General features: G+C 37.5%; 14 protein-coding genes, 1 long non-coding RNA gene and 1 other non-coding gene across 50 annotated transcripts; 11 read left to right on the top strand and 5 right to left on the bottom strand.

The window, feature by feature from the left end:
- The first annotated feature begins 2,788 nt into the window (after nucleotides 1-2,788).
- LOC110678446 lies at nucleotides 2,789-3,952 on the top strand. The gene is made up of 2 exons (XM_021851345.1): nucleotides 2,789-2,913; nucleotides 2,971-3,952. Exon 2 carries the CDS (start codon nucleotides 3,086-3,088, stop codon nucleotides 3,896-3,898), a length of 813 nt encoding a protein of 270 aa, XP_021707037.1. The 5' UTR covers nucleotides 2,789-2,913; nucleotides 2,971-3,085; the 3' UTR covers nucleotides 3,899-3,952.
- Nucleotides 3,953-12,682: 8,730 nt separating this feature from the next.
- On the top strand, nucleotides 12,683-13,343 carry LOC110678516. Its single transcript, XR_002501673.1, has 2 exons — nucleotides 12,683-12,931; nucleotides 12,987-13,343. It is a non-coding gene; the product is annotated as an uncharacterized LOC110678516 (long non-coding RNA).
- A 146,511-nt stretch (nucleotides 13,344-159,854) lies between these two features.
- On the top strand, nucleotides 159,855-161,101 carry LOC5568510 (leucine-rich repeat-containing G-protein coupled receptor 6). The gene is made up of 2 exons (XM_001652284.2): nucleotides 159,855-159,951; nucleotides 160,006-161,101. Exons 1-2 carry the CDS (start codon nucleotides 159,926-159,928, stop codon nucleotides 160,973-160,975), a joined length of 996 nt encoding a protein of 331 aa, XP_001652334.2. The 5' UTR covers nucleotides 159,855-159,925; the 3' UTR covers nucleotides 160,976-161,101.
- A 22,966-nt stretch (nucleotides 161,102-184,067) lies between these two features.
- LOC5568509 (abnormal spindle-like microcephaly-associated protein homolog) lies at nucleotides 184,068-185,498 on the top strand. Its single transcript, XM_001652283.2, has 2 exons — nucleotides 184,068-185,258; nucleotides 185,341-185,498. The coding sequence occupies exons 1-2, from the start codon at nucleotides 184,068-184,070 to the stop codon at nucleotides 185,404-185,406; spliced, it is 1,257 nt and encodes a 418-aa protein (XP_001652333.2). The 3' UTR covers nucleotides 185,407-185,498.
- Nucleotides 185,499-258,609: 73,111 nt separating this feature from the next.
- LOC5568508 (UPF0528 protein CG10038) lies at nucleotides 258,610-306,792 on the bottom strand. Of its 3 annotated transcripts, none has more exons than XM_021851131.1 (6): nucleotides 306,678-306,792; nucleotides 306,390-306,510; nucleotides 306,024-306,330; nucleotides 280,112-280,472; nucleotides 279,952-280,036; nucleotides 258,610-258,951 (listed from the first exon to the last, which is right to left on the bottom strand). In XM_021851131.1, the coding sequence occupies exons 1-6, from the start codon at nucleotides 306,771-306,773 to the stop codon at nucleotides 258,815-258,817; spliced, it is 1,107 nt and encodes a 368-aa protein (XP_021706823.1). In that variant the 5' UTR covers nucleotides 306,774-306,792; the 3' UTR covers nucleotides 258,610-258,814. The 3 variants fall into 3 exon arrangements, with proteins under 3 accessions (XP_021706823.1, XP_001652332.2, XP_001652331.2); XM_001652282.2 differs by having other exon boundaries at nucleotides 306,390-306,562; nucleotides 306,678-306,770; XM_001652281.2 differs by having other exon boundaries at nucleotides 306,601-306,687.
- Nucleotides 306,793-311,406: 4,614 nt separating this feature from the next.
- Nucleotides 311,407-312,728, top strand: LOC5568507 (vacuolar protein sorting-associated protein 37A). The gene is made up of 3 exons (XM_001652280.2): nucleotides 311,407-311,579; nucleotides 311,677-311,869; nucleotides 311,929-312,728. Exons 1-3 carry the CDS (start codon nucleotides 311,536-311,538, stop codon nucleotides 312,607-312,609), a joined length of 918 nt encoding a protein of 305 aa, XP_001652330.2. The 5' UTR covers nucleotides 311,407-311,535; the 3' UTR covers nucleotides 312,610-312,728.
- A 27,126-nt stretch (nucleotides 312,729-339,854) lies between these two features.
- LOC5568504 (calmodulin) lies at nucleotides 339,855-443,290 on the top strand. 7 transcript variants are annotated; one of them, XM_021850158.1, is made up of 5 exons: nucleotides 339,855-340,125; nucleotides 421,670-422,070; nucleotides 441,579-442,080; nucleotides 442,150-442,353; nucleotides 442,418-442,812. In XM_021850158.1, exons 2-5 carry the CDS (start codon nucleotides 422,068-422,070, stop codon nucleotides 442,573-442,575), a joined length of 867 nt encoding a protein of 288 aa, XP_021705850.1. In that variant the 5' UTR covers nucleotides 339,855-340,125; nucleotides 421,670-422,067; the 3' UTR covers nucleotides 442,576-442,812. The 7 variants fall into 7 exon arrangements, with proteins under 7 accessions (XP_021705850.1, XP_021705849.1, XP_021705852.1 ...); XM_021850157.1 differs by having other exon boundaries at nucleotides 421,667-422,070; XM_021850160.1 differs by having other exon boundaries at nucleotides 421,657-422,070.
- On the top strand, nucleotides 376,643-377,095 carry LOC110677973 (bursicon; the record flags this gene model as incomplete). Its single annotated transcript, XM_021850161.1, has 1 exon — nucleotides 376,643-377,095. A coding segment is annotated over one exon (426 nt), but the record flags the coding sequence as incomplete, so codon positions are not given.
- Nucleotides 431,099-431,171, top strand: Trnas-uga. Its single transcript has one exon. It is a non-coding gene; the product is annotated as a tRNA-Ser (tRNA).
- A 16,399-nt stretch (nucleotides 443,291-459,689) lies between the features above and the next one.
- On the bottom strand, nucleotides 459,690-461,064 carry LOC5568499 (serine/threonine-protein phosphatase Pgam5, mitochondrial). 2 transcript variants are annotated; one of them, XM_001652276.2, is made up of 3 exons: nucleotides 460,655-461,064; nucleotides 460,193-460,589; nucleotides 459,690-460,118 (listed from the first exon to the last, which is right to left on the bottom strand). In XM_001652276.2, exons 1-3 carry the CDS (start codon nucleotides 460,825-460,827, stop codon nucleotides 459,840-459,842), a joined length of 849 nt encoding a protein of 282 aa, XP_001652326.1. In that variant the 5' UTR covers nucleotides 460,828-461,064; the 3' UTR covers nucleotides 459,690-459,839. The 2 variants fall into 2 exon arrangements, with proteins under 2 accessions (XP_001652326.1, XP_001652327.1); XM_001652277.2 differs by having other exon boundaries at nucleotides 459,690-460,121; nucleotides 460,655-461,063.
- A 3,384-nt stretch (nucleotides 461,065-464,448) lies between these two features.
- On the top strand, nucleotides 464,449-498,047 carry LOC5568500 (ubiquitin conjugation factor E4 B). Its single transcript, XM_021854378.1, has 4 exons — nucleotides 464,449-465,314; nucleotides 474,366-475,228; nucleotides 489,426-490,742; nucleotides 496,422-498,047. Exons 1-4 carry the CDS (start codon nucleotides 465,104-465,106, stop codon nucleotides 497,523-497,525), a joined length of 3,495 nt encoding a protein of 1,164 aa, XP_021710070.1. The 5' UTR covers nucleotides 464,449-465,103; the 3' UTR covers nucleotides 497,526-498,047.
- A 14,600-nt stretch (nucleotides 498,048-512,647) lies between these two features.
- Nucleotides 512,648-623,587, bottom strand: LOC5568503 (myophilin). The gene is made up of 3 exons (XM_001652273.2): nucleotides 623,482-623,587; nucleotides 622,716-622,890; nucleotides 512,648-513,915 (listed from the first exon to the last, which is right to left on the bottom strand). The coding sequence occupies exons 2-3, from the start codon at nucleotides 622,767-622,769 to the stop codon at nucleotides 513,403-513,405; spliced, it is 567 nt and encodes a 188-aa protein (XP_001652323.1). The 5' UTR covers nucleotides 622,770-622,890; nucleotides 623,482-623,587; the 3' UTR covers nucleotides 512,648-513,402.
- Nucleotides 623,588-635,065: 11,478 nt separating this feature from the next.
- On the bottom strand, nucleotides 635,066-1,093,727 carry LOC5568502 (ensconsin). Of its 24 annotated transcripts, none has more exons than XM_021849239.1 (15): nucleotides 1,093,642-1,093,727; nucleotides 1,092,574-1,092,818; nucleotides 960,782-960,814; nucleotides 713,784-713,840; nucleotides 713,597-713,689; nucleotides 699,667-700,060; nucleotides 699,423-699,553; nucleotides 698,052-698,225; nucleotides 692,226-692,351; nucleotides 689,153-689,626; nucleotides 682,580-682,768; nucleotides 667,005-668,170; nucleotides 665,125-665,774; nucleotides 658,588-659,075; nucleotides 635,066-643,599 (listed from the first exon to the last, which is right to left on the bottom strand). In XM_021849239.1, exons 2-15 carry the CDS (start codon nucleotides 1,092,632-1,092,634, stop codon nucleotides 643,583-643,585), a joined length of 4,053 nt encoding a protein of 1,350 aa, XP_021704931.1. In that variant the 5' UTR covers nucleotides 1,092,635-1,092,818; nucleotides 1,093,642-1,093,727; the 3' UTR covers nucleotides 635,066-643,582. The 24 variants fall into 24 exon arrangements, with proteins under 24 accessions (XP_021704931.1, XP_021704930.1, XP_021704929.1 ...); XM_021849238.1 differs by having other exon boundaries at nucleotides 1,093,614-1,093,725; XM_021849237.1 differs by having other exon boundaries at nucleotides 1,092,574-1,093,720.
- LOC110677782 lies at nucleotides 674,078-681,520 on the top strand. The gene is made up of 2 exons (XM_021849246.1): nucleotides 674,078-675,153; nucleotides 679,842-681,520. The coding sequence occupies exons 1-2, from the start codon at nucleotides 675,134-675,136 to the stop codon at nucleotides 681,379-681,381; spliced, it is 1,560 nt and encodes a 519-aa protein (XP_021704938.1). The 5' UTR covers nucleotides 674,078-675,133; the 3' UTR covers nucleotides 681,382-681,520.
- Nucleotides 1,093,728-1,101,679: 7,952 nt separating the features above from the next.
- LOC5568498 (acetyl-CoA acetyltransferase) lies at nucleotides 1,101,680-1,108,922 on the top strand. 2 transcript variants are annotated; one of them, XM_001652271.2, is made up of 5 exons: nucleotides 1,101,680-1,101,796; nucleotides 1,101,921-1,102,066; nucleotides 1,106,942-1,107,792; nucleotides 1,108,327-1,108,489; nucleotides 1,108,550-1,108,922. In XM_001652271.2, exons 2-5 carry the CDS (start codon nucleotides 1,102,015-1,102,017, stop codon nucleotides 1,108,666-1,108,668), a joined length of 1,185 nt encoding a protein of 394 aa, XP_001652321.1. In that variant the 5' UTR covers nucleotides 1,101,680-1,101,796; nucleotides 1,101,921-1,102,014; the 3' UTR covers nucleotides 1,108,669-1,108,922. The 2 variants fall into 2 exon arrangements, with proteins under 2 accessions (XP_001652321.1, XP_001652320.1); XM_001652270.2 differs by having other exon boundaries at nucleotides 1,101,905-1,102,066.
- Nucleotides 1,108,923-1,114,533: 5,611 nt separating this feature from the next.
- Nucleotides 1,114,534-1,144,917, bottom strand: LOC5568501 (Golgi apparatus protein 1). Of its 2 annotated transcripts, none has more exons than XM_021853639.1 (6): nucleotides 1,144,241-1,144,917; nucleotides 1,137,778-1,138,903; nucleotides 1,130,207-1,131,071; nucleotides 1,128,606-1,129,356; nucleotides 1,128,441-1,128,547; nucleotides 1,114,534-1,115,537 (listed from the first exon to the last, which is right to left on the bottom strand). In XM_021853639.1, the coding sequence occupies exons 1-6, from the start codon at nucleotides 1,144,542-1,144,544 to the stop codon at nucleotides 1,115,370-1,115,372; spliced, it is 3,321 nt and encodes a 1,106-aa protein (XP_021709331.1). In that variant the 5' UTR covers nucleotides 1,144,545-1,144,917; the 3' UTR covers nucleotides 1,114,534-1,115,369. The 2 variants fall into 2 exon arrangements, with proteins under 2 accessions (XP_021709331.1, XP_001652319.2); XM_001652269.2 differs by having other exon boundaries at nucleotides 1,130,222-1,131,071.
- Nucleotides 1,144,918-1,153,433: the final 8,516 nt, after the last annotated feature.

Here is a 1,153,433-nt window from a genome sequence, read left to right as displayed (position 1 = left end):
TTCATCAACCTTTTCATCGATTTCAAGGCGGCATACGACAGTATCGACCGCTTAGAGCTATGGAAAATCATGGACGAGAACAGCTTTCCCGGGAAGCTCACGAGGCTGATAAGAGCGACGCTGAAAGGTGTGCAAAATTGCGTGAAGGCGAACACTCCAGTTCGTTTGGATCCCACCGGGGACTACGACAAGGTGATGGACTTTCGTGCCTATTGTTCAATATTGCGCTAGAAGGTGTTATGTGGAGAGCCGGGCTTAACAGCCGGGGTACGATTTTTACGAGATCCAGTCAATTTGTTTGCTTCGCGGATGATATGGACATGGTGGTGAATGCGGCCAAGACAAAGTACATGCTAGCTGGTGGGGCCGAGCGCGACAGGGCTCGCCTAGGTAGCAGTGTTACGATAGACGGGGATACGTTCGAGGTGGTCGACGAGTTCGTCTACCTTGGATCCTTGCTGACGGCTGACAATAACGTTAGCCGTGAAATACGGAGGCGCATCATCAGTGGAAGTCGGGCCTACTATGGCCTCCAGAAGAAGCTGCGGTCAAAAAAGATTCACGCCCGCACCAAATGTACCATGTACAAAACACTCATAAGGCCGGTAGTCCTCTACGGGCATGAAACGTGGACGATGCTCGAGGAGGACCTGCAAGCACTTGGAGTCTTTGAACGTCGGGTGCTTAGGGCGATCTTCGGCGGTGTGCAGGTGAACGGTGTGTGGCGGCGAAGGATGAACCACGAGCTCGCCCAACTCTACGGCGAACCCATTATCCAGAAGGTGGCCAAAGCTGGAAGGATACGATGGGCAGGGCATGTTGCAAGAATTGTGGCGTGAAATTGTTGATTCAGTGTTATCTGTGTAGATGTTAACTAAATAAATGAATATGAATATGTGTGCCAGTATACTGACAAAAAATCATTTGAATTCATTAGGAATTCGCTGAGCGGTGAGGGCTTTAAAATTATAACTTTCACTCAGGTCCATACGGGTTAATCCATTCATCAAGTCGGAAGAAAATCATCCTATCTAACAACTTGCGAAGACACGACCGTAATCACACTCACTAACCTCCATTCATCCAGAACAATGACAGAAATAGTTCCTAAATTTGCCATTAAGAGTTCAGAAATATCCTGAAGAGCACTCATCAAATAAAATTCGACCGTTGGAATTGGAATTTTCACAAGTCAGTTTGGAGCAGCTCATGAGGCAGCTATGAAAGTATATATACCAAGTTGTGTTTCAACTGAAACACCTAAAGTTTCAAATGACGAAAACAGTTGATGTTTTATACGCCTATGAATGATAATTGCAACTCCCCCACATGCCCCATCAAGTCGATCATTACGATAAACAAAAAAGTTAGGATCTTTTTTAGCTAAGATCCAGGTTTTAAATATGTTTCAGTAATAACTGCTATATGCACGTTATTAGCTGTAAGAAAATTAAACAGCTCGTCCTCTTTACCATTCAGAGAACGAGCACTCTAATTTAAAATATTTAAATTATTATTTGGATCCATTAGAAAAGCGTAAACCAATAACAATTTGATTTTTAAACTTTACACCTACTTGGACTGCTTCAGTCATAGTGGTGGCTTTGAACATTGCATCAATCATTAGATTCAATTGTTCAGTTAGAAAAATAAAATCAGAGGCAGACATTTCACTTGAAGTGGGTATATTTGATGATTTTCCGTTAGAATTTTCAGTAGACGAAGAGGCGGAATAAGAGTTACCTGTGGCGGCAGGGTTTTTTTCCATTTGATTTGAAATAAGTAGAATGGGTACTCATAGTACGAATAGGGGAGGATTAAATTACCTGCTACGATATCGGCAAAGGATTTTCTGTGGGTAGATACATTCTAAATTAAAAGATTCGAACGGCTACCCGACGGATTAAAACTAGTTTGTGAATTAGCATGATTACAATCTTCCTGATGGGTATGATTCCTAATCAAGCGATCGTTAACTGAAAAATGAGCATTCGAATAATACTCTACCAGGAAAATTCCGTTATCGTAACGGATATTATCTTTCATCTGCCTGGCACGAGCCTCGACGACTCTCTTGCGCGAAAGGCAAGACCAAAAATTTGACTTATGATTGCCCTTGCAGTTGGCGCATAAGAACTTTTCGGCATCTTCCTTCACTGGACAGACGTCCTTAGCGTGAGAAGAACCTCCGAAAATCATGCATTTGGCATCCATGCGGCAATTTTTTGAGACCCCACTTTTGGCACTGACGGCACTGAGCCCTTTCCGAACAATTCCAGATTGGGTTCTCTTTTTCATAATGATTACTTGCACTGGGGAAAATCCAAGTAAATCATTAATCCATATTTGATCTCTTCAGGTGACTTTTAGTCACTTGAGAGACCTTTCAAGACGACTTTGAACAAACGTTCAGTTTTGTCGTCACAAGTAAAAAAATTGTGCTTCTTCTCTTCAAGATGTTTGAGAAAAAGTTCGCGATCTTTAAGACTTTCCGGCAAAACACGTCAGTCTCCTTTCTTTGCGATTTGGAAGGAAACCTTGATTCCCCTAATGGAGTTCAAGATCTCCTGCCTAAATCCCCCAAATTTGGAACAACTGACCACGATAGGCGGCATTCTTTGCTTCCTCACTTTAATCAAAAAGTCTGGGCTAGAGGCTGCTTCGATTTGGTGTTCGGAAAATTTGTCTAGAGCATCTAACTGATTGCTCATTTTGATACAATTATTCATTTCACCCTTTCTAAATCCCACTTTTTTGGAAGGAAGTTGTGAATTCAGAGATTCACCCTTCTGTTGTGACGGAATTTGTTTGTGAAACTGGCAACACTGCAATAGAGAAATAGTCAGTAGTGTTCTTTGGAAGAGAAGAGTTCGGGAGGCCGTTTCTTTGGTAGTGCGGAGTGAACACCAAAATGTATGAATTTATAATAATTGTAATTTGTAATATTTATACTGAATAAACCATTTTCAGCATTGAAGCTGCGAGCATTAAGGCTGCTGTCAATTTTTGTGTGTTTCTGCCAAAGGTGACTCTCCCCCTCCCCAACAATCTTCAATGATTTTGTTCAAATCGAACGCAGTACAACATGGAGGCCACAATTCAAAGGCTCGAACAGATTGAGGAGCAAAGCAAGTTGTGGCAGAAGTATTGCGAGGAGGAAAAGAGACGTATCGAGGATGAATACAACCGTGGACTAGCTGAGGTCGAGAGGGCATTTAGGGAAGGAAGCAGAAAAATTAAGTTGGAATTCCAAGCTAAAAGGGAAACTCTGAAAAGGCAATACTGTGGTGAAGATGCATGCGAAAAAACGGATGCGAAATCTTCATCGAAGTATGTATCATCGCAGACGATATCTCCCGAGGAAGACATTTCTCATTTGCCGTCATCAGCATCCCATCCGTGTCTACCAGACGTTCTTGCAGAGCAAAGCGTCATAGATGTAAAGCAAATGGAGAGCGTACTACCGTTGACGTCATCTGCATCTCATCATCAATATATGGTCAGTGATCGTGACAGTGCGATGACAACTGTAGATCACCAGCAGTTATACAAATTTGAGGTGACCGAAGGCGCTTCAATCGTGCAAAACAATATTCGATGTCTATTTTGCGAGATGGGTTACAGTAGTGGGTTCTGCAATGTGAATATGTTAACAGTAGCCGTTGCGTATATTTGCTTCGATCCCGGTGGTGAACATTCGCACAACGACTGTTTGTCTACCTACACTGTGGTGCACTCTTCCACGCATCAGATTGCTCGGGCGAGCGTATTGTTCAATAAACGATCGCAATTCCATGTGAATGCAAAATTTGTTCAGACCCGTTACCAGTTTCACGGGTGGGGGTATGTTGTGACGGAATTTGTTTGTGAAACTGGCAACACTGCAATAGAGAAATAGTCAGTAGTGTTCTTTGGAAGAGAAGCGTTCGGGAGGCCGTTTTTTTGGTAGTGCGGAGTGAACACCAAAATGTATGAATTTATAATAATTGTAATTTGTAATATATATACTGAATAAACCATTTTCAGCATTGAAGCTGCGAGCATTAAGGCTGCTGTCAATTTTTGTGTGTTTCTGCCAAAGGTGACTCTCCCCCTCCCCAACACCTTCCTTTCGTTTGTTGTTGCAACCATGTTTAGTGAATAAACGAAAGAAGACGTGACCTTCGAGATGTTTTTTTTTTTCAAGACGGTTTCCAAGAAGGATTATCACCGCTAGCTTTCGCCAACGGGTCCAACGAAAAATCGAAGGCACGGGTCCAAACAAGGATTGTAAAGGTATCAATAGTAGAGAAAATAGTACTGAAAAGTACTGTTTTAATAGCACTTAAAAGTTCTTCTTCTTGGCATTAACGTCCTCACTGAGACAGAGCCTGCTTCTCAGCTTAGTGTTCTTATGAGCACTTCCACAGTTATTAACTGAGAGCTTTCTTTGCCAATGTTGCCATTTTCACATTCGTATATCGTGTGGCAGGTACGATTATACTCTATGCCCAGGGAAGTCAAGGAAATTTCCATTACGAAAAGATCCTGGACCGACCAGGAATCGAACCCAGACACTTCAGCATGGCTTTGCTTGGTAGCCACGGACTCTAACCACTCGGCTAAAGAAGGTCCCCGGCACTGAAAAGTACCGTTTTTGATTTTAGCACTGAAAAGTACTGTTTTTGTAGCACAGAAAAGTACTGTTTTATTAATTTAGGTAGTTTTTGAAGAAAAACTCTCTAGAGCCGAGAGAATTCGCTCTAGAATAGCTTCGATTTTACCAAAAAAAAAAAATAGTCCATTTCAAAATACAGTATGGCCCATAAAAAATGCGAAAATCGTCATATCACGTTTACTGATAGTTTTTACATAAAAAAATGTGAATGAAACATAAATATTATTCATTACTTGTATTGAACAATCTATTCAGACCCAATTTTTCGTTTTGGACATGATCCTTATCTGTTACTTTCACCTTACCAGAGAGGAATTGGAAGCATACCTTCAAATTTTATCATGCGGACGTCGAGTTCAATATCTGTGTGATAAAAGCTTCTAAAACATCAACGATGACGTCAACTTCTTCACAGGCCTTGTCTCCAGCATACGCCCATGTCAAATGTTAGTATTGGTTCATACCTGGATTATTGGAGACCTAAACATATTTTCGAAAAAACGGCTCATTTTGGAGAGCTTTGATTGAATCTTCATATAAGTGTGATAAGCGGCTCCGTTTTGCTCAAAACCTATGAGCTAGTATTGATATAAGTTGTCTCTAACCAAAGGAACAAACTTCATCTTCAAAAATCTGTTATAGGCCTCCGTATTTATTTTTTATTCAACTCTAACATAAAATAAAGGCATGTCAAACCTAGAAGACGCAAATGCCCTCAAAACTATGACCCAGACAAAATATTTTATTGTGATCATGAAAAACACGTTCTCTAAGAACTTCCCCATCATCTGATACCAAACAAATTAAAATTTCAAACAATTAAGTGTGATCTTTGAAGGTGTAAAGTTCATCACCAGAGTATACGACAATTAGACGCTGTTTCTTGCTTTGGGCGGACAAAACCTTTGAGCTTCTTTGCTTTATTACATTATTTAGGACAGTAAGAAAAATATGACAAAAATTGTCCTGGATAGCGAAGTTATGTCAGAATATACTACAATAATCAGAAATTACATTCACTAGCAAAAATAATGATAATAACGCTTGTGGATATGGGCCCAGATAGCCGTAGCGGTAAACGCGCAGCTATTCAGCATGACCATGCTGAGGGTCGTGGGTTCGAATCCCACTGGTCGAGGATCTTTTCGTAAAGGAAATTTTCTCGATTCTCAGGGCATAGAGTATCTTCGTACTTGCCACACGATGTACACATGCAAAAATGGTCAATCGGCAAAGAAAGCTCTCAGTTAATAACTGTGGAAGTGCTCATAAGAACACTAATCTGAGAAGCAGGCTTTGTCCCAGCTGGGACGTAACGCCAGAAAGAAGAAGAACGCTTGTGGATGCTAAATTCACGTTCAAACAATTTTCGCATTTTTTTATGGGCCATACTGTATTATTCAACATATAATTACGTGACAGGCTAGGCCAGACACCACCAGTAGAACCAACAGGTCATCAATAATTGAACCACGCCACCCGAGCAAAGTCCAACGCCATCAGCAAACCCGACGAATTGTCCCATCAGCAGATTTGAGGTACAAAAGCCCGATCGAACAATCGATCGGCCTCTTTTAGTAGTGATAAGTGATAGGTATTAGTAGTTTAAGCAAGTGTAATTAGTGTGTAAGAAGAAAATAAATGTTTTTTTTATGTTAACCTGAGAGGACATCTCATTATTGGCGCTGTAGCAGTTCGGTAAAGTTAAAAAGACTTGTGTATACAACAGTGGAATAGTAGTGCAACAAACAACTCTACTCAAGTGGTTCCCGCATACGCGTCTGCAGCTGAAGGATTACATCCGCTGATTTGATTTGAGGATCCCCCCGGCACAACGTCAACTTTAACTGAACCAGGACACCCGTGAGTAAATTTTTATCTTTTTGCTTACTGACAAGTTTGGAAAAGTGATTATTTGCTCAAAATCGTTTCGACACTACGAGATAGATCGGACGATTTGTATAGAAACTTTTGATTCGGCACTACGAGATAGATCGATCACTTGTATTGTAGCTCTAACAAGCCACCGAAACACGGTAAGTGAAAGCAACATTAATTCTATACAACACCGTAAGAACGACGCGCTCCAAGTAGACGTCATTCTTACTCATATTCGCCCCTTACAATCAAACCAGCTGGTGCGCATCAGGTTTCGTAAGCATAAAGCAACGTTTGCAGCTACGTTTGCCAAGTACAGTTGAACATTTGATTCGTTTCAATTAATTCAATGCCAAAAACTGCCAGTGGCAAGGCATTGCAACGAGCTCGGAAACAGTTGAATATTGCATTCAAAACTGTTGGAGTTTCGGAATCCGAAGAAAGTTCATTTTCTGACGATTCAGGTGATCTCGCACACATCCCGTTAAAAGACGGAACTAATATTCCGCAAATCTCGAATCTTTTCATTTCCGAATCTGCAGAAATGGAACAGGCCTTAAGCCAAATGATGGAGCAATTACGCCAAATCAACGACAATATTGCTGCAATAACTTACCGGCAAGAAACACAAGAACAAGAATTGCAATCTCTAAGGAATCCACAACAGGGAGCCGAACAACAGGCGACACAAGTACCAAATCGTAGGGTTGAAGATTTCTTCAGGATACCCGACCCTATTAAATCCCTTCCACATTTCGAAGGTAATAGGAAACAGCTTCATGCATGGCTTTCCACAGCCGAAGAAACATTAGACTACTTTAAAGGAGAGGTTAGTCCTCAATTATTTAAAATGTATATGACTGCGGTAACTAACAAAATTGAAGGTAGAGCTAAGGATATTCTATGCTTAGCTGGAAATCCGCAAGACTTCGATTCTGTTAAAAGTATTTTAATCAATGCTTTAGGAGATCGACAAGAATTATCAACTTATAAATGCCAACTATGGCAACATAAGATGACGGAAGGCATGAGTATCCAAGTATTATCAGAAATCTAAAGAGTTGATACAAAACATAAAAACATTGGCTAAACAAAATGCCACCTATAAAGCTAATTGGGGCGCAATTAATCTTTTCATTGACGAAGATGGTCTCGCTGCATTTATATCTGGCTTGAAAGGGACTTACTTTGGACACGTCCAAGCAGCACGTCCGAAGGATATTGAGGATGCCTATGCATTCCTTTGTAAATTTAAATCTCAAGAAATTGCTGCAAATACAACATTTGACAAACCAAACAAACCTCCTTTTAAAAATGAAAATTCATCAAAAGGCGAGCAACGAAAATTTTCTAAACCAAATTTTCAACAACAACAGCAACAACAAGGCGAAAAAACATATCAACCCAAGCCAACTGATATGGAGGTAGACCCCTCTCTAAGGAGCAGACTGACCTTGAATAGAAAAATTATTAACAATACAGAAATAGAATCGTCGGACCATGAGTATTCAGAAGACGACGAAGATGAAGTTGTTGAAGGGAATGTAAATTTTTGCATGACGACTGCAAATCAAACCATAGGATGAAGAATTTTTTCGATTTCTTACCATACATTTTAGTGACAGATAAAATTAATGGCAACAAAATTCGATTACTTATAGACACCGGAGCCAACAAAAACATTATCAGAGCCGGAATTATTCCCACAAAGAATACAAAAGGTACAACCACGGTGAAAAACATATTCGGAACACAAACCATTAGTAAAAAAGGGAAATTTAATTTGTTAGGTCCAAACATACCGGAACAAACATATCACGAGCTTAAATTTCACGACTTTTTTGATGGTATTATAGGCTCAGAATTTATGTCCAAAACCAAAACTTTTATTGATTTCGACGCAAATAAAATTTCAATAAACCAAGTAGATATCCCCTTCAAGAAATACTATCCATCAAAGAAATACCACTGTTACACAGTGACTGTAGAAACCGACAGAGACGGTGACTGGTATGTTCATCCTTCCAAAAATTATCAAAAGGAAATTTAATACAACCTGGGGTTTATTCATCATTTAATAACAAAAGCACCATCAAAATTATTTCTACCGGCAAAAAGGCACCTGAGATACCTAAATTAAAAATTAGAGTCAATAATTTTGAAACATTGATTCCAATTCCATCAGATTCAAGTGATACACCTGATAGAGAAACTATAGAACAACTAATAAGAACCGAACATTTGTCAACGTATGAAAAAGAAAAGCTTATTGATACAATTCTAAAAAACCATAAAGTCTTGTTGAGAAGCAATGAAAAACTCACAACTACGACAATAATCAAGCACAAAATTGAAACGAAAGACGATAACCCGGTGTACACAAAGACATATAGGTATCCACATCACTTCAGAAAATATGTTGAAACACAAATTAAGGAAATGCTTGATAGTGGAATAATTACTCCATCTACTAGCCCTTATTCATCACCAATCTGGGTTGTACCCAAGAAAAAGGACGCTTCAGGCAAACAAAAATTAGAGTTGTCATCGATTACCGAAAAATTAATGAAAAAACGGTAAATGACAAGTTTCCGATGCCAGAAATTGAAGATATTCTCGACAATTTAGGAAAATCTCAATACTTTACAACTTTAGATTTGAAATCTGGATTCCATCAGATCGAGATGGATCCCAAGGATCGAGCTAAAACAGCATTCTCCACCACCCAAGGACACTTTGAATTCACCAGAATGCCCTTTGGTCTTAAAAACGCTCCAGCCACCTTTCAAAGAGCTATGAACAATATCCTATCAAATTTTATCGGAAATATTTGCTACGTTTATTTAGATGATATTATTATCATCGGCCACAGTTTAGAAAACCATTTAGAAAACGTTTGTAAAGTTTTGGAACGTCTGACACAATTCAACCTCAAAATTCAATTGGACAAATGCGAGTTTTTACGGAGGGAAACTGAATTTCTTTTACACATTGTTACGCCAGATGGAATTAGACCAAACCCAGATAAAATTCAAAAAATAATCGACTGGAAAATACCAACCAACGAAAAAGAAATTAGGCAATTCCTCGGATTATCTGGTTACTATCGACGGTTTATTAAAGACTACTCCAAAATTTCGAAACCAATGACTAAATACTTAAAAAAGGACACACCTGTCAACACAAAAGATCCAGAATACATTTCATCATTCACAAAATTAAAAGAGACTATTGCCTCCGACCAAATTCTAGCATACCCCGATTTTAACCTGCCTTTCATTTTAACTACGGACGCTAGCGACCTTGCAGTGGGAGCTGTGCTTTCTCAAATACAGGACAAAATAGAAAGACCTATTGCATTTTCTAGTAGGACATTAAATAAAGCGGAGACAAACTACTCAACCATCGAGAAAGAAGCTCTAGCTATTATATGGGCCATAAGAAAATATAAACCATACTTGCTTGGAAATCAATTTAAATTATACACCGATCACAAGCCACTCACTTTCATAAAAACCTCAACAAAAAATAACAGAATACATAATTGGAGACTCGAACTCGAAAATTATCAATATACGGTTGAATATAAACAAGGAAAGACAAATGTTGTGGCAGATGCCCTTAGTCGAAAAACTGACAACCCTACTGAAATCAATGCAAATATAGAAGAAGAAAATTCTGAAACGACAGAAACCGATATATCTGACGACGAAGAAATTGGACAACATAACGAAAATACTGACGACACTTTCGACGACTTGGAAACTGTTCACTCCGCTGATACTTCCGACGACTACTTCATAAAGTCAACCGAGAGACCAATAAATTATTATAAAAATCAAATCATATTTCGGATATCAAGACTAAACATTGAAGCAACAGAATCACCTTTCACGAATTATAGACGATCCATTATCAGCATGGACCACTTTGACGAGAATTCAATAACAGAATTTCTAAAAAAATACCACAATGGGAAACAAACGGCTATTCTTGCTCCAGAAAATTTAATTAATCTTATTCAACAATCCTACAAAAATCATTTCAGCAGATCTGGTTATTTCGTTATTACCCATTTTCAAGTAGAAGACGTTAGCAATGAGGATAGGCAAAACCTACTCATCACAAAGGAACACGAGCGAGCGCACCGAGGTATTACAGAAGTGGAAAATCAACTGAAACGAGCCTATTTCTTCCCAAGAATGCATAACAAAATCGCAATCGCAATCAACACCTGTTCAGTATGTAACACTCACAAATACGAACGTAAGCCGTATAACATCAAAATTTTCACCAAGGCCAGCTACAAGGAAACCCATGGAGAGAGTGCACATGGATATTTTTTCTATTAACTCCTATAGTTTTCTATCTATGGTTGATTCTTTTTCAAAATTCACTCAAATGATCCCCATCGAAACTAAAAATTTAGTAGACGTGCGTAACGGATTAACTAGATTTTTCAGTAACTATGGCATACCATTACAAATTGTCACAGATCACGAAACTACCTTTAGATCTATTCAACTCAAAAACTTTCTGAATAATTTAGGAACTTCACTTACTTACGCCTCTTCGTCCGAAAGCAACGGGCAAGTAGAAAAACACACTCAACCATAATAGAAATATATAATACTAACAAACATAAATTTCCTGAAATGGACACCCCAGAAATAATTTCAATTTGCATATCTTTATATAATTCCAGCATACATTCATCAACCAAATTCACACCGAACGAAATTCTATTCAACCAAGGCAGCCAAATAGACCCACAGCAAATATCAAGGGAAGCCGAAGCTATTTTTTCCAAGGTTAACCGCAATATCGAAAAATCCCGTGAGAAGCAAAAGAAAGGTAACCATAGTAAAGAAGATCCCCCTATTCTACAGGAAGGCCAAAATGTTTTTGTAAAGCCAAACATTAGAAAAAAGTTAGATCCACGAGCAGTGTGTACAACAGCCAATCAAGTCCAGGAAAGAACATTTAAAAATTCTAGAAACATCAAAAGGCATAAGAATAAGATAAAAAGGCCGAAGAAAATTTAAAAAAAAATGTATAATTTTTTATTGTTCGTTTTGTCTTTTATAAAAATATTTGGTCAAAATTTAGAAATTTCTGACTTGCATAAAAATCCGATACTAATTTTAAAAGAACAAAATTGTTACATTCAAACAGGAACCATAAAAATCATACACCCCATTAACCTTACCATAATAGAACAGAATGTAGCTTCATTTTTAGACATTTCAAGAAAAATTGACAGGAGCTTACCTTTATCTAACCTTATTAGTAGGAAAAGTAGGCAGCTAGCAGACAACTTATATAAATTGAAACCAATCAAGAATAGCAGACCAAAACGCTGGGACATCGTAGGAAAAGGCTGGAAATGGCTTGCAGGAAACCCCGACGCAGACGACCTAAGGATTATCAACAAAACCTTCAACGATGTAATTGACCAGTCTAACGAACAAATCAAAATTAATGAAGTTATCAACGAAAGGATTTCCAAGATAACAGACACCATCAACCAACTCACTTCAGTAAACAACGTTTTATTAAAGGAGACCGATGCCCTCACACTATTACTCTCCTTGGATACAATGAACAACATCCTCGAGGAAATCGAAGACACCATCCTGAGAGCTCGTTTATCCCTCTCTAACAGTAAGTTATTAGCAATCAAAGAAATTTTCATAATTGAAGCTATAATCAACGAACAAGGAATTACGACCAATTTTCCGGAGGAAGCATTGAGTTACGCAAATCCAAAAATTACAAGCAAAAGCGACATGCTTCTATACATTTTGGAAGTACCTAAAACCGACAGCACATGCGAAGTACTCAAAATTGTACCGTTAATCGTTAACAATACGATCATATCTGAAACACCAAATCACGTTGTGAAATCAGGAAGTAAATTTTATATAACAGAACACCCAGAGAAAGCAATACAGCAACTACACAACACAAAACCTTTCGTAGACAAATGCATAATTCCGATTATTATGGGACTAGAAAGTCACTGTTCTGTATCTATTACGAATCAAACAGATTTTGAGATGCTACCAGGCAACAAACTACTTTTGAATAACGTCAAAAATCAGTACATCGGATCAAACTGCGGCCCACACAACAGAACAATAACAGGAAATTTCTTAATTCATTTCCACAATTGTACGGTTCAAATAAGGAACAATACCTTCACATCAGAGGAAAGACTTAGCCAAACAAGTCAAGTAGCAGGTATATTCCCTGGCTTATCAATCAACAAACACATCATCGATAAGCTCAATCTATCAAGCCTACATTGGGCGACATCAAAGAACCGACATCGGATTGATCATATTCAACTGGAACAATTTGAATTCAGGAAATGGTCTTATGGACTCTTCGGTGGTATCTCAACTACCACGTTAATTATCATAACAATTGCAATTCTCTGTTTCCGTAGGAAAAAAGTCGTATTCACCATCAAGTACCCTAGGAAAAATTATAAGAAGCAGAAAGGAGACAAATCTTCGAAATCGACCGAGGACGTTCGATCTTACCCCCCGGAGGAATTACGTGACAGGCTAGGCCAGACACCACCAGTAGAACCAACAGGTCATCAATAATTGAACCACGCCACCCGAGCAAAGTCCAACGCCATCAGCAAACCCGACGAATTGTCCCATCAGCAGATTTGAGGTACAAAAGCCCGATCGAACAATCGATCGGCCTCTTTTAGTAGTGATCAGTGATAGGTATTAGTCGTTTAAGCAAGTGTAATTAGTGTGTAAGAAGAAAATAAATGTTTTTTTTATGTTAACCTGAGAGGACATCTCATTATTATATGCTTGATTCAACATAATTCACCAAAACTAATCCAAGGAAGTTGTGATTACACGCTGCAAAAGTTTCCTAACCAACCACAGTTTTTGGAATGCACGTCCTTCCTGAGAACATTTAAATTTCCCAACCAAAAGTCCCTTACCCACAGAACATTGGCACAAAAAAAAAATCTCCGAGAAAAAGTCGTAACAACAGTTTGTTATGGTAGGATAATGGGCTTTTTTCACCCGCTACGTAAAACCCACCGTTCACGTGCATCCATCTACGGGTCCCTTTCTGAGATATGTATTTCACAGGATGCAAATTGGGAACGAGGGTAATTTTTTGTGAACGAAGATAAAAAAAATGCATCATCCTGAGAGTGTAAGGAAGCGACGGCAGACGAAATGAAGAAACACAACTGCCGTACCAAAGCAGCAGTCACCTAATTCATTTCCTCATCTTTTGCTATGACGCACACAGGAGTAATTTGGGGAGATCATGGCCAAAATTAATTTTTGCCCTTAATGGTTTTATTATTTCCTAATATCAACTTAAAACGGTTACAGTTAATAAGGATGCTTTTCAAACCGTTGCAGGGCATCTATTCACCTATCAGTGATTCATTGCACTATATATAGACAAACAATTTTTGCATTTGTAACGATCATTCATTAGAATATCGTTAAAACAGATCAAAATAATTTCATTCTCCTAAAATTTAGTGCTATATCTGTTTTGATGTAAGTTTAATGGTATTTAAACTTTAAACAAAATGTTCGAGGATGGGTCGGGTTTTGCCATGATGTATGTCAGGTTAAGGTTTGTTCAGTGAAAATTTAGAAGCGATCAACTATCTGAGAACATTGTTATCAATCGTGGTGAAAGAATCTAATATTTAAGCAGAGCTTGCTGCTATTCCTCTACGTAGTAAATTTGAAACATCGCATCACGTCATAATAGTTGCTTTTATAGAATGATAGAATCATTTAATAGACTGCCACAAAGTTTCTGAGCAAAACGTCATTTCAGGGAGTTGAGACCAAATAAATTCGAAGAACTGAACTTAAAATTGTTTAGTAATGGCATTTTTTTCGAACAAGAGTGGTTCAACATATAGTGTACTATTCAATCAATGGAAGTTAATAAGCAATCCAAAAGTTGGTCATGTGCAACAGTTTGCCATGGAATTAGACTAGCAACTGCTCCTTAAGGCAATGAGCGAAACGCAACATAAAGTTCAGCTTTTAACTTAAAATATTATTAAAACTAATAGATGTTACTCTAGTAGTATGAGTAATGTGTGGACTTTTGATTCCGTTGCATGTTCCTGTGTTGCAAGCGACAGAGTTGATCAATCGTGTCCGGATTGCGTTGTTCGAGTGTGAAAAGGTATTTATGTTCAGTCAAGGATGGACTATCAACTGGTGAGCTCGTTTCATGCTTATGTTTACATTTTTTAATCGTTGCAACGTTACATTCATGTTATTTTCAATTAAACAGCCAATGGCTTGTCACTACAAGTGTCGACATAAACAATTATTCCTGTTAAATATCGTTTTAATGTTCGTTTCGTCGTAACTAAAAATAACATTTGAGTAGTTCGACATTAAGAATGTCGACGTACTTTTTTAATCATCTACTAATATATTTTCACCACGGGGCAAAAATGCAAAACTTGCTTTGAGTAAGAGTTGTACTTTCTATTCTTACCCATGACTCGCATCACAGGTGACTCCCAGATCATTCTTCTGCCTCACTAACCAACACCCTTCCCGTGGTGTTTCTAGAGATGCAAAGTATCTAAATGCACCAATCATTACACCCTAACATTCCTTTCCCATCTAAACTGACTGTGAGGACTCGACCGGCGCCGATATTGATCGATAATACGAGGCCTGCTTAGAGGTACATATGCTTCAAGAATAAAGCATAACATTGAGCATAATATTTGCATCAAGTTTATAAAAACCAACACAGAAAATCAATAATTCAAAACATGTAATAGAAAGGGATGAACAAATCATTGATGATTCCACTTATTTTGCAAAATTTGTTGTTGCTTAAAAAAGTATAACGGGATCTCAATGTCTCAATTTTTCAAATTTGTAATTTTTTGCCACAAATTTGTTCTAGGTACTCTTCTGTGCGACGGCTCTTCTCTTTCACGTCCGCATTCAAATTAGGGTTCTCCAACAACTGCAGCGTAACGAGCCGAGAGGAGTTGTACGCAATCGGAAGAAAACTAGGCGCACAAAAAAATAAAGCACCAGATAAAGACACAAACCATTTCACTCCCCGTCATTTTCCCATCTTCCCAGACAGGGCGCTGAATTGTGTGACATCGTTGATTAAATATTTTTGTAGGCCTCTTGAGATTTGCTTGCGTTTTGTTGTGCGATTGATGAATTTTGATTTGCATCTTTCTGGGACTTAATTTTGCTGGAGGTATGAGGGTACATATTGACAAAGCGGCAGACGTCCGGAAGACAAATAGCCACGGCAGAAGGAGGAGTGATGCTTTTTGAGCTTGTTTAAATTGTTAGCGTGTTCTGCCAATATTTATTCAGGATTTCTCAAAAAATCATGTCAACTAATTATCGCTCTGAGTAATGATCCTGTCTTAAAGAATATATAAGTACTGCCGTCACTAGTTTTCCCGTGTTTAATGTGGACGATTTTGACTTTTTACCTTTAAGCATTATATTTGTATGCGTTATACAGAAAACATTCATGGTCTCAATATTTTGTTCAAACCAGACAAAAAATCTATGAAACATCTAATCTATGATCGAGCCCTTTGATTGCGTTGCTGTCTCAAGTGTGGACGAGCGATAAAAATTGAAAAATTTCTATGATAACTGTGGAGATGCAGAGGATTCCTCGGTCTCTCGGTAACAAGTAGTTTCTTCTCCGATGCCTCGTAACTACTACGTCAGGATTTTAAATCTTGACATCGTGGGGGGTGAGAATGGGCCAGACATGCGTATGTTATGATTGATTATTGAGGTACTTTCGAAATTAGTTCTCCTTCTGTATTGTTACCTTAATATACTAAATACGTGCCAGTTCCAAAAAAGCATATCTTTGGATCTGGAAGTGTGTTTGTATTATCTTTATCCATTAGATAACGGTAATGCACACATGCGGGGCTTATTGTTGGTGAAAGTGACTTCTGAATGGACGTGTCTCTCCAGCCATTCTGAAATGGGTCACTGGATCTGCAATAGAGCTATCACCTTCTAACTCCTGGACTAAAGCTATCTGCAATAGCATCAAAAAACATTGCAGAAAGATTTCTTCCATAATATCACTGCCGGACAGTGGGTGTTAGTTGGATTACACACACACACACACACACTTTCGAAATTAGTTCTCCTTCATAAACGGTTCTCCTAAATATTACATTACGATCATAGGTTATGCATTTGTTAATGTAATAAAAAATGGGAAATGCCAAAAACATACCTTCACTAAAGGAACAGTGATCCTACTATTGGTGTTAGGATTTTCGTAGGGGAATTTTATATGAATAGTAATTTTCATACATTCGAATGATAGGAGGATCTGGAATCTATCGCCTGATACAGCGGATAAGCAAAAGTCGAGTCTAGTACACGACACTGAAGACGGCCTTACAGTTGAGGTCGAAATACGCGTATCTATCAGAGGATACAAACTCTAGTGAAATTAAATGGTATAGTACTAAATTCGTTTTGTTTTTTTATCCACATAAGCAAAATGATTAGGATAGTCAAAATCTTGCCTAAATTAAAATGCTTTCAACTTTTCGAAAAATGGATGAAATTGGATGATTGTGTTACATAATAGTTGCATAAAACCAAAATATTCTGGACAAGTCAACCGCTTCGGAACGGACATCTCCATGCAAATTGAAAATAGGAAGAAATTAAGCAACATTGAATATTCTCCCCATCAACTTGCTTCCTCCTCTGGATAGAAAAAAAGAATCTAGCACCAAATTAAAATATCATAATTGAAACATAATTCATTCCCAAGCGATGGAAACCCGTACCATGAGGGAAAAACAATTTTCCGGAAAAGAGCGAAATAAAAATAACAAACTGTCTTGGAGTTCCACGGATGAAACAACTGCACGAGGAAAAGAAATACTCGCTCTGCTCGGTACGAACTTAAAATGAACTAATTACACACGAGATAAGACTCCAGTAGAAAGCGTCAGACACCAGCAGCAGAGAAGCCACGTGGATCGTTCGTCACCCGCATGGTTTGCGGGGGAAGACGACAAATTATGCATGCTTTATGGCTGTGGTCGAACAGATAAAGTAAAAAATTCAAATGAAATTAAAAAATAATAACACACTTGTCTTAGAGGAGGACAATTTCTTATCCGCACTGGGCCGAGACTGAATTGTAGCGCGAAGATGGAGAATGAGTGTCGTTTGGCGTGGTGAAGGAGAAGTATTTCCATTAATTTCTCTCGAAAATTTGCATATTAATCATAATTTGGTTGATTTCTCCGCAGGAAAAGAATAATGATAAACATATATATGTATATACCTAGGCTCAACTAAGGTAGGCGATCCATTCTCCATTCCGTGTACTGCCTTTACCCATCTCAATCTATATTAATCTTTTTGGATACGTGAAATTTATCACATATTATGCACTGGACTGGCAGAACACGCAGTGAAAACAAAATACTGAAACTCTCAACGTTAGGCGAATACATTGCTAACGAATTCTTTTTTCCGGTATACTCTTACACATACCTAGTTTCATAAAGTCATCAGAGGAACTCGGGAATGTTCCTGTGGTCGGAGTTATTCCGTTGGGTCACTGGGTTAATTCGGATAAAAAAAAGCTTGGGACACGCTAAGTTTGCAATGAAAATCATTTCAATAAGATCTGATATTCAACATTATAGAATATCAGATCTTATTAAGATGAAGAGTTATGGACCGTTAAGAATGTTCCGGATGCAATTCCTTAATTCCAGAAAGAACCGGCTATAGATTTGTTAGATACTAAACTATTGCAATCCTCAAAATGTAGATATCAAACCTAATAGTTCACGAGAACTCGTTCGCATAAGCTTGGCATAGCTAGTAGCTTGTATCTTGATGGCTACATCGTAGCGTCACGCCATTGCCGGGCATATTGTCCATCTTCGTCGGTCTTAGGCGATACTTCTCTGGTTGCCCCGAATGTTTAGGATCACCAGATCCGTTACTGGCCTTTCCAACTTCGATGTTGGTCCACGCTCTCCAGATCTTGTTGCACCTGATCAAGCTACCTCGCTCGCTGTGCTCTCCGCCTTCTTGTGCCAAACCGGATTCGACGCAAACACCATCTTTGCAGGATTGTTGTCCGGTAGTATTGCAACGTGCCCTGCCCAGCGCACCCTTCCGGCTTTCGCAACCTTCTGGATACTGGGTTCGCCGTAGAGCCTAGCGAGCTCGTGGTTCATTCTCCGCCGCCATACACCGTTCTCCTGTACTCGTCTATAATTTTCTATAGCTAAGCCGCTTTAAAATGATGCGTTGGGACTTGGTATTCATGGCATTTCTGGAGGATTTGCCGTTCAGTGAAGATTTGGTCCGTCGTCGAGCGGTCGTTGATGAAACCAGCTTGATAACCTCCCACAAACTCATTTGCTATTGGTGATAGACGCAGAAGATAGCACTTTTAAGGCGGCATCCACGATAGCTTTCACATTCCAGTTTGCCGTCCTTCTTGTAGATGGGGCATATGACCCCTTGCTTCTACTCCTCTGGCAGCTGTACCGTTTCCCAGATTCTGACAATCAGCCGGTTCAGCCCCAATACCATCCTTACCAGCTGCCTTGTTGTTCTTGAGCTGGTTGATGGCACCCTTAACTTCCCTCAATGTAAGGACAGGTTGGTTTCCTTCATCCACCGTGCTGACGTTGTCACTTCCTCCATTGTCGTGACCCTTTGCGCCTGTGTTCTCCGTGCTATTTATGTGTTTATCGTAGTGCTGCTTTCATCTTTCAATCACCTCACAACTGCATTATTAACTGCTACTGCTTGTTATATTCCTGTTGAATTTTGGATGGGGGGAACAGCTAACAACTTACGGATGCCATCACCAGATACAACTATAGCCAATCGTTCAGTTTTGGGGAAGGCTTTAGACGACAATATACTAGGAAGCAGCTTTGAATCCCAGTGAACTGTTAAGTTAACCTGTGGCTTAAATGTTGTTTTCAACTCATGGTGCTTTTGCTCACGATTTTTTTTTTTCTTGAATATCTAAAGGACTCTTTGTTCAACAATAATGTTGAAACGTCGTGCCCCAAAGATTTCGCTATAGATGAAATTAGAAATACCGCATTTCGATCACTCACTTTGGAGCGGTCCAAAGCAGCAGTCACATCGACAGTTATAACGTTTTTTAATTGTGGTTTAGGAGTTTAAGATGATTTTGAAGGACCTAGAAGAAAATATAAAAATCAAAAATATTAGAATCCATAAAAACATTTTAAAACATATTTGCAATGCATTCAATTCACATTTACCTGGTTTCTGTAAATCTTCGCCGATAATACCGATCGAAGTGAAGGACTCACTCTGGGTTTGAAATGAGGACTCAAAATCACTACCAGTCAATGTTTTCTTTTGCTGTAGACTTGCTTCTTTCTTCTCACTTGTTGGCGGATTAGTCTCTTCTGTTGCCTGTAGATAAGCTTCCTCCTCAAAATCACTACATGAGATAGTTTCCGTTGGACTAGTCTCAGTTGTTGTTGGAAGAGTGGATTGTTCTCGTTGTTCTTGCAAATACTGAGATGCTTTTTTCTCCTCTTTAGTTTTTGATTTATACTTCTTCGCGATGTCGAAAAGGTTCCGCAATGAATGAGAGAATTCATTTATCTTTTCAGTTTCTTTCGCCGACATCCTTAGTATGTGCTTCTTCAAGCTTTTCCAAGTTTCATAGTATCGCAAGATTTTTTTTTGTTCCACTGTCACGTCGTCGATCAAATGGTTCAAATGCTTTTTATTCCATGATGTCTTCAAAGCTTGTGTTGTTAACTGGGCGCTAGCTCTAGGCTTTTGCTTCTCTGCTCGCAAATGAAACATGAATTTCCGGAATACTTCATTGTATGTCGGCAAATTTGCAGATTTGGGGAACAAAGGTAGATATTTTCCAACTAGCCGAATATCCTCCATTTTTAACAAACAAAAAAACGCTTGCACACGCCTTGATAAATTTTGTTGACACACGAATTGCTTTTCTTATTTATACAATTTATTTGGAGCTTCTATTTTGAACACGCTTAGGTATAGACAAAAATCTACCGATTTGATTTTCTTCACTTTAGGTATAACTTATATTCTATGTAGGTAGAAAAAGCAGGAGCTTTTAGCTACATCTTTGAAGAATAAACGAGAACTGATTGTTAAAACTGGAATTGCCTACATTGTCACAACCGAATCGCGTGTACTATAGCAAGCAGAAGGCAACGTACTTTTGTTTCGGGAATGAAGGAGCCCAAGACTAAGAATCTCTTTTGAAAATATAAACTAAACACTTTTGTTGCCCTTCATCGTCGCCCATCAAGCTTTTGTCATAATTTGAATACCGTAAAACGGGGTAACTTTGACAGCTTTTTCGAAGAAAACTTCAATATTTATGCATGCTGTTTCAAAGAATTACAATTTATATTTTTAAAACAAGTACTGACATCCTAGCTATCGATTGCACTTGATAGATTGCCAAAAGATTTATTCTGAATGGATATATAATTTTTCATATAATCGAAAGTCGGTTTTCTGTTTTGGGGTAACTTTGATAATGGAGTATAAATCGAACAAGATTGAATGAATTACGGAACATTTGTAGGGTGTTGCATACCTCTAGGCGTTTAACGCTGTATGGAAATTTCTGACTTAGATTACAAAAATGGTCCCAGTTTGTAAAAATGGTTTTCGCTAAGAGATTTGAGACTGAATTCATGTTCTACTATAACTAGGCTATCATGGGTAAGTGACGAACTCATTATGACTTTATCAAATAGTGGTCGTAGAACAGATTGTTTGTAAGCGTTGCAAAAAAGCGAAAATCTTGTAAATTTTTAATATTTGCATAAAAATCCTCAAATGCACTTGATTCCAACGAAAATAGCTTTGACATTAAGTGTCATATTAATACTCTTTACTTTTGCATTCGTTTTTCTTAACTAATTGACAGAAACTTCGTTATTTCGTTTGGTATGTTGGGGGTCTCGCACTATCAAAGTTACCCGCATTATCAAAGTTACCCCGTTTTACGGTACGTCAAAAATTATTTCATTCCTTTTTTATCTGTATTTTAATTCTGACAGTTAGAGTTGTGCTTCACTGAATTCACTGATTATTGTTATTGGAACGTTTTATTTTAACTATTCAAAAGAAAACCTTAATGAAAATATCTTAACGAAGAGTTGCATGCCAATAAAGAATCATGATTCAAAACTATACAACAAAGTTGATTTGTTAGATCTGTTGAGAATATTTTTTTTATTTACAAATTAAATGATCACCCTTATGCAAAACTGAGGACAATAGCCCTAATGAAATATCATATATTATATGTTAACAGTGGCCTACGATGACATAGGAGTTGTTTAATTACTCTTGTATTTACTATTCCATTCAAATTCTCAATTTTTTTAAAGGACCACCGTAATTGAATATAAGTGAGCCTTCCCAATGAAATTTCACGAATCTAATAAAGGAAATGGCCTACGATGATGAAAGAGGTGATAAAATACTATTGTTTTTAATATCCCATTCAAATTATGATTTTTCGACAGAAGGGCCCATCCTTATGGAAAATAAGTGAACCACTCTAATAAAATACCACATATTAAATGTAGAAAATAACTTACGATAATGTGAGAGATGTTCCAATACTATTGTCTTCAATATTCAATTAAAATTCATTTTTTTTTATTAAAAGGACCACCATAATGGAAAGCAAATGAACCACCCTAATGAAATATCACATTTAATATGCTTTCAGTGGCCAACAATGATATAGGGTACGTTTCAATTCTATTGCCTTGAATTTCTCAGCAATTTAATTCAAATCGTTCATTTCAAATTCAATTCACTCCCCCAACTCAAAAAGTCCCAAAAGGTCGATTTAAAAAAAAAATCCAAATAACACCAGATCTCGACGTTTCATACATTTCTAAGACATCTGGCATCAAAAAAAATTCCGATTTCAGAAATTTCATGGAGATTTTTCATGGGTCAAAAAAGCCAAACTTTGACCGCTTTGGGGGTCCACTTAACGAAGGCCGATTAAGCTCAAATTTTGCATGGGGACTTTTTTTGAGGCGACAAAAGTTTTGAGCACTCCCTTTTTTTGAAATTCGATGGCAAAATTTTTCCCATACATTCCATTGGCACCCTACTGTACTTGAGCAATTCTCGTTGAACCAGGCCGCCATCGGCACACTTCGTTAGAATTCCAATTTCATGTCATTGATCGCTAGAATCTATATACTATAATTAAAGGTTGGTCTCTTCGGATTTCTCAAATTTGTGGACCCCTCATACACCAGCTAGTTTTGATAAATCAAAGATATTTCTTCGCGTGATACATCTCATATTTCCCTTGGAATACAGGTATGTTCCGTTTTTATCAACACGATCGGTGATTTTCAGTTGACAAAAACGGAACCGTGACAAAAACGGAATAATTTTCTTAGATAAAATATTTTACAAATTTGAAATGAAAATTGCATTTTTTCAGGATAATACACATTTTTATCATATTAATGCACAGTATTGACGTTTAAAAGCTGTAACGACCATTTAAATTGTTTATTATTATAGGCTCGTAATGAAAGTTGATTGCAGATTCCTATCAATCAATATGATTTTGATTTAAATCAATAGTTTCAGTTTTCTTAGTTAGAATTTCAATAAAAGTAATATAGAATATTGAAACGATAATTACATAAATGTCTTAGGCATCACAAGGTACACCAAACTTGTAAAAATAACTACAAGGAAGTGAGGCAAGCTGATCATTTTTTTTAAAGAAAGATTAAACAAGAAACAACTTCTTTTTCTACTGTTCATCCTCATCCTTATTCTTCTTCTTCTTTTTCTTCTTCTTTATGGCATTACATTCCAACTGAGAAAGAGCCTACTTCTCATCTAAGTGTTCTTATATACACTGCCGCAACTATCAACTGAGAGCTTTTTTGCCAAGGTACCGTAATTCGGGGTGTAGTTGATCAGTGGGAAGAAGTTGATCATTCCTCATGTATAAACTGTCAAGAGAGCTATGATCCGATTTCAAATATATTTATGTGATGTCGCTTTACCTGATAGCTGCGCTTGATGTTCCTAAATTCGGTTTGACATTCAAGATAATTATACCATGGAAAACAGAATTTTTAGGAAATGTTTTATGAACTGTAAAAAGACATCATTTAAATAAACTGTTTCATACATTCCAGATATGTTCAGTGAACCCAGTTTTTAATTAGTATTGAGGATTAAAATTAATTTTCAGAGAAAAACCATGTTTTTTTAGTGAGCGAGTTACTAATTTCGAAGAAAGTTGCATATCTTTAGGCGTTTAATGTGATGTATTCTGCAATTAACAACATTTAATTCTAAATTTGATCGATTTATCAAAAAATTTTGATTTTTCGAGTTTTGATTTGGATTTCGTGAATGACATATCTCTTTAATATATGAAACCTATCGCAGTAACTGATCAACATCACCCCGGAATCAAGAACTCCAATTCTGAAAAATGTTTCTGTGAATACGATGAGATTTTATCAAAACTCCGTTTGTATAATTCGATACACATCCATTCAGTACAGGTTTCAAAAATATTTGGATGATAATACATGCATCCTACTTGGAATTATAGAACAGAATCTCTCAAAAGTGATCAAATTCACCCCATTTTATGGTACTTTTTTTTGCATTTTTGTACACAACCGATTGATGATTAAATGTGGAGTTATGTTGCGAAAGTTTTGCAATTGAATTAAATACTTACACAGAAATAAAAATCCATGTAAATTGCAGCGTAAAATCATGCACATGAAGGGAATGCCAGAAATGTCGCAAATTTACACGTCAAATCGTGTAAAATTACAATAACATCATGTAAGTTTCCGCTAGACATCGTGTAATCTAGCATGGACTCTAACCGATTTCGCGACAATTGGCATAAATTTACATGATATTGGTGTAATTTTACACGATGTGTCATGTAAATTTGCGACAAATCTGGCATTCCCTTTGTATGCATTATTTTACGCTGAAATTTACATAGATCTTTCTTTCTGTGTACGGTTTCCTGAGCTTTGAATTGCCAAATTTAACATTTAAATGATAGTGGTGATCTTTCTTCTAAAGTTATTACTACCAACTTCGACAAGGATGCAGTAATCGCCAATCTAGAACAGCACCACCATCGCCTTTTAGCTTTAAGGCCCAAACGCAATGATAGCAGAACGGCAACGTAAAGCGGAACCAGTTCGCCAGCATGAACTGTAGCATGCTTATCGACCCAGACTTTGTTCACTTTCGTTCGTTGACAGCTCAGTTGAGATGGTGTGATTCATGGTGGTGAACCGGTTCCGCTTTGCGTTTAGAACTGTACGTAATATCACAAATAGACTGGCAATAAACTAACTTAAGTTGTAGTTTTTTGTTGAGTACAAATAATATTAAATAACTGAGAGAGAGAGGAGACAGCTGGCTTAGATTGCGAACCCCCAAAAGTTAAGGGAACCTGTCACCAACTGTCACTGGAAAAACAACACAGTTATTACAGATAATTTTCCACATCATTTTCTTCGCTCAAACACGTCAGAACATTTGACCAATGCAAGAGTGAAATAATCATGTAAGTCTATCAGCCCTGGCAACAAAATCTTCTACAGATTGACAACTACTAAAAAACTAAACATTTGAGTTTGAGAGATAGAAGTTAATGTCCAAACTATGACAAGGTCGACAGTCTTATTATGAATAAAATAAACTTGATCATACCTCTTGCCATTGTACACAACATTGAGTTCATTCCCAAGTGCATCCCTTATCAAAAAGAGCTGAACATGTATGTCTATTAATCATGTAAGCGGTAATGGGGGGAGGCGGGGGATTTGAGGTATCTTAAGTGCCATACAAATTATTTTTTATTTTCATACAAAAATTCATACCATAGGGGGAGTATATATATGTCTAACAAATTTACATAGGAAATTCTTTAAGCCATATTATATAAGAAAAAGGAGAGGTCTCTGCAACTCTTTTAAGTACGTTGTTGCTAGGACGTGGCCAGAGCAACTCTCGATTGTTGAAAGATGGGCCAATCTTATCCAATAGAACATGCTACGTTTGAAAACTCAAATTGAATAATTGCATAAGAAGAAGTCAAACCTTATTAAATCGTATATGACTTAACATGGTAGAGTATCGTAGATGCTCAATATTAACAAAATGACGAAAATTCAACTCTGTGGCTATTAAAAAACATTTCAATTGCTTCAAAATAAGTATTTAGTTTAAATTCGAAACATTTTTGAGAATTTAAAAAAATCATTTTTTTGTGTTGATAAAAACGGAATAATTTGTTGACGAAATCGGAACGTGACAAAATCGGAGCGTGGCAAAATCGGAACGTGATAAAAACGGAACATACCTGTATATAGAAAATTTAGTGGCATCGTATAAAGGAAGGATATAGCTTTTATTTTAGGCTAAACAAATTTTGGCGGCCATTTTGAATTTGAGCGCCATTTTAAATTTTGTCAGAAAACCCTTTTTTCATCATAAGCGCACCGCTCGTTAAGAATTCTGAATAATGAATTCACCAAGAGAAAGCTGATAAAAAAACTGAGTAAAATAGGCTTCAATAACTAGGTGAAAAATGGTATTTACCTCATAAAATAAACGATTTTGAAAATCATGTTCTACGATTTGGACGTATGCGACGAGTGCAATCAATACTAACATCATTTTTTGTACAACAAAGAAACAAGTTTTCAATCGTTAGTGTTCTCTTCGAGTAGAGTGAAGAATAAGAGTAATATTTTGAGTGAAAAAAACTGGCGGCCATCTTGGATTTTGACACCATTTTGATGTTAAGCAGTGGAATGAGTTTTTCACCTTGTTCATTCAACATGTTGTATTTCGAGGCTACTACTAAAAACAGGTCACCTATACTCTTCTCTTTATTTTTCTCTTTCTACTGGAACCGAAGCTGCTTCTCAGCTTAATTAGTTATAAAAACATTTAATTGAATAGGAATTCTCTTTTATAATGCGTTTTTGATAACAGAATGGATCTTGGACATATACTTGAATTAATGTATAATGAATAAATAAAATCAAAAAATTAAAATGTACCACTTAAAATCATTAATTGGAAAATGAATGTCCATAGTTCGTAGATCATTTAATGATTTTTAGATTGTATGTTGGAGCAGTAGTAAGTCTTGAGATGATATCTGTAGTCTGAATGTTTATCATTTCCAAAAGTGCATTTCTTTATAAAGAAAATCTTAAATTTAAAGCTAAAAAAATCCTTGATTTTCTGAGCCATAAAATATCGTTTTTACTGCCGCCCAACATACATGTGACAAAAAATAAAATGCTGAGAAGCAGGCTTTGTGTCAATGTGGACGTAATGCCTATACCCAGGAGTATCATTTAGAGGTTGAAAAATCTGGCAGCCATATTGGAATTCGACGCCGTTTTCGTTGATTGTTTTTTCACTATCTTAGCGCTCATCATGTTGAATGAATTGAATTGAATGAGTTGAATTATGATTCATTATGGTACCAAATAAGCATTTTAAAGGAATATTCTTAAATAATTACCTCTTTTCATATGTAATTAGGCTGAGAAGCAGGCTCTGTTCCAGTAAGGACGTAACGCCAGGAAACAAAAGAACAAAAAGAGTAAGCGTAACGATAACCTTAAGCATATACTATACAGACTTTTCAATCTCAACCAGACTCAAGAGTAGTCAATTTAATACTTACGGATATTCTTATAAGTATTATTGTGGTGCTCAAAAACACATACAGTAGACTGATGCAAATTTTAAAGACCACCCCCCCCCCTATACTTAATAGTGTCACTAAACACTCCCCTGCATTAACAAATTGACAGCTAGTGGTTTAAACTATGTTGAGAGTAGCTCTAGTGAAGCACAGCTCTGTTTCATAAAGATGATTTAGATTTTTTTTTTTCAAACAAACGTTTGACAAAACTTTTTCATGGATTCATCGTTTTGGTTTTATTTTTACCATAGCTAAAATACAAGAATGTAGTCCAATATAGCCTTATGAATTTAAAAATGGTCAAGCTCAAATTTCAGTACTGTGTATGCTAATATTCTGATTGAAGTGAGTTTAGATTGATTTTCAGTTTATGTTTCTATGTTGGTTTATTTATATTTTGACCTATGAAATTTGGATCTACTAACATTTCTGCACAATAATGTCTGCCGGTGGTAGGCCATTTGGCATAAAGCCATTTGGCATAATGGTTGTTTGAAAACAAGCATTTCTTAGGGGTGACATGCCTTTTCATGTTTCTCTCCAATTCCACTGACAATTTCAGGGCTATGTTGAAATAAATTAGAACAAATGACGATATGCTTCACTGCATGTTTCCAATATTCTGAAAAAAAAATATCTCACGACACATGATAATGAATTTTATAGTGTAGCGTAGGGGGAAATTCTGGCAATTACTATTTTATTATTTAAGTGGAGGATTAACTTCTTTAAAACATAAGTGTTTGTTTTAATTTGAACTGTCAGAATACCGTTTTGATTCATATTACGGACAGCTTCAAATTCCGGACACTCTCGTTTGTATGGGAAACATTTCACACGAAATGTTTCAATTTTCGCCATCCAAAAGTTCTTATTTTCTAGGCTCGTTTTTTTAGGTTTTTTCCATAAATATTATTGCAAATTTATAATGCCCAACTACCTTAGACGTCTCTTAAGCGGTTGAACGATTTCAATTGATGATTTGACTGTTCCATTAATGATTATCATGAGCTGTCCGTAATTCGAATCAAAGCGTCCGGAATATGAGGCAAAAGTGAGGGAGCGTCCGGAATTAGAATCATGAAAAGGCCACACGTTTTGATTTATTTAAAATTATTCAAGTTGCGGACGCGTATTCTTTACCCACCATCCGAAAGTTAAGGGCTTCCGATGCTCGATAACGCTAAAAAATCATACAGAATGATTTATTTTGTATGGTCCAAGCTGGGTTATACTTCACTGAGGCCTTAAGTGTCCGTAATATGAATCAAAACGGTAAATCTTTGTTAAGAAATTTATGACAGATTAATCATTAATCATTAATTCTTTCCATAAATAGGATGTTCGTGTCAGTTTTACAAAATACAATAAAGATTGGATTCGCAAAAAATGCGACACTTTGTTTTGAGTGTAACTTTTTATCGTGTGGGTAAATTAATGAAATTTTGGGTAATACTAGTTTCGAGTTTGACATTGAGTTTGAGTCAAAATTTTATTGTGATCTTTCAAGTAGTTTTCAAGGTACAATTCGAAACAAAAAGAGCTACGTCAGCAAATCTTGGGCACGGTGATCAATAATCCTGGTCAGTCGCACAGATGGCTTGGAATCCATCATTCCACCGTGTCCCGCGATGTGAAGATGTTCCAGGAGACGAAGACCATCGAAAATCGAAACACCCAGTGTTCCGCAATCTGCGAACGCGCCACCGCTACCAACGAGCCCCCATCGGGACTCGCCGCCAATGGTACAAAACGGCACATTCTGTGTAGTAGGTAAACATGGTAAACATAAAAGGAGATGATAGACGCGAGAAATGAATGAGAAGTAACGAATGCAAACCAAAATAAACAAATCGATTGGAGGTGCTTTTGGAACAGTGAATTAGTAAATCCCCATACGAAATTGATTGGATTATTTTGATAGAACCATCGAATAGTGTTAGATTTTGGCTAGAACACGTACACAGTGAACTTAAAACTAGGAGGTGGTGTAGAAAAGGCTCGGCAGATCGCAGTATCACAGTGGGCGAGTTCGAAGCAACAAATTGATACTTCAGGCAATATCGAATCAAGGAATAACAACTACCGTACGGTACCGCTTTCCGGATTTAACGGAAACACAAAGACACTAAACGTAAGTAGCAGATTATGAAACGAAACAAATATTAGAATTATGTAATTTAAACACAAAAATGAATCCTGTAACAACTAACTAACACAAATTATACGATCAACAGGAAAAATTTAACAATCGCAATAAATCATTTTGAGCTTGAGCGGTCTGTTCAAATTCACGGAAACAGTCTACCGTATTGTTGCCGATTTCGGGAACAAATTATTTTTTTCATTTAAGCCGGAATGTCAAGCGGAAGCGTAGCGGTTGCCGGGGGATCTTCCCGAAAGAAACGGGATTCTCCTGGTGGTGAGGGGGCGAGTTGTGGGTCGTGCCGTCGTGTTGATAATAGTCGGATGGTGCAATGTGACGATTGTGACGTGTGGTACCGCTACGACTGTGTGAATGTGGACGACAGCATCCGGAATTACGATTGGAGCTGTAATGGCTGCCTTAGGACAGCACTGGAGAAGCAGAGGTGGGCATTGAGCGAGCAGATGAAGCGTCTTGAGCAGCAACAGAGAGAGTGGCAACAAGAGCAACAGAAGCGTGTTGAGCAGATGGAGGAACGGCAGAAGCTTGAACAGCTGCGGAAACAACAAGACTTGCAGCGGCAGAAGCAGGAGTAGTTCGACCAGATGCAGATAGCGCAGTTGCAGTTGCAGCCACAGAGTTTGCGGTTCGAAGCAGCTGTATCCGGACCTGAAGCTCCTTCAAAATCGCTTGGTGTTATCCCGAAGCAGCAGCAGCAGCGTGTCACGATCTTGGAGAAAGGTGCATCGGAAGGAGTCGAAACGAATGATCGACGTAATCTGGAACCGTTGACGAGCTCAACCGTCAATAATGCAAAACCACCTGGCAGATCCGACGGAACTTCATCGAAGTCATCGAAGCGATCGACAAAGTTTCGGCTCTTGCAAACTAGAGCTCTGGAAGCGAGACAAGCTTTGGAGAAGAAGCAGCTAGAAGTGTGGTTAGCATTGGAGCGTGAGATGCTCGAGACCAGCGATTCCGAGGTGGAGTCAATTGCCAGTGTTGATAAGATAAACGATTGGCTGGAGAAAACGGAGAACATGGGAGAAGAAGCAGGAATCTCGATGGACGATACGCCATTGCCAATATACGACGAACTATTGCGGAAAGCGACCGTGTCATCACGTCAACCACGTCCCACATGTAGCGGTACTATAGCTGGACGCTCTGTTCAGCATCAACTAATCGGGCAGACCGATTCGCTTCAACCACGTACTGTTCGACAACAACCTGGTGGAAGTTACGCTCACGTGAATCATCCACAGTCTAGCGGGAACGTTCCGAGTGCTGGAATCAATTACCAACCAGCATTTGGTGATTATCCACCGGCATTATCCGGTTTCGCAACACAACCTGTACACGGCGTAGCATCGCAGCAACCACCGTCAACAGCCTATCCGGCGGCAAACCATCCACTCCGCGCCGTTCAGAGCATGACGTCCGCTGTTCAAGGTATTGAGCAGCCACCCCTGACCACATCAACTCCGCGACCAAATGTTGGGTTCTCTCAGCAACAATATCCACTACAGATGAGTAGCGATCCTGTTCCGCTGAACAGTGGTCATTTAGCGACGAGGCAGACGGTAAAAGATCTACCCAAGTTCGGAGGTGATCCAGAGGATTGGCCCCGATTCATCGCTGCATACGAGCGAACTAGCAGGATGTGTGCGTTCCGAAACGACGAACTGCTCGATCGTCTGGAGCGTAGTCTGCATGACAAAGCGCTCAACACCGTTAAGAGTCTGCTGTTGCATCCCGACAACGTTCCAGTGATAATGAATCGGTTGAAAACTCTCTTCGGCAATCCAGAATCCATCGTCGAGACTATGGTCCGGAGAATCCGTATGATGCCACCACCGAAGGCGGAAAAAATGGAAACGATTGTCGACTTCGGCGTTGCAGTACAGAACCTGTGTGCGACTATACAAGTGTGCCAGCTGGACGAGCGACTATACAACGTCGCATTACTTCAAGAGCTTGTCGATAGCCTGCCATCAGCGTTGAAAATGAAATGGGCATTTCATCGGAAAGATAAAGGAGCTGTCACACTACTGGACTTCAGCGACTGGCTCGGAGAGCTGGTGGATGCCTTATGCCAAGTGATTCATCCAGCGATGTGGGCCAAATCACAACGGTCCGAAAGCAAACCCGAGAGGAAGGTAAGGAGAGATGAAGCCTTTGTTCACGCGCATTCCACAGACCCGCCGGAACAGACAGATAGGAATGAATGTCTAGCGTGTGAAGACGAGTGTACTTCCCTAGAAAAATGTGACAGCTATCTCAAAATGACTCCGAATGCACGATGGACGCTTGTGAACGAGAAAAAGATATGCCGGAAGTGCCTTACCAAGCACTTTAAAGCCTGTGATAGGAGGGTTGCCTGCAATCACGATGGGTGTAGCTTCCTGCATCACCGGCTATTGCACGACGACAGTAGACACCGAAGGCCGTCACCCAGCATACCGACACAGGTCGCCTCAGTCAACGCCCATAGCTTACTGGGAAGGGTACTGTTGAAGTACGTTCGTGTCACCGTTTATGGCAAAGGTAAATCAATCACCACATACGCATTTCTTGATGCCGGATCAACTTCAACGCTGATGGAACACAGCTTATGGGAGGAATTAAACCTCAGTGGAGAGAAATCCCCATTGTGTATAACGTGGACTGGCGGACAAGGCCGATACGAGAAAGATTCGGTTGTATTCTCGGCAGAGATCACCGGTGCCCATACGCCAACGCAAAGCTACCGTCTCCCGGAGGTGCACACAGTTCGAAGTCTAGATCTCCCTGCACAAACACTGTCGGCATCGAATCTAGCGAAGCAGTTCCACCATTTGTCGGGTCTGCCGATCGAGTCATACGTCGCCGTGAAACCACGAATTCTACTCGGCGTCGACAGTTCCAGACTGGAATATCCGCTCGACTCCAAGGAGGGTGACGAAAATCAGCCGACAGCAGTACTGACGCGTTTGGGTTGGATAGTTTACGGTCCGTGCTCGGCGCCAGGGCAACCAATTGCTAAGAAGCAAGTATCTTATGGCTACTATATTTGCCAGTGTGAGGGGCTTCACTCGACCGTTAAGAACTATTTTTCCATGGACAGCCTCGGAGTCCAACTTGTCAGTGAGCCACTGATGTCAAGGGACGACGAACGAGCGCTTAAGCTACTGCAAACGAATACGGTTCATCGCGACAAAAGGTACGAGACCTGTCTGCTGTGGCGTTATGACGATCTTTGGCTTCCGGAGAGTAAAGCCATGGCCTTGAAGCGACACGAATTCTTAAACAAGCGCATGGCTCGAGAACCAAGACTAGCCAAGGAACTGCAGGAAAAAATCTTGGACTATCAAGCTAAAGGATATATACGAAAGCTGTCGGCTCAGGAGGAAGCAACGCACCCCGAGCGCTCGTGGCACACAGCCGACGACACTTTCATGTTCAAGATCCCGAAGCGATGCCAACAGGAACTGTTATCTGGAGAACAAGTTCCCACGAAGCGTGAAGTGCTGCGAGTCCTAATGTCCGTGTTCGATCCGCTAGGACTCCTTGCGAACGTGCTTATGTACTTGAAGGTACTGCTCCAGGAGATATGGCGCTCTAATATCGGGTGGGATGAGCCGATAACCGACTCCCATCTAGAAAGATGGAGAACCTGGCTCAACGTGCTACACAAAGTGGAGAGTGTTTCTGTTCCTCGGTGTTACCGGACGTTAACGACGTCGTCAGTCGACACCAACGAAATTCAACTGCATGTCTTCGTCGATGCCAGTGAAAATGGTTACGCAGCGGTCGCCTACTTCCGGTTCGAGGAAGGAACTACGATAGAATGTGCCCTTGTCACTGCGAAAACTCGTGTTGCACCCCTGAAGTACGTTTCCATCCCTCGGCTGGAGCTTCAAGCGGCTGTGATTGGCACACGTTTGGCCAAGGATATTGCTGAAACCCATCGAGTCCCAATCAGAAAACGGTTTTTTTTGGACCGATTCTAGGGATGTGCTATGCTGGCTGTGCTCAGACCACAGAAAGTACAGCAAGTTCGTCGGCGCCAGAGTCGGCGAAATTCTGGAAAACACTGAACAGTCGGAGTGGTTCTGGATCCCAACAAGGGAGAATGTGGCTGACGAAGGCACCAAGTGGCAGAAGCTTCCAGACCTTGCTCCATCAAGCCGGTGGTTCAAGGGACCGGATTTCCTGTGGCATAATTGTACGATGTGGCCATCTCAGCCGACAGCCCACGGCACGACCACGTCAGAAATAAATGCTTCGATTAACGTCCACGTGATGCACGAACCCATAATAAGCTTTACCAAATACTCCAGCTGGCGCAAACTGTTGAGGGTGACGGCATACGTATTCCGGTTCATTCGCAACATTCGAGCAAGATTGCAGAATCGTCCATCGTCTACAGGCATTCTGAATCAACCGGAGCTGATCGCAGCGGAACGCTACATATATCGGCAAGCTCAGCTGGAAGCCTTTGGCGAGGAAATCTCTCAACTAAAGCGTTCCGCGAATACAGGAGGAAAGCTAGTGATACCGATTCATAAAAGTAGCTCACTCTACAAGCTGTCACCATTCCTTGATGTCCACGGAGTGCTGCGTACAAGCGGACGGACAGCCGGATGCCAATTCATCGATGAAGACGCTGTCCACACCATCCTACTACCGAAGAAGCATCCAGTTACGGCACTCGTCATTCAGTTCACCCACGAACGTTACCATCACCTCAACCACGAAACGGTAGTCAACGAGCTTCGGCAACAATACTGGATTCCCCAGCTGCGAAGAATATGCTACAAAGTCCGTCAGCAGTGTCAGTACTGCAAAAACGCTAGAGCCCATCCACAGCCACCTGTCATGGCTGACCTTCCACCAGCTCGTCTAGCCGCTTATTCGAGACCGTTTTCCCATGCCGGGATCGATTTTTTCGGACCAATGCAGGTTACTGTTGGGCGACGAATCGAGAAGAGGTGGGGTGTGCTAATCACCTGTTTGGTTATTCGCGCCATCCACATTGAAATCGCCCATTCTCTCAACACTAGCTCCTGCATCATGGCTTTGCGGAACTTTATGGCACGACGCGGAACTCCTTTGGAGCTTTTCAGTGATAGAGGAACAAACTTTGTTGGAGCTAACCGTGAGCTAAACGAAGCGCTCCAAACGCTCGACAGGAACAAGATCATTGAGGAGCTTGTTACACCAAACACCAAGTGGACCTTCCTGCCCCCAAGCAGCCCGCATATGGGAGGGAGTTGGGAAAGATTGGTACAGTCGGTGAAGAAGATCCTTGGCAACATGCATCTTCCAAGGACACCCACCGACGAAGTTCTTCGTAACAGCCTGATGGAGGTGGAAAGCATCATCAACTCGCGCCCCCTCACCTACGTTCCCATTGAAAGCTTCGAAAACGAAGCCCTAACGCCCAACCACTTTTTGTTAGGGACCTCTAGTGGTACGAAACCTCTAGTGCCCATTGACGATAGCCCTAATACTCTAGCGAATAACTGGAGGACTTCCCAAATCTACGCAAACATGTTTTGGAAGCGATGGTTGCAGGAATACATTCCGACAATCACTCGTCGGACGAAGTGGCATTATCCAGTGAAGCCAATCCAGATCGGAGATGTGGTGGTGATTGTTGACCCAGACCTACCGAGGAATACGTGGCCAAAAGGCCGCGTCGTAGACGTCAGCTGTAGGAATGGCCAGGTGCGCAGCGCAACAGTGAAGACGCCATTCAACATCTACGAACGCCCTGCAGTGAAGCTCGCGGTTTTGGACGTCGGCGCGATGGAGAGTACGCAGGCTTCTGAACCCTGTGTACTGGGGGGGACTGTTCCGCAATCTGCGAACGCGCCACCGCTACCAACGAGCCCCCATCAGGACTCGCCGCCAATGGTACAAAACGGCACATTCTGTGTAGTAGGTAAACATGGTAAACATAAAAGGAGATGATAGACGCGAGAAATGAATGAGAAGTAACGAATGCAAACCAAAATAAACAAATCGATTGGAGGTGCTTTTGGAACAGTGAATTAGTAAATCCCCATACGAAATTGATTGGATTATTTTGATAGAACCATCGAATAGTGTTAGATTTTGGCTAGAACACGTACACAGTGAGCTTAAAACTAGGAGGTGGTGTAGAAAAGGCTCGGCAGATCGCAGTATCACAGTGGGCGAGTTCGAAGCAACAAATTGATACTTCAGGCAATATCGAATCAAGGAATAACAACTACCGTACGGTACCGCTTTCCGGATTTAACGGAATCACAAAGACACTAAACGTAAGTAGCAGATTATGAAACGAAACAAATATTAGAATTATGTAATTTAAACACAAAAATGAATCCTGTAACAACTAACTAACACAAATTATACGATCAACAGGAAAAATTTAACAATCGCAATAAATCATTTTGAGCTTGAGCGGTCTGTTCAAATTCACGGAAACAGTCTACCGTATTGTTGCCGATTTCGGGAACACCCAGAAAAGGCGCGGTAGATAAGGCAGTACTTTAAGAATAACCCGAACCTTTCCACCCGAGACGTGACCAAAAAGGTCAATTCGTCGAAGTGGTTCGTACAGCAGAACCACTTCGACGCCGGTGGACGCATTAAGATTCGTTGAAAGTCTCTCGAAATACGGTCAATTCCGTAATCTGGTTCCTAAAAACATGGTCAATACTTACATGACGTATTTCCAATCATGTACATATTATCCTAAACAGGCATTGCAGAATTCGCTCTCATTTGAGTATGAAGCACGATCAAAGCAAGCAAAGAAAAATATACCATCTGTTGCGGTCCACGATCGTCATTGTATCGCAAGGTGTAAAAACTCTGATAAATGGAAGCAGCGAGCGAGAGCCCCAAAGAGAGAGCGATGATAAAATCCATTTTTCTCTATACCTTCCCCTAACTCTAGTGGAATTAAATGGCATAGTACTTTATTCGGTTTTTTCATCTACTTATAGGTATTGTACTAAACAGCTCGAAGATTTATTATTACCATTTTTCTCGCTTGTTTACCGTTGGGGATAGGTGTTTTTCTTTACTGGCACGATAAACAATCCACGGACATCCAATAGCAATAGTGTCCCCCATGCTTGGAGCATGTTTAGAGGGGTTTTATCATGCACTACTATCCCCCCAATCTGATCAAAGTTGTAGCAGTATACGATAAACAGCCTCTCATAATGTGCAGCATGTAATGATAGTTACAGAGAGCGATACGTGAGAGATTCTCTCAATTTTCTCAGGATTCAATCCCTGATTCTAAACCATATCCAACTGGGCATCAAACTTCAAGATGATACTTTCGGGAAAATATTCAGAACCATCTTTGAAAAAGTGACTAATAGGAACATGTCCTAGACTCTATCAATATGGGTACCAACTTCCAGATTTTTAAAGGGTATGTTCCGTGAAGCATTTCTAGAAATACCGGCTGCCATGATCACTCTATAGTAGGTTCCAGGTGCGCCGCGGGATATGGCCAATTCAAAATATGTCCGAAATTATACCAATATAAGTATCATACTTCAAGATTTTTGAAGGTGATGCTTCCGTGCCGGAATTAGGCTTGGGTAGGCCCGGGTCACATCTCAAAGTGAGCTGGAAACTGGAAAATGTAATATTACTCGAAGTTGAGTATAACCAAATCACTACGTGAATGTTGCGTAAAATAGATCATCTGTATAAAGTACTTAAAAAGTCGTACATAATAAATGATGAGATAGAATTTTGACTGAACAATTTTATTGTTTGTGAAGTAAAGATTTCCATCTTATTGCACTCTCTTTTGCTAGGGCAGTTCAAAATTTGAAAATGTTTTACAATGCAATCTCCCATATCTTTCTAACCATCCTTATGGGAAGTATGCACTTTAAAAGAAACAAAACGTCTATCTCGATTATTGTAAGAAAGGGGCAAGGATAGCATTTTTCTTTGATCGCAGTACGCAGTTGAAAAGAAATGTCAATTCAAATGGAGCTGTAGAAAATTTCTTGACCACTTCTTGCACAGAATTTTTTACTTTTCTTGAGCTGAACAGCATACCTAACTTTATCATATAAATGATTGTCTGTGAAATTTTCAGCTTTCTAGGTGGGGCCTTCCTTAGCTGAGTGGTTAGAGTCCGCGGCTACAAAGCAAAGCCATGCTGAAGGTGTCTGGGTTCGAATCCCGGTCGGTCCTGGATCTTTTCGTAATGGAAATTTCCTTGACTTCTCTGGGCATAGAGTATAATCGTACCTGCCACACGATATACGAATGCGAAATGGCAACTTTGGCAAAGAAAGCTCTCAGTTAATAACTGTGGAAGTGCTCATAAGAACACTAAGCTGAGAAGCAGGCTCTGTCCCAGTGAGGACGTTAATGCCAAGAAGAAGAAGAAGAAGGTGGTGATTCAAAGGTGGCCTAAAGACAACGTAGGTTTATATGGAAACTACTATGAAAAAATGTTGTCATCTCGTAGTAAAAATTCATTCTTCAAACCATAATAAATAAATTTGCTGAAGAGACCAATAAAATTCGACGGATATGAGAAGAGATATTCATGAGTTTGTTTGCTAATATTTGGGGAGATATACGATCATGATCCGGCAAAAATCTACAAAAATCCCAAACAAAGCTAGCTCAAAAGGGATTTGTTTCTTCAGCAACATCCTTCATTAAAATTTGAAGAACGAATTTAGGTCACTGAAGATTTTTGAAGTTTGATCATTATTGGCCGTCCTAATTTATATGTGTCAACTTTGATCACTTTGAACCATCACATTGTTTGGATAGCAGTGAGAGCTTTAGAATATTACAATAGAAGTTCTTGACAATACAAGAAATGTGGAAAATGTGCTAATATAACACATTTCAAAACATGAGAATTAAATATTTCTAGCTTACGCTGCAAGATAAAGGCGATACTTTTTCATAAAACACTTAAAAGTGTTTTAAAATAGAAATCAGTTTTCTGTGATAATGCGAGTAAATCCTAATAAAAAATAAAAGTTGAATTGTTACAACTACTATGTAGGAATAGTAAAAAAAAACTAGATGTATTTCACAGCCGTATTTTCTGTACCAACCTTGCACACTTTCCAATTCTCTCTATCAAATTTCCATTTCACTTGGAACCATCAGGCAATTCCTTCCATCGGAACTCACGTGTGGAAGAAAATAACATGACATTTCAACTAGGTTTATGAACCGTGATAATGTGCAATAAATTTACGAACAACGTACAATCCTACACCTTTGCGAGCAAATCACGCTCTCCGCTTCTAGATGAACACATTTTGTTTGCACATTTCTTCAAATCCAGCCACAACAGCAGCAAACAAGGCTTTGGCGGAGCACCGAGATCAAAAGTTGCCCCAGCAGGCGATATGGAAACCTAAAAGTGTATCAAAACTCCATAAAGCGCGACAATATTACTCTCAACCGAACCAGAAAAAAATACCATCATATAAATACGTGAAGTTATTTCCTGGGCCCATTCCGTGGCTTTCTTTACAAGGGAAGAACGCAGGAAAATTTATTTGACATAAAAATCAAATTTAATAATATTTATTGATTTGATTTGGCGGTAGTCTGGTTGCCCGCACTTTAGTGAACTCCCGTGGCTTCGGCTCGCAGTGACTTCGGGTTGGTTCCGCTCGGATTGCCCCGAATGGGAAAGGTTACCACTTGCCTAAAAATAACTGCTGACAATAAAAATAAAGTGAAAGGTTCGATTTTTTACCATGAACCGCAAGCCAGCGAAAGGCCGTGAAAAAAGGGGAAACTCCGGGTCCGGGTGGATTGTAAGGGTGAAATGGGTTGCTTTCGTCGGATCTTCATCGAAATCACTCCCTTTCCGATTCGGGAAGATGAGTTTCTTATGGTGGAAAAGTCGGCGAAAGTATTGATTGGTGCCGTGTTTTCTCGGAAAGATTGATCCCTTCTCTAATCCGGTGGCTTCGGCTGGTTTGTCGTAATTCACCGCATAAAAGTGGTAAAGTGTTACACATTGTCGGATGCTGGAACCGAGGAGAGGGAAAACAAGTTGAGTTGTGGATGAAATTTTATCTTATTCATGGTTGATTCTTGAGAATTACGTATGGCATGTGGAAGGATGTAATCGGGGGCTTAAAACGTAATCCTATGTTGGATAAGATTATTAGAAAATTCAACAGGGGATTGTTACCTACTGTAATAAACAGTTTCAACTGCTTAAAATTATTGAAACTATCCCAGCAAACATTCTCAAGTAAGTAGAAGATCAAAAATATTACGCTAAATTTAATCCGTTTAATCAGATGATGACTATATATAATCAGCATTATGTAATGATTGATGTTAACATGCCTCGAACAAAACAGAAAAAATGTTTTTTTGATATACAAAACAATAGTATCCAAAGAAGTAGTGATTGATCCTTTGGTAGTGTCGCTTGCCCCAGCGGAAGTGGGCAGAAAAAGCAGCATCAATCGTGTTACGCGTCTTTGTTTGGGCAAGCTTTGTCTTTAAGAGACGAGCATCGCTGATTATAGTGTTTTATTTCTATTGTACTAATAACAAGTTCTCTTTCAGAAGTGATCAGGTAAATCCAAAATCAGGTAAATCCAAAATCAATACATATTATTATTTAAATTAACAGAAGTGCTCTGTCCACAGCCACCCACGATGTGTACAGTCGTTGAGGCGAAATAGGCCGTCATTGATATTTGCACGGGTCGTTGATAATTGTTGATCAATCAAGTCACAATTTTGAGTCGAAGAAAATCGATTGGTATTGCACTGACGCAACTGAAAAAGTATCCGCATACTTTCTCTACGTCAGCGCATATAGTGATACTTTTCCGGATCAATATGAACTCTGTGGACTGAGTTTTATCAATTTGAAATTGCGAGCTGCAATGTCGAGATGGCTGCCAACACGAAGGACGGGCTACTTAGCCTTAATGCTATGCTACAAAACAATAGTAACTAAGGAATGTATTATGAATCGAATATACTAAACAAAAACTATAACATATAAACGCATAGATATTAAGAACACAATGTCATTTGCCCACAATAGTGTATGTGGTTCCATGGAACCGATTCCTCGATCAATTTTTGAAAGTTAGTATGTACTGTCAAGCAAGACACATTAAACAGAATGATTTTAGAAACTTATGCGTCGTATGGGTGAGCTGAACAGTTTAGATCTCATTTTGTCACTTCATAATCGTAAAAAGATTTCCAAGAAATTAGTTTTTGGATCAGTTTTCGAAAGGGTATAAATACTTTTATACGACACATTAATTCTCAGTGGCGATTTTCAAGCTGTCGAAATATATAAGACTACTTCGGTACTGATGTAAGTTTTTGATTACTGGGAACTTTTATTACATTCCATGTTTGTATATCAGCAAGCTCAATAATGTGTCATAAAAAATAGTCGAGTCTAGTACACGACACTGAAGACGGCCTTACAGTTGAGGTCGAAATACGCGTATCTGTCAAAGGATACAAACTCTAGTGGAATTAAATGGTATAGTACTAAATTTGAATTTTTCATCTACTCATGTATTTTGTTGCTGTAAAAGTAATAAATGGGCTGAATCTTTATGTATAATTGTTTTAACATGGCTTATGATGGAGAACTTGTGATTTATTTTCTTCACGAGGTGTGTTCTGGAGGATTCTTTGAAGATGTTTGCAAAATAACTTGAAACTACTTGATTTTTTTTTAGGAAAATGTTTTTTTTTTCGATTTTTTTTATGAAATTGTATTTGAAATCACTGCAAAACTACTTGAATCTGAAATAAAGGTAACTCTAAAAAAATCCTGCGTTAGTCAACTCTAGGAATTGATACAGAAATTTGTACACGAATTCGTTCAAAAGGAAGTGCTTCATAAACCTCTTCAAGAACTTCAACAAATTATCTGAAGAAAATTTGTCCATGTATTTGTTTAAGTTTGACATCAAACAATCTATAAGATATTGTCAACAGATTGAAGAGGAATACTTAAAAAGGTCATGGAAATTCCGAAAACATTTCTATAGAATTCTGAATTATCACTAATAGATTGCTTGAGAAATTTCTTCCCTAGAAGTATTTCTGAAGGAATTCTCGAAAGACCCCTTCAAAAAACGGTGAAAGTTATGATGGAATGATGGTATGTGTCAGCAGAAATGGAAAAATCTCAGGAGAAATTTTTAAAGAAACGCGAAAGTTCTACGAGAAGCTTAACGCATCCCGAAAAGGCTTAGTGCCGCGAGCCGAAATGTGTAGGAATAAGGACGGAAGCATTTTGACGGACGGGAGTGAGGTGTTTGAAAGGTGGAAGCAGCACTACGATGAACGCCTGAATGGCACGGAGAACACAGGCGCCGAGGATCAGGACAGCGGAGGAAGTGACTACGTCAGCATGGCGGATGAAGGAAACCAACCTGCCCCCACATTGAGGGAAGTTAAGGATGCCATCAACCAGCTCAACAATAATAAGGCCACTTGTCAGGATGGTATTGGAGCTGGAACTCATTAAAATGGGCCCGGAGAGGTTGGCCGCCTGTCTGCACCGGCTGATTGTCAGAATCTGGTAAACGGAACAGCTGCCGGAGGAGTGGAAGCAAGGGGTGATATGCCCCATCTACAAGAAGGGCGACAAACTGGAATGTGAAAACTATCGTGCGATCACTATCCTGAATGCCGCCTAAAAAGTGCTATCCCAGATTATCTTCCGTCGTCTATCACCAATAGCAAATGAGTTTGTGGGAAGTTATCAAGCTGGTTTCATCAACGGCTCGACGACGGACCAAAACTTCACTTTATGGCAAATCCTCCAGAAATGCCGTGAATACCAAGTCCCAACGTATCACCTGTTCATCGACTTTAAAGCGGCTTATGATAGCATCGACAGCGAAGAGCTACGGAAAATCATGGACGAGTATAGCTTTCCCGGGAAGCTCACAAGACTAATAACACCAACGATGGAAGGTGCGCAGAAGAGCATGAAGATTTCGGACAAACATTCCAGTTCGTTCGAATCCCGCCGGGGACTTCGACAGGGTGATCGATATGACGATATGATCAAGGAAAATGTGGTTCTTACTAAAAATGACATCGCCGAAAACGATTCCGTTGTCAAAACTTTTATAAGCATGCTCAATTAGGCAACATTACCGAATTACTGTTAAGAATGTATATTTCCCTTAAGAAATTGCCTACCTTTAGGCGTATTTCGTGATTCGAGGTGTTTTTCATTTTAAAATAACTCAAAAAGTAAATGACTTGTGAGCGTTTTGCCTTCATAATCAGCTTCAGGGGCCATTATTTAAGTAAGTAACGACATTTTCAATATAACCGAACGTTGTTTACATAAGTGATCAATGTTACCCCGTACCAGCTAAATCAAAAAAAAATCGCTTAAAACATTTATTTAAACATTCCTAAATCGTTCAAAAAACAAAATAAAGTATATAGTCATGAGCTATAGGGAGCAGTACTTGTTTTAAAAATATTAAATTTGCAATTTACATTTGCTTTAGAAATAATAAAATGTGCATTTGCTTTTGCATTTTCAAACGAAATATTTAAGAAATATTAAAAAAAAAAATGATCAATGTTACACCGGATTACGGTACATGCTGATAGGCGGAACCGATCGCGACAGAGACCGTCTAAGAAGCCGTGTTACGATAGACGGGGATACTTTTGAGATTATCTATGAATTCGTCTACAGTGCGCATCGTACCTTCGTGCTGTGCGTACACGAATTCTCTCTGCTCTTGGAAGTTTTCTTAAAAACTACCTAAAGCAATAAAACAGTACTTTTCAGTGCTACAAAAACAGTACTTTTCAGTACTATTTTTTCTACTATTGATCCCTTTACGATCCTTGTTTGGACCCGTGCCTTCGATTTTTCGTTGCACCCGTTGGCGAAAGCTAGCAGTGGTAATCCTTCTTGGAAACCGTCTTGGGAAAAAACCTATAAGTCACCTGAAGAGATCAAAAATGGAATAAATGATATACTTGGATTTTCCCCAGTCCAAGTAATCATTATGAAAAAGAGAACCCAATCTGGCATTGTTCGGAAAGGGCTTTCTCAAGAATTTTATTTAGTTCACTTTAACAAAAAAGAACTAAATAATATTAAAGCTTTAGAAAAAGCAAAACTTTTGTTTGATGTCCTTGTGACATGGGAACATTTCCAGAAACCTGGAGGAAATTACCAGAACCCCACTCAGTGCCGTCGGTGCCAAAAGTGGGGTCATGGTACAAAAAATTGTCGCATGGATGCTAAATGCATGATTTGCGGAGGTTCTTCTCACGCCAAAGACGTCTGTCCAGTGAAGGAAGATACCACCAAATTCATATGCTGTAATTGCGGGGCTAACCATAAGTCCAATTTTTGGAATTGTCCTTCACGCAAAAGGGTCATTGAGGCTCGTGCCAGGCCGATGAAAGATAATATCCGTTACGATAACGGTCGTTTCCGGAATTTGCCTGGAGTAGTATCGAACAATGCTCATTTTTCAGTTAACGATCGCTTGATCATGAATCATACCCATCAGGAAGATCATAATCATGCTCATTCACAAACAAATTTTAATCCGTCGGGTAGCCGTTCGAATCTTTCAATTTCGAATGTATCTACCCACGGTAAATCCTTTGCCGATATCGTAGCAGGAAATTTGAACTCCTTCCCTGTTCGTTCCATGAGTACCCATTCCACTTGTTTCAAATCAAATGGAAAAAACCCTACCGCCACAGGCTTCTTCGTCTACCGGAAATTCCAATAGGTAATCACATGACATGTCTGCCTCTGATTTTAATTTTCTAACTGAACAATTGAATCTAATGATTGATGCAATGTTCAAAGCCACCACTATGACTGAAGCAGTCCATATAGGTGTAAAATTTACAAATCAAATTGTTATTGCATTACGTTTTTCTAATGGATCCAAATAATAATTTAAATATTTTAAATTGGAATGCTCGTTCTCTGAATGGTAAAGAGAACAAGCTGTATAATTTTCTTACGATTAATAACGTGCATATAGCAGTTATTACCGAAACGTATTAAAAACCGGGATCTAAACTCAAAAGAGATCCTAACTTTTTTGTTTATCGTAATGATCGACTTGATGGGGCATGTGGGGGAGTTGCAATCATCATTCAGAGGCATATGAAACATCAACTGTTTTCATCATTTGAAACTAAAGTTTTTGAAACTTTAGGTGTTTCTGTTGAAACACAGTTTGGTAAATATACTTTCATAGCTGCCTATTTGCCTTTTCAATGCTCTGGGCAGCAAGTTAATTTGCTCCAAACTGACTTGCGTAAATTGACTCGCAATAAGTCAATATTTTTTGTCATTGGTGACTTTAATGCCAGACATCGGTCATAGAATAATTCTCAAAGTAATTCCAACGGCAGAATTTTATTTGATGAGTGCTCTTCAGGAAATTTCTCAATTCAATACCCTGATAGCCCTACATGTTTTTCCTCTTCTAGAAATCCATCTACGATTGATTTGGTCTTAACCGACTCTAGTCATCTTTGTAGCCAAATGATTACTCATGCTGATTTTGAATCTGATCATGTCCCTGTTACATTTCAAATATCCCAAGAAGCGATTCTCAATCCTACCAGCTCCACTTTCAATTATTTACGAGTCGACTGGAATATATATAAAACGCATGTTGACTCTAATCTTGATGTGAACATTTCTTTAGAAACTAAACTTGATATTGACAATGCTCTTGAAACTTTAACAAATTCCATTGTTGAAGCCCGTAGCATTGCAATTCCAAAATGTGAAGTAAAATTTGAATCCGTGATTATAGACGATGATCTTAAACTCTTGATCCGTCTTAAAAACGTGAGGAGAAGGCAATTTCAACGCACTCGTGATCCTGCTATGAAAATTATATGGCAGCATTTGCAGAAAGAAATCAAGAAACGTTTTGCTCAATTAAGAAACAAAAATTTTGAAAATAAAATTTCTCAATTGGACCCTGGCTCTAAGCCCTTTTGGAAATTATCTAAAATCTTGAAAAAATCTCAGAAGCCAATACCGGCATTGAAAGAGGAGAACAAATTATTACTAACTAATTGCGAAAAAGCTCAAAAACTTGCTATGCAGTTTGAAAGTGCGCACAATTTTAATTTAGGACTTACTAGTCCAATTGAAAATGAAGTTACTCAGGAGTTCGAAAATATTCTCAATCAAGAGAACGTTTTCGAAAATGCCTGGGAGACTGATTTGGAAGAAGTGAGAACTATTATTAAAAAATTCAAAAACATGAAAGCTCCTGGCGATGATGGAATTTCCTACATCCTCATCAAGAAACTTCCAAATAGTAGCTTATCATTTTTAGTTGATATATTTAACAAATGTTTTCAATTAGCATATTTTCCAGACAAATGGAAAAATGCTAAGGTTGTTCCAATTTTAAAACCAGCTATCGTCCAATCAGTTTGCTTTCCTCCATCAGTAAACTTTTTGAAAAGGTTATTTTGAACAGAATGATGGCCCACATCAACGAAAATTCAATGTTTGCCAATGAACAGTTCGGATTCCGCCATGGACATTCGACCACTCATCAACTTTTACGTGTAACAAATTTGATCCGTTCCAACAAATCTGAAGGCTATTCTACTGGTCTTGCTCTTCTAGACATAGAAAAAGCATTCGACAGTGTTTGGCATGAAGGTTTGATTGCAAAATTAAAAAACTTTAATTTTCCAACATACATTGTTAGAATAATTCAAAGTTATCTGTCAAATCGTACACTTCAGGTTAATTATCAGATCTCCAGATCTGAAAGACTTCCTGTAAGAGCTGGTGTTCCTCAAGGCAGCATTTTGGGACCAATATTATACAATATTTTCACATCTGACTTACCTGAGCTACCTCAGGGATGTCAAAAATCCTTGTTTGCGGATGACACAGGCCTCTCCGCCAAAGGACGAAGCCTGCGTGTCATCTGTAGTCGATTGCAAAAAAAGTTTGGATATTTTTTCTTCATACTTGCAAAAATGGAAGATTTCTCCTAATGCTTCCAAAACTCAACTAATAATATTCCCACATAAACCAACAGTTCTTTATTTGAAACCTTCAAGTAGACATGTTGTCACGATGAGAGGGGTTCCAATAAATTGGTCAGATGAAGTTAAGTATCTAGGGCTCATGCTAGATAAGAATTTAACTTTCAAAAATCACATTGAGGGCATTCAAGCCAAATGTAATAAATATGTAAAATGTCTCTATCCCCTTATTAATAGAAAATCAAAACTTTGTCTTACGAACAAGCTTTTGATATTCAAACAAATTTTCAGGCCAGCCATGTTGTATACTGTACCAATATGGACTAGCTGTTGTAATACCAGGAAGAAAGCTCTGCAGAGAATTCAAAATAAAATTTTGAAAATGATTCTGAGGCTTCCTCCCTGGTATAGTACCAATGAGTTACATAGAATATCCAATGTTGAAACATTGGAACAAATGTCAAATAAAATCATTAATAATTTCAGGCAAAAATCGTTACAATCTTCTATTGCCACGATTAATGAGTTATATGTTTAGGTTAAGTTAGGTTAAGTATATTAAAAACGTTTTTTTTCTCTTACAAGCAGGTGAAATGAACTCACCTGTAAAAAATCTGAACTGCTACGGCAAATGAAATGTAATATGTTGTTAACAAAATGTTAATAAAATCTTAAATTTGTTTTACCAAATTAGGATGATAGTGTTGTCTAAAAACACAGAACACCTAGATATAAGAAATGAATGTAATGTTTGGAATGATACTAATAAAGAAAATAAAAAAAAATGAATTCGTCTACCTCGGATCCTTGTTAACGGATGATAACAACGTTAGTCGTGGAATACGGAGACGCATCATCAATGGAAGTCGTGCCTACTATGGGCTCCAGAAGAAGCTGCGGTCGAGAAAGATTCATCCCCGCACCAATGTACCATGTACAAAACGCTAATAAGACCGGTGGTCCTCTATGGACATGAAGCATTGACCATGCTGGAAGAGGACCTGCAAGGACTTGGAGTGTTCGAACGAAGGGTGCTTAGGACCATCTTTGGCGGTGTGCATGAGAACGGTGTGTGGCGGCGGAGAATGAACCACGAACTCGCTAGGCTCTACAGCGAACCCAGTATCCAGAAGGTTGCAAAAGCCGGAAGGGTGCGCTGGGCAAGGCATGTTGCAAGACTACCGGACAACAAGTCTGCAAAGATGGTGTTCGCGTTGAATCCGGTTGGCACAAGAAGGCAGGGAGCACAGCGAGCGAGGTAGCTTGATCAGGTGCAACAAGATCTGGAGAGCGTGGGCAAAAATCGAAGTTGAAGGGACACAGCCATGGACCGAGTGAATTGGCGTAACATCGTTAGGTTTTATCAAATTGATTGATGTGACACCAACTAAATAAATAATAATATTAGTCCTTGAACTACTGAACAACTTTGCCGAAAACATCATCTTTCTAAAAAATCGGGATCCAGAGATATTCGTAATTGAAATATTGTATCCAGCTTTTTACGCTTAGCTTGCCATAAATTTCGAATCACCCCTTTTTGTCATTTATTGCCAACACTATAATTTTTATAGTTCAATTAAAGCAAGCTTTGAAATGAAGAAAGTATGTTGTTGTTGACGACTCAATGGGAAATTCTGATCCCAATCGTGTTCTCATGTAATCAAAATAGTTGAACTTTTATGAATATTATAATTTGTTTCTCTTTCTCTTCTTTTTTTTTTTCTTTCTGGCGTTACGTCCCCACTGGGACAGAGCCTGCTTCTCAGCTTAGTCTTCTTATGAGCACTTCCACAGTTATTATCTGAGAACTTACTATGCCAATGACCATTTTTGCATGCGTATATCGTGTGGCAGGTACGATGATACTTTATGCCCTGGGAAGTCGAGAAAATTTCCAACCCGAAAAGATCCTCGACCAGTGGGATTTGAACCCACGACCCTCAGCTTGGTCTAGCTGAATAGCTGTGCGTTTACCGCTACGGCTATCTGGGCCCCTTTAATTTGTTTCTGTATATTTTAGTTTCGAACCAGGAGCTGATAGTTACCAGAGCTACTAATTATATGCTCAAACGTCTTTCAAATCACCAATTATGCGGGCTGGATGGCAAACCGTTAATCTCTTTTCAACATTCCGATGATTATGAAAAAGATCTGAAGGATATAGAGCGTATCGTCGGGCCAAAATTGATAGCGAACATGTTATATGGACCAATGCACGAGTTCACTCGTTGGCGTTTGAGCGGTGCCATGTTGTTAACGTGACCATGGAAACGAGTGAATTTGGCACCGCTCAAAAGTCAAATTCGTGAACTCGTGCATTGGTTTATGTTCTTGTAAGTTATTGTTCTTGGCAAAATCATTTTCAATCTCTCAGATGCTTAAAGCATTTTAGGTCTGGTTATCTCAGACCTCCCAAAAATTCACAGCTCCTTACAAATTCGGTAGGTGATCCTAAGGATAAAATGTTCAATAAATTATATTGGGCGTCCACAGAAATGACACATATTTGTAACGTTATTTTGTCTAAAAATTAATTTGTCTCTATAATTCGAAGTCTCTACAATTTGGTAGCGTGACAAACTTACTCAAATTATGTATGATCTTTTGTCAATAGCATCGCAACATATGACTGCCACTAAGATTTTGTAGACTGAATAATCCTTGTTGGAAACTTTATAAGAGTTAAAAAGGATGCTCCTACAAATTCGGCTTATATGAGTCTTCTAGAATTGTCTCCCCATTTCGGATAATCATTCAACTTTGAATGCGGCAAGTATGTATCCCATTTTCGTAAATTTTTCAACCTCTGCCGAAGACCATGTGGAGACCTTAAACATAAAAAATAGATATAGAGTTCTTGAAATAGTGAAAAATTAAACCTAATGGCCAAAAATATGGTAGTCCATGACCTACTAAACATCTTCGAAGACCGCATCTTTCTAGGTCGTTAGGATCCTGAGATATCTGTGTTTGAAAAATTACATGCGCACTAGCTCAGACTGGTGGCAGAATTCCGAAACAAGCGGCCTAACACATGTTAGTCCTTGACCTGCTGAAATATCTAGATCCTGAGATATTTGTGTTCGAGATGTTGCATTGCGAAATGTCCACTTCATCGGTTCCCCCGGGTCACAATCCGATGGCCACTGGAAGGTGACGATGTTTTCAAAGTTTCATTTGTCCACTGACTAATTGGTACCGTTGAACTGAAGAAATTTACCGAAGACATCAATATTCTATCTTGCCTAGCTTTAGATTGACAATCAAAATTGCCCCGCGTGTACTCAGTACACTATGCGACCGCTGGTGTAACTTTTTTTTTGAGCGACTGACGGAAGGTTAAAAACGATAGTCAATAGGCTAGGGGAAGTGGTTCACCTAGCATGAATGAGGCCCTATCGACCAATGCACGCGTTCATTCCTTGACGTTTAGCGGTGCCGTGTTATTTATGTCACCATGGCAACGAGTGAATTTGGCACCGCTCAAACGTCAAAATAGTGAACTCGTGCATCGGTCCATAGGCTAGGAGAAGTGGATGAACAAGGATGAATCTGTCATTCAAATACTTGTCAAATTTCATACAAAATCGACTTTTTCTCAGCGATAAGTTCATCCCTCATTCATGCTAGGTGAACCACTTCCCCTAGCCTATTTTGATTTCGGCGGCAAGTTTTTGACACGAAGAGTGAACATCGAACGCAATTATGTTCATTGATGAATGACAGAGATGGGCGCTCTCATCAAGAATGAACACCAAATAATGAATCTTCGAACAAGCATAATCTTCTACACTTAAAAAACTGCAGATCAATGAATGTGAGTGTATAGTGACCATATTCGTCCCTGAGTTTAATCAGAACCTGATTCCTAAGGAATCTGCATTTTAGATTTACAAGTGCCAAATGTATTATGGAAGATTAAGAAAATGGTTTAGCGGCTCAAATGGTAATTGGAATCGAGTTTACCAATTATTAGTTAAAAAGTTGCAGCAATTGCATTGAATGCAATAATATTCTGAATTATGAAGTTTGGTGTGTCGCATACCTTTACATACTTTCGAAAATTGACCTCGGGAAACCGAATATCGGTTCCATGGCGCCTAATAAGGTTCCAGAGAGCGCAATTCATTTACATAATGTACTTTTTTTAAATTATGATGTTTGATGTTTCAGATGGCAGTATTTACTCATCTTCAAAAATTGATCCCTGAATCGACTCCCTGGAAACCAGTATATCAGTTCCAACAGGTTCCAGACATTACATCTCATTTATAGAAAAACGCAAACTCATGAAATTTTAAGTGTCGCATGACACCATTTACTGTTTTGACTCATATATCGAACACTTAAGGTAAACAATGATTTCAAATGCAACTGATAGGCATAAATTAGTTGATATTTGTAAAAATTTTATTTTCCGTAAAGCTTAACTGTTAGCTGTTGGGTGTGCCGATAAAATTGTTACGTAAAAGTATGGAACAAAATTTTGCTTCAAATGCCGATCACTGTGTTAATTCTGTCTCATATTCCGAACACCTTGATTCAAATTCTGAACAGCACGAATAAATCGTATTCAAATGAATACTTTCGCGAATAAATTTATCTGAACTTGTTTTACTGGTTTCAAACTAGAGAATCATTACTAGTCCCGTGGTATAAATTGTATTGAATACATCTAAATTGAATTGCATTTGATTGCCATTCCCTTGTCATTTGGTGACATATTTCAGCGACACATCTCAACCAAATCGCCATACAAAAACAGAGTGTTCGGAATATGAGTCTGTTTGGAATTTAATTTGAGACAAAACGGCACATTTCAAATCGATCATTAGACTCCTGCTTCTTTCAGTAGAATAGAAGTGACCTTAGCGATTTCATTAGCAGGGTCATCAAACTCAACATTTTTCAACGAAACTCCAATACATAACGAATCCTTCAATTTTCTATACCATCAATCCTCTCGCAGCCTACCGTCTCTGGCATTGCAATACAATTTGGCACTGTCACCACTTATGGATTAAATAAGTCAAGTCATAGAGTGCCTATGCTCAAGTCAGAGCCCATGTGCCATCCATTTCCATTTCCACTGATGACATCTGATACGGCCGGCATTGGGGAGGCATCTGACAAAAAGTGTCCTCACATCCATTTTCATCTCATTTCCTAAAAAACTATATTGCTGCAGTGCCACCTCCTTCCTTTCCCTTGCTGCAACGAATTGGTGGTGGCTTCACCGTTCCATTGTCCAGATAGCGATTCCCGAATAGCGAAACGGACAGAGCCGAAGTTCAATTTGACTCATTCACTCCCGCAAATGGCACACTTTATCGGATCATATTTTATGGCCTGTCCGGGTCCAGCGTGTTGAACCACCGACCGACCCCCGACCAGCAGCAACCCCTCCGACTCCGAAGAATGATCTTTATTTTATTGTACAGCGTTATCGGTTCTCCCTTTTTTGGGCGATGGGGTGTTGCTTTTTTGTGATATTAGTTGCTGTCATGAACATTCATGAATCTCGGACTTCCCTTCCGTCGCACTATCGACCGACCATCAACGGTAAATATTGGATTTGACTTTTGTTTTTTTTTTTTTTTTTTTGTTATTTGCCATATTGCCTCATTGAATTTGTCTTCCGGAAAATATAATCAACTCATTGTGGAGATTTTTCGAATCGAATTGCATATGTAACAGCAAGAGTCGGGAATATGAGTGATTTATTCGTTTTCAGTTGAAACAGGATAGAAATGTATGTTTCAACAATAGACGGAAAGTTTTTACTTCATAGTTCTATATTTAAGGTAAATTGACTAATAGAGGAGATAGAGTGATGTGGAACTAAGAGTTTTGTTCTAGGATATCTACACTGAGGTAAAAAAACTTAATAGTTTCTTAAGGAATAATTATGATTTGGTGCCACAACGATTATTGTTGAAATTTATTAGTTTTACTTATGATTTTGGTGAAGAATTTCAGTAATGAATTTCATAAGTCATTCAATGAAATTCGGTAATAAACGCAATGATAATAACTCAAATCGGACTATCAATCGATAATGTTGTTCGCCTTTAATTTCAGGCGTGCACAAAAATTGACATGTTTTGATAACATGTGAAAAAGCATCGGATTTACTTGTAGCCAACATCGAAAGCGGAGTAGTTCTTCTAGCGATTGCTATGATAATTATTTCAAGTCATTGTTGTTAAAGAATTCAAAGCTCTCACTTATGAAACTTATGATCCCATTTTCGAAATGTTTGAGCGTGCAATGAAACCATAATTTGGCTGGTACATAAGTATTGATTTATGGTAAACCTAAGTATTTTTGCCTCAGTGTAGGTCTAATTCAAATAAATCTCGCGTAACTTTTCAATAGAACCTATGTAACAATGAGAGATTCTCCCCTCACTCGAGTTTCGATTATAACAGTATACACTGATAAAAACCCACACGTTTGATGCGTGTGTTTGAAATAATGGATTGATTCATGAACGTCTATATCGATTTGTTGTGATTTTCTTACAAACTTCGTGAGTGTTACACATTCAATTATTGAGTTTTGCTTCATGGAGTGATTCATCAACCGACAACATGAATTCCATAGTTTTCAACATAAGTTCTTAAAGATTTCCATTTCAAATTCATATGCGTCAACCTACGAGTGCATAGATCATCACCCAACATGGATTCAGTGTGTTTAACTTATGATTATCTTGTGTCATGATCATCATGTTCAAGTTGGTCGATTTGAAATCGATGAGCTTGCTGTCGATTTTCGTGTTCCAAATTTCTTAATTGTTAGTGATCAACCCATAGCGAACTAAATTGCGGTCAGACCCCGTGTCGAGCGACAGTCATCATCATGTTTTAAAGAGTAGAAAAAAATTCTGAAGCTGAAAGTGTTAGAGGAAAATTTGCGGATTCGTTTTTTCTTTCTATAAGTAAAGATGTCAGAGTGAAGATGAGGAGTTCATTCTAATTTTCTATAAATAAAATGCATTACTTCCAGCATTGGATATAATGTATGGTGTAAGAGAAAAATTGGATTCCACTAACAGATTTTCTTAGCTTTCAGCGTCGAATAAAATGAAAAAGGGTCGATGTACTAATAGCCGCATAGCTAAGAACAAATACTCGTATAAAATCGAAAAAACACGCTAGCTTCATTATTTTTACATCATCAGAAAGCTTTTTATCTTGGCTTTGTAAGACAAATATGATAACTACGGAAACTCATATGTTTGTATTTTTTTATCGCTTGTGCCACTAAAGGAGCACATGTGACTATAATAACACTATTTCTAATTTCTGTTCCTATAGTAGCACTAGCATCACGGCGTTGGCAAAATACAAATCAAAACCTATGTTTACAAAACTTTTATATTTTCCCTTTAACGTGTGGATCAAAAGCTTTCGTTTGATATAAAAAAAGTTCTTAATTCATCAATAATTTCGTATAATAAAAAATAGTTTCTCACAGTAGTGCTACTATAGGAACAAAAGGTTTACTATAGGTGCATAAATTTTAAGCAAAACTTATTATGTCGATCATTTTTTAAACAAAATCTAGCTTTATAGCAATGGTACTTAGATAAATAGATCCTGACCTTCATGTCAAAAAATATTTTGAAACGATTTATAGCGAAACGGCCGTAAAAAGCCACTAGTGCGACTATAGGGGACTGTCTACTAAGGGAACACTATTTTGGGGAGCAAGAGTTCTTCTATCAAATTTCTTTTCTCATTTTCATGACATTCATGTTCTATCACACATGACTATTTAAAGCCACTACACTTCGAATTCAATAAGTAAATTAGTTGATTTCCATGATTTAATAGTTAGACATTCATGTTTGTTTCATATGACAACCTAATGTTGATACATATGTTATTATACTGTGAAGTCAATGACGAAATGCATATGGCTACCACACTCAAGTCATGTGGTTTTTCTCATTGCGCAAATCTATGAGTAAAACACACGACTTTGACGTGTAGATTTTTCTCAGTGTACAATACTAAAGCGTTTGGAAAGCTTTTCACCATTGGTTGAAGGGAAAAGTTTTCGGCTAGAGTTTCAGACAAAAAATTAGGTTAATGTGGCTTAGTTATTGACTGAAAAGAAAGTAAATAGAGAGTGCCTCTCATTATTAGATCCTTCTGAAAAGTTACGCGAGAAATGATCTGGAATTTCTACATGCAAAAAAATGTTGCAGTTTAAATAACCATTTCAGGGGGTTAAATTGAACACAATGTACCTACAATTTTCAGCAGACTACATTACGATATTGTTGCAATCATTAAAGTTAGGTTTATGAAGCTTCGCAGTATATTTACTATGTCCATAGTAAATTTGACCTCAATGCGTTTAACTACAAAAATAGTTAAATTGACAAAAATCGCATTCAGTGGTATTTTACAGTCCGTAGTAAATTTGAAAATGTTTGATAATATTTTTACTGTGACATGCTTGTTGGTAGTTGGCTAATGCTCTAGTTGTTGAAACAGAAACCAAATGTTATTCCAATATACATAAGTACAAAAAGAATAACGAATTTGGTCTCGATTTCAACATCTAGAGCAGTGCTTCCCAAACTTTTTCAACTTTCGCCCCCTTGAGACCAATAGTTATGTGAAATCGCACCCTGATACGTGAATTCAATATTTTAATTTCATTTAATTTATTTAAATATGCACATTTTAAAATATTTTCTTAAATATCGATAACCCCCAATTATTAGAAATAATTTACTGGACTGCAATTTATAATATCAATTTTCACAACATTTTGCGTGCATTACAGGCTACTGAATCAGTTTTCGATACAAGTTCGGCCCAGTTTAAACAATTTTAATGTAATATATGCAAATACGCCAACTTGTGGCGTAGTTGGGGGATGATTCGTTAACTGGGATTTCATACTGATTCATCCGCTATTTCTAAAGTGACTGCAATAATGTTTGATATTTCTGGGAACGCTTTTTTATGTAATAAAAAAAAATACTGAAAAAGTATATGGAGTGTATGGTATAAGCCCAGAATGTTTTTCAACTCATTTTCCAATGATGCAATAATGGTATTTTTTTGTAACACTAAGAAAAACTCAGATTTTTTTGGACGTACTGAAGCTTTAAATTTATTTTTAAATACCATTAGTGCACTTGATTCCGCTCATTTATGGGAAGTTATATGTTCAAATGTTTATAATAAAATAACTATTGAGTCGATCAATAATATTTTTATGTCACAATGTAGCTCCAAGTATAGGTAATCAGCGACAAAATATGAAGAATTTGAAAAACTTTCATAAAAAATACGTTAATGCATTTGTTACTGCATCTAAGGGTTCCTATTTCCGCTCACGGTAAACAGATTTCGTGACGAATTTACTAAAAAATGCATTGTTTCGAATTTTGATATTTTTCCTGATATTTTTTATGGTCAAACCATAGCTACTACTGCAATTAAGAAGGCTGTATACTAACATTGGCATTTCTTCAAAATTTTGTTTAATTTTTTGCATGAGCGGTTATTGGAACACACAAAAGAGTTGTGTTTGATCCTTCGACCTTTTGACGCTTGCTCCTGGGCAGTGTGTCAAGAAAGCCCGAGCAGTCGTCACACAGTGGCTCAAAGCTGGCCAAAAGTCAAAAAATTTAAGTTTGCAAATTCCTTCTCGAATATTTTTTCTTGATTTCTCCATTATTGAATAACAATTCCCCAAAGTTTCAGATCGATCGGTATATATTTCGATTTTTCACAGCATGCGACCTGGAGAGATGTCAGCTGAAATTGAACCTTTTGAGTTTTTCAAATATCGTGAATGTTGTTCTATATAAATTGCAGTTTGTGTACTAAATCATGACCAAACCTTTCTCAACCGGTCTCATTCGAAAGAATATACCTTAGGCTTTGTGTTGAAGATATTTCAAACCATATTTGACATGTTTACCATTTGAGAATGTCAAGAAGTGTATAACATAGAGCTCCTTAAAAAATAAGGCATTTTTTCAAAGGTAGTGCAAGATATCTGGGAAACGCTCTAAAGTGATCATATACCCCTCAATGTGTGACAAATATTCCAAAATATTCGATGTACTATGGCTTCTCTTGCGCTTTTTTGCGCCAAGATAAGAAAAAAATATTTTTAGTTACACTACGAATCAGCCCATCAGACCATCATACTTGATATAAATATCGCATTTTTTACCTTTATAAGCTCCCGAATAGATTCAAAAACCACCTCAAGCTTGCCCACGATATTTAACTTCAAATTGGCATCAACATAATGACGTTTCATTTGATTTTGATCTGAATACGGATTTCATTGATTGAATTACAAAAATGTGCTATTATAAACAAATTCTGTCAAATGTACCGGAAATATCGATTTTCTGTTTCAGCGACTATTTCTATCAAATTACCTCTAAAAATCATGTTTTGTCAAATAATTAGCATTTTTGAACGTTTTGTGTAAGAATTGTACTTTTGACCAGCATTTGTATGGGATGCGGCCACTGTGCGTCAGTTGTTTTCCCTCTTGGGTCGCGCGCTTATTTTCTCTGAGTGCTTTTATATAGCCGAGCAAACGAGTGAAGCTGAAAGTGGATTGTTGCTGCTCAAGGATGACGGATCAATTGGTTAGCTCGTTTCATGCTACTATTTCTAATCTATAAAATATGTATGACTGCACCTTTAATCGTTACAACGGTGAGACGTAAATATGATTTTTCAACAAACTTTGAAACGTTCGTCACTGTGAGTGTCGACATAAACTCTGATTCATGAATTATTTATGTCTAAATTTTTTTTCAAAACTCCTTTTTTTACCTTTATTTTTATAATTAAAAATTGAATGGTTCGACACTACAAGTGTCGGCATAATTTTTCTCTGCATAGATATTGTTCATATCAAATGAAAATATTATATTTACATATAAGCATGTTTATATCTCACAAATCATTATTTATCATGGTCTAATCGCTTATCAAAGTGAATCCTGTGACCCAACGATCCTCCCCATTAACAACCATCCCTACCAGTAGCCTTTGTGGAGATGCAGATGCAAACACGGTCTCCAAATAGCAAAGGTTACACACTAACATTCCTTCCCCCAATCCCACCTGACTGCAAGGACGTGGCCGGCGCCGTTATTGACCATGTATAAATAGAGGCACTGAATTATGCACACTGAAGAAGATTATGGCCAATCCCAGCCGAACTTCTAGTTGATTCTTTGGGCATTTTCACTGACTTCTGTCAATCACGGAATAGCAACCATTGATATGTGTAGTCAGTCTAAGCTAAGCTAAGCTAAGAGCGGTTATTGGAACACACAAAAATACCTAGTGGTCCAATAACCGCTCACGAGGTCTTGTGTTTTCAATATACAGATACATTTTATCAAATGAAAATAATGTCAGGCGACTTCTTTTGAAAGTTGTTTATATTGCTAGAATATACCCGTGCGAAAAATGTTGGTTTTTGACACGAAAAATCAATTTTTACACTAGTGAGCGGATAGTGGTGCACTGATGGTAGAATGTTATCCGTCTTCGGCATCGAACGGTTTTGTTGTTGGAACCCGATTTTTATCTACTAAATTTTTCAAAATTTGTCTTTAAATTGAACCATAAAAATGATAAGTACTAGTGCAACCGAAACTACAAAATGGGTACTCTAGATTTTTTTCCCGTAAAAAGCTGGATGCCAGTAAAAGAAATATTAGCTTCCCAACCTCAAAGTGCTCACATAAGAAATATCCTTGTACAAAATATTGGGCATTTGCAAAAAGTTCTAAAAATTCTCAGATGCATGTTTTGTACACCTTAAATTTGCTGTGTTTTAAAAGTTATCTGTGATTTATCATCCGACCTTGTGAAAATCTCAAATACCGACCATTCTGAAAATTCACATGATATTAAAAACATGGATGCATAAGACAAACATTTCGAGCTTGACAATTATCAAGTGTTGCCTATCATAACTTTAAATGATAATTATTAGATACAATCGATCTAAGGTAAAATATTCCTGGAAATGGTTAAGTTTGGAATTGATTAACCTTCAGATGTGTGTCCTCCAAAGGTTTTGCGTAATTATTTTCAAATGTTCCAGTGTTAGCCTTTTCGCCCCAATTCTGGATTTTTTTAGAAATACCATAAAAGTAGTAAATTCGAACGAAAAGCATAGTCTGCTGAAATATGTCGTTACAACATGTTTGGTTTAACAATAAACATGGTAAAATAGTAAACATTGCGTTATAAGTATGGATTGATGGTAATGTGCATAGTAAAAAGTGTTACAAACCTAGTAATTTTATAATAGAAAAGCATAGTTCATTTAACAAAAACATATTCTCGACTCAACTGTACCATATTTGAAGTAGGCATAGTATTTTGTACCACATTTTGGTTCATTTAACCTCATGCACTTTTATTTTCAACTTTTTCATTCATAGTAAATTTAAACACGGCTTAGTTGCTACATTTACTGTGAGATTTTTTTCTGTGTAATAAATGTATACCTTTTCCCCAATGAGAATATTGATATATATTGATATATGATATATGATAAACGATTAATTTCTTGAGTATTGGTGAAAGTGCTGAACGTAAACATTATGGTGACGTCACCATTTGAAGAGATATATGGAAGCACATAGGAACAACAAGAAAATTGGTTTATTGCCCAACTGTTTTGCAAATATTTTTGTGCACACTTACAGTAAACGTTCCTTGTTGTAATATCTAAGCATAAAGTAAAAATCCAGGTAAAAAAAATTAGGATGGTAATATATCAGAATAGTTTTTCAATTTGAATCACATCGTCTGTGATGTTACTCCTTCTATTATGTTCTTATTTTAAAACAAAAAAACAACTGGGGAGACGTGCATTAGGTACATGACAACAGAAACTTAGCCTAATCTTAGTTTATAAAATATAAGAGCACAGACAAACAGACTTAACACCAAAATAATTATTTATTAAAAACATCGTCCGGCGAACATTAACTCAGAAAGCTTAGAAGTTTTTACAGCTAGTTCCATTTGAAATGAAATTTCTTTTCAATTACGTTCTGCGATCAAAGAAAGATCTTTTTTTACCATTTCTGGAAAGGAATTTTTAACGCTTCGATATAGGAGATTATTATGTGTCAAGTATTTTTCTTTATATTTAAATAATATTACAGAAAAGTTCTTACATTCTGAAAAATTTGTATTGCTTGGTTGATTTGTTTGTTATAACATTTATAATAAACGATCAAAGCTCACATATGTATGAATTAACGAAATGCTTCATTTTTTTTTTCGGACAATAGCGCTCCTCTCATCTGCAATAAGAGAGTCAGTTGTAGCACATTGATTCTCTCTTCTCCTATTCTTTCGGTTTTGAATTTTTTGGAGCTTCTTCTCTTGGGACTGTTTTTTCAGGTGTCGTACACGTATTGAAATTCGTTTCTTCGCAAAATTTTTCAGGGCGTTCTCCGGAAGATGAGGGAACTTTCTCTGAAGTTTTCGAAGAGTTCTTTCATTAACGTGTTTCTTATTGCGAAAACCAATGTTATCTCCTTCAGGCCCTGTTTTGTGCATCCAATTGAAGCACGAATCAAGTTGATCTCCGATTTTCAGCCATTGCTCGCTTGGTTTTACTAAACCACCGTGCGATAAATCTTGCACATAATTCTCCTTTTCAGCTTCACAATCTTCTTCTAGTTGGTAAGTGTGGTTTCCGAATTCCGGATGTTCTTTAATCTCGGACTTTGCGATGTAACCCGTTGCATATTCGAAACCGTCAACTTCTTCGAGGTTTCTCCTTTTTGGCTCATACACCCATGGTAGTTCTTCCTCGTCACTAGACAAATATTCGTTTTCGCCACTTTTTTCTGAGTAAAGATTAACTTTACGAAATACCTTAGCAATAAGATAGTCTTCCTCGATCAAAACAGTCTGAGTATTTTGATTTAATTTCAGTTGTCTAGATAGAACTTTTCTAAGGATCATCAGTCGAAGGCGTTCAAGAGCTTGGATAGGCGTAGGATGGTCGTGTGTTCCGCCGTTCAGTCGAATCAATGCAAATTCGTTCTCAATGCAATCCTTAATATTGCTTTCTGGAACAGCTAGAATGATAAGAAAGGGAGCCTATAAGTTTTTGAAAAAAAAATGTATATATATATAAAAAAATTAAGCGAAATCGCGATTTTTCTGGTCACCCTATTTCGGAAATGGTCACCCTAATCGAAATATCCAAAAACACGTGTATCCTTATTTTCAATAAGGAACAAAATAGCAAATTTTCACGGAATTCGGTGACCCACTAGATCGGGTTTTCATGGAATGGCTATATATATATATATATATATATATATATATATATATATATATATATATATATATATATATATATATATATATATATATATATATATATATATATATATATATATATATATATATATATATATATATATATATATATATATATATATATATATATATATATATATATATATATATATATATATATATATATATATATATATATATATATATATTAATTTATTACTAATTACCTTCAATCCTGATTCAGCCAGCAGAGAGTGATTCGAAAGTACTCTAATCTCTTTGACAAGAGATTCCATTCTATCGAGAATTTGGTTTTGCTGCTCAAGTTGCACACCGTAGCATTTTTTCGACATCACGTTCTGATTCAAAGAGTAGGAATTCATTACATCGAACCAGTTGTTTACAATCTCAATGATTTTGGCTAGCAGACAAGCTTCTTCATATTTACCAAAATGTCTTCTTAGATTCACTGCAGTCGTATGGCTTAGGAGTTCTGCGGCCAATCTCACATTCTATCGCTCCGATCCTTGGACTCTCAAGTGTTTTGAAGTCAATTTGAATAATGCATTGAATTCAAGTGTACTCTCTTTTCTATTCGTAACGAGCGGTCTTTGCAGAGTTGAAGCTTTCTGAACCAACAGCACCAAAAACTTTTTTGTGATAAGTTTTCCTGAAAATAATCAAGAACATCATCAATAAGCCTGTGTATTTTTTTTAGCAATACCAGCACTGTAGAAACCCAATTCTTTTAAGGTGAGGATGAATCGAGTGAAACTTCGAATTTTCAAGTTGCTTAAAAGGGAACAAAACTAGAGCATGTTTGTATAAAAATCGACATGGGCTGCTATTAAATATTCAGAATAACAATGACCAATCGATCAATTTTTCGTGTGGGCACTAATCTGATTTTCTAGGTACAGGTCTTTTATATTAGAGGGGTGGCTTCGATTCAATTTCACTTTTGAAAGGAGTTTATTGTCACGCCAATTGTTATCGTTAGCATTACCACGTTCAAAATGTAAACATGCGTCAGTTTTCAGTTGGCCCACATTTAATGATTTGTGCTACGTTCTTAAGTTAACCGATAAATAGGATAGGATTTTTATGTGTTGTTCGACACAAACAAACATATGTAACAGTTATAACAATTATCAATTAAAAACAGTTACGCAAACATTTATGACTCAATAAATTATGTTTTCGTCTAACTAAAAAAACGGTGTGAGGGGACTGGTTATCCAATGGCCAATTATTGAATATTTGAATTTAGCTCTATTTATGGTATACGTTGACAAAAATTATAGTGTTACATCTGTTTATCTATGTTGTTAGATTGATATTACTCGGTTTCTACTTTTAATACAAACACAGTTGGTGGTGCAACGTTATCATTACCTTTATAAAGGAATCCTCGGTCCAGGAGCCAGTTCCGAAGAAGCTTATACATATGTGGGGCGTCAGGAAAGAAGAAAATGTCATGTCCGGTGACTGGATGCTTCATAGTGGTCTGTCTTGTTACATAATCTACTCCACAATCCCGCCATACTCCTCGATTTCCGGCTCCGCAATCATGTACATTGGCCATCACGGAGAATCCGATGCTATGGAGCCTGGTGATCAGATCGTAGAGAAGTTCTTTAGTCACTTGCATGACGAAGTCAGCGAAAATGGGTTGTTTCCATGGTACGAACAGCCCCCTGACCATGACTACCTGCATGTCTGAATGGGATCCAATGACTTCATCGTTTTTTTTTGTCATACTCGGTAGTGGACTGAACCGACATTTCATCGTAGACAAGAACAGATATTTTTTCACGTTCTGTCATATGTGTGCCGGCAATCTTAAGTAAAGTTAGTACATCTTCGAGGACACCTTTCCGCATATTGATGTGTGACGCCCAATTACATAAGGAACGTAATGTTGGCAATGGAAAATTAAACTCGGTTCGCAGAAGTTCGTAGGCACATTTGCTGTGATATCTGCAAGTGATGATAAACTGTTATTGTAATGCTCTTGTTCTAGCAGTTTAAGGTGGTTTGCATACATATCTTAATGAAAATGATTTTGTAATCTCTTCTGCTGTCCATAGATCTGTCTATAGATCAATTGCTCATCTTTTTGCCTTATTTTCTTATTCTTCTCCTTCAACGTTTTGAGCAAAGCCACAATATGTTTATTATTGTTAATTACCTATTGAAGTAAATAAAATGTGTACAATGATTATAATTTGTTAATATCAAGAGTATCAATAGAATTACAGTCGACTCTCTATAACTCGATGTTCTTTAACTCGATATATTATATGGATTATGCTCTCCATAAGTCTAGGTTTTATGGATCAATAGCTAGTGTAACAGATTATGTGAATTAACTTACCCGCAATTGAAGCATCTTTATCTTTTCGTTCTTTGAAATTACTTCATTCTTTAAACCTCTAATCTAATTACTTCATTCTTTATCCTCTAATTTTTGAATCTGTGATCTTTCTCGAACGTCAGAGATTGAATTATTCTCTATGCGCGATGATTCCTGCTTCATATCGCTCTCAAATTCCACCCAGCCAGAATCGTTCGGATCGTCGTCTTGCTGCATACGAGTGAATCCGGCACGATTAAGCAGCGTGCTTTGGTTCATTTCGATTGAAATTCCACAGTTGAACAATGGATCATTGCGCCCAATCGGTTCCGTTGCATTGGTGGTTTTGCTCTTTTCTGATAGTTCAATTGCCTCGAATAGCACATCTAAGTTTGAACTGGAGGATGCATGGTTCAGTCCGCAGTCCAACGTATGGGAGTCATTATACGGAGCATGACTATCAGAGGAAGAAGTTCAAAACTCAGCGGAGGCAGAGGGACTAATTCATCAATACGACACCCAAAATTATCACTTTTCCTATTCTGAAGGTTGTCTGCCTGCTTGGTTTGCGGTTGCTCTTCTTCCGGACGCTTTTCATGAGCTTCGAGAAGTGCTGCCACAGTAATCTTCCGCTCCTTCAGCTCATATCGCGCCGTTCGAGCACTACACAGGTCATTGGGTTTACGAATAGAAGGGTAAGCTGAAAACAACAAACTGTAAACAAGATGGTTTTGACACAACTTCTTCATAATACTTACCATTTTTGACCAATCTATGTCACGTAGCGGTATCCGGCATCACCAAAATCTGAATATTAGCATTATTGCAGAACATTTCCCGGGTGAAATGTTGGGAGCAAATATATAAAGTTTTCCCCGGATTGTTCGCGAGACCGCAAAATTTTGCCCACCGAGCTCTCAAGGATTTCTCTTTAGGAAAGCAGTGGAAACTGATACAAACTTTACTTTTTGTTACTTCCGATGAAGTAATCTTGCACTTATTCACCGCACAAACTGGCATAATTGCTTAAAAACCTCAACAATTTAAATAAAAATCACTCTGCTGCACAACTTCTGTGCAATCGCTATGCAGAAAAAAAAAAACAAACACAAATGGTGACGTCAGTGTTTGGGATCAGCTGGGGAGGTTAAGGTGAGTTGGTGAGAGGATGACAGTTGAACGAATACAACTATAGTCGTTTTCCACACCTTGGGTTTTGGTGTACCAATACAGTTATTTCTCGATTATATCACGGACCCAAAAATTTTTGACGTGATATACCGAAGCGTGATATAATGAAAATGTCATATAATACCATATAATTTTCATCAAAATTGGAACTTTGTATTGCAGAAACAAAGCTAATGAAATGAAAAGCACGTAAGGCATGGGCCAAATCAATACATGTTGCTTGTTTGGGGTTGTTTTTCAATGTAAAAAGTATAAATTTCATATAATTTTTTTTTGTGCGGCGTCTTCTGGTGGCTGGACAGGTTATTTTTTTGGAGATGCTGGGAATTGAATCCATGACCTTCCGCTTATGAAGCGAAAGCGTAACCTCAAGGCTACGGACCCCCTGATAATTATTGTTGTGTGATAAATTCGAACAGAAAACCGTGCTAAAATCGAGAGTGATATAATGAAGCGTTATTAAAACGAGCAGTGATATAATCGAGAAACTACTGTACTAGCAAACACACTCAACAGGCGCACCTTTGGTTTGTGATAATAGCAAGGGAAGGAAAAGAGATCGCCGGAACCGGAGAGTGATGAAGATCACGATGGAAAACGGATGTGTTCGGAATCCGGATTCTTGCTGACTTTGCCCATGGCTAGAACTTGGGAAGCTTTCGTAAGGAAGCGGTTCTACATCTGGCGAGAATGTGAAAGTAAGAAGCGTGATTTGCGGATCGAAGGATTTGTATCGATTTGAGGATCGAAGGAGTTGTATCGATTTGAGGATCGAAGTTGTAATATCAAATTGAGAATCCATGGAGTATAGTCGCATTAGTCGCATTAAAGAGCACTGATTTTAGAATCGATGTACTACAGTCATTCCTCGTTATAACGTAAATCGATATAAATTATTTTTTACTTCGATAAAAAAAAAAACATGATTTATGATCAATAATGAACATTCGTTAACTTTCAAACACCAAACAAAACTAAATCAAAGCAATGAAATCGTTTAATATCACATAATACAACAATAAATCGATATCGAGTGAGCTATGAGCTCAATGTTAACACCAACATTTTGTCATTGCTGTACATTTGTAAACATCATTCTTCATTATTTGTGTTGCATTTACGCCCTCACTGGAACCAAGCCTGCTACTCACATTTCCTATGAAGACTCTAATAATTATTGATTTAAACTTTTTCAGAAATGATGCCAAGGATTCCACCAGATGTTTTTTTAAGCGATTTCAGAGATTCCTTTCAAGAGTTTCTAAGAACATTGGATCAGTATTGACTTAACGGTTTTTCGTCCTAAGAATTCCTTGAGGAATTTCATCAGAAATTTCTCATTGAGTTCCACCAAGAAATAAATGGTTCAAATATTCTTACAGGTTTTTTTTTTTCAGGATACAGTCAAACCTCCATGAGTCGATATCTGAAGGGACCATCGACGCATGGAAATATCGAGTAATGGAACAGAAATGTTTTTGAAAACTGTTCGAGGGGACCATCGTAGTAACCATGAAATTTTGTTTTTAGTGTGGTTCCATGAGTCGAAATCGAGTCATGTAACATCGACTCATGGAAGTTTCAATGTATGTCCAAGAACTGTTTTCAAGGAATTCCGGATTCTAGGAATTTGAAGTTCACCGATTTTGAATTCCTTCAATTGTTTTTTTTTTTCAACATATCAATGAATTCAACTACGCCTTTGATCAGATTCATAAATCATTTCAGCAATTTTTAAATGAATTCTTCCAGCGGACCTTTTGAAGAACAATCCAGTTATGATCCTTCGAATGCTCTACAAATTATTCCAAAAAATCTTCCAAAAACCTGAAGAACATTTTTCATAGAATTTCTACTGCAATTTCATTATGAATTTCTGCTCAACTTTCTTCAAATATTTTTGCAAGAAGCATTCTATATACTACTTAGGTTTCTTCAAGGGTTCTATGTGGAACGAAATCCTCCATTGATTCCATCAGAAATTTCTTGAGAAAGCTCTTAACAGACCCTCGTACCCCCTCATATTCACGCAAATGTAATTGCCTGGTAGAAATGTTCATGGGGGGTCATCCAAACATGACGTCCATTATTTAGGGGAGGGAGGTCTACGAAAGTGTGGCAGTGCATGTATTAGGAATTGAAGAAAGCGTGACAGGGGGGGGGAGGGGGTCTAAAAATCCCGAAAAACGAGAAACGTCATTTTTATATGTTTCCGAAACTGCTCAACATTAACTTTTTGAAGAGTGTTCAAGGATTCCTCCAAAGATGTTTCTTGAATACATTTCTTTAAGGATTACTGCGTAAGACGTAAAATTAAAAAAATTAAAGAAAAACAAAAATATAAAAATATTAAACATGGAAAATATTGAAAAAAAAAAATATATGTAAGAAAGACTGAAAATGCCTGTTAGGTCAATAATATCAATTTAAGACCCGATGTCTCCAAATCGACACAAACAATACATATTAAACGAAATATAGAAAAAAAGTTTTGCTTCGATATAACGTAACGTTAATAAAAATCGAGGTATGACTCATACGATTTGAGAATCTACGCAGCATCGATTTGAGGATCGATTGAAAATCAAAAGCATCAAGATCGAGGTTTTACTATCAATTAGAAATTCGATACAGTGATATTGGTTTGAGATTTGAAGGAGTAATTTGGATTTGAGAATCAATTGGGCAATACCGGTTTGAAAAAATTTCGAATGTTGAAAGACATAGTATAACTTGGGACTAAAAAATACAAATCTTATAATAAAACCATTGAAACATTGGAACAATAGGGGTGACGACTGTTTACATCGTTCTGAAATTATAGCAGTTCGCACCAGCAGCAAGTTTCTCGAAATTCCAATACAAGCTGATGTAAGAATGGTAGATTGTACCCCGTTTGGCATAATGACTGGCTTAGAATGAATATCGGCATTTTCAAAGCTTTTACCGACATCAACACCACCGAGCCCATATCAACAAATTTTGGTAGGTTCTCAACAAGCGTGGTATTCGTTTAGAGATTTTCCAAGCTATGGATGTCAAAAATTGTTGTAACGTTAGAGAGCATAACTAAATAAAACTCGTGACGGGTCTGGTGAAAGATCTTCTCGGAATAATAATTTTCTCCACATTCCAGAACATAGAGTATCTCTGAGCTTGTTGCGATAAACATATTTGTAAATAGTAAATTCGACATTCGACATCTATGAACTTGAGAACATGGAATGTCAGTGATAACAACAAGACATTCAGTATAACGTAATGTTTTAGTTCTCTGGTTTAGTTCTGTAATCGAGGACCATCGATTTCTCAAAAATCCCCGTTGTCAAATTATCCAACCAAGATCAAAGCTTGTCGCAGCTTAAGTGCAATCCCTGTCCACGCATAACTCAATTGTAAATCTCATTTTCATCGGCACCACCAGCATCGTCCTAATAGGCGGCACCATCCACCGGGTATATTTAAGGTAATCCTTTGAGATAAAGGGTTTGCAGCAGGCCTTTATCCCCGCTGCCATCCCATTGAATACAAACGACCCGGTAGTCTGTGGTTGTAAGCTCACTGGGATTTTGTCCACCCCGTGCCGAAGCCTCTCAGCAGTTGGTAACAGTATACCTACCCGTCAAAGGCTCCATGGGATCAATCTTGATGCGGTTCCGTTGTTTTGTACCCTCTTCTCGTCTGCCCTTTTCGCCCAGCAGTATATTGATAGCCAAAGAATAAAAAAATGCTTCTTAATGGCTTTGTGACGTTTGTCTGTTGTTTTTTTTTTTATTGTTCCAAAGTGTTTTATGCCTTTCTTACCGTGATCTGAGTGGGACGAAGCGGTGAGGGTGAAATGCTAACCTCACTTTTCACAACTTCACGCCCAATTTGATTTGATTTGCGGTGTAATTTCCTTTGATAACTGAAGCGAGACGACTTTGGCATTGGATTTTTTTATGTTTGGAGTTAAATCTTACGAAGGTAAATGGAAAACTGGGGTAAGGAAGCAAGATGAAAAACAGATATCGCTGATGCTGGGATTCGCGACCGCTGTCGGTTGATTGTCAGATGGGAATTAGTTTAAATGGATACCAAGTGTTCGGGTGAATTCAAATGAGGCCAGTTCGCCAGCTGGACGTACTTACATCAAACCAATATTTTAAAAAAATGCTACATGGTATCAAATAATCTTTTGTAGGCAAAGCAATTTTGTATGCTTAGGTATTGATCCATTTGAGATTGATTTTTAGGAACTCATCTAGCCATAGTGATAAACGCGCAGCCATTCATCAAGACCATATTGGTCGTAAATTTCTCAGAACAAAGAATATCTTCGTTTGCTGCGAGAATTACACATGCAACTAATAACTGTGGAAGTGTTCATAAGATTCATGCAGATCCCTTCAAGATTAATTAAATAGTTTCCAAAGGATTCTTTAAGATATTCCCCCAGATATTTCTTCATACTTTCTCAAAAGAAGTATTGTAGTAATTCCCCCAAAGATACTTTTAGAAATTCCTAAGTTGTACTTCAGAAGTTTACAGGAAATAGAGAAGGAGAAATTTTCCCAGCTATTTCTTCCGATAATCCTCCCAGGGGGTCGTCCATAAACCACGTGGTCATTTATGAGGGGTGGGAGGTTGTGTTAGGCCAATGACCACGTTCCAAACACATTTTAAAATGTTTGTATGGACAAAAGATTAGGAGGGGGAGGTGGAGTGGAGTCTGATCATCGAAAAAAAAAAATAATCACTTGGTTAACGGACAGCCACCTGAATTTCTTCCGGTTTTCACCAGGGATTCGTCCAGAAATTATTCCAGAGCTGCTTTCAGAAATTCCTCTCACTATTCACTCAGAAAATTTTCAAGGAATTCCTACATGGATTGTCAAAGAAATTCATAGGAACTCCGGCATTCTCCAGTGATACTAAAAAGAATTTCTTAACCTTTCGGTCGTCGCGCGAATTTTTGTAACGCGAGTAGTCGCGCGTTGTACTTTGTACAACACCCTTGGTTTTGCCAGGAGTCTGACCACTTAGGAAGATGACGTCTTCGGCAAAGTTGCTCAGTAGCTCAAGGGCTACCATTATTTTAGCCAAGAAATTCGGGATTTTGCCACTAGGCGGCGCTAGTGAGCATGAAATTTTTATATCGCAGATCTCAGGATCCTGACCACTTAGAAAGATGGCGTCTTCGGCAAAGTTGCTCGGTAACTTATGGACTATCATTGTTAGAGCTAGTTGATTCAAAATTTTGCCACCAGGCGGCGCTAGTGAGCATGAAACATTTGTTTCACAAATATCTCAGGACCTTGGTCACTTGGAAAGATGCCGTCTTCGGCAGAGTTGTTCAGTAGTTCAAATTATTTCTTTGTTTAATGCTTAAAGTTTGAGATTTTGTAAAATAATGATAGTTCCTGAGCTTCTGAACAACTTTGCTGAAGGTGCCAGTCTGAAAAGTCAAGATCCTGCAGTATCCGCAAAACAAAAATTTTATGCTCACTAGCGCCGCCTGGTGGCAAAATATCATATTTCTTGCCTCAAATAATGATAGTCCTTGAGCTACAGGACTACTTTGTCATAAACACTATCTCTCTAAGTCGTCAGGCTCCGGAGATATCTGCAAACAAAAGTTTCATGCACACTAGCGCCACCTTGTGGCAAAATTTTGAATCAACTACACACTTGGAAAAAATCATGTAATTTTGCGTCACAAAAGCCCGACATATTAAAGCGAGCAAAATGACACAAAATTACGTCTTCTGCTATTTCTGCGTCAGGTCTTATAAGCCAGAATTGTAATTTTACTAGTAAACAATCCGCATGTTGTAATTTTGAAATATGACGTAACTATGTATAAACATAACCTCAACCATTGGAAGCAATACTTCTCACATTCCTTTCTTATTCTCTTTAGCAGCTATAAGAATAAATAACATCATAGTACATGTATTTGACATAAATATTTATTATTCACATGTTTAAACTACAACACAATTCAAATTTCATGCAACATACATCAGACCACTTTCCCGTTCTACATCGCAACGCACTATGGATCGGATGCGATGGGGTGAACGATTGCACTGCACATAGCTACACGCTTCCAAAGATGGCGAATCACTCTAAAAACTCCCCGTGTTCTTCAGATTATCTCAGCAGCTGAAGATGTGAAGGAACGTTGAAATACCAAACAATTATTATTCGAAAACAACACTTCTAGCTTTCTTTCGATGGCGTTTGACGTTTCTCCAACGTGACTCTCTTCAATTGAGTTACCATTCGTGTAATTTTCAGTTACTTATAACTTAAAACCAGGTCAGATGACGGAATGTTGAAAGTCATTTCTCAGAGAAATTTTAAAATTACTGGTTTTCGTCATCGATGATTTACAAATCAATTACATTTTGATTTACGGCACGAATAATTACGGCAACTTCAACGTTTATGTCAACTTGAAAAATGATATTTTTTTAGTGTGTAGCTCGATCAATGATAGTCCTTAACTTACTAAACAACTTTGCCGAAGACGCCATCCTTTTAAATGATCAGGATCCTGAAATATTTGCAAAACAAAAGTAAAACTTCGATGCCCACTAGTGCCACCTAGCGGTCAAATTCCGAATTAAATGCGGTACCATCAGATAAAGCTTCACCTCCAGAACAACTTTACTAAAGACCCTTAGTTTCTATATTATCTGGATTTTGAGATAAACCGATGGTTTACTCGAACCTTATTTAGTGCGTTCAATATTATGCGACTTTCATGTATATTTGCTGATTTTACCGCATTATCAAGGGTCATACTGTAAATAAAAACCGTCGAGTATTGTTCTCAAGAAGATTCTTGAGGAATACATTTTGGTTTGGTGTCGATAGATATCTTTGTTGCAAGATGATAGCATATAAATCACAATTGTTGTACAAAGTACAACAGCGCGACAGCCCGAAGGTTAATGGAATCACTCAGAAAGTCCCGCATAATTTGTTTCTGGAAATTTCATCTCACTTAGATTCCGAAATATCTTACAATGATATCACACCGGAAGTGAGATGCAAAGTTTATCGGTAACATTTTTTTATCCTGTTAGTACTTCACGTTACAAATACCCCTTTTGGTATAAGGGATGGTATACAAATTATGACAGTACAGAAACTGAAAAGCAGGCTCCGTCCCAATTGGGACGAAATACAAGAAAGAAGAAACAAAAATCAAAACAAAAAACAGGAAACATTGGTTGGTCTCAATTGCTATCTTTCAAAAAATGACCTCAGCCTTTTACACGAGAGTGTAAGTAACGCTAAATTAGATCAAAATTATGTTTCACAGCTGTCATCAATCGAAGTTCCGTCACATTTCCAAAGTCAATCTCAGAATTCTGCTTAGACTGATGCTAATTTCGAAGTTTCTGCTCTCTATGCTTAAACGATGTCAATTATGATAACAATAGTTCTCCCAAAGTTTGCAGTGATTTGGAAGAAATTTGGTTGTGCACACGCCATTTGAAGTTTATATGGAAATTACTTTGGAAAAGGCAAACTTTTTGTGTTCAGTCCTCTAACTATTCGTAATAACAATATATGGAAAAGTGAGCATACTCTTCTCATGTGAATTCTTCCCAGCTACAACTTTGCCGAAGACCACATTTTGATTGGACGTAAGGATAATTTGTTATCAATGATAACAAAGTCTAAACCATGCTGAGATGATCATTCAAATAATTTTTAAGCAACACTGCTTTTTTGCTTTAGAACATAGTTGCCTGGATTACTTTGATCTACACTGAGACAAAAATACTTAGGTTCTCCATAAATCAAGACTTATGAACCAGCCAATTTATGGTTTCATTGCACGCTTAAACATTTCGAAAATGGGATCATAAGTTTCATAAGTGAGAGCTTTGAATTCTTTAACAAGAATTACTTGAAATAATTATCATAGCAATCGCTAGAAGAACTACTCCGCTTTCGATGTTGGCTCCAAGTTAATCGAAAACAGATCACATGTCATCGAAACATGTCAATTTTTGAGCGCGCCTGAATTAAAAGGCGAATAATATTATCGATTGATAGTTCGATTTAACTCTGAAAGAGGCTATGAAGAGTTTAATTATGTCACACGAATAAAGCAAAATAGCATTTATGGTAGCTATTTTGAAGCCATCTTTTCTCGATGAATGTCGGTTCATCTTGAGAATGATTTTATCATAACGTCGATCTTGCCGAATTTATTCCAACGTAAACAAAACAAAATAAAATTGAAAATACGTCTGTGATAATTTATTTCTCAGTGCTTTTTATTTGAAGTGATTTTTTTGGATATAATGCTCGAATCTTTAGCGCCGAGTGAGATTTATTGTGAAATGAGATGAGAAAGAAGTGAATTTGCCTGTGCCCCCTGTGAAAGTGGCATTTTCTAGGTATTTAGTATTTGCTAAAATAAACCGCCAGGTAAAAATTCAACAATTCTTGGTTTGATTGGGCAGTAAATGTACTCTAAATTATATTCAATCAGTTAAATCATCACACCATAGCGTCTTATGAGCGAATTCATGGAGATAGTATGATTTAAAAAAGTGAAATTGTCGCAACCGGAGTGAAATTAATATGGCGGAACCATGATTGATGGATTGCCATCGACAAATGCTGTTTTGTTATCATAAATACATAAATAAGGGCACACGGTTATAATTCGGCATTTGTGGATGTAAAATTGCCTAAATAAATGCGGATTGAAGATGATTCAGCTTTTTTTCGCTTTTTATGGTAACTAAGCAGCATTTATCATAGTTTGACACTTCGGGCGTGCTATTTTGAAGAAAATACGCAAAAAAAAAAATGAAGACGCATATCAGTTTTGCATTTTACCACTAGGAATACAGTGCCCGAAATTCCTATAAGCGCATGACCATTTTTCACCGGCACATATAGTATGAAAGTCCAATACTTCAATAAATCATCTCTGCTTTTAGGTATTCGGATAATATGATATTTCTACCAACTACTAAGACTTTTCTTTCAAACAGTTTGGAATGAAGAGGAAAAAACGGGATTTGAGTATGGAAATTCTTATAAGCGCACCTTTATTTTCAGATCATAAAAAATCATATCACAAGAACACAACAACTTTAGTACTTGGTTTGTTTACCATTTTTCAGAATTGTTTCATAAATTCGTTTCGGCATTGAATCGACGAGGTTCTGCAGCATTGTCAAATGAATTTTACGCCACTCCTCTCTAACAGCTGCTTCCAGCTCTCGAACTGATCCGAACTGCCGTCCTCCACTGTAAACCCGTCTTGCGAGGATTCCCCAAAGATTTTCGATTGGGTTTAGGTCCGGACTCCGCGCTGGCCAATCCATAACTGGGATGTCCCGCTCCAAAAACCATTGTTTGGAGGCCTTGCTGACATGGATCGCAGCGTTATCTTGTTGAAAAACAAATTCGTTTTCCATCACATCCTCCGTAAATGGGATCAAAACACTGTCCAGAAGCTCAACATAGTTTTCGGACTTCATTCTGGTAGTAATTGTTGCACGGTGCCCCGACAGACCATTATTATGCAAAAAAATTGTCCATCAATTCTGAGCACAGGGCTCGATTTCTGAGGTCATTCTGCATCTATGGGCCAATTTTTAAAAAAATCCCTAGGAGGGTTCTCGAGAAATCTTGATTTGAAGTTTTTGACTTAAAAATTCAATATAATCCTTAATAAAATTTTGCATTAGAACTGAAAAAACCTACAAAAACGCTCAAAAAGTTGGCCAAACTGTTCTCAACTAGCATATAACTGTTACCATTGTTATAATTAAAAATATTTAAAACTGACTTAACATACCAGAGTGGCTTAAGTATGTCTTTACATGACTTAATCCAGTTAGCTTAGTTCAATAGAATGAAATCTAAGCAATAAATTCTTATATACAATTAATATTACGTTCGATAAGCATGAAACATTCAATGCTGAATATAAGTAATTTACAGCTTATTTTTCGGCTTTCACACTAAGTGACCAGCCCACCAAAGTCTGCCGTATTTATTTTGCTTAAAAAATGTGTTTCTACTACTTACTACCTACTACTATTGATGTTTACGTCTAGTTATCCTTTTCAATACTCTAGCCACAACAGGATTATAACTACACGGGAAACATGATTGTCATATGTCACAAGTGTTCGAAAATTAACAAAGTCTTTAACATCTTCAAACAAATCCTCAATAAGTATTTACTACTTTAGATCAGCATCACCAGGAATTCCACTCTATATACCTGCAACAATCTTCGTTTTATTTTTTTCGGAATTCATCGTCAATCTGTATATTGATTTCTAGGTCACGATCGACTCAGTAACGAAATTCTAGCTGCTGCAGGTAATATCAAAGGCTTAAAAATAAAACATAAAGCTGATAGGCTGGCAAATACAATGAAGTGTAAAAATTGTAGACGAGGAGCCTTTTTTTTTGGAAAATTACATGGAATGGAAGGAGATGAGTTTCAGAATTAACTGTTCAATATTGCGTTTTATCGCATATACTCCTTGATTTTGCAGACGATGACTTTATTGAAATCGTCCGCAGTGCAGTAAAGCAGAGTTTCACTATTTTAAAGGTGGACAACTAGGATAAGCTTGTCATATCATGTACTCTACCCAAATGTATATGGTTGCATGTTTGTTCAGATTTGTTGGTGCTGAAGCAATTCTTGATGGAGATGTACAGTTGTGTTCAGAATAATAGTAGTGTAAGCCGATTTCCATACAAAATGCTCAACTTTGGCATTCTGTTACTTTCTTTCCATAAAAGCAATCGGCATGAAATTTTGGCTGTAAACTACAAATATAGTCAATTTCAATATCACATAATTTGTTAATTTTCACACTACCGGTTAAAAAGTTAAGCACCAGGTAAAATCGTTCAAAATAATAGTAGTTTTCATTATTTATATATCTGCTGTATTTTGAGTTTTTGAATTTTTCTACATTTAAAGCCGATTGCTCATAGGGAAACAAAGTAACAACATGCCAAAGTTGAGTATTTTGTATGAAAATCGGCTTTCATTACTATTATTCTGAACACACTTATGACGTATGATAATAATGATCATTGGCGTAAATAGGGAGGGGCCAGGGGGGGCCTGGCCCCCCTGAATCATGGGGTTGGCCCCCCGAAAAAAAAATGGAAAAGTAATGACTATATAGTTGAAACTAGTGTTCAGTATCGAAAATACCCTTATGATACTAAACACGTTTAATACATGTTGATTGAATATACATTTCTGGATGGTCATTGTTTGACAGGTAATAGCAATATGTACTTGTAAAATGTCACATACTGCCATGCTGTTTCCTTTCCGCCCTTTCCCGATTTGAAATTCATTGAAGAACGTTTTAAAATTGGCAGACCTGGTTCGATCCATTTGTAGTTCTATTGTCAATTAGAAAACTAAAGTCTCTTCAAATTTTAAAACAAACTGCGATATTTTGTGATCCATTATCTTGAACGAATTGTTGTTACTGGGAAATATTTGTGTATGAGAGTTATGGTAAATTAAAACAAACATGTCTCAAAAATAAAAATTGATGCATCAAGCCAAGTTTATATTTTCACGAAGTTTGAATTATTTTGTATTCAAATTCAGGAGCTATTCGATAAATTTGTATCTGAGTCGTTAGGAACAGATATTAGCTGCTGGTAAGTAGACGTCATAATTGATTATCTCGGGGATGGGATGCGATCCCAGGTCCTCGGCGTGTGTTTTAACCACTACACCAGGTCCGTCCCAACATCAGTCCTGTTCAGAGTTGTTTTATTGTTTTAAATATATCTGAATTCATGTAAAATTTCTGTAATTAGAAGACGTTGCGTTACTTAGATAAAACTTGCCTCTAGATTGATGACGAAATATCGACGATGTACTGCTTTGTTTTATGTATATTTTTTTATTGCAAGTTTGAACAAATCTAGAAAGACTAACTGCAAACGGTTTTCTGTAAGTTACACTAACATTAGAATTTTGTGCATGTAAAATCACAAAATACTTTTTTAATTTCTCTTGGCTCAGATTCCTTATTTTACCAAGTCCAACGACACAGCCGTTTGTTAGACATTCACTTACATCTATGTCAGTCTCCCTTATGAAAATTGATTGTTTTTCAAGAATGAGCTTTTGTATTTTTCAGTAAATATGTATTTTTCAGTCTTACATATTAATTTTGAAACCGGATTTCTTTTTCGATTTTTAGTAGCCTAAAGTTGAACAATAGAGTAATGTGGGCCAAAGGTTCGAGATTTGGAAAAAAAATATAGTTATTTGTTGTATTTTAACGTAAAAATTGTAATTTTTGGTCAAACTTTCTTTGCATGGAAACAAATAAGGATAAAATCTTCTTCGATTATTTTTGTAAGGGCGTTTTTAGGCCTATCATCAGGATGCTCTGAGGTATATTAGTTACTACATAAATGCTTGGAATCAATTTTTGGGCCATAGTGTGGCAAAAGTTCGAATCAGCGGGGCAAAAGTTCAACCCACATATAAACTCGGGGAGAAATTTACAAATTACTCCAAATCCACATATTATCTTTAAGTTTAGCAAAATTTGCCTGATTGTGTGGCCAGCGGCCTTTTGCTTTACACTAGATTCTAACTCTTGCTCCATCGGTGGGGCAAAAGATCGTTTAAGACAATCAATTTTGAAATTGTTATAACTAAAAATGGGTAAATATGTTAATGCAAATTTGCTCAGCAAAATTATAAAAAAATAAGATGATGGTTCACTGTGGGTATTTATTTATTTACAACTGCTATCGTTCTTATGAACAAAAAATGATTATACCACTAAGTTTGAACTTTTGCCCTACTCTACTCTAATTGGATATTATAAAATCTTTGAACAAAATACCTTCCATTTTGCTTTCTTCAAACCACTGTAATCAAACGAGTTTAATGAAGACAGTTTTTTGAAAAAAAAAAAAAAAATTAAAAAAAAACTTTCAATCCTTCAATATGATGATCGCCAAGCAGCTTTAAGATGTAAAGTCCTTAACTCTAACAAAAAATGGTATTATTCAATGCTATGTTAAAATTTTGGTTTCGAGAGGTTTAGAGAAATGAAATGTCGAGCAACAATAATCCATATTTTCTAACGAGCAAGCAGTTTTTTTTTTCTTTAAAGGCTAGTTTTTTTTTGGCTTCAAGAGGGTAGAATTTCACATTGATCTTGAACCTTGATTGAGATTGGGTTGAATACCTACGTCATCTTGGAAATAAAACAGGAAAAAAAATAGATTTTTGAACACGTTTACTATTTTTCCATAAAAAAATGACATTTGGTAGCATGGAAAGTTGATCAATCAATTTTAGACGATTTTTAGGTTTTGGTAGAGGTAGATCTGTATGAAAGTGCGCCACTTTAATCAGTTCACTAATATTATCGAAACAAACACTGTAAACTTTTCTAAATCCTTTACGAATTTTATCTCTCATGAGAAGGGGCCGTGGCCCCCCTCAAGTCTGACGGCTATTTACGCCCATGATAATGATAACACACGTGTACTAGCTGTGAATATCTCCTTTTATGGATTATGTAACCAGCTTAGGGACCAACTTGCAAGGGGAAATAACATTTCTACACTGTTGCTTGATAAAGGCTTATCTGATTTAATAGATCAATTATTTCGTTAACAACTTCGGCAAAACACCTCGCGACCCTTTATCGCAGAACACTGAAAAGTGTTTCGAAAACTAAATCAGTTTTCAATAAAAATGCAAACAGAACAACGATGAATGCAAGCATGCCTTAATGAATCACCATTGTCAATTTGCCCTGTATAAAACACTTATTATTGGCTCTATAAGCACATTTATTTGAGAACAGGAGTGAAAACTATTGTGTGAATAAAATAGGCAAACTTCAGTGAGCTGGTCATTTAGTGAGAATGCCGGAAGAAAAAGTTACATCATTCAGGTGGAGGTCAGCGGCCCCGTGGAAGACATTCGTGCATGTTCATTCTGATATTGACGTGAGCGTACCAGAGCTCCCAATTATTCCAGATTCGAAACAAATGATTGATACTAGCTCTAAATCGACTATACAAGTATAACAACTATAGAAATCTATGAAAAAAATTTCTTAAGTCACTCTGGTAAGTTTAGATAGTTGTCAATGTCTAATTATAACAACGGTAACAATTTTATACTAGTTGAGAACAATTTGGCCAACTTTTTGAGCGTTTTTATTGGTTTTTTCAGTGCTATTGCAAAATTTTAATCAGGATTATATTGACATTTTTAGTCTAAAACTTCAAATCAAGATTTCTCGAGATTCCTCCTAGGGATTTTTTTAAAAATTGGTCCAGAGGTGCAAAATAACCTCAGAAATCGAGCCCTGTGCTCAGAATTGATGGACAATTTTTTTGCATAATAACGGTCTGTCGGGGCACCGTGTGTTGCAATCGGGGTTTTACCTCTACGTGAAAATGCAGCCCAGACCATCAAACTTCCTCCACCGAAATTTCTGCTCAGCTTCACTTGCGGATCCTTCCGAAGATCGTGCCAATAATACGCGCAGCAGTCAGGACCATCAAGATTAAACTTCTTCTCGTCGGAAAAAATCACGTTGGGGGTCATCCAAAAATGACGTCCATAATTTAGGGGAGGGGGGGGGGTCTACGAAAGTGTGACAGCCCATGTGTAAGGTATTAGAAAAAGCGTGACAGAGGGGGAGGGGGGGGGGGTCTAGAAATCCCGAAAAACGATGGACGTCATATTTGAATCATCCCTTGTTCCATTCCCGCTTCCAAGACATATGGTTTCTGGCAAAATCCAGTCTTGCCTGAACATGCCTCGGAGTAAGGTTGGGTTTTTTGGCCTTCTTCGTGTACACCATGTGTCCAGATCCACGTAGTAATTGAGATACTCGCCTTGTTGTGATGGAAAGACCCAATTCCTTCTTAATACCGGATGAATCCAGCTCCCCGGCTTCACCAAGCTGGATAATTCGGTTCCTCTCACGGTTGGTGATCTTGGAGTTGCCCTTGTTTTTCTTCCGGATGCCGTAATTCTCACCTTTCTTCAGGAAATTTCGCACGACCGTCTCTCCTCTACCGATCCTCTTGGCGATTGCACGGTTACTTTGGCCAACATCCTTCAATTCAAGGATTAATCTTCGCTCCGTTTCGTCCAAGAACTTTCCTTTCGGCAATTTGAAAACTGTCAACAAACAACACTGTGCACGAATCGCAAAACTTTCCGCACGCATCCGTTTACATCGGCAGCAAAAGAAAATGACAAGTTTTTGTAGTGTGAGTGAAGCAAACACAAATGGCGTTAGCTTGGACACTGTGCGCTTATAGGAATTTCCTGGCCAAAAAATGATATTTTTATTTCACAAAATCGAAAAATTATTAATTTTGACTGTCTTTCATACAACCAAGTGGAAATATAGTAAATATCATTTTAGTAACAGATCGTCAATGTTTTATGTAATAACTAGTCGCAAATGTTGAAAAATGCGTGTGCGCTTATAGGAATTTCGGCCACTGTAAGTGTTTCATGGTAATAACGCAAAGTTAGTGACTTTATATTGGTGTGGTAAGCATTAAAATTGCAATGTGAATACAGTTTTCGCATCTTATTAGTCCCAATACTGATTTGGAAGGTATAAATAAGGTAAGTCATCAGAAACCAAGTTGAAGTCATGCAGCTTAAAAGCAGCTTTTATGACAACAAGCTGTATTATATGAGTCTTTTATCATAGCCGTAATAAATAAGAGTCGTTCAGCCACGGCAAGCAGTTGAAATAAGGTCTTGTATGCTGCAATAAATCAGGTTTTGTAGCCACAAAATTTCGACTTTATGTTTTGGCTCTAAAAGGTTTTGAAAACAGCATAGAGCCGAATTACAAAATATCATTTTTTGGCAACTTTAAATGTCGCCTCTATGTATTATAGCAATCATATCTGTCATAAAACATTAATAAATCCTCACGAAAGCCAAGTTGCAGTGGAATTGTTACTTGGGTTTAAGTTATATTCATTACGTTTATTTCCGAATTTCATTGATAGACTTATGAAATTTATTACTGAAATTCTTCACCAAAATCATAAGTAAAACTTAAAAATTTCAATAATAATCGTTGTGGCGCCAAATCATAATTATTCCTTAAGAAATTATCAAGTTTTTTTTGCCTCAGTGTATTCTACCCGCCAGGAGCGCCACTGTTGCCTGCCAAGCAGTTGGTTAAGCATGCAAAATGCAAACCCACTTTATGATCATGAATAGCAATTTATCCTGACGTCCAATCGAAAAGTAGTCTTCGGCAAAGTTGTAGGCCAAAGGATTTAACATGAGTAGAGTTTGTTCACTTTTCCATAAAATATTATGACGACGAAATAGAGGGCTGAACACAAAAGGTTGGCGTTTTCCATAGTAATCTCCATATAAACTTTAAATGGCGTGTGCACAGTCATTTTTTTTTCGAATCACTTCAAAATTTTGGAGGATGCTATTTACCATAATAAAAATCGTTTGAGCATAGGGAAGCCAAAATTTCAAAATTTACATAACTCTTTTACTGCTGTTCAGGGTTTATCACTGCGGTACTGATGTTCTTCTTCTTTCTGGCATTACGTCCCCACTGGGACAGAGCCTGCTTCTCAGCTTAGTGTTCTTATGAGCACTTCCACAGTTATTAACTGAGAGCTTACTGTGCCAATGACCATTTTTGCATGCGTACATCGTGTGGCAGGTACGAAGATACTCTATGCCCTGGGAAGTCGAGAAAATTTCCAACCCGAAAAGATCCTCGACCGGTGGGATTCGAACCCACGACCCTCAGCTTGGTCTTGCTGAATAGCTGCGCGTTTACCGCTACGGCTATCTGGGCGGTACTGGGGTTACCACCCCTAAAGATTCAGTAGCCACGTTCATATCGATTCTCAAACATGGTTGGCACCATATCAAACTATGTGATTTTGCAAATCAAGTCTGATGAAGAATGATTCGACCAGATTTTGTTTGGGATACTCGGTTCCCTTGGGGAAGTGGTCATTATAGTAATGGTGCTCAAAACTAGTTTGTGACACATCAAACTTCATGATTTAGAAAACCAAATATAAGGAAAAAAGGTTTGCGAAGGATGTGTGTAATGTGTCAGCATACTCCGCATACCTGATTCCCTGGAGGAAATAACCACTATATTGACGATTCTAAAACCCAGCTAGGTTTTGGAATCATAAATTTTGTATCTGCTTTTCTTCTCACTTGAACAAGTTGCACATTATCAGGCACAGTGTAAATTAAAAAAAGCCACCTCTCTCCATCCTCGACTTCGATCCACGCACTCCAGGTCCTGGTACACCTGGTCAAACCACCTAGCTCGCTGCGCCTCACATCTTCTTGTTCCGACCGGTTTCGAAGCGATTAAAGATTAAAGATTAGGTGCTTCAATAAGCTTTTCGAGGGCAAATTTAACATATGTTTTGTACGTAATAATAACTATGACAGTGCTCAAGTTGGCTCTCGGCAATAGTTTCAGAAATTTGGATATTTATCGACCTGAAAAATGACATCGAAAATCGCACAAAATTGCAACGAAAATAGCGAAAAACGTTTTTATACGATTTTATCGATTTGGTTGCGAAAAACACATAAAAAATATTAGGAAAAGCATTTTTATCCATTTTCTATGATCTAGGGTGAAAAAAGCATTCTAAAACAAATCGTTCGTCCAAGTCAATGGTGGCGCGTTTTGCACCCTATGGGCATACTACCCCCAGTTCCCCTACAACGTGCATTTGGAGCGGAGTTAAATCTTCATTGACCGTAGTTTTGGCCATCGCAGCAAGGATTTGAAGTAGACTCGTCGACCACCTTGAAAGAAGCTATCTTCTAAGGCTGGCCCTGTCGCGCTCAGTTCCGCTTACCAGCACGTACCGTAATTCGGGGTGTAGTTGATCAGTGGGGAGAAGTTGATCATTTCCATAGCCACCTGTACAATCAGTCAAAGGAGCTATAATTCAATTTCAATTATCAACATTACTGTGTTGTTGCATTGTCTAGTACCTGTACTTCATTTTCCTTTATTTGATTTGACATAGAAAATAATTACACCGTGGAAAAACAGGTTTTTAAGGAAATGTTTTATGAACTGTTGAAGGGTTCTTCTCCAAACAATCGACTATTTCTAAGACCATATGAAGACACCACTTAAATAAACTGTCTCATTCATTCCAGATATGTTTTCTTTACCCAGCTTCAAATATGAGTTGAGAATAAAAAATCATTTATAGTGAAAATATAGCTCTCTTCGTGAACAGGGTGCAAATTTCAATGGAAAATGCCTACATTTAGGCGTTTAATGTGGTTTATTCTGTAAATCAAAAAAAATCAATTCTAAAATATACCGATTTACCAACAAGTTGTAAGATTTTTAAGACTTGATTCAGATTTAGTGATCCCTTATTTAGTGAATAGCATATCTCTTTAGTTTTGGAAACCTATCACAATAATTGATCAACTTCACCCCGGAATCTAAAACTTCACTTTTTGATTTTTAAAAATTATTTTTGATATGTTTATTGGATTTTGTCCAAAATTCCTTTACGTATTTCGATAAACATCCAACCATTCATTTATTTAGTTAACATCTACACAGATAACACTGAATCAACAATTTCACGCCACAATACTCGGTTCGTGGCCGCATCTCTCCATCCTCGGTTCTGCCCCACGCTCGCCAAATCGATACGCACTTGATCCGCCCACCTAGCTCGCTGCGCTCCACGCCTTCTTGTACCAACCGGATCCGAAGCGAACACCATCTTTGCAGGGTTGCTGTCCGGCATTCTTGCAACATGCCCTGCCCATCGTATCCTTCCAGCTTTGGCCACCTTCTGGATACTGGGTTCGCCGTAGAGTTGGGCGAGCTCGTGGTTCATCCTTCGCCGCCACACACCGTTCTCCTGCACACCGCCGAAGATCGGCCTAAGCACCCGACGTTCGAAGACTCCAAGTGCTTGCAGGTCCTCCTCGAGCATCGTCCACGTTTCATGCCCGTAGAGGACTACCGGCCTTATGAGCGTTTTGTACATGGTACATTTGGTGCGGGCGTGAATCTTTTTTGCCCGCAGCTTCTTCTGGAGGCCATAGTAGGCCCGACTTCCACTGATGATGCGCCTCCGTATTTCACGGCTAACGTTATTGTCAGCCGTCAGCAAGGATCCAAGGTAGACGAACTCGTCGACCACCTCGAACGTATCCCCGTCTATCGTAACACTGCTACCTAGGCGAGCCCTGTCACGCTCGGCCCCACCAGCTAGCATGTACTTTGTCTTGGCCGCATTCACCACCAGTCCAACTTTTGTTGCCTCGCGTTTCAGGCGGGTGTACAGGTCTGCCACCTTTTCAAATGTTCGACCGACGATGTCCATATCATCCGCGAAGCAAACAAATTGACTGGATCTCGTAAAAATCGTACCCCGGCTGTTAAGCCCGGCTCTCCGCATAACACCTTCTAGCGCAATATTGAACAACAGGCACGAAAGTCCATCACCTTGTCGTAGTCCCCGGTGGGATCCAAACGAACTGGAGTGTTCGCCTGAAACCTTCACACAATTTTGCACACCTTCCATCGTCGCTCTTATCAGTCTCGTGAGCTTCCCGGGAAAGCTGTTCTCGTCCATGATTTTCCATAGCTCTACGCGGTCGATAATGTCGTATGCCGCCTTGAAATCGATGAAAAGGTGATGCGTTGGGACCTGGTATTCACGACATTTTTGGAGGATTTGCCGTACAGTAAAGATCTGGTCCGTTGTCGATCGGCCGTCAACGAAGCCGGCTTGGTAACTTCCCACGAACTCGTTTACTACGGGTGACAAACGACGGAAGATGATCTGGGATAATACTTTGTAGGCCGCATTTAGAATGGTGATCGCTCGAAAGTTCTCACAGTCTAACTTGTCGCCTTTCTTGTATATGGGGCAGATTACCCCTTCCTTCCACTCCTCCGGTAGCTGTTCTGTTTCCCAGATTGTGCCTATTAGCCGGTGCAGACAAATGGCCAGCCTTTCCGGACCCATCTTTATGAGTTCAGCTCCGATACCATCCTTACCAGCAGCTTTATTGTTCTTGAGCTGGTGAATGGCATCCTTAACCTCCCTCAAAGTGGGGGCTGGTTGGTTTCCATCTTCCGCAGTACTGACGAAGGCATTTCCTCCGTTGTCCCGTCCTTCATTGCCTGTGCTCTCAGCACCATTCAGGTGCTCGTCGAAGTGCTGCTTCCACCTTTCGATCACCTCACGCTCGTCCGTCAGAATGCTCCCATCCTTATCCCTGCACATCTCGGCTCGCGACACGAAGCCGTTGCGGGATGCGTTGAGCTTCTGATAGAACCTACGCGTTTCCTGAGACCGGCACAGCTGTTCCATCTCCTCGCACTCCGTCTCCTCCAGGCGACGTTTTTTCTCCCGAAAGAGGCGGGTCTGCTGTTGCCGTTTCTGTTTATAGCGTTCCACGTTCTGCCGGATCCCTTGCTGCAGCATGACCGCCCGCGCTGCATTCTTCTCCTTCAAAACCTCCTGGCACTCCTCGTCGAACCAATCGTTCCGTCGACTCTGTCCCACGTACCCGACGTTGCTCTCAGCTGCATCGTTGATGGCTGCTTTTACTGTTCTCCAGCAGTCCTCAAAAGGGGCTTCGTCCTGCTCACCCTCATCCGGTAATGCAGCCTCGAGTTGCTGCGCGTATGCCGCTGCGACATCCGGTTGCTTGAGCCGTCGGTCCCGTACGTTGTTAACGACGGAGAGTTTTGGGCGCAGTTTGACCATCACCAGATAGTGGTCAGAGTCGATGTTAGTGCCACGATAGGTCCTGACGTCGATTATGTCGGAGAAGTGCCGTCCATCAATCAGAACGTGGTCGATTTGCGATTCTGTCTGCTGTGGTGATCTCCAGGTGTATCGGTACGGAAGGCTGTGCTGGAAGTAGGTGCTACGAATGGCCATATTCTTGGAGGCGGCAAAATCAATCAGTCGTAGGCCGTTTTCGTTCGTCAGCCGGTGGGCGCTGAACTTTCCAATCGTCGGTCTGAATTCCTCCTCCTGGCCAACCTGAGCGTTTAGATCTCCTATGATGATTTTGACGTCGTGGCTTGGGCAGCTATCGTACTCGCGTTCGAGCTGCGCGTAAAAAGCGTCTTTATCATCATCAGTGCTTCCGGAGTGAGGGCTGTGCACGTTTATTATGCTGAAGTTGAAGAACCGGCCTTTGATCCTCAACTTGCACATTCTCTCATTGATCGGCCACCACCCGATCACGCGCCTCTGCATATCACCCATCACTATAAAAGCTGTTCCCAGCTCATGTGTATTGCCGCAGCTCTGGTAGATGGTATGGTTACCTCTAAACGTTCACACCATTGATCCCTTCCAACACACTTCCTGCAACGCTACGATGCCGAATCCACGGTCCTTCAGCACGTCGGCGAGTATGCGTGTGCTCCCGATGAAGTTGAGAGATTTACAAACATCCAACCAGTACTGGTTTAAAAAATATCTGGATGATAAAAATGGCATCCTACCGGATTTTATTTTGTTCAATCGCTCAAAAGTGATCATCTTCACACCAGTTTACGGTACCGTAAAACGGGGTAACTTTGATAGTTTTTTCGAAGAAAACTTGAATATTTATGCATGCTGTTTCAAAGAATAATAATTTATATTTTTAAAACAAGTACTGGCATCCTAGCTATCGATTGCAGTCGATAGATTTCCAAAAGATTTATTATGAATGGATATATAATTTTTCATCTAATCGAAAGTTGGTTTTCTGTTTAGGGGTAACTTTGATAATGGAGTATGAATCGAACAAAATTGAACGAATAACGAACATTTGTAGGGCATTGCATACCTCTAGGAGTTTAACGTTATATGGAAATTTCTGACTTAGATTACAAAAATGGCCCCAGTTTGTGAAAATGCTATTCGCTAAGAGATTTGAGACCGTATTCAAGTTCTATGATAACTAGGCTGTCAAAGATAAGTGGCCAACTATTCAAAACTACATCAAATAGTGATCGTAGAACAGATTGTTTGTAAGCGTTTCGAAAATGCTAAAATTGTGTCAATTTTTAATATTCGTATAAAAAGCCTCAAATGCACTTGATTCCAAAGAAAATAGCTTTGACATGAAGTGTCATACTAATACTCTTTACTTTTGCATTCGTTTTGCTTAACTGATTAACAGAAACTTCGATTTTTCGTTTATTATGTTGTGGGTCTCGCACAATCAAAGTTACCCGCATTATCAAAGTTACCCCGTTTTACGGTACTTTATTTTCATCGCATTCACCATTATCCCGACACATATTGCTTCGCGTTTCAGGTGGGTGAACAATGAAGCCAATTTAACGTTATAAAAGTAAAAGAAGTTTAAATTTTAGTTCTATTTCAATTAAAAATCATAATAATATAATACATAAGGTATATTTCAAAATGATAAAAACCATACAAATTTCAAAAAAAGTCTTCGGTAGTTTTGGCCGCCCCTTTATATGGAGCTCGACCATTGTGCACCGTTTAAATTTTCTTACCGATAATATCCATGTCGTCCACGAAGCAAACAAATAATCTGGATCTCGTGAAAATCGTGCCTCGTCTGTTAAGTCCGTTCGAGATCTTCACGCAGTTTTGCACGCCATTCAAAGTTTCTCTAATCAATTTTGTGAGCTCTCCGGGAAAGCTCGTGGTGCGTAGGGATCTGGTATTGACGGCATTTCTGGATCAAAATATCTACTTCATAACTTCCTACGAACTCGTTTGCTATAGGTGATAGACGACGAAAGACAATCTGGGATAGCACTTTGTAAGCGGCGTTTAGGATAGTGATTGCACGATAATATTCAAATTCCAGTTTGTCGCTTTTATTGTAGATAGGTCATATAACGCCATACATCCTCTCCTCCGGTAGCTGTTCCGAGTTCTAGATTCTAACTGTTCGTCGATGCTAGCAAGCGGCCAACCTCTCCAAGCCCATTTTGATGACTTCAGTTGTTTTTCTTGAGCTGTTGAATGGCATCTTTAACTTCCCTCATCGTGGGAGCTGGTTGGTTTCCACCGTCCTTTGTGCTGAGATAGACATCACCTTCGCTGTGCTGACCTTTCGATCACCTTGTGCCCAGCCGTCAAGATTCTCCCATCATTATCACTGTACATTTCAGCTCGCTGCACAAAACCTTTGCAAGATGCGCCTAGCTTCTGATACAACTTCCGCGTTTGTTGAGAACGGTACAGCAACTCCATATATTGACAATCTATCTCTTCCAGGCGGCGCGTTTTGTCCCGGAATAGGCAGGTTTGCTGTTTCTGGAGTAGTGTTTGACCTTTTAGCCGTGTCGCTTGCTCCTGCGGTCATCATCGGTTCACGATACAAGGGAGCTTAAATTTTATGCGTCACCAGCTATTTCAATCATATTTTGAACAAAATCGAGCTTAAAGTCAACGGTACGGTACGGTAAAAAGCCACTATAGGAGACTACCTACTGCTGGTAGTATATTATTTTTCCCATAAAAGTATTGTGTAACATGATTTATGGGTGTAGTTCAAATATTGGATATATTTTTTTAAGGTTTCGTGGACGTGTATATAATTTCAGTTTCAGTTTTAAGGCTCCCAACCTTTTAAACTAGTGATCGCCTTCAGTGGCTTTTCACTCTCAGCTAGTTCGTTACTAAAAAAAACTAATGTTTTGGTAAACTTAGGAAAATGGAATCGTATCTTACCCATCGTTTATATATTTTTGTGTCACGGAGAGTGATGATAATTAAAACAAAATACAGATACAAACAATATTATATCCCGAAATGTTGATGACGGTACACATGAATTACTATTCTAAAACTCAAATTGCAGAGAAATATTTCGAATACCAGAAAAGAAGCAATAAAACTTGTTTAAACTCATTTTTTGTATGTATTTTAATATTGTGGATGAATGCTGGATTCAACTCAAAACCCGAACTTGGTATTTGATTTTTGTTAGCTACACTTACGTGCGACAAACAATAAACAGTTTAGCCACAAACAAACAGACGTAACACTGACGAAATTCCCATCGACCAATTATTTAACAATCACCTGCTCGGTGTGAGAGTAAAAGAGTAGGAGAGAGTGAAAATAAGATGTAAATATAGATAAGTTGAAAATAGATCTGTATCGGTAAAGAAGAAGCTACAGATCAACTGATTCCGGCACAGTAGTGGCCACGAGCACAGAGTGCCCTAAAAAAAAGTGTTACGCCTGTTTGTCTGGGGTTTAGCTATTGGCACAGTCAGTTTCATTGGTCATTAAAGTTGCACATAGCTTGCTAAAGCAAGGATCCCATTTCCTCGAAGTATGCTCTTATCTTCCCATCAACCCACTCAACAAAAAAAAAAACTTTCCAGTAGTCAACCAGCGTCCTCATTGACTGGAAAACTTTTTTCTCGGACAAACAACGTTAAGACGCTGATTATAAAACTTGACAATCAAACATCCAGCTTGCCACCAACCAACACAGCGAGATTAATTTTTATGTCCGCTTTTTCGTGTTTATTTAAAAACTTTCCGGGAGTTTGCTTTTTGTGTCGGGACGTTGGAGATTCTAAATATGCTCTCTTCACAACTCGGAACTATTCTTCATTCCGTACAACATTCCAGTTCACCCACCCACATATTTCCATCTCCCGACATAAGTCCGGCAATTAGTTCGCACATTTTTCTTCCCATACGACTTCCCCTCTCACATTAAATCAATCAAGCAACAATCCACTGACAACCGCCCTTAATCCCACATTATCCTTCTGATTTAATTCACTTTCCCCCCACATGGCAATTACTTATCCTCATTTGGCTGCGGTAGGCCTCACATCCCTGCCAGGACCCTTCCTTCCACGCACCTACGCAGTCTCTCGATGTACAGACGGGCATACGAAAAATTAAACCATTTACTACACAACAAGACATGATACCCGGCTGGTTACAACTTGAGCCTGACAGTGGCGTAGCAAGTTCTGATTAACCCGCAAAACCCAAGAAGGATCCTAATTTAATTAAGCTTTTATTAACACTTTGTTAACAAAATATTTAATTTCATTTGCCATAGCAGGTCAATTTTTATAATTTCACCTGCTTATGAGAAAAAAAACACTTTCAATAAACTTCACCTTCATATATAACGCATTTATCGTGGTAATAGCAACATTGGATGTTCTATGTAACTTATTAGTACTTTACCAGAAAGGAAACTTCAGAATCATTTTCAAAATTTTAGAATCCTCTGAAGACCTTTCTCTCTGGTATTATAACAGTTAGTCCATATTGGTACATCATACAACATGGTTGGCCAGAAAAATAGTTTGGAGATCAAAAGCTTGTTCTTAAGACAAAGTTTCGATTTACTGTTAACCTTCCTGTTGCATTCGGGTCAATATGACCCGAAACCGACTTTTGAGCACTTGTAACTTTTAAACGGAACCACCTAGCGCTTTGAAACTTTGTGACTTTTCCTATTTTCTGGAAAACTGTGTTTTGGCAAAAAATCAAATTTCTAGCATGTTTCTGAAGGGCGCCACAAAAAAAGTTACACTTAAGGCATTCGGGTCATATTGACCCGGATTTGACATTGCAATTTTGTAGATATTTTCCAGCCAAATTTCAAACTTTTTATACTCAAAAGAATCGTCAGTTCATGAATTTTATGAATTTGAGCGGTAAACTAAGATTGACCGGGTTTCACGGCTTAGAATCGGCGACAAACGGATCAAGGTTTAGCCATTCTTGGAAGACCCCGGAAATGTGGCCAATTTGCTATTCCCGTTGAAACCAGCCATGCGACATATCAAAATTTGCAGAATTTTATACAAAACACATCCAAGGTAATCTGAGCAGCCCTAGGCCATGTTTTGGCTACTCGGTGGCCAAATAATTGGTTCCGTAGGTTCCAAAGGTCCCAGTAAAGTGGCCAATTTGAAATTTCCATAGAAGCCTGCCTTGCGACATATCAAAATTTGCAGAATTTCGCGTAAAATACATCCGAGGTAATCTGAGCAGCCCTGGGCCATGATTTGACTACTCGGTGGCCAAATAATCGATTCCGTAGGTTCCAGAGGTCCCTGTAAAATGGCCAATTTGAAATTTCCATAGAAGCCTGCCATGCGACGTATCAAAATTGGCAGAATTTCGTGTAAAAAACATCCGAGGTAATCTGAGCAGCCCTGGGCCATGATTTGACTACTCGGTGGCCAAATAATCGGTTCCGTAGGTTCCAGAGGTCCCGGTAAAGTGGCCAATTTGAAATTTCCATAGAATCCTGCTATGCGACATATCAAAATTTGCAAAATTTCATGTAAAAAAAACATCCGAGGTAATCTGAGCAGCCCTGAGCCATGATGTGGCTACTCGGTGGCCAAATAATCGGTTCCGTAGGTTCCAGAGGTCCCAGTAAAGTGGCCAAGTTGAAATTTCCATAGAATCCTACCATGCGACCTATCAAAATTTGCAGAATTTCGTGTAAAAAACATCCGAGGTAATCTAAGCAGCCCTGGGCCATGATTTGACTACTCGGTGGTCAAATAATCGGTTCCGAAGGTTCCAGAGGTCCCGGTACAGTGGCCAATTTGAAATTTCCATAGAATCCTGCCATGTGACATATCAAAATTTGCAGAATTTCATTTAAAAAAAACATCCGAGGTAATCTGAGCAGCCCTATGCCATGTAATCAGTCCACTCTCCACAACTCGATATTCTTTAACTCGATATCCTCTATATCTCGATGGACTTTTCAGTCCCTTTAAATTTCCATACATCGTGCTCTCCAAAAGTCGATATTTCTATAAATCGATTTCTCCACAAGTCAATGTCACGTAAGAAGTAATTTTCTCTCCATAACTCGATATCTATTTGAAAATCATTCTTATTTGGGGTAACTGGATCAAATTCTTGTTTTGAGGTGAATAAATACTTGCAAGTAAATAAGTTCAAAAATAAATGCATATAAAAATATGACGTCAGAAACAAAAATAGTTTGTAAAATTCTATCAGAAAAATAATATTGCTTTCTTACAGAAGTGATCTTATATGTATTGGAAATACAGTGGGATTCCGTTTTTTGGCAAAATCGATATTTTCAGTTGTCAAAAACGGAACCGTGCCAACATCGGAATCAAATTTTTTAATATCAAGGACTATGTTATAAAGCTAAAGACCCATCATATAGAATTGTGACAGGTGTTCCATGCACTTTTTATTGCTGAAATATCTTAAATGATGTTTTATAAGCTTTATGTATACTATTTGTACACATGGACCATGTGAAAACCATAATCGCATAAGTGATATTTATTCAAGAAATGAACAAATCGTCAAAATAGTGTTAGAATACAAAAAAACTATAATTTGCGGAAAATTCTCCAGTCTCAAAAATTCATAAGGACTTTCCAGGCTGCCACTAGCAATCTCTGAATTTCGCTGTAAATCTACCCGACCAGAACCACATAACAAGATTTTAACACATTCCTATCAGCAGTAGTTAAAAATAATAGAAGTTGATGAAATTGTGTTATCAAGTTGGCTTTGTTCTCAACTTGTTTTATTTTAAGTTACACATTTATAACAACATTTCTTTTATTTTTGACATCTAATTTATCAGTTTGTTGCATAGAACATCCGACGTCATGAACAGTAATATAGTTTGCAATAATTTTGTTATTTTGTAACATCCTTGCAACACATTCTGTAATAATTTTGATATAAATGTAACAGGGATTGTTATATTTTAGTTTATTGTGGTGCAAATTTTATTAGAATTTTTGTTATTTAACTACAAACGGCACATGTTTTATGACAACTGGTGATGTAAAAAAATCATATCAGGGAAATACATTCTGTTATAATCTTGTTTCATCCGTCTGGTCGGGTATTCAGAATCCTCAAGATTTTGTCAGAAATATTGAAAATAAAACTGGACATCCACAGTATTCCGCTAGAAATTCACATGCCGCCTTAGAAATCTAAGGAGTTTACAATTAATCAACAGATTTTGCACAGCATTCTCAATAACTAAATATACATTCTCAAGATCCCGCAAGAAATACGCAGATTTCGCTCAGTACTTTCAATATTCTCAGTAGCCCATCATAAAACATAGAATTCCATTAAGGTAAAAGAACTCCTAGCTCCAGCAAACGGTCGATAGGACATCATAAGGAACATTTTGATAAATTCATGCAAAATCTTGATATCTTACGCAGTATAATCTAGCCTGAGCATCACTGATATAGAATGTTGGATCGTTTCTTAAAAAGTCCAACGTCATACAGAGTATCTATCGTATTCATTGAAGCGTGCATCGACCTTATTGAGGATGAAGTATAGTGTAAATCCTGTTCTTGCGAGTCATTTATTGCTCTAGGTATTGTGAAAGTTATGGATTATATATTGACACTTATGGAATATACTTGAAAACGAATCTACTTGAAATACGCAATTTATTTTATGAAATTCCATGGAAAGCTAAGAAGCAGGACTGTTATGATTATACATACGCAATACATGTCATTGCACAATAAAAATAACAGTTAGCTGAAATGGTGAGTTATATACTTTTTGTTCCTCTTATGACAATACTGCTTTGTTCAAACGAGCTGTTCCAAATCTAAAGAAAACATACTTATATTAACTGTATCACCTACCGGCATACTCAAGTGGGCTTGCAATACAGCGTGAATGCCTGAGTAAAGATGTTGGAACTCTAGTTGAGATACTCATAGAGATTAACGAGTTTGTGAAACGTTGCGAACATACGACTATCTAAAATTAAATAAGCGCGTAAGGTACTCCTAAAAGTTTAGTGATATTTGGGGGAATATCAGCGGAAATTGAGCTCAGAAAAGCGGTAAGCGTGAAGCTCGCTTTCTTTTCAAATGACTAAATAAAAAGACATAATAATATCTACAAAAAAAAATAAATAATAATACATAGGAGAAGGTATCGACCGTGAAATAAATTTTAATGGCATTAGAAAATGTTGCCAAAAACGGATTCATTCATTTGGGAGGGGAGTGATTCAAAAATGGAGCATGCCAATAACGAAATCTTACTGTACAAGAATTTGTTCTTCCGATTTTGTGATTTTTTGTGTCGGTATATTCTATTACTCGATAACTCTACATTCAAACCTCAAGGAGTCGATATTGGAAGGAACCAGCGACTCATGGAAGTATCGAGTCATGGGACAAAAATGCTTCGGAAAGCTGTTTGAGGGGACCATCATAGCTACCATGAAATTTTGATTCTAGTATGGTTCCATGAGTCGATATCGAGTCATGGAACATCGACTTATGGAGGTTTCACTGTATAAATCAGTGGTCTCTTGAACATCGAGTTTTGGAGAGTCGTTTTTATGCGACATATCAAAATTTGAAGAATTTCATAAAATAAATTAGCTGAGGTAAACTTAGCAGTCTTGGATACTTGGTGGCCATATAATAGATTCTGGAGGCTCCAAGGATCTCGGTTATGTGACCAATTTGCAGGCTAACCATGTTCAATAAAGGTACATGGGATAGGCAAAATGATTGAGATAGGCAAAATTTCGCCTAGATTCAAATGCTTATAACCTTATGGAAAATTTATTAAATTGGATGCATCTGGAAGAAGTCGACCGCAAATTTGTTCGAGTTTCAGGAACTTGCTTGGCCAATGGCCATGTATATTGGCGACCGGACGCCGGAGATGTTCCCAGTTCCCCGATGTCATGTCCAAATGGCATTTTTCATGTGTCTTGATACTTTTGTGCAGTGTGAGGTTATACAGATGTTTACTATTTTCCTAGAAACTAGAACTAATGGGAAATTGAATGCCGGCGGACGAAATAATATTCGTTGGAAATCTTCCGATATATGACAATTTCCGTGAAACTGGTTACGGAAAATATAGCCAGTGATGTTTGTATTTCCAATCATATAAATATTATCCGGAGCTACCTATATACAAGTGGGCATCGAACTTTGAAATGATGTGTCCAGCAGTATATTTAGAACCATCAGATGCACTGATCATTCTATAGTGGGTTCCAGGTGTCCAGGGGAAGTGGCCGATAAGGAACATATCTGGAACAATATCAATATGGGCATCAAACTTCAAGGTTTTCAAAGCTGATGATTCCTGAACCATTTTCACTACCACCGGCTGCCACGACCATTGTATAGTTGACTCCAGGTGCCCGAGGGATGTGGTCAATTCAAAACATGTCCGAAAACACATCAATATGGGTATGAAACATCAAGATTTTCTAAGTTGATGCTTCTGGAAGTATTTACAAAGCAACTTATTTCTTTAACCATTGTATAGTATGTTCCGGGTGTCTTGGGGGAAGTGGCCAATTAGGAATTGGTCTGGAATCATATCAATATGGGTATCAAACTTCAAGATTTTTTAAGGTGAGCATTTCCAAAATCACAGCCTGCTAGACCACCTTATAGCAGGTTCCAAGAGCCCCAGAGGATGTGGCCATGTTCCGAATTGGAAATTTGTGTAGAAGCTTCTGTAATCTACTATAGAATGGTAATTATGGATTATAGTGGTCACATGGAACCTACTGTTTGTGGTAACTTTTTCCATCCTGCCCGTCGTTTGAATTCGGCTGATTCGCCATTTTGAACCGAAACACGTGTTTCGGTTCAAAATGGCGGATCAGCCGAATTCAAACGACGGGCAGGATGGAAAAAGTTACTACACTGTTCATGGTAGACGGTGATTCTAAAACTGCTTCCGGTAGCATGAATTTTAAAAATATTCAAGTTTGTTACCCATTTTGATATTATTCCGTGCATGGGTGGAATTGGCCACTTCTATCGGGGTACCTCGAACGTACTATACAGTGGCTATGGCAGCCAGTGGTTCTGGAAGTGTTTTCAGATGCATCATCTTCTAAAATATTGATACCTAATACTTGTATTTGGCCACATTCCTCGGGGCACATGAAACCTACTATATATTGATCATGACAGTTGATGGTTCTGGAATACCTTCGGAAGTTTGATGCTCATATTCCTAATTGACTACTTCCCCCAGGGAACCCGGAACCTACTATCGAGTAGTCAGTGCGTCTAAAAGTTCTGAATATACTGCTGGGAGCATCATCTTGAAGCTTGATGCTTACATGGATAAAGCTCCGGATAACATATACATGATTGGAAATACATGACTGACCATATTTTCCGGAACAAGTTTTACGGAAATGGTGATATTTCGGAAGATTTCCAACGAATCCGTATGCGTCCGCTGGCATTTAACTTTCTATAAGTTCTAGTTTCTAGGGAACTTCACACCACACAAAAATAACAACCGACATGAAAAATGTAATTTGGCAATGACCTTGGGGAACCGGGAACACCTCCGGCGTTCGTTGGCCAACATACATGGCCAAGCGAGTTCCAAACTTGCCAAATTCTGTAAATTTTGATAAGTCGCATAGCTCGATTGTACATAAACCGTTAACTGGCCAATTTACCGGAACCTTTGGAACCGGTTCTGTGACTACAGGGTGGCCATTTTGGCTTAAAACAGCTAGGATTACCTGTAGTGTATTTTACAAGAAAATCTGCAAATTTGGATGTGTCGCATGGCTAGATTGTACATAATCCATAAGCTGGCCAGCTTACCGGGGCCTCTGGAACCGATTCCGTGGCCACAAGGTGGTCATTTTGGCTCAGGATAGCTATTATTGCTTAAAGTTTTCTTTTCATGAAATTCTGCAAATTTTTATGTCACATGGCTGGGTTGTACATAATTCGAAAATTGGCCACTTCGCTGGGGCCTCTGCAACCGGTTCTGTGGCCACAACGTGGTCAATATGGCTTATGACAGCTAAGATTCCCTTAGATGTTTTTTATTCATAAAATTCTGCAAATTTTGATATGTCGCATGTTTAGGTTCTGCGGAAAGTGTAAATTGACCACATATCCGGATATCTCTGGTGTCGGTCTGGGGGCTCTGAGTCCTGTTCCGTGGCCACCAGACAGTTCTAGATGCTCCAAATGATTGATAGTAGCAATAATTTCAGTTCTGATAGGAAGCTTCTACATATGCATCCATTTGTAAACCAATACAGATAAACTTCACGACCCCTATCGTGAAAAGCAAGCCCTTACAAAAATGGCCAAACCTTGATCTGTTCGGCGTCGATTCTGAGCGGCCAAAACCGGTCAATCCTTGTGTCCGGCCCAGATTCGGAAAATTTATGAACTAACGATTATTTTGAGTATAAAAACATTGAAATTTGGTTGAAAAATGCCTGCGATATTACTGTGCCAAATCCGGGTCAATATGACCCGGAATGCCTTAAGTGTAACTTTTTTTGAATGCAACAGGAAGGTTAATAAGTGGATACAGACATTTTATATTATTTTCCTCTGTTGATTCGTATAGAGGCCCTCTCAAGCTACACCCATGAAATTAGTGCGCCGCGTACAGCAGTGTCATTACTCGACGGCAACATCTATAAATTTGTCAAGCAATTCAGCCAAACCGCTCACATATGTTTACATTTTATTCGCTCCGCTTTGAATAATCGCAATTCATTCCTCACCAAGACCCGCCCCTCCACGTAGACCTTTTTCTCCACCACCAGAAATTATCTCCGTCATCTTGGGCGGGAAGTTCACCGTTGTCAAAATTTGCCAAAAAGAAGATCCCTTCCCCGTTCTACCTCTTCTACTCTTTTTTGGGTACTTACTTGTACGCTTCGCGCAACAAATTAGATAAATAACTTCCCGAAGATTAGCAAAGACGGATTGAAATTCAAACATTTTCATTATAAATTACCGAAATGGTTATTTATGCGTGTTTGCCTTGTTGTGCGAACGCGTCTGGCTGGTTCTTGCATTCAAGGACGACTGGAAACTCTTTCGTTTGCCGGGTTCGCATGAACTGGAGAAATACATATATTACGTACGTCTGACTGTCACTTCAAATGCGATAAAATTGAAACCTTATGTGTGGCCACATAATTCTTCGATTGATTTTTCCAACTAAGATGTACAAATGTGTAGGAGAAGGTAAAGCACCTTGGCCAACTTAAGTAAAAGTTGATAAAACTGCTGAAAACATTATGGAATCTTTGATTTTTTTATGTTTATCTAATAACCTTCCTCAGGGTGAGTAGTATTTGATCCTTTGACCTCGACGCTTGCTCCTACGGGAGCAGGCGACGAGGGTAGGATCGAACATGTCGCACGTCGGTAGCGTAGTAGAGATAAAAGTGCCGCTTATCCCATTAACCCTATATCCTTTCCATGGCAACTGTGGAGATGCAGCGGTATATTCGGTCTCTAGTAACAATGGTTGTTTAACTAACATTCCTTACCTTCCCCGAAGACCGTTAGGACGTGGCCGGCACCGTTATTGACATTTAAAATTTGAGCTCTCGATGTGTGCACATTGAAGAATGGTAAGCCCCACTCATTAATTCCCTCTGCAACTTCGATTGTTCTGGTCAATCACGGAGTAGCAACTACGAATTTTACGGTCATCTATGCTCATGCTCATGCTTGTGCTCATCTAATAACCTTCTTCAGGGACTCCATTCTGACCGTTATTCCATATTGTAAATTGAGTCCCTAAGGAAGGTGTTTTATGTGACCGAAATGTTCTTCTTCTTCTTCTTTCTGGCGTTACGTCCCAACTGGGACAAAGCCTGCTTCTCAGCTTAGTGTTCTTATGAGCACTTCCACAGTTATTAACTGAGAGCTTACTATGCCAATTGACCATTTTTGCATGTGTATATCGTGTGGCAGGTACGAAGATACTCTATGCCCTGGGAAGTCGAGAAAATTTCCAACCCGAAAAGATCCTCGACCGGTGGGATTCGAACCCACGACCCTCAGCTTGGTCTTGCTGAATAGCTGCGCGTTTACCGCTACGGCTATCTGGGCCCCTAAATGTTGGACAAGATTAAAAAGCAGTATTTGTGTTTTGTTAAGACGGAAAGGTCATCTTAATTTCTTTAATTTCGTGGACGAAATTATCATTGACTGGCAACACCCTTGATAATTATCGCAAACGCGGGAAAAATAAAGGGGTATCTGGGGTAATATGCACCACCTACGACTTTTCGCGGTTTCTTATAATATTGAAAAAAATTAAAATATTTTCGTTTATTTGCTCATCCTAGGGTTCTTGATCAAACGATCAACGATGATCAAATCAAACTACAGTTATGACTCATATTTCCAACATGACTCAAATTTCGACACTCAACTTTCAACAGTGATCTTTCATCGATATCTTGATTTTTTTGCACACGATGATCAAATCTTGTACAATTCAACTCCTCCATGTTAAAATGAGGCCTTCCTTAGCCGAGTGGTTAGAGTCCGCGGCTACAAAGCAAAGCCATGCTGAAGGTGTATGGGTTCGATTCCCAGTCGGTCCAGGATCTTTTCGTAATGGGAATTTCTTTGACTTCCCTGGGCATAAAGTATCATCGTACCTGCCACACGATATACGAATACGAAAATGGCAACTTGGGAAAGAAAGCTCTCAGTTACTAACTGTGGAAATGCTCATAAGAACACTAATCTGAATAGCAGGACGTTATGCCAGGAGTGAGTGAGGACGTTATGCCAAGAAGAAGAAGAAGATGTTATTTTATTATTTTCACTAAAATTTGGAAGAGGGAAAACGCCTTTGAGTGATCAATTGAAAAGATCTTTCTCAAAAAGGCACAAACCAGAAGATTTGAAAATGTATTGAATATATTAGTTTCGATCCTTAAAATTATCATTGTTCGGAAAATGAATCATGTTCAGAATTAGAGACAATACGTTCATGTGAGTTTAAGTACCGTAAATTCGGGTGAAATTGATCAGTAGGGTGAAATTTATCACCGTGTCACACGATTTTATTTATTACTAAGGAAGCACAAATATCAATGAAACCTGCATTGAATGAACTTTGTTCGTCGTAATCATTGTCCAATTGTGTGTTGTGAAGTTTTTTGCGTCCACGAATGTTTATTTCTATGAAAATGATGTAGAATTTCAAAATCGTGTACGGTGTAGTCTTGACAAACATCAATAAACTTCTAGTTCTTAACAAGGATTTGAACATGGTATCAATCTGATAGTTTTAGAGGATGCTCCAAATATATCCCCAAATCAAATTTTATCATCAAAACTTGTACCAATGATTAGCAACAGGGTGAAATAATTGAATTCCTGATAGAAATAAGGAATTTGGAATTTGCCTACATTTAGGCGTTTTCTGCGTAGTTCCTGAAAGCTAACTATTCATTATTTCAATGAATATTGTATTGTTAAGAATTTAGCAAGCATATTCGGATTCAGGGAGCAAAAATTAAGTATGTAGAGTTGCTTCAAAAACTAACAATAATCACATTGACAAGTGATCAATTTCACCCCGAAATGAAATTTACCTACCTTGATACCTTGATGGCTACAGCGTAGCATCACGCCATTGCCGGGCGTATTGTAGAGCTCCATCTTCGTCGGTCTTGGGCGAAACTTCTCCAGTTGCCCCGAACGTTTAGGGTCACCAGGTCCTCTTCCACTGCGTACAGCCAGCGTATTCGTGGTCTTCCCCGAAGCCGCCGGCCTCTACCTGGTTCCCTGCTGAATATTATTTTCGCAATTCTTTCTTCCGATATTCGCACTAAGTGACCAGCCCACTGAAGTCTGCCGTATTTTACACGATTGATAATATTCGCATCTTTGTACACTTGATACAACTCGTGATTCATGCGTCTGCGCCACACACCATTTTCGAGTTTCCCACCGAGTATTGTCCGCAGCACTTTACGCTCGAAAACACCGAGAGCTTTCCGGTCTGACTCTTTCAACGTCCACGCTTCGTGCCCGTAGAGAGCCACCGGAAGAATCAATGTTTTATACAGGGCGAATTTAGTTTCGGTTTGCAAGCTGCGGGACCTAAGCTGGTTACGTAGTCCGTAAAAGGCCCTATTCGCAGCCGCAACACGTCTTTTCACTTCGCGGGAAACGTCGTTGTCACATGTCACAAGTGTTCCAAGGTAAACAAATTCTTCAACAACTTCAAACACATCCCCATCAAACACTACCTCAGCACTTACACCACCATGCCTGACTCTATCTCTACCTGCAACCATGTACTTCGTCTTGGTAGAATTGATGGTCAGGCCTATCCTCGCTGTCTCCCTCTTCAGAGGCACGAAGGCCTCTTCCACTGACCTGCGATCGATTCCAATCAAGTCTATATCGTCCGCAAAGCCAAGGAGCATGTGCGACCTTGTGATAATAGTGCCATTTCTTTGCTCGCCAGATCTCCTAATAGCACCCTCAAGTGCAATGTTGAACAGTAAATTCGAAAGTGCGTCTCCCTGCTTCAATCCGTCTAACGTCACGAACGAGGTTGACACCTCGTCTGCGATCCGAACACTTGATTTCGAACCATCCAGCGTAGCACGTATCAGCCTAATTAGTTTCGCCGGAAAACCATTTTCAGACATTATCTGCCAAAGCTCATTTCTTTTCACTGAGTCGTACGCCGCCTTGAAATCAATAAACAGATGGTGAGTCTGCAAGTTATACTCCCGGAATTTGTCTAGGATCATTCGCAAGCTAAACATCTGGTCCGTTGTCGAACGGCCCTCACGAAAACCAGCTTGGTATTCGCCGACGAAGGACTCCTCGAGCGGTCTCAGTCTGTTAAACAGGATGCGCGACAGAATTTTGTACGCCGAATTCAGCAGGGTAATTCCTCTGTAATTGGCACACTCCAGTCTGTGCCCTTTCTTGTAGATAGGGCGGATGAGGCCATCCAACCAGCCGGTGGGCAATTCTTCGTCCTTCCATACCTTCAGAAGTACTCGGTGGATCGACTGGTAAAGCTGCTCGCTTCCGTGCTTGAGAAGCTCGACCGGGATCTCGTCCTTCCCAGCAGCCTTACAGTTCTTCAGCTCGCTGATAGCCTTTTTAACCTCTCCTATGGTCGGTGGGTCCACAGCTTGATCGTCATCATCTATGTTCATCCTGTTCCTCGCTACATTTCCATTCTCACCGTTCAACAATTGCTGGAAGTGCTCCTTCCACCTGGCAGCCACCGCCGTTTTATCGGTCAGCAAATTCCCTTCTCGGTCATTGCACATGGCGGGCACTGGTACGGTATTGTGCCGCGCACCATTGACCGTTGCATAAAATCTCCGCATATCATTTCGGTTCATGCTTTCTTGTGCGTCAGCTACCACACTTTCTTCGTGCTGCCTTTTCTTTCTGCGGTGGATTCGCTTTTCTTCGGCTCTCGCTGCCCTGTACCGCTCTCTGTTCTGTCGGGTACCGGCCACAAGCATACGGCTTCTGGCAACATTCTTCATGTCTGTCACCCTCTGGCACTCTTCATCGAACCAATCGTTCCGTCTTCGTCGTTGACCAGTGCCGATCACTTCCCGCGCCATCAAGTTCTTATTTTAGAGATGATTTTCAGCACTTAAATTGAATTTGTTACAAATTTTTTGTACATGAGCCTATTCATTTGTTTTCATCCATTTAGTTATTTGGCCTTGTCAACATTATGAAAAACAGACTAGAAAACCCGTGAAAACTGATTAATTTCCCCCGAAATTACGGTACCATTTCGCATGCATTCATCAAGTGTCGTTTGGCCGAATGCCGTTTGGCCAAATTACAAGTAAAAAATCAAATTGCTTCAACGCTGATGAGTAGGAATAATTTGTTGAAGCTAATGTTTGTAGCTGTTAATTCAAGATGAAGTTGTGAACTTGCGTCTAGACTCTGAACTTATGATTGGTTCGTTTCTGGGTTACCAACGGTGTGCTGAATTAAGAGTGATTTTAATCAGAATTTTTTCTACTTTTAAACATAGGCTATTCTTTTAATTTGTACACCTATAAACCCATTTTTGGAGAAACGACCAAAATACATAAATCGACTGTTTTTTATATTAGCCAATGAAAGATTTTTTAATATACCACAAGCTTTTTGTTGACTACCAAGGCAAATTTTCAATGAAAAAAGATCGAAGGTTCATGCAAGTTTCATAGTATGTATTTTTCTGTACACCGTGTCTTATGGAGGTTATCCACGCGTTAAGGGAGCAGGATCCGTCATTGGTTTCGACATTGCAAACCTTCAAACCAATTTTTAGGATTTTCCGTCGTGCATTCAAATTATAGGGGCTCATAGCACTATGGGCCAGAAATCAAAATTTCGCGACAAAAGCCCAAAAACCTTTTATTAATAAAATTAATTATGGAGATGAATTTTTCATTATTGAGAACATGTGTGATTATATACCAACAATCTTTTTTGATTTTTAAATTATTTCATTGCAATTCATGGAGTTCAATTTTATTTAAACTGAAAAACTTGAATTTCAGCCTAAACTAAGAAAATTTGGTTTGTGGGGAAAAATGGCGAGAAAAATTATTGCGTGTACGTTTTTGGAATGCAAACTAAACTACATGTTTGATATAAGGTACCGTGGGGTAAGTGGATACAGATAAATCAATAGTCAACTTCATTGTTATGTACAGCTAACGTGAATAATGTAATTCAAACTATTTTCTGTGGATAACAAATGAGGAACTAATATACGTCAAATCGACATTTATTTCGATTTTTCGGATTGTTATGTACTGAGTATAAGAGGCTTAAAAATTTGTGGCAAATGATCCACTTGCCCCACCATGGTGGGGTTAGTGGATCATCAATAAAAAAAATCTGTTCTCAAACAAATGCGGTGTAATTATGTATAGTGAGAATGATATTACTCTCGTTCTTGTTATGCCTAGTGCTAGTAATGTTACATTTCAATAGTTTAAAATTAAAAATTATTTTTATTTAATCAAAATATAATGAAAAATTAGTATACACTAATTCGAACAAAAAAAACATTGTAACTAGAATAATTTGGAGAAAATTAATCCATTTTTACACATATGTTAAACAGAAGTATTGTAGGATTATTCCTAACGAAGTTTTCGAAAAACACTTGTAGTTTAAAAATATTAGTTACATTTACTTTTGAATAACAAACTAAAATCCTTCCAATCTATTTATGAATATATTTGTATCATCTGTCTAGAACAATTTATATGGTCAAATAAGGTACGAAATTATGCTTTCAATTGGAAAATTAGTATATATTGCTCTTTAGCAACTCAGCTTTTATAAACCACGAAAAGTTTCGTGTGAATTTTGAAATTTTAATTCTTTTAGATAATTTTTTGATACCAAAGAGGTTAAACAAACTTTAAGGTGGATTAATTCAAATTTTCTATGGTCAATTTGACAAATATAAGATGGGAATGATAAAATTTAAAGGAAAACAATATGTACAGATATTTAAACTTATTAAGATTCTTGTAAGCAGTCTGCCAATAAATGATAATAATACTTGATCCACTTACCCCACCCCATTAAAAAGTAGGGGTAAGTGTACCATGTGCAATATATCTGAATTTATTTATAAAAATCACATATTTTTATTGTGATTCATTCAATTAGAACTGAAATGCTCACCATATGTCGAAAACATTTATAGTATATGATTTTAGACAGAGATACAATGGATTTTTGGTTGATGGAAAACAATTTTCAAATTAATTATTTTTGGCAGCTAACAAGTTTGCTTGTGTTAGTGTACGTGTAGTACCAATTTTGCAATAGTATCAGTGTGGGCTTAAGAATATAACCTAAAACGAAGCAATGGTGCGAAAACATTCAACATATTCGAGTATTTATGCTTAATATTGACGAATGATCGACTTACCCCACTGATACACTTCCCCCACTGTACCTTATAAATAACGTTAATTTTAAATTTCACCATGTATTTTACAATGTTTAGGGGTACATTTACTATGTTTTTACTATTTTGACTTAAAAGTTGAAGTATTCCACCGTATTCGACTTGCAACCAGTTTGGGGTGGAAGCCAAGACTCCATTCTTTCATGTGCTACCAAAAGTTTTTGCATATATTTGCGGATGGCCGAGATAGACTGGTTTAAGTATATACGATAATTCAGTTAATTTTTTAACTTTATATTTTCAACTTCGCTGCTGTTAACACAATCAATCAATTACATAAGGTTTATTGGTTTCAAAACATCGAAAGCAGCCATTTTCCTCTATTTTTAGCAAGGGTCCATTCATGAGCTAGCTGACATTCAGAAATCTTGGTAGAGTCCTTTAAGAAAATATATAGAACTTTAATTTGTCCAATTTTCTTTCGAGCTCAAGTTATATATGAGATGATAAGGCTATAGTAGAGGAACCTGTTAGAGGCTCCCACTATAACAATTTATGTGACGTTTCTGAACAACCTCCAGTTAAAGATAACAGACTTTTGAAGAAATATGATACAGCTGGAATTGTTGTATATCTTATATTGTTATACAAAACGCAATGATTTTTAAGGTACCGCGGGGCAAGTGGGAACGAAAAAAACGATAGTTCCAACAAATTTTTCAATAAAATTTTCAAATGTCAATATTTTTCAAATCCAACAACACAATCACATTTTGGCAACATATTTGCTGGTGTGTGCATGAAACTGATCGAATAATTTCGAAATTGTGAAAACCTTGGAAGAAAGTTTAAGAATGAGCCATTGGACGCAGTTACCTCGCTAAACGGGGCAAGTGGGACCAATCCAGTTTCATGCGTCAATCCACAGCAGTAAGTCAACCATTACAATAATAGGATTGGTAAATCATAGATTTTTAATTTTAAGTAAATATTTGATGTACATAAGGGATCAACTATAAAATACGTAACGTTTTAGGAAGAAAACCTTTATTTAATAGTATGTCATCTCACATTTAATATTTACTGAAAAATCCTCAATAATAGCGTAAAAAGGAATTAAACATGTTCAAAATATGTCATTTGTAAGTTGTTAATTAAAATGTAGCATATAAACAATCAATAATTGACGAAATTATAAATATATTTTTTTTATATTTTATATGCATGGCAGAAAACCACTCAATAAGGTGGAATTGTTTTCCATCACTACTTAATTTGGTAGAAATAACAAATCAAGTTCAAATAAAATAGAAAAGTAATCGTTCTCATGATGCATTTCAAATTTCATCTTTGTGCTTGTTCAATTTTGAGTCGTATTTTTAAAATAAAAAAAATAAAAAAAAATAAGAATAATTACACTCTCTTCTGCCTCTTATGCAATTACGTAATTTGAGATTGATCTTTTTTGATAAAAATCATTTGTTTGAATGTTTTAGTGCTACTCTCTAGGAAAATGTATGAAACGTATACGATTAGTTTTGATTCTGGTTTTTGTTTTGATAGCGCCCACTTACTCCGGGTACAAACATATTTTGGGGTAAGATAGACCATCAAAAATTTCATATGAAATGAAAAAAAAAATACTGGTTTCTCGTTAGCAGCTTGTAATAATACTTAAAATTGTAGCTTACAGATGAATATTCGTTTTATAACACATTTATTTTTTGCGAGTCAATGCAAGACGTGAAACGTGTCACAATTTGTCATGCAAGTTGAAAATGGCGCTGAATGGACAACTGTTACATGAACCACATGGTAATAAAAATAGCAATATGTTTAGTACTAAATACATTCCTTGTCATTGTATCTTCAACTTTCTAGAAGAATACCCCCATGAAAAATTTTTCCTAAGTGAGCTATGACGAAACGCCCCACTTACCCCATATTCTCACTTGCCCCGGGGTACCTTAATTAAAAATAGGCATTTAGAAGAAATTTTCTAAGACGAGTCATACCAATCATGCTGAGTATTTTTTTTATTCAGGATTGAATCATTGGTAAAACATTAAACAAAAGTTTTAAAGATCAAGACCAAACATCTGCCGATTTTAAATTTGATGGTCCACTAAGTTTTTTTGTCTTTGTTTTAGTATTTTATTACTTAGAATGAATGTATGTTTCTCAAAAGATTATAAAAAAGCAACCATATGTACTATATACCACGTTAAAATATCAGAAAAAAACAGTTTGATAAATTAAAATACAATAAAAATAGATATTAGGGGTGAATGATCACGAGATGATTAAAACCTCTTTAATAAAATTTAAAAAAAAAAAGGAAAATAGAAGATAGCATCAATTTTTCAGGCCAAAGGCTATCAATGAAGAAAATTTAAAAAAAACTGTTCGTATCCGTATCTTATTAAATTGTTGCAAGAAATATTGGCAACTTTAGCGTGATGTTATCGAGAGAATATAAGTTGTTTAAGTATATGAACTATTAAATTGTGCATAAATGAATCATCAAATTTCGTTGAAAGCAAATGAGACACTAGGAATTCTGCTTAGGGAAAGTGTACCAGTTATGGCCATGGTGGTTTCCTATTTGGCCATATGCATTATTTCGATAACTTTCACATTTTCATTTTTTTTTAATGTTTTAACATCAAGATATATCCTGTATCTTACTGCTAGAACACACAAAACTTTTCAAAATATGGAGACATTCAAGTTATCACGTATGGCGAAATAGGGAACCACTATGGCCATAACTGGTACACTTACCCTAATTTATTTCAATTAAAAACAATCTTATACGAGATCTGGACAAATATTGATAATAATTTCCTGCATGTAATAGTATAATGGCGTCCGAAATCTGATGTGAACCGGATCCAGATGTTTCAAAACATCCATTACAGCTAAAATATTTCTAATTAAAATATTTGAAAGTTAATTTGATTAAAACGCTTCAAACTATGTGAAATTCTTATCGTTTAAGCAAAGCATCTACTAATATGCAATTCATATTAACTTCTTACATTTCGGACAATGTTTCGGCTCTATGATGATTTCATATCTTGATGTACAGCGAAAACAAGGCTTTAAAAAATTTAAATAGTAAATGATTAATTAAACGCAAATATACTGTGAAATGCTGATATTTATGTTTAATAAATAGTTGTCATTGCATTACAAACAACTATGACTTCATGATCAAATTGTCAGGCATTTTATATCATTCTAAGCAATTTCATAGTGTATCTTCAAAATGCTTAAAAACATATGAATAATTTCTTTGAAAATGTACAATATGAAATATAAGGGAATTTCAGTTAATAATGCCCTAATTAACATATTTTTCCAAAGACTCATAATCCTTACAAATTTTCGCAAATCAACTCAAAATGCATCTTAGTGGTCCCAAATACGACTTTTCCATGTTTTCATAAGTGTGTAGTATATTTAGGTTGATTTTTGTACATTTTGAAGATGTTTGGAATTTGTCGCGAAATTATGATTTCTGGCCCATAGTGCATAGCAGGCAGATAAATGGGAACATTTATCGTACTCGTAATTCTGTATGTAGAATCTACAACAATTCTCATCCTTTAATTAACGATTGTCTGAACAACAATTATCACCGAGTAAATATTAACCACGCTCTTATCCTTCAAACAACAAAGCAAGCTCGGTCACAATCGTTTGTCCCAACTTTTGCGGATAGGGATACAATCAAAAGTAAAATTGTCATGACAATCATAGGGCGCAACATTGTTGCAACCTTTTCAACTCGCGATTAATCAGTTATATTAAACACAAAACGAAATTTGTTTAATGGCTGCTGTTCGATAATGTGGCAATGTTAACCAACACGGAGAAAGTTCTCGAAAATTGCCATGCAAAGCCCAGAAAACCGCTGGGCACGTGGTGATCGATCATTGTTATATTCTGTTCAAGTGGTGACAAATTGGTGTCGCGGAATAAAATTGTTGCGACAAGAATAGGAGAGGACAATGTCTTTGTAGGTGCGTGTTGGGTGACAAATGATTCACTGATCAGAACTCTTTTTCTGATAGGCTTCCTGTAAGAGCTAGTGCTAGTGTTCTTTTTGGCAGAATTCTGGGAACAATATTGTACAGTTTTCTACGTCTGACTTACTTGGGTTACTATAGGTATTGCAAAAATCTTTGTTTGCAAAACAATTTATCTTAGAATTAGAAAATAATTAAATATTAATTATCGTGGGTACCAATAAAGGTCATTGATTAGTGTTTCCTCGTACAAATGATGGTTTGTAGCATTCTCAGCTATCATTGGAAGTTTAATCCTCCGAGTTTTTTTTTGACTAATTTTTGCCAGAGTTGCATAATATCAATCATATCAGCTGATGGCTGATGGTCTTAAACTATCACTATCACTTGCGAGCTATCAATATCACTTTGATTTGACAACCAACAGCAGTGATGCGATATCGCACTCTAGATCATAATCACTGTGGAATGAGTGATCACGTGGTAATTATCCATGCTATTACTGTTTTTCAGTGACCAACAAATAGTTTCTTTTTATCTGCAACACTGTCAAAAATATCGTACAGATAAATTACCATTTTACCTGCTTAATATAAGGCTAAACTTAACCCATCAGTGATATCCATAGTCTATCACCATCAATGCACTGGTGATGGAGTGGACAGCATGATGTTGATGTGATATAGATAGATCCGAAATGTATCGCAGTCGGCCTGTACAAATCAGCAAATTTTAAGCGTTGATAGTGACAGCGAGCAACTCTGATTTTTGCCAAATATTAAGAATGGCTTTATTTCAGGCTCTTAGATTTAACCAGTATTTATAATAATCAAAAGACTATTTAATGACTAATAAGACGATTGTTTATCATTCAGTGGAAGTAATTAAGGACCGAAAAATGAAGCGCTCCCCAATTTTTCATCAACGTTTGCTTCCGTCAAAGAGTCGTAGATCTTCCGCCACCGCAAAACGATCCCAACCTACTTGGCACAGTTGATTGCGCGGCCCGTCGATGATTTCCCATTTCCCGTACCCACGCGCCCGAAAGGATACCATCTTCCCCATGAAAGTTTAATATCCTTTTTAATTTCTGCTTCACGTTGCATTTATGGCCTTTTGCACTGAAGGCCTGCTCTGAACGTTCGGTCGTCGTCGTCGTGTCTCACTTTATTCGCGGGATCCGCAACTTGAGCCCTTTTCTCGTGCTTGGTAGGAAATTAAATCTTTTCATTATTTTATTTTCGCGGCTGCAATGGGAAGCGCTCGCGAAATAGAGCACGCGAGTACAGGGGTGTTTCGGTTTTTGTCAACACCAGAGATCTTCATGCCAAATACTCTTGTATGTTTTTTTGTATGTCTAGAAGAGCAAGACCAGTACAATCACCTTCAGATTTGTTGGAACGAATAAAATTTGTTGTACGTACAAGTTGATTAGTGGTCAAATGTCCATGTCGGAATCCTAACTGTTCTACGAAGAAAAATCGATCAATGCAGATACGCCTGTATGATACTCAACGCGAAATATGTTGAAAAATCGGCACGTGACAAAAACGGTACATACCTGTATCACTTTTCCTTTCGCGAGTGCGGTGCCTACAGATGGTCGGAATGGCAGCTTTACGGCGGAAGGATTGTCGGTGATAATTTACGGAAGAGCATAACTACAAGCTGTGGCTTCAGATGTCGAACATTTCCTTCAGTTTTTCCCTGATTGATGGTGTCTTGTTGAAACTTTTGATTTTCTTAAGATTATTCTTAATTAGTTCGAGCTCTAGTAAATTATTCCATTAGGAACGTTTTCTGCCATTTCATTAGCAAATTTTCAGATAAATCATGGTACCATCAATATAACACCAAATGGGAGCTTGATGCATAGCCAAGCCAATATTTGCCGAGGATCCATCCATTGTTCACAAATGCCTTCTTTTCGGGGAAAGAAAATCTTTTTCAATCACCAACGAATCTTAGCTTCGAACAAGAAATGTTCCATCCAGTGGGGCAATCCAACTAAGCCTGTTTGCATACTTGGTAAATATTGACAGTTTGAGAAATTCACTCTCCAAATCAATCTCCCAGCCTCTGATGGTTGTGCACTTCCGAAGACATCCATCGCCACTCGGAAAAAAGATTTGACTTGGGTAGATGTAATCCCATCTGGTTCGCCGTCGCCATGCACCGATCGGTAAACCCAGCATCATCCTAATGGGCATTTTATATTCTGATCCCCTGGCATGGGCGGAGCCAATAAAAGTTAAAATATGCGAAAATAAATATGGTTTTATTATGCGGGTGGCAATGACATGGCTTGGTGCTCCGGATATGAATTATTTATAACTGAGCAAGTAGAAGTGACCAACTGGCATGTCAGTGTGAGAAGGGTATGTGTAAGACCCAGAGTTTATATTTTTCAAGGTATTTACTTCTTGGTGCTATTATGTCCATAACTTCATAAGAGTAATATTTGCGTTTTTGGCTATTTGGAATCAATATTTTCAAGAATAATCAAATCATGAGCACATTTGACCACCACAACGAACATTACAAGTGAGAAATGTTGAAAATATATTATTTTTTTATGTTACAATGTAAAATGTAATCGCAAATCAGTTATACTGGGAATCTACACTCAAAAATTAAAAAAAGTCACCGAATTACCATTACAGAAAAAAAAAAGATCTTGGACCGACCGGGAATCGAACCAAGATACCTTCAATATGGCTTTGCTTTATAGCCGCGGAATCAAGCCACTCGGCTAAGGAAGGCCAACACAACTACTTTCCCTTATTACATCTACATAACTAGATACAGTTTTTGAAACTTGACACTTACTCAGTCACAATTCTGTACCTCCACTGCATTCTCTGATTTATCTTTGTGGAAAGAAATCCTATTGAATGAATTAATCGAAGACGCCACACAGTGCAAATGAATTAATTAGCCATCTTGAACTGGAAATTATTCATTCACAATCCAGCAGAGCTCACCACTTTTTGCTACAAAGATTCCGTATTCCAGGCCAGCCGGTGATGGCAACGACGACGACATGTCCTTCGATTCGGCAGTCATGTTTGGTCAAAAGTGTGAAAGCGTGTAGCTACCGTAAACGTTGTTAAACTGTGAAGCTCCTGTTGACTGGTTGGCTCATATGGGTAGCCCAATTCACCGGCATTTAAAGAAGGGGAACACTCCATGAAATAATCAGACTAAGGTAATAGTTTGAACTGTAAAAAAATATACTTCAATTTTTTCTTGGAAAAGTTTAAAGTATTCCTATTTTTTCAGTTTTTTTCATTGCAAATAATTTAATTCTTAAATACTATTTTTTTATTGCTACTGTTTCGATTATTTCGGCAAATGACGAATTCTTTAATTCTATTTCGTTAATTTTAATTGCTAATTTATACCCAATAATTGCTTGACTAGAACAGCTTTATTGGCTGTTTTAAGATAAACTAGTGATGGTTATTCTTTACCACGGCCACGATAATTTTCCCAGCACACATGGTAGAGTCGCATCCGCCGATGTCCAGAGAGAGGGATCGTCGTCGGAGGTCTCCACAGGACAACGTCAACGTCGTCGGTGTGGTATGTCGTTGTTATCTTAATTTTTATCTCCCAGAGCGCGCCACGATGCTCGATCTCAATTACGGCGCAAGATTTGTTCTTGTTGATGGAGGGCCATCCGATGCTGAGGTAATTGGTCCGGAAAAAGAGTCTGTATTGATGGTTCGATTGCTTTGGGTTGCATTGGATACGGATGACCACTGGGCACCCGAGGGCGTAAAATAGAAGCCCTGTGAATGGAACGAACGTTGCTACGAACCCGAGCAGAAAAATATTGCAAACAAATACCATTTCATGGTAATATAAATGAATTCCAGCATACTATAGTATGGTTTACATTAGAAGGTGATGAGAGGCAGAATATCAAAAATCAATACCATCCATTTCTATCAATAAGGCCTGCACAATAACAAATCGAAATATTTCAATACCAGCAAACGGGGCTTCTTTTGACATTATTAATACATTTTTTAACTTTGAGGGTTTGTAACTCTTAAAATTATGGATAGATATTGATAATTCTTGTCTGCAAATCCATCAAGAAATAACAAAAATGCTACAAAAATGGGGCTACTTTGGACATTTTCACAATTTGATAATGAAATGATTTTTCCTTATACAGGGTGTCTACAACCTGGAAAAACCTGGAAAACCTGGAATTATCAGGGAATTTTATTCAACCTGGAAAAAACCTGGAATTCTCAGGGAATTTCGATCACAATCAGGGAAATTGTTTTGAGGCCGTAGTTCATGATAGCATATGTTCACTACAAAGAATTTTTGCGTAATTGGTCTTTATTTATATGCAAGTCTCTAAAAAGTCTCTAATTTTGATGAAAGGTATCTCAAGTTTCTATTTTTCCCAAAGTGGTTTCTTAAGTCTCTTTTTGCCTTATCTTGCTTACATGTCATTAAAATGCATTATGAAGCTTCAGGAACTATCCTACTGGCTTCTCCAGGGATTTAATCTAAAATACTATCAGGAATTAAGATAGGGTTCTCTTCAGAAATTCTTGAAGAAATTCCTCTATCAATTCTTTTGGTAATTTTTCCAAGGATGCTTGAAGGATTTTTTCCTGAATTTGTTTAAGGAAATCATTGAGCACTTCAACGTTACTACCTATAGTAATTTTCTCAGGGCTATCCTAGGACTTCCTTCAGATATTTTTTCACTAACTTTTTGACCGAACTCTCCAGTAGTTACTCTAGAATATCTTTCAAAGATTTTTTCCAAGAAAACCCGCAATGGTTAATTCCAGAGTTTTTGGTTAAATTTGTTTATGATTTTTTTTCCAAGGAAACCAACAAGAATTGCTCAAAAAACTCCTCGAGGGGTTATTTGAATTAATCTATTAAGAAAATTTCAAATAATTCCTTAAATTCCACATGTGTTTCATTATTCGGTTTCCCTAATTTTTTTTTAGGAATTTCTCCAGCATTAAATTCTAGGATTACTGTAGTTCTTCCAAACATTTTTCAATGAATTACTTAAATCTGGAGTTTGAACAGCTATAAATTTAAAATTTCATGACAATTCAACCCTCTCTTTTCCACAACCTAAATCGACTATTTCTTTACAAAAAAGTGTTTTTAAAAATTGGTTAAGCAAATAGGATTGCAAATGGAAATTGCTAAAGAATTCGAAACAGTAAGAAAATATTTGTTTTTTCAATAGAAAAAATGTTGTTGAGCTAGTAAAGAATCGACTGTGTGGTAGAATCAGTTATGCCTTGTCGAAACCTCGAGCAAATTTGTAAAAATCAAGACTGCGTAGCCAAAAAGCAAAATTGAAAAAATAGTGTTTACCAATAGTTTTACTATTTAAACAATTAATTGAGTATTGAGTTAGTCTAATGTGCATAGAATCATATTTATGTAACTATTGTATTGCATTTATCTGATTCAGTTTTTCTTGAGTTCGTCAAAAATCAATGGAATTCTGGAGCTACCATGGAAAAAGAGGGTTAATTGAAAACTCTTGAACATTTTCGAATGAAATGTAATAATTCATCATTTATGTTAATTACCACATTTAAATGTTGCACAGGTCGGACGCGATTAAGCTGGGACTTGATAATGCTTCTATTATACGAAAAATAGGAATTCAGGGATGAGAATATACCTTATCAAATATGTAGCAGATGGCTTTTGTAACAATCATTAACACGATTCAATCAATTTGAAATATTTTTAGGAATTTGGCCATTTTTGCAGATCAGAACTTTATAAGTACTTACGAAAACATTGGCAAACTTAACATATTGTCACAAATAAATAAAACTTGAACTATGGTATTATTAGCACCTTCATATTGGATATTGGAATGTCTAGAAGTGAATACATTGCTATTAAACCAAAATCACTTTAATACTTGTCATTATTTTGTTTTAGTCACACAAAATCAGAGTATTTCTTAAACCTGGAATTATTTTGTGATACCTGGAAAATCAGGGAATTACATTTCAATAAACGAGTAGACACCCTGGACAAGGATTCAGAACTTATGGTGAAGATAAGTCGAAGCCAAAGTTCAAATTTTCAAGAGCACGGATCTGGAGAACCAATCATCCGTTTAAGCTTAAAACTTAATCGATTGGTCACTAGCTGGTGGTGACTAATCGATTAAATTTTCAGCTCAATCGGGTTCATAACTTCAACCATAACTTCATCAAACATTAAGGAGGTCTTTCAGAGGTCCTCGAAGGAATAATTTTCTTTCGAAATTCAACGCAGATTTTATTTTTTTATTTTTTTCAAAACAATCTAAAAATTTTGCCTAAAAATTGGATAAATGACTAGAAAATATATAAAGGTTTCAATGAAAATTTTTCAAAAAGAAAAAATGGAGGAATTACTGTTTGAGTTTTTGAAGATACTTTAAACAGAAATGCTGAAAGGAAGTCCTAGAGAAATGCTGAAGGAAGTCCTTAGAAAAATTCCAGATTGAATTAATGAAGGTATAAAACAATTTTTTGGAAGAACAAAAAAACAAACTCCTGAAGAGATCTGCGGAGTAATACGTGAAAGAAATCTATAGTACCTAAATCAAGCTGTTATACTTGTGATGTCATGAGAAATTCCAAAAAGGGCCTTAGAATTATACATAGAAAAAATGTCTGTTCAACGTAACAATCAAACTCTCATCTCGTGCTTCCTGTTAGGAATCTCTTATTATTCATAATATATGTATGGCCTCGTTTTTTTTAAACTAGAAGTGTCTTAAGTAATTATCTGTAATACGATCATACTACCAGCTTTAATTTCCCCAAAGAAAAAATGCAAAACGCTCTCCAGAAAAATATTGTGGATACGTCAATGAAGTCCATGCACCTGAATCCCATTTAAAGAGAAAGGATATGAGAAAGGCCCTTTCAAATCATTGGATCGTGGTAAACAACAAAAATCACCGAAGTTTTTAATTTTTTTTTTCTAGATAAATATATTTTTGAAAATACCTTTCATTAGAAAAAAAAAGTTTTTAATAATCTTAACTTAACTATTCGTATGTTTTGGGGAATTTCTTCAACCTAGAATTATTTTTTAAAACCTGGATAACTCAGGGAATTTCATTTCTGTTAATGAGTAGTCACCCTGTTATAACTGTCAAACTGATTCTATAGATAATCGTCCACTATGATGTTATTGAACGTTTTTCATTGATAAACATAATTTAGAAAATTGCAAAGCTAGAAACAGTTAGACACATATAACAAATTTCAACGAAACATGCCATTCACTATTCTCAGTTTGCTGTATGAAACTTAAATTTTCAACTTCCTCTGAAATGCAACTATTTTAAGTTGACATAAACGAACGATCTAACTACCAGGTACTGCGATGATTGATGAGTTATGTACAAAAACTGTTTTCTTTTTCTTTTCTTACTGTTATATGAACGATGTGTAGAAGGATCACATTAATACCAGTAACTAATTTAATACCAGTAAGTAATTTTCATTAAAAACGCAATCTATGTAGTAAAGTTTGGCAAGATCGTAACGAAGTAAGTTTGCTTTTGTAATATGCTTTTAGCTTATAAGCAGTTTAAAGCTGGCTCAATAGTAGTTTATTTTAAGCATTTGAAATATGCAATTGTTTTGTACTGTAAATTCATATTGAATATGACGGATTTTTTTTTGGGTTATGTTGTGAACTTATCATTGGTACGTCTTTAACAAACTTTTTTTTTACGTTGTAAAATATACAAACCAAAACATTATAATAAAATAAAAGTCGTAAAAATAAGACCTTTTATCAATTATTTTAATAAAACAACAATTTTAAGCAAACCAAATCACAATATTTTCATGAGACATGACGATTTGATAGTTTTGTGATGCTCCCAATAAGTTTCCACGACATGGGTAAAATTCAAACAATGTTTGCATAGCCAATGTTTTATACCTTGTGAATATTCATTCGGACTTTTTTGAAATGTTTTCTTATTTATCCTGTTATTGTTGATGTTGTTCCAAAAAAGATCGTGCCTAGTGGTAGAGCATACATTGGTTAATAAAAGTGCTGAAGACACAAAATTGCTCAGATTAATAAAGACGCTGCTAATAAATACAAAAGGTGAGTGTCCAAAGTAGCCCCTGGAATCAAAAGTAGCCCCGTCCGACGGTACTGGACGTAAAGCAGAACATGGGGCAAGTCGCCCGAGCAGAATCTGATCCCGAAATCTCATTAAAATTATGTGAGAATGTGTTTATTGTTTATTGATATTTTCTGCTGGTCGGGAAATCAATCGGAAATGTATGACCGCCGGTCGTGTTGGTTGTCGTCGTTTTCGTTCCTGTAGTCTTCGTTCGATCGATCCCAGCCAAAGGCCACCGTATGCTAATGAATTGAAGGTGAGCATGAAAGCGCAGCTCGCTGGATGGCGCAGATGGTGTCCGAGATTTGGCGAGATGTGTGGCATAATTGATTGAAACGAAACAATTTAGCACATCCTTTGGTGATTAAAAAAAAAGGGTTAAATATTGGTTGAAGACGGAAGAATGGTGGAAACTGAAGGTATAGGTAGCTCGGAGCAAAAACGTAACCTGGGATTAAATATTATGTGACTACAGAAGGGGACATACACGTAATCGACCTTCAAGAATTTTAACCAAACTCATTTAATATTATACAATCTTGTGTAAAAAACAAGGGTCGCCCAACAAAAAACACATCTCTATCTCTATTTCTATCTCTTACTTTACCTTTGTTTTATTTTTTCTTTAACTTCATGTTTTCTTTTTTCAAAGCATAATTTGTTCAATAATTCATTACTCTTACAAAACGAAGAATATCAGTATATCAACCCATTCTTACCAAGCATATGCCTCAGGCAGTAATAAATAATTTGAAACTATCCCAACCCACCGGCATCGCTGACAGGTTATGAAATTAAATCCTTTTAAAACTAAAAATTACTAAATTCACTTGAGCACAAAGATTTCATTCCCACCACTTTTCCCCCAAAACGTTGATTCCATCAGAGACAGTACTCAAAACGGTAAAAACGGCCTTCCATCGCATCGGTGCACCGACAGTTGTTGGCATTCTGTCAAGAAGGTAAACAAAGTCCTGACTCCGTCGCGGCGGAAAGTGTTAATTAATGTTACATTTGAGGTTAGAAATCGCTTTTTTATTGTTGTCATTCGAAATTGTTCAGAGGCTGCAATTTATGGGCAAAGAGGAAAAAAACCGAACGCATTTTCCCCCTTTTTTCCACTCAAAGAGATTGGAAAGCGCACCCTTTCTTTCCTGGGACTGCGTGACAGCGCGACGATGCAATATGAACCATTTTTCCTTGGATAACAAATAGAAAACATTAGTAAAGGGCCGCTCTTTGCTGCGCCTGTCAATAAATTTTTCGGTGAAAACGAGGTAAATTGAGAATGAATTTGTAACAAGATCAACAAAACAGAGGAAAGCAACAGAGAGCACACGAAGGAAAGGTGGCACCTCTGAAACATGTTGCACTTCGATTGGGTTATTTGAACTGAATAATAGGAATAAATGGTGACTTTTTTTTCGTTCATTTTGGGCCAGGAAAACATGTGTCAAGTCATAAACAAATGTGTCGCACACTTTATTGAATTGTTGGCTTGGCGCGCTTTGGGTTAGACGCTTAGAGGGGACGGCTAAAAGAATAAAAGAGTCATTCTGTAAATTGACAAATGGAGTTATTTTATATTGCTCGCAAGGTGTCGCATTTCAACTGATACAGAGCATGAAGATATGAAATCTTAGGATTTGAAACCATTATGAGTCGTAAATTTATAAAACTGCATGCATCGTTTTTGATATTGTTTAATTTTGTTTCATCAAAGATTAGTTGCATGGGTTGTGCTACATTTCTTCGAATGCCGGTTCTCCGAATGCCGTTTCCCCGAATACTCCGTTTCCTCGAATAGCCCAGTTCCCCTAAAAGTATTTAGGGGTGCCTCGTTTCGCATAAGGACGTTTCGTATAAAGCAGTTTCGTAGAAGAACGTCCAAACGTCCTTATGCGAATCGTTTTTATGCGAAATGTACCAGCCCCAGTATTTTGTCTTCATGATTTTCATAACTTTTTGAATTTCAAGGTAGTAAACGAACTGGTAATCGGATATGCACCCTTCTTTAATTGATTGGTGATTTTTTCGAGTTTCACCATCCTCAGTATGTTTGGCAATATGTGTTTAGACGAGAATGATCAAATAGCTTACTCTTCAGAATGAGCTAATAATTCTTTCTGGTTTAGCACCTTGTCACTAAAAACTATTCTTGCATCTTATTGAACTGCATCACTTTTCGGGGAAATGGCCCATTCAGGGAAATAGTTTTCGGGAAAACGAGTCTTTCGGGGAACTGACACTCGAGGAAAAGTAGCACAATTAGTTGCATGCACAGCTTTGTGTAGAAACAAGTTTTTACCAACACATAAATAAAAAAAATGTTGCGATGACAAGACCAAAACAATGCCAAGTAAAAACAGTATTTTCATTAATAAACTTTAACAAACACACTGAGACTGTGACTTTAAAATCATGATTTATGGGGTCATAACAATGATTCTTTATAAACGTAACATCCAGAATTGCACACTAAGCGATGCGCTTCCCATCAACTTATTCGTATCGATCACTCATAATACAACTCGATGAAGTGTTCTGAGTTTGAATCCCGTTTCGGTATTTTTTGTTTTTTTTTTTAATTATATTTTAGGTTAATTGACAGAACAATAAAAAGATCACGAGTGAGTACGCGAGTCATGATTTCATGTATTTGATTCATGATACCGAGCAATCAGTAATGAAAACATAATGCGTGTGCTGCATTGCGGCAATCAAAATTAGGGCTGCCGAACGTACGGCTCGCGGGCCATAAAACAGAATTTAAGACCAACAAATCTGTGAAATAAGCCGCACAAATTCCTGGGTTTTAAAAAATCATAGGCGGGTTTTTGACAGAAGTTTTTTACAAAAAAAGGGCTGCAAAAGTATTCTTAAAACTTCCAGAACAGATTTTCAAAATTATTGTTCGAGATTCTGATAGAATCCTTCGCTAACAAATTTCACAAAATTCTGCAAAGGTTTTGAAAAAAAAACTTGGGCATAAAAACAACAGGACATGTTTTTCACTAAACCCTGCACACTAGAATAATACAGATTACGGTGATATTTTGCCAGCTGAAGGTTGGGTAAAAAATCACCGAACAATCTATAAAACCCATGCACTATGGGCCTTGGTCGCAATCTGGAGGGACAAAATTAATAACTCGGTAACGAAGCAAGTGTCTTCGGCAAAGATTGTTGTAACAACGAGGACCATCTACTGACATAAAAGGAAAGTTCGTAAATCTCCCGCATAGATAGCACCACAATCTAAATTTTTACTGTGTCTTTCTAGAGACTTGGCAAACTACAAAAAAAAAACAATCATCATTAATTTATGAAGAGCTTGATTGTAACACGTTTAAATTTGTATTGAAAAGTCTAGTTTCTAATGAATTGAAGGAATTGTTACCATGGCTAATCAATTGAAGACTCGCTTAAAAAAGTATTTTTTGTTTTGAAAAATTTGGTTATGACCAAGGTTATGATATCAGATAAGACTTTTTAATAACTTTTTGCGACAATCGTTTTGCTGTAATCACTTTCGAATCAAACTTGGTGCAAATCTTCCACACGTATCACTTAAATATCAGCGGCAGCTAAGACAAAAAGGAATTAAAATTTAAAAAAAAAAAGCTTTAAGAGCGAAACATCACCTACAGATCTGACACCCGTTTTTAATGTTTTTCTTCAAAAAGTAACACTTTTAAATTATAAGTTTCCTCACTTCTATACATTCTTTAAAGCCACTTAATTTTTTTTTTGTTAGGTTCAGAATACTAAAGCTGTTTATTTTAAATTTCTGATTTCCACGTGATTTGCAAATAAAACGCTGATTCCCCACGTGATTGACGAATAAAACAGATTAAACCTGTCGAAAATGATATATTTATTGCTCACAAGTTTGATATATTTATTGCAGAGTTTGCTTTTTAGTCATTACAAGAAAGAAAAAATCTTAATTTCAATTTTCAGCGATACTCAAATATGGGAGTTTGACAATTTCATATTCTCAATTTGCAACACCTTATATTTTTGTAGGACTGGATTCTTAGTGAACATCCCGACATAAGACATTAAAATCAGTAGTCGTTTTGTTATTTTGAATATAAGTTCGATTCTATAAAAAAAAGCTGCGAATAGTATACTGCTATAAGTGTGCTTTCCAAATGATACTTATTGGTTATTGACATGTTATATCTGTTAATGTGAAATAACAACAAATACAAAAGAATATCTTATAACTATACAAAAAAAAATCCAAATTCAATGTTTTTCATAATGCTGCGCCGCATGATTTTCAAAAAACTGATTAGGGCGCCACGATCTAAAAAAGTTTGGGAACCTCTGGTCTTCATCATGGCCCAAGGTGAGTAATTTATTTTGTGAATGTGTTACTTTTAGTTCAGAAAATCAAATTATAGAGCATATTCCTGTAAATACATCTTGTTGCGACGCGGTTTGGACCAGCCTAATAAGTGAACCGGTCTAGTCGCGAGCATAACCGCAACATGACAGTACACTGAGAAAAATCTACACGTCAAGGTCGTGTGTTTTACTTATAGATTTGCGCAATGAGGAAAACCACATGATTTGAGTGTGGTAGCCATATGGATTTCATCATTGATTTCACGGTATAATAACATGTGTATCAACATTAGGTTGTCATGTGAAACAAACATGAATTTCCAAATATTAAATCATGAAAACCAACTGATTTGCTTATTGAATTCGAAATGTAGTAGCTTTAGATAGTCATGTGTGATAGAACATAAATGTCATGGGACTGAAAGAAGAAATTTGGTAGAGAATTTTTTGCTCCCCAAAATATGGATCCGAGGCTCCTCAGCTTGTCGCGAGCTCTCTTGATTTTTTTTTCAAACCCGTGAGCCAGCAACAAGCGGGGCGCCGCAAATCCATATTTTGGGAAGCCAGGGATAAGCATATTCCATTTTTTTTCGAAACTGAAAGCCAGGAAAATCTGTTAGTGGAATCCGATTTTTCTACTAAACTAAACTATACATTATAATCAATGTTTTCTTATAGAAAGGTAAAATTCTCGTATATCGGTCAACTTCACTAATAAAAGAAAAATCGAATTCACAAATTTTCATCTAACACTTTCAGCTTCAAAAATTGCTTCTTCTCTTTGGAAGCATGATGATGACTGTCGTTCGACACGAGGTCCAACCGCAATTCAGTTCACTATGCATCCCATGGGTTGATCACAAACAATTTAGAAGCTTTGAACATGGAAATCGATAGCATAGCTCATAGATTTCATCATAACAATCTCATTGCGCAAATCAATGAATCGACCAACTTGAACATGATTATGACACAAGATAACCATAAGCAAAACACACTGAATCCGTGTTGGAGTGATGATCTATGCGTCCATAGGTTGACACATACGAATCTGAAGAGAAAGCTTCGGGAACTTATGTGTTAAAAATATGGAATCCCTGTTGTCGGTTGATGAATCAATCCATGAAGCAAAACAAAGGAATTTAATGTGTAACACACACGAAGTTTGCAAGAAAATCATAGCAAATCGATATGGACGTTCATGAATCGATCCATAATTTTAAACACACAGATCGAGCGTGTGGATTTTTATCAGTGTAGTAGTGGTAGGTGAAGGAGAGATATGACAATTAAACCTGTCGATCGTGTAGAAGATGGTAGAAAGTAAATAATGAGCATACACGCAAACAAATTGTGTTGTATAACCAACCGAATTCATGGTAGAATTTAGAACTGCACCAACGATTTTCAGCCGATTACAAAAATCTGTTGAGTTTACAATAATCTGGTAAAAATCATTGAATAGTGCAATAAATGTAACTTTGTCCATAGTAGCCTCGACTACAAAGCATTGTATTTCAATCCGTGACACCCACCGTACAACACAGTGTGGTCAAAATTATAATGCCAAACTTGTCAAATCTAGAATGTTTCTATTCATAAATAGTACAACTCTGATTAAATAAACAGAATATATTTTCTTGTGTAGTGATGTAGACTATGTTGTGTTAAATTTAACAGATTAATGTAGTCGGTTGAAAATCGTTGGTGCAGTTCTTAATTTTACCATGGATTCAATAGTTTCAACAATAAAATTTATTTCACTGTTGGTAAATAGAAGAATCTCGCCATTGCAAATTGAAGGGAAAGCAGATTATTTGTGAAGAAAGTTTTATTTTCCAAAAATTAAATAGTGCCTAAGCTAGATGCATCAACGGTTAGAGTTCAAAGGGAAATCCACTCGGTGAAACCAAAATTGTCCACCACGAAAACCCGTGCTAAAACTGCCGTTTTTGCTATCTAGGCTCAAAAATACCGATTGAAATCCGCTGGGTGCAATTTGGAGATTTTTTCGACTTTGAGAACTGTTAGGTTGTTTAAGCTTAAATTTGTGTTCAAATTTCGGTGATTTTCTTAAATGGAAAGCTTTTAAAAATGTAACAGACGAATTTCCAGATGAAATCCGAAGCCTGCTTGTATTGTAGGCAGATATAATAATTTCATGAAATAATGAAATACATTTTTTCCGCTAATTCAAATCACACTTAAATATTTACGACGAAAATATTAATTGCGCAATAAAAAGAAAACCGTACAAAAAGGAAGAAAACTCAAAAACACCATAAAATATCTCTCTGTAAATTCCGACATCCGTTCCATCAATAATTGTTCTATGTTGCCTGAAAATTCGAGCTAGCGTTATTTTGCACTTATGGAGATATTAAGCTTCAAAAACTACACTATTGTTTCAAGTTTTTTCATGGTTCCTTAATTTTTAAGCGTCCACTAAAGTTTGTGTTTGTCATTGTTTTATCAGCTTTCACTGGCAGTTAGTGGTGTGCAAATCTTATCATATTCCAAATAGCAACACTTAACAAAATAAAAAAAATGTGTAAATTCCAGTTTTGAAAAATTGCATAATTTTACCATAACACATCTTTGGCAATGCTCTTAAGAAACACTGCCAAAACAAACGTTTAACTTCTACTGTACCGCAATAATTAAGAATAGTCTCCCCAAAAAAGTGTTTTTGGGTTATCGGGAAGTAGGAAAAAATGGTTTCTACATTAATCGATTCGCCATAGTGAGCATGAAACTTGTGATTTTATGCAAAACATTTTCTAATATGTAAAATACAGCTACCGTCAGTTAAAACTCCATACATTTAACACCAATTATGGTCCATTAGAGAAAACGAAGAAAAAAGAACAAGAATTTTTGTAGTAAATTCTACAAAAACCACTTGATTTTTTTCTGTGACGTATATCGTCAGAAAAAGCTATAAAAATTCTACGGTGAATTCGTGAACTTTCTGACTGGAATTCAGTAAATCTTTCCGAATTCATTCTTTAGAATTTTTTTCAAAATTGGTTATAGCATAGCATAGACTGACTGTACATGTCAATGGTTACTACTCCGTGATTGATCCGAACCGGTAAGAATTGCACTTCGATCCAAATGAATAAGGGATGGGATTTTCCGCATATTCTCGAAGTGCAATTTTAGCAGCTCTCATATTATTGATCATAACCGGCGCCGGCCAAGTCCTTATAGTCAGTTAGGAAGGGGAAGGAACGTTATTGTGTAATGATCGTTGCTTCTTAAAACCGAGAATACCTCTGCATCTCCACAATCATCACGGGACAGGTGATGTTAGTGAGGGAGGAAAAAGATCTGGGAGTCACCTTTGGTCGGTGATGCGATCCATGGATAAGGAGGGAAAATACGACCTTCACTTAAAACTAGTATTGCATTTTTGTATCGCAGTAAAAATGTATTGAAAGAAATTATAAAAAAGTCGGCATTGATAATATCGAACTATTCAAAGGTTTTTTTTAGTAATGATGAAGACAGAAAGGTTTGTGTATTTTAAAAGTGTATGTAACAGAAATAAGGGTATTCTCGACACATGTAATGACGAACCAATCAAAGTATGTTTGAAAATTAAAAAAAAGTTACGTTGCAACAACAAAAATGTTTTACGTCGACATTCATAATGTCGAACTATTCAAAGGTTATTTTTAGCAATTACGAAAATATAATGGTATATTAAATTTAAATGAAACACGTAAAAGACGACATTTGTAGTGACGAACCATTCATAGCTTGTTTGAAAAAAAAATTAAAGTAGCTTTGCAACGATAAAAATGAATTATCATAAGCATGAAATGATCTCACCAGTACTTCATCCTCGGCTGAACACGAAGCTTTTCGTACTTGATCAACACGAACCGAACACGATTGGTCTTGATTCCGTACCTCGTCCCTCCGGAACATGCAACCGAATCAAAAGACCACGCACTATATACCGCTTCGCGTCGCACTGCCCAGAAATTCTGGAGGAAAAATCACTTCGATTGGGCGCCAATCCGAACACGTCCGCTTGGGCCTTCGCGTGGCACTCTTTAGAAATTTTTTTCAAAATAGGTTATGGACACGAAGCAATTCGTAGAGTTATTTATAAATAAATCCCAAAAAAATGCTGTGGTATTCCTGGGTAGCTCTTGAACCAAACATAGAGAATCCCGGGATTAATATTCGGAAAACTATGAAGTAGTTTCTAGAACATGAGAGAACCCATGATGAAATTTCTGGAGGTTTTTTTTATTGATGATTTCAAGAATATATTTCAAGAACCCTTAGTAAATCAGAAAAATACTTGGAAAAATCTCTGATCATTTTTTCGGAAGAATCCTTGGACGGGAATACCAGAGGATAAGATGTTAATATAATTATTTAAAGAAATCCCTGAACACATTACTAGGGGAATTTTTCCCGGAAGAGTTTTGAAGGAATGCGGGACGCAACATTTAATTAATTTTTAGATAAATCTGAAACAACACTTAGAGATAAAAAAAATGCAGGTATAGGTTTTCGACGCACTTTCTAAGAAATCTTTAAGAAGTTTTTCCCAACTGAATCCTGTTTAATTTCTTATGCAAGTCTTGTGGACACGGTACCCCTAGGTGGTGCCCCGACGAAAAAAAAATGTCCATCGAATTTGAGTACAGGGTTCGATTCCTGAGATCATTCTGCATCTCTGGACTAACCTTTAAAAAAAATCTCTATGAGGAATCTCAATAAATCTTGATATAAAGTTTTTGACTAAAAATTTCAATGAAATCCATATTAAAAATACGCAAAGGTACTAAAAAACCTATAAAACGCTCAAAGAGTTGGCCAAATTGTTCTCATGTCGTATACAATTGTTACCGTTGTTATAATAAGACAAAGGTATTTCCAACTGACTCAACTTACCGGAGTGACTCAAGAATGTGTTTTTTATTTCATAGTTTATTGATTTAAGTTAAATTGGTAGTTGTTTAACATGATGAATCGTTTTTTTAAGGTAAAACAAATAAACTAAATTCTGAGAATAAATGTAGCACAATGCTGCCACACAACAAACGAATGCGAAAATGGCAACTTAGACAAAGAAAACTCTCAGTTTATAACTGTGGAAGTGCTCAGAAGAACACTACGCTGAGAAGCAGGCTCTTTCCCAGTGGGGACGCAAATGGCAAGAAGAAGAAGAAGAACAACGATAACAATTGTATACTAAATGGTAACAGTTTGGCCAACTTTTTGAGCGTTTATATAGTATTTTTCAATGCTGTTACGTAATTATTAATATATGGATCATATTGGATTGAAAACATTGAAATCAGAATTATTGAGATTTCTCCTAAGGATTTTTTGTGGGCTCAGATGTGCAGAATAACCTCAGGAATCGAGCCCTGCAATCAGATTTGATGGGCATTTTATTAATAATGGTCAGTTGGGGCACCGTGGTGGAATATTAGGAGAAATGAGAATAACACCTGAATGATAATTCAATGAAGAATGTGTGGAAGACAAATTTAAAGACAATTTTGGGTGAGTTTCATGTACTGTTTCTTGGAGAAATCCTTAGTAATTTCAGAAAATTCTAAATAAATTACTAATTAACAACTGGATGTTATTTCAAAATAACAATTGTAATATATTTGTGTACGTAACGAACCTTTCTGGATAAATGTTTAAAAGAATTTCTAAAACATTCTCTGGCGGAGTTTTTCAAGAGATTTTTGTAAGAAAATTGATGATTCTTCAAGAAATTTTCTGGTGAGATCATAAAGCCTAGAGAAACAACAGGAAATAAATGCTGAATTATAACTACTAATACCAGAAATGATTTGGGAATCCCAGGAGGAATTCTTTTTCCGTTGTGAAAATTGAAATTCACAAATATCACTGATGTGCAGCCATATGAGACAAAATCAATACAAATCTATGCAAACTACAAAATTTGTGGACATCGGTATTGTTGAAAAACAAGAACTTATTAGGCCTCCCTAGGCTCCCTCCAGAAAAAAGTAGCTAAAATCCAGAAAAAAAGTAGCGTTTCCGGGTCATTTGGCCGAATGTCACTTTCCCGAATGCCGTTTGACCGAAATCAAAAACAATAGTAAACTACAAGTAGCATGAATTTGTAATGATTTTTTCAAGAACAGTTTATTCTTAAAGAAGGATAAATCATCATTAAATACAGCTCTTTGGTGTTAGTTCAAAAAACAGTCAATGCTGAGAGAAGAACATCCTAAATGTAAGCAAATATTCACTTCTTTGCTAGCGGTAAAAGCTGTCAGCATAGGATTTCGTATTGCGTTTGTAGTCAACTCTTGACAGTTATTAAAACGTTTTATGACTTAATCGTTCTTCTGTATCATCGATTTGCTTCAATCGTCGTACTTAGTAAATTAGTTAATTTTTAGCAACCACAAGTTTGGCTTCTTGTGTTCACAAGGGAAAAACATTTTGCTTCTTTGGCGTAAGTGCTCATCGAGTCGTTGACATACGCAATCAACTGTGCAGAGTTCAGTTCACAAGTTGCAATTTTAATCTTGGAGGAGAATTACATCTCACCTCAGTTGACGCTTGTGCTACATAAATGGTTAAATAAGACTCCTAAAGAACGTATTCTTAGCCCTTATTCCAATAACTATGAAAAATATTCAAATATGAAAGAACAACCGATGATAAAAAAAAAACAAAAATCTCTTATTAAAATTTAAGCAAGTGTAATGCAAATGATTGTTACAAATATCAGTGTAAGTATAAAGAACTGCCGAATATTTAAAGAAGGTAAAATACCTTATTAAAATATAAGCATAATTTTTGCTAATAATAATGAAACCAGAACAAGTCGAATGATCATCAAACAATTTTCCATCTTTTAAACATAGGCTATTATGTTTAATAGATGGAAAATTGTTTGATGAAATTCTTCTTCTTCATTGCATTAACGTCCTCACTGGGACAGAGCCTGCTTCTCAGCTTAGTGTTCTTACGAGCACTTCCACAGTTATTAACTGAGAGCTTTCTTTGCCAAAGTTGCCATTTTCGCATTCGTATATCGTGTGGCAGGTACGATTATACTCTATGCCCAGGGAAGTCAAGTAAATTTCCATTACGAAAAGATCCTGGACCGACCGGGAATCGAACCCAGACACCTTCAGCATGGCTTTGCTTTGTAGCCGCGGCCTCTAACCACTCAGCTAAGGAAGGCCCCACAGGTTTGATGAAATTAAAAAAGTTTGAAAATCGAGTCTCAATTATTTATAAATATCTTCCCATTCATATGTAGGCATGAATTGCTATCTTTAACAACTTTCTTTATTAAATTTGAATAATGAGTTTTCACTACGAGATGATAAGTTTGTACTAACATGACAGTATTAACGTGTTTGGAACATATTCCAAAATTTCTCCATAGTAATTTCCATATAATCCTGAAAATTTCACAGGACACAATTTTTATTGTAAGGATAGTGACTGGATTGTCCTAGGATCCTAGGATAGGAACTGGATTATCAAACTAATTTGAATTTTGAATCTCCTTTATGTTGGAACGGGTATGATCAACTTATCCTCACTGGTCAACTACACTCCGAATCACATTATGTCTTACGCCCATCATTATTTTCGTATGTTAATGTAAATCTCCTAACATCTCTAATCGTGATAAACTGTACATCGATATTTTTATGATGGAGATTTAACCAGCATACAAACTTCTTCTTATTACCAAGACAAGTAAACTTTTGTAATTTTTATTTCAGATTGCCTCCCCGTATGTCGATTTGCCCATTTTCAAGGAAATTAGATTACTTTTCGAATCCCAAAACAATTGAAAAAACATGGAATTTGTTTGTTATTGCCAGATTAGAGATGTTTTCAACCTTTGTATATTTGTAAAAAAAAAGTGGTTTGTCCAGCTTTCTCTTAATTTCTATGGGCATTCAATATCAAGCTGTCGTTAAGCCGCCCGGAATACGAATCACTCCGAAAAAAACCCGTCATGCTGTAAAATCTACAAAATTCATAAATCACATAGCCTAAGTCAAGCCAAATTAGTGATCGTTCAAACCAAAAAAAATACGAGAACCGAACAACAAAAGAGAGGGCACGAAATGTTCTCATACGGATCGATAACCGCAATGCTGCCGTTCAACCTTACGTTACGACACTTGGCCGCTGCTAGTCCGGGTGTCACTTTACAACGGTCTCGTAACTTACCGTCCATGAGGACCCGAGCAGAAGAAAACAACTACTGAATACCAAATTGAGGTATTCCATACCAGATAATTTCCAATACTACATACCTGAATGAGGTATGAATTAGCCCTGCATAAGAGGTAAAATACCTCAAATAATATCTCAAGCATATTCTACGAACACCAAACTGATAACTAGATCAGGTATTGTAATACCTCAATAATATTTGATGGATTTTCATATAAAAATGAAATTTGTTAATTGTAGTTCAATACCTCCAGCAGACCTCAATAGCTGTTTAATACCTCAATAAAGTATTTTTAATTGTTTTAAAGATTTTTTTCAATACCATTATAATACCAAATTGAGGTATTGACAACTGAACAATACCTGATTTTGGTATGATACCAAAAAATGGTATGCATAAGTTATTGGGGAGTTATTTGTTCCTCCTCGGGGAGGTATTCTCCTTCGCATCCTTACCACGCGTGTTATGTGGTTCCTTTGCGACCGACTTTAGCGCAAAAAGGCGCCTAACCAGGGAAGGGACTGGCAGGTTCACACGGATGCAAGTCATTGCCACCAGATGTGCGCAAGGAAGCGATCAGTTTCTTCCTTCATTCAATGCGTAGGCGTAAGAACGTAGGTTCCCGAAATAGGACGGTGGGAAAATATTTAAATGACCTGCTCTGCTAAGCTATGAGCTAAGCGGACCCTTCCGTATGGACCCGACAGAAATGTAGAACATTTTGCGGAAGCGTTTAATTTGTTACCCGCGAGGGACGAAGCGTCGCCCGGATGCAGTTCACATGTAGGTATGGTACATATGCGGAAACGAGCGCGCTGACAACGGCACAGGGCGTCTAGACAAGATAAAGAGTGAGTGTGTGACGATTCGACAGTCTTGTCAACAGGACCGAGGTGTATTCATTTACGCTTAAAAATAGGTTTTTAATTGAATTTTTTTCGCTGACATCTCCCATCCATGGCATTATTCGAACCGAGTTCAGCGAAGGGTGGAACCTTGTTTGATTAAATTTGATTCGTTTTACACCCTCACACAATTGTTGCGTTGAGTACGTACCAAAAAAAAATCATGAAAGCGACAAAAAATCGGGAAGGAAGCCTCTGACATTGCTACGCTTGGTGATACAGACTCGCTCGTTGTTATCATGGAGACACCATGAAACGCGAGATTGGTTTCAGTTGAGTAGCGATTCATACATTTTATTTTATGCCTACAAGATCAAGCACGTGGGACGATACATGTAGCTGTGCGTGCGTTTCATTATGATTTTCAGAAAATTGTTGCACCAAAAATGGTTTGAAAATGAAAATTAAAAAAAAAGAGCTTAAATGGTGTACAATGCAACGCAAAAATATAATGATATGTAGGTACTCAAATATAAAAATGACGAAAAGCCTTTGTAAACTAAGACTTCTGAGCATTTACAGACCAAAACGCAAATCGCGTAGACGCTGCTTTTCCCGAGTTAAATAAAACTTCGCAAATGTATTAGTGGATATCCGATACGAGACTACGCTTTCAATTTTTTTCTATAATTCGTAGTTTTGAAAAAGTCCTATCATATGAAAGGATTGTAATGGTTTGAAATTGTTTAACCCAAAAACGGTGCATTCGATTAAAACGGTGTCTACGATGACGTTTCCGTAAATAACAAGGACTTTTAGATGAAAAATATACTGAGACAAATGAATCATAGTGAATGTGGGTTATTTTGCCTCTCTGACGATTTCATCCACCGTGTTTTGCGGGTTTGATGTAATTTGTATGAATAATCGAGTTATTGGTAAACTTTAAAGCGACTTCTGTATGGGAGCTATATGTCAGTTAACTCAAATTTGGGTTATCCCACTGAAAAACCGAATTAAGTCAAAAGAAGTCGAATTCGGGTTGATTTGTGGCTCCATGTAGGCGCGTGGCTGGATGTGTTTTGTATTTGCTGCCACGTGCAGCAAATGCAATGCAATCAATGCGGGCAATGCAGCCCGCAATTTGAGAAAAATAAAACTCAGTCCTTACATTTAATATTAATCTGAAAAAGTATCACTATATGCACACTAGTATATCCCCTTCTTCTTTCTGGCGTTACGTCCCCACTAGAACAGAGCCTGCTTCTCAGAGTAGTGTTCTTATGAGCACTTCCACAGTTATTAACTGAGAGCTTACTATGCCAATGACCATTTTTGCATGCGTATATCGTGTGGCAGGTACGATGATACTTAATGCTCAGTGCATAACCAGTATTTTTTATTAGTTAGAAATTGTGACATGATTTAGCAACATTCATCAACGACGCGTACTAATTTCAATGACGGCCTACTTCGTTAGCAGTTGTGCGTTTCCATAATGAAGGCAATGCAGCGGCCTCCTTGGATGAACTTAAGGTACCGCGGGGCAAGTGGGAACGAAAAAAACGATAGTTCAAACAAATTGTTCAATAACATTTTCAAATGTCAATATTTTTCAAATCTAACAACACAATCACGTTTTGGCAACATATTTGCTGGTGTGTGCATGAAACTAATCGAATAATTTCGAAATTGTGAAAACCTTGGAAGAAAGCTTTAGAATGAGCCATTGGACGCAGTTGCTCCGCTAAACGGGGCAAGTGGGACACATCCAGTTTCATGCGTCAATCCACATCAGTAAGTCAAGCATTACAGTAATAGGATTGATAAGTCATAGATTTTTAATTTTAAGTACATATTTGATGTACATAAGGGATCAACCATAAAATAAGTTACGTTTTAGGAAGAAACCTTTATTTAATAGTATGTTACCTCACATTTAATATTAACTGAAAATTCCTCAATAAAAGCGTAAAGAGGAATTAAACATGTTCAAAATATATCATTTATAAGTTGTTAATTAAAATGTAGCATATAAACAATCAATAATTGACGAAATTATAAATATGTTTTGCTATTATTTATATGCATGGCAGAAAACCACCTTATGGGATGGAATTGTTTCCCATCACTACTTAATTTGGTAGAAATAACAAATAAAGTTCAAATAAAATAGAAAAGTAATCGTTATCATGATGCATTTCAAATTTCTGCTGTGTTTTTGTTCAATTTTGAAGTCGTATTTCAAAAATAAAAAATAAATTAAAAAATAAAGCATAGCATAGCATAGACTGACTGTACATGTCAATGGTTGCTACTCCGTGATTGATCGGAACTGGTAAGAATTGCACTACGATCCAAATGAATAAGGGATGGGAGATTCCGCTTACTCTCGAAGTGCAATTTTAGCAGATCTCATATTATTGATCAATAACGGCGCCGGCCAAGTCCTTACAGTCAGTTGGGATGGGGAAGGAATGTTAGGGTGTAATGATTGTTGCTTCTAGAGACCGAGAATACCTCTGCATCTCCACAATCACCACGGGAAGGGTGTTTATTAGTGAGGGAGGAAAAGATCTGGGAGTCACCATTGGTAAGTGATGCGATCCATGGACAAGGGGGAAATATACGACTTATATTTAAAGCTAGTTTTGTATTTTTGTCTCGAGAAGTTTTTGGTAGAAGCTTTAAAAAATAGGTCAACATCTATAATGTCGAACAATTCAAAAGATGTTTTTATTAATGACGAAAACTGAAAATTACATGTATATATTTTAAATTATATGAAACAGGAATAATGCCGACACTTGTAGTGACGAACCATACATAGTTTGTTTGAAAATGACATATGAGTATTACTGTGCATTTTGTCTCGATATGGTAGAAGTTTTAAAAACTACGTCAACATTCACAATGTCGAACAATTCAAAAGATAATTTTTAATAATGTCAAAAAGAGAAAAATATATGTATATTGAAATTGTATAAGAAAATAGCATTGTGCCGACACTTATAGTGACGAACCATACAAAGTTTGTTTTAATATTACATAAAAGTTACGCTTTCAAGAAAAAATGTGTTATCATAAGCATGAAACGAACTCACCAGTTGGTAATCCATTCTCGCCTGAACACAAAACTGACACTGACAGCAAAACTTCTTGGCGTCCCGAAAACAAACCGTCTTGCTTGGGCCTTCCCAAATACCTACCCAGCAAGACGCTCCAGAACAGGGAAAAAAAAAAATCTCCGGCGACGAAAACACGCGCGAAACCGTGAGCAAAATCTATCGGACGACGCATAACCGAACTGTCCTGCTTGGGCTTCACGAAGCACTACCCAGCAAGACGCTCCAAATAGGAAAAAAAAAATAAAAAATTCTCCGGCGAAGAAAACGCGCGAAATTGTGAGCAAAATATATCGGACGACACAAAACCGAACCGTCCTGCTTGGGCCTCACGAAGCACTCTAAAAAATAAATTAAAAAATAAAGAATAATAACACTTTTCTTCTCCCTCTTATGCAATTACGTAATTTCAGGTTGATCTTTTTTTTATAAAAATCATTTGTTTGAATGTTTTAGTGCTACTCTCTAGGAAAATGTATGAAACGTGTACGAAAAGTTTTGATTCTGGTTTTTGTTTTGATAGGTCCCACTTACCCCAGTTACAAATATATTTTGGGGTAAGATAGACCATCGAAAATTTCATATGAAATGAAAACAAAATACTGGTTTATCGTTAGCAGCTTGTAATAATACTTAAAATTATAGCTTACTGATGGAAATTCGATTTAAAGCACATTTATTTTTTGCGAGTCAATGCAAGACGTGAAACGTGTCACAATTTATAATGCAAGTTGAAAATGTTCCTGAACTGACAACTGTTACATGAACCACATGGTAATAAAAATAACAATATGTTTAGTACTAAATACATTCCTTGTCATTGTATCTTCAACTTTCTAGAAGAATACCCCCATGAAAAACTTTTCCTAGATGAGCTATGACGAAACGCCCCACTTACCCCGGATCCTCACTTGCCCCGGGGTACCTTAAGCGCAATATCATTTTTTGGCGAATATTTAAGATATGTGATCAAATTTACGTGTGAAAGAAGCCTCAATCCCGTGAAAATGAAGAGAAGCGTATTGTCCCGTTGGGGCGTATTACACCGAGTTACCCTACACCGTTCTTTTCATCATGGATTCGTTAACAGTGCCATTGATTAAAGACGATTGAGGAAATTGGAAATTGGTGGCTGACTGGTGCTAGCTGCAGGAGTGCTGCGTTCTATAAATATTATTTGATTGATATGATATTATGTAAGTACGTTATACAAATAAAACTGTGATGCTAGAAGAATGAGTTTCATTCAGTTTTATAATGTTGGGAGAAATTTATAGTGAGATCTGAATCTTTGAGGTTAGATTAACGGGGAAACAGCTTATTGTAAAATTACTTGCATGACAATTCAAAAAAAGTAAAATTACAACTGCGTACATTTCAACATGTAAAATTAAAATCTTACCTATTTTTATGTCATGTTGCTCGCTCTAATATGTTTGTCCAAAATGACGTAAAATTACTCGATTTTTTCGAAGGGTGTAGTCACTTGACTGCGGTTCTCCAAATAACTACCAAATTCACTAACAAAACTTCACAAACTAAAAGTCAAGAAAAATTGACACAAATTACCATTTCGATTCAAATTCCAAATAGCTGCTAATTCCGCACGAATAAAAATCTGATCCCCACACCATGATTTACAAATCATGAAATTCATAAATTGGTTAGGTCATAATATCAGGATCACAAATCATGGTTCCTGGAGCCATAATCATGATTCTCCATAAGCGTAACATCCAGTGTGAAAACACTAAGCGGCGCACTTTGCTTCATCTCATTCGTATCGATCACTCCAATTTCAAGATGACGAAGTGGTTGAGTGGTAGAGTACGTGGCTCACAATCGGAAGGTTCTTGGCTCGAATCTCTATGTATATTATTTTTAACTTTTTTTTATTTTGTCGATCATAAACGGATGCGCGACTCAGCATTTTTGGCATTTGAATCATGATTCCGAGCAATCAGCTACAAAAACCTTACGCGTGTGTTGCGTTACGGCAATCTGACTCATGATATCATGAGTCCAAATCATGGTGTATTTTCATAAGACGAAAACACGCTGGAATCATGATATCATGAGTCATAATCTTGTTTTTGGATTCTGATTTCTACCCGTGCGGATACTCTACTTTCTATGGGAAGAGGTAGTAAAATGAACACCAAGCTTGTTACGGATGAAAAACTAGATTGTGCGATATTTGCCAGAAAACCACCGCGCGCTATTCTTCATCAGAATATTGTATTGTATAGAATTTCTCGTTCAACTACCAGATCATTTTTGCTTTTCAATGGGCAGTTTATTGGATGTGTGCTACTTTCACCCGAGTACACCCCGAATGTCGTTTCCCCAAACACCAATTCCGCAAATGCCATATCCCTGAATACCTCGTTGTTTCAAGTGGCCTATTTACTCGAAAATATTTTGCATCTCATAATTATCATAACTTATTGTATATTTCAGGGTGATGAACGGTTAACATGCGGTTCTTGATTAATGAATGTAATTATTATTCTATTGTACGTTTTCTGCTTTCTAGTTCCACGGTCCCTCAGGATTAAGTCTTTTCAATTCATATTTATAAAGCTTCAAACATGGATGTTGATCGTTGAATGCTCGAGAATTCAATATTTTTTAACCGTAGGGAAGCAATGTGTACCTAGTCCAACAATTGGAATACTAGAACCACAATACCCAAAACGGATATTTGAAGCTGGTTAACTACTGTAGTATTTTGAGTATACTAACAAAACTAATCTCACAAAAATTTTAAACGCTCTGGCTTGACTATTTAACCTACAATTGCAAACTTGATTTATCTGAAAAAAATATAAAAAAAATCTAGGGGATGGTCCATTCTGGGGAATGGTGCATTCTGGCGAATGGTATTTTCTGGCGGATGTCATTCTAGCGAATAGTTTTATGGCAAATATCGCACAATTGAAAAAACTAGCGTCAATCATCTTTATCACGCAGAGCATTTATTAGAGTGTTCGAGTTGATGCAAAAGTCAATTGAATTTTTAACTTTAGCGAAAATCAACATTTTAGAAAACCACGTTCAATATTTAGAACTGATGTTTGTTTTGCTCACATAATCTGTATGATACTAATTTCACCACCAACAACTGTTAATTTTACCCGCACAGTACATTTCAACCATATTTTGGTGCCAATAAAATAGGGCCGGATCCTATTGTTGGCACTTTTGACTTACTTCGGCAGTGGGGTTTTTTGAAAACTATTGAGCCACAAAATGCGTCGTATTGGAGTGCATCTTATTACAAAGTTTCAGACAATTCGGCCGAAAAAAACGAACCATCCCAAAGTGAATCAGAGAAGTATCCACGTAGCTCTGCACTAGAGTGCTGCTTATTTTTCAAAAGTTCTCAAACCCAATAAATCGTGTGCTCTTATGAATTCAAATCAGAATTAAAGAGAAACCTATTAAAATTTAGAGGTGGCGCAAGCGTCTTGAAGGTGAATTTTCAAGTTATAAAAAATGGCCTTCAGTGAAGTCACTATAACTTCGTTATTTTCTAACCAATTCTGAAACTTTTAGCACCATTTTCTTCAAAATTAAAATCGTTTTGTTTAAAAATATTTTACTCCAAACTTTTCCTCACTTTACCAAAAAAAATTCTTTGTTTGACCATAACTTCTTAAACACTCAGTCGATTTCTAATCTTTGTGCATGCTATGCTTTTGAAGCTATTTTTATTGTTTTAAAACTGTTGATACAACACACTTCACTAAAAATATGTTTTGATCAAGTTAATCAACAAAAAACTACACAAAAACATGATTTTATGGAAAAATTACAGTTTTATTTTTATTTTCGCCAGTTAAACAGTATCTGTAAAGCTAAGACTGGGTTTCCTCATTTGTTGAACTTTTGAAAAGGACTTCGTAACAATTTTTAAATAATTTTAGTGAAATGAGGAAAAATTTGGAGAAAACTATTTTTTACTAAGACTAGTTTCGATTTTAGACAAATTTGACGTTCTAAAAAGTTTTTATAACTTTAATGTTGAAGATAATAGTGCTGAAAGTTTCAGAATTGGTTAGAAAATAACGAAGTTATGGTGGCTTCACTGAAGGCCATCTCAAAACTTTGAGGTTTCTCTTTTAACGTGATTTGAATTCTTAAGAGCAAACGAATTTTTGGGTTTGAGAACTTTTGAAAAATTTTGCTATCTTGGTGTGAAGTCATGTCGTTGCGTCAGATAACATCTCTATTTTTTATGTTGTGCGATAGAACTATACAAATTCATCGTTTTTCCATTAGAAACATTATGATATCTTTATAGTGTTCATTTTAACAGCATTTTTCCTATGGAAAATGTTTCAATATTTGCCAATCAAAAGTTCCCACTTATTTTTAATAAACATTGTTCACAGATATCTATGAAAATTTGGAATGTCCTACTGCCTTGACCGCTTCTCTAATGGCTTGGTAGGTACAATTAATGACTTGACCTTTCTAATTATGAATTTTATTAGCTATCCGGAGTTTTATTCAATGTGTCCGGAATATGACACAATACTAAGGATGCGCCCGAATCATGAAAAGGTTACACATTTCTATTTATTTAAGAGGAAAATCCATCATCATTTTATAAATTTTCAAAACCAGTTTTTTTGCTCAAAATTTAAACAATGTTCAAGAAAATCTATCATTGCTTTACACTTGCTATCTGAATTGCAATGATAGATTTTCATGAGGATTTCTTTAAATTTTAACGAAAAAACTGGTTTTTCGTTTTTGATGATTGCTGATGATTGAATGATGGATTCTTGAGCCTTAAAATTATTCAAGCTTTGGAAAAAGATCATTACCAATTATTGGAATGTAAACTATGTATTAAGCTTAATCGCTGAGAAATAATTCGAAATTATTAATTTTATATCCTTTTCTATTAAATTATACTAAGGCCTTAAGTGCCCTGATATGAATCAAAACGGTACACTCATATCTCAAAAGTAACATTTGCATCAACACTTTATTTATGAGAAATTAAATCGTGTTACGATACTCTGTAAAACTTGTGCGGAAATTTAATTGACAGAGTTGCTCGCTGTCACTATCAACGCTTGAAAATTGCTGATTTGTACAGGCCGACTGCGATACAACTCGAATCATTCCATATCACATCAAAATCATGCTGTCTGCTCCATCACTAATGCATTGGTGGCGATAGACTAAGGATATCACTGATTGTCTAAATTTAGCCTTATATTTAGAAAATAAAATAGCAATTCATCAGCACGATATTCTTAATAGTGCTGCAGATGGATTGAAACTGTATGTTGGTCACTGAAAAATATTAACAGCGTGTATAATTTCCACGTAATCACTCATTCTGCAGTGATTATGATCTAGAGTGCGATGTCGCATCACTGCTGTTGGTTGTAAGATCAAAGTGATATTGATAGTTCGCAACTGATATTGATAGTTTTAGTACATCAGCTATCAGCTGATATGACTGATATTGTGCAACTCTGAATTGGCTGATGAGGTAGGTTATAATATAGGCTTGCATAAATAACATCATTGATCTTGAGACATTTTTTTTACAAAGTTAGGAATGATTCACACAAATTATGTGTTTCTCATATTTGTGTAACTTTGTTCAGGAGTACATCATAGAAATGATTCATTGCCAATATATTGAGATAATGTCACCGCAATATTGAATGAAACACGTTTATCATTCTTTCTTATCAACATTCAGCCGTTAAAATGTCTGCTTATTTCTACGACTTCCTCATCCAATCGAGCAACAAATCCCACAAGTGCCAAAACTTGCTCTGAGCAAACGGAGCATAAATCATTCTTCATCGCCGTCGGCAGTCGTCGTCGTTGGCATGTAGGACGAACTCGGTAGGTACTACCCGAGCAGGTGAAAAAAGCTTAGTGATAGCAAATTTTGATATGGACATCTAAAAGTGATATTAACTTGATAGATATAAGAGATAAAAGATCTGAAAATGATATCTAAAATTTACTCTTGGAATAGCATTAGCATATCATATTTAGCTTTTGTGAGATCTAACCAATATCAGCGAGCTATTCATTTGATCTGCAAACATCAAATTTTGCTATGGATCAGAAGTTTCAGGAATAAAATTTTGATATTATCATCAGATCTTTTATCTCTTATGTCAATCAAAACAATATCTCGATTTGATGGTCAGAACTTTCCTTTTGCTCGGGTATCAACAAATCTCCTTGATAGGCCGCCTCGTCTACATACGGAGCAACGGTTGGCCACCGCAGAAGGAAAAAGAAAGTTCCCAAGGGACTCTTCAATGTCGTCGATCCGAATTTCCCCGGCCAGTTCCGCCAAAACAAGAACACAAAGAGACAAGTGCCTCCACGGTGCTTCTTAGACCGTTATTGTCAGAAAAAGTCCATGAGATCTGTGCGCATCAATCGATTTTCATAGCTAGGCAAAAAAAAGTAAGGTCCGCTTTGAAGTTACATCCTTTTGATGAACTCAAAAACCATTATGGTAAAATTGATAAAACATTGAGCAAATACATGCCTAAAAAGCATTTTTAGTCAACCTGGATAAGTGATCAAACGAATTTTAACTCAAAACAAGCTTGTAATGGTCTACGAAATGATTCACGTCAAAAAAAATTAATAAGGGCTCAGCACATGCAGAATCGACTTCTTCTTCTTGGCATTACGTCCTCGATGGGGCAAAGCCTGCTTCTCAGCTTAATGTTCAATCAGCACTCCCAAGTTATTAATCGAGGGCTTCTTTGCCAAAGTTGCCATTTTCGCATTCATATATCGTGTGGCAGGTACGATGATACTTATGCCCAGGAGAGTCAAGGAAATTTCCTTTTACGAAAAGATCCTGAACCGACCGGGTATCAAACCCAGACACCTTCAGCATGGCTTTGCTTTGTAACCGTGGACTCTAAGGCCCATATGAAGGAATCGACTGTTGAGCACAAATTTGATGCAGATCTGTTTTTTTTTTTTGAAAATAACGGTCTACAGAGCACCATGGCCTCTACACTTCCACACAGTTTCTGTCGGTTTTGTGACTGACAATCATCTCAGTCTCACACTTCTTCCGCTCGCCATCCATATCCGACTTCGTCGGCGGGTGTCAATTGGCGTGGAAGCCGATAAGTAGATCAAGATTTATTGGCGTTCTGTGTGTGTGGGGTTGTCGTCAGAACAACGCGCTGTTGGTCTGGATCTGGGCCCTGGGTGTGGGTGGCAAGATCTATCGCCAAGAAAAACGAAAACGTGAAATTGACGGCTGTGTTTCTTTCGTTGGTGATTTGAATTTTAAATCGTGATGCAAATTGATACCCGCGAATGGCGTATGTCTACTCTCCGGAGAAAATTTCTTTCGTGTGACATCCGCTGAGGTTCAGTGTTGTGCTTGTTAGCATAACATCTATTACGAATATGCGCTGGAACTTAAAGATCAGAAACAGTGCACCTTAACTGAACCATTTTATTTTTTCATTAGTATAATTTCAAAAATAGCGTTCATTTCGTATATCTAGTTATTCTGTGTTGGTAGACTTTTATTTCGTTAAGTAATTTTAAATTCCCGCACAATCAAAGTTAACGGAATCATCCCGTTTAACGGTATTTGTTGCATTTGGTTTGAAAGCATTTAATGTCATTTTTACAATTTAAATTTGTACCTAGCATAAGACCTAGATATTAAACATCATCTAATCAAGTTATCGAAACCCCTCTCATCATGATAATATACCTACTCGAAGGTTTCAAATAATCATTTGGTATATGTGCACAGGAACACTGCTACCTAGGCGAGCCCTGTCGCGCTCGGCCCCACCAGCTAGCATGTACTTTGTCTTGGACGCATTAACCACCAGTCCAACTTTTGCTGCCTCGCGTGTCAGGCGGGTATACGTACAGATCTGCCTCCTTTTCAAATGTACGGCCGACGATGTCCTTATCGGTTTATGGACAAAAAGACGAAAAACAAAAGGTCGAAAGGACAAAAGGTCGAAAGACAGAAGGTCGAAAGGACGAAAGGTCGAAAACAATTTGCATGGTGGGAAATTTTTCCTTCTTAATAAGATTTTCGACCTTTTGTCCCTTCTTTTTTATTCTTCGACTTTTTGTCCTTTCGACCTTCTGTCCTTTTGACCTTTTGTCTTTCAACTCGACAAGTCAAGCACTCGACACTGATGAAGTCTGTAAGTCGCAGACGAAATAGGCCTATCTGTCAAGATAAGCAACACATATTAGAGTTTAAAGGTATTTGCTCGCCTTACTAGTGTTTTTAGTATTTTATTTTTTTGGAAAAAAGTGAAGTGTTAAAATTCAATTAGTAGTTCCAATCTAATGTTCATTAAATTAATGTTCTTTGACTCGATCTCTCCCTATCTTGATGATTCCTTCGATATCGAGATGTGGAGAGGCGACTGTACTTCTCTTTGTTCACTGCGACAGGGTTTTCAGGCCAGCACTTCGGTTTCAAATTCACGCTGCCACCCGTTACACCACCATCCACAGCAAGAACTGTTCAGAAGGCGCTCGACAGTCTCTGGCTATGTGACTGTACTTACTGCATCGCTTGCACTTCGGTTCCTTCGGCTGTTCAGCTGATTTTTCCTCGTTTTCGCCTTTCTTCTGGCTTAGGGGGAACGGTTTCCTTCCTACGGTTTCCTTGTCCTCCGTCACTTCGACTTCTTGAAGTAGCTTGGTTTTGATTCTGTCCCAGTGATAGTCAGACCGGAATTCTCCAACCCCATGATCATCGGCTTGACTCATCTGGAAGCTCTGCAAGGAGCAGAGTGCCGACCCACTCTTCGGAGATATCAAATCCTACCCCATGTTACTGGTGTGCGGTGTATACGATTTGATTGACGTTATTGTCCACACGGTCACATGTGGCAAGGTTGATCGTGAGCTCCAAGCTTTCGCAAGGGTGCGATTCGCCGGTGTCCTCGAACGCTCCAAATTCTTCCACGCATTCTTGCATCCTTCTCATGGACGTAATTTACGAGATACAAGAGCAAAATGATTTTTGCACGAGCTTTTCAACACTTCCATTTCTCAATAGCTGGCAAAGTTCCATCTGCATTAGGCACTGATTTGACCGCTTTCTATAAATCCTTCAATTCCAGGAAAGTCTCCACGGCGAACTTCTACGTGGACCAATTGTCCCGACCGGTGAGCCGCTCGAAAGACGGAAGACTTTTGAGTATTCGTACTTGATACTGAGCTTGCTGTAGCTGCTGCGCGCATCGCGGAACTGCTTAAGGATCACCTGCTCCATAGTCGGTGGACATCTTGAGTTTTCTTGAAAAATTCTTAAATTTTCTTCTGTTGTGCTCACAACCTTTTGGATGGAACCGTCAAGCTACACTGTCTGAAAAAGTCATCAATGGAAATTTTTTTGACTTATTACGAGTCAATTTCCGCAAGTCAGTTTGAAGCAAATTAAGTTGCTGCCTAGTCCATTGAAAGGCAAACAGGCAGCTATGAAAGTATCAAGCTGTGTTTCATAAGTATGATTAAAATTTACATCCATACGATTATGATTGATACCATGGCCCCAATGTTGTTGGCACCGACGGCACTGGGGGGGTTCTGGAAATTACCTCTAGGCTTCTGTTTTTTTTTCTATCTTTATTAACGAGATTTTTAGCCCTGTGCTAGTTCATCTCGGGACCAACGGCTTAACTTCCCTTCCGAAGTAAGCCATCACTATAACATTTTTGTCATAAGTGACTATCTAGGGGATGGGATTCGATGCCAGGCCCTCGGCGTGAGATGCTTGTGTTCTAACCACTACACCAGGTCCGTTCCCATTAATGGCTTCTCATGTGACATTGACAAAAATCATAAGTTTTACTCTTTCCGAAGCTTTAAAGTTTGGTTAAAGTTCACTATATAATATTTTCAGTACTATTCCATTACTGTACTACATTTAGATTCAAAACTTCGATCAACAGAAAGAATATGTTAATATGGTAACTGATAATACCAATCTCCACGAGCAATCCCCAAAAAAAGTTGTGAATGAAACGTGCAAGTCACAAAAAAAAAACAAAACCCCCCGCAATACCACACCTGAAGAAGCGTCACTATCTCCGATACTGATTTGCTACCTTTGCCACCGGGGTATCGCTCCCGTTATGGCCCCAATCGCAATCGGCAACGACCGCCCCCAAAGTTCATCCAACAATGTGGACCACCGCATCTCAGTGGGGGAACTAGGTGTAAAATGCGCTGTCGGGGTAAAATGAGCCATTGGTATATCTCCAAGATGAATGGTATTCTAGTTCTAGTCAAATTCTATGTAATATGTTTATCAATTTGAACGCCTCGCACGGAAAAACTAGATACCTCAAAATTTCGATTTTAAGAGCTCAATTTTTCGAAACATAAAACTTTATTAAATCTGCCAGATATTCACAGATCACAAGCGTGTGGTTTAAAGTAAACAAGTCAAAGATTACTTACCAATCATATTCTCATAATTCACCTTGTGAAACGGTCAAACTTTCAATGTTGAATAGATCGAATTTTAGATTTTCGAGTTATTAGTTTGAAGTTTTCGACATAATTCGCGGTTAAACATTTTTCCTTAAAGGCACATATTACCTCGTTTTCCCTTACGTATCATGGATCGGACTTCCTTTTGCATATTCCCAACGACGAAGAGACGACGACACCATCCATGGGGCATAATTATATGCATGATGATGCTGCAGGTAGAGTGAATAAAATCACCTCCGGCTCGTGCTCAGATCACTTCTTTCCCCGTTTGGTTTTTTCGATGCCATCGTTGTCTTTGCCTCTGTCCGTGTGCGATCATTTTGCTATAATTTAATTGAATTAAATTATCGTACTTCTTCGCCTTCCAAGCAAGAAACTTCTTTGCTCTCGCCATCCCGATTCATTCATGTCTGGTTTTCAATCTTGAGTAATTGTTGCAAAAATATGTTTATCGACGTTGCACCTTTGCGCTTCGTCCTCCGCTTGCGTCCTTCTCGGATGGAGATCGTGTTGATAGTGGAAGGAAGGTATCTTCCAGTTTTATTGCATAGGAACAATACGAGGGTGTTCAGGTTTTAAATATTGTCAAATAAACGTTTGGGTCTACAATTCAGGAGCGTTTTGTTCTTGTTTCGCTTTTTTTTTGCGTTACTCTCCGCCTGGGAAGAGCCTGATCCTTGATTTTTTCTTTATTAGTATACACACTTATTAGTTACACTCGGCTTTTGTATGATGATTTGGCTGAAATGTTTCGATGAAACATGTCATCAAATTACCAGTAAATGGCAGTCATTTACAATTCAATTTTAACGTCTTCAAAAGAATTTTTATACCTTGGGAGTAGTGATGATACTCTAGTTTAAGCCCAGTAAAACAAGCTCAGATAAATTTATTTGCAAATTCATTTGAATACGATATGTTTGTGCTGTTCGTAATTTGAATCAAGGTTTTCGGAATATGAGACAAAATGAACCCAGTGTTCGACATTTGAATCAAAATGTTGTTCCACACTTTTGCGTAAAAACAATAGTAATCAAGCTCAAATTAACAATTTTATCGGCACATCCAACAGCTAACAGTTAGACTTTGAGAAGAGATAAAATTTTTCAAAAATATTAACTAATTTATTGTTATTAGATGCATTTGAAGTCACTGTTGGCCTTAAGTGTTCGAAATATGAGTCAAAACGGTATCATTTCAAACATTACATTCATTTCTTATATTCTGTGTTAACAACATACTATGGTCATTTGGCATAAAGTCGTTTGGCATAACGGTCGTTTGGCATAATGGTCGCTTGGCATAATAGTCGTTTGGCATAATGAGTCTGAAACCAAGAATTTCTCAATTTTCCGTTTTCACGTTTCTATTGAATCTTTCTGATGACATTTGGCTTGATTTGGAGTCAATTGATACAAAACCTACACTACTATGACACTTTATTCAACAATCATTCACTCTTGAATAAATTTAAGCATATTAGGAGAGTTATTGCCAAAAGTTTTTTAGTTTTTATCCAGAAATTTTCCTTCTTTCAAATATTAATTCTTTTTTTTTTAAGTTTCGCTATTGGAACAAATTTTTTGCACTGAAGATGCACTGAAGCACAAATTTATTCTTTTTTAAATTGATTTTTTTTCTAAATATGATGTATCCATAATTATAGGTATGAAATGTTGGTATGTTGATTTAAATTTCAAGAAATTTCTCCTTCATTTATGCATAGGATGTTCTTTGGAGCTATATTTTTAAAGTATTTTTTTGTTTCCAACTGGCAAAATGGCGGCTAAATATCTGCTCAAATTACCAGCGAAAAGAGAAATCAATTATTGCAGTTACTTCGATTGGTTGAGCTACTTTTCCCCGAATGTCGTTTCCCCGAACGCCAGTTCCCCGAATACCAGTTTTTAGCACTCATAATTGTCGTAGCTTTATACATTTCAGGGTGGTGAACGAACTGGTCATCTAATATGCACCCTTCTTTATTTAAATGGCGGTTCTATCGAGTTTTACTGTCATCAGCATTTTTGCCAACATGTGTATAGCCGAGAATGACAGAATACTTCTTTCTTTTGACTGTTCATCGTTCTTTCTCCTCACTACTTTTCGGGGAAACCAGTCATTTGGAGAAATGGCATTCCGGGAAAAGTAGCACAATCACTTCGATGATTCTGAACGCACTAATTTTTGGCGTCCATTCTTCTATTGGCTTAGTAGTTAATTTTGCCTTCTTTTAAAAAAAAGCTGTTCTTTATATTTTGCTGTTTTGAATTTTATTATTTAGTAAAGCTTAATGTGACCTATTTTTTATATTTTGCTGTTTTATCAATTCTTGCCAGATGTGTTGTTAAAATGATAATTACTTTAGAACCTGCCAATATTCAATCTATACTTTTTTTGGGACAAACGCGTGATCTCCTTGCGAGATATGCTGGAAAAAATATTATTTCAATCACAAATTTTTCGATCTCGAAAATAGACGATATTTTTTATCCCAAAATTAGAATTTACACTCCCGTGCATAAATTTGGGTTCACCCCCTAAAAAACATACAAAAGTGTTCAGTCCATATCTCTGTGATTACACGTTCAATTGAAACTCTCTAAGCCGCATTTGAAAGGCAAGGAGTTATTCTTACTTCGTATGTTTTTTTCTAAAAACATTCTTTGAACTTTGTACACTAAATTTTTACTTGAAGTTGTGATATTTTTCAAAAAACACACTGAAAAAACATAGCTAATTTCCTCAGTATTGGATCGACCAAAATTTAAATACAAGGTGTCATTAGAATCGCAATCTTATATTCTTTGAAGGGCACTCACGAAATTTTTGCGGAAAAATCTGAAAAGTAATCAAAATCAATGAAACAGTCAGTCAAGTCATCGTGCAAAAGTTTGGGTTCACCCCTCAGTATGGACCTATGCACAAGTTCATTATTTGACGTTTTAGCGGTGCCGTGTTATTTATGTGACCATGGAAACTAGTGAATTCGGCACCGCTCAAACGTCAAATTAGTGAACTCATGCATCGGTCCATGGTGTATCGTGCAAAAGTTTGGGTTCACCTGAACTTTCTTAAATCTGTGAAATCTCAAACCAATCATGTACGCGAAATTATTTGCGCTCAAAAAAGCTTTAAACTATTAAAATAAGTTGAAAAATGGCAGAGATATTGACAAAAATTATGTGCGTGCTGCTCAGGTGAACCCAAACTTTTGCACGATTTGCATCATACTGAGGGGTGAACCCAATTTTTTGCACGATGATTTGACTGACTGTTTCATTGATTTTGAATACTTTCCAGATTTTTCCGCCAAAATTTCATGGGGTCTCTTCGAAGAATATATTGCAATTTCAGAGAAAACTTACCGTTTTACGGTCCTACGAAAAGCTACCGCAGCTGTCACATCACTGGTAAATCATCAGTAGACTTCAATGATACCTTGGATAGGGGGTGAACCCAAACTTTTGCACGGGAGTGTATATTGAACCGTTGAAAAGTTTTGTCACAAATATTTTCTTTTAAAGATGTGTTGTTCATTTGAGCTATGCTGTGAAAAGATTTTTTTGCGTTAGAGCCTCAAACATTTGAAACGAAAAATAATCTGCTCTCGTCTGCTAAGTCGCATTGATAGATCTTTGGATTACAGCATTTGATATTTTGCAAAAATAATCCATTCTTTTATCAAGTAATTTTTATCGAGTGTTACGTCCAAACTGGGACAGAGCTTCATCTGCAACGATACATTCTATGAGCGTTCCCTTGATGAATAACTGCGAACTTTCTTTGCCAAATTACTGTTTTCAAATGTGTATAACCCAACAAGCTCAAAGATACTCTATGTTCTGAGATGTAGAAACCCGTCACGAGTTTTATTTAGTAATGCTCTCTAATGTCACAACAATTTTTGAAATTCTTAGCTTGGATTATCTCTGAACGAACACCACGCTTGTTTAGAACCTACCAAAATTGGTTGCTATTGGCTCGGTGGGGTTGATCTCGGTAAAAGCTTAAAAATGCCGATATTTATTTTAAGTCAATCATTATGCCAAACGGCCATTATGCCAATTGACCATTATACCAAACGGCTATTATGCCAAACGACCATTATGCCAAACGACTTTATGCCAAACGGCTTTATGCCAAACGACCTTATGCCAAACGACTTTATGCCAAACGGGGTACAATCTTACATTTCATTTGCCATAGCAGTTCAGATTTTTTACAGATGAATTGATTTCACCTGCTTATAAAAGAAAAAAAACGCTTTCAAGTAACTAAACTTAACTTAACCTAAATATATAACGCATAAAACGTGGCAACGATTTTTGTTTAAAATTATCAATAATTTTATTAAACATTTGTTCTAATGTTTCAACATTAGATGTCCTATGTATTGTAGCCCAGGGCTGCTCAAAAGGAATAAGGCTAGGAGATTCAGCTGAGCACAGGGTCGTTTACTATGATAAACAACGATTCAGACATTGCAACCCCAATCACTTACCTTGCAGAAGCATCAGTGTTGGAATTGTATAGCGGAAAGGGAAGCCAACCGGTTTCTAATAGAAAGAATAGAAGGTGTATATAACCTTAGGGAGTGCGTCCTTTAAATGACGTAACTATCGAAATTTAGCTTAACATAGTAGTTTTATTCGTCCACTGGGCATTTTTCAATAGAGATGTAATGATGTACTTGCGTGTTACATGGCTGGTTGTTGGCGGCCGGCTGAAAGATGGCGACGAACTACGTTGGCTAGCATTGGTGGTGGCATCATAATCGGCGGAAAAGTAAGCTTCAGAGGTGGCAATCGCTACACGTGGTCCCTGTAGGTCCACTCGGACGGTTCGGGGTCCTGGACGACGTTGCGGGTTCTACCATGGAGCGTTCACCTTGGCTTGGGGTCACTGTGGTTCGACCGGTTTGGCTATGGCCAAGCGCGCGGTCTTCTGACGGGGTCAAACGGATGTGTGGTCGATGGCTGAACTTTGAGGTGCTGTTGGGAAAGCTAGGCACCTCCAACGGATTTTGCCGGACGAAAACGCTTGTCACGGGACTCAATAGAGCCTTATAGTGGTGTTGCCAGTGTAGAAGCCAGCCCTGGACTGGGCTACGTGTCCGATTTGTCCGTGGACCGGATGGTCGACCCTCCAGAAGGCGTATGAGTGGCTATAGCTTGCCCTGGAAACGCTGAGGAGTCGATTCTATTTCGAGTTCTCCTGAGAACGAAACTGGGCCCTCCGGGAATCGCCCGTGGCCACAAAAAAAAAGAAAGAAAAGGGTCGGAGAACACACACGAGCCTTTTCTTAACAATAGCACTTTAACAATAGCTTCAATAGCTTCAATTACTTTTACTTTGCCTTATTTTTGCCTACTTTTAAAACTATGACCTTTAACGGCGCGCAATACTAATCACTTGGGTAGTCGAATGCAAATGAGACCCGACCAACGTTCTTCGAATCGTTTTATTCTAGCTTTGATCTGACAAATCTTCGCGAAGAGCCGAAGTTTGACAACATGTCCCTTCTCAATGGTTGGCTGCCCTTCTATGCTGGGGGGTTCACTGATTAGGTCAACTTCGTGTATAACGAGTTGTTGTCCTAGCTCAACCACAGTGGGTAAAATGTCGGAGTGAGCGAATGCTTCGAATGGTATTCAAATAAACTGTTCGGTCAAGCTTCTTATTGTACAGCTACGTTTTCCTCACCAGTAAGGCTGTCCGAATACCATGTGAAGGCGGGGAACGGGTTTTAAGTGCTTGCTGGAGGGTACGGTTTTAGGAAAGGAAGACTAGTGGCCGAGCCTACAAGCAACAAATTGGAACCAACGGTTATAGTTTCTAATTAGTACTATGCTAATAGGGAACTGCAGAATATGTCCTCTTCCCCTAAATAAATATTTTAATAGTTTTTCTTTAAAAAAAAAAATACCTAGATCTATCGTCCCTGAAATTTTCAACAGAATTGTTTAAAAAATTGAACTAAGGGTGATTTTTTCAAGTAATTTCTTAACCCGGATCGAAACGGGTTAAGAAGCCATCTACCTAAATTATTTCCCATTCCTCTACTATCGCCAGGACATGGAAGCAGCTCTCGAAATAATTGTCTTCGGGTAAATAAATAATTACAAGGTGATAAACATTTGCACCAGCTATTTAATATTACGCTTGAAGGTGTCTTGCAGAGATCCGAGCTAAACAATCGAGATATGATTTTCCCGACATTCAGTCAGTTTGTTTGTTTCGCGGATAACATAAATATTCTTGGAAAAAGTGAAATTGAAGAAACAAAAATCGAACTGACGGTGAACGTGTCATAGCACATGCTGGTAAGTGGTGCTTAGTTCCACAGCGTTATCTAGGAAATGAATCAATCCTTGAGAAATTATGTAAAAAAAACCTTGTAGTAGTAAAATCCACGAAGTATGGCCAAGTGTAAATTTTGAAAGAAAAAGCAAGTTAAGAAATTATTGGAGAAATTTCTATAAGTGTTATTAAAATCCCAATTACATGACATTTATTCCTTGGGATACACACCTTATTCATTAACACATGAACCTACCAAACTCCACTGACACTGCTGGCGATGGCGTTGAGATCGTCTAACAGATTAAGTAATTACATACTACCCCGTGAAATGGCTTGTCGGAAAATGTTCTATCGTCGCCCCAACCGCTCACCGTAGCCACCGAGTGAGTTTATCGTCCGAAATTAATGTTTCATAGGGCCCATTTTCTTCCATCCATTCCAACAAGTGCATCACCTTGCCGGGAAGTACTTTTACTGAAATAAAAATAATGAGTACCAGCTGGGATGATAAGAGTACCATGCTGCCTTCCGCCACCACCTTCTAAGCCACCACCGCATATTGCGACCAGGGTTGCCTTATTGAAATCTGTATTTTTTTCTTAAATTATCTGTATTGCTATACTAAACAAACCATCTTGTTTTTATATCTACATCTCTAAAAAAATTAGTTAAAAATTGTAGATTTGTAATAATATAATTGATACTTTCTTTTTGGCTTATATTTTTCTCTAATTTTGAATAGAAAGTCTGTAAAAAAAAACTGTTCTTCTGCATTTTTTTTTTTTTTTTCAAGAAATCTGTAATCTGTAAACAGATTCTTGGTCCATAATATCCGAGAAAAGCTGTAAAATACACATAAATCTTTACATGTGGCAACCCTGATTGCGACCGATGCGCAAGAGGGGAGCAAGATTTTTAATTCCTCCGACTACGTTAATCTCTTTGTTTCAGAGGGAGAGGAAACGCTAAAAGTCGAAACAGAGGGGGAAAACAAGTCGACTGCTAGCTCAGTTGGATGGATATTATTAAGTGCTTAACATAATGGCGGGACTGCTGAGCATCTCCGAGGTTTAGCTTGTGGGTAGAGCCCAGGCTCCGATCACTCCGTTGTTGGATGAGAGGTAAATAATGATTATTATGATTTACGGAAAATTGCGCTCTGACCAGAAGCACGGGGTGGCTGGGACGATTAGCCGGATGCAACAGCCGGGTGTCCTTTCGGAGTAGGCACTTGCCAATTGCCCTAATGGTCAATTTGTCTCCGAAGGGTAGCCGGCGACGACGGTGGTAAGATCGAGTACTGGGAAATGGAGATTAACAGTTGGACTTTCGATTGGAGGTTTATATATTAAGAGCAGGATTTATTCTATCACATATATTCAAATACATTAAAATTGACAAATTGATGATTGAAAATTAATTACTCTTCTTCCTCTTGGCATAACGTGCTCACGGGGACAGAACTTCTCAGTTTAGTGTTCTAAGAGCACTTCCACAGTTATTAATTTTGAGCTTTCTTTGCCAAAGATATCATTTTCACATTCGTATATCGTATGGCTGGTATAATGATACTTCCATGCCCAGGGAAGTCAAGGAAATTTCCATTACGAGATCCTGGACCGACCGCGAATCGAGCCAAGACACCTTCAGCATGGCCTCGCTTTGTAGCCGCGGACTCTAACCAGTAAACTAAGGAAGGCTCCAGTAAACATGGTTATCCAATAAAATTGTTTCTCATAAGGTTCACACTGATGGCTTTTTTTTTTCTTAAAATTATTTGACATGGTGGCCACATTATAGCCGATTCTGGAAACTATCTGTGACTCGAAATTTCGGTACCTACAGGAGCACAAAAGCATAGCACCCTTCTCTCCCGACCTGACCCAGTGAACCAACGACATAACACCGGCTACCACAGGAACATTCCCGAGTTTCTTTGGCCACTTCTAGAAACGAGAATACTGACAAAAACTATTGGAATCTATTCCATCTTTGCTGAGCTGCGGGAATTTAAGTCTTTCTTTTCACTCAATAAGGACTGTATCGAAAAGTTATTAGCAGTATTTGCAACTGATCCTGAAAACTTTAGGTTAATCTCACAAGCCTTTCTATGCTTCTGCTGTGTATATCATCCAAATACAATACCACGGTGCTATTTTTACATTATTTGTCATAATGTAAAGAAATGATAAATATAAGTCTTAAAACACTACACACATCTCAACAAGTTTCTGTTAGCTCAAAAACAAAAATTTGATTCATTTATTTAGTTAACATCTAAACAGATAACACTGAATCAACAATTTTACGCCACAATACTCGGTTCGTGGTCGCATCTCTCCATTATCGGTTCTGCCCCACGCTCGCAAAATCGATGCGCACTTGATCCGCCCACCCAGATCGCTGCGCTCCACGCCTTCTTGTACCAACCGGATCCGAAGCGAACACCATATTTGAAGGGTTGCTGACCGGCATTCTTGCAACATGCCCTGCCCATCGTTGCAGCTTTGCCTTCCTCGTGGTTCATCCATCGCCGCCACACACCGTTTTTCCACACCCCGTTCGAAGACTCCACTCCAAGTGCTTGCAAGTCCTCCTCGAGCATCGTCCACGTTTCATGCCTTGTACATGTTTTGTACATGATACATTTGGTGCAAGGATCCAAGGTAGACGAACTAGTCGACCACCTCGAATATGTCCCTGTCTAGCGTATCAGGTATCAGGTATCAGAAGGCCGGCTCCAAAGGCACGTTCCCCACCAGTTGGGAGATTTGTGCCATCGCCATATTTGAGCCTATTTCATCATCTACCCGATGGGAGAGGAAAGGGAAGGGAAAGATGGGAGGAAATAGGAGTGGGGTCCCTTGAAGAGGGAAGATCGCATAAGCGAAATGAGAGCATGTAGCTCCATACCACAATGGGTTCGAACAGCGCCCTAAAAGGGCACTGCAATACGCATGAGCGTAAAGAGAGCCTATAGCTCATTACCACAGCGGGTTAAGAATAACAGGATGTCCTGAAGATTCAGGCTTCTGTATTCAGTTTCACTTAATAAGTGTTTACCAAGTAATTGGAATCGCATTTGCGCAAAAACTGGACAGTTACATATCAGGTGATACGAAGTTCCATAATCGGAGTCACAACTATCACACACAAATGAGTCAGCACGCTGAATATTTGCCATGTGATAGTTGAGTCGGCAGTGGCCTGTCAACGCTCTGACCAAGAGACTGCAATTCTGCTTTGACAGATTTGTTAAATACTTCGCCACCTTTGGAGATGGCTCAGTAATATACAATTTTGTTTGACGACACGACTCCAAACTATTCCAATATTGCTTGTGCTGAGTTGCCGCCCAAGAGTTTATCTGAAGCTTCACCCAGCACTTCGAAATTGGAATAGCCGGTTCAGGGCCAATGAAGTCATGCGATGCTCCATCGCGAGCTAGCTCATCAGCCAATTCATTTCCAGCGATGGAAGAATGGCCAGGTACCCATACAAGGTTTACAGAGTTGACTGAATTCAGTTCCTCAATTTGAGTTCGACATGCGATAACAAGCTTCGACCTTGAGTTGGCCGAAGCGAGAGCTTTTATAGCAGCCTGACTATCTGAACAGAAGTATATGACTTTACCCATTACGCGCTGTTGAAGTGCTGATTGCACTCCACACATAAGAGCAAATATTTCCGCCTGAAAAACGGTGCAGTTTCTACCAAGTGAGTAAAACTGATTCAGCCTTAGCTCACGAGAATATACTCCTGCACCAGCTCTACCTTCAAGAAGGGAGCCATCAGTGTAACATACTATATCGTTTGATATACTTCTTTCCAAATAACCAGACGTCCACTCTTCCCGTGAAGGGAATTGTGTGGTAAATGTCCTGTAAGGAAAGTTACAAGCAATTGTGAGATCACTTGGAGCAAGGACAATTTTGTCCCAATTCACCAAAAGTGGAAACAACGAAGTGTGTGTAGATCTACGATTCACTGGATTTTTCTCCAGTAGATCCAGTACCCATAAACGGTAAGAGCAAGAAAGTGCTTCTTGTTTAAGATATATGTGTAGTGGCGCAACGTCGAAAAGGGCCTCGAGCGCTGCTGTGGGAGTTGTAGAGAACGCACCAGACATCGCCATCAAGCACATCCTTTGGAGATGGCCCAATTTTGATTGGATTGTTCTCACTTCGCCCTTTTGCCACCACACAAGACATCCATATGCCAATATTGGTCGAACAACTGTTATGTAAATCCATTTGATATATTTGGGTTTGAGGCCCCAAGTTTTACCAAAGGTTCGCCGGCATTGACCGAAGGTTATACAAGCTTTTTTGACTCTGAAATCAATGTGAGCTGTCCATGAAAGTTTGGAATCTAGAATGACTCCGACATACTTTACTTGATCAGTCACATTAATCTCAGTGCCAAAAAGACGTGAAGGTCGAATTCCATCGCGGTTTCGTCTTTCCGTAAAAAGAACAATAGATGTTTTATTCGGGTTAACCGAAAGGCCATATTGGCGACACCAACTCTCGACTACCTGAAGAGCACTTTGCATCAGGTCGAATAGGGTGCTTATGCACATACCAACTATCAGAGCTAGATAGTCGTCGGCAAATCCATAAGTTGGAAAACCGCAATTATTGAGTTGCCTCAATAGCGTATCTGCTACGAGATTCCACAAAAGTGGTGACAAGACTCCCCCTTGGGGGCATCCGCAAACACTCAATTTTCGAATCGCTGCTTGACGCAATGTCGAGAAGAGATGTCGGTTTTTGAGCATTTGATGAATTCAATTGGTAATCATTGTAGGTAGCCCATGGTTTCGTGCGGCTTCCAATATGGCATCGAAAGACACGTTATCAAAGGCACCCTCAATATCCAAGAAAACACCCAAGCACGATTGCTTCTGAGCGAATGCTTTCTCGATATCGTATACAACTTTGTGTAAAAGAGTCACAGTGGACTTTCCAGATTGGTAAGCATGTTGATTCACATGAAGAGGCATGTTTGCCAATTAAACATCACGGATGTGATGATCGATAATGCGTTCCAGACATTTCAGAAGAAAAGAGGTCAGACTGATTGGTCTAAAACTCTTCGCTTCCTCATACGACGCACGTCCTCCTTTTGGGATAAACTTTACAGTAATATCACGCCAGGATTTGGGAATGTACCCGGTAGCAAAACTGCTTACAAGTAGCTTTTTCAAAACATGTTTGATAGACTCAAATCCCTTTTGGAGCAGAACAGGATAAATCCCATCCGCTCCTGGAGATTTGAAAGGAGCAAAACTATTAAGTGCCCATTGAATCGATTCAGTAGTTACGATACTGCGTCGCGCTCGGCCCCACCAGCTAGCATATACTTTATCTTCGTTGCATTCAGCACCAGTCCAACTTTCGCTGCCTCGCGCATCCTCGCTGCCTATCATCCGCAAAGCAAACAAATTGACTGGATCTCGTAAAAATCGTACCCCGGCTGTTAAGCCCGACTCTCCGCATAACACCTTCTAGCGCAATATTGAACAACAAGCACGAAAGTCCATCACCTTGTCGTAGTCCCGGCAGGATCCAAACGAACTGGAGTGTTCGCCTGAAACCTTCACACAATTTTGCACACCTTCCATCGTCGCTCTTATCAGTCTCGTGAGCTTGCCGGGAAAGCTGTTCTCGTCCATGATTTTCCATAGATCTACGCGGTCGATACTATCGTATGCCGCATTGAAATCGATGAAAAGGAGATGCGTTGGGACCTGGTACTCACGGCATTTCTGGAGGATTTGCTACACGGAAAAGATCTGGTCCGTTGTCGAGCGGCCGTCGATGAAACCTGCTTGATAACTTCCCACGAACTCGTTTGCTATAGATGATAGACGACGGACGAGAATCTGGGATAGCACTTTGAAGGTGGCGTTTAGGATGGTGATTGCACCTTTCGATCACCTCGCGTCCGTCCGTCAAGATGCTCCCATCCTTATCCTGGCACATCTCAGCTCGCGGCACGAAGCCTTTGCAGAATGTGTTAATCTTCTGATAGAACTTCCGCGTTTCTTGAGAACGGTACAGCAACTCCATCTCTTGGCATTCCATCTCTTCCAGGCGGCGCTTTTTTTCTCGGAATAGGTGGGTTCGCTATTTCCGCTACAGTCTGTATCGTTCCACGTTTTGCCGCGTACCATGCTGTAGCATTGCAGCCCACGCTGCATTCTTCTCCTCTAAAATCTCCTGGCACTCCTCGTCGCAATCGTTTCTTGAGCTCCGTTCCACATATCCGACAATGCTTTCGGCAGCGTCGTCAATGGCTGCTTTGGCTGACCTCCAGCAGTCGTCAAGAGGGGCCCTATCGAGCTCGCCCTCATCCGGCAACGCTGCTTAAAGATGCTGCGCGTACGCATTATTAGGGTAACGACTGTTTATTTCGTTCATAACCACTAACAGTTGGCGCCAGCGGCAAAAATTGCAGACAACAACCTTTCGAACATTCAGTTTCTCTTACCGGCCGCCGAGCGGCGACACTGATGTTTGTATTCCTCTCACTGATCGCGCTACGCTGGATTCTCAAATTTCTCAAACTTTCAACACAAGCGCATGGAAGAATGGTAGTCGGAGAGCTGTCAAAACGTATGGAAAATAATGAAAATCGTAAATTGCTCGCAATTAGGAAACTGAATCAAAAAAGTAGTGATTAGAAATCAAGTGTAAAGTGAAAACATAACTTTTTGTGTTTAGTTCATCTTCCGAGGTGCTTTCTTTGCTTCAGGATTTCGTTTTTACTACCATTGAAAAAGAGCCATCTATTGCCTTTTCAGTATTGAATATCGCCCTATTGAACTGCTACATTACTTCAATTGTCATTATGACGTTGCCCACAGAACTGAATTGGACAACCCCTCGTCACTCGTTACATTGTGTCTTGGCTATCAGTGGATATACGTGTCACTTTTGTTATCAAGTGTTATCTGAAAAAAATGGACCTTGAAGAGAAGTGAAGTGCTGTGATTGCTTTGTTCCGAGCTGGAAAGCGTCAGAAGGACATCGTTCGTGAGCTGTCCGATTTACGTGTTTGCAGAAGTTTTGTGTACCGCACAGTTAAACGATACCTCGAGACCGGAAGTACCAAAAAACGGTATGATGGGGGACGTCGAGCTACTGTGGTCACACCTGCCATGGTGAAGATTGTCAATAAGCGCCTTGAGAGAAATCCTCGACGCAGTGCAACAAAATTGGCGGACCCAGACAACCAAAATGTACGCATAACAAAATCACCTGGAGGCTTTGTATGTGCAAAATTTCACTTATAAGATGTCGCGGAAAGGCCTTCTACGTACAAAAGTGGAGGCGATATGCGTACATATATTATGTGATGATCAATAACATACGCTGCGAGTGTATAAATATTCTACCGAAATAACCTGTGATCTTATGCGACTTAATATATGATAACAAATGTTGATTTGACAGCTGCTACGAATTGATTCGACTTACTTTGTACGAGTGTACGGGACGAAACAAAATGTACAAATGAACTCAGAAAAAGTTTTTTATGCGAGGAAACTCATCAATGTGACGAGTTTATTCACGGTGTTTTGCGGGTTTGATGTAATTAGTATGAATAAACGAGTTATAACGTGAACTTTCTTGCAATTTCTGGTTGTCTGGGAAGGATCTCAACATATCGGATCGAAGTATCCGTCGGATCTTGAAAGATAAACTTCAGACCAAGCCCTACAGGATCCAGAAGATTCAAGACCTTTCAGTGAAGCAGAAACAGGAACGGGTCACTGCTGAAGAGGGCCGCGGAAGGAAAGTTGGAGAATATCTTGTTTACTAACGAGAAACACTTCACCGTGCAGCAGTTTGTGAATAAGCAGAACGATAGAGTCTGGTTGCCTGAAAGATCACGAACCCGTGCCGACGTGCTGACGGCTACCAGGCGACAGAAACCAGCATCGGTGATGGTTTGGGTCGGAATCACCCGAGATGGCCGGACTCCGCTAGTTTTTGTCTCTGAAGGAGTTAAGATCAACCAAAATACGTATCGGGAAGTAGTTCTACAGAACGTCGTCGAACCGTGGGCACGTCGCCATTTTAGATCTAGGGATTGGGTTTTCCAACAGGACCGGCACCGGCTCACAAAGCGAAGAAAACACAGCACTGGATTATGGAACATTTTCCAGGGTTCATCTCTAGCTCGGAGTTGCCGGTGAATTCGCCGGACCTAAACCCTATGGACTTTGTTGTCTAGAGTATGCTGGAGGCCGAAGTCTGCTCTAAAAAACATGAAAGTGTGGAAGCCCTTAAGCGACATCTGGCGGCAGCGTGGGATAAAATACCTCAAGAGCACCTGCGGGCCTCGTACGATGCATTCCTTGATCGTCTGCGGCGAGTGGTTAAACTCAAGGGCGAACAAGTTGAATTCGACCAGTGAATTATTAAAAAGTTATTTGTTTTCTAGTAAAATTGAATGAATTTAAATTTTATTTCAAATGTTTTTGTTTTGATCAGTTTATCTGTTTGTTTCAATGTGTCACTTCAATTGCCGGACCCTGTATTCCACTGAGACCAGTGTGTGCCGATGAAAAATGACTGATTTTTTATTTTCAAAAAAATATATCTCAACAAAAACATACATCGCTGAAAATTTGACAGTAAACGTAAAATTTTCTGAACTTTCAAGAAGACATGCGGACAGCAATAGCCTCTTTGGTCCCGAGGCCTTCAAAACACGAAAAAACGGAAATTATTGGTTATTTTTGTGTAAAAAAAAAAAACAATTTTTATGAAATTTTATATTTTTCCTAAAATCTTTAGCTTTCAATTCGTCCAAGAAAATTGAAAATCGGTCAATCGGTTCAAGAGTTATTATACTTTTTAAAATTTTTTTTTGCAAAATCACTATTTTTCTGGTCATCCCATTTTGGAAATGGTCACCCTAATAACAAATCCAAGAACACGTATATCCTTATTTCGGATAAGGAACAAAATAGCAAATTTTCACCAAATTCGGTGACGGTGACTAGATCGGGTTTTTTTATGGAATGGCTGTACAGGTTGGACTCGATTATCCGGAGTATCGATTTTTTTCACTCCGGATGATCGAATCACTAAGAAAAAAAAAAGAATTCTTCGATAGAAGAACTTAAATTTAATCTAACGTTGTTTTATTTATATGATGCGGTAGCGTAGCCAGAAATTATTTCTAGGAACAGTAGTGGTCTTTACAAAAAAAAAAAACAATTTTCGACCAGTATACATAAAAAAACACTTTTTCAAACCCCCTTTTTTTCTTAAATACGTTCAAAACTGCTAAACTTTTGATATTGTATATTGCAATACCAAATTATCTCAGATTTATGCATACAATATGAAAAACAAGAACATCAAAAAACAAATTCCGTATAATCGAATCTCAAATTCTGGATAATCGAACCGCGGATAATCGAGACACCGGAAAATCGAGTCTCCGGATAATCGAGTCCGACCTGCATAACTGAAGTGAAATCGATCAACACACTGATTTTTGCGAGCTATCTAAATGTTTATGTCAAAAACGACCGTAAGTCGTAATTTGTGTCATTATGGGAGCTCTTCCAGGGGGATTTGAGTTCGAATCTTTCAACCTTCTGAACTATTGGGCCACCAAGTGTCTCAGTAGCTTAGTTGGTCAAAGCACTCTTCTAGCATACAAGAATTGTGGGTTCAAAACCCATGGAGTATGTGGATTTTTTCTTGATTTCATTTATAATTTATTCATCTTGACCACGCGTAGTAAGTTAATGAATTCCACAAAAAATGTCAGGAAATTGAAAAACTCAGTTAAAAGATAGTTTGTTTTGAGTGTTGAAAAGGTTCAAAAAAGACCCGAAGCCTTTGCTAAGATTTAACCAAAATCATTATAAAATTTCTAAATCCTAAAGCATCTGAATGAACGGATTTATTAAAATAGAACAAGATTCCAACTTCTCAGATTACTACGAATGCAAACTGCTGGATGGTCGATCAGTTTATTCATTCATTATCAACGTCTCACTCTAGTGTATGACGACGTAAAACCCAAACAACATTCTTACACTTATGCTCGATTCCGAAAGAGCGCATCAGTCAACTTGAGTCGGTGATAAAGAAAGCTACGCTAATGGCGCGTAAAGCCTATATTTTTCTGTAAGTACTCTATTGTTATAGTTTATAACATTGTAATTTTCGTCATTTTTTCAGATGTTTTTTAATCATTAACTACACTCCAACCGCGTTATCACGAGCTCTGCCAAACAGTCGGCTGCGAAATGAGGGGGTAACCAGTATCAGTCCCGAAAATTTCTCGGATTGTTTCGAATTTCCCAACACGAGAGAGCTTATTATCGACGGTCTCATTCATACGCATTGGAACGAATCGGCATTCGCACAATTGGTCGGTACAAAGTACCTTACACTGATCAATGGAACTATCCCTATGATAACATTCCGGTCCAGTAAGCTGTCGTCTTTATCCGTACTGCATACCAAACTGGAGTGGTTCGATGTATGGCCTGAGAAAAATCCAACTCTGAAAACCTTGCAAATCAGCCGAAACCGATTGCAGGAAGTCCCATCAAACATCAAATATCTGGTTGGATTAACGTTACTGGATCTGTCTCAAAATGAATTGGAATACGTAGATTTACAAAAGCTCAGCAGCCTGACGCAACTTAGAACCTTAGATTTGTCGGTGAACAAAATAGTGCTGATTGATGCCGAGCCTCAACTGAGGTTAAACAATTTAAGAAACCTGGACGTGAGCTACAACAAATTGGAGCGTTTCGATGCATTCCCGAGAACTTTCCCAGTATTGGACACAATCCGCCTGATCGGGAACAAGTGGACCTGTGAGTGGGTTGACCGTGCCAGAAGAAACATCATGGATAGGCGGATCGTAACGTTCGGAGTGGACTACGGATGTAACGAACATCGCCAGGGTGGATTGTGTTGTTATGGTGATTTGGTAATGGGTGGCACTACCGAAGCCAACGGACTGAAAGAGGGACCTCTGGTGCAAGAGATCTCCAAGTTGGTCAACGATTTGGCGGAAAATCCGATGGCAGCCTTTGGATCGGATCAAATGGCACTGGAACTTTTGACGCGCAACGATGGTCAGGATAAAATTCTCGTAGGTGTAAAACTAGACGACGTGAAGGTGTTTTTGCCGTAGTATAAGGTAGTTTTATGTTTTTTGTTGCATCACAGGTAGTGTTAATATATTGGAGAACATTGAGTTTTCTTTAATTATTGGTAATCTTTGTACTCATTCTGATCAAGATATACAATGAAAAAAACATCGAGAGAATGTTTCCATATTTTTTAAAACAAAATTTTTCCTAGTCTCCTTCTAGTTACACAGCGAAACAAAAATTACACTTTCGCGTGTCTCAAGGATCAAATTATGTGTTTCTAGTAGATTTTGGGTCGCTGAATCTGATGCCGTTCTCAGAAATGTTCCAGCACGTCACAATTTTTAGCTACAGGTCGCCAAAGTTGTATAAAACACTGGTTTTATTGATGTTTACATGAAATTTAAAGTATGATATATCAAACTTTTTTGTGATATAATCTACCAAACATGCTAAATAGGACTTGAACTTTCAATCTAGATACAAATCAGTTGAAATTTTACGATAAAATTTAGGTTAAATCGAATTTTTTCAACATGTTTGCCGTCTTCATATAAAATTCTTCGTTTCTCTTGTATGGCATAATACAATATTTTTCTGAACCACCAAAAAATAACATTTTACCATCGAAAATATTATGAACTTCGTTGATAATTATTGTTCTATACATAAAGTTTGAATTCTGTGACAAATTGAGCAAACAATTTGCCGTACAAGTTGGAAAACTTGCATGCAAGTTGGCTGAAACAGTCAATTTTAGCATTTTAAACCGTCAATATCTCAAAAACTAGACGTGCCATGATATTTCTGAAAACGGCAATGGACTCAGCAACCCTTAATTTAGTAAATAGCAGTATTTTGGTTCTTGAGACAAAACCGTGTTCCGCAGTGTTATCAAAAATTCATCTAGAAATCCCTAAACTATTTTTCTAAGTAAATTATTTCAACAATAGGGTAAAAGTACCAATTATGCTTTTATGCGCTATAGTACCAATTATGGCAATAATTGGAACAAAACTTGATTTATGTTATTGTTAGATTTTTATTGTTATTTTCGTTTTAAGTTGTAAATCATGTTACTGTTTTGACTCATATTTCGAACACTTAAGGCCATCAGTGACTTCAAATGCAACTGATATTTGTGAAAATTTTATTTCTTCGCAAAATTTAACTGTTGGATTTCCGGTAGAAATGTTGACTCATCATAATTTATTTTTGTTTTCACGTAAAGTTATGGAACAACATTTTGTTTCAAACTCCAAACAGCACGAATAAATTGTATTCAAATGAATAATTTTGCAAATAAATTTATCTGGACTGGTTTTTGCTGACCTCGAACTAGAGAATCATTACAACTCCCAAGGTATAAAATAGCTTTAAATACATTTAAGTTGAGTTACAATAGACTTCCTTGTCCTGAAAATTTTATGACGTAATTCAACGAAATATGTCAACTAAGTCGTCATATAAAAACCGAGTGTTCAGAATCTGAGTCTGTTCGGAGTTTGAGACAAAACAATATATCCACTATGGCGGTACACACTGGTACACATAGTGAATGAGAACCGAATTATTGCAATACCCTGGAGACGGTTTGTTTACATTTTTCATCCAGTGAAACACAAGAAGTAAAGCTATTTTACGCATGACTTCCATAACGAGACGATTCGGTAAGGCATTATTTTCAAGTTTTGTGGTCAATTGCTAGGATTCTTCAATCATCCGACGAAAACGTCTACAAGCGGCAACTACTAATTTCATGGTAGAGAGGGTCGATTCAGCGACACTCGATTTTTGAGTTTTTGCTCTTTTATCCTTAAAATCGCGAACTGGGAAAGCAAAGTGTGCTCATTAATGCTGTTTTGTATCATATTTCGAATTTTCTCAACATTTTGAGTCCTTTTCGAGCATTTATTTACTCCCATCAACGCATTGCAAAAAAAAAACTCAATATCAATTTAACACAACACAATGCACTGAATGGCGTTTGAGTTCATTTCGTGCAAATAATCGATAGCCCATTATTGGTACACTTTCATGGCGAATGTCAGGAACACTATTGCCATAATTGGTACATCTTAAAAACCAATTTATTTATAAAACTGTTCTTGTAGGCTGTTGCGCAAGGCTTCAAACTAGTCAACTATCAACGATTCATGCTTACGTTTAACTTTTCGGTTGTCGCGAATCCATTTTTGATCTATTTATAAATCTGTCAGTCAATCCGATACAATGAAAACAAAAATTAAACAAATTTTGCCAAAGCGAGGTTCGAACTAAGAACCATCTGATTGGGAGTCTCGTACTTCACCACACTACCAATTTGTCGTGTTGAATTATGGGTGATTGAGATGAATGACTTGAAGTAAAGCGCACCGCTTAGTGTTGTCACTCTGGATGTTACGCTTATGAAGAATCATAATTATGATTCCATCCAAGCCAATTTATGAATTTCATGGCTTGTAAATCATAATTCGAGAAACATATTTTTATCCGTTAAGCTGTTTAAGGCCGTTTAAAGCAATTTCAATCTATTGTTAGCCGTTTTAAGCAGTTTCAAGCCATGTAAGCAATTTTAAGCCGTTTTAAGTCATTTCGTTTTATTCGTTTTATGCCGTTTCAAGCCATTGTTGGCCATTTTAAGTTCTTTTAAGCAATTTTAAGTCGTTCAAAGCCGTTTTAACCCATTTAAAGCTGTTTGAGCTGAAATAGAATCCAGATTAACTTCTGCGTCCATGAGTCCTCTCGTGATGTAGGGGTAACGTGCCCTATCAAGAGAACAGGGAGTCGTGAGTTCGATTCTCACCGAGAAGACGTATTTGTTTTTCACAAATTTCACATCAATTTGTCCATTTAATCCAATTGCAAAGTATATGTAATGTTTAGTTTTTCAGTAGTTTTTAATATTAAGCCGTTCCATGCCGTTTCAAGTCGTTACAAGCCGATTTGAACCGTTTAAGCCATTTTAAGCTGTTCTTGACCGTTTTAAACAGTTTTAAGCTGTTGAAGCCGTTTTAAACCGTTTAAAACAGTTCAAGCCGTTTTTAGCCGTTTCAAGGAATGTTAAGCCTTTATTAGCCGTTTTAAGCCATTTTAAGCCGTTCAAAGCCATTTTAAGTCGTTTTAAGAAATTTCAAGCCACATTCAGCAGTTTTCAGCCGTTTCAAGCCGTTTTGTGCCTCGTAGCCGTGCGGTTAGCGGCGTAAGTCGTTTAGGCGTATTGTGCTATGGAATGTGGGTTCGATTCCCGCCCCATTCGGAGAAAACTTTTCGTCAAACGAAAAATTCTTCTCTGGTCCACTGGTCGTTCCGTGTGTCCGTTGTCTAATATTAGTTATGTTCAGTCTGTGCAGCCTATGGCTGAACACGGTGTGTAAATTGTCTTTAAAAAAACTTATCAACCGTTTTGAGCCGACTTAAGCCGTTTTAAAGCATTTAAACCAATGTTAAACCTTTTTAAGCCATTTCACGCTTTTTGAAGTCGTTTTTTGGTATTCTTAACCATATTAAGCCATTTAAGCAATTTTAAGCCGTATTTAGCCGTTTTATGCCGTTTCAAGTCGTAACAAGCCGTTTAGGCTATTTTAAGCCGTTTTAAACTGTTCTTAACCGTTTTGAGCTGTTTAAGGGCCGATTTCTTCACCTTCGCTTAAGCCTTAAACCACGTTTGCCCATACGATTAAACCAGGTTTAAGGCCTAAGCGGTGGTAAAGAAACCGCTTATAAGCCATTTTAAGCAAGTTTAAGCAATTTTAAGCCGTTTAAGACATTTAAAGCAGTTGGAGGCCGTTTTAAACCGGTTTAAGCCGTTTTTATCCATTTTTAGCTGTTTCAGGTATTCTAAACCGTTTGAGACCCTTTTAAGCCACTTAAGTCGCTTTAAGCCAGGCCTGCCCAACCTTTTTGGCTCTTTTTTGACATAAATGGTTGCCGCGTTCGCAATAATAGTCCGATCGGAATATTTGTACTTCAAATGGAAGCTTGGTATTATATCTGATCGATCCATGTATAAAAATTCGATGTTATATTAAAATATTTGCTAGCGATGCGGACAAAGGCAAAAATCAATCCGGCCCGCGGGCCGGACCAATTTTTTGACCTAACTGCATCTGTAACGAAGAGTTTAATACAACTTTGAATTTTTATGTATGGATCGAACAGATATAATACCAAGCTTTCATTTGAGGGACAAATATTTCCGATCGGACTATTATTGCGAACGCGGCAACCATTTATGTCAAAAAAGAGCCAAAAAGGTTGGGCAGGAATGCTTTAAGCCATTGTGAGCAATTTGAAGTCGTTTTAAGCCACTTTCAGCTATAAAAAGTCATTTTAAGCCGTTTCAAGTCGTTTAAAGCCGTTTTAAGGTGAAGATGAATTGAAGCCAAACTTCGAAATGTAGAGAACCAATCGATCGAATTTTCAGCGCGAGCGGTTGTCAAGTTATCTGGATTTGAGCTCTTGAAAATTCAAGGTTTGGCTTCGATCAGTGGCGCAACCAAGGGGGGGTTTTGGGGGTCAAAACTCCCCCCAGAGCCGAAAAATTATAAGGTTTCCAAGTATATTTTTGAAATTCAACACTACACATCATACAACTACAGAGCAGTAACTTAGTTTGGTTCGTATGAACACTGTTAATGTCAGTAGTTTTTACAGATTTATTCTTCAAAGTTGTTGTTTTTTTCTTAAACTCTTCATGGAGTTTGATAAAAATAAAATTATCTGGAAATTACTGCTATAAAAAGCTAATGAATAACAAAAAATTCAGGCCTTTTTTAATCAAACTGAAAGTGTTGAGTCAGCAGTTTGAACAACCTTCAGATATATTGGAATCTTTTCATTGATGCAGTATCTTAAATATCAAAATTCTTACAGTTGCCTCAGCATTTTGCCAAAGTTTGCGATCTCCAGAGCATATGAATTCCTTGAATTTTAAAGATTAGAGTGAAAAACAAATCTGCGAATGCTATTGAATTTAGCTCCCAGTTGAAGCATTCGCCACCAATAGGAATTTCAACAATGTTGTGATTTTGTGGGTATGAATCAATAATTACATTCTATTTTTTAAGTAAATCGTAAAAGGTACATAGGGTGTTAATTTAAAATTTTTGGATTTGTCCCACTAAACTAGTAAAACAATCGTATTATGTACTAAGTCTTCCAAAAACAAAATTTAATTGTAGCATTGAAAATTTTAGGGTGTTATCACACATTTGCAAATAAAATATTCACAATGAAAGCAGATCTCATTTTTGACTTTTTTACTCGATTTTCTAGATTGCCATTTCTGTAAGATGTGACAATTCGTCTACTTCTGGCAGTTTAGTTTTGCAATCTTGATTAACTTTTCACCTTCTACAACCATAGGGGCAATGATTTGTATTGCAAATTGCTGCACTTAATAATCGAAGTCATTTATATTGTTGAAAAATTTCAAAATATAGCGGTTGAATAGCGTCACGCGCATGTATTGCAATTGCCTAATTTATTTTACTATGCAAAAAAAACTTACTTAAATTCATCAATTCGATTTTTTGTCAGAAAATATCTTCTCAAAGAGTATTTTGAAATTCACAAAACCCCCCCTAGAGCCAAATCCTGGTTGCGCTACTGGCTTCGATGCATTTCATGCAGCCGTTTTAAGCCATTTTAAGCTATTCTAAGCCGTTTCATGTTGTTTTAAGTCATTCTAAACTGTTTTAAGCCGTTTAGAAACGTTTATGTCATTTTAAGCCTTTTCAAGCCGTTTTCAGCAGTATTTAGTCGTTTTAAGCCATTATATGAACCATATATGAACCGGGGCCATATATGAATGGGGGCCCAGATAGCCGTAGCGGTAAACGCGCAGCTATTCAGCAAGACCAAGCTGAGGGTCGTGGGTTCGAATCCCACCGGTCGAGGATCTTTTCGGGTTGGAAATTTTCTCGACTTCCCAGGGCATAGAGTATCTTCGTACCTGCCACACGATATACGCATGCAAAAATGGTCATTGGCATAGTAAGCTCTCAGTTAATAACTGTGGAAGTGCTCATAAGAACACTAACCTGAGAAGCAGGCTCTGTCCCAGTGGGGACGTAACGCCAGAAAGAAGAAGAAGAAGAAGAAGATATGAACCGTTTTAAACTAGTTTTAGCCGTTTTAGGACGTTTTGAGACGTTTAAAGCCGTTCTAAGCCATTTAAGCCCTTTTAGGCCGTTATAGCAAATTTAACCAATTTTAATCTGTTTTAAGCTGTTTTAAGCCGTTGCAATACTAAGCAATTCTAAGCCATTCTTAGTTGTGTTATGGCGTTTCAGGGCGTTACAAACAGTTTAAGCCGTTTTGGCTATTTTAAACTGTTCTGAGCCGCTCTAAGCCGTTTCAAGTCATTTCAAGCTGTTTCAAGTCATTTTAAGACGTTTCAAGCAGTTTTAAGGCATTCTAAGCCGTTTCAAGTTGTTTTATGCTGTTTTAAGGTGTTTTAAGTCGTTTGAAAACATGTTAAGCCATTTTTGATAAGATAATATGTAGAAACTGGGAACGGTATATGTGAGACCAAAATGTGATTTATTCACATTACGTTCATACTTTCACATTTTGATTGTATCCGATCATGCTTGGGTGCTTGGGATACATCAATATTTCATCGGATTTCAAACATCTCTACCTTTACAAAAAGGCTTGTATATTACAAGAATGTGTTATTCTGCGCAAACAATTTTCTGAATAATAGCTTTGTTTTCTTCTGCTGCAACATTATGATTTACTAAGTTTTTTACACTTCTATATTTACTTCTATTACTCCTGATATTATTTGGATGATTTCTGATCAATTTTACCTATTATTTAAAAAAATAATTCAATAGAAATACTTTTAGGAGTTTAGGACAAAAATCTACAAAATATTATATTTTTTCTCTGATTTGACTTTGATTTTTTGTCTACCACTGCTCCATTCCCCTTTATAATTTTTAGGCCAAACGAGGCTTCAAAATTTAAGGAGTTTTAGAAAATTTCTTAACCAATCCGATGAATTTTAACATTTTTTTTTTTTGTTTTTCAAAATCATTGCTTATTTTTTATTACATTGAGACGGCTATGATTTGAACAAGAACAATCACTTGTTAGTTCATTTTTTCTGCATAAAACAATGCTCTGTATATTTTGTATCACCCATCCTACATGTATTGATTGTTTTGAAAGTTTTCCTCCAGTTTTGCTTGTAAATTATGTTCTTACTTACTTTTCTTTTGCTGGCACTACGTCCTGCAAGACATGACCTGCGCCACAATGTTTCGCCAACTAACTCGGTCCATGGCTGCTAACCTCCAATTTCTCGATCGCCCCACATTTCCAATATCCTGCTCCACTTGGTCAAACCACCTAGCTCGCTGCGCTCCCTTTCGTCTTGTACCGGCCGGATTCGAGGTGAACACAATTTTTTTGCGGGATTGTTGTCCGGCTTTCTAACAACGTGTCCGGCCCATCGTGCCCTTCCAGCTTTGGTGACTTTCTGAATACTGGGTTCACCGTGGAATTGCGCAAGCTCGTGGTTCATTCTTCTCCTCCATACACCGTTCTCACATACTCCGCCGGTACATACTGTACATGGTACAATTAGTACGGAAGTGAAGTTTACCAGACCGCAAGTTCTTGTGGAGTCCGTAGTAAGTACGACATCCGGCAATGATACATCTTCAAATTTCTCTGCTGCAGTTGTTATCCCACGTTATCAATGATCCGAGGTAGACAAATTCGTCCACCACCACGAATTCATCCCCGTCGATCATCACGCGTCTGCAAATGCGAGCTCTATCGCGCTCGGTTTCAGCAGATATTTCGTCTTCGACGTATTTACCTTCAATCCAACCCGATCTGCTTCACGTTTCAGCCTGGTATACTGTTCAGAAACCACCTGGAACGTTCTTCCGACAATGTCCACGTCGTCAGCAAAGCAGATAAACTGGCTGGATTTATTGAATATCGTGCCCCGCATGTTGACGCCCGCATGTTGATGCCCGCCCGTTTCATAACACCTTCTAGAGCAATATTGAACAGGAGGCAGGAAAGACCATCACCTTGTCGAAGTCCTTTGCGTGTTTCAAATGGGTCCGATAATGCACCCGATATTTTCACACAGCACTGTACACTATCCATCGTTGCTTTGATCAGTCTAGTCAGTTTCTCGGGAAAACCATTCTCGTCCATAATCTTCCATAGCTCTTCGCGGTCGATGGTATCATAGGCCACTTTGAAATCGATGAATGGGTGGTGCTTAGGGACTTGATATTCGCGACACTTTTGGAGGATCTTCCGCAACATAAAGATTTGGTCTGTCGTCGATCGCACGTCCACAAAACCAGCTTGATAACTTCCCACAAATCTGCTTGCCAGTGGCAATAGACGACGGAAAATTAAGCCATTCCTCAAGCTGTCTTGATCATCCTCCTCTGCGCCGTTTAGGTGTGCATCGTAGTGCTGCTTCCACCTTTCGATCACCTCACATTTGTCCGTCAAGATACCTCCATCCTTATCCCGGCACATTTCGGCTCGCGGCACAAAGCCTTTGCGGGATGCATTGAGTTTCTTGTAGAACTTACGTGTTTCTTGAGAATCTCTTCGCACTCCAACTCTTCCAGGCGGCGCTTTTTACCCCGGAATAGATGGGTTTGCTGTCTTCGCTTCTGTTTGAATCGTTCTTCGTTTTGACGGGTGCCTTGCTGCAGCATCATCGCCCGCGCTGCATTCTTATCGTCCAAAACCGTCTGACACTCCTCGTCGAACCGACCGTTCCGTCGATTTCCTTCCACGAACCCAATGGCACCTTTCGCTGCGTTGTTAATGGCTGCTTTGAGACTACTCCAGCAGTCCTCAAGAGGGGCTTCGGTGCGCTCTCCCTCTTCCGGCAACGCTGCTTCAAGGCTTTGCGCGTTATCAGTTGCGACTTCGGGTAGCTTGAGTCGTTCCAGATTGTACCGTGGCGGGCGTCGGTACCGAATGTTGTTCACAACGGTCACTAGGTAGTGGTCCGAATCGATGTTCGCGCCGATAGGTTCTGACGTCGATAATGTCCGAGAAGTGTCTTCCATCAATCAAAACGTGTTCGTTTGCGATTCAGTCTGTTGGGGTGATCTCCAGGTGTACCAGATGTACTACGTATGGCCATGTTTCTGGAGGCAGCGAAATCAATCAGTCTAAGACCAAGCTGGTGAGCGCTTAACTTCCCTATAACCCAGTGGTTCTCAACCTTTTCGGAGCCGCGACCCCCTTTGAACCTTTACAAACATCTAGAGGACCCCTAGAGATGGATGTTCTTAAAACCAATGTTTATGGAAATACCAAATCTCTCAAAATGATTTATCTTTCCGGTCGTCACGCGGTTGACCATCGCCAGAAGCACCACGTTATTGCTGAGAACGAAAAGAGAGGTTTTTTCAACTGTGTTTTACAAAATACACAATACGAATATTGAAGTGTTATCTGATGTACTGAACAGGCACTCCTACAAATCATGCCTGTAATCCACAACAGATCTTAAGAAATCGTCAATGCAAGAATCCTGCTGTTATCCTTCGGAGGAGTTGAGTCAGGAATCTGCCTAGTATTTTTCCAATAATACGACAACGATCTTCCATAAAGGTTCTTGACAAAGTTTAACAAATAATGCAAGACAAGTAGGAACAACAGAAAGCCGCATTTATGTACGGTTCAGAATAAAGTAAAGAACTTTGGTATTTTCCGGATCTACTTTGACAGGAGGAATTTTCTCGGCCGAATCGAATGAAACTTGGCAATAAGAAGAACTTGAAAACATCAAATTTTGTGACCAAAAAGAAACCACGCAGTGAATCAGAAGTGCAAAGAATTAAATACATCACATGCAAACATTTCTAATTTCACTAATAAATTGTCAAAAATATTCCCAGGAGTTAACTACAGATTTTGTTGGTTGCTTAGAAGCCAACTATCTGCCGTTGGGAGAATTAACACAAAAAAAAATTGTCAGGGAATCTCCGAAAACCTTGGATCTCGTCAGTGAGCTGGCATAATCTATCAGGGATTATGCCACAAATATTTCAGAAATTTCCTATTGAATTCATTGTTTTTAATTTTCAAGATCTCACTGGATATAATTTGATTAAAGTAATTATAGCTTATGGCTTCGCGGACCCCCTGAAAGCTCCTCACGGCCCCCTAGGGGTCCGCGGACCACCGGTTGAGAACCCCTGCTATAACCGGTCTAAATTCCTCCTCCTGACCAACCTGAGCATTGAGTTCTCCGATAACAATTTTGACATCATGGCTTGGGCAGCTGTTGTATTCACGTTCCAGCTGCGCGTAGAAAGCGTCCTTATCGTTATCGTCACTTGCAAGGTGAGGCCTGTGCACGTTGATTATGCTGATATTGAAGAAACGGTCTTTGATCCTCAACTTGCACATTCTATTGTCGATTGGCCACCACCCAATCACGCGCCTTTGCAGTTCGCCCGTCACGATAAAAGCTGTGCCCAACTGTTGCCGCAGCTCTGGTAGATGGTATAACCATCCCTATATGTATGTAGGGGAACATGGTCCAAGACGCACTGATGGGGTAAAATGGCCCACGTCATTAAATCATTCCTAGATCGTTTCAATTTGTATTCTTTGCCAAACGAAGTTAAAATATGTTAAGCTAAGAGTTGCCGCCACAACCCTTGGACATAAACTTATAGATTTTTCCTCAATTTTCCGGTGAAATTCAACATTTTTTCCATTTTTGCCTAAACATTAAGGTTTTCCGATGATTTCATAAAGGAATAAGCGTTTCCATACCACAGAGCAAACTCATGGAGAAACATGGTTGCTAACTAGTAGTTCTCCATACTAAATGGCATTTTACCCCATCCATTTGGTCATTTTGAACAACCCCCATTTTTCAACCAACTTTTCTACACGATTTAAACCCGTTAAAAAACTCAAATTTGGGAAATATTATCATGATGGTAGCTAGCAAATATTGTAAAGTTACTGTTAGGACTTCGAATGGCGTTAAAATGTGGAGCTCATTAGGAGAAAACGACACAAATCCTTAAAGTGGCATTTTGGACCATTTTGCCCTACCGTTAGTTAGTTAGTCCATTTTTGATGCCTGGGTCTATGCCTATTGTTCCGGTACGAATTTACATTGTATGCTTCCTGTACTGATGATTTTACGGCTGACTTGTAAGGCCTGCACCAACCCTCTGTCTCGCCTGAGGATCATCGTGCACAGCACTGTTTAGAGTCCCACGCTGACACTAGGACGATGATCAGCCGCTCCTAACATGGAGAACAGACGCTGTTTTCAGCCGCCCCTAACATGGAGAACAGACGCTCTGATAAGCTACACCCTCAGAAAAGAGGAGCATACGACCAAGGTCCCACCAGGGTTGGTTACCCGATCTTCCCTACGATTACTCGTACCCCAGGAGGCACCACGGGGTGGTAGGGATAGGAGTTACTGGACAAGAGGCTAAGGACCACTGGTACGCAATTACCGTGATGAATCAAAATCCGGACGGGACCAATATCCGGACACTCTGATGAAATTCAATTATTTGAATGTTAAATATCCTTTCAAAATGTAAGAATATTATTCCTACGATTAATGTTAACTACTGTTGACCATTGTAACGTGAATTGACATCAAGTTAGCCTTGTAAAACAACGGTAAAGACAAAAACAAAAGTCAGTTTCACTTGGACGCGTTTATTTACAAAATTAACGAAAACCGAAGGATTTCTACTCAATGCGGCATCGCAATTCGACAACTAATTACGCGTCTTTTACGTGCTAATCATTAGTGATACATGTTCTGTAGTGATTTGTTTGTGTTTTTATCTTGATAAATTCGATAGTTTTGAAGAATTTACTCAAAACACACATAGTTCCGTGCTAGAAGAAGACTGTCCGGATACTCATACGTGTGGTTTTAAATCCAGACACAGTGCTTTTACATCATTTTTTTCAAGGTTCAACAAGAAATATTACATTATAATTGTTCGAAAACCTAGAAAAAGTGTTCAAAAGTTGTATCATTGTGATTATGAACAATATAAACTGAAAATGAGTGTAAATTATGTGTGAATACTGTGAGAAATAATGCACACATCGCAGTATATTTTGAAGACCTGAAAAACAACGTTTTATAATGATTCAGGATCATCCAACAGAGAACAAATATTATGTTCACAATTCTATCATTCTGTTTATCGTGATGTGAAGGTGTGTTTAATATTTTTTAAGTTTTATGTGAAAATAGCTGTGATAATTTGAATGTCCGGAATTTGATGCATCGATGTCCGGATTTTGATTCATGTGTCCGGATTTGTGGACACGCCATGGTGCAGAATTAACTTAATTTTTACCGTATTTTCATTAAATTCATTGTATATATTGTGAAAATAATCAAGTTCTAACCTAACAGTTATCGTCTCAAAGTAATACATAACAAAATAACGATTACCCATTTATATACAAGCATTTGAATATGCGTATCGCCTTAGGCGTCCGGGTATTGATGCAGCACGGTACCACCCGAATTATGTTTTTACAATAGTGGAGGTATTATTTTTCACTGACATCCCGATGGTTACTGCGATGAAATCAATTTTCTCATTAAGTGAATGGTCGTTACTTCCCGTTACAACAGTAATATGCAGATTAATTGCGCTACTTAAATTTTGAGGAGTTAAATGAAGTTGAACTGTGCTTAGTACCTCCACTATTGGAACATTTACCCTAATAGTGATAACGAATGACGACCCCCTTTGCTTCCTTTCTTGAAAAGAAGCCTGGACTAAACGCTTCTCAAATTTACCAGACTAAGGATGGTTACTAGTTATATTCTTAATATCTGACGGTCATTTGTATAAACAGAGTGCAAAAAACACTCACAGAAAAAAAAATCAGAAGGGTATGACTTTTAATTTATTTAGTATTTATTAATCAGCTATGTTCCCTCTCTAATCGTCATGGATATAAAAACGATATCACTCAAATATAACGATTAGTTTTCATTTCAGTGAGCACTGCAGCAGTAATCGAGACACCTTCCGGTTTCAATAAACCGATTAAACTTCCCATATTTTACCAGCGGCCAAGCGATAGCAGGAACGGATTCCGATCGGATCAATTTACTCGTTGACATTTTCTGGCTCCCTTACAACAGGCGGGTGTCGCTTTCTTCTTCGATGCAAGCAAAAAAAAACTCCTACGTTTGTTTCTTACTCCTATCGATGCAACGGATGCATAAAGGAATGGCGACATACCACCAAAAAGACACTACTGGTTCGTATCGGTATCAGCTTTCAAATAATTTCGATATTTTATGTCCCTCTTGGTTCGGGGCTTTCGTTAGTTTCCGCTGGGCAGAACAAGAGAGAGCATAGGATCCGACAGCAGGACATGCGCGCAAAAAGGAAGCCCAAAGTGTCTTGTGTTCATTTTTCGAATATTAATTATTATTTTTATTGTTAATTTATCGCACCTGTCTTCGATTTCGTTCGGTTGTCATAAAAAAGTTCGATATCGGAACAAAACGTACTTGGCATGTGTGTAGGCAGACATCAAGGACCAACAGTGTCTGCCGAGATGGGTATTGGGCTTTGAAGTTTGGCCGCTTGGCATGGTTGGTAAGTAGGCAGTTAAAGAGTGCCCAATGAAAGAGGTTACGATTTTATCGAACGTTCTGATTTTCAATTAAAGACGCCGTTAAACTGTCACCTTCCGGTAATTCTTGGGTGGTTTTATGGGTTACGAGATTTCATGGTTGCGTTGTTGTTTCGAAGGGTGCCCTCTACAGTAAAATAAGTAGCAGATGAGTTGTGTAATGATTTATTATGTGACAGTCGTTCATTGAAAGCTGTTTTAAGTTTCTCAAAATTTACCAAAATATTTATTTACAATTTCAATTCTATGAACAAGGAGACAAACATACCGGTGTAAATTTTGAGTTCTTATTATATTCTTCTATTTTCTTAGCATTGCGTTCCCAATGGGACAGAGTCTGCTCTTTCGCAATCGTATATCGTACGGCAGGTATCATTATTCTCTTACTCTACCCAATAAAATTAAGAAATTAAGGGATCGAATCAAGACATCTTCAGTATGACTTTGCTTTGGAGTCATCCAGAATTCACGTGACCATATATGGGGGGGTGGGGGTTGACCAAAAAAAATTTGGAAGGAGTGGAAACTTCAAGAACTAAAAATCGAAAAAATCTGCGTTCTGTACAACTTGGTACTGAGGGCCGAAGTACTAGAAATGATAACCATTTTGAGTTCGACTTTTACATTTTAATTTCGCCTTTGACCGGACCAGAAGCTACTCTCTGGTGGTCGTCATTCTTTTGACCAGAAGGCAGAAATAATTCTAACCAAATCTATGGAAGCGTATTGGACGAGCAAACTCACAAAGCCGATGTTTTCCGTGTTTGGCACACTCCTTATACCATGATAAGAATCAATGGCTCACAATCAGGCATTGCTGAATTCGTTCTCAATTGATTTCGAAGCACGATATAAGTACCGTCGATGGGGGTGACAATGGGTCTAGGGGGTGAGATTGGGTCAAAACGGAAAAATATGATTTATGAAATATTTCAGCTAATAACGCTGATATTACTAAAATTATTAATCCATATGCTAGGGAACATATTATTACACGTAATTCATCACAATATACCATGACCCCACAGTTATGGATCAAATAGTGTGGAGTCCAACCTATAAAATTCAATAAAACGACATGGAAAACGTAAAATTGTAATATAAAAGCACGAATCGAATCGTTTCAAATTGGAACTTCGGTTAGTAAACTGTTTAGAGTGTAATAGTTACATAGGATTGCATAAAAATTAAAAATTGTATCGATTCCTGAAAACCATATTATGGATCAATTTTCATATTATGGATCAAAATGTGACATATTACGGATCAGTGCGCAAAATCAAGAGATTTTCAACTCAATGTATCTGTATTGCATGGTATAGCAAAAGTTAACAATGTGTCATATATTACTGCAAAAAATAGCAGTGTTAGAGCTGGAAACAAGGGTAAAATGGTCTTTTTTTTGTGATACTGCATTGTAGTAACTGAGACATGAACTGTTTTCGCTATACACCAAGTTTACCACCCATTTTTGTCTGCTAAAAAATGAATTTTACAAACCTTGATGTTTTATTAGTTTTATCCGTAGTGCTATTGTCTGAAAATGTCGAATCCAATGCACAAAATAGCAGAAATCTACATTCTTTGGAAGTGATCCATAACCGTGGTAAACGATCGTTTCCTGGTCCATATTATGGATCACTAGTTAGAAGTGCTAATATTCGATATTTAGAATCAACAATCAAGAAAAATGTTTTCCAAAGATGAATTCATACTAAATCGAAGCGAACGAGCATAAAATATGTTATAAAATTTGTATTTTACCACCTGTGGGAGCTTATGAATGCTGACGGCACTTCATACAGAAAACGACCATATAATGATAGCTGTGTGGTACCAACTAAACATTTGTCAAATACACCGTTATTTAGCGGTCGAATGTTGTGCTTAACATTACAAATGGTAGAAGACAAATAGTATAACATGGGAAAAATATGTTTTACGTCAACGTTTATGTTTTGAGCGAGTTATCCGATGTTGAACGCCAAAGTGATCCGTCACTGTGGGTGATCCGTAACTGTGTGGGTATGGTACATTTTTAGAAATAGCAGTTTTTGTTTACTATATCAATAAACTTGTATGTTGAAACTAGATAAAATTTACCACATTAAATTTCTCATGTTCAAAGTATCACGCATGTACTTTAACCTCTGTCGTTATATTAGTAGAAGGTTAAAAGTCTTTTCACTACACTTCACACGTATTTTCAAGAATCTATTTGATTTTTCCACAAAAATATAATTTTTTTTCGGTACGGTGTCTAAAACATCAAAAATGGGGGTGAGATTGGGTCAAGCAAGAACGATAGTAAGTTAAATTGCAAGTCAACTTTATTGACATTTGGGATTATGACGTCAACATCTGCCTGAAATGTATTGATCGAGGAATGTCGCACCGAAATTTAACGAAGATTTAAAATAATCGCTGTTTCAGTACACCTTTGGGGAAACTGAATAGGCTTTACGGCAGTGGGGATGAGACTTTGAAGACAATTTGGCAAGAAAATTTATGTAAAGCTCTTCAATTTTTTTGTATAATCGTTCTTTTAAGTGAGTTTATCATACCTGTGAAACATCTTAGATATCTTTTCGTCTTGTTTGCATCGTATTTCATCAATATACCGTTAAGTCACCAGTCACCGTGCGGCCTCCATTCACCGTGCTCATATACAAATTCATACAGAATATTCATACAATTTACACAAATTATTCTTTAGTCAGCAAAATAAGATGAAACTGATGAAATGAAGTAGTTTTTGTCACAAAGCATTTTGAAAAACCTTGTTTATGTAGTCAAAATCATGTGAATTCTGATTGATAATGAGATTTTTCAACACTCTTAGTAAAAACGCCAAAAAATCACATTTTTTAATTTAACGATATAGTGTTAATTTTTTCTAAATTTCAACATGTTTTCACTGCGGATACTATTAGTAAGATGTATTTCATCGTATGAGCAATGAGATTTTATGCAAATTAGAATTTTTTATTGTGTCTCAGTCGAAACAAAAAGGCACGGTGAATGGACCCTTTTCAATATATATGGTTCCTATTACCGTGCATTAGTGTGAAAGGCATGAAATTTTCCGGTAATATTAGATTTATTGTTATGTCATGATTAAACTACATCATATTTAGTTTTTGAGTGAATATGGAATGGCTTGGACAATACAGTCAAACCTCCTATAACGATTTGAATGAAAAAATAATTATTTAGCCAATTTTTAAACTTTTTAAGGTTTTTATTGTAAATGAAGATTTGAATACTCTTAAAAATAAGTGCGCACACAACTTGCAACATAGTTGCTCCATCAACAACGTTTTTTCAAGATACGAAATAAAATCATGACAAAAACTATATGCACAGTGAATGGTGCACTAGTGTGCACGGTAAATGGTGACATAGAGCGGTACGAGGCGACCCTAACATGAAATTTTCAAACATAATTTTTGAGTAAGTTTTTGTTTTGCATCACGAGTTTTAGATTTTTCCCTGAATTATGATACAATTTCACGCTACGTAGTAGTATTCTAGTACGCTTCAAATTATTTTGAAAAGTTATATAATTTTTTGAAGTGCAAACTTTTCTTAAATGCACGGTGAATGGTAGCTTGACGGTAGTTCAGCTGTGAATGGTTTTGCAATCATATTCTCAAAAACAAGTTATTTCAATTACAGTGACTCAATGTCACCCCCTCTATGGGGTGAGATTGGGTCATTTTTCATTCACTTGTGGTGCCGCTGTGAATAAATATTTTGCTTTGATATTTTTAACAGCGTTAATGTACCATCAAAGTACATACACACCAAATTTGAAGTTTATTGGAGTTGAATTGCGATAGTTATTCAATAAATAAATCGTATATATCCCTTTTTGACCCATTCTCACCCCCAACGACGGTAAGCGAAGGAAAACATTGAAACTATATCGGCCCATGATCGGCAATGATGCACAAGTTGTAACAAGCTTGATAAAAAGCAGTAGCGAAGGAGAGCCCCAAAGAAAAGAGGATAATTAAACCCCCTTTTCTTACTTATTTCCCAGTAAGCATCTCGACGGACGGACGTAAGGTGATCGAAAGGTGGAATCGAAAGTCCTACGACGAACACCTGATTGACACGTATAACTCAGGCACGCGCAGAGGGTCCCGACAACGGAAGAAATGACTACGTCAGCACGGTGGATTAAAGAAACCAACCTGTTCTCAAACAGGGTTCAGGATATCATTAACCAGCTCAAGAATGGGTATTTTTTTTATTTCCGTACGGATTTAAGCTGAAAGGTCTCAGATTTTCTTGAAACTTTTTTCACAGGCAGGGCTCATTAATATATGAATAAAAAAAATGAAAGAAATTCAGGGTCGCCTATTTTCCCGGAAAACTCAGTTGGATTTTTTTTTGTTTTCCCCTGACACTACTTACTTTGAAAAATCATAACTCAAAAACGAAACATCATAGAAACAAAGTTTTTTTTTTATGAAAATGAAAGCAAATTTTCTCAGGAATAAAAATAAAATTAACTGGAAAAAGTTTTCCACAAAATTTTCCACCGTTGAGAAAATTCGTAAAGAAAAGCCGGAAAAACTATGCTCCAACTCGTGGAAAATTTTCAAAAAAATGTTTTTGAGAAGGTAATTTCATAAGCTTTGGGGGACGGACCTGGTGTAGGGGTTAGAACACACGCCTCTCACGCCGAGGACCTGGGATCGAATCCCATCCCCTAGATAGTCACTAAAAATTTCAGTAGTGACGACTTCCTTCGGAAGGGAAGTAAAGCCGTTGGTCCCGAGATGAACTAGCCCAGGGCTAAAAATCTCGTTAATAAAGATAGAAAAAAAAAATTCATAAGCTTTAATCGCTGAAATTTTTGAAATGGATTTTTTTTTTCGTTTTTGAGTTATGGCCAATTTTGTAAAAAATGTGCATATGTGCCATTTTGAGCCTTTTCTTTGAAAAATTATAGCTCAAGAAAGAAGCATCGTAGAAACAAAGTTTTTTTTATGAAAATGAAAGCAAATTTTCTAAGCAATAGAAAAAAATGTTAACTGGAAAAAGTTTTCCACAACAGAACAGAACGGAATTTTATAAATTTCAATCACTGAAATTTTTAAGATGTACTACTTTTTAATTCCTGCGTTTGGTCATAGTTTTGTGAAAAATGCCCAGAAAATCATAACTGAAGATAAAAGCGTGACAGAAACTTTTTTTTTGTCAAATCGGAATCAAATTTTCTCAAAAAATTGAGATTTTTTGAAATGGCATAAGTTTCCCAGGATATTTTTCACCATTAAGGAAAATAAACAATGATAACCCGATTAGCTATCCCAGCTTACAAACAAAGTATATTTGAAAATAGCGATCAATAAGATCCAATCCTAAACATTTTTTAAATACGCTCATTTTTCGTTCCTAAAACATGATCAAAAATTGCCAAGATGAGCTGTTTACAAATTTATACATTTATAAATTTATAAAGCTTATTTTCAAATTTAAGAACGAAACAGCATAGAAACAAAGATTTCTTCAATCAAAATGTAGGCATTTTTTCCAGCCACCTGTAAGGTAACTACAAAATTGATAGTTAAATCAATCGGTAGACAATATGGCAATTAGGTATTTACCAATTCTGGTTTAAAGCGTTGAAATGGCTTGAGAATCATATGTTTACCAAAAAACTAACAAAGAGCAGTGAGAAAGTGCAAGTGTTGTCAGCTGTATATTAATCGTTATTGCCGAAGCTGTTGAAATGGACAACGTTCAATACTACGAATACTATTCGCTATGCAGTAACCCCTTCGGACTGGACGGCCACAAATCAGTAAGGACAAATTTACGCTCGATTAGCCATGGTCTCATGACCAAGTTTCATTCGAATGGAGTTCGGCGGATTACGGAAAAGATAAAAATCTGCATGAAGTATCCCGGTTGAAAAAATAGATAGTATAAAGATGAAAATGTAAGTTATGTACTGAATAATTGAATAAATAAAATTAAAAAAATAATAATAATCTTATTTGTTCCATTGAAATGAAAGAATCCCTTTTCAGTGTAATGAAAAATTGAAGCAGAAACAGTTTTTTTTTAAGTTTTTCTAAGCGGTGTAATTTTTCATGAAAAATATCATCCATTCCGACTTATACTTCATTAAAACAAATCCCATATCTTTTTTTCAGATGTTTTAGAAAATTTGCAATTGCTTTGATAAAAAATCTTTGTTTTTCCGATGCTTCGATTGAAATATGGGTTTTCAAAGAAAAGGCTTATATGGTCATTTTCCACAAAATTTGCCATAACTCAAAAACAAAAAAAAAACCATTTCAAAAATGTCAGCGATTAAAGCTAATGATAATAAATTACCTTCTCAAAAATATATTTTTGAAAATTGTTTTTAATTATGAATCGTGGTTTACGGTCACAACCAGCCGAGTGGAAGTTTAACAACTACCGAAAAGCTAAACATTACATATAATTTGCAATTGGATTAGATGGACAAATTGATGTGAAGATTTGCGAAAAAGTTACACGTCTTCTCAGTGAGAATCGAACTCACGACTCCTCGATCTCTAGTTGGGGCGCGTTACCACTACGCCATGAGAGGACTCATGAACGCAGAAGTTAACCAGAATTCGATTTCAGCTCAATAATCACGTGGTCCTTTTTCGCAAAGTGCACCTCTTTCGGAAGAATTAGATGCCCATCCAAACACAACGCTTTCTATATATATCCAATGCCTAGCCCGAGAGCGCATTGTTTTTTAGGTATAGGAATAGCACACTACACTAGCCAGCAACTGCGCTGGCTGAGGTTTCTATTGTGTGGGCTTCCAATGGGTCGCGACGTTCTCAAACGACCGGCTACGATACATGAGTCCGTTGCTCGATAAATATTTGTTTTTAATTATGAGTGTAGTGTAGTGTCTGTTTAGGCTGTGCTACTTTTCTCCGAATGTCGGTTCCCCGAACATCAGTTCCCCGAATTCCAGTTCCCAAAATACCCCGTTTCCCAGAATGGCCAATTTCCTTGGAATGTATTTATCACTAAAAATTGTCATAAATTTATCCATTCCAGGGTTTGTGAATGAACCGGTCATCGGATATGCATGCTACTCAATTTTATTGACGGTTCTATCTAGTCTCAACGTCTACTGCATCATTGGCAATATCTTTTTAGACAAGAATGACCAAATATCTCCTTCTGTGGATTGCTCATCGTTCTTGCTACTTCATCACCATGTCACTGAAGACTATTCTGGTACATTTCTGACATGCACCACTTTTCGGGGAAATAGCATTTGAAGAAAAGGGAGGTTATTCGGGGATACGACATCCGGGGAAAAGCAGCACAATCGTCTGTTTAATACCATTTCTTTTACACAATGTTCATGTAGGTGATAAGTGTATAGAAAGTAAATGTTGAATCTTAAAACACATATCTCGCATAATTTGTGATCTCGCCCTAAAAACCATTGATAACCAAGCTTGTTGAAATTGATCAAACGAATTAATTTACACGTAATTTAACAATGATACGATGAAGAGAAGATCCTTCTCTATCTCCCGGTTGTGATATTATCAGAGTTGCTCGATGTCACTATCAATACTTAAAATTTGCTGATTTGTACAGGCCGACTGCGATACAAATCGGATCATTCCGTATCACATCAACATCATGCTGTCTACTCCATCACCAGTGCATTGATGGCGATAGACTAAGGATATCACTGATGGGTTAAGTTTAGCTTTAAATTAAGCAGATAAAATGGCAATTTATCAGTACGATATTTTCGACAGTGTTGCAGATAGATTGAAACTATGTGTTGGTCACTGAAAAACATTAATAGCATGGATAATGACCACGTGATCACTCATTCTGCAGTGATTTTGATCTAGAGTGCGATGTCGCATCACTGCTGTTGGTTGTCAAATCAAAGTGATATTGATAGCTCGCAAGTGATATTGATAGTTTTAGACCATCAGCCATCAGCTGATATGATTGATATTAAGCAACTCTGGATATTATCTTGGTCCATTCATTTGCATGAAAACAGCGAGCCGGTTACCATACCGGCACTTGTTTATGGTAGGTTAACCACTAGAAATATAAAACGTAGGTATATTTTTGTATTACAGATTATTTGAATCTAAAAGCTAATTTGTTGTTGAAAAAGAATGGCTCAAAAAATTTCTCGTCGATTCCTTGCAGTTATTTTCTTAAGGTTAAGATAAATCGAAGCCAGAATTCAAATTTTCAAGAGCACAAGTCTGGAGAACCTAACACCCGTTAAAGTTGAAAACTTAATCGATTGGTCACCACCAACTAGTGACCAATCGATTAAGTTTTCAGCTCAAACGGGTATTTGGTTATCCAGATTTTTGCTCGTGAAAATTTAAGATTTGGCTTCGATTCATCTTCCTTTAGACCTTAAGACTCCCGTTTGAACTGATAGCTCTTTTCAACAGCGTCCTGCGATCAGGAAAAAGCGCTATTTTGCACGATTCCTTGCTTGAATTTTCCATGCATCATAATAGACCAAGAAAATACTTTTCAGCAGCAATCTTTCTAACATTCTAAGAAAATAAAAATATTTTTTGAAAGTCATTAAACACTTCACTTACACGCATGTTGTGGTCCTATTTATTAATCAAAATTAAAATCCTTGCGATTTCTGAGGTATCGTAACATGGATGACATTGATCGGAAAGACCCTCCTTGTAAAAAGTTCGTACTAGCAGTTTTTTTTTTTTGAAACATTTTCAATGTATGGTTAGTGCTTCTCTTTCTTCCATTCATGAGCTTATTAAGACAATTTTTGCGACGATTGAGTTTATTCAAACATAAACTTTTCAACTTTTAGTAGCAATGATTTCCTTGATTATGAATGACACTGTCGATGATTCATACCTCACATGAGTTCTGTAAACGATATAAGCAAGTAAAAAACTATTTTTACTAAAAATGGCATCGCCGAAAACGATACCATTGCCGAAATATTCATTAATATATGCAATTCTGCATTTACTATAAAGAATGCAGTAGTTCCTCAGAAAATTGCCTATTTTAGGTGTATTCCATTATTCAAGGTGTTTCCTAATTCAAACACAGCTCCAAAAGTAAATGACTTGTAAGAGTTTGACCTAGCCATTATTTCAGTAAGTAACGGTATTTTCAATATTATCCACCCTCATTTACATAAGTGATCACTGTTATCCCAAATCAGTCTAAACAAAAAACAGCTTGAAACATTCTTTTAAGCATGCTCAAAACTCTCTGGAAACAAAATGTAGCTTGTAGTCACGAGCAATAGGCGCCAGTATTTGTTTTGAAAATTTAAAATTGCTATATTAGCATTTTCAGAAATCTTCAAAAACCTTATCAATGTTACCCTCGTCCTAGAATGAACATCGAAGTAGCCATTTAAACAACAGCTGTAACACAAGTTATTCTATCATTTCTTCTTTTTTCATCATGAACTACCTTCTGCATCGTCAACGAACACCGGGAAAAGTAATTCCCGTTCCGGATGAGTTGAAAGAACTCATGTTGGAAATAAGCCGTGAAGTTCTGCGATCTCAGCCGAAAAATGTTATCCATTTCGTCGCAGACTATCTGGAGGCCAAGTTGATACGTCGAGAGAACCAAGTGGTGGCTGACAAAGTCGTGGACACCGTTTTGGACACCAGCTTGGACATAATCACCATGCTGGACGAGATCGGGCTGAACGAGGAGAAGGCGGAACGGGCGGTACGAATGATACGGGAAGCCTTTCAGAATCATTTTAAGATACGAACATCTGACGAGAATTTGAGAGATGCATTTAGAGAGGCCGAAGTGCTGAAGCGTTTGGTAGACGAGTGTGGATTTTCGGAGAGTGAAGCTTTGAAGGCTGGGAAGATAATAGAGAGGGCGTACAAGACGTATTTCCTGAGGAATGTGTACAAGTACTATCATGGACCTGCAGTTACGAGTGATTGGCAAGATGCGGCAAAGCATACCCTTGGAATCTATGCGCAAAGCGGAGCCTCGAAGGAGGAGATGGAACGAGCGGCAGTTAGGATACAGACAGCGTACCGTGGATACTTTACTCGGAAGCGACAGGAGTTGGATAGAAAGGCAGCGGTCATTCAGGAAGCGTACAGAAAACATCAAGAAAAACTGATAACGACTAGAATTTTGAATCAGATCATTGACGATGTGATTGAACCGAAGTTTTCTGCGCGCGAGGAAGTTATGCGCATAGTTGATATGGTTTTAAGAGAACAAATCGAATTTGAGCAACCAGAAACAAGTAAATTAAACGAAGCAGCGACAAAAATTCAGTCAGCTTACCGTGGAAGAAAAATCCGGGAAAAGGTCATGTTAGGAATCGATCTAACTAAAGAAGAAGATTCTAAGGCAAACCGTGAAGAGATGTTAAAGACAATAAACCTGACAGCTCAATCCACTTCCTCTGTAGCCAATAAAGATCGTAAGGACACAGGTGGAATCACGAAGGGCGATCTGATTGCTATGAATAACACTGTAGAAGGTTCCACCTCTCCCACTACAGATGCAATGGACCACCTAGCTCAAGAAGTTTTGGAACCACCACCGAAAACCAGTTCCCATGGGTCAGTCACTTTGACTCCTTCGCGGGAAAAAGCCGCCATCCAAATGCAGGTAAGTTCAAACGAAAAAATTCCTCAACCTTTGACCATAGCCGCACGCTGACCGCACTAAATTATGATGAATCTATTTACAGAGCCTAGCTAGAGGGCACCTCCAGAGAAAGAAGCTGTCGCAGACCCAGAATCAGCAGGACAAGTAAACGACTCTCGGTCTAATAAGGGCACGCATCTGAGGTCGTGGCAACAGAGACATTGACATTCGTTCATTTAATAAACTTACCATGTATTCCCGGAACACATTACCTGTTGGCGAAGATTCTCACGCTCCCGTAGCTTGTTTCCGAGGCAGTTTTGACGCTATTCGTTGCGCGAACAACCGACCGCGATAAGATTTAATGCGCGGGATGGTAGCACTCTTAGGGGAGGCGGGGAATGAGTAGGAAGGGGTCATGTCGTAAAAGCAGTGGTGGATTCAGGGTATGGGTCATGGGACACAAAAAATCGTTTTTGCTCCACACCACTTATTTGATTCTAGATCAAATTCTGAGTGTCCTTCCAAAATTTGAGCTCATTGGGATGAAAACTGAGACTGCACAAGCCCTTCAAAGTTTATATGAGAATTACTATGAGATAAGCAACCAATTCATTCAATCGGTCATAGTGTTTGCCCATGTGCTATTGAGGGATTCCACGGAGGCATGCAAGTCGATTCTGATCGACCATTTCAAAAATATCTGAAACTTTGCACAGTTTTTCAGTTCCATCTAAATCGTCATTTTCCGATATCAAATCTTCAAATTGAGTCACGACTAACTTTTCAAAAGGGTGTATGTGAAAATGGTTCAAAAATATTCAAAAAGCTGCACAGCAAAAACGGTTCGTTCGATTGTTAGACAACTAAAGAAACAAAGTTAGACAACTAAATAAAGATTCCAAAAAAAATACACACAGTAAAAAAAAATTTTTTTTGCATTAAAAAACATCATTTTTGTCACAAAAACTCAAATATCTCAAAACCCTATCGGAATACCAACGTAATTTTTTGAGGGAAAACGGTCCATTATATTAGCTATCTACCATAAAAATTTGGTGATGGTAAGCCAATAAACAAAAAAGTTATGACATTTCAAATATTTCACAAATTTGACACTTAGTGAATTTTTTTTTTTTTTTCATTGTTAATTTTTTTTTAGGACCGCAGTTTGTTGCTGATTTTTTTGTTAAGGGTACCACATGAGGTTAACAAGTTGTTTTCATGATATTTTATTTAATTATTCATAACTATTATAGCATCTATTAGAAAGTTAGACGCGATCCAGTGTTGTGATCTAAAGTCTTGATAGTGTCATATTTTTTTATTGTACGTAACTGAAGAAAAATTCTCTCAATAGTGTTGAAACCTTTTGATAAAAGAAACCTATAAGAAATCTAATATTGAAGACAAAAGCTACAAAAAAAGTTTTCTATACAGGTATACGACTAGTTTACCTGCAAAAAGTTTACCTCGTAGAGAACAAGGCGGGTCTATACCCAGGTGATCTAGTATACGTAAAGCAGGTCGGTTTTCTCGGCGCTGGTTTTCTCCACAAAGTTAAAATCTGATTACACCTGGGTATAGACCCGCCTTGGTAGAGAATAGACTTTGTTAATCATATTTGGGAGAAAGCGAGTAACTTCAACAACATCAAAAACATGATAGGTACATACCATGAACATACTCACGAAAAAGCTAAAAATATACTACCACTATGGTTATAAAAGATTTAATTGTAAAATTTTTCTTCAGTCAAGCAAACGACACCAAACTAGTCAGTAAAAACTTAAAAGTGATTTTGTTTATTAAAATCTAACGAGCAACATGAGTAGTCGCTTTCTCAATTGTTGCAGGCCGTTTGCAGAAAAAAGTGTTCGAAAGAGCTACGAAATTTCACCGAAAGCATCATAGATAAACTGAAAGCGGCTGGTTATGCTCCAATGTCTACATTGAATACAAATTTACGCATTTGTACGTCCTGCCGTTTAAACGTTGACAAACGGGCAATCTGTACATCATCGGTGGATCAGGTTGCAGGAAGTTCGAAAACAACAACAACTGAGGAATTACTAGATGCACCGACAACAACTGAGGAGTTACCAGAAGTACCAAGTGCAGATAGTCTTGCCACGGTACCATCAGCGACATCTGTTTCAACAAATCAATCAGAAGATGAGTGCATCCAGAAGGTCAACATCGAACGCTTCAACGAAGGGATAGCTGGAATAAAAGTGACTCGGATTAAATGGACGAAGATGGGTTACGTCAATTACCGTAAATTCGGGTGAAATTGATCAGTAGGGTGAAATTGATCACCGTGTCACTCGATTTTATTTCTTCCTAATGGAGCACAAATATCAATGTAACCTGCAGTAAATGAACGTTGTTTGTCGTAACTATTGCTAAATTGTGTGTTTTGAAGTTTTTTGCGTTAAAGAATATTTATTTTTATGAAAATAATGTAAAATTCCAAAATCATGTGCGCTGCAGTATTGACAAGAGTTCATAAACTCCTAGTTCTAAACAAGGATTTGAACATGGTATAAACCTGAATGTTTGTGAGGATGCTTGAGATATATCCCCAAACCAGATTTCATAACCAAAACTCACTCTAATTTGCTCATTCGGTTGAAATAATTGAATTTCTGTTAGATATCAGGAAATTCCTTAGGGAATTGCATACATTTAGGCGTTTTCGCGTAATTCTTGAAATTTAACTATTCATTATTTCTATAATTATTGTATTGTTAAGAATTTAGAAAGCATATTCGGATTCAGGGACCTCAAATTTATTACTTAGAGTTGGTTTGAAAACTAACAATAATCGCATTGACAAGTGATCAATTTCACCCCGAAATGAGATTTCCTGATTTCTTATTTTAGAGATATTTCTTAGCACCAAAATGACATTTGTTAGAAAATTTCGGTACATGAGTCAATGAGACTCACCTTCGTACTTGTTTTCCTGCATTCAATTGTTTGGCATTGTCAACATTATAGAAAACGGACAAGAAAACCCGTTAAAAATGATCAATTTCACCCGAAATTACGGTATCCCGAGAAAAAATACCGTGAAATCAACGAAGCTGTACGAAGAAACCTCTTCAAATAAGGACCTGAGTATGTAGAAAATACAGACTACGATGAGGTAATTATGAATATGAAGGAAAGGTTCTCGAATCTAGCCACGACAAGGAAAGAAAAATTATTGATTTTGTCGATGCTGCCAAGCTCGTGGTCTATTCAAGACGCCATTGATGAGTTCAAAACCAATAGAAATACAGCAAAAGAGGCAAAACAATTCAAAAATAACTGTCTTGCAACCAAAAATGCTAGGTCGAGTACTTCATTAACAGATGAGACAAAAGAAAAAATAATTCAATATTTTGAAGACGATGAAGTAAGTAGAGCTATGCCTGGCCAAAAAGATTATGTATCTGTAAAAAAAGATGGAAAGCGTCAAGCAATCCAAAAACGATTAATGATGACTACTTTGAAAGAAGCGTATACACGCTTCAAGGAAATTAACGAAAATATTAAGGTAGGTTTTTCCTCATTTGCAAGCCTTCGTCCAAGGCAATGCAAGCTTCTATCCAATTCAGGAACACATAATGTTTGTGTGTGCACAACACACGAAAATATTAACCTAATCTTACATAGTTTGAAAAGAATCAATTTATCAAAGGATATTAAAATGTTAACTGGTAGTCTTTTGTGTGAAAATACAACATCAAATTGCTATCTACGATCTTGTTCGGATTGTCCAGATTCTTCATCATTGGAAAATACTTTATTCGCTGAGTTTGAAGAAAATTATATTGATCAGTTATCATTTGAGCAATGGGTGACCACGGATAGGTGTGACCTAGAAACTATTGTAAAACCTGTAGATGAGTTTGTGTCATTTTTTTTTGCTTGAAATTAGAAATTAATTCCTCACGACTTTATTAAAACAGAGCAATCCCGCTTTTTAAAAAAGTAAGAGGTTGTTTCCGAGATACGACCGCCAAGTTGACGTTGGATAACGTAAGCTTCTTCTGTTTCCTGATTTAGGACCGTCACGAACTTATGAAAGATTTCTAGGTACTGACAAAAAATCTAATCAATTTTCAAACTATTTGTTGCATGTCAATTCTGATCTATTATGGACATTGAGTGTTATTATTTGGTTGGTTCGGTTAACACTTCAACACCGATAGAACCGGTCGATGGAAGATGAAGCATGAGCGGTAACTTTTGCTCTCCAAACAAATATACCCGTTGAACGTTAGGTCCATTCATGATCCACTAAGATTGGTTGCTTTAGTGGATTCCGAAGCCAATTTGAGGTTGAGGCTCTTGTCCATGAAGTCCGCTAACTCTGTGTACTCCTCTTTGCTCAAATCGATGTTGAAGTTACCTGTCACGATGATTGGCATGGTCTCCTTTTGATACTCCAAGAAGTTCCGCGCCATAAAGAACTTCTTCTGCTTCATTGTGGTATCCGGAGAAATGTAGAGGCAAACCAGTAGTGGCCGACAATTCATTATAGTGATCTCGGCAGCGCAAATATCACCATAATCATCTGACAAGCCAAGCTCCACATCATAACAGGTGCAGAGTTTTCGAATCTTGTGCGCCACAGCAATCGTTGTTGCTGGCGGTGAAATCGATCAGGACTTCTTGATAAAGGTCACGGGACGGTGTTTTAATCACCCTCTCCATTTTAAAAATTTATCTCAAGTACCACTCAATATATCGATGCGAAAAATGTATCACTAGCATTATATATATGTAGTGCACAACCCATTAAATTTTCAGTTTAATCGGTTCACCTAAACTACCGATTTGCTTCTGCAAAGTTATGATGATAATTGTTAGAGTGAGACAAAAGATAGGGAATATAAAACGGTCTCCCGTGTCACCTTAAGACCGATCTGCGATTCCATATTCCGTATTGTCAATTATTCGTAATAAATCAATTATTGTATGATGCTATGAGATGAATTAAGAGATTATAGCAAGTATGTGGTAAACACATTAGGGAATATTTTACAAATAACTCTTCAAAACACATTTGTTGGCTCTCAAAAGGGCCGATTGAGTTGTTGAATTTGCGTAACACGGACACATTTTGACGGCGCACTGGTTTCAATCCTCCTCGCCCGATGAGATTTGCGGTGCGGATGACGATGTGCGCTTCAACAAGCGGCTTGGTCGATTTTCTTCAGCCATTTCGTACAACAGCTTGCCTCTGGTAGCGAGGAGCTGAGCAGGTTTGGAGAAGCTCTTACCAGCTCGAAATCGAAAACAGAATGAAACCGGATTCAACGAAAGAGGGATGCTTTATACCCTTAGAATAGCAGATGATGCTCCTCCTTTCATATTCTTCGTTTTCTTATCTGGGAAATAGGCTATATGAAACTGATGTCTGGGTAAGGGATGTACAGATTAGCATTATGCTGTTATTGCAACCCGACGGCACTGCAGCAGCATCCTCGGAAACAGCTCCAAATTGCCGTATCGCCAATTATTCGTAATAAATCAATTATTGTATGATGCTATGAGATGAATTAAGATATTATAGCAAGTATGTGGTAAACACATTAGGGAATATTATACAAATAACTCTTTAAACACATTTGTTGGCTCTGAAAAGTGCCGATTGAGTTGTTGAATTTGCGTAACACGGATACATTTTGACGGCGCACTGGTTTCAATCTTCCTCGCCCGATGAGATTTGCGGTGCGGATGACGATGTGCGCTTCAACAAGCGGCTTTGGTCGATTTTCTTCAGCCATTTCGAACAAATTAGAGAATATTACACAATCAACTCTTTAAAACACATTTGTTGGCTCTGAAAAGGACCGATTGAATTGTTGAATTTGCGTAACACGCACACATTTTGACGGCGCACTGGTTTCAATCCTCCTCGCCCGATGAGATTTGCGGTGCGGATGACGATGTGCGCTTCAACAAGCGGCTTTGGTCGATTTTCTTCAGCCATCTCGTACACTGAGGCAAAAATCTCGCATGATTTTCATAAGATCGCACTAATGAACGCGTTTTTTATTATTTTTTTGTTGGTTCATAAGACACTTGTGTATTTCATTCGACGAGATTGAGATTCATAAGACAAGTGTAATTTTTTCATAACAATCAATTGTCAATGTCATAAGAACGCTTATGAACCCCATTGCTCATCATTGTGAAGAACCACGTGAGGCAAATTTTCTCATTTCACTATCAGACATTCAATATGGCTTCCGAAATGGACGTGTTTGCTGATTTGTCGTTGGCTGACTCCGTTTCTAATGCATCAAAGGGTAAATATTTTCTATTTATCATCAATTCCGCTGTAACTAACACTTTCTTTCGAACAGATTAAGGAATTGGATCCAAACAATAAGATTTGGGAATGAAAATTCAAAACAATTTGTATGACGCGTAAGAAATCACAAACCCCCCTCAGCCATTAATCCGCCCCTAACGTAAACCTGCAACAAATCAGGCGTTCTTCACAACTTTTCTCAATAATGTTTCGCTGCTATGATATACTTCTTTGCGTTCAAAATAGGTTAGCCAACTAGAGAAAATCGAATTTTCATCCATTTTGTCGTATCGCAAATCGATTCTAATGCCTACAGTAAAGTGCTTTGATCGAATTGTGGCGTGACAAAATGGATGAAAATTTGATTTTCCCAAGTTGGTTAACCTATTTTTCAACGCGGATTAGTATAATTCATTCATTGAAATTTATAATCTAAAGCTCAAATTACACAAGACAGTCTTATGGAACCAAGAATGGTTCAGAACGTAATTCATAAGACTATCTATGGATTTTGTTATCAAGTCAATGATGGTTCATAAGATCATCTTACGAAATTCCTTCGAATTATGGAAACAACATCTGCCGAAAACCATACGATGGTCTTATGAATTTCAAAGATTTTTCTTGTGTCGTAATTCCATAAGCAAATCTTATGACAGTCTTACGTTTGCTTTCCTCAGTATACAACAGCTTGCCTCTGATGGCGAGGAGCTGAGCAGGTTTGGAGGAGCTCTTACCAGCTCGAAAGCGAAAACAGAATGAAACCAGATTCAACGAAGGAGGGATGCTTTATACCCTTAGAATAGCAGATGATACTCCTCCTTTCATATTCTTCGTTTTCTTATCTGGGAAATAGGCTATATGAAACTGATGTCTGGGTAAGGGATGTACAGATTAGCATTATGCTGTTATTGCAACCCGACGGCACTGCAGCAGCATCCTCGGAAACAGCTTCAAATTGCCGTATTGTCAATTATTCGTAATAAATCAATTATTGTATGACGCTATGAGATGAATTAAGAGATTATAGCAAGTATGTGGTAAACACATTAGGGAATATTATGCAAATAACTCTTTAAAACACATTTGTTGGCTCTCAAAAGGGCCGATTGAGTTGTTGAATTTGCGTAACACGGACACATTTTGACGGCGCACTGGTTTCAATCTGCCTCGCCCGATGAGATTTGCGGTGCGGATGACGATGTGCGCTTCAACAAGCGGCTTTGGTCGATTTTCTTCAGCCATCTCGTACAAATTAGGGAATATTACACGTACGGTGACGGCTGTGCCGCTCGATCTAATGAACCAGAATGACCGCGCTAGCCTCCCGCATGGCAATGACAGCGGAGCACTGGCTGGTAGCGACGATTTCTGGCCGAAAAACGATTATGCTGGCTGGTGCACTCAAATGAGCGGCTTCAGTTGCTGCGGCTCCGAAATGCGTGGTTCTTCGGTTCTAATGCGTGTTTTATTCGCGTCCTATTGAAAACTGAACTGAGGACGCGAATGACTCTCGAAATTTGCTCGCCGTGTTCACAGTCTGACGGCAAAAAGAAGAATGAGGGAAGAAGCAGGGTGCGATGCGCTTTTATAGTGGGAAGCAGAACCGAAAAATGTGCTTGAACGTGATTGGTTAGATAAGAAAGGGGTCAACATTTTACGATATTTCAATAGTTTGTTGCTAATAATCAATAGTGTCCTCCATTTGGATCGACGCGTAGATAAATTTCCAATCGATTCATGGATAAATATTGAAAATCTATCGATAAATGACTGAGTTATTAGCGGTCAAAACCTGACCATTTTTCGTTACATGCTCAATTTTTCGTTTTTCTGAATTGTACCCCCATATGTTGCCGTAAGACGTTATCCAACATCAAAATACGATACATTACAAGATGGTGAATTTTTAGTCATTTGTGATTTTTCTGAAAACTATAGCTTTGTATTGCAAGATGAAGTGCAGTCCCATCACTGGAACGTACAACAAGCTACAATTCATCCATTCGTTATTTATTTCAATGGAAGTACGCAAATTGAACATTTTAGTTTTATTGTAATTTCCGAAGATTTAAGACACGACTCAGTATCTGTAAATTTGTTCATTGCCAAAATGATTAACTTTTTACGCGTTGATAAGGATAAAGAAATCAGAAAGATATATTTCATGTCTAATGGAGCAGCATCGCAGTACAAAAACCGTAAGAATTTTTCGAGCCTATGTCAATTTAAATCAAAGTACGGAATTGATGCAGAATGGCATTTCTTTGCTACGTCACATGGCAAAGGTCCTTGTGATGCTATTGGAGGAACCATAAAGCGCATGGCCACAAGAGCAAGTTTAGCCAAAGAACGTGAGCATCCAATTAAAACTGCAAAAGAACTATTTGATTGGGCGAATCGCAGAAAAGAAGAAGATTTAACAAAATTGTCATTTTGTTTTACTACTACTGAAGAGTACGAATTAACGGCATCAGAGCTCAGCGAGCAATATAATAACGCGAAAACGATCCAAGGAACCCAAAAATTTCACTGTTTCATTCCATTGTCAGAAAATAACATTAAAGCAAAACTATACTCGAACTGTACTGATAATGATGCAAAAGTGTTCGATATTGTAAAAAAATTGAATAACAATAAATAAATAAATAAATAAGTATTAATAAAATGTTTTCATGATCTCATAACGCATACCCAAATCCAAAACTTTTAAAGTTTATATATAACATTTAGAAACTCATCGATCATACTCTAAAAAAAATATCCAGGTAAAAAAAAATTATTTTCGTGTAATCTGTTAATTCATTTTAATTTATACATATATACATATACATATAATATTTATACATATACATAATATTTATACATATAATATACATAATATTAATGAACAGTCTGCTTTGTGCTTTGATCGTGAGTGGTGGCATAAAGCGTTGCTACGGTGGTTACGTTTTTGATCGCGGATTTATCAATCTAGTATGCAGTGATTCAGCATATATTTCGAAAAAATGTGAATAAGGTTCAAATTTTGCAGATTTCGATTAAATTTGTATGTAATTTGTTAAAATAAATGAACGAACGGTGACGAAGTGATGACTGAAACGAAATGATTCATAATGGCCGAGGAGAAGCTATTGAGGAGGGTTTGTTGTAGTGACCCGTTGATGGACGTGAAAGATTGCTTGTGTGAATGAGTTAATCCTAGAAAATCGTAGTGAATACAAATGCTTACAAATTAAAAGTGATTGATGTGATATGGAAAGAAAATTTTTGGATGGGCGAAATAAGATTGCATTTTGAAAGTGAAAAATGTAAACGCGTGTGTGTGAGTGTAAGTAAAAAATAAGTGCTTGTGTTAGAAAGAAGATTGCATTTTGAAAGTGAAAAATGTGAACGCGTGTGTGTGAGTGTAAGTAAAAAATGTGAACGCGTGTGTGTGAGTGTAAGTAAAAAATAAGTGCTTGTGGTACAGCATTCACACACCACATAATCACTGATACCATACGAAGCTTCGCCGGGCTGCCAGTTTCTTTCAAAATTCAAAACTAAGTATCTTTTTAATTTTTCATTATATTCATTTGTAGTGCATGCTAGACTAAGCAATGTATGATATAATTTATGAACGTCAAATAATTGTTTGAAACTTTCAATGTTTATCAAACTCTATTGTAGATACCCCCATATTATTGAATTTATCCAAATGTAATTTAAATTGCTTTATGTGTTATTGTATCATCGTTTAGCAATATTCGGCAACACTAACTGCTACAATTAAACTGCAACATGTGACATTGTAGTGCAAAATAATCAACATCAGTCTTGTCACAGATGTCTGTATTCTTCCACCCTCCTCTCTCTTCATCTGTTGAAACCAATATTATTGTTGCAGAGACAGCGGGAGACAAGCTGCTCGAGCATTTCGAGTTGATGATGTGTCAATGGGACAGCGAATGTTGCAGTGTGTTGATATGGTAATCTAGAGTGATCAATGATTTTTTCCATTATTTGTATATATTAGTGTTCAAATAAGTATAATGACTGTTCCTTAGAAGTGTTATATCTTCATCGCATTTGTATGAAAAAAAAAAAAAAAAAAGATAGTAATAATTACGGTGATTTGGTTGGGCAAAGGCGGGGAGGGTTATTTCATAATTAGTTTCTATGTGTGCATGCAGAAAATGAAAATCTAGCATTCCTTGGGACCTGTCGTTATACTTGGCAAACATCTGAGCTGTTGTAAAAAACTCGTACGGCATTATGGTCATTTCGATAAATATTGCTTGTTTTCCTATGAGCTCCATTGCAAATCTGATTCTTGATGAATATATTGCAGCGCTTATTTAAATTCATAATCGGCGGCGGCGGTAACGCGCAGATATTAGGCGCGCTTCAAACGCATCGACAAAATTCAAGTAGAAGCTGGATTTTTTCCTTCATCAAGGACGCGAAAGTTCCAAAATTACTTAATACTAAACATTTGATGATTTTTATTATCAGTGCGACGTTATATCGACATTTTCAAATAATCGCATTCTGTAAAATTTCCTTGCAGAGAACAGTAATACTCATAAAAAACCGTATCCTCTGAAACAAGCTCCCAAACAGCTTACAGTAAATTTGCATGTATATATTCAGTAGTTAAACCATGTTTGTTTTTATGAATCATCATTAAGTGCATGCTGATTATTGAAAATAACCATTGATTTCAGGTATAAAGACCGAAGTGAAATGCAATGCGGATACGTTTTAAATAATTTGTTCTTTATTTTCCTTTGCGGACGCTTTTCATATAATATTCGGTTTTCAATTGATTCAATAATTCGACTTTAGCCCATTTTTTCCAGGTGATATATGTGCCACATGCAGGTTTGTTGTGGTTGAGCTTAATGGTACTCTTCATATTCTATATCCCGTTTGGTTCCCATGGCTCTTCCGATGATTCTTCAAACTTTTACCACTACGATCATGATCAGATTGACTTTTTTCTATTATTTCTAAATTGAATGTTTCATATCAGACTTTTTTCTATAGTTTTACTTATTTTCGTAGTTAGGTTTAAAACAGATAAAATCACGATAATGCACCTTATTGCACGTTTAATTTCATATAAATTTTAGGAACGCATTTTTTTATTAATTTATATATTAATAAACTATTTAATGGTCTTAACTTCTAGAAGCATCATGCAGCCTGCATATCGTAGATTCTAACTTAATTATTGCTTTTCATATTTCAGCTAGTCATTCGTCTGACAGCATCAGGGCAGCATTGAAGTTACAACAGGAGAAAAATGTTTATGGTTCGCGACTTTATTAAATGATACATTTATAATCAACAATTATATTACTTATAATATCTTTCTTCAGGATAAGTGGCTCATGGGCTAATAGGTTACCAAACGAATACTAAAATATCTTTTTTTTTAAGTTTATGAAAAATGGACCATATTAAATTTAAAAGTTGTCTATGTCTATGTTAGATGGACACCCATGATACTGGAGTTTCTACAATGTAACACGTTGGTTAATGTTACATTTTATTGTGATTATGTCATATAATATTGGGTTATATTATATTTTACTGTGATATATCATATTGTTGTATAATCAACTCTCCTTTAGTCGATATCCCCTTAACTTAATTTGGCGAATCAATCAAGCATGATTTCAACTCATAATAAGTCGATACTTCCTAATTTCAGTATTTATCGATTGAAGGAGAACTGATTGTATTGTATTACTTTTTATTATATTATTTAATATCGTACTATATTATATTGTATTATAATTTATTACTCTTTATTCTTCATTATATTATATCATGTTATATCATATTACATCATATTGTTATAAATGAACCATATATTGGGAAGGGAGGGAGCATCAGGGCATCATTGAAGTTACAACTGGACAATGAAGTGGAGTGCCAATCGGAGTCAGGAGGAAAAATGTTAATCGTTCGCGACTAATACTTTTCTCTCCAACAGTTGTAAAAGATTTGACGCGCTCTTCTTCTAACAAACCATCCCGTGGAAAGCTCGACAAGTACTGCAAACTTCAATATTCAATCTGTAGGATCATACTGTTGGAAGGAGATTCTCTTCTTCCCGCGGGTTTCGCGTAAGTGTCTCTACTTACGGGTCCGCCACCCCCCTTTTGGCCCTTCATACAATGGTATGTTGAATTCAGATCGGTAATGAAATTTGACTTTACTGTTGAGTGGAGCCGCAAGCAGAGCAAGACTCAAGCAAGGATGGTGGCTATCTACATACATACATACATACATAATATACATAATATTAATGAATACATGAAAACGACTTGTTTAATTCACGCAAGGCCCTTAACAATAAAATCAGCAACAAACTGCGGTTCCCGTAATAATTTACACCGAAAAAAAAATTTTTTTTTTCTACTAAATGTGAAAATTGTGACATGTTTGAAATGTCATAACTTTTTTGTTTATTGGCTTACCATCACCAAATTTTTATGGTAGATAGCTAATATAATGAACCGTTTTTCCTCAAAAAATTACGTTGGTATTCCGATAGGGTTTTGAGATATTTGAGTTTTTGTGTCAAAAATTATGTTTTTTAATGCAAAAAAAATTTTTTTTTTACTGTGTGTATTTTTTTTGGAATCTTTATTTAGTTGTCTAACTTTGTTTCTTTAGTTGTCTAACAATCGAACGAACCGTTTTTGCTGTGCAGCTTTTTGAATATTTTTGAACCATTTTCACATACACCCTTTTGAAAAGTTAGTCGTGACTCAATTTGAAGATTTGATATCGGAAAATGACGATTTAGATGGAACTGGAAAACTGTGCAAAGTTTCAGCTCAATAGAAAAAAATGAATTAAAAAATTTACCAAATTTTGGTGCTGTTGCTTGGAATCACTCTATTGTGGATTAGAATTACGTTGGTACTGTGAGATACAATAATCAGCTAAAACTTTGCCGAAGACCGTTTTCAAATCTGACGCCTCAGTAATTAGTTATTGATTTATATTCAGTCACAAATTCTTCAGCAGTGCTAATTTAACTTCTGAGCAGGCAACATTGCTGCACCTGGCGCGAAAGATAGCACGCACAAATCATGGCTACTATGTGTTACTGCAGATATCCAGTGATGCCTGCAGAACAGCCCAATAATTGTAGTAAAAGTTTTACAACTCATTCAAAAATCAATAACTAATTACTGGATTGTCCGATTGAAAAACGCTCTTCGGCAAAGTTGTAGCTGATTATTGTTTCTCACAGTATCAACGTAATTCTAATACCCAAGAGCACATGGGCTAACACTATGACCGATAGAATGAATTGCTTGCTTTTCCCATAGCAATTCCCATATAAACCTTAAAGGACTTGTGCAGTCGCAGTTTTCATCCAAATGAGCTCAAATTTTGGGAGGCCACTCAGAATTTAACCTAGAATCGAATGAGCGGTGTGGATCAAGAACGATTTTTTGAACCACTCTAGGGTCCCATGCTATGGGACCTGAAGGTAACATGTGTTTTGTGGATCTGTCATACATGGTTCATATACAGTGTCCATTTTCCTGGTCGTTTGACTCAAAAATATTTACTCTAACGTATTCTTACCTTGATATAGCAAATTTTTGCATTGCCATCGGTTCCTAGTGTAAGGTAAGAAAGCAATTTTGACAAATTAAAAAGAGAATCTTATGGGTAATTGGTTCAGACAGACGAGACTAGGTGATTTTTTGTCTTGTGAAGATAAGTCTTATACTTCATCAGTTCTGGTCTCTTTGATACTATTTTAATACATACGTTACGTTTTTCTTTCAAAATACGTTATTAGTATCTTTCCAAACATTACATTCATTGCGTATATCGAGGTCTTCTGTGTTATAGAAGACTATCATCCTAATGTGGTAAAACTAAATTAGGCTTTTATTCACATTTCGTTAACAACATATTTAATTTCGTAGCAGTTCAGGTTTTTTACAGATAAGTTAATTTCATCTGCTTATAAGAAAAAAAAGCTTTAAATTTTAACCTAAATATATTGCTGTTTGCATTTGAGATGCAAATCATGACTAAACGTCCTCCAAATGTGGTAACACAAAACAATCGAAGGACACCTAGCAACGATTATAGAACTCACCGCCGCCCTAGCAAGAAAAATCTATCTTTGATACCGCATTTCTTGTGAAAAATCTTACCGCATTTGGTGTTCCCGCATTTGATATTTGCATTTCAAACGCGCACAGCAATATAGCGCATTAATCGTTACAATAGAAGATTGCAACTATATTTGTTTAGAGTTATTGAGAATTTCATTCGACGTTTGTTTCAATGTAAGGGGTCTATTTTGTAAATCGAACAGATTCATGTGACTCGTCTTTAGTCACTGTCGATCAAAGTAAGCATACTTAGGGCCCTATTTTTTAAGTCGAGTCGATCAAAAACGACTCGACTGGAGTCACTGTCGATCAAAAATTTCGCTCGACTTGACTCTGTCACTCGAGTTTATCGACTGTTGTCTCTCTATGTGACTGGATTAGTATGGGAGTCGACGGGTGACATCTGAAATATGCATACTTGCTTTGATCGACAATGACTTCAGACGAGTCACGAGAATCCGCTCGAATTACAAAATAGACCCCTTATTTCAGATGTCACCGGTCGACTCCCATAGTTATTCAGTCACATAGAGTGACAGCTGTCGAAAAACTCGAGTGACAGAGCTGTGTCGAACGAATTTTTTGGTCGTCAGTGACTCCATTCGAGTCATTTTGATCGACTCGACTTACAAAATAGACCCCTAAGTACTATACCAGAGAGGGAGCTTCAGAATCGCCAACTTCAACGGAAGAACACATAATAATTTTATCAAACGACGTGCCTCCAAAAACTTCTTTGCAATGTAAACAGAGTGTGACAGAAATTTTGACATACAGTCAAAATTTCAATCGCATGAAAAGCCCAGCAAAAATAATGGAAATTCATAAAAAATATTTTAAGGATGAGCTTTCGGTAAGTCTGACAACTGAAACAAGCATGGATGAAAGCGTAAAAATCGAAGAAGTTTTTGCAAGCAGCTTCAACTTATTCAGAGGCGACCGGAATTTTCCAGACTATGGAAGAAAAACAGGCGAGAGAGTAATCGCTGCTCTTTCAACTGATTTTAATTCTGAAATTATTAATACACAAGATTCTAAAGAATTTGATCAGATCCGGGTAAAGTCACACATACTGCCCATACTCGCATAACAGTCCCATATTATATGGGATTCCCTACATAAATGGGACTGTTATGCGAGTATCTGATAATCTGACATGCGTAATTATCGTGATATTGCCATTATCTCTTATATACCAAAACTTTTTGAGGCATTGATCTCGTGCATTGGTCCATGGACAATGGAAAACACGTAGAGTAAATTGGTATAAAGCGCCCCAACCGGGCAATACCAAGGCACTATGGGTCAGGGACGCAATCTGTCGGGACAAAATTAATAACACGGTAACGAAGCGTTTCCGGTATTTGGTGTCTTCGGCAAAGTTTTTTGTAACAACGAGGACCATCTACCGACATAAACGGATAGTTCGTAAATCGTCCGCATAGGTGGCACCACAATCTAACTTTTTACTGTGACGTTCTAGAGACTTAGCAAGTCCGGCAAAGTTGTTCATTTTGATAAAATAAACAGCTCTCTCGAAGACGTCTAAATTCCACAGCCTACTGTTTTCAAGTTATTTACAAAATTAGGAAAAAATCGTGAAAAAACGATTTTTTTCACCGAATTTGTCATTTTTTCGAAGAACTATGTCATTAAAAGTTTTTGCTGATAAATATATAACAAACACAAGCTCTGGTAGAAAAAAAATAATAATACGACGCATAAAAATTAAGAAATTATGAAAAAACTTTAAAAATAGACCAATTGTTAAACCTTAATATCTCCAAAAGCGCAAAATTTTCAAGCTTCTAATAACCAACAAACTTCTGAGAAATTTTGGAGGATCTTGGCAGGAAGCTGGCAAAATCTAGCATGAATTAAACTATTTTCAACATCACACTAAATCGAACTGGAACGGATAACCGTTAAGTAATCATATCTGGTTTGCTATGTAAGCCGACAAAATGACATTAAAGGTAATTTCCTAATATTATCACAATTGAAAGAAGCAAAAAAAGGTTACGGCTTAAAAATATGTGAATGACGCAAAATTTGCAACTGGGTAATCAGACAGCGTCCATTTATTACGTAATGCTAATATTCGATTTATGTATCTCGTCCGTTACACTTTATGTAAAAAAAAATCATTTTTTTGTATGAGCCATAACGCTTGAGCCTCCTCTCCCTTTCCCCCTATAGAGTTACGTAATTTGTGGACGGCGCCTAATATATTAGGAACAGATTCCTCAAGAATATCAAGAAAAGCGACACTTGTTCTCAATGGCTTTACGGATCCCCTGAGAGCGCGTCACGGCCCCCTAGGGGTCCGCGGACCACCGGTTGAGAAACCCTGTTCTAGGGGATGGTACACAAATTATGTCACACTAAATTACAACTCTTCATCTGAGTGATTCAACAAAAATCCTCTCATCATAACAACATGTCTACTTGAAGGTTTCAAATAAAGAGCTTTTGGCTTATGTTGGAATATTATATGTTGAGTATAGAAAGCATTAGAAGAAATTCTCCTTTTTTGTAAGTACTGTAAAACAAGGTAACTTTAATAGTTTTTGGAAGAAAATCTGAATATTTCGACATTCTGATTTCAAGATTTTTATTTTATAACGGTTCGCTTGAAAATTTTCCGTTCTGCGGTAGCCGTCAAGTTCTACCGCAGCTGTCAAAGTTCTATCGCAGACTTGAAAATCATTTTATCATTGAACGAAACCAACTATTAAAAGTATGCTTGTAGAGTCCAAAGCTTTAAAACAGCTGAAAACAACAGTCATCAGTGTGGTTTCCAAGGTATCATCGCAACTGATTGATGATGCTTTGAGAAAATCAGTAGTGTGACAGCTGCGGTAGCTTTCTGTTCAACCGTAGAACGGAAAGTTATCTCTACAATTGCAATATATTTTTAAAATAAGTACTGATATTTTAGTTATCGATTGCAGTTGAAAGATTGCATAACGATTCGTTTTGAAAGTACCGTAAAACGGGGTATCGTTGATAATGCGGGTAACTTTGATAGTGCGTTACCCACCATATACTAAATCAAATATCACAATTTCTGTTAATCAGTTAAGCAAAACGAATGCAAAACTTAAGAATATTATTATGACACTTCATGTAAAAGCTGTTTTTATTTGAATCGAAAACATTTGAGGCTTTACATACGAAAAATACAAATTGATACGATTTTAGCATTTTTTAAATGCTTACAAACAATCTGTTCTACGATCACTATTTTATGTAGTTTTGAATAGTTGGTCACTTATTTTTGACAACCTAGTTATCATAGAACTTGAATATGGTCTCAAATCTCTTAGCGAAAAGCATTTTCACAAACTGGGGCCATTTTTGTAATCTATGTCAGAAATTTCCATATAACGTTAAACGATTAGAGATATGCAATGCCCTATAAATGTTACGTAATTCATTCAATTTTGTTCAATTTATACTCCATAATCAAAGTAACCCCCAAAACAGAAAACCGACTCTATGAAAATTTAAATATTCATTTATAATAAATCTTTTGGCAATCTATCAACTGCATTCGATAGCTATGATACCAGTACTTGTTTAAATAATAGAAATTATAATTATTTGCAACAGCATGCATAAATATACAACTTTTCTTCGAAAAAAAAGTTACCTCGTTCTACGGTACTGCGCTACCGATTCGTTGGATAAATTCGACGGCTAACGATTCGTTGGATACTCTGAGAAACGATTTTTGGAAACAAAACCTGGAATGGTTATTGAAAAAATTCTTCGAAGAATCGGAAGAACAACAAATCACACGTATTCTTCGAAGAATTTCCGGATTAATTTATTTAAGATAACTAAACAGATCCTTGGCATAATCCTTTTGAACTCCATATTAGATTTTTGACAGATTCCTCTGTAGATAGATAGACTGTTAAAAAAAAACTTCGAATAATCTCTGGTAAGACATTGAAAAGAAATAAAATTTAAGTTAACTCCAAAATATCATGAAGATATGAATCAAATTGCAATATTTTAAAAATGTATAACTATAAATATAAGACAGTTTTTGAGGAGAGCGATTCTCCGAATGATTTCTAAATATATCTTTGACTGGAAGAATGCCGGTTTCAAACTCGAAGAATTATTCAAATAGTTTATCCTGAAGCAGTTTTTACAAATATGAATGCTGAAAACAATCTTTGAAAGCAAACTAGTTGGTTTTAATTATTTTTTCTACCGGTCAGGGGGGAATGACTCATATTTCGAACAGTGGCGATTTCAAAGGTAAGAATTTTTATTTCCCCAACTTGTAAATATAAAGGAATTGAATTATATTAAAAAATGACCACCCTGTGAAAAAATGAGTGGTATTCTTTAAAAAAAATCTAAATAAAAAGTCGAGTATTCGATAATTCGAATGCTTTTCTGCCCCTGGAAAAGCGTGTATTTCCGTACATTTATAAAAATAGGGACAAAGCCATCTTTTGGCCAGCTGCCACTACTCCAAGGTGGATCTGGATTGGTATTCTGGTAACATGATCAATTTTGTCCCTGAGCTAATGAGACTGATAAAAAAACAATTTCAAAGAAACTTCGACGAAACGGAGACCCCTTTAGTTCAAAAGTTCTTTCACCGCCTGTGCACACCACGAAATCGTTTATGGACATATTTTAGAAAGATGACTACTTCATTTTTATCCGTACGAGCGTTACAACCTTTCTAGCAAACTTCTCGCAAGGAATCGTGGTGACCTCGGGCAGTGCAACCAGATGCGATCATTTTTCCATTCATATAACTGCCCTTCTCGCTGGCAGCCCGTCCGGAATCTCCAACCCAACTGTGAGAAAGAACATGTCCATAAATAATTTAATTACCAAACGCTGCTCATCCTTCTGGCCGGCTTCAGCTATGCGCGGCGGCAATTTTACGACCTTTTCTTAACTGGGCTATAAAGTTTGTGTTCGCGCTTGTCGCGCTGTTTGGTGTCTTGCTTAATTATTTTTGACCGCATCGCTCTTCATCACTCCGCTCGCCAGGAGATGATGAAGTAACAACCATGGAAGTGGATGGATTCTATGCGTGACATACCGGTGGCCCCTAGGAGTAAGGTGTAACAACCGGTGTCGCCCAAGGTGAGTCCATTTGCGTTTGTTCTCCGACGACTGTTTCGCTTAGCATACGGATCGTGGTCATCCAGGTCTTTCAGCGAAAGATAAGCAAGGTGCTGGATTTATTATGAGTTCTAGATAAATTTGAAGGAAATTTCCAAGATTTATGTGCACTCTAACTCGTCCCGCGGCTTGATAAGACGAAATTCCTTCAGGTGGGGCAGCTAATTGCAGTTTTAGATTTAGACATCTTAAACGAAACACCCAGCAACTGTTTCAGAATAGACTTCTCGCAGCCTCGCCAAAACATCATATTCTCTTAATTTATTGAATAAAATTTATTATATTTTGACCATTAGTTACCATCACACCGCGAGTGGTGAGGATCATCAATCTTCCAATCCACCCAAGAAGTATCAGTTGATTATGATTGTTGTTTGCCCGTACGGTACCTGCCTATACTTCTATGCGCGATGAACCTGGCTGGTGATGATCTCTGCTCGATCGCGGTCAGCTCGGTGCTCAAGGGGATCACCTTTGAGGTGTGATTGCGCTAACGCTTCTCATTCGGCATCCACACGCTTTTTCCGCACTCTTCTCCTTGGTATGCTTTGGTTGGATGGTTTCTTGAAACGCCCCACGGCGGTCAAGGTAGATCCATTTGTTAGAAAGGAAAATAATTTGTCGATGCTCACCCGTCGTCGGTAGGGGGTTTCCCATACGTAACTAGTCGACCGAACGAGGAAGATATCTCCATCCTTTTGCGCTTTGAAAGATGATCGAGTGCAAACGGGACTCGGGTTTGGATTGGACGATTCTTGGGTAATTGATGAGATGATCACTACTTTGGGAGAAAGGTTCATTATCAACAAAGTGGTCTATTTGCTTTCCATATTTTATGCCGCAGTTCGTACATTCATAATATTTGCCTAAGTACCACCGATGGATGCAAAAACGTTATGTACCCTTGAGGGGATTATTTTGGATTAGTTTTGTAACCAGTTGGTACCATATAAGGATCTCTCAGAAACTCTCTTTGAGATTTGGTTTAATATGAATATGAACATGAGCATAGATAACTGACTTGCTGTTGCACTCCGTGATTGAGCAGAAAAATCGAAGTTGCACAGAGATTCAATTAATGGGGCTTGTGATTAGCTTACCATTCTCAATGCGCACAAATCGAGAGCTCAAAATTTAAGTAGGCGTCGGCCACTTCAATCGGGGAAGGAAATAAATGTTAGTTAGACAACCATTGTTACTACAGACCTAATATAACTCTGCATCTCCACAGTTGTCGTGGAAAGGATATTGGGTAAGTGGGATAAGGTAAGGATCTGAGAGTCCTGTAACTGTAACAGAGCCTACTTTATACCGTTGAGGAAATTTCCAAATTGGACCAGAAAATGTGAAAAACTGACTAAATAAGTAAAGATGTAAATTGAAATGTAATTTATTTTCGAGTAATAAATGGCGTAAACCCAAAAAACCCCTCTTATTGAAATCGGATTGTTTTTATGTGCAAGGTTTCAAGGCTACAAAGCAAAGCCACGCTGAAGGTGTCTGGGTTCGATTCCCGGTCGGTCCAGGATCTTTTCGTAATGGAATTTTCCTTGATTTCCCTGGACATAGAGTATCATCGTACCTGCCATACGATATATGAATGCGCTAATGGCAAATTAGGCAAAGAAAGCTCTCAGGTAATAACTGTGGAAGTGCTCTTTGAACACTGAGTAACTGGCTCCGTCCAATTGGGGACGTTATTGCCAAGAAGAAGAATTAGAACAACAATTTCTCTAGAGATTATTTTATTAAAACATTCGATCGCAATCCTATCTTAATATCAGTTCCGATAGGGCCCAATTCCTTGACTCCGGAGATGCCTAGAGGGATTCCTTCAGCAATTTATCTAAATTCCTACAGGAATATTTCCAGAGACTCCAGGCATTCCTCCAGAGATTTTTCCAGCAATTTGTTTAAAAATTTCTCCCGAGATTACTTCAGAAAAATCTCTACATAGAATCCTCCAAAAAATGTTCAAAGGATTATTTGAGGAATCCCACCAAAGAGTTTTGCAATTCACTTCCTCAATGAAATCTTACAGGAATTTGGTATTTTTTTCGGAAAACATTCCCTGGACAAAATTCAGGTAGTTGCGTTGCGATTTCCCTGGAGGTATCTCTGGGTTAATGCCTGAAGGAAACTCTTGGGGAATCATGAATGCGTAGGGTAATGTTTACTAGGATCCCTGGAGTTGACAAGTACCCTTGGAGAAATTTCTGGAGAAATATCTGGAGTAATCCTTGGAATAATTCCTGGAAAAAATCCTTGGGAACATCTCGGCAAGAATCTGTATAGACGTTTCCTTGGAAGAATCCTTCGAGGAGGCTCTTGAAGAATTCCTGGAGGAATCTTTAAAAGAATACCATGAGAAATAGCTTCAAGAATCCCAGAAAGAATTTCTGGAGTAATTCTTGCAAGATTCATTGGAATTATTCCAGGTGGAATTTAATAATACCTCTTATTACCCAACCCCGTATTTAGATTGGGTACATTTTGGAACATTGTATATTTTTTCATAGCTCAGGTATTTTATTTTTGGCCCAAACCTTAGCTTATAACACGCATATAAGGAAAATTGTTTATGACTTTTGAAACTTTTTTGTATTTTTTTAAAATGTTTGAGAAATTATATATTCTATAACCTACAAATGCCTAGGTTCATTTAACGTCTAAAGCTAAGTATGCTGTTCCGCTCAAGAAAAGTAAAGAAATTCCTTGACTGCATGGGTCAAGAAATTCCCTACAAATACAATTTATTCTCAACTGCGTACTGCGATCAGAAGCATGTGATTTTCTGGACAATTTCTGGGAAGAAATTTTCAATGCATCGTGATAGGCGATTCATTTTCTTGCCAGTAGCAAACCAGCCTTAATGCAAATATCATATCTTTTGTATTTTTCTACAATCAACCTATCACAGAAGCCTGTTTTTTCCGTTAGCTACACGGAAAATAAAAGAAGCTGTTAGCTACACGAAAGAAAAAAAAAAATAAAAATTGAATATTTTTAAAAGTACCGTAGAAACTTAAATTTTTAATAATGCCAAAAACCAATAACCAGAAGAAGAAATTAAAAAAGGTAGGGATGTTCAAAAATAAAAATTGTAAAAATCAAAAACCAAAATTCATTAATTCACTATTAACAAAAAATCATTGATCAAAACGTGTTTAGAACGGTTTTAGATAACGAAAAATGATATTTAGATCGAAAATAAAAATTTGGGTATTACATGGTTAAACAAAGATATTACTGGAGGAATGATTGGAAGCATTCCTTCATAGATTCCTTAGGAACCTTCTAGAATCCCTGGAGGAACTTCCGGCAGAATTACTGAATGAATTACAGAAGGTATTCTTGGAGCCCTATCGGAACCAATCTAATAAAGGTGATCTAAAGTTTATCATGGAGGAATATTAGAAAGCAACTACTACTACACATACTACTACTGAAACTACTGAAGCATGGTAAATTTCAAGTAACCTGCCAGATTTTGTCTTTAGTTTTGAAGTAATTACTGGTAGAATCCAAAAGAGCATTTCTGAACGGGTTCCTGATGGAATACCTGAAAAAAAATTCAGGAGGATTTTTTGGAATAAAATTGGGAAAAAAATCATTTAAAATGTTTGGACTTATTTAAGATGGAATATTTGAAAGCTCGCTTAGAAAACTTTTACAAATATTCATTGAGATTTTATTCAAGAAATGTCTCCAAAGTTTTCTCTACAAATTCCTTCAAATTTTCATAGTTATGAAATTTCTCAGGGACTGTTTTAGGAATTCTTTAGATGCTCATGCAGTTTTGCATTAATCAGTATTTCTCCTAAACTTCAAATATTCGTCCAGAAACAGTCAAATTTCTCCAAAAAAAAACTCTAAGGATTACCTTAAGAAGAACATTCAATCACAACGGTTTAGTCACGATAGAGCTCCAGGATAAAGCTTCTATTACTCCTGGGATTTTTCTAGAGAGTTCTTTCAGAGACCCCATCGTTGATTGAGAAAAAATCCAAAGATTTTTTCGTGATTGCTCTATAAACTTGGTAATACGTCCAAGGATTATTCCAGGGATTTTTCCAGAAAAAATATAGACAGTGATTTCTTCAGCAAAATTGGTACAGTAATTAGTTCTGAAATATGTCCAAAAATACTCCAAGAATTTTCTCCAGGGATTTCCCTCAAGATGACTCTAGAGATCTCCAAGGATTCTTTCAGCAATTCTGAGATTTTTTCAGCAATTCGGGATTTCTCTAGAGATTACTCCAGAAAACTCTGTTTATGATTTCTCCAAAACATGTTTTAGTATATTTTTTTTCAAAATTTTCTCCAAAAACTCCGGTAAGATTTTTTCTGGGGACTCCTCTAGAGATTTAACCTGAGAATCCTCACGGAATTCTCCTAGAATTTCCTCTAGTCATTTTTCTATAAAATCGGTTCCGGGTCATTTGGCCGAATGCGATTTGGCCGTATGCCATTTGGCCGAATGCCGTTTAGCTGAATGCCATTTGGCCGAAAGGGTCATTTGGCCGAATGCCGTTAGGCAAAAATTGAAAACAATTGTGAACTACAGTTAGCATGAATTTGTAATGAATTTCAAAGAACTTATTCTGATTATTCTTAAGGAAAGATAAATCATCATTGATATTCAAATAATTAGCACTTTAATGTTAGTTCAAGAAAAAGTCAATGCTGAAAGAAGAACATCCTAAATGTAAGCAATCATTCACTTCTCTGCTTGGAATGAGAGCCGCCAGCAGAGGTTTTCGCATCACGTTTGTAGTCCTGTAGGGCTCTGACAGTAACTTGTCTCACTCTAACAATTATCATCAAAACTTTGCAGAAGCAAATCTCTAGTTTTAGTGAACCGATTAAACTGAAAATTTATCGGGTTGTACACTACATATATATAATTATAGTGATACATTTTTCGCATCGATATATTGAATGGTTCTTGAGATTTGCTTCTTCAAATGGAGAGGGTGATTAAAACACCGTTCCGTGCGGCCTTAAACGTTTTACGATTTAATCGTCCTTCTGCTGGATCGGGTTGCTTCGATCCCTCGAATCGTATCAAGTAAAATATGTCATAGTTACAAGCCATTGTTTCTTTTTTTCACAACCATTGAGCTTTTTCGACGTAAGTGTTCACTGAGTCGTTCGGTTTACTACTTTACGCAAGCGACGGTGCAGTGTACAGCAGAGCCGTAGCGTGGCTTCATGGCGCCCTTGGCGAGCCTCCATTTCAGCGCCCCTTAATCAAAGCTCAGCGGAAAAAAAATTCTGAGCGATTTCTACGAGAATTTTTATGAAAATCGTCAAAAGTGTCATAAAAGGTTATATTATTTCCTTGAGATCAGAACATATTAAATTATTGACTAAATCTCCTGCAAGAAAAAATGAGTAATCTTTTATTTTTTATTGAAAATTTTCTGAGTACTTTTCAATAATATCTGAAAGATGCATTGACAAATTCCGAAGAAATATAGAGTTTATATAGCTAAGAACAAATGTACAGTTTCTACTAGATGTTTCAAACAAAATTTGTAAATTTTGGTGAAATGCAAATTTTTAAAGAAATTATCCTGTACATGTCGGACCATTTGCTTTCAAGCAGAGTTTTAAAACTTTTCGCTCCGAATAACTGGAAAGAATTTTAGAGCTTATGCCAGAAATACAACTCGAAAGCCATAGCAATCCTTTGCAAAATTATGATTCTTAAACAAAGACCAACCTCATAATAGTGATCGTATAGGAAAAATTGTTTGTTTACATGTTTACGGTCATCTATATAAATAAAAAAGAAATGGTGTTTGTATGTCACGAAATGGCTTACGAACGGGTCAACGGATTTGAATGATTTTTTCTCCGTTTTGTTCGTCAAGGGTTCCAACGAGTTTGTGTGTATAAAAATCCCAGAATATTCACCGGGAACGTTGAAAAAACGAGAGTGCACGGAACTGTAATTTTGTATGGAACGATCCATAGCGTTTTTCAACAGACTACTTGATGGCAAGACGAAGTTTGCTGAGAACACTAGTTAAAAATATATTACAAATTCTAGAATTATGTCTGGTGTGAAAATTTTCGTCTAGGCATAGAGCAGTTTACAAAATGATTAGAATTATGAAAAAATTACACAACATTATATCAGAATTATGTGAAAGACCGATCAAGATAAAGCAAGAGCCTGCTGCTTAGAATCGTGATTGATTCTGTGAGAATCTTGCCCAATTTTCTGTTGAAAATCTGCCCATAATTTCGTGGATCCCAGTCAGGATAATCTTAGATTCATGTTCAGTATTCTGTGAAAATATTTCTTGTAATTTTACTAAAAAAAACGAGTGATCGATACATACAGTCTAACTTTTAGTATACATACAAATATAAATGATACAAATCTTTGTTTCTTCTCATTAACAAACTTAATTTATGTGTTTTTATTTGTACTTCAAACTTTAAAAATATATATATAGGAATGAACAATATCTTTTGAAATACTTATTGCATATTTTGTTGAAGCCTTTCAAAACTTGTTTTGTATGTTTCTTTATTACGTCCTATTTTTTTTTTTTTTTTTTTTTTTGAATTGTTACTAATAATAGGCCCTAATCTAATATGCACCTTTGAGAATTTTACCGAGTGATTCACGCATTTTGGCGCCCCCTTTAGGCTGGCGCCCTTGGCGGGTGCCAACCTGGCCAACCGCACGCTACGGCACTGGTGTACAGTTCACACGTTGCAATCTTAATCTTGGAGGAGAAAGCCATCTCACCTATGTTAACCGTTGTGCTTAAAAATATGTTTCGTTATTGTTATTTATGAGCAAGCCTAAATTCCAATAACTATTAAAAATATTTCACTCCTAAAGAACAGCCTATGATCAAAAGGAGGAATAACCTCTTATGAAAATTTAAGCAAGTGTAATGCAAATATTAGTTTTATTAGTATAACTACAAAGAACTGTCGATGATTAAAAGAAGTCAAAATTCCCAATGAAACCATAAGCTAAACTACTGCCGATATGAAAGAAACCAGTTTAACTCGACAGAAAAGCCTATGTTCAAAAGATGGAAAAATTTATGACACTTGAAATCTTATAACACCGTTGATAACCCAGAGACAGTTCAAACATCAGCTTAGAGTCTCGCACGATGTGTGGAATCCACAACTTCGTCCTGATTAGACGGTTAAATTTTATAATTCTCGTCCCACACATCATGCAAATCATAGATCAAAGCGTTGTAGCAATTTGATTTTTTTTTCGTAATTCGGCTAAACGGCATTCGGCCAAATGGCGTTCAGCAAAACGGCATTCGGCCAAACGGCGTTCGGCCAAATAGCCGGACACCATAAAATCGTACAGGGAATTCTTAATATTTTTCCTCCTGGGATAGATCCTTAAATCCTTTCAAGTATTTCCCCAGGAATTTATCTATGAATTTCTCCAAAAATTTCATCATAGAAGAAGTTTCTGGGAAATCTTGAAGGAAACTTTATAATGTTTTTTTTTATAATTTTATTTTTTTTTATTACTATAATTTTAAAACATTACATTCATTTCTTACATCTAGGTGTTCTGTGTAATTAGAAAACACTATCATCCTAATTTTGTAAAACATATTTAAGATTTTATTAACAACATATTACATTTCATTTGCCGTAGCAGTTCAGATTTTTTACAGGTGAGTTTACTCCACCTGCTTATAAGAGAAAAAAAATAACGTTTTCAATTTACTTAACCTTAACATATAATGCATTAATTTATAAGGTTATTTCTGATGAAATCCCTGGAGGAATTCATGATGGAAACTCTGGAAGAATTTCTAGAGGAATGCTTGGATAGATCCCCTATGCATTTTTTAAGCCCATTCCAATTCTCTAGATAAATTTTTAGGTAAATCCCTGGAGGATTTGTAAAAATAATTTTGTAGTTGTAAAAATCCTTATAGTATTTGCTGTAGCATTTTCGCTAAAGCTAACCCTAGTAGAATTGCTGGAGAAAACTCTGGAAGAATCCTTTTAGGAATTTGTGAGGTAATTACTTGTAGAATCTCAGGAGAAATTCCTGGTGGAATCCTCATAGAAATTCCTGGTAGAATCGCTGGCGCAAACCGTGGAGAATCCCTGAAAAAATCTCCGGAATAATTCCTGGAAGGATTCCAAGAGAACTACCTGGGGAATACACTGGAAGCAACCTCGAAGCAATTTCTGGAGAAATATCTGGAGTAGCTAATCATAAAAGAAGTCCTAGTGTAACCTCTGGAGAAATATCTGCAAAATCCCTGTAGTTATTTTTCTGGAGGAATGCTAGGAGAAGTCTTTATAAGAATTTCTGGAGGAATCTCGGAAGAAACATCATGAGAAATCGCTTGAAAAATACCTGGAAGAATCTCTGGAGGAATCGCGGGACCAATCCCTGAAAAAGTTCACGGAGGAATTCTTGGAGATATTCCTGGAAAAATCTTATTAAAAATATTTCCGATGGATTTTTTTAGGAGAAATCTCTAGAGGAATCACTGCAGAGATTTTTCTGGAGGAATCCCAGGAATATTCATTGTAGGAATCCTTGGAAGAATCCCTGGAGGAACTCCAGGTAAAATTTCTGGAGGAATTTCTGAAGGTACTCCTAGAGCCCCAACTGATTCAGTCTTAAAAAAAAAAACTTTGTTGCGATCAAAACTTGCTCGTAAAGGAACCTCGGATATTGTATGGGTTACTGTAGAGAGATTATCTTGGATAAATTTGTGTTTAAATCCCTTGAGGAATCTTTAAAAAAATTCTGGAGAAATCTCTGGAAGAGCCTTTGGAGAAATTGAATTGCTCAAAAATGTTTCAAAAACAAAATGTTGCTAATTTGACGTTAAGAGTTTGGGCAAATCTTAATCAATTTACTATCAATAAAACTAATCTTTTCAATGTACTTATTACCCTATCTTAAACTATGTGTTATATTGAAGGTTTGTCAGAAATTTCGGTATAAAAAAACAGCCAACATGAAAAACAAACATTTTGAAAGTTGGTAATTACTCTTCGATACAGTCCATATACAAATCCAATATTATTCATTGAAATCTCTTCCGAAAAGGCCATTATCATAATTTCCATTTGGCATCCCGATTTACATGAAAAGTACAACATCCTCACCTGCATTTTTACACGCATCACAGCCCACAACGCGCAGGACAGTTTAAAACAAACGAGTGCACCCATGACTCCTGAGGGCCACCTTCCTTCCATAGGATAGGGACAAAAGGCGATGGAAATAAATCGTTCACCCTCGCAAATGAATGAATGCAACCGCCGAGCTGCTTCTGTACGCCCAAAGTGCAACAATTAGTGTATCCTTTTTGAGTCGACATGTTCCAATTGACGTCGTCCTGTTTCGCTCCGGTGAAACGTCCTGTCACGGCTTTTGGCTGCGGGAGAGTAATTTATGGTCACGCTTCGATTGCGCTGCAAGTTAATGTGGAATCTGTGTTTAAACTATAATTATTGGTGGTTTGGGAAAATGTGATTTCTTTTTTTTTCAATTCGTTTCGTTTCGGAGTTGCTGTCATTTATTTGGTTTTTGCTCAGTCGACAATTACATTTGATTAATTTTTTGCTCCGATCAAATTGAAAAACCGGAGTAAAAATGGGGGTGAGTCGATGTGTGGGAATGTCAACTTTCGACGGTAAATGTGTGCATTGTGAAAAAAGCAGTTGAAAGTGGTTTTATTCTGTGTGATTTTTCACCCTTTGATTGTTTTTTGATTTACCAGTGGGAAAAGAAATTTCGGAAGAGAAATACCGTCACCCATGCATGACAACCAGTGCATCTGGATGTAGCTGAGGAAATATCACTATGCACAATTTCAGGAATTGTTTTTAACATTCGTTTAAGGCAGAATTTTAATATAATGGATCAGGATACGATAAAAGAATTAGACATAAATAGACTCTTCTTCTTTTTTTCTGGCGTTACGTCCCAACTGGGACAAAGCCTGCTTCTCAGATTAGTGTTCTTATGAGCACCTCCACAGTTATTATCTGAGAGCTTTCTTTGCCGATTGACCATTTTTGCATGTGTATATCGTGTGGCAGGTACGAAGATACTCTATGCCCTGGGAATCGAGGAAATTTTTCTTTACGAAAAGATCCTCGACCAGCGCGATTCGAACCCACGACCCTCAGCATGGTCATGCTGAATAGCTGCGCGTTTACCGCTACGGCTATTTGGGCCCTAAAAAAAATTAGACTCCTGGCCCTCCAAATTCAGTTTGTCTAAAATTCTGTTGATTGATACAAATATTCATAAACTAATATAAAAATTGTGTGATAAAATTGTGAAATATTATGTCAGCTACAGTCGACTCTCCACATCTCGATACATCTTGATATCTCACCCTATATCGATGATTTTCTCGGTCCCTTCATTCTGCATACATTTTCACTCTCGATATCTCGATATCTCTCTATCTCGATGTGATTTTCCTTCCCGATTTTCTCGCCGTATGTCGATATGCACATTATCAAAGGTTACTAGACTAGATTTTAGGAATTCAAAACAATTTTCAAAAACGAAATGACGTCTGTTTGTATTTAATTTTCCTGGTAACGGAGTGATATTCAATCTAGTATTCATTAAAAACATGTTCTATGTCTCGATCTTTCCCTATCTCGATGGTCCCTTCAATATCGAGATGTGGAGAAGCGACTGTATATGCAAATTTGCTTTGGTGTTATAGTTCAGCCTCGAAATCCGTGGGAAACAGACGTTCGGTTCTACAAGCGTAGCCAGTGACTTCTCGAAGGTTTATCAACAACATGGTCTTTGAAATTAAATTCGGTCAAGTTTTAAGTTCAACAACAATGTGCGTGATAAACAACCCCAAACATCCTATAGAAATAGTTCCCCCAGGTTTGGAACTTTTTTAGATGGGTTTTATCATGCACAAAGCTTTTTGATAATTCTTCGAAATAAAGTGTGTAGTAGAGTCAATGTTGATTTAAATTAAAGTCATTATGATTGTGATTGTCAAGTTTGATAGAAAAAAGAAATTGAGCACATACAAACAAGCCGATATTTATTACTCGAAAAAAATACATTTTAGTTTACGGCTTTACTTAGTAGCTCAGTTTTTCACATTAAGTTATTTTGAATATTAGGATTTTTTAGTGTGTAGTAGAGTCGGAGCAAATGTCAAAACTGAAAAAGCAGTTTTTCTTCTGACAAATTTAAAAAGAAATAAAAACACAATTATTTCTCAATTTGTTAATTATTTCAGAGAAAACTGCTTTTCAGTGTTTCCTATAATTTTACTAGGGCTTTAATGATTGATAGCATGCATGTAGTGATCCAGAGTTCGCGCAATAATCCGCTTATATGTGTAAGTTTAATCTGAAATGCTTTTTGTAGTGTTTGTTGGCGCGTTAACCGTGGGCCTACGCCGGTCAGATCGGAGTGGACTGTATTTTTCTGATGAAGGGAATCAACACCTCTGAGCCTACTAGTCACTGTACTTTATGTACACACTACTATACACTATACTGTACACTATTCTCTTTCTGCACTTTTGGTCGATATGAAGTACGCGGCGGTTAAATCAAAACGCGTTCTAGAAAACACGCGCAAGCTTCTAGGGATGGTACACAAATCATGCCACGCCAATTTCCACCTTTTTTAACTCAAATTTTGGGTGTATTTTGTTTTCCGTGTGCCTTTCGAAATGTCAGATAAGAACTACCCCAGTATAAAAACGTCGTTTTTGTCGATTAAGTTAAAGTCAAACAGTATTAAAATTATCAAGGTTCAAATTTGGAACAATATTTTTTTAGGTAAAATTTAAATATGGTACCGTTAAGTCACCAGTCACCATGCGGTCTCCATTCACCGTGCACATATACAAATTCCTACAGAATATTCATACAATTTTCACAAATTATTCTTTTGTCAGCAAAATAAGACAAAACTGATTAAATGAAGTAGTTCTTGTCACAAAGTATTTGGAAAAGCCTAGTTTATGTAGTGAAATCATGTGAATTCTGTTTAATAATGGGATTTTTTAACAATCTTAGTAAAAACGCCATAAATTGACATTTTTTGTGTTAACGTTAGAGTATCAAATTTTTCATAATTTCAAAAAGTTTTCGTTGTAGGTATTTCTAGTAAGATGTATAACATCGTATGAAGCATGAGATCTTATGCAAATTAGATTGTTTATTGTGTTTCAGTCAAAACACAAATGCACGGTGAATGGACCCTTTTCAATATTTATGATTGCTCTTACCGTGCGTTAGTGTACAAGGCTTAACATTATCGGGAAATATAGGATTTATTGTTATGTCGTGACTTGACGACTTCATATTGAGTTCTTGAGCGAACATGAAATGGTTTGGACAATACAGTCAAATCTCCTATAACGATTTTAATAAAATATTATGATTTGGCCTGTTTTTCAATTTTCTATGGCTTTTATTGTAAAATACAATTTGAATACCCTTAAAAATGAGTGCGCACACTACTAGCAACATAGTTGCTCAACCTACAACGTTTCTTCAAGATGCGAAATTAAATCATGACGAAAACTAAACGCTCGGTAAATGGTCCCATAGCAAGGTACAAAGCGACCTTAACATGACATTTGTAAACAAAGTTTTTGAATATTATTTAGTTATGCATCACTGATTTTTTTTTTCTGAATTATGGTTCAATTTCACGCTTCGTAGTGGTTCTATAGTTCGCTTTATATTATTTGGAAAAAATATAAGATTTTTTAAAGTAAAAATTTTACTTCAATGCACGGTGAATGGTAGCTTGACGGTATATTCGTTTTAAATTAAAATTTAAATATTATAAAGCCGTTATTTGAGCGGGAGAATATCCCAAAATAGTAGCAATAAGAACATGCTCTATCGTGTTATTTAATAACAACAAATTTATATCAAAACAAATAGGACCCTATTTAGGAACCCATGTTAGGAATGTGGCTGACACTGGCTCTGGTAGCTTATATTAACCAACGCGATTTCCAATGCCAAAATAAGCTAAAATACCCTATTAGAATTTCAATTCATATTTAAATTAACAAATTAAGCGTTTAAATGCAAAATAATTTGAAGGTCTATTTGGACACATATTGGTATTGTTGAGCCGAACTGATATCTGCATCCAGATAATCATGACAATAAAAATCATGCGAAGTATAAAATACAATTGGGTCCTAAAATTTTTAATGAAATCTTGTTTTTATTTAATAACACGAAAGAGCATGTTACTGTAACTACTTAAGCAATTTTTCCCGCTCAAATAATGGCTCTATCATGTTTAAACTTAAATTTAAAAATTTTGTCCATTAATGAACCTTGACACTTTTGATCATGTTTGACGTTCGCTTAGTCGACAAAAACACCACAGGGGTTTTAGTTTGACCACTGGGGTTGTTCCTATCTGACATTTCGTAAGATGTGACAAAATTTAAAAAAAGGTTTTTTGAGCTCAAACCAATTGAAAACTTTAGAAAATTGAGTAAACATGTGTTTTTGGCCTACACTTAAGCGTTTGGCACTAAAATTACAACAGTGCTTTGGGACCCTATTGTTTAAATCCAGCAAGAAATGTCTCATTTGTAGATATTGGTAGCAATTTAAACTATACAACTACTTGATGAAGTCAAATGTTAGTAAATAAAGTTTGAGATACGAGCATGAGCATGATTGACCGCCCGCAGATGCTACTCCGTTATTGTATGAACAGCTGCACTTACACAGGGAACCAACAGACGATACTCAGGATCAGTAGCATCCTCAATGTGAAGGTACTGGTGCTCTATGGGAAAGGTTTGGGTAAAGGATTCGTTTTGGTAAACGATAAATATATAATTTGAAATGAATGCGCCTAACTGGATTCACGATATTACTCGATATAAGCATTGAATGCCGAACAATTGTTCGGCAAGCGACAAGATCAAAGGAGAATGACGCGCGACATGTTTGATTTGAGCAACCAGGTCCAAGGATCAAACACTCAGTAACTAAAGTTTGAGATACTCTTAAAGAGTATAATTTTCCAAATCTACCTAAAATTAAGTGTGGGTGTCCCATGGGTTGGCCATAGATCATTCTCACAAAACTGCTAATTATTACATAATAGACCTGCAGTTATCTCACTACAAGTACAAACAAACTCACAAACGCTACAAACTTGGGATTCTCTCAAGTTTCTGATCAAATTTTTCTATGACTTTTTGAATCTTTTCACGATTTTACGATGAATCATTTAATTACTCTCATCAGAGTCCTCTTCGAGCTATTTAAGGATTTTCGTCCGTGTTTTCAATCACAAACCTCAAAATGCACGTCGGAAATTCAACAAGATTCTTGACAAAAAGTTGAAAATATTTCTATCCAAATCATACTACTTTTTTCAACATATATTTTTGTGGAATCAGCCTATTTAAAAATTTCGTCAATATCCTTTTACATACCCAAAAACCGATTAGAATTCATCCTAATGATTTTAGTGAAAATCTTTTATGATTCTTACCACAACCATCTCATTAATCAGAATTCGCTCAAGATCCTATTTAGAATCCTCGGAGGATTCTCATCAGAATTGTTAATCGATTACTTTCAGATTTGTGATCGAATTACACTCAGGCCTCTTATAAGAATCCTCTCAGGATTGTCATCAGATTCTTCTCGAAATAATCGTCAAAATACTTTTGGGATTCCCATAACAAAACTCTCAGGAATATCATCAAAATCCTTTCTTGTAAATAATCTGTTCGATTTCGATGTATCTATAAATGCTGTTAAACATAAAATCAGTAGTATTCGGTAAGAAAATTAAAAAAATCTTATCAGAATCCACTCAGGATTCTCATCAAAAAGCTCTCAGGATTTTCTTCCTGATCCTCTCAGGAAATTACTGGCGGTTTGAGGTTCAACCGACAAAATGTGAGTCGACTGGAAATCAGCTGTTGTATTATCATGCCTGATAATCTGCAGCAAATTGTTAATTTCCATCTGTTATGTATAATTGCCAATACGGTAATTTAAGAATATTATGTATGATTGACAATACGTACGGCAATTATTGAATGGACGCTGCTGCAGTGCCGTCGGGATGCAATAAATGCATACCCGAGCAAAGTAAGGTGACATAAAGAAAACAAGTTGTATTATCCGATAACAAGCATTTGATTACATAGTTTGTTTGCATTTTGGTTGAATAAGCAGGCAACATAACAAACATGATAACAAAAGTTTATTCTGAAGATATCATATAAATATCTCATTGTGTTATCATTTGAAACACATTGATAACAAGTTCTGTTATCCATCCAATTTCCCTCATTGATAACTCATCCCGTTATCCATTAGTTTTAAAGATCGAATTATGATAACAAACATTTGACGTCGTTCACCCGTCGGTGACATCCTCGATCTAACAACTCAAAACTCGTTGATAACAAGAGTCTTCGTATTGATAACAAAAAATAACAAAATTAAATCATGATGTACATCTTGTTATCGCTATGTTATGCGATTGTTTTTCGACTTTGATCGGGTATTGCTCATTTTGTACATCCCTTGTCAAGACTTCAGTTTCGGCTGAGCATCGATACAGTCAAGAAGGCATTCATATCCGAAGCCTCCTGAGCTGCTGATCCGAGGAGCTAACATTTCAGCGTCTGGTTTGAGAAATACCTAAACCAAGCTTCGGCAACCAATTCATAAATCATGAAATCATCCAATACAACCAAGCCAACGGTTCTTTTTAGGGTCGTCATACACTCCCGTGCATAAGTTTGGATTCACCCCCTAAAAAACATACAATAGTGTTCAGTCCATATCTCTGTGATTACACGTCCAATTCAAACTCTTTAAGCCGCGTTCGAAAGGCAAAGAGTTATTCTTACTTTGATGTATTTTTCCAAAAACATTCTTTGAACTTTGTATACTAAATTTATACTTGAAGTTGTGACATTTTTCAAAAAACACACTGAAAAAACATTACTAATTTCCTCAGCATTGAATCGACCAAAATTTTAAAACAAGATGTCATTAGAATCGTAATCTTATATTCTTTGAAGAGCTTTCACGAAATATCATGCCCTGAAAACTCAAGAAAATTTACATTATGAAGAAATCATGGATCGTTTGGGAATCGAACTCAGCAACTATCAACATGCAACAAATAATATTGCATAGTTGCTTAGTCCTCTCTATGTTCTTATCAGAATTCTCTAAGGATTATCAGTAGAATCCTTTAAGGATTCTCATATGCATGCTCTCGAAATTCTCATCATAATCCTTCCAGGATTCTAATCAAAATTGTTCCAGTGTTCTCATCAGAATCCTTTCAAGATTTTCTTGATAATCACTCCAGGAAACCTTCGGACATCTTCCAGAATTCTCATTGAAGTTCTTTCAGGAATTTCGTCAGAATATTTCCAGAAATATTATCATCTATATTTTCCAGGATTCCCATTAGAATACTATCAGGGCTATAATCATAAACCGGAGATCAGACATAATGATTGGCCGTATCCAAAACACTCCAATTTAGATTCAAATTGTTTTACCTTTACGAAACAGTTGGATTTAATGTTCCTAATGTTCGATTTTCTTTAAAATTTGCATTTATGTACCAGACAATTTTGGGTTCTTCAAAATATTAATAATCACCAAAAACCAAAACCGGAGCAACTGAACGTAACTTAAAATTTCGCCTTTGTGTCCAGGTTGTCCCAACTAGGCCACCAATACTATAAATTGCTGACACAGTCTTATTTGATTTTTGGAATAATGGGTATATTCTAATAATAGTAATTGATCTTTTGGAACCGAAAACGGTGTTTTAAAACTAATCCTAAAATTAACAACTGTGTTCGAATTGACCCAGACTCACTATCGATGGTCATATTTTATTGCGTAAATGTGATTATGAATGTCAAAGTTGACATTAGTTTTAGGTTGAGTCTTCGGAACCGCATACTGGAAGTTCCTATCTTGTAAAGTACTAACCTTACCAATCAGGCTAAGACCTGGGTGGCCTCTGCTGTACGTAACTAGGAGACGATTCCATTCGACTCGGTCCATGGTTGCCCGCCGCCAGCCACGCATTCGGCGAAGGGCACGCAGATCGTCCTCAATTTGATTGTACACTCTCACATACATAAATTTGAAATACATTGAATTCCCACCAGAAATTACTGTAATCATGGAAGGTCTAGGAAGGCATATTCGGCCATGTATCCGTATTGTACCACTATCCCCTTGTGTGCAAAAACTGCAACAAAGTCTGTCACGGTTTAATTGATCGCCCTACTTGAAACCATGATAGATTAATTTGCTCGGGATCAAGTGGGGCTTAATCTAATAACGAGAGTTCACCCACGGGGTCCAATTCCTTTTCAATTTCTTCACCCCTTTTCGGCTCCGGGGGTCTCATGGATCAACCGTCCGTCAGCCAACTCGGTGCAGGTTCAACAAAAAAGCCAGCTCTTGTTTGGAATTTTGAACAATCGCTTTACCGGCCATCGCACAAAAAAAGAATTGACCAACGCGAGAAATGTTGTGATGAATAATGATGGTCCATCTTAGGTCCAATGGCCACAACGTCGACGGTTCGTGACCCAAGCCAGCACCCAATCGTACAAGGTGCGAAACATTGGAATTTGTTGCGCCTCTCAAGGCACCGCCAGCTTCGTCCTCTGCCAGCTCAGCGTGTAAATCCAATTAATGAACTCTATTTCTAATTGAAATGTTTATAAATCTCTTTCTTGTCCGGATCGAACTGAACCGACTTGACGTCGGGGTAACGCCTTAGCCTGCTCGGAGCCTTCGGGAGGTGATTTGCCGACCCATCCGTAACAGCTTCAGCAACAGGCAACACAAAAAACGCGGGATCCCCGGGACAAGTCCGTCAATCATCTTTTTTTTTTTTACTTCAGCCAACACTCACATCCCTCAAGAGACTGGAGGTGAGTAAACGAGCATTTCATAAATTCATTACCGGGTATCATTTATCATTTTCTCAAATTTATAACAATCTTGAAACCGAGAAGCAACATTAGTCCCGTTTCTGGAAGGGAGCGAGCGATTTTCTCGTGGCCAAATGAACGATGGTTTGAAGTGGTATTGAAGTTGAAAAGGCCGAGCAGAGCCATGCCAGAAGAAAATTAAGTCCACTCGTCGAAATTAACTGGAAAGGTGTTAGCAATAAACGCAGTGTTATCGATAGTTTCTGCCTGTTAAAATTCAAAATTTGCGCTCTCAAATATCGGGCGAATTTCTTAATTCACAACTTCCTTCCAAAAAAGTGTATTTTAAAACTGTCACTAAACGTGGCTAGAAAGAACATTTCTCCGGAATGCGCGCTTTTTTTTCAAAGAGTGAAATGGTTAATGTTGATTACTGCATGGAAATGAGCAATCAGTACGATCCTCTGGACAAATTTTTCGAACATCATATCGAAGCAGCCTTAGCCCAGGCTCTTTGATTCAAGTGAGGAATCAAAGTATGCCGCCTATCATGATCAGTTTTTGCGAATTTGGAGGATTTGTTCAGAAGAACTCCATTACTGCCCATAACTGCATAACAGTCACATTCGACATTTTTGACAAAATGGAGTTAATACCATGGAGAGTCATCTAATGATAAATACTTTTGATCAATTTAATGAAATCTGTGAGATTGTTCTAGAAAATTCGAAAAAAATACCAAGTTGTTTTGTCACATTGGTAATTATAACCGCATAACAGTCACATTGAGTTTATTAATGTGTCTCGCAATGTAATAGCAATGAAATTTCTATCAGGATTATTTTCTGACTATTCACCTAGTATATGATATGAGTTGTACAAAATATCAGCCTCAAATAAGCACTTTAGAGTTCCTGGTAATTTTTTGAAATTTTAGTTTCCTCCCATACTGCAATGAAATGCACACTTGGTATTCCATTTACTCAGTGCCTACTTTTGTCGAATGTTACATATATGCAGTTATGGGCAGATTAGGGGTATCAAGGTTTGCTACCAAATCGCAAAGAACTGAACGTCAAAACTCAAGAGAACAAAAATGGAATAAATGATTTACTTGGATTTTCCCTGTCCAAAGGTAATGTTCAACAACACTAAGAAAGTTTTCGAAAATGGCAATGCAAAGATGAAAAATCGCTTCGCATCAAAACTAAAAACATAGGATCTTGTAACGCAACGACAGTCAGTCCCACTCCCTCGGCATTGTGGGACACTACCCGAAGCGGAAATGATTTATTGCTTTCTTATAGTGTACTCGATACGCCCCCGCTGTATCGTCGTCATTATCGTCAACATCCTTGAAGTGACACCGGAATATGCTTGGGAAAATTCGCCCTCTGCTGTTCACAAGCTGCGATATTGCACATTCCAGACGACGCGCAGAGGAGTAACCGGAACAAAGTCGTGGTCATAATTTCAAATTTGAACAATTGAATTTTTTTATCTCGTAATGAACGCTGCCTTATGAAAAAATCAATTTTTATCCACTATTCGATTGTTTTTAGTGTGCATTTCAATAACATTGAGACCATTATCATTAAAAGTGAATATTACAATGTGTTTATTCGATGTTCCCTATAGTTTCCGTAACATACAAATTAAACTAAAGGCATGGTTCGAAATGTTCCAGATAAAACATAAAAGAAAATGGGATGTTTAAAAACAATAGAAAATCAGAATTCCAAATGCCATATTTCAGTTAATTTCTTAAGAAAGAAAATATAATGTTTAAAATGATTTATTTAACGCTGTGTAGATGGGTAGAATGAAGATAGATACCATTTTTATATGCAAAAGATAGAAGACTTCGTGGTCGTGAGGTTAGTGCTACCAAGCATTTATCCGCATCAGCTCAAGAAGTGTGGGTTCGATTCCCGCTTCAGTCCGGAAAACTTTTCGTCAGGGACATACTTCGACGGTGCCACTGGTCGTTGCATGTTAGTCCGTTGTTTATTGTTGTCGTCGAACCCACTGTGCGACCGATTCTGGGTAGTGTGAGTACCGAGATCTCGCAAACTGACGTCTTTCATCTGTCAGCGGCGTATGAAAAGGAGCATAGCTATATGTCATATGGAGCATAGATCGTTCAAAACGTGTTATGAGCTAGGAAGATATTTTTGGACTAATCAAGTGAAGGTATTTTTGGACTATTAAAGTGAATTATAATATTGAATAAATAACAAGTAGCAAATTAGAGTTTGGGGAGCAATTCTCGTCGGACAGGTTTGACCATATGTTAAAGTGTAATTATATTACCACTAAATTTAACATATTTAGAAGTTGGAGCGACACACGGCTAGCCATACGGATTGCTGGAATAGACCCGATCCGAAGAGTACGTAATTGAAGCTGTGAGTAGATCTGAAATAGCATAAAGCCTCAATTGACATTGTTGTTATTGTAGTATCAGCACTACGTTAGGAAGTTCACGAGAATTGTAGGAACAAACATAAACGTAAGATGAACTATTTTATAAAGAAGTACGGTTTGAGATAATCTATCGCTTGAAATAAACTTTCAGCTTTAAAGCTGCGCTGACTACAGGCTACTAAAAAGGCGTTTGGATTCTCCTGGTAGTGACTTCCCAACAAACTTTAAAGGTTTATCCCATCACGCACGGAATGGATTCCAACATCGATCCGAAAAACAACCACCCAGACAACCAGAAGTCACATAGCAGTATACGACGAAAATCATTTATTTGTACAAACTGCATCACTTCCGCACTAAATGGTGAGTGAAATCGTTTGATTGATGAGTTTCCTCGCATAAAACGCTATTTTATGAGTTCATATGTACATTTCGTTTCGTTCCGCATAGTTTTACAAAGTAAGTCGGATTAATCCGTAGCAGCTGTCAAATAAACTTTGTTATCATAAATAAAGTCGCATAAGAGTATAGACCAATTCGCAAGAAAATCTACACACTCGCATTGCATGTTATGTTTCATCATATAAAATATGTACGTAAATCGCCTCCACTTTTGTACGCATAAGGCCTTTTCGCGACATCTTATACGTGAAACTTTGCACATATAAGCATCGCATAAAGCAAAAGGTGATTTGGTTATACGTACATTTTGGTTGTCTGGGCACAATTGCGGTAAATGTAATCGATCCGACTCTGCCAATAACATGGTAGGGTGTGATTTATGCGATAATTGGGCCCACTTTGACTGTGCCGGAGTGTCCGGCGGATCCGGAAAGAAGCTGGAAATGCGAAGTCTGCCTGGCTCAACTTAACGCCCAGCAGTTATCGCGTAAATCCAAATCAACAAGTTCGTCAAACCGAAGCGGAAACTCTCAACGTCAACGTTTGCAACTTCAGCTGCTAGAAGAAGAACGGAAGCTACGTCTGAAGCACTAAGAATTAGAAGATGCTGAAAGGACGAAAGCTGCTGAAGAAGAAGAGCTGGTGCGTAAAAAGCGAATGGAAGAGGAACAACGATACTTAAAGGAAAAGTTCGAGCTCTTGATGGCAGAAACGGATGGTAGCATGGACGGTTCAAGTAGTACAAGTCGGAAGAGCGATCCTAGCAGTAGGACTAGTAGTCAGAAGGTAAGAGATTGGCTGAGCCGGGAACGGAACGCAAATCAGCTGTCCGGAGGTGCCCCTCCTAATCCAACCACATCTGGTGTCCAAGGATCGATTGTTCCTGAGTCTGCTGATAGGAGTGCACCATGGAAGGTAGTCGCAGTAGACTTTCCACCCGAATTGACCAAACACGCCACATCAGCTTCAAAAGGCGGAGCCCCGAACGTTGGGGCAGGGCAAGTGCCGCCGAGTTCTTCCACCCCACAGTTTTCTCGAGAGCATGTCAGTCCATCAGAAGCTCTGGGGCAACGTACATCGATTTCGCGTATTCCAATGGATATATCGGAGTTTGTTCCGGCAAGAAACAGAGCAGCCAATCCGAGGACATACGAAGAACAGGAGATTAATGCCCATTCTACCAGTGAAAACTTTAGGGACGCAGTAGATCCTCAGAGGATGGCATATGAACAACAAAATACGAATTTTCCAGCTCAATCGTACTATAATACTGGACATCTGTCCAAGCAACGAGAATTCGTACCGGATACAGTCGACAACCCAACGGTCGGTCCAACACCAACGCAGATCGCAGCATGCCAAGTAATGTCGAGAGATCTCCCGATGTTTTCCGGAGATCCTGAGGACTGGCCAATGTTTTTCAGTGCATTCCAGAATTTAACAGCGGCATGTAGATACTCCGATGCGGAAAATTTGGCAAGGCTGCAACGCTGCCTCGACGGAACGGCTATGACGGCGGTCAAAAGTCGCCTTCTGCTACCAGCTTCAGTCCCTTACATTATCAGCACATTACAAAGGCTATTCGGGAGGCCAGATATATTGATTCATTCTCTCCTAAACAAGCTACGAGGTGTCCCTGCACCTAAGGCAGAAAACCTCCGATCCGTGATTGAATTCGGATTAGCTGTTCAAGATCTTGTGGATCACATGCAACTCGCTAGGCTAAACGAACACCTTTGTAATCCGATGTTGCTGCACGAACTAGTTGAAAAACTAGCAGCGATCTATAAGATGCAATGGTCGGCCTACAAGCGAGCGAGTCAGATTGTGAATCTGGCAACGTTCGGCAACTTCATGTCGGACTTGGTGAACACAGCATCCGATGTAACATTACCAGACCTTTCGGTCTCATCATCAAGGTCGACAAAGCCAACGGGTCATCGCCATAAGTCAAAACTGTTCGTACACACTGAAGAAGCGCAACAGGATGAACCAGAGATACACCAAACACTAGAAGACAACAAGAAGAGATGTTCGTACTGCTCCAGCATAGATCAAGAAAATCCTCGTTGTATGCGGTTCAAGGATTTGAACATCGACACACGATGGAAGGTAATGCGAAAGAACGGTTTGTGCAGAATCTGTTTAATACCGCATCGAAGGTGGCCTTGCTGATCTTGGAAAGAATGTGGCGTAAACGGATGTCGCTTACGTCATCACGCTCTTCTACACTTTTTGGATGACGATATCCCTAGAGATCACATTGAAGCGGGTCCTAGCGTCTCGAGAAATACCCAAATAGTTCACCATAACGTGCATCACGTTCTGCCGACTATTCTATTTCGATATCTGCCAGTCTTTATAGAGGGTTCAAATGGGAAGTCAGTCCATACGTTTGCATTTTTGGACGATGGTTCGTCGTCGACCCTTATGGAGGAGGGAATAGCTAACAAACTCGGAGTAGATGGCCCATCTGATCCGCTTTGGCTCAGCTGGACAAGCAAGGTTAGTCGAGAGGAAAGAGGCTCGAAGCGTGTATTAGTAATGATTTCTGGATGTGAGATGGGGAATTGCTTCCAGCTGAACAATGTCCGAACTGTTCAAAAACCCAGAGCTCAGGGAAAAAGTAGATGTTCAAATTGCAGAATATGAACAGAAAGGCTATGCGCATCGACTGACCGACGAGGAAAAACAATCATCCGATAACAAACGAGTTTGGTACTTGCCCCTGAATGTAGTCCAAAATCCCAAAAAAAAAACGGAAAAGATCCGTTTGATCTGGGACGCAGCAGCACGATCTGGAGGTGTCTCGTTCAATGACATGCTACTTAAAGGGCCTGACCTACTGACATCTCTGGTAGCAATTCTCGTCAGGTTCAGACAAAGGAACATCGCCATCTGCGGAGACATAAGGGAGATGTTCCACCAGATAGCAATACGTGATCTCGACAAACAAGCTCAACGATTTCTCTGGAGGAGATCGTCCGATTGTTCACCGGAATGTTTCGTGATGGACGTGGCAACGTTTGGAGCAACTTGTTCTCCAAGCTCTGCCCAGTTTATTAAGAACAAGAATGCCGAAGAGTTTGCAGAAGAGTACCCGGCAGCAGCAAATGCCATAATTAAGAGTCACTATGTCGATGACCGGGGGCCCAGATAGCCGTAACGGTAAACGCGCAGCTATTCAGCATGACCAAGCTGAGGGTCGTGGGTTCGAATCCCACCGGTCGAGGATCTTTTCGGGTTGGATATTTTCTCGACTTCCCAGGGCATAGAGTATCTTCGTACCTGCCACACGATATACACATGCAAAAATGGTCATTGGCATAGTAAGCTCTCAGTTAATAACTGTGGAAGTGCTCATAAGAACACTAAGCTGAGAAGCAGGCTCTGTCCCAGTGGGGACGTAACGCCAGAAAGAAGAAGAATGTCGATGACTACCTGGACAGCGTCGATACGGTCGAAGAGGCAGTTCAACTGCGGAATGACGTGCGTAATCTTATCAGCAATTCCTCTGAGGTAATGCATCACGTGGGAGAAACTGGTAATACAACAGTCAAGTTCATGAATCTGGATGAAACGCAGGATAAGGAACGAGTCCTTGGAATAGTATGGAAACCAAAACTAGACGTGTTCACTTTCGATACAACATTAAGACCTGGAATTGTGGAATTGCTGACGCGGCATGCTGCTCCAACAAAGCGTCAAGTGTTAAGTACCGTGATGTCTTTTTTTGACCCACTCGGATTGATCGCGCATCAGGAACCGATTGGGATGAGCCGATAGCAGACAGCTTACATGATAAATGGTCCAAGTGGAGTCATCACATGAAGGAAATGGCGGCCGTTCGAGTACCTCGATGTTTCTTCAGTGGAGCAGACCATATAGCAATGAATGGCCTTCAAATTCACGTTTTTGTCGACGCTAGTCCAGAAGCTTACGCATACGTAGCGTATTTGAGAATCGTCGACAACGGAGTCCCGCGTTGCGCCCTGCTGGCTGCGAAGTCTAAAGTGGCCCCTTTGAAACCGGTTTCCATCCCTAGGCTTCGAATTACAAGCGGCGCTGATCGGGAGTCGTTTAGTTACCTTCTGTGGCTATTTGAGTATTCCTGTTAAGCAACGATTTTTCTGGCTCGACTCAACGACGGTACTAGCTTGGTTACGCTCAGACAGTCGCCGCTACCATCCATTTGTGGCCTTTCGAGTTGGAGAGATCCTAAGTCTCACAGCAGTGAACGAGTGGCGACATCTACCATCCAAGTTCAACGTAGCCGATGATGCTACGAAATGGGGATCAGGGCCAAGCTTCGACCCGGAATGTCGGTGGTACAGTGGACCGTCGTTCTGAAGTAAACCTGAGGAATACTGGCCGGTGCTTGTCGACCAAATAGTTCCTGTAACCGAAGAGCTACGCATCGCTCACCTCCAACATCACAAAGTTAGTCAGCCATTGATTGATGCCGCCCGCTTTTCCAAGTGGGAAAAGATCCTTCGTACAGCTGCATATGTATTGAGAGCAATCCAGCGAGGAATATCTTAACGCAGAGAACTTATTGTGGCGTCAGGTACAAATGCAGAGCTACCCAGAAGAATATGAAACATTGTACCATAATAGGGAATATCCGGATCAACCAAAGCAGCTCAACAAGTCAAGCTGCCTGATACCACAATCGCCATTTCTCGATGGTGAAGGAGTTATTAGAATGGATAGTCGAATTAAAGCTGCCCCCAATACTACCTTCCATATGACCCACCCAATCATTTTGGCGAAGAATCATCGTATAACGTATCTCCTTGTTGATAGCTTTCACTCTAAATTCCTGCATGGGAACAGTGAAACAGTATTGAACGAGGTACGGCAACGATTCTCCATCCCAAAGTTAGGAGACCTGGTGAATCGTGTGTCCATGGACTGTCAAAAGTGTCGTATACATAAAGCAACCCCCCAACCTCCCAAAATGGCCCCTCTGCCGACGGAAAGATTATCATCGTTCATCCGTCCATTTACCAACACCGGTGTCGACTACTTCGGTCCAATAACAGTGAAACAGGGTCGCAATAACGTCAAACGATGGGTGGTGCTGTTCACCTGGAAATCGCTCATAGCCTTACCTCTCAGTCTTGTGTGATGGCTATCCGTAGATTTGTTGCTCGTAGGGGTGCACCTGAGACTATTTGGTCGGACAATGGGACTAATTTCGTTGGGGCTAACAATATTCTGAAAGAGCAACTTTTGAAAATCAATGAGTCTTGAGCAGCGACATTCACTAATGCCAGAACTAGCTGGCGTTTTAATCCTCCTTACGCTCCTCATATGGGCGGCGCATGGGAGCGGTTAGTGAGGTCGGTCAAAACGGCTATGATCACCATTAACGAGCATATTCATCGCCCAAGCGATGAGGTATTGGAGACTGTAATACTGGAAGCGAAAGCAATAGTAAACTCCCGACCGTTAACCTACGTACCATTAGATTCTTCCAGTGACGAAGCACTAACACCCAATCATTTACTTTTATATGGAACCCGTGGTGTCAATCAACCTCCGATACCTTTGAAGGATACTCATGAACCTCTCAGAGACAGCTGGAATATGGCTAAGAACATCGTAGATGAGTTCTGGAGGAGATGGTTACGCGAGTATTTTTCAGAGTTGACAAGACGGACTAAGTGGTATCAACCTGTGAAGCCACTTGAAGTTGGAGACTTAGTCATGGTTATCGATGAAGGCAAGCGTAACGGTTGGACCAGAGGAAAGATCTTGGATGTCAAGAAAGGGAAGGATGGTCAGGTGCGTAAAGCTACGGTGCTGACATCAAACGGGGTGCAGATACGTGCCGCTGTGAACCTAGCATTACTGGATGTGGAGCAGACATCAGAATACAAGCCTAGTGATCTCGGAGCTACACGGGAGGGGGATTGTCGTTGAACCCACTGTGCGACCGATTCTGGGTAGTGTGAGTACCGAGATCTCGCAAACTGGCGTCTTTCATCTGTCAGCGGCGTATGAAAAGGAGCATAGCTATATGTCATATGGAGCATAGATAAAAATTAGAGTTTGGGAAGCAATTCTCGTCGGACAGGTTTGACCATATGTTAAAGTGTAATTATATTACCACTAAATTTAACATATTTAGAAGTTGGAGCGACACACGGCTAGCCATACGGATTGCTGGAGTAGACCCGATCCAACGAGTACGTAATTGAAGCTGTGAATAGATCTGAAATAGCATAAGGCCTTAATTGACATTGTTGTTATTGTAGTATAGATCGGTTGGAGTCAGCAATACGTTAGGAAGTTCACGAGAATTGTAGGAACAAACATAAACGTAAGATGAACTATTTTATAAAGAAGTACGGTTTGAGATAATCTATCGCTTGAAATAAACTATCAGCTTTAAAGCTGCCCTGACTACAGGCTACTAAAAAGGCGTTTGGATTCTCCTGGTAGTGACTTCCCAGCAATTGTGGTGCTTCCTTCAAAGTACAAATTCTCCAATGGATACATTAACGTGTCGGTGTTACTTAAAAAAAAAGAGATAAAAGCTAGAAGCTAGAAGCTAAAAGCACAGACAAACAGACGTCACACTCTCATCATTGTCCATCGACCTTTTTAATGGTTGATTCGAAAATATGGTAGGTGGCCAATCCACCACCCGCAGCGCTCGCATCGTTTTTGTTCGTGTTTGACGTTTACACACTACCGCCATCTGTTAGCCCGTCGGCCAAACGCACCGATTTTAACATTGGGCTCACATGTCCTCGTGACTATAATTTTGATCGAGATTTATTCTAAGTGTAACGTCTGTTTATCTGTGCTAGAAGCTAGAAGCTAGAAGCCAGACAATACTTTTAACCATCATTACTCGAAATTACTCCTGTGTACGACGCTGAAGAGGGGGGTAGCGATTTCGATACCGATACACAGTAGCCACCTAAATGAAAATGATAGACCAAGACCAGACCGAATGGTGACTTGTTGTCGTTGTTGGTGGCATGTCACCGAAGTTTTTTCGCTCTCCGTGCCGATGATATATGATCCGGGGGAAATAATTTAAGGGACATGTACACGGTCCCATTCGGTTGTCCTCCTTCATAACACAGGAACCATAAGTGAGCAAGTTTCACGCCTCGCGCAAAGTATTCTAGCATGCCGAAAGAAGTTCTGCGTCTTCCTTGGGCAAGTTGATATATTCAATAAATATTTATGAACCTGAGGAATTTCTTCCCCTCCATATGGGAAGATTTTGCTCGAGGATGACCGGCGCTTATCCTAATGGTCTCATCCCGAATGTGCTCGAGGTTGGTCCCACGGGGATGTTATTGTTTCTCAATCGAGTACGGGGTGCGGTTCCCACAAGGACGATCGGTGATGCACTTACATAAATAAAACTGTCAATCAGAGACGATAAACTTTTAAAGTGAAGTATCCATATGAATCATAATTTTTTGTTTGGAGTACAGTGAAAGAAATTAACTCAGACTTGCATCAAGATGTATATGATAGTAATATTAGAATTGTTTGATAGTTGTGATAGAAGTGTTATTTTAGTTTTTTATTTCAGTTTCAATTTCAACCTTTAACGTATTTTTGTCACCTTCAAATCGTCACCAAATGGCTGAAAGTATTTTAGAACTCTATTTTCGTCATAATAATTGTAAAAAGCTGTGAGAGATGAAATTTTCAAACTTTTTAAAAATTTGAACCTCTTTATTTTCGACCTTCATGAAATATGTTCCTATATTGCTTGGACAATCCAAAATGCTACAAGTTAATTATGAATGATTCAGTTATTACTCTCACAACTGAGTATTGATCATTTGTTCAGGTATTTAATTTCAAGGAAATTTTATGGTTCCATCCCTCTCCATATTTGACACAGTGAGTAACGTAGTTTTGACATACCGTCTTGTCACCATAAATCAATTTGTAAAACCAACCATAAATCCAAAACGAAATAAACCTGCTGCGTGTCTCTCTTTCGTCTTCTATGAACCTCACATACCTACTAAACAGATGTAAAATTCCTTGTTCTACCGTTTGAGCTAGGTGTATTCGAATTTTCCTCCATATGAGGCATAGCCCAGTCTAAATCGATAGACTTAGAAAAAACGCATCACCATTAATGATCGCACGGCGGGAAACCAAATGCTTCTAATCTGTTTATTTATTTACCTCTAAGTAAAAATCATACTTAAAATATCAGCCAAAACAAACTGCGCCATTAGGAACCATCGTCATCTTTGTCGATTTCGGTCTCTCGGTAGTCTCTGGCAGGTTCCACCAGCCAGCACCTCATATGGTGGTGGATTATGGAACGAAAAAAAATCACTGACCCCGAAAGTAACCCCTAGAAGAAGCGCGCGTTATTAGACGCGCCTGGCAAATCCCAACATTAATTTTAGAAGCATAGGCGTACGCTCGTCTCTTTAGAACGGTGCACATGTTTCGCAGCCCGGAACATGGGAGCTTATGCCAAGGTTGAAGTAAGAAAATCATAAATGCTCGCCAGCGATGCCAGATCCATGGGAATCTGATTAAAAAAATAAGTTGCGGTCAAGAATCAAACCTCTCTATAGGATCTAGAAATTACATCTGAAATTATTACTCACATTTTGATAAGGAAAATAATTTACATAATTATTCAAGAATCTCTTTAGTAATTATCTTAGGTACCGTAACCGGGGGTTACGTTGATTGTTTTGCAACTTTTTGTTATATCTTCCTTGTGAATTAAGTTAAACAGACTAAGACTGCTCGAGGAGTCCTTCGTTGGTGAATATAAGGCTGGATTTCGTGAGGGTTTCTCGACAACGGACCAGATGTTCACCTTGCGAATGGTCCTACACTCCCGTGCATAAGTTTGGGTTCACCCCCTTAAAAACATGCAAAAGTGTTCTGTCCATATTTCTGTGATTACACGTCCAATTGAAAGTCTTTAAGCCGCATTCGAAAGGCAAAGAGTTATTCTTACTTCGAATGTATTTTTCCAAAAAAAATTTTGAATTTTGTATACTAAATTTTTACTTGAAGTTGTGACATTTTTCAAAAAACACACTGAAAAATCATATCTAATTTCCTCAGCATTGGATCGACCAAAATTTCATTTCAAAGTGTCATTAGAATCGTATTCTTATATTCTTCGAAGAGACCCCACGAAATTTTGGCGGAAAAATCTGGAAAGTATTCAAAATCAATGAAACAGTCAGTCAAGTCATCGTGCAAAAGTTTGGGTTCACCTGAACTTACTTAAATTATTTGCGCTGAACCTGAACTTACTTAAATTATTTGCGCTCAAAAAAGCTTTAAACTATTAAAATCGGTTGAAAAATGGCAGAGATATTGACAAAAATGATGTGCGTGTGGCTCAGGTGAACCCAAACTTTTGCACGATTTGCATCATACTGAGGGGTGAACCCAAACTTTTGCACGATGACTTGACTGACTGTTTCATTGATTTTGAATACTTTCCAGATTTTTCCGCCAAAATTTCGTGAGGTCTCTTCGAAGAATATAAGATTACGATTCTAATGACACTTTGATTTGAAATTTTGGTCGATCCAATGCTGAGGAAATTAGATTAGATTTTTCAATGTGTTTTTTGAAAAATGTAACAACTTTAAGTAAAAATTTGGTATACAAAATGCAAAAAATGTTTTTGGAAAAATACATACGAAGTAAGAATAATTCTTTGCCTTTCGATTGCGGCTTAAAGAGTTTCAATTGGACGTGTAATCACAGAGATATGGACAGAACACTTTTGTATGTTTTTCAGGGGGTGAACCCAAACTTTTGCACGGGAGTGTAGATAAATTCCGGGATATAAATTACCGTCTGCTTATTGATTTCAAGTCAGCGTACGATTCAGTGAAAAGAAATTGGCAGATATTATCTGTACATGGTTTTCCGGTGAAACTAATTAGGCTGATACGTGCTACGCTGGATGGTTCAAATTCAATTGTTCGGATTGCAGGCTAGGTGTCAACCTCGTTTGTGACGTTAGACGGATTGAAGCAACGAGGCGCACTTTAGAATTTCTGTTCAACATTGCACTCGAGGGTGCTGTTAGGAAATGTGGCGTATAGAAAAACGTCACTATTATTACACGCTAGCACATGCTCCTTAGCTTTATCGTACGCAAAGCTCGGCCTTATTGGAATCGATCGCATCATGTCAGTGGAGGAAGCCTTCGTGTCTCTGAAGATAGAGACTGCAAGGATAGCCCTGACCATAAATTCTACCAAAATTAAATACATGGTTCGAGATAGGTAAGTTCGAGATAGAGGTAAGCTTGGTGATGCTGAGGCAATGTTAGCTGGGGATGTGTTTGAAATTGTGGAAGGATTTGTTTATCTTGAAACACTTGCCTTCGGTATTTTCGAGTGTAAAGTGCGACTCACGAATCACGAGTTATATCAAATGTATAAAGCTGCGAAAATTATCAAACGTATAATATACGGCAGACTCCAGTGGGCTGGTTACTTAGTGCGAATATAGGATGAAATAATGTAAAATAGGCGGCTTTGTGGAAGCCATTAATAGGCTGTTTATACACACACGCTGTCAGTAGAAGGGGTCTTGGGGACCCTAAACATCCGGAGCAACAGGAGAAGTATCACATAAGACTGACGAAGATGGAGCTCAACAGAACGCCCGGCAATGGCGTGACGCTACGCTGTAGCCAACAAGATACAAGGTAGGAAGTAATGGCTTTATTCGTTTATAAGTTTATACAGGAATTTTTCAAAGTAGAAGAGGAAGAAGAAGAAAATTTTCCTAGGATTTCAGTTAAAATACTTTCATAGATTTTAAGGGTTTTTTTACAAAACAATCCAAGAATCCCTCTAGAAAACCTTTCGATGTTTTTCGGAGATATTTTTCAAAAACATTGGAAATAAATTTAAAGATATCGCTAAAAAATAATATTAATTGTTTTTCGAACCTTTCATGAATTATTTCTAAAATCTCTCCAGGAAAGCATTTCTTCAAGAATTCATAAGAATATTCGTGTAGCGATTTCTTAACAAACTTCTTCATGAAGTTGCTTAGAAAATTATCCAGCGATGTTTTTCTTGGTTGATCTTGGAATTCCTTTTGAAAGACTTCTCCGGGAATCAATTCAAGACATTCTTCAAGGATTCTTCCACAAACATTTATTAGTATTTTTCTAAATTTTTCTCCAAAATACGCTGATGTCTTTTCTAGGAATATCATACGTCATTTCCGAAGGCTGCCGAAATTCCTCCAAGATTTTTTTCGTTAATTGCGTTTCTTTCAACTATAGTTTAGGAATTTCTGAAGAAGTTCGTTGAACGTGCTTGACATTCTTTGAACTCATAGTAATTTAGGTGTCCTGAGAGTTATGCTCTAGGCATCCCAGAACTAAGGAATTTTGGTAAAAATCTGTTCAAGGATTCTTGTTAATTCTTTGTAGGAATCTATGAAAATATTGTTTGAAAAAAAATACCATAATTTGCAAGGTCTTTAAAAAATGGTGAATGTATTCAAAAATTTCATAAAAAATTTTCGAAGCAAACATCTTTTTGGTAGAGAATTCCTAGTAAGAGGTATTGAAGTTGAAGGTATTGAGAATAGGGAAAAACTCATGATTCTTACATGAATCCCTGCTATTGAAGGATGGATCGATACTTAATTGTCCAGCTATGGCAATTGAGTAATACGATATGCGCTATACCCGCGGTTTTCAGACCGGGGCACTGGTGCTCCATGAAGCCTTGACAGGTGCTCCGCGACACTCTTCAAAATTATTGATAGCTCTTTCAAATCTCAACTGATTGCCTTTAAACAAGTCAGAATTTTCAAAAGCATAACATAGATTAAATGAACCATTATCGCATAAATTTAATCGATTGGTAATTCAGTAATTCACTGATTGTGACCAATCATCAAATTTTCAGCTCAAAGCACTGTTCAATACTATGGTTTTGTGATTTCGAAAATGTGAGGATGCATCACTTTATATTCACTCTAAGATGTTATGATTTATGATAAAACAGCTAGGTTGCCGGTACCAATGGGTATACAAACTTAAATCAGAATGCCGAATTCAGCTGAGAAAATTTCGATTAAAGTTCGTTTGCTGACATCTTAGCAAAAGTGACGTTTGAGGTGCTGCTATAAACAAACTGGTTTTTTGCACAGTTACAGTGACTCAATCTCATTTTCGTACGGGGCACTGTTTTCATATCAAGTTGGTATAAATCTATTAAATGGTGCATGGACTTCGATATACTTTATCAATAATGAAGGTCATAGGTGTCATCTATTGTTTGGCAATAACAAACTGTATTCATTTGCTTAAATCTTTGGAATAATGGAAAAGTATTGAGATTGTGTCTATAATTGACCCAATTCCATATTCGTACACCTAACAAAAAAAGAAATATACAGCATTCAAAACTAATTTTTAATGGACTAGATGATTACTTAAGCTCTTCGTTGTGTTGTTCAGATGCAGTAGAATACATTTGGAAAATTTAAAAGCGGACATATTTGAAACTTAAGTAAATTTAAGAAAAATACCAGTTTTCCCATGTTTTTTGCTAAAATATTCGGTAAGTCGAACAATAAATTGCATTTTTTTCCACCTTCTCTTCCTTAAGAATGATAACTGCGAATATTGCACAAGTTTCAAAAAAATATAATCAGTTTTAAAGTAGCTAGGAGTGGATATCGACAACTTATACTTTTGAATCTTAGGTAGTATAACATTTATAACAAATCCAAAACCAAATATTTTAGTCAATTTCTTTATGTTTGGCTCCTAAATGTATATACATAATCCATAGTTAACGTTCCTATCAAAACATTGCGTAATTATTATTTTTAATTTACATTTTACTACCAAACATTATTATAGAGATTTAAAGAATAAATATTATTACCATAACCGCAACACAAACGTTTTTTAAAATGATGAAAATAACAGGATATATTCTATTAAATAGTATATCAATGCTCTCTGCTCATTCAAGTTATTTTGTATTTTTCTTATAAAATCAATAAGTTGCAAAATAGGGTGCTATTTTGAATATAATTTGAAAATTATTTCAAAGATAATTGAATATTACGACGACATCAATTATGTGGAGGTATGTACAGCGAGGTTTAGGGTACTTTATTGTAAAACGAAGTTCGTAGTTCAAATTATTTTTACAGACAAATTCAAAATTAACATTTACGTGTTGTTTAGAATAAAAATTTGGTTTACATTGATTAAAAATATCATTTTAGAAGAGTTTTGAACTTATGGCACAACAATTTTCTGAACTCAAAAGGGATAAAAACTGTTAATGATTTTTGTAAACTATATATATTTCAACTAAATTTCTATCAGAGCTTACGAGTATAATCTATAGATTGGATCCAATGACAAAAATAAACGTTTTTGTTCGAATTATAGGATTTAATAGCAAAAATCATTGGAAAACTGGCATTTCTCATAACTTTACCTAAATTTTATATATGTCCACTAATAAATTGTCCAAATGTATTTCACTACATCTGAACATCATAATAAAGCCTTTCAGTAATCAAATAGAGCTTCTAAATTTAGTTTTGAACGTGTGCGTATGAATTTTGGTAGGTGTACGAATATGGAATTGGGTGAATTTTAGACATCAATTCAATACTTTTCTATTAATCCAAAGATGAATGTAAATGGAAACATTTCGTGATTGGCAAACAATAGATAACACCTGTTACCTTCAATGTGGATAAAGTATATGTAGCTCAATACTTCATTTAATAGTTTTTTACTAACTTGATGTGGAAACAGTATACTGTACGAATATGAAATTGGGCCACTGTAAAATTCAGTTGTTGATCGCTCGGCTGTGCGGATCTCGGCAAAAGAATGAAAATCAGCCGAGCTTAACTGAGTGTGCATGTCCTAAACTTCGGATTTCAAGCGGAGTTGCGATAATGAGCAAAAGCTCTGCGGAACAATAGGCCTATTCACATGACGTCTCAAATCAGCTGATCGGGAAGCACTTGACAGTTCTTCTATGAAACTGACAGGCCCGTGTTAGCACCGGTCCTCCACCGATGTAAACAAATGCATAGACGAATCTGTCACATGAAAAGGCCTATTTGATCATAAAAAGTTCTCCGCCAATAAAAATGTCTGACAACCCCAACACAACACTACACGGAGCCACAAATAAACCCAACCTTGACTTCTTTTGACGCAAATCGGCTCTTCCGTGGGATAACCCAAATTTGGGTGAGGTGACATATAACTACCATTAGGTAGTTTTCGTTTGATAACAGCGAAAAAAACAAATCAGTGCAAAAAAAAACCTTTCGTTAGTTTTCGAAGTCTTCCTAGTGCGTTAAAAAATAACTTAAAGTTAGGTAAACTCGAAGGAACCCAAATTTGGCTTATTCCATTGAACTTCGACGATGGGTCGGTGCGTCTCTCTCTGTTTCTGACAACATTGCTGTTGCGAGAGAAGCAAAACAACCCAACCGTGGGTAAAAACTAAATGCAGTTTACCCAAATTTAAGTTTAAAGAACTTATGTTTTGGGTATTCTGATTTCTCCGTGTAAGGCTACGGGTGATATCACAACCAGAACTGGGAATGGTAATAGTAGTAGGCTTGAATTTCGCGTAAATCATGTGGCTCTTCTCACTACAGTAGTATAAAATAGTGAACATCTTTTTTTGTGGAGCAATCGACTGTACCGTTTTGTCTCAAATTCCGAACAGACTCATATTCCGAACACTCAGTTTTTGTATGGTGGTTTGGTTGAAATGTTTCGCTGGAATATATCACCAAATAACAAGGAAATGACAGTCAATTGCAATTCAATTTTGACGTCTCCAATATAATTTATACCGCGGGAGTAGTGATGATTCTCTAGTTTGAGACCAGTAGAACAAGCTCAGACAAATTTAATTGCGAAATCATTCATTTGGATACGATTTATTCGTGCTGTTCGGAATTTGAATCAAGATGTTCGGAATATGAGACAGAATGAACACAGTGTTCGGCATTTGAATCAAAATGTTGTTCCATACTTTTACGTAAAAACAATACTAAAACTAATCAAATCAACATTATTAGTTGTACACCCAACAGCTAACAGTTAGGCTTTGCGAAGAAATTAAAATTTACACAAATATCAGCCAATTTATGCCAATCAGATGCATTTGAAGTCAGTGTTGGCCTTAAGTGTTCGGAATATGAGTCAAAACGGTATATTTTAATTGTGGAATTTCCGGCTACGCGGTCTTGAAAAGATTAAAACGAGTTTTATTTCAACCCAACGTTTCGACACGGGGATTGTGTCTTCCTCACGGGAAATTAATTTGTCGTTTCTGTCTATCAAATTATATTGAAAATTATTTACAAATAAGAAAAACGTTCGAAAATTACAAAATTCTAGCAGTTTGAACGCTGATTCAAAACTTGTTACTGGCGTGTTTATTTCCCACATTTTATGAATCAATCTTTAAAACATGCATTTCTAGTTACCCGTCCACAGGCACGAGTCTTACTTAATGCTTGTAAATACAGCCTCAATGACTACAACAAGAATGTATCGATTTATTTGGTTTATGGTGAAGATGCATCGAAGCAAAACATCGAATTTTCCAGATCACAAATCTAGAGAACCAGACAACCGCAAGGGCTGAAAATTTGATCGATTGGTCACCACCAGCGCGAGTAACTAATTGATCCAATTTTCAGCACAAACGATTGTTTGGTAATCTAGATTTGTGCTTTTGAAAATTCGAGGATTGGCTTCGATGCATCTTCACCTTATGGCAAGATCTAGGGCAAGATCAACAGTTTTTACTGCAATAAAATCATTGAAATGATTTAACACATTAGCAAAAATGTTTCTGTGAATTATTGTAATGTATTTTGTTATAATTTCGTCTTTTGAAATCAGCTGATTCATAAACTGTGGATGATTCAACTGTGTAGGATGAGTGTACTACTCCCTTTTACATTTTAGTTCTGTCTACGGAATCGATACATGGAAAGTCTGGCATCGCTGACGCTCGCTCCTGTCTGAAATTAGAAGTTGAGGCCAAAGTGAAAACACTCCCGTTTACGCGAAGGCACGATAAATTTTGACATTTGTGCACTAATGCCAGGTCCAGACCCATCTCAGCTCTTCGGATATATTTGGCATCGAACCACAGAAGGGAGGTCACCAGTCGACCCGTAAACATCACGTGGAATGTGTTTTTGTAAGGTGCGTCAGAGTGCGCTCTCTTCAATGTACAACGAGGTTAATGACTAATCGAACTTAAAGTAAAGCATTGCAGCTGTACCACTCTAAGTGCTTCAATTTGGCATGTGCTCATTTGAAGAAGTCCAGTTGTCCAATACATGCCCAATTTATTGCTTTCGAGAATCTAATGGTAGTGAACAGAAGTCAAAAGAACACAAATTCTATAGCTCTTCCAATAAATTATGTGCACCTTCACTAATTACCGTATAACACCCACCTTAATTGCAGTCTAATCTCATGGACATATCTATCTCAAAAGAATTCCAAAAAGCATCTGGTCGAATTTCCGCGCTTCTTTCCGGCCCTGAACTGACCGCATTCATTCCACAAAGTAACTCCAGAGCGTCCGATCCCTAACGAAACTCGCAACAATTTTTATGACTCTATTATCGTCCTTTCCATTATTATCCTTCGGCACATCCTGTTCTTAATTCTGCTCCTGGAGGTCATGCAAACGGTTGCACTTTCTGCAATACTTTTCACACCGTGGGCGTTGTTGGACCTAGTTGCTCACCCGGGGTATATATTTTACACGCTCCGCATTCATCGTTGTCCACGCGTCGGATTCCTCTCATAGTGTAGAGTACTTCGGGGCAAAAGTTCGTAGTGGTTCTTTTTCAGCAAACGAGAGAAGACCTCGAATTTAAAAGTTGAATCTATCAAACACCACACAGTTTATTGTGTACAATAGGATCTACATTTTTCATTGTTAAATGTTTATGTAAAGATGGAATATTAATTGATCTTACAGTAAATTCATAATTGTTTTTAGCTTGAGATTGAGCTTGCGCTTGATTGGCCGCCCGTGGTTGCTACTCCAGTATCACCAGATCAGCTGCACTTACACAAGGAACCAACCAGATAATTTCCATAGCAGGATCGCAAGTGCTTTCAAATTGACTATTCCGCTATAATCACGGAATAGAATTTTACTTCACATCACCTATTGGCATTGCATTGCCCCTTGCTACATCAATAGAATTTGTTATTTCAAAAGTATTGTCAATATCAAGTTTTGGTTGCCAAGAAATATTAACATAAAAAATAGTTAAACTTGATAAATTTTAAAGTTAAAATGTTAAAGTATAGTTCGCCTTACTAAAGCATAATCTATTCAAAAGATATCTTCTGCAAAAGGCTAAGTGCGAAGTGAACTTTACCCCGCATTACTGTATTTACGCCCGTAGAAAAGACTAAGGATGCTCAGAAAAAAAAAAAAACGCTTACCATTGTCCCTAAACTGTGTCAAATTGGGCGTTTTTCACGGTCAGTCCCAAAAACGACCGATGCGATCCGAAAAGAGGCCAATTTGTAGGTGTGGAACAAACAATTAGCGGCGCTCCTGGGCAGTTGATGGTCCAACCCCGCGGCGACGATGTTCGTAAGCTATGTGGTAATTAATTTGTCGTACAAAAACCGACCGACAGCCTTTGAGCTTCTGTTACCTTGCTTGTACGACTTCCGGACTTATTGCGGGCGGATCTAATGATGTTTTTGTTATTTCTGTCTTTGTGCTGTTCATTCATAGCCACGCATTGGTCTGGTCCTCCTGGTCACGATCTTGCCACAGACGACTGTATTGTGGGAGGGTAATTTATGATGTTTATTTTGCGGATGTAGTATCCCGTGTGAGCTCGTTGGCCTTTTCGGCTAACCGCTTAACTGCTTTTTCTTTCTTTTGGCGTTAGGGTAGAAGCACAGGCTTGCTTTTACTATAGCGCTAATTGTAGCCATAGTGGATTGAAGACTGTTTAACAAAGCAAACCAGCATGAATAATTTTGTGATTAGTTAATGTCAATCAGATAACGAAATTTTAAAATAATGACGATGCATCTGATCATGGATCTGGAATTTCAAATAATGTTGCGCAAAGAGATGCGTTTCCAACAACTTCTGCAGAAGCAAATAGGGTGAAAGCACCGGTTTTGGCCAGCCTAAGAGAAAATGTCAATAAAAATTAAATGGGAAGCCCTATTTATACTACAAATATGTCAAATGCAAGCTTTCAATCCATATTATATGTGTAAAGTATCAAAACTGAGCCAAAACCATTCTTTCGCTTTGAAAATCCCGTTCGTCAATATAGGTCAACGGAACCAGTTTCGGCCAGAGATTTAACTTCGGTTCCTAAATTGGCCAATTGCATTGATTTCTCATGAGAGTGGCCAAATTAGGAGTGCCGTGGCCAAATTAGGTGTATGGGAGTTAACATTATAAGGAAAATATATTGTTTTTCTTATGCTTCGAATCAATTTGAATGAGTGAATGAATGTAGCTCTATCATATGAATGTTATCTACTGAAAAAAAAGTTTTATGCTGATTGGCTAAGTAAAACGGTGTATAATTCACTATGGCTACAACTGGCGTATGGCCAAAACCGGTGCTTCTACCCTACTACCGAAATTTTAATATATTGCCAATATTTTGATCGCATTAGGAGTGCATCATAAATGTACGAAATTTTCAAAAGAGGTAACTTCATCCTTCTGTTCATCCTAGCTGTTTTGGTATTTAAACCAGTTAGAATGGAAAAATTAATAGTGAAAAAGACCTAGTCCGTACCCAAAGAATGGTGGAGTTCTTATCGCAATATCTTCGGAATTCAATTCAGTTCAGATAATTAGTTTTGGAGTAAGGAATTTAAACATTTGTGGGAGAAAGCACACAACGCCAGTCCAACACATTAATTTTCCACCAGATCAAGCATGCAGATCATCATACATTTTCTTTCAAACTGCTGCAGAGATTGTGTCGTGTGAAAAAAATGCTTTAAACAATTTTTGATACAAATGTGTGCTTTTTTATTAAAACTTTTACGATATTTTCAACATTTTTCATGTCGGCTACAAAGTTGTTTGATATCTTAAAACGCGTGTTTATGTTGAACATCACAACTTTCAATCACTTAACCTTCTTTAGTCCCTAACAAAAATTTACAAATTGTGACTTAGGGTCGTTTTCAACCCGGAATTTCAAACAGCTCGCAAAAATTAGTGTATGAACCGAATTTAATTCTGTTAGTTTCTAGTTTCAGAAACTCTCCCGGAGATCCGGATTCGGTCACTGTGTCCACCGGGAACCTGCTACATCTGAAAAAAGTCCCTTTAGAGACCCTTACTTCGACAACCTGTAGTTTTGTACCTAAACAGGTAATTTGAACCGTCCTCATATTGTTGAATAGGCATTCACTTGGAATGTGAATAGAAATTCTCAAATCCCGTAGTTATTCATACCAGGTTCCGGAAACCCGGAACATCCGAAAAGTAAGTTTCCATCGCTGTTTTGTATATGTATTTCACATCGGTACTATTCGGTTGATGGATATTTTGGCATAAAATTTCTCTGTAACAAGAAATCAACTACCAGCGCACATCCCCTGAAAAATTCGGTCCAGTATGCGGAACCGGTTCCTGGAGTCCCGAAAGGTGGCCAATTCGATGAAATTACTCCCCAAAACTAAATGAAATGTGTCCAAATCTTCACGATTTTTTATGTTTCGATGTATTTTGCCAAAAAGATAAATGAATGGCTACTCTGGTCCTTTTGGAGCACCGGACTGGCCACCGGGAAACCCGTAACATGTGACCACTAAGTTCTAGCACCAATAGTAGGCATGCGACGGTTCAATCTTCATGATTTTGAATACCTGTGACTCTCCTAGTTCAATTATAGATAAATAATAACTTTGGTTCTTCTTTACTACCAAAATAACCCAGAATGATAACCGGTGATATCTATATTGTGGGTTATTTCAGGTTTTGTACCAAAACTAGGCGTGCGACGGCTTAACTTTCTTCGAGTCTTGTACACGACACTGAAGACGGCCTTACAGTTGAGGTCGAAATACGCGTATCTGTCAAAGGATACAAACCTAACATAGGATACCCCTAATATCTCACGTGAGAGAAGTTCTCATCATCGGCAAACTCTCTCAACTCACCTATGGTCATCTCACCGAACTGGAAGAGAATCAAAAACCACCCAAAACAAACTCGATCATGTGGGGGACGGGACATCTAACTGCAAAATCGCGCTGTAACGTTAAACAAAATTAAATAATCAAATGGCTAGGAAGGAAACTCATTACGTACATATATTTACGGATACAACATGGGAACAGATATATTTGCATAAATACCTAGGATAACATACATGTTTATTACAAACGTCTCAACATTCAATGTGTTTTTTGTTCTATCTTTCTCCTTCCTTGTGTACGAATTATAACTCCTTCCTATCTGACCTACTGTGCTCAGTGCTCTACGTTCTACGTGACGTCACGCGTTGGTAGCTCAGCTGCATATCCTGGTGACAAGCTTGCTTTGCGGCGGTCACAAAAAGGACTCACGCACGGGTCCGAAGGCGGACCCCAAGACGTCATCGAAAAAGGTTTTCGATCTTCAAAGTCGCTTGTAGACGTTTGGCGCTAATGGCGCAAAAGCTCATCAGTCTTTGACTGGCACAAAAAATCCTCCGCGGCGCCCTTACCGGACGCCTCACTTCACTCCAAAATAGCTAACCGGATTGCTGCTGCTGAACGCAATAGGCAGTCGATGACCTGTTCGACATGTCGATGCTCTCTTGATGGCCAAGGCATGACGGTCTTTGACGAACCAGCTGGTGGACTCCGTCCACATGAAGGTCTCCTGGGCCTCCTCGGACTGATGGGGTGACGAATCTGTCCGCTTCTGGCTGGTTGACGATAGCCAGAAATTCCTCGTCCGTTGGGGAACGAAAAGTCGCGCTTGGGTGCGAAGAACTGTGGGCGGGAAATACAAGCCAATCTTGATTATAGGTTCTAGCTTCTACCTTCACACACCGAATTCTTCACGCACACTTTTTGCCTATATTGGCACACGCAAAACTAACTAGCAAATGCGGACACTTCCAACTCTTTGGATGATCACGGACGAAGTGCTCGAGTCTGTGAAGCCTCAGATAAGGGAAAGTGTATCTCGAACGCACCCGAAAGTACGTCATTTCCCGAAAGACTTCGTGTACTGTCGTGACTACCCATAACTTGGATAACTTGTATGCTAGTCGTACTGTTTTCCCTTTCCCACCTTATCAATGAAACAAATGGCTTCGACCTAGGGAAGCGTTTGCAAATGTTCGTTTGCCTACGCTCAGGGAATATTCACGAAACGCGACGCGAGACGGAATACTTTTTAAAATTCAAATTCATTTTTAAAGATTGCATGTTTTTACAACCTATTCTATTCACATTATTTACACAACTATTTACAAAATTCCTAACTGCTACACCATATCATATAAAAATGAATGGATGATCAGTCTGGTCCTTTGCTGTCACTGAAATAACCCAGAAATGACCACCGAAGAAACCCGTATCATGGAGTACATTGGTTTTTGTACCATAACAAGATATTCGACGGCTCAATCTCTCTGTTTTTTCGGGCATGTGACCTTTCTCACACAATAATAAGTATATGTCCACTAAGGTGCTTAGGTTTCGGATTGGCCGACGGCGATGCAAAATCGTTACCCGTTCTGTGGCGTAGTTTGCTAACGCGCCCAGTCTAGCGTATTAGAACAATTCTATTTTTTCACAATTATACGTCTCAATTTGTCCAAACTGACTTTTTTGTCTACAAACTATGGTTTTTTTATCGGTCACAATTAGCCACAGTGGTCATTCATTTATAATTGATCTAGAAGAGTCACATGTATTAAAAATCATCAAGATTGCGCCGTCGCATGCCTAGTTTTGGTACAAAAACTCAAATGTCTCAAATATCTCCGATGGTCATTCCCTGGGAGGGAGGCATCAATACTACACACGAAATATGACACAAAGTTATTTCGAACTTCAAGAAAACTCCAGCTTGTCAACGACAATCAAGCCAGACTTGATGAAAATCGCTAGTTTTTTTTTTTGTGTTCCTTTGATAGTTCTGGACAAACATGTGTGGGGTGTCAGTGTAACAACGTCCTACCCCTGGTGTTATTGGATTGACAACTCGTAACTCGAGATCGATTAACCAGTCGAGCGTCATGATCGATTCAGCGTCCGGATATATCGACAGCCGGTACGTGTGAGCACATCGACCGGACTCGGCCTCTCTTTCCTCAGTCAGCAGTGAACGAAGCAAGTCGCGTAGAGCTCCCGCTTGCGAGTAGGACGGCAAATAGCCAGATTCCACAATAAGTACAATAGTAAAGAATGGGTTTCATTCACACTGAGGCTTGCTTATCAGAAGCAAAATTTTTATCCAAAAACCTGATTTTCGATATTTATAGAATTTCTATTGATTGTTTATACTTCTCAAAGAACATATATGTGCGACATCATTTTTTCGCGAATATTTCAGATAGGGCAAGTGTACCATTAGTGGTGCACCTAAGGGAAAACTGCTCAAACACGGTGTTAAGATCATGAAATATATGATTTTAACGTATCATTCGATAGATCTCAAATCCTTCTATCATTCAAATGTATAAAAATCACGATTCATTTGAAATTTCCCTGCAAAAAGCCTTGCACCAATAATAGGAACACTGTTCCTTTAGTGGAGGTATATTTTAAGGATGGTTCCTTTAGTGGCGCAAACCATTGATTTCTTATGGGACCCTCCACTATGGGTACTGATGCACCACTATAGGTGCAAAGGAGCAAAAAAATTAAGCAAAATAATTGTTTTAAATAGTTTTACGATTCAATTTCATGAATATTATTCGATTACTTGTATCATTTTCGCATCGTACATAATACAAAAATATCACATAATCATTTATTAGCGCGAAACATGCCAAAACACACTACCTCCACTATTGGAGCTACCTCCACTAAGGGAGCGTTTGCCCTATGTGATCATATATACGCGTAGAAGCCTCAATCCCGTGAAAATGAAGAGGGGCGTATTGCCCCGTTGGGGCGTATTACACCGAGTTACCCTATATAAAATCTCTTCGATCTTGAATGATCTCGACAGGTTGAGCCTTCCTTTTTTAACTAATTGAAAGAAAAAATCGCTCAAAAACATATGTGAAAATTCAAGTTAACTCTGACTTGCTGTGAATGATTTATTCAATTTGAGTCATAGATTCATAGAACTGAAACATCGGAATATGCAGTTGTAATTACTTTATCCAATACTGTATAAATTCTTTGTTATGTTTTTGTAGCTGATTTCTCGGAATCATAAATCAAATGCCTAAAATCATGGCTCACGCAACCAAATATATTCGACAAGATAAAAAACTGCTAGATTGAGATTCGAATTAAGAACCTCCTGATTGAGAGACACGTACTCTACCACACAAATGAAGTGTGTTGAATTGCGGATGATTTATACAAATGAGTTGAAGCAAAGCGTACCGTTTAGTATTGACACTCTGGCTGTACTAAGCGGATGAAGAGTCATGATTATTTGTCCAGGAACCATGATTTATGGTCCTGATATCATGACCTAATCAACCTATAAGTTTCATGACTTATAAATCATGATTTGGGAATCAGTAAGCCTGGCCGCCCTGGACGCCAGCGATTAACCGAGCGCCTCTGGGACAAATCTGCCTCTAGTTTGTAAGTTTATTGCACTTTTTCCTCGCGTCCATCCATCCATCTACAATCTATCCATCCAGCCCCCATCAGTCGATCTCGATGCAACCGTGCAATTATCGCCGGGCGCAAGCGGTACTTTTCCTTTCTTCTCTCCGGAGCGCGCGCGGTAGCAAATTAAGCAAATAACCGCGGCAAATGCGGTAAGCTTGTTTGACTTGCGACAGCCCAGTAGCAGCAGCAGGACGACTCCTTCGAATGGCGGCAGCGCGGTAAGTCCGCGAGAGCTATCCGTGATGATTGCAGTTATGAAAATAACCATCAAATCAAACTGCAATTGTGATGTGATACGAGGGAGAGAGGAGTCCAAAACTGGAAGTTGTTTGCTCGCTACTGGATGATGCGGCGGAATGTGTTTACACAAGAGTAGCGCAGATGGTATGTTTTATGCTCTACAAACTTGGTATGGAAAGATTGGAGATGGCTTTGAGCTGGTCGCAGAAGTCCGGTTCCGGTAGAATAGACGTGCTTCATCATCATAGAAAATGTGTGGAGACATTGGAAGATCTTAGCGGTCTACTAGCGATTGAGAACAACTTGAATCATAACTTCATCGATAACCATGGCAGTTGAATCTCCGAACGAAGACGCTAGGAGTACAATATGCCAAAGAATATCTCTGAAGTCTTCATAGGAAAGAATCTTGAACACAAACCAAACGTATTCTATGGTTTTGTCAAGCATCCATCATTCAAACTTCCAGTAACCCCTTTGGGGTAAGTTAGAGGTCTCTACTAAGTCGGCATCCAAGAAATCATCCGTTTATACTTCCAAACTGTGGTAAAAACGTGTTAATTGGAGAATACTTTCATCTCATCTTCTTGGCATTACATCCTCACTGAGACAGAGCCTGCTTAGTGTTTATATGTGCACTTCCACAGTTATTAACTGGGGAGTGCGTCAAGAAAGCCCGAGCTGTCGTCCGTGTTTTTTTTCGGGTCACGCGCCTATTTTTTTTTATTTTTTTTTTCTGAGTGCTAGCCGAGCAAACGAGTGAAGCTGAAAGTGGATTGTGGCTGCTCAGTCAAGGATAACGGATCAATTGGTGAGCTCGTTTCATGCTACTATTTCTAATCTATAAAATGTATGACTGCACATTTAATCGTTACAATGGTGGGATGTAAATATGATGTTTCAACAAACTATGGATGGTTCGTCACTGTGAGTGTCGACACAAACTCTGATTCGCGTTTATCGATTGTTTTCAGATGGCTGGCCAATATGTACGCATGCCTCTTCAAGATAACCCGGATGATATGGAGGATTCACGATCAGAAAGTGGATTGAGTATTACGGGTCCCGAATCCACCCAGGATGCAGCACAAGCTTCAGAGCCTACGGTACAGGAATTCCCCGTACAACTGCCAAACCAAGAACAATCGTCAACATGGCCAACGGATCACCGTTTGAAAGTACTGGAAAAGGCCATAGTAGATATGGCCCAAATCATGATAGAGAAGGAAGCGTTAAGTAGAAAGCCACAACAATGCGACCCAAACTGGGGGTACATTAGGGGAGATGCGAATGAGAATGGAACATCCCAGCCTGTGTGCTCAACAATCAGACTGGAACAACTTCGTCCATTTCCAAAGAATGTACCTTCCAACCGGTTGTGGCAGGAATGGAGGAAGTACTTAGAGAACTTTGAGATCGCCGCATCCTTACAGCCTATTCTTGAACCTGACAAGTTGGCAAAAGTTCTGTTCTTAGCGGTAGGGGAAGATATGCAGGCTATAATAAGGGCGGCGAAACTTCGTCCTAGCCTAGAGGGTCCGGACTGCTACAACGTTTTTGTCAATAACGTTGATGCCCATTTGCGTACTATGTCGGACACCACAACGGAGCACGACATGTTTCTGGCTATGCGCCAGGAAGTCGGAGAATCGGCCGTGGATTTTCACGCCCGTTTGGTCGATCGTGCAGGAGCGTGTGATTATGGGCAGGGATATGAGGAGCGTTTCGTGCGATCTCAGTTGATTAAAGGATTACGAGATCAGGAGCTAGCAAAATCAGCAATAATTCACAGCTACGATACGAATACCATAGTCCAAGCAGCAACGCGGAGTGAAACATACGAACCTGTAGCCGGACCATCAAGAGTTGAAGCCGGGCCATCAAGAGCTGAAGCCGTGTTGGCGATTGATCGCGGAGCTTCTTCACAGCAAGGAAGTCGTAAGAGACCACACAACCAGAATACAGAATGGAACAGCCTGAGGCGAGCCGTCAACCACCATGGCGCCGACACTCGCACATGTACTGGTATCAGAAACAACCAAGCCAACAAACAGCGCGGTTTTGGTCGCGGGAAACGCTTCAAATGCTCGCGCTGTAACCGTTGGCGTCACGAAAATCCCCAGCAATGTCCAGCGCTGAAAGCAAAGTGTTATGAATGCAGTGCGTCAGGTCATTTCGCTACAACATGCCGCAAAAAGGGACGAGGTTCACTGAGGGCCAACAACAACGAGGGAAAGGTATCAGAAGATCAGGTATGAGACTGTCGCTCCTAGATACTGCTCGTTCTTTCCTTGTTTATAACGTTTGTTTAATAAAATTGAATTCGTTTGTTTCATTTTAATCACAGCAATTAACAATTCGTACATTGACCCTGGAAGACGTATTGATAGACTGCAGCGTTGGCTCCTCTAGCCCCATTAAATTCTTAATCGACTCGGGTGCGGATGTTAATATTATTGGTGGTGCCGATTGGATAGTTCTCGAGTCCGAACTGGCGAAAGGTCTAGTTCATTTAGTCCCGACAGAGTTTAGCGACGGAAATACTCTTACAGCTTATGCGTCTGACGAACCGATGAGTGTTATGTATTCATTCGAATCTGAGATTCTCGTGTGTGATACACAAACACTACCACTCAAAGCCAAGTTTTTAGTTGTTCCCAGTGGCCGAAGGTCGATTTTGGGAAGGTCGACAGCTAGTAACATGGGTTTACTACAAGTAGGGCTATCCGTCAATGCATGCGATGCAAGCAAAGCACTCTTTCCAAAAATGCCCGGTGTCAAGGTCAAATTTAATATCGATCGATCAGTCACACCTTCCAGAAACGCTTACTATAATGTACCTGCAGCATTCCGTGATGCTGCGAGGAAGCGACTCAAAGAAATGGAATCTCAGGGCATCATTGAGAGGGTCCAAGAAGCTCCCAAGTGGATCAGCGGAATGTCCGCCGTTCCCAAGGGGCAAAATGACTTCCGCCTGGTCGTCAACATGAGGGCTCCCAATAAGGCGATAAAGAGAGAATATTATAGATTTCCACTAATACAAGAGATGAAGATAAAATTGCATGGAGCTAAATATTTTGCAAAACTGGACTTGACCAATGCATATTACCATCTGGAGCTAAGTAAAGATTCTCGTGAATTGACAACATTCCTAGCCGAGAATGGAATGTTCCGCTTTACCCGGCTCATGTTTGGAGTCAACTGCGCGCCAGAAATATTTCAGCGCGAAATGTGTCGAATTTTGGAAGGTATACCAAACGTTATTGTATACATGGATGACATTCTCATTTTCGCTGACACTCTGGTGAAATTGAGAGCTACAGTAGCTCAGGTCATGAAAATTTTCAAGAATAATAACCTGACATTGAACCTATCAAAATGTCAGCTTGATCAAGAACGAATCATCTTTTTGGGTCATGAGCTGGATGCTGACGGTTTCCACATTGAAGCGTCCAAAGTAAAACACATCAAACAATTTCGACAACCTGCGACACATTCCGAGCTTCGAAGTTTTCTGGGTCTTGCTTCCTTTGTCAGTCCCTATATCAAGGATTATGCAAATATAGCCGGCCCTCTTTGGAGCGTAGCGACAGCAAAGACATTTGACTGGGGAGAATCTCAAACAAAGGCTTTTGATCTGATCAAAGCAAGGATCACGCACTGTACTTCAGCCTTAGGATTTTTCTCAGATTCGGATAAGACTGTCTTGTTTTCCGATGCATCACCAACCGCGCTAGGAGCTGTCCTAGTGCAAGAGAACAGTCAAGGAGCTTCAAGAGTTATAAGTTTTGCTTCCAAGGGTCTAACGCCCACAGAGAGAAGATATCCGCAAAATCAAAGAGAAGCCTTGAGCGCGGTTTGGGCGGTAGAATATTTCTCTTTTTATCTCTTGGGAAGACATTTTACATTGAAAACGGATGCGAAAGGTGTTGCCTTCATGCTTGATAGGACCCGCGAAAATTCGAAACGTGCCCTCACAAGAGCGGACGGATGGGCACTTCGTCTTAGTCCCTACGACTACGATATCGAATACGTGAAGGGTCGTGAAAATATCGCAGATCCATCTTCTCGTCTGTACGAGGGGAAGGATGCTCCTTTTGACGAATTTAAAAGTCCGTGGGAAATCGCGTGCCTGGAGGCTAAATCTGTGGAATTTCTGACAGAGGAGGAGATCCGCAAAGAAACGGCTCGGGATGAGACTCTGCAACAAGTTGAAACAGCCTTGAAAGACAATGAATGGCCAATGAGTTTGAAAAAATTCCAGGCGGTGGAAAGCGATCTGCATTTCGACAGAGGGATTCTAACAAAAAAAGGTTGCGCAGTGATACCTTTTGTCCTTAGAGCAAAGGCTTTAGAAGTAGCCCATAAAGGACACCCACAAGCAGCAAAGTTAAAAAGCATCTTGAGAGAACGGATTTGGTGGCCGGGCATGTCTAGCGAAGCGGAGAACTGGGTTCGGTCGTGTTCAGTATGCTCATTGAATGGTATGTAATAACTTTTATACTTCATATCAGAATTGTACCATTCTATTTTTTTCATAGGGATACCTGAAAAGCCAACTCCTATGCGACGCATTTTAACGCCGAAGTCGGTATGGGAGACAATTGCGATGGACTTTAACGGTCCGTATTTGAAGTTTGGCGGTATTTCAATTTTAGTAATCATAGACTATAGATCACGGTATATAATCGCGCAGCCAGTCAAGTCTACGAGCTTCGAATTTACAAGAAAGGTTCTTGAAGATGTATTTTCTAAGGAAGGTTTTCCACGTTTCGTAAAAACTGATAATGGTCCTCCTTTCAACGGAGAAGATTTCAAGCTATATTGTGCCGAACGGGGTATCCAAACCGTTTATTCGACGCCTCTATTCCCTCAACAGAATGGACTTGTGGAGAATAGTATGAAGCTGATAAACAGGGCCATGTCAGCAGCTGTAACTGACAAATCTAACTACTCAAACGAACTTCAGCAAGCTGTACAAGCTCACAACGCCGCAGCTCATTCAGTCACGAGGGTTCCACCCGAAGAGCTTCTCTCAGGTCGCAGGATTAGGCGTAGACTGCCGCTACTGAAGAAATCCCAAGTAAAACACGATGATAATGCGATCAACACTCGAGACTTCAATGCAAAAACGAAAGGTAAGGAACATGAAGACTTGAAACGGGGCGCCCGAGAATGTCGTGTTCAGCCGGGAGATACAGTAGTTGTCACTCGACAATCACGGATGAAAGGTGACTCCAGATTCTTGCCCACCAGATATACGGTTGTTGAACAGTGTAACGGTAATCTGACTCTAGTGGATAATTTAGGAGTACAAATAAGGAGGCACGTTACTCAAACTAAGAAAGTCCACGAATGGAGAGAACGATCACGGATTCTGGAAAATTCGGTACGTCAGCCAACACCGTCATCCAACGAGCTGACCACAGCGGAACAAGCCATCAATCCACAGCGACCGATGAGACAGAAGCAGATTCCAAGTCACCTTAAAGACTACATACACTATGTAGATCAGAAGTAACATAAGATGTTCGGGTTCGGTTTGACGATCAACATTGAGGAATTTAAACCATTATCACTATTACATTATTGTTATTCATTGACTAGCGTTACGTCTTGATCATTTCCTTGAGCAAATAAATCTTCATAATCGAGATTTTCAATTTTATAACAGGCATCTCGAAACAGACTTCGGGATACATTTATTTGAAACTACCCCATTTAATATTGCTAAATTTGATTATTACTTTTTCTTTTAATGAGAAGAAGGGAGATGTGGGGTGTCAGTGTAACAACGTCCTACCCCTGGTGTTATTGGATTGACAACTCGTAACTCGAGATCGATTAACCAGTCGAGCGTCATGATCGATTCAGCGTCCGGATATATCGACAGCCGGTACGTGTGAGCACATCGACCGGACTCGGCCTCTCTTTCCTCAGTCAGCAGTGAACGAAGCAAGTCGCGTAGAGCTCCCGCTTGCGAGTAGGACGGCAAATAGCCAGATTCCACAACATGGAAAAAGGGCCAAAGTTTTCTATGCATTTAATTTTTGTTTTTATTGGATAAAGTTAAATGATGCGTATTTGAATTCTTAATATTTAATCAGAATAAAAGTTGCTATTGAGACATTACTCTTTAATATGCATGAATAGCTTTTCAACCGATTTTTTGTCCCATTTGATAAAATGCAAAAATATGTTTCAATCAATTACGCGCTTTTATCATGTTTGTCCATTGTTTTAGATCTGGGCTCACAGTGACAGCAGAATCTCGGCTCACCTTGACGTACATAAATTTCGTATCGGTTTCTCCCTCCCAGGTCATTCCTGGGTTATTTATTTATTTATTTATTTATTTATTTATTTACACCGTCTTCGATTTATCGTACAGACTGAATTTAGTATATAAAAAAAGTAAAATCAATTTCTTATTCTATTTAAAAATATGTTCTTCGTCACGTCAAAATCAAATTTGTCTCCAACATCGTTAAATGCTCGCAAGCAAGAACTCAAGGAGCTGTTATAACCATAGTTAGTCCGATGATTTGGTATATACAGAAGAACAGCGTTCCGAAATCTTCTAGAAGGAGCATTGAAACTCAGCAGCTCCAGTAGTGCAGGGCAATCTATTCCCCCTTTGATCAGGTCGAATATGAACAAACGTTGCTGATTGGTACGTCTGGCTGACAAAGATTCCAATCTTATCAGCTGGCATCGTTCATGGTAGCTCGGCAAATTCCTTGCATCGTTCCACGGTAGCCTACTCAGCGCAAACCTCAGGAATTTTTTCTGCACTCGTTCTATTGAAAGTATCTGCGTAACCTGAGATGGACACCAGACAGGAGAGGCATATTCTAAGATGCTCCGCACCAAAGAACAGTACAGCGTTTTTAAGGCGTAAACATCTGTGAAAGAGTTGGTGTGCCTTCGAATCATTCCTAGAACGGAGAATGCTTTGGCGACAGTCAGCCCGATGTGCTCGTTAAATCTCACCTTGAAATCTATCGTAACACCAAGGTCGCAAATTGAATTAACGCGGACTAGCTCCTCCGCCCCGATGAAGTACCGATGCTGGTAAGAGGTGTTACAGCGAGTAAACGAAATTATTTTACATTTCCCGCTATTCACGCGCATGCCGTTGTTGTCGCACCAGATGAGCATGATGTCGATGTCCTCCTGGAGGGCGATGCAGTCCTGAGGAGATGATATGGTGCGGTAGAATTTCAGATCATCCGCGAACGACAGATTGCATGAAGAGAGCAACGAATACAAGTCGTTTATGAAGACGTTGAATATAAGTGGCCCCAAAACACTTCCTTGTGGAACTCCGGACGTAATGTTGAACGTACGAGAACGCGTTGAGTTGACCATCACAAAGGCGTATCGGTTCGTTAGATATGAGTAGAGCCACTCGGTGAGCCATCGTGGAAAGCCCAAGCGCTTGAACTTCTCGATCACCACAATATGCGGCACCGTGTCGAATGCTTTGGCAAAGTCTACGTCGGTGGTCTAGAAGAACCAAAGTGGTCATTCATCTATAATTAAACTAGCAAAGTCACATGTATTCAAAATCATGAAGATTGAGCTTTCACGTGCCTACTTTTGGTGCTAAAACTTAATAGCCCCATATTACTGGTTTCCCAGTGGCCATTCCGGTGCTCCAAAAGGACCAGAATAGCCATTCCACAGACAAACAGACGTCACACTCTAACCATTGTCCATCGACCACCTTTTCAACGGTCGATTCAAAAATATGTTAGGTGGCCAATCCGCCACCCGCAGCGCTCGCATCGTTTTTGTTCGTGTTTGACGTTCACACACTACCGCCATCTGTTGGCCCGTCGGCCAAACACATCATAATCACCCTATCCATTTCAAGAAGCAAATCCCAAGAACCGATGCGAAAATGTATCACTATGATTCTATGTATGTAGTGCACAACCCAATAAATCTTCAGCTTCATCGGTTCACTAAAACTCGAGATTTGCTTTCACAAAGTTTTGATGATAATTGTTAGAGTGAGACGGAAGATAGGGAAAATAACACGGTCTTCCGTGTCACCTTAATGGACAGTAATCTAGTTAGTAAGTTGAGGTAACAAGACAATTTACCAATTTATGGAATTGATAATTTTTGTGTTACACGCGTGCATAAAATATAAAAATTAAGTACCGATAAGTAACCGATTTCGGGTTTTCGGAAAAGCAATAAAATCATTTACCTAATTCACAAAACTTTACAAAAATCATTCACAGGGACAAAAGGCAACAAGACAAATCTGTTGCTTCACAAAAGCATATTATTTTATTTTCGCACTAGCAATATAAATCTCTGGACTGATTACAGCAACAAGATTATAAACCACCCCAACCGTTGATTGTACCCATTTACAAAAGAGGCCACCCTTCTCCAAAATTTCGCTCTTCAAACTGTTGCCATCGTTGTTGAGTTTGCAAATTTTCTCCCTCATACCCAGAGCCCTCCCTATTCAAAGGGGGGTTACAAAACGATCCCGATAAGGCGCACTCAAACTCAACCGAAGCGAAGATTTAACCACCGAAGAAGATCTCATTTTATATTCCTTTTGTTCGAATGGTACCCGGATAGTGTTCCCATAATGGGTTTTCCTGACAGGATCTTAAGCCTTTGTGCTTTGTGGTGGTTTGCCACATTACTTTAGTTGGCGTTCTACGAGCAAATCATCAAGATAACTCTCCACCCCTTGCCAAACCCGCAACCGCCAGGGCTCAGTTTGAATAATTGTTGCGTAAATAAACTGCCATTGCCGGGGAATCGAATCACTTCTCGAGAGGATCTTGGTTTCTTTCCTTGGGTAGAGCTGAACGACGACGAAGACGATGAAATCGAATTAAGATTAAGAGATACTTTAATTTACACTTCAGCTGAAGAAGTTAGCAAGTGTATAAGAACAATGCCATGCAAAGCACTTTCTTGGACTTAATTTTATTTGTCGCAGACACGAAAATTTTACAACGTCATGATTTCTTTCCTCTTTCTCCTGATGCTCGGCTTTCCTCCAGTGGATTCTCCTCAGGTGTGGCAGGTTGGTGCAGTTAGAGTTCACTTTTCGGCTTCTTGGTATCAGGACCGGAAGAGTCAGCGTCGCCCTTAAACTGCTCGTACCGTTGCTCGAAGAACTTGAATAACGCATCCATGCAAGAGTACGATGTCATCTCGTGTTTGATATGGCCTTGGAAAAGAGAGGAGTTCAATTAATTATTCATACTTTACCGGTAAATACGCAGGACGATCTCATTTTGCTAAATATTGCAATAACTTGATGATTTTCATCATTTTTGAGTACAATTTTAATTCAACTTTAAGAGGGAGGATTAGTTGTGCTCATAAGTTTTGGACTCCATTCCCACTATACTTTTTTTTCGGATACCCTAAAAAATAATTAAAATACAATGTCTAGATGTGGAAATTCTGATTCGAGATATTCGGTAGTTGGAGTATGGATTGAGAACCTTCTAAAATGTCCATTGAAGTTTTCATATTTTTACAACAGGAGGTGTTATATGCAGATACCAATAAATTTGAAAGATAACGATACCGACTGTTCACCAAAGTTGAAGGACGTGCTACATGCCATACAGTCGGTCGAAGCACAAATGTTCATGTGGCTGGCAACACTAAAGAATTAATGAAAATTAAACATCATAAAATACGTAGATTTTTTGTTTGTTTTTCAAAACTATTCAATTGTAATGCCTATTTTTTATAATTTTATCTTTTTAAAATAAGTTTCTACTGATCATAGAAAGGCAATATAATCTTAATAATCAATTCAAGCTTCGATGTCAATTTATCCAAAAGACTCCAATATAGGGGGAGATCCCCCAGTACCGGACACTTAAGCCACTAAAATCATAATTCGAAAAATATTGATTTTATGGGCTCGTGTTACCCATTTATAAAAAATATTATCATTTTTATAGTGTACAAAAATAAATTTGAAAACATAAATACGAATTATGACAATGCATTTTGATGATGTATTTTAGTATCAAATTGATCGATCTTGAAAGGTGGCACCCAATACCGGACACGATCTGGAAATGCCTCGAATTCTGCAAATATGAACATCATTGAATGTGTACACTATAGGAATAGTTTATAATTACCAGTTCAATGCATTTGCAACATTTACAAGAATAATTTGCGTTTTTCTTAGTTTGAAAGATGCCTATCAAATACCTCTTCCATATATGATGAAAAATAGCACATTTTACGATGTTGTTCTGAATGTTCATTCTTCTTAATTTTATTGCATGTTTGATACCGTGATCGACGGAACCCATGAAAAATTAAAGTATTTTGAGACACTGGTGCAATGATTACAAAGATATCATATAACAAATCAAGCTGTCCGAAACTGAGGGACAGGAGGTGCTTAACGAAAATTGTAATTTGTCCATATTTAGTTCAATTATGGTACAAAATACATTCATGCTATCAAATAAGGATTATGTTCGATCATGCTTGCGTGATCCAAAGTATTTTTGACGTAGAAGTACGTCTCTCTTCTCTATACAGGAGTGAAATTGGAATTTCAAAACCAAGAGCGTTACGTTGGCATGAAATATTTTAAACGTTTATAACTTTTCGCTGGCTTAACGAAATTTCTTTATTAGCATCTCAATCGAAAGCCAAGACATCAAAGCTTCATGTCGTTTACTTACTGAATCCCACATACCTGTCCAAATAGTTTAATAACTGTTTTAAAAGAGAACGTTGATTTCAAGCAAATCTATAAATAGGGGTGACTAGAGAAAATTTGACGTCATTTGCTTTTCACTCTCCGATTGGCTCGCATCTCAGCAGGCGACAGATCGGCTTGTTCTGACCGGGCGTGCTTCTCAGGCACAGACATCGATAGTGAAGGACGCCCCCGTTTGTCTTGCTTCGCTCAAATCAAACTGTCGAGCGAGCGAGAGAAGATGCCGTCCGAAGCTAAAGCCATCACCGCTGCCGCCGCCTAGAAGAAGAAGAGAAGCAGTCCACAGGAGAAATTGCGGTCGAACTGTGAACACGGTCGGGCGAGTCTTTCTCGCTTTGTGGTTCACCGCTTGTTTGCGTTCACCCAGCCATCGTCATCGCCGCCGCAAATTTCATCGGCCGAGGAGCTGTTGACCCGCGCTTCAAAATTTCGACTCGTGATGAAATCATCATTGGTGGTCAAGAAGCAATCCCGTTAGGAGCAAATACCAGAAGCCCCCTGAGTTTTGCTGGTCCGAGCAGTGTTATTTATCCGTAACAACATCGAAGCTAACAAAGCCATCGGTTCTTTTCAGAGCCATCAAATTTGTGGAAAAGAGTTAAAAGAGAAATATTTCCGACTTTATTTATAACTTCTAGTATTCCTAAATCAATTTCACGGCCTCATACAAAATTTCATTTGTCGTGAATCATAAATCAACCATTTGGGATTGTACTCGCGGACGCTGCTGCAGTGCCGTCGGGTGAGTGCTCAACATTTCAAAACGATTGCAAAATAGAGTGGCTTTTCCAACAGCGCTTTTTATGTTCCATATTTTATGGGAACACTTTGATTAGGAAAATTATCCCATGTGACAAAATTGCGACATATTTAGAATGCTTTTGAAAAGACATTCTCATTGAACAATTGTAATAATTTTGGCACCCATGGATCAGGAATTTTCATAATAAAGAAAACTATTAATTATCAATAGCTCGTATTGAATATTTAGGGAATGCCAATAATTCCAACAATTCATGTTCGAACAATTTCTCACGTATTAGTATTCTCCGCAATTTTCAAGTAATTCCAAGCAAAACACATTATTGGCACATACCCATTTCCCATTGGTCGATCAGAAAGCGAAGAGCACAAAAGGGAGGAGCATCATCTGCTATTCCAATGTTATAAAACATGCTGCCTTCGTTGGATTCAGTTTCATTCCATTTCCGCTTTCGAGCTGGTAAGAGCTCCTCCGAACTTGCTTAGCGAGAAGTACCTCGCTGCTAGGAGCCTGCTGAGCTGTTAATCCAGAATCTGGTTTGTGAAATCGCTCAAGATTTCAAGATTGAGCTACGTTTCCAGATTTCAACTAAATCCCTGTGTACGCTACTCTGTTGCTGTTGTGTACCCAATATTAAGCTTGTTTGTCGAATAAACAGAGAACTTATTCACATCTTCTTATTCTTCTTCTTCTTGGCATTAACGTCCTCACTGGGACAGAGCCTGCTTCTCAGCTTAGTGTTCTTATGACACTTCCACAGTTATTAACTGAGAGCTTTTGTTGCCAAAGTTTCCATTTTTGCATTCGTATATCGTGTGGCAGGTACGATTATACTCTATGCCCAGGGAAGTCAAGAAAATTTCCATTACGAAAAGATCCTGGACCGACCGGGAATCGAACCCAGACACCTTCAGCATGGCTTTGCTTTGTAGCCGCGGACTCTAACCACTCGGCTAAGGAAGGCCCCAACTTATTCGCATGCATTTGCAACTTTTTCGATTTTCCATACAAAATGACCAACTTTGGTAAGTTAGATCTCAGTTATTTATGGAAATATTTTCGAATGAAACATTCACAGAACATCAGATGTAACTCGAATTTTAACATATATTTTTGAAAATTTTTCCAATCACAAGTTTATAAGTAATAACGGTTTGACTAAACTGTAATTTTCGACGAAAAATTCAAAACTTTTTATCTTAAAATCTGATAGCCTTACACAAAAACTGTCTTCAGCAAACTTATTCATCTCGTCAAAATCTACAACTTTTCTGAAGATACCATGAAGCTGTTTAGTTATGTCAATCATAAAAAATCGTCAAAAAATCACTTAAGTCAAACCGTTACTGCTTTTCAACGTGTGATTGGAAAAATCACTCAAAAACATATGTTAAAATTTAAGTTATGTCTGATATTCTGTCTAATTTCATTCAAATCTGTCCATAAATAACTGAGATATAGTTTATCAAAGTTGGTCATTTTGCATGAAAAATCAAAAGAGTTTCAGTTTTTATTTCTCAGCGAAGAATCACACCATCAACGAAAATAGCGCGAAAGCAATAACCAATCGCGTGCGAGTAGCGAACGGAGTGACGAAACAACCAAGCGAGAACCCCACCACTCGCCATCGGTGAACGGAGCTCGAGCAAATAAAACCACTGGTTGTTCTGCTCCCAGCTCATTCACAAATCGAACGGCATAACGAACGGATCAAGCAGCGGAGCAGCAAAGAAGAGTGCGTGAAAGCCACAGCAGTGTGCGAGTAGCGAACGGAACCAGAGAGCGAAAGCAACAACTGAAAATCATTCAGTGGACGGATTAGTAGTCAGCGCCAACCGGCGACCTGTTGGAAAGTAACGTTAGCAAAATATACACCATCTGCCTCTCCTTACCATTCATATTCTTGTACTTGATGAATTCAATGAAATGGTTTGGTTTGGCGATGGAGCAAAGAGTTATTAAGGATGATTTTACTTAACAAAGAGTTGTTGGTAAATATTCCAATCAATAAGAGTTGTTTTGAAAAAGTTCACTTTTATCAGAAATTTCTGCTTTACCAAAGAGTTATTAATGAAATTCCTGCAGCAAAGGGTCGAGTTTCTCCCCACGTATATTTCCAGCCAGGACCAGTCATGGAGGACAATCCATCCCGAGCATCACGGCCCCCGCTTCCAAAATTCTCGAGTACGGAAATTGGAAAATTAATACATAATGCTCATCTTGTACATCCCTTGCCAAGACATCAATTTCATATAGCCTATTTTTCAGATTAACGCAATAGACTAACATGTAGAAAAATTTCAGATCAATAGTTGCTTATTACAATTGGTCAGGAAACAGTTTATTGAACAGTATTTAAAATCTGTCGCAATTTTAATACATTTTCCAATTTAATACTCGAGAATTTAGGAAGTGTTCCCCCATTATATGATAAATCAACGATGCTGTTAGAAATACCATACAATGCTGAGTAGCATGATGTTATTACGGTCCGACGGCGCTGCAGTGGTAAATTCTCAAATTCATGTAATTATGTGGGGTAAATTATGTGAACCAAATTGTAGTATACCGCGATATTTAGATCATTATAGATAAATCAGTGAATATCATCCAATAAACTAGCAGCGAGGTACTTCTCGCTGAGCAAGTTCAGAGGAGCTCTTACCAGCTCGAAAGCGGAATTAGAATGAAACTGAATCCGACGAAGGAAGCATGTTTTATAACCTCAGAATAGCAGATGATGCTCCTCCCTTTTGTGCTCTTCGCTGATCAACCAATCTGGGAAATGGGTATGTGCCAATAATGTGTTGGGCTTAGAATTACTTGAAAATTGCGGAGAATGCTAATGCGTGAGAAATTGGTCGAACATGAATTGCTGGAAGGGTTGACATTAACTAAATATTCAATACGAGATAATGATAATCAATAGTTTTCTTTATTATGACGGTAAATTTCTGATCCATGGGTGCCAGAATTATTATAATTGTTCAATGAGAATGTCTTTTCAAAAGCATTCTTAATATGTCGCAATTTTGTTACATGTGATAATTTTGCTAATCAAAGTGTTCCCACAAAATATGGAACATCAAAGACGCTGTTGGAAATGCCACTCTATTTTACAATTGTTGTGAAATGTTGAGCACTCACCCCGACGGCACTGCAGCAGCGCCCGCGAATACAGTCACAAATTGTTGAGTCATAAATTATTTATGACAAATGAAATTTTGTATGAAGCTGTGAAATTGATTTAGGAATATAAGAAGTCATGTATAAAGTCGGATATATTTCTCTTTTAACTCTTTTCCACTAATTTGATGGCCTTGAAAAGGGCCGATGGCTTTGTTAGCTTTGATGCTCTTACAGATAAATAACACTGCGGGATGTTATCAGTTGATTGCCATGGTCAAACGGGGAATCCTCAACTCAAATGTATAAATTTGAGCAAGTTATTTGCTTAAACGACGAACCGAAAGTTTCGTGACGTGGATGGCGCACAACAGTAACAGGTAGTGGATCACCGGGCTTAAGTCAAAATCTGATGATGGCGGCGATGACGATGGCTGGGTGAACGCAAACAAGCGGTGAACCACAAAGCGAGAATGACTTGCCCGACCATGTTCACAGTTCGACCGCAAATTCTCCTGTGGACTGCTTCCTCTTCTTCTTCTTGGCGGCGGCAGCGGTGATGACTTTGGCTTCGGACGGCATCTTCTCTAGCTCGCTCGACAGTTTGATTTGAGCGAAGCAAGACAAACGGGGAGGTCCCTCGCTATCGATGTCTGTGCCTGAGAAGCACGCCCGGTCAGAGCAAGACGATCTGTTGCCTGCTGAGATGCGATCGAAGTGGAGAATTGAAAGCAACAAAAGTCTGGATGACTATGACAAAAGTCTGGATCAGCAATTGGTATATGTTGGTTTGTCGCGGGTTACTTCACTGCAAGGACTATTTTTGACAAACTCTACCAATTCTTCCCAGTTCCATCACGCAGCAATTCCAAGGGTTGACTTGAGGAATGAGCTGCAGCGCTTAGGCAATCATCGATTAGTGACGCTTTGAGACGTGAAATACTGGATCATAGTGGCCCAACCTGCATATTGATGAGTATCAATGTACAGAGCCTAAATGCTGATGCAATGGATATTGCTACAGACCAAAGCACTGGACCGTTTCAATCGATTATCACGATCGAAGCACCCGAGCCATCAAACATCTAATCTACTGGAGGAGTTTGGCGAACTACAGCTGGAGCCAGAAACCGATCACCCAACCAAGCAACACAAGGAAGCCACGACCAAACAAACAAATTCAATCATCTGGCATTATTCCTGGAACACCATACACTGGTTCTCGAAACCACAGAACGACAAATGGTTCTTTTCAGGACTACCAAAATGAGTCCAAAAAGAGTTAACTTCTGAAAACTTCATCCGATCAATAACAACACAAAACTAGTACACTTACAAATTCATACACATGACAAATCAAATTATTAATCATCGTAGTTCTACGTCAACCCCGCGGTAATGTAATAGACATTACCCACCCCAATTTTTCATATTCAAAATAATTACTAAATAGGCTCAAAATTAAGAGAATACGTCAATTTTTTAAAGATTTTCAAACTTTTCTACTTTTTTAAAAAGGCATGCATATTTCAAGGATGTGTTATTCTACGCAAACATTAGTCTACATAATAGCTTTCTTTTCTACTAATACACCATCTTGATTGGACCGTGATTTCTCAATGTTTCGACTTTGTCCGGTATTGGGTGCTGTCCGGCACTGGGAGATCTCCCCCTACTTTATTTTGTGGATAGCCAGGTTTTTAAAGAACTCATCTATATTCAGAATCTGCATCGCATATTGATCAATGCCACTATGGGCCAGGGACGCAATCTTGCGAAAATAAATCGGTAACGAAGCGTTTCCGGCATTTGGTCTCTTCGGCAAAGTTTTTTGTCACAACGAGGACCATCTACTGGCAGGTGACGCCACAATCAAACCAAAGACAAATTAAAGACCTTCATGTCCCTTGCAAATGCCCAAAATTTTATGGCTCAAAAGGTAATCTAGAATGCCGTGAAAAGTGTACTGCGATGTGTCAAACTTGGGTACCTTTTGTACTACCGAGGGACCAAATGCAGTACTAGAAGTGGTACCCAATCTGAGCCCGAGTGCGACGGACCTGATCAAACTTTTAACGGTGACGTTCTAAAGACTTGTCATGTTCGGCCTACTGTTTTCGAGTTATTGGCAAAATAAGACCATATTAGTGGAAAAACTGGGTTTTCACAGAGTTTGACATTTTTAATTTTAAGAATCATGTCCTAATATTTATGCTGATAAAAATATGACAAACACAAACTCTGGCCGAAAAAAATAAATAATGCGACGCATAAAAATTAAGCAATAATGAAACTTGAAAAATAGAGCAATTTTTAAACCTTAATATCTCCAAAACCGCAAACAATTCCAACCTCTAATTTTCAGGCAACATAAAACAATACTAGATGAAACGAAAGTTAAAATTTCAGAGAGATATATTTTGGTGTTTTAGAGATTTTTTAATTTTTCTAAGGGTTTCTTTTCATTACGCAATAAATATTTTCGGGGCAAATTTTATTATTTTTTAGTTCATGAAATTATTATGTCTGCCTACAATACAAGCGTGCTTCGGATGTCATCTGGATATTCGTCTGTTATTCTTTTTGGAAGCTTTCCATTTAAGGAAATCACCGGAATTTAAACACAAACTTAAACAACCCAACAATTCTCAAAGCCGAAGAAATCTCCAATTTGATACCTTTGATCTGAATCCTCTGGTTCAAAACATCCAAGAATCGATCAACGCGGAAAGACTTAAAAACAAAGTTTGAATTTAAAAACAAAGATTTAATCTACAAGCTCACAGATATGAAATCGTACACTCTGAAAATTTAGTAGAGATATCCACAGGAATATGCTTCCTAATCAGGGCTGGTAGCAAAAAGTGGAACCGAATTTGAGAAATAAGTCACTAACAAGTGACTTTCGATTCTCGAAAAAGTGACTAAAAGTGACTTGAAAATCAAACCGTATTCAGTTTTATTTAAATTCTAATATACCTACTATTTTACGATCAATATCCAATATGATAGGGAATATTCAAAAGTTTCTTCTGCAGGTAGTAAGTCTAGTTGAGTACCATATTTGAAAATTTTTGTCGTACTTCCAAAATTTATATAGATATTGCCTACATTTTTTTTTTTTCAAACAGAAAAGTTAACATTTACGTAAATAATCCTTTTTTTAGCAGACTTTCAATCTTTTCAAAATATTTTTTTCTTCCATATAACCAAGTATTTGATTTTGCAAATTTAATTAACAATTTTGAACATAACCAATTATTTCGCAGTATCCTGTGAAATAAATCACGGAATTTGAACTGTAAACAATAAAAATACAGATTCTCCTGTGAAATCTACTATTTTACCGACAAAATCCGTGAAATCAGCTATTTTACCGGAGAAAATCGGCAATATCTACTATTTTACCGGAAAAAAATCCGCATAACAAACCATTTTACTGTAACCCTGTGAAATACTAACGAACAGTTCGGTAAAAGCATTATTTTCACCGAACTTCTGTGAAATAGTGTGACGGTCACTCTGGCAGGCATGAGCTTCCTTTTGTTTCAATTTTTGCACACCACTAACAAGCAGTGAAAACTGGCTTAGTGGTAGCAAGCCTGCTTCCTGATCGATAGGTCATGAGTTTGATTCCCGGTCGTACCGTTTTCTTGTTTTTCTTTATGATTCTGTTCAACGATTTTACAGATTGTTCGGTGATTTTTCACCGAATCTTCAGCTGTTGAGATTACGGTGAAATGTCACCGTAATCCGTATTTTTTAAGTGTGTAAGCTGTTAATAGCATTAAACTTTAAATATTTCAATCAAAATTATTTGGACACTTTCATGATTCACTGGACATTGGGGGTTATAGATGGTAGAATTGTAATAAATTATGCAATAAAAATACTTCAATACCGCGCATATTATTGTCAAATATAAACTCTGTGGTTTAAAAAAAACCTGCTGAATCAAAAAAGCCAAGAAAAAGATCTGACAACCCGGATTTCTTTGAAGAAAGCATGCATGATTTCATGAACGATTCAATGAAAACGTAAAGAGAACCTTAGGGTATACTCTAGCTAAGATCTATCCGGCCATTTTTAAAGGTTTGGTTTGCAAATAAAGTCTGTCCTAAGAAGTAAGATAAATTTTTGCTCTCAAATAGAACTTCCTTAGCCGAGTGGTTAGAGTCCGCGGCTATAAAGCAAAGCCATGCTGAAGGTGTCTGGGTTCGATTCTCGGTCGGTCCAGGATCTTTTCGCAGGATTCTTTTCTTTACCAAAGTTGCCATTTTCGCATTCGTATATCATGTGGCAGGTACGACTATACTTAATGCCCAGGGAAAAAAGGCAATTTCCTTGACTTCCTTGGGCATAAAGTATAGTCGTACGGGCCCAGATAGCCGTAGCGGTAAACGCGCAGCTATTCAGCATGACCATGCTGAGGGTCGTGGGTTCGAATCCCGCTGGTCGAGGAACTTTTCGTAAAGGAAATTTTCTCGATTTTTAGGGCATAGAGTATCTTCGTACCTGCCACACGATATACACATGCAAAAATGGTCAATCGGCAAAGAAAGCTCTCAGTTAATAACTGTGGAAGTGCTCATAAGAACACTAAGCTGAGAAGCAGGCTCTGTCCCAGTGAGGACGTTAATGCCAAGAAGAAGAAGAAGCCCGAGTAACACACATGTTATAATTCAGGCATATCAACTGATATATGACTAGATCTTGTCATATAACAGCCATTCCATGAAAAACCGATCTAGTGGGTCACCGAATTCCGTGAAAATTTGCTATTTTGTTCCTTATCCGAAATAAGGATACACGTATTTTTGGATTTTTTGATTAGGGTGACCATTTCCAAAATAGAATGACCAGAAAAATCGCGATTTTGCAAAATTTTTATTTAAAAAAAAATTATAACTTTTGAACCGTTTGACCGATTTTCAATCTTTTTGGACGAAATGAAGGCTAGAGACTTTGACTTTTCAGGAAAAATATAAAATTTCACAAAAAGTGTGTTTTTTACATAAAAAACTCAATAGTTTCCGTTTTTTTGTGTTTTGAAGGCCTCGGGATCAAAGGGGCTATTGCTGTTCTCATTTTTTCTTGAAAGTTCAGAAAATGTTACGTCTACTGTCAAATTTTCAGCGATGTATGTTTTTTAGTTTTTGAGATATATTTTTTTGAAAATAAAAAATCAGTCATTTTTCATCGGCACACACTGTAGGTCTCAGCGCATTAGATTTTTTATTTAAAAAAAAAATCATAACTTTTGAACAGCTTAACCGATTTCCAATATTTTTTTATGGTATGAAAGCTTAAAATTTCAACTTTTCAGACAAAATTGGTGTTCCACAATAGAAGAAAAACATTTCATTATCCACCACAGGGCATAAACATTTATATTGAATGAGAATTCGCGAGATATTGAAAACGAATACTAAACAAATTAAATAATACTAAACATTTAAACCTTTATAACAATGAACTTGCACCATACTAATAATAACTTAGATACTATTACAAGTTACGTGAAATTCTATGAAGGATTAACTTTTTTCCAAGCTTTTTTCACATGTACCAATATTTTGATACTGAAATGAAGTTGTTCTGGTGATGACTTAACTTAAAACTTAGCCTAAATTAAAAAAAGGTCGATTCATAATTTTCTCCCGAAAATTTAAGTAAAACTGTTGAAAAAGTGACTTTTTGATGAAAAAAGTGACTTTAGCTGAAATGATTTGAAAAAAGAGACTTTTAAGTGACTGGCCTCAAAAAAGTGACCAAGTCACTAAAAAGTAACTCGCTACCAGCCTTGTTCATAATTTGATTTTCTGTATCAATAGTTTATTGCACACGAACATACATTTATTGTCAAGAGGTACGTAACAGTTACTTTATATTAACAAACAGTAATTTACAATCGACCAATACGCTAATGCTCTCATATAACAAACTTGGCGGGTATTTATACTCTTTTGAACAATATAATTTGAGAGGAGAACCCGAAATAATGCCGAAGTTCTTCAAAAAAAACTATTATCGTGATCTGCATATATATTGAATCTTATTGGAAACTCTTTTCTACTGCTCGAAGAGGCAAGGGTATATCTTATCCAGCTTTTTACGCAAGCCATGCTATAAAATCTTTGACAGAAGCTGACTATCACCACTGAACTGAAACTCGAAAATAAATCCTTAGTAACCCGTATCTCACTGAAATATTTTTTGTTGCTTTTCTGTCATTCAAACTAAAATCTAATTCCGATTTGTATAGTTAATGCTTTAATCGCTTAATAATCATTCTCTTTTGTTTTAAGTAGGTTTCATTTAGATTGTGACGGTGCATTAACTGCATTCGTGTGAATTCGAAGAGTCCGAACGGAGTTATAACGGCCGTCTTCGAAATATTCGCCTCTTCAACCGGAATCTGATGGTACGCTTTCTCCAGATCAAGTGTGGTGAAAACTGGCACAGTCACCTGGTTCGGGTAGCGATAATCTCCTACGAATCTCCATTGACCGTTCTTCTTCTGCACACAGTGTAGAGGGCTGGCCCAACTGCTGCTGGAAGGGAGACATATTCCTAACTCGCTCATAACCTGGAACTTTTTCTTGGCGACTTCCAGCTTGTCCGGTGCTAGCCGACGGCATTTGCTGGCTGTTGGCGGACCTCTTGTTTGAATGTGGTGGGTAATGTCATGGTTAATCGTCGTTTTGATACTTAACGGAAGCGTGACGTCACGGAACTCATTGAAAAGACATGCTTTTGTTCACAAGGGGGAAATCTGCAAACAGATCCCCTGAGAAGGCAACTCAGGGAATGCGGGGATGACGCACCAACGACGACCCGAGAAAACCAGCCTATGCACTGTACTTGAGCAATTCTTTTAGAATATATTGCTCAAGTGGTGAACAGTGCATTGTAATGACCCTTGTACTCTGACCCTTATCTCCCCGGAACCACCTTACGGTATTCAGTAAGAAGACATGTTAGTAAGCTCAGAATAATTATTGTATTTGCAACTGTTAATTTAAATAGTTAAGCTAAGGGTCGGTTATTGTACATAACTTTTTGAATAAGCAGAAGTAAAGCACGAACGCAAAGTAATAGCCTTCCATCCCATCTTCAAGTGCTCCCCACAAGCACAACACTTCATTCTGGCACTTTAGATCATCCTTCACACAAGAAATCTGCCTCGACCGATTCGGCCGTATGCGCCCATACCCCTTTCTGAACCAGAGGACAGAACCTGAGACGAGACTCGCGAAGACGGTCTTCTTTTTCTGTGATTGCTGAGTTTTTTTCTTATTCCTATTTGTGTTTATACCAATTATGCGCAAGCCGTTCAAATCCTCACATGAACCTCTCAGCAAAAAATGATTGAGCTTGCATCACATCGAATCATAAATAGCCGTTTGAGTGAAATTTCATGCCAGCAAACGTAGCAGACATTAGAAATAATTAATCTTCTGCTTAGAATTATCAGCAACTTTGGAAAAAACTGCTCCGCTGACTGAGGTTTTCAATAACAATTTACTTTGAACACAATATTTTTCACTTTTTCACCCATAAAAACGGTGGGCTGCATTTGACGTTTCGTGAGAGGGGAATCTGGGCTGCATATGACGTTGATATTTTTCCTCTTCGCGAGTCTCTCTCAGGACAGAACCAATAACGAATAAGATTATTTCCGCAAATTCAAAAAAATTTTTCGTATGATTGACAGAAAGAAAAACAATGAAATTTGACGGTTCGTCAAGGCATGCTGAGGATATATTTCCAAGTTTCAGTTCAATGCTGATAGTCAGCATCTGTCAAATATTTTATAGCATATTGTGTTTATGGCGAGCGTGAAAAGCTGGATTGATTCGAATCTCAAAATGGCATCAACAGGACTCTACAAGCATACTTTGATTATCTGGTTTCGTTCAATGCTGCAATGATTTTCAAACCTGCGGTAGATCTTTAACAGCTGCGGTAGAACTTAGCGGCTACCGCAGCACGGAAAATTTTCAAAAGAATAATGATAATAAATTACTCATCTTGAGCAATGATGACGATAATTAACTGGCACATGAAAAAAGTTTTCATGGCATACTATATTATTTGGAGAATTTAAGAAAAACATGCATGTACCCAGTTTCAATCTACATTAATCGATATCAAATCAAAAAAGGTGATCTAAAACTGAATTTCATTCAGTTTTTTGTTCTCGTTACTTCTTAATGTCGGTCGTCCCTTCAGATCAAAATTTAATGTATAACCATTGAAATAAATTGGAATATCTAAAAAATACCAAATATGTCTCTTCGAAATTTTGACATTTGTTCCATCTAGTATTGTTCTATGTTGCCTGGAATTTCGAGCCTACGATTTCTTTGCGCTTTTGGAGATAATTAAGGTTCAAAAATGCTTCATTTTTCGTTTGCTGTGAAAGTGCTCTAAGAGAAGTAAGTTGAAAAACGAACTCCGTCCAAAACATGTATTGTCAAAAAGTAGAGAGTATAGAATAAAATTCTTTTGACATTACCCGACATCGACGCACGCGTGAAAGACTTAACATCGTTTTTTGAATATATGCCTTTGCATACTCCATTGAGTACGTAGTCTAAATGCTGTTGTAATGTTCTAATACCAAATAATTACAACTTTATATGCTATTGTAGTGTTTCTTCTGCTGTGAAAAATTTCCAGAAGTTCCAGAGCATTCTACGAATAAGAGAAAATAATGTTAGGTACCGAAAATTCTCGAATATTTTGCGGAATAGTTGTTGTAGTGGTGAACAGTTGACATGTTCTTCTTGCTTGTGTTATTAAGGAAGCCCAAGCAGGACAGTTCGGTTTTGCGTCGTCCGATAGGTTTTGTTCACGGTTTCGCGCGTGTTTTCGTCGCCGGAGATTTTTTTTCCTGTTTCGGAGCGTCTTGCTGGGTAGTGTTTCGTGAAGCCCAAGCAGGACAGTTCGGTTTTGCGTCGTCCGATAGGTTTTGTTCACGGTTTCGCGCGTGTTTTCGTTGCCGAAGATTTTTTTCTGTTTTGGAGCGTCTTGCTGGGTAGTTATTTGGGAAGGCACAAGCAGACGGTTTGTTTTCGGGACGCCAAGAAGTTTTGCTGTCAGTGTTAGTTTTGTGTTCAGTCGAGGATGGATTACCAACTGGTGAGTTCGTTTCATGCTTGTGATAACACATTTTTTCTTGAAAGCGTAACTTTTAAGTAATATTAAAACAAACTTTGTATGGTTCGTCACTATAAGTGTCGGCATTATGCTTTTTTCTTAAACAATTTCAACATACATATATTTTTCTCTTTTTGACATTATTAAAAATTATCTTTTGAATTGTTCAACATTGTGAATGTTGACGTATTTTTTAAAACTTCTACCATATCGAGACAAAATGCACAGTAATACTCATACGTATTTTTCAAACAAACTATATATAGTTCGTCACTACAAGTGGCGGAATTATTCTTTTTTTATATAATTTAAAATATATCCAGCTTTTTACGCTTGCCATGCTATAAAATATCTGACAAAAGCTCACTACCACCACTGAACTGAAACTCAAAAATAAATCCTTAGTAGCCCATCACTCACTGAAATAATTTTCATTGCTTTTCTGTCACTCAAACTAAAATCTAATTCCGATTTACATTGATTATGATTTAATCGCTTAATAATCATTCCCTTTCTTTTTTAGGTTTCCTCTAGATCATGGCCGCTATACCTTTTGAGCTGTAGGCCAAATCTTTCAAACAATATAGTGCGGTGCAAAACTTCCGTGAATGAAATGAAAATCAGTCAAGGAATTGTTATCTGGAAAATTGAATGTAATTTGTCGTGAAAATTGAAATCTTAACTACTGTGCAATTTGCACAAAATATTGTGAGATGAAAACATCTTCCAGGATTTTATGATAATATTACCCACAATTAAAATCGTGTTTAATATTACGCTGGACTCAAGCTCTGGATTCTAAGAACAATTCTTTCCAATCTGTGAGAATGATTTCCAGGATCTCGCCAAATAACTATAAAGCTTCGAGTTTTGTAGAATACTGTAAGGGATTTTGCGAAAATCTTCAGAATTAAGTAACAATTTTTCCTAAGATTAAGTGAGAATCGTGTGCTGGAATCTGTAATAAACTTTTCATCAGAACATTGTCCAACATTCTAAACTACAATCCTGTCATGGAATCTGTAAGGATGTAGTCCAGGATTTTATCATAATCCTACGCAGAAATATGTGAAAACTATGCTTTGAGCTTTGTGAGCATTACGGCATGATGACATGCTGCGTAAATTCCTTCCAGGATTGTATAAATGTGATAAAACTTTCAACATGATTCTTCCTCCTATGACTTAGTGAGGATATGTTTGCTCAATTTGTTTTTGGTTTTAAAAATTTGTGAGCCTTGGTCTTGCAAAATTCGAAAAGCTAAGCCGGGTCTTTTTAATATCTCTTCTTCAAGTTGTTGTGAGGTTGTGAGGTATGTATGGGAAACCAACTCCATCATCATCAACTTATGCAAGCCTAAAATGAAATAAAGAATTCTCCATAATTAAATTTAATTTGAGAAATATTACAATAACAAATCATCATTATTTCCGCAAATCCAAAAAAAAACTTTGTTTGACAGAAAGGAGAAAACAATGAAATTCGACTGTTCGTCACGGCATGCTGAGGATATATTTCCAAGTTTCAGTTCAGTGGTGGAAGTCAGCTTCTGTCAAATATTTTATAGCATATTGTTTTTATGGCGAGCATAACAAGCTGGATACATGTAATTTTCAGTTTTCGTCATTAATAAAAACATCTTTTGAATTGTGATCAAAGTGTGCTGTGTTCAATAGAGGACGTGAAAAAATTTCATCCGTCAAATTTAAGAAATTTATTTTTTAATATTCAGTTTTTTGATGATTTTCTGCATTTATTGTGTTATAAAGTTGAACATTTAAGTATATGGACCAAACTTTAGTGTGAGCAGTCATTCTTACTGAGGAGCTTTTCCGAAGAAATGTGACTGTTTGATGATTCCGATCGGAAGAGATGCAGCTTTTAGTATTCGCTGTTGTGTAAAAGAAGACACTCGGTTAACACAACCGGTGTGCCAGTTTTATCATCCGGATATTATTGATGCAGTTGAATCGTGGAATTATCGACACATGAAAACAGAGTTTCTCCAAGTTTAGGCGTCGGATCCATCGCACGGAAGCAAAAGAAGTACACCGTTGGTTCCCAGAAACGGAAAATTTTGTCTTCGCTGGTCATCGTAAAGCTATCGTTCATTGCCTCAAGTGTAACATACAACACAGCGGGATCCAGGATAGCAAACATACAATAGTTGGTACACAAATGAAATTTGGTAAGATCGTTTCAAATCATCTATATTATAATTTTTAATGGTCTCATACTTGGTGAGCTAAACCATGTATTCATATTCCCATTATTCTTGATTTATTTATTATAATTACCCTGTATAACATGATGTTTCAAATCATAATCGTTATTTATTATCATTTTAACAGCAAACTGCTTCGATTATTGTATAGTGGGAAAGGGTCGAAATAAGTTTTCTTCTCGTTTCAGAGAGCGAGTAAAGGCGCTTAAGCCAAGGCTCTAGAGCCAGGACATAAGGAGGAAATACCTGTGTCCCATCCCAGGAGAACATACAAGCATGGAGTGCGCATTAACTTTCTTAGCAACACCACTCCCAACGATCTTACCTATAACCCTAAATCGAAACGGTTGGTACGGTTGTCCCCGTTTCTTCTTTTTAAAAACTTGAAAATTTTTCGCCTATCATGTTATTTATTCGTGAATAACCTGATCGTCGTAATTTTTCAGTTGTCTTCAATCCCAAAGTCTGCACAGTGGGCCTGGCCATTTTAATATTTGTATAATATCACAGATATTCTGCAAATATTAATGCTGACAAGAAAATACCTTGACATATATCTAGGTATTTCCAGGATGCTTTTCAATATTGGCTGTGCAAGCGCTTAGATTAGATTAGATTCGATTAGATTAATAAAAACATCTTTTGAATTGTTCGACATTAAAGATGTTGACGTATTTTTTAAAGCTTCTACCAAAAACTTCTCGAGACAAAAATACAAAACTAGCTTCAAATATAAGTCGTATATTTCCCCCTTGTCCATGGATCGCATCATCGACCAGAGGTGACTCCCAGATCTTTTCCTTCCTCACTAATAAACACCTTTCCCGTGGTGATTGTGGAGATGCAGAGGTATTCTCGGTCTCTAGAAGCAACAATCATTACACCCTAACATTCCTTCCCCATCCCAACTGACTGTAAGGACTTGGCCGGCGCCGTTATTGATCAATAATATTAGATCTGCTAAAATTGCACTTCGAAAGTAAGCGGAAACTCCCATCCCTTATTCATTTGGATCGTAGTGCAATTCTTACCAGTTCCGATCAATCACGGAGTAGCAACCATTGACATGTACAGTCAGTCTATGCTATGCTATGCTATGCTTATGAGCACTTCCAAAATTATTAACTGAGTGCTTTTTTAAATTTTACATACATTTATATGCAAACCTGATGGATAAACTTTATGTCAGATCAAAGAAAATGCCAATTTATCATTAATATGAAATTAATAACGCGAATATTGCAACACCCATTTTCAATATTGCAACCCCCAAAAAGTTTAGAATCACCGTAGATTGTCAGTTGCTGTTGTAGTGATTCGAATCTTTCCGGGATTTATTGCAATATTCAATGCAGTACTCGGTGAAGCGATTCCATTCTTTTGGCTAGCTGTGTATTTGTATTGAAGATTATTCGTTTCATTTGTTAGTTTTACCCTATTACTCATTGCTCATTCAAATCCTTGAATTCCATGTTGTATGTTTTTTCATCACTAAATCCGGCGAATGTTTATGACAGTAGCGAGCAGTATTTGTAGGATTCCATTATTGCTACTTCGGATAAAATGGCCGTAGAAGTATAGTCTGACGATTCAAATAAATCCAGGCTATCGACATCGATGGAGACACCATCTTCTATGGTGACACTTGTCAGATAGATCGGGCCCGGTACGTTCTGTCTACTGCAAATCGCTGCAGTTGATATAGGGCATGTCCATAGGCTGAATATATTAATAATTTTCATACAACGTAGCTTACCATGGGGAAAGGTGTCAAAAAATCGCCAAAATTGTCTTACGTAAATAATGCACGGCTCCCAATGTGTAGACTGTTCTTTAATTGTTCAGGTTGGGACTCATCGATCACTGATGTTATCTTCTTCCCTGCTATCCTGTTCTTCGCTGCTGCTATTTTTCTCACTGCTATTGCTTTCTTCCCTAACGTCAACATCTTGCTCTTGGTCTCTACAAAATCCCCTGAATGTGATTAGCATTGTCTGTTCTTTCTGATCAGAGTCGATACTTTCATGGAGTAGGTGACTACTGGAGTCATTTAACGGTGGTACAATCGTTTCACTGCTGACAAGGATAGCGGGTGTTCTTTAAGGAATAAAAAATTGTGAACAAATGCTTTCTTATTTTGTCTACCGTCGTCGTTCCTTGTGTTAAATTACATGTTATTTGCGCTCTAAGGTACTTCACGATGCGCGTCACCTCGTTTTTGCAAATTATCATCAAGTTATATGCATTCCCGATTACACAGTTAGTTTTATTTCATGTATTTGTACCAACCTCAATCGTGGGATAAATTCACTTAACGTACATAGCAATGATGGAGCATGGAATAAAGATCAAAAGAATAAAAAAAACATGACTCTGTTTAATGCCTCTTGTCTTCTTCTGTTTGAATGTACAATTATCATCGCCTTGGACACAACTAGTTCTGCCAGCATTACCGCTGTTTTTGAAATGTATATTCGGACGAATGTCTGTCTCAGGTCTATAGAAATTATTACAGTTTCCGGCTTCCCACCAGCTCTCGTCGAGGATCCTTCTTAAAACGAATATATCATATGCCGCACTTTTTTCTTTTGGAGGGCCGTTTAATCTACTTGTCAATGTTCGACTTGATAACTCAATCTATTTAGAAGTATGTTAGCATAAATTTTATAGGGATTTTCATTTTATCAATCAAACCTTCCGTTCCATATTTCAAGAATTCATCATGAATGTTATCCACCCAAGCGCGCTGTTGTTTCTGGTTGTTTAAATGATGATTTGGAGTTCTCCTCGCGTTGGTTCAGGACTCTGGTAGATTCAACCTCGATTCCTCATTAATACACATGTATTCATTTTATTCCCCATTTTATTATGAATCGACTGACGCAATCGGCTCTTCTTGTTTCGCTTGGTGTTGTTTGTGTTGTCTAATGAACCGGAACGTTTTCGCCAGTTGGCTGTCCTTTTCCACTTCTTCTAGAAATTTGACCACTTTTTCTGAATGCGTCTCATAAGCAATTCTCTTCACAGCTTTTGCATATCTTGCTTTCTTTCTCAATATAGGATTGTTTCTATCTACCATATGCTTTTTGTTCGCCATTAATTATCTCCTCACCTAATTTGCTCTAGGATTGGATACTGGAGATTCAAAAACCGTTTCAGCAGCTTTAATAATCGATGATTGCATTTTTATTTTTTCAAATTCCCTCCAAGCTTGGAATTCCGCTTCTTGAGATAATCAATAGGACTGATTGGCTGTCTTGATACTTCTTGCTTTTATTCGGTTTTCAGCAGTTCCATATTTGATCATCTTCGCCTGTAGGTGATCCGCTAATGTAATAGGGTTGGCTGTACGTTTCGACGTTTCTTTTTGAGTACACATTTAATCATTTTATGATCTCTTTTCAGAGTATTAAAGTAGCCCTTAAACCATTTTGGACAATGTAACAGGGTCTAACTACGAAGCCTTCCATTATTCTAAGACGTGTTGGCCGATGGGGAATTACTGAAAGACATGAAGTTTTAGAGTTTTAATTCATGCCTGAACTGCTACAATTTACATATTACATAGTGAGTATTTAGTGGTTTGGTTTTTAGGTAAATTACGTTTGTCCGTTCCCTTAGACTTGGGTATGGATTACTCCTGCAGCGAAGAAGAACAGAACTTCTAGATTTTAAGCACAATAATTAATAACGACATCTCACTATTGTATGTAGATTCCAACCACTTTTTACTAACCAATAGTTTTAATAGTTTTTTTTCGATTTCAGTGCAATATTTGAAGCCTAGGATAACTCTAAGGTTAAAACTGGAATGGATTATTATGAATAACGATTTGTTTGATTACCTGAGATTAGTAGAAAGTATGTATGATTAATAATTTCATAATAAATATACAAATATTGAATAGTTTCACCAATTTATAGCATTTTTAGCAAAAAAAAAAGATTGCCCTCGGTATTTACGGGTTAAACGAAGATAATAAATTAGAAATTGATTCTGTTCACCCCAAAGGATACACCACGACTGATTGGCCTATTCTATTTCATGGTCTACCACCAAATGATCAAGTGTACGTACACTCGAAATATAGGTACACTTCACAGTAATAGCGCCAATCAGCGCCGCATGCAAATCAGACTGAAACTCCCTCCCATTGAACAATTTCGCCACGTGCTCGAGTGGGCCTACCTGCTGAGTATCGCGGTAGGTCGCGCTTGGAAATGGTTAGCGTTGTGTCGAGTGGCTCCTTCGAGGTTACCCAGTTGCGGCCAATCTGTGGAAATTCAAAAAAAAAACGAGGGAACGATTACCCATTGACAACGAATCCACTTTCAGTCGATTTACATACCGGAATTAACACTTCGGGCACCAGCGAAGACGAGTGGACGCTATCGGTAAATCCAACAGCAAATACTTTTTCCTTGAAGAATTGTGGAAATTTCTGAGCTAGTTCTACCGTCACCACGCCTCCGTAACTGTGCGCCACAATTGCGACCGCTTCCGGTTCGCTGGGTATGATGTATTTCTCAAACACCGACACGGCGTGCTCCGTGGGGTTTCTGCTACCTTTGATGCCCTTGGTGCCACCGCCAGCCACCTTTCGGTAGTTATCGTTGGTGTTGGTCAGCAACACCTCGTAACCCAACTCGCGGCCTTTGTTGATGTATGGAATTTGAGTCCCCGATTCCATGCTGTGGTTTATAATCAGGCTGTAAACAAAAGTAAAACAAGTTATTGCACACTTTGTTCAGTACTGGACTCTACACTTCATAAGTGCTACAGCGTATGGAGTGCGGGGTGAAGTGCGAAACGTCAAAAGAAATGTCATGTTGTTTTGTTTTGATTGTATATGCTGCTGAAAGTGTTTGCGTAAAGAAGTATTTGATACTATATTCAAAGTAAATTGTGTTTAATCAAGTTTCTAACAACAGTATTTCGAATATTCAGTACCGGAGAGCTAGCTTAAATACAAAATATGTCTGTTTGTACGGCTACTATTTTCTGAGTTTGTCTAGAGCCCGGCTACAGATTATTTTACAGATATAGGTCAAAGTTGGATTAAACGGTGAATATCTCATCAAATTGAGTTGCAATCACGCAAAACACATTTTACCTACGTAAAACATATATCTATAAAGCATCGCAATCAATTATAATATGCTTAATCATATTTTTATCCATCCTTAGAAAATAAAATGTCAACTATGCTTCTACAAGCGTTGATTCATAACTGTGGGGTATTGAAAACCAATCACAGTTATGAATCAACGATAAGACGATTCCGAAAGAAACGCCAAAACGTACAGTCACCCCACAGTTATGGATCAACTAAGAATCATTTTTCAGAACAAAATATGATTAAAAAACACGGTGACGCTGTACAAAAGAAAATTACCACCCTGGCACTGCAAAATATAGTTGGTTTTGAGAATACATCTCAAAATTCTCGGTTATTTACGAAAAAGTGTCGATTTTGATAGAAATTTCAAACGATGTCCACCCCACAGATGTGGATCTGAGGGAGACGAGGATCCTTATTATGGATCAAAACGACTCATATTATGGATCAAAGCACTATAACAGCAATTTATCTGCGAGATAAACGAATGGTGTGCTAGTGAAAGCAAACGTTTTGGCGTTTATTTCGGAATCATCTTATCGTTGATTCATAACTGTGGTATGGTTTTCAATGCCCCACAGATATGAATCAACGCTTCTGGGAATACGGTAGACATTTTATTTCCTACGGACGGAAGAAATATGCTTAAGCATATTATAATTGATTGCCATGCTGTACAGATTTATGGTCCACGTAGGTAAAATGTATTCTGCGTATTTGTAACTCTATTTGATGAGATATTCCCGTTTTAATCCAACTCTGATCCATATATGTGTGCTATCCATAACTGTGGGGTGACTGTATGCTTCCATTAACACGCCATTCATTCGCAGATGAATTGCTGTTATAGTGTTCTGATCCATTATACGAGTCGATTTGACCCATAATAATTCACGGAGAGAAATGACATTAGTTTGAAACAACCATTTCTTTGGTTGAAATTCAAGGTACAAATTTGGTTGTTACAAACTATATTTTAGTTGATGCGAAGTCAAAATTTTTATTGAAACAAAGTTGGTATAGAGGCAGCATCAACCTAAGAATTAATGTTGTTTTTAATTAAATGTTGTTTCTTTTGAACCGACAAGCTGTTTGTTTCCAACTGATATTTGCATTGTTTTTAATAAAATTAGGGTTGAAGTTTTTCGCCACCACCAAACTAAAATAAGATTGTTAGCTCACAAGCAAATGAAGCTACCACGAGAGAAACCGGATATTCTAGTATCATCATCGTTTGGAGGTGCAAAACAGGTAAAATTGAACTGAAACAGGCTATTCTACTGAATTAATAATTATAAGATTATGTTTCTACAATCATTTTCAATATTTCAGATCTCTGTTAATACCACATTTTTTACACAATCTACGGATCTGAGCAACATCAAAATGACGAAAAGTATGCTTGAACTTTATCCAAGCACATAGACAGGTATTTATAAAATGAATTTCCTATCAGTTTGTCCCGATATACATTCTGAAATTTCAATTTCAGATGAACTTTGAAAACACTGGAGTCACTGGAGGCCATAGATGACAAAAAAAAAATAGCAGCTACACCGGATGTTGAATTGTTTATTATAACAAATTGCTGATGAACTATTGTATACATAAGCGTAACCAAATGTACGAATAAAATAAATAAATTGTCCAATGTGCAGTGTAATTGCAATTAAAAAAGCAAAAGAAAACAAGCCAGCAAACCTATCAGCAGCCATTAAATTGTTTATTTCAAACAATAAACTTGTTTAAAACAATCTCAAGATTGGTAACTTCAAACTGATATTTCTAGTTTGAAACAACCTAAACTATTAGTTGTTTTTACAAATGTCAAAGAAAACAACCATTTTCTTGGTTGTTTTTAACAAAATTTTGTTGAATTTAAGCGCAAAGCTACAAAATAAACAATCAAGAAATTAGTTTGTTTCAACTATCGTACAAGGCTGCATTAAACTAAAATTTTGTTTATGCAATATTCAACCTAAACTTTAGTTTGAATATAACTAATATTTGGTTGAGTTTACCATATTTTTTTCTCCGTGATGGAGCACCCTCTTCTACTGATCCAAATCTGGACAACGTTTGCAATTTCCATCGAAATCGACATTTTTGTAAATAATCGAGCATTATCAGATGTATTTCCAAAAACAACCTAATTCTGCAGTAAGGTACCGTAAAGTGCCCTAATTCAGCCCAGTGCCTAATTCCGCGCATTTCATACAAAATTATTTATATATGGAAATACACATTAATATTTCAACAACTTTCAATGCTATTCGAGGCTACTTTGATTTAGCATAAGTTTGAATCACAAATAAAAGCAAATAAGGCATTTTTTCGCGGCATAAAAAAATAATCAGTGAAGGCCCGTCGGAGTAGACGTCATTTTTCTAATTTTCTTAGCGTCCGTGCTAAGACTGTAGGACAACAACAAACGCGATTTCTTTATCAAATATATTTTATTTTTTATGCTATATTCCATGGAACTACTTGCTACAGATATGTTTCATGGTGCTTCTATGAAATCTTATCAAATATTACCATAATTATTGAGTTTTATTCAAAAAAGTATTGCGCGGAATTAGGCTACGTCTTTTTTCCATAATGCCCTAATTCCGCGCACTGTTCTTCGTATAACAACAGACGAGTAAAACATGTTATATCCGTCTTCACATCTGTCTATTTCTCTGAAAAGTAACTTCATGCATACATACGTTTCATGTACAAACGGAATATAGGGAAAACCCACTTAGGCAGCGTCCATAAATGACGTAGTATTTTTTGACCAATTTTTGACACTCCTGCCCCTTTGTAGCCTTTTTTCCATACTTAATGCATGGTTCGTAGCAAAATCGTAAACTTCCCCCTCCCCCTAAAACGCTACGTCATTTATGAACGGCCCCTTACAGGGAAAAATACCACGTGGTTTATGCACAGCCCCAAAAAAATAGTCTATACATCTGTGCGCACAAAATTGACTTAGCATAATGAACCACACATAACATTGCCAATGTACACTTGTTTATGATTCTTATTTATATTAAACAATCCATATAGAATTATTGGAAAAACAACAGAAGACCCCACAAATTACGACACATTCTCGGGAAATGATTCACGGAAACGTTACGATCCCTACATAATTTACGAAGCTTCCATACAAAAAGTATGATAATACGGAGGAGAGGGATTGAAAATGGCCATATTTTGTGTGACGTAATTTATGGATGAGTCTTAGGTTCTTCTGAGGTATCTTTTTTGCTTAAAAAATTAAGTTTCAGTTACCCGTGGTATTAGTGGATACCATTAATTGATTTGCTTAAAACATATTGATTCCAAGCAATAATGCGAACTACTCCTTGTATTGTATGAACAGTGCAGAATACAAATAGGGGTAGTCGGAGCGGTTTCGCCAATAGGGTGGAATGATTCACATTGGCATGGGGGTTTTTCAGAGGCTTTCCTTAGCAGAGAGTCCGCGGCTACAAAGCAAAGCCATGCTGAAGGTGTCTGGGTTCGATTCCCGTTAATGCCAAGAAGAAGAAGATGGGGTTTTTTTCTCGACCGAATTGTCTAAAACTATGCAATAAGAAACATATTTAAGCCAAATATGAGCTCAGTAGATTTCGAAAGAGTATTTCATTTCTAAACTTTCCAGTTCAGTGAATAAAATATTTAAATTGTAAGATTCTATGAGATAATTTCACAACATAAAATAGGGTGCTCAAATCCCCCCATCGACAAAAAAATCTACGAAAAGCTCATTCGTGATTTTTTAAGACAACGGAAATCGTGCATATCTAGTGCATTGATCTAAAAATTGCAATACTAACGACTTTTCTTAAGATGGCCAAATTGACCCACTTTCCCCTAGACGAAATTCACACGTACCAATGCCACGGTATTGGTTATCTTTATTTCATGTGATAGACAAAAAATAATAATAAAAAAAAACTGAACGTAGACTAAAAAGTTACGGTTCATATAAAACTCTACGTTTTCTCATACAAAAAGTGTTACGGAAGGGGAGGGGGTTGAAAATTTTCAATTTTAAGTGTTACGTAAGGAATGGATGCAGCCCCTCATCAAAATTAATGTTAATTTGATTGTATCATGAGTGCGCGGAATTAGGCATTCTTCTGCGCGGAATATGGAAAAGCGTTTAAAAAATGCGCGGAATTAGGCAATTTCAACGAGTGAACTATTTCAAAAAAATCACGAATGTTAATTATGAATACAGTCTAGTTTATATTTTTCCCATAATCTAGAATAGATTTGCTAGCGATCAACCCATAAAGCTTTTTTTTGTTGATGCAATACTATTTTTAAGTAACCATTTGAATCGTGTTATTCCTTAACTGCGCTGAATTACGGCACTTTACGGTAATTTTGTTTTGTACAGTGTCACCATGATTTTTAAGCATATTTTGTTCTGAAAAATGACCCTTAGTTGATCCATAACTGTGGGGTGACTGTACAAGGAAAATAGCAATGAAAACGCTTCACATATAGCTATTTCGGCATTTACTGCAGATTCAACATTTATAAAATTTATAACATTTATATATCGATATTGTGGTTATTTACCACAATATCGATATATTTACACACCAAATTTTGAGTTTGTCTTCCAGCAAAATGAATTGCTGAAAGAACTTCAGCAATTCAAATTTTGCTGGTAATTCAGTAAACCAAATCTTGTTTGCTGAATATTCAGTAAACTGATAGTTTACTGAAACGATCAGCAAGACATCTGTCAAAAAGATGACTTGTTTTCTTCTCACTGAATAGATGGAGAACCATCCACAACGGACGTTCGTAAGTATGAAAAATATAACGAACTAAACATAAATATTACAATTAAAGACATTCGTTTCTTTTTTCAGGAATTGTTGTATACAAAAGGAGTCTTCCAGCACACCGAAGCACAAATCGGATTCATTTTCAACTGCTGGGTGTTGCGCTAAATTTTCACTCCTCGTTGTTCGGCATTCCACAAAATATAATGAGATGGACGATTCAAAGCAGTCAAAATAATAATACGCATGATTAATAATGGGATAATTCATGTTGGAGTTGTAGAAAAGCGTGTTCCACAATAAATTGCCTATAGAAAGTGAAAACATAAAATATTTTATTACCCAAACCGAATTTACTGATTACTGGTAATCCAGCAAACATTGTTTAGATTCAAATTACTGATTAACCAGCAAACGGGCTGAGCCATCGGGCTTGTGTATTGCTGAATATTCAGCAAATGAGCTGTCATTTCTCTGATCATCCAGTTTGCTGAACGATCAGCAAATTTTACTTTGCTGGATGGATTGCTGGAATTACAGCACAAAAAAAATCAGCAAAATTTTGCTGGTAGCCAGCAATAAAAATTTGGTGTGTACACACCAAATTTTGAGTTTGTCTTCCAGCAAAATGAATTGCTGAAAGAACTTCAGCAATTCAAATTTTGCTGGTAATTCAGTAAACCAAATCTTGTTTGCTGAATATTCAGTAAACTGATAGTTTACTGAAACGATCAGCAAGACATCTGTCAAAAAGATGACTTGTTTTCTTCTCACTGAATAGATGGAGAACCATCCACAACGGACGTTCGTAAGTATGAAAAATATAACGAACTAAACATAAATATTACAATTAAAGACATTCGTTTCTTTTTTCAGGAATTGTTGTATACAAAAGGAGTCTTCCAGCACACCGAAGCACAAATCGGATTCATTTTCAACTGCTGGGTGTTGCGCTAAATTTCCACTCCTCGTTATCGGCATTCCACAAAATATAATGAGATGGACGATTCAAAGCAGTCAAAATAATAATACGCATGATTAATAATGGGATAATTCATGTTGGAGTTGTAGAAAAGCGTGTTCCACAATAAATTGCCTATAGAAAGTGAAAACATAAAATATTTTATTACCCAAACCGAATTTACTGATTACTGGTAATCCAGCAAACATTGTTTAGATTCAAATTACTGATTAACCAGCAAACGGGCTGAGCCATCGGGCTTGTGTATTGCTGAATATTCAGCAAATGAGCTGTCATTTCTCTGATCATCCAGTTTGCTGAACGATCAGCAAATTTTACTTTGCTGGATGGATTGCTGGAATTACAGCACAAAAAAAATCAGCAAAATTTTGCTGGTAGCCAGCAATAAAAATTTGGTGTGTAGGCATTGAGGAAATGGAATACCAAGTGTGCATTTTTGGGCAGTATGGGAGGAAACTAAAATTTCTAAAAATAACCAGGAACTCAGAAATGCTTATTTCAGGCTGATATTTTGTACATCTAATATCGCATACTAGGTGAATAGTCAGAAAATAATTAAGATAGAAATTTCATTGTTATTACATTACGAGGCTCATTTATAATCTCAATGTGACTGTTATGCGATTATATTTACCAATGTGACAAAACAACTTGGTATTTTTTTTTCGAATTTTCTAGAACAATCTCACAGATTTCAGTAAGTTGATCGAAAGTATTTATCATTTGTTGACTCTCCCCGGTATTAACTCCAATTTGTCAAAAATGTCGAATGTGACTGTTATGCAGTTATGGGCAGTATTGGCCTTATGCAGAATACACATATTTTAGTTTTCGACGCATCAGAGAAGTCCACCAATTTGAGAAAACCGAAATGACCACCCTTTAGTTTTAGCATATACCAGCAATCAGTGACATAAAATTGGAATTCTAACGATGGATGCCGATAGCAGCTTGGTTTTACCGAGCATTGCACAATGGTCGGAAAAAATTAAGTTTGGCCAAAACTATTTTTATCGCCTTAATCGATGAAATATGTAAACTGAGTAGTGTTTGATCCTTCGACCTTGACGCTTGCTCCTGCGGGGGCGGGTGATGAGGGCAGGATCAAACATGTCGCGCGTCGTTCGCTCATAGAAATGAAAAAGCGCCGCGGATCGTTAGTACCTAGTGTTTGATCTATTGATCGCGTCGTTTGCTCTTGCGAGGGCGACTGACGAACACTTGTTCGGCGTATACGGCATTGTACAATGCGATTATCGAATTATTTCGCGAAACCGGTTAGGCGTGATTATATCATGGATCGCATCACCAAACATTGATGACTCCCAGATCTCTACCTTATCCCACTAACCCAATATCCTTTCCATGACAACCGTGGAGATGCAGAGGTAATCTCGGTCTCTAGTAACAACGGTAGTCACATTAACATTCCTTCCCTTCCCCGATGACCGTAAGGACGTGGCCAGCGCCGTTATTGACTTTTAAATTTGAACTCTCGATTTGTGCACATTGAAGAATGGTAAGCTAATCCCAAGCCCCATTCATTAATTCCCTGTGCAACTTCGATTGTTCTGGTCAATCACGGAGTAGCAACTACGAATTGTACGGTCATCTATGCTTATGTTTATGCTTATTCGATGAAATATGTAAACTAAATATGTTATTTGGCTTTTTTTTTTGTTTCAGAAGGGGTTATTCACAAATTACGTAACATTTAAAAACAAAGTTTTTTTTTATTAAAAATGTTATCAAACTGGGCTGAAAGCACAATTTTTGTTTGTATTTGACCGAGTTTTATCAAAATGTGTATGAATAGTGGTCAAATATATTTTAAATAAACTTTGTATGAAAAATATCGTCAAAATATATGTTAAATATTGAATTATTCAAATACCTTTAACTTGCAAATCAGCAAATTTCTGCAAAAAAATTAAACGTTTTTTGTAAGATCTAAAGATGCTTTGCACATCAACAATATTCGTAATGGCAGCGACATGACGCGACAAGAGTTGATTTTCATGTTTAAAATCATCAAAATTACTAAAGTGTAATATTGAATACAGTCATCTCTCTCTTACTAGATTTTAAAGCGACCATCGAGTTAGGGAGGTATCGAGTTACAGAACACAAAAGCAGTGCAACTGCGTTCCAAGGGACCGTCGAGTTAGCCATGAAAACCAACTTTTACTATGGTTCTCTAACTCGATATCGAGATACGGAATATCGAGTAAGGGAGAGTTAACTGTAGTATTAAAACTTCAACCAAATAAATTAATTAACTCATTACGCGTGGTAAAGATGGACAAATTATGAGTGAAATAATGAAAAATATCCACGTGCTCGGCTGGGATTTGAACCCAGGACTCTTGTATGCTAGACGAGCGCTTTACCAACTAAGCTACCGAGCCACTTGATGACCCAATAACTGAGTTGGTTACAAGTTAAGAATTCAAATCCCTACAGACCACGCGGACCCCTTTCATAACCCATATCCATCCATCTCATGTTAACTACTACATAGAGGCAGTAACACTCTAATATAAATTGACGCTTAGCGGAATTTGGGGCAAGTGTGCCATAGGGGCAAGTGTGCCACCCCTGATTTTTGTAAAAACTACAAACTATATTTTTTATTTGAGCTTAACAATATGTTCCCTTATAGTCCATAATACAATGGTCAAAATATGACGCAAATTGCTCTATTTTTCACATATTTACATCGACTTATGTGAAAACCATAAAATTTCAGTGATTTTTTATAAGATTTCGTTGTTTTTAAATAGCATGGTGAGAGGTAAATTAATAACGAATTTTTCAAACGTACTGTACATTGTGAAGCTTTACAAATGTGTAAGTAATTGTGGCATTTGAACGAAAAAAATATTTAGTTTTACATACAAAATCCATTTTGGTTGAAATTTATACTTTTTGGGGCAAGTGTGCCACCTATTTGGTAAACAAAAATGGTTGGGGTGAAATTCATAAAAATGTAAACATCATCAACAAAATCATGATAATGAACCAAAATGAGGCACCAGTAGTGGTTTTTGAAGTGTAGAAAAGGAATAGCGAACATTTTTGCTCCCACAATGATTTTTTCTCCAAATATTCGATAATAACATGGTTTTAGGCGTTTTAAGAACTATTTAACTTATTTTCATCAATATTTTACCTTTATTTAGTGCTGATCTAGTGTAATATTATACAGATCCTCCATAATGAAAGAGTAATTCATATATCGCATTGAATGGAGACAAAAAAAACGATTTTAGTTATTCGAATTGACTAGTAGAGAGTTCCACATGTGACGAACCTTGTTATAAAGCATCCCCTCATGACGGTAAACCCAAAAATATTTTAAAAAATGTCAATTAGGCTCTGCTTTGTTGGCAATATCAATAGGAAATAATGAAAATTTCATTACAAGTAGAATTACATGAATGTTCATTGGCCGTCTTGCCCCATAAGGGTGGCACACTTGCCCCATAGTGTTGAAAATCAGGGTATTTTGGATGATATTTGAGGAGCTCCAAAACTAATACTTTTTGAAATTATTTTTTTTTTAAATGGCACAGTGCTTATGAAAAGATGTGAAACTAACATCGTGAGGCTGAATTGGCAGGTTTTTTAAGCTTTAGACAAAGTTAGAGAACAATTTGCTTAAGGTGGCACACTTGCCCCAAATCCCGCTATATTGAGCTGTTCGATAATCCAATCCACATGGTTATTAATTCCCATGTGTGTAGTTAACATGAGATGGATGGATATGGGTTATGAAAGGGGTCCGCGTGGTCTGTACACGCAGCGAAATGGACTACCGGGTACCCCCGTTGTTTTGACCACATTTAATCTGAACACTTTTTAATCTGCACCCCGCTAATTTGCACATCGTTCAGATTAAAAATGGTGCAAACGTCATTTAGCTCATGGAACGGAGTGAAGTGAGATGGAACGCTGAGGAACGGAACGCAGAATTAAAACAAAACAGTGAAAGAGGTAACCAGAAGCACTTTTCTAGGGTGACTAGATGTTCAAATTAAAAATGAACCCCGATGGTTTGCATGAGGTACCGTTCAAATTAGCGGGGGTGCACGATATCGAAATTCATACATTTTGCCTTATGAAAGATGGAACGATTATCGCAATACGAACGCTTTATGTATTGTTTTAGCATCCATCCACACCATGGCGTTGCTAGGCGCAGGTTGTACGCACGAGCCTATCGATCGCAAGGTCCTTGGTTTGATTCCAGATTGCCACGAAAACTATTTTTGTTTTCAAATTTCGATTTCATAAGGCAAATTTATGAATTTCAACCCGATTCCTTGTGGCGCATTTTCATAAGGGGTTCCTATGTTAATCGATAGCCCATTTGCCTGAGTGTAGGGATTTGAATTCTAAACTTGTAACCAACTCAGTTGTTGGGTCACCAAGTGGCTCGGTAGCTTAGTTGGTAAAGCGTTCGTCTAGCATACAAGAGTCCTAGGTTCAAATCCCAGCGAGCACGTGGATTTTTTTCATAATTTCACCCATAATTTGTCCATCTTTACCAAGCGTAATGAGTTAATTAATTTATGATAAATCAACTAACTATTGCTTTTCAGTCAAGAATTCTTGAAATGGTTTTGAACTATTTGCAACAACTTTTGTTGAAGCACTGTTTATAAAAACATTGTCTTGGTGGTTCAATGGTTGAACAAAGCTGTGGGAATTGCAGGGTTTTACTTTAAAATGTTGAAGCAAGAAAATAAATAATTAAATCATTCCCCTTTAATTTTTTTTCAATGTTTCAACAGTTTGACATTGATTTTAGAAAAGAGCTTATTTGCAAAGAACGGTTTCTCTCATCGTTGCTCTCCGCATTATTTTAGAAAACTGATTCACTTTTCGAAACATATTTTAGTGTTGTAAGATAATGGATTATCAAATCTTGCTTCGTAATAGTTGAGATTCTTTTCAGATCCAAGCTTTAAAAATTCGCTATGTTCAGTTCTCCTGTTTCCTTTACACACATATATTTTTCTACATTTGGTTAAGAACAACTAACTCGCTAAAATATATTTAATAGATCATAATATTACATAATGTTGAACGGCTTTATGTATAATAAGCGTGATCATGAATAAATTTACATCAATAAAATTTATGAAATTTTTAATCAATGATATTGATTTAAATTGATGAAATTTTGATCAATGTAATTTTTATCAACCAAATTTCGTGAAATTGGTGATGAAAAATTAGGAATCGTATCTCCCAATCTCAAACTTTACAGTGATTGAGATGTAGGAAATTTGTCTTTGATTATAAATCTGTTTGCTGTTTGCTTTATTTAGGTATAAAAGGCGCAATAAGTACAAATCTTTTTTTTTCAAATCTTTAGTGACTAGTGACTAATGGACAAGTCAATTAATGCGATAAAAAACTTCGAATAAAAAAAATAAAAATGGTCAAACTCGATTACTTTTTCAAATCGACGTAAGTAACTTTTATACGGTTTTGAGAAAATTAATTAGGAAAAATCACAATCTATTTTCTAAAACTGTTTTAAAATGAATCACCTTTTTAACATTTTTTTTGCCGTGTACTTCGCTCAAATTTTGCATACATTCAGCTCACGTGCAAAAACTAGGTAGTTTCTATTATTTCCCACAATAATAATTATAAGAAAATGATAAGCCGTTTCATTCAGTTACTTTCGACGTTTTTCTACCAGTGTAAAATCGGCTCAAGTAGTGTTTTGTTTTGATTCGTGGTTAAGTCACTTTGTCTCTCCATACAGCGGGGCGGCGAAAGTAGTGGTTAGGTTGCGAAAGTTGAAAATCTTACTTTCGTCGTTTTGTAAATCCGGAAATTAAACGTTCTAAAAGTGAAAAGTTGAGTTGGTACAGAGCGGTACATGTAGAATTCCGCCTGCTTAACACGTAGGATCGATAAAGTAAGTTTGTATACTTTTTTGACTTGAGTCTGTATGAATAAGTTTTCGAGAAATCTAGGAAATTAAAACGAACCTATTAGTAAAAATGCGTTTCCAATTTTGGCTGAATGTACTTTTAGTACTCTTTTACAGAGTTGAAAAAATGTACTCTTTCTGGTGAGATCAAATATGGTAACCCTAGTTTTAGTGGCACTGATAAGTACCATTTTTAATTTTAGCACTGAAAAGTACTGTTTTATTGCTTTAGGTAGTTTTTAAGAAAACTTCCAAGAGCAGAGTGTACGCACAGCACGAAGGTATATTAAAGTTTTTTAATTTTACAATCAAGTTTTCATGCAAAACTCTGTCGAATGCTTTCCCTATGCCTAGAAGAGCAAGACTAGTGTAGCAAGTGGAGTGTTGTTGGAACGGATCAAATTTGTTACACGTAAAAGTTGATAAGTAGTCGAATGTCCATGTCGAAATCCGAGCTGTTTATAGGCAAACTATGAATTTTCGTTGATGTGGACTATCATTCTGTACAAAATGACTTTTTCAAAATGTTTACTGATAAAGGAAAGCAAGCTGAATGGACGATAGCTGGAAGCTTGTGCAGGATTTTTGTCCGGTTTTAAAGTTGGTACAAGCTTGGCATTTCTCCATTTATCAGAAAAATATGGCAATCGATAACTTTTGTTAAATATATCAACCAAGAATGATAAGCTTCTCTTTAGAAGATTCTTTATGAAGATGTAGAACCTTCATGATCGCCAGGGGCTTTCATGTTTTTGATTTGTTTTAACAAAAGTTCTCACTTCTTCCAAATCAGTCTCCCATGATTTTTTTAAAAACGTTCTCTTAATTGAGAATGCTTCCAAAATCCTGAGTAACCAAAATTAAAATTGTACGCGCTTTCAAACTGCATAGCAAGTTTTTGAACTTTTTCGCTAGTTAGTAATAAAAAAGACAATTTACACCGTCTTCAGCCAAAGGCTGCACAGACTGAACAATCACGAACATTAGGCAACGGACAACACGGAACACCCAGTAGCCCAGTAATAAATTTTTCGATTGACGAAAAGTTTCCACCGACTGAAGCGGGAATCGAACCCACGCTTTGTGGCACAATACGCCTAAACGGCTGACGCCGCTAACCTAAAGTGACCAGACGTCCCGGATTGTGCGGGACAGTCCCGGATTTGAGCAACCTGTCCCGCATCACCAAGTGTCCCGGAAAACGTCCCGGATTGTAGAGGTAACCAGAAATAAAACTTATGTTTAAAACATGAGTAATGAAATATTATCAACTGCTATATGGATATTCAAAATCACTGGTCGGCTTTCTCCATGTACCAATAGGAAATGTAATCAAAATCTTAACAGAATCAATACAGGAAATTATTTTACGTTGAAATATTTTCAAAATGTTATTGGAATCCTAACATAATTCCTTTCGCACTCAACATTTCTGTAATTATTTGGTTTCAATCAAAATAAATAGAATCCATGGATTGACCCATAGTCAGAATTAGGGCTGTGCAAATATCGATATCATCGATAATATCGATATTATCGGATCGAGTTTATCGATACGATATCCGATATCTGTCGGCTCGATATTTTCCGATATCGATAAGGCTATTATCGATCCGATAACAATTCCGATAAATCAGAACAACATTTGTTGTATCTACTACATAATTGAAAATTGTTGAATACATTTTAATAATTAATTGGATATGGCAAAATATCAATAAGTAATCGACTCCATAATGCAACAGTTGGTGTCAAACGAAGCCGGTATTGTCAGTTACATTTTTAAACATCTCTTTTGAAAATTATCGAATATCGGTTAGATATCGATAATGTCAAATCCGATATATCGCCGATACCGATATTGATTCAATATGATATCGCCGACAAATCCTCATAGTACACAGCCCTAGTAAGAATTCTTATACAATTCTGATAGAAATAAGAATTTCCACAGTATTCACTGGTAAAAATATCACAATATTTCAGCTCAGGTCTTATCAAAATACTTCCAGGATATGCAACAGCATTTATTATATTTTTAACTTTTGATTTGGGAGTTTCTTAAATGGCACTGTTAAGGAATTCATTATTTTGTTCAGAATTTTCCTAATGATTTTATTCAGAATGTTAAGGAAGATTGACTGGACTTTGATGATGATGATTGGAGATTTCGACTTTCAGTCACGAATTACGCGTTGATTATTTTAAATCATTGCCAACGTTTCGATCCAGTTGTTGACCGTGATTAGCCGACGGCAATAGACAACAGGCAATTTTTGTGTAAAATTCTTGTTCCGTACCACCCACCCACCATCCGATATAGGGTGCTGGTGATGAATAAGACCAGTGCGATACCCAATCGAGACAAGTACCGTGTGCGCTACACGAATTAACGACAAGCTGATTCCTATCGAGCCCTGAAGAAGATCGCAACAACTGGATCGAAACGTTGGCAATGATTTAAAATAATCAACGCTTAATTCGTGACTGAAACCGAAATCTCCATTATTAGTCGTTACCCTATTGTTGGACGATGGGTATAGAAAATTAACTAAATTTCATATTTAGCAATCCAATGTGGCGGCTTCAGGAGAGTAAGAATTGTTGGAAACCCATGCAATATAGGTATTTTCGGAACGGGCACGATGAGGATATGACGAAAATCGATATCCGACGTTATTTTGAAATCCAAGATGGCGGCATCTGGTCAAGGAAAATTGTTGAACCCCATGTAATATGGGTATTTTCGGAACGGGCACGACGAGAGGATGATGAACATCGATATTTGACGCCATTTTGAAATCCAAGATGGCGGCATCTGGTCAAGAAATTGTTGAAAAACCGTGCAATATGGGTATTTTTGGAACGAGCGCGACGAAGGGACGATGAAAATCGATATCCGACGCCATTTTGAAATCCAAGATGGTGGCCTCCGGATTAGTAAAATCATTAAAAACCCATGCAATATGGGCATTTTCGGAATGGGCGCGACGAGGGGATGACGAACATCGATGCTCGACGCTATTTTGAAATCCAAGATAACGGCCTCCGGATTAGTAAAATCATACCTCGATATAACGTAACCTCTTTATAACGTAACTCAATATAATATGAACAAAAACATGATTTATGAATGATTCATGATTTCCGTCATCCCCTCATCGTGCCCGTTCCAAAAATACCCATATTGAATGGGTTTCAATGATTTAAAAAAACCGGAGGCAGCCATCTTGGATTTCAAAATGGCGTCGGACAACGATTGCCGTCATTCTCTCGTCGTGCCCGTTCCGAAAATATCCATGAGAACATACCTTGATTTATTTTTATTGGTCTTTTCCCATTATGCGCAAGATTTTGGTTTCAGTATTTGTATCAATGATAGGATAGATAGGGATAGCTATAGAATATTGCAAATAGTTTATTTTTACCCAAAGATAGATGATAAAGATATGCTTGATCCAACAGTGATAAAAAATGCTGACAGTATCTCCATCCGTCTATCAATTGATAGAGATAATATAGTCTATCTTCTATTCATCACTTTTCAAGAAGTGATAGTATCCCTATCACTACCCATAGTGATAGTATCATTTGATAGTATCAAAAGATAGACGTGATAATGGTAAATGATATCCCTCTCATTTGAAGCCTGTTACCTGGAATCGAACCAAGAACCAAGGCTCGAAAGCACTCCCCTCGTCTATCGGGTTTATGGACAAAAGGTCGAAGGACAAAAGGACGAAAAATATTTGCTTGTAAGGAAATTGTTCCTTCTTTGAAAAACGATTTTCGAGCTTTTGTCTCCCCTGGTTTGTTCTTCGACCTTTTGTCCTTTCGACCTTTTGTCCTTTCAACCTTTTGTCTTTCGACCTTCTGTCCTTTCGACCTTTTGTCTTTCGACCTTTTGTCATAGATTCCGTCTATCGACGCCTTGATGTGGGGTGATGCTAAAACGATAAATAAAGCTTTCGTATTGCAATCGTTCCATCTTTCTTAAGGCAAAATGTATGAATTTGTATGGTCCAGATCACCGCATGTATAATTGATACGCAATAAGAACAAATCAAGAGAACCGTGTTCGACGATTCCCCCCTCCGCAACGGTCCTTGTATGAAAAAGTAAATTCTGTGTATGAGCCGCAACGTTTGAGCCTACTCCCCCTCCCCCTAGAGCGTTACGTAATTTGTGGACGGCGCCTTAGTCTGCACAAATTTAGTGACGTTGTGTATTCAATATGACTCTCAGCTATTCTATCTATAACTGCAATGCTGTTCTCAGTGTAGTCTGAATTTTTCTGCATTGGCCCTTTCAACGAGTAGAACATAATGAGTGACGTTCAATTTCAGCCATTGTCAACAAATACGAAAAGTTACCAATACATAACCTAGTTTTTGTACTTTTTTTGGATTGCCGAAGAGAACAATTTTGTTGCCGACAATAGTAATTGCATTGCCGATAAAAGAACAAGTACCTTGTGACTTTGGTGTGGAAAAATAGACGATTTAGAGAACAAAATAGTGTTTTGTGCATAATAATTAATAAATTAAGTGTGCTCAAGTGTAGTTCAGGTGTCTCCTGTTAATTGTTGTGCTTTGTTGTTGTGTATGATTGCCTTCCTAAAAGTTCAACTGCTTAGGCTGCCGACAATACGTAAGTTCCCCTACTTTATTAAGAATCTTTCAAAAATTTGCATTGGTTCTCTTCTCGTTTTTTTATTGCTGCAAAGATTTTGCCCGAAATCAAATCTCAATTTTGTTCAGCAAATCAACTCTCTTAATCTGACTCAGAATCCTTCATGATAAAGATTCTTTCTTGGATTTTATTTAGTCCACAATCTTATTAGGATTCAGTTCAAATTACTAAAAAATGTTGTTTCAATATTTCTGAAATCAACTTGAAAAGTATACAACATTTTGATTGGAATTTTGGTTTAAAGGAAACTTAATCATATATTGTTATTTTTATCTGTATTGTATCAATATTGAAAACTCTTTCGCAACAGGTTATGGAAATCCTACTATAATATTTAAAATTAAATGTGGAGTTTGAGCGAAAGTGCGAAAACATTTTCCTTAAACTAATTTTCTAATGTTTACAAATTTTGTCCCGCATTGAAGCCAAACATATCTGGTCACTTTACGCTAACCGCACGGCCACAGAGCCCAAGAGGTAATTAGAGGTAAATTTCAAATTTGGAATTGGTTTCTGAGTTTTTTTTTAATTTTCAGATAATTTTCAAAAGGGTTTAGAGCATGGTTCCAACTGAAAAGTTTTATTTTCAAAATTGTCGTTTCTTAATTGAGTAAAACGTGTTTTTATTTCTTTTTGCAGATCCTTTGCATAGCAGGATCGCGAGTACGTTGAAATTACCTCCTCAAGTTTTTAAGCCGAATCAAGAGTTTAAGATCATCGTCTATAATCACGTATTCAAATTTTACTTCGCATTTTGGTATTATAATGCGCCTTGCTTCAACAATTGAATTAGTTAAAGTTGCAAGAGTATTGTATTTCAAGTGTAAAGAAATGTTAACATCAAGATTGCTATCAGTGTATGTTTCATATATATTCCAGTCGGCTCGAAAATAATTGTAAGTGGAGCTGATAGGATTGAGAATTGCTTCATGGGATATTTGAAATGTATCAGGGGCATGATCAGAATCAAAATCAGCATGAGTTACTAGTTGGCCACAAAGGTGACAGTTAAGACCAAATCAATCGTTGAAGGGTTTCTAGAAGAGGAAAAACATGTAGGGCTATCAGGGTATTGAATTGAGAAATATCCTGAAGAGCACTCATCAAATAAAATTCTGCCGTTTAATTTTAATAATTGTGAGTCAATTTTCGCAAGTCAGTTTGGAGCAATTTAACTTGCTGTCTAGAGCATTGAAAAGGCATATAGGCAGCTATGAAAGTATATTTACCAAGCTGTGTTTCAACAGAAACACCTAGAATTACAAAAACTTTAGTTTCAAATGACGAAAACAGTTGATGTTTTATACTCCTATGAATGATGATTGCAACTCCCCACATGCCCCATCAAGTCGATCATTACGATAAACAAAAAAGTTAGGATCTCTTTTGAGTTTAGATCCAGGTTTCAAATAGGTTTCAGTAATAACTGCACGTTATTAGCTGTAAGAAAATTAAACAGCTCGTCCTCTTTACCATTCAAAGAACGAGTATTCCAATTCAAAATATATAAAAAAAATGGATTCATTAGGAAGGAGACAGGAAACATTGATTCTCCTAATAGAGTTCAAGATCTCCTGCTTAAATCTTCCAAATTCGGAACAACTAACTACGATTGGCGTCACTCTTTGCTTCCTCACTGGAATCAAAGAACCTGGGTTAGAGGCTGCTTCAGTTTGATGTTCGGAAAAATTGTCTAAAGCATCGAACTGATTGGGGGCTGTCCAGTAATTACGTAAGACAATTTTGGCAGTTTTTTTGTATGAAAATAAACATAATTTGTACGGTGCGTAGGAAATCTCAAACCCCTTCTCCCCCCACAACCTCTTACGTAAATAATGGACGGCACCTTGCTCATTTCGATGCAATTATTGACATTACCCGAGTAACACACAAGTTGTAATTAAGGCATATCAACTGAAATATGACCAGATTTGGTCATATAAGAGTTAATCTGCCTCAATTATAACATGTGTGCTACTTGGGTAACCATATACCCCTTGGAAAAAAGTGCACATTCCGGAAAAACGTCCTTTTTTCCATTTTTCCACGTTTAGTGACAGTTTTGAAAACCTCTTTTTTGGAAGGAAGTTGTTAATTCAGAGATGCACCACTTGTACAGTCAACTTTCATTCGTTGCACCAAACCCGTGGCCCACCTAGTGAAAGACTTTCACTAATCGGGCTATCAGGGTATCAGAACGTCGGCTCAGGCGGCACGTTCTCCATCAGTTGGGAGATTTGTGCCTCGCACTTCACAGCCATTTTCATCACTTACCCGATTGGAAAAGGAAAAAGGAAATGGGGTAAGGAAAAGGGGGAGGGGTAAGGAAGGATTTGTTTCAAACAAACACCCCAAAGGGATATTTGAATGAATAAGTTTTATGAAGAAATAAACTTAAATTCAAATTGGAATAATCTGTTCAATTCTTCATAAAATTTAGATGAACGAACTTCTGCACCCCCGAAGGGATACTGAAACATTCATTAAACAATTCTCAAGATCTGCAAATACACTGAAGACTTGGGAATATGAGTCCTAAAGAATTATTTTTTCGAAGGAACACGAACAGAAACTTTCTGGAAACCGTAGTTTATCAGAAAATTTTGTTTTTTAAGAAGGTTTAACGAGTCATCACATATGCTGAAAAAGAAAAGTTTATTTCCTTTTTCAGTCGGTGTGACTTTATTAATCCTCCAAAAGTTTGCCTTTATCATGGGATTCTGGAAAACAAGTCTGTTCAGAACATCGTTCTGATTTAATCCTTCATTTGCATTCCACGGAATGTTCAAGCAAATTCCATTTTGATGAAGGTTGTATGGTTCAATGGTGAACTTGTAATCATTAGGCGCCTTATCATTAATCGCCATCAAACTCTGTCTCAACCAGTCATGGCTTTCTTGGTTTTCTGGAGAAAACCAAATTTTGCCATATCTTAGTCCAGACCCGTAGAATGATGGGATTGACGAACCAGGCGGCATTTGATAAAGGAGGACGCCTAAGTCCCTAAATAGTTCATCCTTCAAAGCGTTATTAAAAAAGCCTTTTTCAAGTCTAATTTGCAAACGCAATGATGAACGTAAACCACTTGTTTCTCCAGAAAGAGAAGCATTTCCGGCCAAAGCGGCCTTACGGTTTTGCTTCTTCCTCTGGTTTTTAGCATAGTTCTTGCCTTTGCCGGCAAGAGAAGAATTACCACCATTATTTGTGGTCGTCGTTGGCTTTGCACCTGAAAGTCCTAGTACAGCATTTTTATTTTCTCCATAAGCATGTCCAGAAAATGCTCCTGAAGAAGACTCAGAATGCTGCATAGCACTATTAGTACCAGTGTTACCTGAATGCTCAGCCATTTTGTTGTAGATACGGTTTCTGTTGCGAAGCAAGAAAAAAACGAACTGCAATCGACGACGTCCAAAGCCAAAAAGAAGGATCATCTGAATTCAGATTGCTTCTAAAGCTTTGTACGATAATTGGTGATCACCAATACATTGACTTTAGGTGACCATAAAGCAAAATCAAGGAGTGAATACACAATAGTTCACAGTTCGCAAATACAGTGATACTTCTCTGGCGCACATACTGCTATACCCCTGAGAGACACCCCGAATCTCACGAAAGTTCACAAATTGTACTTCACTCTAGTACACCATGGTAGATGAAAATTAATAAGCAACACGATCGCAACGCATGCTTGTATTGAAAATTATGTCATTCTAGTGCCAAATAGATTTTTGAATATATCAAAATTTAACTTCTGAAGCTATATTTATACGTTAAATACAACGTCAGAAGTAGTGCAATGCATAGCATAACTGATGTGTAATCAGGCGCACTATTTCCAAAGTTATGTTCCTGTATAGAAATAGCTCCACAAGTCGAAAAAAAATGAAAATAAAACGAAAATCTATTTAGTACTAGAACGTCCATATTCATATCCTTATTTCCACTCAATACTGCACAGAGACAAGTAGATCGGAAATATATTAATGCAGCGAGCCATGAACAAAATGCAGACCACGATATGGTACCCCAGGCGCACGTATCGATCTGTATCAATACATGCCTTAGTGGGATACGATCATATACTGGCATTGTGTTGATGGTATACGCTGCGCCCTATCGCTCTTTCGCGTTAGCAAAAAAAGAAAAAAAAAAAAGATAATAAATGCAATACAAACTAAAAGCTTGTATTGCGATTATCAAAACCAACAACACCATGCATAAATTTGCGCTCAAACAGACAGTGTAACACTAGTATTAACTATCAAGTGCGACACAAACATATGCATTGTGTCCCGGTCTAAAAAGTTCTCCTATTTACGAATTGCGTACACCAATACGATATACAATTGTAAATTGAAGCAACATTGTATGGGATGAGATCCATGCGAAAATTGAGCGTACCTGACAACTTACCGTTGATCTAGTACTTCATTACAAGCTTCTTTTTGGAGCATTTGAATATTTTCTACCCCACATTCTGCGTGTTCACATGAAAACCATGAGAGTGAGAATGTATAAAATGAAAATATTAAATTCCGCATAATGGTGCATATAGCAGTTATGGTCCTAACTATAAGCATGAAACCGCAATGCGGAGTTAAAGTTGAAACCATGGCAAAGGTTTGTTTACCTACCTTGAAATGGCAGAAAGACGTGAGCTCTCAGATTCTCATTGAACGAGTAACTCGACAGGTACTCACCACTCTTTATAAATAAGAATATGGTAGTAAGCTAACAACATACACACAGTACTACACTATACACTCATATGTATGCGAAATTTGGACAACAAATCAATTGATCTGATCTCCAGAAGAACGAGGAACATAAATTAATAAATTTCCTTTTAAACCGAATTAACGCACTACACTACACATTATTTGCATGCACTGTAAACTATTATTCCGTTATTCAGCACCCAAGGTGCGCTATTTCGCGAAAGCGTCGAGATAATAATAAATTATACGAGCCATCGCGCTGGCGTCCACTACCCGTAAACATCTCTACACCTCAAAAAAGTTAGGATCTCTTTTGAGTTTAGATCCAGGTTTCAAATAGGTTTCAGTAATAAGTGCACGTTATTAGCTGTAAGAAAATTAAACAGCTCGTCCTCTTTACCATTCAAAGAACGAGTATTCCAATTCAAAATATATAAAAAAAATGGATTCATTAGGAAGGAGACAGGAAACATTGATTCTCCTAATAGAGTTCAAGATCTCCTGCTTAAATCTTCCAAATTCGGAACAACTAACTACGATTGGCGTCACTCTTTGCTTCCTCACTGGAATCAAAGAACCTGGGTTAGAGGCTGCTTCAGTTTGATGTTCGGAAAAATTGTCTAAAGCATCGAACTGATTGGGGGCTGTCCAGTAATTACGTAAGACAATTTTGGCAGTTTTTTTGTATGAAAATAAACATAATTTGTACGGTGCGTAGGAAATCTCAAACCCCTTCTCCCCCCACAACCTCTTACGTAAATAATGGACGGCACCTTGCTCATTTCGATGCAATTATTGACATTACCCGAGTAACACACAAGTTGTAATTAAGGCATATCAACTGAAATATGACCAGATTTGGTCATATAAGAGTTAATCTGCCTCAATTATAACATGTGTGCTACTTGGGTAACCATATACCCCTTGGAAAAAAAGTGCACATTCCGGAAAAACGTCCTTTTTTCCATTTTTCCACGTTTAGTGACAGTTTTGAAAACCTCTTTTTTGGAAGGAAGTTGTTAATTCAGAGATGCACCACTTGTACAGTCAACTTTCATTCGTTGCACCAAACCCGTGGCCCACCTAGTGAAAGACTTTCACTAATCGGGCTAAGTTTTGAGCTGTCAAATAACCGATTACAATAGGAATTCAGAACTACCAACATTGACAAATTGCGGTTTATGTCAGAAAGTGACGTTTGCCTTCGATAGACGGGGTTGGTGGTCTAATGGCTACCGTCTAATGAAGCAGAAGGTCATGGGTTCAATCCCAGGTCCGTCCCTTTCCTCGTACTTTGTAGTTGTATCTTTCACTTGCTTCTATCTCCCACTTTTAATATATCACAGTTGATAGCATTTGCTAGAACCCGAGACGGACAGAAATAAACCGTTTCCCTACGCTTCCAATTAGTTCATCATGCCTTCCTTTACGCCTGATACATAGGCAGTCTGCTAACCAAACCAGCAAGCCTCTCTGCCATAAAAATTACCCCACCCTTTCACCCTTCCCGAATGAACTGGCGTTGACGCAGTGGTATATACGGTCAATCGTAGGAGCCAATTGAATGCATCATCAATTCCTTCCCCTTCCCCTCATTGGTCTGCATTCTGACGTGGCAGGCACCATTGTTTCCTAAAAATAGAAGATCACCAGCACTTATACACTGAGCAGGGCTGGTAGCAGTCAGACAGCAAAATAATAGTGACTTTAGTGCCCAAAATGATCAAAAAAGTGACCAAAAAGTGGCCTAAAAGTGACTTGAAAACTACAAGTATTAGTCATAAGTAAATGACTAGAAATGAAAATACGTTCTGTGTGTATATTAACCATTCTACATATTAGGCGAATTTAGAATGTAGAGAACTGCAGTAAATTCAAATCTTTCCTAACAGTTATCTGTCCGAGATAAGACTTAATTATGACAATGGTACAAAAAAGAGTTTTCGAGATTTCATTTATCATTTTTTACAAGACGAACATTAGCCTTAAAAAAAGGTGACTATGTTAGATTTCTGATTTCAGTCAAAAAAAACATGAACGTTAGTAAACAAACTCGTGTTAGAATTCTTGGCAAAATTCCTGTTAATGAGGAACTTACTGGCAAGATTTTGAAGTAGGGATGCAAAATGAATTACTTGAAGCATTTCTTAACAAAGCTGTGGAATAAATCGAGGGAAAAAGGTTTGGTTGTAGACAAAGTTATGGCGAAAATCGAAAATAAATTTCAGAACACTTTGAAAAAAATCCTCACATAATTCAAAGTTCAAAAACAAACGAAAAATAGAAATTCATGCTAAATTTGTGGCAGAATTTCTGTAAAGAATCCAAATAAACAATAACTGCAGAACACAAGGGATTTTAAACGAAATAGAGAAAAAAAAAACAAATTAGATGAATGTCGTGCATAAAGAATTAGAATTTCATTAGAATATCAACTGAACACTTCAATGAATGAATTGTTGGGAATAACCACATAACTCAGTGGCGACTCGTAAACTCACGTTATTATCTGATTATTATCGTGCAACAATGTTCTATCTTTCATTATAGATTTTTTTTGTTTAGTAATAGTTGACCAAAGTCGTGTAAAAAACAGTGTCAAGGGTTAATCAATGGAAACGTATATTGTTTATTTTTTGGAATTTCTGAGGTGATGTCTGAAATGATTTCCAGCAAAATAGTAGTTTCTTTTGAAGTCATGGACGAGTTTCTGACAAACTCTTTGAATTTATTTTGGTTGTTATTCCTAGCCCTGTATGGTTTATCCTCCGGAGTTTTGATGTTGTTTTTTTTTCAGAGTTTTGGGTTTCTTTTACAGCTGATTCAGGGATCTTGACACTTTGATTTCAAAATCACACTATTCTTGTCTTCATAATAACAAATATCTGTTTCTTGTTGTTTGAGTTTGAAAAGCTAACCCAGTCTTAAATTTCATTATCAGATCACGAAAAAAGTGACTTTTCCTAAAAAAAGTGACTTTAGTGACCTTTTGTTGGAAATAGTGACTTTTTAGTGACCAGGTCGAAAAGAGTGACCAAGTCACTAAAAAGTGACTTACTACCAGCCCTGACTGAGGGTGCCTGTTAATCCCAAGCAGTCATCTGGTTGGTTCTTTGTTGAAGTGCAGCTGATCTGGCGATACTGGAGTAGCAACCACGGGCGGTCAATCCAGCTCAAGCTCAAGAAAGTGACGTTTGCCTTCGTTTTAGGTGGGCCATAGCCCATTTAACGGGAGCCCAATTAAAACGTAGTGCAATTGAACGTAGTGCAACCAGTCTTGGGAACTGTGACCACAATTCACCACAGTTCATCGATTCTGCCATTCCACCAAAACACAAAGCAGCAGCAGCATCAATACCATCAGGCGTTGCGCTGCCAACGGTTCACACACTGCTTGACTGTTTTTGTCTCTCCACTATGACCATTTTCGGGCAGCCATTCCAAGCTGAATGATTGAAAAAAGTGTTAAATCATTCAATCGCTAATATTTCGCTTGTGTTTTCAACTAATTGAAATCTATTAGCTCTAACAGAAAGACCACAATCATTCCGTTACGATACATATAAACAAGTTCAATTTCATACTGCCTTTATCGAGCAAAAATGCAAAACCCCGAAAACCGCAAAAATCGTGTCACCACTGTGCTCGAGTCGTTTCGCATTCGGAGTTGAAAAACGTTAGGAAGAAGAAGATTACATTTTTTGAAGAGCCGTGACGTTTTTTGTTTTGAACCGTCATGGTTTGCTTTGGATTTTGATGGTCGTGTAGAAAGATGTAAATGTAGAGGCGGTAAATGTTTGCTCCAGTACTTTTCTCATCCCTGAGTGCAACGAACGAAATTCGACTGTAATTGCAACCATGTTTAGTGAATAAACCGAATAAACGAAAGAAGACGTAGCGTTCTAAGAGGTTTTCCCCAAGACGGTGTACAAGAAAGATTTCCACCGCTAGCTTTCGCTAACGAGTACGCACAACACGATAGTACGTGTTTTTTACTTACCTTCTAGCCCACTGCCCTGCCCGAACAACTCCACTGCCGTGGATCAGCACCAGCAACTTTTTCGATTTGTTCAACTTGTCCGTTGTGCTGAAAATGAAGGTAGCCTCTTCCTGGGGCACATCATCCGGCAGGAACAATTTCTTCATTCCAACATTCTTTTCCAGCCTTTCGTAAACGGCATCCGTTATGGTTTCCCCCAGGGCTTCGTAATGGGCTTGATTTTCCTGGGCCGAAGTGTAGATGTTGAAATCGAATCCCTTTTCGGTTAACTTTCCCGTTTCCTTGTCGATTCGCTTTAACTTTCCATCTAAAAATAAATTAAACAATATAATACACTCAATGACTCAGACTAGCAAAGCAAACAACCTTCATTGAAACCGTAGCCAAATCCTTCCAAAGTAGTCGGAAAGGTTCTTGCTTTTCCCGAGCTCGAAGAAAACATCCTTTTGTCGCTTCCACTGCTTGCGTTAACCAAACTCTTGACGGGCTGCAAGAAACGAAGCACAGATCGCATTCAGTGTCGTTGAATAACGGAATTTCTATACAGGAGAAAACACAAAAAATTGTCTATATTAACCAACTGAACAGCACCGAGCAAAGCAATTATATAAAATACACTGTTGTGATTGAATAACATGATCAAAATGCATTTACATTGTTTATCAGCGCCACACAGCCGCACAATAATGATGCACTTGGCTTTGCACCGACGCCAACCACGCTTATCACGAGAAATGCACCAAAATGCATATGCAATGTCAACAAATCGCTTTTTTGTTTTGATTACCATTTTCGTTTTCGTGGGAAACGTCAAAAACATCAAATTAAAAAAAAAACATTTTTCAGTACCGGATAACTACCGAAGAACGCACTCCAACCCGAACACCTGAATAAAATGCTACTCCGCGAAGAAAAATTTTACCCAAATTTTGAGTTTAATTTACCGTGTATCGATTACAGTTGAATTTCGTTCGTTGCTCTAGGGCTCATTCATTTATTCCATAACGCTGAAATTGGCCATTTTTGACACCCACCCACCCCCTTGTAACGCTTTTTGTATGAATATTATTCAGTTTTTGTATGGACCGTAACATCGTTAGGACACCCACCCACCCCCTCCAGTGTTATGAAATTTGTGAATGGGCCCCTATCTTTAGATGGGCTTCGTTTTAATTGGGCTCCTGTTAAGTGGGCTCCCGTTAAGTGGGCTATAGCCCACCTAAAACGAAGTCAAACGTCATTTTCTGACATAAGGCGCAATTTATCAATGTTGGTAGTTCTGAGTTTCTTTTGTTCTTGGTTTTTTGACAGCTCAAAACTCAGCCCGATTAGTGAAAGTCTTTCACTAAGTGGGCTACAGGTTTAGTGCAACGAACGAAAGTTGACTGTATTACGGTTCTTCTGGATTTTTTTTTTTGTTCAACGGAAAATTGAGTCCTAAAATGTTTAATGAAATCTTGTTTTTATTCAACAACTCGAAAGAGCACCTTACTGCAACTACTTTAGCAATTTTTTCCGCTCAAATAACGGCTATATCATGTTTAAACTTTAATTTAAAAATTGGGTCCATAAATGAACCTTGACACTTAAGATCATGTTTGACGTTCGCTTAGTCGACAAAAACACCACATGGGTTTTAGTTCGACCACTGGGATTGTTCCTATCTGACATTTCGGAAGGGACATGGAAAACAAAATACACCCAAAATTTTAGTTTAAGCCAAGGGGTGTGATAAAATCTAAAAAAATATTTTTTGGGCTCAAACCAACGGAAAACATTAGAAAATTGAGTAAACATGTGTTATTGGCCTAAACTTAAGCGTTTGGCACTAAAATTGGGACAGGGCTTTAGGACCCTAATAATAATCTCTAAAATTGCAATATAGGGTAACGGTCGTATTTTGAACCCCCTAAGGAAGTGATGTTAGTTTGTGTCCCAATTAATTAATTGCACAGCGTAACCAAGTCAAAGAACATGTCAAAATGTAGAGAAAAACTTCCTCTACGAGATAAAAATGCCCAAACGGTCATGTAGGATCCAAAATCGTCGAAAATAATTGAATTGTAAAGCACTGTTTTTCATTATTTAGGACACACTAATACATTTTGGACCCTCAAAGTATATATTTTGGACCCTCAAAGGATATATTTTGGACACCTGGCATTTTTTCATCGTTTGGCGACAAAGTCCATGACACTGGATGTATAATATGCTTGCACATAGTCTAATCAATCGATCGACAATGAAAAACCGAAGAAATTCTACGCCGTTTGTCCAGAAATTTGAAAAAAGTTTGTGTTTACATTTGACATGTTTCTGAGGGCTTCAATTTCTGTGTGTAACGTGTTTTAACGGTTGCATGGATGCACCGATTAAATTAAATGAATTTCAGATAAAATAAATACATTTTCTTTGCACAAACGGGTGATGCAAGTGCGGAATAGTGCTATGTTCCTAAATCGCGTGCGAATTAAGTTGGTGTTTCGATTGAAACCTGAGCTGAGGGGGTCTAAAATATATAGGGGTGTATTGGTAACCCTGTTGTGTACCCTATACCCCCCCTGTTTTCAAGTTACCTGTGAGAGAGAGAGAGAGAGAGAGAGAGAGAGAGAGAGAGAGAGAGAGAGAGAGAGAGAGAGAGAGAGAGAGAGAGAGAGAGAGAGAGAGAGAGAGAGAGAGAGAGAGAGAGAGAGAGAGAGAGAGAGAGAGAGAGAGAGAGAGAGAGAGAGAGAGAGAGAGAGAGAGAGAGAGAGAGAGAGAGAGAGAGAGAGAGAGAGAGAGAGAGAGAGAGAGAGAGAGAGAGAGAGAGAGAGAGAGAGAGAGAGAGAGAGAGAGAGAGAGAGCCAAGTCTGAGTCGTCAAGCATGCTACAGTTCATGATGGCGAACCGGTTCCGCTATCATTGCGTTTGGGCCTTAACACTCAGTGCTCATCGTAGCCAGGCTGTCCGCTCGGCAACAGTTTCGTGGCAGCTGCAACTCACTTCGAACTATACGACATTGCTAGCATCCAAAAGGAAGACACGAAGTTTGCTGAAAATTTCGCCCATGACATCTACTGTCTGCCTCTCGTGCTTGCAACCTGGCGTTAATGTTGTTCCGGCCAAGAGTGATGCAACCCGCAAGCTGAACAAAACATCTGGATTCAGCACCCCCAGAAAACCAACCGCGGGGGAGCCCACGCCCACGTCAAGGGAATTGCCAAGAAAGGAAATGTATATAAATGTATAAAATCAGCTCTATGTGCTGTATTCTAATGTTCATCGCTAATAAAATTGCTTTTGTTTAAAAGGACAGGATCCGTCATCGATTTCGGAATTTTCAAAAGCAGTTTTTTTGTTCAAAGTCAAGAAAATTTACAGGAAAAAGTGTTCACTGTATTCAATTCTTCTACCACAACACGGTGAACACATTTTCGTCGAATAATTTTCAGTTTTGAACAGAAAAACTGCTTTTGAAGTTTCGATGATGACGATGATTACGATGATGGAGCGTTGAGCGTTAAAATAAAGCTTTATTTTAATTTTAATCTTGTGAAAAATGCCAACTTTACTTTTTATTCTAACCATACTGTGAACTGTTTTGTTATATGGTACAACAACATGTAAACCATTGATGCAATCTCGATAGTAGCTTTTCTAACCATTCGGATTATGTTCCTATTGAAGTCGTTAAACAAAATTTGCTTAAGAAACATCAAATTTTTAAATGGTAAACATTCTTAACAACCCGTTATTTGTATGGTCGGTTCTTCGAAAACATCAACCAGTACGGTTCGAACTTTATCCAGTAGTGGTTCGTTTATGGTTGAACTACTCGTTGGGGGTCCGCTACATGGAATGACTCGATGGTTGGATGTTCGCTGGTTGGAAAAAATGCCAACTAAAAAGCAATCAAATGTCAAGAGAAAATGTCAAACTGACTTTGACGTCTGACTACCGGCGTATTGAAGTCTCCATATATAGAACAAATGTGTATGTATATGTGCGTTTCGTGACGATTTGCGTTCCAGATGAGTTAGTCTGGAGCATTTTCACCAGCTGTCAGTCGTTCCAACTAACGGGTCGGATTCGTTAGATGGAAGGCAGTCGTGTTCCAACCAGCGAATCCCGGTTGTACCATTTTGGAAATGGTTAAAAATGGAATGTAAGGGTTCGTTCAAATATTACGTAACGTAACATTTTCCAATTGTAGGCCCCTCCCTCCCCCACGTAACAGCTTTTGGAGAAATTTAAATGTTTGTATGGACCGTAACACTATGTAAGACCCCCTCCCTCCCCCCGTTGCGTTACGTAATATTTGTACGATCCCTGAACTGTAATGGATCATTAAAATAACCAAAACGGCCGCTATGGAAAGCATAGATAGCGCCACCGTAGCCTTGTGTGTTTGACAGAACAGCAATGCTGTCACAATGTTAAATCCCATATACAGTGGCGCCTTTGTTTTGATGCGGTGAGCACTGACAAAAACGACCTTCAATGATCCATAAGTGGTGTCTGAGTATGGTTCGGATTTATGCGGGATATTAGCCCCCGTACCTGCCACACGATACACACATGCAAAAATGGTCAATCGGCAAAGAAAGCTCTCAGTTAATAACTCCGGAAGTGCTCATAAGAACACTAATCTGAGCAGCATGCTTTGTCCCAGTTGGGACGTAACGCCAGAAAGAAGAATTAGCCCCACTGGGGAGGCTCCCCATTAATTACTTAAGACATTTTTCGGGGTTTTTCAACCCCCCTTCCCCCATGGTAGGAATTTTTGTATGAAAATTGAAAATAAATTGTATTATATTACTTTATAATTATTGTAATTTCAGAGATAACTTTCCGTTCTACGGTTGAACAGAAAGCTACCGCAGCTGTCACATTACTGATTTTCACAAAGCATCATCGACCGGCTGCGATGATACCTTGGAAACCACGCTAATGACTGTTGTTTTCTGCTGTTTTTCATAGTTTTGGACTCTACTAGCCTACTTTGATTAGATAGTTCCGTTCAATGATACCATGATTTTCAAGCCTGCAGTAGAACTCTGACAGCTGCGGTAGAACTTGGCGGCTACTGCAGAACGGATTTTTTTTCAAAATAACCGCAATATAATATGAAGCGTAATAACGCAATTGAGGCAGACCATGGTCTAATCCACCGGTGTACTAAATTCACTCGGTCTGAGAATTGTGACACTTGAGCGGGGCACGCTCCCGTATGATCTCCACGGGATCTGGACCCGCTCTAGTGTCAAAATTCTTCAACCGAGTCAGTTTAGTACACCAGTGGATAAGACCATTGCGTAGAAAATTATTCGCGTGGAATGCGTTTATGAACGCATTCCCAGTTTTGACATTTTGGGATTTGTTTTGGTTACGTTGTTCGTAATAGTTCATGCTACTTTAGCTTGATGATTTTTTCATGCAAATCAGAATTCCAGTAGTAATTTAATTAAATTACTTTTTGCGGATAATTTTCAAACTATCCATAAACAAATATATTTAGTTTAGTGTTTAAAGCATGCGCAAACGGCAGATCGATACTTTGAAAATATTCAATTTGAAGTAAGTGCTTGCTATAACATGCCATTTAAACTTTTGTTTTGCGACTTGCGTAAAACTTGAACTCTTCCTCAATAATTTTTCCGTTTCATTTCCCCAGTGTTCAACAAGTGAAGGAAAATGAAGAATATCTAATCAATTTCGAGTCCGGTGGACGAGAGCTGGTCATCAACATAATCCTGGGAGCGGACTTTCCAAACGTGAAACCGAAGCTGATAGTGAGCCCCATTCTGAATCACCCTTGGGTAAACGCCAGCACGGGTGAAATCGAAAATGCTCCCGGAATTCTGAATGTCTGTTTGGAACCAGGTTCGGTTCGTTGTTCAGAAGAATAACTTCTTGTTCGTTTCAGTACACCATACATTCCGACCTGGGGCGAGTCGTTCAAGCAATCAGTCGGGAATTTGAAAGGCATCCTCCCCAGCTGTTGAATGAGACTTCCGGAACCCCACAGCATTGCCGTAATGGCAACAGTCAGGAGCCCAAGGCACCGGATCGTCGAATTGTGGCCTCTCCGGTAGCAGTAGAGCAAGACGTCTTTGGATTACAGGCGCTCAGTTTAGAAGACCTAAACCGATTGAAGGTCGATGAGGATTACCTGGAAAATTTCATCGAGAAGATAGGTTTTGTCCAGAATCAAAGTAATGAAATGAACAATTTGCTGGACCAAATTGAGCAAACTGCAACGGAAAACCTTGCCAAGAAACAGCACATCGAAGGACAGAAGGCCAAACTGGACGAAATATACGAGGAATTCAAAGAGCTCGGCGAAAGATACGAAGCTCTGAATCAAAAGTATCAGAAGAAATCGGAAGATTTCTCCCCACAGCACATCAAAGAGCTTCTGCAGATTGCCGTATCTGCGGCGGACACTCGAAGCGACGAGGAGGCACACAAATTTCTTGCCGGCGACAGTGATGTGGGAACGTTCCTTGGTAATTTTATTGAATCCCGAAAGAGCTACACAATGCGAAAGGCCAAAGAGGACCGATTGGTGCAACAGTTAACCGCACTGGAGCGGGCTGCATTTTGATGGGGGCTTCGTTTTACCTACCTTCGAAAGGATATGGTCGATGTGATACTCTTATATGCTCGTATATAAATCAATTTTTTTTTTTTTTTGTAAAAAATAAAGGACTTAATTCATGAAAAGCTGTGTGATAAAAAGAAAAGTTAATTTATATCAGGGCTGAACAACAAGAATTCATAGAAAGCTAGTTGTTGTGATGTGCTTTACAAGGGGAAACTTATCACGACACACACTCTTTGTTTTTAACCAAAATGGTTACTAAACTCACTATTTTCCTTTTCTTGAAGTGCATGCTAGAGCATAAAAATTCTAAATACTCCAGAGAAACCTTCAGAAACTCTCACGCACAATTTCAGATTCCTCGAGAAAAAGCTTCAAGAATTCATCTAGTGATTTTTTCAGAGATTTGTTATGGAATACTAACAGAAGATCCTCCAGAAATTCCACTAGAGATTTGCCACAAACTCTCCCATTTCCCTAGTTTTCTACAATGATTTTAGGCAATAATGGAAGAAATACCTATCCTAACTTCTCTCTAAAAAAATCTGTTCGCACCACAATAGATCGAAAAACCCTGCGCTTTTCGCATCTGCTGATGGTAGCTGAAGTAGGCGAAATGTTTGGTGTTTGAGATCCTGGAAGCGATAGATGTAAACAAACGGAGATATAAAGTTCAGTTTGAGGAATTATAGTAGTTAAAAAGTGGATAGAAGGAGTAAACGTTTATTGAAATAGAAGAATATAGACAAAGTTTGGGATAGCGATAGAGTGGTTGAAGCGGATCGTGAGTATAGTATGAGTAACATCGAAGGTAGTGAAATTAACTAAAAAGCATCAATTGAATTCGTAGTTCTTGCGAGAAAACCTCAAAGGTTTATTCTAGAGTTTTTGACGAAATTCGTTAGAGATTTTTCCAGGAAACCCTACACAATATTTTTAAGGAGTTTATAGGTCGATTTTTCCTGTTCTATTCCCAATCGTTTTCATACCGATTTCTTCATGAATTCATTAACGATTCGTGTTCAGAGATTGCTACAAAATCCCTCCAAGAATTATTCTAGTAAATCTGTTGAGAGCTCTTCAAAGAAATGTCTCCGGAATTTCTTCCAGGAATCTCTCCAACATCCATTATGCACATTCTTCCAAACATTTTTCGCGTAATATTTATTTCAAATAAAATCTTCATGGAATCTTCCAATTTTCATTTAAAATTTCATGCCAGCATGTTTCTCTATTATTTTTATTTTGACTATTTGATTGATTTTTATTTCAATAAATATTTCAGCATTTTTTTTCAAATCCTCCATAACTTTCTCAGGTATTAGGGAGCTCTTTCAGAGATCTTTTATAGTACCGTAAAACGGGGTAACTTTGATAATGCGGGTAACTTTGATAATGCGAGACCCACAACATTATAAACGAAATAGCGAAGCTTCTGTTCATCAGTTAAGCAAATCGAATGCAAAAGTAAAGAGTATTAGTATGACACTTTATGTCAAAGTTATTTTCGTTGGAATCAAGTGCATTTGAGGATTTATACGCAAATATTAAAAATTTATAAGATTTTAGCACTTTTGCAACGCTTACAAACAATCTGTTCTACGATCACTATTTGACGAAGTCATAATGAGTTCGTCACTTATCCTTGACAGCCTAGCTATAGTAGAACATGAATTCGGTGTTAAATCTCTTAGAGAAAACCATTTCCACAAACTGGGACCATTTTTGTAATCTAAGTCAGAAATTTCCATATAGCGTTAAACGCCCAGAGGTATGCAACGCCCTACAAATGTTCCGTAATTCATTCAATTTTGTTCAACTATCAAAGTTACCCCAAAACAGAAAACCGACTTTCGATTATATGAAAAATTATATATCTATTCGGAATAAATCTTTTGGCAATCTATCAAGTGCAATCGATAGCTAGGATGTCAGTACTTGTTTTAAAAATATAAATTTTAATTCTTTGAAACAGAATGCATAAATATTGAAGTTTTCTTCGAAAAAACTATCAAAGTTGCCCCGTTTTACGGTATATAATTTCTACAGAAGTTTCTTCAGAGAATGGGATTTGTTGCTCCCGGATTTTTGATTGATTGTCCAACAATTTCTCAAAATAACCCTTAACAATTCACTGGAGACAACCCTGAATAAACTATTTGAGTACTTCCTTGGAAAATTTCTCAAAGATTTTATGTAGGGGAATCTTTAAAAAAAATCCTTATCGACAATTTCAGAGGAAATGTCAACAGATCAGTGGAAACATTGCTGTAGAAATTACATTTAGGATTCAAAAGGATGGATCACAGGAATCTTTGACAAAATCCAGCCGAAATCGATGTAAAGAAGAACTTGAAAGAATGAATGAATGAATGAAGACTTGAAATTTTCTTGAGAAATCTTGGTAAGAATCTTTGGAGGAATTCTTGAAAGAGTTAGTGGTTGAACCTCTGGTGTAATATCTGGAGTTAAACTTGATCCACGTTAAATGCTTAAACATATGTCGAACGAAATTCATGGGAGGTTTCCATTAGAAGATCGTTAATCAATCAATACATTTTTTGTTCCATCTTTATTAAGGAGATTTTTAGTTTTGAGCCAGTTCATCTCGGAACCAACGGCTTTACTTAAGTCGTCACTGAAATTTCAGTGACTTTTTCGGAGATGGGATACGATCCCAGGTCCTCGACGTGTGTTCTAACCACTACACCAGGTCGGTCCCTAATCAATACTTTGTATTATTTTTCTGAAGAAATCTTCGGACTCAAACGTGGAACAATTATAAAAATAGAAAGTTAAAGTTTTTTGTAGTCAAACTTTAAGATTTTTACGGACAAATTTGTTGACACTACTTATATTACAACTTTTTTTGCACGTATTCTTAACAGTTATTGTAGTACAAACTATAAAAAAGAGATATGTGAGTATAGTCGGATTGGAACCTTTACAACTTCAGAAACAAATCTAAATTCACGTAAATCTCGAAAAAGAAATTAAGTTATGGTTTAGTAAAAGTGGAATGAAAACTTTTACTGGATCAAATTAAGATATCTTGGATAGATTTAGTGATTTTAATCATCGAAAACAAAATGATAATTATACAATAATAAATATAACCTTCAAGATACGTGAGTCGAGGACATGTTTAAGCTTAATATTCTTTTTTTTATCAAATTTAAGCTTTTAAACTAGTAAATTTGATAGACAAGTAAACTTGATAGTTTGACTAATTACGACCCAAGAAACATTTGCCTATTTTATAATCATTTATTAAGCAATTTTTCACAACTACATACTGAATAGTTGCTTCATTATATTACTTCGCAGCTGCTACGCACACATTGTTCAAGCAAATCTGGCGAAATTATTAAGCTTCTTATCATTTAGTGACTGTAATAATATATTGTAATCATGTTTATTCAGGTTTCACTTAGCTTAATAAGGATTGATGATTTAACAACGCTAGTTTAACAAACTACATTATTGCAGTTTAATTCAGCATCATGTTGAACAACCTTTTAATTATTTCCAAGTGAAGCCTTTGTTCAGGCGTTGTTCACACAAATTTGGAGAAGTTATAAAGCGTGTCGTTGTATATTGACTTTATTCTACAACTTCAAAATCGCTTTATAAGCATTCATCTCAGCTTTTATTCAACTGCCACAAAATTGATTGAAAACAAATAAATGACTAAAAATAGCTAACACTGTATACATCAAATGCAGTGTATACCTTTACCATGAATTAAATAACCGCACTTTTAATAATTACCTGAATACTGGATTCAAACTCGAGACCTTCCCATCGTCAGCGGTATACTTTGCCATCTGCGTCATCCTTGACTTCATATATCAGCCTTCCAGTGCCCAATATAAACCTCTTGTAGCTGATTATTGATCATGCTTGAGCTTCTATTCAACAATAACTAATCGTGCTAACGTGTGCTAACAACAACACGTGCTATGCTGATCAACAACTGAATAAGCGCATTACTTCTGCTGCTGTTCAGTACTGATGCGAGCTGAACTCAGTCGGCTATTTATAGCGCACAGTGAGAAAATTTATTTCAATGCTGGTCAAAAATAAAGTTCATTCACAAAGTAAAAACAGTCTGAAATGATGAATCGAATTTCATAATAAGTTTTAACTTGTTAAAACTTTAATTGAATTGTTCATATAACTATACTAAAATTCATTTATTAAATGTATAATATTTCTACTAGGTTAATATTTTAATTATTTGTCGTACTTTTTCCATCTATTAAACATTATACAAATGTAAAATATATTTCAATCAATAATCCTATGTCAGAAGACTGATTCAAAATATTTTCTAAACAGCAAACATTCTATACATTTTAAATATTGTATTGAGAAAGCATCAGTTATTATTGTATCCAACATGTTTTTATATATTAGTAAGTTAGTGGCGAATTCGCCAAGGGCGAAAAGCCACTTAAATAAAGATAAATAATAATAATATTAGTAAGTTGAAAATTGCAATACATTAGGAATACAACGCAATTTTTAGATATTTTGTCCATTTTTCAAAAATTTGGCTTTGGTGTGACCTCTTTTGTAAGGCTTCTTTGTTGCTGAACAATGTGTTTAGTAATCGTTATTTTGGACTTCTTTGGATGACCTGCTCGGATGATATATCTATGTTGTATTAGGATTTTATAAAATACCTATTCAGCTTTTAATCATGTTTATGTTAAACATGGAAACAGCTGAAGTGGGAAGCAACCAAAACGTTAGTTCGTCTCCTGTACATCTGTTTACACAATTATATTTGTTTGGTGGAATATTGGCTCTTTAATAGAAGGAAAAATGACTTGTTCAACTCATTAGTAAAACAATCTTGACAAGTCGGCAGAGATTCTTTGGAGAAGTTTAATAAGTGTTGATTCTACTATTATTCATTCCAAAGGAAAATGTTGAACATTGACTAAAATTTGGATCTAAATACCATCTTCTCAGCTCTTTGTAGGGCATTTTTTCAGCTGTCACCATTATTCAACAATAATTAACTATGTATGTTTATTTGTGACACTTGACTGTAAGTTGGGTAACCACTTTCATGTAACTATTGTTAAATTATTATTTATACTTCGATTATCATTAAAAATGTTACGATTAGTAACTTTTTCCGATATCAATAACGTCGCAGATAATGGTCACTACATTTGGAAAATTTAAATTTTGATATTTTTAATCCAATGTGATTCGAACTTTACCCTCGTTGATCCATTACGTCGCTATTACGTCCATTACGTTAATCCATCCATCGCATACACGTCTTGGATTTGATATGAAATACATTTGAAACATTTGAAAATAACATAAAAAGACATAATATGTTTTGCTTGAATAAGAGCATACTCATATACTGTTATTCACATTGTTTATAAGTTTTACTAATCATGCTGGTCAACATTTTAAGTATTAGACACTGAAACTTTTGTACGATTTGTTGTTAATCAAATGTTCAATATGCTACTAAAATGATGGCTACAACCTATAGAAGCTTTTAATCAATCAATTGTTAAACTTCTTATGTGTTGTAGAACAAAAGCTACTATATTTGCATTTTCGGAGGTTTATTCAGCTCTTATTTAAAACACAAACTGCAAGTGGAATAACAGCTTTTTTATAAGCGGAAATTAATTTTATTCAATTAATGATTCAACTAAAAATTTGTTCAGCAATGGTTGCTGCTATGCAGCTTGTATTAAACACGTAAGTATCTTAAAAGCTACCAATTGTTCCTTGGGGATACACTCTGCTTCAGGATTTCCTCAAGAGTCCAGAAATTCTATCGGAGATCGTAGTAAAAGTTTATCACGGGTTACTTTAGAACTTACACAAGTTTCATCAGAGGTTTAGAATTCTCTCTAAACAAAATCTCCCAGATTAAAAATAAAACAATAATTTAAAAAAAATCCTAATACATATTTCCTTGGAGACATTACTTCCAAAGGTGAAATGAATAATTGTATATACGTATTATCGATACGTATCGAAATGAGCAATCAGTTCGATGCTCTAGACAAATTTTCCGAACACCAAATCGAAGCAGCCTCTAGCCCAGGCTCTTTGATTCAAGTGAGGAAGCAAAGAGTGCCGCCTGCCTATCGTGGTCAGTTGTTCCGAATTTGGGGGATTTAGGCAGGAAATCTTGAACTCCATTAGGGGAATCAAGGTTTCCTTCCAAATCGCAAAGAAAGACGACTGTCGCGTTTTGCCGGAAACTCTTAAAGATCGTAAACTTCTTCTCAGACATCTTGAAGAGAAGAAGCACAATTTTTTTTACATATGACGACAAAACTGAACGTTTGTTCAAAGTCGTCTTGAAAGGTCTCTCAAGTGACTCCTGAAGTCTCCTGAAGAGATCAAAAATGGAATAAATGATTTACTTGGATTTTACCCAGTCCAAGTAATCATAATGAAAAAGAGAACCCAATCTGGCATTGTTCGGAAAGGGCTTTCTCAAGAATATTATTTAGTTCACTTTAACAAAAAAGAACCAAATAATATGAAAGCTTTAGAAAAAGCAAAACTTTTGTTCAATGTCCGTGTGACATTGGAACAATTCCAGAAACCTGAAGGAATTTACCAGAACCCCACACAGTGCCGTCGGTGCCAAAAGTGGGGTCATGACACAAAAAAATTGTCGCATGGATGCTAAATGCATGATTTGCGGAAGTATTTCTCAAGCCGAGGACGTCTGTCCAGTGAAGGAAGATACCACCAAGTTTATATGCTCGAATTGTGGGGCTAATCATAAGTCAAATTATTGAAATTGCCCTTCACGCATAAGAGTCATTGAGGCTCGTGCCAGGCAGATGAAAGATAATATCCGTTACGATAACGGTCCTTTCCGAAATTTCCCGGGTAGAGTATCGAACAATACTCATTTTTCAGTTAACGATCGCTTGATTAGGAATCATACCCATCAGGAAGATCATAATCATGCTCATTCACAAGCTAATTTTAATCCGTCGGGTAGCCGTTCGAATCTTTCAATTTCAAATGTATCTACTCACGGAAAATCCTTTGCCGATATCGTAGCAGGTAATTTGAACTACTCCCATATTCGTGCTATGAGTACCCATTAATTTTCTTACAGTTAATAACGTGCACATAGCACTTATTACCGGAACAGGCGTTGCAGAATTCGCTTTCATTTGAGAATGAAGCACGATCAAAGCAAGCAAAGAAAAACATCCCATCTGTTGCGGTCCACGATCGTCATTGTATCGCAAGGTGTAACAAGTCTGATAAATGGAAGCAGCGAGCGAGAGCCCCAACGAGAGAGCGATGATAAAATCCATTTTTCTCGCTTGTTTACCGTTGGGGATAGGTGTTTTTCTTTACTGGCACGATAAACAATCCACGAACTTCCAATAGCAATAGTGCCCCCCAGGCTTGGAGCATGTTTAGAGGGGTTTTATCATGCACTACTATCCCCCCAATCTGATCAAACTTGTAGCAGTATACGATAAACAGTCTCTCATAATGTGCAGCATGTTATGATAGTTACAGAGAGCGATACGTGAGAGATTCTCTCAATTTTCTCAGGATTCAATCCCTGTACCGGAACGTATTTAAAACCTGGATCTAAACTTAAAAGAGATCCTAACTTTTTTTGTTTATCGTAATGATCGACTTGATGGGGCATGTAGGGGAGTTGCAATCATCATTCATAGGCGTATAAAACATCAACTGTTTTCGTCACTTGAAACTAAAGTTTTTGAAACTTTAGGTGTTTCAGTTGAAACACAGTTTGGTAAATATACTTTCATAGGTGCCTATTTGCCTTTTCAATGCTCTGGACAGCAAGTTAATTTGCTCCAAACTGATTTGCGAAAATTGACTCGCAATAAGTCATTTTTTTTTGTCATTGGTGACTTTAATGCAAACATCGGTCATGGAATAATTCTCAAAGTAATTCCAACGGCAGAATTTTATTTGATGAGTGCTCTTCAGGATATTTCTCAATTCTATACCCTGATAGCCCTACATGTTTTTCCTCTTCTAGAAATCCATCTACGATTGATTTGGTCTTAACTGACTCTAGTCATCTTTGTAGCCAACTGATTACTCATGCTGATTTTGATTCTGATCATGTCCCTGTTACATTTCAAATATCCCATGAAGCGATTCTCATTCCTATCAGCTCCACTTTCAATTATTTTCGTGCCAACTGGAATATATATGAAACATTTATTTACTCTAATATTGATGTTAATATTCCTTTACAAACAAAACTTGATATTGACAATGCTCTTAAAACTTTAACAAATTCCATTGTTGAAGCCAGGAGCATTGCAATTCCGAAATGTGAAGTAAAATTTGAATCCGTGATTATAGACGATGATCTTAAACCCTTGATCCGTCTTAAAAACGTGAGGAGAAGGCAATTTCAACGCACTCGCGATCCTGCTATGAAAATTATATGACAAGACTTGCAGAAAGAAATCAAGGAACGTTTTTCTCAATTAGGAAACAAAAATTTTGAAAATAAGATTTCTCAATTGGACCCTGGCTCAAAGCCCTTTTGGGAATTATCTAAAATCCTGAAAAACCTCAGAAGCCAATACCGGCATTGAAAGAGGAAAACAAATTATTACTAACTATTTGCGAAAAAGCTCAAAAACTTGCTATGCAGTTTAAAAGTGCGCACAATTTTAATTTAGGACTTACTAGTCCAATTGAAAATCAAGTTACTCAGGACTTCGAAAATATTCTCAGTCAAGAGAACGTTTTCGAAAATGCCTGTGCGACTGATTTGGAAGAAGTGAAGGATCAAAAATATGAAAGCTCCAGGCAATGATGGAATTTTATACATCCTCATCAAGAAACTTCCAAAAAGTAGCATATCATTTTTAGTTGATATATTTAACAAATGTTTTCAATTAGCATATTTTCCTGACAAATGGAAAAATGCTAAGGTTGTTCCAATTTTAAAACCAGACAAAAATCCTGCAGAAGCTTCTAGCTATCGTCCAATCAGTTTGCTTTCCTCCATCAGTAAACTTTTTGAAAAGGTTATTTTGAACAGAATGATGGCCCACATCAACGAAAATTCAATTTTTGCCAATGCACAGTTCGGATTCCGCCATGGACATTCGACCACTCATCAACTTTTACGTGTAAAAAATTTGATCCGTTCCAACAAATCTAAAGGCTATTCTACTGGTCTTGCTCTTCTAGACATAGAAAAAGCATTCGACAGTGTTTGGCATGAAGGTTTGATTGTAAAATTAAAAAAACCTTAATTTTCCAACATACAGTCACGACATGAACCAGCCACCACAGGTGCAACGTCACATGCACCGTCATCACCTTTGGATCGGACCACTGCCACGTGCTATGCAACGTCGACACCTTTATGCCCAACAGCCGGAATTGCTAGGTCAGCAGTTCAATTCTACAAAACCACCGGACTGACCGTGACCGGCGTTCAGTTTATTTTTATCCGTGTTTCATTGCGTTTCGGCTTAAGTAATAAAGTGATTTAGTGAGGAAAATCAGTTAAGTGTTTTTTAAAAAGCCCGAACCGCCAGCAAACCCAGGATTGGCGCAGCCGTGCAGTGCTCGAAAAACAATTTCGCGAAAAACAGTGTAGTGACTCTGGTCTACCAGCCAGAATCGAAGTGAACCCGCGAAAGCATTCGCTAACATCGAGGGTGCAGCGGAGTTGAGGTTCCACCGCGTGAAGTTGGACGTCGAGAGAACCCACGCACAACGATTGCAAGGTGAGTGTTTTTTTTCTTTATCCTCTATTCCACACCGAAATACGAGTGAAAGTGAAAACATCGCCTAGGTTGGCGTTTTATTTTTCCGTGAGTTTGAAGCCCGTTCTAAGAGAAAGGCTCGAACTCATTAAGAAATTAAAATTTGCTAAACCCCTGGAGTGAGAAGAGTTCTAAGAGAGCTTCCCCTCCAACCGAAATTGTGAAGTTCTAAGAGAATTACATTTCGGGAGTCATACGAGTTCCGAGAGATCGTACGGCTCAAAACAAACAAAAATATAGCTTGCTTTTATCTTCTAAGTGCATGTCATGCCAAAGGAGCATAAAGTAAGAAACAGTCTGAAGCAAACTCACCACTTGTTATCTAAAATTAGAAACAGCGCGTGCGTGTCTTCAGATTCAGACAGCTCTGAGTCTACCGATTCGGGAGACTTAGCACATATTCCAATAAAGAACATCCCTTCACTAGAAATCCTTTCTCTAAACGACAACAACAATATGGAAGAAGTCAATGCCAAACTGCAAACGATGATGCAGATGATGGAGGCACTGGCAAAACAACAAACAGAACATGCCACGTATTTCAGTCAAATTCAAACGCAAACAAATCAAACTCAAGAAAACGTTATCGCACATCAACCTATAAGTAACATCGACCAGCTATTCAAAATTCCAGACCCGATCAAAATGATCCCCATATTTGACGGCAATAGAAAACAATTAAGTTCATGGCTGGAAACAGCAGAAGAAACCCTTAATGTATTAAAACCACATGTATCAGCTCAGCAGTTTAGAATGTACTTTACTGCGGTATCTAATAAAGTCCAAGGCAAAGCAAAAGACATTCTTTGCTTAGCCGGAAATCCGGACAAATTTGAAGATTTAAAAGAAATATTGACGAACGCGTTGGGAGATAGACACGAATTGTCAACATACAAGAGCCAATTATGGCATTGTAAAATGACCGAAGATATGTCTATCCATATTTATTACAAAAAGTCCAAAGAAATAATTCAAAATATTAAGACTCTAGCAAAACAAAAAGATACATACAAAAATCATTGGGACGCCATTAACGAGTTCATTGAAGAGGATGCGCTAGCAGCCTTTATATCTGGACTCTCAGAACCGTACTTTGGTTATGCACAAGCTGCACGACCAAAGGATATTGAGGATGCATACGCATTCTTATGCAAATTCAAATCTAAACAAGTTGTAGCTCGAAACCTGAATCAAGACCAAAAATTCAACAAAAACAAAATATTTGAAAATAAATCCCAAGGATCATCAAATTTCAATCAAAATAAGAAACCTTTTATAAAAACCGAACATAAAGATACAACTGAACCAATGGACACAAAAACTACTCGGAGTCGGTTAACCATAAATAATCATGTAACGGAAGAAGAGGAAACTCAATCACATTTAAATTCAGAAACTGAATCTGATGAAGAAGTAGATCTAGATCTAAATTTTCACTTGGTCAACCCCACACAAAAAACAACCTAAATTACCTCCCATATTTGAAACTGAATCATCCTAAAACAAAAAAGCAGTTAAAAATATTAATCGATACTGGGGCAAACAAAAATATTATTTCACCAAACATAATAGAATCCGTTAAAACCGTACCGAATACACAAATCAGTAATGTTTGCGGAGTCAACAACGTCACTTCGAAAGGAGAACTCGATCTTTTCGGAAATACGTTTAAACCTTTGCAATTTTACGTAATGAAATTTCATTATTTCTTTGATGGAATTCTGGGGTCAGAATCCCTTGCAAAACTTAAAGCACAAATCAACTATGAGAATGAAACCATTACGTTAAGGGATAAACAATTTTCATATTCAAAATTCTACCCTGCAAAAAAACTTTACAATCATTTCATAACTATCGATACAATGAACAACGGAGACTGGTTGGTACCCACATACCAAAAACTTCATAAAAAAGTTTTCGTTCAACCAGGACTATATAAAGCACATAATAATAAATCGACCATCCATGTTATTTCTGCAACCAAAAACATAGAAAATCTTCCAAAACTTCAACTGACAGTAAACAATTTTGAAACAATTCTCCCAGAAAAGATTGACTCTCAACATATTTCCAAAAATGATATAGAGTCTATAATTAGAACAAATCATCTTTCGAAACTAGAGAAACAAGAACTGCTTTGCACTCTCTTCAAACACCAAGAAGTGATCCAAAAAACTTTCATGTACGTCAGCTACAAAACATAAAATTATAGCAACAAACGATTCTCCCATTTATACAAAAAACTATCGCTACCCACACCACTTTAAAGGCGATATCCAACAGCAAATTGAAGAAATGCTAGACAATGGCATCATTAGGCCTTCGAAAAGCCCATACTCTTCACCGATATGGGTAGTACCGAAAAAACTTGACGCGTCAGGCAAAAGAAAGGTACGCGTCGTAATAGATTATAGGAAGCTGAACGAGCTCACTATTGACGACAGATACCCTATGCCTCAAATAGAGGATATTCTGGATAGCCTCGGAAAGTCATCGTACTTCACAACGATCGACTTAAAGTCTGGTTTCCATCAAATCCCGATGGATCCTGCCCACATAGAAAAAACAGCTTTTTCAACGGACAAAGGACATTTTGAATTCACGAGAATGCCCTTTGGCCTAAAGAATGCTCCTGCTACATTCCAGAGAGCAATGAACAATATCCTAGGAGATTATATCGGCACCAAATGCTATGTCTATCTTGATGACATAATTATTATCGGATATAATCTAAAAGACCATTTAGAAAATCTTAGCCTTATCCTGAAACGTTTATCGGATTTCAACTTAAAAATCCAACTCGATAAGTGTGAATTTCTCAAGCGAGAGACCGAATTTCTAGGGCATATAATTTCAAATGAAGGTGTCAAACCTAACCCCGAAAAAATAGATAAAATTCTGAAGTGGCCTCTACCAAAAACGCAGAAAGAGATTAAACAGTTTCTGGGTTTAGTAGGTTATTACAGAAGATTTATTAAGGATTTTTCAAAAATAACTAGACCTATGACCAAATATCTCAAGAAAGATTCATCAATCAATATAAATGATTCATCGTATCACACAGCATTTGATACGCTCAAAGGGATAATTGCCACAGATCAAGTTTTAGTCTATCCCCAGTTTGATAAGCCTTTCATCGTAACAACAGATGCTTCAGGATATGCATTAGGTGCAGTTCTATCTCAGATACAAGACAATATAGAACGCCCAATCGCCTTTGCATCCAGAACACTAAACGATGCAGAAACCAGATACGCTACCAACGAAAAGGAAGCGCTGGCAATCATATGGGCCGTGAATAAATTCAGACCATGTCTTTACGGGACTAAATTTACTTTAGTAACTGACCATAAACCTCTGACTTTAATTAAAAGTTCAGAGAAAAATCAAAAAATTTTGCTATGGCGCCTAGATCTGGAAGATTATGACTACGAAGTCAAGTACAGAGAAGGCAAATCAAATGTAGTAGCAGATGCACTAAGCAGAATGCCTGTTGAAGTAAATATTAATGAAACCAATAATGATGAAATTCCTTATTTTTCAGGTTCCGAAGATCTTGAAGATGATGCAGATTCCATTGCCAATAACTCCCCTGAATCCCATGATTCCCTTGATTCCCAAACTGTTCACTCAGCTGATGATTCAGCTAATAACTATATTCATTTCACGGAACGCCCTTTAAATTATTTCAAAAATCAGATAATATTCCGTATTTCCCGTATAGATACTATTATCCAAGAAACCCTTTTCCAGAACTACCATAGAACAATAGTATCTCAGAAAACCTACACAAAAGAAAATATCACACATCTTTTGAAAACCTTCCACAATGGTAGACAAACAGCCCTTATGGCACCAGAAAATCTTATCCAGACGGTACAGGAGTCCTTTAAAGAAAACTTCAATCAAAAAGGTCATTTCGTTTTTACTAACAATATGGTCGAAGACGTGCAAAATGAAGAAAGACAGAATCAAATAATAATAAATGAACACAATAGAGCTCACCGAGGTATAACTGAAGTCGAAGCCAAAATTAAAAGATCATATTTTTTCCCAAATATTTACTCAAAAATCAGAACCTTTATAAACTCATGTGAAATATGCAATACTCACAAATATGAACGCAGACCATTTAACATAAAAATTTCACCCAGACCAATAACAGAAAAACCATTAGATAGAGTCCACATGGACATATTCATCATGGATAAATGCAGCTTCTTATCTCTAATAGATTCATTCTCTAAACATTTACAGTTAATAGTTTTGAAATCAAAAAATCTTGTACATGTGCAGAAAGCACTAGGAAAATATTTCAGCTCCTTTGGAGTACCCAGAGAAATTGTCACCGACCATGAAACCACTTTTCAATCAATTCAACTAAGAAATTTCCTTAGCCAGCTAGGGGCACAAATTCATTACGCCGCTTCGTCAGAATCGAATGGACAAATAGAGCGTACACATTCTACTATAATAGAAATTTTTAATACCAACAAGCACAAATTCAGAGGAATGGGTACAAAATCAATTGTAAAATTATCCGTTGCATTATATAACAACTCTGTACACTCTTCAACTAAATATACTCCAAATGAAATATTGTTCAACCAGAATAATATTGTTAACCCGGAAGAAATTATAAGAGACGCCCAAGAGCTATTCCTTAAAGCAAAATTGAACATGGGTAAAGCACAAAAACAAATGATTTCTCAAAATTCTAATAAGGAAGACCCTCTAATTATAAATGATGGGCAAGAAGTTTATGTTATTCCAAATATTCGCACAAAGACTCAACCCAGAGCCAATAAAACAAATGCAAATGAAGTCACAGACAGAACATTCAAAAACAACCGTCACATTAAAAGACATAAAAACAAAATCAAAAGACCGAAAAAAATGTAACACCATTTACTTTTATAACTTTTTGCTTCCAGATGCTTCACTACTTTATCACATTCACCCTCATTCTCACAAACATCTCATGTCAAGACCTAACTATCAGGAATCTTCATAATGATTTGATAATGATGCAAAAAAATAGCCTATGTAGAATTCAGACAGGAAATATCCGAGTTGTACACCCGATCAACCTAACAGACATAGAAATTACTATCAATCAACTCACAAATTTGGTGTATCGTAAACAAAATAATAACGCTTTATTTGAAATTAGTAAATACAAGATACGAGAATTGTACTCTAATTTTATGCAAATCAAACCAATATCGCACAAACGGTCCAAAAGATGGGACATCATCGGCACAGCGTGGAAGTGGATAGCGGGCAGCCCAGATGCTCAAGACCTACGGATAATCGACAGAAGCCTCAATGAACTTGTCAACGAAAATAATCATCAAGTAAAAATTAATCACCAAATCGGCAAAAGAATTTCGGAACTTACAACCACCATCAACGAACTAATCGAAAAACAACAAATCAATCAAATCATTCTCGATGAACTTGACGTCATCACCACCATACTGAACATAGATACACTCAACAAAATTCTAACAAGCGTTCAAGAAGCGATACTCTTTTCTAAAATGCACGTCACAAACAGCAGAATGTTATCTGGCAAAGAAATTCATCTGATCAAGGATATACTCAGAAATCAAGGAGTCCAGCTAGACATCCCGGAAGAAGCACTCAATTTTGTTACACCAAAAATGGCAACTAGCGAAAATACTTTACTCTACATATTACATGTTCCAGAATTGGAGACAGAAGAATCGACAATCATGCGAATCCACCCATTGAGTCAAAATGATTCGATTATTAAGACTTACCCTCAATTCCTTATCAAACAAGCAAAACAACTCTTCACCACTGCAAAACCAGACGACTACGTCCAAAGACACAGTTTTATCAAAGAATTCAAGGATCTGTGTATTTATCCACTCATCATGGGAACTGAGCCACAATGTCTCATGGAAATCAACGCAGAAACTACAACCAAACTAATAACCAATAACAAAATTCTTATCTCAAATGCAAAAAACCAAGAATTACGCTCAAATTGCGGTCCTAGCGACAGATACTTATCTGGAAATTTTATAGTATCGTTCTCAAATTGTACAATCGAATTTATGGACCAAAATTTCACATCTACCGAAAAAATAAGTGAAAGCGAGTCTATTCAAGGAGCATTACACAATCTGCAGATAAACAGCGAGATTTTGCAAAATCATGACGTTGCAAAAATAGAAAAAGCCACCCTTCTGAACAGACGCAAACTGGAAAAAGTATCTCTTCAACACGAAACCGACCAGATTTGGAAATGGAGTCTATTAGGAGGAACCGCTCTGATGTCGACTCTACTATTCTTCACCCTTTACCTTATCTTCATTCATTTAAGGTTTACCCACAAAAGGACATCGAGGAAAACCCACCAAAGGAAGCCTGAAACCAAATCACCAGGACATGGTAACCAGGAGCTGAGTATCGAGGACGACACTTCTTCACCCCCCGGAGGAGTCACGACATGAACCAGCCACCACAGGTGCAACGTCACATGCACCGTCATCACCTTTGGATCGGACCACTGCCACGTGCTATGCAACGTCGACACCTTTATGCCCAACAGCCGGAATTGCTAGGTCAGCAGTTCAATTCTACAAAACCACCGGACTGACCGTGACCGGCGTTCAGTTTATTTTTATCCGTGTTTCATTGCGTTTCGGCTTAAGTAATAAAGTGATTTAGTGAGGAAAATCAGTTAAGTGTTTTTTAAAAAGCCCGAACCGCCAGCAAACCCAGGATTATACATTGTTAGAATAATTCAAAATTATCTGTCAAATCGTACACTTCAGGTTAATTATCAGAACTCCAAATCTGAAAGACTTCCTGTAAGAGCTGGTGTTCCTCAAGGCAGCATTTTGGGACCAATATTATACAATATTTTCACATCTAACTTACCTGAGTTACCTCAGGGATGTCAAAAATCCTTGATTGCGGATGACACAGGCCTCTCCGCCAAAGGATGAAGCTTGCGTGTCATCTGTAGTTGATTGCAAAAAAGTTTGGATATGTTTTCTTCATATTTGCATAAATGGAAGATTTCTCCTAATGCTTCCAAAACTAAATTAATGATATTCCCACATAAACCAAAGGCTCTTTATTTGAAACATTCAAGTAGACATGTTGTCACGATGAGAGGGGTTCCAATAAATTGGTCAGATGGAGTTAAGTATCTAGGGCTCATGCTGGATAAGAATTTAACTTTCAAAAATCACATTGAGGTCATTCAAGCCAAATGTAATAAATATGTAAAATGTCTCTATCCCCATATTAATAGAAAATCAAAACTTTGTCTTAAGAACAAGCTTTTGATATTCAAACAAATTTTCAGCCCAGCCATGTTGTATGCTGTACCAATATGGACTAGCTGTTGTAATACCAGAAAGAAAGCTCTGCAGAGAATTCAAAATAAAATTTTGAAAATGATTCTGAGGCTTCCTCCCTGGTATAGTACCAATGAGTTACATAGAATATCCAATGTTGAAACATTGGAACAAATGTCAAATAAAATAATAAATAATTTCAGGCAAAAATCGTTGCAATCTTCTATTGCCACGATTAATGCGTTATATGTTTAGGTTAAGTTAGGTTAAGTAAATTGAAAACGTTATTTTTTTTTCTTATAAGCAGGTGAAATCAACTCACCTGTAAAAAATCTGAACCGCTACGGCAAATGAAATGTAATATGTTGTTAACAAAATGTTAATAAAATCTTAAATTTGTTTTACCAAATTAGGATGATACTGTTGTCTAACAACACAGAACACCTAGATATAAGAAATGATGTAATGTTTGGAATGATTCTAATGAAGAAATTAAAAAAAAATACAATTCCTGGACAGGATGTCTAGACCTGAAGGATCTTGATCTAGCAATCCCCTGACTCCTGCCCAAGCCACGGAAGTCGTCTGGGTTGGGCTACACCCGCCTCTTTACACAGGGTCGGCTAGACAACGAACGGAACGGGGCGGATCAGAACACAAAACCAACTCTTTCGGTCCTATACTTTCAATCACTTTTTATTGAATTTTACTTACGCTATGGATGTGTGTGTAGGTTGGGGCGCAATGATCGTTGGCCGGCCGGCTTAGCTGGACCAATTGATGGACACGTGCTCGTCACATGTGGCGACTTTGCGGGACGCTGGTGGTTTTACAGGTTGCCTACCCTAAACCAAACTGTAGGATCGTGGCTCGATAAACACTTCTGGTCACTGGAGAAAGTGCTTGATAGTCTCACAACGGCGGATGACTAACCGGGGAACACGCCGCTCCGTAATTGCTTGGAGGTTAGACCAATGCGTGGTCAACACCTAATGGTTCCTGTTAAGCCGTATAAACTGGGCTTAGAATAGGGTCACGTGAATGGCTCCTAGGCAGGGTACCTGACTCTCCGCCAAAAATGTTCAGGAATTTCCTATGAAGATTTCAAACAGAAACTTCTTTAATAATACTTTCAGCAATTGCTCCAGATGCAATACTTTAAGATTTTCTCAAAAAAAAAAGTTGAGAGTTTTTTTTTTCTTAGGAATGTCTTTAAGGAAACTCCAAGGAAATTTGTCTGAAAGATAAATGCGTGAGGCACTTCTAAAGAAAATCCTGCGATAAGCTCATATAAAAGTAGTGGAAGTTTTTAAGTCACTCATAAGGAAAAAAGATCTCGGAAATAACGCCTGGTGTGTTGAGGAAGTTTAAGAAGATAATCTAAAAAAACAATCGAATCTTAAGATAGTATTTCGCTGGGTACTCTAAAAGAATTACTTGAAAAACATTGGACAGAATATTTATAGAAGTTTGTGTAGGAATGCTCAGAGAAAATATTAGGAAAATTGTTAAAGTATTAGCTGGTGTGAAAACATTTATGAGCTTTTGAAGATTTCATAGGAATTTATGAGAAAATTAAAAAAAAAAGTGTTTGGAGAATCTGCAGGAGGAATACTTGGATGAAATACTGGAGAAATTCCTAGAAAAAAAATAGCAGAACCCCTTAAGGAATTTTGGATTTATGGGAGGAATCGTGGATGAATTCCGGAAGGAAACTACATGGACAGATGGAGGGGTTTTTGCAGGGTTTCTTAAAAAAAACCTCCTTAGCCATTATTTTTTCAAAATCTCTAAAATAAACATTTGAGAATTTCCTCAGGAGAAATTCTGTAGAAATCTTAGGAAGATCTTCTAGAGTAACAACTGGAGAATTCAGTTGAATGATTAGTTAAAAAAAATCTGGTGGAAATTCTAGGATAGTTTTTGAAAAGAAAATCAAGTTAATACCTGAGGTAGTAGCTCTAGACTTCTGAAGGATTTCATGGAGTAAATTCTGAAAAAAAAATCTTTTAAGCGTCCTTTGAAGAATCTTTAGAAGAATCTCTAGAAAAAGTTCTGCAGAGATCCTTGTAGGATACCCTGGAAATAATCTAAATAACATAACTATGATAATTCCTAAAGGTTTTCCTTGGGGAATCTTGAAGAGCCTGTTGGACTCAGTATATTTTCTGAAGGTTTTTCTGAAGCCTGTGGAATTTTGCATCAGGATTCAATGCAAGCAAAATTGGGGGAAAAAGAAACTTTAGAGATCATTTTGGTTAAAATAGAGACTTAAGTGACCTCCTATTAAAAATAGAGACTTTTTATAGACTTGAATTAAAATAGGGACCATGCCTTTAAAAAGAAACCTACTATCAGCTCGGTTTTAAGGATCATTTATTGGACCAACTTTTGTTATCATTCATATCAAAACATATTAATATCCTTGCTATGTATAGCCTTTCTAAATCCCTAAGGTAGTGTCTATGCGTAAAGGTTAAGAGCTGTTACTAATCCATCATGCAGCATAATGGATCTGTAAGATTCGCAAATGTGAAAAATATGTTCAATCAGCGTCTAGTCTCTGTCCATCGATTTTACGTTGGCAAACCACAACATATTCACTATTGAACCGAACAGCATGACGTTACTAACGGCGACGTTCCCCTTATTGCACAGCTTGGCGCCAAAAATCATTTGGCGCCACTCATAATGGTACTTTCCAGAGCCTTCAACACACTAGGTACTGTTACTCCTGGAAGCTCCTAAAGTTACTGAAGGTTTCCTTGTCACAACAGACATTCAATGTTTTCTAGTTTATAGATGTCTAATGATGATTTAGAACTATTTCATTTTTATTACGGTCAGTTTAGCATAAAAATATTCTCACTTTTTGAAGGTGTGGGCAATACAGTTGGAAATGTCGGTGATAAACGATCCACTGGTGCTTTGCCTACATATCAACTTTGAGTGTTTAAAATTTTGTGTAAGCTTATGTATAAACTACTGAACTCATTTTTTATATCAGACAATATAGCAAGTACACTCCAACCTTTTTTTACGACCGTTTTTTTTTACCGAGGGTTCTTTTTCCGACCACTTTTTAACGACAGAAATTCAGATTAACGACCGTTTTTATAAATGATCATTATCTCAAAAACTATTCAACATAGAGGATCATGATGTTCAGCAAAATTGTTCAGTAGCTCAAGGGCTAACATATGGTGGTCATTCAATTGCGGAATTCTGCCACTAGGCGGCGCTAGTGAGCATGAAACTTTTGTTTTGCGGATATCTCAGGATCCTGGCCACTTAACAAGATGGCGCCTTCGGCAAAGTTGTTCAGTAGCTCAAGCGCTATCATTATAAAAGTTGTGAGATTCGAAATTTGGCCACCAGGCGGCGCTAGTGAACATATAATTTTTGTTTTGCGGATAGCTCAGGATCCTGGCCACTTAGAAAGATGGCATCTTCGGCAAAGTTGTTCAGCAGCTCAAGGACTATCATTATTCTAGCCAAGAGATTCGAAATTTTGCCACCAGGCGGTGCCACTGAGCATAGAATGTATGTTTTCCCGATAGCTCAGGATCCTGACCACTTAGAGAGATGGCGTCTTCGTCAAAGTTGTTCAGTAGCTCAAGCGCTATTATTATAAACGCTATGAGGTTCAAAATTTTGCTACCAGGCGGCGATCCTACCCAAGTAACTATGGAGCATTATATAATTGCATATATAATGCAGCTGCATTGCCGTAGGCCTACCATTAAAGTAGTTTAAAAGTGGAAAAGGGCACTTTTACAGTTAAATTAATGCAAAAAGGACGATAAAGCCATGAAGCAACTTATAAAGTAATATTAATGCAGCAGTACAATTTATAAAGTGATGTTAGTGCATTGATACATTTGTAATGTAGGGTTAATGCTTTATTGCTTGACAGCTCTTGAAATTTGTTGACTAAAAGCAATGTTGCATCAATTGTGTTGATATGCAGTAGAATACGTGCAATGTTATAATGCTTGTGGTTACTTGGGTAGCCACTTAGAAAGATGGCGCCTTCGGCAAAGTTGTTCAGTAGCTCAAGCGCTATCATTATAAAAGTTATGAGATTCGAATTTTTGCCACCAGGCGGCGCTAGTGAGCATAGAATTTTTGTTTTTCGGATAGCTCAGGATCCTGACCACTTAGAAAGATGGCATCTTCGGCAAAGTTGTTCAGTAGCTCAAGGATTATCATTATAAAAGTTATGAGATTCAAAATTCTGCCACCAGACGGCGCTAGTGAGCATGAAACTTTTGTTTTGGGTTATCTTAGGATCCTAGCCACTTAGAAAGATGGCGCCTTTGGCAAAGTTGTTCAGTAGCTCAAGCGCAATCATTATAGAAGCTATGAGATTCAAAATTCCGCCACCAGGCGGCGCTAGTGAGCAAAGAACTTTTGTTTTACGGATAGCTCCGGATCCTGAGCATTTAGAAAGATAGCGTCTTCGGCAGAGTTATTCAATAGCTCAAGGACTATCATTATCAAAGCTATGAGATTTGAATTTCCGCCTTCAGGCGGCGGTAGTGAGCATAGAATTTTTGTTTTGCGGATAGCTCTTGATTATGACTATTCAAACAGGTGGCGTCTTCGGTAAAGTTGTTCAGTAGCTCAAGGACTATTATTATAAAAGCTACGAGATTCAAAATTTTGCCACCAGGTGGCGCTAGTGAGCATGAAACTTTTATTTTGCTGATATATCAGAATCCTGACTACATAGACATGGCGGCTTGAGCAAAGTTGAGCTACTCAGCAAGTTAACCGAAGACTCCATCTTTTTTAGTGGCCAGGATCCTGAGATATCCGCAAAACAAAAGTTTCATGCTCACTAGCGCCGTCTGGTGGCAAAATCTCGAATCTCTTGGCTAGAATGATAGTCCTTGAGCTACTGACACAAATTTGTCGAAGACGCAATCTCTCTAAGTGGTCAGGATCCTGAGATATCCGCAAAACAAAAGTTTTATACTCACTAGCGCTGCCTGGTGGCAAAATTTCAAATCTCATAACTTTTATAATGATAGCGCTTGAGCTACTGAACAACTTTGCCGAAGACGCCATCTTTCTAAGTGGTCAGGATCCTGATATATACGCAAAACAATAGTTGCATGCACACTTGTACTGCCTGGTGGCGCAATTTCACTTAAGCAGTGTTGCCAGCTACGAAAAAAAAATTGAACCCTTTATGAAAAACTTGATTACAGTTGAAGAGTATTGCTATGTTGCTAAGCATTATATTTTTCTGTTCCACTCAAGTTTGATGGTTTTGATCTTTACTTTATTCTTCTTAAACAGTGTTGCCAGCCACATGAAAATTGGTGATTTGGCCGACTGTATGGCACGCAACACTTCCTTCAACTTTGGTGAATATTCGGTATCGTTATCTTCAAATTTTTTTGGTATTTACATATCGTCCCCTTAATGCTACAACTAGATAACTCGAAAATCAAAATTTTGAGATGTGCAACTTTGTAAATATGACCGTTTTACAAGGTGATGGTTATTCGCAGAGAATATGATTGTAAAATAAACTTCAAGTTATGTATATTGAATCACACGCTTATGAGCTGTAGATATTTTTCAGATCTAATTGAGAATAATATTTTGACATGTTGAAGTCAAAAATTTCAAATTTCGAGTTATCTAGTTATCAAGGGGACGATATCACACCCCCATAAAATTGACTCTTTTGATAACAATCGAGCAGTGTTGTCATCTATTACCAAAATATGAAAACTTGAACGGCCATTTTGGAAAGTTCTCAACCCATGCTTCAACTTTGTCGAATATGTAGAATCAGTATTTCCGCATCTAGACGTTGCATTTTTCAAAAACATAATTATATAACCCTGATTTTTTTTACGACCGATTTTTTTTACGACCCCCCGATAACGGTCGTAAAAAGAGGTTGGGGTGTATACTTGTTTACATATAAAACCGTTATTATCAAATAATGTGCTTGATTCAAGGAAAATTGCCTACATGCGTATTAGGTAGATTTTTAATGTTTATTTTTGTAATAAAATGATGAAACACTCGAGTTGTAAGAGATTTGACATCATTTTCAGATTCAGGAGACCCAAATTTAGAAGAAAGGGCAATTTTTTATTCTTAGATCTGCTTTATTATATGGTAATCAATTTCGCCCCAGTTTGACATTTTTAATTTTTGATATCAAAACTACTTTTATGTTATGTTAAATATTATTTCGATTACACAAACTGATTGGAGTACTGATTTTGTCTAAATATATTTGAGAATATTTGAATTCCGAAGCTAAACACAACAAATAGTTGTAAAATAGTGATCAATTTGCCCCAGGATTACGGTCGGTACCAGAAATTCAAAGCTGGTCAAAGTCATTTGACTATCAATGTTCGTAAAATGAAGCTCTGAGAATCGTGGTTTATTGAACTGTAAGTAAACATACAAAGCTCATCTCATCATCATTTACTGAACTGAAGCCGCCAAAGAGCTACCTCGATTATTTTTCAAGTTTTTTCGTTCAAAAACGTATTATTTTCAAAATTCAACTATCCTTTTCAAACAACAAAAGTTCCCACAGTTTTCTCAACAATCTTTTTTATGGCGTCAAAAGATTTAAGATGCGTTTACGCCTTTCAGAGGTATCAACACATGAAAACTTTTTTTTGAAGAATATCTTCGATTGATCCAGGCTTTGGAAAATTTAACAACCATTGACACACGAGCCATAATTTCATCCCATTTATCCACCTGCATTCATACAACATGCATGACATTTATCGTTCGTGGAAGATAACGAGACATGAACGCAAACAAGACAGACACACACCACCCACTGTTTGGCGCCGATCACTGTGTGTCAACACTTGTAATATTCGCTGACCCCCTCTCATTCTGATCAAGAAAAAAAAGGCGTACATTTTTTATTTTCTGTGCTGTATGTGCAACCAAAGGGGTGTTCAATGGTCCAATAGATTATAATTAGGTTGTTAAAGGCTGCATTACCAGAAAATATGAAAGTTATTACCAATTTTATGCAAAACATAAATCACCCGAATGGCTCGATACCGTTGCATTCTGTGCGAGTTGCTGCTGTTGAACGCTCTCGTGTCACTTACCAAACTAGAGAGTGAATGTTTACATTCATAGGGTTCTCCGAATGCGATGTGCCACGAACTATCATGGTTCGCGAACTGTTAAACTCTCCGTATATGGTTCGATCGGCTTATTCGGATCAAATACCAAACACTGGATAGACCAAACATTGTAGAGCGAGTGATGGATTCAAGGTCAATCGTGTCCGGTTCACGTTGTGCGAGTGCGAAAAGTTGTTCGTGTTCAGTCGAGGATGGATTACCAACTGGTGAGCTCGTTTTATGATTGTCATTACACGTTTATATCGAGGCAAAGTTATGTTTTTGTATTTTCCAAACAGACTGTCACTACTAGTGTCGGCATAAGCCTATATTTTGTTTTAAATAATTTAAATATACATATTCCATTTTTTAATCATTTCTTGACATAACTTATCAATAGTTCGAAATTATGTATGTCGGGTTACTGCGGGGTTACGTTATTTTTTTTAACACAAATCTTTCTTCTGTCATTACTAAAATTAATCTTTGAATAGTTCGATAATATGAATGTCAACGTATTACAGCGTTACGTTTTCTTAAACATACCCCATAAGGTTTATGTTATAAAATTGTCATGATTATTTCATTAATTTACATCGAACTGAATCAAATTAAGAAGAATAAATAGTGTTTTGAACTTTTTTTTAACTTTTATCACTATTGTTTATGTATTTTTACACAGACTGTGGATGGTTCGACACTTCAAATGGCGGCATGAAACGTTATCTTAATAAATATAATTTTATTATATAGGGTGCAGCACCACATAGGCACTTCCATAATTCACTTTGGCATGGGGGGTTTTTCTTGACCAAATTGTCTGAAACTTTGCAATAAGAAGCGCTTCAGTACGTCGCATATTGTGGCCAAATATGAGCTATGTAGCTTTCAAAAAAAAACCCCACTGCCGAAGTGAATCAAAAGTGCCAAGAATAGGATCCGGCTCCCTATAGTTTTCTTTTCTTGTCATTACTAAAAATAACCTTTGAATAGTTCGATATTTTGAATGTCGATGAGTTTTCTTGATATTCTATCTTAAAATATCTTTCCACCTCGAGATAAAATGCAAAAATAGTTTTAAGTAAAAGCCGTATTTTTCCTCCTAAACCATGGATCGCATCACCGACCAAAGGTGACTCCCAGATCTTTTTCCTTGCCCACTAATGAACACCCGTGGTGATTGTGGAGATGCAGAGATATTCTCGGTCTCTAGAAGCAACAATCATAACACCCTAAAATTTCTTTCCCATCCCAACTGACTGTAGGGACTTGGCCGGTGCCGATATTGATTTTTAATATAAGATCTGCTAAAATTTCACTTCGAGAGAACGTAGAAACTCCCATCCCTTATTCATTTAGATCGAAGTACAATTCTTACTAGTTCCGATCAATCACTGAGTAGCAACCATTGACATGTACAGTCAGTCTATGCTATGCTATGCTGTCTCCTAAACAATTCCACTGCCATTCCACATCACTGAAAAAAATGTTTGAAAAATATATCCACCATATATCTTCTTCTTCTACTTGGCATTAACGTCCTTACTGGGACAGAGCCTGCTTCTCAGCTGTGTTCTTATGAGCACTTGCTTTGAAACCGTGGACTCTAACCACTCGGCTAAGGAAGGCCCCATCGTATGTATATCTAGAACGAATGATTTAGGCGCAAAATTTTTTGTCTCCCTAGATATAGCATTTCGACCTGTATGTAATGGTATTCCCAAGCCCAAGACCAATAAAAAATCAATTGATTTGCCCTGTTTAAATAGCATCAATCCGCACAATCCATTCCATGACTGCACCAATGGCACACATGTTGCTGGATTTCTCTCTCATTTTCTCACGATTCCTTATCACTCTGCCTTATGCCGTTGGCCTTCCACCAACTACCCACCCAGCGCACCGACAAAAGGACTCATTGAAGGGAAAATGGTACCGGATGCACCTGCGGAGGGAAATGATTGTTGTAGCTAGACTTCAGGAGCTAGTATGGCCTTGCTTACTAGTGTGGCCTTGCTTAGAATGGTTAGAGTCCGCGGCTACAAAGCAAAACCATGCTGAAGGTGTCTGGGTTCGATTCCCGGTCGGTCCAGGATCTTTTCGTAGAGGAAATTTCCATGCGGCATAGAGTATCATCGTACTTGCCAAACGATATACGAATGCGAAATTGGCAACTTTGGCAAAGAAAGCTCCTAGATAAAAACTGTGGAAGTGCTCATAAGAACACTAGGCTTAGAAGCTGGCTCTGTCTCTGCCAGGACGTAATGACAAAAAGAAGAAGAAGAAGAATAAGCTAGACTTCTTTATCTAGGAATCTTAAAACCGGACAACTTCGAATTCCGGATACTCTTCTTTGCATGGGAAATGGTTCGAAAACATTTTTTTTGTTTAAAGTCACGTTTGAATAAGCTTTTTTTCTTAGTCATCCATCTAAATTTAAACTGTCAGCTAGTTCATACGTATCATTAACGAATGAGTGAGCTCAATTAATGGTTTGATTTTTCTAATTATGCTTTCCATGAGTGTGCGTATTAAGAAAAATAAGCTAGCGTGCTGGATAAGAAATCTTAAAAGGAAACAAAACTCTATACTTTCAAGGTTATTCAAGTCACAGGATAAACATCTTTACCATCAGTTCAAAAGTTAGGTTATTTTTTTTTCAATTCTCATACACGAATCATTTCTGACGTAAAGGGAGTAAACTGTTTTACGTTAATACTAATTAGCCCAAATGTTGTGCAGATAGAAAAGGATATTTGATTATATTCGATTATTGTATGGCTCTCCGATACTACTATCAAGATGGCATATAGCAATCTAGCGCACTATGCCCCATTTCCCCATATAAACGAAATAACATGTTGGGGCGCATAACCCCACAACCATCGGAGGGAGCATAATGCTCCGCGAGATGCAACGCATTTTCACGCTCCCGACAGACCGAACGAGATAAAACATCGGGGAAAACTCCCTGCAGCCTTCATTCTCTGTTACGAAGTCGTTCGGTGCGGATGCTCAGTGATTTTCCTCGTCCAAGGATTTTTCTAAGACCCATTTATTGTTGTGTGTGGTCCCACCCCCAAGCACCTGCCCGTGTCCTCGAGTTCCAGTGTGCGTAAAAGTGGAACAGCTCTTCTTTGTTCAAGGCGAACGCGACGTCAAAAAGCTGTGGATAAACTTTTGGCCAGAATTAATTTTCCGCAACCGAACCGTGAAAGTGCGCGAGTGATTTCCTGCTAATCAGAGGTAGAAGCATTGCGATTCAGTGTAAGCGGCGACAAAATTCGAAGTGAGATAAGGAAAACTTTCCCGATTTGATAAGAATATTCCAATTAGTGATTAGCTTTGTGACTGTTCCAGTTTCAGTGAAATCTGATAATAGATATGATGGATTATGTGATTATTTCTCCCACTGAATGAGGAACCTCGAGACAATGTCAGATGTGTTAGCACCAAAATCGAAATCCACAAATAGACCATTCTTAGGGGGAGAGAGATTCCTGTGACATTCAAAAAATATGACAGGAAATCGTTTTGCTCTGATTTCCGATTCGGCTTTACCATCACAAATGCTTCACTGATGGCTCGCCAGTAGCACAAAGTCATCGAAAATAATTTCCACATCCTCCGAACGATTCCACGAATTCTTCACCTCTCCCAACAATCCACCCACCTCTCAGGAGTGTTATCTTTTGCCAATGAAAACAAGGCTCGTATCCTGCCACCCCTCCTAACCAAGTCAGGCGATCTGTAGTTGCGAAGAGATACTCCCACGCGTGCATTGAATCATAACGATACATCATTCGGTGAGCGAAGCCATTGTTCCTTTAATCTGAAAGCTTGTTTCTATTATCTAGTATCTTATGGTCTGATGAAGCATTCTATGGGATGCCCTCTCTTATTATAGTTGCTGCTTAAAACTCCCAAAGGTAAGAATGAGATGTGAAAGATTGAAAGATGCTCGGCACGTGTTAGTTAAACTGGTCATGCAATGCATCTAGACAATATTCATCTTTAATTTAAATATGTATAGATTGAAACCATTTAGACAGATTTGAATAATATTAGGGGTATTTACTTAACAGCGTAAAACACTGCGTAAGTCATGCTTAAATGATTAACTAAATATTTCATCACATTGCGAAAAAATGCAAGTGAAACATTTCGGGTTGTCAAACTCAGATGGTTATCAATCCAAGAACGCTGGTAATCTGACAAATGTCAATAATAGGGGGATTCACTTAAAGTCGCGTAAAGAGCAATTCTGCGTAACTCGAATTGGTCATATTATTATAGATAATTATTGAACTAAGGAAAACGATTGACCCAGTTTTCGGTAGTTCTTATCGAAAACAGCCAAGGTTGATTCTTAGAGATTCCATATATGACCGCTTCCATCAGTGCATCTCCAGCTCCAGACCATCGGAAATAACATTAACATCATATGGGATAGAAAGATAGCCCAGTAACTTGTAATTCCTTTGAAATGATAACCAGTGTTTCGCATGTTTGATTCGAAATTGTCCTCAGACCGCTGGAGTCATTTGTTTTTCTTTCTCAATTGGAGGACGCCCACAAAATCAGTGGTCATTTAAGGGGAAGGGGGTGTCTGGCTTAAGACCTCGGTTCAAACAAATTTAAAAATTGTAGTATGGACCTGTATGGACAGAAGACCCCAAGGGAGGATGGGGAGGGGGGTCAGGCAATTCAAGAAAAAATCCACATGGTTTATAGACGGTCCTTGAAATGGAGTAGAAGACGTAGCTACCCCCAGAAACTGTCCAAGAAAATATTCCACTTTTCCAATACCGATGAACCAATTGTAAGAGTCCTCGCCTCAATTCTTCCCCCACCAGGACACATTATTTCAGATAGCGAAACCGAACACTCGACTTCAAACACTTTTTTTATTCAAATGCAAAATGCATTTTCCGTTCTCGTTCTCTTAAAACAAAATATTGACATTTGTCGGATTACCAAAGCGTTCTTGGATTGATTTACTCTTAAGTTTGATCATCCCGAAAAGTTTCACTGGAAGTTTACGCACCGTGATGAAATATTTAAGATAATCGATTTAGTACGACTTACGCAGCGCTTTACGCTGTTAAGTGTTTTCTTAGAACGGATACGGAAAAGCTGGATGCAAGACGAGTTTGCACTGGAAACCAGCACTTCTTGCTGCAAAACGGTTACAAATTCACAGGCCAACGAGAGCATTATTCCAAACCGGAATTTTGTGTCCTGGTGGCAGAACTGAATCTTGCACTGAAACACGATCTTGCACGAGTTAATTTACTATAAGTTCAGCGATATCGGAAACGTGGAATTCGTTCTGAGTAGTTATTTTTATTATTAACAAAATGTCCGAGACATTCAGTCCGTGGCTGGTTTATCTCCGGGGCATAGTTTGGCCTTTTAACTTTACACAATTGGGTGAAGACAAACAATAAACTGACTTCAGTGTTTTGAAACCGTTTGAGGATTAAAATTAAAGTTTGGAATTCCTTAGGATTACTGGACTATCTTTTCATCACATGAATCGGAATCAGCTGCATTTAACCTGGCGGAAGCAGTCTTATATGGCATCTTTAAACACCAAACATGGCTTTCGTTAAGTAAAATACTGATGCACCAACCATTTGCCTCAGTTCACCATCAGTATTATCAATATGTATGACGTTACTAAAGTTCCAAATTCAGCAGCAAAAACCCGAAAAATTGATCAAAATTTCGAGGTTGAAAACAGATTTTGGCACAAATTGTTGACGTTGTCAACGCGATGCAGTGGTTAGAACTGTGGAAAACTAGATTATAATTATCTCATTTGACATTTTTCCGAATCTAATGAGGAATATTTCATTTGAAAAGTTTCATGGCTGAAGTTACGCAGAATTATAAATTACGCGACTTTAAGTGAATACCCCTATTAATATCTATTGCACAAAACGTATCCTGTACACGCTCAAAAAAGAGTTCTGGAAAACTTGAACTGTCAAAAATACAAAACATGATCTAGTTCACGGTGTATTTTTGCTTGTTGACGGATTTTTTCTGTGTAGCTGTATTTCGACTTAACTAATCTCTTCGGTAGTCGATGAATTAGACCTATCATGGATGATCAACGAATAGTTTTGATGAACTTTCAGTGCAATGTATATGACTAAAATTATTTCCCGTAAAAATTTTGTTCCTCAAGAACTCAGATGAATACAATAAACTATAGCTAAATAATGAGCAATTATTATCATTTGCTATTCTTTATTAGTATCATTTCAAACATTACATTAATTTCCTATAACGAGATGTTCTGCGTTAGAAAACACTATCATCCTAGTTTTGTAAAACAAATTTAAGCTTTTATTAACATTTTGTTAACAACATATTACATTTCATTTGCCGTAGCAGTTCAGAATTCTTATAGGTGAGTTAATTTCACCTACTTTTAAGAGAAAAAAAAAGTTTTCAAACAACTTAACCTAAATTATCCCAGATATTGCTGTGTGCGTTTGAAATGCAAATATCAAATGCGGTAATACCAAATGCGGTAAGATTTTTCATAAGGAAGGCGAATACAAAGTTTGATTTTCTTTGCTAGGTTGGCGGGGATATTGATAATGACTGCAAAGAGTCCTTTGATTATTTTGTGTTGCCGCATTTGAAGCACACTTAGACAGGATTTGCACGCCAAACGCGAACAGCGATATATAACGCATTTATCGTGGCAATAGAAGATTGCAATTTGCCTAAAATTAATTTCATTCGTCATTTGTTCCAATGTTTCCATATTGGATATTCTATGTAACTCATTAGTTCTATACCAGGGAGGGAGCTTCAGAATCATTTTCAAAATTTTATTTTGGAACCGCTTTCTTCCTGGTATTACAACAGTTAGTCCATTTTGGTACAGCATACAACAAGGCTAGCCTGAAAATTTGTTTTGAAGATCAAAGTTTCGATTTTTTGTTAATAGGTAGATACAAACATTTTATATATTTGTTACATTTGGCTTAAATGCCCTCAATGTGATTTTAGAAAGTTAGTCTACTTGAAGGTTTTGAATAAAGAGCTTTTGGTTCATATGGTTTATATTTTAAGTTGAGTTTTAGAAGAGAAACTGAATGAATATATAGGTAGATTATTAGAGATTAGTATAGTTATTATTATACCGTTTCTATTTCACCATTACATGGTACCCCTGTTGAAACTTTCCTATGTAGATTAACTGTATTGATACTTATCTTTCACTCAAAATAATAGTCTTATTCTTCACTCAACTCAAATAAAGTAAATTTATCGAAAACTAGCGACAGTGACATAAAATTGGAATTCTAACGATGGATGCCGATGGCGGCCTGGTTTCAGCGAGAATTGCTCAAGTATGAAGAAAAAATATCCAGACATTTTTGCAATCTACTACAGGCGGCTTCGTCGTTTGTCATCCACAAACAAAGATTTTTGACATCTCTGAGATAAATCAGGTAAAACAGATGTGAAAATGTTGTATAATATTGGTCCCAAAATGTTGACTTGAGGAACACCAGCTTTTACAGGAAGTCTTTCACACTTGGAGATCTGATAATTAACCTGAAGTGTACGATTTGACAGATAACTTTGGATTATTTCAACAATGTATGTTGGAAAATTAAAGTTTATTTATCTTATCACTCAAGCCTTCATGCCAAAAACTGTCGAATGCTTTTTCTATGTCTAGAAGAGAAAGACCAGTAGAGTACAAATTCCATCATCGCCAGGGGCTTCCGTATTTTTTATTTTTTTTTAAATAATAGTCCTCACTTCTTTCAAATCAGTCTCCCTGGAATTTTCTAAAACGTTCTCCCATTTGAAAATGCTTTTGAAGTCTTGAGTAAATTGATATTGATTTGGACTAGTGTGTCCTAAATTTAAATTATGCGCACTTCCACACTGCATGGTAAGTTTTTGAGCTTTTTCGCAATTAGTTAGTAAAAATTTGTTTTCCAATTTCAAGGCCGGAATTGGTTTCTGAGGTTTTTTTTTAAGTTTTTGATAATTTCCAAAAGGTCTATCAAAGTTACCCTGTTTTACGGTATATATTTTGACTTTGTATCTTCTTCTTCTTCTTGGTACGTAACCTCATGGGACAAAGCCTGCTTCTCAGCAGAGTGTTCAATGAGCACTTTCACAGTTATTAACTGAGAGCTTTCTTTGCCTAAATTGCCATTTTCGCATATCGCATCGAAAAGATCCTGGATCGACCGGGAATAGAACCCAGATATCTTCAGCATGGCTTTGCTTTGTAGCAGCGGACTCTAAGGAAGAACCTCTCCAAGAACATTAAATACCAAAAATAAATCTGAAAAATCAAACTATTATAAATTTCTGCAAATTTCTGAGAAAAAATTCTGAATAAATCCTTGTGGGATTTCTTAAAAAAAACCTAGAATATTTTTAGAAGAAATTCAAAAACATCTGGATGGAGGAACTCTTTTGGAAATGTAAGTAGAAATCTCTGAATAAACATTGCATGAATATTTTTCATTACGTTCAAAAGAATGCTAAGAGATGATATCGTGATATCGAGGAAATAACTGTTAGGAGTTTCTAAAGAAATCCGCAGAGAAGCTCTCACATGAACCTCTGTAGGAATTTTGGTGATCCAAGGGTAATTTTTGACTCTTAGAGTAGTTGTTGTCAATTCTGAAGTACCATAATTTTCTAAAAGAATTTCTGGAAAAAATATTCAAAGAATGTTTACAGTTCTTCTCCACGACATCCCTGAAAGAACATTTAGAGAAATCTTTAGATGTATTTCATTAGAAATCTTCAATATCAAAGATATCAATGGAAGAATCCTTGAAGAATTGTTGGGAGCAATGTCTTAAGAAATAACTTGACGATATCCCAAGAAACAAATTTAAAAATCTCGATAATAAAGTCAAACCAACCAACCAAGAAACAAATTGAAATTAAATTTAAAATAATTTTATGAAACTATTTTGAATTGATTCCTGGAATATACATTAACAGTTTTCCTGAAACAATACCTAAAGGAGTTCTGAGTGTAATTGCTAAAGGAATTCAATAGGAAATAATAAAAAAAAAAAATGTTACGAAATTGTAAGTATCATTGGTGGAATCCTTAAAACATACTGTGAGGAAACCAGGGAAACTACTAGAGATATCTTAGTAGTTTATGGAGGAATTTTTGAAATTTATAAAATGTATGAACTTTGTCTTTTTGATGTTTTGCAGCTGATGTAATACATAATCGGGGGAAAAACTTATATCAAATCCTGAAAAAATCTACAGAAATCCCGATACATTTTTTTTTGGAAAATTTCTAACGGATTCCTCAGAGGAATACTTAGAAAAACTATTTTAGAGATGCCTGAAGAACTTCGGGAGTTATTTTTGAAGTGGTGGAATCCACTAAATCTGGCACTGTCTAAACATGTTATACCTTGTGTCATCAACTGATCAGGGTCTTAAATTTTTCAATTAGTCAGTCAAAGTGTGAACTTCTTACAAAATGGATTTTTCTAAATTGTTGACATGCTCTCAGAAAAAAAAAATGAACCAAGTTGGGTTTTGAAATCTACTTTGCTAACTGTGAATGAAAAAGAAGGATGGATGTCCTCCATAGTTTAACATTTCATACAAAAAGGCTGCAGAGATTGTGTATACAGATCGGTTTCGCGTATAATTCGTCAATGAATTTTCATGATCATTTACCCCTCTCTGAAGGAAATCCTGCTTACGCCCATAAGAATCATCAGAATCTTCTACAGGATTCTCATTAAAAACTTTTTAAAGTTCTCATCTATACCATCTCAAAATTCCCTTCAGAATCCTCTTAGTAATCTCATCAGAATCCTTCCAGATTTCTCTACAGAATCCTTTCGGGATTCTCATCAGAATCTTCGCTCTTTCAGAAAACTCATCCTTTCAGAATTCTCATCCTTTCAAATTTCTTATCAAAATAAGAGATTTCATCAGATACTTGATATTTAGATCAATACTCCAATGTCATCGCAATCCTTCCAAAATTCTCAACAGAATTCTTTCAGGATTCTTATCAGAAACCTTCTAGGATTCTCATCTGCATCCATCCATAATTCTAATCAGAATCCGTTCAGTTGTCTTATCAGAATCCATCCTGGTATTTCATCGAAATATTTTCATGATTCTCATCAGAAACTAAGATTTTCATCATTATCCTTCCTAATTTCTAATCACAATCGTCCCAGGATTCTCCTCAAAACTTTTCAGGATTCTCATCTGAAACTAGGTTTTTTTAATCACAATCTTTTCAAGATACTCACCAGAATACCTCCAGGATGCTCTTAAGAATCTTTCCAGGAATCTCATCAAGACCCTTCTGTGATTCTCCAATATTTTTACCAGTACCCGTTTAGGATTTTGATAGAAATCCTCCAGGCATCTTATCAGAAACCTCGTAAGGATCTCAACAGAAACCACCATTGCTATTAGATTTTCTCTAGAATTCTGATAAGAATCCTTCAGAATTTTCGCAAAAACCATTATTGTAATAAGGAGTATCGGGAGTTTCAAAAACAAAACATTGATTTTTCGAAATCAAGAAGGTATCTTTTGTTACTAAAACAGAGTTTCGGGATAGTTATCGATCATATTCAATTAAACTCCTGATAGTTTTACCTTAACAAAACACTTAAATTTAAAGTGTCTCATGATAAGAATTTTAGGCAAACTTGTATTAATGTGCCTCATCCTTATTGATCCTTCAAAATCTGAATTTGAACTCCGGAATCAAGTACCGGACACGGTGCCCCGACAGACCGTTATTATGCAAAAAAAAATGTCCATCAAATCTGAGCACATGGCTCGATTCCTGGGGTCATTCTGCACCTCCGGACCATTTTTTAAAAAAATCCCTAGGAGGAATTTCGAGAAATCTCGATTTGAAATTTTTGACTGAAAATTTCAATATTATCCATATTAAAATTTTGCAAAAGCACTGAAAAAACCTACAAAAACGCTAAAAAAGTTGGCTAAACTGTTCTCAACTAGTATAACATTGTTACAGTTGTTATTATTAGAAAATTTACAGCTTTCCGGCATTTGCACTAAATGACCAGCTCACTGCAGTTTGCCTATTTTATTCGCTCAATAGTTTTCGTTCCTGTTCTTAAATAAATGTGCTAAGGGAGCCAAGAATAAGCGTTTTATACAGGGCAAATTGACAATGACGTTTCATTTGAGCAAGCTTGCATTAATCGTTGCTCTCTTTACATTATTATTAAAAAAGTTTAATTAGTTAATTAATTTAATTAATTAGTTTTCGAAACACTTTTCAGTGTTGCACGATAAAGGATCGCGAGGTGTTTTGGCGAAGTTGTTAACGAAATAGTGGATCTTTGAAGTCAGTTAAGCCTTTATCAAGCAACAGTGTATAAATGTCGTCTCCATTTGCAAGTTGCGGGTCCCTAAGCTGGTTACGTAATCCATGGAAGGAGATATTCGCAGCTAGAATACGTGTTTTTACTACACGGGAAACATTATTATCATACGTCACAAATGTTATATTGCTCTTCAACAACTTTAATAACATCTCCATCAAGAACTGCCTCAACACCAACATATCTGAACCTGTTTTTTTTTTTTCTATATATGCGACCATATACGTTTGGGTAGAGTAAATGGCATTACAAGCTTGTCTTAGTTGTCCATCTTTAAAATAGTGAAACCCTCCTTTACTGTACTGCGATTGATTCCAATAAAGTCATCGTCTGCAAAATCAAGGAGTATAAGCAGGGCAGACAATCGTCAGAATCGTCACCGACGAAATAAAAATAAATCGTCATCCAGTATAATAACTCTGGCAGGTCGTCATCTCGTCATCGACGAAAGAATGCACGACTAACTTTAACACAAAATCGTCAACTAGCAAATGTTTCTTCATTACGCTTGCTACTCTTACATACAAGAAGAAAGCGTTTATTGTATATTCGGTTGCTACGCACCAAACCAAATGCCATTACATAATTGCTTGTATTAGCAAGTGAACCTGCTCTTCTCATGATTCTACAATAGCTCTGTTGGTGAGCGCGTGGAGTTGACGATTTAGAGATTGTTTGTTCGATTCTAGACGCGTTTTGTTTTGTTTTTGTTTCATTTTTGCAAATAATACTCATAATCTGTCGAAGACACGATTCATATTTTTAGTCGGTTTGGTGCTCCCGAACGAAGATTCACCCATAACGAAGGAATCGTATTTGTTCGTCATGACGCCGAGCCTATGTGACTGGATCTTCGCATCGTCATCCGACGCTGGTTGAGTGACGATGACAACGCTTCTTTTAGTTTCGTCGACGATTTTTTCCATTTGACGGCGACGATTGTCTACGCTGAATATAAGCGAAAAAACGCAATATTGAACAATAAATTCGGAAACTCATCTCTTTTCATTCCATGTAATTTGACAAAAAAAGGGTCCTCGTCTACAATCCTTACACTTGATTGTATTTGTCAGCTTAAACAGCTTTAAGTCTCATTTTGAAGTCTTTGATACTACCTGCAGTAGCTAGATTTTTGTTACTGAGCCGAACGCGACCTAGAAATCAATAAACAGATTGACGATGAATCCCGAAAAAAATAATACGAAATAAATGGTTGCAAGTATCTAGAGTGGAAGTCCTAGTGAAGTTGATACTTAAGTAGTATTCAAAGGGGAATTGTTTGAAGTTGTTAATGACTTTGTTAATCTTCGAACACTTGTGACATATGACAATCATGTTTCCCGTGTAGTTATAATCCTGTTGAGGCTGAGAATAGCCATATTTCAAATACCATGCATCAATAGGATATTTTTAGATAAAGTGCTGAGGGCAATACTCGGTGGAAAACTAGACGTAAACATTAAGAGTAGTACCAGATGAACACAGAAGAAAATTTTATTAAGCAAAATAAATACGGCAGACTTTGGTGGGCTGGTCACTTAGTGTGAATGTCGGAAAATAAGCTATTAATTAATAATATTCAGCATAGAATGTTTCACGTTCATCGAACGTAACATCAATAGTATATTGAAATTTATTTCTTTGATTTCATTATATTCAACGAAGCTTACTAGTTTACGCCATGTAAAAACATACTTAAGCCACTCTGGTAAGTTAAGTCAGTAGTAAATATTTGTAATTATAACAACGGTAACAGTTATATAGTAGTTAAGAACAGTTTGGCTAACTTTTTGAGCGTTTTTGTAGGTTTTTTCTATGCTATTGAAAATTTGAATATGGATTATATTGAATTTTTAAGTCAAAAACTTCAAATCAAGATTTCTCGAGATTCCTCCTAAGGATTTTTTTAAAAATTGGCCCAGAGGTGCAGAATGACCTCAGGAACTGAGCCCTGTGCTCAGATATGATGGACAATTTTTTTGCATAATAACGGTCTGTCGGGGCACCGTGCCGGAGCTACTGAAAAAAACGTAAAATAACACATATACACAAAGAACGTCCAAAATGTACTTGCAATAGTTTAAGTCTGCAGACGTTTTTTTTTGTGTTTTGCATAATGGGTATTTTTGTAAAATGATAAAACTAGCTCTTTGAGAACTAAAAACGGAGTTCTAAAACTGGACCTAAAATGGTCACAAAATGGCATTCCTAATACCCCGATTTCCTTCTGATAGACTAATATTGTCCAGTAAATGTGATTTTATATGTCACAATATGGAAAACAAAATTAAATTTGGTCTGATTCCAACATAAACTAAAACATTTTTTTTAAACCTTCAAGTAGAAATGTTGTCACGATTAGAGGGGTTCCAATAAATTGAACAGATGATGTTAAGTATCTATACGGCTCATGCTAGATTAATATATGACTTTCAAAATCAAACTGAGGACATTCAAGCCAAATGTGACAAATGTATAAAATGTATGTATCCACTTATGAACAGAAAATCATAAGAACAAGCTTTTTATCGTCAAACAAATTTTAAGGCTGGCCATGTTGTTCATACTAAAACCCATGGACCTCTATGGCGAATATGTGTTCACATAAAATTAATGATAAAAAAATCGCCGATAGAATAATCTTTCGATTATGAAGATATAGTCCAATGATCTCTAGAGATAAAAAATCCGATGAACATTTGATTTCTATAATCTACTGGTGCAACACACGCTACCAACATTGGTTTAAAAATTGAAACATGATCTCGCTCACCTCAAAACTTTTAAATTATGGTTAATTACTGAACAATATTTTCAACACTCAACAAAGTTTAATCTAAAACATGAGTGCTGTACACTGCTATCATCGCCTCCTTAATATGTATTAAACATCAACCTTGTACCGAAGAAGCACGTGTCGTACGTGTGAAAGATTGACCGATTCTAGTAGGTATTACCTAACCTCTTCTTCTAAACATCGCCCTTCAATGGGACTACTGAGAGGACGCCCATAGAACGGCATCAGCAGTAAAACGATGATGTTGATGACGGTGCAATGTCACGAGTTGTGGGAAAAGTCGGCCAGTTTCTTGAGCTTGAACGGACAGGACATGAGCGGATGAGATGGCTAGCATATCGGGCCATTATCATGTCAATGGTCTCCTCCATATCAACTAGATTCTGCTCCTCGCCGACGTGAGCACTCCCGCTTTCTCCGTGTAAGCTATAAGGATGTGTGTCAGTTGGGGACTGCAAGTCAATTTTGTGCTAGGACGTGACCGATGCTTCGCTGCTCAGCATTACTTTTACAGTATAGGTCAAAACAGAGTTTCTCGGTACAAATCATCTTTATTTTAATCCATCTTCTGTATCTTCTTCTTGTTCATTCGTCCTTGAGATTTATTGTTGTTCCTATCATTCTTTTTATTCAAATGTTAGCTATGTTTAAGTATAAAAGTGTGTTATACAACTATGAGCTCATTCGAGCAAACTACAATAAACTGAAACTTTTCCATAACTAAACGGCCCCATCGTACACAATGATAATTTTCATTCTGTTTCGCTTACATTGCCCAATACTGTAGGTACCAGAGTCATGAGCCTCATAATGCTACTACAAGGCAGCTTTCCGATTTATTGGGAATGTTCCGGCAAACGACATCGACCGTTGCTTATTGAGTGAATTCGCATTCATTGGCTTTCTGCGGCGCACCAATGTGAATGGATACGGCTTGATATAAATGTGAAATACTAGTTTTAATGGGAGACGTATGACTTATGAGGGTATATTGACGAGCATATTTCTATGTGCATGCTTGGTTTTGAGTATGTCTTAAACGGACATGTGGGTTTGCATGCATACTATGTAGCATGTGGAGAGTTGAATGTATACATTTTTTTCATAGTGTTTGCCATAGAAAAAGTCGTCCTGGGACCACTGCTGAAACATTTTCAGGATCTTCTCCTGGGATACTTCCGAAAGTTTCTTCTGATTTTTCCAAGTATTTTCAATAAATTGCTAAAGAAATTCTTCCAACGCTTCCGCTACTTTCAAGATTTTTTTTACGGAATCCTCAAACGAATTAAGGTACATTGGGGGAAGTGTACCAGTGCACAGTGGTCCAGGAATCAATTTTACGCGGAAAGATGCATTTTTGAGCTTTAGAATGAAAGTTTCCCGCTAATGATTAGACGAAAACGGTCTTCCACGAAGTTGTTTGCATTAGTTAAACCCTTTATAATGGCGCCTTTGTTTGGTGTTATTGAAAATTAGGGTGGACCACATTTTCATAGAAATCATGTAACTAACTTTCTTATTTGTAGAAATTATATTATACATACTTCAGCAAAGTTGTAGAGCATTTAATTTCAAGCATCTTTGCCAAAAAAGTTTTTTTTCGTATCTCTTAAATTAACCGATTTAGAGCTTTTTTCCTACGGTGACATAGGGTGGTCCGAACGAAACAGGTTTTCTGGCTCTAGCGTTTTTAATTCAGGGGACGGACCTGGTGTAGTGGTTAGAACACACGCCTCTCACGCCGAGGACCTGGGATCGAATCCCATCCCCGATGAACTAGCCCAGGGCTAAAAATCTCGTTAATAAAGATAGAAAAAAAAAATTTAATTCAAATACCCCATCACCTCAAATTCGGCCGGTACAAGACGAAGGGGAGCGCAACGAGCTAGGTGGTTTGACCAAGTGGAGCAGGATCTTGGAAGTGTGGGGCGATCGAGAAATTGGAGGATAGCAGCCATGGACCGAGTTGGTTGGCGTAACATTGTGGCGCAGGTCATGTCTTGAAGGACGTAGAGCCAGTAAAACACAAACATACCCCATCAATATAGTCTATGAAACACTTTTAGAGCTTCGAAAAATGCGTAATTTGATGAGTGAAGAAACTCGCTATCTCCTTCCGAGTTATTGTTCTTATTGTCACAAAACCATGCCTACTTTGATTGTGAATATCTCTGATTGAGGCAATTATAAAAAATATCTTTTGACGCCAATCAAAAGACAAACTAAAAGTGTGTATTATGTCAAAAATTACAGATGTGCTATTTTTGTAACTCTAATAAAATGCCCTGAAAAACAAAGGATTTTTAGCAGAAAACCTTCAATAACTTTTGAACTATCATCAATATTTTTGCATGAAAATTTGCGTTTTTTTTAGCTTAGCTTAGCTTAGCTTAGACTGACTACACATATCAATGGATGCTATTCCGTGATTGACCGAAGTCAATGAAAATGCACAAAGAATCAACTAGAAGTTCGGCTGGGATTGGCCATAATCTTCTTCAGTGTGCATAATTCAGTACCTCTATTTATATATGGTCAATAACGGCGCCTTGCAGTTAGGTGGAATTGGGGGAAGGAATGTTAGTGTGTAACCTTTGCTATTTGGAGACCGTGTTTACCTCTGTATCTCCACAAAGGTTACTGGGAGGGATGTTTGTTAATGGAGAGGATCGTTGGGTCACAGGATTCACTTTGATAAGCGATTAGACCATGATAAATAATTATTTGTGAGATTTAAACATGCTTATATGTAAATATAATATAATATTTTCATTTGACATGAACAATATCTATGTAGAGAAAAATTATGCCAACACTCGAGGTGACGAACCTTTCAAAGTTTGTTGAATAAAGTAAACCTTTCGCAAGTCTACACTTGTAGTGTAAAACCATTCAAAGTTTTTTTCAAATACAAAAATAAAGGTCAAAAGAAAAAGGAGTTTTGAAAAAAAATTAGACATAAATAATTTATGTATCAGAGTTTATGTCGACACTCACAGTGACGAACCTTTCAAAGTTTGTTGAAAAATCATATTTACGTCTCACCGTTGTAACGATTAAAGGTGCAGTTACGCATATTTTATAGATTAGAAATAGTAGCATGAAACGAACTCACCAATTTATCTGTCATCCTTGAGCAGCAATAATCCACTTTCAGCTTCACTCGTTGGCTCGGCTATATAAAAGCACTCAGAGAAAATAGGTGTGTAACCCAAGAGGGAAAACAACTGACGACTTCTCGGGCTTTCTTGACGCACTGCCCAGGAGCAAGCGTCAAGGTCAAAGGATCAATCACTACTAACGGACCGCGTACTTATCCACTCCTAACTACCGACGCGCGACATGTTTGATCCTGCCCTCATCACCCGCCCCCACAGGAGCACTGTGTTTTATTTTCTCGTTTTCATGCGCTTTTTGAATAGCGCCCAAACCGTTGATTTTAGCGATATAGTTTGTTCGGAGAAGTTTCTTGGTATATTAAAGCGCAACTTTTGACGAAAAAAGTTTTGTGATTAATCCACCAAGCAGTGAGATAGAAAAACTATTTTTTCAAAACATTTAGATAGACATATGGTGTTTTCGGCAAAGTTGTAGAATTGTCAATTTGAAACAACTTTGTCGAAGACATAATTTTTCTATCTCTTATACTTTTTTAACATTTTTCATATCTTCTACAAAGTTGTTAAACATCTTAAAACGCGTGTTTTTGCTGAACATTGTTCCTCTCTATCTCTTAAAGTAAAATAATTATCAGTCGAATTCGTTTTAATTAGGCTTATTTGTTTGATAGTAAAAACCCATGCAAAGACGCTTATAGACAAAAGTTTTTATCAACTGCCGAAAGGGGAGATATGGTACTTTCATGATTTGTAAGAGTTGTCTGCGCCATTTTGCGCCGAAGCCAGTTATAGAGGCCTAAACTACCCCTTGAAATAAGAGTAATTCATGAATAACTTTGTTACTTCAAAAGATAGGGTGATGATATGTTCAACAAAACCACGGGTTTTTCCATGACAAACAACTTAGTAGAAAACACAAAAAATGTTAAAAATCTTGGAAAAAGTTATGATAAAAAATATGATTTTTAGGGGTCATTCACATACAACGGCATATATCTCAAAAAGTATAAGAGATAGAAAAATTGTGTCTTCGACAAAGTTGTTTCCAATTGCCAATTCTACAACTTTGCCAAAGACACTATATGTCTATCTAAATGTTTTGAAAAAATAGTTTTTCTATCTCACTGCTAGGTGGATTGATCACAAAACTTTTTTCGTCAAAAGTTGTGCTTTAATATACCAAGAAACATCTCCGAACAAACTATATCGCTAAAATCAACGGTTATGGCGCTATTCAAAAAGCGCATGAAAACGAGAAAATAAAACTCAGTGAGGAGCAAGCGTCAAGGTCGAAGGATCAAACCAACTAAGCGATCACGCCACCTTTTCACTTTCACTCGACCGACGCGCGACATGTTTGATCCTGCCCTCATCGCCGGCCCCCACAGGAGCAAGCGTCAAGGTCGAAGGATCAAACATAACTCTATTTTTGCATGAAAATTTGCGTTTTTTTAAGTTCTAAAACTCGTTCATAGACTACTTTGACGAGTAATCTGGAATAAGATAGATAGGACTATAAAACTATTTCGAAGATTTTCATCGTATGTATTTTTTAATTATTTTGCATTTTGAGCATGAAAATGAAATTTTAGACAAAAATGATCTTCCACAAAACCTATATACAGTGAAACCTCCATGAGTCGATATTGAAGGGACCATCGACTCATGGAAATATCGAGTCATGGAACAGCAATCCTTTGGAAAGCTGTTTGAAGGAATCATCATAGTAACCATGAAATTTTGTTTCCAGTATGGTTCCATGAATCGATATCGAGTCATGGAACATCGACTCATGGAGGGATCACTGTAAATAAAAATGGAATGGCGTTTGAATGTAGTAATAGCATACGAACGGGTCAACCTATTTGAATGATTATTTGTCCGTTTTGGTCCTCAGGGGTTCCGAAGTGTTTGTATGGGGGTGACCCATGTCGCATAAAGACGTTTCGCATAAGGACGATTCGCATACGGACGTTTCGCATAAAGTAGTTTCATATCAGAACAGGTAGCATTTTAAAGAAGGCGTATAATTCTGATTATGCCCATTGGCGTAGGAACAGGGGGGGCTAGGGGGGCCTGGCCCCCTCCAGAATCATCCAGGCCCCCCCCAGAATTTTTGATGATAATAAAAAACATAACAATTTAACACGTAGCAGAATCTTCTGAATCAATGTAACAGCTGAAGAGATTTTTGTCAATAACAAGAGTCATGGTTATTGACAAAAATCTCTTCAGTAGTTATGTTTTGTTATGTTGAACAACTGAAATGAGGAAACCTCGCTTGTCTCACATAGCAGCAGCGTGGTGGTTCTGACTTCGGTGAATCGCGCAACAACCGATAGCTTAACCGTTGCTGTCGATTAGACTGGCCCTTAAACAAAAAAGTTGTAAAACTCAATGCACACTGGTCCAGGAAGCTAATTTAGGCGGACATGAGGTTTTCGTCAAGATTTATTGATTTTAGAGCCATAGTTTATTCTGAGAATATGTTCAGAATTTTCAGTACTACAAAATGTACGGAACAAATTTTTTTTACGGTGATCGCAAGAGTGACGCATACGCCAACTTTTTTATTTTAACGAATCGTAAGTTGGTATGTTCAGCAAAGTTGTAGCAAATGATCATAGAAACAACTTTGCCGAACAAACTTTTTCTCGGTTTTGCTTCAGAGCCGAGATAATTAAGTATTTTTAATAAAAAATCGTTTTTTGCTCTTAAGTGTTTTATTTTTTTAGTTTTATTGGCCTACTATGTTCTACAGTGTTTTTATACTTATCATTTGCTACAACTTTGCTGAACATACCAAAGTTGTATTTCTTATGGTTTTCATGTTATTTGAGTTTTTCATCTTAAATTTAGCTATTCTGTAACTATAACTATAAGCACCTCAAAAAATATATATCTTTCCACCAAATGTTTTTGCAGTCTTTCAAGTACCTGTGTGCAAAATTTGGAGAAGATGATATTTTTCTATCTCGTTTAAAATCGATTTTAATAATAGACGATATGAGATATATCCATATTTATTGAATATTCATACATGTTCAACTCACAAAAGTCATGGCTACCTAAGCATATCAAACCAAAAGTAACACGTATATTTATATAAAAATATAAAGTACATCATTTTCAGTTGTTTTCGATTAACTTGGAAGCTTCTGCAAGAAATTCATCGTCTTTTCCTCTACCTGTATTTACCCAGTAAACACAAACTCGTATATGACAACGCATAAAAGTTCAAATGTGGAGGCGATATACGTACATGCACCATTAGGCTGCATGCAATATGTACGTATATCGCCTCCACATTTGTACTCTTTTATCCCATCATATACGATCTTGTGTTTACTGGGTAATCTATTCCTAAGCAAGATCACCGGGTTGGAAGTCAACATAAGCCGTATAAAATACATATACAAAATTTACAGTCTGATTGAATTCTGTGGCATGATTTTCCCAGGATCTTCTGATGGATTCCACGTTTCATGTTTTTCTTTGGTAATGCGGCATGCCAGACAACACCACTTCCGTGCAATAGTTGTAGACGTATCAGTAAGTGTAACAGCATTCTAAAGGATCGCCACGAAAAGCCCTCGAAGGAAGGTTAGGGCTGAGACTGTACGAACCTCTTCCAGCTGGTAGGAACTCAAATGGTCGTAACACGGCATGCCGATTTTTACGGGAAGTAGATATTGTGTATTTCTTTCACTACTGAACTGCGAAGTGCGGCCTCATAAGTCCGAAAGTGTGAATAAAAGTGAGGGGTTGCATTGAATCCTGTTGGTGTCTTCAGAGAACTTATTCTTCGATTTACGAAGAATAAGTCCCCCAAAGACACCTACCCGATTTGATTCAATTGCGCACTTTTGTTAGCGTTTCCGCACTTGTAATAACTTCTTTTCACGGATCTCAATCATTTTAAAAGTGGTCAACTTTAATCGGAAGATTAACGAGGAGGCATTTGAACAGTTTTTGTCAGAAACGTACTGTTAGTATCGCCAGTTCTACGATTGGTATGTACTCTCTTCAACGGTGCAAAAACTACTTTCGCATGGAGTGATGTTGTCCGGCATGCCGCCGAAGAAACATAAAAAAATGCGGAATAAATCCATCAGAAGATTCTGGGAAAATCATGCCACAGAATTCAATCGGACTGTAAATTTTGAATAAGTATTTTATACGGCTTATGTTGACTTCCATCCCGGTGATCTTGCTTAGGAATAGATTAAATACAGGTAGAGAAAAAGACGATGAATTTCTTGCAGAAGCTTCCAAGTTAATCGAAAACAACTGAAAAACGATTCCTATATAAATACACGTGTTACTTTTGGTTTGATATGCTTAGGTAGCCATGACTTTTGTGAGTTGAACATGTATGAATATTCAATAAATATGGATTTATCTCATATCGTCTATTATTAAAATCGATTTTAAACGAGATAGAAAAATATCATCTTCTCCAAATTTTGCTCACAGGTACTTGAAAGACTGCAAAATCATTTGGTGGAAAGATATATTTTTTGAGGTGCTCATAGTTGAGATACAAGGCATACAAAATAGCTAATTTTAAGATGAAAAACTCAAATAACATGAAAACCATAAGAAATACAACTTTGGTATATTCAGCAAAGTTGTAGCAAATGATAAGTATAAAAACTTTGTAGAACATAGTAGGCCAATAAAACTGAAAAATAAAACACTTAAGAGCAAAAAACGGTTTTTTATTAAAAATTCTTAATTATCTCGGCTCTGAAGCAAAACCGAGAAAAAGTTTGTTCGGCAAAGTTGTTCCTATGATCATTTGCTACAACTTTGCTGAACATACCAACTTACGATTCGTTAAAATAAAAAAGTTGGCGTATGCGTCACTCTTGTGATCACCGTAAAAAAAAATTTTTGTTCCGTACATTTTGTAGTACTGAAAATTCTGAACATATGCTCAGAATAAACTATGGCTCTAAAATCAATAAATCTTGACGAAATCCTCATGTCCGCCTAAATTAGCTTTCTGGACCAGTGTGCAATGGGGCACCCCCTAGATATGAGCCTTAGGGTAAGAAAAACACTCTCTCAAAATTTCAAGTCAATTGGTTGCTCCACCAGCTGGCGCATTCGATTTGAAGTTTGTATGTGATATTCGTCTCAAATATATTGAAAATTGATCCTATGTCACTGTTTCGTTCCGTATATTAATTGTTCGCGTTCAAATAAGCTCAGAATGACAAATACACTAGTTGATACCCTAATGAACATAATTGCAGAAGGTTGTATCTGGATTTAATCTCATTTTCATTACTCTTTCGGTTGATGAAAGTTAGGCTTAGATCAGCACTTCCGTACAGTCACTTATATGCATGCGACATGTGCCTCAGCTCGCTTAGCCTCATAGGTGGCTATGATGCGCTTAGTGGCTACCTCCAAGCTATGTTGAAGAAACACAAGCAGTATTGCATGATATACTTCAGATGGTTAAAACATCAACTTTATTAATTTTGATCATGTTACAATCTTCTACAATATTCTTCGCTATTACATCAAGTAGTGTTTTTGACATTCTGGGTTCAATTGAACGCGATCATCAATTTTCCTGAACCAAACAGTAGATGATGTGCTATTTCCCATATGTTTGAGCTGAAAATCCCATATTAACTTCAATTCAAATTCCATGAGCTGGTGATGGAACGACCAAATGAGCTGAATTTTTCAGAAAGGTTTCCTCTAACCCCATGAAATAATCCTGGGGGGTGCCCCGTGGAATCATACAACTTTATTTTTCTCCCATACTGAGCTGGGCCAGTCTACTGTCGATGGAATGGTTACTGTTAGAAATAACTTTTTGTTGTATGCGATAAGCGCAATTTTTCGACAATAAAAGCGTCAATATCCTGGAAAATCGATTCCCAAAATTCGTTCCAAATCCAATTAATACTGTTTCAGCATAAAGCAGCATGTTCCCTGCATTCTGATTTATAATGTTTTTGGAGGATACCCTGCTCGAGGTGTCCGGTAATGAGAATTCACTAAAGAAATCCATACATTAACTCCGACTCGTATAGTGTCCGAAAAAAATAATTGAAAAATATAGACAGAATTTCTAAAGGAATTTCTAAGGCAATACATAGCGAAAATTCTTGTTGAAAATAAAGACATAACTTTCATGGAATTTTGGCGTATGCAAGTTTTCTTTAGATGATGTGAAAAGATGTAACACAATTATCGCTTAAACTATGTTTTTCCAAGAAAACTTATTGCTTCATAAATTTTAATTTGATTAATTTCCAACAGATTTGTAGAATTTCTTAAATAACTTCGATATTCTTTACAGAATTTTAGTATAATCAAATCCCTCAAAGAATATTGCAGGGTGGCTTCAGAACTTTTGAAAATGTCTTGTAAATAAGTCAAATAATATTGTGGGACTTGTTCATATTTTCATAGTGAATTCCTCCTTGTTGACATTCATTCCTTATCGAGCAGAAGAAAATAATTACTGAATACCAAATTGAGGTATTCCATACCAGATAATTTTCAATACTTACAACCTGAATGAGGTATGAATGAGCCCTGCATAAGAGGTAAAATACCTCAAATAATACCTTCTGCATATTCCACAAATGCCAAGCTGATAATTAGATCAGGTATGTTATACCTAAATAATACTTGATGGATTTTCATATAAAAGTGATTTTTTTTTCAATAATAGTTCACCTCCAGCAGTCCTCAATACCTTTCGAATACCAAAATGAATAATTTTAAATTGTTTGAAACATTTTTTTTAAATACCTTTATAATACCAAAACGAGGTATTGAAAACTGAACAATACCTAATTATGGTATGATACCAAAATATGGTATGCATAAGTTATTGCGAGTTATTCTTTCCTCCTCGGGTTGTTTGTCTATTTTTCATTAGCAAATTGATTTCGGAATATGATCCTGGATTAACCTAAAAAATGTTACTAAATCTTTTACAAGTTAAGTTTTTTCTCGCAATTCCTCAAAAAAATGATTCTGTCAAATCTAATACTGAGATATTTTGCTGATTGTTCTACTAGAAATTCTTTTGCGAATTCTTTTAAATATTTTTTCCATAAATTTTATTACAAATTCTTCCGCAAAGTTCATAAAAGTCCTTAACAAATATTTCCAAAATACATAAAAAATGCGTCAAACATTCTTCTATGTTTTCTTTTTCGAGAAATTTCTCTTCAAATAACCGGATTATTCTAGAATTGAAAAAAAAAGGTTTTTAGATGTCGCTTGCCTGCGAATTCTTCAGAGGAAATTTGTTGAAAACCCCAGAAAAAGTTTTGCTTCCGAAATTGGCATAGCGATTCAGGAATCTGTAGAGAAATATGTAGCAAAATAACTGAGAAGTAGAAGAGTAATTAAATTTGTATTGATCTTCCTTAAAACACTTCTTTGGAAGAAAATGTTATCAATTATTAGCAGAATCCACTAGGGTGGAATTTATATAAGCTCGCTGGCAGAATTCTAGAAAACCGGAAGTCAAGGAAGGATATTTTTCAGAATAATTTCTAAAGAAGATTCTGTTGCAACTTCTGAGGAATTATTTTTATTTGTCAATTAATTAAAGAGGTTTTGACTATCCTGTAATTTACCTCTAGAAATAAGATAAATAATCTATTGCTCTACCTGCTGCAACCTTCCAACCTGCTTTTGTTTCTCCTTCCTTCGCATGACGCTTTGAGGAACTTCGTACAAAAATCTGTCCATACTCCAAAAATAAATGCAATATTTTAAAGAATTTAAAAAATGGTGAATTATAGGAGTTTTGAATTTTCATACGTACGGTTATGATCTAAAAACGTACTGGAAATGTTTTCGCGTTAAACTCTTAAAGTATTACAGTATAATAGACCCTTCAAAAAAGTTTGTTTTGAAATTCTGAACGTAGGAAAAATTCTACATCAATATGTTCACCAGAGTATCATAAAACTTCGGAGTTGATACAAAATTTTATTTAAGATTTAAGTTATAAATGCTTTCAGTAAAAACACCAATAATTTTCTATTATAAGAGACGAGGAAAAAACAAGATTTTTTGTAGTAAATCCTACAAGGACCACTTAACTTTTCTATATTCTGTATTTTTTCCGAATAATGTTTATTCAAAAGATTACCAACAAAGTACTTTCAAACCTTTTTTTGTATGTGTTTTTCTAGAAATCTGATATGGAGTGATTTGTAGGGGGATATGTAGAGCAATCCCTAAAAATATTGTAATATTCCCGGAGTAGTTTTTGAACCAAAAAATTGAGAATGGATATTTTTTTAAATTTTATTCATGGAAAAATCCTGAGATTACCATTTCCAAAAAAATAGAGTTTATTCTAGACCCTGAGAGAATATTTGATGGAATTTTTAGAGAAATTTTTAAAAAGTTCAAGAATAAATTGCAAAATATTAGTAATTCTGATGAAAAATTTCTTCAAAACTTCAGAAAAGCACCGTTAATGCGGTTTAAACAAAAAAATCTCTGGAAAATATTCAGATGAATCTCTGGTGAATTTTTCGGAAGAATCTTAGGGAATCCAAAAAAAATATCTGTGAAAATAATGCAGATACAAATGCGGAAAACTTTTCTGAAAATCATGAATAAAATTTTCTCAATTGTATTTTTTTACAATTGCTCATGAAATTCTTGTGAAATATTACGTGGAATTCTTAAAGCAACACCTGGAATAATCATTTGATTGTTTTGCAGGAAGTCCGGATAATTTTTACTGCGTTTTTTTTAACAATCCTGCAGAGACATTTTGGAAGAACTTCGAAAGCAAAGTGGGAAGAACTGTTGATGAACTATCTGAAGAATTCGTTGAATGAATCCTTGCTTGTTGATCTTGAAGACATTTTAGTGAAAGTCATAGAATTTTTGTACTATTTTTTTTTTTTTTTTTTATGAAATTCTCAGTTATTCCTGAACATCCTAATCAAATTTTTAACGGTCAACTGGAGGATACTTTTAACTAACAATTGGAAAGTATATGTAATAAGTATGTAGAGGGCCTTCCAGGAGAATTTATTAAAAGAATTTTTAATGCATTCTCTGGAGAAATTCTTCATGTGTTTTTTTTTTAATTTTTTAGCTATTTGATAGAGAAATTTTCTGGTGATCAATAAGTCTAGGAATGATTTATCGTGAGAATCCCAGGATGAGCTCTGTGGAAACCGGTAATGGAATTCTTGGAGAAAGCACTAAAAAGTACGAAAATAATTGGGGAAGGAATTTCTTCTCCAAGAAGGAATCTCTTCAAAGCACATGGTTGAATACCTGAATAGTTCGTGGAAGTACCACAAAGGACATTCGTTGTAAGTTTTTTTTTGCTAGAATTCTTGAAGAGTTTTTGACTGGATTACAAAAAGAATTCAGTAGCGAAGATTGAAATTTACAAATATCGCTGATGAGCCGTGAAATTAGACAAAATAATAAACAAATAAAATCAATACAATTCTGGTAAAACTACGAAATTTGGGAAAATCGTGATTATTGTGACCGACATTACTTCTGTGAAACAAGTATTTTCTAGGCCCCCCCTAGGCTCCCTCCAGAAAAAAGTCCTAGCTACGCCAATGATTATGCCAAATGTCCATTATGCCAAACGTCCGTATGCGAAATGTCCTTATGCGAAATGTTCCACCCCCGTTTGTATGTATAAATATCCCAGGATGTTCACCGGAAAAGTCGGGTAAAAGGAAAGTAAATGGAACTGTCATTTTGTATGGGATGATCCATAGCATTTCTCAACAGCCTACTGAATGGCAAGACGAAGTTTGCCGGTACCACTAGTTGTTAATAAAAATGTAGGCTTTCATACTGTGTTATTTAAAACTAGGGTGGTCCACAATATCACATAAATAATATAATCAACTTTTTTATTTGCAAAAAAATGGTATATACTCTTAGACAAAGTAGTAGAACTTCAAATTTTGATCAACTTTGCCAAAAAAAGTTTTTCTGTAGCTCATAATTTGACCAACCTTGAACACTTTTCCCCAATTATCGTAGGGTGGTCTAACAAAAACAAGTTTTTCAACTTATGTTTATTTAATATTAACTTCTCGTCAAAGTCGTCTATGAATGACTTTAAGAACTTAACAAAATGCAAATTCCCATATTTTAGTTCAAAAGTTATTAAAGTTTTTGTCATAAAAATCATTTGTTTTTCAAGGCATTTTATTAGAGTTACATACCTCTATAAAAGTTTCTGACTTGGATTATAGAAATGGTCCCTAAAAAAGTGTTGTATTTGAGACCATATTCAAGTTAAATTATAACTAGGCTGTAAAATATAAGTGACGAAAATTTTAAATCTACATCAAATAGTGGTCGTACAAAAGATTTGTTGGAAGCATGTTTTAAATGCTAAAATCGCACCAAATTGATATTCATTCATAAAGCTTCAAATATTGTCGACTCAAATTAAAAAAATAGCACTGACATGAATGTCATATTAATATTCTTTACTATTGCATTCGTTTTGCTTAGCTGAATAACAGAAATCATGTTTTTTCGTTTAGTAAATATGTGATGGGTCCTGCACTATCAAAGTTACCCGTATTATCAAAGATACCCCGTTTTAAGGTAATTTTTTTTTTCTTTTGCTCGAATAGTTTATTTATTCATAAAATGAAAATACTACTTCTTCTTGGCACTCATGCTCACCCAAGCAGCACAGTTTGTTTCAACTCAAGAATAAAATTATCTCTTGAAACTAATCAGAGTTGTCAATTGTTGCAAATATGACTTACAATTGCACTGAACAGCAACGCATAAAGCGCAAGAGGCGGAGTATGTTAAGTAATATCGAAATTCCTTATTTGTTGCAAAATACTTAAAAGAAAAAAAAAATGAAAACAAAAATATGAACGAGAATCGAACTTTCGACCTCACGATCACCAATCCACCATCTTCTTTTCTACTCACTACTCCACCAGCTCTTCGAACAATTGCTTCGCCAATGCACTATATGACTGGCCCATTAATCAAAGCTTGTTGCATAAAACTTTACTGCACCCATCGAAATACAAGTTCTAGTTCATTTCTGGTGAAATTAGGGCACACCTGAAATAATCTAAATTTTTCGCAAAAACTGCCGCGCAACACATCAGAAACTCCTTTTAAACAAACAAACAAACTGTTGCTAGACCATGTTTTCGTTGTTAGATGATACGTAAGGTGCAACGTAACCATATTGCAACTGGATTGAAACAAACAAACTTCCAGCTATCATACACGTAGTTTAGTGCAACTTTCTCGCAACTGGGATGAATCTTCTTGAAATGTGGGTATGGGACCGGAAATTGAATGCAAGTTGCGGATGCTTTAAATTAAAGTAATTTGAAACATAACATTAAAACCGCCATTTTGGAAGATGTTTCAAGAGTTTGTTTGAAATGTTGCTGTAAACATCTTGATAAATTTGACTTTATTGCTATTTGCAAAGGATATTTGCAGCAAATTTTGCCATTTCAGAAATGTTGAACGTCAAACAAGAAGTAAAATGCATGTTCATTGGAACTGCAATGAACCTTCATAAGCCTTGATATTGATATGCAACCGAACTAGAACCAGGTAAGTTACAGATGCTTTAATTGATACGCGATTGAAATCAATTTTGAAAAGCATATCTTTGGAAGATGCTGTTGGGTACTGACTTCTTCTTCTTCTTCTTGGCATTACGTCCTCCTGGGACAGAGCCCGCTTCTCAGCTTAATGTTCTTATGAGCACTTCCACAGTTATTAACTGAGAGATTTCTCTGTCATGTTGCTTTTTTCGCATTCGTATATCGTGTGGCAGGTAGATTATACTCTATGCCCAGGGAAGTCAGGGATATTTGCATTACGAAAAGATCCTGGACCGACCGGGAATTGAACCCAGACACCTTCGGCATGACTTTGCTTTGTAGCAGCGGACTCTAACCACTCGGCTAAGGAAGGCCCCTTACTGTAATATATCGTGATCATTACAAAAATATCCTAGACCGACACAGTTGGAACATATGATGATGTTTGCATAATCAAGATCTAATCGAAAGGAGAGAGAGAGGGTGATGAAACATCTAACTATTTCTTAAAAAAGAGGCAAGAAGAGTCCAACCTGTGTGAAAATGTGCTTACGTAATTTTAAATAATCTCTTCTATTACATTTTCTACAACGTGAACCAATTAATATCATCTAAATTGGCTGTACAATTGCAAATAATTTGAATATTCAAATGAATATTTCCACTACAATTTATTTATCCAATTACAAACTTGTTTTTTATTTCGACCCTCCAGCATTATAGGGAGATAAAACCGACGCGTAAAAATGTAATCTAATGTGTTTGCAAATTGCTTTCTCTTTAAATTTGATGGGTCTTTTCCACGATGCGTACTGGCTGATGTAAGTTTCACCCAATACATACTCCTACTTCCTAAAGAACCAACGAAAGCGAAAGATTTCGAACGTTTCGGTGGGTTTGATGAGCTCAAAATTGCGTTTCAATCGATGTTGACACACGGTGTCGTCTCTGTTGCCGGTTTCGCCCATTAAGGTCGAATCTGTGAAGTTGGACGACCGTCGAAGAACGCAGACTGTGTTTGCCCAAGGAAATGTTTACCGTGGCTGTGATCAACAAATCCACTTGACTATTGCTGCGACAAACGAGCGAAGCTAGCGTATCCACTTTGTCGTTGTCCGCTTTTGCTGCATGCTGCTGTTGGGGACTGGGTGTCCTCCTCGGTAAACATAGTATTAGGAAGGTACTGAGTGGTATGCCAATTCAACAAGCGAACTGTGGAAATGAGTGCCCTGTTACGGTCGCCATTCGATATAAGTAGGTACATGACTGTTTTCGCTCGTGGCTGTAGCTTCCAAGTAAAGCGCGTTCAACTTGAAACCTACATTCACTCTGATAGATAGTATGTCTATAGGGTAGCTGCCTTCTCTAGCGTAATTTAGAGTGCTTTCGGTGGACGCATTATATTTTTTTATTTCACTTACACGTTCTGTGTTAGTGCTCTTCGGTATGAGTAGAATAATAATTACGATAATACATCAATGATTGACTTCATGAAGGATATCTATCGATAATTTTAAATAAGGTCAAATGTAAAAAAAATGCAATTGGTCAATTCATACCCTAAATTAGTTTACCATTAATAATCTTATAAATTAAGGACCCTTCTCAGTCTGAGGATATCGTCGACAGCTTCAAAGCAATACCATCGTAAAAGTTTGATTTCCGGATGGTCTAGGATCTTTTCGTTCTGCGAATTTCCTTGACTTCCTTGGACATAAAGTGTCACCATGCATGCATGGAAGCTTTGACAAAGAAATCTCTCACTTCTACAAAACATGGTTACGCAGCGCGGACGATGATACTGCAACAAAGTACTCGTCAAATGTGGAGTGATACAAACAGAAGCGAAAGCAGCAAACCCATCTATTTAGGATAAAAAGCATAGCCTTTAAGAGTTGGAGTAGCTGTATCGTTCTCAAGAAACACATAATTTTTACATGAAACTCAATGCAACCCCAAAGGCTTTGTGTCGCGAGCCAAAATGTGCCAGAATAAGGTTGGAGGTATTTTGACGGACGAACTTGGGGTAATTGAAAGATGAAAGCAGCACTACGATGAACACTTGAATGGCGTAGAGCATGAAGACCAGGAGGAATGGCTTCATCGGTGCGGCGGATGAGGGAGACGTACTGACACCCACAAAAAGTGAAGTTAAGGATGCTATGAAACAGCTCAAAAGCATCAACGCAGCTGGGAAGGATGGTATTGGAGCGGAGCTTATTATAATGAGTCCGGACAGGTTGGCTACTTGTCTGCACCGAGTCTATAAAGTGCTTTCACAGATAATCTTCCGCTGTCTATCGCCACTAGAAAGCATATTTGTGAGAAGTTATCGTACCAGTTTCATAGACGGGCGATCGACAACGGACCAAATCTTTGTGTTGCGGCAGAGCCTCCAAAAGTGTCGCGAATATCAAGTTCCTACGCTCCACCCATTCATCGATTTCGAAGCGGCGACGCGAAGAGCTATGGAAAAATTATGGACGAGAACGGTATTCCCTGGAAATTGACTAGACTGATAAAGATAGTGTACAGTGCTGTGGAAAGTTATTGGCGACAAGGCGATGACATTTCCTGCCTCCTATTCAATATTGCCCTAGAATGTGTTATAAATCTTCAATAAATCCCTCCAGTTCATCTGTTTCGCTGATGACGTGAACATTGTCGGCAAAACGTTTCAGCTGGTTGCTGAGCAGTATACCAGACTAAAACGTGAAGCATTGGTTGAATTGAAGGTAAACACGTTGATGACGAAATACCTGCGGGCTGGAGGCACGGAGTGCGATTTAGCTCCCATTGGCAAACGCGTGACGATCGACGGAGATGAGTTCGAGGTGGTGGACGAATTTGTCTTCCTCGGATCATTAGTAAAGTCGTGCTTACAACGGACTTCACAAGACCTTGTGGTCTGGTAACCTCCGTACTAACTATATCACGTACAAGACGCTGATAAGACCGGTAGTCCTCTATAGGCATGAGACGTGGACAATGCTCGAAGAGGACCTGCAAGCAAGTTTTGAACGGCATGTATTTAGGATCTTTGGCGGAGTATGTGAGAACGGCGTATAGAGGAGAAGAATGAAAAACAAGCTCGCGCAACTCTACGGTGACCCCATGAACCAGAAAATCGCCAAAGTTGGAAGCGTACGATGGCCGCACACGTTGTCAGAATGCCGGATAACAAGGACACCAATCCCGCAAAAATGATATTCACTTCGAATCCGATCGGTACAAGACGAAGAGGAGTGCAATGAGCTAGGTGGTTTGACCAAGTGGAGCAGGATCTTGGAAGTGTGGGACAATCGAGAAACTGGAGGCAAACAGCTATGGACCGAGTTTATTTGCGTAACATTGTGTCGCAGGTCATGTCTTGAAGGACGTAGCGCCATCAAAAGTAAAGCAAAAAATGTTCATATATTTTAAGCATTCAACAAGTTCCGTAGATTCGGGCGAAATTGATCGTTTCTTAGAAAATCCGATATGTTTTCTATAATGTTGACAATGTCAAACAACTGAATGCAGGAAAACAAATACCGTAAAACGGTGATAATGCGGGTAAATTTTATAGTAGGGGACTCACAGCGTACTAAACAAAATAACAGAATTTCTATAATCAGTTAAGCAAAACGAATGCAGCACATTTTTCAACAGCCTATTTGATGGCAAGACGAAGTTTGCCGGGACAGCTAGTAAGGACTGTTCATTTTGTAAAGTGGACACCTTGTGCATGCTGTATCTTTCTTATTAATCAATGAAATTTTAATCGGTTTTTTGCACATCGTTCGACTAGTATTGTACAATGTTGTGATAAAAAAAATTCTCCAAAATAATTAAATTTCACACGAATATGGAACAACGATTAGATCGGTCTTTTTTTTTGAGATTATCAAAATCAATGATTGTAAGAAATTGGCTGGAAAATTCGATAATTTATATTTTCTATTTTCAAAAAAGGCTTGTTCTTCGAAAGCATCATCAATCAGAAGCCTGATGGAAAAAATCAAGTTATTTTTGGAGCAACAATTTTACAGATATAATAAAATCAATTTTCCCGTATATTTTTAAAGAATTTATTTTAAATTTGATGGGAACTGATATGAGTAGATTTTTTTTGTGTAAAAGTACGTCCTGACGGAAGTCCTAGTATAGTATTAATATGAAAAATAACTTACGCCTTCATAGAGTTACTTAGTAAGTCCCCACGTCACATTCAAAGCACAACAGAAACACAATTGCTTTATTCTTAGAAGACCTATCAAAGTACATTGACAATCATCAAAATTGGCAACACTGCTGTAATGAAATCGATTTTATTTTCCACATATTATTTTCATAATATGTCATTCTGAGATTACCAATTGAAAAATTCGGAGAAAACTGTTTACAATTTGCTGTAGATCGATAAATATGCGTACATGATTTTAAAAGTATGACACTTTTTAGTAAAACTACCATAAACAGTAAAATTTATACTTAAGACTGTGGTTTAATCTCACGATTTAGCATTCGTTTATACTAATATAGTTTCTTTAGTAATCCAAACTAGTTTTGAACACGCTTTTTACTGTTCTCTTTTGCTGGGAGTGAAAGGATGGTGTATTAGCAAATTTGGCCATAAATGGGTAAATCACTAAAGTTACCTAATGTCATAGAATGGTGGAATATAATTGATATTTTTAAAGCTTTACCTTTAGTAGAATAGTAAAGGGCACAAACATACAATTTGTTCATAAAAATAAGGATTTTTGTTTTGCGAAAAATAATGTTAAACTTTGACGGACAGCTTTTTTTAAGAGTTTTTGGAAAAACTATTTAGCTCTTCAACCAAAAGCATTTTCAAAGATTTTATATTTTTATAGCATTTTAGAATAAAAGGTCAACGATACACAGAAAACCGATTACGATTTCATCAATAAATAAAAAAGATATAGCATAAACAAAGTGTCCACTTTATAAAATGAACAGTCCTTATTCAAATATAAATATTTGATGAGATTTTAGCATTTTTGAAACGCTTTCAAAAAATCTGTTCTACTATCATTGTTTGATGAAATTTAGGGTTAGTCGATTATCCCTGACAGCCCAGTTATAGTTGAACATGAATCCGGACGCAAATCTCTTAGCGATAATCATTTGTAAAAACTGGGGCAGATTTTGTAATCAAATTCAGAAATTCCAACGCCTAGAGGTATGCAATGTCATATTTGCACTAAGTAATTCATTCGGTTTTGTTTGAAATATACTTGTTTATATTCCAAAAACGTTCGATTTAAACGTGAATAACAATAGACATCTTTTAACATATATGACGGATTTCAAGCCAACTCGACACGCGAGTGGCAGCACCCCTTCAGAATTCAATGAAACTTTCTGGATGTCAAAAGTATGTGAAACTAAGATACTTTGCATATTTTGTATTTTCAAAATCGATCTATCCCGTATAACTCGAAAACGGTAAGACCTACAAAAAAGTGTTGTATGGGGGACTGTCGTGAAATTTCCTGAAGTTTTAGAAAATAATATTGAAAAAAAAAAACATTTTCTACACCGAAAAAACAATGATTCAAAACTTAAGAGTCGATTTAAAAAAAACGGCCATTTCAGATTTTGATCATCCTTAAGCAAAAAGTTTCGTAATTAAATTTACTAAAAGTCGTCCATACATTGCAAATTGGGCATATTTTAGAGAAAAAAAGTTTTTCTAACAACAAATTTTTTAAGTCCAAAATTTTTTTTTTGATTTTTTTTTTTTATTTCGCTTTAAATAGTCTAGTATGCTCATTTTTTGAAGTGAGAAATGAGTTTTAATCACAAAATAGATTAGATTTGTTTTATTGGGAGTAGTTAAAAGAAATAAAACGGAATTATACAGAGTTTTTTTTTAATTAAATACAATTGATCTCGCACCAAACCGCTTATGAGAAAATGAACTCCGTCTAACAATCCGATGGGTTTTTAATGGTTGGAAAGATATCACAATAATATTTTATTTCTTATTTGGTCAAAGCCAATCTTAACAGGTGTCTGGAAAGGGTCAATATTATGCTTATAAAAAAAAAGTCGTGGTTTTTTTATCATGCATCATTATTTTTATTATTGCTATATATCCTAAAACGTAGTATCTGCACATGAATATTTACAAAATTTTTGGGCTTTTCTGAATAAATTGAATATTTTGGGTTCATCCTCTGAATTGGTATACCGTTTGGCTGCAATTTGTGTATCACTAATAGGCATAAAACAATGATATTTTTGGGTACCAGGGACAGTTTTAACCTTATCAAACAATTCCATCAATTCCTCTGACATTTTAATATACTGTTCATTAGATATATAACAGAAATTTAGTTTGGTGATACATGTATCAGTTAGTTTCACTGCCCAGTCGAATAGTTCTCGCGGAGTTGCTATTGTGTTTCCATAGTCTTTTGCAAGACTTGCTATTTTTGCCATTCGCTTGAGAGTGCCACCAATAGCGTCACAGGGGCCTTTGCCGTGGGATGTGGCAAAAAAGTGCCATTCTGCTTCCAATCCATATATTTTCTTGAAATTACATAAGCTGGCAAATTTTTTTAATTCTTATAATGAGCTGCAGCTCCATCTGACATAAAAATAACTTTTGAGAAATTTATTTTTTGTTTAACAACATTTATCAATTTTGAAATAAATAGCTGAACTGCTACTGTATCATGGGTCAACACTTCTGATATTATAATAAAACTAACGTTTTCCAATTTATTATCTTTTTTATGGTAAATCTCGAATGGGTGTATCGTTGCTTGGGAATTATTCCAGTGAGCAGCGTTTTGTATGATAAAACTATAATTTTCAGAAAAGTCGCTAATTACCAGTATTTCACCTTGTTTTAAGGAGTTTTTTTTGTTTCGTAGAAAAGAAGACTGTTCTTTGCAAATAAAATCATGAGTTATTAGCTTATCAACTTTCTCCACGAAATACGTAACAAATTCTTCAACAGGCTTTATTATAGTTTCTAAATTACAGTGATCGGTGGTGAGCCATTGCTGACAAACTACATTTTCTTTGTCGCTTTCCTCTAAAAGCGAGATTAGTTCTCCTGTAATATTTTCTTTGGAATTACACTTTTCACATTCTCGAAAAAAACAATCAGTCGTTCTTACTAAAACATCGCATAACAGTTTTTCACAAATTTCTGCCTGAGAGACAATTCATAAACTGTTAAGCATTAATTTAACATTTTCGTGGTATGTGCACACACATACATTGTGAATTCCTGTGCTATCGAGAAGCCTACAATGTTTAAGCCTCAACATAGTAAACAAAGTAAAACCAATTTCTACCATTTTGGCATCTTTCTTCAAAAATCATGTACGCCTCTTTAAGAGACATCATCAATAGACGCTTTTGAACTTGTTCTTCACTACCATTTCGGTACTCAGAAACGAAGTCATTGGCTCCTGGCATAGGCCTACTAATATCATCACTATCAAAGAAATCAATAACAACCTGTTTATCTGTTTCACTAATTCCATGCCCACTTCGAGCCCTTGTGGTACATAGAATGCCCTGTTCATTCACAAATTGTTTCACCATGTAAATTGGTGCCTCGAACTCCTCGACAATTTTGTTGATCGACCACGACTTAGGAAGAACCGATAATATTTTCAACTGGTAATACCAGGTGAGTTGAATTTTTCTTTCAACTGATGAGGATTTCCTCGAATGCTTCCACCTTGTCGACGTCCATTGCATCCATGCCTAGTATGTCATGACGTACAGCTTTGGTGATCTCCACTGATTAATTCGATAGTCCAAGCTCCTCATGTTTCTCGACGAGATTGGGGATAAATTCAAAGTTTCAATAATACTGTTGAATTTTTCCACGTTGTAGGGGCCTAGTAATTCATCCGCTGATGGGACGGATGGCAAAGATGAACAGGACGGGACTGCTTCTAAAATATACAATAATGTCAAATTAATATATTGATATGGGTTCTATGTAAACAATCATTGTCGTTTAATGTGCTGCAAAGTAAATTTATCTTACCTAGCATTTCATTGGAGGCCTGACCGCTTGTTGGTGGTTGTGGATTTTGATTCACTTCGCCTCCACCCGAACGTCGTTTTTTTCTTAGGCGGACTTCTGTGGAGCCTGATCATTAAGCATGTCGACTCACAAATATGCATAGTTTCATCAAGCTGATGACTATATCCCATAGCACGTATGTGTTCGATCATTGTTGGTGACAAGTTTCGCAACTGGCTACGCCTGCACTTAGGATTGTTTATACTGGCGCAACATCTCGAAATTTTAATGCGCGGTAAATCTTGTTGATCCATCTTTAACTTCTTTTCACAAATGACTTAGATAAAATGAAAAGAGTTTTATTGACATCAAGCTTAAATAGTTATATGCATAGGTAGAACGACAATCATAAGTTAAATACCTATCTTTCTATACACTCACGCGGGGATTGTTGAGTAACTCAGGTCGTTAACGGACATTTTAGGTAGATAACAATACAAACATTATTTCTTATTCATCTGGCTTGTAACGCTTTTCTTTTAGTAGTATTTTCTAGAAGAAAATTTAATGGGGTATGGATCAGGTTGTTCCTTTTCAATGTGTGCAATCTTTCGAACCATAAAAATCCGTCGGATTGTTAGACGGAGTTGATTTTCTCATAGGCAGAGGCGAAATCCATAGATTGCCTTCATTTGAAAAACATAATCACTGCATAATTCCGTTTTTTAACTATTCTCAATAAAAAATACAATTTATTTCTGATTTCCCCCATACAACACTTTTTTGTAGGTCTTACCTTTTTTCGAGTTATACGGGTTTATAAAAAAATTAAAAAAAACTTTGACCCTTTCCAAATGTTAGTCTAGATCGATTTTGAAAAAACAAAGTATGTAAAGTATCTCAGTTTCACATAGTCTTCACACCCAGAAAGTTTCATTGAATTCTGAAGGGGTGCTGCCAATCCTTTTGTCGAGTTGGCGTGAAATCCGTCATTGTATACCAATGCATAGGGACTTATAATGGTGTTTAAAATGCATGTTTGAACTAAAAACACTTTTGTAGGCGTTTTTAGTTTAGTTTTATGTTTGAACTAAAACACCTTTTTTTAAGCATAAGCATAAGCATGAGCGTTGATGACCGTACAATTCGTAGTTGCCACTCTGTGATTGACCGGAATAATCGAAGTTGCTCAAGAAAGCAAGGTATTTAGCTTGGGAATAATTTTCTATCTTCAATGTACCCTTTCGAGAACTCCATACATTAAAAAGTCAATAACGGCGCCGGACACGTCCTAACGATCGTCAGGAAGGAAAGGAATGTTAGTGTGACATCCATTGTTACTAGAGACCGAGATCACCTCTGCATCTCCATGGTTGTGACAGAAATGAGCTAGTGGGGAAAGATCATAGCTGCATGGTGCTCTATTCGACAACCGAAACACAGTGAACATATTTTTATCAAATTATTTTCAGTTTTGGACAGAATAACTGCTTTTAAAGTTTCGATGATGACGATGGTCTCTGGTTGTAACTCTTTTACGTCGAATGCTGTGACCCATTTTGTTTGAAATTGTGTTGCTATTCAATTTAACCGCGCTCTCCACGGATATGACGAGTCAGCTGGATGTCCTTCGGCATGATGCTGACACGCTTAGCGTGGATCGCGCACAGGTTGGTATCCTCAAACAAACCGATCAGTTAGGCCACTCACTTCCTGCAGGACCATGACGGCCGAGCTCTGGAATCGCAGATTTGCCTCTACATTTCCCCGGATACCACTACGAAGCAGAAGAAGTTCTTCATCGTGCGGAACTTCTTCGAGTATCAAAAGGAGATCATGCCAATCATCGTGACTGGCAACTTTAACATCGATTTGAGCAAACAGGAGAACATGGAGCTCGCGGACTTCACGGAGAAGTACCTCAACCTTAAACTGGCTTCGGAACCCACTAAAGCAACCATTCTTAGTGGACCTAACGTTCAACCGGAATATTTGTTTGGGAAACAAGAGTTACCGCTCATGCTTCTTCTTTCATCAACCAATTCTATCGGTGTTGAAAGTGTTAACCGAACCAAGAATTGACATGCAACAAATAGTATGAAAATTGATTTAATTATTATCAGTAGAAATCTTTCATAAGTTCGTGAGTTTTTCCTTAGGTGCACCACTTGCCCTACACCACGTTCTTCTTGTTTTGGCCTTACGTCTCAACTGCTACAGACCCTGCACAGTTATCAACTGAAAACTTTATTTGTGAATTCTTGCAAGCAGGTAGATACTCCATGCTATGCCCCGGGAATTCGTAGAAGATCTTATACTCGACTGGCATTCGAACCCGCTACTCTTAGCATGGTCTTAATGGGTAGCTGCGTATTTATTGCTACAATTATTTGGCCCTCAGAATAATGATACACCACTAATTGAATACTTTCCTATATGTACCTATACGTTTATTATAGTTTCTGAGAGCTTGAGTAAATGTTTTGTTTTATTGGCATTTAAATATTGCTTAGTAGTTGCCTGTAGCATGCTTGAATGATTTCTTTTAATCATATTTATGAACCCAAATTAGATAATCAAAACCCATCAGAAATCACTAATTACCCGATACAGTTGAATGCAATTTCAGGACGCAGTCAAGTAACAGCTCAATTCTATGGCACAATTTCGCGCTTGCATAAACCAATTATCGAGGAGATCATCAAATGCAGGACCCAACAATCGGCACAATAGAACTTCCCACCCAACAGCCGACCAATACCGACCAACCAACCCAACCACTTTATTGTCACAGCCGCTTTCACTTGTAGCAAATTTCCCATCTGTCACGATTATAATTCGCTTATGATTTACGATCCATTCCATCTCGTTTCTACCCTTTTTCCTGCACTGCCACACGAAACAAAAAAAAAATCACGTGGCCACCCCTGGCAGATGATATCCAGCACTACACGGCCGACGACTGCCAGGTAACGCCGGTGATCCACGTCCTGCAGTACCCGGGTTGCGTCCCGAAGCCCATCCCGTCCTTTGCGTGCATTGGCCGCTGCGCCAGTTACATTCAGGTCTCGGGCAGCAAGATCTGGCAGATGGAGCGGTCCTGCATGTGCTGCCAGGAGTCGGGCGAACGCGAGGCATCCGTATCCCTGTTCTGTCCCAAGGCGAAGAACGGCGAGAAGAAGTTCAAAAAAGTATGGAATCCTACGGTTGTATGGTTACGCTTCCCGTTGGCTCTTCTGTCTTTGCTGTCGCCAGATAGCTAGCTTGCTAAATGTTTTTGCTGCTACATAGCGTGCACACCTCTTCTGCTGCGTCATGCTAAATTGGCTTTGTGTCCGAGCAGCTATGGACTAACCGTGTGTGTGAATTTGTGCATTCATTGTGAAAACATTTAGTAGACGCTTAGGTACATAGTTTTTTGTATAACTAGCTTTATGAGTTGCATGTGGTTTTATGATTTTGGATGGCCAGCACGTATATCTTTAACCGCTTAGTTTTTTTGTTACCAGAAGCTGCAGTATCTCAGAAAGATATTCGTCTTCAACATTTTCGAGCAATAAATGATCGAAAACCATTGGAAGTGTTGAGTGAAAATGACTCTAATCATTAGAGCCCAAATAGCCGTAGCGATAAACACGCAGCTTTTCGGTAGTACCATAGTGAGGGTGGTGGGTTCGAATCAATGTGCTATACCACATTGGGTTCGAATCTCACAGAAGGAGGACTTGCGGGATAGATTTTTTCTCGACATCAAAGGGCATAGAGCAGTAGCGTAGACATATACTATTGCACATTTGGAAAATCCTATGAATCTTATCATAGGGTGGAAATGAAAGTCTTGAACTGTATGCAATGCATATGTAACTTGCACTTCACCCAAGCAACCAAAAGTTCGGATTTTACTTGAGAAGTGAACTCAGAAGTTCACATCAGGTTTGAATTTTGCTCCATTGAACTTTATTGCTGATTAAAAGACGATGCAATTTCAAACTGAACTTCATTCTTAAAAACAATCCGTATATACTTGTTAAATACTTTAAAGTACATATAAAGTTGCATAGTTTCTTTCAAAACTACTTGAAAGCTCAAACTAGGTTTACCAAGAACCCGTTTAAAACTTGAACACAGAGTTCATTCAAGGTACTAACCGTACTTAAGTCGAACTTCTCTCCTACTTGAAAATCGAAATAAAGTTCGAAATAAGATTTCACAGCGACTTGATACGGATCGATCTGAACTTGCTGTGATTGAAGTTCCCGTTCACTTTACTTGCAAACCGGACCTGCTGTAAACTTCTTCTACACTTGAGAGTTATTTATGATCTGGAAAAACAGACTAAAAATGAACTTAATCTACCGTTTAACATTGCCACTGTTTCACATTATCACGATAAAAAAATCGTTGCCTTTTGGAAGCAGTAAGTATTGCTTGAACAAACGCACTTCATAGCACAATGAAAGAGTCTTATAATGTCGCTGTACTTTATTTCACGAGCCTTCGATCATATTCATTGAATAACTAGGATTTCACTTTATCAAAGAGTTCACCTACCTGCATCTTCCCATCCTTTTAATAAATTCATTTTGATGGGAGAATTACAGCACTGCTCCTAGCAGGGTCCAATGCAACAGCTTTATCTGCTCCATATATTCTGTTGTTCTGAATTTTCTCGTCCTAATTGGCACAGTAGATTTCAATCTCAAAGCTGATAACCTCTGGAGGGCTTTCACTTTTATATGGACTTGAATTTTACATTTTCAAGACACTTATTTCAATGAAAATAGAAAACCTGCGAAAACAAAACAATCTGAGAACTGTCAAACCACGCAAGTTCAAAGGAACTTCCTAGTAAACTTGTTTGAACTTTAAAGTGTCTATTAAGTTCTATGTGAACTTCGAAGAGAAGTTGAAGTTCACAACAAGTTTCGAATTGGAAACATTGAAGCACATACATAAGAAATCAAGACATCACGTTATTTCGTAAGCAACAACACAACGCGTATGTGGAGCAGCGGTATGTACTACAGATTCAACGATGACGACTTGAGTTCGAGTCTTGTACCAAACATTGAGAAACAAATAAACATTGTAGCTAAAAAATCTCCAAATGGCAAGTCATAAAAAAAACCTCCAATCGAAAATGTGACACGGCACACCGTAAGAGAGAAGATTTTTTTTATTTTCGTCATCCTAATTGGAGTTTCTTTTTGAGCTGAACTGCATTCTTTACAGCAGCTTAAAGGAACGTTTTGTGAACTTAAGTTCGGATAATTACTTAAAAAGTGCGCTGTATAGAACTCTGTCCATGATCTTTCGATGAGCTGATTAAGCCTGAACATGCTCTTTTATCCGAACTATTGGTGGCTTGGGCAGTCAAACATGGCATTATTAAGTATTTGAAATGCATGTTCGGTTTACAAGTGGGGTGCGCATATCTTCTTTACATGCCTGTAAAATAAAAATCAATGGACATAGGTAATTTGTTTTATATGCGATCTAGATGCATTTCATTATTATTTTCCATGAGGATTATAATTATTAAAATAAAATGCGGAAACAAATAAACATTTCATTAAAACTTTTTATTTTCATTTAGGTTTAATATTTATGAAAAACAGATTGCTCTACTGGAAATAGGTGATCATCTTAGGTTGTTGGATTTTTCGGGATGGTCTGCTAAAAAAAAATGATTCTGCTGAAACAGAAAAAAAAACAGCTTGAATCACTTAATTATGATACGATACCTCATACTTACGCTGAAAATGTGGTTTAATCGTCCTTCCAATAGTTTTCCAATGAAGTCAAACCATATAGCAAGACTTATATTGATTCTGTGCTAGGCATAATCACAGTCTGTGATATAATCATTCCATATTAGTTTTGGCAATATACGATTACTCACCATTTAAAGGATAAGGTTAACTCTGAAGAATAAACATTATTGCTTTAAAAGCTACGTTTTGAAATTTCGGGTTCATCAACGCAACTTTGCTCTCATTTCTCACTCACTCTACTAAATAACAACAGCCGAAATGATTTATTCAATATGACACGCATGCATATAAAAGACACAAACAAGCCGGTTCGTGAAATGTATATGCGAAGCTAGTATCGCTCATATTAGGGATCATGCACAAATTACGTCACGCTCCAAGGGGGGGGAGGGGATCGAGCCAAGCGTGACATGCTTTACAAAATTTTCGCAGGACTCATACAAAAAGTGTGACAAAGGGGGGGAGGGGGTCGAAAAAGTTGAAATTTAGCGTGACATAATTTGTGTACCATCCCTTATGGGCATATCACTTAAGCGTGAGCTTACGCCTTTCATATTTATATTCGCGCTGTTGATTTCGAACTGGAATATGAATAACAAGTATCGGAATGCATTTGAGATATATGAGCCAAACGAGGAGTTTGATTTATATGAAATTACTGATAAAATATCGTCCCAGATTTATTTCAGTGTAGGGGATGCGGTGGGTGCCGTCTACACCGGGGTCCGGATTTATCGGGACAGTTTTAGCACAGACAAACAGACGCAGCACTTAGAACAAATTTCGATCAAAATCATAGTCACGAGGACATGTGCGCCCACTACTAAAATCGGTGTGTTTGGCCGACGGGCCAACAGATGGCGGTAGTGTATAAATGTCAAATACGAACAAAAACGAAGTGAGCGCTGCAGGTGGCGGATTGGCCACCTATCATATTTTTGAACCGCCTTTTAAGGGTTAAGAAAAAAAAAATGGATTTTAAACAGAATGGTGACGAAGAACAGGTGCTCCTTTATTTGAAAAAAATCTCCGTGAGCCAAAAAGACTAAAAATCCCTGTTATATACGTTTAAAGCAGTCTTGTACAAGTGTAGAAGCAATGTGCAGGGTGTCCATTCAAAATCAATTTTCCAATTCCCGGATTTTTCCCGGATGCCTAAATTTATTGAACCGGGCTTCATCAAGAACCTTCAACTTGAAATTTTCCACCAATGTTTTCCTTTGTCAGTAAGAGCTGATATTCGATTTGAAATTCAAAATATTCGTTTTCAAATTCAAAGGTTTTTTTCGCCGTTAAACATCTTTATAATTTTTGATCACATTAAAACATCATTTCATTTTTTACATATAGATTTTCAAATATTGGAAAATATTGCAATGGTATTGACAGTTACATATAAGATTAAATAAAGTAGATGATTCAATAGGTATTGAAATATAATCACTAGAGAGCTTCGTTCAAATTCGGAGGGCTTATTCTAAGTTATTTATGAATTATTTTAATGGAATCTACGCCTAAGATTATTGGTTTAAATTCCAAAAGATTTTCGGACAGACGTGTGGTAAAGATCTATTGGAAAATCCAATAGATCAACACTAAAGACATTTTCAGCAATTAAGAACTAAGAACTATGGCCTAAATTATTTTTAGACTAGGTCGTCGATTTTTTTTAGATAAATCAAATTCTTGGTAAATAATAACATAAAAGTTTTGGATCCGGTGAAAAACAGTATTTGGCATGGTGAAAATAACCTTCCAGTATTTATTTTCAGTCGGGTGCTCAAAACTACGGAGAATATCTAAATGTTGACTATAGTTCTACGAAAGAGAAAAGTTCAATAACCAATCCAATCTTTTCTAGGAAGGCCTTACAAATTATACGTTATACATGGCCCATAACCCTAGAAAAAAATCATAATCTAGGAAGGAAGTAGCTGAAACGATATTTCGCCAAAAGAACATTTCGACATAGATTTTTCATAAGGGTTATCTGCATTCATCGATTTTTTTTTCCTTCATCCTGCATCTTTCCATTATTGCAGAAAATTGATTTACTTTTTGTAACATGTTTTTGTGCTGTAGGAGAAATATTAACTTTATCTAGTTTCATGAACAAGAAATATTTAAGATTTATTTTGGCGAAGTTATTAACGAAAAAGAGAATCGATGACGAGAAAGAGCTCATATCAATTGGGGATGAACCTGACTACGGCAGAAAATCCCTTCAATAAAAAGTAATTCAATTCAATTCAAATTCGCTCATATCAATTGAGCAACAGTAAATCGTTGTTCCTTTATGGAGCTTATTAAAAAATAACATAAATCCATAACAGCATCTTTGAAGCAATACAATACAATACAGCAAGAATACTTAACCAAGCTGTAATCATGAATAAGAATCTCCAAAAATCCACCATACAGAAAAAAATAATCATAAAACGACCAAGGCGTTTAGCAGTAAATCACCTAGATCTCCCAAGAAAACAGATCGACAATCTTTTTAGATTACCTTGCTACCAACCGCTTAGAACCTGCTAAGAAATAAAATATCCGCCAAGATTGTTAAATAAAACCTATTTGAAGTTTCATTAGTTATCCACTACTTAACTTTTAAGTGGTTTTCCAAAGCACTTTCAACTGCCTGGTCAATCATCGTCTGGATTCCCATTATGATTACTGAAATAATCTCATCAAGAATTTGCCATGAGTCTTAATAGAAATCTATCAAGCCTAGAACCTTGTCAGGAATCCTCAAGTGCCCTTTAAGATTTTTTAATATCATTAATATTTCATAAGTTCTGCTTTGAATTTGCTCAATATGCCGCCAGAAATCTTTGAAACATCTCACAAGAAATCGATATCATATGCTAGAAAAAAATGTCAAAAATCTCAACACGGAACCAACGATTTTTTAATGTTAGGAATACTAGAAATCGTTACCTTTAGCATCTTACCAAAAGTTATTCATAATGCGAAGTTTGAGTTGTCAAACAGTCGTGTATCTTGTGTCAAAAATTTTCTGTTTTGTCCAAGGAACAAATATTTTTCCCGGTGTGTTCTACAATTTCCAGGGTATTTCCCGTATTTTTCCCGGCCAAATGGAATTCCCGTGTTTTTTCCGCTTTTCCCGGATTTCCCGGATGGATGGACACCCTGAATGTGAATAAACCTTAAACCACAACAAACAGACGTCACACTCTCATCATTGTCCATTAGCCTGGGACACGGTTAAATGAAAAATTTAGATTCTCGCTCCAGTCCACTTTTTGGATTGCATTTTGGTACCATAACAACTGTGCAAAATTTCAGCTCGATCGGTGAAACTATATTTTAGCGCCAGCCGTTCAATTTTTGTATGGGATTTTCTATGGGAAAACTTACTTTTGCAAAGAAAAATCGTCAGAGGTCGCCCATTGACCTCTATAAAAATTCTGAACACAGACCTCGATAGGTATTTTTACGATGAAGAATATTGCCCAAGACCGCGAAACAATCCGACACTTGTGAAAAAAGTTATTCACTGAAAACCTATTGGCAAGGCGACGTTGATTAACACGTAAAGGAATAACAAAAAAAAATTCCGAATAATCTATGCATAATAACTTTTTTTACAAACTTCTGATTGCTTTGCGGCCTTCGGCAATGTTGTTCATCGTAGAAATACCTACATAGAAGAACATAGATCTTGTTCAGAATTTTTATAGATGTCAATGGGTGTTCTCCGGCGACTTTTCTTTGCGAAAGTAAGTTTTTGGGATAAGTCTTACGGCAATATACTGGGTGTCAATTGAAAATCTAAAATGTTGTAACCGTCTCGAAATTATGTAAGATTTTGAATGGTAATAACTCAGCCATTTATCGATAGATTTTCAATATTTTCCCACCAATCGGTCGGAAATTTATACAACATTTTATTCAAATGGAGAAAACTTTTGATTTTTGATGATAGACTGTCGAAAATTGGGAAAATGTCGACCCCTTTCTTACGCAACCAAACTCGTTCATATTGTCTTCCACCTTTCCTTTGGGTTGGCTAGTGCACTATAAGAGCAGACCAATTTCTGCTTCTTCGTGCATTCTACTTTTGACGTTAACTACGTCTTACGGCAATATACTGGGTGTCAATTGAAAATCTAAAATGTTGCGACCGTCACGATATTATGTTAGAGTTTGAACTAAAGGAAGGCTGCAACTATGAAAATCGACTTAAATTCAAATGCAAAAAATCACTTGGCGTAGTTAACGTCATGTGGTCGTGTCTTGTACACAACCCCCTCTAATTTTTTGCACTCTTTTGCTCATATCTTTTGACTCAATTGATCAATTCTCAAAATTTAAACGATATTGTGTAGGGGAATAGTTGTACCTTCTAATACATCCACAATGCTTTGTTTACCGGTGGCCAATCCGGATACACGGCCGGCCTCCTTTCCCACCATTTATTCTCGGTAAAATTTCAATGTATTTATGTGGAAGCTTATGAATATAGCATGTGTCAAAACTTGCGAGCTCATCTGGAATATTTTTGAACCACAATAATCACTTTGCCATATGACATGAATCTATGACATTTGGTCGAAAGTACATTTGGTCGAATGGACATAACACTTGTTACATGGCTTCCAACATGTACGGTGATGATAAACATCATTTGTCTCCAATTTTGCTTGTGTTGTTGAAAATTATGAAACACATCCAACCATACCGAACCAAGAACCATATTTTTCAACTTTTGTTCAGCCAGAGTGAACTGAGTGCTTAATATTTTTTAATAGAATCCAATTACATCGATAGTTTATGTTTTTATATACTTGTATATTTATTTTCGGTTTACTTATTGGACACTGTTAATCGCGAATGAGCAATAAAAAAAATAAAATTAATCGTCCGCGATAAACTAATACGCGATAAGACTTTAAAGTAAAATATCTCGGAATGAAGGTTTTGGCACTTGGTGCGGTTTAGCAGAACCCCGACCATATATATTCATCAAAATATAGTCATTGGAAGCCATTTCAGTTCCAAACCATGCGTTTGATTCCAAAAGACCGATTTTTATTATAAGAAAACACCCATTATGCGAAACATCAAATAACACTATTTCAGCAAATGAAAGCTTTTAGAGGTAAAGTTGGGACATTTTGGACGTACAGGGCCAATTTTGAGTTTTGATCAGCAGCCCCGCATTTGGTTTCGGAGTTTAAATTCAGATGCTTAACAATAAATAAATTGGCACATAAATGAAAACTCGAAGGAAATTCTCTACACGAGTAATATTAAATCCAACTGTTTCATAAAGGTAAAAGTATCAAAAGCTAAATTTGAGTATTTAGAATTTTTTCGATGATTGTGCTGAAATTCAGGCTTAGTAACAAATGTCCAATGATTTAGTTTGATTTCATCTTGAATCCATCGAGAGTCCTGGAAGTAAGGATGAGAATCCTAGAAAGTTGCTGATGAATCCTCTTAGGAATCCCTCAGAATCCTCTCATAATTCTCATCAGTATCCTCTCATGATTTTGATTGGTTTCCTTGCAGGATTCACATAAGATTCTTCGCGAGATTCTCATAAGATAGATTTGCGGGAATCCATTCATGATTTTAATCAAAATTTATCAAAATCATCGCACATATAAGATTCGTCGCTGGATTTTCATATAAAATCTCTCAGGATTCTATTAAGAACTCTCTCAGAATTCTTATCAGAATTCCCTCAGAATTCTCTGCAGGATTCACTCAGTACTATCATCATAATCCTATTAAGATTCATTTGAAATCATCTCTCGAGATGCTTGCCAGAATCCTCGTAGAAAAACTCAAGTAACGGCTATATCATATTTAAACTTCAATTTAAAATTTGGGTTCATAAATGAACCTTGACACTTTTGATAATGTTTGACGTTCGCTTAGTCATAAAAAACACCACAGGAGTTTTTGATTTATTTATTTATTTCGTCAAGCATAGGTAGACTACATACAATAATTACAATACTTTCTTACATGCTATGGATTACTTCTATTGTTCTTTAGTTGTGTTTTAAGCTGCTCTTTGGACATAGTAATGCCAATGAATTCGCAATGTACATTATACTGACGCATCATACGGTTTATTGGTCCGTTTTGAGCATAATGCGTTCTGCATGATTTTTCTGAAAATAATTTTCTTGTTCTTAAATGCCGAGAGGGTGTGTAGAAGTTTAGTTGAGAAAGAAGTGCAGCGGAGTCTACACGGTTCGAAATAATGTTGTTTATAAAGAGAATCATTGCGAATTCCCGGCGTTGCTTAAGTGTTTCCAAGTTGATGAGCATGCAGCGTGCTTCATACGACGGAAGTGGCAGCACAGTCCAATTCAATTTCCGAAGGGCGTATAAAAGGAATTGCTTCTGTACTGATTCTATGCGTTCTTCGTGTACGACATGATACGGGTTCCATACTAGGTGACAGTATTCCAGAATTGGTCTTACATATGTAGTATACAATAGTTTAATAGTATATGGGTCTTGAAAATTGTTGCTGAACCTCTTAATGAAGCCAAGCATGCTGTTTGCTTTGTTTATTATGGAATTATAATGTTCTACAAAAGTGAGTTTAGAGTCTAGGATTACGCCCAAATCCCTTACAATTTTACACTTCTGCACTACTTGATTTCCTAAAAATACTTCAATTGGTGGTGTTACATATTTTCGACTAAATGCTATTGAATTACATTTTTTGATATTGAGCTGAAGTAAACTTTTATGGCACCAAGTGAAGAATAAGTTAATGTCATTCTGGAATTCTTCTGCTTCGCTAGAATTACTTACTTCCATGAAGAGCTTCATGTCGTCTGCATATATAAGAAATTTTATTTTTCTAAGTAAAAAGGAAATGTCGTTTACATACAAAATAAAAAGAAGTGGGCCTAAATGAGAACCTTGAGGTACTCCAGAGGTTACAGAAATGGGTGCTGATAATTTATTTTGAAAGCGCACAATTTGTTTCCTATGTGATAGATATGACTGGATCCAACTCAAGAGTCCTGGCTCCATTCCTATTTTCTGCAATTTGAAGATTAATAATGGTATGTCGATTCGGTCAAATGCCTTACTGAAGTCAGTGTAGAGGGCTTCTACGTGCTTGCCATTGTCCATTGCGTTGAGAATAAAAGATACAAATTCTAGCAGATTGGAAGATGTTGAGCGGCCTTTAAAAAAGCCATGCTGCCTACAAGTAATTTGGTTTTTTACTTGCTGGAAAATTTTGTCGTTTACGAGAGATTCGAAGAGTTTGGGAATACATGAGATAATGGCAATTCCGCGATAGTTCCTTATGTCAGATTTTGTACCTGATTTGAAAACAGGCACCAAATATGAGGATTTCCAAGCTACTGGGAATTTTCCATTATTTAGAGACATGTTGAAAAGGCGTTCTAAGGGAAGGGAAAGTTCTTCTGAGAGATTTTTGAAGAACACGGGTGCAATGCCATCCGGTCCTGCTCCCTTAGTTGCGTCCAGGTTTTTTAGTGCCGATAAGATTTCTTGTTGTGATAGTTTTTCAATAGATATACTATTAGAAATTTCTGGGAAAAAAGAAAAGAAATTGCGGTCGCGGTCTTCTTCAGAGTAGGTGGTATACACTTCTTGAAAGAAATCTGCAAAGAGGTTGCAGATATCGGAAGAGTTTTCACCTACGTTTCCGTCACAATGCATTCGCGAAGGGAAATTGCTACTTTTTAATTGTGTGTTTACATAATTAAAAAAGTTTTTAGGACATGATTTGACTTCGGATTCGACCTTACGATTATATTCTTCATCTGCGGAGTTAATGGCTGAGTTGAGTTGGTTACATGTGTCATGATAATTTTGTAAGTTGGTGGCAGTATTTTCTTTTTTGTATAATTTATGCGCTTTCTGTTTCTTGTTCTTTAGGTTTTTCAGATGTGGGCTAAACCACACCGGTAATTTGTTATTTTGTATTCGTCTTTTTCTTCTTGTTGGCACAGTTTCATTAATTATTTGTTGAATAATTGATTGGAACTTGTCTACTTCGGTGTCGACATTTCCTTCAATACTTATGATATGTTGCCAATTAATTGTACATAGTCTACGTTTGGCTTCGTTGTAATTTGCTTTATTGTATTCCGGCACTTCCTCGTACTCCCAGTCGCTGGGGAGACACTTAACACTTGGGTTGTCCCCTGGGAGAGAGGCACCGATACTACACACGAAATATGACACAAAGTTATTTCAAACAGCAAGAAAAATCCAGCTTGCTAACGACAATCAAGGCAGACTTGATGAAAATCGCTAGTTTTCTTTTGTTGTGTACCTTCGATCGTTCTGGACAAACATGGAAAAAGGGCCAAAGTTTTCTATGCATTTTATTTTTGTTTTTATTGGAAAAAGTAAAATTATGAGTATTTGAATACTTTTTTTAAAATCAGAATAAAAGGTGCTTTCGTGACATTACTTTTGAATAAGCGTGAATAGCTTTCCAATCGATTTTTTGTTATATTTGATAAAATGCTAAAAATATGTTTTGATCAATTACGCGCTTTTATCATGTTTGTCCATTGTTTAAGATCTGGGCTCACAGTGACAGTTCGTGACAGCAGAATCTCGGCTCACCTTGACGTACATAAATTTCGTATTGGTTTCTCCCTCCCAGGTTGTCCCTATCTGACATTTCGGAAGGGACACGTAAGGGGCCCAGATAGCCGTAGCGGTAAACGCGCAGCTATTCAGCATGACCAAGCTGAGGGTTGTGGGTTCGAATCCCACCAGTCGAGGATCTTTTCGGGTTGGAAATTTTCTCGACTTCCCAGGGCATAGAGTATCTTCGTACCTGCCACACTATATACACATGCAAAAATGGTCATTGGCATAGTAAGCTCTCAGTTCATAACTGTGGAAGTGCTCATAAGAACACTAAGCTGAGAAGCAGGCTTTGTCCCAGTGGGGACGTAATGCCAGAAAGAAGAAGAAGACGTAAAACAAAATAGACCCAAAATATAAGTTTAAGCCAATGATTGTGACTAAATTTAAAAATGAAATAAAACTTTTTTTTTTTTGGACTTAGACAAACGAACAAAAATAAAAATAAAAATGAGTAAACAAGTGTTTTTGGCCTTAACTTTTGTTTTGGCGTTTGGCACTAAAAATTGGGACTATAAATGTTCACAATCACAAGAGATTCCTTCCTGCATAAATATTTGCAACAGAATTCTATGATTTGTATCCAAATCCTTCCAGTATTTTGATTAGAATCCTTCCTGAATTCTCATCGGACATCTTTTTGGATTTGGATTGGATTTTCTTACTAGATGTTTATCATAATGCTTCCAAGATTCACATAAAATCTTCTCACAATTCTATCCAAATTTGCTAGGATGCTCATCGGAAACATTGAAGAGATCTCATTTGTAATTCCGGGATTCTCAAAAAGATTCATCCAAGATTATCATTATAACATTTCCAGGAAGGGGGGTCTGTAGCCTTGAGGTTACGCTTTCGCTTCATAAGCGGAAGGTCATGGGTTCGACCCGTCCAGCCACCAGAAGACGCCTCACGGAGGACCGTGCTTTGGGGAGCATATCCATCCTCCGTCAGTATCAGATGGTGACTGAGACAAACTGACCCTCTTCGCAGGCAGCTAGCCTCACTAATAGCAGAGCTCTCTCCTACCTGCTCGGTGTGAGAGTAAAAGAGTAGAGAGTGAAACAAGATGTAAATATAGATAAGTTGAAAATAGATCTGTATCGGTAAAGAAGCTACAAGATCAACTGAGTCCGGCACAGTAGTAGCCACGAGCACGGAGTGCCTAAATAAAATAAAAAAAAAAAAACATTTCCAGTATTCTCATTAGAACCCTACCAGGATTTTCATAAAAATCCTTCCAGTTCACCAGAAACTGTGCAGGATTTTATCAGAATTATTCCTGGGATTTCATCAGAAATCTTCTAGGAAACTTACCAGAAACCTTCCAGGGATTTTATTAGAAGCCTTCTAGGATTCTTGTCAGAATCCATTCTGGATTCTCATCAGCTTTCTTCAGGTCGCTTATTAGAAATCGCATAAGGATTCGCACAAGGACCTTCCCAGTATAAAAGGAAATTCAAAAATGCAACTTTGATCTTCCAAAATCGAAAAAGTGGAACTTTGTTACCAAAACTGAGCTTCGGCATATTGTTCGACCGTCTCCTAAATTATCCAATTAAGCTTTTCTACAAAGTTTAATCACCACATGACTTTATCATAATAGCTTTTTTCGGTGACCGCGATACTACTCAAAGTGGAAGGGAGTAAGAGAGCAATTCGGAATAGATAGAATCGAGCAATGAGAGAAATAAATAGATTTTTTTAATTTTACAACAGATTTACTCAAAGATTTTGCAATTCATTCTTGAACTTATCAAAAATATTCTCCAGAAATTCCATCAGGAATTCTTTTAGGTACTAGAAATTACTCCATATATTTACCGAATGTTAATTTCGGGATTCTTCCATAAATAACTTCTATAAATCAATACACTCTCCATTCTTGGTTCACTTTAGGAATACCTCAACATTTTTTTCTTTACAAATACATTAGAACTTTTTGTCTGTGTGTAGACCAGAACCTTATTTTTCACATTTTTTGATTAACTTAACGTCGAAATTTTACGGTGTCTTCGTGCAGTTTCTTTGATTGAAACTTATCAAACCACGTTTTCCTTTTTATCGGCTGTTCAACGAAGATACTGTTATATCGTGAAGTTTGGTAGCATCTTTTACAGTGTTTTTTTTTTTTGAATATTCACCACGTTCTGTATTTCAATGATAGTTGTGAACCTTTCTAACATATGGCTATTTATAGAGCAAACACCAATAAGAAACTTTTCACTTACCCCACGTGGTTAGAAAATTGATGAAACCTTTCGTATTAAGCGTTTTAAGTTTTTCGTTCTTAAAGAAATTCCAACTTGTTAGATGCCCTGGAGAAGATTCCAACTAAATCTGAAACGTATTCGTTAATGTAGTTTTAGGCATTAACAAAATCCTATAAAGTATCGTACGAAATCTTAAGAATATGCAAACCAAACAGATGAAATAATGTTCAACCTAAGGTTAAGATAATAGACCAAATTCAAGCTTTCAGAGTTCATGGTGATGGTTTCCTAAAGAAGTTTCTCAGAGATGTTTCTATAAAGCTCACTATTCGCATGGCTAGACTAAGCAATCAGTTTTTGAGAATATACAAACATTTAAGTTCGAAGACATACCCTGCTACTTGTAATCAGACGATACCAAAAACCGTTCGGTACCCCAGACAACCAGAAGTCGCATAGCAGTATGCGAAAAAAGTCGTATACTTGTACAAACTGCATCACTCCCGCACTACTTGGTGGATGAAGTCGTTTGATCGATGAGTTTCCTCGCATAAAACGTTATTTTATGAGTTCATATGTACATTCCATTTCATCTCGTATACTTGTACAAAGTAAGTAGGATCAATCCGTAGCAGCTGTCAAATAAATTTTGTTATGATGAATTAAGTCGCATAAGAGTTCTGACTAATTCGCAAGAAAATCTACACACTCGCATTGCATGTTATGTTTCATCATATAAAATATGCACGTATATCGCCTCCACTTTTGTACGTATAAGGCCTTTTCGCGACATCTTATACGTGAAACTTTGCACATAATAGCGTCGCAAAACGCAAAACGTGATTTAGTTATATGTACATTCTGGTTGTCTGGGACCATCAAAGACGAAATAAACACCTACATGTTGCTTGCAGTTGTCCAAATTTTTATGGCACATGAATCTACCCATAAAAGCATAACTGTCCTATATTGATTTTCGTGCCAACACCTTTTTTCGTCGCATCATCCATGTTTTAGTATATGTTTTACTATGCATATAAAAATTGACACACTTTGTTTGAAAATGTTGTGGAAAAATATGGAGTGGATGCAGTCCCATATTGAAAAATAAAGGCACAACAGTCTCTATATGAACTTTCAACCCAAATTACAACTGCAAAACGTGAATTGTATTCAATTTTTTATTTTTTGCTGATCAATAGAAGCAAAATAAGTAACCTATGCGGTATTTCAATGAGAATATGGCATGTAGAAATGTACTGGAAAATTATGAACATTTGTATGAAAAGACAAACTTTAAGGTGAAGATAAATCGAAGCCAAAGCTCAAATTTTCAAGAGCACTGTTCGGGAGTAACTCAAGCTTTCTTTCTAAAACTTACTGGCTCCACCTCACCCCATCATCCCCACGGAATATGATCACTCTCACCACAGAGGGAACAGACGAGAAATACTTTAAGGCTACTAAGTGCGCAGGAAACCACGACAGAGTCTACATGGACTGCAGCATAGGTGTTGAATGTTGAATGTTTTAAACTAGTAACTTTTGTAATTGTACATATTGTAAAATAAAATCATGTTTAGTGTATAATGTGAACGCCAAATATATGTTTTTGTGAAAGTTACTGGATTGTCATGGACCATTGGAAACCTGAAGAAGCTACCCAATCGCCCTTTAATGGACTGAAGAAACCCATTGTTCGACCATCTTCAGGGAAACTAGCCCGTATGGAATCCCCAAAACTACTACGTGTTGGAGCCTAAGAGTTGTCCACAGTCGAAGGTAATCTCTGGTGCTAGACTCCGACATAATGGTCCTTCGAGCCGGATATGGGTCAGGACGGGCTAGACATCGTATGGAAAAGGTGCTAACAGGACGGGATGAATTGAAGGACACCATCTTCAAGCCAAAAGTAACAATCAATCATTTGTGAGACCATATGGATACAAAAACCGTGAGCAAAACGAATAGATCATCTGTTAAAATGGCTGGATACAGAGGACAAAGGATATCATCCGAAGCAACCATTACTTGAGGCAATTCGCGCCAACTCGCTCACGTCGGAATTGGCTTTCGTGATCAGTCATATCTACATAACTACTGGTGGACGTATTACGGGAATACTCGACTATGGGAGACTAATCGGACCACAATCATCAGCGAAGCCTGCTGTTTCTACAGGTAAATATTTACACTTAGTGTATGTCTAGCCGAAGCTACGCCTTTCTATATGCTAACGCCGTTTTTCGATCAAATTTCACTACTTACTTGGGAGCAACATACCAACATCGGATTGGAACATCGGACCATACCGAATCGGATCGGAGTACATTGTTCAAAATCCTCTGAACACCTCGGGATAGCAAACATGGCTGGTTAGTTTGCATCACAACGTCATACGGTTTGGCGAAACTTCAAGGGGTTCTCAGCTCAAATATAGTTGGGGCGGCAGCAAATCTCACCAACACTATCCCGATCATCAACTCATCCAACATGGCATTGGATGAATCTGGAATATGCACTGGTATGAAGAGGCAGCTACATCAATGGTTTTCCAGGTTAGTGATTTAGTGTGTGTCTACCGAAGCACACGTAGATCTACACATGGTAATTGGAATTTTATCCTCTTCAACTCCTATGTACTCCCACAACACTACGGCGAGCAAAACATCACTGGCGATCGATCAAGTTGGCTTCATCAACTACTACATCACGATCAGCTCGACGGTTCTCAGAAACACTAGACACAAGCACATGGTCACTCATCTAGTTGAATCGTCATACTCACTCTCTGGATGGTGTCTTCTCCGATGTTCAACACTGCAGGTGTATAGGATTGAACGAATCACCAGCGGCATAAGCGCAAGTATCGATCTGCTCATCCTATACAAGCAACCGGCTCTGTTGTGGCAATATAGGAAATACTGCGATTACCGATCACAATTTCAATAATTGAGCGGCTAACGGCGATAGTGATGTGGATGGAATTCTAACACAGCTGTAATCAACACATTAACATTTCTCCGACACAAAATATACCACGGGCTTGGATGCTAGGAGCATCTGAGCACATCAGGATCATGGATTTGAACATAAGGGGTGTTCAAATATTTCTCCAGTGGAGGTGTTCATTTACCTAATCGAATGCTTGAGCTCAAGGGAGTTCAAGTGCACTGGATGGACACTAGGGTGTCCAAACCCATCTTCGGATACTGGGGGTATTCGAAGTAAACCCAAATAGTTTCCTAAGGTGGAAACGGTGGATGCTTGAACTCAAGGGAGTTCAAGTGCATTGGATGGACACTATGGGTGTCCAAACCCTTCTTCGGATACTAGGAGATCCGAAGGTAATCCAAATAGTTTCCAACGGCGGAGACTACGTATATTGGCGATGAAGTATCCACTCCTCTTCATCGTTATTCGGAGCTCAAAGGGTGCTTACCATCTCACTGGATGCGGGTCACAGGGACTCGTCTGTTGCATGGTGCAACAATCCTCTCACTCCCGGCGAACACATGGACTGTTCAAAATTTGGCTTTGAATCAACATCGGTGATGATTCTTAGTTCACACTAGCATTTAACGGAGATACGGCGATCAGATGATTCTATTAAAGGATACTAAATAAGGAAAATCAATTTCGGTACACGACGGAACTGTTTATCATTCGAAACGTTATTCGCGGCGGTACACGGTGTACTAACCGTGTCCACCGATAGGTCAAACAGCTCAATACTCGCAAATATACACTACACGGAAACTATATTATATGAATGGTGCTCAAGATCACCGGCAAGCACTCATTTAGTCGGTAATTCGCAACGGGTCAGAAATACTGTAGGCTACAGCAACACGATCCTGCCTTGCTCGTTTTTTGGACATTTTCAAGAGTGCCACGCAGACATAGGAAGTGTTCCCCTGATGGTGGGTGAGGACCGGTAAAGAGATTGGCGTATTGGCGTATGATCGGTCCAATGGATATGGAGGGGATTCAATACACTCAGCTTTTTAAGGCGAAGTTAATTAAAATTTGTACGTGTCGTTGATGATTGTTGTTAATTCATCTCACGATTTCGAATCAAAGAAAATCAGTTTGTTTTGCACTAAAACAGCTGACAAAGTATTAGCATACTTTATACATGTTAGCGCGTACAGTGATACTTTTTCAAGTCAATATAAACTATCAAGACTGAGTTTTATCACTTTGAAATGGCAAGCTGAAAAATCATCATTGTTGCCAAAACGAATGACGGGCTACTTAGCCTTAAGGTCAGTACCTCACAAGTATATGTCCGGCCGAAGCACGGACCACTCGTACTCCTCTAACCAAAATTTCCTCTCCAATACACGATGCGCAACCCACACAAAACCGGAATGAGATCTTGGGTATCAACATTCGGAGATTATACGAGTTACATCGACAAACGCACATCGACTTATATGTAGATCACCCTGAGGCATTAGCAATACAACGACGAAACAATAACACTAGTAGGCTCATCAGACTGTTTCACCAGGTAAAGTTTTGCAGTATATGCCTGGCCGAAGCCAAGGCTATTTGTGTATACTACACCACCTTTTCACTCTGGGTACCATCATACTATACACTCCGATGTTTATCAACGGTCACGATGGAGAGGCAATCCACACACCATTCCTACGAAGGTCAACATGGGAGTCGGCTACTCCAACTACACTACGAAGACCAATAGGCACGGAGGGAAAACTGCAATTTTATTATATGACGCTGGAACAGGGACTTGAAGTCAAAACCATAATTTACGATTAGGGAGGCATTTCATTCGGATATTCAGAAATTTGTGTAATTTTTGGGTGGGTGAGGATGTTTGGGAGTAACTCAAGCTTTCTTTATAAAACTTACTGGCTCCACCTCACCCCATCATCCCCACGGAATATGATCACTCTCACCACAGAGGGAACAGACGAGAAATACTTTAAGGCTACTCAGTGCGCAGGAAACCACGACAGAGTCTACATGGACTGCAGCATAGGTGTTGAATGTTGAATGTTTTAAACTAGTAACTTTTGTAATTGTACATATTGTAAAATAAAATCATGTTTAGTGTATAATGTGAACGCCAAATATATGTTTTTGTGAAAGTTACTGGATTGTCATAGACCATTGGAAACCTGAAGAAGCTACCCAATCGCCCTTTAATGGACTGAAGAAACCCATTGTTCGACCATCTTCAGGGAAACTAGCCCGTATGGAATCCCCAAAACTACTACGTGTTGGAGCCTAAGAGTTGTCCACAGTCGAAGGTAATCTCTGGTGCTAGACTCCGACAAGCACGGATCTGGAGAACCGAACATCCTTTCAAGCTGAAAACCTAATCGATTGGTCACTAGCTGGGGGTGACCAATCGATTAGGTTTTCAGCTCAAACGGATGTTTGGTTCTCCAGATCCGTGCTCTTGAAAATTTGAACTTTGGCTTCGATTCATCTTCACCTTGAACTTTGAGCGCTATATTCTCAATGCCTACTTTTTCCATATGGGACAGTCATGCCTTTATGGGCAGTGAAGCAACAGATCAAAATTCGTGAAAAGTATACTGCGATCTGCTAAACTTGAGTACCAAGTGTAGTAATAAGAATCCAAATTTTGCAATACCTCGACATAAGGGATCGTTCAAATATTACGTAACGCAACAGGGTGAGGGAGGGTGTCTTCCGTAGTGTTACGGTCCATACAAAAATTTTAAAATTTTCATACAAAGGCTGTTAAGTGGGGGAGGGAGGGGGTCTAAAATTGGCAAAAATTGCGTTATGTAATATTTGAACCATCCCTAACGTATATCGAAGCAAACATTTTTTCTTCTTGATTTTTTTTTCAAAATGTTTATTTTGTTGAGAGAATGGACTGAAAATGTATGTTATTCAACTAGCAAGCGTTTTCAGTCATATTTACAATATTTTTTCATATTTTCTGTTTTGTGTTTTGCTTCATTTCTCGTATTTGTATTGTTATTTTTATACTTTTTTACTTTACGTCCCTATTTCACAGATCGTATGTCACTGATCGCTAGTATATGCTTAAACTAAAGGGTGGTCCTTTCGGTTTTCTCAAATTGGTGGACCCCTCGTACGCCAGCTAGCTAAACAGTTTGCGAAAAAGCCCATTTTTTGATAAATCTTGGATACTTCTTCACGTGATATGTCTCATATTTCCCTTGGAACACATAGCAAACTTAGTGGCATCGTATAGAGGAAGGATATAGCTTCCATTTGAAGCTAAAATATTTTGACAGCCATTTTGAGTTTGGCCACCATATTGATTTTTGTTAGAAAATTCGTTTTTTCACCATTCGCGGACCGCTCGTTTTGAACTTGGAGAACACCATCAGAAAGCTGAGAAAAAAATGAATGAGAAAAAAACTAGGTGAGCAATGGTATTTACCCCATGAAATGAAAGATTTTCCAAATTATGTTCTTCCTCACTTTTTTATGTGTTGAATTTTATGATTACATTGTATTAGACACTTTGAGAACTTTCAATTGTGCACAGTTTTGCTGAAGCAACTAAAAAGCTATCTCGATTATTTGTCAAGATATGGACGTTTTTCGTTCAAAAACATATTATTTTCAATGTCTAGTTATTCTCTTCAAGCAAAAAACGTTTTCGCAGTTTTCTCACAATTAAAAGAAAAAAAAGATTATAGTTCTAACGGCTTTAACAGATTTAAAATCCGTTCGTGTCTTTCGAAGATATCGACATTTGAAAACAAACTATTTTTTCGAAGAAAATCTCTGATAACTCTGCAACCATAGAACAGTGGTTTCTCGGGTAAAAAGTTGCGAAATTAAAAGTGCTAAAAGTGCTCAGAACAAAGTGTTTGCGAGACATTATCGCATTAAAAGTTATCGAGAAAAACCTGTTTTTTTCCTAACTTAAGGTACCGCGGGGCAAGTGAGAACGAAAAAAACGATAGTTCAAACAAATTGTTCAATAAAATTTTCAAATGTCAATATTTTTCAAATCCAACAACACAATCACGTTTTGGCACATATTTGCTGGTGTGTGCATGAAACTATTAGAATAATTTCGAAATTGTGAAAACCTTGGAAGAAAGTTTTAGAATGAGCCAATGGACGCAGTTACCTCGCTAAGCGGGGCAAGTGGGACACATCCAGTTTCATGCGTCAATCCACATCAGTAAGTCAACCATTACAATAATAGGATTGATAAGTCATAGATTTTTAATTTTAAGTACATATTTGATGTACATAAGGGATCAACCATAAAATACGTGACGTTTTAGGAAGAAACCCTTTGTTTAATAGTATGTCACCTCACATTTAATATTAACTGAAAATTCCTCAATAAAAGCGTAAAGAGGAATCAAACATGTTCAAAATATATCATTTATAAGTTGTTAATTAAAATGTAGCACATAAACATTCAATAATTGACGAAATTATAAATATGTGTTGTTATTATTTATATGCATGGCAGAAAACAACCTTATGGGATGGAATTGTTTTCCATCACTACTTAATTTGGTAGAAATAACAAATAAAATTCAAATAAAATAGAAAAGTAATCGTTCTCATGATGCATTTCAAAGTTCAGCTGTGTGTTTGTTCAATTTTGAAGTCGTATTTCAAAAATAAAAAAAAAATAACAAATAAAGAATAATAACACTTTTCTTCTTCCTCTTATGCAATTACGTAATTTGAGGTTGATCTTTTTTGAAAAAAATCATTTGTTTGAATGTTTTAGTGCTACTCTCTAGCAAAATGTATGAAACGTGTACGAAAAGTTTTGATTCTGGTTTTTGTTTTGATAGGTCCCACTTACCCCAGGTACGAATATATTTTGGGGTAAGATAGACCATCGAAAATTTCATAGGAAATGAAAACATAATACTGGTTTATCGTTAGCAGCTTGTAATAATACTAAAAATTATAGCTTACTGATGGAAATTCGATTTAAAACACATTTATTTTTTGCGTGTCAATGCAAGACGTGAAACGTGTTACAATTTGTCATGCAAGTTGAAAATGGCGCTGAACTGATAACTGTTGCATGAACCACATGGTTATAAAAATAACAATATGTTTAGTACTAAATACATTCCTTGTCATTGTATCTTCAACTTTCTAGAATAATACCTCCATGAAAAACTTTTCCTAATTGAGCTATGACGAAACGCCCCACTTACCCCGGGGTACCTTATATGTTTAAATACAAACTGTAGGTTTAGGGGTTAAAGAATTCCGCTAAAATTTTCATAATTCCTTATGGGGGTCTATATGAACAAGTTTTGGGGTGTACCTTAAGATTTTAACGTGTTGAATTTTTCCATACAAAAATGAACCATCTTAGTGTACATGCAAAAGTTATCACCGTTTGATTTCTCCAAGATATTTCTTCACAGTCCTCACTTATAGTTTGTTGTAATGGCCTTATTATTTTGTCACTTATTTTTGTAGCTTATGACATTTTAAAAAAAAGAACCATAGCATAAAATGACTTCCGATCAATCTTATATTAAGCATCCTTTACACTAACAGTTACAACGGAAAGGAAAATTCGGAAGACCTTGCCATGAACAGCTCATATAAACCGGTATCATTACCTATATACCATAGGTGCTACCTACCCGCACTTGTCACTAGAAAAAGGATGTATCTATGTATTTTAATTAAGTTTGATGCACTTTGTCATCGTCGCTGTCGCTGTTGGCGTCATAGTTGTCATCGTTTAGCTAGCTATTTTTGCAGCCACCGCCGCCATATGCTAACGGAAGGAAAGTTTAATAATAGTTCTATGCAGCAGCAGGGGGTTTTCCTCCGTAATAGGAGCACAAAGATGCAGCAACATACTTGAACACAATAATCCAAAGAGATGTTGCCGGGTGCAGATCTAATTAGAAAGTTCTTCTCCTTTCGAATTCAAGGTGTTCTACATATCATGTTGTATGTTTTTTTTTTCTTTTCATCTCATTGAATAGATTTTGTCGTGATGCCGAATAGAACAATGCATTGTTCAATAATCACATCTTGATTGAAACTTCTGCATCAGTGTAATAGAGGAACTATAAAGTGAGATAGCGCTTTAAGACTTGCAAACTGTAAAAAGATGTGTCATCACCTTTCTGAGCCATGTACCTATTTAATATTGGGGAACCCCGATGTTACAATAAAATCACATTTATGTGTAAAGAGAATATGGTTTCAAATGCATCATTGAACTAATAATATGACGAAGAGTACAGTTCTTTACAAAACAGAAATTTATTGCGTCAAATTGATTCAGTAGAATCTCAATAAAACCAATAATTCTCAGTATTGTAGTTCATGTATTTTATATTGATCAGATTTTAGTTTCAAGAATGGGGAAAAAATATTTCCACGAAGCATTACACCCAAGTAGCCTCAATGCATGGGTGCATGGATACGTACCATGCATTAGAGATAACATTCTATAGTTTAGTTGCTAGATAGCTATCGTACGAGAAGTGTGATCAAGCAAAGCTCCAACTATTTAGAATAAAACAAAAGAGCGAAAAAGATTTGTTTTTAACGAGAGTTAAAGTGTTTGAAAATGGTACGCATAAGCAAGAAAAAAATGTTGGGGTGGTCGCTGGAATATCTGTTTTGCAAGGTAAGGAAACAATCTGGAATATTTTATAAATAAAAATCACATGGGAAACCGCATTTTATTCTTAGGAAAAGTCCATTAAATACGCAAGCACATTTTTTCAGATATTTTTTTACTACAAATATCATAAAAAATAAGGAAATGATGAATAGGATAATCAATTAAGAGCGGACATATCACGGTCAACCAATCAGTGATTTTCGACTGCGATCGATATCGATTCGTTTTGAATCGACGATTGTCATCGCTGGACAAAGATCTATAAAGAAATTGTAACACTGGTTGATCGGGATGTAACCACGTTTGAATCCTGAGTAGTTCAATTTTATAAATCATGGAAAACGCAGTTTTATTTCAGATTTTTGGTCATTTTAATACACAAATATCAACTCATAAACAATTCCTAAAAGTCCGCAGACACAAATTACTTTTTTTTCTGACGGTTTGGATTCCATGATACTTCAATACGCAGACAAGGACTGCTATGTCGTGGTGTCAAAATTCATCAGAACGATTCCATTCTTATTTGGACTCTACGAGAGCCAACTAAGCATAGAGGGAGATCTCCCAGTACCGGACACTTAAGCCATTAAATACAGAATTAATAAAATATTGGTTTTATGTGATCCTACTACCCATTTATGATGAATATCAACATTTTTGTAGCGGACCAAAACAAATTTGAAAATATAAATATGAATTTTGACATAAAATTTTGTTGAAGTATTCTAGTACCAAATTGGCCAATCATAAAAAATGACTCCCAATACCGGGCACAATCTGGAAATGGTTCAATTTCTGTATATCATCGAATATTTTTGCTCCAGGAAAAGTATTGCATGCCCAATATGATGCATTTGCAACATTAACAAGAACAATGTGAGTTTAACAATGTTTGCAAGATGTCAATTAAAAACCATTTTCATATATGATGAAAAATAACACACTTTACGATGTTGTTCTGAATGTTCATTCTTCATATTTTCTTCATATTCGCGCGACTACTTGTGTTATAGAAATTCGCGCGACAACCGAAAGGTTAAGGAATCCTTTTTTAGAATTTTCGATTCTTCTGCTACTCAATGTAGGATTTATAGCGATTCTTACAAAGCTTTTGGCATGGGTTATTTAGCGATTCCACCAATTTTTTTCCAGAACTTACTGTAAAGAGTCTTTCACGAGTTTATCACCACATTATAAATTCTATTAGGTTCCTTCAGATTTTCTGAAGAATATTTTAAGAGATTTACTATTGGAAACTTTTTAGGACTTTTCAGAGTATTTGACTAGAAATTTTTCTTTTGGCATTCTGCATGAAATTATTCCACGTATTCTCCCAAGTATTTTTTAAAATAATTAGCAAACAAACTATTTAGGACCTATTCTTGTGTTACCACGGTGCTTCATTTACCGTTATTATCATACAAAAATAGCCATCAAAATTTTAAACGCAAATTAGTTTATATCTATTCTACACCTTTGGGCATAATTTAAAAAAAATCCTTAGACGAAATTTTAAGTTAGGCCTTATTGATGGAGAAACTGCCAAGCATGTTGATTTTTGACTCATTATCGATGAATTTCAATACCGGAATCTGATTTGGAATGTTTTCAATTGTATAAAATCATTCAATACAGTAAATTCTCGATTATATCACGGATCCAAAAATATTTGGCGTGATATAGCGAAGCGTGATATAACGAAAATGTATTTTTCTGCATATAATTTTCATCACAATTTAAGAGAATTTGCAGAAAGAGAGCGAATAAAATAAAAAGCGCGTAAGAGATGGGCCAAAAAGTTATGATTTGGTTAATTAGGGTTTTTTACAATATAAAATTATGAACTTTATAAAATAATTGTGGCGTGGTAAAATCGAACATAAAACCGTGCTGAAATCGAGAATGACATACTGAAGCGATATAAAAATGAGCAGTGATAAATTCGAGAAACTACTGTATTACAAGAACATAACATAATTGACTGATTATGTGCAGGCTCAAATGCTATAAGGCATTATGGAGCCGAATTAATTTTGTAATTATTTAAAAACTCCATGTTTCAACGTAACAATCTTAACAATTTGAAGAACGTAAGTTCTGGTGTTCAAAACATAATTTTAATATGTACTTACAAAGTGAAAGTTATATTACAAAGCGTATGTTTGGATCAAAAAATTCCTACGGGCCAACAGCTTACATAAGGTGAAGTTTCAGTTTAGAAAAAAAATTGTACTTTTATTGTATGGCATATCCTGTTATCCTTTGTTATCCGAATGTTATCCTTTATTAACCCTTCTGATCAACTTTCACGTCAAGAAATTTTCAGTATTTGTGTTACTAAAATACAAGACACCGTGTATGACGGGATTGGTGGTCTAATCTATCGCTTCCGCTTCTCAAGCAGAAGGTTGTGGGTTCAATCCCAGGCTCGTCCCTTTCCCATATTTGTAACATTATTCATAATAGCTAGCTTTCACTATCTCTCTGCATCATTATAACGTAACATCATATATTCTATCCCAAGTAACAATTCCACAGCAATTTGGCATTCGTGTGGATTTATTAATGTTTTACGACAGTTACGTGAATGCTATGATAGCTAGAGGCGACATTTAACGTTGCTAGAAGATGATATTTTGTAAGTCGGCTCTTAGTTGTTTTCAAAACCTTTCAGAGACAAACTATAAAGTTAAAAATTTGGTGGCTACAAACCAGATTTATTGCAGCATTTAATACCTCATTTAAACTGCATATGGTGACTGAATGACACTTATTTGTGACGGCTATGGTAAAAGATTGATACAATACTCCTTGTTGTCATAAAAGCTGCTTTAAAACTGATTGACTTGCACTTGAATCTTGATAACTTACCTTATTTATACCTATTGAATGAGTATTTGAGCTCTTCAGATGCATTCCGAACACTTATTCCTGACGAAAACACAACAAACTTATGTCCATTTTCATTGTTTCTGCGTAAATTCTTCATAATGAGCAATTCTCGCTGGAACCAGGCCGCCATCGGCACCCATCGTTAGTATTCCAATTTTATGTTACTAATTGCTAATTTTCGATAAAACTTAAGGGTGGTCTTTTCTGTTTTCTCCAATTGGTGGACCTCTCGTACGCCAGCTAGCTGAACAGTTTGCGAAAAAGCCCATTTTTTGATAAATCTTGGGTATTTCTTCACGTGATATGTCTAATATTTCCTTTGGAACACATAGCAAACTTAGTGGCATCGTATAGAGAAAGGATATAGCTTTCATTCAAACTTGAAAAAATTTTGGCGGCTATTTTGAATTTGGCCGCCATGTTGAATTTTGTTAGAAAAATCGTTTTTTCGCCATTAGCGCACCGCTAGTTTTGAATTCTGAGATCACCATAGAAAGCTGAGGAAAAATTGCGTAAGCTAGGCTACAAAAACTAGGTGAGCAATGGTATTTACCCGATGGTATGAACGATTTTCTAAATCATGTTCTACTATTTTAACGTATATGGCGAGTGCAATCGATGCAAACATCATTTTTTGTACAACAAAGAAACAAGTTTTCAATCGTTGGTGTATTATTTGAAATAGATGAAGAATAGGAGTATTATTTTGAGTGAAAAAATCTGGCGGCCATCTTGGATTTTGACGCCATCTTGGTTTTAAGTAGTAGAATTAGTTTTCACCTTGATAGCACTCAACATGTTGACTTTAATTCTACTGTTACACTTTATCTTCTTCTTGCTCTTCTTTTTTCCTGACGTTACGTCCCTACTGGAACAGAGCCAGCCCCTCAGCTTAACTAGCTTTAAAAATAAATTATCAAAAGGAATTTTTTACGCTTATTTGCTACCTGAATGATTGTTCTGCATATCTTCGCGTTGAAAAATAGCATTATTTATTTCATTTATTTGGTCTAAAACCATTGATAGAAAAGAGCAATCAGTTGAACAGCTGAGATAAGATAAGAAAGATTGAATCTGATTGTTTTTTTAACGGAGGCCTCATAATTCAACATGATGAGCACTGAGATGGTAAAAAATCATTCAACTGCTAATAACCAAGATGGCGTCGAAATTCAAGATGGCCGCCAGATTTTCCAACCTCGAAATGATATACCTGCGTTTCGGCGTTACGTCCACAATACAACAAAACCTGCTTCTCATCTTTCAATTTTGATATTTTTTACATGCATGTTGGGCAGTACAAAAAACGATACTTTATGGCTCTGAAAATCAAGGATGTTTTTTTTTTGCTTCAAAGTTTAAGATTTTCATTCTAAATTCATGCACTTTTGTCAATGTTTTACGATAAAACTACAGATATTACCACAAGACTTACTTATGTCCCGACGCGCAATCAATAAATTTCATTCAATGAACAACAATGCATATGGACGGTTTTCATTTATTGAATTTATTTATTCATTATTACTGAATTCAAAGATATTTCGAAGAGTTATTCTGTTGACTAAAATCGCATTATAAAAGAAAAATCCTGTTTAATAACCTAGATTTATAACTAATAAAGCTGAGTATCAGGCTCGGTTCCAGTAGGGACGTAGCGTCAAGAAAATGAAGAATAATAAGAAGAAGAGTATACGTAACATTTTTTTATTAGTAGCCTCTGAATTCGACATGCTGAGTGCTATCAAGGTGAAAAATTAATTCTTCTACTTAAAATCAAGATGGCGTCAAAATCCAAGATGGCCGTCAGATTTTTTCACTCAAAATAATATTCTCATATTTTACTCAACTCGAATAAAATACAAAAGGTTGAAAACTTGTTTCTTTGTTGTACAAAAAAATATGTTTGAATTGATTATACTCGCCATATACGTCAAAATCGTATAACATGATTTAGAAAATCGTTCATACCATAGGGTAAATAACATTGCTCGCCTAGTTTCTGTAGCCTATCTTACGCAATTTTTCCTCAGCTTTCTGATGGTGATCTCAGAATTCAAAACTTGCGGTGCGCTAATGGTGAAAAAAGGATTTTTCTAACAAAATTCAAGATGATGGTTCAAGATTCATTTTTTCCATAGTAGTTTCCATATAAACTTACATTGTCTTTGGGCCACCTTTGAATCACTACCTAGAAAGCTGAAAATTTCACAGAACACTATTTTTATGATAAGGATGGTAAAGAGCGTATGGGAGTTTGGATTTTCAATCATTTTTAAAATTTGAATTGCCTTAATGGTGCCTGTATGTATATCGTCTCCACTTTTGTACTCTTTTACGCTATCATCTACGAGGTTGTGTTAACTGGGTATGCGCTAGTGATGTCTTATGTACACACTCAATCTTAGTTTGGCTGTTCGGTATTTTTTAACGGTTTTAGAACCGTAAATTATGAAAATTACTGAATTTTCAGCTGTTCTGCTTTTAATCACTGATATTCAGCAACATATTTTTCATTTAACTGAAATCGGTAATTGTCGATACTGATAGTTCAGCTATTTTGAAGCTTTACAGTACAGGCACAGTAAAATAATAAAGTCAGTAAAATGCTAGTGAGGGATTCCACGGAGGCATGCAAGTCGATTCTGATCGACCATTTCAAAAATATCTGAAACTTTGTACAGTTTTTCAGTTCCATCTAAATCGTCATTTTCCGATATCAAATCTTCAAGTTGAGTCACGACTAACTTTTCAAAAGGGTGTATGTGAAAATGGTTCAAAAATATTCAAAAAGCTGCACAGCAAAAACGGTTCGTTCGATTGTTAGACAACTAAAGAAACAAAGTTAGACAACTAAATAAAGATTCCAAAAAAAATACACACAGTAAAAAAAAAACATTTTTTTTGCATTAAAAACATCATTTTTGTCACAAAAACTCAAATATCTCAAAACCCTATCGGAATACCAACGTAATTTTTTGAGGGAAAACGGTCCATTATATTAGCTATCTACCATAAAAATTTGGTGATGGTAAGCCAATAAACAAAAAAGTTATGACATTTCAAATATTTCACAAATTTGACACTTAGTGAATTTTTTTTTTAGGGCCGCAGTTTGTTGCTGAATTTTTTGTTAAGGGTACCACATGAGGTTAACAAGTTGTTTTCATGATATTTTATTTAATTATTCATAACTATTATAGCATCTATTAGAAAGTTAGACGCGATCCAGTGTTGTGATCTAAAGTCTTGATAGTGTCATATTTTTTATTGTACGTAACTGAAGAAAAATTCTCTCAATAGTGTTGAAACCTTTTGATAAAAGAAACCTATAAGAAATCTAATATTGAAGACAAAAGCTACAAAAAAAGTTTTCTATACAGGTATACGACTAGTTTACCTGCAAAAAGTTTACCTCGTAGAGAACAAGGCGGGTCTATACCCAGGTGATCTAGTATACGTAAAGCAGGTCGGTTTTCTCGGCGCTGGTTTTCTCCACAAAGTTAAAATCTGATTACACCTGGGTATAGACCCGCCTTGGTAGATAATAGACTTTGTTAATCATATTTGGGAGAAAGCGAGTAACTTCAACAACATCAAAAACATGAGCATACTCATGAAAAAGCTAAAAATATACTACCACTATGGTTATAAAAGATTTAATTGTAAAATTTTTCTTCAGTCAAGCAAACGACACCAAACTAGTCAGTAAAAACTTAAAAGTGATTTTGTTTATTAAAATCTAACGAGCAACATGAGTAGTCGCTTTCTCAACTGTTGCAGGCCGTTTGCAGAAAAAAAGTGTTCGAAAGAGCTACGAAATCTCACCGAAAGCACCATAGATAAACTGAAAGCGGCTGGTTATGCTCCAATGTCTACATTGAATACAAATTTACGCATTTGTACGTCCTGCCGTTTAAACGTTGACAAACGGGCAATCTGTACATCATCGGTGGATCAGGTTGCAGGAAGTTCGAAAACAACAACAACTGAGGAATTACTAGATGCACCGACAACAACTGAGGAGTTACCAGAAGTACCAAGTGCAGATAGTCTTGCCACGGTACCATCAGCGACATCTGTTTCAACAAATCAATCAGAAGATGAGTGCATCCAGAAGGTCAACATCGAACGCTTCAACGAAGGGATAGCTGGAATAAAAGTGACTCCGATTAAATGGACGAAGATGGGTTACGTCAATTATCCCGAGAAAAAATACCGTGAAATCAACGAAGCTGTACGAAGAAACCTCTTCAAATTAGGACCTGAGGATGTGGAAAATACAGACTACGATGAGGTAATTATGAATATGAAGGAAAGGTTCTCGAATCTAGCCACGACAAGGAAAGAAAAATTATTGATTTTGTTGATGCTGTCAAGCTCGTGGTCTATTCAAGACGCCATTGATGAGTTCAAAACCAATAGAAATACAGCAAAAGAGGCAAAACAATTCGAAAATAACTGTCTTGCAACCAAAAATGCTAGGTCGAGTACTTCATTAACAGATGAGACAAAAGAAAAAATAATTCAATATTTTGAAGACGATGAAGTAAATAGAGCTATGCCTGGCCAAAAAGATTATGTATCTGTAAAAAAAGATGGAAAGCGTCAAGCAATCCAAAAACGATTAATGATGACTACTTTGAAAGAAGCGTATACACGCTTCAAGGAAATTAACGAAAATAATAAGGTAGGTTTTTCCTCATTTGCAAGCCTTCGTCCAAGGCAATGCAAGCTTCTATCCAATTCAGGAACACATAATGTTTGTGTGTGCACAACACACGAAAATATTAACCTAATCTTACATAGTTTGAAAAGAATCAATTTATCAAAGGATATTAAAATGTTAACTGGTAGTCTTTTGTGTGAAAATACAACATCAAATTGCTATCTACGATCTATGTCCAGATTCTTCATCATTGGAAAATACTTTATTCGCTGAGTTTGAAGAAAATTATATTGATCAGTTATCATTTGAGCAATGGGTGACCACGGATAGGTGTGACCTAGAAACTATTGTAAAACCTGTAGATGAGTTTGTGTCATTTTTTTGCTTGAAATTAGAAAGTTTAATTCCTCACGACTTTATTAAAACAGAGCAATCCCGCTTTTTAAAAAATACGAAAAATACATTACAAGATGGTGAATTTTTAGTCATTTGTGATTTTTCTGAAAACTATAGCTTTGTATTGCAAGATGAAGTGCAGTCCCATCACTGGAACGTACAACAAGCTACAATTCATCCATTCGTTATTTATTTCAATGGAAGTACGCAAATTGAACATTTTAGTTTTATTGTAATTTCCGAAGATTTAAGACACGACTCAGTATCTGTAAATTTGTTCATTGCCAAAATGATTAACTTTTTACGCGTTGATAAGGATAAAGAAATCAGAAAGATATATTTCATGTCTGATGGAGCAGCATCGCAGTACAAAAACCGTTAGAATTTTTCGGGCCTATGTCAATTTAAATCAAAGTACGGAATTGATGCAGAATGGCATTTCTTTGCTACGTCACATGGCAAAGGTCCTTGTGATGCTATTGGAGGAACCATAAAGCGCATGGCCACAAGAGCAAGTTTAGCCAAAGAACGTGAGCATCCAATTAAAACTGCAAAAGAACTATTTGATTGGGCGAATCGCAGAAAAGAAGAAGATTTAACAAAATTATCATTTTGTTTTACTACTACTGAAGAGTACGAATTAACGGCATCAGAGCTCAGCGAGCAATATAATAACGCGAAAACGATCCAAGGAACCCAAAAATTTCACTGTTTCATTCCATTGTCAGAAAATAAAATTAAAGCAAAACTATACTCGAACTGTACTGATAATGATGCAAAAGTGTTCGATATTGTAAAAAAATTGAATAACAATAAATAAATAAATAAGTATTAATAAAATGTTTTCATGATCTCATAACGCATACCCAAATCCAAAACTTTAGAAACATTTAGAAACTCATCGATCATACTCTAAAAAAAATATCCTGGTAAAAAAAAATTATTTTCGTTGTTAATTCATTTTAATTTATACATATATACATATACATATAATATTTATACATATACATAATATTTATACATATAATATACATAATACTAATGAATACATGAAAACGACTTGTTTAATTCACGCAAGGCCCTTAACAATAAAATCAGCAACAAACTGCGGTTCCCGTAATAATTTACACCGAAAAAAAATTTTTTTTTTCTACTAAATGTGAAAATTGTGACATGTTTGAAATGTCATAACTTTTTTGTTTATTGGTTTACCTTCACCAAATTTTTATGGTAGATAGCTAATATAATGGACCGTTTTCCCTCAAAAAATTACGTTGGTATTCCGATAGGGTTTTGAGATATTTGAGTTTTTGTGTCAAAAATTATGTTTTTTAATGCAAAAAAAAAATTTTTTTTACTGTGTGTATTTTTTTTGGAATCTTTATTTAGTTGTCTAACTTTGTTTCTTTAGTTGTCTAACAATCGAACGAACCGTTTTTGCTGTGCAGCTTTTTGAATATTTTTGAACAATTTTCACATACACCCTTTTGAAAAGCTAGTCGTGACTCAACTTGAAGATTTGATATCGGAAAATGACGATTTAGATGGAACTGGAAAACTGTGCAAAGTTTCAGCTCAATAGAAAAAAATGAATTAAAAAATTTACCAAATTTTGGTGCTGTTGCTTGGAATCACTCTAGTACCGACTTTCAGTATCGATAAATTGTTAGCTGAGAATTTCAGCAAAACAAAAAGAAAACAAATCCTCATGCGGGTCATTGTCAAATAACAACTCTAGCAGCAGAAATAATTGTAAAGATGATGAGCTCCAGCTTAAAAAAGACATAAATTTATCGCGGGTTTTTCTTGTGCTCTCTTTGAATGGTAAGTAATCGAATATTGGCAACTTGTTATTATAAATATCGGATCTAATTCCATATATTTCGATTATCCAAGACAAATTTAGACAATGGAACTTATACTACGGTACAATCATATTGAAGTTAGGCTGCATTGTTTCCGGAAACATCCCAAAGAAGATGGCCTCATATTAAGCAGTCACGGAAAACCAATTTGTTTTTTGGAAACAAAGTATTTGTTGCTAATTTTCGATTATTAAAATTTTTAATTTCAAACAAACTACTCTAATTCATGATTACATTTTTGAAATCTTGAAAATTGTTTGAGAGGGAAAGTCCCGGATTGGAATTGATGAGAATGATTCGGTTTTAATAAAGTAGCATTGCATACGAAAAATGGGAAGGATCGGGAGGGCCCTACTCTTGAAACTGGAATACTCAGCAAAAAAAGTAAACAAAATATTTACCGAGAAACCCAGTAATACATGTACACCAATCATTACTGACTAAATCGTTATTTTTTGATAACTGGAATAGTTTTTAGATTTACGGAGTTTTCGGTACATATCAGAATTACTGAGTTAACTCTGCTGTTCAAAAACCCAGTAAAATTTTACCGACTTCGGTAATAAAATCTTAGTGTGTATAGTATTGCACAGAATAAAGTACGCTTTGGTCGTTTCTTCATACAAAATGGATCTTTTCAAGTGCTCAGAGTAATCTGCAATTCCCACCACTGCTTGAAATTTTGTAAGTTAGAAACCAGGCCATTTCATCAGCAAACTTTTGATTTATTGCAAATCTGCAATTTGTATGTATGTAGATAACCACCATCCCTAGCTTGAGTCTTGCTCTGCATGCGGTTCCACTGGATAGCAAGGTCAATTTTCATTATTAATTTGTATTCATGATACCGTTGTATGAAGGGCCAAAAGGGGTGTGGCGGACCCGTAAGCAGAGACACTTACGCGAAACCCGCGGGTAAAAAGAGAATCTCCTTCCAACGGTACAATCCAACAATTAGAATAATGAGAATCGCAGTGCTTGTTCAGCTTTCCACGAGATGGTTTGTTATAAGAAGGGCGCACGCTATGTCTGAACCAGACGATTATAAAAATCGAATGTACATCGGATTTTTTCTCGCAAGAGATCAGTATTTGGTCTATATTTTCATAATCGGAAAGTTTAAAAATATTTTGTCGGTGAATTTTTTTTCCATACATTTTGTATGGGCTGAAATGCGTCGAAAACGTGATTTTCATGGGATTTTGTATGAAAAATGGCTAAAAAATGAAAAAAAATCAAAATTTCACCGATGGAATATTTTAAAACATTCCGATTATGAAAATAAAGACCTAATTCTGATCTCTAGCGAGAAAAAATCCGATGTACATTCGATTTTTATAATCGTCTGGTTCAGACATAGCGTGGGGCGCGTCAAATCCATTGCAACTGTTGGAGATATGCACCCATCTACGAGGATGTTAAGGCACATTCTCCTAGACTCCGGTTGGCACTCCACTCCATCGTCCAGCTGCAACTTCAATGATGCCCTGATGCACCTCCCCAATTCCCAACATATTATGAATTGGCATATATATAATGAAATGTATATAAAAATGGAAATAATGTTCATGTATGATTTAAATAGATGTTCAATTAAATTCAATGAATGTGATAAATTCAACCTCATTCAGCACCATCTAAAATAAGGACAAAATACATTTAGTAGAGATGAACAAAGTGCTGAAAGATGAGGAGCAGAGCGAGATGGATCAACTAGGTCCGAGCTCTAAAGACAGCAAAGGAAAAAAAAAAAGATGAGGAGCAATGATTAAGGTAAGTATCTCCGATATGCCGACATCACGATGCTCCAAAAGCTTAACCCAATAGAATTGGATTCCTGAAACAAATATGATGTTATATAATTCAATGTAGTAAAACTGTCTCACTCGAAGCTTATTGAGTCTTTTCATTTAAACTTATGTCATAGTACAATTAAAAGAGTGAATCCCATTATGAAATTTTACTCCAATTAAAACTTTGCTGCATCCGAAGCTGAAAAATAAATCCATCTAATATGGTAGAACATTATAACAAAGACTATCTCCAGTAGCCACGCTTGATCCTATTTTCGATAGGAAAACATCAATAAAGCTAGGAAATGTAGAAATGTAGAAGGATTAAATGATAATTAAAGACAACATGATCATTTGAAATATGACTTCCAAAATCAGATGTAATATGAGTTGCTACATAAATTATATTACGCTAAAGTTCAACCTTTTCGATCTCGTCTAACCTCTCTTGTCATGATTTTTGTGTGAGAATCTAACATGCTTTACCATAATTCGTGCATGATATCTATAATACAACATAATATTGTATAATATGATAAAAACTTATATGATATAATGCAATACACAATGTAATGTGATATAATATAATATAATATAATATAATATAATATAATATAATATAATATAATATAATATAATATAATATAATATAATATAATATAATATAATATAATATAATATAATATAATATAATATAATATAATATAATATAATATAATATAATATAACACACTATAATATAATAAAATAAAATTTAATATAATATATGTTATTATATGCCTTGGACGATGACTGCGAATTCTTATGGTGCCCCTTAGAGGTGTCCTCAATGTGTCAACTGGAAATATAATGCATTAACTCTTGTGTTTTCTCTTCTCTAATGTGTCTATCCATCAATTAAATGAGACATCTAGAAAATCTAGTCTGAAACTTGTTATGGGTCGAATTTTGGTAATATTACCCTATTATTTAATTAATGCATAGTTGTTCTTCGAGATAATAAAAGAGTTAAATCCTAGTAAATTAAAAGAAAATAATAAACCACATGGCATGAAAACATTCTATAAAGCTGCAAGATAAAAGGGCGATAATTTGCTCATTGTCGATAATTTTACGTGTCTCTACGATGCTCCTGGAAAATAAATTCCTGTGTATAACAATACCATACAGAGTAAAAAATATTCATCGATCTCTAATAAAACCTAAATAGTCAAAATATAGCGGAAAACGACATTAAAATCTATATATTTGTAGCCTAGAAAAAAAAATGTTGCATTCTATTTTCGCCTTGACCCCGCTAACAACGAGTTACAACTGTTAACTAAACTATTTACTAAGAAGCTTATTTTAAATAACCATGACGAAAGATTCAGTGTCAAAGAATTTTAACACTTGAGCGGGATGAAACACGTGGTGGAGCATTCAGAAGCGTGTCCCGCTCGAGTGTCAAAATCCTCAGATCGATTGAATTCAGTGTTCACCGGTCGTTAGTCAATTATAACGCGTTATACATACACCCAAACCTGCCATGAGATTGGTATCATTGGTATGTGTATCAATCGATCCGAAATGAATGACGCCTCATTTATCTGTTCTAATACAAGAATTCATTCCTACCCATCCGTCCGGCACTCAAGCGTCGTCATTGCAACCAGAAGACAAATTAGGAGTGCCTCGCGATTTAGGCGATACTCACAAAATGTATAAAATTGAAGAAAATGTTTATGAAATTGTAGCTTGATGGTATATTAGTTGATCTTAAGCTCTTAGCCATGTCCGTTTTCATGATTATGAGTAATTGAAGATTCTGAAATTGTAAACAAAATACGGCGACACTACAAACAAAAATAAATAAGGTGATAATGGTTGATGAAAGAAAATAAAAATGTAAACACGCGTGAAGTAACAGGCGATATGGAAATGATATCGATTAGAAGGCATATATGATTTGGCGATACTGACATTCTCTAATACTTTTTCAACGAAACTTAATAAGATTGATGAGAACGAAATAGCAAGAAAAATAGAAAAAAGTTATGTGTGGTATTCATAGGGGATTTAAATCAGGTTTATGAATTGCGAATTATAAATTGACAAGGGTAAAATTTGAGTAAAATCAATTGTGATCATAAATTGCACTTGATAATTTTCTCATTGTTATTGTTTCGCCCTAATCACGAGTCCCTCTCGAAATATTCTTCTAATGAACTCACTGAGTGCTAGGAACAGCGACGCATACATGAACAAAAACTCGCTCACCACATACGATTCAATTACCGAATTTACAGCGGATAGACAACTACATGCAAAGTCAATGATAAGCAACCAAAATCACTGTCGTATACTCCACATCGAACGAGAATGATCCGGTGCATGAAAATAATCAAAATATCAAGCATCGCAATTGAAAGGTGTCATAATTCCTGAAACTAAGATATTAAACAAAAACACACACACAAATCTAGTCTACAATTTAACTACACAATACAGACAAAGCATCCAGGAAAGATCTCACCAAGTTTGAAGTTGATGTGACGTCGACGGTCCATCGTAGCTGCAATCCAATCCGTACAAAATTGGCACTCGTGTGACATTTGGTTTGGTATATTTTTTCCGCTTCGAATTGAATGCACTTCTAGAAACACACGCACACATGAATGTACACTTCCCCTTTCTCCGGCAAAACACTTCCGATCTTTGCTATTCGGATTTGTTCACAATTTCGCCCTTGCGTCCGCACAATGGCATGCAAAAAAAAACACTTTTTTTATCGAGTAAAAATAGCACTTCCCGAATGATTTCTCCACACAATCACCAAATTAACTAAGCGCGAACCCGCACGTCTGAAGACTATAACATTTGTACATTTGAACATAACCGTCAACCGCAAACACGAACCACGTCTTGACTCGACGCGCACTCAACTCGGACTGATTTATTGCAAATCTTTTTTTTTTTTTTTGCAAATCTATTGCAAATCTGCAATTTTGACAAAAAATATTGAAAGTTAAATTCGAAATAATTCCTCAATGGAGAGGCACATACAAAAGCAGTTCAGCTCCACCATCAAGGTCATTGTCAAAAGTTCTTCTCGTCGTCTTTGCTTATGGTGGACCAACACTTGAATCAGGCTTAGACCAAGTTAGCAAGCAAAAAAACAGACCTGCGGTGGCAGATATTAATCACCCCCCGAAGAACAAGTGCTCCTTTATGGTACTTCTAAACATATCACAATCTGACAGCCGGATCAAGTCGCACACGGTGTGTTTCGTAGAGCAATTTCAAAACAAAAAATTTGGCAAGTCTGAAATTTTGACACAAGAAAACCATGATTTTCCTCTTTCATTTGCAACCAAAACGAAAATAATCGGTCGGGGGGTCTAGAACAATTTTTTTTCATTTTTTTACGGAGTTTGGGATATAACTTAACCTTACTAAGGACTTTGAATCGTTATCGACCCATTTCATAATTCAAATCATTGTAACTTTTGAATAAAATAACCTAGCAATTTGACATTTTCTGACAATTTGGTTTTTTTAGGAACATTTACGGAAACAATAGTTTTGAATGGGGAGCTTCCATAAAAAAAAGTTACAAATTGTGACTTAGGGTCGTTTTCGACCCGAAAATTCAATCAGCTCGAAAAAATCAGTGTGTTGACCGAATTAGGTTCTGTTGGGCTCTAATGAAAGGTACACAAGTAGATTTTCGGGAACCCTTCCGGAGATCTGGAATAGCGTCACTATGGCCACCGGGAACCTGCTACATCGGAAAAAAGTCCCTTTAGAGACCCTTAATTTGGCAACCTGTAGTTTTGTAACTAAACAAGTAATCTGAACCGTCCTCATATTATTGAATAGGTATTTACGTGGACTGTAAATAGAGATTCTAAAATCATTTAGTTATTCATACCCGGTTCCGGAAACCCGGAACATCCAAAAAAACAAATGAATTGTGTCCAACTCATAACGAGTTGTACATATTGCGTGTACAAAGAGATTTGAGAAGGAATCCTCGTGGTTTTTGGCGCTTCGTCAACTCCAAACGAAAAAGTTCTGCAATACCAACGAACGTCTTTTTGAACGAGCAATGTGCTAGGACTGCCGTAGAATCAAGCCAATTATTCGCCAGGCACTTTGAAGCTATATTTGCTGCAAACACCGTATCAATACAGGAAGTAGCTGACGCAACTCGAGATGTCCCTGCAGATGTTGTTGATCTTAGTGCATTTACCATAAATCCCAATATGGTCTTATTGGCCGCGAAAAAGCTAAAACGGTCGTATGTTCCTGGTCCTGATGGATTACCGGCAATTATTATTTGTCGTTGTAATCAGTCACTCCAGCAAGCAAAATTCCCACGAATCTGGAAGCAATCGTTCATAACACCCGTTTTTACACGCGGTGATCGCCATGATGTTACAAACTATCGGGGTATTATAAGCCTGTCAGCTGTTTTGAAACTGTTCGAAATAATAATGTGTGGAAATATCTTCGAAACAACAAAATGCTACATCTCCGTTGAGCAACACGGATTCATGCCTAGCCGATCGGTTACTACAAACTTGTTGACTTTTACGTCAAAATGCATGAAGAGCATGGAAGAAAAGGCACAAGTTGACGTAAATTATACCGACTTAAAAGCTGCGTTCGACAAGATTGACCACCGAATACTTTTGCACAAACTGTCCCGCCTCGGAGTATCTACGCATTTGGTTACTTGGATGGAGTCGTACCTTACGGGACGAGAGCTGCGAGTAAAAATCGATGGATGTGTATCATTACCCTTTTCGAACAAGTCTGGTGTCCCACAAGGAAGCAACCTTGGACCATTGCTATTTATTATTTTCTTTAACGATACTGGCTTGGTTCTCGGTGAAGGATTTAAGCTGATTTATGCCGATGATCTCAAACTGTACATTGTAGTACGGACTGAAAATGATTGTATGCGTCTTCAGAACTCGTTAACACTGTTTGCCGATTGGTGCCGCAGAAACAAGCTAATTATTAGCGTAGAGAAATGTCAGGTGATCACTTTTCACCGCAAGATGCATCCAATTGTTTTTCACTACGAAATTGATGGGATCATTCTCAACAGAGTTGATCTTGTGACTGACTTAGGGGTTCAGCTTGGTGAGAAAATGTCGTTTGAGCTGCATCGTTCTGCAATCATCTCAAAAGCAACGCGTCAGCTAGGCTTTATTTCCAAGGTTGCCAAGGATTTTTCAGACACGCACTGCTGGAAATCATTGTATTGTTCCCTGGTACGCCCTATCTTGGAAAATGCATCCGTCGTTTGGCATCCGCACCAACTCACGTGGAGTCTAAGAATTGAACGGATTCAAAAGAGGTTCATTCGTTTGGCACTGAGAAACTTGCCATGGAGGGACCCCGATAACCTGCCACCGTATCCGGATAGATGCCTACTCCTGGGACTAGAAACATTGGATCGACGAAGAAAGGTACAGCAATCGTTGCTTATAGCGAAGTTGCTAAATGGCGAAGTCGATGCTCCAGAACTGCTTAGTTTGCTAGAATTTCGTGTTCCTAACCGAGTTCTCCGGAGGACAACACTGCTCCAATCAAGTTTCCATCGCACCGTATTTGGATACAACGAACCCATCTCAGCGTGCATCCGAGCATTCGCAGCTGTCGAAGAGTTTTTCGAGTTCGATGAACCGACGAGGCATTTTGCTAATAGAATACGATCTGTAGTTCAGTAATCTGTGTTAAGTGTATGTTATGTTCAAGTTTTTATTCATTAAGACTAATTTGTCAGATGGATTATTTTAAATACAAATACAAATACAAATACAAATTATGTTTGAATTTATTTTGCCATAAGAATGAATTGATGGTTATCCTGGTCCTTTTGGAGCATCGAAATGATCACCGGAAACCCGTAATATGGAACTACTAAGTTTTAGCACCAAAACTAGGCATGCGACGGCTCATACTTCATTATTTTGAATCCCTGTGACTCTTCTAATTCAATTATAGCGCCAATCTCAACCTTTTTTTATGGAAGATTAGCATCAAAATTCGTTCGAGTTGGCGCTTTTATAAGTTTTGAACACAACATAGCTTTACGAAACATAGTACTTGAGATCTTCTGGATATAAGTAGCAAACAAGTCTGTATGCACCGTTCACCGTTTTTGGCTCCTTTTTGATGTAATCGGAGACTTTTATGATTAACCTGATATTTTTGTTAAAGCTTCGTATGATTTCGTCATTAAGCTATCAAAATCGTAAAGTTACAAAGTAACATTTTCAAAGCTGATTGAATTTATTTGTTTTATGAATTACTATAGGATTCCGTACAACTCTAATAAAACTATGCTAAAACTGAACATTACAGCACTTATTGAGATCTCTAAGCAAAATGTTACGATCACACGATCAATTTTCACAGGTAGATTTGTTATGAATGAAACCTGTCGATGTTTGTATGAATCCATTTGCACTTTTTCTACCGTCAATTTAAAAAGTGTGTATTCGTCAGCATTATTGTTAATATTTTTATATTTATTTAAGAGATATTCTGCCCTAGACTGGCTGCTAATCTGAGAATATTTGTCAGCAATTCTGTTTGTTTTACCATCGCAAACAGAAGCAATGTTCTTTCAATTCTCACAACAAACACATGGACAATAGTGTCAACATTGCACTGCTGTTGCAATTGGATTGGAATATTGGATTTATGAAATTATATATTGCGTCTGTCATTGGCACAAATGTGAACTTGTCAATATTCTAGAATCTATGACATACGGTCGAAAGGGCAAAAGAACGAAGAGGAATAAAGAGAAGATAAAAGGTCAAAAATCTTCTCTCAAAGATGATTTAATTTCCCATAATGCAGGTCACTTTCAACCTTTCGTCTTTTTTACCTCTTGCAGTTTCGTCTATTTGTCTTGTCTTCCTTTTGTCTTTCGACTTATTATCCTTTCGACCTTTTGTCTTTCTATCGTTTGTTCCTAAACCAAGTCAGAAAGATGAATATTGCTCTTGAGTTACCAACCAAAATTGAAAAGAGGTTGTTTGACATACTTAGTTGTAAAATCAATGGAAATTTCAACAATGGATGAAAGCAAAGGAGAGGCAACTCGAAAATTTTAATTTGGCTTCGGCCTGTAAATTTTTAGGTCTAGAGCTGTCTAGAATATAATACAAGATATTGACACCAGATGTTTGCAACATTTTCATCTAAATCCGTCTAAACAGTTCGCCTCACCAAAATTTATTAACTTACGGTGCATTTCAAATGAAATAATCACCGTAATAATCACATATTAAATTTCAATAAGGCCCACAGAAACATTTTATTGTATATGCATATACGTGGTGCCATGGTCTGCAAGCATCGTATTGATTAAATATGAATCATCGTATTTGTGAAATACGCGTATCTGTCAAAAGATACAAACTGTAGTGGAATTAAATGGCATAGTACTAAATTCGGTTTTTCATTTATATTTCACTAAACTGCTCGAAGATTTATTATCGTATTGATATTTCCAAGGTCTCTGAATCGGCTCTAGGATATTCAGGAAGCCCTAGGCCCTAGGTGGCATACAATTACTCAATATGCATTGTATTACACTTCTGTTGTAAAATCTTAATGATTAATGTGTCGCATGATATGGTTTGCGCTGATCAAATATTGGTCCCCAACTGATGCCCCAGGAACCGGCTCTAGGGAATCCGGAACTGGTCAGAATGATTCCAAATGAGTTGATGGTTTAAGATTCTGTTACAAACACTCCAGAGTAGCATACATGTTATAATTGAGGCAGAATATCTCCTATATGACCAGATCTGGTTATATAAGAGTTATTCTGCCTCAATTATAACATGTGTGCTACTAGTTTTGTTTGATCCGTGCAAAATAATTGTAGAAATTTCTCAACTGACCTTCGGACAGACCCCACAGAACATCCGCATAAATCCGGAATCGATGGTCCGACTAAGGTCCCCAACACATGTCACTTTTAACTTGAATAGTATTGAGGTGTTGTGTCAAAATTTTATTTAAATCGGCTGAAAATTATGGAAATTAGAGCCAAAAGATTACAAAAATTGATGGTTAAAAGTTCATAAAGAGGCTGTTATGGCATTTTTCAATTTGGGACTAGACCATATTCGTATTCTTCCTCAAAATTTTCAAATAAAGTGTTTCAATTTTCATATGCGTAGTAAAGCATACATTGAAATATGAATAATGAAATGAAAAAAAAATGTTTTGAAAATCCATATAAGATAACTATGCTCTTATAGGCAATGTAGGCATCCTTCGAAAAAAAAACCTAAAAAGCAGTCTGATAGATTTTTAGGTAATTTTACTCGAAGAATTTCGAGAACAATATTTCTCGGAGATAAGTTGTCGTAATAATCAACTATCTCAAATATAAAGGTGGGTGACATTCATATTACAATATATTTAAAATTTCACATAAATTGATTGGATTTGAAACCCATACACATCAGCGTACAAGGTAGAAAAGTTAGTACCATAAAAAGAGGTATCTTTGATAATGCGGGTAACTTTGATAGTGCGTTACACACCGCATACTAAACGAAATATCATAATTCTGTTAATCGGTTAAGCAGAACGAACGCAAAAATAAAGAATATTAGTATTATACTTCATGTAAGGGCTGTTTTCATTTGAATCGAGAACATTTGAGGCTTTATATACGAATATTAAAAATTGATACGATTTTAAAATTTTTGAAACGCTTACAAACAATCTGTTCTACGACCACTATTTGATGTAGTTTTGAATAGTTGGTCACTTATCTCTGACAGCCTAGTTATCATAGAACTCGAATATGGTCTCGAAGCTCTTAGCGAAAAGCATTTTCACAAACTGGGACCATTTTTGTAATCTAAGTCATACAACGTTAAACGCATAGAGGTATGCAATGCTTTATAAATGTTACGTTATTCATTCAATTTTGTTCGATCATTACCCCGCTATTAAAGTATCCCCAAAACAAAATACCGACCTTCGATTACATGAAAAATTATATATCCATTCAAAATAAATCTTTTCGTAATCTATCAACTGCAATCGATAGCTAAGATGCCAGTACTAGTTTTAAAAATATGGATCATTGAAGGTAGTTTTTGTCAGTGCTCAAAACAAAAGCGCCACTGTATAGGCCTATTCACATGACGTCTCAAATCAGCTGATCGGGAAGCACTTTGACAGTTCTTCTATGAAAATGACAGGCCCGTGTTAGCACCGGTCATCCACCGATGTAAACAAATGCATAGACGGATCTGTCACATGAAAAGGCCTATTTGGGATTTAACATTGTGGCAGCATTGTTGTTCTATCAAACACACAAGGCTACGGTGGCGCTATCTATGCTTTCCATAGCGGCCGTTTTGGTTGTTTTGATGATCCATTCTTTGAAACAGCATGCATGAATATTCAAGTTTTCTTCGAAAAAACTATCAAGGTTACCCCGTTTTACGAAAGTTCAAATATTGAACTTATGAAACTTAAGACGATGACTTGACAATGAAGACATTGTGTACGATTCAAACAGATGTTTGGTACTGTGGCAAATCTTAATCAAATATTTGATATCTACTGTGTACTGATTTCAAAATGAATACACAATGACAAGCATTCAATTGAACTGCAGAACAAATAACTGTTTGAGCGAACAAAAACTCTTCAGTGTCAAACAGATATTTGTGGTTCAGTTTATTCCAACTCAAATATTTTAATCTCTGAAGTATACTTCGAACATAAGAATGACAAGCCGAATCTTTTCTCAACAAAATAAGCTTTAAATCATATCAATGAAATCATACTGTTTACATATATATTCAATACATCTTCAAATAATCACGATGGGAGCATTCTTCGCAACGGGAAGAAAAGTCGACTTGTGTTCCAGGAAAGCATGTCAAACCATTTCCTCCCTATTTCCCCTGCATCCAAATATTCGGAACGAGAAATACCTTTTAGCAATTTTCAGCAGTGCTCCAAACAGACAGAAAATAAAGTCAACGCGAATAAAACGCTCAATTTAGATTATAAATGAGAGGAAGAAATTGGAGGGACTCGCTGCTGCAGTGTTGACATCCCTGAAGCGGTGCCCGCGAGGAAGCACTCAAGGACGAAACGCAAGAGACTGTTGGAAAACGGAAAGAACATTCCCCCGGTCCACACCGTCTCACAAACCGCGAAATCCATTTGCAGCACCCTGAAGACCACACTTGGTACCGCCGCCCACCAGCACCGCCTCTCCTCGGGGGTTGTGTACAAATTAGACCAACAACACAAGAAAATCCATTCAAGTTGGAAGGTAAAATCTTCTCGGCGGTGAACAACTTTCTCACTGCGTCGACCTTCGTCAAGGATATCCGGCAACTGATTATGGTAAGTATTCCGAAGCATAACTTTTATGGCCCTTAATGTATGTGTATTTATGCCAAGATTTGCGCGCACTTCCTCATGTCCGAGATTTTTTTTCTAAATCAAATTTACGGGCTGCAGCGTAGGGCAATACCCATTGGCGTCTGAACAGGGGGGGGGACAACCCCCCCATTTCAATGTTCAAAACTTCTTCTTCTTCTTCTTCTTGGCATTAACGTCCTCACTAGGACAGAGCCTGCTTCTCAGCTTAGTGTTCTTATGAGCATTGAGCACTGCCACAGTTATTAACTGAGGCTGTGAACCGTTTCACCAGTTCGTTTAACTATTAGTTGAAATTTGACATTTCAATACTTATTTTCCCCTCAAATGGTTAAATTAAACATCGCAGTGGACCCATTTGAGCTTTGACAGTCGAGTAGTTATTTCAGAACAAAGTTGACAGATAGTTAGTTATTCTCAAATTCGCGGGAGCAAAAAATAACTTTCGAACTGTCAAGTTTAACCATGCTCCAGAGCAGGGTTATTTCTAACCGGAGGGGAAATAACTATCGAGCTGTCAAATTTTAACTAAAAGTTAAACGAACTGGTGAAACGGTTCACAGCCTGAGAGCTTTCTTTGCCAAAGTTTGGCAGGTACGATTATACTCTATGTCCAGGGAAGTTAAGGAAATTTCCATTACGAAAAGATCCTGGACCGACCGGGAATCGAACCCAGACACCTTCAGCATGGCTTTGCTTTGTAGCCACAGACTCTAACAACTCGGCTAAGGAAGGCCCTGTTCAAAACATACTTGTTGTACCTAATTGTTGATTATTGAATGAAAGAAAAAATAATAACAGTAAGAGCATTAGTTCGTTATCGGCTGATAGAGATGTGTAAGCCAACATTAAGTGTAATTTTGGTATAAACCTACAAGATTATGTAAGAAATATTTGTTACTAGTGCCACCTAGCGAATAAATTTTCAATTAGATTTTTTTCATTTTAAATTTTCATGATTATAAAAATCGAATTTACATCCGATTTTTTCTCGCTAAAATTCAGTATTGGAATTATATTTTCATGATCGAAAGGTTTTAAATATACCATCGGTGAATTTTTTTTTTCCATTTTTTTGCTGTTTTCATACTAAAACCCATGTAAATCACGTTTTTCGTCGCATTTCCCCAATAGAATATATGAAAACTCTCCGATAATGAAAATGTAGATCAAATACAGATACCTAGTGAGAAAAAAATCGATGTTAATTCGGTTTTTATAATCATCTGGTTCAGATATAGCGTGATCCCTCTATTTTTCCGAAGACACCAACCTTCTAGCTGATATGGATCTTGAGATACAGATGATACAGAAAAGGGGCAGTGGTCAGGAGAATTTCTCACCCAAGAATTGTCAGACTTCAAAATTAATGTCAAATTATTTGATCTGCTGGTCTACAAATTGTGACCATTTTGAAAATTAAAGATGCGTCCCGGACTTTTGAGGGTTAGTGATTTATAAAAACGGTAGTGTAGAGGAATTTATAGAGGAATGTTTGGTAAAATAATCGCGAAAATGATTTTTTACTAGCACTCACAAATAAATTTATAAGGACATTGAAGGAGAAATTTGCAAACATCTTCTTTTAGTTATTTCTGAAACTTTTTTTCAACATTTCTTGTCAGAATCATATATCAGTTATTCTTAGAAGAAGTTATTAAATCTCAAAAATGAATCTCTAGATCAATTCATAGGCGGAGTTTTACAGAACTTTCTGGTAAGTCCTTGGAGAATCCAAAAGTTAAATAGATAAAATTCTGACAGATATCTCGAACGAAATGTGCCGGGCTAAGGATGGGAGCATCTTGACGGAAGGACGCGAGGTGATCGAAAAGTGGAAGCAGCACTACGATGAACACATGAATGGCGCAGAGAACACAGGCACAGAAGGTCAGGACAGCGAAGGCGACGGCTACGTCAGCACAGCGGACAGTGGAAACCGGCTCTCTCGGTGGGGGAAGTTAAGGATGCCATTCAACAGCCCAAGAACAACAAGGCCGCTGGCAAGGATGGTGGCAAGGAGGAGTGAAAGCAACGCGTTATATGCCCCACCTACAAAGTGCTATACCAGATTCTCTTCCGTCGTCTATCACCTATAGCAAACGAGTTCGTGGGAAGCTATCAAGCAGGTTTCATCGACGGCCGCTTGGCAAAAGACCAGATCTTTTCCGTGCGACAAATCCTCCAGAAATGCCGTAAGTACCAGGTCCCTACGCACCACTTGTTCATCGATTTCAAGGCGGCATACGACAGTATTGACCGTGTAGAGTATGGAAGGTCATGTACGAGAACAGCTTTCCCGATTGATTAGAGCAACGATGGACGGTGTGCAAAACTGCGTGAAGATCTCGGGCGAACACTCCAATTCGTTCGGCGGGGACTACGACAGGGCGACGGACTTTCGTGCCTGTTGTTCAATATTGCGCTTGAAGGTTTCATGCAGAGAGCTGGACTTAACAGTCGAGGCACGATTTTTACGAGATCCGGACAATTTGTTTGCTTCGCGGACGACATGGATATTATTGGGAGAAAATTTGAAACAACAATGTTAGTCGGGAAATACGAAGGCGCATCATCAGTGGAAGTCGTGCCTACTATGGGCTCCAGAAGAAACTGCGGTCAAGAAAGATTCATCCTCGCACCAAATGCACGATGTACAAAACGCTCATAAGACCAGTAGTCCTCTACGGGCATGAGACGTGGACTATGCTCGAGGAGGACTTGCAAGCTCTTGGGGTTTTCGAACGCCGAGTGCTAAGGACGATCTTCGACGGCATGCAGGAGAATGTGGTGGCGAAGGATGAAGCACGAGCTCGCTCAACTCTACGGCGAACCCAGTATCGTGAAGGTAGCTAAAGCTGGAAGGATACGCTGGGTAGGACATGTTGCGAGAATGCCGGACAACAATCCTGTAAAGATGGTGTTCGCTACGAATCCGGTCGGAACAAAAAGGCGTGTGGCGCAGCGAGCTATCTGAATTGACCAGGACCTGGAGAACGTGGGTCAAGTCGAGGATGGAGAGAAGCGGCCATGAACCGAATGAATTGGCGAAATATCGTTAGCGAGGTTTTATCAAGATAATTGATGTAAAACCAAATAAATAAAAAATAATAATCTTGTAGGAATTTGAGAAATAAAAATTTTCATGAAATAATTTAGGATGTTATTATAGAAGGTATAATCAATTGAACTTCTAAAGGAATGAATACTCATAACATATAGTCCATAAAGGATACTTCAAGGTATCTCAAGAAAATATAATCTTTTTATATAATTTGTAGGAGATTGTTTAGAATTCCATTTTAGCTATTCAACCTGGAATTTTTAGAGGTGCATCTTCCTGAGATATATTTTGAAAAATATACAAGATTTTTTTCAGAGATTGTATCAATACCTGAGATTGCTTTATAACTGGCAGTTTTTTTTTCTGTTTTCAAATGTTCACTTATGTATTTTCTCACAAGAAATAATTGGGAATGCTCTTAAGAAATTCAATAAAAATACTCAGTTTCTGATAACTAATTTAGAGGCTCGTGAGACCGTTCTTAAAACAAATCATAGATTTATTACTACAATAGCTGGCAAACATCTTGCCAAAAAATTCCCAAAAAAGGTCACCAAGAATTTTTATAAGAAAAAATTTTCAAAACAAATTTCGAGAGCTTAAGCAGATATTTTCAAGTCAAATTTTATTTTTGAGATTTCTATTGATTTCTCGCGACCTGATGTTGCAAAATATCTGATTTTTTTGTAACAATTAGAAACCCTAATTGCGCAAGTCCTATTAGCTGGAATGTCGTCAAAAATTCTTCAATATGAATAATATTTGTTATTTCTTAACAAAATTCTTGAACGAACAAGAACTTGCGAAAAAAATAAAATTAATCTAGCAATCTATCAGACATTGCTCAAGGAACTAAACCATTCTTTTTTTTTTTTTTTCAAAGTACGATATATTTCTTATCGAATCCTAGTGAGACTTTCATTGCGTATTTTGCTTTAAATACACACACCTTTAAGTTTTCTTAAAAAATGTTAAGAAATTCCCTTGGAAATTTCAAAGATTTCATCTGGTATCTCATTTGGTCATAATTCCCGTGGAAATCCTTCAAGAAATTCACAAGAATGGAATTTCTGGATTCCCTGAAAGCAAATTCCAGAATTCCCTGAAGGAAAATTTAGGAGAGATTAATCCATGAAGATTTCTTCAGGAATCTCAATAGAAATACCGGGGATCATATAATGGTTCTAAGAGAAATTTTGGAAGAGATCCCTTAAAAAATTTCTGAATAAGGGAATACCTCTGATTAAGTAATCCATGAAGACAGCCAGATTGATTTCTGAACTTGAAGACAGGTGAAAGTTCTGATAGATTTGCAGAAGACATCAATAGAGGATCTCACGAATGAACTGTGACTTTCTTAAAGGCTTATTTTTTAAGAAATCCCGAATTCTGAGCAAAATCATAGAGAACAACAATTTCTTTATAAATAATTAAAAGAACTGTTTGTAAAACGCAACGAGTTTAATTAGTGCCCAAATGCAAAGGGATGTAAGTAATATTTTGATCGGTTTCGAGTTAACTATACTGAACAATTCTTCTGTTTTCAAGCTTTCCAATGGTATTTTTTGGATAATTTAACATCCAACTAAAGTTTTGTCACTTACTCTCCTAACCCTCTCATAAAATGTATAGATATTTATGTGACGGATTATTGAATAATATCTAACATTATTTATAGTAAAATATTAGAAACATCTAACGGAGTTTCTGATAAAATAAACCAGAGTTTTTTTTCATTTTTAGAATAAACTTCTGTGAGATTCCCTATAGTAAACTCTTAAGAACTAACCCATTCTATGGATTTCTGAAAGCAGGTTATAGAAAATTGGTGAAGATCATATTTTATTTTTGAGAAATCTGCAAGAAACCTTGTCACCACTCCGCAGAGGGCGCATGAGACTTGGAGACAAATTTTAGTAAAATAGAAAGGTAACGAGCATTGGTCCCCCGACCCTAACACTTGACCCTTAGCAGCAATCTGGTTCGATCAAAAGCGGAACCACAACGCTGACTTAAGCGAGCCATCCCAAACCAATAAAGAAATTACAGCTTTACATAAAAAAAATGGAATGATCAATTAGGGTGTACTTACATTTATTGATGAACTTATCCTAGAGTTGCGCTTAGCCTAATGTTCTGTTGAGTGTGGTGGGTGTGTTGAAGTGTATCCCACGGCGGCTCTTCAAGGGAATCCTGTCCGGACAGTCGGGGGGAAAAGACTACCAGCGCCATGCCGGCCAGCCCCGCTGCTTTGCACGCCATTAGCGTATTACCACCACGACATCACCACTCGACTCAGAATCACCACCATGCTTGGATTAAAGAAAGGCCTATGAAGGCGTTCAACTTCACATTAGTATTGCACTAACAATCAATTTCGGAATCATGCTTTATAACCCCGTTAGTTTCTTACCGATCTCATTGAAATCCTCTACTCCCGCCTATGCATCGAAATAGCAGTTTTAGCCATCATGATTATCATGCTACGTTCTGGGGGAAACAATTAAACACTTGTTCAAAGGGGGTATACAAATTTGCACCACACAACTCACAATCGGTCAGACCAATAAATTAACTGGGAGACACTGGGAATCTGACTGCACTTCTTTTTCTGGCACACAAATGGTCTGCTTGGTGTTCAACCGATAACTGATGGCTCTGAGCAACCTGTGCAATGGTTTTATTGGTATCGATTGTATGCGCTAAGAAGTGATGGGTGAGTTTAGGTACTCAAACACGATCGGCCTGATCGTCAACGGGAGATCATTATCGATCTTATCAGAGAATGAGTGTCTGCTGTTAGGGTTTCTGATACCGGTGGATTTTTTTTTATGGTGGTGATGATGTGGATCAAAACTATTGGGGTGATTATTGGGTGGTATCAATTGGGTGATGTCGGATAAAAATTAATCTAGCAAAGCAGCCTGCGCCCAGCGGAGCATACATTCGAGGCATGCGGCGCGATTGATCGACAATTGGCAACGATCAATCTGATGAGTTGTTCTGTTGTTGGTGTTGTGAGAGTGTGATGATTCGACATGGTAAATTTTTAACCAAAACTCCTGTGTTGGTTGGTGAGGCTTTGAGCACCATCAGTGGCTCAACACACGAGTAGTGATCACCCGCTATAGCCACCAAGCTATAGGAGCAGGTTACAACCTTTCCGAAAAATGTAATGTGGTGTTTCTGAAGACAATTCTGAAACAATCCCTGATTAAGATTCTGAAAATTCCGAGAATAAATTCTTAGATATCAAAGAAATATAGTTGGTTACTAAGGTAACCATAGATCTAAGAAATCACGAAAAACCACGACTGGAAATCCAGGAAGACTACAAGTTTCCTGAAAATTATGTAATTACATCCGCGACACCAGAACTCGATTGTCTTCTCAATCCCCCTCCAAAAAAATTCTACCTACGTCAATGACCTGACTCGGACCAGTGTATGCAAATCTTATCTCTTTAATTAGTTTTCTGGCGAAACGGGAGAACGTAACAAATTCTCCAGTTTCCGTCCAGCTCGAGGGCTCCGTCCGACTGTTGCAATCTCCTGCCGTCAACCGAGAAGCAAGGCCGCCGCAACCGACAGGGAAAGTTTTCCTTTTTCCATTGCATCGCTTCGGTCGGTCGGAAACTCGGATAAAAGGAAAAACTTTACGGAACGTATTTGTCCATCACAGATACCGAAATCGTCGCCGATTTGTACGAGTGCCGAGCGATCAAAACGTTGGAATTGAATCTGCTGGAATCATTTTGCGTGATAATTGACTTTCTGGAAATATTTAACGACTTCATGGGAGTGAAAACAGGTGCATTTTCCAGGAACAACGTTTTGCTTTTATTGCTGCCCATCAACAAGTGATTTGAAATGTCACTTTAAAGACTTGATTCGTCTTCTCTTAATAAAATCAACATATTACATCCACACAAAGTGCCAACAGTAACTTTAAAATATTTGCTAGCGTAAGACAATATTTTCTTAGCTAAAGAATTTTGATAAAATCGTTATGATTTTTTTCACGAGATTATTAATCCTTTTATGATTCAAGCCCTCTACATTTCAAGGAAGAACTAATGTTTAAAACCTCATAAAAAAAACATATTTGTAATGTTAGAAATTTAGCAAGAATGACTAGTCTGGACCAAAATTCTCATTGCTTCTACTGTTTAGATGCGAGGAACGAACGACGATATCTAACTGCAAGCACAGTATGTGCACCATGCCAAGCTAACTCAAATATGAAATTACTTTGTGACCTCCGCCACCCGAGTTCATTGCTCGGAAAAGTACCTAACACCAATAAAAAATAGTTCGTCGGTAATTCGTTCAATGTTCTCTCACCGGTCAGTCGTTTCGAGGAGCACAATTATGGATACCATACCGAGAAAACACGTTACTGCCATTATGGATCCCGTACTGGATGGGGCCATGAGCTTTTTATTCTTCTGCCAATGACCATGTCACCGATTCTTCCAAATCATGGATGTCGACCACACTGTTGGGGGTAAATGGCTGGCTCAAAGGATTCGCTTTCGGAAGATGTTGGCATAGGGAAGGGCCAGTAACAATGGTTAACCCGAAAAAAAACTTGGACTTGCTTATGGAAAATTTATGCACATTGTATAAAAGTTTTCGAAAAGTGCTTTAGGATGTTCAAGCAATTGATGTGCAGTGCCTGTGTAAACTGTGCAAGTAATGGAAACCGTTTTGCGAAAGCGTCATCATTTAGTTTAACTTCAGTGCTTTGATGTTATATGATGTATAATAATATAGTAATATAGTAATGGAATATTCAATGTTTCCAGCAAAACTACTACACAGTTTGGCTAAACAAATTTTTAAGGAGTGAACAGTGTAAGGTGGGGCAAATGCTCGATCTTAGTGAAATAATTAACATTTCCACAAAATAAAACATTATTAGACTGTTTTATGTAAGGGTTTAGCTAAGCATATAAGGTCGTAAGGATGCTTTGAGATGTATTAGTTTTTGTATAAATGTTTGGAAAACAATTTTGGTCCATAGTAGCATAGCATAGAGTTACAGGGTGTCCGCAAATTATCCGTACAAATGTTGAAGGCATGGCTCTATGCAATTAAGCGGAATAATTTGAGTAATTTGAGTTTCATTGACCTATTATATTCTTTAGTAGTAAGTTTCACACATTTCCGATTTCAAACATTTGTAAAACCAAGCCAAAAATGATGATAGGTCTTAGAAAGAGCCGTTTTTCGAGCTTTTTGACGGAAGATAAAAGTCCATAGAACTCACATGATTTGAACCGAATAGTATAGTATCGATACGCATTTTTGCCTGCTGCGTTACATTTACATCTATAGTCAAATTTAAATATACATGATTAAAAATTTGAATATAACCATAGTGTCCGGCTTTCGAAACGTCCAGCAATTCGAAGCAAAACGGTACAAACATTTCAAAGCATCTTAGCAAAACCCTTAAATTAAAAATTGAAAGAACTTTTTGCGCTCTCGGGCTAGGCATTATATATATATATATATATATATATATATTCTTCTTCTTCTTTCTGGCGTAACGTCCCAACTGGGACAGAGCCTGCTTCTCAGCTTAGTGTTTTTATGAGCACTTCCACAGTTATTAACTGAGAGCTTTCTGTGCCAATTGACCATTTTTGCATGTGTATATCGTGTGGCAGGTACGAAGATACTCTATGCCCTGGGAAGTCGAGAAAATTTCCAACCCGAAAAGATCCTCGACCGGTGGGATTCGAACCCACGACCCTCAGCTTGGTCATGCTGAATAGCTGCGCGTTTACCGCTACGGCTATGTGGGCCCCATATATATATATATATATCTAGGCATCTAATTCTTCCGAAAGAGGTGCACTTTGCGAAAGAGGACCACGTGATTATTGAGCTGAAATCGAATTCAGGTTAACTTCTGCGTTGTCCTCTCATGGCGTAGTGGTAACGCGCCCCAACTTGAGATCGGGGAGTCGTGAGTTCGATTCTCACTGAGAAGACGTGTAACTTTTTCGCAAATCTTCACATCAATTTGTCCATCTAATCCAGTGCTTCCCAAACTTTTTCAACTTTCGCCCCCTTGAGGCCAACATTTATCTGGAATCGCCCCCCTGGTATGCGATTTCAATATTTTATGTAATTATGTCATTTTTTTTCATTCAATCCAAAACTTTGAACAAATATATCAAAATCCAGAATGGTTTTTAACTCATATTTCAATGCAATATATAAAAATGGTATTTTTTCTAACACCAAGAAAAAATTGTCTCCAAAATGATTTGTACCATGAGAAATAATGAAAAAGTGTGCAACCAAATCTTCTTTTTTTCTGTAAAAACCTGGATGCGAATGAGAGATGTTAGCTTCCTAACCTCAAGGTTCCCACGTAAAATAAACCTTATCTTATATAAATAAAAATGGAATGATGTTTGTATGTCACGAAATGGCTTGAGAACGGGTAATTTGACTTACATGATTCTTTCACTGTTGAATTCGTCCAGAGCTCCGACGTGTTTTTGCGAAGAAAAATATAAAGAAAGACATCGGAATAGTGGGGAAAACGGGAGAAAAATAATCTGACATTTTCTACACGGGACTTGCGTAGCGCTTTCCAACAGCCTACTTGATGGCAAGACGAAGTTTGCCGGGACCACTAGTATAAAATAAAAAATGCAAAAAGTTCTAAAAATTCTCAGATACATGTTTTGAACATCCAAAATATGTTGTGTTTTAAATGTTATCTGTGACTAATCATCCGACCTCGAGAAAATCTCAAATATCAATTGTTCTTAAAAGTCATATGATATTAGAAAACCTGAATGCATGTGTTTGACAATTATCAAGTGTAGTGTATCATAATTTTTAAATAACCCTGATTGAAGATATATCGATCCAAGGTCAAATATTTCTCAAATTAGTTAGGTTTGGAATTAATTAACCTACAGATGTGTGTCCTAAAATACATATGAGATATTATTTTCAAATACTCCCGTGTTAGCCTTTTCGCCCCCTTTCTGAATTTTTCGCCCCCCCCCCCCCAAATTCTATTTTACAAATTTTCGCCCCCTTGAGCCTGAAAATCGCCCCCAGGGGGGCGAATTCGCCCACTTTGGGATTCACTGATCTAATCCAATTGCAAATTATATGTAATGTTTAGCTTTTCGGTAGTTGTTAAACTTCCACTCGGCTGGTTGGCCGAAAACCACGATTCATAATTAAAAACATGTACCTAAATTTTTGTTTTAACAAAAGATCCAATCAAATTGATTGCTTCGTTGATAAAACGAATATTATGGACATAACATTTGAAACGGTGGCAGCATCAATGCGTGTTGCAGTGTTTGGCTCAGGGACGAAAATACTCAATCTACCCTCGCCTACATTGATACTTGCTGGGTAGAATCTTCGTTGATTTTTATTTGTTTTTATCCTCGCCTTGACAACACAACAAAGATTGGCAAAGCGCTTGCCGCAAGATTGTCAGTTTCCTTTTACCCTGCTGATACTCAACCGCTTTATGATCATCGGAAGCAAAAAATGATATTCATTTTGGACAGCTTGACTTTTTTACATTCCGCTTCGGGAATGATAATCAATTTTCTAAAACTGACACTCTTCTGCTTCTGATAATCAAAAACACCAGCGACGTACGGGCATCGTTGTTTGTTTTTTCATCTACCGTTTTGATTCATATTACGGACACTTAAGGCCTCAGTGGAGTATAACCCAGCTTGGACCATACAAAATAAATCATTCTGTATGATTTTTTAGCGTTATCGAGCGTCGGAAGCCCTTAACTTTCGGATGGTGGGTAAAGAATACGCGTCCGCAACTTAAATAATTTTAAATAAATCAAAACGTGTGGCCTTTTCATGATTCTTATTCCGGACGCTCCCTCACTTTTGCCTCATATTCCGGACACTTTGATTCGAATTACGGACAGCTCATGATAATCATTAATGGAACAGTCAAATCATCAATTGAAATCGTTCAACCACTTAAGAGACGTCTAAGGTAGTTGGGCATTATAAATTTGCAATGATATTTATGGAAAAAACCTAATAAAACGAGCCTCGAAAATGAGAACTTTTGGACGGCGAAAATTGAAACATTTCGTGTGAAATGTTTCCCATACAAACGACAGTGTCCGGAATTTGAAGCTGTCCGTAATATGAATCAAAACGGTACTTTTGTGCCATCTTCAATGGTGCAATCATATTGGTGGTGGTGCGGTTACTTTGATGGTGGCATAAATGTCAGTGAATTGAGTATAGTGAGCATGATTTTTTTCGTCCCTGGTTTGGCTTAATTCAAGCACAAGGTGAAAGCTTTGGTGACCGTGGGGCGCGTCTCTCCTAGTGAAAACTAGCAATGCTTCATCTCTACGTTGAAATTCATATAAATAAAATTTGAGAGAGCTTGTGACTCCAAATGGGTTCTACGTTCACGATGTTTCCGAAATAAATATTAATACCTGTAGCAATGTAACCAAAAATACGGATGTTGATGACAGATGTCGAATGAATAAAAGTAATAAAACCACTCGGAAATGAATAACGTTTCGGTGGTTTGGCGATGTCAAATCGATTCATCGATTTGCTGCTGATGGTATTTGAATCCGTTAGGTACTATAAACCGATACTATTTGCACCGCCTTCATCATCACACAGCTGTGTAAACTGTTGGAATGGAACCTTCCCCGGCAACATTTCGCCAGCTTCTCTGAACCATGAATTCCGGGAAAAATGTTTAACCCCAATGTGTACCGATGCAGCTTGAGCAAACAGACTGTTTTCCTCCACGGCATTAGTCAGACTGGGCATATTCTTAACATTTCTTCGACATCCTGATCGGCTTTACTGGTGGTATGAAACCTCTAGCAGCAATGGTAGTAAACTATTAAAGGATTCGCTTTTCAACGAGCAGATTATTTTTACCGTAATATCTATAACATTTTCATAGATGTAATATAACTATTCTACGATATCTTTTATTCTAATTCATGCTATAAAAATATATTATTAGTGAATCTAAGTTTTCTAGTTTATAATCTAACCCTTCCTTGTTTATAATCGAAAGTCCCTACCTTTAAGAGGAGTCTGTTACAAACTTCCCAATTCATAACCACATTAAATCATTATCCTATTTAAGATGCAATAAATGATGGCATTTAGCTCACTGTCTGCCAACCCATGATGGATAGCAGAAACTTCCATTCGCAGTAAGTAGCACTAGCGAAGCAAATTTATGAATGGCAACCGTACAGTAGATGTTGTATCATAATCGCGATAATATTCAGCATCTCCGTGATGCCGCACTCTAATTGAGCTGTCTAGTTACTTCGTAATCATGATCTACTGCTACTTACATTGTGACATGTTGCTGTGAGCGAAAGTCTTGTTAAAATTTTGAGAGCATAAAAAGGAGATGTAAAACAGTACGTGATTCACTTGAATATGAAGTGGAATCAAACCTGAATCACTCGAATAACAAAATATTGAAGTTAATCAGATATGAATCACTGGAATATAAAGTGAAGAAGAACTTAATCACCTTGATATGAAGTGAATCAAGAACAAATGAATTAGTAGCATTTCAGAATTTGTACAGGCGAGTTGATTTTACCTAAGACCTAAGAAAGAAAAATTTCAATTTGCTTAACCTGACTAAACCTAAATATATAACGCATTAATCGTGGTTGAAACTATTGAAACTTCTGAATGATTTTCAAAATTTTATTTTGAATTCTCTGCATTACTTCCTTCCTGGCAAAACAACAGCTAGTCCATATTCGTACAGCATACAACGTAGCTGGCCTGAAAATTTGTTTGAAGATCAAAAGCTTGTTCTTAAGACAAAGTTTCGATTTTCGATAAGTGGATAAAGATATATTACATATTTGTTACATTTGGCTTGAATGACCCCAATGTGATTTTTGAAATACAATTTTTATCTAGCATGAGCCCTAGACTCTTAACTTCATCTGACCAATTTATTGGAACCCCTCCCATCGTTACAAAATGTCTACTTGAAGGTTCAAATAAAGAGCATTTGGTTTATGTGGGAGTATTATAAGTTGAGTTTTGGAAGCATTAGGAGAAAACTTCTATTTTTGCAAGTATGAAGAAAAAATATTCACACTTTTTTGCAATCTACTACAAATGACACGCAGAGAGTAGTGTTTGATCTTTCAACCTTGACGCTTGCTCCTGCAGGGGGCGGGCGATGAGGGCAAGATCTCGGGTCGCGCGCCTGAGTGCTTTTGTATTGCCGAGCAAACGAGTGGAGCTGAAAGAGGATTGTTGCTGCTCAGTCAAGGATGACGGATCAATTGGTGAGCTCGTTTCATGCTACTATTTCTAATCTATAAAATGTGTATGACTGCACATTTAATCGTAAATATGATTTTTCAACAAACTATGAATGGTTTGTCACTGTGAGTGTCGACATAAACTCTGATTCATGAATTATTATTGATAAATTTACCTAAAATTTTACCTTTATTTTTGGAATTAAAAAAAAAACTTTGAATGGTTCGACACTACAAGTGTAGACTTGCGAAAGGTTCACTCTATTCAACAAACTTTGGATAGTTCGTCACTGTAAGTGTCGGCATAAGAATAAGAGTGTTAGGAATGTTACATTTAGGTATTTGTTCAACAAACTTTGAATGGTGCGTCGCCTCAAGTGTCGGCATAATTTTCCTCTACATAGAAATTGTTCATATCAAACGAAAATATTATATTTAAATATATATCTCACAAATAATTATTGTGACCAAACGATCCTCCCCATTAACAAACATCCCTCCCAGTAACTTTTGTGGAGATGCAGAGGCAAACACGGTCTCCAAATAGCAAAGGTTACACACTAACATTCCTTCCCCCAATCCCTCCTGAATGCAAGGACGTGGCCGGCGCCGTTATTGACCATGTATAAATAGAGGCACTGAATTATGCACACTGAAGAAGATTATGGCCAATCCCAGCTGAACTTCTAGTTGATTCTTTGTGCATTTTCACTGACTTCGGTCAATCACGGAATAGCAACCATTGATATGTGTAGTCAGTCTAAGCTAAGCTAAGCTAAGTTAATCTACTACATATGACACGCAGGCTTCATCCTTTGGCGGAGAGGATTGTGTCATCCGCAAACAGAGATTTTTGACATCGCTGAGGTAACTCAGCTCAGGTAAGTCAGATATGAAAATATTGTATAATATTGGTCTCAAAATGCTGCCTTGAGGAACACCAGCTCTTACAGGAAGTCTTTCAGACCTGGAGTTCTGATAGTTAACCTAAAGTGTACGATTTGACAGATAACTTTGGATTATTCTAACAATGTATGTTGGAATGTTAATGTTTTTTAAGTTTACAATCAAGCCTTCATGTCAAACACTGTCGAATGCTTTTTCTATGGCATCTATGAGCAAGACCAGTAGAATAGCATTAGATCTGTTGGAACGAACAAAATTTGATACACGTAAAAGTTGATGAGTGGTCGAATGTCCATGTAAATAAGAGTAATAAAGTCAACAAAATGACGACATCAGCAAGTAATCTGAGAGACGCTTTCGTTATTACGGATTGTTTCTCATGTTATGTTTTGAATGAATCTATCACAAAAGATCGAAAAGACAGAAGGTCTTTCTGGTATTAGAATAGCTAGTCCATATTGGTACAGCATACAACATGGCTGGCCTGAAAATTTGTTTGAATATCAAGAGCTTCCCAAGTAACCACAAGCATTATAACATTGCACGTATTCTACTGCATATCAACAACATTGATGTAACATGGCTTTTATTCGACATATTTCAAGAGCTGTCAAGCAATACAGCATTAACTCTACATTACAAATGTATCAATGCACTAACATTACTTTATAAATTGCACAGCTGCACTAATGTTACTTTATAAATTGCATCATTGCTTTATCGTCGTTTTTGCATTAGTGCAACTGTAAAAGAACCCTTTTCCACTTTTAAACTACTTTAATGGTAGGCTTACGGCAATGCATCTGCATTATATATGCAATAATATAATGCTCCATGGTTACTTGGGTTGTTCTTAAGACAAAGTTTTGATTTTCTGTTAATAAGGGGATAGAGACATTTTACATCCCTGAGGTAACTCAGGAAAGTCATATGTGAAAATATTGTATAATATCGGTCCCAAAATGCTGCCTTGAGGAACACCAGCTGTTACAGGATGTCTTTCAGACTTGGAGTTCTGATAATTAGCCTGAAGTGTACGATTTGACAGATAACTTTGGATTATTTAAACAATGTATGTTGGAAAATTAAAGTTTTTTAATTTTACAATCAAGCCTTCATGACAAACCCTGTTGAAGGCTTTTTCTATATCTAGAAGAGACTTCAGCAGGTAATTCGTGAAGCACTTTCGTTACTACGTAGTACGTATTGCTTCTCATGTTATGTTTTGAATGAATCTATCACAAAAGGTCGAAAGAACAAAAGGTCGAAGAATACAATATAAAGGACAAAAGGTCGAAAATATATTTTCAAAGAAGGATAAATTTCCCACCGAGCATATCATGTTCGACCTTTGGTCTTTTCGAGGCTTTATCTTTAGACCAGCCCACTGCTAAGTAGCCATGTTTTTGAAGTGAGCATCAAATTCAATAGTAATTACTCACTTTGGCCAAATCGTATCAATGATAATTTTACATTTTGTTGAACTTTTTTCGAGGCTCAGTGTAAAAATTGTTTTCGTTCAGAATCAAATATATTGAGCGTATGCAACTGTGTGTTTATTTAAAACAGCATAAAGTAGTATTAAACACATTTCCCTCATGAAATTCGTTTCGCCATTCTAGATTGTTTGTCCCGAAGCGACTATTGTTTACTAACATTGCACATTGGTTTCAAAGCCATATCTAGGAAGACAAAAATGATTGCGCCTAAACCGTCAATTTTAGATATATGGTGTCTTCGGCAAAGTTTCTCCATATTTTTCAGACATTTTTTTCAGAGATGTGAAATTAGGGTGGCCCACATGGTTTACGAGATCAGCACATAAACTTTTTTGCTGACGCATTTAGGACTACACAATGTTCTACAATGTTTTAGAACAACCGATTTGGAGCAACTTTGCCGAAGAACCCAAATTTCTATCTCTTATGGTTCGCAAGTTATGATTTTTTTACACAGTATCAGAACTTTCAATTTTGCACGTTTTTGCTGAAGACACCAAAGAGCTATCTCGAATATTTTTCAAGTTATAGACAATTTTCGATTAAAAACATATTATTTTCAAAATTTTGTCAATCTTTTCAAACAAAAAACGTTCTCACAGTTTTTTCACCATAAACAGAGAAAAAAATAATCTTTCTAATGCCGACAAAAGATTGAAAATTCGTTTGCGCCTTTCGGAGATATCGGCATTTGAAAACAACCATTTTTTCGAAGAAAATTTCTGATAACTCTGTAACCATAAGAGATAGAACAGTAGTTTCTTCGGCAAAAAGTTGCGCAATCAAAAGTTCTAAAAGTGCTCGAAACAAAGTTTTTGCGAGAAATTATCGTATAAAAAGTTATCAAGAAAACTGATTTTTCAGTACCACCCTAACTTTTTTGTTAAAAAAAATCATAACTCGCGAACCATAAGAGATAGAAATTTGGGTTCTTCGGCAATGTTGCTTCAAATCGGTTGTTCTAAAACATTGTAGAACATTGTGTAGTCCTAAATGCGTCAGCAAAAAAGTTTATGTGCTGATCTCGTAAACCATGTGGGCCACCCTAATTTCACATCTCTGAAAAAAATGTCTGAAAAATATGGAGAAACTTTGCCGAAGACACCATATATCTAAAATTGACGGTTTAGGCGCAATCATTTTTGTCTTCCTAGATATGGCTTTGGGACCAATGTGCATTGAACTGTCATGGGGAACCATTTCCCAGTAGGAACCAGAGATGGTGGCTCGTTTTTTTTTCGCATGGGGTAGTATTGTGGTGCCAGAAGCCTGCTTTAGACATTTTGTCCGTAAACCGTTTTGAACGTATCGTGATTCAGAGGCGCGTCCACGTTCGAAACTATGGGTAAGACAACCGTTGGGAAGTATTTTGTGCACAGTGAAGCTAAGAAAAGTTTTAACCCTGGGCTGAAAATTAAAAGTTACCATATTTGAGGGGCTCAAACGCAAAGGGGTATAAATGACATTTGGGTCAATTACACTTTGGAAATTCGATTGTTTTCAAGCGTTCTAACGATATTTTAAGTGATTTTTCCGCTCAACAGAAAAAAATAACATTGTTTGTATTAGTTAGGCCCTTTGTTTGGTGTTCTTGAAAATTAGGGTGGTTCACGTTTTCATAGAAACGGTGTAACTAACTTTCTTATTTTTAGAACTTATATTATACATGCTTCAACAAAGTTGTAGACCATTCAATTTCAAGCAACTTTGCCAAAAAAGATTTTTTGTATCTCTTAAATTGACCAATTTGAAGCTTTTTTCCTACGGTGACAAAGGGTGGTCCGAACAAAACTTGTTTTCTGGCTCTAGCGTTTTCAATTCAAATATATCATCAAAGTAGTCTCTGAAACACTTCTAGAGTTTCAAAAATTGCGTAATTTGTTAAGGCCCAAGTAAAAATGGTGCAAAAGTCAAAACTGAAAATACAGTTTTCTCTTTTTAACGTTCAACGCTCCGTCATCGTAATCATCGTCATCATCGAAACTTCAAAAGCAGTTTTTCTTTTCAAAACTGAAAATTATTCAATGAAATTGTGTTCAATGTGTTGCGGTTGGAGAATAGAATACAGTGAACACATTTTCCTGTAAATTTTCGTGATTTTGAACGAAAAAAATGCTTTTGAAAAACCCGAAATCAATGACGGATTCTGCCCCCCTTAAATAGACAAATCAAAGAAAATAAAAACACACAGCTCTTTTAATTGCCAAATAAAAAGGCTGTGTGTTTTTATTTTCATCAATTTGTTGTTTTAAAAGGAGAAAACTGCTTTTTCAGTTCTGACTTTTGTGCCATTTTCTCTTGCGCCTTAAGGGGGCAGGATCCGTCATTGATTTCGGAATTTTCAAAAGCAGTTTTTTCGTTCAAAATCAAGAAAATTTACAGGAAAATGTGTTCACTGTATTTTATTATCCAACCGAAACACAGTGAACACATTTTCATCGACAAATTTTCAGTTTTGAACTGAAAAACCGCTTTTCAAGTTTCGATGATGACGATGATTACGATGACGGAGCGTTGAACGTTAAGCTAAGAAACTCGCTATCTTCTTCCGTTTGGGAGTTATTGTTGTTTTTCTCACACAAACCAGCACAAAATGTGAATATCTCTGATTGGGGCAAACATAAAAAAATATCTTTTGACGGCATTCGAAAGACAAAATCAAATTGTATATTATATCAAAAAAATACAGTTGAGTTATTTTTGTAACTTTAATGAAATGCCCTGAAAAATAAAGGATTTTTAGCAGAAAAACTTTAATAACTCTTGAGCTAAAATAGATATTATCAATATTCTTGCATAAAAATTTGCGTTTTGTTAAGTTCTTTTTTTTGGCAAGGTTGCTCGAAATTGAATGGTCTACAACTTTGCTGAATCATGTATAATATAATATATATAAACAAGAAAGTTAGTTACATCATTTCTCTGAAAACGTGGATCACCCTAATTTTCAATAACACCAAACAAAGGGCCTAACTAATACAAACAACTTTGTGGAAAACCGTTTTCGTCTAATGTTTCATTCTAAAGCTCAAAATGCATCTTTCCGTGTAAAACTGCTATCTGGACAATAGTGCACTGTCACTGAATGGAAAATTTGTAAAAATAACTTCAAAGTAGGTTATTTTTAAACTATGTTTTTTATCACTGTGTAACGTTCCGTTCTGTTTCGCTAAGCAAACGGCTTAAGCGCCACCTTCCAATAAGAAGGACCGTTAGCTTTCTCTAATTACCCGGCATGAAACTACCCTCTCAGGGCAGGTCACCTTGTCAGTAAGAACTGATGTCACACTTAACAACCCAAAACGTCTCCAAAACTAACCAGAATCAATCAAAAAAAATATGTATAATGTATAGAGAAATGTTTGCTTTGGTACCTCTTTGGTACCAAAAAATACGAGGAGATAGACGGGCCTGGAGTTGAACCCATGACCTTCTACTTATAGAGCAGAAGCGGTAGCCAACCCCGTCTATATCAATGCTACTCTATCTAATAGATAATCTATGAAGTACACCACAAATTTGATTATCGAAGTCATACTTATTGGACATTCAAGGACATCCAAACTATCCTGTAGACAACCTAGTTGAGTTCTATATACTCTACCAAGGCTTGAAATCCATCATAAGAGATCAGCACCTTTCTCCAAAAGGAGTTTTACTAGCCAAATAACACAGTATTCTTTCTTCACCAGACCCGGCAAACCAACGATCCCAACGGCCAGCAACAGGAACAGAACGAACCAGAATCCAGTCAGAACACCCAGAGCGACCAAAGCAACAACCAGCCCACGCAGCGATTGGGAGGAACCACCTCGGACTTCAGTGTCAGCTCCGCGGCCACTAATCGAAGTATGCCCCGCCACCAGGAGGACAATCCCAATCAACCGGCCAGCGACTGTTCCAGCCTCGAGGGAAATGTATTCGTCGAAGGCGGATCCGGCACCGGAGCGCACCCGAAAACACGCCGCTCGCAAACTTCCGATTCGATCACCTCCAGCAACTTCAACTACAGTCTCAACCGGAGGTTCATATCGAAGAACCAGATGAAGGAGTTTCGAGAAGCGTTCCGGCTGTTCGACAAGGATAATGACGGCTCAATCACCAAGGAAGAACTGGGAACTGTCATGAGGTCGTTGGGACAATTTGCTCGCGTGGAAGAATTACAAGAGATGTTACTGGAGATTGATGTTGATGGTATGGGGCTAACTATCTATCATTTAGGTTTTGTTTACGTATTTTAGCTTATTCATTCAACTCTTTTAGGCGATGGAAACGTAAGTTTCGAAGAGTTTGTCGACATCATGTCCAACATGACGGATACCGTGGCGGAAACATCGGCCGACCAGGAGGAACGTGAGCTACGTGATGCCTTCCGTGTCTTCGACAAGCACAATCGAGGTTACATTACGGCATCAGATCTACGGGCGGTTCTTCAATGTCTGGGCGAAGATTTGGATGAAGAAGAAAGTAAGCATTTTAGTTAGGTTAACGTCAAATGATTCAAATTATTCTTTTTCATTATATTTCGCAGTTGAAGACATGATCAAAGAAGTGGACGTTGATGGAGACGGACGGATCGATTTCTACGAATTCGTACATGCTCTTGGAGAACCGGAAGATTCCCAAGAAAACGACGACGAAGACGAGGCAGTGTCGCCCCATTCGCTGTCCTGTGACGTGCATGTCTAAGAACCGCCAGGAGAAAAATAGCTAACGCCAACGAATCGCATTCCTAACAAAATGTCGAACAATCTAGAGACATTGACCAGATTTTTTTTAAATATTTAACACACAAAAAAACTTCGCTTAACGCCATTGTACTTCTCCATACGCTTGATAACAGATTCCAGAACACCTAATGAATTTATCAATCTATACATAATAACTATTCATCTCTAATCACGAAAAAAGTTTAAATAAACATATCAAATTGAGCAACCAATAAGAAAAAGATAAAGCTGGTTCATATATTAAATATGCAATATTTATGTGGCAAAAAGTCTCTAAAATTGTTAAAGAAATCTACCGTGATGCTAATCTCTACTAAACATACATAAAGCTATCAACGTTGTGAAGTGGAATTTTTGAATTACAATTTTTGCAATCTTTAACTGTTTTTTAAATTAAGTATTAGCCAAGTAAGCAATAACATTTTTAAAACAAAAAATAGAACTAAAACTATGGAAACACCTACTATGAAATGTTTAGCATCGACTGCGTTGTTGTATCGGAAGCGCTGAACTTGGAAACCGTACGAGAAAACTGGAGTACCAATACATCATAGAAAAACGATAAACATCAACTTTTACACTCTTCACCTAAACTTTGTTTCTTATGTGCCAGTGTAAAAATATACCTATATGTAATGTTGAATAATAAATCTTAAATCTTTGTATCGCTGTCATTTGGGTTATGAATGGAATTTCAAATATCACCACAGCCTATTCGTGATCAAACGTCAACATCTCACCGCAAAATCGCTAGTGTTTGGAGGTGATGTTAACCTCCAAAATGCGAAAACATCACCTCCAACTTAGTTCTAATTCCCACCGTTATATGAATTATGGTGGCGCGTCGATCGTCGCAAGTTTCTCGTTTAACAGTCAATTGAGTGGATATCGGCATCGGTAAGCAACTAGTACAATAAGTACTTGGCGAAGAGGTTGCTCTCTATCTGACTGCAGAAGCGACTCTACAGTGTAAAAATATGAATGAGATCACCGATGCAGCGGAAGTCTCAGCTGCCCACAAAGAGCAGTGTTACATCGACGTAGCAAGTAAGATCATCCACCTCTGAAAGGGCCCGCAAGGCGATAAGACTGCCGGTTGCAGAGGCCAACAAAGCGAAACACATGGACATACTAAAGTTAGGCTGGTCGGATTGCAGGCCGAGCATACAACAGCCTCCTAAAGTTTGCTTCAAGTGCTTCGGGAAGGGCCACAAGTCGTGGAAATAGGCCTTTTCATGTGACAGATCCGTCTATGCATTTGTTTACATCGGTGGAGGACCGGTGCTAACACGAGCCTGTCATTTTCATAGAAGAACTGTCAAAGTGCTTCCCGATCAGCTGATTTGAGACGTCATGTGAATAGGCCTATGCAATACTCCACTGCACTGTGACGTCACCCATCAATTTTGACAGGTACTGGTCCTGTTGTTTACAGTTTGGACTTAGTTCTTTTTTCGAATCATTCTTAATTTCGTGAAAGTTTGCTGCGAGGAGAGGTCAAGTCCACTGCAGATACCCACGGATCGTATTATTATATCTTCCTACCATGGAAAATCGTCACCATCAGCATGCTGGTGATAGAAATGCGAAGATGAAAAAATTATGGAAAAAACGACTAAGTCCGAAACGTAAACAACAGGACCAGCAGCTGTCAAATAAGTGAGGTTAGGCTCGTCATATGCAGCGCTCTATGGCACAGGCAGAAGTAAGTTGTGCAGAAGAAGCTGCGATCGGTTATAAGCAATTCGATAAGTGCCTAATATGTGTCGACAGAGCAGACAACGGGTGCACTCAAATAAAAGAAGTAATAAACCATAGAAGAAAAATGTCGCTGGCGTCGCAGTAGGAACATCTTTTGCTGGCGGAGATAGGCGGGGCTATAAATGTCAACGTGAAAATGTATGCAGTTTGACACTTATGTACCCAACATGTTTCTGAGCGAGAACAAAGGGAACACCAGCGACATTATTCTTCTATGGTTTATTATTTCTATTACTCAAATGTCCGGGCACAAGCGGAGTATGAAAGCAACCAGAATGGAAGTAACACAGTTGAAATCGAACCATTGTAGTGCAGCCTATCAACTGCTTCGGCAATCCTTTACGGAAACGAAAACTGACGTGGTGTTACTATCAGACCCATACCGCATACCAACCTCCAACGGGAGCTCCAGGTCTCCACAGCTAGCAGCTATGAGCCATTTTACGAAACAGGTCAAATGACAGGAGACCTGGGATTTTTCAATCATCTTCGTCAGTTTTCGCGATGATGATGGTTTATGACTGTGCGCATTTCTAGCGTAGCTTTTCATCCAGGAGAAAACATAAATGGAGAAAAATTATTAAAATATTTCTGATCACAAAAGTGTCTTTTTTTGTGCAATATGGGTAACAATGAGGTAGTTGATACAATAACTAGGTGTAATGTTGCAATAACGAACATTTTTGGATCTCTTTTTTGTTGTTTTCTCCATGTCACCGTTTGGTAAGATGAAAATCACGCTGGATTTAATCCCAGGTCTCCTGTCAGTTGACGCCGTTGCGGCAATCAGCTGTTCCGAAACGTCTCGTAAAATGGCTCATTGGAACGACAGGACGATACCCAATCGCTCAATCCAAGAAGTACTCTCTATCTCAATAGGGTTCTAAAACCCTGTCCCAATTTTAGTGCAAAACGCTTAAGTTTAGGCCAAAAACACATGTTTACTCAATTTTTCAATGTTTTTCGTTTGTTTAAGTCCAAAAAAACATTTTTTATGTTTCTTTAGATTTTGTCACACCCCTTGCCTCAAACTCAAATTTTGGGTGTATTTTGTTTTCCGTGTCCCTTCCGAAATGTCAGATAGGAACAACCCCAGTGTTAAAACTAAAAGCCCTGTGGTGTTTTTGTCTACTAAGCGAACGTCAAACATGATCAAAAGTGTCAAGGTTCATTTATGGACCCAATTTTTAAATTAATGTTTAAACATGATATAGCCGTTATTTGAACGGGGAAAATTTGTAAAATTAGTTGCAGTAACATGCTCTTTCGTGTTGTTGAATAAAAACAAGATTTCATTAAAAATTTTAGGACCCAATTGCGATAGCGCCCCCAAGGCGGTCGAATTTTCGCACATGGTCGACAGGATGATGGCGTAACGGCAACCAGTAGTGATAGCAGATTATTTTAATGCATGGTGCAGGTAGATACAGTGATCACCTTCCACATAAATGGCGCAAAATTATTGGAGGTGAACTGTTGCACTGCTACACATCGGCACGCCCCTCGGTGTGCCCAAATTCAGAATGCAACTCCACGTGACTGCAGAATTCATCTGTGCAACACCGGCAACAGCAGCGAAGTGTTGATCGTTACTTTTTATGTTTTTCGATTCGATGCGTCCAAACGTGTATTTTTCTTCGTTTATAATAAAAGTTGTTCGAAGGTATTCTCGCGAGTTTCTTATTGCTGCCGTTTGTCCACCTGTGCCATCACGTTATGATCCCCACATTGGAAAGGAATAGAAAGTGCGAAAAACGTTGCGCACATTATAAGCAACGCGTAATATTTTTACTCGGGTTACGCAGGCACCCGACGCCGAATTTGTCGCCACATGAGCCACGGCGCACCCGCGATCGTAGCAAGCGGGAAAAAATCGAACTGAAAACCAGAAGTACAAAAAATTGTCCGAGAAGAAAGAAGCATTTCGCGAATTGTAAAGCTTTATACAATATTTTCATAAAATTAGTTGTAGTGAAAATAAATGAGTTTTTAGTTCTACAGTCGACTCTCCACATCTCGATGTTCTACATCTCGATATCTCTCCCTATGTCGATGCTTTCATAAGTCCCTTCGGTCTGCATACATTTTCACTCTCCATATCTCGATATCCTCCTTATCTCGATATCTCCATATCTCGATGTGTTTCTGTTGATTTTTCGTTCTCAATTTTCTCTCCGTATGTCGATATGACCAATATCGAAGGTGACTAGACCAAAGTTTTGGGATTCAAAACAAACTAGGAGCGCAAACTGACGTCTGTTTGTGTATTATTTTCTTGGCAACGGAGTGTTTTTCAATCTAGTATTCATCAAAAATGTGTTCTTTGTATCGATCTCTCCCTATCTCGATGGTCCCTTCGATATCGAGATGTGGAGAGGCGACTGTATATCCGCCTATATTCCATTGACTTGTTCCGTGGATAGTGTTTCGCTTGAATCACGTGTTTGAAGTGCTGCATATAGTGGAACCTGGCTGGTGGTCCTTTCCCCCAAAAAAGCAGTTACTTCTGTCCGTCTACAGGTGAGCCAACTGTCGGTCGATTTCGAACGAGCCACGCTGTAACATTTGGTCCTTCGAATGCCTACGAACGGTCTATATAGAACCACAGGTACGTCGCTCTGGAAGAACGAATAAAGGTGTAGTTCCTAAAGGCCGGTTTGCTACTGCCAAGAAAAGGAATCGCCTGTCTCGATGCGTGGAAAAGTTCTCCCAAGAAATGGTCAAGAACATCACTTTTTTCTGATCGCTGTACGCAGTTGAGAAGAAATGTCACTTCAAAGGGGGCTCTCTGTAGGAAATTTTTGGCCCTTTCAGTCAAGGAACTTCTTTACTTTTCTTGAGCGAAGCAGCATACTTAGCTTAAGTGTTTAGATAATTACGTAGTAGAATTTCCGAACCAAAGCAGTATGCTTCGTACTGCAACCATCCCCACGGGAGGGGGGGAGGGGTGTGGAAATGTTCCAGCTCAGCAAGGTACGGGGCCGGAAAACATCTGTCGTTTCCGGTGTATCTAAATCTGCCAAATCCCAAAAGACCGAGCAGAGAAAAACGGAATTCCTGAAGCGACAACGAGAGCGTGAGTTGAAGAAGCTTGAGCTGCAGTCCGGTTCAAGTCGTGGGTCTACTACTACGAGCAGATTAAGTGCGTGTACCAGTACGTCGAAGCGCGTTGTAGATTGGCTTGCCGATACAAAAAAGGTAAGACCAACTAGCATGTTAGTTGAATCGTCGCCCTGGATGGATCGTCAATTTTCGCGAGATCCAGACAGGCCGCGCCCAATGTGTGGTATCCATCTGCATCCAGCAAGTGCAACCCATCGGCGCCTACTATGAAGAAAGCAACGGCAGGACGTGGAAACAATCATTCGCCAACCGGCGGCGAGCAAAATATGGCAGCGATCGGTACGAGGAACGCGTCGGTTCTCAAACCGGCTATGAAGTCCTGTCGAAAGCGTTCAAAGCGTTGCAAAGCAGAAACTTGTGGGATCTGCTCCCTTTTTCCGGCGACGTGATTGAGTAGACGGTTCGTGGAAAGGCGCGAAAAACAGTGAAATCGTTGCTTTCATCCCCTGAGAATCCCCTGAAGTCGGACCATGCACGAAATAACTGCAAAGCTGATAGAAAGGGCTCCATCTGCAACAAGAACCGAACTGGTCCATTCCGAGGAACCAACAAGGAATTCTGGATTCAACCGTCCGGACGTGCAGAACAATTGCGAGAACGTGTGCAACGTCAACGGTAGAAACATGAACACGCTGCTTCGAGTAGGAAAGGTAAGAATCCACGGTCCACGAGGAGTCGAGGAAGTTTTTGCGCTGTTTGATGAAGGTTCGTCGCTGTCGATGATGGATGCTGCCGTTGCTGAAAGTGTCGGACTGCGAGGACCGGTCGCCCCCGTGAGCTTTCGTTGGACGAATGGTATTCTACACAAGGAGGAGCAGTCAATGATGCTGCTCGTTTCGCATTTCTGGACCTTCTGCAAGCAAAACTGTACGAAGTGAGCAACATCCAAACAGTTGAGAATATCGCACTGCCAGCGGTTAAATTCGATATGGCGAAGGTAAGGCAGCTATCTGGATGAGAACAATCCAGCGGCGATTCAAGATGCATGTCCCTGTATGCTAATTGGATCGAAAAACGCGGGTCTCAATGTGCCTTCGAAGACGGTGCAATACTCGCTTGACGGCTTGCAGCTGACTCGATGCCATCAAGGATAGACAATCCACGGAATAGTCGACCCGACTATTGTAGGATCGAGCAACCATCACGCATTTCTGTGCTCCGACAACGATGATAGCGAGCTTACTGATCTTGTGAAGCAGATGTACAAGGTTGAAGACTTCGGAATTTCTGGCCAGTCGGTGAAAATAGCCGACGAAGATCAACGTGCATTGGACATCATGCACCGCTCGATTAGACGACGTGGTGAATGTTTTGAGGTTGGCCAGATTTACAAATACAACAACTTTGTCTTCCCGGATAGCAAACCTCAAGCCTTAAGACGTCTCCAAATCATCGAGAAAAAGATGGATTCCACTCCTGAGTTTGCTGATCGTTACTGCACGATGATTCAGGATTATGCCGATAAGGGTTACGCTAGGCAGTTAAAGCTAGAGGAGCTGGCTGAGACACCGAACACCTGGTACCTGCCGCACTTCAGCGTGGCGACCGATGAGAAGTTTCGATTGGTCATGGACGCCAAAGCAAAGTTGCACGGGTTTTCTCTGAAAGATTTGCTACTGAAGGGTCCGGATTTCGTTCCTCCGTTGATTGCGATCCTGATACGGGCCCGAAAGAAGAAAATTGCCTTCGTAGCGGAAATAAGGGAAATGTTCAATCAAGTCTTCATTCGTAGAGAAGATCAAGATTCCCAACGTTTTTTTGTGGCGCGGTATGAACCGTACGGATCCTCCCAACGTGTACGTGATGCAAGTGATGATATTCGGTGCTGTTTCGTCTCCGTCGAGTCCTCAAAGTGTCAAATAAATTTTAAAATCATCCACTACAACATGGCATCGAACAAACAATGAAAAGATACAGTTAAATGTGATAACAAGCTAATTCAGTTTTGTGAGAACAGCGCCATTAGCGTTCTACTCTTAATATTTCTATTGATAAGGCTTATGCCTGCGTGGTCTACATGGTTCACCGTTGGAAGGGCAAATTACACGTTGCCCTAGTGTATGCGAAATCAAGAGTAGCGCCCCTGAAGTCACAGACTGTTCCGCGGCTAGAAAATGTGTCCTGGCAAGCCAGATGATAAGTGTGCTCTAATCGGTGATGATGGTGGACATTACCGAGGTGTACCTTTGGACCGATTCGAAGATCTGTTTAAGCTGGCTGAGCTCGAACCAGAAGCTGACGGCATACGTCGGTGCTCGAGTGATGAAGATTAACGTGAAAGATCATTAGAGTAGTTCAAAACATCGTTTTTGCTCCACACCTCTCATTCTATTCAAGATCGCATTCTGAGTGTCCTCCCAAAATTTGATTAATTTGACATTCTGTGTGCGTTTGAAATGTAAATATCAAATGCGGAAACACCAAACGCGGTAAGATTTTTCACAAGGAAGGCGAAGTCAAAGATAGGTTTTCTTTGCTAGGTTGGCGGTGATATAGATCACGGTTGCTAGGTGTCCTTTGATTAGTTTGTGTTACCGTATTTGGAACGCATTTGCACAAGATTTGCACGTCAAACGCAAACAGCAATATAATTTAATGCTAATAATAATGTTAATACCAAGTTCTTTCCAGGTCCTTGTGATGAAAAATCTCAGAGTGACAGCAAACAAAATATTCAAAAGCTGGCAAGCTAAGAATATTTCCTTCAATTTTCAGTTCAGTTTTTATAGCAGGTGTCGTTATGGTAAACATGTGCCGCTAAGCATGCTGATGTGCGCCCGAGATGTGCAAGGCGCACTGTGTAGAGTGACCAGGGTTGGGAAAAATCTTGAAATTCACTCTACAGTAGCCAAGCAAAGTAAATCACAATCAGCAAAGCCAGTGGAATTCGAGCCCATCGCTGCTGTAGGCAAAAAGCTTTCGCGAAATTCAAGCTAGGGTTCCTAGTATCGACCCCTTTTGACGAGTACCGGTTCTACGGTACTGTAACTCTCAGTACCGGTAGTACCGGTAAAATACCGGTACAGGAAGATTTTTTTGCAATAAATATAAAGCATATGGTATTGGACATAAAATTTGCTACTTTTTCAGATCCGTTAATAAACTAAAGTTTGCTGAAACTTATTCTCTAACAAAATAATAATGATGAGTACACTGTTCTAACTTCATGACTCATGAAATACTAAAAAATATATGTTGAAGTTCAAGTTTTGTCTGCACAGTAGAATGTTTTATCGGAAATAATAAAACGTTTCAGATGTATTGTGTAAAATTGTATGTGAAAATTGTTCAAAATGGATACTCAATTTGAGGAATAGTTTTATATTATCATCTTGCTTTTCATTCATAGAGCAGGATTTAAAAATGCAAAGTTTGTTCAAAGTTCCATGTTTAAATGTGATGCGTGTGCACATTTCTGTAAAAACAAATTTCAAACACGAGAGAGCTCTTCTTGTGTCAATCTGGATGTTGCTCGAATTGTTCCCCTTGCACAGTAAAATATCAACAAATGTTACGCTTTAAGCTTTTCAGACTCGTAATGCGGTCGGGACACGACTCCGAACAATTTGGTTCAGAGGATGTGTGAAGACTAGAGATGGGCGAAATGGTCGGATTTTGGGAGTGAATCGTAGATGACTCACTCACCAAAGTGAATCGATTCATTTGATCGATTCAGTGACTCATTTAAAAAAAATCATATCTAAATCATGTATTCCGTATGAGAAAGACAATATGTAAATGCACGAGATCATTTTTAATAAATTTACATCAACTAGACAGAAACAATGAAAAGTCCAATTCAACAATATAATCCATGGTTAATTTTAGGACTCATCTATCAAATAATGAGGTGTTTGTGAATCGTGACTCTTTTGAAAAGAACCGTGATTCGTTCACTTAATTTTGTGAGTCGACTCTTTTGAACGATTCGTGAGTGAGTCGGCTATCACCCACATTGTCTCGGAACTACAAAGGAGGTGGCGAGTGGACTCGAGGAATGGCTAGTGCAGACGCTAAACAACAGGTGGTCCTAGGGTTCGCAGTCGGCTACGTAGATCATACCGGTGCCCTACGGTCGAAATCGACCCTTACAGCAATTAAGTGGCCGCGGGGAGAACATCCTGGTAGCGCTGCTGTCGTGGCGCCGGCCTACTGGGTTGGATATGAGCCTCTGGTTGTTCGGGGCAGGTGGAGGCCCCTTCGTCAGCAATCCCAGCTGGTGCTAGCTGATAGGGCCTGAGCCAAATTGCTAGCTGATAGGGCCTGGTCAAATTGCGAAGCCCGCAGTATCAGTTTTTGATACCTGCGGTGCAACTTCATTTGTATTCGATAATCGATTATTCAAAAATCTCGTTGATAACCATTGAATCTTCTGAATCATTTCCGATCTACAACTTCACCCTCAGGTATTTTTCAAATGTTCCAAAACATGTTTTAACGAAAACAAGATGCAAACATGGAGCGCAATGTTTTTATGTAAGGAGATAAACCGCATTGTTAGTGCTAAAAAGATGTTACTTAGAATAAGCCTTTATGTAATACGTTCCTTAATCGACCTGAGACGTTCGTCATCAACTAACTTTATCAAACTTACGTACCGTTTATTGGGAAGAAATTTATTGATTAAAACGATTATTAGATTTTTTTTTATCAGTACCGAAAGTACCGGTTCTCAATGCTTTCCAGTACCGGTATTCCGGTACCAAAAATTGGTCGGTATCACCGGTACTTTCGGTACCGGTACTCCCGGTACCAAAACCCTAATTCAAGCCTACTACTATTACCATACCCAGCACTGAGAGTGACCGACCACCCCTTGGTATATCAAAAAAATCAATAGGACTTTGCCAACATACAACTGTATTTAGGTATTCGACTTTTTAAAATGTGAAAACATCGTAAAACACCTGGAAATTTCAATTATTTTTACTTGAATTTCGACGGTTTTCACGCTCTGCCCTTCGAATGTGCGGGTTTTCTGTGACATTTGGTGACAGGTTCCCTTGGCTTTTGGGTGCTCGCAATCTAAGCCAGCTGTCTCTTCTTTCTCAGGTGACCACGTAGAAGAAGGACGATTACTGATCGAGCCGGTGAGCACCCAGGATCAACTTGCGGATGTATTCACCTAGGCCCTAGATACTTCCCGTTTCCAGCGACGTTACCTCGGACTGCTGCGAACTAAACCCCTTTATATTTTCAAGCAAATCTTGAAGCATGTTTCTTATGAAGAATTGGGTTTGTCGTATTTGTCCCTCAAACGTCACTTTAAATTCTCTGTTTACTAAATTTCGCTCTCTGATCTCTCTCTGGAGAGCTTGTATGCGTTCTAGCTCACATGACTTTCTCAATGTGTGTTTATAAATATCTTGAAATTGGCTAATAGCCGGTCTGCGAGAAGTGCGTGGATATATACCATTTTTATGATATTGTACCTGTGAATTACAATGCGGTGTTCGTTCGAAGGTTGTCGAAGGAACGCACTATCCCCTCAATCATCAAAGTGGGCTTGTGTGTTGTATGAACTCGATTCCTAACATCATACCGAATAACATCGAAACCAAATATTCTGGTGGCATCAGCATCTCGAACGCTCTTACTTAATTCTTTGCTCATTTTTTTTTTTTGATAACATACGCAGATTTTATAGATAAAGCCTCCTATGTGGAAGATCATATATTGCAAACAAATATATTTTTTATCACTGAGATAACAATACCTTCTCGTGAGATTACAATACATTCTCAAGAGAAACCTAACCACAATCTCTAATGTTTGGCTCCGGCAATCAGGCTCCCGCTTTGAGTTAAGCTAAGTATGCTGTTTCGCTCAAGAAAAGTAAAGAAATTCCTTGACTGAAAAGGTCAAGAAATTTCCTACAGAGAGCCCCCTTTGAAGTGACATTTCATCTCAACTGCGTACTGCGATCAGAAAAAAGTGATTTTCTTGACCATTTCTTGAGAGAAATTTTCCACGCATCGAGATAAGCGATTGCTTTTCTTGTCAGTAGCAAACCGGCCTGCGTTCAGAAAAATGTGATTTTCTGGACCATTTCTGAGAGGAAATTTTTCAAGCATTGAGATAGGCGAAGCTTTTTCTTGTCAGTAGCAAATCAGCGCCTTTAAAGTTGGTTTGCTACTGACAAGAAAAGGAATCGCCTATCTCGATGCGTGGGAAATTTCTTCCAAGAAATGGTCCAGAAAATCACATTTTTCTGATCGCAGTATGCAGTTGAGAAGAAATGTCATTTCAAATAAGGCTCTCTGTAGGAAATTTCTTGACCCATTCAATCTAAGGTGCTTGAAAAGATTCTATTGGCCCAAATCACCGACCATCTCGACAACCCGAATGCACCACTGCTTGCGAAACACCAATCTGGATATCGCAAAGGATACAGCACTACTACCGCCCTAACTAAAATCGTTCATGATATTTACGACGGTTTCGGCAGGGACCTCTGCACAGTCATGGTCCTAGTAGATTTTTCGCTGGCTTTCAACTGCGTCAACCACCGAATCTTGGAAGGGAAATTGCGCAACGAGTTTCGTTTTTCTCAAACTGCCTGCGACCTTATCTCATCATTTCTTGCACAACGAAAACAGTCGGCGAGCGTGGTGTCCTTAACGGTACTCCACAAGGTTCTTGCTTAAGCGCGTTGTTATTCAGCTTATACATCAACAGCCTGCCATTATCTCTGAAGTGCAACTACCATCTGTACGCCGACGATCTCCAGGTGTACATTACCGGGCCTGTGGCGGAAATCGACATGCTCATCCAAACCATAAACGAGGACCTCGAAGTGATAAAACACTGGGCCAAGGCTAATAAACTATCGCCTGACCCAAAGAAAACTCAGGCAATAGTTTTCAATAGAACTGGAACTGTTAATCCCCAAATACCGATTTCATTCTGCGGCGAGGTAGTACCTTTGTCTACCAAGGTAACGAATCTTGGACTGCAGCTTGACAATAACCTGTCATGGACTAATCAGGTGAACGATGTAGTCACGAGAACCTACAATACACTACGCACATTCCGTCGTTTCGCTCCAGTTCTATCACTTCCAACGAGGAGAAAGCTGGTCCAAGCCGTCGTGGTACCCATATTCACTTATGGTGATGTTGTGTATTTCCCTGGGTTAGCTGCCAGCCTTAAGGAGCAACTACACCGGCGCTACAAATCAGCTGTGCGTTTCGTTTTCAATCTACGGCGGCGTGATTCTACTGTAGCTGTTCGCAACTCAATTTTGGGACACGATTTACTTCCGAACTATCATCTACGAATCAGTACTTTCATGAGGCAAGCCTACTATGGGAACCAACCATAATATATCCTGCAACATCTACAACGTGGACAGCAAGAACGAACTCGTTGTTTCATCATACCTAGGCATACATCGGCGAGTGGCAAAAGCCTGCTGGTGTTCGGAGCCACCTACTGGAACGTATTGCCGGTCGAAACAAAACAAAAACCAACACTATCGTTTTTTTAAAGCGCGATGAAAAATTTAATTTAACTTTAAACCTTCTTTGTTCCTTTTTTGTAATTATGTTATATTTTTGTTTCCTTTAGTCATTTTGTTTTGCATTATTAAGTAATTTTGTTAGTTTCGACTTCAATATGTAGTTTCCTTAAAATTTCCTTGACTTGATAAAAAGTGTAAACTAACAAGTTACCGTAAGAATAAATAAACAAATTACAAATTACAAATCAAGAAATTTCTTTACTTTTCTTGAGCGAAACAGCATACTTAGCATTAAGCCTGATTCGCTGCTGACAAGTAATTTCTCGGCCTATCTTGATGCATGGAAAATTTCTGCAAGGAATCGATCAAGAATGCGTTTTTTTTCTGATCGCAGTACGCAGTTGAAAAGAAATGTCAGTTCAAATGGGAGTCGCTGTAGAAAATTCCTGCAAGGAATCGGCGAGAAATTTCTTTAACGATTCCTTTTCAGTAGCAATTCAGGCTTTAAGCGAAGTATGCACTTCAACAGAAAAGTAATCGCCTATCTCGATGCGTTGGAAATTTCTTGCAAGAAATGCTCAAGAAATGCATTTTTCTTTGATCGTAGTACGCAGTTGAAGAGAAATGTCAATTCAAATGGAGCTCACTGTAGAAAATTTCTTGACCATTAGGGTAAATCGCCAAATGTTGAACGGTTAAGATAGACGTTTTTATGTTATTTGATTTTAATGGAAATTCTGATAGAAAGGTTGCTAAAAAAAGCATTCAATACTGTAGGCGATTGTTTAACATTATTTCTGTTACATTTTTTGGCACTGTAATGTCCATTTTGAAATAAAAAATATATATTTAGAAAGATAGTTCTATACCCAATTGTTGAACACATACATAACCCATCTTATCCTAATGTTGAACGATTGTCGCTAAATGTTGACCGTTTTACTCCCGCATTCATTCAACTTGCAAGTTCGCGCTCCTCGTCGGTTGTGAGGACAGGGTAAGGTCCGCGAAGCACTTTCCCTGACTACTCTGGGCTGAGACGGAAGTGAATCGTCCCCTTCGGCACTGCATAGACTTAAGCGGCTTCTCCTAATGTACATTACCTTCGACATTACAGCATCAATCGCGAGATTGAGGTTATACTCCGGATAAATCGGCAGCCGATACGTAATTTCAATCATGATGTAAACCAGCGATTCCCAAAGTGGGCGAATTCGCCCCCTGGGGCGAATTCGCCCCCCTGGGGGCGATTTTCAAGCTCAAGGTGGCGAAAATTTGTAAAATATAATTTGGGGGGCGAAAAATTCGTGAAAAAGCTAACATGCTAGCATTTGAAAAAAAAAAAAAAATACGCGTACCCTTTGGAGGGCACATCTGAGGGTTAATCAATTCCAAAATCTACTATTTCCAAGACTATTTTACCTCAGATTGTTATATCTTTAATCATGGTAATTTTAAAATTTTGATAGACAACACTTTATGTTGACAATCATAAAATGTTTGTGCTATGCATTCAGGTATTTTAATATCATATGATTTTTAAGAATGGTTGGTATTTCAGTTTTCACAAGGTTGGAATGATTAGTCACGGGTAAAAATTAAATCTCACAAATATTTTGGATGCACAAAACTTGTGTCTGAGATTTTTTTGCAAATGCCCAATATTTAACATAAGGAACTTTTGCATGGGATTTTTACGAGACCAAAAACACACAATTGAAAACAAAATCAATGCAGTTCACCCATGTGAAAAGAAATGCGTTTGCTCAGAAAACATTGCATTTGGTTCAATTTTGGAAAGCTTCGCCCTCATCTACGCCACAAGTTGGCGCCTATGCATACATGACTTTTAAATGATTGAAACTAGGCCGAATTTGTATCAAAATCTGATTCAATAGCCTGTAATGCACGCAAGATATTATTGATAAAAATATTTTTAAATGTATCTAATAGTAATTGTATTATGATTTTATGGATATGCCATTCGAGGACATATTATGGCGCACAGCGCTTGATTGAAATAATTGAATCACAAATCAGGGGGGCGATTTTAGATTAATATTGGCCTCAAGGGGGCGAAAGTTGAAAAAGTTTGGGAAACACTAATGTAAACAAACAAACGGTGATGGCATTGATGCCATAGTGAAGATAGTGAAATTCGAAAAAGATTCAGGATATAGCCAGGGATGCAATTAATTATACTTTACTGAATTGTGTTTTTCATCATTGAAACAGACACCATTATAGGATTTTTTATAATAATTATTCAACAGATATTTAAAGCAATAAACAATACTATATTGTGTAATGCAACATTCCATTTGAATATAGGTGTTTGCTACGAAAATTAAAAATCTGGCAATACTGTTGATGAAACCAAGACGGTCATGTTATGCTACACTGAGGCAAAAATCTCGCATGATTTTCATAAGATCACACTAATGAACGCGTTTTTTATTATTTTTTTGTTGGTTCATAAGACACTTGCGTATTTCATTCGACGAGATTGAGATTCATAAGACAAGTGTATTTTTTTCATAATAATCAATTGTCAATGTCATAAGAACGCTTATGAACCCCATTGCTCATCATTGTGAAGAACCACGTGAGGCAAATTTTCTCGGTACAGTGTTCAACAAATGGAAAATGTACGTGAAACGAAAGTGCAATTGAAAATGTTTTTATGTAATTAATAGGTACGAGTAAATTGTACGGATGTTTAGAAAATAACTAAAGTAGACTTTTACTGATATCGTGAATAGGGGCTTAACCCAATAAACGTAGTATGTTTTTACTACACAGCTTATTTCATAGCAGCCCCAGCTTAAGTTTTTTCTAAGAGAATTGCAATTTTTGTTTCACCTACCGATAAAAAAAATTCAATCAATATTTCGTTTAATAAATTATTGTGCTAATTAAATTTATTGTGTCCAATAGTACAGCTAACTTACAAAATAATCTGTATAATTTATTGAAACTGTTTGAAAATGGTTCAATTTCCTGTTTTAACATGGTTTTTACAGATCGTTCAACATTTGGGTACCGTTCAACAATTAGCGAATTACCCTACTTGCGCAGGAATTTTTACTTTTCTTGAGCTGAACAGCATACCTAGCTTTAAGGTGAAGATGAATCGAAGCCAAAATTCAAATTTTCAAGAGCACGGATCTGGAGAACCAAACATCCGATTGAGTGGAAAACTTAATCGATTGGTCGCTAGCTGGTGGTGACCTGGTAGGGAGAAACCAATACAAAATTTCTCTACGTCACAGTGAGCCGAGATTTTGCTGTCACGAACTGTCACTGTGAGCCCGGATCTTAAACAATGGACAAACATTATAAAAGCGCGTAATTAGTCTAAGCATATTTTTGCATTCCATCAAAAGTAGCAAAAATCGAATAAGAATCAATTCATGCACATTCAAAAGTAACGTCACGAAAGCACCGTTTATTCTAATTGAATGTAACGTATTGGAATGAGGCTCTTTTTACTGTTTTCATTAAAACTGAAAATTAAACGCATAGAAAACTGTGGCCCTTTTTCAATGTTTGTCCAGAAAGATCGAAGGTACACAACAAATGAAAACTAGCGATTTTCACTAAGCCTGCCTTGATTGTCGTTGGCAAACTGGAGTTATCTTGCAATTTGGAAAACAATTGTATCCAATTTCGTGTGTAGTATCGGTACCTCCCTCCCAGGTGGTGACCAATCGATTAGGTTTTCAGCTCAAACGGATGTTTGGTTCTCCAGATCCGTGTTCTTGAAAATTTGAACTTTGGCTTCGATTCATCTTCACCTTAAGAGGGAGTGAAGCCGAAGCAATCCCATACAACCGTTCGAGCCGCAGTAGCCTACACTTTGTTCTTATCATTTTATTAGGCATTTCACGGCGAAATTCTCTCTCTTTCGCTCTTCAATGAAACTTGAATACAATGGTATCAGTACCTGTCAACTTTGACAGGAACTGGCACCGTTGTTTTCAGATTTCCCGGAGGAGGGAAAAAGAGCGATTTTCTGATGACGTGAAATGGGCAATTGTGTCATTCAAAACTCAAACCTCAAAAAATAAAGACGTGTTTTCCTTAAACTTGAACCTAAAGGAAACAACGGAGCACATCGTGTTCGAATGCCCGCGTTTCATTGTTGTGAGAAATCGCATGCTTGCTACATGCGGAGGGGACACGTCCCCCGACAATATAATCCAGAGAATGTGTACGTATGCCGAGTGCTGGAATGCAGAAACTACGTCTGTCACTCACATCATGTTAGAATTGCAGCGCCTATGGCGCGCCGACCAAGGGTCAGCTGCAGAGGAGTAGCCTTGTTAAAGAGGGATAGGAGAAGCAGTTTGCCTAGGTTATTTTTGTTACATGTGTTAAGTGCTATTTCCACTGGCCCCTTCCCGAAGTAATACCGTAAAGTGGTTCCAGAGAGAATAGGGTTTGAGGCCAGGGGTAAACCCAAGCAACAATTTCAGCTGAATAACAGTTTATTCAGCTAAAATATACTCATTTCAGCTGACTAAGCTCTATACACATGCATGCAGAGAATGATACTAGTTTTAATTGATCGGATTAAGCCAACCCGAAGCAGCCCGAGTTACCTTCCCTGGAGTCTGGTTGCAGACTTCCTCATAGTATAATAAATGAACAACCGACCAGAATTAGAATTGGAAACCCTGTATTGGCAGTCATCGAAATTCACATTTTAGTACAATTCTACAAAGTGCATTTCAACTTTTCATAACGTATTTCATACGGATATAAGCGTTGTTACCAAAATGTATGAACTTTATTGCTGTTGAGATCATGTCTCAGAATAAACTTTTTCCCGTACGTTATAATCTCCTTTTACACCTCCATCTCTCGAACACAACTTACCTGCTCAGCATATCCCTAGGCATATGTCCGGTCTCGCCAAGTGTCCGCAGAGTAACTCTCCCATCATCCAAGATCGAGACCCACGTTAGCGACGCATGGCCAAGGGAAATCCTAAGCCAGGCCTCCGGTGGCAGCTGCAGCGCTCGACACACAAAGTACCTGATAACATTGGCATGACACACGATCAAAGTGTAACTATCTTGCTTCTGTTCCGGCTCGGCCCGGTGGAAATACTTCCGAAAGGCGGCTTCGATACGTGCTCCGTCCTCGAAGAACTGCTACAAATACGTAAGAGTAAAGGTAACTCTGATTGGGGGTGGATTCGTCGTTAGAAACGAAAAGTACTCACCGAAGCTTCCGGACGCCAATGGCCAACCGGTGGCTCCGGAGGAACCGGCGCTCCCTCCTCCAGCAGAGAATCGTCATGCATCTTCAGCTCCGGCAGTGAAGCGGACATAATCTTGGCAGTCTCCTGAGCCCGGGTCATTGTCGACCGGATGATTTTATCGAACTCAATTCCCAAATCTTTCAAACGTTCCCCACTAATGGCCGCCTGCTTCCGACCCTTTTCCGTAAGATACCTCTCCAGATCCGTTCGGCCATCCATGTTATACTGGCCATGTCGCACCAAAATCAAATGCCGTACGACTCTGGAACGTTTCTTGTCCAACTTTTCATTGAAACGGTTCTGCGCGACGGGATCCGACAAATCGGACGCAGGTTTCACTAAGCTTTTGGGGTCACGACTGAAAAAGAAATCCGTTATCTAACATGGACCGTTTCTCCACGATTCTCCCCCTCATATACTTACTGGTCCCAATTGAAGTCCCATTTAGCGCAAGTCGAAGGTTCGAAGCTAGTGGTCCAAGAGTTGAGGACCTTCCGTTCGTCGTAGTTCCGTTGGACGTACCAAAAACCGGCGGCGCCTCCAGCCGCGGCCGCAGCCATCGTTGCCACTTTACGCATTCGCAACCAGGATCCCATCTTGAGAGCGAAACTACGATTTTCGAATGTAATACTTTAAGTTGGTATACACTACACTAAATGGAAGCACTAATTAGCTATAGTTTCACGAAACCAACAATGATTTTAAAGATAGAAATGCGACGTTATGGAGGATTTTTTGGAATGCCGGCTCGTTCCTTCCACCAACCACGATAAGAAACGAGAAACGGGTTTTCCCCGCAAAGCTTATCCACCCACACACACGCACAAGTTGTTTTGATGCGTTTGACGTTTGACAGTGTTGCCAATAATCATGACTTTTGTGAAGATCGTGAATCGACATGATCGATTTTTTCATCGATATATTGTGCTTTGCTTTGATAAATGGATTATTGGGAAAGTTGTGTATCGCACTTCGAAGGTCACCAAGCAGTGGTTCCAAATATGTTTCCAAGCAAATGGATCCATACCCAAAGTTCTTCAAATGTACATTTGCGCGACAAATTACACTGGTTTTTCTATCCAAATGCAGATTTGCACTTGACTGCATCATTGCCACAATTAATTATAATCGAACAAGCCTATTTCAAATGGCTGACATACTTTTACAAATGTTTTACAAGCAAGTTTTCGTGAAACAAATAAAACAAACAAACTATAGCAACCCTGCTGAGAGCACATGCTTTTGCTAAAACGTAAACAATTTTCGTTGGCGCGAAACCGATTCACTGCCTTTTCTTGCCCGCCAACGGCGAAAACAAAGGGTTTGACGTTTCCGCACTTATGAACCCGCCCGCAATTCTGAAGTGCGGGGTCCAATAAGGTGGGAACTGCGCAATATTTTTTGAGCCCGCACGCAAACTCCTATAGGCCTCTGCACTGTTTTGATTTTGTATGGGATTTTGACTTTAACTGGCCTTGTTGTTTACAAATGTCATGGAAGAGTGAAAGAGAGAGGTACATTTTTGTGCAGAGCCCCATAGGCCTTTTCATGTGACAGATACGTCTATGGGGCTCTGCACTGTTTTGATTTTGTATGACGTTTTGACGTTTACTGGCCTTGTTGTTTACTAATTTTATGAAGGAGTGAAAGAGTGAGACTGATTTATGTGCAGAGCCCCATGCATTTGTTTACATCGGTGGAGGACCGGTGCTAACACGGGCGTGTCATTTTCATAGAAGAACTCACTGTCAAAGTGCTTCTCGATCAGCTGCCCGGATAAAAAATACAATACAAAAACAATATAACGTATTGGAACAGCACCATTCGAAACATTGGAAATACAATACAGTATATTGTAGAATGACAATACAATTACAGTACAATATATTGTTTTGAACAGTTCACTGTATGGTATATGATATTTTTTCAATATAATGTATGGGTTGTTAAGTATCGTAACAATACAGATATAGATATTTTGTCATACATATATTTTGAATATACAATACGGTATATTGTTCATGTATTGTTTTGATTAACAATTTGTGTATTGTTGTACAATGCAAAAACCAACTGTATTTCAATTTCTGGAAAGATTGGTGGTGAAAAGTACAAAATTTATATTTTGTATGGATTGTCCCCAAACTTACCGGATATTCGTGCCAACAGTAGCAAAAGGAACCTATAGGCCAGGAGAAGTGGATGAACTTGTCATTCATTTTTCTGTCAATTCTCAAACAAGATCTACTTTTTCTCTGACATAAATTCACTCTAAGTGAACCACTTCCCCTGGCCTATAGAAGTAAAGATATTTATCATGGTTGCATTCGTCGTCACAGCTAATGTCAAGTGACTTCTACAAAACTACTTATTTTAACTTTTTGAACATTTTTCACCCAACATTTCTTGCTTTCTGAACTTGTGTTGTTTACTTCATTCAGTCAAGCTCCATAGAAAAAAGCAACAGTTGTTTCACGCAAAAATAGGAATTTGACTAACATTGTAAGGTATAAAACCAATAAAAAACAATACAATGTTCTGTTACAATATATTATATTGTTTTTTAATTGTATTGACCATTGCATGAATTTTTAGATTCTATTGAAATTGTTCATGTGCTATAGACAATCTGCACACTCACTAACATCAGTAGGCGTATGCCTCGAAAGCTATTTATGACGTTTTAAAATAATTCCAAGCAGAGAAATGAAAACTTCTTTTTAGTTATGTTTATTAGAAAGTAATTAGCATTGGTATAGAAAAGTGTCTACCGTATTGCCAGCTACATCCCACAAAAAAACTTCATTTCCCTTGTCCCTTTTCCTGGGTCTTAAAATCGCGAGCGGCAGCCAATAGCCAGCATCTGCAATGGGGATGGACATTTTTCTTTTCTTTGTGAAGATATTATCTGATGATCCATCATCTAAATCGTCTTCGGAATCAGAGCCGTTTCCGCAGATATAGTACGTAATCGATTAGCGATTCAGCATTCCTCCTAGCGAACGAACTTTTACCAACTTGATCCTCGCCGCTGTCCAACGGCTCACCCAACTATTTCACGTTGAGGATCGAACTTAACTCGTCATCTAGAGGTATACCGGGTATGAATTCTGAACAAGCCATTGTATCTTTCTTTGGGTGGCATTTCTGGCAATGTTCGGATTGCATTCCCGGACCGAGTAAATTTAGTTCGTCAGTTGAATCTGTTCGCGCCAACGCGAAGTTTCCGTTTTGTCTATGAGTCCTTCCCACCCCTGCCCTACTAATCTCGAGTCACCGCGAGTATATCGGCCTCCAATACCAAGCTAACAACCACCCCAATTTGCCCACACACACCACTTCGACAGTCTTGCTTGTTTCCCATTTCCATTCTTCCTAGCTCTCTCGTTCACGTTGTACATAACTGGGTGGTGATTCGGCTGGATTGCGCATGCGCAAGGAAGGATGGAAATGGGAAACAAGCAAGACTGTCGAAGTGGTGTGTGTGGGCAAATTGGGGTGGTTGTTAGCTTGGTATTGGAGGCCGATATACTCGCGGCGGCTCGAGATTAGTAGGGCAGGGGTGGGAAGGACTCATAGACAAAACGGAAACTTCGCGTTGGCGCGAACATACTCCCCGGCCAAAAAGGAAAAGGTAATTCCCGCGCGTTCACGTTGTACATCTCATTTCTCCAAATCAAAACAAACACTTAAAAAGTTAGTATCAAAGCATGCTGTCAAACTCTAAAGTACGTGGTTGTGTGAAGTGTGTTATTGTTCACTGTGCAAATATCTTCTGCACAGTAGTCTAATAAGGTGCAAAATGCTCAATATGTTCAAACAAGAATTATGTTGCTTCGACATTCAATTACAGTACGCTGTATTTTGTACATTAATGGTTTATTCCATTCACTGAATGGTACGTTTTTATCCGGGTTATTTGAGACGTCATGTGAATAGGCCTATGAACAAATGCACAAGTTCATTATTTGACGTTTGAGCGGTGCCGTGTTATTTATGTGGCCATGGTAACGAGTGAATTTGGCACCGCAAAAACGCCAAAGTAGTGAACTCGTGCATCGGTTCATAGGAGATCCAGACTTTTCCAGACAAACTTTGAAAATCTACCAGATTTTTGAAAAAATGACTTGGCATCCCTGGGTGCGCTAGTCCCCCTGAAGGATTCCGAAATCACAATCGAAACGATCGAACCCAAAACCACTGGGGCAGCACCCAATGACAGCTGATCTGACGCCGCGAAAAAAAAGACGATCGGAGGAACAAAAGAAAAACGACGACGAAACGGTGCGTGGTGCTTTGCTTTGAGGCGAGTGACTAGACAGAAATTAACTTCAATCCTTTTTGTATTACGCGATTAAAAAACTGTCCAACTGATTCACGGGAAAAGCCGTGAGGAAAATCGTTCCTACTCGTGTGCGAAATGAAACAATAAGTGGTGATTGAAGAATCCATTACATTAGTGTGGCGTTCCCGTGGTCGGGAAAAGAGAAAAAAATCGATTCGTGGCTCCCGATCGAAAAGAAAGGAAGGAGGTGAAAGACAACAGCAGCAACAGTAAGAAGAAAAGAGACGATTCTGGCTTACGACGGAAAAGCAGAAAATCGCTTGTGACCTTTTTTTCCATTCCGGAGGGCAGGATCGTTCCGTTTAGACCAATTACACGGAAGAGTGACGGAACGACGAACTGAGTGAACCTCTTCTTTTCCTGCAGCGGAAAGTGCTTGCCATATCGACTGAGCGCTCAAGCAAAAGCCTTTGTGTGTCAAATTCTCGGCTTCCGGAAAGTTTGTTCCGTGTCCTCATTTGGAGGAGACAGACAAAACGGCCTCAAAAGTGGAAGTCCATCAGGCGCCGAAGAGGAAGCAATCCGAAATGGAGCTCACACCGGAGGAGATTCGAGCGAGGCGTTTGCGAAAGCTGGAAACCGGATCGTCCGGAGGAGGAGGAGGCGGCGGTAGCAGATTATTGGCACCAGTAGTGGCGGCTCCCGATGGCCAGCAGAAACAGCCGGATCAGCAGCAGCAGGATACTCCGATGATTGATGGGGAGACTGGTGTTGTTGTCGCATCTTCCACCCAAGCAGGTAAGCCACAGAGAAAGGAAGTTAATGATGCTAGAGGTTCCCAATTAGCTGTAGGGAAGATTAAAATTACACACTTTTGTGGGTGCATCGTAATGCATCAATCGTAAATTTTGCTACCTGGTTAAGCCATTCTCTCTCTCGCACTCTTTTTCAAGTTGAGTGCTGCCAAATTAATTGGTTTCCTATTTTGTTTCGTGCAATTGTTTTTGTGAGTATGGTCCGAGGTTGGGCGGATTCAGTGACCTACATTTTGCTTTTGTCAACCCAATTCGTACTCTGTACTTCGCAATTGCAGACAAAATGTTGGCCGCTGTTTTAATGCGTAGTGTGTTTATTGGTGTCGTTTTATGTTTCTTTTCTTCTCAACGTTGAGTGTTTATCTGATTATGGGATGGGGCGGTGATCATGTGCTATTTTCGCACGCTCTCGAAAAACAAATACCTAGGTAGTAGTAATCCGAGTAGGTTAATTTTTATATACATACACTACTTGTTAATATAATAGTGCATTAGAACATTTTTCATATCAATTTCTCCACATTATCATGGATAAAGGCTACAAAACGAAACATAAAAAACACGCATAAAATTTCAAAAATCAGATCCTAGGAATTCTTGATTCACGTCGGCAGTGTTTTGAAGCTTCTGAGCTTATTACGGCAGGTACGATTATACTCTATACCCAGGGAAGTCAAGGAAATTTCCATAACGAAAAGATTTTGAACCGTCTGGGAATCGAACCAGATTCAGTTTGTATGATGATGTGTTGTGAATCATCAGTTAATTATTTTCTACTCAGAACAATCTAAATTTCCTATGAGTCTCAGTCAAGCCATCTGGAAGATTGACTTAGCAATTTATAACTTTAACTAATTCGTAGAAACTCATTAGCTTACCTTTCAACTCTTTTATTAACTAACTCATTAATTTTCTTTCAACTTTGCTTCCCATCCCAAACTATTGTACTTTTTCACATTTTTTTAAAAAGTAAATCGCCTATCTCGATGCATGGGAAATTTCTTGCAAGAAATGCTCAAGAAAAGCATTTTCTATTCAAATGAAGCTCACTGTAGGACATTTCATGACCAATTCTCGGGCAGCAAATTTTACTTTTCTTGAGCGGAACAGTAGACTAAGCTTAACTCGCAAAGTAATTGTTAGCAGTAGGCGTTTGGACCTGAGTTTAATAATAGTAACCCTAGATAATAAATGAAAAAATAAATCTTGTCATTCACTGTTCAACTCTCAAACCAAACAGTTCTTTCTACGGTTTTGAGCCCAGATTGAAACATTTCCACTGAAATATGTCACGAGTCAACTCTGAAGTAAGCGGTGTAGGAGATGGTGTTCAAGCAACTCACGGAAGGAGAGAATTTCCTCAAGTTACTCATCATAGTCATAGTCTGTCCAGTCTAGCGATTGATCGGCAGAGACAACTGAACAACGTGGAAATTCGCTGTCGAGACGTTCTTAGAACTAGAAGGCCTCTGGGAAGTTGTGAAACCTACCGCTGAAGGAGAAATTATCATTGATGCAACCAAAGATCGCAAGGCTCGTGCAAAAATAAATTTACTTTTGGATCCTGTTAATTACGTTCACATCAAAGACGCGAAGACGGCCCGCGAGGTATGGGCTGGACTGGACTGGAGGCAGTTTTCGAAGAAGGCCGGCTCCAAAGGCACGTTCCCCGCCATTTGGGAGATTTGTGCCATCGATTTATTTGAGCCTATTTCATCATCTACCCGATGGGAAAGCAAAGGGAAGGGAAAGATGGGAGGAAATAGGAGTGGGGTCTCTTGAAGAGGGAAGATCGCATAAGCGAATTGAGAGCATGTAGCTCCATACCACAATGGGTTCGAACAGCGCCCTAAAAAGGGCACTGCAAAACGCATTAGCGTAAAGAGAGCATATAGCTCATTACCACAGCGGGTTAAGAATAACAGAATGTCCTGAAGATTCAGGCTTCTGAATTCAGTTTCACTTAATAAATGTTTACCAAATAATTGGAATCCCATTTGCGCAAAAACAGGACAGTTGCATATCAGGTGATACGAAGTTCCATAATCGGAGTCACAACTAAAGATAAAGTTAGTTTTTTTTTTTATTTTTTTTACCGAACGCTGAGTATTTTTTTTAAATAAAATCCTAGACATCATTTTTACATAATCCAGAGCAGGATTTTCAAAAGGATTGCTAAGCATTCATGAGTATATTTGACACAGAGTGCTGGGAAAGATTATAACTAAATATCTGCAATTATTTTTATGGAACTCTTAGGATGATGCTTAAAACCATTTATATATTTTTCAATTTTTCAAACGATCCTTTTTCCTTGATTTGATCGATCTTTTGACAATGTTTTAATCCATAGCACAGAAAAAAATGGCCCGCCACACAATTTTAGTTCAGAAATTTGGCCCTCGGTTTTAAATCATAGGTAGGATAATCATTTGACTGTCCTACCCAGGTATTTTTGTGCGTATTTTTTTTTTTTTTTTTTTTTTTTTTTTTTTTTTTTTTTTTTTTTTTCTTTATTAACGAGATTTTTAACCCTGGGCTAGTTCATCTCGGGACCAACGGCTTTACTTCCCTTCCGAAGGAAGTCGTCACTATAACTTTTTTGTCAGTGACTATGTCGGGGATGGGATTCGATCCCAGGTCCTCGGCGTGAGAGGCGTGTGTTCTAACCTCTACACCAGGTCCGTCCCCATATTTTTGTGCGTAGGACATGTCCTACTTCTCCTACCCACTTCCCGCGCCACTGCTAGTTTGAGAGGAGAACTGTTAAACAGATCTTTTCTTGGATGAGTTTTAACAGACGAAGAATTTCTCCAGGAACCAGCCAAGGGCCATGTCTAACGCATGACTCCGGAGGCATGAAGATACACAGAGCAGAAATTTGTCTAATATCAAAATCACTGAACTTCCCTGGGCTTGGGATTATATTTTCCAGGGAGCGATGAATTTTGATAATTGATCGCTGTTGTTAGTAGTTTTGATTAGATGTTGGGTAAATTTCAAAGCAATGGCAACCTTTTTATTACAAAATTTAGATTTTATCTTCTGACCTAAAGATTCTGGTTAAACTACTGTACTATGCAGTTGGGCTGCACTACGCTATCACTCATCAAAATTACTTTCACTTCGGGAAAATATAATTTCAAACTGGCGAGAAGATTACAGACTGAGGGTGGGTTAGGAGCACAATCAGACCCTTGAATGTGCAATGTGGGGTAGTAATTGGGAATGCCATTGACGGTTTGTAATCTTCTACGAGGTTTTCGAAAACCAACAGGGCGCGTGCACCGGGTTGCGGATAGGAGCAAAGGGAGATCAATAGCATATACCTAAAATAATAGAGCAAAAAGCCGTTCCATGATTAGGTAATGTTAAGCGATCTTCTATGGTGTTCTAGTACTATAAAATTCTTCACTCACTGGGAATTCTGGCCTTGATAATATCAATAGTGATAAAAACATAAAATAATACCTAATACTTAATAAGTACAATGTAGCTTTAATGTAGTAATAAATGAAATAAAATCAATTTTCTATACTTGACAAGGTTTTGAAGACAATCAATGAGTGAAAGAACTACCTATTAGAAAAGCCACATCAGCTAAGTCTATACATATACAAATGTTGGTCATAGGGTCATGGCGAGCATTCGATATGTATGTCTATGACTGATTCTGATCTAATAGGGGCACTAGAAGACCACGCGGACAATTTCGAAACAAATTATTTTTATGCATCGGTCTTACGTTCCGAAAGGCTCAGCTATGCTGCAAAGTAATTTTATAAGTTATTCATTACTGCTGTTTAATTGTTTATAATTCTAACAAAACTACATAATTACCTCATTACTAATCACTGTTCCTATATTCTCTTTTTCTCTCCTTCTTATCTGTTGCATGATTATGAGCATCACTAATATAATGCATGAGCATGCACAATAAGAATAATTTCAGGATTGAAAGCAGTACATGGATACCTGGATAGAATAGCTTCGAAAAGGGCGCTCAAAATATAATATTTCTGGTCAGGGAAGTATTTCATCAAGGGTATGTAAAATTTTTCCATTATTAACACCTAGATCACATAAACAAATGAACTAATATCAAATATTTTTTAAATATTTTTATATAAATCAGCATCGTCAATCAGTGTAAAAACAGATAAAGTTTGTAAAGTTATCACCATCGATTAAATTGCGCTCTGTATAGTAATGTTCATTCAGTATCAAAATCTCCTAAAGCGTCGCATTGTGCCATCAGCAGCCCTTAGCATCACTCTCATATTGTTATTATTTTGTTGTTTATAAAATTTCTAGAAAGCGATCAGCATATTCTTTCTTACTTGTACAATGGCCGATCTATTTGGAATTTTAATAAGTCAAATCAAACTTCAAAACTCAAATTAAATTGCTTTCAGCACATTTACATTTTGCAGCATTAATCGCATTACTGTGTCAAGTCTTCTCCATTCCCTATACCCTACCCCAACCCTTCTTATCATTTCCGATGGTGTTCAAGTGGTCCGCATAGACTATTACGGCCATTACCTATCCCTTACCCCGGCTTTGGACTGACTTGCGCTCTCATTGCCCCACCAAACGCTGCAAAATGAAAATGAAAATGAAATATCAAAATCACTGAACTTCCGTTAAATTCTGTGGTGTGGACGGTCTTTTGGATATTTCAACAAATAAGTTGAATCTTTTTGTCCAAAAAGAGTTTTTTTCAAGCCGTTTTGAGCTCACAGTGTTCGATGAATTTGTTCATCTCCTTCTTTCTTACGTTACGTCCCAACTGGGACAGAGCCTGCTTCTCAGCTTAGTGTTCTTATGAACACTTTCACAGTTATTAAATGAGAGCGTTCTGTGCTAATTGACCATTTTTGCATGTGTATATTGTGTGGCAGGTACGAAGATACTCTATGCCCTGGGAAGTCGAGAAAATTTCCTTCACGAAAAAATCCTCGACCGGTGGGATTCGAACCCACGACCCTCAGCTTGGTCTTGCTGAATAGCTGCGCGTTTACCGCTACTGCTGTCTGGGTCCCGTCAATTTGTTAATATTGTATGAAAAAAACTAAAATATCAAGTCGTAGAGTCATTTTGTCAACCGGTTTTTTAATTTCATGGGCATCCGGGAAAAATCCGGGAATTGGAAAACTGATTTTGAGTGCAGGGTGTCCATTTGATATGTGTAGTCAGTCTAAGCTAAGCTCTAGTCACCTTTGTAGCCAACTGGTTACAAATGCTGATTTTGATTCTCATGTTCACTGCCGTTAAACGCATAATTGTCACATGTTCCTAAATATGAAACCGATAAAACGCGATTAAAGATTTTGGCACATTTATGCTTCGTATCGATATATGTTATGACAAATTTAAATAATTTCTTTAAAATAATATGAGGCAATGGATGTTCTTTATAGTCAAGAATTGCTTTTGGCGACAGTTTTAAATTTTGCTATTACATTCAAATTGGGACGGTTATGCCTAGAAATACCGCATTCTGCTGGAATTTTTACGCATAAGAGTCCCACCAGCAGACCGACCGATTTTTGCCAAGCCCTTTGCTATTGATGGCAGCTTTGACGTGGATTTTATACCGAAAGTGACAGATGCGTATTGTAAAGGCTATGTTGATGTTAGCATTTCTTTGCAAACAAAACTTGATATTGTCAATGCTCTTGAAACTTTAACTAATTCCATTGTTGAAGTAAGAAGCATTGCAATACCTAAATGTAAAGTAAAATTCGAATCCGTGATTATAGACGATGATCTAAAACTCTTGATGCGTCTTAAAAACGTGAGAAGTAATTTTCACGCACTCGTAATTCTGATATGAAAATTATATGGCAGGATTTGCAGAAAGAAATCAAGAAGCGTTTTTCAAAATTAAGAAATAAAAACTTTGAAAATAAAATTTCTCAATTTGACCCTGTCTCTAAGCTCTTTGGGAAATTATCTAAAAATTTTAAAAACCCTCAGAAGACAATTCCGGCATTGAAATAGGGAAACTAATTATTACTAAATTACTACGAAAAAGCTCAAAAACTTGCTATGCAGTTTGAAAGCCGCACAATTTTAATTTAGGACTTACAAGTCCAACAGAAAATCAAGTTACTCTGGATTTCGAGCACACTCTCAATCAAGTAAACGTTTTCTAAAATTAGTGGGAGAATGATTTGGAAAAAGTGAGAACTATTACTAAAAAATTCAAAAATATAAAAGCCCCTCGAGATCATGGAATTTTCTACATCCTCATCAAGAAACTTCCAAAAAGTAGCTTATCATTCTTAGTTGATATATTTAACAAATGTTTTCAGTTGGAATATTTTCCTGGCTATTGACAAATAAGTTTGCTCTCCTTCATCAGTAAACTTTTTGAAAAGGTCATTTTGAACAAAATAATGGTCCACATCAATGAAAATTCATTTTTTGCCAACGCTCAGTTCGGATTTCGACATGGATATTCGACCACTCATCAACTTTTACGTGTAACAAATTTGATCCGTTCCAACAAATCTGAAGGCTATTCTACTGGTCTTACTTTCTAGACATAGAAAAAGCATTCAACAGTGTTTGGCATGAAGCTTTGATTGTAAAATTAAAAAAACTTTAATTTTCCAACATACATTGTTAGAATAATTCAAAGTTATCTGTCAAATCTTACACTACAGGTTAATTATCAGAACTCCAGATCTGAAAGACTTCCTGTAAGAGCTGGTGTTCCCCAAGGCAGCATTTTGGGACCAATATTATACAATATTTTCACATCTGACTTAGGGACCGTCCATAAATGACGTAGCATTTTTTCGCTGATTTTTTACACCCCCCTCCCCCCTCGTAGCATTTAGTCACAAATGCTGATACCCCCCTTGGAAAATACGTAGCATATCAAGCCCCCCCCCCCCCCTTCATTTTTTTATTTGTTTTCCTCAGCGATTGGTTTGATTCCCAGTTTAAATTTAATTTAAAATTTAAAAAACGCTTTTGTTATTGTTAAAACGCAGAACAAGTTTACAGCTGAAAATGAAGAAAAAGATAAAAATCTTGTTCGGATTGATAAAACTACCAGCAATGAGTAAGGGTTCAAAATTAGAGGATTTTTTTTTTAATTATTCGTGGTGAAGAAACAGTTTTTAGTGTATATGATCAACAAAATTCCTTTAATTAGAATGGATCTCCGTCATTATTCTCTAAATTAAAATGAATTCACCAAACAGTTACTAGAAAAAGAAGCAATGTAATATTTGGAATGTTTAAAAAAACAGCTATTTTATACCCTTTATTTATATTTCAACTAAACTTTATCATCGTCACCCATACTGAAATATTTATAAACAATTTTTTTGTAAAAATGAAATATTAAAAATGCTCTTTTGCTGAATTACCGAGTTGTATAGAAAACTTAATGACAAAACTTAAAGAACAATTAACAAATTAAGGATAACACTCGATTTTGATGTCCTCATTATCATCTAGGCTTTTCCATCAAGGGCATTGATATATCAAAACAAATCGTTGAGTTGTCTGAGTGGAAATCTTCTGCAACACTGAACGCACTGAATAAATATTTTGTTTTACTATAATAACGTTAATATTTGCCTTAATAAGCATATTATATTCTTTTGAGGAAATAAAGCTCAAACGAAAACTATGAATTAATCCACAACGGTTGATGCTATGTCTTGTTAACAAATGGACAAACAATATTTTCATTTAACTTACTGATCTTTAAATTTGATTATTTATAAATAAAATAGTTTGGACACGAATACAATATAATACTCACATAAATATTTGAACCTTCAAATAATCTGTTTGATTATCAGGAATATTAAAAATTTCTTAGTAAATTTAGTAATTTGAAAATATTTTTTTATTCATATTATATTAATGTTTTGAATCTGAATCATCATCTTAAAACTTAAGTTTAATAATTCAGACAAAGAAGTTTGATAAAAAGAACTGTTTGTCGTTTTTTTCAGCGCTACTTTTTTCACCGAGATTATTCAAAATGCTACGTCCATAAGCTGGGACCCCTCCCACCTCCTCGTCACACATCGTCACAAATTCGCGAAGACCCCCCTCCCCCCTAAAATGCTACGTCATTTATGGACGACCCCTTACCTGAGTTACCTCAGGGATGTCAAAAATCCTTGTTTGCGGATGACAACAGGCCTCTCCGCCAAAGGACGAAGTCTGCGTGTCATCTGTAATCGATTGCAAAAAAGTTTGGATATTTTTCTTCATACTTGCAAAAATGGAAGATTTCTCCTAACGCTTCCAAAACTCAACTAATAATATTCCCACATAAACCCAAAGCTCTTTAAGTGAAACCTTCAAGTAGACATGTTGTCACGATGAGAGGGGTTCCAATAAATTGGTCAGATGAAGTTAAGTATCTAGGGCTCATGCTAGATAAGAATTTAACTTTCAAAAATCACAAGTCAAATATAACAAATATGTAAAATGTTTTCGCGGGCTACACAAAATGAAGCCACGGCCCTCGGGCCCTACTTTGGGTAGTTTTCATCTATGACATCTGATAAATATTAACCATCAATCAACGCGTGGACTATTTGGGAATAATATTCTTACAACCAATGACTGGAAGATTTTCTTAGTTTTGCGTGTTTGCACTCACCGATGACTATCTTGACATATTTTTTTCGCGCCCTCTTCTTAGGCGTCTTCTAAACTCTCATAGAACTCGCAGGTTGTCATCGGATAACTTGCTTTCCGATCACTACTGTAACAGACTTCTCCACGATCTATTCTGGCGATAGAGTATTTCAATGGAGAGTTGAAGATGATGGTATCCACCGCTTGAATTTCGTTATTTTTAGTCAGCGTGTTTCCTGGATAGCTGCCACAATCGCACCGCTATTTTGCATCCAGAAGCCCAACACGCGCAGTTCAACGTTCCGAGATCCGACTTTCCAATCGTTAAAGTGAATCACGGTCATGATCATAGCAAACATCCTGATCTACCCTTCAAGACACTAACTACATAATTGTGTTCTTTTCCTTACAGAAACAACTATCACGGTAAATTCTGTGGAGGCCAAGCCTCAGGGATCACCCACAAAATCCGGATCTGGTGAAACGCCTTCCAATAGCAACAACAATGCATCCAACACCGACTCACCTACCAAGATGGATGAAGATCCTCCGGCAACAAGCAACGACGCAGTGCCCTCTCCCGTGGATTCCCCGACTAAGACTGAAGACAAATCGCGCGACGAGGCCGCAACTCGCGAGGAACTGCAGCAGATTGTGTTCCGCATCATGAACATCAACAGCCAGATTCGCTACTCGGAAGCTCGTTTCACCATAGATCCTGCTGTCCTGAGCAACGCTCTTGAAGCCCTGGATGCCAAAAATTATCGCGAATTCTGCGCCGAGATATTCATCGAGGTCGTCAAAGAGTTTTACGAGGGAAAGCTGATCCAGTCTGGGGATGGAAGCACTAGTGGGACCTTCTCGGATAATTGGAACAGCATCCCGTCTAAGAAGGTGAAACCTATCGATATAGAGGAAGTGTTGGAGAAAAGCGGCGGAAGCGCAGCGATGGAGATCGATAGCGATATTAGACTTTGCACGTCGAAGCCAAGCATGAAGGCTTTCAGTTCGAATCGTGTCGCAGCGCTGGACTATCTCATAAACTGCTACTGTCGTGCCAATGACGAAGTGTATAGTTATACCAAAATCAAGAAAAGTAAAAAAATGTACCTGGCGGAGATTTTACCGGACGTGGCTGCGATCATACGGCAGCAAACGCTGAAATACGCCATTCTGTTGACCAAGAACCGGTTCCAGAACTTTGCGCAAATCGAGAATCCTGCCAAACTGATCCTGGAGAAGTCACCGCTGCTGCAGTTGATGTATGAAAATAAGGTAAGTTATCGGGCAGAAAAGTTCAAGCCCCCCTAGAAAACTCCTAATTATTCTTCCTATGGTTCATATGGGGTCATGCACAGATTACGTCACGCTCCGAGGGGGGGGGGACGTGGTCAAGCCAAGCGTGACAATTCTTACAAAAAAATTGGAGGACTCATACAAAAAACGTGACAAAGGGGGGGGGGGGGGTCCAAAAAGTTGAAATTTAACGTGACATAATTTGTGTACCATCCCTAATGTTCAACGCCGTGGAGTCCGTTTCCGATTTTGGACTGTCATAACAGATTTAGAACATTGGATTTTGCTTGAATAATTTCACATAGCATTCATTAAGACCTAGTGTCAGATGAATAAGAATAAATAAATTAAAAGAGATACATAAAAAAAATCAACAATGAGGATACTGTAACTTAAAACTAGTATCACCGTAATAATAACCACGAATTTAATTTAGGGACGGTGTACCAATAGCCGCACAGCCTAAGGACAAATGGTCGGTATTCAGACAGAATGAACCAAGTGTTTTTTAATGGATTCAGGAAAACGTGCGTCAGGCACCCATAAAGTGTTATGAAATTTGGGAATGGGCCATTTAAATTTAGATATTTATTATTATTATTAGTCAACGGGCTAAGTAAAGCCCCAATGATAAAACTTAAAATCTAATAAGTTTTAAAACATTCAACAAATGAACATTTCAACACTAATAGCTTTCACAAACAATAACATACAAGAACGGCTAAATTAGGAAGCACTTGCAAAAAACGAACTAAATCTCGTACGAAGCGAATGGCGGGACAAATTGAAGTCAAACAAAGTGGCAACTCTGTTGAATACTCGCTGCATGCCATTGATAGCACAGTGAGTGCTGTAGTTTGTTCGCTAAAGCTACAGTCGCACTGCCGTTCTACGCATATTTGTCCCACGATCCATAAGGTTTACATAGAACATGGGACAAGTAGGCGTAGAAGGGCAGCGCAGCCTAGACCTGTTCCTGAGAGCACGAAGCTGGACATTTTTGTTGATTTCATTCAAAATATACGGGGAATCAATACGCCCCTGAAGTACGTCTGATAACAGGAACGCTTAGAGATGGGCGACTCACTCACGAATCATTCAAAAGAGTCGACTCTCCAAAATGAGTGAACGAATCACGGTTCTTTTCAAAAGAGTCATGATTCATTTGCACCTAATATTTTGGAAGAGGGCTTAAAAGTTTACTAGGAATCAAATTTTCGAGTTGCAACTGTCATAATCTAACAATTCGAACATGTATTAATAGTTAAAGCTACTGTACGAACAATATTCTCATTCAAAAACTGTTATACTTTTTGTTTCTTGTGTAAAATACATGATTTATTTTTGGTTTTATAAAAGAGTCACCGAATCGATCAAAAGAGTCAATTCACTTTTGTGAGTGAGTCACCTACGACTCGCTCTTAAAATTTGATCATTTTGCCCATCTCTAGTAACGCTCTTGCCGTATCTCGACGAACCGATAGTGACTCCAGATCGATCAATTGGCAACGACTTTGGTAGCTAGGCAGGCCAAAAGGATCCGACCAAGGTAATCGTCGCAGCGCATATCTCAAGAACCGTCGTTGAACAGACTCGATCCTTAAGACGCCGTTGTTGTAGTGGGGAGTCCAAACAACCGAACAGTATTCCAGAATGGAGCGAGATAGAGAACAGTACAAAGATTTCAGACAGTAAATGTCCGTGAACTCCTTAGCTGTTCTAAAGATGAATCCAAGTACTCTGGAGGCTTTACCAACGGCGTAGTCCACATGTTGTTTGAACGATAGCTGTGTATCCACTCCTAAATCCTTGACTTGGCTAACACGTTTGATTTCTTCTCCTGACAATGTATAACTGTGCAATATGTGCTGCTTTTTGCGAGAAAACCGAAATAATTGAGCACTTTGACGGGTTCACTTCCATCCGAATTAGATTACACCAATCCGCAAAGGCATTCAGCTGTTGGTGGAGAAAGTAACAGTCGTCGATGGAACGAATGCGGAGGTACAGTTTGAGGTCATCCGCGTACGATAATCGTGGTCCTTCAATTACCAGGTTCACATCATTGAAGTAGATCAGGAAGATCAATGGTCCCAAGTGACTACCTTGCGGGATTCCCGATGTAGCAGCAAACGAAGAGGAATAGCAGTCTCCTATGAGGACGGCTAGGTGTCGACCAGTCAGATACGACTGAAGCCATTGGAGAAAACAGCCATGTATCCTAAGCCGATCAAGTTTAGCGACAGCAACGTTATGATTCAGCTTGTCGAAGGCTGCAGTCAAGTCTGTGTAAATTACATCGGTTTGAAAGCGTTTCGACATACTCTCGGTTATGTATGAAGTTAAACAGAGTAGATTGGTAGCTGTCACGAATCCATGCTGATCGACGCTAATGTAAGGTTTACAGTGAGCAAGTAGCGGTTCCTTCATAACGAGTTCGAACAGTTTTGCAACAGCGCAGAGAGAGGTAATACCACGATAGTTGCCAACATCATGCTTGTTGCCGCTCTTGTGGACCAACGTATTTTGACAGCTACTAAAGGTACGCTGCATTTTTGTTTATCTTAAACAAAAACACTCACACAGATAAAATAGTTATGAAAATTCGTCAGATTTGTACTGAAATCGGAATATAAATTCAATTTATTCAATCGGCTTGTTTAGGGGTATCCAGGTTTTTACATATCATGCTTCTACGTTAAAAATTGAACCAGAATCCAAAATTTAATTTTCTTTCGTGCCCTGGAACTATTTTTAAAACACATTTGAAGTTAGTATGGAAATCGCTTTTGAATCATTGCTCGGCAAATGTTACTACGGGACGAGCTGTCATTATGTAAATTGAAACTTCACCATCAAAATGTCGAATTGTCATGTTCCGACATGCATGAGCAAATTATATTCGAAGAAACCCTAAAACAGAACCATGTGAACCGGTTACGTTCCATAGATTTCCAACGATCAATGTGCAAAGAAACCGATGGCTAACATTTTTGGGCTAAAACTTGAAAACAAATACCACGAATCTTTTCGTTAGTTCCAAGCACTTCCGAGAATCAGATAGCAGGACCATAGAGGAAGAAAATAAAGAAAATCCTAACGTAAGATTTGAACAACTATCGAAAGTTAAATTACACTGAACAATAAAAAACAAGCAAATGCACCTTGTGTTATTTATTTTATTATACCTATCTAAAATATCGAAAGGGCTTTAAACTTTTCAGTAAACTTAACTCAAACCGACCTCAATGTCACTCCCACTACTTTGAATTTGTGCCCTAGGCATTCGATTAAATTTCAGAAATTATATCGGATTCAATTCCTGCATTCCGTACAATAAGGCCTTTCTATGTACATTTAGTAAATATATTCTTGTATGTAAAATAAAAACCAAATTGCACGGCTAGTTATTTCTGAGGAAGGTAATGGGTTTTGATGAGAAACATGGAAAATACTCCTCATAAATAGAACAAATGCATTGAATAACCTTCCAATCGGATATGTTACAAATTATTCTGCTAAAATATCGATATTTTGTTATCCTAAATACATAAATTTACTTAAATTGCATTAAAATATGACAAACGCTAAGCAAATCCCGAAAAAGTTCATAACTATCTACTAATACTAATGCACAGTCGTGAATAGCATACCTTCTATAGTGGTTTTCACGCCCGATGGTATGGGTGACCTAGTGTAGATGTAGTTGTGAACCTTAGAGGAAAACAATATGCACTCAGTCTCGAAAAACACCCAGAATCCGTGTATAAATTTTTCAAATTGGGTAATATTTCTATATGCATTTTGATGAGTCTGGAAAGCGTGTGCAAGTTTCTTTGAGGAAAACAAAAACAAACTGTGTATGACGAGCGTATGCTAGTCTACGTGTGTTCAAATGTCACTAAGCTCTATAGCGGTCAATATACTTCGCTTGTGGACAGGGAACATATGTGCGAAATGTGGATGGAAATAATCCAAGGGTCAACGAAAGACGAAAAACATGAAGCAGTGGTGAAATTAATGTCGTTTTTCTTTATTTGCACCGCCTGCACCGTTTTCCCACCGGTGTTGCACCCAAACCGTTCTTTTATTCCGCAGGTAGCACACCGTTTCTACACCCGATTGCCACCGGTGCAGAAAATCCTACACCCTGATCGAGCTGGGTGTAGCAGGTAATGCACTCTTTTTACCAATACATATATGGTTCATAACTGTCAGTGGCGTTCTTGTTTTGGTCCTTTTGGCAGATTTTGTTGTTTTCGGTAACGAACAAGCAAGATCTTCATTTGCGCTCATTTTCGACTGCGTGGATAAAATTGATTTGTTTCGGAATTGTTTTTTTTTATTCAGTAAAAGAAGAAATATTCTAAGCATTTATTAATGCTACAATAAATACAGGCTTATAAGAATAATAAAGGATACTGAGTATGTTTCATCATTAGTAGCTTTTACGGCTTATATTAAAAAAAGGAATTCTCTCAGATGTTTGGATTGCATGTATACCAGTAAGTACTATATTAAAAACACTTGGATTCAGTCAAATTTTCCGAAATTTGCTCATGGATGCATATTTTTAAAAATATTGACGAGTGATCGATATTGATTTTCCATTAGAATTCTATTCTAATGCAATGATTGATTTCCGTTGCTCTCTTCGTCTTATTACAAAAAAAAGATTCACCTCTCGCATCGTGAGCTAGAAATATTGCGGAAGTATGAGTTTTGGCGAAATTATTAGCCCGAAAGATTGGATGAAATTAAACAAGCTCTTACAGTATTGAAATATGAAAATTCTGAATTTTAAACATATATTCACAGACAAACAGACGTAACACTTACAACAAATCTCGATAAAAATCATAGTCACGAGGACATGTACGCCCAATGCTAAAATTAGTGTATTTGGCCGACAGGTCAACAGATGGCGGTAGTGTGTAAACGTCAAACGCGAACAAAAACGATGCGGGCGCTGCCGGTGGCGGATTGGCTACCTACCATATTTTTGATTCGACCGTTAAAAAGGTGGTCGATGCACAATGATGAGAGTGTGACGTCTGTTTGTCTGTGATATATTATTCTATTACGAAACATGTATCATGGTATCAATTCTCAGGAAAAATAAAATAATGTACATATACCAAACATTTATTTGAACATTTTATATTCAGCCAGTGCTGTAAACACCATTAACAAACTATACAAAACACGAACGAATCTAATGGTTCCGAATCCCTTACAGCAAATTAAGAATAACAGAAACTGCTGTTCTATATGTTTGAAGAATGACATTTTGTTTTGATTGACGCCTTCACTAATACTACCATACGCTGTCAAAATATTGCACCGAAACCGTTCTATTTTCCGGTGTCAATTGTTACACTCGCGTGGTGCACCGTCGGGAATAATCGAAAACGACATAAGTCACGCATGTGCGTTTTGAGAAATGACGACGGAACACCATCGGGTCCCGGATTATAAGACGTTTTCAGTTTCGAGGAGGCTCTGATGATCATATCTTCGTTAATGTCTACGCTACTCAGGGTTTGGCCGAATTGTGAAACATAAGCGGCGGCGAGTGTGATATGTTCGTCGCTCAATATTTCATCATTGAAAACACTGGCGAATTTATCGGTGAATAGATTGCATATGTCCTGTGGTGAGGAGGCCACGTTTCCATCCAGCGACATACACGACGGCAGTCCAGCTGCACGTCGCTGTTCGTCAACATGCTTCCAAAATTGTTTGGGGCGGTACTTGAGCTTCGTTTGAATACCTCGCTGATATCGAGGAAAGCAAACTTTCGCGGCTTGTTTGTACTCGTTGTTGATCCTCGCGTAGTGGCGTTTAAGTAGCGGAGTGCGGTGGGTGGTGAATTTCTTGAGTGCAGCTATCTTTTTTGATTTCAATCGGCGGAGCTCGCTGGTTTGCCACGGCGGACGGAAAGAATGATGTTGGACCTTTTTGGGAACATGTCTGTCTAATACGTATGAAAGAAAGTTTGTGCTGCCTCTTCGGTGTCATCTGAATCCATGTTTACGCTCCAATCAAAACTCGAGAGCAATTGAGCAATACCGCGATGGTCGGCCTTACGAAAATCGTAATAGACGACATTAGGTGAAATGACATACTCGTGAGGCAGCTTAGAGCCGATGGCTAGCAACAATGGTGGATGATGGAGGGTAAGTTTCACTAACGGAACAGGAGCCTCGCATAAAAAAGGAGCTGTGTCCTGTGTGCTCACGAAACAAAGATCTAGGCGGCGATTATTCTAATTAGTGACGTGGTTGATTTGAGAGAGTGTGGCAGAACTAAAGTTGTCCAAAAGAAAGGAAGCGTTGGAATGAATGACGGAATGACCGATATCTGGATAGAGGAAACCATTGCTTGATTTTTCCCACGAAATCCCCGGCATATTGAAGTCACCTAACACGATAACTTCGTCCTTTGCTTTGGTGGATTCCAATACGGAGTAGACCGACTGACAATCCGTTTCGATGAGTTCGCGATCACGTATACGATCAGGAGCAATGTACAATACGCAGAGAAACAAGCTTCGATCACCGAGTTTAATCGAAGTCCAGACCTGCTCCAAGCAGACCCAAGAGAGACTTTCGACTTTTTTCGTTTTAAGTCTAAGAGTTAACGGCTATTAATACGCCTCTACCTGTTGTTTTCCGGCTATTGTCTGCGTTCCTGTCGCAGCGGAAGACCTCGTAAGCGTTACCGAATATTTGGTGAGAGAGCATGCGTGAATCCAACCAGGTCTCCATGAAGACAATTATGTCGTAGCAATGATCGGATATGACCACTCGGAAATCGTTTATATCACTGTCCTTACCGCCGACGTTTTGGTAGGAGATGGTGATGTCTTGATTGCTCGGACGAGCTATGGAGCATGAGGAAGTCGGGGCATCGTCGTAGAAGCTGGAAACAACACGTATTTCAGTGCGAGAACAGCTCAGCGGAGGGACGGTATACTTGCCTGCCGTTGGGTTTTGGAAGACCTCTTCCTCAGAACCACACACAGGACCGGTACGGCTGCAGGTCTCTGGCAGGAGGGGCTCGACTGTGGAGAGCGAGTCAGAGGCTTCCAAGAGACTAGGGGCAGGCATGCGTCCCGGTGGCAGGAACGAAGATGTACAACAGGAATCATTTGACATGGATGAACTGGAAACTACGAATATCTCAGGCAACGAATAGTTCGTGGGAGTGATATACTTGCCTACTGATGAATGTTGGAAGACCTCCTCCTCAGACCCAAACACAGGACCGGGACGGCTGCAGGTCGCTGGCAGGAGAGGCACCACTGTATTGGGCGAGTCAGAGTTTTCCAACAGCTTTGATGTACGTAGAACACGGAAAGCAAACTTTTGCCGAAGAGGGGGAACATTCAAACATTTCGTTGATAATTTGGGAAAGAAAAAGGGGTTCACAAAACCATGGTAGTGCTAGGCATTGGAAAAATCGAGACAGATGAGGGAGGGCCCAGAAGTCTCGAAAAACAATGGATGTCATCAATCAATCGTCCCTAGACTGAAATTTTGCTAGTATTAGTCATTTTGCCCTTTACCCTCGTTGATAGGCAAATTTTGTTTTTTTTTTCGGAATCGGCTATAATGTGGCCATCAAGAATCAAGAACTATCATAAAAATGCATTCAATATGAACTAATCATGATTTGTTCTGATTCGCCGGGGCATCTCAAATTTCAAAAAAAGGTTTACAATTTGTTTGTAAACATCTTAACCAAGCTTATGCGAATGAATTTTTGGAACGATAATGTGCCGTTTCTTCCGGGAATCAAGTTCGGGTAGCCACATACTTGCTATACGTGGAGCACTTATCAACCAAACCCTCCCTCTCATCAAAGAGGACGTGGCTACGTTTAACCTCCTGAGTTGAGAGCTGCATCAATCTGAACATTTTTCAAACTCCCCCATTTCCCTCGCTTTGTTTCAGCCATTTTTTCCGCTTTATTGAATGGGAAAAGAAGATAAATACAGTGCGTGTTTTTGCTGTAGCCCACAAATAGAAATATAAGCAGTAGAACGCTAGTGGCGCTGTTATCACAAAACTGATTTCAATTATTTTTACCTTCAGTTATTGGTTTTCTACGTTTGTTAAATGCCAATGATTTGTTTTGGGTTTTAAAATTGATTTGACACTTTGATGCCCGGTACTCAGGCTGTCAGCGCGTGGCAAACTAGATGTTGGTAACACGAACAGTAGCGACATTAGCATTCTTAGGTTGATGCTTCTACTAGCCCACATCAGTTTTTCCATCAGATGACATAATGCAAACTACTAAAAATTATCAATGATTGCTGAGAAGGAAATTTCAGTTCAATGTAATTTTAATAACTGTGTAGAGTGACCACCCCCTTGGTTTTACGAATATCTCGACAAGACCTATGAAGAATGCCCAAAGTACGACGTGAAAATTGTCATCGGCGACGCTAATGCGCAGGTCGGAAAAGAGGACTTCTTACGCCCTATCATTGGAAGGGTGAGCCTACACTCCGTTACCAACGACAACGGCCTACGTTTAGTGAACTTTGCTGCCACCAGGGGGATGTTCATCAGTAGTACCCACTTTGCACGTAAGCGCACCTGGTGACACCCAAATGGCAAACATTGCAGCCAAATCAACCATGTTCTGGTAATCGGCCTACATTTTTTCGATGTCATCGATGTTAGAACTTTCAGGGCTCCTAATATCGACTCAGGCCACTATCTCGTGGTAAGTAAAATTAGAGCGCGGTTATGAACCGTTTTGAGTTTTAGAAATCGGCATGCGCTTCAATATCCAATGCCTGTCAGCAGATGCTCTAGCAGGGGACTATCATCAAAAGCTCGACGAGCGGATTAGCGAAATCACCGAGAGCATCAACCTCGGCGATCTATGGGAGTCAGTCCGCGAGAAGTGGTAGGTACTGCTCAACGAAGACCAAGGAACGGTTGGTTCGACGAGTACCAAGAGAATGACGAACGAGAAGAACGTGACTAGAAGCCGGATGCTTATGTTTGGTACCCGTTAGAGCAGAGAGCGGTGCAAGGAAGCATGGGCAGCTGTAAAACGGATCCATCGCAGAAAGAAAAAGGAGCATGAAGTGGCAGTGATTGCTCAGGCACAAGAATCTATGGAACAGAACGACACGCGACGGTTCAACGAATCTGTCAATGATGTGCGGAGAAAAACTGCGCCGTCTCCCGCCATGGTCAATGACCGTGAAGGAAACTTGCTGACGGATAAAACAATGGTGGCCGCCATTCGGAAAAAGTACTTCGAGTCATTTTTTCACTGTATCATTTCGAGGATATGGGAGGATAAACAAATGTCTTCTAGTTGGTTGAATGGTCTCTTGGATGGCCTCATTTGTACTTTGTATCAGAAAGGGCATCGACTGGAGTGGGCCAATTACCGAGGGATAACACTCCCTAATTCGGCGTACAAAATCATGTCTGGAATTCTGTTCAACAGATTGAGACCGCATGAGGAGCGAATACCAAGCTGGTTTTTGACGATTCAGTGAGGAGAAACGAGATGTGGCAAATTATTTTCGAACACGGCTTTCCGGCGAAGCTGATTAGACTGATTCGTGCAACGCTTGATAGATCGAAATCATGTGTGCGGGTGCACTTTGCACACTTGCTCATTGCTGTGTATTGTTTACAGGCTGTCAAACTCGAAGTCGTGTTTTTCAATTCAACGAAAATGGAGGTGAACCAACGCGAGTCGAGAGAACAAATTCTTTCCAAACACCTGGAATTTCCTGACCTGTCGCACCGGCAGTCGGGAAAAATGTTGAACATTCACCATTCAACCGTCTCCAGAGTGTTGGAGCGGTTCCAGGAGCGGTTGACGTTGGACCACGGCAAAGGAGCTGGAAGAAAACCGGGACCGGAGAACAAAAAGACGGAGGGAAAGGTGAAGCGGATGATTAAAGCAAATCCCAACGTCTCAAGCCGTGATTTGGCTAAAAAGATCAGCATGTCGCAGAGCTACGTCCAGAATGCAAAGAAGAGAGCTGGACTACATACATACAAGCAACTGAACTTCCCAAACCACGATGAGCGGCAATAATCGACGGCTAAAACTCGGGCACGGAAGCTCTACGAGAAGATGCTGACAACATATGGCTGCTGCGTGATGGACGACGAAACGTATATAAAAGCCGATTTTAATCTAAATTCCGGGGTTGGAGTTTTTCATCGGCAAGAGTAAGTTCGATGTGGACGACAAATTTAAGAAGAAGAAAATGAGGAAGTTCGCCTCCAAATATATCAATTGGCAGGCCATCTGATCTTGCGGACTGAGGAGTGAGCCTTTCGTGACAAAGGCCACAGTAAATGGCGAGATCTACAAATCTGAGTGCCTCGAGAAGCGCCTTTTGCCGTTCTTGCAGCAGCACGACGAAGCTCCGCTACTTTGGCCAGATTTGACATCATGCCACTATTCTAAAAGTGTCCTGAAGTGATATGTCAATTCTGTCAATTTTGTTCCAAAGGACATGAATCCGCCAAACTGTCCGGAGCTGCGCCTGGTGGAGCAGTAGTGGGCAATAATGAAGAGGGAACTTCGGAAGAGCAAGAAGACAGTCAAAGACGAGAAGGACATGTAAAAAAAAAGAAAAAGAAAATGAGAAACTGGTACCGGATAACACTATAAAGACTTTGATGGAGGGCATCAAGCGAAAATGCCTACTCAAGCCTTCATTGATTAACTTTTCTTTTGATTTTTTAAGTAAATGTATGTATAAAACTACCCTAAAATTGTGGTTTGATTCTAAACATTAAAAGAAAATTGGCATGACATTTTCGGTGTCGCAATAATTTCGTGTTCGCCCTTTATCACACGTTTTCACATGCTCCTTGGCGCTGCGGACTATATCGGTATTATCGGGATTGACCGTCGGGCAGTGGAAGAAGCCTTGGTGCCTTTCAAGAGTGAGACAGCGAGGACCGGACTCACGAACAACACCACAAAAACGAAGTGATAGTTGGTGGTCAACATAGGTCCGGACGTGTTAGTGATAGCAAAATGGTGTTGGGTGGTAAAAAGTTTAAAATGGTGGAAGAAATTGTGTAGGCATAAGCGCAAGCGTTTGTCTGGTCACATTGCTCGTATGCCGGAAGAACGACGAACAAAGATTAAATTCAACATGCTGTCGATTCTGTGGCTAATATAATAAAATCAGTGAAAACGGCACTACCGCAACTATAGGAACACCCACAACTAAGGAAACACTTACCCTAGAGCCCTCAATGGCATGGCACTAACGATTTAGAAAATTCATGCACCCAACATAGGCTACTTGATGAGATTCACGTTTTTGAACTACTGTACTGGGAAGAGTCACGTGACTTTCTAGTAATTCAAGCTCATTGCACAGTGGTCCAGGAATCAGTTTTACGCGGAAAGATGCATTTTGAGCTTTACAATGAAACATTAGACAAAAACGGTCTTCTACAAAGTTGTTTGTATTAGTTAAGCCCTTTGTTTGGTTTTATTGAAAATTAGGGTGGACCACATTTTCATAAAAATTGTGTAACTAACTTTCTTATTTGTAGAAATTATATAATACATGCTTCAGCAAAGTTGTAGACCATTCAATTTCAAGCAACTTTGCCAAAAAAAGTTTTTTTGTATCTCTTAAATTGACCGATTTAGAGCTTTTTTCCTACGGTGACATAGGGTGGTCCGAACAAAACTGGTTTTCTGGCTCTAGAGTTTTCAATTCAAATTTCTCATCAAAGTAGTCTATGAAACACTTTTAGAGCTTTGAAAAATGCGTAATTTGGTGAGTGAAGAAACTCGCTATCTCCTTCCGTTTAAGAGTTATTGTTGTTTTTCTCTCAAAAACATGCCTACTTTGATTGTGAATATCTCTGATTGGGGCAAACATAAAAAATATCTTTTAACGGCATTCAAAAGACAAAATAAAATTGTATATTATATCAAAAAATTACAGATGTGTTATTTTTGTAACTCTAATAAAATGCCTTGAAAAACAAAGGATTTAAAGCAGAAAAATTTTAATAACTTTTGAACTAAAATAGATATCATCAATATTTTAGCATGAAAATTTGCGTTTGGTTAAGTTCTTAAAGTCGTTCATAGGCCGCTTTGACGAGAAAGCTGAAATAAAAAAGATAGGGCTCTAAAACTATTTTGAAGATTTTCATAGTATGGATTTCTTTATTATTTTGCATTTTGAGCATGAAAATGAAATTTTAGACAAAAATGATCTTCTACAAAATTGTTTCTAAAAATGTAAGCTTACATACTGTGTCATTTGAAACTAGGGTGGTCCACAATATCACGCATATCATATAATCAACTTTTTTATTTGCAAAAATACTGGTATATGCTCTTAGACAAAGCGGTAGAACTTGAAATTTTGATCAACTTTGCCAAAAAAAGTTTTTATGTAGCTCAAAATTTGACCAATCTAGGGCATTTTTTCCTAATCATCGCAGGGTGGTCCAACAAAAATAAGTTTTTCAACTCTAGTTTCTTCAATATTATTTTCTCGTCAAAGTCGTCTATTAACGACTTTTAGAACTTAACAAAACGCAAATTTTCATGCAAAAAGATTGTTGATATCTATTTTAGTTCAAAAGTTATTAAAGTTTTGTGATAAAAAATATTTGACTTTCAAGACGTTTTATTAGAGTTACAAAAATAACACATCTGTAATTTTTTGATATAATATACAATTTTATTTTGTCTTTTGAATGCCGTCAAAAGATATTTTTTATGTTTGCCCCAATCAGAGATATTCACAATCAAAGTAGGCATGTTTTTGAGAGAAAAACAACAATAACTCCTAAACGGAAGGAGATAGCGAGTTTCTTCACTCACCAAATTACGCATTTTTCAAAGCTCTAAAAGTGTTTCATAGACTACTTTGATGAGAAATTGAATTGAAAACTCTAGAGTTAGAAAACCAGTTTTGTTCGGACCACCCTATGTCACCGTAGGAAAAAAGCTCTAAATCGATCAATTTAAGAGATACAAAAAAACTTTTTTTGGCAAAGTTGCTTGAAATTGAATGGTCTACAACTTTGCTGAAGCATGTATAATATAATTTCTACAAATAAGAAAGTTAGTTACACAATTTCTATGAAAATGTGGTCCACCCTAATTTTCAATAAAACCAAACAAAAGGCTTAACTAATACAAACAACTTTGTAGAAGACCGTTTTTGTCTAATGTTTCATTCTAAAGCTCAAAATGCATCTTTCCGCGTAAAACTGATTTCTGGACCATAGTGCATTGGTCTGCATTCTGACGTGGCAGGTGCCATTGTTGCCTAAAAATAGAAGATCACCAGCACTTATACACTGAGGATGGCTGTTAGTCCCAAGCAGTCATTCGTACTACTATTACCATTCCCAGCACTGCTCCAGAGATACCGGAGAAATGGAAGAGTCAAATTCCTGAAGGACTTGTGACTTTCTTGAAAAGCATCCGAGAGAATCTTTGTATGAATTCTTTTGGATCTCTGAGGTAATGTTTAGTACAATTTCAGGTTGATTTATTGAAGGTATCTAAAACAAAATTCTCGGAAGAATTTCTTTGGAAGTCCATAAAATCAGTAAACCAAATCCTGAATAAATCTGTAAGAAACCTCAATAAAATTCCTATGTTTAAGAAACTCAGCGGCTACCAGCCTTTAGTCTGGGAACAAAGAAAATTCGTAGGGTGACGAGTAATAGGTAAGAGACCCGATTGTGGATTAAATATGTGAACATGAATATGTACAATGAGAAGATTTTATCTATAGTCTTCCGTTGTTTTTTCCAAAAATACTTGTGAATTTTGAACGTTTTCTTCGATTGGTGTTCGTTCGAATTACATATTTCAAATTATCAAGTTCTAGGATATTCCAGCCTAACGAATTTTACTCATGTAAGGTTTTGAAGTTTACATGTGTACGACGAAGTCGAGTGAAATGTAAAAAATGAGATTGGAACTGCAAAAAGAAACCATGTGTTCCGGGGGAACCCATTTTCATTATTATTACAAATTTTCAGCTTTTTATAACTATATCCGAGTTTCAGCCTTTCGTGATCAGCCTTATATAGCTTCTGCTATAGCCTTTTGTTGGAAATCCAAATTCCGTTCACCAAACACTAATTCTAAAATTTATTTCCAATTATTCCACTCCCAGGTCCCGTCGGACTTCCTAGCTAGCTTAATGGCCGAGGCCCGTAAGAATGAGTCGGACTTCGACGCCATTTTCACCATCGTTCTAGATGACCTGTACGTAGACATGCAGAACACGATATGCAACGAAAACATCGTCTCGGATCCGCTGATTCGGCTGAAAGAACTCGTCGAGATCAAGGTGGAAAATACGAACCCGATCTGCAAACTGATCGTCAAGCACGTTGTGTTCCTACCAAGACTGACCCTAGACAAATACGCGGCCCGGGAGATTTCCAAGGTGTCCTTCCTGGCGCCGTTCCTCTCGCTGTCGGTTCTGCTGGATGAAAATCCCAAATTCGCAACGCATCACTTTTTGGAAAACGTTTGCGACAGGACGCTGGCCTCGTCGTTCCAAACTCTACTGGGCAATACCAGAAAACTGCTGCACCAGATTTTCCTCTCGCTGCTCACGAATCTGGACAGCCGGCAGGAGGTGCTCAAATACATCTCGGAAATCTTGAGGACCAACCATAAACGAATTCAATACAACGCGGACGATCGATTCCTGGCAAAGGATGGGTTTATGCTGAACTTCATGTCCATACTTCAACTGTTGTCCGTGAAAATCAATTTGTCCAGAATAGATCCACTCTATCCGCATCATCCGGACGCCCTGATAGACATCGAGGATGAAACGAAGCTCAAATTTTCGTCACAAGAGTACACGGATTGGCTGGAGAAGCTCCGTTCGACAAAGAAATGGGAAACCCCGAAGTTTGTCACGCACTGTTGGTTCCTGACCTTGCATGCTCATCATCTAGGGATCATCCCGGCGATCCAACGCTACAACAAGCTACTCAGGGCCACCAAAGAGCTGCAACGGATGGTTGATGAACTCAATGCTAGCAAAGGCCAATGGGAGAACACTCCGCTGGCCCGTAGGAACAAACAGGTCCGCGATCGTTGCGTCAACCAGATCAATAAACTATCTAAGGCGAAACTCGGTTGCGACATCGCGGTCATCGATCCCAACGTGCTCGGAGCTTGCATGCAGTTCTACTCGTCCGTTTGCGAATATATGCTCTATCAGATCGAGAACCGACCGATAGAGGATCTGTTTGTGAATAAGCAGGAACCGGCGATGTTGGTGGCGAGTGAAAACTTCTGCTCGCTTCCGGAGTGGTACATCGAGGATATTGCCGACTTTATTCTGTTCTGCATGCAACACAGTATCGGGGTGATTGATTTTGTGGACAATTCCATCATTACCTGGATTCTGACGCTGGTCTGCGCGCCGCATCTGATCAAAAATCCATACATCACTGCCAAGCTGATTGAGGTGAGTCTTTAACAAATACCTAGTTGTTTTAATTGGTAATAAGAAAGATAGTTATGATGTCTATACATTTGTGTAGCCCAACCTGAAATATGCGGAAACAATGTTAGAACACCAATTCCTACAACCTGAATAAGGGTTTAAAGAATCCTGCATAAGAGGTATCATATCGAAAATAATATCTTGTGCATATTCTATAAACACCAAATTGGAAACAAGATGTGGTATTGCAAAACCTGAATAGTACAATATGGATTTACATATAAAAGTGAAATTTTTCAATAGTATCACCGCTGCGGGGTGACATCGGGCCTAGGGGTGACTTTGCCCCCTTCGAATCCTATGGCTAGAATAAGATACCGTGGGGCAAGTGGGTAATGGAATTCGTATAGTTGAGATTCTTCAAACTCTAGAGACTTTAAATTGATACAAATAAGGTCGTGTATATTTTTTAACTTGACTCCCATCAAATATAAGCATTATGCTAAAATTGATGTTTATGTAAAATTGAAGAAAAAATACAGAAAAAGTTTTTGGAAAATGCCTCTTTACTACCCACATGTGGGGCAAGTGAAAAGTTTATATTTTTGAACAATAAATTTCAAAACTAACAGTTGTACTCACGATTTCTATTAACTTAAACATTTGTTAAGGCGTCCCAATGAACAATAACATAAGTAACACGTAAACAAAAAAAATATTCTTGTCACTTGAATTTTCTTCTGTTCAATTATGTTTGTTGAAACGATTCGACAACGTCATAACTACAACATTTCCAATGTAGTTCTTGCATCATGATGCAACAGTTGAATTTCTGCTCTTTAGAATTTCCACCGCTCGTTGTTTTTTTTTGTTTAACCCTCTAATACCCAAATTTTTATTTTCGTTTTAAGTATTATTTTTCGTTATCTAAAATCGTTCTAAACACGTTTTGGGCATTTATTTATTTTTATTCGCAAATTTTTAAATTTTGGTTTTTGATTTTTATAATTTTTATTTTTGAACATCCCTAGCTTTTTTTCATTTTTTCTTGAAGTCTTTTCTAGTTGTTGATTTTTGACAATAATAAAAAATTAAATTGTTACGGTATTGTTAAAAATATTAAATTTTTAATTTTTTTTCGGAGCGTATTTATTTTCCGTGTAACTAACGGAAAAACAGGTTTGAAATGATTTTAATACCACCAGGCTCTTCGTTTGTGATAGGTTAATCGTAGAAATATATAAAAGGTACGATTTTTTATTTTACACGTTAAATGAAGCTCAGGCATTTGTAGGTTATATAAGAATGCAATTTTTCAAACAATTTCCAAAATACAAAAAAGTTTCAAAAGTCATAAAAAACTTTTCTTATATGCGTGTTATGGGTCAAGGTATAAGCCAAAATAAAATCATTTTGATTTGCGAGCTACGAAAAAATACACAAAATTCCAAAGTGTACCCCGTCTAAAGGCGGGGTTGGGTATTAGAGGGTTAAGAAAGTCGGATATGACGTCGGATAACTCTTCGGGAGAAATCAAACGGAATCCTTCAATGAAGTATTTAGAATGTTTTTTATGTGGATAAACCTATACCCCATTTTAATGTTTTGAACTAGCTTCACATAGACATTCCGTGCGTTCTCTTATATTGGAACTTTTCAATCAACGTCTTCCTTTTAATCGGCTGTCCGAAGTTGACATAATCATATCGTAATGTTTGGCAATTTCTTCTAGAGATGTTCCATGATTTCTGATAGCTTTTAACGCTTACTTGAATTAGAATTACGTTTTTTATGATAATTGCAAACTTTGTTTACTTATGTTTATTATTTATAATAAATGTGACAATAATTTTCTATTAAAAAACTCATTGATACAGTTTAGCATAGACGGTGGAGAATTACCTACTTCCCACTTCCACTCTATGATTCATTTTGGCATGTGAAGTTTTTCTCGGTCAAATTGACTGAAACATTGCAATAAGGAGCACTTCAGATTGACGAATGTTGTGGCTAACAAAATTGAATTCTGCCAGTACCACATCCAAATACTTCTGAATGCATTAATATGTTATACATATCTACATCAAAGAGGAATTAATTTATAAATCAAGAAATAAAGAAAGTTTTAAAAATATATTTTTAAAATTGCGATGAAAATGCAGTTGAGATCCTAGTGTATTTTCTTTATATAGAACCATTGTGATAGAAATTCTTCCAAGATTATCTCTACAGTAATCCCTGCAGCAATTTCCACAGGGATTGACAAGAGATTTTGTCTCAGCGATTCCTCCGCGATTTCTTTCTAATGTTCCTCCAGGATACTCTTTAGATCGCAACCACCTTTCTTAGATTCGTTCCGATAGGGCTCCTGGAATACCTTCAGTAATTTATCCAGAAATTCTACTAGAAGTTCCTCCAGGGATTGTACAGATGTTTCTTTTTCGCAAGAAGGGATTCCTATAGCAATACTTCCAGTCATTCCTCCGGTAAAATCCTCCAGGAATTAATTCACAGATTCTTTCAGAGATTCTTGCAACGATTTCTTATGGTATTCTTTAGAAATTCTTCTTGGTATTCTTCAAAAAATCTTCAAGAGACTCCTCCAAGGATTCTCTCAGGAAAACCTCTATAGAGATTATTGCCGAGATGTCCCCAAGGATTTCAGATATTTCTCCAGAAATTCCCCTATGAATTCATCCATGGATACTAAGGGGTGGTCCATTAATTACGTAAAGGTTAATGGGGGGGAGGGGGCGTTTTGAGATTTCTTACGCATCATACAAATTATTTTAGATTTTCATACAAAAAATCTTACCAAGAAAGGTAAGGTCGAAAAATCGCCAAAATTGTCTTACGTAATTAAGGGACAGTCCCTACAAGGATTTCCCGAAGTAGACCTCTCGAAATTTCTTCAGAAATTACTACGGGGAGTTCTCCAGAGATTACAACTAGATTTTTTTAGGAATTCCACCTCTAGGGATCCTACTTGAAATTACTTTAAGTATTCATCAAAGAATTCCCCAAAAGTTTCCTCCTAGAATTATCCCAGAGAAACCTCCAGAGAAATCGTTACATGTATTACTGCCTGATGATTTTAGAGGGATTTTTTCCACAAAAAATACCAAAACTCTGTAAGTATTCTTTGAAGAAGCCAGGGAGACATTATTGCAGGAGTCTCTGGAGGGATACCCGAGAAAATTCCTGAAAAAAATCATTTGAACAATTTTTGGAGAATCCTATGAAGAGATTGTTCTGAATTGATCTGGAGAAATCCATAAACATGGGGGAATTTGTGGAGTAATCACTTGACACAATACTACACAATACAATATTTTAAAATCATACTTGATTACACCCGATTCTGTTTTTGCACGGGGGATGCGTACCGTGCAAATAAAGTTTTCAGTCCAAAATTTCAAAAACCATACAAAAAAAGTAACATCAGTTCTCGACGTTTCATGCAAAAATAAGGTATACGGAAAAAATGTATGGAAACTTTTTTTTGCACGGCCGTGTAAAAAAAAAATCCGTGCTAAAACAGAATCGGGTGTATATACTTTGATAACAGCAGTAGCAGCAGCGACATTTTGACAATCAATAAATAAATCAAACATTGACTGCTACGACCATCAGTCATGGAACCATAGACGTGTTTGTTCGAACCGTGTAATATATGGGCGAACAGTTCGTGCTTAAAGAACCTCGAACAGTTCGCACAGGATATGTCCCGGTGAGGACGTTAATGCCAGGATGAAGAAGAACATTTCTTAGCATCAAATGAAAGGGAAAAGGAAAAAAGTCTAATCTGATAAAAATGGAATTAAAATGTCATCGACCCTTTTCATTCAAATACAGCGGGGATTCGCTGGTAGGAACACGACTGCTTTCCATCTAACGAATCCAACCCGTTCGTTGGAACGACTGACAGCTGGTGAAAATACTCCAGACTAACGCATCTGGAGCGCAAATCGTCACGAAACGCACATATACATACACATTTGTTCTATATATGAAGATTCCAATGCGACGGTAGTCAGACGCAGGGCTGCCACATATACAGATTTATCTGTATTATACAGATTTTTTTATTCTGACACAGATTCAATTTGTATGGGACACAGATTTTCTTTCAACGATTTTTGTATGGACACAGATTTTTTTGTATGGGGACACAGATTTTCTAACCTGGTGGATACAGGTTTTCTATCAAATCATCTGGCAGCTCTGGTCAGACGTCAAAGTTAGTTTGACATCTTCTACTGACATTCGAGTGCTTTTTAGTTGATTTTTTTTTCCAACCAGCGACATCCAAACATCGAGTCATTCCATGTAGCGGGACCCCAACGAGCGAATCCCCACTGTAAATGTGAAAAAAGTGCATAAACTAGGCCATGGTAAAGGCTAGTGCAATTCAATTCTTCTTATGGTAGGGTTTTGTTCTACTTCGTCGCAAGCGTTATTATTCGTCGCATCAAACTTAAAATGTTCCACTACGGCGGATATTTTAAACTTACCTGCAACAAAGAATCATTTTCCAAGTGTAACTTTGTGTAAGCTGTTATGTTTCGTACATGTTTACACCAAAAATGCAATAAAACTACTGTATTTCGGTCAATTATCCACTTTGCACTTTTTCACCGAAATCGAATGGACAAACACGATTTGAGAAAAATGCTTAGCAATGGATCATTGAAGGTAGTTTTTGCAAGTGCTCACCGCATCAAAACAAAGGCACCACTGTATATGGGATTTACCATTGTGACAGCATTGCTGTTCTGTCAAACACACAAGGCTACGGTGGCGCTATCTATGCATTCCATAGCTGCCGTTTTGGTTATTTTAATGATCCATTGACTGAGCCCACACCACTTAATGATACAAATTTCGCCGGGCACTTATCTTCACTATGGAAAACTTTCTTACGTCTTCACTGAAGGATTTCATTACAATCACACCGTAAAAAATCTATAATTCACGAAATCTTATGAAATTTCCTCAACGACCGCGTATTTCAACCCGTCGTACTGAGAAAAAAAAAAGCTTGAGCGCATCAATGTGTGCGCGATACTTGGCGTAGAAAACTGTTTCTTTGATTGTGTTGTTTTCGCTGCACTGTGAGTAGCTGTTATGGTTGTTCGGTCAAAAGGAATTGTGTTTATATGTTTGGGCTAAATTTTGATGGCGATCAATGAATTTCAAACAAAGGAAATAATATATTTCATCATGATGAAGGAATGGATGGAGATGCCCGTAGATCTATATATTCTAGTGAAACATTTTATTATAGCGTTGATATGTGGTATTTTGACCACTCACTATATCACAGTGAGTCGTAAGTTGTGAGACGAATCTGAAAACTGATTGTGACAGAAATAAAAACAGTACGACGAATTGAGAATATGGCAAGATGCAATTTCATTGCATTATTTAAAAAAAACGACCATGATTTATTAAAATCTTATTGTATAATGCAAAAGTCATTTTGGAAAAGATTTGTTTGGCATCGGTTAGCATCATTCACTGCAATACTGTGAAAGTTGCAGGTCCTCACTGATCGAATCAATACGATAGATACTAGCACATCACCCTATTATACATTATGTCATACTAAATTTGGATATTTTCGAATGCAATCTTAAAAGTCCCATTATAGCATTTATAAAATCCAAAGCTGACTTTTGATCATTTTTTTTTCTCCAGGTGCTCTTCGTTACCTCACCGACAATTCAAACGGCATCGCAGCGTCTCTACCTGCAGATCATCAACCACGATCTGGCCCAGCGGGCGCTGGTAAGTGCCCTTATGAAGTTCTACACCGACATCGAAACCACTGGACAGAGCACCGAGTTCTACGACAAGTTCACCATTCGGTATCACATCAGCCATCTGTTCAAGGGCCTCTGGGACAGCGTGGTCCATCGCCAGGCTATAGTTAAAGAGTCCAAAAGTGGAAAGCAGTTTGTAAAGTTCGTGAACTTCTTCTTAAATGACACCACCTATCTGCTGGACGAATGCCTGGAGTACTTGAAACGTATCCACGAAACGCAAGTGCTCATGATGGAGGATTTGGCGTGGAATGAGCTCGGCCAAGAAGCCCAGCAGAGCCGCCAAAGACAGCTGGTTCAGGACGAACGGCAGTGCCGATCTTACTTAACGTTGGCTCGCGAAACGGTAGACATGTTCCACTATCTCACAATCGACATCAAGGAACCCTTCCTGCGGCCAGAGCTGATCGATCGATTGAGTTCCATGTTGAATTACAATCTGCAGCAGCTGTGCGGTCCAAAGTGCAATGATTTGCGTGTGCGTAACCCGATGAAATACGGCTGGGAGCCACGAAGACTCCTCGGTCAGTTGATCGATATCTATCTACACTTGAGCTGTGATGAATTTGCTGCCGCTTTGGCCGCGGATGAACGATCTTTCGAGAAACACCTCTTCGAAGATGCCGCCAACCGAGTGGAGCGATTGAATATCCGCACCGCGGTGGAAGTAGACGATTTCCGGAAGCTCATCCACCAGGCTGCGGAAATCTACGCACAGAATCAACAGAATGCAGATGAGTTTGCCGATGCTCCTGATGATTTCAAGGATCCACTGATGGACACGCTGATGAGCGATCCAGTGATACTGCCGTCCGGAACCATAATGGATCGATCGATCATCACCAGGCATCTATTGAACAGCAGTACCGATCCCTTTAATCGACAACCCCTCACGGAGGACATGCTCATACCAGCAACGGAACTGAAAGAACGAATTGAGAAATGGATCAAGGACTATCGTGAGAAGAAAAAACAGTAAGACTTGATATTTTTATTAAACTACAAATCATATATGTTTTTATTCTAAACTGGTCGAACAATATTCGAGGGCGAACACTCAAAAACTGAATTTAATATTATAATGCTATACATACTAGACATATTTATAAAACAATTATCGCTAAGTAACGTCCTCCCCCAAAAATCTCCACTTTCTCCCTCTCCACACTAATTGCTTGTCTGTTAACGAAACATACGCCAATAACTAAGCTCCTTCCCCTCACTTTAGTACCCCCCCCCCCATACTAGAAGCGTTCTTTCAGCCTCCTCCCCTTTCCTTCGGAGATTCTTCTGAGACTACGACTCTGTGTATATCCACCTTATGATGATGCTATTATGCTGGCCGTGTTCTTATATAACAAAAAAAAAAGCTAATGAGAATGAAGCGGAGTAAAAAATATGCGCCTGGCTGAGAGGGATACAAAACGCCTAAATCCCGAACTTCGAATCTGTATCGTACGTAAGCTAGTACTTTGAAAATAAAAATTTGGAGAAATTGCAATTCTGAAAGGTGTAATCTATGTGGGTTATATATCCGAATGCCAGTGAGTATTAAGAGCTACCGTAAAATTGGGTGAATGGCAACGAAGAGACTTACAATTATAAATGCTACTATAATGTAAGGATAAAGTTTTGCTATTGAACTAATGGAAAAAGTATATTCTAGTAGGGTAGAATATATTTTTTTCCTATAGTTCAATAACAACAGATTATCGATAAACTATTTTCAAATTAAATATTTATCAACATTTTTCATAAAAATGTTGAGAAGAAAACATAAAAATTTCATCTATTTTGATAACTTGATACATCCGTCATTTTTTCTTTTATTTCTATTATTATTTATTTGGTTTTAATTAATTGGTTTGATTAACTTGATAAAACCTCGCCAATAATATTTCGTAAATTCATTCGGTTCATGGCCGCTTCTCTTCATCCTCGACTGCGACCCACGCTCTCCAGGTCCTGGTGCACCTGGTCAATCCACCTAGCTCGCTGCGCCGCACGTCTTCTTGTTCCGACCGGATTCGAAGCGAACGCCATCTTTACAGGGCTGTTGCCCGGCATTCTTGCAACATGTCCTGCCCAGCGTATCCTTCCAGCTTAAGCCACCTTCAGGATACTGGGTTCGCCGTAGAGTTGAGCGAGCTCGTGGTTCATTCTTCGCCGCCACACACCGTTCTCCTAATCCGGACAACATCGTGCAGAACATGTGCCAGCATGAAAGCATTTGGAATGCGATGAACAGGACGATAACGCAGATATGTCATTGCTGCAAAGGAGATGGCGTGAAGACCAGAGAGCTCCGGGTCGCAATCGGAGTAGGCTAGATCCTCCGTCGGGGACTAGATCGAGTAAAACGGGCGTAGCGTAGTAGGTCCTATAACACTTCCCCGAAAACCATCTCCCCGAAACCCAGTACCCCTAAAACCATTACCCCGAATGCAACGTTATCCCGAATGATACATTACCCCGAAAACCAGTTCCCCGAATGCGACACTTCCCAGAAACTTCAAGAAATTCTTCAATGACGCTCGCGAATTTGAGCCTAAAAATCCATCTTCCTCGCACTGTGTACGATAAGCGAGGTTTTCCTGGTAGTGTTACAATAGTTGCCGGTGTAATAACTACTGACATTCCTATGATTTTTAATTCTTCCAATCATCTGTTGGGCTGTTCTTTCGAGGTTGTATAATGCCAATGTAAAACATTTGAACCAATGATTTTCCCTTTTTTTGATAATAGGCTATTCTTTCGAGTTGTACTGTCTTGAGGGAAGTTCAAAGTTGACAGTGACTTCAGATGATCAATCTTGAAAATAAGCCCCTGTATTACTTGTCAGTATTAAATCTTGCCGGTTTTACAATCTCCAACAAGAGATTTGCCCTTCTTTTAATAATCGGATATTCTTGCAAAATGATTGTTGGCATCATAATTATTAACGTTTTTATCATCAAATGTTCTTTAGTGCAACAAGAAAATTCGGGGAAATGGCATTCGGGGTACTGGCCCATTCGGGGTATTGACTTTCGGGGTGATGGTTTTCGAACGGTGTTCGGGGAAATGCTATAAGATCGCATAGTATCGGTAACCGGAAGTTATCCTCCAACCGGAATTGCAGAACTAACCCTGGCACTTGGGCGACCAATGTCGAGTCGGAATAGGCTGAGTCCACCGCCGGGGTCTAGTTGAGTAATTCGCGAAACGGCACCGGCAAATGGTCGTCGGGGCGCCTATGAACCGGAAGTCTCCCTCCACCGGGAATCGCAGGACCGACCTCGGCATCTGCCCGGATAGCATCGGTTTGGGAGATCTTCCGCCTCCGGGAAAATCCTCGTCGGAGTAAGATAGATCCACAGCCGGGGACCACTCCGAGTAGTACGTAGGGTATCATCGGCTTGAGTCGTCGGAGCGCCAGTGTCGAAGCATGAAGAAGCGCGTAGCCGGAGTAGGCTAGCTCCACCGTCGGGGACTAGGCCGAGCAGCATCGATCGTCACAAACCAGTTTTGGGTCGTCGGGACGCCAGTGAACCGGAAGTCATCCTCCAACCGGAATGAATGGACCGTTCTTGGCATCCAATTGGTCAACCAGGAGAGCTCGAACTGCAGCAGCGGAGAACGAGTTGTCGTAGAGCAACGAAATGCACACGAGCATGTACTTTGTTTTCGACGCATTCACCGCTCTTGTTGCTTCGCGTTTTAGGCGGGTGAACAGATCAGCCACCGTTTCAAATTTTCTCCCAATATATCAATGTCGTCCGCGAAGAAAACTAGTTGTCCGGATCTCGTATAAATCGTGCCTCGACTATTAAGTCCGGCTTTCCGCATGACACCTTCAAGCGCAATATTGAACAACAGGCACGAAAATCCATCGCCCGTATTCGCCCAAGATCTTCACGCAGTTTTGCACACCGTCCATCTCCAATCTTGTGAGCTTCCTGAGGAAGCTGTTCTCGTCCATGATCTTCCATAGCTCTACACCAGGGCTGCCCAACGTACGGCCCGCGGGCCGCATCCGGCCCGCGACCTCATTTTGTGCGGCCCGCGGAGAGTTCGAAGATTCTTCTCATATTTGGTCCGTTGAATATTTTACCTACCCGAAGTTAGAGTGTACTAAGCCTATTTAATTTTCAATAATTAATTATCCAATAATTAATAATTAATTAATGGTCCGCTCGACAACGGACCAGATCTTTTCCGTACGTCAAATCCTCTAGAAATGCCCCCAGGTCCCTACGCACCATCTGTTCGTCGATTTTGAGGCAGCATACGACAGTATTGACCGTGTAGAGCAGGCCTGCCCAACCTTTTTTAACTGCGGGCCAAATCACAGAAATAATTTTGTGTCACGGGCCAATTTTTTAAACGCACAAATACTTCACAAAAAGGTTGACAAAAAACAGTGAATGGAGTAAATTTCATTTGAAAAAATCGAAAAAAAAAGATAATTGCTCCTAAGTATTCTTTTGGACATTGTGAAGGGGCTCTCAAAATTATATAATAATCAAGTCCAGAGTATTTGAAAGAATCTACCCCAGAAATGTTGGATCATGTGGTGAGAATAATGCCGAGGATCATAAAAATCGTACTCCGAATCCTGAATCCAACCTATTTTTTTTAATATGAGCCGGAGTGTGCTAAAATCCTGATCAAGCTTTCACAAAATTGTTGCTCCTTCAGAATCTCACTACTCAATAATTATTTTGAAATGTCACCGAGAAATATTTGAAAATGCTAAAAAGTATTTCAAAACCTCATATTTTTATTATAAATTCGTTTTGTGTTCTGGCAAAATTTTACATAGCGTTATGTTGCAATCTTGCCCAGGATTTTAGAGAATTGTGTAATGAATTCGTTGAAAATCTTGAATATGGAATCCTGGTAAAAATTCTTTGAGAATCTTGTCAATGTTATCCGTGAAAATCGTGTCCAAAATTGTTAAAAGTTCATATTCAAGATTTTGTAAAACGCCTGCCTTCCTTATAATCCTGTCAAGGATTCTGCGTGAATTACGTCCAGATGTTCATAAATTTTATTTCCAAGATTCTGTGAAAATATGGCATTATGATTCAGTGAAATTATGTATGAAACTTCAGCCTTTTGTCCTTAAGTTTTGTTCAGGCTGCATTTTTTGAATGCCGATGGAATTCATGGGAGAAACATTATTCAAACTCTCAAAATTGAGATTCAGAATTTGAATCATTCATAATTATCTGAGAAGGTTAAAAAACAAAACAAATTAAATAATAACTATGGTGAAATATTAGGTTGAAACTTAATTTTGAAAATTAAATAGGCTTAGTACACTCTAACTTCGGGTAGGTAAAATATTCAACGGACCAAATATGAGAAGAATCTTCGAACTCTCCGCGGGCCGCACAAAATGAGGTCGCGGGCCGGATGCGGCCCGCGGGCCGTACGTTGGGCAGCCCTGGGCTAGACGAAGAATGCAACGCGCACGTACAGAAGCACAAAGAGAAGAACGCGGTGCAGCATTCAGAGAGGCAAAGTTAGTTCTCAAAGCTCTCAATAAGGAAATCAAGAGTCTTAAATGGGCATGCTTTGATAGTCTATGCCAGAGTGGTAACTCGAGTCTGTGGGGTGACGCCTACAGAGTGGTAATGGCTAAGACCAAAGGTGCCATGGCCCCCAGCGCCGTTTGCGGCAGATGAAGGAGAAGAAGTGGCGAAGGTGACGAACGTAGAGCTGGCAGAAGTCGTGAGATCATTCGCGTCAAACAAGGCACCGGGACCCGATGGTATCCCAAATGTTGCCTGAAAGCGGCACTGAATGCGGATCCGGACATGTTCAGAACCACGATGCAACGCTGCATATACCAAGGAATTTTCCCGCATTGGTGCTACTACCAAAGGCAGGGAAACCACCAGGTGACCCGTCGGCATATTGACCTATCTATCTACTAGATACGACAGGGACGAATGACCTTCGAGTTAAAGTCCCTCTCAAACAACAACAACAACAACAACTAGATACGACGGGAAAGTTATTGCACTATTGCAGAGGTTGATCCTCAACAGGCTAGTACCGTACTGAGAGAGACTCGCGAAGAGGAAAAATATCAACGTCATATGCAGCCCAGATTCCCCTCTCACGAAACGTCAAATGCAGCCCACCGTTTTTATGGCTGAAAAAGTGAAAAGTATTGTGTTCAAAGTAAACTGTTATTAAAACCCTCAGTCGGCGGAGCAGTTTTTTCCAAAGTTGATGTTAAATCTAAGCAGAAGATTAATTATTTCAAATGTCTGCTACGTTTGCTGGCATGAAATTTCACTCAAACGGCTATTTATGATTCGATGTGTTGCAAACTCAATCATATTTTGCTGAGAGGTTCATGTGAGGATTTGAACAGCATGCGCATAATTGGTATAAACACAAAGTGGAATAAGAAAAAAACTCAGCAATCACAGAAAAAAGACCGTCTTCGCGAGTCTCGTCTTAGGTACCGTACACGGAAGATGCGGACGGGCTGTCTAACAACCAGTTTGAATTCAAGAAAAGTAAATCTACTCTACACGCTATCCATTCGGTCGTTCAGACAGCTGAGGTGGCAATCGAGAATAAAAGGAGCGGCATCCGTTACTGTGCGGTTGTCACAGCGCAAGCTGGGAAGCAATAGCACAAAACTTCACCGCCGAAAGGTACCGGTGCAGATGTGTAAACTTCTAGAAAGCTACTTTGACAGTAAGTGTTGAAACTTATTAGTCTAATATCAAGTGTATAGTACATCCTCAACTGACGAATCGCACAAATTTGAAATTGTATTAGTATTTTTCTTTGTTGTGTTGTATTGATTGTATTAGAATTAGAGAAATTTGATTCTCTGAGTTAATATCTCATCTCTCACTAGTCGGTCACAATAGGGTGGCACTCACGCTCATTTTACGCTTAGGAGATCGATATAACTAGATCGTAGATTAGTTTTTATGTAACCAGTTAGAGTTTGGTTATCGCAAGAAATACACGCCTTAAATCAAGTGATCCTCGTTTTCGTTCTTTCGCGTCCGAGAAGTCCGCCATTGTGATCGCAAGTGCGGTTAAAGTGTATTGGAATTTTGAAGGAAATCTATTCCCGCTACTACGTCTTTCGTTCGGCCGCAGTGAGTTTCCCAACAGATGAGGGGCAGAAAGGCGTTCGGATTACCACGGGAGTACCTCAAGCAGTGCCGTAGCGTGCTATTGGCCAGGTTGGCACCCGCCAAGGGCGCCAGCCTTTAGGGGGCGCCAAAATGCGTGCCATAATTTGTAAAAATTTAGAAGAGACATATTTCATTAGGGGGTCTCTCAAAGAGACAGTTAAAAAAACTCTAAACATGACCATGCAAATTATGGGACCTAGATAGTCCTAGCGAAAAACGCGCAGCTACAATGAGGGTTGTTAGTTTAAAACTTATATTCTCCTGGGCATAGAATATACGAATATACGTGCTTGCCACACGATATCCAATCCAAATGCAAAATTGGTCAATTGGCAAGTATAGCTTTCAGTAAAAACTGCGGAAGTGCTCATAAGAACACCACTTAGTTTAGGCAGGTTTATCTGAAAAGCAGGCTTTGTCCCAGTTAAGATGTAACACCAGAAAAACAAGGTGAAAAATGAGAATTTGAAAATAGTGTTACTCAATTGATTTTAATAAAATATTTTTGAAGAATCTTGAAAAAATGCAGAAAAATTAAAAATATAGTTAATTTAAAACTCCTGTGACAAACCTCAAACTTATCAATGTACATTAAATAAAAACTTTCCAATTCCAGCAATGATTTGGAGATCTCTACACAAAAATAAAGGTAAAGGCGAAACAGTTAAGAAGACAAATGAAATATTGAATCAAAACTTTAAAGGCACAAATCTTTTGAAAGAAGCCGCGAACAACAGTGAAATTCTAATTTAAGTATTTTGTGCACTAGCAGAAAAAAAGGTTTGGTCAATTAATTTACTATTTCTTCAGTAAAAATGAAACAGTAGGATTCCACATAATTATTACTCATATTATCACACAAATCAGGACATAATGTCCATTAAAAAATCTCTTTTAAAATTTCCACATAGGTATACATGTATGCAGTGCCGGATTTGGGATTCATGGGGCCCGGGTCAGATCTCTTGAAGGGGGTCCTTGACACAAAATGTGCAGGAAACGTTTAGTATAGGCAAGTTTAGTATTTTGAAAATGATATATTAGGAAAACTAAAAAAATGTATTATCACTCGAACATGACTATACCCACATCACTTCGTTAAGGTTGCGCAAAATTAATCATCAGCATAAAATACTTGCACATGAAGCAATGAGAAAATCGATAAGCTATTTTATTTTATTGTGTAGAAAATTTCTGATCTCCCACCATCACTGTTATAAAAATATGATCCTAAAACGACTGGATTGAACTATACGCTTCAAAAATCAATTTTATGTTCGTAACGGAAAAGGAACAAACGATTGTCTAGCGTTGCTTTAATCAGATATACAACTAGTAATTGCGGACAGGAAGCAATTGCTTTCAGAAAAGCACATGAACTTCACTTTTGGTCAACTAACAACTTTCAGAATTAGCTATTTGAGCCTTCCCCAAGGCTCATGTCTTCAGAAGGCAGGCTCAAAAGGAATGTTTATAATTTTTATGGCCCAGATATTGACAACAGTTAGTCCTCGAGCGGAAATTTTACAAACACCATATCCAAATTACCTTGGGTTAGTAATTTGGGGATCAGGGAAAATATATAACTAAAAATATAACTAAATTTAAATAATGTAGATTTGGGTCAGACATTTTGGTAAATTCTGAGCTTTGGTAAATATTGATATATTTAAACAAAACTATGAAAATATTAAAACAAAATTATAAATATATCACAAGGGTACAGTAGAATAAAGAAATATCGAATTACCGTTTGAATTTTGAATGTTTTTGATAGAATAACAGCTTCAGTACCCTGGTAATCAAATACAAAAAAAATGTGAATTACTTAGTGTCTTAGTCTTTTAATGATCATTCCAGGACATAAAGTACTGTAATTATGACAGTATCTTTCCAGAAAACTGTGACAGTTTGCTGTATAAGAAACCAAAAAGAGTTTTAAAGTTTTCGATATAACTTCGATGATTTTCATCAGAGAATTGCAATGTTTTCATTGATACTGAAAAATTCAGTTACATGCGATTTAATTTACTACTTACTTTACAATAATATAATTTCATGTCATAATACATCTGTTAGAAATCGTTTCCGATATGTCTTTAAATTTAAAATCATTGATGTAGAAAATATTTCATTAATTTGTGTTTCACTTTTTTCCCTTCTCTAGGGGTCCCCTTGATCGGGGGGCCCGGGGCATTTGCCCCCTCGGCAAACACCCCCCCCCCCCAAATCCAGGCCTGCATGTATGTGGGACTTTGACAGAATACCATGCGAGTTTTTGACAAAATTTTAAGTAGGATCCCTAGTCAGCTTTGGAGGGCGTTTTCACGTGATTTTGAATCGAATAGTATCTTATTCAAGAATCAGATCGAATATTCAGAACAATTCTCACATCATTCCGTATCAAGCTATTAAAAAAATATTTGACATTGAAATGAGAACAGTAGTGAAAAGCCATAATACTAAGTTTTACTCTATTGGACAAGAATTTAAGAAACTTAAGCAAAAGTATATGGGTCAGCAATTGTCAACAAGCATTTCTTAGGGAATATACACTATACTGATATTTCAATAGATCCCAGTGGTTTTAACAGGAAATGTATTAGAAAATTCAATAACTTCCGGGCTATCAGATAATCCTCCTGAGTATAAAATTTGGTATGCTGTGTATTACTTCTTACAGAACTTTATTCCATCATTGAATGTCTGTATACAAAGTTTTAATAAACAGCAATATCATAATCCTTGAGAATTTTGATGAACCATTTTTACAGAAGTCGCGCTAGAATTTCGCGTATTACAGGTAATATAATGCTTTCTTAATATATTTAAAAACAACTTGAGCTTCAAACAAGGGGCGCTCAAATGTCGGTTCGCCAAGGGCGCCATGAGACCGCGCTACGGCTCTGACCTCAAGGTTCAATCCTGGGCCCGATGTTATGGAATGCGATGTACAATGACTTACTAAGGCTGCACTTTCCGACGGGTGCTAAGATTGTTGGTTTTGCCGTCGACATCACCCTAGTGGTGAATCGATGGAGAAAGTAGAGTTGATAGCAGCGCACTCTATCTCCATAGTTGAGGAATGGATGAAGTCAAGGAAACTATCTCCATAGTTGAGGAATGGATGAAGTCAAGGAAACTAGAACTGGCCCCTCACAAGACTGAGGTGGTGGTGGTCAACAATCGTAAGTCCGAGCAAGAAGCGCAAGGTGATTGCACCATAGAGTCCAAGTGATCCCTTAGGCGTCTTGGGGTAATAATCGATGACAAGTTCAGCTTCGCTAGCCACGTTTAATATAGCTGTAAAAAGGCATCTACGGCTATAGCGGCGCTTTCGAGGATGATGTATATCAGCTGTGCTGTAATTCCCAGCAAACGCAAGCTCCTGGCAGGCGTGGCGCTATCCATACTAAGGTACGGAGGACCAATCTGGTCAAAAGCGCTTAGAACGAGCAGAAACCTGAAGCGGCTGGAAAACACCTAAAGGATCATATGCTTAAGAGTAGCAAGTGCATACCGAACGGTTTCTAAAGAGCCCGTGTGCATCATAGCCGGGATGACGCCCATCGAACACAGGCAAAGTACATGTGGAGTCGAGTGCAACAGGGTTCGCACAGGAAGCAGTGTCACGATAGACGGGAAACGTTCGAGATGGTTGATGAGTTCGTCTATCTTGGGTCCATGATGATGGCGGAAAATAATGTAAGCTGTTGAATACGAAGGCGTTTAATCTATGGAAGTCATGTCTACTATGAACCTGCTGTCAAAAATTACGAGTCATTACCGTACGAAAAAACCGTACGATGGTCCTCTACGGGCATGAAATGTCTTGTAATATAGAAAACGCAGTGGTTTGAAATTAAGGAACGGTAACGTTTATTGTAGTGATCTTGAGGAGAGTCAGATTAGGAATGATTCCAAATTTTCATGTTAGGTGTAATTAACAGGTTGCTATGGTCCATCATTAAAACCAATGGTGGCTTTGATAACGATTACACCAATACCCCCTCTTAATCGGTCAATCCAAGGAGTTTACGGAATTCTTGAAAGTGATTGGTATCGAGCGCCTTTGTGAATAGATCTGCTAACTGATTGTTTGAAGGGATGGGTTCAATCTTCACTGTACCTTTGATAACGTGATCTCGCAGGAAATGATGCTTAACATCAATGTGTTTTGCTCTCTTACACTCTACGTTTTTGGCCATTGAGATACATCCATGGTTGTCCTCAAAGATGGTGAATGATTCATCAAGCGGTAAAACTTTCAGATCTTCAAGAATTCCTCTGAGCCAAATACCTTCAGAAACAGCTAAACTTAATGCACCATATTCTGCTTCGCTGGATGATAGAGCAACTGTTTGCTGTTTTCTACTAGCCCATGAAACGGTATTTCCGAAAACTTGAAAAACGAAACCACTTACTGATTTTCTGTCAACTGCATCTGAGGCCCAGTCAGCATCGGCGAATCCTACCAGAATCGGGGAACCTCTTTTACAGGTGTATTCAAGTTTCAGATCCTTTGTTCCTTTCAAGTAGCGAGCTGTCCTCTTCAAAGCTTGCCAATGAGAGTTACCAGGGTTTTGCTGATATCTTCCAAGGTATCCAACGGAGTAACTAATATCGGGACGAACACATAACATTGTGTACATGATGCTGCCTAGAAGCTCTCTGTACGGCTGGTTTGTTGAATCTCGATCTTCGATTGGTAGTTGGCATCCCTTTTCCATCGGTGTTTTAACGTAATTGCAGTCTTGCAAACCGAACTTGGTTAAAATGCGATTGATTCCAGCTTCGTGTGAAAGACACAATCTTCCTTGAGCTCTGTCGTACTGAATCTTCATACCTAAGAAGCAGCTGACATCTCCGCAATCCGTCATTTGGAATTTTCTTGATAATATCGTTTTCGCTTCCAGTATTGCGTTCATTTGCCTTCCAAAAATAAGGACATCGTCAACGTATATAATAATGTAGACATTACCTTGTCTGTTGGTTTTGATATAAAGGCAATAGTCGTGTTTCGAACGTGAAAATCCATTTTCAAGAAGTGTTTCATTGAGCTTGTTGTTCCAACAACGGGGACTTTGTTTCAATCCATATAACGATTTTTGTAATTTGCATACTAGGTTGGAAGCTACTTCTACGCCATCCGGTACTGCCAGATAAACTGTTTCGTCCAGTTCGCCATATAAAAACGCTGTCTTAACGTCGAGTTGCTGGATATGCATCTTTTGTTGAACTGCTACAGCCAGGACGGTCCGAATGGTTGCCATTCTTGCTACTGGTGCATAGGTTTCACCATAATCCAGTCCGGGCTTCTGTTGAAATCCCTTGGCAACAAGTCGAGCCTTATAGCGGACAGGGTTTCCGTTTTCATCTTCCTTGATACGAAACACCCATTTAGTTTTTATAGGTTTAATTTCCCTGGGACAAGCTTCTAGACGCCAAACCTCATTTTGCTTAAGGGAATCTAATTCATCCTTCACAGCTTGAAGCCAGAATGTTTCATCAGGGCGCCCAAATATATCTTGATATGTTTCAGGAACATCCAAGGAACTCGTAGGAATTGTTGTCACACCATCACGAATATCGATAGCATCTGTAGACGGAAATTGGACAGCAGAGAATATTCTTCCAGTAAGAAAATCTTTAAACTTACCGGGGAGCCTGCGCTCCCGTTCGCTATGCTTCGTGGTTTCCATATCAAGGTTTGAACCATGTTCTTGTTGCGAAGGGAGCGCCACCGGTGTTGGAGAATATGCTTCAGTGTCATCTTCGGATTCGTCATCAGTCAAGAGAGCTGCACCAGATCCGACAACGTGGCGTACATCCCCCTCTTGCTCGGGTCGTGGTTCATTCAGTGTTTCGTTTTGGACTTCATCTTGGACTTCAACTTCTAGATCATACGGCACAACTATCAACGGAGAATCCGGTTGCTTTTTCTCAGCAAACGGAAATGACGATTCATCAAATTTAACGTCTCGAGATGTGAAAATTTGTCTGACTTCCATGTCCCATAGACGGTATCCGTTCGGTGCATAGCCAACCATGACTGCAGCTCTACTCTTCGGATCCATCTTCTTTCTCTGTTGCGACGGTATCCAAGCAAAAGCCTTGCATCCGAACACCCGAAGTTTGGACAAATCTGGTTTGTGCTTCATCCACAGTTCAGCAGGAGTATTTCGGTCAGATATGGCACGTGTTGGACTTCTGTTAACCAAATAGACTGCAGCAAGTACCGCTTCGCCCCACATGAACTTCGGAGCGCTCGCCTCGACCAGCATCGTTCGAACCTTCTCGATGACCGTACGATTAAATCTCTCAGCCACCCCGTTCTGTTGAGGAGTGTAGGCAGTTGTAGGTTCTATTTGAATTCCCCTTTCTTCGTAATATCGCCTTTGCTCATTTGAACAGTATTCACGGCCTTGATCAACTGTTAGCTTGGATATAGCGTGGCCCATCAATGCTGTTGCCATTGCCTCATAGCAGCGAAATTTGTCAAAAACCTCAGATTTCTTCTTGATTAAGTAAATTGATGCAAAATGCGTGAAATCATCTACAAACGAGACGAAGTACCGTGAACCATCCCAGGCAGCAGGAGTGATCGGACCGCAAACATCAGAGTGTATCCTCTCCAACGGACGAGTGGTGTGTGGTCGGGTGCCGTTGAATGGTTCACGGCACTGCTTCCCGAAAACACAGGCATTGCAAAAATCTAAGCTACCACTCAATTTTGAAATACCTTTAGCCATATCGAACTTGACCAGTGCTTCCAGATTTTTGAAACCGATGTGGCCCAATCGACGATGCCAGAGATTGACGTTTTGATCAGCACACAAGTTGGCCGTACCGCTATTGGAATAGAACACATCCAGCTCGTAGAAATCGCCTCTCAACGGACAAATTGCAATCACCAAATTATTGAGCTTGATTTCTCCAACTTTTGGTCCAAAGTTTACCGTCACTCCAGTTCTGGTCATACGCTTCACCGATAGCAAGTTTGCTCGCAAGTCCGGGATAAACAGCACCTCATAAATGGTCATACTCACGCCTTGACGATTGACTCCGCAAATCGTACCTTTGTGCCACGCAACCATGGACTGGTCATCTTTTGCCACACCAATTACGACAGGTTGTTCGAGCTTCTCCAGTGTCTTGAATACCTTCTTATCGTTAACGAGATGGTGGCTAGCCCCGGAATCCAGCTTGAACGTCACTTTCTCACACCTGGTATCCACAGCATTCCTGCGATCTACCATGAAAGCAACACCTTCGGTTTCAGCGACTACGTTGGCTTCACCTTTCAACTTGACACGGCAATCCTTTGCCATGTGGCCCTTCCTTTGGCATCTATTGCACTTCCCTGTGAATTTACGTTGCTTCTGCTTGAATCCAGCAAAGGCCGCAGGTTTCTCCTTACCCGTATCTGCCATTCTGTCGGACTTCTTCAGCTCTTCAGCCAGCAATCGCTCACGCACAATGTCCAGGGTTAGCTCTTTCGCACCAAGGTTCTCCAACGCCGTAACGAGTGGATCGTAGGATTCGGGCAATGTCACAAACAGTTGGGAAACCATATCAGCTTCTTCTAGCTTCGCGCCGGCCGACTTCAATTGTCTCACCAATTCATCGAACACCTTCAAATGATCCTTCACCGATTCTCCTTCTGTCATCTTGAGTCTTGCGAGCTGCTTCCGGACAAACGTTTGTGAAGATACCGACTTCTTCGCGTATACATTCTCCAAAGCGGTCCAGATTTCCTTTGCCGTAGTCTTCTCGCGAATCAGATCCAGAAGGTCATCATGGATGAAGGAAATAATTACGTTCGATGCCTTGTTGTCCATTTTCTGAAACTTTTCCAGGCCTTCCGCAGCAGCTGGTGGGTCCTTGGTAACCGCATCCAAAAGCTCAACGGACTTCAGGAATCTCTCCACTCGGAATTTCCAATTTTCGTACCCGGTTCCGGAGAATGGAATAATTCCGTGAACCGTTTCCTTTCGTGAGTCGCCCATAACCTCTTGTAATATAGAAAACGCAGTGGTTTGAAATTAAGGAACGGTAACGTTTATTGTAGTGATCTTGAGGAGAGTCAGATTAGGAATGATTCCAAATTTTCATGTTAGGTGTAATTAACAGGTTGCTATGGTCCATCATTAAAACCAATGGTGGCTTTGATAACGATTACACCAATAAAATGTGAACTTGACTCGAGGAAGACCTGCCGAGTTCTTAGGCCTATATTTGGCAGAGTGCAAAATAACGGTGTTTGGCAGCGAAGGATGAACCACAAACTCGCCCAACTCTACGACGAACCCAGTATTGAGAAAATGGCGAAAGCTGGAAGGCTACGATGGGCAGGTTATGTTGGAAGATGGGAGGAAAACAACACTGCAAGGATGGCGTTAGCTTCGAATCCAGTTCGTACAAGTAGGCGTGGAGTGCAGCGAGCAAGATGGGTGGATAAAATTCACAACAATTTGGCAATTTTGTGACAGAACCGAGAAGAGATGTGTTAATTAGGTGTTAACTTAATGAATGAATGAATGCCAAAACGCTGTACCGTTACAAATGCCTCCTTGTTCAATTCATTTTGAACGTAATCAATGTACGGCCTCATCAACAATGCTTTCGGATATGTATTAGTATAAGAGTAACGCAAATGTTTTATTTAAATCTTTATTTTAAATAATATAAACTTATCTGAAAACACGGAAATGTTATAGCAAAGATAATAAACCTGCATCGGGGCATCTGATAAATAGTACTATTACGAAGTAAAAAAAAACAAGCTTTAAAGGCAGAAATGGCAAATTTTTGTTTTGTCTCCATATCAGAAATATGTGCAACATTTTGCAATAAAAGTTGGGGAGAAATACTGTTTCAAAAGTAGCTCAAAAGTGTTCATCGAAATTATTGTGTGTGTTTTTCTAGGTTCTCGAATATGTTCCCGTTCGTCAAAACCATATGTTGAATCCATCAGAAACCATTGTAACCAAACTCGAATGACGGATAGACTTCACAGTTCATATAGATATTTTATAAATACTTTCGTTTGTTGGTTACCGATGGCACCTATGCTCTATGTAAGTTTAGTTAATTTGTAAACGCACTAATTTGGCTTTAAGGCTACACCTGTTTCTAACACCAAAAAATATTGGTCGATTGGAATGGTTTGTTGGCTTAAATGCTGCTAAGATTGGAATGATTGGTGAGTTGCACCTGTTTTTCTGTATTCTGTATTTTGTATGTGTTTTAAGAGCACTCTATTTTGTGATTTTTTTTCTCGCATAAATATTTTTTTTTGCACAGGAAAGTTAACTGATTCTATATGTATTAACTATTATTTTGTCTTTATTGTTTTTCTCTTTGTAACATGATTAACTTTAAGGCCTATACTCGAATAGTCAAATGCACTTTAGAACCGTATTTCAGTTTTGATAACATTTCAAAGTCTAACATCCATTAATGGCTTATTACCGAAGGAAGCTTGATAAAATTCAACGATCGCCCTCTAACGATGACTTAAGTGGTAAAATTATCTCCGATGGTATCCACATGGTTGTCTGCTGCCCCAAGTCGTTGTCTACGAATTTCAACTGTTTGTTCTTATGTCTTAACCTTCAGCGATCGCGATCACGATCGCCAGAAGTAATTTACACAAAGTAACGATTACACAAAAGGAGGAAGTGGTGGAATGCCTTCTTACATATGTCTGGTGTTGCCAAAGTTGATACCACTTTGGGTCGCTCCCTTGTTGGAACCGTACTGCAGCGAGATGACTGTCTGTCCGGCACGCATCTGCTCGTCACTGAACTGGCGTTCGTTCTTGTCCGCTTCCTTTGGTCCGATCGATGGCTTTCCATACTTACCGGCTTTTCGGCCAAGCGACTGAAGGCAGATGACTACCGAGTTGAGGTTTTGCCGTTCCCACAGGTCAACGGTCTGGAAGGTTTCCTGTGGTGGAACTCCGAACTTCTTGGCACCCTCGAGGAAAGCGGAGATGTTCTCCATGCACTTGAAGGCCATCTTGCTGGTGTTGATCTTCTTGACCGTACCGGCTTCGATCGCGTTGGCGAGGTTACACAGCAGGACGCCATCCTTGAGCACCTCGTAGAAGTTGTCCATCTCGCCGGAGGTGTTGATCGGTTCGCCAGTGACTTCCTTGATCCATTCCAGACATTCGGCTGCGAGCTCTTCGCTGTATTTGGAGTTGATCTGCAACGAAACAAGGGGAAAGCAACTGCATTAGAATCGGCTCGCAATTAGAAAACCACCTCCGATTTGCACAAAACAAAATAGCTTTGTAACTCTACCTAATCCGATCGAAACAGCAAGAGAACCTGTTTCTGGCGATCGCGCGAATCGGAAGCACACGTGCCACTGACTTGCGACGCCAATTGTGAGGTCGATCGTATCTACGTATTCTCTAAAAATGGGCATGCACTGCTCTATCAGGGGCAACACGAAGACAACAGGCGAGGCAGAAAAAAATCTCACGGGAAACCTCGTGGTTACGTATCCTCAAAAAAGGGTATCTCTCAAGTGTGAGAGCATTCCAGTTGATTTTTATTACCGGCGTCCATGGATTGAGTGTCAGCTCAATGGATTTCAGAATCATTTGTCACGCATGGATTGTCACAAATATAAATCCCAATCAAAAAATATTTATTAATATATTGTCTACGGTACCGTAATCTGGGGTAACATTGATCATTTTTTTTGAATATTTCTTAAATATTTCGTTTGGAAATACAAATGTTGCAAATTTTTTATTTTTAAAACAAGTACTGCCACCCATGGCTCGTGACTATATACTGTATTTTGTTTTTCAAAAGATTTAAGAATGATTTAAAAAATGTTTTAAGCGATTTTTTGATTTAGTTGATATGGGGTAACATTGATCACCTATGTTAACAACGTTATGTAATATAATGAAAATGTCGTTACTTACTTAAATCGTGGCCTCTGAAGCCGAATATGAAGACCAAATGCTTACAAGTCATTTATTTTTTGAGTTATTTTAAAATTAAAAACACCTCGAACCACGGAATACGCCTAAAGGTAGGCAATTTCAAAAGGGAATTCTGCATTCTTAACAGTAATTCGTTAATGATGCCTAATTGAGCATACTTATGGAAGTTTTGACAACGGAATCGTTTTCGGCGATGCCATTTTAAGTAAGAACCGCATTTTTCTTGCTCTTTTCCTTTGCAGAATTTATTTGCGACATGGATCTTTGGTAGTGTCATCCTTAACCATTGAAATCATTGTTTCGAAAATTTGACAAATTTACGCATAAGTTAAACGCAGTTTTCGCAAAAATCGTCACTTTTAGTAGTTAATGAATAAAAGAAAGAAAAGCATCATTCGTGATTAGGAAATGTTCCATCAATAAATGACGATACGATTTTTTTACGAGATGAGTCATTCCGATCAATGTTACCCCGCTGATCAATGATACCCCGGATTACGGTATCCATTTTAACAGAAGAGTTGTGTCATTGGATTCGGTAGTATCTTCCAATAAATTTCTAGAATTATGCCTGAAATCTTGCCAACAAAACTACCAATTGTCTCGTCATAAATTCACCATTGAATTCTTCGATGGATTCGTCTAGAGATTTCTCTAGGGCTTTCCCCACAAATTTCCCAGGTATTTGTACTTTGAAAGTCCAAGAATTTCTTCACTCTTGAGAGATTTTTCTGAAGATTTTGACAGGTATTGCTGTAGGCGATGCATCAGTGACTTCTTGTAAAGTTTTTAACAACTTTAACAAGTGTTTAGAAAAAAAAAACTCCTCGAAATTCTATCAAATAAATTACACTACGTTTGATTGGCTTTCTCAATCTTGCGTATATCACGAGAACGGACCGTTTTCCCAAGTCTGAGAATGTCAAACAAACGTAGTTAAAATCGTAATCAAGTCGAATTCATCTACCAAAATTATCAAATAATTGTACCCTAAAATGATTCGGTTTTTTTTAATTCCCTTTCAGTCTGAGATTTTTTTCAATACTTCACGCATGATATCGGTCAGACATGAACTTTTCAAATTATTTTGCTTAATTTTCAAGGATTTGAAAACTGATCAGATTGAAAAATCTTCACTGTCCAGGAGAAATCCTATTCTAGAATTCTAGAATTTGTGGGAAAAAGATCCTCAATCGGTGGGATTCTAACCCAAAACTCTCAGGTTTTACTGAAAAGCAATACAGACATACAGTATGGCCTATAAAAAAATGCGAAAATCGTCATACCAAGTTTTATGGTAGTTTTTATAAGGCAAATGTAAACGAAACATGAATGTTATTAATTATTTGTATAGTTTAACCTGTTTAGACTCAGTTTTTCGTTTTGGTCATGATTTTTATTCGTTACTTTCACCTTACTAGAGAGGAATTGCTGAATTTTATCATGCGGTCTTCGAGTTTAATATCTTTATGATGAAAGCACAGACAAACAGACGTAACACTTAGAACAAATCGCGATCAAAATCATAGCCACGATGACATGTACGTCCAATGCTAAAATCGATGTGTTTGGCCGATGGACCAACAGATGGCGGTAGTGTGTAAACGTCAAACACGAACAAAAACGATGCGAGCGCTGCAGGTGGTGGATTGGCCACCAACCATATATTTGAATCGGCCGTTAAAAAGGTTGTCGATGAACATCGGTGAGAGTGTGACGTCTGTTTGTCTGTGATGAAAGCTTCTAAAACATCAACGATTGGGTGAGATTCTCCACAGTCCTTGTCTCCAGCATTCGCCCATATCAAATGATAGAATGAATACATACCTGGGTCATTGGAGACTTAAACATATTTTCGAAAAATGTTGATTTTGGAGATCCGTGGTTGAACCTTCATATAAGTGTGATAACCGGCTCTGTTTTGCTCAATATAAGTTGTCTCTAACCGAAGGAACAATTATTTTCCTCAAAAAACTGTTTTAGATCTCCGTATTCAATAAGTCGCAAATGCCCTAGAAACTATAACCCTGGCAACATATTTTACTGTGACCATGAAAAACACGTTCTCTAGATGGAGGAGCTCCTCTGATTCCAAACAAACTAATATTTTCAACAATAAAGTGCGATTTTCGAAGGGGGAAACTTTAGAAGGTATTGTTTCGAAAAGTGAATAACCGAATACGAGAAAATCTGTCGTAAGATATTAAAATGGGTTACGGTTAGGCGTCGGTCCCCCAAGGAATTTCGAAATATCTGAATCCAGACGTCCAATGATTAAAATCGACACAGATGCCAAACGTAGAAGATTTTTTTTGAAGAACTTGATTTTTTTTTGTAAAAAATATGCTGCTAGTATAGGGCTTTACAGTAAAAATACTGTAGATTTTTGTGATTTCCTCCATGAGTTTTCAAGTAAATCTTTCCTATTATGAATTATTCCAAAATAGAGTGTTCATTCCGGGATTTACGAATCAATTCTAACGTCCCTGGAATCTCGGGATTCCAGAAATTAACGAAGATTCATGGAAACTACTTAAATCAATGCAAAAGAATGACATTTTCCTCAGATTCAAGCTTTATTCGATAAAATACAAATACAACATAAAGAAAAGTGTTATTGTTTTCATAAAAAGACTAAACTACCAAATTACCATATGACCAGAATATATATTTTTATCAGTCTAACCTTTGTAAGTTAATGCGTTTCTTTTTAACATTAGCAATTTTTATAACCATAGTCTGAGAAAGCTAATCTGGAAGTACATTTAGGTCTGCTATTAGACACATGATTGGAGGGCGTTATATGTATCCGCGTTATAGGAGACCCAGGGCTTATGGGATTTCATCACTTTGGGGTTGTTGTTGAACATCTCGTATGCCTTAAGAGAGAGCACAGTACTATATGAATATTATATGAACTTTAAGGGATAAGAATGCAAACTTTGTAACATAAGATTGAAGGCTGACTTGCGGTGATCATTCAGATACGGAATTACGCCACCAGGTGACGCTAGTGAGCATGGAAATTTAGTTTCGCGGGTAGCTCAGTTGCCTTGACCACTTAGAAAGATGGTGTCTTCGGAAAAGTTGTTCAGTAGGATAAAGGCAAACATTATTTGAGACAAGATGTTATATTATTATGTAGTTTGTGGTTGCTCCCTCTGAGCGTAATGTTTGAATGACCCCGACGTGATGAAAGAGTTCAGTTGTTACCTGGTTGATCGACAGTTCGGATGTACAATAAAGTAGAGTTTGTAGCGAACGGATCTTTTTATTCTTGAAATAAAACATGGTGTCAGAAGCCATCGTGGTGTTCTGAAAGTTTATTCCGGCGTCATCGTCAATATCGCGGAAGTGTTTGGGCGAGGAAAAAAACGAACTGAGGCAGTGAAAGAATCATTCGCGGTGTTCGATTTTTCGGGAGACAGTGTGAACGTGTCGAAACTTGCTTGGCGGCCATATTTCTTTTGCTGTGCTGGCTTCGTGTGATTTTCCCAAAAGTGCTGAAAACTGTTTCAGAATGAATTCCGAACAATTTTCAATGTTCATGCAGCACCAAAGTGGTGTTTTCAAAGAAATGGTGAATGCGTTGCGCCAGATAGGTGCTCCCCAGCAAGTAGTGCAGCAGCCGGTAGAAAAAGCGGCAGCTCTTCCAGTTCCCCTTCCTCCACCGCTGCAACTAGAGGGAGACATGGAACAGAATTTTGAGTTTTTTGTGCAAAACTGGCAAAATTATGTCAGTGCGGTGGGAATGGACCAGTGGCCTCCGGAACAAAACCGGCAGAAAACAAGTGTATTGTTATCAGTGATTGGCAAGTCGGCACTAAAAAAATACTTTAATTTTGAGCTGACAAACGAGCAACAGCAAGATCCGGATGCCGCGATTGCGGCCATTAAGTTGAAGGTGGTTCGCGAGAGAAACAAAATAGTTGACTGGTACGACTACTTTTCGATAATGCAGGAAGTGCAAGAGAACATCGATGAATTTGTAACTCGGTTGAAATCACTAGCAAAGTTGTGTCGTTTCGGTGCCTTGGAGGAAGAGTTTGTGATGTATAAAGTGGTAACCTCCAATAAGTGGCCAAGGCTACGAGCAAAATTATTGACGACCCAGAATCTCACGTTGGTGAAAGCAATCGATGTGTGTCGTGCGGAAGAGATTACAGAGAAGCACGTCGCGAGTGTTGGGCAGTCAAGTGGTGATGTGAACATGGTAAAGAAGAAGAAGAAAATGAAGTGCAAATACTGCGGCGATTGGCATGACTTTTCGAAGGGTTCGTGCCCCGCATTGGGGAAGAAATGTCGCGGATGCGGGGGAAGAAACCACTTCGAGAAAGTGTGTAGAGCGGACGGTAAGAAGAAGAACAAGGAGAGGAAAGTGAAAAAAGTAAAAGATGGTAGCTTTTCGAGCACCAGTCAGAGTGAAGACAGTGACAGTTCGGAAACGGAGAGTGAAGAAGAAGTTGTTATTGGGAAAGTGTATGATTTTTCTGATGCTGGAGGAAACGTTCTTGCGGATTTGGAGATGTTTGTTGGTGATAAATGGCAATCTGTGCGCTGTGAACTGGACACCGGCGCAAATACAAGTCTGGTTGGAGTTGATTGGCTGAAGAAAGCAGCAGGTGGAGTATGTCCTGAACTGCTTCCATCAAAGTACCGTCTACAAAGCTTTGGAGGAGCTTCGATTCCAGTACTTGGTGAGGTCCGAATTCCTTGTCGACGCAGCGACTGTAAGTACACGCTGGCGTTGCAAGTTGTAAACGTCAACCATATGCCACTCCTGTCAGCAAAGGTATGTAAGAAACTTGGATTTGTTAAGTTTTGTCATTCAGTGGTGCTTCAGCCACCAAAATCAGAACAAGATCTCCTCAACATTTATCGGATCAAGGCAGAACAAATAATTCACCAGCATAAGCAGCTTTTCGAAGGATATGGAAAATTTTCGGGAGTTGTTTCATTGGAAGTTGACCCGGATGTTGTCCCGTCTGTTCAACAACCCCGACGTGTTCCAATTTCGATGCGCGAACTTCTCAAAGATGAATTGAAGAAACTGGAACGAGATGGCATTATTGTGAAGGAAACTCAACACACGGATTGGGTTAGTAACATCGTTCTTGTTAAAAGAAGCGGTGTTGAAGGATCAGTTCGTATATGTTTGGACCCAATTCCACTCAACAAAGCCTTGAAACGTCCCCGTCTTCAGTTTACCACTATTGATGAAGTTTTGCCAGAGCTAGGACGAGCGAAAGTGTTCTCTACTGTGGATTTGAAGAAAGGTTTCTGGCATATTCTCTTAGACGAGAAGAGCAGTCGAATGACGACTTTTTGGACTCCGTTCGGACGGTACCGATGGACCCGAATGCCTTTCGGTATTGCATCGGCGCCAGAGATTTTTCAAGTTAAGCTGCAAGAGGCAATCCAGGGATTGAAAGGAGTTGAATGCTTAGCTGATGACGTGTTAGTTTATGGAACCGGAGAAAATATGAAAGAAGCGTTGGATGATCATAATCGGAACCTGAAGGAATTGTGTGTGCAATTAGAGAAAAATGACATCAAGCTGAATTTGAGTAAGTTAAAGCTCTGTGAAACATCGGTAAAATTCTTCGGACATGTTCTGACAAACCAGGGCTTGAAAGCAGACGAAGGTAAAATTACTACCATTAAGGAGTTTCCGACACCAACAGATCGCAAGCAGCTGCAAAGATTCATCGGCATGGTCAATTACCTCGGGCGCTATATTAAAAATCTCAGTGCAGAGAGTACAGTACTACGGAGATTGATTTCGGAAAAGGAACCTTGGACGTGGACGGCAACGGAAGAAGACGAATTCCGGCGGATGAAATCGATAGTTGCAGATGTTAAAACATTGCAATACTATGACGTCAAAAAGCCACTGGTGATAGAGTGTGACGCAAGTTCGTTTGGATTGGGCGCTGCGGTATTTCAGGAGAAAGGAGTCATCGGTTATGCATCACGAACCCTGACAGCAACAGAGAAGTGTTATGCGCAGATCGAGAAGGAGTTACTGGCAATACTATTCGCGTGTGTACGATTTGACCAATTAGTTGTCGGTAATCCTAAGACAATAGTAAGAACGGATCATAAACCACTGTTAGCTGTCTTCCGAAAGCCGTTGCTCTCGACTCCGCGTCGTTTGCAGCATATGCTTCTGAGCTTGCAGAGGTACAATCTGGAATTGCAGTTCGTCACAGGGAGAGACAATGTGGTCGCCGATGCTATATCAAGAGCGCCATTGAATGAAAAGCATTGTGAAGATCACTTCGAGAAGCGAAACATCTACCACATTTTCAAAGATGTACAGACGATCAATATGAGCAATTACCTCAGTATTACCGATGAACGGCTGAACGAAGTAATTACTGAAACAAAGACTGACCCTGCAATGCAGATGATCATGCAGTACATCAGTCAAGGATGGCCGTCGTCTTGTGACAAGGTACCTGATGCTGTAAAAGTGTACTTCAAGCATCGTAACGAATTGAGTTCGCAGGACGGAATCGTGTTTAGGAGTGACAGAATAGTCGTGCCACAGTCGTTGAGGAAGAAACTTACTGAAAAAGTTCATCTCAGCCATAATGGCATTGAAGCCACTTTGAAGCTGGCTCGTGCGAATTTGTTTTGGCCAGGAATGAGCTGGCAGATAAAGGAAGCGGTGATGCAATGCGGAATCTGTGCCAAGTTTGCTCCTTCACAACCCTCACCACCAATGAAAAGCCATGCTATCCCGGTGCACCCGTTCCAAGTCGTTTCCTTGGATGTATTTTTTGCGGAATATCGGGGAGATAAAAAAAAGTTTTTGGTAACTGTTGACCATTTTTCCGATTTCTTTGAGGTCGACATACTAAAGGACCTAACCCCAAAGAGTACAATAAATATTTGCAAGATCAACTTCTCCCGTCATGGTAAACCCCAGTTGGTCATAACAGATAACGGAACTAATTTTGTCAATGCCGACTGGAGACAGTTTGCTCAAGATTGGGATTTCCGGCAATCTACATCGGCTCCACACCATCAACAAGCGAATGGTAAAGCAGAAGCAGCAGTTAAGATTGCCAAACGCCTGCTACAAAAATCAAAAGAATCCGGTGTTGACTTTTGGTATGCTCTTCTTCATTGGCGAAACGTACCGAATAAGATTGGATCGAGTCCCGTGGTTCGAATATTTTCTCGAAGTACTAGATGCGGAATACCAATGTCAGCAGAAAATCTAATTCCCAAACCCCAAACTGGAGTTTCAGAAGCAATCGAAAATAACAGACGTAAAGCGAAATATCATTATGATAAAAAGTCTCGAAATCTGCCAACTTTGGAGGTAGGAGATCCCGTATATGTTCAGCTTCAGCCAGAGTCATCGAAGCAGTGGACGCCAGCGAACATCAGCAGCAAGTTGAACGAGCGTTCCTACGTCGTGGATGTAGACGGCGCACGTTATCGCCGAGATCTAGTTAACATTAAGCCACGTAATGAACCATCAGTAACGCCTTCTCAGCCATTAATGAACGTTGCAAGTGCTCCGGTTGAGGTATCAGCTCCTTTGGGGCTACCGGACAAGCCAGCAGATTTATCTAGCTACTCGGCGATCGATAATTCAGCAATGAGTCAGGAAGAAATTTCGGAAACGAGTCAAGACATCGTGGTGTCGCCAACCATCAGCGAATCTCCCAAGAAAGCATCTCGTAAGCTGAACCATCTACCGACGGAAACCATGACCAGGCCGAAGAGAACCATGAGATTGCCGAGCCGTTATCGTGATTATGATATGAATTAAGTTTTTAATCAAAAGGGGGAAGATGTTATATTATTATGTAGTTTGTGGTTGCTCCCTCTGAGCGTAATGTTTGAATGACCCCGACGTGATGAAAGAGTTCAGTTGTTACCTGGTTGATCGACAGTTCGGATGTACAATAAAGTAGAGTTTGTAGCGAACGGATCTTTTTATTCTTGAAATAAAACACAAGAGATTCGAGATTTTGCCACCAGGCGGCATTACTGCTCGGATTGTTATAGGAATTACCCCAGATATCGCATAAAAATAAGATATAATAGTTCCTGCAAGAAATTCTCTAGGATTCCAAAAGGGATTTTCCCAAGAGTTTAATCCAAAAATTTTCATTAGAATTATATAACTTATTTTTTTAAAGAAATTGTTTCAAAAAATCATTCAGAGATTCCCGAAATTTGGAAATTCACGAGAGTTTCAAGTGTCAAGAATTCAACCACAAGGTCCTAAAATTTAATGTTTTAATTTACCCTGGTAAATTAATGAAGTTTAATCAAAACTTCTTCCAGAAATTTTTTGGGCAATTAATCCTGTGATTTCTTTAAAATAAGAATTCATCCAATTATTGAAACCGGAATTCTCCCAAGAATACATTCGAACATAGTTCATAGTATTTTAGGACTACATCTCTCTCTCTTCCTGGCGTTACGTCCCAACTAGGACAGAGCCGGCTTCTCAGCTTAGTGTTCTTATGAGCACTTCCACAGTTATTAACTGAGAGCTTTCTTTGCCAAATGACCATTTTTGCATGTGTATATCGTGTGGCAGGCACGAAGATACTCAATGCTCTGGGAATCGAGACAATTTCCTTTACGAAAAGATTCTCGACCGGCGGGATTCGAACCCACGACCCTCAGCATGGTCATGGTGAACAGAGAATTTGTTTATATAGAGAAGCGCGGATTCTGAAACCAAAGGTTCCAATTGAACAGTCAAACGTGGTTCCAATCGAGCAAATTCAATGAGACTCAAAGAGATGTTACCCAAAAGAGACGATGGATGTGTGTTAGTGAAAAGCGATTCGAAAGTGACGTCATTGATTAGCTTGGTTTCTTATGGCGACTGACAGGATGACAGCACATTGAAATATTGTTGGAATGACCTCAATTATTGATAGCCGTTGCAAACATTGTTTATAAACAAAGCCAAAATCCTCTCCGCCTTTCTCTAGTATAATCATATTCTCTGATGCTGAATAGCTGCGCGTTTACCGCTACGGCTATCTGGGCTACATATAGGGTACCGGTGCCATTAGTGAACTACCTAAGCTATAAAAAAACATAACAAAATAACGACATGCCTTAACTGAGATCTTTTGGCGTTAACAGAAAGATTTCAACCTCTACTATATGAAAAAATATAAAAAGAGTGATAAAACTATTTTTTTAACATAAAATCGCTTGAGCCACTATTGGTACACGTGTTCCAGTAGTTGCGCTAGTGCTCCAATAGTAGAATTTCGGGAATGATACAAGGAATTTTAAACAAAATGATAAATTTTTACATAAGTTTAACATTTTTCACTCGGAACAGCAACAAATATCTTTCGAATGAAGCATTAAGATCATCTTTAGGACTTTACTTCATTTTTATACCGTAAAGTCAAGACTAACAATTCAAAAGGCCTCATCTCCAAAAAGTAAACAATGAGAAAAATGCATTCTTGTTTTGTCAAACAATAAATCAAATTTAAATTATGAATTTAAGCATTTTATGTTATTTTATCGTCCAGAAAGTCGATGGATAAACTGATTTATAGCTATGAATATTCATTACTATCATTTTAGCAAAAAATCCTGCTAAAAAAACGAGTCAAAGGAAATGAGGCTTTTATTTCACCAAAAGCTGTGCAGCCCTTTTCATTTGTGCCCATAGACGCCGGCTGACGCTGATGAGGCCTGTGAGTTGACGCCTTTGTTTACTCTAAAATGTGTTGAGGCCTTCTAGTTGTGGCTTGTTTTTTCATCATCTTCAGATGTGGCCTTTTGAAAATCATTCAAAATTCATGATAAAATACGATAATTGAAGTGTAGAAGAGTGTTACGTGGTAAAGCAAGGTACATGGGATCTCTGCAGCAAGAGGAGATTCTTGCGGTCAATTAAATATGTGATTTATCCAATCATCGTCATCGATAAACATAATGGATGTGCTAAGCGAGTGTCGTCGAGCAATTATATGGAAATATTTGTTCAATTGAAGTAATATTTCAATTGAACGTTATGTTTTATGCAATTGTAACGAAATCGTGTTGTTATCAATAAGTCGTGAAGTACAGACATGCTGACACAGGTATTATTAGGTAGTATGATACAAAATACATCACTCCACAGGAACCCGACGGAAAATTTGATTATGTTCGCCGTTGAGACTATCGCTGTGTAAAATAATACATGGAGCGGAGCAGCTGAAGTATAACTTGTATCTGCTTAGTAAATTTGAAACATTTTTTCGTAATTTTAGTTTCAATTTTGATGTTTGTTTAATAGGCTTCAACTCGGTTTCAAGTAAATATAGAAATGGGGCCTTTTTGGAAAAAGGCCGCATTTGCGATTAATATCCTAATTATCGGGAAATGAGATGGGGCCTTTTAGAAAAATGATATTTTTTCAACTTTCATGCATATTTTTGCATGACTATTGTATGTTACAGTAAGAATAGGCTCTTATACACTTAAATCAGCAGAAACCCGATTTGTTTACATTTTGGACTTGAGGCCTTTTCAATTGTTGGTCTTGAAGTGCCGTAATTCAGCGCAGTTAACGAATAAAACATTTTAAATGCTTAATTAAAAATTAGTATTGCATCAACAAAAAAGCTTTATGGGTGGATCGCTAGCAAATCTGTTTTAGATTATGGCAAAAATATAAACTACACTGTATTCACACGTTACAATTGTTATTTTTTTGAAATAGTTCACTCGTTGAAATTGCTTAATTCCGCGCATTTTTTTAACGCTTTTCCATATTCCGCGCTGAAGAATGCCTAATTCCGCGCACTTGCAAAACAATCAAATTAACATTAATTTTGTATAAGGCAGCATCCATTCATTACGTAACGCTGGAATTGAACATTTTCAACCCCCTACCCTCCTCCACAACACTTTTTGTATGAAAAAAAGTAAAGTTTTGTATGAGCCGTAACGTAGACTTTTTTATAATTTTTTGACTATCACATGAAATAAGGATAAATATTTGTTATAGTCTTTTCCTGAGACGAGACTCGCGAAGACGATCTTCTTATTCTGTCATTGCTGAGTTTTTTACTTATTCCTCTGTGTTTGTATCAATCATGCGCAAACCTTCACATGAACATCCCAGCAAATATGCAATTGCGATTGCATCACACCGAAACATAAAAAGCCTTTGAAGTGAAATTTTATGCTTAGCTTAGCTTAGACTGACTACACATATCAATGGTTGCTATTCCGTGATTGACCGAAGTCAGTGAAAATGCACAAAGAATCAACTAGAAGTTTGGCTGGGATTGGCCATAATCTTCTTCAATGTGCATAATTCAGTGCCTCTATTTATACAGGGTCAATAACGGCGCCGGCCACGTCCTTGCAGTCAGGTGGGATTGGGGGAAGGAATGTTAGTGTGTAACCTTTGCTATTTGGAGACCGTGTTTGCCTCTGCATCTCCACAAAGGTTACTGGGAGGGATGTTTGTTAATGGGAAGGATCGTTGGGTCACAGGATTCACTTTGATAAGCGATTAGACCATGATAAATAATGATTTGTGGGATATATACATGCTTATTTGTAAATATAATATTTTCATTTGATATGAACAATTTCTATGTAGAGGAAAATTATGCCGACACTTGAGGTGACGAACCATTCAATGTTTGTTGAACAAATACCTAAATGTAACATTCCTACAGCTGTCAGGACGAAAGCATGTGTTATTATATTTTACTTATTTGAAAAGAAACAAAAAACTTGATTGGTTGGAACATCATAGAACACTCTTATTCTTATGCCGACACTTACAGTGGCGAACCATCCAAAGTTTGTTGAATAAAGTGAACTTTTCGCAAGTCTACACTTGTAGTGTCGAACCATTCAAAGTTTTTTTTTAATTACAAAAATAAAGGTAAAAAGGGGTGTTCTGAAAAAAAAAAATGTGAAACATAAATAATTCATGAATCAGAGTTTGTGTCGACACTCACAGTGACGAACAATTCATAGTTTGTTGAAAATTCATATTTACGTCCCACAATTGTAACGATTAAATGTGCAGTCATACATATTTTATAGATTAGAAATAGTAGCATGAAACGAGCTCACCAATTGATCCTTTATCCTTCACTATGCAGCCACAATCCACTCTCAGCCTCACTCGTTTGCTCGGCTATATAAAAGCACTCAGAAAAAAAAATAGGCGCGCGACCCGAAAAGGAAAAAAAAAAAAACTTGGCTTTCTTGACGCACTGCCCAGCAGCAAGCGTCAAGGTCAAAGGATCAAAAAGAACTAACCGATCACGCCAGTTTTTCACTTACTAGACCGACGCGCGACATGTTTGATCCTGCCTTCCATTTCAACTAAAGTCCCATAAAAAGCCTTTGAAGTGAAATTTTATGCCAGAAAAAGTTGCAGACATTTGAAATAACTATAGTCTTGTGTTTGGGTTTATAAGCAGCTTTGGAAAAACTGCTCCGAACACTGAGGTTTTTATAACAGTTTATTCAGTTTATTTGTATTCAAACAATACTTTTCAATTTTTCAGCATTTGGACGTTTCGCGACTGCGGAGACGTTGATATTTTTTCCTTTTCCTTGTCAGCTTTGGGGTTGCATGTTATTCCAGAAGAAATTTCAAAAAATAGGCAATTTGGCGAAATCGCCCCGACTACCTCTACAAACTTAAATGATTTTACCGTAATCCGTGAATTTCACCGTAATCTCAACAGCTGATCAGTTCGGTAAAATAAAACATTGTAATTCCGTCGAAATTCAACGGATTGCGGTGAAATTTAACCGAAAACTGTAAACATTTACCGTACTCCGTTAATTTATTTCACCGAAATTTTCAGCTGTTGGGATTACGTTGAATTTTACGGATTCCTGTAAAATAATTTAAGTCTGTATATTCGTATTCTGCACTGTTCATACAATAACAAATGTTTATGGACCTCGGTTTTGGACAAACTTTTCCTCCCACCATGAATGACCACGTGGTTTCTGAACGGCCGCTAGTTTCCCTGTAAGTGGGCTTTCCCGATATTCCGGTTGTTTGCGAAACGTATTTATGCATGAAAATACTTCCTCAGATAAATATTCAGCTGCGAAGACCAATATAGCATGTTTTACTTGTTTGTTGTTCTGTAAATAGCAGTGCGCGGAATTAGGGACTTATGAAAAATGACGTGCCCTAATGCCGCGCAATACTTTTTGGGATAAATCTCAATAATTATGCTAATATTTGATAAGATTTCATAAAAGCATCATGAAACACATCTGTAGCAAGTAGTTTCATAGAATATTGCATAAATAACAAAACATTTTCAGTATAGAAATCACGTTTGTTTGTGTCCTACAGTCTTAGCACGGACGCTAAGGAAATTGAAAAAATGGCGTCTACTCAGACGGGCCTCCACTGATTATTTTTTTACGCCGCGAAAAATTGCTCTATTTGCTTTTATTTGCGATTCAAACTTATTCTTAATCAAAGTAGCATCAAATATTAAAAGTTAAAGGCGTTAAAAGTTGCTGCAGTATTGATGTGTATTTCCACATGTAAATAATTTTGTATGAAATGCGCGGAATTAGGCAATGCGCTGAATTAGGGCACTTTACGGTACATCCATTTTAAAAACTGCTTCCATCCGTTGATCCACTACTGGAACACGACGGTAACTACTGGTGCAAGGGAGCAAATTTTTTGCGTAAACCTAATTATTTATATGACTTTTTGATAAAATAAAAAGCTGAATTTTGGCAAATCGACTAAACTAGAGGCGATCTATCCATTAAAAATAGCACATGTCGTTTTTATCGAAAAATGTACGTTTTATTCCATAGTCCAATCTACTGGTACATTACAACCATTGGTACCGGCACCCTAATGCTTTCATTTTTATAATTATAATTTATCTATGAATATCTCTAAGAACAGTGCCAAAAATAAATTTGAAAAATTCAAAGGAAATTTTCGAAGATATCACTTCCTGGATGCTATAAATTTCTGCAAGGGACATTCTTAGGAAAATTCTTAAATAAACTCTTGGAGGACTTCCTAAAAAAAATCCTGGAGCATTTTTTAAGAAATTCAGAAACTTCTGGATGGATTTCTCAGGAATTCTTTTGAAAATTTATGTATAAAATTTTTGATGAACCTTTTTGAGTTTGTACAAAAGAATGCTAAGAGGTGCTCTCGAGAAAATAACTATTAGGAGTTTCTAAAAAAAACACAGGGAAGCTTTTATATGAATAGTTTTTGTGATCAAAGTGTGATTCTTGATTCCTAAAATGAAAGTATTTCTGAAATGACAGAAATGCCTAAAGAATTTCTGAAAATATATTAAAGGAATGTTTACAGATTTGTTCAAAGACATTGCTGAAAAAAATTGTGGAGAAATTGTTAGATGTGTTTCATGAATAGTTTTATGAAATTCTTTCAATGGAATTCTGGAACATGCATGACAGATTGCCGGAAAAAATACTAGAAGGAATGTCTAGAGAAATACCTTAAAAAAAGAATGAAATCTTGAAATAATTTTGAATTGATTCCTGAAATAAACATTGACAGTATTCCGGAAACCCTGAGAGAAATTCCTAAAGGAATTCAAGAGAAAATGATCGAAGGAATCTGTTGAGAAATTTAATGTTTCATTGGAGGATCCAAGAAAAAAACTAGATAAATCTTTGGAGTAGTTTACAGACAAATCTCTGCAACAATTGTTGCGACAAAATTAAAAAAAAAATGCTGTGTTTTGGTAATTTGGGGATAAATAAAATCAAATCCTGAATAAATCTACAAGAATCCTGAGACATTTTCTTGAAAAAAATTAGCAACACTTCGAACAACTGTTTCAGGGACCTGCAGAAATTCGTGAGTCATTTTGGTGGAACTTAAGAATTCTTGAAAGTACTGTCTGAACGTGTTATATCCTGTGTCAATAATTGGCCAGGCTCTCCACCAATCAAATTTTCAAACTTTTTACAATATTATTATTTTGACAATTCAAACCGTTAATGGACATTGAACTTCACTTTGCTAACTGTGAACGAATAAGAAGGATGGATGCCCTTCATAGTTTAACGTTCCATACAAAAAAGATGCAGATATTATATATAATGATCAATTTGCGCAAAATTCATGAACGAACTTTTATAATCGCTTGCCCCTCTCTGATGAAAATCCTGGCTACGCACATGAGTATGCTTAATAGCTGCCAACACAGCTTATAAATTATATAACCTAGCTGACTAGATTCGCTAGATTCGTTAGTAAAAGGATTGTTTAGAAGCTTTCGTTCGTATGTACAGCGTATTTCCATTTACTCAGCATAAAGAAAGCTTCGATAATGTTTACATTTGGACTAAATGCTAGTTGGGATATAATTAAAATTACATCGAAAAAGTTCTTTTCAAAATTCTAGAGCAGCTCTTGCTAGTCTTCAAAAGTATTATAAATAATTAGAGCATTTAAATATTGGCTTAACACTTGTGGAAGTATATGCAATTTTTTTTTTTTCAAATGTGAACCGTTTGAAAACTATTGATATCTGAAAGATGCTTTGAAAAATTCCCAAGAGATTTACAGTTCTTAGAAAAATCGACAGAATTTACTGGATGTTTTAACGTTCATCCGTCATCGTAATCAAGGTCATCATCGAAACTTCAATAGCAGTTTTTCTGTTCAAAACGGAAATGTATTCGACGAAAATGTTTCCATTGTATTTCGATAGGAGAATAGAATACAGTAATCATATTTTCATAATAATAGATATTGTAAAGAAAAGATTGTAAAATTTCTCGAGATTGGATAGAATGGTTTAAATTCTTCGTAAAGTAAAATATGTTTCATATTAAAAAAAAATGAACACTATAGAAAAATGGAAAAAAGGGTCAGTTATCAGAAGACCACACAGCGTACTGTCATAATCACTCCTAGAATAATGTGATAGACTGGCCAAGATATAGTGAGAGCTCTACTAAGAATCCTGTCCTTGATTTTGTGAGAATTTTGTCTAATTTTCTTTTGGGATCCTGCTCAGAGTTTCGTGGATCACGCCCAGGATAGCGGTTGACTAATGTTCGATATTCTATGATAATTTCTTTTAGCTTGGGATACAGTGAGATTGTGTTGGACGAATTTAGTCTTTATGAGGTGACCTTTTTTCATGCTTAGAATTTCTAATTGCCTGTCAACTTCTCAGAGAGCCGTAGGTGAGAAAGTATTTCTTGTTATTCTCATAAATAAATCGAGTGATCGAAACATACATTCTAACCTCCTAAATCTTTATAATCAAAAGCTTTTTTTACAAACATAATTTTTATGTAATTAATTAAACATCAAAGTTAAAAAAAAACAATGCAAAGATTAAACAATATATTTTGAAATGCTTTTTGCTCATTTTGTTAAAAGACTTTCAGAAACTGTTTGAATATTTTCAATTTTTAGATGTACAAATCTCTTCAAAATTATTACTAATAAGACACCTTAATTTTATATGTATCTTCCTAAAATTGTCCTTTTGTGGGACATTCCTGGTAAGATCTATGATAAAGTGTTAAGGTAAATAACTCACATTTTCAAAAGCACATTTTGTATCTAAAGAACCAGACAGCGTTTCAAGCTGAAAACTTAATCGATTTCTATTTCTTTTTTTGAATTTATATAGGGATTATTAGAGTATGTTTAAGATAAAACTACTAATTGAACTTTAACACTTCACTTCACTTTTACAGAATAAAAAATAAAATACTAAAAATCACTAGTATTTATCTTGACAGATAGGCCTATTTCGTCTGCGAATTAAACATTTTTTCAGTGTCGAGCACTCGATTGGTTACCACTAGCGAGTGGTTGGGCTCTGAAAAATTTGAGTTTTGGTATAACTTGCCTTTCGTTTGGGTGTACGTTTTTTTAGAATTTTTGTCTATTAGGGAGAAAACTGCCTTTTTTATTTTTGCAAATGACCTATTCTAAATAGAATCTTAACATTTGACAGTCAACTCCTCATAATTCGATATTGAAGGGGCCATCGAGTTAGGGAGCTATCGAGTTACAGCACACAAAACTGAGATCCAAGGGACTATCTATGTAGTTATGCCCAACTACCGTTAAGTCACCACTCACCAGTCACCGTGCGACCTCCATTCACCGTGCACATATACAAATTCCTACAGAATGTTCATACAATTTTCACAAATTATTCTTTTGTCAGCAAAATAAGATAAAACTGATGAAATGAAACAGTTTTTGCCACAAAACATTTTGAAAAACATAATTTATGTAGTATAAGTCATGTGAATTCTGTTTGATAATGAGATTTTTCAACTCTCTTAGTAAAAACGCCCAAAATTCCCATTTTTCATTATAACGATGGAGTATGAAATTTTTCAAAATTTCAACAAGTTTTCGCTGTGGATACTATAAATAAGATGTATTTCATCGTATAAGCAATGACATTTTTTGCAAATTAGAATTTTTTATTGTGTTCCAGTCGAAACCCAAATGCACGGTGAATGGTTCCTTTTTAATATATATGGTTCCTATTATCGTGCATTAGTGTAAAAGGCATGAAATTTTTCGGTAATATTAGATTTATTGTTATGTCTTCATTAATCTGCTTCATATTTAGTTTTTGAGTGAATATGGAATGGTGTGGACAATACAGTTAAACCTGCTATAACGATTTTAATGAAAAATATTATTAATTATTGAGCCAATCATTAAACTTTTTATGGTTATTATTGTAAACTAGTGGTCCCGGCAAACTTCGTCTTGCCATCAAGTAGGCTGTTGAAAAACACTTGTGATCGCCCCATATAAAATGACAGTTTCGTTCGCGGTCGTTTTTTTCAACTTTCCCGGTGAATATCCTGGGATTTTTCTACACACAAACACGTCGGAACCCTTGACGAACAAAACTGAGAAAGAATCATTCAAATCCGTTGACCCGTTCGTAAGTCATTTCGTGACATACAAACACCATTCCATTTTTATTTATATAGATGAAGATTTGAATACTCTTAAAAATGAGTGCGCACACTACTAGCAACATAGTTGCTCCATCAATAACGTTTCTTCAAGAAACAAAATTAAATCATGACGAAAACTATACGCACGGTGAATGGTGCACTAGTGTGCACGGTAAATGATGACATAGAACGGTACAAGGCGACCTTAACATGACATTTTCAAACATGATTTTTGAGTAGTTTTTTATTATGCATCACTAGTTTTATATTTTACCTTAAATTATTATATAATTGCACGCTACATAGTGGTATTCTAGCACGCTTTAAATCATTTGGAAAAGTTATAAAATTTTTTGAAGTGCAAATTTTTCTTAAATGCACGGTGAATGGTAGCTTGACGGTACTATGGTCCTCTTACTCGATATCGTGATACAAATGAGAATACTATACTAACTCCGGAGTCGCACACATTAATCTTTTTTGTCTACATACATGTGCATACGTTTGTATCAATGATTTCGGAGATTACCCAACAAAAGTGAATTTGAATTGATGTGTCTTACAAACAATATTTGCTAAGTCCAGTCACGTCAAAATGACATCAAAAGTTGTTCGATCACCCACATACGCTAGTCTGGTGCCTGCATGATCTTACGGGAGTCCCAATTCGAACGTTTTAAAATTCAGTGGACGTCTTAAAAAGCGTTTAACGATCGTCTTTGCTACCGTCTAATCCACATCCGACTGATATTGTACTTCGTTTATGTAGTACCTATTTTTTCGCATTTTGTATGCTCATATATGGATCTAAGAGTATCCACGGTGTGCCAGAAACCGTTATTAACAGAAAAAAATGTCCAAGAATTTGGCACCCACCATTCGAAAGATATATCACTCAAGCATCTTCTTCGTGAATTTGAAAATATTTTAACGAGGGAATCGAAAGTTATCGTGATTTGAAAGTTTTGAGCTATTATGGAAGGGAAATTCACATGCTTATAAACATTCCCCAACGGTGCATCATTATTAACTTGTAAACCAGCCAAGTTATCACCAGCTTTGCATTAAGCATTCAAAACATGTGATATCCAAGCACCTTCTCTACAAATTTGAAATCATTTGGTCAAGAAAATCTGAAGTTACAGTGATTTGTATTTTTATGATTATTTATATGAAGTTCAAGGTGAATATGAATCGAAGCCAAACTTAAAATTTTCAAGGCCACAAATCTGGAAAACCGTGCACTCGTTTGAGATGAAAACTTAATCGATTGGTCACCATCAGCTAGTGACCAATCGATTAAGTTTTCAGCTTAAACTGATATTTGTGATTTGTGCTCTTGAAGTTTTGAGGTTTGGCTTCGATTCATCTTCACCTTAAATTAGAGCTTATTTATATGTCTTTGTTATGAAAGTGTACATAATTTACAAATAAAAATATCTATACGACTGACCCTCAGCATTCAAAAGATACAGTAGTCAATTATTTCTGCAGTTAGTTTGAGAATATTTTGTAAAAATACTACATAACTAGAGTACTTTGAAGTTTTGGAGTCATTAAGATTCTAAAATAGTTTTTTCAACACGCATTTAATACGCATTTACTGCGACAACTTAACAGATTTGCATTCAACTTGTATCTTTCATTGAAGAAATCCAGTGCTTCGTTAAATCACAAGCAAATGGATTCGTTTTTGTAAATTTTGTTCCATTTCCAGCGTTTTGCGGGGCAGTGTTTCGTTATGGCCCAAACAAGCATATTGATGAAACTGAATAATTTGAAAGTGGCACCTTGTTGCTCAGTCGAGTTTGGATTATCAACTGGTGAGATCGTTATAGGCTAGTATTTTAAATAAGCTAAATATGATGGTTCACATATTATTCATGACAGTGAAGGGGATACGGTTATATATGTGTTTGTTTAATTAATAGTCAGTAGGATTTTATTGTATAAATTAACATTGTTTCACGTTTTGCAAAATAAGTGAATGCAACAAGCCTTATATTTTGTTTAGTTCCTTGAATAATTCGATACTATGAGTGTCGACTTTTCATTTAGATACTGATAGATTACTTTTTTGGATTGATGCTGCATGATTTGCAACATGCAAAATCTTTGAATGGTTCGTCATCAAAGGTATCGTTATATTGGTTCTTCAGTCATGTTTTGGGCATTTAAATATATAGTGAAGAGGCTTTAAAATACAATTCATTCGCCTCCCAACTTTTTATTTTATTTTATTTATTATGTTGATGACTTCATCTTGTTTTGAACTAGGTATAACCAGTGAAAATGATGTGGTGATTCCTAGGACTATACTGTAATAAAGCGTTTTGTTTACCAAGACGAATCTGTAATATAAGGCTTTCCAATTTTCCAAACTCCTATCGACTTCTCGTGGAAGTGCAGAGGAATCCAACGACTTCCTCAAAGATAGTAACACGTAAATATTTATTCCATAACCCCAATTGACCTGTATTCGGACGCAGCAGGACGCGGTATTGCTTAGTACAAGGAATGAGAACTCCATTACTTACACACTAATAGTGCTGCGGTTAATCCTAAGTAGCATCCGTTGGTTCCTTGTGCATGTATTGCTTTTGTAATAACGGAGAAGCAACCGTAGGCGGTCAATCACGCTATTAAATCACATTGATCAACATATCGATAAAATTTGTTGCAATTAGTAGTGGTAAAAGCATTGAACATGGTAATTTAATAATCAAAATATACTTCCAAAACTTCAAAGTGCTTTAGTTATGTTGTCTCTAGATAAAATATTCTCGAACTAGCTGCGAAGATGCTTGAATAATACATCTTTTGAATGCCGAGTGTCAGTCGTATGGACATTTTTATTTATAAAATCTGTGCATTAATATAACAAAGCCATAAAAAAGCTCTATTTAGAAATAGTGGTAAACATACAAATCACTGTAACTTCTGATTTTCTCGACGAAATGATTTCAAATTTACAGGAAAAATGCTTGGATATCACATGTTTTGAATGCTTAATGCAAAGCTGGTGGTTACTTGGCTTGTTTACAAGTTAATAATGATGCACCGTTGAGGAATATTTATAAACATGTGAATATCCCATGCAAAATAGATGAAAACCTTCAAACCACGATAACTTTCGATTCCCTCGTTAGAATATTTTCAAATTCACGGAGGAGATGCTTGAATACTATATCTTTCGAATGGTAGGTGCCAAATTCTTGGACATTTTTTTCTGTTAATAACGGTTTCTGGCACACCGTGTATCGATATTTTAAACAGTTACACATTCAACAAGTTTTAGCACTCACTTATTATCTGCGCCAACTTTCGCGTAAGTTTGCCGAAAACAGCTCAAATCAAGGAGAAAACTCTTCTCCCTGAAGCAAAACAGCTTCCAGTCAGTGATTAATGATGATCAATCAAGATAAATTGTTTTCGGGTAGTCACAGTCATAACGCGTTAGACGCGTTGTTGCCACAATTGAAACCATTTTTGATCGACCAACCGAAAAATCAGCTGATGATGATAAACCGGTCGTCGGTTGATTTTGATTGGGCTCCGTACGGTTTTTCCCTCTACAGGGTATACACAAAAAAAGGTTTCAACTGAAGTAGGTACATGTGCTGTAAGTGCAGTTTTTTCATACTGCCAGTGGTGACCTACCGGGAAGCTACGCTCAGTTTCGCGATTTATCTGCTGTCTCGATCGACAACGGTTCTTTGTTCGGGACTTGGTTGGTTAAGTGATTAAAGTCGTAAAAAAGAGGATCCAACGGAACGTTAAGTCGAACCGTGTCATATTCATACCGGCCAAACAACACACGGCTAATCTTGTTGGGAATTTCTCTATTAATCCGCTAGTGTTGCTGGTTCAAATTCAACACTAAATATCGCACTTGGTGGTTTAATTTACGGTGATTTGGACAATATGACTTTACGGTTCGTAAACTATGTTGCTGTTCTGATTATGATAGCCACTAATTGAGATAAGGCTTACCATGTAGTTCATAGAAAATGGGCTTGCTATTTTTTGGGTCTCATACAGTTAGTATGGTAATAAATAAATGAATACAGTTAGTATGGAATGAACAACTTCAACGTCGATTTTCTCAAAACTAGGTTTTTGTCACTTACACCCCTTTGCTTCTAACCCCCTCAATTGCTCAGTAGGCCAAATAACTCAGTAATTTGACCGGAAATATCCAGGTCGAGCGCTAATGGCTGCCGCATACAGGCTCGCTTTCTGGTAGGGACCAGTTGATATGACGTTTAGCTTAGGTTCGTTCGATTTAAATCGACCCAATCCAAACGTCAAATCGACTAATCCCTACCAGAAAATGAGCGTGTTTGCGGCAGCCATTAGAGTTCATTCAAATATTACGTAACGCAAAATTTGACAATTTTGGACCCCTCCCTCCCCCATATAACAGCTTTTGTATGGAAAATTTTAATTTTTTTATGAACCGTTACGTAATATTTGAATAATCCCTTAGCGCTTTTAAAAAGCTGGATAGAGAAAATTTCTCTAAATCTCTAAATGTGACAACAAACATTCCTAAATATCTAACACAATTTGTGGATGGCGCCAATTTCAATTCAATTGGGTTGTTTAGAGAAGAAAAATTCACAGTTTTTTGTAGCTTAATCGAAAGAACACATTTTTATAAGTATAACACGATTTTATTGCACTTCAATATCCTAATGTTAATGTTATAAATGATTGAAAAATATGTCAATCCGTTGACTCAATGACATTTCAATTTACATAATGACAGCTCGTCCCGAAGTAAAATTTGCCGAGGAGTGATTCAGGGGTGACTTCCATACTAATTTCAAACGTGTTTTATAAATAGTTCCAGGCCACGTAAAATTTTGAAACTTTGGATTCGAGTTCAGTTTTAAACGTAGATTCAGAATATGTAAGAAACTGGATACCCCTAAACAAGCCAATTGACATGTACATATGAAGATAACACTTTGTAAGTTTCCATTTATCTCTCTGGAAACAATTAATCGTGTGTTTCGGCTCCGCAAAGATTAACCATATGAGCTGCAAATCCATGAATCATAACTCCTCGGTTGCCACCCCACTTCTGAAGCCCCTGCTTGTTCCTAGTCGATCAATAGACGATCGTGCACACACTCGGCACCATATTTGGAAGGATCTCCGGGGCGCCTGCGACTCCACAGATAGTCTCCTCGGCGACCCCCGAGATCAACTTGGTCCGTCCATCACTGGAAGGCCACTCTCAGCCCGCTCATACCAATTTTGTCACTGCGGGCCGAACGAATGAACCCACTCGACCGAAATTTGCGCCATGACTTGGAATATGTATCCACATACAACAACACGCAAAGGCCGAAATCCCTCCGGGAGATGCCGTAATTTAGCCGTGTAGTTGGCAAGCTCACCGCAAGAAATCTCAGCCAATCGGAGTTGAGACTCAGCGACGAAACAGGTTTCAATGCCGAAAGTCGCGTCGCGTCACCGCATCGGGAATTCATAACTACCTATTCGTGATCAAACGTCAACATCCCACCGCAAAATCGCTAGTGTTTGGAGGTGATTTTAACCTCCAAATTGCGAAATCATCACCTCCAAGTTAGTTCTAATACCCTCCGTTATATGAATTATGGTGGCGCGTCGATCGTCGCAAGTTTCTCGTTAAACAGTCAATATCTTCAATACATTGTTGGCTGCATGGAGGCTGCGTTGCGCGCATGTCGTCAATGGAATTGAACCGACTCGGCCGAGGCCGACAAGTTGGGTTTTAAGTTTAAAACCAAATATGGAATACGTATTCTGCTCAAATTGAAATTAATAAGCGATGGAATGGAAATGTTGTACAGCAACAGAGAAACGCACACATGAACAGTTCTCCATCCTGCAGTTTTGCGTATGTGCGATGAACTGCGATCGCGAGCCTGGATGCATTCAATGACGCGAGGGAGGCTGTTTAATTTATAGTAGAGAGTTGGGTTTGCAATAAACTAGATGCCATACTAACTAGAATGAACTTAATCAACCTCTTCATTTACAATTTATAGAAGTTATCAACTGGAATATTTAGAATCTGCGTTAAACCTTCTTAAAACTCATTCGCTCCTTTTTCCGCTTTATCGATGCACCCGATGAGACAAACAAACCAGATTCGGCATCAGCCGCACAATGGGACCGTTTTAGAAAAAGACGATCAAAACTTGTAAGGTGTCTAACATATAGGGAAAGTGTACTAGTTATGGCCATAGTGGTTCCCTATTTGGCCATATGCAAAATTTGGAGAACTTTTATATTTTTAATCTTTTTGAATGTTTTAACATCAAGATTTATTCTTTAATTTACTGCTAAACCACAAAAGATTTTTCAAAATGTTAAGGCTTTCAAAATATCACGTATGACGAAATAGGGAACCACTATGGCCATAACTGGTACACCTACCCTATGAGTTTCAACGAATCGGTGTTTTTATTGAATATCTTAAGAATGTGCTTCCACATCTTTGTACCATATTATCTTGAGTTTAGGCCACAATTTAAGAGCCAGTTCGTGAGAACCGCAACTCCATCTTGTATCGATGTTCTTCGATCGGGCTGAAATTTTCAAGGTTTGTTCTCTAATGTAAAATAAGATGTTTTGCCAAATTTTAGATTTTTGTATTAGGGGAAAGTGGGACTAAACGACCCCCAATGATTTCATGTCACAAAACTGGTATAACTATAGTAAAATGCACGGGGTTAGGTTGAAATTTGACAATATTACTCTACGTTATATACACAGAAAAAATATTTAAATGTCAATGTGATGAAAACTTAAGTGTACTGTAAACATAAATCTAAATCGTGTGTTATTACAGCACCATGTAAACTTAAATAAATATATATTCAATTTTCAATTAAAAATGCTTGAATATTACATGATCGTATAATTTTAACGTGAATACGATTGAAAAATAATGGATTGGTCGTTGAAATTTGGGCTTATTTTATGATCCAAATATAACATGCACATATTAATAATAAACTTAAATTCACAACATTTTTTAAGCTGTGTAAACTTTAAGATAAGCATGGTATATGGATTTTGAGAATGGTTCAAATCGACAAAAACAAGTTTTATATAAAAATTTAGTGATTTTCAAATCGATTTTTTCTTGTCAACCGAACTAGGTCAAAAAACTAAATATGAGGTTTTGTAGGGTAACTCATGGGCTTTTATTTGAGGTACAATCCAGGAATGCAGTTTCCAAAATCTTCGAAGTATTTTTTTAATACCGCAACCCCCTTGTTAAAATAGGTTCGATCAGAGTTGAGACTCACAGAAGTTGTTTTCCTATAAATAAGAAGATGTTTCGCTAAATTTCAGATTTTTATATTAGAAGGAAGTGGTACAAAATAACCACTAACGATTTATTGTAAAAAAAACAAAATCAATTAATTTTGTATGAAATTTGGCATGTTTACTTTACGTTATGGGAATTTCAAAATGAATATGGTATTTGTATAAAAAATCAAATCGAGAATTACCAGTTTTTTATATTTTTTCAAATTAGTTTTTTATATTTTTTACAGTTTTGTATGTTTTTTTAAGGGGTGAACTCAAACTTTTGCACGGGAGTGTATATTGCATGAAAATTGTGCTTTCACTGTGCAGTCACTACATAGACTGTAATATACTTGTATATGAAGTTGAAGTTTAGGTGTTTAGTGACATCACATTGCAAAAATATGCTGTAAATACAGCATAAAAAAGAGGCTGTCCGGAATTGGAGCCAAATGTTTTTAAATACGGACCTTGTATTGGAATCGTACGTTTCGGTGCCGTAAGTACACAATTTTCAAATAAAACTGAAATAATACTTTGAACGTCATTAAAACATCAGTAATATGTAATAAGAACAATATCCTGCGTCGTTCAATGCGGATTCATTGAACCAGACAGTGATGATTGCAGCTCAAACCACAAACACGTCTGTCCAAACAGCCAAATCACAAACATTGCTAACATTTTTATTTTTTAACGAATACAGTACACATGCATTCTACTAGTTATTAAAGGATTGATATATTTAGTTGATTTTGAAAAGCTTTGCATGGTTTAATTTGGCATGATTTAATTTAATTTCATGTTAAAAGATAGCTATTCACATTTTGATTCATAAGTGTCCGGATTTATAGCCATGATTTGCTGCATGTGTCCGGATTGAAGGACAAGACAAGCTTAATTGGTTTTATAATTTTCAAAACAATAATTCTAATTACATCCGGTAATTTATCATCTTTAATAAGATAATCAATTATTGAACTGTTAGTTAAATAGAAAACAAAACTAATTTCGAAGAAAACCTATTCAACACGGATTTTCAACAATTGTGTCGTCTTAAGCGTCTGGGTTTCGATGCGTCACGGTAATCTAGGAACGCCGTTTCAAGAAAATATATTTTTCGTCGTAGTGTTTGAACTTAAAAATGGAACCAAGTTACAATAAGCATAACCTTAAAGCATGTCAAATGTCCCATAGTAATCTATAGTTTTTCAAGATGTGTTCATTACTATTCAAAAAGAAACCCACATGGCAGAACTACACCCATACACTTTTGTTTCGGAAAATCCACAAAATCACAAGAATCAGATTTTTATGGAAAACGATCGATCACCACCAGCTTGGTTGCAATACTGGTGGTGATCGATCGATTTACATCTGATGATGGTCTAATATTAGTAGGCCAAATCGTCATGTAAAACCATTGCCAATAATCGAAACAAATAAGATCATAATTTGTTGTTCTAAAGTGTATTATTGACAATTATAATTAGCTATTGGTTTGTTGGGGATAAGAGATAACAGATTATAAATTATTTTAAAAGTGATTATGGAGAAGTATTGAACAATATCTTGTTAAAATATTATAAGATCAAAATAATATCTGACGAAACTGAAAATTGACGGTCAAAACCTCTTAGAGGCGTTTTAGCCCATAGGTATCTTCGGGACATTGTTTTGAGTAAGCATTCCGAGTAATAATAAAAAAATTGACTGAATAGGGCACCCGAGTAAAACATATTTTTTTGAAAATATTTTTTCAGGGTAATCATTACTTCAGCAAAGTTTTAGATATTTTTATGTTCAACAACTTTGCTGAACATACTTGATATTTTTGATTTCGTTTTCACAGTAAATTATTAAAATTTAGCAAATTTCATCATACATATCGGTTTTTTGGTTATTTCTGTGCTCAATGTGCAATTTATGAACATAAAATGTTCTACAACATTTTATATATTACAAAAATACACAACTTATCGACCAAATTTTGTTTCAAACTTTAAATTTGCAGTCATGTTTGATCAGTCATGGAGACAAAGATATAACAGTACCTATTGAAAAGTTGTCCAATCGTGGAAATAGCGCGTATAAAAAAAAGCCGATCTACGCTACAACACTTAGTTTGTACAGCTTTGGTGTTTCAAAATTCTTCATATTAGAAATATCAACAAGTTTATAGAACAATCTGTTTAAATATTCTGCGATTTAAAAATGGATTGATTTTGAGGTTATGTTGCTTAACTACTACAATTTATGCTAAAAAACGAAGTCAAACAACAACACATTTGATATCGACACGAACATTGATGCTCGGGTTTATCTTGTGGCTTAACCTTAAATACTTTGGAACAAAGATGGAGAAGAACACCACGAAAATATTCTCAAAAGACACTAATACGCTAAAACGCCATGTTGAACCCCTTAAAGGTTTTGATCGACTTTTCCTGAAATGGTCCCATTGTGAGCCGTCGTCAATGCTAGTTGATTACGACGATGGCATGACATGCGGCTGCGGCATCGGGCGGTTGCTTCTAGAATGCATGTCTGCGCGCCTCCATACGCGTGTAAGACGGCAATAATTGTACAACTTTTTGAGATGAGCTGCAGAGGAGGCGGGCGGGTGGAACAAAAAATAAATAAATAATCGAAGCCAAATGTGATGATGAATGGCCTCTGACGGATGCTGCGCTGATGCTGAAGCGCACTCAGACAAATCAGACGGCCCTGACTGACACGATGCGTGTTTTTTGCTACGATAACTTGAACCTTCTGGAGTGTTGAGATGAAGATGGGTTTCTTCAAGTTACCGGCTGGTATTGTTACGAAAGATTTATATCAATTTGGAAAACTCAAATTGTCTTGAACATTTTCAGAAAACTTGTGACATAGTAAACGAACTATCGAACCAAGTATCACAATCCACTCTGGTTGTCAAGAATAAGCCTAGGAATAAATTTAAACGTATTAGTAAGAAAAAAATCTGGTAAAATTTTGAAGTCCCTACGAGGACGCTAAGTGGTCCCCCATAGGCCTTGAAAGTATCAGGTGTAGATGACCCCCGTGCGCAAATCGAGCTCGCTGCTCTAGTGCACTTGTTACCCTGCGCGCGTTGATAGAGAGCAAAAAAACTTTGTTTTCTCTGTAGTTGTTTATTCTATGTCAGCGTGCACTGTTATAAAGATGTACAAAGCTGAAATTTTGCACAAGGTCCCATGATAATTATGATTATAGTATTAGAAAAATCGCCACCCCTACGCCACGAGAGGACTCATTGACGCAAAAGTCAGGGAGTCGTGAGTGCGATTCTCACCGAGAAGACATGTAACTTTTTCGCAAAACTTCACATCAATTTGTCCATTTAATTCAATTGCAAAGTATATGTAATGTTTAGCTTTTCGGTAGTTGTTAAACTTCACTTGGCTGATTAGCCGTAAACCACGATTCACAATTGAAAACAAGTATTCCAAAATTATTGCTTTGCTTAAAATTGATTCTGTCTTTTACTTTAATACCCATACCAATAAATTAGCCAAAAATAAATCAATATTTTTGAACATTGTTTGAAATTTAAACTTAACAATTTCAAGAAATATACGCATGACACCTGTTAGATATTTTATCATATTTGAAGGATATCTTTTTCTTTTTATTTTTGATATTACATTCCTGCTAGGATTTTATCATAATAATATGGGATAACTTGCAGTATTTTCAATTGTGAACTGTCTGCATTATCGTTGCAATAAGGTAAAGGTAAGACTCGATTATCCGGAGTATTGATTTTTTTCTCACTCCGGATAATCGAGTCCTCCGGATAATCGAATCACTAAAAGAAAAATTAAAATCGGTGATAAAAGAACCTAAATATTAACTTTTATTTTTGTTTTATTTATATGATGCATTGGCGTAGCCAGAAATTATTTCTAGGAACATTAAAGGTCCTGAGAAGAAAAAAAAATTGACAGGCATGCACCAAAATACCCTTTCTTGAACCCCCTTTATGTATGTTCAGGAGATTCGAAAAAAAAAAATCCCACCAGAAACGATCTTTAACATCATCTATATTTGCAACCAGCTAGGTAATGTATGTATTTTATACAATAGATGTGCTTTTCAGATGGTGCTTGTATTCAGTACAAGCTGCTCTTAGGAAAAAAATTAAACTGAAGAAAGCTCCCCGATATTTTTTACACCATTCTTAGTAAGTACCACGCATGTTCTGATATATTTAGAGATAATAATAATAAAAACTTCAGCCATTGGAAATTCCCGAATTTTTTAAACTTTTTTTGCACGATACGCATCCCCCGTGCAAAAACAGAATCGGGTGTATTGTCAACATTTACTCAACTACGTGGTGTTGGCCAAACTAATAACTTGTTTTAAACAATGAAAATCTATTGAACAAAGCTATTTGATATAACATTCATAATTACAAAGGAAATAAACTTTTATGATGACTATCAACGCGCACAGGAGAACTAGTGCGCGTGGCTTAGTAACTAGTGGCTTTTTATACCCATGTAGCGTGCACTAGAGCAGCGAGCTCGATTTGCGCACGGGGGTCATCTACACCTGTTACCTTCAAGGACTTCAAATTTTTACATGATTTTTTTCTTACCAAAACGTCTTTACAATGACGAACTTATAACATTTCACATTTTCGAAAAATAAGGGACGGCCTAGTGAGAACCCGATTTTGTCAGCCCCTCGATAAATTTTAGGCTGAAAAAATGGGGAACCGGACAAAATCGGGTCATTTATTATGTTCCAGTTTTTAAATTTTTGACGTGTTAATAATTGCTTGTGAACCGCGTCAAGAAGTTACATGGATTATGAAAGGGGCGATGGACGTGGGCGTAGCCTGGTTTTTATTTTAATAGGGGGGGGCGGTATATCGGTTCTTAAAATTTCATTCACGATTTTCACGCCAAAATTACCTCTGAACCCTTTTTGCATGACACATAAAACTATGCAAGACATCCACCCTATTTTTTATATGGATTTGTTCACTGTATTCTATTTCCACCCGAAACACAGTGACCATATTTTCATTTAATAATTTTCAGTATTGAATAGAAAAACTACTTTTGAAGTTTCGATGATAACGATGACGTTTCCTGCAACTTAAAGTCTTGTGGAGATTTACCTATTGGAAAAAATCTGAAGATTCCCTTTGATCGGCAATTTCACTCTGGCCAGTAAGACAAACGGAATCAACCTGAGTTTCTAGTTATACATGATCGTTGAATTATCCAAGAATTTCTGCCAAACCATATTAAAATTCCTTTAATTTTTGTAAAAACTTCTTTGAAATAGCATAAATGATTGCCTCGGAGCTATTCTTGGATATCTTTTAACCATAATTCAAAGAATGTTTCATCCGGAGATTTCCACAAAAAAATTTCTAAACATTATTGTATAACTCATCCAGATGCGTTTTGGGCATTTTTTCAAGGGTTTGACCTGGAATGTTTGTAAAAATATTTCTTACAGTATGAAAACCAAGTTTTTATGGCTTTTGTGTGTGTGTTCTTAGCGCAGAAACATTCATAAATTACATAAATTACATACTAAAGAAAAAAAAATGGAATGAATTTTACAAGAAGTAAAAGAACATAATTGGAGTAATTCCTTAAAAAAATAAATTGGGTTCAATGGAGAATGCATGAAGAAATTTTGATTTAGACGAAAAACCCCTTCAGTGTACCCAATATATTTCTGGAACAATTTATGAAGTTATTTTTTGAACATTTTTAAGAATAAGATTCAGAAAGGTTCTATAATTTTTTTTTGAAATAGTATTGAGAGAAATTCATGAATGAACCTACACACCTAGTTTTTTTTTCAAGAACTCGGCTGTGTGAATCTTGTTTTTGTTTTCATTTTTAAGCATGATTTAACTAGCAAATTGGCAGGTTGCTTAGTAACGAACAGTGTTGTTCAGACTCATTTCCCCGAAAATAACATTTTCCGAACTACAAAGCCACGAACTACTACAACCATGTTCTATCCTCCTAAGATAGAAAAGCAGATGGTTAAGCTTGAGTACTGCACATAAAATCGATCAAGTTTGATCCCAGAGAGCCACAATTCAAGTTTCGGTGAAATGAAATGAGTGAGTGAGTGAGTGCGAATCATTTCACCGAAACTTGAATTGCGGCCCACCGAGATCGAAACTGTCGGATCCCATGTGCAACACTCAAGCCCAACCACCTCCCCCTTCATCTCAGGAATACAACGCACAGTTATAACAGTTCATGGCTCCACAATTCGAATTTCGGGGAAATGAGTCTGGTCAACACTGGTAACGAAACACGTTTTTATGATACCTAAGATCTCATGAAATTCGCTGTGCATATCTCGTTTAATATAAACCAAGATTTGGCATACTAAATTAAGTTTTTATGGAAGAATTCTAAGAAGCATCTCCAAAAACATCTTAAAACTTTGTTGAGGGATCTCTGGATAAATAAGATGTACTCCCAGGAACGAATAATGGAATAATTTCAGGAATAATATGAGAAACACGTTTAATAAAAATCTAGAGGAATATAAATGAAATCCCGAGACGAATTCCTGACGAAAAAACGAGGAGGTTTCTCTAATTACTTTAATGATAATATTTTGCTGACAATATATTTGGCAGAAACTTTTTAAGTTTCCCAACAGATTTGATAAAGGCTTCGAATAATTTTTGTCTAGATGTTTTTCAAAATATTGATTGTTCAATCAATAAGTTTTCCAATCCAACATGACGAAATTATTGTATAAATACGAGTGCTAGAGACAATCTTTGAAAAATTCAAGGCTTGAAGGCTGGGAGTCCCAACAATTTCCCATCAAGTTGCTGTGGAAAAGAACTTCAACTTTCACAAATATCTGCTGATTTATGTCTATTAGGTACAGTTAAAGATACTGTATGCTCTAAATGATCAGAATATGAATAGAAACGGTAATACAAATCGGAATCAAATTGAAAACTCTTATAAATGTTCAATTTATAGAAACTGTTTCAAAGATAATATAAAGATTCGATCAAATTTCACAACTGAGAAAGTCTTCTCCAGAATTAAAAAAAAAAAAACACGATGAAGAAACATTATGAAGTCATCTAACTGCCTCTTAGTCAATCAAATGGTGATGATCGTGCAGGAATGCAAAACTCTTCCTCCAACGCTGAAACACGCTGACTGAAGTTGAAATCAAATTCAAAACCTTACCACGACGTTCGTCTCCAGCACACAAACGAACGACGCGACGGCGAAAGTTCATCCCAAGAAAGCGAGTTTCAGACTCTCAACTCAAGCGGCGACAGGATAGCGGGTGGCTACGCGCAGCATCCCAATCGGCAACCGAGGAGCCTAGTGACAACAGACTTTGGACCTCCTTGCTTCTTGCAAGACCGGTTTTTCTGTGGGTTTGTCTGTGCGGACTACACCATCGCACTGCATACTGTGGACTAGTTGTAGGTAAACCTCTAGTGAATGACTGATAGGAAAGAAGCGGTTCTCCCAGAGAGATGCACTCTGTCCTTCGCGGTGGACTAGGGTGGCCTATAATGATCAAAGTACAAACAAATTAAGTTAGGGGCTCCTGGGGTAATATGCACTGCCGGGGCGAAACGCACCTTGTCAATTACTCTGAAATAAACGAGTTTTGAGAGAAAAACACCATGCGGATTGATGAAACGTTGCAAATTGTTGACACCCTGAGAATTTGAAACATTTTGAAAAACTTAGCAGGGAGATATAACAATAAATTTGAAAACCACGATTCTGATGTAACTTTCCCGATCATTTCACTTGTTGTTTTGAAAGCGATGAATTGAGAATTTTTACAACCTTCAACCATAAAATAGATGATTAGAGACTGGGTAAGTTGTTGATGACATGATTTGACGAAATAACACAATGATTTCTATTTTCCATAACATTTTCTGCTAAGCGTCCGGTTGGGGCAACATGCACTCCATTGGTCGGGGCAGAACGATCCATTCCAAAATAAACTACAATCATAAAAGTTAGGTCATTTGAAGTCTTTACTAACGTATTTATGCACAATTGTATCATCTTGTAGACGAAAATCAACCAAAACTAGGGTTTTTACGATAATTAAAATTACGTTCAAAACACGATGGTGCATCTTGCCTCAATGTTGTGGTGCATCATGCCCCTTTGTTTAGGTGCGTCTTGCCTCAATGTTGTGGTGCGTTCTGCCCCAAAAAGCGGTGCATCGTGCCCCGCATCAATCTTAATTCACGCAAAAGAATTGTTTGAAAAAACTTCAATTTTCCAACAATCTAATGTAATTATGATGAAAATTCGCTCGACACCATGTAGGGTGAACCCAAACCAACTAGATTCGTATATTAAAACACTACATACATGTTGTTTAGTGGTCATTTTGGCACATTTTCCTTAAGTGGTGCATATAACCCCAGGAACCCCTAAACCTTCCGATTCCTTTTCTTTGGATTCCCACGAGCTACTGTGAAATTTTGAATTGGAGTTTTTATGAAGATAATGAATCGAATATGAATGTAGCGTAGGTGTAAAGTTAAATTTTACATATGGCCACCCTAAGGCACATGGTTCATTTCTTGTCCATACAAACAGTCTGGGTTGGATGGTATATGAACGATCTGTCTGACGGTCGTCGGCTGTTGTCCCTGTGCGCAATGCAATGGAGACGCTGCAGCTCGTCGTCATTTCGTTATTTTATTTGACCAATAAATAGGTCAAGCTGCGGTTTTATTGCCCAGCCATGGCATCATAGTGTATATTTACGTAGGTGGTTTTATTGATAGGCATTCCGAGCGGCTGTTCGAAGAAAACGTTCGGTTAAGTCCTGATAACAACAGCTTTTGTTGACATGTAGTAACAAATATTTAGAAAAGTGCAGCGAGCCTGTTTCGTATGCAGATCAATTTCATCCTTGACTGGAAGTCTTAATTGGTTGATCCCCCATAATCAGGCGCCCGGTTGTCACACAATTGTGAAATCGATCTGATGTGATCAATCAGCTAATTTGTTACCATGCAAGTGCCATATATCATACCTTGGTTCGTGTGTACGGTTATCGCCGGTACTCATACGTGCTTTGACGGGCATTAGAGGCGCGTTGGTTCCTATCGGAATGACTTCATCAGCTCAGCAGTTGGATGATTGCAGCGGTAAGTGGAGCACAGCACAGTGTGGAGCTCAACGTTGTTACATCTTCTACAGATATGAACGCTTTGGAATTAACTCATATGTAAGGCTTTCTCTGTTTCATTTCAACTCAATTATAAATTCTTTGTAAGGAAATTGGGACTGTCGTAAGGTCAATTGCCATGCAAATTGGGTTAGATGCAAAGGAGTGTAAGTTTCAAAACCCTTGCTTTGAAAAAATCAACTTTTTTTTGTTTTCAATTTTTAATTTTACACACATTGTCTTCTTCTTGGCATTAACGTCCTCACTGGGATAGAACCTGCTTCTCAGCGTAGTGTTCTTAAGAGCACTTCCACAGTTATTAACTTGCCATTTTCGCATCCGTATATCGTGTTGCAGGTACGATTATACTCTATGCTCAGGGAAGTCAAGGAAATTTACATTAAGAAAAAATCCTGGACCGACCGGGAATCGAACACAGACACCTTTAGCACATTTGCTTTGTAGCCGCGGACTCTAACCCCTCGGCCAAGGGAGGCTCCACACAAATTGTATGGGAGCCAAAAAAAAACAAGCCAATTTTCTATGCCGTTGAAAAGCTTGACAACAGTAGAATTCTTAGTATGCTAAACTTAAAACCTTCCAAAATGTCATTTCCATCCCTTTGCGTTTGGGCCCCTAATTTGCAAGAGGAAACTAAAGTAGGTAATAAGAAGCATTTCTATACGACGCATTCCATGGCAAATAATGAGCTCAATTGCTTTAAATATCCCTTTTAGTAGTAATTCAAAAGTGCCAAGAATGGGAAACCCATTGGTGGACGTTTCGCATAATGGACGTTTGCAATAAAGAGAATTATGTGCCTTCCTAAAAATGCCATCTGTTCTTGTGTAGAATTGGTTTATGCCAAACATCTTTATGCGAAATGGGTCACCCCTCATGTTATATAAGCAATCCATTCAATGCAATTGAGAAATTTCATGAAAAATAAATCGAAGCAACTTCTGTTTCAGGTTCTACGATTTGAGCAATGAAATCAACGATTTCGTCAATCGTTGCCAGTTCGGATACACTGGATGCTGGATTTAGGCAGTAGATATTGAGGTTCATAACAGAAAACTAGGTATCTTTCCAGAGAACTTGTTGGAAATAATTATTGATCTAAACTCTAAACCATCAGTCATTTATATCAATAAAATCATTTCCCTGCTACTAACGCTAGAATCATTCAACAGTTCAATCAAATGGGATTCGCCAATGTTGCTTCAGATGCATGTACTTTTATTGCACATCTCCGCTGCAGAAATTTCCAGGAAATCACCTATTCAATATAACTCATCTGCTGTTTGATTTTTGTTTTGTTTATTTTATTAACATACATAAGATAATACTAAATCAACACCTTCCAGACCGTGGAGTACTTGGCTCGATGCAATCCTCGTATTCTTGTACACTTGTTGTTATCAGCCGTCAGCAAGGTCAAATTCATTGGCCACCTCGAACATATTCTCGTTTATCGTTACACGATTTACTAGGTAAACCCTGTCACCCAAGCATGTAGTTTTTCTTTCATGCATTCACAACCATTCCGATTTTAGCTGCCTCACGTTTCAAGCTGCGACTTTCTCAACTGCTCGGCCGACAATGTTTATATCATCCGCGAAGTAAACAAATTAACTGAATCTGTTAAAAGTTTTCTCGGATGTTCAACTCGGCTCTTCGTAATAAACCTTCTATAGCAATATTGAGCGATAGGCACGAAAGTTCATAACCATGTCGTAGTCCTTGAAGGAAGGGATTCAAACGAACTGGAATGTTCACCTGAAATCTTTACACAATGTTGTACACCTTCCATCGTCGCTTCATACATACATACATGGGTTGCAAAATGGTGAGTCGACAACCAGGAAGGAGCGTCCAACATAGCTCTGGTCCTCACAAGCCTACCTGGGCACTGTTGTCCGCTAGAGCCAGGTGGGAGCTTAGGATTCTTACCTTTTCCAAGCGAAGCTCGTACATACAGCCGTATGGAATACCACCTTTAGTAGTTCCTTCGGAAGGTGGCCGAGCGTCTGGTCCATCTGACCAAGGGCTCAAGCATGGTCTACCTAGGATGTGGCGAGGGTTCATCAGTGGGCTCTGGTGAATCTCTACAAAAAAACATAGATCTGCAAGTAGCCCTGAGCAAGCGGCCTGGTACCGCTTTCAAAGTACCTTAGCCCTCTGGAGTGCCAACCGGCACATCAGGATGGATGCCAGTAAAATCCTGATTATGGTATATCGGTCACAGCGTAGAACAACGGAACATTCATGACTTACGCCGATCCGGCTCTGAACACAACCTCGATGATGGATTGTGTCAACCCTAGCATGGCCTCCCTGCTTGCATAGACAACCATGGGATCACGAGAGGCGACTATATACAACAAGTAGAAATAGCGGCCCGAAAGGGGAACCAATCGAATGATAAAATAATCGATTTGGATGGAGAATCTAGTGGAGGAAACGAAGACGCGATAGTATTCGTAAGGAGCGGAAAGATGCAGAGATCGCCAGTGATACCACAGCCAGCACACACCGAGTGAGCCACCGGGAAACCAGCGGGATGCAGGCTTCCTGAGTCAAGTGTTCACACCAAAGTCGGGGAGTAGCACCGCTCAAGACGACCGGCAGCATGAGAAGTCAGAGCTGTCGGAAGTAAAGAGGAAGGTCAATGAACTCCGCCATTACAGCCGAAGAACGCGGACAGAAGGAATTGCGGATCAGAGCGGAGAAAGTCGAAAAAGCATTGATTTCGGTGAATGCTGTTTCACAGGAGACGACCACCCACTCGGAAAAAAACGAGGGATACAACAGGAGAACAGGAATATTCCAAAAAGCAGCGAAGCGACAATGAATGCGTCAGCGAGCAGAATAACGGCTAACGGCAGTGAATGGCGCACGTAAGGAGAAGAATAGAAAGAGAAATGAACCGAAGAAGAAAGAAAAGCGACGGTCACTTATCGAGGAGACCCCGGAGCATGTCATATTTGACTGCCCTCGGTTCAGGGATATACGACGCGCGATGATGCCAGAAACCGCCAGCTTCCTAAATCCGGACAACATCGTGCAGAACATGTACCAGCATGAAAGCACTTGAAATGCGGTGAACAGGGGAATAACGGCGATTATATCGTTGCTGCAAAAGAGATGGCGTAGAGACCAGAGACCTCCGGGTCGGGATCGGATAAGGCTAGATCCACCGTCGGGGACTAGACCGAGTATAGCGGGCGTAGCGTAGTATTGGTTAAAAGTCGTCGGGGCGCCTGTAAACCGGAAGTCATCCTCCAACCGGAATTGAAGAACCGATCCACCGCCGAGGTCTAGATGATGAGTAATTCGCGAAACAGCACCGCCAAATGGTCGTCGGGGCGCCTCTGAACCGGAAGTTTCCCACCACCGGAATCGCAGGACCGACCTCGGCATCTGTCCGAATAGCATCGGTTCGGGAGATCTTCCGCCACCGGGGAAATCTTCGTCGGAGTAGGATAGATCCACCGCCGGGGCTACTCTGAGAAGTACGTAGCATATCACCGGCTTGAGTCGACAGAGCGCCAGTGAACCGGAAGCCATCCTCCAACCGTAATCGCACTCCACCGGCCAGTATCGAAGCATGAAGAAGCGCGTAGCCGGAGTAGGCTAGCTTTACCGTCGGAAACTAGGCCCAGTAGCATCGATCGGCACAAACCAGTTTTGTAGTTTCGGGGGGAGATCGGGGCACAGGAGCAGTAGGGAATGTTTTTTAGTGGTTAAGCACGCCTAACGTGAGTCCCACACCGTGCCAACGTACAACAAGTCAGGCTTTTGAAGCTTTTTTGTACCCTACTATAAATAAAAAAAAATGCATACATACATAGTCTTGATACATCACCACGAATTTCTTAAAGAATTCCTCCAAAGATTCTTTCACAAATTTCTCAAATAATCTTGCAGTATATTCAGTTTTACTTAAATCAATTTTCTTGTCCAAGATTTCTGTCTAGAACTTTAGCGATAATTTATCCAGAGATGCGACCACTGATTCTTAAGGATTTCCTCCAGAATCCATTTAGTTGTCCAATACTTTATCCAAGAATTTCTTTAAGTACACCTTTAGAAATAGCTCCAAAGATTCCTCTCTTGATTTCTTTCTGATTCTCAAATAATTTATTCAGAAATGTTTCCAGGGAATCGTCAACGATATATTTCAATACATTATAGGACAAATCTCTGAAATTCTGGAAAGTAACGCTGAAACAAATCTTATAGCAATCTCTGATGAAACTTCTGTGGAAAGCCTAAGCTTAAGCGGCTGGTACTGAAATTGAAGCAGAGCTTTAGGACCTTATTGCTGCTTATTGCTATAGTATTGGCTAGTGTGAAACCTCAAATGATTTTTTTGAAAAATCCATGGATATTTTACTTGAAAAGTGCTCGATGATTGCTTCGAGGAACTACATGAGTGATTTGTGGATGAAATATTGGAGAAATTTTAGATAAATTTCTGGAGAAATATGTGATTAATCACTGATCGAATTAATTAGAAAATTCCCGAAAGACTTCTTGAAAGATTTCCTGGAAAAATCATGGAGTGATTTCTGAGGTAAACAGTAGATGAATTCACGAAACAATGGCATTGATACCATACATTATTCCAGGAACAAAAAAAAAGTTTATCTAACGACAGGACTTTATTTGACGTGTGCTTTTCGATCAATTTTCAATTTAGTACCCCGATTGCTCTGCTTGATTTGCTTCTGCAGATTGAATTAATTGTAATCGATTTTGTTCAACTTTATAAGCAAATCATTACTATTAGCAAATTTAGATTCCGATTACTTTTCAAAGTTTCTCAAGAAGCTGTTCTTAATCCCATCCATTATATTCCCTTTTATTTCATAGTTAGCTAGTTCAGATACATATCTGGCATATTTTTTGACGACTAATTCAAGGCCGAATGGGTAGCCAATGGGTTGCATTAACACCATATGAAGAGTACAATTCATTCTGGATCGCCACTACTAACCAGAGAAATTTGATCATAAAGATGAAAATCGTGCCGGTATACAGGCCGACAGTGCCAGTTTCGATGAGCTGAGCTGTTGCAGTATCACAAAAAAAACCTTCAAACAAGTCAGAACAAAATTTTGACGATCTGAAGCGCCTCCCTGGCATATATAATCGTTGCGAACTTCTATTGCCATTGTGTATTTATTGTATAATTTGAAAAGAATCATATGCAGAGTAACTTAGAAAACATAATATGTAATAAAGGTACAGTCATCTCTCCATAACTCGATATTGAAGGGACCATCGAGTTAGGGAGGTATTGATTTACAAAACACAAAACCAGTGCAAATGAAATCCAAGGGACCATCGAGGTAGCCATGAAAACCAACTTTTACTATGGTTCTCTAACTCGATATCGAGATACGGTATAAGGGAGAGATGACTGTATAAGAGAAATGACTGTAACAAACGCCGCGGAAAGCACTTCTAAAGTATCTCTCCATAAACATAAATGTATGATCCACACCCCGATCGTAAATATGTTTTTTCATTTCCATAAATGCAATCGACGGCGTCATTGCTACCGGTTTGTTATTTACACGATGTTGTTCAGATTCACCGAAAATGGTCACGAATTTTGACTTGACTGACTGGTGCTGATGTTGCTGCGTTGGTGGCTTGTACCATAACACTGCGGAACACGTTTTTGTCTCCAGCACCAAAATACCGCTATTCACTTAATTAAGGGTTGCCGAATCCATTGCCGTTTTCAGAAATATCATAGCACGTCTAGTTTTTGAGATATTGACTGTTGAAAATGCAAAAAATGACTATTTCAGCCAACTTGCATGCAAGTTTGCCAGCTTGTAAGGTAATATATTGGCTTAATTTGCCACAGAATTCAAACTTTATATGTATAACAATACTTATCATCAAAGTTTGTAATACTTTCGACGCGGAAAAGTTATTTTTTGATGGTTTAGAGAATTGTTGTATTTTGCCATATAGAAGAAACGAAAAATTTTGTATGGAGACTGCAAGCATGTTGAAAAAATCGGCTTAATCGAAATTTGATCGCGCAATTTCAATAAAATTGTGTCTGAAATGAAAGTTCAAGTTCTATTTTGCATGTTTGGTGGATTAGATTATAAAAAAGTTTGATAAATTGTACTTTAAATTTTATGTAAACATTAATAAAACCAGTGTTTTATAAAACTTTGGCGACCTGTAGCTAAAAATTGTGACGTGCTGGAACATTTCTGAGAATGGCACCAGATTAAGCAACCCCAAATCTACTAGAGACACATAATTTGATCCTTGAGACACGCAAAAATGTCATTTTTGTTACGCTGTGTAATTTTATTATTTTGAACGCAATTGCGCACTTAGTCCTACATCTACTTTGTGGTTTTGGTCTTGAAGTTCAAGCATAGTCATGTACATGTTAAAACGATTAAGACCTTCTCGTTGTGACATGCAAGCACTGGAACCAAGTTAACAAAATCGAAGTCGATGTTGACAACTTCCATTCGATCTTCCGTCCCTTCTTTCGTGAAGGATTACTTCCTTTTTGGAAACTTGCAAAACTGGAATCCGGCACTGGTATGTTGGAGTTCTCCGAGCTTTCAAGGCTCGATGAAAGCAAATAGCGTAGAACGCAAACTTTATTGTGGATACATTTTTTCGCATGTACAATATGAATGAATGAGTTTGAAATGATTTATCTAATTCACAAACGATGAAAATTATCGATTGTAAGGTGTTAATCTGAACCTCTAATCTATGAATGCACAGCTGCACTGTGGCCACCCAAAATAGGGATATTAAACTTTCCAGCTTGGATTTTTAGCATCGTTAACTTCTCCACCATAATTGTTAAACTCATGTGCATGCATTTGCATGTGCATCTCGTTTTGCGTGCCCTATACATGTAAGTGACGCGAGACGGTTGAAGAAACCGAAAGGCGTTACGCCAAAAATGGAGATTCGGATCAACTGATAAGTGGTTGCGCCGTGACTGAAGGACTGCGATAATTTGAAATCGCACAAATGTTAAAACAAGGAATAGTATGATAAAGGCAGGTGAAGTAACATACACGAATTTGACAACGTTGGAACGAGCATGAATCCTTGTGACTGATAGGGTCAGGCGGGGCAAGATGAGCACCCTAAGGATTAGCGCGATTTAAGCCTACTTAAACGTTCTTATTTTGGTAAAATTGGTAACCATCCTTATCTTTTACATTATTACTTTGACCTCCAACCATTAAAAGTTTTAAAAAGTGATAAATAGTTTTCCAAATAATACGTTAAAAAATAGCTGTTTTATCATCGGTCAAAAAACTGCGGGGCAAGATGGGCACCCCCATAAAAAGATGCAATTTACTAAAGAAAACTATTATTTTTCAATGCTTGCAATATCCCAAGATATTATCTTTAATATCTGATAGTATTTATCTTCAACTAGCATAGTTTTTAAAACTTTTATCAAAAAATAAATAACTTTTCATAGATAACTAAGATTTTACTTAAAAATCGATTAAATTTGTTGTTTGTTTACATTTTTTTAGAAAAAATGTTTGTGCAAAGAGGATTCCGCAAGTCAAGCCCACAGCTAAATGTGGTTCTATAATTGCACACTTTTACTTAATTTTGAACATGGTGCTCATCTTGCCCCAAGGGTGTAAATTTATTAAAATAATCAAAACAATTGAAATATTTTTTAAATTTGATAAAATTTTTGCTCCTGATTATCTACAGAAGATTATTCTATAAGTATACGGCCAAAAACATATGAATTTAATGGTTTACGCAACAAAAATATCACTTTTTAATGAACAAATCTTATATGAAAAAGTAAATTTTTGGTCTTCTATGTATTTTTGACAATATTTACGTTGTGCTGTTGATTTTTTAGCTGAAATTTATGGCCATCATATCAATTTAATGATATTCATCAGAACCCCAAATAATTTATTGAAAAAAATCGGTAGGAACGACTCAAACTAGGGGTGCTCATCTTGCCCCGGGTGCTCATCTTGCCCCGGGTGCTCATCTTGCCCCACATTCCCCTACTGTAATCCTGGTCAATTTTTCATTCCAAGTTTGTATCGTAGACCAGTACTCGGTTTTGGAAGTAACTTGTTAGCGTTCTCTACAAGTAGTTCAGGACTCGCTTTCCTGTGACGAACCGTTTGTATGAGAAAGCTCGCAAAGATTTTCTTCAACAACTATGAGCATGAAGATTCGAAAATTCATACTACAAGAAATGTTGATGATCCAGAATATCCGTTAAGCTTCATTGTACAGCAAAACTTCGTGAGCTTCTTGAATGTAAACTACGTTGAAAATACCGAAAACTGTTTTTGTTTGAAGATGTTATAAGATATATACGCAATGGTGACTCAGAATATGCATTGAAGTAATCACACGTCAAACAATTAACTTCTCTGAATCCCTCTATTTTAATCTTTCGAGAAATTTTAACACAACGATGTGCTACGACTATATCGGGTACAAGCTAAGTCTCTGATACACCTATTCCTAGCCGCATCACCAAATATCGCAGTCAATTTATCAAGCATTAGGCATGTGATGGCACACATTCCCGTCTCGGTATCAAACACGCGTGGTGTATTTTCATATGTAGGTATTGTATGTATGCCACGCCATGTCGATGCACTAGACGACGCGTTTCGATAAATTCCGCTGTTAATATTTCAGTTGGGAAGGAAGTCAACCGTTTAGGTCGCAGCGCAACGCGCTATAGTTGATTGATGTTTGTAGTCAGACGAGGCAACTCGATTCAAAACGAGGAGGGGGGACTTATCTCCTTCAGGGGTTACAGTACGTCTCATCATCAACCGACGAATGAGGAATCCCTCCAGGCCTAGTAGCCTAGTAGGTATCCCATGTTTTTTTTCTTTGCTCATGTACACAGTGGTGCGAGGGCGGCCAAAACCTCAATAAGGAATGTAGTTTTCTCTGATCGATAATATTTTTCTCGGCAAAATAAGAACGTTCGTTTATCATATTTGACAAAATTAAGAGACGGATGTTTATATTTTTCTAGAATTTTTGTCCGTCCGGAAGAAAGTTGCTGTTTCAATTCTGGTAAATTTCCGATTCTAAATGGAACTTTAAGCACACTTGAAAGCTTAAAATGAAAATGGAGTATTGTTTATTTTGCAAAAATATGCGATAGACTTTTATCACGTTTGACAGTGTGCAGAGCGTTAGAATCAAATGCAATATTCTTTCTTAACAGGTGTTCACTAAAAAATGAGAATGATTTCAATACCTTTCTGTAATACAAGTAAAGAGCGTATTTTTTTCTCTCCAAGAGAATTGCTCTCTGGACTCCTTAAAAATGGGTGGCATTTTTATTTTCGCTCGGATGCTGTCAGTTCCATCGAAGATGGCGTCGAAACAGCAAGCACTCTGCGAGCGTGTTGTACGGTTTTACCGTACGTGCCGATGGAAAGGAACCCAATTGAGGATTTTTTCGACTTCCTCATTGTCCTAGTGTACAAAAAAATGGGGGACTAAGGATACGAAGCAGTTGTCCACGAGGATCCTGAATTGTCATGATCCTGGACGTCAGTGCTGTCCAGCGCTTTTGTGAGAGCATCGTGATTTTTTGAAATATAAACATTATGTTTTTTACTATATGATTGAAAAAAATCTCGTGGTTTATTGAACACCCCCTTTATATCGGTTCACCCATAATTAACGTCACGCTCTTAGGAAGGAGGAGAGCTTAAGGAAATGTAACGATCCGTAAAACAAATGTGACAAAGTAGGTAGAATTAAATTGGCCGAATTTGATTCTAAACCAGGTTTTCAGAATATGTGTATAGATCTTCATGTTTTTTAGTTTCCTTGTTAAAAACAACACAGTACAGCGCACAAAATATAAACAACATTCTGACTGCAATTCGTGAAAGTTCACACCCATAGGTACTAGCAAAACCCTGTTTGGTTTTTAAATATTAGTTCGAAACAGTGTCGTAAAAATTCAGCCGAATGATACCCGATCAGTGCGAAAGTAAACAAAAACAAACTCCGCTAGCACGAAGCCAATCTGACTGTGAGAGCGAATGCGACGAGAAAGAGAGCGGGTACAGTACACGCACACATTCAGTTTCACCAAATACTGTTGATCTCAATATACCCCACTTCTCCGTTTCGTCAAAGACATCACACTAGCGCCACGCTGGCAGAAAAGTATACTATCACACTACAAACTTTGTGTCATGATTGTTCTTCTTCTTATTTTTTTCTTGCTAACCGACATCCTTCGGCATCAGTCGCAGTTTTACTTTGGCCCATTTCTGTCACTATGCCTAAACATGAACGCTCAGAAAGACCTCCACACACACCTGGGACCCCACCTATCGAACCCATCAGCTCATGGGCCGGGGTCAACTGCTTTACTTCCTTTCCGAAGGAAGACATGATCAGAGATTTTGTGTCTCAGAAAATCCGACGACCGAGTGGGGTGAGAGGCGGTCACGTTAACCATTACACCACCGACGGCGCTATAAAGGAACTGTTTGTTTGGATTTTGGATGTTTGACGTTTCGTTCTTCAATGCACGTTAATTTGAAAACAGCTAAGAGTAATCGCTCACGTACTTTTCTGTCAAGAGATGGCGTTACATTTGTGTCTTTTTTGTGTTGTATGCAAACTGCAGAAGTGGGGTATATTGAGATTAATGATATTTGGTTTCACCCACTGTTGGTGTCATTTCAAAATTCAATTTCGCCTAGAGGAACTGAAATTGAAAATTGAATATAAAAAATTACACAGTGTAACAAAAAAGACATTTTTGCGTGTCTCAAAGATTAAATTATGTGTCTCTAGTAGATTTGGGGTCGCTGAATCTGATGCCGTTTTCAGAAATGTCCCTGCACGTCACAATTTTTGGCTAAAGGTCGCCAAAGTTGTATAAAACACTAGATTCACTGATGTTTACATGACATTTAAAGTATGATTTATCAAATTTTTTTGTGATCTAATCCAGCAAGCATGGAGAATATGATTACAGCTTTCATTTCAGATATAATTTTGTTGAAATTAGACAATAAAATTTAGATTGAATCGATTTTTTTAACATGCTTGCAGTCTCCATACAAAACTCTTCGTTTCTCTTATATGGCGAAGTACAATACTTTGCTAAAACACCAAAATATAGCTTTTGAGCATCGGTAGTATCATGAACTGTGCTGATAAGTATTGTTATACACATAAACATATAAAGGTATCGACCGTGATAATTATATTTTGAATTGAATATCGGTATATCGGTCTATTTTGCTCGAGGGAGCATGGAGAAGAAAGCAATGAATACTAGATGGTTAGGTACCGTAAGGGAACGGCGAGAGAAATTGGATTAGATGTTGAAGAGGGCATACCATATGAAACAGTATTACTTGAAACGTCCTTCCTTGTGGCTAACGTCCCCTATGGGAACGGCTTGGTGTGTTTTGAGAATGACACTACCAAGGCTGGCGATGGATTCAGCAACCCTTAATTAACTAAATAGTGGTATTTTGATGCTTGACACAAAAACGTGTTCCGCAGTGTTACAAATGAATTTCTCTTACTGGTGTAAGAAAACGGCATTGTGATGCCTCCAGTTGATGAATCATGATTGTCTTTTAATAAAAAATACAACTTTTGCAATTTGTGGATGTTTTTGTGGGTTTTTTTTTTTCACAAGCGAAATTGAATTTGCTGCCACCGAATTTCAGTAGGTGGATGAGAATCAGTGAAAAATAAGTAATTGAAAAACTGAATGCTCGTTTTGCCAGATTCGGGCATGTATGATCGAAAAAACATTCAAACAAAGAAGAAATCAACGATGACGGATCGTTGTTGACTGTATATTAATATATGCAGACACTGGTTCGAAATTTAAAGTTACGCCCTTCTCAATTTTTCAACTTGATTTTTTCATCAAACGTTTCTCATGAACTATTAGAAAATCTTTAAATGTAACCTTCTGATGAAATGTTCTTCATACCAAAAGGTGCCTTTTGTGGCAGTAATCTCATTTTTTCATAGTGTTCTGGTACAAAAACTTCGATAAAATGGCTGCTTTTCGTATTATTTTGCCATAATTTTAACCGTTTATATTTTAGCATGGCTGTATTCCGCAAAAATATGCTCATAAATAACATAAGCAACTTTGCATAATACTCTAATAACCTACAAACAATTTTTCTTTTTGGTCATATTAACACTCCAGTACTCGTGCCATTATATTTTGTACTCAAAGATATTGGAAAACCTCGCCCTTCATACTCGGCATCAGCGCGGTGCTTGAGGGTCACATCAACATGAATTTTGCATCCAATTTATGTATTTCAAAGCAACATATCAGCTATCAAAAGAATTGGCAGATATCCATGATATTACCAACCTCGATCGACATGCGATTTTTCATGGCATTCAGGTTTGGATAGGCATCAGTTCGACTTACAGTCGACTCTCCACAACTCGATATTGTATAACCCGATATGTTCTATAACTTGATGGATTTTTCTTTCCCGTCAAATTCCCATACATCATCCTCTCCATAAATCGATATTTCTATAACTCGATGTTTCCACTAGTAGATGTCGACGCTTAAGTTTAGTGCAAAAACATATGTTTACTCCGTTTTTTAACGTTTTTTGCTTGTTTAGTTCAAAAAACATTTTTTATGTTTTTTTATAGATTTTGTCACACTCCTTGGCTTAAACTCAAATTTTGGGTGTATTTTGTTTTCCGTGTCCCTTTCGAAATGTCAGATAGGAACAACCCATGTGGTGTTTTAGTCGACCAAGCGAACGTCAAACATGATCAAAAGTGTCGAGTTTCATTTGTGGACCCAATATTTAAATTAAATTTTAAATTCGACATAGCCGTTGATTGAGCGGGAAAATTTGCTAAAGTAGTTGCAGTAACATGCTCTTTTGTGTCATTAAATAAAAACAGGATTTCATTAAACATTTTAGGACCCTATTTACTTATTTTTTTCACAACATACTCTTATCAAACTAATATTTAAAAAAAAACGAATAACCGAATATGAGAAAAATCTTTAGCCTGAGATATTAACGTAGGTTATGGCTACGGGTCGGTCCCTTAGAAGTTTTGGAATATCGTTTGAACCAGGCGACAAATGTAAAAAACTGACAAAGTTTCATAAAAAGTAAGAGATTTTTGAGAAGTTGGAAAAAAATGGAGCAAAAATATTTAAAAATAAAAATGTCATGGCCATTTTATATTTTTGTGTAGTCCATATATTTCGTCAATTAAATTTCGTTACTGAAAACCCGCTTATTCCTATGACACACTTTTTGTATGGATTTTTTCCCTAGGAACAATTTCTAGCTACGTCACTGCATTATGCATTATATAACAACAATAATATAAATTTAAAGTATTTCTTACTGAAAATTTTATTGTTTTTTTCGGAGCCGAAAAAAATCAAGCTGAAAAATTTAAAATGGCTTAACTACAAAATTCGAACAAAAATTTCAAAACCCAAATAGGACTTTGCTAGTATTGGTTTGTATTTTCAGGATCTGAAGACAGAATGTTGTTTACGTTCGCTGACCTCAAAAATGTTGCGCTGTGTAATTATGCTAAAATTGACGAAATAGATTATGCTTGAAGTGAGGCAGATTACGAAGATAATTTTGAAACTCATTTGTATTTTTTGTCTATAAATTATGTCTAAAAATAAAAAGCTTACTTAGGATTGAGAATCTATATTCTAATGACCAATATGTTTGCATATGTTGTTTGTGATGTTAGTACGAAGAACAATAACTGATATCCTTTAAGTTCTAGTTCTTCGTAGTAACAAGACAAGAAATATTTAAAAAAAAAATCGTTATGCTAGAATATGCCAAAACAAATTTGAAATAAGTGAATTAAGCAAAAACACAAATATTCACCATTTAAATGAGAGCTTGAAGTTTTTTCTGACCACTGTTCCAGATCGAACCACTGTGATGTGATGTGTGGTGGCGATCCGTGTGAAGCAATGTTAGAACCGTTATTAGAAAGTCGCGTGGTCACAGTGGAATCCACGCTTTTGTTGTTTGTTGGGTATGATGATGACGTAGCACGCCGCTGGCAAGTTTGGTTCGAACCCTAAAGGAGAACCATCCAACACCCGCATCTACCATCAGTATAACCATTCATATGCAGATGCACACTCATGATGGCTTTAAATTGTACTATGCACCGCGTTGGGGTGGGTTCTATAGCTGTGCAGAGTTAGGGCGGAAGATTCCATTAAGCTAAATGCGATTGTTCGGAAATGTGGGTCCCGCCTTCGAATCATGGACGTTACGATGTTCTGTGCTGCGAAACAAGTGTCTGTTCTGGTACTTTTAGCGATATCGCTGAAAGTGAACGAAAATGCGACAGGCGGTTGAACCGCCGTCGGATGCTCGATAACGGATAGCTTATCAACGAATTCAACAAACATAAATTTGCACTCTTACTCACATATTCAAATGGAAACGTTGGTGGTTGTTTGCTATCGTAATTGAGCACAACTGGAATTGAGCCGATAGGTTTATTGAAATAATGACCAATAAATTTTAAAGATTAGCTTCTTGATGAATGACGATGACAAGAGATATTGCATAAGATTTCCGTCAATGAATTGCAACCAATTCAGAATGAATCCTCATGATAATCTACCAATAGGTACTTTATTTGACATAAATAGATTGTACATATATAAATGAAAAAAGGTACAAATTAGAAGATTATTACGAAGAAATATTCTGAAATGGTTGCAATTCATTGATGGAATCTCATGCACTATATCTCTTGTAACTAGTTGTGTTCAGAACAATTGTCGTTGATTTCCATGCAAAATGTTTCGACTTTGGGATGATTATTAAGATGAATAAGAAAGTTCGCCAATTGTTGAACGGCTAAAATGTTTGCTAATTTTCTAACAAGCTATAAGGAATATATGGACAGTTGAGCAGTATGCGAATAATATTTTAGTTTTTGAATTTATCTGTACTCATGTTTTGAACAATGTCCACGCATGTTACATACATTGTTTTTTTAACTGATACTTGATTCTATGCTTTTTTTATTTCATGCTTCGAAAAAATTTTAAACGTGATTGTAGTTTTCAGTAAAATTTTCTTTCAATTTCCAAATCAACAGCATGGAGAACATGGACATTTTCTATTGTATTCTATTCTAAGTGCTTGCACAGCCAATATAGAAAAACATCGTGGAAATATCAAAATTTCTTCCAGTATTTTCTTGCCAACATTAATATTTGCAGCATATCGGTGAAATGTCAAAAATATTAAAATGGTCAGGCCCACTGTGCAGACTTTGGTTTGAAGATAATTCAACAAATTACGGCGATTAGTTTATCCATGTGTGATATTTGAATTTTGAATGGAAGAAACGGGGACAACCGTAGCAACCGTTTCATTTCAGGGAGATAGATAAAATCGTTAGGAGTGGCTTTGCTAAGAATGTTAATGCACACTCCATGAGTTGCTTCTCCTGGGATGGGACACAGGTATTTCCCTTTGTGCCTTGGAGATTAAGACCTACCCATTTGTAATAAATTTAGTTAAATAATCAAAAATCAATCGACTTCTCTGCCGTTATACGCATAATTGTCCCATGTTCCAAAATATCCAATCGAGAAAAACGCGTTTAAAGATTTTAACACATTTAGGCCTCGTATTGACCAGGTGTGTGGAAAATTAAATTAAAATCTTTACAACAGCATAAAGAATAGCGTGTTCATTAGAGTCAAGAGTTTGTATTATGGGAATAAAGTAAATTTAGCTACGAAATACAAAGTGGGACTGTTATGCCTAGAAATACGGGTTTTTTGGTGAATTTTTACGAATAACAGTCCCACTGATAGCAGTGACCAATTATGTGCTAAGCATACTGCAGTAGATGGCCGTTCTTACGTATAGAATGTACCGAATGTAGAGGACGTATATCCTCAAGACTATGTTAAGGCACCTAATGAAGGCTCAAGTGGCATGTGCCAAACGGAGCCACGTGTGGGGATGTGAAGAAATACGATTTTATAGTTTGGGATGGAAAGCAAAGCTTTCTGTATGTGTGATAATGAGAAAATGTATGAGTTAGGAAAAGAAAGAGTGGATAAGTAAGTTAGAAAGTTTATAAGATGTAATAAATTCCTACATCGACTCTTCCAGCTGCAGGCTTGACAGAAACTCGTCTGCGAATTCAAGGTTATTCTGCAGAGTAAATCTTCAAACGATTTGACATTTTTTTGGACTTGATTTGCAAAATCATGATATTTGATACATCGCAAATTAAGTTTTAGAACCACCAACATATTTGCCACTTGCACCGAAGCGTTATCCGGAAAAACCCAGTATGTGGCCAGGTCATCCAAAACCTCTTGAACTATTCTTTTTTTGACTTGACTTTGTCTTCTTCTTGACTTCATCAAGTTTGATATGTCGCAAGATAGGTCTCAGAACTGCCAATATAATGGCCACTTCCTCTGGGAAACAGGCTATCCAAAACAACCGGGCATGCTATCAAGTCATCCAAGAACTTTTGAATTACCCTTCTTTAGCTTTGATTTGGGAATTTATGAAGTTTGATGTTGCCAGCAAGGTTTCAGAACCGACAGCTTAGAGGCCATTTCCCCCAGGGAACCGGGAATTCGGAACAATCCGACATGTGGTCAAGTGATTCAAATATATTCTAACCACCTTTAGAATGGATCATTGAAGGTAGCTTTTGTCAGTGCTCATCGCATCAAAACAAAGGCGCCACTGTATATGGGATTTAACATTGTGACAGCATTGCTGTTCTGTCAAACACACAAGGCTACGGTGGCGCTATCTATGCTTTCCATAGCGGCCGTTTTGGTTATTTTAATGATCCATTGATTCGCAATTTCATGAAAATTGATATGTCGCGGACCAGGTTTCAGATTCACCAATATAATGGCGACTTCCATCAGTGAACCGGTATTCGGAACAACCGAGCATGTAGCCAAGTCATCCAAAAACGGCCGAACTATTTTTATTTGGACTTGGTTTGGTAAATCATGAAGTTGATTTGTCACAAGCCATGGAATCGAAATTAAAGTGATTAGGTACTGATTTTTCAAGTGGGATTATTTCAGTACTCCCCGTGATGAATCCAAAATTACGGTAAATTTTCTAATCGATGACTGTGGTGACAAAAACTAGAAGAATTTTGTGAACCCTGAAAGTTTAACTGAAATTTATAGAAAACGGATGAGAAATAATATTTTGATATTGAAAATTTCAACAAAATTTGACGTCAGGCTCGCATGAATGACGAATGCATCCTGATAATACAAACACATAAAACAGGTTGTGTTCCGCATGGGGTGTAAATCCAACATAAGAAGATATTCAAAACGATTTTCCCAAACACCAGCTAATTAAAAACTGTCAACTGAATATTTTGTTCGAGATCAGCGCAGCGAATTGTATAGTGTGACAGTTATGCGTAGAAATCCAGTGGGACAATTATGCGTGGAAATTCAACAATGGGACAAATTGACTTGGCTTGCTTTTCATTGAGTTTCCGAACAAAGTTAATTTTTGGTAAGTGTTTTCTAAAACTATACGTAAAAATAAACTGTTTGATGACAAACAGTCTAAATGCACAAAAAGTAACATGGGACAATTATGCGTAAAACGGCAGTTCTGGTCTTCATTAATAAAAAATACATATTTAAAGAGTATATCGGAACGAACTCACCAAATTCATCAAATCGATTTTGCTATCCAACGATTACAATGGTGCCTTCCTTTTTATCACTTGCCATTTGAACGGCAAATATTTTTTTTATTTTTTCAACAATAAAAGGAACTATATAACTTTTCTCCGCTTTTTAAGAATTGAGATTTGATTAATTTTCACATTTCGCACAATTTGATTCGAAGTACAAGTACAAATTTGGATTTTCGCTTCCACTAGCCGTATTGATATTTCCCGTGAAACGCGGGACGTCTGCTCACTTTAGTTTTTCACAAAGCACGCAATATCACAATACATTTCAATAAGGTTGGAACTACAATGTAATTATAATTATATAAATGTTAGTTCCATTCAAATTTTGGTTTTAATCGATTTGCGATTTTGCCAGCCGAATTAAAATAATACGCGGAAACGAGAAAAATCGTGACAGCTGGTTTGAAAAACGTCCAATCGCGCGCGCGGCTTGCTGCGATCCGCTCACAGCATGGAGAACATGGACATTTTGAATGAAAATCAGTCTTCACTGGTATCATTCTGAACAATACTCTAGGTCCTCGAGAAAGACAGCTTTTTCATGCCGTGACCTGGGAGGGAGGCACCGATACTACACACGAAATTGGATACAATTGTTTTCCAAATTGCAAGATAACTCCAGTTTGCCAACGACAATCAAGGCAGGCTTAGTGAAAATCTCTAGTTTTCATTTGTTGTGTACCTTCGATCTTTCTGGACAAACATTGAAAAAGGGCCACAGTTTTCTATGCGTTTAATTTTCAGTTTTAATGAAAACAGTAAAAAGAGCCTCATTCCAATACGTTACATTCAATTAGAATAAACGGTGCTCTCGTGACGTTACTTTTGAATGTGCATGAATTGATTCTAATTCGATTTTTGCTACTTTTGATGGAATGCAAAAATATGATTAGACTAATTACGCGCTTTTATAATGTTTGTCCATTGTTTAAGATCCGGGCTCACAGTGACAGTTCGTGACAGCAAAATCTCGGCTCACTGTGACGTAGAGAAATTTTGTTTTGGTTTCTCCCTCCCAGGCCGTGACCAACGATTATAGGGCATGTGGATTGTAACCACGTACCAATATCCCAAACACACCTGGCGATACCTGCTCCCGAATAGGTCATGCGTAGGTTGAAGGGAGTCATTTCTCAGATGTGGTAGATGTCAGAACTTTTCGATGCCCTAATAACGACTAGGATCATTATCTCTCTGTATATCGTTGTTTATGAAGATGTCAACAGCTTGTGAGACCTCATTCACGAGGTTGTGACTGCACAGGATGTGATCAACAAGACGAAACGATGAACAGTGTCAGAGAGTGACAGATGTGAATGAACTTTAAGTGGCTCTCAGCCGAGACGTTGATAGAGGCACACTGGAATCTTTTGGAGTTTCTATGCGAAAAGTGCTCAGAGCAATACTCAGTGGAAAACTAGAAAAAGGTGTGTGACGCAGACGCATGAATTATTATATCAAATTATGAAGAAGCGAATATTGTTAGGTGTACAAAATACGGCGGATTTCAGTGGGCTGGTCTCTTAGTATGAATGTTGGCAGCTTCGTGGACAGCCACGAATACGCTAGCTGTACGAAGTGGACAAGGACCCAGTCCACGAAGCCGCTGAACGAAAATAAAAACTACCTGGTTCCCTGCTGAATATTATATCCACAATTCTTTCTTCCGACGTTCGCACTAACTAATTCTGACGTATTTTACACGTTTACTAAAATTTACTTTCTTAAATACTTGATATAACTCGAGATTCATGCGTTTGTATCACACACAATTTTCTACTTAATCTTCCACCGATATAGGTAAGTAGCTTTCTATATTCATTTAAAATATGATTGTATGAATTCTACCATTCATCATCGTAGTATCTACTTATCGTGTACCTCATCACTATCTCAAGTGCCAAACTGATTGTCACATAATTGCACACACCCGCACTTCAATGGTCGAAGTTGAAGCGATTTCGAACGAACCGAACGCACCAACGATATATCGAGAAGCGTTGATTACGGCATGCATGATTGGTGGGGTTGCTCTATCAGTAACTAAGTCATTCCCTTAGTAAAAAACGACGTGACATTGTGGTGCACTACCAACGGTAGATTACACAGTTTTATGAGTTAACGTGAGCTTTACAAGATCAAATTTGGTCCTCATGCCCAATGACAACTACTTTTTATTAATCAGCGAAATTCGTGGTTTTATTCCAAACTGCTTTGAAGCTAAGTTTGTGATTACTAGAACCCTAATAAACCAATATTATATTTGAACTTTGAAACATTATTGTAATCAAGTAAAATTTTAAATTATATCATTCAGCCGAGAATGTATTGAAGTGTTGTCAACACCAATTATTCGAACTTTTACATTCACAAAATCAGAATTTGAATTTGTTACACATTTGCAATGTTCGAATAATCTCTAATTTGTAGGATGCCCTGTTTGGCAAAATAATGATGTCTAATGTGGGCTAATTTCGTATTAACATCTGTTGGAAATATACACACTAAGCTCATTTTACCGGAATTCTGTGAATTTTATCGTAATCTCAACAGCTGAACAGTTCTGTAAAATAAAACACCCTTATTCCGTCGAAATTTTGCAGATTCCGGTGATATTTTACCGAATACTGTAAAAATTTATTGAACTCCGTTAATTTATTTCACCGAACTGTTCAGCTGTTGAGATTTTACAGGAATCCGTAAAATAATTTTAGTGTAACAATAAAAATTTGCGAAGCAGGCATTGTCCCTTGGGGGAGTAATACCAAGAATAATTATTTTAAGGTTCTTATAATATTTCGGATAAAACTGTTGAACGTGCACCAAACAGACTTAAAAAACTCACATTTTTGGACCTGACATTTCATGTCAAATGGTCTGTGAAAAACATCGAATGCATTCTGCTAGGCACTTCCATATGGAAATCTTTACCCATGAGAGTTACCCATTCGTGCACACTGTGCTATTCATTTTCATCTACCGAGGCAAATCGACCTTTGCGGTGTTACTAAATATACCTACATAACGAACGATTCTGATTTCATATTTTTCCTCGAAAGGGTTACAACAACGCTATAAACAGCTCATAAAACTGTCAATTCTCAACGAGCTCTGGCGTGGCTTACCGTATTGGGTCGCGAATCTGCTCCGATTGCACGATTTGTGCAGTCTCTGAGTCATCGCCTCGTGACCGAAAGGTCCGAGAATGTGGTCCAAATGGCGCTGAAACCATACGTTTTGCCGCCATCGATGCAATGGAGGACTGGTGGGTGCCTCTCTCGACTCGACAACGCACAGTGGTTCCATTTGTTCTTCGAAGTGGTCATCAAACATCATGTACAATATTTGATGAAAAATATCATTTGCAATTGTCGAATCAATTGCGTTTTGAATTCCGTAAACACTCTTCAGACATTTATATCACTTGGGAATACATCAGGAATTCTTTAAAAAATTCGGCCGAGAAAAATCCTCCATGCCAAAGTGAATCATTGAAGTGCCCAAGTAGCTCTGCCACCTACTTATTTTAAAAACAGAAAATTCTGCTTCACCACTCACAGCTTTACTATATGTAAATATTCACCCGAAATGTGTAAAACAGTTATGTTTCTACATTCTTGAGATCGTCTCTGATCCCTGAAAACGCATGGGAAGTCAAAAACCGAACTATTTCCGTTTTTTGGCCAATGGGCTTTACCACTGTGCAACGTCTCGTCGGGGTATGCGCTCGCGCGAATGGTCATATAAGGGCATCGAATTATGCTTTCGTAGCCAAACACACTTGGGTGCTAATTTCTCGTGCCCTCATTAGTGGCCGTACATTGGTCCGCTTTTGGCGACAAATTAATTGTGTGCGATGATGCGAGCTCAGATTGAATCATTTGTCGGCCTGACCAAAACGGAAGACATATGCGACCTTCTCAACTGTATGACAACAAGGTTCGACATATCAAACGTTTTACGGATTCAATGTGTGAACTGGTCTTAAGGCAGATCATGAGAAGTTTTCGTGCGTTCCGTGTGACCCAGATAGTGGCAAATGTGTAGCGCTCTACATCTGTTAGATGAGCATTTAATTGAACAACTCCGGAGATTACAGCCTGTCTTACGTCGAATGGAATGAATGTGGGTCTATTGTGTGACCACGAGGTGGAAGCTTTCGTAAGGGTCATTAGTGCTTTCACTCTCCTCCTCTTTTCTGGCGTTACGTTCCAAGTGGGACAAAAGCCTGCTTCTCAGGTCTTATGAGCACTTCCACAGTTATTAACTGAGAGCTTTTTATACCAATTGACCATTTTTGCATGTGTATATTGCGTGGCAGATACGAAGATACTTTATGCCTAGGGAATTCGAGAAAATTTCCTTTACGAAAAGATCCTCGACCGTTGGGAATTAAACCCACAGCTCAGTTAGTGCTTTCAGAGTGTGTCTGAAATTGTACTGTTCGGAAAAATAGATCATCAATTCTGCAAACACCATTCGAATGATATGATATCCTAGCATCTTCCAAGTAAATTTGAAAATGTTTTGTCGAGAAAAACGCAAAGTAGTAATGATTTGAAGATTAAAGCTATTTTCAAGGGATATTTTTTAGCAAATTCAAGGACTGCGAATCGTTTATCATTTCACAAGCAAATCAATCAGGGTCTTGGAAATGTGAAGATTTTTCATCGGAGGGATCATAGGTTGAAGTAGTTTGTGCTTTTCAGATCAAACACATGTACGTCAGATTTATATCTTAAACAGTTAGATTCGACTATATTCGAAACAGTTTTACAAGCAGTATAAATAAGAATTTGTTTCGCTTTATCAGTGACACATTAGATGTGTTCTAAAATATGAGAATTCAATTTAAAATTAAATACCGGTGTAATTGTAATTTTTTTATACATACTTACATCTTCTCTGAGAAAAGGCCCCAAATTCAGTTTTCTTAATATACGGGAACGCAAAACTTGTGAATATTTTTTGTGAACCATATCTATAAACACATAGATTAATGAAACCTAAAAGAACAGATATATGAAACCTAAATTATATGCCGTACATATTAGATTATACACAAGCATCTCCATGCTACTACTTACATACTTAGTATACTTTTCAAATATAAAAAATAAAATAAATTGTAGGGCAAAACGGACCCTTTCAGTCATTGGCACTAAATGAAGTGTGTATCGTCATATTACCGAAATTAGGCCAGGAAAAAAAATTGAAATTTTACGTTTGTCATTTCAAATTCAAAAAAAACGGAATGAGGAAATAAATAAAATGTTTATTTTCAGTGTTGGTTTTCATTATTTTTCATATTTTGCTAGTTTTTGTTCCTCCTTACGATATTGCATGAAGATAAAAGGTTAATCAGGTTAAACAAGTTTGTCAATACTAATAGTTTTTCTCATAGAATAACCAAATCGAGCACTCGACACCAGTGATGCATTTTGAACTGAACGCGAGCCAAAAATGAACGGAGCGCGTTCAAATTTTGAACGAGAACGCAGTAAACATTGAACTCTCGAGCCAGAGCCAGTCGTTGCCCTAGAACGGCCCGTTCAGAACGCTATGCATTACAACGGTAATCAAACCATGGGTTTAGGTTTATACTGGAAAATATTTCTATATTATTTGATGATGAGTTAGATTAAATTATTATAAACATAGCATTTTAGCTTTGAGCACCTTCAAAACAACTTTGGCACGTTCAGATGCCGTGAAATCTGTCAAAACCATCTGCGTTCAATTTTCTGCTCTCTAGCGTTCACATTTTTTGAACTGAACAATGAGCAAGCCTACTTGATCACACCTTTCAAAAAATTGAACTGGAACGCGAACTGAAGGCGTTTAAATGCATCACTGCTCGACACTGCAGAAGTATGTAAGTCGCAGAAGAAATAGGCCTATATGTCACAAGATAAGCAGCATATTAGAATTTGACGGTATTTGCTCTCCTTACTAGGATAGAACCACCGGTTTTGGTCATACGCCAGCCATAGTGGATTATACACCGTTTTACAAAATCAATCAGCATGAAACCTTTTGTGTTCAACAGATGACATGATAGAGTTACATTCTTTATCTCGCCCAAATAGAGTCAAAACATAAGAAAAACAATGAATTTTCCTTATAATTTTAACTCCCATACACCTAATTTGGCCTCCGCCTCCAAGAATATGGCCATTCGTAGCACCTACTTCCAGCACAGCCTTCCGTACCGATACACCTGGAGATCACCACAGCAGACAGAATCGCAAATCGACCATGTTCTGATTGATGGTCAGCACTTCTCCGACATTATCGACCACTATCTGGTGATGGTCAAACTGCGACCAAAACTCTCCGTCGTTAACAACGTACGGTACCGACGGCCGCCCCGGTATGACCTAGAGCGGCTCAAGCAACCGGATGTCGCAGCGGCATACGCGCAGCACCTCGAGGCTGCATTACCGGAAGAGGGTGAGCTGGACGAAGCCCCTCTTGAGGACTGCTGGAGAACAGTAAAAGCAGCCATCAACGATGCAGCTGAGAGCAACGTCGGGTACGTGGGACGGAGTCGACGGAACGATTGGTTCGACGAGGAGTGCCAGGAGGTTTTAAAGGAGAAGAATGCAGCGCGGGCGGTCATGATGCAGCAAGGGACCCGGCAGAACGTGGAACGCTATAAACGGAAACGGCAACAGCAGACTCGCCTCTTTCGGGAGAAAAAACGCCGCCTGGAGGAGACTGAGTGCGAGGAGATGGAACAGCTGTGCCGGTCTCAGGAAACGCGTAGTAAAGACAAGAAACTCAACGCATCCCGCAACGGCTTCGTGCCGCGAGCCGAGATGTGCAGGGATAATGATGGGAGCATTCTGACGGACGAGCGTGAGGTGATCGAAAGGTGGAAGCAGCACTTCTACGAGCACCTGAATGGTACTGAGAGCACAGGCAATGAAGGACGAGACAACGGAGGAAATGCCTTCGTCAGTACTGCGGAAGATGGAAACCAACCAGCCCCCACTTTGAGGGAGGTGAAGGATGCCATTCACCAACAATAAAAAGAAGAATAAAGCTGCTGGTAAGGATGGTATCGGAGCTGAACTCATAAAGATGGGTCCGGAGAGGCTAGCCATTTGTCTGCACCGGCTGATAGGCACAATCTGGGAAACAGAACAGCTACCGGAGGAGTGGAAGGAAGGGGTAATCTGCCCCATTTACAAGAAAGGCGACAAGTTAGATTGTGAGAACTTTCGAGCGATCATCATTCTAAATGCGGCCTACAAAGTATTATCCCAGATCATCTTCCGTCGTCTGTCACCTGTAGTAAACGAGTTCGGGGGAAGTTATCAAGCCGGCTTCGTTGACGGTTGACGATCGATAACGGACCAGATCTTTATTGTACGGCAAATCCTCCAAAAATGTCGTGAATACCAGGTCCTAACGCATCACCTTTTCATCGATTTCAAGGCGGCATACGACAGCATCGACCGCGTAGAGCTATGGAAAATCATGGACGAGAACAGCTTTCCCGGAAAGCTCACGAGACTGATAAGAGCGACGATGGAAAGTGTGCAAAATTGTGTGAAGGTTTCAGGCGAACACTCCAGTTCGTTTGGATCCCACCGGGGACTACGACAAGGTGATGGACTTCCGTGCCTGTTGTTCAATATTGCGCTAGAAGGTGTTATGCGGAGAGCCGGGCTTAACAGCCGGGGTACGATTTTTACGAGATCCAGTCAATTTGTTTGCTTCGCTGATGATATGGACATCGTCGGCCGAACATTTGAAAAGGTGGCAGACCTGTACACCCGCCTGAAACGCGAGGCAGCAAAAGTTGGACTGGTGGTGAATGCGGCCAAGACAAAATACATGCTAGCTGGTGGGGCCGAGCGCGACAGGGCTCGCCTAGGTAGCAGTGTTACGATAGACGGGGATACTTTCGAGGTGGTCGACGAGTTCGTCTACCTCGGATCCTTGTTGACGGCTGACAACAACGTTAGCCGTGAAATACGGAGGCGCATATTCAGTGGAAGTCGGGCCTACTATGGCCTCCAGAAGAAGCTGCGGTCAAAAAAGATTCACGCCCGCATCAAATGTACCATGTACAAAACGCTCATAAGGCCGGTAGTCCTCTACGGGCATGAAACGTGGACGATGCTCGAGGAGGACCTGCAAGCACTTGGAGTCTTCAAACGTCGGGTGCTTAGGACGATCTTCGGCGGTGTACAGGAGAACGGTGTGTGGCGGCGAAGGATGAACCACGAGCTCGCCCAACTCTACGGCGAACCCAGTATCCAGAAGGTGGCCAAAGCTGGAAGGATACGATGGGCAGGGCATGTTGCAAGAATGCCGGACAGCAACCCTGCAAAGATGGTATTCGCTTCGGATCCGGTTTATACAAGAAGGCGTGGAGCGCAGCGAGCTAGGTGGGCGGATCAAGTGCGTATCGATTTGGCGAGCGTGGGGCAGAACCGAGGATGGAGAGATGCGGCCACGAACCGAGTATTGTGGCGTGAAATTGTTGATTCAGTGTTGTCTGTGTAGATGTTAACTAAATAAATGAATGACACCTAATTTGGCCACGGTACTCCTAATTTGGCAACTCTCATAAGATATCAATGTGATTGGCCAATTAAGGAACCGAAGCTAAATCTCTGGCCGAAACTGGTGCCGTAGGCCAACGGGAATTTCAATGCGAAAAAGTGGTTTTAGTTCAACTTCGATATTTTACATACATGATATGGATTGAAAGTTAGCATTTGACATATTTGTAGTATGAACAGGGCTTCTCATATAACTTTTATTGACATTTCCTCTTGAGCTGGCCAAAACCGGTGCTTTTACCCTAGTGATTTTTAGTATTTTCTAATTTATTTTTCAAAGTGATGTTTTAAAATTCAATTAGTTTTTTCATACCTACACATATTCTAAAAATTCATCCAAATTAAAAGTGAAGTGAATAATGTTTCAATTTTACTGCAGCAATGTAGCTTTTCAAAATAGAAATTTTTTGGTATTTTCATGAATTATTATCTCTATAAACCTTCAATGATGAACATCTTGTCAAACCAATTCAGCAATTGGTTCTTAAAATTTATTTAAATACTTATTTTCAAAGGATTCTCCTGTTTCTGGATGTATGAATAATGAAACCGTGCTGCATCGAATTGCCGGACGCTTCGAAAGCCGGACACTGGCCTTTTTCTTTCTGTTTTTGGACCAAATTCCGATTTTTTTTCGCTCACGATCAATAATTATGACGTTTTCTACATTCTCCATGCATACAAGTTGTTAAAAAAGAAGTTTTGGTTGATTTCAAGCCGGTGTCCGGAATTCGAAGCATTTTTTGTTTTCCAAATTTTACTTCGGGACGAGCTGTCATAATGTGAATTGAAATGTCATTGAGCCTACAGATCAGAGGCACGTCCACGTTCGAAACCATGGATAGGACAAACGTTGGCAAATATCTTGTGCACAGTGAAACTATGAAAAATGTTAACCCTATAAAATCATAGGCTGGAAATTTTCTCGAGGAATTTCATCAGAATTTTATTTAGATATTTGCCCAAATGATCAGATATTTCCCCGGAAATTTCTAAAGGAATTCATTTAGTGATAATTTTTCAAGAAATTTCTTCTTGAAATCAACTAGGGATTTTTTCCAAGAATTTTGTTTAGGATACCTGAAGAATTCCACTTAGATTTTCCCAAGCAGAATCAGAGAAAATGAATGTCTCCAATCATCTGCATACCTCTAAAAATCTTTGAGAATTTTTCAACATAGTCCTTACTTTTCCAAGATTCCATCCAATGATTAATCCATCGAATTCCTTGGGACATTCTCCAAGATTCCCTTTCAATTGTCTTCTAAAATTCAATCAACTACTTCTCCAGAAAATGCTGCAGAAATTTCCTATAAAATTGTCTTTTAGGATTTATGTAAGACTTCAACTACAGATTTCTCTAAAGGTAGCTTCAGCAATCTTCCCAGAGATTTCCATCACAGAAATCCTCCAGTAATTCTTTGAGATTTTCTCAAGTAAGTCATGAAAGTTTTTTTCAGGAATTCTTCAGGCAAACGCCAAGATTTTTTTTAATAAATCCGTGAGGTACCGTTTTGATTCATATTGCTGACACTTAAGGCCACAATGAAATATAACCCATCAGGAGGCATATAAAATAAATCAATCTGTATGATTCCTCGGCGCTATTGAGGCTTTAAAATACTTAACTTTCGAATGGTGGGTTAAGATTTTGTTTCTGATACATGCATAATTTTAAATAAATAGAAATGTGTGGACTTTTCATGATTCTTATTCCGAACGCATCCTTACTTTTGCCCCATATTCCGGACACTTTGATTCAAATTCTGGACAGCTCATGAAAATCATAAAAAGACAAGTCAAATCATTATTTGAAATTGGCAAACCACTAAAGAGGCGTCTAAGGCAGTTGGGTATTACAAATTTTCATAGATATCTATAGAAAATTTTGATCAAAATGAACCTCGAAAGTGTGAACTTTTAAACAGCGAAAATTGAAACATTTCATGTGAAATGTTTCCTATATCAAGTAGAGTATCCGGAATAAGAAGCTCTCCGTAATATGAATCAAACGGTATATCTTAAGAAAATCCTAAAATAACCTCTGATAAAACTTTTTTAGTTTTAAAGTCACACTCAATGAACAAGGATCTGTGAAATAACTCCTGAACTCATAAGGAAGTTTAAGATGATTTCCTAGATAATTTGTTAAGATCATCGAAAAAAAAATCATTCAAATCTCGGGAAAGTATTCCGCAGGATTTTCTAAATAAATTTCCTGAAAAACATTAGACAGAATATTTATAAATATTGCTGTAATATTAACTACAACTACATTACCTTACAAAAAAAGGTTTGTTCGAAGAACCCTTCAAAGTTTTTCAGATATCTGGGAGGAAACATGGATGAATTCTTGAAGAAATCCACATTAAAAGGAGGAGGAATTATTGCAGGGTTTCTTGAGAAAGAAAACCCTTGAGCATTTTAGTTTCAAAAACTCTGCACAGCTAAAAAAATGTTGTAAATTTAAGTTTATTTCCATGCACATATTTGCACACATGCTGTAACAACACACGAATTTGACTTATTTTTACAGTAGACTTCAGTTTACATCACATTGAAAATTAAATATTTTTTTCTGTGTGGGATGGACTTTTGTGGATTTCCTCGGAAGAAATTCTGTAGATATATTTGGAAGATATCCTAGAATCCGTTTGAAGTTTAGAATTTGATTAAATCATTATTAAGAAAATTACTTCCAAAAATTTCTACGGCAATTCTGAATCATCCAAAAACTTCTAGAGTGTGTGCTGTGAGAGCTGTATGAGAATTGCTCTGAAATCGTCAAGAGATTTAGCAATGCTTTATTAGATTGTATCAAGAGGAACCGCACGTTCTGAAATCGCTAGCACCATCACACTCGTACTGTGTATAACACGATGCAACTGATATTATCCATAATTTCATCTAAAGATTCTTTAATAATCTTCTGACAATTCTCTATGGATGTTCCATAAAATTCCCAAGAGTTACTTCCAGGAATGCTCACGGCGATTTGTACCAGAATATATACAGGGTTGGCTGTAGATATGTTTAAGAAACTATCCATTTTATCATCCAGAAATGCCATTGGGGATTGCTCCATTCGTTTTCCTAACGGTTGAAGAAGTTTCTTGTTGCAATTATTACAGTTAGTTATCCAGGATTTTAACTATAGATATTCTTAATCGTTTTTCTAACGAGCCCAAGTAACCAGATAGCACTTTAATTCGCCTTCCGTGCTATTATAGGGCTAAAATAGAGTTGACAAGCCCTATATTAGCCGTAGAACAGCCCTATAAGACTAAAAAGGCGAATTAACGGGCAAGTGGTTACTTGGGTATGTCACGCTTTACTAGGCGTGAGAATATCATAAAAACCTTATCGTGTCTATCATTCTTCATAAGAATAAGTACGACGTTGATCGAGTTTGCATGTATATTGAACAGATGACAAACAGCTTTATATATTTTGCTATATATATTTATCTCACAACCGCTAAGATTTTGAAAAGAACATGGCACAATATGAACACTTAATATTTCACAGTGCTGATTTTCTTGTATTTATTTAAATCTAGTGGAATATTTTTGCATTCAGAATGTTACATGCATGTTAAATCCAATTGAAACAATCTAAGTTTGATTTCAAGTTGCATCTAAGTGCAACATTTTTGCAATGTTCTTAAAATAAATGAAAAATGATAAAAAATCATGAAAAATTTTAGGCGGTCGATTTAATGAAAAATAAAAATGGCCTTTATTATTGTCCACGGCACATTTTAATGCAAGTCGACGAAAAAAATGTGAATTTTTCTTCCGACCTTATTTTACCAAGAGAACATACATTCACCGCAATCAGTTACAACTATTCTTTATCCCAGAAAAAAAGCATTTTTTTTTATTTAAAAAAAATGAGCAAACCGGCAACTTTCGCACGATTTCGGTGAAACCTCCATTTGACTATTTGACGTTTTTTTCAAGGAATATGAAGGTTTTTGAGGACCGCAATCACCCGCATGAATTATGTGGCGATTGAGATCCATATTTTCCCACTGTGCACTGTAGGGGTTTATTTTTGCAGTCATGAAAATATCCCTTGAAAATGTTTCTAAATTTTCAAATCACTGTTACTACCGTTTCCCTCAATTTTCAAATTCACGGAGAAGATGCTATGAGCTAGGATACCATATCTTTCAAATGGTGGTTGCAGAATAGATGATCATTTTTTTCGTTAATAGTGGTTTGATATAAACCGTGACTTTCGGATTGTTTGTCTATTTCCGCGATATCGTGATAACGGAGCATACCGACACCTACATTTTTGGCAAAGGTGAACGTCTTTGAGAGCATGACGATGAACATTTTCAAATGCCCCGCAAATCATGTGGACCCTGGCCTGCCCGCTAGGAATGAACGATCGTCCAAACTTTTTAGTCATGAAAACCCGAGCGCAAATTTCCTCGACAGTCAGAGGTTCGAAAATTCGCGCGGGGCAATGAAACCCGGGAGAAAAGATAACCAGTTTTGAGTGACCGGCGAAAGGGGAATGCCGAAAGTTGTAAAAATTGGGAAAGGTGTCTGCCCGCATGGCTGCAGCCAAGGGTTGTTTCTAAAGGTAGGCCAACTTGTTTTTTTGTCTGCGCCATTCCTTTGTACGGTTGACTGCTTGCTCGGCAGTTGCATCCTTAATTATGGCTCTTATAATGAGGTTAACTCGGCAAAAGGGTCAATCAACTTGATCACGATGATTTCGATTCGTTTCGTTAGCGGTTAGGAGTCAATTGTGACTAATACTTTCCTTAAAACCAATGTTATTATAGAGCTCTATTTTTTGTGCTTATGTTACTAAAAGACGTAATCTGTTTAAAGATGATAAATCTGGTTTGCAGTTATTCTGTAACAACGAGTTTTGTAATGATCTTCTATTTATGACATTGGGAACATCCACAGTATATTGATTCCCTGAAGAACATGATTATCACTACATGCTTTACACTCCCCACGTAGTACACCTGTCAAAACACTAGATAGCTTGGAAATATACCCTATATGCGAATGTAAAGTCAATATAGTGATTATTTAATAATATCCTTGCATTTGTAATCTTATTAGTGCTCAATTGGGGCTAGTTGATCGTGCTTGTGGTGACTTTTAGGTAAGGTCGAACTTCTTAGATAGCAGAGAAGTCAATATAGCGGGTACTTTTGAATTCTGGAAACTTTGTCCTCCCAAATGATAGCTCAAACTAAAACTAACCTTCAGTGGAGTTTGATCATGACAGATGGCCGAATGACAAATTGTCGAAAGAGTGAATGGCAACCATCCATGTTTCTAATCGATCGTTTTTCCACGATATTAAATCCTCGGGCTTGTTAGTGGACTACGTACCTGAAAATAAATGAAAAAAAAAAACAATTTAGTACTATTTATATCAATCAATTGCAAGGGGAAGTTCATAAACTACGTGGTATGTACTATAATTGGCAAACACCGATCAGGCTATTCCGGGAACTAATATTCGGGGAAACTACATTCGGAGAAATGTAGCACAACCCGTTCAAACTGCTCCCACGAATTTTAAAAGGGGGCTTGAGATAATGGTTGAAAACCCAAACATTAAAAAGATCATACGTAAAAAATACAAAATGAATTTGAAATGATTTGAATGAAATAAAATATAAATTGAAATTAAAACGAAATTAATGAAATGATTTGCTTCATAGAAAACTGTCCCTTCTCTAAAGAATTTTGACCAATAGTCGATCTCCTAAGAACAAATATTTGTATAAAATGTATAGAGCCAGCAATATTATTTTTAGTTATCCGAATGCTTTTTATCTTGGTTTTGTGAGAAAAAAAAAATAGCCCTTGTAATACTGAGCATTTTTGCCGAAGACGGCATCTTTCTAAGTGGTCAGGCTACTGAGCCATGCGCAAAACAAAAAATCCATGCTCGCTAGCGCCGCCTAGTGGCAAAATTTCGAAACTTTCGGCTCAAATAATGTTAGCTTTTGTGATACTGAACAACTTTGCCGAAGACGCCATCTTTCCAAGTGGCCAGACTACTGAGCCATGCGCAAAACAAAAAATCCATGCTCGCTAGCGCCGCCTAGTGGCAATATTTCGAAACTTTTGGTTCAAATAATGTTAGTCCTTGTAATACTGAGCAACTTTGCCGAAGACGCCATCTTTCTAAGTAGTCAGGCTACTGAGCTATGCGCAAAACAAAAATTCCACTAGCGCCGCCTGGTGGCGCAATTCCGTATCAGAATGACCACCGCATGTCAGCCCTTGAGCTACTGAACAACTCTTCCGAAGACACCAATCTTCCAAAACATCATGATCTAGAGATATCATGTTACAAAATTTTGCATTCTTATTCCTGATGGTTCATATAGTGCAAATCAGAAAAAGCGCCCCTACCGGCCAAGTTCTCAACTAAAAGGATGTTCCTCAACTCCTAAAGGTAGATCGTACTTAGCACTGAAACTTCGCCGAAGACAGTACTGTGCTATCTCTTTTGGCATACGAGATATTCAACAACACCCCACAGTGATGAAATCTCATAAACCCTGGGTCTCCTATAACGGCTCTGGGTGTGTCTTATAGGAGTGCACGTTATAGGAATGCGTTTAATAGGAAACCCGACTGTACATATACCGCCATCGCAGCAATCTGTGAGCGTGGACTGACATTTAAAAAAAAATTGTTGTCATTTTGATGCGTACAGAAAGTTGAATTTCGTTACGTTAGATATCTGGCTTATCATGCCTATTTAGAATTTCTACAATTTTCGAACCTGATTTAGTGCAAGGTTTCAGTAGTGAAAGTTAACTTAAAATATGATATTTGAATAAAAATTTAAACTTTTACCTGCTGGTTGAAGATTGTTCGTAAATTGAAGAGCTGGAGAAATTTGATGAAGTGGAAAAAAGCTGACCCGAAAAAAAACGCTGGATTTGGAAGCAGATGATCCTGATTAAGCAGGTGTCCTATTTTAATCATAGAGAAGTAGTTGGACTTATGCTTGGAGAAAGAAGACTTTGAACATCAATTTGGTGAGAGAATTCCATTTGTGAAACGAGTTAATTCTGAGTTTCATGGCAAAATTTGTGTATGGATTTAACGCGAGGATAAGTATTATCACAGCAGAACTTTTCCGACAAAACATCACTTGTTCTACTTGCTTAGCCTCAATAATGATTTTTGGCCAGGTATGAAGTCTCTTTCTTGCTCCTGTGTTCCATACATTGATTTGTTTCTTGATGGGAACGGCCATTGTTTTCTTTTATTTCAGAGAGCGAGTAATGGCAACTTAAGCCAAGGCTTTTGAGCCAGGGCATAAGACAGAAATAACTATGTCCCATCCCAGGAATATGAAAATTCACTACGAAGAAGTGCGCCCTAACATAGGGAGCCGGATCCTATTCTTGGCACTGCTGATTCACTTCGGCAGTGATTATTTTTTTAAAAGCAACAGATCTCATATTTGGCCACAATATGTGTCATACTAAAGCGCATCTTATTGCAAAGTTTCAGACAATTTGGCCGGGAAAACCCCCATGCCAAAGTGAATCATGGAAGTGCCCAATCTACTAAAATGAAACGGTTGGTACGGTTGTCTCCGTTCCTAACCTTCAAATAGTTTAGAAAGTTTCGTCTATCATAAACTATCTCCAATACCAAGTCTGCACAATATTTGTATCATATTACCGATTTTCTGCAAATATTAATGCTGCAAGAAAATACTGGAAGAAATTCCGCAGTTTCCAGTATGCTTTTCAACATTGGCTGTGCATGCGCTTAGAATAGAATAGAATAGAATATGGTAGTACTAACTCCAATGCCCAGACAAAACTCTTGTCTTAAATCATATTTCACAAAATATTCACATTTTTTCTATGGAGAATAGATCAAAAGCTTACGTTCGCTGTACAAATGTTCTCAATTGCAGATCAAAATGTTTTTAATCAGGTTGGAATTGTTCTTAACTTGATTTGTTCTATGTTTTGTATTAGGTTTATAGCAACATTTGTTATACTTTTGACGTTGCATTTGTAGGTTTCTTGTTCATAACAGTCAAAGTTATGAAAATTAACATGATTTGTAATAAGTTGTTATTTTGAAACATTCTTTGAGCAACGTTTTAATCATAATTTTGTAACAATTATAGTGTTTTTTTGTTGGTTTATTTAGAGAAAGTTTTGTTAGATTTTTGTTATTTTGATTACTAACGGTACATGTTTTATAACAATTGACGATTTTCGATTTTTTATAACAGTCAGTTAAGATTAAATAATTAACTAAATTGAATAAAAGCTTTGAACATACTTAATTCCCGAATGGTGTATTTTTTAGATCAACCCTAGGAACACGTGATCAACCCTTATCAAACCCCCACGCATTTGGCGATAAAGAAAGCACAAATCTCATCAGTTTCCGGCCTCAATCCATTCCGATAGGGTAATTATGGGAGACTTTCCGCTTCCAAACCTACATAGAGGTGCAACTTTTCGTTGAAATATCAAATTATGTATAGGTATTATGAGTACCAATCCTATGTGTAGGAATCGGAGAAAACCCCAAATCCATACATAAAATTAGCCATACAGGAATGCTGAATTGCAGATAAAATTTTTTTGGAGGCATGATCCCGGACTGGTTGTGGAACTGGAAACCGGTCCATCCGTGGCGAAGCGTGCATGGAAGAGCACAGCGCAAATGTTTAGCTGGTGGATGTATTCTACGGGCAATAAGGCGTTGTCGCTAACTGAAGAATACTAAATCCGTAGTTTGACTCTGAAAATGGATGTCGTCTCTGATTGGATCATTGATTGAAAACGATCAGATCTTATGAACTTGATGATTCAGAGAGTAATCATCTGATAGCTCCAGTCAAATTTGCCGGTTCTGCTAAAAACGTTAACAACTCCAAGGTAAGCGCAAATTTAGCTAAACATTTCATGACCCTGTACGCAACCAAACCACTCGAAGCCTACACACGTCGCATTCAAACCAGCTGTCAAGAAGGCTCAAGACGATTACGAGGGTCATCCAATTGCCGTGGTCAATGTGGGTAAGCCGCACCGCCGATTCACTTTTTTTTCGGCGTCTTGAAGCGTCGTTTTCGTATGATTCAGCAGTAGTCATGAAATCATCTTTTTCAAAACGCAACCCACCTGACGACCCCATGGTTGGAATGCGAATTGCGTGTACCTCTAAGCCTGTTCTGTGCTAGTGGTGGATGTTCAAAACGAAGACCACGCACAGAGGTACAGTTCTCAAAAAGGTGAAAAAATAGCTATTTTTTTAAATGGACCCTAATTTTGATTTATTTTTCTCTATTTTAGCACACAAATGAGATTATTTTAGTATTTTTATTCAAACAATTAGACAATTATCTGCAAGTCTTCTGTACAACATTTTTTTTGGTAGGAGTTGTTATTTTTAATAACATTATTTTGAAAAAAAATAGGTAAAAAGTTTAGCTCTTTTTCAAATCATAGTCCAATTAATTTTGGAAAAACTAAGTATGTAATTAGCTTACTTAGTCAAAGTATACACACCCCGATTTTTTTTTTATTTTAGAGGTTGCTAGCTCGGAATACGATTTGGCGCAAAATGGGTCGTATGTTCGCTATAAATTTTATTTTCACTATATTTTTTTTGGTCAATTTCTCATTCTAACCTTGATTAAGACTTGACTTTGATTAACCAGAATGCGGATGCAGATTTATTTTCATAAGGTTATTAAACTAAATACTTGTTAGTTTTGTAGGTTTATTGATTATTGAATAATTAATTGATAATCCAATTACGTCAAAGCTATTTGTCTCGCGGAGATATCAGGCTGAAATGCCCTTCCGAGGCTAAGGAATCGATTAAGATTCCACTTGCCTAACATTAGTTATTTTTGCAAAAGATTAAGGCATCAAAATGTATAGAAAACAATGATGACTATGCCCAAAATAGGGTCTTAAATCGTGTTCATTGTTTTTAACGTGATCTAAAATAGTGATACGAATATTACTAGGACGTATTTTTTTTCCAAGAAATTTAGGATCAGGACCACTGTGCCACGCGAAAAGAGGTGCGTTCCGTTTAGCTCCGTGCCGCATTAAAGTTTGGTCGTAGTAATTTCCGCCATTGACAAGGGTTCTGAAAGCTAATCATAGTTCTCATGAAAGATTGATGTGCCCTGATATACCTACGTTCTGTGCGGCAGTCAACGCAAGGTGTTGATGAGCCTTGGTGTAGAATATTTGCGCTTTCGCACATACACACACACGGGGTATACCGAGCGGTGATCAAGGATATAAAAATAACTCTTTATATTACCTACTACAAACATCAACAACTCGCTTTGTGCTTATTCAGATAGGTGGAGGTGATTTTTTTCCTTTCATCTGATGAATACTGAACAGCAAAGCCTACAAAACCAAGTATGGTTAGCTCGGGGACCGAAGGGGGTCTCACCCGGCAAGAGCAAGACTGCCTAGTAAGATACCACGTCTGATGAGCAAAATGTACTGGGTGGGTTATAAAAAAAAAGGATGGCTACACTCCATTTGGTGGAACCATTGCATTCGTTTCAGGATTTATCAAGAATTATTCAAGGTTTTTCGGAAATGTTGTAGGACATGCCATCCCCCAGTATATGATGAGATATAAGAGTACAAAGGTGGAGGCGATATACGCACATTTTACATGCAGCCTTATGGCGCATGTACGTATATCGCCTCCACCTATGTACTCTTCTGCGCTATCGTATTACGTGTATATCGTGTTTACTGGGCCGGCTCATAACTGATTGAAACGCTAAGATGAATCTGCTGTTCCATTTTAAAGAAATGCGGCATTTCTATCACAATCCTTGCGCATCACACAAATAATCCGTGCTGCGAACCAGAAAGTGTACGATCATGTGAGGAACAGGTGTGTGATTACCGAAAGGTGGAAGCAGCACTACGACTAACATTCAAATAACGTCAAAACCGGTCAAAATTTTAAAAAAATCTGTGATTTCGAAGGGTATAGTCAAATTTGATATGATTAATAAATACTATTAAATACCGTCAAACGGGGTAACTTGCAACAGGGGTGAAACTTGCAACACTTCGACATGTAACCGAATTATCGTTTCGTTCAGCATTGAGTTTAATTTTTAAAATGTATTCCGCCACTTATTGACCTCAGGTATACAACAGAAGATTTTGGCAAGGGTTTGGGTATTGTTTGTTTTTTGCTTGGTTTGCTGGAGGTGAAAATCATATTAAACATTGAATTGCATGAAATTTATGCTGAAAAAACGTTCTTCGTACCACAAAACCGGTTTAAAATTTGTAATTCGAGGCATTTGCTAACAGTTACAGTACTTAGTAGTGTACTAATTGACAATATAAAAGTTTTGAGAATTTGATGCTTAAACACTATAAAAATTCAAAAACCTTTTTGACTACCCTTATGGGGTAACTTGCAACAGCTATTTTGATCTCAATTGTTTGATTTTTTTTTTTGCCGTTTTATCATAGAAAACACATGAAAAGGCAAAATTGAACATAAATTTGTTCAGTAACTTTGTAATTTTTGTACCGCAATTAATTCAATACACGGTTGGAACTAAATATTGAAAAATTTACATGAATCGCATTATTATTAGATTTAGATTTATTTTGTTCATAAAAATAATGAAAAAATTGAAAATCTGTGAAAAAACTAATTTGCAGATCTGCCATTGGGGTCTTTCTGCATGAAGTATGCTAAAAGTTGTTTTAGAACACCAATAGAGACCATTTTAAAATATACATATCAATATGTGATACGTCGCTTTGATTTGAATTTGTATAAACAATAAGTTATGTGAAGCATATCCTAAATTACAATTGTATTTGTAGAAAATTTGCTTCAAATCGTTTTAATGGTCTTCCAATTATTGTCAAGACTTATAATATGCTAGAATATCCCCGTGTGGACACCCTATGCAATACTAATGAAATTTTCAATCAAATTTTTTTTTTTTGTATGGTATTCAGTTGGAGCTGCCTGACAGCTTAACTTGTCAAGGCTGAACCCTCGGTCTGGCTTTTGCCAAGTTTCCCCTCTACCAGGACCAATACTCAGACGGACTAGGCAATGGCGCCCACATGAACACTGTTTTTTTATTAGTATTGTGACGTGGTAGTTTTTGAAAAGTGCCCATATTCCCTTGCTTCTGAGAAAAGGAAGCATTGTGAAAATCAGCAGCTCCATCAGAATTTGTTTGAAATAGTTGTGTAGTAGTGTCATTACTAATACTGTCTAGTCGAAATGGTTTTGAATAATTTGTCATTCAAGTGCTATTCTGATTACTCCTCAGTGGCGTAGCTAGGAGTTTTGGGGCCCGGTGCGGAGTTCCATTTAGGGGCCCTCAAAATAAAGGTGAGCGCCGTCTAAATGTAAGGCGCTAAAATCGATTATTGAAATAAACGATGACCAAATAGCTTGTAGAATTATGACTAAAGTGATGGAATTTATGTTGATAGATTGAAAATGTTGTTGTAGTCGTTTAATGGCAAAAATGTCAATAATTGACCCTACAGTTCTTCTTTTCTTAAAGCCTGATTTGCTGCTGAACAGGAATCGCTAAAGAAATTTCTCGCCGATTCCTTGCAGAAATTTTCTACAGCGACTCCCGTTTGAACTAACAGTTCTTTTCAACTGCGTACTGCGATCAGAAAAAAGCGCTTCCTTGATCGATTCCTTGCAGGAATTTTCCATGCATCAAGATAGGCCAAGAAATTACTTGTCAGCAGCGAATCAGGGTTAATTCTTGATCAAAAATTCATTAGTTTTACTGAAAACTATCGGGAGGACTTCTAGTGAATTGTCATGAAAGTGGAAATATTAGCTGGCGAAGTAGTTCTAGAAAGCAATGATTCATATATAGCTTAAATTGGGAATTCTAGGGAAATTTTTACATTTTCCTAATTTTGTGTTTTTAATTCGCGATTGATTTGAAGTTTTTGATGGAAAAATAAATAAATTCGCTCAAAATTTACTTCAAATAAATTAGAGGATGAACTCTTCAGGAGTTAATTTGTGATTTTCACAAACTTCCACAGGAGATATCTTAGGAATTTTAACGTAGATTTTTTTGAGTATAACCATAGAAGTTACCTCAGAGATTCCAGTATGAATTCCTCTAAAAAAAACCTTCCAGAAATTTTTCATTAAAATCATTTGTGCTCATTCCAGGAGTACTTATGATTTTCGTGAAAAAAATTCCCCCTATCCAATGATTTTACCATCGTTATCTCAATACGTTCCCCAATATTCCCGTGTACAACATCTTTAAGATTTCAAAAAGTATTTTCTCAAAGGATTTTCTAGAATTTCCTTCAAAATTGTTCGAAAATGTCTTCAAATAATTTCCTCACTCATTTTCTCAGGAATATCTTCAGAAAAAGATCAAGGATTTGTTTTGAGATTGGTGAAATTTGTTTAAAATCATGGAGATATTTCAAAAGAAAAGCCTGAAGAAACATATTATAAAACATGATAAAGTTTAAAAGTAATCCATTATTAACTCCCACAAATTTCTTCTCCTGAGCTCCTGGGCTCTTGAGGAAGTCTTAGAGGACTACGTAGATTTTTTTTCAAATTGCTAAGATGATTGCAATAAAATGAATATTTATTGTAATATTAGCTGGTGAGCAACCTCAGATGAACTTATCAAGACGCCATAAAGATTTTGCTTGAAAAATACACAACAAATTGTTTGATAAAACTAAAGTAGTGAGTTCGCATAAGATGTTGGAGAAATCTTTAGAGAAATTTCTGAGGAGCTTCATGAGGAATCCCTTGTTAATTTGAAGAGGAATTCCAGATAGAGTATTACATATATCTCCACAGATAATCTCTGGAGTAATTTTTGTAGCAATTCCTAGCGAAAATGTGGCCTGGTAAAATCCTCAAATCAATTTCTTTAGGGACCGTAGAATGATTTTTTTTTCTTGAAAGAACTCTAGTAGGGAGCTTTGGAATATCTCCTATAGTTCTTCTTCTTCTTTCTGGCGTTACGTCCCCACTGGGACAGAGCCTGCTTCTCAGCTTAGTGTTCTAATGAGCACTTCCACAGTTATTAACTGAGAGCTTACTATGCCAATGACCATTTTTGCATGCGTATATCGTGTGGCAGGTACGAAGATACTTGATGCCCTGGGAAGTCGAGAAAATTTCCAACCCGAAAAGATCCTCGACCGGTGGGATTCGAACCCACGACCCTCAGATTGGTCTTGCTGAATAGCTGCGCGTTTACCGCTACGGCTATCTAGGCCCCTAAATCTCCTATAGTTGGGGAAATCAAATAGTTGAGAAAAGCATTGTAGTGCTCAAGAATTTCGTGGAGCAAATTCCGAAATTCCTCTAACCATCCCTTGAAACAACGGTGGGAGATTTTTTGGGAGATTTGGTGTTGAAATCAATGAAGAAATTTCTGAAATAGATACCAGAAGTATATCTTAAAAGCACTTGTAGAAATCAATAGAAGAATTTATGAAATTTTCCCTCGAGGAATCTGAAAAGAAAAAAACCTGTGGAAACCTAAAGAACCTGTGGAAAAATCGCGTAAAAGCCATATAACTAAACAGCACTATAATTCACTCTGCGTGCTAATATAGTGCTATTATACAGCTTACATATTCCATTTCAGCTGTATAATAGCCCTACAAGACCGAAAAAGCGAATTAGCGGGCAAGTGGTTACTTGGGTAGTCTCTGAAAGTCTGTCTGAAACCATTTGAAGCAGGATTTAATGCAGAATAAATAAAAAAAGGTTTGTATTAAAATTGAGGCTAAAGGGCCAACCACAATGCAACGGCATTACGGCAAGAACGGCAAAACGGCAACACCGACTTGAATGACATTTCAATGTTTTGATCAATGTCGACTCAATCAGTTTCAACATGGATTTGACAAGAAGAGTGTAGATCAAAATGGGCTTGCCGTTTTGCCGTTGTACCGTGCTGCCGTTCACTTTGTGTTTGGGGCTTAACCCTCTAAAAAGAGATCTGCTAATAGCCTTGATTGTATACAAATCATGTCCCGAAGATGGTACTGATTTATTATCTCAATTATAATTGAAATGAAAAACGGCTTGTTTGAGAATATGGTCTGTAACGTAGCTGCAAATCAGTTTCAGATATGATTATAGGCCCCGCAAGTTTATGTAGATCCGTATAAATTACGAAATTAAACTGAGTTATTGAGAATGAATTTTGAATAGCTATCTAGGCTTCTCTTATCCCTAATACCATTGATCATGGGGCCTCTACAAACTGGGCTTTTATCTGCTGGTTAACGTGTTAGTTTTTTAGAAATCAATTTGATAATATTAAAAATAAACTCTTACCACGATTTGGAGGCCCCTATGAACTTGGGGCCCGGTGGGACCGCACCCACCTCACATATTGAAAATTCAGGCCTCCTTCAAACTTGATTCTCCCTGCCAGTATACATTTTTGTTTGCTAAAACTTATTATGTTACGTCAGTTTCATCACCGCTTTTGAGATTTTGTATATGTTTTCATCGGCTTTTTTCGGTGAAATTAAAGTTAAAACTTAGCATTTACCGATCGTTTCGACCTACTTATGGATTCGGTCATCCTCAGCGGTTCATGTTATAAAGCAAATCCTACACCACCATCTACCTAGAAGTAAACAGGTAGATGGTGGTGTAGGATTTGCTCTATAGCATGAACCGCTGAGAATGACCGAATCCATAAGTAGGTCGAAACGTTCGGTAAATGCTAAGTTTTAACTTTAATTTCACCGAAAAAAGCCGATGAAAACATATACAAAAAAAAATAATAAAATTATTATCTACTGCTATGAGAAGTTTTCATCATGATTTCGGGGCCCCTAAGATCCCGGGGCCCGGTGCGGACCGCACCTACCGCACCCCCCTAGCTACGCTACTGTTACTCCTGTCTTTTACGTAAGATTAGAGTCTTAAATGTCAATTGTCGTCAAGTTTTAACAAAATTAGGCTGTTTAGTAGTAGTTCTAGTTAATTTTATTTTTTGTTGTTAAAAGTGTTTATTGGTCATTACGTTCATGTAATGATCGATCTCAGCGTCTTACTTTCCATAGTCATTTTATAGTGAATATTGAAGAGTAAAGTTACCTTAGGCTTCTATTACAGTCTCCTACATGATTCACTTTTCGGTGGCAAATGCAATGCTTCACAACGCCTACTTTCTACTTGTATATTTTTGCGAAAATGAAGCTGGAATTAGATTATTTATACCGCTGTTACAGAAGAGGTATTTCTTATTATGGCAATGTAAAAACCATATTAAAATAAGATTGTCGCCACTCATTAAAGTCACTGAGATTAAAGTCCGTTGGATCACATCCGAGATATTATTGCGTCTATGCCATATGAATTATGACGCGGCTTTAAGCAAAAAGTGCCAAAATGTGATACCACCACTACAGGTTACGCCTTTGGTTTCCATCATATGGGCTAATGGATTATGCCCTCCCATCGCGGCAAGGTCGCATAACCAAGGGAGGGAAATTTTCAATCAAATTGGTTTAATACTCATAATTCAATCAATAATAATTAGTTTTGTAAGAGTACAGTAGCCGTTTCTAATTATCGTCATACTTATATTGCAGAAAATTATTATATGATCATAATAACACGATATAGGTTAAGTTTTATTTATTTATTTATTTATTTATTATTATCGTCAATCAAAGTAGATTAATGTTAACACTTAAATCTATATACTGCTATATCTTACAGAGTTAAAGTATATTCTTAGGTTACTACGCGACATTGTTAAGTCTATTGTTTCGCAATGTTGATTATATAAACTCATCATTCGGTTTAGAGGAGAAAATTTTGCATAATTATTACGACGGTGCTTAATAAAAAACAAGTTACGATTCCTCAATTGCCGGGAAGGAGTATAAAAATTTAAACTGTTCAATAGGTTAGGAGAATCAATACGATGCGAAACAATATCGTTCACGAATGAAACCATAGCGAATTCGCGGCGCTTTTTCAATGTCTGAATATCAATGAGCATGCATCTTGATTCATAAGATGGAAGAGGGAATGATGTCCAGCCCAATTTACGAAGAGCATATAACAGAAATTGCTTTTGAACTGATTCAAGACGTTCTTCATGCGTCTTCATAAAAGGAGACCATACAATACTACAATACTCTAATATAGACCTCACGTAAGCGACGTACAAAGTTTTGATAGTGTATGGATCATTAAAGTTAAAACCAAAGCGTTTGATAAAACCGAGCATATTTGTTGCTTTATGTATAATGGTGTTGTAATGATCGATAAAAGTGAGTTTTGAGTCTAAAATTACGCCTAAATCTCTGACCCTATCGCATTTTTCAACGATTTGATTTCCTAAAACTACAGTTGTTTCTTCTGTGTTTCGCTTTCTGCTAAAAGTAATTAAATTGCATTTTTTAACATTTAACTGAAGTAGGCTTTTACTACACCATTCATCAAAAATAGATATTTCACTCAGATAGATGTCAATGTCGTTGGCATACTTGATTTCCATGAATAACTTCAAATCATCAGCATAGATAAGAATATTTATATGCTTAAGAATGTAGGAAATATCATTTACATATAATATGAAAAGAAGAGGTCCTAGATGTGAGCCTTGAGGAACTCCTGATGTAACATGGATAGGATTCGATTTTTTATCATTATATCTTACTATTTGTTGCCGATTTGTTAAATATGATTGTATCCAGTTTAAAGATGGTTTATCAAATCCTATTTTTTCTAACTTGAAGAGTAACATAGAGATGTCAATGCGGTCAAATGCTTTGCTGAAATCAGTATACAGAGCCTCTACATAGTTACCATTGTCCATAGCATTCAAAGTATAATTGGTGAATTCTAGTAAATTTGTAGAAGTGGAACGGCCTTTAAAAAATCCATGTTGTGCATTTGTAATTCTGTTCCTTAATTGCCCAAACAATTTTCTATTAACAATGGATTCAAAGAGCTTTGTAATACAGGAAATTATAGCAATTCCACGATAATTACGAATATCAGTTTTCTTCCCTGATTTGTAAATAGGTACTAAGAATGATTTCTTCCAAATTTTAGGAAATTTGCCGGATTTTAGTGACATATTGAACAGCCAAAACAAAGGAGATGTTAATTCAACAGCAAGCTTCTTCATAAATACTGGAGGGATTTCATCAGGTCCTGCACTTTTTGTGGCATCCAATCCTTTCAAGCCTGATAAGATGTCTTGTACACTTATCTGGTGCACACTAATGTCATTTGAGGAAGCAGGGAAGAATGAAAAATAATTTAGGTCCCGATCCTCTTCTGAAAATGTCGTATAGATTTCTTGGAAAAACGTTGAAAAGAGGTGGCAAATTTCTTCCGGGATGTTAGCGTCTTTATCGTCAAGTTGCATTTTTGATGGTAGATTGTTTGATTTTAATTTTGTTTTAGTATAGTTAAAGAAACTTCTTGGGCATGACTTTATATCGCTCTCAATTTTTCTATTGTACTCTTCAAGTGCAGAATTTATAGCAATGTTCAACTGTTCACATAAGTCTAGGTATTTCTGCATATTATCATCACTTTCATGCTTTTTATAAATTTTGTGAGCCTTTTGCTTTCGATTTTTTAAATTTCTGATATTTCTATTGAACCATATGGGATTTTTTTCAATAGTGTACTTCAGGTAGCACTGTGTGTTGCATGTTACCCCACATCAAAGGTAGCATGAAAAATGTATATTTTTCGTCTCTCCTGATCCCAGAAAACCAAATACTGATAAAATTTATACCGCGTGGTATTCTTCACGTGGCAATTAGGATACTAAATGGTTTTTGTCTCATCGGAATCCTCAAATTTTTCATCCATATAGCTTTGAAGTTGAAAACTGTTGCAAGTTACCCCGTTTGACGGTACTTAGGTATAGCTTCTTCAAACACAATGATCAAAACATTATGAATAAATTTATATTGTTAGTAATAATTTTTCAATATGTCTGTATATTTTTTATTAGCTATAACAAAGTCATAAAACACGTACTCATAAAAGTTCCATATAGTATTTTCTTAAATACACATACATATATTCTTGTATGGAAATTTCACAAATATATACGAAATTTCACTTAAAAATATATTCTTATTTAGCTCTTATAGTTTCCAAGTAGTGAAGTGAATTTGTTAAGGAAGGCAATGACAATAAAAGCAGCATTATTTCAAGTTACAGCCATACCAGCAACCATTATGTGTTATGAATATTGCATTAAAGCACGATATCACTACAAAGACAAAGGTGTTATATGAGGTACCGTGTTGATTCGAATTACGAACGCTTCGAATCCTGGGCACTGGCTCTCATCCAGCCAAAAAATATTATTTAGGAGCGTGCGGCAATTTGAAGCACGAGCATGGTATACGAATTTTTTATCCTTAAACATTATACTTAGGGATTGGCTTTAATTACAATACAAAGATTAGTAAATGTTTGTGACTACAAAATGTCTGATAATAGTAAAAAAGCAAAATACTGATATTTTATCAGAGGAAGCCGTACTTTTAGTTACTATATCGTCGAATACCGTATGAAACTGGGAACTGGAAATTTAATCTGTCAGGGCGAACGCTCCGGTTAATAAAACCGGAACCAATCGAATTAGTAGATTTTTCTCAATCGGGAATAGATTGTGGTCCACTTACTTACAATCTGTACCCATAATTTTATGAATAAGTGTTTTCTATGAATCAATAAACTAATAGAAATTTATCTTAATTTGTTCAAAAACTATTGATTACATCTGCTTATCCAAGTCCTATGCTTGAAATGTGTTTGATAGATTCCGATGTTCAATAACCTCATTCACAATTTCAAAATATTTACATCACTTAATTTTTTCTAGGAAAATATGTTTTTTTTTGCAGAGCTGAATATTTACGCGAGAATTCTAATATTGAAAATTGTTTCGAGAATTTGTTGAAAAATACTTATGAATAGAAATGTTTTTAAATTTTTTTGGAGAACTCTCTATATTACTTACGAGAGATTTTAATTCAATTCGAAAACGGAGGGTAGCAGATAATAGGTGTATTCTGTAAATTTGCGTAACTTCTTAAATTAATGTCTTCGCCTGACAAACGTACCACCCTTTCAGCTTCCCTTTGTTCGAATTAAATTAAAAAAACACTCGCTTGCTAAGTTTTTTTTTTCTCGAACAACCCTTTGAAACATATTCAGTAAAGTTCAAAAAATCATTTTTGCTCCACACCGCTCATTCGATTTTTGATCAAATTCTGAATGTCCTACCAAAATTTAAACTCATTTGGATGAAAACTGTAGCCTAAAATTTACAACTCATACAAAAATCAATAACCAATTACTGAGTCGTCTGATTTGAATTCGATTTTCGACAAAGTTATAGGTTATAGCTGACGAATGTATCCAGTAGAGCTCAAATTTTGGGAGGACACTCAGAATTTGATCTAGATTCGAATGAGCGGTGTGGAGAGAAAACAATTTTTTGAACCACCCTAATATTCAGGTTATTAATAGTTCGCCATTGAAATTTCAGAAAATATGGGTTACTAAAAGCGGATATACTTAACCTGAAATTTGAGTATTTTGAATGGGAACACAGCACTAGGTCAATAACTTTTGTCACTGCATGTATTTACATATTTATGAAGCAAATCAAGAAAAAATCCTAAATAAATCCTTGAAAACAAACCCTCGGGAAAAGTTCTTGGACTTAAATCTGATTGGAATTCTCGGAAATTTTCGGAGGGATCCATTATTGTGTAAATTGTTTATTATTGTAAATTATTGTGAAAATCTGTACGAGCTCTTGGAAGAATCATAATCATATATTTTTTAAATGAAATATTGTTCGGCGTGGGGAAAATCCAAAATCTGCCGCACGATGCTGATCGGCATATGGCGCGCCATCGGCGTCGGCCTCACGTAAAATGAATTGGCGGAGGAGGCGTGGCGCGGCGGCGCACAGGTCTAATGCGGGATAGTGTCAATTAATAACTTGGTCGAACGAAACCGTACATGTTTTAATCGAGGGGCCCAAACGCAGAAAGGTGTAAGTGACATTTTGCTCAGTTTTGAGTTAAGTATACTAAAAACTGTTGTATTGTTCTCAAGCTTTTCAACGATATTTTTACGTATTCGTAATACGTAGGAGAATCTAACTTCCTTGTTTTTCGAACTTCAATACAATACAAATTGAAATGAAAAATTGCTGAAAACATCTTCAAATTTGATTTTCTCAAAACTTCTGTCGTTTACATCCATTTGCTTCTAACCCTATCACTTCAATTATAACTTTTACCAAGATGTATCATAATATTACAGTATCCCAATGTGTCCCTATCAATAACTAAACATAAGGACTGTTCATTTTATAAAGAGGACACCTTGTACGTGCAATATCTTTCTAATTTATTAATGAAATCGCAATCAATTTTCTGTACATTGTTTGACTTATGTTGAACAATATTGTGATAATAAAAAAGCCACCAAAATAATTAAATTTCACACAAATGAGGTACAAAGTTTAGAACGGTCGATTTTTGGCTGTTATCAAAATAAATGACAAGCAATTTTCTGGAAAATTCGACAATCTATATTTTTTTATTTTCAAAAACGGCTTGTTTTCCAAAAGCATCATCGATCAAAAGTCTACTGCATCATTCCTTGCTTAGCGCTTGAACGAGTCGGTCGACAGGATCCCGGTCTCATCGTACGGCACTTTTTGCAGAGTTCATTTAGGCCTTTTTCCCCACCGCCCGCGTGGGTTTTTGGTTTAATTAGTGAGTTAAACAAGTTTCAGTTTTGTGCAAAGTGAGTGCTTAGACGATTGCGCTTTGCGAAGGAAGCGAACTAGTGAAACTAGTATCGTTCCACCGCAATAAAATCATCGCCCATCATCAATTATCGGTGATTGATTTTTCTCCCGCACCGAGAACAACAACAAGGCAGAAGGCCGACCCGGTCGGTCTACTACCTACGGCGCGTGGACGTTCTCCTGCTGTAGAACGGATAAGTATACATTATCTATTGAATTGCTTTCGCATCTCCGAACAACAGTGTTGAGTTCAAGGTTGTTTTTCGCTTCTCCTCTGTCTCTCTCCCGGTGCAATTTTGCCCGTATAGGGGAGTTGGGTACAAAATAGCCCACTGATTGGTTAATTCTTTTTTCTTTTTTTTTGTGAATTTGATTTACCCATTTAGGGGAGGTGTGTACAAAATAGTCCACTGATTAATAATTTTTTTTACACATATTTTTTTTTTTGTTTTTGTTTTTTTTTATTATTATTTTTTTTTCTTCATTTGGTTGCGGTTAAGCTTTTTTCCGCATGGATGAATCGGATGGAGGCGATACGCCTCCTAGAGATCTCGTTGCTCGAACGCGGTTCTATCAACCGTCTTCGGCTGGGCCTTGGGTTGTCTATTTCCGGCGCAAAAAAAAGATTTTGAACGTGCTCTCGATTTCTCGGGAGCTGACGCGTAAATATCCTGGGACCGTTATTCACCAAGTGAAAGAATCCAAGCTGCGTGTAACTGCACCTAGTTACAAAGCAGCGAATGAAATTGCTCAGCATGAGGCTTTTACTGTGGAATATTGCGTCTATGTACCGGCACGAGAAGTCGAGGTGGAAGGGAAAATTATCGACGCGAGTCTAACATGCGAAGACATTAAGACTGGCAAAGGCGTCTTTGAGAACCGGTCCATTCCTGATGTGGCTATACTGGATTGTAAACAATTACAATCAGTTTCCATGGAAGGAAATAAGAAAGTGTTTTCGCCGTCAGCCTCGTTTCGAGTGACTTTCCCCGGTTCCGTCCTCCCGAAATTTGTTTGTATTGACAGTGCTTTTTACCCAGTGCGTCTTTACGTGCCGAAGGTATTCAATTGTACCAACTGCAAGCAGCTTGGCCACAGTGCTAGCTATTGCGACAACAAGCCCCGTTGTGGCAAATGCAACCAAGCTCACTTGGAAGATGCTTGCACACAGGAAGCCGAAAAATGTAGCTACTGTCGCGAGGAACTTCATGACCTGCAGAAATGCCCGGCTTATAAAAGACGCATTCGAAATGAGAGTCGCTCAATTGTGAAGCGCTCCAAGAAGACATACGCGGAAATGGTAAAATCTTTAAATCCGTCCGCAAAAGAGTCTTCATCAGCCATCCCAGTTGGTAACTCTTTTCAAGAGTTGTCTTCCGATGAAGCGAACGACGACGAAACAGATGGGGGAGATTCTTCGGAGGTACACGCACCCGGTAAACGAAAGTCTCAATCTTCTCCGGGACTGCGCCGAAAGGTAATGAAATCTTCCCTCAAAAGTTTGCCTAATTCAAAAGGAGGTGGGGCAAATTTGAAATTGCCGAAGAAACAGGTCTTTGATGCTTCCGTTCCGTGTTGCAGCAAAGATCTGCCGCCCCCGCCTCCACCGATTAAATATACTTCAAAAAGAAGCTCTAGACAAGATAGCAAGAAAAAAGCTACTGAAGTCCCTCGCTCTTCCTCGAAAACCCCCGGGGCCAAGCGAGGACTGATAACTTTTACGGCCCTTGTGGATCGCATATGCAATGCCCTCGGAGTTTCAGATTCATTCAGAGGCATACTCGACCTTTTTCTCCCCGCAATAGAAGAGTATCTCAGGGAATTGACTATTTCGTGGCCCCTCCTTGCTTCGATCATATCTTTCGATGGATAATTCATCGAGTGAGGTACAAGATATGATCACTGTGCTACAGTGGAACTGTCATAGTCTAAAACCTAAATTAGACACATTTAAGTTTTTGCTTCACAACTCCGATTGTGATATATTTGCACTCTGTGAAACATGGCTTTCTTCTGAAGATGATCTTAACTTCTACGATTTTAACATTATACGCCAGGATCGAGATGATAATTACGGGGGTGTGCTTTTAGGGATCAAAAAGTGCCACTCATTCTACAGAATCCCCATCCCGACTCATCCAGGCATAGAAATCGTTGCTTGCCAAATAAGCGTAAAGGGTAAAGACCTTTGCGTAGCTTCTGTTTATATTCCTCCAAGAGTTTCAATAAACCGCCGTCATCTCTGGAATGCAGTCTCCATGCTCTCATCTCCAGTTTTAATACTGGGTGATATGAACTCACATGGTACTGGATGGGGCGAATCTTATGACGATTATAGAGCGGCTATTTTCTATGACTTATGCGACGATTTCAACTTGAACATTTTGAACACAGGTGAAGTGACACGTATTTCATCCGACGGCAAAGAAAGCCGCCTTGACCTGTCTTTGGGATCAAGTTCACTATCATTCGATTGCATGTGGAAGGTTATCGATGATCCCCATGGTAGTGATCACTTGCCCATAATAACCTCTATCAGAACTAATTGTGAAAGGTCAGAACAGTCAATTCAGGTTCCTTTTGACCTCACTAGGAATATCGATTGGCAAAAATTTGCATCAGCGGTAACCTTTGGTATCGAATCATTCAACACTCTCCCACCGTTGGATGAGTATCGATTCCTAACAGAATTGATTTATAAAAGTGCATTAGAATCCCAAAAGCAACGAGTTCCAAGTGCATCCTTCAAAAGACGACCAGCCACACCTGGTTGGGATGATGAATGCACTCAGTTGTATCGAGAAAAATCTAATGCCTTTAAAGCTTTTCGTAGATATGGTACCTCAGAACTTTATTTAGAGTACTCGAAGCTCGAAAAAAGACTGAAGAATCTTATTAAAGCGAAGAAGCGCAGCTATTGGCGACGTTTCATCGATGGCCTCTCACGAGAAACTTCAATGACGACGCTTTGGAGAGTGGCTCGCAACATGCGAAACCGCTCATCCTCAAATGAGAGTGACGAATACTCCAATCGTTGGATATTCAACTTCGCGAAAAAGGTCTGTCCAGACTCAGTTCCAGCTCAACCGCCATTCTGGGAAACCCAGAGAGACGATGCGTTGGACAGTCCATTCACTATGCTGGAATTTTCTATGGCTCTTCTTTCATCAAACAACTCCTCTCCGGGACGCGATATGATTAAGTTCAATCTTCTTAAAAATCTCCCTGATATCGCTAAAAGACGGTTGCTTGACCTGTTCAACTTATTCATGGAGCACAACATTGTTCCACCTGAATGGAGACAGGTCAAAGTAATAGCTATTCAAAAGCCTGGGAAACCAGCGTCTGATCATAATTCGTACCGCCCGATCGCTATGTTATCATGTTTAAGGAAATTGTTAGAAAAAATGATCCTATCCCGACTCGATCACTGGGTCGAATCAAACAACATGCTTTCCAGTACACAATTTGGCTTTCGCAAGGGCAAAGGAACAAACGATTGTCTAGCGTTGCTTTCATCAGATATTCAACTAGCCTTTGCGGACAAGGAGCAATTGGCTTCGGTTTTCTTGGATATTAAGGGCGCTTTTGATTCAGTTTCCATAGAAATATTGTCAGAAAGCCTGCACAATAGTGGATTACCTGGAATATTGAATAATTTCTTGTACAATCTGTTGTCAGAAAAACACATGAGCTTCACTCTCGGTCAACTGACAACTTCCAGAATTAGCTATATGGGCCTTCCCCAAGGCTCATGTCTGAGTCCCTTGCTTTATAATTTTTATGTTAAAGATATTGACAACTGTTTGGAAGAACCATGCACGCTAAGACAACTTGCAGATGATGCTGTGGTTTCTATGAAGGGCCCACGAGCGGAAATCTTGCAAAGACCATTGCAAAATTCCCTTGATAATCTATCCACTTGGGCTAGAAATTTAGGGATCGAGTTTGCTCCGCAAAAAACTCAACTGGTCGTATTTTCAAGGAAGCGGAATCCTGCCCAACTAAAGCTTAAGCTTTTAGGAACAGACATCGACCAGTCTTTGACTTCAAAATACCTTGGGGTCTGGTTTGATTCAAAAGGCACTTGGCGAACTCATATTAGGTATTTAACGGAAAAATGCCAACAAAGGATCAATTTTCTACGAACAATTACCGGAACATGGTGGGGTGCTCACCCGGAAGACCTCATAAAACTCTATAAAACAACCATTCTCTCTCTTCTAGAGTATGGCTCTTTCTGTTTTCTCTCAGCAGCAAACTGCCACTTGATTAAATTGGAACGAATTCAATATCGTTGTTTGCGTATCGCCTTAGGGTGTATGCACTCGACACATAATGCGAGCCTAGAGGTTCTGGCAGGGGTTTTACCGCTACAAAACCGATTCTGGGAGCTCTCGCTAAGAATACTTATTAAGTGTGGAGTGAGCAACACACTCGTCATCGAAAACTTCGAAGAATTGCTCAAACTGAACACTCAGTCAAAATTCATGAGAGTTTATCTCTACTACATGTCATCTGACATTAGCCTTCCATGTTATAACCCTCCACGTGTACGCTTCACCAATGACAGTTCCTCTGTTGAATATGATCTGTCCATGAAACAAGCTATTCATGGAATTCCAGATCAACTTCGATGTATAACTATTCCACGTATTTTCAATGCAAAGTTCCAGAATGTCGATTCCTACAGGAGATATTTCACTGACGGGTCACGTATAAATGGATCCACTGGCTTCGGTGTCTTCAATGAAAACTCTTCCGCCTTCCGAAAACTTCAGGAACCTTGCACGGTTTATGTTGCTGAGCTGGCAGCAATCAACTTCGCTTTGGGGATGATCTCAAACATGCCCGCAGACCACTTCTTCATCTTCTCGGATAGCCTCAGTTCTATTGAGGCACTTCGATCGATGAAACCTGTAAAGCATGCATCTTACTTTCTTACAAAAATAAGAGAGCAGATGTGTGCACTGGTCGAAAGATCATATAAGATTACCTTTGTATGGGTCCCCTCACATTGCTTAATTTATGGCAATGAGAAGGCGGACTCTCTCGCAAAGGTGGGCGCTGAGGAAGGTGAGATATATGATAGAAGAATTTCACACGATGAATTGTTTCATTTAGTACGTCAAAGTTCTCTTCACGGTTGGCAAAGCGACTGGCTAAATGACCAACTGGGACGGTGGTTACATTCCATAATCCCTAGAGTTTCCTTGCGAGCGTGGTGGAAAGGTTGGGATGTAAGTCGAGATTTCATTCGCGTGATGTCAAGACTTATGTCCAACCATTACTCGCTAGACGCACATTTGCACAGGATCAACCTCGCGCTGAGCAATATATGTAATAGGTGTGGTTCCGGTTATGATGACATCGATCACGTAGTTTGGCAGTGCCCGGATATGGACGCCTCCAGAGCACAACTTATGGATACCCTTGTGGCCCGAGGTAGACAACCCTATGTTTCAGTTAGAGATGTGTTGGGCTCCCGCGATCTCGTCTACATGTTGTCGATTTACGATTATCTTCGCTTGTGTTGTATAAAAGTTTGATTCTCTTGTGTTCTCTTCCCCAGTTTTTTTTTTTCTCTCTGTGTTATGTCCCATTTGTGTTGGATTGATGTTCCTGGCCATCCGGCAATCGAAAACCCACATGAAGTTGGTATACGCCATGATACGACAAACGAGCAACCATGAAATACCACCCGGATGAGCTGCAAAGAACCCTGTAACCCAATCCCAACCTAGCCCTTCCTAAAAATATTTGTGACCACTAACCTCGAGCTGCCACGAGTACCCTGGCTCCAACCCGGACTAAACTTGGTACTTAAGAAGTTAAACAATTGTAAAAAAGTACAAAAATGAATCTCGGCTCCGTAAAGCGTTAAACGCGATAGAGCCTTAAATAAATGAATTGGTAAAAAAAAAAAAAAAGTCTACTGCAAAATATCAAATTATTTTTGGAGCAATAATTCACCAGATATCATAAAATATTTTTTACCGATTTTTTTGAAGAAAATTATTTTAAATTGAAAAGTAAATGGTATGAGTGTAATTTGTACGTCCTGACGGAAGTACAAATATAGTATTAACATGGAAAATAAACTATGCCATCATAGAGTTGTTTATTTTGTTCCCACCTTATATTTAAAATGCAATAGAAGAACAAATGTTTTATTTTCAGAAGGCCTCTCAAACCACAATGACAATCATTAAAATTGGCAACACTGCTGCTGTTAAACCGAATTTAATTTCCACGTATTATTTTCATAATATGTCAATCTAAGATTTCCAATCAAAATATTTAAAGAAAAACTTCTACAATTTGCTATAGATCGATAAATATGCGAAAATGATTTTAAAAGTGTAAGATATTAAAAAAAAACAATCATAAAGAGTAAAATTTCCACACAAGAATGCGGTTTTAACTCACGAATGGTGGAATATTATTAATTTTTTCTAAGCTCTACCTATATTAGAATAGTTAAGGATACCAACACACAATTTGTTCATAAAAATAAGGATTTTTGTTATGCGAAAAATAATGCTTAACTTTGATGAACAGTTTTTCTTAGAAGGTTTTGGAAAAACTGTTCAGTTCTTCAATCAGAAGCATTCGGTGAGATATTATATTTTCATAGCATTGTAGAATAATAGTTGAACGATGCATAGAAAACCGATTACAATTTTATCAATAAATAAAAAAGATATAGCATAAACAAGGTGTCCACTTTATTAAATGAACAGTTCTTAGTTCTTTGCTTAAATTTTAGAGGGCAGAGCAATATTTTATAATTTATAGAAATAAGTTCTTAAGCCGTAGAAACGCTGCTTTGTTTTGCTAAACGCTATAGGAATTATGCCAAACGGAATTATACCAAATGGCTTTATGCCAAATGGGGTAGAGCCGTGAAAATAGAAGTTCTGCTTTTCAAAATCCTAGTATGTATGAATAGTATGAATGGATATTGATTCGCTTGACAACACTTCTTTAAATTTGAGGTTGATAACAAAAGCATTTGCAACGTCACATTTGAAGTTGAGCATATCGCTGAAGGTGTATCGTGTGGATGAAGATCCAACCATATACAGTTAAACCCCCATGAGTCGATGTTCAATGATTCGATATCGACTCATGGAACCATACTAACTACGAAATTTCATGGTTACTATGATGGTCCCACGAATCAGCTTTCCAAAGGATTCTTGTTCCATGAGTCGAAGGTCCCTTCAATATCGACTCATGGAGGTTTGACTGTATATAAGCAAGCTTTGATTGCAGTAAAATACGAAAACCCGAACCGAATCGTTGCGTACAATTTTATCAAATGAAAAAAAGGGCTTAAACCTTATAAGCTATGAGTTCCATGTGCGCCTGTGTTCTTAATTAGATTCTTTTAAATATATACGAGAAGTTTTTTTTTACATAATCATTTATTTTTCATTGTTTTATACGAGAAGTTGAAGTGGCAGAAGTAAGTCTCCTGTTTTCTTACTTCAACCTGCAAAATTGCGCATCCGTATTGTTCCAATTTTTCAGTAATTAAAATACACATTGAAGCATAGTAATTTATTTAGATTAGTAAATTTTACCTTCTTCCAAACATGAGCTGTTTGCAGTTTAGCGAATCTTAGCATTCATACCGTAATGCTTTGAATTGTTGGACACTTCGAAAGCCGGGCATTGGCCTATTTCACGGTGCTTTTTTGACTTACATCCGACTTTTTTCGTAGCGGCGTCGGTGGTGTAGTGATAAGCGTGATTGCCTCTCACCCCAGTCGGTTGGGTATCTATGCCAGTCGACGCCGTCGGGATTTTCTAAGACATACAATCCTTGATCCCGTCTTCCTTCGGAAAGGAAGTAAATCCATTGGTCCTGGCCCATGTGTTGATCGGTTCGATATGAAGGGTCCCAGGTGTGTGTGGGCTGCATCTCTTGGTGTCGAGATTTTAAGGCTTCTATCCTAAACCCAGCCGACGATAAACAAACAACTGCCGCCACCTCACTATACGAGACCGACAATTCTCACTCGTAGAATAAACCAAAATGCTGGTTGGCCAAGAAAAAAAAAGATTAAGAAGACTCTTTTGTCTAAAGTCCTTAATTACGACGTCTTCTGCATTTTCCATGCATAAAAGTAACCAAAAAATATATTTTTGGGTGAATTAAACTTAGTGTCTGAAATTCCAAGAGTCCGGGTAATTCTAAACAACACGGTATCAAGGCTACCCGATGTGCATAAACATCGATCTTGGCGTGCCTATGATTGGTTACGCTGCAAGCTAAAAAGAACAGCTTATTTTGAAAGAAGGCAGAATTTATAATAAATTTTCAATGCCTGAAATGCTCGCTATTTGTAGAACACGTCATTAAGAATACACGTACTGTTCAACAAGAGGCGAATCACCCTACTGAATCATTAACAGTATATCAACTGGTTTTTGTAGCATTTGAGGCAAAGCATCTTCTTCATATCTATTTTTGGAGTCCTCATAAATAAAAATAAATAAATTTCAATATAATTTTGAGGCTAGCCTACACGGTTTCGTGTGACTGTGTTTTCAGCTACGATAAAATCGTGGCACCCAAGCCACGGTCAAAAATCGAGCTACAGCATTATCACAAATAAGGGAAAACATCTGAGAGCATCATAAGATTGATTAAAGCGAGCTCACTCTATGGTGCCAATTTCTATACTTTCCAAATGACTCTTTCATGAAACGATACGGATAAGTACTCACAGCTATACTGCCGTTATACGCATAATTGTCCCATGTTCCAAAATATGCAATCGAGAAAAACGCGTTTAAAGATTTTAACACATTTAGACCTCGTATTGACCAGGTGTGTGGTAAATTAAATTAAAATTTTTACAACAGTATAAAGTATAGCGTGTTCATTAGAGTCAAGAGTTTTTATTATGGGAATAAAGTAAATTTAGCTACGAAATTCAAAGTGGGACTGTTATGCCTAGAAATACGGGGGGTTTCGTGAATTTCTACGCATAACAGTCCCACTGATATTAGTGACCAATTATGTGCTAAGCATAATGCTGTAGATGACCGTTCTTACGTATAGATTGTACCGAATGTAGCGGACGTATATCCTCAAGACTATCTTAAGGCACCTAATGACGGCTCAAGTGACATGTGCCAAACGGAGCCACGTGTGGGGAAGTGAAGAAATACGATTTTATAGTTTGGGATGGAAAGCAAAGTTTTCTGTATGTGTGATAATGAGACAATGTATGAGTTAGTGAAAGAAAGAGTGGATGAGTAAGTTAGAGATTATAAGATGTTATAAATTAATATATCGACGGCAGAAACTCATCTGCGAATTCAAGGTTATTTTGCGGAGTAAATATTTAACTCAAAATTCATGACACAAATCTTTACACGATTTGACATTTCTTTGGACTTGGTTTGCAATTTTTGATACATCGCAAATAAAGCTTCAGAACCATCAACATATTTGCCACTTGCGCCGAAGAACCAGTTATCCGGAATAACCCAGTGTGTGGCCAGGTCACCCAAAACCTCTTGAACTATTCTTCTTTTGACATGACTTTGACTTCTTCTTGACTTCATCAAGTTTGATGTGTCGCAAGATAGGTCTCAGAATCGCCAATATAATAACCACCTCTTCTGGAGAACAGGGTACTCAAAACAACCTGGCATGTTATCAAGTTATCCAAGAACCTTTGAATTACCCTTCTTTGGGTAATTTATGTAGTTTGATGTTGCCAGCTAGGTTTCAGAACCGATGGTTTAGAGGCCATTTCCCCAGAGAACCGGGAATTCGGAACAATCCGACGTGTGGTCAAGTTATTCAAATACATTTGAACCAACTTTAGACTTGATTTGAAAATTCATGAAAATTGATATGTCGCAAGCCAGGTTTCAGATTCGCCAATATAATATGCATAGTTCGAACGAAACGTGTAAATTTCTGAGATATATAATGCACATAATTGGAGCGTAGAATATCATGGATATTTACATGATATGTCAGGTAAACTTTAATTATGTGTCATGTAATCTAGCAGGATCCTGAGTGATTACTTGACATACAACACATTTTTACATGATTTCAAACTGAAATTTACATGACGTCATGTTTACATCGCATAAATGAAGTTTACATGACGTGTAATTTTCATTATTTTTATCTGTGTGGCCACTTCCACCAATGAATCGGTATTCGGAACAACCCAGCATGTGGCCAAGTCATCCAAAAACATTCGAACTATTTTTATTTAGACTTGGTTTGCTAAACCATGAAGATGATTTGTCGCAAGCCATGGACTCGAAAATAAAACAGGTTGTGTTCCACATGAGATGTAAAGCCAACGTAAAAAGGTGTTCAAAACGATTTTCCCAAACACCAGCTAATTCAAAACTGCCTACTGACTATTTTGTTCGAGATCAGCGCAGCGAATTGTATAGTGTGACAGTTATGCGTAGAAATACAGTAGTGGGACAGTTATGCGTGGAAATTCAACAATGGGACAAATTGGCTTGGCTTGCTTTTCATTGAGTTTCCGAACAAAGTTAATTTTTGGTGTGTGTGTTTTCTAAAACTATACGTAAAAATAAACTGTTTAATGACAAAAAGTCAAAATGCACAAAAAGTAACATGGGACAATTATGCGTATAACGGCAGTATAAGTGTAACTTGGAAGGCGTCGGTCGGAACTCGGACTCAATTATATTGTCAAGAGTCGAAGATGACATACATTGGATTTATTGGAAATGTATTCTTCAAATTATGCCAAATGGCGATTATGCCAAATGACCATTGTGCCAAATGGCGTTATGCCAAATGGGGTAGAGCCGATTTTCATACATGGCATAGTTAAGCAAAGCAACTCAGATCTTGTACAATCTATGATTGTAAAACAAAAAGAGATAAATTTTTATTGAAATACGGAATTTTGAAAATAAAATACTGATATTTTTATACACAACTTTACACTTATTTGGTTTTACATCAATTATCTTGATAAAGCCTCGCCAACAAATACATTTATATACAAATTTCTATGATAAAGTCAGACAATATCTAACTATTAAAATAAGTGCCAATATGTTGAAGGGTAGAGCTAAACTACATAGTAAATCGAATGTATTTCTATGAAAATAAGAACTTTGTTATGACAACTGAAAAAAAATTGTGAAATAAAAGTTTCGAAGATGATTGATGAGGTGCAATAGACCGTTGTAAAAAAATGATGAGAATATAAAAATAATGATATTTCTCAAAAAACTCGAAGCCAGTGAGCCTAAATCGAGTTGTAGAGAGTTGACTGTATTAGTCATCTCGCCAAAACTCGTGAAAAAAAAATTAATATCAATATCAATTGAAAATCATACCGGAGTCCTTCTTCTCTTCTTCTTGGCATTACGTCCCAACTGGGACAGAGCCTGCTTCTCAGCTTCTGCAGTTATTAAGTAGAGTTTTATTTGACAATGTTGTCATTCCCTTGGTGTGTAGATAAAACATAAAAACTACAGGAAATAATATTGTTCTATTTGATATCGCTTGAACCACCAAAGTCATATTTTTCTGCTTCACAATTTTCCAATAAAGAATAGAGTAAAAGCGTTCAATGCTTAATTCTCACTTTATTTAGTTATATAAAAAATAGGTTGTTTAGTAGTGTTACAAGAGTAGACACAATAGCGCTACTGAAGTTGCAAGGGGGCTTAATCCGTATAGGCCTGAGTGAAAGCAAAAATACTAAAACCCTCACTTCTCAGCGAATATTTAACGGATTCTAATAAAATTTCGTCAGTTTACTAGCATACTTATCTAGTTTCTAAAAGTAACGAGAGGAACTCGGGAATATTCATGTGGCCGGAGTTTTTCCGGTGAGTCACTGGGTCAAGTCGGGTAAAAAGAGCTATTTTTCGTGACGTACCAAGTAGGCTTTGTATATTTGCAATGACAATAATTTTAATTTGCATAAATCATTAAGATCTGATATGCAGCTTTATGAATGAAAAGCTATGGGTTGTTTAGAATGTAAGGAATGCGACTACAAGGTCTTAATGCCCTGAAGAACCGGCTGTAGATTTGTTGAACTCTAAACCGTTTCAATTCTCGAAAAGTAGAGCTCAAACATAATAGTTCACAAAAATGCGTTCCCATGAGCTTGGCACAGATATTTAGATACAAATTAGCCACTTTATCGTAAATTTGAGGCGTCCCGGGGGCTCGAAAATGATAATTTCTGATTTTTTTTAACTGATGTGCTTTTCCTAAAACTCTTTGATATAGTGGCCACATTATAGCCGATTCCGGAAATTGTGACTTAAAATTTGCCTACCTTCTGGGGCACAGAAGCACACCACCCTTTCGACTTGACCTGATTTAATGACCCACCGGAATAACTACGGCCATATGAACATTCCCGAGATACTTTGGCCATTTTTAGAAACTTGATATGTGTACCAGTATACTGGCAAAAAATGATTGAAATCCGTTAAGTATTCGCTGAGCGGTGAGAGTATTAGTTTTTATTTTTTCGCTATATATTTCGCCCGTATAGGGGTTAAATTTTAATCGAAAATAATTATTTAAATTATGATTTGGACTAAATCGAGCTGTAAATCAATGGTACCTACTTATATAAATCGATTCTTAGGACCGAAGGCAAGCCTTGTTGGACAAATTTACTGAGTGTGCTGTAAAAATAACTATTAAGATGATCACTCGATTATTATTCACATGTTATCACGACCCACCCTGTACAATACAGACACCGACACCGTATGGATAAGTACAAGTTACCGAAACCTTCGTACACCGCTCTATCAGGCACTACAGTCAGTTTAGTTTTGGCTTGGTTGTTGTGGGACCTACTGAAAAGCTCCACCAGTCCATACGTCTATTTTTGCTGACCTTCGCAAATTAATGATGAAGCAGTGAAGGACTGCTGCCTCGACAACAAACAGCATTCGAATAAGGCGTTGCACCATGAAGCTGTCCGCCGTCAGTCGGTTTTTGCACATGCGATTCGTTGAGAATGAGATTTCTTCTTTTCGTTTGCTAGTCTGGGCTTCTACTTTCTCGGGTTGGGCTACGAGAAACGTATGTGTCCCACGCATCTCAAACGACCAAAATCGCGATTCAAAAATTTTATTTCCTACGTTTGATTAATGCCATAAATTTTTTGGAGCGGTTATTATTCGCGCTACAGCGACATGACGCCAACAACAGCCAGTGACAAATGCGCAAACAGACTAAAACCTAAACCAAACATGGTTTAAAATTCAAACGAAGCGAAGTTGCCAAGCGTTGTTGAGGCGGTTTCAAACGCGTCTCGAAATTCGATTCAAATATCGGCGCTCTGTCAGCGATATGAGCCGTGGAGTAGAAGGAAATGAAGTCATGGGATGACGTCAGCCTTCAGCTGTTTGCTGAATATGAAACTGAATCAGTTGGGGTTTTGCTGGAGGATGATAAGGAAGATGTGGCTGGTATTGAGTTAGTTGAGGAATTTTGAACCTAGAGGTCTATATAGTGCAGATCAAAGTTAGTTTCTTAAATACCACATGGATGCACTGCACATCATAGTACGTATCTAATCGACCGTCGACTTGTCCAGTGGTGTTGAAGGACATCAGTAAATTTGCTGACTCTGCATAATTTAGAAACTGGTTAGCCAAGCGAATTTTAACCCTGTCTTTCCCATGGTAGCTCCAGAGCTCTGTCGAACTTGGGACAAGACTAATCAGATGAATACTATGCAATAGTTACTAGAATCTGATTCCATACTGATAAGATTATTTCACACACTAACCCATCTTGCCCCAGGTAACCCAAAACTGTGCAAATTTAATCAAAATCCATAAAATGAAGCCGAAGTTTACTAAATCCTAAGACACTTAATTTACCGAATAGGTGTTTAAGAAGTATGACTTTTCTTAGATCTGAAATGTTCAAACATCACTCCTCAAGGAACTGTGATGCTCAACACTTTTCAACCAAAGATCGGCAGGTGATTCAACGCATGTGTGAAAACAGTTCTTTTAGCTTAGCTTGCCCAATGATGTAGCATTCCCCGTTTCACAAGAAAACCGTTTGCAATAAAAAGATAGGTCTCCTTCAGTGAACACAAATACCGAAAAAAAAACACACTCACGTTCGCGTTCAAGTTCCATTCAGCCTGCGTTTATTAGCGGACATCATAACGAGCAGTGTGTCGCGATGACATCATCACACCGTCATGTATTTAGCGAAGCACCAAACGACCAACCGGCCGGCGACTAAAAAACCGGGAGAGGGCTTTCTCACCACCATTAGTAGCGGATTCTTATCTACATAAAGCACCGCAACACAGTGGTTCAGTTTTGTAAAAAGCTGACAAAACATTGATTTTTAAACATGTTATTAATTGAAAAACAAAGTCAAATATTCTTCTACAATATCAGATGGTAAAGAACACATACAGTGACCGGCTAAAAAAATCATTTTACCGTTTTCCATACAAAATTATCAAATTTAGTGACTTGGATCTTGGCTCCAATTGGGCTTGATTTGTGCAGTGAAAAGTTCACAGCATTTTGATCACCCACTTTGAAGTTATTGTTAATGCTCCATTTTGCAAAAAATGCTAAATTTGTCATTTTTAACTACATATTTTTGAATCGAAAGTGTTTAGAGCAATATACCCTTTGGCAAAAATGTTAATTTAACAAGAGAAACAAGTATATAGAACACTTTTTATATAAACTTCATACTTTTCAAAATATATCAAAACCAACATATTGGCATCAATCTTTCAATATGGGACATTTGCAATAACTTCAAAGTGTGTGATCAAAATGATGTGCGTATATTTCCTAGTGGCTGTAGAAATTTTGGGTCGGAATATGAAATCAATCGGAGCTCTAGGAGTCAAGATCCATGCTCTCACTGTACATGCCTGGTAGCTTTGGAAATAGGAACTTAGAGACCTGTTTCTTGAAAAAGAGGCCTAACTAACAGGAACCAAAAAAAAACTGAAAAGGAATCAAACAGGAACCATGAAAATAAAACAAAACCGAATAGGAGCAAGAAATAAGAGTTTGATTCTCCAAAGCCGATGATTTCTTCGGTCCTTTCCGTCTGCATACATTTTCACTCTCCGTATCTCGATATATCCCTATCTCGATGTGTTCCTGGTTGTTTTTTGTTCCCGATTTCCTCTCCGTATGTCGATATGCCCATTATCAAAGGTTACTAGACCCGATTTCATTGATTCAAAACATTTCGGAAACACGATGCGTCGTTTGTTTGTTTATTTCTTATATTCCTGGTAACGGTGTGGTTTTCAATCTAGTATTCATTAAAAATGTGTTCTTTGTCTCGATCTCTCCTTATCTCGATGGTCTCTTGAATATCGAGATGTGGAGAGTGAACTGCAGTATCAGACCTCACATTTATCTTAAGATTTAAGCTTTTTTTGGGAATTCCTTGTAACATCACAAGTTTTATTGCTCGTATTACACGTAATGTGTGTGTTTTTTTTCATGATGTTCTCTAAGAATTCCACTAAAAGTCAATTCAGGTATTTGCCCAAAGATTCCGGTATTACTCCGAAGTTTTCTTCAGGAGTTCATTTAATGATTACCGTTTTGTCTCAAATTTCGAACAGACTCATATTCCGAACACTCGGTTTTTGTATGGCGATCGAGTTGAAATGTTTCGCTGAAATATGTCACCAAATAACAAGGAAATGGCAGTCAATTGCGATTCAGTTTGAACGTCTCCAACATAATTTTTACCGTGGGAGTAGTGATGATTCTCTAGTTTGAGACCAGTAGAACAAGCTCAGATAAATGTATTTGCAAAATTATTCACTTGAATACGATTTATTCGTGCTGTTCGGAATTTGAATCAAGGTGTTCGGAATATGAGACAGAATGAACACAGTGTTCGGCATTTGAATCAAAATGTTGTTCCATACTTTTACGTAAAAACAATACTAAAACAAATTATATCAACATTTTTATTGGTACACCCAACAAATAACAGTTATACTTTGCGAAGAAATTAAAAATTAAACAAATATCATCCAATTTATGCCAATCAGATGCATTTGAAGTCACTGTTGGCCTTAAGTGTTCGGAATATGAGTCAAAACGGTATTTCCCATGAAATTCCTCCAAGATTTTTTCTAAGGAATTACAGTTTTGGATACCTCAAGAACTGGATTTCCCCAAGGATAACCACAGAAATGACCTTAAAGATCATCAAGAATCCTCTGGTGGTTCTTTCAGAAATCATCAGGAACCATCAGGAATCAGAAACTTTTTTTCAGATTTTATCCATTGATTCTTCCATTCATTTCCTTAGGGCATCCTCCAAGATTTCCGGTCAGAAAATGCCTTTAGGGATTCGTTAGCATTTTCTATAAATTGTCTTTTCTGAGTTCTTTAAGATTTCAACGAGGAATTTCGCTAAGGATACCTTTAGGAATTACTCCAAAGATTTCTTCAGGAATTCCTCCATTAATTCTTCGAAATTTTCTCAAGGAAGTCTGCACAGATTTTTCCAGGCATTCATCCATGACTGTCTCCAGGTTTTTTTACAATAATTAAAAGAGTTTTTTTTTGAAAAAAAAAAAATAAATCCGTGAGATATTCTGGTATTTATGAAAAAGAATGCAAGGTAACCTCTGATAAAACTGGTGTAAGTTCTACCCTTCATGAACAAGGATCCATGAGCAAACTTCTAGACTCTTGAGGAACTTCTAAAAGATTTTTTAGAGAATTCCTGGATAACTTGCTAAGATAATTAAAATAAAATATCATATCTAAGAAAATATCGGACAAATTTCTAAGGAATTTTATGTAGTAATGATGAATTACTGGAAAATAGCTGGTGTGGAATCTTTACCAAACTTTTGAAGATTCCATGGGGATTTTTTGAGAAACTTCGTGAGAAATGCTTGGAATAACTGCAGAAGTAATTCTTGGATGGAATGTTGGAGAGATTCCTAGAAAAAATATACAGGAGCTCTATGATGAATCTCAGGTTGAATTTATTGAGAAATTACTGGATGAGTTCATGATAGATTTCCTCGAGAAGACCTTCAAGGAATTTTGGATTTCTAGGAGTAAACGTGGATGGATTCTTGAAGGAATCCACTAGAAAAGGCGGAGAAAATCTGGCAGTTTTTTTTTGGAAAGAACCCTGATCTCTAGAAAAAAAAACTCTGTGGATTTCCTCGGAGAAACACTTTAGAATCTTTAAAAGAACTAGAGTAACGATTTGAGAATACATTTGAAGAATTAGTAAAAACATATGTGGAGGAAATCCTAGGATAGTCGCTGGGAAAAATCAAAGGAATATCTGAGGAAATTACTGGAAGTAGTAGCTGTGGAGTGATCCACGATTTCGTGGAGCAAATTCTGGAGAAGTTCCTCTAAACATCCGTTGAGAAATCGTTGAAAGAAATTCTGGGAGAATTAATGGAAGAATTTTTGGAGAGATCCCTGTAGAAGTCCCTGGAAGTATTTTAAATAAGAAGGAGAAGGTATCGACCGTGATTGTTTCATATTCTATTTTGTTATGGCTATATCGGTCATGCGACTCAAAGGTAAAAGGAGTCTATAGAAGATTTTTGCAAATTATAGAAATGAATAGGTGGATAGGCGACGCAAGGGAGCGACAAGATTTAAATTTTACTAGGTGGTGAAAATTGAGCAAGCCATTTTAAAGTCAGTAAGCATCGAAGCGTCCTGTATTCTACCTAGCTTTTCTACTGGAGAAGGTTTGGCTCAAAGCTTTGCTACCAACATAGGCGCACCTATTCATTTCTATCATTTGCAAAAATCTTCTATAGACTCCCTTTACCTTTGAGTCGCATGACCGATATGATAAGATCTCTGAATAAATCACCAGGATGAAACCTGGAGCTCGAGAATTCTGAGATGAAGTTCTTAAAGAACCTGTTTAATAGTCACGTTTAATTAGCCCATGAAAGTTTTTCTGGAGCCTGCAGAATGTTGTATCAGGATTATGCAGAATAAGGAAAAACAGACTTTAGAGACCATTTTGGTTGAATCGATACTGTAGCATCGCTATCTTAAATCGATCTAAACACGTTTTGAGCAATGATTCGCGAATTAGTAAAATTTGGTTTTTGATATTTCTAATTTACTGGGCTACAGAACACCTTAGTTGATTAAAGCGCCGGTCTAGCGCACACGGAGTCGTGAGTTCAAGTCTCACTAGAACACGCATTTTTTTTTTTTGCAAATTCATTTCTTAATTTGTCAAACAAACACACTGTGTCTTCTGATTACAAGTTCCCAACAGTATATTTCAGACATACCAGCAAATCTGGTACATGCCAGTGAAGGGCAAACATTCATTAATGCAGTAAAACACACTTGAATTTTGGAAAAATTAAATTTTGTGAAATAATATTATTCTGCCGTTCTACGCATATTTGTCCCACGGTCCATAAGGTTTACATAGAACATTGGGGAAGTAGGCGTAGAAGGTCACTATTTTTCATAAAAATATCAACTTCTTAAAGAAGTTATCATAAAAGTATTAGAAAAATAAAAATGTGCTCCTTTGATATAGGGATTACTTTGTATCGGTATGTTCTATAACTCGATAATTCTATAAGTCGATGGTCCCTCAAATACGTGTCAAAATATGGTGACTATGTCCCGAATCTGCCACCCCTAAAAATCAATCGTAAACACTTGACAGGATCAAAACTTGTAAAATATTGAGCATGCGTCATTTTTACCACGATTTTCTAAATCTGGACCACTGCACGACATAAACACACTTTCGGAATGCAGAGTCAGGTCCGCTAGTAAGGCTATATTGAGGCATAATGAACCGAAGAAGCACATTCTCAAGGGGTTTTCTCGGTAAATCTGACGAAAAGGGGCTAGTCCTGTCCGGTCGCTAGCTGTTGCAGACAGGGAGAGTACCACCTGAGTGAATTGCTTTGTTTGGGTGTGTGCCACGGTGCGTACCGGTGAAAACGAAAGCACTGCATTCCATGGTTCTTCATGACGGCATACGTGTTTCCCATTGGCAGTTCACCTGAGCTTGACATCTTCTTCTTCTGCTTGGCATTAACGTCCTCACTGAGACAGAGCCTGCTTCTCAGCTTAGTGTTCTTATGAGCACTTCCACAGTTAACTGAGAGCTTTCTTTGCCTAAGTTGCCATTTTCGCATTCGTACCTGCGATACTTTATGGAAGTCAAGGAAATTTCCATTACGAAAAGATCCTGGACCGACCGGGAATCGAACCCAGACACCTTCGGCATGGCTTTGCTTTGTAGCCGCGGACTCTAACCACTCGACTGAGGAAGGCCCCTAAATTCTAGGATAGTCTTGAGAGGAAAAAATCCTTAGGAAACTACTGAAGGTAGAAGCTTTGAAGTTCTCATAGATTTCTTGAAGCAAATTCTGGAGTAATTCTTCTAAGCATCCTTTGAGAAATCGCTGGTAGTATTTTTGGGAGAATTTGATTTCTGGAGAGACCCTATAGGAGACCCTGGAAGTGTTCCAAATAAAATCACTATCATAATTCCGGAAGCCTGATTCCTGAATATAATTCCTCTGGGAATCTGAGACGAAAGTCTTGAAGAGTCTGCGTCATAGCCTCTGGAGCATGAACGATTTTGCAGCAGGATTCAATGCAAGTATAATAAGGAACAAAGATATTCAAAAAAAGGGATCGTTAATATCTAAACCCTTTCCAACCGATTTTTTGAACAAATTCGACAAAAATTGATCAAATTGTTTGATAAACAGCAAAAATTCTATAATCCGTGTATTTTGATTTTCTTTGTTTCAAAATAAAATGAAGATTATTGAAGAATGTTTCAAATCTTAATAATGTGCTTTAAATGTTTAAATGAATAATGCCACAAAATAACAGTGGGAATTTGATTCAATCATTTTTAAGGAATTAACCAAGAACTACTTCTAGATATTTCTACAGCAGTTCTAAATCAGCGAAGTACTTCTTAACACTCGTCAAGAGATTCAGCAATGCATTGAAAGATTATATCAAGAGGGATAGCTGTTTATAAATCGTTAGCACCATCACACTCGTACGTGTATAAAACGATGCGACTGGTCATAGTTTAATCCGTTACTTCTTCAAAATGTTCTTCAAGAATCTTATGATGATTCTCTAGTGATGTTACAGAAATTTATAAAGAATTACTTTCTGGAATACTTACGGCAATTTTTTTCAGAGCATATACAGGGTTGGACGTTGATATTTTTAAGAAGCAATCCATTCATTGATTCAGAAATGCCATAGATGATTGCTCCATTTGTTTTTCTAACGGTTAAGAAGTTTCTTGTAACTTGTAATAGTGCGTAGGACAATCCTTTGATTGTCCTACCCAGGTGTTTATGTGCATAGATCAAGTCCCACCTGTCCTATTCACTTCCCGCCCCACTGGCTATACAATATAATTCAATGCTGTAAAGTTGTTTTGGAAATGAGGTCATGAACTCGTTAAAGCATTTACAGATCACTTACACTTTGGCACATTACTTATGGTTTCAATATTGCGACTATTGATATATACAGTACTGACCCGTTTTTGTCAACCCCTATTTGCGGAGAATTTTTGCTCTCACGGTTCCATTATCAATTTTTGTCCAAATCATATTCAACTCAGTTAAAGTAATTATAAATATGCATAACATAGCCAAAAAAAATTCTGATTACTTGTTTTCTTTATGAAGGAGAGCTGAAAAAACGTTTTGAAAAAGGGGCTGACAAAATCGGGTCATATATGTACAACCAAATATTTCAATGATTTCGATAAATTTAGAAAATTGCTGTTGTTCCAGTATTTTTTAGTTCACAGCATCTTTGCCATTTAAAAATTGAATAAATTGTGGGCTGGAAGGAATTAAGAGAATCTTCTTAGGAATTTCTGAATACAAATCTGAAGAAATATCAGATTTATTGTTACTGCTATTTCTTCAGAAATGTATGGATGATTTGCTTGGAGGAATTTCGAAAGAATCCTTGAACGAAAATAAAAGAAAATTCCGGTAAATTATCCGGGTGGAATACGTGAACAAATTTCCCTTAGTGAAAAATATCCAAGCAAATTTTGGGAAAATTCATTGGAAGAAAAGTTACAAGTATTCCTCGAGGACTTTTTGGAATATCAAAAGTATTGAGTAAGCATTGGAAAAATCTTTGAAAACATCGAAAGATAAATCTTGTGAGATATTTTTGGAGGAGAAGAAGAATTTCAAGAGAAATCTGTGCCGTCATTTCCTGGAAATTTTACTGATGAATCCGTGATCAGTCTGAAGAAATTTTCAGGAAAAATCCATTGATAATCGAACACAGAATGGAAATCACTTATTACTTTTACTGCCCTTTTCAGTGCATCTTATGGCAAGTATGTACATTAAGAAGCTTATCGAAAACCATCTAGTAGCTACAGTCAGTGACATAAGTTAGTAACCAAATGCTGTTTTTCCATACAAAATGCCCAAGTTTGGGGTGCTGTATCTCAGCTTATGGTAGTCCGAATCGGCTGAAGTTTGGATGACGAACTACAAATCACTTGAAGTTTTGCCTGTAAGGGAATTATTATATTGCAGTCATTTTTCATAGAGTTTCAGAGGGTTGTTCAAAGACAAAAGTATGTAACCGAGAGACTTTTTAATTTAATTTGAAAACGGTAAGACGTGGAAAGTTGGTGTGTTCTGCAAATTTGTGTGACTTCTGAAATTAAACAACTTTGTGGAACAGACCAACAACCCACAACTTACCGTTTTAAAATTAAATTACAAAGTCTCTCGGTTACTTACTTTTGTCTTTGAACAACCCTCTGAAACTCTACGTAAAATGACACGCAAAACTTCAAGTTATTTGTAGTTCGTCATCCAAATTTCAGCCGATTCGGACTACCAGAAGCTGACATACAGCACCCAAAACTTGGGCATTTTGTATGGAAAAACAGCATTTGATTACTAACTTATGTCACTGACTGTATCTATAACATGTGCTTGAAGCTAATCCATTTTTCAATTATTCATTCATCGCAAGAAATTTGACAGATCGTTTTACACTTTTCACAGCATTCTTAGCTTTGCTCTATTACCTCATGTGCCATAAATTATGGGCAACTGCAAGGGACATAAACGTTTTAATTTTGTCTTCGACTATTCCATGCACATTTTTATCAGAAGTAATACATCCAAAATACGTGCAAGCATTTCTGAACAAATCACTCAATGAATGCTTCAACAGTTACTCTGAAGAAATTCTCGGATGAATTTAAAAAACTAAAGAATCTATTGGCAAGTTTTTGAGGAAATTTCAGTGAAGATAATCAGGGGAATCTATTACAAAATTCAAGGACAAATCCTTAGATAAACTAAAATTAAATGCAAGTGAAATTGGCTTGTGAGGTTTTATGAACGAATCTTTAAATCTTCTGTATGATAAAAATATTGATGCAATTTTTCAGCAAAGTAGTTATTAGGGGTCGTCCACGTGGTCATTAAGGGAGGAGGGTGGTCTGGCCAATGACCATGGTCCACAAAAAAAAAAAAAATGTATGGACAAAACCCACAAGGGGGAGGGGAGCTCCTAAAAAAAATAACCACGTGGTTAATGGACAACCTCTTCGAAAAAAAAACACATGACGAAGAGAACAAAGCTGCCGAATATACAACAACTTACCCTATGTAGACATCTCCTGATTTCATCTCCTAATTTTCCTTTGTCAAGCCTTGACTAAAATCGTTGTCCCAACACGGTGCCACTTCTATTGGGTTTTGCTCTCCAAGCTCCAAAGAGCCCTATCAGCCTTGCGTCTATGAACCTCATTTTTATGGTTACAATTGCCGAACAACGGCTTAAGTTATGTGTACCGAGCCTTCTTTTTCAATGTCGCAAAAACCATTCAGATGATAGGATCCTGTGAGAAGGCCAGTAAAAGTAAATGACTATAATTTTTGCGTAAGAGATATTTGAACATTTCAAATAACCTCGAATTTCAGATTGAAAATTTGTTGGTCATTTACCCATGGAAATTGATATGTTAACTCCAGGGTCAGTAACACCAGTACCATCAGTATAAAATACGATTGATCCTGGGCCAGGACGAGTCTTTGGGCCATCATTTGTCCACCGATTTTAAACTAGATTAATCACTTGGAATGAGCTAAATCACTGGAATCATTTGAAAAATGGTATCTTATGGTTATCTAATTTCTCTTGTTTGAGATTAAGGAGAATTCATGCTGATGGCTTTAAGAATATTGTGATGGACTCTCCGGTGTTCGTAAAAAAATGTGTAGTCTTTCTAACTTAAAAAATGCTCTTAGTAGCTTAAAAAAAAAAAAAAAGACACGGACACCGTCTTCAGCCATTTAACTGCACAGACTGTAACTTAACACTAGACAACGGACAAGCATGCTCCAGTGGCACAGCCAAGAAACATTCTTGACGAAAAGTTTCAATGGCTGAAGCGGGAATTGAACCCACACCCCGCTCAAATGCCTGACAACGCTAACCGCACGGCTACGAGGCCCACAAATAATTGAATAAATCGATGCAATGGAAATAGATAAAGTAAAGTGTCTAGCGCTTCAAATGGCGTACTTCTCATTGCACAAGTAACACTGCGGAACACGTTTTTGTCTCAAGCACCAAAATATCGCTAGTTACTTATTTAAGGGTTGCTGAATCCATTGCCGTTTTCAAAAATATCTAGTTTTTGATATATTCGCTGTTGATATTGCAAAATTTGACTATTTAAGCCAACTTGCTTGCAAGTTTGCCAGCTTGTATGGAAATTTATTTGCTTAGTTTGTTAAAGAATTCAAATTGTTTGTGTATAACAATACTTAACAACATAGTTCATAATACTGCGATGCTCAAAAGTTATTTGTTTATGATTTAGAAAAAAATTATTTAATCTTCTTTAAATCGTGCAATTTGGTTCAAATCTTCAAATCGTGCAAATTTTGTTCAAAATTATACCTGAAATGTAAGTTTAAGTCCTATTTTGCATACAATAGTTTGATAAATCAAACTTTGAATTTCATGATAATAAATCTTCGAGCTGTTTAGTAGAATACCTATAAGTAGATGAAAAAACCGAATTTAGTACTATACCATTTAATTCCACTAAAGTTTGTATCCTTTGACAGATACGCGTATTTCGACCTCAACTGTAAGGCCGTCTTCAGTGTCGTGTACTAGACTCGACTTATACACAAACTCTAGTGGAATTAAATGATATAGTACTAAATTCGGTTTTTTCACCTACTTTTTGAATTTCATGTTAAAATCAATTAACCCAGTGTTTTATACAACTTTGGCGACATGTAGCTAAAATTGTGACATGCTGAAACATTTCTGAGAAAAGCATCAGATTCAGCAGCACCAAATCTACTAAAGACACATTATATGATCCTTGAAACACGCAAAAATGCCATTTTTGTTACGCTGTGTAATTGAAAGAGTAATTAGCCCTTGAAGTTTTTATAGCTTCATTTGCATCACACTTTCTTTTGTTTTTGATCCCAGAATAATGGTGTAAATTTAGATCTGGATCTTACAATTGCCGTGTAAATCAATAGGATCATTTTTGACTTTAGTCCTTATATTTTACCGCATGTTTTTTTACCTAAATATAAAGAAGGCATTTACTAATTTCTCTTGAGGCTCAAGAATCCATCCTCAATCAATCATCAGCAATCACCACAAAATAAAAACCAGTTTTTTCGTTCAAATTTAAAGAAATCCTTATGAAAATCTATCATTGCATTACAGATAGCCAGTGCAATTCAACGAAAGATTTTCTTGAACATTACTTCAAATTTGAGGGGAAAATCTATTTTTTCGTCTTAAAAATTCTAGATCCTTCGAAAGGCTATACTATTTCACTGAAACTTGACCTTCAGTTTTCTGGATTTTACCTTGTTTTTATACAGGGCGTGATGTATCCAGTATTTTGTTTATCCCGATTTCAAAGGCTGCTGTATACTTCCAATCGTAGTAGGTACTTAAATATACCCTGGCTATCTGGGCCCTAGTCATATTCATTGATTTCAAATCAAAAGATTTGGCTCATACGCTATCGAGCATGACGAAGCCGAATCCATTTGTTTTTTTTTTAACTGATTTAACTCTCTGAAATTGTAAATTTGAATGAAACTATACTAATTTTAAACAAACTTTTGAATTGGCATTTACTGGTCCAATGATAAAAACATGATGTTTTACCCCACATTCCCCTCGATTGTTGCATATCTTCGCGTCTTTCAATCCAATTCAATGCAACCCCAAACCCCCGTGACATGCACTCCACTTACCTTTCTCTGGGCTTCAGCAGCGAATCCGGATTTCGGGGCACGGTTGACCGACATGATTGTAGATTGTTGCTTGCTCTTGGCTGGTACTTTTGAACTGAACTAATAGGTGCTTTCGATTAAGCTGCTGCGAGTGGTGAATTTGCGCGGTTTTGTTTTTTTCTTACGTGGTTTGGCACTTTACGAAAGGAAAGGATAAATGAATGTAAGCTAAGCCACGACCGGCAGAAATGGACAAGCAATCCTTTTGTTCCGAAGAGATTTGCAAATTAATCAGAAAGAGAGTCACACATGTTTGAATGACATTAAAAAAAAGGTTTAAGGTGAAGATGAATCGAAGCCAAAGTTTAAATTTTCAAGAGCACGGATCTGGAGGTCCAAACATCCGTTTGAGCTGAAAACCTAATCGATTTGTCACCACCAGCTGGTGACCAATCGATTAAGTTTTTAGCTTAAACGGATGCTTGGTTCTCCAGATCCGTGCTCTTGAAAATTTTAACTTTGGCTTCGATTCATCTTCACCTTAATGAAAATCAGAACAAAAACATCCAAGCTTGTTCAAATCTGCACCGAGTCGGTATATGTAATTAGAGAAAGAAGAGTGTTCGCTTATCACAGCTGTTTCACAGATTGACACGACACGGAAATGGGAGATAGTCAACGTAACACTTTGACTGAGTAACAGCACAGCACTTCAGTAGAAGGGTCAATAATGTATATCTTATATCTCCTCTCCTCTAAACACACTCCATACAGGGAGACAACTTACACTTTTGCGTCTTTACGCAAGCACGGCACTAGAAGAACTGAACAGATACAGAGCGAATGAAGCATTTGTAACTGACGACGAGACGATGTGGTGCGGTTTCTTCGGGTTTCCAGTTCCAATGTACTACGCACTCTGGAAGCCGAGAGAGTATTCCAGTTGGCTGGAAAAATAAGAGAGGATGAACTGTTTGGAACGCACGGTTAGAGATTGCAACTCAGTCGATAAGTAACGATGACTCAATTTTTCAACATTGGATAGATAGGTAAATAGAAATGAGTAAAAACCGAGACATGCTTCTGAGGTGGATTAAGGTGAAACAACTTGGAAGCCAGAAAAAAGTGAGATAAAAGAGATAAAAACTTGCTTGTATATCGAAATAATCGCCTGGATGGAGCACGTGGTGGAGTTGCTATCATCATTCATAGGCGTATAAAACAACAGCTTTTTTCGTCATTTGAAACCATAAAGTTTTGTTTTTTTTTTCTGTTAAAACACAACTTAGTAAATATACTTTCATAATAGCTGCCTATTTGCAACAAGTTCATTTGCTTCAAACAAACCTACGGAAATTAACTCGCAATAAACGTTATTTTTTGTCTTTGGATATTTTGATACAAAACATCGCTCGTGGAACAATTCTCAGAGCAATTTCAACGGTAGTATTTGATTTGATAAGATCTCTTCAGGATATTTCTCAATTCAATACCCTACTTGTTTTTCCTCTTCTAGAAACTCTTCTACGATTGATTTAGTCTCAACTGACTCTAGCCACCTTTTAAGCCAACTGGTTATTCATGCTGATTTTGATTCTGATCATGTTTCTGTTACATTTTAAATATCCCATGAAGCGATTCTCAATCCAATCAGCTCCACGTTCAATTATCTAAGGACCAACTGGAATACGTATAAAACAAACATTGATAGTAATCTTTATGTCAACATTTCATTGTAAACAAAGTTTGATATTGACAATATCCTCGAAACTTTAACAAACTCCATTGTTGAAGCAAGGGGCATTGCAATACAAAAAAGGGAAGTAAAATAAGAATCCATGATACTATAGCTATAGCTTCGTGGTTACTTGGGTTGTTTTACAGAAGTAATGTCGGTCGCAATAATCAAGATTTTCACAAATTTCGTAATTTTAACAGATTTGTATTGTTTTATTTATTTGTCTCATTTCGTGGTACATCATTTATATTTGTAAACTTCAATTCACGCTACGGAAAAGATTCATTATTGCTGTAATCCAGTTTAAAATCCTTAAGGAATTCTAATAAAAAAAACTCACAAGGAATGTCCTTTGTGATGCTTCCACGATTTTTTCAGGTATTCAACCATGTGCTTTGAAAAGATTTCTCTGTAAATTCCTACGGGAATTTCTTCATGAATTATGTTCGTACTTTTCAGTGCTTTCTCCATGACTCCTTTACCAGTTTTCACTGAGTTCGCCTGGGATTCCCACAGAAAATTATTCCCAGACTTTCTGATCACTATAAAATTTGTCGAAGAATCTCTATCGAATTGCTTAAAAATCTGTTGAAAAATTCCACCAGAAATTCGTTAGAAATTCTTTTAATATTTTCGACTGGAAGGTCCTCTACGTACTTGTTACAATTTACTTTTTATCAATTGTTACTTTAAAGTATCCTCCATTATTATTTATTATTGATTTGTTAATGATTAATTTATTAATTTGTTAATGATTTTCAGGAATTACTGAGGATTTCTCCAAACAAAATAGTATACTAAATTCTAGAAGTCTCACCAAAAATGTCATCAATATCACCAAGCAAGGATTCATTCCACGAATTTTTCAAAGAGTTTGCCAAAAGTTTTTCCAACTTTGGTTTTGAACTTCATGCTAAAGTTCCTCTACAGGAGTGTTTGAAAAAATCGCAGAAAAAATTATCCAGACTTCCTGCAAAAAAAATTATTCTTCCAGGTGTTAATCCAAGGATTCCTTGTAAAATTCCACAAGTATTTCATAAGTAATTAAAAGGAATTCGATTGGGAACATGTTTCTCAAAGAATTTGTCCGCAGATCTATCAGCGTTTTTTCACAGATAATTATTTTTTAGATTTCTCTAACATCAATGAGCAACATCCCGCATTCCTTCAAAACCCTCTCGAAAACTCTGACTAAGAAATATTTATAGAACTCTAACTTTCCTATAAAATTTCTAGCTGAAAACGTTCAACAGTTCTTTCGAAAACTCTTCTGTGATAATACTCAAAGATTTCCGGAGTAATTTGTTCAAGGATTTCTTAGAAAACTACACTATTGTTTCCTAAGATTCTCCCGAAAAATTCACCAGAGATTTATCTAAGTATTTTCTAGTGAATTTATTGAACCTAATATAATTCTCGACGAAAGTTCTGGGATATTTTTTTAAGAAGTTCAAGAATGAATTGCGAAATCTTAGTGAATTTGATGGAAAATTTCTTCGAAAATTCACTAAGATTTCGCAATTCATTCTTGAACTTCTTAAAAAAATCTCCAAAACTTTCGTCGGGAATTCTATCAGGTTCAATAAATAAGCCCAATGGTAATCTCAGGATTCTTCCATATATATTATTTAAAAATGTATACACTCTTTATTTTTTGGTTCGAAAACTACTCCAGGAAATTATCAATATTTTTAGGGATTGCTTTACAAATTCCTCTACGAATCACTCCATATCAGATTTCCAGGGAAACACATGTAAAAAAATTTAAAAGAATGTTGTTAGTAAATTTGTTGAAGTTTCATGAACATATTGATGTAGAAAGAACCATACCTTTAGAAATTTCAAACAAACTTTTTCAAAGTGTCTATTATCGATTATTTTGTAGTACCGTAATTTCGGGTGAAATTGATCACTTTTCACAGTTTTCCATGTCTTTTCTATGATGTTGCCAATTCCAAACAATTTAATACAGGAAAACAAGTACGACGGTGAGCCTCATTGGTTTATACACTCAAATATTCATGCAGTTGTGATTTTAGTGCTGAAAATCGTCTCTAAAATAAAAAAAATCAAGGAATTCCATTTCGGGGTGAAATTGATCACCTGTCAAAATTGTTAGTTTTGGAAACAACTTCACTAATTTTATTTGGGACTCCTGAATTCAAATATGCTTGCCAAAATCTTAACAATGCAAAATTTATGGAAATAATAAACAATTAATTTTCAACAATACCGCAGAAAACGCCTAAATGTAGGCAATTTCCGAAGGAATCTTCTGATATCTATAAAACATTCAATTATTACAACAATATGAACAAATTGGTACGAATTTTGATGATAAAATTCGTTTTGGGGGTATATTTCAAGCATCCTTACAAATACTCAAGCTGACACCATGTCCAAATCCTTGTTTAAAACTATAAGTTTATTGATGTCTGTCAATACCACACAGAACACGATTATGGAATTTTCTATTATTTCCATAGAAATAAACATTTCTTAACAAAAAAAAAGCTCCACAACATGCAATTCGACAATAGTTAAGACAAACAACGTTCATTTACATAGGCTGCATTGATTTCTGTGCTCTATTAGAAGGAAATAAAATCGTGTGATACAGTGATCAATTTCACCCGAATTTACGGTACTGTAGAAGTTCAACGCGAAAATATTGCCGGTTTTTTTAAGAACATTACCAAAGATGTATTGAGATTATATTTGTAGTGTAAGATGTTAATGAATTTAAATCTTAGGAGAAACTTTTGAATTACTTTGCAAAATTGTTGAGGAATTCCTGATGGATTTTTAAAAAACAGGAACCATACTATTAGACTTCGGAAATTTTTTTTAAACTGCTATAATTTAGCTTATTTTTAAATTCTTTAAAATGATGCATTTTGAAGTATGGAAAGCTTAAAGCGTCATGCGAAGGAAGGAGAAGCAACGAAATGTTGAAGCTGGGAGAACAAAAGATACCAATGAAAAATTATTTATAATCTTTCCTCTAGAGGTAAATTATATGACTGTTAAACCTCTGTAATGAATTTACAAATAAAACAATTTCCTCAAGAATTTCCATCAGAATCTTTTTGAGAATTTATCCTTGAAATCTATCCTTTCTTGACCGCTGGTTGAAAGTCAGAAAGCCTCTAGAAATTCTGCCCTCGTATCGCACAAAAATTTAAACCAAGAATATGGATTCTGACAATAGTTGGTAACATTATTTCTAGAGAAGTGTTTTAAGGAAGATCAATACAAATTTCTTTATGAATATCTTAATAAATCGTTTCCCTCTTCCCAGTTATTTCGGTACACGTTTCTCTACAGACTCCTTTACCGCTATGCTAATTTCGGAAGCAAAAGTTTTCCTGGGGGTTTTCAACAAATTTTCTCTGAAGATTCGAAGGCAAGAGACATTTCAAAAACATATTTCTTTCAAATTTTTGAATAAACCTGGAAAAAGTAAAAAAAAGTAGACATAGTTGGAATGGATGTCCACCAGGAGTAATTGAATCTTTGAAAGTATGAACATGTCCCACAATTTTATTTGACTAAGTTCCAAGAGATTTGCAAAACTTCTGAAGCCACCTTTCAATATTCCTTGAGGATTTTGATTATACTTAAATTCTATTGAGAATATCGAAAAGTTTTATGACAAAATTTTGCTACAAATCTGCTGAAAATCATTCAAATAATCTATGAAATAATAAGTTTTTTTTTATTTAAATTGAGTTGAGCAATAAATTTATTCTTGCGAAAATACTTCAAACATTGAATCGAACAGAATTTATCGTTGGAATAAAACACTATGGTCGATTTTGTTACACCAGGTTAAATTACTGCCATTTATCTGAAGAAAACTTGACCATGTCGAAATTCCTTGAAGGTTAAGCCTCATTTTTTGACAAAAATTCCCGCTATGTATTGTCTAAGAAATTCCTTTAGTAGTATTGTCTATTTCTTCGGACATTTTACGAGTTGAAGTTAATGTTCTTGTATTTGTAATCTTAGTAATATATGGTCGGCGTTAAGTCAGAGTGGACCAAGTGACATTTTTCATATTTTGAGAAAAACGGGCTCAAAGTCTAACGCTTTATATTTTTTTATCTCAGTAAAATTTTGGTTCAATATTTCTACCCATCCTTGTGTTACTTTCAAACAATATAATGTGAAGTGATAAACATGAAAAATCACAATCCCAAACTCTGATAGAACGATTTTTTGATGGACTATGTGCACTTGGTCCACTCTGGCTGAACAATTTCAAGAAAAAGAACAATCATTTAATGCTTGCGTGGACAAACTGGGTGCATATCTTTAAGATGAACATATTATCAAGACCCTACGACATCAGTATCGTAAATTCTTCAATAATCCATATCTTCAATCTCAAAATCAGTGGCATTACGATACCTTGGAAATTAAGGTTTTGAAGGGTCAGGGCGTTGAAGACCAGAAATATTCAAATATGCGTTCAGTCAGAGTGGACCAAGTGAAAATCTTGAGTACCGACCAAAATATACTGGCACAATAAGCGGGTTCTAGGACAGTCCATACATACACCATAGAACTACCATAAACTTCTATCGTACTCTGAAATCGACTCGAAAAATGCAAGAATCAATCAGTTTGTTGCTTTTTGACACTTGGTCCACTCTGTCTGCACAGAAATTGTTGCAATTTCTGATCACCTACTCAAATACGGTAAATGGCCAGATATCAAAATAAGATCCATCGAATTATGACATGTTTATGAGTTTCTATTGATGGATGGATATTCTAATCATTCCATTTCGAGAAATCTAGAAAATAACTTGAAATGTCTTGCATTTTCTTGACTTTCTCAGCGCATCGATCGTTTTCGTTGTTATGGTAAAAAGCACTTGGCCCACTCTGACTGCATACTTTTATTGATTTTTATTGATCATTCAGAGTAAATTTGTTACATATCTCTCCCAGTTTTCAACATTCATCAAATCGGATCAAAGTGAAATGGAGATAACGTTATTTTGCATCTAATGGCAGAATAATCCAATTTTCCCTTGTTTTGTACTTGGTCCACTCTGACTTAACGCCGACCATATATTCTTCAGTGAATTCTCATAGGGAAAATCATCATCACCGAACACATGAGAAAACACAATGCAGTGAATATGCTGCTTAATGCTCAAACAGCATTATTTGGATTATTCAGAAAAAAACAATTTTAGAAATCAAATTTCCAGGATATTGACGCCTTTTTTGTACCACGGTATTTTAGCAACAGAGATGTCGAAAAAAAATGCGCTTATCGCATACAGTAAGAAGCTACTTCCAACAGTAACTAATCGATCGACAGCCGGACGATTAAGCTTTCGGTTGTCGCGCCATTCACCGAAGTCAGAACCGCCACGCTGATGTTGTGTAAGACAAGCGAGGTTTTTCTCTAAAATAACGTAACTACTTACAGAAGAGATGTTTGTCAATAACAAGATCCATGTACATTGATTCAAAAGTTTTTGGTTCGTCTTATGTTATTTTTTTAATTTCAATTTTTATTATTATCAAAAATTCTGGGGGGGGGGGGGGCCTGGATGATCCTGGTGGGGGCCAGGCCCCCCTGTTCCTACGCCAATAAAGCTCTTAACCCATTAACGCCCGAATTATTTCACATTTGTTGTAATCACCTAATTCTTTCTGGAGTATCGCAATATGATAAGAGAATGCTAAAACCGTCATTTAAGTGAAAATCTACGGTCACATTTTGTTACAATACACAGTGGGTCATATGTACGCAAAATATTGAAAAAATAGATATCTTTCATTATTTTCACAAATGTTTGAAGGTGGTATGGTGCATTCAAAAGTGACAAGATATTATGACAAACATAATGTAAACGGTAATAACATGTTACCATTAATATAAATAACAAAAAGAGGTTTATTTGAAAACTACATCACAAAATGATGCTGAATGTGACATGTGTACAAAGCACACAAAAGAACATACACGTACGTGCACAACACATACTAGTTTGCACATTCAAACATACATACGTTCATACACATCACGGAGAAAAAACAAGCTAGTTTGAAAAAACAACAGAAATGGCTGAAATTCAAACTAAAATTTTTGTTGTTTCGAAACTAACACTTGTTGTTTGAAAACCTAAATTTTGTTTGAAACAAACTATCTACATTATTTGTTTCTAACTTATATTTTTCTGATTGAACAACAATGATCAACGTTGTATCAAACTAATATATTAGTTGCTAGCAAATACAATTTTGTTTATTTTTACCAAGTTTAAAATTGCACGATACCTTAACGAATTTCTTAAATCAAATCAAAAAATAAGATTGATTCAAACAACACCACACATCAAAACAAACTGATTTTTTGTTTGTAGAAATAACAACCTAAGAATTAGTTTGAAAAAAAAGCTAGATTTTTAGATTGTTTGCGAGCTCAAACTCTGGTTCGAGAGTTAGCCATGTTTTCATTTTGTGTTGTGCCTGAAAACAAACTGTCATGTAATAATATGAAACTTACTTTTAAAATAATGCAACCAGAGTCAAAATATTATAAGATGCTGAATGTTCTGTCAATACTTCAGGTAATTAATGCTTTGTGTATAATGGTACATATTTTAATTTATAAAGCTCAAACAAATTATTTTGTTTGCAGAACTATTTGAATAACATGTACGTGAGCCGACAAATGCTGAGGTTTCAAGTTTTTAGAGGCATTTCCTTCATTAGTTTTCGTTTACGTTTTGTAAAATATATTAATTTTCCTATTACAGTATTACAGTTGATAAAAAGTCTACTAGTAGCGGAAGATTTGGCGTGGAGCTAAGTGGCAAGCATTAGCGGCATTATTGATTAGATGGACGAAGTCGCCGGATTCAATCCCAGAATACCAGTGAACTTCGATTTTGTCAATGATATTAAATTTGTTTGATATATTATTGTACTTTTCATAAACAAAAGCAAATATATAATATGTAGTTGCGGTTTGGATATTTACAATGTTTGCTTTGAAATGATTAAAACAAAAATAGAGAGAATATAACCAGAATATTATTTCAATAAATGTGTTGTTTGTTTCAAACTGCACCTCTTATTTGTTCCAAACTAATTTTTGGTGGATTCAAACAAGAAATAATGCTTGATTCAACTATTTTCTTCGTTTGTTTTGAGAACTGTCAAAATCAAACAACCTACAAATTAGTTATTTCTAACAAATGTTTTTTGATTTCAACTAAGATGGCGTTAAATATTTAACATAAAATGTTGTTTTTTTTTCAAACAACGCGATTAGTTGATTCAAATTGATTTTATGTTTGTGTAAAATTCAACCTAAAGTTTTTGTTGAAACAAACCAAAATTTGTTTGTAATTACTATATTTTTTTCTCCGTGATATAACCGCAGTAGTCGCATTCTCCTCCTATATTTTACACCAGCCTCGTTAGTATCAAATGATAACAGGGTCCAAACTTATAAAACTTTCCACGAATATGATAATTTTTGTCGTAATAAAAACCACTAAGGATTTAACAGGATTCCAAAGATATTGACATATTGTTTCTACAGGATTCTTGAAGGCATCACACAGGATTCCCTCAGAATTCTCGAATAATATCACAGAATCCCAATTGGATTTTTTCCAGGATGCTCATGAAAAAAAAAACACGGAATTTCCATAAGGTTTACAATTCCCGCAGTATTTCTACACAATTCCCAAAGAATTCTTACGGATTTTACAAAAAGTTCCCTGAGAATTCTCACATGACTCTTTCTAATAAGACCAATCCAAATTCCCAAAGTATTTCTACGAGATTCTCTCAGGAATACTAACTATTTGTTATATAACTATAAGATAAGATTTCAACAGGACCTTCGCAAGAATCCCACCATTCGCGTAAGATTCCCAATGTATTTTAAAACTTTTTTCTCACTATTTTCGTAGAATTTTTACAACATTTGCACTGTCCTCCAACATGACTCCAATAGGATTCCCACAGTATATCCTTGGGTTACCATCTAACAATTCCCACTGGAATGCCAGAATCCTTACCGGAATACAAGCATCTACACTAGAATCTCAAATCGGCATTGAAAATCCATGATCTATGCTGGAATCTAGGATCCGCACTGGAATTGAAGGATCCACACTGGAAACTCAAACTCTCCACTGGTATCCCCATATCGCACTGAAATCCTGGGATCCGCATCTGAAATTCATACTGGAATACAGGATCCTCAGTGAATTCCAAGGATCTACACTGGAAATGCAAAATACTCACTGAGGCTCAAATATCTACACTGAAATCCAAAAATTGGCACTGAAATCCCAGCATTCACATTAGAAAACAAGGACCCATGTTCTAATCCACTAAAATCGCAAGATCCATACTGGAGTATCAAGATACTGAAACCCCAAGATCCCCACTGACATTTCAGGTTTCACATTAGAATTACACGAACCATGTAACAATTCCAGGATTCAAACTGGAATTTCAATATACACAATGGAATACCAAGATCCACACTGACACAACAACAGTTCCAGGATATACATAAAAATATAACAAACATAGTGGAATCCAAATCTCCACGTTAGAAACCAGAGATCTACAATGCAGCAACACAATCTATACTATAATCCTAAGATTCACACTGGAACACTTGGAACCAGACTGGAACACATGTGGATCATTGTTATTCCAGGATCCACACTGAATTCCCAGGATTCACACTGAAAACCTATGATCCACATTGCAATTCCAGAATCCACACTGAATTCCCAGTATCCACATTATATTCTCAGAATCCTCACGGGATTCCCAGAATCCTCAAGGGATTCCCAGAATCCTCACGGGATTCCCAGAATCCTCACAGAAATCCTCGATCCACATTGGCATCCCAAAACATATTTTGAAATCTGCACTCTGGAATCCCGGAATCCATACTGACTTCCGGCACAGGATCCATTCTATAATTGTTCAGGAATCTCTGATTTGCAAACCACGCTTATTACAGTATACGACGAGCGTGGTGATGCCGATAAGAGCTGGTGGCAAAACAGATATGTTTTATGCTGACAGCGAATCCTAGTGGAAGAAATCTGAATTGAAAAATTTGTCATTGGACTGCCCTTAAGGTCTTTCACAACTTTGCCAAAGATACCAACCATCCTTTTTGTCTAGAAAATTAACTGTATTCAAAAATGTTACTGATCTCAAAATAGATCACTGGGCGTTAATGGGTTAAAGATTATGTCGCTTTAAAACAAAATCTTATAGCACACTATAGAGCAAACATAAAGTATGCATATATAGCTTCGTGGTTACTTGGGATCTTATGTGCCTCCAGCCATCCTCAAGAGTGGCGGCGTCAAGTTGCTCTTCCGTTGGTAGGGCCACTTCCAACTGCTGCGCGTATTCTTGGGCTACTTCTGAGTCCCGTAGCCGCTCGTCAGAGAAGAATTTTCCGTCGATTAGAACGTGTTCGATTTGGTTCTCGGTTAGGTTATCGGGTGATCTCCAGGTGGTCTTATGGATATCTTTGCGGGGGTAGAAGGTGCTACAGACTACCATATCACGAGAGGCTGCAAAGTTGACGTATCGTTGGCCGTTGTCGTTAGATACGGCGTGCAGCCTGTTCCGCCCGATCACCGGTCTGTACATGTCCTCTCGTCGGTCCTACCTGTGCGTTCATGTCGCCAACAACGATTTACACGTCACGCGGCGAGCATCCGTCATAAATCTGCTCCAGCTGCGCGTAAAACGCCTCCTTCTTGTGGTCGGGTCTCCCTTCGTGTGGGCAGTGTACGTTGATGATGCTGTAGTTGAAGAAAGTGCCATAAATACCATCACCTTATCATCAATTTTAAGGCGACATGCGATAGTATCGACGAAGCGGCGATGCAAAACTTTGTGAAGATTCCAGACTGTTTGCATTATGCCGGAATCTTCGAAGTGCATATTGTTCAATGTTGCGCTAGAAGGTGTTATACGCAGTGACGATTTAAACAACCGAGGAACGATTTCCAACAGATCCAGTTAATTTGATTGCTTCTCGGATGATATGAAACTTGTCGGTCGAACCTTTGAAGAGGAGACCCGCCAGGAACGTGAGGCAGCAAAAGTCGGACTGGTAATGAAGGTGTCAAAGACAACGTACATGCTAGAATGCGGAGCCAAATGGGTTCCAGCTGATGGCTGATGATCGAAGAAGATTTGCAAGCTCTTGTGGTCTCTGCGAACTACAGGAGAATAGTAACTGTTCAGTTCTCAACTTAAAACGAAAGATATGTTTGGAAGTTTTGGGTTTTGATAAATTTCGGATCACAGAAAACATGTTCAAAACTTTGTTTAAATAGTTTTTATTGGTTTTATATATTTTTATATATAAAGCATTTATTACAAGCATTAATAGAATTATTAATCTTCTGTTTTCTCTGTCCAGCCAGTTTTATCATCTTTGTTTTATTTTGTTTTTTTTTATTCACGTCTTCCAATCATGATCATCACTTAGTAGTCGTTCGCTCGTCATCCCGCTATCAAACTATAGTTTTACTTTTAGGTATATCTGGGAACGAGATTAGGTCGCCCTACTTTCGCTCCTTCTGTTTTTCGACCTGTTTTCCGTGTCTTAGTATCTCATTCGCCAATTTCAATTGCTCGTTCTCAATTTCAGACGGAAAAAATATATCTGCACACAGTTTCCACTCTGATTGTGATTGGTGTGTTTTCTTAACGAGGGGGAATTTTTCAAACTGTCTAATTTAATTGTGAGTTTTATAATCTGCCTGTGTTGGTGGCTATCCTTTAAGCAATGACTGTGTTGACTAAAGTGCCTCGTATACTCTATCTAATAAGCGAACAACCGTCGGTTTTACTGTACTGTTTCGAGTTCGTAAAAATATACGCTGATTCTCTATAGATAGAGATTGAAAGTGTATTTTATCCTTCCTTCCAATATGTATGGGAGAAAGGACAAAAGGGACTTCGATTGCACATGCTTCATGAGAAACTGGAACAGCGTTTGAGGTTATGATGTGTGGGCGGAATAACTTCCCAATGCACAAACGAAACGGGAACGAAATTCGAAGCTCAGTTTGACCAAAATCAACTTTGAATATGGGTTTCTGACAGCAGTTACACTTTATTTTTGCAAACACTTCCATGTTCTTGATGGTATTCCGTAGAATTAAAAATAACATACAAAAATCATAATTAAATAGTGTTGACGCCCGCATAGGCTGCGCTACGCAGCGTTTGCGGTTTCGTCATCGTCGTTAGCTTTTCTACAGGTTAATCACTTAAGTTAAGGGGGGGTGAGGGGGGCGAACGGTAGATTTAACTTGCTTTAATGACTTTTTTGTTTCGCCTTCCTCGCTCGCCAATCAATGCGATTGCGATTGCAGATTTGCTTTTGCACACACTTCTCACGTCTTAAATGTCTGTGTATGTATATTTAGACGTGTCAAAGTGTTGTGTGTTCTCATCTTAGCGTGTGTTTTTTTTTGTGTATGTAAGTGTTAGTGTAATCGTGTCGAATTCTCCTCTTCTCTACACTTGATTTGTGTGTAGGTGTAATCATTAAATTACATTGTAATGGTATTTTTTTTACTTCTTCATTGTGTTTTTATACATAATTTAACAGATTAGAATACTAGTAATTTTTTATTAGATTATAAACATTTCTATTTTCATGTCTCGTTTTTTAAAGTCCCAGCGACACTGCACTGACGGCTTTCGCGCGTTTTTTATCTCTTCTTTCTCGATTTGCTTATAGGAAAATTAGTCAAACTAAGTTTACACGGCGCACTTCCCGCTCTATTACTTCCTCTGTCTGGTTTTGATATCTTTGTTTTTTTCTTTTCTTTTTTTCTGTGGTTTTCTGCACCAAGTCAGGAAGTGGTTTTTGTTAAGAACTGGTAAATGTAATAATTCAATAATTATAATAATAATCAGTTTGCTTGAATAATGATTTCGGCTTACGATTTTCAACATTTATATAATATATAGTAATATATTACTTTTTTTTGATTCGGTAATTTCAATAGTTTTCCTTCATTAGCGCGGTTAGATTTCATCTGGTTGCATATATTGTTGAAACTGTTACGCATTTTTTTGTGTGAGTGTAGTAAATCCTGAATGTGTTGAATGATTTTTGTGTGATTTTTTTTGCAGCCAGCAGTCAGTAGCTAAAGGTTTCCTCAAATGTTTCAAGTTTTTTTCTACGGTTTATACAACACTGCTGCTAGGTGAATTAGCTTCGCTTTTTACTCTGAACTACTTCTTTTCAAACCTTTTTTCTCGCGTTCCTAATGAATAGCACCTACCGACGGCGAGTGGTTTGGAACCGGAATCGTCAAGGCGGCATCCGAAGAGCAGGTTCTTCCGGCTTTAGTATTAAAGTCATTTCACAATGTAGTTTTGTAGTACTAGATTATATTTAATCAACTTCTAAGAATTTAAAGACTTTCTCGAGAAGTAAAGACAGTACAAAATTAATTATGTCAAACGGCATTGAACTGCAGCATGCGTTCAATGGAAATCTTATAGGCTAAAAGACAGTTCTAATACAACAAATGTTTGCTCTTAGGTGAAATCTATGAAGTCAAAGTTCTGTCGTTCTAAAGAGTAGGAAAACAGAAGTAAGAAAACCGTAATGAATATTCATACTTAAATCTTTTGTGTAGCCACCAATGACGAAAAAAATACTTACAAGTCCCGTCTGCTTGTCCAAAATTTCATATCTTTTGAAGTACTAGATCAAAATTTGAAAAGTTCAAAAAAGTTTACTACAATCTATCCAACTTGGGTACCGAAGGACCAAATTTAACTATAGCCTCCTAATTTCGCCTTTATTGCCACCGTCTTATTTAGTCATTTATGTGGTAGGCTCAACCGTGTAGAACATATTACGGATCCAAATAGCCACCGTTTTGCATGAGCCATGTCTAATGCCACTAAAAACTCACTAAAAGGCCTCTGTCTATCACGTACCTCAATTGGCGAATGTGAAGCAGCTGGCATCAGTATATGGATTCAATTACGGGAAAACGGAGTGTTATGTCTACCTAACTCAAGCGGTATTCTTTATTCTACCTTATGATTCTGGTACCATTTACTTGTTCGTACCTGTATTCTAAAAAAACGCATCTCGGTGAATCCCCAAAGCTGGTTCAACTTAGAAATCAGACTATTGAAGCCACTTTTAAATCTTTGAAAACCTCAACATTCTAGGTCTGAGTTCAATTCAGGCTAGAATCCCAACCGAAGGCAAGTTCAGGAGTTGAGCTAGCAAACCTATGACAATATTTCAAGGTTGATCCTGATCCTATACAAATAGTGTAGTACTAGAACGAGTCAGCTTCGTCCCAGTATAATTATACCCCTTTCTGGTATTGTTGAATTCTTGTGCGTTGAATTTATTAGGTCAGAAGACCTTCACAACATTTCAAGTCTGATTTCTATTCAAGCTTCGATTTGGACCTCCTAGAATGACAAAACCAAAGGAATCTATCAGGCTTCTGAAAATGTGTCAAAAAATCTGAAGATCTGATCTATCCGGCGTCGGACGCACACATCTTGGAAGATCCCATTTGAGCATATACTGATGCAGTACTAGAACCAATTAGTTTTAATATTCCTTTCTGGTATTGGGGAATTCTTGAAGATGGAATATATTTACTCATAAAGACCGTCACAAAGTTCTGAGTCTCAGCTCTTTTCAGGCTTCTAATAAATCTTCTTGAATCTGAAACGAAGATATTCACTGTCTGTGTTTCCGAAACGCTGATTAACTTTAAGTTATTAAGTTTCTGCAACCAATTCATAGATCATACAGAAAAATCTATTACCAAAGACAAAATAAAGACATTCAACTCCCAACATTTGCCCAAACTTTCAAGGCTAATGAAGTACTATACAAAAATCTGGAAATCTGAAAAAAGTGTACTGCCATCTGTCAAACTTGGATACCCAGGGTCCGAGAAAACAAATGGAGTACTAGAATGGTATTTTTTGGAGCCCAAATACCACATATTTATTCCGTATTTGATGCAATTTTTCATTCTAATGAAAAGTAGTCACAGATCGGGATTACACCAAACCAAAGGCTTAAGGGTTAAAATAGATGGTCTTTAACTGATAAAGCTACTAAGAGAACCTTGAAGGCTGCAACAAGAAACTTTTAATATTTTGCGCAAACAACAAGCCCCTGTGAAATACTCTACTTGTTTTGAGGCATCCCTAGCCCTCAGAAGATCATATATTTGAACAAGACATCGCACTGAATCCACACAACTGGTTTGCCTCAGATATCTACTACATCCTTATGCATGGTCAAAGCCTGGTTTAACATTCTAGCTCTGAGTGCATTTCAGGCTAGAAACCCAATCGAAGGCATCTGCGAAAGCTGAGGAAACCTCTGAAAGAGTTGATCCTGACTCTGAACAAATATTGTGAAATTCTTGAAGATTGAATCTGTTTGGTCATAGAGACCAGCAAAACATTCTAAGACTGAGTTATATTCAAACTTCAAATTAACCTTTTAGAATCACAGCCCAAGGCATCTACGATCAACCCATCTAGCTTCTGAAACTGTGTCGCAAAAGTATAAGAGTCGACCTATCCGGCCTTGGACGCACCTCTTGGAAGATTCCATTTGCACCTTTACTGATGCTAAAAAAACTGTTTCAGGAAGTAGCAAACAGTGTAGAACTAGAACAAGCCAGTTTCGGTCAAGTACATCAATATTTCACTATAGTATTGTGGGATTCTTGAAGATTGAATCTTGACTGAATTAGTTTAGTAGGCTTTACAATCTTCTAGGTCAGAACTCTATTCATACTTCTAACGAATCCAAAACTTACTGTCCATGCATAAGGTTTCCGAAACGATAATCAGATCTACACTACAGGCCACTACTGATGATCAGAGATAACGATTCAACCTGTTTATTCTTAAAGACAACGAAGTCGAAATAAAGAAGTACCTTGTAGTTGCCTAAAATATTATAGCGTAAGAGTACTAAGGCTTAAGGGTCAAGATGGCTGGTATTAAAACCGATAAAGCTAATAAAAGAGCCTTGAAGGCTACAACTAGAAACTTTTAACGTTTTGCACATTTTCTACCTTGCCATAGAATGTAGTCCACCAGTGGGATTGCTCTGAAGTCGAAATAACAAGCCTCAGTGAAATACTCTTCTTGATGTCTTGGGCAAGACATCTCACTGAATCCACACGTCTGGTTTATCTTAGATATCTACCAGGTCTCTACTCACGATCAACACCTAGTTTAACATTCTAGTTCTGAAGGTATTTCAGGCTCGAATCCCAACCTAAGGCATCTGCGGAAGCTGTGGAATTGTGAAATTAAGGATTTGAACTATCAAACGGCTGAAAACCTGTAAAGGTTGATCCTGACCCAACACGAACAGTGTAGTACTAGAACGAATGAGCTCCTTGACAGTATATTCAAACCCCTTTCTAATATTGTGGAACTCTTGAAGATTGAATCTGTTTAGTCATAGAGACCGTCACAAAGCTCTAGCTCTGAGGTATATTCAAGCTTCGAATGGACCTTCTAGAAACTAACCAAAGGCATCTGTGGTCTAACTATAAGACTTCTGAAGCGGTATCATAGAAGCTGTAGTACTGGAACATATCAGTTTCAAGTAGGTGCATAAATATTCTTTTCATCTATTAGAAAATTCTTGAAGATTGAATCTTTTTAGTCATAAAGACCGTCACAAAATTTTAGGCCTGAGGTTTAAAACTAGTATTTACTGTCCCACCATCAGGTTTCCGAAACGGTGACATAAAAGCTGTGGAGTTGATCTATCAGGCCTCAGAAGCACTTCTCCAAGATTCCATCTGAATCTCTACTAATGTTGGATCGGCTTTTCAAGAAGTAGACGATATTGTAGTACTAGAGCTAATTAGCTTTAGTTAGGCACATCAATACTCATTCCTAGTACTGTGCAATTCTTGAAGATCTGATGACCCAGATTAATGCAGACTTCTAATGGACCAATAGCAGTACTCCATTACTTAGCCTGAAGTACGCCCCAACCAAGGGGCGAAACGTTGGATGTGATAATCAATCCGTTGTATTCTCAATTGCTGACCGGAAAAGCCAAAATCGAGGGAAACTTTCTCATAAATCCACCGGTTGTACTCTCAATCAATTTTTTTTAAATGGACATCTTGTAGGGTCACAACCAAAAGCATCTGTGGGCAACCTGAAGCTTTGTTGTATAAGCTGACGAGTTGATCCAAAGACAAAATAAGGACGTTCATGAGCATGAAGGAATAGATCAAGATCTAGAATTCTGAGAAAAATGTACTGCGAGCTGTCAAACTTTGGTACCGAATGTAATACCAAGGAATCGAATGTAGTACTAGAAATGAACCCAACTGCTGTCTTTGGTTGATCTGTCAGGCCCCTGATTTTTAAGGGTCCTTCTGGACCTATACCAATGACTGAAAAATATTTCAAGAAGAAGCAAGTAGTGTAGTACTAGAACTAATAAAATCATTTAAGTACATCAACATTCCTTTTGAGTACTGTGGCATTTTTGATTTAATCTTGAAGATCGTCACAATTCGTCTGAATTCTGTTTAGGCTTTTCATCAGTTGTCTAAAGTCCCAACCAACAGCATCTGTGGTCAATTCATCAGGCTTCTGAAACTGTGTCATTGCAGCTGGGGATTCGGTCTATCTGGCTTCTGACGCACATCCTTGAGAGTCCTACATGCTAATGGTGGATCATATTTTCAAGAAGTGACAATCAGTGTAGTACTAGAACAAGCCAACTTTGTACACAAAAACTTCTTTTTAGTAGTATTTTGAAATTCTTGAAGATATCAATCTTTTAACTATGAAAACCTTCACAACGTTTCAGAACTGGGTTCTTTCAGGCTTCTAATAAATCCAGTATCCTCCTACTGTCCACTCATCAGGTTTCCGAAATGGTGAAATAAGGCCTCTGACGAACATTATTGAAAACTCCATCTAAACCTCTACTAATGGTGGATGGACTGTACAAGAAGTAGAACAAATCAGCATAGCTAAAGTACATCCTCATTTCCGTTACAGGAAACTTTTTGAAGATTTGAACTACTTAGTCAGAAGACCGTCACAAAATTCTAGTACTGAGTTTTATTCAGACTACTAACGAGTCTTGTAGGATTACAACCGAAAGCATCCCACCAGGCTTCTGAAACTGTGTCGTATAAGCTGTGGAGATGATCTATCGGACTTCTTTCAGGGATCCTCTTGAACCCATGCTTATGATTGAGAAATTTTGACAAATGGTGTAGTACTAGAACAAATAAGCTCCTTTCCGGTACGTCAATACTCCTTTTTGGTATTGTAGAAAGCATCTGTGGTCAATCTACCAGGCTTCTGAAGCTTCGACTGTGGAGTTGATCTATCAAGCCTTTAACGCACAACTTTCTGCAATTCCACTAAAATCTACACTAATGATTGAGATAATTTTCAGACAGTGGCAAATACTGTAGTACTAAAAAAATTTCGTTCATGATCAAAAGGATTAGATACTACTTGTTTAGTATTGTGGAATTCTTGCAGATTCAATCTACATATTTAGTCATAACGACCATCAAATATTTTCTAGGTCCAATTTGTTTTTAAGCTTCTAATGAATCTCCCACAGTCACAACCAAAAGCATCTGCGGTCGACCCATCAATTTTCTGAATTCATAGTGGCGGACGAATTTATCGATCAGAACTCTGACATACATTTTTGAAAATTCCATGAGCCTCTACTTACCATTGGAAAACTTATCAGGAAATAATAAATAGTGTAGTACTAGAACGAATAAAATTCGTTCATGACGTGGAAAATGAAAACAAAACTCCTTTCTAGTATTGAAGATTTTTTTTAGTCATGAATACCGTCACAAAATGGCAGATCTGAGTTGTATTCAGGCATCTAATAAGCTCTTCCAGAACACTAACCGGCAGAAGAAGGCATCTAGTATGGTCAATCTATCAGTTTCCAGAAATTGTACTATAGGAGCTGTGGGATTGATCCATCAACTCTAACACATCTTTTAAGATTCCAACTGAATCGATACTAATGATTGAGAAACTTGTCCGGAAGTAGCAAATAACGCAGTACTAGAATAATAAAAAATCAATTCTTCCTAGTAACAGTTTTACAACGGTTTCTCGACTAAAGTGAAATCGTTTATCGCAAGCATTACGAAAGCCTCCGTTTACTCGTTTTTCTGAGGAATATATTTTACCAAAATATGGAAAACCAGTTGTAAATATAAGCATTTCTACACAAATTGAAAAAAGTCTTCAAAATAAAGTCCCTACGTAGCTCGTCTTGCAACCGAAGCTCATCTAGTACTAAACAAAACACACACTGCAAGCTGATAACCGCCGAAAACGACGACCCTACACGACAACCCAACCCCTGACTCGTCGGTTCCATCCGTTCCATTCCTTCAGATCACATTTCCCTTCCCTCCGTCCTCCGACCAATTAAAAAAAAAAGTTCTAACTAGCTACCACCTTTTCTTCCAGCGTACCGCCCCGGCCGTCGTGACGCTCCTCAATGATTCTCTAGTACCTCCTTCCCGCCCGCCCACTCGCTAAGTTTTGCGGTGGACTTCGGGACAATTTCCTATACAAACGCGCGCGCACTCACACAGGCACACCTTTAGCTTGCCGAAGCAAAGCGCCCGCCCCTACTACTAATCGTACTTCCTTTTGCTTTTTGCTAGTACTCTATCCAGATATGCAGTTTGCAGCTAACCTAAGAAAAAGCTTCCTTTTTACATGCACCCTCTCTCTTATCACTCTCGTCCATTGAATCTGACTTTTCGACAGACTTACTCACACGTGCACACACAAATCCATCATACATTCCTAGAGTCCTTCCCATGCGTCATCCGTGTTTTCCTCAGCATATGTTGGGAGTTGCTTCATTCTCTCCGAGGGGCGTAAGTAAGCACAGGCGCCTACAAGTAAAACGAAGCAGCAGTTCCGTCGATCTTCGATCGGCGAGAAGATGCCTTTTTTGACGATGATGGCGCGGTGATGATAATGTGTGTGATACGGCGATGGAATACGGCACACTTGCACGCGATTAAACCTAGAGCAATTTATTCGTTCACAAGAGCGACAAGTCTGAAATGAGTTGGAAAAGAGGAAACATTTGAATTAGGTTAATGATTTGAACAAGAATTATACAATAGATAACACCACCATTGCAGGAAAATACATATTGATTATTGCATTGTGTTTTAGAGGTCGATTCTTTCAAACGTGAGGTGAAATACAGGAAAGAGATATAGTGTATTTACAACAAACAAACGCAAACCAACGGCAATACAATAGCTGTATGGATATATTCTTTGATATCACGCAATTGAACTAATCAACGATTACAAGAAGGTTGGAATGTGTTCATAATTCAGTAGTCGATCTCACAGAACCTTGTTTGAGCCTTTTTCGAAAATCTGAATTCGTTGCATAAGTAAAATCCTCATTTCTTATAACTTTCCTCATTTTTTGTAAACCAAAGCATAATGGTCAAGATGCCTGGTCTTAGACCTCTGACTCTGAAGCTACTCTTACTGCAGGAACCTTTGAGGATACACCTAGAAACTACTTTTGACATTTCTAACATTCTATAGAGCTTAGTGACATTTGAACACACGAACACTCGAATACGCTCATCATACACAGTTTGTTTTTGTTTTCCTCAACGAAACTTGCACACGCTTTCCAGGCTAATTTTTATTACATTTTTATTACCCAGATTCTTGGTGTTTTTGAGACAGAGCGCATACTATTTTTCTCTGAGTTTCACAACTACATTAGAGCACTCACACCATTGAGCGTGATAAGCACAATAGAATTTACTCAACTAGTTGAAGTGCACTACAATCGAAAAAAGGCCTCTTTCAATTCTTGTTGTGTAACTTTTCAAAAGGACCTATATGAGATTTTCTCCTCTCTCGCTCTCTTTCGATTATAACTTTGCAATACTAAAGCTTTCGGGAAGTTTTTCACTATAGCGCGTAAGATAATGTCCTTGGCTAGCGTTTCATACAAAAAAAGGCAACAGAAGAGAATTACGTGGTTTAGTTATTGATTAAAGAGAAAGTAAACAAATAGAGCCTATAATTGTTAGAAAGGTCCTTCTCAAAAGTTACGCAAATATTCTGCTTTTTCATATCAATATACCTGTGAGCATTGGAAGTTCTACCATGCGGAGTTCAATATTATATATTCTACCTGAACTAAGATAATTTTCAGGGAGCGACTTCAAGTGTAGTACTAGATTAGTTGTTCAACACTCGTATCTAGTTTTGTGGAATCCTACATTCAATCGGAATATCAATGAGCAATACGAAGTCGGATCAATCATATTTTGGTCCCAACGCCAATCTAACGAGCATCAAGAAGAAAACTAAGTACAAGATCATCCCTATTGTGTCTACGATATTCATTGTAAGACTTCCAATCGTATCTCATCTGGGCTGAATAAAATAAATTGCGACATCCCCAATAGAGATTAAATATTCTACCTGAACGAGGACAGTAGTTGAAATACTTGTCAGGGAGCAGCTACTAGTGTAGTACTAGATTCGTTCAAAATTCGTTTCTAGTTGTGTGAAATTCAACATATTATCTGGATATCAATGATTATTGCGGAGTCGTATCAATCAGATTTATATCCCAACTTCAATCTCAAGAAGGTCAGGAATAAAACGAGGTACAAGATCATCTAAAATATACCTACGATTATCATTGACTTCCAACCGTATCATGCCTAGGCTGAATTAACAACATTTTAAAGACCACATAAAGACCGTTCAACCCTCGTATACTTGTCCAATATATCATGGCACATGAAGTAGTAGAGCAAAATCCAGAAAATCGAGAAAAAATGTTCTGCGATTTGGCAAACTTGGTTACCGAGGGACCGTTATTTAGTATTATGTTCATCAGGCATCACTGTCGGTCAGTGAATCAAATTGTCATCAAAACAGACGAAAAACAAACAACAAAGCAAGCTCGCTCACAACCGTTTGTCCCAACTGTTGCGGATAAGGATACAATAAAAAGCAAAATTGTCATGACAATCACAGAACGCAACATTGTTGCAACCTTTTCAACTCGCGATTAATCAGTTATTTTAAACACACAATCAAATTTGTTTTATGGATACTGTTCGATAATGTTTACTAACACTGAGAAAGTAAACATAAAATAGTAATGGGAGCCCAGAAAATCGCTGCGCACGTGGTGATCGATCATTGTCATATTATGTTCAAGTTGATGTTGCGGAATGAAATTGTTGCAACAAGAAAATGAGATGACAATGTCTTTGTTGCTGCGTGTTGGGTGACAATTGATTCACTGCTGTCGGTATTGCATAACATCTAAACTAGTTCTTCTTTAACACTTATACGCATGAATATAAATATTATGAGCCACAAGTTGTTCATGCGAACAAAGTGGTTGCTTGAAAGAAATTAGATGACAAAAGGGTGATTGGAAATGAGACACTTTATGGTACTTCGTTTGGGATTATCAAGCTAGTCAAGTTGAAGAATTAAATGGAGCTATAGATCAAACTGCAGAATGCCGAGAAAACTGAACGGCGATCTGTCAATCTACCGATGGAACGAATGCTGTACTAGAGTGATACTCATTCGGAGCCAGATAACTACGTCTTCATTTGGGCTTTGATACCACTAAAAACTATTACTATGGTGCCCAAGTTTGACAGATCGCAGTACACTTTTCTCAGCATTTTGGACTCTACTTTATTACCTCACGTGCCAGAACATTTTGGGAAACTGCAAGGGACATGGGCATCTATTTTCGTCATTGATACCACGCTTCCATCTAACAAGGAAAAATAGTACTGGATCGTGTAGCTTAAGGGTCAAGATGGCTGATTTTAGCTTGAGGTTGAGCTTGATTGGCCGCCCGTGGTTGTTACTCAGTATCTCTAGATCAGCTAGCTCTAGAACCAACCAGATGACTCCTTGGGATTAACAGACACCCTCAGTGTATAAGTGCTGGTGATCTTCAAATGGCTCTAAAAATGGCGCCTGCCACGTCAGAATGCAGACCAATGAGGGAAAGCGGGAGGAATTGATGATGCATTAAACAGGCTCCCACAGTAGACCATATATACTACTGCGTCTACGCCAGTTCATGCGGGAAGGGTGTAGAGGGGCGGTAATTTTTATGTCAGAGAGGCTTGCTGTGTGGTTAGCAGACTGCCTATGTATCAGGCCCAGGCGTAAGGAGAGGCGTGCTATAATGATGGAAGAATGGGAGCGTAGGGACACGATCATGGCCCCGGGCCCCCACAAATCTCGACAAACATATTTATAGTTAAACTTTTACAAATAATTAGAATCAATGCAGTTGTACATCCCAAGTAACATTAGTAGCTAAACAATAGTTTATTCAACTGAAATAAACTTCAGAGCGATTTGTTCAACTCTTATTCAGCAAAAATGTTTGTTGGGATAGTTTTTGGAAACGCATCATTTGATTTGAAAGGTTTTTAATTTTTTAATTAATCCTGAGTAATGAACGAAATTTATGCAGATGAACTCAAATAAAATAAGTAAATGAAATATTACAACATTCAGAATGGGATTTTGTTGACTTCATGAGAAACAAGAAGATTTAGAAAAAAATGACGATTTGGGTAAATAAGTAGAGCGCCGTCCTTTTGCCTAAATCGTTAAAGATTTTCTAACGTGATTTTTCCAACTGTAACAAAAATTTTCTCAACGAAGCTTAAGACTAGGTTCGAATGCAAATTATATATCTGCAGATCAAGCAATAGGACTTAATTATTTAAATATTTATCTTGAAAATGACTCTAACGATCACACTGCAGGGTTGATAAAGTTTAAGTGCCTTGAATATAGGAACTTTAGAAAATGTAGCTTGTAAAAAGAGACCGAAAAAAAACGTAACCTAAAAGGAACCAGAAGATAAGAGTTTGAATCTTCACCATAGAATCAGGCCAGACATTTCTCGTTCTTTTTTGTAATTCTAAGAGACATTGCAACAGTACTACTGCTTTGTATTTTTGCACGATTTTCTCTAGGAATTTTGTGAGTATTTAGGTATTTACCCAAAGAATCAGAGATTTATCCGGAGATCTCTTCAAGAGTTCGTTAAATTATTATTTTTATCATTATAATTCCTCCAAGAATTTGATTCCGGATATCTCAAGAATATTATCTGGACTTTTCCAAGGATAATCAAAGAAACTACCTAACAGTTTACATCAGGATTTTTTTTTCAAATGTTATTTTAGATATTTTTCATGGAAGTCTCAAGTCCTCCAGGATTTTATCAGGTGATTTTTCCATCGATTTATTAAGTATATTCTCCAAGATTTACGATTAGAACATCTTAAAATTTGTTTGTAAGATCTCCTTTAGATTTAGACATTCAAATTGAGTGGTCTTAGATTGCTGTTTTAGCGCTCAATAAAGGCTTTCGGTGAAACATTTCACAACGTTACTAACAGACAGACAACCCTGGGATTTTATATATATGATGATTTTAACGTTTTGAAAACTGGGTTCATATTTTTTAAATATTTTCATTGATTCCTCTAATAATTCAGATTGTAATATCCTCATCCAGACATTTTGAAGAAAAAATCTGAGGAGCTCTCACTGCTTTTTCCGGAAGTTCCCTCAGAGATTGTTTCGGGAAATAATTTAAATGTATGTGCAGGAGTTTATCCAGGGATTAATTGAGAAACTCCTCCAATAATCCCTAAAGGCATTCTTCCAAGTATTTTTCAAGAGATTCCTCCAGGATACATCTGGGGATTATTTCCGGAATATTGTCAGGGCCTGCCTTGGACCCTGCATTGACTTCCAGGAATCCCTTCAGTAATTTCCATGGGCAAGCTGGAGGCAAGCTGATTCATCTAATTACTACTCTTTGTCAGAGGTCTGATAGCTCAATTCCTAAGCTCCCGCTTGACATAAAAATCCAGGGCCGAATTTTCAAAAATGGTGGGGGGGGGTCCGGGTCCATTATTTTATCAGAAAAAAACATTTCGATGCTTTAGAACAGACTAGATATTTTTTAAGTTTGTTGTAAGGTTTTAACTATCAGAAGTCAACTATATAGCGTTCAAAATTGATCTTAATTTCTCATGAACGCAAACCAATTTTTAAATCAATGTAGCTAATGGGATTTTATTTATTTACAGGTTAAATTCAATGTTTTTTGGGGCTTTTTCGTCGTCGACAAAATTCATTTAATGATTCCCTTTTTATTGGTACCTTAATTCAAATTAGTCTTATTCTATTCATGTTGTAATATTCAATTGGTACCATACAGATTTACTCAACAGCTTTGAGTTGAAGGAATTGGTGTAGGTCTGGTAGCAGACTTTTTTTCTAAAGTCTTGGTCTCTATTTCAATGAAAGTCTCTAAAAGTCTCTATTTTTAACGGAAGGTCCATAAGATCATCTGAAATACTTTCAAGGACTCATACAGTGACCTCTCTGAAAATTCTTCTAGAGATTCCCCAACCAATTCTCCCAGCGATTTTTCAAAGCATGCTTGGAAGCTTTTCTCTAGCATTTTCTCCAGGAAATCCTTGAGCACTCCAACGGTACTACCTTCAGTAATTTCCTCAGGGATTACCCCGATTTTTTCCAAAGACTATACTAGAAGTTCCTCCAGATATTTTTTTCACTAATACTTCAACCGAATTCTACAGTTGTTACTCTAGAAAACAATGTTAAATGTTAGAACAGTACAATTGCAAATTGTAGAGAACTTCTTCTTCTTCTTTTCTGGCGTTACGTCCCCACTGGGACAGAGCCTGCTTCTCAGCTTAGTGTTCTTATGAGCACTTCCACAGTTATTAACTGAGAGCTTACTGTGCCAATGACCATTTTTGCATGCGTATATCGTGTGGCAGGTACGAAGATACTCTATGCCCTGGGAAGTCGAGAAAATTTCCAACCCGAAAAGATCCTCGACCGGTGGGATTCGAACCCACGACCCTCAGCTTGGTCTTGCTGAATAGCTGCGCGTTTACCGCTACGGCTATTTGGGTAGAGAACTATAGCAGCTAATTGACAGAATATTCTAGAGTTTTATGGAACATAGTTTTTCCCAATTCGTAGAACATTCTCGAACTTTTCATCATTGTCGTTTTCGTTTTAAGGAACTTGGTATGTGATCGAAACGTTTCAAACCATGTTCAAGCAAAATGTAGTTCGGTCGAATATGAATCGGATGGGGATTGAATATGTGATTCAAAACGGGTTTCGCCAGTTCCAACCTAGGTTCAAAAACAAATTCGACATTTGCAAAAGCAAGATTAATATGAATGAAATTCTCCAAATATTCGAGTTTTATTACTTTACAATGAAACCTGCATGAGTCGATGTTCGATATCGACTAATGGATGCATACTTAAAACAAAATTTTATGCTTACTATGATGGTCCCCTGAAACAGCTTTCCAAAGCATTCCGTTTTCATGACTCGATATTTCCATTCGTCAATGGTCCCTTCATCATACTTTGATTTTAAAAGATAACAATAAATCATAGTAGGTACCGTTTTGATTCATATTACGGACACTTAAGGCCTCAGTGAAGTATAACCCAGCTTGGACCATACAAAATAAATCATTCTGTATGATTTTTTAACGTTATCGAGCGTCGAAAGCCCTTAACTTTCGGATGGTAGGTAAAGAATACGCGTCCGCAACTTGAATAATTTTAAATAAATCAAAACGTGTGGCCTTTTCATGATTCTTATTCCGGACGCTCCCTCACTTTTGTCTCATATTCCGGACGCTTTGATTCGAATTACGGACAGCTCATGATAATCATTCATGGAACAGTCAAATCATCAATTGAAATCGTTCAACCACTTAAGAGACGTCTAAGGTAGTTGGGCGTTATAAATTTGCAATGATATTTATGGAAAAAACCTAATAAAACGAGCCTCGAAAATGAGAACTTTTGGATGGCGAAAATTGAAACATTTCGTGTGAAATGTTTCCCATACAAACGAGAGTGTCCGGAATTTGAAGCTGTCCGTAATATGAATCAAAACGGTATACTGCAACAGATATTCAGTAGAATATTCTATAATTTTCGGTAAGATTTATTTCATACAATCTTCTAGAACTTTTGATATGTTTCACAACATAAGAAACACTACAACAGTATATAATGCGATTGGAACATTACAAACAGCATATCGGCTCGATGGAGTATGGGTGAAAGCATAAATTTAGGCGATTTTGCGGTCATCAGTATCATGCGCTTTAAAAAAAAATTACATAGCTTTTCGCTTCAAAATTTCGTTCCATCAAGAAGGCCTACAATCGAATAATTTAACAAACTGTCATTGGTCTTAGTCTGGTGAGAGACCAATGATTCTCTCTTGTCCATTCGAGATAAACAGAAAGGACCAAACCTTGGGTCAATGCACGCTAGCGAAAATCAAGTTTATTGCTTCAACATTTTTTCAAGTATTTCCACTTCCCTCTCCAGGTATTGCTTCAAGTATTTTTCTTTATTCCCTCCAAAAATTAGTCAATGAATCGATCTAATTTTTGTCAGAATATCAATCAAGGTTTTCCATTCTTCAAGAAAGTCTATTTCTCCAGAAGTACTTCCAGGGATTATTGAAGATACTTCTGCAAGCGTTACTCAAGGAAACCCTTCGGTTATTATTAATGGAATTCTTGGAAGATCCCTTGGATAAAATATCTGGTGAGGCACCTGTGATAGTTTACGGGAGAGGTCAGAGTAAGAACTGCTGGCGAAATCTTCATAATATATCCTGGTTGTAAAAGCACTCCTGGAATAATCGTTGGATAAATCCCGCGAAAATGTCTAGAAGGTACAAATGAAGCAAGAATTGGATGAATTTGTAAAATGATCCTTGGAGAAAGCCGTGTAGAAAATTCTTGAAAAAAAATCCATGTAGGAATTCATCAGGAACTTCTAGAGAAATCCGGTTTTTTTTTTAAGAAATCCTTAAATAATCACCTGAGAAATCTGCTGGAGGAATCGATGAAAACATTCTGGAAGAATACCTCTTGAAATTTTGGGAGAACACTTGTACAAGTTATTGATGCGATTCCTGGAAGAGTCAGTGCAGGTACGTGAGAAGTCTTGGAGGATCTTGTGAAAAAATGTGTGGAATTCGCAGAGGAATCTCTTGGAGCAATTTCTTTTTCAAATTCCAAAGTTACTGCAGGAGTTTCTCCAGGAATAGGAAACAATTCATAGAGAAACTCCTGCAGTAACTATGGAAGAATTTTCTGATGAAAAATACATCTCTTGACGTACTTCTGGAGAATTTTCTTAAGAAATGTGTTCATATATTGGAGGATTCAAAGAATCTCTGGGAAAACCTCTGAAGGAATTTTGAAAGCATTTCTGTAGAGTTGTTTTTCACAAGAATCATCGTGTGTACGTAAGAACTATTGGTGGATTTTCGTGATTTCCTGGTGGATCTTGGATTCTATGCAATTATTTTCTAGGAACTCTTGGAGGTTTTCCGGAAATATTCCCGGTTGAATTTATGGAGCTATATGTATGTATCTTAGAAGTCCTTGGAAGATCTCGTTGAGTTCTCTTTTGAGAAATTTTTAAATTAATAACGCGAATTTATGAAACAATCTATGGAAGAATTATTGAAGGAGGTACTGAAGTAATCTCTAGAGACATCCGTTGATTGTTTTGAAAGAATCACTGGAAAAAATACTTGAAAAATCTCTGGAAGGGAAGCTGAGGTTATATCTGACGCTAGATAAATCCTGACAAAACCCCTGGAGGATGTCCGGCCATTTGGCCGAATGCCGTCTGGCCGAACGCCTTTTGGCCGAACGGGTCGTTTGGCCTACAGTGATGTGTAGGATTCGTAAGTGTGACCCAATAACTGATCAGCTATTTTTTTTTTATTTTTATGATGTGATGGGACGTCAATGTCAACCCGTTAATTCAGGACGAAGTTGTGAATCCCACACATCGCGTCCAGACTCTAAGATGATTGACTCGTCTCTGGGTTACGGAAGGTGTGCTAGGATTTCAAGCGTTTTTTGAAAGTTTTCATCAGAATGTTTTCCTTCTTTTAAATGTAGGCTATTGTTTTGAGTTATACTAGTTTCACAACTGATGGCAATAATTTAGCTTATATATTAGTTGGGAATTTTATCTCCATCAAATCATCGTCAGTTCTTTTTAGTCATACTGATATTTTTTTGCATTACACTTGCTTAAATTTTCATAACAGATTTTTTCTTATTTTGATCATAGGCTGTTCTTTCAAGAAAAGTAGAAAACTGTTTTAGTTACTGTCAAAAGCTGACTACAAATATAATGCAAATCCCTCTGATGGCAGCAGAGAAGCGAATAATTGCTTACATTTAGGAAGTAGGGTTCATTCAAATATTACGTAACGCAAAATTTGCCAAATTTAGACCCCCTCCCTCCCCCACGTAATAGCTTTCGTATGGAAAATTTTAAATTTGTGTATGGACCGTGACACTATGTAAGACTCCCCCCTCCCCCTGTTGCGTTACGTAATATTTGAACGATCACTTATTTATTCGGCAATGACTGTTTCTTGAACAAACCCAAGATCAAATTTTTGTTACAACCAATGTAGGTATTATTAAGAGTTCGGTTTTGCGTCGTCCGATTGATTTTTCTGACGGATTCGCGCGTATTTTCGTTGCCGGAGAATTTTTTCCCCTGTTTTGGAGCGCCTTGCTGGGTAGTGCTTCGTGAAGCCCAAGCAGGACAGTTCGGTTTTGCGTCGTCCGATTGATTTTTCTGACGGATTCGCGCGTATTTTCGTTGCTGGATTTTTTTTTCCCTGTTTTGGAGCGCCTTGCTGGGTAGTGCTTCGTGAAGCCCAAGCAGGACAGTTCGGTTTTGCGTCGTCCGATTGATTTTTCTGACGGATTCGCGCGTATTTTCGTTGCCGGAGAATTTTTTCCCCTGTTTTGCAGTAGTGTGTGTTCCTTTGACTGCGACGCTTGCTCCTGCGGGGCGGGTGATGCGGTCAGGATCGAACGTGTTACGCGTGGAGTGCAGTGAAAATGTGTATAGTGTTTTACGGAAACCCCAGTGCAGCGACGGAGAAAAACTGCTTCACATCCTGGTAAAATCGTTCTTTATTATTGTTTACTTTACTCACTTATTACCAATTCAAACTAAATACGTGCCAGGGTCGAAAATATAATTTTCGATTCGGGAAGTGTAAAAACATTGCATATATCCATTTGATATCTGGATGTTTTTATGCGGGGCTTACTGTAAATAAAAATGACCTCAGAATGTGTGTGTATTTACTGCCATTCTTGAAATGGGTCGTTGGAATTTCAGTAGAGCTATCACCTTTCATCTCCTGGGCTAAAATTGTCTGCAGATATAAAGATATCGAAGGGTATCATTAAATACATGCATACAATTTTCTTCCATAAAAGCACTGCCGGCCAGTGGGAGGTGGATTGTATCACACACACACACACACACAATGACTGTTTCTTGAACAAACACTAAAAAGCTAATTGTTTGTATATCAATGATGATTTATCTTTCTCTCAGAATAAGCTGAATATGTTATTTGAAATGCATTACAAATGCATGCTAGCTGTACTTCACTAATAGTTTAAAATTTCGGAACCCCCTGGAGCAATAAGTGAAGGAAAACCTGGCAATATCTATATAGAAATTTTATTATTATTATTATCTTTATTTAAGAGATTTTTAGCCCTAGGCTGGTTCATCTCAAAGAAATTTCATGTGTAGTTCCTGTACAAACTTTTAGAGAAATCTATCAAATTTGTCCAACATGCTTTAAAAAATCTTAGATGAAACCATAAAAGGGTTTTCCTGGAGAAATTGGAAATATCTGATAAATCCAGGCTTGATAATTCTCCTCAACATCATCAGAGTTCGATGACATGCTCTAGAGCAGCGTGCTGCCAGTGCCTCTTTGCGAGGGAGTCAAAAAATGCGAAGCAGAGAGGCAACGAAAAATGAGCGAGGAAGATGCAGCACAAAAAAAACGAGTTAAATTCCATCAAAAAAGGGTGCTCTCATAACTCCCCGAGGACTGTCTGTTCGAACGGCAGACTCGAGAGTTCGTTTGAAGTGTGAGTGATGGTGAGCATCGCAACGAGAGAGAGAGAGAGTGTCTGAAAAAATCCTCGCATTTTTCTGCACTCTCACTCAAATCGCTTGAGGATCTGTGTTGAAAATTTTGAGTTTATTTTTTTCTCCTCAGAAAAACGGCAAAATCGCCTCCTCTTTGCATCGCAGAGGAGTTTCTATCAAGCCTGAATAAATCTCCTGGAGCTGTGTCACAAGTAATTACTGGAAAAATCAGTAAAATTCTGAACAAAAATCCATAGACAAGAATTCATAGAGGAATTTTCTAAAGACTCCCTAGGGGTTGTTTGAAATCTTCTTCGAACGCATATTGCAAAGATCTCAAGTTAATTTCGAGTTGACAAGATCTTAGGCTTTTTCCAATCGAGAATGATCCAAACCAAAAACTTCAAAGCCAAGAATCGGACTGGTGTCCCTGATAGCAAAACCCTGGACACGTCCTAGTTTCTGATATTTTTTCTGACCTCCTTGGAAAAGTTACTGGGTAAACTTTTTAACAATGTCGTTTGTGAACGCTTATTGGAAATCAAATGTGAGTTTAGGTTGTGAAAATTTTGCAAATTCTAATGACTATTTACGGTTCCTTGTGCTTTAAATTACTTAGATTATTTTTAGATCACGAATAAGAAATCTTGCGTAGCCAAGTCTCCCTTTATCAATTTTCTTAAGGTGAAGATGAATCGAAGCCAAACCTCAAATTTTCAAGAGCACAAATCTAGAGAACTAAACATCCGTGTAAGCTGAAAACTTAATCGATTGGTCACTTACTGGTGGTGACCAATCGATTGAGTTTTCAGCTCAAACGGGTGTTTGGTTCTCTAGATTTGTGCTCTTGAAAATTTGATGTTTGGCTTCGATTCATCTTCACCTTAACTTTTGCTAGGGAAAACAAATAGCGGAAAATGTTTATGGCGTTTCTAGATGAGTTTTTGACAAAATTTAACAAATTTTTATATTTTTTTATAAAACATATTGATTTATAACCATTCACTCAAAATCTTGTTCTAATTATTGTAAGAGTTTCTAGTAAATAGCAGAGAAACCAGAAGGTTAAAAGTAAGCCAGAAAACTTCTGACGGAGATGAGAATCTAAGAAAGTAGATCCTATTCTAGATTACTGCTAGCAATTCGTTCAACAAATCTCTTGGTAGAATTCTTGGTAGAACACCAAGAGAAATCTGTCCAATTTGTCGATTTATTCAAATATTTTCTCAGAGAAAACCTTTTAGATTAGCAGACTAAAATCCTACATAGCACTAGGATACTAAAACGGAAGATAATCATACGATACAGGATGGAGAATGTCGTGAAATTCGTGAAAAATGCATTTGAGGGCATATATCCTTGCCTGACCTGGCTACACCCGTGGTTTCTAGTGATTCTCCTGATCTCCTCGGAGGACTTTCTGGGTAGACTCATTAACAAACTCGTGGGAAATTCCTGAAGCATGCTTATAGAATCTCCTCTAGAATTTTGCACGTTTAGCAGCGTCAATTCTTAATTCTTATCGTCTGTGGGAAATTAAATCAATGTGTGGACATATTCCTGCATAATTTTGAGATTTCATCCTTCAGTAGTTCTCCATTTAACAACAAACTCAACGCATACCGCATAGACTTTAGGCCGCGACCTGAAATGCGATTATGAAAGTATCTTGACGAATGAACGCGAGCTGATTGAACGGTGGAAGTAGTATTATGATAAACACTTGAATGGCGTAAAATTGTAAAACCAACATGACATGAAACCACAGAACATCATACCACAACATATTTGTTCTACCACTGCTTCAATATGTGGGCCTCGTGGCCGTGCGGTTAGTGTCGTCAGGCATTTAAGCGCATCGTGTCGTAGGGTGTGGGTTCAATTCCCACTTCAGCCATTGAAACTTTTCGTCAGGAATGTTTCTCGGCTGTGCCACTGGAGCATGCTTGTCCGTTGTCTAGTGTTAAGTTACAGTCTGTGCAGCTAAATGGCTGAAGACGGTGTCCGTGTCTTTTAATATGCAAACCAAGGTTGCTTCAGAATTCACAAACCCTCAAGAACTCGAAATTTTCATAAATGTAGTATAGTATGGAAGATAGAAGATCTTCGATAGACTAAACCAATACCTTTGCTGTGATCCTAAATTCTTGGTCGTAGTGTTTCATTCTGCGTTCTTTGAAACTCTCCAAACTCAAACTCTTGAAACTCTGTGTACAAGAACGTGCTGGTATAATTCAAACTGTGTCTATTGAAATATTTGACGGAAAAAACCTTCAACATGAACATATGTGCTGAAGAGTGCACGACTTTATACAAATGTGCTGATAGTTATTTTAAAACCTTTGTAACACGCTGGATTACAACAATCTCCTGCTCCAAAAAACAAATTCAAACATCACAAACAATCTTCGAACACGCTAATCACTCCAATTATAAATTTTATCATTCACACGTTCACAAATCACCATGGTGCCAATCGACCCCCCTTCCGGTCCCCAAAATGACACACGAACACGCGCGCCACTTACTACTACACCAGTCACTCGGATCGGATGGCGGCCAGCAGGCAACCATAAATAAATGCGATGACGTACAGCACCAGTGCCGATTGTTTGTAGGTGAGATCTATCGCGTTTGTCGTGTAATTGTGAATAGGTGACCAAGAGTTTAGCGCACAAACATAAATAGAAGCGTGTTCAGGAGTCCACAAAGGGTGGGAAAAACGTTGTCGGTGGGTGGGTAGGTCGTCGATGTGTACAGTTGAAAGCGAAACAGTGTAGCATGACAGGTTGCGGTAGTAGTTGTCGTCCAAAGTCGAGGATTCGTCGGAAAAGAGAAAAGACATAAGCTGGCGGGATAATAACAGATAGGTGGGTGATACGCTTTTGTAGTACTAGAATGTGGAATAAATATTTTTGAGGATATTTTTGTTTGATTTTCTAAACCACATCTAATCACACGGAAAATTCTAGTACTACTTGAGAATTTGATAGGCTGTGCAACAGAACTATGTCCTATGAATTGAAGCATTTGGAAACAAAGTGTAATGGCAAATTAAAATCTAACATGAAAAACACACACCACCACGGTACTCACCAGATCGTTATTATCAGAAAAAAATCATCAACTCTGTGCTCACCTGTCGATTTCTATAGGTAAACTGTATATCTGGTCCAAATTAATAAAAAATCGCGATTCCCGTTTTGAAGTTATGCCCTCTCGATGGCATCACTTCTCAAATTTTAAGGACTTCATTGATTTTACATGATTTTTTATTTACCGATATTATCAGAAGAAACACACCATCAAAACATGATTACAGTTAGGTTCATACATGTATTATTTACCACTGGAAGAAATTTTGGAAAACCGATAATCTTTTTTTCGAGTTGGGCCGTTTTTAAGGCGTAACTTTTAAATATATTACACACTAACACTAACATAGGTTACGAATAACAATCATTTGTCTCTTTTCGTGTGTTCAAGGGCTAATCGCAATTACATGGACCAAAATTGTTTCCCTATGAGGCATTACGGAGCAAATATCATCATATAATGAGAGTTTGATAAACATGCGTTTATAAATTTTCATTTGTTCAAACACTGAGAGGGTAAATTTTGTATGAAAAATCTTAACTATGCTTTAAAGAATATTTTTAGATCATAAGCATATAACTGTGAACCACTAAAACTAGTGGACTTATACCTTAAAAGGGCGAAGGTTCAAATCGATCCGACGATTTTTTTTAATTTTCACCACACATACAGTTTAGCTAAAGAAATCAGAGAATGGCGGGAATGATGGATTTTTTCTGACAATAACGTTCTGGACAACACCATGACCACAAAAAGTGAGTGCTAACGACCCTGAATCGGTTCTTTCGATTGCGGTCGATTCTAGTACTCCAAGTGAATAAAAAAAACGATAAGAAATCATAAGTTACAAAAACTGCATTTTCATTTACCTCGGTTGTCTTGACTGTCGGATGTTGCGACTAGCCTCGTGGAATTATTGTTTAGGAAATTGCTACTACTAATCAGATTTGCGTCGCTGCTGGCGAACAGAACAGGGTTGGAAAAAGGAGTCGAGGTACCGTTACTACTGCTGTCGACGATCAAACTGTTGTTGTTGTCGATGTTAAGATTGAAGGGATCGTCGTCGTCCTCAGGGACTGTGGATGTTTGCTGCTGCTGCTGTGGTGCCTCTTCGGGCAACGATTGAAAACTACTGAAATCGAGCAACTGACCGACCACAGTGGTGCCGGTCGTTGTCGTCGTGGTCGTACTCGTCGAGGTGGTCGAATCCAACTGATTGGGGGCGCTTTCGCTGCTTTCGACGCCATCGTCGGCTGCTGACGAGAGCGCAAAGTCTAGGGGTTGACTATTGTTAGTGTCGAAGTGCGCTAGGAATTTCGCGGTGGAGGATTCGTCAACAGCCGGTGTATTTTGTGTACTAGAATCGTGGATTGGTGGAAGAGACAGAGCAAACGTGTGAAACGTGTGTTAATGAGGCTTAGACATGTTTTTTTTTCCGGTTCGCACAATAATTCGACAGGCTGGCTGGCTTCGATCGACGACGACACGCAGGGAGAGGGGATGATACAGTATGAGAAGGCTATTCTAGTCTAGTACCTCATAAGGTGGTAAACAAAAACATGTAAACTATTCTATCACTAGCTGTCAGCGTGATCAGCAACAAAGATGATTGCAGTACTAGATTAAATCACAATGAACCTTCCTAATTTTGGAAAGCTATCACTCGATGTAGGACGGTGATTGGTATCGCGCAGACGAAGACCCGTAGCTTATAGGATTTCGAGTACCTATTTGGTTCCAACGTAGAATATCTTTATCAGAGATGGGCTAAAGAGGTAGTAGTGGGATCAGAATCGGTACTATATCTAGTACTACATTTTATCCCTCGCGAGGTACCACGATATCCAAGTACATTAAAGATCACAGCAAACTTTTCTCAGCATTTTAAATTTTGCTCTATTACGCCACGCACCATAAAATTTTCAATAACTCCAAAGGATATGAACGTTTTTATTTCATATTTGACAACGTAGAAAGTCCTTGTGTTTGACAAAAGTTGTTCAACGAACTAAGCCGTAGGTATTCGTTGTAATCTAAGATGGCGAAAGAGAACTTCGATCCCATAAGCAGTCAACGTATTTTCCATCCATCGTAATCTCTCAGTTGACCTACATCTGATGCAACCGATTTTTTCTATCCCCATCTCTTATCCCCTCTCTGAATCCTCTTTCTCTCTTCTGGCAGCCAAAAATATGTGACTTTTTAGATTTTTCAAAATTATCCAATGCAATGTTTTGATTTACAATCAAAACATTGACTGATCAGAGATGAGCAATATAACACTATCCTTATTAATCCACATTCAAGTTTTGACTTCAAAGTTATCCTAAGGCCTTCAATATATGTACTTGTAGATTTGTTCCTTATACGCTGAACAGTCAACAAAAATGTTCATGCAAGGTAAGTTTGCGAAAAATATTCAATACTTTGAAAAAATACTGGAATACTATTGGGATACTAATTGCTGTGACGCAGAGCTTCCCAACAGGTGGTCCGCGTACCCCTAAGGGGCCGTCACGACTTCTCAGGGAGTCCGCGACTTGTAGAATTATAGCAAACTTTTCTGACGGGGGTGACCCATTTCGCATATAGACGTTTCGCATAAAGCAGTTTCATACAAGAACAGGTAGCATTTCAAAGAAGGCATATAATTCTCATTATGCGAAACGTCACACACCCCTTTCTGACGTAAACAAAAGGGGATTTTTTTTATTTCCGTACGGGTTTGGGCCGAAAGGTCTCAGATTTTCATGAAACTTTTTCCACAGGCAGGGCTCATCAATATATGAATAAAAAAAATTGAGAAAAATAGTTTTGTTTATAAACTTATAAATTTGAAAATAGGCTTTATAAACTTATAAATGTATAAATTTGTAAACAGCTCATCTTGGTAATATTTGATCATGTGTTAGGAACAAAAAATGAGCGTATTTAAAAAATGTTTAGGATTGGATCTTATTGATCGCTCTTTTCAAATATACTTTGTGAGCTGGAATAGCTAATCGGGTTATCATTATTTATTGGAAACTAATTCCATTTCAAAAAATCTCATAGTTTTGAGAAAATTTGATTCCGATTCGACAAAAAAAAAATGTTTCTGTGACGCTTTTATCTTCAATTATGATTTTCGAACGAAAAGACTTGTACGAGAAATCTGGGCATTTTTCACAAAACTATGATCAAACGCAGGAATTAAAAAGTAGCACATCTTAAAAATTTCAGTGATTGAAATTTATAAAATTCTGTTCTCAAAAATATTTCTTCGAAAATCTTACTCGAGTTGGAACATATTTTTCCCGGCTTTTCTTTACGAATTTTCTCAACGGTGGAAAATTTTGTGGAAAACTTTTTTCAGTTAATTTTATTTATTCCTGAGAAAATTTGCTTTCATTTTCATAAAAAAAGCTTTGTTTCTACGATGCTTCGTTCTTGAGTTATGATTTTTAAAAGTAAGTAGTGTCAGGGGAAAACAAAAAAAAAATCCAACTGAGTTTTCCGGGAAAATAAGCGACCCTGAATTTTTATCAATTTTTTTTCATGTATTGATGAGCCCTGCCTGTGGAAAAAGTTTCATGAAAATCTGAGACCCTTCGGCCCAAAATCCCCAAAAACATTATTTTCGGTACATTACTTGATAGTCTATGTCAACTTCCTGGCGAAATACTCGAATAATTTCTTGGAGGTTCTTTGGCGAACTATACACGGGAAAGAAAGAAATCGAAACACTCTATTGTTTCCACTGAAACCATTGTTGAAATCTTCACAAATCAACCTGCACGATTTTTTATTAGTAATTGTTGGAAGATTTTTGCCATGAGTAATGGCTAGGCTGTAGCATTTTTGACGAAATTTCGAATAACACGGAGTTATAATTGGCTCCTAAGATGCCTATAAGCAACTTTTTTTTTCAAAATAGTTTGCAGATGTAATATAAATTACTTTGCGAAAGCTTTGTGGATTCTGGAGGTCCCTGATTTTTTTTTTTCGAATTTCAAAAAAATCTTTTGCGATGGTTTTGAAAAAAAAATCTTTATTATACTCCTGGGCAGTGGGCACATCATTGAAAAATTGCTGCCTACATAATTTGTGTTGGTTTTGGTCAAGATCTTCTTTATAAGTTTTCTTATCGAACTCTTGGTAGACTCATGGCAAGAATTTTAGTGAACTTGTTGGAACTTGTCAGATGATCTTGACAGAATTCTTGTATTATCTGTGGTGAAATACAGATGTTTGAGTGACATTTTGATGTTTTGAGTACAGACTTTTGAGTTGACTATCAAGAAAATTTTTAATGTATAATGAGATTTTTGGAAGGCTTAAATAAACTCACATTTCTAGAACATTTATTTTCAGGGGTCCACGAGATGTTTGTGAAACTTCATAGGGGGTCGCAGTTTCAACAAGGTTAAGAATCACAGCATTAGAAAAATATTGCCTGTCCTACCCCATGTGATATTAAAAATGACCTCAATGCACTAGAAGCGAAAGTACGAGAAAACACAAAAAAATCATTATTTGACAGACAAAATTCCTTCGAAAATCGTTGCAATGCTTGGTCAACCACAGTTTCACTGAATTATGGTTTTGATTGTCATAGAATAGTGGATTTGACTGAAATACTGGAATATTGAGGAATCTACACAGATTTTTGGACAGCGTTACCCCAAATATTTGGCCGATTGATTTTTCTCAAAATCCTTGGGCACGATTTGCATGGAATTTGGGACATGATTCTTACACAATTTTCAACACGTATCCTCATAGTCTAGGTCAGGGCTTCTCAATCGATAGACCGCGGAGCCCTAGGGGGTCGTGACGACTTCTCAGGGGGTCCGCGAAGCCATTGCAAATAAATGTCGTTTTTCTTGATTGGTGAAATAATGTGACGAATCTCTTATCTCGCTTCCTTTGCACGAGATTTGTGTTTACTGAATTCAGATTTTTGATATTTCTTCAATCTGATTTTTCATTGACACAATTACCTACTTATAAAATACTTGCAATGACATTTTGCTAATAAGAAATCACCAGCCTAATTTTACCTCACCGGCTTTTGTTTGTCCAGTGGGAACTTTAAAATTAAACTACTATCGTTTCCATAAATTTCTGCTGTATTTTAGATTTGATTCTTGGTGATTTCTCGGTGAGAACTTCGTGGATTCTAATGGAACCCTTGGGGATCCCGAAGGTATCTGTCAAATCTTATGATAACTTTCATGGCAATTTTTATCGTACTCTTGGGAGTAACTTTGGCTAGATTTGTTTGTTGGATTTTGGCAAGATCTTTCTTACAAGTTCCTTATTGGGCTTTAGGAAGGATGCTTGGTAGACAAATGAATAGCAGAATTCTTGAATTATATGTGATTAATAACAGGCGTAACATTTGTGTGTGCCTGTCAAGGATCTCTGATGATTCATAATTCATTTCAAGAACATTCAGTTTTAGGAGTCCGCGGGATTGGGAACCACTGCTCCGACAGATAGCATAATACTTTTCTCAACATTCTAGATTTTGATCTATTACCTCATGTGCCTTAAAATTTTGAGGATCTGCAAGGTACGTGAAGGTCTTTTTTCATTTTTGGTATAAATTTACAAACTTGAATGGATGTTTACGTATAATGTTATATTGTCTACCTTTGATCAGTAGATACCGTTAATGGCAAGAAACAAAAAAAAACATAAAACTGCATGATAATGGAAAATAACGAAAATAGCACCCTATTACTTGTTAACCAGAATAAAAGAGAAAGGTGAAGAGCGAGTGGACACTATAGTGGGTATATAGTTTTGTTTGATCGGGAAATCCGTACAAATCTGGAACCGACGGTGCGACTTGGGTTCCCAGGACAGGTCGAATATTATTTGCATCAAAATCATTGAAATCGGCTGACAATTAGCACGAAAATTTGCTTGTAAAAATAGGTCAGGGACGCGAAGGTTAATAACCGAAATCCCATTCCCATCTGATTTCTAGTGTTTATACCAGATTTCCAATATTTCCACAATATTCCTAAAATGACTTCTAAAATTCCAGAATTATCATAACAAATCCAGAATACGTATCGGAATCCCAAAATTTCTAAAGGGTTTCTGGAGTTCCAAAGGAAATCTGCGAATCCGGGAGGTCAAAATTCACACGTAAAATTCAAAAATACTTTATAATTACCTGAATTCCCATCGACATCCCAGTATTCTAACAAAATAACATAATTATCTTAACGCTAGAATTCAAACGGAAATTACAAATTTCTACGGTTGGTAATCTTACCAGAATCTCAGGATTTTTGTTTGAAGCCTAAGAATTCCTATGGAAATCTCTATGATTTTTAATCCAAAGTAAATTATTCGATTCAATTCTGAAGCACGTGTAGCAACCTCTAAAGCTAACTGCCAATAGCTTTGTAGTAAATGCTACCTCTACTCATACCAACGCGATGTTTGTAGTATGTTTGAAAGATGTAGTCAAGTGAAATGACACAAACATGTTCACCTCGTGTTCCGCATGTAGAATTTACTACCAAAATTGCAGTAAACTCAAGTTTACTACCTTTTTTTACCTTCTATGTTAGATTAACCGAAATCCCATAAGTTGTGGGTCTCCATCTACGCAATTCCGTCCTGCATTGAAGCCGAATAGAGTACATCGGGGGATAGCTCTAATTTAGTACCGCAATAGTAAAACTGATAATCACCACTAATAATTAAAACAACTTGACTACTACAGTATGGTGTGAACGTGAGTGAGGGGAATACGAGTAGATTAGCGGTTTTGCTGTTGATACTTTCGAGCGCATTATTTATGGTTACACAGATATTACACAACAAAACACATTGCTTGGCTTAACCTAAATTAGTTTTAGAAACATTATCACTCACTAAACAGGCGTCTCTATTCACAGGTACCTATGTAGTAGGTATTGTCAATTTGACTCGGATTATAACGTTTGTACTGTCTTTCTAGGATCATATCACTCTATCGCTCTCTGTCAACACACTTTCTCTCTTTTCTGCGTGCAACCCTTCTTAGCATTCTAAATATCCGCAACACGTAATCTAGAAGAAGAATCGGAGCACATTTCGGGAACAATTAGAAACGGCAGAGCGACACTAGAAGGTGGTGCACATAGAGCAATCTTAGCAAATGATGGAATCGCACACGTCACACTAGTGCAGCTACAAGCTTGAAGGTACTAGATTTTAACACATGGAAATCTAGTACTTCGAATTGCCACTTTTGACATTGGTAGAACAAAAGCGGACATTGAAACCGGACAAGGCTTTCAGAAATAGCGTTGATGCGGGAACATCGCATTCTAGTACTTCGAATTCGCAGCACTAGGATTTGAAGCCGTTCAAGGGGTTAGTATATCGGGAAGAAAGATAAAGGAAAACCGTCTACTTACAACACATTGTCAATACTGCCGTTCTTGTGGCCGTTGGTTTGACCGCTCATGATCGCGTCCTCGATGATCAGTTCGGTCGTTTCGGCGATTGTCGTCGCTGCGGGGGCCGACTTCCCATTGGTGGTGGCTGCACTGGACTCTAAGGACGAGGGTTGCTGGCTGCTGCCGTTATCACTGCCTCCGTTGCTGGTGGCGTTACTGTTCAGATTATTGTTAAAGCTACCTAGTAGAAGGTTCTCCTTCTCCGTTACCGAGCGCTCGTACTCGGCAGCGTTGTTGCTGATGGCTGCAGCGGGCGTTGATTCGCTGGGGGCGTTGTTGTTGTGGTGATTGCTGATTAGACTACTATCGTTACTACTGCTGTTGCTGCTGTTGTTGTTCTCCTGATTTTGATGGTCTCCTTCCTCCGCCGTCAGAGACAGTGACTGGACGCTTTGTGCGAGCGATTCAGCAGTTTTCTCTTCGAGGACTGGAGGGATTTGGGGAGTGGCGGCTTCAGTAGTCGTCGTTTGCTGTTGCTGCTGCTGCTGTTCGATCGAACCCAGCATCGATTCGGTCATCGACATCGTTTGGTCCACCATGGCCGATGCAGTACTAGACGTCACGATTACGCTCTTGCTCATGGCGTTGTCCTTGTTTTCCTCAGACTGCTGCAAAATATGGAAGGATGTGTAATGTGTAATGTGGATTTCGTAGTCAATTTATATTCTAGTACTACATTTAATGCAATTGAGTTCATATTATTCTATGCTACATAGTACTAGAAGTGATTTTTTATAAATTTTTAAGTCAGACCCAGAAATTTCTAGTATGTACTACCAAAGACAAAATACCAGAGTACCACTTCTAGTATTACATTCAGTCCCTTGAAACTACACTCGGTATCCAAGTTTGACACTACAAACTTTTCTCAGCATTCTAGAATTTGTTCTACAATTTCACGCAACATACGGACGTCTTTTACGAACTAGGCAACCTAGAGTTGTCATAAATAATCTGTCATTAGAAGGCACATTGATTCTATTGATTGAAACCACCACATGTTTGTATGCAGCATTGGAAAACTTATCGTATATCTGGCAACGCTTCTAAGATTATCAAAATTTTCTCTAAATTCGATCTGAAACTACCACAAGACAACAAATTTGAATGTTAGGGAAAGTTAAGTGAAATTTTATGCCCGGTAGGATTGAAGATAAAAAATAATATTATGGTAAATTGACGCTTATATTGAGCTGTTCGGTAATCCAATCCGCATGGTTATTCAATTAATTAACTCATTACGCGTGGTAAAGATGGACACATTATGGGTGAAATTATGAAAAAAATCCACGTGCTCGGCTGGGATTTGAACCCAGGACTCTTGTATGCTAGACGAGCGCTTTACCAACTAAGCTACCGAGCCACTTGGTGACCCAATAACTGAGTTGGTTACAAGTTTAGAATTCAAATCCCTACAGACTACGCGGATCCCTTTCATAACCCATATCCATCCATCTCATGTTAACTACACACACGGGAAGAGCGAGTGCGATTTATTTAGTGTTGTGTATTGTGGAAGAGTAAAGATGTGGGAAGGCTATCAACGTGTCGTTCTCACTCAAGTGACGACATGACTACTACAGAGAGGCAGTAACACTCTAACATAAATTGACGCTTATATTGAGCTGTTCGGTAATCCAATCCGCATGGTTATTAAATTAATTAACTCATTACGCGTGGTAAAGATGGACAAATTATGGGTGAAGGTCATTTTAAGCAGGGAACCAATGCCTGATTAAAAAAAAAAGATTTTTGGCCGTTTCAAAATCGGGTTTATAACAGTAAGTTTTATGACTATGTTGATAATGTTTGCAAAGTTTGTTGAAGTTTAAACCTACCTTCGTGGGCGTATTGTTGGCGCTTCCCTTGGCCCGCGTTCGGGACATGATCGCCTCCACGCGCTTGCGCCGCTCTTCACGTTCCTTTTCCTCCTTCTTAAGTCGTTCGGCCATCTCGACGCGCTGCCGTTCGGCTTCCTCGCGAGCCTTCTTCTCGGCTTCTTCGCGTTCGACCTTTTGGCGTGCTTCCTCCTCGCGGCGTTGACGTTCCTCTTCTTCGCGCTTCTGCGCTTCCTGGATGGCCTGCTGTAGACGCTCCTCCTCGAGTCGGCGTTGCTCCTCGGCCAAGCGGATGGTTTCCTCTTCCAGCTTGCGGAGGCGTTCTTCCTCCTCTAGCTGGCGCTGCAGTTCGGCTTCCTCCTCGGCAGCAATTCGCTGCCGTTCGAGCTCAGCTTGACGCTCGGCCTCTTCTCGGGCCAAGCGACGGCGCTCAGCCAAGGCAGCCTTAGCTTCTTCTTCTGTGTTGATGCGCTTGGCAATCATGGAAGCAGTCATTAGATCTCCATTGGAACCATCGATAGCCTGATTGGGCTCCAGTTTGTTGCCCACGACAGTGCTTTCCTTCATTTCGTCCCTCTTCTCTTCGTGACTGCTGACTTCCATGGCTTGAGGTGGTTGCTCAATCTTCTGTTCCTCTACGTGAACATCCTCCACAACCTTCGTGTCGCTTTCAATAACCACCTGTTGTTGCTGCTCAACAGTTTCAACGACGGTGGTAACATCGCCCGATTGAACTACCACTTCTTCCTGCTTTTCTTGCGGTTGATGTACTGCTTCAACCTTCTCTTCGGTGCTGCTCTTCGCACTGATCGCAGAACCTTCCTTCACTAGAGGTTGCGGCTGCTGCTGCAGCTGTTGTTGCGAGTGATCATCGGCGGCGGGTTGCTTCTTCTGCTTCTGCAGCGCGTCATGCATCGTGCGGTTGGCCTTTTCAGGGCCGGGCGACTGCAGCGGAGTAGACGACGCCTTGGGAGTGCCTCGGGCGCTGCTGGCACCGCTTCCTAGCCGTTGTTTCTCCACCGGGGTATGGTGTCTCTTGGCTGCCGCGCTGTCTGGGGCCGTGGGGGGCCTGGCCGGAGTGCTGGCCCCACTCTGGGAACGTTTGCGCTCCAAACTGGTGGAGCTGGTGTTGTTCGCTGCGGAAGATTTCGGAAGTGGGGGTTTCTCTGTTTGAGGGGGTGGCGGAAGGGGATTAGAAGAAAATGAAGAAAGTATGTTAGAGTTATCGTTTTGGGAGAAAATCTTATGCTGGCTGGATTTCAAATCAGATCACTTGCTGTACTTAACCTGAATGCAATTAGATGTGGTCTGCTATATAAAATGGCAAATAAGTGGTAAACTGTTTTCGATCATGTCACCATAAGAACATATTAAAGAATTCAATAAATAATCATCAGTCTCAAATCTAAAGTTTGATAAGGGTGTATTCTGTGCTTTTCCGCCTTTGGCGTCTTTCAATAGATATCGATTCACTGCTGCCTGGTTGGCATGTTCAATATCCTGGAAAAATCCCTGAGCGAATGTCTTCAACAACTGTGGAATAAACCTTAAAGGATTTTTGGGAGACCTGCTAAAGTACCTACATCCAAAAAATCGGTGCAACAATTTGTGGAGAAAATCCAGTGCCTCAGGTAAAATTTTCAGAGTAATCCTTGTGGAAATTGCATCATGGAGAAAATCATCTCAGCATCCAGTTAAAAATCGCTGGAGGAATTTCTGGTCAAATTTCCATGAGATTTCCGGTGGGGAATCTATAGAGGAACTTCTGCATGGATGACAATTTTATAGAAGAATTCCTCATACTTTTCCTCAATATAAGTTTATTGCGAAAACAAGTTCCTTAAGAATCTTTGGAATAATCGAGCAAGAGTCTCTGAAGGTTACTCTGAAGCCTTTGGCATGTTGTATCAGGATTTATTGCAATGAGGAATAGAAAAATGTGACTCAAGGAAGAGACCAATTTGGATAAAAAAGGAACTTTGAGGTTTGCATAAAACAGTCTCCAAAAAGAGATCTACTCCCCGCCCTGTTTTTGTTGATGGGCATCTAATGCTGATTGACTGTAAAAAATATTTTGAAATTATTTTAATTTCATACTTTTTCTATTAACTCAAGACTTTCAATATCATGCACCAATTGTGTTACACTCCAAGTTTGTACATATTTTAAATAGTAAACCTTCGCTGATTGCGAAATGTATCATGGAGAAAAAGTACAAATTGCGTTGGGATTGGTGAGCTCGATTTATGTTATGATTATGAGAAAATAAAAAAAGATCTCTCGGGAATGTCAGGCTCTAGCTTTTGTGTTAAATAGTAAACCTTCGTCGATTTTAAAATATACCAAGGAGAAATAGTCCAATTTGCGTTGGAATTGGTGAGCTCGTTTTATGCTACAATTATGACAAAACAAAGAAATGTTGATCTCCGCGAATGTCAGGTTCCAGTTTTTGTTTAGTTGTTGGCTCTTCCTAGTACAGTAGGACAAAAACGTGAATCTCATCAGGTGCCTATGTTGGGTGCATGAATTTTCTAAATCATTAGTTTTATTGAAGGCTCTAAAAGCGGGAAATGCAGCAGGAAATAGAACATTTTTCTACAGTAATTTTGAGTTGCCCTTAGCAACGGGTGTTTTGCTATTTTCATTTTCTTACTCAAATCACACGTTACATTACCACTGTTGAAACCAATTTATTGCAGACCATTCCAATTGCATCCACAGTTATCACTTTCGAAACGTCTCTCGATCTGAAATCAAATCCTGCGTCTAGTACGACCGTTAGTATTTTCTCATAACATTTTTTTTTATAAAATCCTCTTTTTTATTTTTACAATACACGGTAGTTAATTTATAGATATTTGTGCAATAAAAAAAATCAAAACTAAATATTCGAAATAATAAAGAAATTTGATAAAACCCCCTTTTGACACTAAACTCATAGCAAGAATGAAATATATACCGTGAACCAATGCACAAAAATACTGATAAATACTGAAAACAAAATTATTAGAATGACTGCTACGGAAAAGGATAGAGAAACACAACATCAAAAATTATTCAGTATAAGAAATAAGATACAAAGATTTAGAGAGGTATTTACGAGCTGGGGGCGCGCGAGCATTCCAGGTTGCACTGGTTCAGTTGATAGAAAACGAGCTTTTTTTTATACAAAAGAATACAACGTGATGGTGTTTGGATTGGTTTCGTTTTTTTTTTACGGTTTTGAAATGTGATGTCATATGATTGAGAGGTACGTTGGTGCATTGCAGCTGATGCCATGTGTTAGCGAGGACAGAACCGTTTGGTTCTCTCAAACAGTGGTAACCCATGTGGGGTAGGGTGGCCTATAATCATCGAAGTGCAAAAATCTTATGTTACACTCTCCAAATTTGTTCATTTGGACATCCAGAAGATACGGTGAAATTTTTAACGGAATACATCAAGGATAAGGGGGTGCTCAAGAAGTTTAAATTATGTGTGAGAAAAAAAATATTAAGATTTGTTGGCACAAGTGACTTGAAAGCGATTTTTTATTTGTTTTTTATAAAATATGATGTTCAGTGAAATTAACATAGTTTGGTTATTTTTCAACAATTTTTTATTCTATTAGACTCATTTTCTTCAGAATGAAATTTATGAAAAGTTTGTAGAAAAACACAGAACTACAGTCAAACCTCTCTTATTCGCTATTCTGTATGTAGATATCGAGTTAGAGAACCATAGTAAAAGACGGTTTTCAAAGCTACCTCGATTGTCCCTTGAAACGCATTTGAACTGGTTTTGTGTTCTATAGCTCGATACCTTCCTAACACGACGGTCCCTCCAATATCGAGTTATGAAGAGTTGACAGTAGTGTTAGTCAAAAGTAGTTTTCTCCAAAATTTCCCACACATAACTGAGCTACGTTTGACCATTACCTCATACAGTGAAACCTCCATGAGTCGATTTTCCATTACTCGATATCGACTCATGGAACCATACCGTTTTGATTCATATTACGGACACTTAAGGCCTCAGTGAAGTATAACTCACAAAAAACCATGTAAAATAAATCACTCCGTATGATTCCTCCACGTTATCGAACCATCTAACCCCTTAACTTTCGAATGGTGAGTGAAGATTTTGGTTCCGAAACATGTATAATTTTAAATAAATAGAAATGTGTGGACTTTACGTGATTCTTATTCCGGACGCTTCCTTACTTTTGCCTCATATTTCGGACGCTTCGATTTGAATTCCGAACAGGTCAAACAAATCATAAATAGAAAAGTCAAATCATAAAATGAAATCGTTAAACCACTAGAGAGACTCCTAAGGAAGTTGGACATTATACATTCTCATAGATATCTATGAAAAATGCTTATTAAAACGAGCCTTGAAAGTGAGAACTTTTGAACGGCAAAAATTGAAACATTTCGTCTGAAATGTTTCCCATACAAAGTAGAGTGTCCGGAATTTGAAGCTGTCCGTAATATGAATCAAAACGGTACTAAAACCAAAATTTCATGGTCCCCTCAAACAGTTTTCCAAAGCATTTGTTTCCACAATTCGATATTTCCATGAGTCGATGGTCTCTTCAGATATCGACTCATGGAGGTATGACTGTAAATATTAAACCGATTGCAAATCTTTTTAATGTTTTTTTTATGAATTCCTTGTCGAATCGGCCAGCCATAAAACTCGACCATCTTCGATTTACAGTAAATTTTGCACATATTTTCGGTATGGTAGAATGAGCCATTTTACGAGACGTTTCGGAACAGCTGATCGCCGCAACGGCGTCAATTGACAGGAGACCTGGGATTAAATCCAGCGTGATTTTCAATAACGCCTTATCTTACCAAACGAGGACATGGAGAAAATGACAAAAATGAGATCCAAAAATGTTCGTTACTGCAACATTACACCTAGTTATTGTATCAGCTACCTCTTTGTTACCCATATTGCACATAAAAAAGCACTTTTGTGATCGGAAATATTTTAATGATTTTTCTCCATTTAAGTTTTCGCCTGGATGAAAAGCTACGCTAGAAATGCGCACAGTCATCAACCATCATCATCGCGAAAACTGACGCCGATGATTGAAAAATCCCAGGTCTCCTGTCATTTGATCAGGCTTCGTAAAATGGCTTATTAGTGTTTTCCATAGATAAATCGATCATTAATGATATTCTAGCACTCGCTAGATTTTGATTGAAGAATAACTTTTAAAAAGGGCCTATAAGCTTTCGCATGCATGAAAAGTTCTAGTTCCGAAGCTGTTGATTTTAGAAAAAAAAAGTTCTTGGAAGAGGTTGTACTGAACCGTTTGAACTACAGAAAAAAAATACACTGAGAAAATATTTTATTTTTTTATTATGGAAAATTCAAAAATTAAACTAAAAATTTATATTAGACACAAGTGCATTTTTAGCATTTTTTTCCTAAATTTTCACCAAAGAATCTTAATAGGAAACAGATTCAAGAACAATAGGGTTCCGAGAGTATGGACTATAATTCTCTCTTAGGATTTTTCACAAATTTTCGCCGGAAATTACATTCTTACAAATTAACTGAAGTTTATAAAGAATCCTGTTATAAATACGAGTTGAAAAGTGCAAAATATTGGAATGAACGAAGTTTTTTTGTCATACAATTTATTGAAAACCAGTTTCAGCTTTAGCATTAACATTTAACTGGCGAAATTTAGAAAAATTTTGTATTTTCCGTTATAAATTTATGTAGAATGGACAGTTGTTTACAAAAAAGATTTTGATTAAATTATATGACAAAACTTAATCAAAACATTTTTAATGTGTTGTATACAAAGTTTGGAAACAACTAAATTATCTACAAGAGCATGTACAAAATTTGAATCGGTTGAGTGTTCATGAAGTTATGGTAATACAAAAATGATTTTCATAGTAGAATGAGGAAAGATTTTAAGAAAACAACTCTTAACTAATACTAGTTCTAATTTTGAACATTTTTGATATTTCAAAAACTTTATATGAATTTAATTGAAAAAAATGATGCTAATAGCTTCAAAATTGGTTAGATAACAACAAAGTTATGAAGACTTTAGTGAAAGTCATATATTATAACTTGAAAATTAACCTCTAAATCTTTTAATTTTTGGCTCAAACTTTGAAAGTTTTTCTATGCGATTTAAATTTAAAAGAACTTTAGATTTTGAGAGATTTAAAAAAAAAATAAGCCGCATTCTGATTATGTATTAATGCTTATTGGAAGTTGAAACATTTATGAGAGATTGACATTATGATTTCGTTAAATATTTGTCAACATATCAATTTTTGTAGATAGCCATATCGTTTTGAAAAATAGTATTAAATTTCAAGCAACAAAGCTGGCAAAAAAGTTGGTTGGCTCTTATTAAGGTTCAAATTTTGAATCAAACTTTTTTGTTTGAGGAAACTTGTGGCAGCGTTTTTATGAACAACTTTGTCGAAGATATGTTTGATTTAACTCTCCATTTGAGCTTATCAATTGATGGACCCAAAGCATTTGGTTTTTTGGTCTAACTTTTTTGGTTTCAGTTTTACGTGAATGTGGTCTCCAGAAGAGTTGTAGATGAAGTAATGATACACATTTCTCCGAAAAGTTGTGTGTGGGATGGTTTTAGATCTAGTTATAAACTACAACTTTGCTGGAGGCAGCACTCCGATAACGTTAAAATCTTGTGAGTAACATGTAAATGTCGAATTTTTAAGTGTATTTTTGAAGTGAATTTTCTTAATTTACAAAAATGACATTCTGAAAGTTTTTGCACTAAAAATTGCCTAATATATGGCCTTTCAAATGCCGTTAAAAGATTTAAGTTTTAGTTTTTCACTTAAATTTTCTTATAACTTCAAAGTCACAAGAATTACTAACATGCAATGTTTATAAAAATGTGTACAGTGACCCCACGCAGTTGAATCACCCACAATTTATGAATCAGCAGACTCCAAAAGACAAAATTATTATCAAACTTGTCACAAAACACCACAGAATTATTTTAACTGATAACAAACTATGTGTAAAAGTAATTCTGTGATGTTTTGTGACAAGTTTGACAATAATTTTGTCTTTTGAAATCAGCTGATTCATAAATTGTGGGTGATTCAACTGCGTGGGGTCACTGTATCATCACTTCCTCTAAAACTCTTATGAAGACTACATTCACGAAAACAAAAAAGTTAGACCTTAAAAACTGATTTTCGCGTCTACCCAATGTTAAAATCACAAATTTTCTCGAACAAAAAAGTTTGATTTAAAATATAAACCTCAATAAAAACCAGCCAACTTTTCTAAGAAGATGTAGAACTCAATTACGAACAACTTCTCTGAAGGCATCATACATCTAAAATAAACGAGAGAAGAGAAAACACTTTTTCCTGCTAAAATGTGTATTCGTACCATTGCACAGTGAGACGGATTAAGGTTTTAGGAGGAAAGATGGAACTCACGCCTTCAATTGTTTCTATTATAAAAACTTTTTTTTTTTGGTCGGACCGAAAATAAGAATGGCCCTTTGTAAAAATAGATATTCATTTTAAGGAATATTGGTATAGTTTGTTCTACAAAGTTGAAAATCGTCTCTCAAAGTGATGGGAAGGCAACTTTTCTGACAAAACTTGAAATTAAAAAATAGAAAACACAAAAACCTATTTTAAAGGGCCACCCTACATCAATAGCGAAAAATGCTCTAAAACGGTAAAATTTTGAGCTAGCGTTAGGGCTCACTGCTAGGTAGATTAAGCCAATCAGAACAGTCGGCATATGCCACGCCACGTGTGAAAGTGTAGAGTAAGCAGTTTTAGTGTAATAAATAGGAACGGCACACGAGGTTCAGACCTCTTTCATCGTTCAGTGTGCGTTGCAGTCAGTTTTGTCATTTTTTAAAAAGAACCCCCGACTAGATAACTCGTTAAGTGGCGCAGCCGGTAGGATTATCGCGAAGTGGTGTTTAAAAAAGTGCTACGGACGACAGGAACTGATTCATCATCAGCAGCGGCGACATCCAACATAATCACGCTCAGGATAAGACTGGATCATCATTCAGCAGGCAGCGACATTACAGAGGATCACGTTACACATAAGACTGGTGGAATCAACCAACCGATCTGAAGCACGCCACGGCGATCTCCATGGCCATCATCATTTTCGGGTGAGTGAACCATAGAAAACCATATATCACAGTTTAAGTGCTTTACTATAGTGTTTTAAAGGTATTCCTGTTAGAAATTGTGTTATATCTTGAAAAATTAGTTTTGTTCACTCATCTTTCAAATTTCTTCTCAACATGCCTGAAACGCGACAGAGCGAGATTGAGCAGCTCAAGTCTCAGCTAGATGAGCTTAGGTTGCAACTGCTCCAACAGGGCAATCAGGTAAATCCCTTTGTGATTCCTGACCCCATCAAAAACATGTCAGAATTTACTGGCAACCGGAGAGAACTCTCCGCGTGGCTCGAAGAGCTTGATGAAATTTACGATGACTACGTCATCAAAGGACAGAATGGTGCACCAGACACCTTCGACGGCCACTATATTAGGGCCATAAAAAATAAAATCAAAGGAGAAGCCCGCACGATACTTTGTGCTAACGGCAATGCAAAAACTATTGTAGGTATCAAGAGGATACTTACTGAAAATTACGGAGATCAGAAGGATCTCACCACCAACCTGTCAATTCTTTTCCACCTCAAGAAAGGCGACAAAACTAACCTAAAATTCTTTAACGACATTAAAGAATTAAACACAAAATTAAAATCAAACTTGCAATCAAATCCCCTTTCCATAAACCAATTGCTAGACGTGATAACGATAGCAAAATATTTAGATAATATCGGCGAACCTTTAGGCTCTATAATTCGCCAATCAAATCCCCAAAGCCTGGAGGCGGCATATCAATCTGTCTGCATAAATCAGAATGCAGAAACCCGATACCGCCCTTCTAAATGTTTCGACAAAGCTAAATCCACTAGCTACAATGCTCATAATAAAGTTTATACAAAGCCTCCGGCAAATGAAAAACCAGCGCAGGGCAAACCCCCATACCGGAGAATAAAAACTGACAATAACGTCACCGAGTTGCATGAAGCAGATGACTCCGATGACAATGACCAATTTGCTGAAGTAGACGATACACCAACAACGACGACAGCGCTGACGTCGGATGATGATGATCGCGGCGAAGCGAGTGAGGTAAATTTTCAGAGGGTCAGAAAGGTAAAAAGGAGGACTTGAATTTCATTCCCTACATAAAATTGCTTACGTCTAAAGGTACGTTGAACTTCCTTATAGACACGGGCGCTAATAAGTCGTACATAAATCCCTCTCATGTTGAAACTTTCCAGAAAACTTCAAACCCCGCTATTATCACGAATAAGAATGGAAAATTCGTTGTTAATAAATTTGTGAGAACAAATTTATTTCCAGAATGTTCCAAATCGGGAAAATTAACCTACTACGTTTTTAAATTTCACAAATTTTTTGACGGTCTAGTTGGATATGAAAATTTGGCTAAAATGGGTGCCAAAATTGACACCAGAAGTAATTGTTTGATTATTGAAGATAAAACATTTCCCATGTCAAAATATTCATTATCCGCCTTAAATTTCAATGCGTGTGTTGAAAATGTATGCAGCATAGTCACCACAAGCAATGGAGATTTCCTGGTAGAGAATGAAATAAATCTGACACCAGAAGTGAGTATCAAGCCAGGCATGTACCACGCTGCTAATAACTCAGCTTTGGTACATCTGGGCACTAGTAAACCCGATAAATTCCACGTGGTAGAACCATTGATTAATGATGGTATGCTATTAGACCAACAAAAACGTAGTTTCAATTTTAATGTTCCTTCTGACCACATGAATAAAGAAGAGAAGCAACTTCTCTTTAAGACTCTTAAACAATTTCAAAGAATTTTCCTGCAAGAAAATCAAAAACTTTCATTCACGCATGAAGTCAAACATGCGATTAAAACTGATGACGATATTCCAATCCATCAAAAAGCTTATAAATATCCCTATCACCTCCGCGAAGAAGTGCAAAAAGAAATTGATAAACTTTTGGATAACGGAATCATTAGGGAATCATCATCCCAGTGGACATCACCCATCTGGGTTGTCCCAAAAAAGGTCGACAACTCTGGTAAAAAGAAGTACCGGATTGTTATCGACTACAGAAAACTGAATGCCAAAACCCCTGCTGATAGGTACCCCATACCAGAGGTTAGTGAGATACTTGACAGGCTTGGAAAAGCACAGTATTTCAGCGTAATTGATCTGGCTAGTGGTTTCCACCAAATAGAAGTGGACCCAGCAGATATTCCCAAAACTGCGTTCAACGTAGACCATGGGAAATACGAATTTGTTCGTATGCCCTTTGGCCTTAAAAACGCACCAGCCACATTCCAGAGGCTGATGGATTCCGTCTTACGAAAGCATTTAGGAATCCGTTGTTTCGTTTACATGGATGATATCATCATCTACTCAACTAATCTAGAAACACATCTCCAGGATATTTCTAAAGTCCTTACAACTTTACAAGACGCCAATCTTAAAATTCAATGTGATAAATGCGAATTTTTAAGAAAGGAAGTCGAGTTCCTTGGTCACATGGTAACTACTGAGGGTGTTCGACCAAATTCTCGTAAAGTAGAAGCCGTGAAAAACTGGCCAATTCCCAAAACACCGAAAGAGCTGAAGTCATTCCTCGGCACCGTAAGCTACTACCGAAGATTTATTCCTAGGTTTGCTCACATTGCCAAACCCATGACGGAGCAGCTACGCGGTAAGCATAAGGATATCAATTTATCCACAAATTATAAATCAGCGTTCGAAAAGTTAAAAGAGATCATGACCACAGACCTTCTGCTGGCATATCCGAACTATGACGAACCTTTTATCCTGACGACTGACGCATCCAATGTGGCCATTGGAGCTGTGCTGAGTCAGATGTTCGAAGGAAAAGAAAGGCCTATTGCTTATCTTTCAAGAACCCTTTCGAGAGCAGAGGAAAATTACTCCGCTACCGCAAAGGAATTATTGGCAATTTACTTTGCTGCGAAAACCTTTCGACCGTATCTATATGGTAAACGTTTTACCATTTACACGGATCACGAGCCCCTTACAAAAGAGCTTAAATTAACAGATTCAACAGGAAGGGTTACACGACAACGTCTTTACCTAGAGCAATTCGATTTTTCCATTGTGTACAAGAAAGGGAAGCAGAACGTCGTGGCAGACGGACTGTCTAGGATACCGAGGATGGAGGCCAACAACTACGAAAGTGAGGTTTACCCACAGGACAAGATCTACGGAATTCACCCAGTCAACAGGTTTAAAAATCAAATTTTTCTAAAAGTTACGGATAACAAACGTAAAAGCCCTTATTTACTGATTCAAATTTTTCCAGGTTACACCCGACATATCTATCATCAACCAAATTATAATGAAGAAAGCCTTGTTCGGATCCTCAAGGAACAAATAAACCCAACTGCAACTAACGGAATATTCGCACCACTGGAGGTGGCGAGGGAATGCAGAAAGGTTGCGACGAAACATTTCTCGCTCAACTTTTCTAAAGGACCTATCTAACATTGAGAGGCTCTCTTTGTTTACTTTCTCTTTAATCAATAACTGAGTCACATTAACCTCCTCTGTTGCGTTTTTTGAATGAAACGCTAGTCAAGGAAATTGTCTTTCGATCTACAGTGAAAAACTTCCCAAAAGCTTTAGTATTCCACTGTTATAATTGAAAGAGAGCGAGAGAGGAGAGAATCTCTCATTTGTACATAGGTCCTTTAGTAATGTTTAGCGAGATTTTCAAGATAAACTGAAAATCGAATATTGCAACCTCAAACTACCCGACATTATTGACCAACGGGAACAAGATGAATTCATAAGAAAAAGTCACAACTTCAACCACCGAAGTTGCAAAATTGTTTTTGACGATATCAGTAAATCCGTCTTTTTCCCCGGGTTATTCAAAAAACTACAAGATTTCTCCAAAAACTGCGAGGATTGCAGGCTCGCAAAGTATGAGAGACATCCTTTCAAAATTCCGATTACCCGTCGAATGTATGACCGACCTTTCGATACAGTTTACATGGATGTCTTTGTTAAAGAAACAGAAAAATTTCTGACGATAGTAGATGCGTTTTCAAAGTTTGCTCAATTATACAAAATTGAGAACGAACAAACCGATACGATTATTGAAACATTAACAAGATACTTCTCAACTTTTGGAATTCCAAAGCAAATAATTTGTGATCAAGCAACTAGCTTCCGGAACCCCGCAATTCTTAAGCGATCTCAATATATCTTTGCATTTTGCCAGCTGTAGCAACAGCAATGGAGTAGTAGAAAGGTTTCATAGTACACTGATAGAAATGTATCAAGCGAATCGAGATAAAACTAGTAGTTTATTCTTATATGATGGTTTGAAATTAGTTGTCGCCTTATACAATGAATCAAAGCATTCTGTTACAAAGATGGCGCCAAGAGACATAATTTATGGCACATCAAATTCTTTGGATAAAATTAAGATAGCATCAGAAACAGCTAGGAAACTTCAAACAGCCCTAGACAATATTGAATTACATGTAAAACACAAAAATTCCAAAATTCTCTGTTTAGACGAGGAAGAGTATAAAGCGATTCAAAATAAAAATGTTTACGCCAAGTGCAAAGCAAAACCATCACTCTTAAACCATCGCTACAAAGTTGCAGAAATTGTTGATCAATCAGAAAAAACAATAACTGACAGAAACCATGTAAAAACCCATAAAAAACACTTAAAACGAATTTTGTAATTTTTCGTAATCATTGTACTCTATTTTTTCACAGACTGCTCCTGCTGACGTTAGGAAACGCAGAAATTTATATTCATGACATCAGGCAGAACCCCATCATTATACTCCCTATCGGCACAGCAAAAATTTGTAACAGCTATTTAAGGATTGTGCATCCTATAGAACTAGGTCCTATAAAACAAGTTATTGATTTTTTATATTCAGAAGCACAGGAAAAAATTATCTATGACAAATTATTAAGTCCAATTATAAAAACAAAAATTGAAAAACTGTCCCTTACATTTAGGAAAATTCAACCATCAGACAAAAGAGTAAAAAGATGGGATAGCTTAGGGAAAGGTTGGAAGTACATATCGGGAAGTCCTGATGCCGATGATATTAGACTAATTAATGCAACTATAAATTCAATGATAGACCAGGAAAATAACCAGATCAGGATTAATTCCGGGTTGGATAGCAGGATTAGGAACATAACATACAGTATAAACGTCCTTATCTCCAAGTTCAGTAGCCTGTCAACAGAGTTTAACGAAGGATTTTCTTCGGTCAACCTACTCTTCAATATAGATGAGCTGATCCAACAAGTCGAGACAATTGGCGAAGCCATAACCTTAGCACGAGTAAACATCCCGAGCAGCAGACTTATCAGCCTCACCGAGTTGGTTGTAGCACAACAGTTTTTGAAGGATCAAGGACTCGACGTAGCCACAGCAGAAAGTGTACTTGAAATTGCTCGAGCATACGTGGTAACTACCAGGGAATCCATAAAGTATATATTAAGGGTACCGAAGGTAACAAACGAAATTTACACTCTCTACCAAGTTGAACCAGTAATATCTAACGGAACAAGAGTTCAACTTGACGCCAACTTCTACCTGAATGGAACAACTCCGTATTGTTCAAAGTCAATCTGCGATCAATATGCAGACCACTTTATTTGTCAATCTTCGCAGCTTGAGTCTCCATCAAAATGCATCCAGAAATTGATGAGCGGCTCCTCAGCGCACTGCCCCATGGAGAAAGTCTATGGCCGAAACATTATCAAACGGATCAACGATGCTACAATCATCATTCACGAAGCAGACATCACGCTCAAATCAAACTGCAGCATGCATAATAACAAATTGGAAGGGTCTTACCTTATCCAATTTTCAAAATGCACAATATCGTTGGACGGGGAGCGGTTCACCAACATCAACGTGGATATCCCAAGCAAGACTTTCATCCCGACCACCGGATTGAAGGTAAATAGCACTAACCTAGTGGATCGCATTCCTCTGGAACATTTACAGATACTTCATATGACGCATCGTGACCATATTCAACATCTGAATTTAACTAATGAGAGCATTCAGACAAAGATCCACTTTTTGCACTGGCTATCTTTCGGATCGATATCGGTTACAACCCTTACCCTAATTGGAATCACGCTAGGCTGCATTATCAAGACACTTTTGACAAAAAAGGCAACGGTGATCATTCAACAAGGCCAACGCGAGGTTGAGGATACATCATCAGGCGAATCGACGCAGGACATCAGCACAACGAGGCATCCCAGGTTCATCCCGCAATAGGCGAAAACGGAGAAAGTCGAGGACGACCTTTCTTCTAAAGAGGGAAATCGTTAGGGCTCACTGCTAGGTAGATTAAGCCAATCAGAACAGTCGGCATATGCCACGCCACGTGTGAAAGTGTAGAGTAAGCAGTTTTAGTGTAATAAATAGGAACGGCACACGAGGTTCAGACCTCTTTCATCGTTCAGTGTGCGTTGCAGTCAGTTTTGTCATTTTTTAAAAAGAACCCCCGACTAGATAACTCGTTAAGTTAGAAAAAAACTGTTTTGGTCAAATCAGCTTAACATTTTTTGATGATTTTTTTTTACAAAGGGCCAGTTGTGATACGAATGAAAACAGATGGCGGCCGAAATGAAAGTGGATACGACGAATATAGGCAACGGTAAGTAATAATTTGGTTACATTATTTCCAATAATCGATCAAGATTTATCAAAATCTTATTTCACAATGCGAAAGCCACATTGGAAAAGAATCGTTTGACACATGTTTGTATCAGCATGATTCACTGCAAAACTAGGTACAAATCACTGATCAAACCCTAATAGGATGAAAATTAGAACATCATTCAATTTTGTTTTTTTTTTTTTTTTGTAGAGTTACCCGTTCCATCCCGGGAAAAAAAACAGGATGCTATAACTTTTTCGTCCCAAAACGAAAAGAAGAAAAGAATTCCGTTTTACTGCAGTGTCTTTCCCATTTATTAGAGGATTTTCACCAACGATTGAAATTCTTCGACTACAGCGTCACCTATGACCGAAAATGTAAATAGGAACAGTGTTTCCTATAGAAATTGCATTTTTTCGTACAAAATTCAAGCTTGTTGAACTACCTCTCAGACTTCATTGTTCCTTCTCAAATTTTCACAGTTTCTTCTGGACGTCCAAATGAACAAATTTGAAGAGTGTAACTTAAGATTTTTGCAGTTTGAATTCTTCATATAAAAATGGACCACCCTAGTGTAACTTACAAACTATAAGAGGAGGTATCGAAGGATCTTGCACGGAAGGGTTTCGGGCGGACTGGGAAATTTGGACGAGGAAATGATTCTTGGTGAGGAGAAAGAGGGGAAACATGCTTATGGTGATTATTGTAGGTTGTGGGTGTTTGTGTGAGTGAGTTGGCACGATTAGAGCGATTCATGGGTAGGTGGTGCTGTCCCTCTCTCCCTCTCTGTCTCGTGCAGCAGCTAAAACAAACCTTCTTTGGGGCCCGCCGACACTCCGGTGACGGCAATCGACACAGGTCGTGGTTTCCGCTGCTGGCTGCCGGCCGAATGGGGCATCGACCGTCGGTACACCACTCCGGAGGCGGTCGTTGAGCTGGACATGGCACTGCCCGGGCGCGACGTGTTCAAACTGTTGGGCGTGATTTCACCGGAACGCAAACCTGCAGAGACGGGCGGCGCCGGAGCGTGTGTGTGTGGAGAAAGAAACGGAAGAACGCAGACGGATGTTGGTCGAAGTTTTTTTTTTTTTTTGAATTGTATAAATGGGGGGGGGGGGGGTGCGATGTAAATGTAGTTTTAAATAGGGGTCAACAGAGGAGATGATGGAAATGAGTGGATTTTTTTGGAGGGGTCCAGATGATGTCTCTTGGGCACTGGAACGCATTGGAGACTTTTTTTTAGGAAGAGGGAAAGGTTTTTACTGGAGTAGTTGTGGAATGTAACGGCATGTCTTGAATATGATGTACTGTGATGAAGATTTGATGAGTATAACTTAGCTAAAGAAAAGCATTCATTGAATACAATTGAAGGATATTGTAAGCATTCCCGTATAAAACAACTACGAGCGAAAGCAAGATAACTATACCGTAAAATAATAAAATAAACATGCATCCATATAATTAAGCATTGAAGCGAAGGCAGCCGTAATCCCATTTTGCATTAAGCATTGAAGCATTTGCAGAAGTGTGTGATACTAGAGACGCTCCAGACATTCCAGCAATTCCAGCAGCCTAACATCATTTTACTGGTTTTATTATGAACTTACTTACTCAAGAGAGCACATTCTATGAAATCCTAAGAATGAATTTCAGAGAACAGGAGATCCTGAAAACCAATATGAATTGTACGGAATCCCAAGATCTGAATTCTACAAAATCACAAGAAACGGTAATACCAAAACTCAGATTCTTTTGAGTCTCAAGAAACTGATTCTACGGATTCGCAAGACGCGGACTCTACGGAATCCCATGAGGTAGATTCTACAGAATCCCAGTGGTAGGATTCTGCAGAATTCAAAAGCCAAATTCTTACGAATTACATCCTTCTACGCAATCCCAAGAGATGTAGTCAATAGAATCTCAAGAGAGAATTCTACAGAATCCCACGAGGAAATGTCTGCTTATTCGTAGAGGTGGTTCTACGGAATTTGAAGAACCGGATTCTACATAGCCCAGGAGTCGAATTTTGCGGACTTTATGAAACCCCAAAAAGTGGTTTCTACTGAATCCTAATTCAAAAATTGATTCCACAGAATCTTAAGATCCTGATTCTACAGAATCCCAAGAGTTGGATTCAGCAAGAGGCGGATGGTAAGGAACTCCAAGGGGTAGATTCTACGGAATCCTATGATTCTGATTCTACAGAATCTCAAGAGTTGGAGTCTGCAAAATCCTAAGAGGCTGATTCAACAGAATTTCAAAAGCTAGTTATTTAGGAATTCTCCCTTTTACGCAATCCCAAGAGATGTAGTCAACAGAATCCCAAGAGAGAAATGTCTGCTCAATCCTAGAGGCGTTTTTACGGAATTCCAAGAACCGGAATCTGCAGCACTCCATGAGTCGGATTTTGTGGACTTCATGAAACCCCAAAAGGTGGATTCTACGGAATCCTAAGATTTTCGGGTTCTACGGAACTCCATTAGGTGGATTCTACGGAATATCAAAAGTCGGATTCTATTGAATCCCAAGAAATGGATTCTGTGGAATCCCAAAAAGCAGGTTCAACGGGTCCACAAGAAATGAGTTCTAAGGAATTTAAAAAGATGGATTCTACTGAACTGCAAGAAATGCATTCATCAGAGTCCTAAGATTTTGATTGTACAGAATCCTATGATTCTGATTCTCCAGAATCCCAAGAGTTGGATTCAGCAAGAGGCGGATTGTAAGGAACTCCAACGGGTAGGTTCTACGGAGATTCTACCCCATTACCCCGAATGCTATTTCCCCGAATCCCATCACCCCGAATTCCATTACCCCGAATGTACCATTACCCCGAATTCTCTACGGAATCCTATGCTTCTGATTCTACAAAATCTCAAGACTAGGATTCTGCAGAATCCTTAGAGGCAGATTCAACAGAATTTCAAAAGGTAAATTCTAAGGAATTTCCCATTTCTACGCAATCCCAAGAGATGTAGTCAACAGGATCTCAAGAGAGAATTCTACAGAATCCCACGAGGAACTTTCAGCTTAATCTTAGAGGTGGTTCTACGGAATTCCAAGAACCAGGTTCTACAGAACTCCAGGAGGATTTTAAGGAATCCCGAAAGGAAGACTCTATGAAACCCCAAAAAGTGGTGTCTACGGAAACCTAAGATTCGGATTCTACGGAGCTCCACGAGATAGTTTACACGGAATGGATTCAGCAGAATCCCAAAAAGCGGAATCTACGGAATCCAAAGGAACGAGTTCTACGGAATTTCAAAAGACGAATTCTATGGGACCCCAAGAAGTGAATTCTACAGAATCCTAAGATTCTGATTCTACAAAATCGCAAGAGTTGGATTCTGCAGAATCCTAGAAAGCAGATTAAACAACATTTCAAAAGCCAGGTTCTTAGGAATTCCCATTGCCCCCTTCTCACGCAATGTCAAGAGATGTAGTCAACATAATCGCAAGAGAGAATTCTACAGAATACCACGAGGATTTTTCTGCTCAATCCTAGAGGCGGTTCTACGGAATTCCAAGAACCGGGTTCTAAGGAATTCCGAGAGTTGGATTCTGAGGAATCCTAAAACGGAACTCTACTATTCTCCAAGAGGTGAGTTCTACGGGATTCCAAGACCCGGTTTCTACGGAATCTCGGGTCGAATTCTTTGGAATCCTAGGAGTCAAACTTCAGGGATCCCAAAATCGGATTCTATGGAATCCCTAAAGTCAGATTCTACGGTATTTCAGCAGCGGAATCTAGAGAATCTCAGGAAGTGGATTTTACGGAACATGAAGATGAGGCGGAATCCAGAGAGGAGATTCTACGGAATTCCGACAGGGTATTCAACGGAATCCCGAAAGGGGATTCTACGGAATCTCGAGTGGGGATTCGACGATATCCCGAGAGGAGAATCTACGAAATCTCAAGAGAGGATTCTACAGAAAAGATTTTACGCAATCCCACCCGGAGGTTCTACAGAATCCCGAGAGGAGATTCTACGGAATTCCAAGAGGAGATTTTACGGAATCCCGACAGGGGAATCTACGAAATCTCGACTACGGAACTCCAAAAAGAGATTCTACGGAGCCCTGAGACATTTGTCGGAAATCCGAGAGGAGAGTCTACGGAATCCCGAAAGGGAATTCTACGGAATCCCGAGAGGGGATTCTGCAGAAAAGATTTTACGGAATCCCACGAGGATATTTTTCGGAAACCCGAGAGGATATTTTTCGGAAACCCGAGAGGAGGTTCTACGGAATCCCGAGAAGGGATTCTACGGAATCCTGAGAGGGGATTCTACGGAATCCCGAGAGGGGATTCTACGGAATCCCGAGAGGGGATTCTACGGAATCCCGAGAGGAGATTCTACGGAATCCCGAGAGGGGATTCTACGGAATCCCGAGAGGGGATTCTACGGAATCCCGAGAGGGGATTCTACGGAATCCCGAGAGGGGATTCTACGGAATCCCGAGAGGGGATTCTACGGAATCCCGAGAGGGGATTCTACGGAATCCCGAGAGGGGATTCTACGGAATCCCGAGAGGGGATTCTACGGAATCCCGAGAGGGGATTCTACGGAATCCCGAGAGGGGATTCTACGGAATCCCGAGAGGGGATTCTACGGAATCCCGAGAGGGGATTCTACGGAATCCCGAGAGGGGATTCTACGGAATCCCGAGAGGGGATTCTACGGAATCCCGAGAGGGGATTCTACGGAATCCCGAGAGGGGATTCTACGGAATCCCGAGAGGGGATTCTACGGAATCCCGAGAGGGGATTCTACGGAATCCCGAGAGGGGATTCTACGGAATCCCGAGAGGGGATTCTACGGAATCCCGAGAGGGGATTCTACGGAATCCCGAGTGGGGATTCTACGGAATCCCGAGTGAGGATTCTACGGAATCCCGAGTGAGGGCTCTACGGAATTCCGAGAGGAGATTCTACGGAATCCCGAGGGGAGATTCTACGGAATCCCGAGAGGGGATTCAACGGAATACCGAATCGGAAATGTAATGAATCCCGAAAGGGTATTTCAGCAAATCCCGAAAGGGTATTTCATCGAAATATTTTCTCTGGGCCTCGAAAGGAGATTCCTCTGAGCCCCGAAAAGGGATTCCTTTGAGCCAGAAAAAGATTTCTCTGAGTTCCGAAAGGGGACCCCTCTGAGTCTCGAAAGAGGATTCCTCTGAGTCCCAAAATGGAATTCCTCTGAGTCCCAAAAGGGGATTCCTCTGAACCCCGAAAGGGGATTGCTCTGAGCCTCGTGATTCCTCTGAGGTCCGAAAGGGGATTCCTCTAAGTCCTGAAACGGGATTCCTCTGAGTCCCGAAAGGGGACTCCTCTGGGCCCCGAAAGGAGATTCCTCTGAGCCCTGAAAGAGGATTTCTCTAAGCCCCGAAAGGGGATTCCTCTGAGCCCCGAAAGGGGATTCCTCTGAGTCCTGAAAGGGGAATCCTCTGAATCTCGAAAAGGTATTCCTCTGAATTCCGAAAGGGGATTCCTCTGAGCCAGAAAAGGTGATTCCTCTTAGATCCGAAATGGGATTCCTATAAGTCCCGACAGGGGATTCATCTGAGTCTCGAAAGAGGATTCCTATGAGCCCCGAAAGGGGATTCCTTTGATCCCCGAAAGGGGATTCCTCTGAGCCAGAAGATGATGAAGGTCCGAAATGGGATTCCTACTCCCGACAGGGGATTCATCTGAGTCTCGAAAGAGGATTCCTCTGAGCCCCGAAAGGGGATTCCTCTGAGCCCCGAAAGGGGATTCCTCAGAGCCCTGAAAGGTGATTCCTCTGAGCCCCAATAGGGGATTCTTCTGAGCCAGAAAAGGTGATTCCTCCGAGCCCCGAAAGGGGATTCCTCTGAGCCCTGAAAGGGGATTCCTCTGAAACAGAAAAGGTGATTCTTCTGAGCCCCAAAAGGGCATTCTTCTGAGCCAGAAAAGGTGATTCCTCTGAGCCCCGAAAGAGGATTCCTATGAGCCCCGAAAGGGGGTTCCTCTGAGCCTCAAAAGGGGATTCCTCTAAGTCCCTAAAATGGATTTCTGTGAGTCCCGAAAGGAGACTCCTCTGAGCCCCGAAAGGGGATTCCTCTGAACCCTGAAAGCGGATTCCTCTGAGTCCTGAAAGGGGACTCCTCTGGGTCTCGAAAGAGGATTCCTCAAGAGCGAATTGTACGCAATCCTAAAATGGATTCTACTGTAATCCAAAACGACAAAACTACCGGAATCCTAAAAAGAGGTTTTGACGGAATCCTGAAAATATGTAACGGAAAATTGTAGAAATCATTTTAGAATACGGTATATTACAATGTTCCTACAGAAGGTCGAAGCAGAAATTTACAAGTCAATTGAATCCCAATATTCATTAATTATGACATTAAATTGTAGACTTTCAGGAGAATTTGTACAATTACGAGTGCTGATTTTCGTTTTGTAATATACATTTTCCGTTAAGAATATCACTTATTTCGTTTTGTTACACTTAGTTCGTATTTCTCCATCCTTCACCAATACCACTATTATAGTTCTTTCAAACGCAAACCACCACCATCAAATCCCATTTTCAAATACCACAATTGTCATGAAGACTACAATCCCCAAACAATTTCTAAATGTTAGAAGGCAATTACCAACCGTAGTAAAAGTCATATCATTCCATAACAAATTACCGCGCCGTGGACGCAAACAGAAAGCAAGTGGAAAGCATTACACAGATATCTCCCATAATAAGGATCATTGCTCGTCTACTACTACCCTCTTCGATTTGGATTTGCTCATCCTACTGAAGACATTCATGTGTACAATTGCGTAGTGCTATCAGAAATTGTAGGATACCATAGAAAGTAGAGGAAACTAGAAAGAGGGATAGACGAGAAATTGGAAGAAAGTACTACTTTTGCTATTCTGACTGAAAAACTTGAAAATGCTGTACTAGAATACCCTACGGTGCTCTTCGTTTCTCTAAGCTACTACTGATCTACCCGTCGGATCAACATCGTGAATAGCCAAACCACCATTTTTCCCTTTCAGAAGGTTGGAAGTTCTACACGTTTTGAAGGATTCGCGTCGTAACTTGCTTTCCGCTTCGTGGAAGTAATGCTCTACTTAGACTAATCGGGTGTTGAGTGGATGATATGCTCTAGCAAGGTGACAGAGGTTTCCCACGCACCGAATATCCGAACGTGTGAGAATGTGTGGTATGTGTGTGTGTTACCGAGTTAACATCTAGCCTCGTATTAGCGAACTCCACTGTCCGGTGGTTACTGTGAGAAGGGGGTTACTGACTCAACCAAAAAGATTATTTACTCAAGAAGACACTAAAGAAATACCCCACAGCCCTGGAATCGGTTCCCGAGTCCGATCCCGGGAACCTTCGGGTTTCAAAGATCTCGCACCTGTTGCGGTCGTAGAATACGTTGTGGACGCCGAACCGTTCAGCTGGTCGCGCACCTGCTGCCGAAGGCGTTCGGTTTTGGTGAGACGCGAAACCCGTCCGGCCGTGTTGAGCTGGGACATGCTCTTGGAGGTGTCCAGGCGGCCGGCCCCCATCAGGGACGACGACTCGCCGAGCGATGAGTTGAACGAAGACTTGCGAGCGGGACGGCCGGCCGAGTGCGGAGAGTCCTGCGACGGGTGCCGGTACTTGGAGGACGAACTGGCCAGCTGGGACATGCTGCGGGACATACGCTTACTGCTGGTGCCACCATCCGCCGTCGGGGACGAACGGGACGAGGACAGGGACAGCCGGGTCAGGTTCTCCAGCTCGTGGGCCTGGCGGCGTTCGCGTTCGATGATTGCACTGATGTGTTCGCCGTTGCGGCGTCGAGGCTGAGCCAGCTGGTCCAGGCGTGTCATCGAGAAGGCTCGACCTACACGCGAATGGTGGCGGGGTGCGGGTGCAGGCGTGTGTGAATGTGTGTTTGCGGGTATTCGAAGTCGAGACGAGGTTTTTGGTTCGGTCGAATTGCGATTACGGACGGCAAGCGCGCGATTATTTTGCGGTCAAACCAAAACACGATGCAAAAAGAAAATTAGAAATCAAAAAAGGTGAGATACTTGTGGCTGCGGTTCATGCATTAATATCGAGGGGTAAGTCTTATCCTATATCGAATGAGGTAGAAGATGGAGGTAGTACTAGAATGCGGATCATTGTTCAAATGTTCAAGGAATCATAAGGTTCGAGAGTTATGAAGATTGGTGTAATACGGTGCTGTAGGATATTAGCTTCGCCTTAGATCTCAAGGAGCTTCACCTAGAATCCCAAGGGGCTTTGCTAAGAATCTCAAAGGACTTCGCCTCGAATCCCAAGGAGCTTCGTCTCGAATCCCAAGGAGCTTCGTCTCAAATCCCAATGGTCTTCGCCTCGAATCCCAAGGGGCTTCGCTTCTAATACTGAGGGGCTGCGCCTCGAATCACAAGGGGTTTCGCATCGAATCCCAAGGGGCTTCGCATCGAATCCCAAGGGGCTTCGTCTCAAATCCCAAGCGGATTCGCCACAAATCCCAAGGGGCTCCGCCTCGAATTCCAAGGTGCTTCGGATCGAATCCCAAGGGGCTTCACCTCGAATCCCATAGGGCTTCAGCTCGAATCACAAGGGGCTTAGCCTCGAATCCCAAGGGGATTCGCCTCAACTCCCAAGGGGCTTCGCCTCGAATCCCAAGAGGCTTCGATTTGAATCCCAAGGTGCTTCGCCTGGAATTCCAAGGGGCTTCGGATCGAATCCCAAGGGGCTTCGGATCGAATCCCAAGGGGCTTCGGATCGAATCCCAAGGGGCTTCGGATCGAATCCCAAGGGGCTTCGCTTCTAATACTGAGGGGCTGCGCCTCGAATCACAAGGGGCTTCGCATCGATTACCAAAGGGCATCGCCTCGAATCCCTAGGGGCTTCGCTTCGATCCTCAAAGGGCTTCAAGGGGTTTCGATTCGAATCCGCCTTGAATCCCAAGGGGCTTCGATTTGAATCCCAAGGGGCTTCGCTTCAAATTCCAAGGGGCTTCGCCTCGAATTCCAAGGGGCTTCGCCTCGATTCCCATGGAGCTTGGCATCGAATTCCAAGAGGCTTCGCATCGAATCCCAAGGGGCTTCGCCTCGAATCCTAAGGGGATTCGATTCGAATCCCAAGAGGCTTCGATTTGAATCCCATGGTGCTTCGCTTAGAATTCCAAGGGGCTTCGGATCAAATCCCATAGGGCTTCAGCTCGAATTCCAAGGGGTTTAGCCTCGAATCCCAAGGGGCTTCGTCTCAAATCCCAAGCGGATTCGCCTCAAATCCCCAGGGGCTTTGTCTCGAATCCCAAGGGGTTTCGCCTTGAATTCCAAGGGGCTTCGGATTGAATCCCAAGGAGCTTCGCCTGCAATCCCATAGGGCTTCAGCTCGAATCCCAAGGTTCTTCGCTTCGAATGCGAAAGAACTTCACTTCGCATCCGAAGAGGCTTCGTCTCGAATCCAAAGGTAGTACGCTTCGAATTCCAAGGGGCTACGCCTCGAATGCCAAAAGGCTTCACTTTGAATCCCAAGAGGCTTTACGTCGAATCCCAAGAGGCTTCACTTCGAATTCCAAGGAGCTTCGCCTGGAATTCCAAGGGTCTTCGCCTCAAATCCCAAGGGGCTTCGCCTCGAATCCCAATGGGCTTCCCCTCGAATCCCAAGGGTCTTCGCCTTGAATCCCAAGGGGCTTCGCCTCGAATCAAGGGGCTTCGCTTCGAATCCCAAGGGGCTTCGATCTGAATCCCTAGATGCTTCGCCTCGAATTCTAGGGGGCTTCGCATGGAATCCCAAAGGACTTCAACTCGAATCCCAAGGGGCTTCGCCTCGAATCCCAAAGGGCTTCGCCTCGAATCCCAAAGGGCTTCGCCTCGAATCCCAAAGGGCTTCGCCTCGAATCCCAAAGGGCTTCACCCGAATCCCTAGGGGCTTCATCTCGAATCCCAAGGAGCTTCCCAAAAAAACTCTACTCTTATGATTACAAATCCATTTGAATAATATTCCGCTATTTGTACTATAATAAAGGATTTAACTAGAAACTAACTTATTCAAAAGACGATAACATTCATGCGTACAGCGCACTAAGAATAGATTTCACAAACACAGACGACACAGTGCGGACTGTAACTGTCAACAAGAACAACATTGACACAGTAAAAAATACAAAATATCTAAAATCTAAAATAATGATATTGATCGATAAAAGAAACGAAATCTGCTACTTCTACTAAATGAGTCTTCATTATTCGAGCGATCGTCGCGCGAGCGACGTTGCGGTACTGCGATCGTATGAATTATGCGAATGAATGATTATAATCTTTCGATTTAGGGGGGAGGGGGTTAGACAATCGATTACTACGGGGGGAAGGGCGGTAATAAGGCACTTGGGTTATGAGTTAGACTAAAAATAAATATCGCTTTTGGGCGGGACTGGAAACTAGGTATTTAAACTATGAATGAAACAAATAAACGAAGAATACTACCTGGTGTTCTGGGGGTGTGAGTGCCGAGAGATGATCTAGAGCTATCGCGAGGACTAGGAATGGTGGGCATTAGATCGGTTTTGCGACGATTGACGGTACGCTGGTAGCTCATGTCACCCGAATCGTCTGTGGCCGCGGTCACGCACACATAACGCAGATTACGTTGCGATTTTGGTATTTGTGTTCGATTCGGGTTTCGGGTTTCGGTGGAAGAACAAGGGACAGAAGAGAACAGCAAAGTCGCGCGTATGTATGTATGTTTAGAAAATTGCGTTTTTTTCATAGTTTCATAATTTTGATTGATTAAAATTATTTTCGACGTCGGCGACGGGAAAAAAGAGAAGAGAAAAAAGAAGAAAAATGTATTTATTTGAATTTTGAACTGTTTCGAAGAAAAAATGAAAACGAGAAAAATCGATTCAAATTTTGTCAGAGCAAAAACAAACGAAAATGAACTCGGTTAGGAGCAAATTCTTCCACAAACAGATATTGTAACAGACAGAAAGCGTCAATTTTGGGTTTGGATTTTTTTTACTGTGAGTATTCGGGTGGATGGCAGCGCATGGAAACGAATATTGTTCGGTTAGGCTTTTGTTTTCGGTTCCAACGAAAAAAGGGATGTGGTTTATGAGGGATCGGGCACGAACAACATCCAAACGATGGTGATTCGGAAGATGAGCAGCACGGGAGGATGAGCGGTAAATCGCGAGAGCTCATGCACAAGGCACTAGTACACATGCGCAAGACTATGCTTTGAGGAAACGGAGCTTTATTCAAGGAGCACATGCGTAGGCTTTTTCGATAGGAAGGTCGACGGTAATAAGGTGAAAAAATGGATTTTAGGGCAGCATTAATTTTGAAAAATTAAGTACTAGAATGACTTTGATAATATCTTATTGCTATTTATAATCTAATGAAATACTTAGCAAGATTGAAGGATACAATTAAAACCCCTTGGGGGATTAACTGGAATCCCTTGGGGGATTCGACTGGACTTCCCTTTAGGGGATCCGACTAGAATCCCTTGGGAGACTCGACTGGAAACCCTTGGGGGAGTCCACTGGAATCCCTTGGGGGATTCAAATAGAATCCCGAGGGGGATTCTAACAGATCCCCAGAGGGATTAGAACAGAATCCTGAGGGGAAATCTAACAGGATCCCGAGGGGGATTCGAACGGAATCCCGAGGGGGATTCGCAGTGAATCCCGAGGGATATTCGAACAGAATCCCTAGGGGGATTCGACCAGAATCCCGAGGGGGATTCGAACAGAATCTCGAAGGAGATTCGACAGAATCTCGAAGGGGATTTTAACAGAAACCCGAGGGGGATTCGAACAGAATCCCCAGGGGGATTCGAACGGAATCCCGAGGTGGAGTCGAACGGAATCTCGAGGGGGATTCGAACAGAATCCTAAGGAAGATTCGAACAAAATCCCGAGAGGGATTCGAACAGAATCCCGAGGGGGATTCAAACAGAATCCCGAGGGGGATTCGAACAGAATCTCGAGGGGGATTCGAACGGAATCCCGAGGCGGATTCGAACAGAATCCCGAGGGGGATTTGAACAGAATCCCGAGGGGGAGTCGAATAGAATCCCGATGGGGATTCGAACAGAATCCCGAAGGGGATTCGAACAGAATCCCGAGGGGAATTCGAACAGAATCTCGAGGGGGATTCGAACAGAATCTCGAGGGGGATTTGAACTGAACCCCGAGGGAGATTCGAACAGAATCCGAAGGGGGATTCGAACGGAATCCCAGTGGGATTCGAACGGAATCCAGAGGGGAAATCTAACAGAATCTCGAGGGGGATTCGAACGGAATCCCGAGGCGGATTCGAACAGAATCCCGAGGGGGATTTGAACAGAATCCCGAGGGGGAGTCGAATAGAATCCCGATGGGGATTCGAACAGAATCCCGAAGGGGATTCGAACAGAATCCCGAGGGGAATTCGAACAGAATCTCGAGGGGGATTCGAACAGAATCTCGAGGGGGATTTGAACTGAACCCCGAGGGAGATTCGAACAGAATCCGAAGGGGGATTCGAACGGAATCCCAGTGGGATTCGAACGGAATCCAGAGGGGAATTCGAACAGAATACCGAGGGGGATTCGAACGGAATCCAGAGGGAGATTCGAACAGAATCTTGAGGGGGTTCGGACAGAATCCCGAGGGGGATTCGAACAGACCCCTAAGGAAGATTCGAACAAAATCCCGAGGGGGATTCGAACAGAATCCTGAGGGGAATTCGAACGGAATCATGAGGGGGATTCAAACAAAATCCCGAGGGGGATTCAAACAGAATCCCGAGGGGCATTCGAACAGAATCCCGAGGGGGATTCGAACAGAATCCCGAGGGGGATTCGAACAGAATCCCGAGGGGGATTCGAACGGAATCCCGAGGGGAATTCGAACGGAATCCCGAGGGGGATTCGAACGGAATCCCGAGGGGGATTCGAACGGAATCCAGAGGGGGATTCGAACGGAATCCCGAGGGGGATTCGAACGAAATCCAGAGGGGGATTCTAACAGAATCCTGAAGGGGATTCGAACCGCTTCCCGAGGGACATTCGAACAGAATCCCGAGGGAGATTCGAACAGAATCCCGAGGGGGATTCGAACGGAATCCCGAGGGGGATTCGAACAGAATCCAGAGGGGGATTCGAACGGAATCCCGAGGGGAATTCGAACGGAATCCCGAGGGGGATTCAAACAAAATCCCGAGGGGGATTCAAACAGAATCCCGAGGGGCATTCGAACAGAATCCCGAGGGGGATTCGAACAGAATCCCGAGGGGGATTCGAACAGAATCCCGAGGGGGATTCGAACAGAATCCCGAGGGGGATTCGAACAGAATCCCGAGGGGGATTCGAACAGAATCCCGAGGGGGATTCGAACAGAATCCCGAGGGGGATTCGAACAGAATCCCGAGGGGGATTCGAACAGAATCCCGAGGGGGATTCGAACGGAATCCCGAGGGGAATTCGAACGGAATCCCGAGGGGGATTCGAACAGAATCTCGAGGGGGATTCGAACAGAATCTCGAGGGGGATTTGAACTGAACCCCGAGGGAGATTCGAACAGAATCCGAAGGGGGATTCGAACGGAATCCCAGTGGGATTCGAACGGAATCCCAGTGGGATTCGAACGGAATCCAGAGGGGAATTCGAACAGAATACCGAGGGGGATTCGAACGGAATCCAGAGGGAGATTCGAACAGAATCTTGAGGGGGTTCGGACAGAATCCCGAGGGGGATTCGAACAGACCCCTAAGGAAGATTCGAACAAAATCCCGAGGGGGATTCGAACAGAATCCTGAGGGGAATTCGAACGGAATCATAAGGGGGATTCAAACAAAATCCCGAGGGGGATTCAAACAGAATCCCGAGGGGCATTCGAACAGAATCCCGAGGGGGATTCGAACAGAATCCCGAGGGGGATTCGAACAGAATCCCGAGGGGGATTCGAACGGAATCCCGAGGGGAATTCGAACGGAATCCCGAGGGGGATTCGAACGGAATCCCGAGGGGGATTCGAACGGAATCCAGAGGGGGATTCGAACGGAATCCCGAGGGGGATTCGAACGAAATCCAGAGGGGGATTCGAACAGAATCCTGAAGTGGATTCGAACCGCTTCCCGAGGGACATTCGAACAGAATCCCGAGGGAGATTCGAACAGAATCCCGAGGGGGATTCGAACGGAATCCCGAGGGGGATTCGAACAGAATCCAGAGGGGGATTCGAACGGAATCCCGAGGGGAATTCGAACGGAATCCCGAGGGGGATTCAAACAAAATCCCGAGGGGGATTCAAACAGAATCCCGAGGGGCATTCGAACAGAATCCCGAGGGGCATTCGAACAGAATCCCGAGGGGGATTCGAACAGAATCCCGAGGGGGATTCGAACAGAATCCCGAGGGGGATTCGAACGGAATCCCGAGGGGGATTCGAACGGAATCCCGAGGGGGATTCGAACGGAATCCCGAGGGGGATTCGAACGGAATCCAGAGGGGGATTCGAAGGGAATCCAGAGGGGGATTCGAACGGAATCCCGAGGGGGATTCGAACGAAATCCAGAGGGGGATTCGAACAGAATCCTGAAGGGGATTCGAACAGAATCCCGAGGGACATTCGAACAGAATCCCGAGGGAGATTCGAACAGAATCCCGAGGTGGATTCGAACGGAATCCCGAGGGGGATTCGAACAGAATCCAGAGGGGGATTCGAACGGAATCCCGAGGGGGATTCGAACGGAATCCCGAGGGGGATTCGAACGGAATCCCGAGGGGGATTCGAACGGAATCCAGAAGGGGATTTGAACAGAATCCCGAGGGGGATTCGAACAGAATCCCGAGGGGTATTCGAACAGATTCCCGAAGGGGATTCGAACAGAATCCCGAAGGGGGATTCGAACAGAATGCCGAGAGGGATTCTAACAGAATCCCGTGGGGAATTCGAACGGAATCCAGAGGGGGATTCGAACGGAATCCCGAGGGGGATTCGAACAGCATCCCGAGGAGAATTCGAACAGAATCTCGAGGGGGATCGAACAGAATCCCGATGGGGAATCGAACAGAATCCCGAGGGGGATTCGAACGGAATCCCGAAGGGGATTCGAACGGAATCCCGAGGGGGATTCGAACGGAATCCCGAGGGGGACTCGAACGGAATCCCGAGGGGGATTCGGACGGAATCCCGAGGGGGATTCGGACGGAATCCAGAGGGGGATTCGAACAGAATCCGTAGGGGCATTCGAACAGAATCCCGAGGGGTATTCGAGCAGAATCCCGAAGGGGATTCGAACAGAATCCCGAAGGGGGATTCGAACAGAATGCCGAGAGGGATTCTAACAGAATCCCGTGGGGAATTCGAACAGAATCCCGAGGGGGATTCGAACAGAATCTCGAGGGGGATTCGAACAGAATCCCGAGGGGGATCTTAAAAGTAAAAAATTGATTGATTGTAAATGTAATCTACTGGGTATCCATCTTGCTATACAATTGAAGACATTTTTTTCACAATGATCATCCTTTGATATGAATGTTCTACGAATATGATAACTTTTTCAATCATTCTAGCACTTCATTTGGCGTTAAGGTTTCAACATTTTTTTTAGGAAAGAAAACTGTTCGACAGTTTCTGATCCAATAAAATAAATATAAGAAAAGTGAAAATCAGAAAAGAAAATGAAAAGCAAGAAAGGGAAATACAAATAATAAAGCAATGTAGTTTGAAGCACATCGAATTGGAAGGTAACGGGAATATAGGAAAAAGCAAATGTAAAGCAAAAACAGGAAAAGGAAAAAAATCACACACATGACAATCAAAGGAAAACCAAAGCAGAGGAGCAAATGATTAAAAGCGCGTAATATTTAGGCGGCCAATTCGTGGCAGATGAGAGGAAATCAAAAACATCAAAAAACAGAAACTTAGGCAAGTTATACAAGAGCAACAACAACAAGACGGACGCCATTCCATTCCAGCAAAGAGACAATTCGCAGAGCACATCACGAGCACACGATGCTCTCCGAGCTCGGGACACAAGAGAAAACGTTCAAAATACAGTGGGAAGTAAATGGAAAATGTACAAAAAAAAAGTCGAAAATTCAGTAAAAAGCAACGTTGATCAAACGAAATTAGTAAAAATCAAGAAAAACCGAGAACTCAATGCGTGGGTGTGTTTGAAAACAAAAAACACAAAACGACAAAGAAACGAACAAAGTTGCATCAAAAATGGTGTTGCAGAGTAAAGTAGATAGAAAAAAGTAAAACTCAATGGAACACAGTAGGGGGCTCTACTGCCACTCTGTGTTGTTGGGCACTGTACCCTTTCTCATGGCGGCGGCGGCGGCCGCAGCCGCAGCCCGTTCCGCCTTGGACGGGGGCTCGTCGATGTTGATACTGGAACCGGCCAGCGAGAGGGTCAACTTCTTCGTCGGGCACTCGCTGGTGCTGGCCCAGTTGAACACCTCGTACATGGAGCTGGACATTCGTCGCATGTCTGCCCGGGTTCATGGTTTGTGTCGTCGGTATGGTGCAAGGTTCGCGCCACGGGTGAGAGGGCGCGCGCGCGGTTGTTCCGGTATTTCCGGTGATGTATGAGTGTGGGTGCGGAGATTTTTCCGTTTGTGGTGCCGATTAATCACACGATTTATTATCACAGATTTGTGTGCGAGTGTCGAAGATGGATTCGGGGAAAGAGAAAGAGAGAACAGATGTAGAACAGTAGAAAAATAGCCAATTTGTTTTTGAGAAGACGGTTTAAATTTCGATTGTGGAGATTATAACACTTTACGAACCATGGGCCAACGGAAACTGGTATACACTAGATTCAAGGGGTCGTTACATTGATTGATGCATTAGGGGAGGGTTATTTTCGTGAACCGGGCTTTGGTGGATGAAATGACGGAGGGGTTTTATTAAAACAAATGGAATCTAAAATGAATCAACTCATTCGGTAGGTATGACAGATCGCTATTATTACTAAATCTAATAAGATTCCATTTAAATTTAACTGAAAGACAAGCTCCTATTCAGCATCGACTGGGAAAAAAATATACAGTACTTATCAAAAGGAAAATAACGTTGACAACTAATCTAGTTACTTACAAATCGATAGCGAAAAATTTGAAGGACAAAAACACCAAAAATTAATATGGAAGTTCTGTCTTTCTATTTATTGAGTTCGTTTCAGGTAGCATTTTTGCCAACGTTATTAGGAACCTACACATTTCACGATAGCTATGGCATGGATATTCTATCCTACGATCCTAAACATTCAAGAAGTCAACAGTTACTACCTAAAGAGATTTACCTAACTGAAAAAAAAAAACTATTACAATTAAAAATGGGTGACGTTGGTGCAATTTACTAGGAATAAATCAAAAACTGAACAGAAACAGAAAGCGTACTAAACTAAAGAGAAACTCAATCTAGTACAACTAGATGACTAGAACAAGGGCGTAGCAACGTGTGTGTGAAAACACGTATCAAACATCTGGACGAAATTTAGAAAACCAGGGGACGTCCCATGGGAAACTCAAGACCACGCAGATCTTGAGCAGGGCATCTTCGACGACAACCGGAGATAACAAAGACGACCAATTCGCTAAGGATACATTGTTGTGGAACACACTCTCTTTCACTCTATCTCTCTCACTTGCTCAAAACTAAACCAAACCAAGTAAGATCAACCTACCGTCGGTCGATCGGTCTAGACCACTGGCGGAGGTAGCACGTTTCTTCGAACTGCCATCGGTCAGTTCCCGTTCGGAACTGCGACGCGTCAGTGGTGCCCCCGTGTACGCCACATTCGTGATGGATGTTGCCCTAAAATTACAGAAAAAAATATAATTGTCAATTCGAACTAACGCGTAGTTTTAGGAAACAAACTTAACCTTCATACAACTTTAAAAAAAAACTAGACCTCTACAGTGACTCACCTTCGGTTGGCCCAGAACGAGCTGCACATGCCACTGTCGGTGGTGTCGATCATCCGCGGCGTCGATGACCCGAACGCGAACTGTATCGAGCTGCGCTCGTTGCGCCGCTTGGTCTCCATCCGTTGGTCCCGTTCCTGGTTCTTCTGCAGGATGTACTGTCGCCGTTCGTTGTCCGCCTCCTGTATCGCGCGTCTCCGCTCTTCCACCTGTGAGCGCCGGTCGTTCTCCCTTCGCCGCAGGTCCTCCATGCGGCGACGCCGTTCCTCCTCTCGCTGCTCCCGGAATTTCTGCGTTGCCAGTGCTTGTGCCTTCAGTTCCTCTAGTTTCCGCTGCCGTTCCTCATTCTGGCGCTCTTTGATTTGCTTTATCCGCTCCTCGCGCTCTTTTTGCAGGTCTAAAAGCGGGGGGAGAAATGAAGGGAAATTTGAATATTATTAATTGTAAGTTAACAACGCTGAGTACATTAATAAATTCCACGCAGCGGTTATTGTGAATTTTGTTAAAAGCTGCAAAATATCAAAAAACTGCAAAAAAACATTCATAATTATTTAATAACAAATATTTTTGAAACTTTCTCAATAAACACACATTATTTATAATGCTACGCGAAAACGAGTTTTTTGCGAACCTCAGATATAATGTCGGACAATCCTGGCAACCTGCTCATTGGTTATCTGACCAAAGAGTGCTAAAATAAAGCTAATAAGTCGTAAAAGAAATCTACCACAGAGTATAGGGCACTTGCAGCCTTTGTTTAGTGTGCCCAACGGACCCATTTGATTTTGCTGGGAAACGTTTTGTAACCTGTTTTCCGTTTCAAACCGTTACCCAGCAAAATCAAAGGGAGCCGTTGGGCACACTTTTGTTTGCTGCAAGCGCCCTATAGTATATAAGACTTATGTTTCCCTGAAGACCTTCAACTCTACCAAAACAAAGAAGGTTGCAGGCAGAGAAAATGGCAGACCTAGTGATGCTTCTACTGGGATAATGAGGATGAAGTATTGGCTCAGCATGTGACACATTATGATTACGCAGCAAACTCAAGTCCCGTACACGGAAACGCGATTCGCCTTGTATAAGACGTAGGATCTTCCAGTGCTTGCTACAGGCATTAACCTTTGCGTTAATCGACTCGACTCTAATCGACTGTAATTTCCACAATTTTCAGTCGATTTCAAAAGATACATCACTACGAAAATTTTGAAATCATTCTGGCTAGTTCCTTAAATCGGTCTCTGATGTAAATATTAGTTGAAGACCAAAAATTGAAAAGTGCAAATCATATCATGCGACACATAAATCTTCAAGTTTTTCCCCAGTTTATACTTAAAATGTATATTGAGTAGTTGTGTGCAACATAGAGCCATTTACAAGCACTTTCGGGTTTCGTGACCCTGGAAAAACACATCATTCAGATGATAGCGACACACCAATCTTTAATTTTTGTGGCCGAGAATGTAATATGAGGTATACTTAGTAACGAACTGCAACATATGATCCATTACAAGTACTTCCGGTATGTTTCGGAACCGACTGAGACTAGGTAAAAGATATCCGATTATATAATCCATGTCATGGGACACATCCAAGTTTTTTCGCCGGGAGTATGATTATGCATATTGAGTTATTGTCTCAAACCCATATAAATGAGAAATTGACTGTCTTACTTGGCTTCCCAGTACAGTTTATCAATCCGCTTTGGTCCGGGTTGAGAATTCATTTTCAGAAAACACCTTTAACTCAATTTTCAACCGATTTTTCTGAAAATTTCAGGAATGGTGCATCTGCATATCTATTTTCGAGGTTCGATGAAAATTCCTAAAATTTTTAGATTGATTCAAAAAGTGCCCTTTGAATGTATGTTCTGTGCAACTTTTTCCGACCGTCAGGCAATGCAACCCCGCTTGCCTTATTAGGATGCAGCGAGAATTCACGCTGATTATTCGACTCAACTATAACATGACTTTCACATCAAGTTATAATATAATATAATCGGCTACACTACATTAACACTACAGGCTACACACGATTAAGAGGAAGGTTATTGAATTTTGACTCAATTTTAACCAAGGAGAACCTCTTTATAACTCTAGCATCCAAGTCCATATTTTTTTAAGTATTGTTCCTCAAAAAAAGTACCAGTGTACCAGTTATGGCCATAGTGGTTCCCTATTTGGCCATATGTGAAATTTTGGTTACTTTCACATTTTAAATCTTTTTGAATGTCTTAACATCAAGATATATCTTAAATCTAACTACTACAACACACAAAACATTCCAAAATTTGAAGACATAAAAGTAATCACGTATGGCGAAATAGGGAACCACTTTGTCCATAACTGGTACATCTACCCTATGTAGATTCAATTTTTCTGAAATTTTCTGAAAAATCGGTAAAAAAATTAGTTAAGCGTGATTTTTTGAACAGTTTACGGTGTTGTGCCAAAACTTCATTGGGATCGGATGAAAATTGTGAAAATCAGATCCTTGGTTGTAAACAGATCAGGGACGTAAAGGTTAAGTGTGGAAGCTGTTTTGTCTAAAAATTTACAAGGAATCCATGGAGATGTTTTTATTAAAGTACTAGTGGAAAAACTCGATAAAATTCATTACAAATCATCAAGAGAGATTCAGGAAGTTGAGAAAGAATGTTTGTAGGCAACTCTGAAGGACTTTCGTGAGACATCACTAGAAACATTTTTGGATGTGAAACAATCCAGTTCAGAGAACAATGAAATATATTGGATGGATAACGAATAAAAACATTTTAAAGAAGACTATTTTAAAATTTCAGGGATATGGAGCTGATCTTGCAAAACTAATGAAAGCATATTATTTGCTGGATTATTTGAAAAAAGTTTATAAGGAATCTCTTGAGGCATGCCTCGGTAAATTTTTGCAGGTTTTTAAGAGAGGTTCCTGAAAGAACCTTCGACGGATATTTTCGTGGACCACTCAGAAATATTTCTAGAACCAATTTAAATATTTTCACAGGAATTTCTCGCGTAGTATTTGGTGTAAACCACCCAGGTAACCAATAAGCCGTATATTGGGCCAAAATGTTGATTTACGGCTGATTTAATGCCAGTAAGCCGTTAAATAGCACTATATTAGCCGTATATGGGGGATTGGGCCCGATATTCGGCTTATTGTTACCTGGGCAGTACTAAATGTTTTCCAAGGAGAATTACTAATTTTTCAAGAAATTTTCTGAGTGATTTTAACAAATGAAAGGTACTATTGAAAACATGCTGCAGAAATATTTGAATAACAACTAATTGATCACTTAATGGAAGAACTCTTGAGTTAACTGTAGTACGTTTTGAAATTCTTTGACACAAATCTGAAGAAAATGCTTCCACAGTTCGTATAAAATTGAATAATTTAAATTAAAATTTAATCGTATAATGTTGTGCATTGAAAATTTTTGGGATTATTTTCGGAGTTGTTTCAGTTTACTTCTATCTTCTAAGAGAAACAGGATTGAATAATTCCCGTAGGAACTTTTGTGTTAAAAAAAATCTTTCACATAGAATTCCATTAGGATTCAAAATATTCCTGGAATAATTTACGAATAGGATCCAGGCTATATATTTTTTTTTGCTTCCAAATCACTTATTCATCAGTGGAAATAGTCGTATTAAATGTATACCTTGTGTAATGCTTATAGAAAACCACTAAGATTGTAAGCGAATTACTCATATGATCGTTTCCAGATCTTAGCAAGATCTTAGTCAATCTATTGTGAAATAATCAGTCGATTTCTGGCAAGCTCCTTGCCTGTATCCTGAGGAGATGTACACTCCCGTGCAAAAGTTTGGGTTCACCCCCTAAAAAACATACAAAAGTGTTCTGTCCATATCTCTGTGATTACACGTCCAATTGAAACTCTTTAAGCCGCATTCGAAAAGCAAAGAGGTATTCTCACTTCGTATGTATTTTTTCAAAAACATTTTTTGAATTTTGTATACTAATTTTTTACTTAAAGTTGTTACATTTTTCAAAAAACACACAGAAAAATCATATCTAATTTCCTCCGTATTGGATCGATCAAAATTTAAAATCAAAGTGTCATCAGAATCGTAATCTTATATTCTTTGAAGAGACCCCACGAAATTTTGGCGGAAAAATCTGGAAAGTATTCAAAATCAATGAAACAGTGAGTCAAGTCATCGTGCGAAAGTTTGGGTTCACCCCTCAGAAAGATGCAAATCGTGCAAAAGTTTGGGTTCACCTGAGCCGCACGCACATCATTTTTGTCAATATCTCTGCCATTTTTCAACCGATTTTAATAATTTAAAGCTTTTTTGAACGCAAATAATGGCGCGTGCATGATTGGTTTGAGATTTCACAGATTTAAGTAAGTTCAGGTGAACCCAAACTTTTGCACGATACACCATACTGAGGGGTGAACCCAAACTTTTGCACGATGACTTGACTGACTGTTTCATTGGTTTTGAATACTTTCCAGATTTTTCCGCCAAAATTTCGTGGGGTCTCTTCAAACAATATAAGATTACGATTCTAATGAAACTTTGATTTAAAATTTTGGTCGATCCAATGCTGAGGAAATTAGATATGATTTTTCAGTGTTTTTTGAAAAATGTCACAACTTTAAGTGAAAATTTAGTATATAAAATTCAAAAAATGTTTTTAAAAAATACATACGAAGTGAGAATAACTCTTTGCCTTTCGAATGCGGCTTAGAGAGTATCAATTGGATGTGTAATCACAGAGATATGGGCTGAACATTTTTGCATGTTTTAAGGGGGTGAACCCAAACTTATGCACGGGAGTGTATGACAATTTTTAATGAACATAGTGATTCCCTGAAAAGACCTCGAACTTCACATAACCCAACTATCCTATTAACCCTCTAATACTCAAATTTTTATTTTCAATCTAAATATTGTTTTTCGTTATCTAAAATCGTTCTAAACACGTTTTCTACAATAATTTTTAATTATTTTTATTCGCGAATTTTTGGTTTTTGATTTTTATAATTTTTATTTTTGAATATCCCTATATTTTTTCAATTTATCTTGAAGCCACTTCTGGTTGTTTATTTTTGGAAATAAGAGAAATTTAAATTTTTGCGATACTTTTCAAAATATTAAATTTTTAATATGTTTTCGGAGCATATTTTATTTTTCGTGTAACTAACGGAAAAATAGGTTTGATTTTTTTTAATACCACCAGGATCTTCTTCTGTGATAGGTTGGTTGTAGAAAAATAAAATATGTATGATTTTTTTGTATTACACGTTAAATGAGCCCCAGGCCTTTGTGGTTACAAAAAATACAATTTTTCAAACATTTTTCAAAAATACAAAAAAAAATCCAGTCATAAAAAACTTTCCTTATAAGCGTGTTATGAGCCAATGTTTAAGTCAAAAATAACATCATTTTGATTTCCGATAGTTGATAATTGCTATTTACCAATAAATTTAGATACTACAGTCTCCGTTCGATTTCGACAACATGTTCAAAAATGTCATTTTTTTTAAACGAAACATGCCAAAGTCGAACGGTCCTTTTCCGACACAATTTATCGTCACTAATCATCTGAAATTGTTGATAATTAATGCCAAAATCTTGCAAATTTCATAAACCGTATGGTTTAAAAAAAAAACAAATAAGCATAAGTAGTAGTTGCTACTTACTCTGTGAAAACCGTACGATTTTGGCAAGGCGCCAAAACAAATTGAACAAGCACTGTATATACATGAACTACTGTACTTCAACAGTAAATTCTCCATAACTGGATATTGAAGAGATCATCGAGTTAGGGAGGCATCGAGAACACAAATCCAGTGCAACTGCGATCCAAGGGACCGTCGAGGTTGCCATGAAAACCAACTTTTACTATGCTTCTCAAACTCGATATCGAGATACAAAATATCGAGTAAGGGAGAGTTGACTGTATTTAAATATGGAATAACCATGAACAAAAATTCTTCATAGGTAATAATCTAAAAATCCATAGTTTTCAGTGCTTTATTTACAACAAACTACTTATTATTTATGTATACTTTGTTGACGTTTGTAAAGTATTCACCGTTGTAAATTTGAACTAATGTTCCTATAATATTTGTTGAGATATTTTAGAATATGTTTAGATTACAGTAACTCTACTCACAGTCTGATGGATAGAACTATGCGAGCCAATGATCCAGTTGGAGCCAATCGAACATAACAGTATGAGAGAGTGGATTAAGTTACTTTTCCCCATAAACGTTTCCCAGAATGCCAGTTACTCCGTTACTGGCTGATTACTCCGTTTCCTCGAAATGTTAGTGAAATGTCATAACTTTTTACTCAGCATACTCAGCATGTTTAGCAATATGTGTTTAGTCGCGAATGGCCAAATATCTTATCCTTTATTTTAGTTTTCCACCCTGTCACTGAAAACTTTTCTAGCACCCTTTTGCACTGTACTACTTTTCGGGAAGAAAGTTCATTCGGGGGAAAAGCATTCGGGGAAAAGTGTTATTATTATTTATCTTTCTTTAAGTGACTTTTAGCCCAAGGCGAGTATACCACTCAATCGGGGAAAAGTGGCACTATCCTCAAATTGAGGGCAACCTTCCGATTGACACGCGGTTGACCACCGTCAGAAGCTGTGTACGAAAAGCGAGGTTTTTTCACCTCAGTTGTACGAAATACAACAGCTCGACTACTGAAGTGTTAAACAAGAAATTTGTTCCATTCTGATGAAAATCGACAGAATATTGGTATCGAATCAAATAAATAACTGGGGATTTTTTGAAGTTTATAATTCAATATAAAATGTTCATCCAAACGTCACTTGTCCAGCGAGAGCGAGCAATGAGACCGGAAACACGTTTGACATGCAATGAGTAATCGAGTATCGGAAATCCGATAATGCGTGATTATATCATGGATCGCATCACCATTACCATCGCCTTATACAACTAACCCAATATCCTTTCCATGACAATTGTATGGAAATCTTAGCCGGGATAACGCCCATCATCAAGGAAGATGTTCACTGCTTCAACCAAAGAGGTACCAGAGGAGTTCGCAACGAGTGTAAAGAGGCAACGTTCAGAGGTTAGCAGCAGGAATGGGATTGCTCCACTAAAGGTAGATGGACCCATCGACTAATACCAGATGAGTCAGATTGGTATAAAAGACACCATGCGGAAGTGAACTTCCACTTGACGCAGTTTCTGTCAGGACATGGTTGCAACTCAGAATCTCCTGCGTGCCCCAATTGTGCTGGTGTGGAGGAAACAGTGGAGCATGTCGTGTTCGATTGCCCCCGTTTCATTGTTGTGAGAGGTCACATACTCACTACATGCGGAGGGGACACGTCCCCCGACAATATAATTGAGAGAATGTGTGCGGATGCCGAGTGCTAGAATGCAGTAACTACGGCTGTCACTCACATTATGTTAGAATTGCAGCGCCTATGGCGCGCCGACCAAGAGTTGGCTGCAGAGGATTAGCCCTGCCGAGGCTGGCCCCTTGTAACATTATTTAAGTCGGCTAGGAGAAGCAGTTTGCCTAGGTTACTTCTGCTACATGTGTGGTGCTATATGCACAAGCCCCTCCTCGAAGAAATACCGTAAGGTGGTTCCAGGGAGATAAGGGTCTAATGGTCATGTCGATGCACTGTTCACCACTTGAGCTATTCTAAAAGAATTTCTCAAGCACAGCGCATAGGCTGGTTTTAGCGGGTCGTCGTTGGTGCGTCATCTCCGCATTCCCTGAGTTACCTTCTCAGGGGATCTGTTTGCAGATTTCCCCCTTGTAAGAAAACAAAAAAAGCTTTCTTTGCCAAAGTTGCCATTTCGCATTCGTATATCGTGTGGCAGATACGATTATACTCTATGCCCAGGGAAGTCAAGGAAATTTCCATTACGAAAAGATCCTGGACCGACCGGGATTCGAACCCAGACACCTTCAGCATGGCTTTGCTTTGTAGCCGCGGACTCTAACCCCTCGGCTAAGGAAGGCCCCATAATATTTTCTATGATAGTACCGTCATGCGGTGGAATTTCCAACTAACTAATGTGTAACATAATATAACTACCCCTGTTGCAAATCTTTACTGAAGAAAGTATAGTTTTATGTAAAGCTGTTTCTGAGATGTTAGCGTCCAAAGTTTTCCGATTTCACGTTTTTTACCTACTTTAGATTTTTTGAATGGTTTTAATCATGCATTCCTTCGGTAATTCTCACGAGCTTCACCCATAATGGCTTCATGAGCTGCTGTAGATATTCTTACTGATTTCTCTTCAAGAACAATCCAAAGTATTCATTTCTTATGATAGTTCCCAGAATATCAATATCAATACTTCATGAAATTCTTCCTGTTGTCGCTTCGCTGAAGTGATTATTCTAGGACTTCTTCTAATACTGTCATCAAAATTCATTTCAATAAAGTTTCCAAAAAATCTATGGGTTTTTGCTGTAGCCACAGACGCAATTAAACTTGTGGTTAAACGTCTATATTTTCTAGTAACACTTTAGGTCAAGCATTAGCGCTGGTAATTCTTCTTGGAAGAAATACAGTACCGTTAAGTCACCAGTCACCGTGCGGCCTCCATTCACCGTGCACATATACAAAGTCTCGGAAACCAAGACTGACGTGGTGTTACTATCGGACCCATACAGCATACCAGCCAACAACGGGAACTGGGTGGCGGATAGGTCTCAACAGTTAGCAGCTATAGGGACGACAGGACGATACCCAATCCAAGAAGTAGTCTCTAGCTCAAATGACGGTTTTGCGATAGCAAAAATCAACGGCGTGTTCTATTGCAGTTGTTACGCGCCCCCAAGGTGGTCGATTGAGGAATTTTCCCACATGGTCGACAGGATGATAGCCGAACTAGCTAATCGGCAGCCAGTAGTGATAGCTGGCGACTTTAATGCATGGGCAGTGGAGTGGGGTAGCCGCTGCACCAATCAAAGAGGCCAACTATTGCTGGAATCCCTGGCCGCTTTAAATGTAGAGCTGGCAAATGTGGGTACAGTGAGTACCTTCCGCAGAAATGGTGCAGAATCGATTATCGACGTGACGTTTTGTAGTCCTAACCTTTTAGGTACCATGAACTGGCGCGTTGATGACGGTTATACTCATAGCGATCATCAATCGATTCGCTATAGTATAATACCAGGCGGGCGGAAGGCAGCGCGATGTAACTCGATCCAAGGCCGAGGATGGAAAACAGCGCGCTTCGACGGCGAAGTATTCACTGAAGCCCTGAGGCGCGAACGGAACACTCTGGACCTAAACGGTGAAGAGCTAGTTGCTGTGATATCACGAGCGTGTGATGCTTCCATGCCGAGAAAAGCCCCTCCTAGAGAGAACAGGCCGCCGGTGTATTGGTGGTGCGAATCAATTGCAAATCTTCGAGCAATCTGCCTTCGGGCTAGACGAAGAATGCAACGCGCACGCACAGAAGCACAAAGAGAGGAACGCGGTGCAGCATTCAGAGAGGCAAAGTTGGCTCTCAAAAAGGAAATCAAGAGTCGGAAACGGGCATGCTTTGAAAGCCTATGCGAGAGTGCCAATTCTAGTCCATGGGGTGACGCCTACAGAGTGGTAATGGCTAAGACCAAAGGAGCCATAGCGCCCCAAGAGAAATCGCCCGAGTTGCTGCGATCGATAATCGATGTACTTTTCCCGCACCATCCCATAAGCCCATGGCCCCCAGCGCCGTATGCGGCAGATGAAGAAGAAGAAGTGGCGAGAGTGACGAACGAAGAGCTGGCAGAAGTCGTGAAATCATTCGCGTCAAACAAGGCACCGGGACCCGATGGTATCCCGAATGTTGCCTTAAAAGCGGCAGTGAACACGGATCCGGACATGTTCAGAACCACGATGCAACGCTGCATTGATCAAGGAATCTTCCCGGATGTATGGAAGCGACAGAAATTGGTGCTACTACCAAAGGCGGGGAAACCACCAGGTGACCCGTCGGCGTATAGACCTATCTGTCTACTAGATACGACAGGCAAGTTATTGGAGAGGTTGATTCTCAACAGACTAGTACCGTATACGGAGAGTGCGGACGGCCTGTCCAACAACCAGTTTGGATTCAGAAAAGGTAAATCTACTCTGGACGCCATCCAGTCGGTCGTTCAAACAGCTGAGGTGGCAATCGAGCATAAAAGGAGCGGCATCCGTTACTGCGCGGTTGTCACTCTGGATGTGAAGAATGCGTTCAACAGCGCAAGCTGGGAAGCAATAGCACACGCGCTTCACCGCCTCAAGGTACCGGTGCAGTTGTGTAAGCTTCTAGAAAGCTATTTTGATGGTAGGATTCTACTGTATGACACAGAGGAGGGGCAGAAAAGCGTTCGAATTACCGCGGGAGTACCTCAAGGTTCAATCCTGGGCCCGCTGTTATGGAATGCGATGTACGATGACGTACTGAGGCTGCCCCTTCCGACGGGTGTTAAGATTGTTGGCTTCGCCGACGATATCACCCTAGTGGTCTATGGTGAATCGATGGAGGAAGTAGAGTTGACAGCAGCGCACTCTATTTCCCTGGTTGAGGAATGGATGAAGTCTAGGAAACTAGGACTGGCCCGTCACAAGACTGAGGTGGTGGTGGTCAACAACCGCAAGTCCGAGCAACGGGCGCTTATCTCGGTAGGTGATTGCACCATAGAGTCCAAACGATCCCTTAGGCATCTTGGGGTAATGATTGATGACAAGCTGAGCTTCGCTAGCCACGTTGAATATGCCTGTAAAAGGGCATCTACGGCTATAGCGGCGCTTTCGAGGATGATGTCTAACAGCTCTGCTGTAATTGCCAGCAAACGCAAGCTGCTGGCAAGCGTGGCGCTATCCATACTAAGATATGGAGGACCAATCTGGTCAAAAGCGCTTATAACGAGAAGAAACCTAAAGCGGTTGGAAAGCACGTACAGGATAATGTGCTTAAGAGTAGCAAGTGCATACCGGACGGTATCTAAAGAGGCCGTGTGCATCATAGCCGGGATGACGCCCATCGGGCTCATCATCAAGGAAGATGTTCAATGCTTCAACCAAAGGGGTACCAGAGGAGTCCGCGACACGTGTAAAGAGGAAACGCTCAGAAGCTGGCAGCAGGAATGGGATAACTCCACTAAGGGTAGATGGACCCATCGACTAATACCAAATGTGTCAGATTGGTATGGTAGAAGCCATGGGGAAGTGAACTTCCACCTGACGCAGTTTCTGTCAGGACATGGTTGCTATAGACAGTACCTGCATAGGTTCGGGCACTCAGAATCTCCTGCGTGCCCCAATTGTGCTGGTGTAGAGGAAACAGCGGAGCATGTCGTGTTCGATTGCCCCCGTTTCATTGTTGTGAGAGGTCGCATGCTCACTACATGCGGAGGGGACACGTCCCCCGATAATATTATAGAGAGAATGTGTGCGGATGCCGAGTGCTGGAATGCAGTAACTACGGCTGTCACTCACATTATGTTAGAATTGCAGCGTCTATGGCGCGCCGACCAAGAGTTGGCTGCAGAGGATTAGCCCTGCCGAGGCTTATCCCTTGCAACATTGTTTAAGTCGGCTAGGAGAAGCAGTTTGCCTAGGCTACTTCTGCTACACGTGTTGTGCTATATGCACTGGTCCCTTCCCGAAGAAATACCGTAAGGTGGTTCCGGGGAGATGAGGGTCTGAGTCCAAGGGTCATGTCGATGCACTGTTCACCACTTGAGCAATTCTAAATGAATTGCTCATGCACAGTGCATAGGCTGGTTTTAGCGGGTCGTCGTTGGTGCGTCATCCCCGCATTCCCTGAGTTATCTTCTCAGGGGATCTGTTTGCAGATTTCCCCCTTGTAAAAAACAAAAAAAAAATATACAAATTCCTACAGAATATCCATACAATTTTCACAAATTATTTTTTTGTCAGCAAAATAAGATAAAACTGATGAAATGATGTAGTTTTTGTCACAAAGCATTTTGAAAAACCTAGTTTATGTAGTGAAAATCATGTGAATTCTGTTTGATAATAAGATTTTTCAACACTCTTAGTAGAAACACCAAAAAATCACATTTTTCATTTTAACGATAGAGTATGGTTTTTTTCAAAATTTCAACAAGATTTCATTGTGGATACTATTAATAAGATGTATTTCATCGTATGAGCAATGAGATTTCATGCAAATTAGAATTTTATATTGTGTTTCAGTTGAAACCCAAATGCACGGTGAATGGATCCCTCTCAGTATGTATGGTTCCTATTACCGTGCATAAGTGTAAAAGGCATGAAATTATTCGGTAATATTAGATTTATTGTTATATCGTCATTAAACTACTTCATATTTAGTTTTTGAGTGAATATGGAATGATTTGGACAATACAGTCAAACCTCCTATAACGATTTTAATGAAAAAATAATTATTTAGCCAATTTTTAAACTTTTTATGGATTTTATTGTAAATGAAGATTTGAACAGTCTTAAAAATGAGTGCGCTCACTATTAGCAACATAGTTGCTCCATCAACAACGTTTCTTCAAGAAACAAAATTAAATCATGACGAAATCCATACGCACGGTGAATGGTGCACTAGTGTGCACGGTAAATGGTGACATAGAACGGTACGAGGCGACCTTAACATGAAATTTCAAAAATAATTTTTGAGTAATTTTTAGTTATGCATCACTAGTTTTAGATTTTTCCCTGAATTATTATATAATTGTACGCTACGTAGTGGTATTCTAATACGCTTCAAATTATTTGGAAAAGTTATATAATTTTTTGAAGTGCAAATTTTTCTTAAATGCACGGTGAATGGTCGCTTGACGGTACTTGTTTATTCCAAAAACTGAGCGAGGGATTCCTGTCAGAAATGTCTCCGAGAGCTCTTCGAAAATATCCTTCAAAAGATTCTTCCTGTAACTCATTAACACCTGCAAGAATTTACCGGGGAATGCCTCAAGCGATTCCTCATTAACTTTTTCTAAATAATCCAATAAAATCACTTTCATTATTTTTTCAAGGCCATTTTCATATCTCTGGAATTCTAAAATTGTCTACTAAAAGGTTTTTTTCGTAATCCATCCAGCATGAGCATGAGCAACCAATTTGCTTTATTTTTTCACAACATACTCTCATCAAACTAATGTTTTGGAAAGGGAGTAACCGAGCATGAGAAACATTCTGTAGCTCGAGGTATCATCAGGTTATTACTACGCAAATTCCCAAGAAATTTCGGAATATCTTCTGAAGCAGAAGATCAATGTTCAAAACGGATACAGATTCTCAAAATCGAAGATTTGTTTGAAAATTTATGAAAAAATGTTTTTTTTTTTGCGAAACAAAAATTTTATGGCGATTTAAATAGTTTTGCGTGGTATGGGTAATCAAACTAAAGGTAATTTTATGATCATCGAAGCAAATAAACATCTGGGGACTTCTTGAAATTTCTAAAATAAATCTATATAAATGTTCATTCAAACGAGAATGGCATTTGGTAGCGGCACTTTTTGTCAAGCTGACAGTATCTTACTACAATTTTACAATTTTGTGGATCATGTACAAATTTAGTCACGCTCCGAGAAAAAGTGTGACAAACTTTACAAAATTTTCAAAAAGCGTGACAAATGAGGAGAGGAGGGCGATAATGCCCAAATTTAGCGTGACATAAATCATATGTCATCTCTTGCCAGTGCTTGTGATTTTTTACTCACCCGACTGTAAATATAGTGACTGTAGTTTACATTTATAAAACTTTTGTTTTTCATCGTTCACTAATAGCAAATTATTTATTAAATAGCAAACGCAACAATTATGTCATTAGTAAACATCCAATTGAACATTAGTAGTGTTAAGAGGGATGACAATCCAAATAGGGAAAAGTGTTAAAACAATCTTGCTGTTAATTTCGGAATGAGTGTCAAAACAGCAATTTTTAAAGGGGACAACAAAACACGCGTACAAGTACCGATACCTTCATCGTTACCATAACCATTGCTATCGTAATCTTCACCTACACAGGCAAACCAGTGTAGGGTATGAAGATGCATCGAGTGTGGACGGGCATCTAAACATGGAACGAGTTCAATATTACAAAATATCGATAGAAAAAAATAGAGACCCAATCCCTAATTTGTATTTTTTTTAAGGGCAATACCAACCTTTATTGGCTGAAGATGGCCTGCTCTGTTTCTGTGCGGTTGCATCCCTGTTTCCAGCTGAAAAAAGACAGAAAAGAACACCCGTCAGTCCATAATCTTAAACATTCTAAGCAAACATCTCATCAATTGGACGTCTATTTTGGAAGCACGTGTTGTTGAAACACATCTTCAATCCCCCTCATATATCCCCTAATGAAGATTGATTTTGGGATGAAAAGGAGCCAACGGTGTGACGGAACGCTGTCGTTTTGACATGAGACGGTGGTGATTTGTGTGTGAGTGGGTGGAGCACAGGTTCAAAAGCTGGGACTTCACGAGAGTTCAGCACCTCAAACAATGACCAAATAATGAATGAATGAAACACAGCACGATGCACGATGATTCAACACCCAATCCCCAAAATTTGGCGTCACACAATGGTCCAAATTTTGAAAGTCGTGGCAAAAAACGCATTCATTTTTTTATAATAATAAGTTTTTTGAAACATGAATAAAAGTTGGTAATTATCCAGAAATTTTTTTTCGCAAATTTCACATTAATTAGTCTATTTAATCCAATTGCAAAGTATTTGTAATATTTAGTTTCACGGTAGATATTCAATTTAATAGGGTTAACGACAGATAAAAATATATTTGCATCTTGGTGAATCCAGGTAAAAACTAGTTATCGACCAAAAACTTATGCTGCACGAGTTATAGTGAAGATTTTACAGCAAAATTTAAGGTTTTAACAGGCGTTTAATTTTCAACTAAAATCATATTTAGAAATTGGATTCTTGACAATTTTTTAGAAAACTGGACCTTCGTGCGTCTGCCGATGTAAAGTTTAAAAGTAGTCGTGATCGATTGACAAAGTATGCAAGACGTTAGTATATGACGGAAACAACGCATGAGAGAAGAGAGCGACTTTTTGATGGCAGGCGAATTAGTGACAGCTTAGGACGGGCGGGTTTCTTAGACGAGCCCACCCCACGCTTCAAGCCAGATAAGGCAGGTGTGTCAACAGAGGTGGATCCATCACCTTGACTTTTGGCTCGACGCGTCACGCTGCAGGTTGAATAGCACCAGGAAGTTTCGAGATACGGTTTAATTGAGATTATATGGAGGTACGGATATACCTGTGAAGATTCAGAAGACAACTTGAGGTGAAAATACCTAATCAGACAGCAGCTCGAACTGTAAACTTGATAGATTCACCAGCAGTGACCACTATTAATAATTTATTCCAATGTTTCAAGATTGGAAATTCTATGTAATTCTATGCTCTTAAGACAAAGTATTTTTGTTATTAAGTGGATACATACAGAATTCACACAATGTAATTTTTGAAAGTTAAATTTTGATCTAGCATGAGCCCTAGATACTTAACTTCATCCAATTTATTAGAACATTTCTCATCGTGACAACATGTCTACTTAAAGGTTTCAAATAAAGTGCTTTTGGATTATGTGGGAATATTGTATGTTGAGTTTTGGAAGCATTAGGATAAATCTTCCATTTTTGCAAGTACAGTCGTCGCTTGTTATAACGACATCGCAAGGGACCGTCGTAATAGAGAAAAATCGTTATAGAGAATAGTTATAACTCTGAAATACTATGCAAGGTACTGAAAAATGTCGCTATAGAGAGCTTTTGTCGCTATAAAAGTTGTCGTTATAACGAGCTTCGACTGTATAAAGAAAAATAATCAAACTTTTTTGTAATCTACTACACATGACACTCCGTCCTTTGGCGGAGAGGCTTCATCCAAACAAGAAGTCCTAACCAATTGACTAGAGTCGGTTAAGACCAAATTGAGTGGTAAGCTTCACAATTGCAGGCTGTAGCTAATAATACTATCTTAAATATGTAGAATTGTCTATCATATGGAAATACTGCTGATAAGGTTAGGCATAGCCTCGAGTTGTATCCAACCCTGAAATATCTTCCAGCTTTCTCACTAAAACCGGTTAATTCTAACATCTTTAGCTGACAACATAGAGCCGTAGACAACTTCGGTATTCATCGTATCTCTAGCACCTGCACGATCACTCGTTATGATTTACAACCTCCAACGGCTTGGTGTCGCATTTGTGCGTGGGATGAGTGAGCTGACATCAGTTCGCTTCCCTTTTGTTAGCGATACGGCGTTTGATACAGAGCGAACCAGCCACGATCGCGCCAATGACCAAAACAGGGGAGCTGTGTCCCATTGAGATATATTGCATCTCGAATGGTGGCGCCAGCCAGCAATGCAGCAGCAGCAGCATCATAATCAGCCGCTGCAATGAACATTACTGTCAATTTAACGAGCCGTGCGACCGTGCGATCGTGTCGTGATCATAAGCGTACCCCGCCGTCCAACGTCTGCTAGTTGGTCGGTCAACCCAAACTGGACCTCAACCTGAAAGGGGGTCGTCGTAAATCAGCTGGTGAACGCGCAACCCGGTTGAGCTTTTGTTGAACTCAGGAGCTATTACGAAACGATCAGTTGACATAGCTAGACTCGAGGGTTTCTGAACAACTTTTATACCCACATAGGCTCATGAAAATATATTCTGGCCTTCAGACCTACAAGCGTAACCTGATGTCTTTTGGAGAATTTAGAGCAAGCCTCATACCCTTACGGTCTCCTTTATTCTACCAAGATTTGAATACAACGATTACTTAATGCCATTTAAGAACAACTTGGAGTACTAACAGATCATCACATCAACAAGCGTAATAAGTGACTTTTCAGATACTTACTGTTTGGGACTAAGGCTTGTACATCTACCCTGAATTACAACCCCGAACGAATGGAATCGGTACATCTTCAAAAGAACACTACAATCCCTTCTACCACCCAAGACAGTCCCAAAGCAAAATGGGAGAGTCGTTCATGTGCATAGGGAAAAAGAGATGGTGATCGATGTTAAGATTGTACCAAATTTAGTGTCTTTCAAGCCCCATGACAAACGGAGCTTAAATGTACAATATTTAGAAAGTTGTCAATGTATGTAAATTATGCCTCCAAATTAAGTGGAAATTGTGAAGTTCAATAAATAAAGTTCAGTGTTAAGGGATGAAGGAAGATCTACAGGGAATTTGGTGTCTACTATAATAACCCCCCCTTTGGAAAGGATTCTTCCCTGGGCATGAACTCAAAAATACATGTTGGGGTTCGGGCGAAAGGAGCTCCCCGACACTTACGAATAAGGATAAAGTTCGACCGGGGTTTGAGTGCAATGACCAGAATCAGTGATCTCTCGAATTTTTATAGGCTTATAATAATAATGAAATAATAAGCTAGGATAAAGGGATAAAATATGATTTCTAAATCATGAATTGGTTGAGTCACGACTTCGACAAATCGTGATTTTTGGAGTCATAATCATGATTCTTTAATAAGCGTAATATCTAGAGTGATAACACTAGGCGGTGAGCTTTGCATCAACTCATTTGTATCGTTCACCCGTAACACAATGTATGAGCATTGATGACCGTACAATTCGTAGTTGCTACTTCGTGATCGACAAGAATCATCGAAACCAACAGATGTAGCTCGGGAGTAGTATACCATCTTCAATGTACATTTTCGAGGACTCTGAAAATAGTAATGTCAATAATGGCACTGGCCACGTCCTTACGGTCATCAAATATAAATGTGTTACTACTAGCATGAAACGAGCTCACCAGTTGGTAATCCATCCTCTACTGAACACTTACAATCGCATTGTCAACACGTATATGCAGGCATATATAATAACTTCGATGGCGCGCGAACTGAACTGAAAAAAAAGATCACTCCGAGCGCGCGAAAAATGAATCGGACTGCTTGGGCCTTCGCAAAGCACTCTGGATCACTCATACCACAACTGTAACACACAAAATGTAAACAAGATTCTGACTGCTATTCTTGAAGGTATACACTAGCGTAGGGCGATTTTGTTTTGTTTTTTTTTTTTTATGTTCGGAAAATCGATGTTATCATACCGATTAATCGATGTTCGGAATATCTAAAATCGGGTGAATAGATTTTCTTCATTCGATTTTTTGATTCGATTCAGTTTGTTCAAATTGTTGAATATTTCTTAATGAGTTGACGAAAAAGAAACCAAATTTTGAATCAGTTATGAATTATGAAAAATGGGGTTTTGGCATTTCAATATTTATTCAATTGAAAGATGTTAAAATCAAATGCAAATGCATTTAGTTTCATTTTGACATAAATTTAATTCAAATTCGATTCGAATTGATTCAAAAGATTCGATTAAATCGGTGATCCGATTTAGCAGCTTACATGTGAATCAATGGAGTAACATCGATGTTGCAGAAAAATTTTCCCAACGCCAGGGCAAAACCCCATTTGAGTTTTGGAAGACTAGTTCGAAATTTGGAGTTACGCAAGTTTAAATTTTTAACTAGATGTTTTCTTAGTACGGCTATATCTCATAAACTATTGTGTATACCTCAATACAATCTTTGGGCGAAATGTTATTCATACCAAAACGCACATCTCTCGTGGACATGTCGTAGCAGTATTCTATTTTTTTTCGATCCCTCTTCTTGTTTTGGTCATATTAACACTTCAGTGTTCGTGCTCTTGTATTTCGCACACAAACAGGTGCACGACCTCCGCTCTTCGAACACAACATCAGTGCAGTGCTTGAAGTGTTAATATGACCAAAACAAGAAGAAATTTCGAATTTAGCTTACCAACACGTTCAGCAGAGTTGCTTGTGTTGGTAAGGAATATATTTTTGTGGAAGACAGCTGTACTTAAATATTAACAATTTAGGAATTATGAACAAAAATTACCATTTTTCGGAGTTTTCGTTCCAAACCACTACGAAAAAACGAAAACACCGCTCTAGCATGTTCACATAAGTTGTGTTTTTTTGTTTAAATAGCATTTCGTCCGAAAATGGCATTGAGAAATTCCCAATAATTTGTGAGATATAACCGTTTAAGCAAAAATCCAGTCGAAAAACTAAAAAGGTCATAACTCGAAATTTTGAACTAATCTATCAAATCCCAAATAGAGCTTTGTTAGTAAAGGTGTGTACTTTCAGGATCTCATGACAGAATTTTGTTTACATTCGATGACCTCGAGAATTTTGCACTGTGTAATCCAACACGAATAAGGCGGCATCCAAAAATTACGTAAATGGACGCTGCCTAAGTGGTAATGTGGTTGAGTATGTGGCTCTCAATCAGAAGATTCTTGGTTTTATTCCTGCTCCAGCATTTTATTTTATTTTATTCGGGATTACCAACATAACTATTAATAGTTCATACATATATGTGTGAGTTATTATTCCAAGCATTTCAACCATTGATTTGAGCAATGAGCTACAAAAATATGATGCGTAACGGCAATCTGATTCACGTTATGATGAGTTCAAATGATGGTGTACTTTCTTCATAGGATGAAAATACATTGACTGGAATCATGATATCATGAGTCATAATCATGATTTAGAGGTTCTGATTTCTAGCCGTGCAACCGATAAGCAGAACATTTTTAACAAAAATCGATCACATATCAACATAATCTGTAACACCTCGATTTACTTTTCAATTGCTATTATTCGAATAAGTTTGGAGACCTAGTTAAGACCAAACTAGGCTTTTATAACAGAATGACTTAAGTAAGCTGCTCTAACAACCTTCAACATACAAATATAACTGGGTGGAAGAGACGAAGAAATCTCACTGAACTTTGTTAAGGGACCTATGTAACAATGGAAAATTCTCTCCTCTCTTGCTCTCTATCGTTTGTAACAGTGCAATACCAAAGCTTTTGGAAAGTTTTCGAAATCGAAGGACAATGTCCTTGGCAAGCGTTTCATTCAAAAATAAGCAACATAAAAAGTTAATGTAGCTCAGTTATTGATTATAGAGAAAGCAAACAAAGGAAGCCTCTCAATGTTAGTTTAGTCCTTTTGAAAAGTTATGCGAAAACCACGAAACAGCAGGTAAACTATTGAATATTTTTTCTATATATATATATATATATATATATATATATATATATATATATATATATATATATATATATATATATATATATATATATATAAAACTCCGATCAGTAAAATTAACTTTACTAAACTTTCCTTGTGTTGGAAATCCTTGATAAACGATATTTTATTTTAATTAATATTTGAGAACATTTACAAAACAAAAGCATTTCATTGAACAATTATGAACGCAAAGTGCGTTGAATGTATGAAGATTCGGGACAAAAATCGAAATTGGAAGATTAGGACTTCAGCACCTTGGTATGGAAGAGAAAGTTGTTCTTCATTAAAGGAGCTGTAATTTGCATAATTGACAAATGATATACGTATAATCGCATAACTGTTTCATGCGCCAGTTTCATTATTTTCTATTAAAAGCTTTGCAAGTTGGGCTTAAATAGCTCATAATAGCATAAGAAGTTGTTTGAAAACATGTCACTATTTACTCGTAGCTGCAAAAGTGACTCATCCGCCTTTATGCACAAAAATCGTATTTGTTTTGTTATTTTTTAGTCTTTAAAATGAAATTTTAATAAAATCTTGAGCACTACATTTAAAATATATTATTTTAAACATTGACCTGTGCTGGTGTAATGGCTGGCTGAGGCAACACCACGTAGCGTTACAAGATTTTCTGATTTTTTGATCATGTTTATGTTCACTTCGCCGACAAATTTTCACATTTCGAGAGGATCACTGAAAACAAAATACACCCGAAATTTGAATTCAATCCAAGGGGTGTGACAGAATCTTAAGAAAAACACCTGAAAATTGAAAAAAAATATTTGTTTCTGGCCTAAACTTAAGCGTTCAATAGCAATTTAAGTATACAAACCCTATTCAGAGACCGAACATAATAAAACATGGCGAATAGTGGTAAGTGTCTTGTATTTGCCACCTTAATTTTCAATAACATAGTTCCTGACCGGTTCTTTTATGTTTTCTGGTAAACATGGATTGAAAGCTTTCGTTTAACGTATAGATGATAAGGCATCGTACACAAATTATGTAACGCATGAAAAAGGCAAGTGGTTCTGGTTATTGTAAAATAAAATCAAGATTGAAAAAATCATACATCCCTACCGCAGAAAATACGTTTGATAATTTGATAGACGAAGGAAAATGTTTCTACAATGTAACCTTTTTTTTCATAATGAATCTGTAAAATAAAGGGGGGGGGGGGTAGTATTTAGTGAGAGTTACGTAATTAGAAGGGAGGGGGCTCAGTACGACGTTACTTATTGTGAAAGGGGGATTGAACCCTATTTTTATTTTTAGCATTACGTAATTCGTTGACCATTTATTTTATAAAATATATATAAAAAAATGTAAAAAAAAGTGTACTAGTATTCGCCTTTCTAAAGAAAAATCCCCTATTAAATTTTGTTGAGCATCGAATTAAAGCAAAAAAAACCTTTCATCTGCTTTCCACATAAGGTACAGTGGGGGAAGTGTATCAGTGGAGTAAGTGGATCATTCGTCAATATTAAAATACTTGAATATGTTAAATGTTCTCGCACCATTGCTTGGTTTTAGGTTATATTCTTACGCCCCCACTGAAACTATTGCAAAACTAGTACTACACGTACATTAACACAAGCAAACTTTTTTTTTTAAGGCTGCCCTGTGGTAAGGCCCTGTGCTCGTGGCCACTACTGCACTACTGTGCCGGAATCAGTTGATCTGTAGCTTCTTCTTTACCGATACAGATCTATTTTCAACTTATCTATATTTGCATCTTACTTTCACCTATTCTTTTACTCTCACACCGAGCAGGTAGGAGAGAGCTCTGCTGCTAGTGAGGCTAGCTGCCTGCGAAGAGGGTCAGTTTGTCTCAGTCACCATCTGATACTGACGGAGGATGGATGTGCTCCCCAAAGCACGGTCCTGTGGAGGGGCTGGGAATCGAACCCATGACCTTCCGCTTATGAAGCGAAAGCGTAACCTCAAGGCTACAGACCCCCCTTACACAAGCAAACTTGTTAGCTGCAAAAATTAATTTATTTGAAAATTGTTTTCCATCAATTAAAAATCCATTGTATTTCTGTCTAAAATCGAATAGTATTATTTTTTTCGACACATCGTGAGCATTTCAGTTCTAATTGAATGAATCACAATGAAAAATATGTGATTTTTATAAATAAATACAGATAAATTGTACATGGTACACTTACCCCTACTTTTAATAGGGGTGGGGTAAGTGGATAAAGTATTATTATTATTTATTGGCAGACTGCTTACGAGAATTTTAATAAATTATAATACCCGTAAATGTTGTTTTTCCTCAGTTTTTTTTTCATTCCCAGCTTAAGGTGAAACAGTTTGGAATCAACTTCTAAGATTGCACTAGCACTTCAAAGGCACAAATCTCGCGAAGAAAGCATCCGACAACAGTGCGTTTTTTATTTTGGTTTTGTGCACTAGTAGAAAGCTTAAAATAAGAAGATCAGGTAAGTTTGCCTATTATTTCTCCAGTTTTGTGCCTTTGAAAACGCGAGTAGGGTCACAAGTCGGCCATTTTGACGGCCATCTTTGGATTTCGAGATGTTTCACCTTAAATTTGTCAAATTGATCATATAAAATTTGAATTTATCCACCTAAAAGTTTTTTTAAACTTTCTGGTATAAAACAATATAAAAGAATACTAATATAAAAATTCACACGAAACTTTCCGTGGTTTATCTAAGCTGAGTTGCAAAAGAGCAAAATATACAAATTTCCCAATCTAAAGCATAGTATTGTATCTTATTTGACCATATAAATTGTTCTAGACAAATGATACAAATATATTCATAAATAGAATAGAAGGAATTCAGTTTGTTATTCAAAAGTAAATTTAACTAGTATTTTTAAACTACATGTGTTTTTCGGAAACATCGTTGGGAATAATCCTACAATACTTCTGTATAACTTATGTGTATGAATGGATTAAATTTCTCCAAATTATTCTAGTTACAATGTTTTTATTTGTTCGAATGAGTGTGAACTAATGTTTACATACTTTTCATTAAATTTTGATTAAATAAAGATACTTTTTAATTTTAAAGTATTAAAATGTAACATTATTAGCACTTATAACAAGAACGAGAGTAAAATCATTCTTACTAAACATTTGTTTTGAGAACAGATTTTTTTATTGGTGATCCACTTACCCCACCATGGTGGGGCAAGTGGATCATTTGGCGCAAATTTTAAGGTCCATCATATTCAATACATAACAATCAGAAAAATCGAAATAAATTACCATTCGAAGTATATTAGTCCCTCATTTGTTATCCACAGAAAAAAGTTTGAATTACATTATTCACGTTAGCTGTACATAACAATGAAGTTGACTGTTGAATTTTCTGTATCCACTTACCCCACCGTACCTTAATCCTAGAATGCTTTTTCTTGTCATTCAATGGTTATTTTACCAGGCAAAAGATTTTTTTAGCATATTTTGTGATGGAAGTGTAGGCAGACAAGCTAATTTTGTTTTGAAATGCAAATTTAATCCTTTCAATCAATCAAATATAACTGAAATATATTAAAAATAAACTTTTTCATGAAATGTTTGGCATTATTGGCCACACTGCAACTTAATACTTAGTCTAAAACAAATTTATGGGAAAAACTTTAAAATATTTAGATGTCCATAGCTCATGGATTTTGTTCAAAATACAATTTTTCTTCTAGCGGTACTCGAAAGGCCATATATTAGACAACTTCTTCTGCAAAAACTGTTAGAACGCATTTCTATTAAATTGAGAAAATTCGCTTCAAAAATACCCTTAAAAATCTTGAAATTCGCCTGCAACTCACAAGATTTTGAAGATATCGGTGTGCTGGCTTCAGCAAAGTTGTAGGTTTTAACTAGATCTACAATTTTTCCACATACAATTTTACTCCCATGAAGCCAATTATTTTCAACATTTAGTCCTTTCGGCCGTTTGTCTATTGACCTTTATTTATTTTATCGTTGTCTTTCTATCGTCTATGAACCACGTACCTAATGGACGACCTTTGTTTAATTTCACTTATTAAAATAAGCTCTGAACATTTGAGACATTTCAAAAGAATATATATATAAAATTATTAGGAATTTTTTAAGCAGTTCTTTGTAAACCGTTCGAACAAAATTATTCAAACACAAGTCAAATTTTGTTTGATTAGTACAAAGCATGTTTTTAAGGCACCGATGTTCACAACTTTTCAAAGTGAGTCGCAACTCAAGAACGATTGAGAAAACCTGTAATAAAGTATTGAGCCCTATAACACAAACGATGACAAACATCCTTACCAACTTCAAACCACACGTGCCGATCCTTCCGGGTTGCCAGCAACTTCTGTTGATCGGTCAGACTTAGATTCTCGCGCGAAAGCGACTTGACTAGAATACCCCGCAGCATCTCCAGCGTAGTGCTGGGGATCCGTTCCAACTGCTCCGCCGAATCATTCATATTTACACCCATTGCCGTACCAATGTAAGAAAAAAAAAAACACACGAACTATCACTCACTCACTCGCTGATTACTTCCTCCCCCTTTCGGTCAGGATTCGATTCGCATGATCACTCGTCGAGACACTCAAGCGAAGAGCACTTTTCGCATCACTTGACTTTATCGGCTTTAGGTTTTGCACGAAGAAAGCGCGTTGATTTGCTGTTTATTTTCCGCTAACGAAGAGACGCAGATGACGGGGACGAAGACACACATTAATTTCGCTAGGAGGTGTTAATTTCCACTAACCATCTGATCATCACTCGAACGATCATTTCTGCAACTTCAACGGCACTGAGCGCTAGTGGGATTTCATAGAGGCATATGAATCAGCCGGTAACTATCATCATTCAACACCGTAAATTGAACTATTCTACACTGAAACAAAACAAGAAAATCAGCGAACTGCCGGCTTGGACACGGTCACCGGTTTTGGTAGAGATGGACACTGCTTCACGGAATGAACGATCTCAACTTATATTTCTCCGATTACACTAGGCAACACTGGTTTACGAGGCACTTTGGTAATTTTCTATGGAATTAATAGATTTTGGCTTGCTGACTTCGAATCCATGATGGTGTATTTTGACCACTCACTATATCACAGTGAACCGATAGCTGAAAGACGAATGAAAACTGATTGCGACTGAAATAGAAATAGATACGACGGATACAGGCAACGGAAAAGTGCATTCATTGCATTATTTCCAAAAAACGATAAGGATTTATTTTAAACTTGTTTGACAATATTAAAGCCGTCTTGGGAATGAATTGTTTGGCATCGGTTTGTATCCGCATCATTCACTGCAAAACTAGGAAAATGGAATGTTCTCTCTGATTAAAGCTTAGTACGATGGAAATTAGCACATCACCCTAAAGTCAATGAAATCAGTGTAACTAAACCAAAATATGGGATTTGTGACACACTTTGTCGAAAATAGACGTAATAAAAACATTAACATGGATTGTAGTGAGCAGATGTAAACAATTGTTGTTGGACAAAAAACTTAAACTGCTTTGAAAATATTAAAATTTTCTCAGTTACGTGTTACAAAAATTCTGAAAACATATTCCGAATCGGCTGGCCAAAATCTATTGAATTCATTGAAAACAGTAGTAGTGAAAAATTTGTTGATCGAGTCGCCTCGTGTTACTCGTTCATAACACATTCACACTGTTTCCCCCATCCGATGAGTAAATGTACATCCCTAGTCACACCTTGTCGCGTAAGTGCTTACTGCTAGCCACCGTATTGGAACTGATCGATCGGATTTGCGTTTCAACTTTTCTTCGCTTATCTCGCACTTCACTCGGCGAAATCTAATTATTGAAATTTCACAGTTTGAACTCTTTGGTTGTTATTATTTTCTGAACTCTGAACGAGTAATGAACGTCCACTGTACTTTATGTATAAGGCCGCGTAAGGTCAAATGCTTATCAACCGCCAACGAGAAATATGAGCGCCCGCGACCGAAGTAAGACACACCGTACGGTCTAGTGTCAAAGTTGCGACTAATTCGTCACCAGTCGTCTCTTGTCGCGCGCGAGCAACTAAGGTAGACGACGACGACAAGCCAAGAAGCCTTACTCACTGAACCAAGACTGTGCCTATTGCTGCTATACGGCTTGTTAGGTTGTTTGATGTCGTTCTCTCATTCGGACGTTCGTCTTGTACACTCTCTGGCTCTCTCGATCGCATTCAGCAATTCTCTGCGTTCTCAACGGCTTGTAGGGTAATGTGGGGCAGAAGTTCGATCTTAGGGGAATGTTCCATATTATCAGAGAAACTATAATAAATGAAAAATCTATTTCCTTTCATAAAGTGACTCAAATTTTGCTGAATAGATTTCTAAAATATCAAGTAGAAGACTTTCACTCCAAGTATCATTGAAGTCTATTGAGATATGGAAAAGTTATGACTATTTCTTGTTTTTCGACGTGAAAATTATATCTTTCTCTTTGACTTCCATCATTTGAAACAAAATAAATACGAAAGCTTTTTCAATGTGTTATGTAAGGGCGTTGCTAGGTCTATTATAAGGGTGTCCGGCCATTTGGCCGAATGCCGATTGGCCGAACACCATTTAGCCGAATGACATTTGACCGAACGGGTCATTTGGCCGAATGCCGTTTGGCCGAATCACGAAAAAGAAAGTTGCTTCAACGCTGATATGCAGGAGTCATAAGTGTGGTCCAATAACTAATCAGGTAATTCATTTGTTGATTTTGATAATGTGGCCGAACGTCATATTTGTCGCTATATTAGTGCTCCAAGAGAATAATTAAAACGAACCATTAATTCAGGACGAAGTTTTGAACTCGCGTCAAGACTCTAAGCTGATGGTTGGTTCGTTTCTGGATTACCAACGGTGTGCTAGGTTTACTCCTGATTGAACTTCATCAGAATTTTTTTATTCTTCTAAACATAGGCTATTCTTTCGATTTGTACTGGTTCCATAATTATTGGCAATAATAAATCTTATATTTGTATTGGGTATTTTACCTTCTTTAAATTATCGGCAGTTATTTGTAGTTATACTGATATAATAATTATTTGCAATACACTTGCTTTAATTTTTATGAGAGATTTTTCCTTCTTTTGATCATAGGCTGTTCTTTCATATTTGAATATTTTTCATAGTTTATTCGAATTATGGCTAATAATACGCTCATAAAGAGTCTTATTAAAAACATATTTTTTAGCGCAATGGTTAACTTAGGTAAGATTTCATTCTCCTCCAAGATTAACTCTGCACCGTTGCTTCCGTATAGCAATAAATCGAGCGATTCAGTGAACTTCAAATAGGCTCACTGTTTCTCCGTCGAGAAAAGAAGAAGCCAAAACTCGTGTTTGCTAGAACTATGAATAAAATCGCTGAATACGATTCGAAGCATTGAAGCGAACCGATGTTACAGAAGGACGAATAAGTCTTAAACTGTCTTTTAGTTACTGTCAAAAGCTGACTACGAACGCAATGCGAACACCTCTGCTGGCTACTATTACCGCTAGCAGATAAGTTAATAATTGCTTTCATTTAGGATGTTCTTCTTTCAGCATTGACTATTTCTTGAACTAATACTAAAGAGTTGTACATAAATGATGATTTATTCTTTTTTTTTAAGAATAAATTGTTTTTTGAAATTTGACTTTGAAATTCATTAAAAATTCATGCAAACTTTTATTTATCATCTATTATTTTCAATTTCGGCCAAACGGCATTCGGCCAAATGGCATTCGGTAAAATGATCCTTTCGGCCAAATGGCGTTCGGCCAAACGACATTCGGCCAAATGGCGTTCGGCCAAATGACCCGGAACCATTATAAGTGTGCTTTGAGGTGTATTGATTTTTCCATAAATATTCGGAAGCTGTTTTGGCAAGAGTTGGGTCTTCTCATTATCATTATCATCTTAGCCAAACATGCCCTATGTGTGAAAAAATTATTAAAATTGCACATTTCAACTTAGTTTTGCGAAATATTGTTTTAGCGTATATTGGGTAACCTCGTTATTTTAACCGCTTTTAATCTGAACTTTTTTAATTTGACACCCGCTTATTTGCACATCGTTCAAATTAAAAAATGTTCAAACGTCATTTAGATCATGAAAAGCAAAGAAGTGAAATGGAACGTTGTAAAACGGGACACAGAATCAAAACAAAACAGCCAATGTTTTTCGTTACGGTGACTAAAAGTTCAAATTAAAAATAAACACCGATTATTTGCATGGAGTATTGTTCAAATCGGTATAACAATTAATTCTAGTTTGGACATATTGCCGCTCAAAATTTGTGCATTTTTATGCAACCATCACCAGCTTTTTTTCCGAAAGTCATAAACATATTTTGTACTACAATCAGCAAACTTTTGCTTCACCGGTGAGACAAAAGTTTGTTTTAGACTTTGAATCATTATACTGTTCACTAAAAATGGGTGAATATTTGGTCGGTATTCAGACAGACAGGACTAGATGATATTTTGTCCTTGCAAATATAAGTCAAGGACTCCGTCAATTCCGATTTTTTCGATGTTATTTTGATACAGAAATTTCATCAAACAGATAAGTTGCATTGTTACAGCAAATAATGCCAACATTTTGTTATTTCGAACGCTTGGGGTACGTTTTCCTGAAATCATTAAAAAAACACTTGGTTCAGTCTGTTTAAACAACAACCATTTAAATCCCATTTAACACAAAATCTTATACGATATCGAATGATAGAATTTATGACATTTGGAAGAATAACATTTAGCCGAATGACGTTTAGTCGAAACTACGTTTGATCGAACCGACATTTCGTCTAAAGGACATTTGGTCGAAAATAAATAGAACGGAAATGAAGTTTAGTCTCATTATCGTTGAGAGTAGCATTTTGTCTTGTCTGTTCTATCGAAATCAATATGCGATTAACAATATATTGTACTTCATTTTGATGTACCACACTTCCCTAGCATACTGATCAACCTCTTGCATTTTTTACGATTCATTTTGAAATAAATTGATTTTTACTAGTGTAATTGTGGTCATGCACGCGTAGCATCAATTTGGCGCTTGTATTAGTGTGAACGTAAGCATATAACCCAAAACGAAGCAATGGTGCAAAAACAATCAAAATATTCAAGTATTTGTTCTAAACATGGTCAATTTATCCACTTACCCCGCTGGTACATTTACCCCGTTGTACCTTATTGCATATTTTCAATAAGGTCAAACTTTTTCCCCGTCTTACCCTAATTGACAGCTGGTAGCAGTCGAACAGCAACATAATTGTGACTAAAATGATCAAAAAAGCAATCAAATAGTGACTGAAAAGTGATTCCAAAAGTACAAACATGAGTAAAAAAAAGGATGATAATGAAAATATGTTCCTTATATATAACCATGTCTGGATACTAACCAATATATCATATGAAGCATACAATTTGGTAATCTTTAGTACTTTGAAATATGTCTGTATACCATATAGAGTTTAGAATTTGAGAAACTTAAGTACTTTTAAATATGTCTTAACAGTTATATATCCGGAAAACCCTTTATTGTTTCACATGGTTCGTTCTTAGCAATCAGGTAACCTTATTACAACAACCATCATCTCATGGGCAAGATTTTACGGCGAAATTCTTTGAAGTGTCAATGACTAAATAAAACAAATTTACTGAGGGTTTTCCAAATATCGTAAAGGTGCATGACAATTATCTGGAAATTATTCGTTTGAACAGAAATTCAAATTCATATGCCATTTCCACATGTTTCCGATAGAAATTGATGACGAATTTTTGGGAGAATTCTCAGAAACCCCGAGGATACCATTTCATATTTTATTTTTGTTTTCAGGAAGTTCCTGGAATAATCCGGAGTTTAAAAACAAATAAGAAAAGAAACACATTAGATATTAATTTGGAGCATTCTTGTCAGGATTCTTAGAAAATTCGCTAAATTGTATAAATTTCTGGAGGAATCTCGTATAACAACGTTTCGTGGAACAAATTCGTACATCAATTTTCAGATCCAGAGAAATTGATGGCATACTTCAGAAGGTAAAGAGAACATCTTTTCTCATAATAAAAATTACTCTGGAAATTCAGCCTGCAATATATTCAACTGACTCATGCCAGATATGAGACGGGTTTCGGCAAAGTTTCACTAAATATCTTAGCCGTACAATTCAATTCTAGAGACCCGACCCTTTCCTCGTACTTTGTAGTTGTATCTTTCACTTGCTTCTATCTACCACTCTTAATATATCACAGTTGATCTACCACAGTTCATAGCATTTGCTAGAACCTGAGACGGACAGAAATAAACCGTTTCCCCACGCTTCCATTCTTTCATCATTATAGCATGCCTTTCCTTACGCCTGATACATAGGCAGTCTGCTAACCAAACCAGCAAGCCTCTCTGCCATAAAAATTACGCCATCCCTTCACCCTTCCCGCATAAACTGGCGTAGACGCAGTGATATATACGGTCTACCGTGGGAGCCAGCTAAATGCAACATCTCAACTCCTTCCCCTTTCCTTCATTGGTCAGCATTCTGACGTGGCAGGCGCCATTGTTGCCTAAAAATAGAAGATCACCAGCACTTATACACTGAGGGTGTCTGTTAATCCCAAGCAGTCATCTGGTTGGTTCCTTGTGTAAGTGCAGATGATCTCACGGGCGGCCAATCAAGCTCAAGCTCACAAATATCAGTCCAAATAAAAGTTCAGATAAGAAAACTTGGCGTTCATAATCAACAACATTAACAAACCAACACATTATGTAAAATTAAAAATGAAATAACCTTTAGTAAGTCGAAATATGTTTCAACAGTTAACTAAAAAAAATACCAAACTGATAATTAGATCAGGTATTGTAATACCTAAACAATACATAATGGATTTTCATATAGAAGTGAAATTTTTCAATAGTAGTTCAATACATCCAGCAGTCCTCAATAGCTTATTGCCAGTTTTTCTTCCTCCTCGGGTTGCCCCACTCTCCATTACAAGCTAACGAACGAACGACCGATCGGACGGACGTGACAATCTCCCCATTCAACAAACACAACATTTTATGACAGGCAAGAAGGCATCATCCACAAGTACAATACTTAAACGCACCAAGCCAGGCACCCCCGAGCAACAGAGCTAATGGAATGGATAATTTAAATGGATTTGGAGACACTCGGTTCTGGGTGTTGTAGGTATCGTAACTGAGACTGTATGGGTAGGGTATGCAAAAAAGCGAGAATCAACTGGTGACAAGAGTAAACAACGTCAAGGAATTACGTCACGTTTCAAGATTGCAAACTACAAGCTTTTTATTTTTGGAAAGAGCTGAGCAGGGAGCTTAGCCATCGACACTACCGCTCGGAATGATCTAAGGCGAATCAAACTGAGAGCGCGTGGGGGTATACCTGTGGTTGACGTTCTTGTCTTGGTTCTGAGCTGGAAGTTTGCGAGAGGACAAATGGATAGGGATGTCATGCTTGTAAATTAATGTTTTTTACCTATAAAATCTATTAATCTAAATCTCGTGTAACTTTTCAAAAGGACCTATGTAACAATGAGAGATTTTCTCCTCTCTCGCTCTTTTTCGATTATAATGCAGCAATACTAAAGCTTTTGGGAAGTTTTTCACTATATATCGAAAGACAATGTCCTTGGCTAGCGTTTCATACAAAAAACGTAAAAGAAGAGGCTAATGTGGCGTTGTTGCATGGGATTATTAATTATTTCCTAACATTAACACTCAATGTAGTATAGCATTTTTTCTGAATATTATAATAATCATATAAAGGTATTAGATACTTTATTGGAAGAAATTCGTAATGGGTCGTAAGTTTGAGGTTATTGAAGCAAATTTGAAATATTTGTTTAGAACACAATATTCAATTTTATTGTGAAGCTATGAAGATATAGACAACATATGCAAAGTGTTTGATTGACACCTTCTGACAGGTGTTTTGAACGTTTCAACACAGTTGCAATTAGCAGAATTGTGAAGAAATGATTTGATCGACTCAAAAAACGACAAGTCAAAGTGTGGCAAATTTGAAAGCAAGCCTTATACACTCAACAGTATGTTTGTTTTTAGAATGAATGATTCAAGGTGCTAATCATATGTAAAAATAGAACAGAAACAGGTCAAGGAATTTGCAAGAAGGAACTGTGCATCATTTGTGTCGTGGAATCAATGCAATAAAAATGACGATTTGCTATCCACCGACAAACACTTGGGTTCCAGGCAGAAATGATGACTGTTGCACACACAAGTCGAGAGGTAGTACCGCTCTTACCATTTTCAGCAACAGTTTGGGATATGAAGGGCGATGAAAGCCAATCATAGTTATTTGCTTATCAGGTGGTAGCTGATAAGCCGGGTTGTCTTAATGAGCCTGTAGTGTCCGCCTTAAGTGAGTCACAATTCATTGTTCAGGAATAATTTTCGGATGATAAAACCTTTTATGGTGAAGTGAGGTGTTGATCATTGTAGTAAACACCAAACCACCCTTGAAAATCGTTTAAACACGATCGAGCCATATCGAGTCATATTTATGCCTAATCGCTATTCAATAAGTGTTGGTTGTTGACTCGCATTAACAGCGACGAACCTCAACCGGCTAGTTGTAGTGAGGAGGTCGCGGTAAACAACACCAAAAGCCTATAATTTCGATCACTTAAAAGAGTTGAACCATTTAACACTCGTCCCCAACGGGCTAGGGGGCCTCTTTTGCCAAGTCTTTCATTATCGACGGGCTCATAATTGAGAGGCTTAAAACTAAAGTCAATTAATCTCTACCAGACGACCGACGAAATCTTCTGATCGGGTAGAAACACAAGTGCCGCCGCTCTGTAATGCTCAATGGAAACACAAAGTCTTGATGGCGTCATCAATCTCGGACGATGTTTTGACTGCGGTTTATGTATGTTTGTTATGAGTTAAGAGACATGGGAAAACATTGGATTGAGGGAACTTGTGTGCCAATATCGTTGAGTGAAATGAGATTATCGTGAGATGTTGACACTTAAGATATGAGTAGCAATAATGCTTATGATTGGTTTTGTTCTTTTTTTATGGATTTTTAGCCTTTCGGCAGTTTTATGTCGAAACATTTTTATGTAAACTTATTCTACGTTTTTAGTTGACCTTTGACGAAATTCAAGGTAAAATCCACCTATCAATGCAATGGGGAATTTCACGACGAAATCCCACTCGGATTCATTTCAAGAATTCCTGTCGAAATTCAGGGGAAAAGCACTAATTTTCGACCTTTGAGAATTTTATACCAATTTTAGGATTTCCTTACAAATTAGTCATATGGATGGGTCGAAAATTAGCGCTAAGTTAAAATTCGTGCTTTTTCCCTAGTATTGCATCTTTTCGAAATTTTTGACGCATTCCCAGTGTACACTATGTACCTGCCTAAAATATCAAATCGTTCCACCGGCTTGTAAAAAGTTTAGATTCACTACTGCATCAACTTATGAGCGCAGTTGATTCTAAATCTTTTGGGGTGTGCAATTTTTTAAAAAGGGATTGTCCATGAATCACGTGGTCATTTTTTTCGGATTTTCAGACCCTTTCCTTCTTCTTTTGCCCATTCCGAAAAATTTCGAAATTTGCTTATCATTTTGTTATACAATTTTTGTGGAGAACGATAGGAACTACCTAGTGTTTTAACGCGAGCTGATTGCATGCAAAATTTAAGCGATGTACACGGCGAAAATATGTTGAAAAGAGGATTTATTTTAATTCAGTTTTAGAAGACAGGTTGTGATTCTTCTAAATTAATTTTCTTAAACCCGTATGAAAGTTACTTTTTTTTCTGTTCGGACCAATATTTGATCTATTGTAGTATATCCCGTGTCCTTTGTTTAGAGCATGTCGTATTACTTTGTCACTATCGAGAAGTGATCAAGTATTCGTTTTTTTTACAGTTGCCATTCCTAACTTGATCTCAGGAAAGGATTCTAATTGAAAGGTTCCGCTTTTTATACCCTTCGAAGAGTGAGATGGGTACACTCTCCGCAGGCGCGCCCTTGATAACGTCAAGAAATGACACCGATATTGTCCATGCATCAAAATCCTAGTCCGTTCTCTTCAAACTAGAGAACAAAATAAATTAAAGATTAGAAAACAAATAGTTGATTTCGACTCATATTTTCCTTATCTCAAGATCATTCTCGGCTACTGGAAAACCGAGTCTTGTCACTTTTAACAAGGTTCAAAATATAACAAGGACTAATAGTGTTCCTTTGATTACTATGGCTACTACTGTCCCCTTCGTTTGAAGCAGTCAGGACTAGGATTCATTGGTAGATCTTTACCCCATAACGCACCACGAAAAGGTGATCTACCCGTGTTATGGGTCATGAAAGTTACTTACATCTGTTTGAAAAAGTAATCAAGACATTGTTTACCAGTTTGGATTCTTCTCGCTGAAACAGCCACCGTCTCTAATTCATACCACATTGCTCCCCTGACCGTTAGTATCAGAAAAAAATCTTCATCAAATCTGTGATCACCATTTGTTTTCTATAGCTAAGCTGCTTGTCTGGGCTACATTTTAAAAAAAATCGTAGGGCCCGTTTTGGAGTTACGTCCTTTTGATTGTATAAATTCACAAATTCAAAAGAAATCTGAGATTTTAAAATAGGTTTTAAAATTTGATTCAAAGTTGGTTTATTTGGTTATTTGTAACTTCTAGGTGGAGTTTTGATTGAGAAGATCAACGAAATATGGAGTTACGCCCTTTTCGGAGAGGTATCCATCAAAAACACTAATTTGAAATAGATTATTTCTAATTCCAATAACGTTAACCACATTCAAATGTTTTCAAGGACACACTGTGTTTTTATGCTGCAAATGTCTTTCACAATTAACTAATTTTCATAGGCTCAAGTGCTTAAAGCATTACGGAGCCAATTCAGCATAACACCTATTAGTGTTTGCAGCACAATATTCTGGATAGTTGGGTGAACCCGTAACCTATGAAAAGTTTGTTTAACTCTCAAAGTATGAATTTATTTTCGTTTGTCTGCACTGCTCACAGCAGCTGGTGAGTCGAAACTTCACAGGTGCTGTTTACGATCGAAAAAAATGAAAGTTTACAGAGAAATCTTCAGTTTGTGTAGGATTCAAATTCTGTTATGGTATCTAGATTAGCAGGTAACAAACCATCAACTCTGTTTTTACCATATTGCATACATCTTTTTAAAATTATACCCCTTATTTCTGAATATCATTACCCCAAATACCATAAACCTGAATCACCTTGAGTTCCAGTTCCTACAATAGCATTATTTCGAATTCCCTTATCGCGGGACAATACCATTCAAGGTAATTATATATTCGGGACAATAGCATTCAGCATAATGTTGCGTTAAGGGTTAATGACATTCGGGGTTATGGGATAGAATATTCTCAAGAGAGGTTTAATTTCAGTATTGGTTTTCAAGGAAGACATGTAAATTTGAGCTCTGCAAGTGTTATGATTTTTAAATCAACGAAACCAAACAATAACGGATAATTCTTACTTTTATTAAACGTATTTCAAGTATTGAGGTTTCACGAGTTTTTTTTTCTTGATTATGGATTGATTATTTAAAATTGTAGATGTTTGAAAAATCTAAATTCAGCAATATATGCTTAAAATGATCACAAAAGAATTGATAGTGGTCTAGAGTGCCATAGTTTTCCCAATAGTGCATTACTCAGCAATTGAAGTTTATGTTCTGGGCAGTACAAAGCTGTCCGGAATAACCGGGGGCAGCTAGTTAGGCTATAACAATGCCTTTCATCGTTTGAGCCTATGAAAAATCAGTTAATTTTGAAAGTATTTGATGGAATTTGAAGCAGTGTAGATATTTGAACATGCTTAACAGTATTAGAATGCCTAGTTAATCTTTTCAAAAATTAGTGATTTTAAAAGTTACACTTCAAAAAAGGCGTAACTAAAAATTTCGTAGATCTTCTCATTCAAAACTTTGCCCAGAGGTTACAAATAACTAAAAAAATCAACTTTGAACCAAATTTTGATAGTAAATTTCTTGTGATAATCACGGCAAATAAAAATCCGTTTAAATATTTCAGATTTCCTTTGAATTTGTATACATATACAATCAGAAGGGCGTAACTTCAAAATGGGCTCTACGATTTTTTGAAATTTTGCCCAGGCATGCAGCTTAGCTATAGAAAACGACAGATCAGCATAGATATGATGATTTTTTTTTTCTGATGATAACGGTCAGGGGTGAACCGTGCCTACTCATTTGAGGTAAGTAAAAACAGGAACCATATTCCATCGCTCCTTTTATTTTTAACAATATTCATCTTTCCTCTTCCAGAAATTCCTTCGGGGAATCCTGAAGGAATTCATACAGGAATCATCAGGCTATTTATCCAGGGAATCCTTTAGGAATTCCTGCAGGAATTCGTACATGAATTCCACCACGAATTTTCACGGGAATACATCTGAAGTTTCCTCAAAGAAGTCCTCCTACAGAAATTTCCAGGGGCTTTTGCAGGCATTCCACCGAAGTTCTTCCGATTTGTGTAACAGAATTTTCACCAGAAATTTTCCAAGGAATTTCTCCAGGGATTTCATTATTAAATTCCTCCAGACATTTTCTCTAGAAATTCATTCTTAAAATTCACATTTTTTTGCTGGGAGCGTCGTGAATTCCTTCAAAGTTCATCCGAGAATTCTACCGTAGTTACTAGTAGTAACTACGGGAATTGCTTCGGAGTTTCACCGAGAATTCTTTCAGTGTTTCTTCAGAAATTCCTCGGATTGCCTCCAGAAATTTGCCGGTGCTCCTTCAAGAATTTCTTTGGAGATCCTCCAGGATTTACTCCAGAGATCATCCGTAATTTACTCCATAGTTCCTTCAGAAGTTTCTTCGGAGTTTCTGTAAAAAAATATATTCCGCATTTCCTCTAGCAATTGCTTCGGAGTCTCTGCAGGAATTCCTTTGGAGGTCCTCCAAAAATTTCTCCTGATTTCCTCATAGAATTTCTTTGGAGTTCTTCATGAAATTTCTTCGGAATTCCTCCGGGTTCTTTTGGAGCTCCACCGGGAATTCCTTCGGATTTCCTTCATATTTTATTTGAATTTCTCCAGGAATTCTTCAGTTCCTCTAGTAGTGCTTCGGATATCCTCCGAAGTTCCACACCAAATTCTCCTGGAGTTACAGGTCGGACTCGATTATCCGGAGTAACGATTTTTTTGCACTCCGGATAATCGAATCACTAAGAAAAAAAAAATGAAATCTTCGATAAAAGAACTTGAATATTATCTTTTTTCGTTGTTTTATTTATATGGTGCGGTGGCGTTATTATTATTTCTAGGAACAGTAGGGGTCCTTACAAAAAAAAAATGGTCAGCATACACAAAAAACCACTTTTTCAAACCCCACTTCTTTTAAATACGTTCAAAACTACAAAACCATTCATATTGTATATTGCAATACCAAATTATCTCAGATTTATGTATAAAAATTAAAAAACAAGAACATCAAAAAACAAATTCCGGGTAATCGAGTCTAAAATTCCGGATAGTCGAATCCCGGATAATCGAGTCCGACCTGTACTTCGAAAAATTCTTCACATTTCCTCCAGAAAATCCTCCAGAGTTCCTCAGGAAATTTTTCAACAGTTTATTCCGGGAGTTCCTCTAGATGTCTTCCGGCAATTCTTCAATAGTTCCTCGTGTAATCCTCCGAAGTTCCTAAAGGATTTTATAAATACTTCCAGCAATTAATCCTGATTTTCTCCGGCAACTCCTCTGGATTTCGTCAAGCTATTCCTCGAAACATCCTCCGGATTTCCACCGGGAAGTCTTCCAGAGTTCTTCCAGAAACTCCTCTGGAGTTCTTCCATCGATTCCTCTGGATTTCATCCAGTAATTCTTGAAAAGTTCCTCAAGTAATTACCCCGGAGGTCCTACAGAAACGCATCCGCAGTTTCTCCAAGAACGCCAACGGAGTTACTCCAAGAATGCCTTCAAAGTTGTTACAGGATTTCCTTAACGGTTTCACTAGGATTTCGTCCAGAGTTCCTCCAGGAATTCCTCGGGGAATTCTTTCAGAGTTCCTCCTGGAATTCAATCGGAGCATCACCGGTAGTTCCTCCTGAGTTGCTCGAGCAATTCCTACAGAGTTCTTTCAGCAATTCTTCTCCAACATACCCTCCGAAGTTCCTCCAGAACTCCACTGGGAATTTCTTTGCAGTTCCCTCATAGTTCCTTTTGGATTTTTCCATAGTTCTTTCAGGAATTTCTCCAGGATTTTTTCAGATTTTCCTCATGAGTTCCTCCAGCAACTCTTCTGGAGTTTCTTTAGCATTTTCTCCAGAGTTCCTCAAGCAATCACCCCGAAGGTCCTACAGAAACGCATCCACAGTTTCTCCAGGAACGCCTCCGGAGTTTCTCCAAGAATGCCTCCAAAGTTGTTCCAACACACCAAATTTTTAATGCTGTAAACCAGCAAATTTTTGCTGATTTTTTTTTGTGCTGTAAATTCAGCAATCGATCCAGCAAAACAAAATTTGCTGGATCTTTCAGCAAATCAAATTTTCATCAAGGTGACAGCTGGTTTGCTGACCATCCAGCAATATATATTTGAATTTGCTGATTAATCAGTACTTGATTATTTGTTATTCTAGTGGGATTTCTTGCTGCTTCCCGGCAATTTCAGGTCACCAGCACCTGGCTGGTGTAAAATTTAGGTATTTTTCATTTCATTACCATTGTTGTGGAAATTACATAAAATGCAATTGCGTAACATGCCATAAGGATTTATTTAACAAAACCAAATATCAAAACCATGTTTCTGCGCCAGTGGGAAAAGGGATAGGACCTATAGGTGGAGACAAAGTACCGTCTGCTGTTCCGGGATTGTTGCTATCCTAGAAATGAATACTTAGGTAATTCTAAAATACTTAGTATTTTAGTCAACATAGTACATACCAAATACGGTACTCCAAATGATGTAAAAATGTGGTGGTTCGTTACATTATCCTTAAAACCCAATACCAGTTAGACCAATAAAATGAGCGGGACAATTTTTTTTTCGTTTTAAGTTTATCGGTTGACAAGTAAAACTGTTTGCTGGTTTTCAGCAAATAAAACAATTGCTGATGCATGTTCAGTAATCGTGTTTGCTGGTTTACGGCAAAATTTCAAATCGATCGCTGGTCATCAATCATCTGTCATGTAAATTACTGAAAATCAGCAATTCCGATGGTATTGACAAGTATCCAGCAAGTTAGATTGCTGAATTCCAGTAAACAATTGCATAAATGCTGAATATCATTAAAATAATGTATTGCTGAATTGGTTTCAGCAAACGAAATTGCTGGAAGATAGTTCGAAAATTTGGTGAAGATTCCTTTAACGGTTTCTCTGAGAGTTTGTCCAGAATACCTCCAGGAATTCCTCGGGAAATTCCTCCAGAGTTCTTCCAGGAATTCTTTCGGAGCACCACCGGTAATTCCTCCTGAGTTGCTAGAAAAATTCCTACGGAGTTCTTTCAGCTATTCTTCTGGATCCATCCAGCATTACTTTCGAAGTTCCTTCAGAGCTCCACCGGGAATTCCGTTAGATTTCCTTCATTTAACCTTTTGAAATTTTTCCGTAGATCTTTCAGGAAGTCCTCCAGGATTTTTCCGGATTTTCCTCATGAATTCTTCTAGCAACTCTTCTGGAGTTCCTTCAGAAGTTACTCCGGATTTCCTACAGCAATTCATCCGGAGTTCTTACAGGAATTCCTCAAAAGTTCCTCCAGGAATTCTTACAGAGTTCCTCCGAAAATTTCTTTCAGAATTGCTCCGAGCATTCCTCCAAGATTCTTTTGGAGTTCCTTCAGGAATTCCTCTAGAAATTCATTCAATTTTTTGCCTCCACTGTTTCAGATGATTTGGAATTGTTTATCATGTCAGTAAAATAAAACACATACTCTTAATTGAAAATGAGATAGAAAAATGAGTTGTATCATCGCTCTCTCTTTAAGGCTTTCTTTCGAGGCTGTTATTCATCAAGCTTGTTACAACTTGCGAAACATTGCCGATCTTAGGCCGATACATATGAGATATGTTTCTTCGTTAGCTTTGATTGTGCTTGGAAATCAAATTAGAACGAATTTTGCAATGCCTGGGCATTGAATTCTATACCTGGGTGACCTTGGGTGGTCATGAGATCTAACCCTAGCCTCCAATAGCCCAAAACCGGTACTAAATCTAGGCTGTACCGCAAAGTGCGAGTAAGGATTTTAGCTTAGAAACACTCATCAAAATACTACCAAGCTTAGAGTAGACTCTCCCTGTTGGTATGTAACGTCAGAAATAAGAAGATGATAAGAACATTTTGGAAGTCACTCACAGAATTGCCACTGGAGACGTGAAGACAGCAGTCGTGAAACAGAATGCACCATGACAGTAAGTAGTTGACCAATCGAACGAACCTGCTCCGATTACATCACCTTTCGATATCGTCGTCGTCACCGTCAAGTTTGTATGTGGGCATATCAATCAATTCGGACGCCACAACACCCCGCGATTAATACAGCGGCAAGACATCGGATATGTGATCCGATTCTTCAATGAATTCAACGTCTCGTAGGGTAGGGTTGTTCTTTTTCGCAATTTACAATCGCCATCAGGAAACACGATCCGAATCAACAAAACGCATCACATTCACGGTTGATTGATCGCTTGTGAGATCATCCGGTCCTGGTACAAAGCTCCCCGAACAGGTGGATGGAATCTTCCTGAACCTTTTTGATGAGGACTTCTAAAACGGGGACCGCGATGACACCTGACAGCGGTGACACGAGTTTCCAGGTTGTCAACCGACGGTGGACATCGTTTATGGACATCTTGAAGATGTCCATAAATGATTTCTAATTATAATTTTACGGGTCTTTCACGGCGACACGGAACGTGACCAGAATGTAGCCGAAAGTGCATAACAAGGGACAGCTTGTTGGCCATTACGAAACATTGTACCTCCGCTAATCGACAGCGACAAGCGGGAAGTCGGAACGCAGGCTGATTCGATTTCAATTGAAGTGATTTGCATTCGATTTTGGAAGGAATCAATCGCACGCTTTAGCAATTGAAATCGAACGCCCGTCGTCGCTTCCCCTAGATATCTCTTAGGCAAAGTCTTGGAAAGCGAACTCACACCACAAGCTCTAGGTTGGAAGGTAAACTAGTACCAAGGACGCAAACTGCACGGTTTTTACTAGTTTAGGATGCCGTTGCCGTCGTCGTCATCGAGACCGTTCGGTATTGAGTAGTGGTGGAATGAGCAGTAAGCAGTAAGCACACATTCTGATAAAGGCCGCGCGCTGCGCTACGTCTAAGGTATTTCGATAAACGTACGATTGCTGCTGTGGTATGAAGCGGTAGTCAGTAGCAAGAGGCAGTTGAGAACCTACGCGAAGCGGAATTAGAGGCATATGCCGAGATGTACTTTGCAATGCCTGGTGACTATCCTAATGGTTCAATATTATCGACTGGCGATTATTGATTTAAGTACATCTTTTTGGATGTCAATTCAAGATTATTTTTCGGCGCACAGCTCTAACGCCAAACCCTTGAAGCACACACAGTTTACTCAACCGATCAAAACTGTTCTCTAAGCAAACTGCGGTTCGCGCCTACACAAACATCCTCTCGTAAAACGACTTCACTCAGCAGAACTCAGTAGCATTTCAATTCTTAGCAAGGTCTCTCATACAATCTGCGGCGAACCCATAAAAGGAAACCCGTTCCGTAGCATTGATTGAGGCATTTTGTCACAATTTCTGATCTTCTGATCTGGAGGAGAGGCCATATCCGAGTGAATTCCACTCACCGAAAAGCAGAACCGACTGACTGACTGACTAATTTGACTAATTTACCACTCGCATTCATTGCAATATTCACACCTATGAACGCCTTCGGACTCAAAGCCGGAGAATGTGAGCCGCTCCATAAACGGGTAGGAATTCAGCAGTGGTGCAAAACATGGCAAAACAGCTGACCGTTTAACCTGTCCCGCTTCCTCGATCAAGACACGATCCCACCTGAATGCACTGCCGGAGAGTCATCAAGGGTCACGGCAGACAAGAGGATCATGACATTACGTCACAGAAAAACAGCAGTTCTTCGCGTGTCGGCAATTCATCTTCCCATTTATCATCACTTCATCTTTACTTTGTAGGTTTTGTGTTGTACCGCCGCCGCTGCCAACCGTCCGTGATTCCCGATCAGTGGATGATGACAAAATTATTGTATCAAAATTAGTTACGAACAACAAATTTTGTTTCACTTTTGTTAAAAGCATTTCAAGTTGGTGAAGAAAATTGTAGCACAATTTAAACAAAAACGTTATAATATTGAAAGCTGTTCTAAATTTTCTTTGAATAAAGAGCACACACAATTTGTTATAAATAATCTGAAAGAAATTGCTCACACACTATTGGACAATAATTTTGCGAGTTTTTCGATTCTTTATACAAAATGGACAATTTTATAGAATTAAATTTATTTATGAACCAATGTATTGATTAACAACGTCAATGGCCACTTCCTTACAGTCAGTTGAGATGGGGAAGGAATATTAGGGTAAAATGATTGCTTCTTCTAGGGATCGAGAATACTTCTGCATCTCCATGATCACCACGGGAAGGGTGTTTATTAGTGAGAGAGGAAAAAGATTTGGGAGTCACCTTTGGTCGGTTATGACTCTTTCTTGAAACTTGTTTTGCATTTTTGTCTCGCGAAGAAAAGATATTGGTAGAAAATTAAAAACAAAGTACGTCTACGTTCAAAATGTCGAACTGATCAAAAGTTACTTTTAGTGACGACGAAAAAGAAAGGTATGCGTTAGTTTGTTAGAAAATTACGTAAATCAAAACAAGTTTTATCATTAGCATGGAACGAGCTCACTAGTTGGCAAAGCAATCTCGACTGAACACGACTATATTTTCTCTCTTGCACAACGTGAACCGGACTAAATTAAACTTGAATTTGTCACTCGCCCCATAGCATCATGCAACATGACCAAAAGACCACACATTCTCTAATGACGACCATTTTGTATGGGAAATCGAAAAAGTTGCAAATGTGGACATATATATAAGAAAAAAAATGTTGTTATTCTGTTATGAAAAATAATCATTGGTTCAAACATTATATTTTGGTTAAAATTATAACAAATGTTGTTCCAATTAAGCTTCATTCAAAAGAATTATTTTATATTTGTTTAACTACTAATCAGCTAAAATAAAAGTATATTTTGTTAGAAAAGAGTGCTTAAAAAGTTACAAAATCTGTTACAATCCACTGGTCGGGTCGGTCGACAATGACTGGGTTAATTGTTTACCTGAAAAAGAAGTTGTTGGTGCCACGACAAGTCAGTTTTATCACCCTCAGTCTACTTGTTGTCGTGTACACCTAGCTGCATCAAATGAACCATCTCGACAGCACGACACTATTATGGGGCTTTGTTTGGGCAACGAATTGTGAGATATGGGGCTTTATGAAGTTTAGACATAACGACGAGATTCCCCATCGGCGATGAAGATGCGGGAGTTGCATAAATTTGTCTTTTTGAAGCAGCAGCGTAACCTGTCGTAAGTTTTTGGAGAAATGCGGTAGTTGGGGTTTAACTATGTTGAACAAATGGCTGATGTTTAGTGAAGAGTACAAGACAAATCTTCAGATTACCAGATTGTCAAACAAACAAAACGTCTGGGACACAAATTTTCAAAAGAAAATAATTTACTAAATTTTCAATCGTGCAAATCAGGATGTTTGAATTCTTATCGGTGGAAGATTGGAATCTTCCCGGAGGAAGATTGGATTCTTCCCAGAGGAAGATTGGAATCTTCCCAGAGGAAGATTGGAATCTTCCCAGAAGAATATTGTAATCTTCTCGGAGGATGATTGGAATCTTCCCGGTGGAAGATTGGAATCTTCTCAGAGGAAGATTGGAATCTTCCCAGTGGAAAATTGAAATCTTCCCAAAGGAATATTGGAATCTTCCCAGAGGAAGATTGGAATCTTCTCAGAGGAAGATTGGAATCTTCCCAGAGGAAGATTGGAATCTTCACAAAGAAAAATTGGAATCTTCCCAGACGAAGATTGGAATCTTTCCAGTGGAAGATTGGAACCTTTCCAGAGGAAGATTGGAATCTTTCCAGAGGAAGATTGGAATCTTCTCAGAGGAAGATTGGAATCTTCCCAGAAGAAGATTGGAATCTTCCCAGAGGAAGATTGGAATCTTCCCAGAGGAATATGGGAATCTTTTGAGAGGAAGATTGGAAACTTTCCAGAGGAAGATTGGAAACTTTCCAGAGGAAGATTGGAATCTTTCCAGAGGAAGATTGGAATCTTCCCAGAGGAAGATTGGAATCTTCCCAGAGGAAGATTGGAATCTTCCCAGAGGAAGATTGGAATCTTCCCAGAGGAAGATTGGAATCTTCCCAGAGGAAGATTGGAATCTTCCCAGAGGAAGATTGGAATCTTCCCAGAGGAAGATTGGAATCTTCCCAGAGGAAGATTGGAATCTTCCCAGAGGAAGATTGGAATCTTCCCAGAGGAAGATTGGAATCTTCCCAGAGGAAGATTGGAATCTTCCCAGAGGAAGATTGGAATCTTCCCAGAGGAAGATTGGAATCTTCCCAGAAGAATATTGTAATCTTCTCGGAGGATGATTGGAATCTTCCCGGTGAAAGATTGGAATCTTCTCAGAGGAAGATTGGAACCTTTCCAGAGGAAGATTGGAATCTTCCCATAAAAAATTGGAATCTTGCCAGACGAAGATTGAAATCTTTCCAGTGGAAAATTGGAATCTTCCCGGAGGAAGATTGGAATCTTCCAGGAGAATGATTGGAATCTTCCCAGAGGAAGATTGGAATATTCCCAGAGGAAGATTGGAATCTTCCCAGAGGAAGATTGGAATCTTCCCAGAGGAAGATTGGAATCTTCCCAGAGGAAGATTGGAATCTTCCCAGAGGAAGATTGGAATCTTCCCAGAGGAAGATTGGAATCTTCCCAGAGGAAGATTGGAATCTTCCCAGAGGAAGATTGGAATCTTCCCAGAGGAAGATTGGAATCTTCCCAGAGGAAGATTGGAATTTTCCCGGAGGAAGATTGGAATCTTCCCAGAGGAAGATTGGATTCTTCCCAGAGGAAGATTGGAATCTTCCCAGAGGAAGATTGGAATCTTCCCAGAGGAAGATTGGAATCTTCCCAGAGGAAGATTGGAATCTTCCCAGAGGAAGATTGGAATCTTCCCAGAGGAAGATTGGAATCTTCCCAGAAGAATATTGTAATCTTCTCGGAGGATGATTGGAATCTTCCCGGTGGAAGATTGGAATCTTCTCAGAGGAAGATTGGAATCTTCCCAGTGGAAAATTGAAATCTTCCCAAAGGAATATTGGAATCTTCCCAGAGGAAGATTGGAATCTCCTCAGAGGAAGATTGGAATCTTCCCAGAGAAAGATTGGAGTCTTCCCAAAGAAAAATTGGAATCTTCCCAGACGAAGATTGAAATCTTTCCAGTGGAAGATTGGAACCTTTCCAGAGGAATATGGGAATCTTCCCGGAGGAAGATTGGAATCTTCCCGGAGGAAGATTGGAATCTTCCCGGAGGAAGATTGGAATCTTCCCAGAAGAAGATTGGAATCTTCCCAGAGGAAGATTGTAATCTTCTCGGAGGATGATTGGAATCTTCCCGGTGGAAGATTGGAATCTTCTCAGAGGAAGATTGGAATCATCTCAGTGGAAAATTGAAATCTTCCTAAAGGAAGATTGGAATCTTCCCAGAGGAAGATTGGAATCTTCTCAGAGGAAGATTGGAATCTTATCAGAGGAAGATTGGACCCAGAGGAAGATTGGAATCTTCCCAAAGAAAAATTGGAATCTTCCCAGACGAAGATTGAAATCTTTCCAGTGGAAGATTGGAAGCTTTCCAGAGGAATATGGGAATCTTCCCGGAGGAAGATTGGAATCTTCCCAGAGGAAGATTGGAATCTTCCCAGAGGAAGATTGTAATCTTCTCGGAGGATGATTGGAATCTTCCCGGTGGAAGATTGGAATCTTCTCAGAGGAAGATTGGAATCTTCCCAGTGGAAAATTGAAATCTTCCCAAAGGAATATTGGAATCTTCCCAGAGGAAGATTGGAATCTTCTCAGAGGAAGATTTGAATCTTCCCAGAGGAATATGGGAATCTTTTGAGAGGAAGATTGGAAACTTTCCAGAGGAAGATTGGAATCTTTCCAGAGGAAGATTGGAATCTTCCCAGAGGAAAATTGGAATCTTCCCAGAGGAAGATTGGAATCTTCCCAGAGGAAGATTGGAATCTTCCCAGAGGAATATGGGAATCTTTTGAGAGGAAGATTGGAATCTTCTCAGAGGAAGATTGAAGTCTTCTCAGAGGAAGATTGGAATCTTCCCAGAAGAAGATTGGAATCTTCCCAGAGGAAGATTGGAATCTTCCCAGAGGAATATGGGAATCTTTTGAGAGGAAGATTGGAAACTTTCCAGAGGAAGATTGGAATCTTTCCAGAGGAAGATTGGAATCTTCCCAGAGGAAAATTGGAATCTTCCCAGAGGAAGATTGGAATCTTCCCAGAGGAAGATTGGAATCTTCCCAGAGGAAGATTGGAATCTTCCCAGAGGAAGATTGGAATCTTCCCAGAGGAAGATTGGAATCTTCCCAGAGGAAGATTGGAATCTTCCCAGAGGAAGATTGGAATCTTCCCAGAGGAAGATTGGAATCTTCCCAGAGGAAGATTGGAATCTTCCCAGAGGAAGATTGTAATCTTCTCGGAGGATGATTGGAATCTTCCCGGTGGAAGATTGGAATCTTCTCAGAGGAAGATTGGAATCTTCCCAGTGGATAATTGAAGTCTTCCCAAAGGAAGATTGGAATCTTCCCAAAGGAAGATTGGAATCTTCCCAGAGGAAGATTGGAATCTTCTCAGAGGAAGATTGAAATCTTTCCAGAGGAAGATTGGAATCTTCTCAGAGGAAGATTGGAATCTTCCCAGAGGAAGATTGGAATCTTCCCAAAGAAAAATTGGAATCTTCCCAGACGAAGATTGAAATCTTTCCAGTGGAAGATTGGAACCTTTCCAGAGGAAGATTGGAATCTTTCCAGAGGAAGATTGGAATCTTCTCAGAGGAAGATTGAAGTCTTCTCAGAGGAAGATTGGAATCTTCCCAGAAGAAGATTGGAATCTTCCCAGAGGAAGATTAGAATCTTCCCAGAGGAAGATTGGAATCTTCCCAGAGGAATATGGGAATCTTTTGAGAGGAAGATTGGAAACTTTCCAGAGGAAGATTGGAATCTTCCCAGAGGAAGATTGGAATCTTCCCAGAGGAAGATTGGAATCTTCCCAGAGGAAGATTGGAATCTTCCCAGAGGAAGATTGGAATCTTCCCAGAGGAAGATTTGAATCTTCCCAGAGGAAGATTGGAATCTTCCCAGAGGAAGATTAAAATCTTCCCAGAGGAAGATTGGAATCTTCCCAGAGGAAGATTGGAATCTTCCCAGAGGAAGATTGGAATCTTCCCAGAGGAAGATTGGAATCTTCCCAGAGGAAGATTGGAATCTTCCCAGAGGAAGATTGGAATCTTCCCAGAGGAAGATTAGAATCTTCCCAGAGGAAGATTGGAATCTTCCCAGAGGAAGATTGGAATCTCCCCAGAGGAAGATTGGAATCTTCCCAGAGGAAGATTGGAATCTTCCCAGAGGAAGATTGGAATCTTCCCAGACGAAGATTGAAATCTTTCCAGTGGAAGATTGGAACCTTTCCAGAGGAAGATTGGAATCTTTCCAGAGGAAGATTGGAATCTTCTCAGAGGAAGATTGAAGTCTTCTCAGAGGAAGATTGGAATCTTCCCAAAAGAAGATTGGAATCTTCCCAGAGGAAGATTGGAATCTTCCCAGAGGAAGATTGGAATCTTCCCAGAGGAAGATTGGAATCTTCCCAGAGGAAGATTGTAATCTTCTCGGAGGATGATTGGAATCTTCCCGGTGGAAGATTGGAATCTTCTCAGAGGAAGATTGGAATCTTCCCAGTGGATAATTGAAATCTTCCCAAAGGAAGATTGGAATCTTCCCAGAGGAAGATTGGAATCTTCCCAGAGGAAGATTGGAATGTTCTCAGAGGAAGATTGGAATCTTCCCAGAGGAAGATTGGAACCTTCCCAAAGAAAAATTGGAATCTTCCCAGACGAAGATTGAAATCTTTCCAGAGGAAAATTGGAACCTTTCCAGAGGAATATGGGAATCTTCCCGGAGGAAGATTGGAATCTTCCCGGAGGATGATTGGAATCTTCCCGGAGGATGATTGGAATCTTCCCGGAGGAAGATTGGAATCTTCTCAGAGAAAGATTGGAATCTTTTTAGAGGAAGATTGGAAACTTTCCAGAGGAAGATTGGAATCTTCCTAGAGGAAGATTGAAGTCTTCTCAGAGGAAGATTGGAATCTTCCTAGAGGAAGATTGGAATCTATCCAGAGGAAGATTGACTTCTTCCCAGAGGAAGATTAGAATCTTCCCAGAGGAAGATCGGAATCTTCCCAGAGGAATCTCTCGACCTATATAATCCTTAAGAAAAGTTCAACGAGAATTATCGTTGGCCAATAAACGAAAGCTAAAACCTCGTGTTTCTTCTAAGCTGTGAAACATTTATCGATAAATTTCGATAACATACAACTCTTACTGCCAGTGCCCCCCTGCGTAATCATCGTTCAATTTGACAAATTGAAATTCCTCCACATTCAATTGCAGTTCATTAACGAACTCAAACTGGGAAAGGAAGCCTTCGTTCTTATCTTATCACACTCTCGTCTATGCCATCATCGTAACAACACACAGTCATGCCATTGAAGCCTTCGGGCAAACGTGCTAAGAGACGAACAACTGCGAGAGAATGCGAATCTCACAAAACCATTCCGCCGACAATGAGTAAGGCTTCCCTTTCAGCAAGCATTTCTACCCGGCTTAAAACAGTCCGAATAATTAATTTCACATGACTCATACACACAATTCGGCCGGAACCGCCGAAATTCCTTCACGAAAATTCACTTTACAACGCAAGACACGACCAACGACACGTGCAGCGACGGCGCAACCCGAAGCGATCGACCGAACAACGATACTGACTGAAACCGAGCGCTTGTACTTAGGCTCTCCAGCAGCGGCGCGCGACGACGATTATTCCACCAACTTAGTTGGGAACGATCACTACCACACAAGTTGTAGCGCTGCTAACTTCAACCGACAAAGAGACGGTTCTTTGGTTATCGCGAGGGGTCGAACAGTTGCTTCATATGCGTATAAAAAACCAGCATTCTTATAAAGAATAATTTCAATTTGTTAATAATAAAACAAACTTCATACTACTCTCTCTTGGGAACGTCTGTAGTTGAAGTCATTTCCCAATTTAGTAGTTGTTGTATGTACTAACTAAGAAGACATTCCTATTTCTCTCCTCTCTCTCGGACTTCAACATCGTGTTTTTAAAGTTTGTTTTGTTTCTCTACATTCGTCTCCCAGCTCCCTTCTACTTTGAAAACTGAGACAACGAAACACGACACGACACGGACGTGGACGACGATATATGAACGCAGTCATCAACGAGCCAACTTTAGATTGGAATGTGACCAAAAACGACAATGTCAAACCCAGGCGCAGCATAAAAATCTATGCGTGGTGCATTTTGTCACCGTGAGCGAGGGGATCTGCGGGTTGTGGGACCAACGATGGCGACGAACCAACCCAGCTGAGATGAAACGATAGGCACATAGGAGTAACAGGACCAATTTCATGGCGAAAACGTTTAAAGAGGTGTAAATCTCGCATAATATGGGATAACGCCCTAAAAGCCATTGGTAACCAGGTGTGTTGCTCGTTGTTTCTGAGCAAATGAAAGAATAAGCATCCAAACCAACACCACTGGCAGGTAGATAATGATCCTTTCTTCACCATAGCGCTGTTAAAAAACGTGTAACTCCATTAAAATGCTTAGAAACAACGAGCTACACACTTGGTTACCAATGGCTTTTAGGGCGAGATCATAAGTTATGCGAGAAATGATTTGTTATACATTTTTAGCTGTAAAAGCATAGATTGTTTTGAAAACATTTTAAAATAGAAACAGGCGTTGAATTGAGAGGGTCTCTTACTTATCGCTCTTTGTCACAATCATGATCCACAACACATCATGAGAGTCTGTTTATCGCCTACTGCTACAGCTCTGATTATATCTGATTATTATTATTATTCGAAAATAACTCACCAAATATTATTTGTTGCTTTACAACATGTAGGGCAATGTCATATATGATAGGTCCGGCTCTTAGTATGTGTTTGCTTGTATTAGTCATGAAAAAGATGTAAACAAAACGATCAGCTGATGGTGACGACAAGGCTGCGAAAAATTTTGATCGCAGCTTTCTTAACGTGACGTCATTTTCGGCTGCACAACTACCACTTCAAAACTGATGTTATCACAAATACTAATCTGATGTTCGCCCGCACCTCCAAATATCCCACATCGCATTTAGGGTAACCAATATATTTTGGACCTCCTGGGCCATTTTCTTGCAAATTTCCCAGTTTAAATTGAAAGACCAACACAATTCGCATGCTATTTGGAAAGATAGGACTTTTACGCACTTGCATCAACCGTTTGAACATAGAAAATGTGTTTATTTTATCTGAAATTAATTTATTTTAATCGGTTCATCCATGCAATCCGTTACAACACGTTACTCACAGAAATTGAAGCCTTAAGAAAATTTTCAAATGTAAAACAAAACTTTTTTAGAATTTCTTCGGTTTTCCATTGTCAATTGATTGATTATTAGACTATGGGCAACAATGCATTTAATACAACCAGTGTCGTGGACTTTGTCGCCAAACGATAAAAAAATGCCGGGTGTCTAAAATATATATTTTGAGGGTCCAAAATGTATTAGTGTGTCCAAAATAATGAAAAACAGTGCTTCAAAATTCATTTATTTTCGACGTTTTTTGGATCCTATATGACCGTATGGGCATTTTATCTCGTGGAGGTAGTTTTTCTCTATATTTTGGCATGTTCCTTGACTTGATTACGTTGTGCAATTAATTGATTGGGACAAAAAACTAAAATCACTTCCTTAGGGGGTCCAAAATACGACCGTTACCCCAATTCTTGTTAGGTGATGCAAATGAGACTCGCCAAATACACAAACGAAATTCTTCATACATTCTAATGAACGTCCTTTGAATACAATTTTTTAAAGATTGTGGTAAAATTTAACATAGTTTTTATTAGTCCTACGTCTAAGCTCAGTCTACGAGAATAAAAATAACCTCAAAGTGAAATCTTAAAACAAATAGTACTTTGTATTTGTGTCATTTGATCTATCCAAATTTAATCTCTGGTAGAACATTTAAAATATTTTGATAAACAACGTTTTTAAGACAACTATTTTTAACTTTAAATTAATTGATTATTTCTTTGACTACCGATATTTTTTAGAATATTTAGAAGAAGGTTTCATAAACTATCTTAAAGAAATAATGCTAAACATATCTTCAAAATACGACTCCGTCATGTTCTCTGGCAGCTGAGCCCAACTAATAAATGCTTAAAGATTGAAAATTTTAATAATATTTCAGTTCATTCATAAACTACTTGTTAAATTATCTTTTGAATTTGCACCGGAAAAATATTGTCAAAAACAGCTTACTTTCAAAACAATATAATTTAAGCGCAGGGATTTTCTGGGAAGTTTTTTGTCCAGCATAATCAAGGTCATATAGGGTGTCGACCAACGGTTGTAGATAAAACCGACATGTGCTATTTTTGTCGGACAGAAGGCATCTAGTTCAGACAATTTTCAGCTTTATCACACTATAGTTATATAAATAATAAAATTTTCTCCCTTGCACCAGTAGTCGCTGCCGTGTAGTGTATCAATTGTTGGAAGTAATATTTTAAACAGATGTATATAAATGATGAAGAGTCCTAAAGATGATCTATACCAGAGGTTTTCAGCCTACTTGGCTCACGGAGCACATTTTAAAATAAAATTGTAACGCGGAGCACTTATTTTTTTATCAGCATACCGTTTGAAATCGGGATTTTTACTTACTCAAATCGACCCTATAATTTCTACAAAAACCCATAAAATATATTTTTGTTGCTCAATATTTAATTAATTTTAATTTCATATAAAAATTTAAATGCTTATCTTACTAGCTTTGTTTTATTAAATTGAGCAAGCTTTAACTGTAGTAATTGGATCGTAAAACTTTTGATGAAATCTTGTTTTTATTTTATTAGACGGTGCTCTTCTAGCAATAATTATGACAATTTTTCCCGCTAAAATAACGGCTCTATTACATTGAAACCTTAATTTTAAAAATGGGTCTAAATTTGAACATCGACATTTTTGATCATTTCTGATGTGTGCTTAGTCGGCCAAAATGCCACAGGGATTGTTCCTATCTGTTTTTTAAACTGGATCTATCTAACATTTTGGAAGGGACACGGTAAACAGAATACATCAAAAATTTGAGTTTAAACCAAATTGTGTGACAAAATCACAAAAATCGTATAATTTTTTTTTTGGCACTAAACAGACAAAGAGCAAAAAATTGAGTATACGTGTGTTGTTGGCCTATATTTGAGCGTTTGGTACTAAAGATGAGACAGGGCTTTAGGACCCTATTAAGCATCTAAAGGAAACTATATTCGGTTTTACCTCAAATATTTCAAAATCTGTGGCTTGAGAACGACGGAGTTTTTTTGGTTAGGAAGTTTCCCGACATTTGTTTTTAGTTTCACCTGAGCGAGTTTCTGTATTTTCATCATTTTATATCACGGTGTCAAAATTACGATTATTATCAAAGTTGCCTCTGATTTTTTTATGAGTATGATTATCCCGATTAAAATGTTGCACCTTGAAAGTTTCAAAATATTCTGTCGGGAAAAAATGCATTTCTTTAACTTTGAGGGTTGTTTGCCTTACTAAATTCAAGACACCCTAATTTTGCAGCTAAAACTGTCCCATACAAATGTATGGAAACATTTTCGTCAAAAGGCCATTTTTAACACTCTCATAAAAAAATCTTAGCTCAACTGCTAAACATTTCCTTAAAAATATAAGAGATACATAAAAGTTTGATAATTTAATACCGAGTGTATCAGACTTGTTAAAACCATCTCTCGTTTCCACCATAATGTCGAAACCATGATATGATAAATAAGAATTGAAACCGCCTCTAAATTTAAAAAGGCACAAATCTAGAGAACAAAACAGTGGTCTTAGGTGAAAATTTGATCGATTGGCCATACCCAAAGAGTTACTAAACGATCAAATATATAGCTCAGTCGGTTTATTTGTTATCTACTTATATTTGTATTCTTGGACAAAGTAATGCTTGGTTTGGTATAATCAAAAACATATTTTAATGCAAAAAATTAAGATATTTCAAAGCATTGGTACAAACGTACAGTTGCTGCTCCACGATAAAAATATAACGCGCATGTAATTAAAAGCTATTTTGTTCAAAATTCCGTACATCATTCTCGAACGCCTACTACTGGAGCACTAGCACTAGTATTAATAGTGGTTTAAGCAGTTTCATGTACGAACATTAACTTTATTGCTTTTTATCTTTTTATTTGTATCAGAGGCTAAAACCTTTCGATTGACGCAAAAAGAACATTTATAGGACTTTTCATTATTATGTTATCATTTTAAGTTCTGGATTACCTACACTATTGGCACTGGAACCCTGATATTTTTCCATAATGCTTCAATCTGATTGCGGAATGCTGCAGAATTTTCGAACTTTTTCAATGCCGAAGAAAGTCAATAGAGTAAAATGGGACAAAAAAATATTTTTGAGATTTCTAGCTCAGTTCAAAACAAATGTTATATGTTTTATTTTGGTTCGAATGCTGTCCAAGTAAGAGCCTGTCATTCCAAAAATTATAGTAGAGTAAAGTGGGGCAAAAGTTCGAGTGGGGCAAGAGTTTTCTTTTAAGATTTCTAGCTCAAATCAAATCAAAACATAGAAATGTCATGGTGGTTCGAATGCTATTCAAGTAAGCGACTTTCACTCCAAATATCATAAAAATCGATTGAGATTTGGAAAAGTTATAGCTATTTGTTGTTTTTCGACGTAAATATTGTAACATTTGGTCTAACTTTCGATGCATGGAATTAAATTTTTAAATTTTTCAATATTTTATGTAAGGGCGTTTCTAGGCCTATCATAAGGATGCTTTGACGTGTATTAGTTTTTCCCACGAACCCACGAATTTTTTTTTTCATATTTCCTGAAATCTACACATTTTCTTCAAATTTAGCGAAATTTGCCTGATCGTACGAAAAATGTCACAAAAATTTTACATTTTCACTTAGTTTTGCGAAAAACTGCTATTTTTTGGGTGTATTAAAATTAACCCTGTTTTGGGCATTTTTTGATGAAAATTTAATGTGTATTTTTCGGCAAACATAAGTTTACGGCTGGTATAAAGTATGCCTGGCATAAAAGTATTGATATTTTGTGTTTTAGCAAACGAACACATTAGTATCGAACTTTTGCCCCACCGGTGGGGCAAAAGTTCGTTTAAAACAATCAATTTTGAAACTGTTATAACTAAAAATGGGTAAATATTTTGACACAAGTTTATTCAGCAAAGTTATAGCCAATATGTTGAAGGTTCGCTGTATGGTATTTGTTTTGTTTCATCTGCTATTATTTTCCTGGAAACTTTGATTATACCACTAAGGTCGAACTTTTGCCCCACCTTACTCTAATTGTTTGAAAACCATTGTTGGCCCATAGTGGGACAAAAGTTCAAATCAGCGGGACATAATTTCGAGTCATATATCTCACGGAAAAACTGGCAAATTGACTAAAATGTACTTATTATTTCTAAATTAACTAAACCATGCTTGATCACGCGAACAAATAATCAGAAATTCAAGATTTACCTTAGTTTTGTGAAAAACTGCTTTGGGTATACAATCAAATCTCCCTTACTCGATATTGATGGACCATCGAGTAAAAGAGGTATTAAGAAACAGAACACATGTTTTTCAATTTTTAAGCTTTCCATTTTTTTGGCTAAATATGTAGTAATTTTAACTTTGAAAATAGTAAAATTTAGACACATTCGCCTACATTACACTTTTTGAACAGTATTATTTTTTTTTAATTTATCATCCTGAACCTTCATTCCTTATCAATCTCTATTTCACTTTGCACATTACCAAAATAGTAAAATTTATGAAATTTATTAACAATTGGGAGAGATTTGGAACTTTTCATGAATATATCGAGTTAGAGAGATAAACTTGCATAGGAAGCTGAAACAGATAGCATCAAGTTAGAGAGGTATCGATTTACAGAGGGATCAAAGCATACTAGATTGAAGGAACTACGCATTCCATCGAGTTGGGGGAAATATGTAGGTACCGAATATCGAGTAAACGAGAGTTGACTGTATTAAAATTAACCCTATTTTAGTCAAAATTTTTGATTGCGATTTAGTGTGTATTTTTATTCAAACGTCACTCCATGGCTGGTATAGAGTATTCCTGTGGTAAATATCAATATTAACGAACTGTTGGGATAGAAGTTCTTTTAAGACAATAAGTTTTGAAGCTGTTAAAGCCTCAAAAATCGATAAACAATTTGTTTGTTCAGCAAAATTGTAGCCAATATTGAAGGTCCACTATATGATATTTGTTTATTTTCTTCTGGAAATATTAAACATGTAACGTTTTACGTTTTTTCGTTAAAAAATAATAAAAAAAGTTTGTGAACTTTTGACGTTTTTATCTTTTTAAGCAAAATCATTTGAATTTGATTTTGATTGAGCTCAGTGTTACGTATGTTGTCGACAAGGTTTGTGTCTAGACTAAGTGTACTAAATTGACGTCACCCAGTATGGGATATGTGTAGTGATGTGCAAACCTTTGTAGTGCTTATTTTCGTTTTAGCCATGTTTGTTTACCGAAGGCACGAACTCTCGCCATATCAAATTAATTTGGGCGCATTTTTGAAAGAATAGGCTCTTTAGTGAGCAGGTTTCTTGTCTGCTCCATGAAGTAGACTCGTTCATTTCGCTTCTCAAACGACTGGTGTTCAGAAGTTCGTGGTTCAATTTTAAAGCTAATTTATTTAAAGTGTGTTAGATTCGTTGTAACTTAAAGGTATTGAAAGTGATTGAAGTGATTTTTCGTTTGTACTTTGTTCTAATTTTGTTCTATTTGTTTGTTCTATAAGGTAGTGAAACGTTTCGGAGTCGGTGTGTCCGACAAACGCGAACTTTTCTGTTAAATTTATAATTGTGACCCAAAAAGGTAATTTCAATAAACTCGATTTTCTAAATTTAGTCTTTAAAATAAATTTCGCATTGGACTTTCTAGCGCCCTGCGCTTTTTGGGTACAGGCTGGAGTTTTTTCGAGTGTCGACAGAAGTCGAATACGGCTATTTCGAGTCGTCGCCGAGATTCAACAAGTAGACGAAGAAAAACCCTGCGCAGGTATGTGGTAGTTTTAGACATGGCCATGCTCTATAGTGTTTCCCCAATCCAAACCCAACCCAAACCGTCCAACCCGAAACCGAATAAATTGTTGATTTTTGTAATTAATAGAAAATCGAGTAGTTTTAGGTTTAGTTGCGTACCGTTTCGTGCAATTGAAGGAAGGTCACTTCAATTGCGAGTTTTTTTCAGGTTGCTGCTTCGGTTTCTCCTAAAAGGTTAAGTTCTTCAGTTTAGTGGGTTGCACGAGTCTAAGGCGGGATTGAGCGTGTTGTGGGAGCATTTTACCTTTCAGAGATTGCGTTTCTTTTTTCCAAATTTGAGCCAGCGACCGTTCGATTACCTTTGAGGTAAAAGTCGAAATAGTCGGGCAAATCAAATCGATCGGCGGTCTCTCCAATTTCGAGAGTGGCGCTTAAATCGCCGGTTAACTAACCTCGAATTTGTCGAACGGTTACAAACATTCGATTGTACCCCGTTTGGCATAAAGTCGTTTGGCATAAGGTCGTTTGGCATAGAGCCGTTTGGCATAAAGTCGTTTGGCATAATGGCCGTTTGGCATAATGGTCATTTGGCATAATGGCCGTTTGGCATAATGGCCGTTTGGTATAATGGACTTTGGCATAATGATTGACTTGAAATAAATATCGGCATTTTTTAAGCTTTTACCGAGATCAATACCACCGAGCCCACAGCAAAATATTTTGGTAGGTTCTAAACAAGCATGGTGTTCGTTCAGAGATTATCCGAGCTAAGAATTTCAAAAATTGTTGCAAAACTCGTGACGGGTCTCTACTTCTCATAACATAGAGTACCCTTGAGGTTTTATTGGCCAAAAATTATTCCGGCAATGACTGGTTCCCCCGAAAAGTGGTGACGAGAAAGAACGATAAACAGTCAAAAGAAGGAAGTATTCTGTCATTCTCGGCTATACACATGTTGGCAAAAATGCTGAAGACGGTAAAACTCGAAAGAACCGCCAATTAAATAAAGAAGGGTGCATATTAGATGGTCAGTTCGTTCACCCCCCTGAAATGTATATAGTTACGACAATTATGGGTGCTAAAAATTTTCCGGGGGAGTGGGCTAGTTGAGGAAACGGGATATTCGGGAAATGGCATTCGGGGAAACGACATTCGGGGAAAAGTAGCACAACCCATCAAAGTAACTGCAGTAATCGATTTCTCTTCTCGCTGATAATTTGAGCAGATCAATGTTATCAATTGCCGCCCTTTTGTCAGTTGTATATAAAAATACTCCGAAGAACTGCCTATGCATAAAAGAAGGAGAAATTTATTGAACTTTAAAATCAACAGTTTTCATACCTATAATAATGGTTACATCATATTTAGGAAAAAAATAGAACAATTAAAAGAAGTATCCCAAATTATAGGATTTGTGCTAAATATATAAAAATCTTCAGTGCAAAAATTTGTTCCAATAGCGAAACTCAAAAGAAGAATCAATATATGAAAGAAGGGTAATTTCTGGATAAATAATAAAACATTATTGGCAATAACTTTCCTAATATGCTTAAATTTATTCAAGAGCGAATGATTGTTGAATTGAGTGCCATTTTGTATCAATTGACTCCAAAACAAGCCTTGTGTCATCAGAAAGATTCAATAGAAACGTAAAAACGAAAATTGAGAAATTCTTGGTTTCAGACTCATTATGCCAAACAGCCATTATGCCAAACGACTTTATGCCAAATGACCATTATGCCAAACGACTTTAAGCCAAACGGTTGTATGCCAAACGACTTTATGCCAAATGACCTACCACCCAAACATTCTACTAAGGTCGAGCTTTTGTACCACTTAAACAGAAAAAAATCGCAATTTTGTTAACTTTTCGAAATTGAATTAAATTTTCGAGCGATTTTCATTTTGTGTTCTAACTTGTTTGCAATGTATTATATAGGAAACGAAATAATATGTGAAAGCATTTTCAACAACTGTGCCAGGAAAACAATCCGTTCAATTGTAAATTAAAGGTAAAAAGATAAAACAAAAATCGAATTGTGACCAACAATTTGGCCCAGGTACTCCTATGTGCAATGTCCCATGTGTAGGAGAGAAACGCACCGACTAATGTCATGTAGATAAAATACGCGCGGCGGCGAAGGATCGCGCGTTCGATAAATTGACGCATCGTCGTCGGTGCGCCGCCCGTGAAGAATAATGATAATTTGCGTTTATAATTTATTTGCACGCTGTGCAGCTCCACGCGTTGGTTGGATTGATGAAAGAAACAATGTGTGGGTGGGTGGGTGTTTTGAGCCTGCTATTCAAATTACTTACGCGATAGGAATCGGTTTCATTTATCAGAGCGTTAAGATGAGGTGTACCATCAATCCACCAGTTGCTGGTGATGGATGGAAGTCGGAACTTACCTGAAATGAAGAAAAAAGAAGTAAATTAGAAGATGAATAAATGTCGGTTTTCATGCGTAACTGTTTAAAAGAACCTATCTAACATTGAGAGGTTCTCTTTGTTTACTATCTCTTCAATCAATAACTGAGCCATATTAACCTCTTCTGTTGCGTTTTTTATTTGAATGAAACACTAGCCGACGACATCGTCTTTCGATCTAAAGTGAAAAACTTCTCAAAAGCTTTAGTATTGAACTGTTATAATCGAAAAAGAGCGAGAGAGGAGATAATTTTTTATTGTTACTTAGGTTTTTTTGAAAAGTTAGGCGAGAATTAAATCCTTTAAATAATCACTCAAAAAGGATGCGAATTGTGTAAACCGTTGACAACCCAAGAAAACTGTAAAATAATGCTTTTGAGGTTGTTTCCCTGATGTAAATCCTGGTTACGCCCTTAGCGACCGATTGCACGTACTGTGGATACTTAACTTCAATATTACACATATGTTAAAGTGTAAGATATATGAATATATCTGATGTGTTGTTAATTGTGTCTAATCGTATGTAACTTAAATATGTTAATTTGATAATTGACCATTTAATATTAAAATCGTAGGAGATACAATTTTAATAAAAATCAAAACTTTCTTTTAATGTTTGATTTTTCATTCCACGAACATATGTAGTAAGGTAAGACGGAGTAAATTTATACAGATAATTAATTAGTTAACTGCATCTTTTTGTTCAGCCAACGCGAATAATGTTCTAAGGATTAAAAGTGTGGGACTAATATACGTACTTCAAATCGTAATTTGCTTCGATTTTCCTTACTATTATATATTGAGTACGAGTTCGAGGTTCGTTTGTTTTTGATTGCATCAAAATCGAACTGCAAGACACACTCTCGATGCTGTTTCCCCATTCAGGCACACATGCTGTAAGAAATTCGCCTTCAGTTAGACAACCCCGAAACATGTGTCAGACAACACTTCGACATGTCTTCTCCTTCTCACTTCTCATCGAAACTAAACGAATGCAAGAAACTTGAAACCGAGTCGCTTCGCGCTTCGACACTTTTCAATACCACCATATCACGTATACGATCCATTACTCATATTTCTTATTGTATGAAAACTCTCTTCTCGCACTATCATTATCACACTCATCGATTGTGTTGATTAATTTTAGAGTGCAGAGAACACCAAAATAACTCGCGTAATTATTCAAAAGGACCTATGCAACAATGAGAGATTATTTCCTCTCTCGTTCGCCTTCGACTATAACAGTGTAATACTAAAAAAATTGAGAAGTTTTTCACTATAGATCGAAAGACAATGTCCTTGGCTAGCGTTTCATACAAAAAATGCAACAGAAGAGGTTAATGTGGCTCAGTTATTGATATAGAGTATACAAAGAGTGCATCTCAATGTTAGCTAGGTCCTTTTGGAAAATTACGACGATGATAATGATGATCAACATCAACCGCCTAAAAGCCACGCGCTCTCGGTGAAATGTGATTGACCTTTCTCCAAAAGGAAGTAGCGCCACGACTGTTCGTCCATTAGACGGCCGTTTGTGAGGTATTTTAACGACTTTTTCAACAGATTCCAAACCACCCCTACCCGCCTCTTTTCTTCTCGTACGAATCGAATGCGATCGATGCAAATAATGCGCAGTTATCGATCGAACCACGCACATTTTCGAATGTAATCAATACCGAGAGGACCACTTCCTCCCCCACTGATAAATTGTAATCATGGGCGTAACCAGAGAGGGGCCTTCAAGTATTGGTCTAAATTGACACCTTCGGGATTTTTTTCTGTATTTTTTTCAAGAATTTTTTTTCGTGAGATCCCGCTTGAAATCGTTCTGGAATTACACCTGGACAGGGATTCAATCCTGAGAAAATTAAGAGAATCTCTCACTTATCGCTCGATGTAACAATCATGAAAAATGGGTTTTATCATCGCTCTCTCTTTGTAGCTCTCCTTCGCTGCTGTTATTTATCAAGCTTGTAACAACTTGCCAAACATTGCCGATCATGGAGCGATACAGATGGGCCGTTTTTCCAAGCTGGAATTTTCCAAGGAAATCCTGGCTACGACTATGAGTGCAATTGATCGACACATTCGCGCCGAGAGGTGTCAAAAATCGCATCAATCACCACCTGAATGTTAGTTTTCTTCATTGCATTCGATTGGAGATATGAATGAACCCCAAGCTTGGACATTATACTCCTTTGTTGCATCTTTTTTTTCCACATGCATTTGGGTTCAATGAATCTTCGGCGCTAAATTTGCACTCAAACAAATAAAAAAAAAAAACGATAAATATCCACTTGGTTTGGCAGGCGGCTCTCTCTCCTGTAGAGGCAATCGTGAATCGGATCGGGGTGCGAAACGAATAATAAATGACCAGCTAGCCGGCCATCCATCGCTCGTTATTACTGGCTCGAGAGGTGAGAGATTTTTTTTATTAAATATTTTTCGCTCACTTGTTTATGGTGCCACCCCGCTACGCCAAACGGGGTAAAATATGAAGCAAATGGAGTGTGAATAATAGTGGAGCTTGTTTTGGAATTGGCAAACACCAGTCGGTGAATGCGAAGTTGGGAGATTTAGATGCGTGAAAGTTTTATTATGAGGAGAATTATGTAACACTTGTGTGACAGCTGATATTTAATTTAATAATTTAAAGAATATACATTTTTAGCCACAATTAAAGGGAAGGGTATAATAATTTATTTGACAGCTCGAACAATTAATTATAACAGATTTTGTAACACAGTCAGCATGATTAGAATCAAAATTAGCTTGAGTAATCACAAAGGTGCTACAAAGGTGACTAGAATCGGTTAAGACCAAATCTATCAAAGGGGGGTTTCTTGAAGAGGAAAAACGAGTAGCGCTATCAGGGTATTGAATTGAGAAATATCCTGAAGAGTAATCATCACATAAAAGTTTGCCGTTGGAATTACTTTGCGAATTATTCCATGAGCGATTTTTGGCATTAAAGTCACCAATGACAATAAAAAATTGACTTACTTCGAGTCAATTTCTGTAAGATGACTGTTCTTGATCAGAAAGTGTTATGCCAAATGACCATTATGCCGAATGACCGTTGTACCAAATGTTCTTAATGCCAAATGGCGTAATTCCAAATGACTTTATGCCAAATGGCTTTATGCCAAATGACGGGGATCCAGTCAATTATTACGATAAGCAAAAAAGTTTGGATTTTTTTAATTTGGATCTAGGTTTTAAAAAAGTTTTAGTAATAACTACTATATGTTATTAGCTATAAGAAAATTAAACAGCTCGTCCTCTTTACTATTCAAAGAATAAGCGTTCCAATTCATCATAGGGAGCCAGATTCTATTCTTGGCACTTTTGGTTCACTTCGGCAGTGGGGTTTTTCGAAAGCTACAGAGCTCATATTTGGTCACAGTATGCGTCGTATGGATGCGCTTCTTATTGCAAAGTTTCAGACAATTCAGAAGAGAAAAACCCCCCATGCCAAAGTGAACCATGGAAGTGCCCAAGTGGTTCTGCCCTCTTTTTGGATCCATTAGAGAAACGTAATCCAATAACAATTTTATTAGGGTTTTGTTCTACTTCGTCGTAAGCGCTACTATTCGTCGTATCAAACTTTAAATGTTCCACTACGGCGGATATTCAAACTTACCTGCAACATAGATTCATTATCCAAGTGTAATTTTATGAAAGCTGTTATGGTTTGTACACTTGTACACCAAAAATGCAATAAAACTACTGTATTTCGGTAAATAACTTCAGTTCAATTATCCACTTTGCACTTTTTCACCGAAATAGCATGGACGAACACGATTTGAGAGAAATGCTTAGCGCTCGACTGAGCCACACCACTTTCCAACACAAGTTTCTTCCCGCCCCCCGTGGGTGACTTTCTTCGCCGGGCACTTATTTTCACTATGGAAAACCTTCGTACTTCTTCACTGAAGGATTTCATTCCAATCACACGCCGTAAAACTTCAATAAATCACCAAATTTTTTAAATTTCCTCAACCGCCGCGTATAATTGAGAATGTAAACAAAGTTCAATCCGTCGTACTGAGAAAAAAAAAAGCTTGTGCGCATCAATGTGTGCGCGACGCTCGACGTAAAAATACGGTTCCTTTGATTGTGTTGTTTTCGCTGTACTGTGAGCAAATGCCATAATTGTACGGTCAAAAGGAATTGTGTTCATATGTTCGGGCTGAATTTTGATAACGAACAATTAATTTTAAAGGAAATTAGTATATTCCATCATGCTGAAGGAACGGAGGGAGATGCCCGTAGATCTATATATTCTAGTAAAGCATTTTATTATAGCGTTGATAAGTTGTGTTTTAACCACTCAATACACACAGTGAGCCGTAAGTTGTGAGACGAATCTGGAAACTGATTGCGACGGAGTTGAAAACGATACGACGGATTGAGAATACGGTAAGATGCATTTTCATTGCATTATTTCCAAAACGAGATCAACATTTATCAAAATGTTATTGTACAATGCTAAAGCCGTTTTGAGAAAGAACTGTTTGGCATCGGTTTGTATCAGCATCATTCACTGCAATACTGGGAAAATTGCAGTTCTCACTGATCAATGCTTAATACGATGGATACTAGCACATCACCCTAATAAATTTTACACCAAATTAGACTGGACCAAATCAATATATAATTATAAAACAATTTGTTAAAAAAAATTGAGAAAAATTGCTTAAAACAAATTTTGTTATAATTGAGTTATGGAAAATAACAAAATGAGTTATAATGTTGTTTATTTTGAAACATAATGAGTAAAAGTGTAACTCATTTAAATTCTAACATATTTTGTTTTAATTTTGTTTAGTGTGGAGGAAATTGTGTTATATTTTTTTTTATTTTAACTACTAACCAACCAAAATAATAACATATCTTGTAAGAAAAAAACGTGCTAACCGAGTAACAAAATCTGTTACAATACTGTTGCAATCCACCGGTCGGGTTTGATTCAATTGTTCAGTTGAAAAAATAATATGTTACATGTTACTAGAAGCAGGTGCATTTTCTGACGATTTTCTGTTGGGATTTTCCGTTGATGAAGAGATGGAATAGAAGTTACCTGCGGCGAAATTAGCAGGGATATTTCCATTTTATTTGAAACAATTCGAATGGTTACCCGTAGGAAGCCATAGCTCCTTGATTCATTATAACAAACTGTGTTATTCATCGTTATAACTGATTTCAAAAAACTATTATGATATTCTAAAATAGAATAATACTCTTATAAATAATATATCGAAAAGGAGTTAAAAGTTAACGAAATTAGTTTTTTATGTTTTTTATAAAACTAAATGCATTTTCATGATTCTTGTTCTGAACGCTACCTTACATTTGCTTCATATCACGGCCACTTTGATTAGAATTCCAGACAGCTCATGTAAAGCAAAATTAAACAACAAATTAAATATTGTATTTCATAAATTCTTAAAATCGGGAACTTTTGAACAACAAGTTTTGAAAAATTTCAAGTGACATCTTTCGCAAACAAAGTAATTTAAAGCTGTCCGGAACGGTATACTCTGTTAGATGTTTATGGGATTTTCAATTAAATTTAGTGAATTTTATGTAGATATTCGAATTTAATTGTCCTCTCGATTTATATGAAAAATTGGAAGATTTCAAGCTGAAGCTAAATTCTTGTGCTATACTTGAACTATTGATGAGAGCCTTTGCAGACTGCTTGTTAGATTTTAGGCAGAATTTGGTAAGATTTAATGGATAACTTGCAAAGTCCTAGTGTATATCAGAAAAAAATATCTAAAATCCAACTCTTAATAAACTTTTTGACAGTTTTCTTGATGAATTTGTAGGTAGAATTGGGAAATAACCTAGAAAAAGTCTGACAATAAAGAGTTCTTTAAAAATTTCGTTCGATTTTTTTTACTAAAGGTTAGGAGAATTCACCAAGGATTACACCAAAAGTTTACAGTGATTTGGTAATCTCTCTAAAATTCCACCAACGATTTGACTACAAATCGCGTCACGAAAAAAAAGACCTTTCACAGCATTGAAATCAAAAAGTGTAACGATTCAGATCAGTACGAACCCAGTTCAAGCTCATGAAGAATTCAACATTTTTCGGATTTTTTAGGCTTTCCATTCAGGACGTCAAAGACCTTAAAAAAATAAATAAAAAACAATTTGCAAGAAATTTTCAGGAAAGCTTCCTAATAACTGACATAATCCAGTAGTTGAGGGATTCCACGGAGGCATGCAAGTCGATTCTGATCGACCATTTCAAAAATATCTGAAACTTTGCACAGTTTTTCAGTTCCATCTAAATCGCCATTTTCCGATATCAAATCTTCAAGTTGAGTCACGACAAACTTTTCAAAAGGGTGTATGTGAAAATGGTTCAAAAATATTCAAAAAGCTGCACAGCAAAAACGGTTCGTTCGATTGTTAGACAACTAAAGAAACAAAGTTAGACAACTAAATAAAGATTCCAAAAAAATACACACAGTAAAAAAAAATTTTTTTTTGCATTAAAAAACATCATTTTTGTCACAAACACTCAAATATCTCAAAACCCTATCGGAATACCAACGTAATTTTTTGAGGGAAAACGGTCCATTATATTAGCTATCTACCATAAAAATTTGGTGATGGTAAGCCAATAAACAAAAAAGTAATGACATTTCAAATATTTCACAAATTTGACACTTAGTGAAAAAAAAATTTTTTTTTCATTGTTAATTTTTTTAGGACCGCAATTTGTTGCTGAATTTTTTGTTAAGGGTACCACATGAGGTTAACAAGTTGTTTTCATGATATTTTATTTAATTATTCATAACTATTATAGCATCTATTAGAAAGTTAGACGCGATCCAGTGTTGTGATCTAAAGTCTTGATAGTGTCATATTTTTTATTGTACGTAACTGAAGAAAAATTCTCTCAATAGTGTTGAAACCTTTTGATAAAAGAAACCTATAAGAAATCTAATATTGAAGACAAAAGCTACAAAAAAAGTTTTCTGTACAGGTATACGACTAGTTTACCTGCAAAAAGTTTACCACGTAGAGAACAAGGCGGGTCTATACCCAGGTGATCTAGTATACGTAAAGCAGGTCGGTTTTCTCGGCGCTGGTTTTCTCCACAAAGTTAAAATCTGATTACACCTGGGTATAGACCCGCCTTGGTAGAGAATAGACTTTGTTAATCATATGTGGGAGAAAGCGAGTAACTTCAACAACATCAAAAACATGATAGGTACATACCATGAACATACTCACGAAAAAGCTAAAAATATACTACCACTATGGTTATAAAAGATTTAATTGTAAAATTTTTCTTCAGTCAAGCAAACGACACCAAACTAGTCAGTAAAAACTTAAAAGTGATTTTGTTTATTAAAATCTAACGAGCCACATGAGTAGTCGCTTTCTCAATTGTTGCAGGCCGTTTGCAGAAAAAAGTGTTCGAAAGAGCTACGAAATTTCACCGAAAGCACCATAGATAAACTGAAAGCGGCTGGTTATGCTCCAATGTCTACATTGAATACAAATTTACGCATTTGTACGTCCTGCCATTTAAACGTTGACAAACGGGCAATCTGTACATCATCGGTGGATCAGGTTGCAGGAAGTTCGAAAACAACAACAACTGAGGAATTACTAGATGCACCGACAACAACTGAGGAGTTACCAGAAGTACCAAGTGCAGATAGTCTTGCCACGGTACCTTCAGCGACATCTGTTTCAACAAATCAATCAGAAGATGAGTGCATCCAGAAGGTCAACATCGAACGCTTCAACGAAGGGATAGCTGGAATCAAAGTGACTCCGATTAAATGGACGAAGATGGGTTACGTCAATTATCCCGAGAAAAAATACCGTGAAATCAACGAAGCTGTACGAAGAAACCTCTTCAAATTAGGACCTGAGGATGTGGAAAATACAGACTACGATGAGGTAATTATGAATATGAAGGAAAGGTTCTCGAATCTAGCCACGACAAGGAAAGAAAAATTATTGATTTTGTCGATGCTGCCAAGCTCGTGGTCTATTCAAGACGCCATTGATGAGTTCAAAACCAATAGAAATACAGCAAAAGAGGCAAAACAATTCAAAAATAACTGTCTTGCAACCAAAAATGCTAGGTCGAGTACTTCATTAACAGATGAGACAAAAGAAAAAATAATTCAATATTTTGAAGACGATGAAGTAAGTAAAGCTATGCCTGGCCAAAAAGATTATGTATCTGTAAAAAAAGATGGAAAGCGTCAAGCAATCCAAAAACGATTAATGATGATATTGAACTTTGAAAGCAGCGTATACAATTCAGGAACACATAATGTTTGTGTGTGCACAACACACGAAAATATTAACCTAATCTTACATAGTTTGAAAAGAATCAATTTATCAAAGGATATTAAAATGTTAACTGGTAGTCTTTTGTGTGAAAATACAACATCAAATTGCTATCTACGATCTTGTTCGGATTGTCCAGATTCTTCATCATTGGAAAATACTTTATTCGCTGAGTTTGAAGAAAATTATATTGATCAGTTATCATTTGAGCAATGGGTGACCACGGATAGGTGTGACCTAGAAACTATTGTAAAACCTGTAGATGAGTTTGTGTCATTGTTTTGCTTGAAATTAGAAAGTTTAATTCCTCACGACTTTATTGAAACAGAGCAATCCCGCTTTTTAAAAAATACGAAAAATACATTACAAGAAGGTGATTTTTTAGTCATTTGTGATTTTTCTGAAAACTATAGCTTTGTATTGCAAGATGAAGTGCAGTTCCATCACTGGAACGTACAACAAGCTACAATTCATCCATTCGTTATTTATTTCAATGGAAGTACGCAAATTGAACATTTTAGTTTTATTGTAATTTCCGAAGATTTAAGACACGACTCAGTATCTGTAAATTTGTTCATTGCCAAAATGATTAACTTTTTACGCGTTGATAAGGATAAAGAAATCAGAAAGATATATTTCATATCTGATGGAGCAGCATCGCAGTACAAAAACCGTAAGAATTTTTCGAGCCTATGTCAATTTAAATCGCGACTTCGCAATTTTTTAATTGTTACTTTTGAACTGCTTGACCGATTTTCAATTTTCTTGGACGAAATGAAAGCTAAAGTTTTTAACTTTACAAGAAAAATAAAAAAAAATTAATAAAAATTGTTTTTTTACATGATTTTTTTTTCGTTTTTTCGTGTTTTGAAGGCCTTGGGACCAAGCTTCCGAATTCTCACTCACTCTCACGATAATGGATTTCTCCATCACCACAATTTTCAGCGAAAAGCTGCCTTGCGAAATTATCCGTCTACAAAACAAAGCGAATATAGATAATGGCACAACTCCACAGCTGTGAGAATTTTATTTTATCATGCTCCTCTCCATGGAGAACTTCTCATGTGTCCATCGCCACAAGCAGCAGTTGCTTTTATGCATCAAATTAACTGCTGCTTTCGTCAAGTTGATGTGGTAGCATGGATAGCGTGTACTCATCGCGGCTGTTTTTAGCAATGTTGTAGGTTCGAATCCCGTCGGCGACACCAGTTTTTGTTTATCCACATAGTTATAATTCTCGGGAGAAGTTGATGAGCGAAAATATGATGGGGTGAAAAAGAAATTATCCCGGAGTGGAATGATTTTCGGTTATCCTCCATCGTAACTCTAGGGAAAATAGGTGTGAGCGAAAAAAGATATTCACGTGAGGAAGCGAAAAAGCATTCTCCTTACGTGCGAAAAATCGTAGATTTTGCGTCATTGATACGATAATTCAGAACCCTGCTTGGGACCAAAGGGACTATTGCTGTTCTCATTTTTTTTAGAAAGTTCAGAAAATTTTACGTTTACTGTCAAATTTTTAGTGATGTATGTTTTTTATTTTTTGATATATATTTTTTTAAAAATAAAAAATCAGTCATATTTTACCGGCAAACACTGTAGGTCCCAGCACATTAGATTTTTTATTTAAAAAAAAATCATAACTTTTGGACAGCTCAACCGATTTTTATGGAATGAATACTTCCATAAAAGATTAAGACTTCAACTTTTGAGAGAAAATAGACGACTTTAAACTTTTTTTTTACATTAAAAAATAATAAAAATTCTAGTTTTATAGGCTTTTTTTAGTTTTTTGAGTTGTTTTTCAGTTCTGGGACCAAAGAGGGTATCATTGTTTACATTTTTTCTTCAGAAAATTTTACGTACCATGACCCCACAGTTATGGATCAAATAGTGTGGAGTCCTATCTATAAAATTCAATAAAATGAGATGGAAAACGCAAAATTGTAATTTAAAAGCACGAATTGATTCCTCTCAAATTGGAACTTCGATTAGTAAACTGTTTGGAGTGTAATATTTACATAGGATTGCATAGAAAATAAAAATTGTATCGGTTTCTGAAAACCATATTATGGATCAATGTTTATATTATGGATCAAATTGTGACATATTGTGGATCAGTGCGCAAAATTAAGAGATTTTCAACTCAATGCATCTGTATTGCATGATTTGGCGAAAGTTAACAATGTGTCACATATTACTGCAAAAAATAGCAGTGTTAGAGCTGGAAACAAGGGTTAAATGCTCTTCTTCTTGTGATACTGCATTGTAGTAACTGAGACATGAACTGTTTTCGCTCCACACCAAGTTTTCCACCCATTTTTGTCTGCTAAAAAACAAAATTGACAAACCTTGATGTTTTATTAGTTTTATCCTAAGTGCTATTATCTGAAAATGTCGAATTTAATGCTTAAAATGGCAGAAATCTACATTCTTTGGAAGTGATCCATAACTGTGGTAAACAATCATTTCCTGGTGCATATTATGGATCACTAGTTAGAACAGGGTGTCTACTTATTTACAGAAATAGAATTCCCTGATATTTCCAGGTTTTTCCAGGTTCTGGAATATAATTCCAGGTTCAAGAAATTATTAAAAATCCATAAGTGTTTGGTGAATTTTTAATATTAGATGATTAAACATTTGTTTTCAAAGATAGGAGTTTGGCTTTGAAACACTTAAAAAAAGTGTAACGAAAAGTATTTTCAAAAAATATCTGTTTGTTTTACGTGTGTAAACAACTCAAGAAAAAAAATGGTTATTTTGTAATAATTTCACGAAAACCAAGAATTATTATCAAATGATCTGAAAGTGCCTGTCATCATCAAAGTCAGATATTAACAACGATTGAACTTAAGAAAAAAAAAAAAAAAGACTTCCCTAAAATGGTATTCACTTTTATGAACATCAAAAACGTACTCGTGCCATTACGATTGCTCGTTGTGCTGTAAATTTTATTCACATATTTCACCGATAATATTTCCAGGAGTTTGATTTGTGATGTTTAGCGAATTCTGTGAGTAATTCTGCCAAGAATTTCGTTTTAGATACCTTCATGAACTCGATCTGGAATTTTTCTAAGGATCAGAAATCCGTCCAATAATCGTTTCATGATTCAACGAATCTACAAGTTTTCCAAAAAATTGATTTAGATCATCTTCAAGAATTCTAACCTCGTTCAGAAATTCCTCCAAGTTTTTTGATAAAGTATTTAAAGATCAAGAGATGTCTCCAGGAAAGGATCAAAGAAATTTGTCAGATTTATTGTAGAAAATTTTGAGAAATCCACAAGGAATGTCGAAATTTTGGATACTTGATGAAGCGCTTTCTAAGATTCTCCTCGTAAATTGCTAATATAACTGAAAAAAAAAAAACATTTCAATCTCTGAATAAAGTCTTACAGTCTTGTTTTTGAAGAAATTCGGAAAGGTTATAATTTTAATAATTACTATAGTGTTAACTGGTGATGAAGTTGAGAAGAATTCATTGAGATATGAAAATTTCATTTGAAAAATTATTCAAGAAATGGAACCACAGGAATCATATTTTGATGGAGAAATGCCGAGAGAATTTCTGGAGAAATTTTATAAGAAATCGCAAGTTAAAATTATCAAGATATTCTTGGAAAAGTTTATAAGTTTATAACTCCGATTTCACCGAACAATGCCTGAAGGATTTTTGGAGCAATTCCTGAGTGTAATCGTGAATAAATTAAAAAAAGAGTCCTTATGAAAAAGCTTAGAATAAATGGAAAATAAAGGCGTATAAATTAGTATAGAGTTTCTTGGAAAAATGTCGAAAACATTTTTTTTTTTCAAAAACTCTGAAATAAATCTTAGTGGAAGAGCTCCTTTAGGATCTCTGCGAAACTTTCTAGAAGCAAAAAATCAGTGGGAAAATCATGTGATAAACGCTAGGTTTTTTTTTTCAGGATAATCTCTGTGAAAATTACTGTAAGTTTTTTTTTGTTAAGCTCAGGAATAAACTTTTGTGGAAGCGGTGGAAAGCTCTAGCAACTCTGGGCCAAATTCTTAAGAAATTCTTTTAAGCATTAATTGAAAAATTGTTGGTAGCATTCCTGGAAGTATTCCAGAAGAAATCACTGGAAAAATTACTAGAATTCCTGAAGCATTCCTCGGGGTCTGAGAAAAATATCATTAAGAACTTGTGGAATAATAGTATTTGTATAATTTGTATAATAGTATTTGTAGGTTTCTCTTGAGTTTCTAGAATTTTGCATCAGAATTTACTGCAAGCAGATTCTCTAAAGCTGAAACTAGTTTTTCTCATTTGTTAAAACTATGCGTATAATAGTATTTGTAGGTTTCTCTTGAGTTTCTAGAATTTTGCATCAGAATTTACTGCAAGCAGATTATCTAAAGCTGAAACTAGTTTTTCTCATTTGTTAAAACTTTAAAAATTGTTGCAAAGTCTATTTTTAAATAATTTTGAAACAAACATATGTCTGCATATGTTGAAAAATATATGCACTTTTCATCTCGTGATTAAGGCAAGATGCTTTATAAATTTAAGTTTTATAGGAAAAAAATCAATTTCCGGCGAAAAAATTTAAGTAATCCAAAGATATTTGATTTTTTCATTAAAAATCATGTTTTGGGTAGTTTTTGTTGAAAAGCTAAGTCAAAACCATCTTTTTAGAAAAATGTGTTGTATGAACAGTTTGAAAACAACTAAATTTGAAAGTAGATGAAAAACCGAATTTAGTACTATACCATTTAATTCCACTAGAGTTTGTATCCTTTGACAGATACGCGTATTTCGACCTCAACTGTAAGGCCGTCTTCAGTGTCGTGTACTAGAGTCGAGTCTAGTACACGACACTGAAGACGGCCTTACAGTTGAGGTCGAAATACGCGTATCTGTCAAAGGATACAAACTCTAGTGGAATTAAATGGTATAGTACTAAATTCGGTTTTTCATCTACTTATAGGTATTCTACTAAACAGCTCGAAGATTTATTAACTAAATTTGCTTTGAAAACATGTAAAAATATTCGGAATCGATTTATAATTTTTAGTAAAATGAGGGAAAATTTGGATAAAAATATTTTTAACTTAGACTATTTTAGATTTTAGACAAATTTGGTGTTCTACAAATTTTTTATAAATTTAATTCGGAAGATAATGGTGCTAAGAGTTTCAAAACTGGTTGAAAAATAACAAAGTTAAGTTTACTTCACTGAAGGTCATTTTTTATAACTTGAAAATTCACCTTCAAAACGCTTGCGCCACCTTTAAATGTTAATATTTTTGGCTCAGATTTTGAGGTTTCTCTTATAATGTGATTTGAATTCAGTGAAGCACACGAATTTTTGGTTTTGAGAGCTTTTGAAGAATAAGCCGCGCCCTACTAAACATGTTTATGTTGAATAAATAAAAATCGTTAAAAGGACTAAACATGTCAACTAGCGTTTTGATAGCGGCGCAGCCAAAAATTTTTTGATTGAAAAGATTTTGTTTCACAAAAACGACATATTCTACCATGCACTATTGCTTCAAAATAATTTCCCTGAGTGTAGCCAAAATTCCCTGAGAATTCCAGGATTTTTCCAGGTTGAATAAAATTCCCTGATAATTCCAGGTTTTCCAGGTTTTTCCAGGTAGTAGACACCCTGTAGAAGTGCTAATATTCGGTATTTAGAATCAACAATCAATAAAAATGTTTTCCAAAGGTGAATCCATACTAAATCGAAGCGAACAAGCATGTTTTATGCTATAACATTTGAATTTTACCACCTGTGAGAGCTTATGAATGCTGATGGCACTTCTTACAGAAAACGACCATATAATGATAACTGTGTGGTACCAACTTAACATTTGTCAAATACACCGTTATTTAGCGGTTGAATGTTGTGCTTAACATTACAAGTGGTAGAAGACAAATAGTATAACATGGGAAAAATATGTTTCACGTCAACGTTTATGTTTTGAGCGAGTTATCCGATGTTTAGCGCCAAAGTGATCCGTCACTGTGGGTGATCCGTAACTGTGTGGGCATGGTATACCCTCAAATTTTCTTTAGTTTTTGAGATATTTTTTTTTGAAATTTGAAAATCAGATATCCCACAATGATAGATTATTTAAAATTCAAGTGAACTTTGATGAAACACAGCCAATACTGATTTGTATTTACCAATCAAGTGGAGTTTAGGGAAATTCATGAGGTTCCAGGTATTGAGGAAAAAACCCTTAATGTTGGGTGTCGGGTTCCAATAGTCGGTCTAAGCTCCTCCTCCTGGCAAACCTGAGTATTCACTTCTTCTATGATAAGGACCTCCTTCTTAAAAAGATTGAGTGTCATTGAAAAACTTATTTTTCGAACACACCATGCTTTTATTAATAAAATGATTATATGTGCGAAACACATCCCACTGCGCCAAACTACACGAACTCTCATGTGTGAAGCATCATTAATCAAAGCACGAATTAAACTCCTCTGCATCGCTTTCCACGTACTTCAAAGCTGCTAACAACATCCGCTACAATGTCTCCCAAAGCTATCGTCAAACAACGATTTGTGGAACCCCTCGAGGTCATAAACGGAAGAAAAACAGCCCTCAGACCGCGCACCGCAATCCAATTAATTAATGAATTGATCTCTTTACCGACGAGAGCTGCGACACGATTGCCGATCTGCTCTCAATTTTTCCCATAACCCTTCATTGGAGTTAAATCGATTGATTCATAATCTCGAATCGGTTCAATTTTCGCAACCTACAGTGTAAACCCAATGACCACATGTGTGTCTTGGAATGGATTTCCATTAAACACAACACGAATCCGGAACCCCTCCTTTTCCATTCCATTTCCACATTTCGCACTCTTTCTCCCCAAGCCTAATAGAAACATGGCTTTTTAATTAACGATGTGACTACCGGGGCCGCCTCGAGGGGCATTAAGCCATCTTATGGCCCCTCTTGTTCGCTAATGAATAGGCGTGTGCTCATGAGAGACGGCGAGATAACAACCCGGTGAATTCGACTCAATGAGGTTTCCCATTTCAGATGAACGGAGAAAGTTTGATCGGGACGATAATCGGAGTTTGAAGAACTTGTCAACACTTGCGGCCACGTTGGATGGACAATTGCATCATCATTAGGGTGTGAAAAAAAAACAATGTTCGAAAAATCTTGTTGACAGCCAAGAATGAAGGATATGCTTATTTATAGCATTTTTGTAGAACAAACCAATTTTTTTTCTTAAAATGGATACTTGCTCCGCCAGGTGGTTTATGAAAAATTGTAGGTTTTGATTAAAATTAACATATTTTGACGTTTTTGCTTATGTTTTCAATACTCGCTTTTTTCAAATATTTTCTTTTTCTTCATAGATATGTTTGGTCATTATTATGATATTAGTTTTCAAAATTATTTGATTTGCTAGTCGACAGAATAATTTAAAGGTATTCGCCCATTTGTCCGAACGCCGAAACATTATGTTATTATTATTTTCAAACTGCTTTATTGATATTCGAGATTCAATTTCAATTATAATATTTTTTAATATTTTGTCTATCGTCATATTTCTAAGGGGACATAAGATTTTCGATTGATTACTAGTGGATATATCTTGATAAATAGAGAAATTGAAAAAAAAAATGTGTTGATTAACATTCACTCAAACGGCAATGTCTGAACCTATTGACAAATTTTTTCGGTTTTTGATTTACAACAATTTTTGTTATAAATAGTAATATTGGAAAGGATACGTTCTAGAATGTAGAGTAGACAAGTAAATTAAATATTTTTAAAGAACTACTGTACCGTACAAATGTCCATAGAAAAGTAAGAAAATATTATAAAAAAATAGGTTTTGAAAACATGTACACAAAACGTCAAAATATTTTCGTCAAAAACGATCATTTTTCATAAATTGACAAGGCGGGACCTCTATTTTTTAAAGTTGACTTGTTATACAAAAATGCAAATAAATAGGCATATCTTCTATTCTAAATTTGATCAACATGATTTTTCCTACATAGTTTTATTTTTCTAGAACACCGTAACCATCATCTTCATGTCTCAATTGGCGCAACTTCATGAAGTGGATACTTTCGACACTGCACAATTGCCAAATGGGTGACGAATCGTTCACCTCATCATAATCATCATCGATTCGTTTCATCTATCCAGCAACGACGACGTAATGTAGTATAATTGACGAATTAAATCTCGACGAAGCTTGCAAAATAAAACGGTCCCGAACGGCTGTGGTCGAGAATGGAGTCATCATTATCGTTGCCTTGTATGGGATCATCACCGGCCGTTTGGAAACAACTTTGAACAAATTGTGATTATTTGCAAATTGTTAGCGAGGGAAAATATCAACTCCTCTCGAGGGTCTGGGGCCTGAGGGCACATTCAATGATCGTGTCAATTTATCCGAACGCCATCTTTACTGCGCTCTGTGAATGTCCACAGAAAATCTAGGGGCGTTACAAATCAGGATAGAATTTCAATTGATTGGCGAATTTCATTTCTGCCAGTCACCTTCACTCGACGGGTGATTGCTAGAGGCTGGACCTGCGGCCAAATGTAGAGACCGTTTTCTATTGGCCGAAGGAAATAGAAATCGAACTATAAGATTCGATTAATTTAATCAAACTTTTCTTTGAAATTTTAGTCAAGACAAGTGGGTTGATTTTTTTCGAATGTCAATAACCCGAACGCCAGTCATTCCCTGAGAGTGATGTAGTTAGAAAAAGTGTAAGAATATTCTTCAATGACAGGATGTTATACTAGAAATAATGGAATTTATTCAAATGAAGGGCAAAAAAGCGATTTAGCATTTCATTCCAAATATGACGAAAGCAATATAACTTGAAAGAACCGGAAATACAGAGAGGTTTCATACCAATTTATTCTACCAAAATTTAAAGGGAAATGTGGTTTGATGTTGGTGACGTATGTTTCATGAATTGAGGACCAGTTTTGTTAATAGTAATCTTAAAAACTTAGCACGTTGATGTAATAAAGAAGATTACCGTTGAAAGCCCGAGATTAATCTAGAATGTTTAAATGGCCAAAATTCAGAGACCAGTAGATCAAATGTTTTGAAATAATTTTTGAAGTAAATGCAGTTAGTTGGTCTTAATCCTTGGGTAAGACATTAGGGCTGTTAAAATTTTAGAAAATGTTCAAAAATCAAATCTCCCATATATTTTTTACAATCATTACCATAAAAATAGTGTTCTGTGAAATTATCAGTTTTCTAAGTGATGAATTAAAGGTGGCCCAAAGACGATGTAGTTTTATTTGGAAATTACTATGCAGAAATTTTGGAAAATGTTCCAAACACGTAAGTACTGTAACGTAAGTACAAACTTATCATCCCATAGGGAAAACTTATTCTTCAAGTCTAAATGAAGGAAGTTGCTGAAGAAACAAATCCGTTTAGAGCTGTAGAGCTTTAGAGTTTCAGATGTTTGCAGGGCTATAATCCCATGTGAAGCTAAATAATAACTAATAAACTCATGAATACACTGTTAAAAATAATGAAGATTACACGTCATGTAAACTTCATTTAGGCGATGTAAACATGACTTCATGTAAATTTAAGTCTGAAATCATGTAAAAATGTGTTACATGAAATTTAATCACTCAGGATCCTGCTGGATTACATGACATATAATTGAAGTTTACATGACATATCATGTAAATATACATGCAATGCCTCGCTCCAATTATGTGCATTATATATCTCAGAAATTTACACGTTTCGTTCGAACGTGTAAATTTGATACTAGCGCTACATAGCGGATAAATTCTCTGTTAGATTTTCACCTTCAATAAGGTTAGATCTGCTGAATAACTTTGCTGAAGAAACCAACCTTCTAGCTGATGAGAATCTTGAGGTAGAGAAGATTGAAGATTTATTTTAACTAGAGCCTTCTAGTGGATAAATTCCCAATCCCAATTCATGCCAGATAGCCCTTAATTTGCTGAACAGCTCTGTCGAACCTTCCAGCTTATTTTTATGTTGATATATCCGTTTGAGATAAATTTTGGACCCCTCGTGTCCACGATTTTTGCCTAGAAAATGGGAGGGATCAGGGGTATATCTCACCCAAGGATTGTAAAAAAACTAGCTGCATTTACTGCAAAATTTATTTCAAATCAATTGTGGCTATTTAAACATTCTAGACAGAAAAAGGTACATTGCAGACCTTATGCATGAGCATACTCCGTGATGGACCAGAGCAATCGAGATTGCACAGAAATGTAATAAAAGGTTCTTGGGATCTGCTTAGCATTCTCAATGTGTAAAAATCGACAGCACAAATTTAAAAAATTAATAACGGCACCGGTCATGTCCATAGGGTTATCGGGGTTGGGTGACAAAAGGTCGAAAGACAAAATGTCGAATGCCAAAACGTCGAATGCCAAAACGTCGAAAGGACAAAACGTCGAAGGGACAAAACGTCGAAAGGACAAAACGTCGAAAGGATGACATGTCGAAGGAACAGAACGTCGGAAAGAAAGAAAATGCGATTGTCTGAAAAAACATTTAACCCTCTAATACCCAATTTTTTATTTTCGATCTGAATATCGGTTTTAGTTATCTTAATCGTTCTAAACACGTTTTGAGCAATGATTTATTTTTGTTCGCTAACTAAATAAATTAATGAATTATTTTTGTTCGCAAATCTATGAATTTTTTATTCTTGTAATTTTTTTTTTTTTTTTTTTTTTTGAACATCCCAATACTTTTTCATTTTTTTTTTGAAGCCTCTTCTAGTTACTGATTTTTGGCAATAATAAAAATACAATTTTTCAAACAATGTTCAAAAATTCAAAAAAGTTTCAAAAGTCATAAAAACTTTTCTCATATGCGTGTTATGCGTCAATTTTTAAGCTAAAATAAAATCATTATAATTTCCGAGCTACGAAAAAAATACACAAAATTCCAAAGTGTACCCCGCCTAAAGGCGGGATTGGGAATTATAGAGTTATAATATTAATATTTCACTGGTCTGGAAAAGATTAGAAAAAAATATGAAAATAATCAATACTTGTTGGAAACGTTTAAGATTTTTGTTTGATTTTCAGGTTATAAAACTATTATTTAACTATCTCATCAAAGTGCTAATTTTAGTCAAACATTGAAAGGAATTCTATAATATTTGTTTGAGCTTGACGTTTTCGCAGTACCGCCACGTAGAACGTTAATGTTCGTTTGAATATGTTTGAAATTGATAATTGTGTCTACTAACACTAGTCTTTTTGTTTGTTTAAATTCTCTACACAAAAATTAATCAATTTATAGAAAACAATTGAATAGTACACCCAAAACAAGACTCAATCCAAAAATTAAATAATATCGATACATATAAAGAAAACGTATAGTTTTCTTACGGAAAATGTAAGATTTCAATACAAATACCGTACATGCAACGATATTATACAATATTTGTAAGGTTTTCATGCACAATCGTAATTAAATCTGGCAGTCACTTGTTGGGCGTACATATTGAAAAACTTGCTGGATATCTTGATTTCTATGTATGTGATCCTGAATATCTATGAAAGAAAGGAAAATCAATCTTTCAAGTCAATTGTACGTAATCGACAAAAGAATGAGTAATTTTTAAAGAATAAAGAATTCACAAAGAGGGTAACGACCTGGGTAACGACTACATCGTTCTGAAATGCTAGCAATTGGTGACTGCTGCGAAAAGTACAGACAACAATCTTTTAAATTAGTCAATTCCGATCACCAACCACCCAACGGCTTGTTGTTCGTATTCCTCTCATTCAGCGTGCTACACCTGGTTTTCAAGTTTCTGGAACTTTCTTTTCAATTTCAACTTGCTTCAAGTGCTGCACTACTTCTTTATTCGTCAGAAATGGATGGTTGTTTGACATTTTTCTGGAAATTTGTTTCATGCTTACTGTGATGGAAATTTTGAATTTGGCTGTTTCCAACGCTGTCTGCATCGCAACCATTTGTGCCTTGGCAACGCTAGTTATTCAAAGACCTTCGCTAGAAAAAAGACTGCTTTCGACGTTTTGTCTCTTCGACGTTTTGTCCCTTTCGACGTTTTGGGATTCGACGTTTTGGGATTCGACGTTTTGGCATTCGACGTTTTGGCATTCGACGTTTTGTCTTTCGACATTTTGTCCCTAAACCGGTTATCGGGGATGGGTAGGAATGTTAGTTAGACAACCATTTAATACCAGAAAGTTCAATCCTGGTGCAAAATTCTAGAGGCTCAGACAATCCTTCAGATACTATTACGCGACTATTCCACTAGAGTGATGTGACAGGTTCTAATCATTCCAATGGAGAAAGGCTTTCTTTCCTTGTAGTATCCAAACTATGGTGAGCTAAAAAGCTATCACCAGTAAGGACTACAGTGAAGAGTCTACAAGTGGTTGGTTATGATTCCTGTCACGGTCGCCATGTGACAGGAATCATAACCAATCAGGTCCTAATTATTCCAATGGAGAAAGGCTTCCTCCATTGGAATGATTAGAACTTGTCACAATGATATTTTTCCCAGATCCCCAAGAATGCTTCAGGAGTTCTAATGATTTCTCCAGAGATTCCTTCAAAAATTCTTTCAGAAATTTACCAGCGATTTCTAAAAGGACCTTCTTCTTCTTCTTCCTCTTCTTCTTCTTTTTCTTCTTCTTGGCATTACGTCCTCACTGGGACAGAGCCGACTTCTCAGCTTAGTGTTCTTATGAGCATTTCCACAGTTATTAACTGAGAGCTTTCTTTACGAAAGTTGCCCAGGGAAATGTCCATTCCGAAAAGATCCTGGACTGACCGGGAATCGAACCCAGACACCTTCAGCATGGCTTTGCTTTATAGCCGCGGACTCTAACCACTCGATCATTCGTGTACAATTTTTTACTAGAATTCTGCCAGAAAGACTAAAAAAATGATGACTTTCTGAATGAATTTCAAATTTTCAAAGATGCTCTAAACGAGAAGTTGGAGTAAATCCTAGCGAATTCAAAGGAACAATTAATGGATAAATTTCTAAACAACTTGGGATTTTCCTGAAGAATGAAACAAATTCAGGAGGTATACCTTATTCCTAGAAAATTCCAGATTGAATTCATGAAGGTATCTTAAAAGAAATTCAAGGAAGAATTACTTAGAATGTTCGTGAAATATCACAAATCAAACTTCTGATGAGATCCTTTGAGTAATATGTAAAAGACCATTTACAATATGAAATGAATGTGACTTTGATTTTTATCCCCTCTACCGGCAGCTTCATGTTTTAACGCAAAATAAATATTCAAACGTTATAACTTTCTTGTTTCTCAATATTTTTGCACCATTTTTCTAGTTTAGGAATTCGTGTCGATATTAATCATTGGTGATCTGGTTTTGAAGATATTCCTTGGGGTACCGACATTTTCCATATAAAATGTCTTTGGCAGCCATTTTGTTTTTGGTTAAAATAAATGTGGGTTGGTTGATTGGTTAATATAAATGCCAGGTAATAAGGAGCTACTCTGAAAAAATCATACAAATCAGTTAAGAATTCTTGGAGATATCTGAAAATTACGATATGATGTTTTTTGAAGTTTTAAGATCTTTCTTTTGGCAGCGTGGCTAAACCTAAGTGCTCATTATTTGAAGACGGCTGTACTTAATTGCTTCATTTTTTCACAACATACTCTCATTAATGTATTGTTCCGAAGAGTAAATATCCGAATACGATTAAAATTATGTAGCCTGAGAAATTAACGGGGGGTTCTGGTTACGCGTCGGTCTCCCAAGGAATTTTGGAATAACTTCAAAACCAGATGACTAATGATCAATATCGATACAGATTCTTTAACTAGAAGAGTTTATAAGAACTTGTGAAAAAATGATGAAAAACAAAAAAGTTATAGCGATTTTAATATTCATTTCGCGGTAAAAAAAATGAAATGAAATTTAGAGTGAATTCGATTGAAAAATAATGGATTGGTCGTTGAAATTTATGTTTATTTTGATGCTCCAAATATGTGCATGAAAATAAGCTTAAATTTACAACATTTTCTAGCTGTGCTGGAAATATCAGGTCAGCATCAGAATTAGAATATTCACAGTAATGCCTTCAGGTTTTCACCTGTTTTTTCAGAGATTCACCGAGAAATTTCTCGTGGAATTCATCCATTGATTTCCAAATATTCATTTTTTCATGATTTCTAACATTCCCGAATGTTTTCTTAAATGATTTTTTCAAAACTTCTGATGCACATTTTCTAGGAATTTTGCCGGAAGCCCCTCCAGATGTTATTCCAGTAATTTCTCCAGAAATTATTCAAAAGTTTGCATTTTGTAACGTTTTTCTAAATCCGTTTCCAGTCGTTTAACAGAAGGGAAATAAAAACCACAAGATATTTGATTTTGAATCGCTGCTTATAAGGAAAAAGTGCGGGGCAAAGATTGTTAAAATGTTAGAAGCAATAAATTCAGAATACCGGAATAAAAGCGTGATTTACCTAATGGATGATTATAAACTATCATGGGCAAAAACACGACGAGTGTAGTTATTTGACTTTATGAAGAAAATCTGTCAGAAATCATGACAAAATATTTGGAACGAATTTTGAGTCTCCAACAGCTGTAATCGAGGTCTGTTAGCGACCAAGTGTCTGAAAAATAGGAAGACACCTGAAATAAAGAGACCAGAATGAGACTAAACAGGAACCAAAAGAAGGCCAAACAAGAACTAGGAAAGAGTTAAAATAAAAAAAAATCTCACAGAATTCAACAGAATTCTACATTCCTACAGGTGTCAGGAAGAAAGCATGTGTTATCATGTTTTACTCATATGAAAAGAAAAAAAACTCGATTGGCTGGACCATTCCAGTGATGATTCTTCAACAAACCATTCATTGTTTGTTAATAATCATATTAAGGTGAAGATGAATCGAAGCCAAAGTTCAAATTTTCAAGAGCACGGATCTGGAGAAACAAGCACCCGTTTGAGCTGAAAACCTAATCGATTGGTCACCACCAGCTAGTGACCAATCGATTAAGTTTTCAGCTTAAACGGATGTTTGGTTCTCCAGATCCGTGCTCTTGAAAATTTGAGGTTTGGCTTCGATTCATCTTCACCTTAACATCCCACCGTTGCAACGATTAAATGTGCAGTCATGCATATTTTACAGATTTGAAATATAACGATCTCACCAATTGATCCAACATCCTTGACTGAGTAGCCACAATCCACTTTCAGCTTCACTTAACGCATACAGACTCTCACCTTGCGACTTTGCACAGTACTATCCAAAAACACGAGCAGAAAAAAGACACTCCAATTACGCGTGAATTCGAACACGTCAGCTTGAGTCTTCGCATAGCACTCATGACTATATCAGTAAAATTTGAAATTAAAAAGCCACAATTATCGTAAAAATAAAAACATCGAATATATGTACAGAAAAATTTATAGAGCTTTGACGCAGATTGGACTCATCAAAACCATCCCAAACAATAATGAGCAGAGGTTTTTCTGTATCGATTACAGCATTCAAACTTTTGCGTGTCCTAAACATATAAAGAAATACATAATAATATCATGAAACTATATCCAATTTAATAAACCTCAATCAAGATTTGAGAAATCTAAAAACTAAATCGAAAAATGGGTTTCGTAGCCGTGCGGTTAGTATCACCAAGGCATTTAGCCGCATCGTGCTAAGAAGTGTGGGTTCGATTCCCGCCTCAGGCCGAAAAACTTTTCGATAGGAATGTTTTCCGACTGTGCCACTGGAAGCATTAACGTGTAGTGTCTTTTTCAAAACTTGTCTGATAAAATCCTCACTGAACTTGGGATAGAACTTTTTTTACCAGCGTGGCAATCTAAAGTAATGTTTACTAATCTAAAGATATTCATCGTAAATAAATGAAAATCACTAAATAATTAAAGAACTGCATAGTTCAAGTAACAAATTGATAGCGGCGCAGCCAAATTTTTTGTTGAAAAGAGTTTTGGGCTTCAAAATGTTTAGTTCTGGGGCGCTTTAAGGATCCCTCGTCGCGGATATATTCTACTATAAATTACTGTCTCAAAATAATTTCCCTGAATACAGCCAAAATTCCCTGAGAATTCCAGATATCAGACACCCTGTGCGAGAATGTGCCCTGCGAAATTTGTGTTCAGTTCAGTTTCAGTTCAGTTTCAGTTCGGTTTCAGTTCAGTTTCAGTTTAGTTTCAGTTCAGTTTCAGTTCAATTTCAGTTCAGTTTCAGTTCAGTTTCAGTTCAGTTTCAGTTCAGTTTCAGTTCAGTTTCAGTTCGGTTTCAGTTCAGTTTCAGTTCATTTTCAGTTCATTTTCAGTTCAGTTCAGTTCAGTTCAGTTTCAGTTCAGTTTCAGTTCAGTTTCAGTTCAGTTTCAGTTCAGTTTCAGTTCAGTTTCAGTTCAGTTTCAGTTCAGTTTCAGTTCAGTTTCAGTTCAGTTTCAGTTCAGTTTCAGTTCAGTTTCAGTTCAGTTTCAGTTCAGCTTCAGTTCAGTTTCAGTTCAGTTTCAGTTCAGTTTCAGTTCAGTTTCAGTTCAGTTTCAGTTCAGTTTCAGTTCAGTTTCAGTTCAGTTTCAGTTCAGTTTCAGTTCAGTTTCAGTTCAGTTTCAGTTCAGTTTCAGTTCAGTTTCAGTTCAGTTTCAGTTCAGTTTCAGTTCAGTTTCAGTTCAGTTTCAGTTCAGTTTCAGTTCAGTTTCAGTTCAGTTTCAGTTCAGTTTCAGTTCAGTTTCAGTTCAGTTTCAGTTCAGTTTCAGTTCAGTTTCAGTTCAGTTTCAGTTCAGTTTCAGTTCAGTTTCAGTACAGCTTTGGCAGAATTTTCGTGGAAGGATTTCAAGATAAATTCCTGGGAGAATTTATGGATCCCTTAAACTTAAAGAGTTCTTGGATGCATTTCTGAACAAACCTCAGCAAAGCTATGCTGAGGGTAATCCTAAATAACATAAATGGCATGGTTTTATTCTCGAACTAGTGGTTCCAACAAACTTCTTCCTGCCATTTAATAGGCTGTTGATAAATGGCATACAATCTCCCTTACAAAATCCAAGATAAGTTTTCTCACGTTTTCTGAATATTCCGAAAACTTTTCTGTGATTTTTATATGCACGAACACGGCGCTTCAACCATTTGAGATGGTTTTATGTCTCGCCAATCGTGGGTTGAATATTCTTCAACCCCATGGCATACAGTATCTTCAAGCTTACCATTAGTTATACAATTGTAAAAAATGGTCAATCGACAAAAAAAAGGTAATACTAAATTTTCATTCTACAATAATAGTACATTCCATACGATTACCAGTTCTGAGCTCGTAAAATACACATGATGCTGGCTCGTGTCCATTATTAACTCACCTGAAATAAAAAACGGAGAAAAAGACATATATTAGCTATCATATTTCAACACAAAACCCATCAACTGCGCTAAAAACCTATACAGTAATCTACACCGCATAATAATCATTAGTTGTACGGTAGAAAAAAGGTAAAACTCAAGACAGCGCATCCCGTCCTGGCTCGCAACATTGCAAGTCTGCTGGTGTTAGTCAATTAATCGGTAGCAATGACCATAATCAACCGAGGGCAATCGCCGCTTGTTCAGCTCGTTGTAAGAATTCAAATTATGCCACACAGCCCGAGTCAAGTAGATCTGGTTACAACAGATCCTGCACACTTGAAACCCGACCGAAGATATACCAGTTTCTCAACTCGCTAGTGCCGCACTTATAGATTTATAATTACAGCGTTTCAACGTTGATGGCAGCAGCAGCAGAAGTATTGCCAATATATCGATATGGAGACCGGAGTTGCTGACCCCATCATCGTCGCCACCGTCGTCAATATTGATTGCTCAGCAACTCAGCGTGTGATGCAGAAGACGAAAGATTCCTATAATTTTCACTAATTCCATCAACACATTCTCGTTGAGTTATTCGCTAGATCAGTAAGCTAAAACAGCTATCTCGGTATGCCAATTCGTGTACAATATTAACTTTTGATTATAAAAACATGATTATCCACCTTTCGCGCCTTATGTAAGATCAATAAATCTAATATTTGTTCAGTTCTTCATGATTTATCATCATGATTTATTTTATGTTTTAGAACATCTGGAACCTTCTTAAGAGCGTCATTCAGGAGAATTGTCTTAAAGACAGCCCGATTGTGACCCTTAAGAAGATTCTTACTGAACCGAAACGTCAAACGAAAATCAAATAATTTTAATTTGTGTTTCTTCTTTTTAACTTTTTTTTAGTTACGTATTATTTTGATTTTTGAACGTTATGTTTCTAGAAGGGGAAAAACAAGTAGGGCTATCAGTTTATTGAATTGAGAAAAATTCTGAAGAGCACTCAACAAATAAAATTCTGCCGTTGGAATAGCTTTGCGATTTATTCCATGAGCGAAGTTTGGCATTAAAGTCACCAATGACAAAAAAGTTTGACTTATAGCGAGCCTATTTCCGCAAGTCAGTTTGAAGCGAGTAAACTTGCTGTCCAGTGCATTGAAAAGGCAAATAGGCAGCTATGAAAGTGTATTTACCAAGCTGGGTTTTACGGAAACATCCAAAGTTTCAAAAATTTTGGTTTCGAATTACGAAAAAAGTTGATGTTTTATACGCCTATGGATGATGATAGCAACTCCACCACAAGCTTGTTTCAGTGGTTTATTACGATAAACAAAAAAGTTCCGATCTATTTGAGTTTGAAATGGTAAAAAGGACTAGCTGTTATAAAATTAAACAGCTCGTCCTCTTTACCATTCAAAGAACGAGCATTCCAATTCAAAATATTAAAAAAAATATTTGGATCATTTTCACGAACAAAAAAGTTTGGATCTCTTGTAAGTTCGTACCCAGGTTCCAAATAAGTTTCAGTACTAACTGCTATATGTATGTTATTAGCTGTTAGATAATTCTGTACAGTTCCATCTACTAACTTATTCGAAAAAGCATCTTTTACATCTTTATAAGACACCCATACTCATACTGGTCATGGCTACATTATGAGCGTCCGTTCCTCTACGTGAACGATTTCGCACGAGCCCCACTCGTATGGCGTTGGAGTACGTCACAGGCAATATCAATAATGACGTGAGCTAAAGCGCCACTAAGATATCCTATAGCGCCTAAGGTGCGATTAATGCCATCACCCGTTGTGTAACGACGATGCTGTTTTCCAAGCTGAGGTCCTATCCATAGCTGCTCGGATAGTTCTCGCTGCAAATTGCAAAATGATGACCGGGTGAGACCACAACGAATGGCTCTGGGTATGGTTACAGTATCTCACATATGAGGTGGAGCTGGTGGCTCGAGTCACTGGACGGAAAGGTGTTAATGGATGCTGACTTGAGCGATACGATAACTTCAGCGTGGATTAAGGCGAGTCTAGCCATTTCTTTAGTGGACGGGAAGTTGCGTTTTGTGGCAAATGGCGGGAAAAGTGAGTGCACATTAGTTTGGTATTAAATCTTGCTGGTGACGTAAACGTGGTTCTTTTGATTACGTAATATAAGAAATTCACGTATGGAAAGTGTTTTGTTTTCTATGCGATTTTATTTGTCAAGAGCTCAGGACAAGTAGATATTGAGAGATTCAAAGCAGTAGTTTTTAACTACACAGGTCTGCGCAGGTCTCATAAAATTGAAAGCAATAGTTTCATATCTATTATCATATCCAGGGGTTGAATTCTGAGAAAATTGAGACTATCTCTCACTAATCACTCTCTGTAGCAATCACGATCATGACAATCACGATAAGATGTTTGCCCAAAATTTAAAAAAAGTTGAAACCAGGAATCGAACTACGAACGTTGAAATCTGAGAGGGCGTGATTTACTCACAGGCCCATTGACAGTTTGATATTTCATAATATAAGAAGATTAAGCAATCTATTGCGACGAATGATGTGTACGGTGGATGTAACGTCGGCAAGTGACAGACCGTGCAATCAAATTTGCGCTCATTCGACTCCTAATTCAATTGTAACAAACTCAAAAAATCAAAGTCACTCTCCTTCACCCGCATTGTGTCCATTCCCATTCAAAGTACCTAGCATGATGATGGCTACCGTCGACGTACCAAAGCGCATAGTTCGAAACACTTTTCAGCTTATAACCCTGGGTACATTATAACAATCACCCCATTCAAAACCATCATCTGTAATCGATTAGCAAGATACCTTCAAGCGGCCGAGTTCTCGTCTCGGTACTCTAGCCTCAGGGAACAATTGTTCGATTGAACCAAGTACTTAGCTTCCCCTGGTCATCACAGTTGGTTGTTCTATGTTTGTACATCTTAGTATAGCACTCAGGGGCCCAGATAGCCGCAGTGGCAAATGCGCTGCTATTCAACAAGACCAAGCCGAGGGTCGTGGGTTCGAATCCCACCGGTCGAGGAACTTTTCGTTATAGAAATTTTCTCGACTTCCCATGGCATAGAGTATCTACGTGCTTATCAACAATGATCAATTGTCAAAGCAAGCTCTCAGTTTAATAACTGTGGAAGTGCTCATAAGAACACTAATCTGAGAAGCAGGCTCTGTCTCAGTAGGGAAGTAACGCCAGAAAGAAGAATTATAGCACTCCGATAGTCGGTGGCGATGCTAACTCACCGTTAAAACCACAGCTTCTCATCGCAACGCCCCTCACGAACAACCGAACCACATTGTTCCAATTTGTGATCTGACTGTTGAGTTAGACGATGATGATGATTGTACATTGTGACGACTGTTTGACTGTCGACGGTGTGGCGACGACTTGGAAGGCGATTGCAGTAGACGGCAGGGTAATTGTGATGACCTAGAATTACTTAAGCCCATCATAAACGAACATTTTCTCATAAACTCCCTGCAAGCTGCCGTGGTATGTCAACAGAACAGAATGGGACAGAAGAAAAAATATGAGAAATGTGAGCAGAAGTAAAGTTAAATTAGATAACTAGTGAAAGTGGTGGAATCGGCGAAGTGTTTGAGAACGCAAATAAATTGTTTCATAGGATCGAGCTTTTTGATAGATTCATTACACTTACAATCATATTGTTAGCCACATATGTTAGAACTACAAATATTCACAAAACTGCGTAGAATACAGAAAAAAGCACATTTTTAACTATTACTTGAGATTTATCGGGATGACCCATGCATTGTATGATTTTAAAATATCCCTTTATTTAAGGTTGCAGAACACTGATGATGATTTTCTGTTGAAAGAACTACACTGCCAGTCATAACTGTCCCATATGGAAAAAGTAGGCATTGAGAAAATAGCGCTCAAATTTAAATATTGCCATCTTATGTAAATTTAAAAAATTTTCAAGGAAATTTCTGCCTGCCATATTCAATTAGCATTATCATACAGATTAGTCATTTTGCTATTATGATTGTGCTACTTTTCCCCGAATGTCGTTTCCCCGAATGTCGATTCCCCGAACGCCAGTTCCCCAAATGACCCATTTCCTCGAATGCCATTTCCCCGAATAACCCGTTTCCCCGAAAAGTGGAGCAGTTGAAATAGACGCAAAAATAGTTTTAAGAAGCAGAATGGTGAACAGATAGAACGATAAGCAATCAAAAAAAGGAGGTATTTGGTCATTCTCGGCTATACACATGTTGCCAAAAATGCTGAGGACGGTAAAACTCGTAAGAACCGCCAATCAAATAAAGAAGGGTGCATATCAGATGACCAGAATGTTCACCATCTTGAAATGTATAAACATATGACAATTATGAGTTCCAAAACCTTTTCGGGGAAGTGGGTTATTCGGGGAAACGGGATATTCGGGGGACTGGCGTTCGGGGAAACGACATTCGGGGAAAAGTAGCACAACCTGCAATTATTGAGCAACAAAAAATATAAACTCGAAAATAATTAAATTTTTGCAGTTGTTCTTGAGGTCATATTTTTCAATTTGGGACTGCACTAGCTTCATATTTTTCCAGAAAATTTCAAAAAAAGTGTGTTCATTTTTATATGTATAGTAAAGTATACATTAAAACATGATTGTTAAGATGAAAAAAGGTGTTGACTCGAAAATATATATGGCACAGTTATGCTTATATGGGCAGTACAATATTTTCACAAAATTGAGAATAACTCAGAAAAAATGCACTTTTTCGAATGAACTTTGGTATATCGCGATGACTCATCAGTTTCATTATTTTAAACCAAGTTCTCGAGAAACAAATTTGATGAACATTGTCTGTGGATGTTTTTTCAAGGAATAATAATATTTTCATATTACAAATCTTATATGATACAGGGATTACATCTGCAATTTGATTATTGTCTAAATGACTTGTCAATTTTATGATTTAAAATTTTCTTATAGTGTTAAATATAGATGTGCAAAACTACAGATGTGTAGAATACTGTTCATGAGAAGAAGAAGAAGAACTACAATATTTTCACAAATTGCAAATAATACAGAAAAATACTCCTTTCTACAGTAGTTGAGAAATAACTTTGCAGAGCATTGTTGATGGCTGCTTGTTCCAAAACTAAAATATTTTCAAAAAATCATGTATAATACTAAAAAAACATATCGAAGCAAAGACTTTTTTATTATTTTAAATTAAAATATTGATAAATTTTAATTTAAAGAATGCTTTTATCGTCTTTATCAAAGAACTAAAACATTTTCACAAAAGTGTGAATAATACAGAATATCTTTGTTACATTTTTACAATACATTTGTCGCAATCACCAATGGATTTTTTGACTCAAAAATGTTTACATACTAAGAGTTAACTAGTCTGCTTAACACTCTAGGTTTGTTCCCACTTCTTCTTCTTCTTGGCATTAACGTCCTCACTGGGACAGAGCCTGCTTCTACAGCTTAGTGTTCTTATGAGCACTTCCACAGTTATTAACTGAGAGCTTTCTTTGCCAAATTTGCCATTTTCGCATTCGTATATCGTGTGGCAGGTACGATTATACTCTATGCCCAGGGAAGTCAAGGAAATTTCCATTACGAAAAGATCCTGGATCGACCGGGAATTGAACCAAACATGGCTTTGCTTTGTAGTCGCGGACTCTAATCACTCGGCTAAGGAAGGCCCCTTTTGGGGTTTGTTCCCACTAAAAGAACTAATTTTTTCACAAATATTTGAATAATACAGAAACATCACCTTTTTACAATGGTGGAATATTTATCGCGAAGATTAATCAATTTTAATTTTTTCAACATTATTTATGATCATGAGCAATAAGTTGACTGAACATTTCTGGGGCATGTTTGCTAAAAGAACTACAATTTTGAACGAATTTTTTTCACAAATTTTGAATAATCTAGTGAATATTATCTCATAGTATAACACAGTAATCTTTTGAAGCAGCTTTTTGTATCACAGTAGTATTCCGAATTTACCAAAATCCGCTTTTGGCTCGTTCCATTTTTGGCACCCCACGATTTTGGTAACATTATAATGGATTTTTTATCTGGTTTGGATCACCGACGAATTTTATATTTTTCGTTTATTGATAACACTGCGGAACACGTTTTTGTCTCAAGCACCAAAATACCACTATTTACTCATTTTTGGGTTGCTGAATCCATTGCCGTTTTCAAAAATATCATAGCACGTCTAGTTTTTGAGATATTGACCGTTGAAAATGCTGAATTTCACGATTTCAGCCAACTTGCATACAAGTTTTCGAACTTGTATGGTAATTTATTTGCTAAATTTGTCACAAAATTCAAACTTCAACAAAGTTCATAATTCTTCCGCTGGTAAAATGTTATTTTTTGGTGGTTCTGAAAAGTATTGTCTCATGCCATATAAGAGAAACGAATAATTTTATATGGAGACTGCAAGCATGTTAAAAAATCGATTTAAACTGAATTTAATGGTGAAATTTACAATCAAATTACATCTAAATTGAAGTCCTATTTTGCATGATTGGTGGAATAAAACACAAAATAGATTGATATATTATACTTCAAATTTCATGTAAACAGTAATAAAACCTGTGGTTTATATAACTTTGGCGACCTGTAGCTAAAAAGTGTGACGTGCTGGAACATTTCTGAGAAGGGCATCAAATTCAGAGACCCAAAATCTACTAGTGACACATAAGTTGATCCTTGAGACACGCAAAAATGTAATTTTTGTTACGCTGTGTACTTTTCGGTGATGATAACACACACAACAAAATAGAAATCTAGTGTGTGTTATCATCACTGAAAATTACCAATAATCGAAAAATATATTGTAATGGATTATTGTTTTAATACGATTATAAATTTATTTAATTATGAACATCATGTTTTTTAATAAATAAAGTCATTTTTTGTCTCAATCTGCTTGTAGTGCATACTGCTTCAACATTCTAGAAGCTTCAGAGAAAACTTCATGGACTATTACATAAGTTCTTAATGGTGTTTCTTAGACCCAGAGAAATGCTTCATGATTTAGTGATTCCTGCTGGAATACTTAGGAACTCCTCCAGGGATGCGAGGAGGAATTTCTTCAGAAGTTGGTCTAGAAAATCCTAGAGCACTCCAGTGCTACCACCTCCAGTAATTTTTATAGAGACAACGCTAAAAAAACCTCCAGATATTTTTTTCCAATGGTTCTCTCATCGTTTTATCAAGATATTACTTCTAGGAGCTTTTTCATGGATCCTACAGTAGTTTTGCTACAGGTTTATTCCAAAGTTGAAAAAGAATGGTTTCGCCATTTTTCCAAGAAAACCTACAAAAATTCCATTTTTTTCTTTGTTTCAGGCATTTTTATTAGGATTATTTAAAAATTCATGTAGGATTACTCTCAGTAATTTCTCAACAAATTCTTCACACGCTTTTCGATGAAATCTTTTGTACAAGCTTATAAGCTCGGATTTCCCCCAAATATCAATTCAGTGAAAATATTGTAGTTTTTTCAACAGAAAATCACCATTAATGTTCTACAATCTTGTGAACCTTAAATATGAAAATATTTTGAAATTAAAAAAAATATTGGTCATCGCGATAAATTTCAACTTATAGTAGATTAAGTAGTTTTTCTACATTCTACGAAATTTTGTGAATATATTGTAGTTCTTTAAATGGCTCACAATCATAATCTCAGGGCTAATTGTATATATTCATACGATTAACATACAAGCATAAAAGCTATAGGTTATCGCGAAAAATTTCAAGTTATCTACCAATAACTGCCGACTAGAAATTTGTTTAGGACTTGCTCCGGTGTTTTTAGTACTACAAATCAAACAATATATTCTAAAATAATTTAAACAAAAATTCACATAAATCTAGAAGCCCATACATTTCTGAAGGTGCCAAAATTGTGTAAATCAGGCTAAGGATAGCTGAGAAATAGTAGATTGAACTTAACGTTCCAACTTGATTAGGGGCTTCGTCCTTAGTGTGATAATAGAAGATTTCAAGATACTACTTCCTGGATCCCATAAATTTATTTTCCTTGCAGATTCTGGATAAATCCTTGAAGGATTTCCTGCAGTATTTTTAGAAGAAATTCCTGAGGATACTTCTGGATGGATTTCTTAGGAATTTTTGAGGAAAAATATGTAGAAAACTATGAAAAAATGTTAAGAAGATGTCCTGAGAAAATAACTGTTAGGAGATTCTAAAGAAACTCACATAATAGCACTATATGAACCTCGCGAATGAATGAATATGTAAGAATTTTCGTGATCTAGGAGTAACTCTTGATTATTGTAGTAGTTGTCGGTGTAAATTTCGAAAGAATTCTAGAAATAATTTCTGGAAAAACTACCTAAGGATTGTTTTGCAAAGATATGCCTGAAAGTACCTTTGAAGAAATCCTTAGATGTTTTACATTATAAATCTCTAAAGAAATGCCTCCAAAGAGTTCGATAAAGGAATCCTTGATAAAATTGCGGAACATGTATGGCACAGTCCTAGTTAAATACACGGAGTAATGTCGAAAGAAACATCTTAACGATATCCCAAGAAACAATAATTGATAAAATTTAGAAGAAATTTTGAAAACAATTGATTTTTGAAAAGAACGTTGACGGCACCCTACAGGAACTTTGAGTGCTATTTCTGTAGGAATTCAAGAGCAAATATTCGAATGAATCTGTTTTAGAAATTGAATGTATCATTCTTTGAACTCTTAGAAAAAATCTTCCAATGGGGAATCCAGGAAAAAATACTTGAAAACTCATTGGAGTACTTTACAGATGAATCTTTGCAATATATGTTAGAAACAATATCACGCACTTATGACTTGTGTTAAAGTTTTGCATTCGATAAACAACATGACAAGCGGAAAATCTGAAATCAAATCCTGAAGAAATCTCAACAGGAATCCCGAGACATTTTCTTGGAAAATTTCTAACGGATTGCTTAGAGAAGTAATTCGAAAAACTAATTTGAAGATGTCTGCAGAAATTCTGGAATTCCGATATTGAATTTTTCAAACCGTTATTAGACATGTTACTCTAGATGACTGTTTGAGACTAACAGCCATCCTCGGTGTATAAGTGCTGGTGATCTTCTCTTTTTAGGCAACAATGGCGCCTGCCACGTCAGAATACAGATCAATGAGGGGAATGATGAGGAATTGATGATGCATTTAAAACTGGTCCACAGTAGACCGGAAATAGCTCTGCATCTAGGTAAGGTAATTTTTATGGCAGAGAGGCTTGCTTTTGGTTAACAGACTGCCTATGTATCAGGCGTAAGGTGCCGTCCACAAATTACGTAACACAATAACGTAACTAGGGGGAGGAGGGAGTAGGCTAAAGCGTTACGGCTCACACAAAAATTCAAAATTTTCCATACAAAAAGCGCTACGGAGGGGGGTGGGAAGGAAGTGGTAAAAAAATTTCAATTTTTGCGTTACGTAATAAATGGACGCCTAAGGAAAGGCGTGCTATAATGATGGAAGAATGGAAGCGTAGGGAAACGGTTTCATGACCGTCTTTGGTTCTAGCGTTTGCTATAAACGAATCGTTTGAGATTGATAGATTGAGAGTGTAAGATAGAAGCTAGTGATGGATACAACTACAAAGTACGATACGGGCCTGGGATTCAACCCATGATCTTCTGTTTATGATGCAGAAGCGATAGCCATTAGATCATCAACCCCGTTGTATGTATGATTGAAGTGAATATTAACTGAAAAAATGTATAAATCAGCAAATAGAAACACACAAAAAATCAAACCCAATAGTGTAATTGACACAATAAAAACCAATAGACATGGGCATTGAACTTATTGTCAAACGAAACATTGGTCATAGCAAGACCAATCATTGTTTTAAGATTTTTGTTATGAAACAGGTGGATGCTGTAGTGTCATTTCACGATAATAACACATTTCATACGATTACCAGTTTCGAGCTTGTATAGTACGCATGATGTTGGCTCGTGTTTTTTAGTAACTCACCTGAAAATAGAAAAAAAAGAGAAAAAAACATAGATTAGTTATCATATTTTCACACAAACCCCATCAACAGAAATAAAAATCTATACAGTAGCGTTAGCTATGAACAAATCGTTTGAGTGTCAAGTACCTATATAGTAAGTCGATCCTTCCAGTATAGTTTCACACTTAAAAAAAAATGAAAGTTTAAATAAAAAGTGTATGTTTTTTCATGCCTTGCAAAGCGGACACTTATTCCTTTATCCTACCGTTGTTACGATAGAAAGTGTGTCAGAATATATTATACGTTAGAAATAAAAGCATGAAACGATCTGACCAAACTGTTCCTTCATCATTGACCGAACAGCCACAAGCAGCCACGCCGAGCAGCCACGTTGTCGACAACATACTCGATGCACATAGAAAACAAATGACTAGATGTGAGAAATTCGAATTCTTTGGCCATCAAAAAGCACCCAGCAATCGAAACGTGTGCTAAACAAGGGAAAAATCACTACAGCGACGCGAAAACCGAACTCAATTGCTTGGTCCTCCGACAAGCACTCTTTTTTATTTCTCCAATTGATCATCCATAAATTCATTCAGCTTTTTTAAGTCGATCGTCCAAAAATTTCTCTAGAGATGACTGTTAGAATTCTTTGAAGATTGCTTCAGGAATTATCTTGGGTATGTCGCAAGCAATTTGTCAAACACATATCAAGGAATTTGTTGAAGGATTTCTCGGAATCATCCCAAATAATGTACATAAGATTTATAAGGAATCCACTAAGCATCTCCTCTGGAGAATAGTAGGAATATTCAAAAATAGTTTTCTAATGAGCCAACCACCGCTGCAAATTACATATTGGGAAACCATGATCTAGTAGAATTTCCGAAGAAGCTGCTGGAGAAATTTCTGTAAGAAATTCTGAAAATTCATCAACTTATACACATTTAGTTTTTTTTTCAAAACATACACTCACTATAAATCCATGTTACGAAATTAGTGAAAATTAGTGCTTATTGCAACAAACATTAGTTCTCTTGAAACAGAACACACTGGACGGGTTTAGAGAAAACATATCTACTCCAATTCCATAAGTGGTTCATCATCGTTTCATCCCAACAATTTGCGTGCGAAAGCCGCCACTGAGCGGTATAGTTCGTCCAAACTCTAAAGCCTTTAGGCATCGTCATCCACATCGTGTAGCGGCGTCAGTCGGAGAAGAGCCGGAGCATAATTATGCCTGATTGTTGCATAATTTGCAAACGAGTGCAAATATGTGTTTACCGCTCTCTTGCCGCAAAGATGATGATGTTGATGGTGATGGGGAAAAGTGGGCAGGTGATGTTAAACCGAAAGAGACAGTAGTGGGCAATACATTTGCAACTTTTTCGATGTTTCATACAAAATGGCAGGCAATGCAGGATTCGTTCTCATTTGATTTTGAATCAAGATCAAAGCAAGCGAAGAAAAACATCACATCTGTACCGGTCCATGATCGGCAATGTTTCGCAAGTTGTAACAAGTTTGATAAATATAAGCAGCGAACGAGAGCCTCAAAGATAGAGCGATGGTAAAATCCATTTATCTCGCTTATTTATCATTGGGGGTAGATATTTTATTTTACAATCCCAAAACATCCTATTGCAATACTGTCTCCCAGGTTTGGAGCTTGTTCAAATGGGTTTTATCATGCACTGTTATACCACCCCCAACATAATCAGAGCTATAGCAGAAAATGGTAAACATACTCTCATGATGTGCAGCGGATCATGATTGCCACAGAGAGCGGTAAGAGAGAGATAGATACTCTCATAGTCAACTTTGGAAGCTCAGTAGGCGAATTTCGGCGAGTGTTTTCTTTGAAGAAAAGAAAATTTTCTTGGTGCTGAGTAATGGAAGCAAATTTCTTCTCTTCAAAGAAATTGTTCGCCGGAATTTACCTACAGGTATGAGTTATTTATTGTTAAAAATTGTAAAAAAAAACACTATAATTAAACCGTTATTCCTTTCAGCTTGTGAATGGGAAATTTTCTCAAAAAAATGCGTTAAAATTCATGATATGTCCAACATGCTGTAAAAAAATTGTTCCTAATCGGTTCATAGATAACTCAGATCTAAGCTTTCAAAGTCTATTATTGTGGATGGAAAATCGAAAAAGTTTCACATGTATTGTACAACACTGTTGGTAAATGGCGCGCAGAATTGAAACAAAGCTGTCATTACCTGATGCAACCAGAGACAAGCACTCCTCTACTGATTCTGTTGCTGCTTAAATGCGACCGTTTGTTGACGGTTTTACGGGCACGTTTTGCACTGCTTGTTATTGAAAGACGACTCGGGGCGCCTTTTCAGAGCAGACACGGCTTTGCTAAAACTGTTTAGTCTCATACTCATTAGCATCGGTGATGGCGATGATAATGATAATGTGCTTGTGAGTTAAATTCATAAAGACCTTAATTTTGGGTAAACTCCTCTCTCGAGCATGAGGGAATTTATTACCGTTTTGAATCATATTATAGACACTTGAGGCTTTAGTGACCCACTTTTTGATAAGTATGACTTATTAAAAAGTGTGTATAACAAATCATTATGTATGATACCCCAGTGTTATCAACATTTTGGAATACTTGACTTTCGGAAAAGATTTATTGATTCTGCTAATTGAAAATTCAAATTTTCACGCAACATTGTATGAGAAACATTTCACACGAAATGTTCCAATATTTGCCGTTCAAAAGATCTCATTTTCGAAGTTCTTTTCATTAAGCATTTCCATAGATATCTATGAAAATTTTCAATGCCCAAATGCATTAGACGTCTCTTTGATGGTTTGGCGATTTTAATGGCTGATTTGACTTTTATTGCTATGATTTTCATGAGCTGTTCGTAATTCGAATCAAAGCATCCGAAATATAAGTAGGGCTGATAGCGACTAAGTGTTTTGAAAAAAAAGGAAGAGAAGGAAGAGACCTCTTGCTTGAAAAATAGATCAAACATGAACCGAAAAGAGACCAAAACAGGACAAATAGGTATCAATAATACAAAAAAAAACTAACAGGAACTAGGAGATAAGATGTTTATTAGTGTTTGGAATTTGATCTGAATAAGCCGACCGAACTATAATCAGAGAATGAAACAAACAATTCTCGCGTAATTTTTCAAAAGGATCTATCAAACAATCAATAATTGAGCCACATCAACCTCTTCTATTGCTTTTTTTTTGTATGAAACGCTAGCCATGGACATTCCTTTTCGATCCATAAAGAAAAAACTTCCCAAAACTTTTAGTATTGCACTTGTATAATCGAAAGAGAGCAAGAGATGAGATAATCTCTCATTGTTACAGGTCCTTTAGTAAAGTTCAGCGAAAAATATCGAAATTGTGGAACGTGTGGTCGCTAAATACTAGCTTCCTCCCAATGTATTTGCTTACAAGATTCAGTCGATTTTCACAAAATTATTTCCAGCACTACTGATTTTAATCCATGTATTCGACCTTCACCTTCTACATTGTTACACCCTCCAGCAGAAGTTTCAATTCCCTATCGATTAATATTTAACTCAATGTCATACCCCGAGAAAGCCGATATAATCTAATCGATTTCATTGCCCTTAACATACCAACTCTGTCGAACACGTGGACTACAAGACGTCGTCGTCGACAGAAACGACAGGCAGCCGCCCATGTCTGGGCTCATCCTCCCACTCATTCACGGTCGTCATGTAACAACCACGACAACAACGGCTTCTTACATACATTAATCGACAAGAAGACGAAAAGAAGGTGAGCAACATCAGGGCTCCGGAGATCTTCCCACAAAAGAAGGCTCACCACAGCGTAGGTGTTCCCGATTGGGATTCGGCTTCAGTACCGAAAGGAACCTAGCTGGAAGAGGCCATGGGCGTAGCCATATTTTCCATCAGGGGGGGGTTATATCGGCCTTAAAAGTTTATTGACTATTTTCAGGCACACATGATCACAGTGAGCAAAGTGATTGGAAGAAACCTGAGGATTCAGTGTTGTGAGAAACTCAAATTCAATTTTCATGCGTCAATCACGCATCTCAGCAGTCAAAAATTCATGATTGAGTTGGCTCATCGGTTTGACTCATTGATTCATATTTCCACTCACACAAAGCAATGATGTCTTGTTAGTCTGGTTGAATTATAGTAATCCTTTCTAACGAAAACAACAAGATTCGGGTTTTTAGAGTTGATGGCGGGTTTTATGACTGATTTTTAACAGCTTGAGTGTGATTGAGTGATTTCGCATGAAAAACTCAAACATGAAATTTTTAAAGCAGATCTCTAATGAGTTTGCTTCGCGGGAGAGCTCATTGATTGCTATTTGAACACTGCCGAAGGTTATTGTTATTTTTATAATTTAGTGGCTTTTCACTTTTGACGAGTTTGTTACTATGTCTGAAGAATCGATTAGTAGAAACCCCATTGACTGTAAATTTCACCCTGCCCATTTATTCTCACGGGATATGAAGATTTCACATATTTTTTCAAAAGTTCCCTAAGATAGATTCCACCAGCAATTCTTCCAAGGATAACTTCCGACTTTCTCCAGGAAGCCCTTAAATAGATTTTCAAAATGTTCCTAAAAGAATTCGACAAAATTTTTTTTTAGGAATTTTCTCTGGATTCCTGTAAAAATTTCTTTAGAATTTGTTTCAAGTTTTTTTCGAGTACTTTGCATTCTACAAGGACTTCTTGCAGGAACTCTTCAATGTATTCTAATCTATTGCTTCAAAAAGTTATTGAGTTTCAAGGAAAATGCTTTCAAGTTTTCCTGTAGGGATTCCATCTAGTATGCTTCTGAGGATGCCTCGAGATATTCCTTCAATATTTTCTTAATGGATTTATCTTGGAATACCTATAATGATTCTCCTTCGATATCTCCACGAATTCCCTGTAAATTCGGTAGTCATTTTCCTATAGAAACATCCCGGAATATCTCTAAGTATTCTACTAGGTATACTTTAGGTTTAGAGAATACCGCAGAGTTTTCATCGGAAATTCCACAAAGTATTACTTCAGATATTCATCTATGAACACTTTTGAAGATTCCATTGGAAATTATTATTATTACATATTATTACTATTATCATTATTAAGGAGATTTTCAGCACTTTGGCTCGTTCATCTCCGCCTTCAAAAATGTTTTTGTTCATGAAGTTATGGTCAAACAAAAGTGTTTTTTTTTTGTAAAAAAAGGAAAAATTTGAAGAAAACTACTTTTAACCAAGACTATTTTTGATTTTAGACAAATTTGATATTCTACAAACTTTTCATTAATTCAATTTTGAAGAGAATGATGCTAAGAGCTTCAAAATTGGTTGGAAAATAACAAAGCACTTTAATATGCAGGCTCAACTGCTATAAGACATTACGGAGCCGATTTAATTTTGTGATTACTTACAAACTTCATTTCCTACTAGAACTCCTTAGATATTACTCCAGACATTGATTAATAAACAATTCAAGAATTTCCTTCAGAAATGGGTTAGTTTCTTTTATAAGTTCATCCTGAAATGGCATCAGAGATTCTTCTAAAAATTTCATCTAGGAGATTTCATGATTATTGACCTTCCGGAGTCTTTTAAAGTTTCCTCAAGGAATTTTATTTGATACATATCTAAGGGTTTCCCTAAGATATGGTTCAAGTATTCATCCTGGAAATTCTCCAGGAACTCTTCAAACTATTTCGCTCATGTCCAGGAACTGTTTCCAATGAATTATCTTCAAGAACTTAGAACTTCTCCAAAAGTTTCTTGAAAGTTATATCTAAGAATTCTACTTGGCGTTCGATCAAGAATTTTATTCGGTCAGTTATCCATGATTTTGAGGGGATTACATTATGAATTCTCACAAAATAATCCTATGACACGTTAATCTTTTATCCGGAACTGCTTCGGAAATATATTCAGAGATTCCTTTATGATTTACTCCCGCAATAGCTGGAGAATACACTTGAATAACTTAAAAAACTTGGGTTACTTATACATGGAATGTCTCTAGAAATAATTTCAATAAATCGTAGAGGAATTCGTGTAAAGATCCATCTTTACTATCTTCAGAAAGTTCAATATGAAATTCTGCAAGATTTTTCCAAGGGTTTACCCAACACCAATTCCACTGTAATTTCTTCAAGAATTTGATGTGGAGCGAAATTATTCCACTAGGAATTAAAAAAAATAATGGGTTCAACTAGTAATTTTTCCAATTTTTCAGGTATTCGTCTAGAGATTCCTTCAGGTACTGATTAAGTATTCATTCAGAGATTACTCCTAAAATACCGCCAGATACTCGTGCATTAACTCTCTCATACATTTTTTATACAATTCCTCCAAAAATTTGTTCTGAAATTCTTCTAAGAAATATCCATAGTTGTTTCCAATAATCAGTGCTGGGGGAATGGTAATAGTAGTAGGGTAAGTGTTCCCTTAGTTGTGGGTGTTCCTATAGTTGCGGTAGTGTCGTTTTCACTGATTTTATTATATTAGCCACCGAACCGACAATGCCAATCGACGTATTGACTTGTTGATACACGGAATAGTTAAAAAGAGCGTTCAAATTGCTTCAAAACTGATGAAATATCACTAAAATTGCTAAAACTTTTCCTTCTTGTACCAATAGTTGCGGTAAATTGTTCCTATAGTGGAGGATCCCATAAGAAAACAACGGATACCGCAACTATAGGAACACAAATTAAAAATTTACCGCAACTAAAGGAACAGAGTACCAATAGTGGAGGTATTATTTTTCACTGACATGCCGTGGATTACTGCGATGAAATCATTTTTCTCATTAAGTCAATGGTTGTTACTTCCCGTTACAGCATTAAAATGTACATTCATTGCGCTTTTTGAATTTGGACGGTTAAATGAAGTTCAATTGTGCTTAGTACCTCCACTATTGGTACATCTACCCTAGGCTTGAATTTTCGCGAAAATCACGTGGCTCTCCCAGTACAGTGTCATTGAAGGCTCTAAATGCGGGAAATGCAACGGGAAATAGAACATTTTTCTACAGAGATGGGCGTGAGTTTCACTGGCTTCGCTGACTGTGATTGGCTTTGTTTGGCTACTGTAGAGTGAATTTCAGATTTTTTCCCAACCCTGCCAATAATTTTACTATGAATTATTGTAGGAGTTCCTAATAGCACCTTCTTTTTCTTGGCATTACGTCCTAACTGGGACAGAGCCTGCTTCTCAGCTTAGTGTTCAATGAGCACTTCCACAGTTATTAGCTAAAAACTTTCTTTGCTAAAGTAGCCAATTTCGCGTTCTTATATCGTGTGGCAAGTACTCTATTCCCAGGGAAGTCAAAGAAATTTCCATTACGAAAAGATCTTGTACCGACTGGGAATCGAACTCAGACACCTTCAGCATGGTTTTGTTTCGTAGCCGCGGGCTCTAACCAATCGGGTAAGCAAGGCCCCAAGTTGTCATAATTATTGTAGCTCAATAGCTGGTGTGAAATCTTTTATGAAATTTTGAACAATCTATAAAGATTTTATTCAATTTACACGAGAAATTATTTGGAAGAGCTTCAGTTTCTGAAGGAACTTCAAGAAGAATTCCAGGTTGAAAACGATTGATGAATTCCTGGAAAAGAATTCAATGTATTTCCTCGAAAATTCCCTGGAATTCTTGTAAGAATTCATATGAGAAAGCTTTGAAAGATAAGTGGAAAAAATCCTTAGGAATCCTTGCAGATCTTCATGAAAACATCAATAAACGAATTTCTTTGATGATTTTATTGGAAGGACTCTTGGGACTTCTTGGATTCTTTGGAAGATTTTCTATAACAACAATTGGGTAGAGTTCGTCAAAAATATCCAGAAGAAATCCTGAATTAGTTTTGCGAAATTATTGGTGTTGGAGTGCTCAAGGATTCTTGGAACGGAATCCTTAGAAAAAATATTAGGACACTTCCTTCCTGAGCAAATCACAGGATGAATTCCTGCAGAAATCAATGTGAGATGTTTGAGATAAACATAGCTTTAACTATTGTAGGAAATCAAAATGTAACGATTTCAGTTAAAGACTTGCAATAATTTTCAGAAGAACTCTTACTGAATTTTTTATAAAAATATGTGAGAAGCTTTTTGAGAAGTCCTCTGGAGAACTTTCTGATTAAATCCCAGAGAGTTGCTTGAGAAATTCCTGCAGGAAATACTAAAGGATCTTCTTAGATATAAGTAATACCTGGAGTAATACATAGAATAATCCGAAAATATACAAACGAAATTGTTTTAAAAACACCAAATATTTGAAGTATTCTACTAACTTATTAAAGAAGCCCAAAAAAGCTTTTCTGAAAAAAAAATAATATAGATCTAAGAACTTCTTATGGTAAATAACTGGACGAGCCTCTAGAGAAATTTCTTAGAGAATTCCTGTTTAACACAATGCATGGAGATGTTCGAAAATATCCCCTGTCAGAGGTTGCCTGTAGAGATGGGCAAAATGAATCGGAGCCGTTCAAAAGAACCGAATCACTCAATTGAACGAGTGATCCGTGGCTCTTTTTTTGGCGAGAGTCGGTACATTCAATCAGCAGTTACACAACGGATCCAATAAAAAGTGATCCGTAAAAAGAACGAACTGATTCTTTTCTCCTATTCCCTTTATTATTAGGTAGCGTTCATTTACTACGCATCGCTGAAATTCGCAATTTTCGACCACTCCCCGCTGGCTCAATGACTATTCAAGCTATTTTTAAAGCATTTTCAGGAACAATCATGAAGCTGTCGCATAACCTGTTCTAGAGTAGAAACGAAGATGTCCCCTGTCACAGGTTCCCTGAGAGCACCCTTAAAGTTCCAGGAACGGCCAAAGTGGCCAATGATCCTATTCAAATACAAGTCTTCTTATAAAAAAAATCATGGAGAAAAAGCTGTCGCACGACCCATTTTGGTGCGAAAATACAATTGTCGCTTTTTACAGATTCCCTCGGGGCACTTCGGAGAAATCTGGGGGCATATTGGAAAACTTAAAAATTCAATACTATTAACAGTTGTGGTCCGTTTTAGGTAAATTCAATTCATGAATCATGATGTAGTTTCAGAAACGTTTCTTAGGTAGAAACATAGTTATCATTCAAATACCCCAAATGGCCATGGGTCGGTACCCCAAGGGGATCTAGAATAATTCCGGAACCATCCGGTATTCGAGGATTGTCATCTATGCCATCAAAACTGGAATAAATATTGGACCTTATCTGATAATTTCTTAAAAACTGATTGAGATTTACTTGAGTCATGATTTTTTCAAGTCGAAAATTTGTGTTCTGAAAGAGCGTGTTTTTATAAGTGTTAATGAAAATCCTGGTCGAATCCTTGAAAAATTCGGAGGATGAATCCCACAATACGCTTAGCAGTTACTGGGGAAATTGCAAGTTCTGAAAGAATTTCAGGAGGAAAATTAGTGGAATTTCTGGACGAATCACTTATGATCAGTCTCAAAGTTTCTCATGATCAGTCTCAGAGAAACGGGAAGTCTGTAAGGATCTTTGAAAGAGTTTATGAAGCTTTTCATCACAGAATCCAGAGGGAGCTATCCGGATACATTTTTAAATGAATATCTTGAGAAATTACTAATTTAATGGCTGTCCATTAATTACGTAAGACATTTTTTGGGATTTTTCTACCTCCCCCCCCCCTTCCTCCCATGGTAAGATATTTTGTATGAAAGTCAAAAGTAAATTGTTTGGCGCGAAAGATATCTCAAACTCCCCTCCTCCCCCCATAAACCCTTACGTAATCAATTGACAGCCCCTTAAAAGATATCTGAAATTACAAGGAATAAAAAATACACAATTAGAGAAAACACCCTTATACGAATACTGAGAGGAATTCCTAAAAATGTCATTGTTAGAATTCCTTAGCCCGTAAACGCCTAGTGACCTGTTTTAATATTTTTTGTTTGACAAGTTGGAAGAATAGTTTCTTCGGCCAATTTGTCAAATTGAGGGCAGTCTAACAACAGGTTTAAAAACTCAAATTTCTTTCACTAGAATGCACTTGAAGCATATAATATTTCAATTGTAAAAGCTGTTTTGTCGGCAGCTCTCGCCAGGATCACCAAGCTCGTGTTGTGTTACAATAAGCATAGTTTCCAAACCAGAGTTTTCTGAAGATATATCCTGGAATTCCAGTAATCTTGGGAATCCAGTGTGGATATTGGAATTTACTTATGATTCCAGAATAGATCATGGGATTTCAGTGTGGATTATGTCAATTCAGTGTGGATCCGGAGATTGCAGTGATTCCAGTGTGAATCCTGGGATTCAAATGTAGATAATCTTGATTCAGTGTGGATACTTTGATTCCAGAGTGGATTCTCGGACTGTAGTATGGACATAGGATTACAGTGTGAATCTTAGGACTTCAGAATGGATCCTGGTATTTCAGTGTGGATCCTTTGACTCCATTGTAATTTACACTGTAAATCATAAGATTTCAATCTGGATCCTTGGATGTCTGAGATTCCAATGTGGATCTTTTGATTACAGTATGGATACTGGGAGTCAAATGTGGTTCCTGGAATTCCAGTGTGGATCCTATGATTCCAGAGCAGATCCAGAGATTCCAGTTAAGATCTTGGGACACCAGCATGGATTGCGGATCCTGGTATTTCAGTGTAAATCCTTTGATTTCAGTGTGGATCTTGAGATTGTTGTGTGGATCCTGGGATTCAAATGTGGATCCAGGGATTCCAGTGTGGATACTGACTTAGGGATTTCAGAAAAAATATAAACAAAATAATGATGCAATTACTGTTTTCTAAGCTGAAAACTGAAGAAAACCTTAAATAAAAAAAAACAAATTTCGGAATTTTTTCAAACGGTGAAATTTTTGAATGATTTCTGGCAAGATTTTTGACAGAAGTTTGATTTATAGTTGAACCCTAATAATCATTTAAAGAGAGGGTTTCAATGGACCCACTGTCCTCCACTGGCTACGCCCATGGCTGGAGCTGGAACACCTCGACAAAACCCTCAAGGAGAAAGTCCACCGCACTGAAGTTCTCTCCTTGGAATGGATAATGAACTTTTTTTCTTTACTCTCCCAGCAAGTACTTCGGATCCTATGAATGAACAAAAAAAAAAAAACCGCGACCATACGAGGAGAGTCCCTTTTTGCGGGATTTATATAAGCGCAATTGAACGAGCGACTCATTAACGCCTCCGCAGAGTGTGGTGCGAAATATCCGAACGACAACTAGCAAAAGCAGTCGCAGTGCTTTTACTCCTCCGCGTACACATATCGAGAGAGGCGAGCTTCAATTAAAATGTCATTAAATGGTTCGCACAAAGCCGTTTGAAGCACATACGCTGTTTGCGAAGTTCGGTCATTGAACTAACAACAGTGTACGCTGCTCAACTATGTATGGCTGAACATTACTGTGGTGCTTCTTCGAATGTCTGCTCCAAACGTTAATGTTCGTTCGGTTGTCTATTATTGAACGATATGGTCCAGCCGAAAATGGTTTGCCACTTCATTAATTGGTTGAGAGGTTTGCGTTGGGATTTGAGCAATTTCTATCCAGACGCGAGGTATCGTGGGAAATAACGTGGAGAAATTTCTCCAAACTGTTTGCCATGCCATGAGTTGGAAGATTTAGCACTCTTGTGTTGTTGGGGTTTCATAAGAACAAGTGTGTTGGCTCTCAGGCTTAAATGTACAATTAATATTCGAAACTAACGCAACATCTCAGGTTCGATGAAAGCACAACATGTGACTTCATGTATTATGAGGTGCAAGTAAAAGCATTAGGTAACATCTCCAGAAAATCACTCAACTCAACTTATGCGGATCATGATTGTTACAGAGAGCAAAATTTTTTTCAAAATTCAACCCCCGGAACTGAATAAATGCTGTAGTATTTGCTGATGTGAAACATCAAATGAAATTTGGAAGAATCCATGGAGATTTGATTTGAGAATTCACTTGAAAAATGTTTGAAAGCACTGCAAGAGTAATCCGTGGACGGAATGTTGAAGAAATCCCTAAAAAAGAATTTGGGGTAATTGCTGGAAGACATATATTTTTACTTCTTGGAATAATCCTCGAAGGTATTCTGTAGTCTGGTGTAGTTTTCTGGAGGAGCTTCTGAAAGTATTCCAGAAGAAACTCTGGAGAACACACTAGAAGCCTTCATTTTTCAAAGTCTGCAAAGCATTTAACATCATGGAAAATATCGAAACCATCGAGGCATTTAAATATCTACGAAAACTAGTTGCGATCGAAGTAGAAACTATCACCACGAATTGAAATAAATCTGAGAAATCCAAAGAATTCCAGATCATCATTAGTGCTGTTGCTCAACGGTAAACAAACAGAAATTATATTCAATTTAATCTCTTCTCTGTGGCAACTCCCAAACAAAGCAAAAATATCCAGAGCTCAATTCAATTTACACCAAATTTGCTATAAGTTCCAACCAATTCGCCCAAATCTCCACCGGAGCTCATGATGTTCGTGAGCAAACCACCTCTCGGCCAAATTAGTCAGAAATTAACCGGTAGCATTTCAATTTCACGCCAAAATTAGCACCTCTTCAGATTTAGCTGCCTCTAATTTCGCGGTGGAGAAAGGGAGCCCCACCGGAGGGGCGGGGTCTCTCTCTCTGTCTAATACCATACAATAATGCACCGATCAACAACCACAAGAGTCTCAGCGTCAAGATTAGACGCCACAAAAACAGCTGTTACCGATCAACCGTTGCAAGAGTTGCAACGCCGGCTGCTTGATCTAAAACAGTGGTTTCCAACGTTTTCAAAGTCGCGATCCTTTGGGATTCTGCAAGCGTTTTTTGAAAAATGTGTCTCTAAGTTTTAGAAATTGAATTCTAAATACTCAAAGAAATTCTATTGTAAACCCAATAGCTGGTATTTAAGATTGTTTTAGAAAATTTAACAAATATTTTGAAAATTGAAAATTTTAGAGAATGCTTTGCAACAAACATGTTTCTTTCAAAAACTTTGGTGCATTTATCACAGAATATTTCAATGAAAAAAAAATAAAGTTTATCTAAACAGAGGGAGATTTGGACCAGGAAAAAATTGGAATTTCAAGAAGGATGTCCACAAAAAAAAACGACAAAACATTTTACAAAGCATCTGAATACTAAGAACACGTCAGCCATTCTTCAAGGCTCATGTACAGAATTACAGAAAGGAGTCCGTAGTAAATCTTGATAGTGATTAGCCAGGGAACCGATCGATGTTGCGTTGTCACAAACACGTTGCGATTCCATCAGAATCTTGTCAAGAATCTGCCAAAGTAGGAGCAAGTAATCTACTAAGAGTGTTTAACTAAATTAGTATAAGATTCTTGAAAGGATCCATTAGATATGATGTAAATCCATCAATGATTTGTATCTTATCTGTTGATAGCTTAAGGTGAAACACCTCGGGATCCATAGATTTTCATCTCAACGGCCGGCCGACTTGTGCCCCTACTTACGTTTTCAAAGCTGGAAAAATAGTAGGCAAACGTTCCTGATCATCTTATTTTATGCTTTCTGCTATTGCAAAAAGTCACAATAAAAAGGATAATTTTGGATGCATCTTTCGCGAGATTAGTGCCCTTGAAGTTTTAATGCAATCATGGAAGTTTGATTCCAAACTGTTTCACCTTAAAGATGAATCTGACAAAACCTCGAAAGGAACCTCATCTTTAGTCGACTAAGACACCCTCCATCATTTTTCAAAATATTCGTATCTTTTAGATCCGCGCAGAAAAATCAGAGAAAACTCGAAGGAAACAAGTCTAGCGGTTACTTCTCAATCACAGCACTTCTTCGAGAATTGATTTGTTGAGTTTAAAATATAAGTTGATAGCAACAAAGTTGCTTAAAAATGGAAATTTTGATTTGATTTTGATATTTCTAGATTTTTGGGGAATTTCGACAAACATTTCTGTGTATGCATTTCATTTATGATTTCTCCAGGAAATTCATTACAAATTGATTTATGTGTTTGCATAAATTTCCTTCAGGCATTACTTCGGAGATTTCTCCAGGAATTTATTTATTAATTAAAGCATAAATTGCCTCCTTAAGGAATTATTACACAAATTTCGTTCAAGATACCACCAAGAATTCAACCATTTTTTTAAGGATTACCCAATATCTTAAAAAAATTAGTTCTAAACTTGAGTTATCTAGAGGTTTTTCCATCAATTTCGCTTGGACTTCCGTTCAGCACATTTCCATGAATTCAAGCAGTAATTTTTCCAACAATGCGTCCATTGATTACTTAGGATTTATTTCAAAATAGTTGTTAATGATTTATTAGAGACTTCAACCAGGAATTTCTCTAAGGATATTTTCAGAAATTACTCCAGGAGCTTCTCTTAAGAATTATTTAGGAAGTTTTCTAGAAATTCCAACATGTATGGATAAAATTTATTCAGGATTTTTTACAGGGAATTGAGAAAGAATTGTTCAATTGATTTTTTTTTTTCAAAAAATACCTTCAATTTGTTAAACATTTCCATAGACGGATTTCACACCAACTCGACAAAGGGATTGGCAGCACCCCTGAAACTTTCTGGGTGTGAAGACTATGTGAAACTAAGATACTTTACACAGGGAAAGTGTATCAGTTATGGCCGTAGTGGTTCCCTTTTTTTGTCATACGAGAAATTTCGATAACTTTCATATTTTAAATCTTTTTGAATGTTTAAACATAAAGATATATCCTAAATCTTACTACTACAACTCAAAAAATCTTTCAAAATGTGAAAACATTTAAGTAATTCCGTATGGCGAAATAGGGAAACACTATGTCCATAACTGATACACCTACCCTACTTTGTTTTTTCAAAAGTCAAAGTGTTTTTTACTTTTTTTTATAAACCCGTATAACTCGAAAACGGTAAGACCTACAAAAAAGTGTTGTAAGGGGGACTGTCGTGTAATTTCCTGAAGTTTTAGAAAAAAATATTAAAAGAATAAAAAAACATTTTCTACACTGAAAAAAAAAATGATTCAAAACTTTGAAGTCGATTTTAAAAAACGACAATTTTAAACTTTTTTTCAAAGATTTTGTTCTAAACCGTCAAATATGATCGTGTTTTCAAGTGATAAATGAGTTTAAAACAGAAAATAGATTGAATTTTTTATTGAGAATAGTTAAATATAACGGAATTATACAGTGATTAAGTTTTTTTAAATGAAGGCAATCAATGTACTTCGCCTCTGCCTATGAGAAAATCAACTCCGTCTAACAATCCGACGGATTTTTATGGTTTGAAAGATATCACAACAGTATTGCAAACATTAAAAAGAAACAAACTTAGAGGAAAGCGACAAAGAAGATGTAGTTTTTCAGCAATGGCTCACCACCGATCGCTGTAACTTAGAAACTATAATGAAGCCTGTTGAAGAATTTGTTACGTATTTCGTGGAGAAAGTTGATAAGCTCATAACTCATGATTTTATTTGCAAAGAACAGTCTTCTTTTCTACGAAACAAAAAAGACTGGTAAAATACTGGTAATTAGCGATTTTTCTGAAAATCATAGTTTTATCATACAAAACGCTGCTCAAGGATATCACTGGAATAATTCCCAAGTAACGATACACGTATTCGAGATTTAGCATAAAAAAGATAATAAATTGGAAAACGTTAGTTTTATTATAATATCTATTGGTGGCACTCTCAAGCGAATGGCAAAAAAAGCAAGTCTTGCAAAAGACTTTGGAAACACGACTGGGCAGTGAAACAAACTGATACATGTATCACCAAATTAAATTTGTGTTATATATCTAATGAACAATATGTCAAAATGTCAGAGGAATTGGTGGAATTGTTTGAAAAGGTTAAAACTGTCCCTGGTACCCAAAATTTTCATTGTTACGGTATACCAATTCAGAGGATGAACCAAAAATATTCAATTTATTCAGTAAAGCCCAAAAATAATGTAAATATTCATGTGGAGATACTACCTTTTAGAATATATAGCAATAATAAAAATCATAATGCATGATAAAAAGAAACCACGACTTTTTTTTCATAAGCATAATATTGACCCTTTCCAGACACCTGTTAAGATTGGCTTTGACCAAATAAGAAATGAGATATTATTGTAATATATTTTTAACCATAAAAAAAACATCGGATTGTTAGACGGAGCTGATTTTCTCATAAGCGGTTTGGTACGAGATCAATTGTATTTAATTAAAAAAAAACTCTGTATAATTCCGTTTTAAGAAAGATTGACTGAACTTTGATAATGATTCTTGGATTTCGGCTTTCAGTCACGAATTAAGCGTAGGTTATTTCAAATCATTGCCAAAGTTTCGATCTAGTTGTTGGGATCTTTTTTTAAATATTTTTTCCTAAAACTTCAGGAAATTTCACGACAGTGCCCCATACAACACTTTTTTGTAGGTCTTACCGTTTTCGAGTTCTTCTTCTTCTATCTGGCATTACGTCCCCACTGGGACAGAGCCTGCTTCTCAACTTGGGATTCGAACCCACGACTCTCAGCTGAATAGCTGCGCGTTTACCGCTACAGCTATCTGGCCCCTTTTTCGTTTTCGAGTTATAAGGGTTTATAAAAAATTAGTAAACTTTAACCCTTTCCAAATGTTAATCTAGATCGATTTTGAAAACAAAATATGCAAAGTATCTTAGTTTCACATACTTTTGACATCCAGAAAGTTTCATTGAATTCTGAAGGGGTGCTGCCAATCGCGTGTCGAGTTGGCGTGGAATCCGTCCATATTAAGCTCTGATGTAACTTCTATTGAAATTCCTAATGAACTCCTGCAAAGATCTCTAAAAAAAACCCTTAATCCCGGAAAAAGCCTTGATGAATTTTATAGATAATTTTCGGTGTAACTATTGATAAAATAATTATTTAAATTACTGGATAATGTTATGCAGGACTTTCTAAAGTAATTTCTAGAAAAAAATCATCGAATACAATCTTTATACAAATTTTAGCAAGAATGATCGAGATAATTGTTATAGTATCTGTTCGAGAATTGTTTGGAAGAACTGTAAGAGTAATTTGTGGTCATAATGTTCGAGAAATTCTCACAAAAAAATATATGCTGGAACTTGATGAGGAATCTCTGGTTGAATTTATTTGATAATTCCTGAAAGATTTCCTTGCATAACTCCTAAAGGATTTTCAAAACGATTCCTTAGGCATACCGTGGATGAATTCATAAAGAAATCCTTATGGAAATGGCTATAGGAATGATTGAAAAAATCGACGAAGAAACTTCTTGAGGAATTCGCGTAGAATTTCTTGGAATAATCTCATAACGAATTGAATCAAAATCTCTGGAGTGAACCTTTGAAGATTTTCTGGGAATCGGTGAGAATCTTTGAAAAATTTGCTAGAGTCACTACTGGAGAAATCGGTGGAAGAATTGATATAAACATCTTTAGAGAAAACCTTGAAATACAGGTCGACATTTGTTTGGTCCATATTCTAAAATGAATCGGAAATTCTTAGAGAATAATTATAATGGAATGTTGTTTGGTCGTAACTAATACTCTTTCACAAGTAATTGATGTAGCATACATGAACAATGAACATACACTGAAAAAAAAAACGATGGACAAAACACGCAAATGTCTTTTTTTACTCCAGATACTTGTTGAAACGAACTACACTTTGGTTCATTTTTTCATAAATTGCGAAAGTTTTTAATGTTATTTCCGAGAAAATGTCACAAAGTATTTAGGAAAGAATTTGAAACATTTTGGGTTCTATTAATGGATTTTGTTTTCTTTCTTATAAAAATAAAATACTGACTCGGGAATTGCGATTAAAATGAATTTATTCCATGAAAATTTGTCAATGTGGTGACACAATTACTATTATAAAAGCTTGATTTGTGGAAACGGAATGGAATTTTTAAATGAAACACTTTCAAAAATGACACAAAATATTATGGAAATGCGACATAATACGGAATTTCATGGTGAAAAAACGATTTTTCTAATGAAATTCAAGATGGTCGCCAACATTTTTTTTAGCTTTAAATGAAGGATATATCCTTTCTCTATACTATGTCACTAAGTTTGCTATGTGTTCCAAGGGAAATATGAGAAATATCACACGAAGAAACATCTAAGATTTATCAAAAAATGTTTTTTTTTCGCGAGCAATTTAGTAAGCTAGCGTACGAGGGGTCCACCAATTTGAGAAAACCGAAAGTATCACCCTTAAATTTTATCAAAAACTAGCGATCAGGTGACATAAAAGTGGAATTCTAACGATGGGTGCCGATAGCGATCTGGTTTCAGCGAGAATTGCTCAACTGAAAAAATCGGTAGAAAAATCAATGGAACAATATCTGCATGAAATGCTGGGAAAATGTAGTCTATGTGGAAATTACTGGAAGTAGTAGCATTGGATTGGTCCGAAACAAATCTTCCTATCTATCTATATCAATAAAAATGGAATGGTGTTTTTATGTCACGAGTTGGCTTCAGAACGGGCCAATGGATTGGAATATGCAACTCTTTTACTGTTGTATTCGCAGAGGGCTCCAACGTATTCGTGCGAAGTTTACAAAAGTCTTCGTAATAATAGGTAAAACGGGAGAAAAATAATCTGTAATCTAAGTTTGCCGGAACCACTAAATGAATCCTTCTAAAAAATATCAATCCAAAATTTTGATAACAATCTCTGCGAGAAGGAGAAAGACTGGAAGAATACAAAACAAATCTGCCGAAATCATTCTTGTCAAGAACCTCATAAGGACGTTGTCTTACGTCATAGTCAAGCTTGCTATCCAAACCAGCCTTCGCCAAGAATTATTACCAGTATGAAATTCTCCAAGGATCCGCTACAATGCTTCTCTGAAGCATCAATCAATAACTTTTGAAAATATTATGAGTTCTATGATAAATTAACCCTCAAATATTTTTATTTTCGATCTAAATATCATTTTTAGTTATCTAAAATCATTCTAAACACGTTTTTGGCAAAGATTTATTTTTATTCGCAAATCTATAAGTATTGGATTTTGATTTTTATTTTATTTTTGAACATCCCTATCCTTTTTCAGTTTTTCTTGAAGCCTCTTCCAGTTACTGATTTTTGGCAATAATAAAAATTCAAGTTTTACTAAAAAAAAATTTAATTTTAATATTTTTTTGGAAATATTTTTATTTTTCGTGTAACTAACGGAAAAAACAGGGTTGAAAATAAAAGCATTTCAACTCGTCTCACCTCTCGATAAACGCCTTCGTCTTCTTCCGATGCTCATACAAGATGAGTTGAATTTTTCTTCATACCACTAAGCTTCACAGCGATAGCAAGTAAGCTTCCAATAGTTTTTCCCTGTTGCACTACTATGGGACCTACAATCCCCTGACGCACACAAACAACTACACTCTTAATTTGAACGTTAGTTACGGTTTCACTACTCGACGTCGACGACGATAAGCGATTTAAGGGGAAATTCGATGTGGGCACAAGCGCCCGATGCGTAGCTAAGAGGGTAAGCTTCAACGCGTGCGCCCACTGAACACAAACTGACCGCGGGTGGCTAATCTGGAAAACTGCTGCCAAACCGTCGAATTGAGAGAGGTCCTCCTACCGGGAGCCATCCGAATTCGGTTTCCGTGGATGATACGCGTGTCGTTGATAACGGAACCAGCAGCAGCGCTTCTTTTCCAACTTGCTGCACATGTGCTGCAGCAGTTGCACAATGGTCAGGAAACATTAAGATTGACCAAAACTAGTTTTATCGACTTAATAGAAGAAATATTTAATGTTGATATGCTATTTAACGATTACTTTTTCAAATCAATATAAGTAACATTTACAAAACCAGAAGAAAAATTGAGAAGAATTAAAAAAAAAAACTATTTTTTCAAATAAATAAATCTGAATTCTGACTTGATCAAGGAGGATCATGAGAATATAACAAATAAGATATGTTTTAATGTGTTTGTCTGCCTCATTGCTAACGGCCGACCACTGTGCAGTCAACGAAAGAGAAGTGGGGTTGCAGTTCGACGATTTGAGGTTGAAATTGAAAGTTTTTACAACTTTTTTTTGCTTCTTGCTCATTTAGGCGAGTTTTCTCGATGCATTGCGATGACGATAATGACGGCCGCGGAGGAGATGACGACGCTTTGGTGGAAATCGAGGTTACTTGTGTTGATATTGAGGAAGGAGGAAAATCTGTTCCCGTTGACTGATCCAATTGACGGAGTAATTAGCGATAATTGCAATGTCAGGGATTAGCCTTTTATGAATCTATGACAAAAGGTCGAAAGACAAAAAGTCGAAATGATTTAAGATATAAATGACAAAATGTCGAAGCGCAAGATGACAAAAGGTGACATCTATGAGGACGTTGGAGAGTCACGGGGTTTTCCTAAGCCGAGTTGTTATGGTACAAAGCAATGCCATGCTGAAGGTGTCTGGGTTCGAATCCCGGTCGGTCCAGGATCTTTTCGTAATGAAAATTTCCTTGACTTCCCTGGGCATCGAATATCATCGTACCTGTCACACGATATACGACAAAGAGAGATATCAGGCTCTGCTCCAGTGAGAACTTAATGTCATGTAGAAGAAGAAGAAGAAGTTTTAGAAATTATTTGATTAAACCATATTGATCTCTATCAATTACTCCACCCGATATCATTAGAGTGAGAAATTGGATGAATTTGACTTATTGTCCTTATCTTCAATTAATGGTTAAAATTTATGAATTGTGATTCCAAAAAAATTGCTCACCAATTATCGAAGGCGTGAATCGACGTCGGCGTCGGCCGGCATCGATTACCAAACTGCGAAAGTGATCGATTTCTACACCTGCCGCCACCGGCAGTCGCCGTCGAAGAAACTGATGCGAACGATCATCGAGATGAAAGCAGGCAATCGATCGATTATTCGGTGACTATGGTTATGTCAGCCCGTGATCGATCATGGGGCGAGATGAGTGTCATTGGCTCTCGATTGGATGTTTTTAACCCGATGCGAGTGAACGAGTGTTCATTGTACCGGAGAATCTGTCGATTATTGTGTTGGGGGTGTTCGATAAGGAGATCGGTTTGTCTGTGAAATGTTCGATTACAAATGTGGATAGTGGATTGGGGCGATATTATAACTCAATTACATTTTTTTCCTTGTTTGTCAATTATAAAACAAATGAAACACAATTATGAAAATTCCAGGTATTCCTTCTGGAAGTCCTCCAGAAAACCCTGAAAGACTTTCTTCAGAAGAGATTTTTTCCAGGAATTCATGGATTATCTAGAAGAATTCCGCCAGGATTCCTCCAAAAATGTCTTGAGGAATTTCTCCAATAATTCTTCCAGATATTTCCCTGAGACTCCTCCAGAAATATCACTATAAGGATTTTTTCAACAATATCTCCAGGAATCATTCCAGAGATTTCTGTATATCCAGAGATAACTAGACGGATTCTTCCAGGGCTTCCTGTAGAGGTTTCATCGGGCATTCCTCCAGAAATTCTTCCAGGATTCCTGCAAAGATTTCTTTAGGGTTTCATCCAGGGATTTCCTCAAGGAGTTTTTTCCGAGCTTTATCCATTTTATGTAGGTTATTCCCCAGGGGTTTTTCGTAAAATTCTTTCATGGTAGAAATCAGTAAAGGAATCCATGGATAATACCTAGAAGAATTCTTGGATGAATCTTTTGAAAAATGCCCGGAAGAATCCTATAGGAATTTCTGAGAGAATTTTTGTAGATATTCCTGGAGCCCCATCAGAACCGGTTGCGATTAAAAGATCTTCCTGGAAAACCCCAAGTAGAATCCCTAAAAAAAATGGACCCATCGAACACTTTGAGGAGGAATTTCTTGAAAAATGAGTATAGAAATTCTTGAACAAATCCCTGGAAGAATTCGTGGAGCCTTCGGCTTATCTGGTAGAATTCATAAAGAATCCATTGGGACAATTGATAGAAGAACATCTCTAGGAATTCCTTAACAAATAAGGTATTACTCCAAGAATTCCTCTAAGAAATTCTTGGAAATATTCCTACCGATATTCTTGGAGAAATCCCTGGAGAAAAACCTGTTTAAATCACTTGAGGAAGCCCCGAAGAAGTCTCTGAAGAAAAACCTAGTGGAATTCTTGTAGGAAGTCCTGAAGGAATTTCTGAGGGAATTCTTGGAGATATTCCTGGAACCCCATCGGATCCGGTTGCGACTAAATTTCTTCCTTTCGATATTCCTGAGTGAATCGTTGGAAGAATCGCTGACAGAATTCCTGGACCCATTTAAAATTTCAAGGAGGAATCCTTGGAAAAATCAGTATACGAATTCATGGAGGAATCTGTGGAAAATCCTGGAAGAATTCGTAGATTCCTGGTGGAATTCATAGAGAGAATTAATATTTTTTTTTTTTTAAATCTTTATTAGAGTGTATTTTAACGCACGAGGGCTAGTTCTACACTTAGAGAGAATTAATAGAACAAACAAAGAAACTACTGTAGAAATTCCTAGTAGAATCTTTGTAGGAATTCTTGGAGGAAACTCCTCAGTAATTCCTAAGAGAAACCATGTAGTAATCGCATTGAGAAATCCTAGAGGAATTTCGGAAGATATCCCTGACAAAAAAACCTGGAGAATTACCTGCGCGAATCGCTGTAGGAACCCAAGAAGGAATTGCTGGGAATTGTAGGAACCCAATAGAAATCTCTGGATGAGTAAATCTTGGAGGAATTCCTAGTGGAACCCCTTAATTAAACCCTGATGGAAAACCTGGAGAAATCGCTGTCGGAATCACTGCAAAATTCACTGGAAGCATCCATGGAGCAATACATGGTAAAATCTTTGAAATTTTTTTTGGGGGAATCTCTAGAGAAATCTCTGGAGGAACTCTCAAAAAAAAGTTCTGATAGCGCTCCAGGAGAAATTTCTATAGCTCTTTTTAGAACCTCTCAGAAATAAGATTGCAGTCAAAATTTCTTCCTGATTCCTGGACATATCTTTGGTAGAATTCCTGGAGTAATCCGTGGATATATTTCTAGGAATATTCCTTTAGAAATCTCTGGAGGAATTCTTGCATAAATCACTGGAGGATTCTATGATGCTATCTCTGAAAGAATATTTTGAGAAAATCCTGCAAAAATCTCTGAATGAGTTTCTGAAGGAATTCCTTTAAACATGTCTGAAGAAATCCCTGTAGTAACTCCTGGTAGAATCCTTGTAGGAATTTTTGGAGTAATTACTATGGGAAACTTTAGCAAACCCTGGAGGAATTCCTAAAGATATTCCTGGAAGAATTTCCTGTCTAAATCGCTGTAGGAATTGCATAAGAAATCACTGTAGGAATCCCAGCAGAAATCTCTGGATGAGCAATTCTTGGAAAAATTCCTGATGGGAACCCTTGAGGAATCCCTGGTGGCAACTTTGTAGAAATCGCTGTAGGAATCACTGCAGAAATCTCTGGAGCAATTCTTGCAGATATCCTTAGAGAAATTGCTGAAGGGATCTCTGGAGAAATCAATGTAGGAAATTCTAAAGGAATTTCTGACTTAGCTTTTGGAGGAATTTCTAGAATAATTTTTGGGCCCTATTTGGAACCGGTCTCAAAAATACGATTGCTGCCAAATTTCCTCCTGATTCCTGGACACATCTTTGGAAGAATTTCTGGAGTGATCCCAGGAGATATATCTAGAAATATTCCTTCAAATAAATCTCTGGAGGGTTCAATGAATAAATCTCTGAAGAAATACTTTGGGCGGCATCCATTTATTACGTAACGCTAAAATTGGAAATTTTTGACCCCCTCCCCCCCTCCGTAACACTTTTTGTATGAAAAATTTCGAATTTTTGTATGAGCCGTAACGCTTGAGCCTACTCCCCCCCTCCCCCTAAAGCGTTACGTAATTTGTGGATGCCTCCTTGCGAAAATCCTGAAAAAATCTCTGGAGGAAACCTCAGATGAATTGTTTTGAAAACTCCTAGAGGAATCCATGTAATAATGTAATGTAAAAATACTGTAGGAATTATCGAAGAAATATCTAGAGGAATCCTTAGGGGAAACCATGTAAGAATCACACGAGAGAACTCTTGAGAAATTCCTGAAGATGTCTCTGACAAAAATCCTGACGAAATTCCTGGATAAATCGCTGTAGGAAGAATTCTTGCAGGAATTCCTGGTAGAAACCCTGGAGAAATCACTGTAGAAATCCCAGGAAGCATCCCTGGAGCAATCCATGGAGAAATCCTTACACACTCAATCTGTTCGGTAAAGATAACTGGGTTTTGGAACTACCGAAAAAGTCAGTAAACTAAAAAAAATGTCAGAAATCGAAAAACAGAGATTTTTACTGAAATTTTGTAGAGAGCTTTCTTTTTATATCATATATCGATAAAAAAACATGGTGAAATTTACTTTCAATCACGCGTGGCGACAGTTTTCATTTTACTGACTTCTTCGGTAGTTCCAGAACCCAGTCAAGTTTTACCTACCCCAGTAATTTAACCTAAGTCTGTAGATGAGCTCCTGGAGGAATCCCTGAAATCTCTGGAGGAACGCCAAAAGGAATTTCTGGAAGAACTGGAGCAATTTCTAGACTCTGAGGAATTCCTGAAACCCTATTTGGAACCGGTCTCAAAATCTTGGAAGGATTCTTGGATGTATTTTTGGAGAATTCCCTACAGAAATTTTGGAAGGAATTCTTTAAGAATTCCTTGGATAATTCCTGGAGGAATCCTCTAGGAATTTCCGTAGAAATTCCTGGAAAACATCTCTTGAGGCACCACTGCTAGAAGTTTTTGAAAGTTTGATTCAGCAAAAATATGATCGTTTGCAAGATTGAAAAAAATCAGAAATTATTAGTTTTGTATAGAGCGAGCAATGGTGCTTAAGCCTAGGCTTATCAACCACGATTTCAAAAACATTCTAGATATGAAACGATACAAATCTTTTTGTTGATGATGAATTCATGAAATGGATCTTATAAAAAACATCATTTTTTATGTTAAAAAATAACATTAGCAATACGTTTGTTGAAATAATAACATATTTTCTAACAATTTTGACTAATCTAGAGGAAATCTTGAAAAAAAAAAAAAAAATAATGTCACGTCCAGTAGATGAGCAAAAATTACAACAAATTTTGTTAAACAAAACGTCTCAACTAAGTTTGTTGTAATCCACTGATAAGATCTTTAAGGTTCTGAAGTATGAACGCAATCTAACGACTAAATAGAATCGGATGAAGCTTTTTCCAAGGAAACACTCCGTTTCACCAGACCAGGAAGTCATCGATGCGTTTGCTCTAGATATCTAATTAATCTAGTCTTAAACAGACCGACAACTGTTGGATCTACCTAAATATGACTGTTGACGACTGTCGATCGCAATCTCCGCTTGTAAAAACACCTTCGTATGGGAAAAATGTTTTGTTCCGAAGGAGAACCCTACAAATTAGCTCGCACCGTGAAATGTTTAACTACCAACCACGACACATACAGTGTTGGACAATATATTTGTAGCTTTTTTCAATTTTTTGGTTACAAAATGATCAACTTGCGTTGTTTCACAGTTCTTCAAACATAACTTGAATTTTAACAAATATGTTTTAGTGATTTTTTCAATAACAAGTTCACAAGCAATAATGGTTTGACTAAGTCGACAGCATAAGGAATAGAACAGAACCTTACAAATGCATTTTTTTGATAAATTTTAATAAATGACATAAATTAAAAACCTGAGGAAATAGTTACATGGTATCTTCAGCAAAGTTGTAGATTTAGATTAGACGAACAAGTTTTCCGAAGACAGTTTTTGTGTGGGGCTTTCATATTTTCAGATAAATCGTTTACAATTTTTCATCAAAAAATCCACTTCTTTCAAATTGTTATTACTATAAAAATTGAGGTTGGAAAAATCACTCATTTTTTTTTTTTTGAAATTCAAGTTATATCTGACGAGCTGTTAAAATTTCATCCAAATCGGTTCATAAATAACTGAGATTTAACCTAACAAAGTGCACCGTTTTGTATGGAAAATCTAAACAAGATACAAATGTCTTGTCTAACACTGTACTGAGTAGTTAAATTGTCTCTTATTTATCTGTACTATCTTCTCGGCAAATGAAAACAAAAGAAGAACAAGATCCGAACAAAAACAAACAAAAGACAATCATAATTATTCGAATAAACGGTTCGAATTGCGTGTCAGTCTACCTACATGTCTATTTCCTTCGCCGTAGGTCTATTTTTATGCTGCCGCTTCTTGATAGCTGATGAATTGCGTGTACGACTCTCTCGGGGTAAATTGGTCGTTCGGGTAGATAGAGGGGTAGCTGCTACCATTAACTGTCACAACATAGAGACACACGGGAGGGAGGCTGACAATTGTCATGATGGTGTGTGACATGCTGCGTAGCTTCCATGCTCTCTCTCTCGCTAGATTTACCGTGCGCGTGGTTTTGTTGAATCAAAAGTATTTGGGTTATCGTACGGGTTTGACGGTTATGGTTGTCAACGAACATAATTACCGTCGTCACTGTCACTGTCAAGGTTAGTGTGCTGAGCTGGAATTTGGCTGGAGTTTCGATGTATATTTGAATCAAATTCGGGAATTTAGATATTGGATGCGTTTTTGCCGTCATCCCATCAAACGCTTCTTCAACACTACCAGGAATGTGCTTCCCTCTACCTCTGCCTGCAACCATGTAAATCGTTTTGGTAGAATATATGGACGTCCAAAATCTGTCCTTTCCATTACTTACCCTTGCCGTCTTTCTCTCTGGAGATGCATCGGGTCATTAGTGCATCATGATTTGATTTCGAAACATTCAGCTTAATTAGTTTCGTCGGAAAACCATGTTAAGTCATCCAGTCAACCTGATAGCGCTGTAACTCTTGACGTTGAATCATCGCTCCAAGATTTATACTTGAACTAGAAAACATGTCCATCAGATTACCGTTGCGCCCTTCTTGACAAATCAAGCATGTGATACAAGAAGGGCGCAAGTTGCATGAGTGATTTCTCTTCATCGATTCTTTTATCAGTGAATAAAAAGGACAGGATGCAAGTTTGTCAGAAGTTTGTCACTTCAAGGGACTTGGCAGCGACGCAACTCGTGGTTAAAACATGCCAACAAACTTGCATATTGTTATCTTTATTCGCTGAAGAGAGAATCCTTGGATGGTACTTACACCCTTATTCTTGCACACGCATGAAATGTTTTGTAAACCCTTAACGGGCTCCTTTCTAATTATTTAATGGACTTTTTCTTAGATTGCTGGCAATTTTTTTAAGATATTCAAAAAATCTTTGACAACAAACATTACTTCAGCGCCAAGACGAATGGGGTTTCTTTTATCTCTGCCTGCAACCATGTAATTCGTTTTGGTAGAATAAATGGACGTACAAAGTCTGTCCTTCCCATTACTTATTATCATTGTCTTCCTCTATTGAGAGGCATCGGAACAGTAGTGCATCATGATTTAACTTCGAATCATTCAGCCTAATTAGTATCATCGTAAAACCATGTTTAGTCATCCAAGCAATAAGCCAGCTCTGTAACTCTTGAAGCTTAATTGTCGCTCCCAGTTATTAAGGCTAAGTAGCCCGTCATTCGTTTTGGCACCAATGATGACTTTTCAGCTTGCATTTCAAAGTGATAAAAATCAGTCTTGATAGTTTATATTGACTTGAAAAAGTATCACTGTACGCGCTAACATGCATAAAGTATGCTGATACTTTTTCAGCTGTGTCAGTGCAAAACCAACTGATTTTCTTTGATTCGAAATCGTGAGATGAATTAGCAACAATCATCAACGACGCATACAAATTTCAATGACGGCCTACTTCGCCTTAATCGTAACTAGAAAACTATCCGTAATGACCACGGTCATGTACATCAGATTCACATCCTGAGCTTCTTGACAAATGAAGTGGGTGCTAGAATATGGGCGTATGTAACAAGATTGATGTCTCAAGTGTCAAGATTATTTATTTATTTATCTTTATTAGAGAGATTTTCAGCCAGAAGCTCGTTCATCTCTGTAAGTGTCAAGATGTCTGCAAGTTTATTAGAAGTTTTTCACGGTTGGCAAAGAAATCTATCATGTTACACCCTTTTTTTAGCTCTAAGTTCAATATCTGCAATGCTGATTTGCCATCGACTAACTGCTAATAATAACCGCGAAACTTCTTACAATAACGTTGAAAAGTTTAAAAACGTGTTTAAGAAAAGCACAAACGAAGAGTAATAGAACGCTATCACTCTAATTTATGTGCATTTAAATTCCGAACAAACTAAGAAGGCAATAGCTTTGAGCTTTAATCTCATGTTTACCAATTAATATTTAAAATGCAATATCCTAATCACCGTTTTTTTTATAAAGAACGAAATATCCTTTGGAATTTATTTTTCTGTCTCTCACAAGAGTATTTTAAAAAACTTTTGGAATATCTCACCAAATACAACAGATTACCTTTGACTAGTTTATATAAAAATGTATGCCTATACACACTAAGCTCTTACGGTGAATTTCACCGTAATCTCAACAGCTGAACAGTTCGGTGAAATAAAACACCGTAATTCCGTCGAAATTTTAGTTTAGGGGACGGACCTGGTGTAGTGGTTAGAACACTCGCCTCTCACGCCGAGGACCTGGGATCGAATCCCATCCCCCGACATAGTCACTTATGACGTAAAAAGTTATAGTGACGACTTCCTTCGGAAGGGAAGTAAAGCCGTTGGTCCCGAGATGAACTAGCCCAGGGCTAAAAATATCGTTAATAAAGTCAAACCAACCAACCATCGAAATTTTACGGACTCCGGTGATTTTTCACCGAATACTGTAAAAATTTACCGTACTCCGTTAATTTATTTCACCGAACTGTTCAGCTGTTGAGATTTTACAGGAATCCGTAAAATAATTTAAGTGTGTAAGTTTGTAAATGTTGTTTCGTTTTTTTCAGTGTTTATCTTGACATACTTTTTGAATTTTTCTACATAAAATTTTTTACCTTCGTTTTACTTTCAAAAAAAAGCATTGCCTTTAAGTTGCCGATAATCGAAATGACGAAATGAATTGTTCTGAAAGGGGAAAAAAAAACATCAAAACTTTAAACGCCAGATGGTTTATATGCCTATTCTATAGCTCTGGAAAGATTAAAAAAAAACCTTCGACGAAATTTGGAGCTACGCTCTTTTGAAGGTGAAACTGACAAAAACGATGATTTTCATTCATTAACAATGTAAGCCGGTTTGCAATGTTTTCAGTTGTATAAAATAATTCAGTTTTTTAATAATTTACCTTGATTAACTGATTATGTATAGGCTCAAGTTCTATAAGGCATTACGGGCCGATTCAATTGGGTCACAAACTCTGTTTTTGAACATAACAATCTTAATAATTTGAAGAATCTGGTGTTCTAAACATATTTTTAAGTGCATATTATATTACAAGGCTTATGTTTGTTTCAAAGAATTCCTTCGGGCCGGCAGTTTACATAGGGGGAACGACTTTTTGGAAGCCGCCATGACCCATTTCGCATGGCTTATATTTTTTTAAGTTTATTTATTACAACCCAAAGAAGGTTAGCAGTCAACCTCTGATATAGAATGCCTAAGGTTTTGTCAGCTTCAGCAGAACTTTTATTGCTTTAATTGTATGAATTGTTGTGTTTTATTGGCTCTTCTAATCGGCTTTGAAAAAAAAACTTTCAAATCAAAAAAATTAGTTTGTGTTTAGTTGACAATTTAAAATCCTATAAATTTTCAGTATGTTTTCTGTTTAACTCAAAAAGCCACATAAAAAGTTATGATTCTGCGGAATAAAAACACACACACTGCAACCAAAGAAAACATGAATTGCTTTTTTTTCAGTTTTATCTCTCATTTGACTTTGATGTCATCGTACTATCCTAAACTAAAGATTCGGAGTTTTTCATTCCGATAAAAATAATAAAATTTTGATTGCCAAATATTTACTCAACGGAAATACTAAGAGCACCCATAGTAATCTGTGGAATAACATTATTCAGTAAAACTAATGGTTTTCGCAATATTTACAAAAAAATAAGCTGTTTTTCGCAAAATAGGAGATTTCAATAACTCAATAATTTTCAAATATTGTGATTTGTAAGGTGAGTGAAATTCATGTTATACCTGAGTTGCAGTGAAAATTTCATGACAATCGGACCACTAGAAGCCGAGATCCAGACCTCCAAACTTGATCGTTTTTCTGTGAAGTAAAATAGTCTGCAAACATTTTTCAAACATGCTAATTTTCGTAAAGTTTATTTATAAAATTGAACAATCTGAGTTAATTTTGATTTTTTTCGAATTCTGAATAAAATCATGATGAACCTCGGTCAGTAATATGAACAAAAAATCTTTGCAAGTGCTAATAGTTTTCGTTCCATTTAATTACAAAATTAAATTAGCTCCGTAGTGCCTTATAGCACTTAAGCCTGCACATAATCAGTTGATTGTGGTAAGTTCTTATGAAAATGAATGATTTAATATAATTGAAAACATTCCAAACAAGTATCCGGTATTGAAATACATGGTAAATGGAAAATGGAAAATCAACATTTTTAAAAAGGGCGTATCTTAAAATTTCCTTTAAGGATTTTCTAAAAATCTCCCCCGAAGTGTAGAATAGGTATATAAATCAACTGGTGTTTAAAGTTTTCACGGCTATGTTTTTGATAATAACGGTAAATGAAGCACAGTCAAAATTCATTATTTCGCTCTAGGCCATATTTAGAAATTTGTCTCAAAAATTTGTTTTTTGGAAGCAAAAAATCAAATTTGTATCATAAAACTATAAATATATGACATGGAATTGCAAAAATATTTTTGATTATCGGTCTATATGTAATTTGCCCATATTCCACAGTTTCTTCCCGGGCTTCCTTCAAAGAATATTTGTCAAAAAATACTTTATAAAATTTCTCATGAAATTTGTACGGGACTTTGCCAAGGAGTTTTTTTTTTAATTATTGGTGAAATTTCTGGAGGTGTTTTTCTAAAGGAAGTAGCCTCCAACAAAACGTCTTGAGAAGTACCGGAAGAACTCTTACAAGGATTTCTGAAGAAACTTCTAGATGCTGGTGGAAGTTATGGGAGCATTCTCTTAATTAATTGCTGGAAAAAATGGGGAAATCAATAAACATAATACTTTGGAGGAATCCAAGGAAACCTCGAAGAGAATATCTGAAGAAATAATTATAGAAATAAGACGAGATATAGCTGGAATTATTATTGTAGCATTTCTTGTTGTAAACCCCAAAAGAGCATTTTGAATAATTCAAGGAAAATTGACTCGATAAATTACTCGAGAAATCTTTGAAGAAATCTGCTGAAAAAATCATAGATAAATCTCTGTGAGAAACTCCTGGAGAAACCTGATGAAGAAACCCTGAACGAATACTCATTGGGACATTTTTGAGAAATTTCTGTAGGAACACCTGGAGTTGGAAGACCTTTTTGAGTATTTACTAAAATAATCCGCTAGAATTTTCTTGGAATGGTCCCTGGAGTACTTGGTCCGTTTTTTCTCGCACTACAGTTAATATTGAATACTATTTCATTTTTTTATGAATTCCTAGCGAAATATTTGGCGGATTCTCATCAAACTCCTTGACAAATTACTTGTGACTCTAGACAGGTTCCTGGCAATATTGTTAACGGAGTTTATTATAAAATCAAAATAGATTAAGATTTCGAAACTTTTGAAATTTGTCTTTTCAAAATTAAAGGACAAGTTTGTAGAACATAAAAGTTTGTTCAGAATCAAAACTAGTCTTGGTATAAATCAGTTTCTCCATTTTTTTCTTTATTTCTACCAAGAAGTACATCTCTGTTTGATCATAAGCTAATTGATACTCAATCGATTCCAAATAATTCAAAAAAAAAACTAACAACCATCTACTCAAAATTGTGATTTTAAGCGTAAAAAATCACAAAACTCCTTTGAATTGCTTAAGTTTGTTGCCGCAAATTACATTTTTTTTTTCTGTTTAATTGAACTTTATAAATAATCTTGTGATAACAACGAGTTGAATACTCCATTTTTTAAACAAGGGTAAACATAATTTTGTTATAAAATTACTTAACAATTGTTGTTACGACCTTGTAAGAGGTATTACAAATGAAAAAAATCAGTTTCAGTTTTAGTATTAACGTTTAACTGGCAAAAATTTGAAAAAATTGGTACTTCTCCATGTTTTTGGGCAGTTTTTGTTAAATAATTGTGTTGAAAAGCTGTTTTGACTACATATGGTATTCAAACTTTTGAAGGACAACTTTGTCATCTTTGAAAGCATGTAAAAATATTTGGATTTGGTTGAGTATTCATTGAGTTATGGTCAAACAAAGTTGAATTTTTTAGTAAAATATGGAAAAAAATAGAAAAAACTACTTTCAACTAAGACTAGTTCTGATTTTTGACAAATGTGATATTCTATAAACTTTTCATGAATTCTTGAATTTTGAAGAGAATTATGCTAAGGGTACAAAGTTATGTAGACTTTACTGCAGGTAATTGTATATAAGCTGAAAAATCACCTTCACATAGTTTGCGTCATCTCTAAAGGTTTCTTTTCTAACGTGATTCGTATTAAGAAGAGCACAACAATTTTTGGTTTTGAGGACTTTCGAAAAATAAACCGCACCCTACTCTACAGATAATAATATTGATCCAACAGTGGTTGTTATATGCAGTTTCATAAAAGAGTAGATTTCACAAATTTCATAACGCTGAAGGGGGTGGGTGGGTGTTCCCGTGATGTTACAGTTCAAACAAAATTTGTAGAATATTCATACAAAAAGCGTCACGAGGGGGTGGGTGGGTATACAAAATGGCCATTTTTGGCGTTATGAAATTTGTGAATGAACCATATGCTAGTAATGTTAACGTTCAGATTGCGCTTAGGAACAGTGCTAGGAAGTAAAACTTAATCCAACCTTAAAAATAACATCAAAAGCATGAACATTGCTATTTACGGCCACGTCCATCTCTACTCAACTTAACGAGATGCCTACATTTCAATAACACCTTTGTAAATGCCATGAATTTAGAGGATTTGGGTTGTATGAAGCAAGGAATCGTCCGAAAAGTTGGCGTTAGACCCAGAACTTATCAAGAATGAAAAGATTTGTAAAAAAATTGACAAACATGTTTTTAAGATATGATCTTTGAACATAATTTGATTGATCATCAATCATACCAATCACCGGGTAATATACAAATTCCCACCAAAAAACTAATTTTGTTAACACCAACGCTCTGGTTGGTCTTCAAATTTCCAAGAACAATTAATAAACAAGGAACACAAACAAATGTATGACTACCCCTCTCAGGAATGCCACGACGGTCTCAAAAAAGCATGACAAAGAAGCGCACCCTCACTGTCTGACTCAACCGAGTGGCTTCATAGTTAGTATGCAATTAATCCCGCAAAATGATTGAATATGATCTCAACTTGAAACAAACCAAGGCAGCGATTGATTCAGACACGATACCGACGATTGCCAATTTGGCTCCGGTGTAACAAGTGAATATGAGTAGCTGCCTACTTGCATGTATCATTTTATTGCGCAGCAGCGCAGTTGATAACTGTTTCGGAAGCCGTAACAGTAACAGTGCCGACAACGTTCCGATGTACAGTGGTTCAAAAAAAAGTCAAAAAATTAAGTTTGGAATTCTCTGACTGATATTTTTAATTGATTTTTCAGTTCAGCTTTTCAAAGTTTAGAATCGATTAATGTATGTTTCACATCTCTCTACAAAAATTTTATATAGAGGCCTTACATTTGTTTCAAATATGCTTCGAATCGTTTTCACCAAATTTTGCATTTCAGAATGTTAAGAAGTGTATTAAATGGAACTCCCGCAAGATTTCTTGGAATTCTTCAAATTTTTTGTATGTTACTAAAGAAACACTGTAAAATGATCATGTTCCCCCTCATTGCTGCATGGCATGTTGCATAACTAAAACTGCCAAACATAACAAAAATTCAAATTTTCGGTCCAGCAACATTTTTTATCAAAATACTTTCAAAAAATCTTGTTTTATCAATAAAATAGGGTTTACAAACTATTTGAGCAAAATTTTGACCAACTTTTGTATGCGATGTGACCACTGTGCAATGCAAAGCTTATGTCTTCGCTCGCAGACAGAGTGGCCAAACGTAGGCGTTAGAACTCATCACGTTCGTCTGTCTGCGCTTTTTTTTCTTTAGTGGATTTTTTGTGTTTGAGAGCTGCGTCAACGCTTGACTGCTGGTTTTACGATTTCTGCAGAATCAGCAAACAACCGTTCTCAAATTGATACCTTGACGTGTTGGCAAGCACTTCCAGAAGATGTGTGTCACGAAGACAGAATTACACACTTACCTGAAAAGAGACAGAGAGTAGAAGAAGATAATCAAAAATTAGCAACTTTCCATTCGAGTGAGTAACACATGAGATGCTTTTAAAGACATAAATGGACATGTATTAAAAGGTTGATGGCGACCTTCGCAAAAAAAAAACGTTTCCAACCGAACCGTGTAGCTGTAAATTATAAGAATTTATAGCTGTGGAAACGAAATGACGCTTTGCACGCTTCCTCGTTGCCTGGGAAGTAACAATGTCGCGATATGTCCAACGGACTAATATAATACAGTGTTGGACAATACATTTGCTCGGTTTTCCTTACAAATGGTCTTCGATAGGTTAGATCTAAGTGATTTATGAACTGATTTGAACGAAATTTTCATAGCACTTCAGACATAACTTTATTTTCAACATGTATTTTTCACAATTTTTTTCTTACACGAGTTGAAAAGTAATAACGGTTCAACTAAAGTAAGTTATTGACGATTTCAATAATTTTAATAATGATTGACATAACTTAAAAACAATGAAGAAATAACTGAGTGAGCAAGGTCGATTTTCATTAATGGTTTGAATTCAAATTACCGTTATATGAAGGGCCAAAAGTGGTGTGGCGAATCCGTTAACAGAGACACTTACGCGAAACTCGTCGGAAGAACAGAATCTTCTTCCAGCAGTATACTCCAAAAACCGTCAGCAAAATTGTTCATTTAGACGAGATGTACATGTTTGCCGAAAATACTTTTGGTAGGTCTTTCATATTTTGAGGTAATTTTTATAATTTTTTACCAAAAATTTTATTCAAGTAAAATCGTTATTACTGAATTAAAACATTAATAGAAAAAATACTCAAAAAAAATACCTTGAAACTCAGGTTGATTATGACCTGCTGTGAAAATTTTATTTCTATTGGTTCAAAATTAACTGAGATCTAGATCACCAAATATGATCATTTTGCATGAAAATTCAAAATAAGTTACACATGTTTTGTCCAACACTGCATACACACGTTTCGCACATGTCCACCATGCCGTAAGTAGTAGTTTCGCAACAGACTGACAGGTCGGCTCAAATCCGCGGACGCATTAACGACTGTCAAAAGCCATGCAGGGTGGGGTCAACCGAAAGCGAAAGCGAAATGTCTGTCTGTTTTCTCCGAACAACACCTTTGCGGTTGCGGTTGTAAAACAACCACTTTCGGCGGAAGAGGTCGAACCCCCTCTGCTCATATATCTTTGAGTAGCTGACTAACTGGATGTAAGGTTGACAGCGTTAGGGCGGCCTTTGGCCTGGCTCTTTTTTGTAATCAAATTTATCTCATTGGAAGGCTCAAACGCCCGATGACATAACAGAGCCGAATGCTATTTTTTTAAATTGCTTTATTATAATAGTTTTAAACTTTACATTCATTCTCTATACCTAGACGTTTTGTATTAGGCCACACATTGTAACAAGAATGCCACGATGTTTTTATAATTTCTCGAGAACTTATTAAAAAAAAAGTCAGAACAGTAAACAAACTTACTTTATCGATCCTATGAGTTATGTGGGACCCAGATAGCCGTAGCGGTAAACGCGCAGCTATTCAGCAAGACCAAGCTGAGGGTCGTGGGTTCGAATCCCACCGGTCGAGGATCTTTTCGGGTTGGAAATATCCTCGACTTCCCAGGGCATAAAGTATCATCGTACCTGCCACACGATATACGCATGCAAAAATGGTCATTGGCATAGTAAGCTCTCAGTTAATAACTGTGGAAGTGCTCATAAGAACACTAAGCTGAGAAGCAGGCTCTGTCCCAGTGGGGACGTAACGCCAGAAAGAAGAAGAAGAGTTTCGCAGACGCAATTCTACACGTTCCACTTTGACGCAACTCGATTTTCACTTGATTAACGTTAATTTTTCGGAATTACAAAACGACGTAAGTAAGATTTTCAACTGTTGCAACCTAACCACTACTTTCACCGCTTTGTTATATGGAGAGACAACGTGAATTAACCACGAATCAAAACAAAACACTAATTGGGTCAATCTTACACTGGTAAAAAACGTCGTAGGTAGTTGAACGGAACGGCGTATCATTTTGTTATTAAATTTGTGTGGGAAAATGATAGAAATCAAGATTTTTTGGACGCGTACTCTGCCCATAACTGCATATTTGTAACATTCGACAAAAGTAGGCATTGAGTAAATTGAACACCAAGTGTGAATTCATGGCAGTATGGGAGGGAACTTAAGTTTCAAAAAATTACCAGGAACTCAAAAGTGCTTATTTGAGGCTGATATTTTGTACAACTCATATCGCATACTAGGTGAATAGTCAGAAAATAATTCTGATAGATTTTTCATTGCTATTACATTACGAGGCTCAGTTATAATCTCAATGTGACAGTTATGCGGTTATAATTACCAGTGTGACAAAACAACTTGGTATTTTTTTCGAATTTTCTAGAACAATATCACAGATTTTATTAAGTTGATCGAAAGTTTTTATCATTTGAAGACTCTCCATGGTATTAACTCCAATTTGTCAAAAATGTCGAATGTGACTGTTATGCAGTTATGGGCAGTACTGCTGGAATGCTAATTTTTGAGGATACACGTAAAGAAAACATGTCAAAATGTATATTTGTTGTAAAATAGTTCAACCCTATCTCCATACCTCCATACTCACTTACGACGTTTTGAAAAAGTAATCGAAATTCAATTCGGTTTTTTTCTCCAATAAACGCTGGGCAAAAATGACCCAATAAAGGATCTTACAGCGATGGTGCACAATGGATCAAATCGGCAAATTATTAGGTAATTTTATTTCTCTGTTCTAGTTAATCGTAGACGTACGATATATTCAGAGAAATTGTTCGCAATTCGGTCTTCCTAGTAATATATTGAATAAGTTGCCGCTTATTTGAAATTTTTGGTTGAGATTGAGGCCTTTTGCTGCAAAATTGTAGAAAATGTAAGTTCTTTTGAATAATTTTGCCAAGGGGGTCCAAAATTGGCAAATTTTGCGTTACGTAATATTTGAATGAACCCTAACCACGAAAAACACGTTCTCAAAGACCTCCTCCATCCTCTGATACCAAATTAACCACTTTTTTAGTGTGATTTTTGAAGGTGGAAAGTTTATCGCCAGAGTGTACGACGATCAAACGCTTTTTCTAACTTTTAGCGAACAAAACCTTCGAACCTTTTTTGCCAATAAAGCGAAACTATCTCAGAATAGACTACAGTAATCAAAAATTACAATCAATCACTATAACAATGCAAATAACGCTTTTGGGTACTAAATTCACGTTAAAAAAATTTTCGCATTTTTTATGGGCCATACTGTAGAAATACAGAAAAACAATGTACGTTTTTTTTTAAATTTTCATGAACGATTTTTTTATTAAAACAATAACAGAAAACTTAGAATTTATTAATTAGGAGAAACTACAGAAATTACTTACATAAATTTTCAGTATTTATAGACACTCTTCAGTACTTATAGACCTCTCCTCTCCTCTTTTGTCACCCATTTTTCAATACTTGAAGCATGAACTGTCAAACTGTAAATAACTCTGAAAGTTCTAAGCTTAAATTTCAAACTGAAATAATTCTAACCTTAGAGTAGGCCGAAATCACTTTTTTTTTTGTACTAACTTTTTTATATTTTACGTGTTTATAAGAGTTGTTATAAAGAATGCTAAAATGACAGAGTTAGTTCAATAAAAAATGTCCACAGGCAATATTTGAAAGGCTCCCTCCAACATGCAGGGCAGGTAGCGACTAAGTGCTTTTTGAAAATATGATATTTATATCTTCTCCTTCTTCTTATTGGCATCACGTCCTCACTGGGACAAAGCCTGGCTCTCAGCTTAGTGTTCTTATGAGCACTTCCACAGTTATTAACTGAGAGCTTTCTTTGCCAAACTTGCCATTTTCGCATTCGTATATCGTGTGGCAAGTACGATTATACTCTATGCCCAGGGAACTCAAGGAAATTTTCATTACGAAAAGATCCTGGACCGACCGGGAATCGAACCCAGACACCTTCAGCATGGCTTTGCTTTGTAGCCGCGGACACTAACCACTCGGCTAAGGAAGGCTCCTATGATCTTTACATACCTAATGCTTAAAAAAGAGATACCGAACAGGAACCTTTCTGGAACCAACAAATCAAAAATAATCCATCCAAAATCAGTAAATGAAAGTTTTTCATGAGAATTCTATGAATATTTTCATTTTTTTGGTATCTCAGCTGTAACACGCTTGTATTACTGTATGCATTTTTTTCAATATTTTTCAAAGAATTTCATTTGAAACTAATTCAGGTATTTGCACAAAGAATACATTTATTTATTTCAACGACCATCTTAAGGCATTCCTCATGAAATTTATTCAATATAGGTACTTCCAAAAATTCATCCTGGATTTTTTTAGAAATATCCCCAGAAATTACTCCAGAGACTTTAGCATGTTTTTCTTCCATATTTTACAATTATTCCAATAATTCCGGTTAGGACATTTTTATGAGCTCAGGCAATAGTTTCTGCAGAAGGCCTCGCCGATTTCTTAGAATTTTCACTAGCATCGCCGTTAAGTTAGTTTGAGATTTCAACCAAGAATTTTAAAGAGGATACCTTCAGAAATTATTCCAGGGATTCCTTCTATTATTACTTCAGGAAGTCCAGCATAAATTCTTCAAGAAATTTCTCAATGAAGTTTTCAAAGAATATCATCCAGGGATCTAGGGATATCACCAGAGAATCGTCACGAAAAATCTGAAAATTAATGCTAAATCAAGAAAAGCTATCAAATAACCAACTGAATCCCTGGATGAAAACCTGCAGGATTTTTTTGAGGTATTGATTGAAAAACCTTCAACAGAATTCATAAAGAAACTTCTGTAGAACTGGTTGGATTAAATGCTGTTTTACTTATTGGGGAGCTCCTGGAAGAGTACTTAATTAATGGTAGAATTTTGGAGTAATTCTCTTGAAAAACTACTTCAGGAATTCTTGTAGGATTTCCTGGAAAAAACATTAAACGATCAAACGAACATTAAATCTGGAACTTGGGGATTTCTCGGAAGAACTCCTGAATATATCGGAAGATCTGCTAGAGTAACTACTGGAAAAATCGGTGGAAAAGTCAGTGAAGGCAATCCTGGAAAAAACATTTTAGATAATTTTCAAAGTAATCTCTCTAGAGATTCCTGGTTAGGCATCTCGAATCAAAATTTACTGCATAGAGAAAGAAAATTGTGACTTAAGAGACCATTTTGGTTTAAGAAAGAAACTTTTTAGAGCCTTACATTGAAATAGAGACCAAGTATCAACAAAAAGAGGCAGGCTACCAGCCCTGTATGAAATTATTTTTCTTCACTATTGAGATTTTCAGCCCTATAATTATCATTTTGGCCCCTCTTATTATTTTGAATTGAGAACTTTTTTACATCAATCGAAAGCTTTTGATCCATACTTCAACAGAAAAATATTGAAGTCGGGTATAATACGAATATGATTCGTGTCTTACCAGCGATGTGAAGTTAGTGCTATTATAGGAACAGCAATTAGTGCAATTATAGGCACATTTGTGCCTATAGTTGAACAAGCAATATTAAATACAAAACATTGAGTTTCATATTTGTTCCACAGAACTGAGATAATAAAAATACATTCAGACGTAAAAATAATGTCACTGGCATTATTTTCCGACTTTATACAAATATTTGTTTTTAGCTATGCGACTATTGGTACACCTACCCTGTGTGTGATTACATATTGCAGCCAACTTGCAGAAAACGTTATTTTGAGTAACTTCACCGACGATACTATTGATATAACTCCTCATTTAAAACAATGGACGTTATTATTAAATCGTCCTAAATATTTTTCAAAAGTTTAAACTTGGACAAAAATCAGTTTTTTTTGTTAAAACTTTTTTGTTTTCATGTTTATAAGAGTTGTAATAAAGGATGCAAATATGGCATGGAGTTAGTTCAATAAAAGTTGTCTGTAGGCAATATTAAAAAGGCACCTACATGCTAACGATTTTTTTTCTTTGTTATTTAGATTTTCAGCCCTCTGTTGGCTCATCTCGCATAAGGAAACTTTAACTGCAACAAACTTCATTTTATAAATTAGAAGCAAATGCACTTTCAAAACAGCATTTGCCAATAAAGCAGAACAGTTGATCGCCATGCTGCATAAGCATAGATCTACAGCCTCCGAAAGGAGTCGATGAAATGAAGCATAATTTGACTAAATAGGGGAAGAGCACAAATTATCGACCCATCCATACGATTTCGGTCTACTTTGTATGAAAATCCGAAAATTGGCTCTTGTATTCTTGTAGGTCGAATATTAGTGCTTTTTCCCTAGTTTTGTAATGAGCAATAGATTTGCATTTTTTTTTAATTTTCAATACAAACGGTTGGATTTGAGTTTCTATAGACCGATTTGAATGGAATTTTCACAGTTCTTTAGAAATAACATATATTTTTGGACTTCTTCACCCATTCGCAGGGCTGGTAGCAACTGAATGCCATTAAAATATGAACTTAACAGACCTTATACTTGAACATAAACAGATCGAATAGGAACGAAAAAAAGAGACCTAACGGAACCGAAGAAGACCCCACAGCAAAAAAAATATCCAAAAAAAAATCAGGAGAAGGTTTTAATAAGATTTTTTGAGAAACCCCGGCCAGACATTTTTTTATGACTTTTAGCATTTTTCACGAATTACAAGAGTTACTTGCTCGTATTATTTTTTCAAGATTTTCATTAGAAGCTTTCATCAGAAGCTACCCAAGTAACTAAAAAACACTTTAATTCGCTCTTATTGCAAATATAGTGCTATTATATAGCAGACATGCCCTATAAATTTATAAGGCAAATTAGCGGGCTAGTAGTTCAAAGATTCCTTTAGGTTTTTACAAGGAATACTGCCATGAAATTAGTTTAAAATACATTTAAGAATTCAACCTGGATTTTTGAGGGATAACCCAGAAATTACTTCACTAGAAATTTTTATAAACATTTTATCACTTCTTCTTCTTCTTGGCATTGACATCCTCACTGGGACAGAGCCTGCTTCTCAGCTTAGAATTCTTATGAGCACTTCCACAGTTATTAACTGAGAGCTTTCTTTGCCAAAGTTGCCATTTTTGCATTCGTGTATCGTGTGGCAAGTACGATTATACTCTATGCTCAGGGAAGTCAAGGAAATTTCCATTACGAAAAGATCCTGGACCGACCGGAAATCGATCCCAGACACCTTCAGCATGGCTTTGCTTTGTAGCCGCGGACTCTAACCATTCGGCTAAGGAAGGCCCCATCATTTTATCACTTATTTCCAAAAAAAAAAATCTTGAATACTATTCAGTGATTATTCATTCAAACGCGATTTCGTCCAGGAAAAACTCAAGCAACAATATCTCTTTAGAGATATCTCCATGGATTTCTTAGGATTTTTTCCAGAATTGTCGTTCAGTTTTGTAAATGTTTCAACCAAGAAGTTATCTAAGGATACCTTTAGAAGTTACTCTAGAGTTTCTTTCTATGATTTTTCCAGAAAGTTCAGCAGAATTATTGAATTTTCTAAAGAAGTTCTAAAATAAATCAATTATTATTTGTTTCTAGGGAATTGGACAACTTTTGAGAAATTATTGACGTATTCCCTAAGAAAATCCTGAGAGTAACACAATAACAAGTTCTATGGTAATATTTGATGAAACTTCTGTAGACATTCCTAATCAATTCTTGCGAGGATCTCTGATTGAATAAAATATATAATTAAAAAATCGACGTAAGAATTCTTGAAGGAGTTCCTGTCAAAACCTTTAAAGAATTTCTTTTAAAAAAATCTGGAATAAATCTTTGGGGATTTTCTTGGAAAAACTCCTTTAGGAATCGGAAGACCTGCTACAGTAACTACTTATAAAATTGGTAGAAAACTCTCTGAAAGAAATCCTGCAACATTTTTGATTTATGTTCTATGTTAACATTAAGCACTTAACCATTCTTGGCTGAAATCATCCATAATGAACAAGATATTTGTAAGTAAAACCTAATTGGATATTAAACTTCGTATCAGCAACAATGTGGGAAATCTGCGTTTGCATCGCCCTTCTATGTTTTAAGTCCTTTACATTCAAAACTTATGGAAATATCGATTGTTATCTCTAAAATAAAAAATGGTCATTTTTTTTAAATCGACTTCAATTTTTGAATATATTTTTACAGTGTAGGTCACAAATGAGTTTTTGAGTATTTTTAATTAAAAAATTTAGGCAATTATGTACAAATTTTCCATAGAACACTTTGATGTAGAATTTTCCATTTTTTCAATTACATTGAAAAAAATCGGGTAAAAAAGTTTAGCCCATTTTCAAATGATAGTCCAGATAAAATTTGAAGAAATTAAGTGCGCAAAGTGGATTACTTAGTCAAGGTCTACAAATCCAGTTCATTGCAATATGAGAGAGTGCTGCCAACATTTGTTCGAGTTAGTGCGAAAATGAAATGAAAAATACAAAGTTTTCTTGGATAATTTCGAAATTGTACATTTTTATGAAAGTGAGGTAAAATCCTTAGAAGCGTGCAGTTAAGGATTGCATGGTCCCTGTAGAATTAGCTCTTTCGAAGGTAAACGGCTTAGATTGAATAAACTAGTTTTTTTTTTAATATTTGTATAGAGAAAATTGTATCAAAATGAAAAATTGATTGAGGTGAGAAAGCAAAGAGCTCTGAAATCGTCGTCTAAATGTAGAGTTATCTGTATTTGAGTAGGATTTTTTGAATGCCATTGGAATAGTTAATGATTCCTTTCAAAATCCCAAAAAAGACTATTGCGTTTTGCCGGGTATCCCTCCAACCAGTGTTGATAGACAGAATAATATGATGATATTTACAAGTTGTAAGAATTTTGACATCAGTTTTGGATTCAGGAGACCCAAATTTAGTAGAAATGGAAATTTTACATTCTAAAATATGCTTTTATATATAGTGATAAATTTCGCCCCAATGTGACATTTTCAATTTTTGATATTACAACTAATTTTATTATACGTTAAATTTTATTTCATAAAAAATCGATTACATAAACTTATAGAGATCAATGAAGTATTGATTTTACCGAAATAAATTGGACAATATTTGAATTCCAATGGATAACATTAAAAAAAGTTGTGGGATAATGATCAATTTGCCCCCGGATTACGGTATGCATTCTTTCACTACATTTAATGATAAAGGATGTTCTGAAGTAGTTATAAACTGAAGTAGGCAATAAAATAATTTAGAAAAACAAAAATACTGATTAACAGTTTATCAATAAACTAGTTGTAATCATGATAAGCTACAAAAGTTAATTCATTTAATCATAAATTTTCTTATTGCGGATTTAATTTACTACGAAACGTTCTGATCCGTGCTCCATTTACGCCCAAAACGAGCGCAGTCATGTCATGTTCCTCTAGCGTTCAATAGCGTTCTTGCGCGTCGAAGCAGCAAATGATTTCCATAGAACTCTTTGAACCTCTTCGCTTCGCCTTCAATCAGTATACCAGGTAAGCGCGTTTTCCATATAGTTTGCATTGAGAGAGCTTTGACTTTTTTCTCTTCTCTCCTTTTATCCCTTCTCTACTCCTGCTGTATGTCATCAGCCACACTCAAATCTCAATCAATAAGCTCTCCCGTGAGAGCAAACTCAATAGAGATCTGTTTTGCAAATCTCACGCTTGAAATTTTGATGCAAAATCACTCAATCAACTCAAACCGTAAAAAATGATTCAGTCACAAAACTCGTTAAACCAGAATGTTGTTATTTACATTAGAAAGGATTACTATAATTCTACCAGACTTATAAGAAATGATTGCCGTGTGCGAGTAAACTGTGGAAATACGAGACAATGAGTCAAACAGGTGAGCCAACTCATCCATGATTTTTTGACTGGTGAGTTGCGTGATTGACAACTCACGTGTGGAAAATCTTTAGCGTGAGTTATGAGAAATTGAGTTTTTACTGCCTCCAACGATACTTCTTCCTCCGATTTCTCTTGTAATTACTCCTAAGATATCTTAACCTTCGGACTGTCGCGCTGTTGTACTTTGTACAACAGTTGTGATTTATATGCTATCATATTGCAACAAAGATGTCTATCGACCCCAAACCAAAATCTATTCCTCAAGAATCCTTAAGAACAATACTCGATAGTTATATTTACAGTATGGCCCTTTATAATACGGTAAAATCAACAAATGTACATGGAAGTCGCATAATAATGAACGCGCTATATACGGCTCGAGTAAACCACAGTTAGAAATCGGTATTTCTCAGGTTCCAGATAATATAGAAACTTGAGGTCTTTAGTAAAGTTGTTCTCGAGGTGAAACGCTATCTGATGGTATTTAATTCTGAATTTGACCGCTAGGTGACACTAGTGGGCATGGAAGTTTTACTTTTGTTTTGCAGATATTTCAGAATCTGGACCATTCAGAAGGATGGCGTCTTCGGCAAAGTTGTTTAGTAAGTTAAGGACTATCATTGTTCGTGCTAGTTGATACAAAATTTTGTCACTAGGCGGCGCTAGTGAGCATGAAGCTTTTGTTTGCAGATAGCTTAGGAGACTGACCACATAGAAAGAAAATGTCTTCGGCAAGGTTGTTCAGAGGCTCAAGGGCTATCATTATTTGAGCTAAGAAATAGGATATTTTGCCACCAGGCGGCGCTATTGAGCATGAAATTGTTGTTTTGCGGATACTGCAGAATCTTGACTTTTAAGACAGGCACCCTCGGCAAAGTTGTTCAGAAGATCAGGGACTATCATTATTTTACCAAATCTCGAACTTTAAGGATTAAACAAACAAAGAATTTGAGCTACTGAACAACTCTGCCGAAGACGCCATCTTTCTAAGTGGTCAGGATCCTGAGATATTTGCGAAACAAATGTTTTATGCCCACTAGCAGCGCCTGGTGGCAAAATTTTGAATCAACTAGCTCAAACAATGATAGTCCTTGAGTTACCGAACAACTTTGCCGAAGACACCAGCTTTCTAAGTGGTCAGGATCCTGAGATCTGCGAAACAAAAGTTTTATGCCCACTAGCGCCGCCTAGTGGCAAAATTCCGAATTTCTTGGCTAAAATAATGATAGCCCTTGAGCTACTGAACAATTTTGCCGAAGACGTCATCTTTCTAAATTGTCAGACTCCTGGGATGTTCGCAAAACTAAGGGTGTTGTACAAAGTACAACGCGCGACTACTCGCGTTACAAAAATTCGCGCGACGACCTAAAGGTTAAGAAGATTTTCAAGCGACTCTTATAGGTGAAGGTTGGAAAAACCAAAAAAGGTTTCTTTATAGATTTTTAAAAGAACACGTACAGGGATTCCTCTAGAAGCACCCTTAGGGATATCAAATAAACTTTAAATTTATGTAAAATCCTCCAGAAATTTCTGCTGAAATATTTCAGTAACTCTTTCCAGGGTTCTCTTGAATAATTCTTCTGGTGGTTTCTCTTGGATCTCTTTCGTACATACTACAGCGATTTCTCAGATAATCCTCCAAGTCAAGGGAAAATCACCAGAAGTGCTTACAAATATTTTTCCGGGAATTCCAACAGAAATTCTTTGCGGTGTTACTTCAGGATTTGTTCCAAGAATTTGACGTGCGGTTCCAGATAGTTCATCAGTGATTCCTTCATGTTTTCTAATAGAGATTCTTCCAGAGATTTTACATACGATTGAGAGATTCTTTTAAAAATTAACTAAGGAAATCACTAGGAATTCCTGCGATAACTGCGATAGTTGAGGATAACAATGCATGCTAAGTTGCGAGCTTACATAAGAGAGTAAGAACTCTTTATTTTCTCATAGACTTAAAGAGATGTAGGATGTTGCTTCTCCTATATTCATACTGTAGCCAAAAAAAAAAATTAAAACTGTTGCATTTTTCATTTAACGGATTTGTCACGCACCCGTTTGTGTCTATTAACGTCACTTCATGACATAGCTTGAACCTTGTAAATGAAACTCAGATAAATCAGATAATCTTGCAGACTGATTGGCTTCAACGTACGATGGACCTCTTTTTAACGATCATAATAAGCTGCTAGGAAGAGTAATCTTCAGATCGAAACCATGCGCGTCAAACATCCAGTGATATTGTCACTCCATATCAGACGATTGACAGTGATTATATTCGATTTGCAACACCGTGCTTCACGGGTATGGAAATGACTAGTTATTTTTTCTAAGGCAACAGGTTGAACCGAGACCGATTCGATTCGGAAGCACGCACGCGTTTCCCATTCAATTCACAAACATGGCGAAGCGGGTCGTCTGTAAAACCACTTTTGCCCACCTGATCCAGATTTAGTGATCGCCAATTTCTCTTTTCCGAGATTCAACGCTTATCTTGTCGTTTTTCTTGCTTTTCTGACAGATGGTTGCGCGATTACCATCGACATGACACCCGTGTCGCTAACAGTTTCGCCGGCTGCACAATATTAATATCTATGCAATTGGTGCAGACGTGCGATGAACTTCGAAGAAAAGTTTGTCTATAGACTTGTGCATAGACAAGAGTAAGCATTATCAGTCACAAGTCAATAGCTTAGTTGGTAAAGCACTCGTCTAGCTTACAAGTGAGGTGGGTTCGAATCGCTCCTGATGAAGTTTTTTTTTCTAATTTAATTTATAGTTTTTTCATCTGTGCACACGCACAATGAGTTATTTATCTTAATTACCATGAAGCGATAACCTTAAAGTACAATTTGTCCGAAACAAGATGAAAAAAACTCTTGCCTGAATAATTTTCCGGACTTATATTCCTCGAGCACCGTAAACTCGATTCTTGACGTATTGCTGACACGCGTATCTCGCTCGCAGCAAGTACGTACAAAGATAGATAAATGTGGGTAATGAGGGGAGCTCGCCCCCTTCTCACAATAAAAAGAAAAAAACCGACAACGCAGTCGCCGGCACAGAACTAACGAAAGAGGGGAAAATCAGCAAAGTCAAGCGGTTTGAGAGCCGAAATATGCGTGGCTTGGAGGTGGAACGATAAGCGCGGGAGGGTAATCGCTTAACTCAATATGCACAATTATAACAGTCGGTGCAGTTTGAAGATGGTAATTAGCTCGGTATGTGCGCATTCTGCTGGAATTGGGGTGAAGAGAGAAAAAAGATGATGATGCCGCAAAGAGGATTGTTTGGAGAAGTAGTAAGGTGGATGATTTCGATTCGCTGTTGGCTGACGATTTTGCATTACATTCTAATGGGAACTGAGCATGCACAAGATTTTAGATGTTTTATATGATTTAGGCTGAAGACCTTTTCGATAGTTTAACTGAAGAAAATGAGAAAGCTCATGAAAATGAATATAACACCTTTGATGGACCTTCTGTGAGTATCACTGTTCTGCATAAACTTCTCACTAAATAGCATTTATCAGTTTTTCAGATTTAGATGTGCTGAAAGGAGTTCTTGGGTGACCTTAATATAAATGACTATTTATTTAAATCCTGATACAGCATAGCATACCATACTGTACATGTCAATGGTTGCTACTCCGTGATTGATTGGAACTGGTAAGAATTGCACTACGATCCAAATGAATAAGGGATGGGAGTGTCCGCTTATTCTCGAGGTACAATTTTAGCAGATCTAATATAATTGATCAATAACGGCGCCGGCCAAGTCTTTACAGTCTGTTGGGATGGAGAAGGAATATTAGGGTGTAATGATTGTTGCTTCTAGAGACCGAGAATACCTCTGCATCTCCACAATCACCACGGGAAGGGTATTTTAGTGAGGGAGGAAAAGATCTGGGAGTCACCAATGGTCAGTGATGCGATCCATGGATAAGGAGGAAAAATACAACTTAAAGCTAGTTTTGCATTTTGTCTCGAGAAGTTGTTGGTAGGAGATTTAAAAAATACGTCAACATCCAGAATGCCGATGCCGAACCATTCAAAGAGAAAATATATGTATATATTTTAAATAATATGAAACAGGAATAATGCCGACACTTGTAGTGACGAACCATACATAGTTTTTTTTTTTTTTGAAAATTACAGAAGAGTAACGCTGTACATTTTTGTCTCGAGATGAAAAGTTTTCGATAGGAGTTTTAAAATATACGTCAACATCCATAATGTCGAACCTTTCAAAATATGTTTTAAGTAATGTTAAAAAGAGAAAATATATGTTAATTGAAATTATATAAAACAGGCATAATTCCGACACTTGCAGTGACGAACCATACAAAGTTTGTTTGAATATTACATAAAATTAACGCGGTCATGGAAAAATGTGTCATTATAAGCATGAAACGAGCTCACCAGTTGGTAATCCATCCTCGACTTAACACGGATATCTTTTCGCACTCACACAACGCAAACCGTAGAACTTCTCAGCGTTCCGAAAACTTGGGCTTTTCGAAGCACTGCCCGAAACGAAACACAATTCCGGCGTCCCGAAAACGAACCGTCTTGTTTGGGCTCTCCGAAGCACTAACAACTGATTGACAATCTAAGAGATTCTACAAAATTAAAACTTTTGATAGATGTAAATCATGGTTCTTAGATGCTCGAATCTTGTAAATCACGGTTCGCCATGTATACGGTTCTACCAGGGCTAACAACGTTCGAGACCAATATAGTTAGAAACAGTGTTTGGATTTTAATCTATTTATTTAAATCCTGATACAACATATTTATAGGAGTTTGAATAAGGAGCTTATGCATCAAACTCCAAAAGATCATTGTTACGCTCTTATCGCGCACGGGCGGGATTCAGAATCCATTGAGTGATACGAGAAATAAATGACACGAAGTACGGTGATGTCTTGCCATGGCGACAGTATAAACTAACTTCATTTGTCTTATTCTTAGAGTATACATACTAGAGTGGTTCAAAAAACCGTTTTTGCTCCACACCGCTCATTCGATCCTAGATCAAATTCTGAGTGTCCTCCCAAAATTTGAGCTCATTCGGATGAAAACTGAGACTGCACAAGCCCTTTGAAGTTTATATGGGAATTACTATGAGAAAAGCAAGCAGTTCATTCAATCGGTCATAGTGTTTGCCCATGTGCTCTTGGGGATTAGTCCGTTTTCAAATCGGACGCCCAATTAATTAGTTATTGATTTTTGAATGAGTTGTAAAATTTTGTCTATAATTATTGGGCTGTTCTGCGGGCATCACTGCATATGTGCAGTAAAACATAGTAGCCATGATTTGTGCGTGCTATCTTTCGCGCCAGGTGCAGCAATGTTGCCTGTTCAGAAGTTGAATGAGCACTGCTGAAGAATTTGTGACTGGATATAAATCAATAACAAATTACTGAGGCGTCCGATTTGAAAACGGTCTTCGGCAAAGTTGTAGCTGACAATTGTATCTCACAGTATCAATGTAGCTCTAATCCCCAAGAGCACATGGGTAAAAACTATGACCGATTGAATGAATTGCTTGCTTTTCCCATAGTAATTCCCATATAAACTTCAAAGGACTTGTGCAGTCTCAGTTTTCATCCAAATGAGTTGAAATTTTGGGAGGACACTCAGAATTTGATTTAGAATCGAATGAGCGGTGTGGAGCAAAAACGATTTTTTGAACCACTCTAATACATACAAACTGATATGGGGACAGAGACACATACTAACGCATTTGCAAAAACACTCTCCTTAAAACTTGATATTGACGTTGTTCATAAACCTCTTTTAAAAAATAACTGATTACGCTTGCAGATTTGAAGGCATATACTTACAAGAGTTCTTGAACGACCGTTACACACTTAGATTAAATTACTGGGGTCGGTAAAATTTTACTGCGTTTTGGAACTACCGAAAAAGCCAGTAAAATGAGAACCAGTGATGGAAAGTGGCGAACAGTTTTGCTGAACTGGTACAAAAACAAAACCAAACACTCCTGAGCGTCAGAGCGCTGGTTTACTCGCATTTGTCGTGCTCCCGAGTTACCGAAGCTAAAAGTGAATCGCGAACGTGTTCAGAGCTGCTCAGAGTCATATTGTGCTTTTGGGAAAAAAGCTGCTTCCCCTCCGAAATTTATGTTTTCCAAGGGTTTTGACTACAAACTAGTAGTTTACTGTCGATTTAATAATTATATAATTAATGTGTCTGTCAACACCATAATTAATCACACTTTGCTCGGTTACTCGCAAGTAAACGTTCCCGAGTTTGTTGCTACTTCTTTCGACATGTTCTCCCGAGCTGACGGGTGCGGACTTACTCACACTTAGCCAGTTCGCGAGTCGGTGATGTTTGTTATGCGTTAGTATACACTCGTGAGCTGCTTCGTGATGCGAACTTTTCCGCCACTGATGAGAACTGTCGCCACGCTTATTTGAAATCAAATTTCACCATGTTTTATTTTTTATCGATGTATGATATAAAAATAAAATTCTCTGCAAAATTTCAGTGAAAAATCTCCGTTTTTCGATTTCTGACATTTTTTTAGTTTACTGGCTTTTTCGGTAGTTCAAAAACCCAGTTATTTTTACCGAACAGATTGAGTGTGTACTGTCATTGAGCTCGCATCTCGCTAGAACATAGGTATCTGTTTTAGCCTGCGTGAGTATAGACCTATAGACCGTAGATTTGAAGACATATACTCAGAGAATTTCTGGGATGACCTTATACAGTCATTAAATATCTTCCAAACACTTGCATATTTTTTCCAAATGTTTCTTAATAAATTCAAAACCAGTGTTGTAAGCAATCTCGGTAGTCGACACGTTTTCGCTGATATTCGGTAGCGCTTCCCTTAAACATGCACAAGACGAGCGATCAAACGAATGTCGAAAAGAAAAATGTCAATTGAATGCCACTGACCACGATAGCGTCGTTAGGAAATATTACGGTTTTGTTTGTTTCTGTTCTGCTTTCACTGCATATGTGTCACATTCGACATTACAGGCAAGATTAAACTATTCATGTTATTTATGATCCGATGTCCGAATTCTATGAAAAACTTATGATTTATGCAAATGTCATCATGTCAGACGACACTCAATTCACATTTTTTTTGTCGACGTTCATTCTAAAGCTCGTGCTGTGACTGCTAACCATGGCAACGAAACGAACGTCGCGCAAAATGTCGAATGTTTACAGCACTGTTCAAAACACTTGGAAGAACTAATGGAGGATGAATTTTGAATGAATTGAAGTAATGTTTAAAGAACGTACTAAGACAAATATCCTAAAAAACCCAAAAATATATCTTCTGGTAATCTACTCGATGTGTTGCAGGAAATTGGAGGAAGTTCATTTGACATAAAGACATTTTGCATAACTTTAGGCGTTCCGTATAACACAGCGCAACAAAAATGACATATTTGCGTGTCTCAAGAATTAAATTATGTGTCTCTAGTAGATCTGGATCCGCTGAATCTGATGCCGTTCTCAGAAATGTCCCAGCACGTCACAATTTTTAGCTACAGGTCGCCAAAGTTGTATAAAACACTGGTTTAATTGATGTTTACAAGAAATTTAAACTATGATTTATCAAACTTTTTCGTGATCCAATCCAGCAAGCATGCAAAATAGGACTTCAACTTTCATTTAAGATATAATTTGGATGAAATTGTTGGATACAATTTTTATTAAATCGATTTTTCCACATGCTTGCAGTCTCCATACAAAACTTTTTGTTTCTCTTATATGAAAAAAATCAATGCTTTTCTAAAACACCAAAAACTAACTTTTGAACATAGATAGTGTTATGAACTTTGCTGATAAGTATTGTTATACACATAAAGTTTGAATTCGGTGACAAATTAAGCAAATAAATTGCCTTACAAGCTGGTAAACTTGCATGCAAGTTGGCTGAAATAGTCAAATTTTGCATTTTCAACAGCCAATATCTGAAAAACTAGACGTGCTGTGATATTTTCGAAAACAGCAATTGATTCGGCAACCCTTAATTAAGTAAATAGCGGTATTTTGATGCTTGAGACAAAAACGTTTCCGCAGTGTAATGGAAGCATGTCAAAACATGTCTGAATATTTCTTCTTTAGAATGCGACATGTTCTTGTTTGAAATCTTAGCGCAAACGTCTTGTTCCCAAAACCATTGCAGCTATTGATTAGCTTAGCTTAGCTTAGACTGACTACACATATCAATGGTTGCTATTCCGTGATTGACCGAAGTCAGTGAAAATGCACAAAGAATCAACTAGAAGTTCGGTTGGGATTGGCCATAATCTTCTTTAGTGTGCATAATTCAGTGCCTCTATTTATACAATGTCAATACCGGCGCCGGCCACGTCCTTGCAGTCAGGTGGGATTGGGGGAAGGAATGTTAGTGTGTAACCTTTGCTATTTGGAGACCATGTTTGCCTCTGCATCTCCACAAAGGTTACTGGGAGGGATGTTTGTTAATGGGGAGGATCGTTGGGTCACAGGATTCACTTTGATAAGCGATTAGACCATGATAAATAATTATTTGTGAGATATAAACATGCTTATATGTAAATACAATATTTTCATTTGATATGAACAATATCTATGTAGAGAAAAATTATGCCGACACTTGAGGTGACGAACCTTTCAAAGTTTGTTGAATAAAGTGAACCTTTCTCAAGTCTACACTTGTAGTGTCGAACCATTCAAAGTTTTTTTAATTACAATAATAAAAGTAAAAAGAAAAAGGAGTTTTGAAAAAAAAATTAGACATAAATAATTTATGAATAAGAGTTTATGTCGACACTCACAGTGACGAACCTTTGAAAGTTTGTTGAAAAATCACATTTACATCTCACCGTTGTAAAGAATAAAGGTGCAGTCATACATATTTTATAGATTAGAAATAGTAGCATGAAACGAGCTCACCAATTGATCCGTCATCCTTGAGCAGCAACAATCCACCCGACCCGATAGGGAAAAAACTGACGACTTCTCAGGCTTTCTTGACGCACTACTGCCCAGGAGCAAGCGTCAACGTCGAAAGATCAAAAAGAACTAATCGAACGCGGCACTTTTCACTTTACTCGACCGATGCGCGACATGTTTGATCTTGCCCTCATCGCCGGCCCCCGCAGGAGCAAGCGTCAAGGTCGAAGGATCAAACACAACTAAGCGATCGCGGTTTTTTTTCCACTTTCACTCGAACGACGCGCGACATGTTTGATCCTGCCCTCATCACCGGCCCCCGCAGGAGCAAGCGTAAGGGTCGAAGGATCAAACACAACTAAGCGATCACCCCAAAACCATTGCAGCTATTGATTAACATATTTTCCATGTAATCGAACTTTTCATAAGTGCTTTTCAAGAATCACCCACAATTTGCCGATGATTTAAAGTAAACCAATTAGACAAAATTGGCTCGCTTATCGAGCTTCATAGAATTTTGACATGAATATGATTTCACTTGTTTAGTTTTGTTTGAAAATGACACGCTAAAAAAGATCACTAGACTAGAACAAGTTTGTGTTACAAAAAATTGGTTTCTTTCAAATGCCCATTTCGCGTGAGTGGTTGGTAGTAGGGTAGATGTACCAATAGTGGAGGTATTAAGCACGATTGAACTTCATTTAATCGCCTAAATTCAAGAAGCGCAATTGATGTACATGTTAGTGTTGTAACGGGAAGTAACGACCATTTACTTAATGAGAAAAATAATTTCATCGCAGTAATCCACGGCATGTTAGTGAAAAATAATACCTCCACTATTGGTACACTGTTCCTGTAGTTGCGGTATATTTTTAATTTATGTTCCTATAGTTGCGGTATCCGTTGTTTTCTTATGGGAACCTCCACTATAGGAACACTTTACCGCAACTATTGGTACAAGTGGGACAAGTTTTAGCAATTTTAGTGTAATTTCATCAGTTTTAAAGCAGTTTGAACGCTCTTTTCAACTATTCCGTGTATCAACAAGCCAATACGTCGATTGGCAGTGTCGGTTCTGTGGCTAATGCAATGAAATCAGTGAAAACGGCAGTACCGCAACTATAGGAACACCCACAACTAAGGGAACACTTACCCTAAATCACAAACTTTAATCACCTATCTTGAGACAGACTTGCATCTAAATAAAATATGGACATTTTTTTAACCAGCTTTAGATTTTGAAAATCATTTTTTACAGTGTATGCCACAAATGAGACATTTTCTATAAGGAATTCTCGATAATTTGAAGAATGCTGATTAGACAAACTTGACTCGCTTATTGAATTTCATTGAATTCTGAGATGTCACAATCATTTCACTTGTTTAGTTTTGTTGAAAAATTACACGCTAAAAAGTATGATTTAAGACAAGAAAAACTTTTGTAATTAAAACTTTGCTTCCATAAAAGTGCCCATTTCGCGATGGACGTTTGATAGTAAACTTAATTACCTATCTTGAGGCACAATTTCATTAATTTAATGAAATTGTGCCTCAAGATAGGTAATTAAGTGTACTAGTGGCCATTTTTAATCGAATTTCAATCTTGGAAAAAAATCAGTGTAAGCCACATATTATATTTTTTAGTTGGAAATACTTAAATTACAATTGTTCACAAGTCATCCAATGAACCGTTTTTCGTATAGTTGCCATTTTACAATTACATTATTTTGAAAAAATAATAAAAGTTTGGTTCTTTTTAAATGACAGTCCAGACAAATTTTGGAAAAGCTAGGTATGCAAGTGGCCCATTTTGTCAAGGTCTACACATCTAGGATATTTCATTAAAATCTGAGAGCGATTTGGCGTGAAATGCGTCATGAGTTCTTTCATGCATTTCTTGAGGAGTTTCTTGTCGAATCCCTACATTTGGAATCGTTGGAGGTATAAATTGAAGATTCCTAAAACCATACTCCTCGATGAATCTGTACAGCAATTCTTAAAGTACCTGTAAAAAAAGTCGCGTAGGAATCTATGTCTTGCGCCTCTAGGATTTACCCAAGGATTATCTGCAACGGTTCTTGCAGAAATTCCATCTTAGTCATTCGACAGATTTTTTCCAGAAATTACCATGGGATTTAAAATAGAATTTTTAGAACTTCTTCAAGATTCCATGCAGCAATTGTTCTTCTCATATTACGAATAATACTGATTCTCTATTAGAGTTCCTCAAAGTTTCCTTGCAGTCAAATCTGCAAAACCTCGTATAAACAGAAGAACCTCTAGGGACATTCTCTAAGTATTCTTCAAATAACATATAAAGGTTGGTTGTCATTGCATAATAAAGCAATCCATGAGGAATCCCGCTTGATTTCGGGACTCCAACTGTCCAGAGTACTAGCTGCCTGAACCTTCTTAGGCTTTATTTTGTTCATTATGCAAGAAAGGAGAAGAGAATCTATAACAAAAGGTCGAAAGTAGTATAGTAGCATCTGGAGTTTCAAATGAACGAATAGTCGTTTATCGTGAAAATGATTTGAGGTTCATTTGCCTTCGAACTCCTTCAAAACTGAGCTCATCAGTCGTTTTCTTCGGCTAAGCTGCATGTCTGGGCAAAATTTGAAAAAAAAAACGTGGGTGCTGTTTTGGAGTTACGCCCTTTTGAAGTTATAAGTCCAAAATTTGAAGAAAATCTAAAAATTTTCATAGGCTCAAGTACCATAAAACATTACAAAGCCAATTTTACCAGAATAATCTGAATAATTAGGTAAACTTGAGCACTTATATTTTTATCAACTTCCATTTGCTTCAAAGGCTACTTTTTTAGAAACATTAGCTTACAAATGTGTACTGCTGCCGAGCAAAGCTTGAGATCACATTGAAAACAAATTTTGATGTTGTGATATCGCATAAAACTAAAAGCAGGAAAATGTTCCAATGAAATCAATGGAGTTCAAATTGAGAACTCTCTGAGATATACATATTTTCATTTGTTCTAGAAACGAGTCTGCGACAAGATAAATGCTTTATTTTTATGTTCTCATAGTGTTTATACAAGTAGCTCGAATAAATTTATAATTATGTAAAATTAAAACATTAACAAAAATTTAAAATGATAGCGGAACGAAAACAAAATATGAAGTCGAATATATTAAACTAATATCAAATTATGAGATCAACTTGATGCTGAAAACAAGACACGTTTACGGCTTGAATTAATTTTTGAAGTTGGATTTGGTTCGGGTGTCCTTCGTTCTTTGCTTCACCTTTTTTATCGAATCTAACTCTGTTGTATAGGGTTTTAGGACATTTAATCGGATGACGTTTTGTCGAACGACATTTGGTCGAATGGACGTTTGGTCGATTGACTTGGGAACGTTTAGTCGAAAGATAATTTTGTAATGGTCGATCGAAGAATCGTTCGGTACAACAGATATGAAACGGTTCTAAAATCTTTACACAATGGATGATTTCAAGTTTATTATAAGAAAACATACTTTTCATCAGGAGTCAATAACGAATCTCCAATTTCGTTGAAGTTAAAAAGCGATTGTGTATATTTATTGCTCAACGTTGAAAAAACATGATGATCTGTTAAATTTACTATTCTTTCAAAATATCATATTTTTTTCTTTGAAAACTTCCTCCTACATATTTTTGTCTCTCGGTTATTGGAACATTACACATTGTTGAATTTATTATTCTTTCAAAATGCCATCGTCCTTTATATATAACTGAGAGATCTTTATCCAATGACAATTTCCAGTGTGAGTACTCGGAACCTTTATTACGTATGAAGTTTTACAGTGTACAATTGAGCAATAATTTGTAATAAAGGTCCAGACCTGATTGAGCATACAACAACTTGGTCACCTTGAATTGTCTGCATATAATGCACTTTTATACGTATAATAAAGGGGCTTTCAGGAAACGGTTTTGGCGAAGTGCATTAAAAGTAACGCCTGCAGGATACGTGTTTCTACTCATGGTGAATTTTTGTTGTTATTGAGACTCCCAGTAATTGATTATTAATTCAATCGAAAATAATCAAACAATAGGAACAATAGAATTTTTATACCGCGTGAAGTGAGACAAGGCGACTTAGGTGAAAAATGTTGCCTTGCTTCAATTTTAGATCAGCTCTTCACGATTCATCCAACTCTCAGAATAAGCCTGAATAAGAAAAATGACATCAAGTAACATTAACAACGCAAATGGTCAATTGATTTTGTAGAGGAGTATGAGTGATCAGCTAGAATCCCACAATATCGATCGTCAAATATTGAAGGCTTGAAGTTTGATCAAGAAATATCAGTACTGCAATGCAGATTTCTAGCACTTTATCAAACCAACGTTCCTGTTAAAAGGTTAAGTGTCTGTTGTTTAGTGTTTCAATAAACTGTTTGATCCAGCCGTTCTGTGTTCATTTTCTGTATCCGGAAGGAAAGTTCGTCGTTCTTGTGTTCCTTTCTAAAGCTGGTCCTTTCACGGCACTGACCTCACAAACGCTGGAATGTGCATCAACATATATATTTGTTCAAAATATCATCTTTCGTTGAAAAAAAAAAAAAACAAAATGCCTCATAAATATTTTTGTTGATCAGGAATTGAAATATTAAGCATTGTTGAATTTATTGTTCTTTCATAATGCCATCGTTCTGTATGCAAAACTGTTGATTTTCATTTTATGGCAACTTTCAGTTTGATTGCGTGGAACCATTATTGAGAATCAACCTCCAGTAATAGTCCATACCACATGTTCGCCTTTTGTGTATTAACATCAAAATGTCACTCTGTATGATAATATGAAAAATCCCTATTCGACCAAATGTTCATTCGAACCAACGTACTTTCTACTAAACGTCATTCGACCAAACGCAATTCCATCAAATTTCATAGATTCGGGGCGGTCCATTAATTACGTAAGACAATTTTCGAGGTTTTTCAAACCCCCCCTCCCCCCATGATAAGATTTTTTGTATGAAAATTAAAAATAAATTGTATGGCGCGTAAGAAATCTCAGACCCCCCCTCCCCCCACAAATCCTTACGTAATTAATGGACAGCCCCTTATCTTGAACTATCTTTGTGTGTTAGCTTATGTTAAAGTTGAAAATTTTCTTCGGGTTGTTCGTATAGTTACATGCGATCTGTAAGTGAATTTTCAACGATGTTGAACTCTATGGAACAAATTGCAACGGATGCTGTATACTTTATGCATATTTTAAGCAATGATTTATTTTTCTTCGTAAATTTTGGTTTTTGATTTTTTTAGTTTTGAACATCCCTATCCTTTTGTTCTAATTACCTATTTTTGACAATATTAAAAATATAAAGTTTGAAAGTGCTTAAAAATATAAGATTATTTAATTATTACTCGGATACATATTTTATTTTCCGTGTAACTATCGGAAACACAGATTTGTAGGAAAATTAATATCACCAGGCTCTACTTCCGTGAAAGGTTGATAGTGGAAAAATATGAAATGTAGGAACTTTTAAGATTACACATTAAAAGAGGATCAAGCATTTGTAGATTGAAAAAAATCGGATGTTCAAACATTTTTCAAAAATACGAAAATATTTCGAAAGTCACGCGTGATATGCGTGTAATAGGCCAAAGTTTAAGTCAAAAATAAAATCAAATTGATTTTCGAGGCATAATTCTAAATTTAGTCGATTTTTTTATTCAAAATTCCGTCCAAAGGTTACAAACAACTAGACATACCAGGGGTGGGCTTGATGTAGTGGTTAGAACACACGCCTCTCTCGGACCTGAGATCGAATCCCATCCCTGAGATAGTTATTAAATGTTTCAGTTACGACTTCACTGTTGGTCCCGAGATGAACTAGCCCAGGGCTAAAAATCTCGTTATTAAAAATGAAGTCGCCGAAATTGTTTTTAATTTTCGCCCAGAAATTCGGTTTAGCCATAGAAACGATAAGCTCAGATTTTATGGGTTTTTCTCCTAATAATAACGGTCTGGGTAACACCGTGTATTCAATAGCTGAAAACAATAAATAACAATTTGCTAGAATATCTCAAACTTACATATCCAAACGTTCCCCTTGGGGGTGTCCTCCAGGATCCGAATGTTGAAATCGTACGCGGCCAGGTCCTTCCGCAGGCTCATCGCCTTATCGTAGGTGAGCGCACATTTCGGCACCAGAAACAAACTGTCCAGCTCGAAAAGATCCCCGGGGGCACTTCCCGTCACCCTGTTCGTCCCAGGTCCCCCCTCACCACTACTGCTGCTGCCCAAACTCTTCGGTCCCCCAAGGCTGTTGTTGCTGTAATACAAACTGCCACCGTTCGTTATGATCGAGTAAGATCCACTACCATTGGTCAGTGAAGTGGTTGCTGGTGCTGCTGTTGCCGGCGTTGGTCCTCCTCCGGGGCATCCACCGGAAGAGTACCCGTTACTCAGCAGATACGGACTGTTTCGGCTGCGGATCAACCGATTGTTGTTGTTGTTACTGGAAGCACGACCTGCACTACTGCTGCGGACTTGAACCGTTCCGTTCTGGTGCTGATGGTGCTGATGACTGTTCTGATGATGGTGATGACTTCCGTTGCTGTTACCGTGATGATGGGAATGATGATGACTGCTGGCACTGATATTGGTAGCTGTACAACGTTTCACTGATATCATAGCTTCTGCCGGGGAGGCTCAAAATACGCCCGGAGCTTCCCGAAGTTCGTACCGTCGACGTCGCTGGTAGAGTTCCCGTTGCCGTTCAGCAACTTCCAACTTGGGCAACTCATACACTCACTTGGGCACTGGAGACTCACTTTCACAACCAGATGATGCTCCCACACCGTTTCTTGGGGGTTTCTTCTGATTATTCTTCTTGCTCGGATCGAATTTCTACTTCATCGCTTTTCAAATTCACTTATTTTTCCTTTTCGCGTGCTCCACTATCGGAACCGGACTGGGTTATCACAGATGATTACTCTTTTTTTTCGGGGGGAGATTTTTTCTTCGCTTTCGAGATTTGCACTTTTTTCCTGATGGGTATATTGCTATTTGTCGGTCATTTTCACTGTTGGAGTTGCCTGTTTGCACACACTCTGGCTATTGGTGAGGAGAGAGGAACTGTAAAATAGAACAATTAGCTCTTTTGGGGGTAGCGGTGAGCCAGAGCCGTAGACGCAGGTGCGCGGATTTGGTTAGGAGAAAACCGCTTTTTTAGGTTCTTCTTCTTTCGTGCGATTCGATGAGTGAGCGAGCATACGCGGAGGAGCGTGGAAAATTTTCGGGGTGGTGAACAGGGGGACTCATTGCAGTAGCGAGTCAATAAATGGGGGGAAAGGGTGGGTTGTGGTCTACTTTCGACATGTTTGGGGAAGGACTATCGATGGAAGACTACGACGGGGGTTTGTAATATAATTCGAAAGGTGATTCAAACACGAAGAGGACAATCAATAAGTGTAGGAGAAATGCACAAACTGGGGGCTTGGAAGGTTATTTCAATTCGAATGAGGGATAAATAATTACGAGTGAAGATGACAACACACAAAGTGAAGTGAAATAAGACTCATGGATATTGAAAATTGTTCACAGAAATCCTTTGATAATCTTCCAATGGAACACAAGCTTCGATCAGATTGAGATAAATTCACAGTAGAAAATAGATGGAAATGCCTCAGCAACTTTTTCAAGGCAAGGACGTGGCCAGGACAATATTCGATCATTGGAGGATGAGTTCGTCTTGTTAAGGGAACGAAACCAGGACATACCAAAATTGAGTATTCATAGCATGCGCACTTAAGTTTATTCTTTTATTTCATTATTTCGGTCAAACGGCATTCGGGCAAATGGCATTCGGTAAAATGACCCGGAATCAAGCTATTCAATGCCAGATAATTTCAAATGCTTATCACTTGAATAGCGTGTGATAGGGTTTTTAACTCGTTAAGCTAAAAAGATTGTTAATACGAATGAATCATTAAGTCGAAAAGATCATTAGGTCGAAATTTGTTAATAGTTTTAACGGGTCTTAAGGCCGAATGGGTTGTTAGGTGTTTGGTTAAGATTATTTGTATTACCTTGAAGCCCACAATAGGCAGCGTCCATTTACTACGTAACGCCATTCAGCAATTTTGACCCCCCGGTCGTAACGCTTTTTGTATTAACAATTTCAAATTTTTGTATGAACCGTAACACTTGAGCCTACTCCACCCTCCCCCTAAAGCGTTACGTTACTTGTGGACGGCGCCATATCCTCTGTGAAATTGAACTAGAAATTTAACCAGCTTTTGTTTAAAGGAGGTCAAAACACTGATAAATAAGTAAGCTATTTGACACAGTAATTTGTATTTTTCACCAGTCGAATGTTATTTTGACCTAACGACCCTTTCAGCCTAAAGACATTCGGCCTAACTGCTCTCACCCCTATTCGCATTCTTCCATGAGTTCCATGTTAATTTCAGATGTAGTGAAAACAATAATTTAAGTTTAAGGTCTCTTTCAAAATTGTTTTTTTTTTATTTTTGATAGCCACGAAACAAGCTGAATTCTGGATTTTTTGTTCAGAAATGGAACCGCCTGGCAGACAATCGTCAGATTCGTCACCAATTGGTGACGAAATAAAAAAAAAGTAATCATAATCCTGTACAATAACTCTAGCAGGTCGTCGTCTCGTTATCGTAAGTTATCGATGAAAGAATGCACGATTAACTTCAATCCAAAATCGTCAACGAAGAAATGTTTCTTCATTCCGTTTTCTCCCTCCCTCACAAGAAGAAGGCGTTTATTGCATATTCGCTTGCTACGCACCAAACGTCGAATGCCATCCCAGATTTTCTTGAATTCGCAATTGAACCCTCTCACATCATGGCACTGCAATAGCTCTGTTGGTGAGTGCGTGGAGTTGACGATTCAAAGATCATTTGTTCGATTCCAGGCGTGTTTTTTTTGTTTCTGTTTTGTTTTTTCAAAAAAAGCTTAGTTTTTTAGGAAATTTTTATATTTTTTCATGTAAAAAAAAAATCGTCAGGGTTTTATATTAATTCTGCAAAGTTGAAATCTTAAGCTTTTATTGCATAAAATATAATAGATTGGAAATCGGTTAAGCTGTTCAAAAGTTATGTTTTTTTTTTAAAATAAAAAATCTAATGCGCTGAGACCTACATTGTGTGCCGATAAAAAATGACTGATTTTGTTGACTTTGTTCCCAAGACCTTCAAAACACAAAAAAACGGAAATTTTTGTTTTTTTCATGTCAAAAAAAAACAATTTTTGTGAAATTTTATATTTTTCTTGAAAAGTCAAAATCATTAACTTTTATTTCGTCCAAGAAAACTGCAAATCGGTCAACCGGTTCAAAAGTTATAATTTCTTAAAAAATAAAAATTTTGCAAAGTCGCGATTTTTCTAGTCACTTTATTTTGGAAATCCAAAAAATCCAAAAACACGTGTATCCTTATTTCGGATAAGGAACAAAAAGCAAATTTTCATGGACATGGAAAACGTAAAATTGTAATTTAAAAGCACGAATTGAATCGTTTCAAATTTGAGCTTCGGTTAGTAAAGTGTTTTGAGTGTTTTAATAATTACATAGGATTGCATAAAAATAAAAAATCGGTTTATGAAAACCATATTATGGATCAATTTTCATATTATGGATCTAATTGTGACATATTAGTGCGCAAAATCAAGAGATTTTCAGCTCAATGCATCTGTATTGCATGATTTGGCGAAAGTTAACAATGTGTCACATATTACTGAAAAAAATAACAGTGTTAGAGCTGGAAACAAGGGTAAAATGCTCTTCTTTTGTGATACTGAATTGTAGTAACTGAGACATGAACTGTTTTCGCTCCACACCAAGTTTTCCACCCATTTTTGTCTGCTAAAAAACGAAATTGACAAACCTTGATGTTATATTAGTTTTATCCTTAGTGCTATTGTCTGTAAATGTCGAATCCGATGCTTAAAATGGCAGAAATCTACATTTTTTAGAAGTGATCCATAACCGTGGTAAACAATCATTTCCTGGTCCATATTATGGATCACTAGTTAGAAGTGCTAATATCCGGTATTTAGAATAAACAATCAAGAAACATGTTTTCCAAAGATGAATTCATACTAAATCGAAGCGAACGAGCATGTTTTATGCTATAACATTTGAATTATACCACCTGTGGGAGCTTATGAATGCTGACAGAACTTGTTACAGAAATCGACCATATAATGATAGCTGTGTGGTACAACCAAACATTTGTCAAAAACACCGTTATTTAGCGGTTGAATGTTGTGCTTAACATTACAAATGGTAGAAGACGAATAGTATGACATGGGAAAAATATGTTTTACGTCAACGTTTATGTTTTGAGCGAGTTATCCGATGTTGAACGCCAAAGTGATCCGTAACTGTATGGGCATGGTATGTTTTGTCCATAAATCTGGGATTACACGTTTAATTGAAACTCATTCGAAAGACAATGCTTTAATATTACTTCGTGGGTATTTTGTCAAAAACAATTTTAACTGAATTTTTATTTGAAATTATGGCATTTTTCGAAAACTACACTGAAAATATATGGCTGATTGTCTCAGTATTGTATTGACCAAAATTAAACCGGTATGGGATTAGAACAGTAATCCCATAATCTTTGAAGAGCACTTGCAGAATTTCGGCAGAAAAATCTGAAAACTGTTCCAAATCATTAAAAGCAGGCATTCAAGTAATCGTGCAAAAGTGTGCACGAGTGTGTATAACTTTTTAGAGAAAAGCGAAAAGGGGATGATTATTTTACCTACATTTCACGTTGATCAGATTTGATGAATGTTGTGAACTTTGAGAGATATGTAACAAATTTACTTTGGATAAACAATAAAAATTGATAAAAGTATGCAGTCAGAGTGGACCAAGTGCTTTTGACCGTAGCAACGAAAATGATCAGCGAGGAATTCAGGAAAATGGAAGATATTTCAAGTGATTTCTCAGATTTTTCAGCAAGGAATGATCCTTCTTCTCATCCATCAATAGAAATTCATAGATATAATAATTGGATGCATCTGATATTGATTTTTGACTATTTACCATATTTGGATAGTGTGCATACAGAGTGGCCCAAGTGTCAAAAAGCAATGAACTGATTGATTATTACATTTTTCAAGGTCAATTCCTGAGTCCGATAGACGTTTTTGGTAGTTAAATGCTGCCTATATGGAATATCCAATAACTCGCTTTTTGAACCAGTATATTATGGCCGGTAATCAAGATTTTTACTTGGTCTACTCTGATTGCACGCATATTTGAATATTTCTGGTGTTCAATGCCCTGACCCAACTAAACTTAAGTTTTCAAGCTATCGTAATGTCACTGATTTCAGCATTAAGGATATGGATTCTTGCAGAATTTACGATACTAATGTCGTAGGATATTCGTAATCTGTTTGTCTTAGAGATATGAACCCAGTTTGACCATGCAAACCACAGTGAACCACATCACTGAACGGTGTACTTTGTTTCAGACAGTGTACTTATTCTATTAAAAAATCGTTCTGTTCGAGGTTTGGGTTATGTTATTCCACGATTATCACTTCACATCATATTGTTTGGTTGTAACATAAAGATGTGTGGAGATATTGAAAGAAAATGTGCACGAATTAAAAAATTGGAGAGTGTTAGATTTTAACTCCATTTTTCTCAAAATATGAAAAATGTCACTTGGTCCGCTCTGACTTAACGCCGACCATAAGTCGGGCATGTATGACAAAAATGGTCTCGAGTGTATATATGAAGCTACAAACCTTACTTGGGAATAATTCAAACGATAAAAAATGGTTTTCGCGCATAACGCCACATAAAAGTCAAACACTGCTCCGTTCACTACCAACCTAACAACACCGAATTTCTCCGAATTCAATGACCACCGCACGTGTACCACTTTCCCATTGTGCGAGGACAACACGTGGTTGACAAACCCCCCACCCTATGAAAGGCGAAACCAATTTCGGCACGTCGTCGACCTACATGCTCCCGGGACAAAGATAATTTATCGTCGACAATTAGTTCGGCGTCTCCTCTGGCCTTTCGGAATTCGGATCCTCGGACCATACAAAAGAACACACGATCTAGTTCACTCGATCAACTCAACAGCCGTCAATTACACACACCGCGAATTACGCGCACCGAACAAGCGAGCGAACAATAAACGAACACAGCTTGGAGTACAATTTCGGGGGTCCAAGCGCGAGCCTTCAACCACGAAGCTCGCACCGGCACTGAACTGAAGCAATCGAAGCGGATGAAAATTTCCGAAACCTGCTGACTTCGGGCTCGCTCGGAACTTACCGTCATCAATCGATCGATCGATCAGGAGAAATTCCCGCTGCCAAACTTTACTGACCAACTATGATGGTGATGATGATGACGATGATATTGGGAATTTGTAGTTATAAGAGAAATATCGAAGAGGGCGAAAAACGGAACGCAACCCGAGTCGGTCAGGTGATAACTCTCCAAGGGGAGCACTGGAAGTGAGAGTATCTGCGGATCAGCGTCAACACATGCCGATGTCGGTGAAACGGTTCAGAATGTCAATAGCCGTAGCGGCAAACGCGCAACTATTCAGGGTGGTGGGTTCGAATCCCATCGGTCGAGGATCTTTTTGCGTTAGAAATTTTCTCGAATTCCCAGGGCATAGAGTATCTTCATGCTTGCCATACACGATATACAAATGCAAAAAGTACCAGTTGGCAAAGAAAACTCTCAGTCAATAACTACGAAAGTGCTCATAGGAGCAATAAGCTGAGGAGCATGCTCTGTCCTAGCTGGGATGTAATGCCAGAACGACGAAGAATGAATGCCAGAAGAAAGAAAAATCCACCGTAGAAATTTTCCGGAGCACGTGGAGCAAATTTTGCTTTATGTTTTTATCGGAATGGTCAACTCAGTGCCGTATTACGTTTCAGCCACATTATCACATCAGCTGTTTTGAGCAGATGAGTGAAGCGTGGCTACCGTTTCAATGGGCGTTGTTGTTGTTTTTGTAGCGAATCGAATGTGTCGATAGTAAACGTGTTACAGTGGATATTGACGGACGAAAAAGTCATTCAGGATCAACGGATTTAGTTTCCTTGCGAACAAAATCGTCATTCGTAACATTTAGTAAAACTACATTGATTGTGAAAGCCATAGCATTTGAAAAATGTGTTCCAGTCCTATACTAGATTCACGATGGTTTGTCTTAATACATGAAAGATCAAGTGAATTTTTGATTGTGTGAAAAACAAAATACAATAATAAGATTGAAATTATAAAAGTGAGAATAGAGGCAGAAATAAAAGTAACCACACACTTAGAATAGAACACAGAATTCGGTAAAATAAACCACAGATTCTGAACTGTGAAATATGCTTTTACGGATGTTTCACAGATAAAATGTTTTCAATCGAACTGTCAAAAATTCACCGAACATGCTGTAATTGCGGAAAAATTGCAGAAATCTGTTAAACTTCATCAACATATCTTTCGGTGAAGATAGAAATTGTTTATACTTTCACCAAAAATCTGTGAAATCATTTGTCTGCCATATAAACAACCGCTGCTTGAGTCAAAATTGGTGCTTTTTCAAGCAAATAAAGATAAATAAAGAAAAAAGCAGAGTATCTTTTAAAAATAGAAAATAGTTTAGTTCCAATAAAAGTGAATGTGATTAATATTTTTGTGATTTTTGGGATTCTCTGTCTGAATAAAAATGGGGAGTGTTAAAACTCAACCTTATTGTTTTAATTTGCAACACCGTTAAATTCGCGATGTTTGTCGCCGGGGTGTATAATTTCGGTTGCGTCATTCATTCTGTATAGTTCGATGTAGGCGCTGCTTCGTGATGATTGGGATAGTAACATATTGAGAAAAATCTGAATAGATTTCCATTTTCCATTTTCACGAAACTTCTGTAAGAATACACCGAATCAATCGGTGAAATGCCATTTGAATAACAAAAAATTACCGTAAATCTGTGGAATTTCACCGAAAAGCTCAGTGAAACCTCCTGAAACGACTAACAATTCTACAGAAAACCTGTACAAATTCACCGGACTATTCGGTGCTTTTGACAGATGAACTTTTTCAAGATTTACAGATCGTTCGGAGAAGTAAAAAATCACCGAACAGTTCGCCGAAAAATCTGCTGTTGAGAATTCGGTAAAATTTCACAGAAACCTGTGATAAATTCTAAGTGTGCAAAAGAAGGAATACAGACAAAGAACCTAGAATTAAAAAAAAAACAAAGATACTAGGGAAAAGACCAACCGGCAGTGAGAATTAAAGAAAAAAAAAACAAGAGAAACGAATAACAAGATAAGGATAAATAGTAACATACAGACAGACATACTGAGATAAAGATGAATCAAAAAAAGAAAAGCATAGAGAAACTAAGAAAGAGGAACTAACAAACTCAACAAAGAACAGATAAGCTTCGAATCACAATCACAAATTTGAACCATTCGCCTAATTGAAGCTCATATCTAAACTCCCATTACAAAATCCCATCGCCACCACAAGAAGGAAGAGAAAGTGATTTGCGCCGTGCGGCTTCCATCGATATATATCAATCAGTGCGCGAGGAAACGTTAGCTAGGCACGTCGAAGACTGCGCGGAAGGCCCACCATAATGCAACAGCAACCTTGCTTTGGGTGTGACCTCTGTTACCTGTTGCAGATCAACCCCTTCGGATCACAGTGGTTCAGATTTAGGAAAATGATGGCATAATTTTAATGCCATCAAAATATTATGTTGTTTTGAGTCATGAAAAGTGTTTTGGAACATGATTTAGGGTTGAAAACCCTGTTTTGGGTATGGAGATGTGGTTTTCATAGAACAAATTTTTCTTACAAAATTGCTGTTTTTGATTCATTTTGAGGCTCTCAACTTTTTAAAAAAAACTAGTGTTTATGTAAACTTAGGCAAGAAGAATCCTCTTCAATCGATTTTTTTGATACTCATATGTGTTCCTAAGTATTTGATATCGTAAATGGATGTTCGTCTTTGTTTTTCAACTCAAAACTATGCTTGGAAATGGAGGTTTTGCTAGCTTTTTGGAAAACTGGATCTCTGTGCAGATGCGTTGCTTGGGGTCCACCAGCAGCAAGACAGCAAGCGAAGACTTTGTAGGGTGTGGGGTTGCTCTGCGCGCTTCCGCAATTCGCGTGTACTCCACAAGTCGATTATTTATTGCCAACGTGTCTCTTCGGAACGGCGAAATTGGCTATTCGTGCCAAACGACGCACTATGGGACAGAAACCTTCTTTAGATGGCCAACACCTCTAACGATGAAGCTTTCAAGACTCCGAGTCAATCTAGTGGGCCCTGGCCAAATTTTTTTGAAATCGAAAGAAAAGTAAAATGGCTTGTTTTTTGAGAAAATAAACAAAAATTATATATGCTGTTCAACAACATCGAACAAATCCTCGCATCATTCTGTGAGGCTTCCTCTCAAGATTATGCAACCCATATCAAAAACGATGAAATTTACACCAGGATCACTTGAAAAATATTTCTATGGACCTTGTTATAATTCTGTAAGAAATCCCAATAGTATTCTGTCAGAATACCACCTTATTTCATTTGAAACTTCTGCTCAGGGTCCTGCGAGAATCCTACCTAACATTTTGTGATAATGCTTTTCATGATTATGCGGAATTTCAGCGCAACATTCATGAGCATTGTCCGTAGTACTGCATCGAAATCTCACCAATTTTCAAACTTGCATCTCTTTTTTTATGGATCTCTTTTTTCTGAAAAGTTTAAATCTTAAACTTTCATTCCATAAAAAAGATTGGAAATCGGTTGAGTTACGATTTTGAGATCTACAGTGTGTGCCGATAAAAAAGGCTGATTTTTTTATTTTCAAAAAATATATCTCAAAAACTAAAAAACATACATCGCTGAAAAATTGACAGTAAACGTAAAATTTTCTGAATTTTCAAGAAAAATAAAACAGCAATAGTCCCTTTTATTCCGATGTCTTCAAAACACGAAAAAACGAAAATGTTTGATTTTTTTCATGTAAAAAAAAACAATTTTTGTGAAATTTTATATTATTCTTGAAAAGGAAAATCTTTAACTTTTATTTTGTCTAAGAAAATTGAAAATCGGTCAAGCTGTTCAAAAGTTATGGTTTGTTTTTTAAATAAAAAATTTGCAAAGTCGCGATTTTTCTGGTTACCCTATTTCGGAAATGGTCACCCTTATAAAACAATTCAAAAATAAGTGTATCTTTATTCCGGATAAAGAACAAAATAGCAAATTTTCACGGAATTCGATGATCCATTAGATCGGTTTTTCATGGAATGGCTGCATAGCCATCTCTAGCACCAGAAAATGACAAGAAACCGTTTCGCTACGATTCTATTCCTCCATCATTATAGTATGTCTTTCTTTACGCCTGATACAAAGGCAGTCAGCTAACCAAAAACAAGGCTCTATGCCATAAAACTATCTTACCCCAATACCTTCCAGCATGAAGTGACGTAGATGCAGAGGTATACCAGGTCTACTATGGTCAGTTTTAAATGCAATATCCATTCCTCTCCCCTTCCCACATTTATCGGCATTCTGACGAGGCAGGCGTCATTGTTGCCTAAAAATAGAAGATCACCAGCACTTATATAAGGAACCCTTAAGTCATCTGGTTGGTTTCTTGTGTAAGGGGTCATCCAAAAATGACGTCCATCATTTGGGGGAGAGGGGGGGTCTATTAAAGTGTGACAGTGCATGTAATAAGTATTGGAAAAAGCGTGACAGAGGGGGGAGGGGGCCAGATAGCCGTAGCGGTAAACGCGCAGCTGTTCAGCAAGACCAAGCTGAGGGTCGTGGGTTCGAATCCCACCGGTCGAGGATCTTTTCGGGTTGTAAATTTTCTCGACTTCCCAGGGCATAGAGTATTTTCGTACCTGCCACACGATATACGCATGCAAAAATGGTCATTGGCATAGTAAGCTCTCAGTTAATAACTGTGGAAGTGCTCATAAGAACACTAAGCTGAGAAGCAGGCTCTGTCCCAGTGGGGACGTAACGCCAGAAAGAAGAAGAAGGGGGGAGGGGGGTTTAGAAATCCCGAAAAACGATGGACGTCATATTTGAATCGTCCCTAAGCGTAACCACGGGCGGCCAATCAATCTCAAGCTCAAGCCTGTCCATGAATCTGTGAGAATGTTAGCTATGGTTAGAATTCTGTCTAGACATGTTTTTTTTAACGCATTCAAGACTACGTAAAAAGCTGCTTATTCGATGAAAATTAGGTCCTGAGTTCAATCGTAATTCTGACTAGAATTGAATGAAATCCTGCTAGAGATTCCGTCCCGAATTTTCCGTAAAATGAGGCGCATTATTTTGTTACAATCATGCTCATGGTTTCTAATCTAAATATTTTTTGTGTGAATCCAAATTCTACTAAAATCTCTCGCATACACCCTATGATTAGAAATGATTTTAACAATGATGATGATGATGATGATAAATTTTGTAATAACATCAAAAAATCCTCAAAATTTATTTTGTCAAGAACACTTTGGGAAAAATATTTCTTTGGAAATCCTAATGGATCATAATTTCCATAGTTTTCCACAATTTGAAGTGCTTGGATATCATGTACTTTTGAAATTTGAAAATTGTTTTTTTAATCACTAACAATATGAAGAAAAACAAGTAATGAAAACACCAACCAACAGAAAAATATCATAAATCAAAAGTTAAAATAATAGGCCTACTGTGTTAGGTGTGAGACATTTCACATAGAGACGTTTGGCATAATGTAGATTTGGCATAATGAGAATTATATTTGGCATAATGAGAATTATATTCTCTTCTTCCTGATCCTTCATGAATCTGATCTATGTGAAACGTCAATTATGCGAAATTGGCCAACCCCTATGTTAAAACTACATGTAATAAAACGATCAACGAGTCAGAAATGACCAGAAGCTTCAAACTCTTCGCGTGCAGCACAAAACGAAACCACGGGCCTTACGTTATCCTAACAAATCTTAATTTTGGTTAGATGAGCTGAAACTGATCTAGATTTTTTTTCCTAGCTAAATAAAATTGAGTGAACAAACGTGGCCCAAATAGCCATAGCGCTAAATATTAGATTATCAACAAGATCTTAAGCTTGAAGTCGTGCATTCAAAACTCGAAGGTCAAGGATCTTTTCATAATGGACTTTTTCTCGATTTCCCAGGGTAAACCAATGTTGTTATAAAACGATTCCATCAAATGAAGGAAATGGTTCAGTTTCAGTTCGTATAGTTCAAAATTTAAAATTTCAAAATTTTTCTAAAAACAGCTAAACTGTATTAATAATAAATTTTCGAAATGATTGCTTTTGCATAATATTATAAGAGAGTATTATCGCATTGTGTTTTTTTTTTGAAAAAAAAAACACACACTTTTGTAAATAGTTGAAACACAAAATGCCTGTTGCTGCCCGCGAATTGCTCAATGAGAATCTATTCTAAATGTGTTTCAGAAGAAACATCGGAAAATTAACCGCAACTTTTTAATAGCTTAGTTGGTAAAGCACTCGTCTAGCAAATAAGAGGCGTGAGTTCGAATCCCACATGAGCACGTTTTTTTTTCATAATTTAACTCATAATTTATTCATTTTTACGACGCGTAATGAGCTAATTAATTTGAAAACCATGTTGATTGGATTACCGAACAGCACTGTATAAGTATCAATATGAACAAAGTTCTACTAATATAATGAAAAATTTCGAAAGGATGTTTTCATTTATGAAAAAAAATCTCACTTTGTACATCATTCACTATTTACAAACCATTCGAAATAACCATCAGGCTTACACCATTCCATTCCAGAACCATTCCAAAAATATAATATTTAAGCATCTTCCCTTTGAATTCGATAGCTTTGCATTGATGGAATCACAAGATACGGTAGTTTGTGTATTTTATATAATTGGCAACTGGTTTATTTTAGGGCTCATTGGTACGCATATGTTAAATAAAAATCACTGAGTTCTATAAACATTCGAAAGATACAGTAGTAGGATCCTAAAGCTCTATCTCAATTTTTCTATCAAACGCTTGAGCTTACATCAGAAACACATAATTACGGAAAACAGTTCAAAAAACTGTTTTTTTTTTTGGATGAATTATGTTTTCCGTGTACCTTTCGAAGTGCCAAATAGGAAAACCCCCAGTATCAAAAAGCAAAACCCCAGTAAATTTTTGTCGACATAGTGAACGTCAAAGATGATCAAAAGTGTCAAGGTTGAATATCCAGGCATTTAAAAAAAATAAGTTTAATTATGAATTAGCTGTTATTTATATCTGTTAGCAATATTTCATTAAAATATTAGGATTCTTTTGAATACAAAAGGTTGTTATTGCTTCTTAAGTATCTTCTCCGTTAATTTTAAAACATCATTTTGAGAGAGAAAAAGTAGAAGAAGCAGAAGATTTAAAATCTTTTTCATAATTGGAATATTCATTTAAATCAACACATCGTTGTAAACTTAAAAATGTTGCAATAATACTTTAACCCAAGACCGGTCGCATGCGTGTACTGAGTACACGCACCCTGAGGAAAGGTCGCTTTTCACACACAACACGAGCGAGGTGGTGCTGGAGATGCCTGAATGCGCGACCGCTCTTGAGTTAAATGAGTAAGATATGGCATCAAAGTATTTTATTCATTAATTTAAAAACATTTTATCTGGAAAATATGGATAACATCAACACGTAGCATCAACATTAGTTCTACAGGTTCTTATACTTTTTTTTCATCCATCTACTTATGTTAGGCTCTTCAATATTCCCACCCGTAGGGAAAGAGTCCAACCAAAGACTTCAGAACTTAGTATTAAGAAAGACGCAATACAAAATATAATGTTTAAAGTCAAATTAACATAATTCCACACAGTTTTAGACACAAACACCAAGTAAAATGTTGGAGTTAATTAAATAAATAAACTAGAATCCGCTAAGACGTCATATCACTGAATTAATGTAAACCATTCCAGTTAGCAAGTTCTTCAAAAAAGTATATACAATTTTTGGATTAGGATCGTACCGAATATGTTTTGAAGCAGAATTGATTAGAATTTGTTTTTGGTTTATCAATAGTTTTGGCCAACCAAAGTACGCGTCTGTCCCACAGTGCAACGAGTGACTATTCGCATCGCAACTACTGATCGGATTGAGTCTAGCCCAAGCTCGCGGATAGTTTATTTTCGGAGGAGGGCCAGCTAAAAACTTCTTGTGTTTTGTGCAAATTAAATAATCACGAACTTTCGGGCTTTAGGTGCTCTGCTGCTACTGCCGGGACTGTTCGAAAGCCCCATTCACAAAGGGGGAGCAGGAATGAATAAATATTTGATTCGAATAGGGGCACCTTCGCTTGTGCCAGGTTGGGGATTTATGGGTCCGCGCCAGGTGGGGCCTTATGAATTGGTTTCAGGATTTGATAAATGGCCTAATAGGGGAAAATCTGACCGGGTGATACGTTATTTGTCTGGGATAGGAGGCGTTCGGTGAAAGTGTTCGAACTTTGTTGGAAACAGTTGACGTCAGCTCTTGCGATATTTGCTATTTCTTTATTCATTCTACGAGCTGGAACGGATGACCCCCTGTTTGGAAAATATTATTGAGATTCTAAGATCTCTTCAAGTCTTTCAGTAGATCCGATGGAACGAACATCATTCATCATCCAATCAACCGACACCCATTCCCGAACAATGACGATCAATGCGCTGCAAGTGTTCGGCTATTCAGGGCAAAGTGTACATAGCAAAAAACAATTAACTTTTCGTAATTAACTGTATATTCCAGAGCAAAGAAGAATTCGTTTGCTTGAAGTTCGGTCGACTCTCGTCTGAAAACTGTTTTCCAATCAATCGCAAACCCATCCGTACAAAAATGATGATGATGATGGTCGATTGACCGCAACGGAGCGTGTGGTCTTGAGGAGTCTGCGCACACATACTTCATCGTTCAAACGAATTTTATAAAGAATTCAGATGATTCGTTACGATCACCAAAAAAGCTAACGATGATAGTCGTGGCTACAAGCTGCGAAAAGTAGCAAGCGAAAATGGCTCATTGTAATCAATAATCGCCCCCGATATTTCGATGCAGAAGCCGCATTTGAAACCGATAGGCATTAGGGGCCTTCCTTAGTCGAGTTGTTAGAGTCCGCGGCTACAAAGCAAAGCCATGCTGAAGGTGTCTGGGTTCGAATCCCGGTCGGTCCAGGATCTTTTCGTAATGGAAACTTCCTTGACTTCCCAGGGCATAGAGTATAATAGTACCTGCCACACGATATACGAATGCGAAAATGGCAACTTGGCAAAGAAAGTTCTCAGTTAATAACTGTGGAAGTGTTCATAAGAACACTAAGCTGAGAAGCCGGCTCTGTCCCAGTGGGGACGTAAATGCCAAGAAGAAGAAGAAGGCATTTCGAGCGCTACGAAAACGAAACGATTTTGCGAGAATTTATAAAATTATTAAAAATTAAGCTATTTTCCTAAAAAAAAAACCTCATAACTGATCGGTTTCACCAGAAATCACCTGTTGCAAAATTATTGCTTATGGATTTTGCGCTTTAGCATGCATTATGACTCCATATTAAGTGGCCACCAAATTTACATTTTGACATGAATGTCGGCGTGCTTTCAATCTTCTACCAATTTCTTTTCACCGCGATACAGGGATTCAAAAGGGTTTCAAGTAAGAGTAATATTTTCCTTCCTTATCCATGTATCGCGTCACCGACCAAAGATGACTCCCAGATCTTTTTCATCTACCATTAATCAACACCCCTCAAGTGGTGATTGTGGAGATGCAGGGGTATTCTCGGTTTCTAGAAGCAACAAACACTACATACTAGCATTCCTTCCCCATCCCAACTGAGCCAAACATATTAACTGAGCCAAAAATATTAACATTCAGAGGTGCCACAAGTGACTTGAAGATGAATTATCGTGTTATAAAAAATGAATTTCAGTTAAATAAACATAACTTTCTTATTTTTCAACCCATTTTAAAACTTTTCAGCATTATTTCCTAAAAAAATAAATTTGTAAAATTTTTGTAGAACACCAAATTTGTCTAAAATCCAATACTAGTTTTAGTTAAGTAGTTTACTCCAAATTTTTCCTCATTTTACTAAAAAAATCATCTGTGTTTGACCACAACTTCATAGATACTGAATCGATTCCAAATATTTTTACATGTTTTCGAAGTAAATTTAATTGTTTTTAAACTGTTCGTACAACATATTTCACTCAAAAAATATTTTGACCAAGTTATTCAACAAAAACTGCAAAAAAACATGTGTTTTTAAATGAAAAATGTCAGTTTTTTTCTCAAATTTTTGCCAGTTAAGCATTATTTCTAAAGCTGAAACTGGTTTTTCTCATTTGTTAAACCTTCGAAAAGGACTTTGCAACAATATGCAACAAAAATATGTTTGCACATGTTAGAAAATATATGCACTTTTCAACTCATAATTAAAACAAGATGCTTTAAAAACGTAAGGTTCAAATGCAATAGGGTCCTAAAGCCCTGTCTCAATTTTAGTACCAAACGCTTCAGTTTAGGGCAGAAACACATGTTTACTCAATTTTTAAATGATTTTCATTGGTTTAAGTACAAAAAACATTTTTCTATGATTTTTGAGTTTTTGTCACACCCTTTGGTTTAAACTCAAATGTTGGGTATATTTTGTTTTCCGTGTCCCTTCCGAAATGTCAGATAGGAACAACCCCAGTGTTAAAACTATATGCCCTGTGGCATTTTTGTCGAAAAAGTGAATGTCAAACAAGATCACAAGTGTCAAGGTTCATATTTGGAACCATTTTTAAAATTGAAATTTAAAAATGTTATAGCCGTTATTTGAGCTGGAAAACTTGCTTAAGTAGTTGCAATAACATGCTCTTTCGTATAATTAAATAAAAACAAGAATTGATTCAACATTTTAGGACCCAATTGCCAGCGAAAAAACATAAATAATCCAAAGAAATTTTAATTTTTTCTTAAAAAATCTATGTTTTTGGGTAGTTTTTGTTGAATAACTACGTCAAAACCATTTTTTAGAGAAATGTGTAGTATGAACAGTTTGAAAACAACTAAATTTGCTTCAAAAAGATGTTGGAAGATTTGGAATCGATTAAGTATGCATGAAGTTATGGTCAAACAGAGATGATTTTTTTTAGTAAAATGAGGAAAAATTTGGAGAAAACTATTTTTAACTAAGACTAGTTTAGATTTTAGACAAATTTGATATTCTACAAGGTTTTCACAAATATAAATTTGAAGAAAATGATGCTAAAAGTTTCAAAATTGGCAAGAAAATAACAAAGTTATGGTGATTTTACTAAAGGGCATTTTATATAACATGGAAATTCGCCTTCAAGATGCTTACGCCACCTCTAAATCTTAATATTTTTAGCTCAAACTTTGAGGTTTCTCTTTTAATGTAATTTGAATTCATAAGAGCACACGATTTTTTGGTTTTGAGAACTTTTGAAAAATAAGCCGTACCCTACTGTTCATGAGAAGGAGAAGACTCATGGAATACGATTTCAGCTCAATAATCATGTGGTCCGCTTTCGCAAAGCGCACCTCTTTCGGAAGAATTATATGCCCATCCAAACACAACGCTTTGTATTGAATATGCTAGGGCCTAAGGGCTAGATATTGTCTATCCCATGGTAGCTCCAGAGCTCCACTGATTGTCGACGTACTTAAGACACACCAAATCAGATAAATACTAGTTAAATGAAGACAAGCCTGAATATCTGTTATCCCTGCACGTTGCATTCCAAATATTCGTGCGCTGGATGCAATGCTTATCACACGATTCAAAATCCTTTCCTGCCTATGGCCATACGTACTTAAAAGACGATCTCGAGTTTTGGATTAGAATTCCATTTTTTGATGGAATGACTATGAAAAACAATGATTTTTCCGGAGAAATTCATGAGAAACTTCTATGAAGAATTCGTATTCGTATTTCCTGACCTCCCTAAAAAATCTTAAAGAAAAGAAAGAATTTCTGATTCATCTATGGAGAAGAGGATTTCTTAGATAAATCTTCAACGAAATTTGTCGACATTCAAAAGAATTTGTTGTCAAAATCCCAGATTTGTTGTTTTCTAAGGTGAAGAACCAATTAATAAACATTGAATCATAGGAGTCCGTGTAATTCATATCTGATAGAAATTAATAAAAAATGTGAAGCGGTTACTACTGTTGTCACTCAAAACTGCTTGAAATTTCCAAGAATCTCTTAAAGAATACCTCCAAAAGACAAAAAAAAACCTATAAGTCTTTGAGCAATTTTGTGGAGATTTTTTGAAGAAATCTACAGTGAAATTTTAGTAGGAATCCTGACGTAATGATGTTTTTTATTGAGAAACATTCATATTCCACACCACATTATAACTATAAAATGTCCTATGACTATGTTGTTCTGGAATTTTAATAACCCTAATGTATGTATCATGGTAGATCGCATTTACTGTCCACGATCAATGCAGCGGGTTAAACGTTGTTGTACAATCTTCAATTGAACGATAATCGCTCTTAACTGTCCACCAGATCGACTGAATCAATCGAAATATTTTGAAATATCTCATCTCATCTAACACATGTCCATCTGGCTACATGGTAGCTAACGACAAACCGATAATCGATCGATAACCAATCAACATCGTGGCGACTTGGGACGCGAAGTTAATTAAGGTAACCGGTGCGAGCAGCAGACATCGTCAACCATCGAGATCGCAATCGATCGGACAGCGCAGCGGTCGATGGGTATATTGATATATTTTTTTGCATCGCTGCCGCGACTGTACAAAATTGGCGAAAATCACGGCATGAATGTGTACACAAACATAACTTCGACTGACTCCCGTTCCCGACTAGTGGATTACTACAAAATTGTATGAGTTGCAATAATAAAATCTGATTTGAATTTATATTTATTAACCACATAATAATTAAACTATTTGGGCTCAAAAAGATTGATTTAGTTATAATTCAGTTATTGAAAATAGCACGATAAGTTGTATTTTTGTTCATATTACAACATTTTTTGTTCCAATTGTTTAATGTAGAGGAAAAAATGTTTTATTTTTTTGTTATTTTGAAAGCATAACATATTATGTTAGAAAAATATGCTAGATAAACGACAAATTTTGTTACAATTCTATCCTAATCCACGGGTCGGGTTGTCGCACCGCTCTCGATGAACAGCAGCAGCAGCAGCCAAAAGGGGAGGGATGTAGGTAATTAGAGGGACTTTCCGCGATGGGTTGTGGCGTAACACAACCGACAACCGACGATAATGCCACCGGTTTTCTTGATCTACTTTTCAATTACCTCGCGATTATGTCACATTTGATTAGGTTTGATGTTTTTTTTCCTAAGCTAAGCGTGATCAGCTTCCCGCTTGTGGAATGCGGTTAGGCTGTGCTCAGTTCACTATTTATTTTAAACAATTTAATGTTTTCCAGTTTAATAATCTAACAACTTAGTTATATTTGCATCATGAGAATTGCGAGTGCCTTCAGTTTTAAGGAACAACAAAGCAAAGCCATGCTGAAGGTGTCTGGGTTCGATTCCCGGTCGGTTCAGGATCTTTACGTAATGGAAATTTCCTTGACTTCCCTGGGCATAGAGTATCATCGTACCTGCCACACGATATACGAATGCGAAAATGGCAACTTAGGCAAAGAAAGTTCTCAGTTAATAACTGTGAAAGTGCTCATAAGAACACTAAGCTGAGAAGCAGGCTCTGTCCCAGTGAGGACTTTAATGCCAAGATGAAGATGAAGAAGTACGTTATCTGATAGGGGAACCTACACGTATCGCATAGATATTAATGAATTAAGTTCGAAATTGAGGTTACGAGAAGGCATTGCGTGCCAAGTCCACCCCAAACTGCCCCAACGCAACAACACGTAACCTCTAACGATGAAAAGTTCCCTTTGACCTTCGCATTCCGTTCTCCAATGAAGACACAATGTGGGAACGGTTTCAGCTGCGTGCTATAACCTGGAACGAGAACCGCTCCTATCGATAATCGACAGTCAATGTAAACTAAGTCAAACTATAAGACGCCTAATCCTTCGGGGCCTTCGCCTCTTCGAAGAAGGTTGAAACGCTTTCACTCCCACATCATAATACCGTGACCCATGGAAAGTGAAAGTGGAATCTATTCTTGGTTGAGAGGGAAGCCGAACAACTGCTGGATCTATGCTGTAATCATCGGATGTTGAATTTTGTGGCGGACGCAATTTGTTTTTAAAATTTAAGGATAATTATCCAAACTTAAGAGACCAACGTCGTGAAAGACAAGCATTCGATTGTTTCGCAAGTAGAATCCGCCGCACATCCGGCGATCCTGTGATCGACCCCACAAATCCAAATTACCCACCCATTAGGTGCTATGGTTGGTCGATTATGATTTTCTTGAATAATTGCCACTGCAGGTCGCGATCGTGTTTCTACGCTGTGCCACATTGCCCAACAGCTGATTCCCCGACTGCTAGAAACGATTGGTTCAAAAAATATTAGACAAAGTGACGACATTGGAACAGCTTTACCAGTGATTCCCAAAGTAGACGAAATCGTTTTTTCATAATACATATAACTATGTTCATGTTATTTTATGTAGTGTAAATTGTGATAGGTGAAACTCGTTTTAAAGTTCTAAATATTTTTAAAATAAGAACTTAAAAACAAGAAACCAAGAAGAGACCCATCAGGAACGAAAACATAGATTAAACAGTAACTAGGAGATAAAAGTTTTCATATATATTTTCAGATGATCCATCCAGTAATTTCTCTATTTCTACGAGTATTTTATTCTAATTACATCAAATATTACTTGTGACTCAAATATTACTTCTCGTATTCAGTGTTGGTAAACTCACACACAAATCTCAATTTAGCTCTCCCGCGAGAGCAAACTCATTTGAGATCTACTTCACAAAACTCACGCATAAGATTTTGATGCAAAATCACTTGCCCACGCTCATGCCGTCAAAAATTATCCAATTATAAAATCCATCGGAAATCTGTCAATCCAATGAGTAAAGGGATGAGCCAACTCATTCATGATTTTTTGTCTCTTGGGTGCATGAGAAATTAGAATTTGCGACTTTCGCAAGGCTGCTCGTATAATTCGCAAGCAGCCTGTCATTCGTTTTGGCAGTCTTGTTTACATTGCAGCTCGCACTTTCGAAGTAACAAAACTCAATCCTCATATTTCATAATGATCCGGAAAATTATCACTATATGCGCTGACATGCTGAAAGTATTCTGATACTTTTTCAGAAGCGTCAGTGCGATACAAACTGATTTTCTTCAATTCAAAAATATGACATGATTTAGCAACAATCATCAACGACGCTTACAAATTTCAATGACGGCCTACTTCGCCTTACGACACATGACGTAAGCCAGGCCTGCCCAACCTTTCTGAAGCGCGGGCCAAATCATAGATAAAATATTGTGTTACGGGCCAGGTTTTCAAATGCACAAATATTCGCATCAAATTTCTTTTGTGAAATCATGCAGAACTCGAGCACAGGATGTTTTGAAGAGTCTACCTAAGAAATTTTGAACGCTTGGAAACTAATGTCCAGTATAGGAATCTTACTCAGAATCTTGCCAGAATTTCATCTAGTAGGATGCAGAACCACTTGGGCACTTCCATGATTCACTTTCGTTTGGGTTTTTTTTTCTCGGCCAGATTGTCTGAAAGTTTGCAATAAGAAGATGAAGCGCCAAATAACAGCTGTGGCTAAAAAAAAACGCACCGCCGAAGTCAAAAGTGACAAGAATAGGATCCGGTTCCCTATGATTCGAAATCCTGCATAAGATTTTGTGAGACTAATGACCCGGATTGAGGAACTTTTGCGAAAATCTTGGTCAGAATTCTGTCTAGAATTTCACAAAAATTGTGCCTAGGAATTCTTAAGAATCTTGCCTAATATTTTTCAAGAAATCCTTCCTTGAAATCTTCGAGAATGCCTTTATTTTAGAAACTATCGTATTAAATTCGATGTAAATCTCGGCTAGATGTCTGTGGATTCTTGTTGAATATCCTGTGACAAGCTTGCTTATGTTATCCGTAAAAATCGTGTTTATAAATCATGGCATATCTTGTTAAGATTTCCTAAAAGCCTGCCTATTTTTATATAATCTGCCAAGGATTCTCACTCCCATGAAATGGTTAAACTTATTTTCAGGATTCTAGGAGAATTTTTAGATTCAGAAAATATGTGTTTGTAAGTTAAGCCTTTTAGCAATAATTTTTGTTCTGGCCTAATTTCGAATGTAGAAGAAAGTCACGATTAAAAAATGTATACAACAACAAGATGAATCTAATAAACTTATTTATAATGAATCCCAATTCAAACTTCTCAAATTAGATTGAATTTTACCCGTATTTTGAACTCGAATCGATAGTGCCTAAAATTAAGCTGCAAAGGTTCAAGACAAAGATTTTGAATGGTTCCAAAGGAATTAAAAGATGAGAAAATTTCAAAACTACACAGCTAAAATATTTGTTCCAAGCTAAATTAAAAACTATAACAGTTAGCATTAGTATGTCTAACTGGAAGTAGGTAAGTTTAAAGATCCGAAAATAAGAAGAATCTATAAAACCTCTGCGGGCTGCACAAAATGGAGTCGCGGGCCGGATGCGGCCCATGGGCCGTACGTTGGACAGGCCTGAAGTAAGCGATGAAACGACACAAAAACGTGTCCTTGAAGATGCAATGTACTAAAAATGAAATTTTACATGATTTTACATTTTACAAACTGCTGAAATTTCGCGAATCAGACACTAACGTATTTAAAACTCGACACAAATTTACGTCATTCGGCTCGCTTCGTATAACTCTTGAAGGAATTCTCGTAGTGCAGGAAACCCAAAAAACCAATGAGAATTTCTCTTTAGAAAGATCTACTAGTGCCCTCCCCTTGGTTATGCGACCTTGCCGCGATGGGAGGGCATAATCCATTAGCCCATATGATGGAAACCAAAGGCGTAACCTGTAGTGGTGGTATCACATTTTGGCACTTTTTGCTTAAAGCCGCGTCATAATTCATATGGCATAGACGCAATAATATCTCGGATGTGATCCAACGGACATTCTGCGTCATTGATAGAATTGATGCCCATTTCAAATAATTAATCTATTCGAAGTGGACATTAATACTATTGGTGACGTTCAGTTTGCCTTTTGCTAACCAGAATGATCCGTAGCCACTCTTACTATTAGCTAATTAGATACATCGTTATCATATACGACGTAGGGAATACATAGGAACTCTTAGGAAAATGACTAGTAGATTCACTGAGTAGAAATAAGTGGCGACAATCTTATTTTAATATGGTTTTTACATTGCCATAATAAGAAATACCTCTTTTGTAACAGCGGTATAAATAATCTAATTCTAGCTTCATTTTCGCAAAATTTACAAGTAGAAAGTAGGCGTTGTGAAGCATTGCATTTGCCACCGAAAAGTGAATCATGTAGGAGACTGTAATAGAAGCCTAAGGTAACTTTACTCTTCAATGTTCACTATAAAAATGATTATGGAAAGTAAGACGCTGAGATCGATCATTAGGGTACACTTGCTAGTTTCGAAAAATTGTTGAACAGACAAGGAAAGCGACTTTTTTCTTTAAGGATATATGAACGTAATGACCAATAAACACTTTGAACAACAAAAAATAAAATTAACTAGAACTACTACTAAACAGCCTAATGTTGTTAAAACTTGACGACAATTGACATTTAAGACTCTAATCTTACGTAAAAGACAGGAGTAATCAGAATAGCACTTGAATGACAAATTATTCAAAACCATTTCGACTAGACAGTATTAGTAATGACACTACTACACAACTATTTCAAACAAATTCTGATGGAGCTGTTGATTTTCACAATGCTTCCTTTTCTCAGAAGCAAGGGAATATGGGCACTTTTCAAAACCACGTCACAATACTAATAAAAAAACAGTGTTCATGCGGGCGCCATTGCCTAGTCCGTCTGAGTATTGGTCCTGGTAGAGGGGAAACTTGGCAAAAGCCAGACCGAGGGTTCAGCCTTGACAAGTTAAGCTGTCAGGCAGCTCCAAGTGAATACCATACAAAAAAAAAAAAGGAAAAAAAAAGATCTACTAGTGTTACTATTGGAAAATTGATGAGACAATCAATGGAGTAAATCCTGGAAATATTTTCAGAGTAATCTATGTGAAATATGTGATAGAAATGATGGGTAATTCCCTAAAGCCTGGATCAATCCCAAAAAGGTTTTTCAGAAGATATCTCTGTAAAGGAATTCCTGAAGCTTTTTCACGAGGAATCAGAGAGGAATTTTCAGAAAAAAAAAACATTTGTGTAAAAATCGTGTAAATATTTGAAGGCCTTTTTAGAGCCTTCAAAGTTTCGCACCAGTGAATCCTGGTGAAGTCAGAAAAGTAAAAAAAATAGATACCATTCTGGTGAAAATATAGAGACTTTAGATACCTTCCATTAAAAAAGAAACTTTTTGGGGACTTGCCTTAAAATATTGAATAAGTTTCTAAAAAGAAACCTGCTACCAACCTGCAAAAAAAAAAATCCGTGTTATTTCGAGAAACCATGCGAAAAAATCCGTGCTATTTTGAGAAACCGTGTAATAAAAATTAGTGTTATTTCGAGAAACCGTGCAAAAAAATTCCATAGGGATTATTGGAAATCCGAAGAGATTCGTGTGATTCCGGGTTTTTGCAAATATGAAGGAAATTTTGGGATTCCAGAGGGAATCCATCTCCCTGAGATTTATAGAATCCAAGATGGCGACTTCCGGTTCGTGAAATTCACTCGGAACCTATGCAATATGGGCATTTTTGGAACGGGGACGACGACTAGATGCCCGGTGTCATTTGGGAATTAAACATTAAAAAATCGAAACTGATAGAGTTCTGAACGTATCTATAAAACGCCAAAATATCAAAATATCTAGTCCGGTCTGTCTGAACATTGACCAAATAATCAGATACCATATTCTGATTGAGGTTTTTTTTAACCCGTATTCCCGTGCCGTGTAAAAAAAACCGTGCTTTTTCCGGAATTTGTGTAAAAATAAACCGTGTTAGTTCTGGAATCCGTGTAAATAGAACCGTGTTAATTCTTCAATCCGTGTAGATAAGAAAAAATTGCCGTCTTAATTCCGAAATCCGTATAAATAAGAAAAATCGTGTTCGTGTTCATTCCGAATTCCGTGCCAAAAAATTACCGTATAAATTCCGAAAGGCGTGTAAAATTAAATCATGCAAAAAAAATAGTGTATTTTCTGTAAACTAAGATGTTTAAAATATATCTGAGGTTATCAATTCAGAAATTATAATAAATACTTATGGATCATGAGAAATATCAGAGGCCTTCCGCTTTTGAAATATGATAACTGTTTAGCATTTTTAGAACTTGTTTGTTTTTCAATAGAGTCAATATCATAATTTGAATAAAATGATTTTGAATTTCGATCAAACTCTAGAATGTTTGTTGACTTTCTCATGCCTCGAACAAAAAATATGATTTAATAATTGCAGATTGGCAAAAATTAGACTCTCCAAAATTTTCAACCAATATAAAAAGGTTTCCATATCTTGATATTTTGGACTGCCCTTTTCTCGATTTTTTAGCTCCTTAGCACTTAATTGAAGGAACTTTTTTTTCATTTTCCTATGTTTGATTCTAATCATCTCAAGCAAATTTCAACATTTTTAAAGTTTTCATAATTATGACATCAGATATTCCTTAGGGGAATGTACGTATTCTCGGCAGTCTAAGGCAAAGCCACGCTTATTTTGCAATTCTTCTGACATGAAGACAATTGACTTGTTCATCTGTTTACATTTCTGCGCTAATCTTCTATCGAATGCATTGAACTTCTCATGTCATTGTGACAATTGTCGGCAGTCTCATTTTCTTCAGAAACCTTCCCATAACAATTGCAGGGTAATCTGTCGTTCTATTGTCGGCAACTCTAAAACAACCGCATTTTGACCGCATTCAATTGACTGTTGAAAATTATAACTCGGTGAAGCTAACAGAACAAAGAATAATCTGAATGAAATTGGAGTGGTTCGATTGACGTTTCTAATTTGGTTCACGATAATGCTGAATTGGTGCCGAATCCGTAAATTACCTTATTGGAGCAAAAATTAAAATTCTATCCAAAATAGCGAATTGCTGTTCACAAAACCAAAATACGAAATTTTCTAGATATATATACTTTAAACTCAAATATATTTCACATTTACATAACATTTTGAAATTTGTGTGCTAATTATTTAGTACACTTTTGATGAAATGCATTTCAAAGATAATGAAAATTTAGGCATCGATCAAAACCAAATAATAAGAGGGTGCGATAGTCTAAAAAGGTTGGGAAACACTGAGCTGCACCAATGAAAGTTACAAAGTCATAGTCATCGTTGTTGCCGTTAGCCCAGTCCTAGGTTAATTGGATTTAGTCGCTGTACGACAAAGCAAAGTCAACAACAAGTTGCCAAACAGACAACGAGCGAGAAAAAAAAGAGCAAATTGGTGTTTCCCCCCAAAACAACCGGAGCAAAACATCGAAAATCAATAACCACTAATTGACGAATGTTGCGAGCACTAATTTGAACCACTTAGAGCGCGCCCGGTTCGAACCAGATCTTACGGTCGGTCAGACCGGAGGAAAGTTTAGCTATCCGTCATTTTTAATTTGATGTATGAAGACCGTTGCGACAGTAAGTCAGCTGAAAGACATTTCTAGATACAATCCTAAAATAGTTTGGTTTTTAGACTTCTACCGGATTTGATAGAGTTCGATTAATCCTCCTAAGTATGGTGCTTTCTTGGAACGTGTATGATCTCATCTGAATTTAATTCAACCGTGGCTGAAAATCTGCGTGCTTATCAATAACCACCAATTATTTGCAGAAAACCACTCATTATCTGCAGTTACGTCTGTTACACACCTTGCAGATGTGCAACCCAAACTCGAAACCCATAAAAATGTTATACCCTCATACCCTACTAAAGTTTGACCCTTTCGCTTCCACATCTTTGATAATTGCGACTGACAACTAACGCAACTAACAAAGAATTTTAAGGTACAACATGATTTTTTACAAACAAATCAAATTCATACGGCTTCTTTATGCCTTACGGCGCTTGAGCCTGTAAGATAAATTATTAGAAAAAAAACTACAACATACTACTTTCACTATACTGATTAAATCAGATTTGAATAAAATTAGTCGATTGGATAACCATGCGGGCTGTTAAGGGTTAAACCGTTAAACGCACTCGTTTAAGACCGGGGCTTCGGTTTCAGCCCCCCAAAAAAGCGAAACGAAATGCAGATTCATACCTTGTATTACGTCTGTCTGCGTCCGCCAGATGATGGCCTTTATTTTATGTTTAAATATTATGTATCACTCATCATTTGCAAAACGGTGCAAGAGGCCAACCAACAGCCATGGATGACCTCATCATGCTCGGTGATACGACGAACTTTCGGTCAGACCTCGGAGATGGAGATGATGCCAACATAACCGGGTTTGTGCTGCTGCAATGCAACAATGCTTGACCGCGTGCATTTTAATTTTGTGATTGAGCCTTACAATACCCGATCAGGGGATTATAACAAAGTTGCATCAAAATCTATTACAAAGAGCAAATTTTGTTTTATTTTTGTTAGGAGCACTTTGAGTTGGTGGAGTAAATTTTAACACAATTAATCAGTTATAAGAACAAACACAAAATTGTATCCGAACTGTATCAAATTTGTTACAAATGACAAATTTTATTACATATCACGACTTTTGTTATAAATAACAAACGTTGTTACAAATTGTTAGAAACAATAAATTGTGTTTCATTTTTAAATAAATTTATTTGTATGAAGGAACTAAACAGAAAAATTATATAATGACAACAAAACTTGTTTCCAATTTGTTTTAATTGAAGACACAATTCTGCCAAAATTAGTTAAAATCAGAGAGCATTTGAAGATACATGTACAACAAGCAAAAAAAACGCTTTGTACGTTTTTTCATACAAAATGGTCAAGTTTGGAGGCTTGAATCTTGGTTTGTAGTGCTCCGGTCTACCTGAGAATTTCACTGCAGCTAGACAATAACTTATTTGATATTTAATCAGATATTCATTTTTGTTATAAAAATAACGTTCTGAGTAAAAAAAAATCTGTAACAATTCTGTTGTACCTCACTGGTCAGGTACTGCTCTCGCCTTAAGGGACTTTATGCTCGCATAATCGAGAGAAAGTTTCCCCTCCCCTTTGGTTGTCTGTAACCCAAAGGTGATGGCCAGTTGCCATCGGCTGGTAAGCACTTGCCATCGACCTACTTGGGCCAGGTCCAACAAGCACCACACAGCACGATACAGATCTAGAACTTCTGACTGTCACACCCATATATCCATAGCCAAGAGTTTCATGCTAATGGGAAATGTTTCCGCGGCGCCGCCCTTTCTGCTCAGTCCACTCCAAAGTGTTGCGGTTTACGGTCCTGCCTCATAAATTGATACCAATCTTTGGTAACATTTTTTGCTTTTCCCAAGAACAAAATCGCTGCACGACCACTACACATAACCTCAATTCCGAACTTGGACACCGACGCACAATGGGAATACTTCAACAAGAAGGGCGATCAAAACCTGGATGTTTATTTAACTGAAAATGAACCCGAGTACAAAAACTTTTATCAGAGAATAGCATTCAGACGACTATTTTTTCAGCAAAGTTCTAGAATATTTAATTTTAAGCAATTTTGCTGAAGATACCCAAATGCATATCTTTCGTTTCCAAGGAGAAATTGCAGCAATTGGGTAACATAACCTCAAAATGAGTCAATTAATTAGACTTCTCGAAGCTTAAATCGCATAATATCAAAATAGTATGTTCTACATACTTGATGATATTCTGTTATACGTATTTTTGCTGAATACTCCTACTTTGTACAAGAAGTGTTGTTGCGGTAGAACGACTTCTTCAATGGGAACTTTAGGACAAATGCCATCTAAAATTTCTTAGAAATTTTGATCGCATTTTTCTGAAATGGTACCACCGTGCGACAGCGCACCGCGTTTGTCACCGGGGACGTCATCATCACGCCACAGGAGAGGTTAATGGATTTTGGTTAGTTTTTACTCTCCGCCGTCAAATGGCATTGAGGCCAAGCGACGACACTAGGCGACGATGGCGTCCACTAGTCTGGTTTGGATTGTGGTTTAGCCGGGTGATGGTAACCAAGAACACTTGAACTAATTTCCTATTTGTTGGTCACATTTAATGTTCGTCAAAGGGCTATTGGCATATTGAGACCGGTATGGTGATTTTATAGCTAACAATGGCTTAGTAATAATAGGTAATCATAAACCAAACTCTTCTTTTGCTTTCTGGCGTAACGTCTCCACTGGCAAAAAGCCTGACTTCCAAATGTATACAGAGTAATTTACGGCTTCATCATCATTCGACTATTATTGGCAATCAAAATTGAAACGTTAAATTCACAGTAATTTTCGATCAAAACTCTTTAATGAATACATATGATTCCTTGTTCTGTTAGCTTCACTCTGATAAAATTTTCAAGACTAAACAACTAATTTCTTGAGAGTTGTCGTTGATTGAAGTAAATACGGCTCAAAACGCGATTAATTTCAAGTTGCCGATAATAGAACAACAAATAAACCCACAATTCTAAAGGACAGGTAGTCGAAAAAACAAGGATGACGACAATAGTCAAACTGATATGATAATTTCGCAGCATTGTAAAAAAGTCTCCAAAAAAAATTTGACAACTCTGATAGTGGAAATCGATAAAGGATTGAGCAGAGAATAAATATAAACAGTCAGACACGTAATTTGTTTTCGTATGAGCATGAGCGTGGGCATGAGCATAGATGACCGTACAATTCGTAGTTGCTAATCCGTGATTGATCAGAACGATCGAAGTTGCACAGGGAATTAATGAATGGGGCATGGGATTAGCTCACCATTCTTCAATGTGCAGAAATCGAAAGCTCAAGTATTAAAAGTCAATAACAGCTCCGGCCACGTCCTTACGGTCATCAGGGAAGGGAAGGGATATTAGTTGGACAACCGTTGCTACTAGAGACCGAGTATACCTCTGCATCTCCACAGTTGTCATTGAAAGGATATTGGGTTAGTGGGATAAAGTAAAGATCTGGGAGTTACCAATGGTTGGTGATGCGATCCATGATATAATCACGCCTAATCGGAATCGCGAAATAATTCGATTATCGCATTGTACGCCGAACAAGTGTTCATCACTCGCCCACGCAGGAGCAAGCGACGCGATCAATAAATAAAACACTACTTATACGTAAATTCGCCTAGTGTGATGAACACGTGAATATTCAAAGCATTAGGCGAGAGATTAACACAGCAATCCGGATATACCAGGAAAGATTCCTTAGAATCGAACCATATATTTTCCAGAGGGTACTTCAAAAAAAATATTCTTCATGACATGACGCCAAGTTTTACTTTGTGTAATATTCATGATTTCTTCCAGAAGTTTCCTCACAATTTAAAAAAGGTTTTTTTGAGTTTCCTTCAGATATTGCTTCGAAGATTTCTTCAGCGTTACAGACCTCTCAAGGAATTCCTCCAAGATTTTCGATCAGGATACCGTCAAGAATAGAATAAAAAATGTTTCCAATGGTGCCTCCACAAATCACTCTTGATAGTTCATCACGAATTTCTGCAGTAATTTGTTCAGGAATTTCTCAAGAGATTGTTACAGGAGATTTCTCCCAGGGAAGTGCTTAGCCCTCCTGGAGTTCCGCCAAAATTTTCATTTGGAACTGCTTCAAAGATTCAATCAGCATTTTCTTTGAGGTATTTCATGTAATTGCCTTCGGGGATTTCTTAGTTTAAAAAATCTTCAATATTTCAACTAGAAATATCTATCATTACAGATATATATCATAAAGAATCACTAAAAAGGTTCCTTCCAAATTTATCTCTAGAATATCTTAATAGATTCTTATTTAGAAATTATCCTATGAATTTCTCAAGGAGTTGTCGAGGAAATCTATCAGAAATTAATGGAGGTCTGGGATCCGGTCCGGTAGGATTTTCTAAAGCCGCATTTCGAGCCAAGTCGCCAACAGATGTTGGCAGCACTCTGTTAGATTTCAATAAAGCTTTCTGGATGGGTAGACCTTGATTAAATAAACCACCATGCATACATTGAATTCTGAGGTGATTGTGACTTTCCCTTTTTCAGCTTGGTTTGAAAAATTCTTTGAAGAGCAGAGAAAGATTTTGTTAGAAAAACTTCTTTTCATTTAAATTGCCCATCTCGCGATAGATAGTTGAAAGTAAACACAATTACCTTTCTTGAGATAAATTTCTTCCAAATGAAAAATCGGCATTTATTTAACCAATTTCAAATTTTAAAAATCAATTTTTTTAGTTCTTCTTTTTGGCATTAACGTCCCCGCTGGGATAGAGCCGGTTATTCAGCGTAATGTTCTAAGAACACTTCCACAGTTATTAACTGAGAGTTTTCTTTGCCTTAGTTGCCACTTTCGCATTCGTATATTGTGTGGCAGGTACGATGATACTCTATGCCCAGGGAAGTCAAGGAAATTTCCATTACGAAAAGATCCTGGATCGACCTTCAGCATGGCTTTGCTTTGTGGCAGCGGACTCTAACCACTCGGCTAAGGAAGGCCCCACAAACAGATATTTTTTAAAGTTTCATTCAGATATTACTTCAAAGATTTCTTCAGCGTTACAGACCTTCCAAGGAATTCCTCCAAGATTTTCGATCAGGATACCATCAAGAATTGCATAAGAAATGTTTCCGATCTAATGAAACAAATTACTCCAGAAATCACTCTTGATATTTCATCACGGATTTCTGCAGTAATTTGTTTAGCAACATCTCTAAAGATTGTAACAGGAGATTTCTCCCAGAGAGGTTCTTAGCCCTCCTGGAGTTTTTCTTCCATGGATTACGATACGATTCCTGCAAAATTTTCATTAAGAACTGCATCAAGAATTCAATCTGCAGTTTCTCTAAGGATATTTCATGTAATTGCCTTCGGGAATTTCTTAGTTTAAAAAATCTTCAATATTTCAACTAGAAATATCTGTACTGATACCTTAGAGAATCACTACAACGATTCCTTCCAAGATTCTCTCTAGAATTTCTTAATGGATTCTAATTTAAAAATTATCCTATGAATTCGTCAAGGAGTTGTTGAGGAAATCTTACAGGAAATATTGGAGGTCTGGGATCCGGTCCGTAGGAATTTTAAAAGACAAAACGCATTCCACGCCAACTTGAACAGATATTGGCAACACCCTCTTAGATTTCAATGAAACTTTCTGAATGTGTAGATCAAGTTGGGTTTGAAAATGGCACGCTAATAAAATTTAATTTCAGATAAGAAACAGTTTTTGTTTTTGCTATCTCAGTGCGCATCGTACCTTCGTTCTGTGCGTACACGAATTCTCTCTGCTCTTGGAATTTTTCTTAAAAACTACCTAAAGCAATAAAACAGTGCTTTTCAGCGCTAAAATTAAAAACGGTACTTTTCAGTGCTACTAAAACAGTACTTTTCAGTACTATTTTTTCTACTATTGATCCCTTTACGATCCTTGTTTGGACTGGTGCCTTCGATTTTTCGTTGGACCCGTTGGCGAAAGCTAGCGGTGGTAATCCTTCTTGGACACCGTCTAGGGAAAAAACCTCTCGAAGGTCACGTCTTTCTCGTTTATTAACTAAACATGGTTGCAACTACAAATAAAAGGAAGGGTGAATCTCTGAATTCACAACTTCCTTCCAAAAAAGTGGGATTTAAAACTGTCACTAAACGTGGCAAGAATGAAAGAAAGGACGTTTCTCCGGAATGCGAAGTTTCTTTCAAGGGTGAAATGGATAATGTTGATAATTGCATCGAAATGAGCAATCAGTTCGATGCTCTAGACAAATTTTCCAAACCCCAAATCGAAACAGTCTCTAGCGCAGGGTCTTTGATTCAAGTGAGGAAGCAAAGAGTGCCGCCTATCGTGGTCAGTTTTTCCGAATTTGTGAGATATAGGCAGAAGATCTTGAATCCCATTAGGGGAATCAAGGTCTCCTTCCAAATCGCAAAGAAAGGAGACTGTCGCGCTTTGCCGGAAACTCTTAAAGATTGCGAACTTCTTCTCAAACATCTTGAAGAGAAGAAGCACAATTTTTTTACTTATGACGACAAAACTGAACATTTGTTCAAAGTCCTCTTGAAAGGTCTCTCAAGTGACAATAAGTCACCTGTAGAGATCAAAAATGGAATAAATGATTTACTTGGATTTTCCCCAGTCCAAGTAATCATTATGGAAAAGAGAACTCAATCGGGCATTGTTCGGAAAGACCTTTCTCAAGAATATTATTTAATTCACTTTAACAAAAAGATTAAAATAATATTAAAGCTTTAGAAAAAGCTAGACTTATGTTCGATGTCCGTGTGACATGGGAACATTTCCAGAAACATGGAGGAAATTACCAGAACCCCACTCAGTGCCTTCGGTGCCAAATGTGGGGTCACGGTACAAAACATTTGCGAAGGTTCTTCTTACGCTAAGGACGTCTGTCCAGTGAAGGAAGATACCGATAAGTTCATATGCGCTAATTGTGGGGGCAATCATAAGTCAAATTTTTGGGCTTGCCCTTCGCGTAGGTGAGTCGTCGAGGCTCGTGCCAGGCAGATGAACAGTAATGACTGTAACGATAACGGTCGTTTCCGAAAATTCCCTGGTAGAGTATCGAACAATGCTCATTTTTCAGTTAACGACCGCTTGAACAAGAATCATACCTATCAGGAAGATTATAATCATTTTCATTCACAAAATAATTTTAATCCGTCGGGTAGCCGTTCGAATTTTTTAATTCCGAATGTATCTACCCAAGGAAAATCCTTTGCCGATATCGTAGCAGGTAATTTGAACTTATCCCTTTTTCATACTATGAGTACCCACTCTAATTGTTTCAAATCAAATGAAAAAAACCCTACCGCCACAGGAAACTTCTACTCCGCCTATTCGTACACCGAAAATTCTAACGGAAAATCATAAGATACATTATCTGATGACCTACTTCAAGTGATATGTCCGCTTCTGATTTAAATTTTATTACTGAACAAATGACTCTAATCTTGATGTTAACATTTCTTTACAAACAAAACTTGATATTGACAATGCTCTTGAAACTTTAACAAATTCCATTGTTGAAGCCAGGAGCATTGCAATTCTAAAATGTGAAGTAAAACTTGAATCCGTGATTATAGACGATGATCTTAAACTTTTGATCCGTCTTAAAAACGTGAGGAGAAGGCAATTTCAACGCACACCCGATTCTGTTATGAAAATTATATGACAGGATCTGCAGAAAGAAATTAAGAAACGATTTTAAAACTAAGAAATATAAGTTTCGAAAATAAAATTTCTCAACTGGACCCTGGCTCTAAGCCCTTTTGGAAATTATCTAAAATTTTCAAATAACCTCAGAAGCCAATACCGGCATTGAAAGACGAAAACAAATCATTACTAACTAATTGCGAAAAAGCTCAGAATCTTGCTATGCAGTTTAAAAGCACGCACAATTTTAATTTAGGACTTACTAGTCCAAGTGAAAATTAAATTACTCAGGACTTCGAAAATATTCTAAATCAAAAGAACGTTTTCGATAATGCCTGTGAGACTGATTTGGAAGAAGTGAGAACTATTATTAAAAAAATCAAAAATATGAAAGATCCTGGCGATGATGGAATTTTCTACATCCTTATCAAGAAACATCGAGAAAGTAGCTTATCATTGATTATTGATATATTTAACAAATGGTTTCAATTGGCATATTTTCCTGACAAATGGAAAAATGCTAAGGTTATACCAATTTTAAAACCAGACAAAAATCCTGTAGAAGCGTCTAGCTTCTATCGTCCAATCAGTTTGCTTTTCTCCATCAGTTATCTTTTTGAAAAGATCATTTTGAACAGAATCAACGAAAATTCATTTTTTACCAATGAACAGTTCGGATTCCACAATGGACATTCGACCACTCATCAACTTTTACGTGTAACAAATTGGATTCGTTCCAACAAATCTGAAGGCTATTCTACTGGTCTTGCTCTTCTAGTCATAGATCAAGCATTCGACAGTGTTTGGCATAAAGGTTTGATTGTAAAATTAAAGAACTTTAATTTTCCAACATACATTGTTAGAATAATTCAAAGTTACCTGTCAAATCGTACGTACACTTCAGGTTAATTATCAGAACTCCACGTCTGAAAGACTTCCTGTAAGAGCTGGTGTTCCTCAAGGCAGCATTTTGGGACCAATATTATACAATATTTTTAGATCTGATTTACCTCAGTTGCCTCAGGGATGTCAAAAATATTTGTTTGCGGATGACACAGGCCTCTCCGACAAAGGTTGAAGTCTGCGTGTCATCTTTAGAAGATTGCAAAAAATAGGATATTTTTTCTTCTTACTTGCAAAAATAGAAGATTTCTCCTAATGCTTTCAAAACTCAACTTATAGTATTCCCACATAAACCAAAATCTCTCTAGTAGACATGTTGTCACGATGATAGGGGTTCAAATAAATTGGTCAAGTGAAGTTAAGTATCTAGGGCTTATTCTTTTTTACCAAAATTACCAAATAAGGAAGAAAGTGTTGCCTTGAACTGAAAATATAGAAACAAGAAATGAATGCAATGTTCGAAATGATACTTATGAAGGAATTAAATGCGATGCCTAAAAACACTATTAAAGGAATCATAAGATCCATTTGCTTAAACTTATCATCGTATCTTCTACGCCTCCAGGATTGAAAATAAAAAAAAACAACAAAAAAAATTCGCCACACGACATAATCTCATCAACGAAATTTGAGAGACAAATCATGAAAAAGAACCATCAGAGATACCTGCCGGCCAATATTCGCCCGCGGGAATCAACGGGACGCACATTCGCCTTCACAGTTGACACGTAAATCATCAACACACAAAAAAAAAACACAAATATCACACACAACGTACGGCGCGGCCAAATCGCGACTTCTGCCGCGCGATACGTGTAATTATTAGATAATTGTTCATTTCCTTGCGTCTCATGCCACACGAAAAACCAAAAACAACAAAACCAACTGTGTTAGACTGTAGATGCTAATGTAATGTGTGAGTGTCTGCTGCTGAGGCATAAACCGAAAAAAGCTGACTAACAATTAAACGTAAACAAATAAATATACAGTTTCTTTTCTTTCTGGTTGGCTAGCTGGTTAGTTGGCCAGCTAGATAACGACTAGAAAGGTACGCGCGCGCGAGAAACTAGTCGTTGTGCGTGACTAGGAAAAGCGAGAGCATTTTGAATATATTTTTTCGAGTTTATTTTTTTCTTCATTAGAAATTTTAGAGTGACACCAGAACGTGTGCCACATGCACTTACGGCTAAATCGCGACCTAGTTGAAGGAGGTGTTTTACGACAGAAACATGACAGTAATTGATATCTAAGCGATCGTTTCGGTGTTACAACTTACGGTTTAATATCAAAAGTTTTGTGTAGCAAATTTCTTACAAAACAATCATGTCTCGACATACCTGAAATAAGAGAAGGAATAGCAAAGTGAAATGATAATTGTTGTTGAAATATTATGAATATCATAAAAGTGGCAGCACTAGTAGCAACTTTGACGGATTCTATATTTTAGCATAATGAACTCTTTCGAATGCAAAAATCTGGAACATTTATTGATAAAGTTCGGTGGACAAAAGAGTTCAAACCCGTCTTCAGCTCCTGCGATGAGACTGTTAATAAAGGGTGAAATTTCTTGTCGAGTAAATAAAGATACTGTATCCCTTTGGACTAATTGAAAAGCCCTTCGTTCGTTACAACAAGGGATACATGGCTTAGTTAGTAAAACAAAAAAGAAGAAGAATGAAAACGTCATCAACGACTAATTCTGCATAACATACACATTATATACTGTTCAACGCAAACCAAACATTGAACTATAAATGATGCTTCACCAAGACCTTGTGTATTAATTAGTCTACAGATTTTGTCAGAAATTACTATTGAGTTCCAGCTAAAGTGATTAGAACAATCAGTTGAAAATCTTTCTCGAAATTGTATCAACATTTATATTATTCTGCACTTAAACTTAAGCGGTAATTTCACTTTAAATGGCGACCAGTCATTATGAATAGATTCAATTTCAACATTTTTATGATCGTTCGACATTTTCTATATAGACAATAAACTTTTTTTTCTAAAATCAACCAAATTTATCTTCAAGCGAAATATTCAAAGAAATTCATAATTCTTTCGGACGCAGCAATTTTTGTTTCGTACCAATCCTCCCCAATCAACATTTTTTCGATAATAAAACAATTTTCACCACCTGTATCTTAAGATTCATAATACTTTGGAAAAATCGCGTTTTACGAGAATTCGAGCAATACATCATAGCCTACTAGATCTTATTCAAGAAGCCTATGATGTGTTGAACTTCTCCCAGAACGCGATTTTTCTAAGCCTTCAGAATCTTGAGAAATTGGTGGTCAAAATTTTGGTTGGGTGCCAAAACTGGAGCCCAGATAGCTGTAGCGGTAAACGGGCTGCTATTCAGCAAGACCAAGCTGAAAGCTGTAGGTTTGATTCCCACCGGTCCATAGTGGGACGAATGCTCAGAATAGTAAACTTTATTCTGTAGCGTGTTAAAACTTGCTTTTATCGGTATGGTGTCTTCGGATAATAAGTTTCAAATGATATGGCGCATCGGGTGACCAGAACATTTAGTTCGCAATTTCACCACAGGTAGCGTTGCAAATTTCAACTTTTTTATTAGACGATTTTCAAATATGGCGTCTTTGACAAAGTTGTAAGTTAATTCAATTGAAACATTTTCACTGAATATACCAACTCTCAATCTGGTCACCTTACCGAAACACGAATAAAATTCATATGATATATCGTTTTATTCGAGTATTCTCAAAATTTTACATTTTTAATCGTAACAGTGTTTTCAAAACGATGTAAATAGTCAAAATACACAATTTTGTAGAAGTGGATAGGGTTGTAAAACGCAAATAAGAAAAGTTATGGTCAATAATTGGTAGAAAATTGGTCTTTTTTTGGGTTTTAATATTATCCGGGAGGCAAATTGATGCAGACATAACCACCCTAGGTTAAAACTACATTAGAATCGATTACGTACTCTAACTTTTTCACATGTATAAATAAATATCCAAACAAGGAAGCTTCAATATCATGGGTACCTGTAATTTGCTCTAATACGGCCGCATTTAATTTTTCATACCATCAAAAAAAAGAAAGTAATGCATTTTATCTATTTACAATATAGATAAGAAACTGTACCTACCATGAATCTTAAACCTCCCAAATTAAAAAAAAATAATTGAAGAAGTTCATGTGAAGAGAATTTGTTCATACTCAATTGATTAATCTCACTCCTCAAATATTGAACAGCAATGCGTTACAACAGCTTTGTTTCAATTTTACAGATGTCATCTTTCCCGAATTATTAAACTTGGTTAAAATACAGGTAAATCATTGCGCTGATTGATTTATGGATGTAGGCAACAGTTTATGAGGAGCTATTTCATGTATTTTTTAAACTTCTCCAAAAATTTCAGAATCCACTGGTCGATGTTTTTCAATTGACAGATCTTTTTTCCAGCCATCACTGAATAAAATAAAACAATAGCTGGATTGTGGTTCTTTTGATGTTAATAACATGCTTTACGAGAGAGTAAGAACTTTTGAACACAGAATAAAAAAAAAACATTATTATTACAGTGGGATTCCGTTTTTGGCAACAAAGTTGAAATTTTCAGTTGCCAAAATCGGAACCGTGCCAACATCGGAACCCATTTTTTATTTTAAGAATATCATTTTGACGTTTTTACGTGATCAATATCTAACCAAATGATGACCAGACTTCCGAACGGTTCATTTCGAAGCTCTTAGAGCCCGATAAGAATCTTCAGGTGTCTGTTAAGAAGATCAAGAACATGCTTAGAATTTTGAGGATATCGCTTAGAGTTTTATGATTCCGCTGTGATATTGCTGAAAATTCTCAAGGTTCCGATGAAAATCCTCAAAAGTTCATAAAGATAGTTTACTAGCAATCTCCGAATTCCACTGGAAATCTATTCAAAATATTCATGATTTTATCAGAAATATCCAAAATATAACTAGAAATCCACAGTATTCCGTTAGAAATTCCTTGAATTTTTCAAGGAATCCCCCAATAAGCCCACTATAAGAACATAGGATCTCGTAAGGAATCTCCAGCAGGGCTGGAAAGCGTCAGGATAAATAGAGGGTGTCGCACGACATTCCCATACTTAGGTGCTTCCTTACTGCCATCGGACGGCGAGACAATGACAAAGATTATCTTCAAATTCTCTTTCATTTTTCCGTCACTACAGCATTTTACGGTATTGTAAACTGGAACGTTTAAAATTTATTATCTTGTATGCTTTCGCAGGAATCGTGGAATAATACCCACTCAACTTATCAAACGCATTTATTTCTCAAAATTTCTCCAAATTAGATAACAAATGTGAAAACAACACTATTTTATTTCGTCAGGGTCTCAAGTCGGTCATGTACTTAACAACTCTGCTCTCGAGAATCTAGTTAGAAAATTACTAGACCCAATGTGTTAATGCTAGTGCTTTGTCCAAACGAGCTGTTCCAAATCTGAAAAAAAATTGTTAAGTGTATCACCTTTTGGCAAACTCAAGTGGGCTGGTCATAAAGCGTGAATGCCTGAGAAAAGAAATCGCAACTCTACATGATAGACTCATGAAGATAAATGACTTCATAAAACGTGCCGAATAAACGACCACCTAGAATTAAATAGACCCATACGGGACCCCTAGCAGTTGGTACGATTTTGGGGAACATAGACGAAAATTGAGCTCTGGAATGCGGTAAGCGTGAAGGTGGCTTGCTTATTCAAATGAATAAAACAAAAGACACAGTAATATTTATAAAAAAAACATATAAATTTTTAGTGCCAAAATTGGGAGGTGCCAAAAATGGAGCATGCCAAACACGAAATCCCACGGTATATGTGAGCGATTTAGAACCCTATTCACTTCTACAACCCTATTCACTTCTACACTTCTACGCAAACTTCAAATTTTGAAAATATTCAAATAAAATGATATTTTGGAGTCCTTTTGATATTTTTTTCTTGATTTTCCGTAGGGTAGCCAGATGGAAAGTTGGTGTATTTAGCAAACTTGTTTCAATTTAATTAATTAAAAACTGTATCAAAGACACCATATTGCAAAATCGTCAAATAAAGAAATTGAAAATTGCTGCGCCACCTGTGACGAGATTCCAAACTAAATGTTCTGGTCACCCGATGCGACATTTTATTTGAAAATTATCATCCGATGATACCATACCTACAAACTTTCACGATTTTGGGCATTTGTCCCATTGTGCGCGAGGATTCGTGTGTAGGGAATTTGTTGTGACTACCCAGGGCATAGAGTATCTTCGTACCTGCCACACGATATACAGATAAATGTCACAGTTGGGACGTAACGCCAGTAGAAATAAGAAAAAAAAAGAAGTCAGAAAGTCGAAAAACAAAATGTCAAATGGTAAAACGCCATCGAAAGGAAGGAATTGGAAGAAAACGAAAATTTCCTGGAATAATGAGTTTCTTCATGAAATATTTATTCCTACGGAATGCATAAATTACACACAGTCCAGGAAGCGGTTTACACCTAATCTTTTACAATGTTTCATAATTCTCACAAAACCTATTACACTATTTTTAGGAGAATGTTGGGCAAATTTCACACAGAACGAACACAAAACAGCATGATTTCACAGAACTCTAGTCACGATTACCATTGAATCTGAAACAAAGTTCTCACAAAACCCTTAGCAGGGTTTTTATAAAAATCTGAGAAGAATTTTTGTGAAATCCTGGACAACATTCTTACAGATTCTTGTACGGAGTTTAGAGTGGCGATTCTATCGAACTTCTAAGTACAATTTTGGGCGAATTTCTCACAATATCTAATGCAGAATTGTCACGTGCTAGGTTTAAATTTGGACCAAATTCATTGCGAACTCTGACAGAACCTGAGTATGATTCGCATAACATCCTGAATATCATTCTCACATAGTTCTGGGTTAGATTTGAAAATTAATCCTGCGCTAGAGTCTGTCGTAACTCGGAGTGAAATTAGAAAAGATTGTCACTAAATCCGGAGGATAAAGTTTTTACAGCATCCTGACCAAGATGCTGTGTAGCAATTATGTCTTTTCAATTTCCTTAGTAAAAACTATTGTTTTATTTTATGAACATGTTGAAATTTCTTGTGAACCTTAAATTTTGGCCCGCCGCATAACATTGTTTCTGAAATGTGGCCCGCCCTTAAAAAAAGTTGGACAGGTCTGGCATAGACTGACTGGACATGTCAATGGTTGCTACTCCGATGAGACTTTCCGCTTATTCTTCAAATGCACATTTTAGCAGCTCTCATATTATTGATCAATAACGGCGCCGGCCAAGTCCTTACAGTCAGTTGGGATGGGGAAGGAATGTTAGTGTGTAATGATTATTGCTTCTAGAGGCCGAGAATACCTCTGCATCTCCACAATAGTAAGGGATGAAAAGATCTGGCAGTCACCTTTGGCCGGTGATGCATGGATAAGGAGGAAAAAACGACTCTTGCTTAAGATTAGTTTCGCATTTTTGTCTCGCGGAGAGATGATACCTACTGGTTGAATATTAAAAAAAAGTACGTCGACCTTTTCAAAGTTATTGTTAGTAATGGGGAAACATAAAGGTATGTGTGTATTAAAATTATATAAAACAGGGATGAAGATTTATGCCGACACTTGTAGGGACGAATCATATTTTGTTTTAAAATTACACAAAACGTAACATTGCCTGAATAAAACTGTTATATCATAAGCATGAAACGAGCTCACCTGTTGGTAATCCATACACAACTGAACACGAATATCTTTTCTTACTCACACAACGCGAACACAGAAAAAAAAACAAAGCGTTCACTGTAGGAGATTTAAAATGTTTCGGGTTGGATAAAAGACTATCGTAAGTGTCAAACACAAGTATAGAACTTGCGAATAAGTGTTTGGGTTTGAAGTAAGATTAATGGGAATGATAAGGCAGTTAATTTATAGGCATTATAATATAAGGCATTAGGGGCCTTCATTAGCCAAGCTGAGAAGCAGGCTCTGTCCCAGTGAGGACGTAATGCCAAGAAGAAGAAGGCATTTAATGTTTACGGTTTGTCTATAGGATAGGCCATTTTGATATGTTACCCTAGAAATCACCTCAAATGTGTTGATTTTATTTCAGATTGAACGATTTCCATTGAAATCAATTTTAAACGAACACTTAGACCGTCATTTTATCCAGTTTGAAAGTTGTAAAACCTCAATTCCAAGAAATTAAGACTACAAATTTATCCATTCCATTGGAAACAGAACTTTAAAGAGATTCCTCCTCATTAGGTTAATGTGTCATTATACTACCAATCGATAGTTAAATTTATCTGAGAAACACCTTTTCGGCACGACACTCGGGAACAGTTCGAGCCAAATAGCAATGAAACTTTATTTACGACACAGGTGCCCTGTCTAAACAGTTAGATCAGTTTTCATTATTTTGATTGATGTCGCTTCCACACTCTTAAAAATAATGAAAAATACTGCGGACGTAATTCACATCATGACTGAATGACTGACTCATGATGTAAGTGATGAAATGACGTAAAAATGTGTTCTGAAAGATGTATTGAACGAAAAGTGTAATTTTACATGATGAAGGACATGAAAACGATGCCACTATGATTGATGTTTCCCGAATCAGACACCATCGTATTTAAAATGTGACACAAATTCACGTCATTTGGCTCGCTTCTTTTATGTGCATCTAAAAGACGTAAAAATACTTGATTTTTTCGGAGTGTGCACGTTGGGAATCATAAATTCCACAAGCCACCAAGTTGACTCCTAATTGAATTTTTGATTGTCACAGTCCACATGCCCGCTTCTTGGATATCAAATGTGTGTTGAAAGCAATTAAAACATCCCACACTCAATCGAACACAATTTTAAAGTCCTACTTGTGACTTCCCTCTGTTTTGTGACCAACGAAGGGTACTTTTTTGATGCGCAGAAAATGGACTTTTGTACGGACAAATGAGACTGACCTTGGCCAGTCTGGCGGCACGAACGGAGACAGGTCAACCGGCACCAAAAACGATCGGTCAATTTGGTGCTGAAAATTGAAAGTACAAAATCTACACCAAAGTTTACGCTTGGCACGATACCCATTAAAAAAACTCCAAACAGCGCAGTCGCCTAATTGCCACCGTTAATTATCGCTATCTGCAAAACTGGTAATATTCGAACACACACGGAGTCGAAGAGGCAGGATGAACAGTGGCACAGATTTGGAAAATTCGTGGAAAAAAATACACATTCCCCGTACCTTACTATTTTTGTTCGTGAAAAGGGTTCCACACCATATTTTGAGCAGTCATTTCATTTTCATATTACGAAATTTATGTTTTTAGTACATTTTAGGGCTTTAAACTTAAAAAAAAATATGCTAACTTAGGCAAAAATATTTACCAAATCGATTGTTCAGACTTAAAAGAGCAATTTAATGAAAATAGCATTGAACTTGGGTAAGAATAAGTTATCGAGCGAGAAAACTTTTGCAGGAAACTAAATTCACAAGAAGATGAAATAGTCCAGTTTTAATACAAAATTTAAGGTAATTCAGATTAAAAAAATATTTATGAGTTAGGTTTTAGCCAGCTTTTCAAAAAACTGTACCACTGTTCTACGCAAGCATACGAAACAGTAGATGGCGTGAAATCGCCACTAGGTAGCTGCTAAATGATCACTAGGTTTCGAAAAAGTCGCGCAAACTATGATCCATTCACCACACTCAGAATTACTTGGAATGGTAAGTATGAGTATGACGCTGAATAGTTACGGTAATTAAGAGTGAATGTCGTAATGTGTTGCAAAGTTCATGCAAAGTGCACGATGACGCCAAGGTGCCCACGTCACTCGGGTTACTGAAGACGTATTGGGCTAAGTGGTGTGTAGATTGAAGAACCAGACGATGATGGGGCCATTAAAACAATGCTCCTCGAATACTGGTGCGAAACAATACGAAAAATAAATTTTCTGAACTACGAGGAAATCGAAGGCCCAACACACAATGAGTCCTAAGATGTGCTTGTTCTGATTTGATTGACTCTTTGAGAAATCAACTCAATAGTATTCAAATTTCTTAATTTAATTCAGTTAACTAACAGAATGACTAACACTTTACACATTCTGAATATTCCCAATAGATTCAGAAAATTTCGACCCGCTGGTTTTGCATCTTGGAGAGAAAGAGGAAGACAGAAGTACCTAATGACACATTGTAACGTGTACTTCCAATCAAACATCCACAAGCTTTACACCTCATATTGCCACCCAAAATGAGCTGCTAATCACCTCTTGAATCCAATCATCAAATTGCAGCAATCGAAGGCGAACTCACCTCGACCTGCAAGAAGTTCATCGGCAGACATTCCAGAGTTGACCTACCGTAAAGTAAAGTACCTCCTCAATATAAACACTTATTACAGTACTCAATGATTGGCATCTTCTTCGCATCTTTGCACCCCCAGACCGATGAGGACGAGGAGAGATGAACACCTTGACATTTTTGCACTTTAGGTCGAACTCGTGACGAGGGAGGAGGAAGAGGTATCATCATCATCTTCGTCGTCTTGCTAACTGAAAGGGAAATTGCAACTTCCAGCAATGCATTACTGACCGTCTGAAGATCGTGGGTACTAAGTCCCCGATGGCAAGGTTAGTAACCACCGATTGACGGTGATGGTCATGATTTACGACCCTTTGGTTTGCCACAACGACCATCGTAATGGTCGGACTAGGCAGTTCATTATTTTTTATTCACGAAGGAGAATAGGGGGTGTTTCCTCCGTAACAAGACCTATGACATGTCGAAAAAGTGAGCAACTGGAGAGGATTTGAGCAATCCACTTCCTGGTGAAGTTATCTCGCTCGAAACCACGAGGATGAACCAGATGATTCCCAGTTCATACCTTATCCCACTAACCCAATGTACTTTCCATTACAACTGTGGAAATGCAGAGGTACAGGGGATAGGCAAAATGATTGAGATAGGCAAAATTTTGCCCAAATTCAAATGCTTATAACTTTATGAAAAATGGATGAAATTGGATGCATCTGGAAGCAGTTGACGACTAATTTGGTCCAGTTTTAGGAACTTCCTTGGCCATGCATATTGGCCACTGGACACCGGAGATGTTCCGGATTTTCTGAGGTCATGTCCAAATGTCATTTTTTCTGTCGCTTGTATTTTTGTGCGGTGTAAAGTTAGATAGATGTTTGCAATTTTCCTAGAAACTAGAACTAATAGGAAGTTGAATGCCACCGGACGCATTAAGATTGGTTGGAAATCTTCAGAAATATGACCATTTCCGTAAAACTGGTTCCGGAAAGCATGGTCATGTTTGTATTTCCAATCATGTAAATATTATCCGGAGCTATATCCAAGTGGACATCAACCTTAAAAATGATGTTTCCTGCAGCGTATTCAGAACCATTAGATGCACAGACCACTCTATAGAAGGTTCCAGGTGCCCTGGGGGAAGTGGTCAATTAGGATTATATCTGGAACCATATCAATATGGGCATCAAACTTCATGATTTTCAAAGGTTATGCTTTCCGAAGCATTTCCAGCACCACCGGCTGCCATGACCACTTTATAGTAGATTCCAGGTGCCCCGGGGATGTAGCCAATTCAAAACATGTCCGAAAACACATCAATATGGGTAAAAACATCAAGATTTTTGAAGGTGATGCTAATAGAAGTATTTACATCGCAACTTATTTATATGACCACTGTATAGTAGGTTCCATGGGCCCTGGGGGATGAGGTCATGTTTAGAGTTGGCCACATCTCTAGGAGCCCCTGGAATATACTATAGAGTGATTATTATATCTTGTGGTTCTGAAAATGCTCGCCATTTTCCAAGTCACATGGATCTTACTGTTTATGGTAGAATGTGATTCTAAACAGATGAACGGACATGTTCCGAATTGGCCACATCCCCCGGGGCACCTGGAACCTACTATAAAGTGGTTATGGCAGCCGGTGATGCTGGAAATGCTTCGGAAAGCATAACCTTTGAAAATAATGAAGTTTGATGCCCATATTGATATGGTTCCGGATATGTTCCTAATTGATCACTTCCCCCAGGGCACCTGGAACCTTCTATAGAGTGGTCTGTGCATCTAATGGTACTGTAATTTATATTCAAATTATACAGAAATTTCAGTATAAATGCTTCAGGATATGTTTCGGTCTTATTCTACGAATTTCTGCAGGAATTCGTTCACAAATTCCATTAATGATTTGAATTCTCCAAAATGTTCGTCAGCTGGAACTCAACAAAGATTCCTCCTAAGTATTATCTTTGAATTTCTGTATGGCTACCTTAAAAAGTTCATCTAGATATTCCGACAATCACGAACGAAATTCATAGACGTGTTTTTAGATATAGTCTTTGTGGAATTCCTAAAGATTTTTTCGTATGATTTTATATAATATTCTCAAAGAAATATTATCAGAAAATGCTAGAAAAATAGCTTGAGAAATTACTGAAGAAAGCTTTGGATGAAATCTTGGAGAAATTTTTGAATTTCTAATTTCTTTAAGGAATCCTTCTGCACTTCATTTTGAATTTTACCAGATTAATTTCATGAACTTTGGATTGTTTTAAATGTGAAGCAACAGTAGGGTATAACAAGTCTTGCGTTGGGCGTGATTCTTATGGGAATCACCTGGGGAACTTCTTGGTGAAATATAGCAAGAATCTGTTAGCTCTGATGTAGTATAACAAAAAAAAATTGTGACCTGCGAAGTTGGAGACGGCAAGATTCGAACCCACAACCCTCAGATTGGTCTTCCTGAATAACGGCAGGTTCACCGCTACGGTTATCTAACTTTCAATGGCTGCTGTAAACATACTCGCTTTCTGGCAGGAATCAGTCGATTTGACGTTTAGGTTGGGTCCACTCAATAGGACTATTCACAAGACGTTTCAAATCAGCTGATCGGAAAGCTCTTTGACAGTTCTTCTTTGGAAATGACAGCCTGGTGTTAGCACCGGTCCTCTACCGAAGTAAACAAATGCATAGACGGATCTGTCACATGAAAAGGCCTATATAAAACGACCCACGTCAAACGTCAAATCTAATGATCCCTTTCAGAAAGCAAGACTGTTTGGTGCAGCCATTAGCTTTCGTAAAAATGTTGATTGGCGGTTCTGATAATCTCATCTAGAATATTTTCAGTAACAAGCCTGGAAAGTTTGATAAAAGTAAAAAAAAGTATGAATATTACTATTTCCGGCCACGTTCATATTTCAGTTACTTCAAATAGAAAAAAGAAATAATGATGTAGCAACTGCGAGTGATCAATTATATTCATGGTCGAATTCATGTTCATTCCTAAACGATTCACGAGATTCCGGAAGGGTTGTCAAGATTCTGAAGAGATCCTTGGCAATCTGAAGAGAATCCTAAAGATTCGGAGATTTTCTATAACTTCAAAGGATTTATTGAATTCCGAAGGATTCTCAGAAATCCAAACCGACTTCAAAGGGATTATCGAATTTCTGATGGGATTCTGAAGGAGAGACGATGCCAAAGGGATTATCGAAATTCCAAAAGGATTAATAGAAGATTCCATGATGAATTTTAGAGTAATCTATGAGAGAATTCCTACAATAGTTCCAAGGAATTCCGGGGTATTTAAGATAATTTCTTAAATGTATCTCTGGAGGTATTGTTGGAGAATTTCTGTAAAAAAGACACAAAGACACGCCAGAAAAATACAATAATTTATTACACATACATGGCTTTTTCGTCACACTTCTTCATGAAATTCATGGCAAAATTCAAAATTAAAAACAAAAATTATAAATTTGGGGAGGAATTTAAAAAAATATCTTTAAGTGAGTTCTGAAAACAAGTGTAATACCTAATGTATGTCCGATTGTGATTTCTTCAGCAATTCAAGAGGAAATACTTGAGGAATATCTTAACGAAATCTTAGAGGAGTCATTAAATTAACTCTAGGGCAAGTACTTAGAGTAATTCTTCAAAAGCTCCTGGAGAAACTGCTTTAGGGAGTTCCAAACAATTGTTGTAAGAATCGTTCACCGGAATCCGGACAATCCAAGGAGAATTTCTTTACGTTTCTAGAGCATTTTCTTACGAAATGTTTAGACGAAATGTTTGTGCTAGAGGTGGCTTCGGATGGATTCATTGCCAGAGATAGATCCTGGGAAAGCTTTTCTCCATGAGAAAATCCTAGGAAAAAACGCTAAGAGCTTCTTGGAACAATTCAACAAGGAATTATCTGAATTACTCTTGTAACAATCGCGTGGCTTCGGATGTATTCATTTCCAGAAGTAGATCCTGGGAAAGTTTTTCTCCATGAGAAAATCCTAGAAAAAAAAAAAAACGCTGAGAGCTTCTTGGAACAATTCAACAAGGAATTGTCTGAGTTACTCTTGTAACAATCGCGTGAGTATCCCTGTAGTAATTCTTGGAAGATCCATAGAAAAAGTTCTATATGAATTTTTGGATAAATCTTTTGGAAAAATTCCAGAAAGAATCTTAGAAGATATGCCTAGAAAATCCGTAGGATAATATCTGGTGAAATTCGAAGAGTCTTACCTAGTACGATAACTGGATAATTTAATCAATCTTCGAGCTGGATAATTTAGCTGGAATGATTCTTGATAGAAATCTAAGTAATTCTATTATAAATTTTCGACAGATTTCTTGCAAGATCTTTGGCGGATTCGTAATGAGATCTTTGACATAACATATTGACGGACTCTTGGAATTTTTCAAGCAGTTTCTTATATTGTAGAAGAAGTACTAAACAAATCATCGAACATTACACAGATCTTATGAATTATTTTTCGCTCTTCTTGAAAAACATTGAACTAGAGAAATTCCGGGAGATGTTTGGAAAAAAAATCCACAAAAATATTAAAAGATTTTTTTGAGGAATCTGTAAATGAAATTCGAGAGGTGTTATTGAATGAGTCAACTTAGAATTTTCGGACAAATACTTGCAGCGATCCTTGAAATGTTGTGGAGGGATTATTTGAGGAACTCATAAAGAAATCCTTGGTGTAGTTCTTTGAGAAATCTATACAAGAATTTATAGTGCATTTGCATCTTTTTGTTTTTGTGGAGTGTTTTAAAAGAACGACATAATCAATTTCTAGATTGTAAAAATATTGGATGATTCATTAAAGAGACTCAATAATTGTAGAGATTCTCATCCATGAATTGAATAGAGAGATTCTTGAGAATTATAGAGCATGAACATGAGCATTGATGACCGAACAATTCGTAGTTGCTACTCTGTAATTGACCAGGAACATTAAAAATTGCACACGGAACCAACCGATGGTGTTCTCTTATCGTCTTCAGTGTACAATGTCGAGAATTCAAAGCATTATAAATTCAATAACGGCGCCGGCCACGTCCTTACGGTCATTGGGGAAGAGAAGGAATGAAACATCCATTGTTACTAAAGACCGAGTATACCTCTGCATCTCCATGGTTGCCACGGGAAGGAATTTTTGTTAGTGGGGAGGATTCAAAAGCCACATTATCTAGATTCACCTTGGTAAGTGATGCAATTCATGGAACCTCAATTTAAAAAGTCACCTATTGACTCAATCTGAAATATGTTGACACCACTGGTGACGAACGATTCAAAGAATTTGTAAATATAAATGTTTTCATGTTACGGTAATTAAGCCATGTAAGAAATATTAATGTGATATCCGCTTTTATTGGAGAACGAGTGTACCTCTGCTTCTCCATGATTATCACACTGAAAGCCTCTGTTAGTTTGAAGATTTAAAAGTTACAACATATGAATTCATTTGGGAAAATAATCTGATTCATGAAACTTTAGTCAAAATAGTTCTTTATTAGTCTGTGTCTTTTAACATGTATTATGTAAATGATTAGTTAGAGTATGCCGACACTTGGAGGGAAGAATCAGGAATTGTTTTTTTTTTGCATTCATACCGTTATCACGATCATTTAAAAAAGAAGCATGAAACGTGCTCACCAAATGAGAATTTTATGTCGATAGGTCTGATAGATTCATAAGAAAGCACTATCCAAACAATATCAGAAAGATTCTTGAGAATAATAGATCACAAAAATATCTGCTGGCAATTCTCTGGGGGAATCCACAGATGAATTCATGAAGAACTTTTTGACATTACTTCTGATGGTCAAATTTCTGTGGTGATTGCTGGGAAATTTCTGGAATGTTTTCAGTAAGATTTTTCGAATAAAAAATCTTGGAGTAATCCCATTTGTTTAATCTGAGAGGAAATCTCTATAATGCCTGATGAAATTCGTGGAGGCATTCCTCGAGATAACTGTACGAATCCTAGACATTTTTGTTGACAAGATCCTTAGCAGATTCCTCGAGAGATTCATTATGGAATTTTCGGTGATTCCTAGCAAGATCCTTTATTTCAGAACAAAAATCCTGTGAGAAAAGTTTGGTCAGATCTATGGCTCAACTTTCGACGGTCTCTCGGAATTATCTGATTCAATATTTGAAAAAAAAAAAAAAAACATTCTGCCTCTACATGAGTGTCTCCATACAAATTATTCAGTATTCCTGAAAGAGTATACCCTGAAAGAATATGTATGAGTGCCATGGTGGTTTCATGGCTGCCTCTTCTGCTTGGTAAACAGGAGATCAGATAGTCCATTAGAAATCTAAACATTAAAAATCCTTTAATGATGGTGGCTTGAAGAAATGCGGAATCAACGACAACTGAATGAGTTTTTAAGAATAATGAGTGCAAAAATAAAACCATTAGTTCTTTGGTCATATCTAGACAATATTTTGAATAAATAATTCCGAATGATCTTCAGAAGAAAACGGGTCCCAAATGTTTTCTGGCATTTCTTGAATTTTGTTTACAGGAACTATCTGTATATACATATTAGAGTTCTTAGTAAAATATTCTGCAAGAGCGTAAATAACCTTTTTTTTTAAATCCCTTCTCGATTTTTTTTGCATCGATTGTACATTTTGTTTTTAACGGAAAATCTACACAAAAGTCTTGAAAAATCCTTGATTCTTCTAATAATTTGTGGCTGCAAAGTGCATGAATTACAAAAATTCGGAAGAAATTACCTCATTCGGAATTTATAATTTACAGGCTTCAAGCCTTCGTTCCCATATTACAATTTAAAGACTTACTTACTAGGTTGACTGTATTCTATTTAACTCATTGATATATGAGAAATAAACCGCAAGATTTCAACCAAAGCTTCGATTTTACAACGATATTATAACCTTTCTTCGCTAAGACATTGTACTTGAAAGACAAAGAGTTACACACTTGCCAACGATTGTTCGACGGAACCCAACGAATAAGACTGATGGAAGACGGAAGATGCAATCGCCACCGCAGACAAAGTGTTGATGACTGGATGATTAATAACGCTGGGGTGCGCAGAGGTGATAATTCGAGAAATTCCTAAAGGGTGTCCACCGCAGACACGGAAACGGAAAAATTCCAAAACTCTTGCTCTTTTTTGGGAATCGGATTCGTTGAATTATGCGCTCGAAAAAGCGCTGATATACAAACCAAGAACCAGTTCTAGAACAACATTCCTACGCAGAAATTTTCTAGAAACAGCAGGAATCACTAGGAAGTCGAACCACGCCGCTATCAGCTCCTCCCACACAAAACAAGGCGGTGGATCTTTCTTCGGCACTGACACTCATCAAACACCAACACAGAGCCCCATTACAGCAAGGTAATCACACTGGACTATCTTCACAAAACTCCACCAGGGCGTGCTCGCACACTCATACGCAACGGACGATCGTTTCCCGATCAGTGGATTACAACAAAATTGTATCATATCAATTATATTATATCAAAATTAGTTAAAAATAACAATTGTTCTTTCCACACGAAATTATAGTTCTGAGAACTTTGTAAACTAATCAGCTAAAATTATAACATATTTTGTTAGAGAAAAAAAAAGTGCTTACTAAGTTACTAACTCTGTTACAGTTAATATGTTGTAATACACTGGATGTTGTACCTTAATAAGCACGGTTTAGCTAACAAAATATGTTACAATTTTGGCTAATTAGTAGTTAAAATAATGACTGCATTAGAACAAAACTTCTTATTTGCTTAACATGACATAAAACTGATCATATAAAATAAATCAATTGTTCTCAGATTCTTTATAACAAATTGTGTTATGATTATGTTCTAAATTGACACAAATTTGAAACAGTATTTGTTATTATATCTGATTTTGTTTCAATTGTATTATAATTTCCGCTACCAACTCAAAATGCTTCTCAAAAAAATAACAAAATGTCTTGCTTGTAACAAATTTTGATATAATCTTAATTCAAATCTGTTGCAATCCACTGATCGGGTCCGGTTTCATTTCTTAAAACGTGCTTTGTTTTCTCCTAATCAAATCAGAAGAAACTCTCCGGAGCTTTCTTTTCGTCGACTTGGAAATCTCGGCTATCTGGCGATTGCGCGCACACACAAACACACAAAACAATCATATCGGTTGATTGATTTTGAGGGTCGATCCACTCACTCCACAGTCGTCTTCGTCTTCGCCGTCGTCGTCTTTGCTTTGATACGTTTGTTTGATTTTCACTTGCAACACTTCACTGGCACTGACTGCCGGACCTCAGCCACCGCCATGTGGCCACCGTCGTACAGATGCGGGTTTCACAAATGCGATGTTCCGCGCGCGAGCACACTAAATGGGACTAATTCAGTTTAACTTGATAATTCATCCTATCACACAGAGACGAACCGCCGCCGCCGACGATCCTCCTCTCTTCGGTGGAACTGCCCCAAGTGGCTTAAAGTCAGTTTGGCATAACTAAACAAATGACCAAGGGTTATTTGATATAACTACATATACGACCAAGGGCCATTTGGCATAATCACCATTTGGAATAACATGAAGAACAGCCTGATTGAAAAGAAGGATCACACATAACTATGTTAGAATTCAAGTTATGCCAATTGGCCACTCAGTTGTTAACATGGTTAGGTCATACGGCTTTATGCCAAATGACCTAATGCCCCTCCTCTTCGGTTGGTTTGGACGCGTCTCATATCAGATGCATGGATCGAGTAGAGCGATTGGAGCGATCGAGTGGCTAACAGGTGGTAAAGCTAATATTTTGTCTGATCTCCTCAGCACAGGTTTCACTCTTGTTTCGGTTCCACGCCACTTGACGTGGGGAGCTTCGGTGTGGCGATAGGAGATTTTCGTTACATTTTGGGAAAGTGGTGCCCGTGCGTTGAGAGGTGAATATTTGAGCTTTTTTGAATTAAACGAGGATGTTCAGATTCATTGGAACAGTTTCTTTGCAGTGTTACTGCACATCAAATTAAGGCACGGGTCCAAACAAGGATTGAAAAGGGATCAAAAGGTAGAAAATAGTTGCTTTGAGAAGTACTCTTTGATTCCTTCAGGTTGTTTAAAAGTCTTACGAGAGCAGAAAGAATACACAAATTCTGCACGAGGGTACGATGTGCATTGTGTTCTTGTAAAATAATTAAATGAATATGTACGTTAAACAAATTCAATTTCGTAACTCAACTATGAAAACTCTCACTCTCCGAAGGTATTGAAGCATTCGAAAGGCTAGTTATCTAATCGAGCAGCAATGCATCGAATCCAACTTTTACAAACAATCCCACCCAATGAACGAAAAAAAAAACAATCAAAATAATAGCTCTCCACCATCAAGGAGTTCACAAATGGCAAAGCATTTAATTCGCTGTAATGGATACGGCACGCGTGGAGGGAATCCCCAAACGTGTGTGCAACCAATGCAACGATTACAGCACATTTGACGTCATCTAACGAAAGCTAGCGAGCTTTCCCTAATTGACTCGACCAAAACCCAACCAAATCTGAACATCCCCATCCATCAACAAGGGCCCTCCCGACTAGCTGACAGTATCAGAACTATAAGTTGATGTGTTATTTAGCTACGATCATTTTTTGTGACTGCTTCTACACTACACTTTACGTCCTCACAGGGATAGAGCGTGCTTCTCAGCGTAGTGTTCAATGGAGCACTTCCACAGTTATTAACTGAGAGCTTTCTTTGCCAAAGATGCCATTTTCGCATTCGTATATTGTGTGGCAGGTACGATGATACTCTATGCCCAGGAAAGTCAAGGAAATTTCCTTTACGAAAAGATTCTGGCTCGACCAGGAATCGAACCCAGACACTTTCAGTATAACTATACTTTGTAGCCGCGGACTCTAACCACTCGGCTAAAGGCCCCAAATTTTTTTAACATGTTTTGTTATAAAATTAATTGTAGCATATTCTGATATAATCTTGTTATGAATGAATCATTGAAAATAGTTTTGTAATATCTAAATTTTATCAACGATAATTGTATCTTAATATTGATATGATCTGCTAGTCGGAATACAATGGCTCTCTTTCACCGATTTACATCATTTGTGCACTTTGATTTGCATTTCCCCGAAGGGCCCGATACTGCAACAGGTAGCCATAATCCAAATCCCTATGCCAAAACAGTAGTTGCATTGTGTACTCGCACTTCGACACATTTCACCGTCTGGGGGCTGCGAATAATTGTCGAACCGATCAATTTCGATTTGCAAATATTTAACCGAGACGTATCGGAGGGGTTTCTTCTCCGACTGGTGGGGCTTCAATACTCCCAGCTTGGGCCGCTAATTTCCAATTCAATTTGCTCGGTTTCTTCTATCGTCGACGGTGCACACTGGTCCAGAAAGATAATTTTGGTGGATATGAGGTTTTCGTTTTGATTTATTTATTTAATAACCATAGCTGCTTAGTTCAGAATTTTCAGTACTATAAATTGAATGCATCACTTTTTGTTTGCGTTAATCCCAAGTGTGACGTATACGCCAACTTTCTTATTGTAACGAACGATTTTTTCTCAATCTTGCTTAGAAATCGAGATAATTAAGTATTTTCGAAGAAAAATCTCTTTCTGTTTTTATGTCAGTCAGTTTTTATTGTATTGCCCTATTATGTTCTACTAAGTTTTATGTCTTGTCATTTTCTAGAATTTTACTGAATATTTCATAACTGATTTTTTATATTTTCCATTTTATTTAAAAAAAATTTCATGAAAATATACCATATTTCAGGCTTTCATCTAGGCTATGAGCTCATCTCGAACTCTTTCGACGACACGCTTTTTTCAGCGAAACTCACTTGATGTAAATTGATCGACTCAATGCGTGTTGAAAACATGGATAAATTATGAAAAATCCATGTGCTTAAGTGGGATTCCTAACCTTCTGAGTTTTTGGGTCATCAAGTGGCTCGGTAGCTTAGTTGGTAAAGCACTCGTCTATCATACTAGAGTCGTCGGTTCGAATCCCACCTGAACAAGTGGATATTTTTTCATTATTTATACATCTTTACCATGCGTAATGAGTTATTTTATTTCAAACCCATGCGGATTGGAGCCAAACAACTTAATATATGTGTCAATATACTCAACTGATTGCCAAGCATATGTTAACTTGTCTTAAAATGTGTTCATCAAGATATTCTTCGAAGCATTTGTCACGGAATTATATGAGGGATAACACCACATTTAACATATTTGCCGTTTAACATATCACCATATTAGGCTGGAATTCCTCGCTATTTTCCATTTTATAATTTTCTTTATATTCTTATAGGAATTTCTTTATCGTTCCAATAATTTATTCCAGAAATCAATTCCGAGAGTTGCTTGCATTTTTTCATCAGTTCCTCAGTGATATCTCAAGGCAGATATTTTTCTGCCTAAGGACTGTTCATTTTATAAAGTGGACACTTTGTTTATGCTATATCTTTTTTATTTATTGATAAAATCATAATCAGTTTTCTGTACATCGTTCAACTATTATTCTACAATACTATGAAAATATAAGTGCTTAGAAAATGCTTTTGGTTGAAGAGCTAAATAGTTTTTCCAAAGACTCCTAAAAAATCTGTTCTTCAATGTTTAACATTATTTTTTGCAAAACAAACACCTTAATTTTTATGAACAAATTGTATGTTTGTAACCTTTACTATTCTACTAGAGGTATAGGTTTAAAAAAATCAATTATATTCCACCATTCTCTGACATTAGGTAGCTTTAGTGATTTACCCATTTATGGCCAAATTTGCTGATACACCATCCTTTCACTCCCAGCAAAAGAGAAAAGTCAAAAGCGAGTTGAAAACTAGTTTGGTTTACTAAAGAAACTATATTTGTACAAACGAGAGCTAAATCGTGCATTTAAACCACAGTCTTAAGTACAAATTTAACTGTTTATGATAGTTTTACTAAAAAGCCTCATACTTTTAAAATCATGTACGCATATTTATCGACCTACAGTTAATTGTAAACGGTTTTCTCCGAATATTTCAATTGGCAATCTCAGAATAACATATTATAAAAAGAATATGTGGAAAATTAGGTCGATTTAATTACAGCAGTGTTGCCAATTTTGATGTTTGTAAATGCACTTTGAAAGATCTTGATTTTTTCCATGAGGCTTCTAAATGATGTTGCTTTCGAAGAACAAGCCTGTTTTGAAAATAAAAAATATAGATCGTCGAATTTTCTAGCCATTTTCTAACAATCATTGATTTTGATAACCTCCAAGAATCGACCGTTCTAATCGTTGTTCCATATTCGTGTGAAATTTTATTATTTTGAAGAATTTTTATTAACATAACATTGTACAATACTAGTCGAGCGATGTGCAGAAACCGATTGAAATTTCATTGACTAATTAAAAAGATACAGCATGCAAAAAGTGTCCACTTTATAAAATGAACAGTCCTTATCATTTTTTAAGAAGTTTATCCTTGATTTATCCAGAGATTTCCTATAAAATTTTCCATAAGAATTTCTCGCAAGACACCTTCAAGAAATCATCTATAAAAAAATAACATTTTGTTTTGTTACAAAAAGAATTGTATCATGAATCGAGCAAAGCACATTCTGGGAAGTTTGTAGGAGTTCCTCCAATTGTTAGTTCAAGATGTCACTTTCAGCAAACATTTTTTTTTTATAAAATTGCTGCATGTATTCCCACTTGAACTTGATTGGAAATTATATTCATAGGTACTCTTCATAAATTATATTTTTTAGAATCACTTATTCACAATTCACACAATTCACCCAGTTTTTTACTTCATACATACTTCATTTCATATCCAAGCTATTCCTTCAAGAATTGAACCTGATAACTCTCTCAGGATTTTGCTTTCAATTACTCCATAAGTCCTTCAAAAATCCCTTAAAAATCTATTTTCTTTATGGAATTTCTGGAAAATCTAGATGAACTGCAATTTGGGACTCTGAGAACTAATCCAAGAACTTTTTTGTGAATTCTTTCAGATTTTTTTTCTCTTTTGGAATGAATACAGAATATACATCAAATCCGGAGTTCAACGAGGAGTTTCCAAGCATTGCCCAAGGCTCAGGGATTCCCAAAGAAACTACTTCCAAGAGTTTCAATAATTGCTTTGAGTAGTTTTAAGATATCTTCCTCAGGAAAGTTTGCCGAATTCTTCAGAAAAAAGGAATTAGTTTAGGAATTTTTCTATGCACTTCTTCTCGAATTATTTTAAGAATTACTCTAAGTATCGCAAAAAAAAATATCTTACAATTATTCCTGTAAGATTTATCCAGGATTTTCTCTGGGATACCATAAGAGGTTTTTCCAATTTTTTTCTGGAATTCTCACAGGAGTCATTTTAAAGAAATCTTAAAAATTTCCTCATCAATTTATATACAAATTTCCGCAACTTATTAATTTCCAATTTATGACCTGTTCCAGGTGTTACAACAAATTTTGTCCAAGCTTGATCTTGTAACTTCCTTAGAATATTTGTTTCTAGGAATTCCTTCATATATTGAAACAGATATTCCTCCAAGGATACAAAAATTCAGACGTTTTTCGGTTCTTCAAGAACACTACGAAAAACGAATCTGCAGAATCAAAAGAATATTTCTCAAGATATTGCTTATTGAATTGAATATTTTTTTGCAATGGATATCCTTAGAAAATAACTGAATAAATTCTTGCAGTATTTATTGAAGACATCTCTGGAGTGAAATACTTTAGAAATTCCTGAGGAAACTCCTGCATGGATTTTTTTAGGAACTCTTGTTCAAATTTATACAGAAAACATTTCACATCCATTTCTCCAAAAATTAATCCTTTGACTTTGCTAGATTATTTTTTCTAAGAATGCCTACAAATATTGAAACAGGAATTCATCCAAGTATACGCTAGAAAATAGTTCAAATATTCTTTCAGGACTTCCTGAAAAGAATTGCTGAAGTATTTCAGAAGAAATTCCTGAACAAACTCCTGAGCGATTTTTTTCAGGAATTTAAGTAGATTTTTTCTGGATACAATTATTGAGGAATGTTTTGATTTATACTCATAGGAATGCTAATTAGTAGAAAAGCTCCTTAAGTAGAGGTCCAGAGAAGCCCTTATATGAACTAATGTGGAGATTTGTGTTAATTCTAAAAGAGTCTTAGAAAGCATGTCAATTCTAAAATATATTAAATGAATTACAGTCCTTCTCGAAAATATCAATAAAAACTTTTGAAAAAAAAAATTCATAAAATTTGTTTAATTGAGATACAAATTAAACCAAGACGTGTTTGAGACCCCACTTAGCTCATTATGAATGAAAAAGAAGATATATATCCTTCATAGTTCAACGATTCATGCAAAATGGATAAAGAAGTTGTGTATATTATTGAAAATTGAAGTGAACTTTAATGGTAGCTTGCCCTCCCTAATTACCTTAAAATTAGCTCCAAAGATTCCACCAGGAATATTTTCAAAGTTTCCCTACTTTCCTTTCCAAAAAGTTCAAGTCCTATTAGGAATTCATCCACTAAATCTTCTAAAAACATCTGTTAAGGATTCTTTCAAATATTTCACCAGAAATTACTTCACAGATGCCTCCAGGGAGTTCTTAAAATTTCCTCCAATATTGTCGTTGAGGGTGTTTATAAGCAGACGTCAATCTGGATTTGTTTTTAATGACATCATCAAGAATAACTCCTAAAATTCGTCAAGAAATTTTTTGAGTCATTTTTCAAGTAAGCTCTCAAAGAACTCATCCAGAAGTTCTAGCGTCTTCGGCAAAGTTATTCTGCTCATACAGGGATATCTAGCGATAAAAAATCTGATTGAGAATTCATCCGCTAGGTGGCGCTAGTGACAAATTTTCTTCAATCGTCTGTATCTCTAAATCCTTATCAACTAGAAGGTTTATGTCTTCGACAAAGCTGTTCAGCAGATCAAGGGCTATCTGGCGGTTACGAGTCAGATTAGGAATTCTTCCCCATATGTGACCCATGAAAAAAATAAATCTTTTATCTTTATTATCAGCTAGCAGATTGATGTCTTTGACAAAGATATTCAGCAGATTGAGATCTATCTGGAGGTGAAAAATATTGGCACTAATATATGCCTTATTGGAAATTATTACCAACACGTTACTTAAACAGTAATGATGTGTGTCACATATATAATAGAGCACATTATCAATGCACCTGCGCATCAAGATACTATAAGGGAAGCCATGAAAACCTAGATTGAAATTGATATTCACTAGCGCCACCTAGATGATTAATTCTCAATCAGACTCTACACCACCAGAACATTGAACATCTTTACCGAAGACACCAACCTTCTAGCTGATAATGATCTTAGATACAGACAATTGAAGAAAATTTGTCAATAGCACCATCTAGCGGATAAATAATAGTCAATTAGATTTTTCACTTCCATATGGCCCTTAATCTGCTGAACATAGTTGCCGAAGACACCAATCTTCTAACTGATAGGGATCTTGAGGAAGATTGATTTATTTTTTCACTACCGCCAGATGATCTGCTGAATATCTATGCCGCAAAAAACAACCTTCTAAGTGACCAGGATCTTGAGGTACAGACGATTGAAGAAAATTTGTTGCTAGCGCCACCCAGCGGGAAAATTCTCAATCAGGCTTTCAACTTGTTCAGCAAAGTTGCTTGTGTTGTTCAGGAGCATATTTTTGTAGAAAAGAGTCATGCAAAAATATCGATCTATTATGAACGAAAGTGTGAAAAAATGCCATTTTTCCGGAATTTTCGTACCTATGAAAGCACTATGAAAAAAGAGGGTACCGCCACGGCATGTTCTCAAAAGTTGTTTTTTTTTTTGTGTGAAGAACATGTCTTCCGAAGGTTACATTGAAAAATTCCCAATAGTTTGTGAGGTATAGCCGTATTAAGAAAAAATCAAGTCGAAAAATTGAAAAGTGCGTAACTCCAAATTTAGAACTAATCTTTCAAAACCCTACAAACTTTTGCTAGAAAAGAATGGATGTGTACTTTCAGGATCTGAAAACAGAATTTTGTTTACATTCGATGACCTCGAAAATGTTGCAATGTGTAAATAAGCTAACTCACGATTCATTGAAATAAAAAAAATAGCAATAACCGCTAAGAAATGATTCATAAAATTGATAATCCTGAAATTTTTTAACTTATTCTCTGAATCAACAATGATTGTTAAATCAACAAATCAAGCCGACAATCTCGTGGCCACCTAAATTAACTTTCTGTACCAGTGTGCGTGCGTTGATTGCACCAGTTATGCACTCCGCGATTATTGTGTTCAATTTCCAAATGAATGAGGCACTGTTTCGCTTATTTTTTCTTGATCTTCTTCTTCTTTTTCTCCTCCGTCGATGGACGAATATCTCTCTTCTTGCTTGTGTGTTTCGTTGCTCGAGTTGATCCAATTGATATTCACCCTAATTCGACAAATCTGCGAGTGATTGGGCGACGAAGACGAAGACGACATCCGCTGAGATTTGTTTCTTCTTTGACACGATCTGGATGCTGGTGGTGCATTATTAGAACGGTTATGCATCTCACATACTGAATTCATTCACTGCATTTTCGGTATAATGCGACGCACGAGTGTAGGCGAAAGTTCCCCGCCTCATAGTGACTCGTAGTCACTCATCGTCACACACGAACACACCAACATCAAACCAAATCGCTCAGATTTTAAATTGCAAATTATTTCCCGCACCTTGATCCGGGCAAATTATTTCCCGATTGCGGTCATCACTTGTTTTGCTGCTACTGCTGCTTTGCGGCGGATTAATCAACTACAACAACAATACACTGCGCACTTGCTGAGCACCGTAAATCGCGCGCACCGGAGATCGAGTTATCATTGGATAGTAGATATACTGCAACGGCGCACTAATCCGTGACAAACCGCGCAAACGTGACGTGACTCACTTTCCGTCGGCTGAAATCGAGAAAACTGTCAAACGACACTTTTTTTTCGCTGAAGCAACGACCGCGCCAAGCTCTGCAACGACGAACTGTTAACGAAGTACTAAATCACATTTATCCGAGGCGTCTTCCAAAAGCCCCTTGGCTGCATAGCCGGTGTGTGCTCTTGGAGTTTGCTCTCGCTTGCTGGTTGCCTACAGTGGTTGCACGACGGTGATGATGATCCATGTGCGCGGCACCGTCGCCGTCGTCGTTGGGGAACACGAAGATCTCGCGACGTCGTTGCCGTCGTGGATTTGGAATGAAAACATGCCAAGTTGGTAATTCCAAACAAAGAGCGAGAGAGTGGGTCGCGAGTCGAAAGATGCACACACCCAACACTATGTGGTGAGCCGGGCCCAACAAATAGCACCACATCGGTAGCAGCTCCAACTCAGCTTACCACAGCTGTTGGCAGATACAGGGTGATTCCGTTTTTAGGAACACTCTTCTCAAATTCAATTTAAATTGGACACCGTCTGGGGAAAAAAAATAGAAGGTCACTTCTTAACCACAAACAAAAGGAAGGACGATTCTCTGAATTCACAACTTCTTTCCAAAAGAATAGGTTTTAAAACTGTCACTAAACGTGGCAAAAATGGAAGAAAGGAAGTTTCCCCGGAACGCGCGTTTTCTTTCAAGGGTGAAATGGATAATGTTGACAATTGCATCGAAATAAGCAATCAGTTCAATGCTCTAGACAAATTATCCGAACCCCAAATCGAAGCAGTCTCTAGCCCAAGCTTTTTGATTCAAGTGAGGAAGCAAAGAGTTCTACATATCAGGGTCAGTTGTTCCGAATTTGGGGGATTTAGGCAGGAGATCTTGAACTCCATTAGGGGAATCAAGGTTTCCTTCCAAATCGCAAAGAAAGGAGACTGTCGCGTTTTGCTGAAAACTCTTAAAGATCGCGAACTTCTTCTCAAACATCTTGAAGAGAAGAAGCACATTTTTTTTACTTATGACGACAAAACTGAACGTTTGTTCAAAGTTGTCTTGAAGGATCTCTCAAGTGACTATAAGTCACCTGAAGAGATCAAAAATGGAATAAATGATTTACTTGGATTTTCCCCAGTCCAAGTAATCATTATGGAAAAGAGAACCCAATCTGGCATTGTTCGGAAAGGGCTTTCTCAAGAATATTATTTAGTTCACTTTAACAAAAAAGAACTAAATAATATTAAAGCTTTAGAAAAAGCTAGACTTATGTTCGATGTCCGTGTGAAACCTGGAGGAAATTTCCAGAACCCCACTCAGTGCCGTCGGTGCGAAAAGTGGGGTCATGGGACAGAAAATTGCCGCATGGATGCTAAATGCATGATTTGCGGAGGTTCTTCTCACGCTAAGGACGTCTGTCCAGTGAAGGAAGATACCGATAAGTTCATAAGCGCCAATTGCGGGGGCAATCATAAGGCCAATTTTTAGGCTCGCCCTTCGCGTCGAGGCTGGTGCCAGGTAGATGAACAGTAATGTCCGTTACGTTAGCGATCGTTTCCGGAATTTCCCTGGTAGAGTTTCGAACAATGCTCATTTTTCAGTTAACGATTGCTTGATTAAGAATCATACCCATAGGAAGATCATAATCATGCTCATTAACAAACTAATTTTAATCTGTCGGGTAGCCGTTAGAATCTTTCAATTTCGAAATGTATCTAACCAAGGAAAATCCTTTGCCGATATCGTAGCACCACATATCGTAGTAATTTGAACTCCTCCCTTTTTCATACTACGAGTACCCGTTCTAATTGTTTCAAATCAAATGAAAAAAAAACCCTGCCGCCACAGTAAACTTCTTCTCCGCCTCTTCGTCTACCGAAAGTTCTAACGGAAAATCATCAGATAATGTACCCACTTCAAGTGATATGTCTGCCTCTGAATTTAATTTTCTAACTGCACAATTGAATCTAATGATTGATGCAATGTTCAAAGCCACCACTATGACTGAAGCAGTCCGTTTTTCTAACGGATCCAATGATTACTAATTTAAATATTTTAAATTTGAATGCTCGTTCTTTGAATGGTAAAGAGGACGAGCTGTTTAATTTTCTTACAGTTAATAACGTGCATATAGCAGTTAATACTGAAATTTATTCAAAACCTTGATCCAAACTCAATAGAGATCCTATTTTGTTTATCGTAATGATCGACTTGATGGGGCATGTAGGGGAGTTACAATCATCATTTATAAGAGTATAAAACATCAACTTTTTTGTCATTTGAAACAAAGTTTTTGGAACTTTGGATGTTTCCGTTGAAACACAGCTTAGTAAATATCCATAGCTGCCTACATATTTGCCTTTTCACTGCACTGGGCAGCAAGTTGGTGTGCTTCAGGCTAACTTACGGAAATTGACTCAATCACACCAGCTCTAAATCATATCATATCAGCTACAATTATTTTCGAGCCGATTGGAATACATATGAAACATACATTGATAGTAATCTTGATATTAGCAATTCTTTGCAAACAAAACTTGTCATTGACAATACATTGCAATACCAAAATGTGAAGTAAAAATCGAATCCGTGATTATAGACGATGATCTTGAACTCTTGATCCGTTTTAAAAACGAGAGCAGAAGGCCATTTCAACGCACTCGCGACCCTGCTATGGAAATTATATGGTAGAATCTGCAAAATTAAAAAACGTTTTACTCCATTAAGAAACAAAAATATCAAAAATATTTTTTTTCTATTGGACCCTGGCTCGAAACCCTTTTGGAAATTATCTGAAATTTTGAACAACTGAGACTTTTCCGAAATTGAAGGAGGAAAACAAAATTGTTGCTAACTAATTGCGAAAAGGCTCAAAAACTTTAAAGGTAGCAGGAATTCGATTGAAAAGCCAAGTATGATAACACTAAAGTTTTTTTTCATTTAAAGTTGATATTCAAGCAGAAAACATTATTCAAGATGACAATTTCGCCTGTTTTTTTAGATTTTTTATGCATTCACCGTAGTTACTTATTAGGAGATAAAAATATGATTATAATGGTTTACATTTTGAAAGTTAACTTATGTAGCACTATGTATTGCAAGCACTATGTATTGCAAGATACCCCATATTCGGTGCGGCTTGAACTACGCACATTTTCCGTCCCTTTTAAATCAAGGGAACTAAATTTCGGTGAAATTTTCTCCACATCGTAATCTACAAGAAGTGACACCTGATTGCTATTAATTTATTTAATACCTTTGAGTTGTCGTCTATAGAGCTTTTAAGTTGAAAAGTTTTGCAAGTTATTCCGTTTGATAGTGTATTTATAGCTCAAATCGGTATTTTAAATGATTTTTTAAAATGCACTTTAGTCGACAGCTGGCTGAATGCCACAATAATAGACAAATTACCCTACAATGTTTTAAATTGCTGGATGTTTCCAGTGGCGGTCATCTAGAATGTTGATGCCATATAGGATGTAAACAGTAGAATAAGTTTTTCACTTTGTTAGCACTCATCATGTTAAATTTTGAGGCTGTTTTTACATGGCTTTTGGCCGATTTCTTCACTTTCGCTTATGCTGTAAACCATGTTTACTCATATGATTAAACTAGGTTTAAGACCTAAGCGGGGGTGAAGAGAACGGCCCTTAAACCAGTAAGCTTAGTTTCATGAATATAAGAAATACATTTCAATATAATATTGATGTTATGTTCGATAAACGTGAAACATTCAATGCTGAATATTTTTTATTTACAGCTTATTTTTCGACTTTGACACTAAGTGACAAGTCCACTAAAGTCTGCCGAATTCATTCTGCTTAATAAAATTTGCTTTTTTGTACATTTGCTACTACTCTTGACATTTTCGTCTAGTTTTCCACCGAGTATTGTCCTCAGCACTTCACGTAAAAATTATCTTTTTCTACATTATCAGCTACAACAGGATTTTAACTACACGAGAAACATGATTGTCATATGTCCTATTTTTGGAAAAAAAATGAAGATTAACAAAGTGTTTAACAACTTCAAACAAATCCCAAATAAGTACTACTTAAATATAACAACACTTGCACTTCCATTCTCTATACCTGCAACAATTTACTTGGTTCTAACAGAATTAACCGTCAATCTGTTTATTGATTTCCAGGTCGCGTTCGACTCAGTAATGGAAGTCTAGCTGTGACATGTAATATCATGGACTTCAAAAGAAGATTTTAATTGCTGAACATCTGAACACAGCTGGGAAAGCTGATTAAGCGGATAAATACAATCAAGAGTAAGAATTGTAGACCAGGTGCCTTTATTTTTTTTTTTCAAAATTAAATGGAATGAAAAGGAGATGAGTTTCCGAATTTACTGTTCAATATTGCAGACGATGACTCTATTGAAATCTATCGCAGTGCAGTAGACCACGATTTCACTATTTTAAAGAGGGACAACTAAAATAAGCTTGTAATACGATTTACGCTATCCAAACGTATATGGTTGCATGTAGAGTACGAAGCAGGTTCAGTTGTGTTGGTACTGGGCAGTGCTTGATGGGGATGTAGTTGACGTTGTTGAATAGCCATATACTTGATGTGTGATAATTATGTTTCCCGTATAGCAAAAACACGTGTACTGGCTGCAAATATCTTCTTTTAATGATTACGTAATCAGCTTAGGGACCTCCCGCAACTTGCAAAGGGAAACGGCATTTTTGCATTGTTGCTTCATAAAGACTTATCTGACTCCATAGGTCCATTATTTCGTTAATAACTTCGCCAAAACACCTCGCGATCCTTTATCGTACAACACTGAAAAGTTTTTCGCAAAGTAAATCAATTTTCAATTATAATGCAAAGAGAGCAACACTTAATACAGGCATGCCCAAATGAAACATCATTGTTAATTTGCCCTGTATAAAACGCTGAATGATGGCTCTCTAAGCACATATTTAAAATAAAAGGAGCGGAGACTATAAAGTGAAAAGAATACGGCAAACTTCAGTGAGCTGGTAATTTAGTGCGAATGCCGGAAGAAAAAGTTGTAAAAAAAAACAAACGATAGATACTTGTTCTGTTTGACTATAACAGTAGTCACATATTTTATCTTCTAACAATTATTGTGCTACATTTTTTATCAGATCCTTTTTATCCGAAAAAAAAATTGTTAGTTGTTTATTTATTTTTTTTACCTTTCAATCGGTTCATCATATGACACAACAATCAATTAAACTTCAACCAGTCAGTTGGAAATATGTGCAATCATAATAACGGTAACAATTGTATACTAGTTGAAAACAGTTAGGCCAACTTTTTGAGTATTTTTGTGGATTTTTCAGTTATATTGCGTAATTTTAATATGGATTATATTGAAAATTTTAGTCAAAAACTTTAAACCAAGATTTCTTGAGATTCCTCCTAGGGATTTTTTTAAAATTGGTCCAGAGGTACAGAATGAACCCAGGAATCGAGATCGCAGATCTGAACTCAGATTTGTGCACAATTTTTTTCATAATGTCGGTCTGTCGAGGCACTAGTATTATATCTACGATTCGTCAAACATCTTGTAGGAATCTGTTAACAACATCTTTAAAAATAACTACAGTTTTACAGTAGAAATCCGAACAAAGTTATGAATAAAAAAAATCTTCGGTTCAGACTTAATAATAACAGAATTATATAAAAACCCTCAATATTCAGACCATAACAAATAATTCTAACAATGTTAAAATCATTTAATACTCAGAATACATGAATACTTCAGTGAAAAATTTATTGTGATAACGTTAGATTTAGAACTAAAAAAAACTATGATGGAGGAGGAAACATCAAGATACCATCAAAATAAAAACCTATCTATTTCTGCTGATTTTAAAATAATACTTGCATCCATCTTGGACTTGGACAATTTCTTCTGGTATCTTAGACCACTTCCTAACCAGATTCGTAGTGGTATTTTGGTAAGCTCTATCCAATATTGAAAATGCTGGATTTTCTAAATAAATTCCTATAAATATCGGAAGGAATTCATATAGATATTGGTGTAGGGATGATCGGAACAATTGCTGGAAAAATTGCTGTAGTGTTAGCTGCTGTGGAAGCTTAAACTAACTTTTGTTGATTCCATGGGGATTTTTTGAGGAATGTTTGGAAGAACCTCGAATAACCCCTCCAGGAATATTTGGAGCAATTTGTGGGAGTAATCGTGGGCGATTTGTAGAAGCAACTCACAAGAATAAGCGAAGCAATTCGTGCACGGTTTCTTGTAAAAATCCCTAAACTCTGGAATAAAAATTTGTGGATTCTCTCGGAAAAAATAGAGGGATTCTAGGTTAACCTTTGAAAAAAAAATCAAAGTAAACCCTAAAGAAATTACATGAGGTTGTAGCGTTCTAGTGCTCAAGGATTTCTGTAAGTAAATTCTTGAGGAATTTCTCTAGAAGCTCGTTGAAGAAACGCTGGATGAATTTCTGGGGAGATCCTTGGGAAGATTCTCTGAAAATATTTCTGATGAAATCTCCGGAGAAATCACTATTTTAATTCCTGAAACTGTTCCTAGAGCGATCATAGACGAAGATCTTGAAGAACCTGTACAATAGACGCGTAATTATATGAAAAATTCTCTGGAGCCGCGTAGAATTTTTCATCAGGATTCACTGCGAACAAAATAAGGAAAAGAGAGACTTAAGAGTTCATTTTGGTTGAAATATAGACTTTAAAGACCTTCCAGTGAAAATAGAAACTTTCTAGACACATGTATTGAACTAGAGAACAAGTCTCTAAAAAGAGACCAGCTACCAACCCTGCGATACACAAGTGAAAAAATGGTCAATTGGCAAAAAGAGTTCCCAGTTAATAACTGTGAATGTTCCCGTAAAAATAAAGCTGAGAAGCAGGGTTTGCTCCAATTGGATCGTATTTCCAATAGAAGCAAAATATGTTAAGATCATACAAAAAATAAAAAGCACAGGTTATTATATTAAGTATAAATCTACTAAGTGATTAGAGGCAAAAAACGGGAAGCCACTGTATCCCGCTCACGTATGTCATTGCATTAGTTAGCTAGTTTGTGCCTCGTGGTTCGAGCTCATTGATTCAGCAAAACTACTCCGACTCACTAACAAGTAGGTGTAACTGTGTGTAACTGTGGCACCCAAGAAGCAAAGCCCTGCCGGAAAGTGACGACGAACGCGACGACGACGTCCGTAGCGATATCTTAAGATATCGCACGCGGAGAGAAAGTTTGCTGAAGCAAAATTTCTCCGGAGGCCCGATCGATGAGGCATGATGGTAACCACCCAGTGTTACCAACTCTGTTTCAGAGAGTGCCCGACTCTCGAGAGCTATTCAGCTCTCGAGAGTCGGCTCCAAATGGTTGTGGGGTATATATGCAGAGACGCCAATGTGTGTCAGTGACCGAATATTCAAATGCCGGCTCGTTCGACAATGAAAACAAATCCACAATCGTTGGGGAGCACGTAATTAATGCAAAGAAGGTCTCGATTCTGGACTTTGGTTTGGGGCTGACCACACGATGGACGAGGACTATTGAGAATGAGAGTCACGCAGTCAAATTAGAATTAGATTAGAAGAGTAATCTAAATAGGTAAAGGTAAAGAAACTATCTTGTTGGGGGTTTAGAGTAGGTCCGGATTTGTACAGGTATGTTCGAAACTTGGATTAAATTATCTGAGAAATGTCAACGGTATGCAAATACTTGAACGGTTTCATGCGAGTAGAACATTTGATTACCTTACACAGTAACCGTTTGAATGGCTTAGGAAGACGTTGTGAATCGAAATGATGATCCAATAAATAAATTCAGTGTAAAAAACACTAATTGAATTTCAACACTTCACCAGGGGTTGAATTCTGAGAATTTTATCGGGGGGATAAAAGTGTACGATCAAACCCATCTAAACAAGCTCCAAACCTGGGGGCACTATTGATATAGGGTGTTCGAGGATTGTTTATTACGTCAGTAAATTAAAACATCTACCCCCAATGGTAAAAACTCGAGAAAAGTGGGTTTTATCATCTCTCTCTCTTTGGGTCTCTCCTTCGCTGCTGTTAGTTATCAAGCGTGTTACAACTTGCGAAACATTGCTGATTGTACCGATACAGAAGGGATGTTTTTCTTCGCTTGCTTTGACCGTGCTTCGAAATCAATTGAGAACGAATTATGCAATGCCTTATGTAAATGAAATATCGTTATATTTTTTGTTAGTTTTTCCAATGCACAACCAAAATTATAACAAAATTCCTTAGAAAAAAAGTACCCAATAAGTAAGAAAATCTGTAACATTTCTGATGTGATCCTTTGGACGGGTGGCAGACTATGAAAATTTTCTTTGGTGATAAGACTTGTTGGAACCGAATGTGCTTCAGTTGTAAACGTGTTTTATCAAGTATATACAACAACGACGACACGTTTCCGACTGCAAAGCAAAACATTCCGATGCACATAGGTACATGTGCTAGAAGCTCGCTGTATTGTAGATTCAATTGAAACGACGCCCACCGTGCATGTAGCTGACAAGTGAACGCACGTAACAGTAAGTAACTCTCAGAACTAGCGGTTTATTGAGAATAGTTTCTCTCTAGGAACATGGGGTTCGCGGGAGCGATGCCGGCTGAACAAACGTCGCCCCCAAGTCCGATAGTGATGGTTGATTGTAAAGAACCTCTATACTACTACTGCGAAGGAACGAGAATGGAAGAATGCCACACGCGTCGAAATGAGGTCTCTAGTCGTTAAGTGTGGCGTGGGTGTGAAATTAGCGAGGTGACTTTGCGCGTTTCTGTAGAGTAGTTGTCCTTTGTATCGAAGGGAATGCTATCAATCATCTGAGAAGTCTAAGAGGAACTACTGCGTGGGGCTCCTCACGGAAAGGGTAATCAGAATTCTGAATTCACCAAGCAAAGGAACAAGTTATACAATGTTTCATCAACAATAAAATAAATGGTCTTGACGGGTCATGACCTAGTAGCAATGCCATAGTAGGTGCCAAGCCAGTTTTATCGAATCTATGACAAAAGGTCGAAAAACAAAAGATCGAAAGGACAAAAGGTCGAAGAACAAAAAAAGAGGGACAAGAGGTCAAAAATCTATTTCCTACCAAGCAAATCATTTTCGACCATTTGTCCATTCGACCTTTTGTCCTTTCGACGATTTGTCTTTCGACCTTTTGTCTATAAACCTAAGGTATATGAGGGTAATATCCTTCGAAAACAATCCCAAGATAATTATTTTGAACCAATTTTACAGCATTTTGAAATGATACATATACTAAATTCCTAAAAGTTATGTTAGTTACAGTATTGGACAAAACATTTGCAACTTTTTCGATTTTCCATACAAAATTACCAGCTTTGGTAAGCTATATCTCAGTTATTTATGGATCGATTTGAATAAAATTTTGGCAAAAACATCAGACATAACTTGAATTTTAACATATATTTTTGAGTGATTTTTTTTTTTAACCACAAGTTCAAAAGCAGTACCGGTTTGACTAAAGTGGATTTTTGACGATTTTTTTATAAATGACATAACTAAACAAATTGAAGGAATAGCTTCATGGTATCTTCAGCAAAGTTGTAGATTTTAACGAGATGAACAAGTTTACTTAAAGACAGTTTTGTGTAGGGCTATAAGATTTTGAGATAAATAGTTTTAAATTTTTCGTCGAAAATTACACTTTAAACCTAGAGGGTCTTGCCCGGGACAAAAATCCCAGGATTTCCCGGGATCTAAAAAATCCCGGATCCCGGGATATTTATCGAAAATCCCGAAGTTTCAAAGGAAGCAGCATATAATATATGATTATATAATTGTTGTCTACTTCCCTTTCATTACCTCAAAACAGGAATTTAGAATTTCACTTTAGTTCTAAGACCAAATTTGCATTCTTCAGCTACTATGCATACAACTTTTACTATGCTCTTGTGATATATGAGGAATATGGAGATGATCAGTTGGGTGGTTTATTGAGAGTGTCGCAAAGACAAAAAGTCCTCTTCAATGCATCATGGAGAAATGGATCTTTTTTCGTATGAGAGTAGTGGCCATAAGGCTGCAAAAATGTTTAAGTGCCTCTAGCATAATTCAAAAAGTACTTCTTTGATATAATTTCATACAGTTGTGTTTTTTCTTATCAAACAGAAGTATATTCTTCTCATAAGAGAAGTCGCAATATTAACATTTTTGCATGGTCTTAAAAGGGATATGGAACCACAAATTGGTCTTTGGAACCGTTTCGAGTACAATACACTAGAGACGGCCAAACATTTGAGGTCAAATTGAATGTTATGTTATAATAGGGGAGGTGTGTCAGTTTTCGTCACCATAAGGAAGAATATTGCTTATAAATAAATCACAAGTCCGTTGATTACTGTCAATACGTTAAACTAAAGCTTTCAATCCATGTTCAGTAGTAAAAATATAAAAACTGGTTGGATATTTTTTTGTATTACAAATTTGGGTGGCGAATACTGGACCACTTGCACTAGTATTCGTCACGTTTTTAATTTCGGTTCCTCAATTCGCCACCTACGTTGATTTCTTATGAAGGGTGGCGAATCAGGAAAGCCATGGCGAAACAAGGCACAAAGGAGCAAACATTTTGAGGAAAATGATTTTTTTTTTCTATTTTTCTAAGCAAATTTTGAGGTTTCTAAGTATGCTTCCGTATCATCTTAAAGCAATTTAACAAACACTGAACGATTGGCAACCATATGTGCCATAAAATGCTTTATAATCTGGGGTGACGAAAAAACTGATACATGGCGAGGCGAATACCGGTACACCTTCCCTACTTAAGTAAATGTTTTCAAATAAAACTAACTTAAATTTATATTGCAAATTATAGCTTAGCTTAGCTTAGCTTAGACTGACTACACATATCAATGGTTGCTATTCCGTGATTGACCGAAGTCAGTGAAAATGCACAAAGAATCAACTAGAAGTTCGGCTGGGATTGGCCATAATCTTCTTCAGTGTGCATAATTCAGTGCCTCTATTTATACAGGGTCAATAACGGCGCCGGCCACGTCCTTGCAGTCAGGTGGGATTGGAGGAAGGAATGTTAGTGTGTAACCTTTGCTATTTGGAGACCGTGTTTGCCTCTGCATCTCCACAAATGTTACTGGGAAGGATGTTTGTTAATGGGGAGGATCGTTGGATCAAAGGATTCACTTTGATAAGTGATTAGACCATGATAGTTTTTTGTCAAATATAAATATGTTTTTATGAAAATATAATATTTTCATTTGATATGAACAATTGGGTTAATTCTACGACCGGCGTGAGGTGACAACCGTCGGTGTCGCACAGCGAGGTGACAATTGTCGACTCGAGTGAAGTGACTCTCCATTTGATTTACACGGCGAGTCACTTCACTCGAGCCGACAACTGTCACCCCGCCACACGACACCGACAACTGCCACCCCACGCCAGTCGTAGAATTAACCCAAATTTCTATGTAGAGGAAAATTATGCCGACACTTGAGGTGACGAACTATTCAAAGTTTGTTGAACAAATATCTAAATGTAACATTACTACAGCTGTCAGGACGAAAGCATGTGTTATTATATTTTACTTATTTGAAAAGAAACAAAAACTCGATTGGCTGGAACATCATAGAAAACTCTTATTCTTATGCCGACACTTACAGTGGCGAACCATCCAAAGTTTGTTGAATAAAGTGAACCTTTCGCAAGTCTACACTTGTAGTGTCGAACCATTCAAAGTTTTTTTTATAATTACAAAAATAAAGATAAAAAAGGGGTGTTTTGAAAACAAAAAAATGTCAAACATAAATAATTCATGAATTAGAGTTTATGTCGACACTCACAGTGACGAACCATTCATAGTTTGTTGAAAAATCATATTTGAAAAGAAACAAAAACTCGATTGGCTGGAACATCATAGAACACTCTTATTCTTATGCCGACACTTACAGTGGCGAACCATCCAAAGTTTGTTGAATAAAGTGAACCTTTCGCAAGTCTACACTTATAGTGTCGAACCTTTCAAAGTTTTTTATAATTACAAAAATAAAGATAAAAAGAAAGGGGCGTTTTGAAAACAAAAAAAAATGTTAAACATAAATAATTCATGAATTAGAATTTATGTCGACACTCACAGTGACGAACCCTTCATAGTTTGTTGAAAAATCATATTTACGTCCTACCGTTGTATCGATTAAATGTGCAGGTATACATATTTTATAGATTAGAAATAGTAGCATGAAACGAGCTCACCAATTGATCCGTCATCCTTGACTGAGCAGCAACAATCCACATTCAGCTTAGCTCGTTTGCTCGGCTATATAAAAGCACTCAGAGAAAATAGGCGCACGACCCGAGAGGGAAAACAACTGACGACTGCTCGGGCTTTCTTGACGCACTGCCAAGGTGCAATCGTCAAGGTCGAAGATCAAACAGAACTAACCGATCGCGGAACTTTTTCACTTCACTCAACCGACGCGCGACATGTTTGATCCTGCCTTCGTCACCTGCTCCCACAGGAGCAAGCGTCAAGGTCAATATATCAAACAGAACTCGCAAAACCGAACTGTCCTGGGGCTTCACAAAGCACTACCCAGCAAGGCGCTCCAAAACTGGGGAAAAAAAATTCTCCGGCAACGAAAATACGCGCGAATCCGTCAGCAAAATCAATCGGACGACGCAAAACCGAACTGTTCTGCTTGGGCTTCACAAAGCACTCATCTAGAAACGGTAGATTGAAGAACAGAGTACACAAACTTGCCAGCTAACCAGCTTGTCAGCTGTCACTTCCACTTCCCCTGCAGCTGACCTCACTTCGCACCCACTGACTGCCTAGATTGCTGAACCTTCACTTCAATAAATCTTGGGTAATCCATTAGGGAAAAAAAACGGAAAAAAACTAAGTCACTCACGGTGTGCCAGAAACCGTTATTAACAGAAAAAAATGTCCATGAATTCGGCACCCACCATTCGAAAGATATAGTATTCAAGCATCTTCTCCGTGAATTTGAAAATATTCTAACGATGGAATCGAAAGTTATAGTGATTTGAAGATTTTAAGCTATTTTGCATGGGATATTCACATGCTTATAAATATTGCTCAACGGTGCATCATTATTAACTTGTAAAAAAGCCAAGTAACCATCAGCTTTGCATTAAGCATTCAAAACATGTGATATCCAAGCATCTTCCCTGTAAATTTTAAATCATTACGTCAAGAAAATCAGAAGTTATAGTGATTTGTATATTTACCATTATTTCTATGAAGTTTAAATTAGGGCTGATTTATACGCCTTTGTTATGAAAGTGTACGTAATCTACAAATAAAAATGTCGATAGGACTGACCCTCGGCATTCAAAAGATATAGTAGTCAATTATTTTCGCTGTTAGTTTGAGATTATTTTAGCAAAAGACAACATAATTAGAGTACTTTGAAGTTTTGGAGTCATTAAGATTTTTTTTCAATCATTTGAAATAGTGTTCGCAACACGCATTTAATGATTTCAACACAAATTAACTTAACAGATTTGCATTCAACTTATATCTTACATTGAAGAAATGCAGTGTTTCATTAAATCACAAGCAAATGGGTTCGTTTTTAAGAATTTTGTTTCATTTCTGCGCGTTTTGCGGGGCAGTGTTTCGCTATGGCCCAAATAAACATATTGGTGAACCTGGACAATTTGAAAGTGGCAACATGTTGCTCAGTCGAGGTTGGATTATCAACTAGTAAGATCATTTTATGCCAGTGTTTTGAATAAGTTAAATATGATGGTTTACATTTTATTCATGACAGCGAAGGGGATACGTTTATTTATGTGTTTGTTCAAATAATAGTTAGTAGGAGTTCATTGTAGAAATTAACCTTGTTTCATGTTTTGCAAAATATGTAAATGCATCAAGTCTTCTATTTTGTTTAGTTCCTAGAATTATTGGATACTATGAGCGTCGGCTTTTCCTTTAGATACTGATAGATTACTTTTTGGATTGACGCTGCATGATTTGCATCATGCGAAATCTTTGAATAGTTCGTCATCAAAGGTATCGTCATATTGATTCAGTCATGTTTTGTTCATATAAAAGGATTACTTTTTATTTTATTATATTTATTATGTTGATGACTTCATTATGTTTCAGGAGAGGTATAACGGGGTATAACCAGTGAAAATGATGTGATCATCCCTAGGACTATTGTAATTAGGCGTTTTGTTTACCAAGACGAATCTGTAATATAACCACTTCCAATTTTCCAAACTCCCATTGACTTCTCGTGGAAGTGCAGAGGATTCCAACGGCTTCCTCAAAGATAGTATCACGTAAATATTTATTCCATAACCCCAATTTTCATGTATTAGGACACAGCAGGACGCGGTATTGCTTAGTACAAGGAATGAGAATTCCATTACTTACACACTGAGAGTGCTGCGACTAACTCTAAGTAACATCCGTTGGTTCCTTGTGCATGTATAGTTGCTCTTGTAATAACGGAGAAGCAACAGTAGGCGGTCAACCACGCTATTAAATCACATTGATCAACATATTGATAAGAATTTGTTGCAATTAGTAGTGGTAAAAACATTGAACGTGGTAATTTAATACTCAAAATTTACTCTATTATAGGTTCAAAACTTCAAAGTACTTTAGTTGTGTTGTCTCTAGATAAAGTATTCTCAAACTAACTGCGAAGATGCTTGAATAATCATCTTTTGAATGCCGAGTGTCAGTCATATGGACATTTTTATTTGTAAATTCTGTGTACTAATATAAAAAGCCATAAAAAAGCTCTAATTTAAACTTCATAGAAATAATGGTAAATATACAAATCACTAAAACTTCTGATTTTCTCGACGTAATGATATAAAATTTACATGGAAGATGCTTGGATATCACATGTTTTGGATGCTTAATGCAAAGCTGATGGTTAATTGGCTTTTTTACAAGTAAATAATGATGCACCGTTGAGCAATATTTATAAGCATGTGAATATCCCATGCAAAATAGCTTAAAACCTTCAAATCACTATAACTTTCGATTCCCTCGTTAGAATATTTTCAAATTCACGGAGAAGATGCTTGAATACTATATCTTTCGAATGGTAGGTGCCGAATTTATGGACATTTTTTTCTGTTAATAACGGTTTCTGGCACACCGTGCACTTCCTTAAAGCGTCCAAAATACGGCCGTTACCCTATTTTTTACATTCCGCTTTGGTAACACGGCAACACTACACTGCACTGTGACGTCACGCATCAATTTTGATAGGTACTGGTCCTGTTGTTTACAGTTTGGACTTAGTACTTTTTTCGAATCATTCTTAATTTCGTGAAAGTTTGCTGCGAGAAGAGGTCAAACCCACTGCAGCTACCCACGGATCGTATTATTCTCTTAAATTTATATTGCAAATTATACTACACAAACTTCGAATATATCTTTTTTTCAACAAATTGCTAAAAAATGATCAATCTGGTAAGCACATTGATGACATTTAAAAAAATTCGTTGTTTGAAAACATCCAAATGACGTTAAAAAAATTCAGATTGACAAGTTCCTAAAATAAACTATTTTAAAAACTGTGCCGATAGTGATCATTGCACAATGGTCAGGCTCCATATGAAAGGGCGGCCAAAACTACCAAAATCTTTTTTGAGATTTTTATGTTTTTTATCATTTTAAAATATACCTCATGTATTATATTACGATGATGCTTAGTTGAAATTTAACAACAATTTTAATTTATTTGACTTTAATGACGTCAAATTGGCTGAAGTCAAAAAGTTGAAAAATGTAACAATAAAGAAAAGTACAAAATTCTTATTTTAGGAATGCAATAATTCCCCAAAGTTACACACTATCTGAAAGATTATGGTTTATGAATGGATGGAAAAAAAATATTTAGTTAAAGCTTTATTACACTTTAGCAATTTTGATGATTTCGAACATGAAAAACAACTCTTGTCGCGTCTTGTCGCCGCCAGTTCGAATATTCCACATCAAAAAGTATTCTTAGATCTCACAAAAAACGTTTAATTTTTTTTGCAGAAATTTGCTAATTTTGAAGTTAGAGCTGTTTGAATAATTCATACACATTTTGATCAAACTCGGCCAAATACAGAAATTTGTGTTTTCAGAAAAGTTTGTTTGCATAGCCAATGAAAAAAAAATTAATAAAAGAAGTTACGTAATATGTGAATAATCCCTTCTGAAACAATAAAAACGCCAAATAACATATTCAGATTACATATTTCATCGATTAAGGTGATAAAACTAGTATTGGCCAAACCTGACGTTGAGCAGTTGGAAAAAAGGTAGTGAACCGACGAAAAATTCCGGATTTTGTGAACACAACGCGTAATCCTTGAGAAAATACCTGTATTTTATGTAAAATTGTCTAAGGAATTGGATGAAAGTTGTTCTGATGGCATGGCCGTACGGATTGTTATCTTGCTCATTTCATCTGAATTTCTCATTTTTGATAGGTTTTTTTTATAGTATTTCTAACATCATATGCAGGGAAACTGTGTATGAAATATTGAAATCACGTTTTTTAGATGATAGGAGTACAAAAATATTAGTGCAGGAGTTGGACCTTACCGAACGAATCGTTATTATGCCTATTTCACCCTAATTCCCCATTTTTATCAGGTAGTTCATATTATTTATCATATTATGTGCAGGGGATTCTATGACACTACCCCGAACGCCACTACCCCGAATGCCACTACCCCGAACGCCACTACCCCGAAAGCCATTACCCCGAATGGGACATTACCCCGAACGCCACTACCCCGAATGGGTCACTACCCCGAACGCCATTACCCCGAATGGATAACATTTTGAGACATATTCTAGTTAGGGAGTGGGGAGATGATTGTACGATTCCTTTTGAGTATTTCACGAGTTTGGCTCAAAAATGTATTTTTCAAATATTAGAAGATAAAAAAGGAGCTAGTTGTTCAGCAAATAATTATTACACACTAAGTTTTGACCTCTAATTTTGGGATGATTCACACAGCCACATTGCAATGCTCTGAAGAACAGCCTATTTCGAAAAGAAGGGTGAATTTATTATGAGAAGGATAGTTATAATATGTACAAAATTAGGATGTAGTAAAGTATCTTATTGGACGTCGGTAACCACTTCCTTTACTCATTTTAAAGATGTCGAGCATCAAGATTAAGGTCTTCTTAAAGATTTTGTTTCGTAAACGATGGTAATGGAAGTTCACCCTGAGATAGTCGCGGCATAAGTTGTTCTATGGAACCCGCCTAAAAACCAACCTAATAGACGACCGTTCCGCTATTGCACTTGTACACTTCTACATATTAAAAAAAAATCGGCGGCCTCTGATTGACGCTACAGTAAGAAGTTTTGTTGTGGGATCATTAATTTAAATTTCTGTGAGATAACCACAAGAAATATATTTTTTTATTCAAGATAAAATGGCAGAAAAGTGGTGAATAAATCCATAAGAGATCTGTCTGTTTTAATACAAGAAGATAAAAGGAAGGGAAAATTTCCGATTAGAATTATAGCAGGAATCACTTTAGTGAATGCCTTCAAGATATATTCCTTTAGAAAAAGCTGTTCTATATGGAAATATTAGTGACTAGCTTATCCAACAAAAACGTGAAAGAACAGCCTATTTAAAAAAGAAGGGCAAATTTCTGGTGAAATGTTTGCAGCTATGACGTGAATGATCACTGTAACAACGTGATGCTATGACTCAACCTATATTCATAAGAGAGAAAAATATTTGTTCAAAAACAAAATTGAAATATGAACACCACCAACAAGTCCAAATACCGGTGATTACGCATCTGTTAAGCAACACCATATTGAGGGTTATGGATTCGAATTCCTTTCAGTCAATAAAAGGCTTATTTTATTAAAGCCCATTTACAAATTTCGTAACGCTGAAGGGAGCAAAAAAGTTTGTGGGTGGTTGTCCTCAAAATATTACAGCTCATTCACAATATGTAGAATTTCCATACAAAAAAGTACGAGGGGGTGGGTAGGTGTTAAAAATGGCAATTGTTAGCGAAATTAAATTTGTGAATAAACCCTTGAATTGCGAAGGTGCCCACTGAGCTGATAAACAGGCAATGTCTCAGAAAGAATGAGAAGAATACAGTTGCCATCACGATATTTCGAAAGAACAAATATATGATGAACATTTTACCGACGAATTTTACGTGCCATTAATTACCAGCCCTCATTAGAGACGCATTTTTGCACGCAAAACAAGATACTGTACTGTTTCTCATACTATTCGGGGTAATGGCTCATTCGGGGTAATGGCTCATTCGGGGTAATGGCTCATTCGGGGTAGTGGCGATCGGGGTAATGACCCATTCGGGGTAATGGCTTTCGGGGTAGTGACCCATTCGGGGTAGTGGCGTTCGGGGTAGTGGCGTTCGGGGTAATGGCGTTCGGGGTAATGTGATGGAGCCGTGCAGGGAAACCGTTCATTAGCTATTGATATAACGATTTCCAAGCAATAATAGTCTTGCTATTAGCTATTGATATAACGATTTCCAAGCAATAATAGTCTAGAGTCTAGAGAAAGAACTGCATGAATTACAACTGACCGCACGAATCGATATCAAGCTCATTTTACCCGAATTCCCAAGTTTATCGGGTTTTCGTTACGATTTCTCATATGATATGCAGGGAAACTGTTTATGAGCTATTGAAATCATATTTTCTTAGCGATAACAGTCTGAGCAAGTGAGTGCAGGGGTTGAAACTGACCGCACGGATCATTATCATGGCCGTTAAACCTGAATTCCCCATTTTATCAGGTTTTCCATATGATTTATCATGTAAACTAGCAGGGAAACCATATAACTATTAACATAAATAGCATGACCGCATGAATCGGTATCAAGTTAATTTTACCCGAATTCCCCAATTTATCAGGTTTTTGATATTATTATATTATATGCATTGGAGATATTTCGTTCCATTTGTAGCTCAACAGCCCATACAAACTTTATAAACAATTTATCAAACATATGGGGCATAAAATGTCAGACAAGTTGCCAATTGCTCAGGAGTCTGTGATCTAAGCAATTGTTAAACATCTTAGAATAAAGTACAGACTATAAGGAATTTTTTTTTAAAGAAATTCACATTTTACTTGAGCTAGTTCTGACCCGAATAAAATTGAAATTTTTCACGCATTGTGTTTATTTTTTATGCTAGAACTTACAAAAGAAGTTCAATCAGCTTTGATACCAAACAAATCGGAGTTATATTTTAGGCATCATTCATTTATTACGTAACGCCAAAATTGAGAACCTCTGTTTCTTATGTATAAAAATTCTGGAAAAACATCGCTAATAAATTTGTCACATTAGTATTCTGTGAATCTCATCAGGAAGTCTACAAAAACTTTGCCCTAAAATCTTACGCATGGACAGACTTCCATTTAATGTGAAGTATAAAAATATAGCTCTGAAGAGAAATTTACGAGATTTTAACAAATACCTTGACTCTAAGATCCGATTTCAATGCAAAGGATATCTCGCAAAATAAATGTCAAAATAATTATCAACCCAATCAAATAGAACTTAAGGAAAAATTTCACATAGAGAGTTGAAACACCCATCATTAAAAAAAAAACTAACAAAAGTCTGTAATGCTAGTCCATACAAGTTCACCAGAAAGCTCTCAAACAATCTATCACAAGTAAAACACAATAAACCGTGATATTGAGTTACATCTTCTGTGAATGTGAAAGCGCAGGAAGAATGGATGCTTCCAACAACCAGACCAACAACAACGGCTCCACCAACGACAGAAGACGATCCTTTTAAGGAAACGTCTCGTCTGGGCGACATCTCACGTATAGCAACGTTATGGCCGTGTCTAGCCGGGATGAACGACATATTATTCTCGCTCTTTCTCTTTTTTCCTGCAATCCAGTGAAAGAATGCAACGGCAAACCGAAAAAAAAGAAGGTCCCCAGACAAATTTATCAAACAAACTGGATGACTAATAAAAAGCGTATTAACGGTGATTTGGTTTGCCTGGCGTTCTCAATATTGAAAATAGCCACCGGAATTACATCGGAGACGATAACGGCCACTTCTCGAGAGTGTAAGCGATGTAAGCGCACATTGAACGATAATAAGATTCAAGCAAAGTGCATCCCGAATAAAAAATACGATTAATTTGATAAATAAACTCTTTCAAACACCCTAGGTTGGGTGTACAATGAAGCCAATATTTTTTATTGTTGAATGTTTAAGCAAAGTTAAAATATTTTTTGTTTTAGGGTTCTTAGATGAAAATCTAAGTTGTTAGAATAACTTAAACGAAACAATATTTAAAATCCTGGTTAAACAATTAAGAATTCATAAAACATTATACTTTTAAGTATCGTGATAATTACAGTAGTAAAAAAAACTTTCACAAATACAACACATGTGTTAATTCTTGATTTTTGTGCATTGGAAAAATCACATTTCATATTATAGTCTACCTGTTGAAAAATGTGGTAATACTACAATAAAACCTATAGTATCCTTATGATATTTTTTATCCGAGATATGACTAACGCGACGTTTCGTCCAGCCTCATGTTCGACGATACGGAAAACACTGCGCCGCCATGTGACAAAACCATCGGCGGTTCGTCTTTTTTTCTGGGTCAGTTGTCGCCAAGTCACTTTGTCTTGTGAATTGAATTATGTGGTGTCTCTTGAACATGGCTTTATAGTAAGTAACTATGTTTTTTATGCTCCCTCCCATTACCCGTACGAAGTCTTCGTCGTTTAACTATTCAAGCTAGCGCCAGTTGCCTCAGTGCCAGTGGGCACTTTACACAAAACGCTGATAGAGAGCTTACAACTTGTAAATACCTGCGAGTTGCACTTTGCGCTACTGCTGTTGCTGCCACTTTTATGACCGGTTTACTACAATTGAATCGAAAGTGAACGTACCTGGAAGGAGAGAGAGAAGAAAAATATAGATTTCATTAAAGTGATAACAAAAGTGTCTAACACAATGTAGTACATAATGCAATGAATTACCGAGGGTAAACATGTTTGACACATTTGGAAATATAATTATAATCAATTTATTGTTGAAATTACCGTTATTGTGGGTGAACATGTTCACACATTATGCTTCTAGCAAGGGCGTAGCTGCATGGTGTGATTGCGATTACTCTTCATTGATTTTATAGTAAATCATAATTGACCTTGCACCGGAAAATCTTGCAGAAACCGATTTAGTTTCTCAAGATAATCTACAGAGACAATCGATGAAGAAACATCTTGAGTGTGCTTTGCAAAGCCCAGCAAGTGAGTTCGTTCATCGCTTCACCGAAGTGGATTTTTCATTCTCGTTTTTCACCGTTTTTGGGCAGATTAATGTGTGATCTTTTGATTCTGTTTCATGCTCCTTTGGAATGAGCAACATAATCAGGATCAATCGTGTCCGGTTCGCGTTGTGCGAGTTCGAAAAGATATTCTAGTTCAGGATGAATTGTCGGTGAGCTCGTTTCATGCTTACGATAACACATTTTTAACGTGGTAACGTTTCGTTTATGTAATTTCCAAACAAGCTATTAGTGCTTCGTCACTAGAAGTGTCGACATAACCCCTTATTTCTGTTTCATATACTTAAAATATACACATACCTTTTTTTCGCCATCACTAAAACAAATTTTTGAATATTTCGGTATTATGAATGTCGACGTAGTTTTTTTTTATTGTTCTACCAATATCTTTCAACAGCGAGACAAAAGTGCAAAACTAGTTTTGTGTAAGAGTCGTATTTTCTTTCTTATCGATGGATCGCATCAATGACCAAAGGTGACTCCTATATCTTTTTCTTTCTTCACTAATCAACACCCTACCTATAATGATTGTGGAGATGCAGAGGTATTCTCGGTCTCTAGAAGCAACAATCATTAAACACAAACATCCGTCCCTTATATCAACTGACTGTAAGGACTTGGCCGGCGCATTTATTGCTAAATGATATGAGAGCGGCTTAAATACACACTTCGAGAATAAGCGGAAAATCCCATCCCTTATTCATTGAGATCGAAGTGCAATTCTTACCAATTCCAATCAATCACGGAGTAGCAACCATTGACATCTACAGTCAGTATATGCTATGCTATACATGCTATCAATGAAGAAACATCCTTCATTAAGATTACGACCTATTAAAGAATATTTGATAAATTACTGTAACATAAAGTACCACAGAGTAACGCTTAAAAAGTAACGCTTTCCTAATTCTAGTGAGCTCTTTGTGAGGAATCTTTGAATCTTGGAAAGTACTCGAATGAATTTAGGGAGGTGAGTTACTTCAAATATTATGGAGTGCAGGTCATTTCTAGATTAAAATTGCTAAATTTGAAAGAGCTTAAAGCCGTTCAGTAGTCAGTAGAGATCAGCCTAAGAAGCTAGTGATCTTAGACGAAAGGGGTGAAGCTTGCACCAGGTACGTGTATTGAAAATATCAGAAACAAACTAGAGAGCTTCGGAGAAATCTGGTTCTGAGAAGTAAAACTTATGTTATTATGAGAATTCAATAGATTTCTGCGTATTCGGGAGGAATTAATAGATTTCAGAAAGTAGTCCACTCGAGAGAATCTGGGAAATTTAAATGGCGTATGCAGAAAAGCTGAAGATTTCGAAAAGTAGCAGAAGATATCAGAATGAAACGGAATTTGTCGACTCTTAGAAGAAATAACTAGATGAGTTTCTGGAAAAATTTCCGTAAAATTGAGGACGTCCCAGTGGATTTCCTGGAGATAATTTTGGAAAAAAAATCTGGCGAAATTTATGAAGAAATTCTTGGAAATCAACCAAAAACGATTCCTTGAAAAACTACAGGAAATAAATTAAAGAAATCGTTAAATAAGGTGAAACATGAAGCGTGGGCTTCGTGGCCGTGCGGTTAGTGTTACCAAGCATCGTATCAAGGAGTGTGGGTTCGATTCCCGTTTCAGTCCGGAAAACTTTGGCGTTACATGCTAGTCCGTTGTCTAGTGTGGTGCTTCCATCAAAGGGTAAATCGTCCACTGGAAGCATTAACGTGTGACTACAAGGTGTGAATTACAAGATGTCTTTAACAATATTTGGAAGTATACTGGTAATTAATTCCTAGGGATTTTCAATGGACTCCTAATAAACTTCCGCAATGATACTTCGTATAACTTTCTGCAAAAAGTTATGATGTTCTGTGAAAAATAGTCGGAAATATTACAGGAGGAATCCACGAAGTATTATTCAAAGATGTACCGACTATATGCATTCATGTAGGTATTTTTGGTGAACTTCATGAGGAGTTACTACAATGATTTTAGGAGGTTTCAGAGGAAGCATTCTTCCAAACCACTGGATCTCTGGAGCAAACACATAAAAAATATTTAGGGATTTTAGAAGCAATCTCAGGTTTGAAGCATAGAGAAAAGTATTTAATAGAGACATTCTTAAGAGAATCACTCGAGCAGCCAGATGGAATTATTTGAACAATAGTTGAATGAATGCCTAAAAAAAAATTGTGGGAAGTCTATGGAGGATTTTATGTAAAAAAAATCCTAAGGAATGCTGTGAATATTTTTTGGATAAATCTCAGGCGGTTTTCTGCAATAATTTCTGAATTTGTTAAAAATTTCTTGGGACGTTATAAAAATCTACAAAATAATTCTAAGCCATCTTCATACAATTTCTGCTAGGAAGATGTTAAAACTGCGGATGAACTTGTGGAGGATAGAGCGCTCTCGGAGTCTCGGAAATCTTGGAGATACTTCTGTACAATTTTCGGAAATCTGAATGAATATCTGAATGATTATCTTATGGGATCAATAGAGAAATGTCTGAAAAAATCCTGGAGAAATTTTGAAGGCATTAACCAAAGATTTTCTATAAAAACTCCTGGAAAAAATTGGATCTTTTAGAAAGTTATTGATGATTTTCAAGAGAAAGCAATGAAAAAAAAAAAAAAAACTTCAGGTGGTGTTCTTAATGTTGACTAGGAAGTAATACTTCGTGTAATACCTGATGCAATTCATGGTAAAATACCAGGTGGAATTTTTGATTATTTATTAGAGAGGTTTTAACTGCAGAGTCATTTGCCTCGAGAATTCTAGATGAAACAAAAATTAATAGGTGAGAAAATAAAACACAAAATCCAAAATGTGAGAGCCAGAGAAATATTCAAAAAGCCGGCCGATTCACATGAAATTTGTAACCAGATCCGTCAAATTTATATTGACACATCAATTGAGTTGTTCAGTAATCCAATCCGCATGGTTCTGAATTATTAACTCATTGCACGTGGAAAGATGGATCACTTGTGGCTCGGTAGCTTAGTTTGTAGAAAAAGCACTCGTCAAGCATACAAGAGTCGTAGGTTCGAATCTCACCTGAACACGTGGATATTTTCACAATTTCACTTCATTTATCTCAGGGTTTTTTATTTATTTTAGGTATTACTTCAGAAATTCCTCCAGGGATAAGTCTATACGTTTCTTCCGTTTTTTTTTTTTAAAGAAATCTCTTATCCTTAACCCTCTAATACCCAAATTTTTATTTTAAATCTAAATATCATTTTTAGTTATCTAAAATCGTTCTAAACCCGTTTTGGGTAATGATTTATTTTTATTCGCAAATCAATGAATTTTGGTTTTTGATTTTTATAATTTTTATTTTTGAACATCCCTATTCTTTTCCATTTTTTCTTGAAGCCTTTTCTAGTTACTGATTTTTGGCAATAATAAAAATTCAAGTTTTCACAATACTTTAAAAAATATTAAATTTTATTTATTTTTTTCCTGGGATTTTTTTTTATTTTCCGTGTAATTAACGGAAAAACAGGTTTGAAATTATTTTAATACCTCCAAGCTCTTCTTCTGTGATAGGTTGATCGTAGAAAAATATAAAAGGTACGATTTTTTATATTACACGTTAAATGAACCCCAGGCATTTGTAGGTTATATAAACATACAATTTTTTAAAGAATTTTCAAAATTACAAAAAAGTTTCGAAAGTCATAAAAAACTTTTCTTATATGCGTGTTATGAGTCAAGGTTTAAACCAAAAATAAAATCATTTTGATTTTCGAGCTAAGAAAAAATAAACAAAATTCCAAAGTGTACCCCGTCTAAAGGCGGGATTCTTCCGATCCGACATGGAAATCCTATTGTGATTCGTAGAGAAATTTTTAATGGGATTCAAATTTTGCTATTATGAACTTCCAGGGATCCTTTCACGAATCCTTACGGAATGTTTCCTAGTGATTCTTGGAACAAGTTTTCCATGGATTGTTTAAACAATTTATTCAAGGATCAAATTCAAATTTTCGGCGGGTATTCTCTTTCAGGTCTTTGTAATTTTTCCTGGTTCCGGTGATATTTATATGTTCCTTGAGAACCACAAGCAAGACCACAGTTTTTTTTTCTTTATTTAAGTAGTTTTCAACTATCGCTAGTTCAACAGTAAATAGCTCAAGTGACCAATGATTACAATCGGCCCATATTTTGAAAATATAAGAACATTTAAGGCACTCGTTGGAAAACAGTACAAAACGCATTAACCCTAGATCGGTCGCATGCGTGTACTGAGTATACGCACCTTGAAAAATGCTCGCTTTTCAAACACAGCTCAAGCGAGGTGGCGCTGGCGGTGGTTGAATGCGCGACCACTCTTGAGTTAAAACAAAAAATAAGTTATGGCGATTACATTCTTTTTGGGATGAAAAAAATGATGCCTATTTTGGATTGACAAATTTAAGGAAAATTATTGAAGTTTAATTATAAATTAAAAAAAAGAACAGATGAAGATCTCATTTACCTAGGGGTAGACACATTAATTGAGATTTTAACACATTCCTTAGACTCACAGGAACGGTTTGTCTTAGTTTGAGTGAAAGACGAACTATTCGATCACTTGTTTGCATTTTTTTCTCGGTCACTAGGTGTGGAATGATCGACCTTTTTTCAGCTAAGATTGATATCTGCTCACCAAAATTGAATATCCGACGCATATCGACCATGAACTCGAAACGATCACGAAAATTATTTTTATGACGTTCTGCTTACTGAATCTGTAAACTTTGCCGATTCAATACCTTCACAAAAGTCATGAAAAATTCGTAACGGTGGCGAGCTTATCCAATCAACAATCGCCACCACCCTCTAAACCATCCTCATTTTACACCACCGCTGAAATAATACCAAAATCGTGAGTTTGTCATTGCCACCGACCAACCCCCATCCATAAGTGCCCCATAAATCGATCGAACGGTTGGAGAGCCTTCTGTAGAATTAATATAATCGGAGTCGGGCAACGGCTCTGAATGCAACAATGCACAGTGGGGCCATTTGTTTTACGAAGCGGTCATAAATCAAGTTGAAATGGTCAGGATCTTGGGATGTTTGCAAAACAAAACATTCATGATCACTAGCGTCACCTGGTGTCGAAATTTCGAACCGCTTGGCTTGAGCTACTGAACAACGCATTATATAGGGTCATACTGAAAATAAAACTGTCAAGTGTTGTTTTGAGGAAAATTCTTGACGAATACATCTCGGTTTGGTGTCGATAGATACTTCGGATGCGAAATAATAGTACATAAATCACAACTGCTGTACAAAGTACTACAGCGCGACAACCCGAAGGTTAAGATTGATCCGTAAAGAGATCAAGATGTGAAAAATAACCCAACTGATTTTCAGATTTTTGGCCACAGTCGGTACCACTGTGCGACGTCGCGGACCGGCACTGATTATGGATTTGACCTTGGACGTCAAGAAGCACCAATCGCCACATTCGTGGTGCTGTGCAATGAACTTCATGTACCAACAAACACGGAACTTGGTGTCTTCTTCTTCTCCATGAAGCCGTAATTCCCGCTGAATGGGACGGGATGTCATTGTTGAAATATTTTTCCATCCATCCATCCATCCAGCTGAATAAGGTGGGAAATTTTCGCCCGAAGAATTCGCGATTGGGATTAATATTATTATGCCATTGGAAAAGGCTAAGCATCCTATGCCAGAATGTGCAACAACATACCGAAAATCAGCATTTAAAAATCAAATTCCCTAGAAGAAACTGAAACTACGCAATATTAAAAATTTTCCAAACATTTTTTTTGTGTATTAACGACACTTTACACTAGAAAGGTACATTCGTGTCGAAACCAAAGAAGTACTTAAAATCTTATGAAAAGTAATACGTTTTAATGAATTTTCAAGTGCTTATATTTATTTTTCGATTGGCGTTTTACTATTTTTTATGTATTTAAATTCTGTTTTTTATTTGAAACTTTTTGCAAATTTATAAGTTTTTTGCTCTTTAACACCTTTTTTGGAAATAATGATTGATTTTTTTATTGCTTGTTTTAAATTAATCATTATTTATTTCTATCGATTTACCGGTAAAAATATATCTTTAAGTCGTTTTATTTAATTTGATATTGCTTGAAATGTTCAAACTTTTGCTTATGTTTAATTGTTGCTATTTTTAAATTTCCCCTTACTCAAAGTGCTTAGTTATTTAGCTGCCATTCGCGATCTTCGCGCAGCGTAACTTGCTGTACCTGTAAGATCGCTATATGCAATATAAAGGTACGTGATAGATCGTCTAACGACTGCGTTGTACTTGCCGGATTGGATGTGCCGGAATGTGGTTTGCTGTGGCAGCAAGAAATGGTCACCACTAATTACCCACTGGTACCGAGACTTGAAGAACCGAAGAACATATTTAGAGCCCTTTTATTGCCATGATGCGTTCACGGAGAAAATAGGCCATTTGTGTTATGGCAGGGTTGGCAATGAGAGAGAATACTATGTGCTGCATAGCAACATCCATTCAAAGACGAGTCCACATTTGTATGGATTGAATTCCAAATGTGCATCTTTTATTAGGAGAGATCTCCCAGTGTTGAATACTTGAAATATTTCATCGATGTGTAGTGCATATTGAGGTCACCTAATGCAAAATGAAAATCCTTATTTGAGTTTTGAAAATTGCTTTCAATACTTGTAGTTTTATCCACATTAATTTGATTGTTTACATGTCTTGTTATTGTTGTGTTTTATTGCGTTTTTAATAATTAACTCATTATGCGTGGTAAAGATGGATAAATTATGAAAAAATCCACGCGTTAAGGTGGGATTCGAACCCACGACTCTTGAATGCTAGACGAGTGCTTTGCCAACTTAGCTACTAATCGATATGCATGCTTTTTGAATTGCTTCAAGAATTATTTCAACGACACTTCCTGGATTTATTAAGGTTTTTTTCTGTTTAATAGAACACTATTCTTAAGAAAGTATCTATTTTGACCAGGAAGTTACAAAACTTTTTCAAATTATTAGAATTTCAATTGATTTTTTTTTTATTCTTGATTTTTCCTACAACAGACAACATTTCTGAGAATGATTCTCGAAGGAAGTTCTTGGTAAGATTTTTTTTTTCAATTTTAAATGAGAACTCCTCCTTGAGTTATTCATTTCTTCAGGACTTAATATAAAGTTCCACGTGAAACTCGAAAAATACTTCCAAGAATTTGATTTTTTCCATTAATTTTATGGCAAAAGAGTTTTTCTAGAAAAAAGTAAAGTGCAAAATTTTATGCGATCAAAATTTTGATATTCTTTCTCTAAATTCTTTCTAAAAATTTCATTAGCGATTACGATTAAATTGTTCACCAGAATTATTTCAGAGTTCTAGCAATAAATTTTCTAAAAATTTTCTTGTAAAGTTTCTTAAAAATGATAACTATTTTCGCCATGAAATTCACTGGAATTCTTTTTGGTACTATTGAGGTTATCATCCAGAAATCGAGATTTTGAAGGCCCAATCAGCGAGTTCAGTTTTCTCGTCGTCAAAGTGACATTTTTAGTCTTACCAGAAGAATATATTAGAAAGGACGACATTTTGCATTACTGAGTTTGAAAAAGAACAAAAAAAAAAATTTTTTGGTAAAAAAAAATATACTTTAGAAAAATAATTTGCTGAAATCGTTTGTTGAGAAAGCTTTAAAAATCAACTCAATAAAATAAACCTTAAAAGCCTTAACTCGCTTTGAACGAAAAGCCATTTAAATTCCTCTTGCACAACTTCATTTTTTCACCATAAAAATATTTAAATCGCTATAACTTTTTTGTTTCTCAATATTTTTACATTATTTTTTCAAAAGTTAAAAAAAAAAAATTTCAGGATCTGCGTTGATATTGATTATTAGTCATCGGGCTTTGAAGGTATTTTGATGTTCCTTGGGGGACCGACAAACCCCTTATAAAATTTCCGCCATTTTGTCTTTAGTCAATTTACCAAAAAATAAATAAAATATGAACTATACAATCTTAGTAAATAAGAAGTTTATCGAAAAAAAAAATCTATAGCTTAAGATATTAAAGAGTATTATGGCTGCGTGTCGGTCCCCCGGAGTATCTCTGGTTCCAGACGACGAATGATTAAAAGCATTAAGAAAAAAGTATAAGAGAACTTGTAAAAAAATTGAAAAACAGAAAAGTTTTTCCAAATGTGAATATTTTTTATGTAGTGGAAAAATGATTCTTCTAATGATGCTGAGTTAAAGAGAATAGTAACCAATCAAACCTTAAATTTCTCCTATTTTGACAAAAAATTTAAGTTAAGCTCGTTTTTGTATTCAACATTAGGAAAAACGTTGTTACTCTAAAAAGTTCAAAGAGTTCAAGCTCATCTCTACATTTTTTTTTATCTAAATAGTGTAAATTCGAAAAAGAAAAAAATGAATCAACTCGTTTTTTTTTCAGAAAAAAAAGTTGAATGTTTGAAAATTTTGTAATGTCGATTGATCTGAGATAAAATGAAGGGTGCCAGTTTGCTTGAAAAAATTGTCGTAATTTGTGAAAATAATGTTTTTCAAAAGCTCAAAAGCATTCAATGGTCACCAGACAACATGCAAAAGTGGATTGTTCACTGAACATGTTCAATAATATGATGAAACCAAAGCAAAGAAGTTATCATTGAAAGGATTTATCAAATATTATTTAGAAAGTAAACTAATAATTATGTTCTATATTTGGTTGGAATGTCTTAGAAAAGATTGAAAATTCACAAACGTGTTAAAAAATTGGGTTTTATGTGAAAACTCATTCATTCTCATTTAAGAGGTTCTGAAAGAAATTTGGGTATGAAATTCAACATTCGATTCCTTCGGAGAAGGAGGACGTTAAAAAAGGAGGCCATGTCCTTCAAAAAAAAAAACATCTGATAAGCCTATGTATAAAGAACATGTTGATGAAGTAATTTATGGCAGCTCATTCAAGAATGATTGATCAATTTGGTGAGCTCGTTTCATGCTTTTATTTTGAATATATAATTATTATTGACCACATTTTTACCACGACTGCAAAAGGAATGTCACTTTTATGGATTAATTCAACATAATATGAATTGTTCGTCACTTAAACTCATATTCATGTTAGCCATAACATTCAGAAACGCATACTTTCCTTTCACCTTATTTTTTGTTACAGAAAAAAAAATTTGAGTTTCTACTTACTTTGAGGTTCGCCACTAAATGAGTCGACTAACTATAGGTTCAAGTTGTCCTTAGTGCCTAATATGCGACTTTTTATATTGAGGTTGCAAGAATCGAATCACTTACCAATGTGAATCTTAATTCTGTAGCTTTTGCCCCCTCTCCACTAACAAGTTCCTTCCTGTGACAACCATGGAGATGCAGAGATGATCTCAGTCTCTAGTAACAACACTTATAATAGTAGGCGTGGCCAGCGCAGTTACTGACTTTATATTTTTTTTAGTTCTCCAAAGTGCAAAGTGAAGATGGAAAGTTACTCCCAAGCTACATCTGTCGGTTCCTTGTACAACTTCGATTCAGGTCAATCAAGGAGTACCAATTACAAATTGTACGATCATCAATGCTTATTAAGTTTTTTTTATCCAGAAACTCATTCAGAATTCCAGATACATTGAAAAAATATTTAATTCTTCCAATTAATTTTCTTTTAACCTTCCTTGTGCATTATAATTTCTGGAGAGTTTCTGAAATAATGCTTGAAGAAATCTCAAGAGAAAAAAAAATCTCGAGGCCATTTCCGGATGAATCTATTGAGCATTTTCTGGAGTAATCACAGAACTCTGAAGAACTAATTAAAATTAATCCTGGGAGAATTTTGTGGATAATTCCTCAAGCAATCTTACAGAATTTAAGAAAAAAATCTCAACGGAATCCTTTACGAAATCTTCGAGGTATTCATATAGAGATTCTTCGGAAAGTCCTTCCTGCGATTTTTTTGGAATTCCTCCCAAATTTCTCCAATACATTTCTGAAGAAATCCCTGGTAGAATTTTCATAGCACTCCCTAAAGAAAGGCCTATAGGCCTGGTGGAATCCTTAAAGGAATTTCTGGAGATATTCCTGAAAAAAAAAACACCTGAAGGAGCCGTTGGATGAATTCCTGGAATAAATACTAGAGGAATGCCTCGAGGAATTCCTGGACGAATCACTTTTGAAATTCCTGAAGAAATCTCCCTAGAAACTTTTGGAATTCCTTGATGTATTTCTGAAAGAGGCCTAGAAAAATCTTTGGAGAAATTCCATGATAAATTACTTTTAGGATTTTCTGAAGGAATCCCTTAACGAATCTCAAGAGGATTTTTGACGAAAACCCTAGAGGATTTTATGAAGGAATCTTAAAAGGAAGGATTTTATGAGAAATTCTTAAAAAAAAACCTTGAGAAATTCCTGAAAAAATCTCTTGAGAAAGTCCTGAAGAAACCACTTGAAAAATACTTGAAGGAGTCCCTCGAGAAATTCCTGGAAAAACTTCTACATGAATTCCTGAAGGAATTCTTGAAGTAACCTCTGGAGCAAATTTTGGGAGAATTCCCAAAATAGTAACTAAATAAATTTCAGGAATAATTGCGACAGAATCTATGGGACCATTCTGGAAGAAATCAACGAACTTCATCAGATTTCATCCAGGAATTTGTAAACAGTTTCATCCAAAAAATCTTTCCAAGATCCAAGAACTCTTAAATACATTCCTGAAGGAATTGAAGAAACGAACAACTTAATATATTTCAGGAATAATTGAAAGAGTATTTCCTGGAATTCAAACAAGAATTCCTTCGAATTTATTCCAGAGATTCCTCCAGAAGTTTTCTCTGAGATTTCTTCAAAATTCCACGCCAATTTTCTTCCAGAGCTCCCGGAGATTCCCATGAAAGGAATCTCTTCTGAAGCGGGGAAGATATATGCTGAGGGGGGGTGAAAAAGCCTTAACCCTCTAATACCCAACCCCGCCTTTAAATGGGGTGCACTTTGGAATTTTGTGTATTTTTTCGTAGCTCGGAAATCAAAATTATTTTATTTTCGGCTTGACTCAAAACACGCAAATAAGAAAAGTTTTTTATGACTTTTGAAACTTTTTTGTATTTTTGAAAATTGTTTGAAAAATTGTATTCTTATATAACCTATAAATGCCCGGGGTTAATTTAACGTGTAATATAAAAAATCGTACCTTTTATATTTTTATACGATCGACCTATCACAAAAGAAGAGCCAGGTGGTATAAAAATAATTTCAAACCTGTTTTTCCGTTAGTTACACGGAAAATAAAATACGCTCCGAAAAAAAATTAAAAAGGTAATATTTTTAAAAGTATCACAAAAAATTAAATTTTTATTATTGCCAAAAATCAACAACCAGAAAAGGCTTCAAGAAAAAATGAAAAAAGTTAGGGATGTTCAAAAATAAAAATTATAAAAATCAAATACCAAAATTCAAAAATTCGCGAATAAAAATAAATAATTGCCCAGAACGTGTTTAGAACGATTTTAGATAACGAAAAATAATATTGAAATCGAAAATAAAAATTTGGGTATTAGAGGGTTAATCAGACATAGTTGTTAATGCGCAGATCTGGTTCGATTCATATCAATCCCACAGTTACGTCTACTAACCCGATCAGTAGAGCAAAACAGAATTATAACAACTGGTGTTATTTAGTACAGTTTTTCGTGTAACACGGTGTGTTACTAAATCCATACAAACGGATAAGCTGTTAAAAAATACACTGACTATAACAAAACTATAACAGATTTTGTTTCGATTTTTTCAAAGTTACATGTAAAACTTAGGGTAAAAACTAACTTGGGTAAATTTTAACTCATTTTTTATCTAATATTGATAGAAATGTTATTCTATTATTAAATTATTACAATAGTTAAAACAAAATCCGACTTTTAAAAAAAACCTGACCAAGACGGGAGTTGAACTCGGGTTTTGCGGCATGTGCGTCACTTCCTCTACCATTGAGGCTATCAACGCGCATGAGTCTTGATATGTGTCGAAGCACAGTTCTACATTTTACAACTATTTCTGATTCAATAATCTTTACCTCCACCCCTCAGCATATCCAATACCCACTTTAATCGTGCACTGATGGGTGCAGGGTCGATTAGCTCACAAAAGGAACACATGGGCAGAACCCTACTGTTAAATGTATTAAACAAATTTTTTTTTTGGATGGATACCTGCCAGAGTTATCAGACGATTTCTTGGATAAATTTCAGGAGGCATTCTGGATAACTCCAGAAGGATTTTTTGCAAGAATCGTAATACCCGGAGAGATCCTAAATAAAGGAATTCTGAAGGGATCGCAGAATTATTTTTTGTAGGAACTTCTAAAAGTATTGTTGGAGCAATTTCTGAAATACCTTGAGAAACTTCTGGAATCATCCCAAAAGTAATAACTGGAAAGATGTCTGAAGAACACCCAGAAGACATTTTAGGAGAAATCCTCGGAGTGATCCGAAGAAATTCTTCAAAGAGTTCCAAGCAGAATAATTCGAAAAAATCGTGGAAATAATCTTCAAGTAATGTCAGAAGGAACAACTTGAGCAGTTACTCAAGGAATCCGGAATGTATGTATTTCTAGATAAAACCCTGTAGCCATTTCTGAAAAATTGCCGGCTAGATTCCTGCCAGAAAATTCGAAGAAATCCTGGGGGATTTTCTGCAAGAATTCCTACAGGAATCCCTCTAGTAAATTCTGCAGCAGCGGGAAAGTTTATGGGAATATTGTCAGAAAACCTTAAGTAAAAAATCAAACGTGAAAAAATCTTCAGGACTCTTTAGACAATTCCTTGAAGTAGTTTATAGAGGAATTCTTAGAACAACTCATGAAATAATGCATTTGATTTTAAAGTTATATAATTGATACTTTGAGGAATTGATGGTATTCCTAGCCGAGCTGCCCTCCTGGTGGGAAAGACGGCTAAAATTTTCCTCTTATGTGGCTAAAGTACTTTGATTTTGATGGAGTTATTAACAACTTCAGATCGATGTACTTTATACATATAAGCGGAAATTTCTTCTCGTCGACTTTTTTTCTCCTCACGGTCTCCAATCATTTGCAGATTTAAATTTCCCTCCCGGTTTTTCGCGTGTACCCACGTGTGTTTTCTTACAAAAACACGTTCGAAAATTACAAACCGAAATCAAGAACACCGATAAGCAAGAGGTTTTCTCGATTTTCTTTCTCGGGAAAACGAGCAGCAAGTGGCGATTGTGAAAAAAAAAGTATAATTTGTTACCGCACTTCACTTGTGCTGCTAGTGCTGTTATTGCTTCAGCCCGAAATCCGTATGATTAGCTTCAGGGTAAGGTTGGACTTTCACATTGTGGTTGGTCGTCGGTTGGAGCTTCCCAATGCACGCAACCTGCATCACTCTGCTCCTCGTATCGATAGGTCTTATCCAGAGGTTGCCAACCGAGAGGGAGTTGTTTCCTCGTGCGCAATCTGTTTCAAAGCTGAAGACAATGGACGATCAAGATCAATTGTGGAATAAACTTCTTGAACTATCAAACAATTTTTCAAGAAGATTTTTTTGAAAAATAAACTCAATACAAGTTCCGATTGGGGCCTTCCTTAGCCGAGTGGTTCGCGGCTACAAAGCAAAGCCATGCTGAAGGTGTCTGGGTTCGAATCCCGGTCGGTCCAGGAACTTTTCGTGATGGAAATTTCCTTGATTTCACTGAGCATAGAGTATCATCGTACCACACAATATACGAATTGTGAAAATGGCAACTTGGGCAAAGAAAACTCTAAGTAAATAGCTGTGGAAGTGCTCTTTGAACACTAATCTGATAAGCAACAGAACAAGAAGAACAAGTTCTGATTGAAAGCAAGAAACTTTTTCTAACACAGTAGAAATATGTTAACAAATTAAGCTCACAAGTTTGTTAAATTGTAAATTTCATATAATACTGCAGATAAAACCAAAATATCCGTGACATTAACAAAATATTCACTGAGAACTAGTCAAAAACACTGACAAAATGCCTAAAAATCCAACTGCTCTTCTGTGGTGGAATAAATTTTAAACCAAATTCAAAAGAGGTTATGGAGCGAAAAAAATTTGAAAACCACTGGTTTTACCAATGGGTAACTGGTAGCTCGCTCGACTGCCGGTAGTCGATTGCCGATTGCACACAGACGGAACCCATCAGCGGACGAATAACGCGACGACGACGACGGTGGCGACGGGAAATAATATATTAGCTAAGCTAATTGTTACCCTAAACATATATGTTGCGATCGATGTCGTGCGCATACGGTTTCGACTTTAAAAGTTATGACCAGCGAAGAAAAGAGACTGTTTGTTTTAACAGAATTGAGGTATGTTGGCGTCTTACAGTGCTTGATGATTGGTTGTAATAGGTACTCTTCTTTTCCACGGCGTTGCGTTTCTATTGGTACTTGATTGATTGTCAGGATTAAGGTGAAGATGAATCGAAGCCAAAGTTTAAATTTTCAAGAGCACGGATCTGGAGAACCAAACATCCGTTTGAGCTGAAAACCTTATCGATTGGTCACCACCAGCTAGTGACCAATCGATTAAGTTTTCAGCTTGATGTTCAGTTCTCCAGATCCGTGCTCTTGAAAATTTGAACTCTGGCTTTGATTTATCTGCACCTTAAGGTCTTATACCAGGCAGATGAGCGATACTATTTACAAATAAATTACGTTTCTCTAATGTATCCAAGTATTTTTAAAATATTTCTGATTGGAATGCCCGTTCTTTGAATGGTGAAGAGATGTTTAATTTTCTAACAGCTATTGACATATATATGGCAGTTATTATTGAAACTTATTTAAAGCCTGGATCCAAACTCAAAAAAGATCTTTTTTTGTTTATCGTAATGATCGACTGGATGGATAATGTGGGGGAGTTGCAATCATCTTTCATAGTCCTTTAAAATATCAACTTTTTTCGTCATTTGAAAGCAAAGTTTTTGGCACTATTTTGGGACCAATATTTTTACATCTGACGTACCTAAGTTACCTAAGCGATGTCAAAAATCTTTGTTTACGGATAACACAGGCCTCTCCACCAAAGGACGTAGCCGGCGTGTCATCTGTAGTAGATTGCAAAAAAGTTTGGATATTCATTATTTCATTAGTCTGGAGTATTCATTATTTAAATCATCTGATAGAGCATCTGTGCTGCAACATAAAAAAGTTGGTAATTAGCAATTAACACATAAAATTACACGACTGTAAAGTTGATAGGTAAAATAGTACAAAACTTATATTCACTAATTACATTTATTGTCTCCCTCGTAAACCATAATGTTGGCAGACACAGCAAAACCTCCTGAGTTAACTTTCGAACCGATGCATTTACCTTCTGGAAAAGGGACACATACACACTCTGGGTAACTGCATTAGTTCCCATCCAGAAGAACCAGCCCACATAATTCGCGCACAGTGATCCCAACGCCTGATAAGGAGCGTAGTAATTAAGTTTAATTTATTGTTAGACTGCGCAGTGCACGTCGTCGACAATAACGAACGAAGACCAACAACTGGGAGCAACTGTTGGTCATTAGGAGATCTGCTGAATCGAATTGCGACTCGCTGGGTTCTGCTCCAACAGCCTTCTTGGACATTGAAGAAACCTTTCTTCTGGCTGCTTCACAGCAAGCAGACATTAAACGAAACCAGCAAACTGGATTACCTACATTGCGACACGTCGTCGTCGCGACGGAGTGTATCTCCTTGCGCAGAAAAATCACTTATGTCATATACCAACGGTATGGCATTAGGAAAAAATGGCGAAGCAGCATCACTACCAGCAGGGCTGGTAGTGAATGAGTGTCTTGAAAATGAGGTGCTTTAGATATCTCTTGTCTGAAAAAAGATACCAAACAAGATAAAAAAAAAACAAATATCTCAAGATCTTGACCACTTAGAAAGATGGCGACTTTGGCAAAGTTGCTCAGTAGCTAAAAAGCTATCATTATTTGAGTCAATGGATTCTAAACTTGCCCATCAGGCAGCGCTAGTGAGCACGAAATTTTTGTTTTGCAAATAACTTAGAATCCTGACCACTGAGAAAAATTGCGTCTTCGGCGCAAAGTTGTTCAGTAAGTCAAGTCCTATAATCGTTCGAGATAGTTGATTCAAAACTTTGCCACCAGGTGGCACCAGTGAGCATTAAACTTTTGTTTTGCAGATATTTCAGGACCCTGACTACTTAGAAAGATGGCGTATTCGGTAAAGTTATTCAGTTGCTCAAGTGCTATCATTATTTAAGACAAGAGATATGAGATTTTGTCACCAGACGTCGCAGTACATATCACCAGATATCTACAGCGCTTGAGCAGTTGAATAACTTTGCCGTAGACGCCATCTTTCTAAGGATCTTAAGATTTAATAATAAATCATGCTCACTAACGCCGACTGGTGATCAAATTTTAAATCTCATGGCTGTTCGCACACAGAGCGAAAGTTTGTTAATATTTTAGCACCCTTCGGCTTACACCCTGTTACTAAATGTACTACCCACCCAAATGGCAATTATTATGTATTGGCTGGCGGCTGATTAGCGATGACGGCGGCTAAACATACCAGAGAATGCGACGGCTGGCATCACCCGGACTGCGCGTGAGAGACGCGACAAACATGTAGGGACATGTTCGGTACGTTCCACCGACCAATGAAGACAAGGCTTGCGCTGATTGGTAGGTGGCAATTCGTGGAATAGTATATAAGAAAATGAGTTTATTCGTAGTGCATCATGTAAAAGTTAAAGTTCTATTAAGTGCTTTTTATCTTGGACAACCGAAAGAAAAACAGCATTTTTGAAGGCTTTTGAGTTATTTCGAAAGTATTCACCGAGTCGAGCTATCGTCAGCTGCTGTTCCCGCTGGTACTCTTTTCAGAGGAAGAAGTTGCCCATCCGTCAAGTGTCCGTGAACGGACAATAGCTTTTATGATGATAGCGCTAGAACTACTGAACAACTTTGTCGAAGAAGTCATCATTTTACGATATTAGTTATTGTCAATGTTATAATTGAGAAAAGTACAAAGGCATAGCTGAATCAACTCAGTGCGTGAATTTGATTTGGCGATGAATTAAGTTGTTGGAATAAGTTTTTATGTCGAAACAACAATCATTGCGTAACTAAAAGTAATCAACCGGATATTAATCTTAACATAACTTGTTCTTCGTGATCCTTCCGATATTCTTCACGTAAATTTCCCATTTGGGGAAATATGGAGCAATTTCTATAAAAAAATCATGAAGTAGTCCCTGATAAAAGAGCTGTGGAAATTGATAATAAACTTTTGCAATTATTTCTGAAAGAACTTCTCGATTCTCTAGGAAATCTTGATGAATATTCTAGATCGAATTTTCTTGAAGAATTCCTTGTAAAATAACGGACAGGTGTATGAATTATCTGAGCTATTACTGGAATAATTATTGTCCCGACCAGTGGATTACAACAGAGTTGTAACAGATTTTGTTACTCAGTTAGCGCGTTGGTATAATTTTGTCGGGTTAGTAGTTAAAATAACAAAAATTATAACACAATTTCCTACACTAAACAAAATTGAATCAAAATATGTTATAATTTAAACAATAATGTAACTAATTATGTTTCAAATCAAACAAAAATATAACTCGTTTTGTAATTTTACATAACTGAGTTGTAAGAAAATTTGTTATAAGCGATTGGTCTCATTTTTTCATAACAAATTGTGATATAATCATTGAAACAAATTTAAAACAGCCGCTGTTATTATAACTGATTTTGTTTTAATTATGTTATAATTTCCTCCGTCGACTCAATGTGCTTCTAACAAAAATAACACAACATTTGATACAATTGTGCTGCATTTTTTTGTAATCCACTGGTCGGGAAATCTCTGATCATATTATTAGGCGGCGTCCATTTATTACATAACGCTAAAATTGGAAATTTTCGACCCCCTCCCCCCCCCCCTCCGTAACGCTTTTTGTATGAAAAATTTTAAATTTTTGTATGAGCCGTAACGCTTGAGCCTACTCCCCCCCTCCCCCTTGAGCGTTACGTAATTTGTGGATGCCGCCAATGGATTCCTGTAAAATTTCTTGACAGCTTTCCAAGAATAATTCTTACAGGATTATTTCATAGCAATTCCTGGTAGAAATCATGGATGAACTTTTGAAGGAATCCAAATGAATACGACTACCAAAGAACTAAACACAACCGGCTTAGGAACTTCTGGAAAACGGTTGAACCGATTTCTTCAACAACTTCAAATATTTTCTTGGTAAAACTTTGAATGATCTGCGAAAACTGGAGAAATTTGTGAGAGAATTAATGAAACAATCACTCTAAGAAATCTCGTGAGAGTCTCTGTGAAAATTTTAGAGCAATCCATGTGGAAATTACTGGAGGTTATTTCAGAGAATTTCGTCTACGAATCCCGTGATAAATCGCTGGTAGATTGTTTGGATGAATTTCCGGGAGAATGGGTAGAAACTTACATTAAAATAGTAAGCAAGTCTCTAAAAAGAGACCTGCTACCAGCCCTGTAACATGAACCAGGGGATAAAAGTTTGATTCATCATACAGTCAAACTTCTATAAGTCGATGTTCCATGACTCGATATCGACTTATGGAAACAGCTTAGCTTAGCTTAGCTTAGCTTAGACTGACTACACATATCAATGGTTGCTATTCCGTGATTGACCGAAGTCAGTGAATATGCACAAAGAATCAACTAGAAGTTCGGTTAGGATTGGCCACAATCTTCTTCAGTGTGCATAATTCAGTGGCTCTATTTATACATGATCAATAACGGCGCCGGCCACGTCCTTGCAGTCAGGTGGGATTGAGGGAAGGAATGTTAGTGTGTAACCTTTGCTATTTGGAGACCGTGTTTTCCTCTGCATCTCCACAAAGGCTACTGGGAGGGATGGTTGTTAATGGGGAGGATCGTTGGGTCACAGGATTCACTTTGATAAGCGATTAGACCATGATAAACGATTATTTGTGAGATATGAACATGCTTAGGAATATAATATTTTCGAATGACATGGAAAATTTCCAAATAGGAGTAAATAATGTCGTTACATGAAGTGACGAACCATTCAAAATTTGTTGAACAAATAGCTAAAAGCAATATTCCTACAGCTGTTAGAACGAAAGCATGTGTAACAATATTTTACTCAAATTGAAAAAATAAATCGATTGGCTGAACCATCACATAATATTCTTATGCCGACACTTACAGTGGCGAACCATTCAAAGTGTTTTGAATAAAATGAACGTTTTGCAAGTCTATACTTCTAGCACAGATTCAAAGATTTTTTTTAATAAAAATATAGGTAAAAGGCAAGCGATTTTATATGAGAATATAAAACAAAAAAATGAATTAGAGTTTATGCCGACACTTACAGTGACGAACCATTCATATTTTGTTGAATAATCATATTTATGTCCCACCGTTGTAACGATTAAATGTGCGGTCATATATATTTTATAGATTAAAAAAAAGCATGAAACGAGCTCACCAATTGATCTTTTATCCTTGATTGAGCATAAATATTAACTGAGAAACGCACTCGCGCTACGCGGACCGAAAACAATTGGTCTTGATTCCGTCGCTCACCCTGCAAGAGCATGCCATGGAATCGGAAGACCACACACTACTCCTCGATATCGACTTATGGAAACAGACTAGAAACTAAATTTCATGTTTGCTATGGTGGATGTTAAAAAAATGTCGGATCCTTGACTCGATATTTATGAAGATAAGATGGCCCCTTCAATATCGACTCAAAGAAGCCTTACTGTAAAACATGACTAGACATTTTTCTAAGAATATTTTAAAATAGTTTTGAGCACTCCTCGAGAAATTGTAACAGCATTATTACTCCGAAGATTTTTCAAGAACTCATTTAGTGATTGTTATCGATTTCATAATAAGGGATGTCTTCCGTTTTCAATAAGGAATTTCTTTAAGGATAACTTTAAAAACCTCTAGTCGGAAAAAAGAAACCGTAAAGAGACTTAACAGAAACCAAAAAGGAGCCTAACTTAAACAAAAAAATAAAATAAAAGGAATTGCATTACAAATTCTTCAACAATTCATATAGTGATTCTTCAACGGACTGCTAAAAGAATTTTTCAAAAAAATGTGGCTTTATACCCCTTCATAAGTCGAGCCTGTTTTCTTTTGTGGATCATCCAAAGAATGTTTAGCCCTCTAATACCCAACCCCGCCTTTAGACGGGGTACACTTCGGAATTTTGTGTATTTTTCTTAGCTCGAAAATCAAAATGATTTTATTGTTGGCTTATACCTTGGGCCATAACACGCATATTTGGAAAATTGTATACGCCTTTTGGAACATTTTTGTATTTTTGAAAAATGTTTGAAAAATTGTATTATTTTATAACTTACAAATGCCTTGGTCTAATTCAACGTGTAACACAACAATTTGTACATTTTATATTTTTCTACAAACAACTTATCACAGAAGAAGAGCCTGATGGAAATGACATAATATCAAAACGATTTTCCCGTTAACTACACGGAAAATAAAATATGTACCTGAAAAAAATTAGAAATTTTATATTTTCAGAAGTACTGCAAAAACTCAAATTTTTATTATTGTCAAAAATCGGTACCCAGAAGAGGCTACAAGAAAAAAGGGATGCTCAAAAATAAAAATTAGAAAAATCAAAAACCAAAATTAAAAAATTTGTGAATTGAAATAAATCATTGTCCAAAACGTGTTTAGATCAATTTTAAATAGCGAAAAATGATGATAAGATCGAAAATAAAAATTTGGGTATATGAGGGTTAAGATTTTTTCAAGTAAAACCTAAGTCCCCCAAGAATTTATCCAATGATTCTAAATCGATTTCCTTGTTTAGAACATCTTCAACCCTTCAACATCTTCAATCTTCGGGATTTCCTGAAGAGTTCAACAAGGAGTGTCTTCAGGGACACCTTCAAAAATCACTTCAGAGATTTGTCCTCCTCTTCCCAAGGAAGTCATCAAAGTTTTTTTTGTCAGGAATTCTTCCCGAGGTGTCTCCAGGAAATGTCAACAATTTCAGATATTATTGAAGAAATTTCTGTAAAAATCCTTCTAAAGAAAATCCTTAAGAAATATTTGATGAAAGTTCTGTCTGTAAATTCCTAAGTTACCCTTGATAAACTAACAGAATTTTTGGGCTCTTGTAGAAGTCTTGGAGGTTTTCAGATAATTATTAGAAACCATAATCAATCGAAAGCATCTGCAATAGCCACTAGAATGCTCTGAGAATTTCCTTGAAAAGCATCGGACGGAATCCCAGAAAATTCTATAGAAATGATGAAGGTGTCATTGGAATAATTGCTATTTACTAATGTGAAACCTTAAATGAACTTCTGAAGAATCCATGGAAATTTTACTTGAAAAAAATGCTCGAGGAATGTTTGGAAGAACAACAAGAGTTCATTAGGAAGCCCATGTAGAAATTATTGAAGAATTCGTGGAAGATATCGTAAAACACTTCCTCAAATAATCCCTGGTGGAATTTATGGAGCAATTCCTGAGGGAAAACGTGGATGAATTGAAGGATTTTAAATGGAAAAAAAATCGCCGAAGGCGTTATCATTATGAAAATGAGAATACAGGAAAAATAACGTAAAAATTTGTGTAGGTTTTCTTGCAAAAATCCCTCAACATATTACATCAAAATTTTGAAGTTTCTTGAAAAAAAAAAATCTGTGGGGATCTTTGGAAAATCTCCTAGATTTCTAGTAACTACAGAAATTGGTGAAAGCATTTGTGGAAAAATATCTGGTGAAAATTATGGGACAGTCTCTGAGCATATTTTCAGGGTTATCCCTCCCTTGATAAATTTGTGGAAAAATTGGCCGGGGAATTTTTAGAGGGATCTCTGGAGGAGTTCCTGAAAATATTCCACAAGAAATCATAAAAAAGATCACTAGAAGACTTCTTGAGGTTATTCCTCTAGGAATCTGAAAAGAAATTCCTAAAGATCCTGCGGAAGGTTCGTTTAATAGTCTTTAAGGTTTCCCGGGAGCCTCTAAAATTTTCACCAAAATTTGTAGTAAACAAGGAAAAAATATTTTAAAGATTTCTAGTTAACATAGTGACTCAGACAACCAGAAGTCGCATAAGAACTTACGTAAAAAGTCGTTTACTTATGCACATTACATCACAATCGTACAACACGGTGAATGAAACAGTTTGATTCGTAAGTTTCCCGTATTCGTAAGTTGAATTTGTTTGATTGACTTGTTTCCTCGCATAACATGCTGTATTCTCATGTCATAAGTGTATTTTGTTTCATTCGACTACAGATTAATTCGCAGTAAAATCTATACGATCGCATTGTATGCCAAATTTCATCATATTAAATATGCACATATATCGCCTTCATCTTTGTACGTATAAGGCCTTTTGACCACATCTTATACGGAATCCCTGCACATATAAACAGCGTATAAGGCAAAATGTGATTTCATTATTTGTACATTCTGATTGTCTGGGTAGAGCTCTCCCCTTTTAAATAGAGAATTGCATGAAAATAGTGACCAAGTCTTTTAAAAGAGATCCACTACCATCCCTGTCACTTGTACAGCAGTCAGTGTAGCAGAAACAATTACGAATCAATTACAGTTGAGCCGACTGCCACAACAGCAACAGCAGCAACCGATCTGGACCTAATACAGCTAATAACAGTACTAAGAAACACCGACGAAGTCACCGATGACGATTGTGGTTCGTCCTGAGCGCTCGATCGAATGGGATTCCGCGTGGCATAAAACCATCACACCGATGTTGCAACATTTGCAGCGAAATGATCACCATTAGCTTGGGTTAAGGGGATTGGCCAATCACAGACAGTTGGCGCGATTTACTAGCTTCAGGCTCACTGTTTTTTTTTCCTGCAATCTTATGGTACGATTAGGCACACCTCCTCCTCGACTGTTATGTCCCTACGTGAGATGCTTTAGTATATTTTATTGTTCTTCTGATACGTTCTTGTGTAGATGATTGTTATGCAATTCTATGGAATTGCTTATTGATGTAGCGTTGAAGCGGAAAATTTCGTAATATTTCTCTTGGTCTCACAGGGGTTTTATTGATCCATTACAAGCAAATTATGACCCCCGTTCAGGTTTCCTTAGCCTAGTTGTAACGAGATATGAGAGATATGCCTCCGAATGAAAAATGAAAACTTTGGCAAAGAAAGCTCCCCATAATAACTGAGGAAGTGCTTTTAGAACACTGTGCTGAAAAACAGGCTCTATCTCACTAAGAATGTAAAGCCTTACAGAAGAAAATGAATGAAAGTTTTCTGAAAGGAAAGATTATTCCATCTCGCTGAACATGTTCTACGGCAGCGTGGTTGGTATACAAATGTGTTGTAGTAGTTAAACCTAACTTATTATTTGTTGTATATAGATTGTTAAATAGATTAACAAGAATTGAAATGAATAATTTCGCAAATTAATTTATCTGAGCTGGTTTTACTGACGTTGAACTAGAGAAACATCACTACTCACAAAGTCTAAAATAGAATGGAAGATGATGATACAAAAACCCAGTGTCCGGAATTTTAGGCAAAACTGTAGGTTCTAGGTGAATTTTCAGACAAATTTCGAAAGACAGAATGAACGTAGTTTCGCATAGTAGGGCACGTGTACCTAAAGCACTGGCACACCAAACCTGACATCTGCATTACAGTCTTCAAAATAGCTATGCAAACCAGATAGAAAGTGTATACATAACCAATCAAACAAAAATCCTTCCCCAAAATTTCGGAGAATTAACTGCGATTATTATTTCATTACCTTGTTAACAATACCTGGGTGTCTGATTGCATTTGCACATTCAACGACCCGGTTGTTTCATGTGGTAGGAAGAGGAAAAAAGACGAAAGAAAGGTCTCATGTAGGTAATTGCGACCCGCTGAGGGAACCAAACGCATCCGAGCCGAGTGAAGGTTTGGCTGATTTTCGTCGAAATTTGCATGCACCTGCTGAATTGTCGATGAAGCCCCTCTCAGCGATCGAACGTCCAATTATCGTATCAATCGAACTATGCACGGCTTATAGGCAAAGGTTTGTGGATTAATAGGCTAGTAAATCTTTCGGATGCATTAGAGATGTGCAGCAGATTGTTAACGCTAGCGGTAAATCTAACGAAAGCAGGACTGTAATTGCGATTGAAACGTTTACTTGCAATTGTTTCGTTATTAAAGTTTTCATTTTCGGATATAATGTTTGAATTGTGTGGAAAGGGCACAAAAAATAAAACCGTGGGAAATGCAACGACATACCTTCATCATCCATGAACATATCTAAATCCATTTCTGAAAACGGTCGAAAAAAAGGGAAAATATCTGTTAAATAAATGCGAAATTCAGTTGAAAGCAAAAATAATAACCTACCCATTACCGTGGTGCCGTAATTTTATAACTAGTGTACTACTAAATCGATGGGATGAGTTTTAAGACGATTTGATGAAAATGATGATTTATGATGAAACTATTTTCATGCAATACATGCAATAATCTTAAATTTAAGGAATGGATGATGAAATAATAAAACATTTCGAAGCTTAGCACTCGCTCGCTTCTTCCCAATCAACCAACGCGACAAATGACTTGTCTAGCTAGTGAGATCAATCATGCCCCCTTAACCTAATCATCTTTGATCGAAGATCGAGCTACAGGGGATAGGCAAAATGATTGAGATAGGCAAAATTTTGCCTAAATTCAAATGCTCATAACTTTATGAAAAATTGATGAAATTGGATGCATCCGGAAGCATCCGACGGCAAATTTGGTCTTCTTTCAGGAACTTGCTTGGCCATGCATATTGGCCACTGGACACCGGAGATGTTCCGGATTTTACGAGGTCATGTCTAAATGTCATTTTTTCTGTCGCTTGTATTTTTGTGCGGTGTAATGTTGGATAGATGTTTACTATTTTCCTAGAAACTAGAACTAATAGGAAGTTGAATGCCGCTGGACGCATCAAGATTGGTTGTAAATCTTCAGAAATATGAACATTTCCGTAAAATGGTTCCGGAAAACATGGTCAGTCATGTTTGTATTCCCAATTATGTAAATACTATCCGGAACTATATCCAAGTGGACACCAACCTTGAAAATGATGTTTCCAGCAGCATATTCAGAACCATTAGATGTAAAGACAACTTTATAGAAGGTTCCAGGTGCCCTGGGGGAAGTGGTCAATTAGGAACATATCTGGAACCATATCAATATGCGCATCAAACTTCATGATTTTCAAAGGTTATGCTTTCCGAAGCATTTCCAGCACCACCGGCTGCCATGACGACTCTATAGTAGGTTCCAGGTGCCCCCGGGGATGTGGCCAATTCAAAACATGCCCGAAAACACATTATTATGTGTATAAACATCAAGATTTTTGAAGGCTATGCTACTAGAAGCATTTACAGAGCAACATATTTATATAACCACTGTATAATAGTTTCCATGGGCCCTGGGGGATGTGGTCCGAATTAGCCACATCTCTAGGAGCCCATGGAATCTACTATAGAGTGGTTATTTCATCTTGTGATTCTGAATATGCTCCACATCCTCCAAGTCACATGGATCCTACTGTTCATGGTAGAAGGTGATTCTTAACAGGTGAACGGCCGAATTGGCCAAATCCCCCGGGGCACCTGGAACCTACTATAAAGTAGTCATGACAGCCGGTGGTGCTGGAAATGCTTCGGATAGCATAACCTTTGAAAACCATGAAGTTTATTATTATTATTGTCTTTATTTAAGAGATTTTCAGCCCTAGGCTGGTTCATCTCGAAGTAACCATGAAGTTTAATGCCCATATTGATATGGTTCCAGATATGTTCCTAATTGACCACTTCCCCCAGGGCACCTGGAACCTTCTATAGAGTGGTCTATATATCTAATGGTTCTGAATATGCTGCTGGACACATTATTTTTAAGGTTGATGCTCACTTGGGTATAGTTCTGGTTAATATTTACATAATTTTAAATACACACATGACTGACCATGTTTTCCGGAACCATTTTACGGAAATGGTCATATTTCTGAAGATTTACAACCAATCATGATGCGTCCGGCGGCATTCAACTTCTTATTAGTTCTAGTTTCTAGGAAAATAGTAAACATCTATCCAACATTACACCGCACAAAAATACAAGCGACGGAAAAAATGACAATTAGACATGACCTCGGAAAATCCGGAACATCTCCGGTGTCCAGTGACCAATATGCATGGCCAAGCAAGTTCCTGAAACTAGACCAAATTTGCCGTCGACTGCTTCCAGATGCATCCAATTTCATAAATTTTTCATAAAGTTATGAGCATTTGAATTTAGGCAAAATTTTGCCTATCTCAATCATTTTGCCTATCCCCTGTAAGTCAAGCTAATAGTTGAGGTGCGAATGTAATCAATAATATACATGTACAACGTTATAGGCAGCTCCACTCATAGAGCTATAATATAGGAGAAGAAATGCCACAGGCTATGAATAATCTTCGATATTAATCAACAGTTTCGATTGCTGGCAGCGAGATTGGTTATGGTGTGCACCGCTATGAGTTTATAAGCAGCACTTGCTACTGTAGAAGCTGTGTTGAAATCGATGATAGAAGAAACAAGGAATTGATATTGAACAGATAATATGATGCACGATTCATTAGGATTACTGGTTTAATGATGAATTGAAATTCAGTTTATTTTTTGACGAAAAGAATACGATGCACTAATAGGGGATCTATTTCGTCGCAAGCGCTAATATTCGTCGCATCAAACATGAAATGTTTCATTACCGTGGATATTCGAACTTACTTACAATATGACTCATTTTTCAAGTGTAATTTTGTGAAAGCTGTTATGATTCGTCTACTTGTACACCAAAACTACAATGCAAATTACTGTATTTCGATCAATAACCTCAGTTTAATTATCCACTTTGCATTATTTCACCGAAATCGTAGAACGAAGACGAACCGAGTGAAATCTGATTAGCGAGCGACTAAGTCACGCCATATTTCTTCCCGCCCCTTCACCGTACACTTATTTATATAATGAACAAGAAGGTTGTAAAGGATTTCATTCCAATCACACGCCGTAAAGCTTCTATAATCCACGAAATTTTGAGAAATTCTCTCAATGGTTGCGTATGATTGAGAACGTAAACAAAGTTTTCCATCGTTCGCACTGAAAAAAAAAAACAAATGTGCGCATCAATGTGTGTGTATGAATGGAGGAAGCTGTCCGTAGATCTAAATGTTCTAGTGGAACATTTTATTATAACGTATTTTGACCACTCACTATTCCACAGTAAGCCGTTAGTTGTGAGACGAATCGAAACCAATTGCAACCGAAATGGAAAAGGATACGACGAATATAGGTAACGATAAGCAATAATTTAATTGCATTGTTTCAAATAAACGATGATGATTTATCAAAATATTTTTGCACATTGCGAAAGTCATCTTATCTTGGGAAAGAACTATTTGGAATCGTACATAAGAAATTACTAAATGGGCACTGTAGATTTCATAAGTTGCCTTCAACATCCTGACAGATTGCATGTCTTTTGTCCATTTCATCATTTGTCCGTTGTAACTATTGTCCCTTAGATCCCTTGTCCTTCGGTAATTTTTCTTTCTATTTTTTTAAATAGATTCGTATTTCATAAATTATCCAGTTAAGTTGTTTTCTCCTTCTATCTGTTTGACATGGACATACGGGCTCCCTTGGTACTGATAAGTAATTGATGGAGATATATTTGAAGATTATTATTGTGAGAATTTCAGCGGACATTACTGAGGAAATCGCAGCATTATTAACATCAATGAATCTTTGGAAGAATAAGTGGAGAAATTCCTGAACGAACCTATGAAGGAATCTTTGTGAAAAATCAGAAATATTTTTTGAAAGCATCTGAGAGGGAAATTGCAGAAGACATAGCTCGAGAATTCTTCAGAGGAACTTTTGTAGTTATTCCTAATTGAACTTTTAGAAGAACAAGCTGCTAGGCGAAACGCTGGAAGACGTCTTGGGTCAACTGGTGTAAAAAAATCGAAAGAATTCTAAATTGGAAAAGAAAGATATTAGGATATTAAAGGAGTCCTTTCCTAAGCCACTTTCAGATCCTCTCTGAAAATATCTCGAGTGTAAACACTGAAATAACTTCTATCTAGAGGGGTCCCCGGTAGAACAGGGGATTTTTTGAGGAAAATTTGTTGAAATTATTAGGAAGTAATGCATTTTGTAATAATTTCGTTACTAAAGCCAGCTCATGTTAGATAGCTTTAAGAAGCAACCTCAACAAGCCTTCACAGAACTCCATGGAACAATCTCTAAAAGAAACTTTTTAGAATTAAAGCAGAAAACGCTAATGGAATTGCTAGAGGAATTAAAAAATCAATATTAAGAGGAAGCTGTTATAACACTCTTATAGAAGTGTATGGAAAAATCCTCAAAACTTCTAAGAGGAATTTCTTGGGAAGCCTGGAAAAAATCTGGAAATTCATAGGAGATATTGCATGAGGTATCCCTAGGGTATTCCTGTATATATGTACCACAGATCCAACATCTGGAAAATGTGTGATACATAGAGAAACAATGGAAGATATCTTGAGCTGATTCTCAGAAGCATTTATGAGAAGTTCCTAGATTATTTTTTAGTGGAACTATTTGAGGAACGTCTGGGAACTTTCCTTAGAGCTAACTGGAAGAGGTACTGAAAAAAAATGATAAATTCCTGGGAAATTGTTAGAAAAAATAAATAAAATTCTTTAAAAATTTCCATGGTGGAAGCTTACCATCTTAAGGAATTCTTACATGATTCCAAAAGTAGTTCTCCATAATCATCCCAGGAATTCTAATTGTTTGCCACATAACTCTCGCAAGTTTCCCTCTGAACACACCGAATCCTCTCAGAAATTCCAGATGATTTGCACAGGACATTCATAAGAATTCCAGGACTCCCAATGTATTTTCAAATGATATGCTGACTATTTCTGCATTATTTCAGCAATTTAATTTAACGAATGCTCTTCAGGATATTTCTCAATTCAATACCCTGATAGCCCTACATGTTTTTCATCTTCTAGAAACCCATCTACGATTGAAGCAGGACAGTTCAGTTTTGCGTCGTCCGATAAATTTGGCTCACGGTTTCGCGCATGTTTTCGTCGCCGGAGATTTTTTTTTTCTGTTTTCAAGCGTCTTGCTGGGTAGTGCTTCGTGAAGCCCAAGCAGGACAGTTCGGTTTTGCGTCGTCCGATAAATTTGGCTCACGGTTTTGCGCATGTTTTCGTCGCCGGAGATTTTTTTTTTTTCCTGTTTTCAAGCGTCCTGCTGGGTAGTGCTTCGTAAAGCCCAAGCAGGACAGTTCAGTTTTGCGTCGTCCGATAAATTTGGCTCACGGTTTCGCGCATGTTTTCGTCGCCGGAGATTTTTTTTTCTGTTTTCAAGCGTCTTGCTGGGTAGTGCTTCGTGAAGCCCAAGCAGGACAGTTCAGTTTTGCGTCGTCCGATAAATTTGGCTCACGGTTTCGCGCATGTTTTCGTCGCCGGAGATTTTTTTTTTCCTGTTTTCAAGCGTCCTGCTGAGTAGTGCTTCGTGAAGCCCAAGCAGGACAGTTCGGTTTTGCGTCGTCCGATAAATTTGGCTCACGGTTTCGCGCATGTTTTCGTCGCCGGAGATTTTTTTTTTTCCTGTTTTCAAGCGTCCTGCTGAGTAGTGCTTCGTGAAGCCCAAGCAGGACAGTTCGGTTTTGCGTCGTCCGATAAATTTGGCTCACGGTTTCGCGCATGTTTTCGTCGCCGGAGATTTTTTTTTTTCCTGTTTTCAAGCGTCCTGCTGGGTAGTGCTTCGTAAAGCCCAAGCAGGACAGTTCAGTTTTGCGTCGTCCGATAAATTTGGCTCACGGTTTCGCGCATGTTTTCGTCGCCGGAGATTTTTTTTTCTGTTTTCAAGCGTCTTGCTGGGTAGTGCTTCGTGAAGCCCAAGCAGGACAGTTCGGTTTTGCGTCGTCCGATAAATTTGGCTCACGGTTTTGCGCATGTTTTCGTCGCCGGAGATTTTTTTTTTTTTTCCTGTTTTCAAGCGTCCTGCTGGGTAGTGCTTCGTAAAGCCCAAGCAGGACAGTTCAGTTTTGCGTCGTCCGATAAATTTGGCTCACGGTTTCGCGCATGTTTTCGTCGCCGGAGATTTTTTTTTTCTGTTTTCAAGCGTCTTGCTGGGTAGTGCTTCGTGAAGCCCAAGCAGGACAGTTCGGTTTTGCGTCGTCCGATAAATTTGGCTCACGGTTTCGCGCATGTTTTCGTCGCCGGAGATTTTTTTTTTTCCTGTTTTCAAGCGTCCTGCTGAGTAGTGCTTCGTGAAGCCCAAGCAGGACAGTTCGGTTTTGCGTCGTCCGATAAATTTGGCTCACGGTTTCGCGCATGTTTTCGTCGCCGGAGATTTTTTTTTCTGTTTTCAAGCGTCTTGCTGGGTAGTGCTTCGTGAAGCCCAAGCAGGACAGTTCAGTTTTGCGTCGTCCGATAAATTTGGCTCACGGTTTCGCGCATGTTTTCGTCGCCGGAGATTTTTTTTTCTGTTTTCAAGCGTCTTGCTGGGTAGTGCTTCGTGAAGCCCAAGCAGGACAGTTCAGTTTTGCGTCGTCCGATAAATTTGGCTCACGGTTTCGCGCATGTTTTCGTCGCCGGAGATTTTTTTTCCTGTTTCCAAGCGTCCTGCTGGGTAGTGCTTCGTGAAGCCCAAGCAGGACAGTTCGGTTTTGCGTCGTCCGATAAATTTGGCTCACGGTTTTGCGCATGTTTTCGTCGCCGGAGATTTTTTTTTTCCTGTTTTCAAGCGTCCTGCTGGGTAGTGCTTCGTAAAGCCCAAGCAGGACAGTTCAGTTTTGCGTCGTCCGATAAATTTGGCTCACGGTTTCGCGCATGTTTTCGTCGCCGGAGATTTTTTTTTTTTCCTGTTTTCAAGCGTCCTGCTGAGTAGTGCTTCGTGAAGCCCAAGCAGGACAGTTCGGTTTTGCGTCGTCCGATAAATTTGGCTCACGGTTTCGCGCATGTTTTCGTCGCCGGAGATTTTTTTTTTTCCTGTTTTCAAGCGTCCTGCTGAGTAGTGCTTCGTGAAGCCCAAGCAGGACAGTTCGGTTTTGCGTCGTCCGATAAATTTGGCTCACGGTTTCGCGCATGTTTTCGTCGCCGGAGATTTTTTTTTTCCTGTTTTCAAGCGTCCTGCTGAGTAGTGCTTCGTGAAGCCCAAGCAGGACAGTTCGGTTTTGCGTCGTCCGATAAATTTGGCTCACGGTTTCGCGCATGTTTTCGTCGCCGGAGATTTTTTTTTTTTTCCTGTTTTCAAGCGTCCTGCTGGGTAGTGCTTCGTAAAGCCCAAGCAGGACAGTTCAGTTTTGCGTCGTCCGATAAATTTGGCTCACGGTTTCGCGCATGTTTTCGTCGCCGGAGATTTTTTTTTTTTTTCCTGTTTTCAAGCGTCCTGCTGAGTAGTGCTTCGTGAAGCCCAAGCAGGACAGTTCGGTTTTGCGTCGTCCGATAAATTTGGCTCACGGTTTTGCGCATGTTTTCGTCGCCGGAGATTTTTTTTTTTTTCCTGTTTTCAAGCGTCCTGCTGGGTAGTGCTTCGTAAAGCCCAAGCAGGACAGTTCAGTTTTGCGTCGTCCGATAAATTTGGCTCACGGTTTCGCGCATGTTTTCGTCGCCGGAGATTTTTTTTTTTTTTCCTGTTTTCAAGCGTCCTGCTGAGTAGTGCTTCGTGAAGCCCAAGCAGGACAGTTCGGTTTTGCGTCGTCCGATAAATTTGGCTCACGGTTTCGCGCATGTTTTCGTCGCCGGAGATTTTTTTTTTTCCTGTTTTCAAGCGTCCTGCTGAGTAGTGCTTCGTGAAGCCCAAGCAGGACAGTTCGGTTTTGCGTCGTCCGATAAATTTGGCTCACGGTTTCGCGCATGTTTTCGTCGCCGGAGATTTTTTTTTTCCTGTTTTCAAGCGTCCTGCTGGGTAGTGCTTCGTAAAGCCCAAGCAGGACAGTTCAGTTTTGCGTCGTCCGATAAATTTGGCTCACGGTTTCGCGCATGTTTTCGTCGCCGGAGATTTTTTTTTTCTGTTTTCAAGCGTCTTGCTGGGTAGTGCTTCGTGAAGCCCAAGCAGGACAGTTCAGTTTTGCGTCGTCCGATAAATTTGGCTCACGGTTTCGCGCATGTTTTCGTCGCCGGAGATTTTTTTTTTTTCCTGTTTTCAAGCGTCCTGCTGGGTAGTGCTTCGTAAAGCCCAAGCAGGACAGTTCAGTTTTGCGTCGTCCGATAAATTTGGCTCACGGTTTCGCGCATGTTTTCGTCGCCGGAGATTTTTTTTTTCTGTTTTCAAGCGTCTTGCTGGGTAGTGCTTCGTGAAGCCCAAGCAGGACAGTTCAGTTTTGCGTCGTCCGATAAATTTGGCTCACGGTTTCGCGCATGTTTTCGTCGCCGGAGATTTTTTTTTTCTGTTTTCAAGCGTCTTGCTGGGTAGTGCTTCGTGAAGCCCAAGCAGGACAGTTCGGTTTTGCGTCGTCCGATAAATTTGGCTCACGGTTTTGCGCATGTTTTCGTCGCCGGAGATTTTTTTTTTTTTCCTGTTTTCAAGCGTCCTGCTGGGTAGTGCTTCGTAAAGCCCAAGCAGGACAGTTCAGTTTTGCGTCGTCCGATAAATTTGGCTCACGGTTTCGCGCATGTTTTCGTCGCCGGAGATTTTTTTTTTCTGTTTTCAAGCGTCTTGCTGGGTAGTGCTTCGTGAAGCCCAAGCAGGACAGTTCAGTTTTGCGTCGTCCGATAAATTTGGCTCACGGTTTCGCGCATGTTTTCGTCGCCGGAGATTTTTTTTTTCTGTTTTCAAGCGTCTTGCTGGGTAGTGCTTCGTGAAGCCCAAGCAGGACAGTTCAGTTTTGCGTCGTCCGATAAATTTGGCTCACGGTTTCGCGCATGTTTTCGTCGCCGGAGATTTTTTTTTCCTGTTTCCAAGCGTCCTGCTGGGTAGTGCTTCGTGAAGCCCAAGCAGGACAGTTCGGTTTTGCGTCGTCCGATAAATTTGGCTCACGGTTTTGCGCATGTTTTCGTCGCCGGAGATTTTTTTTTTCCTGTTTTCAAGCGTCCTGCTGGGTAGTGCTTCGTAAAGCCCAAGCAGGACAGTTCAGTTTTGCGTCGTCCGATAAATTTGGCTCACGGTTTCGCGCATGTTTTCGTCGCCGGAGATTTTTTTTCCTGTTTCCAAGCGTCCTGCTGGGTAGTGCTTCGTGAAGCCCAAGCAGGACAGTTCGGTTTTGCGTCGTCCGATAAATTTGGCTCACGGTTTTGCGCATGTTTTCGTCGCCGGAGATTTTTTTTTTTCCTGTTTTCAAGCGTCCTGCTGGGTAGTGCTTCGTAAAGCCCAAGCAGGACAGTTCAGTTTTGCGTCGTCCGATAAATTTGGCTCACGGTTTCGCGCATGTTTTCGTCGCCGGAGATTTTTTTTTTCTGTTTTCAAGCGTCCTGCTGGGTAGTGCTTCGTAAAGCCCAAGCAGGACAGTTCAGTTTTGCGTCGTCCGATAAATTTGGCTCACGGTTTTGCGCATGTTTTCGTCGCCGGAGATTTTTTTTTTCCTGTTTTCAAGCGTCCTGCTGGGTAGTGCTTCGTAAAGCCCAAGCAGGACAGTTCAGTTTTGCGTCGTCCGATAAATTTGGCTCACGGTTTCGCGCATGTTTTCGTCGCCGGAGATTTTTTTTCCTGTTTCCAAGCGTCCTGCTGGGTAGTGCTTCGTGAAGCCCAAGCAGGACAGTTCGGTTTTGCGTCGTCCGATAAATTTGGCTCACGGTTTCGCGCATGTTTTCGTCGCCGGAGATTTTTTTTTTTCCTGTTTTCAAGCGTCCTGCTGAGTAGTGCTTCGTGAAGCCCAAGCAGGACAGTTCGGTTTTGCGTCGTCCGATAAATTTGGCTCACGGTTTCGCGCATGTTTTCGTCGCCGGAGATTTTTTTTCCTGTTTCCAAGCGTCCTGCTGGGTAGTGCTTCGTGAAGCCCAAGCAGGACAGTTCGGTTTTGCGTCGTCCGATAAATTTGGCTCACGGTTTTGCGCATGTTTTCGTCGCCGGAGATTTTTTTTTTTTCCTGTTTTCAAGCGTCCTGCTGGGTAGTGCTTCGTAAAGCCCAAGCAGGACAGTTCAGTTTTGCGTCGTCCGATAAATTTGGCTCACGGTTTCGCGCATGTTTTCGTCGCCGGAGATTTTTTTTTTTTTTTCCTGTTTTCAAGCGTCCTGCTGAGTAGTGCTTCGTGAAGCCCAAGCAGGACAGTTCGGTTTTGCGTCGTCCGATAAATTTGGCTCACGGTTTCGCGCATGTTTTCGTCGCCGGAGATTTTTTTTTTTCCTGTTTTCAAGCGTCCTGCTGAGTAGTGCTTCGTGAAGCCCAAGCAGGACAGTTCGGTTTTGCGTCGTCCGATAAATTTGGCTCACGGTTTCGCGCATGTTTTCGTCGCCGGAGATTTTTTTTTTCCTGTTTTCAAGCGTCCTGCTGGGTAGTGCTTCGTAAAGCCCAAGCAGGACAGTTCAGTTTTGCGTCGTCCGATAAATTTGGCTCACGGTTTCGCGCATGTTTTCGTCGCCGGAGATTTTTTTTTTCTGTTTTCAAGCGTCTTGCTGGGTAGTGCTTCGTGAAGCCCAAGCAGGACAGTTCAGTTTTGCGTCGTCCGATAAATTTGGCTCACGGTTTCGCGCATGTTTTCGTCGCCGGAGATTTTTTTTTTCTGTTTTCAAGCGTCTTGCTGGGTAGTGCTTCGTGAAGCCCAAGCAGGACAGTTCAGTTTTGCGTCGTCCGATAAATTTGGCTCACGGTTTCGCGCATGTTTTCGTCGCCGGAGATTTTTTTTCCTGTTTCCAAGCGTCCTGCTGGGTAGTGCTTCGTGAAGCCCAAGCAGGACAGTTCGGTTTTGCGTCGTCCGATAAATTTGGCTCACGGTTTTGCGCATGTTTTCGTCGCCGGAGATTTTTTTTTTCCTGTTTTCAAGCGTCCTGCTGGGTAGTGCTTCGTAAAGCCCAAGCAGGACAGTTCAGTTTTGCGTCGTCCGATAAATTTGGCTCACGGTTTCGCGCATGTTTTCGTCGCCGGAGATTTTTTTTCCTGTTTCCAAGCGTCCTGCTGGGTAGTGCTTCGTGAAGCCCAAGCAGGACAGTTCGGTTTTGCGTCGTCCGATAAATTTGGCTCACGGTTTTGCGCATGTTTTCGTCGCCGGAGATTTTTTTTTTTCCTGTTTTCAAGCGTCCTGCTGGGTAGTGCTTCGTAAAGCCCAAGCAGGACAGTTCAGTTTTGCGTCGTCCGATAAATTTGGCTCACGGTTTCGCGCATGTTTTCGTCGCCGGAGATTTTTTTTTTCTGTTTTCAAGCGTCTTGCTGGGTAGTGCTTCGTGAAGCCCAAGCAGGACAGTTCAGTTTTGCGTCGTCCGATAAATTTGGCTCACGGTTTCGCGCATGTTTTCGTCGCCGGAGATTTTTTTTTTTCCTGTTTTCAAGCGTCCTGCTGAGTAGTGCTTCGTGAAGCCCAAGCAGGACAGTTCGGTTTTGCGTCGTCCGATAAATTTGGCTCACGGTTTCGCGCATGTTTTCGTCGCCGGAGATTTTTTTTTTCCTGTTTTCAAGCGTCCTGCTGGGTAGTGCTTCGTAAAGCCCAAGCAGGACAGTTCAGTTTTGCGTCGTCCGATAAATTTGGCTCACGGTTTCGCGCATGTTTTCGTCGCCGGAGATTTTTTTTTTCCTGTTTTCAAGCGTCCTGCTGAGTAGTGCTTCGTGAAGCCCAAGCAGGACAGTTCGGTTTTGCGTCGTCCGATAAATTTGGCTCACGGTTTCGCGCATGTTTTCGTCGCCGGAGATTTTTTTTTCCTGTTTTCAAGCGTCCTGCTGGGTAGTGCTTCGTAAAGCCCAAGCAGGACAGTTCAGTTTTGCGTCGTCCGATAAATTTGGCTCACGGTTTCGCGCATGTTTTCGTCGCCGGAGATTTTTTTTTTCTGTTTTCAAGCGTCTTGCTGGGTAGTGCTTCGTGAAGCCCAAGCAGGACAGTTCAGTTTTGCGTCGTCCGATAAATTTGGCTCACGGTTTCGCGCATGTTTTCGTCGCCGGAGATTTTTTTTTTCCTGTTTTCAAGCGTCTTGCTGGGTAGTGCTTCGTGAAGCCCAAGCAGGACAGTTCGGTTTTGCGTCGTCCGATAGATTTGGCTCACGGTTTCGCGCGTGTTTTCGGCTCCTAAGATTTTTTTTCTGTTTTGGAGCGTCTTGCTGGGTAGGTATTTGGAAGGCACAAGCAAGACGGTTTGTTTTCGGGACGCCAAGAAGTTTTGCTGTCAGTATCAGTTTTGTGTTCAGTCGAGGATGGATTACCAACTGGTGAGTTCGTTTCATTCTTGTGATAACACATATTTTCTTGAAAGCGTAACTTTTAAGTAATTTTAAAACAAACTTTGTAAGTGTCGGCATTATGTTGTTTTCTTATACAATTTCAATATACATATATTTGTCTCTTTTATACGTTATTAAAAATTATCTTTTGAATTGTTCGACATTGTGAATGTTGACGTATTTTTTAAAACTTGTACCATATCGAGACAAAATGCACAGTAATACTCATATGTAATTTTCAAACAAACCATGTATAGTTCGTCACTACAAGTGTCGGCATTATTCCTGTTTCATATAATTTAAAATATATACATGTAATATTCAGTTTTCGTCATTAATAAAAACATCTTTTGAATAGAGTAGTGTTTGATCCTTCGACCTTGACACTTGCTCCTGCTGGGGCGGGTGATGAGGGCAGGATCCAACATGTCGCGCGTCGGTAGTGAAGCGGTGAAAAAGTGATCGGTTCGTTAGTAGTGTTTGATCCTTCCACCTTGACGCTGGCTCCTGCGGGGGCGGGTGATGAGGGCAGGATCAAATATGTCGCGCGTCGGTAGTGAAGCGGTGAAAAAGTGATCGGTTCGTAAGTAGTGTTTGATCCTTCGACCTTGACGCTTGCTCCTGCGGGGGCGGGCGATGGGGGCAGGATCAAACTTGTCGCGCGTCGTTCGCTCAGAGAAATGAAAAAGCGCCGCGGATCGCTAGTAGTGTTTGATCTATTGATCGCGTCGCTTGCTCTTGCGTGGGCGAGTGACGAACACTTGTTCGGCGTTTAATGCGATTATCGAATTATTTCGCGAATCCGGTTAGGCGTGATTATATCATGGCTCGCATCACCAAACATTGGTGACTCCCAGATCTTTACCTTATCCCACTAACCCAATATCCTCTCCATGACAACCGGGGAGATGCAGAGGTGATCTCGGTCTCTAGTAACAACGGTAGTCACACTAACATTCCTTCCCTTCCCCGATGACCGTAAGGACGTGGCCGGCACCGTTATTGACTTTTAAATTTGAGCTCTCGATTTGTGCACATTGAAGAATGGTAAGCTAATCCCAAGCCCCATTCATTAATTCCCTGTGCAACTTCGATTGTTCTGGTCAATCACGGAGTAGCAACTACGAATTGTACGGTCACCTATGCTTATGCTTATGCTTATGCTTCTAGAAACCCATCTACGATTGATTTGGTCTTAACCGACTCTAGTCATCTTTGTAGCCAATTAGTTACTCATGCTGATTTTGATTCTGATCATGTCCCTGTTACATTTCAAATATCCCATGAAGCGATTCTCAATCCTATCAGCTCCACTTTCAATTATTTTCGAGCCGACTGGAATATATATATGAAACACACATTGACTCTAATCTTGATGTTAACATTTCTTTACAAACAAAACTTTATATTGACAATGCTCTTGAAACTTGAACAAATTCCATTGTTGAAGCCCAGAGCATTGCAATTCCAAAATTTGAATCCGTGATTATAGACGATGATCTTGAACTCTTGATAAAAACAGGAGTAGAAGCCAATTTGAACGCACTCGCGATCCTACTATGCAAATTATATGGCAGGATTTGCAGAAAGAAATCAAGAAACGTTTTGCACAATTAAGAAACAAAAATTTTGAAAATAAGTTTTCTCAGTTGGACCTTGGTTCTAAGCCCCTTTGGAAATTATCTAAAATCTTGAAAAAATCTTAGAAGCCAATACCGGCATTGAAAGAGGAAAACAAATCATTACTAACTAATTGCGAAAAAGCTCAAAAACTTGAATTTGAAAGTGCGCACAATTTTAATTAAGGACTCACTAGTCCAATTGAAAATCAAGTTACTCAGGAGTTCGAAAATATTCTCAATCAAGAAAACGTTTTCAAAAATGCCTGGGAGACTGATTTGGAAGAAGTGAGAACTATTATTAAAAAATTCAAAAATATGATAGCTCCTGGCGATGATAGAATTTTCTACATCCTCATCAAGAAACTTCCAGAGAGCAGCTCACGGTGTGCTGGAACACACATATTATCGAACTTGCATGAACCTCCGATCTTTTTTCACTAAAAGTTAGCCTTTATAGTCAAGAAAAGCTTGCGGAATATTAAAAAATCTTTCATCGGCAAAAAATTGAAAAAAGTCGATTTTTGTATATTTACCCTTCTCCCATATATGAGTTCATAGGAGAATATTAGAGTTACACTAATATTGATGCACTGCAATAGCTCAAAGACTTATTTGATATACCTTGATCACGAATCGATTACAATACGTTTCAAATTTAGCATAATTTCTACCTACATTCACACAAAGTGACCAGCCCATGGTGGTATGCCGTTTATTAACGACAACGCATTTTTACATAAATTTATTAAGGTAAACATACTACAACTTATCAAGTTTCAATCAATGTTTCCTATTCTACAGAATAATTGAAATCATTGGAGTTCGTTATTGAACATGAAGCTTTTTTAAGATAACAGACAATTGTATAATTACATGCAATTATTAAAATAAACCGCCATACAATTATATAGGGCAATGTACTGTTTAAATTTTGTATGGTGTGTTCACATCTAGCTGGTCTTGTTATTCACATTTGTTTTGATTGAAAGATTGAGGAAGATTCTACGTAAACCTGTATACGGTATGTCCACGGTATGGGTTTATACAGAAAATGTAAGATGTGAAAATAAAAAAAAACTGTGATAGTCTTATATTTCTTGTATGAGTAACAATATTATATAATACTTGTAAAGTTGTCATGCAGATTTAAATGGAAATCTTGCAGCCGCTGGTTGGGTGCGTTTGCTAAAACCTCACATCATTAACGTATCCCTAGTTACATTCATATACTTAAAACTAAATACATACCATCAAACGGGGTAACTTTGATAGTTTTTTTTAGAGAAAATCTAAATATTTTATTTTTTATTTGTAAAACAAGCACTGGTTTGTTAGTTATCGATTGCACATGAAAGATTGCATAACGGTTCGATCTTAATGAATCTATAGTTTTTCATATAATCGAAAGTCAGTTTTTGGTAATAGGGTAACATTGATAATGAGTAGATAAGCACATGAAAATCCAAAACAAACTATTGTTTGACATCATCACAGTTTGAATTGGATTGGAGAATGTTAACCTTCCAGTCGTCGCGCGGTTTGCCACCGTCAGAACCACCACGCTGCTGTTGGGAACGAAGAGCGAGGTTTTTCCACCAGTGTTGTACAGAATACAACAGCGCGACGACTGAAGTGTTAAAAGAGAAACTGGATTAGATTTTATCAATTAAAGTACAGAATTTATTGAACAAGAAACATCTTTAAAACGGTTTTCAGTCAAAACAAACATGATAAACACCATCATAAATTGATAATAATGGGTATAAAAGTATATCTCTGAATAGATATCTATCGATAATCATGTTTCGACATTGAATTCACCATAAATCAATCGTTTTTGGAAGTATAAATCGAATGAATCCCGTAAAGTACATGAGGCGTTGCATACCTCTAGGCTTTTAATGTTATATGGGAATTTGTGACTTTGATTACGAAAATGATTCCAAATTGTAAAACTGTTTTTTCCCTATGAGGTTTGATACCGGATTCATGTTCTACTATAGCTAGGCCATCAAGCATACGTACCGAACTCATTATAGTTTCATGAAATAGTGATAGTAAAACAGATTGTTTGTGAGCGTTTTGAAAGTACCAAAATCTCATCATTTTTAACCTATTCGAATATAAAGCCTCAAATACTCTCGATTGGCACGAAAACAGCTCAGAGGTGAAGTGTCACACTGATACCCCTTAGTTTCGTTTTCGTTTTGCTTAACTGAATAACATAATTTTTGTTATTTTGTTTAGTACGTTGCGGATCCCGCACTATCAAAGTTAGCCGCATTTTCAAAGATACCTCGTTTTACGATACTAAAATGTATGTGTCCATGTTGGATATTGAAATTGTTGTGTCTATTTCGCAAAATTTGCCCCCTCCATAAGTGCGAAGTCTTGAATAAAAGTGCTGAACTACGTTGGATCGTTTTGTCATCGTCGCCACATTTATTATTCATCCTATGACAAATAATTGGAGTGATGACATAATGTCGATCCGAAGTAATCCAGCCCTTTTACTCAAAATCAGGCACTTCAAACCCCAAATATAATGTGCGCATTGCATTTGAGTAGATTAGTGACAGCACAAAACTTGTATCACGATGAGCTTGAGACCACATTAAGGCTATATAAGCCGTTTACTGTTAATCATGTTATAGTGAACCCTCTCTCAAGACTTTTGCGCGTATAAGCACATGAATACAGCCTATACTGCCATGTGTATCCATTTCTGGGAATTCCTATTCTGATTAGAAAACTTTACCGTATACGTAAAATATTACTTATTTGATTCAGAAAGAAGAATACAAAGCGTTCGTATGAGCTTCTCTGAAGTGAAAAGTGAAATTTACATTATATAAAATACGGCATACCACCATGGGCTGGTCATATTGTGTGAGTGTATGTAGGAAATGATGCTTAATTTAAAACATCTAAGAATTCATTCATGTTAAAGATATGTCAAATTGATCATTAAGCCGTTAAAAGTCATCATATTAGTGTATCTCTAATATTCTCCTATGAACTCATATATGGGAGAAGGATAAAAATACAAAAATCGTCTTTTTCCAATTTTTTGCCGATGAAAGATTTTTTAATATTCTGCAAGCTTCTTTTGACTATCAAGGCTAACTTTTAGTGAAAAAAGATCCGAGGTTCATGCAAGTTCGATAATATGTGTGTTCCAGCACACCGTGCAGCTTATCATTTTTAGTTGATACATTTAACACATGTTATCAATTAGCATATTTTCCTGACAAATGGAAAAATGCTAAGGTTGTTCCAATTTTAAAACCAAACAAAAATCCTGCAGAAGCTTCTAGCTATCGGCCAATCAGTTTGCTTTCCTCCATCAGTAAACTTTTTGAAAAGGTAATTTTGAGCAGAATGATGGTCCACATCAACGAAAATTCAATTTTTGCCAATGAACAGTTCGGATTCCGCCATGGACATTCGACCACTCATCAACTTTTACGTGTAACAAATTTGATCCGTTCCAACAAATCTGAAGGCTATTCTACTGGTCTTGCTCTTCTAGACATAGAAAAAGCATTCGACAGTGTTTGGCATGAAGATTTGACCGTAAAATTAAAAAACTTTAATTTTCCAACATACATTGTTAGAATAATTCAAAGTTATCTGTCAAATCGTACACTTCAGGTTAACTATCAGAACTCCAAGTATGAAAGACTTTCACCTGAGTTACCTTAGAGATGTCAAAAATCTTTATTTGTGGATGACACAGGCCTTTCCACCAAAGTACGAAGCCTGTGTGTAATCTGTAGTTAATTGCAAAAGTGTTTTTCTTCATACTTGCAAAAATGGAAGATTTCTCCTAATGCATCCAAAACTCAACTAATAATATTCCCACATAAACCAAAAGCTCTATATTTGAAACCTTCAAGTAGACATGTCACGATGAGAAGGGTTCCAGGGTCAGATGAAGTTGAGTATATAGGGCTAGATAAAAAACTACCTTTCAAAAATCTCATTGAGGGCATTCAAACCAAATGTAACATATATAAAATATTTCCTTAAAAAACCTTTTGATCTTCAAACAAATTTTCAGGCCGGCCATGTTGTATGCTGTACCAATATGGACTAACTGTTGTAATACCAGGAAGAAAGATCTGCAGAGGATTCAAAGCAAAATTTTGAAAATGATAGAATACCGTTTTGACTCATATTCCGAACACTTAAGGCCAACCGTGACTTCAAATGCATCTAACTGGCATAAATTGGCTGATATTTATGTAAATTTTAATTTCGGCGCAAAGTCCAACTGTTTGCTGTTGGGTGTACCAATAATAATGCTGATTCAATTAGTTTTAGTAGTGTTTTAAAGTAAAAGTATGGAACAACATTTTGATTCAAATGCCGAACACTGCGTTCATTCTGTCTCTTATTCTGAACACCTTGATTCATATTCCGAGCTGTACAAAAAAATCGTATTCAAGTGAATAATATCGCAAATAAATTTATCTGAGCTTGCTCTACTGGTCTCAAACTAGAAAATCATCACTATTTCCGTGGTAAAAAATATACTGGAGACGTTAAAATTGAATTGCAATTGACCGTCATTTCATTGTTATTTGGTGACATATTTCAGCGAAACATTTCAACCAAATCGCCATACAAAAACCGAGTGTTCGGAATATGAGTCTGTTCGGAATTTGAGACAAAACGGTATCTAATGTAGAAACATTGGATAAAATGTCGAATAAAATTTATAATTTTAGACAAAAATCGTATAAATTCGTATAAGATTTAGAGGACTGACAGATAAAGCTACCATTGATGGTCCCGCTTCACAACGAATAACTTACACAACTTTGTAAAATTTTCCGCTGCTCTCAACTGCGCCATAAACGATCTTATCCATCACGATCGTCCCAAAGGAAGGCACTCCATCGTAGAAGCGGAATCATTTGTTTATTTATTTCCATATAAAACCATAAAATAATAAAACTTTCGCTTCTCATCTGCAACATTCACACTTCAAACGGGCTCGGGTTGTTTTTATAAATCAGTAGCTCGTCGGGGAGCTGTTTGGTATCTCGGCAACCCTCGTTGATGAATGGAATGGTAATATATTTACAAGTTCGAATTGACTCGGCGATGGCGATTATTAAGGCCAAAGTTGACCTCCAACCACTCCACTCAAGCAGACAAAGCAACTAAAACTAATAGTACCAAATACCTTTGCACAGTGAGTTGTTAATCTAAAGAAATCAAGCACCCGCAAACCGTCACTTCCTGTATCGAAAATGTGTATCAAAGCTATACGGCCGTGTGATGATGGAGGAGCTATTTTGGATGATGATGTCTCAAGGTGTGTGTTTGCCTACCTGTAAGCGAAAGGAGAAAATTGAAATTCAATTAGATTGTGTTTTATATATGTGAATAAAGAAGGATGAATGCAATCGAATTGGGAATGAAAATGGAACAATCAAATTTCTTGAAGGACGCAAAATGCTAAAACAGCCTTAGCAGAGTTGATTGTTTATAATAATTTGGTCATTGAAGGATCATTAAAACTGCCAACGAAAAGCGGAATTATTTTGGGGTCTCATTCACGTGTGTTTTGTGTGCATCCAATTAGCATGTATGGTTTCCGCGCAGGCAATTTTGCAGTGCTTCAGCATCGAAGCGTGTCTAATTACTTAATCTCCGGCGTTGTGGTCTCTCTGGTGGGGCCATGGGCGTAACCAGAGAGGGAAACGAGTTTGTTTTAATGAATTCATTCAAAAACAAATCAAATCCTAGAGTAATATTTGTGAAACTTGTGCAAGTTCTAAAGTAATGAACTCTTGAAAGGACCTCTAGGATCTCTAAAACAACTTCTGGGTTTTTAAACGAGTCTTGAAAGGTTTTCTAAAAAATAAGATCGACAAATCTCTGGACAGGATTTTCTGAAGAAATTCCTTAAAAAATAACATCGGAAGAAATCCCTGAAGAAATTTTTGTAGGAATGATCTGAGGATTTACTGGAACAACTACCATAGTGTGCCATAGTGTAATCTCCGAGGATTTTTCATAAGTTTGGTTTCGATAACTCATAAAAAATCCCCGTAGATGTTACTTGAGAAAATTCTAGAAAATTGTTTGGAAGAACTGCAGGAGTGGGAACTCATTGATTGGCTTTATGAGCTTTCGAGTTTATTGAGGAATTCCTGGAAGAGTTCTTGATAGTTTTGTTCAAATAATCCCTGAAGGAATTTATGGAGCAATTCCTGGGAGTAACTTTGGATCAATGAGTATTTCACATATTTTTCTCTAATGAATTATTTTTCTTGATGAAGAATTGCGAATAATTAATGAAAATGGACTATTAATTCATTTATTTAATATATTTTTGTATTAAACAAGCATCATTATGGTTTAGAATAATTTTAGTTTTCTTATCATCAGAACGTATTCATTTGGACAAAAACCCAAAGTTTTGGAAATCGACCAAAAGTTGTTTTTAGAAAAACTTTTTAATTACAAATGAAATTTTGCTCCAAGCATCTGTTTTGTATAAAGATTCATAGGCGAAAACTTGAAAAAAATTAAAATGGGATTTTTGTGCAATTTATAATTTTAGCTTGATTTTTGAATTTTTCAAGATAAAAACAACATATTTTTTTCAGTGTATATTTTTTGTCTTGTAGTCCAAACAGTTTACTGCAACATATCCATAGAACATTTTTTCTTTAAAATCAACATTTTCAAGGCTAACATTTTTCCAATAAATTGCATGCAAAAACCCATAGACCATTTTCAAAAGTTATTCTTGAGTCAATTTGTCTATAGAAAACACTTATTCTATCATAATGGAAACATGTGTGAAATTCAATCCAAATCGAAGACTATCGAGCACGATTTTTTATTTTTTCGACTCATTCTGGTTGGATTTTGTCTAAACCAGAAATTCGCTCACAGATAAATAGCATTAAGAAGACTTTTGGGCATTCCTTCAGAAATCCTATTTATTGTCCTTCTGTTGTGTTCTGAATTTTGGGTTTGTTAAAGAATTTTCCAAGAAAATCACACAGCAATTCCAAAAATATGTTTTGAAAGTCAGTCAGGACATCTTTTGAATATTTGCGAAATATTCCTACATGAATGATTCGGACTAAAATTTCGCTAAGGATACCTATAAGCAATTCTTTACTCTGGGATTCCTCAAGAAATTTCATCAAAGATTTTTACAAGTATTACTTCTTGAAATGGACCAATATTTACTACAGATGTTCTCTAAGGAATCTGAAATAACTGTAAGGAATTTTGAAGAAATTCTAAAAGGAATGTGTGGGAAAATTTCCGAGTAGTTTTAGTAAAAATAAATGTAGAAATTTCTGAATAACCTTCAGATAAACTTCAGAAAGTATGTTCAAAGCAACAACAAGAGAAGCTACTAAGGACATTACTGTTAGTATTTTGATGAGTTTTCCAAGCTATCATTAGACACATGCTTAAATTTAACTTTTAAAGAGTAAATCCAAGAATTAATACCTTTAAAGTATTTTTTGAGCAATTCCTGTATTATTCAATAGTAGAATAGAAAGTAGAATTGTGAAATTCTTGGAAAAATCCTTAAAATATTAAATGACGAATTTTATGCTTGTAGCTTGAGCTTGATTGGCCGGCCGTGGTTGCTACTCTAGTATCGCCAGAATGCTGGTGATCTTCTATTTTAAAAGGCAACAATAGCGTCTGCCACTTCAGAATTCATTTAAAACTGGCCCACGTTAGACCGGTTATACCCCTGTATCTATGCCAGTTCATGCGGGAATGTGTAGAGGCAAGGTCATTTTATTGGCAGAAAAACTTTGGTTAGCAGACTGCCTATGTTTAAATTGGTGGAAGAATGAAAGCGTATGGGTAACGGTTTCTTGTCCGTCTTTGGTTCTAGCGATTGCTATGAACGATTAGATTAAGTATGAAAGATTACCAGTGAAAGATAGAAGCAAGTGAAAAATACAAAGTACGAGGAAAGGAACAGGCTTGGAATTGAACCCATGAAGTTCTGCTTATGAAGCAGAAGCGATAGCCATTAGACCACCAACCCGTCATTTATGATGCATTTTAAAGACAATTTACACCGTCTTCAGCACATAGGCTGCACAGACTGAACGATCGCTAACATTAGGCAACGGACAACACGAAACACCCAGTAGTCCAGCGATGAATTTTTCGTTTTGACGAAAAGTTTTCACCGACTGGAGCGGGAATCGAACCCACACCTCGTGGCACAATACGCCTAGACGACTGACGCCGCGAACCGCAAGGCCACGAAGCCCACAACATGTGCTTGTAAAAGCAAAACCTTTGATAGAATATTTAGAGTTTTGATCCTAAAAGAATCTCAAGTTACCTGCGAAACATCTAAACTAAAATCTTGTAAAATCTCTGTAAAAAAATTGTTTTGAAAATTCCTACGGAGACCTTTTTGGTCGTTACCTCTTCTCCTGAGGAAAATCCTAGCTTCTCCCATGGGCAGGGCTCAATTCACCGAACCAAACCCAACGGATCCGGACGTTTGCTTGGCGACAAAAAGTCATTTACTCACATTAAACCATTTAGCAATGCTATCTCGCCGCATCTCCCAAGCACACGTTGCACTTGCATGCTGTAGCGATCGTGCGTGGCTTGGCGCTGGTTTCAGTATGCCGTAAAACAGCGTATCTTTGATAATTCGAGTGACTTTGATAGTACGGTTCCCACACTTAATTCACACAAAATATAAACAAAATTCTGATTGCAGTTCTGGACAATGTACACCCATACTAGCAAAACCCTATTTGGGTTTTGAAAAATTAATTCTAAATTTGGAGTGACGGTCTTTTTAATGTTTCAGCTTGATATTTCCTTACTACGGCTATATGCATATCTTATAACCTATTGGAAACACGAAAACTACATTAACATAATGTTGCCACGATGAAAATGTGTTATATAAGCATGGAACGAGCTCACCAGTTGGTACTTCATCTTCGACTGGACAAGTATATCTTTTCGTACTCACGCAACGCAAACCGAACACGATTGATCTAGATTTAGTCGCTCACCCACAGGAGAATGCCACATAATCAAAAGACCACTTGGAGGAGGGTTACTAATAAATTTGGTGTTTCTAAATTTGATACCGTTTTCAGAATTCACACAATTTTTAGCTACAGTCCGTCAAAGTCTGGTCGTCAAACACTGGTTTAATTGTTGTATGTATGTAGGTAGCCACCAATCCTTGCTTGAGTCTTGCTCTGCATGCGGTTCCACTCAACAGTAAGGTCAAATTTTATTACCAATCTGCATTCAACATATCGCTGTATGAAGGGCCAAAAGGGGGGTGGCGGACCCGTAAGTAGAAACACTTACGCGAAACCCGCGGGAAATAGAGAATCTCCTTCCAGCCATATGATCCAACAGATTGAGTATTAGAATTTGCATCACTTGTCGAGCTTTCCACGGAAAGGTTTGTTAGAAGAAGGGCGCGTCAAATCTTTCACAACTGTTGGAGAGAAAAGTACTAGACGTGAACGACTACCACTTTTCCTCCTGACTCCGATTGGCACTCCACTTCATTGTCCAGTTGTAATTTCAATGATGCCCTGATGCTCCCTCCCTTCCCAAATCATGAAAAATTCAATTATATTGATATGTTATATAGTAGATAAGATTATAATGTATATATATATATATAATAATATGATAATAAAATATGAAAATAAAATGGTAGTTACAATAAATTATGACGCAGTGAAACAGCATGCAGTATTATATCGGCCGACATATAATTTTCTTTTGAATATTTGTGCTACAGATGCTCCTAGGCTGGTCGACAGAAGAATGATAAGAATAAACAAATAATTTGAATAAAAATAAAAAAATCAGTGATATGTTAATAGAGTTTCCGGATACATCAAAAACAAAATTCCAGCTTCCATATGTTCATGGAGTACAAACAAAATAATAATACATCCGACGCTTCGTTTCATTCGCTATAGCCTACTGTAGTAAACATAGATAATTACATTAAAGTCTTTTATAAGTAGCAGCATGTAGTGTAAGGATGTTACGGCACATTCTCCTAGATTTCGGCTGACACCCTACTACATCGTCCATCTGTGACTTCTCTGATGCCCTAATGCACCCTCTCCATACCCAGCATATAATAAATGAAATAACTATAATAAAATATATAGAATGGAATTTATAGTTGTATATGATATGAATATAGATGTTTCAGAATTTCCATTCTTAAATTGTGATGAATTGAACCTCGTTAGGTAGTCTCCAGAGTAAGGACGAATTACAGTTTTCGGAATAGAACTGCTGAAATATTAATAGCAGTGATTATGTTAGTATCTCCGATGACTCCATGACGCTTCTGGAATTTCTGCCAATGAATTAGTATAACAAAACAATTATAAATAAGTAATTCGTGCACCTCCACTGGACTAGTAGCTATAAGGAATAAGAATTATCTGTTATTTTATGCGCAAAGGAATTATTTGTATACCTATTTATTACCTATGAACAGTAGATATAGTACAACGCTACACAATATAACATAAAATAACATTACACACTAGTCCCTTGTATGAAACGACAACACTGTTGCTACTGATGTTACTTTCGTGCAACACCACTTCATATCCGAATTTCCCAATTGACGATTTATTGTTCTAAAAGGTCTCGTACAATAAACTACAATATAATATAACCATTATGATACTCCGTACATCCTACGTTTTGTTTTTAACGCTTTTCGTACCTAAGAGAAATACGGTTCAGAGCTTCAATTTTAACACTATTTAAATGCTCACACCTTCCTGCTGCTGTCCCTAAAATGTTTTATATATAGAGAGAAGAAATTATGAAATATAACTCCATAGAGGACCGTGTGCAATATGCAGCTAATCAAACACTGGTTTAATTGTTGTTTACATGAAATCTAGAAATTGTTTGGTTGAAATTGCACGATTAAATTTAGATTGAATTGACTTTTTTAACATGCTTTCAGTCTCCGAACGAAATTCTTCGTTTCTTTTATTTGGCAAAATAAAATTCTTTTCTGAAACATTAAAAATCAATTTTGAGGATTGGAAGTATTATGAACTTTACTGATAATTATTGTTTAACACATGAAGTTTGAATACTGTGGCCATTTTAGCAAATAAATTGTCATACAAGCTGGTAAACATGTAAGTTAACTGAAATCGTAAAATTCTTCATTCTCAACAGCCAATATGTCAAAAATTAGACGTTCTGTGATGTTTTTAAAAACAGCAATGGATTCAGCATACCTGAATTAAATAAATAGATATTTTGGTACTTGATACAATGAAATGTTCCGCAGTGTTATCCATAACACAAGAAAAATAAATAATCATATTTTCTTTTGAGAGACTATCAAAATTACCCCATTTTACGGTACCCAACACACGAGATGATGTCATGCGCAATCGGATAATATTACTTCCTCAGCCAATACCTTCGCATCGTACAGACAAACGGCCACTTTCACGAAGATCATGGCGAGATGCACATTTCCTTCTTCTTGGCGCGCATTGTCCACTTGGAGATCTCGCAGACAACGAGCTGTTGAAGCCGAAGAGTAAACTAAGCACCCCTATAGTAAGCGTGCTGAATGATGGTCTCCGTCTATCGATATATCTAGCAATGGCGTGTGAAAACTCAATTTTCATTTGCTTATCTCCTCCCATTGGAGCTTTGCACATCTGCGCTGTAATTTTTCTTTAAATATCTCTTTTGGACGCTGCAGACGTTAGGACGCTGGTACTTACACTGAGAAAAATTAATTTTATTAAAAAATTAAAGGCTTTTCTCTTGTAGAATATTTTATGCATTAAACATCTGTTTGTATATTGAAGAATTGTGTATTACTTTTTCAAAACTGAAGAATTATGTCCACTTATTTTTGATAGTGCAATTTGCAAATGGCTTATCCGAGCAATAAGTTGGAAGCCCGCGCTCAGCCCCATTCCGAACTTTCAATGCAACTCTTCCTCCTCCTCTGATTATCACCGCCATCATGTCAAATTAACAGCCAACCGAGCAATAATCTAATAAAATGCACGTGAATAATTGATCGCCTCTCTGGGCTTTAGCTAGCTAGACTACCAACCGAGCAGTGTAGTCAACATTTACGGCGAGATTGCGGTTTTATGTCCCATTAAACCATCCCGGTATCCTCTTTCCTATCTGCAACACGGGGTTTGAATCTGAGAAACTCGGAAATTAGGAAGTGCAAAGTTACCGAGTACCGACTGTACCGATGGTACCTTAGACAGTGATGTCAATGAAAGTAAGAGTTTTATTAATGAGACACATCAAAATGGTCGTCTTGACAGAAAGACCTGTTGGTTGTATTAGCTGTGGGTATTAAGAGACGAAGAATTGTCTGAGGTTTTGTTGGAAGCTGATGCTGACTTTCCGACACCTATGTGATCTGGCATGAAGAAACCACAATGATAAATCAAGAGCCGGAAGAAACAGATCATTGATGACTTGTTGAATATTGAACATGTCTTCGATGGTAAGAAAATTTCTCTCAAGATTCTCGATGGATTTTTGGAAAGGTTCAGATTTTTGTGAGATCCTTGTTGGAGCTATCAACTCAAGATTATTTGCAGATCATATGAGGCTGCGTTTGGAGCCCAGATAGCCGTAGCGGTAAACGTGCAGCTATTCAGCATGACCATGCTGAGGGTCGTGGGTTCGAATCCCGCTGGTCGAGGATCTTTTCGTAAAGCAAATTTTCTCGATTTCCAGGGCATAGAGTATCTTCGTACCTGCCACATGATATACACATGCAAAAATGGTCAATCGGCAAAGAATGCTCTCAGTTAATAACTGTGGAAGTGCTCATAAGAACACTAATCTGAGAAGCAGGCTTTGTCCCAGTTGGGACGTAACGCCAGAAAGAAGAAGAAGAAGGAGGTTGCGTTTGCGTATGACTAGAAAATTATTATTCATCAATTCTTACAAAAGGATAGTTGGACACTATCTGCATCCTTTTTGTGTTAAAGTAATGGGTTCAACAAACTGTTTTGGACGGATTAGAAAAGTCTGAAGATTAGATTGGTTGTGGTTCCTTCGCAAGCGGTGTTTCCTCACCAGTTGAGGGCCCGAAATCAACCTTAATATTCCTGTTTAAGTAATTCATCCAACGTTTTTTCAGTAATACCTTCAAAATTTATACAGCAAAGTGGGAGCCAAGTGTGTACACAAAGAACCAACCAATTGGGGACTAACAGACACTCTCAGTGTATAAGTGCTGGTGATGTTCTATTTTCAGGCAACAATGGCGCCTGCCACGTCAGAATGCAGAACAATGAAAGCAAGGGGGAGGATTTGATGTTGCATTTAAAACTGGCCTGCAGTAGAGCGGATATACCCCTGCATCTACGCCAGTTCATGCGGTAGGTATAGGAGCAATGAAATTTTATGGCAGAGAGGCTTGTTTTTGGTAAGCAGAATGCATATGTATCAGGCGTAAGGAAAAACGAGCTATAATGATGGAAGAATGGGAGCGTAGAGAAACGGATTTATGTCCGTATCTGGTTCCAGCGATTGTTATGAACGTATAGTTCAAGTGTGATAGATTAAGAGTGGAATATAGAAGAAAGTGAAAGATACAACTACAAAATACGAGGAAAGGGACGAGCCTGGGATTGAACTCACGATCTTCTGAAGCTTCTTTTGAAGCAGAAGCGGTAGCCATTAGACCACCAACGACGTCAACAAAAAAAAATATACAGCGAAGTAGATTTCGTAACAAGATTCTATATAAAGCTTCTTTAAGAGATTTACAGTAACACTTCGAAGAAAAAACATTAAGTATTGCTTTCTAAGCCACTAGGAATATGCTTATGAGAATATATAGATTTTTTCAAAGATCCCTGAAGATTTCTGAATTTGAATAAGACATTCGTCTAAGAATTTCACTTTTGACTCCTCAAGACAAAATTCGTGACAAATATTTTCAGGTATTCCCATTTCATTTTTTTTTTTGCAAATTACAACCGAAAGACGTCTTGGGATTGTTTCAGGGAACTTGCATTTCTTTTTCAAGAATCAAACTATTGCAAAATTATTCCAAAACATGCAGAAAAAATAATCTTGTTATATTCCTTTACACACTAAGCTTATTTTACCGGAATCCCGTGATTTTCACCGTAAACAGCTGAACAGCTCGGTAAAATAAAACACCGTAATCCGTCCACATGTTACAGATTCCGGTGATTGTTTTCCGAAAACTGTAAAATTTTACCGTACTCCGTTAATTTATTTTTTGCAATTTCTCATCGTAATAGGCTGTTTTTCATCACGCCAATTTGGCATGAAACGGCCTACTTTCCAGATCTTAAGTATGCAGTGCGAGAATAGTCATAACGCAACTGAAATCAGTGCTGTAATGATTCATCACGAAACGCTTGCTCATTACGCAACTGTTTTGAGTTGCGTAATGAATCATACATTCAGAAGGACTTCCTGAAATAAAATAGCGCAATAGCTAAATATATTCTAGGAGGTTTCTTGTAAGAATCAATGATATAATATTTGAGATCCTATATTTGAAAATTTTTCATAAAACTTAAAAAAAGATTTTTGGAATATATAGGATTTGATCGCAAACCGTTTGTGCAAACTCAAGATTTGCCCTAAGAGAAAAAAAAAAGAGAAACACTTCTTGGAGGGAAGGATTTTTAGTAAGGTATTTCATGCATTCGTGGAGTTTTTAACCCTCCTAATGTACTAGAAAAATATCGCCTATGTTGATCAAAAATGATACATTGGGATCATTTCTGACCAATTTTACATGGGATAACATAGTGGGTTATTTATCACAGAATACCAAAATCCCAGAAAAATCAACAAGAGCAAATATAAAATATAAAACATCTAAGAATTATTGAATTATCTTGAAGTTATTATAGAAGAAACATATTGTTTTAATCCTGAACAAGTATGAAAAGGAATGCCTAAATATATTTCTTTATTAATGTGCAAATAATTGGTAGAACGTTAAGTGGAATTCCAAGATAAATACTTGGAGTAGTCCTTAAAAATCTCAATACATGTACTTTGATGGATTTTTTTTTTATTTCAAATATGACTGGAAAGATTCATAAAGTACTTATTAACCCGTGAAAGCAAAAATATTGAAACCCTCACCGCTCAGAGAGTTCTTAACGGATTCAAATGATTGTTTGTCAGTTCACTGGCCCACATATTTAGTTTCTAGAAGTGGCCAGAGGAACTCTGAAATATTCCTGTGGCCGGAGTTATTCTGGTGGCCACTTTATCTTAAGTTTGAGGCGTCTAGGGACCCGAAAATGGTCATTTGTAGGATTAATCAAATGAAAAACTTATAGTTATCCAATTCAATCGTTTCTCAAAAGGTTTACACTGATGAAATTTTCTTAAAATTTCGTCATTTAGTGGCCACATTATAATCGAGACCAGAAATTATCTGTGACTTGAAATTTGCCTACCTCCAGGGGCACAAACGCACAGTACCCTTCTCACCCGATCTGACCCAGTGATCCACCGAAATAACTCCGACCACAGAAATATTTCCGCGTTCCTCTGTCCACTTCTAGAAACTAGATATGTGTGCCAAAATACTGACAAAAAGTCATTTGAATCCATTAAGAATTCGCTGGGCGGTGAGGGTTTTACAATTTTTGCTTTTACTCAGGCCTTTACGGGTTAATAATAAATTATGGCGAATTTGTAAAATTCTCGCGTTCAGTATCATAAGGGCGTAACTGCAGTTTCGAAGAAACCGAGAAAATCGATATTAAAGTTTTCAACAAACAAAAAAATCACGTATTTTTTTGTTTTAATGTGAATTTATCTGAAAATTTATACAAATACTATCACGACATTAGAGTATCCGGTGCCAAATTAAGTACACGTAAAATATGCAGGAAAATGTTATAAATTGCAGTTACGCCGGTATGTCGCATTGGAAGAAGTTACGCCACGAAACAAAATCATTAGTTTTTGATAAATTAACAATTTTTATAACACCAAACAGACTCTGAGAGTCTCCAAACACTTTTTGTTAAAATTTCATGCCTACTGGAATCGAACCAGCTTCTCAAGTACGTACACTTTGGACATACAGTACTGACCCGATTTTGTCAGCCCCCGATTTTGTCTGCCCCCGATTTTGTCTACCCCCGATTTTGTCAGCTTTTTGACCCGATTTAGTCAGCCTATTTAAAATTTGATAAAAAATTGTTATCGTCATGTTTTACCACGTTTACACTCAAATTGATGATGATGTTTGATGTCATGCACGCATGGGCGTAGCCAGAGGGGGCAATGATAATGCCTTTAATTAAGTGCTAAAAATCGATATTACCATTATAAGGGAGGGGGAGCCCCTGATAAAAAAAAACTGGCTACGCCCATGTCTATCGACCTCTTAAAAGTCTATGTAACCATGTAACACATAAAAAATTGAAAAACAGGAACAAAATAAAATGACCCGATTTTGTCAGGTTCCCCATTTTGTCAGCCCAAAATTCATCGAGGGGCTGACAAAATCGGGTCCTTACTGTAATATGTCAGGCGTAACTTTTCTGGTCATCATCTGTTGAAGTTACGGCAACTGCGATACTATTCCGTGTTTACAAAATGTCTAACAGAAAATATTTGCTGCTCCGTATTATTTCTTAATTTTACACAGTTGCTTAAGTTCGATGCATTCGAGGATGTAGTGGTTTACACCTGAAGATGGTGAAGAAATATACAGCAGTTGTAGGTGAGTGATGTTAAAAAACCAGTCCAAACATTTTTCAGTAAATTTGTGTTACCATCATTGAACACAGCGCAGCGGATTCCCGTACAAGCAATGTTGTAGGAATAGAAAAGGACGATCTGGAACCAGTGTACAATAACTAGTAATAATTCGATCAAATTGGTTGCAAATTGACAAACTTTCCCTGTATCTTAGCCGTGAACGATACATGAACACCAACATGGTATTATCGAAGAAAGTTTTGTTTAATGAATTGTAAATATGTCCAAAGTGTACGTACTTGAGAAGCTGGTTCGATTCCAGTAGGCATGAAATTTTAACAAAAAGTGTTTGGAGACTCTCAGAGTCTGTTTGGTGTTATAAAAATTGTTAATTTATCAAAAACTAATGATTTTGTTTCGTGGCGTAACTTCTTCCAATGCGACATACCGGCGTAACTGCAATTTATTACATTTTCCTGCATATTTTACGTGTACTTAATTTGGCACCGGATACTCTAATGTCGTGATAGTATTTGTATAAATTTTCAGATAAATTCACTTTAAAACAAAAAAAATACGTGATTTTTTTGTTTTTTGAAAACTTTAATATCGATTTTCTCGGTTTCTTCGAAACTGCAGTTACGCCCTTATGATACTGAACGCGAGATTTTGTAAACACGGAATAGTATCGCAGTTGCCGTAACTTCAACAGATGATGAACAGAAAAGTTACGCATGACATATCTTTTTCCCATTGCAGTTCTGCAGTTAGGGAAAGTGTACCAGTTATGGCCATAGTGGTTCCCTATTTGGCCATATGAGAAATTTTGATAAGTTTTACATTTTAAATCTTTTTGAATGCTTTAACATCAAGTTATATCTTAAATCTAACTACTGCAACACACAAAAACTTTCAAAATTTGAAGACATTCCAGTTATCACTTATGGCGAAATAGGGAACCACTATGTCCATAACTGGTACACTTACCCTACGTCAAATTATGTTTTTAAAAATATGGTATTTCTAGAATATTTTTAGTAATAATTTTTGGTAGGGTTATAGTTTCGGACCTATAGAATTCATATATTACGAAATCTCATTTCCCGCCAAAACTGCAGATACGCTCTTATGATACTAAACGCGAGAATTATATCGTATAAGGTACCGCGGGGCAAGTGGGAACGAAAAAAACGATAGTTCAAACAAATTGTTCAATAAAATTTTCAAATGTCAATATTTTTCAAATCCAACAACACAATCACGTTTTGGCAACATATTTGCTGGTGTGTGCATAAAACTAATCGAATAATTTCGAAATTTTGAAAACCTTGGAAGAAAGTTTTAGAATGAGCCAATGGACGCAGTAACCTCGCTAAGCGGGGCAAGTGGGACACATCCAGTTTCATGCGTCAATCCACATCAGTAAGTCAACCATTATAATAATAGGATTGATAAGTCATAGATTTTTAATTTTAAGTACATATTCGATGTACATAAGGGATCAATCATAAAATACGTTACGTTTTAGGAAGAAATACTTTATTTAATAGTATGTCACCTCACATTTAATATTAACTGAAAATTCCTCAATAAAAGCGTAAAGAAGAATAAAAAATGTTCAAATTATATCTTTTACTAGTGGTCCCGGCAAACTTCGTCTTGCCATCAAGTAGGCTGTTGTAGACGGATCAGCCCGGCCCATATAAAATGACAGTTCCGTTCACCCTCGTTTTTACTACTTTCCCGATGAATATCCTTGGATTTTTATACACATAAACACGTCGGAAGCCTTGACGAACAAAACGAAGAAAGAATCATTTGAATCCGTCAACGCATTTGTGAGCCATTTCATGACATACAAACACCATTCCATTTTTATTTATATAGATAAGTTGTTAATTGAAATGTAGCACATAAACAATCAATCATTGACGAAATTATAAATATGTTTTGTTATTATTTATATGCATGGCAGAAAACCACCTTATGGGATGGAATTGTTTTCCATCACTACTTAATTTGGTAGAAATAACAAATAAAGTTCAAATAACATAAAAAAGTAATCTTTCTCACGATGCATTTCAAATTTCAACTGTGTGTTTGTTCAATTTTGAAGTCGTATTTCAAAAATAAAAAAAAATAATTAAAAATAAAGAATAACAACACTTTTCTTCTCCCTCTTATGTAATTACGTAATTTGAGGTTGATCTTTTTTGATAAATATCATTTGTTTGAATGTTTTAGTGCTACTCTCCAGCAAAATGTTTGACACGTGTACGAAAAGTTTTGATTCTGGTTTTTGTTTTGATAGGTCCCACTTACCCCAGGTACAAATATATTTTGGGGTAAGATAGACCATCGAAAATTTCATATGAAATGAAAACAAAATACTGGTTCATCGTTAGCAGCTTGAAATAATACTAAAAATTATAACTTACTGATGGAAATTCGATTTAAAACACATTTATTTTTTGCGAGTCAATGCAAGACGTGAAACGTGTCACAATTTGTCATGCAAGTTGAAAATGGCGCTGAACTGACAACTGAAACATGAACCACATGGTAATAAAAATAACAATATGTTTAGTACTAAATACATTCCTTGTCATTGTATCTTCAACTTTCTAGAAGAATACTTCCATGAAAAACTTTTCCTAGTTGAGCTATGACGAAACGCCCCACTTACCCCGGATTCTCACTTGCCCCGGGGTACCTTAATTGGTTCCGAAATCGTTGATGATCCACTCAATGATCTAAATAGATCTAAAAAAATAAGAATGAGTTATTAGATATTTTTGCCTAGTACGATAGGCAAAATTACTTAATTTAATTTCTGGAACTTGCTCGGCCATGCATATTGGCCACCAGACACCGGAGATGTTCCGGATTTCCCTAGGTCATGTTCAAATGGCATATTTTTTTGTAGCTTGTATTTTTATGCGGTGTGAAGTTGTATAGATGTTTACAATTTTTCTAGAAACTAGAACTAATATGAAGTTGAATGCCGCCGGACGCATTCGTTGAAAATCTTCAGAAATATCATCATGTATATATTATCTGGAGCTATATCCAAGAGGGCTTCAAAATGATGCTTCCAGCTGAATATTCAGAACCATTAGATGTACTAAACAGTTTACAGTAGGTTCCAGGTGCTCTGGGGGATGTGGCCATTGACCAATTAGGAACATACCTGGAACCATATCAATATGGACATCAAACTTTATCAAAGATTTTCAATGGTGATGCTTCACGAAGCATTTTCAACACTACCGGCTACCATGACCACTGTAGGGTAGGTTCTAGGTGCCCCGGGGGATGTGACCAATTCAAAACACAAAGTCAAGATTTTTGGGGGTGATGCATTGACAGAGCAACTAATTCCTATGTCATGTTACAAATACTTTTAAGAACCCCTGGCATCTACTATAGAGTGATTATTACATTTTGTGGTTCTGAAAATGCTTCACACAGCCTCCAAGGCAGGTGATTCTAAAACTGCTTCCGGAACTATGAATTTCAAAAATATTAAAGTTTGTTACCCATATTGATACGATTCCGTACATATGCGAAATTGTTCACTTCTATCGGGGTACCTCGAATCTACTATACAGTAGTCATAACAGCCGCTGCTTCTGGGAATGCTTTCGGAAGCATCATCTTCCAAAATCTTGATATTCGATACCCATATTGATGTAATTCCAAGCATGTTTTGAAATAGCCACATACCTCGGGGCACCTGGAAACTACTAAAGAGAAGCCGACTACCATGGTGGTTCTAGAAAATCATCCGGAAGCATCACGTTCAAAAATCTTGAAGTTTAATGCACACTTCCCCAGGACGCCTACTATAGAGTGGTCAGTACGTCTAATGGTTCTGAATAGACTACCGGAAGCATCATCTTGCATTTTTTATGCTCATTGGGATATATGTAGCTCCGGACAATATATACATGATTGGAAATACAAAGTTGGCTGACCATATTTTCGGGAACTGTTCTACGGAAATGGTCATATTTCTGAAAATTTTCAACGAATCTAAATGCGTCCAGTGCATTCAATTTCCTATAAACTCTAGTTTCTAGGAAAATTGCAAACATCTATACAACTTCACACCGCAAAAAATACAAGCTACAAAAAATGCCATTTGGACATGGCCTCGGAAAATCCGGAACATCTACGGTGACCGGTGGCCTATATGCATGGCCAAGCATGTACCTGAAACTAGACCAAATTTGCCGTCGAATACTTCCAGATGCATCAAATTTCATCTGTTTTTCAAACCGTTATGATATTTTGCCTATCTCAATCATTTTGCCTATCCCCTGTAAACCGTTTGTTATAAACTCCCGGATAATATAAATTACTTTGAAAAACGTAAGGACATGGAACTGTTTATATGCAAAAAAAAAAATGAATTGATGTGCGTTACACATAGACTTAATGTATAAAGTTGCATGTGTTGGAAATCTTGTTTGGTCTAGTGTATAATTTAAGAATTACCAAGATTTGAACCTTTATCAAAGTCCTGGTTGATCTAGTAGACCTAGAATTCCTATTTGAAAAGAAAAAGTATTATGCTATTGCTATCCCAAGTAACATTTTCAGTTTTTTCATTTACTACAAGCTGTTGTTACCACCATATCGTTAAAACTCATTTTAGAACTTATTAGTCTTAACAGCTATAATAAACCTTTGATAAAACTCCGTTAAACCCGAATAGGCCCACACTACAGGAGGTTGTTAAGACTATATCTTAAAACCGTTTCTGAACTTCTTAGTTTTGTATCATATGAATACATCTGCCCTTGTAGTATACTATAAAACATCCATAAGAGCTATTATAAAGTTTTATTAAGCTCAAATAGCGGTAATGAATCTCTTGCGATATCCTAAAACACGGAATAAAACCATTGATAAGAGCTTATTATCCATCAAATATCAGACAGTAGGTTGTTTTTAAATCTTAACCTTTTTTATAATATTGAAACCATCAAGATGTTTTCCGACTAATAATATAAATTCATTTTTTGCTTGTAAGTTAATTTCCTTACAATCACGAGAAATTCATGCCAAAGAAAATTAACTGGTGAAATGACATAAAAGTTTTCGATTAACAACAACGCGCCACAATTTTGACATCATAATTGTCTATCTAATATTCCATTCCATTCCATTTTCAGAATGATTTCATGCTCGTATCAATCGAATAATGGAAATTTCCCAAACATAATGTAATTATGAACCCGAAACGGCGACAATAAAAATGGATTCCATCTTTTTAAATCTTACTGGTCTTGTTTGCGACGGTTTAAGATCAATTGGTGTTAATTCCGTTCAATATAATTATCAACGAGTGCTTTTGATCTTAAAAAACCTTACGCAAATTCCTTCACTGGCTAAAATATTCTTAAAGCAGAATATTTGTTCTGCACTAAAACTTATTGGTTTTTTGGGAGCATTGACTTAAACTTAATAGACTCAGGAAAGCCAGTGCTGTCAAAAAGGTAAACAGATCGGAAGTGCAAGCCGGTGATGCAATTTAATTAACTCAATGCGTTCCGTTGTGTGTCAAATTATGTTTCTACTAGAATAGTTCATTGTTAGGCTGAAGCTCGTGGTTGATCGGTTGAACAAATGCAGAAAACGGTAAGTGATTGAAGTGCCGGAAAATGGAAGTTTTTTCCATGTAACTCAGCTGTTGTATGCAGCATACTTATCCCACTAGAACGGGAAGTTTGAGCAATCACAGAAAAAATTCTACACACCGTAGTCAGATAATTCTACGAGAAGGATATATGTAATTTATATTTTCGTGTCCTGATTTACTTATAATTGTATAATTTATTATCATTATCATCATAATGAAATTGGTAATCACAAGTAGACCGCTTTCCACAGCATCGGAAAGTTGAGTTTTAAGAAGTCTTTATCATGACTTAGTGCAGTCCTACGGATTTTATCGTTGGCTTGTGTAAGACAAACCAGATGAAGTTTTAAGTATAGGTTTTAATAGACACTACACAGCTCCTTCAAAATGCAATTTGTTATCAACAATTCTGACCGGCAAATAAGTTTTAACATAAACACTTGTAGGTATCTACAAAGCATTCTAAAGAGGTTTTTACTGAAAAGACCGTTTAGATCTTTTCAATGCTTCATTAAATCTGTTAGGATTGAATGCATCTATAATAAAACCTCAATAAATAACATCTAAGACTATAAAGCATTGAAATTGTTACTTGGGATGCTAATCCTAAGCGACCTTTCGTCAAATAGCCACTCCATGTTTGATATAGCTGTGCTAAATAACTTTATGCAAAACGACTTTATGTGAACAGACTTTCTGTTGAATGGCCTCATACCATATGCTTTACAACATTTCGCGCGAGATCTTTTGCGGATACAAAGTTATGCATATTGGCGTTTACAAAAGTCGCATAAAATCTTAAATGTTGCCCAAATCTGTAATTCCTAACCTATTCATCTGATAACCTTTTATTCGGGCTGACAAAATCAGAGTTATAACATATGTACAGCCTAATTTGAGAATTTTTCTTGAGAGAAATGTGAGATAAAACGAATATTATATTAAGAATATACAGAACTTCAGAAATCTGTAACTCTGTCTAGAGTAGATACATCTGGTTGAAAGAATCATTGTTTTCCCGGTGCATTGTGAGGTAAAGATCTACCAGTGAACAATACTCCTGACTGCTTCAATCGTAGAGAACAGGATGTTGTAGTAATAAAAAGGACACTTCTTAGTCCTTGTTGCATATCAAACCTTGTTAGAAGTGACAAGTCTCGGTTCTTGCAGTTGCCGAGAATGAACTTAAGACAAGGAAAAAAATGGAGTCGGATTCAACAATTTATTTTCTAATATTTTATATTTTTAGTTCTTTAGTTTGAAGAAGTAAGGACTGCATGAACAATATCTTTTTTTTGTATGGTTTTCAGTTGGAGCTGCCTGACAGCTTAACTTGTCAAGGCTGAACCCTTGGTCTGGCTTTTGCCAAGTTTCCCCTCTACCAGGACCAATACTCGGACGGACTAGGCTATGGTGCCCACATGAACACTGTTTTTTATTAGTATTGTGACGTGGTAGTTTTTGAAAAATACCCTAATTCCCTTGCTTCTCAGAAAACGAAGCATTGTTTAAATCAGCAGCTCCATCAGAATTTGTTTGAAATAGTAGTGTAGTAGTGTCATTACTAATACTGTCTAGTCGAAATGGTTGTGAATAATTTGTCATTTATGTGCTATTCTGATTACTCGGTCTTTTACGTAAGATTAGAGTCTTAATGTCAATTGTCGTCAAGTCTTAACAAAATTAGGCTGTTTAGTAGAAGACGGATTTCACGCCAACTCGACAAAGGGATTGGCAGCACCCCTTCAGAATTCAATGAAACATTCTGGGTGTGAAGACTATGTGAAACTAAGATACTTTACATACTTTGTTTTTTCAAAATCGATCTAGACTAACATTTGGAAAGGGTCAAAGTTTATTTTTACTTTTTTTATAAACCCGTATAACTCGAAAACGGTAAGACCTACAAAAAAGTGTTGTATAGGGGACTATCGTGAAATTTCCTGAAGTTTTGGAAAAAATATTGAAAAAATAAAAACACATTTTCTACACTGAAAAAAATGATTCAAAACTTTAAGTCGATTTAAAAAAAACGACTTTAAAGTTTTGAATATATTTTTTTTCAGTGTAGAAAATGTGTTTTTATTTTTTCAATATTTTTTTCTAAAACTTCAGGAAATTTCACGACAGTCCCCCATACAACACTTTTTTGTAGGTCTTACCGTTTTCGAGTTATACGGGTTTAAGAAAAAGAGTAAAAAAAAAACTTTGGGACTTAAAAAATTCGATGACGTAGGGTATACGTCGTATAGGATAACGATGTATCTAGCTAGCTAATAGTAAGAGTGGCTACGGATCATTCTGGTTAGCAAAAGGCAAACTAATCGTCGCCAATAGTATAAATGTCCACTTCGAATAGATTAATTATTTGAAATGGGCATCAATTCTATCAACGATGCAGGATGTCCGTTGGATCACATCCGAGATATTATTGCGTCTATGCCATATGAATTATGACGCGGCTTCAAGCAAAAAATGTCAAAATGTGATACCACCACTACAGGTTACGCTTTTGGTTTCCATCATATGGGCTAATGGATTATGCCCTCCCATCGCGGCAAGGTCGCATAACCAAGGGGAAGGGACTGCATGAACAATATCGGTTCTTGACATAGAACGACTATATGAGCTGAAATTTTTAGGAAGACTTCCTCTTACCCTAAGGACTAATCCTGGTGGGTGCTTCGTGGAATTATAGAACTTTATCTTCCCCCACACTGCGCTGGGTCAATCTAGCTCACAGCGACTCTTTTACACAAAGTTGTAATCCGTTCTGATTATTATTACTCTACATTATATGCGAAACATTTCACACGAAATGCTTCAATTTTTGTCGTCTGAAAGTTATCGCTTTTGAGCATGTTCCATAGTTATCTATGCAAATTTATATTTCCCAACGGCCTCAGACGTTTATTAAGTGGTTTGACGATTTCAATTGAAGATTTGACTTTTCTGTTAATAATTTTCAATAAGAATCATAAAAAGTCTGTTTAATTTAAATTGGTTATGTTGAGGAATCAAAACCATTTCACACCATTCAAAGTTTATGTATAGTTTATGTAAGGCTCCATCACGCGAAAGAATCATACAGAATGATTTATTTTATATGCTTTCTAATGTGTTATACTTCACTAATGCCTTATGTGTCCTTAATATAATAAAAAAAACTGTCGATATAGAGAAAGCATTCGCTCAGAAAACCAATCTTGTCATATTGGAAATTATGGGTTACCTAACCTTGGTCAACGATGGAACTTATCAAATGCTTAAAATTCGGTATCTTTTCTCGCCATTGCGTCAAGCAGCAGCGACTCGGAAATTGAGTATTTGCGGATGCTCCCAAAGATACTACCCCATCATCCCGGAGTCCATTACCCTGAATTTATCATTACCCAGAATAACATTAGACTGGGTAATGTCATTCAAATTGTACATTCTAGGTAACAGCATTTGGGGTTATGTAATTCGGGGTCATGACATTCGGAGAATTGTCGACGTAGATAGTATTAATAGTTGGGATGTTCATAAGCACCCTGTTCGACATGAGGCAAAGTTCTCTTCAAGTAGTTTGCATCCTATCTCTGTCTTTCTTTTTGGTAGATGATAAAATAGGTCCAAATATGACGATGGCACAAATCTCCCAATTGGCAGGGAACGTGCCTCTTAAGCCGGCCTTCTGGTACCTGATACCAACTATTCCACTTTCGAAGTGATAGTTGTAGCTTCAGTTCAATTGACAAATCACCACAATTATTAACTAGAATACTTTGGAGCCATTTTATCAACAACATAGTATATTACTGAAACATCTCCAGAGTAGCAAAGTGTTCAATCTGTATATACAGAATTGCAATATCCTAAACAAAGCGTTCACTTCTAATCTTGTTTGCGTTCGAATGCTCTATCTATCGAAAACCGTTTTGCATTTCCGTTTACGCCAGCAAAATCAAGTGGGCCACGGGTTCAAACGAATAGGATTTGATTGAAAGTTGGATCCACCGTAAACAATAACGAGATTGATTGGTCTTTGTCGCCTCAACTATCACATGGAAAATATTCATCGACATGATTAATTTGTGTGAATCCGGTATTAATTTTCTACTATAAATGCTTCTTCTTCTTCTAGCATTACATCTCTGCTGCGTAGAGTATGCACCTCAGCTTAGAATTCTACGAAAACTTCGACATTTATTAACTGATAGTATTATTTGTCCACATCGCCATGTTTCATTTGTAAATCGTGTGGCAGGACGGTGATACCTTTGCTCATGGAAGTCCAGGAAATTCCTGGAATGATTAGGAATCGATCCCAAACACCTTCAGCATGGCTTTGCTTTATAGCCGTGGACGTTACCACAATGCTATGGAAGGTCCGCCAATCAATCACATAAATTTGGGAAGTTATTCATTCAATGCCAATTAGACTGTTTTTGTGGTGAACCTTTGCCAAATAATGTCTATTTGTCATTTTGTGCTATGTATTGTGTCCTTTTTCCTAATTTGTACTCAGCTATACTTAAAGTCATGCAATGATCATATCTTTATGACTTGTTCCAGCTTGTGCAAACCTTGAGCTTCATTCGATTTGTACCTAACGCAGCATTCGCACTAGTTCTCACGAAAAGGGAAAACCTACATGTCTTATCTAGTATTACCACCTCGTTCTGCTCTCAGATTACCGACTAATTCAACCCAAAGTCTCGTTGAAATTCAATATGCCCTAATTACGGCTTAACGGCTAAATAAACACGCCGCAAGTATACGGCAGCTACGTCGTTCTTACTCTAGAGATACTAGTTACTATATAGTAAACTCTCTCGGCTTCAGTCCGCAGTTTCGTCTGCGGCCACAGACAGACACGGGGCGCAATGGTGCAAATTTACGTTTATTCCCTCGCTTTCGAACTGCGCTTCGTAGAATGCCATTTCCAATCCAATTCATCCGATCGATAGAACGCTTTTTGTGGTTCTTACTCCCTGGGGTCAGAACTTACCTAAAATGTAAAAAGGAAAGCATTAGTTTGGGTGATTCCGTGCGAGGAATTATTATTCTATTGCGGTGGCAATCGAAAAGGCGCGGTGAGACGGTTTGAGGGTTCCGGTCGTTATAAAATAGCAATTGAGTTAATATTTGAGAAGGCGCTGGGATATCAAGATAATTTGAACTTGAGATATATTACTTCTGGTGCCGGTGTCGGTTTCACCGCCAGGGGAAAATTTGATACTGCTGTGCACAGCAAACAGATCGAAGATCGTGAAAAGGTCAACGATTTTCCGACTTGCTCTAACGAAGCGAAGAAGTTAAAAAAATATACCAGCTCTAATTGACCACACGTGACGCCCCCACTGGCTCAAGTGGCATCATCTTCTTTGTTCGCGCGCTGTGGGCGATGGGATCCCGAGTAGATCGGTAATATAAATATTATCAAAATTTTATCGAACAATGTATTCAATAACATTTCTTTGATATAATTTTCTTAACATTGTTTTGATATAATTTTCTTAAGTTTTTATGAATTTAATAGTTATTTATGCTCTAGAATTTAAAAGCAGGATTCATTGTAAGCAGATTAAGAAAAACATAATTTAAATACCATTTTGATTGAAATAGAGCGAGCTTCTGTTAAAAATAAGGACTGTTCAATTTATAAAGTGGACACTTTGGACATGCAATATCTTTTTAATTTATCAATGAAATCGAAATCGGTTTTCTGTACATCGTTTGACTAATATTGTACAATGCTGTGGTAATAAAAAAGTTACCAAAATAATATGATTTCACACTTATAAGGCACAACGTTTAGAACGGTCGATTTTTGGAGGTTATCAAAATCAAGGATTATTAAAAATCGGCAGGAAAATTCGACAATTTATATTTTTTATTTTCAAAATATGGTTGTACTTAGAAAGCATCATCAATTAGAAGCTTGCTGAAAAATATCAAGTTATTTTTGAAGAAGCAATTTTGCAGATATCATAAAATCATTTTTTATCATTTTTTTTAAAGAAAAATATCTTAAATTTAAATGGAACTGAGATGAGTAGAATTTTAAGGTTTAAAGTACGTCCAGACGGAAGTGATAATATAGTATTTATAATAAAAATAACTTACGCCTTCATAGAGTTGCTGATTTAGTCCCCACGTCATATTTTAAGCACAATAGAAAAACAAATAATTTATTTTCAGAAGACCACTCAAAGCACCATGACAATCATCAAGATTGGGAACACTGCTTGAATTAAATCAAATTTATTTTGCATGTATTATTTTCAGAATGTGTTATTCTGAGACTACCTATCAACATATTTTGAAAAAAACGCTTACAGTTTTCTCTAGATCGATAATCATGCGTATATAATTTTAAAAGAATGGGATTTTTCAATAAAACGACCATAAAGAGTAAATTTGGTACCCAAGAATGCGGTTAAAACTCAAGATATTGCTTTTTTTTATACATATATAGTTTCTTTAGTAATCTAAACCAGTTTTGAACACGCTTATTACTTTACTTTTTTGCTGGTAGTAAAAAGATGGTGTATCAGCAAATTTGACCATAAGGAATAGATCACTAAAGTGACTCAGCGTCAGGAACTGATGGAATATTATTGATGTTTTTAAAAGCTCTACCTTAAGTTGAATAGTAAAGAATACCAACATACAATTTGTTCATTAAATTTAGGATTTTTTTCATGCGAAAAATAATGCTTAAACTTGACGAACAGTTTTTCTTAGGAGTTTTTGCAAAAACTATTTAGTTCTTCAACGGAAACCATTTTGTAAGTTTCTGTATTTTCATAACATTGTAGAATAATAGTTGAACGATACACAGAAAACCGTTTACGATTTCATCAATAAATAAAAAAGATATAGCATAAACAAGGTGTCCACTTTATAAAATGAACAGTCCTTAGTAACAATAGTCTTGCATGAAAATAAAGACCGAGTTTCTAAAATAAGACCTTCTACCAGTCCTGAATATGAATTATGAATTTTGCTAATTCTCATATAAAATTTGAATCTCGATTTTTGATATGATTGTTGTAAACTTGATTAAAATATCATCAAATTAAGTTATCACTATCTAAGAACACAATAACAAAACCAGTTTTCATTTTATCATTATTTATAATAATAATGATAAAATCATGCGGTGATTAAACTTTGGAACCAGTTTTCATTTTGTTCTCATTGTCTGCTCGGGATGTTCGGTCGGTCCTTTCCTCGGCCAGATGATTGAGATCAAATGGAATGACAAATTGTCACGCAGTTGTTGACAATGAATGATCAGTGCAAGGGGCCTTTACCGGAAAATCTCGGTCAGCGTGCCACCGAGGCACAGTGGCCGCATCCCATACAAATGCTGGCCAAAAGTACAATTCTCACTCAAAACGTTTAAAAATGCTAAATATTTGACAAAACATGATTTTTAAAGGTAATTTGATAGAAATAGTCGCTGAGACGGGGTTGGTGGTCTGATGGCTACCACTTCTGCTTAGTATGCAGAAGGTCATGGGTTCAATCCCAGGCCCGTCCCTTTCCTCGTACTTTGTAGTTGTATATCTCTCACTTGCTTCTATCTTCCATTCTAAATATACCACACTCAAACTATTCGTTCATAGCAAACGCTAGAACCAGAGACGGACAAGAAACCGTTTCCCTAACGCTTCCTACTTCCACGCGCACGCCTTTCTTACGCCTGATACATAGGCAGTCTGCTAACCACAAAAGCAAACCTCTCTGCCATGCCTTTCCCCCAATCCATACACTCCCGCATGAACTGACGTGGATGCAGTGGAATATACGGTCTACGTGGGAGTCAGTTCAATGCATCATCAATTCCTCCCCCTTCCCCTCATTGGTCTGCAATCTGACGTGGCAGGTGCCATTGTTGCCTAAAAATAGAAGATCACCAGCACTTATACACTGAGGATGCCTGTTAGTCCCAAGCAGTCATTCGGTTGGTTCCTTGTGTAAGTGCAGCTGATCTGGCGATACTGGAGTGCATCCACGGGCGGCCAATCAAGCTCAAGCTCAATTTGATAGAAATAGTCGCTAAAACAGAAAATCGATATTTCCGATAGAGTAAAGTGGGGCAAAAGTTCGAGTGGGGTAAGAGTTTCTTTTTAAGATTTCTATCTCAATTCAAAACAAATCTTATAAATGTCATTGTGGTTCGAATGCTATTCAAGTAAGCAACTTTCACTCCAAATATCATAAAAATCGATTGAGATTTGTAAAAGTTATGGCTATTTGTTGTTTTTCGACGTGAATATTGTAATTTTTGGTCAAACTTTCGTTGCATGGAACCAACTGAAGATAAAATCTTTTTCATTATTTTATGTTAGGGCGTTTCTAGGCCTATCATAAGGTTGCTTTGAAGTGTATTAGATTTTGCATAAATAGTTGGAATCAATTTTTGGCCCATAGTGGGGCAAAAGTTCGAATCAGCGGGGCAAAAGTTCGACCCATGTATAAAATCACGGAAAAATTTGCAAATTGCCTAAAATCCACATATTATCTTCAAATTTAGTTATATTAGTCTGATCGTGTGAAAACTGTCACCAAAATTTTACATTTCCACTTAGTTTTGCGAAAAACTGCTATATTGAGTATATTACAACTAACCCGGTTTTGGGCAATTTTTTGATGAAAATTTATTGTGTATTTTTCGGCAAACTTAAGTTTACGGTTGGTGTAAAGTATGCCTGTCATATAAGGATCGATATTTTGGGTTTTAGCCAGCGAACTTTTGCCCCACACTAGATTCAAACTCTTGCCCCACCGGTGGGGCAAAAGTTCGAATAAGACAATCAATTTTGAAACTGTTATAACTAAAAATGGGTAAATATTTTGACACAAGTTTGTTCAGCAAAATTATAGCCAATATGTTGAAGGTTCACTGTATGGTATTTGTGTTGTTTTAACTGCTATTGTTTTCCTGGAAACTTTGATTATACCACTAAGGTCGAACTTTTGCCCCACCTTACTCTACATTTGACAGGATTTGTTTAAAATAGCACATTTTTGTAATTCAATCAATGAAATCCGTATCCAGATCAAAATCAAATGAAACGTCATTCTTTTGATGCCAATTTGAAGTTAAATATCGTGGGCAAGCTCAAGATGGTTTTTGAATCTAATCGGGAGCTTATAAAGGTAAAAAATGCGATATTTATATCAAGTATGATGGTCTAATGGGCTGATTCGTAGTGTAACTAAAAATAATTTTTCTTATCTTGGCGCAAAAAAGCGCAAGTGAAGCCATAGTACATCGAAAACTATGGAATATTTGCTACACATTGAGGGGTAATTGATCATTTTAGAGCGTTTCCCAGATATCTTGCACTACCTTTGAAAAAATGACTTATTTTTTAAGGAGCTCTATGTTACACACTTCTTGACATTCTCAAATGGTAAACATGTCAAATATGGTTTAAAATATCTTCAAAACAAAGCTTAAGGTATATTCTTTCGAATGAGACCGGTTGAGAAAGGTTTAGTCATGATTTAGTACAGAAACTGCAATTTCTATAGAACAACCTTCACGAAATTTGAAGAATTCAAAAGGGTCAATTTCAGCTGACATCTCTCCAGATCACATATCACATGCTGTGAAAAATCGAAATGTACACCGATCGATCTGAAACTTTGGGGAATTGTTATTCAATACTGAAGAAATCAAGAAAATATATTCAAGAAGGAATTTGCAAACTTTATTTATTTGACTTTTGGCCAGCTTTGGGCCACTGTGCGAGGGGGCCACGGGACGAATCAACTGTGATGACGGACGTTTGTGTGGGTGTGGGTGGGCAGCTCATCTTGACTCAAGTGATCATTAGCGGTCCTATTAAGCTTAGCTCGTCGCTGTGATCTCTCGATGGTCATCACGACGTAAAAGCGAAAATATCAATGGAATGCGAAAGTTAGACGCCGTCTATAAGATTAAGAGCATTTGTCCAATGGATGGTGAGTTTTGTAGAAAAATATCTACAAATTGGTAGAGTGATTGATTGAAACTTCGATTATATTTTGCCAATTTATTGGAATCATGACAACATGTCTATTTGAAGGTTTCAAATAAAGAGCTGTTGGTTTATGTGGGAATATTATTAGTTGAGTTTTGGAAGCATTAGGAGAAATCTTCCATTTTACAAGTATGAAGAAAATATATACAAACTTTTTTGCAATCTACTACAGATGACACGCAGGCTTCGTACTTTGGCGGAGAGGCCAGTGTCATCCGCAAACAAGGATGTTTCACATCCCTGAAAGTCAAATGTGAAAATGTTGTGTAATTCTTCTTCTTCTTGGCATTACGTCCTCACTGGAACAGAGCCTGCTTCTCAGCTTAGTGTTCTCATGAACACTTCCACAGTTATTAACTAAGAGCAACCTTTGCCAATGTTGCCAGTTATGCATTCGTATATCGTGTGGCAAGTACGATTATACTCTATGCCCAGGGAAGTCAAGGAAATTTCCATTACGAAAAGATCTTGGACCGACCGGGAATCGAACCCAGACACCTCTAGCATGGCTGTGCTTTGTAGCCACGGACTCTAACCACTCGGATAAGGAAGGCCCCTGTTGTGTAATATAGGTCCCAAAATGCTGCCTTGAGGAACACCAGCTCATGCAGGAAGTATAGACCTGGAGATCTGATAACTAACCAGAAGTGAATGATTTGACAGATAAGTTTGGATTATTCTAACAATACATGTTGGAAAATTAAAGTTCTTCAATACAAACAAGCCTTCATTCCAAACACTGTCGAATGCCTTTTCTATGTCTAAAACAGCGAGAACAGTAGAATAGCCTTCAAATTTGTTGGAACAAATCAAATTTGTTACAAGTAATAGTTGATGAGTGGTCGAATGTCCATTTTAAAAGCCGAAATGTTCATTGGCAAAAAATGAATTTTGGATTAATGAGGACCACAATTCTATTCAGAAAGTAAGCTGATTAGATGAATTAGAATTTAATTAATTGTTCTAGGTGTTTGACGTCAATCGGTTGAATATAAAGTAGATCTATTTTTCAAGGCCATTCGATTCCTGTTCTTCCCCGATTTCCAGTTCTTCGTCATTTCAAATGCTGATAAGCGAAGTCGACCTTCAAAATATTCATAAGCCGCCAACGAAAAAAACATTTCTTCGCGAGCATAAATTGTCACACTTCGCAAGCACAAACTTCCCACCCAGACAACACTCCAGGGAGCCACTCGTCCTAATTTATATACAAACAAAATCAATAAAACAACACAATTGACGGGCCACTTTGGGAGATTCATTATGTCCCCACACACACAGATAATGGCACTTGCTCGTGTTGAATTTATTGTTTTGATATCATAATAGGTGTTCGTTCGAAACTTAAATTTGTTTATTCCCCAATTGCCGGTCGGCGATTTGCTCCCATTGAAGACATTCAAAGTAGTCCAAGAGTGCGATTCTCCCAAAGGGGTGCTTCAATGATGGGTGACCAACGAAGCACGATAATCGGCGTCAGAATTGACATTCTATCTTATTGGTGATCGTCATACGCTCTCTCTCTTTTCTACTCTCTATAAATATCCTCGCATCAAGCAGGCAAAACAACTCAAAGCAACGCACAGTGGCAGCACTTAACACAAATACTGGTCAAAAGTACGAATTTCATTCAAATCGTTCAAAAGCCGTTTTTCATTGACAAAACATGGTTTTTGAAGGGGATTTTATGGAAATAATCCTGAAACAAAAAAAAACTACAGTCCATTCTCCCTTACTCGATAGTACGTGTCTCGATATAGAGGTATAGAACCATAGAGAAAGTTGGTTTTTGCAATTCCGTTGCAAATCAGCATACTTTTTATTAAGAAAATGGCCAACATAACGGCCTATTTTTCCCACCGAAAGAAACAGTGCTGAAAAATACTACTTTTCAGCACTAATATCAGTATCCAAAAGTAGCACTTTTCAGTACTGTTTTGGGAGTTAGCAAAATGACGTCGGATTGCATCCATACGTCATTTATTCAATTGTTCTTAATTTCTCAATGACTTAGTCTACTAGGCTCCGTTTAACGAATCGAATTTACTCGGATTCGAATTGTAGATACGGGTGTAGAAGCCGGAGATAGTTGACTTTGAGGGATATTGAGTTGAAATAGGTGGCAGTAGAATATGGAAGTTCACCACAAGAAAGACGGGAATTTTATGGGGCGATTAGTATATAAGTATTTATAGACAATTCAGCTCATGAATGACTTATTATATGGTTGAAAATTGTATACGGCAAGCCTTTTGCTGAAAAAATCATCATTTTGCAGTTTGAAAACGAAACTTAACTATCAATACATAAAACCAAAAGCACTGCATCATAATGCTCATTTTATAAAACTTAACTCAAATCCTAAGCACAGTATACCATCAACTTCTTCTGTTACACAACACATCTTCCCGTCAGATGGTGCTTCTTTAGACAACAGTTCGACATTCTTCATCATTGAGGATTTGTAACTCTTAAAGTTATGGATAGATTTTGTATATTTAAGTTGTATTTGTACATACGTAAGAATTGCGCAAAAATATGGAAAAAAAATCCATCAAGAAATTAAAAAACAATGCATAAATAGCGTAAAACTTTGGAAACCTTTAGAAATCAAAACAATTTGATGTTAAAATGATTTTTCTCATACTTTTTGGACTGGTTTTATAAATTATCATCCATTGTGATGTCTTAGATTTTTTATTGATGAACATTATTCAGTGAATTTTAAAGCTATTGAATTTTAAAACTAGTGAACCCTTATCAACAAAACATTTTATTTATATCTGTAAGTTTCAGTGTAAAACTTGAAGTTCACTTCCTGTTAAATGGAACTCTCAGTCACGAATTGTTTTAACCCTTAAAAATCCGGGATTTTGAATTTTGAATTGGCTACAATTATCAATAATTTTGAAATAAGTTTTCAAGTAAATGCAGTAGTTGGTCTTTCAATTCTTGCGTGAGACATCCCCCCTGACCCCTCCTTTTTTTTCTAGGTAACTGGAAAAGCGTGGACACAAGGGGTCCAAAATTGGCCTTGAACTGACATCTAAATAAAATGAGGTAGAAGGTCAGTGTCTTCGTCAAAGTTATTCAACAGATCAAGGGCTATCGGGCTATCGAAATCTGATTGAGACTTCTTCTACTAGGTGGCGCTAATGACAAATTTTGTGCTGCTAGTAAAAAGAAATATCCAATCTTCACTACCTCAAGATGTTTATCAGCTAGAATATTAGTGTCTTCGGCAAAGATATTTAGCAGATTGAAGGCTATCTGGCGTTTAAACATATTGACACCAATGTATGGCCGATCAGAAATGATTACCAATGCGTTGCTCAAATAGTTATGAAGTGTCATACGTACATAATGAAACAAAAAAACAATGCAGCTTGGCCCTTTTACGAGTCTTCAAGCCAGTTAGGGCCCAGCAATTAGGCCCTCTGACACAGCATAATTCCAGTTTGGCCCTTTGAATCAACATTGTTTCAGTTAGGCTCTTTTGCGATTAGTCAATTTTATCGATCCTTCAGTTTGATCTTTCGACCTTGAACGCTAGCTCCTGCGGGAGCGAACGATGAGGACAAGATCAAACATGTCGGTTTTGCGTCGTAGAGTTAGTAGTGTTTGATCTATTGATCGCGTCGCTTGCTCTTGCATGGGTGAGCGATGAACACTGTTCGGCGTACACTGTGATTATCGAATTATTTCGCAAAATTAGGCATGTTTATATCATGGATCGCATCACCAAACATTGGTGACTCCCAGATCTATTCCTTATCCCACTAACCCAATATCCTTTCTATGGTAAATATGGCGAGGCAGAGGTATATTTACTTGTTTTCTAATAACAACGGTTTTCCAACTAACATTCATTCCTTTCCCCGATGACCATAAAGACGTGGCCGTTATTTCAGCTCTCGATTTGTGCACATTGAGAATGGTAAGCTAATCCCAAGCTCCATTGCATTCATTAAATCTCTGTGCAACTTCGATTGTTCTGGTCAATCACGGAGTAGCAACTACGAATTGTTAGGCCCTTTCAAGTATTACATGAACCGACAGGCCTTTTAAAAAATTGTCCGAAATAAGTCATTAAAATGCGAATAGAGAACAATCGATGTCGTTCACATTTTGCAGTTAGGCTCTTTTTAAATGTTTCGCTATAATTCTGCGGGGCACAAGGTCTCCCGTTTGGTCGTGAGATGGTTGGCCAAGACGTTGTAAGAGGTGCCTTGAATGGCCGTCATTTAGTTGAGATTTAGTTCCGAAACATCAGTTTTTACGGAACAAAAATCACGGAATTTAAAATAATCGAAAGGGTAAATTTCAACTTAGGATTTTCCCGTTTTGCTGGGCAATTCCACGAAGTACAAATCCCAAACATTCGTGTTTTTCTTTTGCGTCATCAGAGCGTTTTTTTTTTGCATGAACAGCATAAGTGTTATTTTTCTAGCGTCTCCAGAGTCAGTCTTTCTCAGTTGGTCTGTATGCGTTATGTGAGGTTGAAAGCAGTGCTGGAAAAGTTCGCATCACGAAGCAGCTCACGAGTGTATACCAACGCATAACAAACATCACAGACTCGGGATCTGGCTAGGTGTGAGTAAGCCCGCACCCGTCTGCTCGGGAGAACATGTCAAAAGAAGTAGCAACAAGCTCGCGAGCGTTTACTAGCGAGTAACCGAGCAAGGTTTGATTTATTATGGTTTTGACAGACAAATTAATTGTATAACCATCATATCGATAGTAAACTACTAGTTTGTAGTCAAAAGCCCTTGAAAACCATAAATCTCGGAGGGTAAGCAGCTTTTTTCCCAAAAGCACAATATGACTCTGAGCAGCTCCGAACACGTTCGCGAATCACTTTTTGCTTCAGTTACTCGGGAGTCGACAGATGCGAGTAAGCCAGCGCTCTGACGCTCGGGAGCGTTTGGTTTTGTTTTTGTTCCAGTTCAGATGAAGCGTTCGCCACTTTCCATCACTGGCTGAAAGTGGATTGTGCCTGCTCAGTCAAGGATGAAAGATCAATTGGTGAGCTCGTTTCATGCTTTCATTTCAAATTTGTGAAATATGTATGACATCTAATTGTTACAACGGTGGGACATAAATATGATTATCCAACAAACTATGAATAATTCGTCACTGTAAGTGTCGGCATAAGAATTTTCTGTGATGGTCCAGCCTAAAATATGATAAAACATGCATCCGTCTTCACAGCTGTAGGAATGTTGCGTTTAGCTATTTGTTCAACAAACTTTGAATGGTTCGTCACTTTAAATGTCCAAATTATTTTCTTCGTCATGGGAATTTTTCATATAAATTAAAAGCATTATGTTTAAAAACATGTTTATATCTCACACAAAATTGTGTATCATGGTCTAATCGCTTATTAAAGTGAATCCTGTGACCCAATGATCCTCCCCTTTGACAAAATTCCCTCCCAGTAACCTTAGTTGAAATGCAGAGACAAACACGGTCTCCAAATAGCAACGGTTACACACTAATATTCCTTCCCAAGATCCCTCTTGACGGCAAGGACGTGGCCGGCGCCGTTATTGCCCCTGTATGATTAGAGGCACTGAATTATGCACATTGAAGACGATTATGGCCAATCGCAGCCGAACTTATAGTTGATTCTTTGTGTATCTTCACTGACTTCGGTCAATCACGGAATAGCAACCATTGATAAGTGTAGTCACTCTAAGCTAAGCTTATTCACAATTGGGGAGGTGTTTTACTTTACTGGCTAAGCTAAGCTAAGCATAAGGGTCAATTTCAACTGACATCTCCATAATTCCCATGATGTAAAAAATTGAAATATACTCCAATCAATCTTAAACTTTGAGGAATTGCTATTTGGAACAAGAAAAAACATCTAGAAAAGAATTCGCAAACTTCATTGTTTTTAAACTTCTGGCCAGCTTTCAGCCACTGTGCAACGCTCTTTATGATCACTGCCCAATGAGGAGGAAGAATGAAGAGCCATTCGGAAAAGATTGGAGGTTATTCGTCGTCGATGCCGCCGCCATAGGATTTCAGTTGGGGGGCATATATATCGAATGCAACGACGTCGTCAAAGACGCCGGTAATGTTGTTCTATTTATATGAGGATTCTCCGTCTCATCGGTGGACCGGCATGTGCAGCAAACATGCATCGCAAGCGATGCATACGTGCATACCAAAGTGCATCGTCATAGGCAGCGACGCCGTTATTGGTTTACAGTGTGAGATCATTGATGTCTGTAGATTGTGCAATTGCTACTCCATAACTGATTAGAATATTTGGTCGGAGAACCAGATAAATGGGATATGAAACGAGCTCACCATTTTGATGGTCTTCTTTTGTTTTTAAACCGTTTTGATTCGGCAAATTGACAAAATCTGAAATGTTACTTGAATTGTTGAATTGACCTGATTTCAGGCTTGCCATGCCAAGCCATTCCTTTTTTGGGTTTAATGTGGTTTTATAGATGTTTTTTTTTGAATCCGTGACTAGTTTAACATCATGACAAAACTTGAAACATTACTTAGAATGCGATCTGATCTCAGGAGCGTTTATAACGGTAAGAAATCATATTGAATAGCAACTGTTTTTTTTTCGAATCACTGAAACTTCTTATAAAATGAAACCAAACCGTAGAAACTAACCACTAGTGTCGACGAAAACGCAACAAAGTCCTTCAATCTAATAAATGAAAGTGTAACACATCATCACGAATCCTTCTCTATCTCATAATCCAACCACAATCAGGATATAGCTTCGTGTCAGCGTTGTCATCTGCCGGAATGACATATTTCATACCGCCGCAACAACGTACCTCCAACAAAACGTACAAACGTAGTAAAAACCATAACAACAACACACCCATTTAATCCAACACGGTATTATGAGGTTAGTTTGCAAAAGAAAGAAAAAATGGTCTGTTGTTTTCCCTAACACCGATTTTTTGCGCTACGGTTTTTGTTCTGAATTCGAGTCATCATCAAAGGGCTTCCCCAACGTTGGTTTAGCACGCAACGGAAGAGGAAGAATGTGCGAAAAAATAGGCTGGATTAGAACACTTTTTGTTGAATAGAAACTTTCTCACAGGTCAACATTTAGTCCTGGTTCTGTGAGTCTGTGATTAATTTCAAACACATACGGGAATCTTTTCGTTTTTGTTTTATCAATTGTAAAAACAGTCTAACAGAATGCTCAAAGCCATGATAAAACTAAGATTTTTTTTTTGAGTTATATTTTTTTATTAGATATACGCAAACAGCGTTTGTAAGACGTTAATAAAATTTGGCATAAAACCTTACGAATGTTGCACGGTATCGTTGCATATACAAGAAATGAAAATGAATTAAAATAAACTTATAGTTTTTGTGTTAAAATCATACAACCACTGTAATGAAACCGTATTGAAACTTTACATTTTTTTATTTATCTAATGATCTATAACAAAGTTCTTATAAAGTCTTTTTTCGGGTGTAATGAGTGTGAGATAGTTCTAATGATAATTAGTCACGTTAATCACGTTCTAGGACTATACAGTCACAATCAAGGTTCTACCGTGGTTTGAAGATGGCTTTATCACTGAACAAATTGAGATAGAAATATGGGTTTTCGAGCACCAACAATTCTGGAGTTTTCAAAGAAAGAATTAGACGTTTGTCATGAAGTAGACGTATCGATCATTTTTAACAATTGATGTTTAACACACAGTTTCTTTGAAATGCTATGTGATATTGAATAAAAACTCCTTTACGTTAAGTTTCGAATTTATATCAACAGTTCGTGTAACAGTCTTATTATAATAATCTTTAAGATGCCAATGTTGATCTCTAGTATAAGAAAGGTAACATTTTCTGCTTAAGCAAGACGAAGTATACTTCTAATTGCAGAGCATTACCGCCTATTCTCACTGAAATTGCAACAAAAAAAGTGTTTTCTTTATCACCCTCCTCTCCAAACACGTGGTCCAATTCCTCATGATGTCACCATGATTTTGCTTCTCCACGCGGTTTTTTTTCTTTCGAGAGTGACTTCAACCGACGACAGTAGCTTCTGTTCTGAAACGCAAAAGCCGGCAGCGAATCTCCTGAGCCCAATAAAAAACCGACAGTCAACGACATCGTGCACCGGTAAAAACAATTTCAAGAATGTGTCATTTTATCTTCCGTATGTATCGGAAGACGTCAGAGCAAAGACTGTCTCCCTCTTACTCCGCAAGTAATCGGCCATAAAGTAAAACGATAATAGTGCAATTTGAAGATTGAGCTCTCAGGCGCTGGCGAGGTCCAACGAAAGTTCAAAATAGTTAAAATCTCGGATGGTGTTGATCTCTCCTGCGATGAATTGATGCGGTAAAAGTTTTACGACGCACTACGAGTCAGTTCCACTTAAAAGTTCCATAAAACTGTGTAAAATTCTCTCTCTCAGTTTATGAACTTTCCCGGTAGGAAAGTTTGAATCCACTAGGAATGCAAACAATATTTACTTTGAGAGCCACTGCTTGCATATCTGCATGTTGATTAGGTTACTTGCCAAGAGAATCTACGGATTCCACACTGAAAAAATTTAAAGGTCAATCTACGGATTCCTGGCAAAAAGAATTTATAGATAAAATACAGATTCTTTGGTTAGGAAATCTACAGATTTCTTGCCAAGGTAAACTACAGATTCCTTGTCACGGGAATCTACATAATTCTTCACTGCGGAATTTATAGATTCCTTGTCAAGGGAATCTCCAGATTCCTGTCAAGGAAATCTACAAATTCCTTGTTTCTTGACAAGAGAATCTATAGATTTCTTGACAAGAGATTCTAGAAATTTCATTCTAAAGAAATCTACAGATTCCTCGCGAAGGGAATCTACAAATTCTTTGTTAAAGGAATCTCCGAATCCCTTGTCAAATGAATCTACAGATCACTTGCCAAGGGAATCTAAAGATTTCTTTTCAAGGGAATCTACAGATTCCTTGCCAAGGGAATCTACAGATTCCCTGCCAAGGGAATCTGCAGATTCCTTGCCAAAGGAATCTACAGATTCCTTGCCAAAGGAATCTACAGATTCCTTGTGAAGGGAATCTACAGATTTCTTGTCAAGGAAAATATACAGATTTCTTTGCCAAGGGAATTTACAGATTACTTGTCAAGGATATCTACAGATTCCTTGCCAAGGGAACCTACAGATTCCTTGTCTAGGGAATCTACAGGTTCCTTATCAAGAGACTATTGAGTCTTTGGCAAGAGAATCTACAGATTTCTTGCCAAAGGTAACTACAGATTATCTACCAAGGGAACCCAAAGATTTCTTTCCAAAGAAATCTACAGATTTCTTGCAAAGTGAATCTACAGATTCCTTGCCGAGGGAATCTACACATTCCTTACCAAGGGAATCTACAGATTACTTGTCAAGGGAATCTACACATTACTTGGCAAAGAAATCTACAAATTCCTTGCAATAGGAATCTACGGATTCCTTGTCAAGGGAATCACACATTCTTTACTAAGGGAATCTATAGATTCCTTGCCAGGGGAATCTACGGATTCCTAGCCAAGGGAATCTATAAATTACTTGTCAAGGGAACCTACAGATTCCTTTTCAAGAAAATCTAACGATTCCTTTCCAGGGGAATCTACAGATTCCTTGCCAAGTGAATCTGCAGATTCCTTACCAATGGAATCTACAGATTATTTGTCAAGGAAAATCTACAGATTCCTTGTCAAATGAATCTTCAGATTTCTTGATCAGGGAATCTGCAAATTTCTTTCCAAAGGAATCTACAGATTTTATCGCGAAGGGAATCTACAGATAACTTGTCAAGGGAATCTACAGATTCCATAACGAGTAAAAGAAAAAGAAACTACAGATTTACTGCTAAAGAAATCCTTTGGAGGAATACTTTTCGAAACTATTTGAGAAACACCTAGTGGTGTTCATTCTGGATTTTCCACAGAATTGATGTGAAGTTATTTTTGAACGCTCCTAGTGAATTATGGTCACTTGAGTCAACTATACAAGGAGTGCTAAAGGTTAGAGTTTTCCAATGCACTTGAAAATGGATGAATGGAATCTCAGAAGTAATTAATGCAAACCAAAAAAAAAGTAATCTTCGAGGAGCCCTACAATTTCTGCAAGAATTTGTAGTAAAATTTATGAAACATTTTCAAAAAAAAAAGCTTTTTAAGAATTACTGGAGGAGTTCCCAGAAGAATTCTTTGAAATATCTACCATAATGAATTCAAATATCTTGAATAAATTCTTAAATTTTCTGTTAATTTGGCGAAATATATTTTTTACGCTCTTTTTGGTCTACTGTCTATCTGTGACAGAGTTTTATTTACACACTTGACATATTTTCGAGATTATTACTTATTATATGGAAAAAAAATCTGAAGTGTAGATGTAACCACGGCGGAGTTGGGAAGACCGATTAGAATTGTGGTTTTGCTTCTCTCACAGCACTAATTCGACACGGCACGTTACTTTTGCGGACTATCGCGAGACGGAATTTATTGGCGAACGGAATATGAATACAGAGATGCGTACTATTTGAAGATATATTTTCGACTATCTCGATACTGCTGTGCATATAGGTTTATATGGGAATTCAGTTCAGGAAAAGACCTATCCTAATGTAGATGGGGATCGTATTTCTCTCACTAGCTGAAGGCTAGTGATAAGGAAGAATGATAACTGCTAATATAGGGTGATTGGAACGAATGAGATGGATACTGCTATCACTAGTTTTAGTACAAGAGAATATTGCAAATTGGGAGATATTAACGCTCTTAAATCTAGGGTGGCTCCAACAGTAGAGATATAGGTTTCAAAGTTATAAGTGTTTAAATTTTACAAATTGAGTTCGTCACAGTACTTAGTTCTTGGGAAAACCAGCGGTGGAATTCCTGGAGATATTCCTGGACGAATACATTTTTTTTTTAAACCTTGAAGGATATCTTGATATACCCCTGAAGAATTTTTTGCTGGAAATCCCTGTCGATTTTTTTAAAGAACATTTTGCCGATTAAATATAGATATTCCTGGAAGAATCGCTGTAGCATATCATGGAGGAATTCATAAGGCAAACCTTGGAGGTATTCATGGGAGGATCCTTGAGGATATTCCAGGATCACTTTCTGAAAAAGTTTTGCAAGATACTCTGGATGGAATACAGCAATTCCATACGAAATACTTAAATTATTCCTTGATGACTTTCTGTAAGAATTTCCAAGGTTATCTTTGCCGAAGTAATAAGCTTATATTGTAGAATAATTATATGGAATATATGCTGTATATTTCTGGGGTCGAGAATGTTCAGAGACTTCAGATATCCAAAGTCTGCTAGAAGAAACCATATAGAGGCCGAGATAACAAAAATATACTCTCCCAACCATTTCATAGGATTTCTTCTATATTTTTTTTCAGAAGTTTTGTATGATTTCAACCAGGAATTTCTTTAGGAATTCCTTAAGGAGTCCTTTCAGAGATTACCTATTAGATTTTTTTAGAACTCCTTCCAGTTTTCTTCCAAACATTTCTTAAGGGTATTATGAGACAATTTAACCTGTCATTTCTCGTTTCTCTAGGAAATTGACAAGGCAATTTTTCAGAAACTATTAAGGAAAATTCTGAAACAAAAAAAAAACATGAGAATTAAGCTATCCGAATGTCTGAGTTTCATTGGTCTGCCAAGTCATTACTGATTGTCTGAATATCTACATAAGTAATTAATTGAACACATGGAATTCTTTTCTTTATGTTTAATATCACAAACTGTAAGAGAATCAGTATGGTCAAACTCGGAATAGAATTATGCCACGATAGACAATTCATAACGACACGATATTGTACTATATTGATACTGACTTGGTCTTGAATGTGGCGGGGGTTAAATTGTTCAACTGACTAAGGTTTAATAGTACAACTCATTGTTCTGTCTAAAGAAAATGCTTATTACGATGCGGCTTAGTTTTCAAAAGTTCTCAAAACTGAAATTTCGTATGCTCTTCTGAACTTAAATCACATAAAAAGAGGAACTACAACATTTGAGCCAATAATATTAACATTTAGAGGTGGCGCAACGACTTGAAGATGAATTTTCAAGTTATAAAAAATGACCCTCAGTAAAGAATACATAACTTTGTTAGTTTTTAACCAAATTTGAAACTTTTAGCATCATTTCCTTCAAAAATAAAATAATGAAAACATTGTAGAACACCAAATTTGTCTAAAATCAAAACTAGTTTTAGTTAGAAGTAGTTTACTCCAATTTTTTCCTTATTTTAATAAAAAAAAAACTTTGCTTGAATACCGATTCCAAATCGTTTTAATTGTTTTCAAACTGTTCATACAACACATTTAAGTAATAAAATTTTTTGACCCACAAAAAACATGTTTTTTTAACGAAAAATGCCAGTTTTTTTTTAATTTTCACCATCTTTATGTCTAAGGCTGAAACTGTTTTTTTTTTTCAATTGTTAAGGTGGAGATGAATCGAAGCCAAAGTTCAAATTTTCAAGAGCACGGATCTGGAGAGCGAAACATCCGTTTGAGCTGAAAACCTAATCGATTGGTCACCACCAGCTAGTAACCAATCAATTAAGTTTTCAGCTTAAACGGATGTTTGGTTCGCCACATCCGTGCTCTTGAATATTTGAACTTTGGCTTCGATTTATCTTCCCCTTAAACTGTTGAAACGTATTTTGCAACAATTTAAAAAAAAAGACATTCAAGACAAAAATATGCTTGCACATGTTAAAGAATATAAGCACTTTTCAGCTCGTTAATAAAACAAGATGCTTTATAAAATTAAGGTTCATAGTAAAAATGCAATTATCGGCGAAAAAACTTAAATTTTACAAAAAAAAAATTGATTAATTTATTGAAAATTATGTTTTCAGGTAGTTTTTGTTGAATAACTAAGTCATTTTTTTAGAAAAAATGTGTTGTACGAACAGTTTGAAAACAACTAAATTTTCTTCAAAAACATGTAAAAAAAGATGAAGAATGGGTTGAGTAATTATGAATTATGGCCAAACAAAGATGATGTTTTTAGGATCCGTTTTGGCATTTCTCTAATAATCTAATTCCCCAAATGATCTCTAGGAGAATTTCGGAAGGGAAGCATTTTGGAGGCTTGCATTAAAATAGTGACCATGGCTCTAAAAAAAAGACCTGCATTTCGAATGAAACAGATCCACTCAGTCTAATATTCATTTTACTGAATATCTGTACTATTTTATGATGATTCGGCCTAATGATCATTCGGTTCAATGATCAAAAATGGTTTATTGTCTAACGTGTCTTTCCTTGGAGTGCTTTTTCTATTGCTCAAATGTTAGAACATTGTGTTTGAAAGATCTGCAAACTCATAAAGTAATTTCTATTCATCTGAATTTTTTGGTGCAAGCTATCTAAAATTTCAGTGTACCACTGACCACGCCAGATACAGTCTGCCTCCGAGTACCATAAATGATAAGCTGAACAACTTTGTCAAGTACCGGAGATAACAGTTTGCACGTACCACTTGAATTCACAATCACACACACTCGAGCCGGCTTGCATTCAAACGAAAATCTCTGCCTTCATTCCACTAGCTTCTCTGTGAGCAAACAGTAGACTTGCCGACGACGTTCGAAATTCAGAGCAAGTTTCGCACGTTTCCGAATGCCAATGTATTATTCAGCTTCTTAAAATATGAACGTCTAGCGAAATTTTGGCAACCGACATCAATTCACAATGTCCTTATGGATAGTTTTACTTCCGAATCATTGTGGGTCATTGAAAAATCCCTATTGCTTTGTGGCGACGAAGAAAGCACAATGTATATCCTGACCAAGGTGACGTAATGCCGCTTCGCTGCAGGCTGTTTTGCGTTTTGGTGTACATATTGGCACCATATCCGTCAGCCAAGAATCCGCAACAACCAACGTCTCCAAAGCGATATCACATCCCGAGCAGATGGAAGGAACAAGATTCTAGCCAGCCAAACCAAAAGCTCTTTATTTGGAACCTTAAAGTAGACATGTTGTCACGATGAGACGGATTCGATAAATTGTTCAGATGAAGTTAAGTGTCTAGGGCTCGTGTAAGACAAAAATTTAACTTTCGAAAATCACTTTGAGGGCATTCAAGCCAAATGTAACAAATATGTAAAATGTCTTTATCTACTCATTAACAGAAAAGCAAAACTTTGTCTTAAGAACAAGTTTTTGATCATCAAACGAATTTTCACGCTAGCCATGTTGTATGCTGTACCAAAATAGACTAGCTGTTGTAATACAAGGAAGAAAACTCTGCTGAGGATTCAAAATAAAATTTTGAAAATGATTCTGGTATAGTACTAATGAGTACTAATGAGTTGCATAGAATATCCAATGTTGAAACATTGGAACAAATGTCGAATAAAATTATTTTTAATTTTAGACAAAAATCGTTGCAATCATCTATTGCCACGGTTATATATCTAAATTATGTTAGGTTAAGTTCATTAATTGAAAGCGTTTTTATTCTCTTATAAGCAGGTGAAATCAACCTGTAAAAAATCTGAACTGCTGCGGCAAATCAAATGCAATATGTTGTTAACAAAATGTTAATAAATGCTTAATTTTATTTTTTATCAAACTAGGATGATAGAACACCTGGATATAATAAATGAATGTAATGTTTGGAATGATACTAATAAAGAATAAACAAACATATATCAAATCCTGTTAATTGTAAGGATTGTTGATAGAAATGTGCTATAATCTCGTTATGTGATTCCGATCGGGCTTGTCGTGCACGTCCGACCTATAAACATCCCAATACCATGGTGCAGTTCCCACAAAGGGCGACCGCCACCCAAGGGGACAACGCGACGATCGGTGAAAGAGAGAGGTGGAGATTCTATTTTTGTATCAGGCCAATACAATGCAGCACATCGCATGCCGTTAGTGTTGAATGGTGGCTGTGTGAGAAATCGTGCTTTTCTTACATACATGTGTGCTCGGGAAAATCGATGCACCGATGTCTTCGGTTCCTTAGTGTTGTGCATTTCCTCCCTGCATTTCTAGATCGTGTGGGTAGAAAATGTCAGAATCCAATGACTACAACGGCGACAACATCGCAATTCGATCACACGTACGCACGCACGCAGCACCATATTGTGATGAATGATTCTCGGATGAGCAGCGTAGAATTAGAGCTATAGCTAGAGCTAGGTCAATTCAAGTCTACCAGCAGCACTGACTTCCACCAATCAATCAATCATCGTGCGCCACATTGGTCGATGACGCCACAGAGGAAATGTCTCTGTTTGGCGTGTTTCACCAACAGTTGAAACTGAAATAACAACGCGAAAAGAGTTGTGGCTTTGCTGTCAGAAATGATCGAAAATATAATGCAAATGACAATATACTCAGCCATTACAAAACTATACAATATAGAAGTTTATATTTTGTAAGTTCAATTAATTGAAATTGGCTCCGTTATGCCTGACAGTGCTTGAGCCGGCAAAGCAGATAAATAATAAAAAATAGACGACAAGAACAAAAGGAGTTGCTGTTATTGTTCGATTTTAGAGTTATTATATTTTTCGTAACATATTGACAGACTCGGATTAGGTATAAATAATAGCGTTGATGAGGATGTCATCAAAGCCCTGAGCAGTAAAATAATTTGGGGGACCTAAAATCCAACATGTAAGAAAGTGAGTCTGTACACTTGCACATAAACTCGAAAAATATGGTTGGTGTAAGGGACTTAGCCGACTGATTAGAGCCCGCGGCTACAAAGCAAAGCCATGCTGAAGGTGTCTGGGTTCGATTCCCGGTCGGTCTAGGATCTTTTCGTAATAGAAATTTCCTTGACATTCCTGGGCATAGCGTATAATCGAACCTGCCACACGATATACGAATGCAAGAATGGCAACTTTGGTAAAGAAAGCTCTCAGTTGATAACTGTAGAAGTGCTCATAGAACACTAAGTTGAGAAGCGGGCTCTGTCACAGTGAGGACGTAATGCCCAGCAGAAGAAGAAGAAGAAGATGGTTGGTGTATCTCGTTTGAGAACGTAGAGAAAGCCTGAATTGATCCAGTATATCTAGCTCAGTGAATCCCAAACTCATCAAAGTAACCACCAATCACTAAATGCTCCAAATAGGTGATATATTGCTAGTTAAGAACTTAAAAGTCGTTTAACAGTTTTATATTAGCACCATATATTCGATTTGGTAAAACATTGGATTCTATGCGCTTATTGGTTACCTGAAGAGAGTTATACGTTTTAGATTCTACAAATGCTCCGTAATCGTTAAAAACTGTGTTTCCTGTACTTTTTGGAATCTCAAAAAATATGATCCTATGGCATTTCCCGGAATGCCGTTTCCCGGAAATCGTTTCCCGGAATTACCCCTTTCCCGGAACGCCACTTCCCGGAATGCACCAAAAACAAGCTTTTGCAGATTTTGATTTTTGTCGCGGATTTCAATCCCGCTGGTCGAGAATCTTTTTGGGCTCTCGAAAGTAGAAGAATTACTTTCGAGAGCATACAGTTTCTTTGTCATTTGGCGAAGAATATCCTCAGTTAATCTTTGTGGAAGTGCTAACTTTGAACCATTGGCCGAGAAGCAGACTCTGACCCAGTTGGAACGTCATGTCAGGAAGAAAAAGAAGAAGAAGATACCTAAGACAATACCTGCCAGGTCGAAGTGCAATAATGAAACCAATTGTTTGTCGAAAAATACCACTTCTCATTTGTCGTATTGGCACAGGCTATGACAAATCTTTTGTTCAACATTGCTCTCGAAGGAGCTATAAGGAGAGCGGGCGTGCAAAGAAGCGGTACCATCGTCACCCGGTCGCATATGCTCCTGGGTTTTGCGGACGATATCGATATAATCGGAATTGATCGTCGAGCGGTAGAAGAGGCATTCGTGCCTTTTCAAAGGGAGACAGCGAGGATTGGACTTACCGTCAACACCAGCAAAACTAAGTACATGATCGCTGGTAGACAGCGTGGTTCCAATCGTGACGTTGGTACTTGGTAGTGAAGTGGTGCTAGGTGGTGAAAAATTTGAAGTAGTGGAAGAATTTGTGTATCTTGGTACTTTAGTGACTTGCGATAATGATGTTACCCGCGAGGTGAAAAGGCGTCTTGCAGCTGCGAATAGGGCTTTTTACGGGCTCTGTAACCAGCTTAAGTCCCGTAGCCTGCAGACGAAAACAAAATTCGCGCTATATAAGACTCTTATCCTTCCGGTTGCTCTATACGGCCATGAATCCTGGACGTTAAAAGAGGTCGACCGGAAAGCGTTTGGAGTTTTTGAGCGTAAAGTTGGCGGCGTCGCATGAATCATGAGTTGTACCAAGTATATAGAGAAGTGGATATTATCAAGCTCATAAAACACGGCAGGCTGCGTTGGGCTGGTCACGTGGTACGAATGCCGGAAGAACGACAAGCAAAAATAATATTCAGTAGAGAACCCGGACGAGGCCGTCGGCTTCGTGGTAGGCCGCGCACACGTTGGTTTTGTACAGTTGAAGAGGACTTAAGGGCACTTAACGTTCAGGGCGACTGGAAGCGATTGGCTCAGGACCGAGCCCAGTGGAGAAGAATTATCCATTCGGCGTAGATTCAACGTAGCGGATTGTAGCCCATCAAGTATCAAGTAAGTAAGTATGACAAATGTGGAAGTCCACATTGTTGAATTGAATTGCAACAAGGAACTGTTGCGCGAATTCTTGCAGGGACTCGTCTAGATTTTTTCCAGACGTTCCCTCAGAGATTCCTCCAGAACTTCTTGTAGGGGATGCTACAGATAGTTTTCGAAGAATTCTTCCATGGGTTTCTGTATAAATTTCGTTCAAAAAATTCATCCTGGAATTCTTTTCCAAGAATGGTTCTAAGGATTCTTCTGAGTGTTCGTCCAGAGATCGTTTAATATACGGGCTCAGTAGCGTATATACTGCAGAAACAAGGTTTTGTTCTTTTTTTACTTATCTCGTTTATTTGGCAGGCTCAGGCGCCGTAGGGCATAACAGAGCCGAAATCTTTTCTTTCTTTTTTTTTTAATTATTTACATTTTGAAATTTGAACTTATTTTAAAAACTATGTTAGTATGCGGAAAGGTTTTGTTCCTGAATCTTTTATTTTGCTGCATTATATGCAAATAAGTCACTCAGATTTCGTCAGGAAGAATTCTACCAAAGATTGCTCTAAAAACTTGACCAGAAACTTCTTCAGAGGTGAAGTTTTAGATGACGTGGTTTAATTGTTCAATTTTAAAGTCTACAGATACAACTTTACTTTATAAATGCAACTAACTTTTGTCTTTGGATGTATACAGTCTGTCTCCTGGGAATAGCAAATGAGATTTTCCATTTCAAGACTCGATATTCAATTCAATCCTCATAATGCTGCAAAAAGTACTATCCCAACCGCAATTGGCCATTCTCTAGCCTTTTCGGAGTGGCTGCCAAACGACCATGCAATGCAGCACATTCCCATCTGATGGGATGCATCCAGCTAGCCGCAATCATATCTGTCTGGAGTGCCATTATTTGCAACCCAGACCCAATATATCCCAACGTTAAATCTTCATCCACAGCCAGCCAGCCACCCAAGCAGAGAGACTGAAGGGCTGCAACTTGTTCAGTTGAGCACAGGAGCCACAATATATCAAGGCGTGAAAATGGCTTCTGTTGTTGGGATCAGTCCTCGTGTTGGTAACAGTCAGTAGTGGTTGGTAGCCCGAATGTCTGTGACGTGACTTTGCTGCCGGAAGAAGCCTCACACATATTTCCTAGCAGCCAGCGTCTTTTGCAGTACTGCAGGGTTTGTCAACCGAAACAAAAAATCGAAAATTAAAACAAAACATAAAACAACATTTTTTTGATAAAGTTCTTCTTCTTCTTCTTGGCATTACGTCCTCACTGGGACAGAGCCTGCTTCTCAGCTTAGTGTTCTTATGAGCACTTCCAAAGTTATTAACTGAGAGCTTTCTTTGCCTAAGTTGCCATTTTTGCATTCGTATATCGTGTGGCAGGTACGATGATACTCTATGCCCAGGGAAGTCAAGGAAATTTCCATTACGAAAAGATCCTGAACCGACCGGGAATCTAACCCAGACACCTTCAGCATGGCTTTGCTTTGTAGCCGCGGACTCTCTTCTGTCGTGATAATACAGCATGTGAACACCTGAGCATATGTCGAAGTCATTTTTTATATATGTATTGATCGCTCCTAGTGTTTTCTGTCGAACCAATTGTCTGTTTTTATGTCACAAATAGTGAAAGTGTTATATGTTTTATATATTAAGAATTAAAAAGTGTTGTTCCTCACTTTATAGCATGCGGTAAAGTTCAACTCAGTATTATATTTATCGTACTGAAAGATCGGTGATTCTGCCTTGTTTTCAACAACAAAATATGCGGACTTGTATTTTATAATGATGAATACAATCCTTTCCAAAACAACGAAACGCACCTTTTAAATCTTGAAAGTATTTTAAACTTGGTTATTTCGTATTTCTTAATCAATTCAGTAATCAAGTGGTAGGTTGGCGCTAGTGACAACAAATATTGTGCCGTTAATGTATTCTGATTTTTTTTTTTCTAATTTGATCAAATACTTCGTTTCGGTGAAATTTGATATAAAAAGTTTTCAGGTGTCCGTATGATGACTGTACAGATAGTAAAAAGAGCCGCAGCTTCAAAAAGGTTTGGAAACGCTGCACCACTGCTACAGGATTGCGTTCCTCATCCGGAAGGCACATTACATCATTTTGTGACGATTTTTGGCCTTTGTCATTCTCTGTTGTCTCGGTACGAAGGAGGCCTTCTGGGAGCCTCCGTCACTGTAGAGGTGCATTATTTATGCCATCTTAACCGGGCGGCACAAAAAAGTTAGGCCCTCCCTCCATCCGCGCCACGACCAAGAAAAAGGAAGCGTTCCGTTCCGGCTGGGGAAACTTTTCGCCGGCTGTTCAGCAACTATAACTAATAGCAGAAGTAGGTTCGTTTCTCTTGCACTAGGTTAACTGCCCATAAACGCACAACCGTCTCATATGGATTTTCTAACCAACACGGTTTTGCATCGTAATATGCATGTTTTAATATATACATTATATGCATATAAAATTACAAATTTTTTATTGTTTGAAAAAAATAAGAAATTGATGTAGTTTTATATTGAAAAATAAAGGAATAACAGTCTCTATATAAACTTTCAACCTAACCAGCAACTGCCTACGTGAATTATTTAGATGACGAATAGAAGCAAAACAAGAAATCTTTAAACCTTAAACTCTACTTTGAATGTCTAATTGTTCTGTATAAGACAGTTATGCTTTAATGGGCAGTTTAGTGCAATGGAATGACACAATTTCTGAACCCATAAGGAACTTATCTAGTGGAGAGTTTTTCACCAAAACTGCAAACTGGAATCCCCAAGGAAGTGGCAAAACGTGCCGCATTCGACTAGTTTCGACTGCGTTGTTCCAGATTTCACCTACCGATTGTGTAATAAAAGTGGCAACAATTGGCACGGTGACAATTTTTGATTTTCCTACCATTGTTCGTCGATGGCCTCGGCTTTTCCTCGTTCTGTTGCTACAACAGAGCCATGGAAAGCTGAACTTTTATGTTATTTAATACGACAGCACGCACTGGCAGTAGTGAGCTTTCAATGTCCGTTGTTTAGGCGTGGTTGTTAACAGGCAGCGAACGTTGACGACTTCGTGCAAATGCAAATCCAATGATGCCAAGGACAAGGTATGGGAACAACGAGTGGAGTAGAAGTAGCACCCAGGATGTCGAGCATGTTTACGTACATTTCATTGCCAATGAGCTTTAATCGTTACACGGTATCGATTTTTGCTGCCAAGGAAGTGTTTTCCTCGAAACGGAACGGCGTGAAAGATTATGCTTCGAATGACGTGTTCTTTTCAGAAGGTACTGTCGGTATGAATCTCTAGAGCGGAGCCCTGAATTACTCCTCAGAAGGAATAATTCCAGAAGAAATTCCTTGGATCTTTACAAGCGAAGGAGAACCTGTAGAAGTTGTGCTTTATGTTTTTGAGGTGTTCAAAAACATGAAGAACTACTTTTTTTATTTGGATATTCATTATACCGATCGTCCTAGCAGCCAAAACATTATCTAATTTGTTGTTATTTGCACATGTAGCTCATGGTACTTTAATATTTAAAGTACCTCACAGTTGTGGCCTCGTATTTCCAAGAAATTTAGCCTTGCCACGAAGTTTAAACGATTAGGTAAATTAAATCCATCTTTAGCACTGTTATATCCCCAAACACCTCGCGTCACACGAATGACTACGGCTATTTCTACTGATGATGCGGAAACTTATTTTCGGCTCTCCACCGCTTGATTCCCAATACAAAACGGCGAACCGACAGGCAAAACAAAAACAACATCCCACGAATCGCACTCAAGAGAGAACGAGTTGAACTACGAAGACATCACCCTTCGTTGCAGTCATCTTGGCATGTCATTCATCGTCGCTGGTCGTATTTACATTACAAACAGCATTAAAACTTCAACTAACACAAACTCTAGACAGAGATACGCAGCATTACAGAGCGCTTGGTGTCCAAACAAATTGAGGAAGTCGTGCTAGATCGATGGAGTTCCTCGCTCAAAAGAAATGCGATCCGACGAGGGACGAGAGCGTGAGTCATCCGACGGACGAAGTCAAAGCAATGACGTGAGTTTGAAACCAATTTCGTTCACCTGCTCGGTCGATTATGTCATCCCGATGCGACGACACGGATTCCAATGAATGACAATGATCCGTTAGCTTGAGAATCAAACATGGTTGAGGCGAAGCACCAATTCTGGCATTGATTAGTGATGTCGGCTTTTACGCAGTTCGTAAATATCCTATATAGAGCATCCTGCAACATCGGGATATTCTGCAGCAGAGTGCAACGGTGTCAATGATGTGACGCTTCCGAGAGGAAATTGGCACTTTGTAAGCTTCAATCGACACTCTGGGCCGGGACCGGATTTATCTTCTTCCCCGTGGGAGCCGGTCGTCGAGTTGACGAGGTGCGAATTTGAATTGCTAATCTTTTTACCGGTACCGGCTCCGAGGGAGAACTTTAGTGCGGTGCGATTGGTGAGAAGGTAATGGAAGCTTTTTGATAGATGCAGAAGGGAGTCATTAACGTATGAGTATGAATGATGATTTGTAGAGTTCTTCTGCCGGGTGGTAACCGTTCGAATCTTTCCAATTTGAATGGAAATACCCAACAAAAATTCCTATGCCAATGTTGTCGCAGGTCATTTCAGTTCCTCACCTTCAAATTTTCTTCCTGCGGGTAACCGTTATAACTGTTTCAATTCAAATGGAAATACCCATGATTATGTTGCTGCAGATAATTTCTATTCCGTCTCTTCATCAACGGAAAATACCAACAGAAAATGTACCTACTTCTAGTGACATGCCTCTATCTGATTTTAATTTTTTTTTAACTGAACAATTGAATCAAATGAATGATGCAAAGTTCAAAACCACCACTATGGCTGAAACAGCCCAAGTTGGTGTAAAATTTACTAATAAAATTGTTATTGAATTACGCTTTTCTAATAAATCCAATTTTTTATGTAGGTATATTGAATTTGAATGCTCATTCACTGGATGGTAAGAGGACCGGCTGTTTGATTTTCTAACAGATGATAACATACTTTAGAGAAAGACGAGCGTTCTATAGCAAGATTGGCTTATTACTAACTAAGTTTTTCAATAGTTGATAACGTGTACTGTTGTGTCTCAAATTCCGAAAAGATTCATATTCCGAACACTCGGTTTTTTTAAGGCGATTTGGTTGAAATGTTTCGCTGAAATATGTCACCAAAATATCAGAAAATGGCAGCCATTTGCAACTCAATTTTAACGTCTTCAAATCTATTTTATACCTCGAAAGTATTGATGATTCTCTAGTTCAAGGTCAGTAAAACCAGCTCAAATAAATTTATTTGCGAAATTATTCATTTGAGTACGTTTTATTCATACTGTTCGGAATTTGAATCAAGATGTTCGGAGTATGAGACAGAAACAACACAGTGTTCGGCATTTGAATCAAAATGTTGTTCCCAACTTTTACGTAAAACCAATACTAAACAAGTTCAAACAAACAATTTTAACGGCACACTTAACAGCTAACAGTTAGCCCTTGAGAAGAAATTAAAATTAATACGAAAATCAACTAATTTATGCCTATCAGATGCATTTGAAGTCACTGTTGGCGGGAATATGAGTCAAAACGGTAAACAACTTATTGGTAACCGAGGTGGGGATATAATCAACTGCTCCTACGATTAACCTCGTCACTCTCTCTGTTGATGGTCTCCAATCCAATCATCGTTCGTAACGCATTGAAATTAGAAGCAAGTAGGGACTTTCTAAGAAAGTCCGCTTTCTGCTTCTTAGTTGGCACGTAGACTAGCTTTACTTTTCCTTCTGCAACCGCTTTTCGGATAAAGTGAATATTTACATCGATATGCTTCACGCGTTTTTTTTCCTCTGCCATAGCAATAGCCCCCTGATTGTCCTCGAAGAATTGAGAAGCATATAAGCTTGATTCTCGCAAGTCAGTTTAAAGTTTATTGAGCCAAATTGAACTAACTGCACAACTCATCGCGATGTATTCAGCCTCCGTGGACGACATTGCCACTGCGCGCTGCTTCTTGGATGACCACAGAACAGTACAGCCAAATACCTTGATTAAAAATCCAGACACACATTTGCGATCTAGCTCATCACTAGCGTAGGCAGCGTCAACGAAAACCTTGACTGGCGGTTCTTGCGAGTTTCTCCTGAAGGTCAGCTTCGTACTCTTGGTAGCTTGAAGGTAGCGTACGACTCGTTTAGCATGTTTCCAGTGTTCATCTCCTGCCGCATCTTGAAACCTTGCTAAATTTTCGAGAATATAGCACAAGTCTGGTCTGGACCCGAGCCTCCAGAACATCAAGCTGCCAATCAGTTCACAATAATTACCAATTTCATTTATAGGACGATTTTGTTTCAGCGGACGTACTTGCTGATCTACAGTTCTCCATCCCAAAACGCAAAAGTATTATCCGGATAAGAGCTTCTTGTGAAAGAGTCTGAAGTCTCAAATTCTTTCTTCAAACGTATCTTGATTTCATCTATTATTCGTACATCGGCTGCTACTATAGTAGTATATACAAGTAGTGTATACAAGTAAATCGTCCACGTAGATCTTGATGTAGACTATCTGCCTGCTCGTTCCACAAACGTATACACAATAGTCATGCCGAGAATGAACAAATCCCATGTTGATAAGAACTTCGTTGAATCGACCATTCCAGCAGCGAGGTGATGGGCCTTTCTTAGCCGAGTGGTTAGAGTTCGCGGCTACAAAGCAAAGCCATGCTGAAGGTGTCTGGGTTCGATTCCCGGTCGGTCCAAGATCTTTTTGTAATGGAAATTTCCTTGACTTCCTTGGGCAAAGAGTATCGTACCTGCCACACAAAATATGAATGCAAAAATGGCAAATTTGGCAAAGAAAGCTCTCAGTTAATAACTGTGGAAGAGCTCATAAGAACACTAAGCTGAGAAGCAGGCTCTGTCCCAGTGAGGACGTTAATGCCAAGAAGAAGAAAAAGCAGCGAGGTGATTGTTTGAGGCCATAAAGAGATTTCTTCAACAAGCAAACTTCATTTGGCCTTTTATCCCCTCTGGAACTCGCATGTATACTCTTTCTTGAAAAACGCCATTTAGAAACGCTGTTTACTTACTTTTGCTGGCTCTACGTCCTTCAAGACATTACCAGCGCCACAATGTTACGTCAACTAACTCGGTCCATGGCTGCTAACCTCCAATTTCTCGATCGCCCCACACTTCCAACTTGGTCAAACCACCGAGCTCGTTGTGTTCCCCTTCGTCTTGTACCGGCCCGATTTGAGGTGAACACCATTTTTGCGGGATTGTTGTCCGGCATTCTCACAACGTGTCCCGCCCATCGTACCCTTCCAGCTTTGGCGACTTTCTTGATACTGGGTTCACCGTAGAGTTGCGCAAGCTCGTGGTTCATTCTTCTCCTCCATACGCCGTTCTCACATACTCCGCCGAAGATCGTCCTAAGCACACATCGTTCAAAAACTCCTAGCGCTTGCAGGTCCTCTTCGAGCATTGTCCACGTCTCATGCCCGTAGAGGACTATCGGTCTTAGCAGCGTCTTGTACATGGTACACTTAGTACGGAAGTGAAGTTTACCAGACTGCAAGGTCTTGTGGAGTCCGTAGTAAGCACGACTTCCGGCAATGATACGTCTTCGAATTTCTCTGCTGTAGTTGTTATCCGACGTTATCAATGATCCGAGGTAGATAAATTCGTCCATCACCTCGAACTCATTCCCGTCGATCATCACGCGTCTGCCAATGCGAGCTCTATCGCGCTCGGTTCCTCCAGCCAGCAGATATTTCGTCTTCGACGTATTTATCTTCAATCCAACCCGATCTGCTTCACGTTTCAGCCTGGTATACTGTTCAGAAACCACTAGGAACGTTCTTCCGACAATGTCCACGTAGTCAGCAAAGCAGATGAACTGGCTGGATTTATTGAAGATTGTGCCCGCATGTTGAAGCCCGCCCGTTTCATAACACCTTCTATCGCAATATTGAACAGGAGACAGGAAATACCATCACCTCGTCGAAATCCTTTGCGTCTTTCAAACGGGTCCGATAATGCACCCGATATCTTCACACAGCAGTAGAGACTTGATATTCGCGACACTTTTGGAGGATCTGCCGCAACATAAAGATTTGGTCTGTCGTCGATCGCCCGCCCAGAAACGCTGTGTTGTTACCTGTGGCGCTAGGGTTTTTTCCATTTGATTTGAAACAAGTGGAATGGGTACTCATGGAACGAACAGGGGAGGAGTTCAAATTTCCTGCTACGATATCGGCAAAGGATTTTCCGTGGGTAGATACATTCGAAATTGAAAGATTCGAACGGCTACCCGACGGATTAAAATTAGTTTGTGACTGAGCATGATTATGATCTTCCTGATGGGTATGATCCATGATCAAGCGATCGTTAACTGAAAAATGAGTATTGTTCGATACACTACCAGGGAAATTCCGGAAACTACCGTTATCGCAACGGATATTATCTTTCATCTGCCTGGCACGAGCCTCAATGACTCTATTGCGCGAAGGGCAAGACCAATAATTGGACTTATGATTTCCCTTGCAATTGACGCAAAAGAATTTATCGGTATCTTCCTTCACTGGACAGACGTCCTTGGCGTGAGAAGAATCTCCGCAAATCATGCATTTAGAATCCATGCGGCAATTTGTTGTACCATGACCCCACTTTTGGCACCGACGGCACTGAGTGGGGTTCTGGTAATTTCCTCCAGGTTTCTGGAAATGTTCCCATGTCACACGGACATAAAACAAAAGTTTTGCTTTTTCTAAAGCTTTAATACAGTATGGCCCATAAAAAAATACGAAAATTTTTTGAACGTGAATATAGCATACACAGGCGTTATTTTCATTGTTTTTGACAAAAAATGTAATTCCTGGTGTCGGTAATTCTGCTTATGGCCAATTGGCTTATTGTTACTTCCAGCTTAATAAAATTCCTCAAGCAAATATATGGCTTTGATGACCTCGGGTGAATAACAGTTTGCAGTAGAAGCTTTGAATAATTGAAAATGAAAATTGTGCTGATTCTATGTATCGGGTAAGGGAAGACTAGCTAACTGAGGAGACAAAAGTTGGCTTGCTTCCATTTAAGATCAACCTATCTCGAATTGCAGAACATGCCTCAACGAAAAAGCAGCATGAAACATTAAAAACGCAAGAGGTTGATCAATATGTTGGAAGAACGTCCATCAAATTGAATAACAAAATTTTGCTAATCGAATAGAGATTGTTAGTTAAATGACTGATACTTTTTCAATTATTCAATCTCCTTGTATTAGCGACAAAATGCTACTATCGACTATAGTCAGACTGAACGTAAAACTCTGTTTCCATACGATTTATATTCGACCGCTATCCTCTCCACGAAATGTCGGTTCGACCAAATATCATATGCTTTCTGTTGCAACTAAACCTTTTCGACCAAGTGTCCATTCGACGAAATGTCCATTCGACGAAATGTCCATTCGACCAAATGTACTTTCGACCAAACGTCATTCGACTAAATATCATTCGACCAAATGTCTTTCGACCAAATGTCATAGATTCCATACGATTTACCTCTTCACACACATATAGCAGTTGTTACCAGGCATTGCAGAATTCGCGCTCATTTGAGTATGAAGCACGATCAAAGCAAGCAAAGAAAAACATCCCATCTGTTGCGATCCACGATCGTCATTGTATCGCAAGGTGTAACAAGTCTGATAAATGGAAGCAGCGAGCGAGAGCCCCAAAGAGAGAGCCATGAAAAAATCAATTTTTCTCGCTTGTTTACCGTTGGGGGCAGGTGTTTTTTTTTTACTGGCACGATAAACAATCCCCGAATTTCCGATGGCAATAGTGTCCCCCAGGCTTGGAGCATTTTTACAGGGGTTTTATCATGCACTACTATCCCCCCAATCTGATCAAAGTTGTAGCAGTATTCGATAAACAGTCTCTCATAATGTGCAGCATGTTATGATAGTTACAGAGAGCGATACGTGAGAGATTCTCTCAATTTTCTCAGGATTCAATCCCTGGTTGTTACTGAAACATATTTGAAACCTGAATGCAAACTCAAAGGAGATCTAAACATTTTGTTCATTATAATGATCGCCTGGGTGATGCATGTGGTGGAGTTGCAATCATCATTCGTCTTTATTGTCATTTGAAACCAAAGTTTTTGAAACTTTGGGTGTTTCTATTGAAATACAGCTTGGTAAATATACTTTCATAGATGCCTATTTGCCTTTTCAAGTTAATTTGCCCCAAACTGACTTGCAAAATTTGACTCGCAATGAGTCATTTTTTTTTGTCATTGGTGACTTTCACCATAATTGCTCATGGAATAATTGGCAAAGCAATTCCAACGGCAGAATTTTATTTGATGAGTGCTCTTTAAGAATTTTTTTAATTCAACACCTTGATAATCCTACGTATGCGTTTTTCCTCTTCTTCTAGAAATCCTACGATTGATTTGGTCTTAACCGATTCATGTCACTTTTATACATAGTTAATTGGTTACTAACGCTGACTTTGATTCTGATCATGTCCCTGTTACATTTCAAATATTCCATAATTCGATTCTCAATCCTATCAGCTCCATTTTCAATTATTTTCGAGCCGACTGGAATACATGTGAAACATACATTGATAGTAATCTCAATGTAGCATTTCTTTGAAAACACAACTTGATATTGACAATGCTCTAGAAACGTTAACAAATTCCAGTTTTAAAGCAAGGGGCATTGCAATCCCAAAATGTGAAGTAAATTTCGAATCCGTGATTATAGACGATGATTTTAAACTATTGATCCGTCTTAAAAACGTGGGGAGAAGACAAATTCAACGAACTCGCGATCCTGCTATGAAAATGATATGACAAGACCTGCAAAAAGAAAATGAAAAGCGGTTTTCTCAAAAAGCTCTAAGCTCTTATGGAAATTACCAAAAATTTAAAATCAAGTTCAATGATCAATGCATGAAATAACTAAGAATAGCTTTAGCGTCTAAAGAAACGAAAGCTAGAAACAACAAAGAACATCCCGGTCAATCGCAACGGTAAGCATCCAATCAACTGCTGGAGGAATCACGCTTCGTACGATTCCGATGTGATAATTCAATTATCGTTTACCGACAAATAGCACGACCACCGCCAGAACCGGTAAACTCGGTGTCGCTGGTGTCTTCGGATCTCGAAATCTCCGGAAATTTGTGACGGTGCACCGGTAAATGCTCAACGGAGGAGGCGCGCGTTTAGCTCTAAAGCGTTTCATTTTCACGCAAAATGCCTTCGTTCCACGAGCATACACAGTACCGTCGCCGGCCGCCGCAGCCGATTTAGCCAAAGTGCCTTTTATCTAAATCGAAAGCCATGGTAAGCGCAGTGCAAAGTGCGAAATTCGACATGGAGGAAATAGCTGCGCTAAATGGTTACCCTGTTTATTTATAGTGATTATCTTATCTGGTGTTCTGACGAAGTAAAGCCCGACGTGACAGCGCGCCTGCAGCAGGTTTGTGAGTTGCAGCAACTGTTGTTTCGAACTAAACGTGTCATTATTGCATAAGTTTTGCGAACGAAAAAAAAGAATGAGTGATTGATTACTTTGCTAATTTTTAATGTAGAAATCGCATTAAATTTCAGCATTACCAAAATTCCATCAAAGGTTCAAAATGGTCAAATGTAAATTTCAGGAAAAATTTATGAGTGCCGAAAATATCTGTACTGGGATCAATTCAGTACCTGTACCCCGGTACCAAAAATGATTCGTCACTATCGGTATGTTTGATACAGGTATTACCGGTACCACAATCCTACAGTGCTGTTCTGAATAATAGCAGCGCATGTCGATTTTCATACAAAATGCTCAACTTTGACATGCTGTAGTTTTGTTCCCTTTCAAGCAATCGAGCTGAAATTTTCTCCACAGAACTACAAATATGATCAATTTTGTAACTACAAAATTTCAGTTTTTTCTGAGTCCCTGCCGAAAAGTGAGACACTAGGTGAAATTTTTCGAAAAAATAGCAGTTTTTCATTTTAAAATTTTTCTTCTACAAATATTTTAAACATTTTCGGTTTAGGTGTAGGTATGATTAGTAGGAGGAGATTGTTCCAATGGTAAGTGATATACAATTTAAAACTATAATGTCAAGCCGAAATTTAAATTTTTAAAACTGCTATTTTTTCGAACAATTTCACCTAGTATCTCACTTTCCGGCAGGGGCTTAGAAAATTTTGAAATTTTGTGTTTACAAAATTGGGCATATTTGTAGTTCTGTGGAGAAAATTTCAACTCGATTGCTTGAAAGGGAACAAAACTACAGCATGTCAAAGTTGAGCATTTTGTATGAAAATCGACATGCGCTGCTATTATTCAGAACAGCACTGTATATGGAAGAAACTTTAGTGAAAAATCTCAATAAACACATCTGCTAAAAATGTATTTCTACATCTAACTATTTCATCTTTATTCGTATGCATTGTCACACTGACAAATTCTCTACTTTTAAATGATGTAACTTCGTTCTTATCGCGACAATTTAAAATTGTTTTGCAACAGTTTCACTTTTAAACTCTAGATGAAATGGCATAAAACACGGTTTTATTCTAAAAAAAAGTTCAGCAAGAAATTTGCTTGTAGGTACACCATATTTGATAATAATAAATTTGCAGCATTTTCGATTTTCCATACAAAATTATCAATTTTGGATAACTAGTTCTCAGTTGCTTATGGACCGATTTCAATACAATTTTGTCAGAGCATCAGATATACATTGAATATTAACAAATATTTTTGAGAGTTTTCTACTATCGCGGGTTTAAAAGTAAATTTATGTAAAAAATATCATAACTGAAACGCATGACAACTACCGAAAAGCTAAACGTTACATATAATTTGCAATTGGATTAGATGGACAAATTGATGTGAAGATTTGCGAAAAAGTTACACGTCTTCTCAGTGAGAATCGAACTCACGATGGATGGGCATCTAATTCTTCCGAAAGAGGTGCACTGTGCGAAAAAGGACCACGTGATTATTGAGCTGAAATCGAATTCAGGTTAACTTCTGCGTTCATGAGCAGTGACGGAAAGTGGCGAACATTTCTGCTGAACTAGAACAAAAACAAAACCAAACGCTCCCGAGCGTCAGAGCGCTGGTTTACTCGCATCCGTCGTGCTCCCGAGTAACCGAAGCTAAAAGTGATTCACGAACCTGTTCGGAGCTGTTCAGAGTCAAATTGTGTTTTTAAGAAAAAGCTGCTTCCTCTCCAAGATTTATAGTTTTCAAGGGATTTTGACTACAAACTAGTAGTTTACTGCTGACTTGATGGTTGTGTGTGTGTGTGTGTGATACAATCCACCTCCCACTGGCCGGCAGTGCTTTTATGGAAGAAAATTGTATGCATGTATTTAATGATACCCTTCGATATCTTTATATCTGCAGACAATTTTAGCCCAGGAGATGAAAGGTGATAGCTCTACTGAAATTCCAACGACCCATTTCAAGAATGGCAGTAAATACACACACATTCTGAGGTCATTTTTATTTACAGTAAGCCCCGCATAAAAACATCCAGATATCAAATGGATATATGCAATGTTTTTACACTTCCCGAATCGAAAATTATATTTTCGACCCTGGCACGTAGTTTACTGCTGACTTGATGGTTATGCAATTAATCTGTCTGTCAGAAGCATAACAAATCACAACTTAATCGGTTACTCGCGAGCAAACGTTCCCGAGCTTGTTGCTACTTCTTTTGACATGTTCTCCCGAGCAGGCAGGTGCGGACTTACTCACACCTAGCCAGTTCGCGAGTCTGTGATGTTTATTATGCGTTATCCTGCACTGTTCATGAGTCCTCTCATGGCGTAGTGGTAACGCGCCCCAACTAGAGATCGGGGAGTTGTGAGTTCGATTCTCACTGAGAAGACGTGTAACTTTTTCGCAAATCTTCACATCAATTTGTCCATCTAATCCAATTGCAAATTATATGTAATGTTTAGCTTTTCGGTAGTTGTTAAACTTCCACTCGGCTGGTTAGCCGTAAACCACGATTCATAATTGAAAACAAGTATAAAATGCATGGTTTTTCATATGACACAAAATCTAAAAATAAATATGTTCAACTGATTTAGAATACAGATAGTGAATTATCAGAAATCAAATCATTGCATAACAAATCTTGGAAAGTTTCTTGCCCCGATAGCACCAGTTTTGCATAGAAATCTCATCGATTATTTCCACATCGTTAGCGGACAACCACTGTTCTCATAATCGTTTTCCTCCTTTCTGCCATGATTCACTCGGGACATTCTGCCACCTCCATTGCATAACAACGCGAACAGCTCAATTATCCGTCAATTTTGTTTCCAATCTCCCTCGAGCAAAAGCCCTACAATTGAATCAAAGTAAGTGTTTGTGTGCTTCCAGTGATGACTTTTTTTTCTGCAGGTGCCACCAAACACCGAAAGCCCCACTTCCTTAAGCCGAATGCTTCAAATTCCGGTCAATCGCCTTCTCCGAGCCATCATCGCTTCGTCTTTTTCGTCTTTTGCCCTTGTCGCGTTTCGTACCGCGTTGCGGTTAGAGGCGAGTCATTGCCATGGTTTGCCAAAAAACAATTTTGCAGAAAACTGCCACTGTGTCTGAGAAGAAGATGGGGAAGAAGAAAGCGCACCATTTCTGTAAGGATTTTCTGATACACTTATACTGGCACAGCCACCAGTCGCGACCAGAAACAGATAAAACGGCGTGCAAAAGCGCATGCCGAAAGACCATCGAGTAAGGAATGTGTCTTTTGCGGTCGATTCGTTTCGCCGGTGCACAGTGGGACACGGCTGACCAAAAGTATCTCTGATCGAAATTGCCACTAAATAAAAGAAAATTAGGTTCAAGACTTAAAAAGCATTCGAAAGTGTTTGACATGAAGGCTTGATTGTAAAATCAAAAAAACTTTAATTTTTCAACATTCTTCTTCTTTCTTCTTTTCTGGCGTTACGTCCCCACTGGGACAGAGCCTGCTTCTCAGCTTAGTGTTCTTATGAACACTTCCAGAGTTATTAACTGAGAGCTTACTATGCCAATGACCATTTTTGCATGCGTATATCCTGTGGCAGGTACGAAGATACTCTATGCCCTGGGAAGTCGAGAAAATTTCCAACCCGAAAAGATCCTCGACCGGTGGGATTCGAACCCACGACCCTCAGCTTGGTCTTGCTGAATAGCTGCGCGTTTACCGCTACGGCTATCTGGGCCCCATTTTTCAACATTCCAAAGGACGAAGCCTGCGTGTCATCTGTAGTAGATTGCAGAAAAGTTTAGATATTTTTTCTTCTTACTTGCAAAATGGAAAATTTCTTCTAATGCTTCCAAAACTCAACTGATAATATTCTCACATAAACCAAAAGCTCTTTATTTGAAACCTTCAAGTAGACATGTTGTCACGATGAGAGGGGTTCCAATAAATTGGTCAGATGAAGTTAAGTATCTAGGGCTCATGCCAGACAAAAAATTAACTTTCAAAAATAACATTGAGGGCATTCAAGCCAAATGTAACAAATATGTAAAATGTATCTATCCACTTATTAACAGAAAATCAAAACATTGTCTTAAAAACAAGCTTTTGATCATCGAACAAATTTTCAGGCCAGCCATGTTGTATGCTGTACTAATATGGACAAGTTGTAATACCAGGAAGAATGCTCACAAGGACGTAATTGTTAAATGCTTTTTGGAAACGTTTTTACAACACTTTCAACAGGTCTTGTCAGTGTGACTATTGTCAGCAGCGTCGTTTTCTTCAGCAGTTTTCCCATAAGAAATACAGCGAATTTCCTCGGCAGCTTTAAATCAGTCGCATTTGGAGAAGTGTTCATTTGAATTGATGACGTCTCTGGTGAAATTGTTTGTTTAGTCTCGAAAATCTCGTCAGCGGGAAGCTGACAGGACAAAGAATCATCTGAATGTTTTCATTTGTGTGTTTTGATAGGAAAACACTGTGTATTTGGAGTTTGAAATTTGGTTGCTGATAATAGTCGATAACATATTATTTTGAACACAACTGTAAATCTGATTTTTACAAGACGAATATTTACTATTTACATTATGTACATTTCTAGCTATCATTAGATTAGACTTTTAGTTACTACCATAAATCGTGAACATTGTGTTGTCGCCAATAAATAGATTTCAATTTTTTGAACATTTTAATAGAAAATTCGATTTTCAAAAGAACGATAATACCTTTGGAGTATCTTCAAAGCTATCACGACACGACACTGGAAAGCGAAACTGTTTTGTTTTTCACTCATTTTAGCGAACCGGATCTTTTGAACGGATCAGTGGCTCAGCGGCTCGCAAAGCAAGAGCGAACTGAAACGAGCGAACGGAAAAAGAGCGGTACACTCCGTGTTGCGCGACATGCGTCGTACCGTTCGCTCTCTCATTCTTCAAATGCACGTTGGAAACCACGATAAACTCGGCCGATTTCCCCTATAGGGCGCTTACAGCAAACAAAAGTGTGCCCAACGGTCCCCTTTGATTTTGCTGGGTAACGATTTGAAACGGAAAACACGTTACGAAACGTTTCCCAGCTAAATCAAAGGGGTCCGTTGGGCACACTAAACAAAGACTGCCAATGCCCTATCCGAGCCAAAGAAGAAGCAAAATGTGCTTTGCCATTCAAGTTCGAACTTTTTCTCTCTATCTCTCATCTGACTGCATGCAAGTGGGCGGGGCATGCTGAGTGGCTGTGTATGCTGAGAGTGCGAAGCTGCCACAAACTGGTTGCATGAGCGCTGCGGCGCGCTAAGCAAGGCACGTGTCAAGCGTTATAATAAAGCCTAGACACAAACGAATAAGAATAGGGTAAACGAATCAGTTCGTTAGTTTTCCGGGTCCCTTTGTCTGATTCGTGCTGATCAAATAAACCAACTCTCGCCTAAAATGAGCCGTAGATCACTCCTTCTTTCGAGTGTTCCGGATCTTTTGAACGGCTTCGATTCTGTTTGCCCATCTCTAGTTGTAACGCCCATCTTACGGCTAGGGAGTCGTGGGTTCGATCCCCATAGGAGCACGTGGTTTCTTTTCGCAGTTTCAATCTCAAATTTGTGCATTTGACACGTGTTTCGTCGTGCACATGACAACTTTGAAACTCCAAAGCCTTATAACAACTTAAAAGCTACTAATTCCAGGAATTTCTACATGGATTGCCCTGAAACTTACCCAGGGTTATCCTGGAATTTCGTCCACATGTTTTTTTTTTCTCTCTAAATCTTTCACCGTTTTACCCAGTCCTTTCTGAAGCGAATTCTGATGAAATTCTTCCAAAAATCTCGGGTGGAATGGAAGAAAACTAGGAGAACTGGCGAAGTAATCTGTGAAGGAATTTTAGGAGTGATCCCTGGATGAGCCCTTGAAATTATTCGAGAAAAATATTTGAAAAAATCACTCGAAGAACTCCACAAGCTTTTCCTGGAAGAATCTGAAAAGAAATTCTAAAATAATCTGTGACGTAGTCGCGTAACAGTCTCTGCAGGAACAATAGAGAATTTCTTGCATCAGCATACTGCCGTTATACGCATAATTGTCCCATGTTACTTTTTGTGCATTTTGACTTTTTTTCATCAAACAGTTTATTTTTACGTTTAGTTTTAGAAAACACTTACCAAAAATTAACTTTGTTCGGAAACTCAATGAAAAGCAAGCCAAGTCAATTTGTCCCATTGATGAATTTCCACGCATAACTGTCCCACTACTGTATTTCTACGCATAACTGTCACACTATACAATTCGCTGCGCTGATCTCGAACAAAATATTCTTTATGTGTATTATCGGGATGCATTCATCATTCATGCGAGCCCAACGTCGATTTTGATTGAAATTTTCGATATCAAAATATTATTTCCCATCCGTTTTTCAATTAATTTAAGTTGAATTTTCAGGATCAATCACAAAATTCTTCTTGTTTTTGGAACCGCGGTTTTCGATTAGAAATTTACCGTAATTTTGAATTCATCGCGGGGAGCACTGAAGTAATCCCATTTGAAGAATCAGTAACCACTTTAATTTCGAGTCCATGGCTTGCGACAAATCAACTTCATGGTTTAGCAAACCAAGTCTAAATAAAAATGGTTCGACCATCATTTGGATGACTTTGCCACATGCTGGGCTGTTTCGAATACCGGTTCACTGGTGGAAGTGGCCATCATATTGGCGAATCTGAAACCTGGCTTGCGACATATCAATTTTCACTAAAGGTGGTTCAGATGTATTTGAATGACTTGACCACATGTCGGATTGTTCCGAATTCCTGGTTTCCTGGGAGAAATGGCCACTAAATTGTCGGTTCTGAAACTTAGTTCCCAAACTTCAGGAATTTGCAAATCAAGTCTAAAGAAGAATAGTTCAAGAGGTTTTAGATGACTTGGTTATTCTGGATAACTGGTTCTTCGGTGCAAGTGGCAAATATGTTGGCGGTTCTTAAACTTAATTTGCGATGATTTTGTAAACCAAGTTCAAAGAAATGTAAAATCGGATGAATATTTGTGTCTTGAATTTTGAGATGAATATTTACTCCGCTAAATAACCTTGAATTCGCCGATGAGTTTCTGTCAAGCCTGCAGCTGGAAGTGTCGATATAGGAATTCATTACATCATATAAACTCTCTAACTTACTCATCCACTCTTTCTTTCACTAACTCATACATTTTCTCATTATCACACAAACAGATAACTTTGCTTTCCATCCCAAACTATAAAATCGTATTTCTTCACTTCCCTACACGTGGCTCCGTTTGGCACATGTCACTTGAGCCTTCATTAGGTGCCTTAACATAGTGACCAAAAACCCCGTATTTCTAGGCATAACAGTCCCACTATGAATTTCGCAGCTAAATTTTCATTTTTCCCATAACACAAACTCTTGACTATAATGAACACGCTATTCTTTATACTACTGTAAAGATTTTAATTTTATTTACCACACACCTGGTCAATACGAGGCCTAAATGTGTTAAAATCTTTAAACGCGTTTTTCTCGATTGCATATTTTAGAACATGGGACAATTATGCATATAACGGCAGCATAGCGACCAAGTCATTGGCGTAGGAACAGGGTGAGGGGTTTAGGCCGGGGTTTCAGGCTAATTTAACAGGTCTTTTCAAGGATTTTCAACCTGGCTATGTTTTCTTCAGATGGGTGGCAAAAATTTAACCTGGTGCAAAAAAGCCCTATGAAATCAACCATAGTTTTTTATTCCAGCAATAAATGCTTTGATTTTGCTTCGTTTTTTTTTTAATAATTTCGCACCAATAAATTTATTGCTGAAACACTAAACTTAATTTTTCCAAGAATTAAGTAAAATTAAATTGTTCAACGAACATCGAAGGGTGGCTTCAGAACTGTTTCTACAAATCTCTTGGTAATTAGTCAAAAATATCGTGAGATGTGTTCGCACTTTCAACGTAAATTCTTCCTGGAAGAAACCATTCCTTCTATGCCTACTTTAATTTTGTGCCGGAATATAGGGTGTCCCAGAAGGTTTATGGACAAAAGGTCGAAAGACAAAACGTCGAAAGGACAAAATGTCGAAAATGATTTGCTTGGTGGGAAATTTTTCCTTCTTTGAAAAAAGATTTTCGACCTTTTGTCCCTTCTTTTTTGTTCTTCGACCTTTTGTCCTTTCGACCTTTTGTCTTTCGACCTTCTGTCCTTTCGGCCTTTTGTCTTTCGACCTTTTGTCATAGATTCGTCCCAGAAAGTATGGGCACGACTTCACCATACTATCATTTCAAGACTAGTAGAGATAAAATTCTTATTTTTACACATTTGATTACTGTACCCTACAATAGTAGATTGCGATTTTTTTAATGAATAATTTAATTATTAATGTGTTGATTACGTAACATTTCTGTGAAGCATCTCTTATCAGTCTTGAACAAATCGATTTTTTTTTGAGCGACTTTGTTTTGCAAAATTTGTTCTATGTCAGAAAGTGCGTATAATAAAAATCTGTAAAAATCTATTTATCAGCGACGATATGATGATTGATTGGTCTATCACTAATTCATATTGAAATTTTAAACTTAAGCATGTAAATTTGTATTGGAACTAAAAATTAGATTCCATCCATGGTCGATTTGAAAATGGTCAAAACACAAATCCTTTTATTTACGTAAAAACATTAGTGAATCATAAATTAAAGTTGTCTATCCAAGAGAATAGGGATTGACCTTTCGTAATTCTGAAATGTATTATTTTTATTACTATTTAAAATACCTGACGAGTTATAACTTCGTGATGTTCTCTTATGTGAAGAAAAAAGTTCGAGATTTTTCGAATTTCACCATTTTTTTTTAAGTGTTCTCTAACAAAGCCAAATAAAATTTCAAACAAAAATTTATGTGAAACATCTTCGATACAATGTACTTGAACTCACCACGGCGAAAGATTTTGATAGAAACAATTTTTACTAGTTATTTTTCAACAAAAACAAAATGTAGAGTCTGTGCTGACCAGATAAGAATTGATTTTCTAAGATCTAAGTTTTCGATGTAAACGATTATTAAATCAAACAAATATAGCACAGATGCTGGTTGAAACAGCCTATAGAAAAGTAAAACTATATAAAAATATTTGATTGTGTGGAAAAGTACTATGATTTTCATTATCATAGTCGTGCCCATACTTTCTGGGACACCCTATATGTTTCCGGATTCAACTAAAATAAAAATGACTTAACCTTTCAAAAGTCCAAATTTTTCACTCGCAATTCCTTCAAAAAATAATTGATTTTGTCAAATTTTATACTGAAATGTTTCGCTGAAAATTCTAGTAAAAATTCCACAGTGAGTTCCTTTATATAGTCTACACAAACATTTTACCACAAATTCTTCAAGTTCATCAAAATTTCTCAAATAGTATCCAAAATACCCTGGATTTCACAAGAATTATCTATAAAAAGTGTTTTTGAAAAGTCTTTTGCCTACGAATCTTCAGAGGCAATTGGTTGTAAACCCCAGGAATACTTTTGCTTCCGCTAAAGTAATCTGTGGAGAACCATAAAGCAAAATAACTGAGAAGGTGGAAGGGATTTACTCAGAGATTAATAAAAAAATAGAATTTTTCTTACGACATTTTTTTAGAAATAGTTTTATCAATTATTGCCAGAATCCACATTCTGGGATTGAATACTTGTGCAATTTCAGGGTGGAATTCCCAGCGAGTTTCTGGCAGAATTCTGGAGAAACCAGAAGTCAAGAAAAGAATTATGATAGATTTTATCAGGGTGGCCAGTGAAATGTCAATTTCGAATTCCCGGTTTTCTCCCGGTTTTTTCCCGGAATTTCAAAAACATTCCTGGTTTCATTATAAGCAAAAAAAAGTTAATTACGAGAATTGTTACCATTCCAAACGACTTCAAGTACGAGTTTTTTTGGCCATACACCAAAGCATTACCTACTATTACTAAACGGAATCAGATTTTTTGCCGCAACTTTTAAATTTCTTTTCAGAAATGCCCAAAACATTTTTTTTTCATTGCAGCTGAAATTTTATTTCGAACTGAGCTCGCAGTAGAAAATTTCTTGGTCATTTCTGTCGCAGAAATTTTTACTTTTCTTGATGGGAACGGAAAACCTAACTTAACCGTGGAATTTATTATTTTTATTAAAATATTTAGTTTCACTAAAAGTTTGACCACTGCTTACATGATATCTAGCCAACTGAAGAATAAACCATAGTTTTAATTCAAAACAGCCTCATAGCCTTGGTAGACTTCAAAAAGAGTTTATAAATTGTCGACAATTTCGTTCATCATCATGGAAATTCATAAAGCATTCGAAACTAATTCAATATATCATATGCCCCAAAAACATATAAAGTTTTCCTCAGTGCAATTATTTCTGACAAAATAACACAGATAGTTATAAACTGGGAGGGAGGCACCGATACTACACACGAAATATGACACAAAGTTTCGAACTGCAAGAAAACTCAAGCATGCCAACGACAATCAAGGCAGGCTTGATGAAAATCGCTAGTTTTCTTTTGTTGTGTTCCTTCGTTCGTTCTAGACAAACATGGAAAAAGGGCCAAAGTTTTCTATGCATTTCATTTTCGTTTTTATTGGAAAAAGTAAAATGATGCATATTTGAATACTTTATATTCAATCAGAATAAAAGGTGCTATTGTGAAATTACTTTTGAATAAGCATGAAGAGCTTTTCAATCAATTTTTTGTCACATTTGATAAAATGCAAAAATGTGTTTTAATCAATTACGCGCTTTTATCAAGTTTGTTCATTGTTTTAGATCTGGGCTCACAGTGACAGTTCGTGACAGCAGAATCTCGGCTTACCTTGACGCACATAAATTTCGTATCGGATTCTCCCTCCCAGGTTATAAATATTGTTTTATATTGTATATTGTAAAACAAGAAGCGAATATCAAATCTTTTACCATGATCATAGGTTTAAATATTCCAAATGTATTCGAAAAGATATTTTTCAAAATTCCTAAGAGAAGCTATGTTATATCTATATTTAAATATCAGATTCATAGAAATAATGTTTTTCAAAAGTTAGGTAAACTTTCCTTTCCTGCTTCCTAAAAATGATTGAAATATTATTATCCTAAGTATGCTGTGTATTATGAAATGCCATGAAAAAACACTATTCGCAAGATTTTTCTTCATTTAATTTTTACTTATTGGCTAATTAATTACTGGATTAACACAAGTCTTCGTTTAGACTATTATGTTTCCATATTCTATACCCTGACTTTATTGACTAGCTTGGGAAAAATCACTGAACAGTTTCATAAGTACTAGTATGCAACTTTTTCCCGGCTTTAATTGAAATTCCCGTATATTTCCCGGTTTTCTCCCGGCGATTTGTGATTCCCGGCTATTTCCCGGTTTTCCCGATTTCCCGGTGCGCTGGTCACCCTGTTTTATGCACAATTTCTAAAAAAGTGACCAGTTCTGATGGAACCTCTCGAGAAATCTGTATTTTCTGCCTGCTTCAACATTTTGTTGTTTCTCTAAAAAGCAACACTTTGAAACATCTAAAGAAAATAGTTAAGTTCTAGGAGTTTCAAAAAAATACTTAAATGAGCTGATAAAAAAAATAATTTTCTTTTATGTCATTCCCTCTTCGAAAACTCGAAATTTTTGAATAAAAAAAGACATTATTTTCTTAATCTCTGTTAGGTATTCGAAGTTTTTAAGGCCGCACGGGACGTCATCATGGGTGATTCATTTGAAGAGGCAAATCTTAAGAACCACTACATACAGAATGTATCACTGTGATTCTATATATGTAGTGAACAACCCAATACATTTTCAGCTCATCGGTTCACTAAAACTCGAGATTTGCTTCCACAAAATTTTGATGATAATTGTTAGAGTGAGACAAAATATAGGGAAAATAACACGGTCTCCCGTGTCACCTTAAAGTAAAAAAGAGGTAAAATTATAATCCAGAGAACAATTGAAAAATGTTCAAACATTTACGTCAAAAATAAAAACTAAAAATATTAACTTTTTTTGTTCCTTATTTATTATTGTCTCCCCTCGTAACTTCCAGGTGGTCTCGAATATAGAAAAAAATTGTATCTATTTACAATTTTCTAATTTTTGAAAGTACACACTAAGCTCTTACGGAGAATTTCACCGTAATCTCAACAGCTGAACAGTTCGGTAAAATAAAACACCATAACTTCGTCGGAATTTAACGGATTCCGGTGATTTTTTACCGAATACTGTAAAAATTTAATTTATTTTACCGTACTGTTCAGCTGTTGAAATTTCACAGGAATCCGTAAAATAATTTAAGTGTGTACATCTTGAATTTTTCAATCAATTTTCGAAGTACTGAACAAATTTCCTCTAAGATTTATATTTAGTAAAAGTTTACAATATGAAACTTACCATAAGACATGTTTGGCAATGTTACTTAAAAATACAGAATTTATTTTCACGTGAAACTTTTACAGTTCTACCACAATACCACAATTTGTTTACAATTTCTGCATTTAGAAAAAAAGGGTTTCTACATCAATCTGTTCACCATAGTATTATAAAACTTCGTAGTTCATGCAAAACATTTTCCATCCGTTTGAACGCTAATCATTGTCCATTATAAAAAAATAATAAGAATTTTTATAGTGAATCCTATAAAAATCACTTAAACTTTCTGGAATTTTGTAAAAAAAAAACTCAAAAATTCGAATTATTATTTTTCGATAGGAATTTAGTAATATTTCGGAACTTTCTTTGACCTGAAATTCTCCAGCAACAGCAAAAGTTCTTCAAAAACTTTTGTGTATGTGTCATTTTGAAATGTCATGTTAATTGTCAAAAAACTTTATGGACTAGTTTGTAGAACCTGAAAGCATACCTGATGGAATTTATGGAGTTCTTTTTGAAAAGTTCAAGAAAGAAATTTAGTAAAACCGTCCAAAATGTCTTTTAAAAAAAATTCCCAGGAGGACCCTGCTATAAAAACACTTAAAAGTACAAGAAAGAGTCTCTGGAGAATTTTAAGGAAGATTCCAGGGATTTTAAGACATTCTAGGGAAAAAATAATATGATACTTTGAAGAAATCTCTGAGCATTTTTGAAGAATTTTCTGATAGAATTTTGTGGAAAAACGGAGAGCAGCATCATTTATTGTAGCAATATGATAGAGATCGTTTAAGAAACATTATGGTAAGATCAGAATCCCAGTAGGAGCACTTTGAAAATTGGTAAAGGAGCACTGAAAAAGTAAGTTATTTTTCTGTGGTAAAGTATTTTACTTCTTTACCACAGAAAAAAAAAACATTATTTACTTCAAAAACATTGAAACCTTATAACAGCTCAATGTTTTGTTTTATTTCCTTAAGGTGAAGATGAATCGAAGCCAAAGTTCAAATTTTCAAGAGCACGGATCTGGAGAACCAAACATCCGTTTAAGCTGAAAATTTAATCGATTGGTCACCAGCTGGTGGTGACCAATCGATAAGGTTATCAGCTCAAACGGATCTTTGTTTCTTCAGATCCGTGCTTTTGAAAATTTGAACTTTGGCTTCGATTCATCTTCACCTTAAAATACCTTCAAAAATCATGTATTGTCGATAAATTAAGATTTTCTAACGATTTGCCTAAAATGTGTACTTTTAACCAGCACTGATATGGAGTGCGGCCACTGTGCACTGCTGGTGTTGGCCAGCAAGCGCAACGATGGCATTTCGTGGATCAACATTGCGCTGCTAAACGGTATCTGCTTGTTTGCTACCCCGAACATAATACAGCTCCTCAAAGTGGTGGAAGTACCTACCTAGTAGCTACAATTACAAAACACATACACGCATATCGACCCCGCGATAGTTAAGGCTATGGCATATTGTAGCGGGACAAGTTCGGTGTCCGCCACGATTACTCTTCTTCTTTCTGGCGTTACGTTACGACTTGGCAAGAGTCTGCTTCTCAGCTTAGTGTTCTTATGAGCACTTCCACAGTTATTAACTGAGAGTTTTTTTTGCCAATTGACCACTTTTACATGTATAACGTGTGACAGGTCAAACAATTTATGTCCTGGGAAGTTGGGAGAATTTCCTTTACGAAAAAATCCTCGACCGATGAGATTCGAGCCCATGGTCTTCAGCTTGGTCCTGCTGAATAGGTGCGCGTTTACCACCACGGCTATCCGAGCCCACGATGCGCGATATAAAATCGCGATGCTCAACGTCGGTTATCGCTGTTAGAACAACATTGCAGCGTGGTGGCGGTCGACCGGTCGACGCGCGGTGTAAAATGTAGAACATGTGCGGGACCTTGGCTGATCATTGCGACGAGAACAGCATGAATCGCGCGCACATCGGTGAGTCATAACGTGCGTTCATTTGATTATAAATAAATCCGTCACGTGCCACATAGCGAGCGTTGTTACTTGTTTGCTGAGTTTTCGGATCAACAACGGTTCCGTTGATAAAGCATTCACGATGATGGCTGCATTAAGCCCATCTGACTACATTATGGAGAAAGGAATACGAATTAAGAGCACCGTATCTGATAGAAACCTTTTAAATGAAGACACATGTCAACATATGGGATAAAAGCATTTGTTTTCGCTCCTCAAACAATCTTTAAAAAATTTCGCCTATTCTTCAACTGCTGCAAAATTTGTAATAAGTGGGCTCAAGTTGGAGCAAGGGTAGAGAACAGTGCTTTACGCTCTATTGAGAAACGGAATTTATGAAGTGAGGAATTTGCTTGAACCTTTACTCAAAATATTTGAAAGAGGCTGCAGAAGTAATTCCAGCATGCAATTTTGGATAAATCCCTAGACAAGTCTTTGAAAGAATTTCATGAGAAATACCTGGACGAATTCATAAAGCAAACACGGAACAGCTAACAACCTTCCAACTAACAGTGAAACTGAAATAGAGTCATTCGGAATTCTAACAATAAAGAGGCGATTTGACTTCAAAAAATCGAGTCGAAACGACGGCACACTTACCGGCCCCCCAGAGCATATCACATCCGCAGCTGACCGAAATCGAAACAAGTTTTCCTCCACCGCCGCATTGTTCGCTTGACATTTACTATGCTGAATTTTCAATGTGAAGCAAAGATGCGTTGCGAAGCAGTTCATCGACCTCAGAGGCGGAGATTTCCCCGTGGCCTTGACATTAACGGTTTTCCGATTGGTGCAAAATGAGATCACCGTTTTGTTGTTGTTGTTGTTGTTTCTGCTTACTTTTTTCGAGGTTTCATTTGGTACGTTGTATTTACTCGTGCACGTGTTCGTGTGTCTTTCGTCCATCGAATTTCTTTGTGCTATGTCGGTTTTTGAATGCGACAAGAAACACACTGTCGTCGTAAAATAATCAATGCCAATGCGGTTTACGTCTAAGAAAGAAACGTTCACCAACATAAAAATGCATTCACTTATCGGCAAAGCGTAAGACAGTCATTAGTCATTGGACAATTTGGGTTAAAACTGTAAACTTTTGGTCAGCACCAAAAACGGCATTTTCAATGTTGCCCTTCACCTATTCCAGTAGTCGGCAAGTGAATGCCTTTTCATATTCGGCGAATGTTCCAATCCCTGCCCGCAGTATAGCGGCGTGTAAAATCAGCACTTGCTAAAGCCGCTGTGCAGATTATAATCTCCGCTGCCGTGCTGAAACGTGGATTAGTCAGGATCGGATATGGAACTCAAAATGTTCATGCCAAGTTATTTTAAAATGAACTCATTCAAATTTTACTTAGAGAATTTGATGAGAGATAGAACCACATATTCTACAGGAATTTCTCCTGGGATTCCTCTTTACATTTCTTTAGATACTTTTCCTTAGGATTCTTCCAGGGATTGATATAATAACCACTTCAGGGTTTATACTGAAAATGGTTTTAAAAAATACTTCCAATTTCTCCAGCGAATCCTCATCAATACCTACTTTACGGGTGTTGTTTGGAAATGCCTCTAAACATGTTTTCTATTAACTCTTCCGAGAATTTCTATGGAATCACTAAAAAGATTTCACAAAGAGTTTGTCTCCACTCATCTCCGTGAATGTATCTCTGCAATCGTGACAGAACTATTTTTACAACACAAATAACACTGCGGAACACGTTTTTGTCTCAAGCACGAAAATACCGCTTTTTTACTTTTACCTTTAAATAAGGGTTTCTGAATCCATTGCCGTTTTTAAAAACGTCATAGCACGTCTAGTTTTTGAGATATTGACTGTTGAAAATGTTTAATTTGACTATTTCAGTCAATTTGCTTACAAGTTTGCCAGCTTGTATGGCAATTTATTCGCTTAATTTGGCACATGATTCAACCTTCACGTGTATAACAATTATTATCAACAAAGGTCATAATATTTCCGATGCACAAAGGTAATTTTTTATGGTTTCGAAAAGTATTGTATTTTTTCATAATAGCATAAGCATAAGCATAGATGACCGTACAATTCGTAGTTCCTACTCGGTGATTGACCAGAACAATCGAAGTTGCACAGAGATTTAATGAATGGGGCTTGGGATTAGCTTACCATTCTTCAATGTGCACAAATTGAGACCTTAGGGGGGTCCCTTGCCTTGAGATTACGCTTTCGCTTGATAAGCGGAAGGTCATGGGTTCAATTGCCAGCCCCTCCACAAAAAAAAAACCAAAAAAACCGTCCAGCCACCAGAAGACGCCGCACGGAGGACCGTGCTTTGGGGGAGCACATCCATCCTCCGTCAGTATCAGGTGGTGACTGAGACAAACTGACCTTCTTCGAAGGCAGCTAGCCTCAAACGACTTGAGAACACGGCAAAAATGAACCACCGCAAGAGCAATGGACTATGGCTTATGGAAATCGATTGGACTAAACAGCAGAGCTCTCTCCTACCTGCTCGGTGAGAGTAAAAGAGTAGAAGAGAATGAAAGTAGATGTAAATATAGATTAGTTAAAAATAGATCTGTATCGGTAAAGTAGATACAGATGAACTGATTCCGGCACAGTAGTGGCCACGAGTGCCTTAAAAAAAAAACAAAAAAAAATCGAGAGCTTAGAATATAATGGAGTCAATAACGGCGCCGGCCACGTCCTTACGGTCATCGGGTAAGGGAAGGAATCTTAGTTCGACAACCGTTGTTACTAGAGACCACTCTGCATCTCCACAGTTGTCATGGAAAGGATATTGGGTTGGTGGGATAAGGTAGAGATGTGGGAGTCACCAATGTTTGGTGATGCGATCCATGATATAATCACTCCAAACAGGATTCGCGAAATATTTCGATCATAGCAGTGTACGCCGAACAAGTTTTGGTCACTCGCCAACGCAAGAGCAAGCAAATCGATCAACAGATCAATCACTACTAACGATTCGCGGTGCTTTTTCATTTTACTGAGCGAAAGACGCGCGACAAGTTTGATCCTGCCCTCATCGCCCGCCCCCGCAGGAGCAAGCGTCAAGGTCGAAGGATCAAACACTACTCAAAAGTATTGTATTTTTTTAAAGAAGAGAAACGAAAAATTTTGTATGGAGACTGCAAGCATGTTGGAAAAATCAATTGAATCTAAATTTTATCGTGCGATTTTAATCAAATAATATCTAAAATGAAAGTTTAAGTCCTATTTTGCATGCTTGGTGGATTAGATCACAAAAAAAGTTTGATAAATCATACTTTAAATTTAATGTTAACTTCAATAAAAATAGTGTTTTATACAACTTTAGCGACCTATTGCTAAAAATTGTGGCGTGCTGGAACCTTTCTAAGAACGGCATCAGATTCAGCAACCCCAAATCCACTAGAGACACATTATTTGATCATTGAGTCACGCAAAAATGCCATTTTTGTTGCGCTGTGTAATCGCTTCAGGAATTCTATCACAGAATATATTGAGAAGTTCATAGGGATCCTTCCAGTCCAGATATTCCGCTAAAACGGTATCTACGGGATCTCTTGTGTATGTATTTAAAGAATTTCTTTATGCACTCCGGAGCAGGTCGTTAGGCCGAAGGCCATTGCCGAATGCCGTAAGGCTGAAAGGGTCGTTAGGCTGAAATAACATTTGAATATTCGCATTTTTGACAAATTGGAGGTAATACCATGGAGAGTCATCAAATGATAAATACTTTCGACCAATTTACTGAAATCTGTGGGATTGTTCTAGTAAATTCGAAAAAAAAAATACCAAGTTGTTTTGTCACATTGGTAATTATAATCGCATAACAGTCACATTATTTGGACTAATTTGAAGCCACAAAAGAGCTATATCGATTATATTGCAAGTTATGGACGATTTTCCTTTAAAACCTATTATTTAAAAAAATAATGTTAACCTCTTCAAACAGATAACGTCCTAACAGTTTTTTCGGTATAAACTTGTTCAACAAAGGATTGAGAATCCGTTGGCGTCTTTCAGAGATATTTGCTTTTGAAAACAACATTTTTTTCGAAGAAAATTTCCGATAACTCTGCAACCATAAGATATAGAATAGTAGTTTCTTCGGCAAAAATCTGGACTATCAAAAGTTCTTAAAATGCTCGGAATATTTTTTGTGAGAAATTATTGTTTAAAAAGTTATCAAGAAAATAACTGATTTTTCAGGAATACCCTAACTAATTTGTTTAAAAAAATCATAACTCGAGAACCATAAGAGATATAAATTTGGGTTCTTCGGCAAATATGCTCCAAATTGGTTGTTCTAAAATATTGTACAAATTTTACAAAAAAGTTTGTATTCTGATCTCGTTAACCATGCGGGCTACCATAATTTCGCATCACTGAAAAAATGTCTGAAAATATGGAGAAACATTTTTGTCTTCCTAGATATGGCTTTGGGACCAATGTGCACTGTCTTTTTTACTGCGCGATTCCCTGTCATTACACTGAATTCTTTCAGATTATTATGGGCAGCTCTATCGAAACTACAGTTATATTTCCCTTACTCGATATTTCGTATCTCGATATCGAGTAAGAGAACCATAGTAGAAGTTGGTTTTCATGGCTAACTCGATGGTTCCTTGAATAGCGTTTGCACTGGTTTTGTATTCTATAACTCGATACCTCCCTAACTCGATGGTCCCTTCAATATCGAGTTATGGAGAGTTGACTGTAGTATCAAACAAATTTTGAATTTGACCACCAATTTGACTAAGAACATCTCCAAGCAATGCTCTTAGCTTGGATTTGTCAAAATATTGCTCCAACTATTCTGCCTGTAACATTCCTTAAGAAGTTTTGAGATACTATCTTAGTAATGTTTTACAGGCTTCTTCATGGAAATTTGCCTAATTTTGCAGTTAATTGTTTTTTTTTAGGAATTTCCCCTGTATCATTTTTGTTTTTGCAAGCGAGAAGGAATCGTAAAAAAGATCGTATGACAATTATAATATATTTTTCAAGCACTTCTCTAGGATTACATCACAGATTTTTCCAGGAATCTTATCTAGAAATTCTCCCTTCAGGACTTCTCAAATTCTCTCTTAAGAACTAATAAGAAGTTCGTGAACAATGCCTAAAGAATTTTCGGCAATTTGCAAGTGTTCCTTTGAAAACTAATTCAAGAATTTAAATAGAAGGTCCCCAAGTCTTACTCCAGGAATTAAAGCAAAGTTTCAAACATTCTGCAAGAGATATAACTAGAAATACCCCTGTACAAATCTTTGGAGAAATTTCATAAATAATTTCTTTAGCATTTCAAGAAGGCTTTCCTTAAAAAAAATGTATTTTGGAGACTTCTTCTTTCTGGCTTTACGTCCCAACTGGGACAAAGCCTGCTTCTCAGATAAGTGTTCATATGAGCACTTCCACAGTTATTAACTGAGAGCTTTCTATGCCAATTGACCATTTTTGCATGTGTATATCGTGTGGCAGGTACGAAGATACTCGAGAAAATTTCCAACCTGAAAAGATCCTCGACCGGTGGGATTCGAACCCACGACCCTCAGCTTGGTCTTGCTGAATAGCTGCGCGTTTACCGCTACGGCTATCTGGGTATTTTGGAGACATTCTTGGGAAAACTCTTCTACATAATGATTACATAACTAATTTATGAATGCAAAACTACAGAAATTTTAAAAATGTTGCTTAAATAAATTCCAAGAATAGCTCGAAGGGAATTTGTATCACTATTTTGGAGAAGTTTCAAATCAAATCCATGGAGAAATTTATTAGCATATCTCTGTAAGATTTTTGGTAATCTGATATTTTATAGATAATTTGCATAGCAATTCATAGATTCTTGCAATAGTTGTAAGTTTTAATTGTGGAAGATTCTAGGAAGCTATGTAGAGAAAAAGTTCTGGAAATAATGCTAAAAGAATTTTATGAGTTTTTCACAGAGATTTCTCTAAAATAACTTTTAGAAAAATCTTATGATACATTTCATAAACAATCTCTAGAGTAATTCCACAGGAAATAGATCGTTAGAAGAATCCTTGATGGAATGTGTGGAAAATTTATGACGAAGTTCCTTCAAAGTTCTACGAACATCTAGCGGACCGCTAAAAACAAGTGTTCTCAAAATGAATGTTCATGGAAGCCTTCCGGTAATGTTAGAAATCAAAAGATTTACTGGGTTTTCACCCAAAAGCCATGTCTGTAACCCACCGCATCTGATGCAAAAATATGTCAAGATCATCTGGTGCCACAAAGCCCACTAAGAATATTGCCAGGAGTGTACTTAAAATATTTCAAAGAGTTCGATAATGAACTCTTACCAACAAATAACAAAAAATCAAGTAGTAGGGAAACAACTTTTTTTATATTCTCTGGAGTACAATGATTTCTTTGAGAACCATCCCAAGAACTTGAATGATTTCTTCTGGTTTCTCCACGAGTTTCACCAGAATCCGAGAAGTTTTCCCATGGCCAAGTTAAGTATCCACCAAACATCACATCTGCAAGTTGATTTGAGTATTATGACTAACTTGCTCGTAGAAGTCGACCAATGGACTTTTTATTTAAAAACGATTATTTTTTTTTTCAGGAAATTTTCAAAGACCTTGTCAGATATTCGTCAAGAATCTTTGCATAAATCTTTCATGAATATTTACAACAGACATCAATCTGATCAATCCTGCTGAGAGAATATTACGCCAATGGTTTAATTAGAAACAGTTCAGAATTTCGAGTTTCCCCGTTAATAGTTCGCCAGGAATCTTTCAAGATAATTTTCAAGAGTCCCAAGAGGAAACTGACATTTTTTTTTCAATTAGGCCGAAAACATGCCCGAAATCTCCTATAGATACCTCTAGGCAGTGACTCACACTCAAATTTTTATCGATGAGACCTTTCGCAAGAGGAAAATCATCAGATTTTTTCTACACAAATCTCACACTTGAGATTTTCATGTAAAATCACTCAATCATGCACATGCCGACAATGAAGATTCTGACATAAAACCTAGATTCGTTGCTCGAGAGATGTGGTGCAGTGGTACAAGCCAAACAAGGAATAGTCAACTCAATAGAAATAAGAATAGAATTAACTCATTATTGATTTTAGGACTTCTGAGGTGCGTGAGCAACAACTCAATCAAGTAAATTATTTCAAGCATGAAATATGGGAATTTGAGATTGTGAGTGAGGTGAAATTTTTCGTGTAATATCTTGTTGTCATTTAATGATATTGTAAATATTTCAGTGTAGACAAAGAACAAAATTAGTCTAATTTTGAAAAAAAAAACTATTATTATTTATGACAGATTAGCGGACCCCCTGAGAAGTCGTTACGGCCCCTAGGGGTCCACGGAAGCCCTGGGCTAGATCTTTTGAAGACATTGCAAGAAAAAAGTAAGATGAACTTTGGAAGTAATCCATAAAACCATCTTGAATTGATTCCTGAAAAAATATTGACAGTGTCCTAGAAACTATAGGGTCGATGTACCAATAGCCGCATAGCTAAGAACAAATATTCGTATAAAATCGAAAAATAAAGCCTGCGGAATTATTTTTACATCATCAAAAAGCTTTTTATCTTGGCTTTGTGGAAAAATTATGAAACATAAGAAAACTCATGTTTTTGTATTTATTATCGCTTGTGCCACTATAGGAACACATGTGCCTATAGTAGCACTATTCCTAATTTCTGTTCCTATAGTAGCACTAGCCTCACGGAAAACACAAATTAAAACCGTAGTTTTACAAAACTTTTATATTTTTCCTTAGAAGTGTGGATCAAAAGCGTTCGATTGATGTAAAAAAGTTCCTAATTTATCAACTATTTTGTCTAATAACAAAATAGTTTCTCTCAGTAGTGCTACTATAGGAACAATAGGTTAACTATAGGTGCAAGGGAGCTAAAATTTTAAGCAAAACTATTTATTTCGATTGTTTTTTGAACAAAATCGAGCTGTGTGTCAATGGTACTTAGATAAATAGCTACTGATCTTCAGTCAAAAATTATTTTGCTACGATTACCAGCGAAACGGCCGTAAAAAGCCACTAGTGCGACTATAGGGAACCGTCCACTAAGGGAACACCGACCCTACCAGAAACTCGGAATCTGTTGAGAAGATGGATGTATCCAGCCGAAAAAACTTCTGATCGAAACCCTCGCCACGCCCATGGTGGGAAACCGGCAGCAGTCGTGTCTTTTTCCACGCTAGGTAAGTCTTTTATTCCAGTGTAGGCGAATACAATTTCACCGTTTGTCGTCGTTCGGACCACCGTAGTTCCACACCACCGGTGTATGCTTTCGAGGTGAATGAAATTCGGAAATCCAGAATTTAATTAGCGCAGTACCTACCTACTGGTGTAGGTAACCGGGGAGCTCTAATCCCCCTTTCGTGCCTACACTTATAGTTAGGTAAGGGGAGCTGTTGTTATTTTATTTCGATGGTAGTCTGAGCACCAATACAGCTCAGGTGCAGCACCTGAATCCCGATCACAAAGTCGAACGTTGAAGATCTACAAGGTTCGAATCGAACCTCTCTGTGTGAGTTAGCTATTTTTGTTGTTTTGCTTTCCTCTTCTCTCTACTTAGTTTTGCAGAGCCCATGCGAGGAGGTGGGGAGTCTAAATAAGTCATAGTCAACGCTTATTGCCATAGAGAGAAGCCTGGTGCAGTTTTTACCCTTTCCACGCTGAATGATTACCGGAGTCGAAAATGAAACGAAATGAAAAACAAAAAACACCTACAGTAGGTAACAGAGGCAACAACAGGCGAATGAATGTACGCGAAACTGATACACCTTCTTCGTCGTGTTTTAGACGCTTTATTCTGTTGGAAGAGTTGGGGAAAAGGCTAACTAGAATAGAAGATCAAGCAAACTGGAAATGGGCACCTGGTTGGTCGACCAATGAACTATACATTATGGATGGATAGTGATGATCAAAATCAGTGGATTGAGTGTAGATTGCGCATAGTTCATTTTTTTCGAACTCGAATTTATGGAAGAGTAACTTTGTACATCTTATGTGGACGAACAAATCACGAACAGGTTTTGAGTTGCGAGGCGGAGTAATCGATTGTTCGTTCCATTTCTATGATTTTGGTTGCAATTTACAAAACCATATAACATTTTTTAGATAGACTAGTGAGCAGAATGATCAAGCAGATCCTATAATGACTAGTTATATTAATACACGGTGTGTTTCGTAGAACAAGTTTATTACAAAAAAATAGGTAAGTCTGAAACTTCTCCACAATAAAGTCTAGGTTTCTCGCGTTCATTTGCTGCTAAAACCAAAATAATCGGTCGGGGGGTCCAGAGTAATTTTTTTTTTTGATTTCGAGAGACTTGCACATATGTTTGAATTTGCCTATTTATGTGTTTATGTACATTGGGGCGGTTCAAAATTAAAAAAATGTTTGAGAATTCAATCTCACATATGTTCATTACTATCCTTAGTATAAAAATAGTGTTCTGTGAAATTCGCAGCTTTCTAGGTGGTGATTTAAGGTGGCCCAAAGACAATGTAGGTTTATATGGAAATTACTATGAAGAAATTTTGAGGTATGTTCCAAACACGCTTGTCTGTAATGTAAGTACAAACTTATTATCCCATTGTAAAAGCTCATTCTTGAAACCATAATAAAGAAATTTGCTGAAGAGAAAAATTCAATTCGACAGATAGCAGAAGAGATATCATGAGTTTGTTTGCTATTATTTAGCTTAACCCCTCTACCGGCAGCTTCATTTTTTCAGCACAAAAATATATTTGAATCGCGATAACTTTTTTGTTTCTCAATATTTTTATCATTTTTTCACAACAAACAAAAATTCCACAACTTCTCAAAAAACTCTTCTACTTTTGGAATCTATGTCGGTATTGACCATTGGTCAACTTGTTTTAAAAATATTTCGGTGTTCTTTGGGGGACCGACACTTCCCATATAAAATTTCAATATGATGTTTTAAGATGTTTTCAAGATCTCGTTACGGCTAGAGTGGTACCAAAAACATAAAAGCTCATTGCTCAAAAACAATTACACCGATTTATTTAATTTCTTCACAATAGACTTTAATCAAAGTTTAGTTTTGAAAAGCGAATAACCGAATATGAGAAAAAATCTGTAGCCAGAGATAATTACGAGAGTAATGGCTATGCGTTGGTCCCCCAAGGAATTTTGGAATATCTCCGAATATAGATGACCAATGCTCAAAACCGATACAGATTCTGAAAATAAGAGAGTTTTTTGAGAAGTTGTGGAATTTTTTTTTTTTCAAAAATATTGAGAAACAAAAAAGTTATCGCGATTTGAATATTTTGAAAAAATGAAGCTGCCGGTAGAGGGGTTAATATGGGGTTATAGTACTGCAAACAAGTACAAAAATCCCAAACCCATTTTAGCCTTCTGATGTTAGTTTCTGATCTTTTCATAAGCACTGTGCCATAAAGAAAGTAACATAAAAAATATAAGATTTGAAACTTCTCAAATACCATCCAAATTAGCGTATTTTTCAGCACCATGGAACAAGTATATTACATGCCTTATAACAAGGTTTATCACATGCGAAGCCCTCTACTAGTTAATTCGAATAACTCAAATTGTGTTGTTTGAAAGGCGGATAAGTCACTTTTGTAACGAGTAAAAAGAGAAATCTCGCATAATTTATGATCTCGTCCTAAAAGCCATAGCTTGTTATTACTGAGCAAACAAATAGATTTACACTTTATTTCACAATGCTACGACGAAGAGAAGATCCTCCTCTGTCTCCCAGCGGTGACAGTATTTATTTTGGTCCGTTTATCTGCTTAATAACAACGAGGTACACACTCGGTTATCAATGGTTTTAAGGGTGAATATACATAGAAGCCAAACCTCGAATTTTCAAAAGCACAAGTCTAGAGAAGCAGACAACCGGTAACTCACTGGTCACTCGCTGGTGGCGACTAATCAATAAAATGTCCAACGCAAAAGGTTGTCAGGTTCTCAAGATACAAATCTACAAACAAGCTCTTGAAAATTTGAGGTTTGATATCGATGCATCTTCACCTATTAAAAATATGTTTTAATAACTTCTTACATCATTATGACCAATTTAAGTACGATTTTCAAGGTTTTTCGTGGAAAATAACTAAAATGACGTTTAAGACAGTTTTGCAATTATGCGTATATCATATGTCATATATGCTTATTACAGCTCTTTTGAGCAAGAACAACTTTACCTTCCAAGCCAAGGTGTTCAAATGGTTTGATCTTGCAGTTTGTCCCGTATCTATGTTCAACGCAATGTGTGTCGGTAAAAAAAACACATATTCATGAATACTTCACACAAAATAAAAAAAAATGTTCTGGACCCCCCGACCGATTATTTTGATTTTAGTCGCAAATGAAAGAGCAAAGTCTAATTGTTTTTAGTTCGAAATTTCAGACTTACCTATTTTTTTGTAATAAAGTTACTCCACAAAGACACCGTGTTGGGTATTAGAGGGTTAAGAAATTCCTTCATACCTTTTGAGAAATACTTGATGAACTTCTGCGAGATAGAACTCCAGTCTTCCCATGAACCGAACCGATGTGCAACTTTGGTTTGAACATTGCAACTTGTGTTGAGCCACAAACGCGCTTCGTCTCTGTACCAGTGTATCAAGCCGAACCCGGTACTTGTGTACTTCGGTTCAAACTTTGGTTCAAATAATGGCACAAAGCAGGCAGGCAGAGAACGGTTAAAATCCACGCGATAAATTTCTACGATCATATATGGAACTTATTGGTTCAAATCGCAAGACCCTTGAGCCTTGAATAAATGTTTCATTTAAGCAGATCAATTGAGATCAATACTTTGGGTAACATTCAGTGGTAACTTTATGAAAAAAACAAGGATTTTACTATATCAAACAACAAGACACGATAAGTAGAATTTGATAAGCGTGGATATCAACAATTTTCTGTCTCTCCGTTTGTGTCATCGTTCTGAAGCTCGAATGCAACCGAAGATTTGCACCAAAATTTGAACCGCGGTTGCAATCGAGGTACAAATGGACCTGTTTTCGAACCGGCGTTTGCACCGATGTTCACTTTACACATGTTTGGGTTTAGGATCAGTTTCGAGCGTTTCGGTTTGCACACGAAAACAGAGTACAAGGAGAGTACCGAAACCGCCTGAACCAACGTGTTCGGTGTTCGTTTGGGAAGACTGGATAACTCTTACAAGGATTGCTGAGGAAGCTTCTGTATTGAGCTTGAGTATTAGGCATTCGGAGATTGAAATTAAAGGTATACCAATGTGGCTTTGACAAATAACCCACTTGGTAAAATCGTATGGGTTTTGATTCATGGGTTGCACTTCTCCGACATAATATACGTCAGTGCTATAGACGATTCTGACCAATAGATGATAATGATAAAACTGCGCTCCCTAACGTTAAAAACGAACGGTACTGACGCCCGCCTCTGTATGACCTTCAGCGATTGAAGCAGACGGATGCCGGATCAATCAATCAATCTATCAGTAAGTTGATCGAAAGTATTTGTCATTTGATGACTCTCCATGGTATTAACTCCAATTTGTCAAAAATGTCGAATGTGACTGTTTTGCAGTTATGGGCACGGTGTGTTTCGTAGAACAAGTTTATTACAAAAAAATAGGTAAGTCTGAAACTTCTCCACAATAAAGTCTAGGTTTCTCGCGTTCATTTGCTGCTAAAACCAAAATAATCGGTCGGGGGGTCCAGAGTAATTTTTTTTTTTTTTGATTTCGAGAGACTTGCACATATGTTTGAATTTGCCTATTTATGTGTTTATGTACATTGGGGCGGTTCAAAATTAAAAAAATGTTTGAGAATTCAATCTCACATATGTTCATTACTATCCTTAGTATAAAAATAGTGTTCTGTGAAATTCGCAGCTTTCTAGGTGGTGAGTTAAGGTGGCCCAAAGACAATGTAGGTTTATATGGAAATAACTATGAAGAAATTTTGAGGTATGTTCCAAACACGCTTGTTCTGTAATGTAAGTACAAACTTATTATCCCATTGTAAAAGCTCATTCTTGAAACCATAATAAAGAAATTTGCTGAAGAGAAAAATTCAATTCGACAGATAGCAGAAGAGATATCATGAGTTTGTTTGCTATTATTTAGCTTAACCCCTCTACCGGCAGCTTCATTTTTTCAGCACAAAAATATATTTGAATCGCGATAACTTTTTTGTTTCTCAATATTTTTATCATTTTTTCACAACAAACAAAAATTCCACAACTTCTCAAAAAACTCTTCTACTTTTGGAATCTATGTCGGTATTGACCATTGGTCAACTTGTTTTAAAAATATTTCGGTGTTCTTTGGGGGACCGACACTTCCCATATAAAATTTCAATATGATGTTTTAAGATGTTTTCAAGATCTCGTTACGGCTAGAGTGGTACCAAAAACATAAAAGCTCATTGCTCAAAAACAATTACACCGATTTATTTAATTTCTTCACAATAGACTTTAATCAAAGTTTAGTTTTGAAAAGCGAATAACCGAATATGAGAAAAAATCTGTAGCCAGAGATAATTACGAGAGTAATGGCTATGCGTCGGTCCCCCAAGGAATTTTGGAATATCTCCGAATATAGATGACCAATGCTCAAAACCGATACAGATTCTGAAAATAAGAGAGTTTTTTGAGAAGTTGTGGATTTTTTTTTTTTTTCAAAAATATTGAGAAACAAAAAAGTTATCGCGATTTGAATATTTTGAAAAAATGAAGCTGCCGGTAGAGGGGTTAATATGGGGTTATAGTACTGCAAACAAGTACAAAAATCCCAAACCCATTTTAGCCTTCTGATGTTAGTTTCTGATCTTTTCATAAGCACTGTGCCATAAAGAAAGTAACATAAAAAATATAAGATTTGAAACTTCTCAAATACCATCCAAATTAGCGTATTTTTCAGCACCATGGAACAAGTATATTACATGCCTTATAACAAGGTTTATCACATGCGAAGCCCTCTACTAGTTAATTCGAATAACTCAAATTGTGTTGTTTGAAAGGCGGATAAGTCACTTTTGTAACGAGTAAAAAGAGAAATCTCGCATAATTTATGATCTCGTCCTAAAAGCCATAGCTTGTTATTGCTGAGCAAACAAATAGATTTACACTTTATTTCACAATGCTACGACGAAGAGAAGATCCTCCTCTGTCTCCCAGCAGTGACAGTATTTATTTTGGTCCGTTTATCTGCTTAATAACAACGAGGTACACACTCGGTTATCAATGGTTTTAAGGGTGAATATACATAGAAGCCAAACCACGAATTTTCAAAAGCACAAGTCTAGAGAAGCAGACAACCGGTAACTCACTGGTCACTCGCTGGTGGCGACTAATCAATAAAATGTCCAACGCAAAAGGTTGTCAGGTTCTCAAGATACAAATCTACAAACAAGCTCTTGAAAATTTGAGGTTTGATATCGATGCATCTTCACCTATTAAAAATATGTTTTAATAACTTCTTACATCATTATGACCAATTTAAGTACGATTTTCAAGGTTTTTCGTGGAAAATAACTAAAATGACGTTTAAGACAGTTTTGCAATTATGCGTATATCATATGTCATATATGCTTATTACAGCTCTTTTGAGCAAGAACAACTTTACCTTCCAAGCCAAGGTGTTCAAATGGTTTGATCTTGCAGTTTGTCCCGTATCTATGTTCAACGCAATGTGTGTCGGTAAAAAAAACACATTCATGAATACTTCACACAAAATAAAAAAAAAATGTTCTGGACCCCCCGACCGATTATTTTGATTTTAGTCGCAAATGAAAGAGCAAAGTCTAATTGTTTTTAGTTCGAAATTTCAGACTTACCTATTTTTTTGTAATAAAGTTACTCCACAAAGACACCGTGTAATTATCTGAAGAATTCTAATGCCAGCGAAATGTCAAGTACTATAGTGGGTGGCACTTGACTATAGTTCGGGAAATGAAAAGCACGTTTTTGACCTTGGAGTTGCTCCTAGGAGAATCTTTTGCAGAATGCAAACCAGGATAAATTTGCTGTTTTAGAATAATTTGAGATAATCTCTGGAGGAATCGTTAAGAGCTTACTAGATAAATTGTATTGAAATTACCGGAATACTTATTGAAAAAAGTTTTGAGGAAGTTTCTGCATTAGTTCATTACGAACCAATTACCTGGACAACTAGAAAATAATAACCATTTGTTTCTTACTCTAGTTAATTACGCTAATTGTGAAAGTCGTTAAAAATGCCATTTTACGTTAAGCTTAGTCTATCCAATAAATCCACAAATTCAGCCAAATCACAATGCTTCGATTACTTTTAACCGGTCAATTTCCGGATTGGCGATTGCCACGCATATGAACCATCACTGCAAACTAATTTCACCAAATTAGATTCTATGGCCACTGTCTGCCGTCATACAAACGGTATTGTGAACCAACAAGTAATGGCGTTGCACCAGCAGCTCCTCGAACCGGTAGCCACATTTATTAATCCAAACAATAGTAATAATAATGATGACCAAACCGTGTAATAACTTTGTTTTCGCTTCCCACTTCCATGTGTTGCGTTCCTTTTTCAAACGGTTGGTGCGTTATTTAGTTTCAGTTTCTTCAGATAACCAACCAGCTATTTCTTTAGGTCTCTCCCTTGTGGTTGCTTTCGATCGGAGAAGAGGCGGAAAATAACATCAAATTCTCGAATTAATCACTGCCAGCTGAAATTATCACACTAATCCAACATCGGCCGCAAGCTAAGTGTAGATACCTGCCTAGTTATAGCAAGTCTCGAAGATGAAGGAGGCATACCGCGTTTAGGTTTAGGAGAATGTGGCCATCTCGAACGATGGTGGGAACCCTTTCTCTCTAGGTTTACCGTGTCCAACTTTTTTTTTTCTTCTTCCACTTACACAACTAATTCACTTCGGTTAAGTATTTACATCATTTGTATCCAGTTAAACTACGTATATTTTGATTGGAAAGATTTCAAATTATCAAACGGGTAGTTATCGAGGAGTGGAAAAAGTTTCTATGGTTAATGGTTGCTGTTAGATGGTTGGATGAATTATTTAAAAAACTAAAGCATGTCTTAGGCTAAAAAATCTCCTGTCAAACTGATTTACCAGTTATCTGAGGATTTTGATTAGAACCCTCACGGGATTTTCGGTTGAGAACTTCATTGGATTTTGGTTAGAATATTCATAGCATTCTGGTAATAATCCTCATAGTATTCTTGTCAAAATTTTCAACAGAATTTACGAAGGATTTCTTGTTAAAAACCCTCCCAGGATTTTCATCAGTATACTAACAAGATTCTTGTCAAAAACCTCACAGGTTTTTCGGTCAGAATCCTTGAAGAATTTCTGGTCAGAATCCTCAAAAAAAATTTGGTCAGAAGCCTTGAACGATAATTTTTAGAATCTTCAAGAACTTTTATCAGAATCCTTACGGGATTTTTGGTCATAATCTTCAAAGGATTTTTGCTCAGAACCCTTAAAGGATGTCTGCTCAGATTCCTCAAAGGTTTTCTGGTTAAAATTCTCAAAGGATTTTTGGTCAGAATTCTCAAAGGATTTCTGGTGTGAATCCTCAAAGGATTTCTGGTCAGAATCCTCAAAGGATTTCTGATCAGAATCTTCAAAGGATTTCTGCTAAGAATCCTCAAAGGATTTCTAGTCAGAATCCTCAAAGGATTTCTGGTCAGAATCCTCACAGGATTTTTGGTCGGAATCGTCAAAGGATTTCTAGTCAGAATCCTTAAAGGATTTCTGGTCATAATTCTCAAAGGATTTTTGGTCAGAATCCTCAAAGGATTTCTGGTCATAATTCTCAAAGGATTTTTGGTCAGAATCCTCAAAGGATTTCTGATCAGAATCCTGAAAGGATTTATGCTCAGATTCCTCAAAGGACTTCTGGTCAAAATCCTCAAAGGATATCTGGTCAGAATCCTCAAAGGATTTTTGGTCAGAATCGTCAAAGGATTTCTAGTCAGAATCCTTAAAGGATTTCTAGTCAGAATCCTTAAAGGATTTCTGGTCAGAATTCTCAAAAGATTTCTGGTGAGAATTCTCAGAAGATTTTTGGTCACAATCCTCAAAGGATTTCTGGTCATAATTCTCAAAGGATTTTTGGTCTGAATCCTCAAAGGATATCTGGTCAGAATCCTCAAAGGATTTCTGGTCAGAATCCTCAAAGGATTTCTGATCAGAATCCTCAAAGGATTTCTGCTCAGAATCCTCAAAGGATTTCTAGTCAGAATCCTCAAAGGATTTTTGGTCAGCATCCTCACAGGATTTTTGGTCTGAATCGTCAAAGGATTTCTAGTCAGAATCCTTAAAGGATTTCTGGTCAGAATCTTCAAAGGATTTATGCTCAGAATTCTCAAAGGATTTTTGGTCAGAATCCTCACAGGATTTTTGGTCAGAATCGTCGAAGGATTTCTAGTCAGAATTCTTAAAGGATTTTTGATCAGAATCCTCAAAGGATTTATGCTCAAAATCTTCAAAGGACTTCTAGTCACAATCCTCAAAAGATTTTTGGTCAGAATTTTCAAAGGATTTCTGGTCAGAATCCTTAAAGGATTTCTGGTCAGAATTCTCGAAGGATTTCTGGTCAAAATTTTCAAAGGATCTCTGGTCAGAATTCTCAAAGAATTTCTGGTCAGAATCCTCGATGGATTTTTAGTCAAAATCCTCAAAAGATATCTGGTTAGAATACTCAAACGATTTCTGGTCAGAATTCTCAAAGAATTTATGGCCAAAATCCTTAAAAGGATCAACATCTTCAAAGGGTTTCTTGTACCCGTAACCCGTAAAGGATTCCAGAGGAAGATTGGAATCTATCCAGAGGAAGTTTGAAATCTTCACAGAGGAAGATTGGAATCTTTTCAGAGTAAGATTGAAAACTTCCTAAAGGAAGATTGGAATATTCCCAAAGGCAGATTGGAATCTTCCCAAAGGAAGATTGGAATATTCCCAAAGGCAGATTGGAATCTTCACAAAGGAAGATTGGAATCTTCCCAAAGGAAGATTGGAATCTTCCCAAAGGAAGATTGGAATCTTCCCAAAGGAAGATTGGAATCTTCCCAAAGGAAGATTGGAATCTTCCCAAAGGAAGATTGGAATCTTCCCAAAGGAAGATTGGAACCTTTCCAGAGAAAGATTGGAATCTTCCCAGAGGCAGATTGGAATCTTCCCAAAGGAAGATTGTAGTCTTCCTAGAGGAAGATTGGAATCTTCCCAGAAGAAGAATGGAATCTTCCCAGAGGAAGAATGGAATCTTCCCAGAGGAAGATTGGAATCTTTCCAGAGGAAGATTGGAATCTTCGGAGTAGAAAATAGATATCATCTCAGAGGAAGAATGGAATCTTCCCAGAGGAAGATAAGAATCTTCCCAGAGGAAGATAGGAATCTTCCCAGAGGAAGATAGGAATCTTCCCAGAGGAAGATAGGAATCTTCCCAGAGGAAGATTGGAGTCTTCCCAGAGGAAGATTGGAATCTTCCCAGAGGAAGATTGGAATCTTCCCAGAGGAAGATTGGAATCTTCCCAGAGGAAGATTGGAATCTTCCCAGAGGAAGATAGGAGTCTTCCCAGAGGAAGATTGGAATCTTTCCAGAGGAAGATTGGAATCTTCCCAGAGGAAGATTGGAATCTTTCCAGAGGAAGATTGGAATCTTCCCAGAGGAAGATTGGAATCTTCCCAGAGGAAGATTGGAATCTTCCCAGAGGAAGATTGGAATCTTCCCAGAGGAAGATTGGAATCTTCCCAGAGGAAGATTGGAATCTTCCCAGAGGAAGATTGGAGTCTTCCCAGAGGAAGATTGGAGTCTTCCCAGAGGAAGATTGGGGTCTTCCCAGAGGAAGATTGAAATCTTCTGAGTAGAAAATAGATATCATCTCAGAGAAAGATTGGAATCTTCCCAGAGGAAGATTGGAATCTTTCTAAAGGAAGATTGGAATCTATCCAGAGAAAGATTGGAATCTTCCCAGAGGAAGATTGGAATCTTCCCAGAGGAAGCTTGGAATCTTCTCAGAGGAAGTTTGGAATCTTCCTAGAGAAAGATTGGAATCTTCCCAGAGGAAGATTGGAATCTTCCCAGAGGAAGATTGGAATCTCCCTAGAGAAAGATTGGAATCTATCCAGAGAAAGATTGGAATCTTCCCAGAGGAAGATTGGAATATTCCCAGAGGAAGATTGGAATCTTCCCAGAGGAAGATTGGAATCTTTCTAGAGGAAGATTGAGAAACTCTGATCTGAGAAGTATACTCTGCTTCTCAGGATACGTCTCGACTCAGCCCTGCATTTGCACATCGAATCAAATCGGTGGCTGACACTGATTGCAGCAAAAAAATCGTTATCGCGTCGCACATTTTTTTATTCGCTATCACTGCAAGGTTGCAAGTACGACTGTTTGTTAACCCATCTATCAGCCATTTTTGTCGTCTGCTTCCCGCAGGCTCGATGCTGCCAAATTTCATGTGACTTCAACTCTTGCGTCATCGCCGGCAGCTTTGGGGTTTCTTTGCTTGAATTTCGTTCATGAAAGCAACTGTTTTCAAAACCAATTGTCAAAATCGTCGTCGCCAAAAATAGGAAATAATTGCAACACTCGTTTCTTCCAATGCCGTGCCCCCGACATTCACCGGGGGGGGCTTAACGCTGCAATTTCAATTGTAACAACATGTTGTCCATCGATCACAGCATTGAAGGGGCTCACCAATTAACGAACTTTGCTGCTTCCATTATCATCACATCAAGCAGGGGGCGAAAACTGCACGAGTATTGGTGTGCGAAGGGTACGCGACCATGACCATGTGGAATGCAAGCAATCACCTTCGCAAAAATCCGATGCAATTTCACTCCCGGTGCGGTAAAAAGGCAACCACGCCAATGAGTGTTATGGGCGCTGGCTGTCTCTTGTGCTCCGATTTGAAGTACCGTTCGCTGTGCTATCAGTTCGGCACAAGTGCGGTGGTGGCACAGCTGATTTCATGATTAATTCACGACGTGTTTTACCAGCTCTACCACCAACACCATCGTCGGCGTTGTTCCTACGAATTGCAGAGCTTCCACACGTCGGAAGTTTACCAAATCGATAACCATGCGGTTAGCTCTCGATTATTCTATCGGTTGGGGAGGCGATTCAGTTATTCAGTTGTTAAAACTTTGCAGGAATTTCAGAAACGACATTCCATTAAGGCCAACTTCGAGTCATTTTCTTCGGTCGCTGATGAAATAGACCTATTTCACCTTCGCTTCCCCCGGCGGCGAGATATTTGACCTGAAACGTAAACTCGTGTAATGCGTGCTTATCAAGGAGCATTGTTTTAAGTCAGTCTGGTGCATGTTCGTGGTTCGATGAAACCAGCTAAGAGGTATAACAAATAACCAACAAACAAGACCTTTCCCCCTTCAAACGCTTGATTATGATTAACCTTCAGTCTGTGTCAAAAATAAGTTGTCTGTTCTTTGGGGTCATATTGATCACATCGTGATATTTTCGTAAAAATTTGAATGATTTTCCGATTTTTAGGAAATTTAAAAAGTTTATGATTTATATCTCTTAGGGTCAGTGTACCAAGAGCCACATAGCTATGAACAAATATTCGTATAAATTCGAAAAATGAAGCCAGTTCTATTATTTTCACGTTATTTGAAAGCTTTATCCTGGTTTTGTGAAAAACATATGAAAACTAATATTTTTGTATTTAATATTGCTTGTACCACTATAGAAACACATGAGCCTATAGAAGCACTATTTTTAATTCATGTTCCTATAGTAGTACTAGCTTCACGGCGTAGGCAAAACACAAATCAATTACGTATTTTTTCAAAACTTTTATATTTTTGTTTTAAACAATGGACAGTGAATCAAATTCTCATCAAAACAGACGAAAAGCAAACAACAAAGCAAGCGTTCTCACAACCGTTTGTCCCATCTTACAATCATTTCAACTACCTAAAAAATATATGCTCTCTCTGGCTAGGCATTGGATATATATAGAATGCGTTGTGTTTGGATGGGCATCTAATTCTTCCGAAAGAGGTGCTCTTTGCGAAAAAGGACCACGTGATTATTGAGCTGAAATCGAATTCAGGTTAAGGCGAAGTAGGCTGTCATTGAAATTTGTACGCGTCGTTGATGATTGTTGCTAATTCATCTCACGATTTAGAATCAAAGAAAATCAGTTGGTTTTGCACTGACACAGCTGATAAAGTATTAGCATATTTTATGCATGTTAGCGCGTACAGTGATACATTTTCAAGTCAATATAAACTATCAAGACTGAGTTTTATCACTTTGAAACGCAAGCTGAAAAGTCATCATTGTTGCCAAAACGAATGACGGGCTACTTAGCCTTAACTTCTGCGTCCATGAGTCCTCTCATGGCGTAGGGGTAACGCGTCCTAACTAGAGATCAGGGAGTCGTGAGTTCGATTCTCACTTAGAAGACGTGTAAATTTTTCGCAAAACTTCACATCAATTTGTCCATTTAATCCAATTGCAAAATATATGTAATGTTTAGCTTTCCGGTAGTTGTTATTTTTTTAATTTGTTAACCGGCATATCGGTCTGTTTTGCCCGAAGTAGGAGGGAACATGAAGAAGAAGATTTTTTATTAGCAACGTTACGTATCGCGAGATTTTGAAACGAACAAGATTGTTACGTAGTAGAGCAATAAACAATAGTTGCGTGACAAACAAATGGCACTGTTCACAAATTACTCAACGCTCTATGGAGAGTAAAAAGTTGGGCCAAACGTTATGACTCACAGAAAAATTTAAAAAAAAAAACCATACAAAGTGCATTTTTTACGTGAGGGAGCATATCGATAATAACAAAAGTGACCGTAACGTGTCAAATGCAACATGCTTCACATGAAATAACGTGGTGAAAACGATAAAAAAGGTCGTAGCACCGCAAAAGAAGCGCTTTTAAAAATCAAAAAAACTTTTCTGAACAAACTTTTTTACTAAAATCAACGGTTTAGACCAGTAAGGTCTCAAGGAGGCTCAAGGGGGCGAAAATTTGTAAAAAAGAATTTTGGGGCGAAAAATCCAGAAAGGGGGCGAAAAGGCTAAAACGGGAGTGTTTGAAAATAACTACTCATAACCTTTTTAGCACACACATCTGAGGGTTAATCAATTCCAAACTTAACTAATTCCAGGAATATTCTACCTTAGATCGATATATTTCAAATCATGATCATTTTAAAGTTATGATAGATTACACTTGATAATTGTTAAACACAAAATGTTTGTGTTATGCATTTTTTAATATCATGTGAGTTTTTAGCATGATCGGTATTTGAGATTTTCACAAGGTTGGATGGTTAGTCACAGATAACATTTAAAACACAACATATTTAGGATGTACAAAACATGTATCTGAGAATTTTTAGAACTTTCTGCAAATGCCCAATATTTTATATAAGGATTTTGTTTGTGTGGGAGCTTTGAAGTTATTAAGTTTTGTTAATATTTTTTTTTCATTGGCGCCCAGCTTTTTTACAGAACACAATCTTCAGTACCCATTTTGAAGTTTCGGTTGCACTAATTATTTTTTATGGTACAAACCATTTCTGGTCAGAATCTTCAAAGGATTTATGCTCAGAATTCTCAAAGGATTTTTGGTCAGAATCCTCACAGGATTTTTGGTCAGAATCGTCGAAGGATTTCTAGTCAGAATTCTTAAAGGATTTTTGATCAGAATCCTCAAAGGATTTATGCTCAAAATCTTCAAAGGACTTCTAGTCACAATCCTCAAAAGATTTTTGGTCAGAATTTTCAAAGGATTTCTGGTCAGAATCCTCAAAGGATTTCTGATCAGAATCCTCAAAGGATTTCTGCTCAGAATCCTCAAAGGATTTCTAGTCAGAATCCTCAAAGGATTTTTGGTCAGCATCCTCACAGGATTTTTGGTCTGAATCGTCAAAGGATTTCTAGTCAGAATCCTTAAAGGATTTCTGGTCAGAATCTTCAAAGGATTTATGCTCAGAATTCTCAAAGGATTTTTGGTCAGAATCCTCACAGGATTTTTGGTCAGAATCGTCGAAGGATTTCTAGTCAGAATTCTTAAAGGATTTTTGATCAGAATCCTCAAAGGATTTATGCTCAAAATCTTCAAAGGACTTCTAGTCACAATCCTCAAAAGATTTTTGGTCAGAATTTTCAAAGGATTTCTGGTCAGAATCCTTAAAGGATTTCTGGTCAGAATTCTCGAAGGATTTCTGGTCAAAATTTTCAAAGGATCACTGGTCAGAATTCTCAAAGAATTTCTGGTCAGAATCCTCGATGGATTTTTAGTCAAAATCCTCAAAAGATATCTGGTTAGAATACTCAAACGATTTCTGGTCAGAATTCTCAAAGAATTTATGGCCAAAATCCTTAAAAGGATCAACATCTTCAAAGGGTTTCTTGTACCCGTAACCCGTAAAGGATTCCAGAGGAAGATTGGAATCTATCCAGAGGAAGTTTGAAATCTTCACAGAGGAAGATTGGAATCTTTTCAGAGTAAGATTGAAAACTTCCTAAAGGAAGATTGGAATATTCCCAAAGGCAGATTGGAATCTTCCCAAAGGAAGATTGGAATATTCCCAAAGGCAGATTGGAATCTTCACAAAGGAAGATTGGAATCTTCCCAAAGGAAGATTGGAATCTTCCCAAAGGAAGATTGGAATCTTCCCAAAGGAAGATTGGAATCTTCCCAAAGGAAGATTGGAATCTTCCCAAAGGAAGATTGGAATCTTCCCAAAGGAAGATTGGAATCTTCCCAAAGGAAGATTGGAACCTTTCCAGAGAAAGATTGGAATCTTCCCAGAGGCAGATTGGAATCTTCCCAAAGGAAGATTGTAGTCTTCCTAGAGGAAGATTGGAATCTTCCCAGAAGAAGAATGGAATCTTCCCAGAGGAAGAATGGAATCTTCCCAGAGGAAGATTGGAATCTTTCCAGAGGAAGATTGGAATCTTCGGAGTAGAAAATAGATATCATCTCAGAGGAAGAATGGAATCTTCCCAGAGGAAGATAAGAATCTTCCCAGAGGAAGATAGGAATCTTCCCAGAGGAAGATAGGAATCTTCCCAGAGGAAGATTGGAGTCTTCCCAGAGGAAGATTGGAATCTTCCCAGAGGAAGATTGGAATCTTCCCAGAGGAAGATTGGAATCTTCCCAGAGGAAGATTGGAATCTTCCCAGAGGAAGATAGGAGTCTTCCCAGAGGAAGATAGGAGTCTTCCCAGAGGAAGATTGGTATCTTCCCAGAAGAAGATTGGAATCTTCCCAGAGGAAGATTGGAATCTTCCCAGAGGAAGATTGGAATCTTCCCAGAGGAAGATTGGAATCTTCCCAGAGGAAGATTGGAATCTTCCCAGAGGAAGATTGGAATCTTTCCAGAGGAAGATTGGAATCTTCCCAGAGGAAGATTGGAATCTTCCCAGAGGAAGATTGGAATCTTCCCAGAGGAAGATTGGAATCTTCCCAGAGGAAGATTGGAATCTTCCCAGAGGAAGATTGGAATCTTCCCAGAGGAAGATTGGAATCTTCCCAGAGGAAGATTGGAATCTTCCCAGAGGAAGATTGGAATCTTCCCAGAGGAAGATTGGAGTCTTCCCAGAGGAAGATTGGAGTCTTCCCAGAGGAAGATTGGGGTCTTCCCAGAGGAAGATTGAAATCTTCTGAGTAGAAAATAGATATCATCTCAGAGAAAGATTGGAAGCTTCCCAGAGGAAGATTGGAATCTTTCTAAAGGAAGATTGGAATCTATCCAGAGAAAGATTGGAATCTTCCCAGAGGAAGATTGGAATCTTCCCAGAGGAAGCTTGGAATCTTCTCAGAGGAAGTTTGGAATCTTCCTAGAGAAAGATTGGAATCTTCCCAGAGGAAGATTGGAATCTTCCCAGAGGAAGATTGGAATCTCCCTAGAGAAAGATTGGAATCTATCCAGAGAAAGATTGGAATCTTCCCAGAGGAAGATTGGAATATTCCCAGAGGAAGATTGGAATCTTCCCAGAGGAAGATTGAGAAACTCTGATCTGAGAAGTATACTCTGCTTCTCAGGATACGTCTCTCGGTTGCACTAATTATTTTTTATGGTACAAACCATTTTGGAAACAGATTTTTCTTGGTGTTAGAAAAAATACCCTTTTTATATATTGCATTGAAAAATAAGTTGAAAAATATTCTGGATTTATATTTTTCAGTATTTTTGGATTGAATGAAAGAAAAGCGTTCCCAGAAACATCAAACATTTATTATTCACAGTTTCTGAAAATTAATACAGTAATTTTAGTAATAAAAGATACATCAGTATGAAATCACCATTAAGGAATCATCGAAAACTGATTCAGTAGCCTGTAACGCTCGCAAAATATTGTTAAAATTGCTATTATAAATTGCGATCCAGTAAATGATTTCTAATAATTATGGATTAAATATCGATTTTAAGAAAATATTTTTAAAAGCACATAATAGTTATTGTATTATGATTTTGTAGATATGCGAGTCGACGAAATTTTTTGACTTGCTTAATTAAATAAAATATTGAAATCACATTTCAGGGGGGCGATTCCAAATGACATCAAGGGGGCGAAAGTTGAAAAAGTTTGGGAAACACTGGTTTAGACTAATATGTTCAACATTCTGCCGCTAATAGACGCTCATATATCTCACGATAAAGTGCAGACTAACTAGAAAGTTGTTTTCAAAAGAGTTGTTCGATAGATTTGTGGCTACGTGCCAAATGTTAAGTTTGAAAACGCAAAACCGGTGAAATAATCATATCCACATTGTTTCTTGAATATACCACAAAACATTATAACATCAGCTTCTATCAAAAATGTTTCCGAAATAAAAAAATATTGTGCTAAATTTTTGAGGCTTTAGTAGAAGTTTACTGGATTATACCTCCATTTGGAACTAAAAACAGAACGCAAATGTATGAATATTTTTCGTTCTATAGAGTTACTCTTTCAGCAACTTTCTTCTCTTCCGTATGAAAAATAAGCTTAGATTTAGAGATGATAAGTTTACACTTACATAAAAAATTACCGCGTTTAAAACTTATACCAGTGTAAATCGCAACTTTGACAAAGGAAGCTTTCAGTTAATAATTGTGGAAGTGCTCATAGGAACACTTAGCTGAGAAGCAGGCTCTGGCCCAGTGAGGACGTAATACTACGAAGAAGAAGTCTAGTTTTTAAGAAATTTAAAACAAAACCCATGCGCAAATCTGAAAACTCGTGGAATTGAATAAAGCGTGAAAAAAAAAATCGGTTCATTTTACAAAATTTGCAGCCCTTCAAAGTGCTCTGGGGTCATAGTGACCCCAGAACACAGTCAAAGGGTTAAACGTACCAAGGTGAACGTGGATAGGGGCACGTTTTGATAAAACCAAATCCACCCCGAGTGCAAGCCTCGTGGATCCAAAGTTCAAGTTCAGCACGGCGAATGCGTTGCAAGCAATTTTTCGCAACCATCTGCGTCAAACAATAACGGCCAACACAAGTCGCTCGCTCGATTGTGAAGATCAACGCGCTTGATAGACGAAGATCTTCCCGTACGGACTCGGCTTAAAACGCTGCAAGAAGCGGCGCGGCGGCAACTTTGGGGAGTCGTCCGTACGTAATGAATAATGTGGCTATCAATTAAGGTGAAAGTCCGCTCGGGCTCTTCTATTGGCTTGGGGCGCCGAATACGGAAGCAGGGAAGGTCGAGGAAAGCGTTTGGTCGTTTCGATGCCGCCGCACAAGACAAAGAACTGCACCGCACTGCACTGCACTAAAAGCAGGGCTAGTAGCGACTGACCTGCCTCAATATAGTGACCAAGTTTCAAAGAGAGATCTGCTACTAGCCCTGTGGTAGTTGGACCAATCGTCGCAACCATGATCTATCGGGGTGGCGAAAAAGAAAATGCATGTGAATCAATGTGTACATTGGACGTATATCGTTCGTTTTGTGCTAAACTGTAGAACGTTGTTAGTGCCTTTTGCCACGCGGATGCGAAACGTGTGCTCTGGTGGCAGAAATATAGGTCACTTGGCGCTCCGCTGACTGCTTCTGCGACTGTTCGGCGAAAAAATAATAACTCGCTCCAACGAAAATCTCATACATTTTCATTAAGAGGTTGGGGATTGCGGTGGTATTACTGTTTCAGCAGGTACGCCACCCACTCTTTTGCGCGTCGTCATCGCATCTCGGTTGAATGAAGCGAAAAGGGTGAATGAACTTTCCCGGCTAACGGAATCTTCCTAATTGAACTGAAGTTGAGCGTTTTTTGGCAATGACATTCGATTATAAAAGTCGTGCTTGTAATTATGCGCCTTTCTTCCTTGTTCTACAGGAAATAATTGGGTTCCAGAAAGCCGTAGCGGTAAACGCGCAGCTACTCAGGAAGACCAAGCTGAGGGTCGTGGGTTCGAATGCCACCGGTCGAGGATCTTTTCGGGTTGGAAATTGTCTCGACTTTCCAGGGCATATAGTATCTTCGTATCTGCCACACGATATATACATACCAAACATGGTCAATCGACAAAGGAAGCTTTCAGTTAATTATATTGTGGAAGTGCTCATAAAAATGCTAAGCTGAGAAGCAGGCTCTGTATCAGTTGGAACGTAATGCCAATAAGAAGAACAAAAATAATTGCTTTAGTATTCATTTAAGAAATTACTAGATGAAATTCCAATGAAACCTCTGGATTAAATTCATAGAGAAACTTTACGAAAAATTCGGGAAAATTATCTGTAAGAATCCCTGAGAGATGTCTTGGAGAAATCTCTTGAGAAGTTTTCTGGGAGAATCCGTGGAACAATCTTTAAAGGAATTGCTGTGAAAACGGCTCGAAGAACTTCTGGGCAATGGCGTTAAATCTAATTGTTCTATGAATATGAATTAATGAATGTTAAAACCAAATGCGCATTTACCTAGTAGAGAATGGTTTGAGAAGTTGATTTTAATTATTTATCTTTTGCTAGATTGTAAATGTGCTAAAACATCAATTTCTAGTGTCGTAGAACAAAAAAAGCGTGAGGTTACGAGTCGCCTCTCCTTCTGGAGTATTCATGAAAAATACCTTAACGATCCGTAGCCACTCTTACTATTAGCTAGCTAGACACATCGTTATCATGTACGACGTAGGGAATATTACTCTGAGGAAAATGACTAGTAGATTCACTGAGTAGAAATAAGTGGCGACTATCTTATTTTAATCTGGTTTTTACATTGCCATAAAAAGAAATACCTCTTTTGTAACAACGGTATAAATAATCTAACTCCAGCTTTATTTTCGCAAAATTTACAAGTAGAAAGTAGGCGTTGTGAAGCATTGCATTTGCCACCGAAAAGTGAATCTTGTAGGAGACTGTAATAGAAGCCTAAGGTAACTTTACTTTTAAATATTCACCATAAAAATGACTATGGAAAGTAAGACGCTGAGATCGAACATTAGGGTTCACTTGCTAGGTTCGAGAAATTGTTGAACAGACAAGGAAAGTGACTTTTTTCTTTAAGGATATATGAACGTAATGTCCAATAAATACTTTTAACAATAAAAAATGAAATTAACTAGAACTACTACTAAACAGCCTAATTTTGTTAAGACTTCACGACAATTGACATTTAAGCCTCTAATCGTACGTAAACGACAGGAGTAATCAGAATAGCACTTAAATGATAAATTATCCAAAACCATTTTGACTAGACAGTATTAGTAATGACACTACTACACTACTATTTCAAACAAATTCTGATGGAGCTGCTGATTTTCACAATGCTTCCTTTTCTCAGAAGCAAGGGAATATGGGTATTTTTCAAAAACTATCACGTAACAATACTTATAAAAAAACAGTGTACATGTGGGCACCATAGCCTAGTCCGTCTGAGTATTGGTCCTGGTAGAGAGGAAACTTGGCAAAAGCTAGACCGAAGGTTCAGCCTTGACAAGTTAAGCTGTCAGGCAGCTCCAACTGAATACCATACACAAAAAAATACCTTAACGATTTCAAGTCTGGAATGAATCTTTGTGGGGGTTTCTGGAAGAATTATTTATGAAATCTTTGGCAGATTTGTAGAAGTAACAGTGATTTCATCAACAAAAAATTAAACGGAAGAAGCAATGAAGAAAATCAATTCCAGGTTGTGAAAATCACTGGGGGTATTACAGAAAATAAAGGTGTCGGAATCCAAACATAGTTGTCGCAATGGGCGGGCGGCTCACGATTTCAAAGGCAATAATCTGCTGAAATAACGAACGTACGAAGCCGATCTTCTTATTTCAAACATTCTGCTAGTGCAAAAAACTGGAATAGAAAATGCAATGTTGTTTGATGGTTCTTTCGCGAAATTATTTACATTATCGAATTTGGATTTATAGCTGTTTCACCTTAACGTTGGACTGCTGCATGATCAGGTGTAAGAATTGTTTCAAGCATTGTTTGAACAATTGTGGGAGGAATTTTTCATACAACTTGCTGGAGCAAGTTCTTAGGGGAATACGTGAAAAAGTATGTATTCCCAAAATAAGAATAACGGAAAGAAGTTTTTTCTAGAACATCCATGGAATTATTTAGAATTTTTTCAGGATTATAAGCAGCGATTCTCCATGATATTTTTAGATTGTTTCAAACTACTGTAGAGTTCGTTTCAGGTAAACTTTCAGTTAAACATAAAAATATTGTCCGAATTTTCCCTTCTGTTGGTTTCTGTTATTTCCAAAGTGAGTGAATTCGTCCCCTGGTCGAAAAACGGTGTTTTTTGAGCTACAAAAAATAAATATACAGTTTTGTGTCTTCAGCACTTATATTAAACAACTAGGCATGAACATTTTGTGGAATAACATCAACAATAACAGGATAAATAAGAAAATATATCAAAAAAGTACCAACACATATTCACAAGCCTAAAAAATATTTGCTATGTAAACATGAGAGAGACTTAAAAGTAGATGGAGTACCTTGTACCGTTTAATTCCGCCCCTAAAATTTAGCTTATTCTGAACAATCACGGAGTAGCAACTACGAATTGTAGTTCAACATACGCAGCATAACTGCACAATTTGGATAGAAAATTGTATTCGGTGTCTTACCTGGTCTGTCTTCGAATACTGAATCAGCTATGGAACCATGAAATGGACCAATGCACGAGTTCACTAGTTGACGTTTGAGCGGTGCCGTGTTATTTACGTGACCATGGCAACGAGTGAATTCGGCACCACTCAAACGTCAAATTAGTGAACACGTGCATTGGTTCATTGTGAAAATTTGTGACAGCCATTCAATGGACCTATGCACGAGTTCACTAATTTGACGTTTGAGTGGTGCGAATTCACTAGTTTCCATGGTCACATAAATAACCCGGCACCGCTAAAACGTAAAATAATGAACCCGTGCATAGGTCCATTGTATCACAGCCTACCTGATTGAAATAGAATGAGTTGTTACTACGCATGGATGTCCGCCCATGAGGGTTCTCGTGAAGTACATTTATTCTATTAAATATATTGCTACAGTAACGGTAGCTTTCGTTATTGCAAAAAAATGATGTATGCAACTCGTTGCAAAACTCGATTTGTTCAGCACTCGTCGTATTTATCGTAAATGTACGACTCGTGCTGAAAAAATCATCATTTGGCATCTTTTTGCATAAATAACTATTATTTTTTATCCTGGAAAATTCAAAAATAAAACTTAACTTTTGAAATGCATCAAGCCCTATTTTAATTTTTTTTTTATTTCACCGTGGAATCTTGATAGGAAACATATGTTTGGGACAAAGATTCATGATGGAGAAATATTTATTTATTTTTTCAAAGAATAACTTTCGAGTGATTTTTATAATAATGTTTTTTTTTTTGTCAAAATAAACACGTTTTGATGATTATATTAGGCCCAGGATTACATTAGGATCTCCAGGTTAGAAATCTGAACGACTTTGTGAGAATGTTGTCAAGGATTCTGAGAAATTCCATCCCTCAATTCTGTCTGTAACCCATTGAAGCTTGCATATAAAAACCTTCTTTGAATTCTGTAATAAATATGTAAATTGAGAAGTGTCTGTGTGATCCACACTATCCTCCATATTGCTGGATTCATAACGGCGTCGGCCACGTCCTTATGTCTATCGGGAAAAGAAGGGATGCTAATTAGGTAGCCGTATTACTAGAAAATCGGAGATGCTCTCGCATTTCCCACAGCCACCTTAGATGTAGGAGTGTTTTGTTAGTGATGAATGAGATATTCGACCACCGTATTGATACTACTGTGGTAACCAATTGAGCCGATTTAGTCAATTTTATCGATTACTAAAATTGAGCCCACGACCTCCTGCTTAGAAAGCGGAAGCGATAGCTATTAGACTACCAACCTCAACTTATGAATCTATACAGAATGCACATATCTAAAAACATCGATAAACTTGCACGTTTAAGTTGGATCTAAGCGACTTTTGGTACAAGCGTTCCTTATGTACCAAGCAACAAATATCGCAGTGATCAAATGCAAATATACGAGTTTATTGAAGTTTAAAGGGGTGTACACATTTATCAGAAATCAGAATTTCAGTAGAGATTCAAAATTATGTTTTGGCAAAAATCGTAAAAAGCATTTCGGGATTAATTTCAAGAGGGACTCCTGCCGAATTTCTTTCGAATTGCTAACGAAGTTTATGGAAGAATTTTAGGAGTAAATTTACAGACAGAATCTTTTATCAGCTTGTATTCTATTTTGCGTCAAAATATTCTTCGAATAATACCGACAAACATTTTTGGAAGTTCGTTTATTTATAATCAATGCCAAATCTTTATAATCACATATAAAATATCAACAATCTGTAAACAAAAATAATATATTGTTTTTGAAGTAATAGAAGTAATAATAACAAAAAATGTTTCAAAAGGCGACCATCCCGGTGAAACGGGTTTTGCCATAAGGGCTCATTCACATATTTCGTAACGCTAAAATTGGCTATTATGGACAATGCTTTTCGTACTAATGCCATACGATTTTTGTATGAGCTTTCAAGGATCTCCTTGTGATTTCAGATCTTCCAGGGAATGTTTCTTAAACCTCATTAGAAGACATTGCTGGCTGAAAGTCTTGAAGAACATTGGGCAAATTTTCCCTAGCGATGTTTGCGTTGATTCTAGGATATCCGTCCTATTATGGATGACTTATGCACGGTGTTGTTATCTAAATCGTATTCCAGTGTCAAAAACCTATATATTGTAGTATTTTGCAATGCGAAGTGTTTGAACTATCCTTTATCTGAAGTATAGTCAAGTAAAAACAGTTAATTTTGAAATGAAACTTACATTTTTTAACATAAATCTGAAGCTCATTCTTGTCCTATTATTGCGGTATTTCATCATATACATACCGCAATACCAAAAAACATATTTTATTATATTCAGTATAAATTCAATGTCACACAATGTTTTACAGTTACATAGAATATCCAATGTTGAAACATTGGAACAAATGTCTAATAAAATAATTAATAATTTCAGGCAAAAATCGATACAATCTTCTTCTTCTTTCTGGCATTACGTCCCAACTGGGACAAAGCCTGCTTCTCAGATTAGTGTTCCTATGAGCACTTCCACAGTTATTAACTGAGAGCTTTCTTTGCCTATTGACCATTTTTGCATGTGTATATCGTGTGGCAGGTACGAAGATACTCTATGCCCTGGGAATCGAGAAAATTTCCTTTACGAAAAGATCCTCGACCAGCGGGATTCGAACCCACGACCCTCAGCTTGGTCTTGCTGAATAGCTGCGCGTTTACCGCTACGGCTATCTGGGCCCCAATCTTCTATTGCCACGATTAATGCGTTATATATTTAGGTTAAGTAAATTGAAAACGTGTTTTTTTTTTTCTCTTAAGTAGGTGAAATCAACTCACCTGTAAAAAATCAGAACTGCTACGGAAAATGAAATGTGATATGTTGTTAACAAAATGTTATTAAAATCTTAAATTTGTTTTACCAAATTGGGATGATAGTGTCGTCTAATAACACAGAACACATAGATATAAGAAATGAATGTAATGTTCGGAATGATACTAATAAAAAAAATATAAAAAAACGATTCAACAAAAACAAAATCAAAACAAGATCAGTAGAATGCTTGAAAAATAAATTAAATCATTTATCATCTGTTCAATATTATACATAGAAACTCGATCAACATCGTATTTATTCTTATGGAGAATGGAGGACACGATAAGGTTTTTCATGGTTCCTCATGCCTAGTGAAATGAGACATGATTTGTGCATGACGCCTAAAAAATCTGGCTCGTGTGGGGAACGATTGGGAATACCTATGGTCAGAGTGAATTCAAATAAGAGTGGCGTCCATGTCAAAATTGGAACAGCGGCAAACTATCATTTGAGCATGAGCATGAGCATGATTGACCGCCCGCAGATGCTACTTCGTTATTGCAAGAACAGCTGTACTTACACAGGGAACCAACAGACGCTACTCGGGATCAGTAGCATCCTCAATGTATAAGTACTGGTGCTCTCATTATTATAATAAACAGTAACGGCGCCGGCTGCGTCCGAATGCAGGTCAATTTGGGGATAGGAGGGAAATGTTGACGTGTTACTTGCTTTATGGAAGTCCTCTGCACTTCCACAAGTAAACACTGGGAGTTTGGATATGGGGGAGGGATTCGTTTTGGTAAACGATAAACATATAGTTTGAAATTAATGCGCCTAACCGGATTCGCGATATTACTCGAAAAACGCATTGAACGCCGAACAAGTCTTCGTCACTCGCCCTCATAGGAGCAAGTGACAAGATCAAAGGATCAAACACTGCCAAGCGCTCCGCGACCCGCGACACTATTCCACCGTGCTACGCAAGCGACGCGCAACACGATTGATCCTGCCCTCATCACCCGCCCCTGTAGGAGCAAGCGTCAAGGTCGAAGGATCCAACAGAACTCTGGAACAGCGGCAAACTATCATTTCCATACAAAGCCGGGTTCCAATCGAGCAGGAGAGCTGTCAAAACTGGAACAAGACGCCACTCTTGTTTACAGGTACTCTACTATAGTGAAAATCTTGGAAAATTAACTGTAAGGATTGTTACAAGAATCTTCTTTAATTATTAGAAAAACTAATGGAGCAATCCTCTATGGCATTTCTGAATGAACGACCAACCCTGTATATGTTCTGAGACAAATTTCCATGAGCATGCCTGGAAGTAATTCATAAGTAATTTTTGGAACATCCATTCGCTCCCAAAACGACAATTCGTCCGCAGGGGTGTGCTGCTGTCGTCATGATTATGGTTCACGAAAGCAATGTCAAACCCATTCATGGTTTCAAAACATTCGGAACAAAATATTTATTTTTGCCGCTTGAGTGAAGTAATGTATGAAATTGAATGAAATTCAATGGTAGAAAACTCATTTCTCTATTCAATGGTATTTTTAAAGGCAACGGAGAATTTTCCGAAACGTGTTTTATTCTAGTGCAAAAATCGCTGAAGCGAAAGTTCCAATGAAACTAACCTCACATATCCTGATTTTCCAACCTCAAACTAGTACTCCTACCAGCCGGATCTCAATTTTTATGAAAGTAGTGGATGCGTATAGAGGATTACCAGAAGATTCTTGAAGAATCTTTGGAAATAGCTATGGATTATTCAAAGACCAGTCGTATCGTGTTATACTAAGCACGAGTGTGGTGGTACTAACGATTTCTGAATGTGCGATCACTCTTGATATAATCTATCAAACAATTGCTGAGCCTCTTGACAATTTTCAGAACAATTCCTATAGAACTCCCAGAGCGTCAAGAAGTTCTTCTTCTGATTCAGAATTACTGTAGAAATTTTTGGAAGTGCATCTTAGTTAATTCTTGCAAAATGATTTCATCACATTCCCACTGATATTTTCTGGTCTCTTTTTTAATGCTAAGTAGCGTTTTAGCAGCCACGATAGAATTGTAGCTCCCAATAGGGCGATATTCAAAACTGAAAAGGCAATAGATGGCTCTTTTTCAGTGGTAGTAAACACGAAATCCTGAAGCAAAGAAAGCACCACGGAAGATGAACTAAACACAAAAAGTTATGTATTCACTTTGCACTTGATTTCTAATCACTACTTTTTTGATCCAGTTTCCGAATTGCAAGTAATTTACGTTTTTCATTATTTTCCATACGTTTTGACAACTCTCCGACTACCATTCTTCCATGCGCTTGTGTTGAAAGTTTGAGAAACTTGAGAATCCAGCGTAGCGCGATCAGTGAGAGGAATACAAACAACAGTGTCGTCGCACGGCGGCCAGTGGAAGAAACTGAATGTTCGAAAGGTTGTTGCCTGTACTTTTTGCCGCTGGCGCCAACTGTTAGCGTTTAAGAACGAAATAAACAGTCGTTACCCTATTTGCAAGTAATAAATCTTAGTCCTCATAGTTCATATCGATTGGATAAAGTATCACTAAATGTACATACAAGTATGCTGATGCTGGTCAGCTATGTGAATGCTAAACCAAGTGATTTTCAATAATTTTAAACCGTGAGATGAATGAACAGCAATCATGACGCATATACTTTTCAATGAAGGCCTACTTCGCCTCAATGCAAGTCCCTAAGTTTTTTTTTTTTTTTTTTTTTTTTTTTTTTCGGTAGCGATAGGGGTAGTACTGGCACTCTTAATCTGCCCTAAGCTCCTTCCCAGCATTTGCTTTTATAAGTATCTATTGCGTTCATCACACAGACGTTCCTAAGCAATGTTGCTCAAATGGTCACTGTGTACGCTAGCAGCAATCAGCCCTTGCCGTAGTTTTGCAGTCTAGTTGTTCAAAATACTATCAAACTATGATAAGGCCTGAAATGCTACTAGAGTGGTTAAAGTGAAGAACGAAATAGTTTTATTAAAAGGTCCTCATTCCCCATTTCATTTCATCACTCACTATCGTCACTTTTATTTTCGACACTATCACGTATATCACCGATTATCACTCATCAACTTTCGTAATACACTTCAGATATACTTTCTATTATATCACTTTTCACATCACACCATTTTCATATAAATCTGTTAGCATTACCATCTGTTAGCATTACTAAGTAATTTAAAAATATTCAATTTAAATGTATCATTATTTTTGTTGCTGTAGAGTCATTACTATTCAAACTACGATTTAGCACTATGATCAAGAAAGTTACATTAAAAAAAATCAATTCGATCCATTCTTCTGCACTCGCTGTCATTATGTATTAATACTTTTATCATGTACGTTTGAAGAACTAGGCAATTGAGTTTATATTCAGAAAAATGATTGCACAATGTATTACGGCCATTATTAAATTAGTAGAGTTCACATCATTATTATTATATTTTTAACAAAACTATCAGAATCACTTCACCTTAATTTTCAAATTTTCATCACCATAGATTTAATTATAAAATCACTATTAGCACCTTCACAATCACTAAATTTAATAACGACGAGTGTAACGCACAGTTCCACCAAACACCCATTCTTATGTTGCATTATAAAACGATTGATCACACGTTGGCTTCGAAACTTAACCACCATTGCTGATTAGTACAAAGGATGCTACAGCTCGTGTAAACGAATTGAAACATCAAACAACCAGCACTGGTTTATAAGTAACTAATGAGCCCTGGCGGTCCCTCCGTTCGAAGAGGACCTGATAATATGCCAAAACATATTAACAGATCCTCCGCCTGAATGCAGCCGTTTCATGATAAATCATGAACCGTTGGAGGTGTGCCAAAGTATTGGGAAGGTGATATGTTTCACAGACGGGTATTATTATGGTGCACCTTCTACTTTGGCACCGTCAAACCCTGTGATCGTGGCCAGGGCAATGCAAGTCCCTAAGAAGTTGCTACTTTAATGGAAGGTATCTAAAGTCTCTGTTTTAACCAAAATGATTTCTTAAGTTTTTTTTCTTATTCTGCTTGCACTGAATCCTGATGCAAAATGGTTGGTTCAACTGTGTGATTTTACTAAGAATACTTTCAGGATCTCAGAGAGGGAACTCCTGAAATTCTTCTAGAGATTTCTCTGCCAATTTTCTAGATTTTTTTCCAATGGTTTTTCAAAGCTTGCTTAGAAGAATTTCTCCAGTATTTTCTCCAGGAAATCCACAAGAACCAAATCTACTGCCTCCAGTAATTTCGTCATTTCATTTATTTTTTTCAAAAGTATCCTAAAATTTATTCCATCTATTTTTCACTAATCTTTCAACCGAATTCTCCAGTTGTTACTGTAGGAGATCTTCCAAAGATTTGCACAGAAGTTTTACCAAGGAATGTCACAATGGTTTTTGGAAATATAGAAATCAAGTAACCCTGCAAGTATTCATTCGCCTGTTTATGTTGATTTCTTCAACAATTCATCCACGTTTCCTCTCAGTAACCTAGGAATTCCTTGAGGGGTTCTTAAAACAAAACTTTTTATTTTTATAGACATTTCTCCAGCATTCAATCCAAATATTAACTCTGCAGATTTTCCAAATATTTCTTAAAATGTTCCTCACAACATTCCCTTACAATCTTCAAGTCTATTTAAGTTTTTACACCAGTTAATTCGACAGCAATTTTCCCAATAATTGCTCCAATCATTCCCGAACAAAATTATTTCTAGATTCTGTCCAATGTTTTTCGACAAATTCCTTTACAGAATCCTACGAAATATTATCCAGAGATATGATTGATTTTTATTTTCGATTATCTCAGCAAAATATCCATGAAATCTTCTAAAACTTCTTCGAAAGTCCAGAAGCTATTTAAGAGGTCCTTGTTCGTTAAGGATGATTTTAAAACATACCTAGGTTTTATCAGAGATTACTTTAGGGTTTTTTCAAAAATACCTCACGGATTTATTTTTCAAAAAAAAAAAACTCTCAAGAATTACTTTAGAAAATTTTATAGAATTATTGCAGGAATTTCTGGATAAATCTTAGAAGGTACCGTAAAATGGGGCGAATAGAAACACTTTCCGACATGTTTGAATGTGTACAACTTAAACCGTGCGGATAAAAAACAATTTTATTAGCCTTAAATATGGGTCGCGTCTTCCTTTGCTAAGACCCCAATTGCTGTTTAAAAATAAAAATTATATCGTACAAAAATTTTTGAAAATGTTGTATGTTTCTATTCACCCCGCAATGGGGCGAATAGAAACACTGTTCAGTAAATTTCAATACTTATTTCATTTCAATAGAAAAATAAACACATTTTTAAGTGCATTTAGAAGAAATATCAACATGTATTTACTTAGTGAAGAAAAAAAATAAAATTTTTAAAATTAAGTTCAATTTTCGATCATTTTTGAAATCAGTAAAAATGGCGGATGTTTTAAGCTATCAAAAATGATTGAGATTTCAATATTTTCTTCTCAATTTTTAAATGATAAATTTAGCAAAATTTTTAATTTGAAAATAGTCTAGCGGTACTCTGTTGCTATTCAACTAATGGGAAAAAAGTATTTCAGTAGGTTTTTAAAGGTTATCATTACATAATATTCACATTTTTATCTGAAGGTCGCTTTGTTTCTATTCGCTCCGTTTTACGGTAGCTCAGGAGCAATTGCTGATGATATCTTCTGATAAATTTCTAGTTGAAATCTTATATAAATTTTGAGAGACTATTTTAAAGGAAACCCTTAGAAACTCCTGGAGGAATTCCAGGAGAAGTTTTTGATTGAATTTAAGAAGATGAAGGAACCTTGGAGGATGTCCCAGGGAAGTCTATGGATGAATCACTGCATAAAATCTTGGAGAATTAAGAACTCACTTGAAAAATTTCTTACATAATTTTTGGAGGAATTTTAATGTTTTCCGAAAAAATCTTTCTGTAGTACTCTTTGGGAAAATTCTTGAGATATCCTTAGCAAAATTCTTGCACAAATTCCCTAGGAATATTCGTGGAGAAATTCTTTGTTAAATAATAGCTAAATGAATACCTTTACAAATTTCCGAAGTAATATCTGAACGTACCTGAAATAATTTCTGGTGAAATTCCTATAGCAAATCATGAAAAAACACATACGAGCAGTAATACTTGTCGTAATGTTACGAGGAATTTTCAAAAATAAGTCTTAGATCTTAGAAAAATATCTGCTCTGATGGCATAAAGAATTAAAGTCTAATTTTTTGGCTTCTATTAGGTTTTGTTTTTCAGACTACAGGTCTTTAATATCCTATTTCTAAGATACTCAGTTCGATCAGCATTGTTAAGACGAAAAGCTGTCTTAGTCTTGTGGTAACGACTGGTATCCTTTGCGTTTGAAGCCCTTAAATATAGTAACTTTCAATTTCAAGTTTAAGCATTCTTAGTGCTAAAATTTTTCTTAGCTTCACTGTGCACAAAATAATTCCTAACGTTTGTCCTACCTATGGTTTCGACGCTCCTCTGATTTTACACATTGTTAACAAACTATTGTGCAGCCCGAGATGAACTAGCCTAGGGCTAAAAATCTCGTTAATAAAGATAAAAAAAAAAAAAAAAAAAAATTTGCTAGAACTCTTCGAGAAATATCGAAAGAATTCTAGGTGAGAAATACATAGAGGGAACCAATCGCAAAATAAAATGAAATTTTCTCTTCTCTTAGGTTAGACAAAACCTAATTACTAACGAACCCAGTCTTGCATGACCAAATTCCATGCCATATGTCACATGCACTTCTGAATCAGTCCCCCCATCTGATACCGATCACGGACCCTAGAAAACCGTAATTATTAAAATGATCTAGCTAAAGAACAACCAACAACCATTGCTGGTGTATAATTCTTTTCCATCCCTTCTAGAAAAGGGTTGACCTTGGTCGGGCCAGGGTTTCCGGTTTTTGATCGCCCCTTCCGATAATGTTTCATGGGGGCAGTGCGTCGAGAAAGTCCGAGAAGTCGTCAGTTTTTTTCCCTCTCGGTTGACGCGTTCTTTTCTGCCGGGCAGTGCGTCGAGAAAGCCCGAGAAATCGTCAGTTTTTTCCCTCTCGGGTGACGCGTTCTTTTCTGCCGGGCAGTGCGTCGAGAAAGCCCGAGAAATCGTCATTATTTTTCCCTCTCGGGTGACGCGTTCTTTTCTGCCGGGCAGTGCGTCGAGAAAGTCCGAGAAGTCGTCAGTTTTTTTCCCTCTCGGGTGACGCGTTCTTTTCTGAAGGGCAGTGCGTCGAGAAAGTCCGAGAAGTCGTCAGTTTCTTCCCTCTCGGGTGACGCGTTCTTTTCTGCCGGGCAGTGCGTCGAGAAAGCCCGAGAAATCGTCATTATTTTTCCCTCTCGGGTGACGCGTTCTTTTCTGCCGGGCAGTGCGTCGAGAAAGTCCGAGAAGTCGTCAGTTTTTTTCCCTCTCGGGTGACGCGTTCTTTTCTGCCGGGCAGTGCGTCGAGAAAGTCCGAGAAGTCGTCAGTTTTTTCCCTCTCGGGTGACGTCCTTTTGTGCCGGGCAGTGCGTCGAGAAAGCCCGAGAAATCGTCAGTTTTTTTCCCTCTCGGTTGACGCGTTCTTTTCTGCCGGGCAGTGCGTCGAGAAAGCCCGAGAAATCGTCAGTTTTTTCCCTCTCGGGTGACGCGTTCTTTTCTGCCGGGCAGTGCGTCGAGAAAGCCCGAGAAATCGTCATTATTTTTCCCTCTCGGGTGACGCGTTCTTTTCTGCCGGGCAGTGCGTCGAGAAAGCCCGAGAAATCGTCATTATTTTTCCCTCTCGGGTGACGCGTTCTTTTCTGCCGGGCAGTGCGTCGAGAAAGCCCGAGAAATCGTCATTATTTTTCCCTCTCGGGTGACGCGTTCTTTTCTGCCGGGCAGTGCGTCGAGAAAGTCCGAGAAGTCGTCAGTTTTTTTCCCTCTCGGGTGACGCGTTCTTTTCTGAAGGGCAGTGCGTCGAGAAAGTCCGAGAAGTCGTCAGTTTCTTCCCTCTCGGGTGACGCGTTCTTTTCTGCCGGGCAGTGCGTCGAGAAATTCCAAACGGTGCATCGAGAACGCCCGAGAAGTCGTTAGTTTTTTCCATCTCGGGTGACGCGTTCTTTTCTGCCGGGCAGTGCGTCGAGAAAGTCCGCGAAGTCGTCAGTTTTTTTTCCTCTCAGGTGACGCGTTTTTTCTGAGTGCTTTTATATGGCCGAGCACATGAGTGAAGCTGAAAGTGGATTGTGGCTGCTCAATCAAGGATGAAGGATCAATCGGTGAGCTCGTTTCATGCTTTTTTTTTCAAGTCTATAAAATATGTATGACCGCACATTTAATCGTTACATATATATGATTTTTCAACAAACTATGAATGGTTCGTCACCGTAAGTGTCGGCATAAACTCTTATTCATAACTTTATTGTTTTATATTTTTTTTTATATAAAATCACTTACCTTTATTTTTATACATGCTTTGAATGGTTTGGTCTGTGCTAGAAGTGTAGACTTGCAAAACGTTCATTTTATTCAAAAAACTTTGAATGGTTCGCCACTATAAGTGTCGGCATAAGAATATTATGTGATGGTCTAGCCAATCGATATTTTTTTTTCAATTTGAGTAAAATATCCTGTAGGAATGTTGCTTTTAGCTATTTGTTCAGCAAACTTTGAATGGTTCGTCACTTCAAGTAACGGCATTATTTTCTCATACTTGAAAATTTTTCATGTCAATCGAAAATATTATATTTCTAAGTATGTTTATATCTCACAAATAATCGTTTATCATGGCCTAATCGCTTATCAAAGTGAATCCTGTGACCCAACGATCCTCCCCATTAACAAACATCCCTCCCAGTAACCTTTGCGGAGATGCAGAGGCAAACACGGTCTCCAAATAGCAAAGGTTACACACTAACATTCCTTCCCCCAATCCCACCTGACTGCAAGGACGTGGCCGGCGCCGTTATTGACCCTGTATAAATAGAGGCACTGAATTATGCACACTGAAGAAGATTATGGCCAATCCAAGCCGAACTTCTAGTTGATTCTTTGTGCATTTTCACTGACTTCGGTCAATCACGGAATAGCAACCATTGATATGTGTAGTCAGTCTAAGCTAAGCTAAGCTAAGCCCCTTCCGATAATGTTTCATGTAGGGAAAAAACCGTCTCAACGCCCTTCTTTCGAAGAATACCTCGCAAAAAAACGTAGGAAACCATTCACAGTACCTGATTGATTCTTGTTGCCGTTGTTGACCTGCGATTGTACATCCTCACCGGATTCCGCCATGACTTCTGCCTTCCGCTTCCTTGGGCTGCCTCACTCAAAAGGGGAAGTAATCCGTCCGGAAGTTTTGAACTGCTTCTGCTTTCCTTGCCGATATGGCCAATTCCTCCGCCTGGGGTTTGGGTTCTGTTTTTGTTGCTAGAGCTGAAACTGCTTCTGACTTCAGCGATGACGACAAGAACTGCTGCTGCAAAAAGTCACACGCACACACTTTTCAGCTGTTGGGGAACCGAATCTCGGCCACAGATGGGAACCGAGAAGAGAATCGAGAACCGTCACGACGACTAACCAACTCGTATTCTACCAATTTTACACAATATGAAAGGGAAGGTGGCCAGCAGCGAGCAGCCTTTGCTTCCACGGCACCACAAGAGACCCAAAAAAACACACAACGGGGGAGAGGTTTTTTTCCACCTTCTTTTCTTCGCTCGACTTTATTCCTCGTTCCGTGGGGGAACTTCTTCTTCTCCTGGGGGGAACCAACTTTTTTCTCTTCACGATTTTTTTCTTCCAAACCTGGATTCACCGTCAAAACTATTCCTGTTGGGGGGGGGTTTCACTAAACTTAAGCACAGGTGCAAATGATGCAAATAAGGTTGGCCAGCTGGGCTTTCTCCTGCCACGGAACGCACCGCAGAATCGGAGGACACACTACCAAAAAATATATATTCCGGGGAAAAAAAAACCTTCACCCTCTCTTTCTCACACACACACTCTCTCGAACCGAAGAGCAGGAAGATTCCACACACGCGATTTTCTTCACGCCGCAGAAAAACGAAATTCCGTCGTCCGAATGTTGAGAATCTTTTTCACTTCCACACGGCACGGAGCAGATGACGGATCGGGGACAAACTCCTGACGGACACGGGAACGCGACGACGTAGACAAACGAACTTCTTTTCTAATGGCGGGGGAGGTTGCGATTTTTCTGCTTCTGCTTTTCCGTCACACAGAATCCACGGGTAAAAAAACTGCGGGCTACCTTTTGGGCGATGCGATGATCTACTCACAACTGCGGGACTTTTCGCTGGTTGGTGATGTTCCTCCGAGAAAAGATTAGTCAGATTCGATACCAGAAGTTCCACTACTACATTGAAAGGGGGCTTATGTTTGTGTACGACATGAGCGAAGGTACCCATCAAGAGAGTAGTGTGTGTAACATCGAAGCATAATTGAAGCTAAACACATGCCGGGTCTCTCAAGAAACCAAAGGAACTAGTGACGTCATTCTCGTTGACTTTTTTCATTTTCAGCATTGATGAGCTTCCAAAATCGCATTTTGCTCACCTTTGCAGATGTAGTGATTCTAGTACTAAAATCGTTGGGTGTGTGTGTGTTTCATCGCGATTTGACAGCGAGAAATGTCATGTTGAAAAAGAGAACGAAAAGGAAATAGCATAGCGCTGGGAGAAATTAGAACAACCATGTTAAAAAGGGAACACATACACACGGAAAAAACAGTGGTTATCACGCTCAACCAGGGGGGTGAAATGAGCCAATAATTCAATACAGAGTCAGAATTAGGGCGAATGTGAACACTAATACATTGTCAGTAAAATCGGTTTGAAGTTCAACGGATATAATTTCAATTCTATATTATGTTTCCGATCGATTTAATCGCATGATGCATTTTTGTATGATCCATTACAATATTACTTTTGTAACAAACCATTTGATTTATTTTCATATTATGAACAACATGTTGAAATAAATAAAAAAGCATCATGCGCCATTCATCAAAATTGAGGATTGTTGCGCCCCTCGGTTTTTCGTCTTCTTCAGTTTGACAGCAGCGATTGCGCCTTTTGACCTTTTGACCTCTTTCACACGAACCTTCTTCACTATCGACCTTCTGCACACTCAGTTTTAAATGCGCCCTGTCGTCACACTCAATCGCAAATGCGCCCGGTTACCGCAGGGGGGGGAAGATGGGCGAAATTGACATCAGAGTTCGTATCGAAAGAGAATATCAAATGCGCCTTTATGTTTTTCTCACTTATTTCGTGAAAAACGTTATTTTTAAGAAACAGTTGTGCATTATATGATTGTAATTTATCTAATAAACTGTTAGGTGAATAAAACTCAATTTGTTTACATTTGTCAGTTAGGCCGTTGTTCTGGTACTGTATTGAATTAGCTACCCAACATTGATTCAACATGGCGTCCAGTGTCTTTGTTTTGATTCTTTTGGGACTAACAAAACATATGATTTTTTGGATAGGAGACATCAATGATACCTCACTGATGCGTAAAACATTCAACAAAATGTTGAAAAGAGGAAAAGCGTCATCGAATATGACGATGCAACGCAATATAATTAATTGCCAGAAACTAGCACTAGCAGCACTTGAGCCGTATACTCGAAAATCAGGAGCAAGTTAGGGCAAACCGACCAGAAAGTGGGTACCAAAACGCGAAGTACCAAAAACGATGTGAGGAAGAGCCAAAATGTATGCAGGATGACAGCGGTGTCAGTCCTCTGGGCTCAACAACTGAGCTCTCGCCGTGCGATGTCACTTGCACTCAGAAATAAAAATAGTCACAGAATTTCTAAAGTTTATGACTATAGGCAAATAAATATAACGCGCCACCATCATAGAGGTCGCTGGGGAAGAAGGAGAGAAATGTCACTGAAAATGTTTGTTTACGTCCAAAATTCATTTTTTCAACCCAAAAATTAGGTCATAATCAACTAAATACTACGCTTGAGCCTGTTAAATAAACGTTTAAGTAAAAAAAAAAATTATTGAACTATTTTCCATTGGTATAATCATTTTGAACCGCGTGATTTCACAACAATTTTAACCACTAACAAAGAATCCGAAAGTTTATAACCTACGTTGCCAAACACCATTTTTTCAATTGGGTCCTAAAGCCCTGTCCCAATTTTAGTGCCAAACGCTTAAGTTTAGGCCAAAAACACATGTTTACTCAATATTCTAATGTTTTCCGTTAATTTAAGCCCAAAAACATTTTTATTAGATTTTGTCACATCCTTTGGCTTAAACTCAAATTTTGGGTGTATTTTGTTGTCCGTGTCCCTTACGAAATGTCAGATAGGAACAACCCCAGTGGTCGAACTAAAACCCCTGTGGTGTTTTTGTCGACTAAGCGAACGTCAAACATGATCAAAAGTGTCAAGGTTCATTTATGGACCAAATTTTTAAATTAAAGTTTAAACATGATATAGCCATTATTTGAACGGGAAAAATTGCTAAAGTAATTACAGTAACATGCTTTTTCGTGTTATTAAATAAAAACAAGATTTCATTACAAATTTTAGGACCCAATTTTATCCCACTAATCGTACATGAGCACTGACCTGATCTGCACATTTTCGAAGGAAACAAAGTTTATCATGTTTTTCAATGCTCTCTGATCGTCTACAAAATAATTATTCCGAGAAAAAGTGTGCTCCTTCCTATGCTGCACACGGTGCGTTCTCAATCCAACCTTTTTTTGACGGTTCTCCTACTAGCCACCAGATGTCGAAGTGATCGTTTAGCTTTGAAAATATTAGCCTATTTTCTATCTGCCTCTCTTTCATGCAGCTGTTATTTTCTATACTAAATGTCATTTCGCCTGGGTTGGAGCTTAGCGATGCTTCAACCCATGCGAATTGACAAATAAGAAAAATCTAATTAGAGTACTAATTATTTCATCTACCACATTTGGGACTTTTAATCCTTCCATGTCATATTAATTTATACTTTCCTATGCATTTCTGTAAATTATTATCCAGGTTTTTAAAAGCGCTAATGGCTGCCGCAAACATTCTCGCTTTCTGGTAGGGACATGTCGATTTGACGTTTGGCTTGGGTCATTTTCTATTAAACGGACCAAAGCTAAACGTGAAAACGTTTAATCCCTTCCAGAAAGCGAGCCTGTTTGCGGCAGCCATTAGCGCTCGTAAAAAGCTGGATAGGTGGTGCATTTACATTCACAGATGCTACACTTGGGACTTGGTTGTTAGTTCAGTAGATTTCAGAGCAGCGTTGCGAGTAGTCACTTTTCCGACTTCCACTTAAGTTTTAGATTTAGTTTCTTTTTAAAAACCCCTTCTATTCAACGAAGGAGTTAAATTAAATAAATGTTGGCCTTGATTTCTACCGGATACACCATTTTATCTTGGATTGGCAAAGGCTGGATCATCATACGTTCATAGATAGTCGGTGACACCTTCGGGATATCGACGCTCATGATGAGATGATGACCATGATAGAATACCGTTGCTGAGAGGTAATCGTACGTGTCTTCCAGACTTTTCAATTTGATTCCAGATTGTCTTATCTGTTGTGATATAATTTTGTGATTTTATGTTCATTTATCGTTAATAATTCTCGGGTTGCAATATTTATTTTAGCAAGTGCTATTCCATTCTTGATGCGTTTTAATACATCTAATATTATGTCTAACTGAAACAGAATTGAAACTTTAGCATGTTCTGTTACCACATTTCCTTTTTGAGAGTCTATTTTATACATTATATTTTCATATTTCTTTATCTCATCGGTTAAACGATATTGAAATGTTTGATTGATTACAATTTGTTTATTGTTTTGATTGATTAAATTACTATCAGTTTGTTTTATAATATTTAAATTTGAATTAATTTCTCTTAAATCATTTGCATCAAGATTTCTAGTAATGAATTTAATAGTACTGCCAATCGTTTCAATGGTTCTTCTATTTTTGGAGGGACTTGGTAGCAGAGACTTGAAAGTATTATTAAGTTCGATGAATTTAAAACTGATAATCTTTGAAAGTTATCCTGTTGAACTGTTGAGTTTGTTTACTAACCTTCCTAATCCTTCTATGTTTTTCTCGATTTCTTCACGATTAATGGTGTGGAATAACCTGTTATAGCCTATCAATATTCTTCCTGTTCCCGTGTTCAATGTCAATGCTGCCGAATTGTTGTTTATGTCGTGTACTTGAATGAATTTACAATGTGATAATGGGGTGAGGACGAGAAGGGTGATCATCAACACATTCATCCTGAAAAGAAAGTACCGTGCACCCCCGCTAATTTGAACGGTACCTCATGCAAACCATCGGGGTTCATTTTAAATTTGAACATCTAGTCACCCTAGAAACGTGTTTCTGGTTACCTCTTTCACTGTTTTGTTTTGATTCTGCTTTCCGTTCCACAGCGTTCCTTCTCACTTCACTCCGTTCCATGAGCTAAATGACGTTTGAACCATTTTTAATCTGAACGATGTGCAAATTAGCGGGGTACAGATTAAAAAGTGTTCAGATTAAATGTGGTCAAACCAACGGGGGTACCCGGTAGGCATTAGTTAAAGTCGTTTCAGATTTTCTTTATGAATTTCTCGACCAGTACTATCTTGAATTATGCTTCCTTTATCCTCAATAGCTCTGGTCTGACAAAATCTTTCTTTTGTTTTTCGCTTTATTTATTGTACCTTTTTGTATACAATTTTGTCCTTTTCAAAAGGTGGTTGTCTCTCTCTCCGTTTGTTATGATAATATAAATCTCTGGTTTTTGTTTTTTCATTAGCAGATATTACTTCGTTATAAAATTTATTTCTCTCTTCGAACATTCTAACCATTTCTTGAGGACTGTCTTCACCATCTTTTGAAGCAAATATTACTTCCCTTTGTTTATAACCAGTTGATGAATGAATCGTGTTATTGTATAAAGTACAAGCAATCAAGAAAACTTCTTCTGTATTCAAATCAGTATATTGTGGTTTTATGCATCGAAATATTTCAGCCACTGTCGAATGAAATCTTTCGACCATACCGTTACTTTCGGTAAGATTAGCGGGCACAAAATGCATTTGAATATTTAAATTTTGAGCCAAACCTCTTATTTCTGCTAACCGCAAAGCCGGCTCATTGTCGCATTGTACAATAAGTCCTGGAGTACTATGAGCTGAAAAATACTTCAATAATCCTTCTCTCACATCAATTATAGTGCTGGATTTAATAGGGATCATTATACCATATCTCGAGAATTTATCGATCACTGAGAGGAAAATGTGTGGACGTGTAAGAAAAATATCAATATGAATGATTTCAAAAGGTTTTCGTGCAATTGGTGTAGAACCTAGCCTGATTTGATATGGGTGTCTGTCGTATTTATTTTTGTTGTAAACTTCACAGAGTTTGATGCGTCTTTCAATTTTGAGTTTCATGTGTGATAAAAAAAAACCGTAAAAAAATCAAAGTAATGCCTGAGGAAATTACTGGAGGTAATAGCTTTGGACTTCTCAAGGATTTCAAGGAGCAAATTCAGGATAAATTGTTCTAAGCATTTTTTTAAAAATTGCTGGAAGAATTGGTAGAGAATTGGGAGCATCGGTAGAGAAATCTCTAGAAGAATTTTTGGAGAGATCGCTATAGGAGACCCTTAAAGTATTCTAAATAAAATCACTATGATGTTTCCTGCAGCTTTTCCTCGGGGAATCTGAGACGAAATTCTTGAAGAGCCTTTTGAACCCGTTATAGTCTCTAGATGTTTCTTTTGGTAGATCACCTTTTCGTGGTGCGTTATGGGGTAAAGATCTACCAGTGAACCCTAGTCCTGACTGCTTCAAACGGAGAGAACAGGATATTATAGTAATCAAAGGAACATTTTTTAGTCCTTATTACAATTGTAAACCTTGTTGAAAGTGACAAGTCTCGGTTTTCCCGGTTGCCGAGAATGATCTTGAGACAAGGAAAAGGGCTTTATCAAGGGATCCGATTTTGACTGATAAAGGGGCGCACCTGTGGAGAGTGTACCCACCACATTCTTCAAAGGATATAAATAGCGGAACCTTTCAATTAGAATGCTTTCCTGCGATCAAGTTAGGAATTACAACTGTAAGAAAACCGAATACTTTATCACTTCTCAATAGTGATAAGGTAACACGACATGCACTAAACAAAGGACGCGGGATATACTACAATAGATCAAATCTTGGTCGCAGTGGTTTATGTTCCGAACAGAAAAAAAAGGTTTCTTTAGAGTCTGTAAATTTTTTCATCAAGATTTAATGCAAGCAGAATAAAAAAAAATAGATTTTAGAAACCATTTTTGTTAAAAACCTTAGAGACCTTCTATTAAAAATTGTACACCTTTTAAGTATAATGAAATTGTAGAATACGTGGTTGTAGCAAGTGTATGAATATCCAAACATTTTCAATTCCAAACATAAAAACTGACATCACTTCCAATCAGTGAGAGCGGCGCATTCGATTCATAAACAATGTTGGCTTAGTGAATTCGCGTACCGGTGCTGTTTTCGAGCACAAATTGACGAATATAAGTGATTTATTGCTCCCAGGAGCATGGTGCGTGAAAAATCAAAGTGTTTTAAGTATCGCATTAGATTTGGGCCACATATTACATCGCATCGATTACATCGTATTGCGTACGTTGTGTATACTATAGTATATATATATATATATATATATATATATATATATATATATATATATATATATATATATATATATATATATATATATATATATATATATATATATATATATATTACCTCTGAAAAATTACATCGGTCGCTTTTATTACACCAACTGCCCGCGAGTACGTTGGGTTGTGTAATTCGCTCCCAAAACGTTAATTCGTCCGCTAGGGTGTGCTGCTGTCGTCATGATTATAGTTTTCGAAAGCAATGTCAAACTCATTCATGATTTCAAAACATTCGGAAGAATATATTTATTTTCACCGCTTAGGTGAAGTAATGTATGGAATTTAATGAGATCCAATAGTAGAAAACTCATTTCTCCATCCAATGGTATTATTAGAGCCAACGGGGAATGTTTCGAAGCGTGTTTTATTCAAGTGCAAAAATCGCTCAGGCGAAAATTCTAATGAACACACATATCCTAGTTTTTCAACCTCAAACTAGTGCTCCTACCAGCCGGATCTCAATTTTTATGAAAGTAGTGGAATAATATAAAAAACAAACGAGTGTAGAACAAAGAGCATGGATATTTCTACCTTTTCCACTTAACCGTTCCACTGTTGACCGTCTTTTATCAAGAAAATATAACATTTTCCCCCACAGAGGCATGTGATGAATGCGTGAAAAATCAAATCTCTCATCTACTGACTAGTTGCGCTACCTAAGTATAGATGGCTAACAGTATGCTGCGTTTTGCGATTGGAGGCGTATACTGCAGCAGTTTCGATGTAATATTCAACAACTTTTTTTTGGTGTATACCAAAGAAAACCAATCTTTGACTTCGCCTTTAAAAATCTTCGCCGTTAAAAATCTTACCGCGGTTGGTGTTCGGTTTTATTCACAAATTTCATAACGCCAAAAATGGTAATTTTTGGGACCCACCCACCCCCTTGTAACGCATTTTGTATGAAGATTTTTCGAATTTTGTATGAGCTGTAACACCTTAAGAACTCCACTTCGTAAGTACTGTGCAAAAGGATAGGATTAGTAATGGCCAAGAAATACTTCAGCTGTCCAAATTACTTGAGCTGTATCCAGTTGACAAGTAGAGCTGATTTCGTAACATTTGTAACGCCTGCCGTACAAATCAAATGGAGCTGTCACTATTCCGTACGGAAAATTGTGCCGCTCAATTATTCCGCAAGTAAAAGTGACACTTCGCTCATTCTGGATCAGCTGTCAAAATTACTTTGGTAATTAGCAACAAATTGTACTTGACCGCTCTACTTAGGATGCGGATACCAGGCTTAACCCAAATTTGGGTTATCTCACGGAAGAATTCGGCTCAAAAGAAGTCAAGGTTGTTTTGATTTGTGGCTCCGTGAACGATATACTCAATTTTGGGTAAAGTCAACTAAAAAATTAGATAACATTTTTTTTGCGTGTGATGGATTTGTCTTGAAGTACTAAAATATTGCCCATCTCTAATATAAATTTCTCCGAGCATAAAATGTTATGCTACGACGCTGTCATCTCTCGTCGAAGAAGGCCAGAGCAACAAGAACACCAACCGGCGCCAAAGGACAGAAAGAGACAGACAACATTAGAATGAAAGAAAAACCCGTTTTGAAAAAAAGAAAAAAATATTACACCACACGGATCGGAGTCAAGAAGAGAGCAAAGATAATATCATATTATGGTCCTATCGTGAGTCGTCAAACTAGAGCCGCATTCAAACGGGACCCAGTTCAGTCGGTTCGGAGCTGTTGACGTGTCGCGTGTTTTTGGGTAAGTATTTCGGACGGTCCATTCATAAAATTCTGCATCGTGCCGTCGTGAAGATTGCATAGTGTAAAATTTTACGGGTGATTCATTCATAGTAATTCATAACTATAGTTACTACGACGACCAGATCTTCGTGTGGCATAATCAACGAGAGAGGAGAAAGAGCGGCGAGTGCACATTCCATTCAGTTACTAACCATCGGAGACACGAGAATCACAACGATGACGTCACCAGGAGAGGTTTACATCGTTTCGGCCGCCAGGACTCCGATCGGTAAGTGATTCTAATTGGATTTTTCTCTTCGGGGAGGTTTTAAAGGTCCCGTTATCTTGTCTGTTTGGTTACGATGATTGATTGAGTGATACCTACTTCTAATGTTGAATGGATTACAATGTCATGTTCGCATTTGGTGATGCGTGCGATAAAACTTTCTCTCTACGACACCTGAATGTCTTGCTAACGATCGTTTCTAATACTTAGTTTTAATTTAGCATTAAAAAAGGAGAAGATATTCTTCTGTTGGGTGCTAATTTGAAATTCAAACAAGCGGAAGTGTTGCTTTACGCAAAAGAAATTCCTGTTTGACGAATGAATTATTCAAAACCGGTATTATCATATTTGATATTTACATAAACCTATCCATAAACAACGAATGATTTTTTGAGACGTATGAGATGGAGATGCTGTGCTGACGAAATTATTAACTGGTTTAGCGTAGACAGCTGTGTGGATTTGTATAACGTATTGGTAACCCGTTTATCATTTCTTTGCTCATGTAAAAATATCAATCATTTGGCTGCTTGACTAATTCCAGTTACTTTGTTTTATCGAATTATTGGAATGTAGCCTTATGAGAAACCTAAAACTAAGGACTGTGAACGTAACTTGTAGAATTAAAGGCCGGTCAACGAAAGAATGCGCAAGTTAAGGCTCAAAGGCCGGTTCTTTAACTTCACAATCATAAACATGCATTGCATAGCCCTCACTCCGGAAGTACTGGACGCATTTTACGCGCAGCTCGAACGCAAGTACTACGCCACGACGTCAAGATCATCATAGGTGATTTAAACGCTTAGGTTGGCCAGGAGGAGGAATTCAGACCGACGATTGGAAAGTTCAGCGCCCACCGGCTGACGAACGAGAACGGCCTACGACTAATAGATTTTACTGCCTCCAAGAACATGGCCATTCATAGCACCTACTTTCAGCATATCCTCCCATATCGGTACACCTGGAGAACACCGCATCAGACGGAATCACAAATCGACCACGTTTTGATCGATGACCGACACTTCTCCGATATAGTCAACGTGATGGTGAAACTGCGCCCAAAACTATCCGTCATCAACAATGTACGGTATCGACGCCCGCCTCGGTATGGGTCACTGCACAAAAATCTTCCTCTCTCTTTCACTCTTACATAAAATTTGTAAACAACAAGGCCAGTAAACGTCAAAACCTCATACAAAATCCAAACAGTGCAGAGACCCATAACCTGGGAGGGAGATACCGATACTACACACGAAATATGACACAAAGTTATTTCGAACTGCAAGAAAATTCCAGCTCGCCAACGACAATCAAGGCAGACTTGATGAAAATCGCTAGTTTTCATTTGTTGTGTTCCTTCGATCGTTCTGGACAAACATGGAAAAAGGGCCAAAGTTTTCTATGTATTTCATTTTTGTTTTCATTGGAAAAAGTAAAAGGATGCATTTCAAATACTTTATATGCTATCAGAATAAAAGTTGCTATTGTGACATTACTTTTAATTAAGCATGAATAGCTTTTCAATCGATTTTTTGTCTCATTTGATAAAATACAAAAAAATATGTTTTAATCAATTACGCGCTTTTATCATGTTTGTCCATTGTTTTAGATCTGGGCTCACAGTGACAGTTCGTGACAGCAGAATCTCGGCTCACCTTGACGTACATAAATTTCGTATCGGTTTCTCCCTCCCAGGGTATAACCTAGCCAGGCTTGGGAACTGTGACCACTATTTACCACAGTTCATCGATTCTGCCAGTCAACCAAAACACAAAACAGTAGGCGTTGCGTTGCCAACGATTCACACACTGCTTGAATATTTGTGTCTCTCTACTATGATTGTTTTCTGGCAGCCATCTCAAGGTGAATGATTGAAAAAATGTTAAATAATTCAATCGCTAATATTTCGCTTGTGTTTTCAACTAATTGAAATCTATTAGCGCTAATAGCAAGATCACAATCATTCCGTTGCGATACATATAAACAAGTTCAATTTCATGCTGCCTTTATCGAACAAAAATGCAAAACCCCAAAAACCGTTAAAATTGTGTCACCACTGTGCTCGAGTCATTTCGCATTCGTGTTTGAAAAAACGTTGGGAAGAAGCAGATTACAGTTTTGAAGAGCCGTGACATTTTTTGTTTTGAACGGTCAGAATAGCTTGAAGATTTCGGGCGAACATTCCAGTACGTTTAAATCCCGCCGGGGACTTCGACAGGGTGATGGACTTTCGTGCCTGCTGTTCAACATCGCGCTAGAAGGTGTCATGCGGAGAGCCGGGTTCAATAACCGAGGTACGATTTTCACAAGATCCAGTCAATTTGTTTGCTTCGCGGATGATATGGATATTGTCGGCAGAATATTTGGAACGGTGGCAGACCTCTACGCCCGCCTGAAACGTGAAGCGACAAAAGTTGGCTTGGTGGTGAGTACGTCAAAAACAAAGTATATGCTGATAGGCGGAACCGAGCACGACAGAGCCCGCATAGGAAGCAGTGTTACGATAGACGGGGATACTTTTGAGGTGGTTGATGAGTTCGTCTACCTCGGATCCTTGTTAATGCGTAGTATGCACCAAGTAAAAAAATTCTCCTTTTTACCAAAGTAGGTAATTTTGACAGCGGAATCATTCCCTGACTGTTTCTTGTCTTATCCTTTTGCACAGTACTTATGAACAGCGCACTACCAATAACGGCTAATAACAACGTTAGTCGTGAAATACGGAGACGCATCAGTGGAAGTCGCGCCTAGTATTGGCTCCAGAAGAAGCTACGGTAGAGATAGATTCACCCCCGCACCAAATGTACCATGTACAAAACGCTAATAAGACCGGTGGTGGTTCTCTATGGACATGAAGCATGGACCATGCTGGAAGAGTACCTGCAAGCACTTGGAGTGTTCGAACGAAGGGTGCTTAGGACCATCTTTTGAAGTGCGGATTTGTCTTAAATGCACGGTGAATGGTAGCTTGACGGTACAACCCTTCAAATTTTATGAATTTCCTGCTCAAGTTTAATAGCCATAGTAATAATCCAGTTTTCAAGAAAAAAAGTCCTTAGCAATTTTTAAAATCCATGGAATAAGGATTTGTTTGGTTATTCCACCATAGATTTTTCATTTTTAGTTTCCTCCTAAGATTGCACACTTTTCCAGTAATTCTTCCAGTGGAACGACTAAAAGATCCTAGCATCCTACACTCAAATTCTGCCATGCATTTCTTTTCTTTTTTTTGGGATTCGTTCGGAAATGCTCTGGAAATGTCTCCAGTAATTTTCATTGAAATTCTTGTAGAAATTTCTCTGTTGATTGCACTAGAAACGCCTGCATGATTCTCGAATAAGCTCAAAAAGAAATTCTTACAGAACTATTATCAGCATTTCTTTTATAAAACCCTCATGGTAATCGCCTAGATAAATAAAGATTTTCTCTAGGGATACTCCAAGGAATTTAACTATAAATTTTCAAAGGAGTCAACTAGGAAATTTCCCAAGGAAACTATGCACTATGGAAAAAAAATCAACCAGGCATTCTTTGGATGTTTTTCAATAAAATGTTGAAAGTAATCGGACAGAAATTTTCACCGACCGAGATCACCATACGAGGAACTCAAGGAACAAGATTTACGACCATTTCTGCCACACGATATTAGAATGCGAAAATGGCAACTTTAGCAAAGAAAGCTCTCATTGAACACTAAGCTGAAAAGCAGGCTCTGTCCCAGTAAGAACGTAATGCTAAAAGAAGAAATGTATGGCCTTTTGGAAGTCATTCGAAATTGATCAAGAAGTAAGCAAATTAAAGTGTAGAATAGTGTTAAGCGGTGAAGTAATGTACATGAGGAGGCCCTTGGACGGGTGTCAAATAGTTCCCACTTTCTTCAGTTGTTAGGACATGGCCAAGATAATTATCGGCTATAAACAAAAATGAAGCATTTTCTTGGAAAGCGAGTCGTTTTTCTCTTATAAGCAGGTTGATTCAATTCACGTGTAAAAATTCTGAACTGTTACGGCAAGTGAAATATGATAAGTTGTTAACAAAATGTTATTAAGAGCTTAATTGAGTTCAACCAAATTGGGATGATAGTTTTGCCTAACACAGAACACCTAGATATAAGAAATGAAATAAGTTTGAAATGATAGTAATATAGAAATAAAAAAAAGCGTTTTTGCGGAAGCAATTTAACTTCATGTATACTTCCCGGCGGGTTTTTCGAATGCGATATTGAGAGCCTTAGCAAAAGTTAGTTTTCATGGCTACCTCTATGGCCCCTTGGATCGCATTTGTACAGATTGTGTTCTGTAACTCGATACCTTCCTAACTCGATGATCCCTTCAATATCAAGTTATGGAAAGTCAACTGTAGTAATTAATGGTCACTTTCTTGTTCCTCATGTGACTAAATTATTATTGGCTAACAATGAAAAACAGTTGGATTTAGGGTTTTATCATCTGTACTCAAAGACTGTGACAGTAACAAAATAAAGTAATTCTAAATGTTTCTTTTTATTAGGCTCCTGTGGTCGGTTCCGTCTCATCTACAACATTTATTCATGTTATCAAAATGTACATTTCGGTCAAAATTGACATTCACCCATCTTAGACCGTCCTATCCCACAAGTGATGCACTTGAGTTGACGCGCATCGTGTATCAGTTATGCCACACAGTTGTTCTTATCACATTTTATATCTCTCTCTAAGCCAGGTCGTAACCCGTGGCTGCAAGATAAGGTTCAATGCAAATCAATCAATTTCAAGATATAAATTAACCTCTAAATTACAACCTTGTTATCTTGTTTTTGTTTGAAACCTGCATCATGACGCTGCAAAATCAATGGACTGCAAATCCACTAATTTATATGAATCCATTATTTACCTGCAGGCAATTTCCTGGGCACCCTATCGAGCCTCTCCGCTGCCGAGCTGGGCGCCGTAGCCGTCAAAGAGGTTCTCAACCGTGCCAACGTTCCAGCAGCCGATGTGGACGAAGTCATCCTCGGACAGTCCCTCGCTGCCGGTCAGGGTCAAAATCCCGCCCGGCAGGCCTCGATGAAGGCCGGTATCCCGAAGGAAGTGCCCGCCTTTCTGATCAACATGCTGTGCGGTTCGGGGCTAAAAACCGTAGCTCTGGGCTATCAAGCGATCCGTTCCGGTGATGCCAAAGTGGTCGTGGCCGGTGGCCAGGAGTGCATGTCCAAGGCGCCGCACGTCCTTCACTTGCGCAGCGGTACCAAAATGGGCGAGGCCAAGATGGTGGACACCATGCTGAGCGACGGGCTAACCGATGCCTTCTACGACCTGCACATGGGAGTGACTGCGGAGAACCTGGCCAAGGAGTTTGAAATCACCCGCGAACAGCAGGATGCCTTCGCGGCCAAGAGTCAACAGCTGGCAGAGGAATCGCAGAACAAGGGTTACTTCAAGGACGAAATCGTGGCCGTTCCGGTTCCGAGCCGCAAGGAGACCATCAATTTCGACAAGGATGAATTCCCGAAGCACGGAACAACGGTGGAAGGACTGGCTAAGCTGAGGGCCTGCTTCATCAAGGACGGGACGGTAACGCCTGGAAATGCTTCCGGAATCAACGATTCGGCGGCGGCAGTTCTGCTGATGTCCGACGAAGAGGTCCAGAAGCGAGATGCAAAACCCCTGGCAAGGATTGTCGCCTTCAGCCAGACGGGAATTTGTCCGAAAACCATGGGCGCCGGGCCGATCAGTGCCGTGCAGAAAGTTGTAAGTATTAGAATATTTTGACTTGAAGAATAGTTGGCTCACTCTGTGAGCCTAACGGAATGACGCGGGTCGTAGGAAATGTTATGGGTCCTCAAGTCAATCCCGTGAATACTTGTGTTTTATTAAGCTGTATTGGTTTTAGCAGACAGTCTATCAGTTGTTGTCTTCATAGCTGACATTTCTAGGATCCCTATTCCTACGGGGCCCTTTAATTTTATTTATCAGTTTGACATTACCAGTATATGATGTCTGTGCTAGAAAAGCATCATACAGCACTAACATACAGCGGTACGAATACATATAGTCCTATTTCGATTGCTCACTTTTCGGCTTTTTGACCTTGTGACCAACCATGGTATTTCTCTGAGAAAACACTTAAGTACCTCAGTAAGGTTCTATAATACTGTCCAAGTGGATTTTCATACAATTTTTAGTTACTTCATGTAAATATCTACACTTTCAACTGTTAAAGTCTATTGAAACAAACATAATCGTACGCAATCAAAAACCAATCAACAATTTTTCAACCAACAGTTGGACAAAGCCGGATGGAAGCTGGAGGAGGTCGATCTGTTCGAACTGAACGAAGCATTCGCCGCCCAAGCGCTGGCCGTCAACAAAGGTCTCGGTGTCAATCCGGACAAGGTGAACGTCGGTGGCGGAGCAATCGCCCTTGGACATCCGATTGGAGCTTCTGGTGAGTATCCAGTTCAGTAGTGGTTAGATTTCAACAGCTAAAGTTCATTCTCATTCACAGGTTGCCGCGTGCTGGTCACCCTGCTGTACGCCTTGAAGAGAACCGGCGGCAAAAAGGGCGTGGCGTCTCTCTGCGTTGGTGGCGGAATGGGAGTGGCAATGGCCGTTGAAATGGTTTAGAACCGTTTTCTCGAGGGTTCATTTGCTCAGCTTAATTATTGTTGCTTTGGTTGTAGTGCAAAGTATTTTCAACTGTTACTCTTGTGTATCCTCTAAACGGATTTCAAAGATTATGTTACTTAATTATTTACTCAAAGTATTTACCGTTGAATGTATTGTACTCAAATTGTGACTTCCCAGTAGATGAGATATAGTAACAAACTTAATAGGGAACAAATAGTGAAGGACAATAAAGCAACATTTGTACTTAGTCATTTTGTCGTTCAGCAAATCAAGAAAAGTATCACAATCCTTTCCGTTGTAAACAACATTCGGTACCGACGCCCTCCACAGTACAATCTGGAACGACTCAAGCTACCCGAAGTCGCAACTGACTACGCGCAAAGCCTTGAAGCAGCGTTGCCGGAAGAGGGAAAGCTCACCGAAGCCCCTCTTGAGGACTGCTGGAGTTATGTCAAAGCAGCCATTGGCAACGCTGCGGAAGGTGCCATTGGGTTCGTGGAAGGAAATCGACGGACGGTTGGTTCGACGAGAAGTGTTAGACGGTTTTGGACGAGAAGAATGCAGCGCGGGCGATTATGCTGCGGCAAGGCACCCGTCAAAACGTGGAACGATACAAACGGAAGCGAAGACAGCAAATCCATCTATTCCGGGATAAAAAGCGCCGCCTGGAAGAGATGGAGTGCGAAGAGATGGCGCAGCTGTATCGTTCTCAAGAAACGCGTAAGTTCTACAAGAAACTCAATGCATCCCGTAAAGGCTTTGTGCCGCGAGCCGAAATATGCCGGGATAAGAATGGACGGACGGTATCTTGACGGACGAACGTGAGGTGATTGAATGGTGGAAGCAGCACTACGATGAACACCTTAATGGCGCAGAGAAGGAAGACCAAGGCAGCAGGAGGAATGGCTTCATCAGTACGGCGGATGAGGGAGACGTGCCAACTCCTACAATAGGTGTTGTTAAGGATGCTATCAAACATCTCAAGAACAACAAAGCAGCTGGAAAGGATGGTTTGGAGAGGAACTTATTAAAATGGGCGCGTCCCTACGCACCACCTATTCATCGATTTCAAAGCGGCTTATGATACCATCGACCGCGAAGAGCTATGAAAGATTATGGACGAGTTTCCGGAAAACTGACTAGACCAATCAAGGCAACGATGGATAGTGTACAGTGCTGTGTGAAGATATCGGATGCATTATCGGACCTGTTTGAAACACGTAAAGGACTTCGACAAGGCGATGGTCTTTCCTGCCTCCTGTTCAATATTACGCTAGAAGGTGTTATGAAATGGGCGGGCTTCAACAAGCGGGGCACGAACTTCAATAAATCAAGCCAGTTCATCTGCTTTGCTGACGACGTGGACATTGTCGGAAGAACGCATCTCTGAGTACCGTCTTGCCTGCTCAGACTCCAGTTATGATATGTATGCTTTCACCGAAACATGGCTAAATTGCGATACAATTTCCAGTCAAATTTTTGGTCATTCATATAATGTGTTCCCCCTCGATCGTAACTCTAGAAACAGCATTAAGAAGTCCGGAGGAGGAGTTTTGTTAGCGGTACGTTCCAACCTAAAATCACGACAATTATCCATTTCAAACTCTGAAGCCGTCGAAAAAGTTTGGGTAGCAGCTAGTTTTCAGACACATACGTTGTACATTTGTGTTCTTTACATACCTCCTGATCGAACTAGTGACTCGAATATGATTGATCAGCACATTAGCTCCCTCACTTCAATAGTAAATCAAATGGAAATAAGGGATAGTTTGATGATCCTCGGCGATTTTAACCTACCTGGCATCGAATGAAAAAAAAGCTCATCCAGTTATCTTTACCCTGATGTAACTCATTCCACAATAAGCTCTTTGGTGTCGAAGCTTACACTGCGGAACACGGTTTTGTCTCAAGCACCAAAATACCGCTATATACTTAATTAAGGATTGCTGAATTCATTGCCATTTTCAGAAATATCATAGCACGTCTAGTTTTTGAGATATTGGCTGTTGAAAATGCTAAATTTGACTATTTCAGCTAACTTGCATGCAAGTTGTCCAGCTTGTATGGCAATTTATTTGCCTAATTTGCATCAGAACTCAAACTTTATGTGTATAACAATACTTATAAACAAAGTTCATAATACTTCCGATGCTCAAAAGTTTTTTTGTTGGTTTGGAAAAGTATTGTATTTTGCCATATAAGAGAAGCAAAGAATTTTGTATGGAGACTGCAAGTATGTTGAAAAAATCGATTTAATCTAAATTTAACCGTGCAATTTCAACCAAATTATATCTGAAATGTAAGTTAAAGTCCTATTTTGCATGCTTGGTGGATTAGATCCCAAAAAATTACGATGAATCATTGTTTAATTTCTATGTAAACATCAATAAAACCAGTGTTTTATGCAACTTTGGCGACCTGTAGCTAGAAATTGTGACGTGCTGGAATATTTCTGAAAACGGCATCAGATTCAGCAGCCCCAAATTTACTAGAGAAACATAATTTGATTCTTGAGACACGCAAAAATGTCATTTTTGTTACGCTGTGTTATCGACAGTTATAGCTTAGCCCGTGTTTCTCAGCTCAACTCCGTGCGCAATAATAATGGTCGAATGCTTGACCTTTGTTATGGTAGTATCGAAGGGGATGTGTGCTTTTCATTAATGGAAGCTCCTTCTCCTCTAATAAACCAATCGATTCATCATCCTCCTCTATTGATTGAATTGCGTGGTGCTTCACCTTGTGTGTTAATGGAACCTGTGGAAACGTTGTATTACGACTTCAAACGTGGTGATTATTGCAGTATGAATGCTTTTCTGTCCAATATCGAATGGCAGGATTTCATCAACCAGGATTTGGAATTTTCAGTTGGTACTTTCTCCAACATAGTACTGTACGCAATTGATCTGTTTATTCCTAAGCACTCAAGAAATCCTCAGCCCAATCCGCCATGGATCAACAATCGTCTGAAACGCTTGCAAAGTTTAAAACGATCTGCTTTGCGTAAGTACTCAAAGCACAAAACGCCCGCGAATAAACGTGTTTATAACTCTGCCAATTCTCGATACAATCGCCTAAATCAAAAGCTGTTTTCCGCGCATCAACGGAAGATTCAACAAAACCTTCGTCACAATGCAAAACACTTTTGGAAATATGTTAACAAACAACGTAAGGAATCTGGTCTACCCAACGTAATGTCCAAGAGAAATGTTGAATGTTCGTCCTTGAATGGTATTTGCGATATTTTCCTGAGTCAGTTTTCAAACGTTTTCACTCAAGAAACTCTGAATGATGAACAAATCCTCAATGCTGCCAACAATGTACCAGTTCATCCACCAGTCGGCAACCATCCAATAGTTGATCCTGAAGAAATTGGCAAGATTTGCTTCTCCATGAAATCATCAACAAGCTCCGGACCTGATGGCATTCCTGCATATATTTTGAAGAAATGCTCCATAAGTTTATCTACGCCTCTTTCTCGTCTCTTCAATCTATCTCTGCAAGTTGGATCATTTCCAGTCCAGTGGAAACGAAGCTATGTATACCCAGTATTCAAAAAAGGGAACAAACGTGAAGTCTGCAATTATCGTGGAATAGCTGCTCTTTGTGCCGTTTCGAAGTTGTTCGAAAAAGTTGTTTACAACTTTTTGTTTCATCACTGTCATCATTACATTTCGGAGTACCGACATGGTTTCATGCCGAAACGCTCAACTAATACAAATTTGGTGGTATATACAACTTTCATCGCTAAAGCTCTACAGAAAGGGAAGCAAGTAGATTTTATCTACACCGATTTCTCGGCCGTGTTTGAGTCTGTCATTAAGGACCTTGGTGTGTTACTAGACCCAAAACTGACGTTTAAGGAGCATATCGACTTCATTGCCTCTAAAGCCTCTAAAACTCTTGGTTTTATTTTCCGCGTCGCTAAAAACTTCAGAAATATTCAATGCTTAAAATCATTGTACTGTTCTTTGGTAAGGTCTATTCTTGAATATTCGTCAGTTGTTTGGGCACCGTACTATCAAATTAACATATTTCGTATTGAAGCAATTCAACGGAAATTTCTGCGCTTTGCTCCCATGGAACGATCCAATTAACTTGCCCAGTTATGAAGATCGTTGCAAGTTAATCGGCTTAGAGTTGTTGAGTGTTCGCCGTGAAGTTTCGAAAAGTCTCTTTCTTTCCGACCTTCTCCAATCGAGAATAGATTGCGCTCAACTATTATCTCTCCTCAATATAAATGTTCCATACCGTCAACTTCGATCGAACTCCTTCCTATTTTTGCACGGTGCTCGCACAAACTACGGGCATCACGAACCATTTTAAAGTATGTGCCGATCGTTCAACCGTTGTTTCAATCCATTTGATTTTCATCTTTCCCGTTCAACTCTTCGTAAAAAATTTCAACTGGTTCTGGCAAGCTAGGTTTATATTAGTCATAGTTATTAACGTTCAACGCTCCGTCATCGTCATCATCGAAACTTCAAATGTAGTTTTTTCTGTTCAAAACTAAAAATTATTCGATGAAAATGTGTTCATTGTATTTCGGTTGGAGATTAGAATACAGTAAACACATTTTGCTGTAAATTTTCTTGATTTGGAACGAAATACTGCTTTTGAAAATTCCGAAATCAATGACGGATCCTTCCCCCTTAAGTAGATTTAAGTAATCGTTGTATCAATTGGAAACAAATGTAATAGTCTGTTGATACGAAAAGAAGAGGAGGTTTTACGCCCATTTGAGAAAGAGCTCAATATTGCTCAGCTCAAATGGGCTTTTCCCTGCTCCAAATAAAAAAAAAAACATTTCAGGTGGTTTTTGAACAATATACAAGGCTGAAACGTGAAGCAGATCGGGTTGGATTGAAGGTAAGTGCGTCGAAGACGAAATATCTGCTACCTGGAGGAGCCAAGCGCGATAGAGCTCGCATTGGCAGACGCGTGATGATCGTCGGGGATGTGTTCGAGGTGGTGGACGAATTTGTCTAGGCCGGATCATTGAAAACGTCGGATAACAACTGCAGCAGAGAAATTCGAAGACGTATCATTGCCGGAAGTCGTGCTCACTACGGACTCCACAAGACCTTGCGGTCTGGTAAACTTCACGTCCGTACTAAGTGTACCATGTACAAGACGCTGATAAGACCGGTAGTCCTCAACGGGCATGAGACGTGGGCAATGCTCGAAGAGGACCTGCAAGCGCTAGGAGTTTTTGAACGACGTGTGCTTAGAACGATCTTCGGCGGAGTATGTGAATAAGGCGTATGGAGGAGAAGAATGAACCACGAGCTTGCGCAACTCTACGGTAAACCCAGTATCCAGAATGTCGCCAAATCTGGAAGGGTACGATGGGCGGGACACGTTGTGAGAATGCCGGACAACAATCCCGCAAAAATGGTGTTCACCTCGAATCCGGCCTGTACAAGACGAAGAGGAGCGCAACGAGCTAGGTAGTTTGACCAAGTTGAGCAGGATCTTGGAAGTTTGGGGCGATCGAGAAACTGGAGGTCAGCAGCCATGGATCGAGTTAGTTGGCGTAACATTGTGACGCAGGTCATGTCTTGAATGATGTAGCGCCATCAAAAGTAAAGTAAAAGTAATCACAATCCTGGTCATTTAAGTCCTTATAAGGTGGTGGATTCGATGAACACCTGAATGGTGCTGGGAGCGCAGACAGTGAGAATCAAAACTTCGGAGGAAATGTATAAGTCAGTGTTGCGGACGATGGAAAACCCCACTTTTAAGGATTTTGAGTTTCGCCAAGTAAGTAAAGAAGTGATATTGTTAAGCGTATGTATAAAACATTGCAGGCTGCAGTGGGCTGATTGCGTAACTCGCATGGCGGAGGAACATAGATTTGAATAATGATCACTGGACAACACTCTCTAAGGTCGACCAATTTTATTAAAATCTACACATTCTCCAATCTTCATTTCACTCTCTGTCTTAGTATTGATTCTCACTATTTTATGTATAGTTAAAACTACTTATAAAAATGTCTTCGCTTATTAGTTGCTCTCTGATTTCTCATAGTTGCACAAAGTTTTGCTTTTCATTTCGCTATCTCGGTAAAACATGGGATTCGCATCGATTATTATTGTAGGAGGGAAGAAAGGGACATAGAATTTCATAACTACGACTAAACATGTGAAAACACAATCTCACATACGTCATCCAATCGGCTTTCGAAAAACGAAACACATCTAACTAATATTTTACAAAATGATATCATAGAGGCATATCAAACCACAGAGGGCAACCAAGATTGCAGCAGTTAGGGCATCTTCAGCAGAGTTACAAATCGTATACCGAGTTACAGAATTCTTGTAACTCGTCATACGATTTGTAATTTTGCTTTAAATGATCTTACAGTTCTAAATCCGTACCGGAAGTCAGATTACGGCTCAAATTTTCACTGTTTTAAAAATATAATCATACGAAGTCCTATTAACACAGACACAAAAATTCAACCGGCAGACATGGGTTGGCTCACGGTCCTCACTTTCCATACTTACTAGACCTTACACAGCTTGTCCGTTTTGAATTCATTATTGGCATCAATCGCATTCTGCTATCCTCTCGCTTCTTAGCCGCCGAACAAAAACGAAAAACATTCATCGTTTTTTAAGAACCTACAAATAAGCGACCAGCAAAGGTTTGGCGGCGTTCCGAAGCCGAAACGATCGGCACCACCGTGACTATTTGTTCTTGAGGGCGATCGTCCGGCGGGACACGCGACCGCACAGCAGCCCGGAAAAGAAGACGATGCTGACGCACCCGAACAGCACCATCAGGAAGTAGTGCTTCGAGGGCGAATCCACCACCTGGGTGTACAGCTGGCTGAGGTTCTCCGCCTGGGGTATCACCTGTGGAAAGAATAAAATGCGATGTTTTAACATGGTCAGGGCTGGTGGCGACTGAGTATCTTGAAAATAGGACCTTTAGAGACTAAAAAGAGACCAAACAGGAGCCAAGAGATAACAGTACTGATAAAGATGATTTTCTCCATGAATTTTGCATAAATTAGCTCAAGTTTTTTTTTCTCAAAAGCTTTTTTCAGGATTACTTCGAAGATTTTTTTCAGGAATTCATCTAGTGTTTATTTTACATAATTATTTTTCATAAAGAATTCCTTCAAGATTTTCGTTCAAGATACCTTGACGAGTTCAGGAATTCCTTTGTGAAATTCCTTAAGGTTTTCTCCAGAAAAGGATTCCTCCAGGAAGAACTTTCGATCACAACCATATTTTTTAGTCCAGTTCCGATAGGGATCCATTCCATTATTACAGGGATTTCTCCAGAGATTCATCAAGTGATTCCTCCTTAAAATCTTCTAAATACTCCTCTGGTTATTCCTCCAGGAAAATCTCTACAGAACTTCTTCCAGAGATTTTCCCAGATATGTCTCTAAGAATTTCTTCATAAGGGAAATCTCTACATGGATTTCTCCATGACAATTCATTCATGAGTTCCTCTAAAGATTTCTTTCGAAAATTTCCAAGGCAAAATCTCTACAGGGTTTCTATAGCGATTCATCCAGCAAAATGTGGGCTTCGTAGCCGTGCGGTTAGTGTCACCGAGGCATTTAGCCGCATCGTGCTAAGGAGTGTGGGTTCGATTCCCGCCTCAGGCCGAAAAACTTTTCGAGAGGAATGTTTTCCGACTGTGCCACTGGGCGTTGCATGCTAGTCCGTTGTCTAGTGTGGTGCTTCCTTCAAAGGGCAAATAGCCCACTGGAAGCATTAACGTGTAGTGTCTTTTGTCTTTTAAAATTTCTACAGTGATATATCCAAGGATTATTCCAGGAAATTCTCCAGAAATGTCTGAAATTTGTTTTTTTCAGGATTTTTTCGTTTTTTTCAGGATTTTTTTTCCAGAGATCATACCGTAAAGTGCCGTAATTCAGCGCAGTTAAGGAATAAAACGATTCAAATTGTTAATTAAAAATTAGTATTGCATCAACAAAAAAGCTTTATGGATGGATCGCTAGCGAATCTATTCAAGATTATGGGAAAAATATAAACTAGACTGTATTCATAATTTACAATTGTGATTTTTTTGAAATTGTTCACTCGTTGAAATTGCCTAATTCCGCGCATTTTTTAAACGCTTTTCCATATTCCGCGCAGAAGAATTCCTAATTCCGCGCACTCATCAAACAATCAAATTAACATTAGTTTTGATAAGGGGCTGCATCCATTAGTTACGTAACACTTAAAATTGAAAATGTTCAACCCCCTCCCCTTCCGTAACACTTTTTGTATGAGAAAACGTAGAGTTTTGTATGAGCAGTAACTTTTTAGTCTACGTTCAGTTTTTTTATTAACTCTTTGTCTATCACATGAAATAAAGATAACCAAAACCGTGGCATTGGTACGTGTGAATTTCGTCTAGGGGAATGTGGGGCAATTTGGCCATCTTAAGAAAAGTCGTAATAATTGAAATTTTTAGATCAATACACTAGATACGCACGATTTCCGTCGTCTTAAAAAAAAAACACGAATGAATTTTTTGTATTTTATGTTGTGAAATTATCCCATAGAATCTAACAATTTAATTATTTTATTCACTGAACTGGAAAGTTCAGAAATGAAATACTCTTTCGAAATCTACTGAGCTCATATTTGGCTTAAATATGCTTCTTATTGCATAGTTTTAGACAATTCGGTCGAGAAAAAACCCCCACCTTCTTCTTCTTGGCATTAACGTCCTCACTGGGACAGAGTCTGCTTCTCATCTTAGTGTTCTTATGAGCACTTCCACAGTTATTAACTGAAGCTTTCTTTGTCAAAGTTGCCATTTTTGCATTCGTATATATCGTGTGGCAGGCACGATGATACCTCATGCCCAGGGAAGTCAAGGAAATTTCCACTACGAAAAGATCCTGGACCGACCGGGAATCGAACCCAGACACCTTCAGCATGGCTTTGCTTTGTAGCAAACTGCACTGTTCATACAATACAAGGTTAGTTCGCATTATTGCTTGGAATCAAAGGGTTTTAAGCAAATCAATTAATGGTATCCACTAATGCCACGGGTAACTGAAACTTATTTTTTTAAGCAAAAAGAAACCTCAGAAGAACCTAAGGGTCATCCATAAATTACGTCACACAAAATATGGCCATTTTCAATCCCTCTCCTCCGTATTATCATACTTTTTGTATGGAGGCTTCGTAAATTATGTAGAGATCGTAAAGTTTCCGTGAATCATTTCCCGAGAGTGTGTCGTAATTTGTGGGGTCTTCTACAAATTACGACCTGTTGAACATGTGAAAGATATGTTGTTTTTAGAATAATTCTATATGGATTGTATAATATAAATAAGAATCATAAACAAGTATACATTGCCAATGTTATGTGTGGTTCATTATGATAAGTAAATTTTGTGCGCACAGATGTACACACTTAATTCAGAATGCCGAATCTCGGCTAATTTCAACCGAGATCCGCACAGCCGAGCTCGTGAAAAAAATCTAAGTGTGTATAGACTATTTTGTTGGGGCTGTGCATAAACCACGTGGTATTTTTCCCTGCAAGGGATCGTCCATAAATGACGTAGCATTTTAGGGGGAGGGGGAGTCTACGATTTTGCTACGAACCATGTATCAAGTATGGGAAAATAAGCTACGAAGGAGGAGGGGGTGTCAAAAATTGGTCAAAAGATGCTACGTCATTTATAGACGCTGCCTAGTGGGCTTTCCCGATATTCCGCTTGTACATGAAACGTATGTATGCATAGTTACTTTTCAGAGAAATAGACAGATGTGAAGACGGATATAGCATGTTTTACTTGTTTGTTGTTATGCGAAAAACAGTGCGCGGAATTAGGGCATTATGAAAAAAGACGTGGCCTAATTCCGCGCAATACTTTTTTGAATAAAACTCAATAATCATGCTAATATTTGATAAGATTTCATAGAAGCACCATGAAACATATCTGTAGCAAGTAGTTCCATGGAATATTGCATAAAAAATAAAACATTTTTAATAAAGAAATCGCGTTTGTTGTTGTCCTACAGTCTTAGCGCGGACGCTAAGAAAATTAGAAAAATAACGTCTACTCCGACGGGTCTTCACTGATTATTTTTTTATGCCGCGAAAAAATGCCTTATTTGCTTTTATTTGTGATTCAAACTTATTCTTAATCAAAGTAGTCTCGAATAGCATTAAAAGTTGCTGAAAAATTAATGTGTATTTCCATATATAAATAATTTTGTATGAAATGCGCGGAATTAGGCAATGCGCTGAATTAGGGCACTTTACGGTATATGAAAAATAACATGTCTACATGGATTTAAGCATAAGCATTGATGACCATAAAACTCGTAATCGCAACTCCATGATTGACCGGAATAATCAAAATTGTACAGGGAACCAACAGAATTATTAGCCTTGGGCCGGTTTTCCTGGCACATTTTCCAAAATTTTCCCAGTTGACAATTTTGCAAATCGAAGAACTCAACGCAGCGCAACTCTATTTTTTCTTCATGCAAATAAAGTATTCTCTAAAGCAGTGGTGCTCAACCTGCAGCCCAGAGGTGGCCCTTGTGGAGTCATTTTGTAGAATACACAAATGAGATGCCCATCACTTGGATTTGAATTGCCCTTCAATAACATTTAAAAAAATGATCCATGAGTTTTATATCCAAAAATGTTAACACGCAATAGTTAAATTTACCCAACTCAATGTTCCTTTAGACTTACGTTATGAATCACAACTATCTCGCCAGAAATCCTCAAATTCCTGAGGATCCTGAGGTGACAATTCGATAGAATCACATTAGAAAACTCCAAGAGCCCCTGAGGTACTTTCAGATGGAGCTTTTTAAGAAAACAACTGAGATCACACTAAGAATCTTTAAGGTTCAGCTGAGCATTCTCTAAACCCCGTTAGAAACCTATAAAATTGCGTTTTGATTTCCCTGAAAGTATAAAGGATTTTTTTGGAATTTCTTAGAATCGTACTAGGATATGTTATTATATTCAGTGATCACACATGTAGAAGCATAGGGGCCCAGATAGCCGTAGCGGTAAACGCGCAGCTATTCAGCAAGACCAAGCTAAGGGTCGTGGGTTCGAATCCCACCGGTCGAGGATCTTTTCGGGTTGGAAATTTTCTCGACTTCCTAGGGCATAGAGTATCTTCGTACCTGCCACACGATATGTACATGCAAAAATGGTCAATTGGTATAGAAAGCTCTCAGTTAATAACTGTGGAGAGTTAAAGCTGAGAAGCAGGCTCTCTCCCAGTGGGGACGTAACGCCAGAAAGAAGAAGAACATGTAGAAGAATATATCTCTATTTTATATATTCAATTCCCGGTCGATTTTTTTTCTAATTTTATAGAAAATTATACTATTATTGATAAAGGATTGTTTTCAAGAATAAAAATACTGGTGTAAATGATCAGTAATTGAAGAACACTTTGAATACAATACTTTTGAGTACCAACATATTCTGAGAAAATGTTTTAAACATTAATTCAAAACTTCGAGTAAGGACATTTCGAAACACGCAAGAATTTTTTTGAGCAACATTTTAAAGAAGCATAGTTAAACAAAGTATAGATTAAAACAAAAAAAATGAAGCATTTCAATGGAGTTTGGTGTTTAGATTTTTAGGCTCAAAAAATGATACAAAACGATTTTCTCGGTGCTCATCTCAAATTCCCGGGTTTTCCCGGTGGATTCAAATTCCCGTCTTTTTCCCGCTTTTCCCGGTTCGGTGGCCACCCTGAAAGCACTGCCCAGCAAAATGTGGAAACGAGAAAACACACTTCCACTCCGCCGACGCAAAAAAAAAACTATCCTACTTGCTTGGGTTTTACTAAGCGCACCTAAGAAACATGTCTACATGGGTTTCCCCAAAAATTGTTCTAGCAATTTCTTTAAGAATTCACCCAGACCGGGTATCCCTCTAAAAATTCCTACAAGAATTTCTCCAGAGATTCTTTCAGGGTTTTATTCAAGGATTCATCCTCTACAGGGATTTCTCCATAAATTTTCTTTAAGGGATTGCTATGGGAATTCCTCCAGGGATTTCTCAAAAAATGTCTTCAGGAGATGCGTTTATAGTTTATAGTTTGCTTGTCAGTCCGGTTTGGCGCTTTCCTGACCAAACACGTAGCCTAGCCCGCTTCATGGTCTGCTGGACTTCGACGAATTGACTTTTTTGGTCACGTCTCGGATGGAAAGGTTGGACCATTCCATAGAATAAATGGTGGGTTTCAAGTTTTTTGCTGATCCATCTGTGCGACTGATTAGGATTTTCGACCACCGCGCCCAAGACTTGCTGGCGTAGCTCTTCTTGTTTCGAATGCATCTTGAAAACTACTTGACAGATCGCGATAAAATTTTGCATACATAACACTCAAAACTAGTATTACTCAAAATTTCATAATTTTTACTCACGCTATAAAAAGTTACACCTAAAACAAAGCGTCGCATTTTTCCGAGTGCAATCTTTAGGCTAATCTTAAATAGAAGCAAATAAACTTTTGTTACCTAGGTCAACTCAACAGACAACAACAGTCTTTCCTTACCCGATAAGCACACTTTTTTGTTGAATTATTCAAAGCATCTACCGAAAATTTTGTTATTCACCCGAGGTCATTCACACTGTCAGCAAAAGCCAGGAATGTTATTAGGCTGGAAGTCACAATAAGTCAATTGGCCATAGGTAGTGTAACCGGCACGTTCACTTCGCCATAAAGATTTTTCTTAAAACAAAATTGGAATTCGACTTTTACGTCTTTTGGCACTGAGCTTAATGTGGCTAATCAGGTAAAGTTTGTCGGAGTCATTCCAGATTCCAAACTTTCTTAGACACCTCACATTGATTTCAGAGTCAAAAAATATTGCACTACCTTCGGTCAAAGACGACGATCCTTTGGTAAAACCTGGGCCCCCAAACCCAAGTACATCAAATGGATTTACACATCAATTGTTCGACCAATATTGTCATATGGATGTCTTGTGTGGTGGCAAAAGGGCGAGATGAGAACAATCCAATCAAAATTGGACCATCTCTAAAGGATGTGCTTCATTGCGATGTCTGGTGCGTTCTCTACGATTTCCAAGGCAGCGATCGAGGGTATTTTCGACGTTGTGCCACTACATATAAACCTTAAAAAAAGCACTTTCTTGCTCTAAGCGTTTATGGGATCTACTGGAGAAAAAAAACAGTGAATTGTAGATCTACACACACTTCACACACTTTTGATGAATTGGGATAAAATTGTCCTTGCTCCAAGCTGTAATGTTCTGTCAAAAGTCCTTAGAGTGCTTTCGGTAAAATCGATATGTATTATCATATATGCCCATAAATGCATAACAGTCCCACGTGAGTTTTCGTCAATTTTTAGTTAGTTACGGGAAACTTCATTAAATTGTGTGTACTTTCATGGTACAGGTTGAACTCAATTATCCGGAGACTCGATTATCCGGGGACTCGATTATCCGGAATTCGATTATCCGGAATTTTAGACTCGATTATCCGAAATTTGGTTTTTAATGTTCTTGTTTTTCAATTTTATGCATAAATCTGAGATAATTTGGTATTGCAATAAATAATATGAATGATTTTGCAGTTTTGAACGTATTTAAGAAATGGAGAGTTCGAAAAAGTGTTTTTTTTTGTGTATGCTGATAAAAATTTGTTTTTTTTTTCTTGTACAGACCCCTAATGTTCCTAGAAATAATTTCTGGCTACGCCAGCGCACCATATAGATAAAACAACAAAAATAGATAATATTTATGTTCTTTTATCGAAGATTTCAATTTTTTTCTTAGTGATTCGATTATCCGGAGTGAAAAAAATCGATACTTCGGATAATCGAGTCCGACCTGTATTATGAGAAAACAGTACGTTTGTTCTAGAAATGTGAAAAACAACATCGAACTTGGAACGTGGGACATACACGTTACTAATAAACGCATGTCAGTCTCGCGACTTGTGTGATAAGGACTCGCGAGCAATTGTGTTAATAAGGAAGTCAAGTAAGGGAAATATATTTACCCAAAATTCGTCCCCTTAATGCTACAACTTTTTAGAGTTCAATTTGTCGAAACATAAATCTTAATTAAATCTTGTAGGTATTCACAGATCATAAGCGTGTGATTTTTTCTCGTACTTGTAGCGACGCCGCCGTCTTGTTTCACGCTCTGGTAAAAATAGCTGGTTTGCTCTCGTGAATCCAATGCCCAGAGCACCGTGTTGAGACGAATACGGTGGTCCTTCTAGATGTTAAGCCCGCAGTTTATTATACACCCATAATCGACAAGCATTAGTTGGTGTGATGAAAGGCGCTTATTGGTGACGGTGTATCTCGCTTTCAATTCTTTTTTTTGTTCTCTTGCGATTTTGGCAAGTTCATCAATGGGCGTATAACTTCCATCTGAGTCGGTGTCCTCCAAAGATTTCAAATAGCTTACCCAATGTTCAGGGTACGCCTTCGGTGGAAACTGAAAGGTGTCGTCGCCACCTGCATTGCCGTCACAGCCGTCCTTATTGTTGAAGCCAGCGAAGTTGTCTTCAGAGCCCGCGTCATTGTCCAACGGGTCGCCATCGGCCAATATCCTGCACTCATCCTCGGAACTAACAGAAGTACCACAACTTTTCAAATAATCGAGAGCAAAAATTTCCGCGACTTTTAATGTGGACACTAAACTGTCAAAACAACAATAATTCACATGTGAAGACCGATGCATCGTAGTAAGCACTGATTCAAGAGCAAATAAAAGCATATCAGTCACGCGTACATTTTCCCGAAAACTAACTAAATATTTTAGAAAATTAATAAACAAAATGTATGTAATACTGTAATCAATAGTTCATTGCACCATTTGAGTGCAAATTTGGGTGCGAAAACATCGTTTTTTCAACTTAATTGGAGTAAATAGAGCAAAAAAGTGTTCACGACTTCTATCGCGTTTTTCTTAGGTGCGTTGTTTTGCTACTGGGACTGGTATGCATTTATGGGCAGTATAAGTCTCTGACGAGATGAACTGAATAAAGCAGATTATTCGAGCTTGAGCTGTGTTCAAGAGCGGAGTCAAATCTGTAAGAGTTTTATTATAAATCGCATTATTATTAGTGATATTTATTGAACTTTACACAAGCGATCTCATAATTGCTTGTCATTTTCACACAATTCCCTTCACGAGAAGAGTGGAAGTCTGGCTACTTGGAAAGAAGTATATCAAACAATATACTATGTCATACTGATGGCTCCCTTCTTGAAGGTAGAGCTCAGAGCATTAATGATTAATCATAAATTTAATCATGATTAATGATTAATGATTATGATTAATCATAAATGTTAATCACTAATCACAAAAAAATAAGATTTAATCATTAATCACTAATCATAATCATTGCAATATTATGTTTTAATCAATAATCATTAATCATAATCATAGAGATCGCTAATTTTATTCAGTAATCATAAGTTAAACATATAACCAATCATCAATCAATCGCTGAACAAAATGCAACAAATTTTACAACATTGCCTTCTGATGTTTGAATGAATTTTGTATTTCTTATATCGTGTGGTAGTTTATGCCTAAGAAGGTCAAAAATCTAGTACAGCATGGTTTTGCTTTGTATCCGTGGGCATTACTATACGCCTATGAAAGACCCTTAAGTGTTTCCCACGTGTAGGGCGGTGCCTTTTTTCAGTTATAGCACCAAATTTTGAGCTAGCACTATTTTTTTAATCGTTCATAAGATTTTAGCATACTTTGTATGAATATCCGATAATTAGCACAACATTTTCGAGATCTAAAATTAGTCCTTTTCCCCTAGTAGGTAATTCTCTTAATAGCTCTCTTGCTGTTTTTGTTCATGTTCGATGTTTGCTATCTAACATCGCCTGCAGATATCCATTGATTGTACCAAAGCGGTTAAGTTAATCTTGATTGAACGTTTGATGATTATTAACAATTCAGTTTGAATTGTTTTCTTCAGGGATGGGAAATGTACTGTAGCAAACATTTACCACCTCTACATTTACATGTTTCTACACGATCATCAAAATCCAAAGCAAACCATGACCGTTCAAAACAAAAAAATGTCACGGCTCTCCAAAAATTGTAATCTTCTTCTTCTCAACGTTTTTTCAAACCCGAATGCGAAATGACTCGAGCACAGTGGTGACACGATTTTTCTGGTTTTCGGGGTTTTGCATTTTTGCTGGATAAAGGCAGCATGAAATTTAACTTGTTTATATGTATCGAAACTGAATGATCGTGCTCTTGCTGTTAGTGCTAAATAGATTTCAATTAGTTGAAAACACAAGCGAAATATAAGCAATTGAATTTAATTCTTGATTAGATATAAATTTTATATAGAAATCTATTGTTTATTCATACTCTAATAATTTTTAACGAAGTTCCAAAACTTCGTTACAGCAAATTATTCACAATTTTCAACCACAAACCATTTTTACTGAAATCGAGAAGGGCAAACATTCCTTGAAAACATTGTTCGAACACCATATGTTACCATTTTTATTTTTTCATAAAGATCTCATTAGGAAGTTCCTACCAAATGTTAAAACTGATTTCGCCCAAAATTTCCCCAAGAATTATTTTCAAAAATTTAATATATAATACCCTCGAGAATGAATTTAATTATTGGTTCGCAAAATTCATGTAGCTCAATACGTCGAAAGCTTTATTTCAGAACAAATATAGTGCTTCATTTTCCCTTTGGAGGAATCATTAGAGTATGAATAAACAACTAATTGAAATTAAACACTTCACTTTACATAAAAAAAATACTTAGAATCACTAGTAAGGCGAGCATATACCATTGAACTCTAATTTACAATTTACCGGGATTTGCTTGCCATACTAATGATTCTTAATATACTCTTATTTCATTTATAAAGTGAAGTGTAGATAATCAACTAGTTTTTTTTTACCAATATGTTGACTATTTTTCTCTGAAAATTGACAAGCCCTAACAACACAGCATACTATTCAATATCGCTTGATACATCCGTTTAAAATTATAAACGAGTTTATGATTTTGATATGTCGCAAGTACGTTTCGCAAAGCCAATATATTGGCCACTAATTCCAGGAAACTGGTTCTTGAACCAGAAGAATTAATCTAGATTTGTGATTAAAACAGTTTGCCATTACGAAGTTCAAAAAAATTCTATATACCGTAATTCGGGGTGTAGTTGATCAGTGGGGAGAAGTTGATCATTCTCGTACCCACATGTATAAACTGCCAGGAGAGCTATTATTATTATCAATTATCACAAGTTGTGTCATATCGTATTACCTGATAGCTCCTCTTGATGTTTCTAAATTCGATTCGTTGTTCAAAATTGTTATACTAAGGAAAAAACAGATTTTTAAGGAAATGTTCGATGAATTGTTGAAGGGTTCTACCCTAAACATTCTACTATTGCCAACGCTATATAAAGACACCATTTAAATAAACTGTTTCGTACATTCCATATATGTTCTGTGAACCCAGTTATATTTTATATTTGTATTGAGGATAAAAAATCATTTACAGAGATAAAAATGTTCTTTTTGTGAGCGAGTTGCTAATTTTAAAGAAAATTGCATACCTTTAGGCGTTTTATTTGGTGTATTCTGGATTTCACAACATTCAATTCTAAAATTGACCGATTTTTCAACAAGTTGTAAGATTTTTGAGACTTGATTCGGGATCAGTGATCCCAAATTTAGTAAATAGCATATCTCTTTATTTTAGGAAACGTGTCACAGTAATTGATCAACTTCACCCCGGAATCAAAAATTATTTTTTTTGATTTATAAACAATGTTTTTGTTATTATGATAACAATTCGTAAAAATTTCGTTTGTATAATTCGATAAACATCCAACCAGTAGAGGTTTTAAAAATATTTAGATGAGAATACATGCATCCTACTAGGAATTATAGAACAGCATCGCTCAAAAGTGATCAACTTCACCCCATTTTACGGTACATAGGGATGGTACACAAATTATGTCACGCTAAATTTCAACTTTTTTGACCCCCTCCCCCCCCTCTTTGTCACGTTTTTTGTATGAGCCCTCCAAAATTTTTGTAAGGCTTGTCACGCTTGGCTTGAGACCACCTGCCCCCCCCCCCCCTCCGAGCGTGACGTAATTTGTGCATGACCCCATAGGATTATTTGTTGAAAATGAGTATTATTCATCATTATCTAGTCTTAGTGTATAATCTATTGGTGGCATACTTCAAGCCATTTAGTGCATATATTGGGCATTAAATCATTAGTTAATGAATGATTAATCATTGAACAAAGATTAATCATAAAAACAATAATCAAATGATTTATTTATCGGTTTTCTTATAATTGAAAAAAGTCCAAATCAAATAGCTCTAAGCATGATTTTTCGTTTAGTCATCATTTTCTAATCAATTAACTTAACGCTCCGGTCTTGAACCATCCTTCTTTAGCCTCGGTCTGCAAAACAATGAAACTTAATAAATGGTTAGGTAATAACGTTTAAGACTTGATATGAAAGTAGCTAATAAATCTTAGGGAAGCTACTCCAGCACTCCCCGCAATTAAATTTGGAAATATCGTTGTTTTGGAATCGATAACCACAATACTAAAATCAAGCAGCAATTCTGAATCTACGGAATTTCGTTAAAAAACGACTGAAAAACATTATTTTGAAATTTCAAATTTTGATAAAATTTGACATCAGGCACGTAAGGGTTAATCATGATCATTAATCATAATCACTTATCATACTGAGTTTAATCATTAATCATAATCATTAATCATAATCATTAATCATTTCAAATAAAAATTTAATCATTTATCATAATCATTAATCATAATTTGGCTTAATCATCAATCACAATCATTAATCATGACTTCAAAAATTTTAATCATTAATCATGATAAAATTGAATTTAATCAATAATCATTTAATCAATCATTGCGATCCGTTAATCATTAACGCTCTGGAGAGCTGATGCTGGTGTATAGTCTCGTGAGCTAAGGCTGAATCAGTTTTACTCACTTGGTAGACACTGCACCGTTTCTCAGCCGGAATTATTTGCTCTTATGTGTGGAGTGCAATCAGCACTTCAACAGCGCGTAATGGGTAAAGTCGAATACTTCTGTTCGGATAGTCAGGTTGCCTTATATGTAGCTGTCCAGTTTTTGCGCAAATGCGATTTCAAATACTTGGTAAACACTTATTAAGTGAAACTGTTTTCAGAAGCCTGAATTTTCAGGATATTCTGTTATTCTTAACCCGATATGGTCATAAGCTACAGGCTCTCTTTACGATTATGCGTTTTTAAGTGCTCTTTTCAGGGCGCTGTTCGAACCCATTGTGGTGTGGAGCTATATGCTTTCATTTCGCTTATACGATTTGACACTACTCCTATTTCCTCCCATCTTTCCCTTCAATTTCTTCTCCCATCGAGTAGATGATGAAATAGGCTAAAATATGGAAGTGCCACAAATCTCCCAACTGGAGGGAAAGACGCCTTTTGAGTCGGCCGTCGGATACCTGATAAGGATCACTGAAGGTATTCCTAGGGACCCTAGAATTTCGCACCAGGATTCACGCATAAATAAAAATGTGACTTTAGAAACCGTTCTGCTAAAATAAGATACTTTCGAGACTTTCCATTGAATAAAATGACCTTTAAGAGACTTGTATTATTATAGTGATCGAGTCGTTAAATAGAAACCGGCTGGTAGCAGGCTACATAGCTACATGGAGGGGATTCGTCCTAAAAATGTATGAAACTTACCACAGCCGCATTGCGGAACATTTCCATTCGCTTGGTCAACGTAGTTTTGCACTCGTCATCTAGAGCTTTCGATTCGTCCTGCAAGATCACCTCCAAGCATTTGAGCACTGAAAAAAACACAATTTGATCATAATTGAACAATCCTTAAAAAATACCCTCCCTTACATCGTCCATTGCCACTTTGCACGTTGGAGCAATACTTAAGCAGATCCACGGCACAAGCCCGCTGCAACATCGGATCCGCATAGATGTCGGCCTTACCCTCTTGGATCAACTCCGCCACTTCCACCTTGCAAGCCTGGTTGATGATCCGCTTCTGAAGGAACGCCTGTTTTAGGCATTCCTCCACCATTCCATGATCCTCTTCAGCCGTCCCATCCTCACCTGCCGAGCTACACAGGACTTGAATCTCGTCCTTGCACACACTCTGAAGCAACGGGTTCAGCTTGTAATTCAGTGCTTGCTCGTGCAGAACTTCTGTCATTTGCTTCTCGCAGTCCGCGTGCAGCTTGCCCTCCCTGAACTTGACCTTCAGGCAACCGATCACCTTTCCGTTCAATTCCTCGTTAGCCTTCGCACTGGCCACGATGTCCGTACAGTGATCGGCAATGTCCCGGGCGCAAGAATTCTGCAGCATCGGATTGAACCGGTAGTCCATGTTCTGTTCGATCATCCGGTTGACCACCACCAGGTGGCACCGCCCATCGAATAGATTTTCGTCCTTATGGATCTTCAGACAACCCAGCACGGCCGTCGGTTCCGTGTCGCGGCAGTACTGGTGGATCATGTCCTTGCACGTACTCAGCAGGATGTAATCGGTGGAACTGTCCGTCAGTTCGGATTTCTTGATGGCGAACAACATGTGCTGGCACTGTTCTCCTAGCTTGCCGTGGTGCGTTTGGAGGCACTCCAGGACCTAGCGAGGGAAGAGAGAAAATTTAACAGTTGGTGAATGGACGGGATTCACCACATTGCTGTCTTTTTAATGATAATCCTCCAAGAATGGTTTGTAACTCTGAATTAAATACCTACAATATAGAAATGCAAAGACCCTCAGGTTTTTTTTAATCATGTAGATATCACTAAAATCTGAGCAAACTCTAAACCGGGAACTACAACAGAATAATAAGATTCTGTAGATTTTCATAGCTTTCGTCTTGAATCCAGTGTTCAAAGTGATGGGTAGTGTGCAAAACTTGCGCTAGAAGGTGGATGTGTTGAAGGGATGTGTAGAGATAGGACGAACAGGAAGTAAAAGGTGAAGGCAGCATGCCGATGAACACCTGAATGTAGTTGAAAGTGCAAGCAATGTGGGTCAAGAAAGAATTTTAGTATACCATTCAATAGCTCAAGAACAATAAAGCAGCTGGTGATGATGTTTTCAGATCAAGATGGGGGGTGGGGGGGTGGTCGAAAAAGCTACAGAACAGAAACCGGAGCAGTAGAATATAATATAATATTAAGAGTCGAAGTTAGAAGCAAGTGAAATATAGAACTACAAGGTACGAGGAAAGGAACTGGCCTGGGATTGAATTCATGACCTTCTGCCTATGAAACAGAAGCGATAGCCATTAGACCACTAATCCAGTCATTCTGCAAATATTCAAGAAGTTATACAAAAAAAAAATCTGGAATAGTTCCTCAAGACATATTACAGGCATTGCTAGATAAATAAAATCAAAAACAATGAGCCACAAACCACCCTTGGAGCAATGAATCAACACATAATCTCGAAATAATGAATCAAAAGGACAAATCACACTTGCATTGTTCCTATTCACCTGACCGGATCCGTGCGGAATGTTGAAACAGAACGAGTTGATCTCCTCCCGGCAGGCGGCCTTCAGTTTCGGATCGAAGTCGATGTTCTCACGTTGCTGGTAGAGCTGGGCCCGCACCTGCTGTCGGCACTCCTTCGGAATCGAGTGCTTCGCCCCCTTGATGGTGTCGTTGCGCATCACTTCGCTCAGGCAGGCCACCACGTCGTATTTGGTGTTGCTCTGCGGACAGAACCGGGCCACGTACGGCCGGCAGGCTTCCTTGAATTTGTACGTGAAGTGGTAGTTCTTCAGCGTGATGATCTGGAAGTGCTCAATCGCAGCACGGCACTTGACGTCGTTTCGCATGTCCGCATCGTTTTTGTACGAGATGAGACACTCCATCATGTCGCCTTCGTCCTTGCCGGTTTTCAAAATTTCCGAGCAGTGGCGATGCATGGCGTCGCCACAAACGGTCATTATCACCGGGTTCAGCTCGATATGTGCGGCTTCCTCCTCGGTGAAACTGCTGACCGCGTCTTTGCACTTTTGCTGTAGCTTTTCAAGGTTCTCTTGCAAGCAGAGCATTTCTTCGCCTTTGCCAGTCTTATCGAAACAGAAGTAAGCCAGATCGTCAATACATTCGTCTTCCACCTCGGGGATCAGATCCACCGAACGAGCTCGCTGACGCATAACGCGTTTGACCTCGTGGAAGCACTCCGGCTTGAGTTGCATCTCTTTTTCTGGGTGATAGGCGTACCGGTGCAGGCAAGGAAGGATCAACGGTCCCCGTTCCGGGTCCATTTGACCCGTTTCCAAGTCGGCCCAGGTTTTCTTCGCCTTGCAGAACCGGATGGCGTCGTCTTTGCAGTTCCTGTAATGATACGGATAATGAGACTCATTGGTGGAATAACATCTTAATGCTTTCAGGACTATTTAACTCATTTCTTCTACATTTGGTTGTATAGAATCAAAGATGAATGATACATACTTAAATTATTTTACGGATTCCTGTAAAATCTCAACAGCTGAACAGTTCGGTGAAATAAATTAACGGAGTACCGTAAAATGGGGCGAATAGAAACACTTTCCAACATGTTTGAATGTGTACAACTTAAACCGTGTGGATAAAATCCAATTTTATTAGTCTTAAATATGGGTCGCGTCTTCCTTTGCTAAGACCCCAATCGCTGTTAAAAAATAAAAATTATATCGTACAAAGATTTATGAAAATGTTGCATGTTTCTATTCACCCCGCAATGGGGCGAATAGAAACATTGTTCAGTAAATATCAATACTTTTTTTTATTTAAATGGGAAAATAAACACATGTTTGACTGCATCTTGAAGAAATATCAACATGTATTTACTTAGTGAAGAAAATAAATAATTTTTTTGAAACCAAGTTCAATTTTAGATCATTTTTGAAATCAGCCAAAATGGCGGATGTTTCAAGCTATCAAAAAAGATTGAGATTTCAATATTTTCTTCTTAAATTTTTAATGAGAAATGTAGCAAAATTTTCAATTTGAAAATAGTCTAGCGATACTCTGTTGTTATTGAACTAATGAAAGAAATATATTTCAGTAGGTTTCTAAAGTTTATCATTGCATAATAGTCGCATTTTTAACTAAAGGTCGCTTTGTTTCTATTCGCCCCACTTTTTCTATTCGCCCCGTTTTACGGTACGGTAAATTTTTACAGTATTCCGTTAAAAATCACCGGAATCCGTTAAATTTCGACGGAATTACGGTGTTTTATTTCACCGAACTGTTCAGCTGTTGAGATTACGGTGAAATTCACCGTAAGAGCTTAGTGTGTAGATATTGATATAGGGGAAGGCGGGGCAGTATGGTCATACGGGGTAAAATGGGCCACCTTTTATTTGAGCTTAAAACACAGATTTTGATCTCAATAACCTTAGGACCTTATAAAGTATGCTTCAATTAGTCACCACCGTGAAAACTAGGCAAAAAACTGATTTGGAACTTGATATATCGATAAAAATCTGAAATGTTGATGCTACTACGAAAATCTTATAAGATTTTGGATGTAAAAATAAGCTTTGCATAAAGTTTTGTTTACTGACTTCAATTTTTTCACAGCAGTTCGTTCTTCCATTATTCATAGGCATTATGTGTACAAAATTGTATAGATTCTAAAATAAATTTTCAATAAAATATAATTTATATGAAACATCTAGGAACGGGGCAATATGGTCATAGCCGGTCAAAGCTATCTTATTACAAAAATAGATAACCAAAAATGGCATGTAATTTTAGCAGTTTAATTGCAATATTGTTATCGCACGTGATTTTAATTAAAACTAGAATTTTTAACTGGTTAAACTTATTTGAACGACTATGTTTGAAAACTGAAGCTCTTAGAACCATGATTTATTGAACTGTCAGCAAAACATATTATTTCACGATTCAAATCAGACTTCAACCCAGTTTTTGTACTAAACTCTATCATACATTATTGTCTTCTTCTAAATTAAGCCTTGCAAATGGTTTTTCAATTAAAATAATAAGATTTAGTATGGTGGCTCATATTGCCCCGTAGGGGGGACCATTTCGCCCCGTATAGTGTAGAGTCACACACAAAATAGTGTTTTTCAAAAATGTTCCCAAAAAAAATCTAAGTAATCTTTTTACCAAAATACAACTGTGGTATGAAAGGAGATGCTTCAAACTACAAATGAAGTTTATGGATCGATTAAATTGTATTGTTTTTCTATGCTTTTTCAAGAACTTTTGCTTAGGTGGACCATACTGCCCCTATTGACCCTACAGGTCTTAATCAGAGGCGTCGCGTCCACATGTGCAACATGTGCACTGCACAGGTGGCAACTCGTTCATCATAACCACCTACAATATGTACTGCTTTTGAAGTACAAATCAATAATTCTCTTGATAAAATTAAATTCAGCCCATTTCGTTATGTCTATTATTGATAGCTTGCAACGCAATTTTCATCTAGCAAAATATCTGTTGATAATTTTTTGCTATGCAAATTAAATGCAAAAGCTATTTGGTGCGACGCGCGATCTGTGACCAAATTATCTCTTCGCGCTCAGCGCGATGCATGCTACGCAACACTTTGTTCCAAGCTACACTTCGCTGCTGTGACGATGAAGACCAACGCGTGCACTCTCATTGGAAAACGCGCTGTCTTGCATCGTACACGCAATTCTTTATATGTGGTAGAAAGCTTTTTGTACTACAAATGCGAGTGTGTAAGTAGCCAAAGCGTCAACTCTGGCCGGTGCACATTTTTGCTACATTACCAATTGCCCATTGCACGGTGACGTCATCAGAAAATTGCTCTCTTTCCCTCCTTCGGGAAATCTGAAAACAACGGTGCCAGTACCTGTCAAAGTTGACAGGTACTGGCACCATTGTTTTCAAGTTTTGTTGAAGAGCAAAAGAGAGAGAATTTCACCGTGAAATGCCTAATTGGATCAGTGCGAGCGTGCGGACAGTGATGCCACATACACAGATTCATCTGTAATTACACAGATTTTTTCCTGTTTTTGCCTACAGAATATATCTGTAATCACAGATCACAGATTTTTTAGATAAAAAAGATTTTTAAGATTTCAGGATATTTCACGAGTTTATGACACAGTTTTGGAGGATATAAGACAGAAATGTCATTACTCTGTTTAGTTTTCTCACAAACTAAAGTATTTTGATTTTTTAGAAACAATTATGCATCTTTAACTGGCTTTTATAAGTTCAAATTAAAAATTGTTGACATGCCAAGTAAATCCATGAAACCTTCACAAGGTTGTTTTTAACCTAAAAAAATTAAACATTGGATTTTAGTGCGACACAGATTTTTACCAAGATTTTTAAAGGTTGACTTAAGATAAAAAAGATTTTTTCAGCCGAAAATACAGATGAGAGTCGGAAAAAATGTGGCAACACTGCGTGCGGATGGGAGAGTTAAGAGCGAAATCAATCTACGGAAGATTATTTTGCTTGCTCTCTTTTGACCTTGGCGCCTTCAGCATCCCCACGCTTGTGGTGTGTAGGCATAGGCAGATGGATTTTTCAGGCGGCTGACGGACGGTAGGAAGTTTCTTCAAGTTTGGCACTCGCGCTGCTGTTTTTGTACAATACTGGTTAAAAATCTCGCTTTTAACAAACAGCGCAAGTACCCCCTTGCAATAGTCAGTTAGATGAAAACCAGAAAATAAACTCAAGAGTGGTCGTTTTTTTCGTCGTCGTCAGCATCTTGACGCTTGTGGTGTGTAACGCTCAACGCTCCGTCATCGCAATCATCGTCATTATCGAAACTTCAAAAGCAGTTTTTCTGTTCAAAACTAGAAATTATTCGATAAAAATGTGTTCACGAAAAATCTGCTTTTGAAAATTCCGGAATCAATCAATTTGTTAACTGAGAACTTTCTTTGCCAAATTTGAACTGCACAGGTTGATAATTGGGTCTACCACAAAAGGCCGAATCACAGAAGGCCGAAAACACAAAAGGCCGAAACATACAAAAGGCCGAATTACAGAAGGCCGAATCAAAGAAGGCCGAATCACATTAGGCCGAATCACAGAAGGCCGAATCACAAAAGGCCGAATCACAAAAGGCCGAATTACAGAAGGCTGAATCACAGAAGGCCGAATCACAAAAAGACGAATCATGGAAGGCCGAAATTTTAAAACAAATTTTAGTGTGAGCCACAAACATTCAGCACACTTTTCTACAATATTATGAGCATTTTTACAGTAGGGTAAGGCGGGACAAGATGTACAAGTAACATTACTAGCTTAATAACAGTTTGTCCAGCTAAAATATGGTTAGTGGTTTTTTGGGTTTGTCAGCTGGTCTATTCTTAGTTTACACACCCAAAAAAAATTCTATAATTGGAGCTGTTGTATTTTGTACAACATAAGTGTAGAAACCTTGCAAAAACTGGAAGGTTATACAGTGATTTTGGCAACATGCCAAAAAATTCATGTTGCCTAAATTGAACCGTTCCAAAATTTAACGGTTGTTTTTATTATACCTTTTATCACCGTAACAGTAATTAAATTTACCTATTTTGAATATGTTAAGCCTTAAGAAGACCCACAGAAACATTGAGATTGACAAGATTTGTGATTGTGACTGATAATGTCGCCATTGTGTGATTGTGACTGATGATGTCGCCAAATTGAAGCCGAGTCAGAATCGAACGGGCATTGTACGATGAAAAGTATTCTTAGTAAACTTAGTACTCTCATGATCACTCAAACACTTGTTATACCCTATCTCAGCAATCATTCTCCTGCTTGTTTCGTAAAAGATTATGTTGGCATTATCCCGGGCAAACGCTTGCTGTCCGAACTCGCTGTCGCTCGTCGGACCTAAAAATGGAAAAACATCCTCTGTTTGCATTATACCGGGCAAACGCCTGGAGTTGCTGTTTGCGTGACACCGAATAGATGCTATACACACTCTTCGGATATCAGAAACTTCGGCGCCTCAGTCCCTTTATCCTCAATGCGGCCTCGCCGCATGTAAATTTTGCGCTGTTTACTGACATGACTGCATTTAACAAAGCATGGACTTGTTCTTTTTATATCCAAGCTTTATTCTTTAGGTTTGTAACTTTTACTCGGCCTTCTGTGATTCGGCCTTGTGTGATTCGGCCTTTTGTAATTCGGCCTTTTGTGATAATCCCTGATAATTAGACCACGCGACGCCTCTGGTCTTAATGGATCAGATATCCAAAACATATGAAACGTGTTTGGTCTTAGGTAGGGGTTGAATTCAGAGAAAATTGAGAGAATCTCTCCCTTATCGCTCTCTGTAACCATCATAAGGCGCAACACATCATGAGAGTCTTTTTATCAGCTACTACAACAGCTCTGATTAAACCCATCTAAACAAGCTCCAAACTTGGGAGCAGTATGGCTATAGGATGTTCGGGGATTGTGTATAAAACCAGTAAAGTAAAACACCCTATCTTCAATGGTAAATAAGCGTGAAAAATAAGTTTTATCATCGCTCATTTCTTTCTCATCGCTCTCTCTTTTGCAGCTGCTATTCGTCAAATTTATTACAACTTGCGATTCATTGCCGATCATGGACCGATACAGATGCGATGTTTTTCTTCGCTTGCTTTGATCGTGCTTCGAAATCAATTGAGAATGATTTCTACAATGTCTGACTATGCCATAGTTATTAGTATTAGATTGACATTGAGATAAATCGAGTTTATATCAATTTAGCACAATTTTTTTGGGAAATATTATAAGGGTACACTTTATTACTTATTAGCGTTGCATAATCAATCACTCTGGATAGCATTGAATTTTATTCTATCCGAATAATGAATGCCGTATAATTGGTACACTTTCATGACGCATGCCAAGAACGATATCGCTTTAATTGGTACAGTGGACGATTCATTTTTTTTTAGGTGTACGAATTTCGATCCCGCACGTTATAAAGATAACGATTTTTGAATCCATTTTTAGACGCTTTAAGTCAATATAACTGTTTGGCTCATCTGTTTCACCGGTTTGGTTCTCCAGATCCGTGCTCTTGAAAATTTTAACTTTGGTTTTGATTCATCTCCAACTTAAAGGTTCCGTAAACGACTTGAATGTGAAATTATAAGTTAGGAAACAAGAGCTTTCGTGAGGATTAATTTTTATATTTAGACTATTTATAAGACAATCCAACAAGGCATTTCACTAAGGATATTGCTAAGAGTGTTTGATTGAATCCCTTATGAGATTATGAACAAGTATTACACTGCCCTTACTATTATGGGTCACCTAGTCACGACTATTAGTCACTCTATTCTACTTGTAATTTAAATGCAAATGACTCATAATAGTGGATGACCCATGATAGTGTAACCACTGTACTACTGTATGCTTTTTTTTCATGATGTTGCCTAGGAATTTCATCAGCAATGTATTCAGGAATTAGTCAAATTTTCGTTCAGATTTTGTTCCGAAGGTATCTTTAGGAGATCATTTAGTACTTTTTTTTTACCGCGGAAATGACTCCAGAGATTCCTCCAGAAATTTCTCGGAAGATATTTTTCGAAAATTTCTTAAGGAAGATCTAAATTTTCCGAAGATTTATCCATTGATTCTGTCTTCGTTTTCCCTAGGGTTGCAGCTATTTTTTTTTGTTTAGAACATTTCAAAGAATGTTACCAGTATTTTTTCCAGGAATTTCTTAGGACTAACTCCCAAAATTAATTCCAAAGGAATCCTTTGAGAAATTTCCAAATTAATTTGGCAAATCTTTATTTATCTTTCAGTGAAGTCTCCAGCGTTTCAACGATTTCCAATCCGGGAGGTTTTTTTGAAGGAAATCTCTGATGGTACTCTTGAACACTATGCTTGAAAAAAATATAAATCAAATCCCTGGATAATATCCTGCAGGATTGAATTTCTTGAAAAATAAGATGAATTTGTTTGCACCTTTGTTTTTATCTCGAACTTTTTTTTTTGCGAAAGGTCTCCCAGGAATCTGTGGTAATCAAAAGATGCAGTGTTTTGCATTTTGATAGGCGTCGAAAACGACCCAAAGTCCTTACTATGTTTTAGTAATGCGTCTTACCTGTAAAGCTGCGGATCCAGCTTGAAATCCCTGGCTACAAAGTACTGAATCTCCAGCAGCGCCGTCTCACACTCCTGATTCATAAAGTTCGTGCCAATTTTCTCCATCAGGCAGGACATGACCCGCGCATCGCCGCCTTCCGTATCGGAGCAGGCCACATCAACCACCGGCTTACAGGCTTTCCTCAGAACCGGATCCACACGCCAATCTTCCCCAACGTCAGCCACTTTGACCAATGTTTCCAGTGCCCTCTGGCATACTTCCGTAACGCGACGTTCCTTCTTCTTCTTCGGCCGGGCGTGTTCCATCAGACAATGGATAGTTTTACCCCCCGCATCCAGATTGCTGCAGAACTTATCAATATCGTCCGCACAGCCGGTCAAAATCTCCGGCGAAAGTTTGTAGTCTTCCATCAGCATCCTTCGGTGATCGTTAATCTCCGCAACGCAATCCTGACTCAACTTGGTATTGTTCTTCTGGATCGCTTCCAAACAGAGCAGAATTTGCGCCAATCGGACATCCTTGTCGTCGGAAACGCCCCTCCGACAATGATGCAGCTTGATGTCCTCCTTGCACGCCCTGGTCAGTCCCTTGCTGACCTTGTAATCGTGGGCAATTAGTTTCTCTCTCCTCATCAGCTGCTTCTGACAATGTTCGGTCATCGTTACGTCGTTCCGGTTCTTCATCAGACACCGCAGAACCATTTGCGACCCCGGGGGAATCGACGGGCAGAAACGGATCGCATCAACGGCACATGATAGGAACAGCTGTCGATCCAACTTCACATCATCGGATTGAATTTCCGACACGTGTAGGATGCCTTTCTTACAGTCGCCATTCAATCGGTCCAGCTGATTCTGCAGGCAAGATATGGTCTCTCCTTGCGAGACTTTGCGATTATCGTTGCTTATTCTTCCACAACTCAAAGTCTCGATATCTCTGGTGCAATCCTTCAGGAACGGACCAATTAAACGGTAGTCGGAAAAGGCCACATATTCCAACCGTTGAATGAACTCCCGGCAGCCGTTGCCTTTGACGAGATCGCGATGGTCAATCACGCATGCCAGATACTGACCCGGATCGTGCTGAGCGGTGCAAGGGAACTTGTCGTAATGTTTGGGACAACCTGCGGAAAAAAGAAAGAAAAACAATTCAATTTTAAACAGAAATCTTGCCAGGTGTTTCTTAATATCTTGCTCGCTTGATTAACAATTAAAAAGCTAATTTTGTCCTACCCAAGCTGCCGCAGATAGATGCCTATGCTAATGTCCAAGCGAGCACTCATAATTTCTTCACTAACGAAAAATCCCTAAAGTGTACATATTTCTGATAACATGTCTGCTTCTGATTTCATTGATGTTCAAACCCTCATCTATGACTGAAGCTGTACAAGTTAGCGTGCAATTTGTAAGTATTAATTGATTACCCAAGTAACCAAAAGCATTAAAGTATTACCGTATTTTAACACTTCAGTCGTCGCGCTGTTGTATTTTGTACGACATTGCTGAAAAAACCTCGCTTTCCATGACGAGACGGTTCGGTGAAACACCATCTTCAAGTTCTGTGCCCAGTTACTAGGATTCTACAATCATACGTTTGAAAAGTCTGCAAGCGAAAACTGATAATTTCATGGCACTCGAATTTTTAATTTTCATTCTTTTTCCCCCAAAATCGCGATCCGGGAAGGCTATGTGTGTTCATCAATGCTGTTTTGTATGTTCACAACTTTTCGACTTTTTTTTATTTATTTGCTCCCATCAGCGAATTGCGATAAATTGACTTAATATCAATTTAACACAACATTTCTGCGAAATGTTATAGGCAATCACTTCATTGCTTATTAGCGTTGCATTATCAATATGAACAAATTTGCTCTGTGTAATTTAGAGTAAATTTCCGAACAATGGCGTAGTTCAAGAAAGTTGGCTTTCTAAGAACGCCTTCGGAATCATGCGTTAGCCGTGGACCATGGCTGGTTCCTGGAGAAATTCTTGATCTGGTGAAACTCATGTTGAATCCAAAGAGAGATCTTATAAACAATATTTCATTGTTTTCCTTCGAAGCTGGCTAAAATTTTTGACATAAATTCAAAATTGCATCTTCCAAGCAATCTATCAAAGATTTGGCTAAGAATCTCGCCAAGAACTTAACAAAAACGCTATTCATTAATCATTACAAAAAATGTGTTTGGAATTACTGAAATAATTTGTAGTAAATCTGCAGAAATCTATTGGAATTCAAAGTACAAGAGACCGAATCTCGAGTAAGTTTATGAACGGTAAGTTTCCTCTCTCATTCGAATACATTATCGGAACGACTTTTTCGAAGGGTTCTGGCTATTTACCCGAACATTACACAGACAAGGTTCAACAAGAATCAGTATCATCTTAGAAATCTGCCATTCGTAATTCTTAGGGCCGATTTCTTCACCATGGTTTAAGCGGTAAACCACGCTTACCTATATAGTTAAACTAGGTTCAAGGCCTAAGCGGTGGTGAAGAAATTGGCCCTTAATTAATCTGTTCAGGATATCATTAGATTTCCCAAGAAGTTTGACTCAGGTTTTCGACAACGTCTACAACAAACTGATATTGTACTAAGAATTTCAAGCAAAATCAGGAAGCTTCTTTTCTAGAATCCACTGAAAAAACTTGGTAGCAATGTACTCATAACCCTTTCAGTGATGTTTCAGATAGAACTTATAAGAAACTGGTTAGCGGTCAGATTTAAGATCCCAGCTAAGATTTTATCAAAAATTTTCTTCAAATCCAAATGGAAATCTAACAAATAAATTTACCAAGAATCTTGCCAGGAATCCGTAAGAACCCTTCTGGAAGTGTAGCAAGGATCTTAATTGTAAACTGTCTTTCTAACAACTCACCAAAAGTTAGTCATGATGCGATGTTCGAGTTGTCAGACAATCGTGCACCTCAAATAGTCTACTTATCGGTCCAATAAAGTAGCTATTGATAAACTTCAAATCACTATTGATTAAGAATCTACGATTCCGACGAATTTAAGAAAATGCTGACAACTTTTGTTCCAGCACATTTCATTTAAAGCATTTCTTGCCATACAATTTGAAAAATTTGTCTTCAAAATATCCTTTGCCTTGCGTTGATTTGATCAATAAATTAGGGAGTAGGAAAATGCACACTCCTCATTTCCTAATCCAGCATTGCTTTGATTTGCTCCTCACGAAATGATAAATACTGCTCCAATGATCTAGAAAAATATCAAATATTCCCGGCAATAGGGTAATTTGCCCATTATTGCGGTATTCCCTATTATTGCGGTATTAGAATTAAACCCTCATTATTAATCGAAAACTCTATGTTCTATGGATATTATTGATGATAATGAAAGCTTATAGTATTTCCAAGCTGTACCAGGTAAATGCTTTGAAAATTAAACGATCTTAATTGTTGGAAAAACAGTTTTAAATGATGCATCAAGAAAAGCCTATATTTTATCCTGTCCCTCTATCTACGGACGGGTTTTCATAAGCGTGAATTGTTAAGTATAGAACCAATTCAATTATATGCAGCTGGTATATCAGTTAAGTATGGATGTAGTTACATGATAGATATTGAATTTTAAATGAATGTTCTATATTTTTGAGAAAAAACATATACCGCAATAATAGGACAATGAAAATAGCTTGTTGCCTATTTTTGCGGTATCTGTAAATCACATTCAAAAATTCAATATTTCAATAGTCATTTTGAACATAATTGCTGGAAACATCAATTATATTATTGGGATACTATTTTGTGACATAATTTTATGTCATACATACATTTATTTAGTCAAACAAAAGATTTATCTTTATGTTTACCCTGTAGTTGCTCTTATTTACAAATATATTGCAATTAAACACAATGTTTTACCGAAAAATTACGTAAACTGATTTAAAATGTTCCGACTTTCAATCAGTTTACGTGATTTTGCAAAAAAAAAAGCGTTGAAAAACTAAGGTACAAGATGATCGCAAGGATGAAATCTTTTAAAATTGCATTGGTTTGGTGAAAACTAGTGAAAACTATTTTTAATAGCACCAACAGTCAAAAAATTCATTTCTTATATAGCGAATAGTGGTCTCAGATGGAAGAACATTGTTTATTTACATTAACATTATCTAGATTCGACGGAAGAGGAGACGAAACCGGCAGAAAATCATTTGATTCTGTTGATTTGTTTTCGAATCGTGACATAAAGTAATGAATTAGTTTTCTTTATAGATATGCTCAAAGTCACACAAACTGACAGTACCGTGCAGTGTCATTAACATGGAGAGAGCATGATTTCAATGCTAGAACATTGTGTGACATTGAATGTATACTGAATGTAATAAAATCTATGATTTTTGGTATACCGCAATAATAGGACGGCACTACCGCAATAATAGGACGAAATACCGCAATAATAGGACATAGGAAGTGCTTCAGATTTATGTTGATAAAATGTATGTTTGATTCCAAAATTTACTTTTTTACTTCACTACACTCCAGAAAAAGGATAGTTTTAACACTTCACATTGCAAAATACTACAATATTCATGATTTGGATACTGAAATACGATTTAAATTTCAACACCGTGCTTAAATCCTCCATAATAGGACGGATACCCTAGTTCACTTTTTACGTGCGACATGTTCACCTAAAACTACCATCATACGACACGTATCGAATCTTAGACCCAAACTCCCTCAACATCGCTTGAATTATTATATAAGTAAGATTCAGATTCTGCTACTAAGATCACGATTTTGTTGAGTCTAATCCAGTTTATTGTAAGATCACAGGGTGAGGTCGACTAAATCCTTCCCTTTGAGCCCCTACCCACTTCATTTAGATTATTCAATCATGAAATTCTCCCTTCTAGGCCCCATCCTGAAGGAAAACGGGGTTATCACAGATACTCGGTCGAAAAAGTAAAATCTTTGTATGGAATTATTATATGGACATCAGCAAATTTTCGCAGCATTCTAATACTGAATTGAGCACTTTAAATCATGTGGTGCAATATCCGAATGGCTGTCATATTATAATCCAAATCAGCTGAAATTATTTGCATGAATGATGCAATACTTTAGATCAAATGATCATAGGAGCATTGAAATGCGAGGATTCAAATTCATAATTTGGAAATGAAAATTTTCAAGGCATGCTTTTTTAATCTCTCTTGCGCAATGATGGTTTCGGAAGCGATTTCAAAGCATTGCAGACAGTCGGGTGCGGGAAGTAGTTATAGAAATCTTCCGGACTCTCTGATTAATGTTGAAGCAATCAGAAAAAATAATTTTGAACAGAGATTTGAGTGTCTCCTGCATTTTGATAGATTTTAATTCTTTGGTACTTGAAGTTTATGTTTCAAATTCCTAGAAGAATCTGTGAAATAATGTTAAAACAAGTGTGAAAAACATGATGTTTATAGACATTTCTGAAGAAACACAAGTAATCTCCAAAAACTGATTAGAAGAATGTCAGAAAGCAATAATTTCTCCAGAGATGCCTCCACTGATTTCTTAAGAATTCCCCTAGAATTGCCCTTCAGTTTTTCCAAGACATCGACCATGAATTTCTTTAATGATAACTTTTGAAATAACTCCAGAGATTCCTTCTATGATTCCTTCATTAGGTCTAGCAGAATTTTTTTGTTAAATTTCCCAAGGAAATTCCAAAAGAAATCAAGGTTTTTTTTTAGGGAATTCTTGAAAAAGAAATACAGTAATTATAGCCAAAACAATATCTATAGTATAAATCCCTAACTTCCGAAGTAGTATTGGAGGTTTGTCTACATGAATTGTAATTGCAATTATTAAAAATAATAAAATGAATCCCTAAAAAAATCCTGCGGCATTTTCTGGAGGCATTCCTTGAAAAACATAGAACAGAATCCCTGAAGAATCTTGTGTGATTGGAATGATTGTCTTTGCTGATGTAAAACATCAAATGGTATTATGAAAAACCAATGGAAATTTTACTTGAAAAATTACTCGAGAATTGTTTGGAAGAACAGCATGAGTAATTCATGGATGGAATGTTGGAGAAATTTCTGGAGGGACTCAATGATGAATCACTCAATCACACGAATTTATTGCGCAATTCCCGGAAGAATTCCTTACAGATTTTCAGGCATACACCTGGAAATATTTTGGTGCAATTCCTGAGATAACTCGTATAAGAATTCACGAAGTAGTTCATAAAGAAATTGAAAAATCGGCAAATCAATTCCTTGAGGAATATCTGCATTTTTTTTTTAGAATTCCTATTTTAATCTTTGGAAGATTTGCTAGACTGCTACAGTGTTTAACTTCAGAAACCTTCCATGAAAAATAGACATTGTTTAGACTTGAATTAAAATAGAGACCAAGTCTATGAAAGCCGACCTGCTACCAGCCCTGAATCTGGCATCCCTGTCGCAATCCCAAACAAAAACCCCACCCCCACATTTATTTACCTCTCTGTACCAATCGCTGGATGTTCTTATCGTCCATCAAGGTCAGCGTGTGGCTCCAGATTAGATGCTGGCAATCATCCGACAGGGAGTCCACCTGTTCCTGGGACAGATTCTGCACACATTCCAGCGCCTTCAAATCCTCCATCCCTTTGGCAGCGTTCGGACAGAGTTCCCTCAAACGGGGACAACCCGGCTCCTCCAGCAGCTTCACCATCTGTGGACCACCGGAATTGACGACATCTTGGGCACTCGCCGTCAGGAAGATCGCCGCAATCAGAATAATCCCAAGCAACGCATCTTCCATGTTTTCGCCCTTACTGTTGCTTCTGCTTGTTCTTTTCTCACACTTTCCTACGCCGTAAAACTCGCGACTTTTCCGCACTGTTTCGCGATAAAACGCCCGAAATTCGACCGGCAGCCGGTAAATCACACGCGAAACATTACGAGCAACGGGTTTTCAAACAGATTTCCAGAACGAGATAGCGGTAAATCTAGGCCAATTTCTCCCAGAACAGGAAATTGTAAGCCAAGTTAAATGCGCGAGCAATCGGACCGCACGAGCAAACTGGGCGTAGCAAGAGATGGGGGCTCTCAGTAGAGCAGATGCTTTCCGCTTCTTGCATGCAAGTTCGAACCATGCATATTTCGAAAAGCTTATTGCAATCTCATATTCTTCAAGTCAGGCTTGGGTTTTTGATTAATGGTCTAGATAAATTAAACATAAAAAGTTATTTTAAATAAATAAATCGAATAACAGAATTTTTGCCGTACCGTGTGTATCTAATAAAATTATTGAAAAAGTCAATGAGATTTGCGCACGTCCTGTGAAGCATGGCTGCTTCAAGGACATTCTCAAGTAGATTCCTGCATACTCACTTTTTCCATTTTGGCTTGGGTTGTCAATCAATAGTAAAAATAATAAGGATTTTCCATATGTACCGTGTGTATCTGATACAATTATTGAAAAAATGCAATGTCAATGAGATTTGCGCACGTCCTGACCAGCATGGCTGCTTCAAGGACATTCTCAAGTAGATTCCTGCATACTCACTTTTTCCATTTTGGCTTGGGTTGTCAATCAATAGTAATAAAAATAAGGATTTTCCATATGTACCGTGTGTATCTAATACAACTATTGAAAAAATGCAATGTCAATGAGATTTGCGCACGTCCTGACCAGCATGGCTGCTTCAAGGACATTATCAAGTAGATTCCTGCATACTTACTTTTTCCATTTTGGCTTGGGTTGTCAATCAATAGTAATAATAATAAGGATTTTCCATATGTACCGTGTGTATCTAATACAACTATTGAAAAAATGCAATGTCAATGAGATTTGCGCACGTCCTGACCAGCATGGCTGCTTCAAGGACATTTTCAAGTAGATTCCTGCATACTCACTTTTTCCATTTTGGCTTGGGTTGTCAATCAATAGTAATAAAAATGAGGATTTTCCATATGTACCGTGTGTATCTAATACAATTATTGAAAAAATGCAATGTCAATGAGATTTGCGCACGTCCTGACCAGCATGGCTGCTTCAAGGACATTTTCAAGTAGATTCCTGCATACTCACTTTTTCCATTTTGGCTTGGGTTGTCAATCAATAGTAATAAAAATGAGGATTTTCCATATGTACCGTGTGTATCTAATACAATTATTGAAAAAATGCAATGTCAATGAGATTTGCGCACGTCCTGACCAGCATGGCTGCTTCAAGGACATTTTCAAGTAGATTCCTGCATACTCACTTTTTCCATTTTGGCTTGGGTTGTCAATCAATAGTAATAAAAATAAGGATTTTCCATATGTACCGTGTGTATCTAATACAATTATTGAAAAAATGCAATGTCAATGAGATTTGCGCACGTCCTGACCAGCATGGCTGCTTCAAGGACATTCTCAAGTAGATTCCTGCATACTCACTTTTTCCATTTTGGCTTGGGTTGTCAATCAATAGTAATAAAAATGAGGATTTTCCATATGTACCGTGTGTATCTAATACAATTATTGAAAAAATGCAATGTCAATGAGATTTGCGCACGTCCTGACCAGCATGGCTGCTTCAAGGACATTTTCAAGTAGATTCCTGCATACTCACTTTTTCCATTTTGGCTTGGGTTGTCAATCAATAGTAATAAAAATAAGGAATTTCCATATGTACCGTGTGTATCTAATACAATTATTGAAAAAATGCAATGTCAATGAGATTTGCGCACGTCCTGACCAGCATGGCTGCTTCAAGGACATTCTCAAGTAGATTCCTGCATACTCACTTTTTCCATTTTGGCTTGGGTTGTCAATCAATAGTAATAAAAATGAGGATTTTCCATATGTACCGTGTGTATTTAATACAACTATTGAAAAAATGCAATGTCAATGAGATTTGCGCACGTCCTGACCAGCATGGCTGCTTCAAGGACATTTTCATGTAGATTCCTGCATACTCACTTTTTCCATTTTGGCTTGGGTTGTCAATCAATAGTAATAAAAATAAGGATTTTCCATATGTACCGTGTGTATCTAATACAATTATTGAAAAAATGCAATGTCAATGAGATTTGCGCACGTCCTGACCAGCATGGCTGCTTCAAGGACATTCTCAAGTAGATTCCTGCATACTCACTTTTTCCATTTTGGCTTGGGTTGTCAATCAATAGTAATAAAAATGAGGATTTTCCATATGTACCGTGTATATTTAATACAACTATTGAAAAAATGCAATGTCAATGAGATTTGCGCACGTCCTGACCAGCATGGCTGCTTCAAGGACATTTTCATGTAGATTCCTGCATACTCACTTTTTCCATTTTGGCTTGGGTTGTCAATCAATAGTAATAAAAATGAGGATTTTCCATATGTACCGTGTGTATCTAATACAATTATTGAAAAAATGCAATGTCAATGAGATTTGCGCACGTCCTGACCAGCATGGCTGCTTCAAGGACATTTTCAAGTAGATTCCTGCATACTCACTTTTTCCATTTTGGCTTGGGTTGTCAATCAATAGTAATAAAAATAAGGATTTTCCATATGTACCGTGTGTATCTAATACAATTATTGAAAAAATGCAATGTCAATGAGATTTGCGCACGTCCTGACCAGCATGGCTGCTTCAAGGACATTCTCAAGTAGATTCCTGCATACTCACTTTTTCCATTTTGGCTTGGGTTGTCAATCAATAGTAATAAAAATGAGGATTTTCCATATGTACCGTGTGTATTTAATACAACTATTGAAAAAATGCAATGTCAATGAGATTTGCGCACGTCCTGACCAGCATGGCTGCTTCAAGGACATTTTCATGTAGATTCCTGCATACTCACTTTTTCCATTTTGGCTTGGGTTGTCAATCAATAGTAATAAAAATGAGGATTTTCCATATGTACCGTGTGTATCTAATACAATTATTGAAAAAATGCAATGTCAATGAGATTTGCGCACGTCCTGACCAGCATGGCTGCTTCAAGGACATTTTCATGTAGATTCCTGCATACTCACTTTTTCCATTTTGGCTTGGGTTGTCAATCAATAGTAATAAAAATGAGGATTTTCCATATGTACCGTGTGTATCTAATACAATTATTGAAAAAATGCAATGTCAATGAGATTTGCGCACGTCCTGACCAGCATGGCTGCTTCAAGGACATTCTCAAGTAGATTCCTGCATACTCACTTTTTCCATTTTGGCTTGGGTTGTCAATCAATAGTAATTAAAATGAGGATTTTCCATATGTACCGTGTGTATCTAATACAATTATTGAAAAAATGCAATGTCAATGAGATTTGCGCACGTCCTCACCAGCATGGCTGCTTCAAGGACATTCTCAAGTAGATTCCTGCATACTCACTTTTTCCATTTTGGCTTGGGTTGTCAATCAATAGTAATAATAATAAGGATTTTCCATATGTACCGTGTGTATCTAATACAACTATTGAAAAAATGCAATGTCAATGAGATTTGCGCACGTCCTGACCAGCATGGCTGCTTCAAGGACATTCTCAAGTAGATTCCTGCATACTCACTTTTTCCATTTTGGCTTGGGTTGTCAATCAATAGTAATTAAAATGAGGATTTTCCATATGTACCGTGTGTATCTAATACAATTATTGAAAAAATGCAATGTCAATGAGATTTGCGCACGTCCTCACCAGCATGGCTGCTTCAAGGACATTCTCAAGTAGATTCCTGCATACTCACTTTTTCCATTTTGGCTTGGGTTGTCAATCAATAGTAATAATAATAAGGATTTTCCATATGTACCGTGTGTATCTAATACAACTATTGAAAAAATGCAATGTCAATGAGATTTGCGCACGTCCTGACCAGCATGGCTGCTTCAAGGACATTCTCAAGTAGATTCCTGCATACTCACTTTTTCCATTTTGGCTTGGGTTGTCAATCAATAGTAATAAAAATAAGGATTTTCCATATGTACCGTGTGTATCTAATACAACTATTGAAAAAATGCAATGTCAATGAGATTTGCGCACGTCGTGTGCAGCATGGCTGCTTCAAGGACATTCTCAAGTAGATTCCTGCATACTCACTTTTTCCATTTTGGCTTGGGTTGTCAATCAATAGTAATAAAAATGAGGATTTTCCATATGTACCGTGTGTATCTAATACAATTATTGAAAAAATGCAATGTCAATGAGATTTGCGCACGTCCTGACCAGCATGGCTGCTTCAAGGACATTCTCAAGTAGATTCCTGCATACTCACTTTTTCCATTTTGGCTTGGGTTGTCAATCAATAGTAATAAAAATGAGGATTTTCCATATGTACCGTGTATATCTAATACAACTATCGAAAAAATGCAATGTCAATGAGATTTGCGCACGTCCTGACCAGCATGGCTGCTTCAAGGACATTCTCAAGTAGATTCCTGCATACTCACTTTTTCCATTTTGGCTTGGGTTGTCAATCAATAGTAATAAAAATAAGGATTTTCCATATGTACCGTGTGTATCTAATACAACTATTGAAAAAATGCAATGTCAATGAGATTTGCGCACGTCCTGTGCAGCATGGCTGCTTCAAGGACATTCTCAAGTAGATTCCTGCATACTCACTTTTTCCATTTTGGCTTGGGTTGTCAATCAATAGTAATAAAAATGAGGATTTTCCATATGTACCGTGTGTATCTAATACAATTATTGAAAAAATGCAATGTCAATGAGATTTGCGCACGTCCTGACCAGCATGGCTGCTTCAAGGACATTCTCAAGTAGATTCCTGCATACTCACTTTTTCCATTTTGGCTTGGGTTGTCAATCAATAGTAATAAAAATGAGGATTTTCCATATGTACCGTGTGTATCTAATACAACTATTGAAAAAATGCAATGTCAATGAGATTTGCGCACGTCCTGACCAGCATGGCTGCTTCAAGGACATTCTCAAGTAGATTCCTGCATACTCACTTTTTCCATTTTGGCTTGGGTTGTCAATCAATAGTAATAAAAATGAGGATTTTCCATATGTACCGTGTGTATCTAATACAATTATTGAAAAAATGCAATGTCAATGAGATTTGCGCACGTCCTGACCAGCATGGCTGCTTCAAGGACATTCTCAAGTAGATTCCTGCATACTCACTTTTTCCATTTTGGCTTGGGTTGTCAATCAATAGTAATAAAAATGAGGATTTTCCATATGTACCGTGTGTATCTAATACAACTATTGAAAAAATGCAATGTCAATGAGATTTGCGCACGTCCTGACCAGCATGGCTGCTTCAAGGACATTCTCAAGTAGATTCCTGCATACTCACTTTTTCCATTTTGGCTTGGGTTGTCAATCAATAGTAATAAAAATGAGGATTTTCCATATGTACCGTGTGTATCTAATACAACTATTGAAAAAATGCAATGTCAATGAGATTTGCGCACGTCCTGACCAGCATGGCTGCTTCAAGGACATTTCTCAAGTAGATTCCTGCATACTCACTTTTTCCATTTTGGCTTGGGTTGTCAATCAATAGTAATAAAAATGAGGATTTTCCATATGTACCGTGTGTATCTAATACAACTATTGAAAAAATGCAATGTCAATGAGATTTGCGCACGTCCTGACCAGCATGGCTGCTTCAAGGACATTCTCAAGTAGATTCCTGCATACTCACTTTTTCCATTTTGGCTTGGGTTGTCAATCAATAGTAATAAAAATGAGGATTTTCCATATGTACCGTGTGTATCTAATACAACTATTGAAAAAATGCAATGTCAATGAGATTTGCGCACGTCCTGACCAGCATGGCTGCTTCAAGGACATTCTCAAGTAGATTCCTGCATACTCACTTTTTCCATTTTGGCTTGGGTTGTCAATCAATAGTAATAAAAATGAGGATTTTCCATATGTACCGTGTGTATCTAATACAACTATTGAAAAAATGCAATGTCAATGAGATTTGCGCACGTCCTGACCAGCATGGCTGCTTCAAGGACATTCTCAAGTAGATTCCTGCATACTCACTTTTTCCATTTTGGCTTGGGTTGTCAATCAATAGTAATAAAAATGAGGATTTTCCATATGTACCGTGTGTATCTAATACAATTATTGAAAAATGCAATGTCAATGAGATTTGCGCACGTCCTGACCAGCATGGCTGCTTCAAGGACATTCTCAAGTAGATTCCTGCATACTCACTTTTTCCATTTTGGCTTGGGTTGTCAATCAATAGTAATAAAAATGAGGATTTTCCATATGTACCGTGTGTATCTAATACAACTATTGAAAAAATGCAATGTCAATGAGATTTGCGCACGTCCTGACCAGCATGGCTGCTTCAAGGACATTCTCAAGTAGATTCCTGCATACTCACTTTTTCCATTTTGGCTTGGGTTGTCAATCAATAGTAATAAAAATGAGGATTTTCCATATGTACCGTGTGTATCTAATACAATTATTGAAAAAATGCAATGTCAATGAGATTTGCGCACGTCCTGACCAGCATGGCTGCTTCAAGGACATTCTCAAGTAGATTCCTGCATACTCACTTTTTCCATTTTGGCTTGGGTTGTCAATCAATAGTAATAAAAATAAGGATTTTCCATATGTACCGTGTGTATCTAATACAACTATTGAAAAAATGCAATGTCAATGAGATTTGCGCACGTCCTGACCAGCATGGCTGCTTCAAGGACATTCTCAAGTAGATTCCTGCATACTCACTTTTTCCATTTTGGCTTGGGTTGTCAATCAATAGTAATAAAAATGAGGATTTTCCATATGTACCGTGTGTATCTAATACAATTATTGAAAAAATGCAATGTCAATGAGATTTGCGCACGTCCTGACCAGCATGGCTGCTTCAAGGACATTCTCAAGTAGATTCCTGCATACTCACTTTTTCCATTTTGGCTTGGGTTGTCAATCAATAGTAATAAAATAAGGATTTTCCATATGTACCGTGTGTATCTAATACAACTATTGAAAAAATGCAATGTCAATGAGATTTGCGCACGTCCTGACCAGCATGGCTGCTTCAAGGACATTCTCAAGTAGATTCCTGCATACTCACTTTTTCCATTTTGGCTTGGGTTGTCAATCAATAGTAATAAAAATGAGGATTTTCCATATGTACCGTGTGTATCTAATACAATTATTGAAAAAATGCAATGTCAATGAGATTTGCGCACGTCCTGACCAGCATGGCTGCTTCAAGGACATTCTCAAGTAGATTCCTGCATACTCACTTTTTCCATTTTGGCTTGGGTTGTCAATCAATAGTAATAAAAATGAGGATTTTCCATATGTACCGTGTGTATCTAATACAATTATTGAAAAAATGCAATGTCAATGAGATTTGCGCACGTCCTGACCAGCATGGCTGCTTCAAGGACATTCTCAAGTAGATTCCTGCATACTCACTTTTTCCATTTTGGCTTGGGTTGTCAATCAATAGTAATAAAAATGAGGATTTTCCATATGTACCGTGTGTATCTAATACAACTATTGAAAAAATGCAATGTCAATGAGATTTGCGCACGTCCTGACCAGCATGGCTGCTTCAAGGACATTCTCAAGTAGATTCCTGCATACTCACTTTTTCCATTTTGGCTTGGGTTGTCAATCAATAGTAATAAAAATAAGGATTTTCCATATGTACCGTGTGTATCTAATACAACTATTGAAAAAATGCAATGTCAATGAGATTTGCGCACGTCCTGACCAGCATGGCTGCTTCAAGGACATTCTCAAGTAGATTCCTGCATACTCACTTTTTCCATTTTGGCTTGGGTTGTCAATCAATAGTAATAAAATGAGGATTTTCCATATGTACCGTGTGTATCTAATACAATTATTGAAAAAATGCAATGTCAATGAGATTTGCGCACGTCCTGACCAGCATGGCTGCTTCAAGGACATTCTCAAGTAGATTCCTGCATACTCACTTTTTCCATTTTGGCTTGGGTTGTCAATCAATAGTAATAAAAATGAGGATTTTCCATATGTACCGTGTGTATCTAATACAATTATTGAAAAAATGCAATGTCAATGAGATTTGCGCACGTCCTGACCAGCATGGCTGCTTCAAGGACATTCTCAAGTAGATTCCTGCATACTCACTTTTTCCATTTTGGCTTGGGTTGTCAATCAATAGTAATAAAAATGAGGATTTTCCATATGTACCGTGTGTATCTAATACAACTATTGAAAAAATGCAATGTCAATGAGATTTGCGCACGTCCTGACCAGCATGGCTGCTTCAAGGACATTCTCAAGTAGATTCCTGCATACTCACTTTTTCCATTTTGGCTTGGGTTGTCAATCAATAGTAATAAAAATGAGGATTTTCCATATGTACCGTGTGTATCTAATACAACTATTGAAAAAATGCAATGTCAATGAGATTTGCGCACGTCCTGACCAGCATGGCTGCTTCAAGGACATTCTCAAGTAGATTCCTGCATACTCACTTTTTCCATTTTGGCTTGGGTTGTCAATCAATAGTAATAAAAATGAGGATTTTCCATATGTACCGTGTGTATCTAATACAATTATTGAAAAAATGCAATGTCAATGAGATTTGCGCACGTCCTGACCAGCATGGCTGCTTCAAGGACATTCTCAGTAGATTCCTGCATACTCACTTTTTCCATTTTGGCTTGGGTTGTCAATCAATAGTAATAAAAATGAGGATTTTCCATATGTACCGTGTGTATCTAATACAATTATTGAAAAAAAT

This window comes from Aedes aegypti, chromosome 3 (assembly GCF_002204515.2).
Source record: "Aedes aegypti strain LVP_AGWG chromosome 3, AaegL5.0 Primary Assembly, whole genome shotgun sequence".
NCBI lineage: Eukaryota > Metazoa > Arthropoda > Insecta > Diptera > Culicidae > Aedes > Aedes aegypti.
Note: the sequence above shows the minus strand (reverse complement) of the source record. Positions and strands in the feature narration are given on the sequence as shown.

Excerpts from the sequence above, each read along its gene's own strand:
- LOC5568502 (XM_021849222.1), bottom strand. The coding sequence starts at position 854,206 with ATGATATCAGTGAAACGTTGTACAGCTACCAATATCAGTGCCAGCAGT. Across the intron at positions 699,554-699,666 it reads TCGTTCTGGGCCAACCGAAG|GGCAACATCCATCACGAATG; the intron begins GTGAGTCACTGT and ends CTGTAATTTTAG. Across the intron at positions 692,352-698,051 it reads CGCCGCCGCCATGAGAAAGG|ACGATTCGGGTGACATGAGC; the intron begins GTACAGTGCCCA and ends CCGCGGCCACAG.
- LOC110678446 (XM_021851345.1), top strand. The coding sequence starts at position 3,086 with ATGGAGGCCACAATTCAAAGGCTCGAACAGATTGAGGAGCAAAGCAAG.
- LOC5568508 (XM_021851131.1), bottom strand. The coding sequence starts at position 306,773 with ATGCATTTTGGTGCATTTCTCGTGATAAGCGTGGTTGGCGTCGGTGCA. Across the intron at positions 280,473-306,023 it reads GCAGGGCAGTGGGCTAGAAG|CCTGATTATAAACCACAGCA; the intron begins GTAAGTAAAAAA and ends TTTTGTTTACAG. Across the intron at positions 258,952-279,951 it reads CCTACCGCGATACTCAGCAG|GCCATATCAAACACGAGATG; the intron begins GTAGGCCCACTC and ends CTCTTTTCCAAG.
- LOC5568499 (XM_001652277.2), bottom strand. The coding sequence starts at position 460,827 with ATGGGATCCTGGTTGCGAATGCGTAAAGTGGCAACGATGGCTGCGGCC. Across the intron at positions 460,590-460,654 it reads TGGGACTTCAATTGGGACCA|TCGTGACCCCAAAAGCTTAG; the intron begins GTAAGTATATGA and ends TTTCTTTTTCAG. Across the intron at positions 460,122-460,192 it reads ATTGGCGTCCGGAAGCTTCG|CAGTTCTTCGAGGACGGAGC; the intron begins GTGAGTACTTTT and ends ACGTATTTGTAG.
- LOC5568510 (XM_001652284.2), top strand. The coding sequence starts at position 159,926 with ATGGCGCGTAAAGCCTATATTTTTCT. Across the intron at positions 159,952-160,005 it reads CGTAAAGCCTATATTTTTCT|ATGTTTTTTAATCATTAACT; the intron begins GTAAGTACTCTA and ends TCATTTTTTCAG.
- LOC5568498 (XM_001652271.2), top strand. The coding sequence starts at position 1,102,015 with ATGACGTCACCAGGAGAGGTTTACATCGTTTCGGCCGCCAGGACTCCG. Across the intron at positions 1,107,793-1,108,326 it reads TCAGTGCCGTGCAGAAAGTT|TTGGACAAAGCCGGATGGAA; the intron begins GTAAGTATTAGA and ends TTCAACCAACAG. Across the intron at positions 1,108,490-1,108,549 it reads ACATCCGATTGGAGCTTCTG|GTTGCCGCGTGCTGGTCACC; the intron begins GTGAGTATCCAG and ends TCTCATTCACAG.
- LOC5568503 (XM_001652273.2), bottom strand. The coding sequence starts at position 622,769 with ATGTCGGTCAACCGTGCCCCGAAATCCGGATTCGCTGCTGAAGCCCAG. Across the intron at positions 513,916-622,715 it reads CTGCTGAAGCCCAGAGAAAG|ATCAACTCCAAATACAGCGA; the intron begins GTAAGTGGAGTG and ends GTTTCGTTGCAG.
- LOC5568504 (XM_021850154.1), top strand. The coding sequence starts at position 399,995 with ATGGTACGCATAAGCAAGAAAAAAATGTTGGGGTGGTCGCTGGAATAT. Across the intron at positions 442,081-442,149 it reads ACTGGAGATTGATGTTGATG|GCGATGGAAACGTAAGTTTC; the intron begins GTATGGGGCTAA and ends CAACTCTTTTAG. Across the intron at positions 442,354-442,417 it reads AGATTTGGATGAAGAAGAAA|TTGAAGACATGATCAAAGAA; the intron begins GTAAGCATTTTA and ends TATATTTCGCAG.
- LOC5568507 (XM_001652280.2), top strand. The coding sequence starts at position 311,536 with ATGCGCAAACGGCAGATCGATACTTTGAAAATATTCAATTTGAA. Across the intron at positions 311,580-311,676 it reads TTGAAAATATTCAATTTGAA|TGTTCAACAAGTGAAGGAAA; the intron begins GTAAGTGCTTGC and ends TCATTTCCCCAG. Across the intron at positions 311,870-311,928 it reads ATGCTCCCGGAATTCTGAAT|TACACCATACATTCCGACCT; the intron begins GTCTGTTTGGAA and ends TGTTCGTTTCAG.
- LOC5568509 (XM_001652283.2), top strand. The coding sequence starts at position 184,068 with ATGAACTACCTTCTGCATCGTCAACGAACACCGGGAAAAGTAATTCCC. Across the intron at positions 185,259-185,340 it reads AAGCCGCCATCCAAATGCAG|AGCCTAGCTAGAGGGCACCT; the intron begins GTAAGTTCAAAC and ends ATCTATTTACAG.
- LOC5568500 (XM_021854378.1), top strand. The coding sequence starts at position 465,104 with ATGGAGCTCACACCGGAGGAGATTCGAGCGAGGCGTTTGCGAAAGCTG. Across the intron at positions 465,315-474,365 it reads CGCATCTTCCACCCAAGCAG|AAACAACTATCACGGTAAAT; the intron begins GTAAGCCACAGA and ends TTTTCCTTACAG. Across the intron at positions 490,743-496,421 it reads TCACTGCCAAGCTGATTGAG|GTGCTCTTCGTTACCTCACC; the intron begins GTGAGTCTTTAA and ends TTTTTTCTCCAG.
- LOC110677782 (XM_021849246.1), top strand. The coding sequence starts at position 675,134 with ATGGCCATCATCATTTTCGG. Across the intron at positions 675,154-679,841 it reads ATGGCCATCATCATTTTCGG|ACTGCTCCTGCTGACGTTAG; the intron begins GTGAGTGAACCA and ends ATTTTTTCACAG.
- LOC5568501 (XM_021853639.1), bottom strand. The coding sequence starts at position 1,144,544 with ATGGAAGATGCGTTGCTTGGGATTATTCTGATTGCGGCGATCTTCCTG. Across the intron at positions 1,129,357-1,130,206 it reads GTCAGGTGAATAGGAACAAT|GTCCTGGAGTGCCTCCAAAC; the intron begins GCAAGTGTGATT and ends TTCCCTCGCTAG. Across the intron at positions 1,115,538-1,128,440 it reads TGTTCCGCAATGCGGCTGTG|GTGATACCCCAGGCGGAGAA; the intron begins GTAAGTTTCATA and ends TTCTTTCCACAG.